Source organism: Aotus nancymaae, unplaced genomic scaffold (assembly GCF_030222135.1).
Source record: "Aotus nancymaae isolate 86718 unplaced genomic scaffold, 86718_ANA_hifiasm-v0.15.2.pri h1tg000016l, whole genome shotgun sequence".
NCBI classification, from domain to species: Eukaryota; Metazoa; Chordata; class Mammalia; order Primates; family Aotidae; genus Aotus; species Aotus nancymaae.
The window spans coordinates 60,258,121-61,411,553 of record NW_026988428.1 but is presented as its reverse complement, the minus strand read 5'-3'; the positions used below and the strand labels follow the sequence as shown (position 1 = coordinate 61,411,553).

At 38.6% G+C, this 1,153,433-nt stretch overlaps 5 protein-coding genes, 2 long non-coding RNA genes and 2 pseudogenes across 14 annotated transcripts; 5 read left to right on the top strand and 4 right to left on the bottom strand.

Annotated features, from left to right (window-relative positions):
• Nucleotides 1–131,503: 131,503 nt before the first annotated feature.
• LOC135275285 (uncharacterized) lies at nt 131,504–140,503 on the bottom strand. 2 transcript variants are annotated; one of them, XR_010342925.1, is made up of 5 exons: nt 140,166–140,503; nt 139,863–139,921; nt 138,523–138,595; nt 132,560–132,726; nt 131,504–131,630 (listed from the first exon to the last, which is right to left on the bottom strand). It is a non-coding gene; the product is annotated as an uncharacterized LOC135275285 (long non-coding RNA). The 2 variants fall into 2 exon arrangements; XR_010342924.1 differs by lacking the exon at nt 140,166–140,503 and having other exon boundaries at nt 139,863–139,953.
• Nucleotides 140,504–153,629: 13,126 nt separating this feature from the next.
• LOC135268117 (myb-binding protein 1A-like) lies at nt 153,630–270,150 on the top strand. Its single transcript, XM_064376799.1, is given in 10 exon segments — nt 153,630–153,686; nt 153,753–153,928; nt 154,087–154,254; nt 154,383–154,500; nt 155,867–156,162; nt 157,080–157,199; nt 157,856–157,981; nt 158,192–158,359; nt 158,446–158,545; nt 270,118–270,150. Coding segments are annotated over 10 exon segments (1,362 nt in total).
• Nucleotides 270,151–270,294: 144 nt separating this feature from the next.
• LOC105732215 (protein-arginine deiminase type-6-like) lies at nt 270,295–280,665 on the bottom strand (annotated as a pseudogene).
• Nucleotides 280,666–329,489: 48,824 nt separating this feature from the next.
• On the top strand, nt 329,490–597,169 carry TMTC1 (transmembrane O-mannosyltransferase targeting cadherins 1). Of its 2 annotated transcripts, none has more exons than XM_064377400.1 (20): nt 329,490–329,506; nt 346,685–346,862; nt 357,535–357,608; nt 360,379–360,555; nt 364,073–364,279; nt 449,554–449,635; nt 450,443–450,546; nt 477,453–477,642; nt 504,754–504,875; nt 520,620–520,787; nt 531,157–531,270; nt 546,214–546,357; nt 565,572–565,680; nt 581,610–581,712; nt 583,685–583,820; nt 584,734–584,878; nt 585,805–585,942; nt 587,648–587,770; nt 590,247–590,324; nt 592,473–597,169. In XM_064377400.1, the coding sequence occupies exons 2-20, from the start codon at nt 346,707–346,709 to the stop codon at nt 592,611–592,613; spliced, it is 2,511 nt and encodes an 836-aa protein (XP_064233470.1). In that variant the 5' UTR covers nt 329,490–329,506; nt 346,685–346,706; the 3' UTR covers nt 592,614–597,169. The 2 variants fall into 2 exon arrangements, with proteins under 2 accessions (XP_064233470.1, XP_012329686.3); XM_012474263.3 differs by lacking the exon at nt 329,490–329,506 and adding an exon at nt 330,061–330,362.
• On the top strand, nt 409,498–410,287 carry LOC135275284 (large ribosomal subunit protein eL21-like; annotated as a pseudogene).
• A 5,407-nt stretch (nt 597,170–602,576) lies between the features above and the next one.
• Nucleotides 602,577–672,546, top strand: OVCH1 (ovochymase 1). Its single transcript, XM_064377399.1, is given in 27 exon segments — nt 602,577–602,640; nt 603,592–603,710; nt 603,968–604,065; nt 605,096–605,268; nt 609,594–609,689; nt 610,964–611,115; nt 612,565–612,754; nt 614,114–614,212; nt 615,315–615,402; nt 627,700–627,833; nt 629,170–629,307; nt 629,415–629,542; nt 630,337–630,430; nt 631,470–631,519; nt 631,522–631,600; nt 634,321–634,395; nt 635,430–635,610; nt 642,687–642,759; nt 643,198–643,393; nt 645,847–646,001; nt 652,343–652,499; nt 652,805–652,894; nt 656,911–657,135; nt 662,531–662,656; nt 669,766–669,901; nt 670,510–670,649; nt 671,791–672,546. Coding segments are annotated over 27 exon segments (3,267 nt in total). The 3' UTR covers nt 671,802–672,546.
• LOC105732221 (uncharacterized) lies at nt 612,993–723,683 on the bottom strand. 2 transcript variants are annotated; one of them, XR_010343021.1, is made up of 6 exons: nt 723,289–723,683; nt 660,244–660,367; nt 655,711–655,842; nt 645,921–645,978; nt 633,993–634,027; nt 612,993–613,564 (listed from the first exon to the last, which is right to left on the bottom strand). It is a non-coding gene; the product is annotated as an uncharacterized LOC105732221 (long non-coding RNA). The 2 variants fall into 2 exon arrangements; XR_001110935.2 differs by lacking the exons at nt 633,993–634,027; nt 645,921–645,978.
• A 2,848-nt stretch (nt 723,684–726,531) lies between these two features.
• ERGIC2 (ERGIC and golgi 2) lies at nt 726,532–795,302 on the top strand. Of its 4 annotated transcripts, XM_021674877.2 has the most exons (18): nt 726,532–726,562; nt 730,210–730,305; nt 731,283–731,400; nt 741,993–742,087; nt 755,813–755,955; nt 757,527–757,635; nt 759,755–759,801; nt 761,098–761,168; nt 767,865–767,905; nt 771,808–771,909; nt 773,107–773,202; nt 777,820–777,875; nt 778,713–778,811; nt 780,117–780,149; nt 782,883–782,980; nt 785,113–785,275; nt 786,605–786,687; nt 787,174–795,302. In XM_021674877.2, exons 5-18 carry the CDS (start codon nt 755,850–755,852, stop codon nt 787,234–787,236), a joined length of 1,167 nt encoding a protein of 388 aa, XP_021530552.1. In that variant the 5' UTR covers nt 726,532–726,562; nt 730,210–730,305; nt 731,283–731,400; nt 741,993–742,087; nt 755,813–755,849; the 3' UTR covers nt 787,237–795,302. The 4 variants fall into 4 exon arrangements, with proteins under 4 accessions (XP_021530552.1, XP_012329673.1, XP_012329675.1 ...); XM_012474252.2 differs by lacking the exons at nt 726,532–726,562; nt 730,210–730,305; nt 731,283–731,400; nt 741,993–742,087 and adding exons at nt 749,303–749,369; nt 753,947–754,016; XM_012474250.3 differs by lacking the exons at nt 726,532–726,562; nt 730,210–730,305; nt 731,283–731,400; nt 741,993–742,087 and adding an exon at nt 749,282–749,369.
• Nucleotides 792,348–951,817, bottom strand: FAR2 (fatty acyl-CoA reductase 2). 2 transcript variants are annotated; one of them, XM_012474248.3, is made up of 12 exons: nt 951,671–951,817; nt 844,701–844,929; nt 822,963–823,138; nt 819,417–819,596; nt 809,630–809,807; nt 808,194–808,238; nt 806,278–806,396; nt 805,491–805,558; nt 800,224–800,395; nt 796,673–796,802; nt 795,308–795,435; nt 792,348–794,399 (listed from the first exon to the last, which is right to left on the bottom strand). In XM_012474248.3, exons 2-12 carry the CDS (start codon nt 844,887–844,889, stop codon nt 794,237–794,239), a joined length of 1,548 nt encoding a protein of 515 aa, XP_012329671.2. In that variant the 5' UTR covers nt 844,890–844,929; nt 951,671–951,817; the 3' UTR covers nt 792,348–794,236. The 2 variants fall into 2 exon arrangements, with proteins under 2 accessions (XP_012329671.2, XP_012329672.2); XM_012474249.2 differs by lacking the exon at nt 951,671–951,817 and adding an exon at nt 892,023–892,249.
• Between the last annotated feature and the right edge of the window lie 201,616 nt (nt 951,818–1,153,433).

The window sequence follows — 1,153,433 nt, the reverse complement described above, 5'->3', positions numbered from 1 at the left end:
TCACATGATGGTGAGGTATTTGGATAGCATTTAATGCTTTTTACCATGTTTTGCAGATGTTATGCCAGATTCATAGCAACCCCAAGAAATGTATCTTACAGGTCAGTGTCAATAAACATTGAGTTCAGTTATGAAATTTTTTGGAAAATAAACACTAAAGGCATTTTTAAATTTTAAGCAAAGTTTGTAAAGCAGAAATAGACCCAGAAGAGTATCATCCAGTCATCATGGGTTCCATTGCCATCTGGGAGTTGAATTCTGAAAGAAGTCCCCAGAACAGATGAACAGGCTCAGTCAGGCAGGTAGGAGTGAGGCATTTCTCTGATTTCTTTTTCATATTTTGCCTCTTCCTTTTTGACATCTGTAAAATCCTCCCGACTCTTCAGGGCTTTTGTTACTCATGATTGTATTTTTAAGTTCCATTTTCACTCAATATTTTTTAATTTGAAGATTTTTTCTTGCTCCTTTTTTCCTTTCTACTCTTTCTTGCATTGTTTTTGTGCCAAAGATTGTTCCGAGTGTTTTATGTGGATTACCTTACTTAGTGTTTACACAGACTTATGAGATTATTCTTACTGCTATTGTTATTATTATTTCTCCCATTTTATAGAAGATAAACTGGTTATGAAGGTTAAACGTGTAGATCTAAAGTTGCTTAGTTAGGAAAGGATTCAGACTCATTTATTTGAGTCTAGACACTTTGGCTTCATATATCATAGTCATATGTTCTTAAAACACCTCTATAAAACGACATCTCTAAATGCTGAAAATTTTTCGTAAATTTGAAAAATCATGCATGTACTTTCTATCTATAGATGGACTAGAAATTGATATTGTTATATTGTGTAAAAATAAACAAAAGCAATGATTTCTACTTTTCCTCATTTTGCTGCCTACACCTGTTCAATACGTTCCTTGCTATTTTTTTTCCTTGCTTCTAGAACTGATCTGGAAGAATGTGCACTTGTCAGAAACAACATTTGATTTTATTCCCCTGTTTATGAGAGACATAAACTAGCTCACTTTTTTCAGAAGAAAACTAGGTAACATTTTGTTTTGACATTGTCCCTATTTAGGATACTGATTTAATTTGCAAAATTTCTAAAGATTGTGGATGTGTCTTTTTATGGATTACTTCTTTTATACATCTCCCAAAAAGCAAGACTTAGGAGAATATATTCTGAATTTATGTTTGAACTATTGTGGATTTTTTTTTCAAGAATCTTTTCTTTAAAATTTATTGAACAAATGAAAGATTTTCAGAGGACCTGCTATTCTGGGTATGCTATCGCTCTGATTGGAAAATTTTAAGATATTCTGACTGTACGTTATGCCATCTATATACAAGGATTGTGGGAAAAAGTGGTTTTAGAACAGCAGTCCTTATCAAGGCATGCATGGGTTTTAGAGGGTCTCATTGCAATTGTCTGTAACATTTGTTTATCAAAGTTCCAGGGAATCTCTGACCTTTTAAGGGTACTGCTTTGGATGATCTCTAAAGCTACTTCCAATCAAATTATTTACTTTATGGTTTTCATTGATTATGATTAGTAGTTCCTCTCTTTGTGTTTCATGTGGATTTATTTAGTAAATAAAGCATATTAAGTCTATTGGGAGTATCCTTGCACAAGGATTATTTCTTGCACCAGGATTTATTCCTTGACTCACTCATTTACTAAATTCACTACGCCAAAGCAAAACCATGTTCCCTCAAACTAGGTACAATCACCCAGTTATAGACTCATTATGGAATTCTCTAATTCTGCATGGCAATTTCATCACAGTTTGCAAATTATGTATTTGTGTGATGTCTCCCTCACTAGACTGGAAACTGCAGGAGGCAAGGGTCACCACGGTGTTGGGCACACTGCCTGACATATGATGGAATCTTAAAACATATTTGTTGAATGAATGTGTCTTGTAGTGCCTAGTATCTCACTGAGGCTCATTTTATATCTATTGTAAATAAGTACATGTATCATGATGGATTCAAATACTGTAGAAATAGAAAACAGGAAAAAATGCAATACAACATGATTGCTATCCTCCAGCGTTTAGTTTCATAGAGGAAAAAAATACCAAATCTCTACTTCCCAGTGAAGTGCTGCAGGAGGAGAAGGAGTGGGGAGAGAGTGGGCTGCAGGAAAGGAAGGCTTCTCAGTGAAGAGGAGACTTGGAGGAGGATTTGTGGAGAGAACATTTCAAGTTCAGCTGAAGAGCATGACCAGCAAGAAAAGAGAGGAATACCACATGATGCAGAGATCAATCCAAGGATAACGTAAGAGTCTGTGGACTTTTCGCAGTTGTAGTGTGATATTCCACTTCCTTTCCTCTTGGCCACAAAAAAACAAGTGGTTGGCCTAATGTCAGTGGGCAAAGGGCTACAACTAGGGCCAGGCTAGGGAGCTGTTGGAAACCTGTGACGGGGAAATGATTTTCAGACAGGAGTAAAGGAAGTGTGGGGAGCAATAGCAGAGCTCTGATACATGGCCCTGTGACACAGGATGCTCCAGCTGGAGAGCAGAGGAGGGTGAGATGTGGAGGTGGGCACGATGGCGAGATGCTGAGGAATTACATAATAGCAGTGAAGCAAGCCCATTCTAGGAGACAGAATACCTGTGAGCCAAGTAGCATCTATGTCTCCCTTGGACTTCATAATGAAAATGAGGATGGCTGAAGCAGAAACAGAGCCAAGGAAGGCGAATCATCATGCCCATCACAGCAGAGGGGCCTTTAGAGTTAGGGTGATGCACATATGCAGCCAACAGTGCAGTGTGGTTCTAAAACCAAGATATCCTTAGTGTAATGCCAAGCATCCACATTATATTTGCTTTGGGACATTTAGCCTTCTGCCCAGTAATTGTTTCCCCTAATGCCCCAATATGTCTGCCTCATGGGACCAAAGATGGCCTAAGGTGTAACTGTTTTATGTTCTTAAAAATACAGGAATAGGGAATAGAATCGCCTTCATGTGTCACTACTCCCAATTGCATACTTTCCACAAATAAGCACATTCACTTTTTTTTTCTCTTATCATTGCTCCTTCTCCGCATTATAAATCATAAATAAACCCTATCCTTTAGGGATTGATTGATTTTCCTTACTCTTTTCTTTTTTTGTCACAATTCGGAAGACAAAACAACAAGAGCAAGAAAAAGAACAACTTTGTAGAATGAGAAACCACAGCACAGGAACTAAAGTTTACCAAAAATACCCTAAGAGAGAGTGTCATCAAATAGTGTTAATGATAAAATTCTGGCAACTAGGAGACTGATTCTAGTTATTCATTTTGAACAGAAATAATTATTTTTATGGATGACTGTTCCCAAGTGGTTGACGATTCCTAGAGTCAGTGATCCAAATGAAAGCATCTGTTTTAAAACCTGTTAAAGTACTTCCAGAATTGCTTCTTCGCTTTTCCACATTCAGTGAAGAAGCCAAAATGTGGCTAGAAGTAATTACTTCAGGCTAAGCTCTGATGCTAATAGTGCTACCTCATTAGCATTGTGGCTCAGAGAGGAGCCAGAGTATATTTTTAATGAGCTTAGAACGGTGATAAAATTAAAGTGGAATCGTTGGGCAGAAGGAATATGTAATCCTATTATACTAATGTCTCAACATAAAGGGAATAACTGTGGGGATTCTGCTACTTTTGCTCTTGTCTCTGCCCTTAGTGTTCCTTGGCTGCTCAAGCTCTTGCCCTTTGGGAGATGCACACCCCCTCACACCTAACCCATTCCCTTCTTGCAGATGCCAGAGTAGCTTTCAGTCTCTCCATGAAACTTTTCCTGACCACCAGATGCATCTTCCTCTGAAAGCTGGAGGCATTATTTGGGCACCATAAACTGAGTTATGTATTTCATTTTTACATTTTCTCTAACTGCCATACACAAATGGTCTTAATGATTGATTTCTTTTTTCTAGAACACATAGGAAAAGGATACGTAGAGGACATTCTGTTCAACAATTCATTTTTTGAGGAATTATTATGTATAGAGCATGTAATTAACAATAGATATGCAAATCCACTATACTACCCAGGATCCCATCCAGAAGTGTATAATCATCTTCATAAACATTATATTAACTATTTCTAATGAGAGCACCATCAAATAAGGAGGCATTGAAAGACACAAGGTCATTAATTAATTTATTTATCCATCCATTCATCCAGAAATATTAAGTGCTAGTGGTGGTGTTGAGACACAGAAATAAAAAATATTGTAGACGAAGTTCCTGCCCTCCCAGAGATCCCCACCTCTATAAATGTAGAGGGACAGAAATGAGGGTGGAACAAATCATGAAGTACTGTGTATGTCATAGGAAGGCATTTGAATTTTATTCTTAATTCTATGGGAAAATGTGGAGGATATTAAGTGAAGAAGTAACAGGAATAATTCATGGTCTAGAAGAATCTTTCTGGAATCATGATGGGTGATAATGGTGGAGCAGAGGTGTGGCAAAGTAAGTTTCTAAAAAGGGAGATAAGAAAAGACCAAGATATTCAAGAAAATCTGGAAACAGAACACTTTAAGAACAGGGATACTGACCAACAATGAGGAAACAGTAAATATTTCTGGCTGAATACTGAACCAATTTAAAACTCTTTTCTTGGTCACTCATACCAAAGATGGATTAAAATGACGGGAAACTTAATGGCTTTTGAAAAGGAATTAATTTTGCAAACAAAATTTTGGTTAGAATTCTATGCATTTTGTTAAACTAATGTGCAGTGAGAAGCTTTACTTATCTATTTGTTCAGTTAAACATGAAGACTTTACAAATAAAATGGTATTCAAAGGTATTCATTGAAAATATTTTATGGTTAATAAAACTTTTTTCTCACACATAGAATTTTATTAGTAATAAGACACACCAAAATTCAATTTAAGTTTTCTTCATCTTTTCTGTGCTCTCTTCCAGGAGTTCAAGTATCCATTTTCATATTTTAAAATGTGTAACAAGCAACTTACAAAATACAATGAAAGCAATAAAATATTGTTGAGACATGTGAAAGGAAGAATTTCACATGAGCAAAGATTATATGGTCGACTTATCAGGGAAATTCAAGGGTCTTGCTCTGTGCAGCTGTTACCTACTCTACTGTAAAATTTGTTAAAAGAAAACAATTTCTTGTTCCAGATCTAGTTCCTCCATCTCCTCCCATTCCTACCTTGGAACAAATAGGGCATTTGTAGCTTGAGTGCCTTGTAGGGTCCAAAGTTAAAGATTTTATTTGTGCATATAAACTCAGCTTGTCCTCTCCCAGCCTTGATGGTAGATTTGTAACCCCACCTATCAAAAAGTAAAAATTCCGTTGCTTATTAGTCCTAATAAAGCAGCAGGAGTTTCTGCAAAGGGAAAGCTGACAAGCATAATTATTTGCAGCTGGAGAGTGTAGGGTTGGTTCCAGCCATGACATGTTAACCCTCTCTTTCCCCATTTCTTAACTTTACAGATAGGAGTTGGGCTCTAAGGATCCATATTAAACCAAAATCAGATTTTCATGATAGTGAAGATCTGCTCATATGCTGGGAAGACTGAGATTCGATAATATAGCATTGGTTTGTGTCACATGTTTGCGCAAGAATGTCCGTGCAGAAGTCTGACTGCTGTTTGGTGGTGGTGAGGGGTGGTCAACCAAGTGAGAGAGTGGAACAGCTACAGAGGAAGGGTATCCTCCTGGTTTTCCTATGAAGTTTCTTTTATAAAACATGATAATGAAGAGTTTATTTATAAACATCTTCAGAGCAGAGGTAATGTAAGTCATTTGTAGAGACCAAATCCCCGAAATATTAGAGAAGTCTTCACAATCCATTCTTGTTGTCATACACAAATACTTTCTGACATCTGTTGTGACAGGACACCACAGTGGACACTAGTGTTTTTCTCAGCAGCGTTTTGTAATTTTCAGCATGCAGGTCTGGTATGCATTTTGATAAAATAGTATATAAATATTTTATATTTTGCCAATTATAAATATATTGTTTTAATTTCATTTTGGAGTTACTCATTGCTAATATATGGAAATACTATTGGTCCATACTATTGATTCAATAGTATTTCTAAATACTATTGGAAATACTATGTAAAGAGAGACTTGAAGTAGAATCCAGGGAGGTGGGACATGTTCATGTAAGGGTAAAAGACATAGCAGTATAGATGTTATGCCAAGGGCTATAAAAGTAAGAGGAAAGAGGGAAACTCATAGGAGAATCAGAGAGAATGACAGGGATCAATAAGAGATACAGTACAGCATCTGCAAAGCAAAGAATGGAATTTTCAGGAAGGAAAAGACCAACAGTAGAAATTATTCCAACAAACTTAGTGAAACTAAAGACTAAAAATAAGTAAGGCAATTGCACTTAGCTATTTAAAGTTTATCAGTGACTGGAAGGTGCAGTTTCAGTTGAATGTGGATGATGATTGGACAACGTGAACATAGCTCAAAGTAGGATAAAGTCAAGATTAATAGTCATCATACATAACAAAATATTAGAAAATTGAATCTGGCCATATATATATAAAGATAATACACCGCCATAATATAGTCGTGTTTATCTCAATAATGCAAGTTCATTGTTGAGATAAACACCACTATATTATATGTACATACACATGTACCATAAATAAATAGTTATTTTATCTATTAATGAAACTAACCATATTAACATAATGGGGTAAAAAATAAAGAAAACACACATATGATCGTCTAAATAGATGTAGAAAAACATTTGGCAAAATGCTACATCTATTCATGATTTAAAAAAATCTCTCAGCAAACTAGAAAAGACAATTTCCTTAATCTAATAAAAGGCATCTAGAAAATATCTACAGCTAGTATCTAGTGAGGAGAGACTGAACAAAGTTGGACAAAAGATATAAATCATTTATCTTCAACACTGTGCTAGAGATCCTAGAAAGTATAATAAGGCAAGAAAAATGCATACAAGTTGGAAAGGAAGAAGTAAAACTGGATTTACAGACAACATGCTGATGAACCTAGACATTCTGAAAGACACTCTCTCAAAAAAAATAAAACTACTACAACTAGTAAATAAGTTTAGGAAGGTAATAGCATAGAAAGTATGCTAAGACCAATGGTATTTCCATATACTAGCAATGAGCAACTGCAAATGAAATTAAAATAATATTTTTGATAGGCAAAGCCATCAAATATTTACATATAATTTTATCAAAATATGCACCAGAGCTATATGCTGAAAATTACAAAACCATGTTGAGAAAAATCAATAAAGACAAAATAAATGGAAAGACTTCCTTGTTGTGTTCATAATGCAAAACTTTCAATATGGTTAAGATGTTGATTTTCTTCAAATTGGTCTAAAGATTCAACATCATTCTAATAAAAATCCCAGCAGGCTTGCTTACAAAAATTTCTTTTTAAATTTTAAAATGATAAGTTTTGGGAATTCAAAGAACCTCGAATACTGAAACCATTCTGATGAGAAGGAAAAGCTGGAGAACTTACAACTTGTGGTTTTAAAACTTACTTTAAAGATATGGTAACCAGTAGAGTGTGGTTTTGGCCTATACCAGACACACAGAGCAGTGCAGCCAAATAGAGTCCAGAAGCACCCACACCTGATTTGCCAATTGACGTATCAGGAACATTTCATGGAGAAAAAATAGGTTTGTCAACAAATAGTGTGAAAATTGAATATCGTAATAAGGGGAGTAAAAGAACCTCAGTCCTTCCCTTACACTCTGTTCAGATATTAATCCTAAATGGTGTACAGACAAAAATGCAAAAGCAAATTCTATAAACCTTTTAGAATAAATTAAAAACTGTGGAATAGGCAAAGATTTCTCAGACAGGACAAAGCACTAACTCTAAGAGTAAAAACTAATAAATTATTCTTCACTAAAGTATAAAGCATCAAGAAATAAAAATGAAAAGGCAAACCTTAAACTGGAAGAAAATATCTACAGTGCATGTATCTGACATATAACTGTGTTCAAATTATACAAAGTTTACAGCACAATAATAAGAAGCCAAACAACCAAACTGAAAAGAACAGGCATGTGATTGGAACAGGCATTTCATAAAACTAGATCTATTAGTGGTAGTGGCCAATAAGCACATAAAAGATGCTTAACATCATGAGTCGTCAAGGAAATACAAAATAAAACCTCACTAGAGCACAGTTCGCCCACTAGGATGGTCAAAATTAGGACAATACCAAGAGTGAGTATGTGAGGCACCTGGATGGCATGTATTTCTGGCAAAGTATAAAATAGTACAATTATTTGAAAAAGAATTGATAGTCTTTAATAAAGTTAAACTTACACTTAGCATAAGACCCAGCAATGTCACTTCCTGAATATTTACCCAGGAGAAATGAAAACGTCTGTCCACAATATGGGTTGTATATGAATGTTTATAGAAGACATTCATAATAGCTAAAGTGGAAACAACCCAAAAGTCCATCAACAAGTGAAGTATAAACAAACTCTGGCACAAACACCAGAATACTACTCAGCAATAAAAGGTTACGAATGGCTGATACACACAACAACATGGACTGGCCCTAAAAACATAATACTGAGTGAAAGAAGGCAGACCCAATAAAGTATGTGCTGTACAAATATCTAGAAGAGTCAAACCTAATCTATATTGAAAAAAAGCAGATGAGTGGTTCTCATGTAGGGGGAAGTTGGGAATGACTGCTAGGGGATACAGGGGAACTTCTGAGGGAGATGAACATGTATATGTCTGGCAACGTTTACCTAAGTGTAGACCTGAAATGTGTGCGTTTTATTTCATGTAAATATTATCCAAGAAAGATGATTCAAAAAGTTAAAAATCATGATCTATATGCAAATTTTATGATTTTATTTTGCTTTGTCTTTTTAAATAAGATTAATATCATGGACACAGGGAGGGGAGCATGACACACTGGGGTCTGTTGGTGGGGGGACCAAGGGAGGGACAGCAGAGGGGTGGGGAGGTCAGGGAGGGATAACATGCAGAGAAATGCCCGATGTAGGTGATGGGGGGGATGGAGGCAGCAAACCACATTGCCACATGTGTAACTACCTATGCAACAATCCTGCATGATCTGTACATGTACCCCGGAACCTAAAGTACAATTAAAACAAAAAAGAAAAAGAAAAAAAAAAAGATTAATGTTATGAGTCACTCTATGTCCTGTGTAGTTAGATTTGGTTTAATGAGTGACTGTGATTATAAGAGATCCTTGTGCTAATGGACAGTGCCTTGACTGCGGTGGTGGATACACGAGACTACAGAACCTACACATGTGATAGAACCACACAGAATTACTATGGCCCAATGTTTGTGTCTCCTCAAAATACATTTGTTGAAATCCTAACCCCTAAGAGGATAGTATTAGGAGGTGGGGCCTTTGGTAGATGATTAGAAGTTATAGAATGGATGACCTTATAAAAGAGACCTTGGAGAGCTCCTTGACCTCTTCCATCGTGTTAAGACATGGTGAGAAGATAGCTATCTATGAACAAGGAAGCAGGCCCTCACCAGACATGAAGTCTGTCAACACTTTGACCTAGCAAGGCCTAGTCTCCAGAATTAATTTACAAAACAATTATTCTCTGTATTACTCACAATTGTTTACAATTATCTCAATAAAAATAAATGGAATGAGGTATGCAAGGGATTGCTGGATTTTTTGATAAACTTTTTTGTACTATTTTACCTTACCTATGAAAATATATTATTTCGACTAAAAAGAAAACACGTTTTCCCTTAAGTGAGGCACTGTATGCAAAGCACTTGACATATAGAAAGTTTTCAATACAAACTCTAAAAAAAAATTAATGGCAAAATCCTTTAGGTTAATGATGTGAGCAGTTTGAATTCAGCTCTTAAAATATGAACCTCCACAGTATGTAACCAAGTAGCTTTTCAGTCCTCTAATTAAAATCTTTGAAACTTGTTTGATTGCACATACTAGTTTATTCTGAGTAGTTTTAGAAGTTATTAAATTCTCGTTCCATCTCTTCGTTTTCTTCTTATTTTAATAAAATGAAAATGTAAAAAATGTTATATTGGCTGGTTCCAATCTGATGAAAAAATTTGTCTGACAGCCATAAAGTGTGGATAAGAAAATACTAGTTCTCCTATTTTCAGAATTAATGAACTGAAACCAGTTAGTGTTCATTTTCCGCTGGAAACACACTTGCTTTTGGTTAAACTTTTTATACACAATAGGAAAGTCATGGATCACAGAGACATGTTGACATGTTCAAGATAAAGAGTCTTTTCTTTTCTTTTTTTTTTTTTAATTTGTGTTAGTCTTTATTGGTTTATTCTTTGCATCATATCAACTTGTTGGTGGAAGGAAATTTAGTCTCTAGCATCTGGAATGTTACAGTGAAAATTTTTCAGAGGAGTTTGATTGGGGCATAAGTTCAGGTTTAGGCCAAAAAATATGTCCTTATAAAATAAATATGACCATGATATTAGTCAGATTTTTAGAAAATAAGCTATGATTGGAATTTTTCTTTCATGAATTCAATTTGCTGAATTTAAATACATACTGTGCAAAGCCCTGTGTTGGCACAATAGAGAAAACACAAGAAAGGCACTGTCCCTACATACTTAAGAAAACTCAAGACTTTCTTGATTTGAACATCAATTTACATGTGATCTGGTGATTGATACAGCACCAATGTGATGGTGCATCCATGAGAAAAGGAAACTGACTGTAAATAAACTGGAAATATTAGGTTAACATGCCTCTGTAAGACTCCTTAGAAATATGAAACTGTATTCAGGGCCACTGGTGTGTGAATTAGAATGAGCTGTGAGCATGAGGCTTGGTGGGCCCATGAGTCTGTAAGGAGGGCATCTTTGTGCATTAACAGGAAGTCTTCCCCTCTCCAAGACAGATGAGGTCTGTAGTGGGAGCACGTGGGTGGCGTTTCTATCCCTATTTGTCATCTTAGCTGGGCTCCTTCACCCCGCCATGCTGTGGTGATCTGACCTCACCATGCAAGCTGAATTAACACAAAGAATATTGAAAACCAAATGAAGTTTTATCTTTTAGGACAATTCTGTGTTACAATTTCTTTTTCTGTCCAGGAAAGAGGAGACTGACAGACGTGAAAGAGATTGTCTCATTTCTGTTCTTACCCGAGTGGGATTTCTTCACTCCCAGGCTGTAGAAGACGATTGTTCCCTATTTGTGTGTGGCCCCAGAAGGCAGAGACCACAGGAGATTTAGTCAGTTTAGAAGAGCCATGCTAACTATTCTAATAATGGCTACTTTGGGTGCTTTTAAATGATTGGTCACTGTATTGAGCCACTTACACACATCGTCTCATTTAATCTTTGAAACAGTCTTTAAGGGAGAAATCAGGCTGAGCGTTGTACAGCTGTGTCACCTGAGACCTGGGCAAGCCTAGTCTCCCAACTCATATGTAACTGCCAGTATGCCTGTCTCCCTCCCTCAATTTGATGAATTCACCACATCAAGCTGCCCCTGTAGTAATGGGGCCACCTTTTATCTGAGAGCTTAGATTAAAAGGTCACTTTGGAAACAGGCCCAAAAGGTTCAGAAGCTTGCATAGTCACACAGCCAAAACTAAATGGTTGGCTCAAAGGGGTCCTGAATAAAGCATTTTAAGAATCAAAAGAGCCGTCATCAGCAAGCCCAGTCCATGAGTAGCGTGGATCAGTTTGTAGTTTTTGTTCGGGGGTTAGGGAGAGGTGGATCAGTGTGGTGGATAAAGGCTTGAGCTTGTGGGAGTCAGCTGGTCCTAGGTGTCTGTGGCTTGCTGTGTGACTGCCTCCATTTCCATTTTGGAAAATGAAAACTATGATGATAGTAGCTGCTACCCAGGTAGAGTGAAGATCATGTGGGACCATCAATATATAATCACTGCTATTAATTGTGGTCTGAGTAATACAGTGTGATGGTTAATATTGTCAACTTGATTGGATTGAGGGATGCAAACTATTGTGTCCTGGGTGTGTCTGTGAGGGTGTTACCAAAGGAGATTAACATTTGAGTCAGTGAACTGGGAGAGGTAGACCCACCTTCAGTCTGGGTGGGCACCATCTAATCAGCTGCCAGCGGGGCCAGAATAAAAGCAGGCAGAAGTACGAGGAAGGACTAGACTTGCTCAGTCTTCCAGTCTTCATCTTTCTCCTGTGCTGGATGCTTCTTGCCCTCAAATATCAGACTCCGAGTTCTTTAGCTTTTCGACTCTTGGACCAGTGGTTTTCTAGGGGCTCTCAGGCCTTTGGCCACAGACTGAAGACTGCACCATTGGCTTCCCTACTTTTGAGCTTTTTGGACTCAAACTGATCTACCACTGGTTTCCTTGCTCCTCAACTTGCAGACAGTCTATCGTGGGACTTTACCTTGTGATTGTGTAAGTTAATTCGCCTTAATAAACTCCCTTTCACATATACATATATTCTATTAGTTCCATCCCTCTTTAGAGAACCCTAATACATACAGGAACCCAGGACAATATCTGAATGAAAAACAAAAACCAAAACCTATTTTTTGATAAGGACAGAAAAGCAGTTTGGGAATTAATTTGATTTTTGTTTTGTTCATTTTTGTCTATGTGGTCATATAACCACTGTTCACTCCTATACCCTGGCCACCTAAGGACCAGAGTGAATGGCTGGTATTCTGCATACAGACTTCCTCATTTCAGGATGCATCATAGATGTGGATCAACTTCAGCCATAGTATTTTTTATTGATTTCTGATTTTTGCATTGTGAATATCTTATGCTTTGGTTGAAATAACAATATTAAATTACCAGCAAGGATGCATACATATTAAATAATAGGACAGACCAGAATTGCTAGTGTCTTTAGTAATTTTCCAAATTAAACTTTGTGTGTCCTAAATATGGATGCCCAGGTCTACAGAAAAATTAGGAGAAGGTTTCAACATTGTATAACTCAAAGGAATATGTGTTTCATTTTCATATACCATGAATCTCCTGTACACATGACTTCTGTGATATTGATAGACACATCAAATGAACTTTAAAATCCTGCTATGGATAATGTTGGTATACATATTTTGAATACTCTCTGCTAGGGTCAATGTGGTTTTTATTTGTACTCTAAAATCTTATGTATGGCTTTCCCCTGAGGATCTGTGTGACTGAAATTCAAAATAAAAAGTAAAATCAGCCACATGCTAGATATTCTATATGTGAAGGCTTAACAATAAATCCACAGGCTGTTTTTAATATCATAGACTTTTGTCCTCAAGGTAAAAATAATCATAGGTCCAGCTACAGATCTACAGAGTTCTTTCTCCACACAACTCTTTCCCTGCTATGCCCTTTGATCTCTAGCCTCCGCCACTGTCACCATAGCCTCCTGGGACTTCCAGCTCCAGGTCCATCTGGGAGACCACAGGGCTGTAAAACCTTAGTTCCACCCCTACCCCCCGCACTGTTGCCTAATGACTCTCTTACTAGGCCAGTAAGCTAGGGCAATTATTTTCCATCACTCAGGGGTCACTATCCTTCATTGCCTAGTTACTTTTGTTTTTTGTAGGAAAAATGAATTTTAAAGATATTTGGCAAGATTGTGGAGAGAATGGCTTCTTTTCTACTTTCTGGCTCCATCTGCAATGATAATCAAATTCTCATACCTTTAAGCCATGTTGGAAGGAGAGGGAGGGATATGACCTGTTCTTTGGATGAGTTTTGTTTGGACTAAGAAAAAGCTTATTTTCTCTCTTATGAACATTATTTGCACCCTTTTAATTGAATATGTATTTCATTTTAATTGAGCTGTGTTTTATTAGGGCCACGTATTCTGCTGGTAGGCTTTGACCACAATGATGAGGGGATCGATGAGAGGAGGAGCTGTGGTCTGAAGGAAGCTAATGCTGCAAAAGATCTTCTTTGGTGTGAACTCAGTGTGTGAAAACCATCTTCTAACATTTTTATAACTCTTTATTTTGAAATTATTTTAGATTTAAAGACAAATTACAAAAAAAAGATACTAACTAGGAAATTAACATTGACACAATAAGATTAACTAATCTATACATCTCATTCAAAATTTGGTGTTCCTACTAATGTCTTTTTTTCAGTCCAGAATCCAATCCAGAGCCTCATGTAAAAAATGTACCCATTGTAAGTGTATGTTTTAATGAGCTTTGACAAATTTATATGCCACATCATCACTACTAAAATAATACATACAATTTTACAACCCCCAAAGAATCTCTTTCATTCCCAGCACATCACAAAATCTATATGCCCCTTTCTAGTCAACCTCCCCACCCTCTTTTGGTCCCCAAACCACCCCAAAATTGACCTGCTTTCTGTTACTATAGACGAAATTTCACTTTTCTAGTATTTCAAATAGATGGACTCATATAGTGTGTACTTCTTTGCATTTGGCCTCTTTTGTTCAGCATCACTACTTGGAGAGTCATCCATCTTGCTGCATCAGTAGTTCTTTTTTATTGCTGAGTATTCTGTTGTATGGAAATATCTCACTATCTGTTTATTTGTCCACCCGTTGATGAATGTTTGGATTGTTTCTGGGTTTGAGGTACCCAAAGAAGGACTCATAGGAAGGTGAGCCCATCCTTGCCCTGCTACTTACTCCTTTTCCAAGCAGTGTTCTTGGCTGTTGAAGGTAAATACAAGAAACAGCAGCAGACTGGGAATCAGATAACCACTACATATTCCTGCTTCAAGGAAAATGAATTGAAAGCTTTATTGACAAAATTGATTTGGGCTTAAGGAGTAAGTGAGGCATCCTCTTCCTCCTGCCTTAAACTTGAGATGCCTTGGACTGTAGATCTACCTGTAGCTTAAATTATTCACCCCATTGCAAGCGCAACATTGGGATAGAGAGAAATAGAGCTAGTGATGAGCATATGGGCTCGGGAACCAGGCTGCACATGTTCAAGTCTCAGTTCAGCTAATTACTGGATTTATGACCCTGGGCAAGGGATTTACCTTTCAGTGTCTCAGTTTTTATACTGTAAAGTGGGGTTAACAATAGCAACTGCTTCCTAGGGTTGTTGTAAGGATTTAAAAAGTACATGTGTTTAGAACGGAGTCTGGCACCCCAATATACCTTCACTAAATATTAATCATTGTTATTTAAATATTGGCTTCGTGCATTTCTCTCATGCATGCCTGGATGTTCCTTGAGGTCAGAGATTCACAAATGCAATTTTTGTCTTTTGCCTTACCTCTAAGTCCACCACAGGGCCGAGCAATGAGTAGCTGCTCAATATTTGTTTTTCAAATTGAATATTGACATCTGGATTGTTCATCATCTTCAGAGCAATGAAATTATAGGCATTCTTTGGTTGGTTTACCAAATTGAGCAGTGATATTCTGTTATCCTGAGTTATCATTCTTCTAACAGGCATTATTGATGCATTTGTATTTCTGGAAATAGTATTTGAAGTTCAATTATCCTCCCAGGAGGGTTAAGACAGAGATTTTCCTGCCAATAATGGGAGAGAGGTAGCAGACTATTGATGGCTAAGAGCAAGGGATCTGGTCCAGCATGGCCTAAGTTTAAATTTGACTCTACTTACATAGTTACTAGCTGTGGGATCTCAGGCAAGTTACTGACAACTCACTGCCTCAGTTTTCCATCTGTAAAATATAGTCAATAATAGTACCCTCATCATAGGGCTGTACTGAAGATTGATGTATTAATGCAAGTAAAGCACTTAGGAAATTCCCCTGCACAATGTAAGTGTTCAATAAATGTTATTTTTTATTATTATTGTTATTGCAAGGTGGTATATTCCTAATTTTCCAATACAGTCTCAATGTCAAATATTCTGTTACAGTAGCTTAATTGTGCTATAATGTATTGGCCTCTATGTCACAATTAGGGATTCAGAAAATATAATTATAGCGGTATTGGCTGCTTTTAATCTTCTAAGTACTAAGCTTACTTAGACATCTGCATGAGTACATTCTGCAAGTAGCAGTAATATTATTTGCATGGGATCCTTGAAGTTTCCGGTATGCAACAAGCTTAGACAGACGAGATAGAAGAAAAATCCCACTAAATTCTATGTACTTATGATTACGTAGCTAAAAGGACATGAGAAGACTCAAATTCTGATTCATTTTTCACTGCTCTGGACACGTTACCTCTGTGTCTCATCGGTAACATGGGGACAATGCTTGCTGTCCTGTCAACTTCACAAGAATCTTTCAAAGATTAAGAAAATGGACAGAAAAGCCCTATGTGACCTACAAAATGATATAGAAATACATAAGGTGTATATTTATGTGAGTGATTCATATTCTGGCAAATTGTTTTCAGATAATAGAGAATTCTTATACTTATCAAATTAATGACCAAATGGCAGAAGATTAAAATGTGTTGAGAAAATCCTTAACCCCTAAATCATATTGATATATGCATATAACATGCTTTTCTCACTTACACCTATCCACAATTAAGGGAATCTCTACTTCTTACCTCTGGAGTCTCCTCAATATTTCTAAAAGTTCTTCTGATTGTATCTCAGATGATTCCCCAAAGTATTGTTGTCCGCTTCTTATTCTAGCTTCTGTCACTGCTGTCGCTCTCTGGCCCTTGGGTCTTGCCTCAATACCTTCTACTTTATACCGTGATAATGCCTCCTGTCACGGTCCCCATTGTGGCACTGTATAAATATTATGTGCTGCTGATGCTCTCTTGCTTGAGATTCGATCATGTAATCTCTCTAGTTAAGCTCTTCCCTTGCTCCCCACTCCCCTCAGAATAAAGGGCATCAGACTCCTTATCAAGCCTCCACAACTCAGTTTCTTCTGATCCCTCCTCATCTCTCCAGCCTCACCTGTCACCTCTATGCCAATCATTGATCTTCCCTCCCACCATATTGAATTTCCTTCAGTTTCTTCCACATGCCTTGACTTCTTGAGAGACTCGGCTTTGGTATATGCTCTTCCCTCTAAATTGTCTTCTAGTCATATCATGAATTCTTCATCATCCTTCACATGTTAGCTTCAGTGTCACTCTTTCAGGTTGCTTGTTCCTGACCTATCTCAGCTTCTGCTTGCAGCTCCTCTCTGCCTGGGTTGCAGATCTGCATCCTTGGGGCTAGCTGACTGGTGGGTCTTAAACTACAGTGCAGTGAGCTGGTCTAGGGTTTGCCTTCTTAGCTGTGTGCCCCTCTCCCTGTGGTCAACACTTTTTCACGTAGTGCTTCTAAATCAGCTTATTCTACATGGGGTTCTGTTTTACATTGCAGTAGCCAATACATACGTTAATCTTTTAAAATGTTTTTCAGAAGTCTCGTCTGGGCTGCACACTGCCTCAGTTCATTCTTCATTTTACAGATGTTTGTTGTATACTGATTATGTGCCAGGAACCATTTATGGAGACATCAAAGATGCATGAGGTTGTTGTTTTTAATAAAAACCAATAATTATTGCATTCCAGACATGCAGAAATGCCAGTGAATAAAAATGCTGGGTAAAGTGACTTTTATTTTACCTCTATAGGGTATAAATTAGTGGATGGCTTTGAATTTGGGTTTGAGTCCTACCTCTACTATTTACCAGCTCTGGGTTCACGGATAAGAACATTTCTAAGCCTCATCTGTGAGAAGGGGAAGAGTTCTGCCTTAGTGGCTATTGTGAGGATTAGATGAGACAAAACATATAATGTGCTTCTCGCAGGGACACGTACATATGAAATGCACTCAATGCCAGATATTGTTTTTAAATCGAAACATCTCTGAGACTCTTAATCACAGGTATGGCCACTATCACTAAAACCTATTAAAGCTATCAATTGTAGAGGGAATGGAAATTGTTAGTCTGGGTTCTCTAACCTAATAGTATGGTGTATTGAAAAAAGCATTGCACCGAGCATAAAGAACCTAACGTCACTTTGACTTTCGACACTTTGACACTAAATGACTGTGTCACTTTGTGCATGTCACTTGATATCTCTGGCTTCATTTTTCTTATTTCTAAGACTATGGTCCCTTCTAATTATAATATATTGAAATTTCTACTGCCATCCCTTTAATAATCTTCAAACTGGTTTAGAGAAATGAAATTATATTTCCACGTGCCTCCCATATTCCCTATTTCTACATTTCCTGGTATGACAAAAGGAAATGTTTTTCTTGTACACAACCCTTTCTTTGTAAGTAACATGCTGGAATAACAATTTAATGTTTCAGGAAGAAAAATTTTATCATAGCTGTGGAACAGGATATTGAAGGTTAATTTGATCCTTGGTGTGGTCTAGACACTGTGAATGCTTTCTTTGACTGGTTAGACAGCTTCCTCCCTTCAGAATCTGCCTTTGAAAATCAAAGGAGACATCAAAGTTTGTTCTGCTCCTCCGTACAGTACCATTGATTATGAAGGGTTTCATGAGGCACTTCATTGATTCAAGGGAATGTATTCCAGAGAGAACCCAGATATTTAAATTTTCTTTGTTGCTTTTGTTAAGCTGTAATTTTTTCTAATGTGATCTGTGTCTTTGCTACTTTGGTCAGCTGATAAATCTTTTTTCCTGCTATTCAAAGGAAAATAGATATCTGAATTTTTATTCCAAAAACTTTGAATTCAAATTCTTTCTCATTAGAAGATGTGACTCTTCTACTCCTTTACTGGGTGAAAGAATAAGAAAAATTGTATGATTATGATTAATGTTTTAGAAGAAATTTCATATAAAGTTCTTTATGATTTATGGCTATAATGTAAAATGGTAACAACTCTTTGTAATCAATGAGATGTTGGCTACCTTACTCAAAATTTAGGCAAAAATTATTAAGTGTTTATATATTTTGACCAGGCATGGTGGCTCACGCCTGTAATCCCAGCACTTTGGGAGGCTGAGGCCGGCAGATCACCTGAGATTGGGAGTTCAAGAGCAGCCTGATCAACACGGAGAAACCTTGTCTCTACTCAAAATACAAAATTAGCTAGGCATGGTGGTGCATGCCTGTAATCCCAGCTACTTGGGAGGCTGAGGCAGGAGAATCACTTGAACCCAGGAGGCGGAGGTTGCAGTGAGTCGAGATCACGTCATTGCACTCCAGCCTGGGCAACAAAAGCAAAACTCTGTCTCAAAAAAAAAAAAAAGCGTTTATGTATTTTGTGAAAGATTTGAGACTCTAATTGAATATTTTCATTTTAAACACCAGGAATTAAGGTGGGAAAAACTTTTACCCTAATTCCAAGTATTTCTTCCTATCCACTATTTAAACTGGGAGCATTCTTCACCCAGGTTTAGTACTGGATAGGAAGAAAAGATAAAAGAAGAGAGTGAGAGGGTTAGCAGGGATGAGAGAGAAAGTTACAGTTGGAGCAATAAAGATTTCATAAGTTCATTCAGTCTAGATGTATTGACCATCCTGTTATGTGGAAGGAAAATACTAGTCACTTGGTGGTATAAATGAATAGGAAATGACAGTGGCCTTCCAGGGACTCACAAACTTGTGAGAGAGAGATGGAGAAATGCATTTTTTACTAATCTGAAGCTGACTGTGGTAAGGCTGTTACATAGACACCAAGGATGAGTCAAGATCCGAGACTCCAAGGGGAGACAGACCTGGTCAAACCCAGCCCTGCTCTTTATACTTCATGTAAACTTGAGCAAGGCATTGACCATTCTAGTAAGTTTCTTCCCCTGTAAATGGAAATAATGACATCTATGAGGGTCACTGTGAAGATTATGCGTAGAAGATTATATAGTTATGTGCATCAAGGATCATATGTAGAGATGGATAAAAGCATTGTCACAATGTCAGATATATAGTAGGAGTTCACAAATGGTAACTAGGTGATATGAAAGTCTAGGGAAGGGAGAGTTTAAGTCCTGCTGAGGAATTGTAGACAGCATCTTGGAGAAAATGAGATTTTATTTCAGTCTTAAAGAATGAATAGGTATCTGAGAGAGGCCGTGGAAGAAAAAAGCATTCTGGGCAGGGGAAGCTGTATATTCAGAGGTTTGAAAGTACAGAGAGGGAGGACCAGAGGACATGGAGGATTTGGTAAGGTGGGAGATTATTTGGATATACTGCTCATGGTCAGATTTTGGAGGTTTTTGAATGCTAGGTCAAGAAACGTGGATTTTTATTTTATGTTTTTTTTTTTTATTGCATTTTAGGTTTTGGGGTACATGTGAAGAACATGCAAGATTGTTGCATAGGTACACCATGGCAGTGTGATTTGCTGCCTTCCTCCCCATCACCTATATCTGGCATTTCTCCCCATGCTATCTCTGCCCAACTCCCCACCCCCTACTGTCCCTCCCCTATTTCCCCCCGACAGATCCCAGTGTGTGATGCTCCCCTCCCTGTGTCCATGTGTTCCCATTGTTCAACACCCGCCTTTGAGTGAGAACATGCGGTGTTTGATTTTCTATTCTTGTGTCAGTTTGCTGAGAATGATGGTTTCCAGGTTCATCCATGTCCCTACAAAGGACACGAACTCATCGTTTTTGATGGCTGCATAATATTCCATGGTGTATATGTGCCATATTTTCTCTGTCCAGTCTATCATCGATGGGCATTTGGGTTGGTTCCTGGTCTTTGCTATTGTAAACTGTGCTGCAATGAACATTCGTGTGCATGTGTCCTTATAGTAGAACAATTTATAATCCTTTGGATATATACCCAGTAATGGGATTGCTGGGTCAAATGGAATTTCTATTTCTAAAAGGGTGGGAATTTACAAATCCAGAATTTACAAAGAACTAAAACAGATTTACAAGAAAAAAAACAAACAAGCCCATTCAAAATTGGGTGAAGGATATGAACAGACACTTTACAAAAGAAGACATACATGAGGCCAACAAACATGAAAAATGCTCATCATCACTGGTCATTAGAGAAATGCAAATCAAAACTACATTGAGATACCATCTCACGCCAGTTAGAATGGCAATCATTAAAAAATCTGGAGACAACAGATGCTGGAGAAGATGTGGAGAAACAGCAACACTTTTAAACCATTGGTGGGAGTGTAAATTAGTTCAACCATTGTGGAAGACAGTGTGGCGATTTCTCAAGAAACCTGGATTTTAGTTTTAGTAAAAGCTACGCATTGGAAATAAATTTTATAGTTTCAAAGAGCTTTTTTTAATATATTATTATTGTTTTCATCTTTACAGTCTATGAGATAATCAAGGCAAATACTACATAATCTCATTACATGCAAGAAGAAATTTAGCTTTAAAATAGTGAAATGACATCTTCAAGAATCAATAATTAATCAGTAAGTAGTGGAATTAGAACTAGATCTCAAATGCTTTGACCCAGACATATGGCTTGCCCAATATGACTGCAATGGTTGCAACTGAAAATATTGAGTGGAGAGAGGGCTTGGTTAGATCTGTTTTTTGTTCGTTTGCTTTTAAAAAAACAAAGGCCAGTGAGGGAGACCTTGGAGGTAATTAAGGTGAGAGATAACACGGACCTGAACTGAATAACTTACATGGCAAATAGGAAAGGGAGCAGGGACTCAAGAGCCTTGGTGTAGGTAGAATCAACAGCATGGGAGGACTGATTAACTACAGAGGGGGAACTTTAAGCAGCAGCAATACATGGCCCTGAGGTTGGGAACCTGATGAACTAGGAAGGTGATGTTCATGCTCAGAGAACTTGAGATGTTTTTTGAGGGGGGAACTTGGCTGCCTTTGCAGCAGCAAACCCTGTAAAACATAAGTGAAATTGAAAGGTAACTAATAACATTTAAATAGCACCTTGTGTTTACACAGCACATTCAGGTTCTCTATCTCATGATTGCATTAAGTAGCTAAGAATATCTGATGTAGTGATTAAGTATTATTTCTAGATATTTGTTCTCATCTATACAATGGGGACTACAATGATTTGGCTACTGGAATTATATGAGTTAATATATTTAAATTACTTATAACAGTGTCTGGTATATACAAATAGTTCCTTATTTTTTTGCTTTTGTTGTTAATTTCCAGGTGTGCTGATCATATATGATAGACTGATGAGGAAAGTCCCACTGACCAGTTTGGTAGGTGTAAGGCAGGAGATGGAAGAGATTTAAAGAACTCAGCCCCTGGAGGGTTCTCTATATGAATTTATGAATTTCAGCCTCTGACGTAGGGTGAGGGAAAGACCATGCCATTTTGGCTTATTTTCTATTTTATTATTGTTTGCTAAATAAATAGAAATAGAAATGTTGAAACAGAAGTCATTTCTTCAGTCACAAAACTTTCCATCATTCTAGTCTTTTTTTGATATGGAAAGCTAACTTTTAATTAAGAGTAAATTATTTGGTCACATTGGATTCACTTCTTGAGGAAATGGAATTTCTCAAGGAAGAAGAATTGCTAAATAAGGGGGAGCCTCCTAAGTAAAACTTCCAAAAATGGCAATGCCAGTAAGCTGTCAGAGAACTGGAGTTTGAGAAATTTATCTCAATAGAACATTTTAAACAAAATCCTCAAATCTAAAGTTTGTTGTCCTAGAACAAGGGAAGCACATATAATTTCATCACTGCATTAAAGTAAATAAACAAAAGAAGTTGAGAAAATGAGCTTTCAGGAATATTTTCCCATTCAACTCCTGTCCTCCCAAGCACATTTTCCAACACTGTCATTCTCTGTGCCTGTCTGCTATCGTTTATTTCAGTACTGTGAAGAAATTGCAAAGTACCCAGAGTTTGGTCTTTGTGGTATTGACCTGAAAATGATACCATAAGAGAGCCGGAGCTGAGAGGAGGAGGATACTTAAGTGGGGGCTTCAGCCATTTGAGATCACAGACCATGTTGAGATTGAAGATCAACGCAAGAGTTTTACCCCAGAAAAATACATAGATGAAAATATATGCAAACTGTTACTTACAATTTCAGAGATTGCTGATTCCCCTAACAGGAGCTGCACCTGTTTTGGGAAAGCTGACAGTGTCTCTGGGCTTCCCCTTTACCAAGCCCACTGTAGGGGGTTAACAGAAGAGAGGGGAGCTAATTAATCACCATGGTGGTCTGGGATGAATTCAGTCCAGAGCTTGCGAAAAGGGACTCAATTTAGTTTGTTCCAGATTCTCATTTTCTCCATTTCTTAAACACTTAGTCAGTTTTCTAGGTAGGTATTACTTCTATCAGTATCATTAGTGTGATTACAAGGAACTTGATATTAGGAGTATGACGGAGAAAGAATGAGGAAAGAAGACACATGATCTGAGTAATTTAGTCATCTCCTCTCAGTGCCATTTGGGTACATTTAACTGTTTTATACAAGGTCATATATATTTTCCAAGTACTAAAATAGAATTTTCTTTTATACTAACTCACTGTGGTAAGTAAGGTCTTACAGAAAGATTTTCCCAGAGAGACCTCATTGAAGTGCAAAACTTTGAGACAGGTGGGAAAAAGAAATCTGAAGAAAAACTGGATTAAAAAATGAGTGGTAGGGGGTGGTGGGGTAAAAATGCGTGTATGCTAAAAGTAAGGTGGACTGAAATGGTTGCAGAGCTTTATGATGATATAGAACTCTTCTTTCTGCTCTATGCCCTTTAATATGTAGTTAATTTGCAAGTAGTTTGTTCACAGTAATTACCTCAGGACGTAGCCAAAGAATTTATGCAAAATTTGCCATTGAGTAGAAAGCAAATGATCACATAACTTGCAATTGTGCCAGTCATAGCCTCCTGCCTCTTCAAATTAGTGTTCTTGTTCAGCCAGCCCATAAATTGAACACAAATCAAGTGTTTGTGTGCTGTGGCAGGCCCAGGGTCCACACAGGCTTCCTGCCCCTATCTGGAAGATCACATTCTGCTAAATGTAGTCCCAAAGATTCCAGAAAAAATAAGGACACAGGCTGTAAAGCAAGTGCGCACTGGGCCCACCTCTAATGCGTACTCACTTTGTGACTACAGGGAAATCACATAACCTCACCCAACCATGGTATTACCTCTTTTTTTAAAAAAAAAATATATATATTTATTTATTTATCCATTCATTCATTTTAATTTAAGTTCTGGGATACATGTGCAGAACGTTCAGGTTTGTTACATAGGTATACATATGCCATGGTGGTTTGCTGCACCCATCAACCCATCATGTAGGTTTTAAGCCCCACATGCACTAGGCATTTGTCCTAATGCTCTCCCTCCCCTTGTCCCCAACCTCCCAACAGGCCTAGGTGTGTGATGTTCCCCTCCCTGTGTCCATATGATAGATTAGATAAAGAAAATGTGGCACCTATACACCATGGAGTACTATGCAGCCATAAAAAAGAATGAGTTTACGTCCTTTGCAGGGAAAGGATGAAGCTGGAGGCCATTATTCTTAGCAAACTAATGCAGAAACAGAAAACCAAACACTGAATGCTCTCGCTCATAGGTATCCCCTCTTTTGAAGCATAAGAGATAGATCTCTTTGGGTGACATACAATAACAAAATACCAGCTTTATTCATCGGAATAGTACTATGAAATCAATAATATTATTCTTCCCATTTTTCAATTGAGAAGAATACAGACGTGCAGGGAGGTGAAACTGGCCCAAGTTTTTGCAGGCTGTAAGCAGCAAAGCTGAGGATTGAAACCCACATTGCCTGCCTCCAGAGACCACACTCTCTTAGTTTCAATTCTTTACAGCTGCCTGCAAATAATATGGATTTAATGAAACATTTTTTAAGGCAAACATATATTGCTTATGAAGAATAACGTTATATATGTGGTAGATGCTCAACATTGCTTGGGGGGAATCCTTTTCTTTTCCTTTCCTTCCCCCTCCCCTTCCTTCCCCTTCCCTTCCCTTTCCCCTTCCCCTTCCCTTCCTTTACCTTGCCTCTCCCCTCCCCTCCCCTCCCTCCCCTCCTCTCCTCTCTTCTCCCCTCTTTTCTTTTCCAGGTATATGGCTGTAAGCAGCAACAGATGTTTCTGCTTCCATGAGGCTATTTTTTAAAAGGACTATTTTGGTCATAAGCCATGTAAGCACATGTATGCTTTTGAATTGTCTGATAAAGAATGTGTTTACTTTAATTTGGCCTAGGGACATGACTTGGGGTATTTAATAGACTCTTCAATGGAGTCTAATAACTTTTTTTTTTTTGAGATGGAGTCTCACTTTGTCCCCAGGCTGGAGTACAGTGGGGTGGTGATCTCAGCTCACTGCAACCTCTGCTTCCTGGGCTCAAGCAATTCTCCTGCCTCAGCGTCCCGAGTAGCTGAGATTACAGGTACCCAGTACCACGCCTGGCTAATTTTTGTGTTTTCAGCAGAGACAGGTTGACCAGGCTGGTTTCGAATTCCTGATCTCAAATGATCTGTCTGCCTCAGCCTCCCAAAGTGCTGGGATTACAGGTGTGACCCACAGCAAATAACTTGATCTTAGAAGGGATATTTGCTGGTCCACTTCAAGGTTCTGAATTTTAATAAATGGTCACAGAAAACTAGTCATTCTCTTGTGTTATTGGAGTCTCATGATCAGCCAGTTTAGAAAGCTAGTTTTGTGTGATATTGTTCTTTCTCATATATTTTCTATCAAAAGTATCTAAACCAAAAAAGGGATTTGAGAGAGGTCTCAATCAATTTATAGGTTTATCTTGCCAAGGTTGAGGATGTGCTTAGGAAAAAAAAAGAGACACAAATCACAGTAGGATCTGTGGCCAGAACTTTCTCCAAAGAGAGTTTTGAGGGCTTCAGTATTTAAAGGGGAAAAAGTGGGCAGGAGGGGAAAGAAGAAAGGAAAAAAAAGAGAGCAAGTATGTAGTGAAGTGCGCGGCCACATGCTTGTGAAGTTTGATTAGTGCTCGCTGAATCCGCATGTCACCTGTGGAGCGCGGGATACAGGAACAGTCAATTACATATTTGTCTGATGCTCAGTAAATCCGCAATTTACATAAGATAAAGTAAATATTGAGTAGAGAAATAAGTCAAATACGCCTTTGCCTCACGGTGGGCAGAGAGTGTTTTCTAGCCTTGTGTTTGTCCCATACTTGTGAAGAAAAGCTGTTAACTTACCTTGTCAGGGTGAAGGAGGCCACGTGGGGAGATATGTGGCCTTCTGTCTTGCACACATCTGTTTAGGAACAAAAGAAAAGGCAGTTTTCTGCATGACTCAGTGTCCACGCTTAACTTTTCCTTTTGGTATAGTGAGTTTGGGGACCCAAGTTTTTGTTTTCCTTTCACAAGTTATATATAAAAACATTTCTCTATATTTTTAATGTCAGTTGCTAATATAATATGATTATTAACCCAACATTTTTCGAAAGAACCAGCTTTTGGTTTTGTTGATTTTCCTTATTGATTTCTTGATTTAAATTCCATAGCTTTCTGTTTCAATTTTTTATTATTTCTTTTGTTCTGCTTACTTTGGACTTAAACTTGCTTTTTCCCCCTAGTTTCCTAATGGAATTTTTTTCTTTTCTTTTCTTTTCTTTTATTTTTTGAGACGGAGTCTTGCTCTGTCGTCCAGGCTGGAATGCAGTAGTGTGATCTTGGCTCACTGCAACCTCTACCTTCCGGTTTCAAGTGATTCTTCTGTCTCAGCCTCCTGAGTAGCTGGGATTACAGGTGTACACCACCATGCCCAGTTGAATTTTGTATTTTTAGTAGAGACAGTTTTCGCCATGTTGGCCAGGCTAGTCTCAAACTCCTGACCTTTTGATGCACCCACCTTGGCCTCCCAAAGTGCTGGGATTATAGGCATGAGCCACCACACCCAGCCTCCTAATGGAATCTTAGGTGATTGAACTTAAATCTTTCTCTTTTTCTAATATTCAGTGCTCCACATTTCCCTGTAAGACTGCCTTCAACTGCATTCCACAAATTTTAAGTTTTGTTTTTATTTTCATTTAGTTCAAAATATTTTTATGTTGTCTTGAGATTTATTCTTTGACCCGTGTGTTATTTGGAAGTATTCTGTTTAATCTCCAAGTACTTTAGGGTTTTCCACCTATCTTTCTGTTAGTGACTTCTAGTTGAATTCCACTCTGGTCTGAGAACAGATATTGTATGGTTTCTCTTCTTTTAAATTTATTAAGGTGTTTTTTATGGTCCAGAATATGGTCTATCTTGATGAATGTTCCATGTGAACTTAAAAATAACAGATATTCTGCTGTAGATGAAGAAGTCTATAGATTTCATTATATCCAGGTGATGATGGTGTTGTTACTTCAACTGTGTTTTTATTAACTTTATGCCTGCTAGATCTGTCCATTTCTGGTGAAGAGGGGTTGAAGTCTCTGATTATAATAGTGGATTCATTTCTCCTTGAAGTTCTCTCAATTTTGCCTCGCATAGTTTGACGCTCTGTTGCTAGGCACATACATGTTATGGATTGGTATGTCTTTTTGAAGAATTAACTGTTTATCATTATATAATGCCCCTCTTTATCCCTGATAGCTTTCCATTCTCTGAAGTCTACTCTGTCTGAAATTTATATAGCTACTCTTGCTTTTCTTTTATTAGTGTTAGCATCATATATTTTTCTCCACCTATTTAATTTCAATATGTAAGTACTTTTATATTTAAAATGAGCTTCTTATCAACAACATATAGTTGAGTCTTGTCTTTTGGATCCACACTGAAAATCTCTGTCTTTTAATTAGTACATTTAGACCATTGACATAAAAAGTGATTACCGATATAGTTGAATTAATAATTACCGTATTTGTTACTGTTTCTATTCATTGCCCTCGTTCTTTGTTCCTATTTATGACTAAGCATGAGAATAGGTGGACTCAGTTAAGTAGATTCTCCTGCCCAGTGTGAGTGGGCATCACTTAGTCAGTTGAGGGTCTGAAGGGAGCAAAAAGGTGAAGGAAGGAGGAATGTGCTCCTTTTATCTTCCTGCCTACCTATTTGTTCTGGGACATCAATCTTCTCCTGCACTCAGACAGGGATTTACATCATCAGCTCCTTTGGTTCTCAGTGTTCAGATCTTAGACTGGAATTACACCATCAGCTTTCCTGAGTCTCCAGTTTGCAGATGACAGACTGGATTTCTTGGCCTCCAAAAACTGTGTGATCAAATTTATCATAATAAATCTCAATCTCTCTTTATTCCTTTCAATACACACATACGAACACACATGTATGTATGTATATATGTGAGTGTATGTATATACTATCAATTCTATTTCTCTGGAAAACCCTAATATACATAGTTTCTGAGAAGTTAGATATTCTTCTTTTTTTTGCTCTTCTCTATGTTAGATATTCCTCTTAGTTTTGCTCTTTTTTCTCTGACTTCTTTTAAGATTTTTTTCTTTATCTTTGATTTTCTATAGTTTGAAAATGCTACACCAAGGTATATTAAAGTAGATAGTTGGCCAGACATGAGCAGGGCAGGAAAGGGGTCCCCCCACCATGCACCAGGAATGTCAGGTGACCATCAGGTGATGGTTCAGCAGTTATCACACTGTCTCTCTAAAACTGATAATTGGCACCTGGCCCGAGGGAGAGGCAATTTCCCAAACAGATAAAAACACTTGAAATTGGTAATCAGCTTTCAATAAAATCTCAGGAATTGGGCGAGTAAGCGCGAGTATGCACATTAAGAGACAAAATGGTAGAGTATAGGCTTTGGGAGGCATTCCATCAGTAAAGGGAAGAAAGCCTCAGGTGGGCACGCATACAACTTCCTAAACACACTGCACATGCTCACCTCCCAAGCTTATGGAGGGCACTGCACGTGTGGGCAGCTCGCCCCAGGGGAGAATAAAGAGAAAGGGGCATAAGGCATCAGAAATAGGCCAGCATATAAAATCCTAGCATCGAGTTTAAACAGGGCACTTTACCTCCAAAGAGCCCACTTGGGTCTCTTCCAATTGTACTTTCCTTTCTTTGCTGCTCTAAAGCTTTTCCATAAACTTTCACTCCTACTCTGAAACATACCTTGGTCTCTTTTTCTGCCTTCTGTCTCTCAGTTGAATTTTTTCTTCTGAGGAGTTAAGAAGTGAGATTGCTGCTGGCCTGTCGGTAATTCAGATATTTGCCACCCCTATCAGGTGTATTTATTATGCTTGGATTCTCTGAACTTCCTGACTGTGATTTGATTTCTGACATTAATTTGTGGAAATTCTCAACATTAGTGTTTGAAATATTCTTGTTCCTTTCTTTCTCATCTTTCAGGTATTTGCATTATGTGTATGTTAAGTTGTCCCACAGTTCTTGAATATTTTGTTCTGTCTTTTTTTATTTTTTTGAGACTGAGTCTCACTCTGTCGCCCAGGTTGGAATGCAGTGGTGCAGTCTCAGCTCACTGCAACCTCCGGTTCCCAGGTTCAAGAGATTCTCCCGCCTCAGCCTCCTGAGTAGCTGGGATGACAGGCACGCACTATCATGCCTGGCTAATTTTTGTATTTTTAGTAGCAATGGGGTTTCACGATGTTTGTCAGGCTGATCTTGAACTCCTGACCTTGTGATCCACCTGTCTCGGCCTCCCAAAGTCCTGGGATTATAGCCGTGAGCCGCTGTGCCTGGCCTGTTCTGTCTTTTTAAAAGTCTTTTCTTGTTGCTTTTCAGTTTTGGATGTTTCTATTGGAACTTTTATCCTCGTGTTCAGAAATTCTTTCCTCAGCTGTGTCCAGCCTGCTAAAGAGCCTGTCAAATGCATTCTTCATTTCTGTTACAGTGGTTTTGATCGTTAGTGTTGTTTTGTTCCTTCTTAAAATTTCCGTCTCTCTGTTCACATTATCCATCTGTTCTTGCCTGCTGTCTACTTTATCCATTAGAGCCCTTAGCATAGTAATTGTAGTTGTTTTAAATTCCCAGTCTGATAATTCCAATATCTCTGACTTATCTGAGTCTGGTTTTCATGCTTGCTCTGTCAATAAAAACTATGTTTGTGTGTGTGTGTTTGTCTTTGCCTTTTTATGTCTAATAATTTTTTTTCTGATAGCCAGACATGATGTACTAGGTAAAAGAATTGCTGTAAATAGGCATTTAGTAATGCGGCAGTAAGGTGAGTAGGAGGGGAATCCTTCTATAGTCTACAATTAGGTCTCAGTCTTTGGTGAGGCTGTGGTCCTGGACAGGGATCTTCACATGTGCTTCCCCGCCCCCTTAGATGGGACAGGACGCTGGTATGGGCTGGAGTTGAATATTTCCTTCTCCCCAGGTCAGTTAGGCTCTGATAAAACCCTAGCAGGTTAGGTCCTGGTCAAACAGTTTCTCCTGAGGGCAGACCTTGTTAAGAAGAACAGATAAAATATATATTTGAATATCTCAACATGTCATAACAAAATCAATATAGTCTTCTGTTCCAAAAAAAGGAAAAGAAGAACAGAATGCTCTGGCATGTTTCAGAATGCTTCATTTTTCCCTTTTCAGGGAATTTTTCTCCAATATTCTCTGTGAAAACCTACTAGAGCTCCAGGAGGTAAAATTCACAAAAGTGTGAGGTCCTCCAATGAGTGGGTCCCCTGGAGTTTTTAACTCTCAGAGTTGTACTCAATGAGCCTCCAGCAATTTGTCAATTGCAGTTCAGGTTTTCCTACCTGGACATTGGCTCCCAGGGAGGTTTCTGCTTGTGGGGCCCTGCTCTGGTAAGTTGTAAGTCTCTGTATTTGCCTGTCTTTCCAACTTGGGAGTCAGGTGCTGTTTGCCCCATGACCTGTGACCTCATTTCTCTTACAGATTTAAGAAGCATCATTGATTTTTTGGTTTGTTCAGCTTTTTACTTCTCGTTAGATCAGAGCAGCAACTTAATTCCAAGTTCTTACACGCCAGACCAAAAACCAGAAGTGGTTTTGAGCAGTTTTCTAAAAAGAGGTAACCTACAAAGAGTAATAAAACAGCACGTGTGTAGGCTGGACACAGTCATGGCAGATTCCCCATGATCACCCATGTGGGGCCAAGATCTATGTGCATTATTTACCATGATCTTAGCTTATTTTTAGAAAATTGTGCAAAAACGTATGCAGCACCTTGCATAGAAGGTGTCACTGCCTGCACTAAAAGTATTTATTTGTGTATATATTAGTTGTCAAATGTCAATTCATCTATTATTTGGATAATTTACTCTCAAAAACCCACATTACTATTTCTTTTACATTTATTATTTTTACTTCAATTGTCAGATTTCTCTTCATATTACTTTCAGTGAAGTCACAGTCTTTCAAGATACTTTTTCTACCAGTTTTGTAGTTCTCATTACCACTAGTAAGAATTTAAGGAGAGAGATCCAAGATGGCTCACCACTAGCAGCTTGGGCTCGTAGTTCCCAGTGAAAGCGCAGAGAACGAGAGGACGCCACACTTTCAGACAAATATTTGTTGCTCTCGGACCAGGAGATTCCCAGCAGAGGAGCCCCACGGGTCGCCAGGGTGACTCTTGTGGCCGGCGCGGCGGTTTTGCTGGCACCTTAGCGCGCCAGTTGTTGGTGCAGAGTCTGGAGATTCCTGGGCAGAAAAGCACCATCAATCTTAACACCGCTGTTTTGGCCGGCGCAGTGGATTGCTCAGATTTCGGTGCTGGGAATCAACAAGTTGGACGTATGCTCAGAGACCTAGTTAGAAAGTCGGTAATTACAAAGACGACAGACGGATAAATATATAATGAAGGGAAGAAACCAGAGTAAAAAGGCAGAGAATACTCAAAATCAGAATGCCTCTCCCTCTACAGGGGATCGCAATTCCTCATCAGTAACGGAACAAGGCTTAATGGATTACACGTGTGTTCCAATAACAGAAGCAGGTTTCAAAACGTGGGTGATAAGAAACTTCTGTGAATTAAAAGAACTTGTTCTAACCCAATGCAAAGAAACTAAGAACCTTGAAAAAAGGTTTGACGAAATGTTAACGAGAATGGACAATTTAGAGAAGAATATAAGTGAATTGATGGAGCTGAAAAACACAACTTGAGAACTTCGCGAAGCATGCACAAGTTTAAACAGTTGAATTGATCAAGCAGAAGAAAGGATATCAGAAGTCGAGAACCAGCTCAGTGAAATGAAACGAGAAGACAAGATTGGAGAAAAAAGGATGAAAAGGAATGAGCAAAGTCTCCAGGAAATATGGGACTATGTGAAAAGACCTAATTTACGTTTGATAGGTGTACCTGAATGTGACAAAGAGAATGAATCCAAGTTGGAAAATACTCTTCAGGATATCATTCAGGAAAACTTTCCTAACCTGGTAAGGCAGGGTAATATTCAACTCCAGGTAATACAGAGAACACCACAAAGATACTCTTCAAGAAGACCAACCCCAAGGCACATAATTGCCAGATTTATTAGGGTTGAAATGAAGGAGAAAATACTAAGGGCAGCCAGAGAGAAAGGTCAGGTTACCCACAAAGGGAAACCTATCAGACTTACAGCAGATCTCTCAGCAGAAACCCTACAAGCCAGAAAAGAGTGGGGACCAATATTTAACATCCTTAAAGAAAAGAACTTTCAACCCAGAATTTCATATCCAGCCAACTCAGCTTTTAATCGAAGGAAAAATTAAATCTTTTGCGAAGAAGCAAATACTTAGAGAGTTCACCACCACCAGGCCTGCTTTACAAGAGCTTCTGAAAGAAGCACTATACATATAAAGGAACAACCAATATCAGCCTTTCCAAAAATATATCAAAAAGAAAAAAGCATTAACACAATGAAAAATTTACACTAACTAAGGGGCAAAACAGCCAGCTAGCATCAAATGCCAGTATTAAACTTATATATATTCTAATTGGATAAAAAGCCAAAACCCATCGGTATGCTGCATCCAGACCCATCTCACATGCAACGATACACAAAGACTCAAAACAAAGAGAAGGAGGAAGATTTACCAATCAGAGAGTAAAAATAAACAAATAAACAAAAAGCAGGAGATGCAATTCTTACCTCTGATAAAGTAGACTTTAAAGCAACAAAGAGCAAAAGAGGCAAAGAAGGACATTATATAATGGCAAAAGGATCAATGTAACAAGAAGAGCTAACGATTTTATAGATCAACGAGACAGAAAATTAACAAGGACATTCAGGACTTGAACTCAGACCTGGAACAAGTAAACTTAATAAACATTTATAGAACTCTCCACTTCAAATACACAAAACATACATTACCACCTCACACCTATTCCAAAAGTGACTACATAATTGGAAGTAAATCACTCCTCAGTAATCGCATAGCATTTCATTAGGTTTAAATGAAATATTGGTTGACTGCTTGTTTGTTATTTTCTTCCCTTATTCCTTCCTGTCTACATCAAGTATAATTATTGGTATAAAAGAGGTTTTCAATACCCATTACTAAACTGCATTCTAGCCTGGGCAAGAAAGCAATACTCCCATTCTCTCTCTCTTTCTCTTCCTTTTTCTTCCTCTTCTTCCTTTTTTTTTCTTTCTTTCAAAAAAAAAAAAGAATTTAAGGCAGGGCATGGTGGCGATCACGAGGCTAGGAGTTCAAGATCAGTTTGGCCAACATAGTGAAACCCCATCTCTACTAAAAATACAAAAATTAGCTGGGCATGGTGGCATGCACCTGTAGTCGCAGCTACTCAGGAGGCTGAAGCAGGAGAATCATTTGAACCCAGGAGGCGGAGGTTGCAGTGAGCCAAGATCACACCACTGTTCTCCAGCCTGGGCAACAGAGAGAGACTCTATCTCAAAAAAAAAAAAAAAAAGAATATAAATCTAGTATGAAAATTTGCTAATGACCTTGATTCTCCTAAAGGAGGGCATTGTTGAAAGGTGAAATTAAGATGAAATTGAATCATTGTATATTTGTTATCACATTGATGAGGTGCATTGGACTTATCCTGCTACAGAATGAATTGTGTCTCTTCTTCCCTGCAATTCATATGTTGAAGCCCCAAACCCCAATATGATTATATTTGAAGAAAAGGCTTTTTTTTTTTTTACTATAATTAATCATAATGTATTTCGTTTCTTTTTTTTTAAAATTGTGTTTTAGGTTTTGGGGTACATGTGAAGAACATGCAGGATTGTTGCATAGGTACATATGTGGCAATGTGGTTTGCTGCCTTCCTCCCCATAACCTATATTTGGTATTTCTCCCCATGTTATCCCCCCCACCCCAGCTGTCCCTCCCCTAGTTCCCCCCAACAGACCTCAGTGTATGATGCTCCCCTCCCTGTGTCCATGTGTTCTCATTGTTCAACACCCACCTATGAGTGAGAACATGCAGTGTTTGATTTTCTGTTCTTGTGTCAGTTTGCTGAGAATGATGGTTTCCAGGTTCATCTATGTCCCTACAAAGGACACGAACTCATCCCTTTTTTATGGCTGCATAGTATTCCATGGTGTATATGTGCCACATTTTCCCTGTCCAGTCTATCATCGATGGGCATTTGGGTTGGTTCCAGGTCTTTGCTATTGTAAACCGTGCTGCAATGAACATTCGTGTGCATGTGTCCTTATAGTAGCATGATTTATAATCCTTTGGATATAATCCTTTGGATACCCAGTAATGGGATTGCTGGATCAAATGGAATTTCTATTTCTAGGTCCTTGAGGAATCACCACACAGTCTTCCACAATGGTTGAACAAGAAAAGACTTTTAAGGAGGTAATTAAGGTTAAATGAAGTCAGACAGGTGGGGCACTAATCCAAAATGATTGGTGTTCTTATGAGAGAAGGAAGAGACATCAGGGATGTGCACTCAGAGAAAAGGCCGTGTGAGGACACAGTAAGAAGACAGCCATCTGCAAGCCAAGGGGAGAGGGCTCAGGAGAAACCAAACCTGCAGAAACCTTGACCTTGGACTTTCAGTCTCCAGAATTGTGAGAAAATAAATTTCTATTGTTTGAAGACACCCAGTCTATAGTATTTTGTTATGGCAGCAATAGAAAATTGATACAGATGCCATACATTTATTCCAGTTGTAGGATTTTGGTCACTTATACAAGTAAGTCTGTGATATTCATTGTTAAAAATCCAGTTGTGACTACTTCAACATATTGTTTATCTTTTATTCAAGTAAAGAACTCTCAATGACTTCAACTAGCACAATGGAATTGATTCTAACTGAAAAGAAACAAAATGTCCAGACTCACCTGTGAGCAAAACTCATCACAGCAACAGTGTCGCCTTAGCCTCTGCAGTTCTCTTGCCCAAGGTAGCCATAGGATCCCAATAGTCAATGGAATGGGGGAAAAAAATAAAGCTTTGCTAGTGTTGTGTCCCAGGGCATTCCAGAAATTGGCATTGTTCTAACTGTTTTCCCATAAGAAATAACAATATTGTGAATCACATTTAAAATAACTTTCAGGAGGCGACACAAACAGAATGGTTAAGAGTTTGGGTTTTGAATTGTCAAGTCTGGCTTTTGCAATTTACTAGCTGTGTGGATTACTTAACTTCTCTAACTTGTGACCTCCCTATAAAGGTTGGGGGGTGATATGTACCTCCTAGAGTTATTATGAGGATAAAACAAAATGTAAAGCATTGAGCTTCACCAGGTCTGATGGAGAGGCACAGTGTTACCTACTCTGCTGTGCCTTTACCTCATTATCTTCTTATTTACTTTTCTTTCAGCCAGCTACTGTAACTCTTCCTACCAGTTCATTATTGGGATAGAAATGCTCACCATAAGAAGTGTTTGTAAAGTGCCTTAAGGTATCCTCCCGAAAGGTAGACTATCCTGATGCATGGTTATTTATTAACCACATTTTTTTGTTCTCTGAAGGTGACTGCATTGTGCTGCTATATTTCTGTCTGTGGATAATGGAAGGACTCATGCTACTCTTTTCAGAACAAGAAAATCTCACTTCATTTTTCCCTTACAGTTTGGCAAAGTTAGTAAAAATAACATTTTTGAAACCTCATCTAGGTGTTTGTTGGATAGTTTTTTAATAATCCTATCATGTTATATTTTGGTTTTATACTGTAAGGAAAAAACAGTCACATTCTTTTCAAGGTATGAAGGGATTAGAATGGCAACAGAAATGAACAGCTATTTTTGCAAAGATACATTATTTGTGCTCAAGAGTTCTGGGAGTATTCAAACAAGAAACAAGGTTGACCAATAGGTCTAGTTCAAGGATCATTATTTCATAGAAATTCATAGCATTGTTATTTTGGTTAAGTGGCTGCTTAAACAACAGGTTGAACATCCCTAACCTGAAAATTCAAAATATGAAATACTCCAATATCTGAAACCAACATGATGCCACAAGTACAAAATTCCACACCTGATCTCACGAGATGGGTTGGAGTCAAAACGTAAGCTCACCACAAATTTGCTAATTACCTTGATTTCTCTAAAGGGGCATTGTTAAAAGGTGAAATTAAGATGAAATTGAATTATTTTATTGTTTATTCACAGTGTATTCAAAGTACCCAAGGGCCAAAAAACCCTTCCAGCTCCATTCCGCTACAATATATCTTTTCTGCACATGTCCAGATTCCCCCATGCAAGTGCATCCAAAAAGGGTAATAAAATGGCACATGTGCAGGCCAGGCACGCCAATAACAGATTCCCCATGATGGCTCACATGGGACCAGCACCTACATGGATTACTTCCTGTGTTTTTTGTCTATTCTCTCCTCTGTGGTGCAAAGATACTGTTGAAAATGTCACAAAGGTCTGCAAATACCCATGGGGTAACAGTGATAGGAAAAGAGGAAACATTTGTGTTTATTGAAAGCACAGAAAGTCACACTATTGGTGAAACAAGACAGCAGTGTAGGTGTGAAATACCATATAGAACAGTATGGTGTTGGAATGACCACCACATATGACCTGAAGAAACAGAAGGACACATTGTTGAAGTTTTATGCTGACAGTGATGAACCAACGTTAATAAACATTAGAAAAATCGTATATAGCTAAACATGAAGATCTCAGTTGTGTATTGAAAGAGTGGGTCTGTCAGGGTTGTAGTCAACACATGCCACTTAATGTTACTCTGATCATGAAACAAGCAAAGCTCTATCATGATGAACTGAGAATGAAAGATAATTTTGAATATTCAACAGGCTAGTTTCAGAAATTTCAGAAAAGACATGGTATTACATTTTTAAAAAATTGTGGTGATAAAGCATCTGTTGTTCATGAAGCTGTGAAGAAATTCATTGATGAGTTTGCCAAGATCATTGCTGATGAAAATCTGACACCAGAACAACTCCATAATACTGATGAAACATCACTGTTTTAGTGTTATGGCTTAAGAAAGACACTGACTAAAGCTGATGAGACAGCCTCTACAGGAATAAGAATGCCAAAGACAGAATAATTATGCTGAGATGTATGTGCTAATGTTTCAGGCATGCGTAAGAATAAAATTGCTATAATATGCAAAAGCTTGTGCCTTCTCTGTTTTCAAGGAGTGAATTTCTTGCCAGTCCATTATTACATTAACAAAAAGGCATGAATCACCAGCGACATCTTTTCTGATTGGTTTCACAATCATTTTGTACCAGCAGCTTGCTCTCTCTGCAGGGAGGAGGCTGGACTGGATGATGACTGCAAACTTTTGTTATTCCTTGACAGCTGTTCTGTTCATCTTTCAGCTGAAATTCTTATCAAAAATAATGTTTATACTGTGTGCTTTCCTTTAAGTGTGATTTCATTAATTCAGTCATGTGACTAGGCTATCCCTAGATCAACGGAGAATAAACATAAAGAACTTTCTTGAATGAAGCTCCAGTTGTTTATTCATTGACCAATGGTGAAATAGCAAAAAAGTTTCTGAATTAAGGTAATGGTGATAATAGTGACAACGAAGATGATGCTGTTAACATTGCAGATAAAGTGTCTATAGACAACATGATTAAAATGTGTGATGGGCTTACTGAAGGACTAGAGCAGCATGCCTTCATAACAAAACAAGGAATCTTTTCCATTTATAAAATCAAAGAGAGATTTCTAAAATAAAAATCAGTGTTAATGAAGGGGATGACTCTGGAGGAAACACATCTAAGGAGGCTGAGGCAGGAGAATTGCCTGAACCCAGGAGGCGGAGGTTGCGGTGAGCCGAGAGATCGCGCCATTGCACTCCAGCCTGGGTAACAAGAGCGAAACGCCGTCTCAAAAAAAAAAAAAAAAAAAAAAAAAAAAAGCCATCCAGCAGATTCTCTCATCATCCCTAGAGCACCCACTTCCTGGTGTCTCAACTGCTTCTGATGTTACTTCTCACCTGAAAAAAAAAAAAAAATACAGTGTACAGTAACCTATTAATCAAAACACAGCATTGTAGGCGGTGGTCGAAACCTACCGTTGTTGCTGTTGTTTCACAGCAGATACACATGTTCTGGTGATGCCACCAGGCTGCTAAGTTACTATGAACAAATGATTTTTTCAGTGTGTTAATGGTATGTCATATTTTTTACTGTTAAGTACTTATGTAGGAATAAGCACAAAAAATAATTGATTATTGGTAGCATGTGAATTTAAAGTCAGGAATAATGATGATGCCAAACAACCACAGACCGTTCGCTGGAGTGGCTGAGATAGTGACACCTTTGCTTTTTAAAATTGTATTTTTGTAGAGACAGGATCTCACCATGTTGCCCAGGCTAGTCTCAAACTCTTGGGGCTCAAAGTAACACCCTCCCACCTCAGCCTCCCAAAGTACTGGGATTACAGGCATGAGCTACCACACCCAGCCTCTTTTGCTTCTGTATTTTTTTTTTTTTTTTTGAGATGGAGTTTCGCTCTTGTTACCCAGGCTGGAGTGCAATGGCGCGATCTCGGCTCACCGCAACCTCCGCCTCCTGGGTTCAGGCAATTCTCCTGCCTCAGCCTCCTGAGTAGCTGGGATTACAGGCACGCGCCACCGTGCCCAGCTAATTTTTTGTATTTTTAGTAGAGACGGGGTTTCACCATGTTGACCAGGATGGTCTCGATCTCTTGACCTCGTGATCCACCTGCCTCGGCCTCCCAAAGTGCTGGGATTACAGGCGTGAGCCATCGCGCCCGGCTGCTTCTGTATTTAATGCACACAAACTTTGTTCTACGAACAAAATCATTTAAAATATTGTATAAAATTATCTTCAGGCTAAGTGTATAGAGAATAGACTTGGGTCCCATCTCTAAGGTCTCTCATATGTGTATGCAAATATTCCAAATACAGAAACAATGCACAATCTGAAAACTTTCTTGTTTCAGGCATTTCAGATAAGGAATATTCAACCTGTATGATACCATAATATATAATAGGGTGTATTCATATATCACATATGACATGCTGCATGCATGTGAGGGATGTATAAGTAATTCCAGATCAGTTTATTTGGGGGCACATTTTGTTCCTTTTGGTTCATCCTCACTTTGAGGTCTACCCTGTACAAGTAGGAAAACAGGCTTCATTTGTGAGGGAGAATTTTTGGAGGATGTTTATTGTCACCATGCTGGCAATAATGATTGTAACAATAATTATAAAAACATATTTTTGGACATCGAATAAATTCTCTTTTATGCTCTTGTAAAACCTCTAAAACCAATTCTGAACAGCATCTAGAGAGCTGGAGGCAGTTATCTGAAAGTGAAACTAAAGCAGATTTAGATCTCATTTGATAAAGTGAAATATTAATGAAGCTCAACATCTTAATTTCTACATCATTAAAACTGTTTATAAGAACATGATGTCTCACATAACACAAATAATATGATGCCATGCTTAATAAAATGGTCACACTTCAAATTTTTCCCCTTGTATCTGAAAACCAGACAGTAGTAATAGCTTCTTTTGGTGTCCATTTTAGCCACTTTAGAATGATTTAAACGGTGTTTTCTATTTTGTCATACAAATTTATTTTCAAATTAGACTTTTAACAAAAGCCTCCAGCAGTGTTATGCCAACCCTTTACCTTTACCCCAGTTATTTGATAGGCCACCCAATTTCTATCACATATGGCTTAGCAGAAGGTGAGAGTAATAAGTGGTTTAGACTGTGGAGAGCTGAAGGCTCCACACAGGCTGAATGAGATAAAACCTGTAATGTCCTGAACACTGTGACTGGTCTAAAGGAAATGTTCCACAGATGATTGTTTTTAATGTTATTATTATGTTTATAGATTTTTAGGTCTTGAAAGCCCTGAAAAATCTCCTCTTTGTAAAATACTTTGTCACATATGCTCTTGGCAAAATAAATACATAAAATAAAATAAAAGCCTTATCTGGGTCTTGCTTCCACAGGGCTTCATTTGCTGTGATTTTAGATAGAGGTGGTGATTGTAAAACATTGTGAATGACTAATTGTGGTTGTCATTTAATTGTTCACTTTAAAATTATTACTGTTATATTATGTAAATTTCATCTTAATAAAAAGTTTTAAAACAAATATTATAGAATATATAGAATTTCAGCCATTCTAATATTTATCAATTGTGTTTTTCCTATTCCAACATCTAAGCAATTTTTAAAAAATACTCTGTACCAACTTAATAAGAAAGCATTTCTCCTTTTACTAAGCTCTCACTTTTACAGTTATTTTATATTATTGTTTGATTCCATTTTTAAACTTTTATTATATTTTTATTTTTAATTTTGTTTCTACTAAGCTTAACATTATAAACTGATGAAGTTTTTAGGAACAATATATTTGCCATTTTTAATCCATTTTCTTCAGAATATATTGTTACTATGTTGCTTAGAATATACAAATGCAACATTGTTAAAATTTTTTTTTGTTTAATATAACTTTATATGAAAGTTAACTTGTTTAATATATTAAATAAGCAGGAAGCCATCAGTCTGAGGCTATCTTTGTACTTTGAGCTCCTACTTAACAAACTGCTATCTTAATAGATGAACAAACCAAAACCTAATTTAGGGGTATAACAAACAACTGAGTTTCAGCCAACCACAAGCAGCCAGATTTCAACCAATCACAGACAGCTAAATTATTCCATCATGCCCAAATTAGGCAGAGGCCTAGCTGTAGCCAATCTGGTGATTTGCCTACTTTGCTCCTATATCTGGGCTATAAAATCTCACTGTTCACACTGCTAGGCAGACCTCTCTGAGCCTCTTATGGTTCTAAGTGCTGCCCTATTCATGAATCATTCTTTGTTCAAATAAACCCTATTAAATATAATTTTTCTCAGGCTTTTCTTATAAAAAATACAATAGTGACTTGTTAATTTGTCTAAAATTTTTGTGCCACAATAGAAACCTCCTTTTTAATTTTTCTTTTTGTATTTCTACAGGCATAGCTGACTTTAATTATCTTTTGGATTTTACTCCATTTACATTTTAATTTTAAGTGTGTTTCTTATAGGCATCAGATTATTAAATTTTGTTCAGTGACTTGTGCTTTTTATTAGAGTTTAATTTATTTACTTCATACATTTTAAGTGATAGCTTTCTACTACTTCCTTTGCCCTTCAGTTTTTATTTGCTATTTTTTATTCAATTTTATTATCATGGTTCTGAAACTGGTTGTAAACTTTTTATTGTGCATTAAAAAGATTATCTGCCAATTTGATTATATATATTTAACACATATTTTGACATTGTTATTATCATTACTTTTACTATATATTTCAACAAAGTAAGTTATTCTTGAATACCTTTTCAGGTGCGATATGAAATCCAAATTCCATGCTGGCTATTACCTTTCACATAGTCTGGAGCACTTTAAAAATATTATTTATATTTTATGCTTCTCAAAATATGATCTAATTAACTCTTTTGTTTGATATTTCTAACCATTTCTTTTGCTACTCTTGTAATCCATCAGCCCTTAAGTAGATTGCAAGTCCTTGAAATCTTTCATTATTTTAAACTCTCCATTTATCCTTTTTGGGATATTTTTTAGCTGTGAGACATTATAGATTTTTTTTTTTTTTTTTTTTTTTTTTTTTTTTTTTTTTTTTTTTATTGCATTTTAGGTTTTGGGGTACATGTGAATAACATGCAAGGTTGTTGCACAGGTGCACACGTGGCAGTATGATTTGCTGCCTCCCTCCCCTTCACCTATAACTGGCATTACTCCCCATGCTATCCCTCCCCAACTCCCCACCCCCCCCACTATCCCCCCTCCCCCCCAACAGACCCCCGTGTATAGTGCTCCCCTCCCTGTGTCCATGTGTTCTCCTTGTTCAACACCCGCCTATGAGTGAGAACATGTGGTGTTTGATTTTGTGTTCTTGTGTCAGTTTGCTGAGAATGATGTTTTCCAGATTTTTTTAAAGGCTTTCTACCACTTTAGAAAGTTACCTCTAGTCTTCATCAGTCTGAGGCTCCATGCATGGAGCCTTCTCTAGTCTTCAAAGAGAAAAATTGTCTTTTTGGATTGATTTCCTTGGGAGCCTGCCTTGTGCCTAAAGTCTGAGCATCAGGTAATTCTTGTCCATAGTAAGACACAGCTTGTTCCTTGAGGTTTTCAGTCTCCAGAAAAACAAGACAGTCAAAAGAGACAGGTGGATGAGAACAAGTGTTATCTGCCACATCAGACTGAATTTGACTTACCAAACAATTTCTATTACATGTTACATATTACATATCACCAGTAAGAAAGTGTCTGCCTTGCTGTTCTTTGATCTCTGATTCACTGCTTTCCAAAATGTGCCATCTCAACTGACAATGAAATTTGGTTATGATTTTTTCTCATCTGATAGACTGAAAAAATATTATTCCCTTTGGAAAATTAATACCTCAAGTCATTCACTTGCCAGACCTTACCTTCAACTCCCAAGAATCCAGACATATACACTTTATAAAAGTAATATTATTTCAGCCAGGCGTGGTGGTCCATGCCTGTAATCCCAGCACTTTGGGAGGCTGAGAGAGGCAGATCACAAGGTCAGGAGATTGAGACTATTATGGCCAACATGGTGAAACCCTGTCTCTAATAAAAATACAAAAATTAGTTGGATGTGGCCTTTAATCCCAGCTACTTGGGAGGCTGAGCGAGACTCCGTGTAAAAAAAAAAAGGGGGGGTAATAGTATTTCTTAGTAGAGGTCTCTCATGAAAATTTTATCCATGACCTCTCTATATAAGTCTATCTAAGTGTATGTGCTCAGGTAATGTATTCTATAGAAACCAATCCAAAATATCCCATTGATTACAACTTCATCTTTTTTCTCTCCTTTCCTCTCAAGACCTCATACTCTTCTGCTCTTTTGTTTCAAACTTTAAAAATGTGACAAGTAGGTTTTGGGATACATTTCAATGAGGACTGTCCCCAAATGGATTTTCATATTCCTTCAAGATATCTGTATTAGAATTTGATGTCTTGACGTTCTATAAGATTATATTTAATTTATTCCCTGGGAATGGCTGACAATTTGCTTGTATTTCTATGTCTTTTAGTACACAGACTATTCTCAGGTTGGATTTTGTTAGTTTGTCCCCGAGTTCTGTGATTTCTTTTTCTCAGTCATTAGCTGTGTAACTCAGCTGTGCTTTCACTTGCTCTGTGAGTCTATTTTTACCATCACAGTTTCTTCCTTCAGGATGTCGGTTTTGCTCCTACTAGACTGCTCTGATATATGACTTCTTTTATGGGATTTATAAATTTCACACAAGTTTTAATAATGTTTTTTGTAATTTGTTTTGGTGATCTTTTAAGTAGTCAGAGTAAATTACAATCAGGTAAAATCATTTTTCGGTGATTGGTGTTTTTCGTTTTTTTGTACCTATAGTAGTTGCCCTACTACTAAAACAAAGGTTTTTAAAAATCTTACTTGTGTTCTAGGGTAGCTTGGTGAAATTTGCTGCTGTTGTTGTGCTTTCCTGTTTCTAATTGTATCTTCTTATGCGTTTCTCTCTGAGTTTCCTTCTTTTTTGATTTTCTCTTTCTCTGCATTTAGCTAGGAGGAAGTAGCTTGTCATTTTTTTTTTTTTGTCTATTCTTTTCAAAAGTTTCTTTTGCCTTAGCTGAACTGGGGGCTGGGGAAAACTATTGAGGTATGCTTATGTGAGAAGGCAAAGAGTGTCCACCATCCCAATTCATCTTTCCCTCATGTTCATCTCAGATGCATTAATATAGTAGCTTCTAGAATAATCCTCCATACTATATGACTTAACCAAAAGAGTTGTGATAATAATAATGGCAATAGTAATTATGACAATTTGTATACTCATAGGAATTCTACAACTGTACAGTGCTTTCCCAACTGTTACCTATTTTGTAACCTTACAAAGCCCTTGGGTGGTTAGTGGTATGGGCAAATGTTTTCCAAATTTACAAATGACCAAACTTAGTCCAAGAGGTTCAGTGACTTGCTTTTAGTCACACAGCATTGTCAGTCCTTGAACTTAGCTATTCTGGCTATAAAACTTGAAATCTTTCCACTATGACATCCTACTTAACTTGCAAGTTAATGCTACAGCTTTTAATTTAGCAGAAAAGATTCTCTATTCCTTCAGTAAGAGAGATCAATGTTACTCTAACAGTGTCTTGCTGACCCTTTGAAGTCATGCTGTGTTGATAACTGATCTCACTGCTTCCTTGTAAGGGGGATACTCTGAAGACCAGCAGCATGAGCATTTCCTAAAAAGAGTTAATGGCATAACTGAGATGGAGTTTATGTTCCCAAGAGTTTGGATGACTGTTCGAACTTGCCTTCTTGATTTTGATCAGTTGGCCCGTCGAACCACACAGGCAACCACTACTAATCAAGGATCATTATTCAAAATATGCTAGTGACAAGACTCATTTCATCTGTCACATTTCTACTTTATCTCAAGCAGCCAATTGTAGGCTGTCAGCATTTCCATGTGTTTGATCAATAACTTTTCCAAGCTGTAGTGAATAGAGTATGCTGATCAATTGAATGACATGACATTGAATTGTAAGTGGGGTGTCTACTTTCAAGTGGTGTAGAAAACCATAATGAAAAGTTAAAGGATAAAAAAGTCATTGTATCTTGGTTAGAGCAAAAGACTAACAACCTGCAGGGAATGACTGCTGTCTCTGAACAATTTCCTCCTGCCTATAGAAGCCCCCAGGGTTCCATCGTCTTACTACTTGTTCAGGCCAAAATACCTGGCAATCATGTTGACTAATGTCACTTCTTCACCTGGTGAAGAATCAAACAATCACCAGGACCTGCAGTTTTGAGTTTTTAATTTCTCTAGAATTTCACCCCTTATCCCTTTCCCCACTGCTAATACCTTAGTGAAGGCCCTCATCCTGTCTCACCTGGATTACTGCAAATAGCCTCCTAACTGGTATCCCTGCCCCCACTCTTGTCCCTCTTCAGATTCATTCTTCACACTGCTGCCGCTTGATTTTTCTCATTGCCTTAAAATACTAAGTGACTTCCTATAACCTTTAGGGTAGAGATTAATATTTCTTGGCAAGATATGTAATTGGACTCTGGCCTTTGCTGATCTTTTCAGGCTCATCTCGACACAACTCCTCACTTGCCCTTCCTCTGTAGCGTTAGGCCCTATCCATCCTAGATTACTTTCAGCTGAAAGCTGTTTCATGAGCTTCTTCCTTTTCTGGGAACATCCTTTGTTTGATTACTAGCAACTGCTGCTTCTCCATTGCTTCCAGAACTTCTTGCCTGATCTTTATCATAAGTCACTTGCTCTGGCAGAGTAGCGGCATTTATATTTCTGTGAATATTCATCTTTAAAAACTGGACTCTTAGACACTTAACTGTGGGAAGCTCAGATAAGAAACAAACAAACAAAAAGGCTGAGTTAATTATGATCCTGCAAAATGCTGGAGCCAGCAGTAGACAGCATAAGTCAGCAGTTTTAGAGACAGACGCGAATGCTGGCCAATCTCCGCCTCCTTGTGATTGAGGGAGAATGTAAGTAGTGCAGTGTAAGCTTGATGGAAGATATTCTGCCTTTTTAAATATTGCAAATGTCGGCTTTTGTATCTAAATAAATGGATACAATTGGATCCATGGAGAAAAAACATGAGGACCTCCCTCAACACTGTTATTTTCATGAAGTGTAGTATGAATGAGGAGATGGAATAGATTGGCTTAAGTGGGTGGATCTGTTTCTGCTCTAGAGAAAAATAAAAAATGGCTTGTGCTCTGTTGTAGGAAAACAACAGGATAGGAAATGACAGGAAATACTATTTACCAAAGAAAGCATTTATCATTTTTCCTTTGAAAAATGCTTTCCCCTGACTTTCCAATATCTATTGATGATGTCACAGAGACTTGAACCCTCATATTTTGTTTGTGACTGCTTACTGGCCTCACTTTACAGGAAACAACTGCTCACAGGACAAATCTGGCACTTATCTCTTTTTGTAAGACCTCCAAAATTGTTTTTACATTTTTAAATGGTTGAAAAACTCTAGGGAAGGATAATATTTCATGACATGTGAGAACTGTATAAAATCCAGACATTAATATCCATAAATGAAGTTTTGTTGGAATACAGACATGCTCATTCATTTACGTATTATCTATGGCTGCTTTCACGATGCAGCAGCAGAGCTGAGAAATCACAACAAACACCATGTGGCCCGCAAAGCCTGAAATATTTACTCTCTGGCCTTTCCCAGAAAAAAATTTGCCGAGCCCCTTCAAGTCTTAGTAGACTGTAAACTCCTTGAGCCTAGGTGTTGTATCTTTCTAATACATCTTAAGAAACCTGCAACAAACTGCTTAGCACGTAATAACTTTTCAATAAATGTTTGAAGAAAAATAACATTTAAAAAATAATACAGTACAGGCCGGGCGTGGTGGCTCACGCCTGTAATCCCAGCACTTTGGGAGGCCGAGGCGGGTGGATCACGAGGTCAAGAGATCGAGACCATCCTGGTCAACATGGTGAAACCCCGTCTCTACTAAAAATACAAAAAATTAACTGGGCACGGTGGTGTGTGCCTGTAATCCCAGCTACTCAGGAGGCTGAGGCAGGAGAATTGCCTGAACCCAGAAGGCGGAGGTTGCGGTGAGCCGAGATCGCGCCATTGCACTCCAGCCTGGGTAACAAGAATGAAACTCCGTCTCAAAAAATAATAATAATAATACAGTACAAAATGAGTTTCTCCTTTTTCCTGCAGCAGCTAACCCAGGGCCTTTACTAGGAGGGTCTCAGTACATGTTATTTTTTTTGAATCGAGATTTATTCTCCTGTTTAAATCAGTGCTTTTCAAACTTCACCATGAATCAGAATCACCTGGAGGACTTATAAAGCACTGATTTCTGGGCCTCATGCCTATGGATATGTGTTTCTAAAATGTACCCAGGTGGAGATGCTGATGCTGCTGGTCCTTGGACCAGGGCATCCTGGGCTTAGGCCTGGGAATCTGTGTATCTAACAAGATGCCTGTTTCTGGAGTCACCCCTTCAGGAATCCACGAATAGAACAACATCCTCTGAGATGTGAGTGAAGCTCTATATTCATATAGTTAGTGCTGTATTCACAGAACTAATCTTCTTGTTTGCTTGTTTAGTTTTAAAACTCACAGGACACAGTGGCAGGGCGATTATTTATTTTTAAAAATCTTCAATCCTAGAAATGAAAGGAGATAGAACAGGATAAGGTGAAGAGATCAGTTGCCTCTGCAGAAGGTGTCTGGGAAGGAGCTGTTGAAGGTAACAAAATTTGCCTCTGAATAATAGATCAGATGTTGGAAAATACTGATCCAATGTAATTGGTTTTCTAACTTCTTTAAGAAAGTGACATAATTCTACATATTGTTTCCATTAAAATCTTCAACTGCTGAGAAGCCTATGGAAGTGAAGGAGAAAATCCTTTTCTTCAAAAATTGGAACATAATGGCAAAAATAGCTCTCATAATGACAAAAATGCCAGGCTTTAGTGAACACTGTGTAAAGCTTTTAATTTAAAATTTTATTTCTTGGTGTGTGATGCGCTAACAAAACTTTTCAGCTGTGTGATTATCTATTGGCTGTGATGTTAAAGGCTCATTGTAAACTCCTGTCAGTCCTGATTTAGTCCCGTGGAAGCTCAAATTCACCTGGGCTGCATTGCTAAACGAACAGCCAGGGTCTAGGCAGGTACTTTCGCAGAAGCAATATTTGACACAACGTATTCCCTATCCGTTCTCAAAAACTCACAACATTCTCTGAAAGTCACAACAATCTCTTTTGGCTGTTTCCATCACTATAAAATTTAAGGGATTTTGTTGGTATCAGATGATTCTTATATGAGAGTGCTTTGTAAACCAGAAAACATTGTACCTGCTTACTAGATTTTAATATATTCATTAATAGATAAGCAAGATTCAAGTATGGAAGTCTGGAGCCCTGAGCCAGATGCTGAGTCTGCTATTAGTACAAGGTTGCTGAATGAAAATGGAGAAAAAGAATTACGTTGGTTTACAATAAATGTTAAATGCTTTATAGATCAGAACAAGACTGTATATATGAAATGAATCAACTATTTTGTAGCTTTTTTGCAAGTATGTGGTTTAGAATTTCTTAGATGTAGAAGTTTATTTTTATTTTTACCCCTATGACTATCTCTGTCAATAAGATAACTGTATTAATACCATATACAAAAATTCAGGGAATCTTAATGCGTATCAGATTCCCTTTGTATGATCCAGGTTAACAAAAATCTGCATTTAAGCTCTTTCATTGTTCAATGAAAAATGAAAAAGAATCTAGTATAAATTTACTTGCAAATTGACATCTCTGTAGCCTGTGAAGGGGACTGAATTCGTACTCACTTTGCACTGGTTGATTTCATGAGGTGCCAAGTGGTTAGACAAAAGGAGTAAATCTTCAGTGTGTGTCCTCAGCTAGATGTTGGAACAACTGGAAGGATCGCAGGTACTTTTGCAGAAATGCATAAGGTGACCTCAGCAAGAGCAAAAAATACAGACTTGAAGTATTTCCAAACTTGAAGGCATTATTTTACTAGGGTTGATTTATCAAAACCCATGGAGTCCATGTTTATTTACTTAAAGAGCTGGGTGCTGGAGAAATAATATATAAAAGACACAGTCCTTACCCCCAAGCAGCTTCTGTTTTAGTGGAGAGGACAGGCACATTTATGCCCCAATGTGGTAAAACACCAGACTGGCTCAAGGAGTTGGGGTGGGGGTTGACAGGGAAGGCTCATCAAGAGTAGTGGCATCTACACTAGGACCTGAAAGATCAGGATAGCTGAAGTTCAGTAACTTGTGAGACTTGATTCCAAAAGATGAGGTAAACCAAACTGGTGATGCTCTCAGGAATTTGAAGCCTGGGGATGTGGCAATTGTTGTGAAAACTGAAGTGACAGGTGTGTGAAGACAAGAGAAAAGGAGAGGCTGGGAGTTGGGCATGGTGACTCACACCTGTAATCCCAGCACTTTGGGAGGCCGAGGCGGTCACTTCACCTGAGGTCAGGAGTTTGAGACCAGCCTGGCCAACATGGTGAAACCCCATCTCTACTCAAAATACAAAAATTTAGCTGTCTGTGGTGGCACATACCTGTAATCCCAGCTGCTTTGGAGGCTGAGATGGGAGAATCCCTTGAACTCAGGAGGTGGAGATTGTGGTCAGCCAAGATTGTGCCATTGCACTCCAGTCTGGGCAACAAGAGTGAAACTCCATCTTAAAAAAAAAAAAAAAAAAAAAAGAAGAAGAAGGAAAGAAAAAGAGAGGCTGGGGATAGCTTTATGACTGTTTATGAACAAGCAGGAGAAGCCCCTGAACAGAGAGGGGAGGTGGAGCAAGTGCACAGAGTGAAGCCGGGCAGCTGTGGAGGAAGGCTGTGGCTGAGAGAGAGGGTGCTGCCTCACTTCCCAGCAGCCATCTGGTCTGGTTCCCAAGATGCCTCATGTTACTATTATTTCCTGCCCTTGGCTTCTCTGAGATTACTGTATTCTCAATCAACCTCAACTTTACTTGAACTAGCCTGTAGGGGTCTTTGTGCTTTATAAGCCAGAAGATCTTGAACTCAATGGGAGACCAACCAGAGAATTACTGGTCACTGCACTCTGTGTTTAACGTCAGTGAGTAGGGTATATATGGGTGAGTGAGTAGCGGTGATGCCAGCCAGTATGAGGACATCCAAAGGGAAGCTAGTGGGAAACCTACAGGGAGATCAGGATTGAATTAAATCACACTGTTTACAGAAGGGTGAACCTCTACCCAACTGAACCTGTGATTTAATTATTCATCTTTAACTGATTTTAGAGCTCAGAGGTGATAAAGAACCAGACAGTAAAGAAACCAGGTCTTCTGGCTTTTTAAGTGACTCAAATTCCTGAGATCATCAAGAAAACCGTATTTCTAACTCAACACACCATCTACTTTGCTAGAAATACAAGAGTTATGCAGGACCCTGGAGCTCACCTAGCTCAGTTCACCATATGGTCTTAAGCTAATATTCTCACCACAGTGTCCTTGAGCAGCAAGTTTCTTTCCACAGTCCCAAACTCCTGTAGCCCACAAAAGAACTTCTTTCTTCCCTTATGACTTAATCCTCATACACTCTATTGTGGCAAAGCACTACCAATTTCCACTCATTTTGAATTAGAAACTGGAGTCATGTTCTACAATTCCCTTTCCTGCTTGTACATTAGGATCAGACTCCTGGCTATGTTTTGCTTTGTTTCCTTGAAGCAGCCTTTCTTCTCTCTCTCTCTTCTGCTACCACTGTCTACCTGCCTCAAGACCATCATCATTTTGTGCTCTGTTAGTAAGTTTCATACAAAATCAATCTTCCTATCTCATTGATTTTTGCCAGGTCTTCTTTTCTATTCAAAATCTCCTCCATAGTCAACTGCAAAAACATGTTTTATTATACCACCTGGAATTTAAGTTTCTCTATAAGCTGCTGCAAATGGCCATTTCTCCAGCCTTGTTTCCTAATTATTTCTTCTATATAGTACATGGTCTAAACTGTAATTTTACTGTTCTTTAGAAATGTCACATTCGTTGGTAATATAAAGCCTTTTTTATTTAGTGGCCTCTGCCAGGTCTGTCCCTGTCCCTCCCTTTCCGTCTGTCTAATTGACAGGTCTTGTATTCCTACATTCTTTATCAATCTTTCATTTATGGAACTCCACTGATACTTGGTATTGGTGACACATAAACCATCTAACCATGCATCGTGAGTATGTGTGTCAGCGGGGGTGGCAGTTATCCCTGTTGAGTGTAAGCATAAGGCAGGTTCTACACATCTATTGAATTTACATGGAAAGTGTGGTTCTATTGAGAAGAAAAGTGGTGATAGTTTCTTTTGTTGATCTTGGAGAAGGTTATTGACAAGAGAATGTGTTGCCTAGGATGTTCATAAGCAGAAAGCAAGTGAGATCTGCTTCAACCTATTGTAGCTGGTGCCAGATGGGATCTGGAGGCCCTTCATAGCATCTGTGCTAACACCTGGCGTGGTGAGGGCAAAAATAGAGGCCAGCCTATGCAGGCAGGTCAGATCGCCAGTGCCTGGTGAGCAGAGCAGAAGAAGCTGGGGCAGGGTGAGCCACTGCACGCTGGTCTTAAAGGTATTTGATATTGAGGCTGGTGTCCTTGACAAAGTAGACAATGTGCTTCTCCACAAAGAAGCAAGCTTGTAAAATAGATCAACCGACTGCATCTTTATAGAAACAAAGGATTTATAAGCAAAAGAATCAGAAGGATCTTTTGATTTTGAGCAGTAATATTCTTACATATAGCAAACAATTACTTATTAACTGTTTTAAAATATATTTTCATATGTACCTATCACGGGCATATTCATATGACAAGGAAATATTTTGGGCTTCTGTTATTTCTTCGTGAAAAGTTTTCTTAAAGGCAAAACAACAGAGCTCTGATTATCTTTTTGAACTTAATTCATTCTGGAATTTTAATTTTTATTTTCTTGATTAAAATGATTTGAATTTAAGGGGCCAGACAATTTAATGAATTGCCAGTGGATGAATGCCAACTGTCCCATAGTTTCACCTTCGCTTTTTCTTTCATATATTTTTGTTGTGGATTTCTTTTTTTTTTTTTCTGGTTAACTAATGAAAATGCATGACTAAATTGTTTATGCTTAATTCCTGGCTTATTTTTGCTGTATATTCTATTTTGTTGGCAATATATTTTAATAAATTTCTTCTCTTTAGCAGAATTTGTGGTAGAAAATTGCTTTTGTTTTAAGAAGAAAAAAGACCTGGCAGGACAGAAATTTTAAGCTAATCACTTAGTTTCTGAAATTTTAGCGGAAATAAACAAGTTGATTAGTTTGAAATATAATTCACAGGCAATGAGTTAAAAAGAAATACTTGAGTTGCTGATTATAGCTAGTTCAAATAGACCCCCTGAAATGTAATTCACTTTTGGAGTGATTCCAAATAGCTTCTGTATTAGGCTTTTCCAGAGAAGAAGAACCTACAGGATATATAGAGAAACATGTAAGAAGAAATTTATCATGGAAATTGGCTGATGCCATTTTGGAGGCTGAGAAACCCCACAATATGCCATTTGCAAGCTGGAGAACCAGGAAAGTCAGTGGCGTAATTTAGTCCTGAGTACTGGGGGAAGGCAGGGTGGTTTGTAGGAATTCTGGAGTCTGAAAACCCAAGAACCAGGAGCACTGATGTCCAAGGGCAGAAGGAGATGGATGTCCCAGCTCCAAAAGAGAGAGTGAATATGCTCTTGCTCTACCTTTTTACTGTATTCGGATAGGAGCCCAGAGGTGACAAAGAACTAGCCAGATCAGAACCCAGGTCTTCTGGCTTTTTAAGTGGCTCAAATTTCTGAGATCATCAGGAAAACAATGTCTCAGCAGATTTTCCTCAATGGATTGGTTGGTGCCTGCCCACGTTGGTGAGAGCAGATCTTTTTTAACTCAGCCTACTGATTGAAATGCTAATATTTGTCACAAGCACCCTCACAAAAGCACTCAGAAATAATGTTTCCCAAATATCTTGGTGTCCCTTAGCTCAGTCAAGTTGATGCATAGAATTAACCACCACAGTTTTTTTTCTGTTTAAATTTTCAAAATTTTCCAAATTCTGTAATCATATCTCAAACAGTACTGAAAGAGCTTTTAAGCAACATTAATCTGACATCAAATGCACTGAAAGGTAGAGGGTGTCTTGAATTTTCCCAGCACAATATACATAGATCGAAAGAGGACATCTATTTGGATAACGAATATGCCTGATTCTTCCTAGTATACCTGTATCTCTCTCCCCTTTTTCTCCCTAATGTTTTTCTCCTTTGGATAGTTTTTATTACAGATAATTTCAAACATAAACAAAGGAAAGACCAGCATAGTAAACCTCCAGGTACCCCAATACTTAGCTTCAAGAATGATCAACTCGTGACCAATCTTGTTTTCTCTATACTCCTACCTATTTCTTCCTTCTCATATGTTGAGTTATTTTGAAGCAAATTTCAGACATTTAAGTTGTTTCATTTATAAATATTTTAGCATGATCTCTGAATTATAAGGATTTCTTTAAAAATATAATCCAAATGGCATTACTACATTAAAAAAAATGGAGATTATTGACTTCATCAAATATCCAACTCATGTCTCATATAGTTTTTATAGATATTTATTCAAATCAGGATTTAAACAAGATCTGTATATTGTATTTGGTCAACATGTCACTTAATTCTCTTGTAATTTTAGGTTCCCTTCTCTCATGCTCTTTTTTTCCCATCACAATATAGTTGTTGGAGAAACTGGTCATTAATTTCTACAGATTTTTCCCCAGTCTAGATTTTGCTATTGTAGTCTCATGGTTTTATTTAACATCTTTCTGTGTGTCCTATATTTCTTGCAGTCTGATATTAGATCAGGAGGCTTGACTACAGTCTTCTGGCAAGACTACTTTCTAGGTGCGTTCTGATCTTCTATCAGGAGGCACATATCTGGTTGTCTGTGTCACTTTTTGTAATGTTATGATTGATCATTGGGCTCAGGTGTTGTCAGCCTGACCCATCTATTATAAATCCCCCATAAATTTTTTACTTTACAAATTCAGTAGCCATTATCCTTGATCCATTATTTGAAGGAGAGATTATTATTTAAAAAACCAAACAATTTTTGGATTTGGGTTATGACTTAATAAAAAAAACTATGTGTTTTTCTGTGAGTTTGTTGTGGTTGAACCCTTATCTTTGTACATTTTAATGCAACGTCACAAGGAATCTTGAATTAACTGGTAGACACGTAATATTGGTCTAGATCGTCTGTACAAAAACCAGCCGAGAGTGACCCCTGAGTCAATGAGGAAAACATAGGGCCAAGTTGAAAAAAGGTAAGATTTAAAAATAGTAATAAAAAACTATAACCAGTATATAGTGCATTATTTTTACATTATTATTTTTATAAAGAACAATACCACAGTGAGAAACATTACTGAAATATCCTCACCTTCTGCATCCTTCAATTCATTTAACTCTTAGCCTTTGAGGATGGGGGAGTGAATAATCCAGTGCATTGATTCCTACCCTGATAATCATTGATGATTTTCCTTTGCTAACCTTGGAGAACTAGGAGAAAATGAGAGGAGATCAGGTGGGAAAATCTGAGAATAATGATCCAAATCTATAGCTATGTGTGAAGCTGATTCATAGGTAAATTGATTGTTAAATGTAAAAGGTAGGTTAGAATAATCTGGTCTGACAAATTTCCCAATTCAAGAATCCCTCTCAAAGAATCTCTTTTAGATGCAAATTGACCTCTTTTTACACTCTGCCTTTTCATTTACTAAACATTCTTATTTTTTACCATTGACTCATATGTTCTTTGAGGGCAAGGGATTTGTCTAATTAATCTTTACATTCCTCATAGGGCATAGTACTGCTTAGCTTACTACAGATGCTTACTAAGCTTGTCCCAACTGATCAAATTTAAATACAGATATTTAATGTCTTTCCAGCTGCAAAGAGGAAGGGTTGTTAGAGTGCCCCCCACTTCACCTTAGTGCCTAATCATAGACAGAAGGCAGAAATGAGACAAACACTTCAAGTTCCCCATGCCATCCATCAGCCTCCGCCTCTGGGCTCATTTGCCCTTACCAGTGATGTGGGGAGTTGATAACATGCTTCCAAAGGCCAGCTATGCCACATGTGGGTTTTATCCACCTTCACATACTGACCCATTTGGAATATTTTAAAACTTCAGCCGAGTTTTCAATTTCATTATTCCAGATACTATTCAAGTGACCATAACAAGCTCACTAATCTCTCCTTGAGCTTTTTCTTATTACAATTGCTGTTTCCAGTGGCCAACTAGATAGCACATTATGGGAAGCTTAGAGGTCAGTGAGGAGAGGAATTATAGTGGGATGGGAGATAGATGAACCCAGGTCAGAAGTCGCAACTCAGTGCTGCGGATTGTTCCACCAGGTGGGCCATTTGGATGAAGCACATACTGTCAAGGAAACATGTGAACCTGGACTTAGTGGGAACTTCAAGGGGTGCCACTGGCTTCTACTGCCATGTGTGACCCAGTAGATTAATCCTGCTCCCATTAGCCAACCACCTTATCATATAGGCTTCTTCTCCTTTCCCCGAAGGTCATCTTTTTATTCTTAAGGAGATCCATAACCCAGCTTGGATAAGTTATGGCATTTTCATCCCCAAAGCATCTCTTGTTGAAGCTACTGTACTGAGGACATCTCCCAGAGTGAGACATCACTTCCCACCATCAATTCCTTCTCTTTTCTGAGCCCCCCCTCCTGCTTTCTGGGTACCATGGTGTCTTTTGCCTCCATTTACATATTTTCACACAAATTTCTCACAGGTTTTATTCTTATTTTCCTGTTTTACATTAACCACACACACATATCTGATAGCCCACCTCTTCTACTCGCCACATCTCTAGTCCGAGCTACCTTTGCTCCTGTGTCTACTTCTGCAGGTTTCCACACATTCTTTACCTAGAGTCATATTATTCACATAAAATGATATCCATTCAATCACATCAGTTCCCTTCAACACCACCGCCCCAAACCACCACCACCGTGCTCCTTCTGTGGTTTCCAGCTGCTCTTTGGACAAAGCCACAAACATTTATCTTTGGCTACAATTGCAGCAGTTGTCCTGGCTGACTCTTCGGTCTCATCTCACAAGGAGCTTTCTGTACTTTGTCTACCCCAGAATTCATTCTCTCTAGTTAGAATGTCCTTTCACTGCTCAGCTCAAATGTCTTTTTCTTAGGGAAGCCTTATCTGACCAAGGTGAGACACCATCATACGCTCTCATAGAACTTTTTATCTTTCAGCAATTACCGTTGTAACATTTTTGCTTGTAAGCAAATTATTTAACATGTGTTTTTAAAAACGCCGTGTATTCTTTTAGTGTACTATTGAATAGTCAGTACCTAACATAGTAACTAATCCATAGTAGATGTACCGAAAGATGATATATTTATAAATAAATTCATAAATTTAAATGAATCTATTTAATAAATTCTATTTTTCCTTATCTTCCCTTATATGATAATATTATCAGTTTCAGAAATGTTATTTAATACAAACGAGGTGATTATGAGTTGTGTTTTAATTATTATTTTTCTTATTCCTACCTCCTGACCTTCAACCTGTGGTTACTTTTACCACAACTCCATGGTACTACTGGCAGGCCATCAGAGTCCTTCTGAGGTGAGATGCCATACAGGACTGGCAGAGTTTTGCCATCATCCTTCTGTTGGTCATGATGACCTGGTGAAGCCTGCAATGCTTAGCAGCATTCAAGGAAATTTCCTCCAAATGCAAATGAACGCTCTCTATATGTAAAAAGAGATGCTTATAGTTGTGTGTTAGTCAGCTTGGGCTGCCATAACAATGTCACAGACTCAGTGGCTTAAACACCAGGAATTAATTTTCTCACAGTTATGGAGTCCAAAAGTTTAAGATGAAGATGCCAGCAGGGTTGGTTTCTGTTGAGGCCTCTCCTGGCTTGTAGATGACCACCTTCTTGCTGTGTCCCCACATAATTTTTTCTCTGTGCAGAGCACTCTTCTGTCTCTTCCTGTTGTTACAGAGACATCAGTCATATTGAATTAGTGTCTTACGGCCTCATTTAACCTTAACCACCTCCTGAAAGGCCCTGTTTTCCATTGGGAGTCACACTGGGAGTTAAGACACACTGGATTTTGGGGGGACACAATTCATTCCAGAACAGCTCTTCAACATTTTCCCTAGGGGTCTAGGACTAAATTGAATCTACTCTCGTAACTACAAAGCTTTTTCTCTTTTGGGTCTCACTTATTGGTAACCCCTATTTTAAAAGGCTCTGTCACTGGTTAAAAGATCACTTTCACTATAGCATTCTTTTGTCTGTTTCTTATCAACTCTAAGAGAATTGGATCAAAACTTTGAAATTAATATATATGCATTATTTTGCAATTGTCTAATTTTTTACTTAAATATTTGACTTAATATAATGATAAATAACAATTTTAAGTACTAAAAATAAAGTTAAACAGATTCAAATAGAGCAAGATCAGGGATAAATTTAGAACTAAGATTTGAATAAAAAGCAATATTTATTTTTGAAAGTTTCATAAAGTACTTAGAGCATCTATGCTTAAAAGGAACCATAATGTAAACACTTCTGTAACTCTATTTATAAACTGGCTTTTTAAAATAATGCAAAAAGCCATCCTTTAATAAACTCTCTTATACTAATTAGTTATACAACTCAAAGCTTAAATTTTACTTTCTCAGTAATGCAGACCCTGGCCATTTTATTTAAAATGCATGCATTCATGTTTCTTCTCCCAAAATACTCATCTTCTTTTTATGCTTTTCTGTCTTTGATAGCACTTATCATATTCTGAAATACCATATGATTTGTGTATCTTGTCTACTGTTTGCCTCTTTTAACTAGAATATAAGATCCATGGGGTCAAGGTCTGTGTGTTTTGTTCACATGAAATCTCCAGCCCGCAGAGCAGTGTTTACCACATGACAAGCACTCAATATACATTTCCTAAACAAATATATAAATTAGGAAGGTCAAATATCTGTTCAACTGGATTTTGATAGCCAGATCTTTTATTTCTGATGTAAACTAAATATAACTATAAAGTGGTGCACCTGAATCACCTGGAGGGTTTGTTATAGTAGATTGTGGGGACTCCACTCCCAAATTTCCCAGTTCTGTAAATCTGAGGTGACCCTTGAAAACATGCATTTGTAACACATTCCCAGATTCTAATGATGCTCATAGTGGAGAAGCCACACTTTGAAAAATACTGCTTGAAGAGAAGCCAACACTCAACAATATCTTGAAATGTTGGGAATAAATATGGATTTTTAGCATCTGACTTGAGCTCCTGGTTTGGTACATCTGCTATATTATAATGAACCTGTAGGAGCACATAGAGTGGAACACTGGACCAGTATGCCATAAATGGTTTCCTTGACTCCCTCCAGCTAATTAAATAAAGTGGTGAGTCCCCACAGGCTGTCATCTTGGCCAGGTGTGTTAAATATGAACCTTCATGATGGCAGGAGACTCATGATGGCAGAAGACTCATGGCAAGCACACTTTGGTCTTCCCCAGAGTGTCTTTGTTACCAGGATGACTGAATGGAAATTTCTCATGGGAAGGCAATAAGGCTTTGCTTTTGGTAGAATCTTTTTAAAAGAATTTCTAATGCAGTGTTTAAAAATAAAACAAAGTGGCTAGGTGCAGTGGCTCCTACTTGTAATCCCAGCAATTTGGGAGGCTGAGGCAGGTGGATCACTTGAGGTCAGGAGTTCGAGACCAGCCTGGTCAACATAATGAAACCCTGTCTATACTAAAAATACAACAACAACAAAAAAATAGCTAAGTGTGGTGATAATGACTGTAATCCCAGCTACATGGGAGGCTGATGCTCAAGAATCGCTTGAATCGGGGAGGCAGAGGTTGCAGTGAGCCGAGATCGTGCCACTGCACTCCAGCCTGGGTGACAGTGAGACTTTGACTCAAAAAAGCAAAACAGCAAAAAAAAAAAAAAAAGAAAAGAAAGAAACACACACACACACACACACAGACACACAGACACACAGACACACACACACACACAAATAAAACTAAGTATTCGTTATTGAGGTGATAAGATTTAGCCCTTCCATGGTGGTGTTCATCCTGGAATTTTGTTGCAAACATTAACTAATGCTTCAGGCAATCCTTGGAGGCAAATTGTACTTTCTATATTTTGTTTTTTCAAAGATAGAGATAGAGGTTTGGCTTCTCTCACATGTTTCTGTGGCCTGGTCTCTCTCTTTTATGGTTTATTTATACATTGAAAGAGCGATGAGAATCAGCCCTTAAATGTCAGATTCTCCTGCTAGTTAGTAACCTCTGGCAGCAGGTTATTTTTTGCCTCAATTGTTATTTCAGACAATTCTATTTTTCATGTGCAATGACTACTTATTAAGGCAATTATTTTAAGAACTCTATTTTTGTCATTCATAGGGCTAAACTTTTAGAAAACTAAATGTTCTGCTTTATGGACATTCTTCTGTTTAAAAGAAAGAGTGAAATATATGCAAAATTGTCAGCAAAATAAGCACAACTCTGTTGACCTAGAAATTTTTCAACAGTATGTACACTGTGTTTAGTGTATTGAGTTAAATTTACTTTATAATCCTTAAAATTTTTGAGAAGGTGGGTAATCCATTACCAGAAAGAACTTCTTTTGTTGGGTAAGAAATTATATACATAGAATCTTGAAGATTAGACAAAATGTTTCTTTCATTCTCTATCCTATCAAATTCACCTTGACCAATAAAGTCTTTCTCTATTCTACCAATAAATTCTTTCTTTATTCTACCAATAAAGTCTTTCACTTAATATTTGTTGTGAGCCTACTCTGAGCTAGGTACTTGTCTAATTGCTGGGATAAGAGCAGTGGGGTAAAATAAAGATTCTAGCCTCATGGATTTGGATCATAGTGTAGGGAAATAATCAGTAAGGAAACTCCATGTGTGTGTCTCAGAATTAAGTGCTGATAAATGATTTGGAGATGTCAAGACAAGGCTCTCAAGTAAGATGACACTTGGCACAAGTCCAGAGGAAGTGTGGGAGTGAGCCACTTGGATACTTGAGGGGAAGAGTATTCTGGGCAGAGGGAAAGTGCCAGTGCTCTGAAGAAGGAGTGTGGCTGACATAGTCAAGGAACAAGAGAGAGATGATGGCTGAAGCAGAGCATCAGGGGTAGAGTGGTACTCAGTGAAGGCAGAAGGGAACAGGAATGGGAAAAAAAAATGAAGAGCCAATCTCCTCATTTTTGTAACTCCTCCAAAATTAATAGAATGGTTAACGTAAGTTGGAAACTGAAATGGTAGATGTTTGATTGTTATAAGATAGCCAGGAAGAGGCCCTTACCAGAAACCAATTTAGTCACACCTTGATTTTGGATTTCCAGTTTCTGGAACTGTGAGAATTGTCACCCAGTCTGTGATATTTTGTTATAGCATCACAAGCAGATTAAAATATCATATACATATTTTTTCCTCATTTCTCTATTCTGTTCCTTGATCAATTTGACTATTCCTATTGATATTGAATAAATTATTATTTATTATAAATGGTGATATCTGTTAAACTAAATTCCCCTTGGTCCATAAAAATATTAGAATTAGCTTGTCAGTTTCACAAAAAAAACCCTTTGATATTTTTAATAAAATCATATTGAATCTGAATATCAATTTGGAGAACACTGTGCTTAAAAATATTGAAATTTCAAATTTATGCACATGGTATATGGTATAATTAAGCCTTCTCTGTTGTATTTCAATAAAGCTTTGTTATTTTATTCACAGAAAAACAAGACATTGTCCACGATTGGGTTGAAGAACTGAAATACATTAGCTTTTCTCTGGAAATAATTGCAGATTGTTTATAGGAATTATTTCTAATTTGTATAATTTCTTCATAAATTTAGAGATTTAAGACCTCAAGTTCAGCTTCTTATTTATCACAAAAGAGCTCATGTTGCATCTCTAGAAACTGTGCCCTTTAGTGGGAATAACAATGAGAATTTGGATACAGAATTTGGCCTATTCCATACCTCTCCATCAGATCCTCTTCCTATACCCATTCTACATGCACTAAGACTGAATTCAAGCACGTATTACATCATGTAAACAGTAATTTAGGAATATCAATTCAGGTTGAGTCCCTTGTAAGCAACACATTTTAAAATGAACTAATTTGCTGTTGACTATTATGATTAGAATAATCACTCCATTGGAATGTCTGTACCACAGTGATAAAGGGAATTAAAGCCATAAAGGTTGATTATTCCATTTTCTTCTACCAGCAGTTAATATTTATACCCCATGAGGACCATAGTCTGAACATGCACTAGGGATTTTCTTTATGACTCTTGCAGATTTAAGCTGGTCTAGCTATGTTGATTTGTAATACATAGTGACATAAATCATGAAAATAGTCACTGTAATTTTGATTGGGAAAATTAATATCATTGGATCTATTTTTTATAGTTTGCTATTGCCTACATCATTGAATGTGGTTTTCCTGCACAACAAGAAGAAACATCGTTAACTTTTATTTATGAGTAATTTACTTGGTGTTGGTTTGCATTACAGTCTCCCAAGGTGTCTTGGGTTTTTATTATTTTTATGTATTTTACAATCATGGGTGTACTTGTAAATGGAGAACCTTGAGTGGGTTAGGAGTAGAAGAGAAGACCTGACTTGCCTCATAATGACCAAAACAATGTCCTTTACTCATATTATGAGGCAGTGAAGTCCCCCTTGGAAAGGTAATTTAAAGGCTTTTTTCCTAGTAGAGGTGAACATCTGTCCCAATCCATCCATCCGTCCATCCATCCATCCATCCATCCATTCATCTTCTTTTACATCATTCCATTTGTAACTAGCACAAATCATTAGCTACAGCTGTGACACTGGGGAAACAGCCAATTCTTATGTACACATGGGGACAAATCTGCAGCTTGACCAGTGGAAGTGAACACCAATGACAATGTGGTGGAAATGGCAGGTGGGATGGGTGCAGCTAATGTGTCTCCTCACTTAAGGAGGTGGCTTTGTCATCTCATGGATCTCCCTTCATGCCACTTCTCAGTCTTGCCATTAATTTGCCTCCACACTGGTCCATATCACAGCCTCCCAGCAATTTTCTCTCCAAAAGATCAGAGTGGCACACGGAGATAGTCAGAAAAACATTCCTCTCAATATACACATGCATGAACATACATGCATACACAAGTAATATAATTACATTATTTACCTTTGTATTTATATCCATACCTCACTGTAAAATGGATTTGGAGTGGGTTAAAAAATGCCTGTAGAATAATAGAATAGACTATTTTATGATCAAAGACATGGAGAATGAAACTGGACATTGATGTTGCCAGGAAGACACCTTGTATTTGAATCTAATATATTAAAGATTTATAAATTTTTATTGCAGAGAATACTTTGGAGTACTTTTAAATTGCAGAATAAGCCATTGTGCAACCTGATAGAATAAATACCATCTTTTAAGAAAAAAAGGTCTTATATAGGGAAAGAGAATGAATATATTTTCCACATTTTGTAGTGATGGTTCCATGACAAAGTTGATGATATTTTTTTTCCAGCCTACATTCCTCTTCAGTTCCCTCACTATCCAAGAACCATGGTTTGTATTCTGTAACATCAGTTAACAAAAAGTTATTTCCATGCTACTACATGTAGAGGTTTTATGGTTTATATATCAGTCATCCCAGGTGTTCTGTCATGTCACAACTGTCATCATATAGAAGGCTGTGACCAGGACTTGCCATTGTCAATTCATCTGCCACCACATTACCTTGGGTGTTGTGATTGTTACTGTGTTTCTGGACTAGGCTTCAATGAGGCCTCTTGGTTTCATGCTTAGCCAGCTCACTGCTGTTTTTCTCTACCTGGCCCAGATTCAGTTGACTTCTCCATCTGCCAAATCTATCACTTACGTGACTAACTTTCTGCTCTGTCATTGATACAGTCTCCTATTAGTAGTTACTGCGTACTCCAAAGCTGAAGTTATTTTAAATCATTTTTAGTGGGGGTAGACTTGACTCTGTTGGAAAATATAAAACATAGTTTGCATCTTATCTTAAAAGAGAACATGTCTGAAGGTCTTACATCATTGCCCATCCAAAATAGTGTTTATGTAATTGTTTTGCTATGTAATACAAATTGTCACTTACTTTTTCTTTGATAGTCTCTCTTTAAATCCATGACCACAGACTTCAAGTGGGGCCTTGGTACTTTCTTGATACCCTGCCCCATCACCTTGGCCACTCATTCTCCTTCATTCTTAGACAACAATTTCATTCCTTCTTAATCTCCAACATATATCACTCTTAGGTGATGCTTTTCCTTTCTTTTTCACAAAAAATAAGAATAATCAAAATAGGACATTCACAAACTCTCACCACCGTATGTCCCAGCTCAACTGCATCTGGACCATACATTTTCTTCCCTCTTGTGTGCTACAGACCGTTCTCTCTCACTTATTCAAACGTCACGCATCGTTGCTTTTCTTGCACTTAGTGAATCATCAGTATTTGCACACAAGCATGCTGCAACGTCTTACACTTGTAAAAACTTTCCTTTGATCTCACATCATCCTTCAACTATCACCTCATATTTAATTTCCACTTTTATAGAAAAGCTTCACAATTATTGCATATACAAATTGCCTTTACACTGCTCATTCCCTTCTTTCATTGTCCAGGCAAACTTCAGTTTTCACCACTCCATTAAAGTAATTTTACTGAGGTGACCAACCATCTCATTTGCAAATCTAGTGGCCAATTCTCAGCTCCCTTTGACCCTTTAGGATCATTAGACTCAGCTCACTTTTCCTTTCTCCTTGAAACACCTCCTTCCCTTGTCTTCGCTGTCCACTTATGTTTCCTTTGGCTTCACTGGACACCTTTTTTTCAGTAGCATCTTCATTTTCCTTAATTCTAAATTCAACGATAACACCCACCAATAGCATCCCAGGGTCCATGGGCTTCTAACCTCTTAATGGTCTTCTCTCTCTCTGAGTATCTCATGTAGTCTCAGGACTTTAAATATCATCTATGCAGTGTCAGTCTCTACATTGATGTCTTCAGTTCACACTTCTCCCCATACCTCCTGATTCACATTTAACTGCCTATATTACATCCCCTATTGGATATAAAATATGCTTGTCAAATTTACTATATCCAGAACTGAACTTCTGATTCCCACTACCCAAACCTGTACTTCCTGAAATCTTTTCCATCTGGTAGTTACCAAGCCAATTATTCTAGTTTTTCAGAGCAAAAATTGTAGATTGTCATAGACTCTTATTTTTCTTACTTAATAAACTTAATCCATCATAAATCCTCTTGACTCTTAAAAAATACGTTCTGCCTTTCAACCTCCATCACTGTCACTTTATCTCAAGTCACCATCATTTCTTGCCTGAGATAGTTTCTAAAGTGGTTGGTCTACATTATATCTCCACAGCAATGTAGGAGAGTTGCAGTTTCTCCAAATCCTAATCAATATTTGCTATCATCAATCATTTTTATTTTAGCTAATCTAGTGGGTTTGAAGTGGCATGCCATTGTAATTTTCATTTTTGTTATCACTAATGATGTTGATCAAGTTTCCCATGCCACCTCCCTGATGCTCCTTATCAGCCCTCTCTATATATATTATTTTTCACTGTACTTCTCACACTGTAACATGATGAAAAATTGACTTCTTATGTTTATTGCTTATTTTTGACTCCCGACAATCTTCCTTCCCAACTAGAATGTTGGCAGGGAATTTTTCTCTGTTTTGCTCATTAATGTATCCTAGAGAACCTAGAATAGAACCTGGCATTTATTTGCTATTGGACAAATCATCAGTGGTTCTATATTACTAGGAGCATTATTGCTGGGAATAGAAAAGTTTTCAAGAAGATGCACACAGAAGTGAGGTGGAAGGTTTTGTCCACTATTTCCATTGATCATTCATTCCTCCTTATGCTTTTTGTGTCTCTCACAGGCAGAGGCCAACATCTCAGCAGCTTCACTAGTTGCAGTTAGCAGCTACATATGTAGCTGTATGTGTTGAACCATATGGTGGTTCTGAGAACTTGATGGAAATGAAAAATTACCATAAAACTGGCAAAGAATTCAAGGAAAGCAGACAGCTTTTATAGGAGTGGGAGAGATATACATATGCAGGGCAACGCCTCTGCAGGAAGCCACAAAAAAAAAAAAGTGGAAAAGCATAAGACAAAATACTCAATTTTCTGTTGATTGTAGTAAATAAAGCTAGAATAAGCCCTACTAGTTGCCTTGAGGAGCTTAGCTTTCCCTACTTGCCTTTCATGCACTCCACCACGAGTAGAATCTAAACATGCCACTCGTCTGCCAAGAAATCATCATGATTCCTTTGTTTTCTATTCCATATTCCTTAGCAGAGCATTTGGGGCCTTCACACACTGGCCCCAACCATCTTTCCAGTTTCAGTTCTTGCTATTTCCCTTACTTTACCCAATCTTCCAGCAACACAAAATTCCAGGTTTTGGGCTCTTTCTTACCTGAACTTTTCATTTCAGGTCTACTTGCCTTCTCTTTGCTCCATTGGCATAAATTTTTTCTACCCTCCTCCCATACATTTACACACACACACACACACACACACACACACTTTTCTGTATATAGTAAAATCCTATTTGTTTTATGAGACCTGAGTCCAGTGTTCATTCTCATTGCAACACTCTTTCTTGATTTAAGCAAAATGAATTTCTTCCCTTGCTATCCTGTTATGATACTTAATATGATATTAATACTGATTAATAGGACTTAGTATGGTCCTATTTGATTTTAGTTTTGTTTATACATACCACCTTCAAGTATGAAGCCCAAGCTTAAGGGTAGGGTCATAGTCATCTTTTTGTCTACTCCTTCATATAGTGAGTGCTTGTTAAGTATTATTGTATTGAAATAGAACTATATAGAAAGTAATGATTCATCTTGCCTTGTACTTAGAAGATGTTGAATAGAATTTTTAAAATTAAACTACAATAACAATAAAATACATTTTGACATGGAGTCATTGCATCCTTTGTATTCTATGCATGTTTATACAAATTTAACACACCAGATCCATTTTTTTTAATCAAACGCAAAAATAAAAGAGAAAGAGAGAGAACAAAATAACAACTTAAATAGTGTGGGTAACTTTGTGGCTATTGTCCTCAGTGGAGGTAATCCTGGGAAAGAGCAGGAGATGAGAGATAAGGAATTGTCTTTCTCTTAGTTTCAGTTCCTGTGAGCCCTCACAGTGTGAGGAGGATTCTAGTGTCTAATGATATACATTTTTCATAAAACATGGCTTCTAAGAGGAAAGCCAATTCCTATGTTTTATTTAATACAGCAATGTGTTCCAGATCTTGAGGGGAAGCAATCTCTTTGGGGTATCTTTAAATATGGCCTGTCCTTCTCCACCATCAAGCCTTTCTAGTAGGGTTTCAAGAGTACTTTTGACTCTACACTATTTTGCTTCATTTGCTGACTTTTGAACTTAACTCCCACACAAAATATCACTCCACAGTAAACTATAAGCACCATAGTACCAAGTGCAGGCCACATTTGTGGTATAATATGTAAATTTTTTTAAAAATTGTACTTTAGGTTCTGGTGTACATGTGCAGATCATGCAGGATTGTTGCATAGGTACACACATGGCAATGTAGTTTGCTGCCTCCATCCCCCCATCACCTACATCTGGCATTTCTCCCCATGTTATCCCTCCTAACCTTCCCACCCCCTGCTGTCCCTCCCTTGGCCCCCTCAACAGACCCCAGTGTGTGATGCTCCCCTCCCTGTGTCCATATGTTTTCATTGTTCATCACCTGCCTATGAGTGAGAACATGTGGTGTTTGAATTTCTGTTCTTGTGTCAGTTTGCTGAGAATGATGGTTTCCAGATTCATCCATGTCCCAACAAAGGACACAAACTCATCATTTTTTATGGCTGCATAATATTCCATGGTGTATATGTGCCGTATTTTCCTTGTTCAGTCTATCATAGATGGGCATTTGGATTGGTTCCTGGTCTTTGCTGTTGTAAACATTGCCGCTATGAACATATGTGTGCATGTGTCTTTATAATAGAATGATTTATAATCCTTTGGATATATACCTATTAATGGGATTGCTGGGTCAAATGAAATTTCTATTTCTAGGTCCTTGAGGAAGCGCCACACTGTCTTCCACAATGGTTGAACTAGTTTACATTCCCACCAACAGTGTAAAAGTGTTCCTATTTCTCCACATCCCCTCCAGCATCTGTTGTCTCCAGATTTTTTAATGATCGCCATTCTAAGTGGCGTGAGGTGGTATCTCAATGTGGTTTTGATTCGCATTTCTCTAATAATCAGGATGATTAGCACTTTTTCATATGTTTGTTGGCCTCATATATGTCTTCTTTTGAAAAGTGTCTGTTCATATCCTTCGCCCACTTTTGGATGGGTTTGTTTGTTTGTTTTCTTGTAAATCTGTTTTAGTTCTTTGTAGATTCTGGATATTAGCCCTTTGTCAGATGGGTAGATTGCAAAAATTTTTTCCCATTCTGTTGATTGCTGGTTCATTCTAATGATTGTTTCCTTTGCTGTACAGAAGCTCTGGAGTTTAATTAGGTCCCATTTGTCTATTTTGGCTTTTGTTGCCAATGCTTTTGGTGTTTTAGCCATGAAGTCCTTGCCTATGCCTATGTCCTGAATGGTTTTGCCTAGGTTTTCTTCTCCGGTTTTTATGGTGTTAAGTCTTGTTTTTTTTTTTTTTTTTTTTCTTGAGACAGAGTCTCACTCCATCACCAAGTGCCAGGCTGGAGTGCAGTGGCGCAACCTCGACTCACTGCAACCTCCACCTCCCAGGTTCAAGCAATTCTCCTGCCTCAGCCTCCCGAGTAGCTGGGACTACAGGCGTGTACCACCATGCCCAGCTAATTTTTTTGTATTTTTAGTAAAGACAGGGTTTTACCATGTTGGCCAGGATGGTCTCGATCTCTTGACCTTGTGATCCGCCCACCTCAGCCTCCCAAAATGCTGGGATTACAGGCATGAGCCACCATGCCCGGCTGGTGTTAGGTCTTATGTTTAAATCTTTAATCCATCTGTAGTTAATTTTAGCGTAAGGTATTAGGAAGGGATCCAGTTTCTGCTTTCTGCATAATTGCTGGCCAGTTTTCCCAACACCATTTATGAAACAGGGAATCCTTTCCCCATTGCTTGTTTTTGTCAGGTTGTCAAAGATCTGATGGTTGTAGATGTGTGGCATTGCCTCCATGGCATCTGTTCTGTTCCATTGGTCTATATCTCTGTTTTGGTACAAGTACCATGCTGTTTTGATTACTGTAGTCTTGTAGTACAGTTTAAAATCAGGTAGCGTGATGCTTCCGGCTTTGTTCTTTTTGCTTAGGATTGTCTTGGCTATGTGGGCTCTCTTTTGGTTCCATATGAAGTTTAAGGTGGTTTTTTCCAGTTATGTGAAGAAGGTCATTGGTAGCTTGATGGGGATAGCATTGAATCTATAAATTACTTTGGACCATTTTCACGATATTAATTCTTCCTAACCATGAGCATCGAATGTTTTTCCATCTATTTGTGTCGTCTCTTATTTCCTTGAGCAGTGGTTTGTAGTTCTCCTTGAAGAGGTCCTTTACATCATTTGTTAGTTGTATTCCTAGGTATTTTATTCTCTTTGTAGCAATTGTGAATGGCAGTTCGTTCTTGATTTGGCTCTCTTTAAGTCTGTTATTGGTGTATAGGAATGCTTGTGATTTCTGCACATTGATTTTGTATCCTGAGACTTTGCTGAAGTTGCTTATCAGTTTAAGGAGATTTTGGGCTGAAACAATGGGGTCTTCAAAATATACAATCATGTCATCTGCAAATAGAGACAATTTGACTTCCTCTTTTCCTAACTGAATACACTTTATTTATTTTTTTCTTGCCTAATTGCTCTGGCTAGAACTTCCAATACTATATTGAATAGGAGTGGTGAGAGAGGGCATCCTTGTCTAGTGCCGGATTTCAAAGGGAATGCTTCCAGTTTTTGCCCATTCAGTATGCTATTGACTGTAGGTTTGTCATAAATAGCTTTTATTGTTTTGAGATATGTTCCTTTGATACCTAGTTTATTGAGAGTTTTTAGCATAAAGGGCTGTTGAATTTTGTTGAAGGCCTTCTCTACATCTATTGAGATAGTCATGTGGTTTTTGTCTTTGGTTCTGTTTATGTGGTGGGTTACATTTACAGACTTGTGTATGTTGAACCAATCTTGCATGCCCGAGATGAAGCCTACTTGATCGTGATGGATAAGCTTTTTGATGTGCTGTTGCAATCGGTTTGCCAGTATTTTATTGAAGATTTTTGCATCTATGTTCATCATGGATATTGGCCTGAAGTTTTCTTTTCTTGTTGAGTCTCTGCTGGGTTTTGGTATCAGGATGATGTTGGTCTCATAAAATGATTTGGGAAGGATTCCCTCTTTTTGGATTATTTGGAATAGTTTCAGAAGGAATGGTACCAGCTCCTCTTTGTATGTCTGGTACAGCTGTGAACCCATCTGGATCTGGACTTCTTTTGGTTGGTAGGCTATTAATTGCTGCTTCAACTTCAGCCCTTGTTATTGGTCTATTCAAGGTTTCAACTTCTTCCTGGTTTAGGCTTTGGAGGGTGCAAGTGTCCGGGAATTTATCCATTTCTTCCAGGTTTACTGGTTTATATGAATAGAGTTGTTTGTAGTAATCTCTGATTGTAGTTTGTATTTCTGTGGAATCAGTGGTGATATCCCCTTTATCATTTTTTTATTGCATCTATTTGATTCTTCTCCCCCCCTTTTTTTTTTTTTTTAATAAATCTGGCTAGTGGTCTGTCTATTTTGTTGATCTTTTCAAAAAACCAGCTCCTGGATTTATTGATTTTTTGAAGAATTGTTTGTGTCTCTATCTCCTTCAGTTCTGCTCTGACCTTAGTTATTTCTTGTCTTCTGCTAGCTTTGAGGTTTTTTGATCTTGCTCCTCTAGCTCTTTCAATTTTGATAATAGGATGTCGATTTTAGATATTTCCTCGCTTCTCATATGGGCATTTATTACTATAAATTTCTCTCTAGACACTGCTTTAAATGTGTCCCAGAGATTCTGATATGTTGTGTCTTTGTTCTCATTGGTTTCAAAGAACATGTTTATTTCTGCCTTCATTTCATTGTTTATCCAGTGAACATTCAGGAGCCAGTTGTTCAGTTTCCATGAAGCTGTGCAGTTCTGAGTTAGTTTCTTAATTCTGAGTTCTAATTTGATTGCCCTGTGGTCTGAGAGACTGTTTTTTATGAGTTCCATTGTTTTGCATTTGATGAGGAGAGGTTTACTTCAAATTATGTGGTCAGTTTTAAAGTAGGTGCAATGCAGTGCTGAGAAGAATGTATATTCTGTGGATTTGGGGTGAAGATTTCTGTAGATGTCTATTAGGTCCCCTTGGTCCAGATCTGAGTTCAAGTCCTGGCTATCCTTGTTAATTTTCTGTCTCATTGATCTGTCTAATATTGACAGTGGAGTGTTAAAGTCTCCCACCATTATTGTGTGGGAGTCTAAGTCTCTTTGTAGGTTGTTAAGAACTTGCTTTATGTACCTGGGTGCTCCTATATTGGGTGCATATATATTTAGGATCATTAGCTCTTCTTGATGTATTTATCCTTTTACCATTATGTAATGCCCTTCTTTGTCTCTTTTGATCTTTGTTGGTTTAAAGTCCATTTTATCAGAGACTAGGATTGCAACCCTGCTTTTTTTTGCTCTCTATTTGCTTGATAAATATTCCTCCATCCCTTTATTTTGAGCCTATGTGTGTCCTTGCATATGAGATGGGTTTCCTGAATATAACACACTGATGGGTCTTGACTTTTTATCCAATTTGCCAGTCTGTGTCTTTTGATTGGCGCATTTAGCCCATTTACATTTAAGTTTAATATTGTTATGTGTGATTTTGATCCTGCCATTTTGATGCTAGCTGGATGTTTCGACTGTTAGTTGACACATTTTTTTCATTGTTTCAGTGGTTTTACCATTTGGTACCTTTTTGCAGTGGCTGGTACTGGTTATTCCTTTCCTTGTTTAGTGCTTGTTTCAGGACCTCTTGTAAGGCAGCCCTGGTGGTGATGAAATCTCTCAGCAATTGCTTGTCCACAAAGGATTTTCTTTCTCCTTCACTTATGAAGCTTAGTTTGGCTGGATATGAAATTCTAGGTTGAAAGTTCTTTTCTTTAAGGATGTTGAATATTGATCCCCACTCTCTTCTGGCTTGTAGGGTTTCTGCTGAGAGATCTGCTGTGAGTCTGCTGGGCTTCCCTTTGTGGGTAACCCGACCTTTCTCTCTGGCTGCCCTTAGCATTTTTTCCTTCATTTCAACCCTGGTGAATCTGACGATTATGTGCCTTGGGGTTCCTCTTCTTGAGGAATATCTTTGTGGTGTTCTCTGTATTTCCTGGACTTGAATCATGGCCTGGCTTGCTAGGTTGGGCAAGTTCTCCTGGATAATATCCTGAAGAGTGTTTTCCAGCTTGGATTCATTCTCTCTATCACATTCAAGTACACTTATCAAATGTAGATTAGGTCTTTTCACATAATCCCATATTTCTTGGAGGCTTTGTTCATTTCTTTTCATTCTTTTTTCTCTAGTCTTGCCTTCTCATTTTATTTCATTGAGTTGATCTTCAATCTCTGTTATCCTTTCTTCTGCTTGGTCTATTTGGCTATTGAAACTTGTGTATGCTTCAAGAAGTTCTCATGCTGTGTTTTTCAGTTCCATCAAGTCATTTATATTCTTCTCTAAGCTGTTTATTCTAGTTAGCATCTCATCTAACCTTTTTTCTAGGTTCTTAGTTTCTTTACATTGGGTTAGCACATGTTCTTTTACCTCTGAGAAGTTCGTTATTACCCACCTTCTGAAGCCTGTTTCTGTCAATTCATCAGATTCATTCTCCATCCATCTTTGATCCCTAGCTGGTGAGGAGTGGTGATCCTTTAGAGGAGGAGAGGCATTCTGGCTTTTGGTGTTTTCATCCTTTTTGCACTAGTTTCTTCCCATCTTAGTGGCTTTATCTACCCATTGTCTTTGTAGTTGGTGACTTTTGGATGGGGTCTCTGAGTAGACGTCCTTTTTGTTGATGATGAAGTTATTTCTTTCTGTTTATTAGTTTTCCTTCTAACAGTCAGGCCCCTCTGCTGCAGGACTGCTGGAGGTCCACTCCAGACCCTGCCTGTCTGGGGGTCACCTGCAGGAGCTGCAGAACAGTAAGGATTGCTGCCAGTTTCTTCTTCTGTTATCTTTGTCCCAAAAGGGTACCTGCCAGATGTTGGCCCGAGCTCTCCTTTATGAGGTGTCTCTTTGGGTATAGGGGGGTCGGGGAGCTGCTTGAGGAGACAGCCTGTCCCTTATAAGAGCTCAAGTGCTGTGCTGGGAGCTCCGTTGTTCTATGCAGAGCTACTGGTCAGGTACTGTTAAGTCTGCTGCAGTGGAAATCATAATTGCCTCTTTTCCCAGGTACTCTGTCCTAGGAAGGTCAGCTTTATTTGTAAGTTCCTGTCGTGCTGCTGCCTTTTTTCATAGATGCCCTGCCCCACACAGAATAGTCTAGTCACAGTCTGCCAGCAGGGGCATTGCTGAGCTGCTTCAGCTCTGCCCAGCTGCTGTGTGAACTGCCTCAGTAGTGGCAGACTGCCTTGGTGGTGGTGGTCACCCTTCCCCCCACTGAGCTGGACCTTCCTGGTTCCAGCTGCACTTGCTGCAAAACTCTCAATCCAGAGTGTTTCAGATTGCTTGTTTTGTTGGGGTGTTACCCACCAAGCCAGGTAGCCTGGCTCCCTGTCTCTGCCCCCTCCTTTTCAGTTGAATGGGTGGCTCTGTCTCCCAGGCGTTCCAGGCACCAATTGAAATGGCTGCTCAGATTTGTGTGATTTTCTGTGTGCCAACTGACACTGGCTGAAACCACCATGTTGAAAACTTGCACTTTTCAGCCCTGGAATCTCCTGATCTCTGGGCAGTGAAAATTTGTTTAGAAATGCAGTGGACACTCACCCTTGGCATTATTCTTGCTGGGAACTGCACTCTGGAGCTGTTCCTATTTGGGCATCTTGGATCCAGAGAGGAGTATGTAAATTTATGATCTGATTGACTTAAAAAGGCAATGGAAAAAGTAGATGGCTCCAAGTAGGGTAACAAAGATAGTTAACACTTATGGAAGATGAATGTCTAAGGAAGATTCAGCTACACACATTGGCTCACACCTGTAATCCCAGTGACTTGGGAGGCCAAAGTGGGAGGATTGCTTGAAGACAGAAGTTTGAGACCACCTGGGCAATATAGGGTGACCCTATCTGTAAAATAATAATAATATTGAAAAATAAAGATTCAATCATTGTACTTATTCCTATTGTGGCAAAGAAGGTAGATGGATATCTTAATAAAGGAATCTAAGTGAATAATGATTTCTTAACATAGAAAATGGTGACCAGCTGTTCTTCTTTTCCATGAATACTAAACAGAAGGAAATGTTTAAAACGATGCATGGAAGATTTATCTCAGATACAGAAAAGATTTTCTGTCTGCCAGATACTGAGATGACTTCTTCAGAGAAGTTATAAAATCTCCTAATGTGGAAACTTTTCTTTTTAACCTCATTCTGTCTGGAATAGTTTATGTCAACATTTTTCAAAGTAGGTTCCAGCATTTTATGGACTGTTAAGGAAAGTTTTCCAAAGTATTTTGTTATCAAATATATCTTAGAACCACTAAATTTAACAAAGGTAAGCAGATTCTTTTTAACTGAAGGATTTCATAGGGCCTTCACTGTGCTCTCTGCTTTGTACATTTCTGATGGAGGTAGGGGCATGTATAGTTAAAGCATTTCTAAAATCTACTTGATTCTATAAACCATTTTTCTAGAGGCATCTTTTGGGATTGGTGTTCCTGTGTGACATTTTTGAGCTATGTTGATATTTGAAGGTGGTAGATAAATTAGTGGACTTTAGTGCAATGTTTGAACATTTTCTTACTTGCATATTTCTGCTTTCAAAAACAACACAAAACTCCTTGGAGATATCACTTTTTAAAGAGTCACCTAAATAAAAATGTCTTTGGAACCATTTATCTTCTAGTTTTAGATGTTTTCCAGTGAGCTGCAGTGGAGAGACTACAATGAGTGTTCAGAACCAGAAACAAATGGAGAGTTCCTTCTCATTCTGGTTTCTGAGTATGCTATTTTTGATACCAGGAGTAGAGTAGAAGTTATAATTATAAACAAGCATGTTTTTTTTTTCTACAGTAATAAACGTGGCTCTGAGGACTCTCAATAACATGAGAGGCAACTCCAAGGCCATTCATGAGATGCTATAATATCCAGAGGAGCTTTTCACCTAGAAGAGCTTACTCTCTGCTATATTACATGGCAGCTTCTCCATAAAAAGCCAAAGATTCACCTTATATATTCTTCACATACTTATTATTGCTGTAGCAAGCTTCCAAGTTCTTGAGTACATCTTTTGGGGACTACACAAACATAACTGTAAAGATATATTGAGGAGAAATTATCTCTGTATGTACTTAACTCTCAATTTGAAATGAGGCCAAAAAACTAAATACAAGACACAATGAGGGAAGAAACACACACAATGAGGTGGTGCATTATCTGCCGGGTCATTTACTTTAACAATATGTTGAAAGTGTGTGAAATAAGTTATTTTTAACGTACACTTTAGAGGCAGTTAGCATGTGAAGCACCCAAATCAAGTCTGTGCTCCTTTGGGATCTAAATTAATCTAGATTATTTAGAGAAACAAAACCTGTGTGTGTGTGTGTGTGTGTGTGTGTGTGTGTGTGTGTGTGTGAGAGAGAGAGAGAGAGAGAGAATTTTAGGGAACTGGCTCACATGATTGTGGGGGCTGGCAAAATTTTAGAGCAGAATGGGAATTCAGACAGGCAGGGATTCCATGTTGCAGTCTTGAGGCAGAATTACTTTTTCCTCAGGAAACTTCAGTCTTCACTTTTAAGACCTTCAATTGATTGGATGAGGCACACTCACTTTATGCAGGGTAATCTTTAAAGTCTACTAATTACAAATGTTAATCACATCTAAAAAATAACTTCACAGTAACATCTAAACAGGCATTTGACCAAACCACTGGACAGCATAGGCTAGCCAAAATGACACATGAAATGAATCATCACAGAGTCTGCACAAGCACTTCCAATCAATCCATCCTAGAGTATGTTCTTCAGTAGGAGCGTTGTTAGAAAAAATCTTATATTATTGAAATAAGTACTGGTCAAACCAAGCAATTGACTAGCAAGAGTGTTCAGGCACCATAGCCTTTAAAAGAGAAAGGCCCAGCAGCCTTATAGATACAGAGCTGGAGCTCAGATCCGAGTAGTAGGTGAGCTGGTCCTGCCTCAGAGTACTGGCAATCTCAGAGTGAATCTGTCATGCAAGATTCTTATAAGAGAGCCTGAAGGCAGAGCAGGGACTTCTTGACTTTACAAGAGCAGGTGTTATAGAACTTTTTGTATCCACTTGCTAATAAATGTTTCCATTCCAGCAGAATTTTTCCAAGACTTTCTTTCATTCTTATATCTTATCTGACCCATGGCCAGAGGCTTTGGCCCTTTTCAGATGGTAAAAATGAAAATGGCTTAACTTGGTTCACCACAGGAGAACTTTGGTATTCTATATTAAAAAGTGACTCATTGAAAGGAATGCTGGGGTTTCCTGTCCATTCCAGTTCACACCAGTCTTTTTTTTTTTTTTTTTTGGATAATTTGGGTCATTCTTCTGACTTTTATAGATTTAGGTCCTCACTATGTCCTAAATGTCTTTATATAGAAATTATTGAATGCCAAGAGTTGTGGGAGAAACAATCTTACCCTATTTTTTCTTGCTGTGTGAACTCTTAAAAGTTCTCAGAGGAATTTTCCAGGAAAGAAATAACTGTCAACTAGTAATTAATGTGTTGGGTTTTCACTCTTTAATATAATTGTAATACTCATATGAATTATGACAATCTCCTTCTCTTTTATATATATTTAAGAGATGTAAGTTGATAAAAAGCAGTCCTTTTAAAGATGCATTTCAATGTCATGAAACAGTGAAAATAGGTATATGGATGTCTGAATTCAGAAAAATAAAGATACAGTCATGTGTGGCTTAATGACAAGAATATGTTCTAAGAAATGTGTTGTTAGGTGATTTTGTCCTTGTGCTATCATCAGAGTGGATTTACACAAACCTAGATGACAGACAACTTACTACATACCCAGGCTATATAGTTAATATGGTTTGGCTGTGTCCCCACCCAAATTTCATCTTGAATTGTAGCTTCCATAATCCTCAGTGTCATGAGAGGGACCCAGTGGGAGGTACCCAGTGGGAGGTAACTGAATCATGGGGGCAGGTTTTTCCAGTGCTGTTCTTGTGATAGTGGATAAGTCTCACAAGATCTGATGGTTTTATAAAGGGCAGTTCCCCTGCACATGCTGTCTTCTCTGCCACCATGTAAGACATGACTTTGCTCCTCCTTTGACTTCCACCATGATTGTGAGGCCTCTCTAGCCATGTGGAACGGTGAATCCATTAAACCTCTTCTTCCTTGTAAATTCTTAGTCTCAGGTATTTCTGCATAGCAGTATGAAAATGGACTAATACAGTAAACTAGTACCAGTAGAGTAGGGTACTGCTATTAAAATACCCAAAATATGGAAGCAACTTTGGAACTGAGTAACAGGCAGAGGTTGGAGAAGTTTAGAGGGCTTGGAAGAAGACAGGAAGATGTGGGAAAGTTTGGAATTTCTTAGAGACTTATTGAATGACTTTGAAAAAAATACTGATAGTGATATGGACAATAAGGTCCAGGCTGAGGTGGTTTCAGATGAAGATGGGGAACTTGTTGGAAACTGGAGTGAAGGTCACTCTTGCTATGCAAAGAGGCTGGCAGCATTTTGCCCCTGTTCTAGAGATCTGTGGAACTTTGAACTTGAGAGAGATGATTTAGGGTGTCAGGGGGAAAAGTTTTCTAAGTGGCAAAGCATTCAAGAGGAAGCAGTGCATTAAAGTTCGGAAAATTTGCAGCCTGATGATGCATCAGAAAAGAAAATTTGCAGCCTGATGATGCATCAGAAGAGAAAATTTTCTGGGGAGAAATTCAAGCTTGCTGCAAAAATTTGCATAAGTAAAGAGGAGCCAAATGTTAATTGCCAAGACAATGGGAAAATGTCCCCAGGGTCTGTCAGAGACCTTCATGGCAGCCCCTCCCATCACAGGCCTAGAGGCCTAGGAGGGAAAAATGATTTCCTGGACTGGACCCAGGGCCCCCCTGCTCTCTGCAGCTTTGGGACATGGTGTTATGCATCCCAGCTGCTTGAGCTCCAGTAGTGGCTAAAAGGGGCCAAGATATAACTCAGGCCATTATTTCATAGGGTGCAAGGCCCAAGTCTTGGTGGCTTACACATGGTGTTGGGCCTGCTGATTCACAGAAGGCAAGAATTGAGGTTTAGGAACATTCATAGATTCAAAAATGCCTCAATGTCCAGGCAGAAGTTTGCCGCAGTGGTGGAGACCTCATGGAGAATCTCTGCTAGGGCAGTGCAGAAGGGAAATGTGGAGTCAGAGCCCCCACACAGAGTCCCCACTGGAGCATTGCCTAGTAGAACTGTGAGAAGAGGGCCACTGTCTTCCAGACCCCAGAATGATAGATCCATTGACAGCTTACAATTTGCACTTAAAAAAGCCACAGACACTCAATGCCAGCTTATGAAAATAGCCAGGAGGGGGGGTGTGCCCAGCAAAGCCACAGGGGTGGAGCTGCCCATTGCTCTGGGACCCCATCTCTTATAGCAGCACAACCTGAATGTGAGACATGGAATCAAAGGGGATCATTTTGAAACTTTAATGACTGCCCTATTGGATTTTAGGATTTCATGGGGTGTGTAGCACCTTCATTTTGGCCAATTTCTTTTCATTAAAATGGATGTATTTACCCAATGCCTGAACTCCCATTGTATCTAATAAGTAAATGTCTTTCTTTTTATTTTACAGGCTCATAGGTGAGTTAATGCTGAAATGAATTAAGACTTTGGGGGACTGTTGGGAAGGCATGTTTGGTTTCAAAATGTGAGGACATGAGATTTGGGAGGAGCCGGGGCAGAATGATATGGTTGGACTGTATCCCCACCCAAATCTCACCTTGAACTGTAGCTGTCATAATTCCTGTGTCATGGGATGGACCCAGTGGGAGGTAATTGAATCATGGGGGGCAGGTTTTTCCCATACTTTTCTCATGATAGTAGATAAGTCTCACAAGATCCAATGGTTTCATAAAGGGCAGTTCCTCTGCACACACTCTCTTGCCTGCCACCATGTAAGATGTGTCTCTGCTTTTCCTTCTCCTTCCACCATGATTGTAAGGCCTCCCTAGTCATGTGGAACTGTGAGTCCATTAAACCTCTTTTTCTTCACAAATTACCTAGTCTCAGATATTTCTTCACAGCAGTATGAAAATAGACTAATATAATAGTAGAGTCTATTGCTTCTAGGCTACAAACCTCTACTGCATGTTACTGCATTGAATCCTGTAGGCCATTATAATGCAATGGTAAATATTTGCTTATTTAAACATGTATAAACATAGGAAAGATACAGTAAAAATACAGTATTATAATCTTGAGAGAGCACCATCATATATGCTATCTGTCACTTACTAAAGTCCCATTATGGGGCACATAATTGTATTTGAGACATTTAAAACACAGACCTTTTTTACATTTTATTAGTCTGTTAGTATTTCCTGTCTAAGCTATAGAAGGTAGGTATTTGAGCGCATAATTAAAAGTGGAGAAAGGACTATTCAATCAAGTGAGTTTATTTTGAAAATAGCTTTTTAATTGCTTCTTAAGCACCTAAACAATCCATCATACTTATCACCATGTACTTAGAAGTAGGAAAGTAGATCTTGTCCAAAGAGAGACACTATCTTTTGATTTAAAAGTTACTTTACTTTTGGATAATACTTTGATTGATAGGAGGAATCAACTACACTATTAATAGTAGTTCCCTGCAAAGCTCAGTTATACAAATAAATCTCTCAGATTTTTTTTTTTTTTGAGCAGCAAAGATAGATGCTTACTAGATTTATTGTTTCTTTTATACAATGTGTCCTGGAAGTAAACCAGAAATTTCTCTGCAAGTTTGTTAAATAAAGCATGGTGAATTCTTATCTGCCTTTAGGAAACATTGGCCCAAATTACTAGTATCTTCACCAAGTGAATAAAACTAGAATTTTAGCCTTTGTCTTTTGTTGATTTTAGTTGGTAGAATAAAGACATTTTCTATGTGTTGAAATTTAGTGACAAATGAATGACTCAAGTGAGAGTGACTCAGAAGATTTTGGTGAACAAATGTTTTCCTAAGCAGTAGTAAGTAATGAGAGAAGGCCACTTTTGCTAGGCATATACATTTTCATAGGAACAAAACTATTAATGAATGCATCTAATTTGCACATAGGTACATTAGCTCTCTTCTCATTTTCTCTACTTCTGTTTTCTCCATTTAATCAAAGCTAACTTCACAGATGGCTCCACATGCAAGTTTATGCATTCTGGACCTAGAATTTCATGGTCTAGGCCTTACCTGACCATCATCATCTCCTTTGCTGCCAACTAGACTGAGGTGTGTTGAGCAAGGTGTAAGTCCTGGGCCTCTAAGTGCATCCTCAATAGTAGTGTGCCTTCCTCCTCTCATTAAGCTGTGGATTGGCTCTGAGCACAGGACTGGCATTAGGTGTGACGGGGTCCTGGTACTTCATCCCACCTCCTGCTTGACTATTAACTTACCCAGCTGGCTTTGGTCTTGCCACATGAGAACACATCTCTCTTACAGCAATACCACCATTTAGATTTCCCAACTCCACCTGCCTGAGTGAATGAACACCCAGCATTTACTGGTCTGAAAATTAGAGTGAGCACCCAGCTACCCTCTTCCAAATGAGTGTCTGTAACCAGGTGGATGCTCCTCCCCACATCTGCCTGGTCTCATTACACATTCCCCTCCTGTTGCCCCAGAAGCCATACTGCCTGCAGTGATTAATTTTATGTGTCAACTTATAGGGTGTTTTTGGATTAGATTAACAGTTAAATCAGTGAACATTGAGTAAAGTAGATTCCCCATCATAATATGCGTGAGTGTCCTCATTCAATCAGTTGAAAACCGGAGAACAAAAATCAGTCTCCTTGAGCAAGGAGGAATTATTCAGCTGACTGCCTTTGGAACTCATGTGCACTACAGGCTTTCCTGGGTCTCCAGCCTGCCAGCCCACACTGCAGATTTGGACTTGTCAACCTCCGTAATCCCATGAGCCAATTCTTTATAACAAATCTCTTTCTATATATATACATGAGGGTTTTGATGAATACACTACCTTGTCTTGTAGTCCCTCAAACTGTAACACTATAATAATTGTATGTGTTCATATTTGCCTCTGTATATGTACATATGTCTACTGTGGGAAAATAAAGCTTCATGTTGAGTTTGGATCAGAGGTCTAATAGATGATTTTATTTTCTCTAGTCATAGGAGAGAGTCAGCCAAAATGCCATCTAGCAACAGACCTCAGGCCTTTGCAGTTGTTTTTTCTGCCTGAAATGCTCTTCCCCTCATGATTGTTTGGTTATTTCTATATTTTAATCTAGATCTATACTCTAATGACCTTTTCAGAGAAGCTTTCTCTAACTGCTGCCTAAAATAGCACTTTCTGTCATCCTGCATAGCTTTTTCTGGATTGCTATTCTGTCACGGCACTTGCAACCAACTGACATTTTATTGTGCACGTGTGTATTTACTTGTTGTCTAGCCCCCTGTATCATGTAAAGTCCACAGACTTTGTTTTGTTCACCAATGTATCCCTGGTGCCAGAACAGGGACTTGCACAGACTAGATTTTGGAAAATATTTGTTCAGTGAGTGAATAAATGGATGCACATTCTATTTATTAGTTGTAGAATAATTGGCCCAAGGCTTGCTTTCTTAATTTGAGCAAAGTCAGAATCCTAAAGCAAACATTATGTGATTCTAGTAAAAAGTATAATACCCTGCAAAATATAAGATTGAGAGATATGAGAAGATTACTATAAGGTATTATGGGGAAATTTAAAAACAAAAACTTTATGGAGTAAAGAATTGTGTATTAAAGGGAAATATTGTAGTTGTGATGACAAGTAATGGAGTTTGTATGGATTTAATATTTAGGAAGACCTTGTCCCATCTGGTTGATTTCCAGCCATGCTGTTTGTTCCTAGAGCCATAGTGGTTATTGGAATGTGAATGCTCTCCAGCCTTCTCTTGCTTTTATTTTTGAGAAGAGCAATTTCAATAGAATATCTGAATTATGTATGTTAAGATAAATAAAGAGAGAAGAATATTCATATATAACTGTTTTTATCCCTAAAGTAAAATATTAAGGCTGCAGACACATGCCTGTGCCTGTTACTCCAGATGCTGAGTGCTAATATAAGAAGGTGGCCCCCGTACATTAATGGGACAAGCTAATTGGTAAAGACCTTGTATTCTTTTGTTTTGTTGTTTTTAGATTCAAGGGGTGCATGTGCATATTTGTAACATGGACATATTACATAGTTCTGAGGGCTGACATTTGGACATCTATTGTGCCCATCACCCAAATAATGAGCATAGTTCCTGATATGGTTTGGATTTGTGTTCCTGTCCAAATCTCACGTCAAATTGTAATCCCCAGTATTGGAGGTGGGATCTGGTGGTAGGTGATCATAGGGGTAGATTTCCCCATTTGATGCTTTTCTTATTATAGAGTTCTCACAAGATCTGGTTGTTTAAAAGTGTGTGGTACCTTCCGCCTCTCATCTCTTTCTCTTTCTCTGGCCATGTAAGATGTGCCTGCTTGCCCTTCATCTTTGACTAGGACTGTAAGTTTCCCGAGGCCTCCCAGCATGCTTCCTGTACAGCCTGCAGAACCATAAGCCAATTATACCTCTTTTCTTTATAAATTACCCAGTCTCAGCCATTTATTTATAGCAATATAAGAACAGAATAGACTAGTACAGTACCTAATCAGTAGTTTTTCAACCCTTGCCTCCGCCCCCCACAGAATTCCTACTGTCATATTGTTTATGTCCATGTATATCCATTGTTTATCTTCCATGTGTGAGTGAGAACATGTAGTATTTGGTTTTCTATTTCTGCATCAATTCACTTAGGAGAATGGCCTCCAGCTACATCCATGTTGCTGCAGAGGACATGATTTTATTCTTTTTTATGGCTGTGTAGTATCCCATGGTATATATATATACCACATTTTCTTTACACAGTCCATCGCTGTAGGTACCTAAGTTGATTCCACTGTTTTGCTGTTGTGAATAGTGCTGTGATAAACACACAAATGCAGGTGTCTTTTTGATAGAACAATTTATTTTCCTTTGGGTAGATACCCAGTAATGGGATTGCTGGATTAAATAATGGTTCTATTTTTAGTTCTTGAGGCATCTCCAGCTGCTTTCCACAGGCAATAAGCTGATTTACCTTCCCACCAACAGTGTATAAACGTTCCCTTTCTCCACATCCTTGCCAACATCTGTTATTTTGTTGATGTTTTAGTAATAGCCATTCTGACTGGTGTGAGATGGTATCTCATTGTGGTTTCAAATCGCATTTTTCTGATGATTAGTGATGTTGAGCATGAACCTAATTAAACTAAAGAGACTCTGCACAACAAAAGAAATTAACAACAGAGTAAATAGCCTACAGAATGGGAGAAAATATTTGCAAACTATGCATCCAACAAATAACTAATACCCACGATCTCATATTCTTTCATATAGTCTATAGTTGCATCTCTCTAGGTTATAGCATTGCTATGTCTGCATTCAGCTGGCAAAGTAAAGCCATAATGTTCCATGTTAGAGACACACAGGATTGAGACATTCCTAAAACACCATGATCCAGTCTGCCTGGCAGCCTCCGCATTGCAGTGTCTCATCTGCTGGCAGAGTGCATGTTGGCTACATAACAGGCAAGCAGTAGACAGACTGAAATTACTTCCCATCTTTGAGAATGGCTTTGGGGGCCAAAATCAAATTAGCTGTGAGAAGACAGGCTTTGAAGTCATGCAAACATCAGATGGAAACCAGCATTGTCTCTCACTGTTTGGATGAACTTGGCTAAATTATTTAATCTCCTCGAGCTGCAGTTTCTATATTTTTAAAGTAGGAATAATTTTACTTACCTGGTAAGTTTACCAGGAAGATATAAGGCATATAAGAATTATATTGTAAGATAATAGTTTTTCTCTTATTTTCTACCAATTGCAGCTTATTAGATGTTTTGTTTTTATTTGTTTGTTTATGGTTTTGTTTGGTTCCTTCCCTTTGACGTGTCTAAGTCTAACCCTCATAGCACTTACAGAATTTATAATTTGGAAGAGACCTTATAGGCCATTGAGGCCAACCTCCTCCGTTCATCTCCTTTTTCTGTCTTCTTAAAACACACATGCGTGCACTTTAAGCAGAGAGTTCTCTGCTCTCTTCACCATTTCTGATCATAACCACAAGTAATTATGATAAAGTAACTTCATATTACCAGATACTCCCCTGATGTCCACAAAACCCTGAAATGGTTTCTTTCCGATTGGAAAAAGATTCATTCATGTTTATAATTTACTAAAGTCCTCCTGCTCCTCCTTAGCAATTGCTTAACTCAGACTGTGAGCAGAGTCTCAGTGCTGCACTTTGTCCTTTTCCCATTTTGCCTTTTCTAGAGAAGTGAAAAGGCTGCATCTTGCTTCCCTTTGAACATTTGAAAACATATAAACAGAATGTATTTCACATTTCTAAATAGAGCTATTACTTGTTTATTCATGTTAATAGTAAAAAATTTAGAGTTTCAGTATCCCACCCTACTTTATCCAGAAAAGTAATGTTTTGCTCTTGTGAGGTCAGGAGTTCCATTTCTAACTGAAGTATAATTTATACATAATAAAGTGTATTGATCATAATTTTCAAGAGGTAAGGAGTTTAAATTCATGACCTAGTTCTTGAGCAGTTTAATCCTACTGATTTAAGACAAAATAAGACCAAACCAAAAGGGTGACGCAGAGAGATCTGTTTCTGATCCCAAGACCAGAAATGTAAAATATTACTGTTTGAACACTGAATTTTCATCTGTCTTCAGCTTTCTGATTCTTACTGCTTGTGGTGGTGCCTCTTGCAGAAGAAATTTGGCCTTTGAAAAAGACAAATTGTAAAATTTGTAAATTATAAAATCTGTAAAATTGTAAAGGCTAATTGTTACGTTAATTCATATCATCATTGGTGGAATTAACAAGTATAAGGTTAGTGAATTAAATGTTTCGTGATTTTTTTAAATAAACCTGGTCCTCTGCTTGACTCAATTAAAAACTTCCTGTTCCATTTTCTGTAGACAAAGGCAAAGGCTTTAGACCACAGAGAATTCTTAAAGCATAAGATGCCCCCTGAGTGTTGCCATTGGAAGATCTGCATGGCCTTCACATTTGCTGGCTTAACATTTGTGGTGAAAATTATTTGTGAGGGACCCAAAGAACTAAGATATATAGCAATTTTGTAGGTAATAATACTTACCCCTCTCACATTGCTGTGAGAGTCAAATGAGAATTTAAGTACTTGGCCCAAATTTAGATTGCCAGGCTGCAAGATTCATGAATAGGAGTCACTTAAGTAGCAAACACCCTATTTGACAGTCCATTCTCATGTTACTGGATTTCTGAACTTATTTCTCAAGAATGTCAAGAAAGAATTGTGCGATGTGATGATGTATGGTCAGTGGATCAAAAATACTTATCATTTTCTATTTAAAAGCTCTTTTTGATTAATGAAAACAAGAAACGTCTCTTAGACATGTTGATTCCCCTAAGCAAGAAAGTTATTATAGTCATTAGGGAATAAGTAGTAACAAATTGAAAACAATTGAAAGCCATGAATACAATTGAAAAATTCCAAACAGCACATGCATTACCCTGATGAAAAATATTTTCTGCAACTGTCAATCCTTTTATTCTCTCAGCCTGAGATGTTGCCACCTCAACTCATGTCACATCTACTGTGTGTTAGTGGATTATCAGAGATGGAAGATAACCTTAGTGAGAAGTTCCAGAGAACCACACTAGTGCCTGAAAATCCTGGTGATAAACATACAGCCTGAGCCACTGATTTTTTCCTAACACATCATATTTTTATTGATATGCTAGGACCTTTGTTAGTGAGGACCCATTAAGTATGTCTGCTCCTGAGATGATAAATTTGAATAGATGGTGCATGCCTCAAAGAAATTCACATAGTAGGCTGGGCCTGGTGGCTCACGCCTGTAATCTCAGCACTTTAGGAGGCCAAGACAGGCAGATCACGAGGTCAGGAGTTCGGGACCAGCCTGATCAACATGGTAAGATTCCGTCTCTACTAAAAATACAAAAATTAATCGGGAGCACGGGCATGGTGGTGTGTGCCTGTAATCCCAGATACTCAGGAGGCTGAGGCATGAGAATCGCTTGAACCCAGAAGGCAGAGGTTGCAGTGAGCCGAGATCATGCCACTGCACTCCAGCCTGGGCAAAGGAGCAAGACTCCGTCTCGAAAAAAAAAAAAAAGAAACTCACATAGTAATGAAAAACAGAGCAACATAAACAGATAGAAAGCAGCGAGTTAAGGGCAACAATATAAGTTTGTACAGGGTACTGGAAATACCTCGAAGAGGTGCATGGTGGAGAGAGAGGTGTAATCAAGGAAGGTTTCCTGGATAAGGGAAGCTGAGTCTCAAAGGACAAGTGGGAGATCTAAAGCTTCCATGAGCTATTTGCTCAAAATCACCAACTGTCTTGCTACAACATAAAAACTCAAATATGCTGTTTAGATCTGTATCCTCTGAGTTTTACTCTATGGATTGTAATCGATGGGCAGGAGGAAAGAAGCAGTCTCTGCATTGCTGCAAGAAGAGAGGCAGGAAGGAGAGGAGACCCCAGAGAGGAATGTTGTGACCCTCTAAGTGCAGATTTGGCTGTGTGTTGAGGTTTTGCCCCATACCTGTTGGGCAACCCTTTTCTGGACGGCTGTGTCTAACACATGTTGGTGGGACAGATTATGAATTTTCAGAATAGGTGGGCTTTGAAGCGAATCTAGCAGGGAGTCTAAGTAAGCAGAGACTTGCCGTACTAGTTGTCAGCTTGGCAAGTGTCTTAATCCCGGGCCTGAAGGGAGAAGCTTTACTGTCATCAGCTCCCGCGAAGATGGATAAATTGGATGCAGACAGCTAGAACTTAGAGCTGCCAAATAAATCCTTAGGACTGAAATATAACTGTGAGAAACAACCCCACACCCCAAATACATCAGGATCCCGTTTAGAGTTAGAACATGTTGTATTAGAAATAATAATAATTAATATTGTGAGGCCTATTTTCTGCCTTTGTGGGAAGGCAGCAGCCTGCAGTGGATGAAGTTCAGGTTGTATGGGGCAGTGTGGCTTCTTATTCTCTTGTATGTGCACCCCAGACTGCAGGCCATGACCTGTGGCTGGAGAGAGTGTATAGGTGTGGGTGTCTATGTGGATTTGTGTGTGTCTATTTCTGTCTCTGTGCAGGTTTGCATGTTTGTGTGCATATGTTTCTTTGTGTACACATGGGAGTATACATGTGTGTGTGTATCTGACTGTCCATGTCTGTCTTCCCTATATTTGTGTGGGGTAGCATGAGTCTTTGCATCTGTGTGTGTGTCTATCTTTGTGTACATGTGCATAGATCTGTGTATCTATTATTTGCATATGTGGGCATTTGTGGGGTGCGTATGCATCTGTGAGTGTCTGTCTGATTTTCCATGTCTGCATTGTCTGTGTATGTGTAGGGAGGATTGTACATATGTATGTGTATGTGTGTGTGCACCTTTGTGCACATATGTAGACATATTGTGCATCTCCGTGTGTGTGTGTCTCTGTCTGCTTGTGTCTGTGTCTCTGTGTGTGCTTCCCCACTGTGCCCTATGCTCTGGAAGCTGGGCTTTTGGGTTACTCTTCAGCCCCAGGCTGGGTTTCCTCTGCAGTGATTTATAGCCTGAGAAAACCTGCTGCTCTTCCCTGAGTTGCTTGGCCAGATGTGCAGCTGTGCTGCTGGTGGCTGAGCGACTGTCTGGGCTTATGCTCAGTCACCTAGGAAACCCTAACAGGAGTGTGGAGAAAAAGTATTTACCTTCTTACAGCTCAGAAAGACTCGCCAGAGCTAGAAAATGAAATTCAAGCTCGCTAATACCTACTACAAGGGCATCTATGAACATCATGCCATTTATTTTCACATGCTTGCTTGAGGTTCAATGGGTCAGCAATTATCAACTTTGTTAATATGTAGGTAATAGATTAAAGTGTTAAAAAATTTCAAAGTCACATGGTTAATTGAAGGCAGAAAAATACTGTGTCAAAGTTGGCTGTACCATTAGCTGTTTTAATTCTCATACCTCTTCCCTTCTTGTGTAATTAGGAATATGTACATTTCCATTGGTCTCTTTTCTCAGATATGAATGCACTATGTTTATTTTGGAAAATGCCTCAAATGCCTTCTTTCTGGTCCCTCACATTGTGTTTAAGTTTCATCTGACTTTATTTGGCTGAAATAAGCTGTAATTTTTTAGACAGTTTTGTCAAATAAGATACAAAAATGTTTAACCAATTTTTGATCAAAGTTTTATCCCAGCATCAAGAGTGGGCTCTATTCCCAGTCTTCCTTATCCTTGAAAATGCAGACATATCTCAGTGACATATTTTTGCCTAATTTTCCAATTCTTTACTTGGCAGATGCATGTTCAATTTAAAGAAATATCATCTTAAATATTTTAAAACCAACTTGTCTAATTGGGGAGGAGGGAAGAAAAATAATGGGATGAAAAGTAGAATGTGATGATAAAGAATTTATGAATATTATTGCTCTCCAAAATTATCCTCTTGGAATTTGGGTATTTTGTCATGATCTTTAATTGAATGCTTTAAAAGTAAATAAAAACACAGATCCACTCCCTGCATCTTCAGGCCAGTGCCCTAGAAAAAGTGGAGAGTGGTGGCCTCCACAGCTCACAGCTCACACTGAAATTTCCACCTTCCTTGTCTTATGATGGCCTCACATGATGGCATAAAATAACAGATATCATGGACTTTCAGCTCAAACAAGTGGAGATCAGTTATCTCCACTGAGCCCAGCCTAAATTGAGGATTCAGGAGGGAGCAAAATAAATGTTGCTCCTGACAAATCTCTGCAATCAGTCAGCCTCACTGAGCTCTGAGCCTCCATAGACATCTAAAGACAGGAAGAGAAAAAGTACAGACCCACGACTTGATTCTGGACCTGCTTCCTCTTGATCTGTGCATTTTCTTCCTATGCAATGGGACTGTTCAGCAGATCCTGAATGGCCACTGCAGGAAGATTAACTCCACAGCAGAGAACGCAAGATCCTTACTTTCTCTCTTCTGCTCACATGTCTAGTTTAATTTTCTGCCTTTCCTCTCTTGCCACATTACACTGAAAAAATATAGAATCGCCTCTAAACACACTGTGGCATTTTATGTCTTCCTGTCTTTGTACATTCTGTCTTCTGCCTAGTATGCTCCTACTTAACGGATATAATTGAGAGGTGCTGTCTTAGTCCATTTGGACTGCTATAACTAAGTACAATAGACTGGATGGCTTATAAACAAAAGAAATTTACTTCTCACAGTTCTGGAGGCTGGAAGTCTAAGACCAGGGTGCCAGCATGGTCAGATTCTGGTGAGGGCCCTTTTCCAGGCTGCGGACTTCTGACTTCTCATTGTATCCTCCACAGCAGACAGAATGAGAGAGTGCTCTGAGAACCCTTTTATAAGGGAACTAATTCCATTCATGAGGGTTCCACCCCCATGGCCTCATCTAAACCTATGTCTCAAAAGGTCCCACTTCTTAATACCATCCCATCAGGGGTCAGAATTTCAACTTAGGAAGTGTAAGGGTATAAAAATATTCAGTCAGTAACAGGTCTCCCACACTGGCACCTAAATCACCACCATTAATAATCAATTTTCTTTATACACAGCTTTACTTCTCCTTGTGCTTCTCCTCTTCCCCCATTCATTCATCTGAGAAGACTGCTTAAATATTCCACACTGCCTTAGTGTGGCTGAAATTTTCAGCTGTTTTGCTGCCAGGAAGAACTAGGTGCCTTGAGAATAGTGAGGCTGAAAGGAGGAGGAAGCAAAGAATAAGGCTGTTGACGTAGGCTCTCCTTTGATTAGGGTTTTGTTTAGGCTCACCCTAGGGGCTATATTATACAAATATTCGATGTTTCTGGATGGCAGTGTTGTGTCTGAGGTCCCACATGTGAATGTTGAGGTGCCAGGCTTTCATTTGAGGGCTTTGTCTGTTGAATCCAGCACACTGAAGGTTTACATTGGTCTTTACTCATCTTGCCCTTCAATGAAAATTTGAAAATGTGGAAATGGTTGAAAGCCAATAGAGAATTAAATAAAAATTGATTTGTCCTTCCTGACTGTACCTTTCAAAAATTAGTTGTTCTGGTTATCAGTACATGAGTGGCAAACCATGAAAATAGTGGCTTACAGTGACAACATTTACTTTGCTCCTGAATCTGCAATTTAGGCTGGACTCAGTGGAGACAGCTCATCTCTGCCCCACTTGCTGTCAGCTAGGGCAGTTCCAATTTGGGGACTGGAAACATCCCAGGGCTCTTTCCCTCACTGGTCGGACTTGGCTGGAGCTGTCAGCAAGATTACCTGCAGGTGGCCTCATCCAGGGGCTCCTGCTTCCTCAGTATGGCTGAGTTCAAACAGTAAGCATCCTGAGAAAGGGATCAGGCAAACTGCCGTATCTCCTTTGTGACCCAGCCTTAAAAATGATGCAGAATCAGTTCTGCCACTTTCCATTCATTTAGGCACAAAGCTCCACTCGCATTCAAGAAGGAGCATGTGGGACCAGAAATATTGCTGTGCCATTTTTAGAAAATACAATCTGCTACACTGGAGCATAAACAAATTTTAATTGACTTGTTATTCCTGGTTTTCCCTTTTATTCCAGTCAGCAAACTCTTTCGGGTGTGGGTCTGTGGTGGCCAAGAGATTTTTTTACATGCCTGCATAATTATTGCATATAATTTCCTCTTTAATGAGATCTGCTGTCCATCACCATCATTTATTTGTTCAGAGAGAAAAAATTTTGTGCATATAAAAATCAGGTCTATAAGGATTTAAGATTTTTATTACAGTGGTTTTAAAAACAGCCCTACAGATTGTTGTACAAGATTACATTCAAGCCCATTTACTTTGATTTATAATGGTTTGTGCACAACTGAAAGATTTATAGCAAATTTGAAATATTGATTTAAGTACATGTAGGTTTTCAGCAGCAAAAGTTTTTGCAAAGTTTTTGACCAGACGTCTACATTTTCTGAAATGCAATTGAAGCAGGTGTCTATGTTGATTTGCATAAAATGATTGTGCTTAATTATGTATTATTTTAACTAACCTTTCTTTTTTCAAAAAAAAAAATTAAAAACAAGAAAAATCTCATACCAATTTGGCCTTGAGAAACATAAGGTTTTAAAGTTATAAACAGTGTTCGGATATTGGTGATTACATAATGCCACATAGATTTTGAATATTTGTACTGTTCTGAAGCTTGCCTTCAGACAAGCTAACCTGCAGTCAGTCTGAGTTCCTCTTCAGATGCCTAGAAAATTCCCAAATCAGGAGATAAATTGGTTCTTCCATTAATGGGCTGTATGGGTATAAGCAAGACACAAAACTTCTTTGTACATTATAAATAAATTTTAGTTGGCTTGTTAATTTCTGGTTACCTCTTTCATCCCATCAGCAAACTGGAATGGGGTCATTTGACTAAACAATCTATGTAATTATTTACTTTATGAATGATATATCAGAATGACAATTACTGAAAGAGAGTGCTATAAACCAAAATAATATGAAGAAATAATTTTTTCTTCTGATGTTGAACTAGAAATTAGAAATGACAAAAACCATATATTTTACTTAGAAATGGATTTCAACCTAGCTACCTGAGAGGCTGAGATGGGAGAATTGCTTGAGCCGAGGAGTTCAAGTCCATCCTGGGCAGTATAGTAAGATCCTGTCTCTTAAAAAAAAAAATTTAAGAGAGGAAATGTATATCAAAACTTTTTATTTACTAACAATTAATTACTCAAACTCCCTTGAGACTTTTCAGTTTCTTGTTTAAATGACTTTATTTAGGGAACGGTCAGTCCTTATCTTTTTTTTAATATGATTTCACCTCAATTTTGGAAACAGATGGTTACTTAATAAATACAATTTGATAAGGGCAAAAATAGGACAAAGTCCTTTGCATCTTAAATGTGTCTTAAAATAATAGTTTTGTGAACCTTGCCAGTGACGAGGGCTGTGCCCTTATTACATACAGGCAAAAGGAGGCAGGGACTTTTGTTCTAGGCTAGCTGCTAATGCCAAGATTTTCTTTGGGAGTTTTGATGCTTGTGATAGATTAAATGTGGACTTCATTAAACATTTATGACCATTCTGAGCACTTTTATTTCAACTTATATTTGTAGGCCTACTCCAAAATAGGCATTAAGTATTAGAATTTGGGGCTGAGAAAGAAAATGGCCCTTAGTGCCTGTCCTCAAGGAATCTAGTGGCTGTCAGGATGTCAATGCTTAATCAGAACACATAATAGGCTATAATATACCTTAAAATGTTATTCTGTTAGTTTTCTTTTGTATTAATCAAACATTCTTCTAATATTAAAAACAATTACAAATTTTTTCTGAGCCCTTATAATGTCAGATATAATACTAAGCACTTTATATTCTTTACCTCAAATAATACCCATTTTAATGAGTGTTTTTGAGCATAGCTTCTACAATCAGAGATTCTAAATTCAAACTCCAGCTTCATCAGCTATGATAATGACTTCAAGCCTCATCATAATGAGGTATTTTGAGGTTTAAAGTACTTAGAACACTGTCTAGAATAGTAAAGTTTCAATAAATGCTAATTAATTCTAATTACCATTGTTATGGTCAGTTCTTTCAAGTAGATATTACTGAAGAGAAAAGTGTGGCTTTGATCAGTCCGGTACTTGCCCAGTGCCACCACTCTTACATAGCTGACTTGGAATGTTTATTTTTGTTTAGTGCCAAATTTCTTAACCTTCAAAGTATATTTGGAAATTATCCAGTTAAATTATATAGTTCACTTAACCTGTGTAGTCATATTGTAAAACTTAGTAAAATATTTTATTTCTTTCAACTCTGTTAAGTGATCAAACTTGATCCTTCCAACAGTCTTGTGATCAAAACCTCATGTTGTCTGATTTTGTGTGGCTAAGTTTGCAAAAGAATAAACTGTTTTCTCAAGAGTTGTGTGTATCTTTCTAAAATAAAAAAAAAGAGCAAGAATTGTGATTGTCCTTTTTGAACAGGCAGGAATCTTTGTGGCTTGGATTACTCTTTCCAAAACTTTGTTCTCTTATTCTTACCCTAAGATTACACATTTCTTCTTCTTTTTTGTCTTTTATAAAACCCACATTACACTGGGTTAAATGTCCAAAATTTCTTAGGATTAATGAAGCAGAAATGGTTGATGAGGGTTCTCAAAGTAAAATTGTAGATTGTGATCAGATATTCATTCACATGCCAGATTAAGGGTGATTTATTCACTTCAGTGCCAAAGAGCAAATTCCTAAGCTACTTTAGGAAAACATGGCTGAGAGGAATGGAAAAATAGACTGGAATGAGAAAAACTGAAACAGTATCTCTGGATAGAATTAATAAAAAATAACACAGAATATGGGAGTAGAAATTGGATAATATTGCTAGAGAAAGAGAAAAATTAAGAATAGCTGTAAGCTTAGAAAGAGTTGCCATTTGACTGCTTAGTACTTAAATTCATGCACACATGAGACATGGAAAAAGTTGAAAAGAGTGATCTCTGTTATTCTCAGTTACCAGTAAAGTTTTCAAACCTTGGTAATCAATTTAAGGAGCAAATTTTTACCTAATAAGAAGCTCTACAAAAACAATGCTGCAGTATCTATTTATTGCAATACATAATCAGGGACGTTACTAGTGAAGTCACCCTATTTTTGTTACTTGATATGCAAGACCTCTTCTGATGAGACCTCTATAAATGATGAATGTGAACCCCTGATTCTTCACAGTCCTTGGAGGAGATAGAGGGTTAACTGAGATTAAATATAGGTGTTGCCAATATCACCACCAAAAGGAAAATCATTATCATGATCAGAAACTTAATTTAGCAAATGTACTAAAAAAATTGAACTAAAAATTGGTGCACCCCAGTAGGCCATTGATTGGTTAGTAATCTTGAATAAATGAGTCATTTTCTCATCTGTGAAATGAGAGGCTTGGCCTTGCTCAGTGATTTCCCCATTGCTGGTTGGAGTAACATTCTTAGCCTATGAGAAAGTTTTCAGGAGTATGAGACCTAATCAAATTTGAAAAGAAGAAGAAAAAGACAATATAGTGAATTTTTAATAAAGTTAATCTATGTCATCTTCCGCCCAGATGGCCAAATAGGAACAGCTCCGGAGTACAGGTCCCAGTAAGAGCTACGCAGAAGGTATGTGATCTCCGCATTTCCAACCAAGGTACCAGGTTCATCTCAATGGGACTGGTAGTACTTTTTAGTAGAAAAAAAGGATATTTTAGCAGCATGTAATTAAATCAAAAAGGAAAGCCATAGGAAAACCTTAAAAATATAAAATACTTGAACCAAAATTAGAAAGTGGTTTATATAAATTTAAATGGAAAATAGTGTTCTTTTATCACTTCAAAACATCTGAAAGTAATTAATGGAAGTGTATTTGTACAATCTACACAGTAATTAAATGCTCACAAAGTTTTTAAATGACAGGTTTTAAAGCTTAGCTTAAAAATTGTTTTATTCTAACTTGAACATTAAATGTTGCCAATTTGCTTGTCCTGATACATCCCCTTTGGCTGTGCATCATAAAAGCTTAAGAAAGGAAAGCACAGTATTTTTATGTATTTTAAGTACTATATTCTGTGCAGCTTGTCAATAAGAACACATTCAAAATTAGAGGTACAATTAGTTGGCAAATGAATGATTATATTTATGTGTCAGGTATCACTCCATTCCCTGGGACTGCAGTGGTGTTTCTCAAAACATGCTTTGAAAATACATTTTAAATGTATGGTCACAGTATGGGGCAAAACCAAACACTTGGCAACCAGAGTTTGTCTTTTGCTTCTTGCATGTTAGTGGTTCATTTGTGCTCTGTATAGAAGGCTCTGGTCAGCATCCTAGCATTTTCCTTATTAGCAGGACCAGCTGAACTCTGATTTCATCTCCCTGGAGGCCAGAAAAACACATTGCTTCTTATTGACTTGAATTTCTATTTTCTAAAGAAAGCCTTACCTTGCCTTGCCCTAATGGACAGAGAGAGTGCTTCTCCAAATACCTGGAACTGAGGAAGTCCGGATTGAACTTGATGTTAAAAGTTCTTTTGCATTGGAGAAGCATCTTAATCTCTGATTTATTTTAGAATTTTAAGCAATGTGAAACTTGCCAAGATATTTTCAAACCTGAGTAAAAATTTTGTATGACTTATGATTTCTTTAAACCGTATCTCAGTTCAGTGGTTATCTTAGTCCAGTTTGTGTTGCTACAACAGAATAACACAGAGAGGGTAATTTATAAAGAAAAGAAATTTATTTCTCATGGTTCTGGAGGCTGGAAAGTCTAATATCAAGGTGCTGTCATCTGGTGAGGGCCTTCTTGCTGCATCATCCCATGATAGAAGACAGAAGGTGGAAAGACAATAGATCATGAGAGCACAAGAGGGGGTTGTACACACTTTTATAACAAACCTACTCTTATGACAATTAACCCACTCCCACAATAATGACATTAACCCATTCATGAGGGCAGAGCTCTCATGATCCAATCACCTCTTAAAAGTCCTACCCCTCAACACTATTGCATTGGGGATTAAATTTCCAACACATAAACTTTGGGGACACATTCAAACCTTAGCAGTGGTTTTGAAGAAATTGTCTAGTTTTTATTTTGTATGAATGTTCTTAAGTTACAGCATATTATGAGACAAGTTCTGGTGTCAGACTGCCCTTATTGGATTCTATCACTAGTGAGCAAGTTACTGAACCCTGGTATGTCTCAGTTTTCTCATTTGTAAGAGGAACAGTAGTGATTTCATGGGATTTTAAAAGCAGTAAAACGGCCGGGCGCGGTGGCTCACGCCTGTAATCCCAGCACTTTGGGAGGCCAAGGCGGGTGGATCACAAGGTCAAGAGATCGAGACCATCCTGGTCAACATAGTGAAACCCCGTCTCTACTAAAAATACAAAAAATTAGCTGGGCATGGTGACGCATGCTTGTAATCCCAGCTACTCAGGAGGCTGAGGCAGGAGAATTGCCTGAACCCAGGAGGCAGAGGTTGCGGTGAGCCGAGATCGCGCCATTGCACTCCAGCCTGGGTAACAAGAGCGAAACTCCGTCTCAAAAAAAAAAAAAAAAAAGCAGTAAAACGTTAAATTAGATGATTACTATAAAGCCAGTATACCTCAGATACAGGCACAAGGTTTTTCATTCCGGGCTCTGGACTTCAGAGTTCTTCCCTCCAAAGTGAGGAATCTAGGAAAGGTGGAGAGGTGTTAAAAAAGTGTTTGCCTCTGTCCTTCAGTTCATGTTAACCCTTCTAGAACAAGTTATTGGCACCAGGAACTCTTGCTTCGTGCCCTAATGTCCTTACATCCACCTCAGAGCGTTAGCAGGCTTCCTTTTTGCATCTGTCCTCCTGAAGGCTTATGTATTAGTCTGTTTTTCACACTGCCATAAAGATATATCCAAGACTGAGCGATTTATAAAGAAAAGAGGTTTAATTGACTTTATAGTTCCACATGGCTGGGGGTGCCTCAGGAAACTTACAATCATGATGATAGGGGAAGCAGGCACTTTCTTCACAAGGTGTCAGAAGAGAGAGTGAGAGTGAAGGGGGAAAGCCCCTTATGAAGCCATTAGATCACATGAGAACTCACTCACTCATTATCACAAGAACAGCATGAGAGAACTGCCTCCATGATCCAGTCACCTCCCATGAGTCCCTCCCTGAACACATGGGGATTACAATTCAGATTAAAATTCAAGATGAGATCTGGGTGGGGACACAGAGCCAGATCCTATCAGCTGACTACCCTGCCTGTGTGACCATCTCTCCAACTGAAGGAGGGACAGTTAGCAAGGGTATTGTAGGGTGTTTGGATTTGTGGACTTGGATGTTGACCTGTACACACCTATGTCCCCTTGCAGAGTTGCACAGAGTGAGTGGGAAGAGAAGGAGATGAACTGAGGCTGTCTTTTCCTATGCTCCCACACTCCTACACAGAGCTTTGAGAAGGCTGAGAAGGCCTAAGTCCCAAACTCATGGCCTTTCAGGTTTTTATGAAGGAATATTTGTCAAATAGGAGAACAGAACATAGTTTATAACTGATTAGCTTGATTAATAATTTTAAAGTATACTGAAATAGGTCATGTGACCTCCATTTCTACTCTTGCCCCAGACCCCACAAATGCTGTGGTGAGAGTGATTAAACCAGTGAGTGACACATAGTAAGAAGTCAATGAACACTCACCACCATCATCGTCATTGTTGTCCTCATCGTCTTCTGCTCTATGTCGCATGTAGCCATTTCTCTAAAGTGGGTAGAAAACCAGCTCCTTCTCTGCGTTGTCAGATGCCAGCTCTATTTCTAAATGACTGTTGAGATTTTATGAAAGGAGTCTTTGGGAAGGCAGTTGGAGAAGCAGTGTGATAGGGATTCAGCTGGGCCTATCACCTAAGATAACTCTCCCAGCCCTTTGCCATGGGTCGTGTTTAGTATTTGTCACACTGCAGGTCTCCATTCAGTTCTTAAAGACTCTAATGGCCTCATTCCTTCAGGTTATCCAGTACCCAGGTCACTCAGTAAACACAGATATGCTGACATTCAGTACCTCAACTTTTTTAAGGTTCTGCTTCAGATTTTCTTTCATAGTTTACATGTTGCTGCTTTTAAAAGAAAGTTTACGATAGTTCTGTCTCATGGTAGGCTCTTGCTTGAATAAAAGTACCCACAGTCTAACAGCAGCCATGCCTTGGGAACTGAATTGTTGGCAAATCACAGTTTATGTCAATGATTAAGGATTGCTATTCAAACCCTCCTTATATGATGCCAATAATCAAAGGATATCTCATCAATATTGTACCTGGGATGGTTCTGTTCTTTTTGATGGAAATATACAGTAAGTTCAAAGTTGATTGTAAAAACACAACCATTACATATAATGTGGTTAAAGAGAATGTGCAACCCAAAAGGCTACTTATGAGCAAATGAAAGAATTTTGTGTAATATGAAGATCAAGGTTATCAATATTTTTAGAAACTAAACCTATCTTTTTCCTTTATTTCAAGTCCTGAGACTTTAAGTAAACTTATTCTCTCAATCCCTCTTATTTTATTCAGGAAGAGTAATGTAAGGATTATTCCACACAGGCTGTGAAGTATAATCTAGTGCATTGGTTTATGTGGGAACTGCAGCAGATAACCTGATCTGAATTCCTCTTCTAGCTTAACCACCTGTGCCTCCATTTCTCATACACAAGTTGGGGTCATAGTAATGTCTACCTCATATGAAGATAAAATAAAATTGTATTTGGAAACTGCTATATGACAAAAAAGTATAATAGTTATTAATACTACTTCTACGAAGTAATACTAAGATACAAAAACAGGTGAGACAGTGTTCTTGCCCTATGGGAGATGGAAGTTTGGGGCACAGACCTCTGAGTCCATTTCAGGTAGTAAGATAGCAGGCAATACAAATGAAGCAAGCTCAGGGTTTGTGAAAGAGCAGGCAAGTCCAATCAAGTCTTTAAGGTTATTTGTAAGCATGAATTACCATGTGAAGAAGGAGTATACCTCAAATTAGACCTAATGAACAAAACCCAATAGGTTGCAGTCCTGTATGTCAGTGATTTTATTCATTTGCATGTTGAGGAGCTACCTGCCAATTTCTTCAAGATCCACTTCAGAAAAGTAGCAGAAATGTCAACTCATCTTTTGGGTAAAGAGAATGTTTTGAGTGCAGTCCTACTTTAGTTTCTCCTCTGATTCAAGCTATAAACCCACTCAACCATTCCTAGGACATATGGCTCCACCAAGGCCTCTCTGATTATGTGAAGTGGTTTTGCTTGGCAATACTAGATACAATCTTACTGAATACCTTAGCATAAGCCTTTGTGTTGGAGAAAGTCCAAATTTGGGCAAAGTTTCAGCCTTTTCAAATGAACTTCTTTGCACACACACACACACACCCCACTGTCTCATGCATTTTCAGAAGAGACAGCCACAAGACCCCCCTTCAACTTTGTGAGTGATGTGCTTCCATTGGCAAGAACTACAAGGACCACAAGAACAGAGCACTTAGCTTGCATCAAGCGGGGTATTGCTAATGATAGATATCATTTATGGGGGCAATTACCATGTGTGAGCATTGTACTTGATGATTTCTACATATTGTAAATTTAACCTATGAAATCCCATGAAGAATAAGGCAAGTAACTTGTTCAAATTAACAAAGCTAGTAAAAAGAGGAGCCATGGTTGAATCCATATCTTACTTAAAGGTAAAAGAAGTTAAACTTTATTACTTATTTTTCTTGGGAAGGGAAGACATTTTTCAACCTAACCTATTCCCAATGTAAGTAAAAGTATATATTTATAATCATAGCTGAAAGGAGCTCTAATTTTTATTAGCAAGAAACTAGTTTTGTTATCTCCTAGGATCAGTGATGACTGCTGCCTCTAACCAGTTACACTCATAGTTTATATTCCCTTACATTTGTTTGGAGTAAAACAAGAATGACAAAATTTGATAAATGTTTTTTCTTCAATCTCCAAAATACCAGGTAAACAAAAATAGAACATTTTTGTTTTTTCCTTGTTCTTATTAACTATCCTTTCCTCTTGCCTGCCCTTTTCACTTTGCTTCCCCAAATGCAACCAACAGCAATTCCAAACCCTTTCCTCCCATGTAGTTCTCAAAATTATCTACTTTTATATTTCCCACTGTGACTACCTCAGTCTATGCCAGGGAATAGACTTAGAAACAAACTCCCTGGGTTGGAATTGCAGTTCTACCACTTATCAGCTGTGTGACCTTAGTCAAATAATTCAACTTCTCTGTGCTCCATTTTTAATCTGTAATTTTGAAATGATTGTACATAGTTCATAGGGTTATAAAGATTACAGAATATATAAAAGTACTTAGAATAGGGTATGACAGATATAAAGTTGCCACCATTCTTAGCTTATTGTAAAAGGTCTAAGAAACACAGTCTCATTAAATTAACCACTTTGGCAGTTAATTTTACTTGTCAACTTACTAAGCTAAGGAATGCCTGGATAGCTGGTAAAACATTATTTCTGGGTGTGTCTGTGATGTTTCCAGAAGAGGTTAGCATTTGAATTTGTGGACTGAGTAAGGCAGATGGCCCTGAATAGAACAAAAAGGCAGAGTAAGGGCAAATTTTCTCTCTCTCTTCTTGAGATGGGACATCATCTTCTCCTGCTCTTGGTCATTGGAGCTCTTGGTTCTTGTGCCTTTGGACTCCAGGACAAGCACATCCCACCTATACCACCAACTTCAGTTCTCCCTTCCAACCTGGACTGAATTATACCACCAGCTTTCTCCATTCTCCAGTTTGTAGAAGGCAGATCATGGAACTTCTGGCCTCCTGATCACATGAGCCAATAATCATATACAAATAATTATTATCATATGTGTGTGTATATATATGATATATGTGTGTGTATATATATGATATATATGTGTGTATATATAATATATACATATATTATCTGTATATATGTATATATAATATATATGTGTATATATATGTGTGTATATATATGTGTATATATATAATATATATATTATATATATATACACATATATAGAGGGGGGAATATATATACTTTATGTTTAAACTTTGTTTCTAGTATTTTCTTCTTGCTTTCTGTTATTCTACTCCTTCTCATGCTGCTTCCTCCATATCATAATAGGTACACTGTATCCTATGACTATGGAGAATATCTCATTTTCTGCACCAAGGTGGCCCTATGTCTCCCCCAACCTGACCCAATGCTCCTCCTTGATTCTAGCCTTAATAGTAATTTGTGTCCTGAATCTTCCCTGATGACAGTCCTCTCCCTATTCCATAAAATAACACCTACCAGTTCTGATCCTTCCTTCCTCAGATCCTTGGTAGCTGATAGCAGGTAATATGAAAGTCAAATTCATTCATAAAGGAAATATTATTTGCTGAACTCCCACTAAGTGCCAGGCACTGTGCTAGGTGTCAGAGATAGGACAGTGAAGAAGACAGAGTTCATGATCCCAAGGAGCTTCCAGTCCACTGAGGGAAATCAGTGAAACAGTGATTTGGATAAAGTGTGTAGGGACTCTAACTAGGGTAAGGACAGGAACCTATGGAAGCAAAGGGGACAGCCTCAAAGAAGTGACACTAGAGATTGAAGACTATGAGAGATGGCAGGAGGGGCATCATTGGAAGTGCAAATCCCAAGGCTTGGTACTCAGGAAAAGGCAAACAGGGCCCTTCAAGCTGAAGCAGCTGCAAATGATCAAAACACCTCCCTTGTGTTGCCTTCAAGATGATGGCCGCAGCATGGAGGTGCAGACAGAGAAACTTCTAACCTCCTGATTCTGTTCCCAAATCTTAGTGTCCTTCCTGATGGAAAATTCCACAGGAAACAAGACGAAATGAAACATATGCTTCTGTGAGATGTGAGAAAGGTCTGGTGAAGGGGGAGGTTCCTCTACTTGGGGAAATCTTTACATCCCTCTCCTGCCAGCAGCAAAATCTGGCAGCATTTGGGTGGTTGCACCTCATTAGAGAACATTATGTTCTTCCTGCTAATTAAGGTTATGGGCTGTAACATTCATCAGATTGAGTTTCATATCCTGGTCTCTCACTAGCTGGACTGTGGCCTCGAATAAATCATTCCACCTCTTAGAAAAAAAGCCTTCCTTTCCTTACCTGTGAGACCAGGGACAATTCTACTTGCATTTATATGAGTGCTTGGAGTAGTGCCTGGCACATTGGAAGTGATAACAAAAGGTGCCAATATATGATTCTCCAAGTAAAACTTATCAATAGTCTACAATCAGCACAATCTGTGCTGTGACTAGCAAAGTTTTGTCTAAACAAACATGCAGAACTGGGTACAAAAAAATAGAAATGTAAATAAGATCTATTTGACACCACAATAGAGTGACTACAGTCAATAATAACTTAATTGTATATATTAAAATAACAATGTAATTGGATTGTTTGTAACTCAATGGATAAATGCTTGATGGGACAGATATCCCATTCTCCATGATGTGCTTATTTTATTACATTGCATACCTGTATCAAAACATCTCATGTACTTCATAAATATATACACTTACTATGTACCCACAACATTTTTTATTTAAAAATATTAAAGAAAATCAGGGAAATAAACATGCAGAACCCTTTTCATATTTGCTAGTTTGGAAATATGAGGGTGATAAGTTCAAAACCATCTATTGCTGTATGGGTGACAGATTTTAATGCAGCGAGGAATTTAGTGATACCAAAATATTCATATATTATTCAATGTAGATGTTTTATATATCTTTGAAAAGTAATCATCTCTATGTCCTTTTCATGTATGTATCTCAGTTCAGTACGTTCCTAGTCTGCAGTGGAGATGAGGCAGTTTACAACTTTCTCTGTCTGGCACTCTTCTCCCAGGTCATTTCAGGACTGACTTGAAGGGATAGCAAAAGGACTGTAGCAGGACGTGTGCTGTTTTTTTAGGCCTGAGTGTGCAGCGCCTCTGTCTTTTTCCATTCACAACTTCCCTAACTCAAATTGCATTGCCTCTTGGAATTATGCAACACAACAATGCCCAGCACCTGTACTTGCTGTGTCTCTTGGGAATTGTGAACAACTTACAAACCTTTGTGGCAATATGCCTATACATATATTCTTATACTTAGAATGCTCATTTCAACAAAATGGTATCAACAGCAGTGTTAGGAACAGGGGCTAAGATATCATGACAAAGATGTCATGTCTCTGCCCCTCCACTCCCAAAGAGCAAAGCTGAATAAGAATGATTTGCCTGTACTGACTAATCACGTGTGGATGTAATTGGGAGTATGAGAACCGACTTGTGACTAGGATGACCAATCTTCTCTGATAAGATGAGCAGAAAAGGGAAGTCATTATAGTTTTCACAGAGGAAATAACATTTGAGTTGGGCTTTGAAAGGTGATCAGGATTTCATCAGATGGAAATTGAGGAAGATAGTATTATCTACCACAGAAATGTTGAGGCTAATGTCTACAACAGCCATGAGAGGAGGAACAGTAGTTGGGTGATGGTTCTGGGGAAGGTAATCAATGCATAGGGGGCTGTGGAGGGGGGAAAATCTAAGGAAGAGTCTTGAATTATGGAACTGTATAAAATGTGTGATGCTTGCCTTCCTATGTTTTGATACCCTCAATGAAAACTGGTTGAAAACTTGTTATTATTCACTTCCATAGCTTAGGGTGTTTCCTGTACAGTGCTCTGGAGTGTTTCTATACCTGTAAAAGATGACAGGCTTCTTAGTCCACCCATGATAATTCTCCACTATGTAAGATGTAAATGAGGGAGCTGACCTGGCTGTGTTGCTGTCCTTGTTGATAGCTTAGCTCCACCTTCCTAATGCAGTCAGGGAGAAATCAGTACAATTCCCATATCTTCCTGAGGCTTGCAAGACAGAGAATTCTGCTTTAGCTATTTCAATGCTTTGCCTTCTATACCCATTCATTCCTACCTCCATTTTCCTTAATTTCCAATTACCACAATAATATGGAATACAAGGAGAAAAGCAAGATTTTAATGAGGGGAAGAGCTATTAATGAGTTCAATTTTCCCTTGTTAGTGCACAGTACCTACAGAATGTCAGAGGCTGGGCTAATAGACAACCATGGGAACCAATTTAGAGCTGGAGAACCTGGCACAGTTGAACCCAGCTGTAACCCACGACTGAGTGAGAAAGGAGGATGGGTGAACTGGTTGAAGATGTTCACAAGTGACACCCTTATCTCTATGACATGATAAGCAAGGTCTTCTGCTGAGAGCAGGAAGGTCAGGTGGGTTAGGGCAATAGAGGAAAGCAATATGTGTTTGGAATTATATTGGAGAATTGAATGCTAGCTGGCAAGTAGCAAGTGAAGGAATAACTGAGCAGTATTCTTGTCTAACGTAAAGTAGGAAACCATGGGTTTATGGGGTGTCATATTATTCAGTTACATAGCTTTTGCTCACAATATTTGATACCTGTCTTAGTCCATTTGTGTTGCTATAAAGGAAACACTGGGGGCTGGGTAATTTATAAGGAAAAGAGGTTTATTGGGTTCACAGTTCTGCACACTGTAGAAGCATGGTTCTGGCCTCTGCTTCTGGTGAGGACCTCAGGAAGCTTCCAATCATGACAGAAGGGGAAGGTGAGCAGTTATCACATGGAGAGAGAGGAGGAAAGAGAGACAGGAGGAAGATACCAGACTCTGTTTAACAATCAGTTCTCTCATGAACTAATAGAGCAATACTTCACTCATTGCCATGAGAAAGACCCCAACCCATTAATGAGGGACCTGCCCCTATGATTTAAAAGACCTTCCACTAGGCCCCACCTCCAACATTGGGATCAAATTTCAACATGCCATTGGGAGGGGACAAACACCCAAACCATATGAACAATCCAGGAGAAAGCAGAAAGTTGGGTTGATTCATAGTTGGGGACTAATTAGGCTTGTACTGCAGAAAATCAGAGAGTTTTCTGCTCATGCTACAGTGTGATTTCAGTGCTTGGTGGCTTTAGGTGGTGATGTATACCTCCCCATCTACCCTATATAAAAGGATCTAGCTGTATCAATGTGAATATATGTGATTGTATGTATAATGGGAGTTTGTTGGTTATATAACAGGATTCAAGATTGGTGATATGCCTCAAAGTATTATTATAGGGATTAAATAAATTAATCACTTAAACTGTACGAAACAGCTTCTATGCCATAAGAGATACTCAGTAAAGAATCTGATATATCAACAGTGTCATCCAGAATCCATCTTTGCATCTCTCCATTCTGCCGGCCATGCCATCAACTTTTTCCTTGTTCATACCCAGTGAGAAAAAAAAAAAAAAACTCACTTGCAAACAGTGAGAAGCCGTCTTTCTCAAACATCTCATAACTTAGTAGGATTTGGGTCATATTTCTATATCAATGTCTATGTCCAAGAGAATTTCATTTGCTTATTAACATTGTCTGCCTTAACTAAGACAGTCATTGTGGTTGGAGAAGTGGGTTTAACATGGATCGATTAAATAACAGGTAGAGCTGGCCAGGTGCAGTGGCCCATGCCTGTAATCCCAGCACTTGGGGAGGCCAAGGCAATGGATCATTTGAGGCCCAGAGTTTAAGACCAGCCTGGCCAACGTGGCAAGACCCCGTATTTACTAAAATATACACACATACAAAAAATAAAAATAGAAAAATCAGAAAGGTGTGGTAGTGCACACCTGTAATCTCAGCTATCTGGGAGGCTGAGGCACAAGAATCACTTGAACCCAAGAGTCAGAGGTTGCAGTGAGCCAAGATAACGCCACTGCACTCCAGCCTGGGTGACTGAGTGAGACTCTGTCTCAAAATAAATGAATAGATAGATAGATACATAGATATATAGATAGACAGATAGACAGGTAGATAAAGCCCACCCCAGAATTTTGGGTGGTGTTTATTTATTTTCCTGTACAGATTCTATGCCTATTATATCATGGGAGGGTGAGGGGTGCAGTGAAATATTTGCTAGAGAGACAATCACAAAGTTCACTGTAATTGCTGAATTATTTGTGGAAAAGAGTATAATTTGCATAGCTAAGATTGAACATAAAAAGTCTCCTAGGCCCCCATAGAATTGTTTTATTATCACAAGATAGGTATGTTCTGCTGCACAATTACTGTTGGAAAAGCTGCCGTATTCGTTTATTGTGGCTGCTGTAACAAATTACCCCACACTTGGTGGCTTTAAACAACAGAAACTTATTCTGTCATAGTCCTACAGACCAGAAGTTTGAAATCAATATCAACGGGCCAAAAATCAAGGTGTCAGCAGAGTTGTACTCCCTCTGGAAGTTCAAGGGGACAATCTGTTCCTTGTCTCTTTCAACACCTGGTGGCTGCTGGCATTCCTTGTCTAGTAGCCATATCACTCCACTCTTCAAGGCCAGCATCTTCAAATGTCTTTTTGTTCTGTTTCACAGGACCTTTTCCTCTATGTATATCAAATATATTTTTTATAAGTATACATGGGATTGTATTTAAGACCCACCCTGAGAGTCCAGGATAATCTCTCTGTCTCAGGCCCCTTAACCTAATCACATCTGCAAAGATTTTACTATGTAAGTAATAGTCACAGGTTCTATGGATGGAGAACTGATATCTTTTGGGGCTAGTATCCAGACTATTTTTTAACTGTCTTTAGATCAATTCCTCTAAAATAATATACAGTTTTGATAAAAAAAAAAAAACCCTTATATAACTAGTATCCTAGTACAACAGGACAGTAGAAGTACATTTCACAATGACCATATTCCCTTAATTGTAAGAATTCATCAGCTAAGAATAGCTTTAGTGAGGGAAAACAAAAAGAAAAGAAAAAACTCCACTATATTAAATGTCCACATCAATCCTGATTTATAATGTGGGAAAACTTATATTTTAGAATTGAGCAACTGTGGTAATTTATCTTGGAGATATCACTAGAGAGTTACATTGTTTAAAATTAGATATTTTATGGATAATTACTGGATTTTTCTAATGAGCTATTAAAGATGATTGGTAATGGTTTGCTGAAAATGTTTAAGAGTAAACTCACCAAGGCTGTGACTAAAACACAGGAATCATAAATTTATTGGTGCGTTGGAGACCCCAGAACAATTTCTAAAGATAAACCTTGGCCATTTACTCAAGTTTTCCCTTGAGCCACTTCCGCTCTAATCTCTTTATATTAAATTTTCCCTCTTGTAAAGAATGGTCAGCCACCTATTTAAAAACAAAAAATGCAAGCCTATAAGTGAATGAGTAAATGGAGGAAAGAAGAGAAGAACAAACTGAATTGACTGAGCATGCAGGCTGTTCTCCAAAAAATCATGTATTGCTAAGTTTGTTACTTCTGCTTCTAAAATTTTCTACTTCTCTATCTCACCGTGGGAGGCAGGACAATGACCCCCAACAGATGTCAACACCTTAATCCCCAACCTGTGAATATATTGTTACACGCCAAGGGGGAATTAAGACTGAAGATGAAATTAAAGTTACTAATCAGCTGACCTTAGGTAAGGAGATTAGCCTGGATTATTCAGGTGGGCACAGTGTCATCTCAAGAACTCTTGAATGTGGAAGAGGGAGGCAGAAGAGTCAAACCAGAGAGAAGGCATTTTGCAAAACAATGGGCAGCCACTGCTGGCTTTGAAGACAAAGGGAGCCATGAGGCAAGGAATGCAGCAGCCTCTACAGCCTGGAAGCAGCTGGGAAGCAGATTCTTCTCTACCCGCTCCAGAAGGAACACAGCCCTGCTGACGGACTTCAGGCCACCAGAATTAGAAGATAATAAACTTGTGTTGTCTTAAGCCCCTAAGGTTGTGGAAATTCTTTTGGACATTACCTCTCTTTCCTAGATTACTGAAATAGGTCTGATATCGTTTCCAGTCTTGTCTCCTTGTGATCCATGTCCACCTGCAGTCACAGCTGTCTTTCTAAAAGGACATACAGATAGTCTTACTCATTTATTTCATGTCATCCAGTGACTCTCTACTGCAAAATAAATCCCAACTTCTCTAATGTGACCCATAAACTTCCTTCTGGGCTGCTCCACTTCCAGACCTTCTCCTATGATCCAGCCACCCCCCAGCATTTCTTCCAGTTCCTCAACAGCCTCATGCTATCTTCTCTGGCTTCTTTGCTACAGACATTCTCCTCCTTCCAAAGGCTCCTCTCCTAGAGACCAATTTCTACCTCTTCTTAAAGTCTTGCTTGGCTGGCACTGCCTCCTGAAAGACTTGCCTGGTCCCCACATTTGGGTGAGGTGTTCTCTTCCCTGCTCCTACCAGACTCTGATCACCCATTCTGACAGCCCATTTTCTAACTGCCCATATTTCCTGCCCTTATGTAAGCTCCTTGAGGGTAGAAACTATAACCGCGAAACTGCAAAAGATCTAACGTCGCTAACCCCATTTTTAAGGGACCTTTACCCATTCTGCATATAGACTAATTTTAGAGCACTGAAATACTATGCAAACAGCACGTCCATTTTAAAACTGACTAACTCTGACATTAAGGGAGAAGTATGTAAACAATTAACTGTGTTTTGCTAAAGATTTATAGGAGCACTGTTACTTGACAAAGGAAAAAGAAGTTCCCAGCTTCCTCAGATCCCCACTGGTGCCCAAGTGCTGCAGTCATTGGTCACCTCTCGATCTCAACCCCTGCTTTTTCGTCCTGCCCTTAACAACAACAACAATAAAATTCATAAGCATGACATTTGCACTGACTGAAGATGGTACTTTAGGATGCTAGTCCACCATCTTCTCAGGTTTTGGCTTTCCAAATAAACCTGCCTTTCCTTCCATTAACTCTTGTCTTGGGTTTTCACTTTTGAGTAAGCACAGCTGATCCTGGGCTCAGTTACAGAACTCTGACTGTCCCCATCAGTGTTTTGGCACATAATGGGACTTGCACGTATATTGAACGACTGTACCCCATTACTTCAAATCAGAGAAATGCATGAAATTAATTTGACCAAACCATCTGGTTTCAGAAATGTCCCCCTTCTAATCTTTCTAAAAGAGCTCACAGATTCCTTTAGCTTTTCCTCTCTTCTCTCATTACTTACGACTGTACTCTTCACACTGTTGTCCAGGCCAGGCATGTGATAATTACCTCATTCAAGCCCTGCTTTACCTACCACCATAATTGTGTCCTTGAGATGATTCACAAATCCCCTGCACAGCCTCAAAGTCTGAAATGCATTTGCTTTTTTTCCAAAACATGGAGCCCTTGAGATTTGTGCAAACAAAAGCAAAAATACATAGGTGGAGAGAGACCTTGAAGCTTCATATTCACCACTGAATTGGTTTTAATAACAGAAGAAACTACAATTGAGGAAAATAATAAAGTTAACAAAAACAGAGACTAAAGCTATTCTGTGTGTTATAGCTAATTTATTTTTTAGTTTGCAGAGGAGGTTGTAATTACAAGCTATTTTCATTTTTAAAAATAATGTAATCCTTTGTTTCATTGCACTCACATTGATTAACTGAGACCATTTCATTAAAAATCTATGATTAAAAAGGCTGCCCTTTTTAGAAATATAGTCATGAAGAGAAGAAAGGTTCACCTAATCCTGGAATTCCCCCTAGAAGGATAAACTTCTATAATTATCCTCTGCAGGATCTAACTTTGAAGCAGTGTTGTTGCATCTTCTGCCCAATGCACCCTAAATTAGGAAAGCCAGATTGGCCTGATAACTGGAGAGTTACGTTTCCCTTGTGTGCCCTCAAATCTGTAATTGGGCCCTGCCGTGTTCTGAGAAAATGCCTCAGGTAAGATGACAGAACCCTGCGTGATCTCTATCTGCATCTCTGGCACATACAAAGCCATTTATAACACTTATATTTACATGCTAAGGCATTTTGTTCATATGCAGTTAGCAGGCCAGTTCAAATTAGCACAACTTCTCCATGGTTTTGAGTATAGGCTTATTTAAGAAATCACATCTTCGCCTTTTTTGGAAGTCATGGCTTTAATAGAGATAATGTACCATTTCAAATACAAGTTCATAAAGCCATGAGTAAAAACGTGGTGTAAAATAACAAACTTCTAATTGTTACTTTTTGTCTGTTTCTATTATTTTTAGCTCAGAAGTTCCACTCTTCCTATAATGCCTAAGTATACTACTTCTATGGTAATTTCCTGAAAACTCAAGCTTGGAACAGGGAAACAATCTATCACTATCCTCAATAAGTACATGATATACATTTATACTTTTTAGACCATTGTGTATTTCACTCATCTCCTCCCAGTATACGACAAGTTTTTTTGTTTGTTTGCCTTTCTTGACAATGAACATGCCCTTGGAAGTGGCATAGGTCTTGTACTTCCAAGTTTTTGTTCAGTATTAAGGTCTGTTATTAAATATGGTAACTTATTTTGTATTTTAGTTTTTCTGTATTTATACATAAAATTTTCTGTAGTTGTACGTTAAGAAATAAATATGTAACATGCAGTTGAATACATTGAGGTAAAGAGGAGGTGGTTGGTTTGAGGCCATGCATGGTGGCTCACACCTGTAATCCAAACATTTTGGGAAGCCAAGGTGTGAGGATCACTTGAGCGCAGGGGTTCAAGACCAGCCTGAGCACTACAGGGAGACCCTGTCTCTATCTTTGACAAACCTGACAAAAACAAGCAATGGGGAAAGGATTCCCTATTTAATAGGGATGGGAAAACTGGTTAATGGCATTGGGAAAACTGGCTAGTCATATGCAGAAAGCTGAAACTGGACCCCTTCCTTATACCTTATACAAAAATTAGCTCCAGATGGATTAAAGATTTAAACATAAGACCTAACACCATAAAAACCAGAGAAGAAAACCTAGGCAATACCATTCAGGACATAGGCATAGGCAAGGACTTCATGATGAAAACACCAAAAGCAATGGCAACAAAAGCCAAAATAGACAAATGGGATCTAATTAAACTTAAGAGCTTCTGCACAGCAAAAGAAACTATCATCAGAGTGAACCAGCAACCAATATCCACATACCAAAAAATAATCTAGACACAAAACTTACACCCTTCACAAAAATTAATTCAAAGTGAGTCAGAGACCTAAATGAAAACAGAAAACTATGAACCTTCTAGAAGGTAACAGAGGAGGAAAATCTAAATGATGAAGCCTTCAGCCATGGCTTTTCAGATGCAACACCAAAGACACAATCTGTGAAAGAAAAAAAATAATAAGCTAGGCTTTATTAAAATTAAAAATGTCTGCCCTGTAAAAGACACTCTCGAGAGAATAAAAAGGGATGCCACAGACTGGGAAAAAAATATTTGCACAAGACCTCTGATAAAGGACTGTTATCTGAAATATATAAAGAACTCTTGAAAACTCAACAATTAAAAAAAAAAATTTTGGGGGGGATCGATCCAAGATGGCCACTTAAGAGGAAGTCGGGATTGCAGCTCCGAGAGAAGGCGCAGAGGGTGAGTGGACGCCGCATTTCCAGACGGACTTTTACTGCCCACAGACCAGGAGATTCACAGGAGGAAAAGTCCCACGGGTCTCCAGCGCCGCTGGTTTGAGCGGAGTGGCCGCTCAGCCTACGCCCTGGAGCGGGGGGCAGTGGCTTCTAGCGCAGAGTGAGAGAGACAGAGTTCCCTCTGAGCCAGAAAGGGGAGCTGAAGCAGGGAGCCAAGCCAGGAGACCCCCGGGCAAGGGAGCACCAGGAATCTCAGAGCCGCTGCTTCAGCTGACGCATCGGCACACAGGGCAGCGGATTTTAATTGCGTGGAGAAGCTCCCCGCATTCCCAGCGCCGCTGGTCGGACCGGAGCAGCCGCTTGGCCTGCACGGGGGGGCGGGGAGCAGCGGCTCCTTGAACAAAGTGAACGAGACTGTGTCCCCTCTGGGCCAGCAAGGGGAACTGTGGCAAGGAGGCAAGCCAAGAGATTACAGGACAAAGAGGGCCCCTCTGGAAACACGGCTGAACCCGGGACGGTCCAGCTCTGTGGGGGAGGGGCGTCCTCCATCGGGAAACACCCTGCAGTTCCCGGGGCAATTTTCCGTAACCAAGACAACCCGCCACTACAGAGACTCCGTCACTACAGGGGCGGGCCAGCATAGCGGAAGCAGTTCTAACTACACTCACAGGACTGCAGGGAAGCTCACACGGAAGCTGGGCGGAGCCCACAGCAGCTCAGCGAAGCCTCTGCAGGCTGAGTGTGACTAGACTGCCACCTTGTGGGCAGGGAAAACGGTAGCAACACAGCTGAAAAACATAAAGTGCTAAACCCCTGGGCCAGAACACCTGGGGAGAAGCAAAGGGGGTTTATGAGTTCAGCTGCTGCAGACTTAAAATTACCAAAATCAGAAAGACAGCAACTACAAAGTCAATAGGCGGATAAATCCACAAAGATGGGAAGAAACCAGTGCAAAAAGGATGAAAACACCCAAAACCAGAACACCTCTCCCCCTACAAGGCAGCATAACTCCTCACCAGCACGGGAACAAGACTGGACGGAGAATGAGTGTGATGAAATGACAGAATCAGCTTTCAGAAAATGGATAATAAGAAACTTCTGTGAGCTAAAAGAACATGTTCTAACCCAATGCAAAGAAACTAAGAACCTTGAAAAAAGACTTGATGAAATGCTAACGAGAATGGACAACTTAGAGAGGAATATGAATGAATTGATGGAGCTGAAAAACACAACACGAGAACTTCGCGAAGCATGTACAAGTTTCAACAGCAGAATTGACCAAGCAGAAGAAAGGATATCAGAAGTTGAAGATCAACTCAATGAAATAAAACGAGAAGGGAAGATTAGAGAAAACAAGGTAAAAAGGAATGAACAGAGTCAACAAGAAATATGGGACTACGTGAAAAGACCTAATCTACGTTTGATAGGTGTACCTGAATGTGACGAAGAGAATGCATCCAAGCTGGAAAATACTCTTCAGGATATTATCCAGGAAAACTTCCCCAACCTAGCAAGGAAGGCCAATATTCAAGTCCAGGAAATACAGAGAACACCACAAAGATATTCCTCTAGAAGAGCAACCCCAAGGCACATAATCATCAGATTCGCCAGGGTTGAAATGAAGGAGAAAATACTAAGGACAGCCAGAGAGAAAGGTCGGGTTACCCACAAAGGGAAACCCATCAGACTCACAGCAGATCTCTCAGCAGAAACCCTACAGGCCAGAAGAGAGTGGGGGCCGATATTCAACATCCTTAAAGAAAAGAACTTTCAACCCAGAATTTCATATCCAGCCAAACTAAGCTTCATAAGTGAAGGAAAAATAAAATCCTTTGTGAACAAGCAAGTACTCACAGATTTCATCACCACCAGACCAGCTTTACAAGAGCTCCTGAAGGAGACACTACACATAGAAAAAAACAACCAGCACCAGTCACTCCAAAAACGCACGAAATGGTAAAGAGCAGCAACACAATGAAGAATCTCCATCAACCAATGGGCAAAACAGCCAGCTAGCATCAAAATGACAGGACCAAACTCACACATAACAATATTAACCCTAAATGTAAATGGACTAAATGCCCCAATCAAAAGACACAGACTGGCAAATTGGATAAAAAGCCAAAACCCATCAGTGTGCTGTATCCAGGAAACCCACCTCACATGCAAGGATACACAAAGGCTCAAAATAAAGGGATGGAGGAAGATTTACCAAGCAAATGGAGAGCAAAAAAAAGCAGGAGTTGCAATTCTCATCTCTGATAAAATAGACTTTAAAGCAACAAAGATCAAAAGAGACAAAGAAGGACATTACATAATGGTAAAAGGATCAAAACAACAAGAAGAGCTAACGATCCTAAATATATATGCACCTAATACAGGAGCACCCAGATACATAAGGCAAGTTCTTAAAGACTTACAAAGAGACATAGACTCCCACACATTAATAGTGGGAGACTTCAACACACCATTGTCAATATTAGACAGATCAACGAGACAGAAAATTAACAAGGATATCCAGGACTTGAACTCAGACCTGGAACAAGCAAACCTAATAGATATTTACAGAACTCTCCAGCCCAAATCCAGAGAATATACATTCTTCTCAGCACCACATCACACCTACTCTAAAATTGACCACATAATTGGAAGTAAATCACTCCTCAGCAAATGCAAAAGAACAGAAACCATAACAAACAGTCTCTCAGACCACAGTGCAATCAAGTTAGAACTCAGAATTCAGAAGCCAACCCAGAACCGCACATCCTCATGGAAATTGAACAACTTTCTCCTGAATGTTGACTGGATAAACACTGAAATGAAGGCAGAAATAAAGATGTTCTTCGAAACCAACGAGAACGAAGACACCACATACCAGAATCTCTGGGACACATTTAAAGCAGTCTCTAGAGGAAAATTTATAGCAATAAGTGCCCACATGAGAAGAAAGGAGAGAACTAAAATTGACACCCTATCATCAAAATTGAAAGAACTAGAGGAGCAAGATCAAAAAAAGTCAAAACCTAGCAGAAGACAAGAAATAACTAAGATCAAAGCAGAAATGAAGGAGATAGAGACACGAAAAACCCTACAAAAAATCAATAAATCCAGGAGCTGGTTTTTTGAAAAGATCAACAAAATAGACAGACCACTAGCCAAGCTAATAAAAAAGAAAAGAGAGAATAACCAAATAGATGCAATAAAAAATGATAAAGGGGATATCACCACAGATGCCACAGAAATTCAAACCATCATCAGAGATTATTACAAACAACTCTATGCACATAAATTAGAAAACCTGGAAGAAATGGATAAATTCCTGGACAGTAGTCTCCTCCCATGCCTAAACCAGGAAGAAGTCGAAACCCTGAATAGACCAATAACAAGGTCTGAAGTCGAGGCAGCAATTAAGAGCCTACCACCCAAAAAAAAGCCCAGGCCCAGATGGTCTCACAGCCGAATTCTACCAGACATACAAAGAGGAACTGGTACCATTCCTACTGAAACTATTCCAAATAATCCAAAAAGAGGGAATCCTTCCCAAATCATTTTATGAGACCAACATCATCCTAATACCAAAACCCGGCAGAGACTCAACAAGAAAAGAAAACTACAGGCCAATATCCATGATGAACATAGATGCAAAAATCTTCAATAAAATACTGGCAAGCCGATTACAACAGCACATCAAAAAGCTTATCCACCATGATCAAGTAGGATTCATCCCGGGGATGCAAGGCTGGTTCAATATACGCAAGTCTATAAATGTAATTCACCACATAAACAGAACCAAAGACAAAAACCACATGATTATCTCAATTGATGCAGAGAAGGCCTTCGACAAAATTCAACAGCCCTTTATGCTAAAAACCCTCAATAAACTAGGTATCGATGGAACGTATCTCAAAATAATAAAAGCTATTTATGACAAACCGACAGCCAATATCATACTGAATGGGCAAAAACTGGAAGCATTCCCTTTGAAATCTGGCACTAGACAAGGATGCCCTCTCTCACCACTCCTATTCAATATAGTACTGGAAGTTCTAGCCAGAGCAATCAGGCAAGAAAAAGAAATAAAGGGTATTCAATTAGGAAAGGAGGAAGTCAAATTGTCTCTATTTGCAGACGACATGATTGTATATCTAGAAGACCCTATCACCTCAGCCCAAAATCTCCTGAAACTGATAAGCAACTTCAGCAAAGTCTCAGGATACAAAATCAATGTGCAAAAATCACAAGCATTCCTATACACCAATAACAGACTTAAAGAGAGCCAAATCAAGAACGAACTGCCATTCACAATTGCTACAAAGAGAATAAAATACCTGGGAATACAACTAACAAGGAAGGTAAAGGACCTCTTCAAGGAGAACTACAAATCACTGCTCAACGAAATAAGAGAGGACACAAACAGATGGAGAAACATTCCATGTTCATGGTTAGGAAGAATTAATATCGTGAAAATGGCCATACTGCCCAAAGTAATTTACAGATTCAATGCTATCCCCATCAAGCTACCAATGACCTTCCTCACATAACTGGAAAAAACCACCTTAAACTTCATATGGAACCAAAAGAGAGCCCGCATAGCCAAGTCAATTCTAAGCAAAAAGAACAAAGCAGGAGGCATCACACTACCGGACTTCAAACTATACTACAAGGCTACAGTAATCAAAACAGCATGGTACTGGTACCAAAACAGAGATATAGACCAATGGAACAGAACAGAGACGTCAGAGGCGACACAACATATCTACAACCACCTGATCTTTGACAAACCTGAAAAAAACAAGCAATGGGGAAAGGATTCCATGTTCAATAAGTGGTGTTGGGAAAACTGGCTAGCCATATGCAGAAAGCAGAAACTGGACCCCTTCCTGACACCTTACACTAAAATTGACTCCAGATGGATTAAAGACTTAAACATAAGACGTAACACCATAAAAACACTAGAAGGAAACCTAGGCAAAACCATTCAGGACATAGGCGTAGGCAAGGACTTTATGACCAAAACACCAAAAGCATTGGCAACAAAAGCCAAAATAGACAAATGGGACCTAATCAAACTCCACAGCTTTTGCACGGCAAAAGAAACAGTCAATAGAGTGAATCGGCAACCAACAGAATGGGAAAAAATTTTTGCAGCCTACCCGTCTGACAAAGGGCTGATATCCAGAATTTACAATGAACTAAAAAAGATTTACAAGAAAAAAACAAACAAGCCCATTCAAAAATGGGCGAAGGATATGAACAGATACTTTACAAAAGAAGACATACATGAGGCCAACAAACATATGAAAAAATGCTCATCATCACTGGTCATTAGAGAAATGCAAATCAAAACTACATTGAGATACCATCTCACGCCAGTTAGAATGGCGATCATTAAAAAATCTGGAGACAACAGATGCTGGAGAGGATGTGGAGAAATAGGAACACTTTTACACTGTTGGTGGGAGTGTAAATTAGTTCAACCACTGTGGAAAACAGTGTGGCAATTCCTCAAGGACCTAGAAATAGAAATTCCATTTGACCCAGCAATCCCATTACTGGGCATATATCCAAAGGATTATAAATCGTTCTACTATAAGGACACATGCACACGAATGTTCATTGCAGCACAGTTTACAATAGCAAAGACCTGGAACCAGCCCAAATGCCCATCGATGATAGACTGGACAGGAAAAATGTGGCACATATACACCATGGAATATTATGCAGCCATTAAAAAGGAGGAGTTCACATCCTTCGTAGGGACATGGATGAACCTGGAAAACATCATTCTCAGCAAACTGACACAAGAACACAAAATCAAACACCGCATGTTCTCACTCATAGGCGGGTGTTGAACAAGGAGAACACATGGACACAGGGAGGGGAGCACTATACACGGGGGTCTGTTGGGGGGGAGGGGGGATAGTGGGGGGGTGGGGAGTTGGGGAGGGATAGCATGGGGAGAAATGCCAGATATAGGTGAAGGGGAGGGAGGCAGCAAATCATACTGCCAGGTGTGCACCTGTGCAACAACCTTGCATGTTATTCACATGTACCCCAAAACCTAAAATGCAATAAAAAAAAAAAAAAAAAAAAAAAATTTTTAAACTGAGCCAATGACCTTAAGATGCCTCACCAAAGAAGTTATACAGTTGTTCATATGCAAATAAGCATATGAAAAGATGCTTTATATATATGTCATCAGGAAAATGCAATATAAAACAACGTGTTACCAGTAGTCTATTAGAATGGCCAAAATTCAGAACACTGACAACACAAAATGCTGGTGAGGATGTGTTACACAAAGAACTCTCATTCATTTCTAGCGGGAATGCAAAATGGTATAGCTACTTTGGTGGGTGCTATGGTTTGTATGTCACAGCCAAAACTCACATTGGAATCTTAATTATCAGTATGGTAATATTGGGAGGTGGTACCTCTAAGTGGTGATTGGGCCATTAAGATAGATTAAGCTTTCTCACAAGACTAAATTAGTTCTCACAAGAATGAATTAATCACTGTGAGAACAGGTTGTTTTAAAGTGAGGTTGCCTCTTGAGTTTGGTCTCTTTACACACACCTGCTTTCCTTTCCACTCTCTGCCATGTTATATATGGGGCAGCAGGAAGCCCTAGTTAAAAGCCAAGCAGATGCCAGCACTATGCTCTTGGACTTTCTAGCCATCAGAATCATGAGCCAAAGAAACCTCTTTTCTTTACAAAATTACCCAGGTTTAGGTATTCTGTTATTGCAACCTATAAAATGGACTAAGACAGCAGGGTTTTGTTTCTTTACAAAACTAAACAGAATTACTATGCACTCTAGCAATTGTGCTCCTTGGAATTTACCCAATGGAGTTGAAAACCGATGTATCCACACACACATAAACTGCATATGGATGTTTATAGCACTTTCATTTGTAATTGGCCAAACTTGAAAGCATCTGAAATCTCTTTCAATATGTGAAGAGATAAGCTGTGGTACTTCCAGACAATGAAATATTATTTATTGCTAAAAAGAAAAAGCTATTAAGCAATGTAAAGACATGGAAGAAACTTATATTATTAAGTGTAATATGCCAGTCAGAAAGGCTACATACGGTATAATTCCAACAATATGATATTCTTAAAAATGTAAAACTATGAAGACAGTAAAAAGACGAGTGGTTTCCAAGGGGCAGGGGGAGAGGGGGAGCTAAATGGGCAGAGCACAGAAGATTTTTAGAGTAGTGAAACTACTCTGTATGATAATGTAATAGTGAATACATATCATTATACATTTGTCTAAACCCACAAAATTTACAACACAAAGAGTAAACTCTAATGTAAACAATGGACTTTGAGTGATAATGATGTATGTATTATTCTATTTTCTACTGCTATGACAGAATAATACAGACTCAGTACTTTATAAAGAACAAAATTATTTAGTTCGTGGTTTTGGAGTCTGTAAAGTCCAAAGGCCTAGCACTGGAATCTGGCAAGGCCCTTCATGCTGCATCATAAGATGATGGAGTGCATCACAAGGCAAGAAGGCGAGAGCAAGAGAACCAGAGAGAGCTTGCATTGATAACAAAGCCACTCCCACAATAATGAACCTACTCCTGTGATAGTAGCATTAAGCCATTCTTGAGGGCACAACCCTTATTAATCCATTAACCCATTCATAAAGGCAGAGGGTTAGGTTTTCAGCACATGAAGCATTAGGGAACACACTCAAACCACGGCAATGTGTCAGTGTAGGTTTATCAGCTGTAACAAATATATTACTTGGTGGGAGATGTTGATAACACAGGGGGCTAGACATATGTGAGGGCAGGCAGTATAGAGGAAATCCCCATATCTTCTACTCAGTTTTTCTGTGAATCTAAAACTGTTTTAAAAAATAAAGTCTCTTTTAAAAGAAACAACGGTGTTCATCAAAAACTTTCCCAACTACCAAAGAAATATAAATTGCAAAGAGAAAATCAGACCAAAGTTTCATGTTTTATAGAGGCGTAAAACATAGGTATAAAATGTATGCAATATTCATATTTCTTCACTGGGAGACAGTTTACCCAAATTTACATGACTGTCTCAGGGTTATAGGACAAATACTCTTGTTTCTATTTTCTTTTTAAGATTTTTTATTTGTCAAATGTTCTGTAATGACTATCTCATGCTTCAGCTATTAGAGAATGTCATTCTAAACTGAAAGGACACAGAGTAGGTGATGTTAACTGTAACAATTAATTAATATTTAGTCATTTTAAATGGCATTCTTGAGTGAGTAGTAAGAGTACTAGTTTGCTTTGAAAACTATAATATGGAAAAAATATTTTAGTAATTTATTAAAGATATTTTTCTATTAGATTCAAACAAAAATAAGGCTATCCTTAAATCAAAGCTCAGAATAGGGATATAAAATTAGCAAAAATCAATGGTAGTTAATTTTACAGGATTATTGAAACTGGTTAGGCACTCTCAGCTTTTCTCTGCTTAAATTGTAAGGATAAATCATGTTTTATCAACTTTGCTTCTAGAAAGAAACATCACTTGAGAAATGAAAAAAAGCTACAAATATACTGCATAGTAATTTTTGAAATATTTTATCTTCTCATACCAGGCTGAAAACACTTTCTGCTTTGAGAATACCATTTTTGTGTGGAGCTCCTTGTTGCAAATATTCGAATGATGTTGATCTTTTTCTAAATAAAACATCACCTTTTAATATTCACTAGAGAGAATGGAGAAAACACAAGGACTAGTCATCATTTTAATGGTTATTTACGCAAGTAATTGGAAGATTGTCTTTTCTTTGATATTGCTGGTTTTTTAGAAATTCCTCAGGGAGAGATTACATCCCTTCCCATTTGTCCCATTCCCACTTTAAGTGCAGTATTTTTTGTGTTCTCTGTATTCACAGCAGGGAGGATAATAATTGGGGAAATTCAAGGCTAAGATCATACTATCAAAAATCAGATCTAACATATGTTTGTTACAGTGACCCACTGATATCAAAGACAATAGTTACAGTTGACATCAGGCTTATATTAATTCATAATAACCAATCTGTTATCTTGCTTCTATTTTTCAAATTAATACTATATTGATAAACTGGATAACAATTCTGCTTCTTTGACTTTTTATTTTATTTTTAAAATATTGCAGAATTACCATTGCCACTTCCGTTTTTAGCATAGCATATTTTATTTCTGCAGTATAAGCAAAATCTACCCTGGAAAATGTTTCCACTAAAGTTATGAATTTAACTTAAAACTTGAATTAAAAAAAAAGTCAGAACTCTTTTCTTAAAGCTTTAACAAGCATAAGTACTAGCTGTTCTTTTTTGTGGGAGGGGCAAGCTTTCTTACGTTTACTGATGCTAGTGCACTATAGCTTGTGGTTATGTATTTCAGGAACTCAGAGAACCATCTACCAGAGGCTTCCAAGGCTTTTTAATCATTTAATTTGGGGATAGTTACATGCTGTTGTATAGCAAACTAATCCCAGAATTAGTGTTTTAAAAAAACAAAATCAGGTAGCTGGCAAGATTGCTGAATAGGAATAGTTCTGATCTGCAGCTCCCAGAGAAATCAATGCAGAAGGCAGGTGATTTCTGCATTTCCAACTGAGGTACCTGGCTTATCTGACTGGGACTGGTTAGACAGTGGGTGCAGCCCACAGAGGGAGAGCCGAAGCAGAGTGTGGTGTCACCTCACCCAGGAAGCAAAAGGGGTCGAGGAACTACCTCCCCTAGCCAAGGGAAGCCGTGAGGGACTGTGCTGTGAGAAACAGTGCATTCCAGGCCAGATACTATGCTTTTCCCATGGTCTTTGCAACCTACAAACAAGGAGATTCCCTCCGGTGCGTACTCCACCAAGGCTCTGGGTTGCAAGCACGATACTGGGCAGCCATTTGGGCAGACACCGAGCTAGCTGCAGAAGTATTTTTCATATGCCAGTGATGCCTGGAATGCCAGTGAGACAGAACCGTTCACTTTCCTGGAAAGTGGGCTGAAGCCAGGGAGCCAAGTGATCTAGCTCAGCAGATTCCACCCCCATGGAGCCCAGAAAGCTAAGATCCACCACTTTAAAGTCTCGCTGCCAGCACAGCAGTCTGAAGTCGACCTGGGACCTCGAGCTTGGTAAGAGGTGGAGTGTCCACCATTGCTGAGGCTTGAGTAGGTGATTTTCCCCTCGCAGTGTAAACAAACCCACTGGGAAGTTCTAACTGGGTGGAGCCCACTGCAGCTCAGCAAAGCCACTATAGCCAGATTGCCTCTCTAGATTCCTCCTCTCTGGACAGGGCATCTCTGAAAGAAATGCAGCAGCCCTAGTCAGGGGCTTATAAATAAACACTTATCTCCCTGGGACATAGCACCTGGGGAAGGGGGCGGCTATGGATGCAGCTTCAGCAGACTTAAGCATTCCTGCCTGTCAGCTCTGAAGAGAGCAGCACTCGAGCTCTGCTAAGGGACAGACTGCCTCCAAATGAGTCCCTGATCCCTGTGCCTCCTGACTGGGAGACATCTACCAGCAGGAGTTGACAGACACCTCTTACAGGAGAGCTCCAGCTGGCATCTGGTGGGTGCCCCTCTGGAACAAAGCAGGCCCTTGACCTGCACCCCCGTATCTGCCCTCGGGGCAGGTATCATTCATTTTGTTAGACAAGAAAAGAAGCAGAGGCTCAGAGACACGTTGCCATTGGCAGGCGACAACAGTGGGATTGGGGACAAAGCCCACTCTCTTTCCAGGAGTCAGCACCGGCGAACAGAGACCGGGGCAGGGTGGGGGGCAGAGGATGGCCAACAGGACAGGACCCATGATGCCTGTGCCTGGGCGGGGGAAGGTGGGGGTGGGCCTCACTTGACTGCAGCAAGCCAGCGCCTCGGTCCTTGACCCAAAAGTGCTGCTGGATGTCCAGAAGGACACCTGGAGGAAGACAGAGGGTGCTCACTGGCCGAGTCTGATGCCTGGTGTCCCCAAGCTTGAACTGGGACCCGGGAGGCAGATGTTGCAGTGAGCTCAGATCACACCACTGCACTCGAGCCTGGGCTACCGAGCGAGACTCTGTCTCAAAGAAAAAAAAGGTGTTTGGGAACTTCCACTTCCACAATGTAGATGTCCACTGCTGGAGGATTGTTTTGCATCATAACCAAGACACATGGCCTGAGAGCCTGTGATGATTATTTGTGTTTGTGCAAACTCTAGAGGAGACAAGCTCCTGGACTAAAAGGCACCCTGTAACTGTCTTGAGCAGACATATGAGGAGAGACAGGTCATTGTCTCCAGCATCAAAGGAATGAACCAAGATGTCGATTTTGAAGAGCCAACACTTTCCCAAGAAGCCTCCACAGTGTGACCTCACAGGGCCTCCACCAGCACTGAGTCAGAATTAAGGCATCTGAGGCTGGGCCATATTCTTGCAGAGGCCCTGCTCAAAACTTGGCCTCAAGTGATCAAAAGATGTTGATGTGGCAGCTCCTCACCAGACGTCCTGCTCCCACTCTTGCCCTTCCATACCCAGTCTCCTTACAAGCAGCTGGAATTTTTTTGTGTTTTTTATGTTTCCGTTTTTTTTTTCTTTGTGAGAGAGTCTCTCTCTGTCACCCAGGCTGAAGTGCAGTGGTGTGATCTCTGCTTACTGCAACCTCCGCCTCATGGGTTCAAGCAATTCTCATGCCTCCGCCTCCCAAGTAGCTGGGATTACAGGCACCTGCTACCATGCCTGGCTAATTTTTTAGTAGAGACAGGTTTCACCATGTTGGCCAGGCTGGTCTTGAACTCCTGACCTCAGGTAATCTACCTGCCTTGGCCTCCCAAAGTGCTGGGATTACATGTGTGAGCCACCGAGCCTGGACTTTTTTTGTTTTTGTTTTTTGTTTTTAGAGATAAGGTGCAGCTCTCTCACTCAGGCTGGAATGCTGTGGTGAAATTGTGGCTCACGGTAGCCTCTATCTCCTGGGCTCAAGTGATCCTCCCACCTCAGCTTCCTGAGGAGCTGGGACCATAGGCAAATGCCACTACATCTGTTTTTTTTTTTTTTTTTTTCAAGACAGAGTTTCACTTTTGTTGTCCAGGCTGAAGTGCCCAGTCTCAGCTCATTGCAAACTCTGCTTTCTGGGTTCAAGTGATTCTCCTGCCTCAGCCTCCCAAGTAGCTAAGCTTACAGGCATCCACTACCCACACCTGGCTAATTTTTGTATTTTTAACAGAGATGGGGTTTTGCCATGTAGGCCAGGTTGGTTTCAAACTCCTGACCTCAGGTGATCCAGCTGCCTCGGCCTCCCATAGTGCTGGGAATACAGGCATGAGCTACTGCCCCTGGCAAACCTGTTTAATTTTTTAAAAGTTACTTTTGCAAAGACAGGGGTCTCTGTATGTCGCCCAGGCTGGTCGCAAACTCCTAGCCTCAAGTGATCTTCCCCTTTCAGCCTCCCAAAGTGCCGGGATTACAGGCATGAATCACAGTGCCCAGCCTCATTCTCTCTTAATTAGCTCACTTTCAATTTCCTATTATAGAAATACCATCAAATAGAAAATGTCAATGTTAAGTAGGATTTCCATGTAAAGGTGGCAAATCACAAAACCTCCCTTCCTTGATGCTTATTCATTCCCCCTTTTTTTTGAGATGCAGTCTCACTCTGTTGCCCAGGCTGGAGTGTAGTGGCACAATCTTGGCTTACTGCAACCTCTGGCTCACTTAAACATCTGCCTCCCAGGTTCAAGCAGTTCTCCAGCCTCAGCCTCCCAAGTAGCTGGGATTATAAGTGTGCACCGCCACGCCCAGCTAATTTTTGTATTTTTAGCAGAGACAGGGTTTCACCATGTTGGTAAGGCTGATCTCAAACTCCTGACTTCAGGTGATCCACCTGCCTCGGCCTCTCAAACCTCTGGCATTATAGGCATTAGCCACAGTGCCTGGCCCCTTGATACTTATTCATTCTAACGACATTTATTTTGTGCCTACTATGTGCCAATTACTAGATTAAGTTCTGAGAATGAACAAGATGAGACTCCTGCCATAGGGAGCTTCTCTTCTGATTCGGCATGAGTTTGGGAGAACATGCAGACAAGCAATTCAATAAATAACAAGCTGATTTTTGAGTGTGATATCTGCTTTGATAGAACCAGGCAAGACAAGGCAATGCAGAAGAGGATGATTCCCCCTTCACAGGATGAGGGAGGATTTCCCTGTAGAGGTGATGTGTGAACTAGGTCCGAAACATGAGAAAAATCTAGCTATGGCAGGAGATGTGGGAAGTCCATTTGAGGCAGAGAAGAGCATATTCAAAGGTCCTGAAGAGGGAAACTGCTTGGCATTTACATGAGCAGAAAAGAAGCCCAGATCTCCGATGCACAAAGAGCAAGAGGAAAAGAATGGAGGGTGGCAGCCAGGGTCAGATGATGCCAGGATTGGTTTGTTTTTTAAGGAGAAACAGTCTCTCTCTGTCACCCAGTCTGGAATGCAGTGGGGCAATCATAGCTCACCGCAGCCTCAACCTCCTGGGTTCAAGGGGTCTTGTCATTTCAGCCTCCCAAGTAGCTGGGACTATAGGCAGAAGCCCCACCAGGACTGGCTAATTTTTTTCATTGTTATTAGAGATGGGAGTCTTGCTGTGTTGACTAGGTGGGTCTCAAACTCCCAGACTCAAGTTATCTTCCTATCCTGACCTCAAAATACACTGGAATTACAGGTTTGTACACTACATCTGGCCAAGATTGGGGGTTTAAAAATGCTTTACTTTTAATTTTTGTGAGTACAGAGTAGGTGTATATATTTATAGGGTGCATGAGATATTCTGATACAGGCATGCAATGTGTAATAATCACATCAGAGTAAATAGAATACCTCTCATCTTAAGCATTTATGTTTGTTTTACAAACAATTTAATTATGCTCTTTTCCTTTATTTTTTTTTGAAATGCAGTGTAGCTCTGTCTTCTGGGCTGGAGTGTAGCGGTCCAATCTCGGCTCACTGCAATGTCCACTCCCCAGGTTCAAGTGATTCTCCAACCTCAGGCTACCGAGTAGCTAGGACTACAGGTGCTTGACACTGCCCTTGGCTAATTGTTTTTTTTTAGTAGAGATGGTGTTTCTCCATGTTGGTTAGGCTGATCTCAAACTCCTGATCCTCCTGCCTTGGCCTCCCAAAGTGCTGGGATTACAGGCATAAGCCACCATGCCTGGCCTCTTTTAGCTATTTTATAATATACAATAAATTATTGTTCACCATTATCACTCTGTTGTACTATCAACTACTACATCTTATTCTTTCTAACTGTATTTTTGTACCCATTAATTATTCCTGTGCACTCCCTCCAGCCCACTACCCTCCCCAGCCTCTGGTAACCATCATTCTACTCTCTATCTCCGCAAGTTCAATTGTTTTTATTTTTAGCACCCACAAACGACTGGGAGCATGCAAAATTAGTCTTTCTGTGTCTGGCTTATTTTAGTTAACATAGTGATCTCCAGTTCTACACTTGTTGTTGCAAATAACAGATTCTATTCTTTTTAATAGCTGAATAATATTCCATTGTGTATATGTACCATGTTTTCCTTATCCATTCACCTGTGGATGGACACTTAGATTGCTTCCAAACCTTGGCTATTGTGAATAGTATTGCAATCAATATAGAAATGTAGATATTTCTCTGATATGCTGATTTTCTTTCTTTTGGGTATATACCCAGCAGTAGGATTCCTATGTCATAAACAAGCTCTCTTTTTAGTTTTTTGAGGACCCTCCAAACCATTCTCCATGGTGGTTGCACTAATCTACATTCCCACCAACAGTGTACCAGGGTTCCCTTTTCTCCACACTCTCATTAGCATTTGTTACTGCCTGTCTTTTGGATATAAGCCATTTTAACTGGGGTGGGATGATAGCTCATCATAGTTTTAATTTGCATTTCTCTGATGATCAATGATGTTGAGGATTTTCTCATATACCCATTTGCCATTTATATGTCTTCTTTTGAGAAATGTCTATTCTGATCTTTTGCACATTTTAAATCAGATTATTAGAGCTTTTTTTCCTATTTATTTTTTCCCCTGGACTCCTTATAAACTCTGGTTTTTAATCCCTCATCAGATGGATTCAGGATTGGGTTTTGCCTTTATTTTACACCCAATTCTAAACCATTAAATGCTGTCAAGTGGAGAAGTGACTTAATATTTATATTGGAAGATGACTTTGTGCATTTGCTATCTATTGCTGTGTAACATACCAGCCTGGCATGGTGGCTCACACCTGTCATCCCAGCACTTTGGGAGGCCGAGGCAGGCAGATTACAAGGTCAGGAGTTTGAGACTAGCCTGGCCAACATTATGAACCCTGTCTTTATTAAAATACAGAACTTAGCCAGGTGTGGTAGCACACACCTGTAATCCTAGCTACTCAGGAGGCTGAGACAGGAGAATCACTTGAACTCCAGTGGCAGAGGTTGCAGTGAGCTGAGATCATGCCACTGCACTCCAGCCCAGGGGACAAAGTGAGATAGTGAGACTCTGTTTCAGAAAACAAACAAACAGACAAACAAGAAAAAAAAAACCACCCAAGGTATAAATTTACAATGATGTTTATTAGTCTTCTCACATGTCTGGAGGCTGACTAGACTCACCTGGGCAGTTCTGGCTCAGGATGTGGTTGCCTTCAAACAGTATGGAGTTAGAATAGTGTCAAAGGTTTCCTTGCTCAAATATCTCCTGGTTAATGCATGCTGTCAGCCAGGGCTTAGCTGGGGCTACCTGGTGGAATACCCACACATAACCTCCCTACCTGGCCTGGGCTTTCTCACAAAACGGTGAATGGGTTCTAAGTGCACACCTCCCAGGAAGGAGAGCCAAGTGGAAACAGTATCATCTTTTAAGACCTAACTTTGGCAGGTCATGAGCAGCACTTCCACTGTATTCTACTTACAGAAGCAGGGGTCTAAGCTCATTTTCAAGGGAAGAGAAACTGAATTCTATCTCTCCATGACAAATGCAAAAAAATTTGCAGACAACTATTCACAATAGTGAAGAGATGGAATCAACCTAAGTTTCCTTCCATCAATAGAAAAACGAATCAAGAAAATGTGGCAGCTGGGTGTGGTGGCTCACGCCTGTAATCCTAGCAATTTGGGAGGCCAAGGTGGGCAGATCATCTGAGGTCAGGAGTTTGAGACCAGACTGGCAAACATGGTGAAACCTGTCTCTACTAAAAATACAAAAATTAGCAGGATGTGGTGGTGCACACCTGCAATCCCAGCTACTTTGGGAGGCTGAGGCAGGAGAATCCCTTGAACTTGGGAAGCAAGGGTTGCAGTGAGCTGAGACTACACCACTGCACTCCAGGCTGGGTGACAGAGTGAGACTCCATCTAAAAAAAAAAAATCAAAGTGAATCAGAGAATAAAAGAACTACATTAAAGCAACTGAAAAAATTATGAAAATTAGAGATAGTAGTATAACACTGGGTTGTCAATAGGTGACCCTGAGTTAGAGAACCTAAAAAAAAAAACAAAAAACAGGCCTGGGCATGTGGCTCACACCTTTAATCCCCGTGCTTTAGCAGGCTAAATTGGGAGAATAGTGTGAGGCCAGGAGTTCCAGAAAAGCCTGGGCAACATAGCAAAACCCCATCTTTAGAAAAGTAACAAAAATTAGCCAGGTGTGGTGGTGCATACCTGTAGTTATAGCTATGAGGGAGGCTGAGGCAGGAAGATTTTTTAAGCCCAGGAGTTTAAGGCTGCAGTGAGCTATGATTACACCACTTTGTTCTAGAACCTGGGTGACAGAGCAAGGCATTGTCTTGAAAGAAAGGAAGAAATGTAAGAATGGAGGGAGTAAGGGAAGGAGGAAGGGAGAGAAGGAAGGAAGGAAGCGAGGGAGGGAGGGAGGAAGGAAGGGAGGGAGGGAAGAAGGGAGGAAGGAGGGAAGGAATGGAAGGAGGGAGGGAACAAGGGAAGGAGGGAAAGGAGAAAAAGTGAAAAAGAAAGAAGGAAAGGAAGGAATGCAGAGATAGAGAAGTACATAATCAGTATCAAAGGGCACACCATATACCTGGAAAAACTAATACAGAATGACTGACCTAGAGCCAACCCTGGCTAAGCTACTGAACTTCAATGATAAAAAAAGTATTCCACTGGCCTGTTGGGAGGAAAATATAACACACACACATATGAGAAGAACCTCCAGCCAGCCTCAGACCTTCCCATAGCCCCAGCCAGAACCAGATGACGATAGAGTCAGAACTTAAAGAACTAAAGAAAAATGAATCAAGAATATTCTCCCAAGAAAGATGTCATCCAAGTATACAAGCGTTAAACAGAAACTATCAAACCAATTTCAAAAATACAGCAGCTGTGGGTGAAGATAGAAACTGCAGATTAAAAAGAATCATGACACATTTAACTTTTTCATAATTTTAATGAATGTTCAATGAAAAGATATCACTTGCACACAGGCATTTATTTGAAGTTCAGAAATTCTCCCACCTTACTTTAGTTTCTTCAGCTTCTGTTGTATCACGCAAATGAAACATATATATTTAAACTAAACACAAAATATGTAGTTATTTTTCATCAATTTATCTATTCATCTACCTACCTATTTGCACAAAAAGAGTTTTGAATTAATTATCACCTTTTTTTTGTGAGATAGAGTCTCACTCTGTTACCCAGGCTGGAGTGGAATGGTACAATCTCGGCTCACTGCAAACTCTGCCTCCTAGGCTTAAGTGGTTTTTGTCCCTCAGCCTCTCGAGTAGCTGGGGTTACAGGCACCCACCATGACGCCTGGATAATTTTGGAATTTTTAGTAGAAACAGTGTTTCACCATGTTGGCCTGAGGGGCCTAGCACAGGCAGGAGCCCGACCTGGGGAGGCTGGGCCTGGAGAGGAAGCTTTGGGCCTGGACAGGCCACCGGGAGTCAAGAGCTGGCCCGGGAGAGTCCATGAGAGGCGAGCTGGGCTGAGAAAGGCTGGTGCAAGGAAGGACCTGGGCCCAGACTCAAGGCCAGTGCCAGGAGATAGCTAGGTCCAGAGACGTCTGCCAGAGGCACGAGCTGGGCCTCAACTGGCCAGTGTGAAGAGGCGCTGGGCCTGTGGATGCAGTTGGGATGCAGCCAGACAGCCAGGCAGGATCTTGACAAGGGGAAGCTGCCAGCAGGGAGCAGCTGGTGCTGGGGAGGCTGTGGGGAGTCCAGAGTTGGGCTCGGAGGCCCAGTCCCGCTGGCCTTGGGAGGCCCAAGCATTGGGTCCTGAAGTCCACCTCTGCAGGTGCACCTTTTACCCTCCCACTGGCCCCCCCAACATGGGCGCAATACGTCATCACGTGGGCCCCTCCAGGGCCAGGTTCTACCTCCCAGCAGCTCCCTGGGGCCTGCCTCCCGTCGATATCTCCAGGAGGTCCAGCGTCTGCCTCCCTACTGGCTGCCTCCCGAGGCCCAGAACCTCCCCCTGGCCGTGTCTATGGGCCCATGTTTTGCCTCCCAGGAGCCGAGCCAAAAGAGGCTGCTGAGGGCTAGGCGCGGTGGCTCACGCCTGTAATCCCAGCACTTTGGGAGGCCGAGGCAGGTGGACCACGAGGTCAAGAGATGGAGACCATCCCGGTCAACATGGTGAAACCCCGTCTCTACCAAAAATACAAAAAAATTAGCTGGGCACGGTGGTATGTGCCTGTAATCCCAGCTACTCAGGACGCTGAGGCAGAAGAATTGCCTGAACCCAGGAGGCAGAGGTTGTGGTGAGCCAAGATTGTGCCATTGCACTCCAGCCTGGGTAACAAGAGCGAAACTCCGTCTCAAAAAAAAAAAAAAAATAAATAAATAAATAAATAAAATTAGCTGGGCATGATGGCACGTGCCTGTAATCCCAGCTACTCAGGAGGCTGAGGCAGGAGAATTGCCTGAACCCAGGAGACGGAGGTTGCAGTGAGCCAAGATCACGCCATTGCACTCCACCCTGGGTAACAAGAGCAAAACTCCATCTCAAAAAAAAAAAAAGAGGCTGCTGCAAGCCAAAACATGGGCCTGTAGAAGATGTGGCCAGGAGGAGGATTGGGGCCTGGGGAGGCCGCCAGAAGGGAGGCATAGGCTTGACCTCCTGGAGAGGCCGACAGGAAGCAGGAGCTAGGCCCCAGGGGGCCCTTGGGAGGCAGGAGCTAGTCCTGGAGGAACCAACCTGATGACATTTTGCTCCCATGGGGAGGAGATGCCAAGAGGGCAGGAGCTGGGCCTGGAGAGGCCAACTTCAGGACCCAATGCTTGGGCCTGCTGAGGCCAGCAGGAGAAGGCCAGAGCCGGACCAACAGAAGCTGACTCGGGGACGTTTGGGGCCTGGAGGCACCCTGGGAGGGCAGGAGCCGAGCCTGGAGAGGCCAGCATGTGGCATGAGCTGGGTGGGCACGGAGAGCCCGAGTCAAGGACCTGAGATTTCTGGCCTACAAAGGCTGCCGGGAGCTGGGTAGGAGCCAAGTCCACAGAGGTTGCTGCAAGGTGAGGCCGGAAGGTGGGCCTGTAGATACCACCGGGAGGAGGAGCTGGGCCCCAAGAAGCCAACCTGAAGATGTTCTGGACACGGAGAGGATGCCAGAAGGGCAATGCTGGGCCCGGGAGGGCTGCCAGGAGGCACCAGTTTGGCCTGAGGGGGCTATGGGGAGGCCGGGGGCAGGGCCTGTGGATACAGGCTGCCACAGAGGCAGGAGCTGGGCCTGAGCAGAGGCCACCATGATGGCACGAGCTGGGCCTGGAGGGTCCACTGAAAGGCGGAGGCTGGGCCCGGAGGGGCCTGGCACAGGCAGGAGCCAGGCCTGTGGAGGCCGGGCCCGGCAAAGAAGCTTCGGACTTGGACATGCCGCCGGGAGGCAGTAGCTGGTCTGGGAGAATCCGTGATATGCGAGCTGGGCTGAGGAAGGCTGCTGCGAGGGAGGACCTGGGCCTAGATTCGAGGCCAGCACGAGGCGAGAGCTGGGTCCGGAGAGGTTTGCCACAGGCATGAGCTTGGCCCCAATGGGCCAATGTGAGTGAGGCCTGGGCCTGTGGACGCAGCTGGGATGCAGGCAGGAAGGCAGGCAGGATCTTGGCCTGGGGAAGCCACCAGCAGGCAGCAGCTGGTGCTGGGTAGGCTGTGGGGAGTCCAGAGCTGGGCCCGGAGCGGCCAATGTCAGGCAGTAGCAGGACCTGTCAAGGCCACCGGGAGGCAGAACGGAGGCCCAGAAAGCCCCACTTGAGAAAGCTTTGGGCCGACAGAGGAAAGGCAGCTGGAAGCTGGCCAGGAGCTGAGCCAAAAGAAGCTGCTGAGAGGCAGGATGCGGGCCAGTAGATGCGGCCAGAGAGGAGGATCCGGGTCCGGGGAGGCCGCCAGAAGGGAGGCATAGGCTGGACCTCCCAGAGAGGCTGAGGGGAAGCAGAAGCTGGGCCCCAGGGGGCCATTGGGAGGCAGGAGCTGGCCCTGGAGGGGCCCACATGAGCACATTTTGTGCCCATGGGGAGGAGACGCCAGGAGGGCAGGAGCTGGGCCTGGAGAGGCCGACTTCAGGACCCAATGCTTGGGCCTCCCAAGGAGCGGGAGGAGGCAGCAGGAACTGGGCCGGCAGAAGCTGACTCGGGAACGTTTGGGGCCTGGAGATGCCCTGGGAGGGCAGGAGCCAAGCCTGGAGAGGCCAGCGTGAGGCATGAGCCGGTGGACCTGGAGAGCCTGAGTCGAGGGCCTGAGCTTTTGGGCCTACAAAGGCTGCCGGGAGCAGGGCAGGAGCCGAGTCCACAGAGGTTGCTGTGAGGTGAAGCGAGAAGATGGGCCCTTAGACATCGCCAGGAGGAGGAGCTGAGCTCTGAGAGGCTGACCTGAAGATGTTCTGGACACACAGAGGATTCCAGAAGGCCAACGCTGGGCCCAGGGGGCCACCAGAAGGCACCGGCTTGGCCCGAGTGGTCCACGGGGAGGCTGGGGGCTGGACCTGTGGAAACACGCTGCTGCAGAGGCAGGAGCTGGGTTGAGCGGAGGCCATGGTGAGGCCATGAGCTGGGTCTGGAGGGTCCACTGAGAGGCGGAGGCTGGGCCCAGAGGGGCCTAGCACAGGCAGGAGCCGGGCCTGGGGAGGCTGGGCTGGGAGAGGAAGCTTCGGGCCTGGACAGGCCCCTGGGAGGCACAAGCTGGCCTGGGAGACTCCGTGAGAGGTCGGCTGGGCCGAGAAAGGCTGGTTCAAGGAAGGACCTGGGCCCAGACGCGAGGCCAGCACCAGGCAAGAGCTGGGTCCAGAGATGTCTGCCAGAGGAACGAGCTGGGCCTCAACCGGCCAGTGTGAGGAAGGTGCTGGGCTTGTGGACGCAGCTGGGAGGCAGGCAGGAATTTGGCCTGGGGTAGCCGCCAGCAGGCAGTGGCTGGTGCTGGGGAGGCTGTGGGGAGGCCAGAGCTGGGCCTGGAGAGGCCACTGTCAGGAGGGAGATGGGCCTGAGTAAAAAAACATCTTGAGTAAAAAAAAATCTTAAATAGAACTTTCTGTTAGACAAGCCCCCCCTTCCCTTGACCTGCTCCTTCTGCAATAACCTGCTTACTGCCCCTGGCCCTAAACTGGTATAACAATGTTGATTGCCCTTTGTTCTTGGCCAAGAGGTTTGAGCTCTAGCTGACTCTCAGATGCCAGCATAAAGGTGGACTCTCAACAAACTCAGTGCATGGCGCTTCTGTTTAAACTTGCTAGGGCATAACACTATGAGACCATTTCATGACTGCCACTTCTTTGGTAGGCTCTAAGCCCTTCCTCCACTTGGTCACACAAGTCTATCTATGCAATCCCACCACACCCACATGGCACTCCTCACTCCACACACAATGGGTGAGGTATGTGAATATGTGACCATATTTGACACCTCCCTGCCTTTACTCATATTTGAAACAGGTTCCCTTTCTCTTTTCGCTTTTTGTAAGTGAAGCAGATTATGTTGTGGGGCTTCTGTTGTGATGGTGATTAATTTTTGTGTTTAAAGATGATCATGTTCAGCACTCCAGGTTGGGTGACAGAGTGAGACTGTCTAAAAAACAAAAACTTAAATGGTTTTCTTTGATGGAATTTATAATACTTTGCTTTTGCTTTCTCATTGATCTTTAATGAGACAGTAACTGGATATGCCATCCTTGCTTTCTTCCCCAAAAATGCTCAATAACTTTTCATTTTATTTTTCTTAGTATTAAGCCCCCAACAACAGGGTTCTTGTCAGACCCAATTTTGCACATCTAATGCTTATACTAAATAAATGTTTGTTCAATAAGTGAATCTAAATATTAATTGTAAATATAAAGAAGTCATGATGAGATGGGAACAAAAGGCCCATCTTCATCAAATTAATCTCTTCTTAATTTGTTTCTGCAGATTATCTTACCTTTTAATAAAAATTTAATTCAGTTGCCCACTTGACTGATGTTTTCCAGCCCTGGAATTCCATATCACGAGGGACTTCTGAAAGGAATGTTTTCCAGTAGTCCTTCCACATACAAATCATTTGAATGTGCTTCAAAGTTTTGGTCTTAAAAGAGATCTTCAAAGATCCTAAAAGATAAAACTTTTTTTTTAATACCTTTAGGAAGAGAGAGAAAGAAAATTATTATAGAAAATAAAAAATACAACCTAAATAGTATTTTTTTTTTTTTTTTTTTTTTTTTGAGATGGAGTCTTGCTCTGTCACCCAGGCTGGAGTGCAGTGGCATGATCTCAGCTCACTGCAACCTCAACCTCCCAGGTTCTAGCAATTCTTCTGCCTCAGCCTCCCAAGTAGCTAAGATTATAGGCACCTGCCATCATGCCTGGCTAATTTTTATATTTTTTAGTACAGACCGGGCTTCACCATTTTGGGCAGGATGGTCTCAAACTCCTGATCTCAGGTGGTTCGCCCATCTCGGCCTCCCAAAGTGCTGGGATTACAGGCACGAGCCATCGCACCCAGCCTGTAAATACTATTTGGAAGCAGCCTTTTGCTACTCCCTGCTGGTGACCTTTAATAACCCTCCTCCATTGCTGCTGCACACTGGCATATTTCAGGCTACACTTTCATCTGCACTGCAACCACGAGATCAATATTCTTTACCCCTTCAACCTTGTAAGCATGCTATTTTAAGAGAAATAACTTTCCACAAAGAATTCATGGAATGTGAAATAACAATAGTAAACAGAGGCTGGTTTAGATTAAAAGAGGCATAATAACCAAAGTTAGCACAAAAAGATTGTTTGGATCCAGATATAAAGCAAACAATGAGCTGACACCAAAATATCATTTTTAGTTTTGTCAGATGTGATGAGATAGTGGCTGTTTGGGGATGTACACTGAACAGGTAAAATGCTGTGAAGACTGTGATTTGCTTTACAATATTCTTGCAAAGGGAGGAAAAGAAATAGAACAAAATGTAGGACAATCTTAATGATCACAGAAATTCAGGAATGGGTATTTTAGTGTTCATTGTACTATTTTCTCTACTTCTGAGTAGGTATAAAAACTGTAATTTAAAAATGTAAAAAAAGAAAAAAAAATGGCCAGACATCATGCTCATGCCTGTAATCCCAACTCTTTGAAAAGCCAAGGCAGGGGCATCACTTGGGTCAGGAGTTCGAGACCAGCCTGGCTAACATGGTGAAACCCTGTCTCTAGCAAAAAAAAAAAAAAAAACTGGGTGTGGTGGCAGGCACCTGTAGTCTCAGCTACTCATGAGGCTGAGGCAAGAGAATCAGTTGAACCCAGGAGGCAGAGGCTGCAGTGAGCTACTGTACTCCAGCCTGAACAACAGAGTAAGAATCTGCCTTAAGAAAAAAAAAGTAAAAATGAATTTACTAATCCCTGCTCTTAAGCCACATCCAAACAGAACTCTAAAGAGAAACATTCAAGCATTTACATGATGCTATTTATATACAGATCTCCCATGCACCTCTGAATGTAACATTTAAATATTTTGCAACATGATGGCTGGGAGTGGCTCAAACCTGGGCATGGTGGCACATGGCTGTAGCCCTAGATACGACTTAGGAGACTGAGACAGGAGGATAACTTGAGCCCAGGAGTTCTAGCCCAGCCCAGAAAACATAACACGACCCTGTTTCTTTAAAAAGAAAAGTCAGGAGCTGTCAAGGAGCTCACTGATAATTTATTTTGGTGCTATCAACAACTGCTATCAAAACACTACTACAAAATCCAAAATTATATCTATTGCCAGACCTTTCTCCTTACTTCCGAACTCATTTACCAAACTGCCTCCCCCACCTCCACAACTCAACTTGAATGTCAACTTGAAATTAATTAATTAATTTCTTTGCTATTAGATTGGCTTTCCTCTAACATCTAAAGACTTGTCTTAAATACTTACTTCATGTTACTAGCATCAAATCTGAAGGGATCTAGTGTAGGAGCTCTTTGACATAAGAAACACATGTGTTTTTGAGAAATCACACAAAGTGAAATAATTATCATAGCTGTAAAAAGAAATATGCCCATAAATAAATAACAGTAAAAGATTAGAGGCTTTCAGTCAGACTAGAGAGTGATGTTAAATCAAATTATTCTGTTAATTCAACAAGAAAATATATAAACCTAATTCTGACAAACTTTCTATTAAACAAAAAAGAACGCTTTGTTGGGGTTGAGAGTGAAAACTGCAAGTTTTAGAAAGAGGTGAGACCAACTGCAGAATGTGCTCATCACGCATCACCAAGGCTGTCCCAATCGCACCCTCTGCCTCATTATCCCCCTTATTCCACTTCATTCTTTCCCAGACCATAACCCCTTCTTACATAGTAAATATCTCCTACTTACTACAGATTTCCCCACCAGATGAAATGCTCCAGAACGCATGGGGCAGGGCACTGTCTTCCACACTGCCCAGTTTCCAACACCCGACTCACAGGTACCAAATGACTTCAGGATTATGAGGTTGGAAGTAGTGATTATTTCCTCAATACTTGCCGTGGTTCACAGCAATGAAAATCCTAAGATTTCCTTTCCCCTTTCGGGGACCATAAAGAAAGCAGTGATACTGTCAGAGGCATTTGAACCAGAGCAACTCCATCTAAAATACGAGCTGGGTAAAATGAGGCTGAGACCTACTGAGTTGCCTTCTCAGATAGTTAAGGCATTCTAAGTCACAGGGTGAGGAAGGAGGTCAGCACAAGATACAGTTCATAAAGACCTTGCTGATAAAATGGGTTGCAGTAAAGCGGCCAGCCAAAACCAAGATAGTGATGAGAGTGGCCTCTGGTCATCCTCACTGCTACTACACTCCCACCAATACCATGACAGTTTACAAATGCCATGGCAACGTTTCAAAAGGGGAAGCATACAAATAATCCATTCCTGGCCAGGCACAGTGACTCACACCTGTAATCCCAGCACTCTGGGAGGCCAAGGTGGGTGGATCACCTTAGGTCAGGAGTTTCAGAGCAGCCTGACCAACATGGTGGAACCCCCATCTCTACTACAAATAAAAAATAAAATTAGCTGGGTGTGGTGGTGCACACCTGTGATCCCAGCTACTTGGGAGGCTGAGGCAGGAGAATCACTTGAGAACCTGCTTGAGAAGTAAATAAGACAGGCATGATCTGGGCTGTCAGGGCTACTGTGCTGAAGCAGGAGGAAAAAGTCAGCCAGCAGCACTCTGTGAAAAATGAAAGGAGGATGAATCAGTGAGCCTCGAGGCTGAGGTGAGACGGTGCTCAGTGAAGACCTCTCCAGCATGGTGACATTTCAACTGTGATGCTAATAGAAAGGAGAAGCACAGAAAGCCCTCAACTAACAGCATTCCACAAACACCAGCCCTCAGTGCAACAGTGCCAGGAGGCTGTGACCTGAGAGGAAGAGAGGCACACAAATGACCAGAGTGGCTGGCACAGAGCAAGCAATCCACAGAGGGCATGTGGAAAAAGCAGAGGAATTGCAGAGAGCAGCTCACCCATGTCCCTGCAGATCCAATCAGGGGCTGTGAGGTTTACTCCAAGTACAGTGGAAGCCACTACAGATGATAGTCCAGAGAATGACAGGCTCCACCTCCTACTTTCAATGAGCCTGACCTGGCTGCTCTGTGGCATGGCTCTAACTGAGCACTGGAGGGCAGTGAAGGAGGATGGGGTAGAACCTGGGCTTTGTGTTTGGGCAGAGTCAGCAGGCCTTGCTAGGCTGGATATGGGAAGGGAGACAATCATACCTCAGGGTAACTCCTGGGCATCTGGCTTGGGCAGCTGGTAGACCCTGAGAGGAGCTCATGGAGAGGGAAATGGGGACTTTGCCTGGGACACATGAAGCCTGAGGAGGGGTCAAGCAGATAGGAAAATATAGAGGTCTGGTATGAAGAGCTTCTTCAAGGCCAGGAATGAGAGTCTCAAAGACATAGACAATATAATATTTTCAAGAGGTGGACAGGGTGGGATTATCTGTAAGTAAGACACAGTAAGAAGAGAGAAAGAGGCTGGGCAAAGGGGCTTATGTCTGTAATCTGAGCACTTTGGGAGGCCAAGGCAGGTGGATCACGAGGTCAGGAGTTCGAGACCAGCCTGGCCAACATGATGAAACCTCATCTCTACTAAAAAAATAGAAAAATTAGCCAGGCATAGTGGTAGACATCTGTAATCCCAGCTACTCAGGAGGCTGAGGTGGGAGAATCGCTTGAACCAGGGAGGCAGAGGTTGCAGTGAGCCAAGACTGTGCCACTGCACTCCAGCCTGGGTGACAAGAGGAAGATTCTATCTCAAAAAAAAAAAAAAAGAAAGAAAGAAAGAAAGAAAGAAAGAAAGAAAGCAGGCTCAGGATGAAGCTGCCAGCTGGCACTCTCCAGTGTAGAGAAGATGAGGGCAGGACCCTCAAGGGACTGAAAATGAGACAGAGAGGAGCCAAGAAAGAGTCCACAAGATTTGAACATTTTTATAAAAAATGGGGGGACAGAGAATAATAATCTAGAATTCTGCTGAGAAGCAGAATAAAAATGGGGCAGAGAGCAACTCTGGGTGGCAAAAGGTGTTGAATAAAAAATTAAAACTAAGTATTTTGAAGTGCTGATGAAGTATTTAAGGAACACGATAGAAAAGAAAGGTTGGCTGAGGTTGTACCTTCAAATGTCCAGTGGTGGCTACTGCCAAAGCTCTCTCTGTTACTACAGAGTGGCACCCAGGCACAGGTAAAGCCCAAAGAGAAGAGGCTTCCCAATGGTGTCAATCCTCCTGCAGAAAACCTTTGACTGTACAGAAAAATCTACTCAGTAAAAAGCATATGTGGTTCCATTATGTGACGCTCTCCTCTTATGTAGGATTAAAATTTCCATAATCTATGCATATTAAAAACTGTAGGATGGCCAAGCATGGTGGCTCACATCTGTAATCCCAGCAATTTGGGACACTGAGGCAGCTGAACCACCTGAGGTCAGGAGTTTGAGACCAGCCTGACCAACAAGGCAAAGGCCTGTCTCTACTGAAAATATAAAATTAGCCAAGTGTGGTGGTCATGCCTATAATCCCAGCTAGTTGGGAGGCTGAGGCAGGAGAATCACTTGAAACTGGGAGGCAGAGTTTGCAGTGAACTGAGATCCTGCCATTGCACTCCAGCCTGGGTGACAGAATGAGACTCCATCTAAATAAATAAATAAATAAATAAAAAGTCAGAGAGTCCAGGTGTAGTGGCTCATGCCTGTAATCCCAACATGTTGGGAGGAGGGGGAATCAACTCAGGTCAGGAGTTTTAGGCTAGCCTGGCCAAAATGATGAAACCCCAACTCTACTAAAAATACAAATATTAGCCAGGCATGGTGGCAGGTGCCTATAATCCCAGCTATTTTAAAGGCTGAGGCAACACAATCACTTGAACCTGGGAGGTGAAGGTTGCAGTGAGCCAAGACAGTGCCACTCTGCACTCCAGCCTGAGCAACAACACTGACACTCCATCACCAAAAAAAAAAAAAAAAAAAAACTAGTAAGAGAAAACTGGAGCTGAGTTCTACTCATTGTATTTACTTTCCTAAGATAAAACATTATAAAAAACATTATCACCAGGTGTGGTGGCTCACATCTGTAATGCCAGCACTTTGGGAGTCCAAATGTGGGAATCACAGAATGAGGAGTTCAAGACAAGCCTGGCCAACATGGTGAAATCCATCTCTACCAAAAAAATATAAAAATTAGCTATACATGGTGGTGTGCGCCTGTAATCTCAGCTACTCAGGAGAGTGAGGCAAGAAAATTACTTGAATCCGGGAGGTGGAGGTTGCAGAGAGCCACTGTACTCCAGCCTGGGTGACAGAGCAAGACTCCATATTAAGAAAACAAAACAAAACGAAAGACATTACTCAGTAATATACTTTAAAGGAGGAAAAAAAGGCTTACCAAATTTTTTTGCAGAAAAGCTGATCCACTGTCTTTCTTAATTTGGTGATTCTGGCACATCATTCTTCCTTTACTGTCGAAATCACAAAAATACAAGTTTTCTCAATGTAATGGGTTTACTAACTTGGGTTGTTAAATATTATTATTATTATTATTATTATTATTATTATTATTGTTTTAAGATGGGGTTTCACCATGTTGGTCAGGCTGGTCTTGAACTCCCGACCTCAGGTGATCCACCCACCTTGGCCTTCAAAGTGCTTGATTACAGGCGTGAGCCACCATGCCCGGCCTAAATATTATCATTATAAAATAGTATTTTTTCTTTCCTGTGACTAAAACTATTTCTAAGATTCCAGAATGTACTTATTACTGAAACAATGCTAACACTGAACAAAAAAAGGAAGAACCAGACATTCATTAAAGCTGGAAAAAAGCAGAACTCGGTGTGCTCAAGAACAGCTACCAGGCCAGGCAAAGTGGCTCACGCCTGTAATCCTAGCACTTTGGGAGGCCGAAGCAGGCAGATCACCTGAGGTCCGGAGTTCAAGACCAGCCTGGCCAACATGGTGAAACCCCATCCCTACTACAAATACAAAAATTAGGCAGCCATGGTGACAGGTGCCTGTAATCCCAGCTACTTGAAACATGAAGTAGGAAGATTTGCTTGAACCCAGAAGGTGGGAGGATACAGCAAGCTGAGATCATGCCACTGCACTCCAGCATGGGCAACCCAGCAAAACTCCATCTCAATAAATAAATAAATAAACAGCTAGCAGGCGACATTTGCTATGGGGAGACTAGGGACATGATCTTGCTGGCAATCCTCCCATTTTAGTAAATCTAAACAGTTTAATTCCATTCTGTTTTGTCCCCACACCACGCCAGAGCCAAAACTAGTGAGAAAACACATCTAACAGTTAAGACATGATATGCATGGCTCCATACTCTAAAAGGAAACCTTCTTACGTTCTGGGTATCATGAGCATTTGATGAATGCTTGTTCAGTTGACTGGCATAGACTTGAACAATAAACTGTTCGATGCACTATGCCAAATAAATCTTGCATCTGAGAAGTAGAACAAAGATTGTTATTTTACTGCTGTCTACCCATTAATCCAGTATCTACATGTATTTATAATGGGTTAATACAAAGAAAATAAGTTGACTGTTTTAGAGAGTATTAGAATTTTGACAGCATGAATTCTCTTATCCTGGAAAACAATTAATAGTTAGAGACACATTATTTAATGTGGAAGTTACCATTAAAGAAATCAATGTTAATCATTAAATAATTATTGCACATAATCTTCTCATCTGACTTAAGACTGAAGACGTACCTCCTGAAGCTGGTTTATCAAGCTGTAAATCTTCAGTTATTGAATTCATAAGTTCATGTCTGAAAGGTGAGAATATTTAATATTCACTAGGCAATATTTAGCAAAGTAATATCCATTAGTACATATTTAATATTTAATCACCAAGGGTGGTTTTGAAAAGAAAAGACAGGCTGGGCATAGTAACTCCTGCCTGTAATTCCAACACTTTGGAAAGCTGAGGCAGACAGATCACAAGGTCAAAAGTTTGGGACCAACCAGGCCAACATAGTAAAACCCCATCTCCACTAAAAATACAAACCTTACCTGGGTGTGGTGGCAGGCACCTGGAATCGCAGCCGCTCAGGAGGCTGAGCTGGAGAATTGCTTGCACCCAAGAGGGGGAGGTTGCAGTGAGCTGAGATCGCATCACTGCACTACATAGCCTGGGTGACAGAGAAAGACTCCCTCTCAGAAAAAAATTAAGAAAAGACAATCTGAATGCTTGAGCACAACTAAATCTTCAGTTGAGGTTTCTAAAGAGTAACAAAAAAAATAATTGCAAATTGTCTCATAAGTTGCTTCATGGAGCATGTGTCCTCACAAGTAAAGTGGCAACTTGGCGACACACAGCTCTTTGAAGCATACTACAAAATCTTAAATGGAATCCTTTAATATTGCATTGCATTCAAGGCTATCTTCCTCTACATATCTACAAAAACAATCTTATATTCCCACATATGCTTTGAAAATCTCAGGCCTAAAAGCAAGACATGGATACTCTTTTCTTCAGCAAAAGTAGCACAACATTGTAAAAGAAAATGAAAGTTGCATGCCAGTCAGGTGTGGGCGGTGTTCATGTTTCAAAAGCTAACACTGGCATGACTGACTCAAAGTTGGACCCAGATAAATTAAAAAGGGGAAGATGAAAAATACATGAAATAGGCTGGGCACAGTGGCTCATGCCTGTAATCCCAGCACTTTGGAAGGCCAAGGAAGGTGTATCGCAAGGTCAGGATTTTGAGGCCAGCCTGGCCCATATGGAGACTGAGGCAGGAGAATTGCTTGAACCCAGGAGGCAGAGGTTGAAGTGAGCCAAGATCATGCGACTACACTCCAGCCAAGGCAACAGGAGTGAAAACTCTGTCTCACAAAGGAAAAAACATTCCTTTGGGAAGTCCTTCTACATAAAGATCTTCAACATGAGACCGGAGAAAAGGGGTATAGGATCATCAACAGACCATTGGCTTTTACTGTTTGAGCTATCAGGACAAAAAGAAAAAGGGAGATCATTTAAACACAATCTGTATTGCTCTTTAACTTTTTATTTTTCAGATGGAGTCTCGCTCTGTCACCAGGCTGAAGTGAAGCAGCACAATCTCAGCTCACTGCAACCTCCGTGTCCCAGGTTCAAGTGATTCTCCTGCCTAAGCCTCCTGAGTAGCTGGGACTACATATGCCCACCACCATGCTCAGCTAATTTTTATACTTTTAGTAGAGACGGAATTTCACCATGTTTGCCAGGATGGTCTCGATCTCCTGATATTGTGATCCACCCACCTTGGCCTCCCAAAGTGCTGGGATTACAGGCATGAGCCACTGAGCCAGGCATTGCTCTTTAACTTTTATAATTTCATCTTTACTTCTGTTATTGTAATTCAGTCCAAAGAAAAACAGTGTGAGGAAAATAAAAATAACACCAAAAATGCTAATGTTCTGTTCATCAAAGTTCGCAGTGAAATATCCCACTACAGCCAGGCAGGGTGACTTACCTCTGTAATCCTAGCACTTGGGAGGCCAAGGCAGGTGAATCACCTGAGGTCAGGAATTGGAGACCAGGCTGGCCAACATGGCAAAACCGCATCTCTATGAAAAATACAAAAATTAGCCAGTTGTGGTGGTGAGTGCTTGTAATCTTAGCTACTTGGGAAGCTGAGATAGGAGAATCACCTAAACCCAGGGGGCAGAGGTTGCAGTGAGTTAGGATCACCCCATTGCACTCTAGCAAAACTCTAGCTCAAAGAGAAAAGAAAAGAAAAAAGAAAAGAAAAGATAGGTAGATACCATTACATTAAGGCAATGTAGATACAGCCAGACTTTCTACAGAAATCTGAACCACATTATAAAGCGAGAAAAACATACCAGCTAATATTATTTAATACATACAGTACTAAATGGAAGAGGTAATATTTTCAAAACAGAAACATCAGTGTAACCTTATTGGACTTATAAAAATAATTTTTTTAATAACGGAAACAGAAAATTCCCTGAACTGCAACTTTTAAGCTAGCACTTACTTACTCAAGATTCAACTAATATAACAGCTATAAGAAGTCAAGAGCTGGGCTGGGATTACATGCCTGTAATCCCAACATTTTGGGAAGCTGAGGCAGGCAAATCACCTGAGGTAGACCGTTCCAGACTAGCCTGACCAACATGAAAAAAACCCATCTCTAATAAAATATAAAATTAACTGTGGCATATGCCTGTAATCCCAGCTACTCTGGAGGCTGAGGCAGAAGAATAGCTTGAACCTGGGAAGCAGAGGTTGCAGTGAGTTGAGATTGAGCTATTGCCCTACAGCCTGGGCAACAAGAGCAAAATCCATCTCAAAAAAAAAAAAGTCAAGAACTACCCAAGTCGGGGTGGCTCACACCTGTAACCCCAGCACTGTGGTAGGCCAAGGTGGCTGGATCACCTGAGGTCAGGAGTCCGAGACCAGCCTGTCCAAAATGGTGAAACCCCATCTCTACTAAAAATTAGCCAGGCATGGTGGCACTCACCTGTAGTCCTAGCTACTAGGGAGGCTGAGGCAAGAGGATCGATTCAACCTGAGAAGTGGAAGTTTCGGTCAGCTAAGATCACACCACTGCACTCCAGCCTGAGTGAAAAAGCAAGACTCTGTTTCAAAGAAATAAAAAAAGAAAGTCAAGAGCATGGGGAGTATTAAAATCAAACATAACCAACAGTCTCCCATCAAAACAGCTCCATTTTTTTGCTATCATTATGTGTTAAGGTCTATCTGCTAAACACTGATATTTGTACTAATGTTTCAAGTGCACTATACAGCACATTAGTGCTTAGATTTAATATCCTTTGCTGTACACTAAACTTGAATATCATACTTTCATATTACAAAAAAATAATTTTCCCTAAGGCAATTACCATTAATATTGCTTTAAAATTATAAAATGTGAAGATTGTTTTTATAATTTCACTTTTTATAATTTCACAACATATGAACATTGCTGTCTTTAAACAAAATAATCTAATAAACCACCATCACAACAAAAGCCCTACAACATAATCAGTTTCAACTTATAAAAGCACTGACATTTATAAAAATTGTCAATTTATAAAACAGTGAATTCATAAAACTTTAATAGCAAATGATTTTTACTCAGAATAGTACTAAATTAACAATATCATAAAAACATAGGCCGGGTGTAGTGGCTCACACCTGAAATTCCAGCACTTTGGGAGGCCAAGCCAGGTGGATCACTTGAAGTCAGGAGTTCAAGACCACTCTGGCCAACATGGTGAAACCCTGTCTCTACTAAAAATATAATCCCCGCTACTTGGGAGGCTGAGGCAGAAGAATTGCTTGAAACCATGAGGCAGAGGTTGCAGTGAGCCAAGATCTCATGCCACTGCACTCCAGTTTGTGCAACAGAGCAAGATTCTGTCTCAAAAAATAAATAAATAAGTAAATAAAAACATAAGGAAGACGCATTTATTGTGTATTTATATACCCGGTATTATGTGAAGCACTGTAGCATGTTATCAAATCTTCGAGATAGATCTTCAGTTCTCACAACCACAAAAGAGCATACTAAGGCTCAGACAGGATAAGAGACTTGGCCAAGCTGACCTCATGATCTGCCCGCCTTGGCCTCCCAAAGTGCTGGGATTACAGGCATGAGCCACCATGCCCGACCTAATACCGAATTTAACAAAGCAGATAAAGAGAAACAATTAGTTAAAAAGAAAAACAATATTAATTACATCCCCAAGATCCAGGGCTTTGCAATAAATATGTAAATAAATCCCCAATATCCATGCTGAAAGTTTAAAAGAAATGCTAACCGATAATTTAAGAGATACAACTTTTCCTTAGCTTTGCAATAATCTAGAAACAAAGAATGTTGCTAATATTTAGACAGACACTACAAGATGAACAGTGACTCCACTGTGTAAACACTCATAAACAAAGTATTACAGGACTTTTCCAGTTTAGACATACCTTATTTTCTTTCAGATAATTCTTCAATGTGTTTACATAGATCAGTGATACAATCATTCCATTTCTCTGAAAACTGAGCAAAGGTTGATTGTCAATAATATGTCCCTATATCAGAGCAACATTAACATATGCTGACTTTTATTTCCTGTATTTTACATCTCAACAGTCCATATCATTTTACTGCTTTTGAAAAAATTTTTCCCTTTTTTGGTGGTTCTTATAATTAGTTTAATTGGACACTATAAGAGAAGTTTTAAAGTCTAGTACCTCTTTTTATCCTTTTAATTTCTGAGAAGGAGGAGGGCAGAAAAGATCAATCAAATTAAATAAGACAACAAGGAGGCCACAATGAGAATGTCTCCAAGGGTCTTTTAGCAAACTTCCTAAAATGTGTGCTGTGTGGAAATAAGACTTTACAGCAGCCAGCGAGGTGATGCAGGCCTGTAATCCTAGCACTTAGGGAGCAGAGTTAAGTGGATCGCTTTGAGCTGAGGGCAACATAGCAGAAACTTCTGTCCCCTCCCCCACCTCCCACTTCCCCCTCCATTTCCCCATCTCCTCCAAAAATACAAAACTTAGCCAGACATGGTGGCAGGCACCTGTAGTCCCAGCTACTCAAGAGGTTGAGGTAGAAGAATCACTTGAACCCAGGAGACAAATGTTGCAGGGAACGGAGACCGCAGCCAGCCTGTGCAAAAGAGCAAGACTCCATCTCAAAAAAGGAAAAAACAAGTTTAAGAGGAACCCCAAAGCAAAAATCCCAACCCTTTTTCTCCCAATCACTGAAACACCAGGAAGGTGTAATAGTTTTGCAGCATACCTGTAATTGGCTGACAGTGACCCCCCAAGATGCTCATAACCTAATCCCAGAAACTGGTGAACATGACCTCATATGGTAAAAGGGACTTTGCAGATATAATGAAGTTAAGGATTTTTGGCAAGGAAGATTATTCCGGCTTGTCACAGTGGGGTTGATGTACTCACCTAGATCCTTATCAGAGCAGAGCAGGTGATGGAGAGTGATGGGAAGTGTAGTGATGGAAGCAGGAACCTCGAGTCATTCAAGAAGGGCAGCACAGCTGAGGAGTGCAGGATGCCTCCAGGGCCAGGAAACTCATTCTCCTACAGAGCCTCAGAAGGTACCTGCCCTGCTCCCACCTTGAGTCAGTGGGACTGACTTTAGAATTCTGGCCTTCAGAACTGTAAGGGAATACAACTGTGTTGCTTTTTTTTTTTTGAGACAGAGTTCCACTCTTTTTACCCAGGCTGGAATGCGATGGCACGATCTCAGCTCACTGCAGCCTCTTCCTTCCAGGTTGAAGCAATTCTCCTGCCTCAGCCTCCTGAGTAGCTGGGATTACAGGCATGCACTACCACACCCAGCTATTTTTGTATTTTTAGTAGAGATGGAGTTTCTCCATGTTGGTCAGGCTGGTCTCGAACTCCCAACCTCAGGTGATTCACCCACCTCACCCTCCCAAAGTGCTGGATTATAGGCATGAGCCACCACGCCCAGCTACGTCTATGTTGTTTTAAGCCCTAATTGTGTGGTAATTTGTTGTAGCAGAAACAGGAAACTAGTATCGTAGTGAAGCCTCAAAACCCACCTGAAGGGGCTGGGTGCAGTGGTTCATGCCTGTAATCCCAGCATTTTGGGAGGTCAAAGTGGGTAGATCACTTGAGGTCAGAAGTTCGAGACCAGCCTGGTCAACATGGTGAAACCCCGTCTCTGCAAAAAAACTAGCTGGTGTGGTGGCACATGCCTGTAATCTCAGCTACTTAGGAGGCTAAGACATGGGAATTGTTTGAACCTGAAGAGGGGGAGGCGGAGGTTGTAGTGAGCCAAAATTGTGCCACTGCACTCCAGCCTGGGTGAGAGAGCGAGACTCCATCTCAAAACAAACAAACAACCCCACCTGAAGAAAGTTTCCAGTTCTGTCAGCAGTCCCCCACCCAACCCCCAGAAGTAGACATTTCTTCTTCAGGGTTTTTTTTTTTTTTTTTTTTGAGATGGAGTCTCACTCTGTTGCCCAAGCTAGAGTGCAGTGGCATGATCTTGGCTCCCTGCAACCTCTGCCTGCCTGGATCAAGCCATTCTCCTGTCTCAGCCTCCTGAGTAGCTGGGATTAGAGGCAAGTGCCACCACACCTGGCTAATTTTTGTGTTTTTAGTAGAGACACGGTTTTGCCATGTTGCCCAGGCTCTACTCAAACTCCTGGCCTCAAGTGATCTACCTGTCTCAGCTTCCCAAAGTGCTGGGATTACAGGTGTGAACCATGGCACTCAGCACTCACCAAGGCCTTTGATAGCATGCTTTTCCAGGTGATCAGTCCTTGTCTGGGCTGGCTCTGCCACACTCTCCACCACACCAAGGTGGAAGGAATCCTTAGCTACTTTTCAGAAGAGGAGAGTGTGTACTTTAATCCCAGCTCGGTATGGCTCAGGTCTGCATTTAACTCATGGAACCTGGCTGCTCCCCAGGCCCTGGAGAAAAAAAGGGTCTCTCTGTGGGTATGATACAGGATGAGCCAAGATCATGCCACTGCACTCCAGCCTGGGCTGCAACAGCGAGACTCCATCTCAAAAAAACAAAAACAAAACAAAACAAAAAAAACAGACTCCATCTAAAAGAAAAACAAAGACAAAACAAAAACAAATGTGGCATGGCAAAGAAAATAATTACTGTGTTCAAGACAGTTTCACAGAAAATAAAAGACAATACAATAAGCTGTCTTTTTATATTAGTATAATTGTTATTCTTATTTTACAGTTAAAAAAATGAGCTCAGGGCAAGTGTGGTGGCTCACACCTGTAATCACAGCATTTTGGGAGGCTAAGGCAGGTGGATCATGAGGTTAAGAGATCGAGACGATCCTTGCTAAAATGGTGAAACCCCATCTCTACTAAAAATACAAAAATTAGCTGGATGTGGTGGCACGTGCCTGTAGTCCAAACTACTCAGGAGGCTGAGGCAGGAGAATTGCTTGAACCCGAGAGGTGGAGGTTGCAGTGATCCAAGATGACGCCACTGCAAAAGAGCAAGACCCCGTCTCTAAAAAATAAAAAATAAGTAAAAGAGAAACAGGCTCAGAGAATGTTATTCGATTGGACCATGTTGCATCTCTGGACAGTGAAGCTGAGATCAGACTTCATGTGTAACTCCCCTAGCCTACCAGGGTGCCTCTCATAAAGGGAAGACATAAAAATTTGGCCTAATGTACAAAGATGCTGGAACAGTCAATTCTACATACAGTACTTCCATGTTCATCAAGGGAAACCTTAAGGGAAGGTGAAATGCTTCTAGAAGGACCTGGATACCAGTGCCCTTCCTTGTTGCCTTTGTGCTCTTCCTCCAAGGGTAACAGTGACCTGAAATTACTGACTGCTCCAATCAATGGGAGAAAATTGTACCAAGGTCACCAACATCAGCCAAATTCACTTGAGGACCTATCGGTGTGCTTTGACAGACAAAACTGCTTTTGTAAAGAACACTGTATTTCAGAAAAACAGAATCACATTAACAACTAATAACACTGTAAAATGCTGATGTGTTGAATGCTACTTTAGAAAAATATGCTCAAATGTAGGAAAAAATTCTGATAGAAAACTACATATCAATTATCTAGCTAGCTATCTAGAGACATGGTCTCATTCTTTGCTCAGGATGGAGAGCAGTGGGATGATCCTAACTCACTGCAGACCTGCTCCTGGCCTCAGGTGATCCCCCTGCCTCAGCATCCTAAGTGGCTGGGGCCACAGGTGGACACAGTTACACCTGTCTGTTTTTTACTACATTGCCCAGGCTGGTCTCAAACTCTGGAGTCTCGCTCTGTCACCCAGGCTAGGGTTCAGTGATGTGATCTCGACTAACTGCAACCTCTGCCTCCTGGGTTCAAACAATTCTCCCAGCTTAGCCTCCTGAGTAGCTGGGACTACAGGCAGGTGCCACCACATGCGGCTAATTTTTGTAAAAACTGGGTTTCATCATGTTGGCTACACTGATCTCAAACTCCTGACCTCAGGTGATCCACCTGCCTTAGCCTTCCAAAGTGCTGGAATTACAGGTGTGAGCCACCAAGCCGAGCCACGGACTTTGTAATTAAATAGCCTAACCCAAGTGGGGCGCCGTGGCTCACACCTTGAATCCCAACAACTCTGAAGGCCAAAGTGAGAAGATGGCTTGTACTCAGGAGTTCGAGACCGGCCTGGGCAACATGGGGGCATGACTCCCCCCGATCTCTACAAAAAAATACAAAATATTAGGTCAGGCATGCACGTGCCTGGCTAATTTTTGTATCTTTTGTAGAGATGGGGTTTTGTCATGTTGCTCAGACAGGTCTCACACTCCTGATTCCAAGCCATCCTCCTGCCTCGGCCTCCCAAAGTGCTGGGATTACAGGGCCCAGGCAGCCTCAATTTTTCTTTAAGCAGTCCCCCAATGTCGCACGCTTGAACAGTATTTTTTTAGTTTTTAAGACAGGGTTTACCTCAATCTCACAGGCTGGAGTGCTGTGGTAGGATCACAGCTCATTGCAGCCTTGAACCTTGGGGTTCAAGTAGCTGGGAGGCTGAGGTGGGACTACAGAAATGGGGTCACACCACTTTGCCAGGCTGCCCTTGAACTCCTGGCCTGAAGGAAACTTCCCACCTCCCCAGTGTCTGGACACACTTTTTCTATTTTTGACCCACATAAACACTATGCTGGGTCAGAGTTTGTTACCTACCCTTCTCCAGCCAGCAGCACACAGGACGCAGCAGGAGGTGGAGGCTACGAGGCTCCGCTCTGCGGAGAAGACAACCCAGCTCCTAGACGACACACCTCCGCGTGAAGTCGCCAACGGTCCGCCCCTGTGACCTCGCGGCTCCCGGCAAGGGAGGGGGTGTGTCCGAGCGCCCCGCGAGGGAGGGGGTGTGCGTCCAAGATCCCCGCGAGGGAGGGGGTGTGTCCGAGCTCCCTGCGAGGGAGTGGGTGCGTCCGAGGGGGTGCGTCCTCATCTCTACCCAAAAAAAAAAAAAAAACTACACAACAAAATTAGGCATGGTTGTGCATGACTATAGTCCCAGCTACTTGGGAGGCTGAGGTGGGAGGATTACTTGAGCCTGGAAGTTGAGGCTGCAATGAGCCAAGATGATGCCACTGCACTTCAGCCTGGGTGACAGGGGGAGATCCCCATATCTTTAAAAAAAAATGGCCGGGTGGGTGGCTCACACCTGTAATCCCAGCACTTTGGGAGGCCAAGATGGGTGGATCACTTGAGGTCAGGAGTTCAAGATCAACCTGGCCAACATGGTAAAACCCCGTCTCTACTAAAAATACCACAAAAAATTAGCTGGGCTTGGTGGCAGGCACTTGTAATCCTAGCCTCTCAAGAGGCTGAGGCAGGAGAATTGTTTGAACCCGGGAGGCGGAGGTTGCAGTGAGAGGAGATCCTGCCATTACACTCCAGGCTGGGCAACAGAGTGAGACTCTGTCTCAAAAATAAAAATAAAAATAGGCAGGGTGTGGTGGCTCACCCTTGTAATCCCAGCACTTTGGCAGGCTGAGGTGGGTGGATCACAAGGTCAGAAGATCGAGACCATCCTGGCTAACATGGTGAAACCCCATCTCTACTCAAAATACAAAAATTAGCCAGGTATGGTGGCATGTGCCTGTAGTCTCAGCTACTTGGGAGGCTTAGGCAGGAGAATACCCTGAACCCAGGAGGTAAAGGTTGCAGTGAGCTGAGATTGCACCACTGCACTCCAGCTTGGGCGACAGAGCGAGACTCTGTCTCAAAAAAAATAAAAAAGGGAACCAGTTGTATACTCAGGTGTGTACTGCATGTTACTATTTAGGTTAGGTTAAAGCTTACAGCTGTGGCATGTGTCTGTGGACATGTGGTAAAAATTTAAAGATGTGTCAGGGATGAGGGTGTAGGGGCAGATAGAATTATTTGCAATATTTTCTTTCTTATAAAAAGAGCATTCTGGAGCAAACATGGGAAAATGCAAACATTTACTTATTTGTAGTCTTCAGTGACATTTATTTTTTGGTTTGATCTTTTCATTTTTATTTTTTTTAAAGCAGGGTCTCACTCTGTCACCCAGCCTCAAATGCAGTGGTGTAACCTCGGCTCACTGCAACCTCCACCTCCTGGGCTCAAGTGATCCTCCCACCTCAGCTTCCCAAGTAGCTGGGACCACAGGCACACACTACCACACCCAGCTAATTTTTCTATTTTTTGTAGAGAAGGGGTTTCACCATGTTGGCCAGGCTAGTCTCAAACTCCTGGGCTCAAGTGGTCCTCCCACCTTGGCCTCTCAAAGTGCTGGGATTACAGGCATGAGTCACCACACCTGGCCTTCACAATTAAAAATTAAATAAACTTGTGTAAATGAACTTCCCATTTCAGATGATATATTAGATTTTGAGAAGTAGAATTTATGGGGATGAGGTCCTGAGATTTTTGTTTTTATGAGGCAACGTCTCACTCTTGCCCGGGCTGGAGTGCAGTGGTGTGATCATAGCTCACTGCAGCCTCCAGCTCCTGGGTTCAAGTGATCCTCCTGTCTCAGCTTCCCAAGTAGCTGGGACTACAGGCATGCTACCACACCTGGCTAATTTGTAATATATTTTGTAGAGGCAGGGTCTTGCTATTTTACCCAGGCTGGTCCCAAATTCCTGGCCCCAAGCAATTCTCCTGCTTTGGCCTCTCAAAGTGCTTGGATGAGGTGTGAGCCACCGTGCCCAGCCCCAGATCCTGAGACTTAAGGCTTCATTGGGTCTTTCCAGGTCATGATGGCCCAGGCCCCAGGAGACAGTCCGAGGCCAAGTGCTCCTGACATGGAGGACTTCGGCCTGGTGAAGTCACCTCACCCACCAGCCCATGTTGCTGTGAAGAGGAAGCGAGTCCTTTGGGAGAGCCAAGAGGAATCCCAGGACCTCACACCAACTGTGCCCTGGCAGGAGATCTTGGGGCAGCCTCCCGCCCTGGGAACCACCCAGGTAAGGCGCACGGCTATGACACAATCTGTCTCTGAGGGCTCTGCTGCACAGCCCAGGGAGCCCGAGACATGTCCTGACCCCTAGGGAGGCTGCTTTTGAGAAAGTTGCTGCAGGCATTTGTGTCTCACCACTTGCACGTTGGCTGTGCTCACGTCTGTCCCAGGAAGAGTGGCTTGTCTGGCTCCAGTTCCACAAGAAGAAGTGGCAGCTGCAGGCCCGGCAGCACCTTGCCCACAGGAAGAGGCAACGTCTGGAGTCAGCAGAGGGTGTCCTGAGGCCTGGGGCCATCCAAGGTGGGCCTGCCACTGGGCTGGGGAGCTTCTTGCGAAGAACTGCCCGTAGCATCCTGGACCTTTCATGGCAGATTGTGCAGGTGTAGACCTTGATTCAAGGGGGAGGACAGTGGTTCTGCTGAACCCCAGGGATGGGGTGTCCAGCTGGGCCCTGGGGTCCTGGATGGGAGAGTTAGAGCAGGCCTGGAGTTTCCTGCCCATCGTAGGGAGGCCTAAGGCCCTGTGCTGGGGCCTGGAAGCTACCTGGGAAGTGGCCCTGTCTGTGTGTTCCGGTGTGTCCTGTGATGTGCTGTCTGTCCGCCTGGCCTTTCAGATCAGCGAGACCAGCCAACCCGGCCTGTTCAGGCTGTTGGCACTCATTGGCAGTGACTTGCACTGCATCAGGCTGAGCATCCCCCGTGTGTTCTACGTGAACCAGTGAGTTGCCAAAGCAGAAGAGGGTGCCTCGTATCGCAAGGTAGGGAGGCAGCTGGTGCTGACCTCTGCAGTCATCTGCCTGGGCAGCTTCTGAGGTGGTGTTCCATGATCTAGTGTGGCCTTGTGCCTCCATCTCCTCAGTACTTCATTGGGATGTTGTAGGAGTTCCTCAAAACAACGTGTGTGAGCACTGAGCGCAGAGCCTGGGGCAGGGCGAGTGCTGGGGATGGAGCTGCTGGGGTCCTTGTCATGAACACCTTGTCTGCCTGCAAGGTCCATGAATGGCATTGATTAGAGGTCGTGAACTCTGTCCCCACAGGCTCATTGATTAACAGCTTTATTGGGATGTAAAGTTACATGCTATCCAACTCATCCATGTAAAGTGCACAATTCAATGGTTTTTAATGGCATGACTATTGCCAGTCAATTTTGACATTTTCTTTTTTTTTTTTTAATTTTACTGTAATTCCCCGGATCCATGTGCAGAACATGCAGGCTTGTTACATAGGTAAACATGTGTCGTGGTGGTTTGCTATTGACCCTGTCACCTAGGTATTAGGCCCTACGTACATTAGCTATTTGTCCTGATGCTCTCCCTCCCCTCTCCCCCCATTTTGACATGTTTATCAACCCAAAAAGAAACCTTGCATCACTTAGCCGCCACCATCCTTCTACAATCCTCAGTAGCCATTGATCCACTTCCTGTCACCATGGGTTTGCCTGTTTAGGCATTAGATATAATTGGAACCCTATGGTAGATAGTTCCTTGTGCTGGCTCCTTCCACATGCAGAAAGTCTTCCAGGGTTTTCGTGTTGCCATGAGTGCTCCGAGGCTCTTAGGTGGCATCTTGGCCTGAACCCCACGTTGTTAGTAGATCAGCTCTACTAAAAATACAAAAAATTAGCCAGGCATGGTGGCAGGTGCCTGTAGTCCCAGCTACTCAGGAGGCTGAGGCAGGAGAATCACTTGAACCCAGGAGGCAGAAGTTGTAGTGAGCTGAGATCGTGCAACTACACTTCAGCCCAGGTGACAGTATGCGACTCTGTCTCAAAAAAAAAAAAAAAAATCGTTGCAGTATCTTCACTCTTTTTTTCAGTGTATTTCAAAATCCAGCATATATTTTACACGTAGGCACATCCCTGTTCAGATTTGTCACCTTTCAGGCGCTCAGCAGCCCCGTGTGGCTAGTGCTGCTCTAGAACTGAGCCTGGCACGTGGCAGGTATATAAAACGTTCACTGTTGCTGTCCTGGTCAAGGCTGGTCCCTCATGGGCCTCCACTGCCCGACCTGGGAAGGTACACCTAGGCCTTTTTGCCACTGAAGAGAAAGGCAGGGGCTGGCAAGTCCCAGGCCAGGGCGTGCTGAGGAGTCTTGACCTCAGAGCCAAAAGGGCCTGAATTTGAATCCCAGCTGTCTACCTAGGGCCCCTTGTGTATAAAATGGGCTAGTCCTCTGAAATCCCAAAACCAGGAATAATTAAATGGGTAGCTCTGGCCAGGCACCATAGCCCACACCTGTAATCCCAGAACTTTGTGAGGCCGAGGTGGGCGGATCACTTGAGGTCAGAAGTTCAAGACCAACCTGGCCAATATGGTGAAACCCCATCTCTACTAAAAATACAAAAATTAGCCAGGCTTGTAGGTGCACACCTGTAATCCCAGCTGAGGTAGGGGAATCGCTGGAACCGGGGAGGTGGAGGTTACAGTGAGCTGAGATCACACCACTGCACTTAGCCTGGGGTGGCAAAGCAAGACTCTGTCTCAAAAAAAAAGGCAAGTAGCTCTGGGCCAGTTAGCATCAGCGGGATGCTTGTCAAAACCCAGCTGCCTGGGAATTTGAGTTTTTTAGCAAATGGCCTCTGATGACTCTCATGCCTGGCCAGGTGGCCCTGTGTCAGGAGCCTGGCAGGTAAAAGAGGCCTCACTGGGCTCACCCTGCAGAGGAAGCCACCATTTCTTACCTCTCCGCCCTTAGGTCTCGGAGGCCACATTGCAGGAGATGCTGCCGGAGGTCCTCAGCACTGACTTGGATGCGATGCTCAGCTGTCCTGAACAGCTGGGGCTCTTCCTCCTGGCCCAGCAGAAGGTGCCCTCTAGGCTCAAGAAGCTGGTGGGATCCGTCAACCTATTTTCGGATGAGAATGTTCCCAGGTGTGAGGGAGGTGGGCGAATTTGCCCTCCCTGGGGCCGTGGGACTGCATCTGGACAAGCCCAGATTGGCCATGTGGCCTGGGGGTGCCCTGGCTGCTCTTGGCACCCTGGCCCTTGCCGGTGAGGCAAGTGTTGCCTGAGTCTCCTGTCCCCCACAGGCTGGTGAACGTGCTGAAGATGGCAGCCTCCTCCGTGAAGAAGGAGCGTAAGCTGCCTGCTGTCACTCTGGAGCTGCTCTGCCTGGCACTCAAGGGAGACAAGTTTCTGTGGTTCTGGAAGGGGGTGGGGGAACAGGGGCTGCTGAAGCTGCAGTTCTGGCCAGCCAGGTGCGTGCGGCACGTGACCTCTCTCGGCCCCCTTCCCTGTCTGTGAAATGGGGCTGGGCCACCAGTCCTGAGGTCCCTGCAGGGGGGCCAAAGGCTCTGACCATGCTCTGTCCCACACCCCCTCTTAGCTACCTGTGTTTCCGCCTGCTAGGCGCTGCCCTGCCCCTGCTGACCAAGGAGCAGCTGCAGCTGGTGATGCGGGGAGATGTGATCCGCCATTACGGGGAGCACACGTGCACGGCCAAGGTGGGCACTGCCCGTGCAGCCTGATGCTGCCGGAAAGGCTAGGCAGGGGCTCTCCTGGCCAAGAAAGGGAGAGGGCACCTCAAGGGCCTGGCCAGAGACCTGGGCATCTCCGCTGTCTGGGTAGTGAGCTGCCTGAACCCCTTCCCCTCTGACAGATTGTTTTGAGTTGGAGTTTTCTCTTGTCGCCCAGGCTGGAGGGCAATGATGCAGTCTCTGCTCACTGAAACCTCTGCCTCCTGGGTTCAAGCAATTATCGTGCCTCAGCCTTCTGAGTAGCTGGGATTACAGGTGCCCACCTCCATGCCCAGCTAATTTTTGTATTTTCAGTAGAGACAGGGTTTTGCCATGTTGGCCAGGCTGATCTCAAACTCCTGACTTCAGGTGATCCACTCGACACAGCCTCCCAAAGCGCCAGGATTACAGATGGGAGCCACTGCGCCCAGCTTCCCTCTGACAGTTTTGAAAAGGAGTGAGCCTCCTCTTGGGTGTGGGTAACCAGCGGGCTGTTCAGACCTCCTTCCACTCCTGCCCATGTTGCGGTGATAAGAACCGTCATCATGACTGTGTTTGAGCACCGATGGTTTTACTGTTCTCAGCAGCTCATTTTATCTTTGCAGCGTTTCTGAGAGCTGTCATTCTGGGTGAGGGGCAGACTTGAAGCATCAGGCAGTGGTTAAGAGCCTGGGTTAGACGGTGGCGTGCACCTGTAGTCCCAGTTACTCGGGAGGCTGAGGTGGGAGGATCACGGGAACCCAGGATTTCAAGGCTGCAGTGAGCCATGATTATGGCACTGCACTCCAGGGGCACAACTGGAGAAAATTAAAATGAAAAGAGCTTGGGCTATGAGGCCAGACATGGTCCCTCTGGGAGCCCTCTGACCCTGAGGAGTTTTATTCTAGGCATTTTTGTGTCTCACTTTACTCACCTACACAATGGCAGTAATGGCCAGATGCAAAAGGTTGCTAAAATGCTAAGCTGCCAGACAAAAACACGGAGCGCGGGTCCTGGAAGCGCATGAGAGGTGGTTGGGTTCGGTCCCAAAGATGACACGGCTAGGAATTGGCAACATAGGCCTTGAACCCGGGTCAGCCTAGTCTCTTAACTACCTCTCTGCCTGTGCATTGAGCCAGGAAAACAGGCCATCCCCACCCAGCAATGTGGCAAGAGGGGCCTTCTGGGGCCAGAGGCACCGAAGCTGGGGAAGTCGGACCCGGGGAGGCCTTGATGCCAGACAGAAGCACTGGGGTGACCAGGAATGGAGCAAGCTCAGGCTCAGCCCTGCTGTGTGCAAGGGGAGACCCTGGGCCTCGGTTTAACCCTAAAGGCCGCAAGCTCGTGGGCTCAGCACCGTGCCTAACTCTTACAGCTCCCAAACCAGTTCAAGTTCGCCCCGGAGATGGAGGAATACGTGGGCACCTTCCTAGAGGGATGCCGGGATGACCCTGAGCGGCAGTTGGCCGTGCTGATGGCCTTCTCCTCTGCCACCAACCACGGCCTCCCAGTGGTGCCTACCTTCTGGCGGGTCGTGCGGTTCCTGAACCCTCGGGCCCTGCAGGGCTACGTGGCCTGGCTGCAGGGCATGTTTCTCTAGCCAGACCTGGACTCCTTGATTGACTTCAGCACCAACAACCAGAAGAAAGCTCAGGATGCATCACTGCACGTGTGAGTGGACCGTGCGAAGGACCCTTCCTTCAGGAGTTAGCTTCCCTGACCTGCAGAGTGCAGTGACCCCGGCCCCCCCGTCCACAGTGTCCTGGCTCTAAACCATGAGCGGAGAGAGGGGAAGCACTGTAGCTCTCAAACACAAGGCCTCAGTTTCCTTGTGAGGTCCTGCACTGGCAATTGGGAGGGGAAGAGCTTGGTTTTCTGTCTCTGAGATCAGTTAAAGGAATGTCCTATTTTTTGCCAGTTTGTTCTTTTTTTTTTTTTTTTTTTTTTTTGGAGACAGTCTCACTCTGTGGCCTAAGCTGGAGTGCTGTGGCATGTAATCTCAGCTCACTGCAAATTCTGCCTCCCGGGTTCAAGCGATCAAGCGAGTCTCTGCCTCAGCCTCTCCAGTAGCTGGGACTACAGGCACCCACCACCATGCTCAGCTAATTTTTGTGTTTTGAGATGGAGTTTCGCTCTTGTTGCCCAGGCTGGAGTACAATAGCACGATCTCAGCTCACTGCAACCTCTGACTCCCGGGTTCAAGTGATTCTCCTGTCTCAGCCTCCCAAGTAGCTGAAATCATAGGCGTGTGCCACCATGCCCAGCTAATTTTTGTATTTTTAGTAGAGATGCAGTTTCTCCATGTTGATCAGGCTGGTTTTGAAGCCTCAACATCTGGTGATCCACCCACCTCAGCCTCCCAAAGTGCTGGGATTACAGGCATGAGCCACCGCACCCGGCCTTAATTTTTGTATTTTTTGTGGAGATGGGGTTTTATCATGTTGGCCAGGCTGGTCTCGAACTCCTGACCACAAGCGATCCACCTGCCTCGGCCTCCGAAAGCGCTGGGATTACAGGTGTGAGCTACTGGGCGCAGCCCGCTTTTGCCAGGTCTAAGTGGCTCACATGACCTCGCCCCTGCACCCCAGGTCTGAGCGAGCTGTGTTCCAGCTGTGGAAATGGATCATCCTTCAACTGGTGAGCTTTGTGGACAGCCTGCACCTGGAGATGGAGGAGACCTTGATGGAGCAGGTGGCCAGGGACAAGAGGTGCTGGAGCTTCCCGCAGGCAGGTGGTCAAGGAATTGAGCCCCTCGTCCTGATTTGTGTCCTCTGGAGCCAGAAGCCTTTGGGTTGAGTCATCAGTGGGGAGCATGCACAAGGGGACTTGGGAATTCCTCAGGAGCCTGTAGGGAAGGGGCCCAGGAGGCACCCCAGTTGCAGGCGCCTAAGAGGTTTGGGTGTGCTGTGCGTGCCCAGCAGGGAGCCTTTGCCCATGGGTGGCGTCGGGGAAGCCTGCCCTACACCTGCCTCATTTGTACCCGAGCAGAGCCGGGTGCTCACCTCACCCTCAGCGTGCCCGGTTGCAGGAGGGGGCTGCACTGGCCCCGTGTTTGCAGGAGTAGTGGCGTGACTCGGCCGTGACCACACAGACTCACGTCTCTTGGTTCCTTGAGAGGGGCACTGATTCTCTCTCCCCAGTTCGGGTTGAACTGTGTTCAGCTGGGGATCCAGCCCTTCCTGGCCCAGCCACCTCATGAGTTCCATTCCCATGAGGGCCCTGAGAACTGTACCCAGAGCAGAAGGGGACAGAAGGCCTCCCCTCCTCCTCCTGGCCTTGAACCCTGTGTGGTGCCACCAGGGGAGGGGAGCCCGTGGAAACAAATGGCCGTGAACAGCGCTGGCTGCTCTCCCGCCCTCCCCAGGTTTTGTTTGTTCCACTCGTTCTTCGTCACAAAGGAGCCCACATCCCAGATCCCGGAGACAAGGCAGCAGCTCTCCCTCCCTTTGGAAAGCCAGGCCCGAGAGGCCATCAGCAGCGCCTTCTTCAGGTGAGCCTGGGGCGGCTCAGGAGAGGTCCAAAGGTGGGAAGGCCTTGAGGACGCCTGCTCCCTGCAGTTCCCCTAGGCTGGGGACAACGGCCGAGGCCCAGGGAGTTGTATCAGGTCCTGGAGAGGTGGGAGACCGAGCCCTGGGGAGGGTGGAGGGAGGCGGCTGTATTCACTCATCGGTCTGGTGACCAAGCCCTGCCCCTCGCCCAGTCTGCTGCAGACCCTCAGCACGCAGTTCAAGCTGGCACCAGAGCAGACCCGAGGCAGGCAGCCCTGGACCTACCACCTGGTGCAGTTCGCAGACCTGCGGCTGAATCACAGCCACAGCATGACCCCCGTGACACCCCTCACTGCGCAGCACCACCAGGCCTGGGACCGGTGAGTGGGTGGGATTTCCAGGGGGTGGGCAGGACACTGTGGTCTGATGGCAGCCAGGGCCTGAGGATCCGCCTGGCTCCCCACAGGATGCTGCAGACTCTGAAGGAGCTGGAGGCCCCCTCCTCAGAGCCCAGGGCTGCCGCCTTCCAGCACCTTCTGCTGCTCATGGGCATCCACGTCTTCAAGGTACTGTGACCTGGGACAGAGGGGCCGTGAGCCTGGGGTCCTGCAGCTATGAAGGCTATGGGGGGGAACCAGGAAAGGCTTGGGGAGTTACGTTGGGAGGTTTCCCTAGCCAGCCTCGTCACGGGTGGAATTATCACCCAAGGAAACATCACTCTGGCCCCTTAGCAGGCACCAGCTGGTGTTCTGAGCTTTCTAGGCAGGCCTTCTTAATCCCCGAAACTTGAGGCAGACTCCGCTTCTCCATGTTTGACATGGGAAAACTGAGACTCAGAGGCAGAGTAGCTTGCACTGTACCCTCCGGCTGTGGGAACACCTTCTGGCCACGGGGTCTCCCTGTAAGTTCTTCCCATCGGGAAGCCCTGACCACATTCAACACTCAGTACCCTGATTCCTTTTTTGTTTGTCTGGTTTTTTTTTTTTTTTTTTGAGACAGAGTCTCACTCCGTCACCAGGCACCAGGCTGGAGTGCAGTGGCAGAACCTCAGCTCACTGCAACCTCCACCTCCCGGGTTCAAGCAATTCTCCTGCCTCAGCCTCCCCAGTAGCTGGGACTACAGGTGCGCACCACCACACCCAGCTAATTTTTTTGTATTTTTAGTAGAGACGGGGTTTCACCATGTTGGCCAGGATAGTCTCGATCTCTTGACCTCGTGATCCACCCGCCTAGGCCTCCCAAAGTGCTGGGATTACAGGTGTGAGCCACCATGCCTGGCCGTCTGTTTGTTTTTTGAGATGGAGTCTTGCTCTGTTGACTAGGCTGGAGTGCAGTGGCGTGATCTTGGCTCACTGCAAGCACCGCCTCTCAGGTTCAAGCGATTTTCCTCCCTCAGCCTCCCGAGTACCTGGGATTACAGGTGCCTGCCACCGCACCTGGCTAATTTTTGTATTTTCAGTAGCGACAGGGTTTCGCCATGTTGGCCAGGCTGGTTTTGGACTCCTGACCTCAGGTGATCTGCCCGCCTTGGCCTCCCAAAGTGCTGGGATTACAGGCGTGAGCCACTGCGTCTGCTCTTACCCTGATTCTTAGAGAGTTTTCTTCTCACAACATAGGAGGCTCTTATCGAGGCTGCTGATCTTATGTAGCCTGAGTAGATGGGTCTCTCACTTGCCAGTCTGGCCACTTGGCTGTGGTGGTTTTACTTGCCAGCTTTTGTTATTCTGAGTCCAGCCTGTGGATGAGCTGTGTGGGTAAAGTTTACCCATGATGGCCTTGCTGATGCCAGGACACACGTGGAGCCTGCAACCTTGGGGTCTCTGGTCTTGACTTGCACAGAGGAGGCTGCACTTTGCTGTGCCAACCCTCAGATGAAAGGTGCAGCTGTGGCCGGGTGCGGGGGCTCATACCTGTCATCCCAGCAGTTTGGGAGGCTGAGGCAGGTGAGTCGCCTGAGGTCAGAAGTTTGAGACCAGCCTGGCCAACATGCTGAAACCCTGTCTCTACTAAAAATACAAAAATTAGCCAGGCGTGGTGGCACGCACCTGTAGTCCCAGCTACTTGGGAGGCTGAGGCAGGAGAATTGCTTGAATCCAGGAGGTGGAGGTTGCAGTGAGTGGAGATTGTGACATTGCATTCCAGCCTGGGCGGGCAACAGAGCAAGACTCCATCTCTAAGAAAGAAAGAAAAAAGGGAAAAAGAAGAGCCTTTAGCCTCCCACCATGATTCTGCGGCCTCTCCAGCCAAGTGGAATTGCAAGGCCAATTAGACCTCTTCTTCCCAGTCTCAGGTATGTCTTTATCAGCAGCGTGAAAACGAACTAATACAATACTGCTTTATCTTTCTTGTAAAACCCCACCAATAATGATAACTAATGATTATCAATTTTGATAGCTTCAAAGTGGAATGAGAAACACAGTTGCATCTCAATCTGTTTAGAAAACTTAGATTTTTATACTTTTTTCCTATCTCTTACAGTTATTTTACCCACATCTGCTTCAATAACACAATTATTTCAGCAACCTCCTCATCATGTTACCTTTCCATGTCACTTGCATAGTTTTCATTGCAATAGCAATTAGTCCTTTTTACATTTGTATTTTACCAAATTTCAGATAATTTAATTTATGTAATATTGATAGAAAGTACAACAGGATTAACTTTGGGAATCAACTCAGCTGACTCAGCAGCTATACAACTCAATACAGTGGGAGCAGAAGTGCACAGGCTTTACTAGAGAGTATTTATTAGGTTCTCCTAATGTTTTACAGAGGAAACGAGAATGTCTGTTAATCTGGTAACATGATGAAGTGGAATTGTCTAAAAGAGTTTCTATTATAGGTGAAATACATCATAGGTAAATTAGTAGTACAAACTATGAGATTCACTATCATTCAAATTTTCCTGCATGACTCAATTTTTGGTTGATTCATATGGGCTGGTCATCAATAACCTTGCATCTAGGAATGTAAAATAAAATTCTCTATTGCTTGGTGGTTATGAAGGTTTCAATACTGCAAGAGCAGATCGTCCAGGTTCTATTAAACATCTGTTCATCTAGATGCCCTTTCTCCAACTCTGCTCCCGTAAGGTCCTGTTGTACCCAGGGTCTACACAATTTGCTCATCTGCCACAGTATTTGGTTATCAGCTGCGTGCAGTATGATAAAATGTCTGTGATCCTCAGTCAACCTAGAAGGTCATTTTATTCTGTAAAAGCATTGATTTCAGCACAAAAATGTATACATTAAATAAGATTGTTTATGTTCAGAGCAGGGCAACATATGCCTTAAGGCATATGTTGCCCTGCTCTGAAGGAAACCCAAATGTACTTGCACAGTCAAAGGGCTTTTGGAAATGTCTGGTCAATTTTCAATCTATCTGTTACTGACTTTTTGAACAACAACAAAAAACCTGGATGAACATGTGTTCAAAGGGTTTCAAGTCCTTGACTTTTTACTGGTAAACTAAAAGGAAGAAATATACTTTCGAGTAAGGAATCTTCATTTCAATTTTTAATTTGCTAACACATGAGACAGGAAAGGACTGAAATCATTTTGATTAAAATTAATTTAGGCCGGGCGCAGTGGCTCACGCCTATAATCCCAGCACTTTGGGAGGCCGAGGTGGGTGGATCACGAGGTCAAGAAATCGAGACCATCCTGGTCAACATGGTGAAACCCCATCTCTACTAAAAAAATACACAAATTAGCTGGGCACTGTGGCACGTGCCTGTAGTCCCAGCTACTCAGGAGGCTGAGGCAGGAGAATTGCCTGAACTCGGGAGGCAGAGGTTGCGGTGAGCCAAGATCGCGCCATTGCACTCCAGCCTGGGTAACAAGAGCGAAACTCCGTCTCAAAAAAAAATAATAATAATCATAATAATTTAATGCATAAGATAGAGACCTTCCATGAGAACAGTGTCCATTAATACTAAACTTTGTCATTCCTCCTGTAAGATAATTATATTAGACTCTGATAAATGTGGATTTAGTAAACAAAGTAACAAATGAATGATACTGAAAAAGCACCGTATTATTTGTATTGCAATGAAATCCCCCCAAATCTAATCTCAGTTATGAATTAACCTACTGTTCAATGATATCCTGTGATATCACTTGACTATTTTATTATAATTTTAAGTGAAAAAGTTCAATCAATAAAGTTATTGATTTGAATGTTAAAGATTAAAATTAACTGAATATTCTTAAAAGGTCTTTGCTTATTTGGAAGAATACTTAAAATAGCCCTCTGATAGCTATAGGTGGCCTTAGATACCAGCTGTCATGAATTTCTGGAAGAATTAAAATACCAACGCCATTCCTTAGCAGGGTTTAACAAGCAGAGAGGAGTTCCTTTTTGGAGTGGTGGTGGCATTTTTGGATTCATCTACAGAGGCCCCCAAATATCCTTTATGATGTTACAATTAGAAACTTGAATTGTTTTTTTCTTCTTTATCATAAAATTACATTCACACTATATGTGTTGCATCAAGTCTGGCAAAGTAATAAATAGGTGTTCATTAGAAGAAATTAAGTCTGGGCACGGTGGCTCACATCTGTAATTCCGGCACTTTGGGAGGCCTGAGGACAGGGGTTCAAGACCAGCCTGGCCAACATGGAAACCTCATTTCTATTAAAAATACTAAAACTAGCCAGATGTAGTGGCATACACGTATAATCCCAGCTACTCAGGAGGCTGAGACGGAGAATTGCTTGAACCTAGAAGGCAGAGGTTCCAGTGAACTGAGATTACACCACCATACTCCAGCCTGGGCATCAGAGTGAGACTCTGTCTAAAAAAATTAAAAGAAAAAGAAGAAGTTAAGTGTTTCATTTTAAAAATGAACTAGAATTTTAAATTCATAAAAGTTGTACTTGCAAACTACATTGTGTATTTTTTATTCAAAAGGGTTTGTTTTGATTTTGGTCTCATACCTCTCTTTCACTTCACAGTTGAATTGACATTCATGGATCACTCTTCCATGTGATGTTCCAAGTGAAGGTTCAAGTCATTCTTCCATTCAGGGAGTTCTCCCTAGCCCCACCTCATGCAGAGTGAAAGCCCTGACTATCAGCCCTGCCTGACTTGTCCCCTCTCTGCCTCCATCATCTGCTGCTCACCCTGGGGTCCCTCATTTCCAGCCACACAGGGCACCTTGAGGCCTCTGGAACTCATACCACAGGTACAGCCATGCCTGCCAGTGAATCAAACTGTATAAAGTGTAAGAAAAATAAGGAGATAACTGCAGTTCCTGTATGTTCTAATACTCTAGGTTTTCACATAGAATAATATTTGCTGATTGAAAACGTCATAATCCCAGAATATTCAAAGGTACTATTTTCATATCCCTTATGGATGTGCATGGATGCAGAAAGACTCTTTTTTTGGCTTATTCTTTCATTTTTTTTTTCCATGAAAGAAATTTTCAGAACTCAAGATTTCTGTGAGGATTACAAGTGGCTACTGTAACCTGTCCCCTTGGGGTTCCAGATAGGAGGCCTAATCTGGTCTTTCCCAAAACAGAATCTCTGCCCTGTCCCAATTGCTAGGGAAGGAATGCAGGAAATGTACCTCCTCCCTATGTCTTTTCAAAGGACAGTTATTGACTAGGAACATACTTTTCTTGCTACCACTGTCTCTTCCCTGAGTCAGACCACTAACCAAAGTGCTATTTATGCTACAAAGTGCTATTATGCTACAAAGTGAAACAAGAAGGGTTTCATGAGCACATTGACCTGTCATATAAGCACCTCACTGAACTTGGAATATTATAACCTTTGAGGTAGACTTTTAAATTGAGCATGCCTGGAATTCCACTTGATGTTGGCATTTTAGAGAGACTACAAGAAAAACTGCTTAGGTGCTTGTGAGATCACCTGCTTTGGATAATGAAGGATCGACACACTTTGAAGTGCTCTCGACACACACTGTCTTATAGTCTTGAAATACAGAGAGACGGCTACTCATCTTTCACACCCAAAAGCACACAGTGTAAAAGAAAGTTGTCTCAAGTGTCACCGAATGTCACTGGGCTAGTGATGGAGAAATAATGGATGACGTCTTGACTGATGGGAGCAAGTAGGAAGCTGTTAACAGCAGTGAAGAAAATCATTTTGGGAAATGAAAAAAGGATAGGAGAGAAGCAGAGCCTAGAGCTTCATCATGGTGTGGGTTCACTAAGGCTGTGGAGGCAGCTGAGTGCCACCTCCCAGGGGACCTACAGTTGGACAAGGTCTGCTCCATCTACAGGTGACAGAGCCAAGCTCCACAGCCCCACAACCCCCAGGAGTAGGATCATAATGGAAACAACTACAATCACATTTAATGCACATATTGCAAATATATAGTGGTGTGTGGTTTTATAGAAATCATTTCATTTGTTCACGTAATGACAAATGAAGATGTTATTGACCCTATTTTTCAGTGAAAGAGAAAAAAATATAGACATAAATCCAAAATTTAGCATAATCTAAAATTACGCTAAAAAATATCATAGTAAGAAAAGTCACCTAGAGGTACTGGATTCAAATATTGTTCTCTCTCCATTTTACCTAAGCAGTTTCCATCTATCTTGTCACAAAAAAAGGAGGCTCATTATCCTCACCCAAGACCACCAAGAAAAGCTTAAATTATAGCCACTATTTTTTATTTAAAAGAGCAGAGAAGTACAATTTAAAAAGAATTTCATTCAATAATTCTCCTACTCACTGGTACTTAGTTAACCCCTCAGCTATCAGGCCAATTCAGTCATTTATCAAAACTCATTCATTGGAGGGAAACAGACAGCAATGGTCTAAGTGTATGTTATCTTGGAAAATAAACAGGAGAGAGTCCTTTTAGGTCATTCCTAGAAGTCATCTGTTCTTACTTCATTGGTGAGGTCAGGCTATTTAGTGGACCTCTTATTTGAGAATGTGTCACACTTTCCTAAATCACTTTAGAATTTTCTTGGATCCATCTACTATGGACCAAGAAGGAGTACAATTATAGCAGCAAATGACTATTGGAATTATTAATAATGATTCCAAATAACGAAAGAGGCAGGCCATTAGGATTACCTACTTTTATCAAAGAGAGATTTATTGACTTGATAATTCAAATTTTATGGCATGAACTAGGTTCAGGTTAAGATGACAGACCAAATGCTTCTGAGGAATAAGGGAAGATCACTTGATGAATGGCAGACAGTAACATGAGTGAGATAGTCTATTTGGATAATTTTTAGCTTTGTGAAAGTTAGGTTTTTGAATTTCCAGTCATATTTTCCATTTGATTTATTTCTCAATATGAAATAATAAATATCTCACCTTAAACATAGTGAATTTTAAAATTAAAAATTAAAAAGAAATTAATGTGTAAAAATGACAATCAGACAAATCATGGTGTGTACACTCAGAAAGAAAATTGCAAATAGTAATAAGAAAGTTGCTGAAATAATAAGAGATGACCAAACTCTTTGGATTTTGAAAAGATTAGATGAAAATCTAAAGAAAATGATTGAAATCAAATATATAATTAAACTTTAATTATACAGGTTTCATCAATAAGTAATCTTCGTTTATTGTCTGGATTATAGTCCAACTGTATTGCTCTCTGACTTCAACCTTTGGAGTTTTGGTTGACATAAAAATAGTAGAGCTGAATGCATATTGTATTTTAATTTACATTTTTCTATAACATGTAGAAAGCCAAGTTTTATATACTTTCTTAATGTCATCTGTTCTAAACTGGCTTTCCATAATGCCATACTTTTCAGTGATGTAATGTTCATATTGTATAATAGAAAACAAATTTTCTACTGAAGAAATTATATTAGTCCATTCTTGCATTGCTGTAAAGAACTACCTGAGACTGGGTCATTTATAATGTAAAGGAGTTTGACTAGCTCATGATTCCATAGGCTGTACTGTACAGGAAGCATGGCTGGGAGGCCTCGGGAAATCTTCATTCATGGCAGAAGGTGAAGGGGAAGCAGGTACGTCCGTCCTACATGGCTGAAGCAGGAGGAAGAGATTGAGGGAGTGAGGGGTGCTACACACTTTTAAAACAACCAGATCTCCAGAGAACACAGTCATTATCATGAGAACAGGAAAGAGGAAGTCTGTCCCCGTGATTCAGTCACCTGGCACCAGGCCCCTCTTCCAACGTTGCGAATGACAATTCAACATGAGATTTGGGTGGGGACGGAAATTCATACGATGTCAGAAATGAGATCTCAGTAGCCCAGTTTCTTGAAATCTGAGTTTATTTCACTTCTGTCTCTGAGAATTGGGCCCTAAAAGCTGAATACATTGGCCAATGAAATGAAGTGAAGTAATTATCCCAATGGAAGATTTAATCAGTGGCTATGTATTTATCTTTTCCTTAGTGGGCTATTATCCCTAAAAGTTTAACTGAATTCTCTTTTTGAAAAACTCATAGATTTACTAGAGACATTGATCTCCTTATGAGAACATTGGTTCTTAGTAATATGACTAAAATAATACATGTATTTTTAAATGATGTATAGTTTACTCAATTTCTTCCAGCCATGGTTTCCTCAACTGTAAGGTGAAGACAATAATAATTTTATCTTAAAGAATAGTGAAGACTAAATAATTGAATGAATGGAAAAACACTTCATAAACTGTAAAATATGCAAATATAAAGTATCAGCCACATTGTCATAACTTATTTGGACCTATTTTGTTGCTGTGGTTCCTTCCTTTCATTTTCCCTTAGTATCCTCCCTCCCAGCAATTATGTCCTATTTATGCATCACAGATACAGTGGCTAGGATAGAAGGGAATAGCAGTCCCCTTGCCTGCTAATTTACTAGTCATGATTAAGGAAATGGTACTAGGTACAAACAAAGAACCCCTTCAATTACCAGAGTTGTGTATATTAAGCATTTAAGTTTTTAATATTTTAATTAAAAGATTAAAATTCTCAGTAGATTAGAGATTATTTCTATGACTCCTAATTTCTTCCTTTTCCTTCAGCACACTCAATTATATTTCTGTATTATTGTGGCTTTTAAATGAAAATAAACTTTCTTCCCTCTTAAGACTACTCAAAACACCAAACACAGTACCTTATAATAAATCTCAATTCATAGGAAAAAAATGAGAAAGCAATAGGAAGCGAGTCACCATAAACAATAAAAATGTTGAATAGGAAGGTAAAAAGTAAACTACAGTGCTGTTCACAATGGTCTTTGAAAGAGAGCTTAAAAATCACCATTCTGTTCCAGCTCAGTGAAGCATTTGTTGAGTTATATCGATGAAACTCTTTTTTTTTTTTTTTAGATGGGATTGGGGATAATTACTAGCAGGATTTTGTATGACATATCTGTGGAAGTCAAAATCAAGATGAACTTAAATTTATTCTGACAGACATCTCTTGAATTATTCATTGTTTTTATAAAAAATATCCCCTTGACACTTCTGAAAACCTCAAGCCCCGATCTAATTCAAAGACATTTTTAAAGGATAAATACATAAAGTGTGTTTTGTGTCTGTGTGGGTCTGCAGTACATTTAAAAGGTGGATGTTTTAAGAAAATATATATTTGATAGTAAATCAAAATTAAAAGTAATTTTATTAACCTGATTATTGAAGAATCCTTCAAATAAAGATAGGCTTTGTTTCATAACTAATGCAGTGCCACCACAATGATTACATAAAACCCAAAGGAATTTTCACCTAATCAGATACCTAGTGAGAGAGGCTATTGCTTCCAGACCCTTACCTTTACCAGGAACAAAAATATCTGCACATTATTCAGATGGAGGGCTGTGCATGGTAGTAGAATCAGGAAGTTGTTATAAATACTAGCAGTCTCACTCTTTGACAGACCGGGGCTAATTGTTAAAGCAAAGTTCCTGCTTTAACTATGGCCATGTTGGAGTCCAGCACTCCATGTAAGCCTCATGATTCTGCAGCTGCAGTCAGTCTTTGAGCTCAGGATATACGAAAGGCCTTCTCTGCTCTTCTATGATGAAAGGGGAAAGAGTCCCAGGGATGCTTTCTGTTACTGTGCCTCATGAAGGAACAACCAGCATCAGAATTGCCTCATCATGTTTCCTGGATGCTCCTGGAATCTGTCAGTGGCCAGAGAGCTGAGCTTAGCATACATCAATCAATCAATCATCAGTCAAACTTTGAATTACAGTCCTGGTTGCACTGTATTCATAACTACTTCCAAAAAGCACTACAGGAATTCTTAAACACAAACTGTCCAGAAGAGTTTCTAGGGCAAGGCCAGAGTGGGTTAGCACAGGAGTATTTTGTGCTGTAGCCATAGCTATGATATCCACTAGCTGCCTCACAGAGATGGCACCTGGAATTTGCTATCCCTTAGTTACTTCCTACGTGTGGTTGGAGGGATAAAAAGGCCCTTGAGCTTTCCTTGTCAATTAAAGATTCCCAGAGAGAAGCAGTAAAACTTTCTAAGGCTCAATGTGTTTTCTTTGTCTGGTTGCCTCTCCTATGTCTCAAAACAGCTTCCTATGTTCTTGTGTAGTCCTTTAAGCTATACAGCTTGTCTTCTTAGGCTTTTCAATAGAAATTCCTTCTGTTCCCAAATTAAATTGATCTTAGATGGAGCAGAACAGGGGGGCAAGTGTGGCATTTAACTGTCTAGCAACTTGACAAGGACTAATCTTGTTTTTATTACTTAGGCATTATCTTAGATTTCTGCATTAAAAAAAGCCCCATAAGCTTACTTCTAGTATGGTGGGTGACAGAGATGGAAAGAACTTATTAAATGCCAACTACGTCTACTCAAAATGCAGCAAAAACAGCTAAGTCATATAATGGTGCTGAATTGGGTTCTTTGTAGTTTTCAGTTAAGGAAATAAGCAAATTCCTCTGCTTCCTCAACTCCTGCAAACATGGTGTACTGATGGACATACAGCCAGTCCTCTTTCACAGCTGCTGCCAAACAATGGGAATGTGGATTTTTTTTACCCTCATAATTGTACATTGCTTAAATATTTTTAGAAGTGTTTTACTAGGATTTCAGTGCTATAAAAATATATGCTAGGCAGAGTCTAGTGGCAGAAAGGAGAAGTGAAATAAAACAGAAAAGAAAATCAAAAGTAAGAATTATTTTGGCAGACATTGTGTACATTTTTCTTGCTGAGTAATGTAGTTTCTTTACCCAAGGAACTTTTGCCATCTTGTACAAATAGCACTATATGAGCAGTAGTCAGTAGCCACACCAGACCCAGAACTCAGCCCCTGAGGCAAGAAGGATATTCTAATGTAAGAACTTGAAATGTATTTAATGCTGGTAGCTTTTGCCTAGTAGCTCCAAATCATACATGATTGGATGGTTATTTATTTTAATACTTTATGTCAATAATTTTTTTGTTGAGATAAAACTCACCAGTGTTTGATTTTGATAGTGGAATATGGAGAGACAAAAGAAAAAGCAAACTGTGCCTACCTTAAAGCTTGACGTACAGTGGCCGGGCGCGGTGGCTCAAGCCTGTAATCCCAGCACTTTGGGAGGCCGAAGCGGGTGGATCACGAGGTCGAGAGATCGAGACCATCCTGGTCAACATTGTGAAACCCCGTCTCTATTAATACAAAAAAATTAGCTGGGCACGGTGGCGCGTGCCTGTAATCCCAGCTACTCAGGAGGCTGAGGCAGGAGAATTGCCTGAACCCAGGAGGCGGAGGTTGCGGTGAGCCGAGATCGCGCCATTGCACTCCAGCCTGGGTAACAAGAGCGAGACTCCGTCTCAAAAAAAAAAAAAAAAAAAAAAAGCTTGACGTACAATCAAATGGCTTAACATTTTCACTTTTTTTTCCCACCATGCAAGTGTACTGAATAATGGGCACAACAGAGAAGGAGATACTATCAGTCTTCTTCAGCTAAGTACATTTTACATTTTGGAAGTATCTTTAAGGAAATGGAATGTCAAGGGCATGGTAATTTGAACAATTTTAATTATGGTGTTACAATCTCTCCTTCATGCAGAATAACTCGGGTTTTCTAGCTTTGGGAAAATGTAATATCCATCTGAATTAATTCTTTCTCTTCTCAGTCAACATTTCTTAACATGTCTTCCTGAAAACACTACTTCTGAAGGTTGTCCGTAGCTGTTCTTAACTGAGTGAGGTGGGAATGCAAAGTCCCTTGGTCAGAGAAATTTAGAAAATGGTGGGTTAAGCAAAGATAAATAGATCTCTTTATTGCAATAGCGCTTAATATGCTGATGTGCCATGTGAAACTTTTTAAGAAGAAAAGATGAATAGAGCATTGCCCAAGGAATGCTTTTTGGGGGAAAAGCATTTCTCAAAACCAGCATTCCAAGGGATATAATTTGGGGAAATCACTCAGAATTATAATTCAATTATCATTCTCAGTTTATGCTATGAGTAACAAACAAAGTGAGCTGAGATCATAAGTGACAACTTTGCCCTTAGGAGTAGGTTTTGGGTTCTGCTTACTGCCACATTTATGAGTTGATAATGAAATTATACTATTGCAGACTGGATTAGATTGGAGCCTTGAATCTTGTGTATTTATTAACATAAACCTTAGGTGTGTGGGTGATGTTGTTAGTGATGATAGTAACAGTGATGATATTTAACTTCTGAACTAGTCAGAATGAAAACAACAACTACAAAAAAACAGAAACATTAACAAAATGGAGGGAATCGAAAAAAAGGAATGGAAGATTTATATATGTCTTGTGAGAAACTGAGAATTCACACAAATAATGAAATGATTTCTGTATTGATAGACTGCTGGAGGAAAAGAAATATGCTTCTTTATTTTTGTGCATCCTTCAGTACTTGACCATAGGTCCCTTGTAATTAGTAGATGATAATGATTGCTCTTAACTGCATTCAAACACTTCATTCAATAGATTAGTTATTTAATAGATAATTGATGATCTAATTATCAATTGTATTTAATAGATAAATTGATGATGGCTTTTAACTGAATCGAAATAACTCATCAGAAATTCAGTCATCACATGCTACGCTACTGTACTATCCTGCTTTATCTGCATAATAGAAAACTAAAAGTAACAATAAAATTTTCTCTAAAAATATTTTGAGTTTAAAGTTTAGAAACAAAAATAAAAAACTTTAAAGCATTCTCTTTTACAATTTGAAATTTAATAAACTAATATTAATAAGGCAATAAATTTGGTTTTTATTTTTAGCCTATAAATGCTTTTATCCCATCAGAATTAATAATTGTTCTAAAAATTCTTATTATTCTAAGCAGATATAATCTTATTCCAGTCCATTCCTATAAAGTCCTGGTCGCCTAGCTCAGCATGCATGGGCCTTAATTGTCGTGTTTACCTTATCATTAATGCTTTGTCAAGGACTCTCTCCAGATAACCCTCAAGTTTAGTGGGTTCCTTGTGCACGTTCAGCCTCTCTGTAATGGAATTGACAAAATTGCCTTGGTTACTGCAGTATAAATGCATCTTCTCCACCTGCTGGATTACCCCCTGAATCTTCAGGTCATATTCACAGAGAGGCATGTGCTTAGTGTGGTGTGTGTGTGTGTGTGTGAGTGTGTGTTCATGTTTTTCTCTAACCCTGTTAAGTGGACGCGTTGTTGTTGGCTAATTATGGAATAATTTTACTATCGTGCATGATAGTATTTACCATGGATATGAAATAAGCTTTTAAGTTCAAAAATGACCTCAGCTCTCATGACGCAATACAAAATGAAGGGATTGCAACACACACTGAAAAATGCCATTACTATCATATTAAAGAAGATTTAAGAAATATAAATCAGTAATTAAAAAAAAAAAACTGACGTTGAAAACTCAGTACTATTTGATAGTGCCTGAGAAGGATGAACACTGAGGATGAATGAAAAAATGCATACTGAGACAGGAATGCCATTTCAGCATCAGAAATCTCCTTAATAGAATAAAAGGAAATCAGCAGATGAAAGAAACATGAGTGCAGCAATTGTAGCATTTATTTAGATTGCATGATTATATGGCGTTTATTATTTTATTCTACTTTTAGGTTTTATGGCCATTTATTTCTTCATGTGTAATTCTTAGGGCTCATTTTTTAAAGTTATTGCTGTTGTTCAATGTGTTCTACTTAAAGCCCAAGTAACAGGAAGGCTAGAAAATTTTCTTCTCATGCCTATTTGGGTCCCTGGATCACATAATATAATGCAAAATTCATTTCAAGAAACATGTAGATGTATATTTTTTTTTCTTGGCTAATTCTTTTTTTAAAAAAGCAAGATTTAATGGCCTGGCAACAAAGTGCCATCTTATTCTTATGAAAGAGACCCTGCAGTGATGTTATGACACTGTGCTGAGTGTGGCTCTACAGGAGAAGGATGGCAGAGATTCTTTTAAATTTCATTTGCCAAGACCTAAGCAGGAGATCAATACTATGCTCTTTTTCAATTCACATAAATTACCAGTAACTGTTTTCTTGTATTAATACACGAGTCCAACTTGGAAAAAAATTTACATCTTGGAGGGTGAAAATGGCTCCTTTTGACAATAAAATGGGGTTCAAACAAAACATAGGAATTTTTTTTTCTAATTCTACTTCAGTAAAGTCAACATGAGGACTATACCTGCTATATAGTACTTCGTTGTTTTCAAAGTGTGGATTGGTCTTTATGTCATGAGGATCTTGCCAGTCTGTGAGAATGATCCTGTAAGAGAAACTGAAACCCTGGGAGAGTGAATGACTGATATAAAATCACACAACTAATCGGTGATAGGACCTGGATGGACACCTGGTTTACAATCTGGTAGGCTTTGATGTTTGTTTGCTTTGGATTTGCTTTGTAAGCAGAATGGGTACATTTCAGTGTAGAATTCAATCCGGTAGATTAGAATGGTTATAATAGTTAACACTGATATAATATTTTCTGCTTTCTAGAGTTATTTCATGTTTTTTACCTTACTTAAGGCTTAGGGGAACTTTAGTCATAGCTATTATTATCATCCTTCTCCCCATTTTACAGTTTTGGAAACCAAGGCTTAGAGAGATCTCATGTGACCTTGGTGTAGACTGTAGCAGACCAGGATTGAATCACTGCCCTTAGACTCCTTGTCCTGTTCATATTCCATGATTCATGCTGCCCAAAGAGCTCTCCCATCCAAAAATTGTATTTAAATTTCATGATTTGTGTTTTCCTCTTTGGGAAAAAAGCATCCTTCAAACTGTGTCTTCCTGAAGGAGATACTGAATTTCATTTGTATTCCCCCAAGCCAGCACCTCTGAGTAGCAGCGAGAAGTGACCCAGAAAACAAGCAGGGCTAAATAACATTTAAATAATGCTGAGCTTTCTTTCCACTTTCTTTAAGATGTATTTCTTTCTAAGTAGCAGTAGATCAGTCTGGAAGTAATGAATCTATCTTAAATCGATTTCTGACTTGATTTGCTTTTGACTTGTTTTTTTTTCTCTGCCTCATAACAGAATACTGCTTACTTTTTAAATTGTGTCCTGTAAAATTATTGTCCTTTTTAAAAAAAAAAAATTGTAACCTCATGTTTATTCTAAGAATTAAAGTTAGCTCCTTGGATGTAAGCAGTTTAGATTAGATCTGGACACCCCCACAAGGTACAGGACTGTGCTTGTTTTTCTTCTATAAGTACAGGAATTGTGCACTGAGGTCCCAGGAAGAAGATGTGGGAATGGGATCAAGATCTGTTCACTCTGAGCTCTGTTTCACCATCATACTCTGCTGTTTCCCTGTGGCTACCTTTAGGCTGGAATACTTCCCAGATTCCAAGATTAATGACATTGATGGAAATAAATGTGAGGCTTTGACCAGCCTAGCAATTCTAAAGATGGGGACCTATCAGAACATTCCATTCCTATGGAAAAAAAAACTTGAAGTGCTGGGAGCACATTTTATTGGGTCCTTGCAACCGTATGGCAATTTACTAGGTTTGAATATTTTCACAGTTATCGAAGTCTGAATATTATCCAAACACTTTAACTTCTTCCACAGACATTTGGGTTCTTACATGAACCTAGAAGGTATTCTGCTAAGATTCTATACAACATAGTTCCATATTGATAAAGAATAGCTGTCATGTTAATATTCTTTTTATTATTTAATTTTAGATGTAGGGGATACATTGCAGATTTGTTTTGTGGGCATATTGGTGATGCTGGGATTTAGGCTTCTAGTGAAACTCTCACCCAAGTAGTGGGCATAGAACCCACTAGGCAGCTTTCTAACCCTTACCTCCCTATCTCCCTCCCCTTTTTGGAGTCTCCAGTGTCTACTGTTTCCACCTTTATATCTACATGTTGATATTCTTAATTTACATTAATCACTATTGGCTTTGTTTAGAAATAAAACTGTAACAAAACCATTTTTTCCTAAAAAATAGGCAAAATTACAATTAATTTGTATGGCTAAGCAGAAATCCACAAAAGCCAGGAAAATGTAATAAAACATTTAAATTTGGGACATGAGAAAATTATTCCTATGCATGCTTGCATAAAATATTTGTTAAAGTCTGTTTTTGAACCAAAGATAAAAGAAAAACAACCTTTTTGTTATATAAAAGATGGTCATTATAATAAATCTTAGAAAAAATTCAGAATAAAATGTAGCAGTTAATTAATCGAGAAGTATAGAAGATTGATTTGATAACTCAATATATTTAATGCTTCTTTAATCTTATTCTTTAGCAAATTGATTTTAAAGAGAATGAAGGGTGAAGAAAAAGAAACATTATTTTTGAAATCAGTTTAAATATTTGGGGGAATATTTTTCTTTTTGTCTTTGAAACAAGCCATACAGCCTTTTCATTTCAAAAAAGGAAGCCTGGAAACTCAAGACAGCAGATCTTCCCTGCTCTATTCCTGAAGACTCAGAATAATCCAAAATTCCAGACCCAATGGCTATGACCACATTGTCATGCCAACATTCTAATTAGCACTTTGGGATTGGCAAGTTCCGTGCAAGTGCGCACACAAACACACACACACACACACACACACACACACATCCATGGTGACACGTGAGTATCCAGGTTGCCTCTAATCCTCCTTATTTCTCATCTCACTCCCATTATGATCTTCTCCTCTCGTTGTCCAAGTCACACCTGGCCCTTTCTAGGGTTTTTTCCTGCCTTTTTGAAGACTATTCCAGCATCTCATAGCACAGCCACCATCCTCGTATCAGTGCTATCTCACAGTGTCCTGAACTTTTTCCTTTTATCCTCACAGACTTGTTCATCAGGGCCATAGTTTTGTTGCTCTCTCTTATTCTGTCTTCCTTAGTAGCTACCAGTCTTGGTCCCCCAGTTCCTCTATACCCTGCACACTGTGGCCTTTCATCTCTTCCATTTTGAGCACTTACCAGCATGGCCAAGCCACTGACCTCTTCAACACTGAGGTCTTCTCTTCCTTAGTGACTGAATATGGAAATGTTCTTCTTTGACTTCAACCTCCTATCTCTCCGGCTTCTTCCTTTCCAACACCCTCTCTCCTATTGACCCGGGGCTTTAAAAGGGTTATCATTAAGATTTTCACCCTCTGAACTTCTCTGTGCTCATTTTTCCTCCTTCAGGCCTTAACTCTGTGTTTCCTTTTTTCCTGCCTGAAGCACCTGTATTTCTCCTCACTCCATCATCTCTGCTTTTTACCATGCTCTTTCCAACTGTCTAAATCTCTGGTATCAACATTTCTTTGTGTTCACAACCTCTAAGTCCATCTCTCATATTACCTGGCCATTAAGTAGCAAATATGATGACCGCCATAAGGGGTCACACTTTCCTTGTAACTGTCACAGTAGCCTCTGACTCTAGTGAGCACCCCACTGCCTGCTTTCTACTTTCCCTAACCTTCAACAAGTCTTCCAAGTAGTAAATCAAAACCACAAATTCAAGGCACGTGGAATTTTCACAATGTCCTGAAAAAAAAAAAAAAAACCACTAATAATAAATGGAATTTGGTTTAGGACTCTTATCAATTCATCTTTGGTGGGCTTATGATTCCTCCAAAGTATTGTCCAGCATACTGATATATGTTTGGTATATATATCTCCTGTTGCTTCATATATACATGTAGTAGCAGGAAAAATCACTCTTAGTTTTAACTAAAAATATTCAGGTCATCCAAACTGAATAATTGCATTTTACCTTTACTCTGCCTCAAAGCGTCCCTGCTTAAGAGTCCCTCTTCTGCTGCACTTTTTTGGGAGAACAAATTGTCTTATTTTTTTAAGACTGCACTTCCACCTGTGTTCCTTTTTCTATTTCTCCCCACAACCCCACCATCCATGATGATTACTCCTTTTTTCATGTCTTCAGATTGTCCCCCGTCCTATCTTCAAAATGTTGAAGACACTCTTAAGTTGCTACTTTGACATGAAGAGAGGCCAGCACTCTTGCTTCTCTTTCCTCCCATCCACTCAGTTCAAGCTGCTTTCTTGAACGTCCCTTGTGAATACCTAAGTTCTTTCAGCCCTCAGAATCCTTGAGTTTTATGAGATGAAGAATTTGACATTGTTAAATGGCCCTCTTTTGCTTATGTGGTGTTGCTGTTCTGCAGCCTCTGTATCTGGTCATTACTTTTCTACCACCTCTAAATTTAGGGGCATCAGAGATAATCCATGCTTACCCATTGTCTGCACACATAAAAAGCCTTAGCAGGCTGGGCACGGTGGCTCATGCCTGTAATCCCAGCACTCTGGGAGGCTGAGGCAGGCACATCACTTGCAGTCAGGAGTCTGTGACCAGCCTGGCCAACATGGTGAAACCCTGTCTCTACTAAAAATACAACACAAAAATTAGCTGGATGTGGTCGCATGCGCCTGTAGTCCCAGAGACCTGGGAGGCTGAGGCAAGAGAATCGCTTGAACCCAGGAGGCGGAGGTTGCAGTGAGCTGAGTACTACTGCACTCCAGCCTGGGCAACAAGAGCAAAACACACACACACACACACACACACACACACACACACACACAGCCTTAGCATTCAGGATTTCAATAATCCAGCCACTTTCTGTGGCTATGTTTTCACTGCACTCTGATACCATATAAACCCAGTCCTCCAGCCAAACTGAATACTTGGCGGTGGAAAAGCATATCTACCTAAATACAACTTGAGGGAATATAAAGGAAATCATAGAAGGATTTGGTTAAAGTGGGAACTCTTCTGGGTCATTTAAAATGTGTTTCCATTTAAATCTTTTTAATTTCCTCATGTGCAAGTTTCTCTCTAAACCTGACTTACCTATAAAAGACTGAGAATGCTTATTTTTCTATATATCCACCCCAAAACTTGATCACAAATGCTTATAGAAGCATTATTTATAATATGTGAAAGGTAGAAACAATGTCCCATCAACTGATGAATGGACAAAGAATATGTGGTGTATGCATACAGTGGAATATGATTCAGTAATTAAAACAAATTTGGACTACCATTATACATGCCACCATGTGGATATGCACTGAAAATATGAGATGAGGTGAAAGAAGCCAGTCACAAAGTATCACATATTGCAAGATCACATTTAATGAAATATCTAGAATAGGCAAATCTATACAGACAGAAAGGAGAATAGTTACTGTCTCTGCAGAGAGGGTAGAGAAAGGATAATTGGGGTGTGACATCTAAGGGTTGCAGGGCTTTGGAGGATAATGAAAATAACCTAAAATTGTGGTAATAGTTGCACAATTCTGTTGATATACTATAGCCATTGAATTGTATACTTCAAATGGGTGAGTGTATGGTATGTGAACTATATCTCAATAAAGCTGTTTTTTAAAAAAAGAAACAAGGAGCCATTTGAAACCTCTATTTTAGGGAGATAAGCAAGCTTCTTGGACTAGCTTTTGTTGTTGTTGTTGTTGTTTGAGATGAAGTTTTGTTCTTGTTGCCCCGGCTGGAGTGCAATGGTGCTATCTTGGCTCACTGCAACCTCTGCCTCCCAGGTTCAAGTGATTCTCCTGCCTCAGTCTTCTGAGTGGATGGATTACAGGCATGTGCCACCATGCCAAGTTAATTTTGTATTTTTAGTACACTCAGGGTTTCTCTATGTTGGTCAGTCTGGTCTCGAATTCTTGACCTCAGGCGATCTGCCCACCTTGGCCTCCCAAAGTGCTGGGATTACAGGTGTAAGCCACCACACCTGGCCTTGGACTAGTTTTTTAAGGGTTACTTAAATGTAAAAGGAGAAAGGATATTTTTAAATCATATGAAATGATGAGATTATTACTGACTGCATGCTGTATCAAAGTATTTCATGCACTCCATAAAATATACACCTACTATGTACCCATAATTTTTTAAATTTCAGAAAAAGTTTATGTAATTTCTTAATAAGAATGACCATTTACTCTGACATTACAGATCACCTCTGGGATGGTATCAGATTGCATTAAAACTTCCTAATGCATTTATTTTGACTATGTAATAAACAAAGAAAACCAGAAGCCATGTATGGTTTTAGACTACATCTATAAGGAATATCATATTAACTATTTGAACTGGATTAGCAGGTGTCAGAAAGAAAACATGGTATAATAAAATACTCTCTTAATTGGCCAGGTAAATGTTATAGGTTACAAAGTCTACGGTTGTTTTCTATATTTTGCTAATAATATCTGAAATTCCTAGGCCATATGGGTTGAAAAAAATAAATGAAATAAAGATGGCTGAATGGCTATACAAGTACATAACACTTCAGTACGTACTCTGTCCAATCAGCCACAGGCCCACTTCAGTCTGAAGTCAGAGAAAAGAATGCCCTGAATCGCTGATGATTCACAGTGTAGAGTAGGTCCTGAGGATATGTTAGTCTTGAGTCTCTCTCCTTCACTTTTTTTTGGAATAGCTCTTGATTTCATTATCTTCAGCTCAGTGTGGTCACTGCACTGCATTCAGGCAGCAGGACACCTGCCCTCGTTCCTTGCTTCTGCTTATGCGTCCATTTCCGTGCCAGGAGTGTGAGAGGTGGGCTGAGAAAAAAACAAGTCCCAAGCCAGGACTACTTGAAGGTGCATGCAAATCTTTCAGGGCTGAGGAAAAGCATAAAAGTAATGCTCCAACGTTGGGACCTGGATGAGAAGGAAGTTAGGAATATCCCAATTTAGCCAGGATGCATTTACCCCACAGCTAAAGGGATGCTTTGATGATGCAGTTTATTTAGTGCATGTCCCTAGGTTTAGGCTTAGACTAGTGGCTGTCTAAATCCTGGATCTGCCCTCACAGCTGAGTGACAGGTTAAATACTTCACCTCTAGGAGCCTCAGTGGCAGAAGTGAAATGTGCTTTTTAATCTCTACTCTATGTGGTATCGGGGGCAACACACTAATGACTCTCAGGACTTCTATTAAGAGTGTTCAGTTGGCACTGGGTGGAATCAGGATCCTGGTTCAATGAGACAAGCAGTTAAAAGTAAAAATTGCTCCAGCATAAAGCAATGTGATTTCTCTCTAGAAACCTGCATTTCCTTATCAGTTAAACAGCATAAATAGGTAAGAAACTATAATCCTCTATGGTCTTTCCCTTAGATCAACAGTTATTACATTTTAGTGCCTTAAGTATCACTTGGAGTACTTGTTAGAATCCACATCCCTTGGCCCCTCGATGATATAATGGGTCTGGGAAAAGTGCCTGGGGATCAGCATTCATAAGCCTCATGTGATGCTGATGTAAGTGGTGTTTAGACGACATTTTTAGAAACACTACTAAGTAGAATTTTCCTGATCACTTGATGCTTGATATCAGACAGTGTATCTAGATGCTAAGAGCTAATGAAGAAAAGAAAAAAACTTCTCTGGGAAAATGTGAGCCAAGGGCACAGTGGCTGGCTGACTTTCCATAAAAACTCTGGTTGCCATGGTGATGAGAGGAGGTGGGGGTATGATGGCACTGGGAAATACTACAATGGCAATATAGATTTTTCTTTCATATAAAAATTCTGTTCTGATTGTCCACTTTGAGTTAGGTGAGAAACAATTATTCCCTTGGTCCCATGAATTCAAATGTCCATAATGACATGAATAAAAGCTCCCAGTGTTTTGCTAGCAGCCCTCTACATCCCACTGTCTGTGTTTCCCCCAGAGACGTCCAAAAGGTCACATCTCTGAAAGGTGAGTATTGGGACCAGGAACAGATTCATCACAGATTTTATAGGAGGAGTATTTACTAGATATTAGATTATGATCACACGGTGCAAACTTTTCCAGTAAGTATTTCCGAGAGTCCAGAGGGAATTTTGCCTTTGGTTATCAGCAGCAAATCTTGTTTCTCATGTGTTAAATTAGCAAAGCATTTGCATCATCTCTGTTCCCTGGCGCTGTCTTAAGAACAAGAAATTTAGCAAAAGCAGCTTCTTCACATTTTCTTTTGGTTATGATGGACTTGTTAGTTTATCAATTTAGATAAAATGATTAGCTTTCTATTTAAGGCTGTTAACACATTTATTTAAAGCAACAGCAGATAGCTTGTTTTGTAAAAATACTGACATTTGGGGGAATTTAGGAAATGCCAGTAGCAGAAATAAAAGGATTTGGTCATGAGCTTGGCAGCAGCAACCCTGGCATGCTGGGAACCCGTCTAGATTACTACGTCTTTGTTGGTTTTCTTCTTGGTAGAAGGAGAGGCTGGATCACAAAACAAAGTCTCTTTCAATCAGAAAAGATTATTGCTTTCTTTTGTCTGACAGACTAAATAAAATTAGATATTACTACTTTCTAAAGTACCAAATTTTGAGATTTAAATACTAAACAGTCTGATGAAGAGTATCTTTTTAAAGCATCTATTTTCTCTAATAACTCTACTATGCAGTCTGAATGCGTTCTTCATACAGAAAGAAAAGAATGCATAATAGGCTGTGTGGCACATCTCTGGCCAATGCAATGGAAATATAGCATCTAGTTATTGGCTTTATATAGCTTTGGACCTTTTACAGAAGCCACACAGAACTGTATGGGGACAGATGCTTACTCTGTGGTGGTGAAGAACAACTTTGTTTTCTCAATCTGAAGATCACACTCACTATAGTTACCATTAAGTGATAGGTTACCTGCACGCCCTCCCACCCCCAGTAGATTGCAGTATCAGATTCGGGTCACTGTAGCAACAATGGGAGGATGTGCGGTGCCCACCCTGTATGGTGTGAGTAGTCAAGTTTCAGCCACTTTTAACATCTCTCCTCCCAAGTTGGAAACTGAGGAATGGAAAGATGGAAAGTTCTGAGCCCGTTTAGTCACAGAGCAGCAGAAATGAAGATGCAGCTCAAATGCAGACCTCACACATGGCCTGGCACAGAGTAGGTCCTGAGGAAACGTTAGTCCTGAGTGTCTCCCCTTTGCTCCTGCTCCATTGGAATGACTCTTGATGCCTTTATCATCAGCTCGGTGAGGTCACTGCTCTGCACTCAGGCAGCAGGACACCTGCCACACTGTGCCTTGTTCCTGCATATGAAAGACCAGTTGTCTGCTGCTGTGACTGCCTGGAGGTGGGCTGGAGGAATACTAGTCCCAAGCTGACGTCGCTCCAAAATGGACACAAATACATATGTTAAATGCTTTTGGGATTGGGGGAAGCATAAAAACAATGTTCCCAGATTGGGATCCAAAAGGGAAGGCAACTAAGAATATACTGTTGTAGACAGGATTCATTTACCTCATAGTTAGGAGGATGCTTTGATGATGCAGTTTCATGCATGCCCCTGGGCTGATGGCTAAATCTGATCTCTGCCCTCACTAGCTAGATGATGGGTTACATGGTTCACCTCTAGGAGCCTCAGTGGCCAAAGTGAAATGTGCTGATTAATCTTTACCTTTCAAGGTTCTTGTAAGGGTGGAAGAAAAGAACATGAGCAGCGTGCTTAGCACAGTGTCTGGCACACAGAAGGAAACAGTAAGTGCTAGTTCCACTTGTTCCTTCCCATGCTCACCTAACATTTCCACGAGAAGCTCTGCGAGCTGATTTTCCATTAGAAGGAGGCTATCACGGTGAAGAGAGACACTATCAAAAGCACACGTTTCCCTGAAGAGAAATGGGATGAATCTTTTCATTTTTCTTGTTGCTGTGCTAGTAATGAAAATAAATAAGTAATGTGTATTGCATCCCAACTATTTTTCTGGCACTGTGTCAAACATTGCACATAACAGCCTTTCAAAATACAACATTTTAGGATAGAGGAATTAATATTGTTATTTCTTATTTTATTTATTATTATTTGTCTTTGTCTACTTTCTTTGGGCTTGATTTTCTGTATCTTTTTTATTTTCTCGAAATGAAATTTAAAATCACCATTTTTCAGTCTTTTGTCTTTTCTAACATGCATTTAAAACTAAAATTTCACTCTAAGCTCTTCTTTAGCTACACTTTAACAATTCTAGTATGTTACATCTTCATTTTCACTTAAAGCATTTTCTAATTTCCAACATGACTCTTATTTAAACTAATGATGAAATTTAGACATGTACATTTAACTTCCAACAAGTTGGAGGTTTTCTAGTTACTATTCTGTTATAATATCCAGCTTAATTCCATTGTGGTCAAAAAACATATTCTGAATGATTTCAGTCTTCTGAAATGTGTTGATGCTTACATTATGGACTGGCATATGGACAGTTTTGCTAAGTGTTTTCTTATGCACTGGAAAAGAGTATTTTCAGTCATTGTTGGTGAGCGTGTTCTATAACGTTAGTTAGGTACATTTGTTAATTGTGTTATTCCAATTATCTATATTGTTCCTGGTTGTGTGTGTGCATGAGCTTATTCTATTAGCTATTGAGAGTATTAACGTTTCCTGTTTTTTGTGTATCTTCTTGTTTTGTTTTTATCAATTTTTCCTTTATATATTTTGAAACTATATTACTGATTTTATGCCAATTAAAATTGTGATACCATCAGTAGATAGATTCCTTTGTCATACTTAAATGTGCTTCTTTATTTCTGGTAATATACAATGCTTTGAAGTTTACTTTGCCTGATTTTAGTATAGCCAGGCCATCTTTCTTTGTGTTCTGGCTTGTAAAATATATATTTTCTTGCTCTTTTACTTTTAAACTTGCTGTGTCCTTACATTTCTGATTTTTGTAGGAGTTTTGTTGATATTTGAATTGTGTGCATACCACACAATTCTTTCATTTAAAGTATAAAAGTCAATAATGCTAGTATATTCATAGAGTTGTGCAATTATTGTCACAATCTATTAAAGAATATTTTTGGTACCCCAGAAAAAAATACACCATACCTGTTAGCTATCACTCTCCATTGTTTCCCATCCTTCCCAGCCCTAGGCAACCACAGATCTACTTTCTGTAGCTATAAATTTATATATTCTGTACATTTCTTCTCAATGGACTCTTACAATGTGTGGTCCTTTATGACTGACTTCTATCACTTAGCATCATGTTTTCAGTGTATATTTGTGTTGTAGCGTGAATACTGATACTCCATTGCTTTTCATTGCCATATCATATTTCATTGTATGGATATACTGGGTATTTGGGCTGTTTTCACCTTCTGACTATTATCAATAATGATTTTATGAGCATTCATATACAAGGTTTTGTGTGGATGTATGTCTTCCGTTTTCTTGGGTATATATGTAGAAGTAGAATTGTTGGGTGAAATGAGTCTGTGTTTAACTTTTTGAGAGACTGCCATTGCTTTCCAAAGAGGCCATACCATTTTACATTCCCAGCAACACTGTATGAAGTTATATTTCTCCATATCCTCAACACACTTGTCATTATACGACTTTTTCATTATAACCACCTTAGTGGATTTGAAGAGGTATTTCATTATGGTTTTGATTTGCATCACCCTATTGACTACTAGCGTTTGGCATTTTGTCATGTGCTTATTGGCTATTCATATGTCTTCTTTGGGGAAATTTCTAGTCATAGCCTTTTCAGATATTTTAATTGAGTTTCTTCCCTTATTGAGTTGTAGAAGGTCTTTATGTATGCTAGGTACAAGTCACTTATTAGATGTATGATTTTCAAAAGTTTTATCCCATTCTGTGAGTTGTCTTTGTACTTCCTGAGTAATGTTCATTAAAGCACAAAAATTTTGATTGTGAAGTCTAAGTTATTTGTGTTTCTTTGGGTGCTTATGCTTTTGGTATCATATCTAAGAAGCCACTGCCAAATCTGAGATCCTGAAGACTTATACCTATGTTTTTCTAATAGTTTTGTAGATTTAGCTTTTGCATTTAGGTCTTTGATTCATTTTGAGTTAATTTGTGAATATGGTGTGAGGTGTGAGGTAAGGGTCTGACTTCATCTTCTTGCATAGGCTATTCAGCTGTCTCAACACCACTTGTTGAAAAGATTATTCTTTCCCCATTTACTTGCCTTAGCAACTTTGTCAAAAAGGAATTAATTGCAAATGTGAAAGCTTATTAGAGGTTCTCTATTCCATTTTATTGATCTAGTGTCTATTCCTATGCCAGTATCACATTGTCTTAATTTCGTTTGCTTTTTAGTAAGCTTTAAAATTGGAAAGTATGAGTTGTCCAACTTTGTCCTTCCTGTTTAGGATCGTTTTCGCTACCTTAGCTCTCTTCATTTCCCATATAAATTTTAGGTTCAGTTTGTCCGTTCAAGCAAATAATTAAGCTGATAATTTGATACAGATTACATTGAATCTATACATTAATTTTGAAAATATTTTCATTGTAACAGCATTGAATCTTTTGATCTATGAACATTGAATCTCTTTTTATTTATTTAGATTTACTTTAATTTCTTTCAACAATGTTTTGGAATTATTTGCAGAATGTAAGTTTAACACTTCTTTTATTATGTTTACTCCTAAGTAGTTAATTCTTTCTGATGCCATTCTAAATGCTGTTGTTTTCTTAATTTCATTGCAAGTTTGCTTATTGATACTGTATAGACAAATGTCTCATTTTTGTACATTGATATTGGCATGGTGCAAACTTGCTGAATTCATTTATTGGTTCCAATAGTTTTAGAGGATTTCACAGGATTTTCTGTCTGCTAGATATTACAACACAGATAGTTTTACTTCATTCTTTCCAATATGAATGCATTTTATTCTATTTTACTGCCTAATTGCTCTGGCTATTACCTGCAATAAAACGTTGAATAGAAGTGGTGAGATCAGATATTAGGAGAAAAATATTCAGTCTTCACCATCTTGTTCTTTTCTTCTTAGCTAAATATTCACCCTACAAAATGCAGATTCACTTGTTTGCCTGACTCTAATGTCAGTTGAATGGATTGTGAGCTATTGGTTTGCTATTTAGACTCCCTCGCCTCAGTGTTTACCTGAGAATAGGGTTTCCACAGTTAATGACTCTAATTTGTTAGTGGTGTTATTTTACATTTAGTGCAATTCTGTGGTTTATACATGTACTTTATACATGGATTATAATATGAAGAGTCTGTCAAAAGTCTGTTCAGATATTTGACAGTTCTTACACAGAGAAAAACCATTCTGAAGTGTTACTTAAATTTTCTGTGGGGCAGTATGAACCACAGTATCTTCCTTGATTTTAATGTAATTTTAAAAGGGGAAAGATATGTTTTAATTGAAATTTTTTAAAATTTTTAAATGAGATGGGTAATAGTAACTCTCCCACCCCCACCCCTACCCCACTGCCCAGCCAAATTGCCTCATATGTGCCAGGCACTTTTCTAAGCATTTCCAATTGCTTAATTCTCATGAAGTATGTAGGTTCTGTTATTACCCCATTTCAAAGATAAAGAAACTGAAACACATGAATCTAAGATTAATACCTGAAAAACACAGCTAATAAGAAGGAGAGTTGGGACTTGAACCCAAGAAGTCAGGTTTTAGAAACTGCTCTTGAACACTAAATGGTTATAGAGTAAACAGCAGAGTCTAGGAAGTAGTAAGTGCTCAATAACTGGAGGTTCCAATTGTTAGTTTCTTAACATTCCAAGTGAGGTAGTGATTGTTTTGTTTTCTTTAGGAGCATGTCTCTGTGATTTGCAAGGTTACACCAATCCAGACACATGAACAAAATAACTAAAATGTTAGCCAACATCATTTGAAAACAGGATAACTTACATAGGGAGATTTATGAAGAGTTAGAAATATACAAAATTGTAACACTCTTTTTTATCTATTTAGCCAAAATTTATTGAATTGCCACTATATGGAGATCACTGGGGTCAGGGAATTGGAATATGTTAATATGATACAGGTCTCCCTCTCATCAGTGCTAATAACATAGTAAGGATTACAGATGAGTTCATAACCACCTAAGACTGTGAATAGAGGAAGGGGAATGCTGAGTGTGCCTGCCCATGGACCTGGGTAGATTCCATGTTGCAAATGACAGTCCCAGTGCTAAGGTGTTTGGGGATGTAGTGCTCAGCAATGATTAAGGAACTGGAGTCAGGCATGCCAGGTTCAAATCCCAGCATTGTCATTGAGTAAATAGCTCAGTGACTGGGCAAATGCTATGATCTCCCTAAACATATCCTTTTTAAATTTTATAAAGGAAGTGCTATTGTTTATTTCAAAGTGTTTAATGAGAATTGTAACACATTATGGATCAGTAAGCGTGATATCTGGGAGAAAGAAAATGGACAGTAAATAGGTAACTTTCTGGGTTGATGGGAATGACTGAGGTGATGGTTACATGGGTTTATATCTATTTATGAACACTCATTGAACTGTATACATAATTGCATACATTTATTGTCTGTAAATATACCTAAAAACATTTGATTAAAAAAATAATCAATTACCATCAACACACTTCTTGGGATCGATGACTGTCTTTAGAAATTGGTTATCTTTAAATATCTTTCAAAGTGGTGTGAACCGAACTTGTTGGTCTTTGGTATCTATTGACTCCACAAAAGCTCCCAAGCAAACGTAGAGTCACCCTGCAATGTAGATCTATGAGGAAATATTCTCTGTGCCTGAACACTTGGCATATAGTAACAATCTCAGGCTAAATTAAGTGATGGGATACTTTTATCTGTAGTGGATCTATCCTTCGTGGGCTCTTTTTTTTTTTTCTTTTCTGAGATACACAGGCTAGAATGCAATGGTGCCATCTCGACTCACTACAACCTCTGCCTCCCAGGTTCAAGCGATTCTCCTGCCTCACCCTCTCAAGTAGCTGGGATTACAGGCATGCACCACCATGCCCGGCTAATTTTGTATTTTTAGTAGAGATAGGGTTTCTCCATGTTGGTCAGGTTGGTCTTGAACTCCCAACCTCAGGTGATCCATCTGTCTCAGCCTCCCAATGTGCTGGGATTATAGGCATGAGCCACATGCCCGACCCTTTCGTCGCTTTTTAGGGGTACAACTTCCCCAAAATAAATAGACTTTCCAGTGAGTGACTTTGAAAATACATCTTGATATCACAAATAAATCTCAAATGGGGATCTGAAATATTTAAATTTATCATCCCTGTGAAATGCCAGGTACTCCAACAGTCTTGTTATATACGAGGTCAGTCCTTGGATAAAAGCAAATAAATTAAACACTATCAAATTGCTGTCTTTTCTATTTTTCTGCTGAATTTGAAAATCATTCAAGTTAAATTGTTGTGGAGTCAATAAATCCTACAAAGTTTCAGCATTTGTTTTCTAAGTCTACTCTTCTTTGAGACAGATTTTCAAGGAAGAAACTGGTAAGAAGTTTCAAAATACTTAAATTGGAAGAACTCTATTAGCCATAAAATTCATAATAAAATTGCCATAGCTCAAATAACAATAACAACAAAAAACTTCGTTTAAAAAATATGTTCATCGAAGAATTATTTCAGGGTGTACTTTAATGTAAAAGCTGACTGTGTATAAACAAAAAAGAATTCTGCAGTGTCTCGCACACATTCTTTAAATGTCTGTTAACTAATGAATGAATTGACAAGAAAGCAGCATTAAGGGAGCTGCAGATGCAATTTTCTTATAAAAAAACTTTAAGACCGGGAACTGGCTGAATCACAATAAGCAGGGAGTAGCATGTTTGGCCACTTCCTTTGGGAAATCACAGGCCCACACTATGCCTGGCACAGAAGACGTGATAAATGTCTGCTAAAATGAATTATTAAATCTAAGGTCTGTTTGTGGGAAATACAATTTTTTCCAAGATCTGTGAGAGCAAACTGCCTCCCATGTGCAATTACCTTGTAACGAGTTGCTTCCGGGCCTCCAGAACAAAGACTTAAGGAGTCAAAATGAGCTTTCCCTCTACAGAATTTCATCCTGTAAAGAAGGGAGATGTGGGCTTTTATAGCAGGTGGTGCTCTCTGCTGCTTTGATCATTCATGGAGTGGTTCCACTGAAATCCAGCAGGCAGACAACCTGCTGGGACCTTGTTCAAGTGCAGAGTCTGTCAGTGAGTCTGGGTGCAGCCTGAGACCCTGTATTTGTAATGAACTCCAGGTGATGCTGAGATGGGCACTGATGGGCCACACTCTGTGCAGTGAGGTCCCGGGGGAAGAGAGAGTTAAGAATGAGTGGGTACAGGGGATGCAGACACTGCACCTGGAGTCAGGAGTGCCACGTGACCATACACGTCACTTCACTTTCCCGAGTCCAAAGCATCTTACAGGGAAAAGGGGCATACTAGTAACAGGATAGTAATACCCAGCTCATGAGATCTGGTGAGAGTTAAATGAATCACTTAATATAAAAATGAAAGCGAGTGCTTTGTGCAGAGTGATGCTCAGTATATGACTGCTTACTGTAAAGAGTAAGCCCAGGTTAGATGCTCTCTGTGGTTCAGAGGGCTCCAACTCTCACTCCTCTATGTGCCAAGGACAGTGTCCAGCACTGAGCGGTGGCTCAAGCAGCATTTGTGAGGTTCAATTAATAGCCTAGCAGACCAATGCCTATATGTTTTGGCTGTAAAGACAATTATTAATACCTGGATAATGGCTCCCTGCAGCACCAACAAAAGAGAATATTCACCAAGAAAGTGGTCACTTCTAGGACTTGGGTAACTTCCAGTTTCCTCTGAGCCAGCAGTTGGAGACAGAGTGAGCTTCTTCCAATAAAAATACAGCATTAGAATAGCTGATCTTACTTTTCTGCTGATGCTGCACATGCCTCACAGTTTCATAAATTGTGCATGAAATTCATCCATCCTTGATACATGGCCAGTCCTGTCCCTGGCAGGTGTCTTGGCGCCCTTGGAGCACAGCCTGCAGTGGTGTGATCACAGCCTTAGAGTCCCAACCATCCTCCAGAGCACTGTGGGACCAGCTCCCAGGACACTGGTATTGCCTCTGGAAGATGGTCTGCTGAAGGTCAAGTGAAACTCTTGTGAATAACTTGTACAGTACTAAACAATATTCCCAAATAGCATAGCAGGAATGCAGTAGAAAAACTGAAGAGTTACCTGCAGCCCCACTTGAACCTTAAAATCCCTTCCTACTGAGCATTCAGAGGCAGAGAATTTGTTAGCTCCTTGAGAAAGTTTGGTTTAATTGATTTTCATTGGAAATTCATAGTAAATCACTAGTCTTTGCCAAAAAAAAGCAATGAAGTATTAAATTCTATTCAAAGTATTTGACAAAGTGTTAATAATATATTCATCTTAGGAGAAAACATCTTAATATTTAGATGAAGTGTTAATAATCTACACATCTCAGGAAATGACACTGAAACTATAGCAGTAAGGTGATAGCTTATTGCTATGGTTTCAGTGGCTCCCCTGCAAAATTCAGGTGTTGGCAATGGGATAGTATTAAGAAGCAGGGCTGAGGAGAGGTGATGAGGGCTCCTCCCACATGAACGGGATGGAAGACCCTTATGAAAGAGCCTTCACACAGGGTTCAGTTAGGTTGCTCTTCTGCTCCTCTGCCATGTGAGGACACAGTGTTCTCCCCCTCCAGAGGATGAGACCTCACTAGACAACCAAATCTGCCAGTGCCTTGATCTCGGAATTGCTAGCTTCCAGAACAGTGAGAAATAAATTTCTCTTCTTTATAAATTACCCCATCTGTGATACTCAGTCATAACAGCACAAACAGATCAAGACATCTTACTGAAGTGTTTAATTAAATATGGTCCAGAGTTTGCATATGGGTATTCAAGCTCTGCTGCTTTATTGACTGAGCAGGTAGTTGTTTCCATTTAATTTCACACAAGTTTCTTAATTTATTATCAATTTTTCTGTGATGATTTATAAAATTTATAAATTAAGATTGTCAATCTTATAAATTAAGATTTTTGTAAACACGGATTTTCATATAATGGCTTTAATTTGGAGGCTCATAACTGACACTAATCCCCATGACTAATTGCTTTTGATAAAATTATAAGCCTAGATTTCTTATACAAATATTTGTCACTCTAGAGTAGGTGGGTTTTAGGTCAGGATAAATAAATCCTTTTATTGATGTATTCGCTATCATCTTGGGGAAAAGTATTCCATGAACAATAAAAGCTGTGATTGCTTCCAGCTTTTATTAATCTTTCTTCAGGCTTTGCTTGGGAATTGGTTACCTCACCACTCAAATGGATCCAATTACTGATAGTCTTATAAAATTTGCATCTTAATGCCTCTTAGAAGATCATGGAGAGTTGTGATGATGACCTCCTAAGGGATAATATTTTTAATGGCATAAAACACACACGTAGTTTACTTCTCCTTTTTCACTTTTATGTAAATGATTTGACACTGTTTTTCGATATTCTGGATGCATGTCCCCTGCTACTGAGGTTAAAAATATAAGTCATCTTCTCTAAAACAATTATACAGTTTTGGTAATAGTGAGAAGTACTCCAGATAGATAATAGATTCTATTATAGTTTTTTGGTTTTTTTGCCAGTGATAATACTTTCCAAATTGAACTCAACCTTTTTGACAGATGACCCACAGCATTCAATCAGCTCATATCTAGTATATGGTTCTATACAGCAGGTCAGTTACATAAGACTACGATTTGTAGTCAGTTAATCCTGGAAAATTTACTGGGAAGAAATTGGGACAGTCTTTGGATATTTTAGGAGACTTTTCCATGGCTGTGGTATGGGATTGTAAAGCAGGAGGGTGTTTTAAAAATACATCTTAACTAAAATAAGGTTGGCTATGATCTGTGGTATACACCACTGGGCCTCCTACACCCATTTGCCAGTGTATTGAAGTAGACTCACAACTGCTCTTTGCAGATGATATTGGTTCTGTTCAATATCTGTCATTCTTATGAGTGGTCTTCAGTCCCACCTGGCCTCTTATTTTCAAAAAAGCATTCTCACCCTGCCCTCTACCTGGCTGATATTCAAGAACATGACATGTTCCTTAGTTTGCAGTTGAGCAGATTTCCAGTATATGTGTCACTGGAGACTATATCCTTGGAACTCTCTTCTGTGAAATTCTCATCAAAGACCAGTTTTGAGAAATAAGATTTATAAAGAGGTTAGCCTACTCATCTTCTGCTATTATTTAAGTAGACTATTATTTTAGGGTTGTGTGCTGTTTTCTATGCTCACTTTTATCCCAGATATCACTATAGCTTCCTTCCTCATTGCATTCATGTCTCTACTCAAACATTATCATATGTAAAAGTGCTTTCATAAAGACTGTTTCTAGAGTAGCAACACCACCTCCTGGTTTAGATTTTTCCACAGCATTCATCATACAGCACTTACTCATTTGTTTTCTTCGTCCCCACAACAGAATATTATTTGCTGCTATCTGCCTAGAGACTGTCACATAGTAAGTGCTCAATTAAATTTGTGGCAGGAATGAATGAGCACAGACTGAAGAATGTGTAGCTCTCTCCTCCTGTAGGTATTACACACTTCACTCTTGTATCAAGATGAACAGATCACCGGAGATCGGGGGCATGCAAGGCATACTGTTTGGCATTCCTCATAAAATTGCTTTTAGCAGGTTATACCCCAGCTAATGTTCTTGTCCTGCACTGAGAAGCTTAAGAAACATCCATGTGAATCACTCATTACAGCTATAGGTTTGGAGCCCGTAAGGCCATCACCTAGTATAGCATCAGGTGATTTCTCTATGCAAATACAAGGACAAAAGTCGTTTCCTGAATTTTAGATTTGTTTTTCCCTAATAGATAAGCATCTTTGCTAGCTGGATCTGTGCCTCTGATGAGTGGCCTTGTATACTGTGCTTTTCTGTTGGATAGTCTTACATTTACTCCTGGATTTATGATTATTTTCCCTTAGTAATTAATTTTATACAATTTTTGTCTAGCTTTTCACATGCTGCTTCAATTTCTTTGTGGAAAGAAAGGACATAAGGGTAAAAAAAATGAGTAAAGCATTCAACTAATAGTTCCCAGTTTGTTTCTTTTCCCCCTGAACTCAGCAAGGATAGATGATAAACATGAAATTGCTCTCCCAAACAAAAATTACTCTTACCAAATAACACATTCCATGTATTTTGGGAATACTTTACAAATGAGAATGTGATTTCTATTTACGCATACAGTTCTCTCTTCTTGCAATGTCATCTTCCGTGTTTTCTCCTTTCCAAATCCTACCCACTCTCCAAGATCCACTTCAACGTCCCTTTCCTCTCAAGAGAATTCTTACACCTCACCATCTTTGTTCGGTATTCTTGAAACATTTCTGGTTCATATATCAATGAGTAGACTAGTCATGTATTTCCTATATGAATATATTGAACCATGATTTAAATCTTTTACTGGTGTTTAGGTTTTCAGGCTTGTCTCCTAAGCTAAGATGATCCACTTCTGGGAGAAAAGCACTATGCCTTTCGGTATATTTACTTCTCCTTCAAGAGCTCCGTGTGGTTCATTGTATAAGCCAAGCACTCACTGCAGTGCAGTTTCTCCTAACTTAGTGTACTTTGGATTTCATTTACCCTTCCATGTGATGTACAGAGCATTTGATGGTGAACCTGGAGTCCTGGGTTCTAGACCTAGCTCTCCCAGTAACCAGGTTCATGAGTTACAGCAGAGGTCTGACCTCTCTGGGTCTCAGTTTCCAAAGGGTAAAAAAAAATTCTAAATTAATTTTTCTCTGCCAGTTCCATAATTTCATCAGTTCCTGCTACTTATCCCCTTCAATATCAACAAACTGCAAACCAATAATTAATGAATAACATACATCTCTATTATAATTAGTGCTACCTTTCCAGTGCAAATAAAGTGTAAATATTTAAAAATAGTAATTATGTCTTCAATAACGCTCTGAAGTTTTAATGGAATCTTCTCAGAGAGAATGCAAAATTGAACTTTAACCTTGGAATGATTATGATTCTAAATTGGTGAACTCCACATTGCTGAAAAGTTACTGTTTTAAGTTGAGTGATCTTGAAATAGATCTTAGTTTCTTTTTGCTGATCTTTGCATTCATCCTTACTATTGAAAATTTTGCAGAAGATGGAAGTTTATAAAGATATATATTTTTGTGTTCATTCATGTTTAATAAATGATATATGTCATATTTTGGAATCAGTAATATGATAGATTTAATTTTAGTGAACCTCAAAGGTAAATTGATATGAAAGTATTCATTTGAAGTTGTAAGCACTTTTAAAGAAAACGAGAATTAGTAAGACCATAATCCTGTTCTATATCCAAAGGTGACATACCTTGCAAATCTTTCTTATATTAAATGTGACTCCAAAATGCTATGAGATCTGAGAAATAAATGCAGAATTTAAGAGGTTTCTTTTTTAAGCCTTTTGGGCGATTGATTTTCGCATCAAAGAGGCAGAATAGCTGCCAGTGGGCATAACTCAGGATCACCTACCCCTCTCTGACTTTCATGATTACATCACCATGTTTTGAATTCTTTAATAACTAGGGTATTCTCCTATACCCATGCAAAGTACAGAGAATCTATTAACAAAAGCTTTATTGATCCAACATCCTTTAGAAGCAAGCAATTCCTTTTGTGATGATACCACTTTTTTTAATCATTTCAACATTTCAGGCACCCACACTATATGAAATCATTGTTTACAAACTTTCTTCATTCTGCAGTGGTGTGATTAGTGCCTCAGAGTCCTTCATAACTTGTGAAGTCCTTTGTCTAGCCACCTGTTCTTTTTCAGTGACACTGTCTATTTATCCACACATGCACCATCCACACTTACTGTAGATGTGCATGCATTTGCAGTTACAGGGAGGAAAGAGGATTAGAAGGACAGCAGTATACATCAGCATTATTTTTCTTTTCAGAATTCAACCTCCTACAAAATGTGGGAATCCCATTTATAACACACTGAAGAGGGAATTATCCAGCATCTGCCTGAAAACTTCCAGGAAGATGCATCTTGCTGTTACACAAAGAAATACATTCTATTTTTGGATCAATTGAATGTTTAGAAAACTCTTCCCTGTACCTACTTAGATGAAATCAAGCTCCCTGTAATTTACTCCTGATGGGTCCTGCCCTTCCTCCACCTGCAAGCCTATTAAGTTTTTGAGCACAGCTATCACATTGTTTTTCTAATTGTCTGTCCTAAACCAAAAGCTCCATTTTTTTATAATGTGTTCCATATATATCTGCGTTTCCATACAGTTATTTTTCTGGTAAAATTGTCTTGCCTAGCCTTCAGATTATTTATTTTTCCCCTCAAAACATGGTATACAGAATCTAAAATAACTTTCAAACTGTAGTTCAGTAAGTTCAGGGAGAGAGAGAACATTTACTTGCTTGGCACTGGAATGATCTGTAATATACCCTGAAAAAATATTTTTTTGCATCCACATGACTATGGCTCAGCTGGGAGATGCAGCCAACATAAATCTCTGTTCTTGTTGTTTTAATGTGAACTTTTGTAAGCTATGTTGACACCATGGTGAAATAAACCTGAGTAAAAGCATTCATATTTGTCTGTATTTAGTTTCACTTTCTTGATATCAGCTTGAAAATTTGTTTCCTGGGATTTCTTGATTTTTATTCTGCCCATCATTGTCTTAATTAGTTTTTCTAGCTATTTTAATTGACACATTTGATAAGAATGCCTTGTGAATATTTACTTAAGTCATTTATTAAAAGTATTAAATAGAGCATCACTAATGGTAAGCTTGTGGCGTGTCTGTGGACTCTTCAAGTTGACCTCTATTTTGATCAAGATTCTTGGAGGCAGTTATTCATTCAGCTATGAATTTACCAACTTTATTATCATCCAGCTCACAGTTATCATCTGTGCTAACTGCCATGAGATTTCTTTTTTGTCTGGTACCTTGCTGAAAGCATTTGCCTAATCTAAGCTAACAAAGCCTATCAAAATGATGGTTACTTTAGAATGACTTGTTCTTATTGCTTCTATTGATCATATTTCCTACCCTTCATGACCAAAAAAGCCATGGGTATCATAATCCCTTCTAAAATTTTGCCTGTGACTGATATGTTTATTCATCTGTTATTTCTGGAACTCATATTTCCAATTTTTTAAAATTAGAAAAATAATAGGTTTAAATGGTCTAGGACCTTTTCTATTAGCCATAATTATTTAATAATTGTGCTGTCCTACAACAATAGTATTACCTAGTAGTTACATAATATCTTCAAGTGTCTTCCCACACTGGTTCTTATTAATATTTTCAGAAATTCCAAGGATCCTTCTATGGAAGTATCAAGAAAACCTAGAGTAAAGCATCATCAAATTGATAGACTTGAACAAAAGGTAGGAGTCAGACAGACAGATGGATACAGAGCATGGAGGTGAGCCCAGCATTGCTGGATTACAAGCTAGATCTTTCTAAAATTTTGGGTGGAAGCATCATATTATTTTCTTTTTCTTTTTTTTATTATTATGATTTTTTTATTGCATTTTTCTATAATGGCTACCAATTGACATTCCCACCGACAGTGTACAAGGGTCCCCTTTCCTTAACACTTTCACAATACATGTTACCTCTTGTCTTTTTTGCAATAGTCATCCTAATAGGTGTCCTGTGATATCTCATTATGGTTTTGGTTTGTATTTCTCTGATGATTTGTGATGTTGAGTACCTTTTCATACACCTGTTGGCCATTTGTATGTCTTTTTTGGAAAAAAATGGTCTATCAACTTCTCTGCTTCCTTTTATTAATCAGGTTATTTGTGGAATTTTGTTATTGAGCTGTATGAACTCCTTATGTATTGTGGAGATATGTACATTCACAGACACATATATGTAACCCTTTTTGTTAGATATATGATTTTCCATTTTATTTTTTCCATTACATAGGTTAACTTCATTTTGTTGATTGTTTCCTTTGCTGTGCACGCTTAGACCAAATTTTGCATGGACAGTATATCCTCCCTGTATGGGAAGATAGATAGAAAGAATTCTAAAGATGGCCCCACTAAGACTCCCATCTCTGCTTATTCCATTAAACATTAATCTTGGTATGGCTGCTATGGAGGAACTTTGCAGATCTAATTAAGCACCAATCTCTGGCCTTAAAATACAGAGGTTATTTAGGCAAGCCAGATCTAGTCATGTGAGATCTTTTAAAGGCAGAAGAGGAAGGCAAGAGAAGTCAGAGAGATTTGAAACATCAGAAGGCTTCCAGGGACCATTGCCAGCTTGAAGATAGAGGGTCACACATGAAAAAAAAATATGGGTGTCCCATAGAGAGCAGGATCCCAGGCATAGCCAGCAAGGAAATGAGAACCTCAGCCATAGCTACATGAAGAACTAAGTTCTGTCAACAAACTGAATGAACTTACAAACAAATTCATCCTCCGATTCTCTAAATAAGAACACAGCCCAGCCGATATCTTGATGTTGGCCTTGTGAGACCCTAAACACAAAACTCAGTTGAGCCCAGGACTTCTAACTTATAGAACTGTAAACTAATAAATGAGTGTTGTTTTAAGCCACTGAACTTGTGCTAATTAGTTATAGTACAATACAAAATTAATGTTCCATCTATATATGCATATAACTGTTAAACTATTTACAAATTTATAAGCTATTCTATTGACTTGTCATTATATTATATAAAATATTTCATGTCTTTTATGTTGCTACATGACCTCCATAAATACCATCATAGTGGCTACTTAGTAGTTACCAAATTCATGAATTAAGAATCATTTAATAAGTATCCTGTTGTTGGTTATTTAGATTCCTTCCTTTTTTGTGGAAATGAATATCTTAATGCCTGTGACAACCTAAAGACTGATTTTTGATAATCGACTTAAGATAGGTTCAAAAAGCAGAATTTTGGCATCAAAAGGTAAGAGATATTTCACAGCCACCCATACTATCATATAAGTGGCCAACTCAGTCTAAACTAAATCTGAGCTGAAAGTGTCCAGGAATATGAACAGTTACTGTGCCTGGAAGTATAGAAAATGCTAGAGAAAATGGCATGAGATGAGCCTGGAAAAGTAGACTCTTCCATTGCATGCAAAATATAAAAAGTTGTTTTTGTTTTTCCCTTGTCATGTTCTTCTGACAGTGCTGTAGCTCTGTGGCTGCTGACTCATGTCACATTTTTTCTTGAGCTTTTATTTGATAATGTTTGGCATTTCCTCTTTAAAGTGATATTTCCCTCTTGCTTAAATTGTCACATTTTGTTATTGATCACACCATGCTAGCTGCTGAGAAAACCCCAGATTAGAAAAGAGCCAACATTTGCTGAGGGGGGCGGGTGGAGAGAATGCCAGATTAAATGATTCATTTCAGCCGTATGTGAAAGATGAAGTAGAGAGCAGATGATACTGAATGTGAGTTTCTCAGGAAATGCCCACATTGATGACAGATGAGGGAGAGGACTGTTTTCCAGAGGAAATCAGTGAAAAGATAGAGGATGAAAGAGACTGCACATCCATTATCTCTTTTGGATTAGTGGATCTTGAATAGCATGTGTCTTAAAGAAATAATTAAAATGTCTTAATTCCCTTTGGCCTCTGTGATTGCCATTACAAATTACTACAAACTAATGACTTAGAAAAACTGGAATTTATTCTCTCACAGTTCTAAAGGTCAGAAGTTAGAAGTAAAGAGTTGGCAGGGCCGCTTCCCCCTCTGGACACTAGGAAAAACCCTTCTTTTCCTCTTCCGTCTCCTGGTGGCTCCATGCGTTCCCCAGTGTCCTTGGCTTGTGGCCACATCACTCCACTCTCTGCCTTTGTCTTCACACTGCCTTCTCTTTGTCTCTGTCTTCTTCTCTTTTATCTTTTATAAAGACTCTTGTCATTGGATTTAGGGCTTACCTGGGTAAGCCAGATTGAACTCATCCTCAATCCTTTAACCAATTACATCTGCAAAATCTGCAAAGACCCTTTTTACAAATAAGGACACATCCAATGATTCCATGGATTTCAATGTGGACATATCTTTTTGGGGGAGCACAATTCAATCCACTACAGTCCTTAATATACCAAAAGTGTACTATTTTAGAATATAGTATATTTCAGAAAAAAAATATTGCTTCATGAGAGATAACTCATGACCTGTCATTAACTAGGGTGAAAATACTTCCAGAAAGTGGTTCAGCACATGTTCACAATGGCAGGGCACTAGCACAACCTTCCAGTGCTGACACCCTCAAGTTCACCTCCCTTTCTATGGCTCCTTCATGAGTTTGGAATATCAGCTCCTTCCCTTCTATGCAGTAAGTATTTGTTATTAGAGAGTTTCCATTAAAAATATTTACCTGTTAACATTTCTAAGTGTAGTATTTTCTAATTTGCATAGTGTAAATACTCCTGCCCTGACCAATTTCAATCTGCCAATGAGACACCCAGGTGGGAGGGGGTCCCTCCACCAGCCTGCACACTGGGGGAGAGCCTTGAGAAGTTCACGCAGTTTGAAGTGGGGAAGAACCTGGTCCCTCCTCTTCCCGTGTTGAAACCTGGGATTTAAACTTCGAGGTGGGAAGCACTCTAGCAGGAGACTCTGGCCATGTGAGGAGTCCCTATTTTCCCTTTTTTTTTCCTTTTCACCTAATAAAATTCTGCTTTACTCACCCTTCAAACTGTCTGCGAGCCTGAATTGTCAGGTTATGGAATGGGCAAGGACCCCATATTTAGCTGAACTAAGGAAAAGTCCTGTAACACCAACAGGACATCACTGACCACAGAGTAATAGATGTGTCCAATTAGACCCAGCACACCACTATCAGTAGACAGATTTCATTTTCATTAAATGAAAGAAGGACTACCTGAAATCAAGCTTCAATACATAGATAATAGTATTACTTAGGATAAATGCACTGCCTATGCCAAGAACAAAGAAAATTGATTTTAAATGTCATGTGTTTTCTCTCTTCAGTGATTTCTCTTCATATTTTTTGAAAGTGATGTCTTAATTCCTCCTTGCAATTCAGAGTCATGAGTGAAAGGAAAAGAAGGCAAATAATGAGGACATTTTCCACTGAACCAGAATCATGAAGACTGCTCTTAGGGGTATGGAACTTAGAGGTGTAGTTATTTGATCTTAATATGTGTGCAAATTTGAAATCCCCTCTTAAAATTTTGTACTTCAAAATTTGCATTGCTCATTGAAACCTAGCTGAGTAATGAAGTTTAGGAGGAAGAGGTGCTAGATAAAAATCTGTGCTCTCTGTGCCGCCTATTTTAGAGCAGCAAAAAGCCAGGGGGAGTAATATTAATTCAGGTAACAGTAATTAACTAATTAAGGTAAAACTAATTAATTCAGGTAATAATAATTGCAGTATTGTTTACTCATATTCTGTGTTAGGAATTTATCTTATGAGAGAACTGATTTTAATTTGTTCAGAGAAACACTTCCCGAGTTTGTTCACAGGGTGTTTTTTGAGATGTAAAGTATCTGTGATTTTTTTAAGGTACATATTTATATACAGATGATGATAGGATTAGTGCTCCGGAGAAAGGGAGAAGGGCTTGGATGAGTTCTGGTTGTCGTGCTTCTTTCCTTTCCCTCGTTCCTCCCCAGGTGTACAGAAGTTTCCTCAAGATTCTCCACAGTCTTCTCTGTGAAATCCCAATAGGGCCACCGCCTTGTCCTGGTTATGAAATTGCGTATCCCACATCTCAGGATCCCCTTTAGTCCCAGGAACACTGGGACTGGAAGTTTGGCCACCCTAGAGCCTGGTGAGGTTCCTGGAGGAAAACTTAGCCAGGAAGTAGGACCACCTTCCCAAGTCTATTGTCTCCAGAAGCTTCACTCTCCCATTTGGCCCATGCTTAGCCTTTAGTAATTTGTGAACATTTCTGGTTTGATCTTCCTGCTGGTTTAAAGGGTATATGGCGCTTCTTCCCCATGTGCAAGTCTTGTTTCTCCCCGTAGACATCTGACCTTGAGTTTGTTATTTGCCCAGCAACCTCAGTTATCTGATGGTTCAAGAAAAGCCATTAATTTAATTTTCCCAGTTTTTTTTCTATTTGTAAGAGTGGGAGTGATGTTCTTTCCAGTTCTTTACATCCTCCCCTGAAACCAGAAGTCATCGTAAGGGTTTTAATAACTGAATCCGAAGTAAATAAACATAGATAATGCATTATAGGTATTTTTAAATAATTAATATTGTCATAAGTGTTCACTATATTTATAAAGTGAATCATAGCACCTGTTTCATAGCAGATGCCCAGTAAATATTAGTTCTTTTCCCGTTTTACCCTCTCCTCCTCCACCCCCCCGCCAGTGTAGATGATAGTGTTAATTTTTTTTTCCTGTGTTTTCTTTGTTGTTCTCATTGAAAGAAGTAATTTAAAGAAGGCAAAGAAGTGAATTATGCTGGAATAAAAAATTGTCTAAAGAGCTCAGACTTATACAACTTTGGAGTTTCTTAGCTGGCACTGACAAGGGAGATTAAGAAGAACCTGTTCTGTTGAGGTTAGATAACACTGATCAGGTCTATCTATCTAGCAAATGGCAGTAACCCAAATAATGCCTCAGAAATAAAATTCACAAGGCTTGGCAAGACGCTTAGAATGTTGACAGCCATATCGTGCCTTGGGACCATGATTTTTCTAGCTCTCCAAGTTCAGCTCAGTAAAATCTGCCCAGTTCTTACAATCATATCTCTAAAGAATACTCTCCAGGCTGCAGAAACTAGTGTTGATGATTTATTGAGTAGCAGACTTCTTTTTACATCATTTATAGAAGATTTTATAAATCTACAATGAGGAAATGTTCCTCTACCATGATGCAGAAACTTCATTTAAATCTAGACACAGGTGCCGGGTAGACACTAGATTTTTATAGATGAATAAACCTCCAGCATTGTTCTTTCTTTCCTTATTTAATATATATTATAGAACTACATTTACTATACCTTATAATTGATAGAATGTGCTTGTACATCAGGCACTCTCTAAAACGTTCTTGCCGCAGTTTATTTAAAGCAACCCTATATGGGAAGGGATTCTATTTTCTTTATGATCTGGGCAGAGTCACATATACTTTTGCATATAATTAATACTTATAAACAGTAAAAAGAAATATTTTAGGTTTAATGCAAAAACATAACGTCATTCTCATTGCCCAGTGGATTTCAGCCTTGCAGTAAAATTCTACTTTCATTATATTTCCAACCTCAAGTGCACATAAGGGTTTTTATTTCCTGGTAAATTTGAAGGCTTTTTTGTTTTCAAGATTATAAATTACATTTTTAATTTATGTAATATTGACCTGCCTAAGAAGTTTGCTTAATTTACACTTAAAATTGTTGTATATTCCTATGTGCTGATCTGTTAGTAATACAATACAAATTAATAGTTATACATATTAAGAAATCAAAACCGGAAGAGTCTTAAGGGAATTACTGGTTTAGCCCTCTTCTACTTCAGTAACAGACAAACTCCTAAAGTAGCTCACTACTTTTCTTGCCAACAATATTCTTTCTCCTTACCTTTGTGTTTGTATACGTATGAAGTTCCCCCAACTCCTCCCCTGCCACCTACTGCCTATCTGTAGATAGACCTGTTTTTTGTTACCTGCCAGTCATACTTGCATTCTAAAATAACACACCTGGAAAGACTACTGGACAGAAAATAAACATTCCACTAGGGAAAACTGCATGTAGGCAATTTCAGTTACCTACATACAACTCACTAGGATGCTTCTTTGGAGAAAATTACCCTGACTAGAGAAAACTGATTCTGCTTCTCTCCCAAACCTCAAACAGAGATCCATTTCCCTGAGATCTTTGTCGAGGCATTCAACCTCCTTGTTCTTTAGTTTCTGTTTCTGTAAAATGGTAATTTTGTCTACTTATTTAGATCTTTTGCATCCCAAGAGAAATTTCAGGTAGCTAAGTGTTGTTTGTTTTTTTTTTAAACTGTTAGGATCCTATGAGATCATGCAAATGAAAGTCTAATCCATATACTTCACTAGATGGCCTTATCCTATGGTTAAAAGTCTTATCAGAGGAAACACTAGCAAAACAAAAATGTATGTTTTGAAAAGAAATTTTCAAGCGTCAACTGATGTCTACTTAGAGCAATATATCAATTAATATGTCCAAGCTTAGTCATTGAAATACACCTTTGGAATTTTCTATAGGATGATTTTCTTTCTACAATACAGTTGGCCCTCATATGCGAGCTGAACTGACTATCATGAGCTGGATGCTTTCTGACCCATTCTAGCTATAAAGTACGTCGTACACAGCAGCATTCCATCATCAAATAAGTGGTGTATATGTGATCGGGCTTGAGCAGGTCCTGAAGGCACAAGTAAGTTACATGAGAAAGTGGCTTAAATGCCCATGGTCTCCACTCCTGCCACTCTGCCTTTTCTTCCCCAGCCTGCACCGATGGCCTCATGGGGAGTTCTCTATGATTAGTTGACAAAGGAAGAGAAGACTATGACCTGGTTTACAGATGGGTCTTCATGATATGCAGGTACCACCTGCAAGTGGACAGCTGCAGCCCTACAGCCCCTTGATAGGACATTCCTGAAGGACAGTGGTGGAGGGAAATTTGCCCAGTGGGCAGAACTTCGAGCAGTGTACCTGGTTGTGCACTTTTATGGAAGGCGAAATGGCCGGATGTGCAATTATGTAATGATTCATGGGCTGTAGGTTTGGCTGAATGGTCAGGGACTTAGAAGAAGCAGGATTGGAAAATTGGTGACAAACAAATTTGAGGAAGAGGTATGTGGATGGACCTCTTTGAGTGGTCAAAAACTATGAAGATATTTCTACCCCATGTGAGTGCTCACGAATGGGTGACCTCAGCAGAAGAAGAGTTTAATAATCAAGTGGTTAGGATGACCCATTCTGTGGACACCACTCAGCCTCTTTCCCCAGCCACTCCTGTCATCACTGAATGGGCCCATGAATAAAGTGGCCATGGTGGCAGGGACGGAGGTTATGCATGGTCTCAGAAACATGAACTTCCACTCACCAAGGCCGACTTGGCTACAGCCACTGCTGAGGGCCCAATTTGCCAGCAGCAGAGACCAACACTGAGCCCTCGATATAGCAACATTACTTGGGGTGATCAGCCAATTACCTGGTAGCAGGTTAATTATATTGGACCTCTTCCATCATGGAAAGGGCAGAAGTTTGTCCTCACTGGAATAGACACTTGCTCTGGATATAGGTTTGCCTATGCTGCACGCAATGTTCATGCCAAGAATACCATCTGTGGGACTCACAGAACACCTTATCCATCATCGTAGTATTCCACACAGCATTATCTTTGACCAAGGCACTCACTTTATGACTAAAGAAGGGCAGCAGTGGGCTCGTGCTCATAGAACTCGTTGGTCTTACCATGTTCCCCATCATTTTGAAGCAGCCAGATTGATAGAACGGTGGAATGGCCTTTTGAAGTCACAATTACAATGCCAATAGGTGACAATATTTTGCAGGGCTGGGGCAAAGCTCTCCAGAAGGCCATGTATGCTCTGAATCAGTATCCAATATATGGTATCATTTCTCCCATAGCCAGGATTCACAGACCCAGGAATCAAGGGTTAGAAGTGGAAGTAGCACCAGTCACCATCACCCCTAGTGATCCACTAGCAAAATTTTTGCTTCCTGTTCCTGCAACATTATGTTCTGCTGGCCTAGAGGTCTTAGTTCCAGAGGGAGGAACGCTGTCATCAGGAGACAATGAGTCCATTACATTGGAAGTTAAGATTGCCACCTGGACACTTTGGGGTCCTCTTACCTTTAAGTCAACAGGCTAAGAAGGGAGTGACAGTGTTGGCTAGGGTGATTGACCTGGAATATCAAGATGAAATCAGTCTACTACTCCACGATGGGGGTAAGGAAGAGTATACATGGAATACAGGAGATTCATTAGGGCATCTCTTAGTATTGCCATGCCCTGTGATTAAGGTCACTGGGAAACCACAACAGCCCAATCCAGGCAGGGCTACAAATAACCCAGACCCTTCAGGAATGAAATTTTGGGTGACTCCACCGGAAAAAAACAAAACAAACAAACAAAAAACAACCCACAACCTGTTCAGGTGCTTGCTGAAGGAAAAAAGAATACAGAATGTGTAGTAGAAGAAGGTAGTCGTCAATACCAGCTATCATCATGTGACCAGCTGCAGAAACAAGGACTGTAACTGTCATGAGTATTTCCTCCTTCTTTTGTTAAAAAAAAAACAAGTTTGTGCATGTATACACATGTACTAAGAAAATATCTTTATTTTATTTCCTTTTCCTTTATCATGGACATAAGATTTATTACTTCATATCAGCAATTTAAATATTGTTAACTTTATGTGATAGTATTTGGGTTGGGGATTGGTACATTTCCGGTTGTACAAAGGATAGTTGAATTACGTTAGGCATAATTATGACCTTATTATTGCCTTTATTTGAAGATTGTGTATGATCTTAGGAGGCGTGTATGGGTTCAAGGTGACAAGGGGTGGACTTGTGATGGTTAGTACTGAGTGTCGTCTTGATTGGATTGAGGAATACAAAGTATTAAACCTGAATGTGTCTGTGCTGCCCCAAGTGAATTCCAACAGGTGTTGCACAAAGAGATTAACATTTAAGTCAGTGGGCTGGGGAGGGCAGATCCACCCTTAATCTTGTGGGCACAATCTAATCAGCTGCCAGCGAATATAAAGCAGCCAAAAACTTGTGAAAAGGTGAGACGGCCCTAGCCTCCCAGTCTACACCTTTCTCCCATGCTGGAGGCTTCCTGCCTTCAAACATTGGACTCCACATTCTTCAGTTTTGAGACTCGGACTGGCTCTCCTTTCTCCTCAGCTTGCAGGCAGCCTATTGTGAGACCTGAACTTATATGTAACCTAGAAATGATTTCTAGTATTTGGGGCAATATGCATAAGTTATATGCAAATACTATACCATTTTATATAAGGAACTTGAGCATCCACAGATTTAGGTATCTGTGGGGGTCCTGGAACCGATTCCCTGTGAATACTGAGGTACAACAGATTCTCCTCTACTTTATATGGAATTGCATCCAGATAAACCCGTGGTAAGTCAAAAATACTCTAAGAAAAAAAATTCATTTAATGCTTGCAGCACAGCAGTCAGCCTATGATTTAACCATGGGTTTAACTTATGATTTTTATAAATTTTATGATGATAAAAGTGATAATAATTCAGTAGAAACTGTAACCCCATTTTATATCATAAGGAGCTCTTTAACTTATTGGTTTATATCCTGATAAACCTATCATAAAGTCAAAAAATTATGAGTCAAACTATCCTAAGTCAGGGACCATCTGTATCTGTCTTAACCTAAAACAAGAATGACTTGAGTAAATAACAGCCACTGATAATTTCAGAATATCATATTAACTAGAATGTTGGCCAGTAAACATATTAAACTTCCACAAATAGGAAAAGATATGAGGTTTGTTTGTTTGTTTGGGAGACCAGATTCATCCTGAAGCTACCTAGGGGGTTCCAAATACCAGTCAACTCATTATCATAAAAAACATCACTTTGGAGTTTCTTAGGATTTCAGAAGTTGTAAGCAAAGACATGAGTTTGAAGACCAAATATATGTTTTTTGGTGATTGATATAAATAGTGGATTGTGTGAAGTTAGGCTGTGGCAGGCAGAAGAAAATCAACAATTGATGGTGTAACCCACTAATAGCAAAGAAACATCCCATATGTCAGAAGAGAGATTGTATTAATTAAAATAATCAAGCATTTTTAAATTAAGGAAGCTCTGGTATTTATAAAAATAAACTTTACTGGCACACAGTTTCCGTTATTAATGGGCCATCAACAATAGCTCAAGCAATCACATGGTCATGGTGAACAAGAGGAGACTCTACAGGTCATTGAAGAAAACTGCATGGCCGAAGAATGATATGGATCATTTTCTTCACTTTGCACGTTGCTCAGAAACCTAAGCATTGCCAATTCACTTTTCTGCTAATTGGAAGAGACCTGCTCTTTAGGTATTAACAATTTTCAAAACTTTAAGTACTAAAGATTCCCTTTCTCAAAATAAGAAATAAAACACTACAAATAGTATTCTAATTAATGGATGATCAGCTTGCTGATTACAACATGGTGTTAATGAAGCTAAAATTTGAATTCATTCTTCTATATCTTATTTAAGGTTATGGTTTTCTCTATATCTCTAACAAAAGGTAGCATTTTGAAAAAATTGGAGTTATGTAAAAGACTGTGCATTAGCAGAATAAGTCTGTCCTCATTGATGATGATAACCCCTTAAGGTACTGTTTCCATACGGTAACTCAGTAGAGAGAGTCATTCTCACATACAGAAGGTAGAAGACTGCGGAAAATAAAGCTGGAAAGATGAGTACAATGTGCAATATTGGGAGGCAGTGATGCGTCTCAAAACTGGAACCAGAATATCCATCACAGATCTATTTTATAAATACGAATGTGAATGTAACACTACTATTAGATCCTTTCACTGAAACCATAGACAACAAATTGCTTTTTTTATTTCAATTTTCAGTTTCGTGCACTTCCTTCTCATTAGATATGCAGCCAATGAAATGCTTTTTCTACAAGGGTGCTCTTCTGTTTAAGCCATATGAAATTTTCCATCACTGTGGCTCTGCATAATGATTTAACATAGTCAACTTATTATTTAAAAGCACAAGCAATTTCTCTGGGTTTTCTTGGGTATGCTTGCTTGACTAGCATGCACATGCTATGTACATGCTTGACACACCTGCACGTGATTAGATACTGAACTATAAACTGTGCTACACACAGTCCTCCCTGTGAGTCACTAAATAGATGCTGAGCATTTTTGTCAGGGATGCTCTGTTTGATAAGGTAATACCAAAGTGTCTGTGAAGCCAAGGTCAGAATGATTTTGCATGCTCTGGTTTAGCCATGATAGGTTAGACAATAGGAATTGAAAAGATGACAAACCACACTGTGAGACTGGATCTCTTGAATGTTATTGCCTCTACAACAAGCAGGATGACCACGACAAGGAAGGGAAGGGCATTGTTTAAGATCATTTGGATTCATGGGTAGAAAGTAGTGTGTACCTAAGTGATTCTCCAATTTGCACATTTACAAGACTGAGGTGTCTTTAACATCACTAGTTGACACTTTCTATCTTATAAGTGCTTTTTTCCTGGTTCCCCCTTAATTCCTTAGATTTCCATCTTAAAATAAAATTTTCTTGGCTCATGTTAGGTATAAAAGTTTTATGGGTTATTATTTCAATTTGTTTTCAGCTATTTTTATTATGAGGAATACTCATATGTGTGTGCTTAATTGTTTGCCATGTTCTTCCTAATAAATAGTCTTGTATTTGCCTTGTAAAAGGCTTATAAAAACCCGGTGGAGCAGATGAACCACCCTGTGTATTATAGCAGCTATCATCATTATCTCCATTTAAAAAGTCACACAACCATTAAATTCATGAATTAGTTCAACAAAAATTTATTGAATGCCTGTTGGGCTAGATTATCATGGGAGGTAATAGGAACAGAGTTGGGTTAACAGAACATGCAAAGGGGACTTCACTTATCCTCATTGAAACTTACAGTCCATATGGGGGCAGATGTTAGACAATCACACTATCATCTATGAAAATTGTAACTGCACCAAATCATGACATGAAGAACAACATAATCTCAAAGAAATTGTACACACAATGGCTCCATGAAGGTGAGAATGGGGCCTGTTTAAGGAACTGAGAACGAGGGACTCTGAACATGATGGGAGGTGCAAATGTAGGGCTGAGCCAAGTAGCTTGTTTATTATCCTTGGAATAATGGAGATTGTGGTAGTTTTAAGCAAAAGAGCAGCATGATCTGATTTTTGCTTTGATGAGATCTCTGCTGGGGTGCAGTTGGCACTGGAGGCAGAGTGGGCACTGGGAACTGAGAGGGGTTATTGAAGTAGACACATAGTCATAGCAAATGTCTGACCCCAAATTGTGTCTTCTTTCAGGTGTATCACACAACCTCCATGTAAAGCGATCAGGGATAGCTCATTGTCACTCACTTATAAATGGAAAATATGTGAATTTGCCAGGACCACATCATTTTTCAGTGAGAGAGTCAGGAATAACATGACTGTTCTGATTCTTACCCCACTGCATTACTTCACACACCATGCCAGCTAATGCATAGGAACATAAGTATATTTTTATTTAATCAGCTCTCAATTTGCCTCAGTTTCCAACCCCTGTGGTCCCTTGATGCTGTAGTCCAAAGAAAAACCAAAGACACTTAAAATCACATATGAAATTTTTACAAAAGGAAATCAACTAAGAGAATAGAAATTTCTTGACCAAGTTCTTGATATAAACCATTAGTAAAATTGAGACATTAAGTCCATGAATTAAAATTAGTATTCTATAAGACTTAACATAAACTTATACGGTAAAACCTAAGATCACTGGCATGTTTATAGAATGAAATTTCTGATTAGCAGACATAACTTCATTTTCTAAATGAGCCTCTGCTTTCTTTTTTAAGATCCCACACCACCTCTGGATTATCTTCAGAATTACCACCTTTAACTTGGTATACACAACATCCCACATTTTGTCCTCAAACCAGCTTGTCCTCTCCCCTCCCAAGAACTCTACTCCTGGTGAAATATTGCCTAAATGCTTGTGGATATTTTCACACCTGTGTACACATATGTCATTGGAATGGCTTCCCCAACCTTGGTGTGACTCCCACTTATTCAAGACACAGTTGCAACCCCCTTTCTCAGGAAGCCTTCCTACCCATCCCTGTTGCTAATGACCTTGCTTCTCTTATGCTTTTAAAACACTTACTGTCTATATCAATTACTTGAAAGCCATCATATATTGCTTTGTCTGTAATCTCCTAAGCAGAACTGGAAGTTTCTTAAGAGAGGAAAAGTTCCTTCCATGTTTACAACATTGTGGAAAGTGTCTTGTAGGTTGGTATTCAACAGCATTGAAATAAGATTTATACACAACTTGCACATCAATAAGATATTTGCAGATAAATATAAATGTTACCGAAACACCATGCCTTTTTCTTTTTCCTACTAAAGCAACTAGGTTACTGAGGTCATAAGATAACACAGTTATGGCCGGGCACAGTGTCTCATGCCTGTAATCCCAGCATGTTAGGAGGCTGAGGTGGGAGAATTGCTTGAGTCCAGGAATTCGAGACTGGCATAGGCAACATAGTGAGACCCTGTCTCTACAAAAAATAATAATAATTTAAAAATAGCCAGGCACGGTGGCATGTGCCTGTAGTCCCAGCTACTTTGAGACTGAGGTGGGAGGATTGTTTGAGGCTGGGAAGTCAAGGCTGCAGTGAGCCCTGATCACACCACTGCACTCCAATCTGGGCACCAAAGCAAGACCCTGTCTCAAAAAAAAAAAAAAAAAGAAAAGAAAAGAAAAAAAAAGCTAAGAAAAGCAAAGCAAAGCAAAGCAAAGAAAAAAAACTGTTTCTTCTGTATAACTGAAATTTCATACCCTTTGATGAACAAATCCTTGTTCCCTCCCTCCCTGCCCCCAGCCTCTGGTAAACAGCATTCTGCTCTCTACATCTATCAGTACAACATTTTAGGTTCTGCATGTAAGTGAAATTATGCAGTATTTGTCTTCCTGTGCCCAGCTTATTTCACTTAGCCTAATGTCCTCCATGAGTGTTCATGTTGCAATGATAAGATCACCTTCTTTTTTAAGGCTGAATAGTACTTCATTATATATGTGTAGTGTATGTGTGTGTGTATGTGTGTGTGTGTGTGTGTATATATATATATATATATATATAAACATTTTAGTTATACCACATCTGAAACATATTTTAATAATACCTATATACAATATGTTTTATATATAATATTTTATACATAGTATAATAATATATAATATATAGGTAATATAATATATTGGTATTAAATTATATATATTGTAATAATATAGTATATTTAATAATATATAATAATACCAATAATATATTGGTATTATTAAATTATATATATTTTAATAATACTATATATAATATTAAATTATATATTAATAATATCATATATAATATATATAGTATTATTAAAATATGTTTCAGTTGTGGCATTACTAAAATATATATATATATATATTTGAGACAGTTTCACTCTTGTTGCCCAGTGCAGACAACAATGGTGAGACCTCGACTCACCACAACCTCTGCCCCCTGGGTTCAAGCAATTCTCCTGCCTCAGCCCCCCAGGTAGCTGGGATTACAGGCATGCACCACCATGTCTGGCTAATTTTGTATTTTTAGTAGAGACAGGCTTTCTCCATGTTGGTCAGGCTGGTCTCGAACTCCAGACCTCAGGTGATCCACCTGCCTTCACCTCCCAAAATGCTGGGATTATAAGCATGAGCCACCGTGCCCAACCCTAAAAAATATTGTAACGCTACCTTCCTAATGGATGTTCTATAATTAACAGCATAGATTTCTTTTCTTTTCTTTTTTATTTGAAAGTCATATATGAAAAACGCACAGATACTATTTTTTTTTTGTGCTTTTTAAAAAATGATACTTTAAGTTCTGGGGCACATGTGCAGATCATGCAGGTTTGTTACATAGGTATACACATGCCATGGTGGTTTGCTGCATCCATCCCCCTGTCTTTATAAATATGAATGTATGTACATGTATATACAAATAACTAAATACATTATACAATGCTTTGAAAACAAAGGTATTAATAATTACTATATGGAGGATAAATATATAAAAAGTAGAATATTGGGCTAGTAATAATAGCTAAATTGTGTTGATCACTTACTATGCATAGGATTTTTACATTTAGTCAGGCATGGTAGCTGCCTATAGTCCCAGCTATTTGGGAGGCTGAGGTAGAAGGATCACTTGAGCCCAGGAATTCAAAACTGCAGTGAACTATGGTTACACCACTGCACTCTAGCCTGGGTGACACAGCGAGACCTTGTCTCTAAAAATAAATGTTTACCTGCATTATCAATTTAATTTTCACAATAATCCTATAAGATAGATATTGTTGTTATCCCCATCCTAGAGACAAGTCAACTTACAGATAAGTAACTTGTCCAAGGTCACATAATAAATGGCATAACTAATATTTCAAACTAGGATTTTTGTCGACTTTGCTCCTATCCTTAATAAATATTGATTAATCAAAAGATATACAACCCACAAATCTAATTTAAGAGTTACAGTTAAGAGCATAGTTTCTCATCATTTATTTGTTTTATATGAAACAAAAGTGAAGGAAGATTTTCATTTATTTAATGCATTTTTATTTATTTAATACATCTGTTCAGTTGTACTTTCATAATTAAAATAATAATAAACATTAACATGTATTTATTAATTTTTTTTTGGCAAACTTTTTTTTTTTTTTGAGAGAGAGAGAGAATAGGAAGGAGGAAAAAGGAAGAGAAAGAGAGAGAGAGAATGGGGAGGAGGGAGAAGGAAAAGAAAGAGGGAGAGAGAATGCGAGTATTGCTTTCTTGCCCAGGCTAGAATGCAATTTAGTAATGGGTATTGAAAACCTCTTTTATACTGATAATTACACTTAATGATGTAGTCAGGAAGGAATAAGGGAAGAAGATAACAAACAAACAGCCAACCAATATTTCATTTAAACCTATGAAATGCTATGCGATTACTGAGGAGTGATTTACTTCCAATTATATAGTCACCTTTGGAATAGGTGTGAGGTGGTAATGTATGTTTTGTGTATTTGAAGTGGAGAGTTCTATAAATGTTTATTAAGTTTACTTGTTCCGGGTCTGAGTTCAAATTCTGAATATCCTTGTTAATTTTCTATCTCGTTGATCTATAGAATCGTTAGCTCTTCTTGTTGCATTGATCCTTTTGCCATTATGTAATGTCATTCCTCGCCTCTTTTGATCTTTGTTGCTTTAAAGTCTACTTTATCAGAGGCGAGAATTGCATCTCCTGCATTTTGTTTATTAGTTTATTTTTACTCTCTGTTTGATTGGTAAATCTTCCTCCTTCTCTCTGAGTCTTTGTGTATTGTTGCATGTAAGATGGGCCCGGATGCTGCATACCGATGGGTTTTGGCTTTTTATCCAACTAAAATATATATAAGTTTAATACCGGCGTTTGATGCTAGCTGGCTGTTTTGCCCATTAGTTGATGTAAATTTTTTATTGTGTTAAAGTTCTTTGCTTTTTGATATATTTTTGGAAAGGCTGATATTGGTTGTTCCTTTATATGTATAGTGCTTCTTTCAGAAGCTCTTGTAAAGCAGGCCTGGTGGTGGTGAACTCTCTAAGTACTTGTTTGTTCGCAAAAGATTTAATTTTTCCTTCGCTCATAAAGCTTAGTTTGGCTGGATAGGAAATTCTGGGTTGAAAGTTCTTTTCTTTGAGGATGTTAAATATTGGTCCCCACTCTTTTCTGGCTTGTAGGGTTTCTGCTGAGAGATCTGCTGTAAGTCTGATAGGTTTCCCTTTATGGATAACCTGACCTTTCTCTCTGGCTGCCCTTAGTATTTTCTCCTTCATTTCAACCCTAATAAATCTGGCGATTATGTGCCTTGGGGTTGGTCTTCTTGAAGAATATCTTTGTGGTGTTCTCTGTATTACCTGGAGTTGAATATTACCCTGCCTTGCCAGGTTGGGAAAATTTTCCTGAATGATATCCTGAAGAGTATTTTCCAACTTGGATTCATTCTCTTCATCACATTCAGGTACACCTATCAAACGTAAATTAGGTCTTTTCACATAGTCCCATATTTCCTGGAGACTTTGCTCATTCCTTTTCATCCTTTTTTCTGCATTCTTGTCTTCTCGTTTCATTTCACTGAGCTGGTCCTCGACTTCTGATATCCTTCCTTCTGCTTGATCAATTCCACTGTTTAAACTTGTGCATGCTTCGCGAAGTTCTCGTGTTGTGTTTTTCAGCTCCATCAATTCACTTATGTTCTTCTCTAAATTGTCCATTCTCATTAACATTTCGTCAAACCTTTTTTCAAGGTTCTTAGTTTCTTTGCATTGGGTTAGAACAAGTTCTTTTAATTCACAGAAGTTTCTTATCACCCACGTTTTGAAACCTGCTGCTGTTATTGGAACACACGTGTAATCTATTAAGCCTTGTTCCGTTACTGATGAGGAATTGCAATCCCCTGTAGAGGGAGAGGCATTCTGATTTTGAGTATTCTCTACCTTTTTACGCTGGTTTCTTCCCTTCATTATATATTTGTCCGTCTGTCGTCTTTATAATTACCGACTTTCTAACTGGGTCTCTGACGTCCAACTTGTTGATTCCCTGCGCCGAAATCTGAGCAATCCACTGAGCTGGCCAAAACAGCGGTGTTAAGATTGATGGTGCTTTTCTGCCCGGGAATCTCCGGACTCTGCACCAAGAACTGGCGTGCTAAGGCACCAGCAAAACCGCCACGCCGGCCACAAGAGTCGCCCTGGCGACCCGTGGAGCTCCTCCACTGGGAATCTCCTGGTCCGTGAGCAACTAATATTCGTCTGAAAGTGTGGCGTCCTCTCGTTCTTTGCGCTTTCACTGGGAGGTACGTGCCCGAGCTGCTAATCATCAGCCATCTTGGATCTCTCTCCATATTTATTAATTTTAAGATAACAATCTGTATTTTAATTGACAGCAACTGTTAACCTTTGTCTTTATAGAATTAAAATGTTTAAGGTGATCACTATTAAAATGCAAAATTGTTGGGGAGAATTTTTTTACATAATCAGACAAAATATGTAAAGAAAATCCTTATAGACATTGTTCTCAATACAACACTGGTTCTTCACACCAAAAGAAAAGTGTAGGAAGAGATGATACACATTTTAAATCTTTGAATACCTTTCATATGGCAGGAGAAACTCATTGTGTGTTACTGTAGTCTAAGTAGAAAATTTTATCTTAAAATAATAAAAGATACTCTATTAATTAAACTCTCCCACAGTGAAATAGGCTTTCTTAGAAAGTAATGAACATCAGGACATGGAGATATTTAAGCACAGACGGGATAACCATGTTAGTGATATTGTTAAAGGCATGACTGCATCAACTGTTGAGAACTGGGTGAGACAACCACTCTCAGATTTTGGAGTAATGAGAAGTTTTTACTACAAACTCCATTTATAATGAAAACAGCTGAAAATCCCAGTTTTCTCACAGGTCAAAGCCAGTGGGAAATGATGCACTGTAATAGAAATCGCCTGAATTCCCCGCAGGCATCTTCTGCCTCTTTTCATCCACAATGTTAGCTCTGCAGGGAAATCACACATTTCAGTTCCATCCACTTTGTAATCAGCAACTTATGCTGTGCATGGGACTTTGGAAAATAATAGGAAACAGGTCATTCGTGACCTAGTAGTGGCTGGTTCCTTGATGATGATAATTGCATTCATCATTTAAATTATTGTATGTGAAGAGGATGGTATTCCACAAATCTCTTGGGATCTAGTTTTACGACATGAAAATATACATGTTTTTAAAAGTTTATTTAGAGCTATGTAACATTCATGGAAATAAGATCAACCACAGACTTAGATGACTATGGGTGGATTCCAACACATCAGGGCATCAAAAATAATTTTTATATGGGCTGAATCTTCCTGTTTTTCTCTCCTTATATCTTTCTTCTGTCAAATAATTTAATGGCCATAGGTTATCTTCTCTTTGAGTTATTTGAAACTAAAAAAGAGATTTCTAAAAAATGTAATTAGTGCAGTTTGTGCTTTGCCATGTTAACTAGATACTGAATAGCATAAACTTGTTTCATGTTTTTTTTTGTTTTTAATGTGTCTGTGTAAGATAGGTGCTATGATTTTGCTGATCGTAGAGAATTGTTTGTACTTATGGATAGTATCATTGAAGATCAATCAAGGTATATTCTCTGTGAACGAAGACTCTATTCGAGTACTGGTTCTCAACCAAGAAGATTTTACTGAACAATGGCAATGTTTGGAAACTTTTTAAAAAAACCATTTTTATTGAAAGACAATCAATATAGAAAAAGCTGTACCTATTTAATGCATACAACTTGGTGGGTTTGGTGATAAGTATATCCCCATGAAACCATTGCCACAATCTGCAATCTATCCCATAAACCTATTCAACTTCCAAAAGTTTCCTCTTACCCTCTTATTTTTACTATGATAAAGATACAACATTAGATCTACCCTCATAGCAAATTTTTGAGTATACAATACAGTGTTGTCACCTATAGACACTAAATTATACAGTGTATCTTTAGGACTTATTCATCTGTGTAACCAAAATGTTGTACTCTTTGACTAGTACCTCCCTATTTCCCACTCTGCCCAAGCCCTGGCCACCATTCCATTTTCTGTGAGTTTGGCTATTTCTCATTCATCATGTAAGTGGAATCACATAGTCCTGTGTCTGGCTCATTTCACTTAGTACAATGTCCTTCATGTTCATCCATGTTGTGGTAAATGGCAGGATTTCCTTTCTTTAAGGCTAATTATAACATGACATTTTATTTATATATCACAATTTCTTCATCAGTTAATCTGTTGATGGAAATTTAGGTTGCTTCCATGTCTTGGCTATGGTGAATAATGCTGCTGTGAACATGGAGTACACACATCTCTTCAAAATCGTGAATTCAATTCCTGTGGACATATACTCAGAAGTGAGATTAGTGGATCATATAGTAGTTTTATTTTTAATTTTTTGCGGAACCTTATACTGTTTCCCACAGTGGCTGCACCAATTTACATTCCTGTCAATGGTGTCTCTTTTCTCCACATTCGTGCCAAAATGTATCTGTTGTTATTGTTGTTTTTGAATAATAGCCATTCTAACAGATGTAACAGATGCGAGGTGATAGTTAATGGTGGTTTTGATTTGTATTTCTTTCATGATTACTGTGTTGAGTTCCTTATCATGTGCCTCTTGGCCAGTAGTGTGTCTTCCTTGCAAAAAAAAAAAAAAAGAGCCTACTTAGTTCCTTTGACTATTTTTTATTTGATTTTTTATTTGGGGTTCTTCGCTTTTGAGTTGTAGGAGTTTCTTGTATATTTTACATATTAATATCTTATAAAATATATGGTTTTCCAGTATATTTTTTCCCATTCCATAGATTGTCTTTTATTTTGATTGTTTCTTTTTGCTGTGCATAAGCTTTATAATTTGATGTAATCCACTTTATTTTCTTTTGTTGCCTGTTCTTTTAGTATCATCCAGAAAATCATTCCTAAGGCCAATGTCAAGAAGCTTTTTTCCTATGGTTTCTTCTAGGAGTTTTCTAGTTTCTGGTGTTACGTTTCAGTTTTAAATCCATTTTTAGTTGATTTTTGTGCATGGTATGAGATAACCATCTGTTTTCATTCTTTTGCATGTGAATATCAGTTTTCCCATATTATTTATTGAAAAGGCTAACCTTTTTCTCTTATATATTCTTGTTATCCTTATCAAAGATTATTTGACTGTGTATGTGTATGTTTATTTCTGAACTCTCTACTCTGATTCATTGGTCTATATACTTGTTTTCATGACAGTACCATATTGTTTGAATACTGTAGCTCTGTATGTATGTTGAAATCAGGAAGTGTTATGCCTCTAGCTTTGTTCTTTTTGCTCAAAATTTCTTTGGCTATTCGAAAACTTTTGTGATTCCATATGAACTTTAGAATTGGTTTTTCTATTTCTGTAAAAGTGACATTGGGATGTTAATAGGGATTTTATTGAATCTGTAGATCACTTTGGGTATCATGGACATTTTAACAATATTTTTGCAGTTCATGAACAAGGGATATCTTTATCTTTCAAATTATTTGTATCTGCTTCGATATCTTTGATTACTAATACAGTTTTGAAAATACAAGTCTTTTGCCTCCTTAGTCAGGTTTATTCCTAAGTAAGCTCCAAACATCAGTAGTGGTCAAGGTTGAGAAACCATGTATTAGAACTTAGCGTGGCTCATTTGCTTCACAGCACAACTTAAATGTCGAGACTAAAGTGTTACTTCAAATAGTATTTTCCTTTTCTTTTGTATAGAATATTTGTTCTTGCTGGTAAACAAGCATTCTTTGTTCAATAATAAAATCTATCTTAGATGAATCTTTTTGTTCAGAGGAACTGAAAATAGGGGGACTATTGGTTATTAGGCATAAAATATTTGTTATGCCATATTGATTATGCCTAATAAAAGCAAAGATTCACTACAATTCCTTCATTCATCCATTTATTCAACTGATATTTGTGAAAGGAAACTTATTTCAGGTAGTCATTGAGGTAGCGAGAATAGAGCAATAATAAGAATCCTGCCATCATGAAACTTTTATTTAGTAGAGGAGAATTTATCAATCAATACATGTGTACATACAGACAGACATACACATAAAGATGCATGGATGAATATTACAGAGAAATGTAGAACAGGGAAGATGAATAGGGGTGCTGTTCTCTGTCCTCCTCCTTCCATAGAGGTTGCAGTATAAATTACATAACCAGGGAAGTCCTGGTGGAACGTACATTTGAGCAAAGGCCATGAGGGCATAAGCCATGTGGTAGTCTAGGAGAAGAGTATTCCAGGCAAAGCAGACAGCAAGCGCAAAGGTCCTGTATTACAGCTAAGTGCCAGCCACATGGCTGAGACACAGCAAGTGAAAGGAAGTGATAGAAAGTGAGTCAGAGATCACAGGGGCCAGATTATCAATGCAAGAGCCAGGTCATATAGGACCCAGAAGGTAACTGTAGGGACTTTTGCTTTTATGCCTGGTAAGTTGAAAACCTTTAGAGAACTTTGGGTAAGACTCATATGGTTCCAATAAGCTATTCTCGGGCTATTATCCTCTGTGCTCTGTAGCCTATAGACACAAAATGTAAGCAAATTAAATGGCAGGACAGAGATAAGGGTATCACATTTGTCCTACAGCTGTGATGAACATAGTGTTCCCCTGCTGACAGGGTTTACATTATACAGAAGCTGGACCACTCAAAATACAATGAAACAAAACACCAAGACCAGAAAGGTAAGCCATGGTGCTGGGAAGGAGAGGACTGTGTAGGCATTACCCTGTGGCTGGCAAGTCTTGATCAAATAGAGAACATAGTGGTGTGTATGAGCAGAAACTTCATCAGATGCAATGACTTGCACCCTGATCTTAATGATAGTAAACCTGCAGGCTAGGTGCACTGCATCTGCTGTGGTCCTGCTGATGCCACTAATGGATGAAAACTATTCTTACTTGACCTAAAAGATGACTGCTGACACATTATGCAACAAGCTGTCTTGCCCCAGCCCTCAGCTTTGCTCCTTCCCTGAAACTGGGTGAGACTTGGGATGGGCTGGAACTCTGGTAAGGGTACAAGAGGGAGTGCCACTCTAAGGAGAAGGGATGCCAAGAGTTGAATTGAGGCTGCTGGGAGCATGGGTTATTATTTGGTAATAAAAGGAAGTATGTTTACATTTTGAGATGGGGCTAAATACTAGATTAAAAGTGTGATATCAACATTCTCCATGAACAACTGGTAGCATTAACCTGGCCATATCATAAGCTATATTTTCTCTGCAAAAATGTCCTTTGACAGTAATAATATTTAGAAATTGAAAGATCAAAATTCCTTAGGGTTTAGAGAATTAAGATATTAAATGAAAGGTTATGAACCTATTTTTAATGGCTTCTGGTAAGACGTGAGAGGGGAGAGAAAATGAAAAGAAGATTGAGTAAAGTAAGCATGGCCACACTCACGTAGGTTTTGAGCAAAGGGTCAGAAGAGAGAAGCCTGGGGTGACCAGAGAAGGAGATGCCAAGGCCCCAGACTGGAGCCCACAATTCGGGGAAACATTCTGTTGATAACCAGCTATATTAGGAACATATTTTGAAAACTCTCAATTGGCTGCACAATAAGTGCAAACCGTAACAAATATCAGAAAATACATGTAGGAAAAAGCAAACATTGACAAATAGAATCTAATTAAACTGTAAAGAGCTTCTGTATAGCAAAAGAAACTATTAATACAGTAAACAACCTACAGAGTGGGAGAAAATATTTTCAAACTATGCACCTGACAAATGTCTAATATTCATAGGACTTTGTTTATAAGGAACATAAACAAATTTACAAGAAAAAAACACATTAAAAAATAAGCAAAGGACATGAACACTTTCAAAAGAAGACATACATGTGCCCAACAAGTATATGAAAAGAAGCTCCATATCACTGATCATTAAAGAAATGCAAATCAAAACCACAATGAGACACCATCTCACACCAGTCAGAATAGCTGTGATTAAAATGTCAAAAAATAAATACTGGTGAGGTTGCAGAGGAAAAGGAATGCTTATACACTGTTTACAACAATTGTGGAAAGCAGTGGACAATTTCTCAAGGACTCAAAAATAGAACTACCATTCAACCCAGCAATCCCATTACTGGTTATATACCCATAGGAATCTAAATCATTCTATTATGAAGACACATGCACTTGTGTGTTCATTGCAGCACTACTCACAATAGCAAAGATACAGAATCAAATCCCCATCAATAATAGACTAGATAAAGAAAATATGGTACATATACACCATGGAATATTACACTGCCATAAAAAAGAATGAGAATCCTGTCCTTTGCAGAAACATGGATGGAGATGGAGGTTATTATCCTTAGTAAACTAACATGGGAACAGAAAACCAAACATCACATACTGTCAGTTATAAGTGGGAGCTAAACGAGGAGAACACATGGACAGAAAGCTGTAAACAACAGACACTGGGGCCTACTTGAGGGTGGAGTGTGAAAGGATGGAGAGGATCAGCTAAAAATTACTGTTGAGTACTAGGCTTCGGACCTGAGTGACAAAATAATCTGTACAACAAACCCCCATGACACTGGCTTACCTATTTAACAAACTTACACATGTACTCCTTCAGCTCAGATAAATTAAAAAAAATACTTATAGGACAAATTTTGGGGTTGAAAATAACTAATGAAATGCAGCAGTCTCAAGTTTATTGAGGATTTGGTTAATCCTCCTCATTGATAAGAGCAATTTTAAAAGATCTTTACTATTTGCATTCAGACACAGAGAGGGCCTGAGGATTCCACTCAAACACAAAGGGAGGTTCTTTGTTCATTCCTACCTTTCACCTTCTTGGCAGGTGATGCTGTGAGGAACACTTTACACAGTGCCTGGATCATCGTAACAGCCGCAGAACACTGAGTGTTCACGGTGTGTCAGGCCCTGTTCTATCTCTTTTCATCTGGTTCCTTCTCTGGAACACAGCGAGCAGTAGTAAATGGCAGTGGTTGTCTGCACATAGTACTTCCACTCCAAGCAATACTGCTTGAATCTATGACTGAAAGCTAAGGAACAGCCATTTTTCATCCATATGTGAGTTTGAGCAGAGAGTAAAGTGGAGAAAACTCATGCCTTTTGGAAGAGAGAAAAACAAAGGCATTAACTCTGAGACTTTGCAGAAATTGATCCAGATGATAAGTGAACCACAGAAGGGAGAAAATAGATATACAGCTGGAAAAGGCCTGGAAAAAGTTGGCAGTTGGGACTAATTGGCAATGAACTACTTCAGGCAAACCTGGGGATGCCAGTTAGGTGCATTAAACAAAAGAGGTGAGGCCAACAAAGGGTGAGGACAGTGTGTTTAGCAGGCTGAGACGAACAGATGAGTCTAGAGCCGTATACCTTTGTTCCTGCCTTAAGGTGTTCAGTAGGTATGCACTGCCACACATCTTGCAGGCTGGGTAAACTGGATACTGTTATGTTCTTTTCCTTTTAAAAAACTGACATTTTTACTTAATCTAGACTCTAAAACTTACTTTACATTGAACATTAGAATAACTCCCAATCAATAGGTATGAAAAATGTAAACTATTTGTCATTACTCTTATGGTTTCAGAAAACTATTTTCTTCCTTCCTTCCTTCCTTCCTTCCTTCCTTCCTTCCTTCCTTCCTTCCTTCCTTCCTCCTTCCCTCTCTCCCTCCTTGATATTCCTTATGGGTAAGGATATGCATCTATGACTTAGAGTTTGATATATTGGAATAATGGAAAAACTTGCATCAGAGTGGTATTTAGTTTACTTCTTAACAGGGTTCAAATAATACACCCTTGGATCAATTAATACCATCCCCTTTCCCCACATCATCCCAAAGGTGTTCTAAAAACTGTAACCACTCTACTTCTGGTTCTGCAGAATTGCCTCCTTTTGATAGCCATCACCAAATAATTTAACTTGGAGGGTTTACCACTTTTGAAACATCTCATCCCATGAAGAGTAGAGACTCTGCCTCCATAGTAGCCCTCTCAATTTTTGCATTTTTGGACATAAATGACTAAAAAGTGGAGTTATATCTCCCATTTACAAATGCAGAGCAACATACAAATGTTAGCCCGCCCGCCCTTCCTCCTTCCCTCCTTCCCTCCTTCCTTCCTTCCTTTCCTTCCTTCCCATAGTATGAATCTCTAGCCAAGACTCTAGTTGATCAGAACATGTCAAAATAGGTAATAGCCCATCTGTTACTCAGAAGGTTCACCTGGTGTCCTCATACCTTTCATTAGCAGAATTGAAAAATCTGCTCTTTTGCTGTTTAACCTTGTCGTATGACTATTTTCCTTCACATTCTCCAGCTGGTCAGGTACTTAAAACTAACAATGAGTTCTTCAAGAACATGAAATGGCAAGGATAACATTACACACATAGGCAGTATTTTCTAAGTTTCCCCTGTTCCATTATGAGAGGAGTCTGATGGATCAAAATATAACGGTTCCCTTCCCTTCCTGTTACAAGAGGACTGGGTGTCTGCAAAACATTATTATGAGAAAATCTTGCCACTGGTTTCAGAGAGCAAATTAACAAAGAAAAGTCTTGCCAAACTGGAATGTTTAGGAAAATAACAACTGCAGGAAATTTAAGAAAAAGATCAGACATAGCAGCACTTGTGCCCAGTCCCATGAGACAATGATGGTGCCTCTATCAGAGCAAAAAGGGATGTGAGGCCTAATTCTGACCTTGTAGGGACAAAACCAGTGATGTGTTTTTCTCAATCTGTGTTCAGGGTGGCATGTTTTTGGACAAGTGCCAACAACTCTGTATTGAGATTTTTATGTTTCCATGGAAGAATATATAAAATGCAAGAAAAGACTAAGAGGGAGGAGGGGAGAAAAAACAAAGCATTTTAGTCTGATTAATGCCTAATTTAGCTCCTGGCTCACATTTGTATGTTGCTCTGCATTTGTAAATGGGAGCTATAACTCCACTTTTTAGTCATTTATGTCCAAAAATGCAAAAATTGAGAGGGCTACTATGGAGGCAGAGTCTCTACTCTTCGTGGGATGAGATGTTTCAAAAGTGGTAAATCCTCCCAGATAAATTGTTTGGTGATGGCTATCAAAAGGAGGCAATTCTGCAGAACCAGAAGTAGAGTGGTTACAGTTTTTAGAACATCTTTGGGATGATGTGGGGAAAGGGGATGGTATTAATTGATCCAAGGGTGTATTATTTGAACCCTGTTAAGAAGTAAACTAAATACCACTCTGATGCAAGTTTTTCCATTATTCCAATATATCAAACTCCAAGTCATAGATGAATACCCATGCCCATAAGGAATATCAAGGAGCTTGATACTGCTATTTCTTCATGGAAATATTTACAATTATTTTGGGTTTATCCCAAGTATCACTGGAATAGTGGTTCTCCTCTAAGGTTCAAAAGTCATTTAAAGGTTATAAATATTTCTTCCCCAATATATGATTATTTTCCGGGGCAAAATAATATAATTCTATTAAACAGTAGTATGGTTCTAAACCGTAGCTATAGTTATATCTCTGATTTCATTCCTGATGTTTCTTTGTGCCTTCCTTGCATTTTTGTAATTATTTTGAGAGAAGACATGTACTCCTCATGAGTCTCTAGTTAAAGAACTAGCTTTTGGTTTGATCTTCTCTGTTGTATAATTATTTCTATTTTTAACTTCTGTTCTTTATTTCTCATTTATTTGAGTTATCTATATTGTTCTTCTAACTTCTTGGGTTGAACTTAGTGGCCCTTCTTAATCTCTCCCATAATCAAGCTTAATTTCTTTTCCAGAAGCTGTAGTATAAGGGAATGATTATTTTCTCAAATTTTATACATGAAGATGTTTATTGCAAATTGTTGCTAGCAGTGACAAGGCCTACCAACAGAAAAATTCTCCATAATATTTGGTATTCCACCTACTGCAATTGTATATGGTCTAAAATGATTAGAAAGCCTATGTGCCAAAGTAGGAAAAACATTTTTAATTGTAGAGAATATCAAATTGTGCTTACCCTTATAAAAAACATTATGTGCAAATGAACAAAAATTCAAAAGAATCAGAAAAATTAAGTGATTGTTTTATTATATTGATAGAAGATTGTTCTTCTAAATCATTTTTGTTATAAACTTTGAATGAATAATTTTCAAATATACGTGAGTTGTTTTGCTTTCAAGAGGAAATATCAGTGGTCAGGACAATTAACTGAAATAGTCTACTTTATTATTTCAAAGTTGGAGTAATGGACTATTGTTGTTCGTGTGCATGGAATTAGAGTAGACAGAGAGGATAAATGGACTTTATTTTGACCTTCCTCCTTTGGGTTGGCAAGATAAATGTGCAAAGCAAGGAAACTATCATACCTGTAGCTAAGAATATGTGAAATAAATGCTTGGATTTGTATCAAACACTACACCTTGACAATAGTGACTATACCTTCTTCACTATTGGAGTTTCAGATGTGGGAATGGAAAAACTGGAATGAACTCTGTGAGGGGCATGAGAACAGTGATACCTAACACCAGTGTTCTTTGCCCAGGAGGCATTGCTCTAAGGCCTTCCAATTTTGTGGGCTTAGGTTAAATTGCTTCTCCATAAAACTTTCTTGGAGAATCCCTTTCCAATAAATTTTTCTCCTTGGAACTGGTTTTCCTTGCTGCTTTTATGAGTTACTTGGGAAAAATCATAAAATCACCTACTACCACTCACTTGAGAATCACCATCTATTCATTATTTATTCCTATGAAATTTGACTCTCATTCCAAGCCCTCTATTAACATTGTTTTCTTAGAAGTTTTCATAATCACTCAATTCAACACTGTTTTTCTCAGATTTTGATCTCTAACTCTAATCCCTCCCGAAGCTCCTTGTAGAAGTGGCTGATTCCAGGCTGGGGGAAGGTAGCTATAAGATGGGCCTGGAGCATTTTGTTATGCCAGAAAGTAACAAAATGTTCAATAAATTGATGAGAGATATCACAAGAATAAAGGATCCAGCTTGAAGGGGCTCTCAGAGTCCAAATTTGGAACACCATGTAATTTGAACAACAAAATAGGCATAGTAATATATTATAAACTATTGAAAACATAAGAATTTATGAGTACATACTGATGATAGAATGAGAGAAAGGAGAAAAAGGACAAGGGGGAAGAGGAAGAGAAGAAGAAAGGGAGGAGGAGAAGGAATTCTTGTTCAAAATCGACCGCTGCATGCCAATGGTAAATGTGGGACAGTGCTAGAGTTGGAAAAACATTATTTTGCAACCATCATAATAAAGCTTGGATCAGAAAAGGGTTACAAATGGATGTTAAACCTATGGAAAATTTGTATAATGAGTAGAATATTTGCATAATCTTAGTGTCTCTCCATAGACTTCTTGTTAAATGCAAGAGAAGGATAAAAGTAATTCTATATTGGAGATATTCAGCAGTAGCTTGATGGATGACCAAGTTTACATCGCCAGTAAGGGAAAGATAGACATCATGTACCTATCATTAAATGTGGTACCCTGAGAAGGTCATGGCATAAAATCATCTATATAGTTTTCTGACCAAGGTAAGATAAGTGAATATATGTATATAATCTTTGTACTCTTATGTTATTTTTGAGCAGAGTTTCACTCTTGTTGCCGAGGCTGGAGTGCAATGGCACAATCTTGGCTCACTGCAAACTCTGCCTCCCGGGTTCAAGAGATTCTCCTGCCTTAGCCTCCTGAGTAGCTGGGATTACAGACATGCACCACCATGTCCAGCTAATTTTTAAAATATTTTTAATAGAGATGTGGTTTCTCCATGTTAGTCAGGCTGGTCTTAAACTCCCAACCTCAGGTGATCCACACACCTTGGCCTCCCAAAGTGCTGGGATTATAGGCATGAGCCACCACACCCGGCCTGATAGTTTTAATTATAGTAGACAGTGCCCAAATGCTCCAAAAACATGCTGAATCAGTACATGTTCAAATCATGGCACTGCGGCTTACTAGCTGTATGACCTCACCAAACGTATTTTTTCTTTGTTGCCTCATTTTATCTGTAGAGATTAAGAAATCGTCTTATTCCATAAAGTTGATATAAAGATTAATTAAGTTAGTAAAGGTAAAAAATATTTAGATTAGTGCCTGGCATGTAGTAAAAGATGTGTAAATATTAGTCACTGTGGCTATTTCCATAAACATCATCATTCTTATCAGTATTATTCTCAATAGCAGCATGTGGCCATTTCCTCACACTTTGCCATAACTGGGTTATTATTTTAAAATCAAGGCTAAATCTATTTTTAGTTTGAAAAGGTAAATCTTAATACCTATTATGAAAAATAACTCTTTCCCCAACCACACATACCTTTCTCCTCTCTTGCAACTAAGAAGTCTTAGTTGTGTGGAGGAGTACTAGCTGAAAGTTCATCAATGGCAACTACTTTCAACTCTTCCAGCTAGCTCTTTGACATTGACCTTTATATTTCTAAATAACACGCTTCTCTCTCCTCCCCCGCATACACACATTGACACTGCCTTTCTCTCATCCTCTGTTTGGTGCTTATATTGTGTCTACATATATTCAGTCCATAGCTGAGTCATGCAGCATGCCGTGGTTATGTTTCCTTAAGCACTCCCTGGTTTTATCTGGGATAGATTGTTCCCAGAGCCTTCTGTTCCCCGGCTGTCATCTTTCTTGGATGCTCACCAAACCTGCTGTACAGATGTCACCCTTGGATCCTGAAATCTCCCTTTGCCATCATCTTTTTTTCTCCAGCATTCTTTTTTTTTTCTTTTTCAAATTTATTTTAGAATTAGGGGGTACACTTGCAGGTTTAGTACAAAAGTATATTGTGTGATGCTGAAGTTTGGGGTACTATTGATCCCATCAACCCAGGTGGTGAACATAAACCCAACAGGTAATTCTTCGTCCCTTGCTCTCCCTTCCTCCAGTAGCCCCCAGTGTCTACTGTTGCCTTCTTTATGTCCGTTAGTACCCAATGTTTAGCTCCCATTTATAAGTGAGAACATGTAGCGTTGGGTTTTCTGTTTCTGTGTTAATTCACTTAGAATAATGGCCTCCAGCTACCTTTGCCCTCATCTTTGAGATTACCTTTGCATTTTACTTGTGTGAGATACTTTCTGTTCTGGAGTCTTTGTATTTTGTTTTTTGCTTTACTCCTTTATTTTGGTAGAGTACATCCTTCAGAGGCTAAGTAAAAAAGGGTGAATGAAAGGTATATTCTGAGACCGCTACGTGTTGGAGAATGTCTTTTCATCTACCCTCACAATCAAATGCTATATGGGCTACATAAAACTTCTAAATGGGAAATGAATATTTTTTTTTTCCTTTGGAATTTAGGACTCCACTATCTTCTAGTTGCTAATATTGCTGTGAAGATTCAGTCACACTTATTTTTGAGCCTTTATAAATTTATGTGATTTTTTATTTCACCTCTCTGGAAGCTTTTAGAATCTTCTCTTTGTCCTCACAGTTCTGAAAGTTCCTAATAATATAATTTGATGTGAGCCTTTTCCATCCATTGTATGGATTTTCAGTAGGCATTTTCATATAGAAATTCTATCTTCTCTAGTATTTCATGTTTTTCCAGAATTGTCTGAATTTATTTTCCTTTTCTTCTTCTTGTTCTTCCTTTATAGAATTCCTATTGCTCTGATGGTAGTCCTCCCGAACAGAAGCGCTAATGGATTTTCTATATTTTCTCTGTATGTTATCTTCTCTTCTTTTATAGATGCAATGTCTATTCCTATTTCTCTGAGGATGTAAATGATGCTTTAAGTTTTTTTTCTCTCATAACTATCTGTTTCTGCTACGATCCTTCTATCTGTTTTAGTCAGTGACTTTCACATTAGAGGCTTCCCTTTCTACTGTCTCACTTACATCTCACAAACCTACTTCATTCATTATTAAATATTTTCAGCAAATATTTATTGAGCACCTACTCTGTGCAGTACACTATGGTAGGCATAAAATAGAGAGCCTAATCCTTACTCTAAAGCAGTGGCTAAAGTCCCAACAAAAGATACATGTCAGAAATAAAGCAGGTGGTTTCACAGAAATCCTCAATTGTATCATATATTTTGTTTATCAAAGATAAAGAGGAAGGGGAAGAAAAAGGGGGAGAAAAGGAGGAGGAGAAAGAACTTTATGAAAAGAAAGGGGGAAGGCAATGGGAAGATGTGTAATATATTGAAGGGTACAAAGTTGCAGGTAAGTAGGATGAATAAGAGTAGTAAAGGTACAGCATCAGGACTGTACTTATAGTATTGTACATTGAAAAGTTGCTGAAAGTAGACTTCAGGTATTCATACCACAGAAAAAGGGGGATGGGTAACTGTGCAAAATTATAGATACGTGAATTTGCTTGACTATAGTAGCCATTTCATTGTGCATAAGTACAGATGCTCCCCACCTTAGAATGGGGCTACGCCCAGACAAACTCATCATAAATGGAAAATATTTTAAGTCAAAAGTGCATTTTCTACTTACGATATTTTCAATGTATGATGAGTTTATCTAGACATAGCCCCATTACAAATCAAGAGGCATACTGACTATGTATTGCTTTCAGATCATCCTAAGTCACAAAATCATAAGCTGAATCACTGTAAGTCAGGGTCTCTGCATATATCACAGCATCATGTTGTACACGTTAAATATATGCCACAGTTTTAAAGTTAAATGATAATAAAAATATTTTTTTAAAAAAAGGAAAAGAAAATTTAGTATGGTGATGTACATAAGTGCCAAAGGAGTTGAAAGTCATGAGAAATTTGTAGATGATTAGATGATTAGGGCAAGAATAGGGGACAAGCAAGGCTTAATGGAGTCTTTGAAGGACAGACAGAAATTAAAGACAGAGAACAAAAGGAAGAATATTTCATGGGAAAATATAAGATTAAATATGGATATGGAATATGTGTATTTCAGGGTAGTAGATTCCAAAGTTTGGAATCACCTGGCAAGCTTTTAGGTCTTGGATGAGGCCTGAAAACATGCATTTAAAAGAATATACTTCAGGTGCTTATTAGAGAATCAGCCAAAGATAGATTCTTATAAAAAAATAAAACACAGTTGACTTGGATAAGTTATCTGGGACTTCTTGACTGAGGTAATCTTAATGTCACATCCAAATGAGTATTGTCGAATTTTTTTTTTTTCTTAAGGGTGATGACCTCAGGGACTTGAGGGTGTCACAAGGAATACAATTAGGCAATTCTATGCCAGAACAGCTACAGGGAGACAGACTCCGGAGCCGAGCATCAGAAGATTCCTTTATTAATTTGGACCAAGCTATTGGCCTGTCCTAGTATTGGAGTCACACTAGCTGGAAAGAAGCATATAGGAAAAAGACATTTTACAAATCAGATGAATGATGGCAGACAGGACATTGTCGAAGATGCCAAAATTTTAGACTCATTGGAAGCGTGATAGAACTTGTGATGGAAATGGGAGGAATTATTATTTTGGTGATTCTTTATTTCCTTAGATTAACTTTGCATGACCTGTAAATGTTCAACATGCTTAAAGACAATATTCTTATTCACATCATTTTACTATTTTAAGTAAAGGGAAAGGGAAAGGGTTGGGATGAGTCTTCCTGAGAGAGAGTGAATCAGTTGGATCACCTACCTAAGCATCTTAACCACAGATGAACCAAAGTCACCTTATAGGTTTTTACAAAGAGCTTGTATTCTGAAAGTAGATGAGAAAATACTCTCTAGTTTTATTTGTTGGACTTCATGTGGTAGTGATTCTTGTTGACAGTCTTTGAACTGGAGAAGTTCTTGTTTTACAGGAATTGTCAATGATCACACCTAATAAATCAGTGGTATATATTTTATGTGTAAAATATATATTTTCATGAAACATAGGGAATAAGCACCTAATTCAGTACCAAGGTTCCTCTGTTATTTTCATAGGTGTAGGTATTTCTGCAGTTTCTATACCAGCCCTCCTGGAATCATACGAGAAATCTGAAACCCTTTCTGCAGTAGAGACCATTAAGCTAATGGAAACCAACTTAGAAACTTGTTTTCCTTTTGCTCATTTTGAGTCGATTCTTTCCATATTCAACTTTGAAGTATGCCAGCAAGACGTGTTCATTTCTACTTGAGGGTATTTTCTAGTTTGGTAGAAGCTGGGAAAATTTTTATTTCACTAGTTAAATAAGAGTTGTATTTGAAAGCCTAAGTTAACTAGCAGCATATTTCCAAAGTGAAGGGGATGCGGGGAACAGGTTTTAGAGTTGTTAGGGAGAGGTGCCCTAGGCCAGTCGCCAGTTGGCCAGCCTTTATATTGGTCTGTGGTTGACCCTTAAAAGCCTTTATAATTAAAAGGCTGTAAATCATTTCTGAAGGCAGAAAAAGTTAAATGAACACAGTACGTACAAACATTCAGGTGCACCCACACCTAGAAAAGGTACAAGGCTTTTTCACCCAAGCTTTCTACCCCCAAAAGAGATAGCCTAAAACAGCCACAACTAAAGGTGGCGCTATTTCCCTTGCTGCTCTTTATTGATCCCACCCAAATGTCTCTCCACACTGGCAGGTATTCTTTGATTGACCGCTGTACAGCAGGCCTTGGTGAGGTGGGATGTCTTACCTTTAAATAAAGGCTAAAGTACTGATTAGTATATTGGACCACATGTTCTAATTTCTGAAACGAGATTATATTTTGCGACTTAAAGTTAAGGGGATTTACTACTACTTAAAAGTGATCAGGACAGTCAATGAGCTTGCCAGAGATTTTATCCAGTGAAAAGGGAAAAATATCTTAGAGTAAATGCACACTAAAAGGACATCAGAAGCTAAAACTAAAATTGCATTTTGAATGCATCTTATGAATTGCATTTGGTTAATATATCTTTTACAGTAGTATCTAATGCAAAATTGCAATGTAGTACTTCAAATCTAGTGTATTATTCAACAAATATTTATTGGGTCTCTGCTCTTTGCTTAGTACAATTTTAGTACTGTTTTTGAGCTAAGCAGACATTGTGCCTACCCTAAAGGTTCTTATCTATTCAGGAGTTGACATCCAGGTGCACTGACACCTAACCAAATTTGAGAATCACTTTACTCAGGTAGTAAGGGGATTCTTCACAAATCCAGGGATCACTCATGGAAATGGAAATGGAAATGGCCTTTCTTGTTGGAGAAGTCTGAGCGAGCTGATTATTTAAACAGGTAACCTTCCCTTTCTAGGGGAGACAGTAATAGCTGCAGTTTTCTCCTTATTTGGGGAGGTCTATTTAAAACTGGTATTTCAACACTTGGCTAATTATTGCCGAGAAAGCCACCAAGAGGATATAGTTGACATTTGCCATTTGGACAACCCAGAAATCTAAATCCAAGGGGAATGTATCAAAAATTCAAGACTTAGAAATTATTCATGGCAGCAGCATCAGGAGCCAAGCTGCAGAATCTAAAGAAGGCAATATGCGCAGCAGGGCAGCATCCAGTGCCCTGTGGTAATGAAGTTTGGTGGCAGCTAGGAAGGTGGTGCTGCCAGGGACATCCAGTGACACAGTTTCAGTGCTGGTTCCTGCTGTCTAACTCTCTTATTTTCTGACATTTGCCAGCCCAGTTTCCCACCTTCCTTTCAGTTCTTTGAGCAATCTGAAATCTTTTTAATAAATTCCCTGTCTTATTGCATTAGCTAGAGTATGTTTCTGTTGCTTGAAATCAGGAAAGCTAACTGATACAGGGAACAAAGTAGTACTTTGCTCCTAGACGGTGGCCCCAGATGCACTTTCATTCTATGTTCATTAGCTCAATTTGGGATGAGATAGAAGCCTTTTCTCCTTTCATAATCTTGAGGAGCAATTTGTGATGCACTCCAAGTTTAAAGAAAATGTGGTACATATACACCATGGAGTACTACACAGCTATAAAAAAGAATGAGATCATGACCCTGGCAGCAACATGGATGGAACTGAAGGCCATTATCCTAAGCAAACTAAACCAGGAATAGAAAATCAAATACCACATGCTCTTACTTATAAGTGTGGAGCTAAACATGAGTATATATGAACATAAAGAAGGGAACAGCAAACACCAGGGCCTACTGGAGAGTTGAGGGTGGGAGGAGGGTGAGGATAAAAAAACTGTATATTGGCTACTGTGCTCATTACCTGGGCAATGAAATAACCTGTACACCAAACTCCTGCAATACACAATTTGCCTATAAGACAAACCTGCATGTGTACTCCTGAACCTAAAATAGAAGTTAAAATAATAAAAATAATAAAATAAAGAATTTAAAATTTTTAATAAAGAGAACAATATGAAACCATTCACTTTGAGTTGGACACACTACTTATTGCAAGAGACTGGCCTATATGACAATTTAAGAATGACACCTGGAATCTATTGAACGCCTACTATTTAACAAGCTATAGGAATGATCCCTGCAAGCATAGTCTTTGAACATTCATTATCTAAAAATCACTTTGTTAAAGATTGTGTCATATCAGCTCAATTTCTCATGTTAGTATGAATGTACTTTTGTTTAACTCTCTCTTTTGAAAAGTATAGCAGTGAATACATATTCCTAGACATAGAGATTCATTTATTAAGGAAGAATGTGCAAAATGAAAGTATGGATATGAGTTTAGCCAGTACCAAATTTTGTCCTTTCCTGTGTACGCTGTAAGGTATAGGAAAGGAACCATCAGCTCTTCACTGTCAACTTCCAGCAGTCACCTTCAGATCAGTTACCAACCCAGAGCAGAGGAAGGTGGCTTTCTTGTCCCCAAAATTGTAATAAAGTATTTTTACTGGCACATATTTCTTATAACTCTGTAAAACTTTAGATGGGCCTCTTAACTCTTGTTATATACACTCTTGTCTATTACAAAAAGTATATTTATGAGACAACATGCTATTGTAAAGGGCATTAACACAGTTTTGATAAGCCTTCAGAGTTCATCAACACCTATTTCCCCTCAAATTTCTAACGTACTTTCGAATACTTCTTTTTTTCAATCTTACTATGGTTTAAATGTTTTCCCCAAAGCTCTTGTATTGGAAACATGATTCTCAATGCTGTGGTTTTGGGAGGTGGGGACTGATGGAGGCGGGGATTAATTGGATTCATGGGGGCATCAACTCCATGAATAGATTAATGCCATTATCATACGAGTGAGTTCTTTATTGTGGGAGGAGGTTCATTATAAAAAGAATAATTCAGCTCCCCCTTGCTCTCTTTCATCCTCTTTGTCCTTCTACCATGCAATAACACAAGAAGACTTTTGCAGAAGCCAGCACATGGATCTGGGACTTCACAGCCACCAGAACCATGAACCAATAAACTATTGTTTACCATAAATTACCCAGTCTCAGGTATCCTGTTACAACGGCACAAAATGGACTGAAATAGAATATTGGTACCAGAGAGGTGCAATGTTGCTATAACAAATACTTGAAAATACAAAAGTGGCTTTGGAACTAGATAACAGACAGAGTTGGAATAATCTGGAGGACAAACTAAAAAGCTTTGAATGGAATGTTCAGAGCAATTCTGGTGAGGACGCAGAAAAGAACTAGGAAAAGTATGGAGCTTCCTAAAGAACACCTATGTAGTCATGATGAGAATTTGGTAGAAATATGGACACTAAAGGCCATTCTAATGAGGTCTCATCCAGAAATAAGGAATATCTTATTGAAAACTGGAGTAAAGGCTATCCATGTTATAAAGTAGCAAAGAACTTAACTGAAATGTGTCAATTCCCTGGAGCTTTATGGAAGGCAGAATTTAAGAGTAACAAACAAGGCTATCTGGTAAGAGAAATTTCTAAGGAAAATATTGAAGGAGCTGCATGGTTTCTTTCAACTGCATATACTAAAAAGAAAGAAGAGAGAAATGATTTAAAGACAAAATTTATGTTTAAAAGGGAGGCAGAATGTAAAGATTTCAAAAGTTCTGCCTTGCCATGTAAAGAACAAAGAAGCATGCGAGGGTGAGCACCAGGGTGCAGCCAAGTGACCTTTTGATAAAGGGATTAGTGTGGCTAAAAGGAAGCCAGGCTCTATTTATTAAGACAATAGGAGAATAATCTGAAAGCATGTTGGAGACCTTCAAGGCTGCCCATCCCATCACAGGCTCAGAGCTCTTGGAGGGCAGAATGATTTGTGGGGTGGGTGGATGGGCCCAGGAGGCCTTCCATGGGCTCCCTGCGCAGGGGCACCTTAGAACTCTGCTCCCCTCATTCTGTCACAGTGCTCCTCAGCTGCCACAGCCATGGCTCGAGCAAGCACACATGCAGGCCATGCCACTGCTCCAGAGGTGCAAGCCGTAAACGTTGGTGTTCCCATGGTGCTATTTCTGCAGGTGCACGGAGTGTGCAGGCTGTGGAGGCATGGCTACTTCCACCTAGATTTCAAAGTATATATCCAGCAGGAGACCTAGGCAGAAACCTGTCACACCACCAAAGCAATGCCTGGTGGAACCACAGAGGTAGGGCTGCCTCCAGAATTCCAGAACTGTAGAACTGCCAGCATACAGCACCAGCCTGGGAGAGCTGCAGGCACAAGACTCCAATTCTTGAGAGCTGCTATGTGGCCTAAAGCCAGCAAAACCAGGGTATGGGGCCACTGGAGGCCTTGGGGACCCAACCCCCACCTCATTGTGCTCAGGAAGAGGTACATAGGGTAAAATAAAAATTATTCTGAGCCTTAGGATTCACCTTGTTAGTTTTTGGACTTAGTTGGAACTAGCTACCCTTTTCTTTCTGCTGATTTCTCCCTTTTTCTGAATGGAAATGTCCATCTTACACCTTTCCCCCCATTGTATTTTGGAAGTAGATAACTTGTTTAATTTCAAAGGCTCACAACTAGAGGGAAATTTGCCTCAAAATAAATCAATCGTACCTTGAGTCTCACTTATATCTGATCTAGATGAGGCTCTTGACTTTGAGCTTGGTGCTGGAACAAGTTAAAACTTTGGGGCTACTGGGAATGGGTGATTATATTTTATATGTAAAAAGGATATAAATTTGGGAAGCCAGAGGCAGAATGCTATGGTTTGAATGTGTACCCTAAAGTTTGTGTGTTGGAAACTTGATTTCCAATTGGGAGGCGTTTTGATTATGTGGGTGCTGCTCTCATGATTGAGTTAATGCTGTTTTCACAGAAGTATATTCCCTATAGAAGGACAAGTCTAGCTTCCTCTTGCTGGCTTGCTCTCTCTTTCTTTCTTGCCCTCTCTTTGCCCTTCTGTCATGTGATGCCTCCTATCATGGAAAGATGCAGCATGAAGGCCCTCACCAGAAGCCAGCACCTCAACTTAGACTTCTCAGCCTTCAGAACCATGAGTCAATACATTTCTATTCACTATAAATCACCCAGCCTCAAGTATTCTGTTATAGCAGCACAAAATGGACTAAGACAAACTTACTCCATTATTTTAAAAAATTAATTTGTATTAACAACAATCTTGCTATGCATCCCAAGCTCATTAAATACTGACTTAGACTTTTTGAGATGGAAAGTTTCTTAATCTGATATATTCTCATTATTTGCACTTTAAGGTAAAACAAGGAAACATAAAGAAGAGAAAGTACAAGTAACAAAGATGCAATGGTGAAAATGAACACACTATTAGGATACAGGAAAAATGTGAAAATTTTTAAAATATATCATAACTTATTCAAAAATTCCATATGTTTTGAGTTCTAAAATCAGGCATGCTATATAATTACATATACTGAATATGCAGGCACTGATGCTAGGAAATCAATGGTAAAGCAGCTTAAAGATATATAGAGATATACATGTGTGTATACACACACATGCATGCACATACACACACATACAAGCATACAAACTTTATTTCTCTCCCCAAATCACCTCCACTTCAAGTACTTAGCCCTTGGCTGGGCACACACTTTAAGTAGTTAGCCCTTGTTTATTTCTGAGTCTCTTTGCTTACTTTCCTTAGTAGCTACGAAGCATAACCAAGAAAGTGATAAATCCTGTTTCCCTAAAAGGCATAAAAATGTAATTTACTTCATCATCCTTATGCACTCTTATCAGAAAGAGTGATCTTTTTGAAGATGACAATGACAATGCACTGAAAAGGAAACATATAGGACAGTTTTATGAATGATGAGCATGCTAGAATTTCCAGAGGCTTTCTTTTATATTATTATTAACTATTTCAGATGACAAAAATATTGAGAATGATGAAAAGTAAAGAGTCATCACTCAAATTGCTTTGATTCCTTTAGAATTACTATTCTCTTAACTCTGCTCACTGATACAACAGGAATAAACAGAATATGTGTGGTTCCAAATTTCAGGCAGACCCTGGAAGTTCAGCTAAAAGCCATAATATAATTGCCAAAAAAAAATGTTTTAAAGGTTAATTTAGTTAAAAATGAAAATAAGTACCATAAGTTTTGTGTAGTTACACTAGAAGAGTAAGTTTTTACATTTTATGTTTCCTATCTACTGGATTAGCTCCCATATACAATATGCAGAAGAAGCTGGTCTCAGTATATAGACTTAAATAATGAATTTGAAATGATCTTTCCTCTAGGCATGCTGTCCTTAGCTCTTCTCTGTTTCTTTTATTCTATAATTTTGTATGCATCATGTATCTGTGGGTTCCCAACAAATGCTAACTAAATATACCAAGATGTTAAAGGCAGCAAGTGAAGGAACCAAACAATAACTTGTCTCCTGACCTAGCATGGTGGCACAAGCCTGTGGTCCTAGCTACTGGGGCGGGTGAGCTAGGGGGATCACGTCAGCCCTGGAGTTTGAGTCCAGCCTGAGTAACATAGTGAGACCTCATCTCTACTTAAATGAATTAAATTAATAACAATTGTCTCCCTATTTTCTTGTAGACTATGTGTCATTTGAGTAGGTGATAGTTTGACAATAAAACAAAATCAGGGGATATTACACCAAGTCAGTTTGGTTTGCTTTATGGCTGACATGATAAAATTTCCAGTGATTCATCTGAGCAATGTTTATCTTTTGCCCAGCTCTGATGATTGACAGTTTCTATTTATAAATGTTTTTGGTCCACTTTTTAAGCAATAGTGTGTTCTCAAATCAAATATTATGAAAGATGTACAATTTCAGAGTATAGTATTTAATTCACCCATTTTCCTACTCTCATTATCAACTATAAAAAGCATGAATGGAAAATATCTAATTTAGAATAAGAACCTCACAGTGGTCTAAAGAACAAGTCCTAAGTTTTTGCCAATTTTAAAAAGAAAGAATAGTTCAGCGTATGGAGGATTCATTCATTCATTCATTCATCCATCCATCCATCCATCCATCCATCCATCCATTCAACATAACCTCAGAGAGGTTTTGTGGAACCTAACAGAACGCATGATTCATTATTCTAATTTAATGATTCTTGGCATAGCAGAAGAAATTAACAATTATGTGCCAAGTATCGTGCTAGGTGCTGAGATTACAGCAGTAAACAAAACAAAAAAACGTCCTGCCATTTTCAAACTTACATGCTCAAATAGAGACACAGGCAACAAACAAGCAACTCAAATGCTATGATTAGTTTATTTTATGATGCACATTTTTGCACATTTTAAGACTTTGGAGATGCGTACATGTCTTATGGTGCTGTTAGCCAGTTGTCAGTCTGGCTGTCAGCTGTAAGATATAGTTGCTATTGCCTGAGCACGTTTGTCGGAACTCATAGAAAGAAGTTGGCAGTTCGGGAGAAAATGTTGGAGACAACAGCAGAGTGCTCTTGAGAAATGCTCCATCCCCAGAGCTTTTGATGATGCAAAGCACTGGGCTACGTGGAGAAACACCCAAGTCAATTAATCCAAGTCCCATGATCCAAAACAGCTGAACTCCAAATGTGATGGAGTTTTAGTAATCTCTTAAACAATTTGTTCTGCTGATATTTGTCTCTTGGGCTTGCACAACAGTGATATATAACAAAAATCACTGTTAAGTCTAAAATAGCTCTTTCAATAAATATAAAATAATTTTGAAGTGATAAGAATGCAACATGTCAGTCTTATTGGCATGAATTTTTAATTCAATTAATCTCTTAGGATATAAATTAAAGTGTTTTTTGTGATTGACGGTTTCTTATATTTAACGTTACTGCTACTGTGTATTAGATGGCAATTAGTACTCTGGAGAACACTAAAACATAGAATAGCAAATGCCATCGAGTGGGCGGTTTGTAATGTTAATCAGAGAAAGCAGGGAAGCCCATTGAGAACATGACATTTAAATAAGACTTGAAGAGAGACTACACTGGGCAGACAGCTGAGAAAAGAGTATTTTAGGCTGGGTGAACAACCAGTGTAAAAGCCCTAAGCAGGATCTCACCTGGCTCATTTGAGAAACAGCAAGGGGCAAAGTAGTAGGAGGTGAGGCTGAAAGCTCATGTGGGACCAGCTCACATAAACCTTTAGAAGATTGTAAAGATGTACTTTGAGATTATACGTGTATTCACATTTGTGCTAAGTTAGGAATCCATTGGAGGATTTTGAGCAGAGGAGTATTATGATCTGGCTTACATTGTTAAAGGATCCTTGCAGCTGCTAAGATGTAGAAAAACACTGAAGAAAGGCAAAGACAGAATCAGGGAGAATGGTTAAGAGACTGTCATTATAATGCAGGAGGGAATGATGGCGGCTTGAACCAGTGTGGTAGTGTTGTGAAGTTCATGAGAAGTGACTGGATTTGTGACTCATTTTGAAGGTAGATCCAAAAGGTTTTACTGATGATATGGATAATGAATGCGGAGAAACGAAGAAGCAAGGTGATTTCAAGAATTTTCATCTTAGCAACTAGATGAAATTGGCATTAGCTGAGACAGGGAAGACAACCGGAGGAACACGGTTTGGTGGGACTATCAGGAGTTCATCTTAAAACACCTTAAGTTTGCAGTGTGTTTGTTAGACATCCAAAGGAAGATGTCATGTAGGCAATCAGATACATGAAACTGGACCTCTCACCACCGGTTCCTTGCCAAAATGTTCCCAGTCAGTCATGTATGTATTGGCTGGAGTGTGTCCTCTTGTCATTTCTTCAAAATGAATAACTTTCCATTGGGTCCCACGTTCCTCTGAACAATACGTCCCTGAGCTCTTACACATTCAAAGCAATCTGGAGAGAATGTCCTGGAGAGAATGTCATCAATATGATCTATCAATTACAGGTTGCCATGTAAATTGGTACAGCTTCTGTGGAAAGTAGTTTGGTAACATATTTTACTATTGAACATTTACAAACCCTATTAGCCAGCAATTTGACACCTACATTTACGTTCAAGAGAAAATCTTAACAAATGTATCAGAAGACATGAAAAGAATATTTATAATAGCATTGGTATAGTGGCAAAAGCTGGAGATTATCTAAAAGCTTTCCAACAAAAGAATGAATAAATGAATAATCTATAGCTAAACTCAACAATATGAACCCATCAGCAATGTGCCGCGTTTCATCTCTTCTTTTTTTTTTTTCGAGACAGAGTCTCGCTCTGTTGCCAGGTGCCAGGCTGGAGTGCAGTGGTACAAATTTGGCTCACTGCAACCTCCACCTCCTGGGTTCAAGCAATTCTCCTTCCTCAGCCTCCTGAGTAGCTGGGATTACAGGTGCATGCCACCATGCCCAGCTAATTTTTGTATTTTTAGTAGAGATGGGGTTTCACCATGTTGGCCAGGATGGTCTCGATCTCTTGACCTCGTGATCCACTTGCCTTGGCCTCCCAAAGGGCTGGGATTACAGGTGTGAGCCACCGCACCCGGCCTCATCTCTTCTAAAGTGCAGTTTTTCATATAGTATCTTAGAATTCTTACCTGACTTGTCAGAACTTTTTCTTGATTGCTGGTTGTGTCAGTTACTAATATGGCCTCTCAGCTCCAAATTTACCTTCCATAATCGGCTCTATGATGTAAGGCATGAGACTGCAGGCAGGAGACTGCCAAATCAGACGTGTGCTTTGCCAACTGGCTCCATGAAAAGCTTCGTCAGTAGGGGGCGCCAGAAGAGACAGCCATGCTAGAGGAAGAAGGATTTGCTCCTCCTGTTCCTGTGATCGCCATCCCTGCCAATCTTTCTTCACAGCAGCAGTGGCAGTTCATCCCCACAACAACCCCTGAATCAGCTTGTAATTTTTCTGTCATCTACAGAACTGTCTGGTAACACTCCTTCCCAGAGGCCTGGGTCCCAGCCTTAGGAAGGCCCTTCCTCTGGGGTCAGGCATCAGCAACTGGGCAGTGCCTCCTCCAACATCTAAGTTTCAGCCCCACAGGGCCCCTTTTCTAAGTTTGTTCCTTAGTTTATTTTGTTTTCTGAGCCATAGGGGATAACAAGCTCCTTCCTTCATGATACCTCAGAGTTTTCTTTTTGTCCTTTCAGTGAATAACAACCATATACCTGCTACTGGTAATTCATATCAAATTTCTCTGGTCAGGTAACTGGTGTGGTTTCTAACTATTGTGGATATATAAAATAACTGTGTTTCTTGTAATGGTTGGGGTAGTAGATTTGAAGTTTCAGAAGGTCATATGTAGCAAAATAATTTTTGCACAAAGTTGAAACAAATTTAAAAAACAATATATATTTTAGGAACACACATGCATGTACAGATATACATGATTGAGGACAGCACTGACCTCTGGTCCAGGGAACGCAGAGATAGGGCATGAGGGAGGGCCCCATGGGTAGGCATGTTGGTTCTAGTAATTGGGGTCATGAGTTTATCATGTTATTACATAAATAAAATTACATAAATGTTATTACCCAAGTACTAATGTAGAAATATACATGCAAACTACATTTATAATACGTACTTAGATATATACATGTATGCATGCATACACACACCCATAAAATGAGACAGGGCATTGAACATTGTTGTGACAAAGCAAAACAAAAATATTCTGTCTCTTCTTACTTAAAGTAAGGTTTGACTGAATATAAAATATTTGGCTCACTTTCTTTTCTTGAGTACACTGTAGCTGGTTCTTCACTATCTTTTGGTATTGAATGTTTCTGTGAAGAAGTCTGAAGCCATCCTGATTTTCTTTCCTTTAAAAGTGAGCTCATATGCCCTTGTGACTTTCTACATCTTTAAAGAGTTCCAAAAGGGACTTGTTCTGTATCTTTACCTAGGTGTGACTCAACGTTGATGGTTCTGGGCCAACTCTTGCTCAGTGTTCCCTGTGTATTTTTTTTAATTCTATGTGAAAATATTCATTCTGTTGCTTTCTGTTGGTTTTTTTCTTTGGAATTCCAATTAAGTATATATGAGCTATGCTTTGTAGTATAAGGCAATGCTTTATAGCATACATAGGGTTTTAATCCTATAGCTCTAATTTGTCTAAGATCATATCACTTTATTTCTCTTTTATTTTTTTTTCTTATTTCTACCCTCCGTGTCCTTTAATGTGGTCTCAATAGTGTCAAATCTCCCTTGTATTCTTTTTATGCCTGCAATTTTTTCCCTTGGTTTGTGTCCTGAGGTCTGCATCACCTTCTGTTTTCTGTTCCTCTCTTCCCTGAGTTTGTCTATCTTTGTTTTCATATTTGGGATTTATTCATTTTTTAATTAATGAAAAATTGGTTAACTTTTGTCTGCTCTATGGCACCTTTTCCTAAAAACTTATGTGTGTCAAAATGTATTGCTGTTCTTTCCTACATACTTTTTTAGAGTGTTTGGCAATAAATACTATACATTTCCTTTTAAAAAATTAATTGTTGTTATATTGTCAGGAATCAGCTTTCTGCAAGAGATTAGAAGTGGAGGGATAGAGGAGGAGAAAACAGTGCCAGAGTGGCTTTCCTGGTTTAGCAACTCAAGAGCTCGACCACCTCTGTTAGGCCAGTGGAGAACTGTTTCCTTTAGAGATAATACAGTTGTGTAGCCACATTTCTGTGATTCTCTGAACTTAACGAAGTTCAAGATAGCTTCTCCAACCAGCCCTAACTACCCCAGTTCCTCCACCAGTTACTGCAGCCAAGGACAGAGCTTGCCTTCCAAGGCTATCCTCACACTTTGAGAGTATGTATTTTGCTGACGCTTTCTGAGCTATGCTAACTCTGGATCCCCGAAGCACCTTCCATACTTTTCTGCTCATACTTTCCCAGTACTTGACACATCTTTGCTCTAACCCCTATTGCAGCAGTTTCCTTGCAGGTGTAAACCAATGAAATTCCAAGGTCCCCCAACCATCTAAATGGGCCTTTTATTTTATTTTTTGGAGACAGAGTCTCACTCTGTTACCTAGGTTCAAGTGCAGGGGACTGATCTCAGTTCACTACAAGCTCTGCCTCCCGGGTTCAAGCAATTCCCTTGCCTCAGTCTCCTGAGTAACTGGGACTACAGGCATGTGCCACCACGCCCAGCTAATTTGTGTATGTTTAGTAAAGACGAGGTTTCACCATATCGGCCAGGATTGTCTCAAACTCCTGAGCTCAAGTGATCCACCCACCACAGTCTCCCAAAGTGCTGGGATTACAGGCATGAGCCTCTGGGCCTGGCCTCAGACAGGGCTCTTTTAAAGGTTAACCTGAAAGACTGTTTCAGGCCATGATAGGAAGTGGGGGGTCAAACATGCCTCATTATACCTCTCTGGCATTAACATCAACACAGACGTTAAGTCTAATAAAAAACATATTACTACCTATTCCCTCTGAAGCCTAATAGTTAAAGGCTTCCTCTGCAAATAAGAACTTAGGTCTCCACAATCTTTTATCTTAACTCAGACATTCCCTTCTATTGATCCCAGGTATCTAGAGAAACTCAACCACTTGTGACCCAGAAAATTTTAAAATCTACCTATAAGCTGGAAGACCCACTTTGAGTTGTCCCGCCTTTCTGGACCAAAGCAATGTGTTTCTTAAATGTATTTGATTGAAGTCTCATGTCTCCCTCCAAAGTATAAAACCAAGCTGTGTTCCAGTCACCTTGGGCACATGTTCTTAGGACCTCCCAAGGGCTGTGTCATGAGCCATGGTCACTCATATTTGGCTCTGAATAAATCCCTTCAAATATTTTCCAGAGTTTGACTCTTTTTCGCTGACACAGGGTGGAATACTTCCTTTCTAAGGGAATAATTTTCTGGAGATTTCTGAGTTGTACTGGGACAGACAACTCCTTGCTTTCCATTCTTTCCTGATGCTTCCCACCTGGCTTCCTGCAGGGTTTTGCTGACTTCAGCTGCTCTTGGCAGCTCTTGGATGTTAATGGAGTTAGCAGGTTTTTCTGTCTCCTCGTTTCTCTGTAAACAAATTTTGTAACTCTAAAAAAATTCTCTGTGTTTTTCTGTGTGGTTTTCAAGAGGAGCTGAAAGAAGATTCAGAATGAAGAAGGAATTCCTACCAGAAGTCCTACAACTGTGTCCCCCCACCAAAAAATGCTGCCTTTATACTCATTTCAAACTCTGTTTTCAATCTTTCAAAAGAAAGATTTGAAAAACGAAGTTGGCCTGAGGTTTGAGGCAGATGTTTTGACTGATTTGTGTTCATCTCAGTCAACTGTTGTCTCAAGGGTTTGGGAGCAGACTGGTGCAGTAGGAATAAGCTGAATACTGAAGGTGAACAGGCAAAGGGGCAGAGAAAGAGGGACAACTCTTTTAGTAGATACGTGGATACTGGAACTTTACCATTAAGCATGTGTAAAGAAATAGAAAGTGCCAGAGGGGACTTAGTTCTGAGCCTAACCAGAGCCAGGAAAAAAAATCTCCCTCTGCCAAGAAAAGCAATTACATAAAATTTGGTTCAGAAATACAACTTCAGAGCTGTGCAATCTGAAGAAAAATGTTACCGTGCTTTTGGAAACCAAGCATAAGTCAAATTGCAATTGATAAGAAATTTTAATGTAAGAGGTGCCATGTTATTCATTTAAATCTTGCTAAATGTGGTAGCATTTGACTTTAGCTGGTAAGTCTTTTTTTAAATATCATATAATTATGGAAAAGGCTTAGCTGCCTGGATTGTTAAACTTCGTCACGTCTCTTGAGTTATCCATTCTGAAATCACTGCATTACTATGCTTAGCTGAATGACCATCCACGTAGTGACAATGGCCAGAATTCCAAGTCTTGGGTCCTGAAAGAATCAACAGATCTCTTTGGCAACAGAAATGTCAGAATGTGTAGAAAAACCTTAAGATCCAAAGGACTATAACCCCAGCAGCCGGATTTCAGGCATCCTGACAGAGGGCAGATGGTATTATTTTGGTCAATTCTTTCCAGAATCCTTCAAATCATAGTTGAGGGGTTGTTCATCACTTTGTGCCCATAAGTCTAGCCCCAGTAACCTTGACATCCCTGGCCAAACACATTATCAACACATTCCACAGACTGCTGTGAGTGAGTGCCAACTCAACAGCAGGGAAGTGTTGCTGAAATGGATCTCCCCACTCCTGGGATTTTTTTCTGCTTTGCAAACACTGTAACGCTTGACTTTATTATAGGGATTAAGACCTATAATTTAAATAATGTAACATCAACAATCCTCTGTTAATCCAATAATGATTCAACAACTGTTCTTTAGATCCTTTGATTTAGTGAAATGTAATGGAGTAGTATTTAGATTCTGAATTCCAACTACATTAATTGCTATACTTCAAGTGCAGCTGTCGAGACTTTAATCCTCCTTTACAGCATTGGTATTTAATTGAATTGAATTATATTAAATTACTCTGAATGTAATAGTGACTGTTCATTCGTTTGTCCTGTATTACTTTTTATAAACATTTTTATTTTGAAAGCAATCAAACTTTGAGGTATAGACAACATTGCTGTGTGTTTTCTCATATAAACTTAAAATATAAGAAATAAACTAACACACTTGTGGAGCAAGTAGAGGTAGTTTCTAAACATTTTTTTTTCAGGGACATTTGTCACTTTTCAATGGTAAGTGATGTTTTATATGTGTGCTGCTTTTCAGTTGCATCCATAATTATTTAAAATTTGATGGCATAAATGTTGCTCTTCCATTATTAAATGGAATCTGCATCAACACTATTGTGAGTTGCAAAGCAGAGGGACAGAGGAGTGGGAATAATGACTCAAATAAGTGCTGGTTGGAAGACAAAAATATAAGAGAACACAAAGTAGTGAGATTCTATTGTCACTGGTTAAACACTAAGGATAATGTATTCATTATTTCTTGAAGTACAGCACTATGGTAGGGCTCCTGGGTGCCATCAGCCTTTGAGTCAGTCTTTCCTTCACTGTACCCCATTGGTCCAGCCTCTAGCAAAATATTCATGAAGCCACCTGCATGACATACTCCAAGCTCTCTTCTGAAGGAAAACAGCTACAGAAGTTCTCTGTGCACTGAGTTACTACATCTTGAGCCATATTCAGAGAGTGAAACCAACTCTACTATCCTGGTCACCATTGATTGACCCAGGACTGTTGCCTGAGCCAGCATCAATCATGGGGAAGATTGGGCATGAGAGAGGCCAAAGACCTCCACTGGACTTTGGCTGAAATCTCCACATCTAGGGCTTCCATATGGAAGAGGAGCAGACTGACTCAATCAGATAATCTTTCATATAAAGAAGGAATTCGCACACTGTGCAGGGATGGAAGGCATATTTCAAAGCTTGTAGAGATGTTGTTCTTCTCCTGAGGACCTCTCTCTAGCCATAGATGAAGTGGGTGGGACCAAGAGTGATTTCACAGCCAAGAAGGAGATGATAACTCATGCCAATTGACATGGCCCTGAATCACAAACCTCATCACCAAGGTCCCATGGGTCCCTCTGCTTCTTGTAATCTTAAAAACTCCAATATATACATCATAGTTTGGGCCTCTGCAGGAGGGTCTCTGTCTATTGTTCCATTTTTCCCTCTCAGTTCAGAGACAGTATGAGAAAGCCGAAAGAGGACAAGCTCAGGTGCTCCTGAGACGGGCTGTAGTTCTAACTCTGCTGCTCACTAGATGACAGCCATGGCCAAGTCTTCTCTGAGCTTCAGATTCCTTATCTCTAAAATGGTGATAACCCAAGGGAAAGAAAAATTATTATACCAAAAAGACACCTGCACCCATATGTTTATTGTGGTACTATTCATAATAGCCAAGTCATGGAACCAATGTAAGTGTCCATCAGTAGATGATTGGATAGAGAAAATGTGATATGGATACAACATGGAATACTACTCAGCCTTTCAAAAAGAATAAAATCATGTATTTTGCAGCAACATGGATGGAGCTGGAGGCCATTATCCTAAGTGACATAACTCAGAGACAGAAAATCAAATACCACATGTTCTCACTTATAAGTGGGAGCTAAACAGTGAATACACATGTAAATACAGAGGGGGAAAATAGTGACACTAGAGAATCCAAAAAGGTGAAGGTGGGAGGAGGATGAGAGTTGAAAAATTGTCTGTTGGGTACAACAGTAAGTATTTCAGTGGTGAGTACACTAGAAATCCAATCCTCACCATTACAGAATATATCCATGTAACACAGGTGCACATATACCCTCTGAACCTATAATTTAAAAAAAAATAAAGATAGGCTGGGTGCAGTGGCTCATGCCTGTAATCCTAGCACTTTGAGAGACTGAAGCAGGTGGATAAATTGAGGCCAGGAGTTCGAGACCAGCCTGGCCAACATGGTGAAACCCCATCTCTACTAAAAATACAAAACTTAGCTGGGCATGGTAGCTCATGTCTGTAATCCCAGTTACTTGGGAGGCTGAGGCAGAATTGCTTGAACTCAGGAGGCAGAGGTTGCAGTGAGCCGAGATCATGCCACTGCACTTTGACTTGGGTGACAGAGTGAGACTCTGTCTCAATAAAATAAAATAAAATAAGGCAAATGTAAGCATTCTTTCTTGAAAAAATAAAATAAAATGGAGATAATGTGTATAAATAACCACTTCTATGTAAGCCCCACCAAAATAATTTAAAATAATGAAACTTTTTTCAGCAATAAACTGATGTACAAATATTACCATTTTATCCCTTAGCTAAACTACAAGTGTCTCTGTTACTGTGATTTATTCATTTTTATCTCCTGTGCTGCATAATAATATTTGTGATCACCAGGCAGCTTTCATAAATGCCTGTTGTATGCATCACTCATTATAACTATGGGCCATGTGGGCCCTTCGAGAATGCATCACATTCAAAGAAGCAGAGTCCAATAGGAATTCAAACCTCATACTCATGTTTCCTGAGGAAGACAAAACTTAAAGGCAACTCTTGCTAAAATTCTCTTCCTCTCATATTATTTTAACACCCTACATCTCCCAGGGCCTGTCACTCACCTCCTTTCCTTCATTTTCTTGACTTTCCAGCCATCTGCCTTTTTTCTGCTTCCCAACCTCCACCCCAAGCATGTCATAGTTTTTTTTTTTTAATATTAGAACTCCATAATTTAATACAAAAATAATAAATAACCCCATGGAGGAGTGGGAGACAAAGGACATAAACAGACATTTCGTATAATAAGAATGGCCCATAAATATTTGAAAAAGAAAAAAAAATCCTAAAGCTAACTGGTACTCAGAGAAATTAATTTAAAACCTCAATGAGATAGCATTTCATACCCACCCAATCTGCAGGTATTAAAAAGCCAGGCCTTCCAGCATGCTGGTGAGATTGTGGGGTAACAGTAATTGTCGTTCACTGCTGGTGGAAGTGTTAATTGTTACAGCCACACTGGGAAGCAGTTTGTTATTGCCCAATAAAACTGAACAGGCTCATACCCTATGGCCCATCAATTGCACTCCTAGATGTACATCCTGGAGAAAGTCTTGCACACGTGCACAGGGGACATGCACAAAAATGTTCATAGTAACATCACTCAGAACAACCCCAAACTGAAAATTACCCAAATGACACATAAATGACAGAATGGTTAAATGGTGGTAGAGTCACAGAATGAAATATAAGAATCAACAGTGAAAATTAGCCACAAATATATGCAAAAACTTCCTGTTAAGCAAAAGATGCAAGTCATAGAATACACATGTTGTGAGTCCGTTCATACAATTTCACAAATAGGCAAAACTAAACAACATTCTGTTCAGGGATATATGCCAAGGTGGCAGTAACATAGAAAAGCCTTGGAATGATTAACACAAACTTTAGCATTGTAGTTGCCTCTGGGGTAACCTGGAGAAAGACTCAATTATGAAGGAATATGCAGAGGGCTTCTAAGCACAATATTCAATTTCTATTTTTATTGTATTTCTTTTTTTTCTTTAAGTTCCATAAGTATTTTATTTAATACACTTTTTAACAAACTACATTCTGACTACTTCTCATTGCTTTACTTTACCCCTTAATTACAATTTTTAATCTTTAACCCCTTTGGTTCCCTTTTCTTTGTCAGCCTTCCCCCAGAGATAACCATCATTATGAATTTGTTGTGTATTCTTCCAGTTCTTGTTTTTATGCCTTTATGATCCATCCATCCATCCATCCATAATATTGATATGTGCATGTTCTAAAATTTGTATAAGTGGCAGGGCATGGTGGCTCACACCTGTAATCCCAGCACTTTGTGAGGCTGAAGTGGGTGGATCACCTGAGGTCAGGAGTTCGAGACCAGCCTGACCAATATGATGAAACCCCATCTCTACTAAAAATACAAAAATTAGCCGAGTTTGTGGTGGCACATGCCTATAATCCCAGCTACTCTGGAGGCTGAGGCAGGAGAATCACTTGAACCCATGAGGTGGAGTTTGCAGTGAACCAAGATCACACCATTGCAGTCCAGCCTGGGTGACAGAGAGACTACGTCTCAAAAAAAAAAAAAAAAAAAAATTAGCCAGTCATGATGGCTCAGGTCTGCAATCCCAGCACTTTGGGAGGCTGAGGCGGGCGGATCACAAGGTCAGGAGTTCGAGACCAGCTTGACCAACATGGTGAAACACCATCTCTACTAAAAATACAACAACAAAAAAACACCGGGGCATGGTGGCAGGTGCTTGTAATTCCAGCCACTTGGGAGTCTGAGGCAGGAGAATTGCTAGAACCTAGGAAGCGGAGGTTGCAGTGAGCCATGGTTGTTGTGACAAGAACAAGACTTAGCAAGTGCGTCATTGTTATCACATCCCTGCATATCTCCAAGTGCCAGCTGCCCCCTACAGAAGAGCATCTGGGAAAGAAAGTTCCACATTACCCTTCACTAGTGTTTTTTAGGAATGGGACATTTAGCCGTCAATTCATTTTTCTAATTCTGCCTCACAACAACTCACAGGACCACTCAGTGAATTCTCAAGAGGAGAGGGAGGGGAAATAAATGAGCAGTGGCAGAAAGAGAATTTAATTCATTTGGGGTGGAGAGAAAAGCTGGGAATGCTCACCTCTATTTGCATTTCTATCCTATCTCACAGAGAAGGATGAGATAAAGAAAAGGCAAGTCGGGAGGATGCATTACATTCCTCCTGGGAACCAGGCTCTGGTGATGATGTGCTAGGACTGAACTACGTCATCCTCACCTTGGAAGCTTTGTGCCTCTGTGATCTGCGTGGTCTCATACATAGCCAGAAAGTGTTGCAGATGCTCAAGGGCATAATCATAGTGAGGTGCGTTCACAAGACCAGTCTGAAAAGGATATGCAGAGAACAGGAATTGCTGAGATCTTAATGATTTCAGGATGTCTTTAGGGAGCGGATGACACCTGTAATAGTAAAGCTTTCATTGGGATAGAGAATTTGCTTTGTGGTTGGCAAGCAAAGAGAAAATAAACTAATTTAATGGAACTAAAAATCTATAAAAGTTTGGCATCTCTCTCTCTATGATTTGATGGGTGGAGAAATGTAAATTTTTTGTACCAGTGTTGTACTGGCCCGAGCACAGAAAGTCAATACCAAGACAAAAGTATGCCAAATTGCAGGGTCTTTATTGCCAGCGGCCACGGAGGACTCACGTCTCAGCAACCCGTGGCCCCGAAAGGAGGGTGTCAAGACCTTTTATACCCGTAAAATCACCTCGGGAGTGAGGGCGAGGGGCAGGGGTGGGGGTGAGGGGCTTCAGACGTTCTGAGGGCTAGTGGATTCTGTAAATCACCTCCTGGGCAGAGATGAGGGTGAGGGGCTCCGGACATTCTGAGGGCCAGGGGACTTTGGACATTCTGATTGTTATTTAAGTGGTTCACAAAAGTCAAGATTAGCATTTGTTTACACATTGTCTGGGTAGGGTGGAAATTACAGTCCTTAATTACTTATTACAACTCACAGGGGCCAAGATGGCATGGGTTTGGACTGCTTGCCTGTCACATTTGGGTTACAGAGAGCAGTTTCAATGGAAAGCCAAGGTATGGTTGAGGTATGCAGTTTTATGGGGCTTTTACCATGTCACAACAGAAGCTGCTATCACTTTTTGCTCTATTTAAATGAATTTTGCAGATCCTTCATAAGTGGTGCTCAGGTAGACAATTTTCAGAATTAGAGAAGAAAGTGCTAAATGAACAAAGGCCGTAGGCTGAGTACCTGTGCTGGTACCTTCCTTCAATCCAACCACTCTTGTAAACATGTTAAAGTCAAGTACATTCACTAGGATCTACGGAGGAGCCGCTTTATACCAAGCACTGTAGGAGATTTTAAAATCATTTTAAAACAAATTATATATATATAGGCATAAAATGTATAATTTTTAAATAAATAATATCTCTTAACAATGCCCTAATATGGTGATTGAGACAATTTAAAAAGATATTAAATATAAAATGATAAGCACAGTACCTGATACAGAGTAGGAGCTTAATAGACATTTGGGGATAAATGAATGAACTATATGAGTGGGTTAGCGTTGTTGCTCTCTAAACTATATAATTTTTTTTTAACTTTCTGAAGGAAATCTGTGATGTGGGTCAAGAGTCATGAGTTTGGAACTGAGATCAGCTCCTAAGGCCAAGTTGTAACTTTAATCCTTCATCCACTCTTCACTTTCCTCACCTGTAAATAGGGATAGAAACAGAGCCTACTTCGTGCTGTTAAGACCATTTGGAATTTCTACCATCATCAAAAATCACCTCCCATAGAGCAATTGCAATCCCACTCAATCAGCTTTGTTCTTTTCCCCATCAATCAGGTCCAGATGCTTCCCTTCCAATAAGCAAAGACCACACCATGCTGATAGTCCTGTTGGGTCCCCTCTTCTGCCATAACATATTGCTTTTCATAAAAAGCTCTGAGCCAGTAGCCTGGCCCACAGTCCCTTGGTCTCTCCCATTCTAGTGACATTCACTTCTATTCTGTATTTGCTATCCATTCCTGTGGTCACAACTTGTTCATTATTATTTTCCTGATCTGTTTCTCTAAAACTTTACATTTTAAGAGTTACCCTTACTCTACAACATTTTATTCTCTCAGATCTTTTACATCCCTCATCCCGCTTTGCCTGCTGTTTGACCTCTAAGATGCTTCTATATGTTTCCTCTCCATTTGCTCCTGGTCAAGTGATTATTTATTTACCCTAGTGCACTGAGTCCTTACTGCATGTCAGGTATCGTTCTTGGTCCTGGGCTTACAGAGATAAACAACACACATGAGTTCCCTGTGTTCAAAGGGTTTACTTTACTTGTGAAGAAAGAAAAACAAACCAATAATAAAGTATCAAGATAGCTTTAACTAACGATACATGTTATGCAGAAAGTAAAACAGTGATGTGGTGGAGAGAATGGCAAAGGTTAAGAGAGAAGAAGCAGCTAGCCATAAGATTTAGGGAAAAACTATTCCAGGGAGTGAGACCGGCAAATGCAAAAGAAGCAGCAGATGTGTATTTGGTAGGCACTAATGATCTTTGCTCTGGTTGGGAAGTTGTATTGGTTATTTATTAGTTACCACATAATAGTATTACCACAACCTTAATGGCTTAAAGCAACAGTTATCTCACTTTCAGTGGGTCAAGATTCCAGGCACAACTTATCTGGATTATCATTTTCAAGTCTCAGGAGGCTGCAGTCTCATTTGAGGCTTGATTGGGGCAGGATCTGTTTTCAAGTTTATGTGTGGTCGTTGCCAGCATTCAGTTCCTCAGGTTGTTATACTGAGGTCCTCAGTTTCTCCTCAGGTTGTTAGACTGAGGTCCTCAGTTTCTCTTCCTCTACCTTCCTCTCTTGCAGTGGAGTTGGGGGTATGTGATGTTCTACCGCATAAACTGAGCAGAAGTGCTTAGAGTCCACCTGTTCTGGGTGTCATAGGCTGTGTGACCCACACTGGACCTTGTGAGATGGAAAATATACCTCTGTTGTGCTAAACCAGTAAGAATTGAGGGTTTACATATTAACCCTGCATTTAAATCCTTGATTAACAAAACCACCCTGCAAGAGTTATTATAGGATTAACCAAAATGATGTACAAATGAAAATTGCATGTCATACAAATCAAAACTCAATAGATGAGATCACTTTAATTCTTTTTCCTGTCTCGTATTCTGTATGCCTGCACTTTTGAGCTGTACTTTAATTTTACAAGCACACCATGTCATCTCAAGCTTTTGTGCCATTTCCTCTTCCTGAAGTGCCCTGCCTTGCCTTGCACAACCTTCAAAATTTGACTAAGGTAGCACCTTTCCTAGGTTAGATGTGTTCCCCTTTTTTTTTCCATAGCAGTTCATTCATTCCCTGCCCAGCACTGTCCACATGGTACTCACCACCTCCCTGGACATATGGTGAGGACCTTGAAGAGAGGAGTCATGGACTTGTCACATTTTAGGAACATGATAAATGTTTGTTATTTACTATGTCATATTTACATCCTTCCTCATTATATACCTATTTGAACTTCATTTAAAATAAAAAGAAACAACTTTAAACCATTTCCTTGCAGGATTTTCCCATAGAAAACCTCCAGGCACATTCTTAGAATGAAAGCTCTTTATATGAAGAATATTAATTTCCCATTATTTTCCATTGCTCTCTACTTTAGACTGAATCCCAGTACTCTTTTTAATCTTTCTGTCATAAATTTAATTCTCAACCCCTATAATCATGTTTCCAACCTCTCTCCTTATTTGTGAAGTACAGAATTGCAGAGTATTGTGGAACGAGCCTACCATGACCAGGGAGATAGTTGACCCTATAATCTCTACTCTGTGATTTTTTTGTTGTTCTTGAACTCAGTGGTGCTCTCTTACTCAGCGGCTTGTCTCTAGGACCCCAGGATCTATCCATCTTACATCTGTGGACTCTCTTACCTCTTCTCCCTTTAGTTTCCCAGATTTCAGGGAAACTTGCTGAGAGGATGCTAGTTTTGCCTCTGCATTTTCTCTTACTGAGATACGTTATTTGAAATTCTAGTTCTAAACTTTAGTGTGGTTCTTCCATACCTTCATGCACTTCCTTATAAGGAACAGAATCTCTCTCCTGGGCCATCGGTGGAAAAGATTTGGCTATACTGAGCTCAATCTCTTTATGTCTCATCTCTGTACCTCTAAATCAGGCCTACCAGTAACTGCTAAGTGTAACTCACAGTGTTGTCAGGAGCCTAAAAGACAAGAGTTGCAAATTAGCCTTATGAGTTTACTAGTGTAAAAGACAGCTATTCTGATTTTTTGCTGCATTTCATTTTGGCCTTGGATGTGGCAGTGCTTCCCTCCCTACAATGCATTCATTTTCTTAGGCTCTATTCACATTAGCTATGCATTCGTGATAGAGTTCTCTGTAGACATGTCATGGCCAGTAACCATCTCTCATTTGGAAAATTGCTCTCTATATATGATAAATGTTTGCCAAGTATCAGCTATTCCAAAAGCTCAGATGTGTCTAAGAGCACCTACATCAGGCCCCAGGAACTTAATAACGGTATAATATTATCTTTAATAATACTAAGGAAAATGATGCCTTTAAATTAGCACTCTCCAATTTTCACATATATTATTACATTATATCATTACTATATTAGAAATCTTGTGCTTATGTGTATAGCGTAATTTCTATTTTAAGATGGAGACTCAGAGAGGACTTCTTCACATTCTCACAGCCAGAGCAAGTAGCCAAGTTGAAAAGAGTACCCAGTATTTTCCACCCAAAGCCACTTAACTTTTCACACAATATAGTTTGTTCACTATCTTCTCTATAGTCACTAATAACCTTTACTCACATGAGTCTTAAAAATAAAATCATTTGCAAGTCATGTTTGATCTTATTGCTATGGATTCCAGCCACATAAACATCTAAGTAGTGATATACTATCTTTCCCAGGATCTCATTTAATTGGTATAAGTGCCCTGTGAGTTATTATATCCTTTTTATTTAGTGATAATAAAAGAGCAAACACTATTCAACTTGCCAGGCAGTATTTTAAACACTTTACAGAACTTGAGTCATTTAATCTCCAAACAACTCTATGCAGTAGATACTATGATTACTTTATAGTTAAGGAGACTGAAGCACATAGAGGTTATACAGCTTTCTTAAGGTCACACAGCAAGGAAATAGCAAAGGAAGAGTCTTAACCCTTTATCTGGGTACGGAGGCCACGATCTTACGCATGACTCTATGCCTTTCACAGCAGAAGCCAAATAACTTGCCAAAGGCCACGCTACTCGGAAGGGACAATGTCGGGATTTGGCTTTGTACCTGGGTCTCCCTGGCTGCAGACCTCACACCACCTCTATATTCCAGTGCACCGCCCTATTGGCCAACACGTTACCTGAGCTGTACGTTTTCCTCCAAAGAGTGTTTGATGTAAACAGGGCCCCCAGACTGTAATGCTAAAGAAACAAGGGTAGGGGAAAATGTTCTTTGGCAATATTATTGGAGCAAACTCTGTTTTTCCTTCGACTGATTAGCTGCATGTTTAAAATTTCCAAAAGTAATTGCCTTTAAAAATTGGTTAAATCTGGAAGAGGGTGGGAGTCTTCAGGCTGGCAGTTGTGTGCAGATTGTTTGAGTTTAATATATTTATAGAATTTCTGTCTGTCACCAGGCCTCTGGGAATACTTGCACTATTTAAAATATAAATTAAAAAACTATGCTGACGTAATTGTCTGCCCTAAGGAATTTTCCCCTAATCAGAGCCTTCATGCCAATGTAAAAAATTCCCGTTTGGCTCACCTTCCCTAGGCAAAAGTTGCAATATTCAGTGGAAACTTGAAAGTTACCTTATGCTTAGAAGTTAGCAAGAAATTCTTTCTATCAACATGAAGTCATTTCAGACTAGAGTTCCCTATAGGCAGCGTCTCCATCCTTCTTCTGCTGTTCTCTTATCTAGGAGCATCTGACTTCCCCACTGGCAGGTACCTATGGCTTTGCCTTGAGGTCCCCTTCTTAGACATCTTCAGTGGCTCTTGCACCCACTTCTAAGACTGTAGGATTTCTCTAGGATCTAAATCCAGCCAACTCTCCTGGCCTCCTGTCTTCCCCTCCTCTCCTTCCTCATGGGTCCCATGTGCCCACCATATTCATTTCCACGGCGCTCTCCACCACTTTTCACTTCCTGCTGGTCCCTGGAACTCACTGCGTCTGTGCTTCTGCTCTTGCTTTAAGAGCAAACAGAGCATCCCCTCAGATGTGACATGTTCCAATTCACAAAACATTAGCACTTCATCTATAAGCTTCAGAGCCCTTTCTCCATTGTTTTTGGTGCACATTATATCCCCTGCTAACCCAAAGCTCTAGAAGGGCAAAGAGTCTGTGATGACAGCAGTCACGCACCTGGTGCCCTGCATGGCAGACACACTAAATTTAAAGGCCCTCGACTAATAGTGGTTTTCACTTCTTTCTCCTGCTACATTAAAAAACAGTTTTCCGCAATGCCTGGCTTATAGTAAGTGATTAGTAAATATTTTTAAATAAACGGTATTTTGTGGTAGACATTATTAAGTATCTGAAACAATTGGGTTTTTAAAAACATTTCCAGGCTCAGATTTTCTTTCTAGGGAGTCCAAAGCCTAGATATGAGAAAAGTACTCTTCTCACAGCAGCAGTGTGTGCCTGTTAAAATATAAGTCAGATCCTGATTGAGTTCTAACCCCAGAACACACCAGTGGCTCCGCATTCTTTCTGTGCCTAAACGACACATCACAATCCAGACCAATCCCACCCTCTCCAACCTCACCTCCTACTTGTCACACCCTTTTGCAGTCTGCCCCACCCTCTCTGGCCTCCTCTATGCTCCCTCCACACTATGGGCATAGTTCTGCCTCAGGGCCTTTGCACATCTTACTCCCTGGCCAGAATACTGTTTTCTAAGATATCTACATGGCTCTTCCCCTTCCCTCACTCAAGTTGTTACTCAATGTCACCTTCTCAGTGAGATCTTTCCTGGCTACAGACTACTTAAAATTGCACACACACCCACATACACTCTTTATTCCTTCTTCCACGTTCTTTCCCTGAAAGCCCTTATTTCCTAATAATATACCGTATATTTTATATTTTGCATTTTTCTCCACCTTTCTTCTAGTACTATAAAAGTTCTCTGAAGGCAGTGATTTATTTTCTTTTTTGTTTTCTGTATTCCTAGCCTAGAATGGTACTTAACATGTAGCAAGTCATCCATAAATATATACTTACTATGCAATAATGAATGAAAGCAGTGAACTAGTGAGATACCAATTTCTTCAAGTTCTCTAAAGAGATCGCTCCTCTCATTTGTGGCCTTCTCTGAGTACTGTAGTCTCCCAATCACTTTGACTAATGAGCCAAGTTTGTATTGCATTAAAATAAATGCTTTTTCTCTTCCTTTGTGTTTAAACACTGTTACCTAATTTTATTTTTACAATAACTGCTGAAATAGAAGGCTGGAAAATTTTTACGAAAATTGTATAAAAAGTTATAAATTCAAGGAAGGCCAAATGGATTGGATGTAAACCGGAATAAGATATACTATAAAAATGCATTTTTATTCATCAATTCTTTCTTTTTCTTTTTCTATTTTTTTTAAACAAAGTCTTGCTCTGTTGCCAGGTGCCAGGCTGGAATGCAGTGGCACGATCTCGGCTCACTGCAACCTCCGTCCCCCAGGTTCAAGCAATTCTCCTGTCTCAGCATCCCAAGTAGCTGGGACTACAGGTTTGCACCACCATGCCCAGCTAATTTTTGTGTTTTTAGTAGAAACATGATGGTCTTGATCTCTTGACCTCGTGATCTGCCCACCTCAGCCTCCCAAAGTGCTGGGATTACAGGCGTGAGCCACCTCGCCCAGCCTCATCAACTCTTTCAAAAAATAATTGCTGAGAACTCACCGTGTTCCAGGCTCAGTTCTAGGGGCTGGAGTCACAGCGGGGAACAAGCCTAGTCTCTGTCCTCATAGAGCTATGTCTATAGATAATCAACCAATAAGCACATGACTCATGTTGACATAAAGACTGAAAATAAAATGAATGTGGTGTGTGAAAATTGAGATGATAGGATCTATTTTATACAGGGTAGTCAGGAAAAGCAGAGTCGGGAGAATTTGAGCAGTGATCTCAACAAAGAAAAGGAGAAAGTCATAAGATGGTAAGAACAGAAGATTTTTTGGCTAAAGCAGCTGTAAGTATAAAGTCCCTGAGATGGAAATGAGCTTGGTGCATTTGCTAACCTCATCTCATTCAATGATAATAGTTTTGAAGGTAGCAACACAGGTTAAGTGAATCTGTCCATCTCGAGGGTAGAAAATGAGGAAAAGCAGAGGAAATCTGAGCAGGTCTCAGTCCCTTATCTTTAAAACAGATGAAATCAGTGCCTTTCAAAGATAGTTCCAGGACTTGCAGTATCAGGATCACCTGGCAGCTTGTTAGAAAGGCAAATTCTTAGGCCTCTCTCCAGACTAACTAAAATCAGACATTCTGGGGATTCACCTTAAAAATTTGCATTTAAGCAAGCCTCCCAAATGGTTCTGATGCACAAAAGTTTGAAAAGTAGGGGAATAAATGATCTTAAGTATTTCACTTGCAATGTTTTTATGAAAATGAAGCAAAGAGGATGAACTAGATTGGGCAGCCTTCATGCTAGGATGGTCAAGAGGAAAATATAGAAAGGACAACAGATTCGATTCCTATTCTGAATTCCTCCACCCTCCCTCTTAAGAAGCATTCTTTAAATCACTTCTGACCAGGGCACCTCCAGTGGTGTCCTTTTAGAAATCTTCTGTAAAATGCACAAATGATGCAAAGATCTATAAATGCTTATGAGCAGCTTTAGGAAATGGAAAAAAATTAAAAGTCCAGATAAAATAGTATCTGTGGAATTAGCTTATCTGTTGACTAACCTAAGCGTACATGTTTACATATTATATTTTAGAATTCTTCTTTTGTTTTGCTACTTTGGGCCCATGGTAGTTCAAGAAAATGATAACCTCCTTCAAATTTTAGGCAAAATTTTGCATGTACATTTATTTTTCAGAGGAGAGGGTTACTAGTTTTCATAAAATAGTCAAAAGGGTCTGTGACTTTAAAAAAGATTAAAAACTACTGCCTAAAAAAGGGTGGTTATCAAACTCTGGCCAAATGTTAAATACAACTTGAAAAACCAGGAACATTGACTTTCTTACCCTAGAGCTTTTCAGCCTGAATTCAGACATGGAAAAGAATTAGCTTCGTGGGTGGCATTTCTCTTTGTATATATAGCATAGTCTTTTAAGACTTATAACCTCATAAATAGCAATTTTATGCCTGTCACTATTGTTTTGGCTTAAGAAGGTGGGGTTACAAATTTTGCTGGCCTCATTCCAGGCCCCTCATCTTGCTTCCATGGCCTCTGTTGAAGACAACCAGCTTCAGATTCTAACTTAAAAATATATATATACATAAAGACAAATATACATGCACACAGAATGTTACTCAAGTCCTTAATGCTCCTTTCTTTTCTTTCCTTCATCTGCAAAAACCCCCACCTTTTATTTTTTATTTTATTTTAATTTTATTATACTTTAAGTTTGGGGGTACATGTGTAGAGCATGCAGGTTTGTTACATAGTTATACATGTGCCATGGTGGTTTGCTGCATACATCCCCCTGTCATCTACATTAGGTATTTCTCCTAATGTTATCTCTCCCCAATCCCCCCAACCCCTGCTATCCCTCCTCTAACCCCCCACCCCCTCACAGGCCCTGGTGTGTGATGTTCCCATCCCTGTGACCATGTGTTCTCGTTGTTCAACATTCACTTATGAGTGAGAACATGCGGTGTTCGGTTTTCTGTTCTTGTGTCAGTTTGCTGAGAATGATGGTTTCCAGCTTCATCCATGTCCCTGCAGAAGACATGAACTCATTCTTTTTTATGGCTGCATAGTATTCCATGGTGTATATGTGCCACATTTTCTTTATACGGTCTATCATTGATGGGCATTTGGGTTGGTTCCAAGTCTTTGCTATTGTAAACAGTGCTACAATAAACATACATGTGCATGTGTCTTTATAATTGAATGTTTTATATAACCAGTAATGGGATTGCTGGGCCAAATGGTATTTCTATTTCTAGATCCTTGAGGAATCACCACACTGTTTTCCACAATATTAACCTTAAATGTAAATGGGCTAAATGCCCCAATTAAAAGACACAGACTGGCAAATCAGTTAAAGAGTCAAGATCCATTGGTGTGCTGTATTCAGGAGACCCACCTCATGTGTAAAGATACACATAGGCTCAAAATAAAGGGATGGAGGAAGATTTACCAAGCAAATGGAGAGAAAAAAAGAAGCAGGAATTGCAATCCTAGTCTCTAATAAAACAGACTTTAAACCAACAAAGATCAAAAGAGACAAAGAAAGGCGTTATATAATGGTAAAGGGAACAATGCAACAAGAAAATCTAACTATCCTGAATATATATGCACCCAATACAGGAGCACCCAGCTACATAAAGCAAGTTCTAAATGACCTACAAAGAGACTTAGACTCCCACACAATAATAGTGGGAGACTTTAACACTCCACTGTCACTATTAGACAGATCAACAAGACAGAAAATTAACAAGGATATCCAGGACTTGAACTCAGATCTGGACCAAGGGGACCTAATAGACATTTACAGAAATCTCCACCCCAAATCCACAGAATATACATTCTTCTTAGCACCACATCACACTTACTCTAAAATTGACCACATAATTGGAAGTAAATCACTCCTCAGCAAATGCAAAAGAATAGAAATCACAACCAACAGTCTCTCAGGCCACAGTGCAATCAAATTAGAACTCAGGATTAAGAAACTCACTCAAAACTGCACAACTACATGGAAACTGAACAATGTGCTCCTGAATGACTACTGGACAAATAATGAAATGAAGGCAGAGACCTCACCTTTTAAAATTTGATTGTCTTCCCCTCTGTTCTAATGTTGTTCTCAGTGTGTCAAGTGGCAGAATTTTCACCCTAAACACCAAGCAGCATCAGCAGCCTTGGTGCTATTATGTGGTCATTTAAGAATTTTATTTTAGGCCAGGCACGGTGGCTCACACCTGTAATCCCAACACTTCAAGAGGCCGAGGCAGGTGGATCACTTGAGGTCAGGAATTCGAGACCAGCCTGGCCACCATGGTGAAACCCCATCTCTACTAAAAATACAAAAATTAGCCCAGTATGGTGGCCCCTGCCTGTAATCCTGGCTGCTTAGGAGGCTGAGGCAGGAGAATGACTTGAACCCAGGAAGCAGAGGTTGCAGTGAGCCAAGATCATACCATTGCACTCCAGCCTGGGTGACAGAGTATGATGCCATCTCAAAAAAAATTTCTTTTAAGTCCTAGAGAGAGGTTACATGGAGAGCAACTTTACTGGGAAAGTAGTCATGAAATTTTAAGGAGATAATCTGTATTGTTTGTGGGCTGATCAGGTGTCTCTCATTGAATGCCTTAACTAGACAGATTTCATGCCTTATCCTTCTGTCACATTCTTCCAAATTATTGGGAAGAGAGATACGCTCAGCCTACCTAAGTTAATAGAAGCTTGTTGTGGGAATAGATGAAAAGAAGAAACAAAAAAAAAACTTTAAGCTACTGTATACATAGAGAACTAGCACCCTCATTTGTAATTGTTTAGTTGCAATGGGGTAGATCTAATGGTCCAACAGCCACTGTTGCAGGTTGTGAGTCAGTAGGAGGCCAGCCCCACGTGTGGAAGTCCACTGCATCCCTGACTCTGCTCTTGGGTCTCTGGTCCCCTCTCTCCTGCTTTGTCTTTCTCTTAGACTATCCATAGCTGACTGTCTCCTCTTCTCTTTATCAGTAAATAAAATTCGTGGCTTTTATTTACTGCTTTCACTCCCTGTATTTTTACATTTTTACCACTCTCCTAACAGGCCATACTCTTTGTATGTCTTCAATTCAAGCTCTCCAAATGAGAGGATGTGATTGGTTTGACAACACTCCCTCTCAGGTAGAATATTCCCATTGGGAAGAACTCTAGAAGCAGTCTTTTGGATGGTCAACCTTTGCCCAGGAGCCTTTCACCTGGATGAGTAAATGTGGTTGCATTATCAAGAATACATTGTTTTGTGAATATTTTTAAAATCCTATAAAAGGAATAGTGGATGTGGAAACTGACTTCATGCTATATGCATGGCAGGCTGTGATAGGCAGGATAATGGCTCCCAAAGATGTCCAAGTCCTAATCCACAGAGCCTGAAAATATTTTACCTTAGATGGCAAGGAGACTCTGTTGATTTTATTAGCTTAAGTATTTGAGATGGGTGGATAATGCTGGATTATCTGAGTGGGTCCAATGTAACCACAAGGGGTTTTAAAAGGTGGAAGAAGGAGGCAGGAGGTCAGAAAGAGAAAGATTTGAAAATGTTACGCTGATGACTTTGAAGGTGGAAGAAGAGGCAATAAGTTGAGTAATGCAAGCAGCTTCTAGAATCTTAAAAACAAAAAGCAAGATTTTCCCCTAGTGCTTCTGGAAGGAAGATCTTGATGATACTGATACCTTGATTTAACCTGGTAAGACAGCGTATTAGTCCATTCTCACACTGCTATAAAGAATTACCAGATACTAGGTAATTTATGAAGGAAAGAGATTTAATTGATTCACAGTTCCACAGGCTTACAGGAAACATGACTGAGAGGCCTTAGGAAACTTATACTCATGGCAGAAGGTGAAAGGGAAACAGGGATGTCTTAACATGGAGGAGCAGGAGAGAGAGAGAGTGAAGAGGGAGTGCCTACACTTTAAAACCATCAGATTCTGTGAGAACTCATTCACTATTACAAGAACAGCAAGCAGGGAAATCCACCCCCATCATCCAATCACCTCTTACCAGGATCCTCCTCTAATTCGATGTGAGATTTGAGCAGGGGCACAAATCCAAGCCATGCCAGACAGTGTCAGACTTCTGATCTTCAGAAGTATAAGATAATAAATTTGTGTTACATCACTGAATTTGTTGTAATATGTTACCGCAGCAATAGGACACTAATACACAGACTCTCAAAAATCTTCTCCCTCGGAAACTCTCCTGTTTATAAAAAGAAAAGAAAATCTTTAATGAGAATTATAGACTGATACATCTTCATTTCATGCTGGGTTGGAGTTGACACTGCCTGTCTTCACCCTCCCTCCCACTCTTAGAGGGAGTGGGCATATAACCCAAACCTGGCCATAATAGTTGACCCAGCAATAAAGACAAAACACAGCTATGAGACTACCTGGCAGAGCCATGGGAAAAGATGTTCTCTTTAACCAGGTGGAATATGAGTGTAAAGTATTCTTTTCTTTTTTCTTTTTGAGACAGGGTCTCTGTCACCCAGGCCAGAGTGCAATGGTGTGATCATAGCTCACTGCAGCCTCAACTTCCCAGGCTCAAGTGGTCTTTCTACCTCAGCCTTCCAAGTAGCTGGGACTACAGGTACACACTACCATGCCTGGATAATTTTTAAAAATTATTTGTGTAGAGACAGGGTCCTACTATGTTGCTCAGGCTGGTCTTAAACTACTGGGCTCAAGCAGTCCTTCCACCTCAGCTTTCCAAAGTGCTTTGGTTACAGGCATGAGCCACCACACCCAGCCTAGTGCAAAGTATTCTGTGAGCATCCTATGCTCACATGTTCTGTGAGCGTGCTATGGATAGTGAGCCACTGCAAAACAAACAGAGTTAGGGTCCTGACTTTACTGTTTTACCTCCTGGATTGAGCTATGCCTGATGCCTGTTCCATTCCTGGTCTTTCTAGTTTAATGAGTTATACATTTAATTTGTTGGCATATCCTCTTAGCTTTATTTTCAAAATATATCCAGGATCTAACCATTTTTCTCCTCTGCACTGCTATTTCCTGGTCTCATCCACAATCATCTCCCTGGATCACTTCAGCAGCCTATTACCCAGACTTCCTGCTTCTGCTGTTGCCTCTCCTCACTGTTCTCAGTCAGGCAGCCAGGGTGATGCTCTCAGAATGTAACTCAGATCACGCCATATCTTCATGGTCTCCCCTTTAATTCAAGAGTAAAAATTGAACTCATTTCCATGGTGCACAGGGCCCCATGCCATGGACCCTCCTCTGCCTCTTAGCTCTCTGACTTTATATCTTCCAGCTCTTTACTCAGTGGCCATCTCTCCAGTGAGCCTTTCCAGAGTCAATCCATCCTGCCCTATGCTTTAGCTTTCCTTACAGCACTGTCATGATCTAACATGCCCTATATTTTATTACTTTGTCTAGGGATCACCCATCAGCACATTTCAGCAATTTCATGCCTTGTTACAAATTACAAAACAGTGACCTTTCTCCAGGCTAACAATGTAGCCCACTGGGATTCCAGACTTGGCTATGGAGTTCAGGTCTGATTTCAGCCCCCAACTGCCCTCTTATCTGAGTGCTTAGCATTGGGTATTGTAAAAACTGAAAAATGTGTATTGCAGCCTTGTATCTTTTGTCTGTTTCTCCCACTAGAATGTATCCGGCCTGAGGTCAGAGATTTTTAATTTTGTGTGTGTGTCTTGCTAACTGCCTCAGTACCTAGAACAGTGCATAGTTTATGGTAGGAGCTTGAGAAACATTTGCTACAATTATTATTATTATTATTATTATTATTATTATTATTTTTTTTGAGACGGAGTTTCGCTCTCGTTACCCAGGCTGGAGTGCAATGGCGCGATCTCGGCTCACCGCAACCTCCGCCTCCCGGGTTCAGGCAATTCTCCTGCCTCAGCCTCCTGAGTAGCTGGGATTACAGGCACGCGCCACCATGCCCAGCTAATTTTTTGTATTAGTAGAGACGGGGTTTCACCATGTTGACCAGGATGGTCTCGATCTCTTGACCTAGTGATCCACCCGCCTCGGCCTCCCAAAGTGCTGGGATTACAGGCTTGAGCCACCGCGCCCGGCCTACAATTATTAAGTTTATAATTTGTATTCTGTGTTTTAGTTAGTTACCCTGACTTGGTTTTCTGTTACAGCCAAAATATTGCAGATATGCCCAAGCAGTACTCAAATATTTATGTTGAACAGCATTAGTGATATAAATTGCTATCCTCATGGCCAGCTCATCTCATGGATATTTATGCTTTGAAAATTCTTTCTGATATTGAATGGGAAATCCTGTACATTCTGCTTCCCTGAAAATTCCATACACTTCTTACCTATAGATAGATTAAGCAACATAGAATAAATTTAATTCTTCTTTCATACGACAACTCCCCAAATATTTGAAGACAGCTATTATTACCCTTGCATCTTCTCTTTTCTCTGATTAAAAGCCCCTACTTTCCTCATTTTTAATGCAATGTTGTTTTAAGAAATCCTCGCTCTCCTTAACTTCCCTTGCATGTCTCAGTTTTTTTCTTATCTTCATCCAAAGTCAGAGCTCAATGCAATACTGACTAAGATTTGATCCATATAAACTACAGCAGAGATGTAACCTCTGTTTGTTTGGTTTGTTTATCTATTTATTTATTTCGAGACGAAGTCTTGCTCTGTTACCCAGGCTGGAGTGCAGTGGCATGATCTTAGCTTTCTGTAACCTCTGCCCCTGGGTTCAAGCGCTAGCAGCTGGGATTACAGGCATGCACCCACTAAACCCAGCTAATTGTTTTGTTTTGTTTTGTTTTGTTTTGTATTTTTGGTAGAGACAGAGTTTCACCATGCTGGCTAGACTGGTCTTGAACTCCTGACCTCAGGTAATCTACTCGCCTCGGCCTCCCAAAGCACCCGGCCTCTTTTTAAAGATATTCTATTTTCATTAATGCAATTGATGGTTGAATTAATATTTTTGGAAAGTCAAAATACAATCGTAATCTATGTTGAGCTTACCATTAATTAAATCCCTGACATCTTTGTCATGAGGGCTGTTGCTAAGCCATGCTGTCAATAAATAAACAACAGACACTTCTGACCAAAATTGGCTACATGCAAGTTTGGATCATATATCTGTCTCTATTCTTTGCAGCTTTGTGTCAGCTTCAGATTTTATAAAATTATTCTATTATCTTTATCCAAATCACTCCCGCTTCTTTCTTCTGAGCTCCTTTCTTTCATCTGAGGGTTCTGAGGAAGAAGGCTTCTAAGCTGTTCTGTATTTGTATGGCAAGTCAGTCTTACCCATTCCAGGAACCACCTCATTTCCAAAACCCAGTGTCTTTCAGGCACCACAAGATACTTGAGTTCTTGCCTTGATTCTATTTCCTGCTTCAGGAATTTGCTTAGAGCCTCAGTCTTGTCCTGCCTCTATGCCTTGTCATGATCTTTTTGTGGTATTGGAGACTTTCTGCTAAACTTTCTCCTGGCAAAAGAAGACCTAGTAAACCATAAGAGACCAGCAACTGCTTGCCAAAACTTCTGAACATTGGCTAACCCAAGGTCCTACAACTGTCTTCTGCCTCCTATTAGGATACTCACTATTTCTACTGAGAGCCATATTAAAGAAACATAATTAAACATTATTATTATCTTTTATTTAGCACATGCCAAATGCATGAATAAGTAGAAAAGACCAGGAAGACCCAATCAGAAAGGTAGGAGAAAACAGATATATAAAGACCAAGAAGGAAAACAATTTCAAGGAGAAAATTGTCAACAATGTCAAACGTTGCAGAGGGGTTGAAGAATTTGAGATCTAAGAAAAACACTACTGTGTTTAATACAGCGTCTGTGATATCTGCAGAGAGGCTTTTAATCCCAATCTTCAGTTCATTCAGGCACAATCACTGCACATCTTGAATACCAATTTAAAGCTGTATCCTTTATTGGATTGAGTGGATCTGTGCTTGGTGTACAGCTACATAGACCTACCCCATCACATGCAGGTTTCCTATGGCAGGTGAATAGAACAGAAAACTAGAAATTACTGGCTGCCTACAAATGACGGAGTGAGTAACTTCCATTGCTTATAGAAGAAAAGAAAAGCTCAAAAATCCTTTCTGTTATTCTATAGAATCAGGACAACCATGGGATTGTGAGAGGTACATTGGGTCCTCAGGACACCTCAGATCTACATACAGAGAAAAGGCATAACGGGAGTTCCTAACTGCAGATTCAGCATCACGGGCTCTGGTCTCTAGAAGATGCCCCTGGAAACAGCAGTTCCCAGCTGGGTCATTATGGATTGGAGAGGGAATGTAGAAGATATTGTTCACTTTCCTACTGGGCAGCATCTAGTCTCTTCTTTTGATAACACCAATGATGTTTTAAATAAAAGTGCCCTGCTCACCTAGAAAAGAGTGAGAAAGTGAGTCAAACGGAACTATTGGGAGTTTTTCCCAGAATTTTGAATCTTGATGTCAGTGTTGCAAAGACAGGAAAACAAACAAACAGTTGATGTTCAACCTTTGCTTTGCTGGACTCTCGAGGTTTTCCTGGCTCCTGTCTCTTCCTAAACCTCACTCTCTACCTCTCTGCTTATTTCAAAAGATTCCCACAGTCCTGCCAATATATTTCTTTCCTGTGTAATAGTCAGGGTTGGTTCTGCTTGCAATCAAGGAACCATGATTGACATAAACATCAGTCCAAGAAGTAGAGTAGCCCCTTTTTTTCTCCCAACTCCAAACCCCACTTCCTGAACAGGGACCCTGAGCACGTCCCCCTGCTTTTTTCCTCTGGTGTTAGAATTAAAGCGATTGCTTCTTCTCTGATCTTGATTCTTTGCAAGCTACTACACAGCCATTTTTCTCATACATTGTGGCTAAAGCCACAGCAGAAAATGGAAAACCTGAAAATTATTTGAATGTAAATTGAACTGAATTTGTAATGAGACAAAATTAGACACACACATGTTACCTGCAAAGGTTGGTAATGAAGTAAAGTTAGACCACATGACACAAAAAAACAACATAATTTGTTCCAGAGAGAAATGTAGTGACGGATTTGCCAGAAACCCCAACTATAATGATCATCATCATTTTTCTGGCATCATAGATAGAAACAGTAAACTCTGAATGGATGCTGAGATATATTGCATTACTTTCTTTTTGTATCATAGTCAAATATTTCTGCTTACAGTTATACGTTTAAGCAGACCTTATTAATTAACCTAAACCAATCACCTAACCTCAAATCTGATTAACAGTCTGCAATTGTGGTAGGTCTTGGGACATGACAATTTTTCATCCAAGCTTTACCCTAAACTTCAATGACATCTGTTTGATGAGTGAACATCCAGAGGGCATACCCAGTTCTCAAGTTAATTAAAGGGTGTATGGTTATCTTCACAATAGATGTGTAAGCTTTGAGAAGACAGAAACCGTGGCGCAGTGGAAAAAGCATAGACTCTGGAGCCAGATAGACCTGAGTACAAGTCTGTGATTCACACTCTGCCATTTAACACCTGTATAAATACAGGCAAACAGAACTATTGGAGTTTTTCCTACCCAGCTGTGCCTCTGTTTCTTCAATAGAAAGTAGAGAAAGCAATCACTACCTAGTTATCAAATATTTTACTCTGTATTTGTTCCCATCATATTTATTTGGTTTCTTTTTCATAATGCCTGCTGTAGTGTTCGGCACACAATGAACATGACATAAACAGCAGGCATCATCCATTCAATAACTTTTTATTGAATACTGTGTGCCAGGGACTGCAGTTGGTCATGGGACACACCCATGAAAATAGCGGCTTTCAGTCAGCCTACATTCTCCATCATTAGGAAACATGGATGTTGCTAGCTCTTCACTCATGGTCTTACATTATAAAATACTGTCATCAGAATTAACTGGAATTTGCTCTCTCAGGTGAGATTAAGAGCATTCATGAAGGACTCCAATTGATCAAATTTGAGTGAGGTCCACACCCTGTTCTAATCAATTCTAGGAGTTAAGCTTTTTTACTATGACTGTTCCAACTTGAATCTGGGACAATCAGCAGTTTTTGTAACAGGGCACAGTTGGCACCATTGGCTATATTACCAAGGCCTAGTCAGGATTATCATATGTTCAGATATGACCAGACAACTTTAAGAAACTAAGGTGGACTTTATGGAGTCAATGAAGCCCCTTGGGAAAAAATGGCCTAGTACTTGGATTTAAGGGTTTCCCAGCCTTACAGATTGAATAAGGAAGGCCCAGTAAGATTAAAAATATTTTGAGGACCTCAATAAGAGAGAAATTCACCCAAATTTATAGGAATTACAGGCAAAGTCTGATGGTAAATTCTTAGCTTGGCTTCCTAGCCTTGAAAAGCATTTAAAATTTCAATCTGGAATTCCTTATTAAAAGTTTCATCAAAGCGTATCTAAAAAGATTCTATACCGTCAATCATTATTTTCACTGTGATTTGGTAAATAATCAGGCCAAGTTTAATGAGACTGGTCCTATGTTACAAACAAATTGGTTTTATTTTGATTATCTTTGGTGGGAATGAGGGCAGCTGTATGAGAGAAAATTTACGTTCCTGTAGAAAACTGTAGTGAAACTATTATCAAATTCTAGTCTTGCTCATTGTCTTTGAGACTTGTTATCATTAAATACTCTGTTCCTGAAGTCCTACAAACAAGTGATAGACAACTTGATATTCATTTCATAAGACACCATTCATAGCCTCTTATTTGTTGGCCAATCAGGGAGTTCACTGAAATGCTTGATGCCATAGCTAGAGACATTCAGACTGCAAAACAGAAAATAAGCTTTTAGCTGAAATCTAGAAATCTTATTAACTAACTGCCTTCTGGACTTAGACTGAGCTTACAGTTTGTTCTAGCCATTAACCATTATCTTTCTTTGCTTATTTCAGCTCATTTGGTTCATGGAGGAATTGGCCAAAGAGCATACTCCAATCTTTTTGTATTGTCCTCTTAAAAGTCCTCACTGTAATCTCCCTCATGCTCTGTCTTCTCTCAGGGGTCTTAAATGCATGTTCATAGCCATCAACAGTATGCCAGGTGGTTGCACTGTGACTAGAGTGAAAAAAACAAAAATGAACAAAAATAATATTTCTCTAACGAGCCTGACATTGTGAATTATGAGTTCCACACTCATAATTCAACACTCAAAAACATAATACTCAAAGACATAATACTCGAAGACGAACTAGCTGTGATGGTGACAGAGAGCGGTGCTGATGACCAAATTTTGGTCAATCTCTCATAGATGAGAGGCTGATTAAAAAGGGGAAATGTTAAAAACATTTAATTGGAAGGTCATTAGAATGAAACCACTCCAGTCCCTTGGGTTCCTATATAAGCAATAAGAACCCCAACATAAACAGTAAAATGAAATTTAATTTTAAACAATGAGAAACTGCTAACTAGTCTGAAGACATTCCATAAGATCATATCCAAATAAGACAAATGCCTAGCTGTAGCCAATCAAATAATTTATTTTGCTTCTGCATTTAGCTTATAAAAGCCTACTGCTCATGCTGCAAAGTGGGGCTTTTCAAACCTCTTCTGATTCTGAGGGCTGCCTGATTCATGAATTATTCTTTGTTCAGAAAAACCCCTGTTAAATTTAATTTGTCTGAAGGTTCTTTTTAGCAGCCATAACTACAGAGCAAGTTCAGAAAAATAAAGAAACAGTGTGGGATTCAGAAAGGTTAGAGAAGAGATAAGACTTTAATTGGACCTCCAAGGATGATTTAAATAAGATTTGATTTAGTGAGGAAAAAAAGGGAGGCATTTCAGAAACACAGCATGACTGCTGTGTTTATGTGAGAGGGTAGGGAAAAGTGATCCGAGTGCAAATAGACCTTACTGGAATAGTAAGGAAATTGTGGATCAAAAAATGAAAACAGTATTGGAGGCACACTATGAGAACACTAAGAAACAGATAGATGAGTCTGTTCTTAATGTAATAGTGAATAGGGATCATATAGGTACTTAAGCAAGGGAGAGACACAACAATGAATGTACAAGGATTAATATTTACAATGGTGAAGAAACTGATCATGAAAATGTGATTTAGGAAGTTAGCAATGAGGCCCAGAACAGTAGGTTAGATAATAATTACTGATTTTTTTTGACAGATTGGATATAGAAGCTCTATTATTTCAGCAAAGAGAAATTTCAAAATAACGTCAGAGTTTCTATAATTAGTGACACAACTGGAATGTATTGGATGGTAGGGAATGGAGCCAGTCTGGTTTGGGTTGGTGGAAGTAACAAATTTCACTTTCATGTGTTGAATTTGGGGAGATGATTTTGGGAGATGGCATATCTCTGAATGAAGATGATCAGTAGACAGCTGGAAGTACCACCCTGAATTTCAGGTAAAAGCTTAACGTTTAATTTAGAGAAGACAAAAGTCTGTTGACATTTTCATATAACAAAAATTTGTTGAGTCTTTACTAAATGTAAATGTCTGGACTAGGTGTTCTGTCAATACGAAGAAGGTACATTTTTTGCATTCATGACCGCCAGCACTTTATTGGCTATTTAGTAAATGCCTCTTGGCTGAAGACTTTTCCATTTTTTCCCCACAGGGGCTCAAGCTGGCAGCATTTGCCATCCTATAGGGTCCAAGAGTCAGGATGGATGGGGAAGAAAGGGTTGTTTTGCCTCGACTCTCCAGCCTCCTCTACTTGGCAAGGAGTCTTGCTGTTGCATGGTGACATGGGCCATCCATGCTGGGGCAGAGCTGGCAGCTCCAGGGCCTGGGTCTAAGGTACCATCTTCCACCATTGAAGGCAAAGGACACCCGGCAGACGGTGGCACAGGCACAGATGTCTCCGACGTCCGCCAGGTAGCAGTCGAAGTCACTGATGAAGGTGCACTTGAAGCCCAGGGGCTCCAGCAAGTGGCGCATCTTTTCTTCCAGGCAGCAGGTGCCCTTGATTTGGAGCCCAAAAGTCTTGGGGATTCCCAGGTTCTTGCCCATCACAATCATCCGCAGCAGGTTAGGGAAGTATGGCCTCGTGAAGAGCCTCGTGGGCTGCTGATCAGAGGGGACATTAGTCAGCTTCTCCAAGCAGAACAGCTGGGGAATCTCAATGATATTCTGCTCCACTAGGCCCAGCTCTGTCTTCAGGATGGTCCAGGTGAATGCACCTCTCCACGTATTCATTCTGCTTCCTCAGGCTTTCATCAGCCAGGAGTTGGTCAATGGTTTTGGCTTCCCTTCTGTTAGACAGGAGTTCTAACTCTACTAAACAGAAGAGCATCACCATAGCCTTCCTTCTGTTTCTCTTGGAAAAGTTTGTAGCAGGTGCCGGGGCTGGCCAGGAACAGCTGGAAGTCCTTTTTGCCCTCACTCTTCTCATCTGTGGGGATGAAACACATGAACTCATCCACGTGGCCAGTCATCAGCCAATCTGAGTAGAGCTCCACTGGAGCTTGGACCTGCTGGGCATAGAGGAAGTCTGGGAGGGTCTTACTCATGGCCCGGCCCTCCACGCTGGGGTAAAAGCTGCTGCCAATGAGGACTCTGCCCAGAGGGTACTCTTTCCCTTGGACCTTGACAGGTGGGGACACTATCAGGTTCCCGATGGAATCCATGCTGGCCACTTTATGGTCCTCAGTGTCGTGGATCATCTAGCCAATACCGGGGCTCAGTGAGTATTTCATGGGGAACTCGTCAAGACTAGGGGCTCGAGGCACGTCGAGGATCAAGGATGTTGTCTTTTGGGGAGCCTGGGTGTAGCAGAAGGCCATCTCATCCTGGAGCCACCTGCCCAGGTGGCTGGGGTCCTCGTAAACAGAGGCCACATGGCTGTTGCTCTTCTCACTCAGCTCAGTCACTGGGTCCACAAAACCAAGCACCAGTTCTATATTTCTGTCACCTTTTTTCTCTTTTTTGTCTTCCTTTGCACTGAGGTCCTGGAGGCCTTGATGAGGCCCATCCAAGAGGCATTCTCACAGCTGGGTTTAGAGCCTTTGGGCCCCTTACTCAGTATCCTGGGAACCCTGGGCTAGGAGGTTACAGTGGTTATCATCATTGCTGAAGAGATCTTCTCCCCTGCCCCTGGGTTCCTGCTTTCCCTCCTCAAGCAGGCACCCAGACTTTAGAGAAATATAAGGGGCCTCTTCCCTGCTGGGTTTATCACACTGCTCTCAGGACTCAAACCCTTTCATACCTTTATTCTTTTTTTTAGCCAAAAAAGTTTTTCTTATAAATTTTGGCAAACATAAAAAAAAAAATCCTGCCTTTCAGCCATTTCCCTTCAGTTGTGGGGAGATGACAAGGAAACATATCACTATGATACGAAGCAGCCGATGGCTTGTTTGTGTTTCTTAATATTTTCTAATTAAAATGTTAGATTTACACTAAGGATAACATGAAAAAGTGTTTTGAAATATTATGGGACAGCAAAATTTGTATTCAAGGGCTGACATGGCAACTGAGTTTGACATTTCCTGGAGAAATGTGCACTTGAGACTCTTTGAGCTTAGGCATTTTTAGGTAGCCTGTGACTGGCTCCAACAGCTTTTCAGGTTTGTTCTTATCTTTCCCAACATGGCCTCATGCATGTGTGCAAGCATCTTAGATAAATATAGCTTTCATTTATGATACTTGTAATTTTTAGAATTAAATACTCTATGTCATTATCTTTTTAATTATTGGAACAGCCCACACAAAGCGAGTCTCAAAATGATAAGCAACTAAGTTTAGATTACACAGACAACCTTGTATTCATCTCTTCATTTGACAGATATTCATTAAGCACCTACTTCCTTCCAGACACTATATTAGGCCCTAGAAATAGATAGTCCTTGGCCCTTACAGAGCTTACAATCTGAAGGGCAAACACATTAACAAATTAATTACAATACAGTGTTATACTTGTTATTTTAGGGTAGGGAGCCAAGGGAATATGTATCAGGAGGAATCTAATCTGGTGTGCAAAGAAAACTTCATTGAATAGGTAAGTGACCTTTAAGCTGTAACTTGAAAGACAAGAGGTATTAACTGAGCTGTAAGGAGACAGAGAGTATTCCAGGCAAATAAACTAAAACATGTGTCTGCAAGCCTGGAAGTGAGAGGGGAACTGGCTGATTAGAGGAAATGGAAAAAGTTCTGTGTATTTGGATCATGGTATTGGCAGAAGAGAGTGGACCAGCTGAGCCCACAGGTTACTGAGCCAGGTTTACACTGTCGGCCTGTAGGATGCCAATGCTGCTCTCAACATCTCTCAGCAATGCCTGTTGAAGCTTGTAAAGAATCCAGGCTCAATTGCCATTTTCACATGTCCCAAAAACCAGAAATAAATGGCTTTCTCATTTCATGATGGCAGTATAATTTGACTGCAAAGGTCTGTAGGTTTGAATAGCAAGAATGAGTGTTTGAATATTGCTAATCCTGGAAATTAGGACTTTCCATAAGCAGCTCTGCTTTGAGATTTAGAGAAGTGAATTCTTGTGGGTTATAAGGGAATTCAGAGGAGATGTGTCTGTCTGGTGGTTTCTCAAGTTGATTATTTGAAACAACTTACTGTCAGTGTTCTCTGTATAAATGACTATTTTAAGTTGGAAGTTCTAGTTTATATTATCGCTCTGGGAAAATTACTCACATTTTTAGAAGTGGCTTTTTTGAGAACTGAGATCAGTAAGAGAATCATATTCAGTCATTCTGACATCTTTAATCTAAATAGAGGGTTTAATTTGTAATGTTAATCTGATACTTTTCATAAGCTATACCTTGAAAGTATTGGTATATTAGTACATTCTCATACTGCTATAAAGAACTACCTGAAACTGGGTAATTTATGAAGAAAAGAGGTTTAATTGACTCACAGTTCCACAGGCTTAACAGAAAGCATGGCTAGGAGGCCTCAGGAAACTTACAATTATAGCATAAGGAGAAGGGGAAGCAATCACCTTCTTAGCATGGTACCAGGAGAGAGGGAGAGAGAGAGAGCAAAGGGAGAAGTACTACACACTTTCAAACTGTTAGATCTCATGAGAACTCACTCCTTATCATGAAAATAGCAAGGGGAAATCTGCCTCCATAATCCAATCACCTCCCACCAGGCCTCTTCTCCAATTTAACATGAGATTTGCATGGGGACACAAATCCAAATTGTATCAAAAGGTAAGAAGTGATATACCATATGGCACTATTCTATGCATTATCATCTAAAAATAATCAACACATAATTAGTAATGAAGATCTCTGCACATTTTTTTTTGAGACAGAATCTCCTTCTGCCACCCAGGCTGGAGTGCAGGGGCAGAGTCTCAGTTCACTGCAACCTCCCCGTCCCAGGGTCAAGCGATTCTCCTGCCTCAGCCTCCCTTGGGAAAGGGCTAAATGACAGGAAAACTAATAATTAAAGATTAACCATGACATTATATGGATCTGAGGGGCCCTCACAGATGAACAAAGCAAATAAATCTTGGTGCATTATAGTAGTACGAGTAGCTGGGATTACAGGGGCCACCACCACACCAGGCTAATTTTTGTATTTTTAGTAAAGATGGGGTTTTACCATGTTGGCCAGGCTCGTCTCGACCTTCTGACCTCAGGTGATCTACCCACTTCGGCCTCCCAGAGTGCTGGGATTGCAGGTGTGAGCCACCATGCCCAGCCGATCTGTTCATTTTTAAGAGCAGTATTTACATTCAAGATTGAGTCTTCATTTTACCCTTACAGTAAGTGAATAGATCTAACACTGTAAGTTCTCAAGGCAACTGTAGGGAAGACAAGGAAAGTTCAGATATTAATCATATTGTGAAACTAGACATAGCAGGAAAATAATTGAAATAAAACTCATTGAACCAAAAATAATCCATACTGGAAAATAAAGATTTGCCTAGTCAGATGTGAGACTGAAGTGATATTTGTTTTTTCCGAGCTGTATCCTGACCTAAAATGGAAAGTAGTACTGAACAAAATACTATGTATTTCCCTTCTGGACCAGTAAGTTCAGAATTAAAAGAATATGCCTCATATATTAGAAGCACTTCTCCAAAAATTCTTATATAATTTGAGTTTAGTTAAGATGAAGTGATTATTCATATTGGCATAGTTAAATAATATGAGGATGAAATACAGGCAATCATTTATACCCTAAGGGTATGTATAATATAAAATAACCTGAGGTTATTCAAATAATAAAACATATGATAAATGATTATTCAAAGATTTCCATCACCAATCAGTTCTAGAAATTTTATCTTTGAAAATTCTTTTGTTTGCTAGGAATGATTTCTAATTAAAAGTTTGGTTTACGATAGAAATATCATAAATGTAGAAGAGCTTGAGAAAATTAGGACTTGCCATAAGTAGATTTCCTTTGAAATTCTTAATATTTAAGGTGCTAAAGGAATAATGCCCCAAGATTTATTTGCTTTGTTCATCTGTGAGGGTCCCTCAGATCCACATAATGTCATGGTTAATCTTTATTCGTTTTCTTGTCATTTGGCCCTTTCCCAAATGCCTGAATTGTTTCCCCAGATATGTTTCCCAATCGAAGCCTCTGTGTCAAACTGTGCAGCTCCCACCCTGGTCTCCATCAACCCCACCCTGGAAGACAGCCACCACCCTCTGTTTCCTGCCCACAGCTGCCACCAGCCTGCCCCATGCAATTCTGTTCTACAGACAACTTCTGGGGTTTCTTTTTCTCAGTTTTTATAATGTCATTTCCTGGCTCAGCTTCCACTATTATTCTCATTCCCATTCTCATTCTCTCTCTCTCTTCCCTCTCCCACCCCCTTCCCCCTCTCCATCAACAATTCATTCTCCAGCATGGAGGGACTCCTCATGACTTTTTGTGTATTTATTAAGTGAATACACCTTTTGTGTATTCAACAGGCAAATTTTTATCAATATATTGACAGATTAGATTTGTCTTTTGGAAAGACCACTCTGGCCACAGTGTGAACATTGTCTTGGGGTGGATGTGGCAAGAGACCCAGTGGGATTGTCTGTAGAGCTAGTGAGCTCTGACAGGAGAAAATGATGGCTTGAAACAGAGTTCTGGTAGTAGAGATCAGTGAAATAAATGATTTTGCAGCCTGTTGAAGGGGTCTGTCCCCCATTCCTACCTGAACAGGACTTCCCAGGCTTTCAGTAATCGTCTCCTGACTTTGACCTCCAAGTTCCCCTTAGAAAACATCTCTAAGATATATTATTTTAGAGATATATGACCAACTACTCTAGCTGTATAACTTGGGGAAAGGACTTAAATCCTCCATGCCTCAGTGTCTTTATTTGTAAAGTGAGCCTTCTAATATGACTTGCTACATAGGATTGATTTAAGGTTGAAGTGAGAGATGCTTTAACGTGTTAAGCACAGTGCTTGGCCCACAGTCAAAGCACACAATAAATGTTAGGTACTAAACTACTGCTACCGCCATTCCTACAACTGAGTCTTTCTTAAGCCACAGTTCTGAACACTGTTCTTTATGCCTTCAGCTATATTTACTGTATGCTAACTCATATTTAGAAAACAGAATTAAGTAGTTTGGGAGCTGGAAGTTCAGGCTCAAACAATTTATCAGTGCTTGATCCAGAACCAGCAACCTGGGCCCTGACTTCCCAGTTTATGGGTATTTTTCTGTTTATGTTTGTTATATTTGTTCAACCAAAATTTAAGCAAATTGAGGGCTCAGCCCCTCCTCTGATGATTTCCCATTGCTTAGAAAGAAGCTTTGTACCTAAACACACACTGATAATGCAGAAAGGAAATCTGGTGCTTCAGATTACAAATTAGATTAAATGGATTTATGGGCTAAACCATTTTCAATTCCCGCTTGCCATATAATGAAAGAAATTAAAGCACATTCAATGACTAATCTAATACTTTATCTAATGGCCATCCTCCCAGGAATTCAAAGTCTTTTTGAAATAATGCTCTAACATTCAGTATTCAACTATTCCTTGGGCAGTTCCAAAAGCGGCAATAATATAGTTAGGGTACCACTGAGTGTATGAATATGAACACTTCCAAATGGGTTCTTCCTATTTACTGGGACTCCACGAGAGAATCAGGTTCATTTGCCTCCTTCCTTCTTATGGTCCCCTGTGAGACCTGTGTCATCTCAACACAGAGGCCTGCATCTTACTGCACAAGTGGAGAGGCCATCTTCTAACACACTTAACACTGCAGGTTCCCTCGACACGTCCGTGTCGTTTCAGGATCCCAGTGGAATTTTGTTCCTTCTGGGACTCTTTCTTTTTTCAGTTTTACATAATGTGTTCTCTTATGTGCCGTTTTCCTCATTCCATAAAAGTCAGCATCCCTCCACATATGAAGGAAACAAAATCAGTATCTCAAAAACATACCTGCACTCTCATGTTTATTGAAGCATTATGCACAACAGACAAGACATGGAAACAACAGAAATGTCCAACGACAGATTAATGGATAAAGAAAATGTGACACACACCCATACTCCCACAACACACACACAATGGAATATAATTCAGCCACAAAAAAGAAGGAAATCCTTTCATTTGTAACTACGTGGGTGGAACTTGGGGACATTAAGCTAAGTAAAATCAGTCAGAGAGAGTAAGGCAAATACTGTATGATTTCATGTCCATGTGGAATTCAAAAAGTTGAACTCATTGAAACTGAAAGTAAAATGATGTTTTCCCTGGGAAGGCAGGTGGGAAAATGGGAGATGTTTTTAAAGGGTACAAACTCGGTTATGTGATGAATAAGTTATATGTATCTGATGTCCAGTATGTGACCATGGTTAATAATGTTGTATTGTCTACTTGAAATTTACTAAGATAGCAGATCTTAAGTGATTTTGTCACACACACAAAAAAGGGTAACTATGGGAGATGGTGGATGTGTTAACTAACTTGATTGTGACAATCATTTTACCATATATATGTATATCAAATCATCATGCTGTACACTTTAAATTTATATAATTCTATTTTCAATTATACCTCAAAAAAGAAAAAATATAAACTTCAAAAATTTTTTGAATTAAAAAAAATTAAGCATTTCTCCTTAATGGCCTAATTGGAATCTCAGAATGTTTACTTTCCCACTGATCCCCATCAGGTAGGTGAACTTCACTGGTTCAGTTGCTTAGGATCCAGCAATATTGGGTTTATTGTTTTTGAGACTCTCGGAAAGGAAATAAATATATTCACAGTATCTGCTTGGAACCCTTGTAGACCACAGTCCACTACTTGATTTTAAAAAGTATTATCCATATATCTGTTTTTATACCACTGACCCATCTATCTTTCTTATTCTCACAAACTCAATTTTTAATTTTTTTCTCACCTATTTTTAACAATTTCCCCCGATAAAACTTGGTTGTTAAAAAAATTCCTGCAATATCCCCAAAATTATAATACCAATGAAAACAAGAAAGTACAATTGCTGTCATCTTATTATTATAATAGCTAAGTTATGGAATACCTCAGAATTTTCTTAGAATCATGGTATTTTAGAATAGGAATCGTCCTTAGAGAAGTTGACAGTTACAATACAGTGTGGAGTAACTAGAATGCTTTATGAATGGCTCATTCCAACTGAGTAAAGAAATTTTATTTCATTTGTTAGGAAAGGTGTCAATGCCTTGGAAATGGCCAAGAGAGATCACCAAATGTCCATCAGATTAATATTGCGATTGTCTAGCTGACTCTGCAGGGTTTAGCTGATTCTATGGGGTGTACACCTTGGATTGCTTTTGACAAGGCCATTTTATAAAATCTGTAGTGATATGGTATTACCCTTGTAGAAAACTGGTAAGAATACAAATATTTCTCGTCTATGGCAAAGCAAATGGCTTCTGTTTACGGTGATTTAATTTCTTCAGTAGAGAATATGAGTATCTATAAGCCAATTTCTCATTTGAATCAGTCTCAGTATCTTAAGGGTTTTCTCATTAATCAAAGAATTTAATAGAATCTTTGACAAATGTTCAGTTTGTATTTGTATGGAAATTATGATTTTGCCATTTTGTAAATTATGCTTTAACACAACTTTGTTCTGAAAATGTTTAAAATCTATTAACTGATTTTCTGTCTTTAGTAAATAGTATACTCTAATACAGTAAACATTATTATAATTTAAGGAATTTGTGATATTTCAGAGTTTTTATGACAGGCACCAATTTATGGCTGTGTAACTATCTGGGAGATGTGGTAGCAAAATGACTAAGCAGATGGGTTTAGAACCAGAGTGCTCAGTGAAAATCCCAGCTCTCCCCTTTAACAGCTGTGAGCTGTCTGGCCAGTTAGTTAAACGCTTTTTGCTTCAATTTCTTCATCTTTAGCATGAGTTTGATGTGAGAATCAAATGAATATATATGTGTAAAGCACTTGTAACAATTGCCTAGTTTTACTGTGTTTTGTATTGTCATTCTCAAAAGAATCACAGATGAGTTTAACTTCTGAACACTCAATCTTCCCATGGGGAGAGAGAAAACCTTTCAAGTATGGAGAAATTATTTTGCCTGTCCAGACGTGGGTGAACAAGCCTGTCTCACGTGAGGGTTCACGGAGTAGCTAGTCCCTAGAGTTTTCCTCCTGAGCTGGATTCCAACTCGGTCTCTGTGAGAGTTTTGCATTGTCACCTTGGCTAGTCTGAATTGCAATTTCAGTAATTATCCTTCTTGGATATTTTCAGTTAGGATGGGTAAAAAAAGACTCTTGCAAAGTTTTTGGAAGGCAGACAGGAGGCAGGAGATGTTTTGTAGTTGATACATCTGTTGCTAGTCCACTGACTCATCTTGCTGGTGTGGGGCAGCAGCTGGGCCTACAGATGCTCTACCTGACCCTGAATCTTTCCTCAGTTTTTCTTGAAGGCTGTTTATTTAGCTCTATTACAAAGGTTCCAGCTTCTGCAAGGTACCCTTATCACCAAGAACAGGTTCCAATCCATTCTTGTGTGATTCCAGCCTATTAGTGAGCTTTTTCTTCCTGCCTGTCTGCCCTGGGAACTTCATGCTCCAGCATCAGATACACAGCCCTCCAAGACTGCTTAACCAGCCCCCATGATTGTATGAACAAATCCTCCTTTAATAAATCCCTTTATAAATATACACATATCTCCTCCTGATTCTACTTCTCTTGTTAAACCTGACTGATGCAGAATTTGGTAACAGAAGTGAGGAAGCCAGGAAGAGTGTATTCAACTGTTTACTCATTTACTCGATACAAATGGACCATACTCTACAAATACAAGTTAAATATCACTTGTCAGAAATGCTTGGGACAAGAAGTGTTTCGAATCTGGTGGCTTTTCAGATTTTGAAGTATTTTCACAAGCATAATGAGATATCTTGGGGATGGGACCCAAGGTTAAACACAAAATTTACTAATGTTTTATATATACCTTATATGCATAGTCTGAAGGTAATTTCATACAGTAGTTTTACCAATTTTGTGCATAAAACAAAGTCTGTAACTTTGTTGTGTAACTAGGTGTGGAATTTTCCACTTTAGTGTTATGTTGGTGCTCAAAAAGTCTCTGAGTTTGAAGCATTTTGGATTTCAGATTTTTAGATTAGGAATGCTCAACCTATAATTGTATCATCTGCCTTTATCACCTAAAACGTATCATAAACATTTTGTTCTATGTGAATATTTCATCTATTTTTCATGGGTAGATAGTCCCTTGCAATTTATGAACCATAGTTTATTTAATAAAGTACCTAATATGAGCATTCAGATTGCTTCTACTGACAATCCCACATTAAAAATTTCTATACATAAGTATTTGCATACTTTTGTGATTATGCTCTTAAGATAAATTCCAGAAGAGGAATTGTTGAGTCAAGTGATATGCTCAATTAAGTCTTTTATTTATTTGATAAGAGCAATTGTTCTGATTTCCTTCCCTACCAGCTGTGTATGAAAGGACTCAATTCTTCAGAACTTCCTTGATATTTTAAATCAAGGCATCCTCCATTGAATTTCAGTGGTTTGTTCTGTGAATTGAACTGGATTTACTGTTGTTTTTAGAGATCTCCAAATGCTGTCTATTAAGCCAATTGGCTGCTTTCTCCTTCAGGTGACATCTCCATAGCCAGCTTTTAAACTCTTAGGGTCAATGACTGAAGCCAGAGCCTTTCCAGTTCCAGTTCCCCTGCCCACCTCCAAGAACCTCCACCAGGGCCATCCTCCACCCTGTAAGACTATGCCTAAAGTGAGCAAATAGGCCAGTGCTAGCTGAGGAAGTTTTCTGAAAGCAGCTTGCTTGTGGGTAGTGCTGATGTGCTTTCATTCACCACTGTTTGCAAAGTACTAAAGTAATTGGAGATCTTTAGCAGGAAATTCTTGCTGACTGAGAGAGGATGAAGTGCTGAAATCCTTTTAACTCCCACAGCACTTACTCAGAACCATCTGAATGCATTTAAAGTATCTTTTAAAGGATGCTAAGAGGAGTTTGAAAGTTATCACCAGAGCCTACCCAGATGGCAATGCTCACATAACTGTTTATTTTTCATCCTGTTTAAAAGAGGGTCTCACAATGCAGGTTTAGAGGTGGTTTCTGAGGAGCCTCAGAATGACATAATCCATTTTAACTATAAACCATAAATATCCATTAAAATCTCATCCCACCCATACTCTCTTTTTCTTTTCAAATGTAAAGGAATACAACCCTCCTCTTTTCAAAAAATAAAAAACTATGAAAGCTACTTCACTTCAAGTATAGCAGTTGAAATGGCTTTAGTCCATAATCCATGGCCTTTTCTGTTCAATCTTTCTTCTCTGCTTTTGGTTCAGGAGAATAAACTACATCTTCTTTCTGTAGATAATCACATATAAGAGAAGGTGTACAATAGCGGTGTTTCAGTGAGTAAAGTGTTAAGGAAGCGCTGGTTAACCCATGAGCACATTTAAGTGATGAGCCACCAGTATCAATGCAATAGGTTTGAGAGGTTTTCTATCTGTCTTGTAGATCAGAAAGAATACTAGGACTGGTGGACTAGAAGATGAAAAAGTAATTGAAATAACGGATATATGACAAAGACGTAGTAGCATTCAAATAACTCTATTTCAGAAATGTGAAACAGAAGGAATTTTTGCAAGTAAGATTTATTTAAAACACTTGAGAAGTGTCCCACTTCGAGTGGCTTCTTGAATGTGAGGTTGCTGTCTAATTAGCAAGATAAATTTCAGGGCATATAACTGCGTGGATGCGTTTGTATGCTGGTAGCCATTTAGGTGAAAGTGTCCCTTCCTATTAACAAGCAAAGCTCCTCTGTCATTTGGAGTCATCTGAAACATTTTTTGGTTTCTCTGAAAATTTTCTGGTCTCTATTATGCATATGATTCAGAAATGAAATGCTGTCTGCCCCTAAGAGCTATCCTATTGAGCAGTTTCTTTACCAGTTCCAGTCTGTCAACAATATCAACTATTTTTAAGAGTGAAAAAATGGAGTCCCTAGAAATAAAGGTAGTCCTTCATCCTTAGTAATACGGGGCCAGGCAGTCAGTATTCAGGTCTGGATACAAAGCACTTTCTTAGTATCATTGTCCTGGTGTCCTGGCTGTTTATAGCCAATGATCATTTGAATTTCTCAGGAGTCTGTAACATTTTTTAAAAAGGTTTGAGGAGAGGGGTAGAGCAAGATGGCCAAATAGAAGGCTCCACCAATGATCCCCCTAACAAGATACCATTTTTTTTTTCAGATAGAGTCTCCTTCTATTGCCCAGGCTAGAGTGCAATGGTGTGATCTCAGCTCACTGCAACCTCTGCATCCCAGGTTCAAGAAATTCTCCTGCCTCAGCCTCCCAAGTAGCTGGGATTATAGGCACCCACCATCATGCCTGGCCAATTTTTATAATTTTGTAGAGGCGGGGTTTCACCATGTTGGCCAGACTGATCTTAAACTCCTGACCTCAGGTGATCTGCCCATCTTGACCTCCCAAAGTGCTGGGATTACAGGCAGGAGTCACCACATCTGGCCCAAGGACACCGGTATAACAACTATCTATTAATACATTTAAAAAGCACCTTCATATGAACCAAAAATAGGGTAAGCACTCACAGTTGTTGATTTTAACTTCATGTCACTGAAAGAGGCACTGAAGGAGCCAGGAAAGACAATCATTAATCAACAATACCACTCCTCCCCTTTTCCTCGGTAGTGGCTGCACAGCATGCAGAAAGAGTCTGTGTGCTTGAGGGAGGGAGGGCACAGCAATTGGGAGACATTGCATTGAACTTAGTGCTGCTCTGTCATAGCAGAAGCAAAACTGGACTGAATTCTGCTGACGCCTGTCCATGAAGGGAGTATGTAAATCAGACCTAGCCAGAGGGGTATCACATATCCCAGCAGTCAGAACTTGAGTTCCAGTGAGCCTCACCACCATGGCTAAAGTACTCTGAGGTCCTAAATAAACTTGAAAGGCAGTCTAGGTCACAAATACTGCAACTCCTAGGTGAGTCCTAGGGCTGAACTGGGCTCAGAGCCAGTGGACTTAGGGGGTTCATGACCTACTAAGACACTCTCTGGGGAGCCTATGGGAGTGCTTGTACCACCCTTCCCCCAACCTCAGGCTGCACAGCTTATGGCTCCAAAGGAGACCCCTTCCTTCTGCTTGAGAAGAGGAGAGGGAACAGTGAAGATAACTTTTTCTTGAATCTTGGATACCAGCTCAACCACAGTACAGTAGGGTACCAGTCAGAATTGTAAGGTCCCCTTTCCAGACCCTAGCTTCTGGGCAGCATTTCTAGACACACTCTGGGCCAGAAGGGAACCTGCTTCCTTGAAGGAAAGGACCTAATCCTGGCAAGGTCCATTACATGCTGATTAGAGAGCCCTTGGGCCCTGAATAACCAGCAGCAACACCCAGGTAGTAGGCCTTGAGTGAGATTCTGAGGCATCGTGGTGGCTTTAGGTGTGACCCAGCACATTCCCAGTTGTGGTGGCTATGGGGAGAGACTCTTTCTACTTGAAAAAAGTGAAGGTAAAATTGAAGGGGACTTAGGTAGTAGCTCAGCCATATGGGAGTAGAGCACCAAGTGGGTTCTTGGGGTCTATGGTTCCAGACCTTGGTTCTTAGACAGCATTTCTGTACCTGCCCTGGATTAGAGGTGAGCCCACTGCTCTGAAGGGTGTCCTAGACCTGGAAGCACTCATCACAAGCTGACTAAAGAGAACTTGCGCCTTACATGTACATTGATGGTAGCCTGGCAGTACTCCCCATAGGTTTGTGGTGATGGTAGCCAAGGGGAGAGAGGCTCCTTTGCCTGTGGAAAGGGGAGGGAATAGTGGGAAGGACTGCATCTCATGATTTGAGTGCCATCTCAGCCTCAGTACAATAAAACACCAGGTAGGAGTCTAAGAGTTTTTAACTCCAGTCCCTGGCTCCCAGACAGCACTTCTAGAGCCACCTGGGACCTGGAGAAACTTACTGTCCTGAAGGGAAGAACACAACCCTGGGTGGCTTCACCATCTGCTGACTGTAGACCCCTACCTAGGGCCTTGAGTTAACATTGGTGGTGGCCAGGTGGTAGTTACAGTGGGCACTGGGCAAGCCCCAGTGTTGTGCTGGCTTTAGGTCTGACCTAGCACATTCCCAGTGGTAGTGGTCAAAAGCATGTTTGCATTACCACACACATGGTTCCAGGCAGTTCAGCACAAAGACAGAGACTCCATTCATTTGGGAGAAAGTAAGGGAAGAGAACAAGATCTCTGCCTGATAATCCGAAGATTCTTCTGGATCTTTTTCAAAACGATTAAGATGGTACCTCTACAAAACTCAAAGAAGTACAACATTGTTGGGCTTGGAGTGGCCCCTAATGCCCATGTCCTTTTGAATACTTGGAAAGCCTTTCCCCCAAAAAAGGAAGAATACAAAGAAGCCCAGACTGAAAAGACTACGATAAATATCCAATTCTTCAATGCCCAGACATGACACACACAAATATCCACAAGCATCAAGACCATCCAGAAAAAAATGACCCTACCAAATGAACTAAATAAGTCACCAGAGACCAATCCTGGAGAAAAAATAATGATATGTGACCTTTCAGACAGGGAATTCAGAACAACTGTTTTGAGAAAACTCAATGAAATTCAAGATAACACAGAGAAGGAATTCAGAATATTGTCAGATAAATTTAACAAAGAGATTGAAATAATTTGAAATAATCAAGCAGGAATTCTGGAGTTAAAAATGCAAATGACATACTGAAGAATGTATCAGAGTCTTTTAATAACAGAGTTGATCAAGAAAAAGAAAGAATTAATGAGCTTGAAGACAAGCTATTTGAAAATACATAGAGACAAAAGAAAAAAAGAATAGAAAACAATGAAGCGCACCTACTGGATTTAGAAAATAGCCTCAAATGGGCAAATCTGAGTTATTGGCCTGAAACAGGAGGTGGAGAAAGAGATGGGGTAGAAAGCTTACTCAAAGGGATAGTAGCAAGAGCTTCCCAAACCAACAGAAAAACATCAATATTCAAGTACAAGAAGATTATGGAACACCAAACAGATTTAACCCAAAGAAGACCACCTTGAGACATTTAATAATCAAACTCACAAAGATCAAGAATAAAGAAAGAATCCTAAAGGTAGCAAGAGAAAAAGAAACAAATAACATACAAAGGAACTCTAATATGTCTGGTAGAAGATTTTTCGGTGAAAACCTTATAGTCCAGGATAGAGCGGCTTGACATATTTAAAGTGCTGAAGGAAAATATCTTAAAACATGAAGGAGAAATAAAGACTTTCCGAGATAACCAAAAGCCGAGGGATTTTTATCAATACTACATCTTTCCTACGAGAAATGCTAAAGGGAGTTCTTTAGTCAGAAAGAAAAAAAAGTTAATCAGCAATAATAAATCCAGTTTTCTACCGGAAGGTAGAAAACTCACTGTTAACAGTAAGTACATAGAAAAACAAAGAATATTTTAACACTGTAGTTGTGGTTTGTTAACTACTCCTCAGTAGAAAGATGTACCAATCAAAAACAATAAATACAATGGCTTATTAAGACTTAAACAGTACAATAAGATATAAATAGAAACAACAAAAAGGTAAGTAGGAGCATGAAGTTAAGGCATAGAGTTTTTGTTAGTTTTCTTTTTGCTTGCTGTTTGTTTATGCAGACAGTGTTAAGTTGTTATCTGCTTTAAATAATAGGTTATATGATAGTATTTTCAAGCCTTACAGTAGCCTCAAATCAAAACATATACACAAAAGATAAAAAGAAATTAAGGCTGGGTGTAATGGCTCACGCCTGTAGTCTCAGCACTTTGGGAGGCCGAGACAGGAGGATCACCTGAGGTCAGGAGTTTGAGAACAGCCTGGCCAACATGAAACCCTGTCTCTATTAAAAATACAAAAAATTAGCTGAATGTGATGTCGGGCACCTGTAATCCCAGCTACTCTGGAGGCTGAGGTAGGAGAATTGCTTGAGCCTGGGAGGCAGAGGTTGCAGTTAGCTGAGATCGTACTGCTGCACTCCAGCTTGGGGACTCCAGAAAAAAAAAAAGCAAGAAATTAAATTATACCACCAGAGAAAACACCTTTACTAAAAGGAAGACAGGAAGGGAGGAAAGAAGAAAGAGCAGATCACAAAACAATCAGAAAACAAATAAGATGGCAAAACTGATTGGACTAAACTCTCCAATCAAAAGATGTAGAGTGGCTGAGAAGATTAAAAAACAATGATCAATTGCCTGTAAGAAACACATTTTACCTATAAAGACACACAGACTGAAAATAAAGAGATGGAAAAAGATACACTATGCCAGTGGAAACCAAAAACATGCAGGAGTGGCTATACTTATATCAAACAAAATAGCTTTCAAGACAAAAGCTATAAGAAGAGACAACAAAGGCCTCTAATTATAAAGGAATCCATTCAGGAAGAGGATATAACAATTGTAATTATATATGCACCAATGCTGGATCACTCAGATTATATATATAGCAAATATTATTAAAGCTAAAGAAAGAGGGAGACAGAACCGAACAAAATAACAGCTGAAGATTTCAACGCCCCATTTTTAGCATTGGACAGATCTTCCAGATAGAAAATCAACAAAGAAACATTGGACTTAATCTGCACTGTAGGCTAAATGGACCTAATCAATGTTTACAGAATAGTTCATCCAATTGCTGCAGAATACACATTCTTTCCTTCAGCACATGGATCATTCTCAAGGATAGATCCATATATTAGGTCACAAAACAAGTATTAAAACATTCAAAAAATGAAATAATAGCAAGCGTTTTTTCTGACCACAGTGTAATAATACTTGAAATTAATAGCAAGAGGAGTTTTGGAAACTGTACAAACACATGAAAATTAGACAGTATGCTCGTAAATGAGCTGTAGGTCAATGAAGAAGTTCAGAAGGAAATTGGAAAAAAATGGAAACAATTGATAATGGAAATACAATATAGTAAAACCTCTGAGATACGGTGAAAGCAGTAATAAGAGGGAAATTTATAACTATAAGTGCCTACACTAACAAAGAAAAAAAATACTTCAAATAAACAACCTTACAATGCACCTTAAGCCACCAGGAAAGCAAGAGTAAAACAAATGCAAAATTAGTAGAAGAAAAGAAATAATAAAAATCAGAGAATTAATAAATTTCAAATAAATATAACAATTTAAAAAATTAATAAAAAGTTTGTGTTTTAAAAAGATAAATTGACAAAACTATAGCTAGACTAACGAAGAAAGAAAAGAGAGAAGACCCAAATATATAAATTCAGAGATGAAAAAGGAGACATTACAACCAAAACCACAGACATTCAAAGGATTATTAGCAGCTGCTATGAGCAACTATATGCCAATACATTAGAAAATTTAGAAGAAATGGATAAATCCCTAGGCACATACAGCCTACCAACATTGAACCACAAAGAAATCCAAAACCTAAACAGGCCAATAACAAGTAAGGAGATTGAAGCCATAATAAAACATCTTCCAGGAAAGAAAAGCCCAGGACCTGATGGCTTCACTGCTGAATTCTACCAAACATTTAAAAAGGTGCTAATACCAATTCTAATCAAAGCATTCCCAAAAATAGAGGAGGAGAGACTACTTCAAAACTCATTCTACAAGGCCAGTGTTACCCTGATGACAAAACTAGACAAAGACACATCAAGGAAAAATAACAACAACAACAACAAACCATAGGCCAACCACTGATTAATGTTGATGCAAAAATCCTCAACAAAATATTAGCAAACTGAATTTAACAACACATTAAGAAGATTATTCAACATGACCAGGTGAGATTTATCCCAGGGAACAAGAATGGTTCAACATATGCAAATCAAATAATGATGTACATCATATAAACAGAATGAAGGACAAAACCCATATGATCATGTCAATTGAGGCTGAAATAGCTTTTGATAAACTTCATCATTTTTTCATGTAAAAACCCTTAACAAACTGGGTATAGCAGGAACATACCTCAATATAATAAAAGCCATATTCAACAGACACATAGCTAGTATCATACTGAATGGGAAAAAACGTAGTCTTTCCTTTAAGATCAAGAACACCATCTTCACCACTGTTATTCAATGTAGTAATAAAGGTCATCCAAATTGGAAGGAACAAAGTCAAATTAGCCTTTTTGGCAGATGATGTAATCTCATCCTTGGAAAAACCTAAAGACTCCACCAGAAAACTTTTAGAACAGATAATCAAATTCATTAAAGTTGCAGGATACCAAATCATCATACAAAAATCAGTAGCATTTTTATATGCCAACAGTGAACCGTTTGATGAAGAAATCAAGAAAGTAATTCCATTTATAATAGCTACAAATAAAATGAAATACCTAGGAATTAAGGTAACCAAAAAAAGTGAAAGTCCTCCACAATGAAAACTATAAAACATTTATGTAAGAAATTGAGGAAGACACAAAAATAGAAAGATGTTTCATGTTCATGGATTGGAAGAATCAATATTTTAAAATGTTTATGTTACCAAAAGCAGTCTACAGATTTAATGCAATCTCTATCAAAATACTAATGCATACTTCACAGAAATATAAAAAACAATTCTAAAATTTATATGGGACCACAAAAGGCCCAGAATAGCCAAAGCTATTCTATGCAAAAGGAACAGAACTGAAGGAGTCACATTACCTGACTTCAATTTATACTACAATGCTATAGTAACCAAAGTGACATGATACTAGCATAAAAACACATAGATCAGTGGAGTAGAAAACACAAAGATAAATCTATACACCCACAGTGAACTGATTTTTGACAAAGGTGTCAAGAACATACTTGGAGAAAGGACAGTCTCTTCAATAAATGATGCTGGGAAAACTGGATATCACTATGCAGAAGAATGAAACTAGACCTCTACCTCTCACCAACTGTAAAACTCAAATCAAGATGAAAATCAAATCAAAGACATGAATCTATGAAACTACTAAAATCAAACATTAAGGGAAACTCTCCAGGACATTGGTCTGGGCAAAGATTTCTTGAGTAATACCCCACAAGACAGTCAACCAAAGCAAAAATGGACATTTGGGCTCACATCAAGTTAAAAACCTACTTCACAGCAAGGGAAACAATCAACAAAGTGAAGGGACACTTAAGAATGGGGGGAAATATTTGCAAACTACCCATCTGACAAAGGATTAATAACCAGAATATATAAGGAGCTCAAACAACTATACAGGAAAAAATCTAATAATCCAATCAAAAGTGGGCAAAAGATCTGAATAGACATTTCTCAAAAGAAGAAATATGAATGGCTAACAGGTATATAAAAAGTGTTCAACGTCATTGATCATTAGAGAAATGAAATCAAAACTACAATGAGATATGTTCTCACCCAGTTAAAATGGCTTTTATCCAAGAGTCAGGCAATAACAAATGCTGGCAAGGATGTGGAGAAAAGGGAACCCTCATACACTGTTGGTGGGAATGTAAATTTGTACAATCACTATGAAGAACAATTTGAAGGTTCCTCAAAAAACTAAAAATAGAGCTACCATATGATCCAGCAACTCCACTCGTAGGTATATACTCAAAAGAAAGGAAATTAGTGTATCAAAGAGATATCTGTACTCTGATGTCTATTGCAGCACTATTCACAGTGGCCAAGACTTGGAAGCAGCCTAAGTGTCCATCAACAGATGAATAGATAAAGCAAATATGGTAATTATACACAATGGAGTACTACTCATCCATAAAAAAGAATGAGAGTCTGTCATTTGCAATAACACAGATGGAACTGGAGGTCATTATATTAAGTAAAATAAGTCAGACACAGAAAAACAAACTTCACATATTCTCACTTATTTGTGGGAGCTAAAAATTTAAATAATTGAACTAATGGAGATAGAGAGTAGAAAGATGGTTACCAGAGGCTGGGAAGGGTAGTGGAGAGTGGGGAGGAAGTGAAGATTGATAATGGGTACAAAAAAATAGAAAGAGTGGGCCAGGTGTGGTGGCTTATGCCTATAATTCCAGCACTTTGGGAGGCTAAGGTGGGTGGATCACCTGAGGTCAGGAGTTCAAGACCAGTCTGACCAACATGGTGAAACTGTCTCTACTAAAAATACAAAAACAAAAAACAAACAAACAAAATAGCTGGGTGTGGTTGCTCATGCCTGTAATCTCAGCTACTTGGGAGGCTGAGACAGGAAAATCATTTGAACTCAGGAGGTGGAGGTTGCAGTGAGCCAAGATCACACCATTGTACTCCAGCCTGGGCAACAGGAGCAAAAATGTGTCTCAAAAAAGAAAAAAAAAAAAGAAAAATAGAAGGAATGAATAAGACCTAGTATTTGCTAGCACAACAGGATGACTGATATGATTTAATTCTCTGTCCCCACCCAAATCTCATGTTGAAATGTGATCCCCAGTGCTAGAACTGGAGCATGGTGGGAGGTGATTGGATCATGGGGGTACTTTCTCATGGTTTAACACCATCCCTTCTTAGTGCTGTTGTTGTGGTAGTGAGTTCTCATGAGATCTAATTATTTAAAAGTGTGTGGCACCTACCCCTTTCTCTTGCTTCTACTCCAGCCATGTGATGTGTTTGCTCCCCCTTCACTTTCTGCCATGATTGTAACTTTCCTGAGGACTCCCCAGAAGCTGAGCAAAGGCCTGCAAAACCATGAGCCAATTAAAGCTCTTTTCTTTAAATACTACTCAGTCTCAGGTATTTCTTTATAGTAGTGCAAAATGGACTGATACAGAAAATTGCTGCCAGGAGTGGGGCATTGCTGTAAAGATACCTGAAAATGTAGAAGTGACTTTGGAACTGTGTAACAGGCAGATGTTGAAAGAATGTGGTGGGCTCAGAAGACAGAAAGATGAGGGAAAATTTGGAACTTCCTGCAAGGAAAAGTCACAGGCACTCAATGTCAGCCCTTGAGAGCAACTGTGAAGTCTGTACCCTGGAAAGCCACAGAGGCAGAGTTTCTCAAGACTTTGAGAGCCACCCTCTTGCACCTGTATACCTTGAATGTGAGACACTGAGTTAAAAGGAGACTATTTTGCAGTTTCAAGAGTTAATAACTGCCCTGCTGGGTTTTGGACTTGCATAGGCCCTATAGCTTCTTTCTTATGGCCCATTTCTCCCTTTTGGAATGGCAATGTTTACCCAATGCCATGCCCCAATTGTATTTTAAGAACAAGTAACTTGTTTGTCATTTAACAGGCTCATAGGTGAAAGGGAATTGCCTTGTCTCAGATGACTTCGGACTTTTGTTTTAAGGCTAGAATAAGTTAAGACTTTGGGCGACTGTTGAGAAGGCATGATTGTATTTTGGAATATAAGAAGGACATGAGATTGGAACCAGGGGCAGAATGGGGTTTTGTGTCCCCACTAAATCTCAAGTTGAATTCTAATACCTAGTGTCGGAGTGGGGTCTGAGGCGGGTGATTGCATCACGGTGATGGAGTTCTCATGAATGGGTTAGCACCATCCCCATGGTGCTGTTCTCAAGATAGTGAGTGACTTATCATGAGATTTAGTTGTTTAAAAGTGTGCTTCTGCTTTATCTTCCACCATGAGTAAAAGCTTCCTGAGGCCTCCTCAGAAGCAGGTGCTGCCGTGCTTTCTGTATATCATGTGGAACAATAAAGCTCTTTATTGTTCCTGTGAACAATTAAATTGTTCCAAAAGATATGCAGGAAGCTTCTGCTTTGCTTTCTGCTGTGAGTAAAAGCTTCCTAAGGCCTCCTCAGAAGCAGACTCTGACATGTTTCCTGTATATCCTCTAAGCCAATTAAACCTCTTTTCTTTTCTATTCTTTTTTTTTTTTTTGAGAGGGAGTCTTGCTCTGTCACTCAGGTTGGAGTGCAGTGATGTGATCTTGGCTCACTGAAATCTCTACCTTTCAAGTTCAAGCAATTATCCTGCCTCAGTCTCCAGAGTAGCTGAGATTACAGGTGTGCACCACCACACCTGGCTAATTTTTGTGTTTTTAGTAGAGAAGGGTTTTCAACATGTTGACCAGGCTGGTCTTGAACTCCTGACCTCATGCAATCTGCCCACCTCGGCCTTCCAAAGTGATGGGATTATAGGCATGAGCCACCGCGTCCAGCCCCTCTTTTCTTTATAAATTATCCAGTTTCTGGTATTTCTTTATAACAGTGTGAGAATATACTAATAAAGTGACTATAGTCAAAAATAATTTAATTGTACATTTTAAAACAATTAAAAGAATATAATTGGATTGGGCCAGGCATAGTGGCTCACGCCTGTAATCCCAGCACTTTGGGAGGCCAAGACAGGTGGAAGACTTGAGGTCAGGAGTTCGGGACCAGCCTGGCCAACATGGTGAAACCCTGTCTCTACTAATAATACAGAAATTAACCAGGCATGGTGGCGTTTGCCTGTAATCCCAGCTACTTGGGAGGCTGAGGCAGGAGAATCACTGGAACCTGGGAGGTGAAGGTTGCAGTTAGCCGAGATGGCGCCACTGCACTCCAGCCTGAGTGACAAAGCAAGACTTCGTCTAAAAAGAAAAAAGAATATAATTGGATTGTTTGTTACACAAATGATAAATTCTTGTGGTGATTAACACCCCATTTACCCTGATGTGAATGTTATACATTGCATGCCTATAACAAAATCTCTCATGTAACCATAAATATGTACCCTTACTATGTCCTCACAAAAATTAAAAATTAGGAAAAAAAAACTTGTAGGAGAAAGAACGTGAGTTCAGAGGAAGGTGGCTTTCAGTTTTAGGGGTTGGGGTAGTTTAGCTAACAATCCATCATTGGAAAGCAACTTAGGATACCTAGCATGCATTGCTTGATGCAGACCTCTAACTCTGTTAGAGAAATTTTGAAGGGTTATTAGACTTCAATTCCTTCATCTTACAGATAAAGAAAGTAAAGACTTTGACATTTTCTTTAGCTGTAAATTTTGTTATGTCTATTTACTCAGTAAGTGTTCAGTAAATACATGTGCAAAGAAATGAGGATAGGGTAGAGGGATCAGATGAATGATGGAACAAAAGAAATACTGTAATAATTTGTTGTCAAACCTCACTGGAGGACATACTGAAGTTAATTAAATACCTTTCTAATGAAGTACTGCACTGTTTCAAGAATTCACAAGACTGAACATGATTGATAGTTTTCTAGGTTGATTGGGAGGCATTGTATTCTTATATAATCCTTCAGGATCTTTGAGAACATTAGTCACCTCTACACTTTAGGGGCTCCAAAGGGTCATTTGTAGAGGTTTATGCTAGATAGAATGTAAGAGTATGAGTAAACTATAAACTACACCACCACCTCCAGCAGCTTACCAACTAAGTCAAGTGGCCTCAACAGACCCATTTGTTCAGGGTGTGTAATCTCTGGATTCCAGATCTGATGCCAATGGTGTGGATTCATTGTTTAAGTAAAAAGATGTATGTATTCTACTAAGGCACTTTTAGTTGCTTACCTGGTGCCATACATTAGGTGGTACCAAATGGACAAGTAAGCAGGGCCTGGGACTTTGGAACAGAATGCCCTCTTTGCAGAACTAAGTAGCCCATTCATAGTGAACAAAACCGTATTCCTGACCTTTCAACCACTATACTCTATCCGCTTGGTCTTCCACTTTTTTTGACCTTGTATACTATCATGGTTTTTAGCATGCAACACTGATGTATGTGTATTTATTTATAAATTGTATTGTTCTATTGTTTTACTAATATGTAATATTTGTACAAAATTGATATTTAAAAGGATAAGATAAAAATAAATCAAATAGATATCTATTGGTTCCTTCCTGCAGAAAATGGGGTGGGTAAAACTCATATGTAAATTATTCTAGCCATCTCTGGACTATGTTCATTATACCTCACTTTCAATCTCAGCCCCACCTGAATATTCTGTTTCCTAATACTAAATTATACATTAAACTTTAAACAAAACATATTAAATAACAAGGGAAAAAAGATGGAAAATAATAAAATAGGCAGTATATACAAACACACCCATACACACACGCACCAACAACAGCAGCAGCAAACAAAGAAGAAGCTATGTGCAGCTGCTCCAGTACTCATTTCTATAACCCCTCACAAGGCTGTGGTTGGTATTTATAACCTCCTTCTTCCATTACACATCCCATGTTTCCTTGCCCATCAGCCAGGACTTTAGCTGGCTAGGGTTCTTACCCAAAAAGTCTAAACCCTCAGTTCCTCTTTTCTTTATTGGTTGCCATAGTTTTCAGTTAATATTTAGTAATAGAAAAGGAGGTAGTAAGAGTCATCACAGAGTATTTCTTGGGTTCCAGAAACAGTCCTCCCTGTCCACATTTTCTAGGATTAATTCCGTTTCCTCTTGGTTATCAAGATCAGCCACCCAGCTAGAAGAACTCTTTCCTTCCTTGCCTGTTAGCTTGGTGTTAATGAGGAACTCAAAATGATCTGGTAGTTTCAAACTTCAGCTCCATGGAACCATTGTTGTAAGGATTTCTCTCTTGGGAACCAAGACCTCAGAATAGCAGGTCTTGTAGATATAGATTCAAAAATTATTCAAATGGGTTATTTGATGTAGTAATGAGAGAAGTCATTTTCACTTCAACCCATTTATTCCTAGACTCATGTATCTGGCCATGGGAGAAACAGCACCCTGTATTGTTCCTTAGTTGAAAGAAATACACTAAATCCCATATGACAGCAACATATATTCTCAGGGTTTTATGTTTTTTGGTGCTTTTGTCTATGGAAGTTGTAAATTTTCATTTCCATGTTATTTTTGAAGTATATAACGATACAACTGATTTTAGTATACTAACCTTGATCCTGTGACTTTGATAATTTCATTTATTAGTTCTAGTAGTTGTTCTATAAATCCCTTAGGAATTTCTATGTAAACAGTCATGTTATCTACAAAGAGAAAGCTTTACTTCTTTCCTCCTCATCGTTTTTTAAATTTCTTTTTAATTTTTTCCTTAGGGCAATAGCCAAAACCTCCAGTACAATGTTGAAGAGAAGTAGTGAGAGTGAGTATCCTCTAAGGAGGGTGCACTGCATACTGCTTAGCTGGTTCTGGTGTCCTAAATTCAGCGAAGAGGGCTGGGACTCAGACCTCTAAGGAGTGTGGAGTGCTGGCTGGCTGTTGCAGGTATGTCCTGAACCTGGATCTGGAAGCATTAAAAAAATTACAAATTGGATTCAACTGCTGCTACAAGGAAGAACTGCTACTGCTAAGATGAAGCATTGCTAGGGGGATAGGGACAGAAAGAGGAAAAGAGGAAAAAGAAAACCTGTCTTCCTTCTTAAATGTTCGTTCTCCCTCTGGTGCTTGTATTTGGAAAAAAAGAGACTAATACAGAATCAGCTGGCAGAACAGAGATGCAGTTTGCAGAATTCCAGATGCAGCGTAACAACACTGAGGTATTAAAGGGTGGATTTGGAGCTGAGAGACAACAATTTAATAACAGGCATGCAAGAAGTATGCATAATGGACTTATCAGACCCAGGAATATGTTTTCCTGGCTCCCAGAGTGAGTCTTAGAAGTCATTAGAACTTTACCTCTGTTTTTGTTTTGTGCTTTGGTTCTGAGATTTGTTTGGGAAAGACTCATGCTCTCACACTTTTGCTGTGCTCTGAGATCTGTCTCCTACTGAGATGATGGAAGCTTACCTCTGTGGATTTAAGCTTTCTACCTGCAACCTCTTTCTTGTTTCACTTCTAGTCTAAACTCAGCCTATCTCAGCTTTTCTCTCTTATCCTTTTTTTTTTTTTTTTTTTTTGAGACAGAGTTTCTCTCTGTTGCCCAGGCTGGACAGCAATGGAGTGATCTCAGCTCACCACAACCTCTACCTCCCAAGTAACTGGGATTACGGGTTCAAGCGATTCTCTTGCCTCAGCCTCCCAAGTAACTGGGATTACAGGTGCACCACCATGCTCGGCAATTTTGTATTTTTTTAGCAGAGATGGGGTTTCACTGTGTTGGCCAGTCTGGTCTTGAACTCCTGACCTCAGGTGATCCACCTGCAACGGCCTCCCAAAGTGTTGGGATTACAGGCGTGAGCCACCACGTACCACTAATTTTTGTATTTTTTTGGTAGAGACTGGCTTTCACCATGTTGGCCAGGCTGGTCTTGAACTCCTGACCTCAGGTGATCCACCTGCCATGGCCTCCCAAAGTGTTGGGATTACAGGAATAAGCCACCATGCCTGGCCTTCTCCCTTATTATTTTCCCACTTTCTTGACTCATTTTAACTTCCCTCCAGAAAGGATCTTATTCTTGGCCCTGGAAAATGAAAACTTTCTTTTTAGCATCTCCTGTGTCAAATGATATGCTTCCATTCAATATACTACTAGAAGAGCAATTTTACCTCTCCCTTCCTTGTACATATTCATGCACACACATTTACACAATTTATAAGCATATGCACACCTGGAAACTTCAGTGTATAAAGCCTAACATTTTTGGCTTAGAGGAGTGAAGGAAATTTCTCACCATTGCACAAGGAGGAAAATGCAGTTAATATTTAGCCTTCACATTGGCTGATTCTAAAGATCTTTCTCTTCCCATTTTCCACTCTATTACTCCTCTCTTCTTTTTAATACTAAGAATAATAACTCAACTTACAACACTTCATGTTTCAAAATGTTTTCACATATCTTGCAGTCTATGACAACCACAACTTCTCTGGAAAGAAGACAGATCACATTATTTTCTCTATGTTACAAGAGAGGAAACTTGGCTTAGGACATTTTCTGATAGAAGAAAATTATTTCCAATAGGAAATATTCAACTAGTTAGTAATTCTGTCTCCATTTCAGTGCAATTTTAATTAAAGCTCATTTTCAAAACATTTTTAAATTAATCTTACATCTATAATACCTTCAATCTATTTTACTTCCACTGCCTGTGTGCTACTGAGCACTGTCTGTGCTTTTGTAGATTGTATTCTTTTTCAGGGGAGCATGTGTAAGGATGCAAATGTCTGCTGCACACTTCTAAGTCTGAAACTTACCATTTCCAGACAAGGCCATTATTGGGAGTAAAGTCAGAATATGTTGAATTTACTTGTAGGAAACTTTAATATCTTAAAAGTTTATTCCCCACAGTATTAATCAGTACATTTACATTTTTATTCTAGTTCTCTCTTTTCTCTACTTTCATTATTTGGTGGTGGTGGTGGGGTGCTATGGTCTGAATGCTCATGTCTCTCCAAATTTCATGTGTTGAAACCTAACCCTAAAATGATGGTATTAAAAAGTGGGAACTTCAGGAAGGTAAATAGATGGAGAGGGCAAAGCCCTCATGAAAGGGAATTGCTCATTTCAAAGAGGCTTAAGGGAACTCCCTGCCTGCATCCTCCATGTGAGGACATAGCTAAAAGCACCATTGTGCAAGCAGAAAATAAGTCCTCAACAGACAGAATCTGCTGGCGCCTTAATCATAGATCTCCCAGCTTCCAGAACCACGAGAAGTAAAAATTTCTGTTATGTAGAAGTTACCCAGACTAATATATTTTGTTATAGCAGCCTCAATAGACTAAGACAAGCAGGGGGCATATCTTTTAGGATATCTGGTTCTTCACTTTGTGAATTGTTTAGGAAAGAAAACTATAAAATGGAGGGCATGCCCTAATTTCTTACTGCAGTGTTTACCCTGCATTATCCCAGAGCTAGGAGTGTACAGCTAGCGATCACTTATGAATCATCCTAAGTATCTTCTCTTCTGTTGTGCAGCAGTGGTGTGAGGGTTTCTAACACCATATCCTTTCAGGACCTTCTTTTTTCTTTATGAAGTGGAGTAGCCAATTTGTGGGATCACTTACAACTCTAGTCTTGAGCAGTGAATTGCCAATCGCACTGCCATTTCTTAGCTATATTCCTGCCAATTTAAATCACAAAATTTCAGCAAGGAAATTCTCTAAAAACCAGCAATTTCATCCTCATTCCTGTGCCCCTGGGTACATAAAATCATGAGATGATTTTATTGAATGTTTACTACTGTCAGCTTCTCCTGCCTTACAAACCCGACTTCACCGTGATGGCAAACTTATGTCAACCTGGCTACCTAGCTGTGCCATGGTGCCCAGATAGTAGGTTAAGCAGTTTCTGGATGTTTCTGTGATGGGTAAATGTTAGTCGCATTTAAACCAGTGGACTTCAAGTAAATAGTTTACCCTCCATGATACAGGTGGGCCTCATCCAATCAATTGGAGGCCTGAAGAGAATAAAGACTGATCTTCCCCAAGAAAGAAGAAATTCTGCCAGCAGACTACCTTGAGACTCCAGCTGCAGCAATTCCAAGTCTCCAGTCTGCCAGTTTACCCTGAAGACATGGATTTGCCAGCCTCCACAATCATGTTAGTCAATTCCTTAAAATCTGCATCCCCCATATATATTTCTCTCTCTCTCTCTCTCTCTCTCTCTCTCTCTCTCTCTCACACACACACACACACACACACACACACACTCTGTTGCTCCTATTTCTGTGGAGAACCCTGATTGCCTTAATCTTCACAATAATTGTTAAGTATTATTATCACATTTTCAGAGGGTAAAACTGGAACTTGGAGAGATTAAATGATATTCTCATGATCATACAGTTAATATGTAATACAAGGATTTGAAGCTCTGTTGTTTGCAAAGTTAACATGGTAACTACTATGGTATATATTTGTTCTGAAGTGCTATGCCATGCCACACTATATTACAATACAAAGTTAGATAACCATCATTAAAACTTAAAAGTGCATACAAGGATCCAGTGGCATCTTACCTTCCTGAATAGTTTTGAGTTATATGCCACAACCCACATGGTCTGTAGCATGAACTGATGAAACGGACATCTGAGATCCTTTTGCCTGGGAAATGTTTAATGGTGTTGCTCAAAAAGTCCCACTTCACTCAGCTATTGGGTCATCCATTTTAACTTGAACTCAAGGAGAAAGAAATTCTTTCCCCCCAAAATTTTAAACACCTTTTCTCTTAATAGCTTTGAAAAAAACACTTATAACATGACTATATAAGAATATACTACAGATTACATTACTTTAATTATATTAAACAAGGGTATAATAAAAAAAATCTTCAATTTTGCCATTCCAACAAACCAAACATATCTTTTTTTTTAGTTTTCTTTTCAGTTTTGTACAAGTTAAATGATAGTAGACTTACAATTTTTATTCTCCTTTCACAAAAGAAAAAATTATTTTAATAGAGGGAAGAAAAGTGCTTCTTTTTTTTAATTTCAGAAGGAAATTTCAGCATCAAGAAGAAAATATTGGTGTTGAGCTGTGCCTGAAACTGGATACTTTGTGTACCAAGCACCTAAGGCTAAAAATAAAAATTAAAAAATTAAGCTGATCCAAGATCATTTTCTTTGATTCAGTTCACATAATTAGAACCTGATTTGTACCAGGAGTAAGTAAAGTCAGGAAAACCCAGGAAACACTGTTCTCCAAGCCATTGAGATTATCTACTCTAAATTTAAATTTAAGCCACCTGTGTAAGTTTCCCAGCCATTCAGTAACCTGCTGATTTGTATAAAGTACCCTGAGAGTAATCAAGAAGATAGACTGTAAGCAAAAGCTTCTGTCAAATAGAAAAGGCAAATCAATAGTAAAGTGTGGTTCTGGAAAAGCATAAAAAGCATAGTGGATTATAGCAGAGGGGTATAATTCTTCTTTTGTTCTTCCGTAGACAAAAGGGAACGAATGAATGAGTCTACGCTCTGGTTAGTGGAGTCTGAAATTTCATGACTAGGTATATTGTGCTATATCATGTGGCCATCTGTTCCGGTCCTATGAAAATTAGTTCTTTGGGAAAACATTCAGTTTCACAACATCCTAAGAAGTGTTTCTTGCAAAATGGGTTAAAATTGGCTTGAGATAATGCAGTCACAAGTATGAGACTGATGAATGCCTCCTCTAGGAGCTGCTGGGACAGCCAGCAATGAGTCATGGGAATTGGTATTAGGTCTGGTCAGAATTTGACATCTTCACTAATGATCTGGAAGAGGAAGTCAATGGCTTATTAATGAAATCCATAGATAAAGTGGAATGATGGATTGATTGGATGCAAGAAAGCAAATAAATTAGTGATATTAGTAAAATGAGATGCAACTTATGGAAATGTTCACTCATCCTTGAAACAGAAAATCACCATCTGAAAGTCATTTAACAGGAGCAATCAGTCCAGAAAGCACCACTGCCAGCAGATGCCTGGAGATGATGCCAGGAAGAAGGTTAGACAAAGATGGGAGGTTGAGCCAGAACAATCAGAGCTTCTCCTGGAAAGACCTCATGACACTTGGCCAGTGTTGATGAGCTTTTCACAGCTCCTGACACCCAGCCAGAATCTCTGAAATCCACTCTGCCTCTGCCTGGTAGCCAGCCTGTCCTCTGACTTCTAGCTCCAGCTGGAAAGATGGCTCCAGATGGGCTTCTCATTACTGTTTTCAACAAGGCAAGGTTAATGGTGTCCAACATTTTGCTCCTTTGAGGCCAATAATTAGGCCAAGGCCAGAGGTGAAGGTCCAGCACCAGTATGAAGGATTGAATAGTGTGCCAACTGGGGTCAGGAAATGTCTTCCTCTCTGGCCCATACTTCCATTCTAAGATAGGTGTGTGCCATATTCACAGTCCTGCCGCGTGTGGCGTCGGCTGCTTCCATCACCACACGGCTTGACCACTGACCTGCTGAAGTTTTCAAGGTTGCAGCACTTTGAGTTCCTTTTCCTGACATCCATGTGCCACCACTTCCATGTCCTATGACCTCCTGAGGCACCATGTGGAATTGAACAAATGTAAGTGTCCACCAGTAAAAACCTGTGACTTAAAAAGGCCTGGGTGCAACTATCTGTTTCCTTCAGTTCCAGGAACACCCAAGTCTCTCCTCCAGGTCTGGCTGAACTCCTCCCTCTCATCCCCTCTCTGCTCTGGTAACTTGAGTGTGAGCTTATCAAAGGCTCCTAACCTTTCTCTGATGTAAATGGAGCTAAGGACTCCCAAACTAATGACCTTCTTTCCTTCTTTATGATGTCCTCTCCCCTGTAGAGCAATAAGACACAGCCAATTTCTCTATCACATCACAACATCTTATAAGTTAGCCTCACATTAGCTTTCTAAACTCTGGAAAAAATAGGTCATTTCCTTGTGAGAGCCAAAAAGTCCATTAAATGAGATTTTTCCAACATAATTTTCTTGGGCCATCCAGATAACTTATTTTAAGTTTATTGTAATTTAACATTTGGAAGAGTTATGGGTTACTGGGTGAACCTGGATGTGAATTGTTACATGATTATTAGATTACCAAATAAATGGCAACAATAGGCAGAATTGTCATGGTCCTAGCCTTTTAAATCAGAAATACCTGATGGGCCATGAATTTGAATAGGGATACTCTGAATCTGGGCTCTTCAGGGTTAAGGTTAATTGGTCACTGTTACAACCCTGAGGTGGAGAACTAAGGTCCTGCTGGCGCCCGCTCACATCACTTTAGTCCACACCCCCTTACCCGCAAAGCTATCTTTCGGGCACTGAATCCAGCATACACACCCTTTCCTGCTCTGTGACATAAAATGACCAGTTTCAAGGTGCAGCCTTCTGAGAATGCAGTGTTGTGGACTACATCCAACATGAATTTTAGACAGTCTGGCCCAGCCCTGATGGGCCAAACTCAGGAGAAGTCTTCACTTGGTTTATAGCCCCTACCGGAGCCAGAAACATCGCTTGTCAAATGTCAACTGGATGCCACCATCAAGCATTTAAGAGAAAAGATCTGAAATTTCCCAATCCCTTCAACCTTTGCTTCTGTTGTTCCCATCATGAAGCCTCCACTTACTCCACTGGTCTTTCCCTTTGAGCCATTATAGCAGCAGCTGCTGAGATTACCTTTAATGTCACCCTCAATTAACCTGACAGGATACAGCCCTCTCAAACCCCTCCTGGGACTAAGAGAAAAGAAGAGACGTAGGGTGGGAAACTGAAAAGGCTTTTATATTCCTGGCTCTTCTACAGGTAAATCTCTCAGAAAATTGCTGTTTTATTGTTTCCAGGCACTGAGCTCACATTACACCAGCCCAAGCCAGGAAGGCTCTGTCAGCCCATCCATCAGCTTTTACAGGGTGAAAACCTTTGGGAAACATGGAAACCACTCAACAAATTGAAAACATTAATGAACTGGTTCAAGTAAACACCAACTCTTCATGCCTGGATGTTACCTTCCGCTTTCTTCTCTCAGGTAAAAACAACATGAAACTCTATTGTAATAGAAATAAACAGGAAAAAAAAAACTCAGAAAGGAAATGTGCCTATGTGTGTGTATATACACAGGACACAGAGCCAAAAGCGTGCGGAATTTTGAAAATGTAGTTCCTGTCAACCTTTCTCAGAGAAGCCATTCTTTCCTCTCTGGAAGCTGGACTGTATACAACCAGCAGCATTACTGTCTTTACCAAAGTAATGGGGTGTTGGATATTTATCCATATACAAATGAGTTTTATTACTTAATTACTTACTTTTCAACCATACAATATTTGAGTAGCATTAATTGTCCAGAAAACAACATTGGCAATTTAACCAAAAGACAAGAAATGACTCTTGCTAGCTAGTCTTCTTTCAAGTTTGGAATATGTTAAGCAAATTTTGTGATACCTAATAGATATGGGCTATTATTTCACTGAATTATATTAGTCACTACAAGACCAAGAGATGCCATTTGCAGATTTAGCTAATGAAACTATAGGATATCCAGTTAATTTTGGTTTTTAGCTAAACAAGTAATTTTTAGAATAATAAATATTGTGTGGAATATATACTATACTAAAAAAAGTATCTGAAATTCAATTTTAACTGGCCATATTGTATTTTATTTTGCAATCCCACAAAAAGACCAGTTTTACCCAAAATGCTTCTAGTGTCTGTATGCATCAGTACTTACCAAACAACCTGGCTTGCCCTTTAGAAAGCAACTGTTCTTTCACAATTGACCTAACCATTTGGATGTCATCGAGGAACATTTTTTTTCTTATGTGGAGTATAATGGTGTGATCTTGGCTCACTGCAACCTCTGGAGGAACATATTTAGAAAAAAATGAGAAAGAATGAAGGTTGACTATGTTGTCCTTGCTCCTCTATATGTCACAGTTTACTGCTCTTTAATCCTTATTCTATTTTTCAAATAATAAGGATTAGATAGGTGCTTTTTCCCCAAAGGACTCCTTTACCACAGTCAATTTCTTAATCATTCTGAAATAGAAACTTGAACACATACTGAACAAACAATATGAGAAATAAGAATTTTATGCTGATATTTTGAATTGACTAATTGTACCTGGAAATTTGTTGATTATTTTTCAAAAATAAGATTTCCAATTAAGCAAGTGATAGTGTTTCATTTAATGACAAGGAGAATATCTTGAATTTGATTTTTAAATGCTTTTTCTCACTCTTGTTAAAGTTTTCCAAAGATTGTCTTCATCCTAAGAAATTAATATTTTTAGCTTCCCATTAAGAAGAAAAAATGTATTTTTGACTTATAAAACTATTATAATATTTAAAAACTGTCTTCCAAAATATTTCTGAGGATATTATGTTTATTGAGTGAAACCTGTGGTAGGTAGAATTATACCACTCTTTATTAGAGTTGATTAAATGTAATTGAATACAAAATATCCTAAAACTTACAATAAAAATAGCATCCAATGATGTTGTTTTTTTTTACTTACTCTAGTTATCTGTCAAAACTAGTGGGCTTCTAGTAATGATTCATAAAGGAGCAATATGGGGGGGATGGGGTGCATATATTTACCATTTTTTAAAGTCTCCATATTATGATATAAATATTACTCATGGTAAACTTTCAAAATTCAATTCGAATTAATTACAGACAATATATCATTCATTCATCAAATGTTAGATTAAACCATCTGTAATGTTTTTATAGGTCAAAATTGGCTGAATATCTGTAATTTTTCATGGCTCAGCCAAATAGTTTTAAAAATTCAGTTTGTTGAGATATAAGTTACATATTATAAAATGCACTCATTTTAAGGATACAGTTCAAAGAAAAATGGACACATTTGTGTTACCCTACTACAATCAATATATAAAACATTTCACCACCCCCAAAATGTTCTTGGGTCCCTTTCCAGTGAGTTTCTACTTCCCACTCCCTTGCCCTAGGCAATCACTGATTTATTTTTTAATCATTATAGACTAGTTTTGTCATTGTTATAATTTTATACAAATTGAATAATAAAGTATGTACTTTAGGTGTTTAGCTCATTTTATTCAGACCAATGTGTTTGACATTCATCCACATTGTTTTATTTATCAGTATTTTAATATTTCATTATTTTATTAATTGCTAAGTGGTATTGAATTGTATGAACATGCCAAATTTTTTTACCCACTAATCTATTGATATACCTCTGGATTGCTTTTAACTTGGGTCTATTACAAAGCTGCTATGATTATTTGTGTCCAATCTTTGTGTGACTACATATTTTCATGTCTGTTGGGTAAATACCTAGGAGTGGAGTTGCTGGGTCATATTTAACTTCTTAAAAAACTGTCAAACTATTTTTCAAAGTGTCCCATTTCACTTTACTATCAGTAATGTATGAGAATTACGTGTGCTCTATATCCCTGCCACACTCAATAAAAACATTTTTTAATTTTAACCCTTCTCGTGAGTGTATTGTGGTATCTCACTGTAGTTTTAATTTGCATTTTCTGATAATTCCAGAATGTTCAGTATATTTTGATGTGCTTATTGGCCATTCACAAGTCTTATTTTGTAAAGAGTGTGTTTGAACACTTTTTCCAACTCTTAATTAAATTGCTTGTGTGATTATTATAACTTATTTATATATTTCATAAAGGAGTACTTGGACAATATATGTATTGAAATGTTTTCCTCCAATCTGTAACTAGTCTTTTACCCTTTTAAATGGTGTCTTACAAACAGCAGAGTTCCTAATGTTGATAGAGTCTAATATATCAATTTTTTTCCTTTCAGGATTCATATTTTTTATGTTCAAAAAAATCTTTGCAGAGCACAAGATCACAAAAATATTCTCCTTAGTTTTCCTCTAGACTTTGATAGTTTTAGCCTTATTTTGAAGTCTATGATTTATTTGAAATTATTTTTTATTATGGTATAAAGTAAGGATTGAGGTCTATTTTTGTTCCATATGGATATCAAGTTCTCCTACCATAATTTCGTGAAAAGACTATCCTTTTCCATTAAATTACTTTTGGCCCTTTTGTCAAAGATCAGTGAACGATATACGTGTGGGTCTATTTCTGAACCTTTTTTATTTTGTTACATTGATCTATAAGTTTATCATTAAGCTAATATCACATTGTATTTTAATAACTGTTGCTCTACGCTGTCTTAAATTCAGATAGAATTCCTACAACTTTATTTTTTCAAAATTGTTTGCTTTTTCTAGGTTATTTATTTATATTTCTATATAAATTTCACAGTGAGTTTGTCAAATCCTACTCTCCCTCCCAAAAATGGAAAGCCTTCTAGTAGTTTAATTGGAATTATATTGAACCTATTGGTCAATTTGTGAAGAACTAACATCTTAGCAATATTGAATTTACCAATCCATGAGAATGATATATGTCTCCCTTTATTTAGGTCCTTAATGTCTCTCAGTGATGTTTTCTGGTTTTTTTTTTTTTTTTCATGGGGGAAGAGGTTGTTTGTTAGATCCGGAATTAACAATCATGCTTTATTTAAAAACAGGGATATATTCTGAGAAATGCATTGTTAGGAAATTTTGTTGCTGTGTGAATGTCATAGAGTATACTTACACAAACCTAAAGGATCTAGCCCAATACACACTTAGGTTATATTGTATAGTTTATTGACTCTAGGTTACAAACCTATACAGTATGTTACTGTACTGAATACTGTAGGCCATTGTAACACGGTAGTATTTGTGTATCTAAATGTAAAAACGTATCTAAACATAGAAAAGGTACAGTAAAAATACAGTATAAAAGATAAAAAAAGGAACACCTGCATGGGGCACTTACCATGAATAGAGCTTGCAGGACTGAAAGTGTTGGTTTGGGTGAGTCAGTGAGTGGTGAGAAAAGGTCAAGATCTAGAACATTACAGTACACTACTGTAGACTTTAAACATGGTACACTTACGCTATACTAAATTTATTTTTAAAATATAGTTGACCCTTCAACAACACAAGTTTGAACTGTGTGGGTCCACTTATATGTGAACATTTTTCAATAAATATATTTTAAAATGTTTTAGAGATTTGTGACAATTTGAAAAAACTCACAGATAAATCACATAGCCTAGAAATATCAAAAAATTTAAAGGATCCCAGCACTTTGGGAGGCCAAGATGGGCACATCACGAGGTCAGGAGTTCAAGACCAGCCTGGCCAACATGGTGAAACTCTGTCTCTACTAAAAATGCAAAAATTAGCTTGGTGCGGTGGTGGGAGCCTGTAATCCCAGCTACTCTGGAGGCTGAGGCAGGAGAATCACTTGAACCCAGGAGGCAGAGGTTGCAGTGAGCTGAGATCTTGCCACTGCACTCCAGCCTGGGTGACAGGACAAGACTCTATCTTAAGGAAAAAAAAAAAATTTAAAGGCATGTCATAAATACATAAAATATATGTAGATGTTAATCTATTTTGTCACTTACTACCATAAAATACATACAAATCTATTATAAAATGTTAAATTTTATCAAAACTTATGTACACAAACAGACTGTATATGGCGCCATTTGCAGTTGAGAGAACTATAAAAAATGCAAAGATGCTGTATTAAATCATAATGGTGTAAAGTTAACTGTAGCACATACTGTTCTATTGTAATAACTTTCTAGCTACCTCCTGTTGCTATTGCGGTAAGCTCAAGTGTTACAAGTATCCTCTTAAAAGTCTGTGATGCTAATCATTTCTGCAGTTTGTCTTTCCAGTAAATTACACATTGCAGTAAAAAGCGAGCTCTCAAAGTTCTCACGTCTTTCATGATATTTAATGCAATACCATAGACTTTGAATAACACCATAGGACCTGTACAAAGTGCCACTAGTGATGCGGAAAGTGTTCCTAAGAAACAGAGAAAAGTTATGACATTACAAGAAAAAGCTAAATTGCTTCTTATGTACCATAGATTGAGGTCTGCAGCTGCAATTGCCGATTCAGAAAGATGATTCATCTTGTAAACAGATGATGTAAATTTATAGTGTCAATAAATACAGTACAGCATTATAAATGTATTTTCTCTTCCTTAGGATTTCCTTGATAATGAAATGTTATTTTCTCTAGCTTTATTGTAAGAATACAGTATATAATACATATAACATACAATAAATATATGTTCATCAATAAGGTTTCTGATTAGCAGTGGGCTATTAGTTAAGTTTTGGGAGAGTCAAAAGTTATATGAGAATTTTTAACTACTCAAGGGCTGACAGCCCTAACTCTCTTATTCAAAGGTCAACTGTAATTGTACTACAAGGTCACTGGGCAATAGGAATTTTCCAGCTCCATTATAATTGTAGGGACCGCCATTGCATAAGCCACTTGTTTTTGGCCAAAACATTGTTAGGCTCAGAATGACTGTACTGTATTAAATTATCACTAAGTAGTTCATGTTTGTTCATGTCATTGAAACTGTTGCTTTCTTAATAAATTTTCCTATGTTTTTGTTGCCAGTAGTTAGAAATTGGCTCTGTGATCTTGCTAAATTTGCTTATTATTTCTAGTAGCTTTTTCAAACGTTCTTAAGGATTTTCTACATACAAGACCATGTAATCTGCTAATAAAGTCACTTTTACTTCATCCTTTCCATTGCATATTCATGCTTTTCCTTTTGTTGCTGCTTAACACTGAATAGGACAATGCTAAATAGAAGTCATGAGAGAGAGCATCCATGATTTGTGCCCAACCTGAGGGAAAAAATAATCAATCATTAGTCATTTGCTATGATGGTAATAGTAGTTTTTATACAGGCACACTTTACTGCATTGAAGAAGTTCCTTTCTATTTCTAATGTACTTAAAAATTATTCTCAAATGGTGTTAAATTTTCAAATGTGTTTTCTTCATCTTTGACATATTAACTTAATAATTTCTAATGTTAAATCCACTTTGCTTCTGGAATAAACATTAGTTATTCAATTACAATCTCAGAATGTCTTGGGATTCACATAACATTTCCTTCTTCATTCAGATCCTCATCTGGTCTGCATTGATCCTTGCCTTAATAAATCACTCAAAATGAAGACTCACACTGTTTCTACTATCCTGCCCTAAGAACTTTTCAGCCAAACCCATAAGCAAATTGAGCCCAAAATTAGTAGATAGAAATAAATAATAAAAATAAGAACAAAGTGTATGAGGATAGACTGGAATAAATTGAATAGAATAAATTGAATTTATAATTTGAAACATTCCCATAAAGAAAATTCCAGGAGCAGAGGATGTCACTAGTAAATTCCATCAAATATTTATGGAAGACATAATAACACTGTGTAAAATCTTTCAGAAAATAGAAGAGGAAGGTTCACTTTTCAACTCTTCTCTAAGCCTAGAATTATACTATTAAGAAAATCAGACAAAGATATTACATGGAAACAAAACTGAAGACCAAAATCCCATATGCACACAGATGCAAAAATTCCAAATTAAATATTTAAAAATCAATTTTAGCTATATAAAAGAAAGTAAAATATGATCATGCTTTTTTAAGGAGAACTTGTATTGATACCTTGGGGATGGAAGCAGAGCAGGAGGATGTGTCTGGATGGAGTACTGGAGAGAATTCAGCTTATAACAAGAGAAAGGTAAGGTCTGGAGAGATTGAGAAATGAGAGAAATTGGTAGCAGGGAGGGAGGGAAGTATTCTAAGTAGGAAGAGTCAGGGTGGAACATAAGATGTTGCCAGGTTTTAGGTGGAGTCAGAAGGCCTTAAGTGTTTCCACATTTTTCATTAACATTGAAAAAAGAATTTTTTTTTTTTTTTTGAGACAGAGTATCACTCTTGTCGCCCAGGCTGGAGTGCAATGACGAGATCTCGGCTCCCTGCAACCTCCGCCTTTTGGGTTTAGGTGATTCTCCTGCCTCAGCCTCCCTAGTAGCTGGGAGTATAGGTGCCCGCCACCACACCCAACTAATTTTTGTATTTTTAGTAAAGACAGTGTCACCATGTTGGCCAGGCTGGTCTCAAACTCCTGACCTCAGGCAATCCGCCTGCCTCAGACATGTGATCAGAGTTAGCATGTGGGTTATAACTATAGTTGATAGTTATCAGTGTGTTTTGCAAAATGGTTGTTAAAATATTGAAATACTTATGTAAAATATTGATGAAAAATAATCCTATACTGCCTTAGCCTGTCTCCTTCCTTGGGACCGTCTCTTCTAACTCTCTATCTAATAAAGGGTTAATGCCTAACCAGGCTGGGGGCTCTCAGAAGGTAGCTCCAGAACCAAGGCTGGGCTCTTTTTTGATTGGTCAATGTTAATCAGTGTCCATGCCGAAAGTCATTAAACATGGAAGTATGAATATCACCTCTGGATGTGATCCTTACAGATCTTGGCTACAGGAATATACAATATCAGTATTTTTTACACTGAATAAGATTTGTGTTGTTTTACTGTTGTTTTATTTATTAGAGACAAGGTCTTGCTGTGTTGTCTAGATTGGAGTGCAGTGGCATAATCATAGCTCACAGTGGCATCAAGCTCCTGGGCCCAAGCCATCCTCCCACCTCAGTCTCCCAAGTAGCTGGGACTATGCCACCATGTCCAGCTAATTTTATTTTTTGTAGAGATGAGATCTTACTATGTTGCTCAAGCTGGTCTCAAACTCCTGAACTCAAGTAATCCTCCCACCTCAGCCTCCCAAAGTGCTGAGATTACAGGTGTGAGCTACAGTGCTTGGTCCTGGTTGATTTGTATTTTTTGTAGAGACAGGGTCTTATCATGTTGCCCAGGCGGGTCTCAAACTACTGGACTCAAGCAATCCTTCTGCCTCTATACAAAATAGTCTTTTAAATCACATTTCATACTATAATAAATAAAATCATATTAAAATATGGAAAAATAAAAGGTAAACACATGACATTACTTTTTTTTAATGAACTCTTACTGTATTTTTCTGAACCCCTCGCTCATTATTAGCTGAGGCTAATTTTCCATGGATGATATAATGCTGATATTTCTTTCCTATTCACTTCTCAAGAGTGATAAAATTAGGCCTTTCTGCTTAATTTTTTGAAGAGCAACCATCTGATTCCAAATTCCTCAGTAGGATGAAATCAATTTGCAGTGACTTACTACAAATTGAGCAAAAGAGAGTCATCTTCAGACTTGCAACTTTAAAGGAAAAAAAAAAACCAGAATCCCTTGAAAATCCTAGAAAAAGGCTATCTTTGGAAAAATATGTCTTTATTACAGTTTCCTAGTATTTTGCTAGTTCATTTTCACCATACGCTCAGCTTCACAAAAGTTTTTTTAAATGTTAAGCAGACTGAGAAAGGGGATAAACATAAAATAGCTGAATAACTTTGCTAGTATTTGTAACCATGGGGAAATATGAAAACTTGTTTATGAAGTAATCATTAAACACTTAAGCCATGAGATGATGAAAGTTAATGTTTTGGAAAGAAAAATTATTAAAGTTTCTTTGAGAAGCAATTTAATCCTGGCAGCCAAATTAGAAACAACAGAGGAGCTGGGTGACTCATTGGCCAGAATTCCTTACACATTCTCTGGCACCAGGAATTGAGAAGGTTTATAGTCTCAGTCCTACAACTGCAATGAGGCATTCGTGAGTAAAATAAACTGTGGTTATCCAGAGTAAATGCAGGTTAGGCTGATAACCACATTCTCATTCAGAGTAAATCAATAGATCAGTCAGTAGTCAGGGATTGAAAAGCAGATATTTAATAGTCACTTGGTGGTAGTCATTCCATTTTACTACAATGTCAAGAAATAGCAGCAGTGAGAAAATTGCTAAGGAAACAGAGAGAAATCTTTACCATCATCACCACAATATTTTATCATAGCTAACATGTTGAGCATACCTTGCTCTGTGGCAGTCTTCAAAGCTCTTGACTTAGCTCTTTTTTTTTTTTTTTTTTTTTTTTTTTTTTTTTTTTTTTTTTTTTTTCCGTGAGACGGAGTTTCGCTCTTGTTACCCAGGCTGGAGTGCAATGGCGCAATCTCGGCTCACCGCAACCTCCGCCTCCTGGGTTCAGGCAATTCTCCTGCCTCAGCCCCCTGAGTAGCTGGGATTACAGGCACGTGCCACCATGCCCAGCTAATTTTTTGTATTTTCAGTAGAGACGGGGTTTCACCATGTTGACCAGAATGGTCTCGATCTCTTGACCTCGTAATCCACCCGCCTCGGCCTCCCAAAGTGCTGGGATTACAGGCTTGAGCCACCGCGCCCGGCCCGACTTAGCTCTTTTAATATTCACAACCACCCTTTGAGATTTGTTCACAGTTTAGAAAACTGGAACCCAGTCTAGGAATGATTGGGAGTGAAAGGCCCAATTCTCTGTACATATCTTGACTAGAAACCATGTAAAGGAAAATAATTCATTCAGAAACTGGTTTGAGTGGTTTGTGAGAGATGGGAAAGTTCTTCTTCAAAGTTTATATCTTAGAACTGCATTATAAGGAGTTACAATTTCTTGCTCTATGGCCATTATCCACTATTAGCATAAACATATACCCATGTATATACATTATCTAAATCAGCTGTCTTAAATCAGCTGCCTTGACTCGCACTGGCATGTCTGTACAGAGCTGGGCAAGCTCCAAACCCTGGTGACCCTTCTGACTTTCTCCTGACTGGCTTCCTCTTCTTCCTTATCTTTTTTTCCCCTTTATCTATTCAGGAAATTTCCAAGTTTTTAGCCAGTGTGGATTTTTCCTGAAGTTATATACTCGTTTCCAACAATTTGGTGGCCCGTACGGGGATTCTATTTTCCCTCTGGGGAAGTCCTTGGTCCTCTCTTGTGGGGAGGTGCCCTGCCGCCCTATTGCGCTAGCCCCAGTGGAGAGAGCCGGGACTTACCTGGTACGAGGAATAGATTTGGATTCTCAGCAACGCAGGGGAGAAGGAGAGACTTGCAAGATCACAGTGACCGGGAGACCTTGTGCATGAGCCAAGGTAGGAAAAACTGCAAGAGGGCGGCAGAGTACTTCCTTGGTGGTCAGCTCTTGAAGGGAATGTGTGTGTGAGTAAATAGTTACAGTTAACATGGAGTGAATGCGGGATGAGTGTGTGTATAACCTTCAGGAGGGAAAATGGAAGGGAGAAAGGTTATCTCCCGGGGAAAAGGATAGAGGCAAGATATTTCTGATGTAAGAAATTGAGCCTTATCAAGTCATTGAGGACAGGATAGGTGAGACATCCTGGATCTAGAGGATCTGGGGGATTGGGCCTTCTGGGAAACAGAGAGATGAGACATCCGTGGTCTGGAAGATCTGGGGTATTGAGTCTGCTGAGAGATTTTTTTCTCTGGTTTGGGGTGGGGTGGGGTGTTAAGTCTATTTAGCACCCTATATGAGAAATACTTCTAGTAAGCCTGGGACAGGAAGTAAGGCAGGAAACAAGTGAGATGAGAGTGATCTAATCCCTCCTGACAGTCTATTAGGACTCAAGCTGAAGTACTGGAAAGAGAATGAAAGGCCCAAACATAAGAATAAGCAATTGATGATCAAATATTGTTGCTTTCTTTGGACCCAGGAGCCAATCTTAAACCCTGCTGTTTTCTGGCCAAAATTTGGCTCAGATGGAGACTGGGTCTGCCAACTCTTAATAGTGTGTGTTAACAACAAGGGTTTGGTGTCCTCAGAGGAAATAGAGTATGCCCTATGCTGGCAGCCAGGGCCTGTTTCTCTGTACCCCTTGAAGGACTTAAAACAATAAATAGGTGTGGTCAAGAAGTTAGAAAGAGAAAGCAACCAATGAGACCCTTTAAATCATCTTCCCCCATTTCTAACTCCTAATGCACCCACCACGTGGCCACAGACACAAGTCCCGCCTCCCCCTGCTGGATAATCTGGAAGGAGTGGGCAAATTGATCAGTTTTTAGGTCCCCAACTATATACCTGGACTGAGTTAATGTCCACCTTAGGTATTCTCTTCTCGAAAGAGGAACAAAACATGATATGCAGGGCTGCTACGGCAGCTTGGGAATGTGATCATCCCACTGGCCAAGAAAGCCCACTGCAGGCAGACCCCAAGTTCCCTGCTCAGGACCCGCACTGGGATAACAATAATGCTGCCCGCAGAGAGAACAGAAGGACTTGCATGAGCTAATTATAAGAGGGATTAAAGAGTCACCACCCAGACCTCAAAACCTTACTAAGGCCTTCGATGTACAGCAGGAGAAAGATGAAGGACCCATGCAATTTTTAGACAGATTGAGAGAGCAAATGAGGAAGTATGCCAACTTACACCCAGATAGCCCTCTAGGGCGAGGTATATTAAAATCACATTTTGTTACAAATAGTTGGCCTGACATTGCTAGGAAGCTGCAGAAGATAGCTAGAAGAACCGATCAGTCTTGGAAGAACTTTTAGAGTAAGCACAGAAAGTATATGTGAGAAGAAATGAAGAGAGACAAAAGCAAAAAGCAAAGATTTTCTGGTGGAACTCACCTGGGCAGACTATGCCAAGGACCAGATTCTGACCGGTGTCCTGAAATGTGATTCACAGAGAGGGAGAGGGTGAGATCAAAATGGGACATGGGGCCAAGCACGGTGGCTCACGCCTGTAATCCCAGCACTTTGGGAGGCTGAGGCGGGTGGATCATGAGGTCAGGAGTTTGAGACCAGCCTGGCCAATATGGTGAAACCCCCTTTCTACTAAAAATACAAACATTAGCCAGGTGTGGTGGCACTCACCTGTAGTCCCAGCTACTCGGGAGGCTGAGGCAGAAGAATCACTTGAACCCGGGAGGCAGAGGTTGCAGTGAGCCAATATTGTGCCACTGCACTCCAGCCTGGGCAACAGAGTGAGACTCAGTCTCAAAAAAAAAAGGGGAGGGGACATGGGAGGACCATAGTATGTGTTGTAAAAGGTGGAAATGTAGAGCAGATGAGGATAAGCAAAAGCAGAAGAGTCCTAGAATAGGAAGAGAAAGTGGACAGGATAGATATTACAAATGTGGAAAAACGAGCCGTTTTAAGAGAGAATGCCCTGAAATAGAGGCCACAGAGGAAGTTCTTCCACTCATGCTGGCTTTTGGGGAGGAAGAATAGCGGGGGTTGGAGCTCTTTCTTTTCCATCTTGAGTCCCACCAAGAGTCCTTGATAAATTTGGAGGTGGGACCAATCCATGAACAAATAACATGTCTTATAGACTCTAGAGTGACCCGTTCTTCCTTTCGCTTTTCTCCAGACCACTTAAATTGCTCTTCCAAAGAATTATTAGTATTTGGGGTAAAGGGGGAAGGATTCACGGCCAAGATTTTAGAAAACGCAGAGGTAAGATATAAAGATTAAATGACTAATATTCAATTTTGCTAATCCCTGAAGTAGGTACTAACTTATTAAGAAAAGACTTGATGCTGAAATTAGGCCTAGGACTACAGGTAGGGCCAAGGGGATTCTTTCCCTCTCTATATTTGTTGACTACTGTAGATGAAAAGAAAATTCACCCTAATGTATGGTCAAGAGAAGGAAATCGAGGGAGGCTCCAGATTCCCCCGATACAAATTCATTTAAAGATTCCTGGGGAAGTGGCTAGGAGAAAGCAGTACCCAATCCCCCTAGAAGGTTGGATAGGATTGAAAGCTGTTATTGAAGGTCTCCTTAGAGATGGGCTTTTAGAGCCTTGTATGTCTCCATATAATACCTCTATCTTGCCTGTTAGGGCCTGATGGATTCTATCAACTAGTACAGGATCTTAGAGCCATAAATGAAATAGTGCAAACCACTCATCCAACTATGCCAAACCCATATACTATTCTTAGCAAAATTCCCTATAGTCATCAATGGTTTACTGTCATAGATTTGAAGGATGACTTTTGGGCATGTCCTCTGGCTGAAAACAATTGAGATCTGTTTGCCTTCGAATGGGAGGATCCCCACACAGGGCAAAAACAACAGTACCAATAGACCATATTATCCCAAGGGTTTGCAGACTCACCAAATGTTTTTACTCATGCTCTAGATAAAATAATAGAGAACTGGAGATCCCAACATAGTTACGTTTAATTTGGTACATGAATGATATTCTTATATATGGTAAGGATATAGAAAAGGGGAGTATTCCATGTACTTTTTAAATCACCTGCATTCAAAGGTGCTATGGGTTTCTAAGGAAAAGCTTCCATAAGTTCATCCAGAGGTTAGATATTTAGGTCATCTAATTAGTGCAGGCAAAAGAAGTATTGGGCCTGAACAAGTTGAAGGGATTGTATCTTTACCCTTACCCGAAACAAAACATGAGCTCAGAAAGTTCCTAGGGCTAACTGAATGTTGCAAATTATGGACTGACTCCTATGCATTAAGAAGTAAATGTTATATAAAAAACTAAAAGAGGACCAGACCCACTCATATGATCCTCTGATGAGATAGATCAAGTGAATGAACTGAAGGCACATTTAATGTCTGCCCCTGTCCTGACCTTGCCTTCCTTAGAGAAACCTTTCCGACTTGTTGTGAATGTAGATAATGGAGTAGGCCTGGGAGTGCTCACCCAAGACTCTGGAAGTCACCAACAGCCAGTTGCCTTTCTGTCTAAAGTCTTGGGTCAGTTGCCAGTGGGTGGCCTCAGTGTATCCAATCTGTGGCAGCTACCACCATATTAGTAGAAGAGAGTAAAAGCAATTACCTTTGGAGGGTATATGACTGTGAGTATGCCCCATCAAGTTAAAGCTATTTTAAATCAAAAGGCAGGAAGATGACTTACCAATTCTAGAATTCTAAAGTATGAGGCCATTCTGCTAGAAAGAGATGACTTAACCATAACAACTGATAGCTCACTCAACCCTGAGGGTTTCCTAACTGGAAATCCATTGTTACAGATGGAGCATTTATGTCTGGACCTAATTGATTACCATACAAAGGTGCAACCAGATTTGTCTGAGGCCCTTTGTAAGACCAGATGGCTTGTATTCATAGATGGGTCAACACAGATGTTTGATGGGAAACGACAATGGGCACTCAGTAGTGGATGGAGAGACCCTTAAAGAAATCGAATCAGGGCGATTACCCAATAGTCACTCTGCCCAGGGTTGTGAATTATTTGCTGTTAGTCAAGCTTTGAAATACTTAGAAAATAAAATAGGAACCATTTATACAGACTCTAAACATGCCTTTGGAGTCGCACATACATTTGGAAAAATTTGGGCTGAAAGAGGTCTGATGAACAACCAAGGCTGAGAACTTGCTCATGAACCATTGGCTGTTCGTGTTTTGAACAATCTCCAATTATCAGAAGAAATGGCTATCATACATGTCCCTGGACATCAACATAATTTTTCATTTGAAAGTCGAGGAAACAACCTTACAGATCAGGTGGCCAAAAATGCAGCCGACGCCGCTGAGCCAACGTTTCATCTAGCTCCCTGCCTTCTTTCTCCTAAAATAGTTCCTATTTTCTCTTCTATTGAGAAGGAGAAACTGACAGAAATTGGAACTAAGGAAAATGTGGATGGGAAATGGATTCTCCTGGGCCAGAGGGAGATGCTCTCTAAGTCTCTTATGAGAGAAGTCTTATCTCATCTGCACCAAGGAACACACTGGGGTTCTCAGGTCTTGTGTGATGCAGTTCTTAGAGTCTGTGGATGTATTGGAATTTACAAGCTGGCCAGGCAGGTCACAGATGGCTGTTTCATCTGCAAGAAAACAAATAAGCAGGCTCCACAGAAATTATCATTGGGTGGAAGAACTCTGTGATTAAGGCCATTCCAAAGTGAATTACACTGAGATGCCACTGAGTAGGCTTTAACCATTGGGCGGAAGAACTCCGTGGTGGAAGAACTCCATGGTTAAGGCCTTAACCATTGGTGGAAGAACTTCCATTGGGTGGAAGAACTCCATGGTTAAGGCCATTCCAAAGTGTACAAGTGGATTATACTGAGATGCCACCAGTAGGCCAGTTGGTGATAGTTGATCATCTCACTCATTGGGTAGAAGCTATTCATTTCTTGAAAGCTACTGCTAATAATGTAGTAAAGGCCTTATTGAGCATATTGTACCGAGATTTGGATTAATAAATAATGTTGACTCAGACAATGGAATGCACTTTACCACAGATATCATTAAGAAATTGGTCCAGACATTAGACATAGAATGGAAATATCATATTCCTTGGTATCCTTCCTCAGGTATGAGAGTAGAAAGAATGGATCAGACACTTAAAAATCACTTAACTAAGTTAATTTTAGAAACCCTGTCACTGTGGACAAAATGCCTTCCTGTTGCCTTATTTTTTATTTTTTTTTTTTTGAGACAGAGTCTTGCTCTGTCACCAGGCTGGAGTGCAGTGGCGCAATCTCGGCTCAGTGCAACCTCTGCCTCCTGGGTGCAAGCGATTCTTTCTCCTCAGCCTCCCAAGTAGCTGGGACCACAGGCGCGTGCCACCACACCTGGCTAATTTCTTTTTTTTTTTTGTATTTTTAGTAAAGACGGGGTTTCACCATGTTGGCCAGGATGGTCTCGATCTCTTGACCTTGTGATCCGCCTGCCTCGGCCTCCCAAAGTGTTGGGATTACAGATGTGAGCCACTGCGTCCGGCCTCTGTTGCCTTATTAAGGATCAGGATGGCTCCCCGGAAAGACATAGGTTTATCTCCATATGAGATGCTATATGAACTACCTTAATTACATTCCTCAGCTGATGTTCCTACATTTGAAACCAAAGATCAGTTTCTTAGAAATTATATACTTGGTCTCTTTTCCACCCTCTCCTCTCTTAAAACTAGAGGTCTTTTAGCACAGCTACCACCTTGGAATTTCCAGTACACCAACATCAGCCTGGAGATCACATCTTCATTAAAGGATGGAAAGGAGGGAAGCTTGAGCCAGCTTGGGAAGGACCCCATCCTGTGCTGCTGACCACCAAGACTGCCATCCGCACCGCCGAGAAGGGATGGATCCTCCATACTGGGGTCAAGAAGGTGTCTGCTCCCTCAGGTTCCTGGGCAATTGTTCCTGGACTGAGCCCTACCAAGTTAAAATTAAGAAAAATGTGATGTATTTCTACTTCTATTTTTCTTTCCTTCCTTTTGCTACTCCTCATTTTATCATTAATATAACTCGATCAGATTCCCCTCAAAGTTAGAACCTTTGGTGCTTGTCTTGTGAAAACTTACGTAGTCAAAGACAGTTAACTTCCTCAGAGAAATACTTATGCTTTGGTCCCCTAATCGATTTGGCAGTTCCCAGTCCTCATTGATGCGACAGGTTACAGTGCAGATGTCGATTCCTTGTCCCTACTGACTGGCAGCCGTACAATAGCTGGGATGACTCAATATGGAGGCTGGACCTCTGCAGGATGAATTTGTACTGATCTCAGATCTAGCCTCTACTTCACTAAAGGGACCTCTTCCGCTGATTGCAAAATTTACCAATGCAACCCTATCCTCATTTCTATCACTATTTCTGTAATTACAGGTAGAAACCCTGTTATAAATCACCTTTATGGCATTGGAGAAAATGTAAACAGGAAAGATCATGTAGGTATGTTTGAAATATGCCTTCTTCCTTTTCTTTCTTCCCCTTCTCCAACCCCAGCCATCTCAGCCTTAGATCAAACATCAACTATTCAAATTATTCCCACACCTAATGATAAAACAAAGATATCGGTAGTGCAGATAAACAATCTGAAACAAACCCTAGCTATTGAGACAGGGTATCAAGATGCAAATGCCTGGTTAGAATGGATTAAATATTCCATCTGCATGCTAAATAAAAGTGACTGTCACACTTGTGCACATGGTAGGCCAGAGGCCCTGATTGTCCCTTTCCCACCGAAGTGGTCCTCTCACCAGACAGACCTGGAATACATGAGTCTTTCAAGATTCCACCACCTGGAACAATGAACTGTGCCAAGCTCTCTCTCTGCTATATCCTGAAGTCCAACACCCTGCGAGTCAGCCCCCAAGGGCCATTAAACAGCCATCTTCCAAGGTAGAGTTTACTTCGTGCCTCTTATGGCAGGAGGAGAACTGAATATTACTTGGAAATTCACAGGAGACAGTGAAGTAAGGCACTTCCAAGAGTTAATGCATCAGTCTTCCATCAGCCATCCCCACGCAGACAGATGGTGGTATTATGGGGGACCCTTACTGGACACTCTGCCAAATAACTGGAGTGGCACTTGCACCCTAGTCCAGTTGGCTATCCCTTTTACCTTGGCATTTCATCAACCAAAGATAGAGGAACCTCACCAATGACATACAAGAGGAGCCCCAGATGAGTCCTTTGATTCTCATGTGTACTTAGATGAAATCGGGATCCCAAGAGGAGTTCCAAATGAATTTAAAGCCAGAGATCAGAGAGTTGCTGGATTTCAGTCAACGCTATTCTGATGGGTGACAATAAATAAAAATGTAGACTGGATAAATTTCATTTATTATAATCAACAATGATGTGTTAACTATACAAAGGATGCTGTTAAGGGAATCGCAGAACAGTTAAGGTCTACCAGCCAAATGGCATGGGGAAACAGGATTGCTCTTGACATGATGTTAGCTGAAAAGGGTGGTGTTTGTGTAGTGATTAAGACCCAATGCTGTACTTTCATTCCAAATAACACAGCTCTAGATGGAAGTATCACAAGAGCCTTACAGGGACTTAAGGCCCTATCTAATGAACTAGCCAAAAATTCAGGAATAAATAACCCCATTTCAAACTGGTCAGAGAACTGGTTTGGCAAATGGAAGGACACTTTGGCATCAGTCCTCAGTTCCCTGGTAGTGGTATTAGATATGCTTCTTGCAGGATGTTGTGTTATACCCTGTGTTCGAGGACTTGTGCAAAGGCTTGTAAATACCACCCTCACTAACCTATCTCCAACTCCTCTTCCACCCTATCCAGAGAAATTACTTCTATTGGAAGACCAAGCCGAACAATGAAGCAAAGACCTATTAGATAAGTTTGAAGAAGAATTATGAAATAAAAAGAGAAGGGAATTGTGAAAGATGAGAAAGTTCTTCTTCAAAGTTTCTATGTTAGACTACATTATAAGAAGTTACAATCTATTGCTCTATGGCCATTATCTGCTATGCATAAACATTTACCCATGCATATATATTCTCTAAATCAGCTACATCTTAAATTAGCTACCTTGACTCACTCCAGCATGTCTGAACAGAGCTGGGCAAGCTCCAAACTCTGGTGCATGCCATTCCTTATTTGGAAGCCCTCCTGACCTTCTCCTGACTAGCTTCAGCTTCTTCCCTGTCTTCTTCCTTGTCTTCCTTCCCCTTTATTCAGGAAGTTTCCAAGTTTTTAGCCAATCAGGTCAAGCATAGAATATGAGGTCCCATTCTGGCCAATGGAAATTGGACACAGCAGTAGGGCAGTTGCATCAGGTTATGAAAGTTATAAATGTCCCTGTCTCCTTTGTTTAGGTGTGGTCTCATGACAAGACTGCTGGTGAGTTGCACCCTTTCTGCAGAAAGTAAATTATCCATTATGAGCAATCCATTATCTTGGTGTGGGTTCTTCCTGATGTTATAAACTCATTTCCAACAAGTTGGAGAATCAAAATTTTGCTATTGTTAGCAAACACAGATTCAATGAACTCTTCCTATCCATAAACAATTTATTTCAATTTGGAGGCCAAAAAACCCCACACAAAACCCCTCATATTGGGTTTAGTGATGTCAAATTATAGCTAAAACTATATTAATTATCGGGGCCCTTATTTTTGCCTAGATTTCTTTAAAATAGCTTTTAGTCAAATTTTTCATGGATTTTTCACATTTTTCAGGTGTAAATATTCACAGAAATACTCTAATATGGTCATACAATCCTTGTATGGTAATTTTCAATTATCTGGTACTATATTTGCAGAACAGTAAAAACTTTTATAGAAACTCCCTTAAAAATATCTCAAAGTACAAAAAATGTAATCCTCTTAGTCCTACTTAAAAATGTATTGGTAATACATTTATTCAAATGGAAGTGATAACGTCTAAAGCTATAAAAACACTTTGTAAGTGCTTGACTTTCATTTATGTAGAAGATGCATTCTTATGTTTTAGAACCCATGCCTCCTTGCAGCCGTCTTCCACTGGCTCAGGGACAGTAAAGGGGTTTCCACTCACAGGCCAACTGATTAACAGAGAGTGGCAGTCTGGGAGGCAGTGTTGAGAGGGATGTTAAAGTTGCACCTGGAGTTAATGTGCAAAACCATCACAATTGGTTAGTCATGATTTTTTTATGTGCACAGAGAGTCAGTGGATTTGTGGCATGTTCTAGGGGTTTGCTATCACTGTCACTCCTGATAGGAGCTGATATCTGAATTTTGGGCCAAGTATGAAGGGAAGATACTAACATTTGAGTGTTTCTACAAATACAAGTAAGGTAGCAATGACAGCATTGCCAGGAAACTCATTTTCTTAGAAGTAGGTATAATGCTAATTCTCTGAAAAAAAGTTATCAGATGAATAAAAATGAGTTTCTAATCTCTTAAACTATGTAACAGTGAAAGAATGAAATCACTGACCAAATGGGAGATGAAAGAGACAGAAGATGTGAAAGAAACTGTGAAGCCAGAATCTGCTTCTATTTTGTCTTTTAACTGGAAAGGCCACAATATTCAGCTCTTATCCAAGATGTGCAAAAACAACTATTACAACAACAAAAACCTGGCTGCCTCATTTATAGTAACGTGGCCAAAAAGAAAATCTAAAAGATATTTAAGAAGTTTTTGTAAGCTACTCTGCAGCTTGAAAAGATTCATTCGTATTCCTTTAGATTAACTCACACATGGAAAAATAGTCCAAGAAATAAGACTTAGCACCACAGCGAGGAAAGATGGGAGATTGTAATTTCTCAAGGGAATGTATCTGTCCTTAGATATAATCTTTATTTCTTGGCAAAGAAAAACTAGCATGGTAGATTTTCCAACTTCTTTAATAACATAAGATGCAAGCCATGTCTTGACTTATGGCAAGTATTTTATTAGGTCCTGGGTTCCCTTAGGCCATTAATTTTGGCTGTCCCAAGGCCATTGTTTGCCAGGAGTATTTAAACTGGTTGGAGATAATTATATGAAGAGGATTGCCAGTCAAAATAGGCCTGGCTTCATGGGGGTGCAAATTTTGTAGTTATACAGAGCCCTGTACTTAGATGAACTCAGTGCATGGAAGGACTTCACCCTTGGTTTGATGCTACATTGTCACCATCCTGAGATTCTTAATAACTTTAGAACAAAGGTTCCCTCATTTTTCTTTTACATTGGGCCCTACAACTTATGTAGCTAAACATGTTAGTTTAGGCCTGCTGTCTGTGAGTTTTAGCCATGTTGCTGTGCGGTCTTTGCATGTTTTGCACATGTGGTTTCCACATTGCAAGTTTTTTCTATGCCACAAGCATGTTTTTTGCATGTTTTAAACATGTTTGTGCATTCTCTGATTGCTCCAGGCATGTTGCTTGCAATTAGTATACATGTTATTGGCATTGCATACTATATGTGTGTTTAAGGCATGCTGTTCACATGTTTGCAAGTTTTTGATACATCGTTTCATGCTCTTTGCATGTTTTAGTGCACGTAGTATGCATTTTGTATGTGTGTAGTGCACATGTGGTATGCATGTGGCATGCATGTAGTATGCATGCAGTGTGCAGAGTATGCATGTTGTACATATGTAGTGTGCATGTTGTGCACATGGTATGTGCATGCATGTAGTGCACACAGCATGCAAGTTGTATGCATGTAGCAGGCATGTCACACACATGCAGCATGCATGTAGTACACAATTGGTACACATTGTATGAATGTATCTGTGCATGTTGTACGTAGTAGGCATGTAGTGTGTGTTTTTTCCATGTTGCCTTTACGTTGTGGGCATGCTGTTTTTCCCCATGTCGTTTGTATGTTGTGGCCATGCTGTATGCAAGTAGTATGCATTTTGTTCACATGGAGTATGCATGCGTACATATTGTTTGCATGTAGTGTGCATCTGGCATGCATACATTTAGAATGCATATACTACATGTTTGGATATAGTTTGCATGTTTTGCACGTGGCATGGATGCTGTATGCATGTATGCATGTCATGAATATGTTGCAGGCATGTTGTATGCAGTAGTATGCATGTAGCATGCATGTTGTAGGTGTGTTGTATGCATTTAGTATGCATGTTTTGTGCCTGTAGTGCATTTTGGGGCATAGTTCACACATGTAGTATGCATGCTGTAGGCATATATCATGCATTAAACATGCATGATGTGCACATACATGCAGTTGTATGCATGCAGTATGTGTGTGCTATGTATGTTGTGTGTTTTCTGTATGTTGCATACATGTATGCATTTTCTATGCATTTTATTAGTGTATTATGTATGCTTGGTATGTAATGTGCATGTTGTATGCATGTTTTAAACATGCTGCATACATGTTGTATACATGTGCTATGGTTATTTGCTGCACCCATCCACCCGTCATCTAGGTTTTAAGTGACACATGCATTAGGTATTTGTCCTAATTCTATCCCTCCCCTGACCTCAGGTGATGCACTCACCTTGACCTCCTAAAGTGCTGGGATTATAGGCATGAGCCACCGTGCTTGGCTGGCAAAGCAGATTTAGTTACACATATATGCATGGAAGTTCCCAAAGAATTGTGACTCAAGGAGGCAGCTAGAATTGAGGGCTTATATACCATCTTAGGCTAGACAAAGGAAAGGGCTTCACTTCCGGAGGAGAGGGATAAGATGAGGGCAAGGATTTGAGGGCAGCGCAGGGAGTAAGGAGAGGAATGTTTGGTAAATAAGGGTTGTTTAGTATGTTTGTTACACAGATAAGCATCTTGTCCAGTACTAAGAGTTGTCTTTGAAGTAGTTCTTTTTTGAGTATGAGAGGAGATACCTTTAAAAATGGAAATTCATGGCCTGCTTTTCAACAAAAAGTGGGAATACAGAGAGCTAGTTACCTTCACCTCAAAACAATCCTGATACCAAACTATGTTTTGGGGAGGCATATTCTGTTCCTCTTCATGCCTTTAGTCTCCAGTTCCCCAGAAGTGAGAACTGAGACTGTGTGGCTCAAGGCCCTCACCATAAACCACAGCATTAGACTGTTTAGTCTCCAAAACTCTAGGCAAACAGACATGCTATGAGGCAGGACATTCTAGGCAACGGGCCTAGAGGTGCTCTCCCAATTGCTAAGGGCAAAGACTAGACCTTTCTTTCAGTAAAGTTCTTTGCTGCATAAGTGTAATGAGCACACCTCCCCTTACTTATCACTCAAATTCAAAATTATAATACAAATAACGACCAAGCATATTTCATTTGATAATGTGCTGGAGTAAACTCACACTGGTTCACAAAAATTAATTCTTACATTCTTAGGAATTTTGTAAGCTACTTGTTAAACACACTTTTATAAAAACTTAAGTATTATAAACCATTTTTATACATTCGATTTAAAATGAGTATAATAAATGCTCAAAACTCATCACATTTTAATCATTTCGCCGTTAATATACTCTTGGTCTTATTTATAGCTGCTGTATCTGTTTGGTGAAAATGCTGTAGAATAACGTGCTATTGTATGTATCTTCCCATTTCTCTGTTCAGTGAGGTCACATTGGTTGCATAAAATCAAACATGGTGAAAATATTTGCACCATGGAAATCAGCAACTGCTATGAATCAGGATTTTAAAAAATATTCTTTGATTTGGAGAAACATTTCTCTGCTCATTCAACTGGGACTAGCGCAGTTAAGAGTATTTTATAGGCTACAACAACATTGGAATAAATGTCTGATACTTTATTTTGAAATATAAAGTACATCTAGAGCTCTTGATCCAGATGGAATAATTTTCCTTAAAAAATTTAACTCTTCATTCACATTCGTTTGTTATAAGTCTGAGTTCGATTTAAAATGTAAATTTATACAAAGGCACTTTAGTGCTTCCTTTGACGTTTCCTATAAGTTCTAGAGGTTGTATAAGACACTAAAAGTAGCTTTTTGATTTATGTATAATTAAAGTATAAAATGTATGTTATTAAAATTACATTCAGATAAAAATAGTGTTCTTGTATACACAATAATTTCTAAGACTATGGATATTAGCTTTGCAACATTGCAGCAGTTTTCAAAGCCAGAGATTCCACTCTTTGAAGAATTCTGGCAAATCCTTGATATTAATGTGGTTCAGGACATGCTACTCCAATATATGACACCATGACATATTGAATATTTTAAGCCAAAGGAATTCAAGAAATGGCAGGTGCAGGAAGGACTTTCTGACCTTCCTATGAAGCAGGTCGTAAGACGCTCATGTGAACGGTGCCTTTCCTATCTTCTGAGGAGATTGTCTTTATTTCCAAAGCCGGAGCAATGCCCAGATAAATATGAACAAACAGGCCTTGCTAAGGTTCCCCCAGTTTACACCTCTTAGTTCATGCCCATTTTTATCCTATCATACTTTTCCATGTTTCTTTATTCTTCAGCAAACCTACTTTGAAAACAATCAGGTTTAACCATTTCTTAGGGTCTTCAATTCCTTATGAAGTCTCCTGTGTCACATAAAATGTATATTAAAAAATTTGTATGCTTTTCTCTTGTTAATCTGTCTTTTGTTATAGATATCCAGCCAGGAACCAAGAAAAGTAGGAAGGAAAAGACAGTTTTCCTCTCCTGCAATATTTTTTATTGCAATGTACATTTGTATACTTTTATCTTGTAGTAATATACCGACAAAGTTTATTGCCTGAGTGCCAGAAAATGCAAGGTCACAAGTAATTTTTGATACTCTTAAATTTTATTACTGTGCAGATGCCACAGAGAGAGGCTTTATGGATGGAAGGGAACACAGTTTACCTTCACGAAGAGCCCCTTTTTTTCTCCTGTGGCTGCAGCATGCTCCCATTGTTGCTTCTGCTGCCACCATTGCTGCCACCAGTCTGGGCCAAGGTCTGGCACAGCCCACGGCTGCCCTACACCTGCCTTGCCAGGTGTTGGGCCAGCTTCTTAGAGCACATGTTGTCTGCTGTACCACAGGCCCATGGGGTGGGGGGTAGTTTAATTTTTTTGTTCTTATTTCTACTTTTCTGTATTTTGTTCAAGAACAGTAATATTTAAATAACTAGACAACAAAAATTTATATTTTAATGTAAACTATATTATTATCTCTTTTGTAAATTATATTGTTACCTTTGTAACATTGCATTTGGCCATTTATGCAGGTTATGTTTCAATAGAGGATATCATTATGTTGAAAAAAAGCTTAGGGGGCAGTGTTAAAAAATATATTTAACAATACTTGTTAAAGCTTGGTAGACTTTATTCAGGGCCATTGTGATAGTTATAGGGACCACTGCAATGTAGTCCTTCAGTGGGGAAGAGAGATTGGACTCAACTTCAAATACAGAAAGAGCCCCCTACCCTCAATATCTCTTGCCAAACTGACTTAGTAGGGTTCTTTGTTAAAACTGGATTATACAAGGAAGTACACTGATGCCCTAGGAAAAGGTTGAGAAGAATAACTACAGTTCGGTCAAGCAAAGAATCTTTGTCACCAGTAATCTGAAATTTGTTTTATTACAATATCTTGCCCTTGATTTGTTTTTAGTTGTGTGCTAATCTCTTTCAGAAATATGATCCATCTTAATTTGCATAAGTGACTTAATTTATATGAGCCTCAGAGAGGCACTTCTACAATAATTTATGTTTTATTATAAATTGCTTTGAGTGGACACAAGGTGTTTTAGGAGGTAATATTGCTCTAATTATTAATCCTTTAAAAATAATCAGAGGCTAAGTAACAAGAAATAAATCTAATTTACTTTTGGGCCCCTTTATTAGCCAAGATGGGTGTTGCACAATTTAAGAGAGAAGCAGATGGCTTGATGGGTTGGCATATCAATGTAAACCTCTCTCTGACACTTCTATACTGTACGTACAACATAGAGCAGTATTGAATTAGGAGATCATAGGGCTGTGAAGGAACTAATTTTAAAAAACATTTACTAATTGATAGTCGTTGAGAAGACTTGAAGTATTTCACTATTTTAAGTTAATCTCAAATTTGTCATCTGAGCTAAATGGAATACAGATGCCGCTGAACCTAGAGGAAAGATTAGGTAACCAGGAATCCCACTTTGAGGTTTCCTTTATCTTTTCTTATTATGATCTCTTCGGGGTCTCAGCCCTGAGTCTTGTACTACTCTCCACGGTCATGGAGCACTCTGATACTGTTTTCATCTAAAAATGAAAACAACTCCAGTAAGAAGGGACTGATCAGGGCTTTTCCTTGGACAAGGATGACTTAAGGATGATTTGAGGAAGGAAAAAAGGCTTTCTCTCTGTAAAAGTCTACTACTGGCTGGGTGCAGTGGCTCATACCTGTAATCCTAGCACTTTGGGAGGCCGAGGTGAGTGGATTACCGGAGATCGGTGGTTCGAGATCAGCCTGACCAACATGGTGAAACCCTGTTTGTACTAAAAATAGAAAAAAATTACCCGGATATAGTGGTGTGGGCCTGTAATCCCAGCTACTCTGGAGGCTGAGGTAGGAGAATCACTTGAACCTGGGAAGTGGAGGTTGCAGTGAACCATTGCACTCCAGCCTGGGCGGCAGAGTGAGACTTCGTCTCAAAAAAAAAAAGTCTACTATTAGAGTCTTTATTTTATTTTGTTTTTTGAAGTAGGGTCTCACTCTAGCCCAGGCCAGTCTTGAATGCCTGGCCTCAAGCAACCCTCCTGCTTTGGGCTCCCAAAGTGCTGGGATTACAGGTGTGAGCACAGGGGATAGTTTTTAAATAAATTGCACCTGGCCTAGAGTCACTCTTTTGGGTTAAGACATTCTCTCTAGAAAGTCTCTGTTAATTATAGGTAAGGATTGATACATTGATTTATTACATCTACTGTGATTTCAGCAAAGATAATTTCACTATCCCAGTCAGCTGTTAACTTAGATAGCTAGACTTTTGTGGTGTTAAACACACACACACATACACACACACACACACACACTTGAGCAGCTTTGGGTCGTCCAATCCTATACTTAGCACATTGTAGCACAAAGTGTCTTCTTAATACATTTTTATTAAGTTGATAGGCGAAGAGGAAACACTGCAGTGTGTTATGTTAGGAGATAGACTCAGGTGTGTCTAGATATTAAAGTCTGGATAGTAAGGTCACCAAGGGTGAAAGGTTTTGATGAAAGAATGAAAACATCCATGTCCAGGATTTCCAGTTTCATTTCTCAGTCACTAATTTCAAGTTACCAAATAAAGTGAAAGTGAAACGTATTTTGAGTTACAATAAGTTTATCTTAATTCATTGAGTTTTCAACTGCTCAGATAGGTCTTAAAATTTTTTAAAAAGTAACTTGTTATAGTAAAGAGCCACACAAATACACAGATAGTAGAAGAACAATTTCTGGATTTTATTTTTTATGTCGGTGAACTTTTTAAGGATTTAGGGAGGATGAAAATAAAAGGGTGACTTTTTATTTTCCGTTTTTCTATCTGGATGTGTCAAATTCCTGGTAACTTCTAACACTCAGCAATGGAAATTTACAAGGTGCCTGAAAGAACTAATAGAATTTTCAGACCTGGAGAAATTCTAGTAATCATCACTCTGGAATGTATTATTATAATCAGTATTGTAAAAAAGAAAACAATCTTTCAAATAAATTGGAAGTTTTGGAGCCACAGCCAGAGGCCCTAACACAAATCCTCCCCATCCCCCACTTCTTCCCCGCCAGATACTGAATTAGCAGGACAGTTCAAACACGCCCACAGCCCAGGAAATAATGAGCCCCAAGTGATCCAGTTAGATAGAAAAAGTAGTTTGCTGAAGAATGATCTGAAGTAATTGTGCTGTATTTATGTTTATCCACCAGTCTTTGATTAAATAAAAAAGAAACCGGAATGCTGAAAAAAAAAAAAAAAAGAAAGAAAAGAAAAAGTAGTTTGCTTGGCATCTTCCAAATTATCTTGAGTTTAAGCAAACAATAAAATAAGAAATGTTTCAGAAGCCAATTCAGCTCCCAGGCCCAAACCAAAACTCGAACCTGAGACTTTTTCTAAGTGCGAAACAGGAAATGTGCTGTAAAGTTAAACAGTCGGTGGCGACTCTGAACATACCCGGGCAGGGACAGCAGGATGTCGTTGTCCGGGGAGACCCCGTCTCCTGGCTCTGGGGAAGGTGCTGCCTGTCCCCGCGGGTTCCTCCGCCGGAGGCTGGGTCTGCGGGAGGCAGCGCCGGGCAGGTGAGAGAAAGCCCAGGCAGGAGAGCGTGAAGCCGGCGACTGGACGCGAGCGCGGGGCGGGTGGACAGCGTCTCTCCCGGCGCCGCTGCTGTTGTCCCGGGTGCTGAAAAGCCGGGAACTTCCCGAGAAGCGGCGGCACTCTTCTCCCTGGAAGGTGGGTGTGGGGATTCCAGGCTGCGCACCTGCTAAACCGCCTGGTCCCTCCGGGAGCGGTCCGCCAGATGTGCCCCTCCCCAGCCCCATTCCGGGGAGAACAATGGGGGCGGGGGCGGGGGCGGGGGCGAGGGGGTGAGCACAGCCGGGTGCCCAAGGGTGCCCTTCCCCGCCGCTCCCGGGCAGCGGCGCGCCGCGAACCCCGCTCCACCTGCGCGCGAGACGGGCCGGGGGCAGAGGGCGCGGGGCTGTGCGGGGAATCAACCCGCGTCCCGGGATTGGGGGGTGGAGGAGAGAGCGAGCGGGCATGCGCAGTGGGGCGGAGGAGGTGGTGATGGCCGGGGGAGGCGGGGGGACTGCTGTTTATTTGCAGCTGGGCCAACTCGGCGGCGCAGGCGGCGGCGGAGCGCGGGGCGCTCGCGGCGGGTCCAGCTGCCGCAGCACCATGCCGGAGCTCCCCTCCGGGCAGCCGCCGCGCGCCGCCGGGGCCCCGGTAGGGGAGGATGCCAGACGCCCGGGAGAGGCCAGGGCAGCAGCGGCGGCGGCGGCGGCGCGATGGTGGTGACCACCTCTGCCCGAGGCGGCAGCGGGGACCGCGCACCCTCCCGGCGGCGGGGCTGCGGGCTCGCGCGGGCCGGGGCCGCGGCGTTGCTGGCCGGGGCGAGCTGCCTGTGCTACGGCCGCTCCCTGCAGGGCGAGTTCGTGCACGACGACGTGTGGGCGATCGTGAACAACCCCGACGTGCGGCCCGGCGCCCCGCTCCGCTGGGGCATCTTCACCAACGACTTCTGGGGCAAGGGCATGGCCGAGAACACCAGCCACAAGTCCTACCGGCCGCTCTGCGTCCTCACCTTCAAGTGAGTCGGTCCCTCACCTCGCGCTAGCCGCCGCCGCCGCCCCTACCCTCCGCCCTCCCTCGGGCCGGGAGAAGTTGCGGGACTGGCCTGGGGGCATTTCATTTTTGCCGCCCTTTCCCTCCACGCCTCCCTCCTCTCCAGGCTGTGCATGGCACTTTGCTCCGGGATCCAGGGCCCGGCTCCTCTTGGCTCTCGGGGCGGTTCGGGAGGCGCCGGCTGGGGAGTTGGGATCGAGTTTCTCAAGTGTCTGCGCTCTCGGCGGGCTTCTCTCTTCAGGCAGGGCTGGGAGCGGGCTGGTGGAACCGCCTCCGCATCCCATCGCCTGCCGGATCGTGACCAAGTGGGACTAGCGCGGACCCAGAGGGTTCCGGAGGGGTGGCGGTGGTGGTGATGCTTCCAAGTTGAGAATTTCTCGGAGGCTGTTGGGCAGCTTTGCAGATGAGAAGTGTATCAGCCCCTTAAGGTTTTCGTTCAGATGAGACGAGGCGGGAGCCTTTAGCTGCCAGGGCTGCGTGGGTTTAGGGGAGGAGCAGGAGAGGGAGCAGAAGACTCCCCCTAGTCCCCGCCTTACACCCTTGGCTGCTCCTCGAGGCTCACCAATCTGCCAGAACGCTCCATATCTAGACTTGTAGAAGGTGCAGAGCGAAGGAACGCAGACCATAGGCTTCTCCAGGGATCCTGGGGTCCCAGCCGAAACAGTTTTTCTTTTACAACCTTAGAGTCATGATTCAGCATTTCTAGTGTGAATAAGTGTAAAAGGAAGGGAGAATATGCCAGGTTTTTGTGGGGTGGAGTATTTTCTTGAATTTAAAAAGAAAGCTAGTTTCAGCGGAAAAAAAAGAAGCGCTCATTTGAGGGAAGTGCTTACACATCAAGAGCTTGACTCAACCTTTATAATGTGGTTCAGCATTTAAGCTCATTTTAATGCGCCGGTCAAAACTGTTGAAATAATATTGGTGCGGTATTATCGGCGTTTTAAGCCTTTTTCCAACGGGCGTAATAGGAACCCGTGTTTATGGTAATGGTTATTTGAGACTGGGTTGGCAGCTTGAAAAGCCTGTTCTGGCTGGGAAGCTTAGGTCTTTTGACAGGTGTCTCTGATGACTCAGAAAAGAAACCATAGCAATCGGCAACAATTCATGTTCTTTTGACTTAAGTCTTACACTGAAAGTTTAATGTTTTTAAGGAGAGTGAGTAAATTACACATTTGACTCTGAAGAGAATATAGTATAGACATTTGTCCTCTTGGAAAGCTGTTCTGGCTTTCTGCTGAAAGATAACCTCGGCTAACCTCGTTATTCCGTTTCCCAGATATTTCTTAAAATCTCCTTAGATGGGACAAATATAAATGTTTCACTTCTAGATTGACCTGCTTTTTCATTTATTACAGTCAGGGTTGTTGGTTAATTTAAGGTGTGCAAGTTCACAACATGAGATGTGCTTGCTGTCTTTTTAACAGCCATGGAAACTATCCTGGTCACAGGTCTGAGTACTTTTCAATTAAAAAGGGCAGAGTCAAATGCCTGTGCCTGCTTGCTGGAGAGCAGGGAAGGGTGTTTTCACTTCTTGACTTTCTAGAATGTTATCTTCTCTTTTCTATGTTTTCTCTCTCTCTCTGTCTCTCTCTCTTTTGACGTTGGATCTTATTCTGTCCTCCAGCCTGGAGGCAGTGGCACTATTATAGCTCACTGCAGCCTGAAACTCCTGGGCATAAGCAATCCTCCTGTCTCAGCCTCCCAAGTAGCTGAAACTACTGGCACATGCTACGTACCTTAAAAATTTTTTTTGTAGTTATAGGGTCTTCCTTTGTTGTCTAGGCTGGTGTTGAACTCCTGGGCTAAGCAATCTTTAAGTCTCAGCCTCCCAATGTGCTGGCTTGTATGCATGAGCCACTGCACCTCACCTAAAATGTTTTATTTTTCTTCATAATGGAGACAGCAGGCACAGAAGAGAGAGGGGTGGAGGGAGTAGACAAAGAGGTAAGGCCATCGATTAAGAGGAAAATTAGCTAGGAGTTGACAGAACAAGAGCAAAGGAGAGTTAAGGGGTTTGGGAGGAAGAGAGCTGAGGGACTCTTGTGGTAGTCATTGATTGTAACAAGCAGCTTGGTATCGAAGAGGCATGGCTCTCTATATATTATATGCTACTGCCTATGAAAGATACACTCTTTTTTTGAGAAAACTGAGTTACAAATCTAGAAGAGCAACACAGCACTAATTGGAAAGAGACAGCTGCCTCTTCAGAAAGAGAATGCTAAGTAGTCTTTCTGTGCTTACATGCACTGATTTAAATAAGACTGGACAGTTTTCTCTATAGTCAGCCGAGGTGAAACTGCATCTTCTAGTGCAATAGCATGAAGCTGGAGGACATCAATGACTTTAGACCCACATAATTCTACAGGATGGTACAAGGAAGGACAGAAAGCCACATTTGTTAACTATTCACTATGAACCAAGCATTGACTTAGATACTTCACATAGATTATGTCTTTATGATTTTTATTTTAGTGAAAACACAATTCAAGGGGCCCTTTAAATATGTGCAAACCATTTTAACTGAATCTTAAATTATGCTTAAGTGAAAAACTTTGAGATTTCAAACCCATTTAAAAAACTTTTTAAAATATAATTGTTCATTCCCATGAAGTTTAAAGTAATAATACAGAGATTCCTTATGCTCTGACCATTTCCCCCAATGGTAGCGTGCTGCATTATTATGGTATAATATTACAACCAGGAAATTGACATTGATGCAATCTACAGTAGCATTTAGTCAGATTTCACCCATTTTATATGTACTTCTATTTTTTAAAAAATTTTGCTAAGTGTGTATTTAGTTCTATGCAGCTTTATCATATGTGTAGATTTCAGAGACTACCTCCACAGTCAAGATACAGAACAGTTCCATCCCAAGGATCCTTGGTACTTCTTTATTGCAGTCATGGACACCTAATCTATAACAAATGCCTAATCCATATCCCCTCGCCCTAATCCATAACGGCCATGAATCTATTCTCCATTTTTATCATTTTGTCTTTTTAATACTGTTGTATAAATGGAATCATATAGTTTATAACCTATTGAGATTGGCTTTTTTCACTCAACGTTCAAGCTGTTGCATGTATCCATAGTTCATTCATTTTTTGTGCTGAGTTGTATTCCATTGTGTAGATATAACACAGTTTGTATAACCATTCACCTGTTGAGGACATCTGGGTTGTTTCCAACTTTTGGCTATTACAAATAAAGCTGCTATAAAAATTAATTTACAGGTTTCTGTGTAAACATAACTTTTTATTTCTCTGGGATAAACGCCCAGGAGTCCAATTGCTGGGTCATGTGGTGGCTGCATGTTCATATGCTTTATACGAAGCTGCCAAACTGTTTTCCGGATGTTCCTACCAATAGTGTCTGAGTAATCCAGTTTCTGTGCATCTCTGCTGGCACTTTGTATTGTTGCTGTTTTTTATTGTAGCCATTCTGATAGGTATGTAGTGATATCACACCTATATATGTACTGCATTAATTTACCATTCCCTAATGGCTGATGATATTAAACATCTTTTCACGTGCCCATTTTCCCTATTCTCTTTGGTAAATGTGCCATTGTGTCTTTTGCCCATTTTTAAGTGTGTTTTTTTAATGCTGAGTATTTAAGTTCTTTATACATTCTAGATACATGTACTTTGTCAAGTATGTGATTGATAAATATTTTCTCCCACTCTGTAGCTTGTCTTTTGTCCTCCTCAAAGGATCTTTCCTAGTGCAAAACTCCAAACATATGTTTTATTAAAACATAAGTTTATTTTTGATTCATTGAATGTATGTCACACATACTGAGAGCTAGAAATTTCCTTAAGAATAATTGTAATTTATAGATGCATAATGCTTATTGCTATAAAGGTGCTTGTTTGTATACTAATAAATAATAAAGGTACTTAGATAGCAAAGATACTAATTATATATTTTTTCAAATAAGGAATTAGCTAAAATTTGAAATGAGGAAATGGGTCATCAGACCATCTACTTTTACCAGTTTTGATGGCATGGGATGATGGAATATGAAGGCAGCTTACCAAGATGTGGTGGCTTTGCACTATGTCACTTTAGCTAAGTTGGGACTATGTTTTTTAGAATTGCTTTTGCAGGATGATCTGGGTTAGGGCTAACCATAAGAAAAATTTCAGAAGATCGGCATAGGTTTTGTTGCTGCCAGGCCTCGTGCACGTTGTCACAGAAATGCTGGTGAATCTGCTGTTGGTTTGCAGCAGCAGCCAGGCCCTCAGCTCCTCCAGTGCTTTCCAGATGTTCCTCTTTCAGGTACTAGGAATCATGTGCAGGTGCGGTTTGCAGCTCTGCAGGAAAGAGTGACAGACTTTTTGCAAGCCACTTGCATTATTACAGTTGGAGCCTTAAAGGCAGTGGGAACCAGACTTTTAGCTCATCCTTGTGGGTTCCAGCTTGCCCTTGCTTCCTCCTCCTTCAAGTCCATTTACTCTCTCTTCCAGAATGGCCCTGCTGCTCTGCTGGCTTTCAACTTGAGTTATAGACACAGAAGCATCACACTTACATAGGCTATTTAACCAGCTCCAGCAATTGTAAAAGGTCAGATCCCTGTAGTACATCCCTTCTTCTGAATCAGTCTTGGCAATTCTGCTTTTCTAGTCAAACCCTAACCGATACAAATGACCATCTCTTTGTGTTCCTTGAAGTGGATTTAGAATTATAATGAATTTCTGTTTCCAATCAAATCTCAGATTCAGTCTTTTCATAAGATCATGCCCAAGGGCATGCAGGAATATTTTTGGGCCATAGTGGTACAGAATCAAAACATCTGTGACTCTGTAGCAGTAACTTTCTTTTTAAGCTTTTGCTTCTTTATCCTCTGGCCATGACCTGTATGTAAGCCTGAAATCAAGAAGAATGCATTAAGCTACCCTGTAGACAGTGAATTGACACAGAACCAAACTGTATGATATCTGTAACACCTCCCTTGAAAAAGTGGTCCTGAATGGTTTAAAAGAAACTTAGCTTTTTAATTTTATACCCCTCTTCTCTTGGGAAGAAGATATTGCTGAATTGTTTACAGTGCCATTCCATTCAGTAAGCAAGTGGAAGTCTGCTTCAACAAGCAAGAACCAATGACTTTTTTAATGTTAAAGATGGAGAAACTAAGCAAATTAAAGGACTTTAAACTCCTGATTCTCTCTCTCTCTGTTTAGCCTATTAGATTATATTTGCTATAATGTTTTATTTTATTAAGGGCTTCTGGTGGTATTATGAACTGTAAGAGTGAAAACGGGTGGTTTAAAACGTCAGAGCTAAAAAATAGAATATATTAATATGTGCAGCTGTAGGAATTTGCAACATTTTAATGTTTGATCTTGAAAGTTTTTTTTGCAGCAGTTTGCATCTTTTAGTTACAAATAGTATGCCAACCATGAAAATAAACACAAACTAACCTTCATGCCCACAACCTTTAATAAATGGTGATATGTTCTTTTTGGTTCTATTCCTTTTCATTTGACTTCTGTGGAATTTCATTTGATACAGCCTGTTGCTACATGGCCTGATAAGTTTGTTTTCTAAGTCCATCATAGGAAGCAAATGAAGATTCTGTATGATATGTGACTAGATTGTCTGGGATGTTCAATGACAGAAATAGCCAAGGGAAAATGTGATAGGAGGCAAGAAAAATTTTATAAAGAAAAATGAAAAACAGCCTTTGAAAAATTTTTGCCACCCTAAGGTTATCTTGGAAGCTCCAAGAGGAGGAGGTTGTGATTATAATCTGGTAGGATATGCTTAAGACTACAGTCTGGTAGTGTAGGAGGGATGGAAAGTGAGAGGGATATATTTTTGGACTCATGAGGGTTTTTATAGGTGAGTCCCTGAATGAAGGCTGGGAAGTCACCTTCTGAAGCAGTTTATTATTACCAACCAGTGTCTTTTCTATCTTTCTTTGGAGCTACATTCATATTTTTCCTAACTTCTAGTATGTTGTCATCTCACTTAAAGATAGTGGTAAGGAATGTCTGATCATGCCCACACAATGGCAGTGTTCTTTTTGATAAGATATGGTTTTTGTTCTATAGCATCCTTTTTGATCTGCCCAGTGGCTACCTCTCTGACCCTAGTCTACCCATCTCCACCTCATTCTCTGCACCAGCATTCCAGAGCCCTTGTTCTTTGCACAGGCCAAACCCACTGCTACCAAAGGCCTTGCATGTGTTGATGGTTCGTACTGAATGCTTTTCCCCAGATCTGTGCAGGTCTTGCGTGCTCACCACCTTCAGTTTCTGCATAAATGTCACTTCATCCTGGAGGCCTTCCCTGGTGGCCAGGTGGTCTAAAGTAGCAAACACTCCTCTGTGTTTTACCCTTGTTTCCTTACCCTGCTTTGCCTTAGTATTCCTCTGAATGATGCTGTCTGCCACCATTTTTATTGTTGATTTTTACGTCCCCTCACTACAGTATAAGCTCTGTGAGGTTTATCTGTAGCACCTAGAACTAAGCCTGGTTTGCAAAGTAGGGACTCACGAATGATCATTGAAAGAAGGAATTTTATTTGTCAATTAAAAATAAATAAATTTTTTAAAGAATGAATAAATCTTTTTGTGAATGTTCAAATTTTTCAGGTAAATACTAAGGTAAGGCTATATGATTATAATGTAGAGAAAAAGTTTACTTGGTTTACTTTTTGGCTAATTTACCTTTGTTCTTTCTCTCTCAAAGAGAAAAGTGGAGGCAGACTAGGAATTTCCTCAGATATATACAGAGGATACCAGTTGGTTCTGTTTACTGAGAGATTCTGAAAGGTATGACTGAGACTTTCTATTGTAAGTTGCCGGGACTGTAACTCTAGGTAAGAGATTAAAAGATCTGTAGCACTTTTGGATCTTACTCTTCTTGGGTGGCAGATTGAAGCACAAATGGTTGGTAGATGCTTGCTGCAAAGTTCAAGGTGAGAGACAGCAGCTGTACCTTCAAAATCCAGAATTATAGGGGTTTCTCACAATTTTAGGACCCTGATCTCAGGGTCCTAAAATTCATCCATGCCTGTGCTTTCTATAAGGAATGGCCTTGTTGGATCAAATAGAATACAAGGACCTAAAAATATTTTATCAGAGAAACTAACATGACAGTGATTTTTTTTCTGGTCTTTGTCCTGGATTCTTGGGAGGAAGCTTCTGATTCCTTGGAATTTCCCAAGTGAAAGGAATGTCATTATTATTTATGATGGACTCCTGGGATCACACCTGTTTATGTTAAAAAGGAGTTGACTCATGGTGGGCTCATAGATGGTTACAGGATGAGGGCTGGCTGTGGTATAAAGAGCAATTATATGATTAGAGGATTGGGGCTGCAAGGCATGTGATACTACTCCTATATCCCAACCTCCTAGGAGGGAAGAGGGACTGAAAATTGAGTTGTTATGTGATCAGTGATTCAATCAATCATGCTTACATTTTGGGATACCCCATAAAAACTATAGACACTGAAGTTTGCTTGAACTTCCCTGGTTCATCAATGAATCATAGGTTGATATGCTAGGAGGGTGAAGTATCCTGAAGAAACAGAACATTTATGCACAGGACCCTCCTGGACCTTGTCCCATAGGTTTCTTCCTTTGACTGGTCCTAACTTGTAACATTTATAAGAAAACTATAACCATAAGTATAAGGGTTTCCAAATTTCTCTGAGTTGTTCTAATGAATGATCGAAATTGAGAGAGTTGTGAGAGGCCCTGATTATGTAGCCAGTTGGTCAGAGGTACCAATGGCCTGGGGAACTTGTGGCTGATGTCTGCAGCATGAGGAGTTTTGTGGGGGACTTTGCCCTCAACTGGGAAGTGTGTGTTAATTCTGGGGAACTGATGTCAGGCTGCATACACACAGGTACTCCACCAAACACACATCTTTAAAAGAAAACAAAATGCTAAAAATTGACAGCTCAGTTAAAACTAAAATATTTGGCCTTGGTCTGTTCTAATTTTTATTATTTGCTGGTTCCCTTTTTGAGGATTTTCTTCTACCTTCCGGCTATGTTTCCTGATCTTCCTGCCTTCAGTTTTCTTACCCTTTCTTTGGTACAATTATTACTCTAATAGCTGTACTATTACTCCAGTACTAATGTGACAGTGACAATAACCTCGTTTCCCATGGAGCAGCTTTCCCATGGGGCAGCTTCCTCATAGCCAGATAAGGATGTGATGCATTGGACTCAAATCAAAGCCATGAATTTTGCTTTTGCTGCAGAGTGTCAGTCTCCCCTCTGCACTGTTGTTTGCATTGGTGCCTGGGAATTACATCGTTTGGTACTTCAGATACATTAAGTGATGATGATTTGCTGATTTATTCCTGCTACTGAAGGGAATGCAGAAGAAGAGCAACCAAAATGATTGAGGGCCAAAGGGATTTGCCTTAGAGGAAAAATGAGATGAACCAGATGTTGTTATTTATTGGTTGAATGATCTAAGAAGACTATGGATACCTCTTATAAGCCTTTGAGAGCTGTAATGATGGCAAGAGGGGTGGGGGAAAGAAAGACGAACAGTAATAGAGGAAGACAGGAGAATGTGCTGTGTGCTTAGCATTGGGCTGTGGAAACCCACACAGAAAGCGTTGGAGAACCCATCACTATAGACACCAGAAATAAATCCTAAAGGGATACTTTTAATTTTTTCTTTTCCCTGGTTTGTATTTCTTTGGAAAAGAATGTATATTGCATTATGGCTGAGAAACCTGGGCTTTTCTGGCAAGCTGGGCAACCTTGGCAGCCTTTCCTTAAGTTTGAGACCTGTCTCCCATTGTTCTGATTATCACCTGGCTTTGAATCACATGGGTTGTTTGGGGCAGATCTCTGGGCCCTAATTCAGATCTATTGCCTTGGAATATCTTGGGATGGGATCAGAGAATCAACAATTATAGCTACTACACCAGATGATTAAGATGCTTGAGAACCACTGGGACTCATAGGGGCCCAAGTTTAATGAGGTTGAGATGCCAGAATCTCCCTGGCATAATGTAGAGAAAGGAATGCAAAGGCTCATTGAGATAGGAATGTTGGCATGTGTTTATCACATGCCACCTGCATACACACTCTCTCATGCCTCCATTGTACTCCCAGAGAGGGCCAGATGACTTTCCCTTTTCTGAGACTTTGAGAATTACATTGGCGAAGGAGCACCTGCAACTTCCAGAAGCTCTTTGGTGGGTCTCTTCTGTAGGCCAGGTGTGATGTGGGAGATGCTGCCATTGAGGTGGACTTTCTGACTTCGTGGGATGATGGGATCCAGGAGTACCGAAGACCAAATGGCAGAGCTTAGCTGCCAAAGACAAGCTGAATGCTTTGACCATGAAGGGCTTCTGGGACACAGTGGTAATCAGAATGTTTTGACCTACAGCAATCATTGGTGGTGGCTAATGAATCATATTGTCCCTAGGAGTGAAGTAGATGAGCAGCCTTCTAAAATTTTGCTTGATCTTTATTCCAGGAAAACTCCAGGTTCAGGGCCAGGAATCAGGCTTGGGTCACCACAATGGAGAGTCATGATGTCTTACCCAGTTTGCCGACTTATGCCAGTTCCTTGAGGTAGAGCCATTTGATTGATGTGGAGTTGGGGTCCTTTTGAGGAAGGACTCTAGTATATTAGCTAGTATGTGTCTCTATTTCATAAATACAGACCGTTACTTTTTTTTTCCCCTAAACCAGAGCTATTGTCAAAGAGGAAACTTAAAAGAGAGTGATGGACTTTATTTTAAGCTCCAGGTTGTGGGAGTGAGGAGGCAGAGGGCAGTCAATGGCTCTTTCTTCTCCCTTTCTCTCTACCCCACAACCCCCTTTGGTGCCGGATTGTGTGATCCTGTGCCCTTTCCTGAGAAGGGATATGGCAGTGCTGTAAACCAGCTTATCAGATGGCTGAGAACTCATGGCCTTACCTTTCTGGACAGTTTTACGGGAAGGCAGAGGGAGTTCAGATGGAGAAGGGGCAATTTGGGTTCATATTTGCCAAACTCTGGAAGGTTTTCAGATAGTAAGAAATGGCTATTAAGATTATTTCAGAAAAAAAATTTTATTTCCTACATGCTTGGCCTGGTTTTAAATGAAGAATGAAGGCTACATCAAGTAAAATGAGAGATTCTTAGAGTCAAAGGGGAAAGATGATCCCATGTCAACTTAATGTAAGTTCAGTAATTTTTTTTTTTTTGAGACGGAGTTTCGCTCTTGTTACCCAGGCTGGAGTGCAATGGCGCGATCTTGGCTCACCGCAACCTTCGCCTCCTGGGTTCAGGCAATTCTCCTGCCTCAGCCTCCTGAGTAGCTGGGATTATAGGCACGTGCCACCATGCCCAGCTAATTTTGTATTTTTAGTAGAGATGGGGTTTCACCATGTTGACCAGGATGGTCTCAATCTCTTGACCTCGTGATCCACCTGCCTCGGCCTCCCAAGTTCAGTAAATTTTTATTTAGAATCTTTTGTGTGCTGAGTGAGATGAATACAATGACAAAAAGAAATTAGTTTTCTATAGTGTATGAAAAAATACTCAAAACGTTTGAGGAATATAGTTAATGAGTTTTTTAAAAACTTGGTTAAGTACTTTCATAAAGGTACATTCAGGGTGATACGGAACCTGAGATCGTTCTTTTTAGATGGTGTTTCATATGGGTTCTCATTATTCTTCTGTGTGGACATTTCTAGTTATCCAAGTACCTGATATAATTTTAAGTGTTTAAATGTATACTAGCTTCAGTGTTACTTCCTATTTGGAGCTGAAGCCTGCCTCTCAGTACTTTGCATATTAAAAGTTGAAAATTCAAATGCTAAAAGGGTCAGGCCGATCTTAGAGTAATTGAGGGAAGTGAGGTGGATGTGAGGTTATGTTGTAATACTTTCCATTTTAGGCACATGGGAATATTCTCCCCTTCCAGAAATATGCATTGTTCCATTTTTCTTCAAGCAGTCATTTTGACTGTTTATTGCCCATGTGTGGTAGTCATGTAGGCTCAAGAAATATTTCACTTTCCTCTTGACTGTATCAAAAAAAAAAAATTGTGTGCATAATGATAAATGAATGCTTTCAGGTTAGGAGTATGATAGGAATTAGTAGAGACTATGGCAGTTTGTGAGCCCTTGTCCTCTTGAGATGGGCACACAGATACTTCCATTTAGCCATGTAGGCCCAGAGTTGTCAGGTCTTCTAATATTTCAAGAGAAGCTGGATTTTTCTTTTCTTTCTTTTTTTGAGACAGAGTCTCACTGTATTGCCCAGGCTGGAGTGCAGTAGCATGATCTCAGCTCACTGCAACCTCCGCCTCCCGAATTCAAGCAATTCTCCTGCCTCAGACTTTCGAGTAGCTGGGATTACAGGCTCATGCCACCACGCCAAGCTAATTTTTGTATTTTTAGTAGAGACGGGGTTTCACCATGTTAGTCAGGCTGGTCTCAAACTCCTGACCTTGTGATCCACCTGCCTTGGCCTCCCGAAGTGCTGGAATTACAGGCTTGAGCCATGGCGCCCGGCCAAAGCTGGAAATTTTTATGTGAAGCCACCTGTTTTTAAAACGCTGGCAAATAAGAAAGAGGTATGAAAGTGAAACAGAACAACCTGCAGGCTAAACTTAGCCTTTGGGAAGCCAGTTTGCAACATCTTTATTAACTTGTAGTTTTTTCCTAGGGAGCTACTTAAAGTAAGTGCATTCCTTTTGTATTACTTTCATTCATTCATTCATGTGTATTCATTCATCCGAATGCTTATTGTGTGATAATCATGAATGAGGCATTGTGCTAAACACTGCGGATATAGGCATATATATGCCAAAGATCTTTTCCCCTGGAGAACTTGGCATCATTTCTGTCATCTTTCTCTAGGCTGAGCATCTTCCATTTCCTCAAGCCTACATTCAAGAGACATCATTTCTGAGGGTCTTGCCTCTCCGCTTAGCATCCTGAAGTTCTTCTGGGAAGGTGCTCTGTGTTTAAAAAGCCCTCTGAGGGTCTGCTGCCCCACTTTGGATAGCACGGTATCTTGCCTCTCCCATCCTCAGGTAGAATACCTCCCTCTTCCCTATCTCTGCACCTGGTAGGTTCTTCCATTGCCAGAATTCTTTAACATTTAATTAGCTGTTTAATTACCTTGCCTGCTCCTTCTGTGCTATTAATTCTTTGGGAACAGTTGCCACATCTTACTTCTCTTGGTATCTCTGGACCTTGAATCATATCTGACATGTAGTACATGTTTAATAAATATCTGATTGTGTAAATTGAAATAAAAATTGTGTGACTTGTGCAGTTCCCTGTCTGTCTGGTTTGGTCTATTTTGATAACCAAGACACATTAACTCTTTGGGTTGAAGGCAAATAAAAGCTTCAGGCAATTATCTATGTACAGTTTTAATCTAGACTGCAAGTATTTTGTTCTCTTGTATATCCCCATATGAGTATTTACTCTTACCACTATTCTGTCTAATCCTGTTAGAATTAGCTAACAATTTCAGCCATTTAAACTCTTTGTGAATGTCAGCTAGTCTTCCAGTATATTAACTCTCCTTTCCAGATAAAGGCATTTTGTAATCTTGATAAGAATATACTGTATAGTTTCATTAAACCTTTGATAAAAATATTGGATAAAGGCCAGGCGCAGTGGCTCATGCCTGTAATCCCAGCACTTTGGGAGGCCAAGACCTGCGCATCACAAGGTCAAGAGATTGAGACCATCCTGGCCAACATGATGAAGCCATGTCTCTACTAAAAGTACAAAAATTAGCCAGGTGTGGTTGTGGGCGCCTGTAGTCCCAGCTACTCAGGAGGCTGAGGCAGGAGAATCACTTGAACCTGGGAGGCAGAGGTTGCAGTGAGCCGAGATTGCATCATTGCACTCCAGCCTGAAAACAGAGTGAGACACTGTCTCAAAGAAAAAAAAAAAAAAAATATATATATATATATATATATATGACAGAACAGAGGTAATATCAGAACCCTGTGACATACACTGAAGTTTTCAGTCCAAGGAGACATTGATTGATTTTTCACTACTCTTGGTGTTTGCTGCAAATCTGTCTTAGGCTATTTTGTTTGCAGGGAGATTTTGATAAATGCCTTTGTTAAAATAAAGATGCGATGCATCTATCACATCCCATTTTCGATTAAATTATGAGGTTAATCAGTGAACCGCCTTTTTGTGAACCCATATTGTCTCAGAATCAGATTCTTTTCTCCGTGATCACATGTAGGATATGCTAGAACCTTTTGTTAGCATTTTGTCTCAAGCTCACTTCTCTATAATTTGGAGAATTCACTCTCCATCTTTTTAGATATTTAAAAAATACTCCTAACTCCAGATTCAGGGTGATTTCATAAAGCTTAGATTCACCAGTGTTAGGTTCCAGGTAAGGGACCTTCACACCATTACGTCATTACTGCAGGGGCTCCTCATTCAGCAATTTATTTTATATTTTGGCATCTAACTGAATTTACTTCAAACATCAGGCATTCCGGTGTGTACCTTTTTTAAAGCTTCTGATGCATGAGCCATACCTTCTACAAGTGTGTTTTCTCTATAACCCCACAGATGCAATTGGGTGCATTATGTCCTGTTATTAAATTTAAGGCAACCTTCGGAAGTCTCTCTGTTCTGCATTTCTGTCTCACAAAAGTATTTTTTAAGATGTTGACTAAGCCTTGACTAAGTTCAAGAAATAATAACATGGATAGTGCCTGGATATTTTCGGATATGATGCATATGAACCACAAAGGTGACTCATGCCTACCATTTTATGCTGTTTTTTGTTGTTGTTGTTTGTCTGTTTTTTGAGACAGAGTTTCACTTTTGTTGCCTAGGCTGGAGTGCAGTGGTGCAATCTTGGCTCACCGCAACCTCTGCCTCCCAGATTCAAGTGATTCTCCTACCTCAGCCTCCTGAGCAGCTGGGATTACAGGTGTGCACTACCATGCCTGGCTAATTTTGTATGTTTTAGTAGAGACGGGGTTTCTCCATGTTGGTCAGGCTGGTCTCGAACTCCTGACCTCAGGTGATCCACACACCGCGGCTTCCCAAAGTGCTGGGATTATAGGCATGAGCCATTGTGCCTAGTCCTTTATACTTTTTTTGGAAGGAGAAAGGGATATATGTTAAATACCTGATAAAAGTATGGTAATATAGTAATAATGCCATCCTTAATAATGCTTTTTAGATTTCAAATGGTTGAATAATGAATACTTTGCAAAAATAAGCCTTTTGTCCTCTTTTAAGAAATGGTGCTATTATTTGTAATCCAAATTTATTATCTAAATTTTAGGATGCTTGAGAATAGTCAGATTTATCAAGGATTTGGTTTGTTAGATGTCTTGCCTTTCTCACTATTGCCATTTTTACAATTTACACTGTGAGATGCATTCTTGTACATTTACTCTCCATCTTTTATATGTATATGTACATATATATGTATTTATATATATACTTGTGTATATATATTTTATATATATTTTGTATTTTATACAAACTTTTCTGGTTACTTCCTTATGGAAAATTCCTGGAAGTGGAATTTTCAGTCAAAAGTATATTCCTTTTAAAGCATCTGATGCATGTTACCAACCAAGAGACCTTCCAATCTGGACACCTACCAATTGGATGTGAGATTGCCTGTTTTCTCTCATCATCGTCACTGGTGTGAATGAATTTTAAATGAATGGCTTAGTTGGTCTGGAAAGCTCAGCCTGATGAAGTGGAAAATAGTGTCAAATCAGCCTCAGAAGGGTGGGCTCCTAAGGAACTGTATCTGAGTACTCCAAGGACCGGCATTTGGTCTTGCCTTCCCTTAACAATTCTCCCATCCCAAGTTTTCTGACTTTAAGCAGCCCTGCTGCCTGTGTGTGCTCCTACACAGGAATGGCATGCTGGTCTCCCTGCTTTAGTTGGACCTGTGGGTTCTCTAGTCCACTGCCTATTCCTTTTTCCCTCTGGATGGGTAATTTCCCACCAGGTTCCTGTATTGAGGATGCTGCAGTGTATGCACACTCATGGGTCTGCCAACATACAGCTGGGACAAATCCTGCATCAGAGCCCTGGAGTTGGATCCAATACAACAATTCATTTTTCTAGGCTTAGTTAAGATTCTGATTACTTCAGTGGGAGTGAAAATGGAGTTTATTAGTAAGTATGACATTTGCATTCATATGTCCAAATAAAGCTTGAGATGTTTAAAATTCTGTAGATTAATGCTGTGCACAAATTATGTCAATTATTTAGAATATGCGTATGTCATCTCTAAAGATGACTTTTTCATTCTTAGTTGTTTTGGCAAAGAGGAGCTGTTTCTATAAGAGAAGCAGACCAAAGGCCTGAGAACTGAAGTCCTGGGATTGCTGTTTTAGTAAGATGGACTAGAGTACAGACAACTATAGTCAGGACCACTTAGGGTATTGATGTTCCCTGAAAAGAACCATACCTTGCACAAGTGTATTTTTTCTGTAACCCCACAGACTCAATTGGGTGCATTATGTCCTTTTATTAAATTTAAGGCAAGCTTCAGAAGTCTCTCTATTTTGCTTTTCTGTCTCATAAAATTATTTTTTTATGACGTTGAACAATTGTTTTTCCTTCCCTTTGTGGTTCTCATTCAGTTTCTTTGCAATGGTCTTAGAAATCAGGTACTGAGATCTGTGGGAATTTTTGTTAAAAAACATTTCATACACATTCTGGAACATGATGCTTTTGCTCATCTTTTCATTTCAGCTGCAGCTGGTAATAGCATGTAAGTTCCCTAAAGCTTCCTTTGTAGGGTGGTAATTAGATGAAGCTTCCAGATGCATAATCTGGAAACCTGGTTCCTGGCGGCACCATGGGTGAGAGAACACATTCATGTCTCATTTGTCCCAACTGTGACTACAATTGTAGTTTCATGGTTTCTGTTCATCTCCAGTGTCTATGACTCTGACCCACGGCCCTTTGGACTTTCAACACTCAGTTGCTTAGGAAGAGCCAGCAGTGAAAGCAAGAATACTAAGGGAGTATATTTGCATTAGCCACAGAGTGAGGGACAAACGGACTCAGCACCTGTTTGCCTGCCTTCTCAGTGAGACCAAAGCTCCCTGAAACAATATTGTGTTGTATATGCATGGATTTCTGCACATGGGAGAATTCTGAAATAGAAAAAATGTGATACATACCGGAAGACAAAATTTAACCCAATATTGAGAATCATTTAAAAATCATTAATCCAATAGCTTATCTTTTTAAATGATGGATTCCCTCTGCTTCCCTTGTGCTTATGTCGAGTTTGTAAATGCAGTTTTTTTCTTTTTTCTTTTTTTTTTTTTTTACAGGCTAAACATATTTTTGACTGGTATGAACCCATTCTACTTTCATGCAGTAAATATAATTTTACACTGCTTAGTGACCCTTGTGCTGATGTACACCTGTGATAAAACTGTCTTCAAGAATCGTGGACTTGCTTTTGTAACGGCATTGCTTTTTGCTGTGCATCCTATTCATACTGAGGCGGTAAGTATAATTGAATCTCAATGAAATAACGAATATGTATATATGTGTGTGTATGTATACATGTATACACACACATATATATACATGTATATAGGTGTGTATATATAGATATGTGTGTATGTATATATATACATGTAAGCTAAGCTAATCTTTTTTCCCTTTCAAAACCATGTGAGTCACGCTACTCAAGTGTTTGTATTTATATTTAAATTGTTTTGTTTGACATCATTTCCTTTTGAGTGTTCAAATTGGTTTTATTGCACCTCCTGGATTTAGCTGCTATTCTAAATAACTGCTGTTATTATTACAGGTAGTAATGAATGGCCACAGTTGGTTCAGTTTTGTATTTGCAGAAAATTTAAGTCCTAATGTGTTTTAAGCAGCAAGGGCCATTTTGAGGCACTTAGCATGCTGAGTCATTGTTCCTGCTCCACATTTATATTTTACCTTTTCTCACTCTGCTTTATATTTATAATGTTTATTATGCAGAACTGTAAGTGCTGGAAGAGGACTATAAAAAGTTAGACTGACATTCTTCAAGTTAGAAAGACAGACTTAGGAGTCTTATATATTGTTTGCCAAATTACTTAATAGGAAGGGTAGTTATTGTATGAGTGATGAAAAATGTATTTAAAAGTATTGGCTGGGTATGGTGACTCATGCCTGTAATCCCAGCACTTTGGGAGGCTGAAGCAGGCAGATTACTTGAGGTCAAGTTCAAGACCAGCCTGGCTAACATGGGAAACCCCATCTCTACTAAAAATACAAAAAAACTTAGCTGGGCATGGTGGTGGATGCCTGTAATTCCAGCTACTCGGAAGGCTGAGGCAGGAGAATCGCTTGAACCCGGGGGGTGGAGGTTGCAGTAAGCAAAGATCGCACCATTGCACTTCAACCTGGGCAACAGAGTAAGACTCCATCTCAAAAAAAAAAAAAAGGTATTGATAGTTTGAAGCTATGGTGCTCTTTAAAATATCTATTTAATCATTTCTTGAATCAGACGGGATTTTTAAGTTACTTTGTTTCCCATCTCAGTAAACACAGCTGTTTGTTTTGTGTTTATGGGTAGATGAAGACTTGATGAGAGGTCCATGGGCACCACAGTTTTACAAGACTTTTCCAGAGCCTTAGCTTGCATCTCTCTGCACACTTCCCTTAAGCTGATCTGCCTGAGAACACACTTGCAGTAAAAATGTCATGGTGGTTCCCTTTACCCTTTCTCACTTGCTCTCTGCTCATTTTAACAAAGTTAGGGAATACCTTGCATACACCAGCATCTTACTATGCCCCAAGTGTACAAACCTCTGAGGCACCTTACAAAGAAATAGTCTGATATATTGGTTTCAGCAAGGCATCCTCCAATTAAGGCATCACAAACCCAAAGTAGGGCTTCACATCTTTCCCTAACTCATATCTCTGTGAAGAATACCACATGGCCTTAGAAGTAAGGTATGGTGGCCTATGTTGGTATTCTGAATTCAGAAGTGACATAGTTGTCATGGGGATGCATAATAGTATGTGTATTTGAATGGACACAAGAAGTCTAATTTGACTAGTTGGTTTGATGATGAGGACTAGTTTGCCATTTAGACTATATGATGGGTAATTTCCACCAACAAAATTCTAAATCTGTAAGCTCAAAGTTTTGACAAAAATATATTTTGATTGGGTGATAAAGCAAGATCACTTTATAAAAAATTGCATCGTTGAAGGTCATTTTTCCAACTCTTTGTGAGTATTTTAGACTGAACAAGGTGACTTTAAGTTGACGAGTCTGAGGGATAAGTAATAGTTCTTTGTTGAGTCTCAGTAAAGCCTTTCTGCTGTACTTAAAAGAAATCGTGTCAGTAAATGACTAATGACAGGTGACTCAAATGATGGCTATGTTTAAACTCTTTGCTTTCTATCAAATTAAAGGAGGACTTGATTGCATTGTCAACTGGTAGATGATTAAAAATTATGTGAGGTGATAGATCATTATGTAATATTTGCCAATAACTTGGAGTTCAAAGAATAAAGTCATTGCTGTAACAGATCTACTTCCATTTTCACTTATTTATGTGAACAGCCTATGAGATGAAAGCTAGGAATAGTTAGTATTAATGCTGCTGGCTGTCATAGTCTAACAAAAGGTAAAATTCAGCCACAGACAACTGAACTTCTTGAAAAGAAATCTGCTATACCTAGATTATTAAGAGGTAATTTTTTATATTTATTATTTATCACTTTCTGCTTTATTTATGATATATCAAACATCTGTGAATTAATAATTAGAGTAATAATCCAACACTTAGAAGCTTATGGTCAAAAGATTTTAAAATATAAATTTAATTGTATATATTTTTAATATAGGGAGAAGGGTGATAAATACAATATTTTTAAGCATAACTTAAAGCATAACTATGTAATTCACAAAAATGGTGAGGGGCAATTACAATGAGTATGAGTTCAAGGAGAAAGGGTGTGAAGTGTCTGCCAATTAAAGAAGAGTCTCTTCATGTTTGGGTAAATGGAAGATGATGAGCTTCAAGTTGCTATAGTGTTCAAATTCTACTTGGTAGATTTAAAACAGGAACATTATGGCCTCATTTTAAAATGTCAATAGCTACAATGCATATGAAGTTAAATCCTTTCAAGTATTTGAAATTATGATGAAAATTTTTTGATGCGAATTGAAAAAAAATAAGAGCGATACTTAAGGTTTTAATGTTCTTTTGGGATAGAACATGAAGAAAAATAATCAAGGCCTACTACTACTAGACATATAGAATATATGATGCTGGGCCAATGGCGTGTTTTAATATAAAACCGTAGACAGTATTTTATTTCTGACAAACAATTCTTCAAGTACAATTGGAAATCTGTGCTTGGAGTATCTTGGGAACAATTGCTGTAGAAAAGAACAAATTAGGACAATAACAGTTTCAATTCAGAGGTATCAGAGAGAGAGTGTATAAAACACAGGCAGCCTTTGGCAGTGTGATCAGGAACTGATTAAGGTTGGGTCCTAAGAAAAGAGGAAAATCCTATTAGCAAAATGACCTTTAAAAAAGCGTTTCGACATGTTTTTGTATTAATCGAAAACAATCCATAGGAACACAATGAAAGGGACAGAGGAGTCTGAGAGCTGGATATTTATTTAGGGAAGGATGTTAGGGAGGGTGCTTATATTCATAAGGCTCTGAAGGAAGTCTAAGAAGGAGGCAGAGAAATTTAGCCTGCAAAATAATTTCCGTGACAAAGTAAAATTGGGGGTCTTATTATTTAGTCATAGATTTCAATTCATGTTTCTAAGTAGGAGGACAGAGAAATAGAAAAAGAGATGTACTTTCCAGAAGACATAGAGATAAATTATTATTATTATTTGAGACAGGGTGTCACCCTGTTGCCCAGACTGGAGCGCAATGGCATGATCATATCTTACTGCAACCTCCATCTCCTGGGCTCAAGCAATCTGCCCACCTCAGCCTCCCTAGTAGCTGGGACCATAGGTGCTCACTGCCATGCTGGGCCTTTTTTTTTTTTTTCAGTAGAGACAAGGTCTTGCTATGTTGCCTAGGCTGGTCTTGAATTCCTGAGCTCAAGCAATCTTCCTGCCTTAGTCTCCCAAAGTGCTGGGATTACAGGTGTGAGCTACAACACCTGGCCCTAACGAATTTTTTTTTTTTTTAAAAAGACCTTGGCTTTGTGGGAGAGGGAATTACTGGGAATTATCTCCTCTTTGTTAAAGAAGAACAAAAATGGGATCATAAATTATCTCAGAAAGGATGGAAAATTTAAATTTTTTAAGTGGGGTTTAATTTGAACACATTGATATGATTAAGCATTTGCTTTATTAATTATGTAATCAACAAATAGTTAATTAATACAAATACAGCGTCTGCAAAAGATTGGTTCCAGGACCCCTAAGGATACCAAAATCAGAGGATGCTCAAGTCCCTTAAATAAAATGCTGTAGTATTTGCATATAATCTACACACATCCTCCTGTATACTTTAAATCATCTATACATTCTTTATGATACTATGCAAATAGTTGTTAGACTATATTGTTTTTTATTTATATTATCTTTATTGTTGTATTTATTTACTTACTGAATATTTTTGATCATCAGTTGGTTGACTCCAGGGATATGGAGAGCTGACTATACTTGCTTGGTGTAAGGCATTCTACCAGGGGAATATGTGGGTGAATAGCAGGATCCCTATCCACAATTTCATAAGCTCATTGAAAAGCCGAAGAACATACATATAGATAGATGCAAGATAAAGCAATATGTTATGAAACAAAACAAGAACTCTAGCAGAGAGCAAAATTATTTTAAATTTAAGTCAATGGGGACAAATTCATTTATTTACTCAATCTTTTGATGAATATTCAAGTGGCTATAATACAGTGACTATAAGATAGTCACTCAGTGCAGGGGTATAGCAATAAATGAAGCAGACCCAGAGCTTTCCTCACTTAAGCCTTTGAGATTACTGGAATGATTTCCTGACAGTATATTTATTGGGAAATTTGTGTTTTTACGAATCCTGAATCATGACAAAAATCAGTAGAGACATTGGGAAAATGGAGGAAGTTATTGTAATTCTTCTATGATAATTAAAGCTTAGTCATCATAGAGACATTACAGATTTGCAGAAATGCACTTAGGTCAAGTTGAGAGCAAGGGCAGGAAACGCTAATACATGGAGTTGAAGGTGAAGGTCAACATTTCCAGAACTGGGATAGGAAGACTTAAGAAAAAATTAGTTATGATCTAATCTTATCAGTCCATCTGGTTTTTAGCTGTTTCTATGTGTTAATTGTGTATTCCTGGCCCTGTCTGACATTAATAGAACTCATATTTGCAGATAAAATAAATATCAATAGCCTTGTACATATATAATATACTTTATACAAATCTTATTGGTGATATTCCAAAAGACAAGTTTCTAGAGCAAATTAACTACTAATTTGCAATTTGTGTTAATCTTGCTAGGGTTACATTATTTGAATTCTATCTGATTATGATCACTGATGTTTCTCCTTCCAGTATTTGAATATTTGTTAGAGGCTGCAGTTCCTAGGTTACAGCCACCATGTCGGTAATGGAAACCTGTAGTTTGAGGCTGAAATACATGCTGGCCATTTCTATGTATTTTTCACTAACTATGAACTGACCAATTGCTTTTGTACTTTCCAGCACCCTACAATTCAGCCTACATTGTCATAAAATCAGCTGGCTCCAGCTTAATGTTGCATCTTTGCTTCCCATTGCCCCTCCACACTTCTTTATTTGCTCCATGCTCTTCATCACCTTAGGCCTCCCCTTCCAAAAGCACTCCATATAGCTCCAGACCTCTCTTTCTTTGCCATTCTTGCATCTTCCACCTGCAAAGCATTTTTGTTCCTTTCCGGGCCTAGGCTGAGCAGTCCCTTGTCTTGAGCTTCCTGAAATCCTCCTTGTCTATCTTTAAGTCACAGTTTACATGGCCAGACCTGTGAAGCCTTCCTAGATCCTACAGTAAAAATTCATCTCTTCAGTCTTCTCTTGCTAATGGTTTATTCTCTTATGATGCATGTAGTTTCCTTGTGTGCTATTTAATATCCTCTTTTGACCCCCCACTAGATGTTAAACATTTTGAGGCTGATTGTATGCTTCCAACTGACACAGGATCTGGCTAAGAGGAGCCATTTGGAAAACATTTGCTAACTGGACTTAAAACACGCAATTACTGAACATGATGATATTGACTAATTGAATCACAAGGAATGGCTGGTCTAGACATATAGTAGTTAATGACTATTATAGCACTCATTTTTAAATACCTAGCCTTTTGCCCCAAATACCTCAGTTCAACAGGGATATAGAATAGGTGTTCAATGCATGTTTAGTGTTTTGGACTGGCAAAAGAGCCTATCAATGTTACACCAATATTTCAACACCCTCTTTGAGCTTCTCCTGCAAGGGACACTATATTCTTTATATCTGGGCACATCCAGCTGGCACACTCTGCGGTTGCCTCTTCCAAACTGGCTGCAATGCAAGAAGCTGGGCTGCAGGACGCCTTTAACACATTAGTTAAGCTTGCCTAGCTTGTGATTGCCTCATTCCAACTTGCTACACCTAGTTACAGCTTGTAAGTCTCACTGTTGGCTACATCAGTTGTGCTGTGATGAGTGCCCTTCTGGGTCCGGATGCTAAGGCTTATCTTAAGACTGTTGCTAGTGAGCTGGGCTCTGTTTAACCTTCAGGAAGACTTGCAGGTGATACTGAGCTAAATGCTCAAGAAGGTGATAGTGTAGTCAGAGCAGATCTGGGCTTACAGGTGACCTGTACACACTTCAGCTTTACAGACTGTGAGTCTGAGCTGGGCCTTGACGTTGTGGTGACACCACACTGTCACTGCATTCTTCTCTTGAGTCATGCAGTCTTCCTAATTTGATACTCAAGTTCCTTGTAGATTGATGAATCAATGAACAGCATATGGTAGAAGCAGCCACGTCAGGTAATAACTTTCAGCTCTGTATTGCCAATGCTATTCTTTGACCATGTCCAGGTTTCTCTTAATGTAAATAGAACTGGAATTTTTCTCAATATGTGACTTGCTGTCAGTCCATTTGTGTGTGTATAATTGAGTTATATTTTACATAGATTTTAACTAACATATATTAGATAATCTAATAAAGCTCACAATTAAGATCTCATACATGTAAACCTTAAAGTAAAAAGATGATCTCCACAAGCCACACAGGAAAACCTATCTCAGTGTTAAGAGTTCCACCCGATTTCTCTGAAAAAAAAAAAGGTGAGAAAGAAGCACACCAGCATTTATCTAGCAGGCCCTTTGTGTATACATCATCTCATGAATTACAATCACCCTTGGGGAGTGGGTGTTACACTCATTTTAAACATAACAAAACCAAATTTCAGATGGCAACAGAAGTCTGCATTCAGACCTTGAATGGTTTATCTTCATGCTTATTTTTTTGTAAGTTTTTGAGACAGGGTCTTGCTCTGTCACCCAGACTGGGGCGCAATGGTGTGATCTTGGCTCACTGCAGCCTCTACCTCCTGGGCTCAAGCAATCCACCCACCTCAGCCTCCTGAGTAGCTGGGACCACAGGTGCACACCCAGCTGGTCGTTTGTATTTTTGGTAGAGACAGGGTTTTTCCATGTTGCCCAGGTTGGTCTTTAACTCCTGAGCTCAAGTCATCTGCCCACCTCGGTCTCCTCAGGTGTGAGCCACCGCACCTGGCCACCTCCATGCTTATTCACTGCCTCTCCTTCATGACTGCAAAGTGTGCTCATTGTGTGAGGATGTTTATAGGTATATTTTCCAGAAAACTATTTCCTACTATTAATTGCTGATTGATTATTTAACACGCCATGGACCTCAGGTCTTCTGTGATGTGGGTGATGCTGTTGCTCTGCCTGAAATGTCAGCCTGATTCAGTGTCCTCGTGAGCTGTTCCTCATCATTCAGCTCTTATGGTACCTGTTCTTTGGAGCATTTTTTTTTTTAAATGGAGTCTTGCTTTGTTGCTTTGGTTGAAGTGCAGTAGCACAATCTCGGCTCACTGCAACCTCTGCCTCCTGGGTTGAAGCTATTCTCCTGCCTCAGCCTCCTACGTAGCTGGGACTACAGGTGTGCACCACTACGCCCGCCTAATTTTTTGTATTTTTAGTGGAGACGGGGTTTCACTGTGTTAGCCAGGATGGTCTTGATCTCCTGACCTCGTGATCCGCCTACCTCAGCATCCCAAAGTGCTGGGATTACAGATGTGAGCCACTGCACCTGGCCCTTTGGGGTATTTTTAAAAAGTTATATCCCATTTTGTTCCTTGACTATTTATTTATTGGATTTTTTAAAAAATAAGAGAAATGCAGAGACATCTTATGTAGCGAAATAGTATGAAGATTTGTAAAGAGTCATGTTTCCCCTCTTCCATTTCAGTCTTCTTCTGAAGTAATGCATTTTATGAAATAATTTCAAACTTTAAAAATATGGAAAATAACTGTATATTCTCCATCCAGATTCACTAATTTTTCATATTTTTCCACATTTGTTTTATCACCTCCCTCTCTTTCTCTCTCAATATATACAAACATTATTTTCTGAAGTATTCGAGAGTAGCTTGCATAATTCATATACCTTTATGCTTCAATAATTTAGTTGTATATTTTTGAAAGCTGAAAGCATTAGTCATTTCTCTTTAGTCTTCATTAGTCTCCTTTAGTTTGAAACAGTTACCAGTCTTCATTGTCTTTGTATAATATAATTTATAGATTATAATATAATTTAGAATTTATATTAGAACATGTAAAATAAAAAATGTCATTAACATGTTATATTGCAAATATGATTATAATATATTCTGTAACTATAATATAAATATATAATACATAACATAATATATATAATATATAATATATGTTGTATAATTTATAACATAACTACATATGATTTATAGAGCATATTATATTAAAAATACATAATATGTAAATATATGATATATAGTATATTATATGCAAATGCATAATGTATAATAAAAATGTACAAAATATTATATATGTTTAATGTATCATACATATAGTATATAATAGATACAATATTATAATTGATTAGATTATGACATATAATTATGAATCATGGTATAATATAAATTAGAATAAATCACTACACAATAAAATTTTACAAAATATTGCTACACATAAAATTTATTATAATTTATTAGTATAATATATATTTAATTCATATTTTTATAGAATGTTCCTTATCTTGAGTTTGATATTTTCTCATGATCATATTCAGGTTGTATGTCCCTGCTAAAATACTGCGTAAATGATGGTTCCTTCTCAGGAATGATGATTTTAATTTGATACCACAGTTAAGACAGTGGGATATAATGCATTTTTCCCATAGTGTTTTTTTAATTTTTTCATCTAATAAATAATTGGTAAATAGACACTTTGAAGCCCTGCTAATACTTTGCACCTCAAAAACTTTCATACCCTAGGTTTAGCATCCATTGATATTGTTGAAGATTCTTGCTTGATCCAGTCTTTACTCTTATGGAAGCAAAATGGTTATTTTCCAACCGCACTGCTCCCTCCACATTCATTAACTGGCTTTTTAATGAAGGAAGAGGTCTCCTTTCTTTCCCATTCACTTACTTGCTCTATGCATGTATATACATTTGTATGTATCCACTCATTCATTTATGTATATACAATTATGCATTGCTTAACGTTGAGGATATGTTCTGAGAATGAATTGTTAGGTTATTTTGTCATTGTGCAAATATCATGGAGTATACTTACACAAACCTGGGTGATATGCCTATTGCTCCTAGGCTACCATACTGAAGACTGTAGGCAACTGTAACACAATGGTAAGTATTTGTGTATCTAAATGTATCTAAACATAGAAAAGGTACAATAGGAATATGGTATTATAATCTTGTGGGACCACCATCATATATGTGGCTCGTTGTTGACCTGAGTGTCATTATTCGATGCATGGCTGTATTTATTATTAGTATGGACTAGTGGATTTCATTTTCAGTGGTTTATAATATATTATTGTCCTCATTTATTTCAATATTCAATTTGCCTTAAATTTGTTCAATGGGGGCCCCTTGTAGTGCTGGCTTCTGTGCCCTTTTCACTGTCGATTTATAAGCATTTTCTTACTTTCTGACATAAAATGATCCAAGTTCCTCTTGAATTTCCCCAGCCTCAGCCCTGGTATCAGCCAGTTTTCCAAGAAGATGATGTTCTCTTAGAAATGGTTTGTGGTTAGTGACAAGATGGCCTTTGCTACTGAGGTATTATATTTATAGGCTTTTTCAGTGATAGAGCTAAGAAAAATATGCACACATGCACACACCCACACTTGCACACATATACTCACATATGGCAGTCATGAGTTCAAACTCATTCCCCTTTTTGTTTATTTATTTTTTGAGACAGGGTCCACTCTGTTGCCCAGGCCAAGTGCAGTGGCACAATCACAGCTCACTGCAGCCTTGACCTCCAGGGCTCAAGCAATCCTCCTACCTCAGTCTCCTGAGTAGCTGGAACTACAGGCCTATGCCACCATGCCTGGCTAATTTTTGTATTTTTTGTAGAGATGGGGGTTTGCCATGTTGCCCAGGCTGGTCTTGAACTCCTTAGCTCAAGTGATCTGCCCGCCTTGGCCTCCCAAAGTGCTGAGATTACAGATGTGAGCCATCCTGCCTGGCCCCATTCTTGTTAAAAGTATTGATTCTCAACTTACTTTTTTCAAGTCCTCTGTAAATATTGTCTGCTCCATTAGCATTATGGTACTCAGAAGAACGCAGTGTCTGGCTCTCAAATATTGCTCAAAAAATTTAAAAAATAAATTAATAAATGAATAATTTTTGGTGCTGTGAATTGACTCGCTAAGAAGACAGCTTAAAAACAAGGTGTGGAAATCTTGCCCCTCCCATCTTCTTTTTCCTTGCATAAACTCATTATTAAATATATATGATAATCAGAGGTGGTTAGTCATATAGCAGAACTTGAAGGACAGTGAGTTTTCTGTTTTATTATATCTTTCATTTACCTAGAAACAAATACATTTCTGTAATATATTTGTGTAATGGTTTTCTGAAAGTAATTGTCCAAGGTTTTCACTTTTTATTATTTTAACTTTCAAGGTGGCTGGGATTGTTGGCAGAGCTGACGTGTTAGCGTGTCTGCTGTTTCTGTTGGCCTTTCTCTCCTACAACAGGTACGTGTGACTAAGAGTGCCTTTCTCTGTGATTGAAACTGTGCCATGTTTTTAGACTGTGAGCACGTGCGTTAGAGGAGAGAGGCTTCTGATTGTGAAGTACTCAGCAAGCTTTCCAGGTATCAGGAATAGGAAACTTGCTCCTTATTCAATGCTGGGCCATTTTCTCTTCCAACCCCGTTCTGAACCACTTTGTAGTATCTTAAAGGGATTGCTTTCCCAGTGCTAGGAACCTAAGCTCTTGTTTTTTCATTCCTTTTATTTGTAGTTTCTTACTGAGAATTGAATTTGGAATCTTAGCTCTGAGCCAAAATGTATTTGATGCAGTGCTCTCTTTTATTTTTCTATGATTTGCTTAATTTTTCCTTTTCATTTTGGTCTTAAGTTTTTTCTCTTTCTTAGCCTCACCAAAGTAACTCAGAGCTTAAAACGATAAAGCTGAGCATAAAGTAGTATTTCTTGACTGTAGTTTTTCAATTTACATATAGTTTCATCAAAATGCAGAAGTTTTTTGTGTTGGGAAACTGAAAAGCATTAAAATAATTTCCTATTATATTGCACCTTTACTGTAAATCAATCAGATTCTCGTCTGAGTCATGTCGTGTCCATATAGATAAAGAAGAGAATTGAAAAGAGAATGTGAATGGGGGCAGCATGGCCTGTGATATGGTTTGGCTGTGTCCCTACTCAAATCTCATCTTGAATTGTAACCCCCACAAATCCCATGTGTCGTGGTAGGAACCTGGTGGGAGGTAACTGAATCATGGGGGCGTATCTTTCCCATGCTGTTCTCATGATAGTGTATAAGTCTCATGAGATCTGATGGTTTTAAACCAAGAGTTTTCCTGCACAAGCTCTCTTTGCCTGCTGTCGTGCATATGAGACGTGACTTGCTTCTCCTTGCCTTCTACCATAATTCTGAGGCCTCCCCAGCCATGTGGAACTGTAAGTTCAATAAACCTCTTTCTTTTGTAAGGCTCAGTCTCAGATATGTCTTTATCAGCAGCATGAAAACAGACTAATACAGCCTAGAAAAAGGGAGAAGGTCAACCACGTTGCCCAATTTCATAGAGATATGCCTGATTAAGCATTTGGTGGCCCTGATCTTTGGATCAGTTCATTGACCTATAGTCTTACAAACCCCAGTGACTGAGGAACACTGTTCTAAATCAGTGGTTCTCAATAAGGATTGATTTTTCTCCTCTTCCTAGACTCTACCTCCTCTACCCACAGGAGACATTTGGCAATACCTGCAGATGTCTTTGGTTGTCACAACTCGAAGAGATGCACATGGCATCTAGCGGGTAGAAGTGAAATATGTTGCTGAACAGACATCCTGCAATGAACAGGACAGTCTCTACAACAAAGAATTCTCTGGCAGGAAATGCCAATGGGGCTGAGATTGAGAAACCTGTTACAAACCAATTTAGACTTTGGGTCAATAATGAAATGAATTCAGTCTTAGGAAGTTTTGTTTTGTTTGAAGGGTGGAACATTTTCTTAGCATAGTGCAATTCTTCTTTTGCCCCTGGCTTTGCAACTTCCTACTGCGTTGTGAGTGTTATGAAATCTGAAAATATAAGCCAAAATTTAACAGTTAATTGTTTCTTGTTTACTCTGGCATTAGAATAGAAGGAATAATTGCTTTGGAGTTTAAACTTGTTCTCTCAGCCCTGTTCTGTGTTAATATATTTGGGGGCATGATTAGGCCTGCAGCGTATCCATATCTGTATGATAATGAGCCATGTTATTACTTATTTGTTTTACAAGCCATTCTTTCAGAAATTTAAGCTATGGACCAACTCAATAGAAAAAAAGCCTATCTACTGCAAATTTTGCATATAATCTTATGTGATTGTTCTAAGACATAACACTAAGGAGAAGGCATCTGAACTACAGAAATATTGGCTTTTATTTCAAAGGAATAGGAGCCAATAGGTGTGGTACCTGCTGAAGGGAACAGTGATATTTCTTGGTTGGGGGCCAGTTCTGTTTTACAAGGTGAAACAAAGGCTTAACAGCACTGGAGAGATTTTGAAAATCCTCGTTGGAAATTAAACTGAGAAAAAAAATAAATTTTACCTAAGATATCCTCATAGAAAAATGAATTTTAAAATTTTGGCTAAATGAATTTAGCCAAAAGAAAAAAAATAGGTTAAAATAGTTGCATTTTCATCCCAGAGAGAATGCTGAGTATATTTTGGCATATATATCCACTGGCAACTTTGTTTTATGTATGGAAGCATATAAAACACTTCACTAACATAATGATGGTGATAAACACTTGATGTGTAAACGAGTCATTTGTTTAATTCCCCCCTACAACAGTCATCCCTTTTCACACGTAAGGGAACTGAAGCACCAAGAAGTAAAGTAACTTGCCCCATATTACCCTGTTAATTAACTGCTGTGGTTAGCAGGGAACCGAGGAAACCTGGCTCCTGAGCTTATGCATATGGTTTCGTAACTCGATTATTCACTTAGAATGTATTCACTTAAACATCTTTTCATGTGACTAAGTATGTCTCTCTGGTAGAATTTTAAATGGCTTTTTAGTGTTCATTTATTACCTACCATAGTCTGTGTATACTGTGATTTAAGTACCAAATTTAGTATTGTTGGGATAAAGGCCCTTTAAGAAATCTCTGATCACCTGCTTCATTACTTAGACTACAAGGAAATTGACATTAGATCTTATCTTTAACAGGTGGTATTTCTTAGCAGACCACATTCTTTCTGAGATTGAAAGAATCTCCAACTTGTTTTTCAGGAGTCTGGATCAGGGCTGTGTTGGGGAAAGTTTTCCTTCCACGGTGTCTCCCTCCTTCCTGCTGCTCAGTTTGTTTCTGGGGACCTGTGCGATGCTGGTGAAGGAGACAGGCATCACGGTGTTTGGAGTGTGCTTGGTTTATGACCTCTTTTCCCTTTCCCACAAGCAAGACAAGTCGTAAGTCATTTTAAAGTTTTGATACCAAACGGCGTGACATGGGGCAGAGAAGAATTACTTAAAACAATAGTTTCCAAACTTCCATTTAAAAAATACAAGTATAACACTTTATTGAATGTCATCTTACCTCAGACTGTCTTGTAATTAACAAGCTTATTTCATTAAGATAAGTGCATTATATATGTTCAAATGCTTCACACTTTCATATAAATCAATGAGGACTATGAAGTTTTTGTGAGCCCCAAATTTGGAATTGAAAAATCTCTATGTTAATCGCAAATTTATATTGTTGGCTTGTTTTGGTTGCATGCTGCTGAGAAAATCTTGATTCCTGTAAATAAGTGATTGCAAATGGTAACAGCTTTTAACAGCTTGCTTTGGATTCCTGCATTTGCATGAGTGTTATCCATCAAAGAGCCCCTTTGTCTGCTCTTCTAATGATGCTGTTACCTAAGAGTTTCAGGAGCGCCCATTGGAATTTCACAAAGAGCCAGTCTACACCATGCAGGAGTACATATACGTCATATTCAAATTAATGAACAAGTGTATTTAGTAGTCCAATTTATTTTAAAAATTTAAGGCATACTCATTTTGTGTTGTGGCTTATAGGTGATAAGAATCACTAAGGCATATTAAAAGTTCAAACACATACTATAATTTCCTTCCCCATCAAATCCATAATTACCAATAATTTTGCAAGCAGACCCCATTTTTCAGTAATTATAAGGTCCTTACTTTTAAACTTTTAAAAGATGTGGCTAATTTATTCTTCTGCCTTATCAAATGAATTTTATCTTAAAAAAAATCCTGCTTTTTAAATCCCATTTCCTACCTTTTTATACTTCTTGACATAAAGATAAGAGCAGTGCTATTGAGTGGTAACAAACTGAGATGAGTCAGGAAATTCTGATCACCTTCCTGCCTGGGAGTGTGATAGTTGGGGATAATTTAAAAAGAATGTAGTGCTGTGTTGGGTCTTGGTAAGTCTCAGAGGCTCGTAAAATCATGGAGCCAAATAATCACTTTGACCCAAACTCATGCCGAGAAAACCATGAGCCAGAGGCACTCACTCCCTTTGGTCTATATGAGGCTGCCTTTCTTCCCTATCCTCTAACCAGTGGGAGTAATTGCATTGCCCATCTTACTTTTCAGAAAACAAACTATAAACCCCTTTCCACTTCCTTCTTGTATCTACCTTGTTTCAACCTCCTTCTTTCTGCTGTGCCTCACTGATAGCAAAAAGGTAAGACAGCTGACTGCAGATGCGTTCTCTCGTGTGGTCCAGTCCAGAGCTATTTTAATGTTGTCATTGAAGTCATGTCTCCTCTGGTCTTGGGACTCTCCAGCCCACGGGTGCCTACACCTCCTTTTTTCTTCTTCATGTGGTCACTGTTGAGCCAGGCCTTTTTCAAAAGGGATAATTGTCTCTTTTCTTTCTTTGATAATCTTTCTTAATCTTCGTCAAACTAAACAGCCAGAAATTCATTGGGAGGGTAATACTGCTGACAGAAGTCCTACAGCTTAGTCTGTTTTTTTTTTTTAAAGAAACTTTTAGGTTTCACATCCAGCAGTGCTGCTGCCTTAGTGGAGGCATTCATTCTTCGTGCTTTTATCCACCCATTCAACACATACTCATTCTGCCTTGCCAAGAGCAAGACAGATACGGTCCCTTCCAACAAAAAGTACATAAGATGTTGGTGGAGACAGACATTATGTGAGTGTTTCAATGAGTGATCGATTATACTTGTGAAAAGTGGTAGGCAGAAACCAGAGGATGTAACACAGAGACCTGGCCGAAAATGGTTGATATCACCTAAGGGCTGGCCCTGTGCTAGGCACTGTGCCATGCTATTTGCTCGCAACAACCTTTATCCTCATTTTGCAGAGGAGAAAACAGAGGCACAGAAAGTAATCCTTCCCACAGTTAGCCAGCCCAAGGGGAGCCAGGAGTTGGACCCACGTCCATGTGGCTCCAGGTCCACAGAATTAGCCCTGAGCACCATTGCCTCCCAGGAGGAACACATGACAGGGACTCAAGAGACCTCGCAGGACATCTGCTGCTCAGGCATCATGAGACAGTTACCCAGCTCAGAGGTTCTGAGTATTTCGGGGATCATGGACTCTTGAGTATTTCACAGAGTTTTGTCCCCAGAGGAATGCATATATACACAGAGGTTTACACAATCACTTAGGGATCTACTCCCCAGTCCCCACTTTATCTGCTAGAGTAAACATCTTAGCACTAGGTGCTTCTTGAGATCTTTCATTGTATGATTTAGGAAGCAGGAAAGAAACAGTAATAGAAACAAAATGCTGCAAGTACTTTCCTACAAGAAGTACAATTTATTCTTAAATTTTAAGTTTGGGCCACATACATGGAATGTGATTTTTTCTATGTGACATCATCTTTAGGAGGAAAGATTTTCAGGTAAAGATCGGCTCCTGAAAGTTATCTTTCTTTTTTAAAAACTTAGGATATAATTTCCGGCATCTAGAAAGTAACATTCCCTGCCCACAGTCCTTAACCTCTCTCTCCAGAGGGAATTACAATCCTGAATTTTGCACTTTTCATTTCCATGATTGTTGCTAGTACTTTGCTTCATATACACATATACCAGTGAATATCAAAAGTATTATTTTACGTATTTTCAAACTTTACATAAATGGTATCACTTGCTTTTTTTTCCATTTACCGTTGGGCTTTTGAGATTTATCCGTGTTGATTTATGTAGCTGTATTTCATTTATCTTAACTGCTATATAGCATATAACTATCATTATCCATTTTTCTGGGTTTGGAATTTAGGTTATTTCCACACTTTTGCTATTATAAACTATGCTGGAGTGAAATTTCTGTGCATATATTCTTGTGCAAATACGTGAAGGTTTCTTTCAGTCATAAGTGTGGAAGAGTAGTTGCTGGGTAAAGGATAGATGCACGTTCACTGCATCACATCCCAAGACACTGCTCCTGAAATGCTTCTAGCAGGAATGAGAATCACCTTTGTTTCACTTTCTGACCATCCCTTGGTAGTATCAGATGTTTAAATTTTTGCCCATCTAGTGGTTATGACTTATATCTCAGAGAATTCATAACAGAAAAAAATGTAATTATTGGATGGTTCAGCTATGAGCAATATCTTACAAGATCATAATAATGTAAATCCTTAATACCACTTCAACCAAATATTCTGAGATAAACTTATTTGGAGGGTAAGGGGTGAAGAAATGTGTGTGTGTGTGTGTGTGTGTGTGTGTGTGTTGGTGGCCATCTAAGAAAGACTCAGTTATAGTGTTATATAGTAAGTCAATACGATAAGTTTTAAAATTGAAAAAATATGTATAATTATGTTGTTTTAATAATATGGCAATAAATGTCAGAAACACAGGAGCTAAAGACTTGAGAATGATTGTTTCCAGGAAGCAGGACTTGTGGGTGGAGCAGGGTACTGCTATCTGTTGTTGCAAGTCTTGTCATTCTGTTTGACTTTGTCTTCCTTCAATTCCATACATAACAGGAGCAACGGGGCCCTCTGTCCACGCAGCCCACAGCAGCCCGGGAGCCCCCAGCCCTCCTCACTGCCAGGCCATCCTCACCGAGAGAATGGGAAGCACCAGCGTTTCCCTCACAAAGGAGCTTGGGGTGGCTGCCACTCTCCACTGCCACCAGAACCCAAGAGCAGTGGATTCCCGGTGTCCCCACCAGCTGTGTGGTCCATGATGAGGTACTGGGCTGGGTTTCTTGGTTCCTGCATGTTTTCAACGTCCAACATCACCTAGCGCAGCCTGGGATGCCTGGGGAAGTGAAGCACTGAGGCAGCACACTGTGACCTCCCTCTCTTTGTGCTTCCCTCCTTCCCTTCTTTCTGTTCCCCTTTCCCTCTTTTCCTTCCCTATGTTACAATGGATAAGGAAGGAGTAGTTAGATGAAGCAAGTGGAAGCCCTGCTGTCTGCCTGTGATGAGGTGTGGGTCTGTGCAGCTTCAGGCATCAGAAGGCACCCTTTGTTTCCTGGGGGAGGAGAGTGTTCTCCCTCCACTTCTCCTGCCTCTCTCTGCTCTTTGTGCTTGATCTGAATTTATTACAGTGCAAATATGGGAGGAAACCCAGAGGACTCTTCCTTTCTGAAATGTTTTTGAAGATGTCTGAAAATCTTTAGTGCATATGATTGTCTTTTCTTCTTTATTTTTAAATATTTTGACGTAGCCAGGAAAATTAGCATGGATTTATCAGGACAGGTGTTGCTCACTAACTTAGGTTGTCTCCAGAATAGCTCAGGCCATGTGCAAGTCAGAACATAACAGATATATGCTAAAAGATAAACTTAGGCACATTAAAAAGCTGGAGTTTATTTGAGCAGACAGTGATTAATGAATTGGGCAGCTCCAGACCTCTGAGGTTTGGGGCTCCCCTGCCGAGGCAGGAGGGAAGGTTTTTACAGGGTGAATGCAGAAGCAGAGCAAAGGAAATATTTGATTGGTTAATGGGAGCAGTATCCCTATATGGATCATTCGAGTGGAAAGTTCCTTGTTAGAGGTTAGTGGTTAAGCTTGATTTCATTTTACCATTTACACTGAGTTGGGTTTCTCTGCTTATGTAGGGATGCAGGTTGCCAGAGACGCCTCAGCCTAATGACTTCCTTATTATTTTAACATATGGAAATTCCATTCATAGGATTAGCACTTTACCACTTCAGATTGCTGTTCTTACTCTTCCGTGTAGTCCCTTAGAATTCCTTCTTTCTGTAGTCTTGGTTTTCAGTTATTCTCACCTTTGCCTGTGTTTTTTTTATCTTGCCCCGTTCATTCATTCTTTTGTTCATTCATCAATAAATATCTGGTAAGTGGCTGAAAAGTGCCAGGCATGTTCTAGGCACCAGGAGTGTCCTGGTAAATAAGAAAAATAAGGTCCTTGCTCTTGTATAGCTTTTCTTCTAGTAGAAGAAGGTAGATAATAAATAATCAACAATGAATGAACAATGTGAGTGCTAAGAAGAGAGTAAGGCAGGATGTGATGGAGAGAGATGGCTTAGCCTGAAGGCATTCGAGTTGGTTGGCCAAGGAAAGCTTCTGAATCCTCCTGAATGAGGTTAGGAGCCAGTGAAGGTGTGCAAAGATCTGGCAGAGGGTTCTGGGCTTGAGGGTTATGAGCAAATTGGGAGAAGAAGGGGCAAGGGCAAGGATTGGGCAGGGCACAGGTGAAGGGCTGTGCTGGCTGTGGAAGCAGGTTTGGATTTTATTCTGAGGGGAATGGGAAGATGTTGAAGTTTTGTTATTATTTTTTTAAGTATAGACAGGCATGATTACATTTCTTTTAAAAACGTTCCCGGCCGGGCGCGGTGGCTCAAGCCTGTAATCCCAGCACTTTGGATCCCAGTGGATCACGAGGTCAAGAGATCGAGACCATCCTGGTCAACATGGTGAAACCCCGTCTCTACTAAAAATACAAAAAATTAGCTGGGCATGGTGGTGCGTGCCTGTAATCCCAGCTACTCAGGAGGCTGAGGCAGGAGAATTGCCTGAACCCAGGAGGCGGAGGTTGCGGTGAGCCGAGATCGCGCCATTGCACTCCAGCCTGGGTAATGAGCGAAACTCCGTCTCAAAAAAAAAAAAAAAAAAAAGTTCCCTCTGGCCTCTTTGTGACGCAGGATGTTGGGGACAATCACGAAGAAGGGAAAAGGGTTAGGAGGCTTTCGTACAAGCTGAGTGAGGGAAAGGGATTCTTAGCTGAGCGTCATGGAAACTGCAATGAAGAGATGAGCTGGATTTGAGGTACACTTCGTATACAGACCCAACAGGACTTGCTAGTGTTTGTGATGCTGGGGAGAGGGGAAGGAAGGAAGCAAGGATTTCCAAGTTTCTGGCTTAACCAGGTGGGTGGATGATGGCATTAGTTACTAAGTGGAAAAATTAGGGGAGTAGTAGGTTTTCTGGAGGTTGGAGAGGGAATAAAATCACAGTAATGCAGAAATTCCTAAGGAAAAGGGAAGAGGAATAAAGGGTTAAAGCTTTGAGAAATCTTGACATTTTTGTTGAGGGCCGTGGAGGGACAGAAGGTGAAACAATTGGGGAAATTGTGAATTTTCTTAATGGAGGCTAAAGAGGCGGGGTAAAGGAGTGCAGAGATCACTGGAGACATTCAAGGTGGGACAGAGGCTAGGCTGCCACGTGACTATGAACTCGGTTGGGGCAGGTTCATGTCAGAGTGTGTCACAGATGGGTTGCCAGCTCCTGTCACAGGGTCTGGCCAATAGCACCTGCTTAAATAATTGCAACATGGATCAGTTGATGAGTGGATGATAAGGAAGTGTTGGAAATTAAGCATAGTGGAACATTTCCAATAAATTTGCCAATGAAGAAATGAGGAAAAGGTTGTTAGTGGGAGGAATGTTCATTTTTCTTTCCAGTTTTATTTTAGATTTTACGGACGTGTGTGGGTATGTGCACGCATGCACACATGTGTGTGTATTGTTAGATAACCAGCACATAACTGTTATGTGTTGCTAATTGTTTAATAACTGGCTCTCCAAAGAAAGGGACTCCTGATTTGTAGTGTTTGCTAATGTAAATACTCCCACTGTGGCTGATTTCAAGCTACGGGTGTGACTTCACTGACCATGGCGCTGTGAGGGCTGTGTCATAGCCCGCCATGATGCAGCGTTTCTATCAGATAGATGCAATAGACACAAATAACCTCAAAAGCATAGGCCATAGAAAAGTGAAGCAAAAACCAACTCAAGAATAATGAGCTTCGAGTATTTAGTACCTTGTTTAAAATATGATGTATTTAATTTTAAGTTTATGTCATTTAATTTTCAATAATGGCTGTTTTTTAAATAAGTGGCTTGTAAAATTCCTACAAATTTAATAGTCAGCTCTTCCAAACCAGTGTCAGCCAGCTCTAGCACAGCAGTGAGAAGATCCCTCAGGAGGGGGAAGAAAACTTTCTATTATCCAACTACTGTGTACCAGGAAGGGGGCCAGCACGTCGCATATGTTATCCCATGCAACCACTGTGGTATCTCTTTTAGGCTAAATATTGTAACTCCCATTGCCATAAGGAAACTGAGGCTTAGAGGTTATAAAACCTTGTCCAAGTTCACAGAGTAAGTGGTAGGGTCAAGATTGGAACCCAGGCTGTTTGACTCCTAAACTTGTGCTTTGCTCGTTTACTATGCTCTAAAGTCCAGAGTCCAGGGCGAGAGCTAAGCTTTGGGGAAGAGGCAGGGCGCCTGTATCATTTATATGTGGAGCTGGCTTCTCCATTGAACTCTCAGCAGGTACAAAGATTCTTGCAGTCACCTCTGGTTCCACAAATGAGACACCTCTTGACTTGCTTCAATATGGGTTATTGGTGATAATATATCAGGCTAGGTGACATGCTTTATAGATTACTTTTTCGTTTTTTTTAACCTCAAGTAGCAGGCTATTTTAGAAAATGCTGATTCTCACTAAGTTAATGTGTTTGTGGGCCAGATTCTCACTAAGTTAATGTGTTTGTGGGCCAGGACCATCTTCCCTCCATAGAAAGGAAAGTTGTCATATTTCTTTGCTCTTTGGGAAAAAAAAGGTGTCATACATTTGAGTATAAATTCAATTACTGTTACAATTATTTTAGAAAACTGTGCTTGTACTTTTGTCAGAAGGTGATCAGGTAAAGCAAATAAAAGTTGGAAGAGGCAACGTCATCGTAGTTCTGAAGATCAGAGCATTTCAGTCGTGGCTCCATCACTTACTTAATCCTGGACAAGTTATATGACCTCTGTGAGCCTCAGTTTTCTGATCTGTCAAAGGGGAAAATGATAGCAGCACATTACTCATACTGGGTGTCAGGACTAAAAGCATTAGTACACATACTAAGTATGTAATCGGTGCCTGGCATACCGTGGCCACTTAGCACATGGAAGCCAGCAGCATCATTATTATTAGTTTAGTATTCTGAATATTATTTTCCCCGATTGGGTTTCCGAACACCGGGATGCATGGTAAAAATGCTGAACCTGCAATATACAGGCAGAAAATGAGTTTGTTTTTGTTTTTTTTAATGGTTCAACTTCAAAACTATTAGAACATAGTCATATTGAATGCATTGGTGTGAGGTTGACAAGAATTGGGCTAAATGTTATCAGGCAAAATATTGTTTTCAGAAACTAACTAATACAGGGAAAAAAATCTAAGCCCAGGAAAAAAATCCTACTGCAGGTCATTTATTTGGTTTGCCTGTTTTTATGTGATTTAGTGATTGACTTATGGGTAGAAAGTATAATGAAAAGCCTAGAGTTGAGAGTACCTGCTCTAAAATCAGGTGACATTTTAGTTCATGCTTCTTTTACTGAATTACTCCATGAGAAATGAGAAATGTTTTATGTGTAAACACCCCCCAACATTTAAATACATCAAATTCATGCACACATGAACACACTTTCCCTTTCACATTAGAAAGCCTAGTGAATTCTAAATGAAATCCTATCTTCATTCCATATATATCAAGTATATACACACCTATACATGTATAGTCATTCTTCATAGGTACTTGACTGGTTTCATACTTAAATGACAATGGCCACAATAGATATTAAAGACAGTTCTTGGCTCAATAAATTCTTGGACGTTTCCTCTTTCCTCTGCTGCCTTCAGAGTATGGTGTGGATCATTCGTTCATTCAGTACTGTTTGCTGAGCACCTACTATGTGTCAGAAACTATTTTTGGTGCTTGGAATATGGCAGTGAAATAAAGCCCTATTCTTATCAAAGTTTGTGGGATGATTATTATGATATTTCTATATAAAATGAACTCCTTTTCTACTTTTTTTGGGCAAGTTAATGGTTAGATTTTCATTTCAGTGGCTTTTAAAAGTTTTTTTTTTCTGTAAATACCTTGCACATAGGCATGCAAATAAAAAAACTAAAACAAGTTTAGGACTAGAGAACAGTTTGGCACTAAAGTGAATTGTAAGGTAATTAAATTCAAGGGATGTAGGCAGACATGTAAATGTTTTGACCTTCAATGATAAAATGGGTAACTGATCTTTTAAGTGGCATTTTTATGTTTTATTGCTGTAGACCTTGTATTGCACTCTTTTTCCCCCAAAGTAGGAAAAGCTGTGCAAATTAAACTCCTGAGGTAGGTTTTTGAACTTTTATGCCACACGTATGATTCTATGAGTAGGGAAAATGTGTTCCAGATTATTACCAGCCTCATACCATCTTTGAGAGAAACGTAGTGAGCTAGTGATATGAGATTTGCAGGTGGTAGAACAAATCTGTGTTGAAAGCCTGCATTATTGATGAATAGGGTTCTCTTTCTCCCCCTTATACATCATATTCATTGATTGATCTCAGATGAGCCATTTTCAGTCTCATTCAGCTGCTGCTTTCAAAAATGAAACGCCTGAATAAGAGGTGTGGAGTTAACTAATGGGTCCACATAGAAAATACATGTAACGGTTAAAAGTGAAGTTTGTAGGCTCATATTTATTTAATAAATCTCACATCCCTCATTTAAAAATCTCTTAAAATATAAACCGCAGTGATGCACGTTAAAAACACAGACCACCTCATGGAAGCAGATATGAACCAAGATCTTATTTTAAAGGATCTTTGCAAATTTTTAATTGCTGCTAATAGCTTTCTCCTTGCTTTCCTTGCTTTGTGTATAGATGAGCTGGGCCACATTTTACTATAGAATTCGCTCTTCAATGGCATACATAGTGAAATCTTTAAATGTAGTTTTTAGATGACTGTGTCTAGATCACTGTGAGTTATTTTCAGGATGTAGGAGCATGATGGTGGTAGACCCAAGAAAGTAATAACTTTTAGGCTCAACTATATAATGACACTGACCAAACTAACTAGTATGATTAAAGTTATGTATTATGAAACAACTTTATAACTGTTGGTACTCAGGGTCTTATCATTCAGACATAATACCCAAATGATATCCTTCCTGATCTTTGTCCATATGCATCCCTGAGCTTTTTCCATTCTTTCTTTTTTGATTGTTTTTTGTTTCTTGTTTAATCAGGTTTTTGCGATGGAGTCTCGCTCTGTCGCCCAGGCTGGAGTGCAGTGGCGTGATCTTGACTCAGTGCAATCTTCGCCTTCTGTGTTCAAGTGATTCTCAGAATTTGACCTCAGCTTCCCAAATAGCTGGGATTACAGGTGTGCCACCACACCCAGCTAACTTTTGTAGTTTTACAAAAAGTAGAGACAGGGTTTTGCCATGTTGGCCAGGTTGGTCTTGAACTTCTGACTTCAGGTGATCTGCCCACCTCGGCCTCCCAAAGTGCTGGTATTACAAGCGGAGCCACTGTGTCTGATCCAGTTTCTTTTTAATGTAGTGAATTGACCACAGATTTTGCTAAGACCCTGTGTTCTTTGGTATTAGGTCAGGACTACAGGCACACTTAGTGAATGTTAAGGCACTGGAGAAGGGAGGTGGTTGATTACTGCAGGCAACTGACCTCCTATGGAGAAGGAAATAGTTTATTGAGAAGGGTAAATGAATGGTGGTGTTTTGCTGTAGGTGTGACAGAAATGGCGGGAAATGTATGCCAGCACTTTGAGAGGCTGAGGTGGGAGGATCACTTAAGCCCAAGAAGTTGTGGCTGTAGTGAGCCATGATCGCACCACTGCACTCCAGCCTGGGTGACAAAGCAGGACCCTGCCTCTAAAAAGAAAAAAAAAGTTAAGTAGAAAACTTATTTTCAAAAATAAACTGTGTCAGTTAGTGTCACGAGTCTTCTGAATTATGAACTGTGTTGATTGGAATAGAGTCATTACTGTGCCTTTAATGTTCTTCAGTGGATTATTTACCCAAGCTCGTTTCCCAGGTCTCATTAAAGTAGCTTTTCTCAAATACAGAACTTGCCAGAAAAGTGTTTTCTTTGGTGGCTAGAGAATTTGAAGAGAGCTTTTTGTTTTTTCTATTACTATTTCTTAGCCATTAGTTGAGAGGGATGTCATCCCTTCTGAACCAGACCCACAGTATGTGATAAAACAGAAATCATCTTTATGAGTTCATCTGAAAGCTTATTAGAACTCCACAATGGTTCCTGAACGGAGCTCAGCACTAAAATGGATCATTTCAGTAAAGTGCTTGTTGGCTTCATTCAGAAGTTAGCACTAAAAGCTGCTTCTAAATAAATCACATGCTAAGGAGGCAAAAATTCCTTTTAATTTATGGGTAGCAGTTGGTAGTTTCTAACTGCTGACAGTCCCTGGTTCATTCTGCTTCATCTTGATTGGGTATCACTTCTTGGCAATATTTGATCCCCTGTGAATTTCAGTCAGTGGATGATAAGTTCTTTCCTTTCTCAGTGTAGAGTAATCAAGCTTAGGCATCTGCCTTCCAACTGGATGCACAAGGACATATGTTGAAAGAGAACGCTATCAGAACGTAGGCATTTCTGGTTGGCATGCAATTCCATCACTGTCTCAATAGGCTGTTGAAAGAGGATCTCAGGTCTCATGGCTTTCCATCAGCTCAGCAGACACCATATGGAATACTCAACCTCTGGCCTGTGTGGGTAAGAGAGTGGCAGCTGACTTCAAGGCCACCAAACAGCTCTCTTCTTTTGCAGAACACAACTAGTGCTCTTATGGTGCTGCAGGGAGTTAGCTGCTGATATCTTCGCCCTTTTAGTTAATGCTACTGTCAACCAGTTTAATTTTGTTCTCTATCTTTTTTAATGTAACCTACTGACAGTTTGTGGAGTGATTATAATAAAAGCGGTATCAGTTCATCTTAACATTGTAAACACTCAGGGGGTATGTGAATATTTTTTCATGAGAACATTATTCTATGCCAAGTAATAGATCATTGTGGTTTCACATAATTTGGTGGGCTTTCCAGGTTGTTGCCAGGAAAATTGTCTGGCACAGGTTTTGATCTTGTGCTATGTATTGTAGACTCAATATGACAGAACCTTAAAGATAGACATGCTTAAATAAAATAGTTTTTAAAAAAATTCAAGAGGTTTGGAAGGACATTTTGTCCATCAGAAGAAAACCAGAATTTTAGAAGTGGAAATGATTTGAAAATTCTCTTAAAATTCAGAAGCAAGCATGATGATCATGATTTTCATCATGGTCCACATTGTGAGTACCACTATAGCACTCCCAGTGGCCAGGACCCATGCTTCAAATTTTACAGACGGCTTACAATTTTAATTCTTACAAAACCTATGAGGTTGGCAGTGTACATTACCAGTAAAGAACATGGACTCCTACCAGAGCGCCTGGGTTCTAATTCTGCTCCCACTGCTTACCAGGCATATGATCTTTTGCAGTTTGCTTACACTGTCTGTGTCTCAGTTTCCTTGTGTGTACCATGGCCTATCCCATGAGATTATTGTGAAAAACAAATGAGGTAGTACATAAAACAGCTTACAATAGCTCTTAATTGTGGATTTTCATAAATGGTAGTGCTAGCATTTAACTCCTCTCTCCCATGTTTATTTTATGCCAAAGCCAATGCGGAAGAATTACTGTTTAGAAAGCTTTTCTTTTTACAGCATTCACCTTTTCTTTGCTGTGTCAATGAAGGAAAGTTGTATAGTGTTGGTTTGACTTTATGGTATTTGGTTACTTTACCTCATTTTATGAGCTTACAAGATTTTAGAGGGAAATAGATTATAAGAGAAAAACATTCCTATCCTTTAAAGGTTAACAGGATAATAGAATCTTTACAATAATACTTAATTCTTAACTGATGAATGCCATCCTTGTTATAAGATGTCTCAAAAGGCACACAGAGTTGTTCTTAGTTTCTGAGACTAACAGCTGATCTTTTAAAATAATTTTTGATGTATGTCGAATGACGATCACTTCAATAAACAAATCATTAGGTTGAAAAGCAAATTATAAAGACTTATTTTACTAGCTTTTTAGATAGATGACCTTATAGTCATATGGGAGGATGTGTTTCATTTTGTAGGTTTTTGAATTTTTGATACTATTTATATTATTCAAGCTATGATCTTTATAACTTTATATATAAGCTTAAAAATGCGTATTGATTTTGAAGTCAGCCTAAGCTACAGTCTTCATTAGTGATTTGTCATTAAAGATTTGCCCTTAATGATTTAACCTATATAAGTATTGGTAAAATGAATGTAAGTATAGATTTTTAAGAGGTGAAGGCAATTAATATATATAATTTGGAAAAATAAAGAATACAACCAAACCTAAGCAGCCAGCCAGAGTTGGATGGCAGAAATGAATAATGTTTGTGTCTTTTGTTAAGAGCTAGACATGCTCTAGGTACCTAATCAAAAACCAATATATTTCATTGTTTGAGTTACACAGTAGAGCTTTTGGTTCCTGACAGTTAAGTCTTTATCAGAGATTTTTTTTTTCAGTTTTCATTTGGCTTCCTTAAGTAATTTTTCTTTGTGATTATGAAAGGAGTGTGACTGTGTGAAAGAAATGATGATCCACACTGCAATTATGATGAAAAAAAGCTTTGATTTTAAAAAGTGGTCTCTTTCATGATAAAACTTCAGTTTGACTTGGCATGCAGAGTCAGAGAGAGATTGTGCATTTATCCCCAATATAATTTGTTTCTCCTTTCTTTATAACTGCCAAGGTTATAAAGGTAAATCATTCAGATAAGTCAAAATTGGGTACCAATCTCCAGATATTTTTAAGCAGAAAATGTAGATGTGATCGTGGTTGATGACGAAGAGAACAGAATGTCTTGAGCATAAAAACTCTTTTCATTGTCTCTCCTTATTGTTTTTGAAAAACCTGAACGATAGAGAGTCACTGATTAGTTTTGGAGTGTATCAATGTGTTTTCTTTTGCAGAGAACAGCTATTTCTCAGGTTGTGCTAGAGACAAAGAAATGAGAGACAGCACAGGGTAGTGCAAGAAGCCTGGCCGGTGGGAAAACTGGGTCCTACTTGAATTTTGATTTGCAATGTCCCTTGAGCCAATTACTTTCGCTCTCTGGATCTTGGTTTTTCTTATCCATGAAGTGACACATAGGAGACAAGCTGGTTGATCTCATGTCATTTGCTACTCTCTGGAAAGTCTATTATCTTCAAACTCTTAGGAACTGTACTGTCAATTTTCTTCTTCTTTTTAAATGACCATACTCCATTGGCCTGTGTGTAGTTAGAAACTGTGTGAGAGTTAGAGGTTGACCTAAAATGAGATACCATAATGAGAGACTCTTGTGGCTACACAGACTTTGGAGAAAATTTTGCTAGTATTCATTTTGTCATTTTTCTCTTTTCCTTTTCCATTGTTAATTTTTGGCTACTTAAGTCCTTGGAACTTAGCTCAAATGCATTGATGGAAAATGTCAATATTTAAAAAAGATTAAGCTCTCCCTTGCATGTATTTTGCCTTTAATAATTATAATGTAGTAAAGTTGTACATTGGTAAAGTAATATTTAAAATGTGTTTTTATGATATATTTAATACACATTTATTAAACACTTACTTTATATCTGTGTGTATATATATCTATATGTAAAAGGGAGTTTATGAATGTTAACTTACATGATCACAATGTCCCACAATAGGCTGTCTGCAAGCTGAGAAGCAAGGAGAGCCAGTCCAAGTCCCAAAACTGAAAAACTTGGAGTCTGATGTTTGAGGGCAGGAAGCATCCAATATGAGAGAAAGATGTAGCCTGGGAGGCTAGGCTTGTCCCTCTTTTTCACGTTTTTCTGCCTGCTTTGTATTCACTGGAAACTGATTAGATTGTGTCCACCAGATTAAGGGTGGATCTGCCTTCTCCAGCCCACTGACTCAAAGATTAATCTCTTTTGGCAACACCCTCACAGACATGCCAAGGTTTAATACTTAGTATCTTTTAATCCAATCAAGTATTAACCATCACAAACACTCAGCATTAACCATCACAAACGCCATCTCCTCAAATTTTTTTTTTTAAATGGGCTGGCCATGGTGGTGCACACTTGTGGTTTCAGCTACTTGGGAGGCTGAGGCAAGAGGATCACTTGAGCCCAGGAATTCCTGGCTGGAGTAAGCTGTGATGACACCACTGCACTCCAGCCTGGGTAACAGTGTGAGACCTCATCATTTAAAAATAAATAGAGAAAGAACGATGGAGGCTGGGTGCAGTGGCTCACACCTGTAATCCCAGCACTTTGGGGAGCCAAGGCGAGCAGATCATGAGATTAAGAGTTCAAGATCAGTCTGGCCAACATGGTGAAACCCCATCTCTACTAAGAATACAAAAATTAGCTGGGTGTGGTGGCACATGACTAATCCCAGCTATTTAGGTGGCTGAGGCAAGAGAATCGCTTGAAGGGAGGTGGAGGTTGCAGTGAGCCAAGAGCGCATCACTGCACTCCAGCCTGGGTGACAGAGTGAGACTCCGTCTCAAAAAAAATAAGATGGAATTTTCTTAATTTGATGAGTGCAGGACTGCCTCGGTTCCAGTTTCATACAATCTCTCTATTCAATTCTCTGTAAGAGATAGAATAGAATTACTGTGCCCTGACTCAAAATTTTCAAAAAAGAGACTGGTTGGCCCAGCATGGATTAGCTTAAATCTTGGTGGGGAAGTCACACAAATAAAAAGATAATTTCACTCGGGATGGCAAGTACAATGCTAGAAGTATATACACAGAATTATGGGATCACAGGAGAGGTGACCTTAGCCAGCTTGGCAAGTTTGGCTCAAGCTGAGTCTTAACAGATGAGACAATGACAGTCTCTCCAGGCAGAAAGCATAGCTTGGGCAAAGACACAGAGGGGTGCAACTGCAGAATGCCTCTGTGTACGTGTGTGTGTGTGTGTGTGTGTGTGTGTGTGTGTGTGTGTACATGAATTCATGCAACTAGGAGCAGCTCAGGGCGTGAGCAGTGGGAGATGAGGTTGGGAAGGTAGGCAGGAGTCCTGTCATGGAGGAACTTGGGAGTGAAGCAGATGAAGGTTAATAGGGTGGTGGCATGTTCATCTGAATTAGATTCCTATGTAGGAAAGTCTGATCATGAGGCCTGAAGGAACCTGCGATTTAAATGTGAAGATGAGCAAATTCAGAACATTTGATGTTGTTATATTTTTGAGAATGATAAAATGATACTTCTGAGATTTTTATCGTAATTGAATCCTGCATATTTGTGAAAGCTCAATATTTTGTTTGTTGAAGTTGTCTCATATAAAAAATTTCTTTGCCCAGTTTTGAAGTTTTGTAGAGTTTTCACATTGAAGAAAAAGTAACAGGAGGCTTGCTGGTGCATTTGTTTTCTTAGCCCACGATAGAGGGCAACTGTGTCATGTATCCATACCTGTTAATTGGCTTGAGTCTTCTCAATTGATGATTGTCTTCTAAAGAGCAGAAAATAATGGCTACTTCACAAGGTTGACTGTCCATTTCTATTATTCATTCAGTTTGCTGAGTTTATCATTTTGATCTCCGGTTTCTGACTAAAGTCATCATTTTTTCTTACGTGTGTTGTGTCCAAGCAGCTGTTGTATTTTGTACGAGAGCAGATAGATAATTGCTTTTCTTCTTGGCAAAGAAAATGAGCAGATGTGAAGTAAATATCTTTTTCTGGCTTGATCAGTTGGAAGCTCTGCAACTTAATATTGACTGCATTTTCCTAAGTGATATAGCAAGTGCAGCTCAATGTCAGACTATAGCTATTAGCTGCCAGGCATTCACTTTGGCCAAGGTAAATTCTGATCAACTCTGTGTGTCAGACTCCTAGTTTTTAGAGCTTGAAGAGTAAGAAGCAAAGTTCAGTATTCACATAAGGAAAATAGTATGTTGACTAGAGGGGCCCTGTTGATGCAATTTTTCCCAAAAAGTGATTTTAGAATTTTCTTCGTTGTTTACATTTAACAACAATGAAGTAGTGGCATGCTCAGGGATTAGGTACATGGATTCTGGAGTCACATAAGTGGGTTTAAGTACACGATTTTTCACTTAGTAGCAGTAAAAAGTTGAATTTACTAATTTCCAGACCTGTAAAATAATAATAATTGGTAACAATTTAGTAAATGATGTGATCTATGTAAAGACTCTAGCATGGGGCCCAGTACAACACGAGCACCCAATTAGCACCTACTGTTGTACCCTAATCTGAAGATAGGCAGGCTTCCTACAGTTGGGGGACAAAGGGGATGGATAATAAGTTGCCTGTTTAGTACATCTGTGGTGCTACTTTTCAATGTCTTGCAAGATTGGCTTCATTATTCATGATCTCTTTCCCGTTGGAAAGGAAAAGGGAGCCACTATGGAGCGCCTATTATAAGCCAGGAGGTAAGCATGGTTCAGCTCATTAACCGTCACCACGTCCTTGGGAAGTAGGTCTTCCCACATGTGGAAGGCAAGGCTTGGGGAGCTCAAATCATTTGCTTAGCAGGACATAGCTGGAGAGTGGAAGACCCAGGATGTGAACCCATGTCCATCTGATTCCACTGTCTAGGCTTCCCAGGCTACCGAGGTAAAGCCCTTACAGTGTTTTCTGGAGACATTTAGGAGCAACTTCTAGAAAGAACTGTTGAGAAAAGCAGAATTCTCCTGGGAGCAGGAATCTTTCCCTTTTTCCCTGAGTGGCTATCACCTGTTTTGCATGACGGGTGCTGGTGCTCTGCTTGGCTCTGAGCGATGGCATCATCGTGTTGGAGAGAAATAGGATGTCTCTGTTCAGAGCACCCAGCTCAGCACTTTTCAGAAAGTCTTTCTTCACCTTAAAGTGAAATGTCGGATGCGATGCATTTCATCTGTGAGCGATATTTAAATACAGTTTTTAAAAAGCTCTCTGAAGCAGCAGTGAGCCAGCTGTTGAGGGATAGAGGCAATCCTATGCTTCTGATTATTCTGTCTGCTGAGTGTTATGTTGGATGGTTGTTCTGCTCTTTGGTGGAACTTCTTGCGTGTGACATTTCTGAGACGTGGATTGTATGTGTATGTGTGTATCTGGTTAAGTTTTGCTTTGTGGACATTTCAAAGTTAATGCACATCTGTGCAAGCCTTTGCTGTGGGCATGCCAGCACAGTGTTGCATGTAGTCACAGTGGCACACTAGTGAGTCACTAGCTTTTTATTTTTGTTTTTTAAGAGAGTGAATTTAAGTAAGGAAAAGGTTGCTTTTCTTTATTTCTCCTTTTTCTGTTTTGAAGAAATTTAAATTGTTCAAGGGAGTATAAAAAATAATGTAAAAACATCCATATTTCTATTGAGTCATATTTTTTCCAGTTTTTTTTATTTTATTTTATTTTTGCTTTACCTAAGGAGTGAAACTACTGCTAGAGCTCAAGTCTACCTTAACATAGCCTTTGGTCCCATTGCCTTTGCTGTCTCATTAGGGGCAAAATGCCTGTCCTGGGATTTCTGTATATTGGCTGCTTTCTAAGGCCATAATGATCTCATGTAAATTATGCTTCACCCTTGTCATACAGTTGATTTCCCCAGAGAGAATGCATTGGAAGATCTCTGTGGCCAGGAAGAAAATGTACCCACAGGAATCCTCAGGTGTCCCCTTGTCTTAATCTCCTTAACCTATAGTCTTAATAGACCCATGGAGAATCTATGAATCCAAAATAACCCAGAGAGAACTACTTTTCGAAAGCCTCAAATTACGCAAGGCTGACTCAGAGATTTGTCCTCTTTACTCGTACTGTACTTTGTACTTTGTTTTCACCTGCAGCAACGCCTGCTGTACAGTTGATGCTCAGCCAGAGGTAGCTGTATGTGGCCCTCTCGACCTCCTGATTGGTCATGAAGTGGCATCTGCACCAACAGTGACTCTTAGCAATACCCAGTGCACATCGTGAGTCTTTGCACGCAAGTTACAAATACAGTCTTCCTTCCATGCCTATTGACATTTGTGCTAAAGTGTTTTATGAAGTGGTCCTGCTTCAATGAGTATACTTTCAAAAGAATTTATTAAACACCTGTTACATGATGAGGTAATAGTTCTCTTACTGTCTAGAATCCTGGATTCCAATAAATAATTCTCCAGAATATATTGAGCATAATTAGTAATATAGCTGATATTTATTGAGTGACTACTATATTTGCCTACTGTTTTAAACACTTTGCATAATTTAACTCACTTAATCCTTATAACAACTCTGTATGCTTGGTGCCATTCTTATCCACATTTTACAGCTTCAATGATGGAGCCATGGGGAAGATAAGTAATCTGCCCTGCTAAACTGCAGCTAATAGCAGAGAACCTGGAAATCAGGCCCCTGCAGCATGGCTCCTGAGTCTTAATTCACTATGTATTTCCTCTGCAAACAGAAAGCTTGTTTTGATGGGAAATCTCATAACTTCAAAAAGTGATCAGGTTAGGGATGGCACCTACTTAAAGAATGCTGAGGATTCTGTGTCTTCATGAGGGTCTATGTTCTGAATGTGTGTTGCTGTTTTCCTCTATCATGGGCTTTACCTCTGCTCTCCTAATCTAGATTCGGCTTAGTTCTGGGGTTGAATGTGGAAATGGTTGGTATGTGATTAGTTGTTTAACAGTTAGATATTTGTAACTAGCACAGAAGTTAATGCTTATAACAGAAGCCAGATACTAGTGAGAAACAGAGTTCACACACACAGATTCTGCAAGTTATGTTCTGACCGTATTTATACAGAGTTAGAATAGGCCTGGCAATCCCAGGTAATCAGTTTAATCAGTTAAAAGTGGCAAAGATTGTCTTGAAGCCGAAGGAGTCCTGCCTCCTGGAAATATTTACTATAACAGATTCTGTTCTAAAAGGCAGAAGAAGAAAATAAAAACTCCAAATAACCAATTACTGAAATTAAAGCAAAATTAAGTTATATTTTTTTAATGAGCTTTGTGAAAAATTGCTAGTGGCAGCCCAATATGAAAGGCATGAGAAATGTGGCATATTCTTAAGGTATTTTGCTCAAGTATTTTAAAACTGTGATTCTATATGTGGATCTATCTATGTCTATATCTAGACATCCCCCGTTTAGTTTGTAGAACTGTCAAAATAACTTATGATCTTCTGGCTTATGGGCACAGGTTACCCACCTGCTTACTGTGGCAGCCCAAAGGGTGTGCCAAATGGTGGGATATGCAGGGAGAAGGACTGGTATCCTGGGAAGGGTCAGAAGTTCATCCATATGAGGAGTTCTTGTGTCTCCTAGAACCCACTTGAAAAAAACCAGAGCATGCCAGTTATTCTTCAGGTTAGTAAATGCATGTGGCCTTTATTAGAGACAGCAAACTCAGCAGGGTATTTCAGGAGAAATAAATTATCCCTGTGAATAATTTGTACTTTCCTGGAAATTAAGAGACGTGGAAATGTAAGAAGACAAAAGGCAGCATTGGATTAGGAAGAAGGGAATCATAGTTTAAGTAGATGCCTTTTGTCTGCTCAGTGGGAAAGCAGTGTGCCAACATCTATTTTAGGACACATTCTGTACCTGGGCAAAGTAAAAGGGAATGGGGATTTTTGCATTATGAAAAGGCACAAAGACCTAAGCAGTAATATCAGAAGGAAGACATTTTCCCCCGTAAAGTCTTGGATGTAGATCTTCAAAGAAAAACAGATCAACAACTTCAAGTGCATTAATGTGTTGTGGAAACTGCCATGAAAAAATAATGGCCTTGCATTGTCAAAGCAAAGACGTGGGAAGCTTCGCAAGTAAAACAGTAAGATGAGCAGAGCAATATTGAAACCAGGGAAGAAAAGAGCATGATGTGTTGAGTTCAGAAACATTATTGACGGCACAGAAATGGAGAGAAAGACTGATGAGTGAATAGAGAAGTAGCTTATAAGAGATTCAATCTCAAACTGAGGCCTAAAGCCAAATTGATTGCAAATTTTGTCAGGTTGCAGCTAGGAGAGCGACAAGTCAGAATGTATTCAGAAGATGAAAATTTTTGTCAAAAGCTGTTAATTCTAGAAGGAATACTGGAGATAAGAGTGCGGTGAACAGCTGGCACCTTAGCCTGACTTTTGCAGCCTCCCTATGTCACTAAAATGGCGTCAGCTCTTTGGTGTTCAGCATAAAAATAATGTGATAATAAGTAAACAACATTTTAGAGGATATTAAGGATTTCCCTTGATTATGGCTTTTATTTCAACCAAGGGCATTCTCATAGGTGATTCAGTTACATCAGGGAGGCCCTAGGCCTAGGCCTGACCCATGCAGTTACTCCCTTGGGATTCTGAGAAGGTGGGGAAGGAGGAGATGAAGAAGACTCTGTGGGGTCAGACTGCCTGTTTCCACCACCCACACCATCTGGGACTCGGCAAGTTACTTAACCTTTCTAGACCTCAGTTTCATTATAGGGAAAATGGGACTCATGCAGCATCTCTCTCATAGGATTGTTATGATGATTAAAGTAGATAATGCCCAGGGCCTGACATCTCATGTTTCATGTTTTGCATGGGGGAAATAGTTCAGAGACAATAACTTGTCAGGAGTAACACATGCAGTCACTATTTAAATCCAGGTCTTTGTTGACCCAAGTCCATGTTCACTTCACTGGGAAGCTCAGCCTATATAAGAGAAGGTACTGAAGCATTGTTGGGAATCTCCAGCTTCATCCCGGAGGCCCTTGGGCATAATGAAATTATGTGGATAAGAAACCAGTTCCAATCTGTGCTGATGGACTGACTTTAAATGGTATGAGAAGCCTGCATAAAGGGGAGGTGGGGAATGTGGCCTTCTCCCTCTGGACACAATGATGGGCATTGTTTGCCAGAAGAGTGATTTGTCATGTCATTCTGCACCAAGATCCCTTTAATGATGACAAAAGTACACCCAAACCCCTCGGCATGGCTAATAACACGGCAGACTAATTTTTTTTTTAATTTTAATATGCCGAACACTATGATAAGTGTTTTGCTGTTTAATATGTAAAGAATCTCTTTTGAGATCAGTGCTGTTATTATCAACATTTTATGGATATGGAAATCCAGGCTAGTAAGTAGTGGGACGAGGTCTACAATGGGGATTTGTCTGGCCTTCGAGGGAGTCTCTGAATGATGCTCTCATGGCGTCCTTTCTCTTGGTGTTCGTAAGCTGATTGGCTTCCAGCCTGTCTGATTATCCTTGTCTCCCAATGCTTTCCTACTGGAAGGGCTCACTGCAGTCAAATGGCTCTCCTCATTCCCACTGAAATATACATTATGTTTCTGGTTGCCATGGTTTTCTTTTCTTGTCATCCACCTCTGTACCTTCACCTTTTCCACTCACTCAGTAATGTCTTCCTGTCTAAAGTCAGTCCTTTGAATACTCTTTCCTGAGCGCCAGCCTAGACTGGCATCCCCTTATCCTAAGGCCCAGTGAATTTAGTATTGCTTTACTGATTTTGCAATTATCATTTGCTACCATGTAACCTTTATTAGTGTGCCCTTTTCAAAAACGTTTTGAAATCTTTATAGTGTCTTTTTAAAAAAAAGTTATAACAGTGCTTAATACTGTGTATTATACATAATTTATATGGAGTAAATATTCAACTGACTAATTTCAGGATAAGAATGTTCTAATCAAAAGAAATAATCATAATACATATCTTTGTTTATAGGAATGGAAGTAAAGTTGTTTGAATATTATAGGAGAGAAAAAGGAATGAGCAGAAGAAAACAGTAGCCAAGAAAAACTGAATAGTAATGGAAAGAATACAGAACCATATGGGAATTGATATTCTGGGTTGGAAGAATTAGGTCAGTTGTGTGCCAAAAATCTTTAAGTGTGTAATAAAAAGTGGTAACTACAATAACTAGAAAAATCTGTGTACATTTGGATAGGCATCTAGCAGTATTTCATTTCCTCGTTTTGTATTTAAGTGGATCCAAAGTGTGAACATTTTTTATATATTGATACTACTTGCTTATCTGATTTAATTCAAGTAAATGAGAAGAGGTAATAAAATTAATGTTAATTTCAGAGACTTTATTCATTTATTACATTTTCCCATAGTACTATTTGACCCATTTATGCCTATTGTTCCAATATCGGAACACTAACCATGTGGGAGTTATTTATATCCTACTGCTCAAGGTCATTGCCAAAGTCTGATTGCAAAAATTCAAGAAATTGCAACCTCAGGCATAAATGGGCTAGAAGGGAGCAGACAGTTCCTGAACAGTTTCTTTTCTTCTAAGAGCTTAAAGTTTGCTCTCTGCAGCTTTGCTGTTATGTTGTTTAGTATCCAGTTTGCAGCCGGGAACAGTGGGCATGTAATCGCAGCACTGTGGGAAGCCAAGGTGGGTAAATCACTTGAGACCAGGAGTTTGAGACCAACCTGACCAATCTGATGAAACCCTGTCTCTGCTAAAAATAGAAAAATTAGCCAGGCATGGTGGCAGGAACCTGTAATACCAGCTCCTCTGGAGGCAGAGGCAGGAGAATTGTTTGAACCTGGGAGGCAGAAGTTGCAGTGAGCCGAGATTGCACCACTGCACTCCAGCCTTTTTTTATTTAAATAAATAAACAAAATAAAATCCACTTTGCTAGGCTTTTAGATTATTATCAACCCATTTCTTTGCTGAATTAAAATCTCTTTTAGTAAGAACTCAAGTTCATGGACAGAAAACTGCAGAAAATAGATTATTGTTCATTTGACTCCATGACTTCTTTCAAATTCCAATTTACAACGTTCCTCAAGAAAATATAGTACCACTCCTGTTCAACTTAATGGTAATAGAATGATCCTTGCAAGGGAACCGACTATGACTTGCATAAAACAGGGATTTAAAAAAACTCAAGCTTAGTACTAACAAACACTACAAAAATACAGCAATGTGAGGGCCTTTTGAACAAATGCTGAGTGAAATTTTCCATTTTGATTCCTCCTCGTTTTATACCCTAACTGAATTAGTACTATGTTGAGAGTGAAGATTTTGGAACCTAAGAGTTGTTATTATTACTGAGTTTCCTGGCTTTTATTCTAATTGAGAATAGCTGAGAAAAGAGCAGGTGAAACCTTTGTTGGCATCAGGAAATAATTAAATTGTCTTACTGCTAGTAGACACCGTCCTCACTGCAAATGACAATGCTGTCATCCTCTGGCGATCCTTCTCAGGGATGGTTCTAAATGTAGATTCTCTGCTTTCTTACAGTAAATCTGACTTTTGGAGAAGGAAGAGTGGGAGAAAAGGATCAGTAGCATCTCCTGGTCTCTAGGCATGAGTATTATTTTGATGAAACTTTCAAGCAGGAAAGATGACCTTGCAAAGCCCCAACTCGGAATTTTAAGTGACACATATTCCTAATAAGACATTTAGCTTAACCTGTCTGCCTCCTAAGAGATGTGGCAGTTTTCCAGGAAATTCATGTTTTAAAAAAGCACAAGCAAGAATATTGATGTGTGTGGTATAGTTCTTTGGCAAATTGTGGGAGTTATGCTGCATGCAGGGGTTTGATCTGTCAGAAAAGTCACAAAACTCACCTTCCTGTGTTTACTTTTTAAATCTAACTTTCTCATGTAAAATATTTTCAAAGTCCTTGAGTTTGTTAAATGAAAATGAGTAGATTTGGATTCAAGTCTATGTGCTGCTTGTGCAACTGCACCCTTCTGCAAAGGTTCGGAGTCTCTTGTGTGGCTTTCTTCCCCCCATTTCTTGCTCTTGTTGGCATAGCTGCTATATGGAATCGGCAGGTCTTGCTCTAAGTAAGCACTTAGTAAGTGCTTATAAGTAAGCATTGTAAGTGCTTAGTAAGCACTTCTGATTCATGGTTGAGGAAAAGTTTTAATGAGAAGAGGAAGTTATATTTATCCTTTTGTAGAAGGGTGTCTGCTCTGTACCAGACACGGTGTTAAGTCTGCACATGAATTCCGTGAGTGCAGAGATCTTGTCTTTTTATTTTACCTTTGTGTCCTCAGCATCTAGAATAGTATCTGGCACGTAGTACACGTGCGGAAAATACTTCTTGGGTGAATGGAAGGAGACATAGCGACTCACAGGAGGAAAGAGATGGCACATTCAAATTAGGATCATCGGAGGGGGATTATCCGCAAAGGGACTGTTTACACCAGTGAGGGCGCTGCCCATGGTAGTCACAGCAGAGGAACTGTTATCACCCATAACCTGGGAAGCGAATGTCCCGCACAAGTCATCGTGACAGGAACCTTTGGTCCAGGCACCAGTCAGCCTGAGGTGACCCGGCAGTGACAGAGCCTGGCCAAGAAACACCCTGAATTCTCTTCCTCCTGTCATCTGCTCTCAGGCCAAGTTCTCCCTCGTGCATGAAACTAGAAAGCAGAAGGTAGGGAAGTTTGCTGATGTGACCACACAGGCTGGCCTTCTCATAAGGAACAGAGTGGAGATTGCATCTGGAGCACGAACTGGAGAGATCCAGAAGACACAGGAAATTCTCTGCCTCCAAGGAGCTCCCCATCTAGTAGGAAGACAGTAGAGTGAGCAGATATTCCAAATTATTGAGAACCCTCACAAGAACCCTATGAGAGAGGTTATCGTGATGTCCGTACAGAGCGAAGCTGAGAGACAGAGTTTAAGGCATTTGCCTAGGTCAGAGTTGGGAAGTAAATGAGTTGAGATTTGAACATGAGGACTTTGTCTCCAGAGTCTGTGCTTTGCTAGATTAGAAGAGTTAACCTGTGGTTTAGAGCAGTGCTTTTTAAGCCTTCATGGGCATGGGAATTTTCTGGGGATGTTGTTTCAAAATAATTCCTGGTTCAGCAGGCCTGAGGCAGGTCTGAGAGCTGGCATTTCTACCAAATGCTGTTCATCTGCTTTGTGTGGTGAGGGATAGAGGATTCAGATTAGAAATGTGGGGTCTGCGTCCTAAGGATAAGACCTAGGTAGTCATTCCCTTCCCTGATGTGTGAAATGAGCAGGTTGGTTGATTTTTAAGGTCTATTCAAGCTTGTAAACCCTGCACTCCCTGGCTTCACACATGTGAGCGGCTCCCTTTAGCTGTCATTGGCGTTTCCCTGGCTATGACTGTCCAGAAGGCTCCGGGGAGGGAAGCTGGTGTGCGCGTCCTCTTCCTCCCCACGTGCTGAATTCAGATCACAGCTCCTCAGCTTCTGGACTGACGGGGTGTACCCTGCTGTCAGCTGTTTCCTGCCAAGTCTGAGATCTCTCAGCATCTGGCTCCACTCCCTTCTGCCCCATGGATCCTCACTCCCTGTCACAGTGGATTAGGGCACTGGCTCTAACAATGGAAACCAATGCTCAAGGTGCCACATTATGTCATTTATTTTGCATACTATAATTTCAGCCAAAAGTTGTAATATTGGTGTGCATTGCAATAAAGCTCCTACTTTTTCAAAAGGGGTTTCTACTATTGGACATGTAGAAGATACTTAATGTTGTATGGCCAGTCAATGCTTTGCTTAAAACTCCTACTTCTTAAATTAGCTGGGCATGGTGGTGCACACCTGTAGTCCCAGCTACTTGGGAAGCTAGTGGGAGGACAGCAGAGCTCCGGAGTTCATGGCAATAGTGAGCTATGATTGTGCCAGTGCACTCTAGCCTGCTCAATAGCGAGACCCTGTCTTGAAAACACAACACAACACAACACAACAAAAAACTTCTGTCTCCCAAATTCATTCTCCTTTTGCTGTAACTACAGAATGCCATTGCTTCCCTGAATGCCTGTCAATGGGAAGGAAAAAAATAAATCCTCTTAATATTTGACATTCAAAATTTATTTCAGGGTTTTGGTCTCCCAAGTTCCCATACTTTCTCTCTGAGTTGGGGGCTCCTGCATCACTGTAATCCGTAGCTGTACATGCAGTATGCAAATGTCTTTGACTCTGTATTTCAGAAAATCAGCCTGGGACCACAATACTGAGCTTTTCTTTGTCTTTTTCTTTTTGCTTTGATCATACAGTGCTATCGCACAGGCTCAGTAAATTACACATCGAATCTTACCAGATGCAGAGCTCCTGAGACATTATGTGTTATGGTTTTTGTATTGTATTTTGACATTTTGGGCTGTTTATTTAATAATTGCATTTGATGATGCTCTCAGCCTCATCAGGACAGAGCAGCAGAGCCATACCCCTGCTGTGCTCAGCAGTGACTCCTGGAAGGTTGTGGAGAAGGTTGTTTGCTGTTCTGTTTTCCTGTGTACATAATTCGTTATCTCTTAACTACATCTAGTGCTACTTATGTAGATATTTGGAAAGGATAATCTTTTATGTGTACAGTTAATTTCTCAATCTAAATAAGTCTTCAGAACTTTTCATCTCTAGATTGACAGTATTGCCTTGGTCTTCTGATTTTTTTCTGGTCTGATGTTTGCTTTATGTGCTGTGTTGTAATCACAGCACATGACAATTATTCCTCTTGTGGCTGGAGAGCACCATGTTGGTACGGCCAGTATTTAACCAGGGATGGGATTTGGGGATTGTTAAAGGGTAAGGGATGCAGTAGTGTCAGATGTTATCATAAAAGTTGTAATGAGATTGGAGAGAAGACAGGTCAAATTCCCAAACAACTGAAGAGAGTCTAGGGTTGGTTGCCCTCCTGGAGGAAAGCAGTCGGTCTGTACCTCTGTTTATATGCTTGTCTTGGCCACGTGCCCTGTTTCCTCTTGAGCTCACAGAATCAGACACAGATTGAAAGGACTTTATTGAAAATCTAGGGAGAGCTTCTTTGGCGTTATATTAAAATTGGGAAATGGCTTGGAATGTCTGTAACTAACAGAGTAAATACTGTATTTTAATGTCCCCGATGTCTCTAAAGAGCAGCTTTCATGTTAATTGCTATTGTCTTAAAGAAAGATATCAGATACAGCTAGTGAGCTGGTTTGAGACATTGAACAGGAAGAAATGAGGGCAGAAATCTAGAATGATTTCACGAGACGGGCTGCTTCCCACCCCGCTCCTTAATTCTGTGCACCTCCGGCTCAGTAGCCTAGCAGCGCAGGGTGGTGTCCCCTGGGACTGACTGCATTGTTTTTTCCCAGAGCAGGGTTAGATGAACCAGAACACAGTGTATGTTTTTTAATTCTGCTCAGGCCAAATATTTGGCAACCAACTCAGTCAGGCTGTGGAATCCTGGGCTTAGGTGGCTCTGTATATAAAGGTCTGGGTCTTCAAACAGTTAGGAGAAGCCAGAATGGAATTCTTCTTCCAGCAGGCAGCCTGTCTTTAGGATTAGAATGTACTTCTTTGCAGTATCATTCGTAGAGAGAAAAAGGTGAAGTGTTGAATTTGAATATTGAGTTTTAGCAATTAGATGTCTTAAATGTTATTGTTTATTTCTCAGGAAGTCAGCTACAGTGATGACTGTGAAATGTTATTTATAGAAGATTGAATGTTGTAGCAGACCATTGTGAAATAGCAGATCAAATAAATATTTTTCCTGAAATGTCAAAAACTTCATTACTGGAGCATCTTGTCTCCATAGAGCATGTAATTAATTATGAACCAGAAGTAAATATTTTGTAGAACTTTAATCATTTATCTGGGTGCCATGTTTTATAAACATGATTATTCACTGGTAGTCTTTCAATTCTGCCTTTATTACATGATGATCTGCTAATTCAGAATGAGAAATTTCCACATTAAGAACTTGGCAGGGCTGGGTGTAGTGGCTCATGCCTCTATCTCAGCTACGCAGGAGGCTGAGACAGGAGAATCACTTGAACCCGGGAGGCAGAGATTGCAGTGAGCCAAGATCATGCCATTGCATGCCAGCCTGGGCAAAAAGCAAAACTGTCTCCAAAAAAGGGAAAAAAAGATCCTGGCAGGCCGGGCATGGTGGCTCACACCTGTAATCCCAGCACTTTGGGAAGGCAAAGTGGGTGGATCACATGAGGTCACAAGTTCGAGACCAGCTTGGTCACCATGGTGAAACCCACATTTCTACTAAAAAAAACAACAACAAAAATTAGCCAGTTGTGATGGCAGGCACGTGTAATCCCAGCTATTTAGGAGGCTGAGGCAGGAGAATTGCTTGAATCCAAGAGGAGGCTGCAGTGAGCTGAGATCATGCCACTGCACTCCAGCCCGATCAATAGAACCAGACTCCGCCTCAATAAGAGAGAAAAAAAAAAAAAAACTTGATGGATATATAGCTAAACTTTACGTTGAATTTCTTATTATCATTTGTAGTAAAACATTTGAATTGTGTGGTATTTTAGGTCATGTCATTGGTTTACTTTTGTATAATCTATTTATTTTACTTTAAAAGTTAAGTTTTGAGTAGATAGAGAATTTTATTAAAATGTATGTGAAGTTTGAAAGATCTTCGTGTATTGGGTGTCCTACCAACCCATTCTCTTCCTCACAATTAACATTACTGTGAATTTTGTGTTTATTTTTCTGTTACTTTTCTTTATGGTTTCACCACATATTTGTATTCCTGTATGATACATGTATGTAGATGAATCATAAAATATATATTATTTGGTGGCTTGCTGTTTTCATGCAGCACTATGTTTCTGATATTCATCTTTGTTATTGCTGGCAGCTAAATTCCAGTCATTTCCCAGCTGTGTAATTCACTATATAATGCTGTATAAGTTGGATAATGGCTCTATCACTTATCATCTAGAATGTGATGGAAAGAAATTCGGGTTTTTACTTTTTTTCTGTCAATAGTGTTTTGTGAACATTTTTTACATTTCTCATATATAGGTACATAGATTTCCTTAGGTTGTATTCTTACAAATGGCATGTTTTGGGTCATAGGGCATGCATATCTTCATCATTATTAATTAGGCCTTATTTCTTCACCCAAACTGGTTGTAACAATATCCACCACACTCAGCAGCATCTGCCTGTTCATGATGCTCCAGGCTCCTGCCACAACGCTGATATGTCAGACTTTAACATTTTCAAACTTGATGTGAATGAAATATTTTCTACTGTATTTTAATTTGTTTTCCCTAATTACTAATGAGATTGATCACAGAGTCACATCATTATTATTCGCCACTTGGGACTGTTTTCCTGTAAAGTGCCTTTTCAAGTTTCTTGCTGATTTTTCTTAGGGTTGTTAATGTAGATGAATTTATCAGTCAATTCCTCTAAGATGTGCACTATATTCTGGTCTTCTCTAGCTTGAGGTCATGAAGATGTTCATATTGTTTTCATTTCTGAAAACATACTTTTGACTTTTAAGTCTAAAGTCTTCACTTTACCTGAGTCCCCCTTTAATTTTTTATTTCCTTCGTTTCTTTTTTGTTCTCCATATGAATGAATAACCAAATATCTCAGTATGATTCATTGAGGCTCCCAGTTCTTTCTCACTGATCTATAGGGCCAAGACTGTCACAGATTAAATTTCTACTTATACATATCAGTTTCTGGTTTCTCTCTCTCTCTCTCTCTTTTTTTCTTAGAGACAGTAGAGACAGGGTCTTGCTTTGTTTCCCTAGCTTGCAGTGGCTTCATCTGAGCCCACTGCAGTCTTGAACTCTTGTGCTCCTGCGATCCTCCCGCCTCAACTTCTGAGTGGCTGAGATTGCAGACATCTAATTTTTTAAAAAAGATGTACAGATGGAGTCTCACTATGTTGTGCAGGCTGGTCTCTAACTCCTGTGCTCAAGAGATCTTCTTGCCTTGGCCTCCCAAAGTGCTAGGATTAAAGGTGTGAGCCACCACTCTTGGCTTGGTTTCTTTTTTGTGTTCCTTTGTCTTCCATGCTAATACTACCTGGTCTTAATTGTTGAAACCTTAAAACAATTTAAATAACTGTCATAATAACTGCTTTGTAGCTGTTTATAGTTGTCTTCATTATTTTGTGAACCTTTGCTGTTCTGTTAAAATTTTAGAAGTTTTTATTGGAATTATGTTGACTATATAGATCAATGTTGGGAGAACTGACATCTTAATGATGTTGAGTTTTCTTATAATGAATAAGAAATTGGATATGCTTTTCCAGCAGGCAGCCTGTCTTTATGTGTTTTCTAATTTTCTGTGTAAAGCTCACATCTTCTTAGGCTCCTTAGTTTTTAAAATGCTTATAAAAGGTATTATTTATAATTACATTTTTAACCTTTTAATGCTAGTGTATAGAAATAAAATTGATTTTTTGTGTCTTAGTTTTCATATTTAGCAACATCGCTTAAGTTTCTAGTCCTTTTCTTTTCTTTTTTGAGACAGAGTCTTGCCCTGTTGCCCAGGCTGAAGTGTAGTGCTGTGATCTCAGCTCTCTGTAACCTCAGCCTCTCAGGTTCAAGTTATTCTCCTGACACAGCTTGCTGAGTAGCTGGGACTACAGGCATGTGTCGACACCTGGCGAATTTTTCTGTATTTTATTTTTTATTTTTTGGAGACAGAGTTTCACTCTTGTTGCCCAGGCTGGAGTGCAATGGCACGATCTCAGCTCACCACAACCTCCACCTCCCAGGTTCAGGCAATTCTCCTGTCTCAGCCTCCTGAGTAGCTGAGATTACAGGCATGCACCACTACTCTTGGCTAGTTTTGTATTTTTCATAGAGATGGGGTTTTTCCATGTTGGTCAGGCTGATCTCGAACTCCCAACCTCAGGTGATTTGCCACGCCTAGCCCTTTTTTTTTTTTTTTTTTTTTTTTTTTTTTTTTTTAGTGAAGATGGGGTTTTACCATGTTGGCCAGGCTGGTCTTCAACTCGTGACCTCAAGTGATCTGCCCACCTTGGCCTCCCACAATGCTGGGATTACAAGCATGAGCCACTTCACCTGGCCTAAACTTTCTAGTTCTAATAGTTCATATGTAGAATGTTTTGGGTCATCTACATATACAATTATATGATCTTTAAACTACTTCCACTTTAACTTTTATAATTTTTCCTTCTATTTTTGCCTTGTGGTTCTGTCTCAGACCTACAATTAGTGAACAGAAGTGGTAAAAGAAGTCAGCTTTGTCATTACCTGGTCCTTAAGAGATTGTATTATTGGTTACCAACTAATTTCATTGTTATCTCAGAGTACGGCTTTTAACATATAAATCTTTAACATGTATTTAGACTTATTTCATGGCTCAATAGGTCATCAAACCCAATAGGGCCATAAAACCCAATAGATCACTGCCTCTCTTTTGTATACAATCAACATTTGTAAAAGTTTCATGTATTTTCTGCATTGCAGGTGCAAATTTTTGCACATTATACACTAGCAGTTGTCAGTATATCATCGAGGGTTCCATTGTATATCCAGTATATCACCTGAGAGTTCCCCAACACCCTTTAAAGGCATCCATTAGTTCAAAATTATTCTTATAACAATACTAAGTCATTATTTGCCTTTTTCTCATTCTCTCATGAATGTACAATGGAGTTTTCTAGAAGCTACATGACGTAATTGCAACAAAATGAATATAGAAGCAGATAGTAGAAGGATACAATAGGCATCTATTAAACCAGATGTTAAGGAGATTTGCAGAACTGAAAAGCAAAACCCCTTTACCACTGATTTTTTTGTTTTAGAAAATATAGTTATATTTCATAAAATTTATTTGTTAGCAAAAAATAAGCTTATTATTTAAAAATTATTGAAGACATATTTTCTTATTTACAAGTTTTAATTTCTTACATAGCAAATATCAACAGAAATAACCTATGTATACAAAATCATTTCAGAGTTCTCAATAATTTTTCAGAATGTAAAGGGGGCCTGAAACCAACATTTTTTAAAAGTACTGGTCTATAAGAGAAAGCTGGTTAATGGTGTTATTTAAATCTTTTATGTTGTTATTTATTTCTCTTTTGGTCTTTTTGATCTCTCAGTTGCTGAAAGGAGTGTGTTAAAATTTTTTCATTAATGTAGGTATGTTTATTTCTCCTTGGAATTCTGTCATTTTTGCTTTATATATTTTCAGGCAGTGCTGTTGGGAGTAAATATATTTAGAAATATAATATCTTCTTGGTGATTTGAACCTTTCTCATCAGGCAGTAATAGTCTTTGTATTAAAGTATATTATGTCTAAAATAGCTAATTTGTTATGCTATGCTGGGTTTCTTTGGGTTAGTGTTTGCCTGATACATTTTTCTATCTTTCTAAAGTTCTAGTCCCTGTATTTCAGGTCTGACTTTTGTAAACAAAGTGGAAAGTTATTCAATATGTCAATAAATACAATAGCTCTCTCATGACATATTATTATTGATAATAATAATAATAGCATCCTATTATTATCAAGTAGTTTATTCCCATCTTGTTCTTATAAAACTCACTCCTTCAACACACACATACAAAGAGATACCTCTCTTTTTTTTTTTGAGTTGGAGTTTTGCTCTTGTTGCCCAGGCTGGAGTGTCAGCTCACTGCAACCTCTACCTCCCGGATTTTCCCGGGTTCAAACAATTCTCCTGCCTCAGCCTCATGATTAGCTGGGATTACAGAAACCTGCCACCACGCTCAGCTACTTGTTTGTATTTTTAGTAGAGACAGGGTTTCACTATGTTGGCCAGGCTGGTCTCGAACTCTTGACCTCAGGTGATCCACCTCGGCCTCCCAAACTGCTGGGATTACAGGCATGGGTCACCACCTCTGACCCACATACCACTTAACAAACACTTTCTACTAAAACTTATTTCCTAAATTTCCTGAAGTAGGTGTAAGACAGTGACATACCCCTTTAGTTTTGTATATTTAAAATATCATTATTTTACTTGAATTTTTGGAAAGTATTGTTTAAGCATGTATTTCTGACTTGACAGTTATTTTTTCTCAGCTCACTGAAGCTGATGTTCTGTCTTCCAGCTTCTAATCTTGACTTCAGTAGGTCACCAGTCTGCGACATTTTTCTGTATATAATCAGGATTTTCTCTTTGACTACTTTTAAAATCTTTTGTCTTTGGTCATCTGAATTTTCATATTGGTAGTCAACATGTGGATATATTTTCATTTATCCTGTTTGGGATATGTTAGGAGTCCTGAACCTATGGAATGGGCTTCTCGCTAATCTGGAGAATTTGTGGCCTTTGTCTGTTTTAATACTACCTTTATTCATTGTTTATCTTTTTCTCTGGGTCTCATATAAAAGCATGTTAAACTTTCTTACTCTCCTCCATTTCTATTAACTCTGCTTTCATATTCTATCTTTTTGTCCCTATATGTTGTATTCTAGATAATTTAAGTCTAATTTCACTTGGTTAATTCTTTTATCAGTTTGATTTGTTGTGTTCATAAACTTGTCCATAGAATTTAATATTTCAGTTGTACTTTTATTTCTAGAAGTACTTTTTGTTTATATTCAGATCTTAGTCTTTTTTATATTACTTTCCTTTTTATGCATATTTACAGATTTTCTAGACATTATAGAGTGAGAAGATGTGAAATTCCTAAGAGCAAACACACTGGGCCATTTGGCACCATATTTATTGGGAGAAACTCACAGAAGCAGGAGGCTGTGCCGATGTCCTCACCTCCCTTTCCCACCAACTGTGGAATATGCTCAGGGATCTAGTATGGAGAATTTTAAGACACAAGGAGAAAGAGTGTGGATTTGGGGTTGTGGAATGTTTAAGCTGGAAGACTGGGATAATACCACTCCTCTCCTAGCATGACACATGAATCAAGTTCAAACATGAAAGCATTATGACCTAACAAAACCTCGGCCTCTGCTCTGCCACCTCAGAGTTCATGGTCGAGGGAGCATCAGCAGATTCATTTTTAAATTACTGAGTCCCTAGGATAGGATTGTTCCTTGAGACATGCAACCCTGGTTCAGAAGTCACTCACTAAGCTGTCAATAAAGAAGCATAAGGGTCATTCAGTCCACATGATATCCGTAGTTAGACAGAGGAACAGATAGAGGTGAATTTCTTATGCTGGCAGTACTGCAGCTAGATCCTCCTATGGAAAAACAATCAAAGCTGCCAGATAAAACATTTTTTAAAATCCACTTTGTGAATATACTGATGAGCTAAGTTGTTCTCAGAAACCAAAAATCAGGTGAAAGCAGGACATTGAAAAGATAAGAAGACTATTAACACATTGTAGTCGAGTTGTCTAGTCCATGGCCTTGCAGGCATTGCAGAATAGAAGAAAAGGGCCCAGTGACCACTCAAGAATGAGAGTCAATCAGAGAATCCTTTCTCACTGCATAAAGCTGGGATTCTCAATGGTTACACCCTCACTGTGAGGTCACTGTAAAGAAATTTCACTGACCTAAGCATTGACATTGGCTATGCAGGGGAAAGATCTCCCTTGAGGATGTATAATCACAAACCAGCCTGCATAAGGTTTTATACCTTGAATTCATATCACTGTATTTTCCAAAAAAACTTCAAGTGGAAATTTAATGTACTCCTGCGTTTTGTACTATCCCCAGGCAAACGAAGCAAATCGTATTATGCAACCCAAATATCCAAGTCTTCACAAAGAAGAATTTCCAAGAAATATGAGCTCAGTGCTATAATTTAAAAATGCACAAGTGAACAAAACACCATGAGAAAGCCTACAGATAAAAACCAGATGCCAAAATTAGACCCACAGACTTTGTAAACAGGAATTATCTGAAATAGAATATAAATTTCTGTGTTTTGTTAATTCTACAATGCCACCAGTTTTCAAATGCATTATTATTTTATTTACCACAAAAAGAGAGAAATCACTGAAAATTACGATTGTAAGCTGCATTCCAGTCTCAAAGAAGCCAAAATGTGGCTAGTTTATTATTTCTTCAGGTCATAGCATTTCTTTTTATTTATCTACAAGTTTACTGACTCATATACTAAGTCCACTCAGTGAACTTCTTTAGATACTGTGTTTTCAGGTGTAGAATTTCTGTTCAGTACTTTTCAATATAATTTCTGGGTTTGGGTGAGATTTTTATTTGTTGATTTATTATGGGCATGTTTTCATAGGATAGTTATAATAGCTGATTTTAAACCCTTCTCTACTTATTCTAATATTTGGGTCTCTATAGATTGCCTATTCTCTAGAGTTTGGATCATGTTTTCCTGTTCTTCATGTGTCTAATGATTTTGGATGGTGTCCTGGACATTGCTAATGATATGTTTTAGAGATTCTTGATTATTTTATATTCCTCTCAATATAATTGATTTTGTTTGTTTTAGTAGTCAGTTAATTTGGCTGAACTTGAATTTCCCAACTGAACTTCTCCTGCACTGGGATGGCATCTGAAATCCCTGTCGAGATCTTACAGCCTTAGCAGGGCTATTTGGAGTTCTGCTTCACTCATGTAGGTCAGAAGTCAGCCAGAGATTTGAGCAGAGATTATGCAGAATTGGGGACAGTCTTCTATCACTCTCTTCTTTATGGGATTTCCTCCTTACTTTACAGTTATCAAGGTTGCTCTGGATTCTGTCTTCAGATTTTTCAAACTAGTAAAAATAGGAGTGTCTATCAGAATTCTAGCTGCCCTGCACAGTGGAGCCAGCTGTCCCTTACCCTTAGATAAAAAGCCATTAAAAACAGGAAACGTTTCGTACTATTCCCATATTCAAAGTATTTGTTCCCTTCTGGTTTCTGCCTGCTTTTGATCACTCTCCGGTACCTTCAAACACGTACTTTCAATATTGTATACAGAGTTTTAAGTGATGGGGTTTTTGTGTTGGTTTGCTTTAGTGAGAGGGTTGGTTCAATACAAGATACTTCACCATTAGCAGAAGAAATATTACCTCCCAATACTTATTTTGACATTTTAACTTATGCGTTATACCTAGGAAAACAGTATTTGAGGGATTTCATTTATTGCAAGTGATCTGCATTGTATTGTAGAATATTTCTTTCTAGTAAGTATTTGTCATCACTCAATCATAAATCACATGCAAGTTCAAAGTACAAGTTTCTTAACTAAAGAGTAATTATAATAATGACTTGTAATAATTACTTATAATGATGTGCATGTCTTTTTATTTGTGGAAGGAATTATGATTCTCTATCTGACAAAACTTTGAAATTCCCTTTATATTACTAAATGCTTATGCCTCTATCACATTGCAAGTGACTGTTTGGAATAGTATTACCATATGTCTAATATGAACCATTTAAACTAAAGAATATAACTGCTAACTTACTTCAAACCCTTAGAATTTGCTAAACTAATCTGTTAAACTAGTAATTTGTTTTTACTTTGGGACATAGGTTTGTGAAACTTCGTGCATTAATAAAACCAGCTTTTTTTTGTTAAGTTAGGAGGAAAGTTACGTTTTCAGTGGAACACTGACTTAGTCAGCAGACCATGATAAGGTTGCAACTGAGGCTGAGCCATTACAGGCAATTTTCACAGGCACTATTCAATTCAGACCGAGTGGATTTCAAACTGAGAAAATTATTTAGGCTAAAGAGAGAGCTCTTTTTTCTAGTCTAGGGCAGTGCTCTTTAAACATTTTGGTCCACTTACTCCCTAAGTTGATTTTGAAATCCCATGAGCCCCTTCTCACATTTATATTGGTGCCTAAAATTTTTCATTGTAAATGCTCAGTATTTACAAAGAGTGTAATTTTCCATATATTGTTGATGTTGACAGTTTAGTATAAAATTGTTAGATCCTTGTTTTAAATACGTCAAATGGAATATAAATACTAAATGTGATTTATCTACCATTATATTTAAAAAATATATCAATAAGCTCCTCTTTTATCTCCTGGAATTTAATATCATTCTTTTTCCACTTTGAACTAATATTTTTACGCCATTTGGCTTATAGAATTTTATTCTAATTTTATACAATTTTATGTTTTTATTAATCATTGTATTATATTCCTTTGCAACAAAAAATCTATAAACTAGTATGATTTTTAAATTTTCCATGTCTTTAGACTCTATTAACATTTCTTCTGTTTTAATTATGAATATCATTATTAATAAACAATTTATCAAAACAGTATTAATGTTATATTTAATGCTTTGAGGTAGCATAGTATTAGTAGTTAAAAGCACAGACTCTGGAACCTGAGTAAATGGTTTCAAATCTCAACTCTAACTCTAGTTTCTCTAGACTTTTTGTTGCCTTATCTGTAAATGGAAGTTCGAAATAATGCTAGACTCTGAGCGTGGTGGCTCATACCCATAATCTCAAAGCTTTAGGCCAGCAGTTTAAGACCAGCCTGGGAAACATAGTGACTCCCTGTCTTTAAAAGTTAGCCAGTTGTAGTGGTATGCACCTGTGGTCTTAGCTACTGGGGAGGTTAAGGCAGGAGGTTTGCCTGAGCCTAGGAGTTTGAGGCTGCAGGGAGCTATAATATTGCCACTGCACTCCATTCTGGGTGACAAAATGAGACCCTGTTTCTAAAATAATGATAATAATAATACTGATATAGTTTGGCTGTGTCCCCATCCAAATCTCATCTTGAATTATAGTTCCCATAATCCCCACATGTTGTGGGAAGGACCTGGTGGAGGGTGATGAATCATGGGGGTGGTTTCCCTTATGCTGTTCTCATAATAGTAAGTGAGTTCTCATAAGATCTGATGGTTTTATAAGGGGCTTTTCCCCCTTTGCTCAGCACTCATTCTCTCTCCTGACACTCTGTGAAGAGGTGTCTTCCGCCATGATTGTAAGTTTCCTGAGGCCTCCCCAGCCATGTGAAACTGTGAGTCAATTAAACATCTTTTCTTTATAAATTACCCAGTCTTGGGTATTTCTTCATAGCAGTGTGAGAATGGACTAATACAAATGTCAACCTAATATAAATGTTACAAGGGCTAAATCAGTTCATATATGTAAAGTGCTTAGAACAGTTCCTAGGCCATAATAAATACAATGTAAGTGTTTGCTTTATTTTTCTGCCCATAGTTATTAAAAATGAAAAATAAAATGTTATTGAAATGCATCTCAATGAGATGGATACGTTTTTCAATTAGCTTATGTATTAAATGATAACTATTAGTTATTGCTGGAGTGAATCTGGGTTCCATCATGGCTGTCATAGTTTTTCATTTATATGCTTATAATGAGAAACCTTTTCATATAGATGGGTAGATGAGAATGAAGGGAGTCTTGTTATAGCAAAATCTCCTAATTCTTTGAATTTTTTGGATTATGTGCCAAAAAATGATTTACTGGTCTTTCATAAATATCATTTTTAATGATCTTTCAGTGAATGGCTTCATTAGATTCTGCTTCAATTTTGTTGAAAGTATTCAGTTAAAAATCATCTCATTTGCAAAATGATTTTTCTCCAGTATATGTAGTCATTTTCTTCTACAACACCAATACTAGTGTTTCTAATTATACCTTTTCTGGGTGCGTTGAGAGAATTTATCATTCAGGACAGTAAACTATTGTAAAACAGTATGGCTAAAAAGTATTATTTTTTAAAAAAGAAAAAGTAAGGGCTAATGTGAAAGAAATGAGAACTAGAAATGACTCCTGATTACACTCTCTCTGAGAGTGCAGAGTGATTCTGGGCAGATCAGTTTTGGAAAGTCTTTGCGTGGCGCTAATGCATGTACTCCAATGTAAAGATCATGACCATTGGGGCCATCCTTTTTCCCTGGGGAGTCTGAGCCAAGGACATATCATGCCCAGCATTTGCTAATTTGAATTTTGACTTCTGATCCTTGTTAGGATGTGGGTTTGGGAGAGAGCCAGTTCGTCCTGTGGTTCTGAAACTGTGGTCCGCAAACTCCCCAGATCTTTTAGGGAGGTTCTGTGAGGTAAAAACTATTTTTATAATAACACAAAGACATTTGTCACTTTTGCTATGTGGGTAATTCGCATGGACAGTGCACAAGCAATGGTAGGTAGCAAACGGCACAAGCAACTGGCCCTTTATCATGAATTAAAGCAGTGGCACAAATGACCAGGGTTTGTATATTTTGGCTCACATTTGTGGTTTAAAAAAGTCCTATTTTCACTTAAGAATATTCTTGATGAAGCAGTAAAAAATTTTTAAATGAAATCCCAACACTTGAATATATATCTTTTTAATATTCTGTGTAATAGAATGGGCAATATGCATAAAGCACTTGTGCTGCACACCAAACAACAATGTCATGAGGAAAAGCACTTGAATGATTGTTTGAATTGCCAGCTGAACTGTCCACTATTTTTCTTTTAACAAAACATCATTTTTGCTAGAAAGATTTGCTGACAAACTATTGTCTTAGTTCATTTTGTTCTGTTATAACAGAATACCACAGACTGGGTAATTTATAAAGAACAGAAATTTATTCTATCACAGTTCTTGAGACTGCAAAGTCCAAAATCAAGGTGCTAGTAGATTAGGACCTGGTCTTTCTGCTTCCATCTTGGTGCTTTGAACACTGGGCTCTCCAGAGAGAAAGCATGTTGTGTCCTTACATGAGGAAGAACAGTAGAGAGAGAGAACCCACTGCTGCAACTCCTGCTTATAGCAGCATTGACCCATTCATGAGGGCTCCACCCTTATGACCAACACATCTCCCATTGCACCTCACCTCTCAACATGGTGGCATTGGGAATTATATTTTCAGCACATGAATTTGGGGGGACATATTCACACCATAGCAATTATGATTATTCAGACTTTGGTATTCAACATAGGCATTTTTCTTCAAAATGAGCATTGAGCCTGGTACTTCATTGGAAACAACTAATAGTATTTATTGCTAGTGCTAAAATTCAAGTTTTCAAGGAAACATTTGGATTTTGTTCCAAACTGGTAACGTCACTGTGAGTTTTACAGCTTACCAGTACCAAAAGACTTTTGATAAGATCGGTGGTGATACATGATATTAGCAAATAGGATTTTCAAAATATTTTGTAATGAAATGTGTAAACATTTTAAAAATGTATGTCATTTAGTGATCTAATATTTTTCAAATCGGCAGTCCATGATGTTACAAAATCATGCATGGGTGTGTTAGTGTTCTCCACTAACAAAAATGTTCTCCAAACTAATGGAGAACATCAGTTTGTGTTCTCCAGAGACACTGAAGAAATAGGATCTCTCTCTCTCTGTCTCTCTCTTGCTCTCTCTCTCTCTCTGTGTGTGTGTGTGTGTGTGTGTGTGTGTGTGCGCCTTTATGTAGAGAGATTTATTTAAAGGAACTGGCTTATGTAGTTGTGGAGGCTGGCAACTGTAATTGGTATTGTAATCCCAAGTCCCAAGGCTGGTAGGCAGCATTTCCACATTTCCATGTTGGAATCAGAATTCCTTTTTTTGTAGGGGAGACATGAGTCTTTTTCTCTTAAGGCCTTCAGTTGGTTAGATGAGGCTGACCCACATCACATGGAGTGATCCATTTCACTCCATCTACTGATCTAAATGTTAGTCACATTTTTTAGATCTAAAAAAAATACCTTCACAGCAACATCTAGACTGGTGTTTGAACAAACAACTGAATCCCATAGTCTAGCCAAGTTGACACATAAAATTAACCATCGCAATGGGTAAAAGATTCATTCAAGTTGAAGACAGACCAGTAGATTTGACATCACAATAAGCTTCAAGAAACCACCACTTGTTGAATATTAGTATCAAAGAAGGATGTCTGTAATTATCTAAAAAGCTGTTAAGATACTCCTTACTTTTCCAACTATTAATATATCTGAGCAAGGGTAGATTTTCCTCTTATACTTCAACTAGAATAACATATAGCAGCAGATTGAATATAGAAGAAAATACTGGAATTTATTTTCTGTTATCCTCTATTAAGCCAGATATTTAAGGAGATTTTCAAAATATTTTCAACATTCTATTCTTTTCACCAATTTTTTTGTTTTAAGAAATATAGATTTTTGGGGCTGGGCGCAGTGGCTCACGCCTGTAATCCCAGCACTTTGGGAGGCCGAGATGTGTGGATCACAAGATCAAGAGATCGAGACCATCCTGGTTAACATGGTGAAACCCTGTCTCTACTAAAAATACAAAAAATTAGCTGGGCATGGTGGCGTGTGCCTGTAATCCCAGCTATTCAGGAGGCTGAGGCAGGAGAATTGCCTGAACCCAGGAGGCGGAGGTTGCAGTGAGCCGAGATCGCGCCATTGCACTCCAGCCTGGGTGACGAGCGAAACTCCATCTCAAAAAAAAAAAAAAAAGAATTATAGATTTTCAAGATAAAATGTTTTTAATAGACAATAGGTTTATTATTTTAATGCATACATAAACTTTTAAGAAGCTTTCTCTTAGATACAACACTTAAAATTTCTTTTCTCAGTAATATTTGAGTATAAAGGGGTCTTTAACACTGTTGTTTGGTAATTGGTGCATTGATAAACAGAAGGTGATAGATTGGAAAAAGAATTCTTATTAAGACAGCACATGTTGTGGTTAGATGTTTCCTTGAGGGGTTAGCCTGTTTGAACATTTGAATATTTTAATGAGTGTTTTAACATAGTGGTTTGCATACTTATATGACCATAGTGTTAGTGGTTGTTTAACATGATGTAAGATAAACGCTCTGAAATGAGTAGGTTGGTTAATTTGGGGAACTTTCTTCCACATCGGATATAGTTGAGGGGAAGTTCGCATTATATTGGAGAGCGAGAAAGCAGTCTCCTCTTACGAAGAGCCTCTCAAAGATGACCTGCTGATTCTGGGTTGCTCTTTAAAGTGACTCTGAGAACTCTTTGCCAATTAATTGCATGAGGAATTTCAGCAGCTTTTTAAAGTCCTGCCTCTGGGCCTCAAATCCCTGAACATCTCCAACATCTGCTCCAATTATTCAGTCCTCCTCACTTTGTTATAAGAATGTTAGAAATGTAATGCCAGCTGCAGTTTTACAGTCTGAGTTTAGCCAATGATACCCACATCCATCCTACATCAGCATCCTTAATTTTTCGTTTTGGAACATGGAGGATTATGTACATAGTATCAATCAATATGTCTGAGAGGAAAGGAGAGCATAGAGCTAAAAGCACAAGTTGAACTCATAGAGATAGTTTTACTTTAATAATCTTTTATATTATCCCTTTCCAAATTATCACATATAACTTGTCCCTGAATAAATTTTCTTTCTTGCTTTAAAAAAAACATTAACTTTAGCCAGGTGCTGTGGCTTAAGTGGATAATCCCAGTATTTTGGGAATCTGAGGTGGAAGGATTGCTTGAGGCCAGGAGTTTGAGACCAGCCTGGGCAACATAGCGAGACCCTGTCTCTACAAAAATAAAACATACCCAGGCATGGTGGTGCATGCCTATAGTCCTAGCTACTTGGGAAGTTGAGGCAAGAGGCTCATTTGAACCATGTAGTTCAAGGATGCAGTGAGCTATGATTGTACCACCACTCCGGTCTGTGTGACAGAGTGAGACCCCGCTCTGAGGAAAAAAAATACATATATATATGTATATATTTACATCTATATGTATATGTAAACCATTTTTAAAGACGGATTATATATACACACACATATATATCCTTCTTTAAAAATGTGTGTATATATAAATATATATATATTTACATAGCTATGTATATTTAAACCATTTTTAAAGAAGGATATATATGTGCATATATATATCCTTCTTTAAAAATGGTTCAGGTAGATCATGACAAGGACATTTGTGATCCCGGTTGATGACAAATACCAGGCATCTGCCTTACTTGGTTTCTCAGCCACATGTTTCCTGAGAGATCCCTGAAACAGGAGCGTGGTTCCAATGACTGCAAGGAAAGAGCAGCCTGCAGACTAATTGGCATGCAGCTGAGAGCAAGAGCAGCCAAAGTGACTTACAAAAGATCTGCTGTGTCCTCACAGGCCTGGAGATTTCCTGCAGACCCCGGCAAAGTGGTTCAGGCTGTGTTTGGAGTAGCTCGGTCTGAAAGCCAGTTCGATTGTGGCAGCTGCTTGATTAAAGAATGCCATTCAGTGGAAAGGAGGGAAACAAATGAGAAAACAGAAATAGACTCTATGTACTGATTGTTTGACTAGAGACAGACAGAGACCCATTACCAGTGAGTCTAATAGGGTATAGCATATCAGAACAACCTACCTTTGGCTGGTCATTCCACTTTATTGCAGGGTGTTTGCCCCCCATGCTTTGGATTTTCTCTCGTCTTTATTTTCTCTCAAATGATGGTGAGACTCATGTTCTGCAATTGGAAAGCACTTTAGGCTTTTCCATGTTTTTTTTTTTTTGAGACGGAGTCTCGCTCTTGTTACCCAGGCTGGAGTGCAATGGCGCGATCTCGGCTCACCGCAACCTCCGCCTCCTGGGTTCAGGCAATTCTCCTGCCTCAGCCTCCTGAGTAGCTGGGATTACAGGCACGCGCCACTATGCCCAGCTAATTTTTTTGTATTAATAGAGACGGGGTTTCACCATGTTAACCAGGATGGTCTCGATCTCTCGACCTCGTTCCATGTTTTAATCTCTACAGTTAAACTCCTATAGCAACTGCAAGAAACCTATCCCACAGGTTAGTTAGTGCACAGTAAAGAGTAAGAGGAATTATTAAAAGCCTTTTAAAACACACGTAAATAAATATAAAGGCATTATACAAATTTTAAACACATTTGGGAAAACAGAGGCATATCTAGAAGAGTGTTGTCAAGTTGTGATTGGCTCCATCACCAGCTGGCATCTTGTTCCTACCCAGGAAAGAAGGCCAGAGAAAAGACAGAGAGGCTCAGGGAAGTGGGATTTTTTTCTGATTTCTTTTCCAGTATTTTCTGTTTATTTTGAAAATCTGTGAAATTTTTTATTCAAAATTGTTATTCTGAATGTACTCATATTTTAAAAGTGGAACATGGAAATGTATTGTTCTTTCTTATTTGTGTTTAATATGGAAATATTTTCTCTTTTTTTTCATTTTCACTTTCTTACCCATATTGTTTTGTTTTTATTAGCTCTCGGGGTATTGCTCTGAAGCTTTTTATGTGAATTATCTCACTTGATATACACACAGCCCTATGAGGTGGTTGTTATTATTTTTATTATTTCCATTTTGCAGAAGACTGACTGAGGCTCTGAGAAGCCAAATGCCATTAGCTCATGTTCACATCTGGTGACGTCAGCGTTTGAATCCAGGCAGCCTGACAACATCACCCCACTCCAACACTGTTGCCAATCTCTGAAACTTTTCTCCAAATATTGAAATTTAATTGCCTCTTATTATATTCACTTTTTTAGTGTGTTATAGATCGAACAGAGTATTTTATTTTTTTATTTATAGTGCAAAAATAAACAAAAATAGTATTTAAAACATGTATTCTTCATCTTGGCATTTGACTCTTGTTCAATATCCTTTCTTGACGATTTTTCTCTCATTGTATAACCAGTCTGAAAGGATATTCTCTTGACAAAACAGTATTTTCTTAGATTTCTATGTATAGGAGAATAAGAAATTACTTCACTCTCTCAGAAGAAAACTGAGATGAAATTTTGTTGGGACTTGACCCTTGATTTAGATGCTCATTTCAACTGCAAAGGTTCAAACTTTGGGAATCTCTCTTGTTGCAGAGGGTCTATCGCCTATTATCTGAAAACAGGTTAGTGTTAGGGCTCAAGATGGTACATTTTAGGTTTATATTTGGGCTTGTTTGTGTGTGTTTCTGGCATGGAAAATACCATGTCTTTAAAATGTATTTAACAAACCCAAGTTTTCCCAAGGACCTGCCAGTCTGGGTGTACTGGAGCACTGTTTGGAAATGTGCATTGTGGCTCAGTCCTGAAGTGGACTTTATGGGTCAAACACTTTAAAATTAGGAGTCGATGGGCTTTAGAGAGTTCCATTGTGTGCAACACTGATTTGTTTTTAAATTTTCAAAGGGGGCTCAGTGATTAAGAACTACTGTTTTAGATGATCTCTGACGTAACTGACAAATTATTTGTTCCTCTGATTTTTGGTGTCTATTATAATAAATACTTTCTCTGTGCCGTTCATGTGCATTTATTTAATAAGTAAAGTGCACTAAATTTTTGGTGGCTTTCTTTAATTTCTCATTCCCTGGATGTATTCATTCATTCATTTATTAAGTTCTTATTGTGCCAGGCACAGTACCAAAGTAAAGCAAAGTGAATCAGAGCACCTCATTATATATTCATCATGCAGTTCTTTGCTTTTCTGTTTTAACTGTAATCACATTTTCTGTATGTATTTGTGTGTTGTCTCCTCCTGGAGGTCAAGGCTTGTGTTGTTTTCCTCCCTAACATATCCCACAGTACTGTGCCCGGCATATGAAAAGATCTTAGGCAATATTTCTTGAGTGAAGACATCTCGTGTCTCCTCAGAGTACCTTATTTTTCAGCAGGGGTTCATATCATATCTTCCATGAATAAGTATTCACCAGAAATTTGAGTGTCTGTCTTGGTTCTGTGAGAGGCTAGAAACAAAAAACACTGTGGCTCTCCAGCCTCAAAGACCTTGTAGTGTAGAAGAGCAGGAGAGAGGACCATATTTGAACCTCAATTTTTAAGTGCTGTGGCAGGTGAAAAATGGAGCAAGGTAGTGCACAGCAGCAAAGGAAGGGTGGTATATACAGATGAGGCTGCGGGAGGATGTGGAGGCGGCAGAAGAGAAAGAGAACATGGTTGAAGAACAGGATTAGTAAGAAAGGAGGATGGCCACATGTGCAGAGGCCAACCCAAAGATAATGTAAGAGACTGCAAAATCCTCCAGGTTTCAGTGCTGTCTTCGACTGCCTTGCTCTTAAAACCAGGACTCCAGGGGAAGAAAGTCTAGTGGCTATCAGAAGAGATCTTCAAAAAGGAGAAAAGGGAGGTGCTGAGGGTCAATGTGACACTCTGGACTTTGTAGCCTCGTAGTAGAGGACTCCTGGAGAGAAGCAGAGGAGGATGAGATGCTTGCGGAGTGGATAGACACAAGAGTGGCAGGGGCTGGCAGGGAGCAGGAGTGAAGATACATGAGGCAAGATTCTGCAATAAATTGCATATAGTAGCTAAGCAAGCTTTTTTTCTGGAAGGAAATGCAGAAAGTATGTTAGCTAGATCACGTTTATGGCTTAGAGACTTCATGAGAACTAACATGGTAGTAGTGGAGGCAGAAGCAGATCCAAGGAAGAAGCTTGGGTGAGCCCTCCAGCATGGTTCTAAAACCAGGCAGTCCCCAACATATTCCCAAGTCACCTCTTGACATTTGCAAGGTAAAAAGCAGCCATTCTGCAGGGAGTTAATCTTCTGCCTAGTAATTGATTGCCATCAGCTCTGACGATCCCCAAGGCCCCCAGGCCAGACCAGTTCTCTTCTTCAGGGTTGGAATACTGTTACCTTCCTCTGCCATCACAAAACTCCCATGTTTTCCACCTATGGTAGAATACATTTTTCCATTTGCTGCTTTTAGTCCTGTCTTTGCAGTTCTCCCCTCCCCAGGCCAGCTGTTTTTTATATTTGATTTTACCTCGTTCTTTTCTCTTTACTCACCACTGCTCCCAACAACATCTTTCATCACCCCCACAAAATGGTGTTCTAGAAAGAGAAATTACAGCACAGAGATGAAAGTTTATCAGAAATACCCACATGGAATGGCATTGATGGAATTAACAGTAAATTCCAGGAAGTTGATTCTAGCCTCAGAGTGTAAAAATAATTATTTTTATAGATGTCTGTTCCCAAGTGGTTTAAGATTCTTGGAGTCGGTGTTTCCAGATGAAAGCATCTACACCAAACCCTGTTAAACTAGTTCCATAATCACTTGGTCACATGCTCACATTTCAGCAAAGAATCCAAAGTGTTCATAGAAGTAATTACTTCCCGACTGAATTCTGATGCTAATGCCACTACCTCATTAGCATTGTGGCTCATTCAGGAGCCAGTATATACTTTTAATTACTTTACATCAAAGATAAAATGAGCGTGCAGTGGTTGGGCAGAAGGAAAATGCTTTTATGTCTCAACATACAGGAAATAGGGATTATATTATTTTTGCTCTTGTCTCTGCCTTTAATGTTCTTGACTGTGCAAACCCTTGCCCCTTGGAAAACGCACACGTCCCTTCCCACCTAAACCTTCCTCTTCCTGCATAGCCAGATCAGAATTCAGCCTCTCTAGGAAGCTTTCCTTGACCACACCATTGCACTTCTCTGTGAACTCGGTGGCCTGGTTTATGTGTCATTTACTGACAATGTACAGCATGTAAAATTCTGTGCCTCCCTTTGAGCCCATATGCATACACACCAACCCCTAGTAGATTGATTTTATTTCTGGTAAGCTTTGGGAGAACTGTAGGAAATATATCCTGGAGAACTAGTGAAGATGGGATAAGAGAGAAATTATAATTAGAAGCACAACTTTAAATAGTTTTTTTTATAGTTTATATGATGCTTTTTTTCTTCAGCCTGAAGCAGACATTCTTGGGAATTAGACATAATGTACGAAGTAAAAAACATGATTTTGGGGGCTCATTCTGCCCATCCTAAGGTGTCTTTAGGGCAGGCTACACCTAGTATAGGGGAGGGAAAATAATTTTTTTCTCTATCCTTCATAGTTCTCAGATGGGACAGACCCCTATAAAAAAAAGATTGACAAGTGAGAAAACAGAAGCTTAATAAAATGTATACCTCATGTGTACACAGGAGAAATGCAGAGAAATGAGGAAATCTCAAAGAGATGGCTTTGAATTCAGGTTTAAATACCACAGCCCTTTGAAACAAGAAAGAAGGTTGTGGAGAAGCCCAGTAATGGGGAGTTGACCTGGACAAGCAGTGTAAGCAAGGGTAAGATTTTCTGTGCAGATTTCAGTGGGTGTCCTCTCCACTGATGAGTCTCCAGTGATTGAGTTTTCCTTTTCCTGGTATAGATGGGGAGACACACTTACACATGGAGAGTTCCTTTATGGATGTAAATTTCTCTTACCAAAGAGTGATTTGTATTCTGTTTTCCAAGCTTTTCCTGTATCTGCTGTTTCTTAAAATAATCAGCTCAAAATAATCCTTATGCCAAGGCAGCTTATTTTGGAATGGCATATTCTGGTCTCTTACACTAGCTGAGGACTAGAGAAGAGTTCCCCAAGCTTGGGCGATGGGCCACCTGTATACTCGGGATTTGAAGAGACCACGGTGGTAATAGTGTCAACCCCTCCACGAGCATCTTCCCCTGCATGGTGCTGTCATCTGTGTTTGGCGTCTGCTCTGAACTCCCTTCGGCCCAGTGCTCATGCCTCCTGAGGCTGCTCATTCCTCTGGGGTGAGGACTCTTCTTCCACCAGTAGCCCTGCAGATATTTATAGGCAACATTTTGTCCTCCTAAATAATTTCTTTTACAGGATAAATACCTTCACATTTTCTAGCTTTTTTTCAAATAACATATTAATAGTTTTAAGTTTTCTTATTATTCTGATTGCTTTTCCTTAGATATGCTGCAATTTAAAAATATCTCTAACCCCTCTCCAGCCAGAACCTCCCTCTTCCAGTAATTTGCCAAAATGATGAACACAAAGGGAAAGAGGAGAGGCACCCAGTAGATGTTCTTTAGGCCTTTTGGAAAACATGGGGTTGTTCCTTTGGCCATGTATATGTGAATCTATAAGAAAGGTGATGTTGTAGACATCAAGGGAATGGGTACTATTCAAAAAGGAAGGCCCCACAAGTGTTTCCATGGCAAAACTGGAAGAGTCTACAGTGGTACCCAGAAAATGTTGACATTGTTGTAAACAAACAAGTGAAGGGCAAGATTCTTGCCAAGAGATTTAATGTGCATATTGAGCATATTAAGCACTCTAAGAGCCCAGGTAGTTCCTCAAATGCGTAAAGGAAAATGATCAGAAAAAGAAAGAAGCCAAAGAGAAAGGTACCTGGGTTTAACTGAAGCACCAGCCTGCTCCACCCAGAGAAGCACACTTTGTGAGAACCAATGGGAAGGAGCCTGGGTTGCTGGAACCTGTTTCCTATGAATTCATGACATAATAGGTGTTAAAAATTAAAAGACCTCTGGACTGTAAAAGTGTTTCTCTTCATTGAGTAGAAGTGTGGTGTCCTCTCCCCCAAAGAAATATTTAAAGCAAATTTTAAATGTGTCCTAATTCATTATGTAATGTCTTTACTCCTCAAATGTAATGTATTTCTTGCTGAAAGATGTGAAATAGCTTATTGTGCAACAAATTATTCAATTGGTTAGAAAATGGCCAGGTACTATGTATGAAATATTTGTATTGGTTTGAAGGTAGTCCCTCTAAATCATCAAGGAAGAAATAAAATAATTTTCAAAAATAGAAAAATCTAAGAAAGTGAGAGGCCCATAGTTGAATTCTCCTGGAAGTGGAATAGAACCAGTGCCTTCCTCCTTATGGACCGCGGTTTCGCTCATCCAGCCTAGTGTCAAGTCTTGTATAACAGACAGGTTATTCCTGGATCATAGTAAATGTGCTGTCAGCTAACTCTTCCAGGTCTTATATTCCTTTTTGGCCTGTGTTCTTCCACTTATGCCCTCTACCTATGGAGTTATAAATCTTAAATTAGAATACCAAAAAGAAAAATTGTCCAGTTAAATTTCAGTGTATTTGATTTGGCCTCTAATACACTCACAAGGGAATTAGAGTGTATTAGAGGTTTCTGGGTTTTGATTGTCACTCATCATAGTAGGTCTCCCTGCCCTCAAAGTTGTACCATCTCTGTGAGCTGTGGATGTTGAAGTGACCAGGTCGGCTATTCTCTTGTAAAATGACTTATCTGCTTATGTCTCCAAGATGCATTCCTTTCCATTCTGACGTTCTGTCATTCATCTGTTCATTCATTCATTCATTAGTCCTTATAGGTACATGGCTTGAAATTGTGCCACTTTAGTTTTTGATGATAGAAAGCTAGACTTGCCGTAACTTGCTGTTTTATTTTTAAAAAGTGTATCACTATTTTCTTGTCAAAATATTATTGTATTACTATGTTTTGAAAACCAAGAATGGATTTACAAATATCAAAGTAGTGATTACTGAGGTTGGTAAAATCTATGAAATGATTATTTTTAGTTCATATCAAGTACCAATGATAATAACTCAACCTAAGTGTATTAGTCCATTTTCATATTGCTATGAAGAAATACCCAGGACTGGAAAATTTATAAAGAAAAAGAGGTTTAATGAACTCATAGTTCCACATGGCTAGGGAGGCCTCATGGGAAGAAACTGACCGATGATTCAGTTACCTCTCGTGACACGTGGGGATTATGGGAGCTACAGTTCAAGACAGGAGGACTGAAGCTGGGAGTTTGAGACCAGCCTGGACAACAAAATGAGACTCTGTCTCTACAAAATATTAAAGCATTTAAAAAATTAGCCAGGCATGGTGAAGAGTTCCGATAATCCCAGCTACTTGGGAGGCTAAGGCAAGAGGATCCCTGGAGTGCAGGAGCTTAAGGTTACAGTGAGCTATGATCACACCACTGTACTGCAGCATGGGTAACAGAGCAAGACCCTATAATAAAATTTAAATGAAAAAATTAAAAAATTAAAAATACTTTCTGATATTAAAGAGAATCTTACTAAACAATAATATATGTGTGTTGAAGGAGAGAGATCAAAGTTACCAGATGATGGCCAGGCGTGTTGGCTTATGTCTGTAATCCCAGCACTTTGGGACATTGAGGTGGGAGGATTCTTGAGTTTAGGAGTTCAAGACTAGCCCTGGCAATGTCGTGAGACCCATCTCTACAAAATAAAAATAAAAAATTAGCTGGACTTGGTGTGCACCAGTAGTCTCAGGTACTCAGGAGGATTGCTTGAGACTGGGAGGTTGAGTCTCCAGTGAGCCGTGGTAGCATCACTGCACTCCAGCCTGGGTAACAGTGAGACACTGTCTAAAAAAAAAAAAAAAGTGCCAGATGAAAAACTGGATGTATTTTGGACCAAATACTGCATTGGTTTAAACTTTTTTTTAATCACACATGCCAAAGTTGAGTTATAATCACCAAGGAAGTCTTATTTGCTTTTGAAAAGTACTGATTTCTAAAACAATCTTTTGAATACAATTCTGGAAGTTTTCTCTTGAACTCCTGACCTCAGGTGATCCACCCACCTCAGCATCCCAAAGTGCTAGGATTACAGGCGTGCGCCCGGCTCACAATTCTGGAAGTTTTCTGTTATACCTTATGTGCAATTGGTTACATGTCTCTAATTTGTCTCAATTACATTTGGAGTTCTTAAAAACAATGTGTTATTCAAAGTAGTCATAGAAATTTTGTGGCTTGATGGCACTTTTTTCTGTCATATAACCTTGCAAATTTTTTGTAAGACACATGAAAATTTACTTTAAGTTGCTTTCACCTTTACTGTTTTCTCAGAGCTTGGTTTCTCATTTTTATGTCATAGATTATTTAAAAATTAGATATGAAATTCATAGAAAGTCATAAAATTGTGACTAACCACGAAAAAGAATTGTGCATGAGCAAATGTTTCCGAGTTGAAACATCACAGGTATTCAGAGACATTCCTCTGCACAACTGTTACCTGACCTCCTATGTAATTCTGTTAAAAGAGAGTAATTCAGTTCCTTAGTCACAAACCTAGTTTCCCCCTCTCCTCCCACTTCTGCCTTGGAACACCATCAGGCATTACTAAGCTGAACATCTTGGGGGGTCCATAATTAAAGATTCAACATGTGTATGTAAACCCAGTTGATCTTCTCTGAGTCTTGATGGTAGATTTATAACCTCACCTATCAAAAGTCAAAATTCTGTTTCCCGTTGATCCTAATAAAGCAGCAGGAGTTTCCTGAAGGGAATGCTGACAAGACTAATTGTTCACAGCTGGAGAGTATAGGATTGTTCCAGCAATGCAATTTTAACCCTCTCTTTCCCCATTTCCCTCTGGACTTTGAAAATAAGTGTTGGACTGCAGGGATCTGTAACACCAACCTTCAGATTTTCAGGATAGTGAGCATCTGTTCATACCCTGGCAAGACTTGTGAGACATTGACTTGGATTTGATTATGTAGTCATGATGAATATCTGAGGTCCATGTTTCAGGCAAGCATGTAGGTACTGAAGTGTGACTGGGGGAATTAATTAAATAAGATACTGGAGCAGATGAAGAACAAAGATCCCTTTTAACTGCTCTATGAAGTTTTCCTATAACTTAGAAATGTAAGACCAAAATGGACACTTTATTTGCAAACATCTCCAGAGTAGATATGATGAGATGCATATACTAGGTGTGATGGTTAACTCTTGTGTTGTAGGAGCAAAAGCCAGCATTTCCTCCTGGAATGTACTGACAATAGATAGATTAATAGGAGAAAATGGTATACACAATTTTATTAACACACTCAGGGCAAAAATCACAGAAGAGTGGAGATTTTGGCATCATCTGGACCCATTGGGGTCCGGATGCTTATGTACACTTCCACATAAGGCAAGGGAAAATAGGGGATCATGGCACTATGAAAGATATTAAATGATTTTTAAAGGGAATAAATGAGCCTGGGAGAAGACAATACCTGGTGACGAAATCTGTCCAAGTGTGGTTACATTCCTCAGTCTTCCTCCCTCCGATATGAATTTAGTGAATGAAAATTCAGGGAAGGGACAAAAGACAATTGTTTTCTCCTTTGGTGGGTCCAGTCTTTAGGCAGATAAAGGAATATCAGAGGAAAGTTTCTTCCACCTTGTGATTTCCAAGGGCCCTTAAATTAAAGAATAATCATGCAAGAGTACTCTATTTTGGGGTGACTTTTTTTGATGTTAACTTGGCTGAACCACAGGGTGCCTACATATTTGGTCAAAAATTATTCTGGGTGTTTGAGCGTTTTCTTCTTCCTTTTTTTGGTTGGGAGTCACTTTTAACTCAGTGAATTTTGAGCAAAGTGGATTGTCCTGGTAATGTGGGTGGACTTCATCCAATTAGTTGTTGAAGGCCTGAATAGAACAAAAAGACTGGCCTCCCCTGAACAAGAGAGAATTCTCCAGCCTGCCTTTGGACTTCATCTGCAAAATCAGCTCTTCCTGCCTTCACACTCAGACCCTGGGGCATTGGCTGTCCTGTGTCTTTGGCCCGCCAGTCCTTGGACTGGAACCCTGGCTCTCCTGGAGAGAGATCACCCTGCCAACGTGCCATGCAGATTTTGGACTTGCTAGCCTCCATAATCACATGAACCAATTTCTTTTAATAAATCTCTTTGTATACACACACACACATGCATCCTATTGGTTCTATTTCTCTGGAGAACCCTAACAGACTAGGTGATTTGAAAAGGTAGTTTAGACATTATAGCCCTTAAGCATCAGAGAAGACCTTACAATTCCTGATCATTGTAATCATCCTCAGACACTTTATGAGTTGTGAGAGGGTATCATAGTGGACACTGGGAATGCAGAAAGAGGCTTAGAGTACAACCAGGAGAAGCAGGACAGGCTCATATAAAGGTAAAAGACTGTCCAAGACAGATGCTACACCAAGGGCTAGGTGACAGGTGGAAGAAGTGAAACTCATCTAGTATGTGATATGTAGTGGAACCTGTATTCAGACTATGTTCTTGGTTCTTTTCAAATTTTCCTTCATTCACTTCACAAATACATATTGAGAACCTATCATATGCCAGGTATCACTCAAAGTTCTCAGAATAAATTGGTAAACAGTGCAAGCAAAGTCTTCTGCTTTCGTGAACTTATAATTTTAGTTTTTACAGTGAATAAGGATGCTGTACATATAAACTTAAAGTGTACTTTTATAGGCTTTCCTGGTTTTCAAAATACTTTATATCTTTTTATTTCATGTTTCATCTAATAAGAATAATATTCCTTCTATGTCATAATAAGTTGCTATAAGTTTAAGTTTTATTCTAATGCAAATTATAAATAAGGAAATGAAAAATTTATAAATCTCAGAATAAGTACTGTTAATTTGCACAAAATATTTTCTCCATATATTAGGATTCTTCTATTTATTTCCTACCCTACTTCGATACAACTTAAGTATCTGATGTAACATGTTAATGGTCCTAGGAAAACATAAGCATATTAATTCCTTAAACTTTAAAAATTAATACCATAGGTTAATAAAATATGAATAAACCTTTGCTTTTTATTCTTTTTAATAAGAAAACAAGCAAAAACAAGCAATAATATTAGGGTTGTTAATGTTGCCTCAGTCTTTGCAGAGCAAAAGATTTCTTTTAGTTTTCCTCTGTTTCTCAGATTATTATTATTATTATTATTGTTTTTGAGACAGAGTTTCACTCTTGTTGCCCAGGCTGGAGTGCAATGGCACAATGTTGGCTCACCACAACCTCTGCCTCCTGGATTCCAGTGATTCTCCTGCTTTAGCTTCTCAAATAGCTGGGATTACAGGCATGCACCACCACGCCCAGCTAACTTTTTGTATTTTTAGTAGAGATGGGGTTTCTCCATGTTAGTCAGGCTGATCTCGAACTCCTGACTTCAGGTGATCTGCCTGCCTCTGCCTCCCAAAATGCTGGGATTACAGGCGTGAGCCACCTCTCCCAGCCCCTTAGTATATTATTAAAAATTAACACGAAAATGAGTACAGTGTCTTACGCTCTTGATTAGATTCCTATTTCAAAGGTGGGGTAGCTGGAGTTGACTGTTTTGGAGTTCTTGTCACATCCAGAAGTTAAGTTTCTAAAGCTGTTAGTCTTTTCCACTTATTCTTACATTTGAAACATTTAACAATATATTATTCTTTTGTTTCCATTCTTCCCTATTAAAACAGTAGTCTTCCATCCTTGTGTAAACTACAGTGACTTAAAGCCAGATATATGTGGCTGGCTACATCTTTTCCCCAAGCAAAAACTAATACAGATGTACAGGAATGAAATAATAGTGCTTGTGACACTGAAGGCTATGATAAAATGTCAAAATAAAGAGCAAAATTTATTTTTATATTGTTTCACGATTAATTAAAATACTTTACTCTTGTCCAAGATGTATTTAAATATGTCTCCTTTAGGAAAACACCACTGGAAGGTAATGGGAGTCGTGGAAAATAACTACCATCCGTCAAGAGAAAAATTTGGAAAAATCTCAAAGCATGGGAACATAATATGCAGCTGGTTCATGCTTCAGTGAATTATATTTATTTCAGTCCTGGGAAGGTTGCATCCTATTTTCTCAATAGGTCCTAGTAAAATCCATCACAAAATCTCCTTCCATAATTTAGGTTGAAGACAGGTTTTATTTTAAAAAAAAGGAAGCATTTTAAAATTTGTCAGAAGTAAATCTTACTGATTTACCTTAGTGGTGGCAAAGCCATTTTTATTTTGATGTATTGTTAAGTCCTTTATAATACTTTAACTTTTAGGTTATGTCATAATGTATTAAGTAGTGACTCCCCAAAAGATCCATATACAAATATTTAAAACTGGTAGATGTGACCTTATTTCCAAAAAAATGGTATTTGCAGATGTAATTAAGTTAAGAATCTTGAGAATCTCGAGATCATCCTGGATTATTCCAAGGCCCCAGATTCAATCAAGAGTGTTGTTATGAGAGACAGAGGAGAAGAAGACAGAGGAGAAGGCAATGTGAAGACAGGCAGTGATTGGAGTGATGTGGCTGGAAGCCAAGGAAGCTGAAGAATGCCTGGAGCCACCAGGAGCTGTGCAGAGGGATTCCTGGCGCCTTCAGAAGGAGTGTGGCCCTGCCAGCAAATTGAACTTCTGGTCTCCAAAAATGTGAGAAAATAGACTGTTGGAATTTTTTTTTAATTTGTTTTTTGAGATGGTGTTTCGCTCTTGTTGCCCAGGCTGGAGTACAATAGCAAGGCTCACTGCAACCTCCACCTTTCAGGTTCAAGCAATTCTGCCTCAGCCTCCCAAGCAGCTGGGATTATAGGTGCCCACCATTATACCCGACTAATTTTTGCATTTTTAGTAGAGATGGGGTTTCACCATGTTGGCCAGGCTAGTCTTGAACTCCTGACCTCAGGCCCGCTTTGGCCTCCCAAAGTTGTGGGATTACAGGCGTGATCCACCATGCCTAGACTATTGTTGCAGTTTTAAACCACAAAGTTTGTGGTAATTTGTTATAGCAGCTGCAAGAAACTTACAGCCAGCCTTACATGGGTTTCATAGATTAGCAATATTTGAAGAAAAAAACAATAAAATATAACAAAATTTAAAAAGCAATATAGTATAACAACTATTTACATGGCGTTTACAATGTATTAGGTATTATAAGTAATCTAGAGATTATTTAAAGTGTATGGGAAGATGTGTGTAGCTTATATGCAAATACTACCCCATTTTATATAGGGGATTTGAGCATCTGAGGATTTTGATATCCCCAGGGGTACCTGGAAGCAATCCTCTGAGGGCACTAAGGTACGATTGCAAAGTTTTGTTGAGTAACAATTATGTGTTAGTTGCGTTGCAAGTCATTGGGGAGATTGCTTCTGCCTGCAAGAAGCATACATGAGCATAGAGGGTTAGATATGGGGATGGATCGTTATAGTATATTGTGAAAAAGGTCTGTTAAGGATGGGAACACGGAAAGAATGCTGACCACCTTTTTCCGAACAATGCCAGTATTAGTTAAGCTGCAACTAATATTTGATTTATAAATTGAAAGCATTGATGTAAAATAACCCATTTTTAATATACCTATTAATATATAAAAAGAATGTAATTAAAAACCTAAAGGCTTGAATTTGGTGAATTTTTAAGCTGGATTATACTTCGTGAAGCAGGTATTTCAGTCTGTTCTACAAATACCAGGAGAACTAAAGTGTAACATCTAACCTGCTATGAATCTGCCTGGGCATTTTAATACCTCTTTTCAACCCAAGCTGTCAGGTTTTTTCTCTTATCAAAATGTATCTCTAATCTTACAAGGGAATACATTAGACAGAGACTTGTTATACTAATATTTATCACTAGTACATAAAAAATGATACTAGTAGAGTGCTTTAGTTTTTAAGCTTTATTGAGGTGTAATTTACATACTGTAAAATTCACCCATTTTCAGTGCACAGTATTTTGTTTCTTTAATAAATTTATAGAAGCTAAAATTGATCTCACAGCAGTAAAGAGTAGAATAGTAGGTATTAATGTTAGAGGCTGGGAGGGGTGGGGAGAGAAGGGGATAGAGAAAGGTTGGTTACAAATTTTGGATACAAAATTACAGTTAGGAGGAATAAATTCCAATGTTCTACAGCACTATAGTGTGACTATAGTTAATAATAATTTATTATATATTTTCAAATAGCTAGAAGAGAGGATTTTGAATGTTCCCAACACAAAGAAAAATGTTTGAGATGATGGATATGCTAATTATCCTGATTTGATCACTACACATTTAAATATGTATATATATGTATTTAAATATCCCTCTGTACCTCATAAATATGTATAATTATTAGGTGTCAGTTTTTAAAAATAAAAGCGTTTAAAATTTTCAGAACTTTTAGAGCTGTGCAAACCTTACTTCAGTTCACTCTTAGAATATTCTCACCACCCTAAAAAGACTCCTGATGGGCATTTGCAGTCAGTTTTCACTCCTAATCCCAACCCCATGCAACCACTCATCTACTTTCTGTTTTTGCAGATTTGCCTTTTCTGGACATTTCATATAAATTTAATAATAAAATATGTGTTCTATTGAGTCAGGTTTCTTTAACATAGCATAATGTTTTTAAGGTTTATCTACGTTACAGAATGTATTAGTACTTCTATTTTTTTTTTTTGCTGAATCATGTTCACTTGTATTTTGCTTATAAATGTTGTTTTTATCCATTCACCAATAAGTGGACATTTGGGTGGTTTGTGTTTGGAGCCATCATGAATAATCCTACTCTATATATTCACATACAAGTGTTTGTGTGGATATTTGTTTTTAAATTTTTTGAAAAATAAATACCTAGGAGAGAATTGCCACGTTATATAGTAAAGGAATGTTTTTATTTTTTGTGAAACTCTTCCAAACTAGTTGTACCAGTTGCCATATCCTTCCAGTAATGCATGAAGATTCCAGGTTCCCACATTTTCACCAGGACTCCTTATTGTCTACCTCTTTGATTATGGCCATCCTAATGGGTAGGAAGTGGTATCTCATTTTGACTAATGACTGATGATATTGAAGCTTTGAAGCTTTCAGGTAAACTTACTTCATTTTATTGGTCCTCAAGGCTCAATTGTGTATTTGTTTTCTAACCAAGCATGGCATAGGACAAGCAATAAAGAGGGGAAAATGGTAAGAAGAATTAAGGAGAAAAGTGAAATAAAGATGATGTTGAGGGTAAGTAATGAGAATAAAGTGGTATGATTATGGGAGAAGGAGGAAAAGGAAGATTATTAAAGAGAATAAATTGTGTTGTTTGGAAAGCCAAAGCATATTCTTACAATGTTATCAGTGGGGATTAAAAAGACACAAGCACATTGAAAACATTGGTAATAATTTGAACATTCTTTGTTGAGACTGACAATGTATACTGAAGTCATTCATTTATATCACAATGTGCTCATGAGCTGACAGTGCTTTTATTATTAATTACACTTGTCTAGTCTCTACAAAGAGAACATTCCTATCTTTTCATAACTTCTTTCTTCAATTTTTAAGGTCTTCTCTAATGCCTTTTACAGAGGTGATGTGCCACCCTCTGGACACAGCAGTAGGTCCATTGGGGCATCTTACTGTTGACTGAACAATCCCGAATTTCATGTTTTTCTTTCCTTCCAACACACTTCTGTTTGTACAGTGCACTCATTTGTGTCCTTTCTCAGCCCTCCAGTGCACCAGTTTTGGGAAGTAGTTTTTTGGTTTGTTTTTTTTTCCTACTTTTGGGTGCATGAGTTGTTACCACATGACTTCATCATCATGTCTTATGAAACATGCTGAGAAGTTTCTCCGTCTATTCTAACACCTGAGTGATTGAGAATTGTTTCCTCGATTTTGACTTCAGGTAATGGTCAATTTGACAGTCACTGTAACCACCCAACGGGTTCACCTTGCCTGCTGCCTAGACAGAGCCGATTTATCAAGACAGGGGAATTGCGATGGAGGGAGAGTAACTCACACAGAGTCCGCTGTGCCGGAAACCAGTTTTATTATTACTCAAATCAGTCTCCCTTTCGGGGATCTGAGTTTTTAAGGATAATTTGGTGGGTAGGGGCTTGCGAAATGGGGAGTGGTGATTAGCTGGGTTGGAGACGGAACCATAGGAGGTCAAAGTGAATTTTTCTTGTTGTCTTCTGTTCTTGGGTGGGATCTCAGAACTGGTTGAGCCAGATTGCTGGGCTGGTTGGTGTCAGCTGGTGCAACAAGTGCATGGGCCTGCAAAATATCTCAAGCACTGATCTTAGGTTTTCCAATAGAGATGTTATCCCCAGGAGCAATTTGAGGAGGCTCAGACTCTTGCAGCTAAGGCTGCATGATCTAATCTTGTAGCTAATCTGTTAGTCCTACAAAGGCAGACTGGTCCCAGGCAAGAAGGGGATCTTTTAGGGAAAGGGCTATTATCAATTTTGTTTCAGAGTCAAACTATGAACTGAATTCTTTCCCAAAGTTATTTGGCCTATGCCCAGGAATGAACAAGGAGAGCTTAAAGGTTAGAAGCAAGATGGTGTCGGTTAGGTCTGATCTCTTTTAGTGTCATAATTTCCTCAGTTATAATTTTTGCAAAGGCAGTTTTATCACCATAAAGAACCCAAACCTTAGAGTTTTCATCTTAAATCAATTATTAAATCCTGATATTAAGGGGTAACATATTTTCCCAAAATGTCATAAAACAAATATATATTCATATTTTAGGTTTTTTTGTGAAACACAAAGAATAGGAAAAACACAAATATTCTTCAATGTTTAATTCTGTTTGTCACCAAATTAATATATTTGTTTGTATGAGCTGTGAAGATGAAGTGCTATGACTATAGTTAATAAAGTTACATATAAACATGAACGTCAGATCTTTTGAAATGGATAATATCATCTATAAATTTACTCCATTCATTTTGTAAATTCTCCATATTGCTTAGGAACTCTTATTTTGGAATTTCCATTTCCATCAATGCCAGTTTATGAACCAAACAAAAAAGCTGATCTCATTACTTTATTGTCACACTTCATATATAAGGTACTAAAGCAATATGCCTTAGTAATTGAGATTGTAAATAGAGATTCCTATCTCACATACTGCCTAGTGCTTGGTTTAGCAGGTTTTCAGATTCGAATAGCACATTTTCCTTCCATCTCATCTCATAAGAAAAGCAATATGTTTAAAACAAAGAATTCACTGATTGCAGCAGTTCCTTCCACTGAGCCCATTACTCTATTTCACTGAATTTACTACTAAGCCCTTTTACCACATTTTACAGCAAATTCTCCAAGAGGCTCTGGGATGAGTCAGTTTTTTTGTGTGATATAGTTACTTTTGCAAATTATGTTATAACAGGGATTGGTTTCCAAAGGTATTTGGACTGAGTTCCATTTATTTCATTATCTGATTGGAATGCCAAACAGAGTCAGCACAGATACACCTAAATTTGGACATAGCTGCTGGGGGTGCAGTCTTATTCAAGTAACAGGGCTTGGTTAAATGTGCAATGATCTACCTTGTAATAATCAAGAACAGATAGTTATTACAGTGCAAGAGAGATGTGAAGATTTAAGCAGCTTAATCCTACTTACTGTGACAATTAATGAATGTCTGACTTCTAGAGGAGTGGAATCCTTCACAGAGGATGAGAGAGGAACACAGAAAAATTACAAGAACACAGAAAGGAGCACATTTACTCATTCACTTATTAAAACAACCCTGCAGAGCCATTATTGTTACTTCTAAAACATCTAGGCTCACATAATTAATTTAAATTCTGAACGTTCAAGAAAGTATTAAAAATCTCTGTGCCTCAGACTTCTCATCTTTGTAAATTATAAAAGCAGTAGAAATTAGAGTAAAATTCAGAGCCCAGGGCCAGCCACATTGTAGATACTTTACTTGAAAAGGGTATATTTGGTAGGATTTAGGTGCAGCTGCTATGTTAAAATAAATAAACAAAAAAAGTGGCTTAAGCGAGATGGCTTATTTTTCTGTCATTTAAATGAATTCAAGTGATTCACATTCTGAGGTTGGTATGATGGCTCTACAAAGTTGTCTGGTTCTCTGCCAAGTTTCTTCAAGTTCTCCGTTCTGCCATTCCGAGGTTATGGCCCTTATCTGTGTGGTCTAAAATAATTACCAGTGCTCTGGCCACTACATTCAAGCTCAGGGAGACAGGATTGAAGTAAATAGGGTTGAAGACAGGATTAAAAGCTGCAAATACGGTTCTTCTCTATCCCTTAAGAAGGCTTTTAGGCAGGCCCACCTGACACTTTTCTTATATCTCATTGATCACGCAAGGCCACCAGGGAGGACAGGAAATGTTATACTTTTAGCTGGTCAGCAATGAATCCAGCTAAGAATTGGGCTTTGTTCCTAACAAAAAGGTAGGGGAAGGGGTTGGGGGGCGGGTCTTAATATAACTATTATTTTTAAATTTTTTACTTAGTAACTCAGGCAAGTTATTGAGTCTTTGTTTTCTCCTGTATGAAATGGGAACAATCCTAACCTCAAAGGAATATTGTGAGTAAATAATGGAAGATTACACATGTGAAGCACCCACAGGTAGCTGCTATGTCACATTCGCTCAGGCATTAGACTTTGCCCAGCCCCAGATTAGACCTTCCTGACTTTGGAGTTATCACTGGGCAGGAATGAGGACACCTGAGACTTGCTGGCAGATATCGATGGGTGTGCACCTCACAGTTATGCCCCCTGGTGGCAGAGACAGAATGAGGGGATTGACATTGCAGAACTCTTCTCTAATGGGGAGCAGATGTCTAATAACCTCGTTTTTGGGGGTTGCATAGGACTTAAATAACTTGGTAGAATCACAATGGCAGCAAAGACGTTTCAAGAGTATGGTATAAGATTTCCCAACAATCGTTTGCTTTAATTTGAGAAATAAAAGTATAAATCATTCCTTAGTCTTTGAGATGTTTAGAGAGATGGGAAGGAGTCTGAGAACTTTCCAAATTGTCTGGTTGACCCTGAGTTGCTTAGGAAAAGCATGGTTGTATCCTTAAATAATTTAATCCCTGCTGCTACTTGAGCACATAATGTAGAGTTTATCCAGGTGACAATCAGCTCCATTACAAATCAGCACCTGCTATCCAGGGTACCCTGCCTGGAAATACTTGACTGGAGACTCTTTTAGATGTTTTAGACATTATACCCCTTTCCTCCTAAATGTTTCAGTGTATGTTTTCTTAAATCAAGTCTTTATAGAGAGAATTATGTTCCCCCAAAAGTCATACTGAAGCCCTAACCTCCAATGTAACTGTATTTGGAGACAGGCCCTTTAAGGAGATACTAGGGTTAAATGAAGTTGTAAGGGTGGGTCCCTAATCCAATAAGACGAGGTGTCCTTCTAAGATGAGGAAGACACATCATAGTTCTTTCTCTCACCACACATGTACATGCGTAAAAGAAAGACCATGAGAGGACATAGTGAGGAGGTAGTTGTCTGCAAGTCAAAAAGAGAGCCCTCACCAGGCACCTACCCTGCTGCTCCCTCCAGAACTGTGAGAAAATAAATTTGTGTTGTTTAAACCACCTAGTCAGTATTTTGTAATGACAGTCCCAGCTAATTAGTACACGAGGACATTCTTTTCAATAACTGCAGGACAGCTATCAAAATCTGTTAACACTGATACAATACTACAGATCTAATTCAGATTGTGTCAGTTGTTTTAAGACTGTCCTTTATAGCAAAAGACATCCCAGATCATGTGTTGACTTCACTTACCATGTCTCTTAATCTTGTTTAATTTGGAAGAGTTTATCAGTCTTTCTTCCTCTTTTTAGCACTGAGACTTTTTATGAGCATCAAGCCAGCAATTCTATAAAATGTTGCTCAGTTTGTGGTTGTCCGGTTATTTATGATTATATTTGGGTTCTGCATTTTGGGTAAGAATACCGCAGAAGTGATATTGTATCCTCAAGTGCATCATATAAAATGTCTGTCCCCTACTGATCATGTTAACTGGACCACTAAGATGTATCAGTTTTCTCTACTGCGAAGCTATTTCCCCCCTCTTATAATTAGTAATTATATTGTGGGAATATGAGATATATTAAGAAACTATAAATATGCTTCCATTCACTGGTTTTAAAATCCACTGTTTCCTTGCTTATTATTATGGTTGCCAAATGATGATTTTCTAATCTCAATATCTCATATACATTTATTACTTAGCATTCTACTATAAAGAAGAGCTTTTCCTTCTCTCCCATTTATTTTTTATACAAAATAGGCTCATATGTATTAAAACATGCTACAATCCATATTCTGATTCTCATCACACTATATAACTCTCCAAATTTGGTGAAAATGTATTCATTTGTTCCATGTGATACAGCACTAAGACAAAAACACTTCAAATAACTTATAAAGAGATAGATTGTTAAAGCTAGAATGGATTGTGTGATGATGAAAAAGGATAAATCAAAGCTGACTGTCTGACTTCTAGGTTGGGTGTAACAGAGAATGTGAGAAGACATTCAGAAAAGATAGCGGTGAGTTGAAATTGAGAAAAGCCCAGCCCAGGGGCATATAGCTTGATGTGGGAAATGGAAGCTCAAGGATGGTGTCTGGATAGGCAGTACGGATTGGAGAGCAGCCCTGGCAGGAGAGGACTCCTGCTGGCTCACGGAGCCAGGTGGATGCATCTCTTCCCAGCATCAGCTCCATCTACAATGATGTAGCTACAATGGGTAGCTTGAAGTCAGCCACAGAGGGAGTATTTACACCACAGAAAGGAGCAAATGATCAAGATCAAATCTTTCCCTCACTCCCTCCTCATGTTACCACCGGAACTAGTTTACCTATTTACCAGCACACTCCTTTAGGATGCACTGGCATGTAGTATGTGACAGTTAAAATCCTGAAAGTGAATGAGATCATTTATGCATAGGGTTTAATTAACAAAAAAATATGTTAGTGAAAGAAATCTGGAGTTTCAGCATTAGGGGTGGGTGGAAGAAAAGCCACAGAAAAGCTTCAGAAGGGATTGGAGAGAGGTTGAAGGGAAATCAGAGGCAAAGATGTTCAAAGAATCCAAGAGGAGAGATTTCCAACCAAGATGGTTTGATAAACAACGTCACATGTAGTCAAGATGTCTAGTAAGACAAAGACCAAATGTGAGTTAGTTAGGGTGCTGGATTGGTTGGTGATCTTATTAAAAGTTTTAGTTTAGTGACTTGAGCAGGTGCTGAATTGGGTTCAGTAGAAATTCAAAAACTGTTGAGTAGGGGAATGGATAATAGTAGAGCTTTCAACATCAAGAAAAGTGGCTTTCCCAGGCTCACCTTTTTTTTTTTAAACAATCCTGCTGTATAACATAGTCTACAGTTTTAAACCATAGTAAACATGAGCTAAAGAGCAGCTTGTTTACCTTCTGTAGGTCCATTAGCTTATTTTGCTTTTAAAGTGGGGAACCTATCTTAGAAAATTTGAAGTTGTTTTATTTGAATGTTGGTATTGTGACTCTTTATCAGTTTTGTCAGAATAAATAGCATAATATATAAAAACAATTTTTAGTAAGTGACCACACTCATTTAACAGGCTCTTCAATATTACTTGCTATATTGAAAATCAGGCCTCTTTTTTTCTGGTTGAAAGTTATGTTTTTTTAATAGAAAATAATGCCTCTTAAAAGAATAATTTGCTTTTTTTAAATTCAATGGTCAGGTTTGTGAAATTTGTTTTAGAACCATAGGTATATAGAATGAGATATTGTTCTTTTATTTTTTGCCTTTTTTAACTAATGTTAATTTTGGTAGCGAAGCAGAACTCAATCTTTTAAGCACTAACATTTTTAGTGTATTGCACTTAGTTTTAGTTTGTTGGTTATTCTCTGCTTTTCTGGAAAGTTTTTTTATTTTGGAAATAATTTTGGCAACAAAGGATACTATGCCATTGCATTTGAACAGAGAAAAATGTGAAAATTATGTAAAAATAAATAGGATAGATTTTAATTCTGAGGTAGACTGTTTTGTACTGTGCCTGGGAATTTTTTTTTTTTTTAATCTTTGTGGCAGTAATATAGCTCTGGTTGATTTATTTTGCTGCTGCTGAATGATAGTACTTGATATCTAGTTAGAAAAATATTTCTTTAGAGTTGAAATAAGTATCATTTACAGTGTATAAATGTGATTTAGCCATAAAAATAAAAATGTATATTGGAAAGATAGGATCTTATCATCCTATGCCCAATTAATCTTTTTAAAAAGTAGTTTCTTAGGTTGGCAATGGAATGCACACTGTTTGAAATAAAAGGAAAAAAAAGGTTTGTAGAATTTTATTAACAATAGCATGGCATGTCTGAACAGCAAGGGACATGTTACCATGCTTTCTACTTAACTACTGAGTTGAAAAAAAATTCTTTATGTTCACTATAACCAGTCATTTGCAATGAACAGTGTTAGAAAATAATAATTACAGCCAACTGTGTGTGTGTGTGTGTGTGTGTGTGGGGCCGGGGTGGGGAATCCCATGCCTTATGCTAAGTGTTTTCACTGTATTTTCTTATTTAATTCTCATTACAGCTGCAGCTCATAGCCACTACTTACAGCTCATAGTAGCACAGTCAATATTTGCAGCCAGCTCTGACTCTAGAGAGAGATCTTATACAGTATTACACACCAATGATCAGTGTATTTTCTGAAGAGTGGGAAATAGTGTCAAAAATAGAAATAAAAAAGAAACAGAAGTAGTTCCTGATGACCCTAGTTCTGGTATTTCTTAACATTAGGAAATGAATCAGATGTGAATTTGTTTAAAGCAACTTACTACTGTACTAATTTAGGATTAAAAATAAAGAGAATGCCTTTTTTGCTGTTAAAATTGTTAACCTTGAATGTGAGGTATATAGTCAAATGAGATAGACTAAATATATTTCCTCTATGAGAAAATTTTTCTGAAGTTATTTACTGTTAGTTTTGCTCAAGCTGTTAGGAGTTCACAGACATTTGAGTTTCAAAGATTCTTTTTAGTCTTCTTTTTCTCTTGTCATTGTCAATAAAACTGCTCTGGAAATTCCAGATTTTACCTGGAGAAAGAGCAAAAATGGAAAAATTAATTTTTGATAACCTCCTGTTCCACCAAAACTGGTTTCGGTTTTCCTATTTCAAGTGATAGGAAGGGTCGGGCGTCGGGGCTCATACCTGTAAGTGCAGCACTTTGGTAGACCAAGGCAGGCAGATCCCTTGAACTCAGGAGTTCAGGCCAACCTGGCCTAAATGGCGAAACCCTGTCTCTATCAAAATACAAAACATTATTCGGGCGTGGTGGCCCATTCCTACAATCCTCCAACTTCCATTTCCCAAGTGGGAAAGGTTTGTAGAATTTTATTTTCCACTTGGGAAATGGAAGTTGGCGGATTGCTTGAGCCTGGGAGGCAGAGGTTGCAGTGAGCCAAGATCACACCACTGCAGTCCATGTTTGGGTGACAGAGGGAGAACCTGTCTCAAAAAAAAAAAAAAAAAAGTGATAGGAAATAGACTATCTTCAGTTTAGCCATAAGCTTCCCTGTTAGTGCAGACATTTCAACTATTTAATAATTAGCAGAGGCTATTTGCAAGCTTTGCTTCTTTCAGGTATGTTACATTCTTTTTATTTCTCTTCTTGTATAAGATTTTATGCTTTTTCTGAACTTTTGAATTGTCTAAAAGTGAAAATTATACGGTCGCATTTGGCAGCACTTTTCAGAAATACTGTGGCAAGAGAGACCATAATTTAGTGTTTGTTTATGTTACACACAATTGACTGCAGGTCTCTTGAGTATACACACGTAGACACACAAAAGCGTATTTAGCATTGAGGCTTATGTGAAGTTTTGATGAGTATAATTTAGGTTCAGATGCTTCAGGCTTTTCTTTAAATTACTTCTCTCTGGCTTGGGATAATAATGTTTATCCTAACTTTTTTTTAATCGTCTTTCTACTGCATTTTGGGATCCTGTATTAAGTTTCTGGATGCTTTTTTGGGAAGAGTGATGTAAATGGATTTGACTTTGCTTTTTAAAAGTCAGAGTTTCTACTGATTTCAGTTTTAAACCTTCTGATTGAATACTAAACCTCGTATCATACATTAAAGGAATAAAGCCAGGAGTTCTGGTAGTTCAGTTGCCATCAAGGGTAATCGTATCCAGCTTATGGTAAACTCTCTTTCAGAATAAGGTAACTGCAGATGTGCAGATGTCAAATCTGTGTTTTAATATCTATTCATGCTTTGAGTTTAATGTTCTTTAGTAATGAGGTGGCATGGCACAAGGAAAAGACATAGGCTTTAGAACTAGGTTAGCTTAATTTTTTTAAAAAATGTTTATTTTGCTTATCGATACACAGGAAAATTTGGAAACAGTACAGAGAGATTCTCTATCCCCTTTGTTCAGTTGCTTCCAACGGTTATATTGTACATAACTATAGTACAATATCCTAACCAGGAAATTGACATCCATGCAATGTGTGTATAGTTCTATGCCATTTTATCTTATCTATTTATGTAAGCACCATCACACTCAAGATATATAACTATTCTATCAACCCAAAGATCTTCCTCATGCCGTCTCTTTGTAGTAACACCCACTCTCTACCCCACCACCAACCCTAAGCCCTAGCAACCACTAATTTGTTCTCCAGCTCTGTACTTTCATCACTTTAAGAATGTGATATAAATGGAATTATATATTATGTGGTCTCTTATAGTTGACTTTTTTTTTTTACCATAGTGTCTTTTAGATTCATCCAAGTTGTTGAATGCATCAGTAATTCTTTTCCTAAGATGTACTACAGTTTATTTAACCATTCACAGATTGTGGTACATTTTTTTTTTTTTTTTTAGTTTTGCACTGTTACAACTAAAGCTGCCATGAACATTCATGTACAGGTTTTTGTGTGGGCATAAATTTTTTAATTATCTGGGATAAGTGGGTTGTTTTTCTTTTTGTGAAGTGAGTTGCCATATACCTAGGTCCATTATTTCAGTAATGGTTGAAATAATGGTTGAAAAACTGAAGTTCTAATTCTAGCATTCTCTCTTAACTTACTAACCAGAATATCTATCAAGAGAGATACTCCTTCATGAAATACTTGATTACTCTGGGAGGAAGACACAGTTTATAAAGGCAACACAAAAATGCTTGATTCTTTGATTTTCTTTACCTGTTTTTATTCTTATTAATGTTCAAATATCCCACCACGGTCTGTAGGAACTACCTCTAAGTTATTTTATATGACTTCTGTTGTCATCCTTTATATTCCGGATATTTCATGTTCATCTTTTTCTTTACTTTTTTTTTTTCTTTTTGAGACAGGGTCTCACTCTGTCACCCAGTCTAGAGTGCAGTGGTGTAGTATCGGCTCATTGCAACCTCCACCTCCTGGGTTCAAGTGATTGTCCTGTCTCAGCCTCCCAAGCAGGCTGGCATTACAGGCACACGCCACCATGCCTGGCTAATTTTTGTATTTTTTGGTAGAGATGGGGTTTCACCATGTTGGCCAGGGTGGTCTTGAACTCCTGGCCTCAAGTGATCCACCACCTCAGTCCCCCCAAGTACTGGGATTACAGGCGTGAGCCACCATGCCTGGCCTCATCTTATTTATTTCCTGCCTCCCACCTGGAAACAGCCATTTGTTCAAGAGCTTTTGTTTCTTTTTCTTTGTAAATAATTTTAGGACCCAAATCGGGGCATTGTGGTGCTCATTCCTACTGGATAGTTCACTGTTCCTAGGCTTCTTCAATGGGGAGTTCTGTCAAAATCAATTATCTTTTAAAATTTGAAAATAGATAGTGAGCTCAGTCTGATGTTTTCTATTCAAATTCAGAACTATAGGGGTTTTGCCTAATCTCATTGATGGTACATTTCTATCTCTCTTGCCACCACTGAAGACTCTGGTTCCTGATGACACCAGCATAATTACTTATTTGCTTTATTCCACATCACTCCCAGAAGTCTCAAAATAACAACACCATCATTAACAGAAACAAAATGATTATTAAAAATAGTGTGTGGGGTTTTTAATAATTCTTTTTGTTTTTCAGGTATATAGTATTAGGTATATATGGTCACATTACTGAGATTTAAACCTGCTTTATATAGTTTATGATTATGGACCATTTGTTTCATATTGTTTTTTTCTTTTATTTTATAATCATGTAAACACTGCTGCTAAATCTACAAAACAAGGTATACTAGAGAGGTCTATGCAGTCCTCTCTATCCGGTTTCATCCCTCTACTTATAGGTTACCCTTTCTTCTTTTTCTCCTTCTTTTCCTCTTTTTTTTTTTCTGCTGTTATTCCCTTCTTCAGTTTGGTTTAGCTTTAATTTAATTTATGTAGTCTCTCACTGTCTTGGATAAATGATAGTATGTTGTATACATTTTTCTTTTATCTGAGATCACTCCACAGCAGTATGTTATTAGTTCATCACTGTGAATGTTGGTTATGGAGGAATACTATTAGAATAGCCCATTCCATAAAGGTTTCTGAGCTGGCCTGACTTATTTTTGTCTGCTCTTTGATCTTTAGTTCTTATATCTGATTTTAGAGATATAAGAACTCTATCTTTCTTTATTTTTAATTTTTAAGAAACTTTTAAAAATAATAGTATTTATTGACTTTTGTTCTGACTGTAGAGTTTTTCACGTTACTTGCTAAAAATTCAGAACTACAGAAAATTATAAAATAAAGATTAAAAGAGATGAACAATATCAATGCCCAGGGGAAATCTCTTTTATTGTTTTGGTGCATAGCTCACTAATCTGTTGTTGTACATGTATACATTTTAACAACTGGATGAATATTGAATGTGTTGCTTTGTCATATATTCTTTTATTCTTTGTTAGTAATATATAATGAGTGTTCCTGCCTGTCATTATTCTTCTAAAGATAATTTTAAATCATTGAATGATATTCCACTGCATGTTTGTATGAAAATTTATTTAGCTATTCCCCTATATTAGATATTGAGATTGCATCCGGTTTTTTACTAGTAAATATTATGGACATAACTCTTTCTGTGCATTATGGATTTGAATGTGATTGCTAATGGTTGAAGAAATGTTTGAGGTTTTTTTTTTTTTTTTGAGACGGAGTCTTGCTCTGTCACCAGGCTGGAGTGCAGTGGCACAGTGACACAGTCTCGGCTCACTGCCACCTCCACCTCCCGGGTTCAAGCGATTCTTCTGCCTCAGCCTCCCAAGTAGCTGGGCCTACAGACGTGTGCCAAACACCTGGCGAATTTTTGTATTTTTAGTAGAGAGGGAGTTTCACCATGTTGGCCAGGATGTTCTCGATCTCTTGACCTCATGATCTGCCCACCTCGGCCTCTCAAGGTGCTGGGATTACAGGTGTGAGCCACCGCACCTGGCCAATGTTTGGGTTTTTATGTATGTTGCCAAAGTGTTATTCAGAAAAAAATTAACAGTTATATAAATTTTACTCCTATGAGAAGTCTATAATTTTTTTTCTATTTCATGGTAGCCATGTTAGCATTGTGTTCTGTTACGGTTTTTTAAATGTATTATTTATAAATAGTGAGACACCAATGTTGCTTACTTAAGTTCTTTAGAGCATCTCACATTTGTTTCCAAAAGATGAATTTATAGATTTCTCTTTGCTTTTAGATGCTGCTTCTCGTTACCATTGGCATCTCTATTAGTTAAAGTAACCATAACCATGAACAGTGGCTCACATACAATAGAAGCTTATTTCTTGTTCACATAAAGTCTGAAACAAATGTCCCTGATTAGTGGCAGCTCACCTCCACACTGATTCGGAAACCCACTGTCCCTTCATTTTGTGGCTCTGCATCTTCAAACAATGGATGTAGGTCACTATGCTTGTCTTCATCAAGTAGGAAGAGCATGCTTGGGTGTTCAAATGTTATGGGAAGATTTTGTGGGCCAGACCTGGAATTGTTGCCTGTCACATCCACTCACCTTTCCTTGGCTAGAACTCAGTCACATGGCCATCTCTAACTAGGCAAAGCAGAGAAGTTGTGTGCTTGGGAAAAAGAAGCAATATCTGGAGAACTGCAGGCCAGTCTCTCTGCCACAGTATAGCAGCACTTCTCTATGCTTTTATTTTGTTTTAGGAATGAAAGTCAGATAATTTGAAACATTCATTTTGATTGCTCAGAAGCAACTTTTGTTCATCTCTGATTCTTGTATGTATCACCAATAGATGAAGTTGTTTAGTACATGAGTTTCAGAACATTGCAGAAATATTAGTTTATTAAATTTCTAAAATAAAGTAATTCCCTATATCTGTGGGGGATATGTTCCAAGAACCCCCGTGAATGCCAGAAACCATGGATAGTACCAAACCCTAGACATACTATTACTATGCTTTTTCCAATATGTACATACCTGTGATAAAGTTTAATTTATAAATTAGGTACAGTAAGAGATTAACAACAATAACATAATAAAATAGAGCAGTTTTAGCAATATGGCAGCATCGCTGCTCTTGCACTTTGGAGGCATTATTAAGTAAAATAAGGGTTCCTTGAGTATAAGCACTGTGATGCTGCGACAGTTGATCTGATAACTGAGCTGGCTGCTAAGTCACTAATTGGTGAACAGAGTGAATATGCTGGGCAAAGGGAGGATTCACTTCCTGGGTGGGACCGATTCGGATGATGTGAGATTTCATTATCGGACTCAGAGCAATGTAAAAGGCATGCAGTGTAAAATTTACGAATTGTTTCTTTCTGGAAATTTCCATTTTCTATTTTGGACCACAATTGACTGCAGGTAACTGAAACTGCATATAAGGGGGGCTACTGTTGTGTAATGATGGAACAGTTGTCTTTTGTAAATGAAGAAATTAAATCATTTAGTTGTCTGAGAATGGCTTATACAATAAGATTAATTCATATATCTTGTTTGGGTTGCTTGTGGTTCTATGCATATTTTATGGCACATATTTTATGTATGAGAATAACTGCAGGATGTACCTATTAGTAAGTAGGCTCCTTGGTCCTGTTAAAATGTGGTAAGAATGAAAACAAATAAACAACAAAAAAAATCACAAGATACTAAACAGACATACAGATAAAGGGTTATTCATGCTGCAAATCTGATTTTACTTTTATTTGTAATAACCTTGATTCTTTACATTGACTAGACAAAAAAGAGAAACAGCAAAATTAGAGACCAGTTCATTTATTTATGCTGTTTCCTTGAAGGTGGAACTGAAAATCCTAATGGCTTAAAGCGATCAATGCTTTTAGGCAGAGGGATATCTGTTTGCCTGTCAGCACTTTCATTTCCATGGAAGGACCAGACTTGGACCTTGTCTGCATCGCCTCTGAAGGGCCTGATGTGAACTGTATTATTTTGGCCCTCAAATTATATTATAGGAGGACAGGATGTTTTTCTTCTTTACACGCTGTGGCATGCCAGCCAACTCTGTCAAGAGTTAATGACTCCCCAGCTGTCCACACTGATGTGGCCTGGCTTCAGGGTTCATTCCAATATGCCCATGAAATGCTTCATCAGGCCGAGGGCATCATCTTCTATCAGTTTCTCCTAGAGTGCTAGTTCGAAAATTGGTGATCAAGCATGATTTTTAATTGCCTGCCTAATGGAATTAGCACCAGTTGCCGTGTCCTCATGTCTTGAAGAGAGACTGTGCACCGTCATCACCCATGGAGGTGACCTTTCTCTTGTTTGAAGGTGGAAGGTGGATGAGATCCCTGGAAATCGATCTCTGACTGACTATGGCAGGAATGCAGGAATCAGGTTTCCTACTTGAGCAAAGGATGTATCAAAGTATATGCTCTGGAGTTTGATTTTCTTCCAGTTAACATCTATTGCATTTGTCAGTCTGAAGTATTCACTTAACTTTCACGCTTTGGTTCCTTTGCCTGAGTAAGAGATCACTGAGTGCTGATAATAGTGATAGGACCCAGAAAATTGGAGCCTTCATGTTTAAAGAGAATGGGAATCATTTTAGATAATCTTATAGTCGATAAAGCTTGCATATACAAGGAAAAGACTATAAAAGAAAGTTATGTAAAATGAGAAAACTCACAAACTTTTAAATTAAGTCCTAACCAATATTTAAAAATTAAAATGAATATCTGACACACATAGCAGTGTATAAACAGATAAATGTATAAAAATTACAAGTATGAGGTTTTAGAATTTTAGTTTTGTTGACTGTTTAGGTTATTTGCAGCTAAGAATGATCATTTAGGTACTATCACGTCCATCCTTTGTGGATATGGTGTGCTTTAAAACGAAAACCAGCAAATGCTTTTTAATTAATGGTCTAAGCTTCATTCAGTTTCTTTTTTTTTTTTTTGAGACAGAGTCTGGCTCTGTTGCCAGGAGCCAGGCTGGAGTGCAGTGGCGGGATCTCGGCTCACTGCAACCTCCACCTTCCAGGTTCAAGCAATTCTCCTGCCTCAGCCTCCCAAGTAGCTGGGACTACAGGCACATGCCACCACGCCCAGCTAATTTTTGTATTTTTTAGTAGAGACGGGATTTCACCATGTTGGCCAGGATGGTCTTGATCTCTTGACCTCGTGATACGCCCGCCTCAGCCTCCCAAAGTGCTGGATTACAGATGTGAGCCATTGTGCCCGCCTCAATTTCATTTTTGAAATATCAGCTTCTGTTACAACCAGGCAGGTTTATCGTCCACTCAACAAATTCATTATAATTCCATTGATTGCACACAGAGGGGGACTCTATAATCTTAATAGTTATTAAACCCTTGTCTCTTCCTTCGCTCCTTTCCATTTTGTTACTTTATAGAATAATGCTATTAAAAATACCTTATATTGGCTCATCCAAGTTAGATGAAAAGATTGACAGCTGGAAAGCGTGGGAGAGAAAATTCTAGTTCTCATATTTTCAGATTTAACAAGTTGAACCAATTAGTATATATCTTTACCAGAGAAACACTCGTTTTTTTATTAAACCCTTATTCACAAGGAACAGAGAGTCATGGAGGGTGTATGTGTATGTGCGTGTGTGTCCAGGATAAGGAAAAACCACTTTCTTCTTTGATTTTTGCAGAACTACTCCTTAGCAGTTTATTTTACTGTACTGTACCAACTTACCAGAGGATGGCACACAGGGTGACCAGGTTTTTCCAGGACTGTCCCAATTTTAGTACTGAAGGGGTCTTATGTCCCAGGAAGCTCCTTAGTGCCAGGCAAATTGGACGGGTTGGTCACCCTTAATGACAATCCAGCTTCATGTATGAAAATCTCTAGGATCTGGAAGCTTTAGACTGGAAAACTTTCAGAGGACTTTCAGTTGGACTTGAGTTAAGTTTAAAACAGGAAAATTGTGTTTGTTAAAATAACAGTCTCAAATTGGGCCCTGGTATTTGTGGAGTTCGTAAATGTAGTGTTAATACTTGTATGGTTAGGATTTTTTAAACACAGTTTGATGAATTAAATGACTACTGTACAGAGTACCATACTGAATCTGCCAGGGAAACTTACCTGAATTAAGACAGAAACCACTACTATTCTTCGTTTGAACATTGCATTACTTTGCACATGGTCAGATGACTGGAAATATAACAACACTGCCATAATATGTCATTGAGAAAATGAAATTGGCTGCAAAGAAAATGGAAACATTAGATTAAACAAACTTCTGTGAAAGTCATTAGGACAATGAAGCTGTCTAGTGGGTGATAAGTGGTAATCATAGTAGTCCGTTAGGACTGCTGCTGGCCCATAGGGAATCTTTATTCAAAATAGAAATCACGGTGGGCATGAGGCATGGTGGGTGTGTCATGTTTGAGGTGAGGGCATTCTTGCTCTTTTGAGTGAATTAGGAAAAGACCCCCTTTCTTTAGGGCAGGTGCAGCCAGTGCCTGGGCACCGCAGGTCGTTGAACAGAGCATGGGCTGGATTTGTGCCCTCACAGGCCACCCCCCTCCCTCCTTCTGAGTGTGCACGACCTGTACAACCCATTGCAGTGCCTGACTGTAGCATCCAAACTGAACTAAAGGAGTCCTATCAGCAGGAAGACTGTTGAATGCCAAATTATAGCTTTGTCTTCTAGGAAAATGTTTCGTTCTTTTTTTCTTTTCCTTCCAGGAAAGAGAAAGCTAGCTAACAGAACTTGAGAGTGATTAAATCCTTTTCTCTACTAATCCTAGCTGCATTCCTTTACTCATTTGTTTCTTACCGTCTTTTCTGGTCTTGAAGGACAGGCCATAGGGTTTTAGTATTTTCAGCTGATTTCTAGTTACTTTTCTAATAATGCTACTTGGAGCACCTTTATGTGCTGGGCATTGTGTTGAGCCACTTGCTTATATCATCTCATTGAAATATTTTTCACAACCTTGTAAGGTGGAAATTATTTTGACCCAGGGAGGCTAAAAGGCCTGCCTGGTCTCTCAGCTTATAACTGAATGAGCTGGAATTCAAACCCAGGTTTGTGTGACCCCAGAACTGGTGAATGCTTCACTACATCATTGTCTCTGTGTTGCCAAGAGTGCTATCCTTTGAGAGTGTAGCCTGAAGGGACCCTTAGAAGTCCCTCTGGCAGCCAAGGCATCCTACACAGAGATAATGAACACTCAGCAAACTGCAGTGTTATAAAATTATCTTCTCATGTTTTTCTTTGGAAAAGATAAGTAAAATATAAATAAATGTGATTAAATATGTAAATATACATGTATGAATAATCTGACAGGGACTGGAGTTTCTAGTTCCTTTGGCAACTTTCCTACTTAGGTTTTTTATGTTATGTTTTAAAATGAGACACTTAGGTCTAGAAGGAAATTAGGAGAGTGTTTGAAAAATGATACGAACAAAAGAAACATGCCTTTAAAAATAATCATCTAGACTTAATTATTATGGATTTCTGATTTCCACAATATCAACAGACATTTTATGCAAATGTTGACATCCTGACAGTTATCTGAACGATGGTTATTTGTATGCTATGTATGCTCTATGCTAAAAGCAGCTGTGATTCTTATTTCTACTTTGAAATCTTAGTTATAGCTTTATCTTCAGGAGTTTTCAAAGCAAGTGAGTATTGGAATTTGAAAATAAAACCAAATTGACTAGAGTTGAAGCCTCACATTTTCACCTTTTTTAAAAAAGCATAATGTGTCTGCCCTCAATGTAAAAAAATAGAGTTTCAAGTGAAATAAAACTTGAATCCCCTCAAAGTAAGATTTTTATAAGAAAGTGAATTTATTTTGCAGCCGTTTGCCAATATGGTGCAGCAATGACTGGATCCCCCACTTTCTAGCCTTTGTGGCTCTGACAGTCAACTATCCTATCTTAAATTGAAAGGGCGTCGGGGTGGGGGCCAGGAAAGTCAGCTGTCCTCTGGATGGATTTGTTTGGACCAAGAAAAGGTTTCTTTTCCTCTACAGTGTTTACCTCCTTATAAAGGGTGTTGTGTTTTATGAGGCCACCTACTTTACTGCAGGCCTTTCACAGCAGTGCAGCAAGGTGATCTATTTCAGGAAGAGCTGTGGTCTGCAGAAAAGCCCAGGATGCCAAATGTCCTGCTTGGCCCCTGAGAGAACTCAGTGTGTACGTGTGTCTGAGAGCTTCTGGATTTATTGTCTGTTATGAGAGTTGCTTCAGAGCATGTGAATGAGGATGGGATGAGAGGGGGTGCTATAGACGGCCCTAGATTGAAAGCTGGGTTGGAGAAAGTGAATTTGTGGATGTTTAAATGGGACTTTCTCCTCTCTCTGCCCTAAATTGAAGCTTCCTGGATCTGGAGCACAAACCCCAGCCTATGTTCCAGTGTAAAGGTGGGATAGAAAGTGACGTGGAGGAGAGATTCAACTGGGCTGACCTGGCCTGCATTCTACATGGATACAAGAGATGAAGGAGGCACTGATCTGTAATACAAAGTGAACCCTTCCACTAGCAGTAGGCCCAATCAGTGTCCTAGGTACTGATCCTGTGGTTTGAAACTGTGGGACCGAATCAGAGTTGGAAACATGGCAGGAGTCTACAGAAGCATTTTCTTCTGTGTGTACTGCTTCAGGAACTTGTTGAGCCCTAAAGACAGGGATGGCACCAGGTCAGCACTGGGCCAGGATGAGGAGACAGTGAACTGTCTGGGTGAAATCATGGATGGCTGAGCCAAGGGAGATGGAGTCACCATCAGTCATGTAGGGATGTCATACTGCTGCTCAAGCTTCCAGGAATTGAAACTTCCACTTTAACATTCTTTTATTCAAATTCTAGACATGTGACTTTGAGACACTTTCAGTAGTGCCCCCAAATATAGGAGAAGAGGGCTGCCTCTGCTGTGTGTGCAGAGCTGACATTGCTTAAGAATAGGCTGTGCCCACTCTAGTCCCTGTGCAGCTGCCTGGGGCACCTCTTCCCTTGACCCCACCCCAGGCCCTCTCCCCAGGGCCGAAGAGGGAGCCTGGACATTCCAAGACACTTTCATCTTCTCTGTCTCTTCAGGCCTAGGTCTTTCCCACAGCTTCTCTTCCTTTTCCAGCCCTTGTTGATTTCTTTCTTTAGTACTTGATCATGTGCACCCCTCCTGGGTAGTGGAGCAAGTTAAAAAGGCCCTACGATGTGGCGTTGAGTGTGAACTCAGGACCAGAATGCATACATTCAAATCCCAGTTCTGCTAATGGCTGGCTGTGTGATCCTGGGCAAGTTAATTCCTTTTTTATGCCCAGTTTCCTCATCTATAGAATGAGAATAGCAATAACACCTGCTTTATAGTTGTTATTGTATGCACTTAAAGAATTAACATGTTTAGAACAGTTTCTATCCCACAGTATGCACTCAGTGAATTTTCTCTGTAATTTACAAGTTAAATGTATGTATTTATGCTTTTTCTATAATCCTTCAACTCAGTGTTCTATATTTTGCTTGCCCAATTGAGTATTGCTCTTTGAATAGTTTGACTTTTATTGTAGTGATAAAGTTGTAGTAGACTTTTTGTTAATTTCTTAAATTCATCAGGTATCCTGAATTCCTATCCCCTTTTTTCCTTTTCTTTTCTTTCTCTTTTTCTTTTTCCTTTTCTTTTTTCTTTTTCTTTTTCTTTTCTTTTTTTTTTTGAGACAGTGTCTTGTGTGGTTGCCCAGGCTGGAATGCAGTGGCACGATCTCAGCTAGCTCACTGCAACCTCCACCTCCTGGGCTCAAGCAATCCTCCCACCTCAGCTTCCTGAGTAGCTGGAACTACAGGTGTGTGCCACCATGCCAGGCTAATTTTTCTGCATTTTTAATAGAGATGAGGTTTTGCAGTGTTACCCAGACTGGTCTGGAACACCTAAGCTCAAGCAGTCTGCTTGTCTCAGCCTCCCACAGTGCTGTGATTACAGGCGTGAGCCACCATGCTGACCTGAATTCATGTTCTTTTAAATGTATGTCACTGATGTGTACAAACATCAGTGATAATAGTATTTAAATTTCAAGCATCTTCCTGGGACAGTAAAGACAGAGACTTTGTTGGAAATGAAGTGAGAGGTAGCAGAGCTTTTGTGCTTAAGGGCAGAGACTGAACTTATGACAACCTCTCTTAGTACCTGTGGAACCTTGGGACAATTTATTTGACCATTAATGCCTCAGTTTCCCCACTTGCAACATTAAGATATGAATAGTGCCCATCTGACAGGATTGTACTAACAATTACAGACATTAGAACCTTGCCTGGGGCACAGTAGGTATTCATGAAATGGTAGCTGCTGCTGTTGTTAATGTTGTGGAAATTCGAGCTGAGAAGAACAGAGAGACCAAGAGACACAAGAGAATCTCTTCATTGGGGCTCCAGCTGATGATGGCCTCACTGCCCGTAATGGCTGCCAGCTCTACAATTTGAGGCGGGAAATCAAGGCAGGAAACAGGTTTCGGACAAAGTCAGATAATCAAGTTTTACAATCTTGGGCTTCATGGTCATTTGATTTTATAATCTTACAGCTGAGGTAGGAGGCTGAAAGATTGAGGAGGAGACCAGAAAAACATGAATTGCAGAAGTATGTGTGGGCTGCAGACCTAAAGATGTGCTCAGATGCTCTTATCTAAGGAGGGAAGGGGTTGTAGTTGGTCTGTTTTGCCTCTACTTTCTCTAAATACGGTTTTGTGACTAGCCTGGAGAGTGGGTTGTGAGATAAGTTTAAGCTGCGGTTAGTTGGGCTAAGCTGGGAGGAGTTACTTATTTTTGCTTACTATGATTTTTCTTAATGACCTAATCCTAACTATTACTTATTCTATTTAAATTCTGTCTTTGATTTTATTTTCCTCCTCATTAACAGAAAGTGTATTTCTTAGTTTACCCAGACAGTCCCAGTATCAAGTACTCTTTTTACTAGCTTAGTTGTACTTAAATTTGTCAGTCCATGTATCCCAGTAAAAGGTTCAGAAAATATGATGATAGTACTATTGACTGTTTTAATCTTTTTCGTAGTGCAAAAGTTTACTTGTGCACTTACACAAATGTGTATTGCAAGTAGCAGTGATTTTATTGCATGGATTATTTAGTCTCTGGTTTGCAACAAGCTTGGATGGATGGAAATAAGGGAAAACACACAGTAAATGTGTGGTCAGAGAGGAGACCAGTGATGCAGCAAAAAGGCATTGAATTGGCCATCAGGAAAATATCTCTCAAGGATTGAATGTTAGAATGAATCGAAAAGCTCTTTGACACATAAGTGCTATACAAATACATACTATGTATCCTCTTCTAAAGGGAGTTTATTTGGCAAATTAAATATTCTACTTAGTGGAAAGTATTTATATATACCAAATTAACAACCAGCTAACAAAAGATTAAAGTACAGTAGGAACATACTTAACACCTAAATCATACTGCTAAGTAAACGTAACACGTGATTTTCTCACTTATTCTTATGATTAGGTTTCTCTGTATACTTGAGCCAGAACCTCTTATCTGTTGCTAAATCTGATATCTCAGAAATTTCCAAAATAGTTGTCTACTTCTTGGTGTTCACCATTTCCCTATGAGGCTGCTGGACCTCTTGTTCTTTGTTGTGGACTTCAGAGTCATCACTCTACCAATGTCATGCAGTGCTGACACTGTACTACTAGAAATCAGATGGGGTTATCTCTCTGTATTAAGCCCTCCACTGACTGTCCATTGCCATCAGAATAAAATGGGCCATGAAGACCCAGGGTGAAATGGCCTCTACCTACCACTTTAGTCTCTCTATTTGCCACTGTACCAGTATTAGATGTTCCAGCCATATGGACTTCTTTTACTTTCTCCCTCTGAGCTTGCCCTCTCAATCTTAGGCCTCTGTCTATATATCATATTCTTTCTCTTTGTACCCAATTCACTTCTCATCTTCCTCAGGTGTCAGCTTCATTGTCACTTGGAGCAACCTCATCTGTCCCATTCCCTGTTTCTGCTGGTTGCTTATTTCTGTGGGACAGGCTGGTTGGTCATCTCACCACACAGTGACACCCTCCCGGCTCTGCTCTTTCTCCTTATTGCCATTTTTTCTCACTTAGAATTTTTGAGTCCATGGTACATGGATGGAACTCGTGTTTCAATCTGTAGCAATCACTACATGAGTTAACCTTTAAATGGGTGCTTATTAAAAGGACTTTCAAAAATTGTGTACTGCTTAACTTCATTCATTTGCATGAAAAGGCTTCACTGTAGAACTCTATGAACTGAAGAAGATATTGAAATGATCTTTATCACTTTTAATTAATTAAAAGTTGGTATGGTTTGAATGTGGAATCCTCTCCAAAATTCACATTGAAACTTACCCCCAATTGTGGTAGTATTGAGTGAGACCTTCTGGGAGGTGCATAAGTCATGAGGGCTGAGCCTTCGTGAATTGTCAATGCCCTTGTAAAAGAGACCTCGGAGAGAGTTCATCTCTCTTGCTTTTCTACTCTTCTGCCATGTGAGGATGCAGCAAGAAGGCCTTCACCAGACCTACCAGATGCTGGTGCCTTGATCTTGCACTCCCCAGCCTCCAGGACTACAAGAAATAAATTTCTATTCATTGTAAGTTAGTCTGTGGTATTTTATTACAGCACCATGAACAAAGACAGAAGTGATTGTGTTGTTAACATGCAGAAATGCAATTTAACAATGATCTGTGTTGAAAACATGCTGAATAAACCAGTTCTATTTTACTTCTGTGCTGTATAGAGAAGTGAATGCTTGATTTGGTTTTAGATTTGGGTCTCACCTTTGCCTTTTTCATAAGATCCTGAGTACGTACCTCCTCATACTTACTCATACTTATATGAGTGCATACAAGTATGGACAGGGATAGTATGAAATAAAAATGGTAAGTGTTAAATGCATGCTCCAAATGAAAAGACCCCCTAAACAGACTTTGTGTGAACAACAAGGCTGTTTATTAACCTCGGTGCAAGCGGGCTGAGTCAGAAGAGAGTCAGTGGAGGGCAGTGGGATAGGAGTTGGTTTTATAGGTTTGGGGTAGGCAATGGAAAGTTACAGAAGTTACAGTTCAGGGCAGTTTTTGCAAGCTGGGAGGGGGTCATAGGGTCTGGAGTCACGAGGTTGACCTATCAGTTGAGCAAGGTCAGTTACAAAGTCCAGTTGCCTTATCAGTTGAGGCAGCAACAAGGAACAATAGAAGAATGACTCAAAGTTAATTAGACACCACAGGGATTGGTCATTCTTTTTTTGAGGTTTTCCAGTTATTTCAGACTTTCTAGTTCCAGGAATTCATCTGGAGGTGTACATGCAGTTTAAAGAGGTTACCATGCAGTCCATGGCATAGTCAGTCAGCCTAAAAGACCTTACAGTAAGGTGCTTAGCACAGTGATTGGTGCCTATTAAATGCATTCAGTAGCCACCATCACTAATGAATTGAAACTTCCCTCAGATTGTTAATGAAAGACAAGGGTGATATCTGAAGTTTTTGCTATTAGTTGTAGAAAGAATAAAAAACTAGGGCCTCTGACTAAATTAATCATAAAAAGAATAAAAATTAGATCTTCTGAATAAATTGCTGACGCTTAAACTCATTGACCTTTGACACTGAAGGACTATGACCTTTTTGCAGGCCAAGTAACATTTTTGGGCCTCATTTTTTCCCTCATCTATAAAACTACATGAGTTGTTTTGATCCCTTCCACCTCTAATTTTAATTTGCAGAATGGTTAAGAGAACTAAAATTATTTTCCCCTGTGCATTCTCTGTCTCCATTTTCATCATTTAATATATGATAATTGAAGTAGATGTTTCCTTGTAAGTAACTTGAATTCAGAGTTTAAAATTTCTGAAAGGAAAATTTATCGTAGTCTTAGAATGAGGTACTGAAGGTCAATTTGAATGTCTGAGTAGATAGAACTGAAATATGCATCATTGTTTTCTTAGAATAATAGTTAGCTCCTTTCCATCAGAATCTTCATTTGAATATCAAAGGAGACTTCAAAGGTTGTTCTGCTCCTCCATGGAATGCCTTTGCTTATTAAGGTTTAGATGAGGCCCTTCATGGGTTCAAGGAAAATACGTTAAAGTGGGAACCCATAGACACTGAAGTTTCCTTTATTGTTAAGTGTCAAAAGACACTTAAAATTCTTTTGTTGTTTTTGTTAAGCTTATACATTTTTTCTAATGTGAGCTGTGTCTTTGCTATATTCTGATCAACTGAGAAATCTTTTTTCTTGCGTTTCAAAGAGAAGCAGTAATTCTGAATTTCTATTGAAAAAAGCTCTGATATTTTTCTTTTTCTTTTCTTTTTTTTTTTTTTGTTTTCTTGGAGACGGAGTTTTGCTCTCATTGCCCAGGCTGGAGTGCAATGGCGCGATCTCAACTCACTGCAGCCTCCGCCTTTGGGTTCAAGCCCTTCTCCTTCTTCAGCCTCTCAAATAGCTGGCATGTGCCACCACACCCAGCTAATTTTGTATTTTTAGTAGACATAGGATTTCTCCATGTTGGTCAGGCTGGACTTGAACTCCCAACCTCAGGTGATCTGCTCACCTCAGCCTCCCAAAGTGCTGGGATTACAGGCATGAGCCACTGCACCCAGCTTAAAAGCTCTGATTTCAAAACATTTTTTTTGGTCAGAACATGTGACTCTTTATTAACTTCCTTTTTGCCTTGAAAGAACAAAGAAAGTTAAGTCAATTAAAATTGATGCTGTAGAAGAAATTTCATAAATCACCTTTTATAATTTGTTGCTATAATGTTAAGCACTTACAATTCATTTTATCTGAGATGTTTGCTACCTGGAACTGACATATAGGCAAAAATTATCAGGTGTTTATAGATTCTGAGAAGAGCTGGAAAGACTAATTTCATATCTCCATTTAAATGATCAGTGTTCAGGGTAAGGGAAATGGTGCTATTCAGGTGGTTTTTCTCTTCCAACTTACTGTCACATTCCAAGCTGTGAGCACTTTTATTTTGTGGTATATCTACCACGAGAGGATAAGTAAAACACAGAAAATAAATAGGTGTTGACAGGAGGCAGGGTAGATGTTTATAATTTAATTTGGCTCAGTAAGCATTTATTGATCATCTTGCTATATGTGTTAAAAATATTCAAATGACACTTGTTAAACCACTGTAAGGAAAACTTTATTTAAGGTGAGAGTGAGTCTATTGTAATTGATATAGGGACCTCTGTGACGGAAATTTACAGTAGTAGAGAGAGTTTGGGCTCAACTCCGAATATAGCATGGACAATTGGGAGTTTATAGACAATGAGCAGGGTGTGGTGGGTTGGGGCGGTGTCAGTGGATGGAAAATTACTAAGAGAAAACACCATGAATAAGGAGGAATTCTGGCTAAATAGACCTAATAGGATTCTTTCTGAAGATAGGCCAGGGTGATGAGACATCACCCGGGGGATGGTGGAGGATGAAGAACCTGATGAGCTATTGACAGTAATCAAATATTGAGGGTAGGGGGTTCTGACTAAACTGATTTAGCGGGATTCTTGCTAAAACTGGATTTTACAAGAAAGTGCACAGGTAGGCCAGGGAGAAGGTTCAGGAACCTGACTAGATTTTGGTCAAACAAAGAATCTTTGTCATATGTATCAATTATTAATTGACATAATTCTATATTAAAAAAAGGTCATTGATTTATAATAAGCATTTATTTAGCACTCAAGATTATGGGTTGGTGGATGATTTTGATTGGCTGGTTGTTGTGATCTTTGGTAAGATCTCTCAATAGGAGTTGAGGACCAAGTGACTATGGAAGGTAAACTTGAACTCTGTTTGAACATGATGCTTTGGAATGGTAGATGGGAGTAGTCAGAAAATTTTGGTATGTGGGAGCATAGATTAAAGAATTTACTATAGCTAACCTTAATCTTCTGCTTTACTTGGCAAAATTCAGAAGTTTTTAAAATAGAGTTTTATAATGCCAATCACCTTGATGCCAATAACCTCAATTAATGTTAAACTGTTTTTTCATATGCAACTGCAAATTATGAAAGACCTATTCAAAGTGGAGAGTCAACTAATATTTGACTCTTCATGAATCCTTTGAGATTCCTTTTTTTTTTGAAATTGGGTAGGTTTCTTCGTTTTTCCTTGGTTATTTTTGCTGTCACCATTTGGTGAGAACATCTAAGGATCACAATATCTTAGACCTGAAATGGACCCTGTGACCATTTGTTCCAACATTCATTAATAAAGGAAGGAAGTGAAGCTCATGTAGATTTATTTTAAATCATGTGACAAGTTAGATGGGAACAGAGGAATAGAACCCTGGACCCTTAGTTCTCATTCTGTTGGTTTCACCAGTGGTCTGGTTTTGTTGTTGACATGTTGTCTGGTTTTGTTGACATGTTTTCTGGCTTTGCAAGGAAAAGAATGGAGAACTTGGTTGGAATTGGAAAAAATTAGTAATAGCATTTACATAATAAATTGTATTTTGAAGACAATTTTAGGTACTTTATCTTATAGTTGAAATGAATAGCTGAGAGAATCTGATGTCATATTCAAGTATTATTTCCAGTTTTGAGGGCTCCTCCTTTAGAAAAAATAAATTGTAGTGTTCTTCCTCATGAAATTGTTATAAGTGGTGAACAAGTTACTGCACTTAGTGTCTGGCAGGTATTAGTTTTTATTGTTGCTGTTAGTATTGTTATTGAGTGTTGTTATTTGTTTCTACTTTATAGATTATGTGTATTGGACTGTGTGGAAAGTTTCACTGTACATTTTTGGTTTGGGTGGGGGAAGCAGAAAAGATGCAGAGAATTTAGCCCTTAGAGTGCTCCCTGTCTGAGCTTAGGGATCTCAGCCTCTGACCTAGTATTTACCAAAAAAGAGGGTCATGTTATTTTGGCTTACTTTCTCATTTACTGTTGGTCAACAACTAGAAATAGAAATCCTGAAGAGATCATCTTTTTTTTCATCCACTGCTCTCTTTACCAATTTAGGCTTTCAGTACTTTGGGATGTTACATTTTAACAGTAGATTATTTGGTGTCTTCAGCTTCTTGAGGAAATGGAATTTCTCCAAGAATTTCTAAACCAGGGGACACTTTACAAATATAACTCAGTGAAATAGCCATCATAGCAAGCTTTCAGCGAAACAAAATATGGAGAATTCACCTAAGTTTAACATTGAAAAAATATTCTAAACTTTGTGGTTTGTTGTTCTATAGAAAGAAAACCACTGCTATTTTTTCCAGTATGTTAAAATAAACAAGCAACAGAGGCAACTTGAGAAAGGAAGTTTCCAGAAGCAGATCACCCCAGAAAGTGCCTTTTTATTCAGAAGTATGGCATCTCCAGCCCTCCCCAGCACCGTTTTCATTTTCACTCAACCATTCTCTTTGCCTTTCTGCTGCCATTGATACATCCTGAAAAGGAACAACAGAAATAACAAGGGTTGGTCGTGGTTGAGTTGGCCTGAAAATAGCAGACTAGAGGCAGAGCTGAGAGAAGGACGCTTAGCAGGGCTTTCTTTACCTTTTAGGACCACAGATCCCGTGGACACTGAAGATCAAAGTCAAGGACTTTCCCTAAGAAAAATACACGCAAAATCTTGTGTATAGTTTCAGGAAGCAGTGGACTCCCTAAAGCCCATTTTGGGACAGTACCTATGCCCGTGGGTTGTGAGAGCTGACAGTATCTCTGGCTTTCTTCCCTGTCAAGCTCTCTGTTGGCAGCTAAGGAAGATGAAAGGGATTTAAATGCAGTGCTTGAGGATGGATCCAGTCCAGAGCTTGCTAAAAGCCAACTCTTTTGTGTTTTTTGGACTCCTCATTTTCTCCACTCATTAAATACTTGAATGGCCAGATCTAAGCATATATCACTTCCACAGCTCTTTATAGACCAGGCAGAGAAAAATGGAGGTGAGAAGGAAACGTGAGACTCTCACCTCGTCACAGTGCCATTTGTTGTAAAACAGAGGAGCCACGTGTGTTTTGCAAGCAATCCTCAAGGTGGATAGACATTTCTTTGTAAGATTCTAACCCACTCTGGTTTTACAAAAGGATTTCTCACCTTACAGAACATTCCCTTTGTGTAAAGATAACTCAAGCAGATTTTAATGCAAAGTTTGTTGGGGAAAACCCCTTTGAGGAAAAATTGGATTTAAAAAAGAGAAAAAGACAATGAAAGTGGATAAAGGAGGAAAGATGAGGTGGGAAATGCTTGCTGGTTGATGTGATTTGTTTTGACTTTTGTTTTTCCCCTCCACTCTCTATTTTCAGTGTAGAATTTTGCATGTGGGTGAAAATGACTTAGGACTTATTTTATGTTTTCATTTGGGGCTTGTTAATAGCCTCTTTTGATTCCCTTTCATCATCTATTTTAAAAGCCAGCCAACCACATGTCTTATACGTAAATACCCAGAGCTCCCACTTCACATGAGTGAGGAAGCTACAGCAGGGCAGGATCTACACCAGTTCCTGCCCCTCTGGAAGCTGACGTTCTTGTATCCTAGTTTGGTTCCAAGAACCACAGGCAGGTGAGAAAATTATTCACTGCATCTGGGTGAGCTCTAATCCCAACACAGATACTTATAACTTTGTTACCTTACAAAAATTACCTAACTGGCCGGGCACAGTGGCTTGTCCCTGTAATCTCAGCACTTTGGGAGGCTGAGGTGAGCGGATCACCTGAGGTCAGGCGTTCAAGACCAGACTGGCCAACATGATGAAACCCCATCTGTACTAAAAATACAAAAATTAGCTGGGCATGGTGGTGGGTGCCTATAATCCCAGCTACTTGGGAGGCTGAGGCATGAGAATTGGTTGAATCTGGGAGGTGGAAGTTGCAGTGAGCCAAGATCACACCACTATACTCCAGCCTGGGTAACAAGAATGAAACTTTGTCTTCAATTCTCGCCTCTGATAAAGTGGACTTTAAAGCAACAAAGATCAAAAGAGGCAAAGAAGGACATTACATAATGGTAAAAGGATCAATATAACAAGAAGAGCTAACGATTCTATAGATCAACGAGATAGAAAATTAACAAGGACATCCAGGACTTGAACTCAGACCCGGAACAAGTAAACTTAATAAACATTTATAGAACTCTCCACTTCAAATACACAAAACATACATTACCACCTCACACCTATTAGAAAAGTAACTACATAATTGGAAGTAAATCACTCCTCAGTAATCGCATAGCATTTCATAGGTTTAAATTAAATATTGGTTGGCTGTTTGTTTGTTATCTTCTTCCCTTATTCCTTCCTGACTACATCATCAAGTATAATTATCATTATAAAAGAGGTTTTTAATAACCATTACTAAATTGCGTTCTAGCCTGGGCAAGAAAGCAATACTCCCATTCTCTCTCTCTCTTTCTTTTCCTTTTTCCTCCTCCCCATTCTCTCTCTCTTTCTCTTCCTTTTTCCACCTCCCCATTCTCTCTCTCTTTCTCTTTTTTCTTCCTCCTTTAAAAAAAAAAAAAAAAAGAAACTTTGTCTCCAAAAAAAAAAAAAATTAACATCCCACAACCTTGGCATCTTCTATTTTTAGAGGTATTTTATGAGTGGAAGACATTGTAGCCTTCAAATTATATTAAGTAGGTAAATAAACTCTTATTTTGTTTAAGATTATCCCTATGACCAGTGTAACCATATCGTTTTCAAAATGACTGGGTTATTTGGGATTTGACGGGATAGTAATTTTTTTATAACTAATGGAGCTAAGTCCTGTTCTAGATATTCTCATTTATTCCTCCCAACTTTCCTATGAAGTAGATACTATTATTGTCTCTTTTTTATAAGTGAGTAAAATAGATGTACAAAGAGATTCAGAAACCTGCCTGAGGTCTCCGGGGCTCTTAGCAGCAGCAGAACTGGGAAGGGAAACCCAGGTGTTCTGGCTCCAGAGACCCTGCTCTCAGCATTGTTCTCTGCAGCCTTCTTTAGAGCTGCAGTGTCTTCGCCTTGAAAGGAGAACATTGTGTCTGGTAGACACTTACACTTATCTAAGACTTCTTTTTCTTTCCCATTTTAGGTATCTGACAGCAAGCAGCAACAGAAATTTTCTGCTTACCATGAGACCATTTTTAAAAAGGGCCATTTTGGTCCTAAGTTATGTAAGTATATATATATACTTTTGAAATATGTGATAAGGAATGTTTTCACTCTATCTCAGCTCGGAGATGTAATTGAGGTTATTTAATAGAATTGGCAATAGACTCTAACATCATGATCTTGGGATCAAACAGTTGGCATGCCTTAATGTTACAAAGTGTCAAAAGGTATATATGAAAGCATTCCAGGTGTATGTGGATTTGATGACATGGACAATGTAAATTGTAGTATTCTATGAGTCCCTTTCAAGATGCTGAGACTGTTTTCTCAAGAGGAGGCAGTGAAAACCTGGCTGTATCAGTTGTCTATTGCTGCATCACAAACCACCCCAAGCTTTAGTAGCTTAAATATAACAACCCTATATTTGTCCTACCTGCTTTAGTTTGGGCAGCATTCAGCTTTTCAGTTCTTCTGACCATCCTGATTTGGGGTTGAGGTTACTCCATCAGGTTTATTCAGCTATCATCTGAGCCAGGTCATTTCCATTCTCCTCTATGTGATATCTCATCCCAGAGAGCCTCTCCCTGTGGCTTCTTATTCCAGAGGTGTAGTCAAGACTTCCTTGCAATATGGCAGGTGGTTTCTAAAAAAATAACTAAAATTTGCTGGTCCTCTTAAAAATTAGGTCCAGAACTGATATAACGTGCCTTCTACATGTTCTGTTGGTCAATACAAGCCACCCACAAGACTAATTCAGATTTAAGGGAAGAGGTGATTGACTTCATTCCTGGTTAGAGGAACAGAATGGACATGATAAAAAGGTGGAGATTATTGGTGGCAATCTCACTGAATCTTCTTATTTTCTGAAGGTGCTTGTCATTTTGTACTTCCGTCTGTGGATAATGGGAGGATCTATGCCCCTTTTTTCAGAGCAGGATAATCCAGCTTCATTTTCGCCTTACATTCTTACAAGGTTAGTATAAATAATTTTAAAAAATTTTACTTGATATTTTTAGATAATTTTGAATAATCTTAAATTATAGGCTGACTTTGCATATTGAGGAAAGACTGATTGTGGTGTATCCTCCTTGTGAGGAGGAAAGAAACTCTATACATTTGGAATTCTTTTCAATAGATGAAGCTATTTGGGCAGTATTATTGCTATTGTTTCCTTTGATGTGTATTTGTTTATTCAACACATATTTTACTGGAAAATGTCTTAGTTTATTTTCTGTTGCTATAAAGAAATACCTGAGGCTAAGTAATTTATAAAGAAAAGCGTTTATTTGGCCCACTATTCTGATGGCTGGAAAGTTAAGATTAGACATCTGGTAAGGGCTCAGACTGCTTCCATTCATGGCGAAAGATGATGGTGAGCTGACTACATGCAGAGATCACATAGAGAGAGAGGAAGCAAGACAGAGTGAGAGGTGCCGGGTTCTTTTTTAACACTGGCTCTGGTGGGAACTAATAGAGCAAGAACTCTCTCACCTCTGGAGGACATTAACCTATTCATAAGGGTTTTGCCCACCTCACCCAAACACCTTCCACTAGGCCCTCAATGCTGCCACACTGGAAATTACATTTCAATATAAGATTTGATGGGGATAAATAAACCATATCCAAGCTATAGCAGCCACTTACCAATAATAACAATCTATTGAGTGATCCTTATGGCGAATGTTACAGAATAAGTGTAGAGAAGTGTACAGAGGTTGACTGGACATCATAACCATTTGTAAAATTAAAGTAAATGGGGTGGTTGGAAGTGGCAAATAGAAACGAACAACAGTTTTTGCTGAGATACAGCTAATTATGCCATTTGTCCTTAAGAGTTCTGAGGGTTTGGGGTCAAGAAGTGATGCTGATCAACAGCTCTGATTCACTGAATAGGATTTTAAGTCCTTAACTATTTGCTGTGATGCATAGCTGAGGCTTCCAGATATAATTATATTTGACAGTTTTAATAACTTCCTTTAGAATATATTGTTGCTATAATGTTTTAAGAATTAAGATGCCTTTCTTTCAGCTGGAACCACCATCTTCTAATAATTTGCCATAATGAGGAACACAAAGGGAAAGGAGAAAGGCATCTGATACATGTTCTCTAGGCCTTTTAGAAAACATGGAGTTATTCCTTTAGCCATATACATGCAGATCTATAAGAAAGGTGATACTGTAGACATCAAGGGAATGGGTCCTGTTTAAAAAGGAAAGGCCTGCAAATGTTTCCATGGCAAAACTCGAAGAGTCTATAATGTTACCCAGCCTGCTATTGGCATTGTTATAAACAAACAAGTTCAGGGCAAGATTCTTGCCAGGAGAATTAATGTGCGTATTAAGCACTCTTAGAACCAAGATAGCTTCCTGAAATGCGTGAAAGAAAATGATCAGAAGAAGAAGGAAGCCAGAGAAGCACACTTTGTGAATGAGTGGAATGGAGCCTGGCCTGCTGTAACCTATTTCCTATGAAGTCATGGCATAATAGATGTAAAAGATAATAAATAAAAGACCAGTAGACTGTAAACAAAAATATAAAAAATTAAGATGCACTCTTCTGAAATGTTCACAGTTTTACATACCTTTAATGTTATCTAATATCATTTTCATGGTAGCAACCTTCACTTTTTTTATGTATTTGCAGAAACATGATAAATCTTAAATCTTGATCTATGGGTCATTTACATGTTTTAGTTTACTCATATCGCTTAGGGACAACAGATTGGTAGATTTCGGATTTTTTTGTTGTTTATTTTTTTGAGATGGAGTCTTGCTCTGTTGCTCAGGCTAGAGTGCAGTGGCATGATCTCGGCTCACTGCAAACTCCACCTCCCTGGTTCAAGCAGTCCTCCTGCCTCAGCCTCCCAAGTAGCTGGGATGACAGGAACATGCCACCACACCCAGCTAATTTTTGTATTTTTAGCAGAGAGGGGTTGTCACCATGTTGGCCAGGCTGGTCTCGAACTTCTGACCTCAGGTGATCCACTTACCTCGGTCTCCCAAAGTGCTGGGAATACAAGTGCGAACCACTGCTCCTGGCCTAGATTTTGTTTTTCTGCCTGACAGTGATCTTTGCTTTATATCATTAATTAACTTCTATGTTGGAATTAATAAATTTCTACTACTTTCTTTGCCTTGTATGCTTTTTTTTATTATTTCTAGTATTTTCTTCTCTTTCTTTATTATATTTATTTTTCATTTAAAAAGGATATCTTACAATTTGATTATCACATTTTTGTAATAAAACTATGTCATGATTGTTTTCATTACTTCCAACGTGTTTGTATTAAATGAATCTTGAATATGCTCTCAGAAATAATGTGATATACAACTTCTGGTGTTGGCTTACTTCTTCTCAGCAGTGTAGAACCTTTAGAAATTGTTGTTTATATCTTATGTTTAAAAATTCTTGTTTAATATGTTCTTTAATTAAGTTTGACTTCTCTAACCCAGCTTTCTGTTAATGTTGCAATCTACTCACCATTTTTAGATATCTCTCCCCGGCCTTCAAAATCTCCAGAGCTTCTTGTGCAGATATTTTTATCTGTGCTAGCTCACTAATGTATTGTCTTGTGTTCTGTAGCTCCTTAAATAACTACCTTTGTCTTTAAGAGAAAAACCAACTTTGCCATATAGTCTTGCATAATGGCTCCATTTCCTTTAGCTTTGGGTTGGTTTCATTCCAAGACTTCTTATCTCCTGAATTTGAGCATTCATTCTTATCTTTGACTTAGACATAGCCTGTTCCTTGAGCTTACCAGTCTCCAAACGCCAAGATGTACAGTTAAAAAGAGACAGAGGGAGGAGAACAAGAATATGCTACTGTCAACTCATCAACCAATTATTTTATTCCTATCTCATGTCGTAAGTAAACAAGTGCGTGCCCCAAGGTCCTTGGTGTTAGGAAAAGTTGCCTTTGATATCTGACTCTCTGCTCTCCTAGCTGTAACATCTTAGGGACTAGGGGCATTAGCTAGTGGGGGTTTTTATCCCTGCAGGCAGGAAAAAAGAATTATTTGGTGTGAAACTCATGGCAAAATTAGTACCTTGAGCCAGCCATTTGCTAGATTCTGCCTTTCACTTCCAAGGTGTACATATACTTTTCAAAGGGATCTGCTACGTATTTTGTCCAGGACTTTCTGTCTGTAAATCAGTCCACCCAAGTGACTATAACTCAGGCAGTTCAATTAATAAAAAGTGATGGAATAGAATATTCTAATACCCATATCCTTATATTCTTCCTTTTCTTTCTTTTGAAAAACATCTTTCTATTCTTCTGTTTCAAATATAAAATATTAGCCTGGCCAAGATGGTGAAAACCCGTCTCCAATAAAAATATAAAAATTAGCCAGACATGGTGGTGGGTGCCTGTAATCCCAACTACTTGGGAGGCTGAGGCAGGAGAATTGCTTGTACCGGGGAGGTGGAGGTTGCAGTGAGCTGAGATCACGCCACTGCACTCCAGCCTGGACAACAGAGCAAGACGCTGTCTCAAACAACAACAACAACAACAACAACAAAAATCAAATATAAAATATGTAGATACCTAGATAAATTTCACTGACATTTGTCTTGAATGGCTTTTCTCATTCCTCTGAGATGGCCACATTAGAATTGACTCTTTAGAGCATCTAGAAAATGGTCTCTAATTCCTTTCCCAAGTAAAGTTTCTACTCAGCTTGCATAGTTCTTTGACATCTCATAGGCTGGTGATACTTGAAGTGGACTATCTTGGTTTGTTTCCTAGTTCGACTGGTTTTTCTTCCTAGTTCGATTGGTTTTTCTTTCCTTCTTAGCAGCTGTGCAGTTTAGCTGTGATTTGGCTGGCTCTGCAGTCTGTTGTGAGTAACTATGGGCTTGTCAGGTGGTTATGGCAGTCTGGCTCCCTGATGCTTCACCTCTTTTACTGAATTTAAGAACTTTGCACATCTTTCAGTAGCATTTTTGCTTCTATCTTCCAAGTATTGTTTCTTCTTTTAAAGTAGATATAATAAGTTATTATCAGGTGAGAGTTTTCAGTTTAGCTTCTTTTTCCATTTAGTAGCTATTATGGTTATTAATTACATGTAATTTTTAAAAATACTAATAACTTTTAAGAGTAGCTTGATCAAGCTTTCTTTTTCTCAAATGATTTCTTAGGATTTTGCTTGTGAGATTCTCTCTTTTACATTATCTATTTCCATGTGTTTAACTCAGAATACCCTGTCATTTTCTGCTTAATTAAACTGAGCTACAAAATCATTATGGTATGCTTATGAAAAACCTTTGTTAAGCAAAATTTCTAAGACCTGAGAACAAAACAGAAATGGTTGTGTGATAGTCACAGTACTGTAGATCATTATGTGACAAACTGAGAGGAATGAAACATTCGTTGTCTTATTATTTGCTGCTTACTATATTTTACAACTTTGTCATCTTGGAATTTAATGTACAGAAGGCTGATAGTTGTGATTTCTTTCCTGTCTAGTGGAAAAAATAAAACTTAAAATGTTAGTTGTATTGCCTTGCAGCACATTGGAAAAAAAAATTGTTACTGATTTGCCAATCTCATTCCCCTTTATTGTTGCATGAAGACTGCAAAAATCCCAATTTTTAAAATTCAACTTGTATGTGTGTATACATTTGTAATAGAACAGCAGCCACTGATCTACCTTCTGTCTCTGTAGATTTACCTACTCTGAACATGTATATAAAAATGGAATCATATAATAGGTGGTATTTTCTGACTAGATTCTTTCATTTAACAAGTTATCAAGGTTCATCCATGTTGTAGCATATGTCAATACTTAATTCCTTTTTATTCTCCAGTAGCATTTCATTATATGGCTATACCATACATCTCATTTTTTTTCCATAAAAATGGACATTTGGGTTGTTTCTTTGGCTATCAGGAATAATGGTGCTATGAACATTCATGCTTAAGTTTTTGTGTAGATATATGTTTTCATTTCTCTTGAGTGGAAGAGAAATTCCACTCCAATTCACCTAGGAGTGGAATTGATGGATTATAAATGTTAACTTTATGCTTCACTTTTTGAGGAACTGCCAGAATGTTTACCAAAGCAACTGCACCATTTTACATTCCTACCAGCAGTATGTGAGGGTTCCAGATGTTCCAGATTCTGTATATGTTCACCATTTGTCTTTTTGATAATGTGTTTTGTTATAGCCATGTCAATGGGTAGGGAATGGTATGACATTGTGGTTTTGATTTATTGATATTTTTCTGATGGCTCATACTGTTGAGCGTCTCTTCATGTACATACTGACCCTATTGCTGCCTTCTTTGGAGAAATGTTTATTGAGCTCCTTTGTTCACTTTTTAATTGGGTTGTTTGGCTTTTTATTTCCAAGTTGTAATATTTTTCTTAATATATTCTAGATACAAATATCTTATCAGATTTATAATTCATAAACACTTTTTCTACCTTTCTGTATGTTGTCATTTCACTTTCTTGATGATGTCCTTTGAAGCACAAAAGTTTTTAATTTTGATGAAATCCAATTAATTTTTGTTGTGTCTAAGATATATATCTTCTATATCTCAGAAGGCTTTGCCTAACTCAAATTCTTTTCTGAACTATCTTGGTCAAGTATGTTTCCCATGTTTATGAGTTATAGAAACCTTTAGTTTTTGCTGTGTATATGTAGGAAGATTATGTTTTTAATATTTAAAAAAGTATACCTTGAATCAGTTGACGTTAACAGCAATTTGGAAGCCATTGAGAATTTGACTTTTTATTTTTGACCATTGGGTGTGTCAAGATGTAAGGTGGATTCATTACAGAGTCAGATCATCATTATTCCAGTGATGGAATTGGAGATAATCATTATTCAGGATGCACTGGTGACAATGCCCTTAATCTTTTACCTTTCCGTTTAAATCCAGAAATTTGATGTATTAGCTGTCAGTCAGTTCTTTGTAACTGACCAATAACTTTTCCAACCTGTAATTAATTCAGATTATATGGATCCATTTAGTGGCATGAGACAGAATTTTAAATGCTTCTACTTTCCACTTGAGAAGAACAATATAAGTAGAAACTAAAGAACAAAGGAGACATTGTGTCTTGATCACACAACTTCCATTTGATAAGCAAGTTCCCCAGGGCCCAATTGTCCATTTAGTTGTCCCTGACACATAACCTGTCAGTTGTGATTAGTGATGACTGCTTCCTTTCTTTCATTCCTCTCATCCAAGCAGTCCCCTTGTCCTGTGACTGCTCTTCTTAATCGCTGGAATTCATGCAGTCATCTCCAGCTGCACCGCCACCATCTTTCTGAAAGCACTCATGGTCTCTGGCCCATGTTCCTGAAATAGCTTCCTAATTTGTCTCTGTTCTCATAGTTTATTCTCCTCAGGTCCTCCATGTCATTTTCAAATGATATTTCCAGCTGGCTTAATATTTAGAAGGTCAGTGGCTTCCTATACCCATTAGGATCCATGAAAAGTAAGGGATCTGGCCATTGCCACTCTCTGCATACCCATCTCTTGGCACTCCTCTGCCCTTCCTCCCTAATCTTAGACATTGACCATAGTGAACTGCTCCAGCTCCCTGAATGCACCATTGTCTCCTTTTGCCTGAGAGCCTTTTCACATGCAGCTTTCCAGCCTTATGATTCCCTTTCCTCCATTCTTTGGCTATTGTTGCTTCTAGAAGATCCTGCCTGAACTTTCTTACTCAATCTTGAAGATATATTTATATTCTATCTCATTACACTTTATTGTTGTAGACTGTTCATCAATTTTTCCTTCCCATTTAAATGTGAATTTCTCAAGGCCAGAAACCATATCTTATCTTTCATTGTGTCTTTGGCAGGTTTTACAGTGCTGAGCACAGGACAGAGCCGTGATAATTGTTTATTGTTTGATGGATGAATGTGTGATTAACTCTGCTTCACAGGCCTGCTGCTTCTATGGACATTACACTACCTTTACTTTTTTTGTTTCTGAAGGCCACTTTGCACTACCACCTCTCAATTTATCATTGTTTTGCTTTTTGTTATTAAGGTATTTTCAACTGCATGTGCTTTTATGCACCCTGGTATGGAGAAGGAACTCTGCTCTGTCATGAGAATGACCCACACAATGCAGTGATAGGCTTAAAACGCATGCAATTATGGAACCCCAGTATCGTCTTGAGTCTTCCTCTTTGAGATTTAAAGACAGCTGGCTTAAGTTCTTTCCCACATGCTCGAGTGTTCGTTGCCCTCCTCAGGATTTATATGCTTCCCTAGAAACTTATATTCTCATGGGACATCTCCCATTCCATTTTCCTTTTCCTGCTAAATTCTACATCTGGTCGCTGTTACACTGCCCATGGACACTCTCATTTCCTTTTCTTGTGCCAACTAAGTTACAGGAGGGCATAGACCTTTCACATTAATATCCCCTACAGTACCATTCATATAAGGCAATTGGATACAAGGGACTTTATGGAAATCTTGAGACAAACAGCAGAGTTACATCGCAGAACCATGCCACAGGTAATGTACATTAATCATCTTGCACAAAATCCTTCAGCATCTCCTCCACTGGGGACTTCTCAGTGGCTATTTTTTTTTTTGGCAAGTCTCTTGCTTCAGTTATTTGCTCAGCCCTACCTCTCTCCTTTTTGTTCTACATTTTCTGTTCCTCTTTTGTCCAAATTCCTAATAATTTCTTATATAGCACCAGACTATATAGGCCACCTGAGACTAAATTATCTCTAAAATCTCACACACCTCTGTCCCACCTAGGTGAGATGAGGCTATGCTAAGGTAATAGCAAGCTCTGAAATTAAAATGACCGAACATGAAAAGGAGGATGGCTGTGGGTCCAGCCACTTTCTAGGGAAGCTGCCTTCCAACTGGCGACTCTGGGTTCTGAGCTGCTTGTATTTCATAGTCCTGCCATCTGGAATGGCTAAGTCAGTGTAGCAGAGGGAGAGAAAGCTAGTGGGGCCCTAACTTCTTCTGTTGAAACTCTGAATACATATTACAAAAGCAGAGAGAATAATATAATGAACTCCATGTTTGTCCCTATCACCCAGTTTCACCATTTATCAGCTACACTTAATCTTATTCTATCAATACCCCCACCCACTAACATTCTCTCTTGTTTTCCCTGGCCCACCATGAACTGTTTGGAAACTAGTCCCAACTATAGTGCCAGTTCAGTCATCGTTATTTGGCATACAAAATCTCTAAAAGATATGGCTGTCTTTTAAAATATATAACCACAGTATTTTCATGGTAGCTAAAAAAAAAAAAAAAACTCCAACCATTCTTTAATATCATTAAGTCTTCACCCCACCACACAGCTTATAAGTGTTTCAGCTGCAAGAGACCCATGTCACCTCTGCTCAGACCTGGAGGCCAAAAGTAGTCAAGTACCCCCTCCAAATGCAAAGGGGCTGGAAAGTGTAGCCCCCTGTGTGCCTCAGAAGAAAATCAAACAGACGGGATGAATACATAATTTTGTGTCTCATACAGCCTGCGGTGGTGTTTTCCTTTGAAACAACAACAAGACAATATTGAAGAAGATCATTTTCTCTCGGAGGGAAATTCCAGGTCTAGCTTTTTATAAATATCTTTTTCTCCCCTCTATTCACATATCAATAAGGATCCTCAAGCCTGTTTCATGAACCATGAGAACCAAACGCCTCGGAATCCTGGGCCCTTGTGGATCTCCGTCCGTTCTGTTTACCTACAACATTTATTAGCAGGTCTAAGGCCCACCTGTTTGTGAAAGCTCAGATCCCTGCTGCTTCTTCAGAAAACTTTCCCTGCTAGAAAACTTACACTGACTGCTTTCGCCTTCTAGTCTGTATGCTTAATTATTTATACCATCATGTGAATTCCTAAGATCATTTTTTAACATTTTGCCATGATCTGGTCACTGAAAGAATGGATGCTTTGTCTTTGCAACTGAGAGAGGGAACCTGGTGGCTTTGTAGTGTGAGAACTCCTCGAGAGAACAGGTCTAGGGAAGATGGCTGGGATAACCTGAGGCCCAGGTGTCTCACCTCGGGAAGAGAGGTGATGGTTTACAGAAGTCAATATCAGAAAGTTAGGGAGGGGCTGGGCATGGTGGCTCACACCTGTAACCCTGGCACTTTGGGAGGCCGAGATGGGTGGATCACTTGAGGTCAGGAGTTTGAGATCAACATGGTAAAACCACGTCTCTACTAGAAATACAAAAATTAGCTGGGCACCATTGTGCATGCCTGTAATCCCAGCTACTCAGGAGGCTGAGGCAAGAGAATCACTTGAACCTTGGAAGGCAGAAGCTGCAGTGAGCTGAGATCATGCCACTGCACTCTAGCCGGGGCGAGAGACTGAGACTCCTCAAAAAAAAAAGAAAAGAAAAAGGCATCACATACGGGGGCAGTTGGGGGGGAGCTAGGGGAGGGACAGCAGGGGGTGGTGAGGGATAACATGGGGAGAAATGCTGGATATAGATGAAGGGGGAATAGAGGCAGCAAACCACCTGGTTATGTATGCACCTATACAACAACCCTGCATGACCTGCACATGTACCCCGGAACCTAAAGTAAAATAAAATAAATAAATAAATACAAATAAAAAAATACAAACCAAAAAGAAACAGAAAGTTAGGTAGGAAGATGCTCTAAATGCAGATTGACGTACTGAATAGTTTTGCTTATAGCCCTATGGATAACAACTGCCTGATGGCCCTTAAAATTATCTTATGGTCTTACTAGACTTTGACTCAGAGCCTGATACTAAACAAATCCTTAGAACATTGTTGAATGGTGACCTTGGTTACAGTTAGCATCCTTGGAAAAGATTAAGCCTTGTTGAGCCACCCCTCTGAAAATGTTGTAACACACCTAATATTTCACTCTAGGCACCCGAAAGTTGACGATAAAATTAATTGCACACCATCCCACCTCATTCCCCAGGCCTTGTCCAATTTTTCTGTCTTCAAAACCATCTGCAAGGGTCTGTCTACTTGTAACTTTATAAAAACAGCAAAATGTTTCTTTGAGAATGATGGAATTTATATTGTGAAATATCTGCTTAACTTGTACAATACATATATGACAAAATAAAAATACAATACAGTGTGGTTCTGATATTAATTTCCATTTTCTTCTCTAGTAAGGTGGTGAGGGCCGAAGTTAAGGGTGACTTTGGGAACTCTGTCTCTGCCTGGACCCATCTGTCCCAGCCCTGTTTTGTCAGCTTGGCTTTCTTACTTACCTCCTCTGTCCTTAAGTTTCTCATACCATGAAATCTGAATGGCTGTATTTGTGTTAATCACAAAGAATATTACCTTCTTTGTAGTTGCTCTAAATTTAGATTTTATTAAATTGCTCTTTTTTTTCAACAACTAAGACAATTTGGCCCTCATAGGTCTAAATCCCTCCATCTGTCCTATCCCACATGGAATTTCTATAGGAACAAGAGTCAGAAGTTTTCACAAGAGGTAAAAGAGGGTGAGTAGAGATAGATACCACACAGTAAAACTGACGGGCAACAATGACAAGTCTGGATGGTAGTTGGGAATTTTGAGAGTGGAGGGGGGCCACAGCCAACGGGAGAGAAGTGGGTTTGGAGTAGGAATCTAGAGCCGAAAAGATAAAGCCAAGGACAAGTTAATGTAGGCAGAGGTAGAGGATGGATGGGGCTGAAGACAGATAATTGTCTAGATCAGTGCTGTCCACCAGGGTTGCTGCTGGCCCCATGTGGCTACTTAGAACTTCAAATGCTAGTTCCAATGAACATATGCTGAAAATGTAAAGGCACGCTGCATTTCAAAGACTTAGAAAACAATGTAAAACATCCCATTAATACTTTTTACACTGATTATTGAAATGATAATATTTTGGGTATATTCACTGAAACAAAATATACTTCTGAAACTAATTCACCATGTTTCATTTTATTCTTTTTAATGTAGCAAATAGCAAATTGAAAATTATATGTGCTTTCATTCTCTTTCTGTTGGATGGCCTAGAACCAGCACTGTGCTCCTTGCTTGAATTCATGCTAGAAGGAGCTAGAAGGATGGGTGGCTGGCAAGACATGAGTGGCGTGTGCAGCGGATGCAGCACTCTGCTGGCTCTGTCTGCCTCTGGTTTGTTAGCCTCTTGTAATTTGCAATGTTGTGTTTTGCTCAGCTGATTCTGAGTGGTGGGAAGATTTTATTGCACTCTGCCTTAGAATTATGTCAATTTAGAATTTGATTCTCATCTGAAAAAAAATGAAAATATTCTTCAAGACCCAAGACCATAGGTGCTTATGATACTTGTAAATTACCACTCAAAATCGTGCTGTGAGTAGAGCCATGAGGGGCCTTAACAATTTATCTCAGCTATGTTGTCAAACCTGGACGTGCCTCAAAAACACTAAGGAATCATGTTAAAGTATGAGTTCTGAAGTCCAGATGCCCAGAGTTTCTTCTTCCATGTTTTTTATGGACCTGCATTTGAAAAGTGATGGAATAGATTTTATGTGTAATCTGTCCTGTCAGAAAAGTGTCGTTTGCTTCCAGATTTGCTCTTTTGTTTCTATAAGTATCTTCAGAAATGTGATCCTTTGACCTCCAATCTTGTAAATCTGAGATTAAGGATAAAAACAAAAGCCTGAGTTAAGTATGGCCTCTGGATAGGGCTAGAGCCTGCAGTAGAAATATCATTTCCACTACCACAGCCATGCTCTGCTGCCTAGTAATTGGTTTTGTTTTACCGATTTGTAAAGGATGGGTCATAAAGCAGTCTACACTTGATGGAAGAAGTATTGCCTTTATCACATTGGAGATGGTTGTCTTTGAAATCCGGAAATGAGATAACATAGGGGTTTTGGTGAAAGGACATAAAGGCTCTCTCTCAGCATCATAGCTTTTCGTGAGATTTGGTCCGGAGATAAACAACCAGAATAGATTTGCTGGAGTGGTGGATCTGTTTCTGCTGTTAAGAAATACAGGCAAAGGCTTGTGTTACTTTGTAGGAAAAGATCAAGATAGGAAATAACAAGATAAAGCTAGAATGCAACATCTTCCAAATTCTAAAAAAGCTTCTTTTTCATCTTTCCATTTCGGTTGATGGTTTCAAGGAGACCCAAAGCTTAGATCTTGATTGTTACAGCCTAGGACTCTGTGTCTTCCTTATAGTTGTATCTCTTATGGCCCCCAACATGGGGCTAGCTCATAATAACCTCCGAACATTGAATTAAAATGTTTCTTTTTGTGAAATAATCCATTGTGTGTTTAAAGAGAGCTGTGCAAAATAAACTGCTGTGTTCTTGATTCAGCAACTAACAAGGCCTTTGAAACGTGTTTATAGGGGCCCTTAAAACATGTTATTTGGAAATGAAACTGAAGCTGTTCTGTATTTTAGAGCAACGATTGCCAGGCCTGAGTGAGTATGGGAATCAATCAAGGAAACATGTTTAATATAAAGATTCTCTGCTTCATCTCACAGAAATTCTGATTGAGTAGGGTCACAAGATTGGATGACAGAATCTTTGTGTCAAACAGCAGCCTACATGACTTGGGGAGCTACCCGTTTTGAGAACTCTGGGCAAAAATTGTGTCCTCTGTAGCTGAAGAGTTCTCTGCAGGGGATGCTGCCCCCATTATGTCTTTGTATTATAATATGTTCATAGAAAAATAGCTCCTTGGGGATGAAAGAGATTAGCAAGGTCAACGAGCATAGTTTCCCAAACCAGAACGACACTGTGTGGTCATAATTTATTTAATTTGTCACAAGAAAAGAGAGACGAGAGGGAGTCACGTGAAGGAGTTTGTGGCAGTAGCAATTTTACCTCAGGACTAGGGATGGGTTGCTGGAAAATGCAAATCTGGATCACTTACTGATATTTTATTTGTTGACGAAAACCCATCTCATCCTTTAAATCTACATGTTGTTTTTCCATTGTAATCTTAAATCCCTGAGAAGCTGATGAAAGTTAGAGGAACACTTCTTTTATTTTCTGCTAACATTGAAACATAAAGGCCAATATTGCTTTTCACACTGAAAAAAATGCCAAGCCTGAGCTTTTATTTAAGGATTCTGTTTCTCAATGCTCTAACAAACATTTTCAGCAGTGCAATCAGTTTGATGTGTCGTTAAAGGAAATTATATATGGATTTTTAGTTTAGTCAGCCCTCCTAGGACTACGTGAAAGCTCCAGTTCTTCTGGGCTGCACTGATGGAGGAACAAGTGAGGGTTTCAGGCGGGTGCTTCTCCATGAGACACCAGTATTTCACCCACCTTCTTTCCTTTCACCTCTCTGCATTAATAAAGAAATGCTAAAGGAAGGCCATTTGATGCCATGAGCAATTGTATTTGGAACCAGAAAATTCTGTCATGTGTGTGCTTGCAGTGGGAATTAAACAAATTACAGCCTCTTTAAGGCAATTTTCTTTGCAGCAAGAATGAGCGTAATCCCCACTTCATAGAGATTTTGCTGTCAAATAATTCTCATACACAAATGCTTTATAAACTAGGAAATGTACATGCTATTTTTAATATTGTATGCGGTTCATTAATAGACTAACAGGGTTCTTGTGTAGAGACCTGGAAACGTAAGCCTGATGCATAGTCAGCAGTCAGTTCATGCCTCCCCAATGAACACTGAACCTGTGCTCTATGAGAGAAAGTGTATTGGTTTGGAATAAACGTGTTAAATGCTTTAATAGAGAGAAATATACCTTAGGCCAAAAATATGAACCACGTATTTATTTTACAGAAACTGTATTTGCTTTATGCAGACATATGAGTAAGAATTTGCTAACATTCTTAGATGTTGAACTCCATTTTCTCTACTCTGATGAACTCTCTATTAATAAGATTACTGTATTAATGGCACATTTAAAAGGTCAGAGAGACTTAATGACATTTCAGATTCACTTTATAGTTTATCCATGGTAAGAAGAATTCTCATTTTAACTATATTCATTGAAGTTTAATGCAAAATAGGAAAAAAAATAAGGCTGACATAGCTTTAGAAGGATGATTCCGTGTGAAGGGAGTGCCTGTATATAGCACTGGGTGCTGAAGGGGGCTACAAAAAGGCAGAATCTTCCATCTGTGCCTTTCAACTACATACCTGGACAACTGCAAGCCTAGCAGACGTCTTTTATTGGGTTGTAGAAAAGTATATGATTGCCCCAGGCCAAAATAAAACTATAAATTCAAGTATTTCCAGATTCTAAGGCATTATTTTATTATCAGGCCGATTTCTTAAAACCCACAGAATCCATTTATTTTAAAACCTGGGTGCTAGGGAAATAATTATACACAGACATAGTCACTGCTCCTGAGGAGCTTCTGTTTTAGTGGGGTGGACAGGCACATTAATGGACAGTTACAGGGCAGTGTGCCAAGCCCCCGTGTGACGTGAGAATCTACACACACTGGGGCTTGGCACACTGTGTATGTAAATTCCCACCTGGCCTGGGAAGGAGTGATATGGAAGGGTTGTCACAGGGAGTGGTATCTGCTCTGGGACCTGAAGGATCCAGAGGAGTTGAAGTCCAATGACCTGTGAGAGTTGATTCCAGAAGATGAGGTGAGACAGGTGCTGCTGTCAGAAATGTGAAACTTGAGGGTGAGGCAACTGGTGTGAAGATGAGAGAAAAGGAGAGGCTGGGGACAGAACTGATAACCACGCTCAGCCTCCATTATGAACAAGCACAAGAAGCTCCTGAGCAGAGAGTGGAGGTGGAGCAAATGCTAAGAGAAGCAGGGCAGCCAGGAAGGCCTGTAGCCTTCATGGAACGGTACTGCCTTTCTTTCTTGTAGCTGCTTAGTTTTGGTTCCCTAAGAATCTTAGTTCTACTCTGAGTTTTCTGTCTTTGGATTTTAATGGGATTTTTTTTTTTAATTTTCTATAAGTTAATGGGGTACAGGTGGTATTTGGTTACATGAGTAAGTTCCGTAGCGGTGATTTGTGAGATTTTGGTGCACCCATCACCTGAGCAGTACACACTGCACCATATTTGTAGTCTTCTCTCCCTTGCCCCACTCATACTCTTCCCCCCAAGTCCCCAAAGTTCGTGTGTCATTTTTATGCCTTTGCATCCTTACAACTTAGCTCTTACATATCAGTGAGAACTTATGATGTTTGATTTTCCATTCCTGAGTTACTTCATTTAGATTAATAGTCCCCGATTTCATCCAGGTCACTGCAAATGCTGTTAATTCATTCCTGTTTATGGCTATATAGTATTCCGTGATATACATATATATATAATATATATCTCACAGTTTCTTTATTCACTCATTGATTGATGGGCACTGGCCTTGGTTCCACGATTTGGCAATTGTGAATTGTGCTGCTATAAACGTGTGTGGAAGTATCTTTTTCGAATAATGACTTCTTTTCCTCTGGGTAGATACCCAGTAGTGGGATTGCTGGATCAAATGGTAGTTCTACTTTTAGTTCTTTGAGGAATCTCCATACTGTTTTCCATAGTGACTGTACTAGTTTACATTCCCACCAGCTGTACAGAAGTGTTCCCTGTTCACTGCATCCACATCAACATTTACTGTTTCTTGATTTTTTGATTATGGCCATTCTAGCAGGAGTGAAGTGGTACTACATTGTGAGTTTGATTTGCATTTCCCTGATCATTAGTGATGTTGAGCATTTTTTCATATGTTTGGTGGCCATTTGCATAGCTTCTTTTAAGATTGTCTATTCATGTCCTTAGCCCACTTCTTGATGGGATTGGTTTTTTTTTTTTCTTACAGATTTGATTTGAGTTTGTTGTAGATTCTGGATTTTAGTCCTTTGTCAGATGTATAGATTGTGAAGAATTTCTCTCACTCTGTGAGTTGTCTGTTTACTCTGCTGACTGGTCCTTTTGCTGTGTAAAAGCTCTTTAGTTGAATTAGGTCCCAGCTATTTATCTTTGTTTTTATTGCATTTGCTTTTGGGTTCTTGGTCATGAAATCCTTGCCTAAGCCAATGTCTACGTTGTTCCAATGTTATCTTCTAGAATTTTTATAGTATCAGGTCTTAGGTTTAAGTCTTTAATCCATCTTGAGTTGATTTTTGTGTAAGGTGAGAGATGATCATTTAATTTCATTCTCCTACTTGTGGCTAGCCATTTATCCAGCACCATTTATTGAAAAGGGTGTCCTTTCCACACTTTACGTTTTGGTTTGCTTTGTCAAAGATCAGTTGGCTGTAAGTATTTGGATTTATTTCTGGGTTCTCTATTCTGTTTCATTGGTCTGTGTGCCTATTTTATGCTGTTTTGGTGACTATGGCCTTATAGTATAGTTTGAAATCAGGTAATGCAATGCTTCCAGATTTGTTCTTTTTGCTTAGTCTTCCTTTGGCTATGTTGGCTCTTTTTTAGTTGCATGTGAATTTTAGAATTGTTTTTTTCTAATTCTGGGAAGAATTCTGTGAAGAATGATAGGGATTGCATTGAATTTGTAGATCGCTTTTGGCAGTCTGGTCATTTTCACAATATTGATTCTACCCATTCATGATCATGGGATGTGTTTCTATTTATCTGTGAGTCATCTACTATTTCTTTCAATAGTGTTTTGTAGTTTCCCTTGTAGAGATCTTTTGACACCTTGGTTAGGTATATTCATAAGTTTTTTTTTTTTTTTTCGCAGCTGTTGTAAAAGGGGTTGAGTTCTTGATTTGATTATCTGCTTGGTCACTGTTAGTGTATAGAAGAGCTACTGATTTGTGTACATTAATCTTGTATCTGCAAACTTTGCTGAATTCTTTTACCAGTTCTGGGAGCTTTCTGGAGGAGTTCATAGGGTTCTCAAGGTAAATGATCATATTGTCAGTGAACAATGACAGTTTGACTCCTCTTTACCAATTTGGATGCTTTTTATTTCTTTCTCTTCTCTGATTGCTCTGGCTAGGACCTCCAGTACTATGTTGAAGAAGAGTGGTGAGCATGGGCGTCCTTGTCTTTCTCTAGTTCTCAAAGGGAATGCTTTCAACTTTTCCCTATTCAGTATTGTGTTGGCTGTGGGTTAGTCCAAAATGGCTTTTATTACCTTGAGGTATGTCCCTTATATGCCGATTTTGCTGAGAGTTTTAATCATAAAGTGATGCTGTATTTTGTTGAATGCTTTTTCTGCATCTATTGAAATGATCATGTGATTTTTGTTTTTAATTCTATTTATGTGGTGTATTACATTTATTGATTTGCTTATGTTAAGCCATCCCTGCATCCCTGATATGAAACCCACTTGATCATGGTGGATTATCTTTTCAATATATTGTTGGATTCGTTTAGCTAGTATTTTGTTAAGGATTTTAGCATCTATATTCATCAAAGATATCAGTCTGTAGTCTTCTTTTTTGGTTATGTTCTTTCCTGGTTTTGGTATTAGAGTGTTTGTTGTTTTATATAATGAATTGGGTGGGTTCTTCTTTCTCCACCTTGTGGAATAGCATCAAAAGGATTGGTACCAATTCTTTATTGAATGACTGGTACAATTCTGCTGTGAATCCATATAGTTCTGGACGTTTTTTTGTTGGCAGTTTTTAAATTACCATTTCAATCTCACTGCTTGTGATTGGTTTGTTTAGGGTATATAGTTCTTCCTAATTTAAGCTAAGAGGGTTGTATTTTTCTAGGAATTTATCTATCTCTTCTAGGTTTCCTAGTTTATGTGCATAAAGGTGTTCATAGTAGCCTTAAACGAACTTTTGTATTTCAGTGGTGTCAGTTGTAATATTTCCTGTTTCATTTCTTAGTGAGGTTATTTGGATTTTCTCTCATCTTTTCATGGTTAATGTTGCCAATGGTCTATCAATTATATTTATCTTTTCAAAGAACCAGCTCTCTATTTCATTTATCATTTGTACTTTTTGTTGTTGTTGTTTCAGTTTCATGTAGTTCTGCTCTGATCTTGGTTATTTCCTTTCTTCTGCTGGGTTTCGGTTTGGTTTGTTCTTTTTTCTCTAGTTCCTTGAAGTGTGACCTTACTATGTCAGTTTGTGCTCTTTCAGTCTTTTTGGGTAGGCGTTTAGGGCTATGAACTTTTTTCTTACACCAACTTTGAGGTATCCCAGAGGTTTTGATAGGTTGTGTCATTATTGTCATTCAGTTCAGATAATATTTTATTTCCATTTTGATTTCTTTTTTGACCCAGTGTTCATTCAGGAGTAGATTATTTAATTTCCATGTATTTGCATGATTTTTGAGAGTTCTTTTTGGAGTTGATTTCCAGTTTTATTCCACTGTAGTCTAAGAGAGTGCTTGATATAATTTCAATTTTCTTAAATTTAGTGAGGCTAATTTTATGGCCTATCATATGGTCTATCTTGGAGAAAGTTCCATGTGTCGTTGAATAGAATGTGTATTCTACAGTTGTCGGAGGAAATGTTCTGTATATATCTGTTAAGTCCATTTGTTCCAAGGTATAGTTTAAATCCATTGTTTCTTTGTTGACTTTCTGTCTTGATGACCTGTCTAGTGCTGTCAGTGGAGTACTGAATTCCCCACTATTATTGTTTTGCTGACTATCTCATTTCTTAGATCTATTAGTAATTGTTTTATAAATTTGGGAGCTCCAGCGTTAGGTGCATATATGTTTAGGACTGTGATATTTTCCTATTGGACAAGGCCTTTTACCATTATATAATGTCCCTTTTTGTCTCTTTTACCTGCCATTGCTTTAAAGTTTCTTTTGTCTGATATAAGAATTGCTACCCCTGATCATTTTTGGTGTCCATTTGCATAAAATGCCTTTTTCTACCCCTTTACTTTCAGTTTGTGTGAGTCCTTATGTGTTAGGTGAGTCTCCCGAAGGCAACAGATGGTTGGTGAGTTCTTATCCATTCTGTAATTCTGTATCTTTTAAGTGGAGCATTTAGGCCACTTACATTCAATGTTAGTATTGAAATATGAGGTACCATTGCATTCATAATGCTCTTTGTTTCCTGTGTACTTTGGTTTTTTTTGTTTTCTGTTTCTGCTTTTTAACTTGTATTTTTGTTTTATGGGTTCTGTGTAATTTATGCTTTAAAGGAGTTCTGTTTTGATATGTTTCCAGGATTTGTTTCAAGATTTACAGCTCCTTTTAGCAGTTCTTGTAGTGATGACTTGGTAATTGCGAATTAGCTCAGCATTTGTTTTTCTGAAAAAGACTGTATTTTTCCTTTATATATAATGCTTAATTTTGCTGGATACAATATTCTTTGCTGATAAATGTTTTGTTTGAAGAGGCTGAAGATAGGACCCCAATCCCTTCTCACTTGTAGGGTTTCTGCTGAGAAATCTGCTATTGATCTGATAGACTTTTCTTTAAAGGTTACCTGGTGCTTCTGTCTCTTAGCTCTTAAGATTCTTTCCCTCACCTTAACTTTGGATAACCTGATGACAATGTGCCTAGGCAAAGATGTTTTTGCAATGAATTTCCCAGATGTTCTTTGTGCTTCTTGTATTTGGATGTCTACGTCTCTCGCAAGGCCAGGGAAGTTTTCCTTAATTATTCCCCCAGATACATTTTCCAAGATTTTAGAATCCTTCTTCCTCAGGAACACCAATTATTCTTAGGTTTGGTCATTTAACATAATCCTAGGCTTCTTGGAGGCTTTGTTCATATTTTCTTAGGCTTTTTTCTTTGTCTTTGTTGGATTGAGCTAATTTGAAGACCTTGTCTTTGGTCTCTAAATTTCTTCTACTTGTTTAGTTCGATTGCTGAGACCTTCCAGAGCATTTCACATTTCTAAAAGTGTGTCCAAAATCTCCTGAAGTTTTGATTGTTTTTTCTTTCAGCTATCTATTTCCTTGAATATTTCTCCCTTCACTTCTTATATCATATTTTGGATTTCCTTGCATTGGGCTTTGCCTTTTCTGGTCCCTCCCTGATTAGCTTAATAACTAACCTCCTGAATTCTTTTTCAGGTAAATCAGGGATTTCTTCTTGGTTTAAATCAATTGCTGGGGAAATAGTGTGATTTTTTGGGGGGTGGGGTATGTTTGGGAGAAGAGGGTCTCCCTTTACCACTTCTGCAGTTGGGGCACTCACAGTTTTGGGGGGTCTCCCAGGTCCTGCAGGAGCAGTCCTCTTTCTTCAGAGCATCTGTGGGTCCTCTTGGGATTGCTGATTTGTTCTTGTAATCAATCTGGAGCTAAAATTCACAATGTGAGCCCCTGCTCACTGCTCTGTTCGGAGCTGCAGTCTATTCCTGTCTCCCATCCACCGTGATCTCTCCATGCATCTCTTCTGGGAATTTTAAAAATAGTTTCCACCTTTAATTGAGCTTGACTAATTGCACCATTTGTCCCTATAAGCCAGAAGAGCTTTAACAGAACATAATGAGAAGCTGGTGAAAGTTGCTTGGCTCTCTCTTACTCTTTTGTTGGGTGTTTGGAAATAGTCTCACCGTCTCTATTCCCAGGTGCTGAAGCAGCAAGCGTTCAGGACTACTGATGGGTCTTGGCCCTGGAATGCCTTACTAGGGGCACAGCACTTATCTGACATCTTCTACTTTGCTGCCTTTTACATGATCTCTTCCACTGGGGTTTGCCTGTGGCTTTCTAGTGCCAGCCTTGTTTCCTGGAGATCAGGTCCTGCTTCCAAGAATATATCCTTGTCTATAGATGTTTTTCTTGATTTCCTTTTCTTTTGTGTCTTCTGTGCTTGTTCCACATTACCATTACAAGGTTCCGCCATGTAGTTGCATTCATTCTCATTGATAAATAGCTTTCCATCACATGGATATTCCATAATGTATATATCTATTTTATTGTAGATGGACATCTGGGTTGTCTCCAGTTTGGGACTATTAAGAATTGTCCTGCTATGAACAATCTTTTAAATGTCTTTTGGTAAACATATGTGTGCAGTGCTGTTGGGTGAAATTGCTTAGGAGTGGAATTGCTAGTTCATGAAATGAATTTATTTTGCTTTCATGAAAGCAAAATAATTTCCCTACAGTTCTCCAAAGTGGCTTAACCAGTTAACAGTAGTGTTTCAAAGTTCCGGTTGCTCCACATCCTCACTAACACTTGATATGATATTCTTTTATTTTAGACTTTCTACTGGTAGTTATTTTATCATTTTTATATTATACATTTTGAATCCTGTACTCATAACTGTTCTTTAAAAGTGTCATGTTTATTTACAATTTGAAGTAATTACTCTTGGGTGGCCCTGCCTGGACTATCTCCCATCTCTCCACCTACTTGAATTCTGTGGAGGTGCTAGGATGTCTTCCCTTCATCTTCCATTTCTCATTAATCTATCATTTCTTAGAATTCCATTGAAGTTTGATGTTTATATTATATTACACTGTTCTCAGCTGTGTAATGTGCATGTGTTCTCACCAGCAATGCAGTGAAAATGCTCTTGTGAAGGCAGAGACTAGATCATACTACCCTTTAGCACCTAGAAAAACACACAGAGTAATTACTCAATGTTTAATGAATTCAAGTGAAGTTTCCCTGTGCATTAAGGAGGATAATGCAGGAAGTAGCTTTCTTTGGAGAATCCTGGAGAAGTTTATGGGCAGGGGAAGAAGATGCTATAGACAGTAATTACCAGGTAATACCTGTGTATGCCTATCATGACTGGGGCACAGTGAGGCAGAGACCCTTTGAAACATGAGTGGTAATTCAGGAGTTGTGAGGATAAAAACAGGCAACAGCCTGGGAGGTAGCAGGACAGATCACTAAAACCTAGTGGTAAAATGGTAGGAGTTTTTGCAGGGTGTGTGCATCAGCGGGAGTGGCTTGCTTCTTCTATGCCTGCTGCTCAAACCCTTAGCAAAAGCATGCAGACTGGCAGGTCATGGGGAGCGTTTTTGGCTCCAACCCAATGGCAGTGTCTGCAGTTGAAGGTTAATAGCTGCTGAAGCCCCAGTGGGCGTGTGTTACCATGTGCTCTTTCAGCTTTGCGTCTGCAGGTGTCTTGTGTTAATCAGCTCAATTAGACCTTCTGCCTTATTGCAAGGACAGAGGGCTTCCTGTATCCTGGGTTCTAGTGTACCAGAAAAATCAGATACACATGGGCTTGGAGGATAGGTGCAAGGTTTTATTGAGTAGTGGAAGTAGCTCTCAGTGAGATGGATGGGGATCCAGAAGGGAGATGGAGTAGGAAGGTGGTTTTCCCCTAGAGTCCGGCCGATTGCCCGCCCCAGCTGAATTTTGTCATTCCAACATCAATGTCCTGCCAGTGTCTGTCTTCTGGTGTCTGTCAGTGTGCTCTTCTGCTTCTCTGCTCCTTTTGATCTCCAGACACTTGTATTTGTGCCCACTAGGGTCTTGGGTTTTTATGGGCACAGGATAGGGGGCATGGCAGGCCAGAGTGGTCTTGGAAAATGCAACATTTGGGCAGAAACACAGGAGTGCTTGTTCTCACTTAGTTCTGTGGGCACAAGCATGGGGGTGAAGCCCTAGCCAGGGACCCCGCCCTTCTCTACCCAGCAAGCACTTCCTTGCTCATATGCGCCTTACTGGTGGTATATTGACAGTTAGCAAATGCCCTTCCTAAGAGGAAATGAGTATGTACAGTGGACGCAATGTCCTGTTTTTATAAAATGATAAAAGATTTTGTAGGTGAAAGTAAAAGAAAGACCCTATGACCAATAACTTTTTATGTAAAACAAACAAGAACTGTATATTTCTGCTTGTAGTACATGATTTTCTCATATGTACCTATCGTAAACATCTTTCTAGGGCAAAGAAAAATGGTAGGCTCATGTTATTTCTTAGCCAGATGATAGGTTTTTGCTGAGGTGAAGAACAGAATTTATGTATATTCTTGCACTTAAAACGCTCTGATTTTTTTCTCAATAAAAATGAAGATTTAGATGTGAAGAGCCACACAGTTTTGTTAGGTGCCATTTGATGAGTGCCATTTTACCCCCAGTCTCAGCTTCAGCTTGCCTTTCCTTTTCATGTTTTTCTGCCACAAAACCTCTTTACTCTTTTCTGGCTTATCAATGAAAATGCATGACTAAATTGTTTAAACTGAATTCCTGGCTTTCTGTGCTGTATATCCCATTTTCTTGGCAAGATATTCTAGTGACTTTCCTTCTGTTCACAGAATTTGTGGTAGAAAATTGGTAAATAATTCATTTTGGTTTGTACTTGTTTTAAAAAAGATAACACAGCGGGACAGAGATATTCGACAGATTATTTTCTTCTGAAATTATAGCAGAAATAAACAATAATTTGCTTCAATGTAATTCATAGTGAAAGAATTAAAAAGAAATACCTTAGCTGTTGATTACAGCTAGCTGAACTATCCCCACCACCCCCACCACCAGTGTAATTAGCTTTTGGAGTGATTCCAAATGGCTACTTTGTTGTTGTTGTTTTGTTTTTTTGTGTGTGTTTCTTTTTTCTCATTTTGTTTTGTTTCATTTTGAAACAGGATCTTGCTCTGTTGCCCCAGGCTGGAGTGCTGTGACACAATCACGGCTCACTCCAGCCTTGACCTCCCTGGCTAAAGTGGTCCATCCTCTCAACTCAGCCTCTGCTACAGCTGTGTGCCACCACACCCAGCTAAGTTTTTTAAAAATTATTTTTGTAGAGATGAGGTTTTACTACGTTGCCTAGGCTCATCTCAAACTCCAGGGCTCAAGCAATTCTCTCACCTAGGCCTCCAAAGGTACTGAGATTATAGGCATGAGCTACCAGTCCACCCAGCCTACTTTACTTTTTTAACCTATTTGGGTCACGATGTGTAAAAAGGCACAATGAACTTCTTTTTTCTTGGTAATATGTAAATAACTATGTGGAGATTGTAACTTTAAAAAATTTTTCTTATATTTGTTTTTGTCAATATAGTATTGTACATCCAGAAGACATAAAGAACTGAGGTCAACTTGCAGAGCAAGGACAAAATGCAAACGCAAAATTAAATAATACATTCTACATAGCGTTTCTGGATGTTCCATAGTCAAGCTGTAGGTGGAAATAAGAAAGTGTTTCTATTGCAATTCTATTACCTTTTTTCCCTAGTTACAAAGTAGAGAAAGTGGCATAAAGAACCCCACATGTATGCCATCTTCCAGTTTCAATAATAAAAAATCTGGCCATCTTGTTTCATCTATATCATACCTACTTATGCTCCCTTCTTAGTTATTTTAAAGCAAATCCCTGACATCATCTTATTTTATATGTGTGTATGTTAGTATATATTTCTAAAAGATAAATACTCTTAAAAAATATTGCCAAAATACTATTATCACGCTTTAACAGTGATTGTCTCCAGCCAATTCTCTCTGTATCCAGTCAGCATTTCAGTTTATTCTGATTGTGTCCTAAGTGGACATTTTTAATAGTGGTTTGTTTGAATTAGCATCTAAACAAAATCTGCACTTTGCTTGATATGTCTCTTAAGTTTCTTTTAATTTGCAGATTTGCAAATTTCTTTTAATTTGCAGTTTCTTTTAATTTGCTCCCTCCTTCTCTTCACACAGTTACAATGCACTTGTTTAAGAATCTGGGCCATTTGTTTCCCACAGTCTGGATTTTGCACACTGCATCCCTGTGGTGTGATGTGGCATGTTCTATTGTTTCCTGTGTTTGCTATAAACTGATTATTAGATTTAGGACTTGAGTAGTTCAGGTTTGATTTTGTTTTTTCTTTTGACTTCGTAGGCATGGTGTGTACTTCCATCAGAAGGACATCAGGCTGTTCATCTCCCTTTCAGTGATGTTAAAATTGATTAGTCAGTTCTAGGTACCTGAATTGGCCTGATCTAACTATTATAAATGAAGTACCTCATCAGCTTTTCACTTACTAATTTAAGCAGTCATTGATGATCATTGCCATTGATGATCATGCCTAGATATTTCATTTCCTCAAGAAAAGGAAAATAGTTTTAAAGTAACTTTTAAGAGCTGGATGTGACAGAGACAAAGCTACCTGATTTTTCTTCTAAGTTTGATGGTTCACCACTTACCAGAAAAGCTAAGTCATAAGGAATTTTCACTGGACTGAAATGTAGATGACATCAGCCTAGAAGCTCTGTGAAAAAAGGAGCCCCAAATGATCCGATCACCTCCCTGTGGAGATGGCATTCACAGGCCACGATTTTGCAGGCCTGAGCCTAAAAGATAAACAGCATTTTTTTTTTTTTTTTTGCTTTTTGCATTTTCTTTTGTGAAATAACAAAACCTGGACTTTATCAAACTTTCAGTATATACTCTCCTATTTGTGTATTACCTTTTAGTTAAAAATTACAACAGAGGGGTAAGAGCTGAACATCATTGAAATATCCATGCCTCTTTCAACCCATGTCTTTGTTGGGGTTTGAGAGTCTGAGCAGTAAATAATGTCCTTCCCTGCCTTACACCCTGATGGCTGTAGATGATTTTCCTTTCCACCACTGACCTTCAAAGAAAAAGAGAGAAGGGGAGGAGAAATCTCAGAAGGTGTGGTCCAAACCAGTAGCTATTTGTTGACAGGAATTTGGAGTGAACTGATGCTCCACCCTGGAAAGTAACTTGGATATTATCTCATCTAACATCTTTGCCATTCCAAGATTCCTTTTAAAAGAACCTGACAGATGAAGGAGAACCTCTTTTCATGGTATTCATCTGTTTCCTTCTGCCTTTTTAATTCAGTATGTCCTATTTTCATTATTGGACTATACATTCCTTGAGGACAAGGAATTTATCTAATTCTTTTGTTTAATCCCAAAGAAGTTGACAAACACAGTCAGATATAAACTAAAGCAGTGAGTGCAAATTTTACTCTATCGGGTCTTTCAAAGGGAGGGTGAGGGAGTAGGTGGAGTCGGGGGCTCAGGAGTGTCAGAGAAGTGAAGACTTACAGAGCATTGGTCCCTGTAGATGCAATTAGGCTGGCTGTGTCTGCTGCCTGAGAGTTAATCAAAGTTAAAATTCTGTGCTTCCGGTAATTGGGAGACAGAGGCCCTGTCCTTCCTGATGATTACATTTCATAGGAATGGCTCTCTGGTCCTTGATGGAGATGCTTCTGTGTTGTAAGAGATAGGTATTCACAGTCATAAGCACATTTTTGTAAATGCTGTAAGAAAAGGAGATTGGGGGTCTGTTGTTAGGTGTCGACTAGAGCAAAGAATAAATTCTTCTGACACCATTTCTCTGGTAGGAATTTTAACGAGGGACTGGGGTCATGCCAGGGACACAGCCTCATGCCAAGGCCATACTAGGGTTTGGTCATCTCCTGGTGCAGATATCTGGACAAAGTCGTTATGTGCAGCTCTCAAGGGTTTAGAACACTGGTTAGTGAATGTGCCGACTGAATAAATTTAAATAACTTCAGTTTTCTCTATCTTCAAAGTGAGGGGAACAACTAGAATGCCTTCCACTTTACCTTAGTGCCTATCCATTGTCCCTGCATCCACTTGGATGTCCTTGTCAGCCAGGACACCTGCAGTTTCCCTCCTCCTAAGACCTAGCCCCTCCATTTTTGAATAAGTGATATTATCTCCATACTACAAATATTTTGATTTTTTGAAATAATTTAATATAGATCAGTGTATTATAAAAATGGTGAAATATTTTCAAATCTGCAGGATTCTGGGCACTATTAAGAAGGGATGGTTCAAATGTCTCTTGTTAATGGAATCATATCTGAAACAGAGTGGCATTTTAGTCACGGACTTTTGTCAGACTTCTCCTTCATAGTATTTATTTTAGGTTGTAATATATTTATTTGTATGATAATTTAAAAATATTTGTCATAGAAACTGTATCTGTATTTGTTCACTGTTAAAAGGTCATCACCTCACAGTGACTAGAACCTATTAGATATATCCCAAACGTATCAATTTAATAAATAAATGAGTAACTGGCTTTCCATCTTCCTTTGTCTTCTCCTCCAACATAACTTTGACTGGATGGAAATGCTATTTAATAAAAATATGGTGACTGAATGCTTGCAGAGTGTCATGGTTCTTGAGTAGTGTTCCAGTGATTGTTTTTCTCTTTATAGATTCCTCACCTATTCCTACCTCTTGGCCTTCAACGTGTGGCTTCTGCTTGCACCTGTGACCCTGTGCTATGACTGGCAGGTTGGCAGTATTCCTCTGGTAGAGACCATATGGGACATGCGGAACTTAGCCACCATCCTTCTGGCAGTTGTGATGGCCTTATTGAGCCTGCACTGCTTAGCAGCCTTTAAGGTAATTTTCTTAAAAATAGAATGAACTCTATATTTGAAGACAGATATTCTATGCCCATAAGGTTCTTTTTTGCACAGGTAGTCTGGGTCTAAATTAAATATTTTTTCTTTGTGTACTTAAATTTTTTGTAGCTAATAATAAAATACCATGGCCACCTTATAGATTTTTTGACTGTTTCTACTAACCCTGTATTGAATCTGAAGTCCAACATTTGTAAATGAGAAGTTACTGCTGTGGTTGTCTAATTTTTTGAAGGAATTTATTTGATTTAATATAAGGATAAATGAAACTGTGATAAATAACCTATTTATAAATTCTTAAAATATGGTTAAGACTCTACATTCCTGAATGACTACCTGAGGTAGTTGGGTGATTTCTCCCACCACCTCTCTAAAAAGTATAAAACTGTACAAAATTATTAAATACAGCTTTTTCAAAAATGACCAAATACCAAAGGCAAATATACTAGTTCATTCTCACACTGCTGTAAGGACATACTTGAGACTGGATAATTTATAAAGGAAAGACGTTTAGTTGGCTACAAATTCTACAGGGATGGGGAGGCCATAGGAAAGTTCTAATCAGGACAGAAGGGGAAGCAAACATGTCCTTCTTCACAAGGTGACAGGAGAGAGAAGAAGGAGGGCCCAATGAAGGGGAAAGCCCTTTATAAAACCATTATATCTAGTGAGAACTAACTCACTATCATGATAACAGGATCGGGGAAACTGCCCCCAAGATTTAATTATGTCCACCTGGTCCGCACAACACATGGGGATTATGGCAACTACAATTTAAGATGAGATTTGGGTGGGGACACAGACAAACCATGTCAGCAAAGAACATGAAAATGTTTACTTATGAAGAACTGTTACTGCATTGGATAAGATGCTTTTACGTGAAGGTCTTTCCATCCTGTCGGATCTAGCAGTAAAAATCTGTAAGTTTATCGGTTGTAATTGGCTGGTAAATTTTGGAAAGTTTTACAATTTTGGAAAAATTTGGTTTAGGAGAGAAACAGAGCAACTAGAATTTTAAGGAGAAAGTTTTGGAAGAAAGAGAAATATAGAAGGGCAGAGGTAATATACTCTCTGTTCAGTCATGGCTGTTAAATAACATATGCACAAGCAAAATTAAAAGCCCTGGGAGACTTATTTGCTGCAAGTTTGAATGCATTCTTCAACTCATACATGAGTTCAGCAGCAGAGATTGGAAAATTCACTGGCTTCAATTATCCATGTGTATAACCTCTACACAAATCATTGGCTGATCACAAAGCCATGTTGGCACAAGAGACATTCCCAGAAATCCAGACAAAAGAAAAAAAGAACTGAGTAATAATTTCAGCTTTCTGCAGAGAAACAGATTTTCCAGTTTGAGTCTACACAAGTTCATCAAATGTATTCAAACAGGAAAACCAATAATTTCAGAAGAACAAAACAGAATCCAGAGTCCCTACCATGTATGACATGTAATGCCCAGTTTTACCAAAGATGATTGGATATGTGAAGAAACAGGAGTGTGTGACCAAATTCAGTTGTTTTTTTTTAAAAAAAAGTTAATAGGAAGTGGAATAGAATTAAGAATTCAGAGCTAAACCCACACTAATGGGATCACCTGATTTTTGACATAGTTGTCAAAGTAATTCAATGGAGAAAGGATGGTGTTATAAAGATGTAACTTAATATCTGTAAGGAAAAAATATGAATCTTAACCCTTATCTTATACAGTATACAGAAATTAATTCTAAGTGGATGATAGTCCTAAACAACAACAAAAAAAATTACACCAAAATTTCTAAAAGAAAAGGAGAAAATCTTTGTGAGTTTGAGTTAAGCAAATATTTCTTAGAACATATAATGTGAAAACTGTAAAAGAAGAAGTTGATAAATTGGACATCATCAAAATTAAATATTCTATTCATCAAAAGATATTGTGAATTAAATAAAGAGGCAAGCCACAAATTGGGAGAAAATATTTGTAAAACATAAATCTACAAAGGCATTGTATCTGGAATATTTAAAGTGCTCTTAAAACTCAATAGTAAGAAGACAAAAAACTAACTAAAATGGAGAAAAGATTCAAGTATCTTCACAAAAGAAGATATGCAAAGTTTTTAATAAACACATGAAAAGAGGCTCAGCATCGTTAATCATTAGGGAACTTCAGATTAAATCCACAAAGAGATACCATTATACTCTCACTATATAATGACTATCATTAAAAAGATTCCCAATACTGAGGGTTGGCCAGTGTGGAGCAACTGGAATCCTCATACATTACTGATGGGAATAAAAAGTGATTTCGGCATTTTGGAAAAATTTGGCAGTTTCTATAAAATTAAACAGCTCTACCCATCTGCACCTACTGTAAAGAAATGAAAACATGCCATATGAATGTCTTATCTCTAAATATTCATAGAGCTTTATTTATAATAGCAGAAAAATTGGGAAATATCTAATGACCTAACCTGCAAATGGACAAACTCAATGGGATAAATTATTCAGAAATTTTAAGGAACAAACTACGAATACATAAAAAAACCTGATGGATGAACATGGTGCTAAGTGAAAGAAGCCAGACATGTAAGACTGGATGCTAAATGATATGGTTTGGCTGTGTCCCCACCCAAATCTCATCTTGAATTGTAGTTCCCATAATCCCCACCTGTCATGGGAGGGACCCTGTGAGATGTAATTGACTCATGGGGGCAGTTACCTCCATGCTGTTCTTGTGATAGTGAGTGAATTCTCACAAGATCTGATGGTTTTACAAGGGGCTTTTATCCCTTTGCTCAACACTCGTTCTCTGTCCTGCCACACAAGATCCCTACTTCCTCTTGGTGAACCTTTCGCCATGATTGTAAGTTTCCTGAGGCCTCCCCAGCCATGCAGAACTGTGAGTCAATTAAACCTGTTTTCTTTATAAATTATCAAGTCTTGAGTATTTCTTCATAGAAGCATGAAAACAAACTAAATACACTATATGACTCCATTAATGTGAAATTCTAAAAAAGGCATAATTATAATGATAGAAAACGTGGCATTGGAGGTCAACTGTAACTTAAAATAACTTTTTGAGGTGTTTTATGCTTTTTAAAATATGATTGTGGTAGTGTTGCTGAACTATATGAATTTATCAAAATTCACCAAAATATATACTTAAAATCGGTGAATTTGTTGTATGGAAACCTTATCTCAATAAAGCATGAAAAATTATTAAATGCCCCATCTCTACTAAAAATACAAAAAATTAGCTGGGCATGGTGGCATGTGCCCGTAATCCCAGCTACTCAGGAGGCTGAGGCAGGAGAATTGCCTGAACCCAGGAGGCGGAGGTTGCGGTGAGCCGAGATCGCGCCATTGCACTCCAGCCTGGGTAACAAGAGCGAAACTCCATCTCAAAAAAAAAAAAAAGAAAAAGAAAAGAAAAATTATTAAATGTTATAAATAGGTAAAAGGCTGGAATGAATACACCACTGAAATTTAAACACAAAATATATGGACAATCTGAAAACTGAATGAAAAAAATTTGAATGATTAAAGCACCTTTTAAAAAATTAAGGTGAAAGTTATGTAAAATATAATTAACTATTTTAAAATGTACAGTTTAGTGGCATTTAGTATATTTACAGTGTTATACAACTACCAGCACTTTCTAGTTTCAAAACTTTTTTATTACCCCATAAAACACCTCCTTACTCATTAAATAATCACTCTCAGCTTTCCTTGCCTCCATCCCCTGATAACCTCTAATCTGCTTTCTGTCTCTATGAATTTACCTATTTTGGGTATGGAATATAAAAGGATTGTGAACCCAAAATGTCTGAAACTGGTCTCAGCCAATTTTGAAAGTTTATTTTGCCAAGGTTAAGGACACACCTGTGACAGCCTCAGGAGGTCCTGACTACAAGTGCCCTGTGTGTTAGGGGTACAGCTTGCTTTTGTACATTTTAGGGAGACATGAGACACCAATCATACATGTAAAATATACATTGGCTCCATATGGAAGGGCAGAACAACTCAAAGCGTGGAGGCACTTCCAGGTCATAGGTAGCTTTAAAATTTTTCTGATTGGGAATTTGTTGAAAGAGTTATTATCAATAGAAAGGAATGCCTGGGGCCTGGCATAGTCTGTAACCCCAGCACTTTGAAAGGCCCAGGCAGGCAGATCACTTGAGGCCTATTTCTCTATATCCCAACCAACACTTGTTATTTATCTTTTGTTATTTTAATTTTAAGTGATCCTACTGAGTCTGAAGAGGTAACTTATTGTGGTTGTGATTTGCATTTCCTTAATGATCAATGAGGTTGAGCATCCTTTCATATGCTTATTGGCCATCTTTATATATTCTTTGGAGAATGTCTATTTAGGTTCTTTGCCCATTTGTTAATTTGATGGTCTTTTTGTTGTTGAGCTTTAAGAGTTATTTATGTATTCAGGATATTAACCCCCAAAAGATACTTGGTTTGCAAATACTGTCTCTCATTCTGTAGGTTGCTTTTTACATTCTTGATAATGTTCTTTGATGCACAAAAGTTTTTAATTTTTATGAAGCCCAATTTAGCTATTAGCTATGTTTTTCTTTTTCTATCATGCTTTTATTGTCAAATCCAAAAATGCATTGCCAAATCCAAGGCCATGAAGATTTATAACTATGTTTTCTTCTAAGAGTTTGTGGTTTTAGCTCTTATATTTAGGTCATTGATTCATTTTGAGTTAATCTTTGGGTATGCAGTGCAATAGGGATCCAACTTTATTCTTTTGCATGTGTTTATCCAGTTATTTGCATCATTTTTTGGAGAGGGTATTCTTTCCCCCCAAACACCTTATTTTAAAGTAACCATCTGATACATCTTTTTGTAAATGAATTTTATAAAGCAAAGATAATGCAAATAACCATCCTCAAGAAACTCTGGCATGCCAATTAGTTACATAAACTTCAGCTCAAATTTCACCTTCTTAGTTTAAAGGAGGTTATAGGCCTACTTTAACTACCCTATTTAAAATACAATCATATACTCTCTACTTATTTCCTTATTTCACTTCTACTTTTTAACTCCCTTCACTTAAACTTCCAGTTCTAAAATTCTATATAGTTTGGTTATTTTACTTAATGCCTATTTCTGCCAACCAGAGCATGGGTAAATATTTTTTTCTGTCTTGTTCACTGCCATACTTCTATCACTAAGAACTTGCCCCTCTCAATATTTATTACCTAAATTTTATTTATTCATTACCAAATTTGCCATTCAGTGTCTGTTATCTAAATGAATAAAACTGCAAAAAGTTAGCAATTCTGTTCAATTAGGTTTTAGTCTAAAGAATCTTTTCTTGTAAGTGACCTATATCTAAAGGCTTGCAAAGTACCATGCTCAACAGCTGCATGAAATATTTGCGGGTGAATATGAGGTTTGTTTGATTATTATCTGACCTTAGCTTCTGGTTTGGCATGCCTGTTGTATTGTAACTGATCTGCAGAAGCACATACAGTAGAGCCTGAATGAGTATGTCAAAAAGGGTTTTTCTTGACTTTTCCCAGCTAATTATGGGGACTGGCGAATCCCCACAGGCTGTCATCTCGGTCAAGTGTGTTAAACGTAAGCTCTCATGATGACAGTAGACCCTGCACGCAGGCAAGTCTTGGCCCTCCCCAGAGTGTCATTGATAACATGATGAATGAATGGAAACTTCCTCTCTGCAAGGCTATTAATCCTTTTCTTTCAGGGAGTTTGTTTCAAAATCACTTTAATGCATCCTAAAAAATTAGCAGAGCATTCCAGCTGTGGGGATAGTTAAGATTGGGCTTTTCTGTGGTGACTTTCATCTTGAAAATTCTTTGCAAACATTTAACTAGAGCCACTGGCAATTCTTGACCAGTTGCACGCTCCACATTTTCATCTTTCAGAGGTTGGAGACAGAGCTTTGCTCGTGTTTTTGTGGCCTGGTTTTGCTTTTCTTGATCTGCTTACACACCAGAAGGGAGACAGGAATCAGGCCTTAAGAGTCAGGTTCTCGTACTAGTTAGTAACCTCTTGAAGTGGGAGTAATCCTGTTTTGTGTGTGTGTGATGAATTACTAAGGACATAATGTTAAGGGCTTTGACTCAAAGGCAGTAAACAGGAGGATTAAACTTTTATGAACATAGACACATTACACATTGCAGACTATTCCAGCACACTTCCAAATCTAGTTGGACTGTTTCTATGGATAAGCAACTCAAGAGTAGATGTTGTACTTTTGACAAGATCTTATCAAGAATAGAGTGGGAGAGGCAGAATACAGAATCTAAATGTTCCTTTCTCTAGAAATAACCACACAATGAATTCAGAGATTGTTTTCAGTTCGTCCTATTTTCAAGGCATACGAAATTTAAGATCTCATGGAGTAGTTTATTATTTATCACGAAAGAGCTCAGTTGGCGTCTTTCAGAATTTAAGAGTAGAATTTATCTCATTCTGTGCCTCTCCTTCATCTCCTCCTTCTACTCACACACTATTTATTCTCTAGAAAGATATTTGAGCTTATCTTACATAATGTAGAGACCAATCTAGAAATTTCTTATTGGATCAAGTTGTTTTTAACAATGAATTTTAAAGTGAACTAATTTGCTGTGACCCTTCGTGATGAGGGTAATCACTCTGTGGGAATGTGTGTACAGTTAGAGATAAAGAATATTTAAGCCACAAGGGCTGAATGTTTCATTCTTTTCTGTGAACAGTGAATGTGTATGCCCCAGGAGAGCCATGGCTGAAAATGCAGTTGGGTTTTTCTTTATGGGTCTTACAGACTTTATGTCAGGCTGTTGACTTGCAATAAAAAGTGACATATATCAGGAAAGTAGCCAGTCTAATTCGGATTATTTAGAGGAGTTAATACCATTAGTCAGTCCTATTCTTTATAGTTCCCAATTTCCCGTGTTCTCTAATGTGGTTTCCCTGCATTACAGAGGAAACACCATTAAATTATATTTAAGAGTAATTTATTTGGTATTGGTTCTTTATTACATTCTCACAGAGTGTCCTGAGATTTTAAGGTATTTTTATACCTTTTATAATATTGTAGTATACTTGTAAAAGGAAAACCTGAGAGAAAAACAGGGGGCTACTGATACCTGACTTTCTTAATGATACCCTCAATAATGAGATGTCTTTTGAGAATGAACACTGGGCAGTGGAAGTCTTGTCTCTCCCCTTCCCTCTCCTCATAGGTATGGGTTTGAGGGTTTTGGTTTTTATTTGTGTTTTAAATTTTTAGTAGGGTGGTAGTTTTGCAACCAGCACAAATCCTAGGCTGCAGCACTGAGCCCTGGAAAAGAAGCCAAATCTTCACATCCATGTGGGGAAATATCTGCAGCCTAACTAGTGGAGGTGACCGCTAGCAACAACCTGGTGGAAATGGAGGGTGGGGCTGGGGTAGGGCTAATGTATCGCCTAACTCAGGGAGGGCCTTCATCATCTCAGGAATCTCCCTTCATACCTGTTCTCAGCTTTGCTCTGGATTTACCTCCATGCTGGTCCATGTCACAGCTCCCATCAACCTACTTACCACAACAGCACACAGAGAGCTGATAAACAGAGACTGTCAGCCTATGATCTCTCTTTAAATAAAATTCCCACACATCTCAACAAGAAGGTAAGATCAAAACAAGAGCCACTATTGGAAAGTTATTTGCATATTGGCATTCTTACCTCATTCCAAAAAGGACTTGGAGCAGCTTATGGGAATAAACACAATGCAATAGGATAGACCAAGAAATGGCAAATCATTTTTTAAAAAAGAGCAAGATAGGAAATATTTAGAGCTTTGCTGCCCATGCAGTCTTTCACAGCTATTCAGCTCCATCATTGTCACATACATTTTCCAATCCCTGGGATACAGCGCTGTACTACCATAGACCCATATGGGTGAACTGAACACACTTGCAGATTTCTGGAAATTATTTTGCATTTAGCTCAGCCAAATAATAGGTTATGGTATTATTATGGCACATGGATCAGTAAATTCCAGAATAGCAGTTATGAAACCTAGTAAAATAAGCATCATGTTTTAATATACTGAATGGTAAAATAAAATTGAACTTGGGGAATGAAGATTGCATTTAATAGTGAATGGCTCTAGGCCAACACTAATTTTTCTTTTTTCTTCTGGCCTAGATTCCTCTTTTCAGTTCCCATTCTCTGCAAACAGTACATTCTCTATTCTTTTTGTAACCTCAATTCATGAAAATCCTCTTCATGCTATTATAGGTCCAATCTTTCTAGCCCATTTACAACCCATCCAGCTTGTTTTGCTTTGAGACCACTGCAGTATTTGATAGATGGACCCTGATGATGCCTTGCCATGGTCCTTCTGTCCCTGACCACCAGTGCCATGAGAGTAGCCATTGTATGAGATGCTGTTCTGTCTGAGACTTGACCAGCCCAGTTGATATAACCTCTTCTTCCTGCTCCCAGCTGGCTTCTCCACCTGCCACCTTTTTCCTGTGGTGATAATGTTCTGCCATTTGGGTCACAGTTTTCCAGCTCAGTAGTTTTAGTCAACTTTGGCCTGTAGGCCATGCTCCAAAGCTGAGGTTTTCCTTCATATCATTTTTCTGATAAGAGTTTGAAGATGAGCTCACCACTTCATTTGATGCCATGTTAGAAAATAAAGAAGTTGGATCTGCACCTCATTTCAAAATGGAACATATTTAAAGATCATTGTACTGACCTTCCCACATACTTTTATGTCATTGCTTTGCCATATATGATACATACTGTATCAGACTTATGATTATCATTCGATTTCATTTGGTAGTCTCACATTAAAGTCAATAATTCATTTAGTTCACTTTAAATTTACCACCAACCTCAAGTGGAATCCAGTTCCCTCTGTGTTGGGGGTAGCTCTTGCATGCCTGTTGAGTTGAGTTGCCCAGATTCCAGATTGAGAGTCCCGAGGCTGGGAGGAGGGGAGATTGTGGAGGGCTGTGATTAGCATTGACCTGAGTCTGAGGCCGGACTCTGCCACTGCCCAGTTATGTGAGCCCTCTCACTGATCCTCCTTGCACCAACCGTGGTTGGACCGGGGCAAGCCATGTGAAACACTCAGTATGGAAGCCGGCACATGAGGAGCCCTGTGTTGTCCCAGCATCATGAAATTGTCACAGTTTATACCTAGGAGTACAATGAGGGATCCTGTCTCCATTTTGTAGAAATATCAGCCTTTATGAAAAAAATCCAGCTGACTACCTTTTCTTGAGTCGATATATTTTAAAGTCCAGGCATGTTTCCATGACCAGAATCTATGTTTGATATTGCTGTTGCTTATGAAAGTTAATGCTGTCCTCTCCACTCCCTTCATACTCTACCTTGAGTGACAGGGAGCTTCTTTAACTTCTTGACATAAGAGGTAATGGTAGTAACACACTTTGAAATGCCGATTTTAAGTGCAGAAGCATAGTTTGGGAAGTTAGTATGTTCAAATGTAACAGAAGGGCAGTTTTCACTCTGTTAAAACTGAACCTTTATCAAGGGGAAGAAAGAATGGAAAATTTAGTGACTTATTTAGAAATGGCTATTGCAGTTATCATGTAAAGCTCTAAACTTTAGAAAGATTATGGATGTCTTTGGCCAGGCATGGTGACTCGTGCCTGTAATCCCAGCACTTTGGGAGGGTGAGGTGGGTGGATCATCTGAGGTCAGGAGTTTGAAACCAGCCTAGCCAACACGGTGAAACCCCATCTCTACTAAAAATACAAAAAATTAGCCGGGCATGGTGGTGTACACCTGTAGACCCAGCTACTCAGGAGGCTGAGGCAGGAAAATCACTTGAACTAGGGAGGCGGAGGTTACAGTGAGCTGAGATTGTGCCATTGCACTCCAGCCTGGACTACAAGAGCAAAACTCCATCTCAAAAAAAAAAAGAAAAAAGAAAGAAATTAAAGAAAGATTATGGATATCTTTAATGGTATTTGAAAATTTCAAGAAAACAGGCAGGATTTAAGAAAAAAATCATTTTTGTGGTTGTTGTTCATAAAACATCATGCTACCATCGCTGGATTCTCTGTTCCCCTCTATGCCAGGGGTTGGAACAAAATGGACACTAGAAATGCAACCCTTTGTTCAGAAGCTACCTGAAAATCAGTGGCCCTTGAGCAGTCTTACCAAGGCCTGCCATTTTGTCATTTATTACTATGCCACCTATAAAATTATTCTCCAAAAATTTGCCCAACTTTTACAAATCCTCTTTCCTCATGTCACGTGTAATATACCATTCAGTTGTACCTGGAGCACTCTGCTTGGCTTTTGATCTAGGCCTGGCAAGAGTTTTACACATCACTAAATAATTTGTCTTTTTCTTTGCCTCCGCAGGGCAATTGCATTTTCACAAGTCACACTATTTAATAAGAAAATGACTTACCTACCCCTCTTATATTTATCCCTCAGTTGGAAGACTCATCATTGAATTTATTAGTGAGTCTTAGATAGTTGTCTAATGGAAAAAGAGGTTATCAGACATCACTAACAGCTTTAGTTTTTTCTACCGATTTTTATGCTTGTGATTCTCAGTGAGATTTCATAGTCTATATTATTATTTGCTTTTACTCAGAGCAAGTGCCATCTTTTGAGAAGGAATCTTAATTTTTGCACTTGTTATTTATCTTAATGATTCACATGTTCATAAAAACAGCTCATTAACACTTGTGGACAGTTCTTCTGATTGTTTTTAAACAGTTACAAAGGTCAGAAGATATTTTTATTACATTAGAACCATTCTATCCTTTCCATTTCCATCCAGGACATGCGATTTCTATTTAAAGGAGCACATATTTTTCCATCTTGTTCCTAGAAAATCCTGAAATATGTAATTAGGGGTCCCAGAGACAAAAGCAGCTAAAACAAGTCTCTCTAGACAGAAAGCTTACTGGAAAGTGTGAATTGAGTTGGAAAACACAGAGGAGACTGTAGTGACTGATTGCCAGATTCTTTTGGTGATTAGCTGTTATGAGCTTTCAAGTTTATGTGTCTGCATTATCACACAGCAAAACACTGATGAATATTTAAAAATTTTTCATCTGCAATGTAACAAAAATAAGTGAATATATAAGTGAACAACAACCTAGGGTTGTTCAAGAAGGAAAGTGCCATCTATATACATGCATCTTCACACTACTGTCTCAAATTCAACATTCTGGAATTTAACTCCTGAATTTTCCCATTCAGTGTGTTGCCTCAGTAGCATCTCAGTGCATTCTGCTAGTTGCCTGAGCCAAAATTTTGGGGATTTCCTTTTTCTTCTTTCTCTCTCTCTCTCTTAAATTTTGTATCTCATCCATCAAGAAAATTCTATCAACCATATTTTCAAAATGCATCTAGACACTGACAGCTTCTCACTACCTTCACTGCTTTCACCCTGACCAAGCCACCATCATCACTCATCTGGATCATTGCCATAGCCTGCTAGCTGGTCTCCCTGCTTCCACCCTCGTGCCAAAGTCCAGTCTATTCCAACACGGTGGCAAGGGTGATTACTTTAAAATGTAAGTCAGATCATGTCCTTCTTGTGTTTCTTGTGTTTCAAATCTTCTGGTGGTCCCTTATTTCTGTGACAGCAATAGTCATAACCTTTCTAATGGCTGACAGGTTCTACATGCACTGGTACCATCCAGCCCCAACTCCACTGTCTCCCTTGCTACTTTCTGAACTCGTTTTCCACTATGAAATGAGTATTGTGGCTGACTCCTTCACCTCTTCCAAGTCTTGCTTGCTTGCCACCTTTTCAGTGCAGCTTACCACTGTGTTTAGAATGGCAACCTACTTCTTGCCCACCTTAATCTGTATATTGCAGATACCTCTTACCAGGCTTACTGACTCACTCTCTCATGGTCTCTTTCTCTTATTTCTCTCTGTCTCTGAGATCTCTCTCTTTCTCTCTCTCTCTTTTGTCTGTTTTTCTTACTGATGTTTTCCAAAGAGAGTAGACTAGTACCTGGAAAATACAAAGGAGATGAGAGTGATTGATTGCTAAATTCTTTAAGTGTTTGCCTCTAAGTAAGTACAGTGCCCAAAAAGACTATCTTTTTAGATGGCAACAAAATATATCTGTTGAACGAGTGAATAGTCCGTGACCAGGTTTTACCAAGCGAACCATTGATGAGGATGGGAAAATTCTGAAGAGTGCTTTGACAAAGCCCATGAACTGAGGTGGAGGTGTCTGATGGTTCCCTTCGTCATCTGCCTGCTCCTTGTACTTCGTGTCTCTTGTAGGCAGAGGCATGACTAATTGCATGACTAATTGGAGTGAGCCACTACATACCCAGCAGTGTGATGGAAATGGAAAATGATCTTAAAAACTGACAGTTTTCTGTGACAAGCAGAAGAAATTTGTAGGGAATATGTAGGTATAGGACAGTGCATTTGGAGATGAAAAACATAGTGGTAAGCAGTAAGATAAAACATTAGAGATTTAATTGACCACTCATTGTTTCAAACAATATTCAAAGTGTGGAAAATAAAGATATCAGATGATCCAGGCTGCCTTGAAGAGCTTGGTTTCCTCCACTTCCATTGTATCCACCCCACCCATGAGAACACTGTCCTTGTAAACACTGACATGGTTTAACGAAGCCGAGAAACCTTCCTGTGCTCAGGATTTATCTCAGCTGGAGCCAAGACTGTGCAGATGGGTGGCTTAATGAAGTTCTCTAAATGTATAGTGATTTTTAGTGTAGAAAACGGCCATCAGCTATTCTTCATCTCTACAAAGGACCAACTAGCAGAAAATGTATTTCTTTCTTTCTTTTTCTTTTCTTTCTTTCTTTCTTTGTTTTTTAAATTTTTTATTTTTGAGATGAAGTTTAGCTCTTGTTGCCCAGGCTAGAGTGCAATGGTGTGATCTCAACTCATTGCAACCTCCACCTCCTGGATTCAAGCAATTCTCCTGCCTTAGCCTCTCGAATAGCTGGGATTACAGGCACCTGCCACCATGCCCAGCTAATTTTTGTATTTTTAGTAGAGACAAAGTTTTACCATGAATTCCTGACCTCAGGTGATCCACCTGCCTTGACTTCCCAAAGTACTGGGATTACAGGCCACCATATCCAGCCCCAGAAACTGTATTTCAACTGTAGCGTGATGGCTATAGTTGAGATGCAGTCAAATTGTGTTTGTCAGATGGCAAGTTAATTTGGGGGGGGAATAGATTCTAGAAACTCCTATAGTGAAAACTTTTCTTAACTTCATTCTGCTAGAGCTGTTTATACCAGCATTTCTTAAAATATGTCATAGCATCATACAGACTATTAAGTAAGGTTACTCTAAATAAGGATTCTGCCATTCTGCATTTCACGAGCACTAGGTTTTAGAAAGTTAAACATATTTCTTTACTGGGAGGCTTAACAAAGCCTTTACGTTGCTTGAAGCCTTGTGAGTTTCCAAAAGTGGTGTATCATGAATGACATTTCTCAAATTTATTTGAATTTGGAACCCTTTTTAGGGACTTCTTGTGGATAAGTGTTCTTGCAGTGTACTTCGGGAAGTATCGACTTTGATATATAAAGGTGCCTGGGTTACTGGACCTTGAGAGCTTATTTTTGGGCAATGTTTAAACATTTCCTTGCTTACCTTCTTTGTATTTCCAAAAACAACCACCACCACAGCATTAACAAAAACATTTCCATGTTATTGCCTTTTTAACAATACCACCTGAAAAAAGATTCCTTTGAAACCATTCCTTTTAAAGTTATAGTTTCTAACAAGGCAACAGTAACTTAAGACCTTGAAACCAATTATGTTTTTCATTCTATGGAGGCTCTCTCCATATGTAGATGTTTGATACAATAGTGTCTGTGATTGCTGAGAGTCATGATGGATGAGGGACACTGCAAGGCCATTCATAAAATGTTATAGTTTGGGAAGGCAAGGCAAGTTTCACCTAGGAGAGCTCATTCATTGGTATGTTATTAGTAAGTGGCAGTTTTCAAAGCAAGACCAAAGTAGCACCACATATATCTCTCCACATGTATTTTTTCTTTTAACTGGAATAAGTTAAAAAATTGTATCTTCACCTGCTTAACATAATTTAAAAGAAGGCACTCAAGTGAGTTTTCTTGGCCTTATCTAAGTAGAAAGTGAGATGTGGCTGCCTCAGGATGTTGTTACATTCTCCTCAGTGGGAACCTTTCATGGGAGGTTCTTATAAGAGAGCTGGAGGACAGAGAAAGGACTTCCTGGAGCTTTCTGAGAAGCCAGTGCGTGACTGCTAATAAATGGTTGCACATTTTTTTTTAATTGAGATGGAGTTTCGCTCGTTGCCCAAGCTGGAGTGCAATGGCACGATCTCATTTCACCGCAACCTCTGCCTCCCAGGTTTAAGCCGTTCTCCTGCCTCAGCCTCCCAAGTAGCTGGGATTATAGGCATGCGCCCCCATGCCTGGCTAAGTTTTTGTATTTTTAGTAGAGATGGGGTTTGCTCATGTTGGTCAGGCTGGTCTCGAGCTCCCAACCTCAGGTGATCCACCTGCCTCAGCCTCCCAAAATGTTGGGATTACAGGCATGAGCCACTGCACCCAGCCATGGTTACACTTTTAACATAACTTATTCTCAGATCTGCTCTCATTTTTGTATCCCAGCTGGTTTCAATTGCAGGGGCCACCAGTATTTACAAAAGAACCTGGCAACTTTAAATGGCCAAATTGGCTCTGTTAGCTTATAACCCAGGATTCTGACATCTGGTATGAAAAAGTGATTGATTGGGAAGAACATTTATGAATATCAGCCTCCCTGGCATTGCCTTGAAAATTCTCTCCATTCCAATGCACCACTGTTCCTTTGGTTTGGGTGACTTTGGCCAATGAGCTCTAGTTTTCTGCCTGTTATAGATTTTGGTCCTCACAATGACAACATCTTCACTTGGGTAATAAGTTAATGCCAAGGCTTGTTGAAGAAGCAAGTTTGCTCTGTTTCTTTTTTCTAAAACAGTTTCTTTTCTACTACCTTGTAAGACTTCTCCAAGAAATATTTAACTCCCAACTAGTGACTATTGGATTAAGTTCTTACTTTTATCTGTGTGTCAAGCCTCATATAGATCATATAAACCTTCCTCTCTTTACGTACACTTTAGAGATTTGAGCTGTTGTGATTTGGAGAAAATCAGTCTTTTTATGCATGCATCTCCCATGCTCTGAAATGATGAAGTTAGGTGTGTGGATGTCTGAACTCAGAAAATTACAAGCATTTGATACTATTTTAAAACATAGGACCTTTGTTTCCATTCTTTGCTACATTTCATTAGTCCATTAAATTTGCCCTTTTAAGCTGTGGCAGGTAGGCTGTTTGAAAACACAGTTCAAGGTGAAGCAGCATTATTCCATCATGTCAGTTATTTATGAAAAAAAGCTTTTTAACCATCTTTGTGGAAACAAATCATCCATCAGGCTTCATGACCACGTTTCAGAAATAAGGATGTGGGTCTTATCCAATGAGATGCAATGTATTTTGATTATAGAAGATATTTTGGATTTTGGATGAGTACATTAACAAATAATAGGAATCAAATCTACCATGAAGAGTAATTCCTCTAGAAGTTCAATCATGCAAGCAAATCTCATTTTTTTTTCTCTTTTTTTCTAGCTCTTAAGAGAGGACCTACTACACTTCTTGTTACATTCATGTGTAGTATCCTTGAAGTAAGCCAAACATATCTCTGTAGTTTGATATGGATGATTACCTTTAGGAAGTGCTGCTCTAAGACATTTAGATCTTCACTAGGAGAGTGAAACTCTGTGGTACTTTTTATTATACTTTCTCCTTATTAATTTTAGATTATAGAACAAAGGGACTGTCTTCTATATGACAATTCCAAGTAGATGAATCATGCATTTTGGTGAGTGTGACTTGCTTTGTGAAAAAGTAAAACATTTTGTCACTTTCTTAACAGAAAAGAAGTGATCATCCTGCTTTGGAAGACTTTGCCCAAGGGACATCTTCTTAACAGAAACATTTGAGCTAGAGTCATAGATAGAGGACCACTTCTTCTGGGCATGGATATTTCTTTGGAAAAAAATGGTTTATGAAAATGTATCTGATTTATCCTTTTCCTTTCTTTCCTCTACTTCATCAGAGCTAGATTTATTCCTGGCATTATTGCATGTTTAAATCCATCTTGGTTCTTAGTTGAATCCTTACAGAGGGAATAAAATGATTAAGCGCTCCTACCTTCCTTCTGCACTGGGTCCCCTTATTAAGTTAGAGTTCTTGACCTAGGATTTTGTGGCATTACTTGTGCCACAGCCATCTCCATTTCGCCAATCAAAGTTGGATGTGTTCAGCATGATGCTTCAAAGCCTCAACACCTATGCAAGCTGGCTGTCTCTTTCCACCCCCTACTCCAGACAGGTTCCCAGTACAGAGCTGAGCTTTTGCTCAGATGTTCTCTCTTGATTCTCACAGACACCCATCTAGTCCACCTCAGGGTGCAGCCTCCCACTGAAATCACGAGTGTCAGATGGGAGTTCTAGGTATACCTCACTCAAGCTCCCCTTTCTTCCGAGTCACTCCACTAGCTTGTATCTCAATGCACAAGGACACATGTCTCTTAGGGCAGCATCACTCTTTGGATTTTCCAAATCCATCAGCCTGAGTAAATACTATAATAGATATGTTATAAGATTAAGTGATGATCACAGTGTTACATTCCTGAAAAATTCGTCATTAGCAGTGGAACATTATAGAGAGAGGCTTAGAACAATAAGAAGTTAGGAGTGTGTGTAGATTTAAAATCTAAAAGGCCTTTGCCCCACTTACCTGTCCACCTAGCTTATTTGTTGAACCACTGTGGTCACTAGAATGTGGATGCTCCTTCACTCTCCTTACTGAGAAGGGCAGTTGCATTACAGTATTTGATTTCGTACATATGTCAAAAGTGATTATTGTCCTCCTCTCAAGCCCTATCAGATGGAATATCGACTTACAAGTCAATAACTAAGATCAGTCAAATAAATTATGTTTTATCTCATTGTGATGAGAGGACCTGTATATGTCCATTCTTTCATAGGATGGGTGTCAAGATGAGTGGATGAGGCCAGGGGAAGTGGCTCATACCTGTAATCCCAGCACTTTGGGAGGCCAGGGTGGGCAGATCACTTGAAGTCAGGGGTTCAAGACCAGCCTGGCCAACGTGGTGAAACCCTGTCTCTACTAAAAAAAATTCAAAAATTAGCCAGGTGTGATGGCACATGCCTGTAATCTCAACTCAGGAGGCTGAGGTCAGAGAATCGCTTGAACCCAGGAGGTAGAGATTACAGTGAGCTAGGATTGCACCACTGCACTCCAGCATGGGTGACAGAGCAAGACCCTGTCTCAAAAAAAAAAAAAAAAGTAAAAAAAAAAGATGAGTGGATGAACCATCTCAAACCATTCATACATGCATTTCTAACTGAGTACTTGACAAGAAATACATCTTCTGCACCATAGATCCTTTTGCACCCCTGTAGAGTATAGAATACCTGTTTTGTGCTTGCATTTATTTGGCAAAGTAAATCAGTGACACCCTCTGTTAGAGGCCCTCAGCTGTGTCTCACTTGACCACCTTCAGTTGCGGGAATGTATCTCCCATCAGTGTGTTTCTGCTATGAAATCAGAAGGTATTGAAGGGCTGAAATTTCTCCCCACACTTGGCATTAACTTGGACACCAAAGCCACCTGGACTGTGGGAAGAGGACAGGCTTTGGAGTGACTCAGACCTCAGTTTGAAACCTTTGCTTCTTACTGATTGGATCAGTTTAAAGAAGTGTCTCATGCCCTCTGGCCCTCAATTTCCCCACCTACAATGGGGATAATTATACCTACTTTGTAATATTATCAGATTTCAGTGGTCCCATTTAAGTCAAGTGTCTGGCATATGCTATACACTTTAAAGATATTTGTTTTCCCTCCACTCTCTACCACTTGTAATCTACTGGGTAGCTTTTGTTGTCCACCCCCATACCCCATCTATGTGAAACATGCATATAATAATTTATGAGTTAAACAGGCCTTTAGAAGGTGTCTTGTCTTACAGCTCTCTTCCATCTCTTCAGTCTTTGTCACGCTTTTTTAATTCAATACATAGCTTTCTAATGCCTTTTCAATTTTTGTTCAGAACCACAGAAATGAAAAAAGTTCATTTCTGAGTTTTTCTATGTCATCATAAATTCCTGTAATAGTTACATTCTAATCAGGAAAATATTTCTTCACCAACATTTTTCTAATTGACTCAATTCCCTTATCTCCTCACTAGTGCTTGCCGAAGTTAAAGCGAGTAGAAATTTTTGCATTGGACTGATATTTTTCAATAAAGTGCCTTCTAAAAGTTTTTTGCTTTTATTTTTTAAACATTTAAATACACCCTTAAGCAGAATATAACTTACGTTTCCAAGTAAATTATGAATTAGTTTGTTCTCAATCAGAGTAAAGCAATCCGAGAGCTTCATGATCCTACCTCATTTAACTCTGAAAGGTAATTGCTGTTGTGAGATAAGACGTTTTAATCTCAGGAACTGGTTTGCAAGAAGGATCAGACTGTTGATCAAAAACAAATCAAACAAAAGACTCTGTGAAAAAAAAATGCAGTTCAGAACCAAATACCAGAAATCTAAAATGTCAGTTTATGATTTTAATCGGCCTTTAGTGTTCTGTTCATTAGTGCATCTGGCAGAGCCTCTTGGCAAAGAAAGTTTGGCATGGGAAAAAGCAGTGTTTAAATTGGCTTGAGGAAGACATCAAGTATACAAGTCTACTTTTGTCTCTGAGGGGGTATAATTTCTTCATTTATTTCCCCTTTTAAAAATTTACTCCCTGTGCATGTATGAGTAAATTTTAGAGCTCATGAAAGCGAGGAAATGATATCACCAGCCTGAGCCAACTGGAGTGTGGGTTGGCAGCTCTGCTGTTGAGATCCTGAACCTGAGCCGTTTTCTCTTCCAACTCAGTGTATCCCATTGATTTCAGACAAGAAGAAAAAAACACAAATGGCACTTTTCCATGTCTACATTTGAGATGTGGGTTGTGCTCATGTCACAGGAGGATTGTCCCTAAACATCTTGCAGTGTGGCCTTGTGGCCACTGGGGCCCGAATCAGGCTCCCACTCACAAAGGTATGTGACATCTGTTAACAGGCTTTGAGAATAAGCTTTAACTCTTCTTATTCTTTTTACCCCTAAGACTGCCACAGGATTCCCTTTGTCCCCACATTACTCTCATGGAGCTCAGATTCTAGGTCTCATTTGAGTCATAAGAAGTGGTTTGTTGCATTTAATCATTGTCATAGCAGTAAGCACTCAAAACTTCCTCTTTTTCAGCTACTGAGAGACTGGTTTCAACCCCATTTGCCAGATAACAAAGCTCTCTCAGATTGATGTTGGTCTTTACTGTTTCTATATAACATTTGAAATTTTTTATAGCCTGAGTGGCCTTAAACAGGGTGCTTCGCTCAAAGGCTGAAACGTAATGGAAAGACAGTGATGTACAGGACAGAGCCAGGGGGTATACTGGAGCCGGCTCCTAGCAGCTCACACCAGCCAGAGCTCTGATCCTTCTTTGGAGTCCACATTTCTGCCCTGTCCCCATATTCTCACTCTGCTGGTCAACCCTCCAATGTCCTGGCAGGAAACATGTGGTACGGCCAATGAAGTGATTGAAGAGAGTTTATGAAGGGACCATTTGCTACCATGTGGGTAGCATTCGTGAAGCCACATACAATGGTGACACCTACCAGATGGCTTGGAGAGGCAGAGGTGGGGAACAGCCACCAGCACCTGCTGAGAGCCGTCGCCATGCAGAGAAATCCAACGGGAGCTGTACCTGTAGATAGGCGAGCCTGGCCTCTGCCAGATTTGGAGGTGGGAGAGGCTGTTAAAATTTAAATGAAAACAGACACAGCAGTGAAGGCCAGGTAGGCAACAGGGCAGCTTAGGGCTCAGCGCAGCTTCCCAGAGGGAGTGAGTCAAAGGCACATTTGTGCAAAGCTCAGGCAGAATCCAGTTGCCCATTAACAGCCAAGTGCTTTCTGTTCCTCTAGCTTTGCATGGCCCATAGTGGGCTTGAAAGTGTTCTTGGATTCTGAGTGTTGAGGATGAAGTCAGTTCCCCATCCGTCAGATGCGGTCTGTATTATCTTCAACCTTGATAGCCTCAGGAAACATAGGGGCTTTTGCGGATTCAAAGTTCACAATATTTTAAATAAACCTGAGACCTGGATCTGCTGAAGTGGAGGCTGACAGTTACATTTCCTGTAGACAGCAGTAGGAATGTTATGCCAGAAATCTAGATAAATTTAAATATGCATTGGTGACTATCATCAAGCAATCTATAGTCTCAGGGAGGAAGCAGACCCAAAAAACAGATATAAAAAGGAGAGCCTAATAAGTATTCAGCCATACTAGCTGTCAGCCTGGCAAATGCCCTAACCCCAGGGCTGAAGAGGGGGGCTTTACTGTCATCAGCTTCCCTGTGGATTGATAAATTGGAGGCAGACAACTAGATCCCAGGGCTGCCAAATAAATCCTTAGGATTGAAATATAGCTGTGTGATACATAGAACCATGTGAACATACTTGTGCCCTAAATGCAATGTACCATTTCTCTGAAACTTGTTTAGAGATGAGAAAAAAAATAGTAATGATGACAATAATTACTATAATAAGCCATTTTCCACCTGTCTGGAAGGGAATGGCCTGCAGTATGTATCATCTGTGTTGAATTGGGCAGGAAGGAGTCCTGTTTTTACTAATACCCACACACTGCTGACTAGGGTGCACACATGTGTATCAAAATGTGTGTGTGTGTGCACATGCATGTACATGTGCATGTGTATCTTTGTCTGTGAACTGCACTTTGAAAGATGAACTGAAAGGATGAAGAAGAGGGGATGAACCAGAAGCTACTAGGCTAGATGGGTTCTGCAGCTGGATTTCCTCTGAGGCAATTTATGGCTTTGAGAAAAGCCCTGCTCTTCCCTTAGCTGCTTGGCTTGATGTGTGTCTGTGCCAATGGTGACTGAGTGATTCTCTCAGCACCCCCAGCCTAGTGTTAACACAGGATTTTCACCTCTTTGTAGCTCAGGGCGATGCTTTTCTCACTTCTTACCAAGACAGACAAGAAAAATCAAATCTAACACCTGTAATAGTGACTCTATCACACATTATTTCTACAGATATAATAGGTATCAATTTCTTTTCTTTTGTCTAGTTGATCATCAAATTAAAGCTCAGAGAAGTAAATTATTTTGTCTGAAGTCACAGTTAATCAATTGCCATGTATTATAACAGCTATATTATTAGTTGTCTTAATTCTCGTAGCTCTTCCCTCCCTAGTATCTTTGGGAATAAGTGAATTTCTGTTTGTTCTTTGTCCTAAAAATGAATGCCCATGTGTGCTTTGGAAAATACCATGAATGTTCTCTTTTTTCTTCTCATATTTTGTTATGGTATCATCTAAATCTATTAGGCTAAAAGAAGCTATAAATTATTTAGCCAATTTTGTCACATCAGTGATCCACAGGATACAGAATTGGGTTCCCTCCCAGTCTTTCATCCTAGGAAATTTAGCCATGTCCATGATGCATTTTTTCTCCAATTTTACTGAAGCAGGAAAGGCCATGAAACAAACCTCTTAAACACTGAACTGGGAAGGAAGTGGTGATTTATTCGGCTGGGAGCAGCAGCGGCATAGATGCCAAACAGCCGAGGCCCCCAACAAAGAAAATCCTTGCCCTTTTAAAGGCTTGCAACTCTAGCAATTGCATGTGAAAGGGTCCTGGGCTTACAACTCTAGAAATTACATATGAATGGGTCCTGGGCTTACAACTCTAGAAACTACATGTGAAAGAGTCTTGATCCATGAAGTAGGTATGGGTATGTGACTTAGGTGGGGGTTTGATCCTGTTTAAGTAAAAACAATGCCTTCCAGAAAGATTCCTCCATACCATGCCTGTGATCTATAGGAGTGAGATTAAGGGTGGGCCCCGGTCTGCCAGCCTTTGCTTCTCCTATTGAAATGCAATGTAGAAGTCTAGGGGGAAGGGCTCTTAGAAACTTAAGAGGATTAAGGCTCTCCTTCCTCATTACAACTTTCTACTTGGCAAATGGATTTGTTATTCCAATAAGTGTGTTGTTCTTGAATATTTTTAACCTCTCTTGACTGAATGAGGATGAGGAAAGACAAAGAGTATTGGCATCCATTTAATTTGAAAATAGACAATTTTTTCATGAGCCTTAATTTTCTCAAAATGAAATAAAATCATGAAACTTTATTGAGTTTGGGCGCTGCACTACTGTCTTCAGTTTCCTGCTTTAAAAACAAAGGAAAACACCCCACAAGATTAGCAGTATAGGGTGATGGCCTGTGTGTAAGCTCACAGCTGGCAACTCTCAAAAAATGGACTTTAGGTTCTCAAGGAATCTTTGTAATGACCTAACCACATTCAACCCTCAGGCATACTTGCCTCACTTTGTAGTTGAGGCACCTTGAGGATGGAAGGGATAATATTGTCTATCCAAAGTTACCAATGGTATATTGGTGGCAGGGTCGCGACCTGAATTTGGACGTGGACCCGAACAGTCACTCATTTTTCTTTTTTTGAGATGGAGTTTTGCTCGTTACCCAGGATGGAGTGCAATGATGTGATCTCGGCTCAACACAACCTCTGCGTCCTGGGTTCAGGCGATTCTGCTGCCGCAGCCTCTTGAGTAGCTGGGATTACAGGCATGTACCACCATGCCCAGCTAATTTTGTATTTTTAGTAGAGACAGGGTTTCTCCATGTTGGTCTGGCTGGTCTTGAACTCCTGACCTCAGGTGATTCATCCAACTTGGCCTCCCAAAGTGCTGGGATTATAGGTGTGAGCCGCTGTGCCCAGCCACACTTACTTTTCTTTCTATGCACAAGGGACCCTTTAGTCACCCTTCATTGCCTTTAGGTGAAGGTCAGTTCCATAGGAAAGTGTGCAAAATGCTTGTTATCTGCCACCTGCTGACATGTCCAGTCTTATTGCCTGCTTTGTACATTCTATATCTTCTCCTAAAAATGTGCCTAGCTGTGACCACCCCCACTCACAAATTTGTCTTCCTTATATACACTTATTGATTTTTCAAATCCAGATGTCACCTCCACCAAAAAGCCCTCTCTGCCTGCTCCCCTTCTTCTACCCAGTTTTTTTCTCTGGCCTGGTACATTTATTCACTTAATTGATTTATTCAGCAAATATTCACACCGGGTACTGAGCTAAGCACAAGTTATGCACCAGTGAACACAAATGAGGAGCTCTCTGTGCTCATGGAGCTCACATTCTAGGGGGCAGACACACAATAAAGGCAGTAAACACCCAGATACACACATAATTACAACTAGAGTGATGTCATGAAGGAAATAAAAACTGTGCTGGTGTCTGAAGAACCTGGTAGAGGAACATATGAACATGCAGCCTTGTGACTTTTCAATGTGCATGTCAGTCTTCTGGGGGAGGCTGATTGCTCCTTGACTCTTCCCCCATCTCTGCATCCCTAGCAGCAGCCTGTGCCATGGGCATCCTGCTCACTATGGGTCTTGAAGAGTGAGGGGAAGAAAGGGAGGTTGGCTGTGCTCCCAACTGACACCCACCAGTGAGATGAAGGTGCCTCCCAACGTGGTGGCTGCCTGGCACTCAGGGCTTTGTTGAGTCAAGAACATGAACACCCACCATAGTGAGGAAGATGGTTTGTGAGATGTTGACCACCACCTGTGGAGGTCTGTCCTGCAGACCCTGACTAAATGACGGATGATTAAATGTACTCTCACACCATTACAGTGATTCAAGTGGGCTAGGGATGGTTGTCGGCTGCTTCCAGAGGGTGAAATGCAGCCAATCGACCAAAACCCCTTGGGCATCCACACATTTATTCAGCAGAGATTTCACAACAGAGGTTCTAAGTCAACACACTTGTGGATAATTAACATGGTTAAAGGAGTGGTTTTTTAGGAATGATAAAAGCTTTAGGTTTTGGGCCCAGAGTAAACACTGTTAATGGGTAATTTCCCTTTGATCTTCCCCTGAGAGGGCCATCCAGCACAAAGTTTGCATGAGTAAACAGAGTAGAGACAAAGGGATGTGGGGTAAACAGACTTAACTAGGGAAGCTTCTTATCCTCTCTATGTCTTTCCTATGCTAATGTAATGGACCGGCTGCCTTTAGCCTGCCCCAATAAAACATTTCCACCTTCCAAAATGTTTAAGACTAGTCTATACCTTTCCCTAATATTTTGCTAAGCCACCACCCCAAGTTAATTCCAACAACTTTGGAAAGATAAGAAGGTGTGATACTGGGGATGTGAAGAGAAGCCTCTTTCAGATCCCCAATAAGGACTGTTTTCCCATAACCTTGATGAAGGGGAGTTGGCTTGTTGGGTAGAACGGTATCTAGGGGCATGGATAACAGCCTGATCATTGTTCTGCTTATACCTGGCGCTCTTAATTCTTGATGGTTAGGATGAATTACTAGGGTGTATTACATTCTCTTTAGAAACTTTTTTGGGAAGATGTGAATAATTTTATAAAAAGTATTTTAACTTTTGAAGCATCAAAAGAAGAATCAACTATCTCTGTAAAATAAAAGTGTACATATAAAAAGAGAATATCAACATACTACTCAATAATAAGCTCAGAGTAAATGAGGAACATTTGATAAGACACTTCATTTTTTGGGATTTATTTTCAATTTTAAGAAGAAATACTTGCTCTTGATATATGGGATTCTTGTGAAGATTTTTTAAAATTGTGTACTTTAAGGTAATGCTCATACCGTGTTGGTGGAAACATAAATTAGTTAAGCCACTGCAGAAATAAGTTTGGAGATTTTTCAATGAATTAAAAGATAGAACTACCGTCTAACCCAGCAATCCCACTACTGAGTGTATGCCCAAAGGAAAATAAATTATTCTACCAAAAAGATACCTGCACTTATGTGTTTATCACAGCACTTTTCACAATAGCAAAGACATGGAATCAACCTAGATGCTCATCAACAGTGGATTGGATAAAGAAAATGTAGTACATATGCACCATGAAATACTATGCAGCCATAAAAAAAGAACAAAATCATGTCTTTTGCTGCAACATGGAGGCAATTAAAGGCCATTATATTGAGTGAACTAATACAGAAACAGAAAACCAAATACCACATGTTCTCACTTGTAAGTGGAAGCTAAACACACAGACATCAAGATGGGAACAACAGACATTGGAGACTCCAAAAGGAGAAAGGGGGAAGGGAGGCAAGGGCTGAAAAACCTCCCGTTGGGTATGATATTCACTAGCTGAGTGATAGAAACAATAGAAGCCCAAGCCTCAGCACCACACAATATACCCTTGTAGTAAACCTGCACATGTACCCCTGAACTGAAAATAAAAATTTAAATGTAAACAAATAAATTATAGAGATTAAATTCTCAAATTGAAATATACTTTCTAAACTCAAACTATAGCATGAATTAGAAAGATAACTTGCAGCTTTTAAATAAAATGTATTTGTTCTTTCTTTTTTTTCTACCCTTTTTGGTCAGTTTTGGTAGATCATGAGTTGAAGGCTTGTTACATAATCTTTTTTTTTCTTCCTTTTAATTCTAAAGGATATAGTTCCTTTAGGTCGAAATGAGATCGTTACTTATAGACCTATTAATTATATAAGGGCAACTGTCCAAATCATACGGAATCACTCTCAGAAAATGTATTACTCTATATATTTTAGTCAGTAAAACAAAGGTTTTAATAAAATCAAGGTGACAAGTATCCCAAGATGTTTAAAATCTTTATATGTTGTGTAAAGTATTTGTAGCTTTCATTAGGAAGTTTTATTTATATTTATGACATTCTTTTACTTATTCTTTTCTAATTATTAAAAGTAATAGACTTTAAAATGTGTATAGGAAACATTAAAAGTTGAAATATGGACAGTCTATTTGGTTTTTTTGTTTTTTTGTTTTTTTTTGAGACGGAGTTTCGCTCTTGTTACCCAGGCTGGAGTGCAATGACACAATCTCAGCTCACCGCAACCTCCGCCTCCTGGGTTCAGGCAATTCTCCTGCCTCAGCCTCCTGAGTAGCTGGGACTATAGGCATGCGCCACCATGCCCAGCTAATTTTTGTATTTTTAGTAGAGATGGGGTTTCACCATGTTGACCAGGATGGTCTTGATCTCTTGAGCTCGTGATCCACCTGTCTCGGCCTCCCAAAGTGCTGGGATTATAGGCGTGAGCCACTGAGCCCGGCCTTTGGTTTTTTCTTAAACTTAAAAAGTACATATTCTTCTATTTTAAATGTAACTCTCTTCAAATATGTCCACACCATAAATACACATGGAAATACAAATGAGTTTTTACAATGTCTTTGCAACATATTATCAGCAATAAACGGAAGGTTTTTTCTGTTAATTATAAGTGACAGAAAAAAATCTTTGCAAATATATATAATAACAAAGAAGGTTCTTCATCAGTTTCATGAAATATTATAACAATTTTTTATTTTAAAAAAATCAATGATGTAAATACTTGCTTGCCAGCATAATTTGAGAGGTGTGAAGGTGTGCTGGTTCAATTCAAACTACCCCTTCCCCATTGGTGTCCAAATTTTATTAGTATTTTATTTTCTTGATGTTTAACTTTGCTTCTCCTGGTGAATATTTTAAAGAAAGTACATTGTATTTTGGGAAGATATAATTAAATTATCTGCAGTGCCTTACTGTGTTTGATTTTAGCCAGTTGCTTTGCTCTTTGGAAATGGGGTGTCTGGAAAGACGGGAATTCTGAATGGAGCCAGAACCAAGAAGCAGGGTTGCTATAAAGCCAGCCCTGAACAACAAGCAGCAGTCACTGATCGTATTGTGCCAATATCCATGTATCTGGGTGGCAAATGTGTGTCAGGGGTACATGTGTGTGTTTTGACATGCCAGCCATTTTAGCCTGTCAGCTTTCTCTGTTAAATTCAGCACACCGGTCAAAAGGTTTATATTGGTCTAATTTATTCATTTCTTCATTGAGAACCTGAAAATGAAGGAGATGGTTAAATGCTGCCTGAAGTGGAATTAAACAGAATTTAATTTATCTTTCACTGTTGTGTGTTTCAGAGACTGGAGCACAAGGAGGTTTTAGTCGGCTTGTTGTTCTTGGTGTTCCCGTTCATTCCAGCCAGCAACCTCTTCTTCAGGGTGGGTTTTGTGGTGGCGGAGAGAGTCCTTTACATGCCTAGGTAACTATTGCATGTGTTTTCTCCTACGAGACCTGCACTCTGTTACCAGCATTAATAGTTCCAGAGAGACAGTCTTTTGTGTGTAGACCATTAGATCCTCATGGGACAAGGGAGGTTATTACCTCAGCTTTAAAAACAGCTACGCAGAAGGTTGGATGAAAGCAGGTGTGCACACATGTACTCTTGTTTACAGTGGTTTAACCTCAGTTGCAAACTTTATTACTTTAAATGTGAAATATTGACGAGTATATTCAGGATTTTAGTAGTAATTATTTATCACTACATCTATGTCTACATGTGTTTTATTAAACATAATTAGAATATTTTTCTAGAAATAGTTTTTGACTTGCATAAAAATATTATGTTCAGTAGCATGATTGTAATTAACTTCTTTCTTTCACTCTTTTTTCTTCAATTTAAAAATGGAAGCAATCTCAAGAAAATTTATCCTGGAGAAAAGAAAAAACGATTTAAAAATTAGAAAGGACATTCAAATGTGTGTGATTACGTGATGCCACTTAGCTCTGAATGTTTGCCCTGTGCTGAGGCTTGTCCGTTCTCGTCTTACTCAAATGTGTTTGTTCCAAGGCCACTTTTCTTTTCAGATGCTTGAAAATGTCACTGAATCAGGAGACCAAGCCTTGGTTCTGCCATTTATTGGTTGAGTGACCTTGAACAAGACGCAAAACGTTTTTTGCACCCAGATTTTCTCATTTTTATAATAGAGGTTTTAGTAAACTTGCTAAAATTAACATTTTGAATTATGATACCGCCTTTTAGAAAAGTTCATTCTTCTTCTCTAAGTATGAACTTTCCTAAAAGGCGGTTTCATAAACCAAAATGTTATGAGGAAATGAGTATTTTTTATGATATTATACCAGAAATTTTAAAACACATATATTTAGAAATGAAATTCATAATCTTTGATTCGTTCAAAACAAATACCTAACAGCTTTCTTAAGAATTTGCAGCATATGGTTTTGACTTGTTTAAGGGGAAAGCAGCCCTTAATTTGTTTACTGTGTCTTCAGCACAATTTGAGAAGGAGATGAGTGCTTGATGAATCCTATCCAATAAGGACAAAAATGCAACATAATTCTTTATATTCTGCATGGTTTAAGATGAGAGTCTTGTGGAGACTTGCCAATAATAAGGAATATACCTGTAGTATAGAAGGCCAAAAAGTGGCATCGATCTATGTTCTGGATATGTTTTTGCTTAGACCAGTTGAATATATCTTAGCATGTCTTTGTAGTACTGATGATTCCAAATGGAATCATTCTTCATTTGATATTCATAGAGCCCCTCTGGCATAAATGCTCTATTAAAATCTAAAGCTACGAAAGTTAGTGAATCTCAGTGTCTGTGCTCAACGAGTTAACTGCAGATTGACAAAACTGAATCTCTCATATTAAGCATTTAATAGGTCCTAATATTTTATAAATACTATTGTATTGTAATCATTAATGCTATTTTGTCATTAATTGCATCAAAACTTTTGTTGCATTTTTTATTATATTTCTGTCACTATGCTAAGTATGTTATATTCATTATGTCAATTAATTCACACTGTAGTAGTAGGTCACAACTGGCCCTGAAGTCAGAGGGCCTGCATTCAAATTCTGACTTAAATATGATCTCGATTCCTCTCTCAGCTGTATAAAATGGGGATAGTAATAGCACCCAACTCAATGACATATTGTGATCATTAAATGAAATAATTATAGGACCAGTAGTGATGGCTCATGCCTCAGCACTTTGGGAGGCTGAGGCAGGTAGATCATTTGAGCCCAGGAGTTTGAGACCAACCTGGGCAACATGGTGAAACCCTGTCTCTACAAAAAATTAGCCAGGCATGGTGGCAGGCACCTGTGGTCCTAGCTACTCAGGAGACTAAGGTGGGGGATCTCTTCACCCTAGGAGATTGAGGATGCAGTGAGCCATGATCATGCCAGCACTCCAGCCTAGGCGACTGAGCCAGACACTGTCTCAGAAAAAAAAAAGAGATCATTATATTATAAAACTTAGTGTTTTGTATTATATATGGTCAATAAATACTAAGTATTTTTATTCTTGATATCAGTTCCCTGAGGTAGCTGATAACATTATTGCCATTTTACAAAATTAAACCTGGGCTCTGAGAGGTTAGTTAAGTTGCCCCAGCTGGTATAGCTGGTGAGTGGCAGAGCTGGAACACAGATCCCTGTCTTCTACAGATCTCTTACCTGCCAGGCTATATTGCTTCCCTGATAGGAATATCTTAATATTCTTCTCAATTACAAAATAAGAAGAAAATCTAAACATAGTAAAGGACTTTTATCTCAAATCATGTGGTAATCAAGCTTCGATACTTCCAAGAGCCCTACATCTAGTTCCACAGAAGCTTGGGGTTCTGGATGATAAAGATTTGCAAGCTCCAAAAAGTATCATCTAGTTTAGATATAGGAGAATAATTTGTGAGGAAATAAAGGCAGAGTAAAGGGCTGGAGTTTTTACCTAGAGATTAAAATTGGATTTTTCTGAAAGAGACCTTAGGTAAACGTTATGGAAGCTCATAGTATTGTCACCAACCCTTTGTGGGGTATTTTATTGTAAGGGATTCCTCTTGCGCAGGTAGATATGTCTTGCAACCCCCAGGATCATGCCAGCTCCAGCTCTTCCCAGGCTGCCATATCTTAAATAGACCTTTCTATGACCCAATTTTATTTTTTCCTAGGAAGAAAATACCCTTTTTCCTCTAGGAATAAACTGATATGGGTTAAAATAAAAGTGTTGACTAAAAGAAAGCATCAATATTACCAACAGCAAGTGCCTGCCTCATGGAACCAATCTTGGTTTTGCTTTGTTTGCCAAATTCAGAAAGAAGCACTCAATATAAATTTCAGTAAACTAGTCTTCATTAAAAAGATGACTGTCCTTTTTTTTTTCCAAGTTTCTACATCTATACCTTACAGCATTGTCACTAAGTCATCTTTTTCTGAGTGTTTCTCTTTACTGACTAGTGAATACTGGACTAACACATATCATCACTGTGCCCAGCCAAGCTACTTTCCCCCTCCAGAGATGCCATCTCAGCAGATGCCAGAGTCACCCAAGCAGAGGGTGGAGGTGCTTTCCTACCCCAGAGGTGGTCCAGGGGCTGATGAAAGGGTTAGATCACTCAGCCAGGTTCACAGTCCTGACCTCATTTGAGAGTTTAACTTAGATTTGGGGAGACTGACACAGGAGGAAGCTTAGGAATATTTGAATGGGACGCTGTACCTCTAATGAATCCATCTTTCTTTACAGTCATCATTGTAACTAAAACTGAAAGGGAGCTGTGTTCCTTATGGCCCTGGATTCCAGTGGTATATAAAATTGTACAATTGAGGTGGTACAGGCTGAGTTGGAAATTAAAGTCTGGGTAAGGAAACTTCTGTGTTGTGGCTTTAGAGAGTCTCTTATGACTTCATCAAAGCCATTTTATAAACAAAAAGTTTTCTTTGAAAATGGGGGACTAGGAAAAGATTTTTACCTACCAGTAATGAGCAGCCCCTGTCTCAATGGAGAATAGCGAACAGTTGAGCTAAGAGCTTCTAAAGTCTTACCCAGAGCCACAGAGGAGTTTGCAGATGCTGCAGGCATCCCACAAATGTGTCAGAGCACTGGATGATGCCTGTTCCATTTAATAAACCTACATATACGCTTTGAGAATGGTAAGAATGTGTTCCAAATCTTTTTTTTTAACCCAGGAATTATATCTTCATGAATCTCCTTCCATCCTAACCTTGACAAGAAACAGCCATTTCCCACAGCATTAGTATCCAGGCTCTTTGAGGGAATATGTATATGTGTGTGTATATGTATGTATATATATACATATATATGTATTTGTGTGTGTATATATATATGTATATGTGTGTATATATATATATACATATATATGTATATGTGTGTATATATATATATACATATATATGGTGTACTCAATGACATCCTGAAAATACAGATCATCACATTGATGCAAAAGCTCTGTGTTGTCTCAGAACGTTTAGCGAACAATAAGAAAATGAAGTCAAAACTCAATTGGTAATCTTTGTGAAGAATGTGAATTTCCTACTCATCAAATGTTTGTTTTCAAGCTATTATGAAGCCAAATCCTAGCTTTAGATGTTCACACATGAATTTCACAGAATTCATGTCCAGCCTCACTGAAGCCTGGGTGAGTCGCTTCAATCCCAGGGGGCTGATTTGGCCATTTCACAAGAAAAGCGCAGGATGAGTCAGATCAACAGTGCTCTCTTATCCCCTGCCTTTATGCCTGACAATGAACAAGCCACTTAAATCTTACGGCTTATATTCCTCCATCCTAACCCAGAAAAGGTATGAAATATCACCTTCTTCTCATTTGCACTTTGAAATATGTGGATAAAAGAGACAGAAATAGGCTATCTGCTTAGCACTGCATTGCTTTAGGGTCAGAGTTTACCACCAAAAGAAACTGGAATAATCTTTTTTTCTGGTGACAAAGCCAGTTTTGCAGATCTCCTTTTTGAACAGGCAAGAGAGTTTGGGGCTGAAGTCATTCTTTTATAGAAATTTTGATCTTTTATTTTTTCTCAACGGAAGTATATAATTTCATGGCTATCTTTTTTGTATTTTATAAAAACTACATTAAATTGCTACGATGAACTAAAATTTCTTAGAATTGATGAAGCAGAAGTAGTTGATGATAGCTCTCAAATAAAGTTACAGAAAGTGACTGAATATTCATTCACAGGCCGGATTAAAGATGATTTATTCATTTCAGTGCCAAAGAGCAAATTCCTGTGCTACTTTAGGAAAACTTGAATGAGCAGAGAGAGGAAAAGAATGAATGGGAATAAGTGAAGGCAGAAACAGTATTTTGGGATACAACTGATCAAGAATGACTGAGAAAGAAATAAAAGACTTCCAAGGCCGGGCGCAGTGGCTCACGCCTGTAATCCCAGCACTTTGGGAGGCCGAGGTGGGTGGATCACGAGGTGAAGAGATCGAGACCATCCTGGTCAACATGGTGAAACCCCGTCTCTACTAAAAATACAAAAAATTAGCTCGGCTTGGTGGAGCATGCCTATAATCCCAGCTACTTAAGAGGTTGAGGCAGGAGAATTGCCTGAACTCAGGAGGCGGAGGTTGCGGTGAGCCGAGATCGCACCATTGCACTCCAGCCTGGGTAACAAGAGCGAAACTCTGTCTCAAAAAAAAAAAAGAAAAGAAAAGAAATAAAAGGCTTCCACATTGGAAAGGAAGAAGTTCAATTATACTTGTTTGCAGACAACAAAGGTACAATTATTAAACTTATATACATAGGAAACCCTGAAAACTGCACCGAAAAACAGAACTAATAAATGAATTCATTAAAGTTGCAGGATACAAAATTAACATACAAAAATCAGTAGCGACTCTATACTAACAACAAACTGTCTAAAAAAGAAAACAGTCCCATTTGCAATAGCTACAAAAAAAAAATGTAATAAATTTAACCAAGGAAGTAAAAGAGCTCTATACTGAAAGCTGTAAAACATCAATGAAATAAATTGAAGAAATAAAATTTGATGAAAAAATTCTGTGAGAAATAAAATGTTTTTGAAAAATAATATTCAATGAAAGAAAAAAACTGGAAAGATATCCTGTGTTCATGGATTGAAATTTTCATAGTACAATGCAGTAGAGGGGCAGAAAAAGCAACATAGGCTTGTCAATGAGCCAGTCAACTAAACTCCTAGGAGAAAGACTGATGTGCAGTTTTCAGGTAGAAGCTCGATGCACCAGCTTTGTGAGGATGTGTGTGCTTATGTGTAAGTAGACATATGTGTTGGCTAAATGACTCAAGTCCACGCAGTTATTCTTTAGTTTCAGCCATGAATCCATTCTTTATGCATTTTTGTTATGGTCATCTTAAAACAACATGATTCTCTTTTCATAGCAAGAGATGAAAGGAGAGGGGAAAAGGCTGTGCATTTTTGCATTAGGGAACAGTGACGTGAGAGCACCATGTGATCTGAAGACAAAGAATGAAATACAACTTAAGGATACCACTGGAAGGGAATCCATAGCAAAATGCAAAGTTTACGTAATGAAAAGTAAAGCAGTCAGCCAGGTGTGGTGGCTCACACCTGTAATCCCAGCATTTGGAAGGCTGAGGCAGGTGGATCACTTAAGGTCAGGAGTTCGATACCAGCTTGGCCAACATGAAAAACCCTGTCTCTACGAAAAATACAAAAACTACCTGGGTGTGGTGGCACATGCCTGTAATCCCAGCTACTTGGGAGGTTGAGGCAGGAGAATTGCTTGAACCTGGGAGGTGGAGGTTGCAGTGAGCTGAGATAGTGCCATTGCACTCCAGCCTCGGCAACAGAATGAGACTCCATCTCAAAAAAAAAAAAAAACAGAAATAAAAAGGAAACTAAAAAAGTCCTTTTTAAAAATTTCAGTGAAGTATTCTAATGCTCTTAAATATGGTATCTTCCATGTTACTCACCACAATGTAAAAAAAGGCTGAGTCTGTCAAATTTATGCTATTCCTCCATGTCTCCAGTCTTCAGTGGGACAAGGCCTTAGTGTCAAAAACTCAAAGACTCTCTGCTGGTTTATTAGCCTACATAGGGGTTCAAAAGTTGATTAAAGTTCTACTTCAGAATACTATAGGATAAGACTAGAAAGATTTTAACTTGAATGTGTGTATGTCCTTTCTCTTGCTGTGGTAGCATTGACTGTTCCGTCCAGCCATTTGGGACCTGAAGACAGAAGATGATGTGAGAGCTAGGAGTTAAGTCTTGTCCAGAGACGGCTGCTCTTGAGGGCAGCGCCCAGGAAGGGCACTGCACCAAACTAGTGATCAGTCATCAAGGACGGTGAAGCAGTGCTATGGGAAGGTCATGACCAGGAAAGGAAGCAGGAGGACTTTGCTGAGGGACTCTACTAAATGTTTAATAAAAGCAGAGATTGTAGATCGCAGACAAATATAATATTAGAACAGAACAATGGTTAGAATGAAGTGAGCAGAGAGTAGGTCAAGGTGCCTGTGGGCTGAAGATCCACTGGCCAATGTGTTGTGCTCAATCAGTTGTGCTGGGCCAAGGGTACAAAGTGCAGAGAAGTTTGAACAGTTAATTATTGGACTGGAATTCTGCCCTTAATATTACCAAACTCTGTTAGTTACAAAAGATGAATGTTTGTGTCTGTTAAGCCCTTAAAGGTAAATAGCAAATGTCTTGGAAATCAGGATTTGAAAGTAAAATTTTCTGTAAAGTAGAATTTAGATTCAGATGAGACGAAATACAATAATATATGTGAGAAATGTTGTAAGCTATGCCAAGTAATTAATTGCAAGTCATGATTTCAATCTACCCTGTACAAATGAGGAGATTGGGTGAATCAAAGTCAAAGGAAATCAAAGAAACATAAGTATAGGCCTCTCTTTTCTCTTCCTCCTGTAGTTCTACAAACCTCTTTATTTCTTTCCAAACTTTATGTGTTCAAAAGTGAGCAACTTGAAAGTGAACAAGCCTAGCACTTAGTAAGTTAGCCTTCTGCAACACCATGTTGAAGGAGGTTGTGAAATGTGCCTCTGTGGGTGGAAGAGAGACTCAATTGCAGGTGCCACACACCCAGTGCCCTACAAAGTGGGCCGTGACTTTGCAGGAATGTGGGTGGACCTAAGTGTTGCCATTTTAGCTTCTTGTTCATCAGGGTCCTTTGTTGTTATTGATGAATTTCTTTCTTTCCTTTTCTCTTAGTAATGTTTGAGAATATATCTCAAACCAAAGACTCCTTATGCAGATTTTAGTAACCTTAACAAAACCTACTTACTCTTTTAGCAAACTTCTTTGTCTTGCTCTCATCAGAGTTAGGGCCACCATTTATATGTCTGTGTTTTCTCATAATACTCAGCATGATAGATGTTGGTTACAGAAATTATTGTGGGGAGTTAAAGAACAATGGACACATGATGAGGCCTATGCCTATGCGGTCAGGTCTGTATTAATTCATGAGAACAGAGGAGAGGACAGCAACAAATAGCAGATTGCCCAGTATGCCTTTGCTTCCAAAGTGAAGTTGCTGGACTCTCAAATATACTTGTATGTGGAAGAAGAAATGATAGAACTCAGATTCTCAAGATGAGCAGAGAAAGTGGTTTTTCTAATTTTTTAGAGGCAGTTTTAGAGTCACTTAGCTTTGGCCAAAGGTCTTCCAAGCCTAGAAGAAAAATTTATTAATAATTGAGACTGCCGGGCGCGGTGGCTCACGCCTGTAATCCCGGCACTTTGGGAGACTGAGGCGAGTGGATCACGAGGTCAAGTGTTCGAGACCATCCTGGTCAACATGGTGAAACCCCGTCTCTACTAAAAATACAAAAAATTAGCCGGGCATAGTGGCACGTGCCTGTAATCCCAGCTACTCAGGAGTCTGAGGCAGGAGAATTGCCTGAACCCAGGAGGCAGAGGTTGCGGTGAGCCGAGATCGTGCCATTGCACTCCAGCCTGGGTAACAAGAGCGAAAACTCCGTCTCAAAAAAAAAAAAATAGTTGAGACTACTCGAACCAGGCTAGGGGAAAGAAGCCAGTCCTAGAGTAAAGGTACCGAAATAGCCAGGCCCTGAATATGGACAGTTCTGGTGACAAACAGTCATGGGTCTTATTATCTTCAAGCCCAACTTGGATTGATTGACTTTTAAGTTCACCTTTGTTTCCATGTTAGTTTCTGATACTTTCAACCACAGTGGTTCAACTATGCTTATGAAGCTGCTCCTGCTATGTTTTAGTTGCTTAGGGTTCAGCATGGGAGGCTAGGGAAATACACAGAAATGTCTTTGGGGATTTTTTTCTTGGAATATGAATAGAAGATTCTTGCTTGCCAATATATTCATTCTTCTGGAAAATTTCCTCAGCCATTGAGTGTTTGAGACAAAGAATGAGGGGGAAAGTGGGAACCCTAATCAGATTGGAATGAAACTAATTAGGAGTAGGTTTCACTTAGACTCTCTGAAATTGGGAATTCTTTAAAAGAATATAATGGTAAGATTGACTCTGTCTTGTATTAGTAATGCTATTTATAGATATTCGTAGTGGGTTATTATAGGTTGTGGACAAATTAAAAGGTAGAATTTCAGCTCCACTTAATAGCAAAAAGATACTCTTTGTTACTTATAATTAAACAGAAAATGAAGCCATAGCAAATATCATAAAATGTCTGGGCCAGAGGTAGAAAGCTGTCATTTTTCCACCTCTGCGAATTCTGCTGTAAATGTGAATGGGCAGTGTTGTTGTTTTTTTTAAAATCACTTAAAAGTTTCTCGGTGAGTTTCAGGAAAGTACATTTGTACTAACTATTAGGCAATGATGCGCTGCATGTTCTTCACAGGTACCCCAAAACCTAAAATGCAATAAAATAATAAAAATAAAAATAAAGTTCCCAAATAACAGATTTAAAGCATTTGTTATTCTATTGGTAAAGGACAAACATTGGTGGTTTGTATTGTCTGTTAAATTCTCTTTGAATGTGCATCATAAAAGCAGAAGGAGAAATGCAACTGTTTTTGGTTGTTTCAGTGCCACATGCCTAGCAGCTTGTCAATGAAATCAAAACTGGAGATACCACCGCCTGTGAAGGAGAGAGGTGTCTTTGTATGTCAGATCACTGCATTCTCAAACGTGCTTTGAAAATGCATCTTAGTACTGAGCTAAACCACACAGTCGGCAGCCTGAGTTTGGCTTTGGGCTCTCCAGGTTATGATTTTGTGAAGTGTCAGTGTTTGTACTGGCTCTTTAGTGCGTGGTGTGATGGTTTCTGATCAGCATCCCAGAACCTCCTTCACCAGACTGACCAGAGCAAGCTGGACTCTGGTTTCATCTCCCCAAAGGCCAGAAAAGCATGTCATTTCTCACTGGCTTGACTTCCCACTTTCAAAAGGAGGCGTTGTCCTGCCCCTATCGATGGAGAGAGTGTTTCTCTCCCCTGCAGCTGAGATCTGCATTCAAGCAGATGTTGAAAGATGAAGTTTCATAGTGAAGAAACATCTTGATCTCTATGATATTTGTGTCAGATTTTTAAGAATGTGATACTCTCGAAGAAATTTGCAAACCTAAGTAGAGATTATTTTATATGGCTTAACATTTCTTTAAACCATATGTCAATATAAGGATATTTGATTTAAAACATTTTCATGTTACTTGATATGGGTGCTGACTGAAAAGGAATGTGTTCTCTTTCATTCTGGTTAAAACAAGGATCTACAAACTATTGTCAACCTAAGAGGAAGAAGCTGAGGCAAAATGAATAAAGTAGAGAGTTTATTTGGGCCAAGGCTGAGGATCCCAACCCAGCAGAATAGATTCAAGTTGCCCTGAATTTACACACTCCAATTAGCAGCAGTTACAAGTGGATTTTTAAAGGCAAAAGGGGGGACAGGGAGTGGGATGTTACAAAGTTCTTTGTCAGGAATTCTCATTGATTTACAGTGAATAACATTGATTAGTGATTGGCTATCCATTGTTAAGCTGTAGGGTGTGGGTTATGGTATCTTGTGTGATGTTATTAGGTTACTTTATAGCCACTTGTGGCAACAACAAGCAGTTTCAAAAGATGAATACATAGCTCAAAGAGGGAAATAGGATGTGATTGCAGTCTCATTTTAATGCCTCTCTGGGCCTGATAATTAAAAGGACTTCATTCTTCAGATTAAAGAGTTTTTTTTTTTTTCTTACAATATGTGGTGCATGAGCCAAATGTTGTCCACTGCTGTTTTTATAGGTAAATTTTACTGGTACACATTCTTGCTCATTTGTTTACATGGTGTAGATGGCTGTTTTCCTGCTACACAGACAGAGTTGAATACTAACAACAAAGACTACCTGGGCTGAAAGGCCTGAATTATTACTGTCTGGCCCTTGACGGAAAAAGTTTGCCAACCACTAGAATACAGCATGTTGCACATATTAGGAGACCAGAGAGACCAATGGGTGAAACAGGAGGATTTTATTTAGATACATCAATTTAGTGGATTCGCATTTGAAAACTGAGCAAATGACAAAGAAAATAGGATACCTTTTATACACCTAGGATAATGCAGCAGTGAAGCCAGAACAAAGAACAGTTAATTAATTTGTAACATGTTTTGTGATGTACTTTACATTTGAAAAGTAACATCTTGAGAAACACATTCCAGTTTTTATTTGGTCTGTAGGTTTTATTTGCAGCAGGTCAGCAAGAAAAACAGGAATTTTTAGAGGCCTGGGAACTTTGCTAAGAATATGGGGAGGATAGATGAGGGTTAAATGGTTGGCAGGAAGGTAGTTTAATATTTTGCCTTAAACAGAGCTGGGGAGGAATTATTTTAAATAGCACACAACACAGCAAAATTTACTTCACTATATAGCAACTACAATTATAAGGTTTTGTTTTACTATTATTACTATTATTTTTCTTCTTCAAGCACAGCATTAGGGCACTAAGCCTCCAGATCTGACCCGATTCCTAGCTTCTGGGGCTGTGGGCAAGTTACTCAACTCTTCTAAGCTTTAGTTTTCTCATTTATGAAATGGAGGATACTGAGGATTAAAATTTTTAATTAGATAAAATATTTAAAACCAGTACCATCCTTGCCCCATGCCCTGAAGATATTGTGGACAGGCTCATACAAAGCATTTAGCACAGTGCCTACCACACAGGAAGTGGTCACTAGACACACAAACATATAATGCAGCTAAATATTTGCATTGTTGTCTTCATTATTCTTCTGCCACTTTGTGGCCATTGCTCTGGAGTTGTTGGAATCCCAATGTTCTCCTTCCCCTTTGTTATAAGTAAAATTTCCATGCCTCAAAAGAAATAGCACTCGAAGATAAATCCTCTCAGCAAGACAGTTTACTTCTATAGAAGGGTGCAGCTCATGGATGGAGCAATGGTGGCCGCACGCTTGGACAAGCAGGGAGGAGGTACTTGTGCCTGACGGGGGTCATCCCTACTGCTGTGTTGTTCCCCTATTGGCTAGGGTTAGACCGCACAAGCTAGACTAATCTCGATTGGCTATTTTAAAGAGAGCAGGGGTCCAAGCTGGAGTGGTAGGGTGGGTGTTTTGGTGGGAAGGGTGGTTATGGGCAGGTCAGAGCAGGTAGCCAGATGGCTATTTTAAAGAGAGCAGGAGTCCAAGCTGGAGTGGTACAGTGGGTGTTTTGGTGGGAAGGACAGTTATGGGCAGGTCAGAGCAGGTAGCCAGACCTTTAACCTAGGTCAAAGAAGGTGACCAGAGCAGGTGACTGGAGCAGGTGACCGGGATGAGTCAGGATGGAGCCAGGGGCCGGGGGAACAGATGTGAACTACTGCTTAGAACTGATGGAGAAGGTTGTTTATTGGAATTGCAAGGATGTTAAACTTTAAAATAAAGGATTAAAGAATAAGAGAGCTGAACATACTGACATACTGATTCTTTGAAGAGAAATTTAGGGTTCACTATAACACCTTTGTTCTGCCAGATGGTAGCTCTGTTCCTACAAGGAGACAAAAAATGACTATTAAGATGTCATGAATGTAGTAGTTGGGAAGAAAGTAGGTGATACTGTGTGATGAGGTGTTAGGAACACAGGAATCAGCTGGCCAAGTCAAATCCCCTGCAGCAGGACAGCACATGGAGTGTGGACTCTGGAATCTGAAATTCCTCGGTTTATATCTTTTCCCTATTATTTACTAGATGGATGACCTGTAAACCAAAAAGTATCTGAGCCAGGTCTCAATCAGTTTAGAGGTTTATTTTGCCAAGATTAAGGACATGCCTGGAAGAAAGGAACATGGAATCACAGAAACAATCTGCAGTCTGTGCCTTTCTCCAAAGATGATTTTGAGTTTGTTAGTATTTAAAGGGGAAAAAGTAGGCTGGAGGGGAAAGTGGGACTGTGTGGTCACTTGACTGAATCCACATGTTGTCAGAGAAATGAAGCAGGTAGGGGAATCGTCAATTATGTATTCTTCTCATGCTCAGTACATCAGCACTTTACATAAGATAAGGTGAACCTAGAGTAGCTGTGTGCGGAGATAGTAAAGCTTTTATCTGTAGCTAACTGCTTAGGAACAAAAGGAAAGGTAGTTTCTTACATGATTCAGCTCTCAACTTAATTTTTTTTCCCTTTTGGCATAGTGAATTGAGGTCCCAAGACCTAACACTATCATAGACTTAAATCAGCAAGTCAGTTAACCTTCCTTTTCTTCAGTGTTTTCATGGGTTAAACATTAATAAAGGTGATCCATAAGGTTGTAAGGATGTACTGAAATCAAACATATATAAAGTGCTTGGCACAGAAGACGGGCCCCACAAATGTTAGCTCTTAGTGGTGTTGCTGTGTGTAGGCAGGAGTGGGGAGAGAGCTGGCATTGGAGATGTGGGTATTGTTGTGCCATGTTCCATATGCATTTCAGGTCTTCTTCAAATGTCAGTGAAGACTTCTGTGACCACCCACATTAAAATCTCAACCTCTTCCTTTCCTTGATTTTTCTCCATGTAACATATCACTGTGTACATGCCCTATTTTTTTTTACTTAGTCACTAGCTATTATTCCCCACCCATGTGCATTCTGCAAGGATAAGGATTATTGTCTCTTTTGTTTACTTATATGTTCTTGATATCTGTAACAGCGTTAGGTACACAGTTAAATGTTTGTTAAATATGATGAATGAAAGAACAGAGCCCAGAGGGCTTCATGGAGTGCCCTGCTCAGTTTGGGTTGGGAGTGGCTGGGGCTAGAGGAACAGGGGGCAAGCAGCTCATGAACTTGAGTGGCAATTGTGGTCAGGCAAGTAAATGACACCAGCAAGGTCAGTTGTACAATATAAATAAGATTTATAGAAAAGTTCCATACCTTTAAGCTTTTATAGAAAAGCTCCATCAATATAAATAAGATTTATAGAAAAGCTCCATACCTCCGACTCCCATTGGACAAGAGAGTTGTGGAAGTGAGAAGAGGTTTTTGGTTTGGGTTTTTGCTCTTACATTAGAGACTCTGTTCTGACAAATGCAAGGCTCTTGCAAGATATCTGTAGCAATCAAATCCAATGCTTGTGGTAAGGGGAACATGGGTCTCCTTAGCTCAAATCATCCTCCTCAGTGGGGAATAGGATGTTGACTCTCTTTGGCCAGACAGTGAACCCTAAACTTGATATAGCTGTGCTAACCGACTTATGGGACTTGAAGAAAGAAATTAGAGTTCCATCTTGATTCCCAGGGTCTCCCAAGTCAGAAACCTCAGATGCTTCTCTCTTGTTTTTCTGCTATTGATACAGAGAACAGAAGGTGGAGAAAAAAGTTTTTTAAGGAGGTGTGTTTAGGAATGAGAATATTTAGTTGTTTCTATTAACTAGAGCAACCTGATTCACTAGACTGGAGTTGTTTGATTGTGGGGCCTGTGTTTTATTATAAATATATATTTAGTGCCTAGAATATTGCCAGCCACATAAGAGAAAGAATGAATAAATAATAGAACATGTATATGGACTATATTTACTTGGAGCTGTGTTAATACTTCCGATAGTAATAGTTTTAATATAGGATGTCTTTACACAAGCTTGCTTCTTTCTTAAGATAGTCTGTAATAATTTGTGGTTATCATTTTTGGAAAGAATCACACCTGTAATCTCAGTACTTTGGGAGGCCAAGGCAGGTGGATCGCTTTAGCCCAAGAGTTTGAGTCCAGCCTGGGCAGTATAGTGAAACCTCATCTGTACAAAAAAATACAAAAATTAGTTGGGTGTAAGTTGGCAAATGCCTATACTCCCAACTACTGGGGAGGCTGAGGAGAGAGGATCCCTTGAGCCCAGAAGGTTGAGGCTGCAGCGAGCCATGATCATGCAGTGAGCCCTCACCATATTCCAGCCTGGGAGACAAAGTGAGACCCTGTCTCGAAAAAGAAAAAAAAATCAGATTTCAACTGAAATACACATACCAATAATGGGTACATATATAGAACTAGAAGTTTATATTCTTCTATGTCCAGTGGCAGGAGGGAAATATCTCTTTGGGCGCAGAGATGATGTGAGGGACCATGTAGCACTAAGCCAAAGGCTTTGAGACGTAATGCTGATATGCAAAGTGCTACTCAGATAACACGTGAACCCTGTGTCTACCGGTGAAGCTAGGCGTGTCAATACAGCTTGTCTGCGATGAGCTCCAAGTTGTGAAGTTCCGGAGTAACCCTGTGGGTAGATTTTCCAAAGTGTAAGGGTTTCAGCTGGCCCTGGAAACAGAGAACAGTCCTCCTGGGTGACCAGCATTTCTTCCAGGACCTGACACGGAGCTTTCAGACACTGTCCCTACAAAGCTGTGATGTGACCTGCTGGAGCAAGACTCCAAATTTGGACACATGGTGCCAATAGGGTTATACAATGACAGTGACATGAGGGAGTTTGGATCAGAGAATCCATTCAGGACCCAAGGCTTATATGTGGGACTTCTCATGATGCCTGAGCTGCTGAAATCCAGGGCACTTTGAGCCTGCAAGATGACTCTATCATTCTCTACACTGAAGAAATAGCAAGAAATATTTCTACAAGAAATAGCAAACATGTTAGTGCAGTGCTTTAGAGAACCAGCACGTTAATATTGTCCAAGGCAGGGGAGTTTATATTTGTTTCTCTAGCACAGGACAAGCTTTATTTGAAAGTTATGTAGGAGATAATGTTGGCGGGAACCCCTTGCACCCCCAAAGTAATCTTTTTCCTTCCACCCTGTTTTCCAGCATGGGCTACTGCATCCTTTTTGTGCATGGACTGAGCAAGCTCTGCACTTGGCTGAATCGATGTGGGGCCACCTCCCTGATTGTGTCCACTGTGTTGCTGCTGTTACTTTTCTCTTGGAAAACTGTGAAACAGAATGAAATTTGGCTGTCAAGAGAGTCCCTATTCAGGTATGACTAGACAGATAAAAGTAAATATCTTCCTGTTTATTTCTTTGCTTACAAATTTTTTCCAAACGAATGAGGTAACATGGGCCTGGCAGTATTTACTAAGGAAAATTGTCTATAATAAAGTTTTAAATGGAAGATGTGATTTTATGTGGGGTTTTAACTTTAGATTTTAAAAATGACATATAAAACTTAACATGAACATTTTAAAAATTATATATAAGACTTAACATGAGCTCATTTTAAGTGAATTTATGAAAAGAAGGCTCCTGGGAAAGTTTTTGAGTCTGTGAATTCAGATGGAAACAGTTTTAATGATGAGCGGAGCTGTAAAATCCGCTAAAAACAAAATGAAACCGATAAGCCTGATTTCATTGTTCAGTCAAGTGCATGCGAAAGGTGAGCACATAGCCGGAGGGAAGAGAAATGCAGTATCTTTCTTTAGAATTTTCCAGCATGCTACGTTGTGATCTGTGACCCAGTTGCTTTATTTTGAACATTAATTTTGAACATTCTTTGAGACTGCCACTCTTGTTGCTGTGTTTCTGGGGCTTAGCCTCACTAAATGCCACAGCCCTGGAGACCTTCACCTGGCTCTCTTGGCACTGCCACACCTGACACCCCAACAATATTTGCCCAGTTCCCCAGGAATCCCCAGTCTGGGCCTCTTCTAAGCTTCTGTCCTCACTTATGACCTAATTGGTCAATTTAGTCAGCATGACTTTTACTTGGTTCCCTGGTTAGCTGGTGCGCAACACTTATTCTTTGAGGGCAAACAATTGAATCAGAGTTGATATCACTTAAGAAAAGGGGAAACTGCTGGAGACGCTAGGAAAGCACACAGAACTGAAGGGAAGCGAAGAACGCGCGTGCCCGAGACAGGAAAGAGGCATCTGGACGATTCGTCTTGAGCACCCTCTCAGAAACAAACAGGTAAACTTAACACCAGTTTTTTGAATCTACACGTCAAAGTCCTAGGAAAAGAAAGTTTTCTGGTTGAACATAAGATTAGGTAACATGCCTGCCCTTTATCCCTAGCAGAACACTGAGATGACTGATCTGACCAAGAAGCCTCCTCTGAGTTCCATGGAGGGAGTTAAGGCAGGCAGAGCCTCTTGGGATTCCACCCAGACTTCTCAAAGTGAGGCAAAAGGGAATTTCCCAGCAGGAAATCCAAGCACTGTAAGAAGGGGGAATAGTCTCTGGGCTGCCAAAAATAAATGAACGAATAAATGAACAAATAAGACCGAGGTTTGCTGTACTCTTCTACTATTTTAAAATAATGTATTTTATTTTGTTTTATATTTTTTAAAATGTTAAATTACCAAATATGTACTTGGTAATTTAACATTTTTTTAAATATAAAACAAAAAGTCAGTTTGGCATGCACATCCTGTTATTTTATTTATTATGACGTATCATTGTCATGATTGTTGTTATGATCCTCTCAGCGTGTATCGTAGGGAGCTGTTGCAATATAGAGGTTTTTGTGTGGATTTTTTTAATGCATCTTTTTTTTTCCACACAGATCTGCAAAATTACTCTTCTGTATCAGATTCTCTTAAGTCTTTGTCATACCCTTTCTATTAAACACAATTCTCACAGACCACAACAGACTCATTTCTTCCTTCTGCCTCATGCTAACTAAGGTCATTCTGTAAACACAGGGGTATTGAAGTTCAGTAATATAACTTCCTCCAAGTCTCTGTTGGCGTAATTTTTTCTTCCTTTCTCTTTCAATAGTCAGAGCTTTTATGAGAAACTTTAAAACAATTCTGCCCTGTGTGAAACCTTTTGCCTGAATAAAGGTACTAACAGTGGTTATATTTTCTAATGATGTTGACTGCTTAATCAGAGTAACTTTGGGAATGGATTTTGGCAGGCTTAGTACTCAAACCCTTTACCGCTGATCTCAACAATGTAAAAAAGAAAGAAAAGGTAGCTGATTGGCCTTGCATCCGGAGCTTCTGTTCTTTTACATAGAAGTATGTAGTATCTTATCAATTGATGTCTAAAACACAACCACATATGTGCTTAAAGAGATTTTGTGGCTGAATAGGCCTTTGGTGGTCAAATGGAATTTTGTGTAATGTGCAAATCAAAGCTATTGATATTTTTTTAGAAATCTTTGCCTATTATCATTTATCTATGTCCTGAGAAAACTTTAAAGAATCTAAGACTTTAAAAGACTATTAAAACTGTTCTTAGCCAGGTGTGGTGGCACATACCTGTAATCCCAGCTACTCGGAGGCTGAAGCAGGAGAATTTCTTGACCCTGGGAGGAGGAGGTTGCAGTGAGCCGAGATAGGGCCATTGCACTCCAGCCTGGGCAATAAGAGCGAAACTCTGTCTCAAAAAAAAAACAAAAAAAAAAACACTGTTCTTTTTCCTTCAAGGCCAGAACATATGTTTTTATGGATTCATCTGTGCTAAGTAATGTTCAGATCAGTCAAACAAACATTTACTGAGAATCCATGAGGCATGCTGAGGTTAGTGGTTGAGTGTGGGGTCTAGAGTTAGACTTTCTAGCTCTACTCCAAGTTCTACCATTGAATAGCTGTGTGACCTTAGGCAAGTTACTTAACCACTCTGTGCCTTAGTTTCTTCATTTTACAATCTAGAATACTGGTTTTTGTCTTCTGAGTATAGTATAAGAATAAAATAGTATGTGAAAGATACCTAAGACAGTTTCTGGCATGTGGGCAACGCTGTGTAAGGTTTTCAGATTATTACTGTGCAGTGTGTTCTAGGATGAAAGAGAGAGAGAATGTGCATAGAGGAGCTGGGACTCTGCATGGGAGGCGGACACATGAGCATATTTCATTATAATATAGTGTTAAACTCAGAGCACTATGTAAGTACAGGCAGGTGGTTAGGTGACTAAGACCAACTCAGGCCGTCAAGGGTCATTCTCTTGCAGGTCTGAGCTGAGTATTAAAAGAGGAGTAAAACCTAAATTAGCCATAATGGCCCAAAACAGGAGCTGTCCGAGTTGAGTAAGAAAAATTTGCAATAATTCTAGAGATGGTGATGCCCTTGGCAGAGATTCCATCTTCCCCCCGTTCCAGAAAATAAACCCATAGACCATTCCTAAAACATAGGGCCTCACTGAGGCCTCTCTAATTAGCTGAGATGGTTTTGCCTGGCCATTCCATGAGCAATCTTACAGAATATCTTAAGATAGAACTTTATGTTGGAGAAAATACAAATTTTGTCAAGCTCTAGCTTTTCCAGCTGAGGCTTCCTTTCACACAAAAGATCCCACTGTGTGATGTATTTTTAGGAGATACAGATAGCGTTCCTGCACAATTTTATACAGATACAGTGTTCCTACACAGTTTTATTTTATTTATTTATTTATTTTCGGGACAAAGGCTTACTCTGTCACCCAGGTTGGAGTGTAGTGGTGTGATCATGGCTCACTGCAGCCTCGACCTCCAACACTCAAGCAGTCTTCTCACCTCGGCCTACCAAGAAGATGGGACTATAGGCGTGTGCCACCACACCTGGTTCATATTTTTTTTATGATTTGTAGAGACCAGTTATCACTGTGTTGCCCAAGGTGGTCTCTATTCCTTGGCCTCCCAGAGTGCTGGGACTACAGACGTGAGCCACTGTGCCTGGCCAAAACTTTGTTCTTCTATCAGCAAGAACCGTACTCATAAAAAGCACAAGAACCCAGCACTTGTGCCTCATCAGAGGTGTGGATAAGGTAAACTGTCTAAGCTGAAATAGCCTTTACAGAAGCCAAGATTTGAACCCAAATCTGGTATAAAAATCAAAGGGTGCATAAACTTTGCCATACCTATATTTTACATTGTTTTTCACCTAAGCTAGCTCAAGTATAAATAGAGAGAGAGAAAGATTTATGATCATAGTTGCAAGGCATGTTTTAATTCTTGTAATAAGAAACTGTTTTATGTCCTGACCTGGTAGGTGGATTACTGCATAACTCTGGTTGGACCTAGTAACAGCCCAGAACCCTACATTGGTTTAAAGTAAATAAATGCCATAATAACATGATTTGATTAGATTGAACCCTCTTCCCTCTCTTAATCTTCAATATCCCTAGAAAGACAGAGACAAACATATTTCCTTTTGCATCCAGCTCAGGATCTCTCTAAATCCCATTCTTGAACTGTTTAAGTGATCCACAGACCAGCAATTAACCATTTATGGCCTAGATCATCTTCCTATTCTGTAGAAAAAACAGTAGTTCTCTCTCCTGAATTGCTGAGGCAAAGAGTTTAGAATACCTCCCAGGGAAAAGAATATAAACCAGGTACTGACAGATTTGTTTGTAAAGGCCAGATAGCAAATATTTTAAGCCTTGTGGGTCATACAGTCTTTTTTGCAACTATTTAACTCTGATGTTGTCTTGGGGAAAAGACTGAAGACAAAATGTAAACACACGGACACATTCGTGACCCACAGGCTGTAGTTTTGCTTGCCAATCATATAACCATTGTGACAGTGAAATTCTAATGGTACGTCAGTCTTATGGTGCTGATTTGGTGGTTAAGCATCAAATGTTGATCAACTTCAGGATTGATTCTGACCATTTATTGGCCTTGGCTGAAATATCTGCTCAACTATTTATTGGGTCTGTAACCTCACAAAAAGGTCTTAATCTCCCTGAGCTTCAGTTTCCTGATCTGTAATATGGGAGGCACAGTAATACTACCTATTTGATAGGTTACGGCAAGGATAAAGGAAATGATCCATGGAAACTAAACATCCATGGTGTTTAGCCCAGCATTGTATTTAAAGTAAGCGTTCCATAACTACTGTCCATCCTGTGTGTGGTGTTATCAAATCTCAGGTCAAGGCAGGGGTCAAAACTGAGGAGAGTCACAAATTCTTCTTACTTTCCTTTTTGCTAATCTCCGACTGAACGCTATTAATATTTTTATCATGTTTGTTTTATAATTAGGAATTCAGGGATGGTCCTCCTGACCTATTGTCCAATGATGCCAACAAAACAACTTGATGTTCTAAAATCTTGGAGATAACACCTGATCAAAGTAGCTTTTTTGTTATTTATCAAGTCTTCCGCAATAAGAAGCATGAGAGAAATATGTGAAATGCATGAATTTGAAATTCTGAGTTGAAAGGGAGATGTTTATTTATAATCACTGTTGTAATTATTAACAGGGTTTTGGCTTCAGCCATATAATTTATGAATATTATATTTCCCTGTGGAATAAATATGGGCAAAGCTGGATGTTTCCACGATAATAACTAGAAGTATGAAATTGGAGCATCAAAAAAGCCAACAGGGAGATTGTTCCTGGAGGGCAGAGTGACCTCTCCAGTTAAGTTCCAGGGAAAGTGTTGCCTTTGGCTTGTTTATTTTCCTTTTTTCCACAAACTGTTCATTGTGAACTGAGAGCCTAGAAAAACATAGCAGAAAAGTGTCACAGAGAGAACATAAAGGTCAAAAACAACAATGGGAAAAAGCAGTGTGTTCTTAGGATTTGAGTGACTCCACCCACTTCTGCTTGCCTGTTAGGAACATTATTACTTCCTCCTGCCATCATGAAACAATGCCCTGATCTCAGCAAGGACCATGTTTCCACAGGCCCAATTGTCTATTTCTCTGGTGAGATGTAAATCAGGATTACTGTGTTAATCACACAGAGGAAAGGATCAATTTCAATAAATGTGCCAGTTGTATTCATTGCTATAATCACTGTTACCTTCAAAACTTACTGCTACCGTGCACTATTTAGTTCTAGATAGAAAACGTCAGAAATTTTCCTTAATAGAAATTTGATTATTGAAGCCATTGCTAACACGCTTACCTGGATCTTGCTGATATGACTAAATTTAGGTTAGATGCTGTTATTGAAAAATTATATTAAAATCCTAGCTATCTGTCATACATTTTAGTTACTTTTTGACATTCTAAAAAGGAGATTTTTTTAAACCATAAAGGTGTCATAAATGAAAGAGTATTTTAGCACCCACCCCCAAAAAGAACTATCCACAATCTGTATAGGAAATGCCTTTGGGTGTTGTAGAAATGCAATCCTGTCACTAATGACTGGACCACTGCTCCTCTCTGAGGCTTGACTCTCTCCTCTTTAAAATGAGAGGAAGACAAAGGGAGTGAACTTGTCACCAGGGATCCTTTGGGTCTTCCTGTTCTGTGCAGTGAGAGGATTCTGATTCCATTTAGCACAGGTTCTCATAAGGCCCTAAGGAGCGTAGGCAACAAAGGCACAGATACATAAATGGGACTGCATCAAACTAAAAAACTTCTACACAGCAAAGGAAACAAGCAAAAAACTGAAAAGACAGCCTGTGGATTGGGATGAAATATCGGTAAACTGTATATCCAATGAGGGGTTAATATCCAAAATATGTAAGCAACCCATACAACTAAATTGCAAAACAAAACCCACAACTAATATGGTTAAAATTGGGCAAAGGACCTGAATAGGCAGCTTTGAAAGGAAGACAAGCAAATGGTCAACAGGTATATGAATAGGTGCTCAGCATCACTAATCATCAGGGAAACGCAGGTCAAAACCGCAGTGACATACTACCTCACACCTGTTACAATGGCTATCATCAAAAACACGAGAGATAAGTGTTGGGGAGGATATGGAGACAAGGGAACCTTTGTACATTGTTGATGGGAGTGTAAATTTGTACAGTCATTATGCACAACAATATGGAGCGTCCTCAAGAAATTAAAAATAGAATTATCATGTGATCCAGCATTCCTTCCTCTGGGTATTTACCCAATGGAAATGTAATCAGTCTCTCGAAGAGATATCTGCACTCCCACGTTCACTGTGGTGCGTTTTAAATCTCTGATGCGGCTGTATGTAGGTGTGGGGTCTGCTGCTTTCAGATGATCTGTTTCTTTCAGCTTGTTATCTGGCTTCACAGGTGCCCATCAGATCTCTCCTCTGGAGAGGTCCTCAAACTCCCAGCCTGTGGATTTTAGTGGGGTGGTCTTTGCTAGGTGTTCAGGGGCTATTATTTCAACAAAAGCTCAACAAAAGTTAAATTATCCTAACACACTTCCCCAACAGGCTTTAACACGTTGTATGGAATTCTCCTATTAATCTGACCTTTAAGTTAAAAATTAAATGTAAATATGTAATCTGAGAGAGTTAGTGCATTAAAGTACAACTGCCCAGAAACTAGATTCGCATCCTGATGTCCTTCTCTCTCATCAGTTGTCTGCCTGTCCATTTAATCCAAAATAAGTTGCAGACATCTTGTTTTGTTTTGTTTTGTTTTTTTCAAATAGCCTTCAAACCCATCTGTCTATATTTTATCATTCCCTCTACCACCTTCCTTCAAGTGATGGAGCAGAAACCCTAGAACCAAACTCCTTGGGTCCAAGTCCCATCCCTGCCACTTGCCAGCTGTATGATCTTGTGCACCTTGTTTCTGAAGCAGCTACAAATGACATAGCAATCCCTTCCTGCTCCCACCTCTCCTTGTATCATCTTCAAATTGTTGATGTCACCCTAGGCAGACGGGCCCCAGGGTAGACAAGCATCAGGCAGAACGTAAACCCGGTAGGCACAGCCACTCAGTGGCATTTGGACAGCCTTACTCTTGCTGCTGACTTGTGAACAGTATGCCCTCCCTCATGATTAAGAGCTTGGGCTTCAGTGATTGATACAGACTGAATCTTTGCATCCCTTCAAATTCATGTATTGAAGCTGTAGCCTCCAGTTTCACTGTATCTGGATGTAGGGCCTGTGAGAAATTGATGAGGGTTAAATGTGGTCACAAGGGTGAGACCCTAATCCAGTAGGGGTGGTGCCATATAAAATGAAGAAGAGGCACCACAACTTTGTCTGTCTGTGTGCACACACTGTGGAAGGCCATATGGGTCACAGCCAGAATGCGCTCATCTGTGAGGCAGGAAGAGAGCCCTCCTAAGAAACCAAATCAGCCATAGCTTTGATCTTGAACTTCTAGCCTCCAGAATTGTGAGAAATAAATGCCTGTTGTTTAAGCCACCCAGTCTATAGGTTTTGTGCCTTGTCATGGCAGCTTGAGCAGACCAGTACATTGATCATTTAAAAATGTCTCTGAGCAAAGCCTCATTTTCTTATCTGTAGAATAATTATATCTGTGTTTAATTTTTTTAAAAACTGGCCCAGGCTTAGTATAGGGAAAGGTTAATTTCCAACAAAACTTATTGGTAGGGAGGCCAGTCTATAATGATCCTTTTTTGTAATTATTTATTTTGGTAGACAATCTCAGTATTTGTTTTAAAAAAAGAAGAAGGAAATCTTTAAGTAAATGAATGAAGGGTGGAAGGGAAAAAAACGACTTGATGTGAATATGCAGGGCTGTTCTCCAAAGAATCAGCCATCACCATGTCCTGCCACCTGCCACCCTGCCTCCTGGATGTCTCCTGAATCCTTCTGTTCCTCCCCATAGCCCCTGCTGAAGTTATGACTATTCTCTCTCTTTCTTTCATCTCCTCTCTGCTCCACTCCTAGCCCCTCCCTTTCCCTCTCCTCTCCTCTTTGAAGCTCCTCAGCAGCCCCCCATGAGGTCTCCATGCACTGCATCCAGAAGACTGCTCAGTCCTTCTCACTTGCTACCCTGTCCTTTACATCTCTGTTGGAGGCTCTGCGCTGATTCCCTGCTGCTCTTCAGATAACCCCCCAGAAGTCTCCAGTGTGATTCACAGGGCCCATTAGATTCTCTCCACTCTCAGACTTAGCCTTTGATGGTCCAGCCACTCTGAATTTCTTCCAGTCCCTCAGAAGCCCCATGCTCTGTTTTCTCGGGGCCCTCTGCGTAGGACCTTCTGCTGCCTCTTCCTCCAGAGGCTAACGTCATTTCTTCTTATCCTTAAAGTCTCAGCTTCACCATCACTGCCTTCTGGAAGCTTCCTCTGATCCCATTCTAGGATAAACATGCTGTGCTTCCTTGATAACCCTGCTCACCTATTGTTACACGTCATTTTATAGTCCCCTCCACATACTTCTTCACCCTCGTAAGCTCCTTGCAGGCAGGGACTCTAACCACATTGTATCCCCAGCGCCTGGCACAGTGTGTGGTACTGAAGGGACTCTATCACTGTATCTGGATATAGGGCCTGTGAGAAAGTGATGAGGGTTAAATGTGGTCACAAGGGTGAGGCCCTGATCCAGTAGGGGTGGTGCCCATATAAAATGAGGAAGAGGCACCAGAGCTTTGTCTCTCTGTGTGCACACACCGATTAGAAACAACTGTAGCATTTACTTCGGCTTAGAGAAATGCTTGCACACTGATTTCATCAAGTCATCTCACTTCTGAAATTTATCCTTTTTCATGATTCTGCTTGGGCCTACGTTGATTTTTGCCTTTTTTCCACCACTTTCATTCATACAGATTATATGAGGGCCTGGCATGTCATAATTATCTCAAATAAGCCTGACTCTTATCACCCTCCATTGTTGAGTAACTAACACACTCCCAGGTCTGGAATGTGTTTTTGTTTCAACACAGCACCCCCGAGAACTGTGCAGTACCAAGGAGGCAGCCATGACCTTATAGATGGGAGGGGAGTGAGAGAGAGTCTAACCAGTTGCATGGGTTTCCACATTGAAGGAAACAAGAATGGTGGGAAAGAATAGAGGGAAAGAAGACAGAGAATAGACACTGCATGGTACATCTCATGTTTTGCAGAGCACGTTGGGGTTATGAGCTGTTCTCATCTTAAGAAAACCATTAAATCTTTTTTGTCTCTGGTTCTTTACTGTGCACTCAGAGGTCGCTTAGGCCATTCCATCAAGTCTCCATGAAAAAAAAGACTGCTCAGGAGACAGATGCAAAAGGAAGAAAGGGCTGGCCTAATGCTGCAGTTCTCCCTAGAAGGAAGAGTGTTTGTCATCAGCCTCGGCAGGGCCCAACTGTGCAGCAGCCCCGGTGTGGGTGCATCTTCTGCTCCCTGCACCCTAAATTAGAAAAGCCAGACTGGCCTGTTAATGGCAAGGTTGTGTGTGTGTCTTGCTGTACAGTGTGCTCTCAGGTCTACCACTGGGCCCTGCTACACTCCCAAAAGAAAGCCTCAAAAAGAGTGACAGAGTCTCACCCAGGCTCCAGCTGTGTCTCTGGTACATCAAAGGCCCTGTGTTTATATGCTAAGGGCATTTTGTTCATATACAGTTAGCATGTTTTTTCAGCTATGCATAACAGTATACTGCCTTCATGGTTTTCTGTAGAAAACAATGTTTAGTAAATTATGTAATTCGTAAATTTTGGAAGCCTTATTTTAGGTTACAATGCCTTATTCTTAGAATACAATGGACATTTCAAATACAGATTCATGAGACTGAGTAAAACTTAAAGGAATCTGACAATAATATTCTTGGTTGCTTTTTGAACAATTTATTTATTTTAGGTCTGGAGTTCAAACTCTGCCTCACAATGCCAAGGTTCACTACAACTATGCCAATTTCCTGAAGGACCAAGGTCGGAACAAGGAAGCCATCTACCACTACAGAACAGCCCTCAAGTAAGTGGCGTACAGGGAGGGTGTTGGCCTTTGTGCTTTAAAAATGGTTGTTTATTTCACTTGTCCCTCCCCATATGTGGAGGGGGTGGTTGTTTGGGGTGGGGTAGCTCTTGGACTCTGAGTCTTTTGGCTCAGTATTCAAGTCTGCTATTAATGCATTAACTCTACCTTGCATCTGACTCTTGGTGTTTTCTTGTACAAGTTTTCTTTGCTACACATTACACAATGAACTGTTGAATATATATATATATATATATATACATACACATGCGAACAAGAGTTGGTTGTCAAAAACATACCAGTAAGTTCTCATGATATTATTGCAATGAATTTTAATGGTATGCATATAGAAAGCCCTGGACATCTCATGCCTGAAAGTATTTACATGAAAAAATTTGAGTATAGAAATGAAATGCCCTGAAAGTTGTATTAAATAGAAAGAAGATGATAAGACAATTGATTACTATGTTGGGGATACATTAATTTTGTGTGTGTGTGTGTGTGTGTGTGTGTGTGTATTAACATTCTCCTTATAGTCTTCCAATGGAAGGGAGAATACTAAACATATCCTTAGATATGGCTTCAAGAGAAACTAAAAATTTGAGTTCTTCCTTACTAGCAGCAATCTGCTCGTATCAAAAGTGGGAAGTACCCAACCAGCCAGTTTCAGTAGCTGTTTGGGTACTTCCGCTTCAGGTTCTCTTTCGAATTGCAGCTCTGACTTTCAAGATGGTTTCCTCTCACACATCCCAGATAATAAATGTACTTGATCTTCAACACATGGAGACATAATGAATAAATATAGCCTGGCAATCTCCAGTTATGGACAAAATAAAGCAAGGTGAATCCTCTCTTTTATTGACTAATGTGATGCTCACAGAAGCCTTTTGAAGATGTTTTCATGCCTCCACAGATTGGCAATCTACATTTGGTTGAATTTTCTGACACTGTTTCACTTTGGAATATGTTTAAAACATCTACCAACCAAATCATGCATTTCACTAAAGTGTCTACTAGGATTGTCTCAAGGCTTATTTTCACAGTTAGTGTCATTATGTTTATACAGGCATATTGCTTATCAATCAAAATCTTTCAGACTTTAGGACCTGTTACTTAATATTTAATATGGCAAATATGGCAGAACTTTTTTTTTGAGAGGCTGGAGTGCAGTGGCACGATCTTGGCTCACTGCAACCTCCACCTCCCAGATTTAAGCGATTCTTCTGCCTCAGCCTCTCATGTAGCTGGGATTACAGACATACACCATCACGCTTGGCCAAATTTTGTATTTTAGTAGAGATAGGGTTTCAGCATGTTGGCCAGTCTGGTCTTAAACTCCTGACTTCAAGTGATCTGCCCACCTTGGCCTCCCAAAGTGCTGGGATTACAGGCATGAGCCACCCCACCCAGCCTGATACGGCAGAAGTTTTAAACCTAACATGCATATCAAGTTTGCTATCAAATATTTTCCCAAATGTTACAAGAAATATAAGTTCCAGAGGAATAATTGTATCAAAGCTTTTTGTTGAAGAATAGAAGATTTTTATTATAGAACAGAAGGTAGTTTTAAGATTTAATCAAGAATTCTATTCTTTCATTAGATGACAGTTTCCAAAATGTTCATAATGCTTATCTCTGGTGGGTGAGATTATAGATTAATTTTTTTCTTTATATTTTCTTGTATGTTCCAGATGTTCCAACAATGAACATCTATTCCTTGTGCAATGAGGAAATGTCATTTTTAAAAAGGCATATGTATTCAAGGGTACATATAAAGTATATTTTGGCTTCAATAATTAATTAACATTTAACAATTTTAGATGGCATTCTTGAAGGGAAGAAAAGGGCAGTAGGTTTGCCTGAAATTTACATGATTGGTAGGAAGTGTATCAGTATCTTTTTAATTGAATTTATTATAACAGACTATGTTCTGTCAAGTTCAAACAGAAAAATAAGGCAGACCCTCAGGCACAGCTTGGAGCAAAGGTATAAATTAAATAAAATTCTCTGGCAGTTGATTTTACAGAGTTATAGTAGCTGGTTGGGTACTTCCGCTTCTTTGCTGTGAAACAATACAAATAAATGTTTGCTTCAGCAACTGTGCCTCTGGAAGAAATATGTCCCTTGAGACATGGGGAAAAACAATTAAAGCTATAAATATATTATATAGTAATTAGTGAAACAGTTTATGCTTTCAGACTAGATTCAAAATACTTCTGGTTAAAAATATCATCATTTTCATGTGGATAACTCTGTGGCAAATTTTCAACGGATGTGAGTATTTTTGTTTTGTTTTGTTTTTTAAAGAAATAAATTGTCACTCTTTGTGTTAGAGGCAAAAGGAAAATACCAGAGCTGTTCATCATTTTGATGATTATTTATCCTTGGTGACTGGAAGATTGCCCTTATTTTGATGTTGCTATTTCTTTGTGGAAGTTGCTGAGACAGGGATTCCTCTCCCTCCCAGCTGCTCTACCTCTACTTCAACTTTAGAGGATCTGATGTTTTCCATATTTGCACACAGCAAGAAAGAGAGTGATTAGGGAAATGCAAGGTTAAAGGCACTATTATATGAAATCAATTCCAGCAATTATCCATTACTGCTGTAATGACTGAATAGCTCTCAAAGGCAATGGGGAAATTAATCATAAAGGTTGTACCTGTACCAGTCTCTTTTTGGCTGGCTTACAGTGCTAAAAATAGCACTATAGTAAGTTAGTGATTGTGTGTGGCATGAATATTCTGTTTCTTTTAAACTTTTTTGTTTTTTGAATGATGTAGAAGTATCACTGGCTTCTTTCTCTTTACCTCATTTATAATATTTCTGTAGTATAAGGGAAATCTCCCCTGGAAAATATTGCATCTAAGATCACGTATTCAGTTTAAGATCCAAATCATCAAAGAAAAATGTCAAAACTCGTTTCTTAAATCCTCAACAAACACAAATGTTAGCTTTGCTTTGCTGTGAGGGGCAGCTCTCACATTTATACCTCCTGCAGTAATATAAAGCTTGGGATTCTCTATGTTGGAGATTCGGAAAACCACTGGCAGATCTGCCATATGTCTCCAGAGCTCTCTGACCATTCGGTTACCCTGGAGAAGGCTTCCAACATTCCACCTTGTGTGATGGGAGTAGAAAGTCCAGAGATCATCTAATTATTCAGCCCTTCCTACACAAAAACTCCCAAGAAATGCATCAGCTAATAAGCCCCAAAAGAGAAATAGTGATGCTCCCTGAATAAAGTGAAGATATTGATGTGTACTTTCCATGTGTGTACTTTGCTGAATAGCTTAAAAAGTCAGTTAAAAGTGGAGAATCATAAAACAAATTAAGCAAACTGTTATTTTCCCCTGAAATTTCAAATGTACGTCCGTCCATTCACCATTCTTCTGATGTCACATCAAGTCCCTCTCTTTAAGAATCTTCTGATTAGAATCTGCAAAAGCCACCTCCATAATTCATTGCTATGAGTATCAGTTTTGATATTTAAAATTGGAATAAAAATGTAAAGAAATTTGCAAAATAATTTGAATAGACTGAGATTTTTCTGATTTTTCTCCTCCAGTCTTTTACAATTATTTCACTCACATCTAATTCAACAGTGATTTTTTTGAACATTTTCAGAGTATTTACTTATTTTCCATAGAAATAACTCCTTTTGTCTATGGCCATATGACCCTGAACGTGCCCAACCTCATCTCATCTCAGAAGCTAAGCAGGGGCGGGCCTGGTTAGTACTTGGATGGGAGAAACAATTCCTTTTCACACTTAAATTTTATCAGTTGGCAAGACCAGGCTCTTTTCTCCTGTTACAACTAAATTTTGCATTGTGCTCTTAATGCTCCCATACAAAAGAAATCTCCATTCACTATTTAATTGCCTAACACATGGGAAGGAATAGAACTAAAATCTTTCTGATTAGAATGTTTAGTGCATAACATAGAGACTTGTTACGATAATAGTGCCTATTGATATAATTCTTTGTATTCCCTCCTGTGTGGATCACAGGAACTTTGTAAGGACATTGCATTAGACTGCATTATGTGTATGTAGACAAAGAAAGTAATAATGGATTGAGTACCAAAGAAACTATCATTAGAATCTAAATAAATAAACTATCATTAGAATCTAAATAAATCTAAGCATGTCTAATTAACCACTATTCGCTGATGTCTTGAGTATATCAGTAAGACTACTTTATTATAATTTCTTTTAATAATGCTGCTTATAAAACTATTTTCTGTCATGTTCAAACAGAAAAATAAGGCAGACCCTAAGGCACAGCTCGGGGTGAAGTTTGAATGTGTTTTAAAAATCAGGAGTCAGTGAGTATTTTAGAAAGTCCTTCACACAGCCTATTTTAAGCGAACATTTAAGATAACTCTCTCATGACTACAGGTGGACCTGGAAACCAGCTGCCATTTATTTCTGTAAGGAACTAAAATTTCAATACCATTTGTTAGCGATGTTTAACAAATGGAGATGTGTTCTTCAGCTGGTGTGGCATTTTCATGTATAAAAGTTCAAATCTGCTTTCTAATACCACAAGTAGACACGAAATTATTTTTGTTTCTTCTTGTTGATGAAATTACTTTCTCACTATATATATGCTGTGTTACTTAAATCTGGCAGTTTTATTCATAAGTTCAGGAAATTAAACATTATTTCATTAAAAAAAACCCTAGAATTTAAATCACATTGTGGCCATACTGATGAACTGAATTTCAAAATGAAATCTCCACAATTTATTTTCAGAAATGTTTCACTCTCTGTGGCTACCTTTTGTCTGCTTTAGACCACTTGTTTATTTTAAAAACTCTCTTATGTCTGATTCCCCAGAAAACAGAATCCAAGACAGAGCTTTGCAAGCAGGAAGTTTGTTAAGGAGCACCCTCAGGAACACCAGGGCAGCAGGAGAGAGATGTTGAGTAGAAGGCAGATCCAACAGAGGCCTCAGCTGATCCCATGGGGAACTCTGGAACTGGGATGTCCCCTTAGAGGTATCATGAATGGAGGCAAGAGATTTACCTCTATACCCTCCTTTCAACCACATGCTGCCTCCAGAACGGGAGTATAGCCTTGGGGAGGCAACTCCCTGAGCCTAAGAGCAATGCCCAGAGAGAAGCTGGACTCTGAGCTGTCAGCGGCCAACACCCCTAGCAGCTGGGGATATACGAACTTCAGCCTTAAAGGAAAACTCAGGATGGTGCAAGACAGCACCCACCACAACAGCTGGAATTTCTTGTATAAGTAAATATGGCATGTTTAGCAAAATTGGGTTGATATTTTCTGTTAAAAATGAGGATAGGTAAGCTGCCTAGCTCATAGGTTGGAGGATAACAAGATAATCCATATAAAAGGCTTAAAGCAATATCCTTAAGCAATGCGGGCACTGGCACCCTCAGTAAATGTGACTGACACACACAGAATCCAGCCACCTCCTTCCACCTCCACTGTCCTCCTGCCTCTCACCTAGACTTTAGCACTGTGCTCTTAACTGGTGTCATCGTTTTCACCTTTGTCCTGCTTCTCTTCAGTCTGTTCTCAATGTAGCAGCCCTAGGGATTTCCACTAGCAGCAATCTGGAGCTCAGAAGGCTCCAGCCACCCCCACCTCACTCACAGGGAAAGGGGGACCCTGCAGCAGCCTCCATGCACACCCTGTACCACCTGCGCCCTTACTTCCCTGAACCACCACCTGCTGCTCTTCTTGCTTACTCAGCTCCAACTACACCAGGCTGCAGATACATGCATGCCAGCCACGTCACCGTCCTGTTTCAGGGGTTCTGTGCTCTGTTCTCTCCTCCCAGAACCCTTTCCCCCTTACCTCAATGGCTGCCTCCCTCTCACCCTTCAGCACTCCTCATACATGTCATCATCCCCATGAGGCCTCCCCGGGCCACCCCACAGAAGAGCGCACACACCACCTGTATCCCGTTCCCTTCCTTTGCTTCATTTTTCTCCGTTTATCACCCTCCCCTATACTCACCTGTTGTTTAGTTAGTTGTCTGTGTCCCTCCTCTCCCTGGTAAACCGCATGAAACCAGAAGTCATTGTCCTTATCCCCAGCATGAAGGATAGTGCCAGGAACATAGCTCTGAGTAAATATTTGTTGAGTGGAACAATGCTACATATAAACATCTTTATGCTGTGATTTTTCATTTTTGTTTTTGAGATGGAGGCTCACTTTGTCACCCAGACTGGAGTGCAGTGGTGAGATCTCAGCTCATGGCAGTCTCTGCCTCCTGGGTTCAAGCGATTCTCCTGCCTCAGCCTCCCAAGTAACTGGGATTACAGGCACCTGCCACCACACCCGGCTAATTTTTGTATTTTTAGTAGAGACAGGGTTTTACCATGTTGGCCAGGCTGGTTTTGAACTCCTGACCTTATGTGATCTGCCCATCTTGACCTCCCAAAATGCTGGGATTACAGGCATGAGCCACTGCACTTGGCCTTACACTGTGTTTTTAAAGTATGTGAATTACCTAGAATTTTTTAAAAGGTAACTGAGGTATAATGTAAAATCTAAATGCCATCAATAGCAGAAGATCCTAAATTACTTCTATCTTTTCCTCTTCTTGGGTGCCAGACTGGCAAGAGGTAGACTTGTAATGGATAATTTCATGTCAGCTTGGATGGGACATGATACCCAGATATTTGGTAAAACATTATTCTAGATGTTCCTACAAAGGTACTTCTTGGATGAGATTAACATTTAAATCAGTAGACTTTGAGTAAAGCAGATTATCCTCCAGAATGTGGGTGGGCCTCATCCATCCCGTTGAAGGCCTTAACAGAAAAAGACAGACTTCCCTGGAAGGAGAGGAAATCCTGCCCACAGACTGCCTTCTGGATTCTTACTGCAGCTCTTCCCTAGGTCTCCAGCCTGCCAGCCTACCCTGCAAATTTGGACTTGCCAGCCTCCACAATTATGAGAGCCAGTTCTTAAGATAAATCTCTCCGTAAATGTAAATACACACATCCTGTTGCTTCTGTTTCTCTGGAGAACCCTGACTGATTCAGATTTTCCTATCTTACTACCCTGCTCGTTTTTTGCCCCGAAGGCTGATCTCTTCTTTCCTGCTCAAGATTTCATAATTCCTAGTTTCTCAGAGATCTTATTTATAATCCTCTGTTTAAATCCTTTGCTTCCTGTCCTTCACCTGGCATCTTCCCATTAATATTTAAATATTCTCGAGTTGCTCCTACTGCCATCAAACAAACAAACACAGGAGCCTCTCTGTATCTCTTGTTTTCCTCCTCCTGCCATTCATCTGTGTACTTCCTTATCTCCATCCTACTTTTCAAGTGTCAGAACTTCCCAGAAAGTTGCGATGTCTTCCTTATTTTCTCTCATTACTCACTCAACTACATTCTGGCATCAGCTCCCTCCCTACGCCTGAAACTCCTCTCCCCAAAGTCACCAGCTACCTCCATGCAGATAAATCCAATGGACCATGCTTGAGCATTAGATTACCTGACTCTTAGCAGGATTTGACTTTGTTGACCACTCCCTCCTCCCTAAAGTAATTCTTTTTTAGCATCCGTGACACCATGCTGTCTTGCTGCTTCTGCTCTTTCTTTAGACTGTCCTGTCTCCACCAACCCTTCATGGAAGAGTTCTCAGTACCCTCTCCTTCCCTACACCATCTTCTCTTCTCAAAACTTTGCTTTCTAAGGGGTTTCTTCAGTCCCAAAGGCTTCAGTTAGCATCGTGTATATGCTGGCTGACCCTCAAATCTATGACTTCACCATCATCTTTCCCCTGATGATCTACCCAGCTGAACATTTCCACAAATTGTCCTCTGCACCTCAAACTCAACTGGCCATCTTCTCCCCAAAACCTGCTCCTTGTCCTTTATCTTTCTCCTTTCTATTCTGTGCTTCAGCCAGAATAAAATCCTTTCAGTTTCTCAAGTTCTGTTTGGTTTTGCTTTCTCTGTTTGGAACTGTTTCCTTCCTCTTCCTGCTCTTACCCCTCCCTTGCACTCTCAGTCCCCTCTATTGCTGCCCCTCGCGGTAAAGCATCATTGCTCCTGGAAAAAACCTTGGTGAGTGCTTCTGGCGCCACTCGCTTGCCCTCCTCCAAAATGCTCTTGTCAGCTCCGGCTCAGCTTTACTGCTCTGTCTGCTCTCTGTGCAGTGCCTTAGAGTCTGTTGGTCTTCCTGTCTTTCGTCTACCACAGTTCTTGAGGGCAAGGACAGCTTTCTCTTTACCGCTGTGTGCCCATAGCAGACAGCCTGGCACACTGTACATGCTTAATAAGTGTCTGTGAAAAGGAAGACTGGACAAACGCAATGCATGAAATCTCTTATCACAGGGCCCTTGGAGTCAGAGGACAACTCCGTAAGGACAAGCAGTGTTTGTCGATGGCAGGGCTGTTGATATTTTGCATTACAACTTTCCTTTATGCAGAACTGTCATGTGCATTGCAAGATGCTTCACACCCCTAGCTCCTGACCATTATCTACCAGGAGTGCTACCCAGTTCCTGCAATGGATATTCAAAATGTACCCACTCTCCTCCTCACTCCTCATGATCTCTTTCCTTGGCGGTTATTAATTAGAAATACAGACACACTTTTCCTGCCCACCATTGTCTCTTCTCTGAGAGAATTCATCAACCAGAGTGTACTCATGCCAGGAAGTGTTAGTGCAACAAGGATCCCAGGTGCGCATCGATCTGTCACACAGGAACCACACAGGATTTTCAATGTCCTTATAACCTTGGATATAGCTTTTTCAATTACACGTGTCTGGAATTCCATTTGGTGTTGAGCATATTGGAAAAACTTGGAGAAAATTGCTCTGGTGCCTATGGGGATCATTTGCTTCAGATGATGAAGGATTGACAGGCTTTGGAGGGAGTGCTTGACAGTAACATTCCTACATTCTTAAAATGGAGAGGGTTATTTGTCCTTCACATCTGAGAACTCTCAGTATAGGAGAAGCAGATGGATACAGAATGACTTGAGTGTTCACTAGGTTAGTGATGAAGAAATAACGGATGTAATTTTGACTGATGGGAGCAAGTTGAAAGCTCTCAGCAACAGTGAAGAGAGTGATTTTTCAGAGGATGAAAAATCCATGTGAGGAAGGAGAACTGGCTGCTTCAGCCTGACATGGGTTCATTAGGGCTACAGAGGGAGCCAGTTAAACCACCCAGAGGTCCTGCAGCTGACCCCAAAATATTAAATGTATGTAGTGTAACAGGTGTGATGATGGATATTTTTATACCCACCATCTCATTTGTTCATGTAGAAGCCCATTTGTTCACAGAGAAGGTCAATATATTATTAAGCTTACTTTTTTAGAGAAAGCAACTAAGCCACAGACATAAATCCAAAAATCACATAGCAAGAATGCCTCCCATGGCTTCTGACTCCAAATCCAGTTATTTTTTCCACTCCACCAAAGCAGTTTCCTATCCATCCTGCCACAAAAAAACAAAGTTCACCCCAGGTCTCTGAGAAAGGTTAATTATGTTCACCATTTCTATTTAAAGGAATAGAGAAATACTTAATTCAGTAAACTTCCCAACCTCTAGCAGTAAATTCTCAGGAATCAGATTCAGCCATTGAAAATGATTCATTTCCTAAGGGCACTCGAGAGCCTCGGCTTTACTCTACATAGTCTTGGGAAATTGACTGGGAGGAGTCCTTTTAGATCACTATTAGAGGTCATCCATTGTGCAAGGTCAGATGATTTAGCTGGCCCCTCTTGGAGAGCACGTCACATTTCCCTGAATTGCATTTGAGGCTTTTTCCCAAGGCTATCCGTAGTGGATCAGAAGTACAGTGTGAGATGAAAGTGGTAGGACTTATTTGCTAGGGGTTAATGGTAATTTCAAACAATTAAACAAGCAGACCAATAAAATGATCAGTTTTATTCAAGTGCTGTTTAGTAACATGATGACTTAAATTGCCACAGACTAATATGGTTGAAAGTAACGCTGTCAACTCCTGAAATGAAGATTATTTTGTAGATTTTTCAGTCCAGTGGAATTCAGGTTCTATGGTGGAATGTTTTTCTCAGTCATGTTTTTCTTTTTGACTCTTATTTTCTCAACAGGAAATAAAAAATAAACATCTGACCTTAGCTTAGTTAACCTCAAATAAATTAATGTGTGGTATGAAAATCAGACAAGTATACACACCCTGAAAATAAATCAGGGTGTGTATACTCTGAAAGGAAATTGCAAACTAGAGCACATCATTCAATATTTTTTGAACAATTAAATGCCATATAAGGCACTCAGATAATGAAAAAGCAAACAGCGTTCTTAACTTTGGAACAGATTGTACAAAATTTGAAGTAAATAACTGACATAAAATTCAAAACTAGATTTTATTCACATACAGCTTATGTCTATGGCCCTTTAGTTGAGGTTAAAGCTTAAGAAGGGTAAATCAGAAAGCATGTATGTACATCTTACACACTTACTGAGTTGTTAATCCCAAATAGCTTTCTATAATACTGTGCTTTTCAGAGATACCATGATTATTTTTTATGGCAGAAGACAAATTCTTTGCAGTGAACATTCTGAGTAGCCAAGCTTTCTGGGTATTGAGTTTATTTCACTTCTGCCACTGAGAACTAGTTCCTATAAGATCATAGCTGAATGATTTAGCCAAAAAAAAAAAAAAAAAGATGAAAAGGAGAATTATTCCAAATGGAAGCTGTAATTTGTAGCAGTATGTTTATTTGCTGAATGTTGAATGACAAATGAAGCTTGAAAACAGATTTACAGGAGCCAGCTGCCTTCCTAAGACTTACGAACACAAGTGCTTCTGAGATGTCTTTTCTTTTCTTTGAAAGATGGGGTTTCACAGTCTCCCAGGCTGGAGTGCAGTGATACCATCATAGCGCCCCACAGCCTCAAACTCCTAGGCTCAAATGAATGAGATGGCTTTTTTCATAATCTGTTATTTACTTAATTTCTCTGTTTCCCTTTCCTTGACTATAAAATAAATACCACAGTAATTCTACTTAAGGAATTTTGAAGGGTAAATGAGACAATATCTGAGAAAGCACTTTAAACATGTAAAGTAATATTTACACATCCTGGGTCCTCTGGAACTCATTTTCTTTTGTCCTGCCTTCTGTGTTTTGGCTTAGACAAGTGTTCCTTCCCAGGGACTTTATCCTATTAACATGCTGATGCTCATTCTTTAGACATAAGATGAGAGGAATAATGTCCTTGACTGCCTGCTCTATTAATTCTACTTAAGGAAATGCTACTAGATAAAAATTAAGCACCCCTAAAATGCTTAAATGGATATTATGTTTATCCAGAAACTAAACTACCCAATGCTTGAACACTAATTTTTCTTCAGCTCATAGAACCACATCTCTATATGTAAGTGTTTGGTTTTGGTTTTTTATTTTTATCTTTTATTTTTTGGTAGAGACAGGGTTTTGCCATGTTGCCCAGACTGGTCTCAAACTCCTAAGTGCAAGCCATCAAGCCTTGACCTCCCAAAGTTGGGATTACAGGCATGAGCCAATACATTTCTTTTTTAATGAGGAAATAATAAGCTTCCTTGTACCCAAGAACAGTTGGACAATCTAACTTATTTTCTTCATAATAAATTTTTAAAATTAGATTCATCAAAATAATAATAAATAGCAAAATAATCCTCATAAACAATTCCAATGTTGAAGAATACTGTGAGAAGGAAAATCCAGTGAGTGTTCTTACAAGCAGGCCTGAAGAAACAGGCCTGAAAAATCAGCACTGTTCCAGTTCAGCACATCTTTTGTTGAGGTTTTCTGCATGGGGAAGGGAATAGCCACTATCAGGACATTTGTAAACATACCTGTAGAAGTCAAAGTCAAGATGGACCTAATTTATTCTGGCAATTGATAGAACAACATACTCATCTCTTAAATTATTCATCTTTCCAATAGAAAATTCCCTTCCTGGAGAGATCAGGATGGAATTAGACTCAAGCTCATTCAAACGCAAATTTAGTTAAAAGTAAACACACAAAATAAATTTTGTCCTTGCATAGGTCTGCAATTAATAGAAAAGTGTGTTTTAAGAAAATATTTACATCTGTATTTTTTAAAGATTTTTTTTGACCTGGTTATTAAGAATCCTTTTAATGAAATTCAGCTTGGTTTCATAAATAATGCAAAGCTTGCTTGTGATTAGGTGAGCCTCATCAGATACCCAGAGAGAGAAAGGATATGCTAGCAGACCCTTAGTATTGCCAGGAATAAGCAATAGCTACACATTTTCCAGGTGGAGGGCTTTGCTTGGTTATAGAATCAGTGAGTCCCTGTAAATATCAATAGTGCTCTTCCTTGAAGAGTTGAGGCTTTTTGCCAACACAGAGCCTCTTCCCTGACTATAGTTAGTACCTCCTCCTGAGCATCACATTTTTTCTGCAGCTGCAAGTTGGTTCTTAGAGCGCAAGGTATAGTACAGGCCTTTTCTCTTATAGTGCTTCTGTTTCTCTTTACTTCTCTTCGCTTTAGTTTTTAAGAGTTCAGGGTGGACTTGTATTCTATTTCTGATTTGAAGGAAACAAAAAAGAAAGAGAAAGCCATTTCTGAAGTCAGTGACCTTTGAAATACATGACTGTTCATTTAAATGGCAGTGGGGTCATGAGGGAATATAAAGTTCATGAAGTTGGGCTTAAAAACTTGCTGGAGATGACCTGCTGCATGCAGAGCAAACAGGCATCTTATATGGGTGAGCCCATGCCGGGAGGTCTTATTGAATTTATCCTGTCCTATTCTTTAGTGTTTTCACCTCAGAAGTTCATTTCAAGGGCTCAGAGACTTAAAGAAATAAGGAAAAGAGAAAGTTTTAAGAAGTTATCTCCTCTAAGAAAAAGGAAGACACGTGCCAGATTTCCTTTCTGTTCTGCTTGTTGTAAAGGAGACAAGGAGTATGTGAATTGTCCTCACCATGTGCACTGGACAGCCCTTTAATCTTTTGAGGGTTAAAGTGCTTTGCTTAACCTAAAAAGCAAACAAAAACCAAAGCTTCTTTAGAAGAATTTGAGTCATAGCTGTGATGTGCTCTGTAATCACTTCCAAAGTAATTCTTAGACACAAGCTTCACAGGACACTTTTCTGGGCATGGAGTGAAGGGACAGGTACAGAAACATATTTCGTCCTCATCATAGCCTCATATCTTCTAACAGCATCTCAGAGAGAGCACCAAGCGCTTGTCTCCCAGGAACTGGAGTTGGATGTAACGGGGCCAGTATCAGAGACCCGTACGTTGTCCGAGCTAATTAAATGCGATCAGAGAGAAGCAAACAACAGCGCATGTGCTGGCTCAGTGCGTTTTCTGCCAGACTTCCTCTAAACATCTCTCTCCTATCAGCCTCCAAAGCCTCTGTGAATAATTAGGGCTTTCAGGCTTTGGGAGGATGTAATATTCATTTGAATTGATTCTAGCCTTTGTCAGTCAAGAGGAACATTACAGAGTGCCTTCCTGGAAATATTAGTTCTGAGGGATGTTTATAGCTGTTCTGTAGCGAGTAGGGAAGGGTCAAATAAACTTAAGAGACTCTGGGTAGAGCAAAGATTGAAAAGCTGTGCAACTTGTCTTTCCTGTCCTTTTAATAGGAACCTCTTCTGTCCCAGAATTAAATTGATCTTTTAGAAGGTACGGAACAGGGGGCAAGCATGGCATTTGATTGTCAAGGGGCTTGACAAGTACAGATCCTGTTTTTATTACTTGGGCGTTATCTTGGCATTTCTACATTAAAAGCCAGCTCCACTGGCTTATTCACAGTACTCTGGGTGACAGAGATGGAACAAATCCACCAGACTGCGAACTATGTCCCCTCTGAATGTATCAGAAACGATTAAATTATGGAGCTGTGTGGATTTGGCTTCTTTATAGTTTTGAGTTTAGGAAATAAACTGGTTCCCTTCCTACCTTAATCAGCATAAATTTGATATACTGATGTATACCTCAGCCTCCTTTACATTTGCTTTTGAACATGGGGAATGCCATTTTTGACTTCATTGTGCCTTTGTTTTTTTTATCTTTAAGTGTTCTATGTTCTTAGTATTTTCTGTCTGAGACTGTACCACTACAGGTAGAACCAAATTGCAGTAGGAGGGGGAAAATGAGATAAAATAGAAAAAAGTGAAGGGGAGGCATTTTGGAGGTAAAGTTTATTTTAATAGGATGATGTTATATATCATGGTTTCTCAGTCATGGCAGTCTTACTAGTGCTCCAATCCAAAGATGTTTATGGACTGGGTATGATGGCTCACGCCTGTAATCACAGCACTTTGGGAGGCCAAGGCAGGCGGATCACCTGAGGTCAGGAGTTAAAGACCAACCTGGCCAACATGGCGAAACCCTATCTCTACTAAAAATGCAAAAATTAACCAGACATGGTGGTGATGCCTGTTGGGAGGCTGAAGCAGGAGAATCACTTGAACCTGGGAGGCAGAGGTTGCAGTGAGCCGAGATTGCGCCATTGCACTCCAGCCTGGGCAACAAGAGCAAAACTCTGTCTCAAAAAAAAGAGATGTTTATGAAGATTCCACCCCAAAGGCTCACTCAGCATCTGGTGTAAATAGTGGACCCTGCACAGGGAGCTGGTCAGAAGCCCCACCAGGCGAGAAACTGAGGCTAGAAACTCAGTACCTGACGCAAGGAGGATTTTCTATCACAAGAAGTGGAAAGTAATCTTATTATATGTCTTTAACCCTGGTAGATCCACATACTATTTATTCTTGTACCAATTAAGAGTCATTTAATTATGAATATGTGCATCCCTGCCCTAATTATATACTTTTCAGTTGCAAAAGTCAACCAGTAAGATTGGACACAAACCATTCAAGTACAAGAATAATTCAGTGTTTCATTTTGGCTATGCCATACCTGAAGGAAAAAGAACAAATAAATTGTGCCCAGTTTAGAAGTTTTTGAACTATCACAGCTTAATATTTTTGACTTTTCAGGTTGTATCCACGCCATGCAAGTGCCCTGAACAACCTTGGAACACTGACGAGAGACACAGCAGAGGCAAAGATGTACTATCAGAGGGCTCTCCAGCTCCATCCACAGCATAACCGGGCTCTTTTCAATCTGGGGAATCTCCTTAAGTAAGTGGAACATTTACCATTCATCAGGAGGCCTTGAGATTCCAAGAAACCCTTTCTTTCTCAACACTCATTTGATTGTGCTGCTCTTCCCTCTTTCTAAAGCTGTATAATTAGAGTTTTCAGACTTTGGGAGTGTGTAACATGCATCTCAATTTCTATTTTTTTTTTTTTTTTTTTTTGAGACGAAGTTTTGCTCTTGTTCCCCAGGCTGGAGTGCCATGGTGCGATCTCGGCTCACCGCAACCTCCGCCTCCTGGGTTCAGGCAATTCTCCTCCCTCAGCCTCCTGAGTAGCTGGGATTACAGGCACGCGCCACCATGCCCAGCTAATTTTGTATTTTTAGTAGAGACGGGGTTTCACCATGTTGACCAGGATGGTCTCAATCTCTTGACCTCGTGATCCACCCGCCTCGGCCTCCCAAAGTGCTGGGATTACAGGCGTGAGCCACTGCGCCCGGCCCAATTTCTATTTTTTATCAATCAAAAGATATATATATCCCAGAGTGTCTTTCTGGAAATACAAGTTTTGGAAGATTTTTATAGATTGCCTCTAAAAAGGTAAGAACAGAAAAGTATTACATGGTCAGATAAACTGAGAACGTGCAGAGTTAAGCAGATCCTTTATTTATTGCAAGAAGTTTTAATATGCCAGTATTCTTTGTGAATCTTCGAGAAGGGACTGTGTAGAATAGTCATTTTTGTCTTTTCTCTTTGTGTGTGTGTGTGGAGGAAAGGCATTTCCCAAGACAAATATTCCATAATATACTTTAGGAAAAGCAGCATTCTCTGAAGGTATAGACAAATGGTTTAACCACACTTCTACCCAGTTTGTGTTATAAGTGGGAAATAAAGTGAGGCTTGCTGGAATTAGTAGTGCGAATTACTAGTGATAACTTTGGTGCTTAGAAATAATTCTCAGATGAAACCTCTAGTGTTTGCTTTTTACTTGCTGCCCTGATAAAGGTTGATAGTGTGTTTAAAGTTACTGAAGACTACAGTAAAGCGTGCTTTTGCATCTTGTGTGTTTATTAGTATAGTCTAGGAATGTTGGTGATGATCCTGACGATAGTAATAACAGTGGCAATAGTTATGGAATTTAGCTTCTAAACTAAAAAAAAACAGGTTAACAAACATCAGAAATGGAAATTTAAGAGGTAAAAATGACCAGAAGTGGAGAGTAATATTATGTGTATCTGTGCTCATCAGATGCTGATGACACGCTTGCCAAGTTGGTTTCCATCTCCCAGCTTCTGGAGGGCACATACGGCCACCTCTCCAATACCGTCAAGGCTAATGGTTCACTTGGTTCTTTCTTCCTCTCCCTAACAGGATTGTCTCCATTGCTGAGTAACTCAGTATGATGCATCTTCATTGCCTTCCTTTTACTCCTTGACTTTTACAGATTCCCATAGACACTGAATCTTTTTACTAAATGTACATGTTGATGCACATTTTTATTTTAATCTCATTTGAACAGAAGCATTGGAGTGAGTTTATCACAGAACAGTCTAATATAATATAAACTGACAAGTGCCGTCCTAGGTCTGAAGTTGTATGTGTAAGAAAGCCTTTACCCACGTGCAGGAACACAAAATCAAGGAAACACTACACAAAATAAATGAATGCCAAGAAAGTACAATTAAATAAAGTGAAAGAAATAAAGTAGAAGTCAAGAGCTAAATAAAATTAATTTTTCAAATTTGATAACATTGTTAAAACTTGATAAATCTGAAAATGATGAAAAACAACTGATAATGGGCTGGGCACAATGACTCAAACCTGTAATCCCAGCATTTGGGAGGCCAAGGCAGGAGGATTGCTTGAGGCCAGGGGTTCAAGGGCAGTTTGGCAAACATGATGAAACCCCATCTCTACTAACAATACAAAATTTAGCTGGGTGTGATGGCATGAGCCTGTAATCCTAGCTACTTGGGAGGCTGAGGCACAAGAATTGATTGGGCGACAGAGCAAGACTCTGCCTCAAAGCGAAACAAAACTTTCAACTACTGATAACATGGAAAAATAAAAATAAAATAAAATAAGGGGCATTGCATAATGGTAAAGGGATCAATGCAACAAGAAGAGCTAACTATCCTAATTAAATATATAAGTATCCTAAATATATATAGTATATTTACCCAATACAGCAGTCAGATTCATAAAGCAATTTCTTGGAGACCTACAAAGAGACTTAGACTCCCACACAATTATAGTGGGAGACTTTAACACCCCATTGTCAATATTAGATCAATGAGACAGAAAATTAACAAGGATATTTAGGACTTGACCTCAGATCTGGACCAAGTGGACCTAATAGACATCTACAGAACTCTCCACCCCAAATCAGCAGAATATACAACAGAATATACATTTTTTCCTCATCACCAGATAGCACTTATTCTAAAATTGTCCACATAAAATTGGAAGTAAAACACTCCTCAGCAGATGCAAAAGAATGGAAATATAACAGTCTCTCAGACCACAGTGTAATCAAATTAGAACTCAGGATTAAGAAACTCACTCAAAACCACACAACTACATGGAAACTGAACAACCTGCTTTTGAATGACTACTGGGTAAATAATGAAATTCAGGCAGAAATAAATAAGTTTTTTGAAACCAATGAGAACAAAGACACAATGTACCAGAATATCTGGGACACAGCTAAAGCAGTGTTAAGAGGGAAATTTGTAGCACTGAACACCCACAGGAGAAAGCAGGAAAGATCTAAATTCCACACCCTAACATCACAATTAAAAGAACTAAAGAAGCAACAACAAGCAAATCCAGAAGCTAGCAAAAGATGAGAAATAACTAAGATCAGAGCAGAACTGAAGGAGATAGAGACATTAGAAACCCTTCAAAAAAATCAATGAATACAGGAGCTGGTTTTTTTAAAAGATTAGCAAAATAGATAGACTGCTAGCCAGACTAATAAAGAAGAAAAGAGAGAAGAATCAAATAGACACAATAAAAAATGGTAAAGGGGATATCACCACTGATACCACAGAAATACAAACTGCCATCGAGAATATTATACACCTCTACGCAAATAAACTAAAAAATCTAGAAGAAATGGATACATTCCTGGACACATACACCCTCCCAAGACTAAACCAGGAAGAAGCCGAATCCCTGAATAGACCAATAACAAATTTAGAAATTGAGGAAGTAATGAATAGCCTACCAACCAAAAAAAGCCCAGGATTAGACGGATTCACTCTCAAATTCTACCAGAGGTAAAAAGAGGATCTGGTACCATCCCTTCTAAAATTATTCCAAGCAATAGAAAAAGAGGGACTCCTCCCTAACTCTTTTTATGAGGCCAGCATCATCCTGATACCAAAACCTGGCAGAGACACAACAAGAAAAAAAAATTTCAGGCCAATATCCTGGATGAACATCGAGGTTGGTGGGTGTGTAAATTAATTCAACCATTGTGGAAGACAGTGTGGCGATTCCTCAAGGGTCTAGAACCAGAAATACCATTAGACCCAGCAATCCCATTATTGGGTATATACCCAAAGGATTATAAATCATTCTACTATAAAGACACATGCACATGTGGGTTTATTGCAGCACTATTCACAGTAGCAAAGGTTTGGAACTAACCCAAATACCCATCAATGATAGACTGGATAAAGAAAATGTGGCACATACACACCATGGAATACTATGCAACCATGAAAAAGAAATGAGTTCATGTCCTTTGCAGGGACATGGATGAAGCTGGAAACCATCATTCTCAGCAAACTAACACAGAAACAGAAAACCAAACAGCACATGTTCTCACTCATAAGTGGGAGTTGAACAATAAGAACATATGGGCACATGGAGGGGAACATCACACACTGGGGCCTATCAGGGGGGTGGGGAGTGAGGGGAGGGATAGTTTTAGGAGAAATACCTAATGTAGATGACAGATTGATGGGTACAGCAAATCACCATGGCACATATATACCTGTGTAACAAACATGCACATTCTGCACCTGTATCCCAGAAATTAAGTATAACGAAAAGAAAGAAAAGAAAAAGAAAGAATGAGAGAGAAAGAGAGAGAGAGAAAGAACAAAAACAAAAGGAATTATCTGGGCATGGTGACCTGCACCTGTAGTCCCAGCTTCTTGGGAGGCTGAGGCACAAGAATATCTTGAGCCTGAGAGGCAGAAGTTATAGTGACCTGAGATCTTGCCACTGTACTCCAGCCTGGGTGACAGAATGAGACTCTGTCTCAAAAAAAAAAAAAAAAAGAATGATGGAACTGAATCCTAAACCATTTATAGATTGTGAAGCAGTAAAATACAAAATAAATTAATTGATGTGAAATTTTTCATGAATAAATTTTAGAGCTGATAAATTGGCAACATTTGGATCATAGTACACTGAGACATAGTTCTTCCATTGTATTCCTTTCTGTATGACTAATACATTGGTCCTATATAGGATAAGAGGAGCACCTGAAAGAATTAGGAGAATATAGACTAGAAAATAAAACACATTCAGTGTGCTTCTTTATACATATATTTTATTATATGTCTATATGTACGTATATATATATGTATGTATGTACGTATATATATATGTATATTTGTACGTATATGTATATACGTACATATATATACGTATATACACACACACATATATATACACGTGTGTGTGTGTGTGTGTGTGTGTGTATATATATATATATTCGAGACGGGGTCTAGCTCATTTACCCAGTCTGGAGGTCAGTGGTGTGATTATGGCTACTGCAACCTCTGCCTCCCGGGCTCAAGTAGCTGCGACTATAGGCATGCTCCACCATGCCTGGCTAATTTTTTTGTATTTTTTTTTTTTTTTTTTAGAGATGGGGTTTTGCCATGTCACCCAGGCTAACCTTGAACTCCTGGGCTAAAGCAATCCATCTACCTCAGCCAAAGTATTGGGATTATAGGTGTGAGCCATGGTGTCTGGCCTGCTTCTTTGTATATTTGTAGCACAATACAGGTTTTAATTATTGTTAAGTCCACAATTTGTAATTTTCTTTGACCCACCTTAATATATTGCTCTGCCTTTTCTTACTTTTAGTCTTGGTAAAAGTAAGAATATTCAACAGTCTTTTTCCATGCGCAAATCTACTAACACTGATATTAAAACTGTGTATTTAAAAAAAGAAAAGAAAACCAACTAATAATGAAGAGAAGTACACAACTTGGAAAAAAAATAATTTAGTATCAAGAGGCTCTTTTTAAAAATAACAAATCAAATAGTGGGACACAAATTAGTCCTATTTGTTGTAGATAGCTAGATACAGGTGAATATGATGCTGTTATTTCACTCTGCTATTTTTATGAGCACATATTTCTTTATGTGAAGTTCTAAGAACTTGTGTTTTCATAAGTCCTTCTTGTATCTGTATATGTTCTCATTAAGAGCCCAGATAACATACTGTCTATGTAAAATCCTGTAAATGTCTTTTGGGGTACCTAGATTATATAGCTCTAGTTTCAAAATTCATGCAAATGAGTATTTTATCCATAGAAGCCAAATATAAAGTCTTGGCTACAAAATGACATTTCTTGTTAGGAATGCTATTCTACAGTTACGATCATAATATGGTGCTGAATTTGGCTCTATTTGAAAATGATGGCAGATATTCTTATAAGTTTTATTTTGCTAAGACCTGAGCAAAAGATGGATGTTCTAACTTTCCTTTTTCAATTCAGATCATTTCACTGCTAACAGTTTAAATTAGTACACGTGAGTTAAAAATGCATTTTGGAATTTGGCAATGGCTACTTTTCACAGTAAAAGGAGTTATTGGGTAACCAACATATAATTTTTCCCCCTCTTTTTTAGTAAAAATCAATTATTGATGATGATCTAAATCAACAACAATGCTTTACATTTGTATAAGACTTTGCTGTTTTCTGAATGCCCTTTTTTTTTTTTTTTAAATGACGCCCTTCCAATGAGTCTTTACAGTGAATAGGAAAGAAGAGAAAACAAGGTCCTAGGAAGTTAACAGAGGTCCAAACAAGTTACCCTTGTTTACCTCCTCTTGCCTGGTACTCTATAGAGCAAAGTGGCTGTGTCTGGGTGTAGGTCAGGCTTAGAATCCAGTAGATTAAAATAATGATAAGAGCTAACACTGAAATGCTGTCAGGTTTACAGATAAGGTTCTTCTAATATTCATTATTTAATCTTTAAAACAATCTGTTAGGAGATATATTGCCTTCCTCATTCCCATTTTACGGGAAAGGAAACCAAGGTTCAGAGCTTTTGTGTGACCTTGGCTCAGGCTATGGCAGAGCCAGGATTGAATCCCTGCCCTTGAACTCCTTTTCCTGTTCCCTTTCCATTACCCATGCTGCCCAAATAGCTTTCCAATCCAAACATTACGTAACATTAAACTATTTAATGGCATGCAGTTGCCTTTTGGGAGAAAGGACCACCCTGCAACTCTCTTAAAGAAACAGCAAATTTGATTTACATAACCCTGAGGTTATGTTGCTAAGTAACAGAGAGAGGAGACCCAGAAAACAGCACTTAGATAACTGAGCTTTATTTCTGCATACCTTCATACATTTCTGAGCCATAGCAATGGGCCAAAAGCAAGGAGAGGATAAAAGCACTTTAAATTTGGTTTGACTTAATCTGTTTTACTATTTATTCACTTTAAGATGTACACAATATTGATCTCTCTGTTGAGTTAACTTTTGAGTTATTGAGTTAACTTTTAAAAATTGTACCCTTCTATATAATCTGCAACTTAATGCTCCTTCTGAGAATCCAAGTTATCTCTTTAGGTGTGAAGCGTTTATATTTGATAATCCCTGAGAGGAAGCACTATCATTATTCCTATTTGATGAATAAGGAAACTAAGATTTGGAGAAAATAAGTAACATGCCAAAGTCCCACAGTGAGGCAATAGAAGACACAGAATGGAACCAAGATCTGCCCTGTCCCTTCTGCCTGTAACCACCACACTCTACTGCCTCCTTGTGGCCCACCTGAAGACTGGGCTACATTCTCCAGCACCACTGCCCAGTAGACTTGAGAGCCATACTTGAAATTTACATTTTTTTTAGGTAGCCATATTTTAAAACATTTTAAAAAGTGAAATTATTTTTAATAATAGACTTCATTTAACCCTAATATATTCAAATTATTATTTTAGCATGTAATGAATATTACAACAATTTTTAAAATTTAACATAAAAATTGAAAATATTACTGAGATGGTATGCATTCCTTTTTTTTTTAATGAAATCTTTGGAATGCAATGTGTGCTTTACACTTACAGCATGTCTTAGACCAGCCATATTTCAAGTGTTCAATAGCCATATGTAATTTGTGGCTACTATATTGGACAGCACAGATGTTTATTAATAACCTTGACTTTGAAAGAAATATGAGTCTTTGTCCAGACCAGAAGCTCTAAATAAGATGTGACTGTCAGAGCATCCAGACAATCTTACAGCAACTCATTTGAATTCTTGGAATTATGACAGATGGCTTTATACCCATTCATAGCAGTAGACTTCACTGAGTGTTATCCAAACATATCTGGCCCCTTTTATGACCATTTCACTGGACTTTGCAGCTAATGTGTTATGATGCTGTGCAGCACATTTACAGTGTGAGAGGTTGATAAGAAGCAGCTTTCCATGCCAGCATTCTTAATTTATATTAATTCTTGTTGGCTTTTCTTAGAATTTAAAATGTCAAAAAAAAGGAAGAAGAAAGAAAATAGGCAAGATTAGCATGAACTTTTTATGGATGAACAGAACAAAAGTCCCTGGTGGCTTGAGAGAATATAATAGAATATTTAAATGCAGAATAGGGGAAAAATATTTCTGTGAATGCTTAGTTAAAATAGCTGCTGGAGTTTATTACTGAAATGGAATATAAAAAGAACTTCTTGGAGAACCAGGTCATACCTACCTTATTGCCACAACTACCTTTTATTCACATAATAGAATATAAGTATTATGTAGGTATTACAATAAATCTTATAATCAAAACTCAGAGGAAAATGTAATGGAATGTCCAATAACTGAACTATATAGAAGATGAATTTGATAACAGCCTACATTTGTTTTACTTTATTCTGATCCTTTAGAAAATGGGATATCTAAAAAATATTAGGAGACAGAAGGGTAACCATTATCTTTAAATGCTAGGGATATATTTCCTCAAAGCTTTGGAACTAGCCACACAACCATTTATTTCATAAAAAGGAAGTTGATACAGTCAAGATGGTAGTCGTTCTCTATTTTTTAACTGAAGCCTCAGAGAGTAGAGAATGCCAGCCATATGGATAAAAACAACTTTTCAACACCCTTACTACCATACATTAGTATGCCAGCTTTGGATGGGTATTCTCTGCATTCTCCTTTTAGCATGAAATTCTGCTCCCCACCCTCCACCCCTGTGGTGGTGACCTCTTCCCTCCACCTTCACTTATCTCTAGTCCCAATCCCATTACACTTGCTCCCCTTCGTCTTTGTCCAAATCATGTGTGTCTCTCTCCAGCTCTTTCTCCCTACACTTTTAAAGCCCAACACCATCCTCATCACTGCACAATTTCTTGTACCTTCTTCCATCATCCTCAGGGACTTGAGCACCAGGAGAGTGACTCTCCATTGCTCACCAACCTATGCTGCCCTCTTCAGCAAACAGATCCATCATGCAGTTCCTGTGCTTCTGTCCCTCCAGAGCCCCCCATTTATGCTCTGCCTTGGCATTTAACAACATGGCCATGCCACTGACTTTTTAATTATGTAGACTTTGTCATTCTCTGGCACTTGAACTCTGGAATGTTCCTCTTTGAGCTTAACCTCTTACCTCTGTCCTCCCTTCCCTTTTCTCCACTCTTTCACTCTTGCTGACACTTTAAAGGGATCATGATTATGACCTCCCACTCCTCGCTCCTTTCTCTGCTTAGTTGGCTTCTGTAAGGCTTGAGCCTCCCCATGCCTTCCATGAGAGGTGCTCTTCTCCTCCTGCTCCCTCTTTCCTGCCAGCCCTGCACTTGACCACTATTAGAACCTTTCTTCTCTCTGATTTTTGTGTTCATAATTTGTAATCCTTTCTCTATTTATCTGATGTATTTCAGTAATGCACATGATGTCAACTTAGACTCTCATGCTTTTACCGTCATTTACCTGCCTGACCAGGCCAACCCAAGTTACTTCACTACCTGTATTTCGCTTTCCCTAGACTGGTATTTCTCAACTTTTTTTTTCATGATCATACTTACCTCTTTTAAGGAGCATTTTAGGATATTTTTCTTATCTTTTTCATCAATTAAATACTCAAGAACAAGAATTGTTACATAGCAGTGAGCTTGGAAAGACTACAAACCATTGTAATGTCTATTCAATTCACCACCATCCCCACCCCAAGAAGCAGTTTTCACTCCCGTAGAGAATGTAGGCTGTAGACTGTCATCCAGTCTATCAAATGATAGAGGAAAAAGCAATACAAATCTGAGTTGAATGGGATCCTTATATGGAAAACAAAATTAGGATTAGGGATAAGAGCTGTTGAAGATTCATTCCTTATGTCTTTTATAGTAGACGGTAAGATATATTTCTCCTGTTTCTCTAATGCATGCATCCTCTGTTCCCCTCCTCAGTGCCCTGTACACACACCCAGAAGACAACCTCATCCCTTACTTTTACTTAGAATATTCAGATCATTCACAGCTCCCTTTCTTTCTACCTCAAAATTTCTGGCATGTTCACAGATTCCTCCTTATTTTGCTCTCCCATAGAAGAAAGACTTATTAATATCTTGCCTTTTTCATGAGGCTAGTGTTTACACCTATGTTTATGTATTTTTTTTAATTGAGGCATAACTAACGTGTATTAAAATGCACAAATCTTAAGTGTTCAGTGCAATAAGTTTTGACAATTTTATATGCTCTTATATTTATTCCCAAAATAACGGAGGCAATTTCTATCACCCCAGAAACACCTCTCATACCTCTATCCAGTAAATTTCCCCATCCGCTGAGACAAATACTATTCTGATTTTTTTAAATGATAAATTAGTTTGGCCTAGAACTTTATTTTAAAGTGATAATTTGGTATGTAGTTTTGGCATCTGGATACTTTCACCTAGCACAATTTTTTAGTCTTATCCATGTTGTTACATATTGCTTTTTATTGCTAAGTAGTATTCTATCATAGTAATCTAATATAATTTGTTTATCCATCTACTGTGGGTGGATACTTGGTTTGTTTACAGGTCTGGGTTATTACAAATAAAGGTGTTGTGAATATTCATTTCCCAATCTTTGTATGTTCATTTTTTGGTAAATATGTAGGTATACAATTGTGGGTGTTTCTTTAATGTTTTCAGAAATTAGTATTAGTCTGTTCTCATATTGCTAATAAAGACATACCTGAGACTGGGTAATTTATGAAGAAAAGGAGGTTTAATGGATTCACAGTTTCACATGGCTGAGGAGGCCCCACAGTCATGGAAGGTGAAGCAGGAGCAAAGGCACATCTTACATGGCAGCAGGCAAGAGAGGGCATGCAGGGGAACTGCCCTTTCATAAAAGCATCAGATCCCATGAGACTTATTCACTATCATGGCAACAACATGGGAAAAAAAACTGCCCCCATGATTCTGTTACCTCCCACTGGGTCCCTCCCACAACATGTGGGGATTATGGGAGCTACAATTCAAGATGAGATTTGGGTGGGGACACTGCCAAACCGCATCAATTGACAAACAGTTTTCCAAACTAATGGTGCCGTTTTTCACTCTGTCAACAATGGGGAAAGATTCATTTGCTCTACCTTGTGAACATTTGGTGCTGTGTTTTAGCCATTAGTGGTCATGAGTGTAAAATCCACGTTTCTGATTCTATTTCTCCCCTCATCTATTGTCATAGGCTCTCTCTTACGTCTTCAAATTCTCCCCAGTCCACAACTTCAGCATGCCCCAGATCCCCCTAGGGGATCTTTCTCAGTTGAGGTACTCTCTCCAGTTGTTCTCCTCACTTCTTGCTTTTGATCAAATTTGCAAGAAGAATGGTTAAAGCCTGGTGATTCTCCTTATCCCCACCTGTTCGCATAGCTGTTACTGCATGCAGCTGCTCTGTCAGCTGTTACTCCCTTAGTTTCTCTGCAGTGAAGAATATGACACTGTTGATCTCCTTTTGATTTTGAAGCTCTTTATTTCATTGCTTCTGTCATACTGCATTATTTTGCTTTTCTAAATCCAACATCTGCTCTTCTTCCACTCTCCCTATAAATTTAGGGACAGCTAAGAAATTCACTTTATATCCATTGCATACACACATAGAGTTCAAATGTCTTAGGATTCAGGGCTTTCCATAGTCCTACCACCTTCCTCCTTATTCTTCACTCCTCTCCCTTTCTGTATAAACCCAGACCCCAGCCAGATTGACCATTTGTCAATGTATGAGAAATACTAACCTGCCAGGTTACATTTGAGAGGCTGTGGCTGAGGTTTTAAACTCAGAACTTTTCTAGTTCATTGAAAATGTGGTTTCATTTACATTTTTATTATTTCATAGTCCATGGCTGTCCAAAATTAAGTTATCTGGGAATTAAGGAGAATGTCTACCTACTTACTCAAGATTTGGCAGTTATTTGTAGGTAAACAGATTGCTAATAGTTAAAGTATTTTTGTGAGTCTCTCCCCCCTACTGCAACTCTACTGATTTATACTGTGATTACTAATGAGTTGAGCTTGCATTGTTTTAAATCCATCATGTGCTTTGCAAGGAAAGTGCCCTTTTGTGATGACTCCAGTAAACACCGCTGAGACCTGAAGACAGAACTATCCAGGATGTGCTGTGGGTGGGAGCAAGCTTTGAGGAACCCCCTGGTTTTTGTTTACATTCTCTTGAAGGAATTGGAATGTCATCATTTTCCTTCCTTGCATAAATATTTCTAACGGAAGATAATTGAACAGGCCAGACTGCTTTGTCGAGTACAAGAGTTTTCAGTAGTCTTCCCTGTCCTGAAAATCACTTTCCTGGAATCATTTGTTATCTTGTCCCCTTGAGCTCCTGTGCTGCCTGGAAGACTTGGGATGACTCAAGATATAGGTGAAAAAGGAATAAATTTTGGAATGACTCAAGATATAGGTAAGGCCAGGCACTATGGCTCACTCATGTAATCCCAGCACTTTGGGAGGCCGAGGCGAGCAGATCATGAGGTAAGGAGTTTGAGACCAGCCAACATGGTGAAAGCCCATCTCTACGAAAGATTTAAAAAATTAGCTGGGTGTGGTAGCATGCACCTGTAATCCCAGCTACTCAGGAGGCTGAGGTGGGCGAATCACTTGAATCCAGGAGATAGAAGTTGCAGTGAGCCGAGATCACACCATTGCACTCCAGCCTGGGCAATAGGGCAAGACTCTGTCTCAAAAAAAAAAAAAAAAAAAAAAAATCTAGGTAGAAGGAATTTTTTTTTTAAGAGAAAAGTTCTCTCTATGTTGCCCAAGCTGGAGTGCACTGGCTATTCACAGGTGTGATCATGGCACACAACAGCTTCAAACTTCCAAATTCCTGGGCTGAAGTGATCCTCCTGTCTCAGCCTCCTGAGTAGCTGGGACTGCTTTTTTTTTTTTTTAAACGGAGTTTCACTCATTACCCAGGCTGGAGTGCAATGGCGCAATCTTGACTCACCGCAACCTCCGCCTCCTGGGTTCAAGCAATTCTCCTGCCTCAGCCTCCTGAGTAGCTGGGATTACAGGCACGCACCACCGTGCCCAGCTAATTTTTTGTATTTTTAGTAGAGACGGGGTTTCACCATGTTGACCAGGATGGTCTCGATCTCTTGAGCTCGTGATCCACCCGCCTCGGCTTCCCAAAGTGCTGGGATTACAGGCGTGAGCCACCGCGCCCGGCTGGGACTACTCTTATTCAATTAAAAGAATAAGAGAAATATGGATAAATATCAGAAATTTCTTTCTGCACACATTTGTCTTACTTTAGGGTACCAAGTACCTGAACTTTTTATCTAAAGCCCAGTGGGAAATCAACTTTACCTAGACACTTAAATGTGGCATATAGGCTGTTAGACAGGATTGAAAGGCTTTTAAATCTAAAAATGCTCTGTGTAGGCAGGAAGAGAAACAGGAAGGACGGAAAGAAGAATAATGCACATGTTCCACCCCTGCCTGTGGCCTGCAGGGTATGTCCCAGAAAGCACCATGTAAGGCCCCTTCCCTTCTTGGTGACTCCTTAGCAGTTCTGCCAGCCAACCTCCCACCCATTTGTACCTTCCTTAAACAGGGCCCAGTTCCCTTAGTTTGGTGTTTTCATGCTGTGCCTCTTGTCTGCTGGGCAGCATAGCAAGGCTCTCTGCCCTCAGCTTTCTGGCCACCCTCCTCTTGCAAGTGACAGGGACAACAGTAACTGGCACTTAAATGGCAGTCTGCTCGGCACTTCTCAAGTCTCATGAGCCTGCCCACACCAGTTGTCTGGGACTGGGAATCGAGTGAGGAGTCGAGGACCAGGAAACTGTGATGCCAGTGCTTTCTGCCCCACCATCACCTCCTGTGTCTTCTCCTCAAGACTAGCAGCTGGGAGAGCTTAGCGAGTTTAAGTCTCAGTTCTACTGCATAATTACATGTGACCTTGGGAAAAGGATTTTAGCTTGCAATACCTCCAACTGCTCATGTATAAAATGGAAATAATACCAGTAACTACATCTTTCGTGAGTACTAAATACAATAATGCATGTAAGTCCTTAACATAGGACCTAGCACCCACTAAAGATGAAATAAGCTTTAGCTATTAGTAATTATCCTCAGCCCAGGGACATAATTTCTCACTTTGAATTTGAAACTCAGGTTCTTGGTATAAAATGAATAGTGAATCAGAAGTAGATAATGCATTTCCTGCCCCTGCAATTGAACAGCTTGGGAGAATTTAAATTTTGCTGAGACTCAGTTTCCATCTCTCTCTCTCTCTTTTTTTTTTTTCTTTTTGGTACAGAGTCTTGCTCTGTTGCCCAGACTGAAGTTCAGTGGCCTGATCTCGGCTCACTGCAACCTCTGCTTCCCAGGGTCTAGCAATTTTCCTGCCCCAGCCTCCTGAGTAGCTGGGACTACAGGCATGCACCACTATGCCTAGCTCATTTTTGTATTTTTAGTAGAGACGAGGTTTCACCATGTTAGCCAGGCTGGTCTCGAACTCCTGATGTCGAATGATCTGCCCGCCTCGGCCTCCCAAAGTGCTGGGATTACAGCTGGGATTACAGGCGTGAGCCACTGTACCTGGCCTCCATCTCTTTGAAACAAAGGGTGAAAATAAGTGATCTTATAGAATTCTCTAGCTGCAAGAATCTGTGGTTTTAAGTACGACTACAGGTTTCTGGTCTGCTCTTAACTGAGAAGTACAAGAAAAAGAAGACCAGAGAAGAACTTGAAAGTCCCTTTTCTCTCCAGAGGAAGGACTTGCATTGTAACAGCATCCTGCTTCTACTGAAAAAAAACCCACCCATGAGGCTTCTGGTAGAAATTCGAGCTGGGAATGTTGCTGCAGAGGAGCAAGGAGCAAGTGGAGCTAGCATTTATTGTCTCCTTCTATGTGCCAGACACTCTGCTAAGCACACCACTCATGTTTTTTTATTCCACCCTTACAGGAACCTAGAGAGGTAGAGATTATTTAATAATAAGCACATTTCTCTTTGGCCACTGGGGCTCCTAGAGATGAAGCATCTAACACATCATTCAGCTGGTAAGGGCAGACCTGAGATTTAGACAGCCACAAGCCTGAGCCTAAACCTGGGGACATGCATTAAACTGCATCATCAAAGCATCCCTTTAGCCATAGGGTAAATGAATCCTGGCTAAATTAAGTTTTTCTCAGCTGCCTTCCCTTTTTGATCCCTACCTGGGAGCATTGGTTTTACACTTCCGCTCAGTCCCGAAAGGATTTAGCATATATATTTGCATACACTTTGAAGTGAAGCTGGCTTGGGACTGTTTATCCCAGCCCACCTCCATGCACAGTGGGGCGGGTGTTCCGCTGCCTGGATGCACAGCAGTGACCTCATCAGCTGGCAGTAGACACCAAAGGACCAAAGGAGAGGACTTCACAACTAACATTTCCTCAGGACCTATTCTGTGCCATGCCTGGTGTGAGGTACATGTGTGTGTGTGTGTGTGTGTGTGTGTGTGTGTGTGTGAGTTGCATCTCCATTTCTGATGCCCTATGAGTAGAGCTTTCTATCTTACCATTTCTCAGTTTCCAGGTGGGAGTAGGGTAGGATGGGGGGTGGGAGGGAGACAAGCGTCCTATTCTCTGAATGTTAACTATTGGGCTAGTGCTACTTTTGCACCAACCTATCTAATGAGTACGATTGTGAATTGAAAACTTTTTTTTGAGATGGAATTTTGCTCTTGTCACCCAGGCTAGAGTGTAATGGTGCAATCTCAGCTCACTGCAACCTCTGCCTCCCGGGTTCAAGTGATTCTTCTGTCTCAGCCTCCTGAGTAGCTGGGATTACATGCACCCCCCTCCACCACCACACCCGGCTAATTTTTGTATTTTTAGTAGAGATGGGGTTTCCCTATGTTGGCCAGGCTGGTCTCCAACTCTTGACCTCAGGCGATCCACCCACCTTGGCCTCCCAAAGTGCTGGGATTACAGGCTTGAGCCACTGCATCTGGTGAAAACATTTTAAAAAATTCTTTACAGCCACATAATATGAATCTATGTCCTCCAGACAGTTCCCTGTGGCTTCTGTAAAAGGTCAAGCAGCAAAATTAGGGTGAACCCCTACTAAACTAGATGCTGTGTTGCCCAGGTGTGCTCAGCAAACTTGAATCTAAAGGAAGCTACAGAGAATATAATCTGATTTTTTCTTTCTGTACAGGAATGATAGAACTGCAGAAAAATGTATGCTCTGTAAAGATTCTCTCAGTCAGACATTTACAATTTGACTTTCACAATTCAGTTTTTTAGAAGAGCTGGTATAGTGAATATGCCAAAAAAAAAAAAAAAAAAAACCCATGATCTTTTTCATTTGTGAAGAACATCAGTTTTGAATCCAACAACAAACACCCCGACAAAAGAATAGTAATTAAGAGGTCTGCCCAGCATTCCAAGTTCACACTGTGGTTAATGGGAAACTTTACTGCTGCTAAGAGGGTCGCCAAATCCATTTATTTCTGTTACTGGCATTTCTTACATTCTCCCCAAATGTCAATACTTTTTCAAAGCAAGCATCTGCTTTCGGTTTAAGTGAATATGTCACGAGATGTTAGACAGGAATCCAAAATTTTTCTAAATTGACAAATGTACCCAGTCCTTAATTACTAAAAGAAAAATGCAACAAAACCTTTTTGCTTTTGTTAAATATCTGTCATTGACATGGAGCCACGAAAGTGAGATGATGCAAATGTTTTTACTTAACACACAGGAAAAACAGCCCCACTGCTGTGTAACCAAAGGGAAAATTCCCTGTGAAACTACAAAGTGTTTAACGGCAAAATTTGCACATTCTGAACAAGATCTAATTTCTACTTAACGTTTCTCTTACTAAATCAATGGTGATGTCACTGGCCCCACGAACACATTCTCAGGAATTTTTAGCCTTTTGGAAGTTCCCGGGAAAAACATAAGAGAGTTGAGTTTTGCTGCAAAATATTAGGAGACTTATTTGTGTTACGACAGATAACACAGGCGCTGACTTGGATACGCAATAGAGGATATTCACATAGAGCCCCTGTGAGAGAGAAAACTGCCTCTTCCAATCGCAGTATTCCCCCAGAGTTCCACTCTGCCCAACCGCATCCCGACACAGTTCCTGGTACCAGGAGTATCTCTCACTGGGGCAAATTAACCAGCCAGTGCCACCTTTCTCTTTCACTCAGATTGTCTCAGGGAAGTCTTCTGTATCATTTTTTTGGTTTTATTTCATTTTTTTTTTTAAGCTTTCAGTGTCCTATTATATTTATCCTCCTATGCAGGTTCAATTGATCAGGCAAATCCTGCATGCAACCAGGGCAGAGTTTCTTAAAGCGTGGGCTATAACATCCATGCTAAGCAGAATCACCTGAGAGGCTTAGAATCCTAATGATTCCTGGGCCCCACCCAGACCTGCTGAATCTTATCAGTCCTGGCATTCTGCATTTTACCAAACACCTGGAGGGTTTTACGCACCAGAATTTCAGAAGTGTTGATCTAAGGGAGAAGTAAAGACAAAATATTTTAGATCACGGAGGATTATTATCCGTTGTCAGCTGGTAACACTGTTTAGCAGCTAAGGAAATCCCAGATGCTGCAGGGCAATGATAATGCTGAATCCTGGAGTAGTTTTATGCTTACCTGCACTTTTTACCTATCCAGAGATCCCTAAGAGTTCCATCGGTGCCAGCTGAACCCCCTACCAGACGCTCTGAGAGTCCTTGTTGTTCTTAGTGTCTTCAGTATCACTTGAGTTCTTAAAGGGATTCAGAGTTTTCCTTTCTGTGACTCCAAAATCAAAGTGTGTCTATGCCTGATTGGACAGGGTATATACACTGATGTTAGATTTTATCTGTTTTTCAGCAATCACGGGCTAGTTAACTTAGGCCTTTCAATATAACTCATAGAAACAACCCATGGACTTGGTCAGTTCAAAGAAAAAAAAAGTTAATATTTTTCCCCTTTGAAATTGACCTGTCAATTTGGTCTAAATGGCTAAATTATATGTAATTCAATGCTATATGAATTTAGGTATGATAATTATTAGACTAAACATCTATTATGATGTCAGACACAAAGAAAAATTATTCTGATGTGTAGCCTAAGCTTTTTATGAGTAATTTGAAATGTGGAAGGATATTATTTAGGAGAGACTATGTCAAAAACATCACATTCTCCTGGGTTTTAAAAATTAATAAGAAAAGAATAGAGGAGATAGGTTTCAATGGATGATTTTTAGAAACATAAGCACACAACTCTATATTGGTAACTGTTAAAGATGAGGGGACCTTTAGGCTGTGTGCTTGCTATAGTTCAAAGGATTCCCTTCTTCATTGCAGAATCACAACATCTAGCACTTAATGAAAGACCAGTATCTGTGGAATTGTATTAATAGCAAACTCAATCACTTCCAATACTGTACATTTTTGATCCCAAAGACATTGGTATCAGGATAATGACCCAATGTCTCTTCATTGGATTTAACAGGAAAGAGAACTTTGTCTAACAAGAAAGAGAATTTTAAGCCAATAAAATAGTCATGACTTTGGGGCCTTGATTCCTCTTTAAAAGGAATTATCATCACTGGGAGAAGAATTAAATGAGGAAGGCAGAATTAGCTTCAATTTTCAGTAAAAATATGATGATAACATGTCTCATTATTCTTTACTACCTGGTGGTCACAGTATCTCTAATTTCATAAATTATGTATGGAATATTTTCTCTCTTAGATATAAAATCAAAGATTCGCATTGGCAGTTTGTCCTGATTTGTACCTGGTAGGTACAGCCACCCTTAGGGGCTCAGCCTGCAGTGGTGTGACCAGTACTACAGAGACCCATGTATCTTCATATAACTGTAAACTGGCTCTCATGCCACCCAGACAATGCCCCCAAATTCTTCTCACTAATAAACCTGCAAAATATTGAATATAACTCTCAAAAAGTACACAGCAAGCCAGGCACAATGGCTCACATCTGTAATTCCAGCATTTTGGGAGGCTGAGGCAGGTGCATGGCCTGAGGTCAGGAGATCAAGACCAGCCTGGCCAACATAGTGAAACCTCATCTCTACTAAAAATACAAAATATTAGCTGGGTGTGTTGGCAGGCACCTGTAATCCCAGCTACGAAGGAGGTTGAAGCAGAAGAATCACTTGAACCTGGGAGGCAGAGGTTGCATGACCCAACATCCGGCCATTCCACTCCAGCCTGAGCAACAAGAGAGAAACTCTGTCTCAAAAAAAAAAAAAAAAGAAAGAAAGAAAGAGAAAAGAAAAAGAAAAGTACACAGCAGGAAATAGAAGGTGGAAACAAGTGGATAACCTGAAGTAATTTACATCTTTACATCTCTTTCCATGGAGAATTCAGAGACAGAAAGAAACTGTTAACACCCTGAGACCGTCTATTTTAATTCATTTGCAATAAAATCCAGAGTGAATCAGCTAACCTTTGCTAAAAGAAATGAGATTTTTAGAGTCTAATCAGAGGATTGAAACAAAGTGTTATTAAAAGATGTTCTCCCCCATCCCTCCGTTATTATCTATAGGTCCCAGGAGAAAAAGGAAGAAGCTATCACCTTACTGAAGGATTCCATTAAATATGGTCCGGAGTTTGCAGATGCATATTCAAGCTTAGCTTCGTTATTGGCTGAGCAGGTAATTGTTTCACACAGTAGTTTTTTTCAATGTCATTGTTACATGTATAAATTAATGTTATACAGATTGTTGTACTCATGATTTAACTTGTAAACCCATATTGAACAACCAATCTGTAGGTCAGTTTCTTTTGGACAGAAATTAAAAGCCTAATTTTCTCACTCTAATAATCTCTGTATAGTGTAGATGGCCTTTAAACAAATGTGGTCCATAATTGGCCATTGATATATTCTCTCTCTTTGGCACAGAATCAATCAAGAACAATATATGATATTTGCTGTTTTTATTACTACTTACTTGTAATATTTTTCTGAGGAATTGCTAGTGGTCTAAGATCTCTGAACTCAATATAGAGCCATTTGATCATCCTACAAATTCTGTTTTAATATCTGTTAGAATATTACAGAGGCTTGTGAGACAGGCTCTTAAGAGAACATTTCTTATGGCATAAAATAGACATGTGTTTTCAGTCCCCTCCTTCTTTTCACTCGTGTCTAAATGATTTGATACCAGTTTTCAGAGTCTTAGATGACCCCTGCTACATGGAAACAGACATAAGTTGTCTTCTCTCTAAATTGACGATATAGTTTTGTTGACACACATAGTACCCTTGATAGACAGTAGATTCTGCTACCATAAAATTGCCAGATTATCCTTAACACTCAAACTCAACATCTCTGCATATACTCTGCAGCATTCAATTGGCTTAAGGGTAATAAGTGGTTTGATACTGTATGTCAGTTTCATAGGGAGCAATTTGCATCAAAAATTTTTGGAGGCTCCAGCAAGAAGCAAAATTAGGACATTCTTTAAATATTTAAGTGACAGATAATATAAACCTAGTTTTTTTGCTCTTTCTCCCTGTAGGGTATGTGGGCTTTAGATTAAAAATCTGTGTCTGTGTTAGATGATTTTAACGCATGCTTTAGTACAATGTGTAAACTAAAATGGTCATGGCTGTGGTCTACGCTATACACTGGCAGTCCGCAGCCGCCCTTGGCTTGTGTTGAAACAGACACAGGGACTGGCTCCATCAGTGTTGCTTTGTCTCACCTCACCCCGGCTCCTTCCTTTTCATGGGACCCTTCCCTGCCTCTAACTGGCTAGTTGTCTTGCAGTTACTCAGATGTGCCAAGTGTGCTTCTCTCTCACAGCCTCTGCACCAGCTGTTCTTGCAGCACTTCTCTCCCGGATAGGTGTCTTAGCGTTTCCCAGATACTTTATACCATGCTGGTTTCTGACTAAATGTTACTGTATTAGAGAGGTCTTCTGTGATGACCCTTTGTAAATAGCAACCTTTCCCTGCCCATCATGTTCTCTACCACCGTGTCCTGCCTTATTTTCCCTATAGTATTTATCACCATCTAAAACATATTTATTTTTTTATGGACTTTCTGCCACCATTAGAATATTTAACTCTATGAGAATGGCTATGTATTTTATTCATCTGAGCTCATTTTAAAAATGATCAAGATGTTTAATGATGTTGAACTTTATTTTAGTTCCTTCTGTAGTATCTTTGCATTCATCCTTACTATTAACAAATTTTGTAGCAGATGGAAGTTTAAACAGGATAATATATATACTTTTTCCTTAGTTATCTTTAAGGAGTGTCAGATGGTGTATTTAAAATCACCATCTGATAAATTTAATCTTTTGTGAACTGCAATGGCAAATTGCTATCAAGTTATTGTGTTTTAATAGTGGAAGTTGTGAACAATTGTTAAGAAAAACAAATGATGACTAAGATCATTATCTTTTCTTACATACAGAGGTCTCATCTTTTCCTTTTTTTTTTTTTTTTTTTTTTTTTGAGACGGAGTTTCGCTCTTGTTACCCAGGCTGGAGTGCAATGGCGCGATCTCGGCTCACTGCAACCTCCGCCTCCCAAGTTCAAGTGATTCTCCAGACTCAGTCTCCTGAGTAGCTGGGGTTACAGACACCCGCCACCACAGCCAGCTAATTTTTTTGTATTTTTAGTAGAGACAGTGTTTCTCCATGCTGGCCAGGCTGGTCTTGAACTCCTGACCTCAGGTGATCCTCCCGCCTCAGCCTCCTGAAATGCTGGGATTACAGGTGTGAGCCACCGCGCCTGGCCAAAGGTCCCATCTATCTTTTAGCACTTTCTTGTCCTAGATGTGAATGTAGAATGCTGTAAGATCTAAAAATGTAACTGAAAGATTGAAAGTTTCTTTTTCTGCTCCTTTGGGCAATTGATTTGAGCATTAAAAAGACAGAGCAGCTGTTGGGCATAACTCAGGACTGCCTTCCTTTATCTGACTTTCAACATCCTATCTTCATGTTTTAAACTATTTAGTCATAAAAGTTCATCAGATGTGCAAGCAAGGCACAAACTGTTAGAGAAAAACCCACCTAGCTAAACATTTTTTGGTAGCAAATAAATTCATTTCTTTGTTGCACAACCTTATTTAACAGCATCCTGGCATTTCAAAGACCCAGAGTATATGAAATCAGTATTGACAAACCTTGGTCAATGTGTAACACACGGTGAAGCCATCCCCTTGGTCAAGTGACTTGTCCTCCATGGATACCATCTGTCCACATGCACGGCCCTCATGGACTGTGTTGTGGTCCACTCTCATGCTCAAAAGCTCTCTCCTACACTCAGCTGAAATCACCCATTTTCCAGGCAGTTTTTCAGAAGCTGGACAAAAGGATTCATTCTGTATTTATATCAGCCTGACACGTCTGATTTTTTGGGACATTTTAGTTTTTCCTGCCATGTAGTGTATTGACTACCATTTCCAGTCTTTCATTTGGCACACTTGATAACAATAGTTTTAGTTAAATAACTAGTTTATGCCTTTGATTTTTAAAAATGTTGTGACGATCAGTAGCAGATAGGAAGCCCTGAAGCATATCTGTAGAAACTTCTTTCCACGTTGACCTTTATCTTATGCTAGACTCCTTGGGTAAAGCTATTCAAGCATTCGTTAATCTGTTGAATTATATTATCATATAGTTCACCTCTCTCAGTCTTGTCTGCAGGGACGTTTTGAGACACTTTTTCAGACACCTGCCAGAATCCTTCCCCTGATGTAAGGTTGTGAATCTATAATGTAAACTAAGTTTATTTGGTATGCCTTGCTCTTATTATAAGCATGCTGCTGTCTATTGATGTGATTTCCCATCCTCAGTGCCAATAAAATCGTGAATGTAATAAACCTTTCCAGGATAGGATTTCTTGGAAATTAATATTGTGTTCCTTACTCTGTTGTAACTTGCAGGGAGAAATTTAATCTGTTTGTGCAAAGTAGGGGATTTGACAAATTTGAAAAATAGATTAATGAGTTGAAAAATCATTATATGGCAGAACATAATAAGGCTATCATGGAGCCCAAGTTTTAAATTGATAGATAATAGGAAGTAATGGTAAATATCTGAGGAGAGTGTTCTGAAATATGTGAGGAAGAAAACCTTGTGGAAAACACACAATGTATTTGGCTTTTATTTGCATTCTGCTATGAGTAGTTGAGAGCCTTGTTTGCAGAAGAAAGTGAGGGAATGGATAGAGCATCATGGAAAAAGATTTCCTTGGTACATAGGGACTGTTGGCATATAAAAGTTGAAACGAAAAGAAAAATAGAAAATTGAGAACTCCGGGTCAGAACACCTAAGAAACTGAGAAGATTTATGGCCACTGATAGACATGGAAAAGCCAGGCAGAAGCAAGATTTTATTTCCTTATTTAAGGAAATAAGATTAGTGACAACATTTTTTCCAGTTAAACTAGTAATATAAATATATAAAGGAAAGTGTGAAAAATCAGAGAAAATAATGTACATCTTTTATTTATAATATAATACCTGGAGACAACAAATATTTCATTCTTTAATATCATGCATGTCTTTAAAATATATTTATGTGTTTCATACTAATATTTATATATTGTTTGTATCCTGTTCTTTTCACTTGCCATTAAATGATACATACTATTATATGTTTCTTCATGGTGCTAAATGACCTTCATAAATACCACTTAAATGGCTGCTTACTGATTTATCAAAATGATTCACTGTAATATACCTAATAATATCTCAACTGTTGGGACACTTAGATTCCTTTTTATTTTCTTTTGTGGCATTGAACTTTTTCTTTCTTAGGGCTTTGTTGAAACAATATTTTGAATCATTTCCTAATGATACATTCCTAGAAGAATTTCCATATCAAAACATACATTTCATGAGTCTTGAGACATGTCACCAAATTGCTTTCCGAAAGGCTACTTCCAACATACTCTGCCACCAGCAGTGTGCAATCTTTACGTTTTTAATTTAGTGGAACATTTAAATGAAAATGGCAGATGGACCAATGAAAGCGAAAGAGGTCAGGGCTAGAAAAATAGGATCTAGGACTTAAAAAAAAAATGAAATAGTATTATAAGCGTATAATTTCCTCATGGAGAAAATGAAGAATAGTGTAGGGAAATGCCCTGAAGAATTTTTTTTAACCTTCTCATTTTACATAAAAATGTATAGTACAGAGAATTAAGTGGCTACTCATGGTCATTCACTAATTTGCAGCAGAACCTGGACTAAAACCTGGTCTCTAAGCTCCTCACCTGCCACTGATGCTGGGGCCCCAGGAATAGACTGTGGAAATGGGCCATAGTTACTGAGGTTAGGCATGGATGGGGTAGAAAAGAAGTGAGACAAGAAACCCGGAAGGATGAGTTGTTACAGAAGTTAGGCACATAAAAATGTCCAGAAGAAAGTTGATGCCACGCTGTGTCTACTGCAGCAAAGAAGTCTAGAAAATTGAGAACAGAAGATAAACTCTTAGCTTTGAAGTCAGGGTGGTCTCTGGCCTGCTATTCTCTTTGTTCTCCATTAGCGTTCAGAACTGGCTGTACTCCAGCTTCACAGATAGGATTGTAAACATTTATAAGCCCACAATCATTTTTAACCATCTTACTCTTGCATAGATTATATAGCTTTGTATTACAGTAGCAGTAAAGGAAATAAAATTAACATTGTTTATGACTCTGGCCACTGTAAATTATGCTGGCCCCAGGTTTATAGCCTATTGAAAAACTCAATTAATTAAAATGATAGCACTTAAAATAAAATATTTTTCCTTCATATATTTTGAAATATGACCTTACCCAATACAAGAGTGAAAAGAAAATTAGAACAATAAAACATAAGTTGGAACTATGTAACAAATAAAAAGTCCGGGATCAGTTTCTCTCCTGCAAATGCTATATTTTGGGAACATTCAGCTATATACCACTGTCTGTGTGGCTAAGTCAACTTGGAAGAAGACCCTAACTTAAGAATTTATTGATGTAATTATTGAGCACATATTTATTGAGCACCTAGATGCCACCAAGGACCAGAGTGTTGAAGCGGCAAGTTATGTATGTAGATACCCTCATGGAGTGTAGTATAGAAGGGAAGGTTACCCCTAAGCAAAGATTTACAGCTCCCTCCCCAGTGTCTAACACAAGGGTAACAAATGTACAAAGGGAAAGCAGCAGTGAGAATGTTAAGGGGACCTAATCTAATGTGGGAAAGGAATACATGGGGAGTGGGGATTGTTGCCAGGGGGTGACCTTTAATCTGATATCTAAAGGACTGATGGATATAAACTGAGTAAAAGTGAAAGGAAAAGCTTTCTAGTCAGAAAGAATAGACCCCCTAAGGTCTCTGAGGTGAGGAACAGTATGTAGCTTACTTCTAATACGTCAACTTAAAATCATGAGATGTATAAATTTATTTTCATAGATTTATTAAAATCTATAAAAATAGGCTTTATTTCTTATAAAGGAAAGGAGAAAGGAGAGCTTTATTTATTACAAAGGGTTGTAGCCTGCTAGCTGGCCACCTCTAGCAGAAAGCAAAAGCAGGCACTTTGAAGGAGGAAGGGCAAGATAGGAATTTATGCTGAACAGACTGGCTAACTATACATGTTCAACAGATTATAGGAGGAACTGTGAATATTTATGAAAGGGTTGTACATGTGAAGTAAGCAAAAGTATATGTTACATACATCCCATGTGCACTCTGAGGTGGAGACATAACATTTAAATGCAGAGGCACCCTATGCACAGTCTTCATGGACCAGCCAGAACCAGTCCACAGTCAATGGTTTCTTAGCAGGAAGGAATGCTGGTCAGTTGTGTTGAGACCGCAAAAAGGGAGGGAAGCCCTGCTGGCGCATGAGATAGTTGGTTGAAATTAACAGTGGAGCAAGTCTTTCAAAGGGACTAGTTTCTGATCAGCTCTTAGGAAAGAGAGTCTAATCGTAGTTAATTAGCAAAGGAGTGGGTATAATGCTTGAGTAACCTTACCGCTGGTCATGGCTGGGAACTGAGTTTTTAAGGTTTCTCTGGGGTCTCCTTGGCCAGGATGGGGTGTCTTGAGTTAGGTGGGGGACTTAGGATTTTATTTCTATTTCTCAAGTAGAAAGAAAGTCACGTATCTGCAAGTATAGAGAATGAAGGCAAAATGACAAGAGAAAAGTCTAAAGAAGCAGGAAGCTGTAATTATATGCAAATGTGGTTTCACCTCTTTTCCTGGTTTCAGGACTGCATTATACCCTGTAGTTGCTCACTTTTGTCACACTTTCTCTTTAGAATTCATTGTATTGTTCTTGGCATTCCTTCTTTAAAGTGGTCACTTCTTGTTTGTGTAAATTGTCAGAGTAGTGTTGATCACACTCTGCTGGGAGAGGAGGAAATCTAGGATTAGAAAATACCTTGTCTTTCCTTGGTGGGGAAGAATGCCAAATTAATTGATTCATTTTAGTTGGATAGGAAAGAAAATTAGACATCAAATATTGATAGCATGTTTCTCATAAATATTCATGCTGATGGCATGTGGGTGGAGGAACTGTCTTGTAAAGAAAACAAAAACGAAGAGGGTGAGAAAACAGGTGTTTCTTTATCTATTGGGCTGCTGTGTCTTGAACAGTTTCTTGGAGAAGTCATTGACATGAGTGTAAAGATCTGTTAGTCCATAATTTCCCAGGTTTGTAATAGTAAATAAAGCCATTTGACTAATAGAAAGATACTTTAAGATTCTGTGTGCTTTAAATTATTGATTAGAATGAAAACACTTCTAGAAAATCAGTTCAGACACATGGTGACCCTGATGTCATGGCACTGGCACCATTTTTTTCTATTGACCCTTTACTGCTTTGGAATACCACTCTCTACACCTCTATACGTTAAATACACATTGTTACAGGCCATCTGTAATCTGTTTGCAAAGTGTTGACTGGAGACCCCCAGGGTCCATGAAGGTTTATGTGCTTTTCCTAATAGTACTAAGAAGTAATTTGCCTTTTCCCTCGCATTCTCTCATGAGTATACAGTAGTTTTCTAGCAGCCACAGGATATATTCACAATTATGAAAATGCTATTAAAATGCTCTCCTTTTCTTTAGATATTCCAACCAAATATATGTACATAAAACAGATTGAACATAGAAGTAGGTATGAGAATCCAGCTGTCTTAAGTCAGGCATTAATGAGATTTACAAAAATATAAACTAATGCCACTATTCTCCCTATTTTTTTTGCTTTGAAAATAATTATTTTTATATAAATATATTTATGTTTGAGTTTATTATTATTTTAAGTAAACTAACACATATTTTTTCTCAGCTTTTTTTCCAATATAGTAAATATTGATAAATGTAGTCCATATAAATAAAAAGTTCTTTGGAATTCTCAGTAACTTTTAGAGTTCAAAGTTATTCTAAAATTAAGAAGTTTGAGAATTTCTACATGAAGCCAATATCCATTTGTCCCTTGAGTTACTGGAGCCTGAACTATAAAGTTTTCCAAACATACTATTTAGCTCAAGACAGTAAATTATAGTCAAGGGTCCTTTCTCAGGACATCTATTTTTCACTTTTCCTTTCTTGAGGTAAAAAGTGTGCTATGCTGGGTAATTATAGCATATAAAAAGTGAGCATGTTGACTGTGTTTTATCTCTCTTCCAAGGCCCATTTTATTTCCACCCTACTGAAAATGCTTTAAGTCTTGGAGAGGAGCCCATGGTTGCATGCTGCCCATTTTTAACTGCTGCCCTCGAAGGCCAATTTCACATGATAGCTGGGGACTCTGGTGTACAGCAGACAGTATTAATATGTCACAATTATTCCCTGGGTCACAAATATTTTTAATTAAAGTTGTCCTATAAATAGCTTATATTCATTTCCTCTGGAACTTACAAGTCAGTAGAGACTAGAAATGATGAGACTTAGGTCAGGACTTGTAGCCAGTTGAATTAAATGAAAGCGAATACTTGAAATTGAGCTTCAGGGATTAAATAATAGTGCTACTTAAGATAAATGCATTACTCTTCCAGACAAGGTGGAATTTACTTTAAAAACCTACATGGTATTTTCTCCCTGGAGAAGTGGTTTCATTTTTTTATAAGTCGAGTTGATCATTCCTTGAATTGATAGTCAAGTGAAATGAAGAGAAAGACAGATCTTAAAGACATTTTCTCAGTGCCATTGGGGGTCACTGAAGGTACAGGCCTGTGATTCATTGCCCTGACACACTTGGTATTTAAATTTCACTATTTCTTTGGATGTTGAAAATATTTCTAGTGGAAAATCAACTCAGCTCATGGATGCAAAAATAAGAGAGAAGGTTAGATGAAAAAGATAATCTCTTTGCCTATTTTGGAGGAGCAAGAACGTGGGGGGAAAAGTATTAGAGAACGGTAAAGCAGTAGTCGCACTTAAAAACTGTTGTTTACTGTTGTATTTAACTTCAGCAGCTGAGACTGTCAGGACATCAATTGCATTCCTTTCAGAAAAAAACACCTTCTACCTTAACTAGTTTGGTTGTAAAGATGTTTGTCAGATTTTACGTAGCCACAGATAGTTTTCAAGCACATCTGTGTTACACAGCCACTGAAGGTAATAGTGATCGATGTCTTTGGGCATTTGGATCATGACAGGCATACAGCATCTGACCCCAGGTGTGGGTGCCACTCTTGGCTGCTTCCCACATACCTTGTGCTTCTCCTCCCACAGCTACATTATTGTCTTTTTCTTGTCTGAATTCCACTCAGTGGTGAAGGTAGGGATTATGTCTCTCACTCACTGTTCCGTTTCACTGTGTACACGCATGCCACGTGCGTGGTGTTAAGTTTAGCTTGAGACAGCTTCTGTCTCATCCTGTCTTTCTCAGGTCTTTTGATTGAAAAACAGAGCCTCTTCTCCCTCAAGGAATAAATGCTTTTTAAAACCATTTAATTACCATTTTGGCTAAATAAATTACTATTATTCTACAGTGATCTGTGATCATATTTTAATTAAATGTTTTAAACCTTTGACATATTCGACAAGCTTCTTTCCTTAAATCAAATTTCAAGTTGAAAATTAAGTCTTTTTGACCTCAACTACATGGGATTCTCCAGAGGGTTTCTGCAGCATCCGAAAGAGTTTATAGATTTCTTTGTCTTGTTAAACTGTGAGAGGCATTGTCAAATGAGTCATGTTTAGCCTTTGAGTTATACTTTATGGATACATGATTAATATATGTTCCAAAATTATAGGAGATTTTTAAGATTCTTATATGTCTTGGTATGTTATCTGTCATAATTGTGGTTATTATGTTAAATTATTATAGGCCACAGGAAAAAAAGTTTTTTGTCAATTACATCTTTAATGATGACTGTAGTTAACTTTTCCATAGTTAATTGCTTAATCATGATACATTTTCTAAAAGCTCTTGATAAAGAATTAAAATCCTAGAGTTGGCATGTCTTCAAGGAGGTTCACAGAAAGGATGAAAAGAACCCTGACAAGCATTCTTGTATACAGGTTTCTGATAACTTAAAGATCACATCATTTGCACTAAGAATTCCCAAAATTCTAATGGAGAGACTGACTGGGTTATAAAACTTCTAACCCAAGCAAGATAAGAATTAATTGAATACCAAGAAAATACTTTGCCAGATTTTCATGCTAAATCAGCCAGCATTAAAATGTTTTAAGTATACAATTTAAATAAACTCCTGGTTGAATTCAAATTACCTATGATGGCTCACCTAATAAACAATGCTATACATCTGAATTGAAAAACAAAATTGGTATTTGAGAGGATCTAAATTCAGTATTAAGCATATACTCACGAAGACCCTGAATGGCCACCTGGTCCTTTCTAAATCCTTCAAGCTTTCATTGTTAAAAGTTCTGTATCCCATAACTCATCATAGGAGGGCTAAGCTGATCCAGGTTACATTTTTAAAATATTTATTCTTATGGTGACTATTCCAAATTGCTAAAATGGTTGACTAATATTTGGTTGGTCAAACTCATAATCCTGGGAAGACGATCAAAACTTCAGGTACATTTGTGCTACCTGATGGGCCATTTAAACATTTTTAGAGAAATTTCATTCAACTGTCATTTTTAATGCATATTTTCTGGTTATATAAAAGTTTTTTCATACAAAACTCTGATGCTGAAATAGTAGCTAAAACGTTATTAGAAAGTGTGTTTCCCTCGTGGGATATTCCTAGAAAAATCTCTAGCAATAAAGGCACTTGTTTCAATGGACAAGTTGTAGAACAATAAGGTATTTCAGATACAATGGCATTAGGCAAAGGTAACTGAATCAACTAGATTGCCTTAGTCAAAAGTAGTGGATAATCAAATCCACTTCCAGGGGAAAACAGAAGTTGACCCTTCTAAAATGGTCGCTAGAGGGCCTATGCCCCTAATAACAAAACCTCATTTACCTTCTGCTCCAGAATTCTGATATGACTAAAGGCTACAAGGCTTGAATACATCATGCCAAAGTGTACTTCTGCTAGATTAAAAAACAAAAACAAAAACAAAAACTTTTCATGGTTCATGCAGTGACTGTGGACAATCAAACCTTTCATGGTCTAAAACCCAGAGATTGGATCTTCTGAAATGATATCAGAAAAAGACTGCCCTTGGCTGGGCACAGTGGCTCACACCTGTAATCCGAGTACTTTGGGAGGCCAAGGCTGGTGGATCACCTGAGGTCAGGAGTTCGAGACCAGCCTGGCCTACATGGTGAAACCCTGTCTGTACTAAAAATACAAAAATTAGCCACTGGATGTGGTGGTGTGTGCCTGTAATCCCAGCTACTTGGGAGGCTGAGGCAGGAGAATTGCTTAAATCCAGGAGATGGAGGTTACACTGAGCCGAGATCCAGCCACTGCACTCCAGCCTGGGTAACAAGAGCAAAACTCTGTCTCAAAAAAAAAAAAAAGCTTGCCCTTGCCACCTACACTACAGCAAAACTTTGGGGCCTCAAAGCTTGGGTTCACAATCTCACAACTCAGAAGGGCCCTCCAGACTCTTAGAACTATACACCCATTACAAACCTTAAGATAAAGCTAACCAGGAAAGTTTTGCCCCCAAAACAGATGACATCCTAGACATGAACAGCTTTCCCAAGATCACAGATCAAGGCTCCTCTGCTATCCTCAGACTTTTACCTCTTTTAATTTTTTCCTCGCTTATGCCTCTATGAACAATAAAACTAAAAAGGGGGATTCGTATACATCATAAGGTATAATTTTATTTGTAGAGAACTTTGCAGCCAGCATTATACATTGACAATCTTAAGCCTGGGTAGAAAATATAAAGGACCAATGTGAGCAAAAAAATTTAATGGCATCTTTATTCTTCCATAATCAGAAACAGAACATTGGTTCATTCCTTTTCACCTACATCATCGGTTTAAAAGAACATTGCCAGAGATCCTTCCCTCTTCTAGTGAAGTTTAAACATGGAGTTTCTTTAAACACTTCTAGATATAATTCTTAGGCCCCCTTTTTCATAATTTAAAGGAGACAATGATTAAAATTTGTCCCTCATAATAGGCTTTATAATGGATTCTACTACAAAGACTGTGATTACACAACAGACATCTTTAAGTTCTCTTGCTAAGGTTGTGCTGGATAATAAACAGGAAAAAAAATCTCTACCATGACTGATACTACTTGTTACATATAAATAAATACATTGAATATTATAGAGATTTGGTTATAGGGTGTTAATAAACAGACTGCTGGGTTAAAATAAGTAGACTCTTTGTCTGGCTCATTCTTTGATCTATTTCATTTTAGTTGGTTTGATTCATGGTGATGCTGACTAAGGAGCATACTCCAAACTGCTGATATGATCCTTTTGCTCATTATAATTGTCTCTCTAGCACACTATGTTCTCTCTCTTTGAGATGACAAAAACTCAAAAAATGTGTGTTCTCATAGAGACTTCATAACCAATAAATAATGTACTGAGACCAAAACTCTAAAATAATGGTAACTGAAAATGGCATTAAAAGTCTAATGGTGGGCCGGGTGCGGTGGCTCACGCCTGTAATCCCAGCACTTTGGGAGGCCGAGGTGGGTGGATCACAAGATCAAGAGATCAAGACCATCCTGGTCAACATGGTGAAACCCCGTCTCTACTAAAAATACAAAAAATTAGCTGGGCATGGTGGCGCGTGCCTGTAATCCCAGCTACTCAGGAGGCTGAGGCAGGAGAATTGCCTGAACCCAGGAGGCGGAGGTTGTGGTGAGCCGAGATCGCGCCATTGCACCCAGCCTGGGTAACAAGAGCGAAACTCCGTCTCAAAAAAAAAAAAAAAAAAGTCTAATGGTCACACTCACTTAAGTAAAATCCTGACCAAAAGGAAGAAATTGCTAAACAAAATTAGGAGATGCAGTCATTTTGGTCTGAGTTCATACTCTAGGCCCCAGCAGAACAGACCAGACCAAAATAGAGTCACTCATGCTACATGTGACATAATCAGACTAAAACTTTAAAAAGTCTCAGACAGGTAAGTCCTAAAACAGATCCAAGTTTTCTTTCTCCTCTACTAAAAGCAAGATATTCCAACACAGAGAGGTCCCCTCTACTCTCTTTCAAAAATAATAACCTGAAAGCCTGGTTCCCATCTTACAAAGCTCACTGTTCTGCTATTTCCCAGTGAGACATAAGACCAAATAAATGCCTTTACGATAGTGGCAGAGTGACATCAATGCCTACAGTTTTGGTTCACCTCTCAATTTTGAGGGGAGCATTGTTAAATTCAGCCTAGAACTGCCTCCTTGCATATTTTAAGCTTGGCCTAAAAGTTTCTCTGTACATAGTAAACTGTAACTGAACTGAGGGCCTTAACAGACCACCTTGTGCCTGTTACTCTCTTACCCATCAGACAATCAAGGCAGCCAACTGTTCAAACTATGTTCAAGTAAGACAAAAACTGAGCTGTAACCAGTTCAGACGTTTCTGTACCTCACTTCTATTTTCTATGTGTCGCTTTGCTCCTTCTGTCCGTAAATCCTCCCTGACCACATGGCAGCGGCAGAGTCTCTCTGAATCTGTTCTGGTTCAGGGGGTTGCCCAATCTGTGAACCCTTTATTGCTCAATTAAACTTTGTTACATTTAATTTATCTGAAGTTTTTCTTTTAACATTGGTGTTCATGAAATATTTTTCAAGGAAAGGGAGGGAGAAATGGGTTGGACGGAGGAACAGATGGATGAATACCCAAAAGTATTACTGTTTCTTTGTATGCCAGAGTCATGTTTGTTTATTTCCAACATACTGCTTTTATTCAGGGCTCCCCAATTCCCTGTGGGCCAATGAAAACCTGGCTACTTGGCTCCATTCTCTATCCCCATGTAGCTATGTGATTTGGGGTAAGTAAGGATAAAGGCCAGCGTGATAACCCAAAGTGCCAACCATGTGCTGAGCAATGTTCTGAGTGTTTCAAATGTTTTAATAGATTTAATCCTCAAAACAACCCTATGAGATAAGTACAGTTGTTATCCTTGATTTACAGTTGGGACACATGGCAGGTAAGAAAGGTCGCACAGACAGTAGATGATGGGGCTGAGATTTGAATCCATGTAGTCAGACCCTGGGAGCCTCGTTCTTAACCGCTATGTCGTACTTCTATAGCCACTGCAGTAAATGTGTGCTGAATGAATGGATACATGAATATATACCCTAGGGTACTCTCTAGATGTTAATTTTCTCAGGTTGTTATGTAATTTGTGTTCTGCCTGTCTTCATTTAACACACACACACACACACACACACACACACACACGTCACAGTTGTCAGTCCTTTAATGGACAAGAGCTTCATAAAGCTTTTCTTCTCTTCAAAAAATTGAAAGGAAATATCTTGAGATTTTTATTCATCTTTAACTTTTTTGAGTTTGATAATTTGTTGAATTTGGCTATTAAAAACCATATTTTCAGAGACACAGATCCTTATTTTTGCTGGGCTGTAGATGAAGTTTGACAAACCACATCTTGTTCCCTAGTGTTACTTAAATGTATGAACTCAGATGGCACTGGTCATTCTACAGAGGGTATATGTTTTATTTTCTTTCTTTTACAGAGGGTATATGTTTCTTCCTGGGTCAAATCATTTTGGCTTCTTGGCTTATTGTTCAGCCCTCAATGTGAATATCTAACACATAATCACAAGCTTAAGATGTCATGTCTCAGGAAATTGTTGCTCTCCATTCCGTGGTCATGTGTCTGGTTGAATGCTCAGTAGGAGTAACTTGAGATAAGGTTTTGGAAAATGTCCATATTCAGGGCATATATCTATTTTTAAAGCTGGCATGTGCTTTGTGACAAATTACTTTCTTTTACCTGATCTTCGCAGCAGTACTAGGAAAAGATGACATTGTTAACTTGTGAGTAAATAAGTCTTAGTATCTGGGAAGCTTTGATTAATTAATTAAATTTTACCTTCTGTATTGTAAAAGAAAGTGTGACATAACAGTCTGTAATGGTTGTGAAAAGTGTACCTAAAAGGGCTGAGCACATTGGCTCATGCGTACATTTTGGGAGACCAAGGTGGGCGGATCACTTGAGGCCAGGAGTTCGAGACCAGCCTGGCCAACATAGCGAAACCCCATCTTTACTAAAACTACAAAAATTAGCCGGGTGTGGTGGCACATGACTGTAGTCCCAGCTACTCAGGGAGCTGAGGTGGGAGGATCACTGGAGCCTGGGAGGCGAGAGTTGCAGTGAGTCAAGATCATGCCACTGCACTCCAGCCCAGGCAACGGAGTGTGACATTGTCTCAAATAAAAAAAAAAAAAGAAAGAAAATAAAAGAAAAAGGAAAATGTACCTAAAATGTAACTCAGAATTATTAAAGTTTGTTAAAGTGAATCTTTAGACAAGTAGAACACAAGAACAGTTAGAATTAGAGCTCCAGAATGAGAGATGTGGCGATTGACCTGAACCTTGCCACACAGGGTGGAGGTACACCCTTGAGGGGACGTATAATCCTGTTGGAAGCAACAGCTCAGAGGGGGAAAGCATGGACTGAATATGGGAAGGAGTCAGCAGTCTGGTGGGCTGTAGACATATTTCAAGTAACGAAAGGATAGGGCAGAGCCCTCCCCATCATCTGCATCAGCCTCCCCTCAAAAACCTCCCAAAACAAGTGGTACGGTATAAAGTACAGATTAAAAGAGTGCCATCTATGCAAATGCAGCTACCAAACAAATTCCTCAGACCGCCCTGCCTCCCAGCCAGATTGCCACCTCTAAAAACATTCCACCATGTTTGTATCCCCTGTTTTCATATGAAGTCACCAGGGTGAAGGGCATCCTATTCGAACAACTATTTTCAGGCTTTTTTTACTGGTAGGCATGTGGTACAGGTCAAATCCTTCCTAATGTCCCATTTGAGAAAACATCTTGTTTGCCTTAAGGGAAGTAACTAAATACAGATATGAATTTTGGGTATTTGTACACAGTTAATATTGCATTTAATTCAAACAAAGTTCATAATGCCTTATCTCAGTGCCTGTTGTATATTAGGCGCTTAGTAAGATTTTTTGGCTTTTCCTGCTCCTAATATTTAGTTTATTGTTGGTTTTGAAAAACTTTTTTGCTTATTTTGTTTGTTTGTTTACTTTTAAAGGAAAGGTTTAAAGAAGCTGAAGAAACATACCAGGCGGGAATAAAGAACTGTCCAGACAGCTCAGATTTACACAACAACTATGGGGTTTTCTTAGTTGATACCGGTAAGTGAAATTAAAAAGAAACCGCTCTGCTGAGATTAGCAAAATGGAAGGCAAATAATCCTCAGAAGTAAAATTCACTGGGCTTGGCAGGAAGCTCACGCTATTGACAGTCGTTGTACCTTGGGGCTGTCATTTCTCTAAATCTTCAAGCTCGATTCACTAAAATCTGCCCATTCTTATACTCATGTCTCGAGGGAAAGCTCCTCAGTTGACAAGAAGTAGCCTTATGATTTAATGAGTCCTGGTCTTTGAACATTATGTATATATATTTATAAATCCATGACAGTAAAACATTTCTCTACAGTGATGCAGAATCTGCCTCTGAATCTAGCCACTGGCAGATAGTAAATACTTTTCTATAACATATTTTTTTAAAAGCTTCCAGAATTGTTCTATCATTCCTTCCTTGATATACATTATAGAAACTGCATTATTAAAATAGATACGATGCTCTTATATGACAGGTGCTATGTAAAATACACTTACTTTATCTTATTTAAGGCAAAACATTACTGGGCATGAATTCTCTTTTCATTATGACTTCTACAGGGCCCCTGTACCGTTGGCATGCAATGAACACATATAAGTAATGAAATCATATTTGAATGTAAGGCCAAAGCACCACTTTGTTCTTGTTGACTACTAGACTAGCTGCTCTGCAGTAAAATTTAATTTTAATTAGTTTTTCAATATGAAATGCTTAAAGGGGTTTTATTTTCAAGGGTATTGGAACTCTCTTGTTTTACAGAATATAAATTCACATTCTGAAATGTCTAAGAAACTTACCTTATTTTTGCATATGTAAAATTGTCGTGTAGTGCCACCTGCTGGTTTATTGGCCACATAATACTAAATTGTCTTAAAGATAACAAAAACCAGGAGAAATCTCTAGTTGTCTGGTCTAACCCTCTTCCTTTCACTTCAGCCACAGCCCCACCCCAAAAGTGATAACTCCCTGACCACTCTATGGCATTGAGTCTCTGCTACAGAGACAGAGACTCCTAGGGACCTCCTACTCAAACTTGTATTCAAACAGATGCACTTGAAAAGGTTTCTGTGTAGATAATAAACATTCCATTGTATTTGAAACTTTGCAGTGTTCTAAAGTTTAGTCACTGAATATAGTTTCATCAGGAAGCTACTCTGAAGAAACTTACCAACTAGAGGGTCTTCCTTCTGGTTCCGGCCTTACTCTCACTTGCCCTGGGATCTTTATCAAGTCTCTGAATATCTTTGCACTTCAGTGTCTGTATCTGTAAAGTGGAAATTTTTTGTGTGTGGTTTTTTAAATATCTCTTAAATCCTGATAAACAGCTAAACAGTGTCAGAAGGCAGCTAAATTGTATAAAAATACCTGCGAAAATCATAAATAAAAGTATTTAAAAATATACAATGCATTGGACAAGTGCATGATTATTATGTTGGAAGTCCCATTAGATAAATACCTTTAAAATGAAAATGCATGATTTTATAAGAGATTTTCACTATAAAGCTGATATGTGTTATTTAAAGCAATGCTTCAATTGCTATGTTGCAGTATAGTTCATTAAGACCGACCCTTGGAATTTGCTTCTGGACAGTTTTATTTCTATGGTAGCCTGTTCTATTTTTTTGTATAATGAGAGCCAGTTATATCTTGGATAAATAACAGTCACTCATAATCTGAAGACATCCTATTAGCAAGATCAATGACCAGAAAAAACTTTGACTAAAATAATATATATAATAAAAAGAATAGTTTTAGTTTTTACTGCCTTTTTGTTAATTTTTTTGGAAGTATGAATGAACAGTGAAATTGTTAAAGATAGGCAATGGCCAGGATGAGAAACTGAAATGCAAGCTAATTTACATATTGAATAATTTTGGTACGACTCTATAATAATGGGAAAGAATTATAAGTCAGAAGAGAAACTGAAAAGTTATTTTCATAATAAGACACGTCCTGCTCTTACCGACCTATCACGGGTTACAGGCTTTCCAGAAAAGGCAGTGGCCCATTACCAACAGGCCATCAAACTCAGCCCCAGTCATCACGTGGCCATGGTGAACTTGGGAAGACTCTACAGGTCACTGGGAGCGAACAGCATGGCTGAAGAATGGTACAAGCGGTAAAGGTCCCTTTCTTTACTTTATAAGTTGGCCAGAAACCTCAGCAATTGCCCATCAGCATCTTAGTTAATTGGAATAGGTGTGCTCTCAAAATGCTAGCAAATTTTGCCAATTCAGGTGATACAAATTCTTATCTCCAAAGAAAGCAACCACGACAATATAAATGGGATCGTGATTCATGACTTTGACTGCTGGCTAGATTATAATGCTAAACCAAGGCTGAAATTTAATTTCCACTTTAGTCAGTTTGTTGTTTTCTGAAGCCATGGATTGCAACCCCAATCATAAATAGCAATTTCAAAAATGGGAATAATGAAATACTATGCACACCTGAGAACAAATCCATCATAATTAATGGGAAAGACCCTTGGGGCTCAGTTTCCATATTGATAGGTCAATAAAACATTCTTATGTTCCAAGTATGGCATCGTGATCATTTTGTAAGAACCTTGTTTTTGGCCGGGCGTAGTGGCTCGTGCCTATAATCCTAGCACTTTGGGAGGCCAAGGCAGGGGAATCACCTGAGGTCAGGAGTTCGAGACCAACCTGGCCAAGGTGGTGAAACCTCATCTCTACTAAAAATACAAACATTAGCCAGGTGTAATGGTGGGCACCTGTAATCCCTGCTACATGGGAGGCTAAGGCAGGAGAATCACTTGAACCTGGGAGGCAGAGGTTGCAGTGAGCCAAGATTGTGCCACTGTACTCCAGCCTGGGCGACAGAGCAAGACTCCATCTCAAAAAAAAGAAAAAATACCAAAAAAAAACAAAAATCTCATTCTTTATATAAAAACAAAGACCATATTGGAGCAGAGGTTCAAACCATGGACAGTCATCCCTAAATCTAAGCCTAGACATTTGGAAATGTACCTATTAGAAGAGAAATGTCAATTAGCTTTTCTCCAAACTCAGCGCCCTGCAGGTGGCACACAAAGCTGAGATATTGTCACCTTTGGGAGCGCTGTATTACAACACCGGCCGATATGAAGAGGCTTTGCAGATTTACCAGGAAGCAGCAGCACTTCAGCCTTCTCAAAGGGAGCTCCGCTTGGCACTGGTGAGTAGGATGAAAGAAAATGAAGCTGGCAGCCTAAGCACAGCCAGCCACAGAGAGAGCTGTAGTCCTCAAGCCTCAAAACTGGAGCTGGAATACTGTAATACATCTACTGTATGAATATTCATGCAGCCAATGTTAAAGGCATTCTCCAGAGACATGGACACCAAAAATACTGTGGTTTTGTTTTGAAATAACTTCAAACTTATGAAAATGTTGCAAGAATAGTGAAAAACTCCCGTATGCCCTTTTACCCAGATCCAGTGATCTGTAACATTTTGATGCGTTTATCACTCCCTTGTGTATGCATGTAAATGTGTATGCATATACATGTATAAATGTGCCTATTTAGATATGTATGTTTGTATACACCTATTATTAGTATGTGTTATTTTTTTCCTGAACCATGTGGGAATTCGTTACAGATATCATTCCTCTTAATCTCTAAATACATTCGCAAATAGTTTCTAAGAAGGACATTCTCTAACATATAGTTATTAAACTCATGAAAATTAACATGAATACCAACAAAATTTTTATTTCAACATTTGGAACTTCGCTCATTCTTTTCCTTAGATGTGCAATAAATCAAATTTATTATCTTGCTGTAAACACACTGTTCTGATGAAATCAGAGGAAATTCTTTCTCTTCTGACATATTTAGTCGACCTTTTTTAAAAACCACAAGCCATTTCATTGGATATCTTTGGTGTTTCTGCCATTCACACACAAATGCATGCACAAAACTAAATACAGAAACAAACAGCAAGAAGTCGAAGGCTGAAAACTGGTGATTCAGCCTTCTCTACGAGTCACTAAATTGATGCTAAGCATGTTTGTCAGGAGGGCATTCTGAATCCTTCTATTCAGGATGCTTTATTTGATAAGGTAATGAATCTCTGCCAACCAAGGTCCATGTGGTTTTGTAGGCTCAGGTTTTGGCCGTGATGGGTCAGACGAAAGAAGCTGAAAAGATGACCAATCACATTGTGTCAGAGGAGACCGGCTGCCTTGAATGCTATCGCCTCTTGTCAGCAATCTATAGCAAGCAGGAGAACCATGACAAGGTAAATAAGGACGCTGTTTAGAGTTCTTCGGATTCATAGGTTAAACATGGGGTGCACCTAAGTGATTCTCCAGTTTGCACGTTTATGCACCTGAGGAGTCTTAAATCTTACCAGTCAGCATATCCTATCTGATATGGAAAACTTTTCACAGATATCCCCTTAACACCTAAGTTGTCCCCTTGAAATAATATTTTCTTGGCTTATCCTTGGTGTAAAGCTTTTATGTGGTATTGTCTCAGTTTGTTTGCAGCTAAGTCTAAAAAGATCAAGACTAACATTTATATGCTTTACTATTTTGCATTTCCTTCTTATATACTGTTTTATGTAATTCTCATTCTCATAACAACCATGTTTTATAGGGTTGTTAGGAGGATTACATAAAACAATATATATGAAGGAAACACAGGGTGACCCGGTGTTGCAACTGTTATTGTTTATCTACATTTTAAAAGTCACAAAATCAGTAAATTTATAAACTGACTCAGTGAAATAATTGTTGAAGTCTCACTATGTTCTGGCCAGTGTGGTTGGCGTCAGAAATAAAGTGGTATGCAAAAAAAACAGAAAGTCACTGCCCTTGTCTTCATGGAGGAAACCCATAGAAAAGAAGATTCAACGAGTACTCACAAAACAAATGTAGAGCCATAGCTGTGCCCAGGGATATCATGAGGAGCTGTCCCAAAGAGCATAGAATCCGGGGACCCGATAAGTCTGGGAGGCCAGATTTCCCCGTGAAGTGATGTGGAGGTGAGGGCTGGATGAACAATAAGAGTTATTAGGCAGAGGAAGAAGCAAGGAGGATTTGGGGCAGGGAAATGGCACATGCAAAGCCCTGTGGCAGCAGCAGGGGCCTCTCTGAGGAGTGGATGAGAGGCAGCGGGAGCACTGTAGGAACACAAGCACAGGCTGCTGGGAGGAGACTCCTTGGGGGCCAGGCCAAGGGTTTTGTTCCTTACTCTGGGAGAAGCTTTAGGTTTTTCTGGAGAGAAGCAACATGATCAGATGTTTGCTTTGAAGGGATCTTTGGCTGCAGGGGCAGTGAGTGGGTGCTGGGGGCAGAGTGGGCACTAGGACCTGTGAGGGGCTGGTAGAGTGGTCCAGATGGACACATGGTCAGGGCAAACGTCTAAGGCCAAATCTTGTTTTCTTTCAACTTCCTATAAAGTAATCAAGGCTATTTTATTGCCACTCATCTTTACATGAGAAAACTGGAGTATAAGAAAGTTATTTTATCAGGGCCACTAATTCTCAGCGAGAAACTCAAAGATAATGAAGAATGTATGTATATTCGAGACAAGGTCTTCCTTTGTTGCCCAGGCTGGAGTACAGTGGCATGATCTCAGCTCACTACAAGGTCCACCTCCCAGGGCTCAAGACATCCTCCCACTCAGCCTCCCCAGTAGCTGGGACTACAGGTGCACACCACCTCACCCAGCTAATTTTTGTATTTTTTTTATAGAGACAGGGTTTCTCCATGTTGCCCAGACTGATCTTGAACTACTGGGCTCAAGCAATCTGCCTGCTTCAGCCTCCCAAAGTATTAGGATTACAGGTATTAGCCATCACACCTGACCAAGAATGTATTTTGATTTTTACACAACGTACCTGCTGACACATAGGAACAAAAAGCATAAATTTCATCAGTTAAATAAGTTTTTCTTTACCTATTCTGCATTTATTCTGTCTTAATCTCCAACCTCTGCAGGCACTTGATGCTATAGACAAGGCTCTCCAGCTGAAACCAAAGGACCCAAAAGTCATTTCTGAACTTTTTTTCACAAAAGGAAACCAACTAAGAGAGCAGAACCTTCTTGACAAAGCTTTTGAGGTAAAACTCTTCATCATATTGTATCATCAAATTCACAGATTAAAATTAATACTCTCTAAGGAAACACATACAGTAAGATAGATCTAAGATCACTGGCATGTTTGTGGAGTGAGTGAGTTTTTTGACTAACTGACTTAAACTTTTGTTTATTTTTTATCACTGAGCATCTGGCCCTTGACTATTCAGGGCCAGATTTATTTTTCTGAATAATCACCTTTAACTTGATGTTGACAGTGTTCCACATTTTGGCCTCAAACTAGCTTCTCTCTGTCTAGCTCTCTGCCTGCAAGAACCTTCTATTCCAGCTGTACTAGTACCTGAAAAGCCCTGGACATTTCCACATGTCCTTGAAATGCCCTGTCTTGACTTAGAGGGTGAGATTCCCACTCATCCACCAAGACACAGTCTGTCCTCCTGCCTTAGGAAGCCCTTCCTGACCATCCTTACTCCTGGTGACCTTACTTCTTCTGAATTCTAAAAAGCATGGACTGTCTCATGAAGGTACCAGTCATTTGAAAGTGTCACAAATTACATTGTATTATTAGGTCCCTCCCCCCAACCCCCGTATGTGTGTGTGTGTGTGTGTCTCTGTGTGTGCAGGAACACATAAATCCTTGTATATTTTATCACCCCAATTAGATTGGACTTTCCTTGTAGAGAGGGACTGCATACTCCTTTGTTCTAAAATAGTGTTTTGCATCTTATAAGGTGTTCAGTAGATACAGCTTTGGAATACAGCTTGTTCACAGGTTGAAATCAAGAAGATATTTACAAGTAGAAATAGAAATGTTACAATGTTACATATTTTATCCTTTTATCTGGTAAAGCCACAAATTAATAAAGTCATAAAATTACACTAAATATATTATAGGAAAAGTAAAATCTCAAATGATATAATTGTGCTGGGAAATTAACAAGTGAGTGGCTTTCAAAATATTATTAGAAAACACATGGAAAGATATTTGGGACAGTTGATTTGAATGTGAACCCTTTAAAGAAAAACCGAAATTATGCCATTTTTCTCTGAAAAATTGTAAGCATTTTTCTCAGAATTTGTAGGGTTTGCTCTGCCTTTTGAACATTTTCAATATCTTCATCTTAAGTTATTTATAACTAATGTGAACATTATTAATAACATGATTGTCAATATTTATGGTATGTATATATCATAATATACTCTATTGCAAACAAAAGTATTTTCTAGTTGCTTGATAGTGGCTTAAATAATCATTATAGAGTGACTACATTTATGAAGATAGGAATAGGGCCATTGAAAGATAGTAATAGCTAAAATGCATTAGCACTTTGTGTATGATTCATATGTATTATGTAACTGAATCTTCACAAGAATCCCATAAGAAAGGCATGGTCATTATCATCATTTTATACTTTTGCAAACTCAGGCTTAGAGGTCATATCTTGCTCGAGGTCACAGAAGTGGGTAAGAGATGGCGTCAGGTTTGAATCCAAGAGCTGGATTCCTACACTACATTCTCATCTCTGCTGAAATAAATTCATCCAAGAGACACACCCTCTCAGTTTATTTTAGCAGCTTTTTGAAAGTATAGTTTCTTAACATTTCTTTCTTTCCCCTAAAACTGAATTAGAGGAGAATGGACCAGATTTTACTTGATGGATTTGTTTGGTCATATTCTTATTAATGAAAATAGCAAGGAACATTAAAATATATGCAGATACTTAGCTTCATCATTAAAAACAATACCCTTAATCTGCAGCTTTATTTCAGGTGACCATTTGAGACTCAGTGGTGAGCATATCTTTGATGCAAAACATGCATACTATTAAAAATATACCACACACCACAGATATTACATTTAAGAGGATACATGTTATTCAGACCAAAGAAAGTGCTTGAGGGATAGTTAACTCTGTTTAAACATTTGAAGAGTTTTCATATGGCAGGGGAACAAAAGACTGTCTAATGAATAAAATTATCCCCTAGTAACGCAGATGTTCTTAAAGAAGTGGTGATCCATTTTAAGAGTTGCAGCATAGGCTAAATGACTGTGTCAGTTATATTTTAAAAGAGGATACTACATTAGGGTTAAACTGTTTAGAAGACTACCCCCAAATTCTGTGATTATAAAAAGAATATTCTTACTAACTCCATTTGCAGTGAAAAAGCCCAAAAAGTTCAGTTTTCTTACAGGTCAAGGCCAATTGAAAATGATGTGATATAAGAGAAATCACCTGAATTCCATGCAGGCATCCTCGGTCTCTCTAAGTCCAAAGGTTAGCTCTGCAGGGAAATTACACATTTCAGTTTCCTCCACTTTAGAATCATCAACTCTGAAAAATAATAGAAATAAACGGGGTCTCCTGTGAACTAGTAGCAGCTGGTTTTATTGTATTAATACTTTAAATTTTCACATGTGAAGAAAGTGGTTTCTGCAATCCTGCAGCATTAAAGATGGGTCTTTGTTTCCTAACCTGAAGATATTTCTTATTTACTTAGAGCTATAAAGCGGCTGTGCAACTAAATCCAGACCAAGCACAGGCCTGGATGAACATGGGTGGCATCCAACACATCAAGGTAGGAGAATAATTCACTTCCACATGGACTGAACCTTCCCTCTGTGTTTTCTCTTTCCTAAAGGATTGAGAAACTATTATTAATTTCCTTTTTGAAATCATTTGAATACCAAAAGCATGGGGTTTTAAAAGTGATATAGCTCAGTTTATGTTCACTTTGCATTATCTAGATATTGAATACCATGAAGCTATTTTTAAAATAAATCTATATAAATTAGATTTTATGATTTTCCTAACCCTGAAGAAAATCATATGTGCTTAACAGAAGTATCAGACAGCAGATAAGATCTGTTTATGGGAATTTAATCCCTGTTCGAGCTCAGTATGGCTTATTTTCTTCCCAGTTTAACTCACTGTCAAAATTAAAGTGTTACTTAGAATATTACTTCCTATTTCTTATATCTAATATACCTTTTCTCCCTAGCTTTTTACTGAAAAGCAAGTTTATTTGTTTTGTTTTGTTTTTCCAAAAGAAAAACACTGCTTTTGGGTGAGTCTTACCAAGGATTGAAAATGACCTTTGGGGGACGTTTATCTGTAACTAATGCAATGAATGATTTGCCATCATTCATTTATTCATTCATCCATTCATTTTATAAGGATTTATGGCTAACATCCTGTATGCCAAGTCCCCTTCTAGGCACTGGGAATCAGTAATGAACCAAGAAGACAAAAATTCCTGTCCTCATGGTACTAGTAGGGGGAGTTAGGTGATAATATTAATACAAACACACATATGTGAACATTTAATGCATATATATGTGCATATGTATGTATATAAAATATATTAGATGGTGATAAGTGCTAAGGAGAAAAAAGAGAAAGAAGATTGGAGTGCCAGAGAATAAGGGCTAAAATTTTAAGTTCAGGCGGTTAGGAAAGGCCTCAGTTACAAAGTTGTATTTGAGCAGAGACCTGAAGGAGTGGGCCATGTGGCAACATAGGGAAAGAGCACCAGCACGTGCAAAGGCCCTGAGGTTTGAGCATGACTGTTGTTTAAAGAACAGTGAGGAGGCAGCATGGCGGGGAGAGAGCAAATAAAAGGAAATGGGAGAAGCTAGGGTCAGCTCATGCAGGCCTTCAAGGAGTTTGTAGGGACTTGGGCTTTTATGCCAAATGAGTCAGGGTTTTTGGGGTACTGAGCAGAGAAATGCCATGATCCAACATGTTTTTAAAGAACCACTCTTGTTTAGCTAACTGATTTTCAGTCTCTGCACTGGTAAAATAGCAGTGTAGTGATTAGAATTTGAATAAAATCCTAATGGGTTTTACTGTTAAGTGGAAACTGATCACTCTTGGAAACACACACAAAACAGATGACCCATGATTACACAAATGGGAGAGGTTAATGGGATAATTATCCTGCAGCTGACAGCTTTGATCTGGTAGATGGTGAATTCAAGCATGATATTTATCAGAGCCAAATTGCCCAAGCTGTGATCTTAATGATATTCTAGGGTGTCCAGTAATATCTAGTTGGGAAACAGAATGATCTTACTTTAAAAGAGTAAAATGATAATTTTAAATATTTTTAATCATATATTAAATAGTTACATTTTCAAATACAGTCATGTGCCACATGACATCATTTTGGTCCAAGATGGATTATATATACAATGATGGTCCCATAAGATTAAAATACCATGTTTTTACTACATCCTTTTTGTGTTTTGGTATGTCTAGATACAAATACCACTGTGTTACCATTGCCTACAGTATTCAGTACAATGTGCTTTACAGGTTTATACATTTTCTCATCTCTCTTTCTCCCACCCCTTTTACCCCCATTCCCCTAATAGGAATTTTGTGCAGTGGTTCCATTTAATTACAAAGGAACAGTACTAACCCCATGAGGACACTAGGAAGTGATAACCTCACATCCTGCATTAGTTGAATTGAAAATTTGTTTTTCTGCCATTTATCCTTACAGTATAACTCTCCTCTTTCACATTCTCCAACTGATCTGGTACTTAAAATAAATGGAGTCTCCAAAAGCACCAATAGACAAGGATAAACTTACACATACAGACAGGGTTTCCATATGAGAACATTAATGTAAAACTGGGCAGAGGGTCAGTTTCTTAGTTTCATGCTCTGCGAGAGTTTTGTGATGGATCAGAATGTAATTGCTCTCTCTTTTCCCCGACAGGGAAACTATGTGTCTGCAAGAGCGTATTATGAGAGAGCCTTACAGCTGGTTCCAGACAGCAAACTGCTGAAGGAAAATCTTGCCAAATTGGATCGCCTAGAAAAACGATTACAAGAAGTTCGAGAAAAGGATCAAACGTAGCACCGTTTGACCCAACCTCACAGGATAATGAGGTGCCTCTGAAAGAGGAAAGAGTGATGGAAGCCTTGCTTTTACATCAGTAGGGGGACAACTAATGAGATTTGCTCTCATTCCGAGTTCAGGGTGACACATTTTGGGACATCTGCTGGTAGCTCAGTGCTGAAGGACTTGCTTTTCCACGAAGGAAGACGAAAACAGCAAACAAGGGCATGAAGGTCTGAGAAGGAAGGAGAATGACATTACACATTTTACAGACTTTTGTTTGGTTTAACTCCAGATTTCTCTTGATAGGTCTCTGTACTTTTGAGACCTGGAGATCTAATTCTGTTTCCTAGTTTAGACATTTGTGTCCCAGAAATACAGAAGCTTGAAATGCTATGAAGGCAGAGCTTCTATTCTTTGGGGGATGAAATATTTCAAAAGAGGATAAATCCTCCGGGGTAAGCCATTTGGAAAGTCCTGCCAAGAATTGGCTTATTTAATTTTCCAGAACTAGATGTGAGTATCTAATAGCTTTTGTAGAACCTTCCAGAATATTTGGGGTAAAGGGCTATTGCTAAGTGAGCTTTATCTAATATCCCCCTAAGAGTATTACTAGTGCTTTTTTGAGGAATAAAAGGGAAGCTCCTGGAATCGTATGTGGATACCTTTATCCCTACAGGAAACTCAAGGAGCTTGGTACCCCTAATTCTCTATGGAAATATTTAAAGCTATTTTAATTTTATTACAAGTATTACTAGAGTAGTGGTTCTACTCTAAGATTTCAAAAGTGCATTTAAAATCATACCTGTTCCCGCCTGCAAATATATTGTTATTTTGGTGGAGAAAAAAAATAGTATATTCTACATAAAAAAATTAAAGATATTAACTGAGAGAAATGTCCTACTTTATTATCTTAATGTTCAGGCATCATGAGATTTATTATTTTTTTGGAAAATATATTTAACCGTTGAGGAACCTTTATAATGTATCACAGAAATCTTCATAGACTCTAACTAGATTAAAAAAAAAAAGCTCTATTTATTTCTGTTCCTAGGCTTAATGAGAATTCTGGGCTTAGAACATCAGTGATTAAAACCTATAATTATTTGTTTTGAGAATATTATGGAGAATGCTCTAAAAATCTAGGGTAAAAATCAAATTCATAATTTTAAATATATGTATTTATATTTAAGAGATAGGAAAGGCAAAGCTGAACTCACAATTTGACATTTATTTTTAGTGTTATTTATTTCATAACTTAAAAAATATTTAATATATATATACACACACTTCTTTTTTCTCTATACAAAGTGGTTTTAATATCGGCTATCAGAACCGATCTTACAAAATGTAAATCTAAATTGTAAAATAGTTAAATTTTAACAGTCTCTCCCAAAATTTGTGTTGATTATTCACTTGCTCAAGAGATGTGAGGAATCAGCCTTCAGTATTTTGGCGGTCGTATACTTTGGAAGTGAAGAAATTGGAACACCTGATTCTAATTTGGTCTTCATCATTAAAAGCAAACCAAAACACCCCAGGCAGTACTGTTTATAGTGCTGAGCCAGGTAGCACACAGACATAGTAGCCCAAAGGCTCAGATAATTCACAGCTCAGGCCAGGGCAGGGTAAAAATAGCCTTCTGCTTCTTCAACCCAGTATCAGGATGCACTACCCCAATGCTATTATTTGTTTTGTCAAGGTAAGTCTAAATAAACAAGAAAAACTTCCAGAAGGCATGGCAAGGGGAGTATTTTAAATGCAGATGGTTACAGTATTTGAATTAGCATGCATCTGTTGGTGTGTATCAGTAATCCAATAATGTATATATTATCACTATGACCGTTTGTTTCTAATAGTCTTTCCATGGTATGTATCATAAATGTATCCACAATCTTAATTAAGATATATTCTTCCTCCCAAAATCATAGTCCTAGGGTCAAGAAACGTGCTCCAGTATTTATTGTAAAATAACAACCTCACCCACAAACTGAAAAAAGCATTAAGTTATTAACAATGTCTAGGACTTTATTACAACCTTTCAAAATAATCTGTAATGAAAACTCATGCTTAAAAATCTAATGGAAAAGACTGAGCCCCAAAGGTGCTTTCCTATCTCCCCCAGTTTTGAACAGCTATTATGCCTTACTTGACGTGCTGATAAAGGTAGGAGAGTACATTTGTTGGAATAACAGAAATGGTGATTTTAGCCTGAAAGTTTCTGAGGGTAAAGAGTCACGACCTTCAGGAAACTTTCTCTGCCTCCTGCAAGGTGCTTTCCTATCTCACCCTATCCTTCCCTACCCCTTTTCCCTTTTCTTGCTCTCTTTTTCTCTGGCTGTCACTCTGTCTACAAACACTGGCATCTTTCTAACATTCAAAGTAAGCACTGTTTTTCAAAAAAGCAATTATCTGTTGGATCAGATACTCTTATCCCAATACCTTCACTGAGATACGGCCAATGAGATAGTTTCACAGTTAAAACAGTGCCTATAAGAAAATTAATCACATACTATTTTTCAAAGATATTAAGCGTATTTTGTAACTATTTTTATTTGGTCTTTGTAACATGAAATAATACATGGAACTTATCCTTATAATAAAAATGGAGTGCCCTGGCTCATCACAGAGGTGCATCTAGTTTGCCCTTAATGCAAGTATGCTCGCTGTGTGGATTGATAGCACCTTCTTGAAATGGAGGAGCACAGCTGGCTTCATGGATGTGCAATTTTGGCAGTCCCACAGGGCCCTGCACTCAGAAGCACCTGAGCTCAGTTGAATGTCTGTTTGATTTTTACTTATTTATTTTTTTGAGACACAGTCTCACCTTGTCTCACTTTGTCACCAGGATGGAGTGCAGTGGCGCCAACATGACTCACTGTAGCCTTGACCTCCCTGGCTGAAGGCATCCTCCCACCTCAACCTCCCAAGTAGCTGAGACCACAGGCATGTGCCAGCATGTCCAGCTAATTTTTGTATTTTTTGTAGAGACAGAGTTTCACCATGTTGCCCAGGCTGGTCTCCAACTCCTGGGCTCAAACGATCTGCCCACCTTGGCGTCCCAAAGTGCTGGGATTGAAGGCATACACCACAGTGTCCAGCTGAAATCTTAATAAGTCTTAATAATTTTTGAGCAAGGGGTCCACACTTTGATTTTGCTCTGGGTTCCCAAACAGGTCCTGGGTAGGAAGGAAAGTGGCTGAGGACAAAGCAGGAGTTGTTTTGGCCTGACTGAACATTGGAACCAATGATCAGAGTTTCATTTTATGGTTGTGTTACTCTGAGCAGATTTGCATATTTTTGCCAGCTACATTTAGAGTTCCTTGTGTATATATCATCCCTTTTTTTCCAGTCCATCTAACCTCTCCTGTGTTTGTACCTAGAAGCAGTTCTTCTATGTATCCTTTGATATAGAAGCCACAAGAATGGCTTTAGCAGCTTATTTTACTTTATGAATTATTCAGGATTTTAAAAAATGATTCGGATGCTTTCAATCTATTAATTGTATTTATAAAACCTATTTCAGTGATATAACATAGGTTAACTAAACCAAAGATGCAAATACCTTGGAGGAAAAGAAATTTTATTTTAGAGAACCCTGAGATATATGCTTTTAGTGTTGTTTGAAGCCTAACACAAAACAAAGAGAATTGTTGCACTTTAATTCCAGCCTCCTATGTACTTCATAGCCCTTAGCGTAAGATTCTGAAATTTGTCATAGGTGGTACCCAGTTTGATGCAGGGTTCTGTAGTGGTTTTGCATATGCCTCTGTGCAGTCAGACTGAATGAGATAATCCAAACCGTCCTATCAAAACTGACCCACGATAACTGTCATTTGAGGGGAAACAAAGCAAATGTGGGTTTCCTCTTGTCATTGTTAAACATTCCAGGTCTTCAGATTGAAGAGATACATTAGCTGATAGTTGACATCTGTTCCCTTACACATAGTGGCTATCAACACGGGCTGCACTTGGAATCACCTGAGGACCTTTCAAAATCTTTGGCTGAATTATCCTAGCTGTCCACGTGATGATTCTAATGTGCAGCTAGGCTGGAGAACCGCTGCAAGGCTGACAACTGTAATGGGAGTTTGTAACTTTAACAAAATAGAGGTTTATAATCTTTTACAATTTTTACTCTTAAATCTATACTAAAATGAGCCAAAGAATTCTTAAGAATGATTTATGTGGCACTATCGGTTGGTGAGGCTATCATTCCATGATTGACAAATAGGTGGTTATGTGGGGTGGTTTTGCATTTGTGGCAACTGGACTACAATTTGGCCTTAAAATTACGGAATTCCTGGTTCTCAGATGGAGAGCAATTGCCTTGAAATCTGCATGTACCAGACTAAGTGCCCAATATATATGACTGATATTGTGATGACTCATGGAAGGTGTCCATGGCATAGAGTTTATGCCTACATCTCTATCTTTATTTTGGGTACACATGAGCTTTTGTTAATTATTTCTTACTCGTACTTGTTAGTATCTGTTTTTTTAAAAAAAAAACGCTTTGATTTGTGGTGGATTCACCTTAAAATAATAAATCTAGAGGATTTTAGTAAGCAACATTCAAAACAAATATAGGTGATTTGTTTGTTTTTAATTTTTTTCCTGGTTTCCAAATTACATTTACTTTGATGTAGTTATACGTTGGTATCTCCCAATTATAGCTTAACTTATCTATCTAAATGATATGTTTTGACATTTAAAAAGAATAAGTACATGTCTAATCTTGCATTTAGGCTGCAGATGAATAAGATAAAAGCTTAGGGTGCCAAAAATAATATAGAGAAATATTATAACATTTTATGATTATTATTGAAGTTTTTGATACAAACAAAATATGTTGAATAGTTCTTCCAAAAAATAATATTTCCCTCAATATTTCATTTATAGCCATGTTAACTTAAAGAGAACAGAAAATAACTGCAATCAAAAGCATGGTTTAATATCAATCTAAGTGGCCCAACAGAGTTGATAAGATCTTTACAACAATCAATTGGCTATTAAAATATTTTATTTTTCTCACCGAGGATCTTTTCAATTAAAATCTTTAGGGCCTGTAACTCATAAAATCGGCATCCACCACAATATATGGTCATTATTGGTTTGTAAGCATAGATAACCATTGACTCCCACCTGGAAAGACATGTCTATTTCCAAACATCCAGGAGTTTCTTCTCATTCTCAGGAGTACACGTTGTGTGTGTGTGTGTGTGTGTGTGTGTGTGTGTGTGTGTGTGTATATATATATATATATATATATATGTATCACATTTGGTAGTTTTCAATGTGTGTGATGTCCTTTGGGGGTTATCTTGTTGATCCAGAAAAGGGGTACACTAGCCCAAGAATCAAGACTTCTGAGTTCTAGTTCTAGCTCTGCCACTCAAGAGCCACCTCACCTGGGCAAGGTAGCCAGTGTCTCAGTCACATTTACCACCCATGAAAGGACAGGCCGGTTGGATGTATCCATTAAGCTTGATGAGTCACTCTAATGGTTACTTTTGAATCTGGATTGAAAAAACACTATGCATCTGATGAGATAATTCATAAATGCTGCCCTTTTTTAAATGATACAGCCCTAAAAGTGACAAAATTGCCCAAATGCTTGAACATGGTGGAATTACTCTTATTTTACGGTCTACACACTTGAAAATTCCTACAGTGATTGATACTTTACTGAGGAAAAAAGATGAGGTGAAACTTCCTCCCAAGGAATTAAAATATCTGTAGAAGCCATGGCTTGCTTTTACAATGTGGAAATCATTTGATTTGCTGTAATTCACAGAGATCCCTCCTTTTGTGAGGGGGAAATGACTTGCATCATGTTCTTTGTTCATAATGCTTTTACTTCCTGTTTTGATCAGTTGTTTGTAAATGTACATTTTTGTTACTTTGGCTGTGCCCGTTAGAATTTATTTCTCATAAAGTATTTCTCCCATTGAGTGTAATGATGTATACTTTGCCTAGGTCTTTCCAAAATTAAATTTATGTAAATGTCTATTTTCTATAAAATATGATGAAAATAAGTATGTCTGGTTTCAATCTCTCAAGCACTTCATGGTTAGTACCTACTAATGTCTATGTCACCAGGAATGTCTGTTTCAACAATTTTTTTAAAAGGACCATCTTCCTTCCGTCTTTCATTCATTTACTCATTTCATTGCATTGATCTGTGTGCTTCCTGTCTGTGCTCTTTCCCTTCCTCCACACAGTGCCAATTAAGTACTTGCCCACTCCAGATCCGCTCCCCCATCATGCTTAGATGCCTCCATATCTCTCTTTTCACAGAGTAAATAAAATGTGGAAAGCAGATATCCCCCAATGCCCTGCATTTCATCTATACATTTACCTGTACCTAATTCTATCCCTTCTTTTCTCCTGTTATCATAATGGAAGAAGAGAATCCTAGGTTCTGGATTTTGCCTCTTACGGAACTTCATTCCATTCCTTAACTTCTCCTTCATCTTTTAACTTCTTTCTTTTGCTGGCTCTTGTCAATTTGTTAGTTCTTCTCTATCTTAAAGCACATACACAGGTAATTAACATCAAAACAATTTGAAAAAAAAAATCCTTCCTCTATTTCATTTTATCTGTAGCTGCTATCACATCTCTCTCTGTCCTTCACAGCCAAGCTTTTTGAATAGCAGATCGCAGTTGTCCTCTACTAGTGAAGATGTCCAAATTAAAGACAGATTTGCTGTACATCACAAGTCACCACTTTCTGGGGGTAGTCCAACCCACTCCTCTCCTTGATATCCTTTCCTTTTCTCAAGTTATTTTAAGCATAAAAAGAGAATTCTTCCATTTGGATACTTTACTATACCTACAAATTCAATTTATATTTAAACCATTACTTTATTAGAAAATTTGAGTCTAAAACTAATGGTCTGTTTTTTTTAATTTTTATTTTTTATTTTATTTTATTCTGTGACAGAGTCTTACTCTGTCGCCCAGGCTGCAATGCAGTGGTGTGATCTTGGCTCACTGCAACCTCTGCTTTCCGGGTTAAAGCGATTCTCATGCCTCAGCCTCCCGAGTAGCTGGGATTACAGGCATGTGCTACCACACCCAGCTAATTTTTTTATTTCTAGTAGAGGCGGAGTTTCACCATGTTGGCCAGGCTGGTCTAGAACTCTTGACTTCAGGTGATCCATCCACCTCGGCCTCCCAAAGTTCTGCGATTATAGGCGTGAGCCACTGTGCCTGGCCTATGGCCTGGCTATTAATGGTTTGTAATTCTTATTCAATGGCTCTTGTCCCACTTCTTTTAAAGGAATTATTCTGTGAGGCCTGTAAGGGACTAAACCTCTGTATGTAAAAATAGGGTCTCAGTTGAAGCTGTGGGTTTTGAACTCTGGAAACAAAGGGAGTTGTTCTGTAACGAAATGAGACAGTGCCACACAACATGATGATTCCCAGGTTTGAAACAAATCACAGAATATCCTGCAAAGCTGTATCCCATTGGCAGAAGAGTGAAAGGGGACAGCACCTGGGGCATCACGGAAGGGCTGGCCATCGTACAACCAGCAAGTTGAGCATTGCTGGCCTGACTGTTCTTGCGCAGCACATATTCACCTTTTTGTTCTTTCCCTTTTATTTAGTAAAGGCTTTTTGGTGGCTTTCATCTTACCTCTTGCCAAAAAGAAACAGGGCTTTGGACCCATCTGGGGGCTCTGAGCTTTTATTGGAAAACAATGTCGTCCTGGAGCTGGTACGGTGGTTCAAATGGTCACCCCTGTGAGATGACTACAGGGAGGAGAGCAGTGAAGGCCTCTGGTCAGGCAGCCACCACACCTGGACATTCCCTGGACAGTACTGAAGCCTGGAGGTTCCATGTTTTATTTTCACAGAAGAGCTGCTTACCTTAAGAGCATGCTGGACACCCCCTATCCCCTAGACACCCATGCATGAAACCAAGGAGTCATCTACTCAAACTGTCATCCAAGATGTCTTTCCTTGAAATCAATATTTAAAAGAAAATAGTGCTACTCTCAAGAATAGCACAGTCCAATACAACTATTGGTGGCGATGGAATGGTGACGGAATGTCCTATATTTGTGCTGTTCAACATGGTAGCCACTAGCCACAGGTGGCTGCTGAGCACTTGAAATGTATCTAGTGTGACTGAATTTTTAACTTGATTTCCTGTTAATTTTAATTTGAATAGCCACATATGATTAATGTCTGCCACATTGGTCAGCGTAGCTCTAGAGCTTTTTCATGTAGTGGAACTTGGGACGTAAGAATCACAGAAACTACCCTGGACAACATGGTGAAACTGTGCCTCAAATACGAAAAATTAGCTGGCGTGGCGGCATGCTCCTGTAATCCCAGCTATTTGAGAGGCAAAGGTGGGAGGATCACTTGAGCCTGTGAGGTTGAGGCTTCAGTGAGCTGAGATTGCACCACTGCACTCCAGCCTGGGTGACAGAGTGAGACCTCATTTGAAAACAAACAAACAAAAATCACAGAAGCTGTTTTTGGGTTCATGAGACAAGAAGGTTTGAGATGTGTGTTTCAAGTTTGAGTGCCAGTCACATTAAAAAAAAAAAAAACAGTTTTTTTGTTTCTTTTCAGAGACAAAGTCTTGCTGTGTTGCCCAGGGCAGAGTGCAGTGGTTATTCACAGGTGACATCCCACTATTGAACTGCAAGGGAGTTTTGACCTGCCTGGTTTCCAACCTGGGCCAGTTCACCTTTCCTTAGGCAACCTGGTGGTGCCCTGTTCCAGGGAGATCACCATATTAATACCGAACTTAGTGTGGAGAGACTCCAGACTGGCATAGTGCCCTACAACCCAGAGCTCCTGGGCTCAAGCCAGCCTCCTGCCTCAGCCTCCCCAGTAGCTAGGACTATAGGCCACATGCCACATCACCAGGCATCATTCACTTTTTTTAGGCTTTACATCAAAAGGTGTCCATTCACCCTCTGCTCTCTCCTGCAGTCACAGAGGTCATTGTCCCCAGTAGATTGTCACCTGCTTTTACCTGTGCCTGCATTCTCTCCACCTTGACTGCCTTCTGTGTTCCCATCTACCTGTTCATCTCCCACCTGTACCCCTTAGTTTATTTATCCCCTACCTCAAGAAGCTTTTATTTCTATTTTACATGAAAGTAAAATGTTGCACTTGAAAGTAAAATCCTCCAACTGGTGCTGGAGGACTGGTGTCCAGGTTGTTTGATATATATCGAATGCCCATTTAGCCTTGCCCTAATTTTCTGACAAAATATAAGACCATTACAAATTCTGGCTTTATTTGTCTTCCAATTTCAGCCTAACTTGTTACAAAATAATATTCATGGAAAAAATGTGACATCTCACCAATAGATTAATTTCAATGATCTTAAATGATGGATCCGACAGCTTTTGACCCATTCTGCTGAAATGGAGTACAATACTTGCCACCCAGAAAATAATGGCAGCTCAAGTGTGATCTTTGCTATTCACTCTTTGAAAACTCTTGAGGATCAAGAGCTTTAACAAGCTTCTTAGAAGGGGTAGTATTGTACTAAGCTTAAGGAACCTCCACCTTTCAGAAGTCCTGCCCGTGTTTTGCGTGGGGGACCAGCTTCATTGCCCCCCCCTTCCCCCCCGAGCCCGGGCGGTACTCCCCAGCCTGGGGCAGAATTCGCAGGGCTAAGCGTTCCAGGCCACTGATTGGCTTGCTCTGGATCTGCTGGCAAAAACCTCTGCACACGTGTGAGTGCCCCTGCCGCCCCTGAGGACACCTTGCGCCAGGCTCTAAGGCTGGGTGGCGGGGCGCTGTGACACCGGGGGTGACCAGAGGGCGGCGGCAGCTCACAATGATGGATTAATTAATCGTGAAGAGGGACACCTGCGAACTCAGGTGCCACGGCAGGTGCTGCCCATAGGCGCTTCGGGAGAGCCTAAAGGACGAGGCCCCCGCCTTCCCCGCAGAGTTTTCGCAGCCTGCAGGAGGGGAGGACGTGCGAGGCGGATGCGTGAGGATATGGGGGTGCTGGCCAGTGCTGGTTTGTTGCTATTGCTAGTCATGGGCCACCCCAGAAGCCTAGGTGAGCCAAGGCCCCTCGTTACCGGGACTGTGGAGGAGACTGAGCATGCTGGAGAGGGAAGACTTCATTACTCCTTGTCTCAGGAAGGCCGGGTGGTATAGGCACACCTGAGGCATTTGGGAAGAAAGGGTGAGGGGCTGGTGCACGCCCAGATGTCCCCAAAGGAAGGCCTGGGCCAGATATCCTTTTTGAAACATTTTAGATTCTAGTGTTCAAGTTTTTAGGCACACGTGCTAACTATGTGTGTGCTAAGGAGCCTGCTCCAAGGAAACCTAACCAAGTAGAAGTAACTTAAAGTCAAGTATCTCCCTTCCAGAGTGGTACATGTCATTTCCCAATATCTTTGTTTCGTTTTGTTTGTTTGAGACGGTCTCGGTCTGTCGCCCAGGCTGGAGTGCAGTGTTGCAGTCATGGCTCCCTAAACCTCCAGGGCTCATGTGATCCTCCTGCCTCAGCCCCCGAGTAGCTGGGACCACAGGCATGTGCTACCACATCTGGCTAATTTTTGCATATTTTTGTGGAGGTGGGGTCTTGTCAAGTTGCCCATGGTCCTAAACTCCCGGGTTCAAGCGATCAGCCCACCTGGGCCTCCCAAAGTGCTTAGATTACAGGCGTGAGCCACTGCACCTGGCCTCTGGTATCTTTAACCCAACTTAAATGTGCGTCTTCCCAGAGTAAGCCCCAAGTCACCTACCAGAGGCAGTGCTGGCTCCTTCCTGTCCAGTGGTAGCACAGACTGAAAGGGAGTAGGCAGGAGGTAAATTCTGGTCAACCTGGGTGACTTTGGGATATTCTGAAGAAAATATTGAGAGAAAAATGTGATAGTCTGCAGCTAAGTGATATCAGAACATCTGTGCCAGGCCAGGAAAATCCAAACAGGAAATCTTGGTAAAGTAAACTCTTAAATAAGGCTCTGTGTATGCACACACACACGTGCTCTCTTCTACACAGGACTGAAGTGTGGAACTCGCGTGGTCAACATGAAAAGTAAGGAACCTGTTGTGGGATCTGGGGTCTTCTCTAGAATTAGTAGTTGGAGAAATTCAACAGTGGCTGGACATCCTTGGCAGGTCAGTACAACAAAGGCGTTGATTTCTTAATGAGAAAACGGTGAAATACTTCCTTTGTTTCAAAACCAGGAATCCAGGTTGATATGTAGTTTTTCTCCTGACCCCCTCTAGCTCTCTACCAAACAGTTTACTTCCAATTTATGTCAGTATTTTAAGAATATTATGTCTGATTAGAAGAGTTGATATCCAGTGTTTCTGATGGAGATACATCTGTGGGGAGACATATTAGCTGCGTTTGTAACTTTCTTCTTGGGTAGGTCTCCCTAAAATTAAATGAGCACCACTTCTGTGGAGGAAGCTTGATCCAAGAAGATCGAGTCATTACAGCAGCACATTGCCTGGACAGCCTCAGTGAGTAAGTTGTGGATTTCCATTACTTGTCAGGCCTTGATTCCTGGCTATGGGACTGGGAGATTTGTTGCTCTAAATAGGTTCATTCTCAGTCCCTTTCTTTACTTTTTAATTTCTTTTTGGGATGGAGTCTCGCACTGTCACCCAGGCTGGAGTGCAATGGCATGATCTCTGCTCACTGCAACCTCCGCCTCCCAGGTTCAAGTGATTCTCCTGCCTCAGCCTCCCAAGTAGCTGGGATTACAGGTGCCTGCCACCAAGCCGAGCTAATTTTTTGTATTTTTAGTAGAGATGGGGTTTCACTATGTTGGCCAGGCTGGTCTCAATCTCCTGACCTCGTGATCCACCTGCCTCAGCTCCCAAAGTGCTGGGATTACAGGCCTGTGCCAACACGCCAGGCCCCTTAATCCCCTTCTTAATTTTGCCTCCCAGTGCACCCACACACTGATCTTCCTGATTCCCAGAAAGGTGTGTCTGTCCCAAGATTTCCAGTGCTTCCTGTTCTACTGAATAGAGACTCTAAACAATCCAGGACATCATCTATAATTTATGAATTTAGTGCTTGGGTAGAGGCAGTGGTTACTTATAATAAAGCATGAACAAGAAATGTTAAATGGAGGCTCCAAAGTTCTGGGTTTAAATCATTAGGAGGGAAAAAAACTGCAGAAATTACAAATACTTGACCAGATCAAAAGAGGGTATGTATAAGAGAAAAGAAGAAACAGTTCTAGAAAGCAATTTTTATATCCTGTTACAAATGGCATAGCATGTGTGAACTATGGTTTGTATATGAAAGAAGAAAAGGAAGCAATATTTAAATACTTGACTCAGAAAAATGGAAACATGACTGAAAACCATGACTTTTTCTAGATTAAAAAAAATTATGACCATTGGTAATGATAATAAGGAAAACCTTCTTCAAAGATTTGGGGATGCTTAAAGGTACATTAATTACTTTTTCTTTAATTACATCCCACCAAGAAATCTTGTCTAGGGGAAACAACTACTTATGAAATATTTTCCTTTGGTTTTAGGAAGCAACTGAAGAATATAACTGTGACATCTGGGGAGTACAGCCTCTTTCAGAAGAATAAGCAAAAACAGAATACTCCTGTCTCAAAAATTGTTATCCATCCTGAATACAACAGCCGTGAATATATGAGTCCTGATATTGCACTGCTGTATCTAAAACACAAAGTCAAGTTTGGTGAGTATGAAGAGTTAGAATATTAAAAATCCAATGGGGAAAAACTGCTAATTATATACAAGTTAACTTTAACTTCTGTGTGGCTGTCTAGTAATAGAATAGCTAAGCTTTCTCTTTAAAATAATTTTGTTCAATCTATAACCTATTAAAAAACTACTGTACAGGCTACATGTCCTAGCCACGAATTACTTAACAATCAACATTTTTTCCCTTTCATTTATTTCTATTGATACATATTAGATGTACATATTTTCAGGGTACATGTGATAATTTGAAACATTCATATAATCAAATCAGGGTATCTATCACCTTAAATATTTATAATTTTATATGTGCTAGGAACACTTGAATTATTTCTCTTCTAGCTATTTTGAAATACGCAATCAATGAATGCTAATTATAGTCATCCTACTGATCTATCAAACATCAGGTCTTATCTCTTCCAAGTGTATATTTGTAACCATTACCAACCCCTCTTCATCCTCCTCTCTTCCCTACCCTTCCCTGCCTCTCACAAGCACAGGTTTAATCTCCATTTTCATGAGATTCAGTATTTTAGCTCCCACGTGAGTGAGAATATGTGATGCTTGTCTTTGGCTTATTTCACTTAACATTCATGTGTTGTTGCAAATGACAAGATTTCATTCTTTTTATGGCTGAATAATATTCCATTGTGTATATATACTACATTTTCTTTATTGATTCATCCATTGATGAACAACTTAGGTTACGTCCATATTTTGGCCAATTGGTATTTTAAGGACTTCTATGTCTTGGCTAGACTACATTCTACCTACCTACCTATATTCATCTCTAACCAAAAAGCTTTAAACATTTGAAAATGTTTTCAGAGACTTTTTTCTGTAATTACTGTGAACGAGATATCCAGCACTCTCTCTGCACAGGTAATATAAACATTCTGGGTAAAACACTAAAAACCTTATTTTTTTAAAAAAAAATGCCAAAAAAGCAAGTATGTTAAGTGACCAAAACCAAAGCACAAATCCAGAGTACTTAGCCAGGGCACTGCCCTTGAGGGATCAAACTGATCTTCAAGATTCTAGAGATTTACCTGGCCATGAGAGGAGCTGTAAAGAACCTGGAACTTTCTGAAAGGTGATGCTTTGAAAGGTAGGGAGAAGGCGTTAGCGGAGTTATGTTACATAAAGTGAGGGAACAAGGACACTTACTGGTGTCAACCTTGGCTCTGGAGAGAGGGTTCTCAGAAGAATCTGTAATCATGAGCCAGGCCTCTCTCAGGTTTGATGCTGGAATTGACATCACCTGTGTGGCACAAAAACTCCAAGGCAAGATTTTAAAGTGGTTCCAGGTGAGGAATCAGACTCTGGCAGAAGCAAAAGTAAATCCTCTCTGAGATAATGAAATTTAAATCCCAGCTTCAATGTATTCCCACAAAGTTTTAATGAATTCAAGCACACAACCATGCAGAGAAATTTGCATTGAAGATAGAATCTGAAGCATTAACAATCGGAATCAGACCTTCAAAGGTTACAAATTTCATGATAGAGAATAGAAAATAAGTATAGTAAAGCTTAAAGAAGTAAAAGTGTATTGAAAATGATCAAACCACGCAAAACTATTAGATGGAAGGGAAATTTGAAGAGAAGCTAACAAAACATGAAAATATAAAAATGTAATTGGAATTAGAAACTCAACAGAACACTTATCTACCAGATTAGGTGTATGGAACTAGACAATCTGAAATAATTGCCCAGAGGTGACAATGAGGGTAAGAGACGGAGAAGACAGAGTGTAGTAAACATCCAATTTTAAGTTTAGAAAGAATATGGATATTGGAGGAGAGAGACTGTAATTTAAGATAAAGTGGCTGAGAACTGACCATAATTGAGATCCAAATATTTAGATTTAAAAAGCCTAGTGACTCTATGATACAAAAAATTTTATATCTAGACATGTGTATAAAATGTAGCACACTAAAAGAATGTATCCCAAAAGAATCTAGAAGGAAAAAGACACGTTACTAAAAAAGGAATGTTATTGACTTCTCAACAACAGTAAGTTAATGTCAGAAGATAGTGGAACAAGATGATCCAAATACTGAGAATAACTCAAACTGGAATCATATACAAGAAGAAACTATTGCCCCATTTTTTCTTTCCTTTATAGCAAATCAGTGCTAGTTATGTCAGTTTCATTTCCTCAATTCTCATAGTTGGATATATTAGGTTAAGATGTCTGTTCCACATTTAAGAGGATCAAACTTTCACTCCGCTGTTCCGTAAATTTAGTCTTGTCACAGTCACTAATGACCTCTATATTGCTAAATTCAAAGTAACTTCTCAAATCCCATCTTTCTGGATGAGAGTTTTTTTTAGCAGAATTGCTCATATGTTCTTCTTGGAAATATCTTCTTCACTTGAATTCTGGGAATTCATTAGTTATTCTCCTACCCTATTGTACCCTTCCTTAGTCTTCCATGATGATTCCCCCTCCTCTCCTTGACTTCATATTGTTAGAGTACCCCAGGCTCAGCCCTGGACATCTTATTCTCTAGTTGTGCTCATTCTCTTAGTGATCTCATCCAGGATGAAGAATTTAAACACCATCTGCTACTTGAAGACTACTCTTAGCCTAGGTTTCTTTATATTACATATGCTTCTGAAATTAGTGGGATTCTTGTAACCAATTGTCAACTGGTCATCCAACTGGATAGCTAATAGGCATCTCAAACTTAATATGTTTAACACAGAATCCTGACCACCCCCACATCTCATGGATGCCTACTTATAGCCTCCCTCATTTCAGTTAATGACAACTCCATCCTTCCAGTTGATTTGGCTAAAAAACTTTGGATTCATTTTTTATTATTCTTTCTCTGACACTGTACATCCAGTAAGTCATAAAATCCTGTTGCTTCTGCCTCACTCACTTCACACGTTTGCTATCTTGTTCCAGGCGATACTACCATCATGTCTTACCTGGATGAATTTTAGTGGTCTCTGAGATTGTCTCAAGCTGCTTCTGTCTTCCCAATAATTGTTATTAACCCAGTGACCAGAATAATGCTTTTTAAATACATAAATCAGGTTATGTCACCCTATTCATACCACTTCAGTGGTTCTTTATTACATTTAGATGAAAATCAATGTCATCGTTATCTGAATACCCTCTTTCCTAGTCCTACATCTAATCTCTGATTTGTTTATTTTTTACGAAACATTTTACTTAATCTGTTCCAGTCATCCTGGTCTCCCACTGTCCCCTAAACATATATGCATGACCCTGTAGCAAGGATATTTCTTCCTCAAATGCTTTCCACCCAGATAACTGCATGATTCCTTAGCTTCAAGACTTTGCTCAGATGTCACCTGTTCAATGAGACTTTCCATGATCATCATATTTAAAATGATTTTTCCCATGCCATTCTCCCTCATCTCCAGACTTATCTCCTTTATCCTATTTTTTCCATAGCGTGTATTTACCACTGAACAACTTATATTTGCTGTCTGTTTCGTCTCCCCTCGCCCAACACACAAACACAAACATACACACTCGTGTAGGTTCTACCCAGAGATTTTTCTTTCTGTTCATTCATTGAGACCTAAAAGAGTGCTTACCACATGATATTTTTATCATCTTGTTTTACTATCTTCTGACATTCACTTATTGCTGTTGAGAAATCAATAACATTCCTTTTTTGGGTAATATGATTTTTTCCTTCTAGATTTTTTTGAGATCCATTATTTGTTTCATGTGCTACATTTTCAGCACGTGTCTAGATATAACATTTTTGTTTGTATCACAGTTGGAGTTACTGGGCTTTTTAAGTCTAAAGATTTGGATATCAATTGTGATCAATCCCTCAGCCACTATCTCTTAAATTACAGTCTCTCCCCACCATTATCTATATTTTTTTCTAAACTTCCCAGGTTCTTTACAGTTCCTTTCATGGCCAGGTAAATTTCTAGGATCTTAAAGATCAATTTGATACCTCAAAGGCGGTGGCGTGGCTAATTCCTCTGGATTCGTGCTCAGTAACTGTTGAATGAAAAACTATCCTTTCAAAACAAAAGCATTGTCTAAAATGTTGATAGATTAAGGGGCTCGTGGTGGTGTGCAGAACAATGGGTTATGTTTTTCCTTGTTTTACTTTTTCTGCATTTCTCTAAATTTTTGTAAACATGAAGCAGTTTTATATGGGGAGGGCAAAACTTAAAATATGTCATTATTACATTTAGGAAGAAAGTATAGAACCCATGAAATCAACAGATACCACTTTTCCAAATATATCCAACATGACTTATTTATCCATGAACCTCATGCCTTTGGTGTTGTTTTCTCAGGAACTGCTGTTCAGCCAATCTGTCTTCCCCACAGTGATGATAAAGTTGAACCAGGGATTCTTTGCTTGACCAGTGGATGGAGCAAGATTTCCAAAAGTAAGAGACATCAAAATAACTTAATACTTCTTCCAGCTCTCTGCATGTCCAGGGGAAGCAGAAATAATCTTGTCGACCATGCATCAAAAGGCTTATATATTTTTTAAGGCTATTCGTATCACTCCTGCTGCTGCCAATTTGGTTAGGTATAGCAGATAAAGAAAGCTGGTTAGAACTGTGATAGATGAGGAGGAATACGGCAAAAGGATAATCAGGAAATAGTAACAATAGTTTTAAGCCTCTTTGTCTTTAAAATTGTGACCTTTTTAAAAAGTCAGACTCATAGAAACAAAAAGTAGAAGGGTGATTACCAGGGATATGGAGGGCGGGGGAAGATGTTGTTTAAAGGATGTATATGTGGAATTATATGACAAGTAAGTTCTGGGAACTCAATATACTCCATGGGAACTATAGTTAATATATTGAATACTTGAAATTTGCTAAGAGAGTAAATGTTAAGTATTCTCACTACAAAAAAGTTAACTCCGTGAGGTGATGTAACATTAATTAGCTTGACTGTGGTAATCACTTTACAATGTATACATATATCAAAACATCACTTTTGTACTCCTTGAATAAATACAATTTTTATTTGTCAACTATACCTCAAAGTTTGACAAAAATACATTGTGATTTTTTATTTTATAAAGAATTTTTGGCAGGGCACAGTGGCTCACACTTGTAATCCTAGCACTCTGAGAAGCCAAGGCAGGAGGGTGGGAGCCCAGCCATTCAAGACCAGCCTGGATAACATAGGAAGACCTTGTCTCCACACACACACACACAAAATTTAAAATTAGCCAATTGTGGTAGCATGCCTGTAGTCCCAGCTACTTGGGAAACTGAGGTGGGAAAATCACTTTCTCTCCTGAGGTTGAGGCTACAGTGAGCCATGATTGCACCACTGCACTCCAGACTGAGTGACAGAGGGACACTTTGTCTCAAAAAAATAAAAAGATTTCTACAAAACATTGCTTTATTAATCAAAGTTTTCCTCTTGGGGAAACATTTGTTTAAATAATCCACAATTAAACAATTGCCTATTTTACCTTAAAAATCTGCTAAAGTTTTTAAAAATGTCCTCTATCACTTATCTGATTTTTAGACGTGAATATGATTCACGCTGAAAAACAATGACTTCCACCTGTGGTTAAAAATCTGTTTGAAATAGAATTTCAAACAGATTTTTAACCACAGGTGGAAGTCATTGTTTTTCTCATTAATTTGTTTCCATGAGCATATTGTGTACTAACATATCTGCCCTCTCTCTACAGCATCAGAATATTCAAATGTCCTACAAGAAATGGAACTTCCCATCATGGATGACAAAACGTGTAACACTGTGCTCAAGAGCATGAATCTCCCTCCCCTGGGAAGGACCATGCTGTGTGCCAGCTTCCCTGGTGGGGGAGTGGATGCCTGCCAGGTACAAAAGTGTAAACCAGCCTAGTTGTTCAGTAACATGTGAGTGAAAGTAGATTCTGCCTTTCCTCAAAAGAAGCTTATGCTGCTTCTGTTACTGGGTCAAAATTCCTTTTCCCTTCATCTTTCCATCTGATTTCTACTGAAAAAGTATACTTGACCTGAGCAGAAAGAATTATTTCCTGTCTCCATGACCATTCCTACCCCTACACTTCTTTTATTTTGGTGGATTGGGGAAAGGGGTTAGTTTCAATGTGTTCAACCTAATGGAATCAAGCAAGATCACCACTTTCATAATCTTATTAGGTCCAGCTCTGAATTCTTCATTTCGCATGTTGTTAAGCATTGTGGATTTTTTTCTTTCATTCAGAATATATTTGTACAAAGTTTGACCAAAGATGCATAGCTTTAGTGACTGTTGTGTAAGAGATATTGTGAATGACCACACTCTCCCAAGACTGACACAACTTCACAAAGAATAGCAATCTTCACAACATATTTAGAGGGACAAGGAGGTCAATTTGTGAATCACTTTGGTTTTAAGTTTTAGACAAGTCTTCCAAGTAAATTATCTTCTCTTTTAATGTGGAGCAGTAAGGAGTCATTATTCTTTGCCAGAAAGCAGCTTGAATATGTTGTGGGAAGCTATCTGAAATTATCTGTTGGAAGGATTTTTGAGTTTTTCTTCAAGAGGGTAACAGGAGTTTGGGAGGGAGGAAATTGAAACTTCTACTTATGCCACTTTCTAATTTGGAAAATAGATCGGCTAAAGTTGCTTTTTGCTATCTGTATTCATTATAGGCAATCCTTTTATGGATGAAGCCCTCCACACCTTTTGAGGAGAGTTTAATCTGACACAAGGTTGCCTGAAACATACTCTTAAAGCATAGATTCTGGAACCTTATTGAAGATGTAATCCTAAAATCTTGGGTTCTTTATTCTGTGGCATGAGAGCCAATGTGGTTCTTTACATACATCCCCAGGGACAAAATTAGGTTTCCCAGGCTTTCCGTTTTTAAAGCCTTGAGGCCTTGAGCTATCTTGGGGGATCTATTCACTGTTGCTCTACAGGACTGGAAGATGACCTAGTCTTTACTAGCGATTCCAGGTGACAAACTATAGTAGAAGCATCTATGTGAACTATCTCCCTTCTAATGATTTTTAGAATGTACACAGTAGTTAAAAAAAAAAAAAAAAAAGCAGGAAGAGAAATTGTTAGCCTAACAAGATTGTTGACAGTAAGTATAAAGAGATTTTATCTAGATGAAAAGATTGTGCTTGAAACTAATGATAAGGACACAAGAAAATAGATAAACGAAAAGTTGACGGATGCTGACTAGTGGACCTCTTTGCCTCTACTCTTTCCACTTTGTGATGAGTGCTAATGTTTGTGGAACTGATGAAACATTTTATTGGCTATTTTCAAATTTTCTCTTTTTTTGTACCATGAAAGGGGGACTCTGGAGGACCACTGGTTTGTAGAAGAGGTGGTGGAATCTGGATTCTTGCTGGGATAACTTCCTGGATAGCTGGTTGTGCTGAAGGTTCAGCTCCTCTAAGAAACAACTATATGAAGGCATCACTTGGCATTTTCTCCAAAGTGTCTGAGTTGATGGATTTTATCACTCAGGACCTGCTCACCAGTAAGTGAATTCTTTCTTCCTCATCTCATTCTAACTCAAGGGTAGTTACTCTGCTATGTTACGATATTATCGGAACTAAGCTTTAGAACAAAGCAAGAATATGGCTGGTTTTAAATTCTTAATCCAATGTAGATACTTGTGTCTCTGAAACCCTGAGTACAGAAATCTGTTAATGTAACTTGAACAAACCAAATCCCTGTATAAAATTTTCATGAGATGTCTTTTTGCATTTATGAAATTTTATTAACAGACCTTGAGAATAGACTCATCAGGGGATTCTGCCTTCATTTTTTTCAGTTGGCATATTTTTTTCTCTGTACTACTTAAGAATACTAAAAATAAATCGCTCATCTTCCACTTTGCCCATTCAACTTTGTTAATTTTACTTGGCAACGATGAAAATGTGAGGCCTTGGAGAGTTAATTTGGCTCTGTGACAATAAAATCAAGATTAGGAAAATGTGGGCCTTGGAGATAACCAAACCTGTCCTCTGCAGAATGAAAGAGGCCTGAGAGAGTACAGCTTTCAGGAACAAGCAGTTGAATATAGAAACCTAATATTCTTTGAAATGGCAAGACCCAGAGCCCAAGAACATAGCCTTCTCTCCATCGTTCATCTGTTTCCCATGGCAGTCCAAGGTCAGCCACCTGACTGAGGCTTTTAGAAGTAGCACTGTGGATCCCACTGCAGACCAGCACTTCCTCAGACTGCTGCAGACTCTCCTTTCGTCTTAGATGTAAAAGTCCTCTTCACTGCTCCACTGCAGGGGAACAGTTCTCTTCTAGTAGCAATTGTGTTCCATTTGATCACCTGGAAGGGAAGGTTGACAAGGTTTAAAGGCCCTGAACAAAGGTTAATGGTAACAATAAGATTTTACAAGAGCAATGAAATCCGACATTAGTTGTTAATTCCAGTCAAATGAACATCAGAATGTGATAAGTGATTTATTTAAATAATTCTTCCTTAGGATAATCTTCTAAGCTTCTCATCCTCTATTTGCCTATTTTTTTTCTAGTTCATTTTCTCCTATCCCTTTCCAGAAATGGCTATGCTCTGAAAATAGGGTTAAATTGAGTTTTCTTAACCCTTAAAAATCAGAGAATTGAATCTTTCACATCTTATTTTTAAAGCCACACTAGCCATCAAATCAAATAAATTACTTTCTGCTTCCACGTAGTCCTTTAGCCTTTTTAAAAAGACACAGTGAGTCGCTGACTCTGAGCAAAGATTCCCTTTGCATTGATTTTAGTAGTAGTAGAAATTATAATTCTTAATATTCTTTCAACGTTGCATTGTTAAAAATTTTTCATTTAAATGATTATTATTGGGAAAGGCATTGACTCTTTATACCTTCTACAGGTTTGAATCAGGGCCAACCCCTCTCAAAAGTGAGCCTACGATATATAACAAAGGCCCTGAGTTCTGTTCAAGAAGTGAACAGAAGCCAGAAAGGAAAGGGTATGTGAAGTTCTAATTAGAGAAGGAAGCTGACTTGAAGAAAAGTCATCAGAGGAACACAAACGGAAGGATTGTACCATATTTATTATCTGAGTTTTGTTTAAATTCTTGAATATAAACTTTAAATGCCCTGCTCATATTCCTACATAGGTTCCAGCATTTAAAACCCAGCCCTGGCATCTAAAACTTTTGAGTGAATGAGGGAGACTTGCCATGCTGTTGCTAAAAGTTTTAAATCATATTTACTTTATTTATTTCATTTTGAGGTGGAGTCTTACTCTGTCATCCAGGCTGGAGTGCAGTGGCAAGCAATCTCAGCTCACTGCAACCTCTGCCTCCTGGGTTCAAGTGATTCTCCTGCCTCAGTCTCCCAAGTAGCTAGAATTACAGGTGCCCACCACCATGCCCAGCTAATTTTCGTATTTTTAGTAGACACAGGATTTCACCATGTTGACCAGGCATAAGCCACTGCACCCAGCTTATTAGGCATCTTTTTTTTTTTTTTTTTTTTTTTTTTTTTGAGACTGAGTCTTGTTCTGCCACCCGGGCTGGAGTGCAGTGGCATGATTTTGGCTTACTGCAACCTCTGCCTCCCAGGTCCAAGCAATTCTCCCGACTCAGTCTTCTAAGTAGCTGGGACTATAGGCATGGACACCTGGCTGGCTGGCTTGTTTGTTTGTTTGTTTGTTTGTTTAAGTAGAGATAGAGTTTCACCACGTTGGCCAGGCTTGGTCTCGATCTCCTGACATCAAGTGATGCACCCACCTCGGCCTCCCAAAATGTACTTTAGCATCTTTATATAAAGGTATTTAACCTTACCAGAGACAGCCTAGAAAGAGATGGGAAAGATGGATAAATGTTACATCTGAAGAGCTGTTTTTAAAAATGTTGATTCTGATTCAAATTATGAATTCAGAAATGTTTTTAAAGTCTGTTTGCAAATCCAGTGTCTGAATCATGGCCTCTAAAAATATTTGCATTCCTGTAAATATCAATAATATAAATAATATAAATTGTACAGCTTCAGGCTGGCCTCTGTATCATTTTGAAATGTTGTCTATAGGTGGGGCAAATGATCGACTTCTTTCCCATGTTTTTGAAGATTGTAAACCTCAGGGAACAGTGTTATTTGGAGAAAGGAGGAAGATTCGTTACCCCCATTCCAAAGGAGACAACTATTCTCATAATTGGTATGTATCCCACATAGGAATGATTCCTGGGGCTTTTCCTCCCATAAAATGGGGCAGTTTAAAAGACACTACTGTAGCAATTTTTTTTTTTTTTTTGAGATGGGGTCTATGTTGCCCAGGCTGGGCTTGAACTCCTGGGCTCAAGGTATCTTCCCACCCCAGCCTACTAAGTAGTAGGGATTACAGGGGCATCCCACCACACCTGGCTTATTTTGGAAATTTTATCTAGTATCTCCAGTTCTAATATAAAAGTGTATATTTCATCTGATATTTTTTGGTTGGTGAATATAAACTTATCAATATTAATCATCAATCTGAATAATGATTAAAGTTTACTTGAATTGATTTATTCAAATAATGTAATATAGCATTTGGTAATGAGATTGCTGTGGGATTTAGTGATTAGTTCTGTCACACTTATTTCTATAAACAAGCAAAATATATAAATATTTTGCTTAGCATCACCTAGAAGATGGAAAATAGTTCATGTCCTATAAGCTTGAGTATCTTTTTACAACTATATACCCTGTCCTCTAAAATATATCCAAATATAGCTAAAACTATCTTTAAGCTTTAGAAAATCATTCTGCAAGTATCTCATTTTCTTAAGTAATCTAAATTCATTTTTAAAATTATACTGAGAATTGAATAGTGTACAACAAAGATAACAGTTCTATGAGTTTATAATCTGGTAGAAAGACACAAAAATAACTATACTACAAAACAAGAGGAAATAAGCTTTATAATCCACATGATCCAAGAATGTGCACACTATAAAAAATAGAGGCTAATTATCTTTGGTGTGGTTTTTAAGGTGTGTGCGTAGAGTGGTTAGAAGTGTGGGGAGAGATAAAAATGTTTTAGTGAGAAAGATGACATTGAAATGAGGCATTGAAGGGTAGTTACAATTTTATAGCTCATGAGGTCTTTGGTAGCTCTAATATTGAAGATTTCAACAGATGGAGATGAGGCAAGAGGTCATTCTAGTCCAAGGGAATTAGGTATAAGCGAAGTCAAGGAGGTGGGAAGATCGGAGTTGTTGGGGTTCTGAGTATCCCAGTGTGGCTGGACGGCAATGTGAATGGGAGCTGGGGTAGCAGTGGATGATGGGGAAAGAAAGGATGGTTGGGACTTAATTGCAGAGGACCTTGAGTTCCACGCAGAGAGATTAGACCTTATGCTACAACCAATGGGTATGCTAAAACTAAAATGATGGAAAGATTGGAACTTTCAAAACTAATGTAAAGTGAATACAAATATTTCAAGTACAGATAGAAAAGATGTGGCTTAATTTCAGCTCATAATTTAAAAGGCTTAATGGTCTAAACTGACTTTGTCTCAAGTAAACTTGTGATGATAGAGAATGCCAATAAAGCTTTTGTCACCTTTGCTTAAGCTACTAGAATAATATTTAGAACAAGAATTTAGGAAACTCTTTTATTAGAGTCTCAGGGAGGGGACCTCTGGGGTATAATCTCTAGACGGAGATTGATAAGCTGGAAATTATCTGAAGGACAATGACCAAGATGGGAAAAATTCAGAACAATGTTTTGAGAGGTATGGTTGTAGGAACCATAATACTTTTTGATCCAAAGAAGACTGAAGAGGAGGAAAGAAGTGTCTCAGTGTATCTTAGAGGCTACTAGAGAAGCAGAATTAGACTTGTTCTGAGTAATTGCAGAGCTGAGAACTAAGATCACTGGGTAGAAGTTAGAAGGCAGAGTTCAATCCAATATTAAGTCATTTCTTGATTGAGTGATTTCTGAAAATGAACTAGCCTGCTTCAGGAAATAATCAAATAAGAGACATGAAGATGGCAACCTACTTAACCCCAAACACAGTGGCCAAACTTTGACAATGAAACATTTCAGAGATCTCTGCAAGAAAAAGTTTCAAGAGAAGGAAGGTTATTGTAGAAATAAAAATCAGATAAAATGCCATAGCATACGGAAACTCAAACTTCATGAATTGAGCAGAACTGTAGGATCAGAAGCTACGTTCATAATGGTTTAAGTGATTATTGAAAATTTGGTATACAAATAATCAACAAATTTTTATTGAACCCTTAGGATGTGTCAGACACTGTCTTAGGTGCTAAAGATACAGCAGTGAATGAAGCACACAAAAATGCTTGCCTTTGTGGGGCAAGTTAGAAGTTAGAAATGGGATAATTTTTAAGTGTTGCATACAATAGTAGAAGGTAGTAAATGCTACACCAAAAAAAAAAAAAAAGGTAAAAAAAGGGGGGAATGAGAGTATACAATATCAGGGTAGTTAGGGAAGACCACATTATAAAGATGATACTTGGGAAAAAGGACTTGGATAAAGCAAGGGAGGGAATTATATGGTCGTTTTGGAAAGGAACACTCCAGCCAGAAGGAATGGTAGGTGTGAGACAAGAATGCATTGGTTATTCAGGGAATAGCAAAGAGACCAGAGAGCCAGGGTTGAGTGAGTGGAGAGGGGCAGTGTGCTCAAATTCTTTAGGACTTACGGGGCATGAAAAGGAACTTCGGATTTTACTGCAAGGGAGCTAGAGAGCCACTGGAGGATTTTGAAGAGAGGAAGATCATGATCTGACACCTTTTTAAAAGATCCCTTTTGTTACTGTGTTGCAAATATACTGTAGGCAGGCAAGACTACAGGCTGGGAGACCAGCTATTGCAATAGTCCAGGTAAAAGATGATGTAATCATCCAGGTTAAAAAAACTACATTTGTAGAGGTGATGAAGAGTGGTAGGGCCATAGGATTTGCTCATGAGTTGACAATTTGGGTTTTGAGAGAGAATGAGATCCTGATATGGGTAGCCTAAGAGTTTTTGGGTTTTTGTTTATATAATTGCATTTTAGGTTTTGGGGTACAGGTGAAGAACATGCAAAATTGTTGCATAGATACATACACGGTAATGTGGTTTGCTGCCTTCCTCCCCATCACCTATATCTGGCATTTCTCCCCATGTTATCCTTCCCCAACTCCCCACCCCGCTGTCACTCCCCTAGTTCCCCCAACACAGACCCCAGTGTGTGATGCTCCCCTCCCTGTGTCCATGTGTTTTCATTGTTCAATACCCGCCTATGAGTGAGAACATGCAGTGTTTGATTTTCTGTTCTTGTGTCAGTTTGCTGAGAATCATGGTTTCCAGGTTCATCCATGTCCCTAAAGGACACGAACTTACCGTTTTTTATGGCTGCATGGTATTCCATGGTGTATATGGGCCACATTTTCCTTGTGCAGTCTATCATCGATGGGCATTTGGGTCGGTTCCAAGTTTTTGCTATTGTAAACAGTGCTGCAATGAACATTTGTGTGCATGTGTCCTTATAATAGAATGATTTATAATCCTTTGGATATATACCCTGAGCTGTTGGAAGAATAGAACCGTTGTCTGAGATGAGAAAGTTGGGGCAGTAGCTTTTAGACAGTAGGGTCAAGAGATGCATTTTGTTTATTTTGATAGAGTAGACTCAACTGTGCTTATAGACAAGTAAGAATCAAGAGTCGTAGGAAACACATAGAAATGTGAAGTAAGCTTTCTGAGAACACAACAAATAAAAAAGGTTTGGCATTGAAAAGAGGGAAGAATAATTCCTTTTCTGGGAAAGCAACAAAGAAGGTAATCTATAGAAAAGTTGAGGGAATTTACACTGAATGTCTTAGTTATTACATGAAACTTTAATTGCTTCAAGTTTAGAAGATGAAGTAGAGATAAAATAGTTAAGATATTAAATAGTTTATAGGGACTAAAGTACAGAGTCAACCAGAGATTAATAAGACTTCCAGTAGCAATACAACCCAATTAGTATTAGCATCTATTTGTACTATAGTTCAATAAATCAGAACAAAAAAATTCATTGTAAAATACAGCTTCAATAGGAGAAAACAAAATTCCCAAGATATGTTCATTTAAGGCTGAGTCACCAAAGACTATCTTCATTGTAAGACTAAACAAGGCATAAACCCACCCACACAAAAAGTTAAATGCCATAACTTTAGTACTAGATGTAGGGAAAGGTAAAATATTCTTCAGGAATTTGAACCACAAGTTAATACTCATGCAGATCTACCATCTAAATTCATACCTCAAGTGTAGTCCAAAATATGTCAAGTAGAAAAATTTGGTACTGTGAAGTTGGTAGTGCACAATGTGACTGATGGACGCGTATACAGATTGTGCCCAGAAGAACTCTTTCAATTCAGGTCTACAGAAATCATAAGACTCCTTTGTAAGATGAATTCTAATTTTAGAATGTTAAAATGTGAAAAAAAAAATGTGTTTTAGAAATGAGGTATAGGGCCAATTTGCACAGTTAGTGACTTCCTCAGCATGCTAAGTAGCCTTAGATAGTGAAAGGGTTTTATAAATTCCAACTGGAGCTAACTAGGAAATCACAAGGGAGACAGAGATAATATAAAGAAGGAGGAGAGTACCTCCAAGCCTCTCTGTATTCTGGTGGGTGGTAGCTAGATTCTCAGCGATGACAGATATCACCCAGGTTGCCCTCCTTCCTTTCATACCGATGGGAGACATTGCATTTCTCAGCACCTAGATCAGTGCCTGGCACATAATAGATGCTCCATAGATTATTTGGATTAGTAAATCAATGGTTAGTTTGGAGATCCCTCTCTCACTTAGCTTGACCAGACCTCAAAATCCTTTTAAAACAGCAATTACTAATAATCAAAGTTGGCATAGATTTGAAACCTATTTTTTGTCTTTGAGCTAGAGATTTTGAGGCCAAAGATAATTTGATGAAACAATTTGAGAAAGCACTGGCCTTTGAAGTCATAAAGCCTAAACTACAGTTCCACTTACATAAGAGATGTGATGAATCTTTTATTATTAATGCCAGTTTTCCCATTTGGAAACAGAGGAATCATTTCTTTCCTGCCTACCTCAGAGAGATGTAATGAATCTCAAAAATGATGACGGATGTGGAGTGCTTTTTTCCATTGAAGTGCTTAGCAAGTGAGCTTTATAATATTTTAGACAGTTTATTTTTACATCCATATTGAAGATGATGGACTTGAATAGAAAAACACTAAAAGATTTTCCCATTAAGGAGATGTCTGGTAAAAACAAATTATTAGTGTTTGCTTTTTGGAAACCGAGCATAAAAGACTTGTCTAACTCCTAAAGTCACTAATATTAGTAAAGCGTGGTGGGGCTGTTAACAGGTCTAAGGTAAAGACTGCTGAATTTTGGAAAGACAATGAATTCTGATATGTTAGGTTTTAGGTAAGATTGCTTTGCATTCAGGTGAAGGTGAGACATGGAAGAAGCTAGGATTCATGGCCCACTAGGATTTATTTTCTTAAATAATAAATTTATGTATGAAAATAAAGGTAAGGGATTATGTGTCAAATTACATAAGACTACTATCACAATGTTTCAATATGCTTTTTTTAAAAAATATATATATATATTATTGCATTTTAGGTTCTGGGGTACATGTAAAGGACATGAAGGAGTGTTGCATAGGTACATACATGGTAATGTGGTTTGCTGCCTCCATCCCCATCACCTATATCTGGCATTTCTCCCAAAGTTATTCCTCCCCAACTCCCTAACCCCACTGTCCCTCCCCTAGTTCCCCCCGACAGACCCCAGGGTGTGATGCTCCCCTCCCTGTATCCATGTGTTCTCATTGTTCAACACCTGTCTATGAGTGAGAACATGCAGTGTTTGATTTTCTGTTCCTGTGTCAGTTTGCTGAGAATGATGGTTTCCAGTTCCATCCATGTCTCTACAAAGGACATGAACTCATCGTTTTTTATGGCTGCATAATATTCCATGATGTATATGTGCCACATTTTCCCTGTCCAGTCTATCATCGATGGGCATTTGGTTAGGTTCCAAGTCTTTGCTATTGTAAACAGTGCTGCAGTGAACATTCGTGTGCATGTGTCCTTATAACAGAACAATTTATAATCCTTTGGGTACATACCCAGTAATGAGATTGCTGGGTCAAATGGAATTTCTATTTCTAGGTCCTTGAGGAATCACCACACTGTCTTCCACAATGGTTGAACTAATTTACACTTCCACCAATGGTGTAAAAGTGTTCCTATTTCTCCACATCCTCTCCAGCATCTGTTGTCTCCAGATTTTTTAATGATCGCCATTCTAAATGGCGTGAGATGGTATCTCAATGTAGTTTTGATTTGCATTTCTCTAATGACCAGTGATGATGAGCATTTTTCATGTTTGTTGGCCTCATATATGTTTTCTTTTGAAAAGTGTGTATTCATATTCTTTGTCCACTTTTGAATGGGTTTGTTTGTTTGTTTTTCTTGTAAATCTGTTTTAGTTCTTTGTAGATTTTGGATGTAAGTCCTTTGTCAGATGGGTAGATTGCAAAAATTTTTTCCCATTCTGTTGGTTACCGGTTCACTCTAATGATTGTTTCCTTTGCTGTACAGAAGCTCTGGAGTTTAATTAAATCCCATTTGTCTATTTTGGCTTTTGTTGCCAATGCTTTTGGTGTTTTAGTCGTGAAGTCCTTGCCTATGCCTATGTCCTGAATGGTTTTGTCTAGGTTTTCTTCAAAGGTTTTTATGGTGTTAGGTCTTATGTTTAAGTCTTTAATCCATCTGGAGTTAATTTTAGTGTAAGGTGTCAGGAAGGGGTCCAGTTTCTGCTTTCTGCATATGGCTAGCCAGTTATCCCAACACCATTTATTAAACAGGGAATCCTTTCCCCATTGCCTGTTTTTGTCAGATTTGTCAAAGATCAGATGGTTGTAGATATGTGGTGTTGCCTCTGAGACCTCTGTTCTGTTCCATTGGTCTATATCTCTGTTTTGGTGCCAGTACTATGCTGTTTTGATTACTGTAGCCTTGTAGTATTGTTTGAAGTCAGGTAGCGTGATGCCTCCAGCTTTGTTCTTTTTGCTCAGAATTGAATTGGCTCTCTTTTGGTTCCGTGTGAAGTTTAAGGTGGTTTTTTCCAGTTCTGTGAAGAAGATCATTGGTAGCTTGATGGGGATAGTGCTGAATCTATAAATTACTTTGGGCAGTATGGCCATTTTCACGATATTGATTCTTCCTAACCATGAACATGGAATGTTTCTCCATCTGTTTGTGTCTTCTCTCATTTCCTTGAGCAGTAGTTTGTAGTTTGTAATTCTCCTTGAGGAGGTCCTTTACATCCTTTGTTAGTTGTATTCCTAGGTATTTTATTCTCTTTGTAGCAATTGTGAATGGCAGTTCCTTCTTGATTTGGCTCTCCTTAAGTCTGTTATTGGTGTGTAGGAATGCTTGTGATTTTTGCACATTGATTTTGTATCCTGAGACTTTGCTGAAGTTGCTTATCAGTTTCAATAGATTTTGGGCTGAGAAAATAGGGTCTTCTAAATATACAACCATGTCATCTGCAAATAGAGACAATTTGACTTCCTCCTTTCCTAATTGAATGCCCTTTATTACTTTTTCTTGCCTGATGGCTCTGGCTAGAACTTCCAATACTATATTGAATAGGAGTGGTGAAGGGAATGCTTCCAGTTTTTGCCCATTCAGTATGATATTGGTTGTGGATTTGTTGTAAATAGTTTTTATTATTTTGAGATACATTCTGTTGATATGTAGTTTATTGAGAGTTTTTAGTATAAAGGGCTGTTGAATTTTGTCAAAGGTCTTCTCTGCATCTATTGAGATAATTGTGGTTTTTGTCTTTGGTTCTGTTTATGTGGTGAATTACGTTTATAGACTTGTGTATGTTGAACTAGCCTTGCATCCCCAGGATGAAGCCTACTTGATTGTGATGGATAAGCTTTTTGATGTGCCATTACAATAGGTTTGCCAGTATTTTATTGAGGATTTTTGCATCTATGTTCATCATGGATATTGGCCTGAAGTTTTCTATTTTTGTTGAGTCTCTGCCAGGTTTTGGTATCAGAATGTTGGTCTCATAAAATGATTTGGGGAGGATTCCCTCTTTTTGGATTGTTTGGAATAATTTCTGAAGGAGTGGTCCCAGCTCCTCTTTGTATGTCTGGTAGAACTCGGCTGTGAACCCATCTGGACCTGGGCTTTTTTTGGTTGGTAAGCTATTAATTGCTGCCTCATTTCAGCCCTTGTAATTGGTCTATTCAGAGTTTTGACTTCTTCCTGGTTTAGCTTAGGAGGGTGTACGTGTCCAGGAATTTATCCATTTCATCAAGGTTTACTGGTTTATGTGCATGGAGTTGTTTGTAGTAATCTCTCATGGTGGTTTGTATTTCTGTGGAATCAGTGGTGATATCCCCTTTATTGTTTTTTATTGCAACTATTTGATTAATCTGTCTTTTCTTTTTTATTAACCTGGCTAGTAGTCTATTTTGTTGATCTTTTCAAAAAACCAGCTCCTGGATTTATTGATTTTTTTGAAGGGTTTTTTGTGTCTCTATCTCCTTCAGTTCTGCTCGAATCTTAGTTATTTCTTGTCTTCTGCTAGCTTTTGAATTTGTTTGATCTTGCTCCTCTAGCTCTTCCAATTTTCACAATATGGTGTCAGTTTTAGATCTTTCCTTGCTTCTCATGTGGGCATTTATTGCTATAAATTTTCCTTTAGACACTGCTTTAAATGTGTCCCAGAGATTCTGGTATGTTGTGTCTTCGTTTTCGTTGGTTTTGAAGAACATCTTTATTTCTGCTTTCATTTCATTGTTTATCCAGTCAACATTCAAGAGCCAGTTGTTCAGTTTCCATGAAGTTGTACAGTTCTGAGTTAGTTTCCGAATCCTGAGTTCTAATTTGATTGCACAGTCGTCTGAGACTGTTATGATTTCGTTCTTTTGCATTTGCTGAGGAGTGATTTACTTCCAATTATGTGGTCAATTTTAGAGTAGGTGTGATGTGGTGCTGAGAAGAATGTATTTCTGTTGATTTGGGGTGGAGAGTTCTGTAAATGTCTATTAGGTTTTCTCGCTCCAGGTCTGAGTTCTAGTCCTGCATATCATTGTTAATTTTCTGACTTGTTGATCTGTCTAATATTGATTGACAGTGGAGTGTTAAAGTCTCCATTATTATTGTGTGGGAGTCGCCTAAGTCTCTTTGTAGGTCATTAAGAACTTGCTTTATGCATCCGGTTGCTCCTGTATTGGGTGTGTATATATTTAGGATCGTTAGCTCTTCTTGTTGCATTGATCCTTTTACCATTATGTAATGCCCTTCTTTGTCTCTTTTGATCTTTGTTGGTTTAAAGTCTATTTTATCAGAGACTAGGATTGCAACTCCTGCTTTGTTTTGCTCTCCATTTGCTTGGTAGATGTTCCTCAATTCTTTTATTTTGAGCCTATGTGTATCCTTGCATGTGAGATGGGTTTCCTGGATACAGCACACCAGTGAGTTTTCACTTTTTATCCAGTTTGCCAGTCTGTGTCTTTTGATTGGGTCATTTAGCCCATTTACATCTAAGGTTAACATTGTTATGTGTGAATTTGATTCTGCTATTTTGATGCTAGCTGGTTGTTTTGCCCATTAGTTGATGCAGTTTCTTCATTGTATCAATGTTCTTTACCATTTGGTACATTTTTGTAGTGGCTGGTACCAATTGTTCCTTTCTATTGTTGCTTTCAGGAGCTCTTATAAGGCAGGCCTGGTGGTGATGAAATCTCTCAGCAATTGCATGTTCATAAAGGATTTTATTTTTCCTTCGCTTATGAAGCTTAGTTTGGCTGGATATGAAAATCTAGGTTGAAAGTTCTTTTCTTTAAGGATGTTCAATATTGGCCCCCACGCTTTTCTGGCTTGTAGGGTTTCTGCTGAGAGATCTACTGTGAGTCTGATGGGCTTCCCTTTGTGGGTAACCCGACCTTTCTCTCTGGCTGCCCTTAGCATTTTTTCCTTCATTTCAACCCTGGTGAATCTGACGATTATGTGCCTTGGAGTTGCTCTTCTTGAGAAGAATCTTTGTGGTGTTCTCTGTATTTTCTGGACTTGAATGTTGGCCTGCCTTGCTAGGTTGGGGAAGTTTTCCTGGATAATATCCTAGAGAGTATTTTCCAGCTTGGATTCATTCTCTCCATCACATTCAGGTACACCTATCAAATGCAGATTAGGTCTTTTCATATAATCCCATATTTCTTGGAGGCTTTGTTCATTTCTTTTTACTCTTTTTTCTCTAATCTTGCCTTCTCATTTTATTTCATTGAGCTGATCTTCAATCTCTGATATCCTTTCTTCTGCTTGATCAATTTGGCTATTGAAACTTGTGTATGCTTTGCGAAGTTCTCATGTTGTGTTTTTCAACTCCATCAATTCATTTATATTTCTCTCTAAGCTGTTTATTCTTATTAGCATTTCATCAAACCTTTTTTCAAGTTCTTAGTTTCTTTGCATTGGGTTAGAACATGATCTTTTAGCTCAGAGAAGTTTGTTATTACCCACCTTCTGAAGCCTGTTTCTGTCAATTCATCAGACTCGTTCTCCACCCAGCTTTGTTCCCTTGCTGGTGAGGAGTTGTAATCCCTTGGAGGAAGAGAGGTGTTCTGGTTTTGGGTATTTTCATCCTTTTTGCGCTGGTTTCTTCCCATCTTTGTGGATTTATCTACCTGTGGTCTTTGTGGTTGGTGACTTTCAGATGGGGTCTCTGAGTGGATGTCCTTTTTGTTGCTGATGAAGTTATTTCTTTCTGTTTCTTAGTTTTCCTTCTAACAGTCAGGCCTTCCTGCTGCAGGACTGCTGGAGGTCCACTCCAGACCCTGCTTGCCTGGGGATCATCTGCAGCAGCTGCAGAACAGTAAGGGTTACTCTCAGTTTCTTCTTCTATTATCTTTGTCCCAGATGTCAGCCTGAGCTCACCTTTATAAGGTGTCTCTTTGGTTATATGGGGGTCAGGGAGCTGCTTAAGGAGACGGTCTGTCCATCAAGTGCTGAGCTGTGAGCTCCATTGTTCAGTTCAGAGTTGCTGGGCAGGTATGTTTAAGTCTGCTACAGGGGAACTCATAACTGCCTTTTTTTCCTAGGTGCTCTGTCCCAGGAAGGTAGGGCTTTATTTATAAGTTCTTGTCATTCTGCTGCCTTTTTTCAGAGATGCCTTGCCCAGCGAGGAGGTAGCCTAGTCACAGTCTGCCAGCAGAGGTGTTGCTGGGCTGCCGTGGGCTCTGCCCAGCTGCTGTGTGAACCTCCTTGTACTTTTGTTTATAGGGATATAGTTAGAACTGCCTCAGTAATGGCGGACTGCCTCAGTAATGGTGGACTGCCTCGATAATGGTGGACTGCCTCGATAATGGCAGACTGCCTCAGTAATGGTGGACACCCTTCCCCCCACAGAGCTGGACTGTCCCAGGTCCAGCTGTGCTTGCTGTGAAACTCTCAGTCCAGAGCATTTCAGATTGCTGGTCTTTGTGGAGGTGGGACCAGCTGAGCCAGATCAGCTGGCTCCCTGTTTCAGCCCCCTTTTTTTCAGTTGAATGGGTGACTCGGTCTCCCAGGCATTCCAGTCACGAGTTGAAATGGCACGCAGATTTGTGTGAGTTTTTGTGCAGAGACCCGCTGCGCAGGCTGAAACAGCCATGCTGGAGACTCATGGTGCTTTTCTGTCTGGGAATCTCCTGGTCTATGGGCAGTAAAAATTGGTTTGGAAATGCAGTGATCACTCACCTTCTATGTTTTCACTGGGAACTGCAATCCAGAGCTGTTCCTATTTGGCCATCTTGGATCTCACCTCTCTCATAAGGACCTAAAAATTGCTTCAGCAGGACTTCCAAGGGAGCTGACCTCTGGACACTGGGCTCAGCTTTTCACCTGCTCCTCCTCCATCCACTGAGCCCTGACATGTAGGAACAGCACTACTAAGAGCTCAATATGCTTTTAAAAATGTTAGTGAAAAGTCACAGCTGACCTTACTGGGAGTTAAAGAGATGACATTGTAACCCAGGGACTATAATTTAGGATGACTTTGGACTTCGTGACTGTTTAAGGTTAGCATATACTGCATGGTCAATTCATAATTCATAAGAATCATAATTCATAATTCAAGCTCTGGATAAATACAAATTTTAATTAGGCTAATAACTCAGCTGAATTTTGGGTTTCTTCCATTTATAGATCAAAATTCTAGTATTTTATAACTAAATGAAATTTAAGGGGTGGTTTCTGGTCATTCTCCAATTAACACCCATCTATTTGTCAGATAAATGTTAGCAATTTGAGCACAAATTTTTCTCACATAAAATGTTCCATTACCTTTTATCTCCTAATATTCCATAAAATTGTATTTTTGTTGAGTTATGAGCTAAAGCCACAGGTATTAGATTTTATTTATCAAATTTGACTCTGCCATTTATTATATATTTTTTCACCTTACCCTACCCCAGCTTATATATTTGGAAAATAATGGTACCAGAAGATAAAATTATCCTGCTAAAATTTACAAGTTTAGACACAGAAAAGCAAGTTGGATGTGATCATGACTATGTATCTTTACAATCAAGCAATGGAGTGCTTATTAGTAAGTATGTTACATTTGTTTTTATTTATCATTTTAGAATATCTAAAAGACCAAAAAGAAACTAAAAGATCTAAAATAAAATTTCTGGCATCTGCCTATGGAGTAGCCATTCTTTATTTCTTTACTTTCCTAATAAACTCGCTTTTACTTTACTCAAGAAAATAAAAATAAAAAAATAAAATTTCTGTACCAAGGGCAATCATCTTATCATACATACTGTTCCTTTCTAGAAAGGTTAAGGGGAGGGTAGGTAAGAGTGGGGACAGTGAACAGCACACTGACCATTCTCTTCAGTGTTTTTCTAAGTTGGACACCAGATATCACATTTATTTCTCAAGTTCAATAACAGTGTTGAATGCAATTGATGTCACAGTTGTCAGAAAACTTCCTTTTGAGGCAATTTTTTAATTACAAAAGTGGGTACATGTTTACCAAATTTGGTAAATACAGATGAGCAAAAGGAAGAAAATATAAATCATTCATAACCCTGTCACCTAGAGATAATCTCTATTAGCACTGTGACATGTATCTTTTTACACATACACTTTGAATTTTACATTGATACAATTTTTTTCTCATAACACAATTGATCATTTCATGTCATTCAATTTTTTTTATTGAATACATCTTTAAGCTACATAAACAAAACCGATAGATCTAATTTCATTGAAATACTACATGTTAAACATGATAGAAGCTCTCCACAGCTGGAATAGGCCTTGATTTCTAGGTCTCCATAAGGCTAATGGTTAGGACGAATATCTCTTCACACATGCTTGACAGAAAGCTATAGACAAAGTGTTGTCCCAGGGGTTAGTATATTTATTGACTAAATTATTTCCTGCTCAGGCCTGCTATTTACACAGTAATTATTCTTTCAACCAGTCATTTGTTAACAATTAACTGTATATGAGCTATCGTACTAGGTACTGGACATTTTTAAAGAAAAAGCACTCTCTGCCCAAATAAGTTTGTAGTTTGAGGTAATCAAAGGTGTAACACAAAGTAGAGAATGCCGTTAGCACAGGGAATGTGCTGCGGTGATTCAGAAAAGGTAGCTCTTATTTCCCGTGGTTATCTGGTAGAGTTTATGGGAGAGCTGAATTTTGAGTTAGGCCCTGAAGAGTGAGTAGAATTTGGACATGTGAGACAGAGGGTGAGAAGGCAAATGGAATAGCAAAGTCACTGAAGTAGGGAATATGGGATGATTAAAGGACCACTAAATAGCTTAGTGTGTTTAGACCAGAGAGCTTGTGGAAGATGATGAAAAACAAACACGTGTAAGTTTCCACCACTTCTTAGTAATGTTATTTTACTTTCCTTGTCTTCTCTTTAGGTAAGGTCTGTGGAAATATATTGCCCTCACCATTGCTGACAGAGACCAATAAGGCCATGGTTACATTTGTTTCTGATACAGAAGACAGTGGCAGTGGCTTTGAGCTTACTTTTAATGCTGTACAGAACTCAGAGGCAGGTGAGTGTTTCAGGTATTTACTTTCCTGCCATTTTCCCTTGATGTGGGGGTGAGGAGGAGGAAATGCCTTTGGCCATTCACTTTGAATTTCCCCAATGCTTCCACAGGGTCAGGTTGTGAGAGTGTGGTTATATTGGTAGAAGGGACAATTCACTCTGCCAAGTATCTTGATTCGTATTCCAGTAATGTAAGGTGTCATTGGTTCATTTATGCTCCAGAGAAATACATTATAAAGGTAAGAAACTGAGGAATCACTACTTCATAGAGAATTTAGTTACATTAGTTAGGCAGAACTTAATCTATCTCAATTGTTAAATTGCCATTATGACTAGAAGCTTTCGCCATTTGCCATTTTTTTTTTTTTTACTCTGAAAATTAATTGGGTGTGTGTGGTTTTGAAGACTTTCAGTGGTTTAAAAGTGTACACAACAAAAAGTAAGGCTCCTCATCAGATTCCCATCCTACCACTGGAGGCAAACACTGATAACTTACTACAGTGTCCTTGGGAGGTATTTTGAGCTTTACTAATGTATATGCATGCGTGTGTGTGTGTGTGTGCCTGTACATTTGCTACTCGGCAATGTCTTGTTCACTGAAAAATATCTTGAAGATCTTTCCAGATCAGCCCACAGAGATCTTTTTAATAACTGCATGAAATATTGTATGATATGTCAGAACATGTTAAACTAGCTCCCTATTAACAGATGTTTACTGAGTTTCTAGTCTTTGCTTATACCAGCCATGGTGTCATGAATATCTGCCACTGTTTCCATGAATATCTTCCAGCGACTTTGGACACATGTAGTTATGTATAATTCCCAGAAGTAGACTTGCTTGCTCAAAGGGTTTGCACATTTAAAGCTGGTAGTCGTTGCCAAGTTGCCCTTCAAAGAGACTGCAGTTATTTACATTTCTATGTGAAGGCATACAAGAATGCGACAAGGAGCCTTTAAATACACAGAGGAAAATCCTTGAAGCTTTTCTCTTCTCCTCTTTGAACGTTTCTCTCCTTACGTTTCATTTGTACAGTTGGCATTTGAGGACTTTACTGTCAAATTTAGTCAAAACTGTATTTATGATGCTGTTGTGATTTTTGCTGATTCTGAAGAAGAGCACAAGTTAGGTAGGTAGCAGTCATCCTTTAAATATGAAAGTGTTAGACTAATCAGAGTAGTTGCAACATCAGCTGGCTTCCTTGGGTACCATAAGGTAGAGTGGGAATGTGAATTTCTTGCTATAGAAACTCAGAATGCCATACTTTAGCTTTAAAACTCATAAGCCAGCAACTAATTCACCAGTAAAGTTTTTAATGGAAATGTGCAAAATGTAAAGATTGTTTCAGACTATATGTAAGATGAAAAGGCAGTCCCAAGAGAAAGGATAAAATGGTAACAGTCAGTAAATTTTTGGCAGTTATTTAAGATAAATTTTAAAGCTTCCTTCTTTCTGTATTAATTTCTGCTGTTGCTGATATTTTGGTATTTGTGTCCGAGAAAAGTAACCAAAAGCTACAATTTCTATGTGGGTCTGACAATTAATTTTAAGACATTTAAAACTTCAAATATACCTTTAGTTGTGACTTGACAATTTACTGAGTATGAAGAATTAACATCCAGCCCTCTAACCACTTTTTTAGGATCTAGTATTTGTCCTTCAGGTAGGTTTTTGTGTGGGTAAGAGGCCAGGTTTATAGATGGACTTGTAATATTTATTTAGACATTAAGGGCAGGTTAGTGAGAGCACAATGCCATGATTCTACAGAACAGCACATATATAGTGTGAGGTTTCCATGAAAGTGACTTCAAGTGTTACCTCTCTAATCAAGTATGGTTATGTCCCGTTTGGAAAAAGGAATACACAAACATGGGTGTTTTCTTTTTTTAACCCACCTCTTGTCTGCAAAGTAATAACCAGTTGAGTTTCTGTGCATACTGGAAATTAAATGTCCTTATTTATAGAGCTTTTTCTGTGCAGTTAAAATTACAGTGCATTGTTATTGTGAAACTAACATTTAATCTCACGTGAATGTAAGGGTGTGCATACAAGTAAAAGTTGGAGAAAACTAAAGTAGTTGATTAGAAAATTAATTGGGTGATATTTTATTCTACGTTCTGACTTTTTAAAATTATAACTATAAATCAAACTTCCCTAAAACTTTTCAGCTAACCTTTGTGGAATCTTGACCATCACTTCAATATTCAGTTCTAGTAACCCATGATGGTGACACATTTTAAAAGTGATGCTATAAATCGTTTCCAAGGCTTTATGGCTAGATTCACCTTTTTGCCCTCAGGTGAGCATAAACACTTGTGTAATAAGGACTTTTGCTTATAAAAATGGTTACAGGGAAGATAATTTCGCCATGTTTACCTAAATGTAGGCTATCAATCCCTTTTGTAAGCATAACAAAAATGCAGATTTCTGGGTCCATCCCCCAGAGACATAGCTTCTGTAGATCTGGGATGGGGCACAGGAATCTGTGCTTTAGGATGCACCTCAGGTAATGCTCAAGAAATGGCATCCACTGGAACATGAAGATTCCACGCACCACATACAGAAAGAAGAGAATTAGATTTAAAGAAGGTAAATCTGAAATGAGATTGACTGGCTCCATTTTGCCAAATTAGAGGAGTTTGAAGAATTAGTAGATATCCCGGCATTCTGGAAGATAAAGTACAAGTTACTCAGACAAAAAGAATATCATATGCAAAAACCCTAACAAAAGAGAATGGACAGTGTATAAGAAAACTACAAATAACTCAACATGGTTTGAGTTTTGGAGGGAATAATAGAACAGGCAGGATTTAGATCATGTTGAACATGAGGCATTAAATTATAAGTGCCAGAGTAATAGGATAGCTAACTAACACGTATTGATTACTCGCTCTGTAGTAGGTATTGACTAAGCATTTCACATGCATTATCTCTCATTTATTCCTCCTTACATACATAGGAGCTGTGTGCATTGCTCTCCTTTCACTAGTGAGAGAACTGAGGCACTGTTTACAATAGCAAAGACCTGAAAACAACCCAAATGCCCATCAGTGATAGACAGGACAAGGAAAATGTGGCACATATACACCATGGAATAGTACGCAGCCATAAAAAAACGATGAGTTCGTGTCCTTTGTTAGGGACATGGATGAATCTGAAAAGTATCATTCTCAGCAAACTGACACAAGAACAGAAAATCAAACACTGCATGTTCTCACTCATAGGCGGATGTTGAACAATGAGAACACAGACACAAGGAGGGGAGCATCACACACTGGGGTCTGTTGTGGAGGACTAGAGGAGGGACAGCATGAGGTAGGGAGGTTGGGGAGGGATAATATGGGGAGAAATGTCAGATATAGGTGATGGGGGGATGGGGGCAGCAAACCACATTGCGATGTATATACCAATGCAACAATCCTGCATGATCTGCACAGGTACCTCAGAACCTAAAGTACAATAATTAAAAAAAAAAGAAGTAACATTCCCAAAGATGCACAGCTGGCAAGAGGTGGAGTCAGAACTTGGTCTCTCTGACTCCAGAGTAATCTGGAAGATTATTAATGAACTTACATGCAAGAAAAGTACTGAAAAAAATCTTTGTAAAGAATTTATTCTAGATGTATTGTTTGATTGTATATATTGTGGAGATGGAGTATATGAAGAAAGACAAGTCCAGTATTACGGTTCTCTTAGAGGGATAGACATATATATATATATACACACACACACACACACACATATCTTGATATATGTATATGTATCTTTATGTATATCTATATACATATCTATATATCTATATAGAGATCTATATATATACACATATATAGAGATTTCTATATATATACATATATATCGCTATATAGATTCTCTGTCTCTCTCTCTATATATGTCACTATAGCGAGATTATCTCTGTATATATACATATATATATACACGTGTATATACATATATGTATATATCTATATATAGATATATATACATATATATAGAGCATCTCTCTATAGTGACATATATATGTGTGTGTGTGTGTGTATAATATATATAGAGAGAGCACGCAAGAGAGAGAGAGAGAGGAATTTATTAAGTATTAACTTACACAATCGACTATCTGCAAGCTGAGGAGCAAAGAGAGCCAGTCCCAGCCCTAAAACTGAAGAACCTGGAGTCCAATGTTTGAGGGCTGGAAGCAACCAGCATGGAGAAAGGTGTAGGCTGGGAGGCTAGGCTTGTCTATTTCATGGTTTTCTGCCTGCTTTATAATAGCTGAAAGCTGATTAGATTGTGCCCACCAGATTAAGGGTGGATCTGCCTTCCCCAGCTCACTGACTCAAATGTTAATCTCTTTTGGCAACACCCACACAGACACACCCAGGATTAATACTTTGTATCTCTCAATCCAATCGACACTCAGTATTAACCTTCACAAGTATGACTTTCAGGATCCTAGCATGAGTGGTAAGGTGAGTGGTAGAAGCCACTAGATGATAGAGAAATGTAAGAACAAGACCATACTGACTGTTAAAATCACTTAGTACAATTTAAGACATGTAGATATTAGCTTGTGGGAAATTCAAGTGGGGATATCTAAAAGTCTTAGGCCTAGGATTCAGGAAAGAGATTTACATTGAAGAGAGAAATTTGGAAGTCATCTATATGTTGATGAATAAAAATAGAGTAATGAACATTACCTTGGCAATATCTTTTCAGGCTAAACAATGAGATCCTGAAAAAAAAAAAAAAGACATAACGAAAACAGACAACCATCAATATATAAGGAAAACTATGAGATTAATATTAGGAAGCCAAGGAAGGAAGAAGTGTTAAAAGAGCCAGATGCAACAGGAATATTAAGAGATATGCAAGAAATCACATTTCTGTGATCTGGCATCTAGTGTATGAATGGTGATGTTAGTGAGATCTACAGTAGAGTGGCTTTATGTTTTACCAGGGTAAGCAAGTGGGGTCACTTAGTGTAGTTTCTCTAATTATTTTCAGTTAAATTTTTTTTTCTTCTAGAGTCTTCCAACAAAACTGAACCAACGCCAACTCCCCAAACCAATCCTGTATCTACTGCAAAAGCTATTCTGCATGGTGAGTTCATAGAATATTATTACTGTTTAATTTTGTCTATTCATTAACTAGACATCTCTTTTGGAAGTCCTTATCTTATATTTGTTATAACATCACAGTGAAGAAGAATAAGTCTTATATTTAGGTTAATAAAACTTCCAAAGTATTTTAGTTTATAGTTAGACTCGTTAATAGAGGGAAGAACAAATACGCTTTATGTTAGGAAGAAAAGGGTATAAAGCAATCTTTTGTCTTCATCTATTTCCTTACAAACTTAATATCTAAAATGACTTCTAGGGTCAGTGTGGGACAAAGGGAGAAAACAAATTTTTTTTTGGTTTAAATTTGCACTGGCATCTTTTAATTTCCTTATGCTCTATGGCATCTGGGTGAATACTATGATCCCTCATTGTTCCACATGCATGGGTTGAATATGTTCAAGAAAGTTGCACAAGGAGCTATTAAAGGAGAAAATACCTGCTTCTTGTGGGGGGTGGGGAGGTTGGAGAAGGCTTCCTAGAGATTAACACTTGAGCTGTGGGTCTTACCAATTCCTGATAAGAGAACAGCATTTAGATGCCCAAACAAATGTAATATGTTTGAGGATTGATATGTGGATTCATACAATGAGAACGAGAACTAAAACAAGATACAGTAAAGAACCTTATGTACTGGGCTAACGAACTTGAAATTTTCCTACTAGAATGTAAGTCCCATGAGGGTCCAGTATTTTTATCACTTGTTCCGTTCCACCAATAATATATAATCAATGTTTAGAACAGTGCCTAGCAAATAGCAAGCACTAAATAAATATTTGCTAAATGAATAAATAAAATTCTGTAGGCCAGTACCTAAAATTCTGATTGCCTAGCATAGTCACCTGGGCAGGCTTCTTAAAATTAGATTTTTCAGTGGTGAGTTTTGGGAGTCAGTATTGTTATAAATCCCATCTGGTGTTTTTCATAATCACTGCTGTTAACTATGGCAATCTACTAGAGGAATGTGTTCCAAATTACTGAAACCTTAATAGGTTGTTGGTTTCATCTTTACTGTAGATGTCTGTGGCATCCCTCCATTTAGTTCCCAGTGGCTTTCCAAAAGAATAGCAGGAGGGGAAGAAGCCTGCCCCCACTGTTGGCCATGGCATGTGGGTCTGAGGTTTCTAGGTGATTACCAATGTGGAGGTGCCATCATCAACCCAGTGTGGATTCTGACCGCAGCCCACTGTGTGCAATCGTGAGTGAAACTGGTATTTTACCAACCAATTTAGCACATGCATTTATAAGCAATGCCTTAGGCTAACTACTAAGATCATCTAGACTATTCTAAAGTGAGAATCTTCTTTCGGTATTTATCCTGCATAGCCATCTAGCTTCTATTTAAAAAATGTCAGTGAAGAAAAGGTTCATCAAATCTTGACTGCTCATCCCATTAACAGAGATCTCTTATTATGTTGAGCTGAAGTCTGCTTCCTGATTGCAGAAATCCATTGGTCTAATTGTACTGTAGTTCCAAAACCTAAGTTGGTTTCTTCTTTCACATAATAGTTATTCCTATATTTGAAGACTCCTCTCACATTTCTCTTTAGCTTAATCTTTAAGCTAAGTGCTCATAGTTCCACTGTTGGTTCTTAGCAATTCAGATGCCTTACTATACAAGGCACCTTCCACTAGATTGGTTTAGGATTGTTCCTTTGAAAATATGGATCATCTCAATGGAGAGCACAATAGAATAACCTACCAACTTGATTATTGCATGGCTGGGGAACTAAAATTTTGGTTAATATTTAAATGTTCTTAAATAATGAAGTATTCCATGATATGAAATAATATACATATTTGTAAGAATAGGTATTAATGTTAATGAACATTTGTATTCCCAGCCTCCAGTTTAGGAAGAATCTTTATACTTACCTTTTAAGACCCCTTAGAATCCCTCTTAGAAATACTATGCTAAATTTACATGGGAAAAAGCTAACAAACCCATCAAAAAGTGGGCAAAGGATATGAACAGACACTTCTCAAAAGGAGACATTTATGCGGCCAACAAACATTTGTAAAAAAGCTCAACGTCACTGGTCATTGAGAAATGCAAATCAAAACCACAATGAGATACCATCTCACATCCGTTAGAATGGCAGTTATTAAAAAGTCAGGAAACAATAAATGCTGATGAGTCTGTGGAGAAATAGGAATACTTTTACACTGTTGACGGGAATGTAAATTAGTTCGAACATTGTGGAAGACAGTGTGGTGATTCCTCAAGGATCTAGAATCAGAAATATCATTTGGCCCAGCAATCCCGTTACTGGGTATGTACCCAAAGGATTACAAATCATTCTACTATAAAGACACATGCACACATATATTTATTGCAGCACTATTTACAATAGCAAAGACTTGGAACTAACTCAAATGCCCATCAATGATAGACTGAATAAAGAAAATGTGGCACATATACACCATGGAATACTCTGCAGCCATAAAAAAGGATGAGTTCATGTCCTTTGCAGAGACATGGGAAGCTGGAAGCCATCATTCTTAGCCAACAAACACAGGAACAGAAAACCAAACACCACATGTTCTCACTCGTAAGTGTGAGTTGAACAGTGAAAACACATGGACATAGGGAGGGGAACATCACACACCAGGACACAGGAAAGGGAACAACACGAGGTAGGGGAAAAGGGGAGAGAGCGCATTAGGACAAATACCTAATCATGTTGGGCTTAAAACCTAGATGACAGGTTGATAGGTGCAGCAAATCACCATGGCACATGTATACCTATGTAACAAACCTGCACATTCTGCACATGTATCTGAAAACTTAAATTTAAAAAAAAATCAAAAGAGAAAAAAAATACTATGCTAAATTTCTTAAATGCTATATTCATAATATCTTTGTTTTTTGGGGAATTTTAACATATATATATCCCTTAAACAGTATATCATTTGTTTTTTCTTGATTTTGATCTTTATGTAACAGAATTGCAGTTTATATTCTTGTGTCTTACTTTATCCTCACAATATCTTGTGTAGATTAAGCCATGTGACTGTGTGTAACTGTAATTTGTTTTCGATTCAGACTAGTTAAAGCAATCCTTTGTGGGTAGGTTCTGGGCACTGGTATTTTTGAAAAGCTTCCCAGATGATTCTAACGTGCTGAGGGTCAAGAAGCACTTTCTGTCTCCCTGACCCTATCTTTTTTTGAGAACGGGTATCTCTCTGTCACAGACTGGAGTGCAGTAGAATGATCTAGCCTTACCTCTTTGGCTCAGGGGATCCTCCCACCTCAGCCTTCTGAGCAGCTGGAACTACAGACACATGCTGCCATGCCCAGCTAATTTTTTTTTTTTTTTTGTAGACATGGGGTCTTGCTATGTTGTGCAGACTGGTCTTGAACTCTTGTGCTCAAGCAATCCTCCCACCTTGGCTCCCAAAGTACTGGGACTACAAGCATGACCCACTGTGCCCCGCTTCCCTAACCCCTTCTTGACCGTTTATTTCCCTGCCTGCTCCCAGTAGGCTGGCCTCATAGGCCTTTCTGCTACTTAGACATGCTGAACTCATTCCTGTCTCAAGGTCATGGTAGTTGCTGCTTCAGGACAGTTCATGTTTAGTTGTCAAGTTTCCTTAGGCTCTTTTTGGCTGTAAGCTTCTAAGACTATTCTTGGTCATTTGAGGAGACGTTATCAGATTGTTTGTAAAATGTCCCTCAGTTTAGTTTGTCTGAAATTTTTGTCAAGGTTTCACTAGGGTTATGGATTTTGGGGAGGAAGACCACAAAGGTAGCATACTATTTTTCTCATATATCAAGGGTATATACAGTCAACATGACTTATCACTGATGTTAACCTTGACCATCTGGCTGAGGTAGTGTTTACCAGGTTTCTCTAATGTAAAGTTACATTTTCCCCCCTTTCCATACTTACTCTTGGGAAACAAGTCAGTAAAGGTGGCCCACATTGAAATTGTTCTATCTTTGGCCATCGTGAGCTCTTCCAGAGCTCGAGATCAGTGTTTGGCTTCTGTGTCTCTTTGACACACCCTCATCCTTTCGTCACACTGCAAGTTACTCCAGGTCTGTCTTGTGTATTTCCTACGTAGTTCTAGCACCAGCCACTTTTCCAAGGAGCCATGGTTCATTTTATTGGAGAATGTTATGATAAATCATGCTGGGTATACTAGTTACTAGTAGCACATTATTGGTTCTAGGCTTTTTCAGCAGAGCTAGAAGATATAGGTATGTATACTATCCCATGTATATAAATATATCTATCTGTATCTATATTAAGCTAAATATGAGTTCATATGATATTTTCAACTCTAAGTACCACCTGGTTTTGTCTAGGTCTTCTCCCTTTTACAAAAAAAACTTATTTTTGTAAGAATTCTATCAAAGTGCATTGAATGAACCATGGAAAAGATGTCTCAGGAGTAGCTGATTAATTTGAGAAGATTAATGTATTAGAAAAGAAAATATTAGTATTGAGTACAGAGGCATAGAAAAAGTTTTGGTAGATTCCCTTTTCAAATTATATGGTCTATTCTGAAATTTACGTGATGAGCCATGACACCTTGCAGCAAGATACAGAACATAACGAAACTATTTTTCCTAAGATAGATATTCAACTTGATGAATCAATTGAAATTAATAAACAGCTGTAAATGAGAGCCACATGTTAGTCACAAAAATGATTTGTATTTAATTTCGTTTGTGACTTCTTAATTTCTTTAAAAATATGTATTATAATAGTAATGCTTTTGGGAAAAAATGGCAGTTAGAGAAGGTTATCAAGCAAGAGCTTAAACTACCCTCTCCCATTTTCCTATCATACTCTTTTTCTCTAGAAGTCATCAAGAATGGTTTGTCTGATTTTCCACTAATATTTAAACACAGTTTGTTTTTTTTTTTTTGCATATAACATTATGTCTTACATTTATACTGGTATGGTGAATGTCTGTGTGCGACATTTTTTAACTCTTCACAGTTGCCTAATTTATTTGACCAGTGAAATGTCTTTTTAAATCTAATCCTTGAAGTGTGTGGATCTTTACACCAGGAGTGTGCTAATATGCCAGTGTAACAAAAACCCTATGTCCCATGCGTGCCCTGCCTTTATGGGAACTCTTTATCTGACTTCCTCACAAATGCATTTCTCCCTGGCTCATCTTCATCAACCTTGTAGACATCTAGGATTCTACTCTCTGTTGAAGGGGTTTTCCAAGTATTCAAAGCTATTGGAAAGTGGAGTTTTCCATGTGGAAAAAGGCAGTTTAGGGAAATATGCAAAACCTGGGAGCTGAGATAGACTTCATTTTTGCTGAATGTCACCAAATGCCACACAAGCTGACATTGTTGGGTAGTACTCCAAAAACAGTCAGGAGAGTTGACATCATACCACCTCCCAGACAGCTTCCCTGGCACCGGTTGACCCTAGTATTCTCAAACTTCAGCATACTCCAGAATCATCTGGAGAGTTTCTGATTCTTTAAATCCAGTGTGGGGCCTGAGAAGTTCCTGGGGGTGGTGTTAGGAAAATCTGGTGTTCTCATCTTGTTAATTCCACACAGGTTTTTTTGTGCTCACTGGGACTTTTAACTTACTTTAGGAAACCAGGCTCGCTCTGCAGTTATTATATGTCTGACTCTTTCTAAAACTTAAATTAGCTACTTAAACTTCATTGACTCTTTCTGTGACAAAGTCAGGTGGCTCTTTCTTCTTCCATAGCAGTAAGTGACACATGCCCCATTGTTGGGTTGGGGAATGGACCTTAAGACTATAAAAGATGAAATTTTATATGGGAGAGGGGGAAAGAAAAGGTAAAGAAATTTGTCGGTTGATACCTTGAGCTATTTTCCTACTGTTGTAAAAATCTCAAGCTTTGTGGTGTCATAAAGTGTATGTGGCTTTGTCATGGTTCTCCATTAAACTGAAGAATATTTGATGACTGTACATGTAAAACATCACAAGAAACTGTGGTCTACATTATCAACCCTACCATCATTTTTGTAACTTCATTGTATTGTATACTCTGTCTTTTATATAAAGATGTGGAGTAGATTTAGGAAGTAAGTTTCTTCACTACCAAGTAATTATTTAGAGGGTGACTTTGAAAAAGTTTAATCCTTCCATTAGCATGCATAGCAGATAATAAGAATGATAATGGCTACCATTATGGAGTCATTACCATCTACCAGGTATTTGCCAAGCACTTCACTTGAGTTAGCTCCCTTAATAAAGCCATATTGAAACACATGAGTAAGTCAAACCCATCATGCAAGGAAATGAAATGAGCACGGTTATGACTCGGGAGAAGGTGCCTACATGTATTAAAAATCTTTACCTAAATTTTCTCCGGTCCCTGGGAGCAAGTTGCAGTCTTTTTTTTTTTTTTCCTCTTGTGCTCAGTCACCCTGTTTTTGAGGTCTCTTTTCTCTACACCATTGTTCTCAACTTATTTTGGGGGAAATATCTGAGCAGAATATAATGGGAAAAGAGTCTCTACCCCTTTCTGTTCAAAATTCATTTTTACCCCTTCCTGTCTGAACAAAAACTCTATGGAATCAACACCACTGAGCTCTGTGGGGAAAAAAGGAAAACCTGCTCCCTTCGCTCTGCTGGAAGCTGGAGGATGCTAGGCCCCTGTGTGGTAGTGCATAGAATTCTAGCTTTTTTCCTCCTTTCTCTGGATATTAGGCTCAGAGAGTATACTGTGTCTCTATGTGAATATGGACAGTTAGCATTTACCAACATGTATCTGTCTACTTTCCCTTGTTTAAAAAAAGAAAAAGAAAAACTTAAAAAAAAAAATAGGGTTATAGAAGGTCAGCAAAGGGTGAGTTTGAGATGCTTGGGTGGGTTAAGTGGGCATTTTGACAACATGGCTTCTATTTTGGCGTGTTTAATTGTGATGTTTGACAGACATCCTTGCAGTTTAAGATGACACTTTTAAAACAAATTCTCTCCTAATGATGACTTGAGCCCTGCCACTCAATGGGAGAATCAGCAGAACCTAAGGGATCTTATTTGGAACTGACATTCTCTATTGAAATTTTGTTCCTGTTCATTTTTAAATTTTCTTTTTGTTTCACTGGAAAGGAAAGATGATGCTCAGTTTTAAACATTGAAAGTGTGTAAGTTGCTTTGTTACAATAAAACTAAATGTGTACACACACACAAAAAACTTTACCTTTGAATAAGGTAGATTGAAAAATAATTACAGTAACTTTACTTTTCCTGAAGAAAGTGTTTAAAAAAAAAGGAATAATTAGTCTCCAAGTAGAAGTGACGGTATATTGGTGGCAGTAGAGGGTTTCTTCCCTCAGACACTTTTTCAGCTAGAGATCTTGATATGGTAAATTAATGGATAATTTATTCAAACTTTTTAACATAATTTTGAGGTATATCAAGTATACAGAACTTTTCACAAAACGAACACCCACGTAACCAACACCCAGTTTGAGAAACAAAATACTAGTACCCAGCAGCCACTCTCGTGCCTCTTCCAGTCACCACTCCCCTAAAAGTAATCAGCATTCTGATTTCTAATGCAAGAGTTGAGTTTTGCCAATTTTTAAACTGATAAATCCTTTTTAACTTCAGTTTCATAATTCTGATTTAATAAAAGATTAAAATCTGAGACATGATCCAGTGAGATCATAATTTGGCAATTTTGAACAGAAAAATATAGACCAGAAGCTACCTTGTCACGGACATAATATTTTTAAATGTGTTCATAACATCACTGTGAAATTAAGCTTTAATTATTTTCATTTTTCCTCCTCAACCTAAAAAAGCCTTTGCTGATATTTGGTAAGGTCTCCAATGACACTTCATGGCCAAAAGAAAGGGGCAGGATACATGATCGAGAGCCCCTCTTCACATAGATCAGAGAGTGTGATGTGGCTTCCCTGGTAGGGAGATTGCAGAGGCAATCGGACAGGGGACTGTTGCCTTGCTGAACTGAATGGTCCATGTTAGTAGGACTACACATTAGTAGGGTGGTTTCCCCCATGCTGTTCTCATGATAGTGTGTTCTCAAAAGATCTGATGGTTTAAAAGCATGTGGCTTCCTTTGCTTTCTCTCTGTCTCTCTCCTGCTTTGCTGTGATAAGACATGCTTGCTTCCCCTTTGCCTTCAGCCATGATTGTAAGTTTCCTGAGGCCTCCCCAGCCATGTGGAACTGTGAGTCAATTAAACCTCTTTTCTTCATAAATTACCCAGTCTCAGGTAGTCCTTTATAGCAGTGTGAGAACGAACTAATACACATGGGTTTCATGTTAAACTTTCGCTGTTCTTCTGTCTCCAGGAAGAATAATCCATTCTCCTGGACTATTATTGCTGGGGACCATGACAGAACCCTGAAGGAATCAACTGAGCAGGTAAAAAGAATGTTTTTACAGGTCATTCTGCCTGTACGCTAAATTTTCTCACATGCCAAGCAATACCTTTAGTTAAAATGCATAATTAGTTAATCTCCCAGGGCCCTTTTACATTTATCATTTATACCCACATTTAAAGATACAACTTGAGATTACCCTTTCACTTGAGAATTATACTAAGTAGGTCAGAATTGAAAATTTAGGCCCATGGACACAGGTTTCCAAAGCTTGGTTTCTCCAGTGCCACCATTATCCAGAAGGTGGTTCAAAGCCTCCTGCAAATTATAAATCAGGATTGCTCTTTTATAATACAAAGTCTTCTTTGTTGCTGATGTATGTAAGTGCAGAGATTTAGGATTATTTTGTACCATCAACAAGGAAGTAGCTGGATTCTTTGACTTTCTTATCTTGGAATTTGCTTGCTTGCCACTGATACAGGTGAGAAGGGCCAAACACATAATAGTGCATGAAGACTTCAACACACTAAGTTATGACTCTGACATTGCCCTAGTACAGCTAAGCTCTCCTCTGGAGTACAACTCGGCGGTGAGGCCAGTATGTCTCCCACACAGTGCAGAGCCACTGTTTTCCTCCGAGATCTGTGCTGTCACCGGATGGGGAAGCATCAGCAGAGGTAAGCATTTTTTGGTCGCACAAACATTAATGCCAGTTATTTTTGAAACTAGGTCATGTAAATGATATTAAGCAGCATCTGCTTCATCCCCTCTTCTTTCTAGAAGATAAGAGACCATGTTTTATTTAGCTATAATAGATAAGCAAATAAATTGAGAATGAGCTGTTTAAAACTTTTCCTTCAGGGTAACCTGGATTATAAGTAGGCCAGATTAGTGGTTGACAAAACTTTACTGTAATGGACCAGATAATAATCCTTTTAGGCTTTGCAGGTCATCTGGTCTCTGTCACAACTATTCAAGTCTACTGTTACAGCATAAAGCAGCCATTGGCAATATGTAACAGAATGGGTTCCAATAGAACTTTATAAATAAAATTTAAATTTCATTGTCATGAAATATCATTCTTTGGATTTTTAAAATGTATAAACCATTCTTATTTCATGGATTGTGCCTGTGTTTGGGGGTGGCACAGAATTTATCCACCGACTGTCGTGTGCTCACCCCTGGCTATGGTATAGAATTCTTAAAGGCTTAGTAAAACACTGAAAGATATGAATGGTTGACATTTGTCTTTTGCTTCTTATACCATATAAGATTATTTTCTTTATATATTTCCTTTCTATATGTCATGTATTTGGAATCTGTGAGCTTGAATGGTGAGGGAATTTATATTTGACTGCTTACGGTATTGATATTCACAGCTTACTGTCCTATGTGAAGCCAAATTGCACTTTCATAAAAACCTTCATACCCAACACATGAGGAGTTTTTATCATCCCCATTTTACAAATGAAAAGGTTGCAACCCAAAGATTTAAGTAACTTGCTAAGATCCCATAACTAACAAATACCAAAGCGAGAATTTAAGATCAGCATGACTCAGCTTATAATCATTCCTTAATGGCTTCTCATTATATTTACAATCAAATCTGAACTCCTTAGCCTAGCTTGGAAAGCTCTGTGTGATTGGGCCTCTCCACTTACCTCTACCACATAATTTCCCTCTTTTGTTCTTCTGGTTAACCTTCAGATACCGTAGCTTTTCTTCTTTCTCCTTAACACCAAGCTTGCTTTGCTTTCTGAAGTTCCCCATTTTGTGTCCTACTTGGAACATGCTTATTACAATCTTGTCACAGCTGCCTGCTCATTATTGCATTTTGAACCAAAATATCACTTCCTTTCTTGGCCCACACTGCTGCAGGAGGATGGGCCTCCCATTGCATTCTGCACTACCTGGTTTTATCCTCTCATTGCACGTTAATGTACTTGGCATGATTTCATGCAGTCATCTTCTACATCTCGCCCACTAGACTGAAAGCCTCTTGGAGGCTGTCATTGGCCACTCTCTCCCCAGGGCTAGAAGCATACATGCCATTCAGTCAACATTTTTTGGCTTACTGGCTTCGAAGTCCTTGAATAAATGTGCCTTCTCTCTAACACCTTTGACTTTTACTAATTCCATGACTACCAGGCAACTGAGAGGTGGTTAGTCTTATAAAAGATGGATTTATTCTTTCCAACTAGGAGAGGAAATGAATGTTAATTTTTTGGGATATGGTCAGCCACACTAAAGGAGATGGTCCCTGAGAAGAGGAGTTTTGTATATTAAGAAGAATGTGAGATTTAGATTTGAACTTAGGCTTGAGTCTAGTTCTGTCCCATAAGAGCTGTGAGATCAAATTTTCAGAGGTCTGGCTTTTTCATATGTGAGATCAGTGTGATTAACCTGATCTCACATATGAAAAATGTTGTATTATTAGGTTAGAATAAAATTCTTCATAAATATTAAGGTACTATATTAATTTAAAGTATTTGTTATTAATACTGCCCTAAAAGGTACAGGGCTATAAAATATTAAACTTAAAAAAATTGGCCATAAATCTAAAATGATAGAATGGTCAATGAAAAATACATGTTAACACAGGCCTGCCTAAGGATCAACTATGAAAATAAATTATTTCATGTTATCTTAAATTGGAGGTGCAATTAGGCTTCAATGATGGTAGAAGAAAAACAGGATTATGATTTTTGTCTATATTAGGAAATTATAAGCATATTATTTGTAAGCAAATATTTATGTAAATATATAACCATATATTTATAATTGTATAAGTTATATATAGCACCAATTCATATCTTGCTGAATTTCTCTTCTTGAATTCTTATGCAGAAATATTTGATATATTAACATTTAAATTGAAAATAAGCTAGAAAAAAGTGTTTCTGGTTTTATTCTCCTGCCAATGGCCTCTCTTTACAAAAATACCAAATCTGGAAATGAAGACATGTTACATAAAACACTTGTGTTTTTTAAATTGAGTATTCTACATCAGCTCAGGCCAAACTGAATGACTGCAGTTATGCTGGGACAGAGCTAAGTCTGAACTTAAATACATTTCTAACATCCCTTCCTGCTTACTTCACCAAGCTCTCTCTGAATGTTTCTTCATTAGATGGTGGCCTAGCAAGTCGCCTACAGCAGATTCGAGTGCATGTGTTAGAAAGCAAGGTCTGTGAATACACTTACTATTCTGCGCATCCAGGAGGGATCACAGAGAAGATGATCTGTGCTGGCTTTGCCACATCTGGAGAGAAAGATTTCTGTCAGGTGAGAGGATTCTGGTTTTATACAGGAAGGTAGAAAATTGCCATCTGCTGGTGAGTGTCTATAGACTTGAGAAACCACTGCTGAAGCCACCAACTTGTCCTGTGCTTCAAATATCACATCCCTGCATGAAGACCAGTGGGGCAACAGAAAGCGTAAGTGAATTAACCCAAATTTGCTGAGATGTCAGAGAGTGGCCAGAAGCAGCTGTATAGTGAGAAAGGAGAAAGGACAGTGGCTTCATAGAGGAGCTGGTGAGAAGGTAGGAAATGGCAGAGCCTCTAAGCAGGCCTGAGTGAGGGAAGATGTGTTCAGGTATAATTAAGGCTTTGGGAAAAGGAAAAAGAGATAAAAGTTCTAAACTTATGTGTCCTACTTATGACTTAAAAGTTTTATCAGGTTAAATCATCATTAATCTCTGTACTCTCTTAATTTTCCACCACAAATTAAAATAATCACAAAGATGTCCATTGGACAAGCTTGATAATGGCAAATTCATAATCAACTAAGAACAAGAATAGGAATGAACAGACTGTAGAATGCCAGCTTTAACACTCACAAAGTCAATGGAGGAATGTGTCTTTAGATACACAAACAAGTTAAGAGTTTCTAACACTCTGTGTGCCCACCTCTAATCCCTGGTTTGAATTTGGGGCTACCAACCTAAGGGAAAGTTTGGGTCCGTAGGGCAGCCAAAATCCCCCAGACTTGTCACTCCCACTGGTCTGGGGTAGAGAGGAAAGAAAGAACAAATGTTTAGTTTCTGCAGCTCTTCAGTAGTTTTCACCATCAATCAGGCAAGAAACGTGAAGCAATAGATTTCACCTCCATGAGGGAGAAACAACTGTAAATTAATCTAGGTGGATGTCCTTCCATGTGCAAATATGAGAGAGTGGATGATGTCCCCTTTAACACTGAATATAAGTTTATTGTCATTAACCTCTTACTTTTATGGTGTCAAGCATTGCTTACAGTCTGTTTTAATTTTGCATATCTTCATTTGCATTCCCCAGAAGCAGTCCCTGAGACAAGGATTCAGGTACAATGGTATGTTTTAGGAATCATAGATAACCACTGGTAGGAAGGAGAGGAGAGGGTACAGGGAAGGGAAGGCAGCCAATCTATGATGCATTATTAAGCCATCTGCAATAGAGAGGGCCTAAAGCTTAATCCTACAGGAAACTCAGGGCAGTGATGCCAAGTACACGTGGTCAATTTATCTATCTGAGGGGCAAGGGAGCTGGGATATTTTTGTACTACCTTCCCTGGAGCCATAGTCTGAGGGCTGCTGTGGGAGCAGGCAGTTAATCCCTTAGGATTTCCCATACTTTAGGGTTGCCTCATGGGTGGGGTGGAGAATGGGGAAGATCGCAGGCACAGAGCCAGCACATGGGCTGGAAGATCTGAGGAATGTAGGAGGTGTACTCCTGCTGTCTGCTAGAGTACATAAATGTTATCTGATAAAAATCACAAAAGTAGTCTGAATTAATGTGTTAATTCTTCCCTTTAGTCCATTGTAGGATTTGAGGGATGGCTTTTCTTTCTTCAACAAGAAAATCACAACTAAGTCTGTTGTCTTTTACATATCTGGCAGCAACTAACATTACAGTGTGAACTGTTTGTGTGGAAAGAAAAAGAATTTGAGAGGGTCTTAGAAAGGTTGATGTCGCAGGTGACCTCAATATCATGATCTCAGTTGGCACTTATTTTTTCAGTTATATACAACTGTCACTTTGGCTACAACATGACCGAATTTACTGCCCATATATGGGAAGAAAACTAGAAGCTGAGATTCTAATAAATATGACTAGCTTTCTATTACAAAGTACACTGAGTTACTAAAAGGGTGACTTTAGAAACTTGCTTTGGTAAAATAGTCTCTAATATTTCTATCAGGTAATTGATTTTTATTCTCTTGTGTATCCTTATAGATAATAGACCTGCTAATGTGCCTTCTCATTCAGGAAGGTAGGCATAATAATATTGGAATGCAGAGACATGCTGTTTTCAGATATGCAATGTAGTACCCTGCTGTTCTTTGCTAACTGGATTTCAGATTTTTTATTCTAGTTTCTTTTTTAATTTTTAATTGTGTGGGTATATAGTAGGTGTATATATTTATGGGGGACATGAGATTTTCATACAGCTATGCAAGGAATAATAATCACATAGGGTAAATGGTGCATCTATCATTTGTATTACAGACAACCTAATCATACTATTTTATTTTTAAATGTACAATTAAATTATTATGGACTATAGTTACCCTGTTGTGCTATCAAATACTAGATTTTTTTCATTCTATTTTTTTTTGTACCCATTAATCATCCCCACTTCCCTATACTCGCCCACTACACTTCCCAGCCTCTGGAAACCATTTTTCTCTACTCTATCTCCACGAGCTACATTGTTTTGGTTTTTAGCTCCCACAAATAAATAAGAACATGCAAAGTTTTTCTTTCTGTGCTGGGCTTATTTCACTTCACATAATGACCTCCAGCTCCATCCATGTTGTTGGAAATGATAGGATCTCATTCTTTTGTATGGCTGAGTAGTACTCCATCGTGTATATGCACCACATTTTCTTTATCTGTTCATCTGTTGATGGATACTTAGGCTGCTTCCAAATCTTGGCCATTGTGAATAGTGTTGCAATAAACATGGGGGTGCAGATAACTTTTCAATATCTTGATTTCCTTTCTCTTGGGCATATACCTAGGAGTAGGATTGTTATATCAATTGTATTTATATTATTTTTTGAGGAAAGTCCACATTATTCTCTATAGTGGTTGTACTAATTGACATTCTCATCAATAGTATATATGGGTTCTCTTTTTTTCCATATCCTTGTAAGCATTTGTTATTGCCTGTCTTTTGGATAAAAGCCATTTTAACTGGGGTGAGATAGTATCTCAACATAGTTTTGATTTGCATTTCTCCGATCAATGATGTTGGGCACCTTTTCATATACCTGTTTGCCATTTGTATGTCTTCTTTTGAGAAATGTCTATTCAGAGTTTTTGTCCATTATTAAAATCAGATTATTAGATTTTTCTATAGAGTTATTTGAGCTCCTTATATATTCTGGTTATTAATCTCTTGTCAGATGAGTACTTTGTAGAAAGGCTGTCTTTTGGCTTTGTTTCCTTTGCAGTGCAGAAGCTTTTTAACATATGATCCCATTTGTCCATTTTTTCTTTGGTTACCTGTGCCTGTGGGGTATTACTAAAGAAATCTTTGTCCAGTTCAATGTCCTGGAAAGTTTCCTCAATGTTTTCTTTTATTAGTTTCATAGTTTGAGGTCTTATATTTGAGTCTTTAATCTATTTTGATTTGATTTTTGCAAATGGTGAGAAATAGGGTTCTACTTTCGTTCTTCTGTATAAGGACATCTGATTTTTCCAGCACCATTTATCGAAGCAACGGTCCTTTCCCCACTGTATTTTTTTTGTACCTTTGACAAAAAATGAGTTCACTGTAAATGTGTGGATTTATTTCTGGGTTTTCTATTCTGTTCCATTGTTCTACGAGTCTGTATTTATGCCGGTACTGTACTTTTTTGATTACTATAGCTTTGTAGTATAATTTGAAGTCAGGTAATGTGATTCTTCCAATTCTGTTCTTTTTGCTCAGGAAAGCTTGGCTATTCTGAATCTTTTGTAGTCCCATATAAATTTTATGATTTTTTTTCTATTTCTTGGAGGCATGTCATTGCTATTTTTTCTAACTTCTTTTCATCTGCAAAGTCATAGATCTCTGTCTTCACAGAATAATATATGTCCTCAGCCACATTGACTGCCTTCTAACCCCCCAATTGGCCATGTCTTGAGTGTCTTAGAGTCTTAGCCAAGATATATCGTTTTCATAAAATGTTCATCCAGGTTTTTGGAAAGCTGGCTCCTTGTCATCCTTTATGTATTAGTTCAAATGTTATTGAAACTGCATAAACGTACATGCACATGTAAGCACAAATATATACCTACCTTTATTCTCTACATTCACTCTGAGTATTTCCTTTATAGCTACTATTACCATCTTATTTGCTTATACTCTGTCTTACTTGGTATGTCTGGCTCACAGCATTGAATAATTTTTTAATAAATAATGTTCATTTGTTTGCTGAATATTTACCGTGGGCTAGACCATATGATAAGCAAAAATAGATAAATTAGACAGGTTCCCTGTATTATAGAATGTTTGTAATTGCCTGAAAAATTATGTATTGGCTATATGTTGGTACTGAAAAACATCAGTGATTTAAAAAAACAAAACACTTGCCTAGATACATCAGACGATTGTCCAACTGGAAGGGGGTCTTAAGTATAATTATGTGAAAAAATTAGGCCCAGAGGAAATGATAATTGTTCTACATTACAGAATTTAACAGAAGAAATCTTAAGTTGGGAAAAAAGAAATACAGTAATGTGTTTTTTCCCAATTTAAGGTTTCTTCTGTTAAATTCTTTATATAAAATAGATGTTTCAAATGTGTTCCATCAACACAATTTATCTTATAAGAAGACAAAGGACTTAGTTTGGTCCTAAATACATTTGTATCCATTCACTTCCTGCAAAAGACCTGATTAAAAATCGGAAAGCCTACTCTAAAAAAATGAAAATCCTATGTATTAAGGCTTGCTTTGATGCTTATAGTTTATAAAATTTCACTGTAAGTTAAGCAAACCTTTACTTAGCATGTATTATGGGCTGGGTATTGTGGTAGGTTTCCTGGGATACAAAGTTGAATAAGATGCAGTGCTTACTGTCAAATGGGCACATGTTGTAAATAGTAACAGACATAAACAAGGGCATGTATTGTGCTGCCATTGATTTTCACATTGAACCTGAAGAGACCTGTAGAAGATGTTAGTGCTAATTAATAGATGAATATGTGTGATGTACATAGTTTGGTTCCCTTAATAACAATACCATTGTTTTCTTCAAAATCTCTTTCTGCTTATAATTTGTCCATTTAAACAATGCAAATATTGAGAGGAATATTAAAGAGAGACACTTCCATCTACATGAACTTCTTGGTGCTTTTGCGTAGTATTTTACCTTTTGAAATATGTTTAATCATGACCAAAGCAGCCATATCTAAGACCATAAAAATAATTAACTGTAAGTTACATTTCTATGTGTCTTTCCTTGAATTCAGTAATTGTATAAGCTAACTACTAGGCTTAAGGTAGTTCCATTAATAAACATTTATCAGTTTGGTGGAAAGGAAAGAACATGGAATTTTAGCAGGCGACATGGGCTCAGATTTTACTGCTGCTACTACCTATGTGTGTGAAATAGGACAGGTCACTTATTTCTCTAATTAAAATTTTTCACATCTAATATCCCAGAAGTTAAATTAGCTCGGCCTTTAAATTTTTTGAAATTGTGTAACTTTGGAATCTGCAAGTAAGCAAAAATAAAATCATAATACTAGAATTAAAATACTTTTTTTTTGAGAGAGTTTTGCTCTGTCACCCAGGCTGTAGTGCAGTGGTGTCATCTCAACTCACCACAACTTCCACCTCCCAGGTTCAAGCAATTCTCCTGCCTCCACCTCCTGAGTAGCTGGACAGGTGCACCACCACGCCTGACTAATTTTTGTATTTTTAGTAGAGACGGGGTTTCACCATGTTGGTCAGGCTGATCTCGAACTACTGACCTCATGATCCACCCACCTCAGCCTCCCAAAGTGCTGGGATTACAAGCATGAGCCATTGCACCAAGCCATGAATATCTTTTAATAGATATAAATCAACCTCTAAGTTTTTTTTTCACCTCACTATCAACACCCTAGTTTCTCTGTATGTCGTAACTCTACACTTCGATCTGAATAGATTGTGTCAAGAGTGACCAGTAATAGGGAAAACATTACCTATAGAGTTTATCACCCAATGATCCTAACCCAATTTCCAAAAAAAAAAAAAAGGCAGCCCATTTCTTGTGTTGAATTAATTTGAGCACTGTACAGTTTTCTAATTAAATTTTTATTTTAAAAAGATGTAGCTTGAAATCTTAAATATTACAGTTTTACTAATTGATACATTTAAAGACTATGTCCTTCTGATAGGGCTGGGAAGACTTAGTAATTGTTTTCTCATTATGTGAACTAGGCTTTATCTTCACCCTGGAATCCAATTACCATCTGATTGTTCATAAATTTTGTTTGTTTCCTTTTGCAAAACAGTGAATACATAGTATGTAAAGATGCATATTGACAAAGACCAAATCTTTAAGAAATTAAACACATTACAAATACATTATTAGTCGTTCTTCTTCTAAAAATTAAAAGCAAGAGCTTTAGATTAAAGCAGTTTTCTGGAACATGTTTTCTTGGTGTTTCAGGGAGACTCTGGTGGACCACTAGTATGTAGACATGAAAATGGTCCCTTTGTCCTCTATGGCATTGTCAGCTGGGGAGCTGGCTGTGTCCAGCCATGGAAGCCGGGTATATTTGCCAGAGTGATGGTCTTCTTGGACTGGATCCAATCCAAAATCAATGGTAAATTGTTTTCAGATGTTATTAAAACAATACCTCTTTCTTTAGAGTGGGTTTGGGAACAGTGAGTGTCGTATAAATTAACATGAAAGAGAAAACCGTAGAGTAGAATTTCATTTAGTTACTAAACACACTAAAATGCAAGATTCTACAAAATAAGTTCTCCCATTTGTAGAGTTAGAGTAAAACCGACTTTTCCCAAAGCTGCCTTAATCCTGGATTTCTTTTGGTAGTGGCTGTTTTGATGCCAACTATATTTTGTCCTCAGGCTTTCATCTTTATTTTTAACATGTTCTCCCCAAATACAGGTCCTGCTTCACTTCAGACAAGTAAGTGCAAAACCTTAAAACAACAATTGCCACTACCCACACCTTCGCCAGACAGTGCATCTTGGCCAGGTAATAAATGTTCACATTATCCCATTGATACTTTCAGCAAGAATTTGGCAAAAAGCATTGTCTATCTAGCTTTGCTAAATTTTCTGTGGAACACTATAACCTCTGTGTTTTCCTTCTGGTTGGTAGTTTTTGCTGAAAGTGGGGGTAGTTGTTATGATTGCTGGAGATCATTTCCACCCCAAAGCTAGACCTGTTGCAGATTTTTAAAAAATCTTGTGGTTGTGAACAAGTGCTGGAATATTGGAGAATTACATAGAATTATTTTAAACTCTGAGCTGTTTACGTCTACCTGAACAAAAGTCCTTCTATATGCAAGTATCTTGCTACGTAAAGACTCTGGGTATGAGATGACCAAGACCGGTATCAGCATTAGAATTTTTCTTAATTCTTCCACAGATCCCACTGTCTGATAATAGGATTTTGATTTTTAGTCAAAACTAACAGCAACTGGAGGATTAGATATCTGTAATAGACTTGTAGAAAGATGGAAGTTCTATTTTATTTATTTATTCCTTTATTTAGAGACAGAGTCTTGCTCTGTTGCCCAGGCTGGAGTGCAATCTCAGCTCACAGCAACTTCTGTCTCCTGGGTTCAAGCAATTCTCCTGCCTCAGCCTCCAGAGTACAGGCACCCACTACAACGCTGGCTAATTTTCTGTATTTTTTTTTTTTTTTTTTTTTGAGACGGAGTTTCGCTCTCGTTACCCAGGCTGGAGTGCAATGGCGCGATCTCGGCTCACTGCAACCTCCGCCTCCTGGGTTCAGGCAATTCTCCTGCCTCAGCCTCCTGAGTAGCTGGGATTACAGGCACGCGCCACCATGCCCAGCTAACTTTTTTGTATTAGTAGAGACGGGGTTTCACAATGTTGACCAGGATGGTCTCGATCTCTTGACCTCGTGATCCACCCGCCTCGGCCTCCCAAAGTGCTGAGATTATAGGCATGAGCCACCACACCTGGCTGGAAGTTCTATTTTGTTATCACTCTTGGTTTCCAAATAGTCAGTCTTTCCTTTGTTACCCACGTTTTCCCCTTCCCTGATATACTCAACCCTAGTAAACAACTAGGAAGAGTTGAAAGAAAATGTAAGATAAAAAGTAGAATTGCAAGAGTGATGACTTTGAGTAGAAGAAAGAAGATGGGATCTAGTGCCCAAAAAGAGGGGATGGTCTTAGACAGGAGCAAAGTACACTTCATCTATGGTTAATGGATGGAAGGCAGGATCTTGAGGCACCCATGCAGGTATGAGGTGCATGGGTATATGTGAGGATTGGATTGGAGCTTGTGGAATTTCTCTTCTGATTGCTCCTTTCTTTCGAGCAGATGAAAGAAGGGGTTGTGCAAGAAAGTTTGATTTTTAAGAGAAAAAATGATGAAATGTTTCTCTAGAAAATGCCATAGTGAATAGAATGTTATAGTAGGATTGCTGGGGAGCATAAAGGCCCCCGAGATGAATGATCATAAATTGAGAGAAGAGAGCAGAATGCCCCCAGTTAGATTAGTTTTGTATTTTCCTCTGGAGACACTGAGGTGCAGAGTAGGTGGAGCATGGATTTAATCAAAGTGGAGTGTTCCCAAGTATGTGAGGGTATAAGGGAATTCAAAGTGTATGTGAAGAAGTGGTTGAAATGATGGATCATTGGAATTTAGGATAGGTAAGAAGTGAAATAAGGATGAGAGATTTGTTTGGGACAAAGGTAAGGTGGTAGAATAGGTAAATTATGGTCCCAAAAGGTGGAAGGGTTATTAAGGGAGGCTGAAAAGATGGAAGATTTTGGTTGGAGAAAATGTTTCCTGAAACTGAGATTGCAGAAGGCTTCGAGTTACTGCTATTGATCAAGTGTCTAAGGGCTGACCATAAGGATAAGTGGCTGAGGTCAGGTGCAAGACAAGATCATTGGAGGAAAGTTGAGGAGGTGAAAACTTCAGTGCTGGAATCATGTGTATAGTGATTGAAATCAGAAAGAACTATGACAAGAAAAGTGTTGGAGAAAATGACTGCTAAAACCTTCGAGGAATGAGGAGTGGACCCAGGACCATTTGTCTGGCAACATGAGTCAAAGAGTAAAAGGTATGTAGAGTTAGGTTAAAAGTAAATCTGGACTTGGGATTGAGACAGAGAGCAGACTTGGGTCCAAGATCCTAAAAACTATTGATTTCAATGGACTGAGTTAAATGAATGAATTCAGTGAGTGCCTAAATAGGTTAATCCATGTAATGCACTTAGAACAAGGAGGGTCTGATCCGAGATAAGGGTCCATAAATGGTGATGACAGTGCCATCTAATGTATTTATTGAATGATATCAATCAGGCTGTTAGAAAATGAACATTGTGGCCGGGCGCAATTCATGCCTATAATCCCAGCACTTTGGGAGACCAAGGCTGGCAGGTCCCGAGGTCAGGAGTCTGAGACCAGTCTGGCCAATACAGTGAAACACTGTCTGTACTAAAAATAGAAAAAATTAGCTGAGTGTAGTGGTGTGTGCCTGTAAGCCCAGCTACATGGGAGGCTGAGGCAGGAGAATCACATGAACCCAGGAGGCAGAGGCTGCAGTGAGCCAAGATCGCATCATTGCACTCCAGCCTGGGTGACAGTGCGAGTCCATCTCAAAGCAAACAAAACAAAAAAGAACATTGTTAAAATGTAAAGAAATTGTTTCTCCTTTATATACGTTCAGAAGTCGTTATGCATGCCAAAGAACTTTGAAAGTTTTATATACGAAAGGGTGTTGCTTTGTTTTCGTTCTATGATTATTTTAGGAGACAAATTGTTAGGACCATGCCACATTTAACATCCACCCATTCCTGCTGCTTACTTTTTACACTGGGGAATTAATGAATCTTAGCAATGCTTTCTTCAGATTGTTACTCCCATTTATGAAAAGTCTTGACTTGTTGGTAATTCATGGCTCTATGTGATTTCCAGTCAGATTTGTCACAGAGGATTCCTATAGAGAGGGAGAAAAACTAAAAAGATTAGAAAGACAGGTTGGGGCCATATGGAAAGATCTTGCAAGCTGGACTATGTTAGTTGCTTTCAGCAGGAAAACAACTTGATTTTTTTGTTTTATACACCATTCTCAGATGGTAGAGCATAGTAAGGGAAGATTATAGACTGAAAGATCATTTAGTTTATTATTATATCAAAACAGTAAATATCTGATTCGATTCTTGTAGCCATACAAATAGAGGACTAAGAAAGAAATGGCAGAGAACCAAACAATGGAGTAGAATGCTAAAGTTTTATAGCACTTCATTTCCCTTATTCCACTTCTCCTGTTAATAAAAGCATGTTTACCTACCTCCTCCTCAGTTACTGTATTAATTTATCTAGGACAGACCATGCATAGTAATGTATGTATTAGTGAATACATACATTAAAATATGAACATAGAATGTTTCATAATTTCTCAGAAACTTTTTGTCAAAGCAATAGACATTAAGGAAGAAGAGAGTGTTAAGGATGAAGCCCAGATGAGGACATAAGAGAAGATGGTTGCTGAGTCAGTGGGTCAGGAAAACACTGGCATCCAAACTGCAGCCAGTGTCCTGAAGGTCCAAAGGTGGCCTTGGACTTAGCAAGCTGAGGAAGTGAGACATCTCAACACGTCCAGCAAATGATCTTTTTCATGACCTCAGTCACAAGTTCAAATGAATGTAATCATTTGTCCCAGCAAGCTCAGCTAATTTAGTGAAGCTTTTAGGAACAGGTCTTCAGGTGCATCTCAAAGAAGGAAAGAAATGAAAACTTGCTGGGAACTGTATATTTTCTAAGAAACTTAAAACTTCATTAAAAATTAATTCAAAATAATTGGGATATAAATTCTACCTCTATAATATTATTTCAAGAAAATAAGACACATTAAATGGAATTTTTTAACAGAATAATGTGTAACTGATAGAAACAAAGTCTCAACTTCCTTCTTGCAAGCCTAGGTTTTTCAGTCTTGTGATAGAACTTTTTTACTTTGCCTTGCTTATGTTGGTCCCTGGTGTCTATGTGTTCTGAATTGCAGGTTGTTGCTCTGAAGCAGAGCTAGAAAAGCTCAGAGGATTTTTTCTCATTCCACAATATCCACTGAATTACAGAGGAAGACTGGAATGTTCTTGGATGCTCCAAGTTTCACCAAACAGTATAGCGAAATTTACCATTGAGTATCTGTCACGCCTGGGGTCTCCTGTGTGTCGAAACTCAGTTCTAATTATTTTTGAAGAAAGACCCAGGAAGAGAAAGATGGCAGGTAATCCTTTCTGACATATAAACTTGGTGCTAGGAGTCTTGTCCATGTAGGCAGCTTATGATCAGGAGTGAGTCTGACTTGGTAATAATGCCACCAAAATGTTGATCCATGTAATAGGAATGCTTTTTCCCTTGTAAGCAACCTTAACATTTTCTTTTTTCTAAAAATTATACCTTAAGTTCTGGGATACATGTGCGAAATGTGCAGGTTTGTTACGTAGGTATACACGTGCCGTGGTAGTTTGTTGCACCCATCAACCTGTCATCTACATTAGGTATTTCTCCTAATGCTATCCCTCCCACAGCCCCCGTGTTCTCATTGTTCAACTCCCACTTATGAGTGGGAACATGAGGTGTTTCATTTTCTGTTCCTGTGTCAGTTTGCTGAGAATGATGATTTCCAGCTTCATTCATGTCTCTGCAAAGGACATGAACTCATCTTTTTTTATGGCTTCAGAGTATTCCATGGTGTATATGTGCCACACTTTCTTTTTCCAGTCTAACATTGATGGACATTTGGGTTGGTTCCAAGTCCAAGTCTTTGCTATTGTAAATAGTGCTGCAATAAACATGTGTGCATGTGTCTTTATAGTAGAATGATTTATAATCTTTTGGGTATGTACTCAGTAATGGGATTGCGGGGTCAAATGGTATTTCTAGTTCTAGATCCTTGAGGAATCACCACGCTGTTTTCCAGTGTTGAACTAATTTACACTCCCACCAACAGTGTCCTGCTTCTCCACATTCTCTAGTATCTGTTGTTTCCTAACTTTTTAATGATCGCCATTCTAACTGGCATGAGATGGCATCTCGTTGTGGTTTTGATTTGCGTTTCTCTAATGACCAGTGATAATGAGCTTTTTTTTCATGTTTGTTGTTCACATAAATGTCTTCCTTTGAGAAGTGTCTGTTCATATCCTTCAACCACTTTTTGATGGGGTTGTTTTTTCTTGTAAATCTGTTTAAGTTCCTTGTAGATTCTGGATATTAGCCCTTTGTCTGATGGTTAGATTGCAAAAATTTTCTCTCATTCTGTGGGTTGCCTGTTCACTCTGATGATAGTTTCTTTTGCTGTGCAGAAGCTCTTTCATTTAATTAGATCCCATCTGTCTATTTTAGCTTTTGTTGCCACTGCTTTTGGTATTTTAGTCATGAAATCTTTGCCCACGCCTATGTCCTGAGTGGTATTGCCTAGGTTTTCTTCTAGGGTTTTTATGCCTCCAGCTTTGTTCTTTTAGCTTAGGATTGTCTTGGCTATCCAGGCTCTTTTTTTCACAAGCATCCTATACACCAGTAACAGACAAACAGAGAGACAACTCATGAATGAACTCCCATTCACAATTGCTATAAAAAGAACAAAATATCTAGGACTACAACTTACAAGGGATGTGAAGGACCTCTTCAAGGAGAACTGCAAATCATTGCTCAAGGAAATAAGAGAGGACACAAACAAATGGAAAAACATTCCATGCTTATGGATAGGAAGAGTCAATATCATGAAAATGGCCATACTACCCAAAGGAATTTATAGATTCAATGCTATCTCCATCAAGCTACCACTGATTTTCTTAACAGAATTAGAAAAAAAAAAACCCTTAACATTTTCAAGTGCTTTGAATTGAAAAAGCAAATATACTTAATGTTGAGAGTGTGTGTGTGCGCGCGTGCATAGGGAGGGGAAAAAAGGCAAGAGGGCTCAACTTTTTCAAACATAGTAGAACCATGACAAGAATGCTGGAAGAATATATATTGTAAAAGAGCAAGTCAGAAGATGGAACAGAGAAGGAAATAAATAGAACAGGGGAGGAAGATGAATTAAAAATAAAGCAAAATATATTAAAGGCTTTTAAAGTGGCAGGATTGAAAAGATCTGCTGAAAACATGCCAGCCCTCATTTTTCATTTCATGCACAGAGAAACCTGTTTTTGTTCAACAAAACAAATTTGCCTACTCTTGTTTGCACAGGTGTAATGAAAACTTTTGTCTTGCAGTAGGGAGGGAGGTGGGAAGGTAGTTGAAAAAATTTGGTCAATAGGGAGATCTGGAAAGAAAATAAGCTTGTGTATGTCATTGTGCATGTGTGTGTGGTATATACTTATGCTTGATTCCAAAGTGCATAGAGGCCAGGGAAACTGCTCTGAGGGTGAGATTGTTTTCTTTGAATAAACTCTGAGAGATTAAAATACTGGGTTAGAAAGCAAAAATGTTTGCTTAAAGTATCTTTCTTTATAAGTACAATCTAATTTAGACCACAGTGACATGATTAATTAGCCTATCTGCTTGGCACATTTTTGCCCTAGAATCAGATCACCTCCTCCATCCCCCTTGATTAAAACTGCTCCAGGGCTTCTTGCACCTGGAATAAAATTCACACTCCCTGGAAGAGCCCTTCTCCATCAGCTCAGGCTCCCAATACTTCTCATTCTCACCTTGGGGCCATTGTCTGTCTATTTCCAGCACTTCAAAGAACTCTTTCTCATACTCATGCCTCATGTCCTTTAATTATTGATAGAATGTTACCTTCTTAATGAGACCAACCTTGACTGATGTAAGTTGCATCACACCCCTGCTTCCATACTTCTCAATTCCCTTTACTTAGAGCAGTTATTATCTTCTAACACTGGGGTCTCCAACCCAGTACCAACTCATGGCCTGTTAGGAACTGAGACACCCACTAGGAGGTGACCAACGGACAAGCATTACCACCTGAACTTTGCCTCCTGTTAGATCAGTGGCAGCATTCGGTTCTCATAGGAATGTGAACTGCACATGCCAGGGATCTAGGATGTGTGCTCCTTATGAGAATCTAATGCCTGATGATCTGAGATGGAACAGTTTCATCCCCAAACCATCCCTCCCACTGTTTGTGAAAAAATAGTCTCCCACAAACCCGGTTCCTGGTGCCAAAAAGTTTGGGATCCTGGGTTAAAAGGTTAGGATCTAACACATTATGATTTTTTTCCATGATTATGGTTTATCTGTGTCTTCCCTATTGAATGTTTCATGAGAGCTGGAACTTTTGCCTGTTTATATCAAGAAGGCCTAGTGCCTAGAGCATGCCCGACATATAGAAGACACTTCATAAATAAGTGAACAAGAGAATAGTCACCTCCTCAAAGAGGGCTCTTCAGTCTAAAGTAGCATCTTCCATTCCTTCCCACAGTCATTGTCTGTTACTTTGGCTTTCATTTCATCAGTAGCTTTGATCTCTCTATGAAACCATCTTCATTTACCTAAAATGAAAGCTTCATGAGAGCAGAGACCTTGCCATCTGTTCCTTTCTCTATACTTCCAAATGAGGTCAACACCTAGGAACTTGGAATATTTTCTTTTTCACACACTTATGCTGAGTTTGTTTTTTGTATGAAGATTTGTTAAATTCCTCTTCAGAAAGGCTATCTTAATTTTCACTACCATTAGCAGTGCCTAGGATCGTCTTTCACCATGCCCAAAACCTAATATGTCAATTTAATAGGGAGTTTTCCTTTAAAAATAATCATTAATGAAGATAATTTCTTTTTTGCTTTTGTTTTTATTTAAGACATTGGCTCCCTAGGTTGCCCAGGCTGGCCTTGAATTCCTGAGCTCAAAAGATTCTCCTAGCTCAGCTTCCCAAATACCTGGCATGTGCTACTGTGTACAGCTTGTTTTTTAAAAACTTGCCATTATCTTTTATTTTTAAAATTTGAGTATTCTTCTTTTTATTGTTTTATATACAAATATATTTTTCCTTTATCACATTTTTTCTTAATGCTTATTTAATGTTGTCATTACATTTATCCTTAATGCTTTCCTTTGTCATTAATTTGTTCTTAATGCTTATTCTTAGTATTGTCATTTGCCTTTGTGTTATGTTAATATAAAATTTTTAATTTATTTGTTTAAATCTATCCATACATGTCTTTGATCTTTGAATTTTATCTTGTTGCTTTCATGCTTAAAAATTCAGTCTCCATTCTGAGGTCAGAATCTGTAATTTAAAAAAAACTTTTTAAATCATGCTGAAATATATTTTCTCATATGGTAAAGTGACTCTATACCTGCTTCCTTTAAAAAAAAAATAAGTTTTTTTTCCCAGTTGATAGCACTACTTCTATAATATCCTATATTCATATACAGAGAGACCCAGTTTCTGGGGAAACTTGACTTTATCATTATTGCCTATTGAAAACCATGCTTGACTTCATTGTAGATTAATTGAGGAAGCCCTATAATTTTCCAACCTAAGATTTCTTTAATTTTAGAAATAGTTTGAACCGTGTGGAATTGCTGTGTTCCTTCAGATTATAGCTAGCAGAACAGCAAGACTGTAATGGAAATACTATCCTTTACTTAAGTTGTATAGCATTCTTCACTGTAAAATGCTGTTTCTCCCTGTTAAAGGTAGAAATTCATTTAAAAGTTACATTCACTTCTATTTGCTACAAATAAATATTAGGTCATTCTTCACATAGTATTTCACCACCATATACTTTAAAATGCCAACGAATGCTTTTTCTTTTCTCTTTCTTGGCTCTAATCCCCTCCCTCCTTTCATCCCTACAAATATTTGTGAAATACCTACTATGGGCTGGGGACTGAGTAATCTTGGTTCTGAGGATCCATTAATGAAAAAAATAAAATTTTCTGCCCTTCTCAAGCTTATATTCTAGCAGGGAAAAGATACATAAAAAGTTAAATCTATGCATCTTAGATGGAAGAACTAAAGAGAAAAAAATGAAGTGGGAAAGGAGAAAAGAAGTACCTCAGATATAGGTGCCACATAGTGGTATGTAGTACAATCAGCAGATATCTTTCTGAGCAGGTGACGTTTAAATGAATATTACAAAATGATATTGAATTATTCTTAATGTAGAAGAGTTTGATCCTAAGAAACTCACAGGTTCTTTCTACACATGCTTAATCATCCCTCTGAATCATTTTAGAATTATGATTATAATTTTCCCCTCTATCTTTGACTTAGGTTCTCAAAGCAATCAATAGAAGACTGACTATAGGGAAATAATAAATTTTCAGGTACACATTTTTTCCAGCATAGATCTTCATGGTGAGGTATTTTTAATAAGTAGGTTACTTTTCTAGGAGAAAAAGGGCACAACGGTCATTTTAAAGATAAAATAATTTACTACCTACTGTCCTTCAGGAAGTGCTGTAACATAGTAGATTATGATGGATATCAGATACATGGACCCAAGGTGAAGATCCTAGCTTCCCACCCTGCTAGTTTGTGACTTTGAGTGAGTCACTTCACTTGTGTTCTGGAGTCCTGTTTCCTCATTTACAGAATAGAATCAATTCCTAACTTGTGGGTTAAATTAAGTGCTCTGCCTAAAATATAGAAACTGCTCTAAAACTTGCATTCTTATTTTTCACTAGAGTTTACCTTTTTAACCTAGGTGGATTATGTGGGAGAAGACTTTACCCAATGACTTTCACGAGTCCTGGACCACTGGTGAGGGTAACATTGCATTCCCTTGTACAAGGTGCATTTGGCATAAGCTGTATTGTCTTCAAAGTCCTAGGTATTTGGTTATTTTATAAACTTGTAAAGGTTAAAAAAAAAATATTACTGTATTTAGGACTATTTTAAATGCATACAGCATTTTGAAAGAAATTATGTTTCTGTGGGGAAATAAGTATATGTTTGAAAGCAAAATCTATTTAAGTCACCTAATATTTGATGAGGTTCAAAAGGGAAACTAACTGCTCAATGGATAACTTGATTGAATTGTATGATTTCTGAAAATGGCCAAGATAACGTTGGTTGCAAGATAACTTTTGACTGTGGTTGCGATTTTTTACCACAAGGAATGTTTTCTGCAGCAGTAATTCTTGTGGCTCAGAAGATTTGAGTTCTGAATCTTACCTGGCTGCTTAGAATTTTCTTTGTAGTGATATCATAAGAGATTAGGGTAAGTTTTGAAAACCACACAAATATTAGATTCTAGCACTGTAAGTGTAAATGATGTAATTCAGAGTTGTCAGATTGAACTCTGGAACATGTAATTAGTTAAGATTTTTTTTTATTCTTGATGTAGAAAACTGAAAGCTAGTTTTCCACCTTGATACCTAAAAGCATTGCTGATATTTTTCTAGACCTGCGTATACTGCACATTTGGAAAAAGTTAAATGAGTAATAAAATATTTTTATCATATGAAAATTTTCTCTTGGAAGAATATATTAAGAATGCTGCCTTCAGATGGAATTAGGCAGTTAACAGGTATTCTCTATAGTTGTTCCCTATAATCTTTCATAGAACCAAGGCTATGTCAGAGATCATTCTGGGAGATGTGCTTGTTCCCTACATCTTTTGAATATTTAAGATGGAGGGACTTTTCAGTGAAACGAACCACCTCCCAATAATTACTTGCTTTCCTAGGACAATTCGAGAATAGAGCTGCTTATTTGATCTGAAAAGGCTATAGGAAGCCTGTTTAAAAATTGGTTTTAGTGGAGGACGATCCAATATGGCTGAAAGGAACAGCTCGGGAGTGCAGTTCCCAGCAAGAATAATGCAGAGGGTGACCACCCACCACATTTCCAAACAAATTTTCACTGCCCACAGACCAGGAGATTCCCGAGCCAGAAAGTGCCACATGTTTTCAGCATAGCACTTTCAGCTGATGCCAGCTTGGTGCACAGAAACTCACACAAATCTGGGCAGCTGTTTCACCTGGCGCCTGGAACACCTGGGAGACAGAGCCTCCCATTCAACTGAAAGGGAGGGGGTAGAGACAGGGAGCCAGGCAATCTGGTTCAGCACGTACCACCCCAACAAAACAAGCAATCTGAAACGCTCTGGATTAAGAGTTTCCTGGCAAGCTCAGCTGGACCCAGGACAGTCCAGCTCAGTGCGGGGAAAGGCAACCACCCCTACTGAGGCAGTTCACACAGCAGCTGGGCAGACCCTGCGACAGCTCAGCAACACCTCTGCTGGCAGACTAACTGGACTACTCCATGCGGGGCAGGGCATCTATGAAAAAAGGCAGCAGCATGATAGGAACTTATAAATAAAGCCAACCTTCCTAGGAAAGAGCACTGGGAAAAGAGGTGGTTATGAGTTCCACTGCAGCAGACTTAAAAGCACCTGCCCAGTGTCTCTGCACAGAATGATGGAGCTCCCAGCACAGCACTTGAGCTCCTATAAGGGACAGACTGTCTCCTAAAGCAGCCCCCTGACCCCCATATACCCAAAGGGACACCTCATAAAGGAGAGCTCAGGCCAACATCTGGCAGGTACCCCTCTGGGACAAAGATAACCGAAGAAGAAACTGACAGCAACCCTTACTGTTCTGCAGCTCGCATGGGTGATCCCCAGGTAAGCAGGGTCTGGAGTGGACCTCTAGCAGTCCTGCAGCAGAGGGGCCTGTTAGAAGGAAAACTAAGAAACAGAAAGAAATAACTTCATCATCAACAAAAAGGACGTCCAATCAGAGACCGCATTTGAAAGTCACCAACTACCAAGACCACAGGTAGATAAAGCCACTAAGATGGGAAGAAACTAGTGCAAAAAGGATGAAAACATCAAAAATCAGAAGGCCTCTCCTCCTCCAAGGGATCACAACTCCTCACCAGCTAGGGATCAAAGATGGATGGAGAATGAATCTGATGAATTGACAGAAACAAGCTTCAGAAAGTGGGTAATAACAAACTTCTCAGAGCTAAAAAACATGTGCTAACCCAATGCAAAGAAACTAAGAACCTAGAAAAAAGGTTAGATGAGATGCTAACTAGAATAAACAGCTTAGAGAAAAATATAAATGACTTGATGGAGCTGAAAAATACAGCATGAGAACTTCAAGAAGCATACACAAGTTTCAATAGCCAAATTGACCAAGCAGAAGAAAGGATATCAGAGTTTGAAGATCAACTCAATGAAATAAAACAAGGCAAGAATAGAGAAAAAAGTGTGAAAAGAAAGGAACAACGTCTCCAAGAAATATGGGATTATGTGTAAAGACCTAATCTACGTTTGGCAGGTGTACCTGAATGTGATGGAGAGAATGAATCCAAGCTGGAAAACACTCTTCAGGATATTATCCAGGAGAACTTCCCAGCCTAGCAAGCCATGCCACCATTCAAGTCCAGGAAATACAGAGAACACCACAAAGATATTTCTCAACAAGAGCAACCCCAAGGCACATAATCATCAGATTCACCAGGGTTGAAATGAAGGAAAAAATGCTAAGGGCAGCCAGAGAGAAAGGTCAGTTACCCACAAACAGAAGCCCATCAGACTTCACAGTTGATCTCTCAGCAGAAACCCTACAAGTCAGAAGAGAGTGGGGGCCAATATTCAACATCATTACAGAAAAGGACTTTCAACCTAGAATTTCATATCCAGCCAAATAAGCCTCATAAGCAAAGGAGAAAGAAAATCCTTTATGGACAAGCAATTGCTGACAGATTTTGTCACCACCAGGCCTGCCTTACAAGAGCTCCTGAAAGAAGCACTAAACAAAGAAAGAAACAACCGGTACCAGCCACTACAAAAACATACCAAATGGTAAAGACCATCCACACAGTGAAAAAAATGTGTCAACCAACAGTCAAAACATCCAGCTAGCATCAAAAGGGCAGGATCAAAATCACACATAACAATATTAACCTTAAATGTAAATGGGCTAAATGCCCCAATCAAAGACACAGACTGGCAAATTGGATAAAAAGTCATGACCCATCACTGTGTTGTATCCAGGAAATCCATCTCATGTGCAAGGACACACATAGGCTCAAAATAAAGAGATGGAGGAAAATTTATCAACCAAATGGAGAGAAAAAAAAACAACAACAAAAAACAAACAGGGGTTACAATCCTAGTCTCTGATAAAATGGACTTTAAACCAACAAAGATCAAAAGAGACAAAGAAGGGCATTACATAATGGTAAAAGGATCAATTTATCAAGAAGAGCTAATGATCCTAAATATATACACACCCAATACAGGAGCACCTAGGTACATAAAGCAGGTTCTTAATGACCTAAAAAGAGACTTAGACTCCCAAACAATAACAGTGGGAGACTTTAACACTCCACTGTCAATATTAGACAGATCAACAAGACAGAAAATTAACAAGGATATCCAGGACTTGAACTCAGATCTGAACCAAGAGGACCTAATAGACATTGACAAAAATCTCCACCCCAAATCCACAGAATATACATTCTTAGCACCGCATCACACCTACTCTAAAATTGACCACATAATTGGAAGTAAATCACTCCTCAGCAAATGCAAAAGAATGGAAATCATAACAAACAGTCTCTCAGACCACAGGGCAATCAAATTAGAATTCAGAATTAAGAAACTAACTCAGAACCACACAGCTTTATGGAAACTGAACAACTGGCTCCTGAATGTCCACTGGATAAACAATGAAATGAAGGGAGAAATAAAGATGTCCTTTGCAACCAATGAGAACAAAGACAAAATCTCTGGGACACATTTAAAGCAGTGTCTAGAGGGAAATTTATAGCAATAAATGCCCACATGAGAAGCAAGGAAATGACACTATTGTCAAAATTGAAAGAGCTAGAGGAGCAAGATCAAAAAAAAACTCAAAAGCTAGCGTAAGACAAGAAATAACGAAGAGCAGAACTGAAGGAGATAGAGACACAAAAAACTCTTCAAAAAATCAAAAAATCCAGGAGCTGGTTTTTTGAAACAGTCAACAAAATGGACCACTAGCCAGATTAATAGAAAAGGGAGAAAATCGAATAGATGCAATAAAAATCAATAAAGGGGATATCACCACTGATTCCACAGAAATACAAACAACTCTATGCACATAAACCAGTAAACCTGGAAGAAAAGGATAAATTTCCTGGACACTTGCACCCTCCCAAGCCTAAACCAGGAAGAATTTGAAACCTTGAACAGACCAATAACAAGGGCTGAAGTTGAGGCAGCAATTAACAGCCTACCAACCAAAAAAAGTCTAGGTCCTGATGGGTTCACAGCTGAATTCTACCAGATGTACAAAGAGGAGCTGGTACAATTCCTTCTGAAACTATTCCAAACAATCCAAAAAGAGGGAGTCCTTCCCAAATCATTTTACGAGACCAGCATCATCCTGATACCAAAACCCAGCAGAGACTCAACAAAAAAAAAGAACTTCAGGCCAATATCCATGATGAACATAGACACAAAAATCCTCAATAAAATACTGGCAAATCAATTGCAACAGCACATCAAAAAGCTTATCCATCATGATGGATAAGCATCCTGGGGATGCAAGGCTGGTTCAACATATGCAAGTCTGTAAACATAATCTACCTCATAAACAGAACCAAAGATAAAAAACACATGATTATCTCAACAGATGCAGAGAAGGTCTTTGACAAAATTCAACAGCCCTTTATGCTAAAAACTCAATAAACTAGGTATCGAAGAAACATATCTCAAAACAATAAAAGCTATTTATAACAAATCTACAGCCAACATCATACTGAATGGGCAAAAACTGGAAGCATTCACTTTGAAATCTGGCACTAGACAAGGATGCCCTCTATCATCACTCCTATTCTATACCATATTGGAAGTTCTAGCCAGAGCAATTTGGCAAGAAAACAAAATAAGGGGTATTCAATTAGGAAAGGAGGAAGTCAAATTGTCTCTATTTGCAGATGACATGATTGTATATTTAGAAGACCATACCATCTCAGCCCAAAATCTCCTTAAACTGATAAGCAACTTCAGCAAAGTCTCAGGATACAAAATCAATGTGCAGAAACCACAAGCATTTCTATACACCAATAACAGACTAACAGAGAGCCAAATCATGAGCAAACTCCCATTCACACATTGCTATAAAAAGAATAAAATACCTAGGAATAAAACTAACAAAGGATGTAAAGGACCTATTCAAGGAGAACTACAAACCACTGCTCAAGGAAATAAGAGAGGACACAAACAGATGGAGAAACATTCCATGCTCATGGTTAGGAAGAATCAATATTGTGAAAATGGCCATAGTGCCCAAAGTAATTTGTAGATTCAATGCTATCCCCATCAAGCTACCAATGACCTTCTTCACAGAACAGGACAAAACCACCTTGAACTTCATATGGAACCAAAAGAGAGCTTGCATAGCCAAGACAATCCTAAGCAAAAAGAACAAAGTTGGAGGCATCATGCTACCTGATTTCAAACTATACTACAAGGCTATAGTAATCAAAACAACATAGTACTGGTACGAAAACAGAGATATAAACCAATGGAACAGAACAGAGGCCCTAGAGGCAATGCCACACATCTACAACCATCTGACCTTTGATAAACCTGAAAAAAACAAACAATGGGGAAACGATGCCCTGTTTAATAAATGGCATTGGGAAAACTGGCTAGCAGTGTGCAGAAAGCAGAAACTGGACCCCTTCCTAACACCTTACACTAAAATTAACTCCAGATGGATTAAAGACTTAAACATAAGACCTAACATCATAAACGTCCTAGAAGAAAACCTAGGCAAAACCATTCAGGACATAGGCATAGACAAGGACTTCATGACCAAAACACCAAAAGCATTGGCAACAAAAGCCAAATAGACAAATGGGACCTAATTAAACTCCAGAGCATCTATACAGCAAAAGAAACAATCATCAGAGTGAACCAGCAACCAACAGAATGGGAAAAAATTTTTGCAATCTACCCATCTCATAAAGGGCTAATATCCAGAATCTACAAAGAACTAAAACAGATTTACAAGAAAAAAAAAAAAAACATCCAAAAGTGGGAGGATATGAACAGATGCTTTTCAAAAGAAGACATATATAAAGGCAACATACATATGAAAAAACGCTCATCATCACTGATTATTAGAGTAATGCAAATCAACACCACATTGAGATACCACCTCATGCCAGTTAGAATGGTGATTAAAAAATCTGGAGACAACAGATCCTGGAGAGGATGTGGATAAATAGGAACACTTTTACACTGTTTGTGGGAGTGTAAACTAGTTCAACCACTGTTGAAGACAGTGTGATGCTTCCTCAAGGACCTAGAAATAGAAATTCCATTTGACCCAGCAATCCCATTACTGGGCATATACCCAAAGGATTATAAATCATTCTATTATAAAGACACATACACACGTATGTTCATAGCAGCACTATTTACCATAGCAAGGATCTTGAACCAACCCAAATGCCCATCTACGATAGACTAGACAAGGAAAATGTGGCACATACACACCATGGAATACTATGCAGCTATAAAAAATGATGAGTTTGTGTTCTTTGTAGGGACATGGATGAATCTGGAAACCATTTCTCAGCAAACTGACACGAGAACAGAAAATCAAACACTGCATGTTCTTGGTCATAGTGGGGTGATGAACAATGACAACACATGGGCAGAGGGAGGGGAGCATCACATACTGGGATCTGTTGGGGGTGCCAAGGGAGGGACTGCAGGGTGCATGGGGATGTCAGGGAGGGATAACATGGGGAGAAATGCCAGATGTAGGTAACGGGGGGATGGAGGCAGCAAACCACATCACCATGTGTGGACCTATGCAACAATCCTGCATGTTCTGCACATGTACCCCAGAACCTAAAGTACAATAAAAAAAAAAGAAAATGGGAAAAAAAAAAGTTTCTCAATTTTTCTGCTTCCTGTTCTTCTAGGTCCAAAAGACAGTAAAATAACCAGACTTCCCCAAAGTTCATACAGAGATCATTTGGTCACTTGTGAGAATGTTCTTCTGACTAAGCCAGGAGGGATTATGCAGATCCTAAGAAATTCTCACAGAACTACTATGAGGTAAGGAAGGAATGTTTATTACAATGGAAGAAGTGTGTGGAAAAAAATCAGTTGACTGACCTAAACATTTGATATTTGCTTAAAATATTATTCTTCACCTCTTTTCCATAAAAAATAGACTCTTAGGTAACCCCTCATCTATGGCCTTTAATATGGAAACAAAACAAAACAATGTAAGAATGTTCTTGTTGGTAAATTGTACTTTCTCAAATCTCTACAAAGAATGTTGGAGACTGATAAAATGTATGTAAAATATTTGGGCACATAGTAGATAATAAATGGTTTGTGGGAGTTAGGGGCAAATTCTGGCACATGTAGGTCCTTCAGATCTTATAAATGTTCAATTGGAATGCAAAACAATACATACATTTGGTCAACCTTTCACCAAAATGTACGAACTTTACAAATTTTGGCAAATTAGGTATTAGATATTTTAAAGTTGATATAATTTAAAGTACAAATCTTTTTCTCTCACAACCATAACAAAACCGACACAAAAGCTAACTCTCACTGAGAGTCAATAACATTGATACATCAATTTCTGAGCAAAATAACTAACAAAACATTCTGTCTGGAAATCATTTGACTTTGTTTCATCTGTGCCTTAGTTGCCAATGGAGATTAGTAGCACCTTTAAATCACGTCATTCAGCTTAATATTATCAACTACCCAATGAAGCTAACATCTTTGGTCTGTCACGGACATCTGCGTGTTTACAAAGGATTTGGACCAGGAAAAAAATTAATAGGTAACTAATTTCCCATGAAGCACTATGCTACTGATTTTTCTCTTATAAAACATGTTTGATTGTTTCATATTCAGTATGTGGCTCACATGTGACATATACTAGAGTCTTATCTGATGTTGAAATAGACTTACTGTTAAACTTTTGTCAGATTTAAAATTAAGATATAAAATCCTTTCAGTGGTTTAGTTAAAAACAAAATGCAACAATGTTTCTTATATAGATCACACCTAGATAAAATTTGCTCAGAAATACTAAAAATAAAGAATGAGTGAAGCAGTTTTAGACAAAAACAGAAGAAAATTAATACTATATATTAATAAGGCAAAATAATCACAGCAAAAGACATTACATGAGCTTATCAATTGCTGGTAGTTAGAAACCTGGTTACTGTGACTTAAACTCATAATTTTCAAAGAGAAACCCAGAGAAATGCAGATGCATTGCTAGTTCAACAATTGAACTCCACCAGCACTAAAGGTACTTTGGTTATTTTGGCTTTTCTTAATGGTTACATAATGGTTATTTCATCTCTCATCATCACATTGAAGGAAGAAGGGGAAAGGAGGGTTATCTCTATCAGGAAAACAAACATATTTCCAGGAATCCTGTAGCCTACTTAAATCTCTGGCCAGAATCGTCACATGGCCATGCCTGACCAGAGGGTGACTAGAGAGAAGGGAAATGGACAAGGATTTTGGGTGGTCAACCAACATTTCTGAACACCATGGGATATAGAAGTCCAGAGTTCTAGAATCTGATGGTCCTTGGTCCATATCTCAGTTCTACCATATACTAGTTCAGTGATTTTGGGAATTATCTCAAATCTTTCTAAGACTCAGTTTCTTCATTTGTGAGACAAGACACCCCACCACCATGCACACTATGGTCTATGAATTCCCAGTTTACTTAATCAAGGATACAAATGGGTAATGAAGTAAAAGCCCAGAGAAGGAGGATGATGGCTTTTTGCTGGCCTTTGCCTTCCTAAGGAGGATCCAGATACCAGTGTCATTCTCTATGCAGGTAGGGTTCTCTCAGTGTGGGCAAAAAAAGCCAACTGCTAAACAGCTGTCTTTTTTATTCAGATTTACAATACCATCCTAGAAGTAAGTGCACTAAGAATCTTTGTGTTTCTATCTAGGAGAATGTTGACGAGCACTGAGCTTTCTTGGTTCCTAAGCCAATTTAGCACCAAGAAGACCACAACTTCTTGTGGGGAGACTGCAGTATCTATGAAAATGATGTATACATCTACCTTTCTTGCCATACAGAACTGTTACCATGCACTGCCTCACGAGGTTGTTTTCAGAATTAAATAAGAGAAGACATGTTAATCTCTAAGAAATCAAGCTTGTGTTATATTTGGATTAGAAATATTTATTCTGATTCCTGTTCTTAAAATTGTGCTGCTTGGAGGAAAACTTTAGACTGTTTCCCTATTGCCTCTTCTGTGGGTGTCAGGGCACACAACGATTGGAAAAACAAAGAAATAAAGAAGAGGGCAGGGAAGGAAGAGTACATTAGCAATGTCAGTTATTATTTATAATGATAATCAACTACATATCTGTTCTTTACTTAGAATTAATTCATAAAATATACTATTTTCTATTTCCTTCTCCCCAAAAGTTTCATGACTATTTCAATTTCTCTAAATAAGGTTTATAAGCTCTGGGGTAGAAGGAAGAAAAAAATGTTTCTCTTCTACCCATCTATCCAGAGGAACAAATCCTGTGATCAGAAGTTTAGAACTTAGTCCAACCTCTCGGTAGGGGAGAGGGACTGCAAATTGACTTAATTGCCAATTGCCAATGATGTGATTGATCATGTCTATGTAATGAACCCCCCATAAAACCCCAAAAGGAGAGCATTCAGAGAGTTGGGTTTGTGAACACAGAGTGCGGGGAGGGTGGTGTACCCAGAAGGAACACTGAAACTCTGTGCCCAGCCTCTATATCTTGCCCTATATGGCTTTCATTTGACTGTTCCTGAATTATATCCTTTGTAATAATTTGGTGAACACAAGTGAAAGTGTTTCCCTGAATTTTGTGAGTTGTTTTAGTAAATTATCAAACCTGAAGAAGGGATCGTGGGAACCTCTGATTTATTGCCGGTCAGTCAGTAGCACATGTGACAACCTGGACTTGCAATTGGCATCTGAAGTGGGGAGTGAGGGCAGTCTGTGAAACTGAGCTCTTAACCTGTGCCGTTTGTGCTAACCCAAGGTAGATAATGTCAGAATGGAATTGAATTGTAAGATACCCAGGTGTTGTAGGGGAAGAAATCCCATACATCTTGGTGTCAGAGGTGAAGTACTGAGAGTAGCAGTAGTTGTAGTAGAGATAGATATTATTCCTTTAGTTACTGTAGAGAAGTTGCTTTTATTTTTTCTGAGACCATCTTAGGTTCACTGACTGGAACTCTGGCAATGATACTGACAAAAGACAGATTAAAAATAGAAAAACTGGATTTTACAAACACATGTATTATGCATATATGGAAAAACTCAGTGGTGAGTAACTCAAAGAAGTGATTAGAACTTGGACTTATATAACACCTTAACAAAGGAACAATAACGAGAGCAGTGACAACATAAAGGGAAAGGACTTTGAGCTTCTAGAGGTGGCATACGGTAGGAAGCTGAATATACTGGGGACAGTTGTAGAAAACAAAAGTTCCTTTAGAAGAATTTGTTATGTAGATTTCTCCGGTGCCACCTCTGGGCTGATAAGAGTCTAGATTTGTCTCTAATTAAGAATTGTTGGGGGAAGATCCAAGATGGCTGGTTAGGAGCAGCTCAGGATTGCAGCTCCCAGTGAAAGTGCAGAGGGTGAGTAGGTGCCACATCTCCAGATGGATTTTTATTGCCCACAGACCAGGAGATTCCCAGGCAGAGGAGCCCCAAGGGTCACCAGTGCAGCTGTTTTGGCCAGCATGGCTGTTTTGCCAGCACCCTGGTGTGGCAGTTCCCGGTGCAGAGTAAACGGGACTGGGTCCCCTGTTAGCCAGCAAGGGGAGCTCCGGGAAGCTCCGGGAAGCTCTGGGAAGGCAGAGTCACTCATTCATCTGATTTAAAAAAAAAAAAAAAAAGGAGGGGAGACTGAAACAGGGAGCTAAGCCAGGAGATTCCCAGGCAAAAAAGCGCCATGAATCTCAGCACCGCTGTTTCAGCCAGCGCAGTAGGTCGCCACACGGGAAATCACACAGATCCCGGCGCCTTTTCAACAGACGACCAGAATACCTGGGAGAGAGCTGACCATTCAACTAAAAAAAAAAAAAGGCTCTGAGATAGGGAGCCAGGTGATCAGGCCCAGCTGGTCCCACCCCCACAAAAAAGAAAACAACAGAAAAACACAGCAATTGGAAACACTCTGGGTTGAGAGTTTCACAGCAAGCACAGCTGAACCCGGGATGGTCCAGCTCTGTGGGGTAGGGGCGTCCGCCATTACCGAGGCACTCCACCACTATGGACGCAGTCCGCCATTGCTGAGGCAGCCTGCTGTTGCTGAGGCAACCCGCCATTACAGAGAGAGTCCGTAATTATAGAGAGAGTCTGTCATTACAGAGGCGGGCCACCATTGCCGAGGCAGTTCTAACTACACCCATGTAAACAGGACTGCAGGGAAGTTCACGTGGCAGCTGGGCAGAGCCCACAGCAGCTCAGCAAAGCCTCTGCAGGCAGACAGTGACTAGGCTGCCTCCTTGCTGGGCAGGGCAGCCCTGAAAAAGAAAACGGCAGCAGCACAGCAGAAACTCATAAATAAAGCCCTAACTCCCCGGGACAGAGCACCTGGGAAAATAAAGGGGTTTATGAGTTCTGCTGCAGTGGACTTAAATGTACCTGCCCAGCAGCTCTGAATGAATAACAGAGCTTACAGCTAGGCACTTGAGCTTCTATAAAGGACAGACTGTCTCCTCAAGCAGTTCCCTGACCCCCATATATCCAAAGAGTCACCTCATAAAGGAGAGCTCAGACTGACATTTGGCAGGTATCCTTCTGGGACAAAGCAGAAGAAACTGGTAGCAACCCTTACTGTTCTGCAGCCACTGCAGGTGATCCCCAGGCAAGCAGGGCCTGGAGTGGACCTCAGCAGTCCTACAGCAGAGGGGCCAGACTGTTAGAAGGAAAACTAAGAAACAGAAATAACTTCATTATCAACAAACAGGATGTCCACTCAGAGACCCAATCAGAAAGTCAGCAACTACAAAGACGACAGGTGGATAAATCCACAAAGATGGGAAGAAACCAGTGCAAAAAGGATGAAAACACCTGAAAACAGAACACCTCTCCTACTACAAGGGATCACAACTCTTCACCAGCAAGGGAACAAGACTGGATGGAGAATGAGTGTGATGAAATGACAGAATCAGCCTTCAGAAGGTGGGTAATAAGAAACGTCTGTGAGCTAAAAGAACATGTTCTAACCCAATGCAAAGAAACCAAGAACCTTGAAAAAACATTTGAAGAAATGCTAACGAGAATGGACAACTTAGGAATATAAGTGAATTGATGGAGCTGAAAAACACAACACGAGAACTTTGCGAAGCATGCACAAGTTTCAACAGCTGATTTGACCAAGCAGAAGAAAGGATATCAGAGGTCGAAGATCAACTCAAAGAAATAAAACAAGAAGGCAAGATTAGAGAAAACAGGGTAAAAAGTAATGAACAAAGTCAACAAGAAATATGGGACTATGTGAAAAGACTTAATCTATGTTTGATAGGTGTACCTGAATGTGACGAAGAGAATGCATCCAACCTGGAAAATACTCTTCAGGACATTATCCAGGAAAACTTCCCCAACCTAGCAAGGCAGACCAATATTCAAGTCCAGGAAATACAGAGAACACCACAAAGATATTCCTCAAGAAGAGCAACGCCAAGGCACATAATTGTCAGATTCACCAGGGTTGAAATGAAGGAGAAAATGCTAAGGGCAGCCAAAGAGAAAGGTCGGGTTACCCACAAAGGGAAGCCGATCAGATTCACAGCCGATCTCTCAGCAGAAACCTTACAAGCCAGAAGAGAGTGGGGGCCAATATTCAACATTCTTAAAGAAAAGAACTTTCAACTCAGAATTTCATATCCAGCCAAACTAAGCTTCATGTGAAAGAAAAATAAAATCCTTTGTGAACAAGCAAGTACTCAGAGATTTCATCACCACCAGGCCTGCTTTACAAGAGCTCCTGAAAGAGGCACTACACATAGAAAAGAACAACCAGTACCAGCCACTCCAAAAACATACCAAATGGTAAAGAGCATCAACACAATGAAGAATCTGCATCAATTAACAGGCAGAACAGCCAGTTAGCATCAAAATGGCAGTATCAAATTCACATATAACAATATTAGCCCTAAACATAAATGGACTAAATGCCCCAATCAAAAGACACAGACTGGCAAATTGGATAAAAAGCCAAAACCCATCAGTGTGCTGTATTCAGGAAACCCATCTCACATGCAAGGATACACAAAGGCTCAAAATAAAGGGATGGAGGAAGATTTACCAAGTAAATGGAGAGCAAAAAAAAGCAGGAGTTGCAATTTCTCATCTCTGATAAAATAGACGTTAAAGCAACAAAGATCAAAAGAGACAAAGAAGGACATTACATAATGGTAAAAGGATCAATGCAACAAGAAGAGCTAACGATCCTAAATATATATGCACCTAATACAGGAGCACCCAGATACATAAGGCAAGTTCTTAATGACTTACAAAGAGACTTATACTCCCACACAATAATAGTGGGAGACTTCAACACCCCATTGTCAATACTAGACAGATCAACGAGACAGAATATTAATAAGGATATCCAGGACTTGAACTCAGAGCTGGAACAAGCAAACCTAATAGACATTTACAGAACTCTCCACCCTAAATCCACAGAATATACATTCTTCTCTGCACCACATCACACCTACTCTAAAATTGACCACATAATTGGAAGTAAATCCCTCCTCAGCAAATGCAAAAGAATGGAAATCATAACAAACAGTCTCTCAGACCACGGTGCAATCAAGTTAGAACTCAGAATTCAGAAACCGACCCAGAACCACACAGCTTCATGGAAATTGAACAACTGGCTCTTGAATGTTGACTGGATAAACAATGAAATGAAGGCAGAAATAAAGATGTTCTTTGAAACCAACGAGAACGAAGACACAACATACCAGAATCTCTGGGACACATTTAAAGCAGTCTCTAGAGGAAAATATATAGCAATAAGTGCACAAATGAGAAGCAAGAAGAGATGTAAAATTGACACCCTATCATCAAAATTGAAAGAGCTAGAGGAGCAGGATCAAAAAAACTCAAAGCCTAGCAGAAGACAAGAAATAACTAAGATCAGAGCAGAACTGAAGGAGATAGAGACACAAAAATCCCTTCAAAAAATCAATAAATCCAGGAGCTGGTTTTTTGAAAAGATCAACAAAATAGACCACTAGCCAGATTAATAGAAAAGAAAACAGAGAATAATCAAATAGATGCAATGAAAAACGATAAAGGGGATATCACCACAGATTCCACAGAAATTCAAACCATCATCAGAGATTATTACAAACAACTCTATGCACATAAACTAGGAAACCTGGAAGAAATGGATAAATTCCTGGAAACTTGCCTCCTCCCAAGCCTAAACCAGGAAGAAGGCAAAATCCTGAACAGAGCAATAACAAGGTCTGAAGTCGAGGCAGCAATTAAGAACCTACCACCCAAAAAAAGCCCAGGTCCAGATGCGTTCACAGCCGAATTCTACCAGACATACAAAGAGGAGCTGGTACCATTCCTTCTGAAACTATTCCAAATAATCCAAAAAGAGGGAATCCTTCCCAAATCATTTTATGAGACCAACATCATCCTGATACCAAAACCCGGCAGAGACTCAACAAGAAAAGAAAACTACAGACCAATATCCATGATGAACATAGATGCAAAAATCTCCAATAAAATACTGGCAAGCCAATTACAACAGCACATGAAAAAGCCTACCCACCATGATCAAGTAGGATTCATCCCGGAGATGCAAGGCTAGTTCAACATATGCAAATCTATAAACGTAATTCACCACATAAACAGAACCAAAGACAAAAACCACATGATTATCTCAATTGAGGCAGAGAAGGCCTTTGACAAAATTCAAAAGCCTTTTATGCTAAAAACCCTCAATAAACTAGGTATCGATGGAACGTATCTCAAAATAATAAAAGCTATTTACGACAAACCAACAGCCTATATCATACTGAAAGGGCAAAAACTGGAAGCATTCCCTTTGAAATCTGGCACTAGACAAGGATGCCCTCTCTCACCACTCCTATTCAATATAGTACTGGAAGTTCTAGCCAGAGCCATCAGGCAAGAAAAAGAAATAAAGGGTATTCAATTAGGAAAGGAGGAAGTCAAATTGTCTCTATTTGCAGATGACATGATTGTATATCTAGAAGACCCCATCATCTCAGCCCAAAATCTCCTGAAACTGATAAGCAACTTCAGCAAAGTCTCAGGATACAAAATCAATATGCAGAAATCACAAGCATTCCTATACACCAATAACAGACTTAAAGAGAGCCAAATCAAGAACGAACTGCCATTTACAATTGCTACAAAGAGAATAAAATACCTAGGAATACAACTAACAAGGAACGTAAAGGACCTCTTCAAGGAGGACTACAACCCATTGCTCAATGAAATAAGAGAGGACACAAACAGATGAAGAAACATTCCATGTTCATGGTTAGGAAGAATCAATATCATGAAAATGGCCATACTGCCCAAAGTAATTTACAGATTCAACGCTATCCCCATCAAGCTACCAATGACCTTCTTCACAGAACTGGAAAAAACCACCTTCAACTTCATATGGAACCAAAAGAGCGCTCGCATAGCCAAGTCAATTCTAAGCAAAAAGAACAAAGCGGGAGGCATCACACTACCGGACATCAAACTATACTACAAGGCTACAGTAATCAAAACAGCATGGTACTGGTACCAAAACAGAGATATAGACCAATGGAACAGAACAGAGGCCTCGGAGGCAGCACAACATATCTACAACCATCCGATCTTTGACAAACCTGACAAAAACAAGCAATGTGGAAAGGATTCCCTGTTTAATAAATGGTGTTGGGAAAACTGGCTAACCATATGCAGAAAGCAGAAACTGGACCCCTTCCTGACACCTTACACTAAAATTAACTCCAGATGGATTAAAGACTTAAACATAAGACCTAACACCATAAAAACCCTAGAAGAAAATCTAGGCAAAACCATTCAGGACATAGGCATAGGCAAGGACTTCATGACCCAAACACCAAAAGCATTGGCAACAAAAGCCAAAATAGACAAATGGGATCTAATGAAATTCCACAGCTTCTGCACAGTAAAAGAAATAGTCATTAGAGTGAATCGGCAACCAATAGAATGGGAAAAAATTTTTGCAGCTTACCCATCTGACAAAGGGCTGATATCCAGAATTTACAAAGAACTAAAACAGATTTACAAGAAAAAAATAAGACCATTCAAAAGTGGGTGAAAGATATGAACAAATACTTTACAAAAGAAGACATACATGAGGTCAAGAAACGTGAAAAAATGCTCATCATCACTGGTCATTAGAGAAATGCAAATCAAAACTACATTGAGATACCATCTCACACCAGTTAGAATGGCAATCATTAAAAAATCTGGAGACAACAGATGCTGGAGAGGATGTGGAGAAATAGGAACACTTTTACACTGTTAGTGGGAGTGTAAATTAGTAAATCCATTGTGGAAGACAGTGTGGCGATTCCTCAAAGACCTAGAAATAGAAATTCCATTTGACCCAGCAATCCCATTACTGGGTATATATCCAAAGGATTATAAATCATTCTACTATAAGGACACATGCACACGAATGTTCATTGCAGCACAGTTTACAATAGCAAAGACCTGGAACCAACCCAAATGCCCATCAATGAGAGACTGGACAGGGAATATGTGGCACATATACACCATGGAATATTATGCAGCCATCAAAAACGATGAGTTCACGTCCTTTGTAGGGACATGGATGAACCTGGAAACCATCATTCTCAGCAAACTGACACAAGAACACAAAATCAAACACCGCATATTCTCACTCATAGGCAGGTGTTGAACAGTGAGAACACACGGATACAGGGAGCAGAACACTACACACTGGGGTCTGTTGGGGGGAAATAGGGGAGGGACAGTGGGGGGTGGGGAGTTGGGGAGAGATAGCATGGGGAGAAATGCCAGATATAGGTGAAGGGGAGGAAGGCAGCAAATCACACTGCCACATATGCACCTATGCAACAATCTTGCATGTTCTTCACGTGTACCCCAAAACCTAAATTGCAATAAAAAATAAAATAAAATAAAAAGAATTGTTCTGCCTTTCCTAGTGGAGACAGTGGGAGGACAGAGAGTTTTGCTTGTGTCTACATTTTTTTCAATTGCCTTCCGCTCAAAATCATCCTTGTATCAGAATGGTATACTCTGAATCGCCTCTCGGTTAAGTCAATACTTGACCTCAGCAGATAATTTGATAAACATTTGACAGAACCAAGTAGGATTTATCCCAAGAACACAAGGATAATTGAATATTAAAACGTATTACATATCAAGATTTCCTAATTTAAATTAGAAAAAATAGATACAAATTACAAAAGCCATATGATAACTAGAAATAACCCTAAAATTTGAGATTTATTGTTCAAACTATGAAACTTTATTATGGTGTGGGTGTGGACAGACACAAATACACAAAGATTTGCATAGATAAAAGTACTATATTCCAAAACTGAAAGCTATAACTCATATTAATTCAACACAAATTAATTTAGAAATGTGTTTTCCAATTAAATCCAAATGGAATTTTTTCCTGGAGGGATGAAGAGGAAATTAAAAAGCAACTCTAAAGTTTATCCTATAAAATAAATAGCACTAGCTGAAAATCTCTTGGGGAAAGAAAGACAAAATGAGTAAAGTAGACTTTAAAACAATGGTAATTAAAACTATCAGAAGAAACGTGATTGAAAATAGATTAGAAGGAGAAAATTTAAAATTATTGTATGTGATTAGTTTGGTATTACCGCTCAGAAAATGTATAAAATTATTCTTTACATCACACAACAGCTGATAAAGGAACAGATTTCCTAAGGCATTTGAAGTGGAAACTATTAGTAAACACATGGAGAAGGACTTTCTCATATAAAAGCAGTAGAAGAAACAAATTATCAGTAAGTTCCTGTGTAATTAAAAACTCCTCTGCATCAACAGAAAGAAAACTAAAAAGCGAATACATGGGATTTTCAACAATGCTGAGAAAAGTCTGAAGTAATTAATATAAGTGTTTACAGATCAATAATAGAAAAGCTAAAATCTGTCAAGTTTATAGGCCCTAGATACCTTTGACTTAGTCTTGATTAAAGTTAAACCAGAGATCCTGAGCCTTCTGTTTTCCACTGGTTTTTCAAAAGAAGGAGACATGATTGACCCAACTGTTTTTGAGAACACAAAACACAGGATTAACCATTAGCCACTTTTGATAGATAAGGAAGATTAGTGAATATTTACATACCAGTTACTATACAATCTAAATTAAATCTCTTGTTTCTTCTCACAGTGAAATTGATTCTCTGGCCATCTCTTTACTAAAGAGGGCAAAGTTTTCCTGTAATCATGGAAGCCTACTAGTTCTTAGGATCCTTGATTTGAAATCTTGAAAACTATGAGTGTTACAGCAAACTACATTTACTAGAATGTTTGTTTCAGAAAATATTGTGTATGATCAGTTAAACTTAGGGATGTTTTTGAAACAAATTATCACCCTTATGATACTTAACACTTGACTATGACCATCTTGGTCTACCTCTAGTTAAGTAGAAAACAGTGGGCGATTTCCTTTCGAATTAGGATTTATGATATTAAAAATCATTTTGCAAGTACGGTAAATAGGGTCTAACCAATTTCAAAATATAACTCAGAATCACTGTTTTCCATGATATACCCTAATTTTAAAAATGACAAATGATCTGAGTAAGCAATTTATGGACAAATACATACATGAAAAAAAAATTGGCCTTTTTAAAGCAAATGAGAAAATTTAACTGCTAAATTGACAATGATTTTGAAGAATGATTATACTTATCGAATGTTATATAATATGTATTTTCATCTCATTGAGGTATAATTTGGAATATGCTTTCTAGAGAAATATTTTCTAAAACTAAGTTCATAAAGTTGTATTGGGTGTCTCTACTTTTAGCTATACTTTTATTATTAAAATATGCTTTACATATGTACAGAGATGTTTACACACTAGATTCATTCAACATTTTTATAGCAGCCAAAATGGAAAATAATCTAAATCTTAGTCTAAATAATTAAGAAAAATGTAGCAAGTCCATAGGGTAAACTTTATCCTATGAAGTTACTATATATGTATGCAGCCGTTAAATAAAATATCATCACATATTTTAAAAATAAAACCCCCTACATGTAATATTGAATGAGAAAACCAGGATGAACTATATAATTCAAATTTTTTTAAAAAGTGAATAAAATACAGGTCTAAAAGAAAAGATCCATATGTTTAATTGAACATCTTTAGATTGCAAGATCATAAGGAATTTTTTTCAAATTCTCCAAATTTTCTCCAGTGACTAAATAAACATTTCTAATTTTAAGGCTATAAATAGGCAAAAGAAGGCGGAAAAATATGTCTTGTTCTACAGGCTGAAATAGATTCATAGTGGAGCAGTTATAGGGAACTTCATGACAGTATTCAAACTATTTAGCAGCCTAAATAGTTCCCTCACAAGAGAGGGAACCAGAAGAGATTATATCATCTTCTGAAGGGTGCTTTAGAAATCTTAGGGTAGTGGGAGGTTGAACAAAAATGCTACTATCAATGTTCATTTTAAGTCACAGGAGACCTTTAAGAACTGTGTTTTTTAAGAGACAGGTTCGTGCTATGTTGTCTAGGCTCAAGTGCAGTGACTATTTGTAAATATGATCATGGCACACTACAGCCTTGAACTCTTGGGCTCAAGCAATCCTGTGCCTCAGCCTTCCTAGTAGCTGGGACTACAGGCTCACACCACAGCCCTGGCTCTTCTAATAATTGTTGTCTGAAATGTTTCATTTTGACCAACTAATGGGTTGATTTCTGTGCAATTACTGCAACTTGCCTGTTATAAATTTGGCCACCGTGGATAAATGAAGGTTATATATAGCTAAAGTTCAAATATACTTGCTAAAAATAATTATTATATTTTAATTTGGTGACAGTAATAATTTTCTAGTTCCCTGAGGACCCAGTTTTAGACCATGTCACCCTTTCTTACAATCTGTAGTTTTTAAAAGATGTTTTTAAAAGATGTGCCTAAGTTGATCAGATTTTTTTTAACACTTAAGTATACTCTCTATTTTTCTGGATACTTGGAATATTACAACAATACAGTCAGAAATTTTTATTCCTAGCATAAAAGTTTCAAGGAGCTTTTCTCTTTTGGAATTCACTTCCTGAATGTACTAATATCAAGAGTAATTTGTCCTTTTTTCTTTACTTGTTTTATTAGTTCATATGTGTTAGTTGTAACCAGATTATTGAAAGATACACTTTGTCCATTCCTGTGGTTTCAGCAAAAACATTAATAGTTTTATGAAAATTGATAACTATTGCAAATTATGGAAATTGGATATCACAGAGAAACATCTGCCATTATATTTAATTGTGAACATTTATTAGAATACCCTCAGTACTTAAGATTAATCCATAATCCATTCACACTCATTTTTTTTAAATGAGCAGGTTTTGTTGTAAGAAGTGTTAGAAAATGAAAACCAAGAAGAAATTTGCATCAAATTTAAGTTATATAGGTAAAGTATACCTTAAGGGACTAACATGAAATAGAATAAAATCTCATATTTAAACCTATAATTATTCAGACCACCAGCAAATCGTTGTAGGAATATGCCAGGCCCTGTTCAAAGAATTGAGGATTGAGCAATTAACAAGACAGTCCCTGCCATAGTAGAACTTACAGTCTAGTAATGGAGATAGTCAATAATCATATAAAAATATATAGTAAAAAAATGTGTAGTATATTAATTTACTGCATTAGTCAATTTTCATATGGCTATGAAGAAACACCTGAGAGTGGGAAATTTATTAAGCAAAAGAAGTTTAATGAACTCACAGTTCCACATGGCTTGAGAGGCCTCATAATAATGGTGGAAGGTGAAGGAGGAACAAAGGCACATCTTATGTGGCGGCAGGCAAGAGAGCACGTGCAGGGAAACTGACCTTTATAAAACCATCAGATCTTGTGAGACTTATTCATGATCACAAGAACAACATGGGAAAAACCTATGATTCAATTATCTCCTACTAGGTCCCTCTCAAGACACATGAGGATTATGGAAGCTACAGTTCAAGATGAGATGTGGGTGTGGACACAGTGAAAACATATCAGTTACAAAGAAAAAAATACAGTGTGCAACAAAAATATATAACAGAGGAATCTTGTTTACTTTGATGGAGGATGGGAAAGGGAATCAAAGAAAACTTGGATTTCTCTTTTTTAGCAAGACTCCACAGAAGTTATTTCTACTCACTGTCTCCCCTTTTGCCATCTCATTTTTCTTGCATTTATTCTCATAGGGCTTTATTTTTTCTTACCATTTTATGGACACTGTTCTTGCTGAAGCTATCAATGACTTTCACAAGTCCAGATTTAATAGTTCCCTTATCAGTTAGAATAGCAGCCTTTGACACAGATGAGCTATCCTCATCAAACCTCACTTGTTTTGGTCTTCAAAAAAGGAGACTTCACTGGTCTCCTTCATAGTCTTGGCTGGTTTTTCCTCATTTTCTCTATCACTATCAGTTGAGGTATTCTAGGACCCAATCTTTGACTCTCTTTCTTTCTTTACCTAAACTCATTCTTTAGTGGTCTCACCCATTCTCTAGCTTTAAATACCATCTATACAGTGATAGCTTCAAAATTTAGATCATGAGTCCCAGATTCTTTATTGAACACTAGTACTGTATATCCAAGCACCTCCCTTTCCACTTGGTAATAAGCAACTCAAACTTAACATGACCAAAATTGAACTCTTGATTTCCTACCTCTGCCTCCAAGCTCTTCTTCCACCAATCTTTCCCACCTCAGTAGATGGCAACTCCATTTTGCTAATAATTACTCAGGCCATTAAACTTGGTCATCCTTGACTTCTTACATTCCACATCAAGTACAGCTAATCTGTAGATCTTTCAGTAAAATAGATCACATGCTACTACTGAGCAATTCCACTGTAACATTCTGGTACAAGCTTTCCTTTAGCCAGTTTTACTTGTAACAGCCAAAATGATCATTTAAAAATGAATAATTGAGATCATGTTTATGAACCAATGGTTTCATAACTCATTCACAGTAAAAGTCCTGAGAGTGCCTACAAGATGCTATAGCATCTGGCTCTTGACTACCTCTTTGATGTCTTCCCCTGCCATTTTTCCCAGTGCTCACTTCATACCCAGCCATGTCAACCTTGCTGCTGTTCCTTGGCATGCATGCCCCCTGCTGTATCCCTGAAACCTATAACTATGCCTGGTAAATAGTGCTAAAGAATTGTTTATTTGAATAAAGGTAATGACATTTCTGCTGAGGCAGAGTAGGAGTGGAAAATAAGGAGGTAGCTCCTTAGCTGATGAATGGGTAAGAAATGTGTCTATTTTGCTTACAAGAATCCCCCGGCCTGAGAGCTAATATATGAGTAGGCATTAACTCAGGAAAGAGACTCTTATTATATATATACTCATTCTGTTTTTCAGATAAACGTAGAAAACCTTTAATGTAGACATGTTTTTAATGACAGAAGAATTATAATAGATTTATATACCCCATGTATGATGTTTATTAAAGATCTGACTCATTTGTATTCTAAAGATTGCAGATAAAATATGCTATGAGGAATTATGGTATGTCTGTGAATAAAAAATATAGAGCCATTATAATTTTATAGGATAGTAGCATGGAAAAATGGTCACAATAAGGCAGGGGAAAAAATGTTATAATGGTATAAAATAGCATACAAGTTTTTAAACATATATATGGCATAGGAAGACTTTGCAAGATTCATATTAAAACATGAATACTGATTGCTTAAAGGAGAGACTATAGGTTACTTTTGTTTTTGAGATAGGGTCTGACTCTGTTTAGGCTGGAGTTCAGTGGTATGATCATGGCTCACTGCAGCCTCAACCTCCAGGCTCAAGTGTTCTTCCTACCTCAGCCTATCAAGTAGCTGGGACCACAGGCACACACCACAACACCTGGCTAGCAGTTTTTTTTTTTTTTTTTTTGTAAAGATGAGGTCTTGCCGTTACCCAGGCTGGTCTCAAACTCCTGGACACAAGCAATCCTCCTGCTGTGGATTCCCAAAGTTTAGGAATTACAGACATGAACCACCATACCCAACAAAGCTTTTTATCTCCTCCTTTGTACTCTATTTTTGAAACTTTCTACAATAAGCATATATGCATTGCTTTTATAATCAGAATAAAGAAATATTCTATATTCCATGAGAGGAAAAATTTAAGGCAATGATAGCCTTGGGAGCTTGCTGGGTCCCCTAGCAACCCGTTTCTGCCTGGCCTCATAGGTGTACTATGGGCGATCAGCTAGAGGTACTGGGAAAAGGCCACATGGAGAAAGAAATCTCCAGCTGAACTTTGTAACAATTTGAACTGATTGAGAAGCCTCCTGGCCAGAACTCAGGGAAGGGTGTGAATTCGGTGTGCAGACTCCATAGGCAGGGAAAGAAGGAAAGCCATACCTCATTTTGTAGCTGGGAGATAGGAAACCTGGGACAAGTTCTCAGCCATGCTAACCCACTGCCTTGAAAAAGACTCAGTGCTGTTGGAAGGGGCACAGTGGAAGTGAGACCAGCCCTTTGGAATGTGTGGGAGCTGGGTGAGGCCTGTGACTGTCAGCTCTCCCCAAATTCCCTGACAACCTCCTAGGAACATAATTCCATTCACCTGTGAACCTCACTCCCCTCTCCCACAGCAGCTGCAGCAAGACCCACCCAAGGAGAATCTGAGCTCAGACACACTTAGCCCTGCCCCCATCTAATGGTCCTTCCCTACCCACCCTGGTCACTAAAGACAGAGGACATATACTCTTGGGAGTTCTAGGGCCCTGCCCACCACCTCTTCTTTCCCATATGATCACAGGTCATGCTCTCTGGAAATTGCCACCTCCTGGCAGGCCAATCAGAACAAAAATAGTGCATTAAACCACCAAACCTAAGAACCCTCACAGAGTCCATTTCACTCCCCTCCCAGCTCCACCAGAACAGGTGCTGGTATTCATGGCTTAAAGACCCACAGATGATTCACATCACAGAACTCCGTGCAGACAACCCCTATTACCAGCCCAAAAAATGATAGCCTTGCTGAGTGGCTAGATCCAGAAGAGAGTTACCAGTTGATTCAGCTCGGCTCTCAAGAAGCCACATCCATAGGAAAAGGGTGAGAATACCACATCAAGGGAACACTCTGTGAGGCAAAATAATCTGAGCAACAGCCTTCAGCCCTAGACCTTCCCTCTGACAGAGCCTACCCCAATGAGAAGAAACCAGAAAAACAACTCTGATAATATGAGAAAGCAAGGTTCTTTAACACCCCCCAAACTCACACTAGTTCACCAGCAATGGACCCAAAACAAGAAGAAATCCCTAATTTACCTGAAAATTGATTCAGGAGGTTAGTTATTAAGCTAATCAGGGAGGCACCAGAGAAAGGTGAAGCCCAATATAAGGAAATCCAAAAAATGACACAAGAAATGAGGGGAGAAATATTCAAGGAAATAGTTTACATAAATAACAATTAAAACTCCAGTAAACAAGGGACACACTTATGAAAAATGCTATGGAAAGTCAGCAATATAATAGAACAAGACAATTGAAGAATTGTATTCAGAGCTTGAAGACAAGGTCTTTGAATTAACCCAATCCAACAAAGACAAAGAAAAAGGAATAAGAAAATATGAACAAGCCTCCAAGATGTCTGGGATTATGATAAACAACCAAACCTAAGAATAGTCAGTGTTCCTGAGGAAGAAGAGAAATCTAAAATTTTGGAAAACATATTTGGGGGAATAACTAAGGAAAACTTCCCTGGCCTTGGTAGACCTAGACATCCAAATACAAGAAGCACAAAGAACATTTGGGAAATTCATTGCAAAAAGACTGGGGAGGAGGATCCAACATGGCCGAATACGAACAGCCCCGGAGTGCAGTTCCCAGCAAGAACAACGCAGAGGGTGAGTGCCCACCACACTTCCAAACAAATTTTCACTTCCCAAAGACTAGATTCCCAGGCTGAAAAGCCCCATGTGTTTACAGCATGGCAGCTTCAGCCAGTGCCACATTGGCGCAGAGAAACACAAATCTGGACAGCCATTTCAACGGGCATCTGTAACACCTGGAAGACAGAGCTGCCCATTCAACTGAAAGGGAGGGTGCAGAGAAAGGGAGCCAGGCAATCTGGCTCAGCATGTACCACTCCCACAAAACATGCAATCTGAAATGCTCTGGATTGAGAGTTGCATGGCAAGTGCAGCTGGACCCAGGAGACTCCAGTTCAGTGGGGGAAAATGCAACCACCACTACCAAGACAGTCCACCACTACCAAGGCAGTTCACACAGCAGCTGGGCAGAGCCTGTGGCAGCTCAGCAATGCCTCTGCTGGCAGACTGTGACTAGACTACTCTGTGCAGGGCAGGGCATCTATGAAAAATGGCAGCAGTATGACAGGAACTTATAAATAAAGCTGACCTTCCTAGGACAGAGCACCTGGGAAAAGAGGTGATTATGAGTTCGACTGCAGCAGACTTAAAAGCACCTGCCCAGCATCTCTGCATGGAACAATGGAGCTCCCAGCAGAGCACTTGAGCTCCCATAAGGGACAGACTCTCCTCAAGCAGCTCCCCAACCCCCGTATACATAAAGAAACATCTCATAAAGCAGAACTCAGGCTGACATCTGTCAGATACCCTTCTGGGACAAAGATAACAGAAGAAGAAACCAGCAGCAACCCTTACTGTTCTGCAGCAACAACGGGTTATCCCCAGGCAAGCAGGGTCTGGAGTGGACCTCTAGTAGTCCTGCAGCAGAGGGGCTTATCAGAAGGAAAACTAAGAAAGAAATAACTTCATCATCAACAAAAAGGATGTCCACTCAGAGACCCTATCTGAAAGTCACCAACTGCAAAGACCACAGGTAGATAAAGCCACTTAGATGGGAAGAAACCAGTGCAAAAAGGATGAAAACACCAAAAACCAGAAGGCCTCTCCTCCACCAAAGGATCACAACTCCTCACCAGCTAGGGATCAAAGATGGATGGAGAATGAGTCTGATGAATTGACAGAAACAGGCTTCAGAAGGTGGGTAATAACAAATTCCTCAGAGCTAAAAGAACATGTGCTAACCCAATGCAAAGAAACTAAGAACCTAGAAAAAAGGTTAGATGAGATGCTAACTAGAATAAACAGCTTAGAGAAGAATATAAATGACTTGATGGAGCTGAAAAACCCAGCATGAGAACTTCGAGAAGCATAAACAAGTTTCAGTAGCCAAATTGACCAAGCAGAAGAAAGGATATCAAGATTGAAGATCAAATCAATGAAATGAAATGAAATGAGAAGGCAAGAATAGAGAAAACAGAGTGAAAAGAAAAGAACTAAGCCTCAAAGAAATATGGGACTATGTGAAAAGACCTAATCTATGTTTGACAGGTGTACCTTAATGTGATGGAGAGAATGAATCCAAGCTAGAAAACTCTTCAGGATATTATCCTGGAGAACGTTCCCAACCTAGCAAGCCATGCCACCATTCAAGTCCAGGAAATACAGAGAAAACCACAAAGATATTCCTCAAGAAGATCAACCCCAAGGCACACTATCTTCAGATACACCAGGGTTGAAATGAAGGAAAAAATGCTAAGGGCAGACAGAGAGAAAGGTCAGTTACCCACAAACGGAAGCCCATCAGACTCACAATGGATCACCCAGCAGAAACCCTACAAGTCAGAAGAGAGTAGGGGCCAATATTCAACATCATTACAGAAAAGGACTTTCAACCTAGAATTTCATATCCAGCCAAATAAGCATCATAAGTAAAGAAGAAAGAAAATCCTTTATGGACAAGCAATTGCTGACAGATTTCATCATCACTAGGCCTGCCTAACAAGAGCTCCTGAAAGAAGCACTAAACAAGGAAAGGAACAACCAGTACCAGCCACTCCAAAATGTACCAAATGGTAAAGAGCATCGATACAATGAAGAAACTGCATCAAGTAATGGGCAAAACAACCAGCTAGCATCAAAATGGCAGAATCAAATTCACACATAACAATATTAACCTTAAATGTAAATGGGCTAAATGCCCCAATCAAAAGACACAGACTGACAAATTGGATAAAAAGTCAAGACCCATCGGTGTGCTGTATTCAGGAAACCCATCTCACATGCAAAGACACACACAGGTTCAAAATAAAGGGATGGAGGAAGATTTATCCAGCAAATGGAGAGGAAAAAAAAAAAAAAAGCAAGGGTTGCAATCCTAGTTTCTGATAAATGAACTTTAAACCAACAAAGATCAAAAGAGACAAAGAAGGGCATTACATAATGGTAAAAGGATCAATGCATCAAGAAGAGCTAATGATCCTAAATATATATACGCATGGAATACAGGAGCACCCAGGTACATAAAGCAAGTTCTTAATGACCTACAAAGAGACTTAGACTCCCAAACAATAATAGTGGGAGACTTTAACACTCCACTGTCAATATTAGACAGATCAACAAGACAGAAAATTAACAAGGATATCCAGAACTTGAACTGAGATCTGGACCAAGGAGACCTAATAGACATCTACAGAAATCTTCATCCTAAATCCACAGAATATACATTCTTCTCAGCACCACGTCACACCTACTCTAAAATTGACCACATAATTGGAAGGAAATCACTCCTCAGCAATTGCAAAAGAACAGAAATAATAACAAACAGTCTCTCAGACCACAGGGCAATCAAACTAGAACTCAGAATTAAGAAACTAACTCAGAACTGCACAACTTCATGGAAACTGAACAACTGGCTCCTGATGTCCACTAGATAAACAATAAAATGAAGGCAGAAATAAAGATGTTCTTTGAAACCAATGAGAATGAAGACACAATGTACCAGAATCTCTGATACACATTTAAAGCAGTGTCTAGAGGGAAATCTTATAGCAATAAATGCCCACATGAGAAGTGAGAAGATCTAAAATTGACACGCTATCATCAAAATTGAGAGAGCTAGAGGAGCAATATCAAAGAAACTCAAAAGCTAGCAGAAGACAAGAAATAACTAAGTTCAGAGCAGAACTGAAGGAGATAGAGAGACAAAAAAACCTTCAAAAAAAATAAATCCAGGAGCTGGTTTCTTAAAACAATCAAGAAAATAGATCACTAGCCAGATTAATAAAAAGGTAAAGGGAGAAGAATCAAATAGATGCAATAAAAAACAATAAAGGGGATATCACCACAGATTCCACAGAAATACAAACTACAATCAGAGATTACTACAAACAACTCTATGTGTAAGGCTGGCTGCCTCACTGGGAGTTAAATGGACACACTTATCTCTCCCCGTGCCAGCCTCTCCATGCTGACACACTTCTCTCTCCCCATGCCGGCCTCTCTATGCTGGCTCCCCACACCCACTCCTATCTGGTCTCTCTATGCAGGCTCCACACACCCACTCCTGCATTCCTCACTCGACCCCTTCAAAATTTAAAAAGCCTGCCAAAGATTTGTCCAACAGCAGCTTAACATTGACCTCCCCAGCCGGTCAACCCACCAGTAGTCCCACCTGGCAACCAATGGCAGCTCGCCCCATCAGCACCTTGACTTCCCCTCACCAATGAAACTCACCAATGAAACTGTCTGCTCTTTGTTTCCCTAAAGACCAATCAATTACTTCCACTCCCTATAAAACCCCACACCCTGAGAAGCCCAGTGTGACTTCTCTGGCCCCTTCCCAGACCACAGAACCTCACCCAGGAGCTGAATAAATTGGATTCTCATTTTCTCACACTGGCCTCAGTTTCCTCATTTTAACTCAGCAATATACCTTACACTATGCACATAAACCGGTAAACCTAGAAGAAATGGATAAATTCCTGGACACTTGCACCCTCCCAAGCCTAAACCAGGAAGAAGTTGAAACCTTGAACAGACCAATAACAAGGGCTGAAGTTGAGGCAGCAATTAATAGCCTACCAACCAAAAAAAAGTCTAGGTCTAGACTGGTTCACAGCTGAATTCTACCAGACGTACAAAGAGGAGATGGTACCATTCCCTCTGAAACTATTTGAAACAATCCAAAAACAGGGGATCCTTCCCAAATCATTTTATGAGACCAACATCATCCTGATACCAAAACCTGGCAGAGACGCAACAAAAAAATAAAACTTCAGGCCAATATCTATGATGAACATCAATGCAAAAATCTTCAATAAAATACTGGCAAACCTATTGCAACAGCACATCAAAAAGCTTATCCATCATGATCAAGTAGGCTTCATTCCAGGGATGGATGGCTGGTTCAACATACGCAAGTCTATAAACGTAATTTACCACATAAACAGAACCAAAGATAAAAACCACATGATTATCTCAATAGACACAGAGAAGGCCTTCCAAAAAAATTCAACAGCACTTTATGCTAAAAACTCAATAAACTCAATAAACTAGATAAACATATCTCAAAATAATAAAAGCTATTTATGACAAACGTGCAGCCAATATCATACAGATGGGCAAAAACTGGAAGCATTCCCTTTGAAATCCAGCACTAGACAAGGATGCCCTCTCTCACCACTCCTATTCTATATAGTATTGCTTCCAATACTAGCCAGAGCAATTAGGCAAGAAAAACAAATAAAGGGTATTCAATAAGGAAAAGAGGAAGTCAAATTGTCTCTATTTGCAGATGACATGATTGTATATTTAGAAGACCCTATCATCTCAGCCCAAAATCTCCTGAACCTGACAAGCAACTTCAGCAAAATTTCAGGATACAAAATTAATGTGCGGAAATCACAAGCATTCCTATACACCAATAACAGACTAAGAGAGACCCAAATCATGAGCAAACTCCCATTGACAACTGCTACAAAGAGAATACAATACCTAGGAATACAACCAACAAAGGATGTAAAGGACCTCTTCGAATGGAACTACAAACCACTGCTCAAGGAAATAAGAGAGGACACAGATAGAGAAACATTCCATGCTCATGGTTAGGAAGAATCAGTATCGTGAAAGTGGCCATACTGCTTAAAGTAATTTATAGATTCAATATTATCCCCATCAAGCTACCAATTATCTTCTTCACAGAACAAGAAAAAACCACCTTCAACTTCATATGGAACTAAAAGAGAGCCCGCATAGCCAAGATAATCCTAAGCAAAAACAACAAAGCTGGCGGCATCATGCTACTGGATTTCAAACTATACTACAAGGCTACAGTAATCAAAACAGCATGGTACTGGTACCAAAACAGAGATATAGACCAATGGAACAGAACAGAGGCCCTGGATGCAAAGCCACACATCTACAACCATCTGATCTTTGATAAATCTAACAAAAACAAGCAATGGGGAAAGGATTCCCTATTTAATAAATGGTGTTGGGAAAACTGGCTAGCAGTGTGCAGAAAGCAGAAACTGGACCCCTTCCTGACACCTTACACTAAAATTAACTCCAGATGGATTAAAGACTTAAACATAAGACCTAGTACCATAAAACCCTAGAAGAAAACCGAGGCAAAACCATTCAGGACATAGACATAGGCAAGGACTTCATGACTAAAACACCAAAAGCATTGGCAACAAAAGCCAAAATAGACAAATGGGACCTAATTAAACTCCAGAGCTTCTGTATAGCAAAAGGATCATTAGAGTGAACCAGCAACCAACAGAATGGGAAAAAAATTTTCCAATCTACCCGTCTGACAAAGGGCTGATATCCACAATCTACAAAGAACTAAAACAGATTTACAAGAAAAAACAAACCCATCCAAAAGTGGGAAAAGGATATGAACAGAGTTTTCAAAAGAAGACATATATAAGGCCAACAAACATATGAAAAACTGCTCATCATCACTGATTGTTAGAGAAATGCAAATCAAAACCACATTGAGATACCACCCCACACCAGTTAGAATGGCAATCATTAAAAAATCTGGAGACAACAGATGCTGGAGAGGATGTGGATAAATAGGAACACTTTTACACTGTTGGTGGGAGTGTAAACTAGTTCAACCATTGTGGAAGACAGTATGGCAATTCCTCAAAGACCTAGAAATAGAAATTCCATTTGACCCACCAATCCCATTACTGAGTATATACCCAATGGATTATAAATCATTCTATTATAAAGACATATGCACATGTATGTTCATAGCGGCAGTATTTACAATAGCAAAGACCTGGAACCAACCCAAATGCCCGTCAACGATAGACTGGACAAGGAAAATGTAGCATATAATACACCATGGAATACTATTCAGCCATTAAAAGTGATGAGTTTGTGTCCTTTTAGGGATATGGATGAATCTGGAAACCCTAAGTCTCAGCAAACTGACATAAGAAAAGAAAATCAAACACCGCATGTTCTCACTCATAGGCAGGTGATAAACAATGAGAACACATGGACACAGGGAGGGGAGCATCACACACTGGGATCTGTTGGGGTGGGGAGGGAAGGACAGTGGTGGGGTGGGAATGTCGGGGAGGGATAACATGGGGAGAAATGCCAGATTAGGTGACAGAGGGATGGAGGCAGCAAACCACATTGCCATGTGTGTACCTATGCAACAATCCTGCATGATCAGCACATGTACCCCAGAACCTAATGCACTATAATAAAAAAATTTAAAAATGAAAAACAAAATTATCACCTAGGCACATTGTCATCAGGTTATCTAAAATTAAGATGAAGGAAAGAATCTTAAGAGCTATGAGACAAAAGCACCAGGTAACCTATAAAGGAAAACGTATCAAATTAACAGCAGATTTCTCAGCAGGAACCCTACAAGCCAGAAGGGATTACAGCCCTATCTTCAACCTCCTCAAACAAAACAATTATCAGCCAAGAATTTTGTATGCAGTGAAACTAAGCCTCATATATGAAAAAAAGATACAATCTTTTTCAGACAAAAAAATGCTGAGAGAATTTGCCATTGCCAAGCCACCACTACAAGAACTGCTAAAAGGATCTATATATCTTGAAACAAATCCTGGAAACCTAACAAAACAGAACCTCTTTAAAGCATAAATTTCACAGGATCTATAAAACAAAAATACAATTTAAAAAACAAAAACCAAGGTATACAGGCAACAAATAGCATGATGAATGGAATGGTACTTCATACCTCAAGACTAACACTGAATATGAATGGCCTAAATGCTCCACTTAAAAGATATAGAATTGCAGAATGTATGAGAACTCACCAACCATCTGCTACCTTCAAGAGACTCACCTAGCACATAAGGATTTGCACAAACTAAAGGTAAAGCAGTGGAAAAAGACATTTTGTGCACATGGATGACAAAAGCAAGCAGAAATAGCTATTCTTACATCAGACAAAACAAATTTTAAAGCAATAGCAGTTATAAAAGGCAAACATGGACAGTATAAAAACCTTTGTCCAACAGAAAAATGTCACAATACTAAACATATATACACCTAACACTGAATCTTCCAAATTTATAAGACAATTACTAATAGACCTAAGAAATGAGATAGACAGCAGTACAATAATAGTGGGGGATTTTAATACTACTCTGACAACACTAGACAGGTCATAAAGACACAAAGTCAACAAAGAAACAATGGATTTAAACTGTAACTTGGAACAAATGGATTTAACAGATATAAACAGAAAATTCCATCCAACAACAGCAGAATACATATTCTATTCAATAGTGAATAGAACTTTCTCCAAGATAGACTATATGATAGTAGACAAAACAAGCCTCAATAAATTTAATAAAATAAAAATTATGTCAAGCACTTTCTCAGACTATAGCAGAATAAAACTGGAAATCAACTCTTAAAGGAACCTTCAAAATCATGCAAGTACATGAAAATTAAATAACCTGCTCCTGAATGATCATTGAGTCAAAATGAAATTAAAAAATTCTTCGAGCTGAATGACAATAGTGACACAATCTATCAAAACCTGTGGGGGATAGCAAAGGCAGTGCTAAGAGGAAAGTTCATAGCCCTAAATGCCTGCATCAAACAGTCTGAAAGAGCACAAACTAGCACTCTAAGATCACATCTCAAAAAACTACAGAAACTAGAACAAACAAAACCCAAACCCAGCAGAAGAAAGAAAATAACCAAGACCAGAGCAGAACTAAATTCAAAGAAACAAACACATAATACAAAAGATAAATGGGGCTGGGCACAGTGGCTCACGCCTGGAATCCCAGCACTTTGGGAGGCCAAGGTGGGCAGATCAGGAGGTCAGGAGTTTGAGACCATCCTGTCCAATATGGTAAAACCCCATCTGTACTAAAAATACAAAAATTAGCGGGGTGTGGTGGTGGGCACTTGTAATCCCAGCTACTTGGGAGGCTGAGGCAGGAGAATTGCTTGAACCCAGGAAGCAGAGGTTGCAGTGAGCCAAGATCATGCCACTGCACTCCAGCCTGGGTGCCAGAGCAAGACTCTGTCTCAGAAAAAAAAAAAAAAAAGATAAATAAAAGTCTGGTTTTTTAAAAAAGACAAATAAAATTGATAGACCATTTGTTAAATTAACCAAAAAGAGAGAAAATTCAAATAAGCTCAATTAGAAACGCAACAGGAGCTATTACTACTGATATCACAGAAATACAAAAGATTATTCAAGGCTACTATGAACACATTTATGTACATAAACTAGAAAGCCTAGAAGAGAGGATAAATTCCTGGAAAGATACAGTCCTCCTGGCTTAAATCAGAAAGAATTAGATACCCTGAACAAGCAGTGAGATTGAAATGGTATTTAAAAATTACCAACAACAACAACAACAAAAAAACAGCTGGATTCACAACAGAATTCTACCAGACATTCAAAGAAGAAATGTGACCAATCCTACTGACACTGTTCCACAAGACAGAGGAAGAGAGAACCATCCCTTAATCCTTCTATTAATCCAGTATCACCCTAATCCCAAAATCAGGAAAGGGCATAACCAAAATAAATAAATAAATAATACAGACCAATATCCCTGATGAACATAGATGCTAAAATCCTTAACAAAACACTAGCTAACCTAATCCAACAACATATCAAAATGATAATCTACCATGATTAAGTGGGTTTCACACCAGGGATGCAGGGATGGTTTAACATATGCAAGTCAATAAATGTGATACAACATATAAACAGAATTAAAAACAAAAATTATGTGATCATCTTAATAGACGCAGAAAAAGCATCTGACAAAATCCATCATCCCTTTATGATGAAAACTCTCAGCAAAATCAGCATACAAGGGACATACCTCAAGGTAATAAAAGCCATCTAAGACGAAACCACAGCCAACATAATACTGAATGGGGAAAAGTTGAAAGCATTCCCTCTGATTCCTGGAACAAGACAAGGATGCCACTCCTCTTCAACATAGTACTGGAATTCCTAGCCAGAGCAATGAGACAAGACAAAGAAATAAAGGGCATCCAATTTGATAAAGAGGAAGTCAAACTGTCACTGTTTGCTAATGATATGATTATTTACCTAGAAAACTCTAAAGACTCCTCCAGAAAGCTCCTAGAACTGATAAAAGAATTCAGCAAAGTTTCTGGATACAAAATCAATGTATACAAATCAGTAGCTCTTCTATAAACCAACATCAACTAAGCAAAGAATCAAATGAAGAACTCAACTTCTTTTACAATAACTGCAAAAATAAAATACTTAGGAATATACCTATCCAAGGAGGTGAAAGACCTCTACAAAGAAAACTACAAAACACTGCTGAAAGAAATCATAGAGAGCACAAACAAATGAAAACACATCCCATGCTCATGGATGGGTAGAATCACTGTTGTAAAAATGACCATACTGCCAAAAGCAATCTTCAAATTCAATGCAATCCCCATCAAAATACCACCATCATTCTTCACAGAATTCAAAAAAAAAAATCTGAAATTCATATGGAATGAAAAGTCTACAAAACCAAAGCAACATGAAGCAAAAAGAACAAACCTGGAGGCATCACATTACCTGATTTCAAACTACACCATAGGGCCATAGTCACCAAAACATCATGGTAATGGTATAATAATAGGCACATAGACCAACAGAACAGAATAGAGAACCCAGAAATAAAGCCAAATACTTACAGCCAACTGATCTTCCACAAAGCAAATAAAAACATAAAGTGGGGAAAGGACATCCTTTTAAATAAATGGTGCTGAGATAATTGGCTAGCCACATGTAGGAGAATGAATTTAGTTTATCATCTCTTACCTAAACTCTAAAAATTCTGGATGATAACATTGGAAAAACCCTCTAGACATTGGCTTAGGCAAGGATTTCATGACCAAGAACCCAAAATGGAATGAAACAAAAACAAAGATAAATAGCTGGGACCTAATTAAACTAAAGAGCTTTTACATGGCAAAAGGAAAAGTCAGCAGAATAAACAGAAAATCCACAGAGTGAAAGAAAATTTTCAAAATCTATACATCTGACAAAGGACTAATATCTAGAATCTACATCTAACTCAAACAAATCAGCAAGAAAATAAAAACAAACAATCCCATCAAAAAGTGGGCTAAAGACATGAATAGACAATTCTCAAAAGAAGATACACAAATGGGCCAGGTGCAGGGGCTCACACCTGGCATGGTGTTTTTTATATTTGTTTTTTGTATTTAAAAAATTATAGACGGGAGAGAGATCCAAGATAGCTGATCACTAGCAGCTCGGGCTCCTAGCTCCCAGTGAAAGCGCAGAGAACGAGAGGACGCCACACTTTCAGACGAATATTTGTTGCTCACGGACCAGGAGATTCCCAGCAGAGGAGCCCCACGTGTTGCCAGGGCGACTCTTGTGGCTGGAGCCTTAGTGCGCCAGTTTTTGGTGCAGAGTCCAGAGATTCCTGGGCAGAAAAGCACCATCAATCTTAACACCGCTATTTTGGCCGGCACAGTGGACTGCTCAGATTTCGGCACTGGGAATCAACAAGTTGGACGTCTGCTCAGAGACCTAGTGAGAAAGTCGGTAATTACAAAGACAACAGACGGATAAATATATAATGAAGGGAAGAAATCAGCGTAAAAAGGCAGAGAATACTCAAAATCAGAATGCCTCTCCCTCTACAGGGGATCACAATTCCTCATCAGTAACGGAACAAGGCTTAATAGATTATGAGTGTGTTCCAATAACAGAAGCAGGTTTCAAAACGTGGGTGATAAGAAACTTCTGTGAATTAAAAGAACTTGTTCTAACCCAATGTAAAGAAACTAAGAACCTTGAAAAAAGGTTTGATGAAATGTTGATGAGAATGGACAATTTAGAGAGGAATATAAGTGAATTGATGGAGCTGAAAAACACAACACGAGAACTTCACGAAGCATGCACAAGTTTAAACAGTCAAATTGATCAAGTAGAAGAAAGGATATCAGAAGTCGAGAACCAGCTCAGTGAAATGAAACAAGAAGACAAGATTGGAGAAAAAAGGGTGAAAAGGAACGAGCAAAGTCTCCAGGAAATATGGGACTATGTGAAAAGACCTAATTTACATTTGATAGGTGTACCTGAATGTAATGAAGAGAATGAATCCAAGTTGGAAAATACTCTTCAGGATATCATTCAGGAAAACTTTCCCAACCTGGCAAGGCAGGGTAATAATAGTCAACTCCAGGTAATACAGAGAACACCACAAAGATATTCTTCAAGAAGACCAACCCCATGGCACATAATCGCCAGATTTATTGGGGTTGAAATGAAGGAGAAAATACTAAGGGCAGCCAGAGAGAAAGGTCAGGTTACCCATAAAGGGAAACCTATCAGACTTACAGCAGATCTCTCAGCAGAAACCCTACAAGCCAGAAGAGTGGGGACCAATATTTAACATCCTTAAAGAAAAGAACTTTCAACCCAGAATTTCCTATCCAGCCAAATTAAGCTTTATAATTGAAGGAAAAATTAAATCCTTTGTGAACAAACAAGTACTTAGAGAGTTCACCACCACCAGGCCTGCTTTACAAGAGCTTCTGAAAGAGGCACTATACATATAAAGGAACAACCAATATCAGCCTTTCCAAAAATATATCAAAAAGAAAAGAACATTAACACAATGAAAAATTTACACTAACTAATGGGCAAAACAGCCAGCTAGCATCAAATGCCAGTATTAAAGTTATATATATTCTAATTGGATAAAAAGCCAAAACCCATTGGTATGCTGCATCCAGACCCATCTCACATGCAATGATACACAAAGACTCAAAGAGGAGGAGGAAGATTTATCAACCAATCAGAGAGTAAAAATAAACAAATAAAAAGCAGGAGATGCAATTCTCGCCTCTAACAAAGTAGACTTTAAAGCAACAAAGAGCAAAAGAGGCAAAGAAGGACATTACATAATGGCAAAAGGATCAATGTAACAAGAAGAGCTAACGATTTTATAGATCAATGAGACAGAAAATTAACAAGGACATCCAGGACTTGAACTCAGACCCGGAACAAGTAAACTTAATAAACATTTATAGAACTCTCCACTTCAAATACATAAAACATACATTACCACCTCACACCTATTCCATAAGTGACTACATAATTGGAAGTAAATCACTCCTCAGTAATCGCATAGCATTTCATAGGTTTAAATGAAATATTGGTTGGCTGCTCGTTTGTTATTTTCTTCCCTTATTCCTTCCTGTTTACATCAAGTATAATTATTGGTATAAAAGAGGTTTTCAATACCCATTACTAAACTGCATTCTAGCCTGGGCAAGAAAACAATACTCCCATTCTCTCTCTCTCTTTCTCTTCCTTTTTCCTCTTCTTCTTTATTCTTTTTCTTTCTTTCTTTCAAAAAAAAAAAAAAATTATAGACGAGACATGGTTCCTCAGGCCTGTAATCAGCACTTTGGGAGGCTGAGGCTGGTGGACTGCCTGAGGTCAGGAGTTCGAGACCAGCTTGGCCAACATGGTGAAACCCTGTCTCTACTACAACTACAAAAATTAGCCAGACATGGTGGCAGATGCCTGTAATCGCAACTACTTGGGAGGCTGAGTCAGGAGAATCACTTGAACCCAGGAGGCGGAGGTTGCAGTGAGCAAAGATCGCACCATTGCACTCCACCCTGGGTAATAAGAGTGAGACTTCATCTCAAAAAAAGATATACAAATGGCTAACAAACATATGAAAAATTGGTAATGAGCAGAAAAATGCAAATCAAAACTACAATGCAATTACCACCTTACTCCTGCAAGAATAGCCATAATCAAAAAATCAAAAAATAGTAGATGTTGGTGTGGATGTGGGGAATAGTGAACACTTCTATGCTGTTGGTGGTAATATAAACTAGTACAACCACTATGGAGAACAGTATGGAGATTCCTTAAAGAACTAAAAAGTAGGACTATCATTTGACCCCACAATCTCACTACTGGGTATCTACCCAGAGGAAAAGAAGTCATTATACAAAAAAGACACTTGCATACATATGTTTATAGCAGCACAATTCACAATTCCAAAATCGTGGAATCAACCCAAATCCCCATCAATCAATGAGTGAATAAAGAAATCATGGTAATTATATATTATGGAATACTACTCAGCCATAAAAAGGAATGAGCCATGGCATTCACAATGACCTGGATGAGACTGGAGACTATTATTGTAAGTGAAGTAACTCAGGAATGGAAAATGAAACTTCTTATGTTCTCACTCATAAGTAGGAGCTAAGCTGTGAGGATGCAAAGGCATAAGAATGACACAGTGGACTTTGGGGACTCGGGGAAAGCTTGGGAAGGGAGTGAAGGGCAAAAGACTACAAATAGGGTGCAGCGTATACTTCTGGGGTTATGGGTGTACCAGAATCTCACAAATCACCACTAAAGAACTCATTCATGTAACCAAACACCACCTGTTCCCCAATAACCTATGGAAATTAAAAAAATAAAGACAATGATGAAGGTAAGATCATAAAGGAGGTAAGGAATCTGTGATATGGGGTTTAACTTGGCTTTGGTTAACCGATACTATGAACACACAGGAATAACCTTGCTGCTAAACATTGTCTGGTAAGTAGCTTACTGTAACTTCTGTCATAACATACAGATGTTAAGGGCCTGATTCCAGTTGTTTTATACTGAAATATGGACTCATTTGTCAGGAGTGGGAGAGACCCCAGTAAGATTAGGTAGTAGTGAATAAGGAGGTGGCTCTTTATTCGATGAATGGGTAAAAAAGACATCTGCTTTCCTTATGGAAATCCTTCTAGCTATTTGAAGTCTGTTCATTGTCACTCTTTCTATATATTTTATGTCTTTTAGACAATGTATATATTTTGTCTTTCTTCTTTGCTGGATTATTACATTGTGATTAAGGTGATAAGATTAAAGATAAAGTAAATCAGTATTTAGGTGGCCCCAATGTTAGGTTAGATAATACCTATAGCATTTGGAATAGGCCCAAAATGTCACTTAATTGCTCTTTTTTTTCCCCTCTTGGCCCTGTAAAACTTAATATCCTTGTTTTAACTATCTGTGAGTTGTCCAAATTTGCTTAACTTCTAAGTGTTGGAAATTTGAACTGTATGTGCTGTGAGGATACATTTTAAGAGCTTGTTATCTACCCAGGGAGTTAGTCTAACCAAGCACCCAGATCCATATAACCTGCCTTCCTTGTTTTCTACTCACATTTTATAATATTGAAGTTATATTTTATGCAATTATGGGGGAAGTGAAATGTTACTGTGGTATTTGCAAATTTAGAGAAGTTCTAAATGTCTTAGGTCTCATCTCTTGAATATCAAGTGTCAATTCACACATCTCTAGACTGAAGATGATAATACATATTTCTTATGATCATGAAACTTAAATAAGATCATGTATGAAATAGGAGTGACAAAAATAAATTGAAATATCGATGTGGGTGACTTAATGGGTTTACAGTCTGTGATTTAAGGTCAAAGAATTCAGCCTGTTTGCTTTTGAAGTGGGGGATCAGTTTTTCCAAACATAAGTCATTTAAACATACTTAAGGACCTGTGGATACAAAGAAACAATAATAAAAATAAAGTATACTACAGTTTAGGTTTTCATGACCTACTTACAGACATTCCAGTTAGATTCAAGTAACTCCTCTTCTCGATTATTGTATTTTTTTTCTCTTTGCTTCCTGAATGTCCAGTATTGAATTTGATTCCAGTGATTTCTGGTGAGATAATCTCTCGATTATCTTAACAGTTATCTCAACATGCTGAATTAATTTTGGACTTTTTATTTCACATCAGGAAATAAAATGAAGGCCATTATTAAAGACTTTATAACAGAAGAATCTTGGAACTGTGATTGGGATTACATCAGTTTTTATGATAGACCATATCAGCAATCAAGATTACTTTGTAAATTGATCTTTCTTAAACGGCCTACACTAACTGGCACTAAGTACTTATATAATGAACATTCATGTAAAACATGACCTATGTTGGCCTTTGGAACAATAGCATTTGTTGTCAGTGATTTCTCATTAGATCCTTCATCAGAATCCCAGAGCATTACTGAGTACAGTGGGATGAGCATAAGATCACACTCACTGGATCTTGAGTCCTTCCAAACCCCGGCTCATCTTGACTTTTTAGTCCAAAAATTCCTATCTCATTTTACCAGTAGTTGACACTCTAATTTTGTTTTTCTCCAGACACCATATTTTTTAAAGGGTTTTATTTCCTAAACTGCATTTTTAAATGGTAACTTTTTTTTGAAAACATATTTATTCAGTGGTACCAGTATCAGATTTCATACTCATAGCAGAGGTGGCCCTTTTTTAGACCTCAGATAAATTAAAATGGGGAAAAGACCAGTTACTGATGAGTAGTGCTGAGGACTGAGAAATTAATGGTTGGAGGTGCTGGGAGTCAAACCCAGGGCCTTGTACACGTGAGGTAACCTGACTACCACTGAGCTACACTTGCTTACCAAGCTTGAATCATCTTCAGAAATGTATTGGCCACATAGTGTCTGTCATGATCGAGTATTTGGCAGTATTCCATTCTGAGACTAACTCATGGAGGGACATTTTTTGAAAGATTTTGTAATCCAATATTGCATCAACTTCCCTAGTTGCCTCTCAGTTCTGCCACTTAGGGCACCATTAAAATCCATTTATTGCAAAGGTCAAGAGGAGCATTTTTGATGCTTTCTTTTTCCAGGGACCTTGACCCCTCCTATGATACTCCCAGATTTATAATGCCAATAAGTGCAGAATTTTGCTTTGAAGCAAAAAGTTGCCTAACTTTCCTATCAGTAAGTATGGCTTTTATTAGACTATAAAGCAGTTAGAGCACAGGAGAGGGGAAGATTTATAAGTTCAAGCTATTTGTTTTCCTTAAGTTTAACATGAGGTCTCCATAGCATCACACTCTTCAACCCTAATTTCTGTCAATACCCTTTCACCAAAGACCCCAGAAATGTACTTGTAGTTGAACAAATTGCATTTAGCATTCATTGCATAGAAGGAGAATACACACCATGGAAAACCATGGGGTATCTCAGTAAGGATGTATTAGAGAAAACTATTACAGTGCTTGGGCTTTGGGTAATTTTGGAGAGGTTCTAATGAAATGGACTTTGTTTTGAATTGGTTGCTGTCAGGAAGTAGAGCAATTTTATGATGGCTATCTCAGTCAAAAGGAGGCCTGACTAGAGTAAGAATAAAACTATAATTGGTAAAGCAGAATCAGTTCCTCATTTTTGCCAAGAGAGGGAGGAATGTGGTATTTTGGTGGTTACATAGACTAGCACCTTATCATAGACTAGCACCATCCTGTCTGCTGTTGATGTTCTGTGAGATGGTCTATGTCCAATAGGAAAAAAACATAGTCCAGCTATGAGCATCAGACCAGGTTCTGTACATCAGGGACTGCTCTTCTCTTTCTCACTCCTTAATATTCTCCAACCAGGTAACATCAGTTCTCTTTAAAAGTTCAGATTAATCAAAATTTCAGAGGTGTCAAATGATTGCAAATGAGACAACTTGAATTTCTGCAATGAGCTGATATAATTCTATATAACAGTGAAGGGATTTGCATTTATTTGTGAGCTCACACAATTTTGTTTCAATGAAACATGCAATTTCTGTAAAGATTTTGGACCTAACGAATATAGACCCCTGTTGCTACTCACCCTGCTTCCCAGTTAGATTGGCTATCACCCCATTCAAGCTGCCATAACAAATACCATAGACTGAGTGGTTTGCAAACAACAAATATTTATTTGTCACATTTCTGGAGGCTGGCAAGTCCAGGATCCAGGTGCCAGCAGATTTAGTGCCTGGTGAGGGCTCACTTTCTGGTCTTGGGCACAGCCCATTCTCACTGGGTCCTCACATGGAGGAAGAGGCCTCTAACCAAGCACATTCTGTCTCAAGTTTCACTTCCTAAATCATTCAAATGCTACCTTATCTGAGACCTCTATCATACAATCTAAATAGATTTCCTTCATCTTTTCTTCTAGGCATTGATCATGGCCTGGCAGAGTGTATCTTTCATTCATTTATAATTTGCCTCTTTTAAAATTTCCTGGCAGCAGAACTTAGTCTCTTTTGTTCTTGCTATATCCTCAATGTCTGAAACAATGCTTGACAGAAAATATTTGATTTTTAAAAGAAAAAGTGGTAAAAAAATAACCCTGAATGAGGGAAGAGCTTGGTAACTTAGGGAACTGTCAAAGGTCAGAGTGGCTAGAGATTGAGCGAGGACAGACTAGAATGAGGTGTAGTAGTGGAGGAGAGAGGCTTTCTCCAATTGTGCAGCTCAGGCTAAGATAGTGAGTTTAGATGTATTCCAGCTCAATAGGAGGTCATCATAAGTTTTGACAGGGGAGTACTTTAAAGGCTGATCTGGAGTGACAAAGTGAATTGTGTGTACAGTTATGAGGCTCTTGTCTACACCTGCACTGTCCAATCCATGTTCCTATTTACATGTAAGTTCCTATTTACTTGTAGTAAAAAGTGACAATAACCACATTTCAAGTGCTCAGTAGCTACAAGTAGTAAGTGACTACCATATTGGATAGCAAAGATATAGAAAGGTCTATCATTCCAGAAAGTTCTATTGTATTATTGTAGATAATAGGTGATGTTGCTTTAGAGGATGACAATAGTTGAATGCAAGTGAAGTAGATCAATCTGGAGGTAGAACTGAGAAGATTTCCTGATGCATTGAATATGGAATTGAATATGCAAATAAAGAATGACTCAGGTTTATGACATAAGACGTTGGAGGAGGCATTTATGGAATGGAAAATATGACAGGGAGAAGATGATTTATAAAGAGATATTTATTTGGACCATGCTAAAAACATTGCTATGATATATCCAGGTTGACTTGCCACTAGATAGCTAGAGATAGAACTCTTAAGCTAGCAGAGGATTTGGGGCTATAGCTATCCATTTGGGACTTTTCCAGTTTCTCACTAATTTATCTTATTTATCCTTTATCCTACATCATCGATATTTTCTATCATTCTCATCATTTCAAACATGTTCCAATATCATCTATCATTTAAAACAAACTAAAACTAATGTAAATTCATGATTACCCCATTTCTCTGTTTCATTTTATAGCAAAATTTCTCACTTTTTAAAGGGCTGATGGATTTAGAAAGTTTATGGGATTGGCCGGGCCCAGTGGCTCGCACCTGTAATCCCAGCACTTTGGGAGGCTGAGGAGGGTGGATCACAAGGCCAGGAATTCAAAACCAGCCTGGCCAACATGGTGAAACCCTGCCTATACTTGAAATACAAAAATTAGCCACCTGTAATCCTAGCTTCTCAGGAGGCTGAGGCAGGAGAATTGTTCGAACTTGGGAGGCAGAGGTTGCAGTGAGCTAAGATCACGCCACTGCACTCCAGCCTGGGTGACAGAGTAAGACTCTGTCTGAGAAAAAGAAAAAAAAAAAAGAAAAGAAAGTTTATGAGATCAATGGCTTACAAGGTCATAGTGAGATCAAATAATTATAGCAAAGAAATATTAATAGACTTAAAGAGGAGGTGGTGATTTAGAAAGTGGGATGTTTGAACTAATTTCAGAGGTGTCAAATGATTACAAATTCAGAGCAGCAATAGTAAAGAATTAAAAGATAAAGGAAATCATAGAACTGTAATATTAGCCGAGTCTCTCAAGTTTTTCACAGTTGGTGTGCAATCTGGTTATTAAATATTTTGAATATCCCCTTGGTTAAATAGCAAATTTAAGGAACATTGACAAACTGGAATGCATCCAAAGAGCACAATGAGCAGGATGTAGAAGAGTGTGGACATCTGGAAATATTTACCTTGGAGAAGAAAGAAGACAGAAGGATCATAGTTCTTCTTTTTAAATACTTATGGAATTCTCATGGAGAGGCTCTCAGGCCATGGACAAAACTTGTTCTGCTTAATAGTATCTAACATTTATTAAATATTTACTGTTATCCAGGAATAGTCCTAAGAACTTAGAACTAAGACCCGATCTCATGAAGATGAAAACTCTTAATCTTTTAACAATCTTATATCGGTAGTTTACATTATCTTCATTTTAAATATGAGACAGCCAGGCCACAAAAATATGAACTACTTGCCTCCAGTGACATAGCTAATAAGCAGAGAATGTGGGACTCAACTGAAGCACTCTGTGTTCTTGGCCACTATTCTAACCACGTGGTAGTCATCACATTGATGCCTTTTGACATAAGGAGAGGAAGAACAGTCTAGAAATTTGATCAGTTTAAAAGGAGAAAATGCTGGTAAGTTCCAGGTCATATTGTCAAGACTAGTAACTATATATTTGGGGTTATTTTAGAGGAAGCTCTGTATTGGGTGAAATATTCAACTTAATAATCTAGGAGTATATATTTAAACCAGCCTCTTTTTCAGCCACCTATCTTCAACCTACAGGCTTTATAAATATGTTATCTGTATTTCTAAGTCATAAATGAAGTACTGTACTTGGCAGAACCAAGGATAGAATCATTTCCATACCATTTAGACATTCCCTCCAGGTTAACATTTCTTGTATGGTTATTTAATCACCTGTGGAACTTCCTAGCCATATAATTATCTATGTACCATTTGCTATCTGTTCACAGGGACATCATATGGCACTTTATTAAGTGCTTCACTGAAGTCAGGGTTCATTAAGTTCATCCCATTCCCCCTAGCCACCATCTAATTAGCTCTTTTAAAAAATGAAATTAGGTTAATTCAATGTGGCATGTTAAGGATCGCATGCTGGCTTCTCATGACCACTGATTCCTCCTCCAAGTGTTCAAAATTTCCTTCTGTGATCATTCCTGTGGCATTTTGGGGTTTTCATCCAAATAGACAAAATAAAACTTTATACTTGTGAAAAAGATGCCATTACATGTCACTTTTTAAAGCTTTTTATTTCCCCTACAATGCTTGGTTTGTCCTGCATTATTTTTCTAAAGATTAGGAGCCATATATTTAGGACATTTTAAAACATTCAAGGACCAGGCACAGTGGCTCATGCTTGTAATCCCAGTACTTTGGGAGGCCAAGGCAGGTGAATTGCCTGAGATCAGGAGTTTGAGACCAGCCAGGCCAACATGGTGAAACTCCATGTCTACTAAAAATACAAAAATTATCCAGGTGTGGTGGCAGGCACCTGTAGTCTCAACTACTCAGAAGGGTGAGACAGGAAAATTGCTTGAACCTGAGAGGTAGAGGTTACAGTGAGAGCTGAGATTGTGCCTCTGCACTCCAGCCTGGGAGATAAGAGTGAGATTCTATCTTAAAAAAAAATCCAAGAAATTCACATCAAGTATTCATTATGCTTAATTCTTTAAACACTAATTTCAAAACTAAAAGTGAAATGAAATAGGAAGGAACTATCTACTTTACACATAACTTCACTTCCCCTGAAGAGTCTCCCTCAGAAATGTGGTTTTCAAGTCTGGGTGCAGTGGCTCATGCCTGTAATCCCAATACTTCAGAAGGCCAAGGCAGGTGGATCATTGCAGCTCAAGAGTCCAAGACCAGCCTGGGCAACATGGCAAAAACCCATCTCTACAAAAAAAAAAAAATAAAAAATAAATAAATAAATACAAAAATTAGCTGGGTGTAGTGGCATGTACCTCTAGTCCCAGCTACTTGGGAGGCACAGATGGGAGGATTGCTGGAGTCTGGGAGGTCAAGGCTGCAGTGATCTGAGATCATATCACGGCACTGCTGGGTGGCAGAAAAAAAACTGTGGTTTTTCTAAGAGTTAATCACTGGTTAGCTAAGAAAAATGTGGCTTACAGACACTATTTACAGATGACTAAATCAATGATTGCTACCATGAGGTACCTTGGCCTAAAAAGAAGCAACCTTAAGATTTCAGAGAAAACAGAATTTACAAAGAACTAAAACAGATTTACAAGAAAAAAACAAACAAGCCCATTCAAAAGTGGGCAAAGGATATGAACAGATACTTTACAAAAGAAGACACACATGAGGCCAACAAATATATGAAAAAATGCTCATCATCACTGGTCATTAGAGAAATGCAAATCAAAACTACATTGAGATACCATCTCATGCCAGTTAAAATGGTGATCATTAAAAAAATCTGGAGGCAACATATGCTGGAGAGGATGTGGAGAAATAGGAACACTTTTACACTGTTGGTGGGAGTGTAAATTAGTTCAACCATTGTGGAAGACAGTGTGGCGATTCCTCAAGGACCTAGAAATAAAATTCCATTTGACTCAGCAATCCCATTACTGGGTATATATCCAAAGGATTATAAATCATTCTACTATAAGGACACATGCACACGAATGTTCATTGCAGCACAGTTTACAATAGCAAAGACCTGGAACCAACCCAAATGCCCATCGATGATAGACTGGACAGGGAAAATGTGGCACATATACACCATGGAATATTATGCAGCTATCAAAAATGATGAGTTCATGTCCTTTGTAGGGACATGGATGAACCTGGAAACTATCATTCTCAGCAAACTGACACAAGAACAGAAAATCAAACACTGCATGTTCTCACTCATAGGCGGGTGTTGAACAATAAGAACACATGGACACAGGGAGGGGAGCACTACACACTGGGGTCTGTTGGGGGAAATAGGGGAGGGACAGTGGGGGTGGGGAGTTGGGGAGAGATAGCATGGGGAGAAATGCCAGATATAGGTGAAGGGGAGGAAGGCAGCAAATCACACTGCCACATATGCACCTATGCAACAATCTTGCATGTTCTTCACATGTACCCCAAAACCTAAAATGCAATTAGGAAAAAAAAAAAAGATTTCAGAGAAAAGCAGGTTGATCATCCTAGCTCTTACACATGAAGAATTGTTAGCTCTTTTTACTGTATGTATAAATCCTGAATAGACAGTTTGGGGTTTCCTTTAAGTGATGCAATATCACACTCCATTAATGGCTGCCTTCTATGTAACTTTCTTGCCTTTTACAACCCAGAAGACACACTGCAGGATTTCAATTTCCAAATGGTTTGGCAAGATGTAAACAATTATGCAAATGACTATAGTTATCCACCTATCCTTTCCTCATTCTACTATTTAAAAAAATGGATTTAGAAACATGTGTAAAGTATAAAAGTAAAACTTGGGTACTCTAATAATCTCTCCCTCATGAAAAATTACTAGTATCTTTTTGGCATGGTTTACTAAAACTTTAAGAGTTGAAATTCCCACCTCTAGTGCCATTCCTTCTCTTTCTCTTTCTGCCTTTGCAGATCCTTTTTCTCCCTAATATGAGACAAAGAAGCTAAAATATTATTGCCGTGTTTCTCAGAGTAATAGAATTAATTCTAACCTTTATAGCATTTGTCCTTGAATTGACTATTACTTTAGCACAGAAGAAAAACTTGATTTAAGGGAATACTACTTATCTATTCTGAGTGAGGTTCTGTATTAATTGCTATAGAGGTTGTAAATATGAACAAAAGTGTGTTCTCAACTTCAAAGGGCTTTACAGAGTTATAGTAATCCTAAGAGAGGTAATAATTATAAATACGCTTTCTCCTTACAGTTTAGGCAGTTTCCATGGGCAAAACCTCATTTGATCCTTAAAACATTATTGTGAGGAAGATAGGACAGATACTATTTTCCAAACTCTACAAATGAAACAGAAATTTTAAAAATCCTGAAAAGATGGCAAATAACTAGACAGACAAATTGGTATAACTAGATAAATGTGTTCTAATTGTGTGTGTGTGTGTGTGTGTGTGTGTGTGTGTGTGTGTGTGTGTTCTGCTCTCACCACCTCCCACAGCTTATCCTTGGAAAGAAAGTACCTTGGCTTAGCAAAATATCTGTCCCACTGATCTGTCATAATGTTTAAAATGTCACTTTAGAAATTCCATACTCTGGTTTCTACAGGAGGTTTCATTAGAACAGTAACTGAGCTAGCTCCTTAGAAAATGACAGGTTGGGCACAGGTATGGTGGCTCTTGCTTGTAACCCCAGCACTTTGGGAGGCCAATGCACAAAGATTGCTTGAGGCCAGGAGTTTGAGACCAGCCTGGGTAACGTAGGGAGATCCCCTCCCCACCACCCCACATATCTACAAAAAATCAATTAGCTAGAACTCATGTCACATGCCTGTGGTCCTAGTTACACAGGTAGCTGAGGTGGAAGAATTGCTTGAGCCTGAGGGGTCAAGGCTGCAGTGAGCCATGATCATGCCACTGTACTCCAGTGTGGTACCAAAATCCTGTCTCCATTGAGAGATTGAGAGAGAGAGAGAGAGAGATATCGAGAGAGAGAGAGAGAGAGAATATGAAAGGTTGGGGTACCTGTCCTGAACAAAATGGGAAAAGTTTTGATGGAAGGGAAGAGACACAGACTGCAATAAAGCCCTGGATACAGCAGCCTGAGGATCCCTGTTAAACTGAGTATAGGGTGGAGGTGGAGTGGATGTTTAATAGGGGAGAGAAATTGACTCACTTTACAATTTTGCTTCTATTAATACCTAAACCCTGAGGCTCTGTTTCAGTTTCCAGTAGACCTATGCTGGAAATTCACCTCCAAGGTACAAGTTTCCCTCACACATCACCAAATACATAATGGTCTTTTAAAAACAAGTCAACTTTGGTACCATTTACTCAGCTGGCATTTACCTTCCTTACTTGGTACCACCCTCATTCTTAGAATTAAAGAAAAAAGGCCAGGCGCGGTGGCTCACGCTTGTAATCCCACCACTTTGGGAGGCCAAGGCAGGTAGATCATGATGTCAAGAGATGGAGACCATCCTGGCCAACATAGTGAAACTCTGTCTCTACTAAAATACAAAAATTAGCTGGGTGTGGTGGTGTGCACCTGTAGTCCAAGGTACTTGGGAGGCTGAGGCAGAACTGCTTGAACCCGGGAGGTTGCCATGAGCCAAGATCGTGCCACTGTGACATGGTAAAAGCCCCATAAAACTGCATACCTCAACCATACCTCAGCTTTCTGTTGAAACTGCTCTCTGTAACCCTAATGTGACAGGCAAGCAGTCCAAACCCATGCCATCTTGGCCCCTGCAACTTGTAATAAGTAACTAAGGTCTGTAATTTCCACCCATACCCAGACAATGTGTAAACTAATGGTTATCTTGACTTCTGTAAACTACTTAAGTAACAATCGGAATATCCAAAGCCCCCTGGCCCTCATAATGTCTGAAGCCCCTCACCCCCACCCCCGCCCCTCACCCTCACCCCTGAGGTGGTTTATGGGCATGAAATGTCTTGATACTCTCCTTTCAGGGCCACGGGTTGGAGAGACGCGAGTCCTCTGTGGCCGCCGGTAATAAAGACCCTGCAATTTGGCATACTTTTGTCTTGGTGTTGACTTTCTCTGCTCGCTCCAGTACAACATTTTTGGGGGCCCCAGCGAGATTTATCTTTGTCCATCACCAGACAAAAGTCATCTTAGAGTCTTGCCTGGGTGGCCGCTCCCACCTCAGGGACCTCTGGGGGAGGCGCCCCTGAGACATTCCAGGGCCCCAGAGTTCAAGCCCCGTGGAGGACGGGCGACTCCCCGGTCGACATTCACCCAAAATTCCTCAGGGTTCCAGGAACCTCCAGAGGTAAGTCAGGTCTTGGGACTGGTCCATCAGGGGGGCCTGAGTCGGGGGACCGGACATGGTCATTGCAACTCTGACCAGGCAAGCCTACCGTGAGACATCACTGGAGGCTCAGGTTGCCTCACTGGAGGCTCTGGTTACCTCACTAGAGGCTCGGGTTGCCTCACTGGAGGCTCAGGTTACCTCACTGGAGGCTCAGGTAATTTCATTTTTGGTTGTTTTCCACAACCTTGGTGTGAGTGAGAGAGTGGGTGTGTATATATGTAGCCCCACGGCTGGAAGGCTATGGGGCTTGTGTGGGCCTTCCCCCGTGGTTCCACAGGGACGTCATAAGGCATAACGGTGATTCATCTAGGGACTGAAAATTCTGAGGTGACCAGGCCTGGGGTTTCTACAGGTACACCTTAGCCAAGAAACTCTGAAACATCCCTCCAGGGATGTGGCCGGGCAGGCATCAGACTGGTCTCCCTTCTGGGGGGCACCCATCCTTTGTCTGTCAATCCTATATGTGGTTCTGTCTTTATTGTAAATTCACCAGTTTTGTTAGACTCCTGTTGGCTGATATACAGTGGTTTAGGCCTGTTTCCCTTGGAGTGAAAGATATTCTACAGTGGGCAACAGACCACTGGCTGCAGGGGATAATTTCCTTTTCCCTTCATCAGCTGATGTCCAAAAGGAAATTCTGCCTGCTACATCTTGGGGGTAGTTTTTTTCTGTCCTGGGAAATCAACTCCTAGACAAAAAGGTGCCAACTCTTCTTGGCCATTTGGAGTGGAAACAAGATAATTGTTCTGCCAAAAAGATATTAAGTGCTGTTATGGCCAGTGTTCTGAAGCCCACCCCATTCAGTTTTTCGGTACCACCCTGACTGCTGGGAGGTGGGGTGTCACGGCTTAATAAGGAAAGACTGGCAAATCTCTTATCAACTCTGTACACTGTGGTAGATTCAAAATTCACATCCTGTGGACCTCCTAGTTCATTTGTTTTGCCATTCTCCAACTTTCCCAAGGCCACTGATGTCATTTAAGAGAAGACCACACCTGAGCAGCACTAAGCCTATACAAGGCCTATTACCAGCCCCTCTGGGGCTTCTTAGGAGAATTCTATCCTCACCCTTGGCCCCTTCCACCTGTTCCCCTGGCCCACACAAAACACAGATCCATTAAATTAATTGTACTTTCCTTACAAGATTTAGCTGTAGAGGCACTTTTAAAACCGGTGCTGGAAAGGGCAGAACATGAGTATGATGCCTGCCAAAATTGAAAATACTATAAAAACCACAAGACCTGAGTTACTATGGGGATACAGAAAACAGAGAGAGAGAGAAAAGAAAGTAGGAGAGAGGAGAAAGAGAAGAGAGAGGAGATAGAGAGGAGAAAGAGACAGAGAGAGAAAAAGTAGGGGAGAGGAAAGAGAGGAGAGAGGAGACAGAGGAGAGAGAGAGAGAGAGAAAAGAAAGTAGGGGAAGGAGAAAAGAGAGAGAAACAAAAAAGAGAGAAAAGAGAGAGAAAGAGAAGAGAGAGAGACAGACAGAGAGGAGGGAGAGAGGAATTTAATGCTTTTCAGAGTCCCTGTGTGCGAGAAGCATTTTTTTTGCTGACTGCCAGCTCCACCTAGCTCAGGGAACTCATAGTCACTGGGGGTTAAGAAAGCTTTCTGACTCTGTGTAAGCCAAATACCCTGTTAGCACAGTAGCTAAGATATAGGGCCTGCAACTGCAAGGTTGTTAGTTCAAATCCTCAGTGAAGCCAGTCCTAAATTAGGGGAATTTAAAGGCTAAGGAAAAACCAAATGGGGTCATCTAGCTCTCTCAGCCTTGTACCCCCCTCCAATACATGATGGCCAACTTCAAGATTGGGTTCTCAGGCCAATATGGGGTGAAATTAAACTCTGGAAAACTCTGCTCTTCAATGTGAACTAGAATGGCTGTCTTTTGGAGTTGGGTTGCCAGATACTGGGACCTATGACCCAAAAATTACCCAGGCTATATGGAAAATGGTCACAGAAACTCCTGGATATCCTGACCAGTTTCCATATGTCAACCAATGGTTGGATTTAGTCCAACGACCCCCCCACCCCCCACCATGGCTGAAGCATTGCATAAAACAGGCTGGACTTCAGGTCATTTTAGCCAGCCCAAAGAAGGGCCCTACCATGCTGGCCATTCTCCCCGCCCCAGAAGAGGATCTAGAATTACCTCTGCCTTACTTTAGGCCCTCTGAACAGGGGTCCCAGCACCCCTCTCCAGACAGCACTGGTAGCCAGCCCTTGTCCCCACTCCACACCTGTAGCAGGGCTCCATACCCACCCAGGGTATTATCCCTCCAGGAGACACCTCCAATGGAAGGAGGTAGCCAGGGCCACCCCTTCTTCATCCACATCCCCTTCTCCTCTAGTGATTTATATAATTGGAAGGCTCAACACTCTCCATTTTCTGAAAGGCCCCAGGCACTCACAGGGCTCCTAGAGTCTGTCTTACAAACCCACCGCCCCACCTGGGATGATTGTCAACAATTACTCCTAGTACTATTTACCACAGAAGAAAGGGGCAGAATTAGACAGAAGGCCCATAAGGCCATCATTGGAACAGGGAGACGCTCGGCAGAGGACCACCAGGAGCAAATTAATGAAATTTTCCCTTCCACCAATGGGATCCAAACACCTCGGCAGGTCTACAGGCTCTGAATAATTTTCACCTGTATCCACTAGAAGGGGTTAGGGGAGTGGCCCACAAGCCCACTAACCTCTCCAAGGTAGGGACTGTAACTCAGGGCCCGCAGAAGTTGCCAGCTGCCTTCCTTGAGCATCTACAAGACGCTTATCACACCTACACTCCTATTAACCCTGAGGCTCCAGAAAATCAGTGGGCCATCAATCTGGCTTTCATTTCCCAGTCAGCCCCAGATATTAAAAGAAAGTTACAAAAGTTAGAGGGATTCCAGGGAATGAATTTGTCCCAATTGCTGGAAATTGCCTAAAAGGTTTTTAACAATAGGGACACTTCAGAAGCCAAACAGGATAAAATAGTTACTAAAGCAGTAATAGCAGCTCTTCAGGAAACCCGAATTATCCCACAGGGACAGGGAACCCCACAGGGGAGCCCCTGGGGTTCCCAGACTAGGCTAGGATGCAACCAGTGTGCATACTGCCAATAGGAAGTCCACTGGAATAATTAGTGCCTGGAGAGGAGAAGGTGAGAAACAGGTCAGGGAAAGCCACCAAGGGCCATTCTCAATTTAGAAAGCCAGGATTGATGGGGCCGGGGCTCTTATTTATTAAGCCCCCAGGAGCCCAGGGTCACTTTGAAGCTTGGGGGCACACCTGTCAGCTTCCTAGTCAACACTGAGACAGCCCATTCAGTCCTTACTCAGCCTCTAGGACCACTATCCAGTAGAAAAACAATTATCCAGGGGGCCACAGGAAAAGCCACAACAAGCCCTTGGATCACCAACTGATTCGTAGATCTGGGGAACGGCACCATTATCCACTACTTTTTAGTCATTCCAGAGTGTCCGTACCCACTCCTAAGACAGGACTTACTCCACAAACTTCAAGCAAATATTTATTTCAGTGAGGGTCAGGCTTGCCTCTCAAGTCCTCCTCCCTTGGCATCAGGGCCACCTCAGCAAATCCTCATCACCTGTGCTCTGTCAGATGAGTATCTCTTGCAGGAACCTTTATCCTCAGAGGCAGATCAACCACCAACATCAGACCTCCTCTGCCAATTCCAAGAGAATGTACCCAGAGTGTGGGCTGACACAAATTCCCCAGGTTTGGCAAGTCACCATACCCCAGTCATGGTCCAGCTATTGGCAATGGCAACTCCAGTCCAGGTACGACAATATCCCATGAGCCAGGAAGCCAGATGGGGAATTGCTCCACATATAACCAGACTCCTAAAAGGAGGGATCCTTACTACCTGTAAGTCCCCCTGGAATATCCCCTTGCCCCCTGTCTTAAAACCAGGCACAAAGGACTATCGGCCTGTACAGGACTTAAGGGAGGTAAACAAATGAGTGGAAACTGTCCACCCTATGGTTCCAAATCTGTACACCCTCCAAAGTCTCTTGGGCACAGGACACCACCATTACACTGTCTTAGATCTCAAGGATGCATTCTTTTGCATCCCACTGGCCCCTGTTAGCCAGCCCATATTTGCTTTTGAATGGACTGACCCCGATACTGGGGTCTCGGGGCAACTCACTTGGACAAGACTGCCTCAGGGGTTTAAAAACTCCCCCACCCTGTTTGATGAGGCACTTAGCCAAGATCTTGCCACCTTCTGAGCTGAGTTCCCTGACTGTACCCTGCTCCAATATGTGGATGACTTACTCTTGGCTAAAAAAACCCAAGAGGCCTGTAAAGAGACCACCCAGTCATTATTAAAGACCCTATAGACTTTGGGTTACCAGGTCTCAGCTAAAAAGGCACAACTCTGCCAACTGAAAGTTACTTACCTGCGCTGTATCATAGAGAAGGGCAACCAGGCACTGGCACCCAGCTGAGTCCAAGTGGTGCTGCAAATACCCATCCCCACCACAAGACGCCAGGTTTGAGAATTCCTTGGGGCAGTAGGGTACTGCAGACTATGGATTTTGGGATTCACCGAGATAGCCAAGCCCCTGTATGCCTGCACTGGAGGAAATCAGCCCTTGACTTGGATAGAGATAGAGCAATGGGCATTTGACAAGCTCAAGACTGCCCTGACTACGGCCCCAGCCTTGGCCTTGCCAGACATCTGTAAACCCTTCCGGTTGTTTGTGCATGAAAAATAGGGAGTCTCTAAGGGGGTGCTCACCCAGATGTTGGGACCATCGTCCTGGCCAGTCACCTACCTTTCAAAAAGACTTGATCCCGTAGCCTCTAGGTGGCCAGCTTGTCTGAGGTCAATGGCAGCTACAGCCCTGTTAGTCAAGGAGGTGGACAAACTAACTTTGGGGCAGGAGTTAAATTTAGTGGCACCCCATAAGGTGGAGTCACTACCCTGTGGAGCTCCGGGAAAATGGATGTCAAATGCCCGCATAGTTCAACATCAGGCCTTACTTTTGGACCAGCCCTGCATAAAGTTTTTAAAGGCTACAGTTTTAAACCCCGCCTCACTGCTACTTGACAGTGAGCCAGAGGAGCCCATACATGACTGCCAACAGATGATGGATGTCCTCCACACAGCTCAACTGGACCTCACTGACGTCCCCCTGCAGAACCCAGAGGAGGTACTGTATATGGATGGCAGCAGTTTCATGGTCGACGGAGTCAGGTATGCCAGGGCAGCTGTAGTCACCCTAGAGTGGGTTGTCTGGGCCCAGGTTCTTCCACATGGAACCTCAGTCCAAAAGGCAGAACTCATACCTCTGACAAGGGCCTTAGACTGGGCAGAGGGAAAAACTGTTAACATCTACATGGATAGCCGGTATGCCTTTGCTACGGCTCATGTACATGGAGCCATTTATAAAGAAAGAGGACTACTTAACTCAGAGGGAAAAACCATCAAAAATAAAGAAGAAATCCTAGCCCTACTAGAGGCTACATGGAAGCCCAAGGCAGTGGCATTAATATACTGCAAAGGACACCAGAAGGGAAATTCACCAAAGGGAAGGGAAAACAGGGCGGCTGACCTGCAAGCCAGACAGGCAGCCTTGTGACCAGTAAAACCTCTAACTCTTCTTGTAACTCTGCCGGCCCCAACCCTGCCCCCTACCCCTATGTACTCACCTGATGAAGAAAACTTTGCTAAAGAATAAGGGGGCACACAAGATTCCACAGGATAGTGGATTCTGCTGGGCACAAGGATTGTGGTCCCCGAGGCTCTAGGATGGGCCCTAGTTAAGGACACACACCAGGCTACTCACTTAAGACAGACCAAACTAACTAAGCTGCTAAAAGCCAAATACTACATTCCCCACTTGCATGAATTTAACAAGAAAATTACCACTTGGTGTAATGTATGTGCCCATGTAAATCCGGGAGGGAACAGGTCTAGCCAGGTAGGAGTAAGTCTCAGAGGGACTAGCCCTGGGGAGCACTGGGAAGTAGATTTCACTGAAATAAAATCCCCAGCAAATGGCTATAAATACCTCCTTGTGTTTATAGATACGTTCTCTGGATGGGTCGAAGCCTTCCCCACTAGGTCCAAGACTGCTTTGGTGGTCACAAAAAAACTATTACAGAACCTTGTTCCCTGGTTTGGCCTCCCTCTAATGCTGGGGTCAGACAATGGGCCTGCCTTTATTGCACAAATTTCTCAGGGCCTAGCCCAGGCCCTGGATATATCCTGGAAATTACACTGTGCCGATTGTCCCCACAGTTCACGGCAAGTCAAACGAATGAACCAGACCATAAAAAAAAACCCTGACAAAGTTTATCCTAGATACCAGTGAAAACTGGGTCAGCCTGTTTCCTTTTATGCTCCTCTGCATCTGATGCACACCCTATCAGAAAGGCTTCTCCCTTTTTGAAATCATGTTCGGCAGGCCCCCTCTCTTACTCCCCAGACCTGCGGATACCATGCATGCTGAAGTCCATAACTATACACTCCTTAAGTCCTTACAGGTGCTCCAGTCTGTTCAATCCCAGATACATCAGCTCATTAAGGACACCCGTCCCACCCCATTGGACCTCGCAGACCAGCCAACATACCCCTTCCAGCCCGGAGACTCTGTCCTTAGTAATAAGATTTGCCACCTCCAGCCTCACCCTCCGTCGGAAGGGACCCTACACAGTTATCCTGACAACACCCACCGCACTCAAGGTGGACGAACTAACGGCCTGGATTCAGGATTCATCACACCTACGTCAAGGCTGCCTCACCGAAGGACAATGGAGTGGCAAACACTCATCCCCCAATTCGCTAAAGCTAAGACTTGTGCGCTCTTCACAGTCACCACCCTCGCCACCCTAATATGTGCTGTAAATCCCTATAGCAACCCCCCCCCCAGAAGCCACCTACTATCAATGGGTCCTCACCGAGGGCTCCACTGGAGGATATGTTAGTTCCTTAACAGGGAAGGGATCCACCTTAGTCAATTTAACCCTGGAGTACATTCCAAAGAACCCCGTTACCTTCTCCCTAGACCTCTGTGCCCTCCTGGGCCCCAACCTAAATTTCAGAACAAGTGGAGGTGTCGCCGGGTGCGGCAGTTCAGGGGCAGAGCAACAACTATCTGTGCCCAGGATCCACCCCACAAAAAAGATGGAACTGTGGAGACTTAAATGAATTCTTTTGCCCCCAGTGGGGTTGTAAAACTGTCTCCACTATATCAGAGTACACCAAAAACACAGACTCCTTCATCTCTTTTAACTGAGATTCCCCCATCCCCATGCTATACCAGGTCTTGTAACCCACTCAAGCTAACTGTAACTACCCCAGATGGTAGATGGACAATGGGGTGAACCTGGGGTCTCAGAGTATATATGCATGGATGGGACATAGGAAACATCTTTACCATCCACTGTATAACCCCACCCAGAACCAACTGCCCTATAGGACCCATTGCCTAGGTCATACAACAACAGGTCCTATAGGACCCATTGCCTAGGTCATACAACCCCCTAAAAATACAAAGCCCCCTCATCCAGTCAATCAATACCCCGCCTTAACAACCTTCCCCTACAACCCCAACTTGGCTCGAAGAGGACACAACCCTGTTAACGTTGTTGTCCTCGACTCACCAACTCCTCAACAAATCTAACCCAGATTTAGGAAAAGACTGTTGGCTCTGTCTAAACCTTCAACCACTGTTTTATACCGGATTGGCTTCCCAATTACCTGCCAACCTGACCAATTCTTCATGCTCCCAATCCACACTCCATTTAACCCTGGGAGACACAGAAGGGTCTGAGCACTGCTACCACTCCCCAAATTACACCCTTGTATGTTCTCCCTATGGGCATTATTGTAATGTCTCCCACAATGTAAACTTTAACGGTAAAAACCTTTACTATCGGGCCCCAGATACCACTTGCTTAGCTTGCACTTTTGGCCTCACCAACTGCATTTCTACATACCAGTTCAGCAGCTCTGCTCCCATACTCTATACCCCAGTACACATCCTCCCCCAAGTCAACATTTATGATGGCCAACAGGGACTTAACCTCCAGGCCCCATCAGATATTACTGCCTGAAGGAAGTGAGTCCCCATCATCATCCCTCTACTAGTTGGATTAGGCATTGCTGGCTCCACCGCAGTTGGAATATCAGCCCTTATAACTGGGGACCAAAACTTTAAAACTCTTGCAGCACATAGATACTGATTTAAGCCACTTGGAAAACTCCATTTCCCAACTCACTGATCAGGTTGAGTCTTTGGCTGAAATGGTTCTCCAAAACAGGCGAGGACTAGATTTGTTATTCTTAAAATAAGGGGGGTTATGTGCCGCCCTTAATGAACAATGTCGCTTCTATGCTAATAGGTCAGGCCTCATCCGAGAGAGCCTCTCCCTGGTCAGACAGAATCTTGAAACCAGAAAACTTCGAGAGGCATTGGAAAGTTGGTATGAAAAAATGTTTTCCTGGTCCCCTTGGCTCACTTCCCTCCTTACGGGCCTGGTGGGACCTCTGGTCCCACTCCTACTGGGACTCATGTTCGTACCCTGCCTCCTAAACCAACTGCTCAGGTTCATAAAATCTAGGGTAGACTCTGTAAAATTAATGATATGAAGGTCTCAATATGAGCCCTTAGAACAAGCAAACAATACTAACCTGTTGGAGGAATCAATGATTTAATTCCTGTAAATAAAACAAGTGGAAACCATCATTCTCATCAAACTGACACAAGAACACAAAATCAAACACTGCATGTTCTCACTCATAGGTGGGTGTTGAACAATGAGAACACATGGACACAGGGAGGGGAGCACTATACACTGGGGTCTGTTGGGGGGAAATAGGGGAGGGACAATGGGGGGCTGGGGAGTTGGGGAGAGATAGCATGGGGAGAAATGCCACATATAGGTGAAGGGGAGGAAGGCAGCAAATCACACTGCCACATATGCACCTATGCAACAATCTTGCATGGTCTTCACATGTACCCCCAAACCTAAAATGCAATTAAAAAAAAGTGGGGAATGTGACATGTCAAAAGCCCCATAAAACTGCATACCTCAACTATACCTCAGCTTTCTGTTGAAACTGCTCTCCGTAACCCGAATGTGAAAACTGCTCTCTGTAACCCTAATGTGACAGGCAAGCAGTCCAAACCCACGCCATCTTGGCCCCTGCAACTTGTAATAAGTAACTAAGGTCTGTAATTTCCATCCATACCCAGACAATGTGTAAACTAATGCTTATCTTGACTTCTGTAAACTATTTAAGCAACAATCATAATATCCAAAGTCCCCTGGCCCTTGGAATGTCTGAAGCTCCTCACCCGAGGTGGTTTACGGGCATAAAAGGTCTTGACATCCTCCTTTCCAGGCCTCGGGTTGGAGAGACACGAGTCCTCCGTGCCCGCTGGCAATAAAGACCCTGCAATTCGGCATACTTTTGTCTTGGTATTGACTTTCTATGCTCGCTCCAGTACAACACCACTGCACTCCAGACTGGCAGCTGGCGACAGAGCAAGACTCTGTCTCAAAAGACAAACGAACAAACAAAAAACAGAAAAAAGGCGAATTCTAACGTCCCTTCTACTCACTTTCCTCTCTGTTCATTTACTAAGGAAATATCTTACATCTGCTGTTTTTTTCCATACTACTCTCTCAACTCCGTTCTTTCATATTTGCCAGAAATTTAAGGTGGTTTGGGTTCCTCTCATTAAAAAAGTTTAACAGAAGTGTGTTGCAACACCTTAATCAAAGTTTAAGGCTAAGCTCTTTAGCGTTTCTTTACCACTTCCTCCGCTCAATCCTTCATATCCTCATAGCCATTGAAATGAAGGCTATGAATATCTCAATTCTTAGCACGTGCCAGGCATATAGGTGTTGAAACAAACGTTAAATGAATCTTAGTTATTAGATAACTGCATTGTTTGTAAAACTCTTCCCAAAATGTAATAACCTCATAAATTTTTTAGCCTGCAATTTCAACTCCTGAAATCTTCTATTCATGAAAGACTGTACTATGAAATTCTAAAAATCGACATAAAGCGTAAAAAGCCACTCGGAGGTTTATGAAATTTACCATGTTCTGTCTTTTAATTCATTCATAATCTTCTCTCAGGATACAAGGAGCAAAACTAGTTTGTGTTGTACCTCAGAATTGAGGTACACACTCATTAGATTTCAGAATCTTTAACGTTTTATCTTGTTTAGGAAACTGCTTACCTTGGAAGGGCAAACTGCCATTTCTCTCCATCTGGGGACGCAAGGGAAGCCCCCTCTAAACATCACTTCCACGTCACCATATTATGCTGAGTAACTTCTAGTTGACTCCTTAGGCATTTCAGCAGTGTTTTTGGCCGGTACTAGGAACTGAGGAGAGGTATAGAAAGGGAGCAAGTGCACAGTCCCGGCCCCAAAGAGGTTCTGCTGCAAATAGAAGCAGGCTCGGAACTTGGAACTAAAGCGGTGACTGCATAATAATACACTGCTGGGGGTGGGGGATGGGGAGCTGCACGCAGTTTGTTACTTCAGGAAAGCGGTTTCCAGGAGGAGAGAGTTTAAGTCAGACCTGAAAGAGGCTGATTTGTAATGATTTGCAGGAGGCCACTGGAGGCAGAGGCCAGGGTTTTCCACTTAAGAGATCAACGTCTCCCCTAGTGGAAAAGTGGGAGGTAATACAGGGACTGGCTTCTGAGCAGTCCAAAGGTCGACCTGCAGAAAGACTGATTTTGAGGCTTTAATAGGTAAATTTGGGGACATCATTGATGAAGGTGGGCAGGAAAGGAGGCTTTTTTCTTTTTTTAACGTTAGAGAAAAAAACAGATTCGATGAGATGGGTAAAACACAAATAGGAAAATTTAAGGAGAATTATGATTATGATTGCTATGTAAAAATAAAATTGCAATACAGAGGTTCTGGAGCTCAGGAAATGAGCTAGAGCATGCTATAATTTAGGCCTAGGTATTAAGGATCAGGAATAAAATGATAGCTGAGTTTTAAAAAAAAAAAGCTTAACTACAAACATCTGCTCTTTAATTATTAGAAACGAGAATTTCTTGTCTCTTCCCTTCCCACTCCACACCTCTTCCTAGCTTACATCATTATATTCAAGGCAGTTTATTGAAGACGCTGTTCAGCACTCTCCACCTTATCCCTTACACAGCTTGCCTTTGCTTTTCTTCCCATTTCACTCTTTCTCTTCATTTATTCACATCATTTTAGTCCTTGAAAAACCCTGCCCAATTACTAGATCAGAGGGAGGCAACTAAGACTCTCATATCTCCCAAATGACCTCCCAGAATGGCTTTATGGTATTATAATAGGAACGCAAGAGTTTTGATTTTTCTTTTATTAATATTTTGCTTTCAAGGAATTACAGGAAAAACCATATTGCATGCCAGAAATACTTAAATTTTAAATATTTCATCTTAAGAGATGCCTTCATGTAATGCTTTTAATGCATTTTAGAAATTCAGGTGGTGGACAAAAGTACAAGACAGGAGTTAGATGTTTTGAGTGGGAGTAGTACACTGGGGCCATTATTGAATCAGAATTATTATGCACTTAGTATATAGAAAAAAGAATGAAATGAGTACTAAACTATGCAAATTTATCCCTTATCTTTAATCCTTATTTGCATGACTACATTTTAAGCAGTTATCTTCATGTACATATTTGGTATTTTTTCAAATATCAATTGATTAAACACTACTGCTATTTTGTTATCTATTTTGCTAACATAACAACTTCCTATGTTACTATGTCAGATCTTTGCTATTTTGTTATCTATTTTGTTAATATAAGAACTTCCTGTGTTACTATGTCGGATTTTTTTTTTTTTTTTTTTTTAATGGAATTTCGCTCTTATTGCCCAGGCTGGAGTGCATTGGCGCCATCTCGGCTTACTGCAACCTCTGCCTCCTGGGTTCAAGCGATTCTCCTGCTTCAGCCTCCCGAGAAGCTGAAATTACAGACACCCGCCACCACGCCCAGTTAATGCTTCCTATTTTCAGTAGAGATAGGGTTTCATTATGTCGGCCAGGCTGGTCTCAAACTCCTGACCTCCGGCGATCCACCCACCTCTGCCTCCCAAAGTGCTGGGATTACAGGCGTCAGCCACCGCACCCGGCCTCTAAGTCAGATCTTAGTCATTTCCTTTTAGTTAGAATCCCGCCCCACTCCTCCTCGCCTTCAGTTTTTCAGTGTTTGGATAATATGCTGTGAAAACCTTTGAGCACCCATTTCTTTATTCAGCTCATACCACTGAAAGATACTACTCATAATAAAATTGCTGATGAAAAGATAGGAACCATTTTATAGCCTGTCTTACATGTTGCAAAATTTTACACTGTATTGATGTATTATTAACTTTGCATCTTTGTCTTAAGCTCCCCATGGAGAGTTTTTACATTTTCAGTACACTCCACAGGGTGGCCAAAGTAGAACTGGCTCATCATTGAGTATAGGTTCAGTTAAAAACAGCAATCTGGCTCAGAGTTAAGCACAAAGAATCCAATAAATATTAATGGATTAAGTTTTAGGTACCTTAGCCTTGACTTGCCTGGAAGATTTCTCCTCCTTAATCTATTCTCTTTCTTTTCGGTATCTACTTCATTATTTAAATGGGCAATTTCGGGTTAGGCAGTTCTGGAGAGCAGTGCCTTTCCTGTGCCTGTTCTGGAACCTCTCTCGCCCTTTTGCTGTGAGAGGGAGCCCAATTCACAGCCGTCATCACCACTAAAGTTACACCCAGGGGTCACCTCAAGAAGGAAAAGTTTTCTGTAAGAATTTCTATGCCAGTGAATTGGGGAAGGCTTTAAAGGTAACGGAAGTGGCACGCGTTTCTGCCAAACAATTCGACGCTGTGAAATCACAGAAATTCCGGGAAGGACTAACGACGTCCGTGGATGATTCTACGGCTCACAGGCACACAGGGCAGGCTGGGTTTACCCTCTCGGGCCGCGGCGACCAGGACAGGTGCGAAGCCCGCTCGGGGAGGCAGCGCTTGTTGTCCCCACAGAGCCACGTGCGGCGCCAGGGACCGTCTGTGGCCCCCAACCCCACCTCGAAGCACGGAAGGCGACTGCCCGCAGGGTCCTCGGGGCCCGCGCAGAGCCGGCGTGGGGGCGGGGCTGTGGGAGGGGGCGGGCCCTGCCGCGCGTCACCGCTGTCGTAGCCGCCGGACCGGGTGCTAGGGTGAGCGCTAAGATGGCCGCCCCAGATCGGGCTGGTGAGTGTACGCCAGGGCGCGCGGCCGCGGCGATTGGCGGAGTGAGGCCCCCTGCGGGAGCGGACGTGCGACGGCGGCCCCCGGGGCCGGGAGGCACCTGGCGGCGTGTTCCCGCTGCGCGGGGCGCTGGGGGATCCTGAGGGAGGGGGAGACTGGGGCTTCGGGCGCGCAGAGGGGAGCCAGTTGAGGGGCGCGCGGCGGCGGCGGCGGCGGCGGCGGCGGCGGCGGGACCGGCGATTTTTGAATTGGCGCCCCTGGGAAGTTTCGGTGCGTTCTGCGGCGCTCTGGCCCTGTCCCGGCGGCCCCCTCACGAGTGCCCGGAGATGCTGCGGCCAGGGGCAGCGGGCTGGATGGGCGAGCTGGGGGAGAAGGGGCGCGGGCGGGGGCTTGGGGGACGCGGAGGGGCTGCGCGCTGACCCTGGCCCCAGCCTCGCGGAGAGGCGGCCGCAGGGCTGGCACGGGCTGGGCGCTGTGTGGATCACGAAGTGCCCGGGTCCAGCCGCATCCTCCCCGCCTCCGGGATTACAGCGAGGTGATGCTCTAAGCCCCGGGGCGCTTCGGGAGGGCGATTCTGGCCCTTGGTTTAGGAGGAATGTGCTTCCCTGCGTCTTGCCCGCCTCTTCATCGATCTGTCTCCGCGCTGCCGACACTGCTGCCGCTTGAAGATCCCAGCGCTTCACTTTGGGAGGCCGAGGCGGGTGGATCACGAGGTCAAGAGATCGAGACCATCCTGGTCAACATGGAGAAACCCCGTCTCTACTAATACAAAAAATTAGCTGGGCATGGTGGCACGTGCCTGTAATCCCAGCTACTCAGGAGGCTGAGGCAGGAGAATTGCCTGAACCCAGGAGGCGGAGGTTGCCATGAGCCGAGATCGCGCCATTGCACTCCAGCCTGGGTAACAAGAGCGAAACTCCGTCTCAAACAAAACAAAACAAAACAAATAGGAGTTAAGCACATGTTTATTTCATAGTCTCAATGAGATTCAATATTCAGTTGCCTTGAAAGAGATGAAAGTTTGTATTCTTGGAACACTAATCGTTTTGTCCTTAATTTGGCATCTCGGGATATTTGAAAGAGCGTTTAAACGTTTTGGCACTTGCAAGTTTTCTCTCTCCATTCTAGCGTTTTTCGTACTAGCCATTAGTTTTGCATATGTTCGATGTCAAATTTTTTAGTCCATTATTTATCACTGTGGACTATCGAAATTCAAATGTGGAGATATTCTAATATCGAAAAATTAGTCCAGTGCATACAGTTTAGAAAGTTGAAATGTTTTGACTACTTTGTGTATCAGTCTTGTTTTTCTTCCCAAATGTTAATTGTTTGAGATTTTTTAGCTTAAAAAAGTTTAAGTGATAAGTGAACCGACATTTAGTATAATATACAATGGTACACCTTTTGGAATACTTAAAATGGAAAATCTGTTGAAGATTTGGGTTAGATATTTGAAATAAATTTTCTACCCAGTTGTCTTTCTCCTTTTTCTATAGAATTATCCTTTCTGTACCACAAAGAAAGAAAGAAAGTGTCATACACTCAACCAAATTTCTCCTCTACACATTTGAATCTTACTATTACAGCGTTTTCGTTGTGCATAAAAGAATTTTCTGCTCATTGGGTTGTTTGAAGACAGAGTCTGTGTTTTATTTGTGTATCTCTAGTACATGACTGCTTAACATGGGGGAAAAACCCCTGTGAAAGTTTGTTGAATTGGGGTTTTGAATGGTAAAGGTACAAAAATTTGGCTTCTTGGTAGCCCCAAAAAGAAAAAAAAAATGCTTTGAAGTTTTCTGTCCTTCCTCCAGTGTTAAACAGAACAAACATGGGTGCCAGATTCTAATGGAGTTTTCTGGTCCAGGGAGATTAGCGGGAGGCTGGGTATCAAGATAGGAAATAAATTGTGTGCCTGAATAATTCTTTCAATTCAGTAAGGGGAACAGTTTTGCTATTAGGCCCAGCCTAAATAGGTGACAACTGAAATATATGAAGATTCTACAAATAAGGGCTTTCTGGCTAAAAGATCATTGTAAAAGGTGTAACTGATATTCACAGCAATTTTAGACACCATAAAAAACTTTATTAGGAAGAATTGATTTTTAATGGAGTTTCACACGTCATAGGAAAAAGCCATTTTGTAGTCATTTTGTAGTCTAACGATATACTTGTTAGGCCATATCATAGATATGCTAGAATGACAGAGTCTAGGCATGTTATACATAGAGTATTTGAATTCAATTTTTGAGACCCACAGTAGGATGCTCAGTATTTTTCTGTTTCTTCCATTGTTATGAAGTTAGCTGCAGTAGATTGACGTGTAAATATGTTGATATCTCACTAATGACAACTGTTTCAGAATAAAATTACTTGTTAAGTAGGGATGGGGTGAGAAATTCAAATAACCTGGAGGCAGACATTGCTTTCAGGAGGTTTATCTTACAACATGTTCAGCTAGATTCAATCTCTGCTGCAGGAGAGGCATGTTAGAGACATGAGGAAGGCCCAAGGGAAAAGGGTGTCCTTTATTGTTTAATGAGTTTCAAGCGAGATGGGGTAATTATAAGATTCTAGATCTCTAAAGGAAGAAAGAATAACCAGGGCCTTTCTAGGGGTAAAGGAAAGGAAATACATCATTATTGACATGGAGAAGGGCCAAAGCACATAATGGACATAATAGCAAACCTAAGAGGGAGCAGGGAGAGTTTGAGAACCCATTGTGTTCATTCGTTCAGTAATTTGTTCATTAAAAAATATTGAACCCCTTTCTGTGTACCAAGCACTATGCTTGACCCTTGGCGTTTTACAAACATTTCTTAAGAAAATAGAGTACTATGGCAATTCTGTGAAGTAAATGGAAAATGGAAAACTGCTTATACCAGTGGGTAAGATTTACCCTAATTACTGCAAACTATGGGTAAAGTTGTTTTCATTCTTATCCAAATGCATTGTGGTGGTTAGTAATTCCTAAGGCTCACTTCCTATTGAAATTATCAATTCCTCCTATCTTTTATTTTGGAAAATAACAAATCATACAACTTTTAATAGCCTATAGGGGATCTGTTTAGTTTGTTACTGTTTAAAGAAAAATGTTTTGTTACAGAAATTATCTTCATTAAAATAAATAGTCAACATATTCTCCCTATGGGAGATTTCAAGATTTTTTTTTTTAATGACATGCTTCTTGTGACACTTTTATTTTAAAATTTATTCTATTTTATGCCCAGTGGTACTTACATTTCTTCTTTCTTTAATAGAGGTAGAATGTATATCTGTTTGTGTAAAATATGCATGCCTATTTCTTATGAAAATAGTTTATATCCCGATTATGAAGAGTTTTAAAAATTAAACATTCACAGTAAGATTTGTTAAAAACATCTTAACAAAAGATGTTTGAAATGTGGTTCATCGTATACAAGAGTAGAAAAGTGTATATTGTTCCAAAGTTTAAAGACTTTTATGTGCCATGTTAAGAAGTTTAGATTTAGCTTGTGGTCTTTCAAGACTTTAAATAATCTTAATGTTTATAAAATCATGGCTATTTTAGAAATAGCTTAATATTTATAAAATTGTGATTATAAGACACTAAGATATAAAATGTAAATATTGTATGATGATTATTTGACTAAGTATGAGCTATGGTGGGGAAGCTTCTTAATAGTAAATGAAAATGTTATCTCAGTGTCTATTCAGATTTTAACATATAGATTCTTTTTTTCTTTATTTTCTCACACTACACAGATGTATACATTAATTATTTTTAGGAGTGCATTTTAGCCATTTCCCTCATTCTGTCACTTTATTAAATAGCGATTTAATTTGGCTGTTTTTTTTTTTGTTTTTGTTTGTTTTTTGATATTTATTCTTCATGGTAACTTCCTGACTTGTATTAATTAATTTTTTTTTTTTTGAGACAGAATTTCGCTCTTGTTGCCCAGGCACTCACTGCAACCTCCGCCTCCCAGGTTCAAGCGATTCTCCTGCCTCAGCCTCCTGAGTAGCCAGGATTACAGGTATGCACCACCACACCCAGCTAATTTTTTGCATTTTTAGTAGAGATGGGGTTTCTCCATGTTGGTCAGGCTGGTCTTGAACTCCCTATCTCAGGTGATCTGCCTGCCTCAGCCTCCCAAAGTGCTGAGATTACAGGCGTGAACTATTGCACCTGGCCTTATTAAAATATTTTTTAAAGAAGGAATCTGAAAATTGAGCTACTAATTACACCAATTAGATCTATATGACATTATTCATACCATTGACATTTGGTACCTGATATCCTCTTGTAAGAACTTCCAGGGCCTGCAGCTGTATAGTCCCTTTCCATACTTTCTTTCAAAGTGTCTTAATAAACTGAGGTAGAAAGGGAGTGGCCGGCTGAAAAGTTTATTATGTCAATGATAACTAAAATTTACAGCAGAATGTTCATTTTTGAAGTAAAAAAATTTAGCTGCCCTTCTGATTTTTCAGTGATTCTTGTAGCTTTCAAGTAGCAGGGGACTATAGGCATGTACTGTTGCATGTGGGTATTTAAAAATTATTTTAATAGTGATGAGATCTCCCTATATTGCTGGAAAAGCACCCCCCCTTTTTTTTTTTTTTTTTTTTTTATAGAGACAAGGTCTTGCTATGTTGCCCAGTTTGGGACTTATAGTTTTCTTTTTTCTTTCTTTTTTTTTTTTCTTTGAGACATTCCCATTCAGTCACCCAGGCTGGAGTACAGTGGCATGATTTCTGCTCACTGCAACTTCTGCCTCCCAGGTTCAAGCAATTCTCCTGCCTCAGCCTCCAAAGTAGCTGGGACTACAGGTGTGCACCACCATGCCCAGCTAATTTTTGTATTTTTAATAGATACAGGGTTTCACCATATTGGCCAGGCTGGTCTCCACCTGCTTCAGCCTCCCAAAGTGCTAGGATTACAGGTGTGAGCCACCATGCCCAGCAGGACTTACTATTTTCAACCTCTGCTTTTTTTGTTTGTTTTTTGAGACAGAGTCTCACTCAGTCACCAAGGCAGGAGTGGAGTGCCACGATCTTGTCTCACTGCAACCTCCACCTCCCAGGTTCAAGTGATTCTCCTGCCTCAGCCTCCTGAATAGCTGGGATTACAGGTGGGTGCCACCATGCCCAACTAATGTATTTTTAGTAGAGATAGGGTTTCACCATATTGGTCAAGCTAGTCTTGAACTCCTGACTTTGTGATTCGCCCACCTCAGCCTCCCAGTAGCTGAGATTAAAGGTGTCCACCACCACGCCTAGCTAATTTTTGTATTTTTAGTAGAGACAGTGTTTTTACCATGTTGGCCAGGCTGATCTCAAACTCCTCAGGTGATCCACCCACCTCGGCCTCCCAAAGTGCTGGGATTACGGGTGTGAGCTACTGTGCCTGGCCTGTTTTCAACATCGGATTCAAATATCATAAAGATTCAGAATGACCTGCAGTTAATGCTAGTTGGTTGCTCCAAGAATTTGGTAGCCTGAAACAATATGGCTATACATCTATAAAAGCTTCGTAAAGCCCTGAGAGAATTTTTAGGTGAAAAGATGATGTTTGGGATATAGTCTTTTCTTGACCATAAAGAGCCTACCCAACAGTTAGGTGGCAGAGTAAGGATGTGTGCACACATAATGACACAAGGATTCACATTTGGCAAGTGGCATAATGTTGGCAAAATCCAAAGTACTTTAAGAAATTAGAGAAGGCTGGGCATAGTGGCTCGTTTCTATAATCCTAGCTTTTTGGAAGACCAAGGCAGGAGGATCACATGAGGCTAGGATTTTGAGACCAGCTTGGGCAAAATGGTGAAATCCCATCTCTACAAAAAATATAAAAATTAACCAGGTCTGGTGGCATCTGCCTGTAATCCCAGCTACTTGGGAGACTGAGGTGGGACGATTACTTGAGTCTGCAACAATGGAGGTTGCAGTAAGCCGAGATCACACCACCGTAGTCCGGCCTGGGTGACAGAGTAAGATCCTGTGTCAAAAAAAAAAAAAAATTAGAAGAGAAGATATGATTTATTGTTTTTTTGAGATGAAGTTTCACTCTTGTTGCTCAGCCTGAAGTGCAATGGCAGGATCCCGGCTCACTGCAATCTCTGCCTCACAAGTGATTTTCATGCCTCAGCCTCCTAAGTAGCTGGGATTATAGGCGTGTACCACCATGCCCAGCTGATTTTGTATTTTTAGTAGAGATGGGGTTTCACCATGTTGGTCAGGCTGGTCTCAAACTCCTGACCTCAAGAGATCCACCCACCTTGGCCTGCCAGAGTGCTGGGATTCTAAGTGTTAGCCACCGTGCCCAGCCGAGAAGATGTTATTTTTGACCAAAAAGACTTTATGAAGGAGTTGGACCTTGGAGAATGAAGATGAGTTCTGAAAATTAGCTAGGACTGACTTTTTGGCTGGCATGCACGTGACAGGTAGAAGGGTAATAAGGTGAAGAGAGGTTAGAATCTGATTGTGGAGAATTGTGAAAGCAAGACTAACAAATGTATATGTTTTTATTGAAATATTTGTTAAACTGCTATTATGAAATTAGTCACAATCAGCATTTTTTAAATGAAACAGGAAATATCAGCATACATTATTCTTTTTCGTGCTTTGAAGACAGGGTCTTGCTCTGTTGCCGAGACTGCAGTGCAGTGGCACCATCATAGCTCACTGCAGCCTCGACCTCCCTAGACTCAGGTGATCCTCCCACCTCAGCCTCCCAAGTAGCTGGGCTTATAGGCACATGCAACTGTGCCAGGTGATTTTTGCATATTTTGTTTCACCATGTTGCCCAGGCTGGTCTCGAACTCCTGAGCTCAAGCAGTCTGCCCATCTTGGCCTCCCAAAGTGCTGGGAGTTTGTATTCTGAGCATGAGCCACTGTGCCCAGCCAGAATTCATTATTCTTTTTTTTTTTTTTGAAACAGAGTTTCACTCTGTCACCCAGGCTGGAGTGTAGTGGTGTGATCTTGACTCACTGAAACCTCACCTCCCTGGATAGTCTTTTGAGGAGTTTGCATGTTTTTTTGGTATATATGTTTAAAAGGAGAAGAGAATTCGTTTTTTATATATATCTGAAAAGGAAGTAGAAATGAGTTTTAACATAATATGAATAAACAATAAAAATCCACTGTGCTAGAAACTTTTTGTTTTAAATAGATTTCTGGTATGAAATAGAAATCTCCAGTAAATAATTATATAAATAAGCATATATCTTAATTCTCAAATTTTTGTGTATATTTGAGAAAAGTCATAGTTAAAAACATCTCTTGGTTTTTAGTTACTAAAATTATTTCCTGGAGAATTTCTTTTTAAATTTAAGAATGGAATAAATACAATGCTAGAAATTTTTCTTATGCGTCTTCTTTATATATATATTTGTATTTTGAATATGTGTAGTATACAGTGTTTTAATAAGTCTAGTTATCTGTTACACTGGAATAACACAAATAATGCCACAGAAAGAATAATAATAATTTCATGATTCAGTGCAATATTTTTATTTTAAAAATTAGTTTATGTTTTGAGTATTCCAAAGATGCATATGTTAATACTTTATTGATCTGCTCATTTTTGAAGCAGTGCAAGAAAAGATAAGACTCATCTCTTGATCAGAATCCTAGTTTTGAACCTATGAAAGAAATACATGCCTCCATCCTGGGATTTTAATAGAGTTTTTAAATTACTTTTATATAATGCTTTATTAATACTTTCTTTTTTTTTTTTTTGAGATGGAGTCTCACTCTGTCACCAGGCTGGAGTGCAGTAGCATGATCTAGGCTCACTACAACTTCTGCTTCCCAGGTTCAAACGATTCTCCTGCCTCAGCCTCCCGAGTAGCCAGGACTACAGGCACACACCACCATGCCTGGCTAATTTTTATATTTTTAGTAGATACGGGGTTTCACCATGTTGGCCAGAGTGGTCTTGATCTCCTGATCTCGTGATCTGCCCACCTCAGCCTCCCAAAGTGCTGGGATTACAGGCGTGACATACCACCCCCAGCCTATTATTACTTTTCTAGGGGATAACAATAGAAAACAATATAGGAAGTTGGCCAACTCAAGATAAATGTGGCATTCTAGCTGTTGACCAATTTCTAACGGAAAATTCAGAGAGATACAAATGTGTCGCCAGCCATGCTTGGGGAGCCCAGGTTGTTTGGTAGCTGTGCTGCACCTGCAATGTTATGGCCCTAGCTGGTTAGTCTGCAGAACCCAGACAATATTATTGTGGAGGCTCCCTGGCCGTAAAACAGTGGGTCCTGACAGCAGTGCATCCTAACTTTAGGTCTGTACCTGTGCCTGTGGTGCAGGGGCTCTGAGACTGTTTGTTTAAGGGCTCACAAATGCTGTCCCCACATCACAAGAAATATTAAAGATTATGATCCCAGTGATATAGTCTTTATCTGGCAAATAAATGAACATATTTAGCTGAATGAAACTGTCTGTCCTTCAACAATACACATACCACTAATAGTTTTTCATTTTAAAAGCTGCTTTCTCCTTCTACCTATTTTTTTAAATAAGTGATTAACAATGCTCCCCTCTCTTTATTCATCTATAAAATGGAGATAATGATGTCTTAACATGTGTGCATAAGCTTCTGAACATAGTATCTGGAGCCCTGGAGTTGCTCAAAGGTGGTCTTCTTCTTCCTTGCTCTCCTCTACTGACTGATCACCATACCTGCTCCCAAAATAAATATATAAAGTTTTGAAGAATTTTAAAGAATGCTTTTGAAAAGAAATTTTTTTCTTTGATTTCATCTGAATTTCGTTTCAATGTGATATTGAGACATTATCTGAAAATTTCTTCCTCAGTTTAAAAGTTGCTTGGTGTTAAAATTCTGGTATTTCTAATACTGGTCTCCTGGAAGTAGTGAGATGGTTGAGAATATTGCATAATGTCCCATAGCTAAATGATTAGATATAATGTTTTCAGTGTCTTCAAAGTAGCAGATCCTTCTGTCTGCTCAAAAACTTGGTGAGCAGGACCCTTCGGTGAATTTAAGGCTCATTTTCTTTTTCATCCCCCAACTTTACTTTTGAAGAGGTAAATCACAAGAAGTCATCCTTATAAGGCAATTTTCAGACTTTTATGTGTTCAAAATTATTTAGGAAGTTTGTAATCAAATCTTAGAATCATAATTTTGAGTTTTTATTTGATGACTTATATAAAATTCTACATTTTTAAAGCAATGCCAGACTTAATGCATGTTCCCTAGACATTTCTTTGAAAAACATTGTACAGGGAGTAAATATAACTTTCAGAGACCATTATATAAGGATATAACATCTAGTATTACAATTGTAATAATGCACTGAATCATTATCTTGAGGCACCATGAATCTTAATAATCATATTTTGTTTAGTGTTATGAAGGAAAAGAAAATATATAGATTAACATTTTTCTTGGGGATTAAAGTTATTAAGGGAAATCTCTGTTTTCCAATAATTCAAGATAATAAAAATTTTTAATATAGATTAGAAATGTAGGCTAGGCATGGTGGCTCACGACTCTAATCCCAGCACTTTGGGAGGTGAAAACAGGAGGATTGCTTGGGCCTGGGAGTTTGAGACCAGCCCAGGTAACATAGCAAGACCCCCATCTTTACAAAAAACTAAAAAAATTATCTGGGCATAGTGGTGTGGACCTGTAGTCCCAGCCTTGGTGATAGTGCAGTACCATATCTCTAATTTTAAAAAGAACAAAAAGAAATATAAAAGAATATACTTTTAGTAATTATGAAAAATGACTATGACCTCATTAAAAGAGATGTCTATTTCCCCGCTCCCTTATGACAAATACTGTCAGTAGACAACCTGGTAATAGGAAGAAGTTACTTCTGGAACATGGGAAGCAGTAATTTGATACCATTAAAATCTGTCTCTACTCACCCTGGCTTCTCACAATTTTGTCCTCATGGTGATCTATCCTGTTGCTTCTGGAAAAACATATTGAATTAGGCTGGTATGGATAACTCTTCCATGTTTTGAACCTTTGCTATACAACTTAATGTCTTTCATCTTGCTGAGAAGTGCTATACATATTTCTGAAGTTAAATAATTATTTGAAAACTTTCTTATATTTATGCCACTTTATCTAAAAGCTGAAGTCTAAACACATACCTTCATGATTTTTAATTGATGGAGGTCTACAGAAGACTTCAAAGAATTAATTTTTAATTTTGATTCTTTATCTTATAAAGTTACTACAAATATGTAGGAATTTGAAGCATCAGATGTTCAATTCTCTGTACTTTCATGACCTAGTAAAATCCTGTTTTTGCATAACAGTTATTTACACTAAAGCTAATGTGAAAACTGGGTGAGGAATGGTTAATATGGCTTTGTCATGTAGTAGTCATACGATCTTGGGTAGGTTATTTAACTTCCCTGTGCCTCAGTTTTATTATTAATAGAAAGGAATAACAGTACCCTGCCCACCTACTCAGCACAAGTGAACATTCAGTGAGAAAGAGGACTACAGGAACTGTAGGTAAGACCTCTCCACTCCCAATCCCATGCACTTCCATGGACCCACAGGGGTCTGTAACCAGTTTCTACATTCTTTAACTGTTCCTCTGCCAGTACACCTCTGCCAGAGGTGTTACTCACCTTCCTCTTGCTGTCTTTTCAATGCTTCCATCCTGCTAATCACTAATCATGGCTAAGTCCATCATTTGCTTTCTGTTCTTTTATAACCAAGTCAGAGAAAACATTTAGAACAATGCTTCTTAATCTTGGCTGTACAGTATAATCTCTGGGTTGCTTAAAACACACACACACACACACACACACACACATACACACACACAAACAAACACACACCCCCCTCACTCATACACACTTGTAGGCCAGGTTCCATTTTGGACCACTTAAGACACAATCTGAGGAATAGAGAGCTGGCATCAGCATTTCCCCTCTCCTTATCTTGCTTTATGCATTTGATTTTAATTAAACTTATATTGAAATTAGGAAATTTTAGATTTCACATGCAGTTTAAGAGATAATACAGACATCCAATATACTCTTTACCTAGTTTCTGCTACTGGTAACATCTTGTAGGATACTAATACAATCAAAATATAGAAAATTTCTATCAATCACTCCAAGGATGCCTAGTATTACCTTTTTTTTTTTTTTGAGGCAGAGTCTCTCTGTCACCCAGACTGGAGTGCAATGGTGCAATCTTGGCTCACTGCTACAAGCAATTCTCCTGTCTCAGCCTCCTGAGTAGCTGAGACTACAGACACACACCACCATGCCTGGCTAAGCTTTTGTACTTTTAGCAGAGATGGGTTTCACCATGTTGTTCAGGTTGGTCTTAAACTCCTGACCTTAGGTGACCCACCCACCTCGGCCTCCCAAAGTGTTGCCCTTTTATAGCAACACCCACTTTACTCTTTCCCAGACCTCTGGCAACCACTAATCTATTCTCTATTTCTAGAATTTTGTCATTTCAAGAGTATTATGTAAAGGGAGCCGCATACTATGTAACCTTTTGGGATTGGCTTTTTCCACTCAGCACAGTCCCCTGGAGATTCATCCAAGTTGTATTGTGCTTGTTCAATTGTTATTTCCTTTTAATAATTCATTCATTTTAATACATGAATAGTGTTACATGGTATAAATGTACCACAGTTTGTCTAATGGTACTTCTGTCAAAGCATATCTAGGTTGTTTCCAGCTCTGGGCTATTACACGTAGAGCTCCTGTGGAAATTTGTGTACAAGTTATGTGGACATGTGTTTTCATTTTGGTGGGATAAATGCCCAAGAGTGCAATTTCTGGGTTATATGGAAATTGCATATTTAGTTTTGTAATAAACTAAGCTGTTTTTCCATGGTAGTTTTACCATTTTATATTCCCACCAGCAATGTATGAGTGACCTGGTTTTTCTGCATCCTCACTGGCATATTTGGCATTGTCATTCTCCTTTTTCTTTTAAAAAAGTGAGCCATTCTGATAGGTGTGTAGTGATAGTGATATCTTATTGTATTTCCCTAACGGCTAATAGTATTGAACATTTCATTTACTTACTTACCATTTTTTAACCTCTTCAGTGATAAGCCTCTTCATCTCTTTAGCCTATTTTCTAATTGAATTGTTTTCTTACTGTGTGGAGTTTGAGGATTCTTTATATATTCTGCCACTAATCTTTTGTCAAATATGTGGTTTGCAAATATTTCTCCCAGTCTTAGCTTGTCTCTTTATCCTCTTTACAGGGTTTTTCACAAGACAAAAATTTTAATTTACGTGAATTCCAATTGCTCCATTAAAAAATAGTTTCTTCTTTTGATGTCAAGTTTAAGCATTCTTTGTCTAACCCCAGATTTTACTTTTGCTCTTCCTAAAAGCTCTATAGCCTTAGCCTTGTACTTTATATTTAACTTCATGATCCCTTTTCAGTTAATTTTTGTATAATATGTAATGTTTAGGTTGAGGTTTCTTTCTTTCTCTCTCTCCTTTTCTTTTTTGTGGTCTAAGGGATCTCTAACTGCTCTAACACCATCTGTTGAATTGCTTTTGTGCCTTTGCCATAAATAAACTGAGCGTATTTGTGTGGGTTTATTTCTGGAATCTTTTTTCTGTTGAGCTATGTGTCTATCCTTTCACATACTACTACATATTATTGTAGTGACATAGTAGACTTTATAAGGAAAAAGTGATTTCTCCCAATTTATTCTTGGTGAAGATTGTTTTAAATATGCTAAGGCCTGTGCTTTCTCATATAAATTTTAAAATACACTTGCTATATCTACAACAACCCTTGCTGCGATTTTAATTGGAATTGCATTAAAACTATAGCTCAATTTGGGGAGAATTCACATATTTACTATGTTGAGTCTTCTAATCCATGAGTACAATATGTCTCTCCACTTATTTAGGTCTTCTTCGATTTCTGTCACCAGAATCTTGCAATTTTTGGCACAAAGATCTTCTATTACATGTTTTGCTAAGTGTATACCTAAGTATTGCATTGCCTTCACTGTACTTTTAAATGGCATTTTGTTTGGGTTCTACAGATTGACTTCTTTGTGTTGACCTTGTATCTGGTCCTTCCTGAACCTAGCATTGGTATTTTAAAAATTTCTCCTGGAAATACAATGTGCAGCCAAGGTTGAGAAGCACTTTTTTAGATAAAGACCAGTGGTGACATTTAATGCCCTTAAAATCTTGTGGTTTCCAATTTCAGTACCATTCTGCAGTCCTTGGGTGTATACCTGCATGGTTCTGCCTCCTAATATCCACAATCGTCATTACAGACATTCCCCCTTCTTTTCAGCCCTTCTTTCCTTAGCTTCTTATCTTGATCCTTTTTCCTGTTCTCCTAGGACTTTGCTTCCTACTTAACACCACCTAGTATCAATGATAACATAAGAATTTTTTCTCTTCCCTCTAAGAATTGAGTAGCATCTATATCTGTACCTATTCATTTCTTTTCACTGGGAAGAGTGAGAGATGACTTTTTTTTCCTCATTAAAGACAAGACATTTCCTATCTATAATTTCCAGCATCATTACCTTTATGTAAATATTTGGGCATACTTCTTTCGTTTCCTGTACTATTCTGTTTGTATTTAAGTAGTTGTAATAATATATCTATTGTAAGTTTTATTTTATTGTACATTTTCATTTATGATTTTCAGCATTGCTTCATAATATTAAAGACTTTTAGAATATAATTTTAATTAATACATGGTGGCCTTTCCAAAAAATGGATTATTTCCTTTAAAAAAATTTTTTTAATGTTGCTGGATTGACTATCCTTGAATATATATTTTTCCCAGGTCTAGGATTGCCTTAAAATAAACTTCTTAGAAGTAGAATTGCTGGATTTAGGGTATGAATATTTTAAAGATTCTTGACATAATTCTAAATTATAAACATGGTTGGGTGGAGTGTAACTCGATACATCCTTTTTTTGTCTTTTCAAAAATCAGACAATGTAGCAATAGTTGCTATTTTTTAAAGTACATGTCTCATAGTCCAACAATTCTACTTTCCAGGAATAATGGCACAACTGTACAGCTTTATTATCTGGAATGCTTGATGCAGCTTATAAGAAAAAAAGAGATAATAGTCTAAATGTTCACTAGTGGGATTTAATAAATTGTGATACATTCATTAACTGAATGATATGAGTTGATGTGATCATAATCTAATAAATGAAAAAAATCAGAATAAGAAAAGCAGTTGGTAGGCTAGACATGGTGGCTCACGCCAGTAATCCAAGCACTTTGAGAGGCTGAGGTGGATGGATCACCTGAGGTCAGGAGTTTGAGACCAGCCTGTGCAACATGGTGAAACACTGTCTCTATTAAAAATACAAACATTAGCTGGGCATAATGGTGGGTGCCTGTAATTCAAGCTACTTGGGAGGCTGAGGCAGGAAAATCTCTTGAACCCGGGAGGTGGAGGTTGCAGTGAGCCGAGATTGTGCCACTGCACTCCAACCTGGGAGATAGAGTGAGAATGTGTAGAAAGAAAGAAAGACAGACAGAGAGAGAGAGAGAGAGAGAGAGAGAAAGAAAAAGAAAGGAAGGAAGGAAGGAGAAAGAAAAGGAAGGAGGGAAGGAGCAAAGAAGGAAAGAAAGAGGAGGGAAGGAGGGAAGGAAGGAAGGAGCCAACTGGTTAAAAAACAATATGTTGGCAGAGGGAAAATGGTGTAGCTCAAGAAAATTTGACAGAAAGTGAAATGATAGAGCAATGATTATCTGTAAAGGCAGCATAGCCTAAGATTTGGATGTGCGTAGGAAGGTAAGTAGTAAAAGAACAGAAAAGTTTCAAGTAGTTCATAAAATTTTATTAAGAGCAGTAAAAATAAAGAACAAATTATTGAAATAAATGAGCCAGAATAGTAGATAGGCTGAAGTATTAAAGTATGTGAAAGTCTGAATCAAAACAGCATAGAAAATAAACGTGCGTGTGTGTGTGTACTTGAAAAATTTAAAGTACTACAAATGTGATTCTTCCCCATTCCTCACATGATGAAGTTGACGAAGGAAGGCAAGTATACTTTTCTCTACTGTCACTTCAGATTCAACAAGGTGATGTCCTAGAGGCACATGGACAAAGGGCAGATGTATTTTTAAAAAATGATTATGAATGAGAAACCAAGAGCCACACATCTGAGTGTAGGGCATATGTTCCTGTTGTCCTGGGAGGATATGGTAATACTTGGAGCAAACTGGTAACATATAAATTGAGCTGATCCCTTTTGAGTAGCAGATAGCATTTTCTGGAAGACTTAATTAATTGCAGCATTTAAAAGAGTAATGTTGGCCAAGTGCATGGCTCACACCTGTAATCTCAGCACGTTGGGAGGCTGAAGCAAAAGGATCATTTGAGGCCAGGAGTTTGAGACTAGCTTAGGCAAAATAGCAAGATCCCATCTACCAAAAAAAAAAAAATTAGCCACGTTAGATGGTGCATGCCAGTAGTATTATACTAGCTAGTTAGGAGGCTTAGGAGGCAGGATCACATGAGCCCAGGAGTTAGAGGTGGCAGTGAGCTACGATTGCATCACAGCACTCTACCTGGATGACAGAGTGAGACTTTGCCTCAAAAAGAATGGGGGTTACTGTTAGGTCAAAGTAAATATTTCCAGAGCTGTCACTGAAGAGCAAACAACATAGACAATATTAATATCACTCCTGTAGATTAAATGATATTTACCTTTCTCTTTAACATCCTTTTTAATTAGGAGAGTTTTCATCACCAATCTGGTGCCAGAGAAAGATGATAAACAAATTTACCTTACATGTATGACTGCTGGATGGGGAACAACTGAACCTCATAGTGAGTATATGCACCACCTCCTCCAACATTAAGATCCAAACAAACATGTGACATCTAAATGTACTCTGCTTATTCATTTTCAGTTTTTCTCTATTTTTAATATGAATAATGGTGTGAAAAGTCTTTTAAAATAATGGATCTAAAGGTGACTTCCTTGGTTTTAGGTTATTATAGTCATGAATACCAGTTATTGATACTTATAAAAACTTGTATTCAAGAATATCTAGTGATTTTATTACCTAATATTTGTAAGTCTCATTTCTGTGTAATTACTTTCCAGTTGTACTGTAAACATATGCAAACTCAGACACCCATACACAATTGTTTTTATAACAGTGAAACTCAAACTTGAAGGTATGAGCCAATTTCTAACCACGTGAGGCATTTTTCTGAAATGATGGATTGGTATGAATGGTAAATGGGTGGAAAAGATTATGCAAAAATAACTAACCCATGTAAAGATCAACCCCTGAGTTTGGCTTCACTTCTACTGTATTGTACAACTGAGTTAACAAGTTACAAATATTCAATAGACTAGAGTGAATCAGAATGTAGTTTCCATTGTCAGCCTCTAAACATAATGTTTATTCAGCAAAGTCAAAAGAATGAGAGCACAATGAAACCAAGGGAATCAAGTATAGGCTTAACATTTAAAAAGGAATTGTATTGATCGCTTCATCAACAACTGATTTGGGTCTAAACTTTTTATTTTTCCTTCTATGAAGTGATACTATTTTTCTCTCTTCCTGGAATTTTAGTGAAGATAAAAAGAATGCTTACAAAATAGTTTTGGTATTTCTATTGTATAAGCTAAAGTGGAATAATATTAGGTCTTTATAAGTCACCTAACAACATCGTTCCAGTGCACAGAGAGAAAAATAGTGGGGTTTACCCTGAGAGTCTATCTATATATAGGGCACTCCCTGTGTTAGCCTTTGAAAGCATCTGCCTAGGTTTATATGTGTTTTTATTCTTTTGTGCTAGAGGATGAATTTTCTAAAATGGTACAGCAGGCAAAGGTATCTCTGATCATTAATACCTCTTGCCAAAGCCACGAGGGTATGGATACTGAAAACACCAATATATTCAGAAGAGCTGCAGGATCATCTTCCTGCATGGTAATTCAAGGATTGCATTGATGAGTCTGGGAATTTTCTTTTCAACATGTCTCACAAACAGGTGTTTACTGATCCATAAAGAGGAAAAGATGCATGTTAGTTTTAGAAAAGGCAAGAAGAATAAATACATTGCTAAGTTACTTTAAAAACAAATGAACTGTGATTACTGATTTGATAGTTGAAGTGAACTCAGTTCTCAAAAGAAATTATTCATGACTTGAATGAACTATGTGAAACTGCTGATATTCAATATTTTTTGACCTACAAACATGATTATTTTCTCTCTCTCTCTTTCTCTCTTTCTCCCTCTTTCTCCCTCTCTCTCTCTCTCCTCTTTCTCTCTTTCTCTCTTTCTTTCTTTCTTCTTTTTCTGAGATTGAGTCTCGCACTTGCATTCTCGCCCGGGCTGGAGTGCAGTGGCACGATCTTGGCTAACTGCAACCTCCAACTTAAAGGTTAACATGATTCTCCTGCCTCAGCCTCCCAAGTAGCTGCAATTACAGGCACACACCACCATACCCGGCTACTTTTTTGTATTTTTAGTAGAGACAGGGTTTCACTATGTTGGCCAGACTGATCTGGAGCTCCTGACCTCGTGATTTGCCCACCTGGGCCCCCCAAAGTGCTGAGATTACAGGCATGAGCCATCGCACCCAGCAGATCATTTCTTATGATTCAGCTGCATAGCTGAATTAGGTGACTTAGTGCACATACTGCTGGTAGCATTGAAAACATAAAGAAGTTTCATGTAACTGAAAACCATCATCTGGGCATTTATACAGATGCTTGAAAGTTTCTTCATGAAGTGTCTATAGTCAGCACTAAGTGAATTTATACTAACCTAAACCTTATCTTTCAGTCTCTCCTTGAAGGTATAGATTTAATCCTTTTGAGAGATCTGTCACACCAATCAGTTACCTGAGTGGCCATAGTTTTCTGTTAGGTTGTGGGCAGAAATCAGAGAGGTAAGAAGACAACCTGTGCCCTGCCTGACCATCATGGGCAGCTGGGGTTTGTGTCAGCCAGGAATCAGGTATTTGGGAGAACTTCTCTTTTTGCTGGTTGCAGGGAGATTCTGGAAGACCACTGCAGTGTGCCCAACCTGAAAAGTACAAGCCTGTCGACATTGTGAGCTGAGGCAGCAGTCACTGACATCCCACTGCACTGTCTTCACAAGAATTTCTGCCTGCAGGGATTGGATCATATCTGTCATTGGAGGAGAACTGTGATCACTGAAAGAGCAGCATGGTACAATTGTGATTAGAAATGGGAAAAGAGACCAGGCACGCTGGCTCACACCTGTAATCACAGCACTTTGGGAGGCTGAGGTAGGTGGATCATGAAGTCAGGAGTTCGAGACCAGTGTGGCCAACATGGTGAAACCCCATCTCTACTAAAAATACAAAAATTAACTGGGTGTGGTGACATGTGCCTGTAAGGGCAGCTACTCAGGAAGCTCAGGCAGGAGAACTGCTTGAACCCAGGAGGCAGTGATTGCAGTAAGCAGAGATCATGCCACTGCACTCCAGCCTGGGTGACAGAGTGAGACTCCATCTCAAAAAAAAAAAAAAAAAAAAAAAATTCAGTGTTACTTCCACCCGTCATTGTCATTGCAGAGGTTGGTGTTGGTGTGTTTGTACATTCAATATTAAACATTGGTCACAAAAGTTAATGTTGTTTCATGCCTCCTGGGAACTTACAATTTGAATTGTTCAATTCGTATCTTGCATACCATGTGTATGTCATATATTTTGAATAGTAGTATATACACTGGCACTATTTTTTTCTACTTTGGCAAACACCGGAAGATAAGAAGGGCAATATTATTCAATCCATATAATTCTTAACTTTACTTACAGGGATACAGGCTGGAAACTTCTCTGAGCACAAATAGATAGGAATGGTCCCTGCCAGTTTCACAATTGTGATGAGGAGTGAACATTTAAGAGATTATGTCTCAGGCATATCAATTGACCTTAAAAATTTTAGATAAAATTTTAGGATATTTAATCTGTTTATAAGGTATTTAATTTATCTGAAGCTCAGGTTGTCTCAATCCCCTTACCTCTGTAGGCTGTAGCCAAGAATCAGGGAGGAACTAAGGAAGGTCACTGAGCCGGAAGAATAGATGTCAAAGTCCATCACAGAAATCTGGAATATAGAATGAGTAGAAGCCTGAGGCAACATTTTTTTTTCTTATTTTACACATTCCACCAAAATTTATTATTTGGTTTCCAAGAATGCAGCATTCCAAAGGGTGTATGGTTCAGCTTTAGGTAAGCACATGTATAATCAAATGAGACAACAATTCATAGGGAAATAGAAAAATTACATATATATATTCAAACAACTTCAAAAAGCATAATATTCAGGGCTTCCTTCCTATAGAACTCAATATTGTGAGTAGATTATAAAAGTTTGAATTATGAAGCTGCCATTTCTGTAGATAAAAACATCTTGAAAATTAGCTACTTTACGTGATTCAGCCTAATAATTGTAATTGCAATAATACATGAAGATGTTAGGTTCAGTACATCCACATTATGAAAATTTTGCTCTTCAGAATTAAGTCAAAAAGCTGATATACTTAAATTAGGAATCCTTAACTCTCGGACAAAATGGTATGTTTCCCAAATATTTCTGTCTGTATTTAAGGCTGGAGGTAACTGAGGCTTCACTGAAATTGGTTAATCTTTTTCTAATGAATCTTCATTTAAAAGTTGGAAGGCAAGTATGAGCACAAGGTATCTCTGTAATGGTATTAGAAAATAAAACCTGTCTTTTCTCACTCTTTCTCTTTTAGCCTCTTTCTGTCTCTCTTCCTTTCCTTCAACCTCTTTTCCTCTTCTTCCCCACTCCTGTTCCCTTTTACATTCCCACTTTCTAACCCCATCCCTCTGGACCTCTTACACTCTTTCAACTTCTCAATCTGTCTCTGTTTTTTCACCTCTGTTAATCTTTTTTTCTGTCTCAATCCTCTACTTTTTTTTTTCAGTCAACAACCTCCCTCTTCCCCTTTCCTTTCTCCTTCTCCCCCTTTCTTTTCTCCCTCTCCCCAATCTCTTATACTCTTTCAAATTCTCATCCTCCTACCCTCTCTCAATCCCTCTTGCTTTCTCAATGCTCTCCATCTTTCTCTTTCAACCAACCTCCCTTCCCCTTCCCTGTCCTTTTCTTACCAATCTTTTCTTTCTGTGTTTCCTCTTTCTCTCAGTCCCTTGCCCAACTTCTTTCTTTTTCTGTCAACCTTTCCTTTCCTTTGCAAATGCTACAGTGGGATATTATTATAAATGTCCTGGTAATTACTAAAAACCCTCTGTGTGAATATTGGTTTAAAGCTTCCACTTTCATTGATTTACGTTATACTTTTGGATAAGAACACCAAGGAAAATGAAAGATGAGATTTGCAATAGGGATTCTCTAATTCTCATGTTAATCTGTTTTGTACCATTTTTACTTTGTCTTTTGTGAATCTTTCTCTTCTTTTTGGTACTTAGTACATCACTTGTCATATCAAAGGTGCTCAATGAATATTTGTTACAATAGTGGCCAGGCTGCAAGTTCAGTTGACAGATCTGTGGAATGCCCACAAGCACCTCAAAGTCAGTACATCCCAAATGGATCTTTTTGTCTTTTTTTTTTTGAGGGGGGTGGACAGAGTCCCACTCTGTGGTTCATTTCAGCCTATTAATTGTATTAAAATATTGCACACACAATGCTTTATAGATAGAAGTGATGGCTTTGCTGAAACAGAGATATCAGATGGCATAGACTGTGGATAGACTAAAAGTATTTATCCATCAGCTGATTATAAAGTCTGAACTTGCCATGTGAAAAACTGATTTAAGACTTTTAAGGCTGGGTGCTATGGCTCACTCCTATAATCCTAGCACGTTGGGAGGCTGAGGTGGGTGGATTATTTGAGGTCAGGAGTTCAAGATCAGCCTGGCCAACATGGTGAAACCCTCCCTCTACTAAAAATACAAAAATTAGCCTGGCGTGGTGGCAGTTGCCTGCAGTCTTGGCTACTCGGGAGGCTGAGGCACCTCCTTGAACCCAGGAGATGGAGGTGAAGGTTGCAGTGAGCCAAGATCGCGCCACTGCACTCTAGCCTGGGCAACTGAGTGAGACTCTGTCCCCCTCCCAAAAAAGACAAAAAGATCCATTTGGCATGTACTGACTTTGAGGTGCTTGTGGGCATTCTGCAGTGAAAATTATTCAATTATAGGTTTTTCTCAATATTGCAGCTTACTTGCTGAAACTTTTACTCAAACTAGAGAAAGAAAAAAATGGCATGGGAACACCTTTTCATTATCTTTACTAAATACACGTTGTTATGGAACAGTTATTAGTCTCAGTCTAAAACCTGTCTTCTGCAGGTAATACATAACGGCCTTTTTAAAGCAAATTATTTTTCAGATGTAATGCCACTGATAACACAAGATTAAGTGAAGTTTTGTCTTCACTGGGTAGATTAGAAAATGGTGAATTGTTTTATAAATAAGCAGGATCAAATTAGTCAGTTTTGCTACACTGGGAAATCCAACTCTCATGGGATAGTTGTTACCCTGAAAGTAGGTTACCCTTGAGACCAAGGATCAGGTGTAACTAAGTGAACAACAGCCCGCCTCCATCCAACCAGGAGCCCACACTCACAAAGAAGGAAGAATTGCTGATGCCTTTTTGGCAAATATAAAAAAAGCATTTTAGATGTATATTAATTTACTTAATCCTCATAACAACTCAGATATCATGCTCATTTTACAGATGAGCAAATAGAGACGAAAAGAGATGAAATAATGTGGTCAAAGCCACATGCTAGTAAGTTGCTGATCTGGAATTTTAACCCAGGAAGTTGTGTCTCCAGTGACTATGATTTTACCCACTACATTATACTTCTTAAGCATGTCAAGAAAGTGAGAGCTTCAAATTGATTTAATTAGACTAACTTTGAAAGTCTGAAAATAAAATTGATTCATTGGAAACTTTTCATCCATACTTACTTCGGGGGATGGTTTCAATTTAGTGAAATTTAATATTTCAGTAAAGGTTAATTCACTACATAAAACAATGTGATTTTTGCCTTTGAAGCACAGTTTAGTATTGTGATCAAGATTTCCCTGACTCTCCCAGCTGTCTGAATTTGGGTACATCACTTCACTACCCCTTGACTCAAATTCAGTATTTATTAAACAAGTAAATACGGGTATTACCTTCTAAGAGTGTTGTGAGGATACACAGATTTTTTTAAAAGGCAGTTAAAGCTTTTAGAAGGCAGCTATACTCACCACTTATACCACCAATGCTCAGCAGTTAAAGCTTTTAAACAGTAATTATTGCATAAGCATGTCATAATTATGCCTTTGTTAGACTTCTAGGTCAATGAGTAAGAAAACTCAAATCTCAACGTTTGATTATAAAATCTGGTAACAGGTGAAAAAGAACCTGGAATAGGTTTACTCTCCAGCAGTTCATATTTAACTTTTCGTCCCAAAGTCCCCACTATAAACTACTGTTCTATGAAGTGATAGTAAAAGATGAGGCATTAATTTTCTTTCTCAACAAGTCTTTGAAGGCAAAGTAGGTGTTGGCTTAGGGAGATGAGGAAGACAGCTGTGCTTTCTTAGGAGAGAGTAAAACCTGGAAGACAATAACAACGCGGATCAAATAATAAAAAGCGTTAGAAGAGGAAGTTTAAATGTTCTTGTCAGGGGAAAATGACACAAAAACTGAAACAGGGCACAAAACAACTGCAGGAGTGATATGCATTAGGGTTGTTAGGGATAATTTCTACGCCCTTCATTACTAATAAGACTCTTATTAGTAATGAAATACGGTGTGAGGAGCTGAGATTCCTTCTGCGGTCTCCAAGTGTCAGTCGCCGTTCTGTAAGAGATACAGAACCGGACTGGCAGCGCGATTACAGCTTTGGTAAGTTGCAGCCTTATCTCCGTGGAGAACGCCGCTTTTATCTTAACCACGCCTCTTCATTCCCTAAGCACTTCGTAAGCAAAGGAAATATCGCGAAAACTCTATATTGTCTCTCCTCTGACGTTTTCAGCCATGATAGCCGCTTTTATTCTCGCGATATTTCCGGGTACGCGGGAGTCCCGGCGACCCGGGCTTCTGTGAAACATGGCGGTAGGCTGGGACCGTAACATAAGGTAAAATACTGAAACCCTGCTGGGTGCTGTTCCCTAGGTTCTCGCATGGCTGCTCAGGGCGTAAATGTAGTTGAGGGCACTGGGAGCCTGTCATGGGCTTGGCTCCTTGTCTTCATTGGTGTTTGGAGAGCGGGTCGGACGGAGAAGCCGCTCCACCTCCCCCGGGGGCGTTACTGGCAGGACCTTAGGAAACGATGCTACTGGGAGCTCCCCTTTGCCTGGTCCGGGTGCAACTCCAAGGAGTTCAGGAGCTTCCTCGGTAGCCCCTGATTCTGACCCTTTGCTTCTTACAGTGCCCGGTGCCCTGGTGGCTTTTCTAGTCGCAGGCGAGTAGGATCCCAGTCGATCGAGTCCCAGTCCTCCCGGGTGTCAGGCTCCCTACCCCAGTCAAACAAATACCACATTCTTGGCAGCACGTTGCCCTCTTTCTCTTTTTTTAAAAAGAACGAGGTCTTGGCCTCGCCTGGAAGGAGCTTCGCACGGTGCTCCGGAAAATCAGAAAGGAGAAGGGCAGGGCAAGACGCTAGGAGAGACAGGTCCGACTGTCACTACTTTTCTTCGGCGCAGGTAACCCTCCGAAGGCAACGTGTCAACTCGTGGTGGAGAATAGCCTTAGTTATCGGTAGTATATAGAGTTTACAGGTCGTTGTTTGAGAAATCACGTTTGAGTAACTTTTATATTTAGGATTTAGTGCCCCCGAGACTTAAAGTGACATAATAGCTGTTAAAATGTTGCCAGACTGGTTTTCAGAAGCAATGAAAGTTACAGTTAAAAACAGGATTTACTCATTTGAAGTTGTCATTCAGTATTTCAATTAATTGCCTAGCCTGATACATTGGACTTTAGTATACAGCAGTTATAAAGAACGAGGCTGGCTTGTTCACTGAAGAAGAAAGACATGCTTATTTACCTAATTTGTTGATATCTTTAAGTTGTTTTAATTATGCCAGTTCTACTGGAAAACATGAGGGAAAAAAAAATCTGTTTATTTGGGGGTGGGGGTTGGCAGTAGAGGGATGGATAGGGAGAGGAGGATTTTTTTTTTTTTTTTTATGATAGTGAACTTTAGTATCCAGTCGCATGTTATAATGGCTTCCTGGTACAAATCGTAAAAATATATCAGGTTTGAAAGGTCTCTCAAAAGAAATCAGACATAGTCTGGAACAACAACAGAAAAAAAAAAAACAGCCCGCAAATTTCTTTTCTTTGGGCGTTGATGATGTAAGTAAAAGAAATGTCAATTTTTTTTTCTTTACTAGAAGTTACTTTTAGGCAGTCAATGCCTGCTAAACATACTATTTAACAGTTTCCAAATATTTATTATAATTTTCCCTATTAATGTCATGGTGGACAAATTAACCTCTCTGTGCCTTAGTTTACTCATTGGCAAAATGAAATAATAATAATACCTAACTCATAGGAAGGTTGTGAGGATTGAATGTGTTAAAACATGCAAAGCATTTAGAACAATACCTGGCACACTGTAAACACTCAATGCGTGTTAGCTCTTGTTATTTTTTATTTTCCTTTTCTAACGTCTGTAGTTACAAATGTTGCCTTGTTACTTAATCAAAATGTAGACTGAAGAAGACACTGTTTAAAATAATATCTTTCTGACCCCAGATTGATTACATACTCTTGATTGGTGTGGTTAATGTGTCCTTAAACTCTTCATCATCCAGTTGCTTGTTTTCTTAAATTATTATCCTCTTTTAATGACTAAAGCATAAATTCTTCCTTTCTACTGCTCCATATAGTCTGTGGAAAGTTTTTTTTGTGAATGAATGCTATAGGATGAATGCCATAGGAGGGTAAATTCCAAAGGATGATAATGGAATGGTGAAGAAGAGAAGCATATTGAATGATGGGGTACTAAAGTCATTAAGGAAATTATGAATATATCCAGACGTTAGTGGAATATGGCAACAGGTACAGAAGTGAGAGTGTGTACTGTGGTTTGGAGCATAGTTTCAAGTTCTAGCACCTTCTGTGTGGCCTGGGAAAATTATTTGACAGTTCTGTGCCTCATTTCCTCATCTAAAAGTGGGATTAAAAATAGGATCTGCTTCACAAAGTCATTTACAGGATTAAATGAATTAATATCTAAAGAGCTTCAAGTAATACATAGCACAAAACATGAGAGATGGTTGAGAAATATGGTAAAACATGATACTTCTCTAACTTGGGAGTCTCAGAAATGAACTACGGATTGGAATGGAACTGCCACCAATAGAAAGTCAGGTTTTATAAAGAGTACAGATAGGGCAATTCCTTTTAGGAAAACTAGAAGTTATTGGATACCTTGTTTATGCCAGACAGTGGCTTTGCCACCAATAGAAAGTCAGGTTTTGTAAAGAGAACAGATAGAGTAATTTCTTATAGAAAAGCTAAAAGTTACTGGATACCTTGTTTATGCCAGACAGTGACTTATACAGTAGGATGGCAAGTATTCAAAATGGAATGAATTTCTTGGAGATAGGTTAGTGCTGAGCTTTCAGGAATGGGACTGGTGGAGTAGCTGAGTGGCAAGGTGCTCCATTCTAGAGTGATATTTCATGAAAAATAGGGATGGAGGAAGCTAGAGATGGGTAGGGAGCCACCTAATACATTCCAGCCAGACTTTCAAGGGAGGAGTGTTGAATAGGTTGTATTAGGAGATTTGTAAAACTAACTACTTGCCATATCTTTATGCCTATATATAAATTAAAAGCATTTAGAAAGCTTATTATACAAATACAATGTTATAGAAAGTTTTAGAAATATAATTCACTGTTTTATTCATTTGTTTAACAGTGCTATACTCACTTTGTGATGGCCATTATTCTAGGTCCTGGGATAGTGGAAAAAAGAAAAACCCTTCTTGTGGATCTTATATTTTTACGTATTTGCTTACTTAAGTATGACATACTGTTGTGATTTGAAAGATGTGCTACTGTGGTGTTTCTGGAGAAATTTCCTTCCTTCCTTTTCTCAATGAATATTGAATACCTGTTTGCTAAGCATTGGAGATACCGAGATCAAGTTAGACATGGTTCCTGTTCTAACAGTCTACTGGAGAAAGCAGAAAATGAAAGAAACAATTAGAAATAGTGTCATAAAGGTACGGTGTTCTAGACGCAGATAGACTTTAAGGCCATGGAAAACTTTTTTGTCCCCGCCTCAAGGTAGAGATGAGTAGACTGGGCCTTGAAGAGTAAGTAGGAGTTAGTCAAATAGAGAGATGGGGTAGGGGAAGAAAGAACATTTCAGGCAGAGATAATAGCATGTTTTAGGTCTTGAAAGTGATTTACTTTGGTTGGAACACAAACTGTGAGGGATTGGGTTTGAAGAGAGGTTAGCAGGACCTGATTTTTGAAGAGCTTTGTAAAACATGTTAGGATAGAGTCCAAGCTCTTAAGTGCAGTGGGAAGGGAAGTTATACAAAGATGCGAAGAGAAATATTATATGATCAGATTTATGTATTAAAAGGATAATTTGTTCTTTAGTATATAGAGAGAATTGGAAGGTTGAAGACTAGAGGTTGTTGAAGCAATGTAGTGATAAATTGTGGCAGTTGGGACTAGGAATGTACTTGGACATAAGGAATTTCTCAGTGAACCTGAAGAAGAGAGGACAGGCAGATTTAAGGGAAATTTAAAAATAGCTTAAGTCTAAGGATATAACCCATGTTTCTGGCTTGTGTAGTTGGGCTTATGGAGTTATCATTAACTAAGATAGGAGATACAGGAGGAACAATTTTGACAGGGTGAAGTATTCATTTTTGGACTTGTTGAGTCTGAATTCTGTTTGGAATGTCCAAATGAAAATGTAACAGAAGGCAAAGGATTATATATATCTGCAGAGAGATTTGGGCTGAGAATCAAAATTTGGGCGAAATCAACATGAGACTGAAATTGAAGCAATGGGCAATCATTTGGGGAAAGTGTAGAGGTTGAGAGGGTACCTAGTGCAGAATCTGAGAGGAAGATGAATCTGCAAAGTAATCCAAAGAGGGTCTTCCAGGTAGGGTGAAAATTGGGAATGTGATATCACTTTAGAGAATGTTTCAAGAAGAAAACGAAATGATAAACAGTATACTTTCTCAGAGGTGCAATTAGATAAGGACTGAGGAGTGTCTGTCCATTTAGTACTAAGGAAATTGACCTTGCTCAGAGCAAATTTAGTTGAGAGGTGAGAGTTGGGTGAGGAAGTAGTCACAGTAGATGAATGGGGACAACTCATTCTTTTAAGTTGGCTGTAAGTATGCTGCCAGAGATACATAGTTGGAGTTGGACTTGAGTTTAAGGGAGAGTTCTGTTTTAAGGAAAAGAGACATAAAGATATTTAATATTTTACTCAAATCAAGAAGAATGAGTAGAAATTGAAAGATTGAAGAAGGGTCAGTTTTTACGCAGTTATCACTAAAAAGGTACAGAAAATAAATTTTATTATCAGAGGTGAACAAGCTTAGCAGGCACGACATATACCTAACAAACATTCAGAAGCTTAATTTATCAACGGGAATACCAGTTTTATAACTGACGTGGCTGTCAGAAACTGTCATCTGTTTTGTCTACATCATCTGTTTTTCCTTTAGAAAACTAAGTGCATGAGAAAAAAATCATAATTCGAAGGCTGCTTTGTGAGCATGGAACCAGCAAGGGAAGGTTAGTTGCATGTTTTTAATGGCAAAACAAATCAACATGTTAATGCTTTCAACTCTGCTTTAGAGTAGTAGCTCCCTGCTGGATTGATAAGTAGCTCTCCTTAGAGAGCTTTTTTCTTTTAGACAGTATTCGTGTTTATGGCCAATTTTTTATTTTCTGGCCCTTCTTTTTCTTTATGAATGTTCTTTCTCTTGCCTATTCTTTTATGTTAATCCTACCCATTAGATCTCAGATCCAAAGTCTGTGTGCTTTCTTCCAGAGACATTATTTCTCTTGTAGTGACTTCTGCAACGATATGATTTATTCTGCTATTATGTGTTGATTTTATTAATAAAGCTTTGATTACTAGGAATTCTTTATAGTATTACCTATAGTATTATTTATAAATCAGTTATAAAAATTACATAAATATCTAAAAATTCAGTTATTTGATTGACTTTATAATTTTAGGTGTAGATGACATACTGATGACAAGGGACTAGCAAGCAACCAATTTTTAAATAATGTTTGAGTATAAAAATAGATAATTTGGGAAATCTGAAGTTATGTGTAAAGGCAATTAAAATTCTCTCATGATCTACTTTTAACATTTTTGTATATAGATGTTCAGTTTTGTTTCTTGTATATCTTTTCCTGTCTCCCATAAAATTAGGACCTGTGTGACCATCTGGTCTTTTCTTATTGAATCACGACTATTTATTCTGTCATTAAATTTTATTTTTTTTTTAATAAAAGATTTTCAGGCCAGGTATGGTGGCTCATGCCTGTAATCTCAGCAGTTTTTTTGGGAGGCTGAGGTGGGTGGAAGGCTTCAGCCCAGGAGTTTGAGACCAGCCTGGGCAACATGGTGAAACTCCTTCTCTAGAAAAAATACAAAAATTAGCTGGAGATGGAGGTGCATGCCTGTAGTCCCAGCTACTCGGGAGGCTCAGGTGAGGAGGATCACTCGAGTCAGTGAGGCAGAGGTTGTGGTGAACTGAGATCATACCACTGTACTTCAGCCTGGGTGACAGAGCAAGACTCTGTCTCAAAAAAAAAAAAAAAAAAAAAGATTTTCAATGGTTACATAAAGATGCATTTATTCACCATAATTTGTACATTGGATACCATGGGTCTGTTTCTGTCTTCAGTACTTAAAAATAACACTGTGAGAAATATTCTCATAATCAAATTTTGTTTCAAACCCTAGATTATTGTCATAGGATACATTCCTAAATGGGCATTTACTTAGTCAAAAGAGGAGTGGTAAATATTTATATTCCCATTATTATTATGAGTAGTATTTATTATTATTTTTTGAGATGGAGTCTCGCTCTGTCACCCAGGCTGGAGTGTAGTGGTGTGATCTCAGCCTACTGCAACCTCTGCCTCCTGGGTTCAAGCGATTCTCCTGACTCAGCCTCCTGCCCAGCCTATGTTCTTGTTAGTAATATATGAGCAGGCCATTTTACTTAACTGTCATTCATTATTGGAAATGTGTTATTTTTATATAGTTTTCAATTTAATAGAAAAATTATCTCAGTTTGTATGTTTAGACATTATTAATATGATTGAATTGTTTTTCACTTTTTTCTTGCTATTTAATGTGTTTTTGTATTTAAATTACTTTTCATTAGTAGTTTTTGTTAGAGCATGAATGGGGAAAGGATAAATGTGTGGATAAATACTTTTTTTTTTTTTTCTTAAAGAGGGATGAGAATGCTAAGTTGTTTCAAGGACATTTGTCAGTTATCCTAAATTTAAAGAAACCTTTTTATCTCTTTAAAGGATTCATTTATTCATTATTCATTCCTTAGCATGACTATATGAAGGAAGAGGAAGGTTTTCCTGAAGATGAGGCGACTGAATCGGAAAAAAACTTTAAGTTTGGTAAAAGAGTTGGATGCCTTTCCGAAGGTTCCTGAGAGCTATGTAGAGACATCAGCTAGTGGAGGTACAGGTAAGTAGCAGTTCACTTTAAAGTTAGTACAATTTCTAAGTGATCCAGTCAACAACATACAGAAATTTAGCCATGAGGAAGAATTTATCAGTGAATTCTGCAGTAACTTTGTAACTTACCTGTCTTCATGTCACTCTTTTGGCTCTCATTTTATTCTCATTAATATTCTCTATAGCATCCAACTCAGTACATTCTGTGCCTTTGGCTGTGTTTGTTAAAACATTAATAAATTGGCTGGGATGGTGGCTCATGCCTGTAATCCCAGCACTTTGGGAGGCTGAGACAGGCAGATTGCCTGAGGTCAGGAGTTTGATACCAGTTGGGCTAACATGATGAAACCCCATTTCTACTAAAAATACAAAAAAATTAGCTGAGTGTAGTGGCATGTGCCTGTAATCCCAGCTACTCATGAGGCTAAGGCAGGGGAGCTGCTTGAACCAGGGAGGTAGAAGTTGCAGTGAGCTGAGATTGTGCTACTGCACTCCAGACTGGGTGACAGAGTGAGACGCCGTCTAAAAAAACAAAAACAAATGAAAAACAAAAATAAATTAATAAACCAATGTTACTGCTTTCTGCCCCTTCCTAAATATATGACCTTGAGGAAGTTATTCAAATGTCTGTCTTAGTTTCTTCCATAAAATAGGGATGATACTAGTATTTGCCTCCTAGAGGTTACTGTATTATTAATATTTTCATAAAATGCTTAGACCAGTACCTGGTACAGATAAAGTATTTGTTAAGTAAAATAAAAAGAAATATATAAGAAAAATATGTTATTATAACTATATTCAGTATAATTTCTTTTCCCATGAGAAACTGATAAAATAATGTATTTCACATGAGATTGACATTTTATTTTGTATAATGGATAAGTTGCTCACTATTTCTAATTACTTGTGATTAAGTTTTGTTAATGAAAATAGTGCAAGTTGTTCTTGCAAAATCTATTTCAAGTATTTTGCCATAGTATATAATAGTTTTCCTTTTTGTCAGATCTTTTACTCAGTTTTGTAAATGAGGTGATATATTTAGGAGATTGCAAAGTAGAAGAGAGTTTTGTTAGATACTTAGAGATGTTATTTGAGTTTCTGGCACACAGATTATTGTGGTTTCTCAGGATCTAAGAAATTAGGCTAGCTTTTTGTTTGTTTTAAATTGTGCTATAGACATGGATGTATTTTTAATAACGAAGCAACTGTTTTCAAATTTTTACTATAAAGTGTGCTTACTTTCATCTTTTATCCTATCTGTGACACTGCTATATATAAGAAAATACAAATTTTGTCAAATCTATTTAGCGAGACATGCCCTTAAAATTGGAGAAATAAAATGCTTTCTTAGTAGTGCAAATGTTTATGTTTGTATTTGTATATATTAAACCTTTTGAGCTGTATTAGAAAAAAATCTGTAATAAAGATTTTGATAAAAACTTTCTAAAATGTTCATTCAAATAGAAATCACATTATTAGGCCTTTTCTTTTGAAAATTTAATCTCACTTAAAATAGTTTCCTGTTCTTTGCTTTTTTTTATTGTTTTAATTCTGTTTTTCTTTTGTTGTTGGATTTCCCAGTTTCTCTAATAGCATTTACAACTATGGCTTTATTAACCATAATGGAATTCTCAGTATATCAAGATACATGGATGAAGTATGAATATGAAGTAGACAAGGATTTTTCTAGGTAATCATTTTTTTCTTCTTGAAATGCCTTTAGATTCAAATTGTTTCAGAAAGAGCCTGTATTCTAAAAAGAAAAAGTCTAACCTTCTAGATTTGGTTTGTTTTAGCTCTGAAGAAATAGTCCTGAAAAATTCTCATTAATTGCATCCATTAAGTGAAACCTTTAGAATCATTTAAATATTGGTTGAATTCTAAAACTGAGGGTCTTTGATTTAGCATGGCTTGATTTCAAAAGGCTGGGGGAATATTTTTGCTTAGATATGTATATTGTGGAAATTGTTTAATATTTGAAACTGGTTGAAATACCTAAGTGATCTGTGTGAGCTGGAAAATAAATTGTCTAAAGATACATTGTATACCTTTATGACTTCATATCTGTAAATTATACCTAAGCTAAATGTTTATGTAAATAAGATTACTTTTAAACTTCTGAAAATATAGTACCTTAATTATACACTTTACATCTATTCATTTGTATTATTTGGATTTTTTCAATGGACTAAAGATAATAGGTTTATAATATTAAGATTGCACCAAATAGGAAGACACATTTAGTTTTCAGTTACAATCCAGGTTGTGCTATTTGCATGATTTTAAGGAAGTTACTAAATCTATACTTCAGTTTAGGTATGCTTCAGTTTCCTTTTCTGTAATTATAGATGGCAATTATAGTATCTTCCTCATGAGGCTTATGAGAATTAAATTAGTCAACATTTGTAAATTGCTGTGTAACCATGAGCAGGTCACACCACTGACTTCTTTTGGACTTCAGTTTCTTTATCTGTAATGTATTATTCAAGATAGCATTGGTTTTCAAAGAGTTTGTTATTGTTTTCAGCACCAATGCAGTACTTCATTTTTTTCCCAGATGAAGTCTTATGCTTTACGTAGTTCACCGCATAAGCATGGTGAGGATATGCAGAAGCTTGTCTACTTGGCCTACTCGTGGTTCCTATCTCCTGAGCCTAAACCCTTGGGTTGTTTGGAGCATGGTTTGAACTTTAGATGACTTTAAGACTTGGCTGGGCTCAATGGCTCACACCTGTAATCCCAGCACTTTGGGAGGCCAAGGTGGGCAGATCCCCTGATGTTGGGAGTTCAAGACCAGCCTGACCAACATGGAGAATCCCCGTCTCCACTAAAAATACAAAATTTGCCAGGCGTAGTGGCACACCTGTAATCCCAGCTACTCCAAAGGCTGAGGCAGGAGAATTGCTTGAACCCAGGAAGCAGAGGTTGCAGTGAGCTGAGATCATGCCATTTCATTCCAGCCTTGGCAACAAGAGCGAAACTGTCTCAAAAAAAAAAAAAGAATTTTATGAAGTTCTAAAAATCTGTAATTCCTATTGAAATCAGATGAAAATTATTACACAGAAAAAAAGGTTTGATAGAAAGCACAGGACGGAATTTGATTGTAGCCAGTCTATTATTCACAATGCTTAGTTCTGGTATTTGACAATTGATTTGATCTAATTATTTGAAAATGAAAGGCCATGAAAAACATTAAGCGTCAGGTGATTTACTTCTGGTAGTTTGGTTGCATTTATCTGAGTTACACAGACCTAGTTTCCAGTATGGCACTTTAATGGTGAAGTGATCTTAAGCCAGGCATTTACCCTGAACACCAGTGGTTTACTTGAAAATCTGTGAAGCCATCTACTTATAGCTCTGTGATACAGAATAAAGAAGATAATATTTGTAGAACATCTAGCATAATGCTCGATATATGATATTTGATAAACAGAGAAGAAAGACAATTTCTAATTCTTGATTTTGAGAGTTTTACATTCTTAAAGGAACATTCTATCAAAAGTTTATGTAAATAGAGGTTTAGAAGTTAAGACTTTTTTTCTGAGTTGCTTAGAGTTATTGATTATAGAGTTGCCATTAAACGATACTGTGTTGAAAACCTGTGAAGTCAGAAAGGCTTTTGGAATAAGGGCAAATAGAACTTATACTTTGAAGTGCCTTCGTTTTGGCCATGAGAAATGCAATTCAAATTTTAATCAACATAATTTATTCTGCTTGAAATCCAAGTTTTTAATAGATCAGTTTATTTATATTTCTCATGTTTTGCTGATTAATTGGTAGATACTAACGTTTAATATTTTTTCTTTCAGCAAATTGAGAATCAATATAGATATTACTGTTGCCATGAAGTGTCAGTGTAAGTACACCTTCGGCTTGCTAAATCCCCATGTAGGTTATGGTTCAAACAATTGCCAATCAAAAATAAAAACTACTGGTTGTATTTTAACTTTACTTTTCCTTTATAATATTTTAAAATGTTACCATCGTATTATTTAATAATGCAAATTGTTATACTCCTCAGCTTATGTTCTTTAAGTTTATTTTCCATAAAGAGAAGAGATTTAAGTTTCACATTAGTATAATTAAAAGAAAGTTAGAGGAAATGTTTGTGAATCAGCATTCTAGTTTATATACAAACTTTCTGTCTTTCTTGTTTGAAGTACCAGCCTTTATACCCATGTTTCACAAGCATATCCTTATGTACTGTTTCAGTTTACCACCCTTTATGTTTACTCTTATGTTTAAAAATACAGATCTAGTTTTTTTAAGTTAATAATGATAGGTTACCTCCCATTTTTTTTTATCCTTCACTGGCCTCACTTGGTTATACTACAATCAGAAAAATGCTAATATACCAGATAGTGAATGTTTGAATCAATACTGTTTTCAAAAATAAGGATGCTTTTGCATGAAAAATATTTTATAAGTTACTGCTTAAAAATTATAGACCAAGAACTCAAGAGAAAATTTTTAACATTTTAAGAGTGTGAAATAATTTTACCCAGTTAGAGATTAGTTTCAATGATACTCCATCTCAGAATGACCTTGAATCTCTTTTTCCTTTCAACATATTTTTCCTCATGTTAGTGGTTTTAAGAGATTAAAAAAATACTTTATATCTAAACTTGGAGTTAGTGGTAATTCTGAATATATGACATTCTGCCTTATTTTGGATGTTTGAATACTGTTTAATTTTAGACTTTTCCAAGTAAAATTTTTTTATATGTTGATTTGTAGCTTTGTTTTAAGATTTCTTTTAATCTCTAACAATATTTCTTGCACTTAATATTTTGTTGAGTGGCCACTTAGTACTTGTGATTAGGTTCTTGCTGATATTTGCAAAGCTCTTCAATTCAGTAAAGCTTATCCTTTTTAAATGAGATCTTGAATTATCTTTTTTACTTAGCAAGAAGTAGAAAAAAAGGTGCATTTTGAAATAATCTCCACCAAAGCTATATAAAACTGCTGTTTTAGCTTTTGAACAAATAAGCAGTATAGGAAGTAGTTTCTCACACTTAGTGAGGTTTTTTTTTGTTTGTTTGTTTGTTTCCTACTTGGTGAGTTTTCTGTTAGTTGTCTTAATTTGTTTATATTGGGGATGGTTTGCCTCCGACCATAGAATGTAAAACTCTTAAATCTTTTTTGTATGCAGATGTTGGAGCGGATGTATTGGATTTAGCAGAAACAATGGTTGCGTCTGCAGATGGTCTAGTTTATGAACCAGTAAGTTTGATTCACATGGTTCTTTGAAATACATGGGTTAAGGAATTGCACCCTCGAAGACAGTTTTGATATCTATTTGTTTTTAGTTTTGTCTGAAATAGTTTTTAGTATAATTATCTTATTTCAAAAGTAATCCATATTCTTTGTAATAAATTCAGGGAGAAAAACAGAAAAGTTATGTTATATACCAAAATCTTGAGGTGACCATTATTAACATTTTGGATGTATTACTATTATCTGGTAATTTTGATCTAAGTGATTATTATTAGATACTTTAATATTTGCATTAGATTTTATACTATTTTAAGAATAACTATGCATCCTTTGTTTTATTTCTTTTATTTTCTGCCATTCTTTATTTTTGTTTACCATTTCGAAGAGGGACGGTTTTTTCAACTTTTATTTTAGATTCATGTGGTACATGTGCAGGTTTGTTAGCTGACTATATTGTCTAATGCTGAGGTTTTGGGTTGATTGATCCCGTCACCCCGGTACGGGGCATAATAACCAATAGTTTTTCATCCCTTTCGCTTCTCCCTCCCTCCCCTCTCTAATAGTCCCCACTTTCTGTTGTTGCCATCTTTATGTCCGTGAGTACCCAACATTTAGCTCCCACTTATAAATGAGAACATATGGTATATGGTTTTCTGCCCTGCCATTAATTTGCTTAGGATTATTGCCTCCAACTGCATTCATGTTGCTGCAAAGGACAGCGGTTTGTTTTTTCTTATGGCTACATAGTATTCCCTGGTGAATGTATACCACATTTTCTTTATCCCATTTACTGTTGATGGGTACCTAGGTTGATTCTATGTATTCGCTATTGTGAATACTGCTGCAATGAACATCAGAGTGCATGTGTCTTTTTCGTATCATGATTTATTTTCCTTTGAGTATATACCTGGTAATGGGATTGCTGAGTTGAATAGTACTCTATGTTCTTTGAGAACTCTCCAAACGGCTTCCACAGTGGCTGAACTAATTTACCTTTTTACCAGCACCATATAAGTGTTCCCTTTTCTCCTCAGCCTCTCCAGCATCTAGTTTTTTGTTTTTGACTTGTTAGTAATAGCTGTTCTGACTGGCGTGAGGTGGCATCTCATTGTGGTTTTGATTTGTATTTCTTTTATGATGAGTGATATGGAGCATCTCTTCATGTTTATTGGCCACTTGTATGTCTTCTGAGAAGTATGTGTTCATGCCTTTTGCCCACTTTTTAATGGGGTTGTTTTTTGCTTGTTCAGTTAAGTTCCTTATAGATTCTGAATATTAGACTTTTATCAGATGCATAGCTTGTGAATATTTTCTCCCATTCTGTAGGTTGTCTGTTTACTTTGTTGGTAGTTTTGTTTTTGTTTTCTGTGCAGAAGCTCTTTAGTTTAATTAGCTCCCACTTTTCAATTTTTGTTTTGTGACAATTGCTTGTGGGGACATAGTCATAATTTTTTTCCCAAGGCTGATGCCCGCAATGGTGTTTCCCAGGTTTTCTTCTAGGATTTTCATAGTTTAAGGCCATTTAAATCTTTACCCATCTTGACTTAATTTTTGTATATGGTGAAAGATGTGGGCCAAGTTTCATTCATCTGCATATGGCTAGCCAGCTATCCCAGCACCATTTATTGAATAGATAATCCTTTCCCCAATGCTTTCTTTTGCTGATTTTGTCAAAGTCCAAATGGGTGTAGGTTTGCAGCTTTATTTGTGGATATATATATATTATAATCTTGAATGAATTCCCTAAAATTCATTTACACTGTTTCTCAAGCATTCTCTCCATATTCTTTTTTTTTTTTAATTGCATTTTAGGGTTTGGGGTACATGTGAAGAACATGCAAGATTGTTGCATAGGTACACACATGGCAGTGTGATTTGCTGCCTTCCTCCCCTTCACCTGTATCTGGCATTTCTCCCCATGCTATCTCTCCCCAGCTCCCCATCCCCTGCTGTCCCTCCCCCATTTCCCCCCAACAGACCTCAGTGTGTGATGTTCCCCTCCCTGTGTCCATATGTTCTCATTATTCAACACCCACCTATGAGTGAGAACATGTGGTGTTTGATTTTGTGTTCTTGTGTCAGTTTGCTGAGAATGATGGTTCCAGGTTCATCCATGTCCCTACAAAGGACACGAACTCATTGTTTTTTTATGGCTGCATAATATTCCATGGTGTATATGTGCCACATTTTCCCTGTTCAGTCTGCAATCGATGGGCATTTGGGTTGGTTCCAGGTCTTTGCTATTGTAAACAATGCTGCAATGAACATTTGTGTGCATGTGTCCTTATGGTAGAACGATTTATAATCCTTTGGCTATATACCCAGTAACGAGATTGCTGGGTCAAATGGAATTTCTATTTCTAGGTCCTTGAGGAATCACCACACTGTCTTCCACAATGGTTGAACTAATTTACACTTCCACCAACAGTGTAAAAGTGTTCCTATTTCTCCACATCCTCTCCAGCATCTGTTGTCTCCAGATTTTTTAATGATGGCCATTCTAACTGGCGTGAGATGGTATCTCAATGTAGTTTTGATTTGCATTTCTCTAATGACCAGTGATGATGAGCATTTTTTCATATGTTGTTGGCCTCATGTATGTCCTCTTTTGTAAAGTGTCTGTTCATATCCTTCGTCCACTTTTGAATGGGCTTGTTTTTTTCTTGTAAATCTGTTTTAGTTCTTTGTAAATTCTGGATATCAGCCCTTTGTCAGATGGGTAGACTGCAAAAATTTTTTCCCATTCTGTTGGTTGCCGATTCACTCTAATGACTGTTTCCTTTGCCGTGCAGAAGCTGTGGAGTTTGATTAGAACCCATTTGTCTATTTTGGCTTTTGTTGCCAATGCTTTTGGTGTTTTGATCATGAAGTCCTTGCCTATGCCTGTGTCCTGAATGGTTTTGCCTAGATTTTCTTCTATGGTTTTTATGGTGTTAGCTCTTATGTTTAAGTCTTTAATCCATCTGGATTTAGTTTTAGTGTAAGGTATCAGGAAGGGGTCCAGTTTCTGCTTTCTGCACACTGCTAGCCAGTTTTCCCAACACCATTTATTTAACAGGGAATCCTTTCCCCATTGCTTGTTTTTATCAGATTTGTCAAAGATTGGATGGTTGTAGATAAGTTTGTGTTGCCTCCAAGGCCTCTGTTCTGTTCCATTGGTCTATATCTCTGTTTTGGTACCAGTACCATGCTGTTTAGATTACTGTAGCCTTGTAGTATAGTTTGAAGTCCGGTAGTGTAATGCCTCATGCTTTGTTCTTTTTGCTTAGAATTGACTTGGCTGTGCGGGCTCTCTTTTGGTTCCATATGAAGTTGAAGGTGGTTTTTTCCAGTTCTGTGAAGAAGGTAATTGGTAGCTTGATGGGGATAGCGTTAAATCTGTAAATTACTTTGGGCAGTATGGCCATTTTCACGATATTGATTCTTCCTAACCATGAACATGGAATGTTTCTCCATCTGTTTGTGTCCTCTCTTATTTCCTTGAGCAGTGGTTTCTAGTTCTCCTTGAAGAGGTCCTTTATGTTCCTAGTTAGTTGTATTCCTAGGTATTTTATTCTCTTTGTAGCAATTGTGAATGGCAGTTCATTCTTGATTTGGCTCTCTGTTAGTCTGTTATTGGTGTCTAGGAATGCTTGTGATTTTTGCAAAAATCTTCAGTAAAATATCGGCAAGCCAATTGCAACAGCACATGAAAAAGCCTACCCACCATGATCAAGTAGGATTCATCCCGGAGATGCAAGGCTGGTTCAACATACACAAGTCTATAAACGTAATTCACCACATAAACAGAACCAAAGACAAAAACCACATGATTATATCAATTGATGCAGAGAAGGCCTTTGACAAAATTCAACAGCCCTTTATGCCAAAAACCCTCAATAAACTAGGTATTGACGGAACATGTCTCAAAATAATAAAAGCTATTTACGACAGACCAGCAGCCAATATCACACTGAATGGGCAAAAACTGGAAGCATTCCCTTTGAAATCTGGCACTAGACAAGGATGCCCTCTCTCACCACTCCTATGCAATATAGTACTGGAAGTTCTAGCCAGAGCAATCAGGCAAGAAAAAGAAATAAAGGGTATTCAAATAGGACAGGAGGAAGTCAAATTGTCTCTATTTGTAGATGACATGATTGTGTATCTAGAAGACCCCATTGTCTCAGCCCAAAGTCTCCTAAAACTGATAAGCAACTTCAGCAAAGTCTCAGGATACAAAATCAATGTGCATTCTCTCCATATTCTTCTTTTTTTTTTTTGAGACGGAGTTTCGCTGCTTCCCAGGCTGGAGTGCGATGGCGCAATCTTGGCTCACCGCAACTTCCGCCTCCCGGGTTCAGGCAATTCTCCTGCCACAGCCTCCTGAGTAGCTGGGATTACAGGCACAAGCCACCATGCCCAGCTAATTTTTTGTATTTTTAGTAGAGACGGGGTTTCACCATGTTGACCAGGATGGTCTCGATCTCTTGACCTCGTGATCCACCCACCTCAGCCTCCCAAAGTGCTAGGATTACAGGCGTGAGCCACCACACCCGGCCTCCATATTCTAACTGTTGTGCTCATTCTCTTTTGTTCCCCACATTTTTAAGATGCCTGATTTTATCTTTTCTTTTTTTTCCGCCTACATCTCTTATCTTTCTAGCTGGATTTTAAGCTCCTGAGAATAATTAGTTTTATTCTTTCACCTTTGTAGTTCTCAAAATGTACTGCAAAATGCTTTGCAGGTTTTAGGCAATAATGATATATTAGAATTATGCCGTTGGGACAATATTATTGACTGTTTTCATTATAAACAGTTTTTACCATCTCTTCCAATCATTTATGGAGCAAGAACATTCAATTTAAATTGTTATAATTAAAAGTCATGTCTTAATGAGAAAGTTAAGAACTTCAAAATATTTAGTTGTATACTTTTCATCAGTAATAACAGTGCTTTTAGGAAGCTGTTCCTTCCTTTATCCTAATTTATATAAAAGTGGTTATGAATTATGTTTAATATAAAATTATTTAAAATACAATTTTAACTTTAAAAAATTTTGCTCATTATTTTAATATGTGCTCTGAATATTAAAAACCTAGCCCTAATAACTGTACTAGTTTCCAAACCATGTTCTGTTTATATGCTATGATAGTTACTATTTTGCTATTTTCTATTATATTTAGTTAGTATTTATTTTAAAAAAAGAATTTTTAAAAGGTGGGAAAGTAATCTGATAAAGCTAAGTTTGTATATTGATTCTTAATATCTGTGATTCTGGAAAAAAGGTGTAACTTTTTGAGCTCCTGTTTCCTCATGTGCAAAAGAGGAAGAGTAGTCACAAATTCATGAGGTTGTTAGGAAGGTTAAATGAGATCATGAATTAGCATAGTGCCTAGCAAAGTAGTTTCTTTATACCCTTGTGCTAAGTAAACACTGTACAGAGCAGGTTGAGGAATTCAGAGGAAAAATCATATAGTCCCCACTGTCAATCATTTTCTTTATACATTAGCTAGAGAGTAACTGCACAGCTTTATTGGTTTGCCATGGTGTGTCTTATAGATTTTACCATTTTCTTTATGTGCTGTCATGTGAAAAAGGTTTAGCAGCATGCTTTAGACAAATTCATCAGGAGGTGTAATCAAAGGAAGCATCAGAAAGATTGGGACAATTTAACTTGGAGCATATGGTGGTATAAAACTTAAACATGAGGCTCACAGTTACATGAGAAGTAGGTTCCAGATTGATATAATTAAAATACTAAAGTCACAGAAGTAGAGCTGCGAACTAGGACTAGAAAAGTGGACTTTTTTTTTTTTTTTTTGAGACAGAGTTTCACTTTGCTGCCTAGGCTGAGGGCATTGGCAAGATAATGTCTCACTGCAACCTCTGCCTCCCAGGTTCAAGCAATTCTCGTGCCTCAGCCTCCTGAATAGCTGGGATTACAGGTGCCCACCACCACACCTGGCTAATTTTTTGTAGTTTAGTAGAGACAGGGTTTCACCATGTTGCCCAGGCTGGTCTCAAACTCCTCATCTCAGGCAATTCACCTGTCTTGGCATCCCAAAGTGCTAGAATTACAGGCATGGCCAACACTACTGGCTGAAAAGTGGATTTTTTTTGTTGCATAATTAAATTGTCGATATAACTACTATAAGAAGTAGTATATTTTTCTCTGACTTTTAGAGGCAGCGAAGACTGACTTTGAATTGATAAGGATCATGCCTAGATAAAATTTCTTAAGTACTTCTTTGTTGATTAACACCTTTAGGAATTATAGTGCTATTTTTTAACTCATTTCAAAAATTGTTGATTCTGTTATGGTATTTTACCAGCAAGATTATGGGCTTTGGATGCTTGAATATAACTTTGTATGTTGTTTTTTCCTCCAATACTTGTGAATTTCATGCTAGCATCATTTAATTGATTTTAAGTCCTAAGATACCATTTTGTACATATGATAAATTGTCAACTTGCATATATTCCTATAAATGTTAACTTTAACAGGAGAATATTTGTGATTCATAAAATTTCTTTATGCTATTTTTGAGTAAAGCTTTCACATTAAAATTTTAATTTGACTTATAGAAGATGAATGTAAACCATGAATACTTGTTTTTAACATTATGTTTGTTTCTTGCTCAAAGAAAAATTGTTTAAATTGTGATGTAAAAGCCAAGAGAATTTGACAGTGCTAGTGATTATGTTTTCTTTCATTTCAGACAGTATTTGATCTTTCACCACAGCAGAAAGAGTGGCAGAGGTAATAAGAGAACCAAGTATTGTGATCCATAGTGATCTAAATCATATTTTGTCGGTTGTAAACTATTTATAGATTAACACATTTCTCTAGGGATTTCTTTGGATGAATTATTAGCAGAATTTGGTATATAATCCTTACAGTTTCAAAATCAGATCTTAAAGGCATGCATAATCTTTTCTCTAGTACACTTTGATTCATAAGTTTTAATTTTTATTTACAATGGTATCAACTATTTAAATTTTTAGATTATGAAAGCAATATATGATCATTTAAAAAATTTAATTTGAATAGAATTGATATGAAGCAAGGTTGTCCAACCTTTGGCCCCACAGGAAGGCTTCGAATATAGCTTAACATAAATTTGTAAACTCTATTTTTTTTTTAAACAGAGTCTTGCTCTGTCACCCAGGCTGGAGTGCAGTGGCACAATCTTGGCTTACTGCAACCTCCACCTCCCAGGTTGAAATGATTCTCGTGCCTCAGCCTCCTGAGTAGCTGGTGTGCGCTACAGGCACACATCACCATGCCCAGCCAATTATTTGTATTTTTATTAGAAATAGGGTTTCACCATGTTGACCAGGCTGGTCTCAAACTCCTGAACTCAAGTGATCCACCCACCTTGGCCTCCCAAAGTGGTGGTGGTGTTTTTTTTAACTCATGAGTTATAGTTAGTGTTAGTGTATTTTATGTGTGGCCCAAGATAATTATTCTTATGGTGTGTGGCCCAGGGAAGCCAAAAGTTGGGACACTCCTGATACAAAGTAAATGTAAAAGCCCCCTTCTCACTCTGTAAACTAATGCCACTGACTAGCAGTAATAACCAGAGATAAGTTTTTTGGGTAGCCTTTTAGACAGACATTTTCTCTGTGTGTGCGTATACATATATGTATATATATAATGTGTATATTATATATATTTCTGTCTATATATACTAAATTATATGTAATACTTCTGACATATAATCCATATATAGTATATAATTATAGAATTCTTATATATTATGAGTATATTATATATTTTATAATATATAAAGATGTATATATTTTATATTTATATATTTTAATGCTATTTGTAAAATATATAATTGTTTATATACAGAAATACACACACACACACACACACAGAAATAAATTGCATTTTCCACCTAGCAGGTTTTGGACTCATTTCTGTATGTATAGAATGGTCCATTTTATGGATAGATTGTAGTTTATTTAATTGGATCCTTATTGATGGCCATTTAGATTGCTTTCAGAATTCTAATATTAAAAATAATACTCAGTGAACATTCTTGAACCTAATTCTGTGTATGTTTGTATGTGTGTGTATTTCTAGAAATAGAATTTCTTTCTTTGAGGATATTGAACGTTTTGGTAGTGCCTATTTCCTCCCAAATTATTATTTCACTTATATTCCAAGAGGCCATATGAGAGTACTTGTTTCTGTACAATCTCACCAACAGCAGGTATACCCAGAAGCTTTTTAAATGTATGTCAGTTTGATGGGTGAAAATTGGTACTGTGCTTTTATTAATTAACATTTGCTCATTTGTATTTTTTTGTGAACATGTTTGCCTATATGCCTATTTTGCTTGATTGGCTTTCTTTTAAGAATTCTTTATAAATTAAAGAAAATAGTACTTTGTTATAAGTGTTTCCGTCTCCCACCCCCATATATTGCTTTTTGTTTTCCAGGTTATGTCTTGCACTTACAAAGAGCTTTATATAGTTTAAGATTATTCCAAAATAATTTTTCTTTACCTGTTTTTTCTTTTCCTAGTTCCTAAGTATATTCCAAGGTTCTTTCTCTTTTAATTTCCGGTTTCACCGCTTGAGGGAGTTTTTATGTGAAAGTTGAAATTGAATGTGGATGAACAAAAGCACTGAATATTAGCTGTCCATGGGCTCTTAGAATTTTTAGTAGAAAGCTGTCCACAGATGAAATACTTTACTTTGATCCAGAAATATGAAAGTGAGGTTTCTTCTTTCATCTAGAATTATTTTCAATGCTCCAAACTAGTAATAAGTGGGAGAAGAGATTGTGTTTTTCCTATTAAGATGATGTAAATTTGCCATCATAGTAGAGTTTTCTACATACCTTCATGTGTGAAATATAGGCTTGGGATATTTATTGGCACACTGAAGGCAAAACTTTTTTCATAAACACACACATAATACATGCATCCATATACACATATGTATAGTTTGGTGGCATCAAACTCCTTGATCACTGCCATGCATCAAAAATTGAACTCTGGAAATACAAGACACACAAAAAAAGGTGAAGATTTCCATTTCTGCTGGCATTGGATCCAAAGATTTTAAGTCTTTAAGTGTCTGAATCTGAAGATGGAATCTGGTTTCTTGGAGCATCCTGGATTATCATTTTCTGCTTCTAAACATTCTTGAATAGCTCTTGAATGGCCTATAGATACCCAAGATATTTATCTTCCTAAATAATGTGCATGCCAAAATGTTCTTTACTTCTAGAATTTTCTAAGAGATTTAAATTTTCTTTCAGTTGGTTTTCTATAATACTTAAAATATTGAAGCTTCCAATTAATCTCTCTTTAACTGTAAATTTCAAACCCTGGACAGAGCCTTTGTATTTTCTACTTTTTATGTCTACATTTAAGGTTTATTTTATTCCAGCAAAAATAACGTGTATAAATATGACTTGTTATCTTAAATAGGCCTGTTGTACTAATTTTTCTAATAGATAGATGATGCATAAGTTTTTAATCTTCCACTTGCACATCTAGAAAGTCCTTATTTTTATCATTTTGGTGGAATGGTAAAATATTATGAGATTTACATTCGCTTTCTTTTTGTAAGTACCTATGTTTATAACTTTTTTCCAAGTTATATATAGGTATTTATTTTATTAGAATAGTTAGGCACATATACTCCTCCCCTCCAGGTTTCCCCATTAGCAACATCCTATATCAGATTAGATACAGTTGTTATAATCAGTGAACCTATGTTGACACAAAGTCCATAGTTTATATTAGGGTTCACTCTTTTTTTTTTTTTAAGTTTTTTTTTTTTTTTTTTGAGACGAGTCTCGCTTTGTCGCGCAGTCTGGAGTGCAGTGTCACTGCAGCCTCCGCCTCCTAGGTTCCTAGGGTTCACTCTTGATGTCGACTGTACATTCTGTGAGTTCTGACAAATGTATAATGATATGTATCTATCATAGTGCCATACAGAATGGTTTCACTGCTCAAAAAATTATCTGTGCTCTGCCTATTTATTCTTCCCTCCTCATGGTTTATAATTTTTGTACTTACCAAGTTTGAACTTTACTACAGATGACTTCGAATATTAGTTATTTAAAGAAATAGAATTAAAACTACATCTAATGACACAAAGTTATTGCTGAAAATTGTAGGAGATAACATGGCTCAATGGTAGAAGTATTGGAGAGAGAAAAATTTTTGTAATGAAAATTAGATACTTATAGTATGAGTTTATACTGAGTAATGTGCCACTTCACATCCATCAAGTCTGTTGTGTAGCCCCTTATTTGTCTTACTCTTTGTATCTACAATATTTCATTCAACATTTGACAAAAATAAGAATTTTGTAATTGTGCATGTATGCATGAAAGATGAATTTAGATACTTAAGTAAATAGAAGCCCTACTTTTGTGGTCCTGACTGCACATCCTTTACTGATGGGATCAAATAGGCTTATGGAGCTCAGCTATTAGATCTCTAGCCTTCCTGCTTCACTTGTTTTCAAGGAAATGAACAAAGAAAACTTGGTATGTTATTTTAGATTATGAAATCCTATTATAATAAATGTATGGTTTAGTTAAGTCAGCTAAACATCATCATTTTTGAATAAGTGTCAGCTCTCTTTATGTACCTTACTGTAGTTCTAAACTATTGTTTGTGTCTTATTTAGGATGCTGCAGCTGATTCAGAGTAGGCTACAAGAAGAGCATTCCCTTCAAGATGTGATATTTAAAAGTGCTTTTAAAAGTGCATCAACAGCTCTTCCACCAAGGTGAAATCTGTATTTTAAATGTACAGCTATTTATTATGAATTTGTTTTGACATAATTAAAACTAAAGTGTTGGTGTAGTTTTCCGAATCATTTTTCTTAGGAAGTGAAAATAGAATCATTCTGTACTCTAAAGATGCCTTTTGCTCTCAAATTTATAGCCTGTGATTTTGATCAGTATTATCACACATATATTATTTCATTTGCATTTAATTTTCTTTTTTATGTGTGGCATACCTCCATATAAAATTATATTAAGTTTTAAGAAAAATTAGTTTCACTATTATGAGGATATATAAACTTTGGTTAGAAATTTAGTTTTACTTCACCTTTTTTTCAAGGCTATAATTTTTTTTTTAATTGTTTTATTTTAAAGATTATAGGCCAGGCATGGTGGCTCATGCCTGTAATCCCAGCACTGTGGGAGGCCGAGGTAGGCAAATCATTTGAGGTCAGGAGTTAGAGACCAGCATGACCAACATGGTGAAAACCCCGTCTCTACTAAAAATACAAAAAAATTAGCCAGGCATGGTGATGCATGCCTGTAGTTGCAGCTACTCGGAAGGCTGAGACAGAAGAATTGCTTGAACCCAGGAGGCAGAGGTTGCAGTGAGCCAAGTTTGTGCCATTGCATTCCAGCCTGGGCTACAGAGTGAGACTCTATCACAAAAATAAAAAAAAAAAAAAAGACTGGTGGATATTCGGAAATGCTATAATCATAAACATAACAATTTAAAATTTAAAATACACAAGAGTTTATATTTGCTTGGGAAGAAAATGTCATTGTCTCTTTGAACTTAGGTGGCATGCCTTTCCTTTACTTCAGTCATATTTCTACCCTTCCTCCCTGTCCCCGCTACAGTGGCAGAAATAAGTGAAGAAAGCATGTCTTTTTGGACAATTTTTTTGTTTTAGTCTTTCTTCTGTTGCTGGACTAAGTCTTCTGGTTAGAGTTGAAGAACCATGGACTTTTCAAATTTATGTAAATTTAATAGATATTAAATAAATATTTTTTCCCATTTTATACATGTGTAATTTTTATAGATGTCTAGACTTCAGGAAACTGCTATTCTATTTTTGACATTTAGAATATTACCTAAAAAATGATTGTTAGGGATTTTTTTTTTCTGTACACAGTTTTCTCATCATAAAATGGTAACTATATTGATATGCTTTAAATAATATATCTTGTTTTAACAGGGAAGATGATTCATCACAGTCTCCAGATGCATGCAGAATTCATGGTCATCTATATGTCAATAAAGTAGCAGGGAATTTTCACATAACAGTGGGCAAGTATGTTGTTTTCACTTACTGAAAATACTTTGTAATATTAAGACAGAATAGAAGCTTCCCTTAGTTTTCTGGGAAATTTAGTGTATATTAAAACTACAACAGGTACTTTGTATAGCTAAATGGAGTTAAGTTCTAGATTCAGATTATTTTAATGGGCTTTTCATGTACACGAATATCTCTTAGAGCATTTGAAAGTCACGCAAAACTTGGGATGATTCTTTTTTCTGTGAGACAACCAATGTCATTGCAGGATGCCTTGTTTCTGTGGCTTTTGTCCAGTAAATGCCAATAGCAACCCCTCCCCAATAATTCTGACAACTCAAAATGCCTCTCTTCACCTGCCAGAACAACTTTTAATCCACTGAAAATCACTTAGGCTAGCTTCCTTTCTGATAGAGTAGAAAATATCCCAGGAAAGAAATAGGTAAATTCTGAATATCCATCCTCCCTATGCAGAGTTTTAACAAGTGTCAGATAACTACAGTCATCTGTACTAGGGTGATTTAATTTGATTTTTAACTTTTAATTTTTTGAAGAAGATGCTCACTTATGCTATCATTTCATAAAATGAATACACCTGTTAACAAAATAAAGAAGGAGGTTTTATTTAAAGCAGCTCTCTATTCCTCTCGGAGTAATATCGTGGGTGGTGAGAGAGTTCATCCAAGTAACATATATAGGTTGAGCCTCCCTTGTCTGAAAATCTGACATTTGAAATGCTCCAAATTTGGAGCATTCAAAATACTCCAAATTTGAGCATTGTCAACATGGTGCCCAAAGGAAATGCTTAAGAGTATTTCAGATTTCAGATTTTCAGATTAGGGAGGCCTATCTGGCAAATAAAATGTACATATTCCAAAATCTAAAATTTGAAACTTCTGATCCCAAGCATTTTGGATAAGGGATATTCAACATTTAGTATTGTAGTTTATTTATTCAGAAAAATTTCCCTGAATTTGTTTGAAAATAATAGTAGGAACACTGTTAGACTGACGATATGAGTGGAGCTGGGAATAATTTATGACAGTAGACTTTCTTTTTAGTAGTAAGCTTGAGGTAGTGTACTTCACTGTGAACACAGAAGAATTTACCGAACCAACTGCCAATTATTCCAATGCATAAAGAAATGCTTTATTGAGCAAAGTTTTAGTATACTTTGTGTTAAATGTTAGTTAATACGTTTTCCTAATGATTATTGTATTGCCTTTTTTTTTTTTTAAGTGCCTGGTGTTTTGCTAGGTACCATATCAAACAAATTAAACAATGTTTAGACCTATCAGGGCATATTCTGAAACTTGACAGTAGTGACAGTTAATTGGTTATAAATAAAGAAGAATCTTTTATTGAGAGTTTTTGTTTTCAATTTTTTAGTTAGTTGCTAGAATTGGTAACTAGGTAAAGCAGGATTGTAGTAAAGGAGATCTTCAAGGTGATTTTTTTCATTATTTTAACCAGAAACAGGGAAGGATAATACTTACTTGTAGAGGTATGAAGATTTTAAAAGAACAGGTTAAATTTGAAATATAACAGTGCATAACAGAACAAAGGTTTATTGCAGGGGTAAACAAACTACAGCTTGTATACCGAATTCAGCCTACTACCTGTTTTTGTATGGTTCATAAGCTAAGAAGGGTTTTTATGTTTTTATTTTATTTTATTTATTTATTTATTTTTGTGACAGAGTCTCGCTCTGTTGCCCAGTCTGGAGTGCAGTGGTGTGATCTCGGCTCACTGCAACCTCTGCCTTCTGAGTTTAAACGATTTTCCTGCCTCAGCCTCCCGAGTAGCTGGGATTACAGGCAGCCCACCACCACGCCTGGCTAACGTTTGTCTTTTTAGTACAGATGGGATTTCACCATGTTGGCCAGGCTGGTCTCGAACTCCTGGTCTCAAGTGATCCGCCTGTCTCAGCCTCTCGAAGTGCTGGGATTACAGGCGATAGCCACCTTGCCGAGCCACGGTTTTTACATGTTTAAATGTTTGAGAATAAATCAGAAGGGGAATAATATAATACATGAGAAATATATGAAATTTAAGTTTGTGTCCAAAAATAGTTTTATTGGCATATAGCCGTGCTCATTTGTTTATATATGGCTGCTTTTGTATTACAATACCACAGTTGAGTAATTCTGGTAGAAACTATATTACTCTCATTACTGTGTACTTAGGTTTACTATGAATTACAGTGATGCGGTTATTAGTTGACAGCATTAAAAGTGCCATGTGTATTCTTGTACTGCAACATTTTATTTATTTATTGTGTTACTATGTTAAAGAAAATAGGGACTCCAAATTTTGCATTTTTAAAGAACAGTGGAGTATGGATTGTTTGATCAAATATGGTTGCAGAACATCCTGCTTATTAAGCAATGACACTATTTAATTGTGCTAAAAAGAATACAATATATGTTGATAGTACCAGATTGAGCATTCATCACAATATTACCAGCCTATAAAAAAGCAATGGTCAGAAAAATTAGAAAATTTAAATTGGAATATCCAGAAACTGTAGAATTTTATAATAAAAAGTGAAAATGAAGCTGTAGTCTTTAAGTACCTCATTGTTTACCAACATCCGTGTATTGATAAATCTGAGAAACAGTGTTTGACTGCAAAAGCTAAAGGAATGAATCCAGAGAAAACAAATTTGCTTTAGACAATTAGATGATTAGCCTTCTTCAAGAAAACTATTCCAGTAGATGAGGACATTGAGAGCAGTATCTAATAGTTAAAAAGCCAGGAGGCTGGGTGCGGTGGGTCATATCTATAATCCCAGCACTTTGGGAGACAGAGATGGGTGGATCACGAGGTCCAGAGATCAAGACCATTCTGGCCAACATGGTGAAACCCTGTCTACTAAAAATACAAAAATTAGCTGGACGTGGTGACGCGCACCTCTCATCCCAGCTACATGGAGGCTGAGACAGGAGAATCACTTGAACTTGGGAGGCAGAGGTTGCAGTGAGCCCAGATCACACCACTGCACACCAGCCTGGCAACAGAGCGAGACTCCATCTCAAAAAATAGTAAATAAATAAAACTAAAAAAAAAAAGCCAGGAGATTTTGAGTGATTTCTAAGCTCTTGATGAGTGGACAGATTTACTAGACCTGCTTATTGTTTATTTGAGGAATCAATGCTGAATTTGAAATGATTGAAGAATTAGTATCTATGAATAGCCTGCTTGCAGCAACAACTATAGGCAAGAATATTTTTATAGAAGTTGAGAGAACACAATTTCAGTGCAACCTAAAGTGCAATCTGGTAAGATGTGTTACAAATGTGTTGTAATTGATGGTGGTATGTGGAGCAGAAAATAGCCTACTTGGATGCATTTCAAATCTTGTGAAAATGTAATGTGTTTAATGCCTATTGTTATCCATTGTATCATCAGTAGTACTTTGCAGAAAATATTTGAATTTATTATGCATTTTAAACTGGTGTGCCAATGGCAAATTTCATTTGCCCTTATGGACCTAAATATTGTCATTTCTGTGGTTTTTTGTCAGAAATAAAAAACTGAATATTCCATCCTGCCCTACTACACAGCAGTTTGATGGCTTAGCAGTAAATTTTTTGAGCTCAGGACCAAGACTGGAATTTTTCTGAATGAGAAAATTTATATCAGCTACAATTATCGAGCAGAGAATATCTTTGGAAATTTAAGTTTTATGCAGATTTAACAATGTTTAATTCATTAAACATTGTTCAGAAACAATGTTTAATGAATTTAGCCTAAAACCAATGCTTATCTATGAAATTTATATTGTAAAGTTATTTCAATAACTAGTGATTTTGAGTGGTTTCTTTTACTTTTTATTCTTTGATATCCTTTGCTGTCAGAAGTTAAAGCAAGGATCTTGACTCTATTCTCATACTTGGATATATTTTCTGATGTCAAACTGTGTAGTTCCAGAACTTGAGACATTGATGCAAATAAAAAGGAAATTTCTATGTTTCAAATTCATTTAACTGTACAATTGAGGAAATTTTGCTTTAACTTAGATCGGAAGTTATTAATCTGCAATATAATGGCATGTTTAAAGGTAAATAAGTATTAGGAGAAGAATCTACTAGAATTCTATAAATGTCTTTCAAGCAATGAATATGCTCAACTCGTACTCATGAATTAATATTTTCAAAGATGAAATACTTAAAATTTCATTTTAGATCATCATTATCAAATAAAGATTTATGGGCCATTTGAAAATAGGGAACACTGATTCTAAATCCCAGTTTAACAAAATGTAATCTCCCTGCAAAACAGTTCTATTACAAAAAAACAAAAAGCACTCAGTTATGACTATTATATCAATGAAAAGTTTGTGAAAATTGCTTTTTCTCATTATGTAACCACATAATACACTGATTTTGCATCTTGGCCCACAAACCCTAAAAGTATTTACTATCCAGGTCTTTACCAAAAATGTTCGCCAACCCCCAAGTAGTTTAGTGCATTGCTGAGATGAGTAGACTTGTCTGCTCAATCATAGGCCAAATGCATTCTTATGTTATTTGGTACTAAGAAAAATTATATAGCTTAGGGAAGATCCACTTTCTGATTTTGATTAATTATATGCATAAATGGTATTACTTTAATTTTGTTTTCTCCTTTCAGAGCAATTCCACATCCTCGTGGTCATGCACATTTGGCAGCACTAGTCAACCATGACTGTTAAGTAGTTTCTGACTTTTTTTCAATAAAGATGTACTTGAAAAAAAATACTTTGTCTAATACTTTTTTTAAAAGTGCAGATGCAGTGTAGTTGAAAATGAACTGTTCTGAAGACAGATATTCATCTAAAGGAAAAAATAAATTTTTAAATTGATTTAATCTGCATTTGTATTTGGTCATTGCTCAGAGTTGTTGAGGTTAGGGAGGAAAGCCTAGTGTACTTTATATAACTTTGTACACATTTCTGCTAAATTTTGGGGATAATGAAAAGAATATATTTGCAGTTTATTTCCATTTGCATATTGAAATATGGATGTATAGACATGTATAAAGTATTCAGGTTAGTTTGGTATCATGATTGTCATAAGACTTACGTTTTTAAAGTCTGCTTTAGAGGACAAAACAAGTAATGGATTCCACAAAAAATTAGTTTGGTCACATTTAGCAATAGTATGTATTAAAGATATATAAGATCAGTTTTATTTGGCGGCATGGACGTCATTCCAATTCTGACAATACAGTCCAGTTACTATATGATGATTTGGAAAAGGAGATATATATATTTTTGGCTTTTATTATTATTGTAATATTTTCTAGAAGTTAATTAGTATATAATTATAAAATTTGAGATAGAGCATTTTGTCAGAATTTATACATTTAATTCATGTATATTTAAATTTATTTTTCTCAAAGTGATGTGGCTTAAAATATTGTATTATTATCCTTGCATATTTTAAACATTTTCATTTGAGGATAAGGAGGTAAACCAACCTGTAGCATGTACTTTTGAATAATACAATTTCTCTGCTAAGTTGTTTTTATTTTTTGCCTTTTAGCTTACAACTTTTCTCATAGAATAGATCATTTGTCTTTTGGAGAGCTTGTTCCAGCAATTATTAATCCTTTAGATGGAACTGAAAAAATTGCTATAGATCGTAAGTAATGATTACTGTTGGATTTTACGTGTAGAAAATTGTGCTTAATATATATTTTTAATATCTTCCTACCTGCTGTGTAAAGATAATCTTTAAGTGGTTGGTGAGTGAGATATGTGTGGAGAGAATTTGTCCTAGTAGTGGATGAAATTTGAATGTTCAAAAATGAGCCATAGAACAGAATAAAGAAATTCAAATTAAAAGTTGAAGGGAGTTAAAAGGCAGAAGGAGTAGAATTTAAACAGTAGAAATAGATGAAAGGTTAATACATTCATAGGGCATACTGCACTTTTTATATTCACCAAAGAATAAGAACAAAAGAAAGGTTCAACATTATGAGAAGAATAATTTTCTTTGTGTAGGTTCAGTTTTAAAATCATATTTATCATTTTAGAAACCTCTCTGGAGAATTTTACAAATATCAGAAACCTAGAGTTATTCTGGAATGATTTGGTTATTAACATAGAAGGAGTACATTATAGCACAGATAATCTTTTTTAAATGTTCTTTTTAACTTTCTGCTCCATTTAAAGTATCAAGTCTATCCAAATATGGAAAGATTTTCTTAGTTGTTTAGCAAATTGTCTATTCTCATGTTTTCTGTGGGTTTTTGATTGCCTCTCTCTAAAATAGTCATATACCATGTTCCAGCTACTGGACATTTTAAGGACTTTTGAAGCTTATTCAGCTAGTAGTAATTCTATCCTTTGTAAAATTGTAATTAAGGATTTAGTTTTTTATTAAAGTAGATTTATTAATATTCTATTTAGATTTATTCATATTCATTACCTTTTAGCAGTGTTATAATCAGATATATTAAAGATGTTTAGAATTTAGAATACTGATTTACATTCATGAATATTTTATGTTCATAGGGAATGTTTCACTTCAGGAAACCTGAGTGTACTAAATTTAGAAATGTGTGGATAGAAACAGTTTGAAATTTATAAGTTTTAGTCAGTATGATCTAGTCTGTAATCTAAGCATACGTTCATTCTCCACTGAAATTCATTACATGTTACCTGAGAGATGCTCATTTGGAAACATACTGGTTGAATGCTTTGTTTCAGGATGCTAAAATGAACTACACATTCTTGTACAGAAGCTCTTCTAAATATAAACAAGTTAATTTTCAAAAAGCTGTTTTTAAGTATACTTATTTCTAAATTCAGAGAACCTAAGGGGTATTTAGAGTCATATTCTGAAATGCCGTTAGGTATCACCAGGTTATACAAAGCTTTAAAGCAGGTTGTATACTTTTCTACTTCATAATATGTGTTTTATTGGGCTTCTTTTTCCAAATAGAAAAAAATCAACGTTATATATCTGCTGTGTCAGGTAACTATCCCTTTCCTGATGTTCTCCAGAAGTATTACAGAGGTTACTTAGCAATGAACATCTTTAATGCAGTGTAAATTTGTATAAACAAGATAGGCTATCCCTGCCCCTCATAGAGCACACATTCCTATAGGGAATTAGATCTTTAGATAATAAGTGTTAGGGCAAATGGCTATGAAGAAAATGAAGGAGATTGCCTGTGATATGAAAAAGGGCATGGAAGAGGCTGTGGTATTTGAAAAAAAAACTCTAGTGAAGTAAATAAATGAGCCAAGCAGTGATCTTTTTTGAGAGCATTGCAGGCAGCTTTATTATTAATGAGGCTTATGGAAATAAAACAACCTGTATGTGCTTCCACAAACTGGATAACCTAACTGCATACTTCTCCTCCCTGCCAGCTTCTCAAATGGCAGAGATAGCTCACTTTCCTAATGATAGAGAGGTGGATATGTATGTCTTGAAGACAGAACTGTTTAAGAGAGAGAACGCCTATACTATCTAGTTGAGTGGCTTAGCCACACATGACTACTTTTTGCAGATGAATCATTCCTTCCATGAGTGAGAGAGAAGTGGAGAGGAAGGTCAAAGCTTTTACTCTTGTTTGTTTGTTTGTTTGTTTGTTTGAGACGGAGTCTTACTTTGTCACCCAGGCTGGAGTGCAATGGCTCGATCTCGGCTCACTGCAACTTCCGCCTCCTGAGTTCAAGTGATTCTCCTGCCTCAGCCTCCCAAGTAGCTGGGATTGCAGGCACGTGCCACTACACCTGGCTAATGTTTTTTTTTTTGTTTTTTTTTTTCAGTAGAGATGGGGTTTCACTGTGTTAGCCAGGATGGTCTCGATCTCCTGAACTTGTGATCCGCCCTGCTTCGGCCTCCCAAAGTGCTGGGATTACAGGCGTGAGCCACTATGCCCAGCAGCTTTTACTCTTTTATGTACAAAGGGATACAAGCTTCTATTTAAATCTGGGAGAATTTTTTCTGCTTAAATTTAAGACCATGTTCCCCTTGAGTAAAATTGCCTGGGTTCAAGTTCTCACTCTGCCACTTAATAACCTGAACTTTGGCCTGTTTCTTAATATCCCTCTACTTGAGATGCTTCATCTCTAACAGAAAGAAAATAAAAAGATTTACTTGCTTATCTAGTTGAACCTGTGGATAGGTGTATCTAATTATAATTTTTCTAGAATTAAACCTAGAGAATTAACATGTTTTATGTGAATGGGTAATTGTTTACAATTAATTAGTAATTGATAATATACTGGTATTTAAAACTTGTGTCAAAGCTACAGATGTCTAATGACTATATAAAAATGATCCTTTTGGCCAGGCACGGACCTGTAATCTAAGCACTTTAAGGGGCCTAGGCGGACAGATCACCAGAGGTCAAGAGTTTGAGACCAGCCTGACTAACATGGAGAAACCCTGTCTCTAGTAAAAATACAAAATTAGCCAGGCATGGTGCACATGCCTGTAATCCCAGTAACTTGGGAGGCTGAGGCAGGAGAATCGCTTGAAACCGGGAGACAGGTTGTGGTGACCCGAGGTGGTGCCATTACACTCCAGACTGAGCAACAAGAGTGAAACTCCATCTCAAAAAAAAAAAAAAAGATCCTTTTGATTACACAGTAACCACAGCCATCACTGAGTAGTTTCTTTAGATGCCTTCCTGCTGTGATACTGGTTTCTTTTATTTATTCAAAGGCTAGCTAATCTGATTTTGGTTTATTGTATATCTTAAGATACTAGCAGAAACTGCACATGTGTCTTGTGGTGGTTATTCTCTTATAATTTTATGTTTAGTTTCTGTACTATAAAGAAATGCTGGCCGGTGGCTCACACTTATAATCCCAGCATTTTGGGAGGCCGAGGCAGGAGGATCACTTGAACCCAGGAGTTTGAGACCAGCCTGGGCAACATGGCAAAACCCTGTCTCTACTAAAAATGAAAAAAATTAGTTGGGCTTGGTGTTGTGCAGCATAGTTGCTGTGCAGGAGGCTGAGGTGGGAGGATTACTGGAGCCCAGGAAGTCGAGGCTGCAGTGAGCTGTGATTGAGCCACTGCACTCCAGCTACAACAGAGTGAGACCCTGTCTCAAAAAAAAAAAAAAAAGAAAGAAATGCTGCTTTTTCATGTTTGATAAACAGATGATAATGATTATAAGGAATATTTAAGTCACTAGTTCATCTTTTTAAACATCTGTATTGCCCATCTTATGCTTACTGAGAACTTGTTTTGCCAAGTGTAAATATATTGCTTTCATTGGTTCTTTCTTTTAAAATGTTTTATTTTTTTGTTAGATATTAAGTTGTACATAACATTAAATTTGAAATTAAATGTTTTTATTTTTTATTTTTTTGAGACAGGTTTTCGCTCTGTTGCCCAGGCTGGAGTGCAGTAGCACAATCATGGCTCACCATAGCCTAGACTTCCTGGGCTCATGTGATCCTCCTACCTCAGCCTCCTGAGTAGCTGGGACCCACAGGCATGTATCACTATGCCCAGCTAATTTTAAAATTTTTTTTTGTAATAATAGGGTCTGACTCTTTTGACCAGACTGGTCTCAAACTCATGGACTCAAGCAATCCCTCCCTCCTCAGCCTCCCAAAGTGCTGAGATTACAGGTGTGAGCGCCACATCCAGCTAAATTTCAGGTTAAATGTATTTAACAGAAAAATATATTTGGCAGTAGTTTTGTTGCTACTGAATTGATAAAAAGTTTTGTTTTTATTCTAGACAACCAGATGTTCCAGTATTTTATTACAGTTGTGCCAACAAAACTACATACATATAAAATATCAGCAGACACCCATCAGTTTTCTGTGACAGAGAGGGTAAGTTGAGTCCACCTGCTAAAATGATTTGGTGATTTTTTTAAAAAAAGCATTTTAAAGTCTCCTGCCTACAGAACAAGGTGGCATTTTACTTGGTGTCTTCCCCCATTTAAAAATTTGTGGAAGTTTTGAAATGAATTCACATTTTGTTTTAAATCAATAATATGTCAGAAATTAGTTTTAGTATATTCTAGAGCAATAAAAGTAGATGTTAAAAAATCTGAAATGTTTTCTGTTGCATTAAGACTTGAAATTGTTAAACTGTGATGACATTAATTATTTTATTCTTAATGTCTTAATTTTGTAATATGTTTTCTCATAAATTGATATAAGCAGTTCCTAATCTGGCAGCAGATTCTTTGAATTCTGTGTTATTTATTAATAAATGTACTGCCTTCTCTGGGAATACATGGTTATTATGGATTAGATAGTAAATTTAGAGGGTTTGCCTTCCTGAATTAATGCTTTGCATTCATCTGATTGAGATGAAGAATATTCCACTACCTCAGGGTGGTGTGATCTTGTAAATACATACTGACAACGATGAGCAAAGTGTTGCGATTGGACAGTTTCATAGAATTCTCATCTACTTTGGGGTCATGTTTTCTTATTTTTTTGTTTGAATGGTGGATATTCAAATACTTCTATTCAAAAGAGTTCTAAGGTGAAATTTAAGTGCTTTAAAAAATGTTACTTTCCTTTATATGGTGTTTTCTTTTACTAGCCTTATAACTCATGATGACCATGCCCTCAATAATGGTGGAATGTTTTTTGTTCTTAGAGTAGGTATTGAAGTTTTTAGGGGTGAAGTGTCATGTGTCTATAGCTTTTCGCTTGGTTTGGGGGATAACACAAGCATATATAACTGCATATATATGTATAGGTATGTGTGTATATACACTCACACAAAGAAACTAGGTAAAGTTTATACATGAACATATTGTGCTTTTCAACATTTCTTTAAGAAGTGGGGTGATTCCATTTCTCACCTGTAAGATTGGCAAACACCTGAAAAACAGTACATAGAGTTGACAAGGCTTTGGGGAAAACAGGCAAACATGCAGTGCTATGGGAATGCAAAATGGCATAATCTTTGCGGAAGGTAGTTTGGCAGTATCTGCAAAAGGACATATGCATTTACCCTTTGAGTTAGCAATCTCACTTTTAGAAATCTATTCTAGAGATACAATGGCCAAAAATGTGTGTTTCAGGCTATTCATTGCATTGTTATCTGAATTGTAGATTAAAAACAATCGAGATGCTTCATTACACAATGGATGAAGAGGCAATTGTTAAAAATCAAATGAGGATGATCTCTATGTACTAACATGAAATTATGTCTAGGATATATTTTTAAAATAACAAAAGCAAATATATATATATAATAGAATCCCAGGGCTTTGACTGTCGAAGGATGTGTTTATACTGATAGGGTAACTAAAATAGTTTGTTAACGTAAAAAAGAGTGGAGTAACTGGAAATGGTAAAGTGCAGGATGGGGGTTGGGAGAGAGAAGGCTGACGTTCATTAGTTCTGGAACCCAAAGTGAATCATTAGTTGTCTTTCATTATGTAGATACCCTGATCCCTAAAACAGCTTCTACACTTATAGGTAGTGACAAATATATTTATAACTCAGCATGATATTGAGCATTTTAGAGCTTTAAGACATAGTTATTATTAGAAACCTGATCAGTATGGCTTATAAGGCTGTATTGTGCTGGTAATAGAAAAAGGGTTTTGTAATGCCCTACATAAAACTGTTCTAATTTCCCTTGGTAGTAGTTAGCCTCATTATTTGTATTCCTAAAGCTTGCAGTTTAGTTATAGCATGAGGAACATGCCATATATTTGTAAGCTCTTGAGCTCAGTAGAAAACTTGTATCTAAGGTGACCTTTTTGAGAAAATAAGAAAGAATGATTCTGCCCTTCAGATAGTTTCAAAAGCTAACCACACAAAGAATCCAAAATAATTTGTCTCTGAAGAGCTTAGTCTAGTAGGACAGTTCATAAAGAAATGTGGATGTCCTTCTTTTACAGTCGGGTTGCAGGGCTTAATATTGAATGTATGTAAGTAACCAGATGACGTGAATTCTGTTTCTCTCTTCCTCCTATCTCTCCCCTACCTTTTAGGAACGTATCATTAACCATGCTGCAGGCAGCCATGGAGTCTCTGGGATATTTATGAAATACGATCTCAGTTCTCTTATGGTGACAGTTACTGAGGAGCATATGCCGTTCTGGCAGTTTTTTGTAAGACTCTGTGGTATTGTTGGAGGAATCTTTTCAACAACAGGTTAAAAACCATTTTTTTTTGTCTAATAATTTCTAAAAGTGTTGCTTACATTTAAGATGCTTCTTCTTTAAGGGGCAAGAAATACATATTTTCATGTTTCGATATTTAAGTAGCTTTTTCTTTAATATGTAATTACATAACTACAAAATTATATTGACTAACCAGTAAACATAACTAATTTCATTGTTTTCAGTGATGTAAGGTAGATTGTATAATGGTGAATTAGAGATCCTGGGTGTTAACATCAGATTGAATTAGAATTGAATGCAAGTTCTGCCATTTACTTGTTGGTATCCTGGAATAGATCACTTACCTTTTTTGAGGTTTTCTAGTCGGTAAAAATAGCAGTAATAATATCTAATCTGCAAGTGTGCTATAGGATTAAACATGAAAATGCCTAGAAGGCATTTAAGGTATTTTTAACTGTACAGTATGTAAAATCGTGTTACAGTACTTTGAATTATGCAATACATGGAACTAGGTTTTTAATCAGTAATGTGTGTATAATTTTATCCTGAGATCCTAGAATTCACTAAGATTAGTTGTTGAATTGTAATGATGAAAATTGGGAGTTAAGTATAATTGAAAAAAGAAGAAATAATTATTTCTTCACCTTCAGTCCCTATTCAGTATTGGATGGAGCTAGGTAGTTTATTATACTTAGAATCATATTTTTAAATGAATGAATAGCTTTTCTTAGGGAATTCTTTGTTAGTGCTTCATTTAAATCTATTTAAATTTTTGTTGTTGATATTTATTTTCCAAAATTGTATTGGTGTGTGAAAATCTTGAAAAGATTGTGTTCAGGCCAGGTGCAGTGGCTCACGCCTATAATCCCAACACTTTGGGAGGCCAAGGCTGGCAGATCAACTTGAGGCCAGGAGTTCCAGATCAGCCTGGCCAACATGGTGAAACCCTATCTCTACTGAAAATATAAAAAATTAGCCAGGTGTGATGGCACACGCCTGTAATCCCAGCTACTTGGGGGGCTGAGGCACAAGAATTGCTTGAGCTGGGAGATGGAGGTTGCAGTGAGCCAAGATTGCAACACTGCACTCCAGCCTGGGCAACAGAGCAAGACTCTGTCTCCAAAAAAAAAAAAAAAAAACCGACAAAAGATTGATTGTGCTCAAATCATGAATTATATGGCTTTGTGATTTTTTTTAAGAGAAATCCATTTGTTTTAATATCTGTCTTGATTATTTTTAACCATGGAAGTGAATAATGCAGACTGCTTTGTTTTCTTCTGTAATCTATTCCATTATATTATTCTTAAATAGCAGTTTAGGAAATAATTTATTAAAAGCATAAATTTATTATTTATTACAGGCATGTTACATGGAATTGGAAAATTTATAGTTGAAATAATTTGCTGTCGTTTCAGACTTGGATCCTATAAACCTGTCAATTCTGTAAGTGGTATAGTATACACAGTGCTGATCTGTAAATCTTAGAATCATTGTTAAGTCTATGGGCCAGGCATGGTGGCTCACACCTGTAATTCCAGTACTTTGGGAGGCCAAGGCGGGAGGATCACTTGAGCCCAGGAGTTCGAGACCAGCCAAGGCAACATAGTGAGAGCCCCATTTCTACAAAAGGTAGAAAAAATTAGCTGGACAAGGTGGTGCAAACCTGTAGTCCCAGCTACTTGGGAGGCTGAGGTGGGAGGATCACTTGAGCCCAGGAAGTTGAGGTTGCATTGAGCTGTGATCACACCACTGCACTCCAGCCTAGGTGACAGAGCCAGACCCTGCCTCAAAAAAAACCAGATACATAGATAGGTTGATAGTAGCTTTTGGTGACTAGAAAGGATTGTCCAAAATAAAACTTTGTGTTTAGAGGAAAGAATGTAAGGGATAAAACTGATTCTTTGTTTTTTTCCCTCTCTTTCTCCTTAGGTTCCCTTTGAGGATGGCCACACAGACAACCACTTACCTCTTTTAGAAAATAATACACATTAACATCTCCCAAGTGAAGGAGAAAAACTTTTTGCCTGAGACATAAAACCTTTTTTTAATAATAAAATATTGTGCAATATATTCAAAGAAAAGAAAACACAAATGAGCAGGAAACGTACTTATTTTAAAAAAGAAAAAAATAAGGAAAAAAAGAACCCCAAACTGAAATTCTTATATTTGTTGTATCTGTTACAAATGTCCTAGAAGAAATAATGCAGCTAAACAGTGAAGAAGCCTAACTGGAGTGTTGTTTTGAAGATGACGCCTTCTTAAATTTTCACACAAAATGGGCAGTATCGAAATCAGACTTGGATTCTTGGTGATAAAAAGCCTGAAGGAAATAAGCGAAACCACATCTATCTATGGAAAAAAAAAAACATTGAGAAGTGCAAATGTTTGCATCCTTTTGTTTTTAAAAGATATGATGTCAGAATAAAATGTGGAAAACATATGGAAAACTAGTCTAGACTTTAAAGAATTGTGATTAGGTCAAAATAAAGAAAAACAGGGAGTAGTCCCTATGTTATAGCCATATTAATGTTAAGCCATATTGACAAGACCATTTATCCCATAACTTGGTCTAAAAAAGTAACTGCTTTTCTTTGGACTCTGGTTATTGACTTTTTTAACTGTTGAAGGTAGAGTCTTAGAAGATTAAGGTCAATTCTTACAGGGGCAGGTATGTAGGTATTATGTAACAGAGGTGTCATTCACAAATGGTATAGTCTTACACAGGGAAAAGAAAGCACATTTTTTAAAAAGATGTCAAGTTTCAAAATTCATTATATTATTGGTATATTTTGGGGGACATAGGGTGAGTTATAAAAAGATCCACTACTGATAGTGAAAATTATCAGCTTGTACAACATTAAGAGAAAAATAGAATATTTTATACATGTGGTAAGTGGGGAACAGGGTAACTTTTAAATGAAAGTGTAAGGCAAACTTTAAAAAGCACAAGATATATCAGATCTGAGAGGTGCTATAGTAATGTCCATTAAACCGTAAAACTGGATTATGAAAGAAGTATTTGCATTCAGAGTCCTGAATATGAATGATTCTGTATTAGATTGTTTTCTAACTTTCTTAACTATTTAAGGATTAATTCCAAATCTTCAGAACATAAAAGATTAAAAATAGAGGGGGCTATCATACAGGTACTATTAAAAGCTGTATTTGGAATATGTGTGCCAATATCAGTTTTCCTTTTGTAATACTGCATGACGGTAGAAGAATCATCAACCAATGCCCAAAGTTGAAATATATTTAGAGAAATGGGAAAACAAAATTCCAGGTAAATAACAAGACTGAAAGACTAAGTTACAGTTTTTCAAATGGATTTATTTTAAAGACAAAGTTATAAAAACAGGATGAACAGTATAATGGAGAAAAGGAGAAATAGTGATGGGTCTATTTTGCAGTAAAATTTATGCAGAATGACATTCTGCAGAAAATAAGCATCATTTAAAAAAATGATATCATTAACAGCCATGAAGTTAACTGATGAAAGTAGATGATACACTTTGAAAGATTTTGAATCCAGAAAATTCTAAATAGTAAATGAACCTTCTCTAGGTTTTGATTTTTTTTTCCTTCAGATTATTTCCAACAAAATTGGGCTATAAACTAACGAAACATCTGTCAACAGGAATTTTAACAGGAAAGAATTAGAATTTTAGACTGATTGTCCTTTAAGTATGCTTGTGAGAAAATTCAATCGAGTTTTGGGTTTTTTCTAAATGGGAGGGAAAACAATATTGATTTAGGATTACTTTAGAACAGTTAAGTATCTTTAAAAAGGATTTTAAAAATTGTTTTGATACTTACGATTTTTGTTTTCATATTTTCCAAATACCATATTAAAATTTTAATGAGATCTCCTATGAAAGGAATTTCTTTACAGCAAAATTCTGCTTTGCCATTGATTTCTATTTTAAAGGTTGAAGGCTTCCATCTGAAACTCCTCAAATAGAGTCAGATTTTTGGCAATGGAAGTATTAAAATTCCGACCAGCTGTTTGGATGATGACGTTTACCTGCATATTAGGATTTGTTAGGAGATTTTGGCCTCACCAACTGTTTTTTATTGCAGAGAGCACTTTACTCACCTACCTATTATGCAGCTTTCCCTCTGCGTGGAGGTGCCTCCAGCCAGGATACCCTACTTTATTACCCAATTCTCCTTTTCATTTTACTAGAGTATTTGTAATATCTATATATATGTATTCCAGACTACATATGTAAAAGTCTGAGACCTCAAAGTATATGAAATGGATTTTTTAAAAGTACAGTTCGCATACATTGGCCTATAAAGAAGAGTAAATATTTAGCTGAAGAATTCCCTGCTGCAGTATTTGTGCACTTCAGACTACCTCTTAGGAAAAGCTTAACTTAGTATTACAAAATTACCTTTATTTTTTTTTTTTTTAGAAAGAGATGGGGCCTCTCGCTGTTGCCCAGGCTAAAGTGCAGTGGTGCGATCATAACTCACTGCATCCTCGAACTCATGGATTAAAGCAATCCTCCTGCCTCAATCTGCCGAGTAGGTAGGACTACAGGCATGCACCAACAAACCTGGCTAATTCTTTTTCATTCATATAGATAGAGTCTTTCTGTGTTGCCCAGGCCAGACTCCAACGCCTGGTCTCAAGTAGTCCTCCCACCTTAGGCTGCTGCATCGCTGGGAATTATAGGCATGAGCCACACTGCACCTGGCACTCAAATTACTTCTGGTTCTCAACTTAGATGATTAATATCACACTTTTCTCATATACATTTTATGATAGCATTGAATTTTTATAATTAAAAGTTTACTGATGCAGACAGGATTTACAGTCTTTAATACAATCTTAATTTTGGAATCCATAAAGGAATGACTAAGACCTAATTTTTTGACACTGTAAGGGAGATGCACTTTGCATTCTATGTCCTGAGTTAGTAATTCAAGTACCAAAAAGTAATTTAATATCCTTCAAAATTCAGAGCTTACACTTGAGTTCAAGATGCATATTTTTGATTGTTGAAAAGTTACTTAAACCTGAGCCTTAGGACCTTTAAAATTGCAGCGTGTTTTTTAACCTAGTATGTCTCCTGTTTTGAACTCTAGCAAACCTTCAGCAAGCCAAGGTGGTAGCTCTTTTCAACACTATCAAAATAGGTCACCAGTCATTTACTACCTTATAGTAAAATGTCTGAATCTATGCCCATGTATCCCCCATATTGTGATGCAATCAAAGCATAGATTTTTTCTACTTTCTGGAATATTTTTTACTGATGAAGTCACTTGGCATTTAAGAGTAGAAAGCAGACTGCCTTGGATTTTTTTTTTTTTTGTCTTGAGAGAAAAGAGAACATAAAATATTTAGTGTTGCAAGCACAAACATTTGGACTCAATAAATGACAAACTATAAAGCATTTTTAAAATTTTTTTAATCCTAGGAGAAAATCCAAATATACCCCCAAATAAGCCTCAGTTCCCATATTTAAACTTTTTTTCTCATAGGAAAACTACAGGAATTTTAAAATATCACTTTGTTACATTTGCTTTTCTTCCATATGGCGCTAAATTGCTATATGATACAGGGTTTATTTTATAGTTCTCATATTAAAGGTGAAAAAGTGATGAAAATTGAGTAGTTAACTCAAAATTGCATGTATAAACCTGTGAACATGTAATTTCAAGTAGTGAAACATTTAAATAGTTTTGTCAAGTCCACATATTTTGTGTTTCACAAAAGGAGTTAGGTTAATTCTTCCAAATATAACTCGTTAATACTATTTTAATAATCTTAAGGAAAACTATTAAGGACGAGAAAGCATGGGGAAAAGTATACATTAATGAAAGCTACATACTAAAGCAGACCTTCAGCAACAGCTCATAACTAATAAATGCTTTGTATTTTGTTTTCAAGCAGTTATGCAAATCAATTTGATGACTTCTTGTGCTGTAGTTTACTGTCTTTAAGGTATTTTTCTGGAATTGACCCAAATTGCCATATCACATCTTCTGTCCCTTTTGCAGTTCCAGGTTGGAATCAGTATTTCAAATAAAGTAGGGACACGTCTAAAATATGTGTGTATCAGAAAAGGTGTTTGTGGCTACTTAAGTATCTTTTGCCACAGTAGTATCTCCCTTTGCAGGGCACTACTGTCTCTCAAACCAGTTACATCTGAAAGCCAGCAATTGCTAGTCTTAATTTTTTAAAAAATAGTTTTTAAGTGATCTAGGCAGTGAGCATTTTTCACACCTTTATGTGGGCATATGAGAATCATTACTTCTTACTATAGGCAGTTGCTTATGTTCCCAGACAATATTATCAGAATCTAGAAAAGTAGCCATGTGGAAATTTACAGGTGACTCTTGTGAACTTTGAAAATTATTGATGTTTTTGGAAACTAGGCTGATCTACTTTAATTGTTTATGTTTATTGTAAGAGAGCACGCTATTTGGGCATTATTAGACCAGTCTTTTCCTTGAGATACTAAGTTAATTAAATGAGGTGTTAAATGGAAGTAGTGATGTTCGTTGAAAACGGCAAGTGTTTTTCTGAATTGTGTGCCCATTTGCCTCTACTTTTTCTAGTATTAGTTGCCTCAGGCAATGATTCTTCAACTCTGTAATACTTGATACTGTATCGGGTATCTTGTGGGTGCAATATAGGGATTGCTAAAACTTCTTTTGAAGCATAGGTACCTTTTCTTTGTACTTTCCATCCTCTTTTTCCCCAAAGTAGAAGATTCTTTCCCACTGCTTTGTTTATATTAGGCATTCAAATGCTAATTCGTCTTGATATGAAATTTACTACCTCATAGTAAATGCTAGAGATTGTCTTTCATACGGCTACCTGCTTTTCCTGCCTAATTATCACAACAGAACTTTGCGTCATTTGATGCCACAAATAGAATACTCATGTCAAAATAACCTTATTAATGGTGTTAGAAAAAGAAGTATTACGTACCTATATGTTAATTTATATTCATCTGATAGTTATTCCTGTGATGTGATTTGGTGGAAAGAGTTCTTTGGAAGTTATTATTTCCTTTTTCCAGGGTGTGGTGCAGGGGGTATAAAGGAGAGAGAAGTGCTGCAGTAGTCAGCAGTTAAAGACACAACACTAGAAGAGGGGAAGAATTTTAATTCAAATTTTTATTTAATCAAAAGTCAAAATGTGAATAGTTGATTCGTGGAGTTATTGAATTGGTGAAACATACAATCAAAAGTGAATCCTTAGAACTATATGTTTTAATCCAATTCCACTGAGCTATATCTTGATTTCATATTTTTGCCATATCTATAGCTTGTATCTTAATTGATATAACTTGAAAGTATCATCGACATCTCACACTAAGGATCACCAGGTGCTTAATTTCAGAGCCAGGTTATCTGCTATGAAAAGTAGTTCCCAGAATTTAGATGAGATTGGGAAAGATACTGCCCAGAAGAGTTCCTCCAAAATGCCCTTTATATGGACCTCAGGAGAATCTCAAGTAATACTGGGCTAGATACTGACCTAAGGCCTTGTACACTTTAAATACCTCAATGTGCCTTTCTGAATATTACCCAGTTATTTCAGAAAGTGAGCATAAATATAACTGCCATTCTTTGTTAACATTTATGCCTGTGTTGTTTTCAACTAGTTGTGTAGTGACTAATTTTAGTTTAGGTCCCAAATGCTATATTTAAATAATAATTCCATGTTTTTAACATGAAGAAATGCTGCAATCCAACATATACTCATCTCTCAAGTATGAGAAAAGTTGGAGTAGCAGTTACATGATTACTATAGGAATTGGAGAATATATATAGTTTTTACTAATTAGTTTGCATTATACACAAAATATTTTGAAGAAAACAACCTATTTTCTAGACTTAGAGTCACTTAGTGAAGTCTATTCACTTTTCCGCTGTGCGTTGTGCAGTTAACATTGTGCAACTGGAATGATCAAGATACTAGTAAATCCTTTGGTGATCACATAAGTGTAATCTTCCCCACTTTATACAAGAAGACTAAAGCTACAGTTTAAAAGTTTATTTGAAATTTTGTTTTGCTCAGTGGCAAAGATCAAATGGGACCATCCCTCTCCCTGTTAACCACTCTAATTGAGGCCTGAGTGGAAAAAGCTTAAATATAAGCTTTTTATAAGCTTTTAAAAGCTTAAATATAAAGCTTAAATATAAGGTTTGGCCACTTTTAGGAGAAGGAGACTCTTGAAAGAAGGTTACCAGGAAAATTAGGGCTTAAAAAGACTGAGAAATAATAGCTGTCAAATTCAAATTTGGGAAGCTATTAATTTTGACTTAAAAGCATAATACACTAGAGTCCCCAATGCAAATGTGCTTAATCCATCACTCTGTACATACTTATTTACACTTCTTGTTCCTTTTTAAGTCTAAGAAGTAAATATAGTTAAGAAAAATGTTAAGTGTGAACCTACTTTTCTAATTCCCCCACCCCTCAACCAGGTCTCCAAGGTATAATATGGAAAGGAAAGAGAGACATTTTCAGTGAGGAATTATTTTTCTTACTGCATTTTTGAGGATACTGAGACCATTCTTCTTCTACTCATCTTGATTTTAAATTGTTCTTTTGGGTACCCCAGAATGGTTCCAAGATTAGTACTGCTTGAGCTCATTTCAGCTTTTGCCATGCATCTTTCCATATTTACTGAGTTTAAATGAATCTTCTCAGGGAGAAAAAAAAAAGCTAAATAAAGAAAAGTGGGAGTACTTTCATTTTAATATGCGAGGGCATAAAATAGGATGTTAGGAAGCAATTTGGTTTTTTTTTTCCCTAAAATATATGTGATTATGGGCTAGTTTACAACTTTCCTTCTCTCACTGAAATAAAAATATATAGTTAAGGAATAGGGACAAATACATGACAGCACATGTGACATCTGACAATTTGGGCATATTCCTTGCTACTTTCTAATGTTGAGAATCACAGTTTGCTGTTTTAGAGGTATCTGAGAGGTTCCAGATAAGAAGCGATGACGACATGTTCTTAAACCTTGAGCGTGCTGGATGCCCTAAAGTAGGAGAGGAATTTATAACAGAAGCTTACAATGAAGAACCAGACATTCCGAGCCATCTGAGATCTTGCAATGAGAAGGCGCCAGGCGATAAGGAAGAGGGCAGTATTAAAGAGGTAGTGAATATTTCGGAGCCTAGGGAACAGAAAGACATAACCAAAGTTAAAATTACAAGATACCCAACCACATTATCAGAAGATAAATGTGTGTTTTCCTGGCTAAGACTGGCCAGTATCTATGAAGTGCTCAGAGTATGTGGTATAACTTGGCCTTTTGGTTTTTGCATCTCATTTCTACAGCATTCTTCCTGAACAGTCAGATTTCTACCATATTTCCCTAACTACTTTCTCTTGCAGCTCTCTCTATTTGAAGCTATTTACAAGCATGACTAGCATAATCTTGTAAATATACTTTGATCATGTTAGCTCATCATAAATGTTCACTGGTTCTTGTTCATTAGAAGGTAAATTCTAAAGTTCTTAGCTTGCTATTCAAGGTTCTTCCTTCCTGTTTTGCAAGCTACTTTTCCATCCTTACCATCTCTGCACTACAGATCCCCTGCTTCTCAGGATTATACCAGAGTGCTAGAATTCTTTGTCCCTCAGGGATCATGACCAAAAGAAATTTAAGAAAGTTGAAAAAAATTGAAGAGTGACTTTTTTTCTAGGTTAAATACCATAATTAGGTCCCTGCCTGTTGGGTATTTATATCCCATTATGACAGAGTGTGATAGAAGAAACCAACTTGGGTTCAAATCTGGCTCCTAGACTTACTGTGCATTACCATGGACAAGTTATTTGCTGTGTTTAAACCTAAATATCTGTTTGATAAAAATGGGATAACAAAAGTAATACCTGTCTCATAGAGGTGTGGTAAAGTCTAAATGAAACTTTGTTAAAGGGCAGAGTATAGAGTACAGGACCTGTCATGTAGTAAATGCTCAAGAAATGTTCATTCGTCTCCTCTGCACAAATGGTATGTCTGGTATAAAATCGGATGCACAGTAAGTGCTCAATAAATATTAGCTGACTGATTATACTTACCTTTTTAAGTGTTGCTTTGCTTCTGGGATCCCAGCCATATCCTCTTTCAACAAGTATTTTTTAACTCCCAAAACATAATTTTCAATGTATTCCAACCAGTTCAACTGGCGCACATCAAAGTTGAATACCTGAGAGGCAAGAAACATTATAGATTGCCAGAACCACAGTGCCAGACAGTTACTTTGTCCACTTGAGGTTTCTTTTACATAGATGAGTGATATTCAACCTGGGAGACATAGGTTGAACCTCTCCAAAGGAGAGATTATTTGAGCTGTTATTTCAAAGGTACTGTAATATGGATTACTATTTACATAGGAATATTTAAACATGGATCAAGCACAAACACTTTATTTCTTCTGAGGGAGATTTAAAGGAAATAGTATTACATAGCTTGAAAGCTTATGGTTGGCTTGGTATATATCTCAACTAATCAAGGAGTAATTATTTTAAAAAGTGATGGAATAATATGTTAGTGACCAATACATCAATGATGCAGCTTTCCCTTTCCTCTTAGATTTGGGTGTTATACCCTCGTCCTGCCATCCTTTCCTACAGCATTACCACTTTGTTACGCAGATTAAACTTTGGAAAGCAAAGCCTTAAGGAGTAAGTTAGCAGAATTTATATTTTAAAAGAGAGTGACTGGTAGTGGAAAAAAAAAGGAGTGATTTTTGTGAATTTCAGAATATGCAAAGATTTTAGGACTTATCCTTTGTTACTGTCAAAAAGTTAAAGAAATAAGTGGTGCTGATGCTAAGGAATTAAACTGAAGTCCTGTCTTGAGAAATAAAAGTCTGAACTGTTGTAGAGAAATACTATAGGAAGGAAGACTGATGATGCAGCACTGATGGAGGGAAGTCTGAGATGCGGCAGAGTGCACAGGTGTAGGGATTAGCTTTAGCAAGGTAAGGAAGGAACTGTAGCTGGGAGAGGCAGAACAATTTTGACTGGACAAGAATAGCGGATGATAGAGTTTATGAACAAATAAAATCATTATTCTTCATTGAAGTCATATGCTGTGGCCGATAAGGGAAGAACACAGCCACCCAGAGGTACTGAGGGTTTGCAGAAATGATAACTACCAAGGAGTGACAAAACGACTGAAGTGCCGTAGATAAAACATATTGGCAGATCAGCAGTAAAGATTTAACCAAAGTTCAAGAACCTATGTTTCTTACTTACATTAAATTTGTTTCCTACGGTGGTGTTGATAGCATTGACTGATTTTCTTAAAAAACAAAGCAAAATAAAATCTGTGTCTATAACCAAAACGTCCTTTATTCATCCATCAGTTTTTCAAATCAAATAATTCTAAATTCCAAGTGAGAAGCATTTTCCTGTTGCTTATGTCAGTGCAATACTTACTCTTTGGTCTTCAGGACTCAGCTCAGACATCAGCATTTCTGTATTGTATGTGCTCCATTCCCAACTCCGGTTGATGAAATACTCCAACATGGAAACAGTTCTTAAAAGCCGATTCATGAGCTTTGTCATCCTGAGATAACCATCAGATAGGAGTAAATACTAGCACACCACAGATGGCTGCTTCCCTGTCACTCTACAGGGATGTATGAGAAATTATTTTCAAGAAAATGCAAAAATTATCCCTGTCTCTTTCTCCCATTCTTCATTAAAATTCGTATTCTTTTCTTCCCACTTCCACATTAACTCTCTGTTGATTCAATAGAAAAGGAAAAGGACTGGACCTAAAGGTGCTTGTTTGATTCCGCATTTAATACTACCACACTCCTCTTTCTTTCTCTTTTCTAACTTATTTCTCAAGAATAGCAAACCTATTTTAAAAGTGAGCCAACTATTCAGCTTGAACAACATACTGTTCATTTTTTGAATTCTGATGTAGACAATTACAAAACTTATTTCTCATCATCTTTTTTTTTTTTTTTTGAGACAGGGTCTTACTTTGTTGCCCAGGCTGGAGCGCAGTGGGGCCCAGCTATTTTTTGTATTTTTTTGTAAACAACGTTTTGCCATGTTGCCCAGGTTGGTCTTGAACTTCTGGGCTCAAGGGAGCCACCTGCCTTGGCCTCCCAAAATGCTGGGATTATAGGCGTGAGCCATTGTACTCGGCCTTATTTCTCATCTTTATTTTACGTTCTCGTATTTTTAAAAATTGATAGGATCTGAGGTCTTAGTATATAACTTTTGGGTAGAAGTGTAGACTGTAATATTGTTTGGTGAACCAAAAGCAGTTGTCAGTCATAGTGGAGATTTAAAAAGATAAAATAACTTCTTGTTGATAACCTATTCTGTATTAGGCACAGCCCCATACTTTTACAAAGTATTCCCTCTGCTAATTTTGATATCATCTTGTTAGGTAAGTCTGCAGTTTCAGAAATGAGTAATATGAGCTTAAGATAAAGTGTCAAAGTCAAATTCCAACCCAGTTTTAACTGACCTCAAAAAACCTGTGCTGTGTAATCTCACTACCCCTGTGAACCGTTACACAAGATCAACCACACTGTCCAATCTCACGGTCAGGACTTGGACCAGATCATCTTTGTGCACCTCTCAACTTTATAACAATTTACAAAAACTTTCATATATAATCTTACTTGATCCTAATAATATGGCTGTGAGAGAGTCAGGATTTATATTATGCATCCCCATTTTACAGAGAGATTATGCTCAAGGTCCCATAGCTAATGGCCCACCTAGGTCTTTTAGCTACAAGTCACCTTTGACCTGTAAACCACTTGATTTCTAGTTAACCCAGTCTTGATAATAGTGATTACTGTAGTTGACTCAGTAATTACCTATGATGCTGTTGTGGGGTTTGGGCTTACTTCTGGTAAAAGATAATGCCCATGAACCTAATGAGTCATGAGATATTTCTCTCACTGTATTATAGGAGATTTCTTAGGCATGAGGTAGACATCATTGTGGCTTGATACAAGCACCTTAATAGGGTTCCACCTTAAAAATATGAATGCGTGTAAGAAATACTGGTTTGTACCCCTCATACACTGTTGTGATAGTGCCAATTGACAGTCTTCCTTTAGGGAGGATTACCTGGCGGTAGTCACAAAATCCACATACCCTTTAATCCAGCAACCTCACTCCTCAGCATCCTCTCCTGACACAGAAGTACATTCTACAAAGAGGCAGGCACCATGATATTCATTGCCCCGTTGTTTACAGTAGAAAAAAAAGACAACACTGGGCAAAATGACTTAGATTTTCATGGAAAATTAGTGGAAAAAGTTGTAAAATACATGTGACTGATTTATATACACATACCCCGCTACTGCAAAGCAAACTATGTATGTCCATATATGCAATATGTCTATATATGGTTATAAAAGCATAGAAGAGTATATACAAGCACACCTGGAGAAGGAAAGGGTCTAAAAGGATTTTAGCTTTTTCTGCCATAAAGATTATTGCTAAAATACATACCATACAACAAACCAACAAATATTACTGTTTGACTTCTCACAAAATACATTTGGATTTTTATTGTGTCTCTTCCTTCTGTGTTTGTCTTTTTTCCTAATTGAACTTTGTACTTTATCCAGGCCTTCTTCTAATCCCGACATATTTTAAAACCTTTAGCATTTCTACCTACAATATTTGTTTTGTTTTTCTTTTTCTATATTTAATAAGCCTCATACAAATATTTTTCCTATAATCACAATGTTTCTTTTTCACCTTGCTCAAGAACTGAGTTATGAGCTCCAAATAAGGTCTCTAAAAATTTAGATAAATTCTACATTGGCTAAGTTTTAGTCATTTGCACTGCTAATAAAGATGATAATTAAATACGATGAAGAAGACTTCCTCCCTTATCAAGGGGCTAGCACAGAGGTTCATATTTCTGATTGTTGATCATAAAAAATGCCTTAGGCAATTATAATAATGATTCCTCTGACATAATATTATTCCAGCGAGACAGATAAAGGGATATGTCCTATGCCACACAGCTAGGTGGTGACAGCTGCCTTCGCATCAGCACACTGTATTCCCTCTAATTTCTTCACTCATCTCTAGGTGGCAGTAAATCTGGTTCCAAATACTGACTTTGAGACAGCTTTCCCCACATCCTTCCTGTCACTTCCTTTGAGACTACTTCAGATTCTTTCCTTAGCTTCTATTTCCCCATTTGTAAAATTGGGATGATGAAAATATCTTCCCTGGGTAGCTGTGACAATGAAAAAGGGATCATCACGCATCATCCTTAGCCCCATGAGTGCCACAGTAAGCTCCCAGTCAGTAAGGTTGGCTATCATTATTGTATATTTAAGATTATCTACCTATTCGGAAAACCCTAGTGACAGAGTCTCAGTTGCTTTTCTTTTAGTGTAAATGATTACCTGCCGAATTCATCAAGCAAGCTCTTTAACATTTACCTTCCTTTATTGTGCTGGAGCATTTTTAATGTCTTTTGTGGCTTCTCACTATGACTGCTTGGCTTGTTCAAAACTTACACAAGTCGAGTATCCTTCATCTGAAATGCTTGGGCCAGAAGTGTTTTCATTTTGTTTACAGATTTTAGAATATGCACATATGTAATGAGATATCTTGGGATGGGACCCATGTCTAAAGGGAAAACTCATTTCTGTTTCATACACACTTAGCCATATACACATAGCCTGAAGGTAATCATACTTTAAATGATTTTATGCATGAAACAGTTTTGAATGTATTTTGACTGTGACCCATCACATGAGGTTAAGGTGTGTGGAATTTTCCACTTGTGGCATCATGTCAGCACTCAAAACGTTTTGGATTTTGGAGAATTTCAGATTTTGGATTTTCAGATTAGGTGTATTCAATCCACATATATGGGTAAGATTCAATTGTCTCCTTTAATCCTCCACTGAAGGAAGCGCTAAAGATTTGGGGGCCTTAATCTCCCATACAGTGACACTCTCAGAGCCATTGACTCAGCTTCTCACCTGGGCTTCCTTCCAGTGAGCCGCAGATAGAAGTCATAGATGATGGCAGGGGCCCGGTGGCTGACTGCATTCCTGTACTGGGTTGTGAAGTTGTTGGTGGTAAAATTAGCATATGGCCTCCTGAAAGCTCTCTCAAGTGGGATTTTTTCAAAGGTTGCCAAGACTTGAAATCCTGGGGAAAAAAGAGAGTAAGTGCTAGAGGAGAACAGGAGAATATAAGCCCATCATAGTGGAAGGCATTTGTAATGGGTCAAAATAATAAAGAAGGATTTGCTTTGTAGGGTCAAGAATCAATGTGGGCAAGTGGTTCCCTGCAAACCGAAACAATGTGAATGGGTGAAGAACTGGATCCTTTATTTGAAACATTTACTCTAAAACAAATTATTGGGGAAAGACTTGTAGTCAATACAAGGAGGTACTGTTCAGAAAAACGTAAATCTGTATTTAATTCTAAGGTTATCTAGTCTATTCTGAAAGCCCCAAGACAGAGGCTAGAGACCTTATTTCCCTGGCTGGACCATTACTTTTAGAGCCATTTAGAAAGTTTCTTAATATTTATTTGAATCTTTATTAAAGGTTTAAGTCAAAGATTCTAAAGGTAAGATTTCCTTGTGTTAATTTACTTTAATACTTCTCTGGGAATATGTTAGACTCAACTTTCCACTCTGGTATCGAGGGTTTTATTCGTAATAGTATTTTTCTTTTTATATTATTACTTTGATTAGGCTTAAATAATAACTTTTTATGTTCATTTGTGAGTTCAGTAGTTCTTTCCAAAAGATATTCATTTGAATTCAATTTTATTTAATGTATGTAGGTTTTTTTCAAAGCATATGCCTATCTGAAAATATAGATCCTACATAGAGAAGAGTCTCAAGAATCATGATCATCTGGTCCACAGGCACTTATAAAAACATATGTGGCATTATTAAAACATTTGGTTATGTGCATAACCAAAAGCTATGCACAGGTTGATAGCCTAAGAGATTCTGATATCAACACTGACATTCTGATCTATATATCCGTATACCTGTTCAACATTTCCCTCTGGATGTATGATAGACGTTCACATTTAACAGCTCTAAAATTGGCCTCCTGATATTCCCACTACCAACCACCCCCTTCCCAGTACATACACAGACTTGTTTCTTCATCAATCTTCTACCTCTAACCAAACGGTAATTCAATTTTTATAGTAGTTCAGGCAAAATCTTTAGAGTCATCCTTGGTTCTTCTCTTTTTTTAACAACCCACACACAATTGAACAAAATCTTATCAGCTCACTGTTTGAAAAATACCCAGAACCAGAATTTTAACCTGCTCTCTCTCTGATCCAAACCTCTAATATAGCCTGGGGTGTCGCAGTACTGTCCTAAGTGATCTCTGCCACTACATTTGTACCCCTACAGTCTGACCTCCATGTAGCAGCCGGAGTGATTCCTGTAAAATATAACTCAGAGTATATTACAGGTACTTTTCCATTCAGAGCCCTTCAGTGGAATCTCATCCCATTTAGAGGCAACGCATGGTTTAAAAGGTCTTGCACTATCTATATCCTCACCCTCTGTGCCCACCACTCTGATTTTGTCTCCTACCATTCTCCCTCTGAGTGCTTCCGCTGTAGCCACACTGGCCTCCTTGCTGTCCTTGAATATGATTAAACAGCTGTAGCATTTATTGTTTCTTCATCTTGGAATACTTCCTCCACATGTCCCTCCAATCTGCCCCCTCACTTCTTTCAGGTCTCAGCTGAGATGACACCTTATCAGAGAGACTTTCCTTGCCATCACATATAAAATAGCAGCCTTCCCACATCACTATTTACTTCTTTAGTCTGTTTTATTTTCCTGCAATCACTCAACCATATCTGATGTATATTTCTCCTTTCTAAGATTTATATACCATAACAAAATTATGTCTGTTTTGTTTCAACCTATATAGTACCTTGAAAAGTGGTTGGCAGGTAATCAGTGCCCAAGAAATATTTTTTGACTAAAATAGCAACATACAATTACTTTCCATTTCCTAAATCTATACCAATCCTTCCATTAGTCATTACAAATATATTTATTAAAGTATTTAACATTTGCCAGGCACTGTGGTAGGTGCCGAGGTAGAAAATATATATGATATATTCCCTGTCTATTAAGGAATTGACAATCTGGTAGGAGATGTGGACAATTCACGATTACATATTTTGCCTGAGTATCCTGCTAGAGATCAGTACAGTATGCTCTAGAGGAAGATAAAAGAAGCATCTAGCTCTGTCTGGGTGCCAGGAAGGGGATGGGTGAGGCTGGGTTAGGAAAGGCTTTCTGAGTAAGCTGTCCAAATGGTAATAGCAAGCATTTACTGAAATGTCCACCGTTCTAATCACTGTGCTTAGCACTTTATCTTATTAAATCCTCCCAAGAGCTCCCTGGAATAGAATAATTATTCTTTTCATTGACGGAAAAAAAAAATTGATCTACAGGGAGAAACTGAGTGATGTTCAAGTTGATATAACTAGTAAGTAGTGGAGTCTACTAAATGGTAGGACCCATACCAGCATATAATATTTATGTGGGCATGGATTTCTGTTTAGTGATATATGCTCAGACCAAGAATAATGCCTATTTAATGAATACAGGAGTGAATGAATGAGGTATGATTTGAATCCAAGTCTATAAGATCTTAACGCCCAAGACTTTTAACCATTAATCTACTGTCTTTCCAGTCTGAAGACAAGTAGAAACTAATACGCATGAAGAAAATTCAATTTGGCAATTGAAAACTGTACTTCTACATGCTCATAGGTCAAAGAAGGATTTAAATGAAAAATGCTTAATGCTTAGAGAGGAATTATAACATAAACATTATACAACAAAATATGTGGATACAGCCAAAGTGGCATTTCAGGGAAAAACAAAGCCATAAATGCATGTATTAGAAAAGCTGAATATTTGTGAGCTATGTTTCTAAGTTAAAGAGAAGAAAAAAAAATAATCAAAGAAAACAGGAGGAAGGGGAAAATAGAGATAAGGAATACAGCAATGCAACAGAAAAACTGCAACGTAATAAAGAATCAACAAAGCCAGAAGAAATTGGTTCTTTGAAAAAAAGGAATAATAAATCCTTTGGAGAAGACACACAAATATTATGAATTAAAAGAGAAACACAATTACAGATACAGTTTAGGACAAAAATATTAATATGAAAAATTTTATGTGAATACATTTTAAAACAGACAAATTCTTAGAAAAAGAGATAAATAAAATTTACTAAAAATGATTCCAGCAGAAACTGAAAGCCTGCAAAATTCTTTAACTATTGAAGAAATTGAAGCAATAAAAAATCCTCTCACAAAATTACAAATTCAGATAATTTATAGGTAATTTTACCAAGTTTCCAAGGAATGGATTGCTCCAACATTACACAAATACTTCCAGAGAATTGAAAAAACAAGGGAAACATTATTAGTAAACTGAATTAAACAAAATATAAAAAAGATAACATGGTATGACCAACTTGGGTTTATCCTAAACATGGCAGGATAGTTTAAAATTTGAAGGCTTCTGCTTAAAATTAGCATCAAGACAACAATATGTACTATTGCAATTTTTATTCACCATTGTATTAGAAGTTCAACAAGAGATATAAAGACTTAAGGTTTGAAAAGATAGGAATAATACTCATATTTTTGCAGATTAAGTAACTGTCTATATAGAAAACCAAGAGGAAATTTTGCACAGTTTCTAGCAATAAGAAGTTTAGCAAGATGGCTAAAGGGTCAATATATGAAAATCGACTGCATTTGACACTGTTCACAAAAAATTATAAAACATATTTTTACATAAAACATTTAAATTAGTAAAAAAAAAATGTGTAAATTACCTAGGCCCTAGGTATAAATCTGATAAAAGATGCTTAAGACCTGTATGCAGGAGATTAAAAACTCTTCTTAAGGGACACTAATGGAGACAATTCTATGGAGAGATAGCCCATGTTCACCCACCCAGCTGTCTATCACTCCTTGTAATGTCACCTGAGGCTGTGTATGTTCAACATCCTATCACGTGGCTGCTGCTACTAATAGGAAGACTTTGATCCCTCCTAAGAGCCCTGATAGGAAACACAAATGAGTTTAATTTGTATGCAACACCAAGTTAATTACTAATAGCTTCCAGATGCTGTATTAGATGGGAATCTAGAACAGAGCCTTGGCACAGGGAGAAACAATGTAGTATCAGCCAACAATGTTTGCTATATGTGTAAGAGGAGTAGAGAAAAATACCTGCATGCCAAGTGTTTTTCATTCTTGGAAAAGCATTTTTCAATTCAAAGCCTATTATAAATGAGCCACAGCATCTAGCTGCCCTGCAATAGAACACTCAGTGAGGTACCATGGCTTACCATTGGAATGTGTAAGGAATAGTGTTACCTATGTAACAGGGAAAGAAGGGGTGCATTAGTAGGTGCTAAGAAATCCTACAGAATAGCCAAACTCCCTACTTTTACCTTCTACCATGATTAGATGTTTAAGTTGTACTCAAATCTATTTCCATAGTTTTTATACATTGAACAGATCCAATCCTTTACATTCAGACAAATCAATCGTGTACAGTACAGGGTTTCTCAAAGTGGGTTTCACCAAGGATCAAGAATGATCTAGATGCTTTTTAAAAATATGGTTTCCTTAGCAACGCCCAAAACCTTAGTCCCAGGGTTCAAGGAATCTAGATGTTATTTTTATTTCTCCCGTAGTGATTCCTATTCACTTTTACAAATCACTAGTAGAATGGTTACTGCACACCCAAGAGAAGCTGCATAAATTAATGATCAGTATGACGGACTTAATAACAAAGGAATAATATAACCTGACTTTTCTAAATCTCATTGATCATTGATCATATTGCATTCTCAGTGACATTATCAAGAAGGGAAGAGGTGTGTGTAGGAGCTGCTGCTCCAGCAGGGAGGAGTATATCAGTATTTTATCACTGACATTCTTTATAACTGCCAACTTTTGCTTGTTTCATCATTGTTTTTAAAATTTCTATGGACCCCTTACTGCTTACGATCATGTATATGTTCCCACTGACTCCTTTCCTTGGTAACCACAGTACATTCTAGTTAACCACCACACATTTACAATTTATCATTATTTTGTCTTTTACTTACTTTTTGTCTTTCTCCCCGTGTAGGCTCTAAGCTCCATGACACACTGTCAGTTTTTTCTCTGTGTTGGACACTAGTAATTATGCAGTTACATGGCTACAGGTACTTACCCATTTTGCCCCAGTTGCAGGGATTGAGGTTACCAGATGTGCAGTGGTAGACTAACGTTGACTTAGGTCTGGAAAATGAAATAAAAATTAGATAAATACAACAAAATGGAAAACTAATGAAATAAAAATAAGGAAAAATAATAATTAGACAGTGGTTTCAGTAATTCATCTGATGCAAGGCTTCCATCTTTTGTTCTTTCTCTGGGTTAATAAGCAAAATGAAAGAAGACTAGGAAAAGTGTGTATGTGTGTCAGAGAGAGAGAGATGTTAGGAGTGACATACTATGGAGCACATATGTGTGAGTTCACATAAAAAAAATTTAATTCTGTTTACCATTTACTGACAGAGCCAAATACATGAACAACCTATGTTTTTAATCTTTATACCAGGAAGGTTCCCCACACGTAGTGTTTCAACTTTTGGCATTTACCAGTTTCAATTTAAAAAAAATATTCTCTCATTTCATCAACTTCTATCTCCTTCGTGCTAAGAAAGAAAGCTGAATTTTAGACTACTGAATAGAAAGAAAAGCCTTTTGGTTATCAAGAATTTTATGGTTAAGTGATTTAAAGGTTTTATTACTTTTGAGTAGCCAAGTACTAAACTGTATTTATAAAACAACTCAATGAATATATGATGGCATATTAGGACCTCTACAAAATATTGAAACAAACACCGCCTCATGTTTGGGATCTTGTACAGTGAAAGCCTATATTTGGAAAATGTGCCTAAGGTATTCACCCTCCCACTCATGAAATCTTTGAAAGCCCACTTGAGCATCCACACCTGTGAACTGCAGTATACCATCCTACAGCTAGCGTGAGATTCACAACTGTATCAACTGGAATTACATCTGCCACAGCCATCGGAGTAGCTTTTATGGCCCGAAGAAACCCTTTCCCAGCCTGCATAGGAGAAAGAACACAAAATATTAAACCAGGTCTTAAGTAATAGCTGGGGCTAAGGTATGTATCATCAAACTGATTATACTAGTGCAGTAAGTGAAAACAGCTAATCTTGATCCACTGCTTACCAGGTTCTTATGCTAAGTCTGACTTCCTCAGCCTATTCTACCTTCTTAGCCAAGTGCAACTCCAGCATATCCATGAACTACTAGTGTTCCTCAGGTTCCTTTAGGGAATAAGTTTCCTCAAGTTTGTGAGCGGTTAAACTCAGTTAATTCACAAACACCAATAATAAACTTTCATATCTAAGAATCTAATTCATGACATGTTAAGAATTAAGATTATACAAATTTCCCATTAATTTTCTGATTGCTATTTGTTTACCATTTCCTTGATTTTGTCTTCTCCTAGGGTTTATTAACTTACAAGCAATAGTAGGCACTAAAATTTAACATTTATTTGAAAAAAAATTAACTGGGGAAATTCCACCACTAATAAAACAAAAACTTTTTGGGGGCTTGGAAAAATTGCCTTTTTATTTACTTTTTATTCAGTATCTTAGTTCACCTCACAGATCACTGATGTTATATAGATGCAAGAATTGGGAATTATTCATGTTAATAGTTTGTTGAGTTTATGAAATTGATTCTTTGTGCTTTGCATGTTTCCAACATTGATTTGCAATGATTAACACTTTCTTATATTACTCAATTCTGTTTTCTTATAACTAGCACCCCTTCTTTCAGACATAAGAAACCAATTTAGAACACTTAGAAAACATAAATAAATATTCAGCTTTGCATATAATGAAACCCACTTGGGATCATGTTGAAATAATGATGTCATAAGTCACCAAACGTTCACCCCAACTGAACTTTTTTTTAGAAGAAAGAGTTGAAGATGGGTGGGAAACAGAAAGAAAGGGGCTGCTAGAAAAATCAGAAATTGGAAGGAAGGTCTTCATCACTGTCATAATTCACTGTCTCATATTTGTATTGTAATTCATGTTGAACCTAGTTCTGAGAGGATCAGAGACAGATTCTGAAGTGCAATCTGAATCCCTAATAAGATTTAAACTCATTTAGATCCTTGATTTCCTATTCATGGTACAAAAAAGAGAAATTGGTTGAGTCCCTAAATGCTTCAGTGAGAGCCATGAAGCCCCACAGCTCGGCTGGGTCAATCTGGACTCCAGGGAGATGCTCACTGAGGGCTGCTTACCTAGAGGAGCCACTTTTCTCCTTGTAAGAGATTATTCAAAAGTGTTGCCTATATTCATGGATTTTTTGTATTTGAAAAATTTGCTCCAACTAGTAGTTTTCTTTCTTGTATTCATTAAGAATTATTGATGTATATCTCTTGTCTATACCCACACATAAACTCTTATATGTGTTTTATAATCAAGAATTTAATAATCTTTGAAGCTACTATTTTTATTGCATCCTCAATTCACTGTACTAATTCATGTCATTATGAACTGTAAAAAGGAGGAAATACCCCCATCTTGTGGTAACTAAAGAAACGTCCTTGATGCTCAAAGACTTTTCAAAAATAAAACTCCTAAATAGTAATTGATAGCACATTATCTCTGTTTTTTGATAAAAAATTCTCAAAGGATAAAAATAATTTCATCCTATCTCTGTATTACAATCAAAATAATTTAAATAATATTCCTCAATTGTTAGTAAAATAACATTTATATATTATTCGGATTAATGAAGCTAAGCCAGCACTAAGAATTCTGTTACTATTCCTCTACCACATTTCAGGGAGTTACCTCTTCATCGTTATACATACCGCAATAATGAGTCCGCTAGGTCCATTTATATTATCAACCCAACCCTAAAAGAAAGAAGATTTCTGTCAGTTACACATTTCAGAAAATTGTTTTATCTTTGGAACAGCTGCAGGCTAATGTTAATAAATTTAAAACAGGAACACTGAGACCCCAGCCAAAACAACTATCTAATACAGTGTTACTAAGTTCTCAAAGATCAATGGCAAATCATTTGCTATTTTCTCCACTTTATTTGACTGTGCAAAAATTAAAATTTTGCCAGGATTGTTTTTCATAGCAGGAGTCATGAATGGTTTTGCAGTGTTTTATGACCTCTTATGGACTAAATTGAACCTTGTCCTTATATGATGATCTGTTAGCAATTCACCAACCATGCTTCTCCACCTCAGTCCTGATTTCAGCCCCCATAGGAGAACACTGAAAACATGAAAACATGATTTGTGCTAATGGCCCATTTCTTCACATTTTTTTTTTTACCAGCTATAGAGTCCATGCCATATATATATGTGTGTATATGTGTGTATATATATATGTGTGTGTGTGTGCACACACGCGTGCATGTGTGTCTCTGTATGTATTGACTTGCTTAAAGATGTTACAAAGAAGATTATGTTTAAGAGCAGTTAGAGGGAAATGTGTTTTTGAGTTTGTTTCCTAAGCCCCAAGCCATTCAGTTGACCTTATTATGTCTCTTTACCTTACAGTATAAAAGTCAAATGTGTCTGTATAACAGGAGAGGAAAGAGAAGAGAGGAGAAGATGAAGGGATTAATATTTGGTGAGTGTTTTAGTAGGAACCAGCCTTTTACTAGAGACTAAGCACTCATACATTGTCTTATTAAATCAATGCTCCAAAGTAGTATCTGTCCTGTTTTATGGGAGGGATAACTCAAAAATGTTGCATTGCCAGTAAGTAGTGGAGCTAGAAGTTATCTGCCCCAAAGCTTCACAGACTTGCTTTGAAGAAGATGGTATAATTCAAAGTACTTTCAAGAGGACATAGCAGTATGCTGAGGTTAAAAAAAAAAATTAATTTCCCTAAACTGAGATCCTTCTGTGAGCCTCAAAACTCTTGTTTACCCTGGCAGTTGCAATGCTACCAATTTGACCATCAAGAACATGCTGGTATGCTTAAACTATAGTGGGAAAGCCAAGATATGAAACCATCACCCATGGGAATTCTGAGACCAGAATAATTAGAAGCTAATTTAAGATCTCTATCCAACTCCAGGACAGTCAGGGTAACTGCCAGAGGAGCTGCATGCTGTATAAATCCTGAACCCAAAGTGGAATTTTGTCCTAGTAAAATGGGTTCATATTTGATTGGCTGCACTTAGCTATAAATCCTGAGGAGAATAAGAAGACATCAGAAAGTAATTGGACTAAAAGAAGCTTAGTTTGGAAGCAAAACACAGAATCCAGGTGAGTGGGCTTACTGGGAAAGGCTCCTGCCAAGTTGCTCCCACAATGGAGGGCCTTATGATGGCGATGTTCATGTTCCCGCTCTCTTGCTGCACCACCATTTCTCCCAAGGCCTTGGTGTAGGTGTAAGTATTGGGCCGATCGCCAATCAGCTTGGGTGTGATCTCGTCAATAATAGCATCGTCTAACCACCTAAAAGGTAGTCAGAGTAAAAAGAATTCTAGTAACATATATTAGACAATAAACCAAAAGGAAAATGTGAGACACAGACAAACAAAACTTCCACCTTCAGCCTTGGTTCTGGAATTTGGAGCAGTCACATGATACCAAGTTTGAGTGTGTACCTGTTCAAAGCATGCATGAGCTCTTTGCTCTCCACTGCTAAGTCCAGTCTTATCAGTCAAATCCTATGCCCTCCCATCCCAACAGATAAGTAGGTAGGTAGGTAGACTGATAGAATCAATACCAATACTACTTTACTACTACTAATAGTATAGGGCTATTAGTACTACTTTAGCACTACTACTAATTTATCAGTATTGATTACAACTTTATCTGTAGTAGTATAAATTAGAGGTTATTACATTTAACCTCTTTACTTCCTCTCCAGCAAGCTCATAAGTACATTCATTTGACACATTTTTGAGTCCCAGTCATTCTCCCAGTAGTACTCTGTATGCTGTGTTGAGGGAGTTAGAGGCTCTCCTCCAAAGTGATTCCATAGCAGCCCTACTCACTGTTGTCCGATAAAAACCCAGTGCACTGATCCTGAAGGCTTTAGCTTTAAATTTAAAAAATTTCATTCAATGCAAATCAAATCAAAGCGACTACTTTTGGCAGAGTTACAATCTTTTAGCAAATCTGTGTAATGTGTTTTGAAGGTCTGTTTAGAGTCTAGGCTAATAACTTGATAATTATCTCCAGAGGTTTCCAGCAAATTCATAAGTCTGTCAAGTGGGGTGATTATAGTACTCTGAAATAGCTTCAAAATCACGATTATTGAATACTCCTACTTACAAGATAACATGTATCATGAATAACCAAGTTACCATAGCATCAGCCTAATCTTTCTTAAAAATATGTCAGAACCATTTGATAACCCTAAACTATATCAACACCTCTCTAAGAGAGCAACAAAATTATTGTCAATTAAATATGTAACATTTCTTCTAGCTGGCAGATCTGTGTGGTTAAATTATTGATATAGCATAGCTTTTTAAAAATTAAGCTACTGGAATATGCTAGTGTGATTTTTCTAATCAATCTGGTACATTTATTTCTATTTTATAGAACATGACATAACTATACTATTTTGATTGCAGAACATCTTCACTGTTACCACTTTGCTGACATGACACATTTTTGAGCAACTAAGATGTACATGATGTTAAGACTTACTCAGAATCATAACTTTCAATTTTAATGCCTCATTTGATCCTGAGGTAGAACGTGGGCATTGACTATATAATGTTTCCATTTTTCTTGCTTTGCTTCTGTTAGTGCTGAGAGCCTTTTCATTTAAATTGATTAGAGAAAGATTGAGGGGTTCTAGAATTAAAAACAACTTCAATTACATAGAAATATCTAGGATATTTTAACTATATGGTTACCTGGGGGTTGGGAAAGAGTGTAGGATGATGCAGACAGCTCTCCATCTTAACAATAACCCTACCACTACCTCATTTCATTTGTGGGTCAACAGTGGATTGACTGACCTAAGACCATTCTCTCTTACCTGCAAAAATATACAGTTTATGAAAACCAGGACTTGAGGGAATAGAGCTTAATTTCAATAAGGCTGTAAAGAAAAGAATCCTAGAAAACATCAGAGCCCAACAATGTGCTGGGGTTGTATGTCACATGGCTAGTACCAGTTGCTGTCATTAATTTTGGGGTACATGGAAAGGATAATATTTGAGGGGATGGAGGACTTATAAAGCTTGGTGAGTTTGCTTGTCTTAGAAAATTGTGGTTTTATAGATTTCTAACAACATGTATGCAAGAAATTTTAATATTCTATAGATGGCTTGCCTCTGCTACTCTCAGCTACACTTGTATTCTACTGTTTTATCTTTTCGTTCCAATTGTACTTGTGAAAATGGCAATAATTATATTCATTCTAAATTCTCAGGCTATCATGAGAGTAAACAGGAATATTCACAACTGCATTTAAGCTCTTCAATAAAACAAAATGAGCCAATAAACCTAAGGCATTCTTATTTTTTAATAAAACAACCAGTGAGCATACGTCTTTGTAGGTAATTGTTGTTCTTAAAACGTCATTTCTGGCCAAGTGCAGTGGCTCAAACCTGTAATCCCAGCCCTTTGGGAGGCTGAGGAAGGAGGATCATTTGAGTCCAGAAATTTGAGAACAGCCTGGGCAACATAATAAGACCCTACCTCTACAAAGAAAGTTTTGAAAAATTAGCAGGGTACAGTGGCATGCACCTGCAGTCCCAGCTACTCAGGAGGCTGAGGCAGGAGGATTGCTTGAGCCTCAGAGTTGGAGGCTGCAATGAGCCATAATTGTGCCACCATACTCCAGCCTGGGTGATAGAGAACCTGTCTCAAAATGAATGAATGAATGGATAAATAAATAAAACAAAAATAAAATAGCATTTTTAATACAGCCGAACAGACCATCTGCTAGCTCATCCAGCCACTTCCTAGGTTCAGAGGAGAACATGCACATCCACTGGTTGGGCGAAGCCCTTCTTAGGACTTAAACTCAGTTCAGGGTTGCTGCTGCTGCTGGTTCTCAATTTGTTTTTAAAACAATAAATAAGTTAACATAGATTTAAAAAGACACTATATAAACCAAAATACATGTCTGAAATTAATCTAAATGTCTTTCAGTAAACTCAAGAACATGTTTTGAACCCATGGGTCTCAAATTCTAAACTTGAATTGCCTCAGAGGAAGCATAAAGTCATCGAAAATTTCAGAAAGCAGTATGTATAGATCTATGTGTATACACATACACACACACAATTTCCTCTAAAGATTACTATCAATTTTGGTTTCAAACTTACTGAATCAACATGATTATATCATCAGTAGTTTCATTATTTATATATTTGCTGAATGAAATACCAAGAGGCATACGTATTTTCCCTCCCCTGATCTCCCCAATTTTCTTATGCAACAAGTGGGCAAGCCTAGTGGTTTATCAGGAAATCTGTTAGAGAGTAAGTAGTAGACACAATGTCTTATGATAACATTTTTTCTCTCTTTCTCCAGTCTAGATTATGTCATTCCCTTGATTGTTGTAGTTATCAAGTTGTATTTGCTTATATGTCTGTCTCCCCACTGGACAGTGAGTCCAGGAGAGGAGGGATTATGATTTTTATCTCTGTGTCTAATCACCTTTCTGCCCCCAGGAGCCAGGTGCCTTATTCAGTAAATTGATGCTCTTCCACTTGATAATCCTGATTGGCCTATTTCTGTACTATATTAGGTTTTGGGAAGCAGGGATGGACAATGATGAGAGAGGATGAACTCAAAAGAAGAAGAGGTTGTAGGGAGAATGTGAGAAAGGAAGGAAGGGGATATCTTTGAAGAGCAGGAAGCAAAATAGGAAGTCAAGTGTCTAGTGGCAGTGGTGAAAAGTGTTGACCAACCTCGGTTTGGTGAAGGTGGTTTCAAGGTCAGTTTTTTCACTGGGTAGCAGGGTATTTCTGAGCCTAATGCTTGTGGAGAATTGGCCTCTGTATTTCCCTCAAGACTTTGACAGAGCACCTAGCCAGGCCCAAACATGAGCCAGATGCTGACTGCCCTGCCAATGGCCTGCCAATGAGAAAACTATTCCGTTTGGTTAAGAAACAATTTAACCTTATTCTGGTTTGTATTTCAAGCCTGCTGATATCAAAGTACACAGAAATTTCATTTTTATTCAGCTACTTAGATGTCATTTTGAACTGCGCCATCCTGAAATTAAAAGCACAAGTGCTAGAATCAGCTTTCACTATTCCTTTAGAAGAGATCAGCTTTTTTAGTGTTAAGAATGTGTTCTATGTCACGAAGGCAAGACTACTTTCCAACGTCTGACCTCCTTTCATATCTCGCAGAGGGCTGTGATGAGGGCGACTGCGGCTGGCTGTGGGGGCCTCCATTCCCCTCCTCTCACCCCTGCACCCTCCGTGCACACGCCACCTTTCCTTTTCCACATGGCAGATTAGCTATGTCTTCTGGTGACCGTGTAGCTTCAGAGGTGTGTTTTTTAGTAGGTACAGATCTACTAGGAACTTTCGATTAAAGCTTCTAGGAACTGAAAGACAACAGGAGGTGAGGAGAGCAAGAGAAAGAGGGAGCATGGGGTACCAGCAGATAAATGATCCTCATTTCAAATGAGGATTGCTCAGTGAAAAAGCTCCTTAAGGCACTATTTCCCAAACTTGCCTGCTCATCAATATGAATTACACAGGGACCCTGGGAAAAATCCAGATGCCTGGGTGCCATTGTAGAATCACTAAATACATCTGCAGAGGTAAGAGTCTGATAATCTGTATTTTCAACATGCCCCGGAAATTCCAACAGTCAAGCAAATCAGGGAATCACTAATTTAAAAGAAGTCCACTCCATAAACTTAAGTCATTAAGATTTGAATTCATCGGGATTAGCTCTCAAACGTGCATTGCTTCTTGGACTAAAATTACAAGGGAATTGAGTTTTAAAAGAATTAAATCCCTGGTATTAGAAATATAAAACATGACAAGTATACATGTTCTAATCCAGAGTTAATTTGATCGGTGCAACCCCATATGCAAAGCAGGAGCCATTTCCTATTGGTTTTTTTCTTCCCCAAAACATGGAGGTGTTTTTTATATGGTCTCGTTCTAGTCTTCCACACCACTCCTCTCTGGTAAGCGTTCTTGCTGCCTCTGTCTACTCTCCATGCTAGTCCACTGCCTCCCCACGACCCCTGGCCATATTAATATTCCTGAAGCCCACTTTCATCAGTGTCTTTCCACGATGAAAACAAATGATTACACACAAAAATTAAACAGAAAAACACATGCACACATGGCCCTCTTTCAGTGGATCTCCACTGCCTAGAGAATAAAATACAATTCCTCTGCACGGTATGCAAAATCTCCATGCAGTATGGCTTAGCCTTCCTCTCCAGCTTGATCTCTAACTGCTTCCCTACACGTAACAGATGTGCTGCCAAGATGGACTTTTGGCTGTGTCCCAAACACACCTGGGTTTCCCAGCTCCAGCAGCCCTGCCAGGCACGTGTGCACATCTCACCTATCCACACTCTGCCCACTCTTCCAAGTCTTTTCATATACCTCCCTCTACTCCACCAGAGTTAATATGGCCTGTTTTCCCACCACCACACATGTATAATTCTGCTGTGTTCTATTTTACTTGGATGTGAGCTCTCTGGGAACACGGTCTATATCTTAAGAAAGCACCTTCTAATCTCTACCACTGCCAAGTATGTGAGTAGACTGGAAAGACCATGGGCTCCAGAATCAAGTGGCCATGGATTAACATTGTGTTTGAGAGACTTTCAAGGAGTAAACTTAGCCTTTCTGAGCTTTTTGCTCCGTGATTAGTATAGCAGTGATAATACTATCAACTCTACAATATTATGTTATGGAATTAAATGTCTGCGAAAGTGTCTTGCTCACAGTAATTGCTCAATAGTGATTCATGTCCTCCTTTCCTTTCTTAATTCAGATTTATTTACATATGTTCAATACAGCAATAAATATTTGTGATTCCATTTTTTCTAGTTCCTAGTTCTAGTTATTTCAGGTTTTTATACAGGTGCAAAAGCCCTTTTCTTCTACACTGGTTTCACTATGAGGAGTTACCTTGACCTAAAAAATAAAAAAGCACCAACCATAAAACCCTGCCTGTCTTGGTCAGTTATATGCATTTTTAAAAATAAACATTCTACATAGCTGTTTTTCCAGAAAACTGTAATTTCACTGGCAATCCCTGATCCATTTATGCACATAAATTTCCAACGGTAAATACTCCAAATAGGCAGAAGCTGGTAATATGAAAGTAGAGAGGAGTCAGAATGGGAACTGGTGACTGGGATGAGGGGCAGAAGACAACTACAGGTAGAGGAGCCAGGAAAATTAGTTGCTTAACACTGATTAGCGGCCATGCTTGTCATACTCATTAAAAGCATTAATTCCCAATTTAAGTTATTTTAAAAATATATTTATGCTAATATACTAAAGTTTTCTTAGTAACAAAATCAAATTTCATCTTTCTGGAATATTTCAGTGCCAAAGTAATGCTAAAAGTTTTTAGATAGGGACTAAAGAAAGGGAGCTCAGGCCTGACAGTCTCAGGATACAGGATGGATAGAAAATGGGGTGAGCTGAACAAGGAGAGACTTTAGGCCTGCGCAGGTTGGGACCAGGATGTAAGCATGGGGTTCAAGTTCACAATCCCATTCCCTTTACTGACAACACTGAGCAGTACCACTGCTGCCCAAGCAATCAGAAAAGGTCCTGGCCAAAAATGCAAATCCTTCTTTATTTCCCTGAACTAGAATTCCCATTCCACTGATTTTCTAGAAAAATAAAGTTTCATTTTACATTGTCATGGTGATCTTCTTGAGAACACACAATGCCCAGAGTACAGCTTCAAGATCATCTTGTTGTCTAACTCCTGGCTCTTTAAAAAAAAAAAAAAAAGAACTGCTGAAATACTAAGAGCAATGGCAGCTGCTAGACCCCTTATAGTTACTGTCAAGGACAACAACAACAACAACAAACTGTCCCCAAGGCATTTCTCTGTTGCACTGAAAGTGAGAAAAACTCCCAAGGGAAATAGAAACCTAAAAACTTTGGAAAATAATTCCATTTTAACACAGACCAATTACTAAATAGAGAATTAATCAAAGAAAAAAAGTATTTTCCTAAAACAAAGAAACTACACCTGGATTTAGGTGAATTCATATTTATTCAGAATGATTTTTAATGCTCTTTGTTATTCTACAACTTCCAAAAATTCCAGCTGGCATAGGAGTTGTTGAAATAGTCATAGATGATGGTTGCTGGGCTTTTTTTAAAGTGCTATTCAAAACTTAACATATAGGTTTCATTCAAAGTTTAAGAAGAAAATAATGAACAATCAGAAACAAGGCTGAGATGTGGAGATATAGATAGATATTTTATACATAAGACTTCTGCATCTCAAAGTGTCAGTTTGTTATGGAATTCTGTCATCTATTCTTGCCTTCAGTCAAAACAAACAAAGAAAAACAGAACAGTATGAAGAACAATCATTTAGTGCCACCAAAAACTTTTCATTCATTCATTTATTCATTCAGAAAGCACTGAGTCCATAGCTGGAGATGCAAAGAGGAGCAAGAAATATTCTCTTCCATTGAGAAGCTCATTGTCTAATGGAGAATGTAAATAAACAACCAGACATTCAGAATGACCTGTGTTACCAGCAATAATAAAGCTGAGCACAGGGTAATATGGCGGCACTCAGGAAGGGTGCCTAAGCCAGAGAGCTTCACTGGGAAGCCTTGATGTGAGTTAGAATTAACCAGGTGAGGCAGAAGGGGAAATAAGCTCTAGAAACAGAAAGCTTTGAAAAAGGCAGGCAGGGTATAAGGAGGGGAGGCCTTACTTCCTTGGGACTGCAGCGTGAAAGTAAGGGGAGGGCTGAGAGAGATGAGGCTGGACAGGTGGTCCTGGATGTCCTAATTAATTTTGAATTAACAAATAATAAGTATAACTTTTTCTCTGTTTTTTAAAAAACTGAGTTCCTTAATTGCATCCAAAATTTATCTGTTGAGATAAAATAATTTCATTCCTAGTTCTAATTAGTTGCTTAAATAATTGTTATCCTTGCAGAGCAGTAAATGACAGATGGACATTAAAAATTTTGTACAAATGTCAATTGCAGTTTGTTCATAAATCATGTAGCAATTAACTGCCTTGTCTGATTGACATATACTGAAGGGAGGATGGAAAGTGCTGAATGTCTGAAGATAAACCAACTCTTCCTCTGAGAGGTGAGTTTATTCTTCTTTGAAACCTAGGGATATTTAGTGTCTGGACATAGTTTAGGAGGAAGTGGTATGGAGTACCTAGAGAAGCCCTTCACTACGGGTGAACTCTTACTTATTTTCTCTTTTTTTTGAGATGGAGTTTTGCTCTTGTTTCCTGGGCTAGAGTGCAATGGTGCAATCTCAGCTCATTGCAACCTCCACCTCCCGGGTTCAAGCAATTCTCTTGGCTCAGCCTCCCAACTAGCTGGAATTACAGGCATGTAACACCACACCCAGCTGATTTTTTGTATTTAGTAGAGATGGGGTTTCACCCATGTTGGTCAGGCTGGTCTCGAACTCCACCTGCCTTGGCCTCCCAAAGTGCTGGGATTACAGGCATGAGCCACCTAACCTGGCCTCTTACTTCTTTTCTCTGATGAATTCTCAGACTCTCTTGCTGCCTCAAATTGCACTATGACCTGTGAGAGTCCCAGGAAATAGTCAGTAATCATAAGGGGTCTGCGCCTCTCCTGGACATATCAAATATGGAAGCATCACATTTACCAAGAGACAACACCATAAGAGGGTAACTGATGGAAATCAATTCCATCCTGAAAATACTCTGAGGCTTTTATTGTCTCAACTTTGGGCCTCAGAGTACACTCACTTTTTTTTCCTACTATCCTGATAAACTCTGCACTCTGAAATGTTTCTCTGTACCAATTTGGCAAACCTCCATTTATTAGCAACTTTAAGTAACCTACAGATCCTTTAGATGACTTTCATTCTTTTTTGTCCTGGATATTTTTACATGACAGACAAAAATATCTATTCTCAGAGCTGGAGAAGATAAAAATGTTTGCCCTGAAGGGAATGAAATCTTGATTTAGCTAAAACTTTTTAAAGAGTATGTATTAAATATAAATACAGTATTATATAAAATTATAATGTGACAAATTCACTGTTAAATAGTCCATTTTTCTGTTGTAATACTTTTTATGTAGAGTTGAAAAAAAAAAAAACAAAAAACGAGGTAAACTTTATAAAATGGAGCAGAAGAATAAAGAAGCAGGAAACAAACTTATTCTGAGTCCCGATCTGTGTCCTAAGATGAAGGTGGTTTCTGCTGGTTGGCAAGAAAAGAAAACTCCTAGACATTATTTCTCTTGCATCATAGGACAGAAAGGAAAGTGTGTCTCAGCCAAATAAGTCAAGAGACTGCCACCTTCTGCCAGATCTTGGATCAATTCTTACTCTTCATTAGTTATTTTTTACTAATCATTTGATTAACTAATGTTAAACACTCCTTAACACTTCAATAAGTGTTTTATATAACTTTATTCAACCTCACAACTACAAACTGGTCCCATTTTACAAATGAAGGACCTGGAGCACAGAATGGGCAAGGAAGTTGCTCAAAGTCACATAGGTAGTCAGTTGTGGAGCTATGCCAAGCTCAGGTCAGTCTGAATCAAAACTTTTTCTTCTGAACTTTTATACTATACCTAATACTTGCTTTATCTAGTGACAATTCTAAGTTCATTAAAAAGTGAGAAGCCACTTCTATGTATAGTATTCCCAAGTACCTCATGCAGTCCTACACAATTTAGCAAAATGTTTAAGAATTTTCTATCCCCTTTCTCTTTCAGCAGTATATTCCCCACCAGGGGATGAAGGAACTAGCAGGGACAAGGTGCTAGACTTAGCTAGCACCATTTCAAAACATTTTGCTTCAAAAGTGTTTCACTTCATCATTTCATTAATAGATAGCTACAGAGAATCAAACAACATTCTACCCACCCCTTGATCCCTTTATTAGACCAACTTACTCGAGGGAATCAATGATTTTTTTTGGCTCCACAGGGCATGGATAGATAACTTCATCGATGTGCTTCAGGTTACAATTTGAAAAGGCGGTAGAGATATGTATAAAGGCTTCCAGCTTGGGCATCTGACTAGCCATAAGCAAGAGCTGCTGGGTGGCAGTGACATTAAGTTGCACAGCATGTCTAGAGAAGGTTAAGCAGAAGGAAATACAATGAGGTAAGTTAGCATCACATCTTGCTATAACTGCATCTACTTCAATAATTGGCATATCTATCAGATTTTGGTGGCTGCACCAAAACAGCAGGAAGAAAAGGGTGGGTCATGGCTACACAGTTATGATACTCGGAATGTCTTATGCATTGATGATGTGTTTTGTGTTCAAAAATCCCATTCACTGACATACTGTACATATATCTAGAGGTCACTTGGTTCTAATCAACTGTTCATAACTAATCTAGAGGTCACTTGGTTCCAATAAAAAAAATCACAATCCTCTGAATTTATAAATGTTCTTCTATAAGCAGCCATTAAAAGAACACAAACATGTAAATTAATCATCTAACTGAAAACGTTAGAAAATATAAATAAACTGGAGGGGAGCAACAGTGGGTTTTTAAATGAGCAATATTAAGTTGCTACTGTAAAGGTCCAGGCCAGACATGAAAATTGATGTCAAAATCTAAAATTGCAGCTAGTAGAATACAAAGCTATATAAACAGTATGTGATAACAATGAAACAGTCCATTCCAGGAATACATGGTTTATCCAATACCAGGAAACTTACTAATTTAATTTAACTCAAAAAGAGAAAAACTCATAACAACCTATATGTATTTCGAAAGTTTAAAATGATGTTTAATTTCCATTTCCAATTTAATTGAATAAATTCACTAGAATAGGAATAAAATAATTAAACAATATATATTAAAATTTGCTAGGCAATGCCATTCTTTTTTTTTTTTTTTTTTTTCGAGACGGAGTTTTGCTCTTGTAACCCAGGCTGGAGTGCAATGGCGCGATCTCGGCTCACCGCAACCTCCGTCTCCTGGGTTCAGGCAATTCTCCTGCCTCAGCCTCCTGAGTAGCTGGGATTACAGGCACGCGCCACCATGCCCAGGTAATCTTTGTATTTTTAGTAGAGACAGGGTTTCACCATGTTGACCAGGATGGTCTCGATCTCCTGACCTCGTGATCCACCCGCCTCGGCCTCCCAAAGTGCTGGGATTATAGACGTGAGCCACCGCGCCTAGCCTCGGCAATGCCATTCTTAATGGTGAAAAGCTAGGAGCACTGCTTGTGAAGTCAGGACTAGGAATAACGCCTACAGTCTATTACTTAGCATTGTTCTGAAGTCCTAGCCTTGTAATTAATTAGAAAGAAAAATGAAATTAAAGAACAGATATAGATATTAAAAAGACAGTCACAAAAGTTACTGTTGGATTATATAATTGAATACCTGGAAAACAGAAGCAGCTTTTAAAAAATCTGAAATGTACTATAATTCAGTAAAATATCTACTGATAAAAATTATGTAAAAAATCACCAGCTTGCCTGTTTATAAACAAAAATTAGAGAATACAATCGAAGAAATGTTCAAAGTCGAACATTTAAAATATATCAAATTCATCATAAATGAATATATAATAACAAAAAACAAGTAACAAAAAATTGAGTAAATGGGAAAACATATACTGTTCTTGAATAGGAAGAATCAAAATTTTAAATATGCTAAATGTTTCTAAAGTATCCTACATATACAAGGTAATTCTAATCAAACTCCCAATATTTTTAGAAACCTGGCAAAATTATCTTAAATTTAATCAAGAAGCATATGCAATGAGAACAGTCAGAAAAATTCTATAAAAATTAAAGTGCAGCTGGGCATGATGGCTCACGCCTATAATCCCAGCACTTTGGGGGGCCGAGGCAGGCAGATAACCTGAGGTCAGGAGTTTGAGACCAGCCTGGCCATGATTATGAAAACCTGTCTCTATCAAAAATACAAAAATTAGCTGGGCATGGTGGTGCATGCCTGTAGTCCCAGCTACTTGGGAAGCTGAGGGAGGAGAATTACTTGTACCCAGGAGGTGGAGGTTGCAGTGAGCCAAGATTGTGCCACTGGACTCCAGCCTGGGTGACAGAGCAAGACTCTGTCTCAAAAAAAAAAAAAATAGAGTGCTTTAAGTATACTTGCCCTAATATAACAAAAATTACAGTAATCAAAATGATACAGTGCTGGAAGTGAAAGCCTGATTTAATGTAACAAAATAGTTTAATAACTGAAATTTAGTTTAAGAGCTTTATTTCAGATAAAGGGTAAAAATAAATTATTTAATATTGTTTAAAAACTAATTGTATGACAGAAAAAATAAAACTCCGTTACTTTCACATCTGCATCACTCTTCTTCTTATAGAATTTTCCTGTACTCCTCTTTTTAGGTAAATATATTTTAAATGTATCAAAGATCTAAATGTAAAAATGAAACCATAAAAATAGAAGAAATTACAAATAACTGCATAAATAATAAGAGTTGAAAGATATTTGATAATTTTTTTTTAACTTCCAGTAATGGGTATAAGCAAGATAAATTGTTAAAATATTTTGAGCCTTATAAAAGATGAAGAGTTACGGCCAGGCACTGTGGCTCACGCCTGTAATCCCAGCACTTTGGGAGGATGAGGTGGGTGGATCACCTGAGTTCAGGAGTTCGAAAAAAATGTTTCAATAGAAAAATAGATAAAAACCATGAATATACATTTCACAAAGAACAAAATGACAATAAGCATTTAAATATCATCAACCTTTGTAATCATCAAAGAAACAAAAATTAGAACATGTGCTACCATTTCCATTATCCTATTGGCAACATTAAAAAGAATTAAAAATTATAATATTATTTTGTGACTGCAAAAATGAGTATTCATTTGTACGGAGACAGTATAAGTAGACACCACATTTTTGGAGAGCAATTTAGCATTATGTGTGAAAATGCAAACTGTTCATAATCTGGGCACAGCTGATATGTATCTGATAATTGTACTTCTAGGAATTTATTTCAAGAAGAGTACACAAAGAGGTGAAAAATATACACACACACAGATATTCACTGCAGTGTTGTTTATAATAGTGAAAAATTAAAACAATCTAAATGTCCACCAACATAGAACTGGTTAAGTATATTATATATATGTTCAATGGAATGTCATGTAATCATTACAAATTATAACAGAATATTTATTGACAATGATAGACATCCAAAAATATAATTGAGCAGGTTGCAAAACTTCATTCTCAATAGGATGCCATTTTCTTCCAGTAAAATTGAACATATATCTATATAATCATAGATGCATAAAGAAAAATTGGAGTGAATGTTCTCCACAAGAGTAAAATGGTTGTCTTTAGGTGGTGGAATTTTGGAAGAGTTTTGCTTCTTTGTATTTTTTTTCCTTGAGGGTATATTTCTTTTTTTTTTTTTACAGAAACTATAAAGAAACTTACATGCACACATATGTATACAAGCCATGAGAGGGAAATGGGAATGTACCTGAGAGTGTCATCAAAGCGTACAGTGGCTGCACAGTGAAAGATAATGTTCGTACAGGAGAGAAGCTCCTGCATGTCTTCTTTGCTGATACCAAAGTCATTCTGATTGAGATCTGCATAGATAGCTCTGATCTTCTCATGCACATTTGGACAAAGTTCTTTGACTTTCTCAAATAGCTGAAACATAAATATAGATCAATATACAAAGAATAGCATCATCATTATCACATTGTTCTTGATTACAACACCCTGTTTAATTATACTCAAAAACTGGTTTTAGTTGTAATAATATTACTTAAAGAATCTGGCTGGGTGTGGTGGCTCATGCCTGTAATCTTAGCATTTTGGGAAGCCAAAGCAGGAAGATCGCTTGAGTCCAGGAGTTCAACACCAGCCTGGGCAACATGGTGAAACCCTGTCTCTACTAAAATTACAAAAAAGCAGCCAGGCATGGTGGTGTGTAACTATAGTTCCAGCTGCTTGGGAGGCTGAGGTAGGAGGATCCCTTGAGCCTAGGAGGTCGAGGCTGCAGTGAGCCTTGATTGAAACACTGCATTCCAGCCTGGGCCACAAAGGAAGACCCTGTCTCAAAAAAAAAAAAAAAAAAAAAAAAAAAAAAAAATCTATTCAAAAGCCATCTGCTTTATTTCATACAATTCAGCTAGTTTAGTGTAATTCCTGCTACATTTCAATTCAGAAACATTTGAAAAATCAGTTACAATAATCAGTAAGGTATGCATTTTGAACTTTTCCTGCAGGGTAAAAAAGTGAGAATAAGTCATCCACATCTTGCCTTTATCCTCTTCTTCCCTTTAAGCCAGCTTTATTATTTCTAAAATAATACTCTCTAATAGTACCACATCCTAAATACAGTGATAGAGATGGCAGCCAACTGCCATCCAGTAGGTCAGTGGTTTTGGTCAGCACTTTTCATAATGCTATTCCCTTTTCCCTTTACACATGGTAATCATTTCTATTTTTGACTGAGAATAATTGTTTTCAGTAAAAAATGACCAACCTCTACACAGCCTTCACAGATTACAAGCAAAATTACCAACAATTTGGTTAACTGAACCAGATTAACAAAATACCATAGCAGCACAAACATAATTAGAAAATAACAAATAGCAAGTGAAGCAAATTGTAATAGGTAAAACATAAAAATTTTATGTAATCTTATTCTAATATAAATGGCAGTTATTGTCTAGTAAGTACATGTGCTCATGTATTTTTTAATGGGATACTAATTGATTTTTTAAATATTCTAATTTATTCATAAAGGGAAAAAGGAACAACACTGGCCATTTTAGCTTTTGTTATACTTATTCAGATAGAATAGATTCAGTACTTTCCCCTCCATACTGAAATTCTTAGACTAAATCGGCATTTCCCATATTCTCAAGAAATATGATTTTAATAAAATGATCTTGGTTCCAACCTATTTTGACTAAATGGAATTTTACTTAGTATTGGTGTAGTATATTAACAGTGAGAAAACAAAAGTAAACCTAACGTTTAGAAAAGTGAAGAGCAGAGAAAATTAGCCTGTGATTTTAATCATAATATAGTAACAAAGACAGTTCTCTTCTCTTCCTTAACCTCTAAACAGTGTTTTTACCTATTCCTTGATCCTTAGTCACAGGATTAAGAGAGATATATCCACTAGAGGTGTATCCCAGGCTTTTTTCATTGGGTAATAAAAAATTGATCTTAGATAGTCAGAGAAACCACGTCTCCATTTGTATCAGGGAAGAGCATGTTCAGAAGCCATTCTGAGGATTTAATGAAGCTGATTGGGAAAGGGATGAAATCCACATATTGATCTGGAAAGTTAACATATTTCGCTTCTGTCTACCATTTTTCTGCACTGTAGGGGCAGCCTTTTCAGTTGCGTGTTACTGCAATTATGAAAATAATTTGGAAGTTAGGTCAGTCCTCAATGCTTTTGACATCTGGGATTGATAAGGCTGATAAAGTGTCCTAGGCACATTTTCAACAAAGAGGTCATTCTGACTCTTCCAGAAAGATCTTTAACAGTTTTTCGAATATCAATCAATCATAAACATGCTAAATGTTTGCTTCTAGAGTCAGATGTTTTCCCCCTTGATAGTTAATGTTGACTGTACAACAAACATATGTTGAATATTTTTGGATAAGCTTATCTAAAATTTGTACAATTTTCTCTCTTTTTTTTTTGGTAATTCAATTTGGAGAAGGCTCTTTTTTCAGTCTAATGATATATTTTATTCACTAGAAATTTACTTAGGTTTCTGTGGACTCTTTCATTTTTGGTCTGTGATGACTTCTGACTACCAGAGAGCAAGAAGTAGATGATTTCTGCATCCACCCTTCTCACAATGGGGTTCCTTACATATGATGTAAGCTGTAATATACAGATTTTCTTTTGCCTTTGGTTTTTATGACTTTAAAAGACAGAAGATACTGCTATTCCACATTATACTTCCAGACAACCTGTGCAATGCTGAACAGCACCAAGCTCCCATGTTTGCATTACTTTTCAGGAGATCATTACAGTTTTAGGAAATAATGCTCCAATCTGTGTTCTATCTGTTGAATTGTATTTTCAATCAAAAATGCATATCTGAATGAACACAGTACAATTTTTTTTAAAAGTCTGAGCTTTCTGATTTAGATAGATGATAATGTTCCATTGAAATAAATCAATGAATTGGCTGCAGCAGCAATTCAAACCACAGTGCTAAATGAGGATTCCATTCTACTATGCTAGTCTTGCTTAATAATCTGGCTTACCCTGTCAGGAATCTCACCATACTGCTATAGCTTCTAAAATAATACTCTCTAATAGTACCACATCCTGAATACAGTGATAGAGATGGCAGCCAACTGCCATCCAGTAGGTCAGTGGTTTTGGTCAGCACTTTTCATAATGCTATCCACAAAGTGAACTGCATTGGACTCACTAGTAGCATAATTAAAATGTATATTCCTGGGTCCTATCCCATACCCACTAAATAAGAAATTACTGGGGCACACCCAGGAATCTGTATTTCACACGAAGTCCCCCAATTGATTTTAAGGCATGCAAATGATGAGAATTTCTCCAGTTAGAGTGCTAACATGGACAATTGCAGATGAATAACTGCATATGACTCATTTGCCTTTATAACTGCCCAGAGCAATCTTCACATCAGTAGCTTTCAAACTGTATGCATGAAAAATAATGGAATCTAGTTAAAAATTATTTCTTTATTCCAACCTCAGAGATCCTGGCTCAGTAGTTTTGTGTGTAACCCAGGAAATTCTATTTCTTAACCACTGCCGCAGATGGATCTGATGGTCCAGGTACCATAACTGGAAAACACTGACTCTTAAAAATTCAGGTCTGTTCTTAAATTCAGGGCTTATATTTCCCCCTCTAGTTTGTAAACTCTTCGATTCTTTTTTTTTCTTTTGTAGGGTAACTCATTTTATTATTTTTTAAATTTTTGTGGGTACATAGTAGATATATATATTTATAAGGTACATGAGATGTTTTGATACAGGTATGCCATGTGAAATAAACACATCATGGAGAATAGGGTATCCATCCCTTCAAGTATTTATCCTTTGAGTTACAATCAACTAGTTAGCCACATGACCTCATTGTGGAAGTATCCACAGGAGGCTTGGCTTCTACTTCCTGGGGCTCATTGAAGGTAATCAAATCTTTTTTAATCATGGGAATCTTTGATCTTTATTCATTTTACTAAGTCTTTCTCTTTAAAAATGACTATATTATTTAGTCCCAATAACCCAACAAGATTTGCTTAATATTTCTTTTTTGTAAAAGAAATTAGTAAGGTCCCTTAAATTAAAGGGCAATCTCTGGAATATTTGGTGTCCCAAGGTGAAAGAGACACTGTAATGTTTTTTAGAGAAGTTTTAGAGTGCTGAGTAAAAACAAATCAATGAATTCTGCAAATTAGTTCTAAGTTGAGAACAACTGAATAAAGTAAGTACAGTAATTTAAGCAAAAACCATTATACCCAATGTACAGATTAACAAAAATTCACAAAACATTAAAATTGTTGCTAGTTCACTAGTAAGTCCCATAAGATGTAAAACATTAATCTAGAAGTTTTTAATGGTTTAGCAAGGATCATTTCTATAAACTCCATAAGGCAGCATGGTATAGTAGTATGGCTGTCAAAATTTGGCATATAGCAGTGAGGAACTGTGTTAGAGGAACATTTCCCGCCTCTGGCCGGCAGTTTTCCCACCTCTGGCTCTTAGGAGCTTTGTTTAAGGGCAGGGACCTTTCCCATCTCTGGCCCCTGGAGGCAGAGGCTCCTCGATTCAGGGTTTGTAAACAGTAGCCAATCCGGTAAAGGATTCAAAAATCAATTAATTCAGAGAAAGGTTGAAAAAACCCCTCTCATTGGATGAGAACAAGAATGGGGCGGGAATAACTCAGGGGTATAATCTCCAGCTGCAGGAGCCTGCAGATGCAGCAGCACCCTCTCCAGGCTCCCTTCCATTGCATGGAACCTGTCCTTTCACTCTGCCTGTAAACTGCGCTATCACACACTCTTTGGGTCCACGAGTTCTATTTGAGCTGTAACACTCAACGGAGACACTGAGACCCCGTTTCCCATTCTTCAGGGTTGGGAAGCCAGGAACGTAAGTTCCAGAGAATCAGATTGCAGCTGATCCGGTTACAGCAGGGTTGCCCAGGAAGTTGCTCAAACGAACAACCAAACTATGTCCTGACCCTGAAGATTTTCATTCAACAGTTATTAGTCAAACTTGGGCATCTATCTTTACTTTGAACACACGCACTAATAATTCTGATACACTCTGAGAATCACAGGTGTATTGGAAAGAGCTCAGGCCCTGTGGAGTCACGAAAGACTGTATTTGAATTCTGATTCTGCCATTTATTTGCTATGTGACTGGAGCAAGTTCCTTACCTCTCTGGGCCATCATGTCTTTATTTGCCTGTTATCTAAAACGCCAATCACTTGATTATCTTATTCTGTGATCTCAGAGAATTAAGCATATATCATGCTGTTCTTACTGCATTTAACAAAATTTTAGTCCACTTTGCATAATAATTTATAATAAATGCTAAAGGCAACACAACGTTTGATTCATCTTATGTTTTTTTCCCCACACCAAAGGTCAATTTTACAGGCCTTTGAGAAGTACTTCTTGCATCTGGGCAGAAAAGGAGCTAGGGTGGCTAGGAATATGGAGACCAAACTTAAGATTATTTCTACTCTCCAACAGAATTGGTGACATCTCTGCATTATCCATGCTGAAGGATGGAAAAAGCATTGATACTAACTCAGAAGTGGGAAGCAATAGTCTCACCTTCCTCATCGAGAAAGAAATTTCCTAGGGGAGACAATGCAGTGCAGTAGGGAAGGTATGAGCTTACAGATTAGAGACCTGCATTCTACTTGTGCTGTATCACTAGGCACAAATTACATAACCTTGGACAGGTGACAACTTCAGTGAATTAATATCTCATCTGTGATGTAGAAAAGGCATCCTACAGAGATTTCTGAGGATTAGAGTAATGAAAGTCAGATGTTTATCTTAGTGCCTACCATATTGCAGGTCCCTAATAATAGGAAAATCCCCTTGCTACTTCCACAGCAATACTCCACTTCCAAAAACTGCTGATTAGAAAGCTGTGTTGTGTGTGTGTTTATTTGTGTGTTTTATGTCATGCCAACATTTCTAATTTTATCCTGTGATCCAGATACTTCTAAGAACAGAATGTATCTTATTGATACATATTCAACATGATGACAAAATCATGTTGAACCTCATGGCTTGGTAACTTTTTGAATGAAATGAGTATGGGCAATTTGAAGCTTTTAAGAAAAAGTCTTGATGTGATCGGAAGATATTTTTTAAAAATGAAAAGAAGTTGGGCATGTAAAACCAGTTGGTGACTGAATTAAGTAGTGAAACGTAGTGTAAAAAAGGTAAGAAAGAAATCAAGAAAATAAATTGCTTCTATTTCTGGAACTGTTAGTATATCCCCAGTACTACAACTTCCTTCCTCCTTTCCTCCCTCCCTCCCTTCCTTTCTTCCTTCCTTCCTTCATTTCTTCCCTTTTCCCCTCCCTCCTTCCTTCCTTCCTTCCTTCCTTCTTTCTGACAGGAAAACTGAAAACTACTTACACTAGAGGCCTCTTGCTTTTTGTGGGATAGTTTCTTAGTTCTTAGGAAAAAATTAAAACAAAACAAAACAAAGAAGAAAACAACAGTAATGGAACACAACTGGCTTTGGAAGTTTAAATGCAATTATTTCCAATTTTGGAAGTTTAAATGCAAATGTTTCCAATTGCCTTTGCCTTATATAGAGATTAAACAGAATCATTAATGTCAATCAGAAATTCATTTTTGGAAGTTGAGAAAAAGCAGCTTTTATACAGGGAAGTCTGGGGCAAGCGTTAACATACTTTTTTTTCCCCTACAAAAGAGTCTGAAAATTAACAAGGAACTTGTAAAATAAAATTAGCACTTCTATCGTGTGCTTCTTTAATAATCAACCATGTTAGATTGTTGGGCTTTTCTTTGCAGATGTTTTCTAATTCAAAGTTTTTTGTTTTGTTTTGTTTTTTAGTTCAAAGTTAATTTGTTTATCTCTTAAAAATTAATTTATCTAAGCCTTCTAGGAAATGCCAGTGATAGTCTCAAAAGGATTCAATAAACTAGTTCATAAAATGTCCCTATCTTCTACTGTCTTAAATCTAATCATGTTCTGTGAACTGTGGACCCAGTGAGTAAGGCTGCCTGATTTATCACCCAGTGTTCTCTATTGTATTTCAAAGTTGATTTACCTCAGGGGCAACTGAGGGTTTGTTGAGTATCACATTTTTCCAGAGAAACTGGTTTGAAGTATCCAGTGCAACCTGCCGATCTCTGTCTTTGTTTATAAACCCACTTACTGGTGTTACCATTCAGGATAGTCCCTATCTAAAAACCTTGAATTTTGTCTGGTCTTCCTGGATGAGGAATTCTGAACCTGGTACAATCTCAATTCTAACTCTTCTCTTATATACTAAGTACTTATACTATATACTTTACTATAACTTAACAGGAAAAGGTTGACCATTTTTGGTATCCTCTCAATTCTCTCACATTTTTTCAGTGTCTGAGCTCACATTCATTCTTAAGTAACTACATGACTTTTTTTTTTTTTGAGACGGAGTTTCGCTCTTGTTACCCAGGCTGGAGTGCAATGGCGCGATCTCGGCTCACCACAACCTCCGCCTCCTGGGTTCAGGCAATTCTCCTGCCTCAGCCTCCTGAGTAGCTGGGATTACAGGCACGCGCCACCATGCCCAGCTAATTTTTTGTATTTTTAGTAGAGACGGGGTTTCACCATGTTGACCAGGATGGTCTCAATCTCTTCACCTCGTGATCCACCCCCCTCGGCCTCCCAAAGTGCTGGGATTACAGGCTTGAGAACTACATGACTTTTAATACTTTCTACTACTTCAGGTTTTATTCCCTAGGCATAGATATTGTCCTTTTAATGTTTTCTCAAGGAATTACTCAGAGTAGATTATTAGCAACTTAAGATCCTAAACAGATATACATGGGATATGGCTGTTTTAAAAAGAAACATATTAGTAAGACACTAGAAAACTCAAAATGCTTTCATTTGAACTTTACTACTGAATAATTTATTTGCAACTCATTATCTGGTATAGTGGCGAAAGCCATCCATATCTTTTTAAGCCAAGACATATTTAAGATAACGATAAAGATAAAATACCAATTTCACTATCTAGATTTGCTTTTGACACAATGAAAGGCTGACTGGTTCATAATTACATGAGCATACTTTCCATCGGTAAGAGACGAAACAGCAGCTTAGAAACTCTAGGGATCATCAAGTTGAATATGTGGTGAGCATGTTCATATTTCAACACATGAAATCTGGTGTGCTTTCCCTAGCAGCAACTCAGATTTTGTGAAAAACTAGAAGATAATTTTTATAAAAGCAATGTCAAATACTTAGAATCCTATTTCTAATAAAAATAAGTCAAACTATTTAATTTTAATAAAGTTTCAAAACTAAAAATGAACCAAACTTATACTTGATGATATAATTTTGTAAATTCGTGATTGATTTCTGCCTTATTCTGATTTATTTACTATTTTACACGATAAGTGCTTCATTTCTTCCACTGTAAATGTGTAATGTGGTCATTGTATTTGGAAAACATTGAAAGTAGAAGATTACTGTTCTTATTTTTTCACTATTACAGAGGGTAATTTTTCCTCACCATAGAAGTAGCATAATCATAATTCTAATTTGAAAAAGCAAAAAAATAAAATTAATCCAAGATCACATCAACATTTAGGACTAATAGTTGAGATTATATGTTTTTTTCCAGACCGCACCCATTGAGATTATATTGAATATGGTTTTGCAATCTGTTTTTGCACCGAATATATTACAAGCCTTTTCATGTCATTTATTATTTTGTAAAACATGATTTTTAATGCCTGAATACTTGTCTAACACTCGTATATATTGTTGTTTATTTAGTCATTCCTCTATTGTGAAACATTCAAATTGGATCCAAGTTTACTATAAGTAATACCACAATAAAAATATCTATACATTATTTGTGGTGTCTCTGGTTGTTTTCTTAGAGTGCCACCTTAATTATCTTTTTGAGAAAGTCCTCAAGAATCCTGTCAATTATTCAGATAATTTCCCCCCTACTGATATGTCCCTTTAAGTGTTCTGAAAATACTTAAGAAACTTATTAATAGGAAAGAAAATTAATCCTGTCTTCTGATTCTTCAGTTCCAGTTCTCTGTGGCCAATGGATTTTTTAAAAATCCCTTTGTCCAAAGCATCTCTCATTTAATTGTTTCTCTCTGACAGCAGGGAAACTGGAAGTCAGAGGTGATAGCCATGCATACCATAAAAGGAAATGAATGAAGCAGATGTATGAATTTTGATACATAGAACAGATGTCCTTTTGGTCATATTTCCTGGGGGATATAGTAGTAACCAAAAGCAAACCAGTAACATTTTTGGTTACTATGTTTTAAAGAAAAATTTCCAAACCTCACATAGCTAACATGGTTTATTTACCTTCAGGAACACTGTAGTACTTACAGTGAGTTGGAATTCATTCATTATTATGTGTGACTGGAGAGCTGGTATTTGTAAGGTTTCTTGCTGAGTTAAAGGAGCAAATGGAGCCCGGAGTAAGGGAATTAAAAGCCAATTTATTCAGCTCCCGGGCGAGGTTCTATGGTCCTGGAAAGGGGCCAAAGAAGTCACGTTTCTCTTCTTGGGGCATGGGGTTTTATAGGAAGTGGAAGTAGTTGATTGGCTGCGGGGGAAAGAAAGCGGAGGTAGTCTCATTGGTTATGAAAGGACTGGGCACAGACGAGATGAACAAAGCAGAGGTAGTCTCATCGGTTATGAAAGGACTGGGCATGGATGAGGTGAGATGCCATTGGCAGCCAAGCTGGGCTACTGGCAAGTGGGCTGGTTGAGGACATACGGGGCAAGCTGCCATAGGGCAGGTCTTTGGCAGGATTTTTCAAAATTTCGGCAGGGCCAAGTGCATAGTTTGCTGATGAGTGCAGGACTGAGATTGGAATGCGGAAATGGGTATGGGGAGCCCATGTGGAGAGGCCAGGTGCTGAGTAATGTGCTCAGAATGGTGACGTAGTTTTCAGGTGTGGAGAGAGAAGGGTGTGTCCATTTGGCTCCCAGCGAGGCAACTGGCCTTACAGTATTGCTTAAAAGCTATACCAGGCCCTACTTAGGAATAAGTTACAACTTAATTTAAACCACTCTGTTTACGTCAAACTAGTTAAAGTTAAATGGCAGAATCTAGAGGGGTCTTGACTAACATGAGATAATAAATATTTACAGAATCTGATACCTACCAATAGACCCTGACCCAGATAGGAAAGTTCTTCAGAGTAAAAACCAAGAAGGGTAAGAGTGGCTATGCAATAGAAGTCAGCCTTGGCCTGGACCCAGACAAGATCATTGCACAAGAGATTGGTTTTAGAAGTGTATTTGGCTGAGATTAAAGTCTCAAGTGACATGAAGACGATGTTAAAGATAAGTCCAAACTCTGCTCGATTGCTTGACATGTTTCCAATAAGCATCAACCTCATTCCTGATAAGCTGGTGTAACATGGTGAGTTATGTCTTATTTCATACTTTATTTGGTTAGAATTTAGGGGAGGGGGTAAAGGTGCAGGTTGGTTATTTCAAATGTGCAGGCCATCTCCACCAACTTTCCAACATAGGGCTATTACTTAAGGGAATACACCCATAAAACAGATTTTCTAGTAATTCTGCTTTTCTGCATTCCTAATTTAAGACTCAATGAGGATGAAATAGCTTTAGATTGGGCAAACACTGCACTATTTTCTCGAATTTTTTGGATTTGTTAAAACCAATAACAAATTTATTACCCAATTTGTTTTCCTTTAACTTTTTCCCCCTGTGTTGCCACTGTATCCTCCACATCTGGCTCAGTGCTTGATACTTAGTAGGCACTCAGCCAATACTTATCAAATGAACAAGTTGAATGCATTCCAGTTTTAGTTTTTAGATGATGTTGTGTCTAATACATCCTCCTTCGTTCACTTCTTCATTAATCCTTTTGTTCGTGTCTTTTACTTATGCCATGCTGTCACACTGTGTGCATGAACCAAGGGATATATTTTTTCTTCCACAGCCCCAGAGTCAGCAAATGACTGACCTTAAACCTAAAACACCCCAATGGTTTCCACCTTTATTCTTGCAGAGTGACCTATGAAGCCAAAGACCACAAGAAGAGTACAGTTCTTAAAGGCCACTTCAGAGATGGCAGCCAGGGAATAAGAAATCAGGAAGAACCTTCCAGAGGATGGAGCCACCAAAAAAAAAATGATGGAAAAGAGGGCTCCTCCCAGAGAGCAGATTTAGAGGTTACTTAAGGAATTTCCCCACTCCCAGCATAGGAAGCTTCTCAATACTTGCTAATCAGGATTTCCTTGTGGTTATACTCTAGGGACTGCTTGCCTGCCAGTCTTCTCTTTTTTGAATAGAAGCATTCTTTGTTTGTTTGATTTTATTTTTTCTTCAATTGTGGTGAACTTGTCACTGTTCTACAGTGACAAGAGGTAGAACAGAGACATTTTAACCTCTACATGGGAAGCAGAAAATTGGCTTTTTTATCCAAGAATGCCAAATGAGAAGCTGACAAATCTGGATCTGACAGAGAGGATAGTCTATTCCCCCTTGGACTTTGGATTGGATGCAATAATAGTATAGGACCCTGGGGTAGGAATGAGTGTCTTTTATGTGTGGGAAAGACAGGAAAGCAGATATCTGGCAACCTAAAAAGAAGGCCGTGGCAGTACCTCATTAGTTGTTCAACAATCCTATTTTCCTTTTCTCCTGGGCACACAGCTATGCGTTTTCCAGCCATCCTTGTAGTTAGATGCCCAGTGACAGTTCTGAGAGTGGAATATGGACAGATGTGGTGGACACTTCTGTGCCTGGGCCACAAAAACCTTCTACATGATGTTCAGTGTCTCTTTTACCCCATTGACAGCTGTATATTGTCATCCAGAGAGACCTTGGATGGCTCAGAAGCCATGAGCAGAAGATGGCAACCTTCCATCAGCATGGATCCTTGAATGACTGTGGAGTGCAATGCCTTCTACCAATTACACCTACTGTGCTGAGAATCAACTTCCATTTGTATTAAGTTACTAATCTCCTTCAGCACCCACATTAGTACAACTCATGCAGAATGGAGAGTGAATGTGAACACACATGGCACAGACTGGTGAATCCTAGGACTTTAAGATTATAGATGAATTTCTGATTATACTCTCTTTTCCTGCAAAAAGGTTTTCTCAAATTAAATGTTATAATATAAATGTGAATTCTTAAATATCTTTCTAGTGAAATGATGACTAACTATAGAAAAGAGAATGCAGGAACATATACATCCTTGGTAAGAGTGTGAAATTGATGCAGGCAATCTAGAGGGTCTTGCTTAGGGATATTGAACAAAAGAACGTATCTGGTAAAAGAAATGAGAGGTTACTGATAAAAAGCTAGTATTTATATTGCACAATATAAAACATTATTTTATACTTAGGATTACATTTGATCTTTGAAAATCACTGTGAACTAGCTATTATTATCAGATCCAGTTTATGCATAATAAAAACAAGACTCATATGGATTAGGTAACTAGGTCATGGTCTCTCTACCAAGCTCTACTTCTCTGATTAAGGAGAGAGTATCTAGAGCTTCAGTGTTCTTTCTACTGCCCTCCGCTACCTCCCAGTACAGACATAAGAACTAAACCTACAAGTAACCTGCTATTGAGGGTTTAGACTTTTAGAAGCTTTAGCCATCTAAAACATAGCTGTGAGACCATAAAGAGAGAAAAACAGTTTACCAAAGCCCGTATTTATTTCACCAAGAAAAAGCCAGGTCTGTGAAATATTGCTTAGAATTTGTGTACTAAACTCAGCATAATGAAAGAATAAACTCAGTGACCTCATTTTCTCCTAGATTACAATAAATAGAAGACTGAAAATGATGAGAAAATAAACACAGAAAACTTAAGTTAACAGGGTAGAGGATGACCCATTGAAAGACTGGGCGTTCACGTGTGGGAGTAAAGGCAGGTCCTAGTGGTAGGCAGTCCGAGGCAAGTGTTGTCTCCTTTTGTTGTTTGAGTCTAAATTTATGACAACTCAAGAAAGGGACTTGGCCTGCTGGATCAACTTGGTATGGAGCTCATGTGAAATGAAAGATGATTCATAAACATAACTAATTCATCCCAGGCAACAGCAGAGATGACCATGACAAATTAGCCACCTGAGAATTCTCAACTATTCTTGGGGAATGTCATTAATTACATTTTTATTAAAGGGCAGAGATGCCCAAGCTGACATATGGGTTACAAAGGCAAAGTAGAATTTCTCTCTATGGGTTTTGTTAATGAGAAATATAAATTAATAAGCTTTTTGCTTTTGCTAATACAAAATATACCCATCAATTCATCATCTCCAATCCAGAAATAACTAGGGTTCGATGGTATCTTAAATTTAAAAAATAAAACTGAAAACCCAACCAGCAGCCATTTTCTGAATTACTGAGTGCTTAAGACTCTGCATTTCTAATCTAGCAAATGTCTTCCAGTTGCAATTTTAAACACTTTTTTTCCAGATCTTTCAAGAGACCTGTAATAGTATCAAGTCTAGCTTTCTGTAAGCAATCAGTCTCATCTATTCACCTTTACTTTATACAGGCTCCTAAATTCAACCTTAGAATAAAAAGTACTTTTCTTTTGTTATTAAAAGTCTGTTCTCTAGCCAGGTGTGGTAGCTCACACCTGTAATCCCAGCACTTTGGGAGGCTGAGACCAGAAGATTGCTTGAAACCAGGAGTTTGTGACAAGCCTATACAATGTAGCGCGACCACTGTGTCTACAAAAAAAAAAAAAAAAAAGCTGAGTGTGATGTCACATATTTGTGGTCCCAGCTACTTGGGAGGCTAAGGTGAGTGGATCACTTGAGGCTACAGTGAACCATGATCATGCACTGCCCTCCAGCCTTGGTGATAAGAGAGAGACCATGTCTCAGTAATTAAAAGAAAAGTCTATCCTCTGTCTCAAAGAGACTTTGTTGTTATATTAAAACTATTGAAAATATGTATAAACCAAGTGTGGTGGCTCACACTTGTAATCCTAGAAATTTGAGAGACTGAGACAGGAGGATTGCTTGAGGCCACAAGTTCGAGACCAGCCTAAGCAACCCAGTGAGACCCCATCTCTACAAAAACTTGAAAATTAGCCAGTTTTGGCAGTGTGTGCCTGTATTCCCAGCTACTCAGGAGGCTGAGGCAAGAGAATCCCTTGAACCCAGGAGTCTGAGGTTACAGTGAGCTGATTTCAAACTGTACTCCAACCTGAACAACAGCGTGAGACCCTGTCCTCCAAAAAATAAAAAAAATAAAAAAAAGAAAAGAAGAAAATCTGTACAAATGAATGTTTTAAATTGGAACAATTACTATTGGATCAAAATGCTCATTCGATGAGATGGAAATTTCTTCTTAAGCATCTATCAATTTCTGGTTTTGTAGCAAAGGCATGATTCTACTTCTATAAATTTTTTGCTATATAGTCAGATAGAAGCATGCAAAGTAGGCAGAGCCTAGGCATGTACCTGAAAGAAATGCCCTCCTGCATTCTCTTAAGCATATTAACTCTTCCTGAGCTCCAGTTACACTATCTCTGGAGTCTTTTTCTGGCTGCATAATTTTAAAACAGATGTCACTTGTTATTCTCTCTCAAAGTGCCTTGTTCTTTATCTTCACAGTACTTCTCAAAATACTTAAATATACATTTATTTCTTATGAAACTTGTCTACCTCACTGGATTTTAAGATCTTCGAGGTCAATCCCATGTCTGTTTTATTTTCTACCTTATTGCCCCCGTTCCCCAGACACAGAGCAATATGTGCCTGACATGTATTTGGCTCTCAATAAATATTTGTCATATTTGTGTGCTTGTTCAACTTCTCTCACTCTTTTTGTGTGTAGGTGTGTACTTTCTTGTCATTTCTGGACACAGGGATTTCCTTATTTTGCCTCAAGTTCAGCTATGCGTTAAAACTATTTTATAAAAATGTATTTTATCAATTTTTTTTTTTTTGAGACTGAGTTTCACTCTGTTGGCCAGGCTGGAGTGCAGTGGTGCAATCTTGGCTCACTGCAGCCTCTGGCTCTTGGGTTCAAGCCATTCTCCTGCCTCAGCCTCCTGAGTAGCTGGGATTACAGGTGACTGCCACCATGCCCAGTTAATTTTGTATTTTTAGTGCAGATGGGGTTTCATCATGTTGGCCAGGCTGATCTCAAACTCCTGACTTCAAGTGATCTGCCCACCTCAGCCTCCCAAAGTGCTAGGATTACAGGTGTAAGCCACCACGTCCAGCCTTAACATGTTTAGGTTTTTATATCAGAAGGCATTTTCTGGTCCTCTATTTCAGGAGTTGGCAAGCTTCTGGTAAAGGGCCAGATAATATTCTCAGCTATGCAGACCGGGTGATGTCTGTCCCAACTACTTAACTAACTCACATTTATCTACCCTGTTGTCATCAGCATTAATTAAGTACTAATTTTTTTATTATTATTTGAGTAGTAGGAAATTATCGAGCTGCCAAGATAAAAAAGACCTTCAATGCGAGTGTTAGGCCCTAAAAGATAAAGCTCAAACGCCCTCCCATATTTGAGTATGAATTTAAAGCTAATATTTGCTGAGTGTTTACTGTGGTTCAGGCAGTATTCTAAGTGCCTTTCCCATGTTAACTCATTTATATCTCACAACAGTACAAAAGACAATGACTATTATAATCTCCATTTGGACACTGAGGCTCAGTTATGGAAAATCACACCACCCAGTGGTGGAGAGAGACAAATTCAGGTCTGTCTGACTCCGGAAACCATGCTGCACTCAGGATGCTAAACCCCTAACACCCATTCTTCTATCTCTTGATGAGTGTCTGAATTATCAAGCAGATATTCACCCTTCTCCAGCAGCCACCTTGCCTGAGAACAGATAATCTCACCGCTGCTCCAGGGAAAAGTTTTTTGATCTCCATGCACTCTTAGCCTCTAGACAGTGACTGGCTTAGGTCTGAGGTTTCTGAACAAATCAATACATAGTATAACTCGGGCCATAGAGGCTGATCAGAAGTGGACATGTAACCTCAACTAGACTGATAACATGGGAGGGAAATTTGCTGAAGGTTTTTAGAAAACAAGTTCCATCAACCTTGGGAGAAAATATTTGAGAAGGCCAGCCTCTCCTCATCTGAAGATTGCCATGTATGTGTGTGAAGCTTGAAGCTACAGCAAACATCTTATTCATCATGAGGATAAAACCAGAATAAAGTGGCAGAGTTGAGAGACCCAAAGACCAAGGCAGCCAGAGCCCTAGTTAAATTACAGCTGCTCACCACTCTAGTGCTGGATTTTTTCCATTATATAATCAATACCTTATCTTTGTGTTTCAAACCAGTTTCAGTTGGGTTTTCTTTCAATGGAATGCAACCTGACTGATGTAATTATGTGAAGTCTTTCAAGATCTGGCCTCGGCATACTTTTCTAGTCCTTATTTTTACTTGTCTAGGGCCCAGTAAATTACCCAGAGTTTCCCACACACACCACACCATTCATGCATAAGCAAGCATGATTCTTTCTGCCTTCATTGCCCTTTGCTCTCTTCTCCCTTGAGAACTCAGGCTGGGTTGCAACCATGTTCCAAATGTCTGTCTCCACCAGTCCATGTGGCTACATTATTTTTCTCTTTACACTCTTTGCACTTTTCATGCACCTAAGACATAATAGGCACTCCATAAGTGTCTTTAGGATTAATAAAAATGATGGACAACATGGAAATCTGAATCACAATATAGTCTTTCTCTAAAAGATACTTAAGCAACTATATCAATGCTGTCTGGTAAAACTTCTTTGATAATGGAAATGTTCTATACCTGTCCTGTCCAGTAAAAATAAGCCACTAACCATGTGTGGCTATTGAGCACTTGAAATGTAGCTATTATAACTGAAGAACTGAATTTTAAGTTTCATTTAATTATAACTGATTAAAATTTAAATAGCTATATATGGCTAGTGGCTACTATACTGAATAGCACAGATGTAGACAAGAAATTTTAAAAATTCTCCAAACATGGGAATGGGTCAACTAAATGATTTTAGATACCAAGCTAAATAAAAACATCTGGAGATGGTACTATTTTGACTCTAACCATTTTTTTTTGAAGGCAATATACATACATACATACATATATATGTGTATGTTTGTGTGTGTGTGTATATATATTCATACATATATATATATATAAAATCTAGAAGTTTCTTTTACCTTTCAAAAACAGTTCATCCTCACAACTTAAAAAATATAATTTCATCTTTCTTGTCTTTGTTTTGAATTTTCAATTTCAAAGTGAGTAAGAGCAATCATATCTTGAATCTCATAGATGGCCAGTAACTATTTGTTGAGTAACTCCTTATTTGCACAGAGCTTTACCCACAGCCAACCAGCAACAGCATTCTTATATTCTGAAGCATACATAATCTGTGTGGCAAAAGCTTTTCAGTTTTGGGATAAGCAGCAATAAAGTCAAGCAGATAATTTTTTCCAATGGAAAATCTCTTTACAGTTATCAGATTCCATAGAATGACAAGAAAGTAGATATTTTCATAGCCAATGGCTTGTGTTTTAATAATCAGGTGATGGAATCTGTTCTTGTTACCCACAAAATGGCCACGTAGACGTGGTTTGCGATCTACCACAGACGTGTTTTTTTTAACTATATTATACACATCAGATTCCCTTTTCCCACAACTCTTAGAGGGAAAAATTTATGGAAAAAAAAACATTTTGGGGGGCATAACAGTATACAGCATAACTTAGCAAAAAGTGAGGCCCTAGGAAATAGTGGTGAAAGGCATACCTTAAATCCAGAAAGCCTTGAGGGCAAGAGAGAAAGACGCAGAGGCTCCCTGGGTAAGCAAGGTATTATTACAGCACTTCACAGATGAAGAAACCAAGGCTTAGCAAAGTATGTATCTAGTTCACTATCACACAGCTCATAATTGGTAGTATGGAGATTGAAACCCAGGTCCCTTTGCCTCCGAAGCCCAGGCTGTTAAGAACCATCTGATCACAACAGATAGTTCCCAGGTGATACTGAATGCTGCTGATCTTGGGACAACACTTTGAGAACTACTCTTCATAAAAGTCAATAGCTGTCAATAAGTAGCCCAATAGTGAAAACAGGTGCTGAGATTTGGTTTCACAGACAGGTTACATACAATATAATCAAGATTCCCGGAACAAAGGCAGTGTTGCTGTGTTATCAAAAACGCTGCATTGAAAGAAGCAGTAGGTAAAGACTGGGTTGACCACAAGACTCTGCCACAATATTTATCTAGAAATCCATAGTTGGCAACAAAGCTACCAGACTAACAAGAAATGTCTGCTATGTGATGAAAACAAGTCCAGAGGTGGGGCCAAGATGCCAGCTAGAAGCAGTGGTGATCGGAGGCTCCAATAAAAAGAAACATAGTAAGCGTGTGAATCCTTCACCTCCAACTGAGGTATCCAGGTTCTCTCATCGAGTTGACTAGAAGGCTGACCCACGGAGGGAAGGAAGACAGCGGTGCGGTGCAGTGGCTCAGCTGAGAACCACACAGGGAAGGGGAACCCTTTCCCCCCAGCCAAGGGAGGTGGTGAGTGAGCCTGCCTCCCAGCCGGGGAAACTGCTTTTTCCATGAAACTGCGCACCTCACAGGTTGGAAGATCCCACTGGCAAACCCACGCCACCAGGGCCTAGTATCCCAACCCAGAAAGTACAGATTCTTACAGCCTCTCAGCTGGAATCTGCTTAAGCCTACTGAACTCTCAAGGGGGTGGCGGTCGGCGACCGGCATTGGCTGCCACTGCCTGCTGTCTAAGCCAGTTGGGCTCCTTGTGGGAGGGGCAGCAGCCAGCACTGGGACTCACAACTGCCTAACACACAAAGCTCCCGCACCGGGGAAGGGTGGCACCCATTTCTATAGCTCTAGGCTGCTCCTTTCCCCTGCTGGAGCCAGGGAGGCTGGATGGCTTGGTCCCAAGGCTTGTCCCCACAGCCCAACACACGAGCTGTGGCAGTCAGGGCCCAGAGTGCTTCTTCAGGCCTAACCCTGACCCATCCTTCCTCAGTGGTGGGGGAGGGGCTTCCCCACAGTATCTTCAATAACTCCAGCCAGAGGCTCAGGGACAGAATTCTGATCTTACTGGGCCTGAGCACCTAGGGGGAGGGGTGGCCACAGTCTCTGTGGACCAGCAGACTTAGCCTCTCATCCTGGTAGTTCTGAGGAATCAGGGCAACCCAGACAACTGGGTTCCCCCCTAGCAAAACACACCCTCTCCACCAAGGGACAAAGGGCTTCCTTACACCGTGCTGCTTCCAATGCCACAACTGGGTGAGACCCTGCAACAGGGGTTGTCAGACACCCTCTACGGGAGTGATCCTACTGGCATCAGGTTGGTGCCCTTCGAGGTCAGAGGTCCTAGGAGAAGGAGCAGGCACCCATTTTTGCTGCTTTCCAGCCTCCTTGAGTGACATCTCCAGGCACAGGAGCGAATCAGATGAATAAGGCCTGAAGCGAACCCCCAGCAAACTGCAGCAGCCCTACAGAAGAGGGACCTGACTACTGAAAGAAAAACAAGCAGAAAGTGACAACAGCATCATCAACAACAAAAAGGCCCCACAAACACCCCATCCAAGGGTCAGCAGCCTCAAAGACCGAAACTAGACAAACTCATGAAGAGGAGAAAAAAAATCAACGGAAAAAATGCTGAAAACTCAAAAGGCCAGAATGCCTCTGTCCTCCAAATGATCGTAACATCTCTCCATCAAGGGCACAGACCTGGACAGAGGATCAAATGGACGAATTAGACACAGGTAGGCGTCAGAAGATGGGTAATAAAAGACTATGATGAGCTAAAAGGAGCATCTTCTTGTTAGCAATTCCTCTAACATTTTATCAAGGTTCTAATAACCAGTTTAGAGAGGAAGATAAAGGACCTGATGGTGCTGAAAAACACAGCACGAGAACGTCATGAGGTATACAGAAGAATCAACAGCTGAATCAACTGAGCGGAAGAAAGGATATTAGAGTGTGAAGACTGCCTTACTGACCTAAGACAAGAATAGAGAAAAAAGAATGAAAAGGAATGCGTAAAGCCTCCAAGAAATAATGGGACTTCACAAAAAGACCGAACCTACAATTGATTGGAGTACCAGAAGGAGTCAAGGAGAATGGAAACCAACTGGAAAACACACTTCAGGATATTATCTAAAACTTCCCCGACCTAGCCAGACAGGCCAACATGCAAATTCAGGAAATACAGAGAACACCATTAAGATACTCCATAAGAAGATCAACCCTAAGAAAACAAAGTCCGTTAGGGGTAGATAACTGAGAAAAGCTGTCTGAAGAGGGACCTGGGAATTTATTCTAGGTTTGGGTTCTATGTCATATCAGCCTTTTAAGAACCATTAGTTATCCTGGAGGCAGTGTGGGGCAGGAGCAAGTGTGCTGGCCTTAGAGTCAGGCTATGGGGTTGGAAATCCGACGTTTCCTCTACTGGGTAGGAGACCTTAGGCAAATTAATGCTTCAGGCCTCAGTTTTCCCATCTATAAAATAAGGACAGTACTGGTTCTTACGTCACAGGGTTGTTGCAAAGAGACATGAAGTAAGGTGTGAAAAGAGGTTTGGATAGTAGGCGCCATGTAGTAAGTATCCAGTGAATGTTAGCTGTTAGGATTATTATGTCCCACTGCTGGGTCAAGCCATGAGATATGAGGCTTTTCCAGTTTGCTTGATGATGGTTTGTACCAAAATCGTTTTCTGTTGCAAGCAGATAAATTTGATCATCAGTGTTTCTGGGCAGTCTGTAATGTGCTGTGCTATCAGATACATGTGCATCATAGATGGTGGAATTCCTACACACTGGAAAGTGGTCAGTAAAAAAGAAAAACTTTGAATTTTCTTTTTGCTCATCTTATGTCACCCCCTATATTCCAAAGTGCATTATGAACAACATATGTACATTTTCTCATTTAGTTCCCATAAAAGTAGTTGTTTCTATTTAAAACATCTGAAAGTTTGAAAATCTAAAATCTGAAATTTAAGAAGTAATATGATAACAAATTGATAAGCCAGAATTTGAACCCAGATACATTTGAGACTCAAGGTTATAGTGCCTTGAAATTTATAAATTAAAACATGAGAGAATATGTATAATGTCTTTTTTTTTTTCAAGAAGAGAGAGGGTTTGGTATCCAAATGCTCATTCATGGATATAATATTTTATTTCCAACGTTTTTACCTTAGAAGTACTTATCTGTAATCCTAGCAATTTGGCAGGCAGATCACGAGGTCAAGAGATCAAGACCATCCTAGCCAACATGGTCAAACCCTGTCTCTACTAAAAATATAAAAATGAGCTGCACATAGTGCTGTGTGCCTATAGTCCCAGGTACTTAGGAGGTTGAGTCACAAAAGAATTGCTTGAACCAGGGAGGTGGAGGTTGCAGTGAGCCAAGATGGTGTCACTGCACTCCAGTCAGGCAACAGAGTGAGATTCCATCTCAAAAAAAAAAAAAAAAAAAAAAAGAGAACTTATGGGATAATGGAAATATCAAAAGTTTCCATAAATAAAATATATAACAGCTAAACCTTGTAGAGTTTAGACAATTTAGTAATTACATCTGCTCCCTATGCAATAGAATAGAATAGAATAGAAGAATATCCAAAAATCTGGGGAGGAAAAACCACTTTAAATTAAAAGAAAGTTAGTAGAGAGTTCAGATGAACTTGCAGCAGATATTAAGCCTGGGGCATCCACTCAGGAAGTTTGAGTATTTTGATACTTAGTAGTTACCAGAACGTAGATGATCTCACCTGCCCTGGACTGAAACTAAGCACTCTTTTCCCTCTTTTGGGAAAACACCACTGATTTCCACGAGCAGCTGATTGCTGTCTTGTTTTGTCTGCCTTCCTCTACCTGTGCAGGTAGCCTGGTCCCCACTTGCAATGTGGGGCTATAAGAGAACATTGTAGTGAATCATCTTGCCCTAAGGCATTGCCTATCACACACGCTTTCCTATAAGGCATACCTTACTGTTTAGGATCTGGAAAACCCTCTGCTGGAGTGTCTGGCCAGCCTTAGGCCTCACAAGGATGTAAATGACTTTCAGGTCCGGGCTGGTGCGAAACAGCTTCTCCATCAGCACTTTGCCCAAGAAGCCTGTGGCCCCTGTGATGAGAATGGACTTGCTGCCATAGAAAGCTGCGATCATGGACATGATTCTTCCCTTTCTATTTTATAGCTCCTGAAAGAGGTTCCTGAAAAGGAAGAGAAATAACAAAAGATTACATCCTCAGAAGTTCTAATACTCAAAGTCACTTAAGATGTTTCTAGTGCTTTCAAGAGTTTTGAATGCAGAAAAAAATAGGTCAGACAGTGAGAGCATCGTGGCTTTTAGGCAGTACGACTCATTCCAATCAATATTTATTGAGTTCTCTCTACATGCTAGACTTTATGCCAGGAACTGTGAGCAAGAAATGAGAAAGACATGGCTCTCAAGGAACTGCTTGTAGTCTAAAGGAGGAGGCAGACAGATAAAGAGATTGTTAAATAAAATATATTAAGTGCTGAAGCAAAGGGAGACGTGAGAGGGGCACATAGCCACATCTGGAAATTTCAAAGTGTCTGTGGGTGGTGACATCTGAGCTGAAACTTGAAGGCAGTGGGGTCAGGGTGACCCAAGCCAAGGAAAGAGCAAGGGCAAAGATGCAGTAGTGTGGCATGGCATGCTTAGGGGAAATAAAGAAATGCAGTGTTACAGGACATACATGGGAAGGCTAGAACTGGCCCTGAAGCTTGTGAAACCAAAGCTGAGAATAGTTATCACATTTTTAAAAAATATGATGTGATTAGTGTTTGAGTTTCAGATTTATTTAGAGAAAACATTGGAACAAATAATATAGTTAGGTTATTCTCTTCCTTGAGTGGAAAATGGGTCTAGGTCGAGTGCCGCCTTTTTCCTCCTCATATGCTGCTCATGGGGTGGAGACACTGAAAAGCAATGGTGGAGGAGGCCGAAAAGGAAGGCCACAGCCCATAGGCTTTGGTGCGCCCTGAAATAGCATGGGTTGCAATTCAGGGCTTGGTTTGTCCACGTAAGTCCTGTGTTTGCAGAAGTGCTGAGAAAAAACAAATCTGGTGGTGGGAAGCCAGATGCAACCCTTGCTGCAGAAATGCAACATGAAGTGTTTTGTCTTTCAGTTCAGGTTGGAGATAATTGATGGAAGACAGCAGCACAGAGCTTTGAACTAAACAGTGCTAGAGGTTGGGGGAAGATCTTCCTTTCTGTCCACTGACTTTGCCAACTGTAGAAAGTTCCCAACTGCCTGTGTGGACGGGGTTTGGGTGGATCCTGCAGAACACAGCTCCAGGGACTGGCCCTGACATCAGGGCTTATAAAGAAGAAAAAAACAACTAAGAGTCAACACCCTGCTCTCCAACTCTGGCCCAGAATGTTCTGCTAGTAACCCCTTCAGCAACAATTACTCTTCATAGTCACAATTTGTATTTTGAAGATCTTGAGGCCCTGTTCTTAGGCAGAATTCTTTGTCTTTGGAGGATTATTTGCTAAAAAAAAAAATTTTTGAGCACCTACTATTCCAGACGCCATGGTAAGTTCTAAAGACATGCAGATGAGCAAAGCAGACTGGTCCTTGCTGTCACTCTCGCAGGGGAGGCCAGCAATGCAAAGTATGAGAAGTCAAATCAACATATAAACAAGATCATCACAGACTGCGGCACATGCTATGAAGTAAGTAAAACAGGGATCAATGACAGAAATCACACCCAATGTTCAGAGCGATTCATTTTAGGAAATCTGGATTTCAAATCACGTTAGCTATGTTCACTGAGTTACTGTTTAAGCTCCCTTGTTGAGGGTGGATGAGAGAAATATTATTATGAAGAACAGGTTTGGATCTTGTGCAAACAGCAAGTAATGATGTTTTTGTCATGTTACATAATGTTACGTGAGTATATTAGAATTCACCCAGTGACTTTCTCAGGAATTTAGCACTTGGAAAAAGTACTGAATATTCTTTCCTTGCTTGTTTTAAGCTCAGAAAATTAGTGTCCCCAAGTTAGGAAGGCAGAATAGCACCCAAGATTAGCATTCAAGTTCTAAGCAGGACGGTCTGAAGTAAAATCCCAGTTCTACCACTTATTAGCTGTGTGACCTCAGGGGATCACTAATCGCTCTGTGTTTCAGTTACTCAACAGGAAAATATGGGTAACAAAATTATCCACTTAATAGTGCTTTGGTAAGGATGAAATGAGTGAACACATGGAAAACCCTTGGCAATATACATTGCTTATAGCGTAGACTCAAATATTGGCTATTGGCATAGTGGCTGGTTTTACATTTTTCCTTCTTAATGGTTTCTAGCTTTACTTTTAGGCATTTATTTTAAATGTCCTGTCTCATATATTTTGTTTACCCATTTTCTTTGGTAAATGAGAGGAGACAACTTAAAACTCAATCAATCATAACAGCCAAATATTTTCACCAAATATAACTGTACTTCATGATAAATTTTGCCTATTTTTTTAAAAATGTTGAGGTACCCTATTCCTTTAATAAGATATTAGGCATAAATGTAGTTGGCACAAAAACAGAAGGAAAATTAAGTTTGAAGAGGATAACTTCCCAACCTCATTTGTTCTGAAGATGTCACATGCTTCTCTTATCCAATTTCTTTTGGTTTTTGCAAATGGCAAGAGATAGGTGTCTAGTTTCATTCTTCTGCATATATATATCCAGTTTTCCCAGCACTATTTATTGAAGAGACTGTCCTTTCCCCAGTGTATGTTCTTGTCCTTTCCCCAGTGTATGTATGAATTTACTATAGATGTGTAGATTTGTTTCTAGATTCTCTATTCTGTTCCACTGGTCTATATGTCTGTTTTTAAGATAGTACCATGTTGTGTTGCTTACAATAGCTCTGTAGTATAATTTGAAGTCAGGCAATGTGATTCCTCCAGTTTTATTCTTTTTGCCCGGGATAGCTTTGGCTGTTCTGGGTCTTTTGTGGTTCCATATAAATTTTAGGATTACTTTCTCTGTTTCTATGAGAAATGTCATTGGTGTTTTGATAAGGATTGCATTGAATCTGTAGATTGCTTTCGGTAGTATAGAGATTTTAACAATATTGATTCTTCCAACACATGAACATGGAATATCTTTCCATTTTTGTGTGTGTCCTTATTAATTTCTTCCATCAGTGTTTTATAGGTTTTATTGTAGAGATCCTTTATTTCATTGGTTAATTTGTATTTAATTTTTTATTTGTAGCTATTGTAAATGGAATTACCTTCTTGACTTCTTTTTCAGAGTGTTCACTGTGGGCATATAGAAATGCTACTGATTTTTGTTGAGTTTGTATCCTGCAACTTTACTGAATTTATTCATCAGTTCTAACAGTTTTTTGGTGCAATGTTCAGCTTTTCAAGATATAATATCATATCATATGCAAACAAGGCTGATTTGACTTCTTCCTTTCCAATTTAGATGTCTTTTTTTTCTTCTTTCTCTCTCTCTCTCTCCTCTTCCTCTCTCCTTATTTTATTTTATTTTTTTTTTGAGACAGGATCCCACTATGTTGCCCACACTGCACATTGGTCTCAAAACCGCTGAGCTCAAGCAATTCTCCCATCCTGCCCTCCCAAAGTGCTAGGATTACAGGCATGAGCCACCACATCAGGCCTATTTCTTTCTCTTGTCTGATTACTCTAGTTAGGACTTCCAGTACTATGTTGAATAACACTGGTGATAGTGGTCATCCTTGTTGTGCTACAGATCTTAGGCTCTTAGTTTTTCTCCTTTTACTATGATACTAGCTGTGGGTCTGTCATATACAGCCTTTATTATGTTGAGGTATGTTCCTTCTATATCCTGTTTTTTGAGGATTCTTATCACGAAGGGATGTTGAATTTTATCAAATGCTTTTTTCAGCATTAATTGAAATGATTATATGGTTTTTGTCCTTCATTCTGTTGGTATGATGTATTATATTGATTGATTTGCATATGTTGAACTGTCCTTGTCTCTCTTCAATAAATTCCATGTGATCTTGGTGAATGATCTTTTTAATGTGTTCTTGAACTTAGTTTGCTAGCATTTTGTTGGAGATTTTTGCCTCAATGTTCATCAGGGATATTGGCCTATAGTTTTCTTTCTTTTTTTCCTTTGATGTGTCTTTACTGGTTTTGGTATCAGGGTAATATTGGTATTATAAAATAAGTTTGGAAGATTCCTTCCTCCTCTATTTTTTGGAATACTTTGAGTAGGATTAGTATTAAGTTTTTCTTTAGATGACTAGTAAAATTCAGCAGTGAAGCCACCAGGTTATGAGCTTTTCTTTGCTGGGAGACTTTTTATTATGGCTTCAATCTCATTACTTGTTACTGGTCTATGCAGGTTTTAAATCTGTTCATGGTTCAATTTTGGTAGGTTGTATATTCCTAAACATGTTTCAAGTAAATTTTCAATTTCTTCATTGACCCACTGGTCATTCAGGAGAATATTATTTAATTTCTTTATGTTTGTATAGTTTCCAAAATTGGTCTTGTTGTTGATTTCTAGTTTTACTCCATTGTGGCCAAAGAAGATGTTTAATATTATTTCTACTTTTTAAATGTTTTAAGGCTTGTTTTGTGACCTAATATTTGGTCTATCATTGAGAATCATCCATGTTCTGAGGAGAAGAATGTGTATTCTGTAGCTGTTGGATGACATGTTCTGTAAATATCTATTAGGTCCATTTGATCTATAGTGCAGATTAAGTCCAATGTTTCTATACTGAGTTTCTGTCTGAGAGGTCTGTTCAATGCTGAAAGTGGGGTTTGAAGTCTCCAGCTATTATTGTATTGAGGTCTGTATTTCTCTTTAATATTTGCTTTATGTATCTGGGTATTCCAGTGTTGGGTGCATATATATTTACATTATATCCTGTTGCTGGTTTGACCTCTTTATCATTATATAATGACATTTTTTGTCCCTTCTTATAGTTTTTGTCTTGAAATCTATTTTGTTTGATATAAATATAGCTTTTAGTGCTCTTTTTTGTTTTTTATCAGCATGAAATATCTTTTTCCATCTCTTTATTTTCCGTGTATGTGCATCTTTATAGGTGAAGTGTGTTTCTTGTAGGCAACAGATCATGAGGTCTTGTTTTTTCATTCATTTGTTCACTCTATGACTTGATTAGAGAGTGTAGTCCATTTACAATGTTATTATCTATAAGTAATGACTTCCTCCTGCCATTTTGTTACTTGGTTTCTGGTTGTTTTGTGGTCTTCTCTTTCTTCTTTCCTTTTAGTGAAGGTTATTTTCTCTGGAGGTATAATTTAATTTCTTTTTTTTTTTATTTTTAAGGTATCCATTGTATGTTTTTCAATTTGAGGTTAATGTGGAGCTTATAAATGCTATCTTAACCCATCATTTTAAACCCATGACAACTAACACTGATTGCATAAACAAACACACAAAAATAAAACTAATAAAAACTCTACACTTTAACTTCATCTCCCCACTTTTAAACTTTTTTGTTTCTTTTCATGTATTATTGTATTGGCTATGTCTTCAAAAATTGTTGTAGTTATTATTTGTGATTGGTTCATCATTTAGGCTTTCTACTTAAGTGTAGTTTACACACTACAATTAATAATACTCATTATTACCAGTGAGCTTTCAGGACATTCAGATGATTTCTTCCTACTCATTAACATCCTTTCCTCTCATATTGAAAAATTGTCTTTAGCATTTTTTATAGGACAGGTCTGGTGTTGATGAAATCCCTCAGCTTTTGTTTGTCTGGAAAAGTCTTTATTTCTCCTTCATGCTTGAAGGATACTTTTGCCGGATATTTTATTCTAGGGTAAAAGATTTTTTTCTTCAGCACTTCAAATATGTCATGCCATCTTTCCTGGCCTGTTAGGTTTTCACTGAAAAGCCTGCAACAAGATGTATTGGAACTCCATTGTATGTTGTTTGTTTCTTTTCTCTTGCTGCTTTTAGGATCCTTCATCTTTGACCTTTGGAAGTTTGATTATTATATGTCTTGAGATAATCTTTGGGTTAAATCTACTTGTTCTATAACCTCCTTATACTTAGATATTGATTTTTTTTCTTTAGGCTTGGGAATTTCTCTTTTATTATCCCTTAGAATGAACTTTCTACCTGATCTCTTCTCTCTCTACCTCCTCTTTATGGCCAAACACTCTTAGACTTGCTCTTTTGAGGCTATTTTTTAGATCCTCTGGGCATGCTTTATTCTTTTTTATTCTTTTATCTTTTCTGTGTACTTCCAAATAAACTGTCTTCAAGCTCCCTAATTTTTTCTTCTGCTTGATCAGAGTTAAGAGACTCTGATGCATTCTTCAGTATGTCAACTACATTTTTCAGCTCCAGAATTTCTGCTTGATTCTTTAATTATTTCAGTCTCTTTGTGAAATTTATCTGATAGTATTCTAAATTCCTTCTTTGTGTTATCTTGGATTGGTTACTGGTGCCTTACTTAGTTGGTTTGGTGAGGTCATGTTTTCCTGGATGATCTTGATGCTTGTGGATGTTCTTTGGTATCTGGATGTTTAAGAGTCTGGTATTTATTGTAATCATTGCAGTTTGGGCTCGTTTGTATCAATCCTTCTTTGAAAGGCTTTCCAAGTATTCAAAGGGACCTGGGTGTTGTGACCTATGTCTTTTGTCACTGAAGGCTTATCTGCATTAAGGAGTACCCCAAACCCAGCAACACTGTAGCTGTTGCACAGTCATGAAGGTACTGCTTTGGTGACCTTGGTAAAATCCAAGGGAATTCCCTGGAATACCAGAGACTCTTGTTTTCTTCTCTTACTTTCCACCAAACAAGCTAAGCCTGTCTCCTTTCAGGGTGGTGAGCTTTCCCTGAACCCAGGCAGGTCCAGCGATGCCTTCCTGGAGCCAGGGTCTTGAGTCAGGAACCTCAGGAATTTACCTGATGCTCTATTCTACACTGGTTTAGCTGGCACCCAAGTCATAAGACAAAGTCCTTCCTACTCTTCCCTCTCCTGTCTCCAGAGCTACCACAGCTAGGAATGCATTGGGTCACACTTGAAGCGAGCACAGCTCTGAATCTCACCCAAGGCCCTTGGCAATTACTGCCTGGCTACCACTGTTGATTATTCAGAAACAAGGACTCTTTAGTTAGCAGGTGATTATTCCTGCCAGGACTGGTTTTATCCCTTAAAGGCAGCAGGTTTCCTTCTGGCTCAGGGTGTGTCTAGAAATGTCATCTAACAGCTAGGTCCTGGAATGCAGGGCCTCAGGACTCTGTCTGCTGCCTTATTCCACTGTGGCTAAGCCAAGTTCCAAGTTGCAAGACAAAGTCCTCTTCACTCTTCCCACTCCTGTCCTTAAGCAGAAGGAAAGAGTCTACCAGAGCTGTGAGTTGCAATGCCTGTGGTTAGGGGAGGGATGGTGCAAGCACTGCTTTGGCTGCCCTGGCTGATGCATCCCAGGTGCACTGCCTCCAAACTCAGCCCAGCACTACATCAGGACTTGCCCAGGAATTGTACTCCTTGAAGCCTACACCATCTTTCAAGTTTAAGACCCCAGAGCACTTTAGCCCATGGTGATGTGGCTTGCTTAACTCAGGTTCTGACCACTGGGATGGACAATTTTTCTCTAATTAAGGCTGGTCTAAATGCTCCCTCTGTGGGCACTAGCTGAGCTGTCTTGTGTTGCTTTCCTCTCCGACAGGGCAGCACTAAGTTCTAATGCAAAGTCCCACAGTCACTGAGCGCTCTTTCCCCCAGTTGCACATATGATCTCTCTGCTCCACAAGGCTGCTGCCTGGGGGGGAATAAGGGAGGGGCTGCCTAGGGAATTCAAGACTGTCTTTCCTACCCTCTTTAGTGCTTCTTTACTTATATGACGTTAAAACCAGGTACTATGATCGCTCAGCTGATTTTTGATTCTTGTGAAGGTGATTTTTTATGTGGATAGTTGTTCAATTTGGTGTTTCTGCAGGGGGTAAAATCACTGGAGGCTCTTATTTAGCCATTTTGCTCTGCTTCCTCTTGTTACTCTGAACCTATTTCCTGTGGGACAAAGGAAGCCTCAATGTGTCCCCAAAGAATGGAATCTCCTGGCTCTGTCCAAAGTCCAAATATTTCCCAAAACACAATAAATCCTGTGACAGAGTCCAATGAGTGCTTTGACAGGAAAACAAAACATAAACCAGTATCTTCTGGCCCTTGTCACTCAATTGTCATGAGGGGGTGGCAAAGGAGTTGTCTTCATGATTCTAATCAACTTAAGTGATTCTGGAAAACGTCAAAAAGAATTCCTCACCCTCAGAACGAAGCTGCATCAGAGATGCTTCTTCTACCTCTTGCTTCCACATTCAAGAGATGGCTTGATTCCTAGCCACAGGAACTCCTATTTTGCCATTACTTTCAATAGCAAAAACCGCAATTACTTTTGCAGCAAGCTATAAAATTTTCCTCCCTAAAATCCAATTTCATATGTTACAACTTTGTAAAGTCTAGGAATTGTTAACCTTTAATATAACTTAATAAAATAATTACATTAATTATTTTTTAAACTAAAATAATTTTGCAGTGAATAATAGCATATGCGCAACTCTAGAAAGTCTTCCTTCTGCTTTAGAACAGCTCAGGGTCATGGCCTCCTTTCATATTTTCTCAGACTATTAATGCAGAGAGCAGAGGATACTTTCCTACCGCTCACGTGCATGATATGGTTTGTGAGAAGTCTAAGTCACTTTGACAATCTCCAGAATACTAACCCTCCCAAGCATCCTATATAATGTAAGCTATTGGATGGTTGAATTTAAAAAAAAAGCAAAAAGACAGTCAGTCTGTATATTTCTGCTGAATGTCTACTATGTGCCAGGCCCTTGTGTTTAGGCACTGAAGATAGCAATGAACAGGCTGTATGCAGTTTAGATTTTTCCTTTCTCTTCTGGAGTAAAGATCATCAATTTTCCATGGTTATGAGTAGAGAGAGTTTTCTTTTCTTCTGGTGATTAAAATAAGTCTATTCTAATTCCTAGAGACAGATGTTAAAATATTAAATCATTATAGGTGTGTTAAGTTATACATTGGTTGTGGGTTTCAGCATACGGGAACTTTATTCTTTAAGTGGTTCTTATGGAAAATAAAAAAATTAAGATTCAAACACTAAAAAGACAGATTTATCCAAATGTCTTGGTAGTCCACTGGAGAGAAATACTTTTAAAAAGAAACAAGATGCTTTTCCTCTCAGGAATGTTACTCTTGACCAGGGATTTTTAAATCTTGGCATTACTGACATTTTGGGCCAGATCATTCTCTGTTTTGAAGGCTGTCCAGTTCCATGTAGGAGGTTTAGCAGCATCCCTGGCCTCCCCTCACTAAATAGGAAAAGCCACTACTCTCACCCAACCCCATCTGCCAGGTATGATGACCAAAAATGTCTCCAGACTTTGCTAAATGTGCTCCAGGGGGAAAAATTGCTTCTGTCAAAGAACCATTGTACTAGAACCTTCTTTAATTTTTATTTCATACTGGCACATCCTTTAGAAAGTCAAATTCAAGACAATTTCTGCTTGAGAAGCTAAGAACAACCCCCTCCCAATCCCTACTTTATATTAAATCATTCATAGCTAATTATATTGACCCAAGCAAATTACACATATGGAAAATCTTGATAATATTCAAAGTGTATATGAAGGAAGATTTTTCCAGAGAAATATTTCCCACTTTTTATTTTCACCAAGTTTCTTTCAGTGTCTGTGCTATAAATGAGTCCATAATCCCAGCTCTCACAAAGCTTGAGCTTCTCAATTTCATTCAACCAAACCTATCACAGGCAAACCCAAGAAAGAATGACCATTAAGCTAGCATAGGGTCAGCTGAGAAAAGAGTCATTTAGTATTGGTTGCTGTATATGGATGATTCTATAGATAATCAAGTCAACTTCATTTTCAGGTAATTCTGTTGGCTTTTTTGAAGGCTCAAAGAATATTGTATGTTGAGAGACATCTCATGTAGAAAAATGGAGTTTTGGCTGGCAATAGGCATGATAATAGGGGTTGATTAAATCAAAGAAAGTTATTGCTGTCTTGTAAAAATCAGTAAATGAAAATTGTTCTGCTTCACCAGAATTAAACATTGAAAGTCTTTCAGTAATTATGTTAAGGAAAAGCGTTTACAAAATAATATTCAAAATAATGTCAATGAAAAAAATTTATATATAAACTTATATAATGTCTATTACAAATCCCTGTGATTTTTATCATTGGAAGAGATTGGAGAAGAGTGAAATAAATGAGTAGTTGCTTCCTGTCTGTACTATGTTTTTATGATTTTCAAAAGCCGATTTAGGTTGCGTGTGATGGCTCATGCCTGTAATCCTAGCACTTTGGGAGGCCAAGGCAGGAGGATCGCTTGATGCCAGGAATTTGAGACTGGGCTAGGCATTATAGTGAGACCCCCATCTCTACTAAAAATAAAAAACTTAGTAGGGCATAGTGGCACATGCCTGTAATCCCAGCTACTAGGAAGGGTGAGGTGGGAGGATCCCTTGGGCCCAGGAGTTTGGGGCTGCAGTGAGCTATGATGGTGCCACCACACACTAGCCTGGGTGACAAAGCAGGACACTGTGTTTAAAAAATAATAATAATTTAAAACATAAGATAAACTAAAAGGCAATTTAGTAATACCTACTTTAAAAAGAAGTTCTTAGAAAGTAGTAAAATTAGGCAGGCATGGTGGCATATGCCTGTAATTTGAGCTGCTTGGGAGGCTGAGACAGGAGAATCACTTGTACCTGGGAGGTGGAGGTTGCAGTGAGCCGAGATCACACCATTGCACTCCAGCCTGGGCAAGAAGAGTGAAACTCAGTCTCAATTAAATTAAAAAAAAAAGGAAAGAAAAAAGAAAGTAGTGCTAGCCAGTATTTTACAGTCTCTACTTTTGTTGTGGGCACTAGGAGTATAAAAAAATTTGTAAAACATACTTCCTTAGTTTAAGATATATTTATTTTTAAAAGTTTGGCCCAACTGACATTACTACACATTGTCATGGACTGAACCGTGTCTCCCTAAAATTCATAATTTGAAGCCCTAGTCCACAATATGATAGTATTTGGAGACAGAAACTTTAGAAGGTTATTAAGGTTAAATGATGTCATAGGGCAGGGCCCTAATCTGATAGGACCGATGTCCTCATAAGCAGAGGGAGGGACACCAGAGAGCTCCCTAGGCAGACACAGAGAAAGGCTATGTGAAGACACAGGGAAATTCATAGGCAATAGTCTGCAAGCCAGGAAGAAAGACCTTACCAGAAACAAATTTTGTCGCCACCTTGATCTTGAACTTTTAGCCTCCAGAACTGTGATAATATAAATGTCTGTTGTTTAAGCAAACCATTCTGGTATGATCTGGTATTTTGTTACGGAAGTCCAAGCAAACTAATACACACACAAATGCATCTGAATAAAATAATGCATGACAATAATTAATATAAACCTTTTAATTTCTGGGGTAAACTTTTTTTTTTTTTTTGAGACAGAGTCTCACTCTGTTGCCCAAGCTGGAATGCAGTGGCATGATCTCGACTCACTGCAACCTCCCCCTCCCAGGTTCAAGTGATTCTCATGCCTCAGCCTCCCGAGTAGCTGAGATTACTTACAGGGGCCCACCACCACACCTGGCTATTTTTTTGTATTTCTAGTAGAGACCGGGTTTCACCATGTTGGCCACACTGGTCTCAAACTCCTGACTTCAAGTGATCCGCCCGCGTTGTTCTCCCAAAGTGCTGGGATTAAGGCATGAACTACTGTGCCTGGCCTGGAGTAAACTTTTATAATGAAACTAATGTAGCTGTTTCATTTTTCCCATTTTGTAGCATAGTATTATGATCTTAGTTCTTGGTTTTCACACATTTTTGACAATATGGCCAGGTATTTTATGATGAACTACAAAGAACTAATTGATCCAAGGCTTGAAAATGTATATAACAGGCTGGGCACAATGGCACACGCCTGTAATCCCAGCTACTCAAGAAGCTGAAGCGTGAGGATTGCTTGATCTCAGGAGTTTAAGACCACCCTAAAATAGCAAGATCCCCTTGCTTAAAGCAAACAAAACAGTTGTATATCAGTCACATATCTGTTTGTCAAACATTTAATGAAAAAGGTTTCCATCTGAGAGTTCTTTCTTTTTATTGCTTTAATTTATTGCATGTACCCCAAATTACATAATTTGGCAATGAATTTAGGTACTTTTCACTGTGGGCTTGTTATATATAGTTTTTCTAGGAGAACTTTTAAGTTCTTGGTGGAGGAATATTAACTCCCAGGGGAATTGTGGACAGCTGTTGGGAACAGGCCTCACTAATTGGATTAGCAATACTCCACAGTCAAGAAAAACCAATTTGGAAACTGTCCCAGCTGGGGAGAGAGAGTCCCAGTTGCTCTTAAGAAAACCAAATTTAGCAATCACCTTAATACATTTTTCTTAGATTGCTTCTGCTTAGCTCATTACTAACTCTCTCTTTTTTTTAAATCAAGTTTAAAAGAAATAAAGAAGGATATGACCTAAATTCACCGTTTCAATGTAATAGATTAAACACGTGTATGGAATGTCTACTATGTGCTACACGCTATGTTAAGTGTAGACAATGAATGTGTAACCATCCTTGCTAATGTAAAGCATTATAAAAATGCAAGCTGTTGTTAATATTGTTTGTAAGAGGTAAGTGAAACAGCATCAGCCTATGAAGATTATAAAATGACATCAAGAGAGCCACAATTAAATGTAAATCTTGATGCTTTTAATTTTTCTCTTGGTGATTTATAAATTGGGTCAGCTTACAAATAAAAGTTGATCTATTAAAAACCAATGAGAACAGGAGTTTAACTGAATGAATAGTAAGGCAACATATTTTTATACTTTGCTTAGAATTAAAAGCCTTTTAAAATAGATTATCATTGTATTAGTTTAGAGTTCTCCAGAGAAATGACCAACAGAATATCTATCTGTCTATCTCTCCCCTAATCTCTACAGAGATATCTATTAATAGATATTTAGGTATCTATCTATCTAGCTTCAGTCTCTGTGCTATAAATTAGCCCATAACCTCAGCTATCACATAACTTATGTCTCTCAATTTCATTCAGCCGTACCTATTATGGGAAAACACAAGAAAGAATCACAATTGAGCTAGCATGGGGTCAGCATAGAAAAAAGCTGTTTAGTATTGGTTGCTGTATGCAGATGATCCTATGAATTATCAAGTCAAACTCATCTTTAGATAATTCTGTTGCCTTTTTTGAAGATTCAAAGAATCTGTGAGTTGAGAGGGATCTCTCTCTCTCCATTTCTCTCTCTATAGAGATATCTAGATAACATCATTATGTAAATATTAATCATTATCTAGATATCTCTCTATATATACAGATACATATATACATATGTATAAAGCTGTGTGTATACATATATCTCTCTATATGTGTATGTATATACATACACACATATATATAGAGAGAGAATCATTTATTTTAAGGAATTGTCTCACACAGTTGTGGAGGCTCAGCAAGTTTAAATCTCCAGGGTAGGCTAGCAAGGGGGAGACCCAGGGAAAAGTTGCAGTTTGAAGCCAAAGGCCATCTGTTGGTACAATTTCTTTTGGCTCTGGCAAGATGAGTCTTTATTCCATAAGGCTTTCAACAGATTAGATGAGCCTCATCTACATAATAAAGGGTAATCTGCTTTACTCAAAGTTCACCAATTTAAATGTTCATCTCATCCAAAAGCACCTTCACAGAAATATCCAGAATAACTTTAACCAAATATCTGGGCACTGAGGCCCAGTCAAGTTGACACATAAAATTAACCATCACAAGTCAACCCCTTGTCAACTTGGTACCTATATACATCTCTTTAAATGATAGTTAATGACAATTACAAGGTTATAATTCCATCTAACATAATGAAACTCTCCTGCATACAACCAAAAACGTACTAACCCTTTCCCCAGAAGAGGATGCAAAGCTCTTGGTTGATATTTACTTTTCTCCCTGATATCCCATACCTTAAATCCTATGATGGAAAGTTAATAATACTCAAATATTACAATAAAAAGTCAACACATCTTATGTTACATGATAAAGGGATCAGAGAGAGAAGAAAGAAATATTTGCTACACACACAGACACACATGTTCATAACAAAGTGAGGAAGAAATATTTATGACTATGACAGTCCTCATTTCTGCAACTGGTCACATGGTCATAGCTGTTATTTATAGCTACCTTCTTCTACTATTCATTTCATGTTCCCTTTTCCTTCAGCAAGCACCCAGGTAGTCATGACTCTTTACCTCCTGGGGTGACCTGAACTTTCATTCCTGAAAAGTCTAGCCCATAATAGTCCTGCCTGGGTTGGGTCATTGCAATTTTCCATTGACCTTAATCACAGAGCAGGGTAATACCAAGAAACACCCTAAAGGATCTCCTGTATTTCAGAGAGACTGTTCCTTACCCCCATCGTGGAGCAGCAGTTCAATTTTCCCCTAGTAGTCATGGTTGACCACCTCAACCCAATAATAGTAACTCCCTTTTCTGCCTGTTTATCCAGAATCCTGAGGAACTCAAAGTTTCCAGTGGCAGTGCTAACTTCCAGTTCAATGGAAACATTGTTAGGTATCTTTGTGGAAACATTTCTCCCTCTAGAACTAAGACCTCCAAGCTAGCAGAGCATAATGTCATAGGGACAGGAATAAATTTTTCTAGTGGGTCACTAGGGGTAATTGTGAGTGGTGTCACTCCTACATCCACCCCTTGATCTTGGACCCATGAATCCTCTCTCTAGGAGAAACCGCACCATATATTAGACACTGATTCAGAATACATGGAGCCTTCCGGAGAGCCTTACACAATCCATGGTGGTGGTATTGGTCTCTGCAATCTTTGCAGGAATGTGGTATTGCTTTTGGTTTACTATTTTTCTAGATAGAGGCAGTTCTAGCTGCTGCTTTTTAGCCTTTCCCACCACAATGCCCTCACTCCACAAGTCAGGGAAGTAATGTATGGATTTCGCCAGTTGCTGAGGATTTCTTTTCCAGTTACGCATTCTGAGACTAGGGAAATGACCACAGTATGGTTTTGGGGTCTCACTGGGTCTACTGTGAGACAGACCTGAACTAAAACTGCATTGATCACCTGACCTCCTATTCTGAGTGGAGGGCCGCAGTGATGTTTAGGGTTTAGTGTCAGTTCAGACCAGTGTCCAGTTACCTCTCAAAAGTTTGGTTACTTCCTTTTTTCCAGACTCTAGTCTCCCTAGTAAAGAGCCAAGGGTCCTTTTGGAGAAGGCTGGGAGAAAGATTAATTTTACGTTTGTTGGCAATGTATTGGGGTCCTTCCTCAAGGGACCTGGCCCCAACTTTATTCAAAAGGTGCTGGGTCTGTAAACTGGCTCAAGTCTGGGAATTGATCAGTGGGGTCATGATCCTCTGTTTTGATGAGTCAAGCTACACTTTTTGCTCAGTTGACCTACAGCTTTTCTGTTTATACCGATCAAGTCAGATTAATAGACTGCTCCATTCACTTCACTTCTGGAACATCCTAATCAACTAGCCAGTGCCACAGGTCTCTTCAAGTCAGACTATTCTGATTGCTGCTTTGACTCTGCTGTTCATTACAGTAACTATGCCCACCTTGCCTTTGACAACTGAGTGCCATTATTTGGCCCCTGTCACCCTAGGATCCAATTACTCCTGTTGTAGTTAGGTTTTCCAATTCAGTGACAGCAGCTTCCACTGTAAATTCTGTTTTTTCATGAAGAGCAATCACAGAGCTCTTCTAGGATGCTGGGGCTCCCCTCACAAATTTATTACTGTGGCCCAGCCAAACTTACACAAAATTAATCCATCATATTTTCTCCTAACACATTCACTATATGTAGGATTTCTCTCACATTTTTAATGAACAGAATTCTTCCTTGATGGCTTGGTGGCTAAATGCAAAATACTTATTGACAGGAAGGGAGTTTTATTGATTTCATTTAAAATTATTTCCTTTGTCTATTTTTCAACTGAACTGTTCGTTACTGAAATAATGTCATCTTTTAAAAATTCTTCTATTTCTAGACTGTCTCAGCTTAAGTAACAAAATAAATACTGTGAGACATAAGATAGGCGTAATGATAAGAATAGTGGGCCAGGAGCTAGAAAACTTAGACATTAAATCTGATCTATTGCTAACTGTTCATGTAAATTTGAATCTTGAATCTCTACAGCTCTGAGATTCAGTTTTCTCTTCGATTAAATAATACTCTACCTAGCCCACAGAGCTGCCTTAATAATCAAATAAAGTAATAACCAGACCAATAAAGTAATTGGTCAGACCAACGGTTCTAATTGGTCTGGCCAGAACAAAATGATGTCTCTCTTGTTCAGGATGTTGCATGTTAAGGCTGTTAATGCTACTTTGCCCCTGAATCCAACTACTTGGTCGTTGTTTATTAATAAATAGTGAGGACACATCTTGTTAACCTGACTAGCTAAACATTTGAAACAGAGACTGTATTTTATGTCATATTAGCCCATACACACCAGCACAGAACAATGCAAAGTAGCTCAATAAATATTGTTTAATCAATGAATGAATGAATCAAGACTGAAAGCACAAAAAGGGGGTGGGACACAAATGCTAGTGAGCCTCTGAGTCACTTGGAAAGCTTTCTAAAAACCACTCTTTACTAGATTTCATTTTCTGAGATTTTAATTTAGAAAGGCTAAGATAAGGCCCAAGTAGATGCATTTTAATGAGCATTTCCATTGATTCAGATGTAAGAGGTAATATAAATTGGTGTAGGGAATTTGATTGAGTCTGTTCTCATCCCAGATCATACCTTAGAATATATCATTAATGTAAGCCTATGTTGCCCCTATGATTTAGGGTTTTTTAACCTTAAAAGTAATAATAATAAAATAATCTGCTTACTTGATAATTTATATTTGTAATGATAGTAGCAAATGGATAATATCAGAGGCAGCAGAGCTTGACTCTAGTCAGATTCTAAGCTTCTAGTTGCACTAAAGTAATTATGATGCAGAGAAATTTCTACCTATTTACTCTAAACATCAAAGATCACAGATGTCACACATGACAATACATGTATTAGAAGAGGTGAAATGTAGAGCTATCCTTTCAAATAAATAACTAAAAGTTTTAAAAAGTATTTTTTCTTTGGGTTCTTGCTTCCCAATGTTAAAAGCTGAAACAAATGGCTATTTAATGATGTTGAAAAATGTAGTGAAAATGCATGCACAGATAATAGAATAGCATACCAATGATTAATAAACTTATTATATTACCATAGCATAAAAAAATCCTAATTTCTTCTCACAAGATACAATCATTTCCTCTGCCACTCATATGGGTTAAGAGATTTATTCAGGTTCATTCATGCAGAGTTTAGATATAAAGTCGGAAATTTCTATTTCGCATTTCTTACAACTGTATTTCAGTGTTTCATTCAACCAAGGAAACAAAGTGGAAACAAAAGCGTTTAAACGTGTGAAGACCTTTAACGAGGTCTTCCTTAAAAAGAGATTGATTTAACATCATAAACTAAGTCCACCAAGAAGACTATGATTCATGGAATAACACTGAAAAACTGCTACAACATAATTGCACAGATTACTGTTTGCAACAAAAAGATGATAATGGCTTAGATTAAAAAAACACACAGTTCTTTTACAGATATATGGATTAAGAGAATTTGTTAATGTCAATGATTAGACACAGTATTAATTAACTCTGTCAAAAGAAAAGACACAGCCTTAGTTCCTTCATGCAGTGAGACCTCAGGAGCTTAGTCACTGCCAAAAATCAAGTAATTATTCTTGAATCATGTGGAAAGTTACATTTCCTATAAAAGTTAATATGAAGATTAATTATATGCAAATCAATGTAATATGGTAAACTGGAAATCCTTATTTCCTAATGGAAGTTACTGATTATAACCAGTGCCAATAAATTGATAGTCTCCTAGGAAATATATGAGTAAATGTAAATATATGATTTGGAAATATGCAATTAGGCCTTTATGAAGAACTAATGCTGAATTACAGCTAATAATTTCCCCACCAAAATTGTCTCCATAGGAACTTGTTCCATGTCAGATGAACAATACACTTCAAATAGTACACTTATTTTTCTCTGGTAATGTACAATGAATTCTATTTAAAAATGGTCAAAGATTTTAGGAATTTGTCTTTAAGAGAAGGTACTCACAGATCTGTAAAAATTACTTCATATCTGTGTTAAACTGTAAGTAGTAGCTACTTCATATTTGTGGTGTTTGTTTTTTTTGAGATGCAGTTTTGCTCTTGTTGCCCAGGCTGGAGTGCAGTGGTGTGATCTTGACTCACAGCAACCTCTGCCTCGAGGATTCAAGCGATTCCCCTGCCTCAGCCTCCCGAATAGCTGGCATTACAGGCATGTGCCACCATGCCTGGCTAATTTTGTATTTTGAGTAGAGATGGGGTTTCTCCATGTTAGTCAAGCTGGTCTTGAACTCCCAACCTCAGGTAATCCACCCACCTCGGCCTCCCAAAGTGCTGGGATTACAGGTGTGAGCCACCGCACCCGGCCCATATCTGTGTTAAACTGTGAACGTAAGAAGAAAAATACAAGAATTTAATTTTTTCATATTATTAAGGCTGCTGTTTTATGGTCTAAACTCTACCATCTAGTTCTTAATTTGATCTCTTATTTTAGAATGTATATGCCAATGCAACTTATTATTAACCTGTTTTGTATCTAGTGCAAATACCTGTGTTTATTTTATTTGTCAACCTAAAGTGAATTTTGATTTCCTTTTGATTTCTGTGTATCTCACCCTAAGCTATTATAAAGGTGTGGAGCTAAGGAAAAGACAGAAAAATTCCAAGTCTAAATTCCTGCCTATATTCTAAGGGCCTGCCTGCAGCCAGAAAGAGGTGGATTAGAAGAGGTGAAATGTTGAGATATTTTCTCAAATCAATAACTAAAAATTTTAAAAACTTTGTTTTTTCTCTGGGTCCTTGCTTTCTAATGTTAAAAGTTGAAATAAATGGCTTTTTAAATGATGCTTAAAAATATAGTGCAAATGCATGCACAGATAATAACAATAGCATACCAATAATAAACTTATTGTATTACCCTGGCATGAAAGGGTTAGATCTCAAAGCAACCTAATTTCCATGTACCATGATAGTAAAAAGAAAAATTTGGTGTATATATATATATATATATGTATATATATCTATCATTAATATTATGTATAACAATATTATATAATATTAAAATCATAAAGTGACTACAGGAAGGAGTTTTAGCTGCTTTTAGTGATGGACAGTAAATCATTTGTGTACTGTGAAACTGGTTTTGAATGACAAGTATAATTGGAGATGAAGGAATGCAAGAAGGTATTTGGGGTAGTGATGTTGGGAAAGCAAGGGGAGATGAGAAAGTCCAGTGTGTATTCTAAGTGCAACGTATGGCTGTAGAAATTAGTTCCTGGGAGGAAAGCAAAGAATCCCAGGCTAGAAGAATAGATGGCAACAGAAGATGGAAATCCAATCCCTATATAAAGAGGTAGATTTTTAGAGGGACTGGATCTTTCTGAGCAATAAAATTATAATGATCAGAAGAGGCTGAGAATGAGACAGGAAACACACATCTAGAGTCTATTTCAGTGGTCCAGGCCAGAGGTATGGAAGAATTGACCCAGGGCAAGGCAGTAGTGGTTCTCACACTTTAATGTCAATCAGAACCATCTGGGGAGCATTAAACTTGCAGATTTGGAGACCCACAAGTCCAACCCCATTCTGATTCAGGGGATGACTAATAAAATGAATACTGACACATAAATAAGGCAGATGTGGGTTTGAATTTTAGCTCTATCAGTTACTAGCCATGATCTTAGTCAAGTGACAGCTTATACCATGTGCTATTTCCTCATTTGCAAATAAAGAACAATATTATTGGGAAGATTCACTTTAAAAGGACAGACAGATCCTGGCCTGTTTTGCAGTTGAGTCAATGAGGCTGGAATGGAAGGGATGAGTGGTAGAAACACTGGAAGGACAATTTGCTTTTTCTCTTAATCCCTTATCATGTTTTATCTTGTATATTTGTGCCCATGATCTTCTGCTGTACAAGTTCTTTAAGGGCAGAGACTTTAGTCATTGTTGTATAGTCCAGATAGTATAATTGAATGAATAAGTTCTGTCAGATCTTGTCTCTAGCTGCATTTGTGTTCATCACCGATTTCACATTATATGCTGGGGCGCTTCAGGATGGGAACAATAGATTCACTTTTCATATCTAGTGCCTGGGAAACTCTCAGTGTCCAATCAATGCTGTTTAAGAGAATGAATAAATGAGCAAATGGATAGATAAATAGATGTTTGGAGGATGAAGTGCACACTAGCCATGGCTGAATGCTAGGCCAGGTCTCTTTTCTCTGAAATCCTGGTCTCCAGGGACTCTGCCTCACAAAATGCAAGGAGCTCTGCCTGTCACTTTGAGATACACAGTCCCTGAGAGATTGTGTGAACCAAGTGGCTTGGAACATATTTCTGTTAAATCATTGGAGTAAGTTTAGCATTTAAAGTTCAAATTTGGCACCGTTTCACACTGACACTAATAAGAAGTTACTTTATGTCACCTTTCTTTCCTGTTCACTGAACAAGGCTTTAAAATTGTATTTAATGTGTTCATTGGCACATTCTTTCCATAATTCAGCATTTTGGAAGGATGAAGTGACCAAAATAGTCATTCTTGACTTTGTATAATTCTATGATGAATCATTTGATTATTTTTAACTCAATCAGACATTGGGAGCACTGGTGAAAAAAGAACATACAGGAATATCCAAATGACATAGAAGATAACAGGCAAGGTAACACCTACTATCACCATAATAGCTCTTTGATCTAAGTTGGGAAAGTCATTCATTCATTCATTCATTCATTCATTCATTCATCTGCTGATTAAATGTACACTATATGCCAGGCATTGTGCTAAATGCTGGGGTATACTATGATGAATGAGACACCTACCTATTCAGTATGAGGTGCTTTGTCTCTCATCTTTTAAGAGTTCTTATTATTGAGTTTTTAACAACTGCAGATGGCTTTAAATTCATTGATATCCCCAGAATACAAACTAAACTCAACATGACATTAAAGACTTATTAGGGCCCTGGAGTTTCTTTTGGGCTTTAACAGTTCCTAGAAGTGAAATGAATAGGACAGCAATTTCAGACTTTCTTAAGGAATTCAGAGGTATTTGGCCTATAACTGCTACATCATTCCAACTCTGGCATAATTCCACAGAAAATGACCAGGATATATCAGCATAATCTGAGCTTCTCCACATCTGCCCATTTCTAATCCTAACTCTTACACTTACATCAAGAAAAACACACCAGATAGCAGTGGTTTCAAACACTTGATGAGATTATATTATTTACTGAGCACGTGCTACGTGACTGCTCTCTGACAAATGCTTCATTGAAACTGAATTTACAAATGAGGAATAAAAATGAAAATAATAAAACAGAACTTTGACCCACAACCTGTAGCAACTTGCCCAGGAAACCAACCCTTTATCTATAATAAACAATCCAGGAAGCCAGTCTGTTATAAGTCAGACTTGTAGGAAGCCAGATTGCTATCTCCAGTGACAATCCAGGAAGATAAATAATAATTTCTGTAACAACTGGACCCAAACTGATGAGACTTAATTACTGATACCTTCCCTAATTTTTGGCCCCACTTCCAAGTTAAAGCCAACCACAGAAAGCCAAAAATGCATCCCCTAACTAACCACACAGGGTGTCCCATCTCTAGCTGGCCTGCTTATAGCTTCACCATGCAACAGCCTCCATTCAGGGCACAGCTGAAGCCTTTCCATTTTCCACTGTAATGCTTTCCCGCTCTCCCGTGTGCCTTTGAGTCTCTGCTGAAATGCAAGTGATGGTGGCTGACTCCCTTGCTGTAGCAAGCTTGGAACAATGAGCCTTTCTTTATCTCATTTGGTAGGTTTTCATTTAGTTCCACACAACTATTATATCCATTTTATAGATAAGAGGATTTATAAAGATTAACTTTTAAATGGGCCACACAAGAAGCAGAGCAAGAGTTGGAACCTGATCTCACTCATTCCAAAGTTATCCCATTAACTAGTACCCAAAAGTAGAAAAGAAAAAAGAGGTTTTTCCTCTACTGTCTTCTGCTATACCTAACCTGTCATTTTGAGTACTCTCCTCTTTCTGTAAAAGAAAGTGATTCCATGTATATAATATCAGCCTACAGGCATGCTGGTTTTGCAGACAAATGCAATTCTGATGCACCGTTAAGAGTTTAAGGTGATAACGAGGAGTATGATAATGGCAACCCTACTTCTGTATTTCTTTGCCATAGGTTGAATTTATGAACAGTTGGGAGCCCAGTAGGTGGTAAGACTTGAGTTGCTCCTGGGGAAACAGTTCTCTGACTATACTGTCACTATGTCACAGGACCACAGTGCTGCTCACTTCTGCTGCCTCCCAGTGACTCAATCAGGGCATTTCACTTATTCAATGTGGGCATCTATGTAACTTTAAAGCATTTAAACATAACAAGTGAGCTTGAAGACCCAAACTTTTAGTACATGCTTATTCACTGAGAGTACTGGGTAAACTCCCTAGTATAATGCTATTCAGAGGTCAAAAAGAGAAGTTGATTAATAATATTTTTTTTAAATAAGCTTTTTATTTTCATTACTACACCTTATTTGTCATTTTGAGTCACCCAGTTCTAAATGGAGTGAAGCCAAGGGAAAGGTCTCTCAGAAGTCCTGAAGTCTTGTGTCCACACTGGTGTGACTCCTTTGGTGTAAAGTGGTGTGCTGAGCCACTTTTTTTAAACATGAATGTTCGCAAACATCTTGAGGCAAGGACTATGCCTGACACCCAGACTTAGCACTGGGAGAAGCCCATGTTGTCCCCACATTTGCCATCCTCAGCTGTCCCTGAATATATGGACTGAGGTGATTTCACTGTAGAGACTCTAGTGAGAAAGGGGGGATTTGCTCAGAGCTTCAATGCATACCCTAGGGTGTGCTACACCCATCATCAGCAGTTCTCTCTGGAATCAACTATTCCCTGGAGCATCCCAGGTACTCCTGCCTCCTCAAAAATGAAAGGCAGGAAAAACAGCAAGCACCCCAAGTCCTGCTGCTGGAATAGGCAATAGGAAGCAGGAGACTCTTCGTTTTGAAGGTGTTTTTCCTGCTTTTTATTTCAAATATTGACCTGGGAAAGGAAGGAAGATTTTACATTTCATACGTCTTCTAAAAAGAACTCAACGTCAAAGGAAACATTGAGAACATTGTCAGGTTGTGATAAAGTCTGCAAAAAGCACCTCGGTGTGAGAGAATAAGAAAAAGAAATAAGAGAATTAGCTGGAGAGACAAGAGGAAGAAGAGGGAGAACAAACTTACTTTTTTTTCTGAAGAGAAGGGAAAAATACTGAGTAGTATATATACACTAAAACAGAAACCACGGTGTACAGAATAACTAGGTAAGATCAATCTAAAATTTACAGAAATTCCTCTTTCACTTTCTTGAGAAATTCTTTCTAGATTTCCAACAGATACAAAATATAAAGCCACAGCAATATTAGAAGAAAAAAAAGAGATGAAGTGGAGACATGTATACATATGCATTTTAGCATATGTTTACATACATACAAAAGCATCCATACATTATATTTGTACACACACATACATATATATGTAGCACGTACATAGTTTAATCTTTCTTTAATACATATTCAGAGTGTCACTTTCAATACTAGCCTTTAAATATACAATGAGACCAGGCACGGTGGCTCATGCCTGTAATCCTAGCACTTTAGGAGGCCGAGGCGGGCGGATGACTTGAGGTCAGGAGTTGGAGACCAGCCTGGCCAACCATGGTGAAACCCCATCTCTACTAAAAATACAAAAACTAGCTGGGTGTGGTGGCACGTGCATATAATCCCAGCTACTTAGGAGGCTGAGGCAAGAGAATCACTTGAACCTAGGAGACGGAGGCTGCAGTGAACTGAGATCTACTTGGGAGGCTGAGGCAAGAGAATCACTTGAACCGAGGAGACAGAGGCTGCAGTGAACTGAGATCATGCCACCGCTCTCCAGCTTGAGTGATGGACTGAGGTTCAGTCTCAAAAAAAAAAGTACACACACACACACACACACACACACACACACACTCTGACATTCCTAATTCCTAGTGCTTTAGAAAAATGTACATTTATTTTTAAGATATATACCTTGTGTCTGTGATTAATTATAAAGTTCGGTTTCCTTTTTTAATGACATCTTCTCTGGATAAAGTTACTAAACTCTGTGCCTGACTACATTCCAGAGAGGAGCAAGAGGGCTTGAGTGCCTGGTGGGAGAGGGAATGCCCATGAAGCAACTGGGCTGTGGATGAAGGCAGGGAACTCACATTTTAAAATTAAAAATACAAAAAATACCATTCTGTGCTGTGATCTCTCTGTGCCACCCCACCCCTTCTGGAAGTGTTTGCTACACAGTTATGTTGGTGGTACTGTTGGGAAGTGGAGCAGCATCGACCATCGGAAGTTGTACATAAGGAGAAGTCCTGACAGGTAGTGAGCCAATTAGCAGGGAGAGGAAGAATCATGTGAAAACAGTGCTTCAGAGTGAGAGTCGATGGTGCAACTACAAGTTGGCCAGGAATCCATGGAAATGCAGGTGTAAGATCTGATTTCCCAGAATGCTTGGAATCTGGCATGAGTTATGTTATTTGCTTATCAAAGGGAAGGTTGACTCCAACCTGGCATTAAAATACCTGAAATTATACTACTTTATATAAGCAGTTGTAAGTGAATCTTATGAGTCACGCTGTCTGCAGCTGGAGTCAAAAGAATATAAACATTTGTCTTTTTGATAGAGAAAGAGATTTTGGAAGCTCTTGAAATGATGGAAGAGGTGAAGCCTATGAACTTGGGGCAGCAGATATAATCTCAAACAAAGGATAAAAGTAATACGGGAAGTAAGAGCTAGATGACTGGATAATGGTTCTCTGAAAAGGACTAATATGGGGGCAAAGAATACCTAAATCATCTTTCTGTTTTAAAACATGGAAAGCTTTCCTTCTTGTATAGCAACAACAAATAAAATACAACAATAAAATTTCAGTCATTAATAAAGTCAGAGGATATATATTCATCATCTACTTAGAAGAATTTTTAAATCCTGAGCTCATTTGTGTAAAGCATTTGCCAAATTTTAAATTATTATTACATTGTTGAAGGATATTTCTCTGCCTTTGCACTTTGAAAAATATAATATCTTTGGTTATGATGACTTTGGCGGACATTTGTTTTGTGGCTTTCCAGCATCTTCCTCTACTGGTCATCACCTCACATCATCTCTTCCCATGTGGGTAGTCTTTTGGGGGCTGTCACTTAAGATACTCTGCCCCTTAGCCAAGAAATAAGATTTTTGACTTTGAGTAAAAGGACACAAAGTTTTATACACACACACACACACACACACACACACACACACGCACGCATACAGAGTTGATTCATTTAGCTGTGGCACATTGGCCAGATAATCTAGTCAATTAATGCTTCTCTAGATATGAAAAGCAAGACTTTGATAGCTCTTAGGAAATGGAAAATGTTTCCTGCCCTTTCTAACCCTAGTTCTCTAGCCATTCCATTGATTGTGTGGCTATCCCCTTTACTTCCAACAAATTCCCTATTTGTTTAGTTTGCTAAGGAAAGCAGAATTCTAAAATGACCCCTAGTGACTCACCCCCTGTGTAATCCCCTCTCCTTGAGAACAGGCAGGTCCTGTAACTTGCTTCTAACAACAGAATACAGCAAAGTTGATGGACCATACTTCCATGAGTGTTACCTATTATGTCAAAACTGAAGAAATTTTACAGATATAATTAAGGTCCTTAACTGTCTTTAAGTAATTTAAAGGGGAGATTGTCTTTGGCAGACTTGACCTAATCAGGTGACCCCTTCAAAATAGGTGACTGTTTTCTGAACAAAGAGATTCTTTTTACTGGCTTTGAAGAAGCAAACTTCGATTAGCTCTACAACTCATGGAAGCATGGAAACAAATCATAATTACATGTTGTTTTAAGTCACTAAAGTTTACGTCATTTGTTATAAAACAACAAAAAACTATACAGTTTCCTTAGTTGGCTTATTTTGTTTACAATCAAAGAACTCTGATAAAATGTTGTATCTCCTGCCGGGCGCGGTGGCTCACGCCTGTAATCCCAGCTCTTTGGGAGGCCGAGGCGGGTGGATCACGAGGTCAAGAGATCGAGACCATCCTGGTCAACATGGTGAAACCCCGTCTCTACTAATACAAAAAATTAGCTGGGCATGGTGGCGCGTGCCTCTAATCTCAGCTACTCAGGAGGCTGAGGCAGGAGAATTGCCTGAACCCAGGAGGCGGAGGTTGCGGTGAGCCGAGATCGTGCCATTGCACTCCAGCCTGGGTAACGAGCGAAAACTCCGTCTCAAAAAAAAAAAAAAAGTTGTATCTCCTGAAAAAAATCCCTTAGTTGAAATATGTAAAGCATATTTTGATCAACAGACAACAAAATCAGTTATATTTCTCTTGGGATTAAATGTCACAAATGTTGGTTTTTACTTATGTACAGTTTAGCATGAGTAAAATAGCCCTTCCCTCACTATGATCAGCTAAACCAGCTGTTAGCAAACATTTTTGTCCTAGGATTTCTCTATACTCTTAAAATTTATTAAGTACCCTCAAAGAGCTTTTACGTATTCCAGTCACCAATATTTAACATATTAGAAAATGAAACTGAGACATTTTAAAAATATTTACTTATTATCTAAAACATTGATAAACTTATTGAATGTTAAAACACATAACTTTTTTTAAAGTGACTATATTTTCCAAAATTATATATATATACATATAAATATATGATTGGCACTTTTACATTTTTGTAAATATCTTTGAGTATCAGTATTAAATTAATATAACGTCTTAGTCAAAACAATTATATTTTCATATCTGTTTCTGTATTCAGTGTGTTGCTCTATATTATTTAGGTTGAATGCATGAAAAAATCTGGCCTTAGACATAAATGTAGTTGGAAAAGAGAGGTGTATTTTAAAAAGGCTTTTTAGATAATTGTGGATATTCTCCTTTGATATTATACCCAAATCTTGGCAAATTACAGTTTCTTTTTTTCTTTTTTTTTGAGACGGAGTTTCGCTCTTGTTACCCAGGCTGGAGTGCAATGGCGCGATCTTGGCTCACCGCAACCTCCGCCTCCTAGGTTCAGGCAATTCTCCTGCCTCAGCCTCCTGAGTAGCTGGGATTACAGGCACGCGCCACTATGCCCAGCTAATTTTTTGTGTTTTTAGTAGAGACGGAGTTTCACCATGTTGACCAGGATGGTCCCGATCTCTTGATCTCGTGATCCACCCGCCTCGGCCTCCCAAAGTGCTGGGATTACAGGCTTGAGCCACCGCGCCCGGCCCAAATTATAGTTTCTTAAAGTGTAGGGCAATGTAGAATCTAAAACCATATCAATAAACTTTTCATATTCTGTTACATTAAAATCCACTGGCCTATTTGCTCAGTAGATATTTTATCCATGAGTAATTTTTTAGCATCATGCATCGGTCACTTGGAAAATAATGGTTCCCTGGGTTATGCAGAGCTTCCAAATATTAACACATTTCATTATGTAATATAAAAATGATATTTTAAAATACCATCACCAATCTCATCTTTTAAATGTTGAAAAGATGTCAGCTTCACAGTGACTGACTGAAGTCCTCCAAAACTCTAATTTTCATTTAAAAATTCAGTTTATCATTGGCAAAAATGCTGTCAGCTATTTTCCTAAGTGACAGGTTCACATACTTTGAGAAAATGTCTGCCAAATACCCAGATCTGAAAAATAGTTTACCAGTCATTCTGCCAGATAAAAAATGACATTCCATGAAAAGATTCACCTATTTCAGCTGACAGTTCAATCACACAAGTGCTTTTCTTTGAGACAACCATCCTACTTAGGAATGCAGCAGCAGTTCTTAATATATACTTTCTATTTCATCACACAAAATATTAGATATGTGCACAAGGGCTGAAATCTGTTTTCAAATACTTCTTCAAGGACATCTTAAGTAAAACCAGAAATTTTGCTTTTTTAAATCTGAGTGCCTGATAAAGAATACAATTACCGCTGTCCCATTTAGGGGTAATTTTGACCCCCCATTGCTGTTGCACCAGTAGTGCAAATATCAACACAGTAAAAAAGGCAAATAACATCTTAGTATTTTTATGAGCACAATTTTGATCCTGTAGACCCTTGAAAGTGCCTTAGGTACCTCCAAAAGTCCGCGGACCACACTTCAAGAACTGCTGATCTACACTATCACTTGCGGGCAGTATTCCAATCACTTTTGCACTTAACTCAAGGTGAATTTAATAATGCTTTTCAGTTTGGGTGTAGAACTCAATAGGTATTTTCAAGGTGAAAAGAATCATGATACTGTTTACAAGCATGGAAGCCCTTATCTTTAACTGATTACAAAAATTTGTCAAAACAAGGTAGGAAAAAATTTTCTTTATATTTTAGATTGGGCTAGTGATTATCAAGAATGAGAAATATCTCCTATAATGACCAAGCTAACTTGTATTAACTAGCTAGTTAACGATGACAACACAGCTTCACTTTAATGTGGTTGATGCTCTGTTGCTCTAGTTTTCTTATATTTTCAAAATTTTAGGCATTTTCAGTTTCCTGTCCCACAAACAAGAGACTGAGGCCTGAAGTTATCAAAGGAACTGATATGGTCTGGCTCTGTGTCCCACTCATATCTCATCTCTAATTGTCATCCCAAATTGTTGAGGGAGAGACCTGTAATCCCCACACTGAAGAAGCGAAGTGATTGGATTATGGGGTGGTTTCACTCATGTTGTTTTCGTGATAGTGAGTGAATTCTCATGAGATCTGATGGTTATAAATGGTAGTTTTTCCTGAATGCTTACACTCTTTCTCTCTCACCTGCTGCCAGGTAATAAGATACGCCTGTTTCCCCCTCTACCATAATTGTTAAGTTCCCTGAGGCCTCGGGAGCCATGTGGAAACATGAGTGAATCAAACCTCTTTCATTTATTAATTATCCAGTCTTGGGTATATCTTTATAGCAGTGTGAAAATGGACTAATAAGGGAACTAGCAGCCTTCCTTTTCTCCGCCACGTCCTGGTGCCCCTTCTTTGGTTTAGGGAATAATTTGCTGCTTCAAAAGATTGAAGGTAATTCTTGCCGAACATTAAAGTTTTAGTAACAAAAGCACATCTGTTTCTACTAGCCATGTCTCTTAGTTGGCAGATTTATTCTACAAAAGATTTCCTATTGTTTTGTTGTTACTGACACATAATAATTGTGCATTTTTATAGGGTACAGTATGGTAGTTCTATATATGTATACGATGCATAATCATCAAATCAGAGTTTTCAGCATTTCCATCACATCTTACATTTATCGTTTCTTTGCCGTGAAGCAATTCAAAGTACTCTCTTCTAGCTATTTTGGAATATACAGTATGGTTAATCATACTCACCCTACTGTGCAATAGAACACCAGAACTCATTCCTCGTAAGTGTAACTTTGTACCTGTTGACCCATCTCTCCCTATTTCTTCCCCACTCCTCTCCTAAGTTTTGTATTTTTTAATTGAACCTAGAGTTTACTGAAATTATTGGAAAAGCAATATGGTAGTGACCAGCAGCACTTTATCTTCTGACAAAAGTCTAACTCTTATCTCATTTGCTCCTATCACTCACTCCGTTTTTTTCCAGAGCTGGAAAAAATGTCTGTGTACTGTAGGTGCTCAGTAATGCTGGTGGAACTGACTACATGGGCCAGGGCATACTCTAAAAAGGACTACATGCAGTGAAAAGTTCTCGCATGGCTTATAGGTTTACCACAAGAGAAAAAAGCCCAACTATTGGTAAATGTATATTTGCTATAGATTTATTTTCTTGCCATGGCTTGGAATCCTCAGTGTGCCTCTTTATTGTTGACTCACTTCAGGACTTATTACGGGAAGCAGCTCACTAATAGCCAGTTTTGAAGTGAATGAAATTGTGGAGAAATACCAGGAGATACACAAGAGGATGTTTCCACAACACACAAAGCTGCTAAAATTGCATTCCCAGCATGGACTGCAGTAAAAATATGATGGGATTTTCTAATTGGCACTTAAATCCCAGCTATTGTTTGGAATGTCATTCTGACCTAGGGTTTTTATTCTTATTCTAGTCTATTAATCATACCCAGTTTCTCTATGAACATCTTTCCCACTGCTAAATATTATAGAATGACTCATTAGGCATCCATTCAACAAGTATTTATTAAGTACTCATTATGTAGCCAGCATGGGGTGATAGTGAATAAGAATGATGCGATCTCTGCTTTGTAAAATGGAAATAATTGTTGCTAGGAGGACTAACTGAGTCAGCATAAGTACAACATTTAGATCAAGGCTTGGCGCATAGTAAACATACATAAGCGTTGTTATTATTGTTCAGTTCACATTCAATAGGAGAAACATACTCTCCAAGATATTGCAATAAAATGTGATATATGCACAATGAATAATTACAGTTGATAAGGTGGGTAATTGAAATAAATAATAAAATACATAAGCTACGAGGACAACTTGGATGGGCATTTAACAGATATTGAAGGGAGAATCATGAAATGGTTTTTGAGGAGAGAATATCTGAACTGCATTTGACAGGATAAGTAGGCATTACTGTAGTCAGGAGAAGAATAGTGAAGGGAGGTGTTCTAGGCAGAGATAATAGCTGTATTCATGAGCTATATCATAAAGGGGTGAGTTTTATTCTTAAGGTTAAGAGTACCACTGAGGAACATTGAGGAGGGAAGTGACATGAAGAGATCTGCACTTTAGAAAGTTGATCCAGTTGCAGTGTGGAGAGTGAATTAGACAAATAGCAACTAGAGGGAGGGGAAGTGGATAACAGACTACGGGCAGTAATTTAACAAAGAAATATAGAGAGCCTGAATCAAAATATAGCTGTGAAAAGGGTGAAAGAAGGGACAGAAGTTTAATATGAAGAAGGCAAAAACATCAGGACTTCATAACTACTGGATGTGGAAGGTGAGGCTGAACAGAGATGACTTCCTGGTTTCTGGTTAAGATAACTACACAGGTGGTGATGATATTGACTAAAAAATGAAAAACAAGAGAACTATCGGGTCTGCTGAGAAAGATTATGAGAGAAACTTTATGCAAAATTTCTGTTGCTTTTGCATATCTAATAAAGCAATTAGATATTCCAAGAAGCTTGGGTTGGAAACTCTCCAAGTTTGGAGAGTCAGCACATCAGTGGTAACTCCAACCATGGGACTAGATGAGTTCATACAGTGGCGTCACACCAGTATTTAAGGGGAAGACAGAAGAGGAAGAGTCTTGCAATTTCCATTACAAGATGAGGGTCCCAAGATTGAACTATTTGGTAGCAACCCTAGACTAACATTTCTTCAGAGACATTTTCTCACCAACTTTCCCCTTGAAAACTAGAGCAAAGTCCTCAGCCTGTGCATATCATCAGCATCTAACACCTCCTGGGGTCTGCATTGACCCTGAAAACAGGGTCATGCTCTCAAGGAGCATGAGAAAAAGCGAACATAGAGGAGGGAGCAAGGACATTGAAGACAAATGAGATTTCTCATCAGTGTCAAATGGGGCAGAAGCACTAAGTAAAATAAGAATAGAAAAATGTCCATCAGTTTCAACAAATGGGATATAATTAGCAGTCATTGAAGGAGGAGCTTCATTGAACTGTGGAGGGCAGAAATTAGACTGCAGTTGGTAAGAGAAAAAGCAAGTAAAGTTGTGGAAGCTGTATAACAGGATAACTTGTTCCAGAAGCCTAGCTCTGCAGGGAAGAAGGAGACAGAATGGCCAAAGGAGGTTTATTTATTTTTATTATTTCGAAATATGAGAAAGTCTTAAATGTGTTTTACATTGATCTAAAAACAAAATTAAAAATGAAGAATAGGCTCTTGATACAGTAAAGAGTGAGAAGCACTGATTAGTGAGAAAAGAAACATGCAAATGCAATCCAGAGCCAAGTTCAAGTATTAATCTCTGACACAAGGAGACATCTACTCACTTGGTGTAAATATGAACAAATGCATGCAGGGAGAAAAAGAAAGAAGTTGACAGATGGTACTCACCAATTTATCCTTGGGGGCTCTTGATAGATTTCTTGTATTAAGGCTCTTATTTTCTTTTGAGATAGCAAGGGAAGTCATGTGCTGAAAATGGTATGGAAAATTGTAGGTTAGAGGGCTTGAGAAGATTAGTGAAAAGTGAAGGAGTGAGGGCTGTGAGAAGGAGATGATCAGGGCAGACAGAAGTGATTCTGAGCAAGATTCAGTCTATCAAAACATTGGAGATCATTATTGGCATCAATCTACATGAGCATGTAATCTTCCACAGCTGTGACTGGTGTGCATAATCAGGTGCAGAGAAGCTGGACATTAGAGTCCTTCCAGAATTTGGATTCTGGAGGTAAAATATGGAAGGTAGCAAGAGAATTGAGTGTATAGTTTAAGAAAATGGTTTAAGAGAATGATTAAAAATTATGTCACCTGGCCAGTTAGAAATGGAAGTGAAGCCAAGAGGGCACTGATAGATTGAGAGAACATGAATAGGGGCAAGAGAGTAGAGCACTGAATAAGGTCAGAGAATAAGTATGGTGATCACAACACAGAAAGCTCTTTTCAGAAGCAGATTGTTGTTAGAGAATGAAATACTGAAATTCAGGATTTGAGAGTTGAAGCAACTCTGGGTGACAAGGTCCATAATGTGGCCAAGGGAATAGTTTTCCAATGAAGAGTGGACCTGAAGATATTGGAACTGAGCAAGTCAAAGGGCACTGGGGCTGTGTGTGTGTTTGTTAGGTCACCTTCATCAATGTGACAGGATTTGCAATGAAAAGGAGCACAGGGTCTCAGGTGCCAGAACTATGAAAGACCATACAGAAAAATAACCAAGATGTTGATGGATAATAGTGATGCTAAGTAGACTAATAATCAGATGGCCTAAAAAAAGATGGCTGAAAGTATGATGCTCAGGGTGCGAGAAAATGCTGAACACCTGCCTGACAATGAAAATGAATGAACAACCTCTATTTGAGGTAGCTACAGGGGGAAGTCATGTCCTAATGGATAGACAATTTTTGGTTAAGGCAAGGAGGTGAAAGATCTAAGGACTTCCAAAAGCATGATGGAAAGATTAGAAGGAAGGGAGGCAATGGGGTAAATACAACCTGAGTATGTGAAGAAAACAAAAAAGGATGTGAAGATGTGAGTGGGGGAAGGACAGATGACTAAAGAGGTCTGAAATCTGGATATTGGCCAAGGGGGCAAAGAATGTGAGACAGGAAAGAACCAGGATAAAGCTGTTTCAGGGTCAATGAAGACCCCAGGAGGTGTTAGATGCTGATGATATGCATAGCCTGAGGCCTTTGCTCTAGTTTTCAAGGGGAAAGTTGGTGAGAAAATGTCTCTGAAGAATGTTAGTCTAGGATTGCTACCAAATAGTTCAATCTTGGGACCCTCATCTTATATTGGAAACTGAATTTGTCCTCTCCTAGGGATCAGTTGCACAATCCAAATTCTGTCCTTGAGAGATTCCCAACCCCCTTGAGATATGCTCTTTTCATAGGCCATAATATCATGGTCATCTATTCTCCAAACGTTTGAAAATCTACATTGCAAATGTTTCAGGGTGCTCATGTAACCATGCTCAGTGTTCCCACAACTCTCATGAATGCTGTCCTGTCACAATCTCTCTTATATGACTGTGAGATTCTTTTTTTTTTTTTTTTTTTACAAAGATAAGTTTGTTTTTTTTTTTTATTGCATTTTAGGTTTTGGGGTACATGTGAAAAACATGCAAAGTTGTTGCATAGGTGCATTCATGGCAGTGTGATTTGCTGCCTCCCTCCCCCTCACCCATATCTGGCATTTCTCCCCATGCTATCCCTCCCCAACTCCCCACCCCCCCGCTGTCCCCCCTCCCCCACAACAGACCCCCGTGTATAGTGCTCCCCTCCCTGTGTCCATGTGTTCTCCTTGTTCAACACCCACCTATGAGTGAGAACATGTGGTGTTTGATTTTGTGTTCTTGTGTCAGTTTGCTGAGAATGATGGTTTCCAGGTTCATCCATGTCCCTACAAAGGACGCGAACTCCTCATTTTTAATGGCTGCATAATATTCCATGGTGTATATGTGCCACATTTTTCCCGTCCAGTCTATCATCGATGGGCATTTGGGTTGGTTCCAGGTCTTTGCTATTGTAAACTGTGCTGCGATGAACATTCGTGTGCATGTGTCCTTATAGTAGAACGATTTATAATCCTTTGGATATATGCCCAGTAATGGGATTGCTGGGTCAAATGGAATTTCTATTTCTAGGTCCTTGAGGAATCGCCACACTGTTTTCCACAGTGGTTGAATTAATTTACACTCCCACCAACAGTGTAAAAGTGTTCCTATTTCTCCACATCCTCTCCAGCATCTATTTTCTCCAGATTTTTTAATGATCGCCATTCTAACTGGCGTGAGATGGTATCTCAATGTAGTTTTGATTTGCATTTCTCTAATGACCAGTAATGATGAGCATTTTTTCATATGTTTGTTGGCCTCTTGTATGTCTTCTTTTGTAAAGTATCTGTTCATATCCTTCGCCCATTTTTGAATGGGCTTGTTTGTTTTTTTCTTGTAAATCTTTTTTAGCTCATTGTAAATTCTGGATATCAGCCCTTTGTCAGATGGGTAGGCTGCAAATATTTTTTCCCATTCTGTTGGTTGCCGATTCACTCTATTGACTGTTTCTTTTGCCGTGCAGAAGCTGTGGAGTTTGATTAGGTCCCATTTGTCTATTTTGGCTTTTGTTGCCAATGCTTTTGGTGTTTTGGTCATAAAGTCCTTGCCTACGCCTATGTCCTGAATGGTTTTGCCTAGGTTTCCTTCTAGTATTTTTATGGTGTTAGGCCTTATGTTTAAGTCTTTAATCCATCTGGAGTCAATTTTAGTGTAAGGTGTCAGGAAGGGGTCGAGTTTCTGCTTTCTGCATATGGTTAGCCAGTTTTCCCAACACCACTTATTGAACAGGGAATCCTTTCCCCATTGCTTGTTTTTATCAGGTTTGTCAAAGATCAGGTGGTTGTAGATATGTTGTGTCGCCTCCGACGCCTCTGTTCTGTTCCATTGGTCTATATCTCTGTTTTGGTACCAGTACCATGCTGTTTTGATTACTGTAGCCTTGTAGTAGAGTTTGAAGTCTGGTAGTGTGATGCCTCCCGCTTTGTTCTTTTTGCTTAGAATTGACTTGGCTATGCGGGCTCTCTTTTGGTTCCATATGAAGTTTAAGGTGGTTTTTTCCAGTTCTGTGAAGAAGGTCATTGGTAGCTTGATGGGGATAGCGTTGAATCTGTAAATTACTTTGGGCAGTATGGCCATTTTCACGATATTAATTCTTCCTAACCATGAACATGGAATGTTTCTCCATCTGTTTGTGTCCTCTCTTATTTCGTTGAGCAGTGGTTTGTAGTTCTCCTTGAAGAGGTCCTTTACGTTCCTTGTTAGTTGTATTCCTAGGTATTTTATTCTCTTTGTAGCAATTGTGAATGGCAGTTCATTCTTGATTTGTCTCTCTTTAAGTCTATTATTGGTGTATAGGAATGCTTGTGATTTTTGCACATTGATTTTGTATCCTGAGACTTTGCTGAAGTTGCTTATCAGTTTCAGGAGATTTTGGGCTGAGATGATAGGGTCTTCTAGATATACAATCATGTCGTCTGCAAATAGAGACAATTTGACTTCCTCCTTTCCTAATTGAATACCCTTTATTTCTTTTTCTTGTCTGATTGCTCTGGCTAGAACTTCCAGTACTATATTGAACAGGAGTGGTGAGAGAGGGCATCCTTGTCTAGTGCCCGATTTCAAAGGGAATGCTTCCAGTTTTTGCCCATTCAGTATGATATTGGCTGTTGGTTTGTCATAAATAGCTTTTATTATTTTGAGGTACGTTCCATCGATACCTAGTTTATTGAGAGTTTTTAGCATAAAGGGCTGATGAATTTTGTCGAAGGCCTTCTCTGCATCAATTGAGATAATCATGTGGTTTTTGTCTTTGGTTCTGTTTATGTGGTGAATTACATTTATAGACTTGCGTATATTGAACCAGCCTTGCATCCCCGGGATGAATCCTACTTGATCATGGTGGATAAGCTTTTTGATGTGCTGTTGTAATCGGCTTGCCAATATTTTATTGAAGATTTTTGCATCTATGTTCATCATGGATATTGGCCTGTAATTTTCTTTTCTTGTTGAGTCTCTGCCGGGTTTTGGTATTAGGATGATGTTGGTCTCATAAAATGATTTGGGAAGGATTCCTTCTTTTTGGATTATTTGAAATAGTTTCAGTAGGAATGGTACCAGTTCCTCTTTGTATGTCTGGTAGAATTCAGCTGTGAACCCATCTGGACCTGGGCTTTTTTTGGGTGGTAGGCTCTTAATTGCTGCCTCGACTTCAGACCTTGTTATTGGTCTATTCAGGGTTTCGACTTCTTCCTGGTTTAGGCTTGGGAGGAGGCAACTGTCCAGGAATTTATCCATTTCTTCCAGGTTTTCTAGTTTATGTGCATAGAGTTGTTTGTAATAATCTCTGATGATGGTTTGAATTTCTCTGGCATCTGTGGTGATATCCCCTTTATCATTTTTTACTGCATCTATTTGGTTATTCTCTCTTTTCTTTTTTATTAGTCTGGCTAGTGGTCTGTCTATTTTGTTGATCTTTTCAAAAAACCAGCTCCTGGATTTATTGATTTTTTGAAAGGTTTTTCGTGTCTCTATCTCCTTCAATTCTGCTTTGATCTTAGTTATTTCTTGTTTTCTGCTAGGTTTTGAGTTTTTTTGATCTTCCTCCTCTAGCTCTTTCAATTTTGACGATAGAGTGTCAATTTTAGATCTCTCCTTTCTTCTCATGTGGGCACCTATTGCTACATATTTTCCTCTAGAGACTGCTTTAAATGTGTCCCAGAGATTCTGGTATGTGGTGTCTTCGTTCTCGTTGGTTTCAAAGAACATCTTTATTTCTGCCTTCATTTCAGTGTTTATCCAGTCAACATTCAGGAGAAAGTTGTTCAATTTCCATGAGGCTGTGCGGTTCTGGGTTGGCTTCTGAATTCTGAGTTCTAACTTGATTGCACTGTGGTCTGAGAGACTGTTTGTTATGGTTTCCGTTCTTTTGCATTTGCTGAGGAGTGATTTACTTCCAATTATGTGGTCAATTTTAGAGTAGGTGTGATGTGGTGCTGAGAAGAATGTATATTCTGTGGATTTGGGGTAGAGAGTTCTGCAAATGTCTATTAGGTTTGCTTGTTCCAGGTCCGAGTTCAAGTCCTGGATATCCTTGTTAATTTTCTGTCTTGTTGATCTGTCTAATATTGACAATGGTGTGTTGAAGTCTCCCACTATTATTGTGTGGGAGTCTAGGTCTCTTTGTAAGTCTTTAAGAACTTGCCTTATGTATCTAGGTGCTCCTGTATTAGGTGCATATATATTTAGGATCGTTAGCTCTTCTTGTTGCATTGATCCTTTTACCATTATGTAATGTCCTTCTTTGTCTCTTTTGATCTTTGTTGCTTTAAAGTCTATTTTATCAGAGATGAGAATTGCAACTCCTGCTTTTTTTTGTTCTCCATTTGCTTGGTAAATCTTCCTCCATCCCTTTATTTTGAGCCGTTGTGTATCCTTGCTTGTGAGGTGGGTTTCCTGGATACAGCACACTGATGGGTTTTGGCTTTTTATCCAATTTGCCAATCTGTGTCTTTTGATTGGGGCATTTAGTCCGTTTACATTTAGGGTTAATATTGTTATGTGTGAATTTGATCCTGTCATTTTGATGCTAGCTGGCTGTTTTGCCCATTGGTTGATGCAGATTCTTCATTGTGTTGATGCTCTTTACCATTTCGTGCATTTTTGGAGTGGCTGGTACTGGTTGTTTTTTTCTATGTGTAGTGTCTCCTTCAGGAGCTCTTGTAAAGCTGGTCTGGTGGTGATGAAATCTCTGAGTGCTTGCTTGTTCTCAAAGGATTTTATTTTTCCTTCACTTATGAAGCTTAGTTTGGCTGGATATGAAATTCTGGGTTGAAAGTTCTTTTCTTTAAGGATGTTGAATATCGGCCCCCACTCCCTTCTGGCCTGTAGGGTTTCTGCTGAGAGATCTGCTGTAAGTCTGATGGGCTTCCCTTTGTGGGTAACCCGACCTTTCTCTCTGGCTGCCCTTAGTATTTTCTCCTTCATTTCAACCCTGGCGAATCTGATGATTATGTGCCTTGGCGTTGCTCTTCTAGAGGAATATCTTTGTGGTGTTCTCTGTATTTCCTGGACTTGAACATTGGCCTGCCTTGCTAGGTTGGGGAAGTTTTCCTGGATAATATCCTGAAGAGTATTTTCCAGCTTGGATGCATTCTCTTCGTCACATTCAGGTACACCTATCAAAAGTAGATTAGGTCTTTTCACATAGTCCCATATTTCTTGTTGACTCTGTTCATTCCTTTTTACCCTGTTTTCTCTAATCTTGCCTTCTCGTTTTATTTCATTGAGTTGATCTTCGACCTCTGATATCCTTTCTTCTGCTTGGTCAATTCGGCTGTTGAAACTTGTGCATGCTTCGTGAAGTTCTCGTGTTGTGTTTTTCAGCTCCATCAATTCGCTCATATTCCTCTCTAAGTTGTCCATTCTCGTTAACATTTCGTCAAGTCTTTTTTCAAGGTTCTTAGTTTCTTTGCATTGGGTTAGAACATGTTCTTTTAGCTCACAGAAGTTTCTTATTATCCACTTTCTGAAAGCTGATTCTGTCATTTCATCATGCTCATTCTCCATCCAGTCTTGTTCCCTTGCTGGTGAGGAGTTGTGCTCCCTTGTAGGAGGAGAGGTGTTCTGGTTTTGGGTGTTTTCATCCTTTTTGCGCTGGTTTCTTCCCATCTTTGTGGATTTATCCACCTATCGACTTTGTAGTTGCTGTCTTTCTGATTTTGGTAATTTTAAGTCTGCAGTAGCTGAACTCATAAACCCCCTTTTCTTCCCCCTAGGTGGTCTGTCCCAGGGAATTAGGGCGTTATGATTTTCCACTGTTGCAATGGTTTTCCCTGCCCACAAGGTGGCAGCCTAGTCACACTCAGCCTGCAGAGGCTTCGTTGAGCTGCTGTGGGCAAATTGTCCTGGGAACTGCAGGGTGTTTCCCAGTGGGTGACGCCCCTCCTCCACAGAGCTGGACCGTCCCGTGTTCAGCCGTGTTTCTGGAGGCGTCCTCTTTGCTGGGGAATCTCTTGGGTTGAGTCCCTGCCTCAGCTCCCCTTGCTGGCCCAGAGGGGATCCGGTCTCGCTCACTCTGCACAAGGGGCCGCTGCTCCCTGCCTCGGGTGCAGGCAGAGCAGCCGCGCCAGTCCAACCAGCGGTGCTGGCAACCCGTGGAGCTTTTCCACCTGTGAATCTCCTGGTCTGTGGGCAGTAAAAATCCGCTGCCCTGTGAGCCGCTGCATCAACCAAAGCAGCGGCTCTGAGATTCGTGGCGCGCCCTTGCCCGGGAGTGTCCTGGCTTGAATCCCTGCTTCAGCTCCCCTTGCTGGCTCAGACAGTGAGATTCTTGATGGTGAGGGTTGTATCTTTTTTTTCTGTATCCCCAGAACTTCAGGATGTCCATAGTGCGTGGTAGGTGCACATTATGTTTGCCAAATGAATGAAGCATACAAATAAATTTACTAGTATGCGCACGCATCTTTTTCAACAGAGGGAAAAGCTGTTTCTCTTTGTATAGAGGCCTTATGTCCCCACTTGTATTTGAATTCCATTCTCTCCAGTCTCCTCAGAGAGCTACATGGTTGACTATCCTTTCCCTCTTGCATGTATCAATCTTCCCTTTCAAAAACTATCTTTTCTTTCAGTTTCAGAATGTCTCTCATAAATTAATGTCTTCTGCTTGAACTTACCTCTGCATTTCAGACCATGATGGGTGCACAATTGCTTACTGACATTTCCACTTGGATCTTACAAAGGCATCTTAATCTTATGACCTTTCCCCTGATCCTATTCCAGTTTTTCCTGTCTCTGTGAATGAAATCACTGCCTATCTTGTTGTACAAGCCAGAAAGCTGAGTCACCTTTGACACTTTCTTCTCTTTCACTCCATATTGACCCATTATGGAGTCCTGGCATTTGCCTCCTGAATATCTTCTAATATTCTGTCTTGCCACGTCTACCACCACCACATGACCTAAGCCACCAAAATGTCTTGTCTGGACTGTTGTATTTCCTAACAAGTTTTCCTGCATCTACTCTTACTCCTATCAATCCCCAACTCCAGTGTCTCTGATAGACTGCAGCCAGACCAGTTTGGAACTCTTAATCTGATACCTCAAGCTGTTGCTTTTAGGATGAGGGCTGAAATCTTCAAAGTGGTCCCCAGGACCAGTGTGGTCTGGCCCCAGTCTCTCTCTTCAGCACATTGGACAGCATGGTCTCCTATGCTTGCTTTGGCCAGATAGTGACTTCAAGTTCATCAAATGTGACAAACTCTATCCACCACAGGACGTGGCATATCTAAAAGGCATCTCTGACTTTGCATGACTCAAAACAAACTCCTAAACTACCCCTCACAATCTTTTCCCTTCATCATTCTCCCTATCTCAGTGAATACAAGCTCTATTTTATGAGTTGCTTAATCCAAAGATGTTGAGGCCATCCTTTACTCTCTTTATCTCACACTCAATTTCCATTCCTTTGGCAAATCCCATCAGTTCTACCTTCAAAGTATATCCAACTATATCTCTGATCACACCTCACCAACTCTGCTTGTACTAAACTGGTCCAAACCATTATTATAAAAGCCTCTAAGTGGTTCCTGCTGCCCTCACCTTTGCACTAACAGTCTTATTCATATATCAGATCCAGTGATCCTTCTTTGCTAAAACTCTCCAAGTGTTGCCTGGCTCACATGCAAGGCACTGGATGATTTGGCCCCATGACCTCTCTGATCGCATTTCCTACCACTGCTCCTTTTCCCCCTTTCCATCACAACACATATTCAGACACAGTGCTGTCTGTTCCCAGAACGTGCCCAGGTATGCTCTACTGCAGTCCTCAGTTCTTATTTCTCCCCCTTCCTCCGTCATCCACAGTTGCATGACCTGCTGCCTCAGCTGAAAGGCTGATCACTGTAATACCCACCTCACCTCCACACTGGGGACTCCTGTTCAGCTCATCCTTTCCGTTTCTTCACAGCTCTTAGCACCACCTAATGTAGTTTATGTTAATTCATTCATCTGTTTATAATCTGTTTGTCCTACAACTAAAACATAAGCTCTCTGTGGGCAAGAAATTTGTTTCGTTCACTGCTGTATCTTCAGCACCAAAACAGTACCTGAAGGTATTGAAAGCCTGCAGGAATACTGAATGCCGTTCCCTTTACTTAGAATGTTCTCCAGCTTTTCTGTGTTTTTTCAGCTCCCATCCTTCAGATGTCAAAGTGTCACTTCCACAGAAAAGCTTTCCCTGACCTTCAATATTCTGTCTAATCTGTCATTTAAGCCCTTTCCGTATGCTTTTTTTTTGTGAACACTTTCGTAATTTTATGCTTATCTGTATGACACAATTGGTTATGATTATTCTCTTACTGGACTTTAAACTCCATGAGGGCAGGAGTTTTCGTTCATCTATCGGCTTTTGCTCATCATGGTTTCCTCTGAAATTAGTGCAGAGCCCAGCATTTGGCAGACAATAAAGATTCCTTGAGTAAATGAATAAATGGAATGAATGAATAAATAAATGAGTTAATCAAGTAACAAATAGATTTGGTCTATTTCTTTTTAGCTTCTTTTTTTAAAACAGACCTAGAGCTTACAATTCTTTGAGTTTCTGACACCTTAATATCGCCAACCAATTTATTTTTGCTCCTCAAAAGAACTTAACTTTTCATCGCATTTTCTTTAAATTGAGAGATGAAGTCGTCATCAGTAGGTCATGAATTTAAAGTAGGAGTGCTAGAATAGTGATCCCCATCTCAGTCACCCACAGAGCTTGTTTAACAATCGGACTTTCTTTTGAGTCTCACACCTCGTTTTTCATATGGACCTATTAAAAAATACCAGATAACTTTCAGGAGCCTCATACTTTATCTTATTTTGTTTCTTTATCCTTAGAAGGCATTAAAAGGAGACTATAACTCCGAAATATATCAATTATCAAACAACATGTGAACTGCAAATTGAAGCTCAGCTTGCCATACTCAGTGGGGAAGACAGGCTTTAGAATACACTCTTTCTTCATTAAAATGCTTTTAAAAACAACCATTGTTGAACTAACTGCAAAGAATGTCAAAACTGAGTAACAGGAAGAACATTGCTGGGTTTCTGCAAGTGAAGAAAACAAAAAACAAAAAAGCTCTAAAATTTTAAGTCTCCATGTTTTTCTTCTGCTCAAGATAAAGACATTTTTGGCTAGGCATGGTGGCTTACCTCTGTAATCTCAGCACTTTGGGAGGGCGAGGCTGGCAGATCACTAGAGGTCAGGAGTTCGAGACCAGCCTGGCCAACATGGTGAAACACTGTCTCTATTGAAAACAAAAATTAGCCAGTCATGGTGGTGGGCACCTGTGGTCCCAGCTACTCAGGAGTATAAGGTGGGAGAACGGCTTGAACCCAGTAGGCGGATGCTTCAGTGAGCCAAGATTACCACTGCACTCCAACCTGGCTGACAGAGCCAGACTCAAGACTGTAAAAACAAACAAACAAACAAAAAAGACATTCTTTCCTGAGTTTCACCCTAATATGCAGAATGTTAGTAAGGGACTTCAGGGTTGATTAAGATCTGTCAGAATATGATGAAAACAAATTTGAATGACATTATAAAAATAATCTTATGACAAGTTTTCTAAATGAAGTTTTGAAAATATTACTTAAAAATAATAACTTGTTTAAAATTTAAATCTTTAAAGTGACTATAATTCTAATAGAGGGAGTGCCATTTTCCAGATGTAAAAACAGAGATATCACCCCAATATTGTAAAATAAAAAATCCTGACTTCTTTTTTGTTGTTGTTCATTTGTTTCATTTGGAAACAAAGCAACCAATATCAAAGATTGTAATATAGGACTCTTAGAACATTTTGCTGAGGAGGAGGTAAATTGGTTAGTAAAGCTAATGAAGTTTGAAGAATCTACTTCTTAAAAGGAGAAAAATGGAAGCCTTTTTTTTTTCCTTAGCAAAGTATACCAATGAAATGTGCATAGTTTTTGGTAATTACTTTGGTTCTAGTGTTAAGTCGAAAACAGTGCAGGTTTTAATTACCCTAAGAAACTAAATGCGACATAAAAATTCTTAGGAAAAAAAAAATTTCCTGTAGTCAAGAGAATGCTGCTTTTACAGACATTTTCTTATCTTTTATTTCAGTATTCTTGAAAAACTGATGGATTAATAAGGGAATTCCGTCTAGGTAAAACTGCCTGGAGACAATCAGTTGTTATATCCTGTGTACAGGGCAAAATGACAAAAAAGATAATTCAGGAAACCTTGGGGCAAGTGCTGTAAATTGCATAGAGTATCTGGTCAGTGGAGAAGCAATTACAAACGAAAAGGGACCTACTTCTTTCTCATAACTGAAATCACCCATTCATTGTTATTGACCCTAAGAAAGATGAAAGGGATGAGTGCCTGTTGTTAGGAGTCAAAGAGATAACAAGAAACCATTGAATCAGGAATAGGGGATGAACCATTATTTATTTATATTGATGATGTTGTGTTTTAGTTATGTTCATTGTAATGTTTCTATTTCCTCTCATTTAAATTCCCTTCTCACAATGTCCTAATAAGTTCTTTTGAAACTGCCAATCAAAATGCCTTAAATAAAATGTTTTACTAGCTCTCAGCACCAAAAGAGTCAAATCTGTTGACAAACACCAGAAATCAGAAATATAACAATTGTAGAAATATAAGGTGCCCTGCAGAAAACTGAGCATCTCCATACTCTGGAAATCTCTCATTTCTCCCAAAGATAGAAAAAATAATCCCCTTATAAAGGGGGAAAATGACATTTGCTTTACATTTTATTTTCTAGTCCCATTTTTTTTAAAGATCTAAGTAAATTAAGTCTTCAAGAAGTATGATAGTCCACCTTCTTCCTTCTCATTGTGTTTTGTATAATGCACCACCAGATTATCTTTACCACCTTACAAATGGCTCTACATTTTGCTCTAAAAGAATTCAGCAGTGTTCTATACTATTAAACAAAAAAACATGGTTAGAGAAATTTATAGACGCCACACACAGGCTCCAAACCAAGATGGGACTAGGACTAAGTGATTTCAAGGTGGAAAGAAAAAAGTGCAAAAATTAAATATCTAAACTCTCTGATAAGAAGGGCAGAAGGTTATAAAATATATGACCACCCCACAAGTCTCAATCAGATTGATTAGATTTCATTTCGGAAGTGATTCACCATCATAAAAAAGTTTGTATTTCCCATAGTTTGAAAGAAACTCTTATAATTTAAGCCTTTTTTTCCTCCCCAGAGCAAATCTGCATGTGAATTTTTGCTGTTTAACTGCTTAGAGGTACTTTATTAACAAAGATCTTGTCCCAATACTTTGTGAACCTTTACCATTAAATGAAAGGTACAACAGTTTAAATCTGAAGACAGTTCTCACATCCCATGTTACTAATAAATAAAGCAAGAACACAGACTGGGCTGTAGGTTTGAGGGAAGAAAAAGACTTCTAATTCTCCTTTTTCACAATTCTTTTACTCTGAGTCAAATAAAATTGTAAAGTAAAGTATATAATAAAACTGTAATGATATCTAACTTTTCAGTGCAAATATCATCCAACAAAATAGATAAGAATCACTAACATTTATTGAGCATTTACTGTGCTGTAGACAATGTCCCACACATCATGTTACTATGACATAGACAATGTTCCACACATCATGCAAGTATTTTCTCATATAATCTTTACAATAACTCCATGAGGTAACATATGAAAATGCTTAGGGCAGAGAGCTTAGCTAATTTGTACAAGTCTGATTGATATCTGATTGCTAGGAGAAACAGCAAGAATTTTCACCCAGGACCTCCATGTCCAGAGCCCTGTAGTCTTCTCTCCAGTATGGAACAGGCAAGATAAGTCTGGCTAAGTATTCTCTAGGGGCAAGAGCAGCACTTTTACTTTGTTATTTCCAAACCATAGTGCTTGGTTTGGAAACAAGGAAAGCTGCAATTGTTTTTGAAATTGAAAAAGGGTGAGGCCTTGTGAGGGTGTACTAATGAGATGACTGCTGAGCAAAGCTGTGGCAGCTCTAGTGAAGAGAGGAAACTTTGCTGCTTATTTTGGAATTTCCCCATCAGCATTTGCCCCATCGTCTTAGGGTAGCCAGAAAGGCTAGGGTTCGATATGAATTCTGATCCTTCCTTGAGACATATTCTGATAGAAATAGTATTACAGAGCTCATTCCAGAGCACCTTCATCCAATTTTCCCATTGGAAAAAAATTTGCAAATTTTTTGAGCATTATGTAATTGGTACTGTCTTGTAACTATAAGCTTTGACCAACAACAACAATAATAATAATGTAGTAATAGTAACAACAACAGCTAAAACTTTTTGTGCCAGGCCTTCTGCTAGGGGCTTCACATGTGTTATCCCATTTAACCTTTACAACAGTCTTAAAATGCAGACCTCATTATTATAGATAAGACAACAGAGGCTCAAAGAAGTTAAATGAATTGCTAAAGGTTCTTTATTTACAAAGTTAACTAACTTCTTGTCTTTTATATTATTTATTTATTTTTTGAGACAGGGTCTTACCCTGCCACCCAGATTGTAGTACAGTGGCACCATCACAGCTGACTGCAGCCTTGACCTCCCAGGCTCAAGTGATCCTCCCACCTCAGCCTCCCAAGTAGCTGAGATTACAGGAGTGCACCTGGCTAATTCTTTTGTTTTACAGAGACAGCATCTTGGTATGTTGCTCAGGCTGGCCTCAAGCAGTCCAACTGCCTTGGCTTCCCACGATGTTAGAATTATAAGTCTGAGTCACCATACGTGGCTTTAACTACTTGTGATTATTGTTTTTTATAACTAATCGAAGTAGATTCATGTTATTTTTATATCCCTCTGTCTCAAGGAAGGACACAAGGTAATTAATATTCACTTGGTAACTCTTCAGCTGTTCCATATAATCATACATATTTCATACTATTGCAGTAATTCCATTTGTGATTCAATATACTATTATCTTTTAAAAACATTACATACGTCTAAAAAGTCACTAGTTTGGTATGTATAGGATTTGAACATGTCCCATGGAGAAGCCAGATGAAGAAAAAGAAACAGGTAAAATGTTTATGGAATGAAGGCCCTGTTCCAATTCTCCCATATCCAGCAGAATAGAACCATCAGCCTTCTGAGTACTTTGAAGTTGATTATTTAATGAAAAACAAAAGGCAAAAATCTATAGTCAGGCACAAGCTGGAATGTATAATTTCTGCTGTAAGTATAAAAATTAAGTTTTGTATTTTAATTGATTTTTCTAGGCAAATTCAATAAAATGATCAGATGCAATTAAAATATATTCTTCCCTGAAGCTCTCAAGTTCCCTGCTACTTTAACCTATGTTTGAATCCTATATGAAAACCCTTAGACTATAAATATGCACCAGGAGTGCCAAAGTGACACTTGGTGATAACAAACTCACAAGAGAATTGAATTTCAGAGACTAGAAACAACTATCTTCCTCCACCTATCCTTCCAACCCCCTCAGCCCCAAAAAGTTCAGCATCTTATTTCATGCAGTCACAGTGAACTTTGTCAGTTTTTCTTCATTCAAATGCTTAAATAACTTGCAACAATTACTTGGCTTGAACTTCAAAGCACAAGGTGAACCCAGTATTTATTTTTAACCAGCATGGAACATTGCAGATTTCTTGATTCTACTTCACAGAAAATTAGTCATCGATTTCTTAGGATAAATGAGTTCTGCTGAGCTATGGTGCAGACCAGACCGAGGCAAAGTGTAAATGAAGAAAAAAGACCAGTCTCTCACTCTAAGATTCATTCGGTTTGTCACTCCTATGAATAACGTTAGCAACAGCTAAGACTGCATTCGTTGCTTGGTTTTCTCTTACCTTTTTGTCTGATTTCTCTGGCTTCAGGTTTCTCTATGACCAGAAGGTAGGAATACGAGCAGAGAAGAAAATGTGGCAGGAAAATTTAAATTACTTCTAAAGAGCAATGAGAGGAGCTCTCACAGGATCCCAAACCAACAGCTTTTTATCAGGAGAGCTCTAGAACCTTCAGAAGAAAGGTTCATCACACTATTATATCCTCATGCCTGAAGTCTAGCTCACCCCAAGCTGAATTGAAAGGCTCTGTGGGCTGAGCTTCCCATGGACACATGCAATCATCTTTGTATTGTGCAATGCAAGTAATGCTTTCTAGTCCTAAAATGTTGCCATTGCAGCCCTCAGCATGTCAGAGTTTAAGAAATGTAATTTCCTTATCTCTTTGGTGATCAGAAATAGAGTATGGATTCCTTTTGTTAATTCATTCGATCAGCCATTTATCCAACAACAAAAATTATTGATGACCTGCTAAACACTGCACTATGTTTTAGAGATTAAAAGCTCTGAAGGTGAAGAATATAACAAAGTATATGGACTTCCACAAATGAATATCATCCCACTTCCTCTATTTACCTTCCAGTTTTATGTGTTTGCTCAGAGAAAGAAAGGAAAAGATTTGTAGAAGTAGGAAGGCACTGCAGTAAACACATCATCTCAAAATTTATAGTGCTAGGTTCCAATCACGAACCTGATATATTATAATTGAGTAACTTCAGACAAGCTTTGAAACTGCTATGTGCCTCAGTTTCTCTGTCTGTAATCCTGGGAGGGCGATATTAATAGTACTTCTCTATAGAACGTTGGTAGTACCTCTGAATAGACTGTTGGGAGGACTAAATGGATTAAACTATATAAATGATTCAGGGTAGTACCTGGCAAATATTAAGCACAATATAAATAGTACAAATATTTTTATTCCTCTGAGTTTAATCAAATTTCCTAGAATTCATTTGGACCAAATTGTCAGTGTGTGTGCAATTCTGCTAGATAATTTTGTTCTTATGAAGACAGCTGGCATCAGTTACCTATAATGTCATTATGAGTAATGATGGAGCTTATTTTCCAGGTCTAGAAAATAACTTGTAAAGTACATCTAACATTTTAAATTGGTCCTTATTAGTGGGGGAATTCAAATTTGGAAGATTAAGGTGACAAAGACTTCCTCTTTGACCAAACTTTAGAAAGGCTCCTTAGAGCCCTCTTCTGAGCTAAGCCTTGAAATTGAACTCCTGAGCCTCACTTTAGCAAAGAATCCTGTTAAGCCAGTTTATTGAGAATTCCCCTCACCCTTGATAGACATCTAGGGTGATATCAAGGTGTCCCATGGAGAAACCAGATATAAAAAAAAAAGAAACAGGTAAAATATCACTCTAGATATCAAGGGTGAGGAGAACTCCTCTCCTCCCACCCCCTTCCTTGATACCTTAAGCAAGTTCCTCTTAGTAACTGTCCATCTTCTCTCTTACTCTAAATCCCCACTTGTCCCTATTGTATTTGGAGTTGAATTCACCCTCTCTCCCTACTGCAATAGTCTTGACCCCTATTGCAATAGTCTTGAATAAAATATTTCTTGTCATTTAAAAAATGTGTTTGAATAATTTCTCTTTAACAATCAAAACAATGAAATATCACTATGATTGAAACATGAGTAAGTCTCTACATAAGGCAATGGGGACAAGTTCAACTAGATTGGAAGAGGATGTAATGCTCAGAGACAGATTTTCTTATGATAGTGGATGGTTAATGTGAATAGTGGTCAATCATAAAAGCAAGTTTGGACAAGGTGCAGTGACTCATGCCTGTAATCTTGGCACTTTGGGAGGTCAAGGTGGGTGTATCACTTGAGGTCAGGAGTTTGAAACCAGCCTGTCCAACATGGTAAAACCAGGTCTCTACTAAAAATACAAAAAAAAAAAAAAGAAAATTAGCCAGGCATGGTGGTGGGCACCTGTAATCCCAGCTACTTGGGAGGCTGAGGCAGAAGAATTGCTTGAACTCAGGAGTTAGAGGTTGCAGTGAGCCAAGGTATTGCCACTGCACTCCAACCTGGGCAACAGAGTGAGACTCTGTGGAAAAAAAACAAAAACAAAAACAAAAAACCAGCAAGTTTGAAAAATTTGAAGCAATTCTCTGAGCAACATCTGTAATTGTACTGCCCATTAAAAATGTAAAGTTTAAAGTCAACTCAGGATGACCCTAAAGCAAGCTGATTTTCTAAAATTGGTGGTAATAATAATGACATATCATTCTTAGGCACATAGCATCATGCCTGGCTGCAGGTTAAATGGTGGGATAAAACTGGCTTTGAGATAGACCATTTAGCAGGAAATAAAGTATCTAGAATAATTTCACAAACTGGAAAGACAAAAAAGAAACCGAATAGATGGGGTATTTAAGATAAATTTCATTCAGCTTGAATATGTGTGTACTAGAAGAAGGAATTAATAGTTATGATATTTGCATTTTTCCAATTGAAAACAATCCTTTAGTTTTCTGAATATATCAGTCAGAGTCCAGAAACCCTAACTAGGAGACAGAGAAGAGATTACAGTAGGTAGCTAGTCAGGCATGAGCAGGGCGGGAGAGGGCTCCCCACCCCCATCAGGAATGTCAGGCAACCATCAGGTGATGGTCAGGTGGTTATTACACTTTCTCTTAAATAATAATTGGTTGTGGTTGGCGCCAGGGAAAGGCAGTCTCCCAATAGATAGAAAAACCTGAAACTCGTGATTAGCTTCCAGATAAGATCTCTGGAGTTGGGCGAGTGGGCTCGAGCATGCACACTAAGAGGCAAAGCAGCAGAGTTTACTGGTATATGACCTTACAGGAACATGCTACCGGTAAGGGAGTGTTACCAGTTACTGGAGTTGTACGCATGCTCACATCAGGCCTCAAGTGAGCATGTGCACAACTCCAGTAAATACACTGCTCATGTGGCCCCTCCCAAGTGCTGCCAGCCCAATGTGCATGCGGACAGCCTGCCCCAAGGGAAGAATTGGGGAGAAGGGACACAAGATCCCAGAAGCATGCCAACATATAAAACCCTATGTCAAAGGTCAAACCATGCACTTGATCTCTCAAGTTGCCTGTTTGGCCCTCTTCCAAGTATACTTTACTTCCTTTGGTGCCTGTTCTAAAGCTTTTTAAATAAACTTTCACTCCTGCTCTAAAACTTGCCTCCATCTCTCACTCTGCCTTTTGTCCCTTGGTCGATTCCTTCTTCTGAGGAGGCAAGAACTGAGGTTGCCGTGGACTCGTATGGATTTCCCACTGGTAACATACTTTGGTGCCATGTGACTGGGATATTACACTGCTAACAACGAGAGAAAATGTTGATGAATGGAGAAAGAAATGGGCATTTACACTACATATCATAAACAACTTTTTGTCATTTACTTTTCAAATAGGTAACTGCCATATTTTCTTGAAGTATAAAAAGTAACAAGGCCTTGATTTTAAAGCCCAAATTGCAGATTTCTGGATACTCATCCATTAAATTAACAGAGAAATGTAGCAAGTCATTTATGACCACACGCTCCACCTTTCTTTAGGATTACTGCAAATTAAAATCTTTCCTGTATGCTCAAAGACATTTACCCATAGGATACCTATACCTTTTGATTCATGGGAAAAAAGCTAGACTAAGTCTTGCACTGTACTCCCAAGAGTTTTGAGTGAGTGATGCTCTAAATCTATATCTGACATTCATCAGCAGGAAAAATGTAAACAAGAAAGGGTCTGGATGGAGGAAGTGAAAGAGGTCTTAAAGAAAAATTGACAAAGCCAGAGTCCATTGAAAATTAACCTCGAATGTCAAAGAAAAGCCCTGGGTTCTACTGCCAGCTCTGTTTCTAATTAGTACTATGACAACTGCCAGGACTCAATTGGATCATTTGTAATGTGCAGGGATGATAATATCTAAGTACCCTACTAGTTCTAAAATTCCTTGATTTGTAATGAGTAATCAAATACAAAATCAAATCAAATCCTTGATTTTAAGTACCATAATAAAAGATTGGCTACAAAACACTTCAGAGTCTGGGTTTCTAATTCTGGCTTGAATGCTTTTCTTTTTCATTCAATTTTTCAACCTCAAAAAGGAAAAGAAATGTTTTCTTTATCTGGATTCTGAGAAACACTATAACGGCTGGGTGCGGTGGCTCACGCCTGTAATCCCAGCACTCTGGGAGGCCGAGGCGGGTGGATCACAAGGTCAGGAGATCGAGACCTTCCTTGCCAACACAGTGAAGCCCCGTCTCCACTAAAAATACAAAAATTAGCTGGGCTTGGTGGCGCATGCCTGTCATTCTAGGTGCTCGGGAGGCTGAGGCAGGAAAAATCATTTGAATCAGGGAGTCGGAGGTTGCGGTGGTTCTATTGCCGAGATCGCACCACTGCACTCCAGCCTGGTGACAGAGTGAGACTCCATCTCAAAAAAAGAAAAAGAAACACTATAGCTTTTAGGATAAAGGAAAACAATGATGCTGTCACTTTCCTCCTTTGGGGGTCTTCTGGAAATGAAAGAGCTGATGTCTGCATCACAGATATAGGCATTGGCAGAATGACTTATATGCATGCAAACAAGCCAGTTTCGGTTTTTAAGGATTTAAATATATCTAAATTTCAATTGTTATTCTCTTTTTCTTTTTTGTCTACTCAGAGTTAAAATACATTTACTATAAATTATTATCAGAAGGTCTTCTCATATCCATGGTGTGAGCTAATTTACAGAGTCCCAGGTACTGGTCTAGGTGCTGATGTACAGCAGTGAACTAAGCAAAGTCCCCGTTCTCATGGAGCGTGCCTTCTATCAGACCTGTACTGCTTTAATAATATTGAAAGTTCCTGTTTGTAGAAAAGTATGAAGAAAATAAATACCATCTATGTTATGCTATGATACTGTTCCATTTGCTTCAGGTATTCTTTTTCCCAAAAGAGATTATAGCAATTTACAATCCCAGCAGCAGAGTAGTTTTTATTTTATGTACTGAACATTACTTTAGTGTTTACTGTGGGCCAGGTACTGATCTAAGGGCTTGACACTATTAACCATTTGATCTTCATATAAATAGACACTGTGAGGTAGGTAATAATAATACCTATCTGGGGTACAGAATTCTAACATGGGCAGGGCCGAGTGGCTCATGCTTGTAATTCCAGCACTTTGGGAGGCTAAGGTGGTGAATCACTTAAGCCCAGGACTTTGAGACCAGCCTGGGCAACATGGTGAAACCCTGTCTCTATCAAAAGTACAAAAATTAGCTGGGCAAGGTGGCATTTGCTTGTAGTTTCAGCTACTCGAGAGGCTGAGGCAAGAGGATTGCTTGAGCCCAGGCAGAGGCTGCAGTGAGCTGAGATGGCATCACTACACTCCAGCCTGGGTGACAGAGTAAACCCTATCTTAAAAAAAAAAAAATTCTAACATGGAAGGTTTATATTTTCAGCATTTAAAATATATCATTTCATTATCTAGTGATTTTCATGGTTTCTGAGGAGAAGTAAGACATTATGCTCACTGTGCTTTTTCTAAATAGAGCTTTTCCCCCTTCTAACTGCTTTTAAGATTTTTCTCTGTATTTTTGTTTTATAGTCATTTTTAGGTGTTATTTTCTTTGTGTTCAACCTGCCTGGCATAACCTAAGATTTTTTACCATGTGAGTTAACATTTTAAAAATGAAAGTTGTGAAAGTGATATCTTTTTTAAATATTTCTTCTGCCCTATTCTTTTTCCTCTATTTCTGGAACTTCAGTTACACATATATTTGACTGTCTGAGATTGTCCATGTGCTTTCTCATTCCTTGTTCAGTTGTTAGCTTTCATTCCTTTCTTTTCTCCTTGCTTCAGTTGGGATCATTTCTATTAATATATCTCCAAGTTCACAGATTCTTTTTCTCTTCTGTGAATGTTATATAATCAAGCCCATCTTAATTTTGGATATTTATCATTCAGTTCTACAGTATCATTTTCTTTATTATTTATTCTTCTTCCTCCTCCTCTCCCTTGTCTTCTTCTTCAGTATTCCATTTGTTTTTGGAACTCTACATCTCTTCATTCATTTTATGTTTCTTTTCCATGAATTTCTTTGACATGTTTGCGGTAGTTATTTTAAAGAGCTCTCCTGTGAATTCCAACATTTGTGTCCTTTATGTGCTATTTCTATTAACTAGTTTTTTTCCCCTTGACTATGGGTGACAGTTTCCTGCCTAATAATTATTTATTTTATGCTGGAACACTGTATTTTAAAAAACCATAAAAAGGGGAGTAAATACAGTTTTCTCCAGAGAGGATATTGTTTCCTCTGTTAGATAGCTACAGGGTGTTTAATTACTTCAATCCAATCAGGAACTGAGTTGGGTCGAGGCTGAATTTAAATTTTGGTAAGTTCCAGCTCACATCTGATTTTGAATATCTTTAGGATGAGATATGTCCTGTATGTATTATAGACTTTTTCTTCTAGCATGACTTTGGGTTTTAAGCACCATGAGTTAATGGAAATCTCTCTCTGCCTTTCTAACCCCACCTCCAGCTTCCTGTACTGCTTCTTCTGGGAACTCAGCCGAAGTCCCATGGAGGAAATCAGCAGCTAGGAAGAATCAGGTTTATTTTTTGGGTTCAGTTTTTATTGTTGCAATCTGTCATACCAGCTAACATGCTTAGTTAATGTTCTACTTGTTTCTCTTTTCTTCAGAAAGGTCTTAAGCCAGATTCTCCACCTTCCCATGCCCAGATTGAGCAGATACCCCCAGGAAAGGGACCTCTAACATTCACCATCTAGAAAGGGCTTCTCCTTGTCTAAATTTTCATTTCTTTGGACCATTTTTATTTGTAGTTTTTTGAACTTTTAAAAAACATATGATAACTTATATCTATTTTTCCGACATTCTAGTCAGAATATCCCAATCTCCTACATTCTAACCATGTGCCTGGTAAGGTTAAGTTGTACTAAAGAGTCAAAATTTTTTTAATGTGTCATTTTCTTTTAATCTTTAAATGCCAACAATTAGACAGCCTTGCCTTTTGACAGATAGCTCTGGTGCTGTGTTATTTTTATTTGTTCAGTTTCTTTTTCAAAGTACTGTGAATATCTGAGCACAGATCTACCATTGTACACCAAAGTGCTTTGTGGCCCTGTTGATAAAATCTAGTTTCTCCTAATGACATGAAAAGTGTAATAATTTGAAATTATGGAAGCAAAATGCTGAACTTACACTTTGGTATATTTTTGGAAGTCTAAAATATTGAAATGCCTGAAATTAACTCAAAATGCTATATGTTTTGGGGTGTCAGAAAGAAAAAGAAAACCCTTGAAAAGGCTAACAGCAGCCTTTTTTTTTTTCAGCTGTTTCTTATTAGCTGCAGGTTGTTATGACGTGAAGGCATAAATTGCAGGTGATGGGGTTAGGAGAATTGAAAGGTCTTATAACTGGTGGGAGCTCACATGTAAAACTTGGTAAAAGTTTCCCTTTCTAAATCAGGACTAAAATGACAGAGATCCTTATCTCATTGCAGCATCTTCTGTACACATGTGAGCAATAAGAGATTCCCAGAGTCAATGAACCCAAGATCCCCATCAACTCCATGAACTGTGTGTGACCACAGCCCTAAAGGGAAACAACCAAAGGGGAGGAAATTATTGATAACATAAAAACATAACAGTATTGGGCAGGATCATTGAAGATACCAGTGAAATAGAGCAGTCATTGGGTGGAACCTTGTAAATAAGATTGCTGAAGGACAGGGCTTTCTAAAAAGGCTTCCCTGAAGAAAATTACCCTGCAGGAGCCTGGAGGTAGATAGTGTCAGAAGACAACTGTTTCTAGATTAATTAATTTAAGGTGCCTCCTAACACTCTGGAAATTGTTACAGTCCTGTGAGGTTTCAGAGACCAGCTGAAGATCTGGGTAATATCTTGCTTAATCAGAAGGACAAAGGAATCAGTGAAGGATATAAGTTTACTTCGGCCTGTGGTACAATTTGGGGAGCCACAACTCAGCCCAGAGAGCTGAGGTAGAGTTATCTTGACTATGAGGATGCAGAAGGGTGAACCCTAGGAGGAGGAGAAGGACTAACAGGGCCGTGGTTATATATTTAAAACTCTCCTTGGAGCTCAAGCTCAACAAGACTAAGGGAAGTCATTCTTATACTCTTTTGAAAATAATCTGGGCATATTGCATATTCATTCCATTTAATGACTATTTTTTGTTTATATATTGATATATTAATTTTATTTGTAAACAATAATCACAGTGTATCTGAGCTAGGCCTTGGTGACAGTGGAACCAAAATAGAATTTGTGGTTTGGATTCTAAAATATTTAATGATAATTACCTCAAAGTTAAAGATTTTATTAATCTGAAGACATTATAGACATCCTCAAAATTAAGACACTGAATTTACCCAAAAGTGTACATAGATAGCAGAATTGATTTTTTCCTGACATCTAAATTACTGTTTCCAAGAAAACAAGATTTTTCTTTCTTTGACAGATACATTTCTTAATTATTTGATCAGTTTCCATGTCAAAAATAATGTACAAATGAAAGAGGTTTGTGTCTGTGGAAGCTTAACCAAAGCAACAGACCAAACATAACATCAATATACACCTTAAGCTCATTCCCTCATCTGCTTACAAACATTTCTACATCTTTTCTTTTTCTTTCCCTTTCTTTGTTTCTACCTCTTTGTTGGACATACAAAAGTATGAAGTTTCTTGTTTTTAAGTGTAATAAAGCTTTATATACTATGGTCTTCATATTTAGCTTGGAAGGATGTATCTGTCTTTATTAACAAAATTTAAACTTCTCATTATACGTCAAGCTCCTACATGAGGTGGCTCTCATCACATATCCATTTCTCTCTCATGAGTGCACTGTAGGTCCTTTAATCATTTTTCTGATTATTGAACATGCCATACTCATTTCTGCCTCAGAGATTTTGCACTGTCTCTTCTTTGAATGTTATACTCTTGCACTGGATCTTAGCATGACTGCTTCTTTTATTACATTCTGGTCTCAGCTCAAAATTTCAATTTCTCAAGAGTGACTTTCTCTAGGCACTCACTACTCTAGTTCTCTGTCTTTGCCTGTCATCATCAGTCATATTGCCCATGTTCATGTTCTTTTTTTATTTTTAATTATTATCTGTCTCCCAGGCTTGAATGCAATGGTGCAATCTTGGCTCACTGCAACCTCTGCCTCCCTGGTTCAAGCCATTCTCCTGCCTCAGTCTCCCAAGTAGCTGGGATTACAGGCACCCGTATCCATGCCTGGCTAATTTTTGTATTTTTAGTAGAGATGAGGTTTCACCGTGGTGAGACCAGCCAGGCTGGTCTCAAACTCCTGACCTCAGGTGATCCACCTGCCTCAGCCTCCCAAAGTGCTGGGATTACAGACATGAGTCACCGTGCCTGGCCCCATGTTCATGTTCTTATTCATGTTCATGTTCTCATGTTCTATGTTCATGTTCTCATTTATTTGTTTGCTAGACCAGCTTTCCCTAAATAAATGCAAGTTTCATGAAGGCAGAAACATCATCTGTCTCATTACTTCTGTTTCCAGCAATTAGGGCATTCCCTGGCACATGGTAGGCAACAAACATGAAGAAATGAGTGAATAATTTTTTTTCTCCCCATTTATAGTGTATAATATATTCCTAGTTAGGCTTACTTTTTATGCTTGAAATCTGGTTAGGAAAAATATTGCATCAACATTTAATCAACAAATGGTATTCTAAAATACCATGCATAAAATCACTAAGCAAATCAGAAGAGCAATATTCTTCCAGTATTATTAGAATAATGTATCCAAGCTAAAAGCTTCTTGAAAGACAGGCTGACAAATTAAATGAAAATTTATGACTTGAATGAAGAAATGTGCTTAAATTTGCAAGTGTGCTCAAATGTGATAGCATTTTTGAAGACAATATAGGAGAAACTTTGGGGTATGGATTTGAGGTAACTCTGGAGTGGAACTTCAGATTATGTTTATTACTAATCCAAAGCTCTCTGATGTTTTCTTATACAAGCTATTGGTTCTAATCAGACTCCTACTATTAACTGCCACAAAGTTTGCCTCTTTGGGGTTGAACGAAACTGGGTAAATTCATTTGAAGGGAAGTTTACTTAAAGGAGGTCAAAGCATAAAGGATGGAGATGGTTTAGGTTGACTGAAGCACACATTGTGTAGAAGGCAACTAAGTGGGTAGGGCAAGAAGGATGAGTTGGAAATCAATTACAGATAGACATAATTTGATTGTAGTCATATATGGCAGGGGCCTTTGTGATTCACTGCTCATATGTGCCCTCATTTTGTGTTTCTATTAATGGTCTGTGGACTCTGTAGTTTCTGCAGTGAACTGGTGTAGATTTTACCCATAGTAATTTTATTCCAGTAGTGGTTATTATTAGAGTCATGCTCATCTGTTGCTTGTTGCTACAACAAAACACCTGCTGAGGGATCTGAACTTTGTCACTTTGAAGGAGGAAATGATGAGACACCAAATGCTTCTGAATATGAGACTTACAAGGCAGAGATATGTTGTAGGGATAAATTTGATGGAATATACACTATATATGGGAAGGGAGTTTGAAGGAGGAAAAACCAATTATTATGCTATTGTAATTTTTAGACAAGAGACAACAAAACCTAACCTGTGACTGTTAGTGGAATGAAGAAGGGATGAATAACACTACAAAGGGAAAAGGATAATAATTATTTATCTAGCTGTTATTTTGTGCAAGTTACTCAGCTAAATATTTTACACATATTATCTTGATTGATACAAGCCCATGAGGTTAAGAAACGTGCCCAAGGGCATTCAGATATTAATAGCAGGACAATTCAAACCCAAGTTTGGCTCCTGCAAAAACAATTCTGCTAACCATGAGACTATACCAACTGGTAATAATTATGGAGAAAGAAGAAGTAGTTAAAAAGAAGTTTAGGTGATAAAACTTGGTGATGCCATTTTATGAGGGAAAAGGATGAATAACATTTGGATATCCCAAGTTTGCAGTATTGGCTGGGAACATAGGAGGGCAATTTCAGGAGATGGTGGAAACTCAGGAGATCTGGCAAGAATTCAAGTCTGGACACAAATTTGGGGGTCATCTATATATGGAATAGAATACAAATTATGGATAATTTTGGCAAGTGACAGAAAAAGAAAACATAAGAAAAGGAGATAAAAGATAGCATTCTGAGTTATCCTAAGTATAGAAGATTTAAAATGGGACAGAGAAGAGCAGTTAGAGAAGCAAAAGTTAAACCAAGGATGGCGGTCATAATCATGGAGTGGAACTACCAAGGAGAGGTAGTGGTTAGTGGTAAATGGAACAGGATAGTCAGAAAGAATAAAGACCAGAAATGGGTCACTAGATTTAGCAATTATTTTTTTCTAAAAGAACACATTGATTTTAATTTTAAGGCAGAGGTAGAAGTAGAAGCTAGATTTTTAAGTATTTGCCTTAAGTTGTCTCAGGATTAGAGTCATATACTTTTACTGGTAGTAGCTCGAAGAATATGTATTTATTCTCATAAGTAGGATGAAATATTTCTAAACATACTTTGAGAATTTCTTTTTTTTTTTTTTTTTTTTTTTTTTTGAGACAGAGTCTCGCTCTGTACCTCAGGCTGGAGTGCAGTGGTATGATCTTGGCTCACTGTGACCTACCCCTCCTAGGTTCAAGCAATTCTCCTGCCTCAGCCTCCCAAGTAGCTGGGACTACAGGTACATGCCACTATGCCTGGCTAATTTTTGTATCTTTAGTAGAGATGGGGTTTCGCCATGTTGGCCAGGCTGCTCTCGAACTTCTGACCTCAAGTGATCTATGTGCTTCGGTCTCCCAAAGTGCTGGGATTAGAGGTGTGAACCACCACGCCAGATCTAGACTGTCTAACTACTATAATTTAATTTTTATAGACAGGATCTCTCCCTGTCACCAAGGCTAGAGTGCAATGGCGTGATCATAACTCACTGCGACCTCGAACTGCTGGGCTCAACTGATCCTGCCACCCCAGCCTCCTGAGTAGCTGGGACTACAGGCATGTGTCACCACTTCTGACCTCTAACTACCATATATATTTTTAAAGTGGTTATCCAAAATATCATTAATACAAACAGACAATATGTCAACCATAGATCTGTGTGTAAAATATATTTTCAACTCAGATCAAGTGAAGTCTTGTTGATAGTTCTTTAGGTTTCTGTTATAGTCAGGGACAACTTCTCAATGCATGGAAAGATAGTTCTGGAAAGGACTGAAATGGCAGGTAAAGTATATCTTTGATATTTGCTCTCCTTTCTTGGCTCCCACTTTTTTTCAGGATTATACTTCTAAGGCTTCACTCAATTTTTTCCCTTCTTTCTTCACTTCCCAGGATATGTGAAGGCTGGCCCCATGCTCCATGATTTTCCATTTTCTTTAATAAAAGTTTGTCCTTGTTCATCATTGCATCACTTATAACAGGGGAAAAAACTAGAAACAAATATATAATAGTAGAAATTAAAGAAATTTTTGTTTACCTAAGTAATGAAATTACTATGAGGCTAACAAAAACGTCCCAGATATAATTAGTAATAATAAAAAAATTATCAATATATAAAGTTTAAAAATATGCATGAATTCTATTCTGGTTCATAAAATAAGAGGATACTTATGGAAGTAATAGAATGGAGTATTTAAAATTAGATTTCCCTGCAAATGAAAAATATGGTTATAAGTAACATGCTAAGCAGTTTCAGGCAGGGAGTTCCATATTGCACCAAAATATACAGCCATTTAACTAATTTACTGTAGTGAGAGGTTACCAAATGGCTATATTTGGCTCATGGTACATTTCTATGTCTTTTGAGTGATTTACAGTGTATTTTATGTCCCAACACAAACTTTGGTTTTCCATTAGTAGATTTTTAAAGAATTATGTTAGCATTGTTCTGTCACCAGAAAAATTCAGTAGGTCTTCTAGCAAAGACAAAATGAAAGCCCCTTGAATCTGTGTTCATTATTATTATTATATGTACTATATTCTTTGTTGATTAATTTGGTTTGATTACATGCCACCAAAATAAAACCTTCTGGACCATCTGTTTTTGTTTTGTTTCAGAATTTTTGATTGGCATTTACATGGAAAATTGAAGATTTATTCATGTTTCATTTAAAAAGAAGAAGCTAACATAAAATGTTTCCTCATTAAAATGACTATAGTTAAATTAACTTGATAGTAAAGCAACTAATTAGAGAGCCAAAACATGTCAGATTGGGAATCCAAGAGATTAAAAATATTTCTTATGAAAAACCACTCATCTACAAAAAAGTCAGTAACGTTGATGTTATTTTTTTGAGGGTGCATAGAGTATTTTTGTCTCCATCAAAATGCTGCCAAAGCACTTGACCTCTAAGTCATATAGCACTTTATAAATAAACCCTATCAACCCTCTAATATCCCCATTAGTCAAGGGGAAGAAAGTATTTTCTTTGTTTTAGATATAGAAAATCTAGCACAAAAGATCAACTCAATCATTTTAGGAGATTGATTAATTCATTAGGAAAGTGGAAATAGAACTCAGCTCATGCTCTTTCCTTGTTTACATAAAGTTATAGTTGTAGGTTGTTTTAACATGTACACACACATATTTATATATGTATTTACATATATTGGTATATGTGTATGTAGATATGTATATATGGCAGAAAACTGTTCTCATAAATCACTGTTATTATTACAATTACTAACAAACGACTAAATATAGTCTTTTCTTATTAGTGTCAAAATAGAGCTGATGTAGTCAGCTGTAAATATATATACACACACGCATACACAATCTACTAAGTTCACACGCACCATACATAATATATTAGCACCATTTTACAGACGGAGAAAGCAGAGGTTTTAAACACTTATCAGGAATACAGAACAAGTCTTAGTTGAGAATAGGTATAAACCAAGTCTTATTAAAATGGCTATTTTCCTCAATACCATTTGAATGTGGGGTAGAAGTAATCTGTAAACACAAGAAAGATCACTGCTTTCTGGACGTATGTGATAATCAAAGGATTTTTGGCAGGTGAAGTTGTCTCCTTGAGATTAAAAAAAAAAAAAAAAAACTAACCAACCAATAACCAAACAAACTAAAAATTCAAAAGAGCTTAACAGTTTAGTATGTGTATGTGTGTGTGTGTATATATGTATATGTACATTCACTCATTCACGTGATGACTTTTCACCTCCTATTATGCATCAGGCATCTTATGGTATTTGATGATCAAGCCAGAGCTTATTCTTATGCAGCTTATCTAGTGAGAAAAACAATTAGGGAATTGTAATTAATTTTACTGCAATTTTACTGAATAGTGTGACATACCCCAAAGATAATATAATCTTAAATTTCATTTGTTGAAGGATAGTATCTCAAATAACAGTATACTTAATTCTATTCTTTTTTTTAATTGCATTTTTGGTTTTGGGGTACATGTGAAGAATATGCAAGATTGTTGCATAGGTACACACATGGCAGTGTGATTTACTTAATTCTGTTCTAAACTGCATGATTGTGATCATAACCAAGATTTGGATGTTCCACTCAAAAACAGATGTGATAAACTGGAACACATTTAACAATACCAATCATAGTGCTTAATAAACTCAAAACCATGTCATAGGTGGGTGCACTAAAACCACAGAATTCACCACGAAAGAACTCATCCATGTAACCCAAAACCACTGGTACCCACAAAACTACTGAAATTTAAAAAGAAAAATAAAACCTATGGCATAAGGGTAGTAGTTGAAAGAACTCAAAGGCTAGTTTAAACAACAAATGACTTAGGAAGGATGTGCAAATATTGAAAGGATTGATGCATAGGAAAAGAGAATTCAATTTGCTCTTTTTTGGTTTAAGAAATTGAACTATAATAAATGGGTTTCACTATAGATACAGTTTCGTTTAATATAAGAAATCTTATTTTAATAATCAGAGATACTAAAAATAGACTGGATTGCCTCAAAAATTAGCATATATATCCAAGCAGAGACTAAAAACCCACTTTGCTAATAAGACGTCGCTGAAAATACTCAAGTATCCAATGGAAGTCTGAGCTAGGTGACCTTGCTATTTCTTTCAAACATGAGAGGCTACTAATCTATGATCCAAGTTAGAACAGTTTTGGGATTACACTGAAATTTTTTATCTTTTCAAAGTGTTTGATTTTATCAACAGATTTACTTTCTGATTACCATAACATTGATATTCAGAGAAAGATCTTAAGTTTGCTCTATTCCTGTGATAGTTTACATTATCTTGTTGTATACATTGATTTATTATTCACTGTAGTGGTTTTCAAAGCTGCTGCAGTAAAGTAGCACAAACTCGGTGGCTTGGAACAACAGATACTTATGGTCTCACAATTTTGGATGCCAGAAGTCTGAAATCAACTTGCTGGCATAGCCATGATCCCTCTGAAGGCACTAGGGAAGGATCTGTTCCAGGCCTCTCTCTTCTAGCTTCTAGTATTTTGTTGGCTCATGACAGCAAAACTTTGTTATTCACATGGTTTTCTCCCTGTGTGTGTGTCTCTGTGTCAAATTTTCCCTTTTTATGAGAATGCCAGTCATACTAGATTAGGGGTCCACTCTGCTTTAGGATGACCTCAGCTTAAGTAATTATATCTGCAACAGTTATTTCCAAATTAGGTCACATTCTGAGCTACTGGGATGAGGACTTCACCATATGAATTTAGTACAACATGATGCCACTCATATAGAACCATGTTTTTCAATCTATTGTTCTACAGCCATGATTTTTCTACAGCTATGAAGTTACAGGGTAGTCAATTCTCTCATAATTCACCACTGCAGCTCAGTAACTTAAAGGGTCAGTTGCTCACTAACGATGGCACAATTAGTGCAATAGGAGCAGAAAACTGTATTATTACCCTGAGCCAACCAGTTACTAGACATGCACTTAAGTTTTCTGAATATAGTTTTCTAAACTTGTAGCTATACTGACCTTGCTAGGATAGACATTATGATAAGTCAAATATAACGATACATATGCATTTCTAAATGTAAAGCACTCTGTAAAAGTCTTACAAAGAGGTTACGAGGAGCTTATCTGTCTTTTTGACTGGGTTATTTAAGAACACCAACAAGATATTCAAAATGTTCTGTTTTTTTTTTTCCTTTTGAAACACAGTCTCGCTCCATTGCCTAGGGTGGAGTGCAGTGGTGAGATCTCCGGTCACTATAACCTCAGCCTCCCAGATTCAAGCGATTCTCTTACCTCAGCCTCCCAAGTATCTGGGATTACAGGCATGAGCCAGCGCACCTGGCCCACAAGATATTCTTAAGAAGAAGAATGCAACTTAGCAGAAGACAGACTAAAAATCAGCCCCATGGAGAAGAGTTTCATGAAAACCTAAGTGTGTGTATATATATATATGTATATATATATGTGTGTATATATATATGTATATATATATGTGTATATATATATGTATATATATATGTGTATATATATATGTATATATATATGTGTGTATATATATGTGTATATATATGTGTGTGTATATATATGTGTATATATATATGTATATATATATGTGTATATATATATGTATATATATATACATATGTATATATATATACACACACACACACACACACACACACATATGTACATACACACACAGAATATAGGCATGAAAGTAGTAAATGACTCTCCCACTTATAAGAATAATAATACAGGTTTTTGTTTTTGTTTTTTAGATGGAGTCTCACTTGGTCACACAGGCTGGAGTACAGTGGAGCAATCTCAGCTCTCTGCAACCTCCGCCTCAAGGAATTCTGCTGCCTCAGCCTCCTAGATAGCTTGGACTACAGCTGTATGCCACCACGCCCAGCTAATTTTTGTATTTTCAGTAGAGATGGGGTTTCACCATATTAGCCAGGCTGGTCTCAAACTCCTGACCTCGTGATTCACCCACCTTGGCCTCCCAAAGTGCTGGGATTACAGGCGTGAGCCACTGTGCCCAGTCAATACAGTTTTATAAGAGTTAAAAAAAAAATCAAATTTGGAATGGCCAGCTTAGTCCTCTGCCAACTGGTATCACCATGAATATGTAACAGAAAGCCTAAGTCATTGTGAAAGATTCAGCTATTCTTATTGCCAGAATCTCTACTGTTTATTTACATAAACATACTTTTACATACAGTAAGGCCAAACTGATGGCAACTGAAGACATGGTCAACCACTTACAACATTAGCTCTACCTGACAACACGCACCTCTGGTGTGAGGTGGCACAAAGAACTTGGGCTTGGAAATCAGTCTTGAAACAGACACTCGTAACCTCCTGACTTTGGATGATACTTCTGTGTTTCTGTTTCTTTGATTACAGCATTTTACAGAAAACACTGATAGTCTAGCTTGTCATAATAACTATTTTTTCAAAATAGAATTAATTTAATTAATTAACTAAATAATAACTAATTAACTTATTTATTTTGAGAGAGGTTCTCACTCTGTCACCCAGGCTGGAGTACAGTAGCACAATCCTAGCTCACTTTAGCATTGACTTCCGGGCCTCAATTAATCTTCCCACCTCAGCCTCCAAGTAGCTGGGACTACAGGTGCACGCCATCACACCGGTTAATTTTTTTTTTTTTTTAATAGAGTCAGAGGTCACCTTATATTGCCCAGGCTAGTGTTGAACTCCTGGGCTCAAGTGATCTTCCTGCCTTGGCTTCCCAAAGTGCTGGGATTACAGGTATGGGTCACTGTACCCAGCCTGATAACAATTGTTATGCTGCTGATGAGATGAAGTAAGAAAAGCATAAGACACCCTAAAAAATTTAATGGATTGCCAAAGTCACAAATTTAGGGTATGTAAATGAGTATTGTGGCCCAGAGCTGAGACTAAAATCAGCTCATCTGCTTTTGAGTTCACTATTCTTTCTTATACACATTCTTTTATTTCTTTTACACACACACACACACACACACACACACACACACAGAGCACAGGCATCCTTCTTTGTAGCAAAAAAGAGATGATATATATTTTCAAATCAGTGGCAAGGAAGCAAGCCCACCCTATTTATTTCTACCCAACTAGCCTAGCAAACCCACCTTCGTTTTCTACCAGCAGAACCGGAATTTCAAGAGCATCAGTAACTTCTTCCCAAGGCCAGAGGTGGTGAAATCACCACTTTAACCTGACCACCTGACCTTTGTACACTATTAAATGTTATCTGTTCTAAAGGAAGACATCACTTTCTGAACAGGTTCAGTTCTAGAAGACTTGGAGCCCAAGATATTCCAACCGCAAAATTAAAATATTGATGATTGACCTGAGAAGATAGTGAGAGAAGACTTTAAGCATAGGAATACCCTTATAAAATCAAAAGCATTTCTAAAGGCAGTAACTGCTAGAAACACTGATGCCAGGGGACAGCATTGTTATTCATTAAAGTATACAATCTCTCACTTTCCTTTTTAGCAGAAACATTATATGAACCTTGGACTCTTCCAGTGAAATTCTCCATGGGTCTTCTCATTGCTCTTTCTGTGTTGTACTTTTTTTTTTTTAAGCTTATTTCAGGTCTGAATTACTCCTGCCTGAATTTCTGCAATAGCCTCTGAGCCTGTCTTCTGGCTCGCCTCGTTCTCCCTTCTGAGTAGTCTGTGTGTCTTCATCAGACTAATCCACCTATAGCGGTTGCTTTCCTCACATTCATTTCTATTTTGCCACACTAAGGTTGCATTTTGCCATTGGAACATTCTCCCATGATTTCACTAATTTCCCTGCACTACAAAGAAAATCCCACTCATTAGTCCAATCCTAGGTTTCAGATAAACACTCCAGTGCACACGATGATTTCCTTTTCAGAACGTGTCCTGCAGCTGTTGTAAACATCTCTCACTTTAGCATTCATTCACTCTCTAATTGGCTCATATTTTATAATTTTGTCTCCAGTGCTAGACTGGTCAACAGGTGGTGTTTGTTGTTGTTTTTCTTCTTCTCTCTGGCACTCAGCTCAAGACCAGTTTTTTAATAAACTCTTCCTGACACCTGAACAACACAAAATTACACTTCTTTTGAAGCCAACCATAGTCAACCTTTTAGTAAAATCTGATGGTGGAGATATAAATGATAAGTGAACAATATAACAATCGTAATAGTTACATAGCTGCATGCTACACCTTATTAAGAAAGGTTGCACAGTAAAATTAAGAGGGAACATTTTCTGCCTCTTGGCCTCCTCTTTCAATGGACCAAGTAGAAGGGCTGCAGTTCCCACCTCACTATAGTGTGGGCTGCCGTCTGCCCTGTCTAGCCTGTGCCTGTTCAGTGATGCTGAGTGGGAGTAGAGGGTAGGAACGGAAACATTCTGTGGAGGTCACCAGGAATCCCCATGGTCTTTAAACTTCGACACAGAGGAAGAAGTGCAGGAGGATTTCCGTTGCTTTTAGAATGTAGTTTTTCTGCAGAGATGCTGCAATCATGCTGAAAGCTCTTGCCCAGCTAGGAAATACTGGGCTTCTAGTCAATTGTGAAGCAACACACTTCTTTTAATACTAAAACACAAACTGACTTGAAATATTATTTTATATAGTTCTTTAAAAAATATTTTGTAGGGATGGGGATCTCGGCCTGTTGACCAGGCTGGTCTTGAGCTTCTGGACCAAAGTGATCCTCCTTCCCTGGCCTCCCAAAGTGCTGGGACCACAGATGTGAGCCACCGTTCCTGGCCCAAATAAGTCTTATTATATTAATAAGCAGAGACTTATAGTTAATGTGCTGTGTTCAAGTTCCTGCCTTAGGGCAGTAGTGTGAAATTTATTTTCTTTAAAGATGTAACAGAATTTTTTCTGCAAAGAGTTTTTAAAAAATGCCAGCTGTACTATACACTGGGGTCTGTTGGGGGGAAATAGGGGAGGGACAGCAGGGGTTGGGGAGTTGGGGAGAGATAGCATGGGGAGAAACGCCACATATAGGTGAAGGGGAGGAAGGCAGCAAATCACACTGCCACATATGCACCTATGCAACAATCTTGCATGTTCTTCACATGTACCCCAAAACCTAAAATGCAAAAATAAATAAATAAATAAATAAAAATAAAATACACAACTTTTTTTTTTGAAGTGAAAAAAAAAATGCCAGCTGTAAGCTGCACCATTTCCTTTTAGTTAGGCAGTCCTCTTCACAAATAATCTATCTGTATCTGTCATCTGTCTGTCTACCCATCCATCCATCCATCCATCTATGCATCCATCCATCCAGTCTGTGTCAGCCCAATAATAGTCATAATATGATCATAATTTTACCCAGGTCCATCCTTCAAAAAAGGGAAAAAGAGAAAAAATCAGAGAAACGAGAACAAACCACAGTAGCAAGTGGGAATGGAAACTGTAGTGAAAGCATCCATAATTCTGGAGCTGACAGTGCCGAGTCCCTTTGTCCTTGTAAATGGGATGAGAGCCCAGGGTGATCTAGTTTACCTGGTTGGAGGGAATTTGCTGCCTCAGTGACGAGCCCTCCTGGCTACTACTGAGGGGAATTCTACATGGTACTTGTACTTTGTGAATCACATTCCCATAGTGTCAGCCAGGATCCTGTATTTGAGAGAATGAGGAACTGGTGAAGTATTAGCAAGTGTCTACACTTATTTCCTGTTAAACTGAAGTTTCTAAGCAGGAGGTGGGAGTGGGAAGTGAGGAAATACGTGATACAGAGGAAAACAAATATTTCTCCAGCTGTAAAAGTTAGGCGTTGTGGCTAAATTTACCCCATTATTCTCAACAGAAGAAAGATTGCCAAAAGTGTTTCCAAATTCCTTGGCCTGGTATGCAAGACCATTTAAAAATCAGATGCAACCTGACTTTTCTGCCTTCTCTTTTTTTCTCTCACACCAACTTTTTCCAACTTTTTGGTCTGCCAACCAAAGCTTGTTTGTTAAAACCTTTATTTCCTTCTTCAGACATTCCCACTCCTCTTCTATGCCTGGCCAGTGCCATCCTACCTGGCATTTTTTGAAACCTTTCCAGATGGCCCTATGTCCAGGGTGGGTTGAGAAGCGCTGGCGTATCCAAGGCTCACATCAAATCTGACTTCATCCCTGATACCTGCCTGGGTTACTCTGGGATGCCAGGTGTGTCTATCTCTACAAAGCCCACAGTAGTTAACACTTTTTAGTCCTTTGGCAGATGATATGAATTGCCTTATGTCATTTCATATTATTATCTTCTTTTATTCCTATTTAACACTTAGCCAATTCTTTCCCTTCCTTAAATGTCTGTGTGTCTTAATTCCTCAATTAGAGGCGGAAATCAGGAGAATTGAGTCCCACTGTGCCTTCCATTTAGTTAGGGGTCAATAAATATTTTTGATTGTCTGAAAGGGGCCAGAGGCACCAAAGCAAAGCCAACCCATTATTTTATCCATGACAGCCACAGATGAGCTTTGTGGGAAAGTTGTGTGCCCTGTGGTACCACAGGGTGGGGCCCTCAGGGTCTGAAGTCTTGTGCCAGGTTGAATACATGCCAGCGTTTGGAAAATTTCAGTACATTTTCTCAATCAGTCTTAGCACAGATAAGCAAAGTATTTGTATCAGGTAAACTCTGGCATCACCTTTGGAATATACTGGCTTAATTGCTCCTGGTACCAAATCTCACAGGAATTTGCAACAATCTGAAAAAGTTCAATAGGCAATAGAGGTCACTGTGAAGCAACATGCAAAACCTGATGAAAGACAAGCTGATGAGCTGCTTGGTTCAATTCTGCTGGATCTTTGGGTGGTTCGTATCCATTCCCTTGGGAAACAATTCAGACAAACAAGTGGTATAGAACCATTCTCATTGGCTGAATACACTTCCCAGCAACATCTGGAGAGTATCTGAGAGTAAATGAAAGGGACTTATCTCCATCTCACTGACTTCTCACATAAGATCAATCTATAAAGTCTGAAGAATCTACCTCAGTCAACCTCTTTCCTGCGTGTTCCTTCCATATTCTTACTGCAAGTGCTTGAGACCTCTAACCGCCTGCCATCTTTTATGTGAATCGCATCCATTCTTGGCTCCACACTGCTGCTAGTGGGATCTTTTCAAAAGGCATATATGTTCATTCCACTCTCCTGCTGACATTTCTTTAATTTTTATGCCTTGTTAATGTGATTCAGGATAAAATTTGAATTCCTGATTGTGTCATATACTATGGCATATGTGAGCTGGCCCTCCATGCATTTCCATTTTCAGCTTCTACCATTTCTCCTAACATACGTCTACACTTGAGTCATACCTATAACCTTTGGCTTCCTTAATGGGCATAGCTCAACCACTAAGACTGGGCTGATGTCCTTTACCTTTACTAGGGTCATTGTAAGGGTTTCCAAATCTGTCTTCTTTAGACTTTAAGTAAATTTAGAACAGGAATATGATTTTATCTTTGTGTCTCTGGCACCTCCCTAGCATCTGGCACACAGAATAAATGTTTTCAAGAAGATAGATAAATGCAGAGGTCAAACAGAAGAGAAAAGGAGGAAATTAATGAACTTCAAATGCCTCCGGATAATCACGAGAGGCAGGGAGTGCGATGAGGGGGCATAGGAAAGAAAATAGTGGCTATGACGTAGAAAGTATCTTTAAATCTAAAAACAGTTCTGGTTTTTTCCTACTCTTATAGGTAGAAATATAGAGTTGATTGTAGCATTGTTTCACAGAGATCTAAAATTTTTATGCTTGTTTTTAAAAAAATGTGCAAAAGGAAAAAAAATTCAAAACATGAATACTCTAAAGCCTTTGTCTTTGAACAAAGCTATGAATATTACTGATAAACATAAAGGGAAGATGGTATGATTTAAATGTAAAAGAATAATGGGAGAGACTATAAATACATTGCCTATGCACGAAACTGCGTCAAAACAGAAAACATAAAAAGAAACTCTCCAAGCATACTTTTTGCTTTTCTATTCATTTTTCTTATTAAAAAGTTTGTTATTTTGAAAGTACACAGCTGTTTACAGCTACAAATAAAGAGGCAGGAATGTAATATCTACTTGAAATACATTTAATGCCACCATTATACTTAATGTCATCATTACATTTAATGTCACCATTAAGCTATGTTGACCATTTGTTCTATGTTCAATACATAGAGATGAGTTTTGGTTTATACAAATGGTCTTATATTAAATCTAAGATTTTGCTTTTTCTTGAGTTCAAATACCTGAGGTATGTCTGCCAGATGATTGCCATGATCAACAGAGCCTCTGATACAATACTTCCTTTCTTAAATAGAGAGTTTGGAAAGAAGTCAGCTCTCCATATCATTAGTTTAAGGTATAATGAAACCATAGGCTAGAAACTGCCTTTCATAATTCCAATTATAGACATTTAAAATATATATTAATTAAACTTTTTGTTTAGTTTTAAAAGTTTACTGGGTCTACATTTTGCTTCCTTTATATCCTCTTCTATAGTGTCAAACATTCAGGAAGTGCTGAACAAATACTTGGGCAAATTATTTAATCTTTCTAAGCCTCAGTTTACTCATCAATGAAATGGGATTAATACCCCTGCCATGAGTTGTTGGAAGATTAAACAAGATAGTGCTTTGTACTTTTCCTGGAACATACTAACCCACTCAATCAAAGGTTGCTATTATTATTTGCATATCTGATCCTTGTCAGCCTTGGTTAAGGAGACTTTTAATTCTCAACATATTCCCAGAAGTATAAGACTGTACATCTCCTTAAAAATGTGGTATTAACGAGATACAAGTACAAAGACAGATTCTCTTGGAAACTCTAAATGAACATAGCCAGTCAATAATGAGAAACTGCTCTAGTAAGGACTAAGTAACTTATGAAACAAATTTTCCCCTTTGAAATAGTTTTTACCTGCCAAACAGCCTAAAGTTAGCATTGAATAGCATAATACTGTTATGCTATTCATGCATTATAGGTCAAATGTAAATGTTGCTTCATACCTATTTCCTCTCCATCAAGGATTGACATCATTTCTCAAACAAATATATGACTCCATATAGATTAAGAACCACTAATCCGGACTGCTGGAGATACAGAATCTACTTTGTTCTTCTACTTATAAGCATATTTAAAAATAAACAGTTACTTTTTAATGAGGTTTTTTTTCTTGTTGTTGTTCTTGAGCTGTTTGTGTTCCTTGTAGATTCCAGATATTAGTCCCCTGTTGCATGCATAGCTTACAAATATATTCTCCCATTCTGCAGGTTGTCTGTTCACTCTGTTATTTCTTTTGCTGTGTGAAGCTTTTTAATTTAATTAAGTCCCATATGTCTATTTTCGTTTTTGTTGATTGTGCTTTTGAGATCTTACTCATGAATTTTTAGGCTAGGCCAATGTCCACAAGACTTTTTCCTAGGTTTTCTTCTAATATTTTTGTAGTTTCATGACTTAAATTTAGGTCTTTAATCCACCTTGAGTTGCTTTTTTTTATATGGTGAGAAATAGCAATCCAGTTTCATTCTTCTGCATAAGAAAATCCAATTTTCCCAGCACCAACCCCATTGAAAAGTAGGCAAAGGACATGAACATTTTTCAAAACAAGACATACATATGGCCAACAAGCATATGAAAAAATACTCAACATCACTAATTATCAGAGAAATGCTAATTAAAAGTACAGTGAGATATCACCAGATGTCAGTCAGAATGGCTATTATATAAAAAGTAAAAAAAACACAGATGTTGGTGAGGATGCAGATAAAACAGAATGCTTACATACTGTTGGTGGAAATGTAAATTAGTACAACCGATATGGAAAACAGTAGGCAGATTTCTCAAATAACTAAAGATAGAAATACCATTCACTCCAGCAATCCACTACTGTGTATCTACCCAAAGGAAAAGAAGTCATTCTATTGAAAATGCACCTGCACTTGTACATTTATCATAAAACTATTCACAATAGTAAAGATATGGGATCAACCTAAGTGACCATCAATGGATAATTGGATACAGAAAATATGGTGTGTACACAATGGAATACTATTTAGCCGTAAAAAAATGAAATCATGTCTTTTGCAGCAACGTGAATGAAACTGCAGGCCATTATCTTAAGTGATACAGTAGAAACAGAAAGTCAAATATAGCATGTTCTCACTTATAAGTGGGAGCTAAATAATGTGTACACATGGACATAGAGAGTGGAATGATAGACAGTGGCGAATCGGAAGGATGGGAGGAAGGTAAGGGATGAGAAATTACTTAATGGATACAATGTACATTTTCTGGGTAATAGTTACACTAAAAGCCCAGACCTCACCACTATGCAATATATTCATGTAACGAAACTGCACTGGCAATCCTTAAATGTATACAAATAAAAAAATAAACAGTTTAAATCCTTTAAGAAGAGGTTTTTCTCTGAATCTCCATTTTGCAGATTTTTTCAAATGTATTCTGAATCTTTTATATTTCCCTTTGAGTATCTTCTTTTGTTCTTAGTATAGATATAGAACTGTTGGCCACAGTCCTTCAGAATTGATCTCAACTATGCTACTTTGCTCTTCACGCATCACATAATTATCAATAGGAATCTTCTCTGCTGTTACCAGTATTCCACGATATATACATATTGTCCTTTTAAATGGTGACATGAGAGAATAGGGTCAGTGTTTTGCAATAACATTCAGGATGAGACTTCATAAGCAACAGACAGAAGACACTGTCATCCAATTTGTTAAAATATTGAAGGTGATTGTAGATGGTAGAGAGTCGTTGCCTTGGAACACTATGAGTTAAAATAGTCTTATTCTACCCTCATCAGATGATATTTACTAACCTGAAGAAATTACTGAAAAAGATGTGTTGACACCCAGGTTAAAGAGCACGAAGGACTGAGTCCGAAAATGTACTGAAATCTCTAACATCAAAGAATGTTTTGAAGAAAAATCTATAAACAGAAGTAAACAGCAAGAATGTAGAGGGCTTCTCTTTCCTAACAGTGATCAAAAGGTAGAGACACGCAAAAGCCTCATATGCTGGAATCCAAAAAGACTTATATTATTGTGGGACAGAGACACCTCTTAGACTTAACCATTCATAGTATGGACCATTTCAAGAGGGTTCACCATACTTTGTTTCAACTCCATGTTAACTAAACAATCTTTTTCTTGGTAATCTGAAGACCCCATGCAATAAAGAGTCTGACTCCATTTTTTGATGTTTGACTGCAGACATCTTTTCAGCCTCACCCTTTCATCTTCTCTTTCTGTCCAACATTGGGGCAAGCTGACAAAAAAGCTCAGGCACTCTTCTTTTGTAACCAGCAGTAAGTTCAAATCATACACTGCCACCCTCACCCTGGCCCTGTCCCTTAACCACCATTAAAAGCCCAAAGCCAGTCTCCTTTCCTTTTGTCACAGGTCTCTGAAGACATTTTCAGCTTGAGATGCCTATCCTGCTCTCTCCAGAAAGCATCATTATGGGAGTAATAAACCTCTTCATACCCTCCTGGTGTTTGTGTGTGGGGCGGGGGGCAGGGGGGTGTGGGGGCGGCATCACCAAATGGAAACCTAAATCAAATTTTGGATGGAGGTCTGTTCCAACTTTATGGACTAGCCACAATACACAGTCAACATGATCTTAGAAAGTGGGTGTCTTGGAATGCAGACACAATCGTATCAGTACCTAGGAAGAAATCTGTATTTAGCTTAAACATCAATTTTTCATGAGTTCACATACTGGGAATCCATTCCATTGAATCTAATCAATGCTAACATGATGCTGAGACTGAATTTCAGAACCTGAGAAGTTGAAGATTAGTTTTGAAATTTGGTAACCCTTCCAATGGACTACTAGAAGACACCTTGGCTTTTTGTTTCTATTAACCATAAAGCAAACACGATTTTATTCCTCTAGGAAATGACATATACTCCATTTGAAGGAACAGTTCTACATTAGAAAAAGCAAGCTTAAATGTCTGCAGGGGGCAACAGTTAATTGACATGCCAAGATTTTGTATTGTAACCTAGAATAACGTGTCTCTAGTACATTGAAATACTATATGGTGTTTAAAAAGGCAATGTAACAACTCCACACCAATTAGAACCCCAAATCCCAAACATAAACAACACTAAATGATGGTGAGAATGTGGAGCAATAGGAACTCTCATTCATTAATGGTGGGAATACAAAATGGTACAGCTACTTTGGAATACAGCCATTTCTTACAAAAGTAAATACACTACTACCACATGATTCAGCAATTATGCTCCTTGGTTTTTACCTAAAAGAGTTGAAAACTTATGTCCACACAAAAACCTGCACACAAATGTTGATAGCAGCTTTATTCATAATTGCCAAAATTTGAAATCAACCAATATGTCCTTCAGTAGGTGAGTGAATAAACAAACTGTAGTACCTTTAGATAACGGAATATAATTCAGGGCTAAAAGGAAATGAGCTATCAAGACATGAAAAGACATGGAGGAAACTTAACAGCGTATTACTGAGTGAAAGAAGCCATTCTGAAAAGGCTCCACTAATATGACGCTCTGTAAAAGGCAGAACTATGGAGGCAGTAAAAATGATCAGTCGTTGCTAGGGGTTATGGGGAGGGAGGAATGGATAGGCAGAGCACAGAGGATTCTTAGGGCAGTGAAATTACTCTGTAAGATACTATAATGGTGGAAACATGTCATGAAACATTTGTCCAAATCTATAGAAAGTACAACACCAAGAGTGAACTCTAATGTAAACTATGGACTTTGGGTGAACCTATATGGACTTATATGTGTCCATATTCATTCACCAGTATAACAGATATACCACTCTGGTGTGGGACATTGATAATGGGAGGCTGTGCATGTGTAGGAGCATGGGGGATATAGAAACTCGCTGAACTTTCCATTCAATTTTGCTGTGAACCGAAACTGCTCAAAAAAAGAAAAAGTTTAAAAAATAATAATGTAAGATCAGCTTTTGGCCCTCTGCTATAAATGCTAGGGTAGAAAAGTTGCTAGCTAAAAGTATAAGAATCTTAACCACGTTGTTGACAAGTGAAAAAGAAATCTCTTAATATGTACAGTGTAGATGATCATTACACATTAGTATGTGAATAGAAAAATTGTCACTAAAGAAACTAAAGCATTTGTTTTGAGTCTCTTGCTTTCCATTTCCCCTTTCATTTTATTTATGCCAACCAGACTCCTGTGCTTCATGAACTGCTAAAAAAACTGAGGCTCAATTAATGGACCTCACCCCTTACACAGACATATTAGTTGATGTTGGTATTTCATGCAACAATGCAATGTTTTATGGAATGTTGAGCTATTTGGTAAACATATAACAAATATTATTTGCTATATGTTTATATATAATGTAACAAATATTATCTGCTATATAGAAATCTGCAAATATACAGATGGTGTTTAAAGTACTCAGGGGTTTAGAGTTATCCAAAACTAGATTCAAATACTGGTTTCACCAGTTGTTAACCATGTAACTTAGGAAAGCTGGTTCACAACATCTGCCATATGGAGAATCCTAAGGATTAAAAGAAGATTGCATACATAAAGCATCCATCATAGTGCCCAGTACACAGGAGGTGCTTAATAAATGTTAACCGCTTTCCTTTCCAAGGTAGTCTTCTTGGCTTCTTTGGGTTTTAGTATCTGAAACCTTGTAGGGGCTTCATGAGTCCAGTTGTTCACATTTACTCAGAAAATTCACATTTGCAAAATCGTAAAATGTGCATAAACCAAATTTGCATCCGTTTAATTGATTTGATTTATGGAAGTGCAATAACAAAACAATGGAGAGAATTATTTACTGTAGTGTACTATTCACTTATTTTTGAACTTCATGTGATTTGAATTTGGTGAGAGAATTAATGATGGTTATTTCGCACACATGGCTACTCAATGGGCCATAGCTATTTTTCTCCTACTACTTTCTGAAAGCCACTGGAAAGCTACCTCTTTAGAGGCCCTAGTCGAAAGTCCCAATCCACTAATACAAATAGTCAGGCAACTGACTTTCTGATAAGTAAGAGTCCACTATTTATTTTAACGGCATAGTAGTCTCTGTAGAAGAATTCATTACCTAACCTTGAAAAGCATTGTTACAAGACAATTCTGAAGAAATGAACTCTGATGCTAGGAGTGGATGAGATTTAAAGGAATCAAGCTTTCTTCATTCTCCTTCCCAAATAATCTTTAGTTCAAGTTACGCTCCCTAAAAGCCTGAAGCAAAGCTGCCTACACAGGTAAATGCAACAGCCTGTTAATGCAATGCTATGGCTGAACATGTAAGTGTATCAAAGGTCAAGTTTCAGTTACGCCACTGCAATCATAACTTGGCCACTTAACAATTCAGTGGTAACCATCATCAGAGTATCCACAAACAGAGAAAGCATTCCTGCAGTAGCTCTAGGCCTTTCTGTCAAGTAGAAGTTTTGGCTATTATGTTGCATTTGTTTTTAATGCCTTTACACATATCAGTGTTTCAAAATCATCATATTTAACTTCGTCACTTCATGACAGCTCTTTACACTGGCCTCACTGTCTCAATGGTGATGTCTTCAGCCACATGTAGTCTTGCGATTGTCCATTTCAGTTCAAATATGGCATTATAAGTTTCTCCTTATATTTTTATGGAGAAACACCTGTGACAAATCCTCCTCAGCATATTGAAAGGTTGTTTTTTTTTTTTTTTTTTGAGACGGAGTTTCGCTCTTGCTACCCAGGCTGGAGTGCAATGACGCGATCTTGGCTCACCGCAACCTCCGCCTCCTGGGTTCAGGCAATTCTCCTGCCTCAGCCTCCTGAGTAGCTGGGATTACAGGCACGCACCACCATGCCCAGCTAATTTTCTTTTTGTATTAGTAGAGACGGGGTTTCACCATGTTGACCAGGATGGTCTCGATCTCTTGACCTTGTGATCCACCCGCCTCGGCCTCCCAAAGTGCTGGGATTACAGGCGTGAGCCACCACGTCCGGCCTGAAAGGTTGTTTTTACACGGGAGGGTAAGTTGAAAAATTCATCAGAGTGTTCACTCCTCAGCAAATGAACATAAAATGAGAAATAAATAAAAATTAAGGGCAGAAAAGCTGGGTAGTGATAGATCCAAAGTTAAAGGTGGGGTTTTTTGGACCTCACTAAAATACTAAAATAAAACAACAACAATGGAAAAATGGGGTACATTGTGTTTTAAAAGCATAAGTGTAAATGATTTTTATAATATACTTAGTGGGAGAACTAGAAGAAAAAATATAGTTTCATAGTGAGACAATAATTAGCAATCCCTGACTCTGTCGACATTTTTTGAATTCAAAGGTTATTATAACAACTCAACATCAGGATGCCAGCATGAGTATGGGAGATTGAATAAGCACTCTATATAGTCATAGGGAAGGTAGCGATTCTGAAATAGCTAGAACAAGGGTGAGCAAACTATGGTCCATGTGCCAAGTCCAACACACAGCCTGCTTTTGTAAATGTAGTTCCACAAAATAAAACGGGCTGATTGGAATACAGCCAGTCCCATTAGTTATGTATTGTCTACAGCTGCTTTCATGCTACAGTGCAAAGCAGAATTGAGTAGTTGTGGCAGAGACCATTAAGTTGGTAAAGCATAAAATATTTATAATCTGGACTTTACAGAAAATTCAGACAGAAAGTGTAGACAAAAGCAGACATATAGATCCATTGTCCAGATTACACAACTCTGGACATTTTGGTTGAGGAGAAATGGGCACACACAAAAATATATGTAGACTAGAAAAGACCATTTATTTTATTTTGTTTTTAGGGCATAAAGGTACAAAATCCCAGCTAAATTATGAATAAATCATTCCCTTAAAATTTTTCAGATAAGATGATATGATTGTCTCTTTCTCTTAATCTAAATCATAGATGTACAGGCTCAATATACTTTAAAATCTATGGTTTGCTGGGTTTAAAGACTTAAAAATTAAAAGGCTTGTATCTAAAACCCCAAATGTATATATATATGCTTTTTACTTCAGGATTATTTCAACTTAAAGTCAAGCAGAAATAAAAAAATTATGAGAAATAATTATACTCAGCAAAATGTTATCATTTAATAACTAAGCTCTAGAGAAATGAAGAAAAATGAACAAAATAGTTACATTCAATGCAGCAAGAAAGAATGTCAGAAGGAGCTTAGTAACACATAAAATTGATATTGTAAAAAAAAAATGGGTTAAGACATAAATACTTTATTAGCTGAAGGAAATACAGTAATGTTTATGGACATTTCAGCAAGAAAAATTAGGCAAATACAACTACCAAGAACAAAGTCATAAGAACTAAGCTGTATAATTCTAATAAGAAGGGCTAGAAACTTGTGCTCAGGTACTATCCTATATAAATAATGAAAGAAATTAGCACAAATGGTAAAGATATTGCCTATTTTTCAGAAAAAGAATATGTCCATCCTGGAATTATAAAATGGGCAATTTGGTTAGTTCCATCCCTAAAAAAAATACTCAAGTGACTCATCTAAAAATCAATTTGCAACTGCTTAAAAGATCAGAGGAGAGAAAATAATGATGAACATGGATTTGGCTTTCTGCAAAACAGTCTATCAGATCAATCTCCTGTCTCTGTGACACAGTGGCAGGAACAGTAGATGGAGTCAGCTGAAGTCTTGCACTCGGATGCTTATGACACTCATCTGTGAGAAAGACACACAGGATATTCTAGAGCTGAAATATGGGGGCCACACCTAGGCATATGCAGCTATTAGCCACCTGCACTATGGCTAGGCTAGTCTGAATTGAGATGTGCTGTTAAGTGTAAATATATTCAAACAGATATTGAAAACTTAGCACAAAAAACTGTAAATATCTCATTAATAATTTTATATTGATTACATATTGAAATGATAAAGGTTTATGTATATAGGGTTAAAGAAAATATACTATCAAAATGAATTTCACTAGTTTTTAAATATTTTAATGTGACAGCAAATTTAATATTAAAGGTGGCTTGCATTTATGGCTCACATGATGTTTCTGTTTGACAGCACTGTCTGAAATAAAATTCCCTTTTTTGGTGCTGGTGTGTTGAGGGGAGAGGCAGCCGCCAAGATGGACATGTTCCTCGTGATCCGGCACCACAAGATAAAGCTCCCTTTTTTGTCTTGATTTTATAAAAATTGCTTTTTTATTAATATATTCACCCAATGTCTAATGATGGCTTATTAAGGACTGAACTACAAAATCATTCTTAGTGTTTGCTCTGTATAATGTTCTAAGTTTGTATGAAGTTTATTTTTCTGGCATTTGACTCCTCCTGCTTTTTGTTTTATTCATTTGTATACATGTTTTGTGCTCTAAGCAGGATCATAAGCTCGATAGAAGAAACAATTTCTTAGATAAATTTTCTCTCTCATAACAAATGAATAATAGATACTAGTGAAGTAAAGGAATCCAGAGGAGAGGATAGCTTTCTAGATTGACTTAGAATCTGGTGTTATTTAATATTTTCAGCAGAGACTAGAGTAGTGTAATATATCATTAATTTGAAATTTAACCATACGCTGCCTTATGTACTAAAAAAAGTCACAGATTTAAAATTATAAATTATCCACATGAAATAAGGTGAAAAATCACATTTTAAAATAACTATATAATATTATATACATTTTCTAATTTAGGAATTGAAAGAACCCTACGAAACAGACATTATCATCTCCATTTTATTAAGAGGAAACTGGGGTTTAAGAAGGTTAGCAACCTGATGATAGAAATGCCAGAATTTGAACCTAGAACTTGAACTTAGGTCATCTGAAGCCTAGGCTGATGGTATTTTTACCTATTCCTACTGAGAATTCAACACAGAAGAAATAGATTTTACAAAATGAAAGAGAGATTTAACTAAACCTCACAAATTTTGAGGGTTGCGGTGAGATACCAGAATATGCTACCAAAGATTTTTAAAACTTCCTCTTTAGGGACCTTTAAGAACGAAGATGCTAGATTGGTCTTTACAATGAACCTTAGGAACCAGCCCATAGAATTTTTCACAGTGAAAGAGTGGAATTAATTCAGAAGACATATGGTTTTGAACTCTGAGTGCTATTTCAGAATTCAGTGACAATTTACCTTGCCTACACCTCTTTATTTAAAGCCTTACCTAATATTTCCCAGAACTGCAGATTCAGATTGACTTCTGTGGCCTGGATTGACAATTATCCAATTTGAGTTATGTAAGGTCCTTTATAGAGGAGGAAGATCAGCTTCTCAGAAATTTTCTGACTTTGTGCTGATACTTGTTTTTGTTGAGGTAAAATTCACATAACACAAAATAAATCATTTTAAAGGGTACCACTCTCTAACATATTTTTTTTGTTATGTGTTGCCACTTAGTAATTCACAATAGTATACCACCATAACCCTTATCAAGTTCCAAATCTGTGTTGATATTTGAAGTTAAGAAAATTTTAGCATTTTGAAAGGTTTCCTAATAAAATAATGAGGTGGTTTAGATTCAGAAAATCTGAAGGCATCTAGTAAACGTTCAATTTGGAATTAAACTAGCCATTTAATACATGAATGATACATAATTGTGTTTGATAAATGAATGATAATAAAATAAGTTAGAGTGCTATTAACAACCTAGATAAAATGCTAGCTAGAGACTGTCTTAAGGAAAAGTCCTACTTCTCCATTTTATTTTCAGGATAAATATAAAAGCTGTACTACAAAACACTACAGGCATTTTTCAAATGAAATTTGATTACTATTAACTGTAGAAAATTCCATATTTATTGGAAAAGGATGTATTCTGGATGCATTTAGAAAGTATAATTAACAGGACAGATGGTGAAGGGAATATGGCAACGAAGGAGAGAATATTGTCAGAGATGACCCTTAAGATTCAGGCTTTTATATGGGAATGGCTAGTGACAGCCTTGTCATATAGGCCAGGAACACTTAGAAGAAGCCTAGTTTGGAAGGGAGATCTTTAGTTTGATTTGGGCTAGGTTCAATTTCTAGTCTCTTTGAAATAATCACATGAGTTAGGAATACAGAGGAGTTGTTTGGATTGGAGATTATGTTTGTGAATCATTGCTATGCAGGTCATAATAATTGAAAGGGAAGGAATGAATGAAACTGCTAAGGGAATTGGAAAAGGAGGCCAAGGAAACAATGTGGAGGAGTCTGAAAAGACTGAATTGTCAAGATGGGGCAACTAAAAACCTTGAGAATGAGCAATTGGAGAGAGAGGAGGAAAACCAGGAGAGTGTATTGTCATAAAGGCCAAAAATAAGGGGAATTTCTAAAAGGATGTACTGACAAGAGTTGAATACCACGGAGACTTCTGGTTCAGTGAGGACTGGAATGCAATTGGCCTTAGTGGTGTGATGGTTACTGAGAGTTCACTGTAGCAAGAGTCATTCAGTGGAATAATAGAGGAACAGGATTACAGGTCAAATTGGAATGGGCTACGGAGTCAATGGAAAGCAAAAAAAATAAAAAATAAAGGCAATGAGTAAAGATAATTCCCTCTGAAAACTTCTACTGAAGAGAAAGACAAGCAATAGCTCTGGAAGGAACAGGTGTGAATGGGAAAATGAAGAGATACATAGAATGATTCTTATGCTGCTCAGGGTCTCATCCCTCAAAGTGCCTTCTCCCAGTAAAGCCCTCCATCCACATCCGTGATGTTGAGGGAATTCGTTTCATTTATCCATTCACTAGTGGCCCAACTAAACCAATCTGAAACTAGTTAGAAAAATATGACCCCTTCAAGATACATATTTACAGTTTAACCAGAAACTCTTTGTCTTCTGATAGTAGTGTTAGTCTCCAAGGATGACTTCTATGGGAGAGATAATTGGTCTGGGAATCTTTCCTCTCTTCAAATCACATACATTTTCCTAAGATTACATGTATTGTTCAATGAGCTATCTATCTATAATCTCTCTATCTATCTGTCTGTCTGTCTTCTATCTGTAAAATCACCCTTAACCTTCATTTATACTAAAAAAATACAAAGGCCTGAAAATCTCCAGATTGCCTTTTATTTTCAGTTGTGTTTGCTTTTAAGATGGGATATTCTTGCATATTCTGAAATGTCAATGGGTAGAATCAAGTATTGGAGGAAATGTTGAGATTAAAGCACAGAAAAAATAATCAGGGTGTGAATGCCTAAGAAGGCAGGATGGTATCCATCTTATAGACCAGCAGATTTACCCTTGATTGGAAGAGAAATGGCTCCTCTGTACAGCAGTAGGGAAAGAGGAGCTGATGGGCATCAGGGAACTTAAGTCTGTCATTCTGGTGGGAGGCAGGTTCTTTCTACTCTCTTGCATCTTCTCTGTGAAGTGAGTCATGTGGTGAGAAAAGAGTGGAGGAGAGGCACTGAAAGCTTCCAGAAGGCAGTGAAAATACAAGCTGACCAGAGAAGCTATTGTTGTCATTGCTGTTGTTTTGATAATTCTACAAGTTAAAATTTGAGCTGGGAGCCTATTTTCCATAGAACATGTTCTCCTAAAAAAAAATAGGCTAATTTTTCATGAAACTCACAAAAATCTTCTTAATTCTTAATGAAGTACTAATATAATATTAATGATACTATTTCAGCTTTAGTGTCTCAGAAGAGGTGTTTAATAAGTGCTCTTATAGGCTGGATGTGGTGGATCATGCCTGTAATCCCAGCACTTTGGGAGGCCAACACAGGTGAATCATGAAGTTAAGAGATCGAGACTACCCTGGTCAACATGGTGAAACCCTGTCTCTACTAAAAATACAAAAATTAGCTAGGTGTAATGGCACATGCCTCTAATCCCAGCTACATGGGAGGCTGAGGCCAGAGAATCGCTTGAACCCGGGAGGCAGGAGACAGAGGTTGCAGTGAGCCGAGATTGTGCCACTACACTCCAGCCTGGTGACAGAGTAAGACTCCGTCTCAAAAAAAAAAAAAAAGTGGTTTTATTAAAAAAGAAAAAAAACATTCAACCTTTAGTGAGTAATTTTATAGATGAACTTCAGGAAAACTAATCTAAAAATTTATCTCTCTCTGTTTCTCAATTGTTACTTGATGTATTTGAAAAATTCTAAGCATAATAACAGGATAAACACTGGTTATTGAGTCAAGTAGAAAAACATGCAATTCTATATTTTATAGATAAGTACAGAGGAATTAATGAATATTTAAGGGTAACAAAACTAGATACAACTGATTTTGATTATGTAAAAATATATGTGCTTGGAAAAGATAAAAAAAGAAGCTGTCTTCCTTCTCCCACACCAAAAATGTAAGAAGATATATCATAAACTGATATTTTTCTGTATACAGAAGGATTGTAAGGAGAAAACCAAATCATTTCTCAGGCAATCTGGAGGTTTTCAGGCTTTTATAATTTGTGAGTATGAATGGAAGTCAAAGATGATTTTACAGACAGAGGATAGATAGACAGATAGATAGATAGATACGTAAACTCACTGAAAAATACATGTGATCTTAGGAAAATACTTACAATTTGAAAAGAGAAAAGATTCCCCAGACCAAGTATCTCTCCCATAGAAGTCATCCTTGGGGCCTAAAAATACTATCAGAGGACAATGAAGTTTCTGGCTAAAATGTAAATATGTGTCTGGAAGAGATCATATCTTTCTAATTAGTTTAAGAGAAGTTGGTTTAGTTGAGCCATGAGTGAATGGATAAATTAAGTGAATTCCCTAAACATGAAGAATGTGGATGGAGGGTTTTATTGGGAGAGGCCAGTTTGGGACCCTGAACAGCATAAGGAACCTGGTAACTCATGTTGGAAGAAGCAAATAGCTCAGAGGCATTTTGTGCACCTTTGAGTATTTTTATTATATGGGCTTCTCAAGATAACCATTCAGTCATTATTGCTCTGCAAAACAGGGCATAATGAGAAGTGACATCTTGCTTTGTTTTGTTTTTTGATCAGGAAAAGCATTATCTTTTGCTTCCCATAAGCATTCTTCTATGATTTTACCCACCGTGAATTTGCTTTTGGATTAGCTGCATCCATCACACCTTCTGCTGGTAAGAGTGAGTAAGCTTCCTTGAAGGAAGTTTTTGTTGAGTTTGGCTTTTCTGGAGATGGTTGATTTTAGCTTTTCTTGACTGATTTTGTAAACTATTGAATTGTCTCAAAGTTGCTCTTAAAGAGAATTTTCCATTGCGAATACGAGATAAACACCCAAGTCTGTAATATCCATAACAAAGCCCATCTACTTTGAAAGGCAAGATTTTTTTTTTCCATCAGCCACTTTTCTCCTCTTGGAAGTAGTTCTAGCAGAGTTTTAAATTTTATAGAGAAAATGGCCCATATTATTCCCATCAATGGTGGTCCCTTCTATAATAACCAACTAGTAGAATCACAGCTTACAACTGATTACTTGATTCAGACACTGGATGACTAAAGAAGAGGACAGATGGGGCCAGGCAGAGTTTGTTTCTTTCCAAGCCTCTGTTTTTCTACTCGTCATAGGAAAAGTATTCCTGAAATTAGATCATACAAGATAGAATGGCCATGGATTGTCTGTCAAGGGCTGAGTAGGTTGGTATTTCTCTGATCTTGTGGAAAGTGAACAAAGGAGTCTTAATAAGATAGGTCTGGGTGTGAATCCCAGCTTTGAAAAGGATTTTCACCTCTGCATTTCAGTTCCATCTTCTGTTGAATGGGGCTCATGCCTGGCTTGTTGCTTTGTAGTGAGGATTAATGGGGATGTATGTAAAGAACCTGGCATAGGGTAAGTACACAACAAGTGTCTATGAGCGGAAACGAAATCTCTGAACTACCTAGCCCAATGTCCCAGGAACAGGAGAAACCTGATACATGTAAGTGTCCTTGTTCTTTCCTTGTTCCATGATGTGTCTCAGAAACTTTCTGAATACTGACATCAGGATTCAAACACAATACAGTTAAGAGACTGTAATGGGCTGAATTTTGTCCCCCCAAAATTAATATGTTGATGTCCTAACCTTTATATCCTCAGAATGTGACCACACCTGGAGATAAGGTCCTTATAAAAAAGTTAAAATAAGGTCTTTAAAGGCCCTAAACTGACCTGACTAGTGTCCTTACAAGTAGAGGAAACTTGCACACAAACACATACAGAGAGAAAATAATCTGAAGATATAGGAAAAAGATGGCCATCTACCAGTCAAAGAGAGAGAGCCCTGGAAAGCTCCTTCCCGATGGCCCTTGAAAGGAACCAACCCTGCCAGCATCTTGAACTCGATAGCTAGCCTCCAGAACCATGAGAAAATGCATGTCTGCTGTTTAAGCCATTCAGTCGGTGGTACCTTGCAATAGTAACCCTAGCAAACTCACCCAAGAAATCAAGACAGAACATTCAATGAACATGGAAATTAATCCACATATTGTTAGAAAAGGAAGATATTTTTTCAATAAGTTATCTAGCATACTCTCTAGTTTTCATGTCCTCTACTACAAGAAGCAATATCAAAGAACATGGGCCTTACCATATTACAAAAACAAAGCTGTCCCCCGCAACTTTTTAAAAAAACTTTGAGACAAGATCTTGCTTGTCACCCAGGCTGGAATGCAGTGGTATGATCGTGGCTTACTGCAGCCTCGACCTCCCAGGCTCAAGCGATACTCCCACCTCAGCCTCCCAGGTAGCTGGGACTACAGACGTGCATGATCATGCCTGAACTAGCTTTTGTATTTTCTTGTAGAGATGGGGTTTGGCCATGTTGCCCAGGCTAGTCTCCAACTCCTGGGCTCAAGCGATCTGCCCACCTCAGCCTCCCAAAGTGCTGGAATTACAGGCATGAGCCACAGCATCTAGCCTTTTCTTTAAAAAAAAATTATTTTATGAGCATAAGATTGTTAAAAAAATTATCACTTAATGTAAGTTTTAAGAACATAAAAGAGTGGTGGTACTGGGAATGAATATTACTGAAACTTTTTTGTTATAATTATTTTTTATTGTTATGATGGTTACAACCAAGCTGCATCCATTAAGACCACTATTTCTGAGGACCATTAATTTTATAGTGACCAACAGACAAACATGGTTAGTTTATTCTTCATGTAGCAGCCCATGAGCATGTGTCTCATAGGAGATGCCATGAATTGCATTTGAAATTTTAGAGGCACAGCGTAGATTATCCACCATCTTGTCATCGAGCTCCTTCAGATTAGCAGAACAGATAATGAAAATTTTCCTTCTTTTTGCATGATTCTTGCCCATTATGGCAATTTGTCTTCTGGACAGAATAGATAGTGGCTGAGTTTTTTGTTTTTTTGTTTTTTTTGGCTTATACGACAATTGCTATTTAATTATAAATCTAATAGTTACATGTACTCTCAGGAAAATCTTGGAACACATCTGTGAAATGGGGATAATAATACCTTCTATAGCCCAGAACAAATGCCCCACTCTAGGTTTTTGTCCAGCTCTGAGATCTATGAATGTGTGAATTCGACTACAGTTCAGCTACTGTGTCAGAGTAATGTAATTTCAATGCTTTTTTTCAACCCTCTACCCATTTTTATCATTGGTAAATACCTTATTACTTCTTCATCTTTAGGATAAAACCCTGGGATAGCCCTTGTTAATTAGTCACAGGAAAACTGGTTATTACCCAATTTTTAGTTGGAAATCTCTGCCACTGGCAGAGTTTTCAGTGACATCATTCTTCTATCCACATTTTTTTTCACAGAAGTATTTGTATAATAATATGTTCTAGTAAAAACACAAATAGAAGTAGAAAAGAGTACCTCTTCAAAATCTCTAATCAAATCTAGATCCAGCTCTCTGTTTTTTGCCCTGTATGTTATTTGGAAACTACAGATCCCACCCCCGCCCCCACCCCCGTATTGCCATCCTGGATCCACTGCAGCTAGAATAGACCGGAATCAGACTGATGATATCCGGATCAAGTGTCTGAATGTGGGGGTGTTTGTCTGAAAGCACTCGAATATCATCTCTAAAAGATTTGCCTCCATTTACTGTTGGAACATTCATAAACTTCTTCAGGCTCTGAACCAGGGTTATTTAAATTGAATACACTTCAGAAAATTCCTTGGCTCTAGACATGACTGGCTATTGCTTCATTTTGTGACATAAGCTGTGGGTGGCAGTCAGTCTTGTTTAACCCATTGCTTCATTTTGTGACATAAGCAGTGGGTCACAGTCAGTCTTGCTCAGCCCAGTTGATGAAGGACAGGAGGTCAGCATGGCTAAATGAAATTCATTGGTAGTTTATTAAAGAATACTAATTTAACCTATGCCTTCTCCACAACCAAGCCATCACTTCTTCTTGAAAAAGTATTCAGTTAATCTATCTCAAGTTTCCTCTTCTCCCTTTTTTCCATTACATTGATGTGTGTCCACATTGCCCAAGTGAACACAGAGTAGCTAAGGCAGAATCAAAATAGTCAGAGGCACAGCCTGCATGATTACACACTGGATTCAAGATCTCAGGCAAGGGTAACACATCCACATTTTCTTTATATTATATTCATAGCATCATTTTCTCTGCCTGTTATAAGCCACTGTGTCATTTTGGCTTTTTGTTCAAATATCATGACAGTTGTTAATGTAAGCATGACAGTTTTAGCTATCATTCTAATTTCCTTTCTTCTAGATGGTCTTTCAACTGGTAAATATAAACTTCATTTTCTAAAATACAAATGAGTTTTCTTTTTCTGAAAGAGCTGTCTCTTTTCCTAGTCGAAAAAAACAATGCAAACTAAATAAAGATGTTCAAAACGTTGTCTTTAAGACTGGCAGATGACCTGTCTGCTTTCACTGCTCTCATTCAAACTCAGCTGGAATTCTGATGACTAGATATCACAGGGCTTCATGGCAGGCCAGTGGCCCTGATGATAGTGAAGCATACCACAGGCAGTAAATTGACTCAGAAAAGCAAATGAACAATTATTGCAATTACTGAAAAATAAATATGTTTTATCCATTAGAAATCTTTTATTTAAATAAAATTGCTAAGCATTTCCCCAAAACTTTCATATGAGGAATCTGGGGAGCATAAAATTAAACTATGACCATGGTGATCTTAAAATACTTCCTCCTATGTTTAGTGCTTCTGAAAACTTAATTACCATGTTATATCTTATAAAACTACAGAAGTGCACATTTAAAATTTCCAACCTTTAAAGTTTCATAAACTGAGGTCACCTAGCTTTTACTTTTTATATTAAATTTTGGTATTTTGCTTTATTTTTCAATTTTTGCTCTAGCATTCTATAAGATGAATACTAAGTTATGATTATTGGTAGTTTGAATTACTTTCTGTTAATTTCTTTCTGAGCCTGTCCTTCAGAAATGTGCTTTTGAAACATCTGAACATGCACCAAACCAGGATGCCTTGCAGGGCCTCGGCTGTCAGTAAGCACACTGCTCTCCATCCCCAGAAATGAGCTGACCAGAAATATCATCAGGGTAATCTGACGCTTGCTAACAATATAAGGTCCTCCATGTACCCTCACAGTATCATAAATCTCAGTAATTTCTGTTAGCAGAAGCAAGGGTTCATCTAATTGCAGGCTTCCCTTTTATGGAGGGAGAACCAAAGTTCAGCAACTCCCAGCTGGCCTCTGGTTTCAAGCAGGATAAACTGTGCAGGAAACACTTCCCTGGCATCTGTGTTTACTCTTAACTGACACATTATCAAGATCCCACCCTCTGCTACTTTCTGGAATCCTGAGTAAAGAAACTATGTATTTCATCTATGAGGGTATGCACTGTTTATTTGGGATGCACCATCTCTCCAAGAATATCATATTAGTAACTGGTAATGAGGAATTTTTTTTCCACAATTCCCATCACTATCCTTAAGTTCTTGTTTCTTACTTGAGGTTTAACAGTTAGTGCTTTGATACTCTCTTGTCGTTGGCCAAAGCTGCAAGTTACCATCATATATTCATCTAAAGCAAACTTCCTTATTGAATAAGGCAAAATGTCAACACAGAGGTAACTAAATAAAGCACCAAACTAAGTCTTGGGATAATTCGTGAACTGTTGTTTGATTATAGAATGTATATGACAACTCTGTGGATGCATTACTTAATCAAAAGAGCTAATGTAAAGTACTTCTGGGTGACATTCAACCACAAAAGGAAAAGTGATATAGGATAATGATGTAACAATTGAAGTATAGGAGGATGTAGAAATAAGGGCGTGTGTGGGACACTCATTTATTTGTTAGTAAAATGAAATGTTTGAGCATTTACATGCTCTGAGAGATAGAAAAGGAAAGAATGAAAATAAGTGGAAGTAAGTTTCTGGATAAGTTCAGAGGGAATAAAATGTGTAGAAAAAAATAGAGGGGTCAGACTTAAACAGGGGAATGTCATCTCATCCTCTAAAAAGAAGGAAAAGAGGTAGGTTGGAGCAGAACCTGAGACAGATCTTTGGTTATTTCTCTTTTCTCTGTGGAGTGTGAGGCAAGATCATATATTGCCAATTAAAAAGTTGCAAGTAAAGGAAAAAGCTCCTGGAAAGGAGTAAATATTTATAACAACTGCTCCAGATAGAATAGAAAACAAGAAACCAGCAAAGAAGCTGAAAGCAGCAGAGTATCCAATAGGGAAAGCGATGGATTTGTACCAACTCCATTTCATACAAATACTTAGCTGGTTTTCTCCAGCAACACCTGACTCCTGGTGGTTGAAACAGGGAAAATCAATTATTGGCAAGATCCAAATTGGTGGTAACAAATAAAAAAGGTAGGAATAGAAGGAGCTAGCAAGGGTACTCTTAAAGTAATTGACCTAGGCTACACAGAGAAGGAAGTAAGATCCGGAGGAAGCTCATTGACTATGAGAAAGTGTGTGTGTGTGTGTGTGTGTGTGTGTGTGTGTGTGTGTGTGTGTGTCGGGGGCAGGGATGGTGGAGAGTCTAAAGAATGAAAGTCTTGCTGAACTGGAACCATAGCTATAAGGGGAGAAAGAAACTAAGAGAGCTGGAAGTAAAGAAGGTCACTGTACAAGAGTGAACTGTCAGATTTAGAGATTTCAGATATAGCTGTCTGGAGCAATGTCAGCGCCCAAGGACTTGCTTTGGAAGTAGGTTTCTAAAAATTGGGTGCTTTAGTGTTTAAAATGAAAACTGATAGAAGTGTGAGGTCAAGGCATCAGAGTGCTAAATGTTCATCCACATGGACTTTGAAGTTTAAGAATACTCTCAGAAGTTGGAAAGGAGACAACATATGTGAGCCACGTATTTGATAAATATCAGGGAATAATCTGGAGGTCACAGGTAACAGCAGCAAGGACTGACAAACTGCAGAAATTGCCAAAGAGAAGAGGTTTTCCTTTTGGTCAGAAAGCAGAGATGTGCATTAACAACATGGAAAGATAAGACAACACTTGGTTCACCTCACAAGGTTACTCTGGGACACATAAAATAATGGACATAATAAGTCCTCCAAGGAGTGTTAAATGTAATTGAAATGAAAATGACTATTATCATGTATAAAATTATGTATAGATACAGATAACAAAGTCTGTACACACACACACATGCACACACAAGATATTATCAGTCTTAGATACACTTAGATATCAGTATCTAAGACTATTACTATTAATATCAGTAACTGATATTAATAGTAAAAAAAGTTAATAATTTACATCTTATACTTTATATTAAAAATTCTCAAAGTATTTCATGCACTCTTTTCAGTGTCTTCTTTGGGAGGTAAATAGTGTAGATGTTGTCATTCACAGATGAGGAAACTGAGGATCAGAGACAAGTAGTGATTTGGCTAAGGCCATTATTAGTGACAGAGCCAAGACTGAAATTTTGATGAAAGAAATTGAAGTCTTCTAACTGCTATAGGACATGAGAAAGCTTTTTACCAGGTGTTCATTTGCTTTCTGTTTTTCCTATACAATAACATCCAGGACATCTGTACACCTGGTAACTCTGTTTTGTATTTTTTTTTTTCTTAACCACCACATATTAGAGTATTAGAACTCTGGGAACTCAAATGTATTTAATTTGCAAGGAAACTCTAACCTCAACAGATAATTTCCTCTTCAAGGCTCCAAATGTTTACCTATTTGGTATGACTATTTTTCAAACTGTCTCTTGATAATAAAGACAAACCATGGGTCTGTTCTTGAAAAATCTGATCATCAAAAAAGAAGGTAGAATCATTTTTCATTGATTTTCAGGCAAATATGATGCTGCTTTTAATACAAACGTGTCCACTACATTCAAACAAAATGGGAATATTTCAATACCAAAGCATTCTTTAGGTTAGCTCTCAAAGGAGGTTTTGAGCTCTCTCTTGACATTATACTTTCAAAAATAACTATATTTTTATGTGAATTGCTTGTCTAATGATTATGTTTTAAACTTCGTGGGCCTCAGTTTCCTCATCTGTGATCCCTGGGATTGACACCATAGAGTTTTTGTTAAGTATCTTGCACTTGTGAAACATTCAATAATTAGTAAGGGTGATTTTAATCAGCCATAATTTGTTATTCTGAATTTCACCCTTAGAGTATTTCCTTCCTTTATGTAAAATGTATCACTAGGGTGATACCAAGAAGAAGAGGTAAACCATTGCAAACATGAATGGTTGCAAACTTGAAACCACAGCCTAACTTGGGAGAGGTTTACAAACTAATTACTTAAAACATGAAGCAGACAGGGAATAATCTCCTTAAGCAAGATACAAGTATCTGAAAACAAAGATAAAATATTCAGTAACTTCACCTACATTAATAGTAAGAACTTCTGTGCTTCCAAAAACACAAAAAAGGAAGTGAAAAGACAATTCACAAACTGGAACATATGTTATAAACCAACAGTATGAGTCATGGTTAATCTATGTATGACACCAGGCAACAGCAAGTAAACAGTCCCGTAAGGAACTCTGCTCACACTGCTTTTACTGCTACTGTGCCCAGACTGTGATTGTGTCTCTGTGATTTAAAAGACACAGCAAAGACACATTTTTTTGTTTTGTTTTGTTTCTCCTGCTTCTTAATCATCTCTCTGTATCTTGGTTCATGCAAAATTGGAGACTCATCACACAAACACACTAACACTTGTCAAAGGTCATGCAACTAGAACAGGGTTACTCAATAGTCTCTGTGTCTGTTCTACTCCTTAGTTCGTGGCTTAGAGCTGACCCTTTTACTCTCCCCTCTGTTCTTCGCTCTTCTTAGCCTTAGATATATCCTTCTCCTTTTCCCCACTCCGCAGGGCCAGCTAAAGTGTCCAGAATACCAAGAGCCCTCAGATGTTGGATGACCAGTATGTCACCAAAATCACACTGTGAGGGAAATGGAAACCAAGCCTGCTGGTACCAACAGTTAGGCTGGGGAGGGAGTGAGGGTGGAGGACAGAAGAACAGGGAGAGGAAGCTAGCTTCCATCTGATAACTTTGATGCTAAATTTCCCTTTGGAGCAAAAACCGATGCCTGTCTAGATGGAGGCATGAGAAAAAAGCAAAATGGCAGCCGTGATGGCAGTGAAAGTGAACCCAGTTGTATTTCTAAGGACTAACTGCCTCATCAAGGCCTCGTGACTGCGTAAGTGAAGAATGGGAAAGAGGCCTAAATAAGCATACTATGCAATTCCTTATTGTTCTTCCTAAATGAAGATTGGTGCAATAGGTTTTGAACAAGCTAAATGGCCTTAATAATAAGGGAAACACTTCCATAGTACTATATTATGTGTTGAACTCTGTCCTAAGCAGGCAACACACATGAACTCATTTATTTCTCAGTACTGCCCCTTAGAGGCTATCTATCATTAGGTCAAACCATATAAAATTGTCAACATGCCACCATTTTGACCTACAAAGGGCAATTGTGCATGGTTCAATCTGCATTTCACCTGCATTTTACTGATGAAGAAAGCCAGATGCAGAACATTTAAGTAAGTGACAAACCTTGATCTAGGCAATCGGGCTCCTGTTTCTGTGGTCGTGATTAACTATGGAAATATCTGCTTCTCTACCACAATGAATTAAAATGATGGAAATGGCTTCTTCCAATATAAAAATTTTATCCACAAATCTGTGCTATATCATTCCCAGTCTCCACACACCTATCTCTTTTTGACTTGCCTGTTTCTTTTGAAATGATATCAGTGCTCACTCAGTCACTCAGCTGGAAATCTCAGAATGGATTTTTATTTCTTTCTTTATTTCTCTACCACCAGAATTCAAATCATATTTATTAAGTCTATCTCTGTGGGAGCTGCAGAATCACAGGACATGAGAGTGGAAAGGAACTTTAGAGATAATCTCATCATTTTTCTGATGTAAATATATAGCACAATCAGGGCAACAGCCCGAACTCCTGGGTTCTGGTCACTGCTCTTCTCTCTCTATTACAGTTGTCACATTGGACAAATGCTGTAGATAATACCTCTTTGCGTCTTCAGAACTTCTGGACCAACTGTAATGCTGTAACTCTCACATAAGACAATCGCCTGACTCACTAAACACCTACTCCGTGCCAATCAGTCTTCTAAAGGAAGAATGAATCAGCAGAACAACTCTGTGGTGGTTAACTATCATAAATCCCATTTAACAAAAAAAAACCTAAGGCACAGAGAAATAAAGTGATTTGCCAAAGGTCACACATCTTGTATACTAGCTCTAGAGGCTATGTCCTACACTACCCAACCATTTATCCCTCATCCTGTCCCCCTTCAGTGGTCAAACCTCAGACTTTGAGAAGGGGTTCCCAGTTCTCCCCTCATTCTGGGCTGAGCTGAGTGTCCTATCTGCCAAACTCTCAGAGCCTCTATTAATTATCATATTTATGTAATTGACTACTTAGTTGTCTCTTTTCTCCACTGGATTAAAAATGCTTGAGGGCAGTGACTGTGTTTTACTTTTTTTATATTCACAGAATTTAATACAATACCTGATACAATAATCATTGAGTAACTACTTGTTGAATGAATACATGAAAGAATGAATGGCCACGTAGCGAATCTTTCTGCCTTCAATCTCTCCTTATTTCATGTCTTCCATCTTGATGACAGATGGGAGAACTAGTGAGACATTAAATGTGTAAGTGCGATGAAGACAAGTGGGCCCTTCATTTGTCTTCCTTAATAATAAAAGATAAGCCTTTTGATTATTTATTCCCAAATGTTTGGTCATGACCTTTTCACACTATTAATTTTTTTCACCAATAACACTTATATCTAGGATCCAAATTAATTTTACATTTTATATTTTGATTGTTGAGAGTGACATATTTCCAAGAAGATGCATTTATTTATTTTATTTTACTTAATCTATTAGACCAGAAATTAGGTTCCTGCAAGCAGATTAAATGAGTAGTTGACCTCAATACTGAACATCCTAGGCTCCTCATAATCAAAATGGGCTGCAGAAGTCATTATAGTGAGATATGTTTTAAATGACTTTATCCTTAAATGTCTTTGTTCTGAGATATCCAGACTGCTACTCTGTCCCTGTGATTTAAAATGATATGCAGAATTCTAATGACTAATGTTGAGTCAATTGAATATCCACATGGAAAAATATGTATTTTATTTCTCACATCATACAAAAATTAATTTCAGATGGATAGTATAACTTTTAGTATAAAAGGGGAAACAACACAATTTTTAGAAAAGAACATCTTCCTGATTTATGAGTAGGCAGAAAATACTATAAAGAACAATACTAATAAATTAAACTCTATTAAGATTAAGAATTTGTGTTCATTAAAACTAAAAAAAAGAGTAAAAAGGACAGGCATAATTGGGAGAACACATTGACAAAGCACATATCCAACAAAGGAATTATATCCAGAAAATATAATGTATACTCACAAATTACTGTGAAAAAGACAGATAAACCAATAGACAAATGAGCAAAGACTTCGGAATATCACAAGAGAAGATATCCAAGTGACCAATAAATATATGGAAAGGTGCTAAATCTTTTCAGTCACCAGAGAAATACGAATAAAACCACTGTGCCATACAACTACTCTCCCACCCAAATGGCTAAAATTAAAATGACAGAAAATAAGAAGTGTTGACAAGAATGTGGAACAAGGGAAATTCTTTACTACCACTGCTGGGAGTATTAATTGAACAATCACTTTGGAAAACCCTTCAGCAAATTTATTAAAGCTTTTTGCATAAAGCAATTTCACACCTAAGTATACCACCCCAAAATGTGTACATACGTTCAACAAAAGATATTCACAAGAATGTTCATAGCAGCTCTAGTCCTAAGAAACTCACAGTAGAAACTACTGAAGTCTTCAACGGAATGGATAAGTATGGTATAGTCACAGTATGGAGTACTATACAGCAATGTGAATGAATAATCTATAAATACATGCAATAATTTGGAAGGATCTCATGAACATAATATTGAGTAAAGAAGCCAGACATAAAAAAGGATTACTTTATCATTTCATTTATACAAACTCCAAAAACTGGCAAAGCCAATCTATGTTTGAGTTTAGCTAATTGTGACTTAGAAGTCAGGATAGTGGTTAATCTGGGAGGCACTAGGTAGTAACTGCCCAGGAGTATGAAGGGAGCTTCTAGGATGCTGATAAATGTTTTTCTGTTTTTCTTTTTTAACTTGGAAGACAGAATCTGGGAGGTGTTCACGTATGTTAAATTTAATGCATTTATGATATATTCACTTTTCCATATGGATGTTATACCTGATAAAAAATAATAAAGATCATGCGGAGAAGAAACTCTTGGTGAAGTCAGTAGTCATTACTTACGCTCATTATTAATCCATACCAAAAATATGTGTACTTTTATTTTAGCACAAAGAAAGTGTTTTGTAGATAGTTTCATCACATTTTCCACTGTGATAATAAATAGTCAAGTATTAATTTCCTGGGTGTTACGGGTTGAATTGTTTTATATCTTGAAGTCCTAAACCTCAGTACCTTAGAATGTGACCTTATTTGGAAATATGATCATTGCAAATATAATTAGTTAAGATGTGGTCATACTGGAGTATGGGGAGGTTCCCAATCCAATATGATGGATGTTTTTATAAAAAGACAGAGATATGCATAGAAGGAAGATGATGTGAAGACACAAGGAGAAAACAGCCATCTACAAGCAAAGAAAAAGAGATCTGGAACAGATCCTTCCATCACAGTCCTCAGAAGCCAACTCTGCTGACACCTTGATCTCAGACATCTAGCCTCCAAAACTGTGAGACAACACACTTCATTTGAGTAAGCCAGCCAGTTTCTGGTACTTTGTTACAGCAGCCCTAGCAAATGAATACATTGGGAAGACTGAAAGTTATTAAGTAACCTGCCTTTGGACACAGCCATATAGCAGGAAGTTAAGTTACTTGCCTTTGGACACACAGCCATATGGCAGGAAATGAAGGTGATATTAAGGGCTCTTCTGCACTGGGAACACCCACCTTTCACAGTCCACCTCAGTTAGCATCTCACACACTTGGCAAGGCTACTCTAGGAAATGGAGAGCCATGGAAGGTGTTATGCAGAAGAATAACATAATCCTTTCTCTGTTTTAGAACAATGTAATGTTCACAAATCACTGAAGATGAAAAAGAAAACCCTATGTATCCCAAACAGCTCTACTGTTCCTGTGAGGAATCTATAGAAGGATCTTTCCTGACCTGACAGCAGCCAGAGTCTAGAGAACTTCAATGAACTAAAATGGTCCACTTAATAGCTCCTAAAGCAGTTGTTCCCCGTGTTGTTCTCATCATGAATTCTGTGACAATCTATGGAAAGCTAGAAATCCTCTCATCAGACAAATGCCCATATTCACGTAGTTCAGGAGAATAAGTAAGGACTTCCAGGGCAGAGGACTGGTTTTTGACCTTGTCTCCAGAAATAAAGACTGATAGCTGAAGATAATGGGGTTTTTCCACTTATCTTAGAGGAAGTAAGCAACTAACTACTGATCCTACGCCAAGACTCAACGGTATCATTCTGGAAACTTCATAACTCTCAACATTGGTTATTTTTGCTCTTCCCCTCTCACTTTCCCCACAAGGATTAGCACTTAAGTACTTAAAACACCAAGAGATTGTGTCTATCTTTAGATACAGAAAAGGAAGTATGCAAGCTAGGCCTCAGCCAGGTTTGAAGAAAAAGGGGACCTGGTGACACATTGAGTAAATGAGGGGACAGACCCACAAGCTGATTAACTCCCGAGACCTGTAGTGAATGAAGAACATTATTTTCTTGAGAAGAATTTTCATGAGCTTCCCTATGGAATTTTAATATTTCATTTCAACTCCATTTCCCATCTTACTCTTATTGCTGTTAAATGCTTGGTGCTATGGAAAGTCAAGTCATTGACCGGGGCTGGTTTGGAGAGGGAAGAGGGAAAATAAAGATATATGAGCATTGTGTATTTACACATCGGATAACATTACTGAAAAATTGCACAAACTCCTTGGCCAAATACTGCTCAAAGAGTAAGGGCTACCAAAATTTGAGGGCTGGTACTATAACTTGTTTTGATATAATTGTCTGCAAAGCTAAACACCTTCTCTGGCACATAGTAGACAATAAATAGTACATATGAGTAAATGAATGAATGGAATGGAATGGTCATGAGATTTGCAGTCATAGGATTTGGATACTAGCCTAGATACACCCACAAAATAGATGTGGGGCAAGCCACTTTATGTCTTTGGACTGGCTTTTCTTTTCTATAAGAGAATTAGACCAAATATAGATATGATACTTGAACATTCTACAATTTCCAGTGTGAGTATACTTAGTTAAGACAAAGCTATTTGCACCCACTACTATGTACTGTAGACAAGATGGTGTGATATGTGCCAACATATAGTATGTCTAGGAGTTCAAGGAAGTCTAATTTGGGAAAATTTTGTTCTGTCCTAAAAGAGAGACCTAAATTTACCTAAAGTGCAATCCTGTGATCAGCAACACACTCAGCGGCACTTGCATAACCATTGCCTCCGGCAGGACTGCACCAAAATAGTAGAAGGAAAAGAAGGAAGAGGCAATGTCACAATTCTGCTAAGGAGAGAGAGACGGCAAGTACAAGTTGCTGAGAAAGAAGCAAACTGCTCATTTGGATGAGGGAAATTAATTCCTTCAAGCCATCAAAGATTCCTGCAGCTTTGAGAATAGTTTGGTAAGTGGATCTCAAGGCCCAGAAAGCTCTTTGGTAAAAGAAAGTGTCCATCTTTTAGATCATGTGCTTAGCTTCAGGGCAGATATGTCCCGAAGGTCTTGTGTAAACAAAACACAAGTGAATAAGATTCAGTTCAAAATGAGACAATAGTTACAGTGAAATAGAAAGAAAAACATAGGCTGACATACAGTTGGTTTTATTAATATTTACTTATTAATTAATATCTATCAGGAAAAAATATTATTTTAAGTAAACAGTTTCTCTTAAGTTTTAGGCAAATTGCTCTATGTTTTTATTAAGTGAATACCATCCATCTTTCAGATGCTAAAACTATGTTACTTCTATCCATACAACTTTTAGTATTAAATATCATTTATTGAAAATAATAAGCAAAAATTTTTAATATATGTACAAACACTGAATTGTTGCCATTTCTTTTACTCAGTTTATCCAATTATTTTGGGCAGATTCTTTTAGTTTCTTGACAATACTGTGCACTGGTGGACCTAACTCTGCTGGAAGTGCTTAAGTGATTTCAAATATGTTGGGATCAGACACATAACTTAATTATCATTCTAATTTCCAAGGATCTTGCTTTCAAGGATACCTGGGATTTTTGCTCACTTCTGTGGAATGTGCCCTCTCAATGACCTGTAATAAATACTGCACCATTTTTTAAAAATGACCTAAATGTGGGGTGTTTTCACAACAGCTTTTCCCATTTCTTGGCTCTGGAAATATTATTTTTGCCTCCTATGGTCATCCTGTTATTCATCAGCAAATGCTACTGATCCAACAAGTTCCCAGCTAAGGTGGAAGGATGAGTAAGTGGTTTGGAGAAACCATATTTTTGCCTTTTCTACACAAATTCACAGGGAAGAGTGTTTGCTTTCTCTTCCTCCCTTCAAGGGTGGGCTTCAATGTTTTGGGGCTGTCTCTGGAGAAGCCTGGGAAGTTAAAATGCCTTTAAAGCAAGATGTCCAAAAGCCATAGGAGATACATATTATCAACTGCGGCTTGAAAACGCTTTTGCAAACCTGCAGAGGTTAAGGATACAAAATTACCTAGGACTTTGAAATAATACAGCTAAATCAACAAACAATTGTTATTCTTAGTGTCTGGCAATTATAGTAAGACTTTTTTTTCATTGTTTAATCAGATTGTTGGCTATACACACAGACAAAATTACACACATATATATTGTTTTTTTACTTTAATTCAGGTGTTGATTAAAGTGGGAGAATGTCCTTTGAATAAAGATCTCACCTGAAATCAGTCATCTTTATAAAGTTAGGTATCTCACAGAAATCTCTCAATAAATATGGCTGGCAATGAGACCCACAATCCAAACTTTGTGCTCCTACAGCTCATCCTCATCTAAAAATATTTTATGACAGCAGTAACAGAGCCAAGCACCAGACCTGGTGGGCCTTATTTTCCAACTCTGTTCCATGGAAATACCTGGACTAGCTATTCAAAAATCTCTTCCTGTGCTATGCCAGCTACTTATGAAACCCCTGGGGATCCTCACACCAAAAATTCTGATTCAATAGGTTTATGGTAGTGATAGAGAAATTTGTATTTTTGTCACCCAAAATTGAGGCGGTCATCCCTAAACTACCACTCTTCATACAAAAGTGCGCATTAATAATAATAATAATAAAAAGATTGGCTTCGTTATTGAAATACAAATCAGAGGTGACTCAGGAAATCCAATCTACTTAGGGGTAACAAAATAAAACAGTTAAGTTATACTAGGTTTAATTTACCTCTGGAGGCTGTAGATTCATTTATTTGAGTGCCTATCCTGTATACATGAGTTCAAATGTTTGAGTTAAATTTAAAAGCGATCACCTTTGAGACTATCTTCTGCTTTTTACATGGGCATGTAGTGTTAGCAACGCTAGCCACCAACAAACACTGGCATTGTCACGACTCCAATGCCAATAATGATTTGTTTTTTTTTTAAATTAGTATTATTTTAAATTTACAAATTATGATTTTATACATTTAGAGGATACAGTAGCCATCACTTATTTTTGTGGTGAGACACTGGAAATTTACTTAGTTATTTTGAAATATACATTAACATTGACTATAGTCATGCTGATGTGCAGTAGATCTTAAAACTTATGCCTCCTGCCTAACTGAAACTTCGTACCCTTTGACCAGCAACTTTCCCCCACCTCAGCCCCCTCATTCCCACCTCCCCCCACCCTGCAACCCTACCACTTTTTGCCTTCGATCTCTGGTAACCAGCATTCTTCTCTCTACTTTTATTTATGAGTTCAATGTTTTTAAATTCCACATAAAAATGAGATTATGCAGTATTTATCTTTCTGTGCCTGATTGCCAATAATCTTTGAGGACCTAATAGGATGTCAATTTAGCTATTTTACTTCTACCCACTTATAAATTAAACAAATGAAAAACAAAACAATTAAGATTACCTATGGCAGGTGAGTTTCACAGCCTACAGCAGGGATCAAGGTAAATATATTAGGCTTTAACGGTGACAATAATTGATTGGTTAGGGCACTAAAGCAGTCATAGCCAATAGGGATGACTAGATGAACGACACAAGCTGGTTTCTTATAAAACTTGATTTATAGACACTGAAGGTTAAATTTCATATAGGTTAAATTTCCTATCATTTTTCCCATGTCACAGAATATTATTCTTCGGATTTTTTTTAACCATTTAAAAATATAAGAACCATTCTTAGTTCAAAGAATATACAAAAACACAGGGGCCAGATTTCAGCCTCAGGCCATAGTTGCTGACCCCTGGGCTGGAACACAGAGCTGACGAAGCCATAGAAGAAGTCTACAGCTGGGTGAACCTGTTTCTTCCATTATGCTCTGCTGCACTGTTCTTTGGCCATAGGCTGCATTTCTACCTCCAGCCTACTACCATGCAAATGCATGGAGATCCAGAAATGAGACTCAAAAATCAGTGTTCCTACAGTGTTCCTACAAATGCCCCATGTAGTCACACTGTGTTGCCTTGCAGGGGATGGCTTACAAACATCAGATAAGGCCCAGGCCTACCACTGAACCTAAGAGGCCCTGGGAAGTCTTCCCCATCGTTTATGCCTCAGGTCACACATGTTAAATATAGACTTGACAAAATGTACCTTGATGAGGTCCTGCAGAGCCTTGCCAGAGAAGTAGAAATGAAAAACAAACAATGACAATTTTGCTTTTAATTAGACTGCAGATCTTGATTCTGAATATGTCTCATCCACAGAGCAGAATTGTTTTTAGCAACTTAATGTCTATTAACAGAGTCAATTCCAGTCTCTTGCTTCCCACCAACTAAGTAGGATTAAAGAGATGAGAGAAGCTTATGGTTAATAGAGAACTGTAGATGTTAAAAAGTTTAATCTGTTAATATAGGACAGCATTTCCCAATGCGTGTTATGCTGAATGCTGACTCTCTTAGATGTTCTACTGGAAAAGCATTTCAAGGTCAAATAAGTTTAGGAAATGTGGCATAAAAGATCTTTCCTTTCTTGATCATTATTAACATGCATTAGGACATTAAAGACTCTGAGGATACCTGCAATAAAACTGGTTAAGTAGGTTAAATCAAGTGTTTCTCAAAGTTATATCATCAGGGAAGCATTTCTTCCTTTACTTAACTGTTAATATCCCAAGAAAATAATAATTCATAGAGTACATTTTGGGAAACACTGCTATAGACAAGGCAGAGGAATGACAAGGTTTTAAGCAGGGGAGTAAATTATGTTTTAGAATAATTATTTTGGGGAGGAGCAGATCTTTCTTCCCTAATTCTTCTCATTTTAGGATATTACACCATATTCCATTTATGTGCTCAATCAGAAAAACAGGAGCTATATCTCTCATGGTGATAACCTTTTTTAAAAAATTATAAAATGCAAGCATGGTTTAAAAAATTGTTCGAACAGTACAGAGGATAGTATGGAAAGCAAAAATCTCCTCCCTCCTTTCTCTCATCCCTATCCCAGCAGCCAGTACACTTTTTCAGAGGTAATAACCAGGGCGATCAGTTTTTGTTTTATTTTTCAGTTCTTCTTATGGTAACTCTAAATCATGTGCATCTGAGCCTACTGCTTTGGATTATAAGCATTCAGCACTATCTATTAAATGAATTCATTCCCACTCTTCTTTCTGTCTCACCCACCTCCCATGTCCAGTCTATCACCAAGCTGTGTTAGTCCAACCATAAAAACACACCTCAAGTCTGTGCACTTCTCTCCCTCTTCCCTGACAGTACGCTCACCTGTGCTCTGTCCTTCCTGGTCTTACTACCTCCAATCCTTTATCCCTCCAGTTCACCCTCCTTATTGTCTCCATAAAGATTTCCTCAAAATAGAAATTAGAACAGTCTCTGGCTTAAATGTCTTCAATGGCTACCCACTTAAATTAAATTCAAGATCTTTATCGAGACCTGTGAAGTCTGGCATGATCAGTCACCTGCTCCCTTCTCCAACTGTGTGTCCTGACTCTCAGTCATAGGGCCTGCCTTCCCTCTGTCCCTTGAATGTTGCCAGCTTTTTCTCTCCTTAGGATCTTCCCATTTGCAATTTCCTGTGCCCAGATTGCTTTTTCTCTTTGTCGATTTTTTTTTTTTTAGTCACGTTAACCCCTATGCTTCTTTCCAATAGCAATTGAAATCTTTCTTTGTCAAAGAGCAAGGCTTCTCAGAGCACCAAATCGGAGTCAGCATCCCTGAGTTTTTTTCTTATAGCACTCTGTTCTTCTCTATACTACTTCCCACAATATATTCTTACATGTTTATTTTGTAAATGTCTGTAGGTTCCAAAAAAATAGGGAACACATCTGCTCTGTACAACACCAAATGTGAAAAAGTTGGCACAGTGTCTGGTCACAGAACGTGCTTAATAATTATTTATAACATGAATGAAGCTAGCAGAGGGAATTTCTCTTACAGAGTTATCTCCTGCCTTTTTCTTACATAAAATTTCAGCTGCATCCAGATTTTTCTTTTCTGCACACTTCCCACCCCAAAGTGCCACTGTGGTCCCTGGGCACCAAAAAGTGTTGCTTGTTCATCTCTATTAAGACCAGAACTTTAAGGGCTATCTTTAAGGGACTTTCCTCTTACCCTTCCCTCAGCATTTCAGCTTATTTTATTCTCTTCTTGGGAATTCATTGCACTTATTTTCTCCCCCATTCATTTGGTGCCAAATCTTCTATTGCCTTGTAACTTATTTGCTATTTTAAATTAATACCTTATATTGACATATTTTTTCTTGCTAATGATGTCAAAAGTTTATTGAATACAGGACCTGTTACTTTGCATCCTAAAGTACACTGGATGCCCCTGCACAGAGTAATTGCATGAAGAAAGAATCTCCATTCATCCCTTCTAGTGCTCCCATTAGAAGACCTTAATATAGGAGTTTGATCAGCTCCCTTTCACCCTAATATTCCTCAATGGTTCTGAGTGTATTGCCATCATGCTAACAAGGACAGCTGGAATAAGGATACGTTTTGAGGTCAGAGACTAGTGAAGGGAGGAGTCTGGGGACAGAGGACTTGCCTGTTTTCTCAGTTCCTCTTTAAGAGGCACCAAACTCACAAAAGGTAACTAGGTGTACTTAACAAAAGACTAGGTGTACTTTAAATTGATTTGGCATTTCCCAGGATATTTCAAAGGATGACTTGATCAAACTTTTGAACTTACAGATTTTTTAAATTCAATGAAACAAAAAGGATTACCCCCTCAAAAAATGTCAATCATTGGCTCCGTTTCTCACAGTTCCATTTTTGGATGAATTAGACTCAAACATATCTTTGTGATCCAAGAAGTTATTCTGCACTTTAAGTTGAAAATTCCAATCTTGTCCGAATAATGATATTTCAGGAGTATTTAAAGTGCTGAATACTTTTCTACTTTTTGTTTTATTTTCCACCAAACTATAAGGATTAGAAAGGTTCTACAATCTTTTTAATGTGCTTAACCAACCTTTCTCAAGCTACTTCTGAAAAATAGAGGGCAAAGTTTAACCCTTCAACAATAGAGTATTTGTTAGTCAAGAACCATTCAAAGTCAGTAGACATGTTTACAATTATTATCTCTTTTTACTTAGAGATAATACAACCTTAAAAATAAAGAAAGTAGAAGGTTTCATCTGTTGTCTTTATTTTGTCGATGAGAAAACTGAAATATAGGAAGACTGAATGACATGTCCAAGGGAGCCTAAGTGAGCAGCAGATAAATTTCAGGTTGGAGAACTGCTTAACAGAAATGTGGGATTCCTGTTAAAGACAACACTGCAATTTGGTTAGTTTTAGGCCAAGTTTGTCAGCCTGGGGTCAGGTCATAATTTGTAGAACACAGTACAAAATGAAGATTCAGAGCCTCTTGTTTGAAAATTATTAAGCCAGACAACAGTGACAGCAGAACATTACCAAATGCAGGCAGGACCCGTCCAAGCGCAAGGCCCTGTGCAACTGTAGTTTTGCATTTCCATGAAGCTGGCCCTGCCTGGAGTCTCCAGACATCTATAATGTGGGAGGCTGGGCGTCAAGGAGGCCATGAACTCCTGAAATTGTAGGTGGAATTTTGTGTTCATACGTATGTGTTTGTCTTTCATATTCCAGAGCTTTCATCAAATTCTCCAGTTGGTCTGTTACCCTCTCCAAAGGTAATACATGTTCCAACAGAGCCCACAATGTCAGAATATATTGGTAGGGACAAGCATGCAGGTGGTCATTGTCCATGATCCTTCGCAAGGCTATATTCGGGGATCAGTAAGTTTTCATGAGTGCACGGGAATTAATGCAAAATAAAGGACTTCTTAACCTGATGAGGTGTTGCCAGGAACGAATGCACTCAAGAATGCCTCTTCAGGAGATAGGAAAGCAGGTGGTGAGACCGTCAAGATGATCATATGCTGTATGAACCCCAAAGTGATACCCTAACATAAGCCATTTTATTTTTCAACCTCTCCCTCTTCCTCTGTAATTGGATGTCACATTTTAGCCTCCTTTAAGGAAAAGATATTTTCATATACTTTAATTTCTCTAATAGCTGTAAGATTTACCAACTCACAGTGATTTACATCTATTTTATAGATAATTATAACCCAATGTTAGAAATAGGAGTAAGTGAGGAATTTGTTAATACAGCAGGGGCAGAAGCTGCCCTCAGAATTAGGAAAAGAATACTGTAAAGACGTGGATCCTGAGAAATACTACTGATGAAATACTGACACACGAGTCAGCCTGGTAAAAACCTCATGCCCATCTCCCTTGCACACAAATACCCCTAAATGGGAATTCTGCTGAACCTCCTGCTCTTCAGTTTAGGTGGCTGCCTCATGGTTTTATTGTGTCCCTTGCCCAGCTTTATAAATTTTGGACTAAATACACCTGTCAGTCAAATCTCCAACCCATATAAATGAGAATATAGAGAGAGATGGGTAATTGAAACCACGGGATAATGCTCAAATTTCCATTTGCACAGTGTCAAACTTCTCTCGATCTAGCAAGCAGAAAAGCACGATCCACTTGAGTTTCCTGGTCACTTTGCTGACCCTGCTCTGTCCTTGCTCATCACGTAATGGGAGCACTCTATGTGATTCAACCAGTGGCCAAACTCTTGCAGATACAGCGATAACCTTGGTTGCTCATACCACATAATTCATCCATGGAAGAAAAGGTGCTTATAATCCTACCCCCTGCTGGCAGGTGGGACGCCTTCCTCTAGTTTCTAGGATAAGGCTGGCATGAATTGTTTTAATAGACTGACACTGCCCTGCGGGCAATTCTACTTTATGGGAGGGTTGAGCAGCCTTCCTGCAAGCCATCTACTCCAATTGGAGTCTTCTGACACCTGCTCCCCTGCACACCCCCAGGATGCTCAGGCCACAGGAAGAGGTCGAAAACTTCCTACAAGGGCAAACCCCGCCCTGGACTCCCCAGCCACCCGAACGCGTCAGCCACAACCCCGGCGAGGCCCAAGTGGGAGCGTAGGGACGTGCGCAGCCTCGGGTGGGACTGGGGTCGGGTGAGGACCCGCTCCGGGGGCCAGGGCAGGGCGCCCCGGCTGTCCCGGACGCCGGAGGGGACCTGGGACGGCCGCTGCTTCACACGTGGCCCCGGCGTTTGCGCGTTCTCTCCAGGAATAGCACCAGGGGCCCAGAAGGCCTGGGCGGGACCCGGCCTCGCGCCTCCCTCCCTCGGTCCCCACTCCCAACGGTGCAGCCCCCCACGTTAACCTTCTGTGGTCCTTCCCGGCTCGCTGCCCTTTGCAACCCCCGCGCGCCCCACCTTGGCGGGCTCCGCCGACGCCAAACGCGCCTAAACGCTGGGTGACGACGGGGGTGCAGCCGGGGGCAGCTTCAGGGGCAGAGCCTCGGCAAATGCTTCTCTCCTCCCACCCGGCCTCACACCCACCCTCCTCGAGGTCCCGCCAGGAACCGCCCCGCCCTGCGAACCCAGCCGAGCCCTCCCTCCCGGGCCACCCCCAGCCCGGTCTCTGCCTTCGGAGCGCGTGGGTTCTGCGAGCGCCACGGGTGGGGACCCTGGAATACCTGTTCCTCCAGCACGGGGATGGGGTTCAACTAGTGGTCCTCCAAATCCTGCTCCTTCCCCGAGGCTGCGGGAAGCCCTCCAGCCACAAGGAAACGGCTCTGGTCTTTCGGCTCCCAAACGTGACACTCTATATATCCGGCTCGGAGACTGGGTGTGGGGCGGGAGGAAACCACCCTCCCTCCGACCTTCCCCGTCGCCGCCGCGGCCTCAGCGTTGGGCGCGGAGCCGGCGGCAGCCTCAGCCCAGGGCGGGAGGAGGGCGAGGGGCCAGCGAAGGCCCTACAGGCCGCGGGGCGACGGCATCGTGGGCAGGGCGGCCGCGTGCGCAGGCCCGCCCCGCGCTTCCATTCATTCGGCACCAGCAGCGGATCCACTCGCTGTGACTCCCGTATTTGTGTGTTTTGGGGGAAGGGGGGTTGGTTTGGGTTGGGGTGGGTTTTTTGTTTGTTTGTTTTTTAGTTTGGGGCTTTCGTTTTGTTTGGGGTTTTGGTGTTGGTCTTTTTCTGTATTTTTTAATCAGTGGGCGAGGGGACAGGAAGCTAGAAAGGCGCCCCTCTCTGGTCTGGGAAAGCAGAACTCCCACACCGTGAAAGGTGACGGGTGGGGTTGGAGGGAGACACTGAGACAGGAGAGATTCAAAGGTTCTAGTCTGAACTGAACGCTTGGGGGACACACCTTTCCTCATCCACCCCAGCAGAAAAAGCAGCCAAAATTCCCAGTTTACTCAGCTTGACTATACACTGCACATCCCGTGGGAGGGATGCTCTTGTACTTGCTCCAGACACTGCAGAGGCACCCTGAAATGACCCACGAGCGCAGTGGCTTTTTTAAACCCAAGGGCGTGAGGGTGAAGGGTGATGCGAGGACTTCAGGCGACGTTTTCTCACTCTCGGGGTTTGCAGGGCAGAAATCCGTCTCTGCCTGACTATGGTGGGGTGGGGGTGGGTAGGAGACTAGAACGGATCAGAGACGGGGGCTGCAGGAACAGCAGTGAGCCCGCTGTGCTCAGCAGCACTTCTCCGGATTTAAAAGAAAAAATAATAATAATTTCTTAGCTTGGTCGCTTTTTTGGGCTTGGTCATTGTTAAATTTGAAACGGAAAACCTGGAGCTGCGAGGGAAGCCTTGTAAAGGGATGGACAGGCACGTGAGTGGAGCCCTTGGCCTCAACCAGGAAGTGCTGAAAAACAGCCAACGCCCATCCTAATTCCCTGGACAATGTAGAAGGTAAATTTCCAAATAAATATGGTGTGTTAAGAAAAATCAAAAAGAAATATTGTCCTATGAGCTGTTCTAATTCTCCTCGTTACAACAATCAACATGCAATTAAAGAAATAACATTTGACTGATGAAATTTAGAATTAATGAAATGAGTGATTTCATGAAATTAAACACACCTATCTTGAATTCTCTACTACTGGGCTCTTTAATTAAATGTGTTAAGCAAAGTGTAGCCTACAGACACTAATTTCCTCTGGTGATTGCCTGAATGCAAAACACAGAAAAAAAGTTACAATCAAATATATAGTATTTTTTGTTACCCCTCTCCTCCCCAATAATAAATTTCAATGTATCTTCAAAACACATGTGACAGCACTTGAAATGATAATGTCAAATGCTGGTGAAAAGGTGTAGAAATCACTTAGATAGCAGATCGAAGGTAAACTGTTACACTTGTATTCAACTGAGAAGGCAGTAACTGGGAACTTGCTTTCAGGATCTCTTTGCCGAGAGCTTTCCTTTTGCTTAATAAATTCTACTCCACTCACTCTTCAAGTGTCTACATGCCTAATTTTTCCTGGTCACAAGAAAAGAACCCAGACCTAGCTGAGCTAAGGAGAAAAATATCCTGCATCAATTTGTTATGGCAGTCCTACAGGCAGTTTGTCTTGGGTAGAATTTCATATATTTACTTTTTTTTTTCTAAAAGAGTCATGTATTGTTTAATATTTCAAGTAGGTATTTTGATAGCATTCTCTTAACATTCTTATCAACCTTTGAAGGGATGAGCAAAGAACATGCTAAAGTTTTTATCATCTTCAAAACCAAACTCTACAATAGGCCCAAACGCAGCTTAAACTGCAACAGGTTCTGATCTTTTTCAAAGAGATCTATTGTTCTGGATCCTCACATATGGTGTGCATGTAACTCCTGTTAACATGAATTCAGTTTCACATTGGCTTGATTAGAGTCCAAAGGTTTGTTATCTCAAAAACAATGTTGCTTGTGGTCAATGTTGAGAAATAGATTATGACAATAACTGTCTTCTACTTTCAAAGTGTCCTGTCTCCCTCACTATTGCTTATTCAACCCCATTAAACAAATGTTTCTTTGTAAATCTGCCTGGAGGTTCTCATTTAATACACAAAATACCTACAAAACATGCCGTACCTCACGTAATATGTCAGATCATTCTAATGACACCCTAAAAAAGACATTGTGTAACTAGTGATACAAAGGAACGCTATCCTTCCCCAGTGCTTTTTTTTACTTTTTTTTGAGATGGAGTCTTGCTCTGTCACTCAGGCTGAAATGCAGTGGTGCGATCTCAGCTCACTGCAACCTCCACCCTACAAGTTCAAGCAATTCTCCTGCCTCAACTTCCTGAGTGGCTGATATTACAGGTACCCGCCATCACGCCCAGCTAATTTTTGTATTTTTAGTAGAGATGGGGTTTCACCATGTTGGCCAGGTTGGTCTTGAACTCCTGACCTCATGATCCGCCTGCCTCGGCCTCCCAAAGTGCTAGGATTACAGGTGTGAGCCACCGCACCCGGCCCCCAGTGCTATTTTTTTTAAACAACTACTGGTTCTGTTAATTGAAACAGAGCTCTGAGTTTGATCTATGGTAGAATTCTAAAAATATGGTATTTTAGAACTAAAAAGCTCATGCTTTGGACCTACTGTTTTTCTTTATAGTGTTGGAGATTGAACTCTATATATCTCATATAAGGTCACCACATTAGTTTTCTGTTGCTCCCTAATAACCTACCACACAGTGTTTTATAACCATTTCCATTAATTATCTCAATGTTCTGTTGGTCAGCTGTCTGGACATGGCATAACTAGTTTCTTTGCTTACAAGGTGGAAATCACAATTTCAGCCCAAGTCTGTGTGATCTCTCTTGTGACTCAGGCCCTTCTTCCAAGCTCTACATTGGTTGTTGGCAGCATTTAGTTCCTTGCAACTTTAAGTCTGATGTCCTTATTTCTTTGCTTGCTGTTGGCCAGAGGTTTCTCCCAGCTCTCAGAGACGATCCTCAGATGCTAACCATGTGCCATCTCACATGTGGTTGCTTGCTTCTTTAAAGCCAGCAGAAGAAATTCTCACTTTTTCTCTTTAAATCTCTGACCCTTTCTGTTTATGGGCTGACACCCAATTAAATGAGGCCTACCTAGGATGATCTCCCTTTTAATTGACTCAAAATCAGCTGATTTGGATCAAAGTAGTGCAATCCATCATATTCAGTCTCACTCCCTTTCAGGAAGGGACTATACAGGACATATAAATTAGAGTGTGGTAATCTTAGAATTCTGCCTGCCTTAGTCACTTAGTTAGATGGGGAGATGGTATCATCAGGAGTACAGCAGAGCGTTACTTCGTGCTTTATTGAGGAGTTTTTTTGCATAAGGAAAATTATTTTTCATTGGCCATGTTGTGAAGCAGGTAGTTACGGATTTTTACAGATTTTTTTCTTCTTTTTTTCCCTATAGAGATGTACAGATCTTTGAAAGTTACACAATTTGTTTTTTGACAATTGTAAAAGCAAAACAGGTGAAGACAAAACCCAGAGTTCCTGATCCTGTGTGTGGTGCACTCTAAGGTCTTGGTTCATAAACACCGAAGGTCTTTTGAGAATGCTCTTGAGAACATTAAGAGGATCCATACTGAGAATGCAACATGGTTACAACTGAGTTAACTAAAGGCATATTCTCTTTATTGACTGTTATGCAGACCTTAAAATGAATAAATCATAACTATGTCAGTTGGGTTGCACTAATTTCCATGAGGGTTAGCTTGTGAAGAAAGTAACAATCTGAAAGACGTTTATAATATGATCTTGTTGCTGTTAAACCATTGTCAAAAGCTTTCAGTATGTTTATGTATCTATAGATATATAGGTCTATAAAAGCATCGAGTGAAATTAAGGATATATACTAGATTTATTAACATTATTTTGGTTGGTGGAAAAGGGGCATTTATGCATGGGGTGGGGGAATGAGAGAGAGGAGTACCAGGCAAGGAAGAACAAAGAAAGAAAAAGACGGAAACACAAATCAAGGCATCATATAGTCATGTGTATGCACATATGCAAAATTATCTTTAAAAACTCTTTTTTTTTTTTTGAGACAGAGTCTCGCTCCATCACCAGGCACCAGGCTGGAGTGCAGTGGCATCACCTCGGCTCACTGCAACCTCTGCCTCCCGGGTTCAAGCAATTCTCCTGCCTCAGCCTCCCGAGTAGCTGGGACTATAGGCACGCGCGCCACCACACCCAGCTAATTTTTTTGTTAAAAATTTTTAATTAAAAAGTATGTTGGGAGATGCCAATTCATCCTAACCAGTATATAGCTGAACAAACTGAAACATCAATCCCTTTTCTTAGATACATCAGAGAAGTGAGGTCACAGGGCAAATTGCTGCCCTCAAAATTGGAGAGACAGACGGGCAGATACAGAGAATCACAACTTAGCAGAGCGGAAACCCATGAGCAGAAACCTGTGTGGGAACCAGTGTCAGGGTAGGAAAACCTAAACCATAAATGATGAATTGCTGGAGGTTTGATATTGACAAGTATAAGCATTAAAAGCTCCAGGTAGAAGACACCCCTATAAACACAAATTTGTGAGTTTTACCTTAAGGAGCGCTTTCATATCCTCCTAGTAAACATTAAGGAAAAATCCCCTCTTACTTTAAGCGTTGAAAGAAAAAAACCCACCAATTTAAATCCTGTGCCCTGTGATATAATCCGTCTAAAAAGGAAGGAAAAATAAAGACTTTCTCAGACAAACAAAAAATGAGGGATTTGTTGCCAGTAGAGCTGCCTTGGAGGAAATGTTAAAAGAAGTTCTTCAGAGAGAAGGAAAACGATAAGGATTAGAAACTCACATCTACACAAAGAAAGGAAGAGCACTGGTGAACAAATAAGTGAAAATAAAACAAAACCTTTAATTTTCCTATTTTTAATTGACCTAACAGATAACAATTTGTTTAAAATAATAGCAATCATGTATTCAATTTATATGCATGTATACACTTGTGTATGCTTCTGTATATTTGAAACAAATAACAGCAATGAAAAGAGGGATGAGAGAGAGGAATTGAGAATATTTCATTATTATAAGGTACTTGCACCACCTGTGAAGTAGTATAGTGATATTTGAAGGTGAACTTGAATTAGCTGTAAGCATATGTTGTAAACTTAAGGGCAATCACCAATCAAAAAAAAGTGAAAAGGGGAATATGAAGATAGGAGAAAATCTAGGGCTTTTTCTGCACTCACACACTAAACACAACCTTCTAATGCCAGATGTGAGGGAGATTTTCCCCATACACCAAGCAACTCTCCAGCAGACATCAACTGGGAGTCCTATAATTCAATTCAATTGTGACACGATCTGCCTTGAGTTAGCGTCATAGCCCACAAAGGTTCTGTGCCATATATAGCCCCTACTCCCACATCAGACACCAGATGCTAATAGTAGATTGTTACATATACTTCTGACTGACTGGCTATAAATTGGGAGTTCCCAGGACATTCTCCTCTGGTTCAATTAATTTGTTAGGGAAGCTTATAGAACTAGGGGAAACACTTTACTGGTTTTACTAATAAAGGATTTAATCAAGGATACAGATGAATAGCCAGATGAAGGGATGCATAGCGAGAGATCTGGAAGGGTCCCGATGCAGGAGGGAGCTTCTGTCTTTACACAGTTGGGGTGCATCACCCTCTCAGCTCATAGATGTGTTTGGCAACCCAGAAGAAGTTCTCTGAACCTCATAGTTCAGGAATTTTTATAGGGGTTTTTATCACGTAGGCATTATTGATTTTTAACTCCGTGTCTGGCCTCTCTCTCCTCTCTGGGGTATGGAGAATAAAGCTGAAAGCTCCAAGCTAATCATGGTTTTGTCTTCCTAGTGACCAGCACCCATCCAGGAGCCCACCGAGAGTTACCTCATTAAAACAAAAGATGCTCCTGTCGCTCAGGAACTTCGAAAGGATTTAGGAGCTTTGTGTCCTGTGCTTCTATTACTTAGGATATTATAGAGGTTTTAGGAGCTTTGTGTCAGGAATCAAGGTCAAATACCAAATATTAGAACAAAAAATTATCCTAGCACCCCTATGTACATGTTAGAAACTCCATCTCAGAAACTGAACAGACACCAAATATTAGGAAAAAAAAATTATCCTAGTATCTGTATTGCTCAGGAAATATCCTAGTATCCTAGCGTTGCTCAGGAAATATCCTAGTATCCTAGTGTCTCTATTCCTCAAGGGTTTTTGGAGCCCTGTGCCAGAGACTATAAATGGAGACCAATATATACATTTATTATTATTTCACAGAAGGCATAATTGATATACTAAGAAGGGATAGAGAATAGAATCATACAAAATGCTTGATTAAAATCAACAAAGGCAGAAAAAGTGTAGAAGACAAAAATAGAAACAAAGACCCAGGGTAACAAGTACAAAACAGTAACAAATATGCTATATCAATATATTAATAATAATCTTAAACATCAATGGTCTAAATGTATCAATTAAAAGAGATTACCAGAGCAGATCAAACAAAAACCCAAATATATGTTGTCTATAAGAACTCCATTTTAAATATGAAGGCATATATAATTTAAAAGGATGGAGAAATATATACCATGCAAACACCAATCAAAAGAAAGGGTATTGGCTTTATTAATTTCAGATAAAGCAGACTTTAGAATGTTAATCAAGAATAGAGAGGGATATGAGATAATAATAATAATGTCACTACTCCAAAAAGACATAACACTCCTTAACATGTTTGTGCCTAACAACATAGCATGAAAACATATGAGGCAAATACTGATAGAACTGCAAGGAGAAATGGAGGAATCTCCTATTGTTGTTAGAGAATTTGACACTCCTCTATCAGAAATAGACAGATTTGGAAGGCAGAAAATAAATAAGAACATATCTGAACTCAGTAGCACCATCAATGAAATAAATATAATTGAATATAATTGATATCTATGGACAACTTCATCCAACAACAGTGCAATACACATTCTTCTCAAGGTCATATGGAACACTCACCAAGATAGACCACAGTCTTGACCATGTAACACACTTAAAAAATTTCAAGGTACAGAAATCATACAATATCTGCACTCTGACCATAGTAGAATTAAATAATTAAATTGGAAATAACAGAAAGATAGCTGGAAAATGCCAACATTCCTGGAGATTAAACAACACACTTCTAAATAACACATGGCTCAAAGAAGAAATCACAAGAGAAATTTAAAATTATTTTGAACTAAATGAATAAAAATATAACTGAGCAAATTTATGGCATGCAGCAAAAGCAGTGCCTAGAGGCAAATTTATGGCATTGAATGCATATGTTAGAAAAGAAGAAAGATCCAAGCTTATATCCATAATATAAGCTTCCAGATTAGGGAACCAGAAAAAGAAGAGCATATTAAATTCAAAGTAAGCAGAAGAAAAGAAATAGTAAAAATTAGAGCAGAAATTAATAAAATTAAAACGGGAAATTAATAGATAAAATCAACAAAACCGGAAGTTGTTTTTTGAACATTGATACACCACTAGCCAGGTTAAGAAAAGAAGAGAGCAGTCACAAATCATTTATGTTGAAAAAGAAAAAGGTGTTATCGTCACAGATCTCATAGGCATTAAAAGGATAATAAAGGAATATTACAAACAATTCTATGCCCATAAATTTAGTAACCTTGGATCAATTCCTTGAAAGACAAAATTTGCCCAAATTCAAATAGAAAAAGACAATCTAGTAAGTCCTATCTATTAATGAAAATGAATCCATAATTAATAACCTTCCCAAATAAGAATAACCAAGCCTAAATGGGTTCGCCAGGGAATTCTACCAAACATTCAATGAAGAAATTATATCCATTCTCAAAAGTGTCTTTCAGATGATAGAATCAACAGGAATACTTTCTAGCTTATTCTATGAGGCCAGCATTACACTAATGCCAAAACCAGACCAAGACAAAGAAGAGAACTACAGACCAAGATTTCTCAGGACCATGGATGCAAAAGTCCTCAACAAAATATTAGTATGTCAAATTCCACAATATATAAAAATAATTATACATCACATCCAAGTAGGATTTGTCCTGGGTACACAAGGCTGATTCAACATGTGAAAATCAATTAATGTAATTTATCATACCAAAAGGCTAATGAAGAAAAATCACATGATTATATCAATAGATGCAGAAAAATCATTTGATGAAACCCAACAACCATTTATGATAAAAAAAAATCTCATGAAACTAGACATAGAGGAGAATTTCCTCAAATTGATAAAGAACAACTATCAAAAATTCTATAGCCAACATCATTCTTAATAGTATGATACTCGAAATGTTCCCACTAAGATCAGAAACAAGGCAAAGATGTCACTTCTCACCACTTCTTTTGAACATCATACTGGAAATCCTATCTAATGAAATAAAATAAGAAAATAAAAGGTATACAGATAGGGAAGGAAGAAATAAAACTGCTCTTATTGACAGATGATGTAATTGTCTGTGTAAAATAGTCAAAAGAATCTATTAAAAATCCTTTTTGAACTAATAAGTAATTATAGCAAGGTTGCAATACATAGTTAACAGACAAAATCTATCACTTTTCAATATACCGTCAATGAACAAGTGGAATTTAAAAACACAGTAACATTTACAATAGCAATCCTCCTCCCCACCAAAAAAAGAAATACTTAGATATATGTCTAATGAAATATGTACAAGATCTATATGAGGGAAATTACAGAACTCTATAAAAGAAATCAAAGAAGAACTCAATTAACAGAGATATTCTTGTTCATTGATAGAAAACTTAATTTGCCAAGAAGTCGTTTATTTCCAATTTGATCTATAGATTCAATGCAGTCCAAATAAAAATCCCAGCAAGTTACCTTGTGGATATTGACAAACTGAAGTTTATATGGAAAGGCAAACGACTCAGACTAGCCAACTCAATTCTAAAGAAAAACAAAGTTGGAAGACTGACACTACTCAACTTCAAGACTTACTGTAAAGCTATAGTAATCAAGATAGTGGGGTGAAGAAAGAAAAGACAAATAAATCAAATAAAAAGTCCAGAAATAGGCCACTATAAATATATCCAATTAATCTTTGCCAAAGGAGCAAAGGCAATACAATGAGGCAGAGACCTTTTTTTTTTTTTTTTCAACAAATGGCACTGGAACGGCTGGACATACACATGCAAAACAAAACAAAATGAAACAAAACAAAAAACAAATCTAGACACACACCCTACACCTTCACAAAATTTAACTCAAAATGATAGACCTAATTGTCAAGTGTAAGACTATAAATATTCTAAAAGATAATGTAGGAGAAAACCTAGATGATCTTGAGTATGGTGATGACTTTTTAGATACAACACTGAAAATGTGGTTGCTGAAAGAAATAATTGATAAAATAATTGTTTATTCAAACTAAACATTTCTGCTTTGCAAAATATAATGTCAAGGGAGTGAGAAAACAAGTTTGGGCCAAGAGAAAATATTTAGAAAAGACACATCTAATTAAGAACTGTTATCCAAAATATAAAAATAAATTTTAGAACACAATAATAAGAACAACCCAGTTAAAACATAGGCTAAATACCTGAACAGACACTTCATCAAAGAATATATACAAATATCAAGTAAGCATACAAAAACGTTAGACATGTTATGCCATTAAAGAATTTCAAATTAAAACAACAATAAAAAAAAACTACGTACCTATTACAATTATCTAAATCAAAAATCTGAAACACTGACAACACTAAATGCTGGTGAGAATGTGTGGCAACAGGAAATCCTATTCATTGTAGATGGGAATGCAAGATGATACAGCCGCTATGGAAGACTGGCATTTTCTTACAAGACTAAACACACTCTTACTGTATGACCTAGCAATCACACTCTGTGCTATTTCCCCAAACAAATTTAAAACTTATGCTTATTGTTTACTCAAAAACTTGCAGCCTATTCATAATTGCCCAAACTCGGAATAAATCAACATGTCCTTCAGTAGGTGGGTGTATAAATAAGCTGTACTCAAAGTACATCAGACAGTAGAACATTATTCAGTACTGATAAGAAGAAATGAGCTATCAGACAGTAGAACATTATTCAGTGCTGATAAGAAGAAATGCGCTATCAGACAGTAGAACATTATTCAGTGCTGATAAAAAGATATGAAGGAAACTTAAATGCATATTACTAAGTAAAATAAGCCAATCTGAAAAGACTATGAACTGTATGATGCCAACTATATGACATTCTGGGAAAGGTAAGAAACTTGGAGACTGTAAAAAGATTAGTGGTTGCCAGGATCTGGGCAGCATGGGGGTTGGGGGGGGAGGGCAATGAATAAATAGAGCAAAGAGGAGTTTTATGGCAGTGAAACTCTTCTGTACAATACTACAATGGTGGCTACATGCCATAATACATTCATCGAAACCCACAGAAGGTACAACACCAAGAGTTATCTCTGATGCAAACTATGGACTTTGGGTCATAACAATATATCAGCATAGATTCACTGATGATAAGAGGTAGTGGGATAGTGGGGAGATCCCATAAGCACCAAGGCAAGGGCAAAAGGTCTCAGCCTATTTCCATATAAATAATGAAGAAAAAAGTAACTAGAAATATATCCATAGTAGTTATTAGTTATTCATATGTGATCTTGGTTATTCATAGGTGATCTTAATTCTTTTACTAATGCCTCTCAGGTCAGAAGTGTGAACCTGGGGTGACATTGTGAAATGAATGACACTAAGGCAAGATGCTCTAAGCCCTCTGTCATGCCCCCATAAGGGCTGCTGGAGGCCGCCTTGGCTGTGTGGCAGCACCAGCGCTGGGAAAGCACCCGCTGTTTAGCCAGCTAGGGAAGGAGATGTCCAAAATAGCTGAGATGTCTACATCTCCTTCCCCGGAGGAGTTAGGAGAAAACTCCCCTTCTCCAGGCTCTTGTGGTAAGGCCTGACAGCTATGAGGTAGGCCCCAAGGCATCCAGGGGCTTAATTGTTTCTATGTGATGCTGTGCTTCAGCGGTCACTTTCCATGTCTACTCTCATGTTCTGCTTCTGCACCTGGTTCCTTTGTTCTTAGAAAAGATAATCAGTAATAGTGATATAAATCTTAATGTTTTAGTTCTTTCTTGATAAGTGTGGAAAAAGCGCTGATGCATTACACTCCTTACACCTCACTTCAGGTGCCAGAAATTCCTGAGCCCCTACCTGAATGACAGGTGATGTACTTGACCCTATCACTGCCACGCCCTATCTACCCTGCCCTCAGTCTCCGAACACCAAGACCATGCCCTACCTACCATACCCTACCTACCCTGCACCCAGATTTGCAACTCAATAAAAGTGAGAGCGTCCTGGCATTCAGGGCTACTGCAGGACTCCGAGATTTGGTTGGCAGTGGACACCCAGACCCAAACTCTCTTTTCTCTATCTCTGTGTCTTGCATCTTTTATTTCTACAATTTCTCTTCTCTGCACCAGGCAGGAGGGGCTCACAGAACCCTGTAAGGCTGTACCCTATAATAAGACATGTACAGGATGTTGATAACTGGAAAGGTTGTGGGTGTTGGGAACAGTGAGTATACAAGAACTCTCTGTACTTTCTGCTCAATTTCTCTGGTGTGTGATGGTGATAAATAAACTGAATGTGTGTGTTGGGGACAGTGAGTATATAGGAACTCTGTACTTTCTACTCAATTTGTTGTGAACCTAAAATTACTCTAAAAATGAAGTTTATTAATTAAAACAATAGAATGTTGCTGGAGAGGTATCAGATATGAAGAAGATGGAAATAAATCAAAGATGGTAAAAAATGCATGAGTTCTAGAAATGAACAACAAGAAAAGAGACTATAGAGTTATTTTGAAAGATGATTGATGGCTCTTATTTCATTCTCCTCAGATAAAAAAAAATTCTTTTCATTCCTAGGAGAGGGATCTTGTAATAGTAAGTAGAATTAGGTTATGGAGCCACAGGAGAAATCTTCCTTGTATGTCACTGAATAAAAGATTGTGGCAATGCCTACACTCCAAAGAGTAAATAAATACGTCCATGTTTTGCATCTCTGTGAAGCCTTAAATCAGCAATGTTTCCTGTGTCCACACTGTAAACAAAAATATCATTTACCAGTAGAGCAAGTTTCTCCAAGTGTTGGAATCACAATTCAGTGCCTTTTGACTTTAGTCCCTTGATAGGTCTATATCTGCTAGCAAGGTTTACACCTAGTCTAGATGTTCTAAAAGCCACAACGCAAGCTAACAAACTACTATATAAAATGTGTTCTACCCTTCTACCTTGACAAATATATATTTAAATGACAAAATAAAAGTATATGTGTAAAGCCATGATTTTTATATGGCTAAAATTGCCAACATTTCAAGATGATGGAATGTAATTATTATTGTGTGTATGTGAATGTTCATTTCATGGGCTGGCAGTGTTTGGGCGAATAATAAAATAGAGATGTACATAATTCACAAATTATTTCTTATTTATTCTAAGAAATTGATTTTTCTTGCCTGCATTTAAACACATCACTAATTTTATTATTATTGAAGGCAAGATAACATCATTATTTGTATTCCACTTAAAGTGAATAACCTAAAGGATTAAAGAATAAAGTGATATTTAAGAGGGGATAGAGTTTGAAATTATTTTCCAAAAAATGTGGATTAAATTAAATGCAAAATTTGGAAAAATACAGATTTTTAGTGTTTTAAATAATACATTTAAATTACATATTTGAATCCAAGGCCAAACTGCAAATTAAATTACTGAATATTAAAGTTTTAACTAAAAATCATTTATGTATTTATTTATTTTTAAAGACACCATTGCATTCTGTTGCCTAGGCTGTAGTACACTGGTGTGATCACAGCTCACTGCAGCCTTGAATTCCTGGGCTTAAGGGATCCTCCCACCTCAGCCTCCCCAGTAGCTGAGACTGCAGGTATGCACCACCATTCCGGGGTGAATTATTTTATACAAAATTTTTTGTAGAGTCAAGGTCTTGCTATGTTTTCCAGGTTGGTCTCGAACTACTGGCCTCAAGAGATCCTCCCACCTTGGCCTCCAAAAGTGTTGGGATTACAGGCATGAGTCACTGTGCTGGGCCCAAATTATTTAAATAAAACTAATTATATTTTATTGTTTTAAAATATCAAATAAATCTCATTAAGAAGTTTTATACAAATAAAAGTATTCTCAATTCCAGTGTTTAACTTTCTCTAGTTGCCAAGGCAAGAAAAAAAAAATCAAACCAGTAACATGCTTCAGTGTTAACGCTGAGATCTACATATATACACATTTAAGAGTAATGTGGATTTCAAATATAAGCAATTTTCCTGAGCCATGAAAAGGAACTGTTGCAAATACTACACTAATATGGAACGTGAAATTGGAACACAAAGGGAAAGAAGACATTTATCTTTCAGCACTTCAAAGAAAAGATGCTTCATGTGTAATTTACTACATTCATGGCCTGTAAGAGACAGGATTTAATAATTATTTTTTCTTTTTTGTTATCTAAGTGCTTCTGTGACTTAAATCCTCCTCACATTTCAAAGCAGTGTCCCTCTCTCTGATGCTAGAGATGGTACAACCCAGAACCTTCATGTCATTCAGATGTAGTCGTATTGTGTTTTGAGAATGAATGGTAAGAGGTATGTGGACAATATTTTCTGAGACCTGAATGGTATTTACCATAAGAGTGGATGTTTGGGATTATGCATCAGTAATGTGCCAGCAATGAATGCAGGATCCTCAGTAATCTTGCATTCTTCAATAATTGTTTTGTGTGTGTGTATTTGTGATAGGTAAAACCTTCTGGAAGGCAAATCCTAGGGAAGAAAAACCTCTTGCTTGGGTCCAAGATCACTCTTAGATTGTATAAGCAAAAAACCAATGGAGAGACGTGCTAGGCATCAAGACAAGATTTTCAACCATTGCCCTGGGAACCTAAGAATTGGTAGAAGGGGCAGAGGATCAGGGAAAGAAGAGAGACACTCAGCAAGTGTCTGGTCTGGCTTAAGGAAGAGCATGAGTCATATAGAATCTAGCCATAAGTATTGGGCCCAGATCATTACACAATGACTGATAGGCGCAACAAAATAGATATGAGAATTTTTTTCCTTTAGAGGCAAGGTCTTGTTCCATTGCAGTGGCGTGGTCATAGCTCACTGCATCTCTGAACTCATGTGCTTGTCATCCTTCCACATCAACCTCCCAAGTAGCTGGGACTAGCAGTATGTACCACCACACCCAGCTAAGTTTTATTATTTTTTCGTACAGATGAAGTCTCATTATATTGCCTAGGCTGGTCTTGAACTCCTGGCCTCAAGGGATCCTCCTTTGTCTCCCAAAGCACGGGGATTACAGGTGTGAACCACTGTAGCCACTGCACCTGGCCAAGAATGGGTATAATATTAATGCAGGTTTACTCTTCTTTTTGCTGTGGTCGCAAGCAATGTGGTTTCCCCCCATGACCCATGATGATGCAATTACTTTTGCACCACAACCTAATAGGCTTTGGTGAAAGAAGACCATTGGGTCATTCTTGTAAATGTATGATGGCTTGGATGACCGTAGTTTGTTCCACAGCACAAATTTAACTTAACAGTTACCTGCTATGCAATCTCATTCCCTGGGAGTGGGGTATAGCTGGGATTCAGAAATTCCTCTCCTAATCACCTTCTATAATTATTTGGAGTTTGAAAATAGGTGTTAAGGAGAAAGGGTGAAAGGGCTGGTTTCCTACCAACATGTGCTATTCAAGGCATCAACATGTTACAATGAGTATATTCTGGCTTGGGCTTGCATCTTCCAGGTCTAGAATTCGATTAGACAACTGGGTACCAATATAAATTGTCATTTTTTTTTTGTTCTCTGTTACATAGGTTAGGAGTAGATTTGCTATTAAATACATAATCACACAATTGTCTACAGTCTGTCCTTAATACCTTTTCCTAGCAGAAAAAACTGAAGTTTTCAGCTTTGTGCTTAATACTGTTTCATACTGTTCTGAATTTCAAGTCTCAAAGGCATGCTATACTTCAGTAATCTTCTTTATCTCCATACATCATTAGTACAAAAGCTATCTAACTCTAGTGTTGAGTATACATAAGTCAAAAGAAATCCTCTCCCTACCTACATCTCTCCAAATAAATACTATCAAGTTTGACTTTATTTTTTCAAAGAAAAAGAATAGCTGTATTAGCTGTATTTGCAGAATATTGAATATTAGTCATCTTTGGGTAAAAATCCTGCCAATTTCCTCCCCAAACGTTCAATTAGTGAGTTAGATGCCTTCCTGTTCATGGGCTAGATACTGTGAAATGTGATGCTTAACTTCCCTCTTTGAGAACTGCCCTGATACATAACGATGATATTCTGTCATTACTTATTTACTTATTTATTTATTTATAGCAAATATTCATGGACCATTTGCCATGTGCCAGGCAGGGTACCAGTTTTGCAACCAAGACAAATTGATTGAAATCCCTACCCTCTTATAGGCTGTAGAGAGACACAAGAGAAATCAAACAAGTAACCTCCCCTCCTCCCCACTGGAAAATAAACATCTGGTAACCAATTGTGATAAGTCCTATGAAGGAAAACAACAGGATTCTATGAGGGATAATAAAAGGAAAACACAGTTTAGATTTGGGGCTTCCAATGACACCTCTGTGTAATGACATTTAGGCTGGTATTTAAAGGATGAGAAAGAGAGATCAGATAAGTTATAGGCAAGAAGAACAAGTATAAAGGGGTACCTGGGTCTGTGGTTTGAGACGAGTTTGGAAAGCAGGCTGGTACCAGATGATCTAAGTCCTCGTAGGTTTGAGTAGGATAGGTGGACTTGGTAAGAAGTAGGGCAGTACATGGGAGGATTTTAAGCACGATCTTAAGACCCTGCCCTTGTGATCAGAGCTGGCTGATCCAAGAGTGATCACCTGATTTTAGCTAGACCAATCATATTTCCCCTTCCAGAAATTTGGATTTCTGAACCAAAAGACACAGGCTCTGAAAATTTCTGGAAGCTCAGTATATTAGTCTGTTCTCACACAGCAATGAAGAAATATCAGACACTGGTCGATTTATAAAGAAAAGAGGTTTAATTCGCTTCCAGTTCCACATGGCTGGGAAGCCTCAGGAAACTTACAATTGTAGTGAAAGGCACCTCTTCACAGGATGGCAGGAGAGAAAATGAGTGTAGAGCAGAGGGGGAAGCCCCTTATAAAACCATCAGATCCGCTGAGAACTCACTCATTATTGTGAGAACAGCATGAGGGGGGAAACTGCCTCCATAACTGAATTACCTCCCACTGGGTCCCTCCCATGACATTATAAGGATTATGGGATACAATTCAAGATGAAATTTAGGTGGTGACACAAAGCCAAACAATATCACTCAGCAACTCCATACAATATTCTAGAAAATCCATGAATTTCTGCTACTGGGTGCCCAGAACTTCCTAGGTTCTTATTCTTCCCCTAGGTTTTTGATTCTTTCCTGAATTCTAATAAATACATCAGTATTCCCATGAATCTATTTTGTAATATTGTTTTTACTTTGCATAATTTGGGTAGATTTCAGTTTTTAAATTTCAACAAAAATTTAACTAATTATCAGTTGAAAATTTTCTGTAGTAGCTTTTATATTTTGTGGACATTTTTAAATGGCTAAACCAAAGAACAAATATAGAAGAAAGATAAGCTAAGATAACAATAATTTTCATATTTCTAATCACCAGTTTTTCCTCTGTTTAACTAAGAAGCTTTGGAGTTTTTTTTCACGGAGTGCACTGGGTAAAAGAGCAGCTCCTCTCAATTCATATACTTAGATCTTAAAAACAAGGATACAACTCAACTAAATCTGGAAAGTTACAAAAATAAAAAAGGTCAAAAGATGGATAACTTTTTTCCCTTCTTTTTGTTTGCTTCAGTAAAATTTCTGGTTGTATTAGAACAGTGGCGTTACCAAAAGCTCCGAGTGTTTAAACAAGAAGGCACATGTTCTGCAGGGACCTTCTGTTAACCCTAAATCGATAGGCTCCAAATTGGTTAGAATCAAGTAATCTTCAAATGCAGCAGTAAATCTTTGCTCTTGAGCAATTCTGTGCCCTCATTCTTGGAGGAATTTGAGTGTAGTGGGAGGAAAAGATATCAAAAATCAAGCTTTTACCACCGTTAGGCTCAATGAATTCTCCCTGGGAGATCATAGAAGACAAGTGTCTAGAATCAAAAAATAAATGTGAAGTGCAAAACAGAGCACTGCATTATCTCAGTTATTTCACCTTTTATTTATTTATTTATTTATTTATTTATTTATTTATTTATTTATTTATTTATTTTTGAGACAGAGTCTGGCTCTATAGCCAGGCTGGAGTGCAGTGGAGTGATCCTGGCTCACTGCAACTTCCGTTTTCTAGTTTCAAGCAATTCTCCTGCCTCAGCCTCCCGAGTAGCTGGGACTATTTCACCTTTAATGTGAACTTCATCATTTATGAAAATGTGGACAAAGATATTTTCAAATTTAATGTGATCTTGTTGCAATATTATAAGAGAAGTAAAAAAATTCTAATTTACCTTTTCCCCTTTCCCTCTTGCTTGCCTGCTTTCGTTTTTTAAGCCTTGCTCTCATTATCTCTTTTCTCATCTCCAAAAATGGGAATGATAATGCTAACTTTCTAAACTTACAATGAAAATGAAATGATAAATACGTATGTAACAATGAATAGCATATTAAATACAGTCATTTCTCAATGGATGTTTCTCTTTCTCTTCTTTCTGATCAAACAAAAATTGCATCAAACAAATTGTGTATACATTGATCAGAAAAAATAATTTAGAATCAGAAACTATGTGGCTTATAAAAAGAATCAAAGTAGATGCTTATTATCAAACACAAAACTAGTCCACAGTAATAAGACAACAAACGCACTGCAATTAATGTTGTTACTAGAGTCATGCGTCACTTAATGATGGGAATATATTCTGATAAATGAGTTTTTACACATTTTCTGTGTGTATGTGAACATCAGGGAGTATACTTACACAAACCTAGATGGAATACCCTACTCTACACCTAGGCTATATCATATAGCCTATTGCTCCTATGTTATAAACATCTGCACAGCAGGTTACTGTACTGAATACCGTAGGAAATTATATCACAAAGGTAAGTATTTGAATGTCTAAACATAGAAAAAGTGCAATAAAAATATAATATTCTAATCTTATGGGACCACCGTCATATATGCAGTATGTTGTTGATTAAAATGTCATGTGTTACATGATTGTAGTTGTACCTATTTATTTCACTTTGAAATACATTCTGTAACTGATGATTGCTGTCCTTATAGGAACTATACCTGTCCAGAATGATATTTATCTCCCTACAGGTAATCTTAAGAACCAAAGCTTCAGTGTGGGCACAACTTCCTTTTTGTCCAGGTTCACCAAATCCAGAATGTATGTGTTGGCAATCCTGAGCATCACTGTTAAATAAATCAAACTGACAAAGCTTAACTACAGGGTTAATTGAACAATTTTCTAGTCTAGGTGTTCATTCAGCAATAAGCTAATTTTAGTTGTGATGTGTGTCTGAAACAACACAGTACCTCAAGACTCCTCTAAAGGGAGAAATGGGCCAATACAAGTCAATATAAAAGCAAACGGCTTATTTTATTTTTTAGTAGATACCTACATAATGTTTACTTTGTCCCTGCCTCTAAGGACATTATATATATTAATTTATTTAATCCTCATAACAATGCTATACAGAAGGTACTATTGTGGCAGACCAGGTCTCACTAATGCAGGCCTCCATAACAACTGTTTCAGAACTAAGTGGTTAAGTTAAATATTAAACGCCAGTGTCCTTATACAAAGGCTGAGATGTAACAAAAGCCCACCAAGAATTTTGCCTAGGCCTTTCTTGGGAAGGAATTCTTAACAGGACCCATTTAGGATTCAACAAGTTTTATTGTGGGTCTGTAGAAAGTCCCCAGGCCTCTACAAACAAGTTTATTGGGATCTGAAGGAACTCCTCAAACCTCCCTGATTTAGCAGGAGACAAGATAAGGGTGATCACCCCAGCACCTGAACTCATTTAGATCAAATTTACTAAGGCTCCAGAGGAAGGTCTTCAGGACTGAGACCTTAATTATAGATTAAAAGAAATTAATCGCTTATGTCATTTGACAAATACACACTTACACATAGACTCAGAAGGTATATAAGCTCTGGAAAACTTTGTAATTCTGAGTTGGTCTGGCGATAATTTCCAGGCCTTCTCCCTGTAACCGATTGCAGAACTAAAAACTCTTTTCCTCCCCAGTTCATCTGCATCTTGTTATTGGGCCACGAGAAATAGCAGATCAATCCTCAGTTTGGTCTGGGAAAACTATAATTATCCTGATTTTGCAGATTACAAAAATGAGGCACAGAGAAGTTACTTACATAATTATTGGATGAATTTTGTCTGTTCTGGTTTCTGATGAGAATCTGCCCTCAGACTTTGGCCTTCTGACTTCCCCTGTAAAATGGTGCTTACAATAGTCTTTCAGGTTGAAAGGAAGAGACCTGCCCAAGCTATATGAAATGGTGGGGATTTATGAGAATTACCAAGAAGTGAGAAAGCACCAAAATATATTTTAGCACTATGGAGTTAGGCTGCGTCCTGGGCCAGCCGCATAGTGCTTCTGAGGCTGGCAGGTATGTACAGCAGGCATCAGGGAAAACTGAATCAATAGCTCATTGCTATTCAAAATAAAATAGCTCCCCAAGCACCCCAGTCATTTTATTGTTCTGTAAGAATGGTTAATCTCATTAATCCCTGCTGCCTTTTTTGTATGCAATTTTATTCCAGGACATCTGAATAGGAGTATTTTGTCACTTTCTCATATTAAAAAGAACTTTTGAGGAATTTGGTACCAAAATACCTCTCTGATAATTGACCTCGCTCACTAGTATCCACAGCTGTTTTAGGTTTGGGCACCAAAACCTGGTTCCTTCAGTTATGATGGAAGTGGCAGTATCACATTATCTAAGGCTTTGCGACTTTACGAAGACTCACCTAGGGAAACTGTTATCCAAAGGGAGCCCTGGGGCTGGTGGACACTTGGAGGCTTACAGTCTCTTGTACCATGCAGGTTTCCAAAGCTTTACATTGATCTCATTGCCCAGACTGTCTCCTTCAAGATGAAAGGCTAAGTTTGGTGCCTGGCCATATCATCTCCATCATTACAACAGATTTTGGAGTTTCTTCCCATGATTGTAGTAATCCTTTGATGATATCCCTATTTCTACCTCTTGCCTGAAGTTTACATTTCCCATGCCCACCCTAAACTCATCATCATCTTCCCCTAGATCTGCTCTTCACATATTGGTGAATACAGTTACTATATTTCCTATAGAGAAGGGAAAGAAAACTATAGATTAGTTATTATCAGTATTCATTCAGCTTTCCTCCATCTTCAAAATGCCCATGAACTAAGCCCTTTCCTTTCTATTCCCACTATCTTCTCTCTAGTTCATGTCACCAGAAATAATTTCTAACTTGTGATTGCAATAGTTTATTAAATTCTCAGTATCAACTCTTCCCAGAGTTATATTTTTTCTTCAAGCAAAAATATCCCATCAATCTTCTAATAAAAACTTTTAATGCATTTTCAGAATTTTAGAGATTTTAGGCTTAGACATGTAGCTCAAGATCTGACTCCAAGCTGCTTATCTGACTGTGTTTTCTGCCATTTTTCCTCCTGTTCCCTTTGATGCCATGGAGTCATCTTTGCATTTTCTGTGAACAAAGAATTCCATGATATGCAATGATCTTTCAAATATGCTTCTTTCTTTTCCTAGAATGTCTGACATAACTTCTGGGTTCTCTTCCCCACCTTGTTAACCAAGGTAAGGCACTCGTCTCAGATGCAAAATTTAAGAGGGTACTAAAATTCAGAAATCAAGATAACTGGCACATTTAATGGAATATTTTAAGAAGTTAATTTAAGAATTCATGATGAGCAAATACTGTAATAAAGATGGACTCTGATCCTACATTTCCATGATCTGCTTCACCCTAATTGTGGCTCTTGTTGCAATAAAACTTTACTGAAACAACCGGTCAACCTGAAGACTATAACTTGCCATGCAAGTTTTAAAAATATGACATTGAAATATCATTTATATTGATTACTGAGTATTTTGGCACCCCTTAAATTTTGTGCCTGAGGGAAGTGCCTCACTCACTTCTACATTCCCTTCAGATTCAGCTCGGGGTGGCTTCAAATTGGTTGGCTAAATGCATCTGGTGTCTGCCTTCTCCACAAGGTAGAATCAAAATATCAAGTAGATAATTACATATTGAATAGATCACCTGAGATAGAATGCTGGAATTCAACAGAGAAGTGACAGGAAACATCTCAGGCAAGGGAGGAAAGGAAAGCAAAGCAACCTGCATGGCCAGGATTGGCTGGGAGTCCAGAGACTCCCCAATGTAGGGAAAGAGTGAGTGATCTCTAGCAGTTCACCCTGAAAGAGAAATCAAGAAGTCAATCCCACTTACGATAGCTACAAAACATGTAAAAATACTAGGAATGAAGTCAACCTAGGTAGTAAAAGACCTCTATAAAGAAAACTGCAAGACTCTGATGAAAGAACTTGAAGAGGACAAAAACAGATGGAGAGATATCCCATGCTTGTGGATTGAAAAAAATTAACAGGACTATGCTATCCAAAGCAATCTATAGATTCAATGCAATCTCTATGAAAATACCAATATCACTTTACACAGAAATAGAAAAAACAATCCCCAAATTTATATGACACTAAACAAAAATCCCAAACAGCCAAAGCAATCCTGAGCAACTACTGGAGCAACATGGATGGAACTGGAGGTCATTACGTTAAGTGAAATAAGTTAGCCAAAGAAAGACAAATTTTGCATGTTCTCATGGATATGTAGGAGCTAAAATAGTTGATCCAATGGAAGTAGAGAATAGATCTAAAGACACTAAAGGCTGGGAAGGATGTGTAAGTTTAAGGGGTGGGTGATGATGAAGAGAGGTTGGTTAATAGGTACAAACATACAGTTAGATAGAAAGAACATGTTTTAATGTTCAATAGCAGAGTGAAGTGACTATAATTAATAACAAAGTATATTGCAAAATAACTAGAAGAGAGGACTTGAAATGTTCTTAACACATAAAAATGATAAGTACTCAAGGTGATGGACACCCTGAATACCTCAACTTGATCACGTACACAGTCTATGTATGTAGCAAAATATCACATGTACCCCACAAACATGTACATATACTATATATCAAGATTCAGCTCATGTATCACTTCACTTAAGAAATTTGTTCCCTCCTCATTTACTGTGTGCACCCACCCTCAGTGTGCCTATAGCATGCTTCTCTTATAGCAATTTCCACGCTGTATGCAATTGTTGGCTAAACTTGTGCCTGCCTCCCAACTAAATCATATGTTCTTTAGGCATGCAGATGGCAGTGTTTTATTATCTCCTCAATTTGACAGTAATAAAAGCTAAGTTTTGAGAACCTAATATGTATCATACACTGTACTAAGCACTTTAAAACTTTATTTCTTTTTTTTTCAAGTAAAATTTATTTTCTTTCAAAAGGATAAAACACATGTTATAACACTGGGAGATTAAAATGGTGAAAATACAGCAAAGAAATTATGGTTTTTTAAGTTTTGTAGTTTTACTGAAAGAAACAGAAATATATAATTATGTAACTTGACATTTTGTATCACATTATAACAAATATTTAAAATAAAGAATGACCAAAAATTATACAATAGAGCAATGTGATAGAATAGAGTTGCTTGGCATTCAGGTCTATGTAAGAGAATATATTTTTCAAGTAAACATCTACTTTAAAAGTTATGTGTCTAGGCTGGGGGCAGTGGCTCATGCCTGTAATCCCACTTTGGGAGGCTGAGGCGGGCAGATCACCTGAGGTCAGGAGTTCAAGACCAGCCTGGCCAACATGGTGAAACCTCATCCCTACTAAAAATACAAAAATTAACCAGGCGCATGGGCACATGCTTGTAGTCCCAGCTACTCGGGTGGCTGAGGCAGGAGAATCTCTTGAACCTGGCAGGCAAAGGTTGAAGTGAGCTGAGATGGTGACATTCCACTCCAGCCTGGGCAACAAGAGTGACACTCTCTCTCAAAAATAAAATAAAATAATAAAATAAAAGTTGTGTGTCTACAGGAGTTCAATGTGTACTAGAAGATAAATATATACATGGTAAGTATTGACAGAGGATAACCATTATCTTGATTTTTAGTACCACTGTTTAGATTGGCCTGTTTAATAACTTTATATAAATAGTAAATCTTTATTTCTAATACTCACAATTTGTAGGGTAAGATTCTTAACCTCATTCTATAAGGTTACAAATAGAAACACATATTGACTTAATACCCAGTCAGAAATTAATTGATGGAACCAACATTCAGTCTGAAGTCTACCTGCTTCTCAATCTCATATCTTTCCCATTAAGCAATTTTTCTCAGTATGTCTACTTGGACAACTAAGCTGCAGACAGTTTAAGGATTCTAGAGATTATGGTGGCATGAAAGCACACCTCCACTACACCCTGACTTGATCACCACACATTCTATGCATGTGACACAATATCACATGTGCCCTATACATATGTACACAAGCCATGTATCGATAAAAGATATTCAGCTAACTTGTCTGTGTACTTAAAATTTTATTTCAGAAACTTTTGTGCTATGATGGAGTTACTTGTCTAAGAGTAAGATGGTGTCACTGTGTGGAAGGGGCAGCACTCCTCCCCCTGACCTAGCAAGCCCTTAAAGACAGTGGTCAAATGAAGGGCACCACTTTTCCAGTGCATGGGGCAGCAGCTACAGTGTGTAAGCAGAGCAATACAAGTATATCCCAGGGAACAGCATTCTCAGCTGCTTTCTAGCCTTCTCTAAGTTTGGTTACTTTTGTTTATTTGGTTTCATTGTTTTTGGAAAACCTTTTTATAAATTATAAAAATCAAAGATGCTCACCAAAACCCTTAGAAAATACAATGCATTTTAACAAAATAAAAATAGACTGATCCCACCACTCTGAGATAAATTCTATGAACACTTAATATATATTCATTTTAACATCTGTTTGTTTCTTAGTTTAGCAGTGCTTTCAGGGTACAAGATGTGGCCTCATTCCTTCACCATAATGGTTTGCTCCTGATTCTTCTCTGTCCTTCTCTGGCTTGAGACATCACCTTGCATTACAGCCCCCTTCTGTTCTAGGTGTACTGCTGGACTCTGTTTTGGCCAGCTTCCATTCAATAAGGTGCAAAGATGATTCTGATGTACAATTATATCTTACTGTTATTGGGAGTGTTATGGCATAAAATATATACCATTAGAAGAGTTTTATACATTCAAGTTTCATATAGTTCAGGCAATTTCATCATGCTGAAAATCTTGCAATGACTCCATTGAGGTACCAGGACTGCTCAGATACAATCTAAACAATCCCTTCTGTTCTCCCCTTTATTCTGCCTCCAACGTAAAGCCTGCTCTTAGCCTGTGTGAGTTTAGATCCCCATCTTCCACTCTCCATGTCTCCATCTTTCCTTCTACATGCCATCCACAGGTCTGTTCTTCCTCCATCCTTCAGTTTTTAGTCTATTTCTTTTTTCTCCCTTTTGGTAATTTGCTATTCCCCTTCCATGGTACCACCACTATACATCTCTGCTCAGCCAACTATTTTTAGTTCTTCTCCTATTGCTTGCATTATACTTTATCAGGTCTGTGTCCATTCCTCCTCCTCCAGTCCCTTCACAGGCCTTCAGCGGGCCTAATTGAATCCATATCACTATGGCTTCAGAATACCATCTTCGTAATACACATCTTCATTTTCAAAGCAACACAAAATAGATTTTGCCACTTCCAAAACTAATTAAGATTACTCCTGAAACACGTTAAAAATTCAACACAGAAAACTCTAACCTTCTTACGTAATCATCATTATATGGAGATGAGCTTCTTTTTTATACTACTTGTACTTCTGTTTGTTATTGTTGCTTGTAAGATTGGTTTGGTTTCCTACAGCCTACGTTTTCATGTCATCTGAATTGTGGAGGTAAATTGAAGGAAATATTTCATTTCTAAAAATACCATAGCTTTTGGATATATAATAATAGCTAACTCTCTCTCTCTCTCTTTTAAGATAGAGTCTCGCTCTGTTGCCCAGGCTGGAGCGCAATGGCACAATCTCGGCTCACTGCAACCTCCACCATCAGGGTTCAAGCAACTCTCCTGCCTCAGCCTCTCAAGTAGTTGGGATTACAGGTGCACACCACCACACCTCGCTAATTTTGTATTTTTAGTAGAGATGGGGTTTCACCATGTTGACGAGGCTGGTCTCGAACTCCTGACCTCAGGTGATCTGCCTACTTTGGCCTCCCAAAATGTTGGGATTACAGGCATGAACCACCACACCAGGCCATAATAGCTAACTCTTAAATGATACTTGCTATGTGCTGCGTTGTTATAAATGTTTTACATATATTTGCTTATTTAATCATCATAATAGTCTTATGAAGGAGGCAATACTACTATCCCCACTTTACAACTGAAATAATTTTAAAAATTAGCTGGAGAACATTATATTTAGGAAAAAATAATTCATATTTGATGGCAATGGAGAATGGTTGTAGTATCTTAACTTGAAATTATGTGTGTTTGTGTGTGTGTGTGAATTTGTGTGTAAATGTGAGCAAACTGCATTTTACACACCCATGGTTTTGAAATACTTGATTTCTTGGAAAACTGTAACAATTTTTCTTATTCCATGAATGAGATATATAGATGTGTATAATTTAACAGAGTAATTAATTTTAAAATCAATATACTTAAAACCCAGGCTCTTAAACTTTTTTTTTTCCATGCATGTCTGAATAAAACATTTCACATCTGGAACTTCCTGTAACAAAATAGAAATGCTTAATAAACAATCTAGCTCTCTCTGGCTTATACATAAGATCTTTGGCATGAGATCAAGGAAGAGCTGGGTGTCAGACTTCAGACTTCATATCTCGAGGACAGCTGAGATTGTGTGGTCTTACTGCTCTTTCTATTATTTTACATTTTGTGATTCCCATCCCTTGAAGGTTGAATTTTTATTTCTTGGCAGATAAAAAGGAAAATAAGTAAACACTTCAGTTCCAAGAATTACTTGTATTTAACATAAATCAGGAGTTATTCTTGTTAACAAGCTTAGAAGGTGATTTAGCAGGTTCCTTGGCAACAAGCCTTTCAATACATTTTAAAGCAATATCATAAACTCCATACTTGCTTGTTGAATGAATAAATTGAAATTGAAGTCAGGTAGGTTAATGTCAATAGGCATAATTTGGTGTCAACATCTACAAAGAACTTAAAACAGCAGGGTTTTACCTTTAAAAATTGCTTTCCTGTCTTTTAAGTAACCAAGGCAATTCTATTATGGGCAGCCTTCTACCTGAGAAAACTGACACACTGAAGCAAGTGCCTTAGTTAAGACCAAAAAATAAATGAACAGTGTTAGGTTTACAAAAGGGGAGACAGTAACATTAGATCACACTTCATTCTAAAAATAATTGGAGGAGAAATAACTTTGTATTTTGTAAGACGTGGCTGTTTTGTTCTTTACCAGATGCTTTGAATTGAAACAGGAAACCTGTTATATTGAAATTTATGTCTTGGCAACTATGAGCAAAGCCATGGGTGTGAACAGAACATGGGCATTTCAATTCAAATTTTTCTAAAAAAGTCATGATGCAATTGAGGGTTTTTAGTAACACGGATTCAGTGCCCGGATCAACATGTTTTCTAACTCCTGGTTCTATTTTGAGACCAGATGGAACATTAATACACTTAACACTACTCTTTTAGGATCTGTCCCATCTACAGCAAACTGTTTAGGAGCTGAAAACACAAAAGAACCTTGGTTATCTCTCAGGAATTGCAGGCCTCAAACTAGGCTCAAGTGAGAAGTGGAGCCACTGGGCCTCCCTCTTTCTACTCCTTGTTTTCTTGGTAGCAGTAAGCCAAACCAAAAGCCTAAAGTGTTACCTGGTAATGGAGAACCATCCAAGGGCAGGGCTAACAACTGGATCATCCTCCTACCTCTCAGCACGGGCCTTCTTTCTTCATCATCCAAGATGTATACACAATTAAAAGTGAGTGAGGTCTATCCTGCCTTTGAAGAACCCATAGTCTAGTGGGAGAGGCTGACATTAGTCTTATTACTGTAATATAGTGTCATAAATAAAATTCTAGGGGATATTCTGCTAGTGCAGAGGGGAGTACACCAACCAATGAAGTGTAGGGTGCAAGGGAATGTTTGGTAAGGGGAGGATTCTTGGAGACAAACAGGAAGTGTTTTCCTGATGGAAAGAGGCTTTGGTGTAGTGTGGGGAAGAACCATGCATGCAGAAAAAAATTAGCTTGTGTGCTTCAGAAACAAGATAAAATACTGTGGAGTGTGTGTGGGGGGAGGCACAAGATGTTCCCTATGGCGGCAATGTAAATGTGAGAAGGGGAACACAGGGATATGAAGCAAGGACCTGCACAGAGAGGCTCTTGGATGCTGTGCTAAGGATCTTAGAACGTGGAGAAGTCTCAAAATGTGTGAGGCAGGAAATGACGTGAGTAGGTTTCATTTTCAATAAACCACGGTGGTAGCTGTGCATGGAATAAACTTGAGAGGAACAACCCTGAAAGCAAGAAACCAGCTAGAGATTTGGAGATACTGGTGATAACCACTGAGTTTCAGTTTCATAACACCCATAAGAAAATATTGCCATGAGACAGTGTAAGGCATGGGTTCTGAAGCCAGAGGGCCTGGGTTTGAATTCTGGCCCTACCGCTGTGTGACGCCAGGCAAATCATTGAAGTCCGAGACTCATTTCCTTTATGTGTACAATGAGGATAAAAATAAAGCTGTCTAATCAGTTAGTATGAAAATTAACAAGATGATCAATGCAAATTGCAGAGCACAGTCCTTGGTATTATGTAGCACTTGATAAATATTAACCATTAAAATCACATAATAAAGAGCAAAATAACAAATGTAGTGAGAAATGTGAATGAAATTTCTGAAAAATCTAACCACTTACTCCAATCTAATACTGTAAAAAATGATTGTTTTCATTCCAGGAAGGACTCAGGAAAAAACTCTATCGAAGTGAAAACAGTAAAGGAAATTTAGTTGTTTTCTGCAAAAGAAATCCTGCCCTTTTTGACATGTACCCTAGTTTCTAATATGCAAAGTTGTATAGTTTTCATGACCTTGTGTTAAGTTACACATAGAGAAAATGCAAATAAGGTATTATTATTTCTGCAGTGTGTTAACTGATGATAAAAAGTATTTGATGTAGTTAGCTACAGATCCTATCAGTACTTGAAAGGCTTCACTGCCCAGAGACGCTTAATAAAACCTCAGTTTTTTCCAGCTGGCTTCATAAGATCTCATAGTGTTTTTCCTTGTATGGCTGATGATAATACAGTGATGTACAGATGTGGGTTTCCTTGTATTCAACCTATTTTTTATGTATTTAGTAGTTTATTTTTCTATCATTTCGACGTATTTAAAATTTATAATTTTATTTGTTCTAAATTTAAAAATTGACTTATTTGCAAATGTTTCAAAATATGGAATTTTAAAACAAAATTTAAAGAACCCTTTCCACTTTGTCTAGTCTATGTTCTTCTACCCAACCTGGTGGTCTGTCCTAACCTTGAACATGAGACCTGTGCAATTGTGGGCTCCTTGATAGAATCAACCCCTTAGTCATTCTAAACATGACTAAGATTACAGGGCAAATTTTACCATGAAGCACTTCTACTTTTTAATGAAAATAACAGTTCTCTTTAACTTTAGTTCATCTGCAGTCTATTTTTAAACTATGCATTTCACTAAAAGCACATAAAAATTGTTTCAAGGGAAAATACTCTTTTTTTATGAGCTAGTAGACTAAAATGATTTAAATTCAGAGAAGAAGTAGAAAATAACTACTCAGAAAATACTTTTTATTTTTTGTGGGGAATTTTTTGATATCACGACAAATATAGTAGAAAACAGTATTTTTTTTAAAGAAGTGCTAAATACAAAACTATAAAACTCCCAGAAGATAACAGAACAATATATAGATTAACTATGGTTTGGCCATGAATCCTTAGATACAACATGAAAAACACAACCTATTAAAGAAAAAATAATATACTGGATTTTATTAAAATTAAAAACTGCTCTACAAAGATAGTGTTAAGAGAATGAAACAAGCCATGGGTTGGGGGACATCCTTTGCAAAATACACATCTAGAAGTACTGGTATCTAAAATATGCAAAGAACTCTTGCAACTCAACAGTAAGAAAGCAAACAACCCAATTAAAAAAAGGCAAAATATCTCAACAGACACTTATCAAAGAAGATTTCCAAATGGCAAATGAGAAGAAGCTGAGTATCACATGTCATTAGGGATTTGAATTAAAACAACAATGAAATGCCACTATATAACTATTAGAATGGCAGACATCCAAAATACTGACAACACCAAATACTGCCAAGGATGTAGAGTAATAGGAACATTCATTCATTGCTAGTGGAAGTGCAAAATGGTACAGCCACTTTGGAAGACAATTTAGCAGTTTCTTATAGAACTAAACACACTCTTACCATATGATCCAGCAATATGCTCCTTGGCATTTACCCAAAGGAGTTAAAAGCTTATGTCCACCCAACACCCTGCACATAAATGTTTATGGCAGCTTGATTCATAGTTGCTAAAACTTGTAAGCAACCAAGATGTCCTTTAACAGGTGAATGAATAAGTAAATGGTGGTACATGCAGACAATCAGATATTATTCACTGATAAAAAGGAATAAGCTTTCAAATCATGAAATACATGGAGAAAACTTAAATGCATATTACTAAGTGAAAGAAGCCAATCTGAAAAAGCTATGTGTTGTATAATTCCAACTATAGGATGTTCTGTAAAAGGCAAAAGTATGGAAACACTAAAAACATAAGTGGTTGCCAGGGGTCAAGGGGAATGAAAGAGGGATGAATAGGTATAGCACAGGGGATATTTAGGTCAGTGAAACTATTAGTTTGTAGTATCCTGTAATGATGAATATATATCATTATACGTTTGTCAAAATCCAGAGAACATACAACAGAGTAAACTGTAATGTTAACTATGTACATTAGTTGATGATAACATATCAATATTGGCTCATTATTTATAACAGGAACGAAGCTAGTTGTACCCACACCTTTAGTGATGTTCAGGCAAAGTGTGCCACTTGGTTAGAGAGACAGAGAATTTCATGGTTTAGTTCACTGAACTCCTGGAGTTTTGTGGTAAAGAATCAGGACCATCAGGTTTTTCTGTTCATTTATTTCTGTCTCTGGGCTCACATATATACATGTATCCCTTTTCCCCTCCCAACAAAAGGGGGAAAATTAGGGTGATCCAGGTAGGAAAGAAGAAAATTTATTCATTGGACAGAAATAATTTCGGGCCATCATTCTCAGCAAACTGACACAAGAACAGAAAATTAAACACTGCATGTTCTCACTCATAGGTGGGTGTTGAACAATGAGAACATGTGGACACAGGGAGGGGAGCATCGCACACTCAGTTCTGTGGGTGGGGGAACTAGGGGAGGGACAGCAGGGGGTGGGAAGTTGGGGAGGGATAACATGCGGAGAAATGCCAGATATAGGTGATGGAGAGGAAGGCAGCAAACCACATTGCCATGTATGTACCTATGCAACAGTCCTGCATGTTCTTCACATGTACCCCAAAACCTGAAACACAATAAAAAATAAAAAATAATAACAATAATTTCAGGCAAGAAAAGGATCACGAAAGGCTTAAACTTGGAGAAAATCATTTTTTGTTCATTGCCATGTATATTAATTTTAAAACTAAAATACGTGTATATAAGAGGTTAAAATGTGGTGTGATATGAACCACAATGGAGATATTTAAAAATCCAGTAATTCTGAACATGAACTTTGGCATTAGACCTTGGTTCTAATCTTCACTCTGCCACTAGCTACTGATCTCAGGCAAATTGCTTAATGTTCTTTAGCTTGTTTCTTTGTCTGGAGAAAGCTCATAGCAATATTTACCTAATAGAATCATTGTGAAGATTAAATGTGATGCTTATGAAATGTTTAGCACAGTGCCTGTCATACAATAAACACATAAAAAATGGTGGTAAATAATGTGTACTCTTCATTCTCATTCTCAGTGTATCATTACCGTTGACCCTTGAACAACACAGGTTTAAACTGAGCGGGTCCACTTATACATGGATTTTTTTCAATGAGAGTTACCCTGAGTGTGCCTGCCTCTCCTGCCCCCGCTTCCACCTCCTCTACCTTTTCCACTTCTGCCACCAGCGACAGCAAGATGAACCCCTCCTCTTCCTCTTCTTCCTCAGCCACTCAATGTGACAATGACAAGGATGAAGATCTTTATGATGAACCACTTCCACTTAAAGAATATAAATACATTTTTTCTTCTTTATGGTTTTCTTAATAACATATTCTTTTCTTTAGCTTACTTTATTATAAGAATACAGTATATAATACATATACAAAATATGTATTAATCAACTGTTTATGTTATTGCTAAGGCTTCTGGTCAATAGCAGGCTCTTAGTAGTTAAGTTTTGAAAGAATAAAAAGTTATACATAACTTTTCAACTACACCTGGGATTGGTACCCCTAACTCCCACGTTGCTTAAGGGTCAACTGTAACACCTTCGATGCATCTAAAATTACTTTTAAATGTCATATCTTCACACTTAGAAGCTGTTCAAACACAGAGGGAAAGATGCATCAACTCTTGGCAAAATATATTAAATATAAATGTAACTTCAGATGCTTTTGTATAAACTGGCCTTTCCACTTGTGGGGAAATTATGGAAACCTAATTTCTTAAAAATCCAAAGACAAAGCAAATGTTCTATGCTACTTCACCTGGTAATGGTTCAATGTTTTGGAACCTCAAGGAAAAGAGTCTGACCAATACATTCAGATGATTCAATTTTACTGTAGTGTTTGAATATGAGTGCATAGTTTTAAAAAATATGTCAGAACAAAGAGAAAAGGTCCAGTTCGAGGAATAGCAGATAACAGGATGTTGTCCATAATGTAGTACAGATGTCCCCCTTTTATCTGTGGGAAATATGTTCCAGTGGATGTCTGAAACCTGAAATAGTACCAAACTTTACATATACTATGATTTTTCCTATACGTGCATACATATGATAAAGTTAACTTATAAATTAGGCACATTAAGAGATTAACAACAATAACTGATAAAATATTGAAAAATTATGACAATATGCAGGCATCATTTATCTTGCACTTTTGACTCTTATTGATTAAAATATGAGTTCCATAAACACAAGCACCCTGATATCATACCAGTCAATCTGATAACTGAGATAGCTACTAAGTGGCTAATGAGAGGATAATACATACAGCATAAATAAGCTGGACAAAGGGATGATTCACACCCTAGGCAGGACAGATGGTGCTGTGTGAGACTTCATCATGGTACTCAGAACTGTGCACAATTTAAAATTTAGAAATAGTTTATTTTTGCAGTTTTCCATCCAGTATTTTCAGACCATAGTTGTCATTCCATTTTCTGTAGCTGTGACAGAACAATTGAGATTGGGTAATTTATAAAGAAAAGTGGTTTGTTTAGCTCATGATTCTGGAGGCTGGGAGGTTAATAATCGGGTGGTCACATCTGGAGAAGCCTTCGTGTTGCAACGTAGCATGGTGGGTGGCATCGCATGGTGGGAGAGCATACAAGAGCACCTAGAGGGTGTGTGTAAAAGAGACAAAGTGAGAGCAGCCACCTTGCTGTATAAGAACCCACTCTTGTCGTACCTAATCTGGTTCAACAAGAACAATAATTCACTCCTACAAGATATCAAGCCTTTTATGAGGGCAGATCCCTCGACTTAAAGGCTTCTTATGGAGTCCCACTACCTTTCAACATCATTACAGTGCAGACCAACCCTCAATGTGAGTTTTGGTGAGGACAAGCCATATTCAAACCATAGCAGTGGTTGACCAAGAGTAATTGAAACTTCAGAAGGAGAAAGTGCCGATACGTGAGGACTACTCTATAACCTATCATAAGTCTTATAAATATTACTGTGGACTCAATCATTTCAGGACCAACTTGCATTCTGTCACAAGTATGATCTGTTTTGAATTTTCTATCTTTAAACTGTGAAACATGAGAAAAGAGTGTCATTGATATTTTGATAGGGACCACATTGAATCTGTAAATTTCTTTGGGTAGTAGGAGTATTTTAACAATATCAGTTCTTTCAATATATGAATATAGGACATCTTTTTATTTATTTGTGTTTTCTTCAGTTTCTTTTATCAATGTTTTGTAGTTTTCAGTGTAGAAATCCTCCACCTCTTTGTTAAGTTTATTCCTAAGTATTCTAGTCTTTTTGATGCTATTGTAAACGGGATTGCTTTCTTGATTTCATTGTTGCATAATTGGGTGTTAGTATATAAAAATACAGCTGCTTTTTATATAATGATTTTTGTGTCCTGCAACTCTACTTAATTTACCTACTAGTTCTAACAGTTTTATGATGGAGTCTTTAAGGTTTTCTTTTTTTTTTTTTAATGTAAGTTCATGTTATTTGCAAATAGAAACCATTTAACTGCTTCTTTTCTGATGTGGATACTTTTTATTTCTTTCTCTTGCCAAATTTCTCTTGCTAGGGCTTCTACACTATGTAAAGTAGAAGGGGTGACGGCGGACATCCTTGTCTTGTTCTTAAACTTAAAGGAAAAACTTTTAGCTTTTCACCATCAAATATAATGTTAGCTGTGGGCCTATCATATGTAGCCATTATTATATTGAGGTACATTTGCCCTTTACATAATTTGTTGAGATCTTTCTTCTAGTCCAGGAACAAGTCCCACTGGAACATGGTGTGTGATCTTTTTAATATGCTATTGAATATGGTTTGCTAGTATTTTGTTGAGGACTTTTGCATTTATGTTCTGTTATGATCCTTTGTATTTCTTTTTTTAATTTAATTTTTTTTATTGCATTTTAGGTTTTGGGGTACATGTGAGGAATATGCAAGATTGTTGCATAGGTGCACACGTGGCAGTGTGATTTGCTGCCTTCCTCCCCTTCACCTATATCTGACATTTCTCCCCATGCTATCTCTCCTCAACTTCCCACCCGCCACTGTCCCTCCCCTATTTTCCCCCAACAGACCCCAGTGTGTAGTGCTCCCCTCCCCGTGTCCATGTGTTCTCATTGTTCAACACCCACCTGTGAGTGAGAACATGCAGTGTTTGATTTTGTGTTCTTGTGTCAGTTTGCTGAGAATGATGATTTCCAGGTTCATCCGTGTCCCTACAAAGGACGCGAACTCATCATTTTTGATGGCTTCATAATATTTCATGGTGTATATGTGCCACATTTTCCCTGTCCAGTCTATCATCGATGGGCATTTGGGTTGGTTCCAGGTCTTTGCTATTGTAAACTGTGCTGCAATGAACATTTGTGTGCATGTGTCCTTATAGTAGAACGATTTTTAATCCTCTTACCCATTTGATAAAAGGCTGATATCCAGAATTTACAAAGAACTAAAACAGATTTACAAGAAAAAAACAAGCCCATTCAAAAGTGGGCAAAGGACATGAACAGATACTTTATGAAAGAAGACATACACAAGGCCAACAAACATATGAAAAAATGCTCATCATCACTGGTCATTAGAGAAATGCAAATCAAAACTACATTGAGATACCATCTCACGCCAGTTAGAATGGCGATCATTAAAAAATCTGTAGACAACAGATGCTGGAGAGGATGTGGAGAAATAGGAACACTTTTACACTGTTGGTGGGAGTGTAAATTAGTTCAACCATTGTGGAAGACAGTGTGGCGATTCCTCAGGGACTTAGAAATAGAAATTCCATTTGACCCAGTGATCCTTTGTATTTCTATAGTATCAGTTGCAATGCCTCCTTCTTCATTTCTGATTTTATTTAAGTCTTCCATTTTGTCTTAGCTAAAGGTTTGTCAATTTTATCTTTTTTAAAAAAGTCTTAGTTTTACCAGTCCCAGTGGTTTTCTAGTTTCTATTACATTTATTTCTTCTCTGATCTTTCGCATTTTCTCACTTTTATTACATTTGGGCTCAGTTTGCTTTTTGTCTAGTTCCTTGAAGTCTAAAGTTAGAGATTTTACTTATTTTTACCAATGAGTTTTGTACTTTCATATATTTTTGTGTTGCTAATTAGCATTTTTTTCTTTTTGCTTAAGAACTCCCTCTAGTGTTTTTTATAAAGCAAGTCAGGTGGTGATGAACTCCCTCCCCTTTTGTTGGTCTGGGAGTCTTTACATCTCTCCTATTTCTGAAGGACAGCTTTTCCAGGGAAAGTATTCTTGGTTAGTAGTTGTTGTTTTTCTTTCAGCATTTTGAATATATTATCTTGTCCCTCCTGGTCTTCAAAGTTTCTGATAGCCTAATTAAGGTTCCCTTGTGTGTGATATGCTTCTTTTCTTTTCAAAACTGCTTTCAAAGCTGTTTTCAAAATTCTATTTGTCTTTGATTTTGCTTGATTATAATGATTTTTAAGGAAATCTTTGTGTTGAATCCACTTGAAATCTTTAAGTTTCATATACCTGGACATTCATATATCTCCTCAGATTTGAAAACTATTCTGCCTCTATTTATTTAAACTAGCGTTCTGCCTTTTCTCTATTCTGAAACTCTAATAATTTATATATTAGCTCTCTTGATGGTGTCCCATAATTCCTATAGGACTCTTTTCTAATTATTTTTATTCTTCTTTCTCCTCTGACTAGATAATTTTAATAATATATCTGTGAATTTGCTTATTCTTTCTTCTGTTTAAGTCTGCTGTTGAAGTTTTTTTATTGCATGGTTTTGTTATTGCTTTCTTCAGCTCAAAAATTTGTTTTTTTAAGGTTTTCTATCTCTGTGTTGAACTTTTAATTTTGTTTTTGCATTTTTCCTGATTTCATTAAATTGTTTATCTGCTTTATTATGTAGCTCACTCAGCTTTTTAAGAATAATTATTTTAACTTCTTTGTCAGGCAATTTGTGGATCTCTGTTTTTTTGGACTCAGTTAGTTGAAGTTTATTGTGTACTTCTGTTGTGCCATGTTTACCTGATTCTTTGTGATCTTTATTGCCTTAAGTAGGTGTCTGCACATTTGAAGAAGCAGTCATCTTTTTTGGATTTTATGGACTGGCTTCCCTAAGAAAAGACTTTCACTTGAAGGAGTGGGGTAGGGCATGTTGGAACCTGTTCTGGCACTGGATCTAGTAGTATGCTGTGCCAAGTATAGGGCTTGTGGCAGCTCCAGGTTTGGAAGGAATGTACGATGTCTCATCAGCTCAAGCAGCTGGAGTTCATGACATTAGCAACTGTGTGGTCCTAGGCAGCAATAGCTGTAGGAGGTTCACGGTGGCAGCAAGGATTGTTGAGGTCCTCAGCAGCTTCTCTAGGTTCAGCAATAAGGGATGGGAGCAGGCAGCAGGGATGGGGGCTTGGGCCAGCAGTATGCATGTGCTTGGATGCAGAAGTTGGGTGTGGTCTTGTGTGTAGTGACAGAAGCTAGCTGTGGGCACACATGTGGAGTTAAAAGTCAGGGCTGGGGCAGAGGCTGGGGCCAACTGTGGACACATACATTACTGGGGGTTGATAGTGTATGTGCATATAGTTATAGGAGTTAGAGTTGGTGGTATGTATGTGTATGGATGCAGGGCTAATTGCAGATTTGCTCACAGCAGTGGAGGCAGTGACAGGTGTCAGGGTGATCAGCTGTGGGTACAAGCACAGTGGTGAGTGCAGACAATGGGAGCAAGATCAGCTGTAAGTGCACATGCAGTGGCAACCAGTGAGACTGGCAGTAAGCATGTATATGGCTACAAGTGCCAGCTATGGGCACATGCATGGATGTGTGAGATCTGGCAAGGGGAGTTGGGGCTGGCTGCACACATGCACATGGCTGCACATGTGGCAATGGGAGCTGGGATCTGTGCTAGGGGCCCAGGCTGTTTGTGGGCACATACTCTGCAGCTGTGCCATGCACCTCGGCCAGGGATTCCCCAGTAGTGTCTGGAGTGGCTCCAGGGAGAAGGGAGGAGAGGAATAGTAGTTAGATAATGTAAAGGTGATTAACTGCAAGGCCCTCGGTGTTGAAAGCTATAGGGGTCCCCTGTGGCTTTGCTAGCTGTTGGTTTCCTAAGCATCAAAAGCTGCTGGGGTCTTCTGCCAGAGCAGGCCACTGGGGTTTGTGATGGTGAACAGTGCAGGATTCTCAGCAGGGAAACCTGTGAGGGATGCATGGTGGCCACAAGCACTCTGAAGGTCCTCAGAGGAAAAGGCTGCCGGCGTCCTGTGCAGAACAGGTCCCTGGGACCCTGGTGGTTCCTGCAGCATGACTGATAATGGTAACTCCCATCTTTTTTTTGTTCACAGTCATCACCGAATGTCCCAGCAATGTTGGTCTCCCAGCATTCTGGGTGAGATGAAACTGAGGTGGGACACTTAGGGAGGGTCCTGAAAGGCTGGGGTAGCAGACTGTTCACCTTGCAGTGCTTTTTTTCTTTGAGGGAAGCTCCAGAGCTAGGGAGTTTCCATGTTGAGCAATTCTGACCTGATGAATGCGATGTTGCAGGCAAAATAAAACCATTATCTTTTTTGTGCAGGTATTCTCAAGGTTTTGTGGTGTGTGTGGAGGGGGGTGCGGGAGAGGGGTGCTTTACTATGTTTCTATAGCTTCTTACGTTGACTCCTGGGCTCTTCTATAGTGATTTTCGTTCATGGATAGTTGTCCAATTGTTGTTCTTTATGGAGGAGAGGAGGAATCGAGACAAAGACTGGCATCTCCCCTTCTGCTATCATGCTGACTTCCAGAACTTTTTCATCATCCCAAAGCAAAACTTTGTATCCATTAAACAACAATTTCCTACCGCCCCCTCCTCCCAACCTCAGTAACCACTATTCTACTTTCTGTTCCCGTAAATGTGCCTATTCTAGCTACTTCATATGTGCAGAATCATATAATGTTTGTCATTTTGTGTCTGGTATTTCATTTAGAATAATGTTTTAAAGTTCATCTATGTTATAGCATGTATCCATTACTTTTTCTTTTTAATAGCATTTTTAAAGAGAAGTTTCAGACCTGTTTGAAACCAGGATTTATCCTTTCAATTGGGAATTATGGGCTATCTCTTTTATTTTTAAAGATATTTTATAAATTGCCATTTGCTTCTCTTCACTTCACTTTCCCTTCAGGCCAGGCAAAGTAATCTCTGTACTTTCCATTCAATTTCAGAAAATCCAATGGAGAGTACAGGTATTTCCCATATTCCATCTGCTTGCTCCTTTCAGAGCCTCCCCCACTATCAATATTCCACTCCAGAGTGGTCCATTTGTCACAACTGATACATCTGCAATGACACATTATTATCACCCAAAGTTCATAGTTTACCTTAGGGTTCACTCTTGGTGTTGTGCATTCTATGGCTTTTGACAAATGTATAATGACACATAGCCACCATTGTAGTATTGTACAGAATAGTTTCACTGTCCTAAAATTTTCTGTGCTCCACTTGTTCATTCTCTTTCTCTGCTAATCTCTGGCAACCACCAATCTTTTACTGTCTCCATAGTGCTGACTGTTTCAAAATGTCGTATAGTTGGAATCCTATAGTAGCCTTTTCAGTGTGGCTTATTTCACATAGTAATATGCTTTGCTTTTAAGTTTCTTTCATGTCTTTGTGGCCTGGTAGCTCATATATTTTTATCACTGAGGAATATTTCATTGTCTGAATGTACCACAATTTATTTATTCATTCAACTCTCGAAAAACATCTTAATTGCTTTCAACTCTTGACAATTATGAATAAAGCTGCTATAATCATTTAGGCAGATGTTTTGTATGGATGTCAGTTTTTAACTTTGGGGGTAAATACCAATGAGTGTGATTTTTAGATCACATGGTAAGAGTGTGTTTAGTTTTGTAAGAAACTGTTCAAATTGTTTTCCAAAGTGGCTGCACCATTTTGCATTTATCCCAGCAGTAAACAATAGCTCACATTGCTCCATGTCCTTGACAGTATTTGGTGATGTCACTGTTTCGAATATCTGCCATTTGAGTAGGTATATAGTGGCATTTCTTTGTAGTTTTAATTTGCAAGTCCCTAATGACATAGGACATTGTACATCTTCTCATATGCTTATTTGCCATCTAAATATCGTCTTTGGTGAGGTGTCTGTTCAGATATTTTGCCTGTTTTCTAATTTAATTGTTTGCTTTCTTGTTGAGTGTAAAGAATTCTTTGTTTATTTTATATACCAGTTATTTCAGATTTGTGTTTTGCAATTTTTTTTCTAGTCTGTGGCTTATCTTTTTATTCGCTTGATGCATCCCAATTTTCTTTCTTTTTCAGGGTGAATAATTTTCTAATGCATGTGTATACCACATTTTGTTTATCCATTGATAGAGGTTTAGATTTTCACCTTTTCTGATGAATGATACTGCTATGAACCCTGGTGTAAAAAATGTCTGTTAAAGTCCCTGCTTCCAATTCTTTTAGGTATATACCCAGAAGTGGAATTGCTGGGCATCTTTTTGCTTTAAAAAAATTCTTCAATAATGTAACTAAGCAATTATTCTTGGTTTCTATTTCTGTGGGCAAAGAAGTCAGGTAGCATTCACAAAAAGGCTCTATTATAATAATCTTTGTTCTTTGTGTAGCTTTACCATATCTTGTTAGTAAGTGAAGAATTAATTGGCAGTCTGCCAGATTCAGGAAAGTAATTATGATTATTGACTGCAAACAGCTTTGCCTGAAGAGAAAGTGAAGTGAATTGAAGCAAATGGCAATTTATAAAATACCTTCAAAAATAAAAGAAATGTCCCATAATTCCCATTTAAAAGGAGAAATTCTGGTTTCAAATAGAGAGCTGATAAAAGTAGATTACAATAAAAATACCTGAGAAAGCACCACAGAGAATCCAAATGGAATCTCATCCCCTGCTCCTTTATAACCTACAAATTCCTGAAACAACAGCAGTATAGTATCACTGTATTTTCTATGCAAAATGTATAATTTTCTTTTTTTTCTTTCTTTTTATTCCTTTTTTCTTTTCTTTCTTTTTTTTTGTTTAGAATTGTCTGTAATTTATTCCAAGTCAGGCTTGTAATTTCTTTTCTTTTTCTTTTTCTTCTTTTTTTTTAAATTATACTTCAGCTCTGGGGTACATGTGCAGAACGTACAGGTTTGTTACATAGGTATACATGTGCATGGTGGTTGGCTGCACCCATCAACCCGTCATCTACATTAGGTATTTCTTCTAATGCTATCCCTCCCCTAGCCCCCCGCTCCCCAACAGGCCCCGGTGTGTGATGTTCCCCTCCCTGTGTCCATGTGTTCTCATTGTTCAACTCCCACTTTTGAGTGAGAATATGCAGTGTTTGGTTTTCTGTTCTTATGTCAGTTTGCTGAGAATAATGGTTTCCAGCTTCATCCATATCCCTGCTAAGGACATGAACTCATCATTTTTTATAGCTGCATAGTATGCCCTGGTATATATGTGCCACATTTTCTTCATCCAGTCTATCACTGATGGGTATTTGGGTTGGTTCCAAGTCTTTGCTATTGTGAACAGTGCTCCAATAAACATACATGTTCATGTGTCTTTAGAGTAGAGTGATTTACAATCCTTTGGGTATATGCCCAGTAATGGGATTGCTAAGTCAAATGGTATTTCTGGTTCTAGATCCTTGAGGAAGCACCACACTGTCTTCCACAATGGTTGAACTAATTTACACTCCTACCAACAATGTAAAAGCATTCCTATTACTCCACATCCTCTCCAGCATCTGTTGTTTCCTGACAGCAAAAAGTATGATTTTCTATTTTATTCTCAAAATGTTGGGAAACAGGCAGAGGGACTCATGGAGATTTGCAATCTTGATACATGCAAATAGGCAATTATTACAGATATGCAGCCTTTAACCAAGGTAACATTTCATCAGGTGTGCATGGAGACTGGATAAGTGAGTTTATGATCTGAATGTAAAGCACGTGTTTTGTATCTGGAGTCTAGAAAAGAGGTATGACATTCCCACTTAGTATCTTCTAACTATAAAATATGCTTAAGCTTATTTAGTTAAGCAATATAACTAACATTTATATTGAAAGTATCATTCTTGTCAGATTTTTGACTATTATCTTATTTTAACTATGGTTAAATGCTTACTTTCAATTAATACTTAGAGTTCTTTTGGTCTGATTGCCAAATTCTTTTAAACTCTTTAAAAAGTAGATATGTCTATAATATATAATATGTTTCATATTATAGAAAATGATGAGAAAAATGAACTAATTAAATTAAACTGAACATTAACCTGATATTGAAACCTAACAAAGTTGTTCTGCAATGGTGTATCATGCTTGTCAGCATAAAATCTGGAGTTTACTCAGCAAATGAAAGTAATGTGAAAGAATAGTCCAATACAGTTAGGTGGGCTTTATCCTAGAGATGGTTTAACTTATGAAAAGTTATTGTCTGAGCATGGCGGCTCACACCTATAATCACAACACTTTGGGAGGCCAAGGTGGGAGAATTGCTTGAGGCCAGGAGTTTGAGACCAACCTGAGCAACATAGTGAGACTCTGTCTCTACAACAACAACAAAAAGTCAGCCAAGTGTGGTGGCTCACTCCTATAGTTCCAGCTACTTGGGAGGCTGAGAGAGGAAGATGTCCTGAGGCCAGGAGTTTGAGGCTTCAGTGAATTGTGATCATGCCACTGCACTCCAGCCTGGGCAATGGAGCAAGGCCTTGTCTCAGAAAAAAAAAAAAATTATTCCTTTTGCTGACTGAAAAAAAAAGAAAAAGTTATTAATATTTTATGTTGCTGTAATAGACCAACCCACAAAACAATAAGCCAACAATCTTTTCAGTATCTGCTTGAAAAAGCATATGATAATATTCAATATCCATTCCTTGTTAAAAAACATTTTTTAGTAACTCAGATTTTCTGTATCTGTTCTTAAAACTTGTTTAAACATGAAAAGTTTTGATGACACATATTAAGAAATTTAAAACGGCAGCAAAGTGTTCATTGCTTTCCTATGACTTCCGTGGTTTTCTCATTCAGAAAGCTACAACGTGTCTAGGGGCAGATCAGTAAATCTCATTTTGAATGTAGCTCACAAATTTCTCTCATCTCTCCTCTGTTACTCAGGTTCTCAGGCTGAGCAGAAGATTCAGAGAGAAGGGATTGAAAACATTGTTCAGTTCTGATCTGCAGTTCTTCTGTTTTTCAAGATTTGAAACTTGTTGTTATTCTTTCTTACACTTAAGCCCAAGAAGCAGTGAAAACATTTAAGAATTTAATTTTGCAACATGATTTTCCCAGATTGAGTTTCCTTTTAAGTCCAAGAATCATGTCATGTAAAGTCAAAACATTTTCTTTAGACTTTGCAGAGACTTGTTTAACTGGTTTATGTGATAAAAATATCTGCCGGGAAGGCTAGTTTCTGCAGCCATTTTTCATCTTCAAGGCATACAGAAAAAATCTGGGCTACTATCTTCTTAAAACTGCCTTTGCAATTTATCTTTCAACTTGAAACAACTTGTTTAAAAACACTTTTTCAGCTAAGCCATCAGATTTCTGTATGTAGCAGATTTATGTGTTTTTAGTTTAAATGTTCACACTGTTTTTCTTTTCTTTTACCAGACTGATCTTTGTTTAATAAAGTTCATCTAGATCATTTTTCATTTTATTTCTGAGAATTTTTTTCAACTTTTATTTAAATTCAGAGAGTAAATGTACAGAGAGTGCATTGTCCCATCACCCAGGTAGTGAGCATATTACCTAACAGGTAGTTTTTGACCTTGTCCTGCTCTTTCCTCAACTCTAACAGTCCTCAGTGTCTACTGTTCCCAACTTTATATCCATGTGTACCCAGTGTTTAGATCCCACTTATAAATGAAAATGTGCAGTATTTTGTTTTCTGTTCCTACATTAATTTGCTTAGGATAATGGCCTCCAGCTGCATTCGTGTTGTGGCAAAGGACATGATTTTGTTTTTCCTTATGACTACATAGTATTCCATAGTATGTATGTGTGTGTGTGTGTGTGTGTGTGTATCACATTTTCTTTATCCAGTCCACTGTTGACAGGTACCTAGATTGAATCCATGTCTTTGCTATTGTGAATAATGCTGTGATAAATATATGAATGCAAGTGTGTTTTCGGTATAATGATTTACATTCCTTTGGTATATACCCAGTAATGACATTGCTGGGTCAAATGGTAGTTCTGTTTTTAGTTCTTTGAGAAATCTCCAAACTGCTTTCCATGGTGGCTGAACTAACTTACATTTTCGCCAACAATGTATAAGCCTTCCCTTTTCTCCACAGCTTCACCAATATCTATTACTTTTTTGTATTTTGAATAACAGCTATTCTGTCTCATGTGAAATGATATCTCATTGTGATTTTAATTTGCATTTCTTTGATGATTAGTGATGTGGAAATTTTTTCATGTTTGTTGGCTGTTTGTATGTCTTTTTTTGAGAAGTATCTGTTTATGCCCTTTGCTCACTTTTTTTACATCAACTTTTATTTTAAGTTCTGGGGTACATGTGCAGATGTGCAGGTTGGTTGCATAGGTAAACATATGCCATGGTGATCTGCTGCACAGATAACCCATCACCCAAGTATTATCACCTAAGTATTAAGCCCAGCATTCATTAGCTCTTCTTCCTGATCCTCTCCCTCTCCCCTCGCCCCCCAACAGGCCCCAATGTGTGTTTTTCCACACCATGTGTCCATGTATTCTCATCATTCAGCTCCCACTTAAAGTGAGAACATGTGGTGTTTGGTTTTCTGTTCCTGCATTAGTTTGCTGAGGATAAAAACTTCCAGTTCCATCCATGTCCTTGCAAATGACATGATCTAACTCCTTTTTATGGCTTCATAGTGTTCCATGGTATGTACATACCATATTTTCTTTATCCAGTCTATCATTGATGCCTTTGCCCATTTTTTAATGGGACTATTTATTTTTAGCTTGTTGAACTCTGTAAGTTCCTTATAGAGTCTTGATATTTGACCTTTTTTGGATGCATAGTTTACAAATATTTCTCCCATTCTGTAGTCTTTCTGTTTACTCTATTGATAGTTTCTTTTGTTGGGCAGAAGCTCTTTAGTTTAAGTAGGTCCCACTTGCCAATTTTTGTTTCTGTTGCAATTGATTTTGAGGATTTAGTCACAAATTCTTTGCCAAGGCTGATGATGTTCAGGGGGCTATTTCCTAGGTTTTCTTCTTGAATTTTTATAGTTGTAGGTGTTACATTTAAGTCTTCAATCTATCTTGAGTTAACTTGTGTATACGATGATTGGTAGGCATCCAGTTTTATTCTTCTGCATATGGCTAGCTGGTTATTCCCACACCATTTCCAAGAATACTTGACACCAGAATATCTCTGTGAAGAAAGAAATATGTTGTGACAAATAATTTTCATTTTTTTTATAAGAGAGGCTAAATAGCTCATGGATATGGATATATAATTAATTGAAGAAACACCATCAGTACAGATGTCTGTACAGATTTTTATTTCTAGATAAAAAGACAAAACATTAAATATCTCTTGGGCATTGCTTGTTTCAGGCAGCTCTTGTAGCAGAAGTAATTTTTTGGATTTCACGAGTGTATACACAATTTTTTACAAATGCTGTACACCATGGCATTTACTAGTTAAATCTGTTGATTCACTAAATTAGATGACAAAGCTACAAGTTTTTAGTTTATTACACAAAATCTTTTGAATATTGTGTGACATGATCAATATGTTTACTTATCATACTATTTAAGATTGGAGATTTTTCAATTTCTCCAAAAGTTCACCAAGCATTGCCATCACCCCAGAAAGTTTTCTCATGTCCCTTTGCAATTAATCCCCTTCCCTCATCTCAGGCTCCTGGCAGTTTGTTTTCTTTCACTCTAGTTTTGTGTTTTTAAAATTCCATATAAATGGACTTACAGTATATGCAGGCTTCTATGTCTGGTTTCTTTCATTTGGTATAATGCTTTTTAGATTCATCTATGTTTTTGTGTATACAGAAGTAAATTCTTTTTTACTGTGGAGTAGCATTTCATTTTAAAAATATGCCACACTTGGCTTATCCATATGCTAGTTGATTGATATTTTGATCATTTCTAGTTTTTGGCCTTTAAATTTCCATATAAATTTTGTGAACAAATGCATTATTTTTTCATCTGGATATTTAGGTATGGATTTCTGTGTTTTATTGGAAGTGCATGTATATTTTAAGAAACTTGTATACTATTTTCTAAAGTGTCTTTATCATTTTGCATTCCCATCAATGATCTATGAGTGGGTTTAATTGCTTCATATTTTTGCCAACACTTCATATTTTTGCCAGTGCAAATCTATATTTCCATTTAGGGAGAATCAATACCTTAACACTATTGAATATTATGACCCTGAATACAGAGTGTTCACTTAGGAGTTCTTTAATTTCTCTCAGCAATGCTTTGTAGTGTTCAGTGAACAGATCTTACACATATTTCATTTAGCTTATTTGTAATTGTTAATTTGTTTAATTTTTAGCATTTTAATGGTTTTATAGTGATACCTTATTGTGGTTTTAAATTTTCATTTCCCCAAAGATAACATTAATCATTGTCTCATGTGCTTATATATTACTTATATATGTATTTGGTCAAGTGACTGTTCAAATATTTTGCCTATTAAAAACTAGGTTGTTTGTCTTTTCATTATTAGATGGCATGGATTTTTTATATTTTCTGTATACCTGTCAATTTTCAAATACATGCATTGCAGTATTTTCCCCCAATTTGAGTTGTCTATTTATTTCCTTAATATCATTTTTTAGAGGGAAAACATTTTAGCTTTAATGCAGTCTAATTTATCATTTTTTCTTATAGTTTATTATTTTTGTGTGCTTTATTTAAAAAATATTTGCCTATCTCAAGATCACAAGAATTTTCTCCCGCATTTTCTTCTAGAAGTTTTATAGTTTTAGCTCTTACATTTAGTAGAATGATCTAATCCATATGAATTTTTGTATGTAGTGCAAGATTTGAGTTGAGATTTATTTGATTGCATACACACATATATATGTATATATATGAAATTATTCTTATATATACATACTTGCTATATGTACGTATATATATACTTGCTATATATATACTTGCTAAAAAGATAATTCTTCCCCCAGTTGAATTCCTTGGCACTTTTGCTGAAAATCAACTTATTTTATATATGTAGTTTTCTTCCTGGACATATGGTTTTGTTACATTGGTTTATATTTATCTATATTTCAGATTTTATTTATGTTTATTATAGGTTTATAGTAAATTTTGAAGCTAGTGTAAGTCTTCCAATTTTGCTTTCTGTTTTGAAGCTGTTTGAGTACTGCAAGTCCTTTACATTTCCATATAAACTTACAATATGCTAGTCAGTTCCTACAAAAAAGTCTTCTAGAATTTTGATTGGAATTGTGCAAATCTATATTTCCATTTAGGGAGAATCAATACCTAACACTATTGAATATTATGACCACTGAATACAGAGTATTTACCTAGGAGTTCTTTAATTTCTCTCAGCAATGCTTTGTAGCATTCAGTGAACAGATCTGACACATATTTCGTTTAGTTTATTTGTAATTGTTTCATATTTTTGATGCTGTTGTAGACGGCATTGCCTTTCAAATTTTAACTTCCAAATTTTCACTGTTAGTATATAAAAATACAATTGACTTATGTACATCAACCGTGTATCTAGGATAACTCAAAGTTAGGATCTAAGATAGATTAGATCCTAACTAGGTTAGATCTCTAAACTCACTTGTTAATTCTAGTAGCTTTTTCATAGATTCCGTAGCATTTTGTTCAAAGGTGATCATATCATCTGCAAATAAAGACAAAGGAGATGAAAAACCAGAGAAGGAAAAAATAAACAGAAAATATTAAGGAACAGTCAAAATTGGAATAAACCTAATAAACATCACTGAAATACATTGAATAAATCTCAAAAAACCTTGAATAAATCTCATGAAATTAATTGGAAACAAATATGAATATAAACATGATTTAGAAAAAATTACAAATATGGAAAGTGATAAGAAGATCCAACTTCCATATAAGCAGTGTTCAAAGAGAACCTGAGCTAATGGAATAGGAAAAGCCTTGCAGAGTTTCCACTTACATACTTCTACTTAATGCATCTTCTTATGTTGCTTAAATGATTTTTTATTGAAGAAACTCTAGCTTCAGTTTAAGTATAGCTTTGGAGTTAGAATGACTTGGTTCAAATTGTTGCTCAATTTTGTTATCAGTTCAGTGTCTTTGGGAACATTCTCTCATCTGGGTCACTTAGTTGTCTTATTTGTCAAGTGAAGAAAATGAAAGTACCTATTTACAGGCTTTCTCTGATTTATTATTATTATTATACTTTAAGTTCTGGGATACATGTGCAGAACGTACAGGTTTTTACATAGGTATACATGTGCCATGGTAGTTTGCTGCATACATCACCCCATCATCTACATTAGGTATTTCTCCTAATGCTATCCCTGCCCTAGCCCCCACCCCCGACAGGCCTCAGTGTGTAATGTTCCCCTCCCTGTGTCCATGTGTTCTCATTGTTCAATCCCCACTTATGAGTGAGAAGATGTGGTGTTTGATTTTCTGTTCCTGTGTTAATTTGCTAAGAATGATGGCTTCCAGCTTCATCCATGTCCCTATGAAGGACATAAACTCATCCTTTTTTATGGCTCATAGTATTCCATGGTGTATATGTACCACATTTTCTTTATCTATTCTATCATTGATGGATCTATTTGGGTTGGTTCCAAGTTTTTGCTATTGTGAATAGTGCTGCAATAAACACATATGTGCATGTTTAAATACAATACATGAAGTGCTTAGTATTGTGTCTGGCACAAAACAAGCATTCAATCAACACTATACTATAAAGTATCTTTTCTTGGTCTCTTGTGTTTTAGTTAGAAACATTTCTGAAAATGGCAACAAATAATCTTACTCAAGTGTCTTAAATGATAACAAAAAATTGTTTGATTCTTGAAGTGAATAGGGAATAAGTCTAACCAGGGTTAAAACTAAGTGTTCAGGACTTAGTTTCTCTCTCTGTCTCTTCTTTTTGAATGAGCTTCTTTGGTGTTAGTTCTGTTTTGGGCAGGAGTTTTCCTGGTGGCAGTAAAATAGTTACCAGCAGCTTCCCAAACTTCTCATTCACATGAAAATAAAAGAGTAATTTTTTTTTCTAACCTGAATGTTGCACAGAAACAACAGCTTCATTATGTGTTGATCAATTCAGGAAACAACCTCATTCCTGAACTAATCCCTGTGGATAAACATGACCCATAGAAATTAGGGTAAAATAATTTTCTTTGAAAGGATTTGGTTGTGTGAGGGCAGACAATAAATTCTGTTACTGTTACTAAGAGAAGGAGCAGGCCAGAACAGCAAATATCTATGACAAATCTTATCCCATTCTTGCTGTCTCTTCTAAATTGAGATCACAAGGTTTCTTTATCATGGGGAGAACTACTCTTTATCTGTATTGGGTAATTCCTCTCTTTCCTTTAGGTGAAGTAAGTTTTTTTTTTTTACCTACCTTTTGCATATGTGTTTGGTTTTCCTTTCTCTGTGGCACAGTTTTTATGTGTTAGTCCCATGCTGGTTTCTTTTCTTTTCCCTCCCTCCCTCCCTCCCCTCTCCCTCCCACCTTCCTTCTTTCCTCCTTTTTCTCCTTTCCTTTCTCCTTTCCTTTCCTCTTTCCTTTTTTGTTAAACAGGATCTCACTCTGCCGCCCAGGCTGGACTGCAGTGGCGCTGTCGTGGCCTGGGATCAAGCAATTCTCCTGCCTCAGCCCCCTAAGTAGCTGGAATTACATGGAATTACAGGCACATAACATCATATCTAGCTTTTTTATTTTTTATTTTTTATTTTTTTATTTTTAGTAGAGATGGGGTTTTACCATGTTGGTCAGACTGGTCTTGAACTCCTGATCTCAAGTGATCTGCCTCCCAAAGTACTGGGCTTACAGGCTTAAGTCACCGCACCCGGCCGGTTTCTTTGTAATTATTACTCATCTTCAAATGGACACCAGAAACATGCTAATACATACATACACATGTACGTATGAGACATACATACATACTGTAGTTAGGAATGGTTGAGGGTAACAGCAAAGTATTTTAAGTCATCAGCTCAGTGTTGCAGTTTGACTATAACAATTTCCCCTCCCTCTTTCACCTCACTTCACCTCCAGAGGTCTCCCTTAGCTAGAACAACACATTGTGAATCTCTCCCTCCTCTCTCTCTCTCTCTCTCTCTCTCTCTCTGTCACACACACACACACACACACACACACACGGTCCTCACCTACTCTTTCCCTACTCCTCACACATAATTTATCTTTCTGCTGCATTTTTCCTGCATACCGACTCATTACCCTGCATCTCCCTAAGGACACCACCATCTCACCATTCTCAAAGCCTCTTTTATACTCAAAGAGCTCAACATTCTAATCAAAGGAATTTTTAGGCTGTTGGTGACATAAACTTCTCGGGAAATTAGTTGTCTTGGTCTAGCTCCTAGGAGGCTCTCTCCTCTCGTCTTGGTCTAGACTTCCCAGAGTTTGGCAGATATGCCTCCTAGTTTGTGGCTTGTGGTTGTGTCCTCTTCCAGCTCTCATTGAAGATAGATTATTTTCCCTCTACTTTTTTTGTTTGCTTTTGGTGGAGTTTGAGGGAGTGGAGAAGAGTAAAACATCTTCTACTTCCCTTTCTTTAACCAAAAATCTGCAGAATTCTTTCAGCCAATTTGAGATGTTCACTTGGATGTCCCCCAGACACATCAAAATTAACATGTTAAAAAATGTAAACATATTCCTTCCTGCCTTGTACCACAAGCCTTTTCCTTCTTCAGTTTTTCTTATCAGTCAAAAGAACCACCATGCCTGGTTGCCTTGATCCTGGAATGCTGGAGATTTTCCAGACATCTTTCTCTTTAGTACTTGCAACACCTAATGTTGTCACATCTTGTATATTTTATCTCTTCTACACCTTTCAATTTCACCCCCCTTTCTCAGTGCCCATTGCCATTTCTAAGACACCATCTCCTTGTATTTGGTTGGTACAAAAGTAATAGCAGTTTCTACCATTGAAAGTAATGGCAGAAACTCATTTCAAGACTCATTAAAAATAATGGCAGAAACTGCAATTACCTTTGCACCAACCTAATAATTACTACAATTACTGTATTTTAAATCATTGATGTTTGAACCATTCTTCTGCTGCGTGAGAATGCTAACGAGTAGAGGGGAGAGTTGGGAGAGGTATGCAGTATAAATTGTCTCTTACAAATCTATTTTTGAGCAACTTTCAGAAAAATCACATATGGGTCTCTGATAGTGGATTCTTTATAACGTGATAAAGTCTACACTTTTGTTCTTAAGAAGAATGATCTACTTAACTACATTCTTAAAAACAAAGAACAAACCGTTCTCATTTTCTTCTGGTATTTTAGCAGTGATGGCAGGAGGGTGGAGTCCTGGGGACCAGTTCAGCGGCACAGCAAAGGGAAAAATAAAGCTTCAGTCTTTCAGCAGGTCAGTGAAAATTACTGGTAGAGGACACCTAGTGGCGCTTTGTAGAAATTCACTTACACTAACAAATCACATATTTGAATATTAATAGCACTCACTATACCAGGAACGTGTCAATATAACACAAGCATGATAAAACAACACAGCACAAACCAAGCCTGCTGTTAAATCTAGTAGTATTGGTCTGTATGGGCTAACTGCTGTAACAACCTCCAAACTTGCGGTGGCTTAACATAATAGAGTTGATTTTGTGTCCTCAAACAGTACAGATGCTCAGCTGGTGACCTTCCATATAATAAAACAGAAAAAACACTTGATCACGTGGAAAACAACATACCTTATACTTATATAGGAGGATTCAACATCATAAAGCCATCACTTCTTAAAACAAATGAAACAAAATACAAAACTGTATGTTGAAATGAGTGTGAAAAATTGACAAGACTCATCAAACTACTTTTAAAATCTATGTAATTCACTATTTATAAATTTTACCTCAATTTAAAAACGAATTTTCTTTTCAAAAAGAACACCTAGAAGAAAGCTGAAAAAAAAAATAGCAATAAAGGTTGGGAGTTGGGGGCACACCATCTATTAAAACTCATGAAATCTCAATTTTAAAAAGTGGTACTATAATTTTAAAAAATTACTAAAAAGGAGACAGATTGGTATGGGCATAAGAGTAGGCAGGTTAATGAGATAGAAAACCCAGATACACCCAAGTTCATACAGAAATTTAAGAAAAAATAAAGTAGTCATCAGAAATCCAATCATCTATTCAATGAATGTATTTGGGATAAGTGTAAATATCTGTATTTCACTTGGAGAAAGGAAGAAAAGAAGGAAGGAGAAACAAAAGCTATTCGTGCTTGAGAAAAATCCCCTCAAGCATTATATTAGTCAGAGTTCTTCAGAGAGTAGAACCAACAGGATGTGTGTGTATATTTGTAAAGGAATTTTATTATGAGGAACAGCTCTTGTGATTATGGAGGCTGACAAGTCCCAAGATCTACAGGGTGAATCAGGAAGATCTAGGAGAGCTGATGATGTAGTTCCAGTGTTAAGGCTTGCAGACTAGATACCCAGGAAGAACTGATTTTTCAATTCAACTCTGAAGGCAGGAAAAAGCCTATGTCCCAGTTTGAGGCAGTCAGGCAGAAAGAAGGCTCTTTTATTGTGGGTGGGTCAGCCACAATTTGTTCTATGCAGGCCTTCAGGTGATGGGATAACGTTCTTCCACATTAAGGAATGTACTCTGCTTTACTCAGTCTACCGATTAATCTCATGCAAACACCTTCACAGACACACCCAGCATAATGTTTAACCAAAAAGCCAGGCATCCTATGGCCCACTGAAGTTGACACTTAAAATTAACTGTCACAGGAATCATAAAAGATTTATATTCTCTGACATTTTATTCTCTTTCCTGAAATCTTGTCACTAAGGATCATAATATTTGATTTGAAAAGGATGATAGAAGAGATATTTATTGCAGAATTTCGCAGATGTATTTTTTTTTTTTTTTTTTTTTTGAGATGGAATCTCACTCTGTCACCGTGCCTCAGCCTCCTGAGTAACTGGGATTACAGGTGCATGCCACCGTGCCTGGCTAATTTTTTTATTTTTAGTAGAGACGGGGTTTCTCCATGTTGGCCAGGATGGTCTTGAACTCCTGACCTCTTGATCCACCCGCCTCAGCCTCCCAAAGTGCTGGGATTACAGGCGTGAGCCACCGTGCCCGGCCTGCAGCTGTATTTTTAACATGTTCAGGGCATTTCTCCTCTACTGCTTACTGAATACAGGTAAGCCTTAAATCTATGACATAATTTTTTTTTTAAATGAAAAAGCATAGAGAAACTCTTGCTCTTTTAATATAATAAGAAGGCATCAAATCATGTCACTTCTGGTTGTCCACTAAATTAAAATGACCACTTGCCGTTTATTTTTGCATTTTAGGGTGCTATCTATTACTGTGTCACTAGCCATTAGCATACTCCTGACCAATAGGGACGTGGCAGATGGACAAACCCTCGGCGGCGGGTGGGGGCGAGGACAACGCAGGGTGCGCTGGGTTGGGACGTGGGTCCGCTTTTGTAAACCAGCTGTTTGGAGAGCTATATCTGAGACTTCCGCAACACGTATTTTGTAGCGGAGAGCATTCCCTCTTAAATCCTGGGGGCTTCTTAGAAAGGCAACTTAGAACTCACCTTTCATCTCCCTCTCCCCAAAAGTAGCGTAACCAACATTTGAGTTTGCTTAAAAACGAAAACCAAACCGCCTTGCACGCAGTGTTCCTGAATTACTAAAATAGGTAACCAGGCGTTTCACAGTCGCCGTCCTGTAAAAAAAAAAAAAAAAAAAAAAAAAAAATTCCTCATTCTCTTTTTTTTCTATAATAGGTTTGAATTTGATCCATGCTTTGGGTGATTATTGGTAGTTAGTTAACTTTAATATTTGCTAGATATTGATATTATATCAACATCTGATATTGAACTTACTCATATTTCAGTTGAGTGCAACAGAAATCACTCCAAGACAGTTAGAAGTGCGGAATCATAAATATATTCTTGAGCTTAATATGACACTCATGTTTGAATCCTGCATGGTGCAAAATTGTCCAAATTATCTCACAATTTGAAAGGCTCTTAAAGAGGTAGGATTTGAACAGAAGGCTTTCTGAGTATCTCAATCAGTGTCACTTTTAATCATAAGAACACCTTTCTGCAGCGTATTATAGTCCTGGGTAAAGGAAGAACTTAACTGCTAACAGGGATCACCTTGGCATGGTTTAGCTAATTGGTGTCAATGGCTCACATGATTCTCTGATTTTATATCTGCTTTTTTCTTTGAAGCAATTCAAAACCATATTATTTGGTGTCTTAATTGAATCAAGCTAAAATAAAGTCTTTCTAGCTTCTAGGGAAAAAACAATCAGTAACCAACAATAAATGCTGAGTTAAGGCGGCATTCCATTCACTGTATCTCATAATGAGAATACTTTAGCAAATAAAATGATCAAGCATGAGCCCTTTAAATGACAAATGGCTGTGTAATACTAAGTCTTAATTACCGTGACTGGGACACATGCCCATTACACCAGAAACATTCTTTGTTCTTCTGGTTTTCTCATAGTGCAAATTCTGTATATTTATATGTGAACTGGAGAAATTAATCACTGCCCTTCTTCACTGGCAACTGTTTTCTCTGCCTACCCAGTGACCATCATTGGAAGATTGGAGATAAAATAATGAGTCCTTATAAGAACAGTGAAATTGGAGTCCCTCTTGGGCTTACCCAGGAAGCAGCTGTTGAAAGATAATGTGGTTCCTCTGTTTTTTTGGTAGGTCCCCAGGTGGAGGACAGAACTAACCCCTGCTCTGCAGGGCAATGGATTTTGATGTTTCCAGGATAGCAAATTAAGTAGTTACTAGGTAATAAAGAAAACTATTTCCTTCCTCACTAAAGGTTTACATTGTTCTGTTCCTGAAAATTGATATCACCACAAGATAGGAGTGTGTATGTTTGATTTAAAGGTTCAATAGTTAAGGAAGTAGGAATGTCTGCATTTCACATTTCTCTACATTGTTTACTGTTATAGTTTAAGGCTCCAGAACAAAATAATGCCCAGTACATGGTAGATGTGAAACATTTTTGTTATGTAAATGAACACTTGATTTTGTAGATGAAGATTCATACCTGATACAAATTAAAATTTATATCTATTAAATAAAACATTTATATTGAATGCACCCATGTAAATGTTTTGGTAAATTAATCAAAGTTAACTTCGCACTGTGAATTGTTATTTTTTCTGGAGTTTTTTTTGCCTCCAGCAGAGTGATTTAGAGTCTCCCCTTCACCAACCCTGCTCCTGCCACCATGAAATTCAGTTCACAGCCAGGAGATGATGCCTTGATTTAAGAGAATTTCCCATCTGCATGTGTTGGGTTTAGCATAAGAATGCTGCAATTAGAGCATACTTATAGATGATCTAAAAGCCTCTGTCATAGTAGTGGCCAAAGAGGTAGGTGGTGGTCTGTTTTGGTGATCAAAAGTATTGTATTGGGCCGGGCGCGGTGGTTCACGCCTGTAATCCCAGCACTTTGGGAGGCCGAGGCGGGTGGATCACGAGGTCAAGAGATCGAGACCATCCTGGTCAACATGGTGAAACCCCGTCTCTACTAAAAATACAAAAATTAGCTGGGTATGGTGGCGTGTGCCTGTAATCCCAGCTACTCGGGAGGCTGAGGCAGGAGAATTGCCTGAACTCAGGAGGTGGAGGTTGCAGTGAGCCGAGATTGCGCCATTGCACTCCAGCCTGGGTAACAAGAGCGAAACTCCGTCTCAAAAAAAAAAAAAAAGTATTGTATTACTGACCTTGTTTAGAGTTGGCAGCACATGGTGATGATAAAAATCAGACCAACGTTGTCAGTTTTATTATGGTTTTAAAATTATAGACTATGCACCTTCTGTCAGCTGCCAGTCTGGATGGCCACTTTTTATAAGTTCCTATTTCTAAGCCTTTTGATGTGTTCTTATGAGTCAAGGGCACTGTACACTCTCAGAATAGCTCAGGGGAGCATCAGTCTATCTCAATCTCACTCTACTCCCAAGATGGGGTTCTGATACAGAATAGAAAGTGGGACCACTGAAATAGAGTTAGAAACTATAGTGTGAGGAATAAAGGTGACGGTGGAACTGGATTCAGGCAACAGTTTCAACCATCTTTCTCTGACCACTCTGCTTTTACGTCTCTTAGGATTTTTCCATAAAAAGATATTTTGTATCTCTGTATTTTCTGCACAGCCATTGAAAAGTCACTGGACCCTGGGTGCTACCGGTACCTACCTCTACTAAAACAGCAAGGTCCAGGACAGCTTGACAGGTGTGATGGTTAATTTTATGTGTCAAATTGGTAGGACCACAGTGCCCAAACATTTGGTCAAACATTATTCTTATCACCCACATTTTGAAACCTGCTTCTGTTATTGGAACACACTCGTTCTCCATTAAGCCTTGTTCCGTTACTGATGAGGAATTGCGATCCCCTGTAGAGGGAGAGGCATTCTGATTTTGAGTATTCTCTGCCTTTTTAGGCTGCTTTCTTCCCTTCATTATATATTTATCCCTCTGTCGTCTTTGTAATTAGCGACTTTCTAACTAGGTCTCTGAGCGGACGTCCAACTTTTTGATTCCCAGCACCAAAATCTGAGCAATCCACTGCGCCGACCAAAACAGCGGTGTTAAGATTGATGGTGCTTTTCTGCCCGGGAATCTCCGGACTTTGCACCAAGAACTGCTGCTCTAAGGCGCCAGCTAAACTGCCGCACCGGCCACAAGAGTCGCCCTGGTGACCCGTGGGGCTCCTCCACTGGGAATCTCTTGGTCCGTGAGCAACAAATATTCGTCTGAAAGTGTGGTGTCCTCTCGTTCTCTGCGCTTTCACTGGGAGCTAAGTGCCTGAGCTGCTAGTGATCAGCCATCTTGGATCTCTCTCTCAAAAACATAGTCATATGTCACTTAGTCTTGGAGATAAACAATGTCATATTAAGGCATACTTAGCTCCCCTCATAACATATCATGAAGTAAGCATTTTAAAATTAAGTATAAACTGGCATTTCAATTTTATCATATCAGCTACTGTATCCATGTATACTGCAATGTTTATAAATTATGTAACTTAGGATTATGGGACCCCAATATAAAGAGGTAGAGGAAAGGGCGCACTAGGAACATGGACAGACAGGACAGATGGTGAAAGAAACAAGTGTCATGCAGGGATTTACACAGAGAAAAGAAGGTGAAGGAGAATACTAGTATTTGAGAATGATACTTTTAAAAGTCTAACTAGAATTGTCCGGTAGCTTATTGGCCTTACTTCTAACATTTTCTACCTCCTATTATTTTACGACTACAGTATAATTTTTATTCTCCCTGCAAAGGAGACCTAGAAAAGAGAAAGAGGTGACACTCAAAATAATAAAATGTTTGATATCACTATAAAACTTTTCAATGGAATAGGAGATTTGATTTAAACGTGATTTGAAATGGCTAGGCGCTTTTATGAAAATAAATTGTCCTACTGCCTCATTGTCTTTTCTTCTTTTGTTCTTATGACACATTTAACTACTATTATTCTTCATAGATGAGTCATCTTCATTGAAATGAGAACGTTCTGTGTCTTGGCATCTATGTGTGTCTCTGTGTGTGTGCACACGTGCCTTGTGTGCACACATGCACATGTGTGAAAGCAAATGTGTGTGTAAATCAGCCAGGGTCTTGGCAAAAACCAGAATTCATTCATGTGACTCAAATGAAGAGATTTTAATAACATAAAGGGAAGTAGGCTTAAGAGGACACACAAGGCATAATTTGGCACTTAGACTAGTAACAATGAGAAGCAATTGTTTCTTTGGGAACAGAAGAGGACACAGAGTGACTAGATCCCAGTGGGAGCTGTGATTGGAGGGGACACAGCTGCCACCAGAGATAATAGTGCCAAGCAGAGAGAGGTCAGGAAAGAAATGCCCCAACATTTTTCTTTTTTTTTTTTTTTTTGCAACTGCCATGAGTACTTTAGTCAAGAAGGAAGAACTGAGTATAGAGGTGTAAAGTTGGAATCTACAGGGCTTTCCCCTAAACAACAATTAGCTTACCAATTGAAAAAGAAAGCTCTACCTCTTACGATACTTCCAGTAATATATAAAGGAAATTCAACACAAAATGACAAATAATAAGGTAATTATTGGCTCATGTAACTAGAAAATTCAGAAATAGATAATTGATTAATAAGAATTGAAAATCAGAATTTCAGCTAAAACTAGGTTCTTGGTACATGAAAAAAAAAAAGAAAATCAGAACTGATTAATCCATCAGCCTTTACACTTCACATTATATATATTTTTTACATATATGTGTATATTATATCTATTATATATATATTATATATTATATGGGGAGAGAGAGCCCCTGCTGGCCCACCTGCTTGTCAAATCCAACTGGAAGTCAGCCATTAGCTAGTTCTCAAAATGCAATTCATTGAGACCAGCCTACTTTACACAGAGAAGGGCAGGAAAGAGTGGAGAACGGATCTAAGTGAGGAAATAGAGATTGGCACATTTCATTGTTTTGGTTCCAAACCATCTATTCTTGCCCATTATTTAAAAGATGAAGATGTTGTCACTCCTAACACCCAGGAGACACAAAATCCCTATCAGATAGTGATAGAATGGTGTCATTCAGGCATAACTTCAATTGGAACTTAAATAGTAGCATTCTTCACCATCACACAAACGTTTCATACAAAGTATCAGGGAAAGCAGAGAAAAATAGTCAATCAACACAAAATATGCATAATGACTACAGTTTCTAGTTCTGTATCCTGTTATTAGACCAAAGATTATCATCATAATTATTTTCTTCCAGCATCCATTCAACATTTCCCTTATACTCTGCTAGCATTTCAGTTAGGCAGAGGTCTCTATCAGTAGGTCACAGCCTTCATTTCTGAAAAATCTGATATCATGGTCCTGTCTTTATTGAGTTGCTGCAATTTCCTATTGAGAAATGGCTTACATGCGGGTAGTTTAATTGGGCAGTGATCAAAGGAAGCAGTAGTGAGGAACAAGGGAAGAAAAACAGGAAAGAGATTAAGGCATTATAGGGTAGGGCGTGCATTATCAATTTGGCTATGCCATGGGTGGCTGGTACTCAGTTCTACAGGCCCATCCAAGGAACCTTTAGAATTGCATCTTAGAACTGGCTTTTCAGGGTATGAAAAGTTAAGAATGTATTATTTGACTCTTGTGCCAGTTTGTCAAAGCATTTTCTCATATGTGTTTATTTCCGTAGGTTAGATGTGAAACAATACTGAGTAGATTCCCGTAGGTGACCCTGTGTCAAAGAAACCACAAGACAGGAAGCAAAAAATACACAGCAAAGGCATGAGGGAAGGTGCTGTCAGTTTGCGGTTGCACAAAGCTAGTCCATGACTTGTGGAAATAGCCACAGCAGCAGTGGCTGGAGTAAGGGTGAAGCTGTGTGGCAAAGAGGTAGGATACGAAATCTATCCAATGCATCACATAATATAAAGCAAGCCCCAAGTATGGAAGTAATAATGACTAACAAGGTTGAGAGTGAAGTCCAGAAAACTATGAAAGAGGCACCTAACTTGAATATAATTTAGAAAGATGATTATTAGTCTTGGAGGAAGTGGGCATTTTAGAGGAGCCAATATGTACAAAGATCCACATAGTATGCAAAACCTACATCGAAGTGCTGGTTTTCTCAACATCCCGGATCTAACTGTGCTTTTTTATTTTGTGATCTTTTACTTGCACGTTAAGATATTTGAAAAGCAAGTGTATCCTCAGATGATGTGACTTTATTAGCAAGTCTATAGATATCTTTTATCATCCATTTCCTGATCTATACAAAAAGGACATTAGACCACCTAATCTCTCAGGCCTTTTCTGGCTCTGTCTTATGCTTTCTGCACATTATCTTGAACATATTGACAGCATGATACATAGGCAGGTAAATTGAGTAGCTGCTATAAATCAGTCTGTATGCATATGTAAGCAGTTTGTTTATACAATGATAATTACATGTAGAAATGTCTAAAAATAGATTCCGGAAGACTCAACGTGGAAAAGCATGTAGGCTACCTTATTCCTTGTGCTTACACACTCATTATGAGCAACAGTAGAAAACTCACCACTTGTAGTGCGTAAGCAATCTTGATCAAGCAGCATTGTAAATACAACCTGGATAAAAAGATTTTTTTTTTTTTTTTTTTTGAGACGGAGTTTCGCTCTCGTTACCCAGGCTGGAGTGCAATGACGCGATCTCGGCTCACCGCAACCTCTGCCTCCTGGGTTCAGGCAATTCTCCTGCCTCAGCCTCCTGAGTAGCTGGGATTACAGGCACGCACCACCATGCCCAGCTAATTTTTTGTATTTTTAGTAGAGACGGGGTTTCACCACGTTGACCGGGATGGTCTCGGTCTCTTGACCTCGTGATCCACCCGCCTCGGCCTCCCAAAGTGCTGGGATTACAGGTGTGATCCACTGCCCCCGGCCCAAGATTTTGTTTTAAAATATCTTCAACTTAAATTACTGTTTGCTTGATCAGGTAAATGGTGTATTAACAAGAATAATTTGAACTGGGAAAGTTTGATGCTATTTTTAAGATTATGTTACTCTCTGCTGACTAGTTCTCTTGTCATGGGGAGAACAGTAAGAGAAATAAGCTATTTATAAAAACTTACAAAAACTAAATATTCTTCACACTGAATAATAAAAAAGTATGTTTGTTAGCTTTTCCAGCTAGAAATTAATAGAAATTGTTTTGGATAAAGCGAAGGAGTGCAAACAAAAGCATTTATATACAGAAACGAACATTTATACAATACACCAAATGTGATAGGTGCCAGGTACTACTTGCTCTGAATTCTATAAAACTGCAATCCACTTCAGTCTTTCTCAGGTCCATTACATTTATAGTAGAAAACAATTACATTGTAATTAGAAACACTTCTGAATAATTTCCAAATCTGTCAACTAGTAATAGACACAGCTCTTTTGTCCACGGTGATGTAAACATTGACAGACTATCATAATCCATGTCAGCATATCTCATAAATTTATCTTCAGAGCTTTTCAAACTCACAGTCTCTGGAAAGAAATATACAGAGTAAGACTAAATTCCCTAGGTACACCTAAAGCAAAGGCCGTCTCTTATGCTTTTCTGAATGCTCCAGGCCAAATATCAGAGGTTTTGTTGTTAAGCAGCATTAACAGAATCTTTAAAAATGTTATTGTACCAACAATGAATAAATAGAATTTGAAATACAAAGCATTATCATTTAAATTAGCACACTCCTAAAAATGAAATATTTGTGTACTAACAAAATATGTACAAGAATCTCTTTATGAGGAAAATTACAAAACTCTAATGAAAAATATTAAAGAAGAACAAAAGACATGGAAAGATATTCCATGACCTTGAATTGGAAGACTCAATATTGTCAGGTCTTCTCATTTTGATGTATAGATTCAATGCAATCCTGATAAAAATTCCAGCAAGTCATTTTGCATATACTGATAAACTGATTCGAGAGTTTATAAAGAGAGGCAAATGACTCAGAATAGCCAAACCAATGCTGAAGGAGAAAAAATTTGGAGGACTAACACTACTTGGGTTCAAGATTTACTATAATGCTACATGCTATGAACTGAATGTGTTCCCTTCAAATGTATATGTAGAAACCTTAATCCCCAAGGTATAATATTTAAAGGTGGGGCCTTTGGAACATAATTTGCTTGTGCATAGAGCCCTCCCAATGGGATTAGTGCCCTTATAAGAAGATGCACAAGAAAGATAATCTTTCTCTCTACAATGTGAGGATATAGCAAAAAGGTGGCTGCTTGCAAACCAGAAAGAGGGCCCCACTAGATACTAAATCTGCAGATGTCTTGATCTTGGACCTCTAAGCCTCCAAAAGTGTGAGAAATAAATGTTTTTTGTTTAAGGCACTCAGTGTATGGTAATTTGTCATAACAGCTCCAGCTGACTAAGGCACTGCAATAATGAAGGCAGTGTAGATCAATAGAACAGGATAGAGAGCCCAGAAATAGCAGCACATACATATAGCTGATTGACCTTTAACAAAGAAGCAAAGACAATACAATGGAGAAAAGATAGTCTTTTCAAAAAATCATGCTAGAACAACTGGACATGCATATGCAAAAAATGAATGTAGACACAGACTTACGTCTTTCACAAAAATTATCTCAAAAGGGATCATGGACCTAAGTGTAAAGTACATAACTATAAAATCTCTAATAGGTAACATAGGAGAAAACCTAGATGACCCAAGATATAGTGATGACTTTTTAGATACAGCACCAAAGGTATGATCCATGAAATAAATAATGAATAAACTAGACTTTATTAAAATGACAAACTTTTGCCCTGTGAAGAACTGTATCAAGAGAATGAAAGACAAGCCATAGACAGGGAGAAAATATTTGTAAAAGACACATCTGATACATAATTGTTATCCAAAATATACAAATAACTCATAAAACTCAACAATAAAGAAACAACCTGATTTAAAAAATGAACAAAAGATCTTCATAGCCACCTCATCAAAGAAGACATACAGATAGCAAATAAGCATATGTAAAGATGTTCAGTATCATACAACATTAGGGAATTGCAAAGCAAAACACACCGATTAGAATGGGCAAAAATCAGAATGTCGACACCATCAAATGCTAGTGAGGATGGGGAGCAACAGGAACTCATTCATTGCTTGTGAGAATGCAAACTGGTACAGCCATGTTGAAAGGCAGTTTGGCAATTTCTTACAAAAGGTAAACATATTCTTTCCATATGATCCAGCAACTGTACTCCTTGATATTTATCCAAATGAGCTGAAAACACACAAATACCTGCACATAAACATTTTTAGCAGCTTTATTCATAATTGCCCAAACTTGGAAACAACCAAGGTCTCCTTCAATAGGTAAGTGGATAAACTGTGGTTCATCCAGACAGTGGGATATTTATATCATCACTACAAAAATAAACTATCAAGTCATGAAAAGATGGGAGGAATCTTAAATACATATTGCTAAGTGAAGAAAGCCAAATTGGAAAGGCTACCTTCTGTATGGTTCCAACTATACAGCAGCTGGAAAAGGCAAAACTATGGAGACAGTACAAAGATCAGTGGTTGCCAGGGTAAAGGAGCGGGAAGGGATTAATAGATGGAACACAGAGGAGTTTTAGGGCATTGAACTATTCTGAAGGATACTGTCATGGTGGATACACATCATTTTACATTTGGCAAAACCTACAGAATGTACAACACCAAGAGTGAATTCTAATGTGAATTGTGGACTTTGGGTGATCATGATGTGTCAATGTGAGTTCATCGATTATAATAATGTACCACTGTGATGTGGGATGGTGGTAGTATGGGAGGTTGTACATAGGAGGAGACAGATAATATACAGAAACTCTGTACTTAAAGTGTCAATTTTTAAAAATGAGGCTTATGACTTAATAAAATTTTTTGTTGTGATGATACTGAGGTTGAAGTAATACCTCCTCTAAACAGTAATTACTAGATATTTATCTCTCATCTTTTCCATATTTGGGTTTCATGTACTTTCTTGTTACCATCATTGTCTCTAGATGAATTTTAATAGGAAAGAGGTACATTTAAGGAGAGGAGAAAAAAATGTGTTTAAGTTTGTGTGTATTTAGCTAAAAGATTTTAACTTTATATCATTATTTCAATTGTAAACTCCTTTAGGAGAAAGTCGATGTCATACATGTTTCATTTCTTTCTGATATTGCTTAAGTGGTTATCTGCTCATATTTTAAGCATTTAGAGGAAAGATTGAATAGAACATAAATTTATTTAGAACACCTAAGACAAAGTATTGGTAACTCCCAACAAATTGTGATTAAACAGTTCAACTATATCATCTATAGTTTAGAAAATGAATCTGTAAGTGACTCAATGTCTCACAACTATTGAAAATCAAAGCCAAGACACAACCTGCACTAAACTCCTTCCCTCATTTGAAGTTAATTTGGGGCTTCAGTAACAGAGATGCAGAATCCTTGTGAACTTATTTTCTCACTACATTAATGGTGAATTATTTCATTCATGGAAAATATTTGTGGTGTTTAGGGGTAAAGTGAAGGTGAAAAGAAGATTGTGGCAGTTGCTGTCATTTATCTACATGCATCAAAATCACTTCATGCTGTTCCTTTTTATTAATAGAGTCTAAAATGATTGCCTTGCCAGAGATATCTTTATCATTGGCTTTCAACATACTGGGGATTTTCATTGTACATTATGATATTTCCTCAATTTTAAAAGCATATTTATGTTATCTTAGACTGTGATCTGCTATTAGCACATTTGCATATATTTAGATTGATTAGCGATTTAAGTCACTGAGATACATTCAGAGTCTGAAGAGAAATATTATAAATGCCAATGATTTTTTCTTTGCTCATGTCCCCTTGTTAGAGAATCTATGTCACATAGTCCCACCTGCCCTGGACCATGTGGCCTTTCTCTCATAACCCACAACCCTTATACAGTTTATCGAATCAGTTGTAGGAGTAATACCAAAGGAGCTAAACTAGGTGTTTTGCTTACTGGATCAATTTTTTCTCTTGAGAATGTCAAGTACAGCCATGACAAATGAAGTTGTTTCCGTTAAGCACTTGAACTGGTCGGTGATATAAAGTCAGGTAGTCGATATAAACCCAAGTTTGAGTTAAGTGAGAGTAAATAAGAAAAGGCTGGTCAGTAGGGAAAAGGAGGATGAAACAGACATCCAAAAGGAGGATAAGATGAGGGACCACATAGTCAGAAACAGAGACAGAGAGATGTATATTGTGTTGGCGTTTTAGGATCTTTTTGTTAATGGCTCTGGTTGGAAATGAGGGCTCTGAGTTCTGTGATATACATATTTTCTTCTAAATAAGTCACTCTTTTTGTAAATCTTTAATAAGATCTTGCAGGAGGTTATCTCTAAGTCAGGAATACATGTCTGAAGAGTGATTTTTTTTTTTTTCTCAAGGTTTAGTGCACAAAGAGAAGAAAAGAAAGAGAAGATGAGAAAGTAAAAAATTCAGAAAGCAGGGTAGTATGAGGTATCATACAAATATGGAGTCCATATACTTTAACTTTCAAACCAGGACAACAGTGGAAGTGAAACGGAGGACTTTCAATAGTTATGTTGATCCAATGGACTTAAACCAGACCATCCTCTGTAACCAGGGTGTATATATGGTCATACAAGACATAAAAGAATCTGGTACAGCTAAAGGCAATGGTGGCAGGAAGGAGACTAATATCCGGAGGGAGAAGAGGCACATGGAAACTTCCTACTCATGGGAAATCACTAAAGATAGCTATTAAAACATAACTGCTGATTAAGTGTTAACTTTTTTTTTTTTTTTTGAGACAGAGTCTTGTTCTGTTGCTCAGGTTGGACTGCGGTGGCACCATCTCGGTTCACTGCAGTCTTTGCCTCCCGAGGTTCAAGTGATTCTCCTGCCTCAGCCTTTCTAGTAGCTGGGATTAGTAGAGATGGGGTTTTTCCATGTTGGCCAGGGTGGCCTCAAGATCCTGGCCTCAAGTGATATTCCCACCTAGGCCTCCCAAAGTGCTGGGATTACAGGTGTGAGCAACCACACCTAGCCTATTAATGTCTTGATTTCTATTTAATCCATTTTTGAATTTAAGTTCTCATGTTTTGGTTCCCTGCTAAAAGAATATAACAAATAAGACTGATTTGTCATTGTACAAACATTTATTGAGGAATACAGATACAATATTTCAATGTAGCAGAAGTTTTAGAAATTAGAAATTTTAGAACTGCAATGGATTAATCAGTTCATAAAAGAGGTGAAATTGGGAAAATTCACAACCAACTTAGATATTTTATGTTAACTTAAAACATATACATGGATCTTCATACACAGTTTGTTTTTCTTTTGTGGATTAAGTATAGGTCCACTGTTGGAAGCACAATGTTACTCTCCTTCCATTAACCATTGATGCATCACTTTCAACGTCCAAGTTCAATTTCTTCACTCTGAAAGAAGAAATTTAAAAAGAAAAAACAGTCAAAGGGCAGAATCCTAGATTTTTATTACCATTTCCCTTAATTTGTGTTTGTCTGGCTCTACCTAATTGGTTGTGGTTTTTATTGTCATTTACATTCATTGAGACTTCCCCAAGTATTCCACTCAATTTTCATAGAAACATTTTCTTACTCATGGTTGATAGGTTTTTGTAATATTTCATTAAATTGTGAAATTGTGATAATAAATTTAAGCAGCATAAACAGGTTTGGGAGCAAACATAATTGAGTCTTAGTACACGTGCAGCATGTGAGTGTAGGGGTGGTCAGGCTTCCGAAGCATTTGGTGAGGCTTGATTGCCAGTCAACGTGTGTTGTTACGGGAATGAAGAGCCTGAGTAATCTGGTGAATTGGTTAAGGGCAAGTCTGAGGTTGAGTTTCTACCACATTACGTTATAAAAATTACTTCATGTGAAGAAGATGGAAATTCAGAATCCTGTGTTTTTTATTTTAAATTTTTCCATGTTTATTAGAGTTTTTAAAATATATCAGTGAGAATAAGGCAGAAATAAAACAAACCATGTTTGCTAGAACAACGCACATCAGTATGCAGAGCAAACAACAGTGGGCCATTTGTGAATCCTCTGGAAAAGATCCCTTCAAATTCGATTATGAGGAAGATTCCTTTCACCAGTACCATTTTCAATATTTTTGTTGTCATTGCTCCAGAAGGTGAAAAATGTCTGCAAGTTTGTGTCTAAACACATTATCAGCCATCAGGCAATGTAACTGTGATTCCCAGTCCAGTGGAAGTTAACACTTCAAGTAGTGAAAGGAGGTACAAAGGTCTCAGCCATGTTTGTGATGGTTCAGAGCTGGGGAAACTGTGTATCAGTCAACCTAGAACACACATGCAATCCCAGAAATAGGTTCTTAGAGTGAGTTACTATTTTAGAGACATGAATATTGATTACAATCAATTTCAGAACATAGCGTCTCTCAGAATGCTTGCTTGTGTGGGTTCTCTGCAGCTACTTTACAGACTTTATGTCAACCAATCCTCTTAACACAACTATGTGATAGGCACTTTGATCTCTACTTTGCATTCAAGAAAACTGAGACTCAGGAAAATTAGGTTAATTGTCAGGGGTCAAACAGCTAGTGAGTTACTGATACAAAGCCAAGCATTTTTTTCCCACACAACTTTTCCCTTCCTGGCATTAAGTGTCCATATGTACAGGCCTGGAAGATGTAAAAATGCTGAAACTAAGTGGGCATTGCCCTTTAAATTTGGAATGAAACTTTTCTTTATAAAGGTTCTACATGCTATGATTTGTGTAAATCTTTAGTGCTAATAATGATAATCATCCTCTCAAAACTGATTCCTCATATTCATGTATTAACTTAAAGGTAAAAACTTCCTAATCCTTGTCATTTAAATAGAAAATCCCTGCCTAAATTGTTATAATTTAATGAGCTCAGCTAACTTATTATGTTAAGACCAGATTATTTAAAGTTGTTATTCATTTATAAGACTACTAATTATCACTAGTATTATGTTGTTTATGAAATATTAATAAAATAAGTACACTAATGCCTGGAAGCAAGCATGTTGCTTAGATAGTCTCTGGAGATTGTTTTGGGACTGCAGTTGTGAATAATGTTTTTCTCTTTATTAAAGAAGCAAAACAGAGGAAACATATAGATTTTAATTTAATTTCAGTGAGGAGAAGAAAAACAAAACAAAACTAGGACCAGTTTGCCTCAAGTGTATTTAGTATTTTTAAAATGTAACTCAAACATGACATATAAATTAGTAGACCATGGCTCCCAAGAGTTTTCAGGTCTTATATGAAAAGTAAGAGAATGAAGAACAACACAGGGACTTTTAGCTTGTGACCAAGTTGCTGATTGAGAAAACAGAAAATAATAGAAAGCAGTTTTCTTGACTGTTTTGCAGAAGCCCAATGTAAGTTGACACACCCTCAGATGATCACTCACATAAGAATTGATGATGCCCATTCTTCAAACTTGCCTTTCCTCCACGTTTGCTTATGCTATTTTTCCCTCCCAGACTGTCTTCTTTATTCCCAGTTTCATGAGTTCAATCTTTCATGAAAAGCTCATTATGAAACCTCTTCCCTGAAGCCTTCCATCATGAACATCTTAGAAGTTTACTCGTCATTCCCTAAATTTCTTTCTTTCTTTTTTTTTTTTTGAGACGGAGTTTCGCTCTTGTTACCCAGGCTGGAGTGCAATGGCACGATCTTGGCTCACCGTAACCTCCGCCTCCTGGGTTCAGGCAATTCTCCTGCCTCAGCCTCCTGAGTAGCTGGGATTACAGGCGTGCGCCACCGTGCCCAGATAATTTTTTGTATTTTTTTTTTAGTAGAGACGGGGTTTCACGATGTTGACCAGGATGGTCTCGATCTTTTGACCTCGTGATCCACCCACCTCGGCCTCCCAAAGTGCTGGGATTACAGGCGTGAGCCACCGCGCCCGGCTCATTCCCTAAATTTCTAGGGAACCTAGGATTTTAAAAAGTGATGTATCTATAACAGGCATTGACTTAATTTATAGTTATTTATTTATATATCTTAACTCCCCTGTTTGTAAATAAAATCTTGGAGCAAAAGAAATTTGACTCCTATTTTATTTTACAAAAGGAAGATGTTTAAAAAGGGGATATTAATAGCTATCATATGAATAAATGACTATATAATGAATATGTGTTTTCCCTCTGATATCTTTCCAGCTAGTGACTGATGCCTGAAATTCAACTATTAGTGATACACTTCACTGACTTAAACACTAGATTTTTCCAGAAAGAAAATAATTCAACAATACTTAGTTGGTTATCACTAATTCGTGGGAATGACTTTATATATATAATCAATGTGGGAGGATGATGCTTTTGGGTAGTAGGAAGGGGAAGGGCTACTAAAAGAGAGGAAGATGTACAGAAAAAGAGACACAAAGCCTTGTAGACAAGGCAGAGGTACATCTATGTCTGTGCTTTCTCTAAACCCTGCCAAGTATAGATATTCTCATGGGGGAACTCATCTAAGAAAACATTTTTTTAAAAAAGGTTTTTGTTCTCAAACTTAATTCCAACATGAATTGCTCAAATCTAAGGCCTTCCTGGAACTTGGTAAGTATTGGCAAGTTGGATTCCTTCAAACCTTTTCAAACTGACCAGATCATTTGTTCGGAAGCAGCTAGATTTGTCTTCACCACATTAAAACATTTGTCTTCCCTCCGTCAATCTGTGGCAGGACACAGTTGCTATGGCTGTCTTGTCGATTAAGCCCATTTGGGGCTCTCTAATTGAAGCTTCAAATAGTGGCATCTGTTTTTCATCATCTTAATCTGTGGTCATTTTCCTGAAAGGCCAAAGATGGCCAATTCATCCTGAGACTGAAAATCAATATGCCTCTAACCTTATGTGGCCCAGATTTTATGAATAACATCCACAGTTTCATTCAGAAATGTTCCACCTTGCTTTGATTCTTGGAAAAATAGAGATCATTCTAATACCCTGCTTTCCAGATGGCTCTGTCTTTAGCCAACATTTAAGCAATGAGCCAAAGCCTGTTTATTAAAACAGTCCTGGGGAAATGCTCTCGCAAGTGTGCTATTGGGGATGCTGACTTTCCCATCAGATGCCACTGCAAATGACCCTGTACTCAAATGGAGATTCTGACAGGTTGAGCAATGATAGGCATTTCCTTGCTTGCACAGTCTCAAATAATTTTTCACTGAAGAGAGTTTCAATGACGAGCTAATTAATGCTTTTTGATGCTGGTTTATCTTCAGGTTAGACACACGAGATGCTGTAACAAGTCTGTAAATTCAAAGGAATAAAACCATACAACTTCTTATACCCTTTTCCATGCTTGAACTGTACAATTTGTGAGATTGTTTTTCAGGTAGAAAGAGTATTTTATGATCACAGATAATCATCATAAGGTACCTTCACTATGTATGAATGACTCTTTTTTAACCTATATAAGGTATTTCATATTTATAATATTATTTAACCTTCTCAACAAATGTATAAGAACAACTAAATTTAGAACAACTAAAATTAATCAGATGATTAAGAAAATTAATCAGATGATTAAGAAATACAATTTCTTCTCTCATATAAATAGGAAGATAGAATTGGGACAAATTTTAACTTGGATAATCCCATGGTTTAGCCACATCAGGTTATATTTTTACCCTTTTTTTCTCTCTACTCATCTTCTTGCCTTTGGATTCAGATTTCCAAGATGTCAGTAGTGGCTCGATGTGACACAAAAAATCAGTCTACAGATATTTATTGAAAATCTGATTTGTGTTGGGCACTCTTCTGGATATTGAGTCTATTATGATGAATAAAGTGGATAAAATATTGTGTATTTATCTAATTTCTATTTTAATGAGGACAATTCAACCTTGTTCAACAGAAGAAGAGGAGTCTCCTTTACTTTGCATATTTTTAAAAAACATCAGTGAGGCAAGTTGAAATATCACATAAATACAATGAAATGCAAAGATCATAAAATTTGACCAGAAGTGACAAATACATACACATGTGACACACACTGCCATCAAGAGATAGACCATTTCCATCACCCCAGAAAGTTTTCTTGTTCTCTCAAAACAGTTACTTCTCCACCCTCTCTATGAAACAGTTATGTTCTTATTTTTATCATCATAGAATAGTTTTGCCTCTTCTAGAATTTTATATAAATAGAGTGTTTCTGAGATTCATTATGTTGGTTCAGTACTTCGTTTTTCATTGCTGAATAGTATTCCATTTCATAAATATGCTACAGTTTATCATTGTCCTGCTGTTGGACAGTTGGACTGTTTCCGAGTTAGGGCTACTGTGATTGAAGCTACTATAAACACTCTGGTACAAGTCTCTGGATTTTAGCCATTTTGAAATTATTTCCCTGGTGACTGATGACACAGAACACTTTCCACATGCTTATTGGCCATTTATACATCTCTTTAAAGTGAAGTTCTACTCAAGGTACTTGCTCACTTAAATATTGAATGGTTTGTTTTTTTCCTATTATGTTACAGAAATTCTTTATATTTTAATTATAAATATTTTCCTGGCAAATGTATTATGGATGTTTTCTTTCAGTTTGTGGCTCACATAATCGTGGTCTTAATGATATCTTCTAATAAGAAAGAATTTAAATTTTAATGAAGTCCAATTTATTATATTTCAAAAGTTATTGCTATCGAGGCCTAAAGAAATTTTTGCCTACCCCAAAGTTTCAAAAGTATTCTCCTATGTTTCTTCCAGGAGCTTCATAGCTTTAGCTTAGTTTTAGACTTATATAATTTACCTAAAGTAAAATTCACTTTCTTTTTTTAGTACACAGCTCTGTCAGCTGTAATGGATAATACGATTGTGTAACCACCACCAAAATCACAATATAAAACAGTTTCATTATCCAAAAATATTTCCCAGTGCCCCTTTAAGATCAGCTCCTCTCTCCATTCATGGTCCCTGATAACTGCCGATCTATTTTCAGAAATTTGTGACCCTAAAGTTTTGCGTTTCTCCAGAATTTCATATAAATGGAATCACATGGGATCCAGCCTCTTGAATCTAGCTTATTTCACAGAGCATAATGTATTTCAACATCACCCATGTTCTATCTTTATCAATAATCAGTTGTCTTTTATTCCTGTGTAATATTCTATTGTATGGATAAAAAGCCTCTCGGTCTTAAGCTGAAGGACATCTGGATTGTTTCTAGCTTTTGATGATTATGAATGCAGTTCTATAAATATATGCATGCAGGTTTTTGTGTGAACATGTTTTTCATTTCTCTTAGAAGTCAGATTGCTGGGTCATATACAGTAAGTGTAAATTTACCTCTATAGGAAACAGTCAAACTAGAAGACATCAGCAACATGGCAGAACAGGAGAGTCCTGTCTCTTCCTCCACCCACAGATGCACTGAATAAACATTAACACACTGATAAATTCCTTCTGAGAGAAAGTCAGAAATGAGTTGAGAGACTCTGTGCACTGGGCAACTGAGAAAATACCCGCATTGAACAGACAGAAACAGCTGAGGCACACATGGGCACAAATCCCTACCTGGACACTGTGCCATATGATCAGGAAAGCATTTCAACATCCAACTTCTCCCTGAGATTTACAGTCAATTGATTTTTGAAGAAGGTTCCAAGTACCCACCATGAAGAAAGGATGGTCTCTTCAATAAGTGCTGATGGGAAAACTGAATATCCACATGGAAAATAATAAATTTGGAAATTTATCTAAGCCTATACATAAGAATTAACTTATTAACATAAGGCTTGAAATTGTAAAACTATTAGAAGAAAAGATAGGGGATAATTATTATTATGTTAGCCTGGTCAATGATTTCTTAGATATGACCCAAAACCACCTGTATAAAAAAAATAGATAAATGGGATTATATCAAACTGAAAGCCTTCTGGACAGCAAAGGAAACAACAGAGTGAAGAGATACCCACATATTGGAAGAAAGTATTTGCAAATCATAGATCTGAAAAGGGGCTAAGGTCCAAATTAGACAAATACTCAACTCAATAACAAGAAAACAAATAACCTTATTAAAAATGGGCAGGTTGGGCACAGTGGCTCACACCTGTAATCACAGCACTTTGGGAGGCCAAGCCAGGCAGATCATGAGGTCAGGAGAATGAGACTATCCTGGCCAACATGGTGAAACCCTGTCTTTACTAAAATACAAAAAAATTAGCCAGGCATAGTGGCACATGCCTGTAGTCCCAGCTACTCTGGAGGCTGAGGCAGGGGAATCACTTGAACCTGGAAGGCAGAGGTTGCAGTGAGCTGAGATTGTGTCATTGCACTCCAGCCTGGTGAAAGAGTGAGACTCCATCTAAAAAAAAAATGGGCAAAGGATATGAGTAGACACTTCTCAAAAGAAGACATAAAAATGACAGATACATAAAAATACTCAATATCACTAATTATCAAGGAAATGCAAATTAAAAACACAATGAGATATCACTTCACACCTGTTAGAATGGCTATTAACCAAAAAAAATGAATGATAACAAGTGTTGGTGAGATGTGAAGGAAAGGGAACCCTTGTACACAATTGGAGAAAATGTTAATTAGCACAGCCATTTCAGAAAACAGTGTAAAATTTCTCAAAAAAATAGATAGAATTCTTTTTTTTTCATTGTACTTTAAGTTCTGAGGTACATGTGCAGATCATGCAGGATTGTTGCATAGATACATACATGGCAAGGTGGTTTGCTGCCTCCATCTCCCCATCACCTATATCTGGCATTTTCCCTCCCCACCCTCCCCACCCGCTGCTGTCCCTCCCCTAGCCCCCACAAAAGACCCCAGTGTGTGATGTTCCCCTCCCTGTGTCCACGTGTTCTCATTGTTCAATACCCACCTGTGAGCGAACATGCAGTGCTTGATTTTCTATTCCTGTGTCAGTTTGCTGAGAATGATGGTTTCCAGCTTCATCCATGTCCCTACAAAGGACAAGTACTCATTGTTTTTTCTGACTGTGTAGTATTCCATGGTGTTTATGTGCTACATTTTCTTTATCCAGTGTATCATTGATGGGCATTTGGGTTGGTTCCAAGTCTAAAAAGATAGACAGAATTCTTATAGGATTCAGCAATCCCACATCTGGGCATATATCTAAACAAATTGAAATCACAATGTTGAAGAGATATCTGCACTCCCATATTCATTGAAGCATTATTTAATGCTTCAATAGCCAAGAATGGAAGCAGTCTAAGTGCCCATCAATAGATGTATGGATAAAGAATGTGTGGTAAATATACACAATAGAACACTATTCATCCTTTAAAAAGAAGACAGTTCTATCATTGTTAAGTGATACTTGACTGTATTCTTTTTGCTGTTTTAAATTGAATTGCTTTATTGATTTATTTTTCAGCAAGGTCATTATTTGTGTATAAAAATACTACTAATTTTTATAAATTGATTTTATATCTTAAGAATTTCCTGAATTCATTTATGACTTCTAACGTGTGTGTGTGTTGTGGAATAATTAGGGTTTTCTACACATAGAATTATGTCATCTACAAAAAGAGACACTTTTACTTTTTGTTTCTAGTCTGAATGTCTTTTGTTTCCTTTTTTGGTCTGATTGCTCTTGCTAGTACTTCCAGCGGTATGTTGACTAGAAGTGACAAGGGTGGACATCGTTGTCTCATACTGAATTTTTGTGGAAAGACTTTCTGTGTTCCCTCAGTAATATAATGTTTGCTGTGAGATGTTAAGAAATAGCCTTTATTACATTGAGAACCTTTCTTTCTATACCTAAACTTTTGAGAATTTTTATCAAGAAAGGATGTAGAACTTTCCCAAATGTTTTTCCTACAAAGATTGATATGGTCATGTGGTTTTCATTTCATTCTATAAATGTGATGCATCACAATGATTGATTTTCATATGTTAAATGAGCCTTGCATGCTGGGGATAAATCCCATTTGGGGTTTTATCTTTTGTATTTTAGAATACAAAACAAACAAGAATTCTGAGCATTTTGCACAAAAAACGTATGATGACCAGTTATTTATTTAGATAACTTTTCAGAGGATGAAGTTACTTGGTTACTTGTAATGACTAGATTATTTATCTTATTGTAGCAGCCACTCCATCTGGTTATAGCCAGTAGTTAAACTGAATTCTTCTTTATTTGTCGAAAGAATACATGACTTAATAACACTGCAGTATTATGAATAACATGTCATTTTTGAGGAAGGGTAGGTCATTTGATCCAGGACAGAAGACCCATAGTTATGGTTACCTGTCTTTCACTGAAAACCAACTCAAAACAGACCTATAGTAAATAGCAGAGCAACTCTGTTGGAAGATGAGAGATGACTATTGACTGGAGAAAAAATCCGTTCACTTTGTGGGCAGCACAAAAACATGTTACTGCTGAGTCTTGCTGATGTCTAAAGATGTTGCCAGTATATGAAATAGAGGCCACACTGATAAAATCATTATAAACAAACTATCACTGGGAGAATATATATTTTAAAATATTAGTATAAATAAATAGTAATTTCCCATTTTCTTTCCCTTAGGAATGTGTCTATCATGATACTTCAAAAATTTCAAGTGACAGATTTTTCTTTAATTTTTGAGACTGGGTCTCATTTTTTCACTCAGGCTGGAGTGCAGTAGTGGCCAGATCATGGCTCACTGCAACCTCTGCCTTAAGCAATCCTCCCATCTCAACCTCCTAAGTAAATGGGACTACAAGCACATGCTATTATGCCCAGCTAATTTTTTGTGTTTTTGATAGAGACAGGGTTTTGCCATGTTGCCCAGGCTGGTCTCAAACTCCTGAGCTCAAGTGATCCTCCCACTTTGGCCTCCCAGCGTGCTGGGATTACAGGCAGGAGTCACTGTGCTCAACCCAGACTTTGCACTTTTTTTTTTTTTTGAGACGGAGTTTCGCTCTTGTTACCCAGGCTGGAGTGCAATGACGTGATCTCGGCTCACCGCAACCTCCACTTCCTGGGTTCAGGCAATTCTCCTGCCTCAGCCTCCTGAGTAGCTGGGATTACAGGCACGTGCCACCGTGCCCAGCTAATTTTTTTTGTATTTTTAGTAGAGACGGGGTTTCACCATGTTGACCAGGATGGTCTCGATCTCTTGACCTCGTGATCCACCCGCCACTGCCTCCCAAAGTGCTGGGAGCATTTTTTTAAGAAATAGATTTTTTCCTATTATGTCTCTGGTGAAGTGATTTCTCATCCACAGAATCTAGGAATTCTATGATTTTCAGAAGCAAAAACAATCCTAAGCTAGGAGTAAAATGATTGTGAAAAATTCTACTAAGGTCCAGAATTGTTTTTGAATTAAAGAGATGCTAGATATAACTAAAGGAAAGGAGATTTTCAATCCAATAATTTCAAAGGTGTGGGGCTGCTGAGTTAACCCTTTCTGTCACTGTAGGTGCTCATGAGACTGTGTGGGGGCTTCCAAGAAGAAACCTGAAAAAGCCAAAGTAAGGAGACACATTTCATATCTCCACAAGAATGCAAAACGACACTGAATGCTGCCTGCCCCACCGCCCCCCGCACGTGGGTACCCTTCTAATTACAGAATTTTCATCCAATCTCCTTTCAAAGCTTACAAGTAGTCTTTCCTTTCTTCCTCTTGTTCAGGCTTTGTTTCCCCTTAGATCTGTGATGCTGTCCTTATTTCATGAAATCAGAATTCCTTACCTTCTAGAGACTCATTTACTGATTAGAGAATGATTTTTCTTTTTTGAAGATGTCAACAAATTGTTCAAAACCACGTTCTAGAAATAGCCTGTCTCTGGTCTTTTGAAGGTGAAAGTCCATGGACATTAAATTTCATTATTCTAGAAAGAACCATAAGACATTAGTTACTGCTAGTTGCATTCCTGTGCTATGAAAGACTTTTATTACTCCTATTTCTGTATATCGAACAGTTCCTCCATTTTCACATCATTTTTAGAACAAACCTTTTTGCCCCTATACTGTCACTCATTCTGCACCAGAGACTGCGAAGCTCAGCAGACACTTCAGAAGCGCCTGGTTCTGAGATAGCTGAAGCTTTTTCCAAGCTTTTTTTTTTTAATGCTACCATGCAATAAAACCTTTTTTAACATTTTCAACAGGTTCAGCTATTACTGAAACATGTAATTTCTAAACTTAAGTTGGGGCAAATGGTTATAGTGCAGAGTATTGCCATCACTGGGCCCTGCGAATGCAAGACTGAAGAATTAACAGCCCCGCCTCAGACGCAGGACCAGGTGCAGGGTCGACTCTTTCTGGATGTTGTAGTCAGAAAGAGTGCGGCCATCTTCCAGCTGCTTGCCTGCAAAGATGAGCCTCTGCTGGTCGGGGGGGATGCCTTCCTTATCCTGGATCTTGGCCTTCACATTTTCGATGGTGTCACTAGGCTCCACCTCCAGGGTTACGGTCTTGCCGGTCAGGGTCTTCACGAAGATCTGCATTTTGACCTGTTAGTGGATACGACGATGCTGCGAATCGCCAATTACGTTCAGTCACTGAACTCCGACACATCTTCACCCGGCAAAGCCAGTCGCCCCTCGTCCATGCTTTACCTCTAATTTGGGGTCATGGCAAGGAAAGGTTGCTTAAGTTCTTCTGTCTCAGGTGCGTATAAGTTGGGAATCCATTAGCAAGCGCCTTGGGCTTCGTCTTCTGTGAATGATCATCCTTGTGAACCATCTCTTTCCACTTCATCATGGTGCTCTTGGATAGCCGTCAACAGGAAGGCCAAGAAAGACTGCAGTGAAAAGAAAACACACTAACTTACTCACCTAAAATGAAGCCTTGATGCCAGCAATATTTGCGCATTTTTTTACACTTGACTTTATAGCATGATAATTTTTAATGTCCTTAAATAATTTTAAAATATGAGTCAAATAGGTAATATGTTAACATGAGTGTATAACAATTTATGTTAACTATGTTAACAATTTACTTAATTTTTGAAGAGTTTTGTTAAATATATAAATTTTTCATTTTTAAACTTTGAATTGTACTAAGAATCTTATTCTTAATGATTTTTGTTTATTTGTTTATTGAGTTTGATTTTTGTTCTTTTGTTGTTGTTTTGAGACAGGGTCTCGCTCTGTCACCCAGGCTGTTTGCAGGAGAGCAAACATGACTCACTGCAGACTCAACCCCTGGGCTCAAGTGATCCTCCTGCCTCAGCCTCCAATGTATCGGAGACCACAGGTACATGCCACAGTGCATGGTTAATTTTTTAAATTTTATCTTGGGTTTGAACATCAAAGTGTTAACAGAAGTCTCTTAACTTTCCCTTTACCTCTTAACTTTCACTTTATCTCCTCTCTTATTTGTGCGGAGGCTTTTAGGGAGTACAGTTGAAAACAAAATAGAGGCAGGGCCTTCTGGTTTTTGTAAGCAGCAGTTAATCAGTTCCAGAGAACAGAGCAGGAGAAAGACTGGCACAAACCCTCAGGGCTGGCTCCCTTGGGGCTGGTAAATGTGAGTCCTTCTGGGTAGTAGCATCAGTTGCCTAAGCATCTGTATCTCCACGGAAACAGGGAGAGGAGAATAGAGCACTCCTCATTTTGAACTCAGAGGCAGGAGCTGCTCTGAATCTATTTTGTCTTAAAGTGACTGAAAACTTCAGACCACATAATTGGTTGTAACTGTGACATGGGCAGTAAGAGACAGACACTTGGACACTTGGATTTGTTTGGATCACTTGTCCAGTATCCAATGGCTTTTCTGCTCTGCATGAGGCCACCCCACTCCTTGGTACTCTGAAGCTTCTGTTTATTTAGATGATTCTTAGTACTAAAATAAATTTTCCTCTACGTGTTCCCTCACTCTTTAACTGTACCTCTAACACCATGAGTAACTTCCTCTGGCCCACATCTGATTTCAGCCAAAACCGTGATGTTAGTTCAGCACAGCCTTAGAATCACCTTGTACTGACAGGTGCACCATGCATCTTTTCAGTTTCTGTCCTAGTGCTTTCTCACACTCTGCAGAAGCCTGGAAGATCCTGCTTAGCCCATGCACAAATTCAGTCCAGAATTTCAAGGTAGTAAATAACTGTCCATAAATAGGATGAGAGCCAGTGTATAAGGACTACAGACTTCCATTCTTTGGACCACTAAGTGACAATTCTAGGAAATATTTTACATGCTTTTCTTGAGGTCCTCATTGTCCACAGCAGATATTTTGATAATGTTCTCTTATATTTCTTTCTCTTCCTTCCAAGTCCCACTCTCTTCATTACTTCAGTCCTGTGTCCTGGGATTATATCCCAAATATAACAAAATATCCTCACCCATGTCCTTGTCCTATCCACTGCTTTCAGAGAACCCAAAGCAAGACAGCTGGCATACAAGTGGTCCTTAGAACTGGTTTCCTCACCAGTTAGGGGGAGTAAGGATAGCATTGCTGGTATGAATAGAGAGGTGATAAACTCCAAGATGGTCATTACAATGACTAGGATGCTCACCGGGTCCTGGATTTGGAGAAGGTACAGATACAAGGAGAAGCAATAGTGTGTAGCAGAGATTGGACAACTAGAAGCTGTGGACCAAATATGATTCACTGCCTAATTTTACACATAAAGTCTTACTGATGCAGTCATGCCCCTTTACTTATGCATTGTCTATGGCTGATTTCATGCTGCTAAAGCAGAGTTCAGTATTTGCAACATAGACCATGTGGCCCACAAACATAAAATAAAATATTTGTTATCTAGGCCCTCATAGAAAAAGATTGCCGGCTCTTAGTGTACATCATGAGTTAACCTCGTCCAGCCAGACTGGATTTATTGGTTGCATGCTTATCTCCAAAATTGCCAGAAGCATAGTATTCATCCTCGACCAATGCACTAAGTGAGATAAATCATGTTTTGCAACTATGGGTCTGTGAATTGTTTGGGGACAAAAGGTAATTACCAGTTAGTATTGTTTAGTAATGTAACATGTGTTACATATGCTTTGGATTTAAGTCGCAGCTGGTTTCAGTAGAATCCATGGGGTTTTAAGGCTAGAAGCTGGTCACATGGCTGGAATATACTTACATAAACAACTCATTATAAAAGATTCTTACCACAAAGATAAATTAGTACTGTTGGTATCATAAGTGGATTGCTGAAGACATCCCTGACTCACTCTGTAGAGAAGTGGCTAAGATAGTTTTGAGGATGGAGGGAAGAAAATAAAAAAGATTAAAATGAACTTTTCATGGCTGAAATGGTTACCAAGTCACCCTTGGTTTGAAGTAACAAAAACTTGGCATTCTGTGATGGAAAATTTATTAATGGCATTTAGAGATGAGAGATATGGAGCCTAGGGAAACAGAAAATGGATTAAAAGGAATGTGTTGGTTGATAACAAAGTGCCAGAGAGTTATCTTATTCACTTGGTTGCTTGTTCACTATAGCAAAATTAAAAGGACAAACTGATCACGAGACAAATGAGATTAAGCTTTTTACACTTTGGCTAGCAAGAGAAGCTCCAACCAAAGGGATTTGAGCAGATGTAATATTTGAGAGAAAAGCTAGTCTTCTTTTACCTTTAATTATAATAAACACAATTATAAAAATACATGAGAAATGCCGTAGGACAAGAGAACATGGAACTATGGGAAATGCAGTTAAGCTATTGAGCCACTTTACCGAAGGGTATAAGCAGTTCCTTAGGAAGTCACTTTTAAGACTGTAATTTAGAATTAGTTAGCCCTGATGGTTTCCTGGGCTCTTGATACAGCTGAATGTAAGAATATGTTAGGTTAATGCATGACCTACAGTTAGCAGCCATTTTTGCAGAAATGAAACCCTCAGAGGAAGGACAAACATTCGACCTGTTGGCTTGGATTAAAGGAGCACACCTCACCTATGGGGAGAGGTAGAGCTGCCCTGTCCTATCTAGCTAAACTTAGCTACATAATGGCAAATAACTTACTACCTGATGGGCAAGAGAGCCCCATGTCTTTATCTTTCACATCCTATGCCTTATAAATGAGAATGGAGAAATTGGGAGGCACTAATAAGACCAGTATTGCTTCCAGCAATATGGGTCAGCTATATGACCTTACTTCGAGGCAAAGATGTTTGATTTAAAATAAATTATGGTTTGAAAGAAGGTAAAATAATTGCAGCCACTACATTTTGGGGTATTTTTATGTAGCAACATGCCACAAATATATACACTATCCCATGGGAAATAAAAATGTGAGGTCTTTGCCCATCATTAGCTGGATAGAATCAGACCCATGAAATTGCAAGACTGGATGGGCAAAGCAGCAATGCCCTGCACACATCCAAGAGAGAGCCTGAGCAGGTTTATAAAGCACAAGTAAATTTTTTGAAGTGGTGTTCTGGATTCTCATTACACCTACCTTTATTGCACTAATACCGCTTCCTCAACCAATGCTTCTATTGATTGGTTTCCTGAGACCAATTTATAAAACAGAGAGAAACTTGGGACTGGTTCACAGACGGGTTTACAAAACTGTTCTAGAATAGTTCTAGGATGATGAAGAACTATAGCCCCAATTAAGGATGTCCTGAAAGACAGTGCTTAGGAAAATCCACCAAATTCGAAAAGGTTGGATGGTACACCTGGTATCTTTTCTGTATGGGAGAAAAGTGTCTCATGGTAAGGATGTACATGTTGTGGTAGGCAACATTTTTTTTTCATTTAACTTTTTAAAAATATGTTATATTTTTCCTAAGTGAAGCCACCTCATAATCAGCCAGTCTTCAGATGTCCCATCTACTGGCCTATCTAATGTCCCATGGTAAGAATGCTAGCCAGTGGTATCTTGGAAGAGCAAAATCCAGGTCAGGAAGGTCTGGGAAAGTGGAATGAAAATAGGTATTTTGGGAATGGGCACAAAGCATGAAGACTTTGTATTAACATCAATCCCCATCAAGAACACCTACCACAAAGAAGGCAGTCAACAATCAGGAAGACAAATGCAGCAGATGTCAACCAGGCTGTATCCCCAGTCACTCCATTATGTGCACAAAGGGCCCATGAAAGTAGCTATGGTGGCAGCAACGGGGGTTGTGCATGGGTCTAAAATACAGACTCCCTCTAAATAAACCTTACTTAGCTACTGCCATTGGTGAACGTCCAGTGTTTCAGCAAAGAGGCCAACAGTGGGTTCTTATATGGCACAGTTAACTTTCCACTTGAAAGCAAGTTGATTATATCAGACTCCCTTATCCTAAAAAGGGTAGCAATTTATCATTAACAAAACTTATCTATTATGGACTTGGGTTGACTTTAGTTGCTTATGATGCCTAGCACCGTCATCTGAGAGCTTATAGAAAAACTCGTCTATCAGCATGATAACCCTTATATCTTGTTTCAGACCAAGTGAGACCTGTTTTATGGTAAAAGAAGTACAATATTAGATGCATGGCAGTGGGCTTATTTTTGTCTTATTACATACCTTACTATATTGAAGCACATGGCATATTAGAATGGTAGAATGGCTAGATAAAAGCTCAACTAAAGTGCTAGCTTGAGGTTAAGACTATGTTGAGTTGGGGTGTTGTCCTCCAGAATACAGCATATGTGTTGAACCAACAGTAAGTATATGGGGCTATATTCCCAATAGGTAGACTAGATAGGTCAATCAACTAAGTTGGGAGTAGGATTGGCCCCTCTCAGCATTGCTCTCAGACACCCACTTGCAGAATTTGTGTTATATTGATAACCATAGCCTACGTTGAATCAGAGGCCCTAGTTCTCCAGGGAGAAAGGCTTTTCCTCAGGATACAGTAGGAATTTCATTGGTTGTGCATGCTATCACATCAGCAGGCAAAGAACAACATGAGTAAAAAGGTGGGAGTGAGTAACTTGATTTCTATAGAGAGCTATGGTTGCTACCATACAGTGTAGGTAGGAGAAGTAAGTCTGGAACTCAGGAAATTCACTAGGTTTATCTCTTGCTGTTTCTATGCCCAGAGTTAAAAACAAATAGGCAACTATATCAATCACTTCCTTAAAAGTTAAGGATAATTAAGGACTTAGATGTCTCAGGGACGAAGAACTACATCACCTCTCTAGAAAATATAAATATCCTGGAATGCTAACAAAAGTAAGAAAAATCTAATGTAGATAGAGCAAGAGAGAGATAATAAAAATCAATTATTGCCTTGGGGCCAATTGAAACAACAAGGACTTCAGTTTATTTACCTAATCCCTTTGTGTTATGTCTTTAAATATATTGTGGCTGGCCACTACCTTGAAGCAGACAGTGTGACAGCTTAGATTCAATGGATAGTTTGAGTAGAATGGAGGGCTGAAAAAATAGATTGTATTAGAGAACTCTTCTGCACATATCTTATGTCCTGAGCCCCACATTTAACACACACCATTGTAGCTGTGTCTAGATCTGCTCAGATTTTGACAAACTACATCAAGTGGTAACTTCAGGGTGCTTCATCTTTGGCCTAATGACCTGTACCTTTTGCTTTCAGATTCATGGTTTCTCTGACACCAGAATATGGGACATCTGTGAATATCAGTTCAATACCCACAGAAATTAGAAAGTATAGGAGAGTTAAGGTTGGTAGGGCCACATTTGACCAATGGAAGTTAGGAACTAATGGATAGAAATCAAGTTACTCCCACCTTTATACTCATGTTGTTCTTTGCCTGCTGATGTGATAGCATGCACAACCAATGAAATTCCTACTGTATCCTGAGGAAAAGCCTTTTTCCCTGGAGAACAAGGGCCTCTGATTCAACATAGGTTATGGTTATCAAGATAACACAAATTCTGTTGTCTCTTGTCTCTTGAGCAGATAACGCTGAGACATATTTCATAAGGTTCCTTGAGTAATTCTATAAAATCATGCCTGAAGCAGTGGCCAACTTTAAAACATATCCTTCAATTTATTTTTCTCCTTCTCTGTCCTTCATACCTTATTCATAATTTCACATTGCTTCTTTATTCACATTTTCAACTAAACCACCTGCCTTTGGGATAAGGCTTTATCTCACACTCAGCCTTAAAGGAAAAATATATGATTTCTGCCCTGCTGGAATTATTTGTTAGCATATCTTTCTCTCTATTGGACTGTAAGTTCCTTGAATGAAGAAAGTACTAAGTGCCCAACGAATATTTATTGAATTAAATTGAGAAAAATTTTAATATGTATAAATATTTTCCAGGTTTGATGTTGGCATGATCTGTTCTTATGATGAAGTAAAGCATACATCTTCAGGGAAACTGAATTTATTTAAAAAATAAAGATTTCTTGTAAAAACCGAGTTGACTGTCTTTACCATTATAAACCGTCTTAAGGTTATTTTCCTACAAAGCAGGAGACAGTTAGATAAGACAATAGAAGATGTACTATCGGAAGACTGGCTGCCACCATGTAACCTTACTTGGGAAATAATAAAAATAATTAAAATTAAAGGAAAACTGCTCACTACTAGAATTTGATGAGTTTCCCTCACACATAAGGGAAGGAGCTACTCTAATTAATTTAACTGCAACAATTACAGTGATAGATGTCATTTACTGAGAATCAAGTATGTGATGGGCACTTTTCTAAGTGCTTTGCATGCATTCTCTCAGTTAGTCCTTATAATCTCATATGGTAGAAACTTAGAATTTTTATACATGTGGAAACTGAGGTATGGAGAAATTAAGTAATTTGCCCAAGTTCACATAGAAAAAATGAATCAGAACATAAACTCAGACTCCCTGAATCTAGGACATGTGTCCTCTACCATACTACACCTCAAAGACACACATGAGTGGTCTGTTTATTTTGCCCATAGGTTCACGGTTATATCTAAAATGCTGAACAAATATCACTTTAAAATCTTTGACCCAGGGTTCCTGGGTCAAAGACACTTCACACAAATTAAAAGGTGATAAGATTGAACCTAGAAATGGTACACAGAAAAGCCCTAGAGTATGCTTTATTTTTCACTAGGATGTCTAATATTGAAGGCATAAATGAATAGTATGCAAAAAGATTTGTGATTACATTTGTCTGACTTCTGAGCCTGTGCTTTAGTTGACTCTACCACATGGGTGTAATTTAATGGGATGAATACCGTCTGGGAATTCAGAGACCTGGCTTCTAATCACAGTGCAACCATCAATAACTTCAAACAACTTATTTAACCTTCTATGCTTTAGTTTTCTTCATTTGCCACATGGGTACCTGTTCCCCACTGAACCACAGGGTTTTCACTAGGTTAAAATTAGTGTGGTTTGAGAAGGTTAAGTGCTATTTAAGTGTTTAGCACTAATAATCATGACTGTACCATTCATCTGCTATATGACCCTGTACAATTTACTATATAAGATCATCTTATAATCAAAATAATCTTTAAACCAAAAACAATATTCCCCTTGGCGTTACTGCGATATTTTCAGAGATGACACAGTGAAAGAATGGTTAAACCTCTGGGAATGCATAAATGTTTTCTTTTCCTCTCTTTTAATATTAAAGAAGCCATTGAATGTTCTGGACAAATTCTCCTTTGGGGCAAGGTTTATAGCCTCATAAGTTCAGTGTCTCTTCTCTTGGAAACTTTGTGATGGTTTCTGTAACCAGAATCCTTAGAACACTTGTTCATGGTGTAGGAACAATGTCAAGTATAGCTGTTGGTCAAATTTCTATTGGTCTTCCAACCCAATTTACTTGCCACAGAATGGTTAGGCTTTTCTTTAACTGAAACATGGAAAATTTCCATACCAAGCAAGAAGGATCCTGTGCCTCTGTGCTCCCTCCACACCAGTGAAGAATGGGGAAAGGAAGAAACCGCCTCAGTGGGGAGAGAAATGGAGGCTTATTCAGAATGGAATTGAAGCCAACATACCAGTAGACTGCGAACTCTAAGGAAGACAGACTGAGTCTTCTTTATTTCTCGATTCCCAGGACCCAGCAAAGGACGTTGTAAGCATTTTAGCAAATGATTTTGAAGGAAAGAATAAGCAGAAATTTAGTCCAAGAAAACATATTTCTTTCACTTAATAAAGGGAATAATTGCAATGTTGAAGTTAGAAAATCAGAATTCCGGCTTCTTCTTCTTCTTATAATCTATGTATTGACTTTCATAGATTGTCAATGGGAAATAAACTGTCTTCTGTATGAGTGGCAGATCTATCCAAAATGCAAATCTAACCAAGACACTCTTAAAACCTTCTAGTCTCCTGGATCAAGTCTAGGTTCCCTTGAGAAGCATAAAAACCCTCTGTGATCTGACCTCTGGCTTTCTCTTAGAAAAGCTTCTTGGACAAATAACTCTGAGAGTTGCAAAGTGAAGTAGCTAGAGGATTTATAAGCTGTAAGAGTCAGCTGAAAGGATAGTCATGAAAATGTAGGACAGCATCATTCTTATATTATAACAGCAGGTCAGCAATGGAGCTCCATTAGGAACGCATCCCTGCAAAGCACAGAAACCCCTGCAGTGATGGAAATAGATGGGAGGGAACATCAAGCACAAAAGCCCTGAAAAGGGAAGAAGGTTGGAATTTTCCATAAAGAGAGGCTACCAGTAAGGGGTATGAACCAAGTCTGGAAAAGAGGGGAAATCACATAAAGCCTTGAATGCTCATAATAATCAATTTGAATTTTATGTTAGAAGCAAGGGGATCAGGCTGAAGGGTTTTTAAAGCCTATCAGAATAAATATGAGATAAGATACATGAATCAGGAGTTTGGCTTCATAGCTAAAGGAATGGTGGGGAAATTTGCTACATGGGAAGGGAGAGAGAAATTGATTTTGTTGGTTGTGGAGGCAAATGGAAGAAAACAAAAAGTTTTGTTTTAATTAATTTTTTGATACCCAGTTTTGCTCTGTCACCCAGAATGGAGTGAAGCGGTGAGATATTGGCTCCCTGCAACATTTGCCATCTGGGTTCAAGCAATTTGCCTGCCTCAACCTCTCTAGCAGCTGGGAATACAGGTGCACACCACCACGCCCAGCTAATTTTTGCATTTTCAGTAGAGACAGAGTTTCACTATGTTGGCCAGGTTGGTCTTGAACTCCTGGCCTCAAGTGATACACACACTTCAGCCTCCCAAAGTGCTGGGATTACAGGCATGAGCCACTGCGCCTGGCCAGTTTTATTTTAGACAGGTCTGTTAGACAGGCAGTGCTATACATAGGTTAAGTAATTACTAAGATTTGAGTCTGGATCTCAGGAGACAGAACTAAGCTGGAGAAAGCCTTTTTTCCCTTGAGTTAGGAGCTTATTCCAGTATATACAACTGAAGATTTCAAACTCTTCTCCTCGAGTCTTGGGGTTCCCAGAAAATGCCACAGGGGCAACTCAACAAATTGAGGGAAGGTCAAAGGGCTGGGACTCCTTTAACAAAGTAGCTTCTGTTTATTTGCTTCTTAAATCTGTTTCCTATATATGGATTCCACGTAAGATTTCATTTAAAAAAGTATTTGAAAGTCACATCATAATAATAGCTAGCATGTACATAGTGCCAGACACCGTTCTAATGTACACATATATGAATAAATGAACATACATATGAATATATATAAACTAATTTACACATCACACCAACCGTGTACAGTGCATACCATAATTAGCCCTATTTTATTATGGGACACCGAGGTAGAGAAGTTAAGTGACTTACTTAAAGTCACAAAGCTAGGAAGAGGTGAAAAGTCAGAGTTAGGTTGGCATTCCTAACAACTATTGCAAAAGAATGCTGAAAATTTTTAACATGGTATATAAGACTTTAACCTATTTAACTGCTCCATGGCATATAAAGATATCCCTAGCAACCCATGCTTCAACTAGCCTTGATTGTATAGTATTCCCCCAAGTCAATTACACCCTTGCCTCTATGCTTTTGTTCATTCTGTCTTTCAAAATGCAGCTAAATGAAAACATTTTCATAAAGGCTTGTGTAACTCCTCGTCTTCTGAAGGCAGAATGTATCATGAGCTCCTCTGGACTTTTAGAATGCTCTGTTCACAGTTCAGTGTAACTAATTATGGTTTGTGTGTGTTTGTGAGTGGGTCTATCCCCTTCCTCTCCCACATCTACACAGAGATTGTAAAATCCTCAAGGACTTCAGCACTTTTCTTTGTTTGAGCTCCACAAGGCCTTTTTACTTCTGGAAAGCTAGAGTTGGTGAGAGAATTATGAGTTCAGTTTTGGATATAATTAATTTCAGTCACTTATGATAGTCTAGAAATAAATATAGACACAGAAGCAATATATAGCACAATAAAGCAATTACTATAAAGAAGTGATATTTCACAGATTCTTGAGTCGGACTGCTTAGGTTCAAATCATGGTCCTGCAACTTGCTTCCTAAACTTAGAGAAGTTATTTAGCCTTCCTTTGCCTCAGTTTGTGCACTTATATTATCCAAATAATAATACTACTTATTTCATAGTGCTGTTTCAAGGATTGCATAAGACATATAAAGCACTTGGAACAGTGATTGGAACATGGTATGTATCTGATGAATGTTTATTATTATTTTGTTACCTTTATTATAGAAACACATTCCAATGTGTCCCAGGTTCTTGAATTTTGTGTATAAAGCACTTGTAACTATAAAGGCAATACGTGTTTTTTGAATGACTGATTAGATTAATGAATAAACTGCACCTGTTGATTCATTTGTTGACTCAACAAATACTTACTATGTATCTACAATATTCTATTGCTATACTAGTTTCTGAGGTTTTATTGGTGACTCGGAAAAGGATTCTGCCCTTTCAGAGCTAATTGACTCACTGGAACTAGTGAGAATACAATTGTGGAGCAAACAAATAAAAAGGCAACTATCTCATAGGATAATGATAAGGAATATGATAAGGGAAGCACTGGGTGCTATGGGAAGAGAGGAGAGACCCTTTCTCAGATTTGGGAAATCAAAACATTATCCAAGTCAAGTTCAGCAGCTACCTAGGTCACTGGATTGGTGGAAATGAGAACACAAGATCATGTTTAAGCAGAGTACACACAAAAATTTTGCAAGTCAGGAAGAGCAGGGCCTATTGGAGGAACTTAAAAAGAGCAGTGTGACTAGATGCAAGGCAGCTAAAAGGGACAGGCTCAGATTAGAAAAGATCTTACAAGTATTTTAGTTAGTTTGAACTTTATTACAAGAGAAAGGGTTCATTATTGAAGAGTACATTGATCAGAACTGTGTTTTAACGATATCACTCTGGCTGAAGTATAAGAATACATTGGACAAGGCCTAAACTGAATGCAGGGAGACCAGTTTAGAAGCATTGCAGAAGTTGAGCAGACTGAGAGAGACAGGGCTAAGCAAGTAGAGGAAAAGATGAAGAAATGGGGACTAGAGATAAATCATCAAAGCCTGGTGATAGATTGGAAATATTGACCGTGAGAGAGATGAAGAAGTTTATTGATGTGTTTTACTTTTTGAGAGACAGTTGAGTAGATAGTAGTACTGGATATGGGGATAGGAAATTTAGTATGCTAGAGTTGGTGAGAAAATTATGAGTTCAGATTTGGTTATACTTAGTTTCAGTTGCTTATGACATTCAAAAAGAGAAAACAGCTAGATGACTTAATCCAGGGTTTGGGTTTGCCAGCCAGTGATTGAATGAATAAGCATCAAAACTCTGAGGATATTGTCAATGGTTTCATTGAAGTGATGGTTTCTGTAATCTAAATATATAAAGAAGGAAGGAAAAAAAAAAGCCTGGATAAACAGAGAGGAAATAGATGAATGAAAAACAAAGAGAGATTGTCAAAGAGCAGGCACAGTGACGATAAGTAGGCAGAATGGAAGAACTGAAGTTACAGTTAAATTACTGGAATTTATCATTTCAGGGATGAATCCTTCCAGATTGATGACAAGGACCAAATTGTAGTCATGAGAATGAGCAACAGAAATGGAGTAAAGGCAAAAGTCAACAGAGATAAGTAGATCAAGAAACCAAGGGGTCAGGGTGTTGTATATAACCTGTAAGTGCATTTCACATTATTCAAGATGGTGGCAGACCTCTGGAAGAAAAGGAACTCTAAAAATGGCAATGCAACTCTTCAATCAATGTTATATAGTACCTGGAATGTTAGCAGATGACTCCAAGGAGGGTATGTTGAGATAATGAATAACACAAAACTCTCTGGGTTTCAGACTTTCAGGGATTTTCTGGAGAAGCCTAGATATGTCCCAAATTTAAAGTATTTTTTTAGAAAAAATATGGGCAGGGCAGATAATCAAGCCATGCAACAGAATTCACAGTGGGCTGCATTCCCAGAAATGAGGTGAAAGCAGACTTGTTATCAGCACAAGCAGGTTGTATCCACCTGAGAGCCCCAAACATCTCATGCAGTTCATTTCTTCCCTGGTTTTGAAAAATTGGCACTGAAAGTAGAAACAGTGAATGTAAGAAAACAGGAAACTTCTAATGGGAATTTATTCTTTCTGAAACACTATTTTTAAAGCAAGACTTTTTTATTTTTTAAGAAAAAAAAAAATGGTTCAAAGCATTCCCCCCCACCTTCAGAATCTAGGTGGAAGAAAATGCAAAAACAAATCAGTAAAAAGAACTGGAAATTCTCCACTCTCTTGGCATGTTCCAGTACAAACATCATGGGAGGTGTGGAAAACTCCACAAAGCAACATTTCATGGGATCATAGACTTTTTGAGCTGGAAGAGACCCTGGACCAAATGAACCAGTGCTTCATTTTCAGTGACAGTGCCCTGAAGAAGCCAACAGAATGGAAGATAGTCAGTCTGAAACATTGACAATTAGAAAAATTATTGCTTATTTTTCACAAATAACCTTTTCAATTTTATTAAAAAATGAAATTCTAATAATTTTAATAAGAATCTTAGATAAATTTTGTTATGGAAATATAACTATGGAAGTTATATATTATGGAAATATATTTCTAATCAGAATTTTAACAACAATTTTGCTGCTAATAAGACCTTATTCATTTACTAGCTTATGTAAATTTGCCATGTAATCTTGACTCTGAACCTTTGAAATAGCTCTATAACTCTGTAGAATGACTCATATCTTTAAATAAAAACTCACTTCCCTGTTAATGCAATTAGAAAATCAGAAAAATGCCAATTAAAAAGTTTAAAATGATTTGTTCTATGAGTTCAATAAGATTATTTTTCTCACAGTAATCATGCAGTAGTCTAGATTTTCCTTCTTTCTTTCAGAAAGAAAGGAACATTTTATTGATTATTGGAAGGCAAGTAAATCCCCAATCTAACATCCTCTTCCCTTTACCATCTGACAATAGGATGTAACGTGTTTAATTATATCGCTAGGAAAATCTCACTTTGAATTTGTTCTGGTGTCCTAAGACATTTATATATATATATTTTTAATGAGCAGAACGCTTTATTCAAGTGAAATCTTGCCAGATATGGAAAATAGATAAAAGCTGAAATTTCAGTTGAGGTAGACACATGGCCCACATCTCAGCCACTTACATTTCCGGTCCCCAAGTCTCCATCTCTTACAGCTCTAAAATATTTTGTGGGGCTGAGTCTGAAAACACATGTCATAATAGGCTCTACAAAAATCCCAGGCAAATAAATATTTTAGAGGAGTTTATTTGTTTGCAAACACTCAAAGGCCCCTCCTCCACTCGCATGCATACACACAAGATGTATGTATACAAGTTATACATAAAGTGAGACCTGGCTATTTAGAACTAGCACTGTAGAAACCAAATAGAAAATATTTCTGATGCATTTGGAAATGGTAATGGAGAATGAATTTCAATGGTTTACAAGGGTTTATGGTACATAGCATGGTCTGGTTTACACAAATTGACACTGGCTTCTTTTGACCAAGAGCTGGATTTTATTTATATTCTGGTTGGAACCTTTGACTCATATGATCAGACATCCACACTACCCCTTTAGTCTAAAAAAAATCCGCTTGGATACACAAGAGTGAAGAAGGTAGCGTGTTGCAGTCTCCTTTGTGGATTGTGGTTAGTGTAACAGGATCGTGAACAAAAGGATCATGAAACCACATGGCTTGGGCAGGGAATGCTTCAAAGTAGCAGCTGCTTTCAAACCCAAAAGGTTTACACAGGCAAATTGAGCATGTGGCTAGTTAGTGTCCTAAGATGACTTGAGTGGAGATTGAACCCAAGGGAAAGGTGAAGGGCATTAAAAGAAAGATGCCATCTTTGGCTGAACACCTACTGTATGCAAGACGCTTACCAGATATAGTCTCCTTTTTTTTCATAGTACAACCCTACTAGGTTAACTCCTATTCACAAAAGAGGACACTATAGTTAGGAAAGATTGTTTAGTTTGTCCAAATATCACACTATCTTCTTGCTCTTCCACAAACTTGCCAAGCGTGCTCCCACCTCAAGGCCTTTGCTATTTGTTTTTCTTTCTGCATACAACTTCCTTCCAACAGATACCCTCATATCTTAGTTTCTCATATCACACTGGTCCTTGCTCAACTATATCTTCTTAGCAGGACTTTCTTTGATCATCTTTCATAAGATGTCACTCTTTGACATTTGCTATTCACTAACTGTGTTTTGTTTTTAATGGCATCTATTGCTACCTGGTATTATATAAACACATATTCATTGGTTTGTCATTTGTTTTTCACAGTGGAATACAAACTCCATTAGAATAGGGACCTTGTTCATTTGATTTACTGCTTTGGCACCAATACCTGGAAAAGTGTGTTTCTGGAATGTAGTAGATGATCAATAAATATTTTCTGATAAACAAAGGAATAGATGTGTACCAAGAAATTAAATGAAAGGCAGAGGAGCAGGGCATTTTATTCCAATGTTGGTCTTTTAAGAACTGAGCATTTTAATCTTTTGCTTATACCCTGTATGAGTCCCTTGACCTCCTTGGACCCAAATTGCTATTTGTAAGATTCTGTCTTAAAGGTTGAGTTGCAAAGTGGATAGCTGTTGGAGATACATACCTGTTTTTTCATGGTAAGTGCAAGAACTACCTCTTTCACATTTTAGCAAATTGACTCAAGTGAATTCTTCTCATCCTCAGCTCCATGGATGGGTCTTGATTGACTAAAATCAATTAGTGAAGGCCGTAATTTTGGCCAATGTAATTTGCTCAGGGGTGGTCACATGTCTGATATAAGCCAATGAGATAAAGGAGTCTTTTTTTCTGTCTTCTAGCAAAATGCATCCTCATACTTCTGAAAAATGTTCTAATGGGGATGATCATTGGGGGGGGGGCACAAACAAATGATTGTGAAGATGTCAAGCAGGAAAATTCTGAGTCGTAGCTAGGGTTTATTTACTGAATCTCTACTATGTGAGAGATGTCAGGAACTATTTTAGACATTGTAAATATGGTGGTTAACAGTAGAGGTAAGGTCCTTGTTCTTACTGAGATAGTATTTTATGGGTTAGACAACAAAATAAATAATCCAATAGATATGATAACTTCAGCTAGTGATAAATGGTGTGAAGAAAATCAAAATACATTACCTAACGAAGAATAAGTGAGGGCCTTTGCCTTGTGCTAACAGGTGGGGCCTTTCTGGAGAGAATTTCCAGCTCTCCATATACCAACCCCTTTCATCAAAAGAATATAATGATTCAACATTTGTAACAAATAAATTATATTACTTTGAGTGATTTTTGGCCATAAGCAAGCAACATCTAATGTAAAATCATAAAATAAAAATTATAATATATATTATGGTCAATAACATTGACAGATGACCATCCTGTATATTTTTAAATTTTTTATCAAGTATGTTAGAAAATATCTTCTTTCACCTCATTGACCTCTACTGAGTGAATGTGATTATCTCTAAGCCAATCACCTTGTCCAGGGTTATGGGCCTCACTAATTGTCTTAAGCCTACCCATGAATTTGAGTCAACCCTGTAACTGCAGTTAGGGAGGCTAAGAAATGTTATGAAGGAAGTGCCATGAGAACAGCCAGAAAAATGGGGGTGGAGGTTGAAATAAGATAGACAATGAAACCTATAGTCTCTTCTTTCTACCCCATGCTACAAACACATTGAATATCTCAATAAGTATTAATGTAACTCTAAGAAGTGACATCCCATGGTGTCAGAACTTAGGGGAAGCTCAAGCAAGGCACAGGAGTAATCAGGAGCTGAGAGCACAGCAGTGTCAAAAAGAACAAGTCCCAAACACAAAATACAGGGCAGAAGATACAATCTTTATTCCATGAAAGAAGGAATACTGAAATTAAGCTCCTGTATAAATCTGGAAGCCTTTAAATTCCACTTAATTATTAAAAAAAGGCCTAGAAAAACTCCACCTACAGACCTGAGAACAGGAAACAATAAAAATGCTTGTCATTCACTTGGGAATGTGCATAGTAAAAAAAGTCACCCCTAGTTCTCAACAATCCTTGCTGACAAATTGTCATTAAAACTGGTCAGAAGAAGTTAAACTCTTAGAGATCTAATTACTCAGAAGGGGACAACTTCCACAGCCTCTGGCATGTAAGACTTCCATAAGAGGAGAAGAAACATTGAAGACGAATTGACAATCCAAATTTAAATGACCCACAAGGAAATAAACCACAGAGGGAGCATCATTTAAGTCAGCAACTACTTAAAAATGACAGTAACAAAAACAACCTGTCTAGGGGACAGGGCCTGGATTTTTATTGCCAGGAGCTGAGGTGGGAATATTTGGAAACAGTGCCAGTGTGGAATGAAGTCAAAGCCCCAGAGGCTTGGAACAATGGCTGGAGCAGCTAAGAGTGAGGATTGTTAAACCAGAGTGGCAGGAACTCTGTCTAGGCCAACAGGCTGTGGGAATTTCCCTAAAGCCAGCCAGGTTCCTATAACATTAAGGTTGAGGGGATATTGATTTTCAAAATGGCAAAGAGAGAAGAAGCTGAGTCTGAGACACCTGCTCTGAGCCAAAATAAATGAAATATCTGCGATTGTCCCTGGAGAGGGGGAACACATGGCCGAGAGCATTGTGGAGAGTTGCTCAGAATTGACTCAGAACCCCAAAGCTGAAAATAAGCATGACTTCAGAAACCAGATGGCCAAAAACTGAGAAGTCAACTAATTGTAGTGCATGACTGTGAAAGCAAACAATATACGAAACATTTAAACACCAAAAGATTGACAATGTAAAAATTGGCAGATATAAGACTATGTATAAAAATACTTTTAAAAATAAGTATAGTGAATATACCAAAAGTACCAAATAGAAACAGTTTTTTTTTTATTTTTTTTCAGCTTTATAGAGTTATACTTAACAAATACTGTGTATGTTTAAGGTGTACAACTTTATGTGTGTGTGTGTATATATATACATATATATATATATATATATATAGAGAGAGAGAGAGAGAGAGAGAGACATATATATACACACACATTGTGAAATAACCACCAGAATTAAGCTAGTTAACATATCCATCACTTCTTGTAGTTACCATTTTCTTTCTTCTTTTATTGTGATGAGAATACTAAAGATCTACTCTCTCTCTCTCTTTTTTTAATTATACTTTGTGCTCTTGCGTACATGTGCACATCCTGCATCCTGCAGGATTGTTGTATAGGTACACACATGCCATGGTGGCTTGCTGTCTCCATCCCCCACCCTCCGTCACCTGCATCAGGCATTTCTCCAGGTGTTATCCCTCCCGATCCTCCCCACCCCCCACTCTCCCTCCTCTCCCCTCCACCCCGCCCCCCCACCTAACCCAGTGAGTGTTGTTCCTTTCCTTGTGCCCAAGTGTTCTCATTGTTCATCACCTGCCCAACAGTGAAAATATACGTGTTTGGTATTCCGTTCTTGTGTCAGTTTGCTGAGAATGATGATTTCTAGATTCATCCATGTCTCTACAAAGGACATGAACTCGGCATTTTTTATGGCTGCATAGTATTCCATGGTGTGTATGTGCCACATTTTCTTTGTCCAGTCTATCATCAGTGGGCATTTGGGTTGGTTCCAGGTCTTTGCTATCATAAACAGCATGGCAATTAACATACCTATGCATGTTTCTTTATAATAGAAAGATTTATAATCCTTTGGATATATACCCAGTAATGGAATTGCTGGGTCAAATGAATTTCTATTTCTAGATCCTTGAGGAATCGCCACACTGCCTTCCATAATGATTGAACTAATTTACAGTCCCACCAACAGTGTAAAAGTGTTCCTATTTCTCCACATCCTCTCCAGTATCTGTTGTTTCCAGATTTTTTAATGATTGCCATTCTAACTGGCGTGAGATGGTATCTCAATGTGGTTTTGATTTGCATTTCTCTAATGACCAGTGATGATGAGCATTTTTTTTTTTGTATGTTTTTTGGCCACATAGATGTCTTCTTATGAAAACTTTCTGTTCATATACTATGCCCACTTTTAAATGGGTTTGTTTTTTTCTTGTAAATCTACTTTAGTTCATTGTAGATTCTGGATATTAGAACTTTGTCAGATGGGTAGATTGCAAAAATTTTTTCCCTTTCTGTTGGTTGCTGGCAACCAACAAATAATAATAACAAAAGCTATTTATGACAAACCCACAGCCAATATCATACTGAATGGGCAAAAATTAGAGGCATTCCCTTTAAAAACTGGCACTAGACAAGGATGCCCTCTCTCACCACTCCTATTCAATATAGTATTGGAAGTTCTAGCTAGAGCAATTAGGCAAGAAATAGAGGTAAAGGGCATTCAATTAGGAAAAGAAGAAGTCAAATTTTCCCTATTTAAAGATGTCATGATCATATATTTAGAAGACTCCATTGTCTCAGCCCCAAATCTCCTTAAGCTGATAAGCAACTTCGGCAAAGTCTCAGAATGCAAAATCACTGTGTAAAAATCACAAGCATTCTTATACACCAACAGAAGACAAACAGAGAGCCAAATTATGAGTGAACTCCCATTTACAATTGCTACAGAAAGAATAAAATACTTAGGAATACAACTAACAAAGGATGTAAAAGATCTCTTCAAGGAGAACTACAAACCACTGATCAAGGAAATAAGAGAGGACACAAACAGATTGAAAAACATTCCATGTTCATGATTAGAAAGAATCAATATTGTGAAAATGGCCGTACTGCCCAAAGTAATTTATAGATTCAATGCTATCCCCATCAATCTACCATTGACCTTCTTCACAAAACTGGAAAAAACCACCTTAAACTTCATATAGAACCAAAAGAGAGCCTGCATAGCCAAGACGGTCCTAAGCAAAGAGAACAAAGCTGGAGGCATCACACTACCTGACTTCAAACTATACTACAAGGCTACAGTAGTCAAAACAGCATGGTACTGGTACCAAAACAGAGATATAGACCAATGGAACAGAACAGAAGCAATGCCACACATCTACAACCATCTTATCTTTGACAAACTGGACAAAAACAAACAACGGGAAAGGATTCCCTGTTTAATAAATGGTGTTGGGAAAACTGGCTAGCCATATGCAGGAAGCTGAAAACTGGACTCCTTCCTGACATCTTACACTAAAATTAACTCCAGATGGATTAAAGATTTAAACATAAGAACTAATACTATAAAAAACCTAGAAGAAAACCTAGGCAACACCATTCAGGACATAGGCACAGGAAAGGACTTCATGACTAAAACACCAAAAGCATTGGCAACAAACAAAAGCCAAAATAGACAAATAGGACCTAATTAAACTTAAGAGCTTCTTCTTGTTGTTGTTTTTGAGATGGAGTCTTGCTCTGTTGCCTGGACTGGAGGGCTCACTGCAACCTCCACCTCCCTGGTTCAAGCAATTCTTCTGCCTCAGCCTCCCGAGTAGCTGGGATTACAAGTGCATGCCGCCGTGTCTGGCTAATTTTTGTATTTTTAGTAGAGACGAGGTTTCACTATGTTGGCCAGGCTGGTCTCTAACTCCTGACCTTGTGATTCACCTGCCTCAGCCTCCCAAAGTGTTGGGATTACAGGCATGAGCCACTGCTCCTGGCTATAAAAATCTACTCTCTTAGGAAATTTCAATATAAAATACAATACAATATTGTTAACTATGGTACATTGCTGTACATTAAATTCTGCAAAACTTATCCATCTTGCATAAATGATATTCTATATTCTTTAACCAACATCTCCTAATTTTCCCTCTCCTCCAATCTCTGGAAACCACCATTCTACTCTCTGATTCTATAAGTTTGACCGTTTTAAATACCACAAAGAGACTTTTCAAAAATGGATAGAAACTCTAAAAGCTATTATAGCTATGTTTCAGGTTAAAATATAATAAGTTACAGAAAGAACAACAGAATATGCTCCATGTGGTTAAGCCCATTCAAGAAGTACACTCTTCTCATGGAGAGAAGGTGGTGAGAAGCTTGGGTGATGCTTAGGATTGCCTGTGACTCTGTCTTTAGCAAATCGCTTCCAGATGAAGTAGGAAGCAAAATGCATATCTATCTATCTATCTATCTATCTATCTATCTATCTATCTATCTATATCTATATTTTACCCTTCATGTTTTCCAATCCAGTTTTACCAGGAATAATGCTGATATTTTAATCTGAATCTTGTATCTATTTTTTTAGGTTTACGTTTTAGTTTTGTTATTCTTTCAACTTATTTTTTAATGTTTTATTTTGAAAAATTTTAAACTATATACAATTGCAAGAATAAAGCAATAAATATCCATATACTCTTTATCTAGAATTACCAATTATTAATATTTTGCATGTACACTCTATCTCTCACCATATTTGCATATTTGTATATTCTCAGAATCATTTGAGAGTATATCATGAATCTTCGCTCCTGAATTCTTCTGTATATGTATACTAAGAACAAAGACTTTTTCTTATATAATCACAGTACTCCTATCAAATTCAAGAAATTTAGTACTGACACAATACTATTACCTAATATTGAGTCCATATTCCAACTTTGCCAATTGTTGCAGAAATGCCATTTATAACCATTGTTTTTCCTAATCCAGGTTCCAATCCAGGATTATGTCTTGCATTGGATCATGATGTCTCTTTCGTCTTCTTTAATCTGGGACAACTCCTCAGCCTTTCTTTGGCTTTCATGACATGAACATTTTTGAAGACCACAATTCAGTTGCTCCATGAATGCCCTCTTCATGTGGGTCATCTGATTGTGTTCTCCTTATTGGATTTATGTTTTTTGTCTTGGTCAAGACTGCTACACAGATTATGGGTACTTCTCTCAGCTAATCACATCCGGAAGTACATGATGTCAGTTTGTCCCATTAGAGATAATGTTAACTTCACTTGGTTAAAGTGATTTCTCTACAGTAAAGCAATCATTTTTCTTTTATAATTAATATGTAATCTATACGTAGATAGTTTGAACCTGTTTAACAACAAACCATGACATATTAGTTGTAGATTCCACTGATGATTCTTGAATAAACCAATTATTGCTATGTTGATGGCTAAATGTTTTGTGTCTTTTGCTTTGACTGAATTCTAATCTGAAAGGACAGGGAAGTTTTTTCTCACGCTCAAACCCAATGCCTCAGGCATAAGCCTGGAAACCTCAAGAAATCAATATATGGGGTGGAAAGGCAAGAAAAGGTGTCTTGGAGTAGCTTGGGTCAACAGTTTTCTTTTTATTATTATTATTTTTTAGAAACAGGGTCTTGCCGTGTCACCCAACCTGGAGTGCAGTGGTGCAATCATAGCTTACTGCAGCCTCGAATTCCTGGGCTCAAGTGATCCTCCAGCCTCAGATTCTCAGGCAGCTGGAATTACAGACCTGAGACACCATGACTGGCTGTGAACAGGTTTAAGAAAAAAGGTCTAGCCAGTACTTCAATTTGTGGGCTGCAGCAGTTTTTATTGTGACTGGTGTCTGCAGGCATTTCATTGGGTTTAAAAAACACTGCCAGATTTGGAGGTTAACCCAGTTTTTTGTCTAGTGTCTTCAAGTATGGAATGGTATTTGGGTTTAGTAAATAAAGGGATTGAGTTTAAGGATTAAGATAATTAGGGCCTTTACTTGAGCAAGCATATTCTAGATTCAGGGAGAGTGAGATTCCTTCCCATCAGCAAAAAGACTCTTGTGACTCTAGGAAACCACACTTATCTTCTGACAGTTTCAAAATTCATCAAGGAGAAATGTCGTTACAGAGCCAGAACACTCTTATCTCAAAAGAGGCAGTGTCTTTTTAAAGCACCTCTGCCAGGAGAGGGCACTGAGCTATGGGGGGGCACTCTCCGATTGCTACCTCCATTATCTTTGGAGTGTTGACATGAAGACATGAGATTGCAATTGATTTTTTGCTTTTAATCTCCCTACCTATTTATCTTGTTTCTCAACTTGTGCTGAGAGGTAAGCCTTTAAGAAGCTTTGGTTCTTAGGTTTGGTTGCAAAGGGCATAGGTGGTGGAAAGGGAGTTTCAGACTTCCACTGGGAAGTTATTCAACAGCTGGGCTGAAAAAAACAAAGTTTGAGAGAAGTTATGTGTTCTAGGCCTCTACTTCTCATGGGAATTTTAAGGGAAACTCCAGGAACGACAATAGGGAGAGTAGACACGAGTTCCATGAAACTGGTGCAACCTGGTTGGCAAGCCTGCACAGAAACAACATATCTTTGCTATCATATTATTATCTATCTCACTATTCCAATGGATTACAAAGTTATGAATTACTTATTATGACCATTTTCTGCTCTCCCAGAGGTACTAAATGTGAATATTACAGCAAAGTAATCCAAAAATGAATTCTAGAGGAGTCAGCATAGCAAGCCCTGTTCCTTACATGTGTGTGAAGATGATATTACCTTCTGAATAGCAGAGTCTGTGAAGTGTTATATTATGGGGGAGAGTGCCAGGGGTCCCCCAAGAACCTGGCTCTTGCTGAGCAAAAGGACATGGATATCCAGGTAAGTGCCACAACAAACACCCTGAAGAGAGAGAATGGAGTGTCACCCTTATCCTACCCAAGTCTCCACAAGATAGTGGTTCCACCCTGTGTCCACAGGTCCTAATTTAGAGATATAGCTGACAGGTGAAATTAGCACTCTTCAGGCTTGCCAGAAATTGCCAGAGCATGGGGGAAAAGGCACATAAAACAAGGGAATATAGTTAATGATTCCTCCATCTGGTGACCACATAGAACCTCTAACCAAATCTTTCAGGAGGATCACCCATAACAAGAAACATTTGAGGCACTGGATCCCTCAACCAGCCAGACATATTAAACCCCACTCTCCAGCCTATACATATAGAGTTCACAGAATGAGCCAGATGAGCAGTGATTCATTCTCTCAACAAAATATTTACTGAGTATCTAGTATTTAACAGGAACTGTTATTTGCAAAGGGATAGAGCTAGAAACTAGACAGAGATTCTGGTTTTCATTCATCGAGAGAGACAGGTAATAAACAAATGAACAAATGATACACAAAACGAGATCAAGTATTTTAAAATAACACAGAAGAGCAAACTTACTTCAACAGGGAATTATATAAAATAATGACCACCCTGAGATGGAGTAAGCCCACAAAAGTAGCAAAAGAGAGGCAAAGAAGATGGGAGAGAAAGTTATGATCCAAAACAAAAGTTCTATGGCTCAATATGGCCTGGAATGGAGGAGGAGGAAAGAGTCTATAGGGATGAGATAGAGGAAGGGGATTTTGAATCAAAATGGGACTGAGATAACTTTTTAAAAAGTTATCATATTAGACTGATGTTAAGCGTAAGAAACAGATAGATAGTTGAAAAGCTTAACTAGCCTTATTACCTATTAGGGTAAGATCTCTACAAATTAAAGATGGTAGTGATTACTAAAAATATACAAAGTCATTTCGTGTCTGCAGATTGAGGAGTTGAAACTGCTTGACCAGACCCGTCTCCTGTAGAGTTCAACAAGTCTCTGCTATGTACAATGTTTGGCATCCCTCATGTGGTTAAAGATTGCACTATACGTGGTTTGGGGAACATTTTGCTAGAATGAGTACTTGTTAGATACTCTTGGTGTAGCTCAAATAATCTTTTATAACTGATTTAATCTTTAGCTTAAAAAGAGTTGAAGGGTTTGATTAATTTCCCTTTAGAGATACCAGGATAATTACCTGTTTTGGTGAAATACCATAGGCTGTAGCTATGAAAAGAACCCCAATTCTACCCAAATATTTACAGGAAATTACTCTGGCTGAGCTTGAGCAGAGGCAATGGGGAAAGGAATTTTTAAAAAAAGTTTTTGTGCTTTGGTATATATGAAGAGGAAGGAGATTGAATATTTCGCTTTTATTTCTCTTGAGAAATTTATTCTTGGTAGGATGTTCATATTCCGATTTAGAGGCATTTTAATATTGCTGGTGCTGTGTTATTATGGAGTAATTTATGCAGTCATTTGAGCTCATTACATGATTTCTACTGAGCTATCATAATGGAGAATGTGCCTGGACAGAATTTGCAATGGGGATCTTGAGAGAATATTTGGCCTCTCGTGCCAAGTGGCTTTATGAGTACATTGATGTATGCCTTTTTAAAATTCATTTCATAGAAAATTAACATTGCCTACCCCGGGTCTCAGGATGGTCAATAAAGGAGTGGGCATTGAAACTGGAGGAACAGCCACAAGAATGACAGGAACAGTAACTGATTAGTAAGTTGTGGGACCTGTTCCTTAGGGACCAGCCATATACAGCAATTTTGAATGTTTAAAGATCAAAAATCATATGAGGACAGGGAGGCACATTCTCTCTCTCTCTCTCTCTCTCTCTCCCCCCCCTCCTCTTTCTCTGCTCCTCATTTCTGTCTGTGCAGACATGGTCCAGGGTCTTCATGGCTGTCTCTTCAGATCTGTGACCATCGGTGCCTGAATCCCCTTTCCCCTACATGGAAAGCCCTCTGGGCCAGGCCTGGTGAGGCAAGACCAAAGCCAATCAGAGGCTCTGCCAGATGTTAGAGAAACTGATTAAAAACAGTAAACCAACATGAAAATAATGGTCAAGCCTTTAACCACTCACTGCAATGGTACAACCAATGTATGAAACTGGAGAAAGCACTAGCTCCTAGCATTCCTTTTTCACCATAAAATGATGTACTTGTTGAGGGCAAGGTGTCTCAGAACAAATGTAGGGACATCTCACAGCTGAAGGACCCCTGAACAAAAAGCTTGTGCAGTTTTATGGACCCAGGTGTTGTGGGGAGGGAAAGGGAAAGGTCTGGATATATAAAAGTATTTTGAACTGATATGAAGCAGAGAAAAGTGTCAAGGTTTTCTCTCCCTTCCCTTGATAAAAAACTTCAGCCAAGATGCCTGAAAAATGCCTAGGCTGAAGGCCCCAAATAAAGAGGTCTCCAAATGAATGGTTTGAATATGTTTCCCAATGTTAATGTGTTGGAAACTTAATCTGCAGTGCAACAGTATTGGAAAATGAGGACTGATAAGGGGTGATAAGGTCAGGAGGGTTCTGCCCTAATCAATATTTTAATGTCATTATTGTAGGAGTGGGTTAGTTATCTCAGGAGTAGGCTTGTTATAAAAGCGAGTTCAGCCCCCTCTTACTCTCCGGCTCTCTTGCCTTTCTCTCTTCTGCCGTGGGATGACACAGCCAGAAGGCCCTTGCCAAATGACGGCTCCTTGATATGAGACTCTCCAGCCTCCAGAACGGTGAGAAATAAGTTTATTTTCCTTATATATTATGCAGTCTGTGGTATTTTGTTATAGCAACACAAAATGGCCTAAGAGAGGTGCTTAGCTCAGAAATGCAAATATGAGTGAGAGCAGAAAGGTCTGAATCCTTGACTGCACCTCCCTTAAAAGACTGCAGTTCTCTGGCTGTGACCAAATTTAATGGAGAAGGCAGCTTTTCCCCAAGATGTCGGCCAGGGAAGACCTTCGTAATTGCCTATGATTTGGCTTGATAAATTATACATAGGAGTTTGTCGAGGAATCAGATTCCTTATACTTTCTAAGAAGAAATGTAAACTTAATAAACATTTATAGAACTCTCCACTTCAAATACACAAAACATAAATTCTTATCAGTACCACATCACACCTATTTTAAAAGTGACTACATAATTGGAAGTAAATCACTCCTCAGTAACTGAATAGCATTTCATAAGTTTAAATGAAATATTGGTTGGCTGCTTTTTTGTTATTTTCTTCCCTTATTCCCTCCTGTCTCCATTGTTAAGCACAATTATTGGCATAAAAGAGGTTTTCAATTTCCATTTTTAGACTGCATTCTCGCCTGGGCAATAAAGCAATACACCCGTTCTCTCTCCTTGTTTCTCTTCCTTTTTCTTCCTCTCCTTCATTCTTTTTTTTTCTTTCTCTCTTTCTTTCTTCCTTTTTTTTTTCATTTTTTCTTAAAAAAAAAAAAGAAGAAGAAATGAGCTCTGTATCTGGCAAAAATACCTTCTCCATAAGGTCACTATGAGAATAAAACAAAATAAAATTAACATAGCAATTATAATAGTACCTAACACAAAATTAATGTTATATTTATTTACTTTTAACTAAGCAAATGTAATAGTAAGTGCTCAATAAATGTTAGCTCTTTGGGAATTAATTATCCAGAATCTGACTATGTGTCTCTACCCCTTCTACTCTGGTCCAAACTATCCCTAGATGACTGCAACAGGAGTAGAAAATATGCAAGAATATTCACCACTGAATACATAAAAAAAGGAAGGTGATTTTTCTTCTTGAAATTCAGTAATTTTCTCAACAAAGAAAGGGTAATTGAATTTGAATGTCACCATTTTGCAGCTGTGATAATTAATGGAAACTAGTAGTTGATCATCAACAGCTGCTAACATCACAAAAAGAAAGATAAACAGAAGTTATGTAACTCCTGAAGGAAAAACACATCACCTCCTACCTTGCCAAAAAAATTAAACCTGTATCCGATCAAGAATCCAGAACTAATCATTAATTTACAGGGAATGCAGAGAAGAGAGGTCCCCATTAATTGACATCATGGAGAGGCAATTAACAAAATCTAGACCTTGGGAAAGTCACAGGACAAACAATCTAGTTTCTGCAATATGCATTTTAAGGTTTGTTATGGAGTGGGAACCTGAAGATTAAATAGATTTAACACATAAATAACTAATTACATTACATAATTCTTCCAGAAAAGGGAAGAATGACCTCAAGGGCAATTCAGAGATTGGCAGCACTGCCACTGTTACCAAAGGCCCAGAGCACACAGTCTGTCTCCTCATTGGTTTCAGAGGGTGTGGCCTCTTCCTAGGTTTCAGTGGGTCAGGCTACTGACCCACTGAGGCTTCAGGGGCAAGATCACCACTCATGCCCAAGAAGGTGAGGCCACTGCCCCCGTGGGCCCAGAAATGAGGCTGTCACCCCAGTGGCCCATAGGGCAGAACATCCAGCTGAAGAAGATTATTCTCAGGCCTTAGAGCCCATGAAATTTGCCTTGGACTTACTCAAGACTCATCACCCTTTCTTCTTTCTCATGTCTCCCTTTTGAAATAGTAATGCCTATCCTATGCCTGCCCCACCATTGCAAAAATAGGAATCACATCGTGTGCCTGGCTTCATAGGCTCACAGCTAGAGAGGAATTTTGACTCAGGATGAATCAAACCTTGAGTCTCACCCCTACCTGATTTAGACGATATTTAGATGAGACTTCGGACTTAGAATAAATACTGGAATGAGTTAAGATTTGGGGCTTTTGGAACGGGGTAAATATATTTAGAATGTCAGAAGGACATAAATTTGGGGTGGGGGACAGAGGGTGGAATGTTGTAATTAAATCGTGTCCCCCCTCCCCATTACATGTTGAAGCCCCAACCCCCAAAGTGAACGTATTTGAAGATAAAACCTTTAAGGAGATAATTAAAATTAAATGAAGATGTAAGAGTGGGGCTCTAATCTGATAAAACTGGTGTCCTTGTAAGAAAAGGAAGAGACTCCAAATCTCTCTCTCTCTCTGTACGTAAATAGATAAAAGGCCATATGAGGACACAGTGAGAGGGTGATCATCTGAAAACCAAAGAGAGAGGTCTTAACAGTAAACAATATTGCTGGCACTTTGATCTTGGACGTCCATCTTCCAAAGTTAAGATGATACATTTCTGTTGTTTAAGCCACCCAATCTTTAATATTCTGTTATGAAAAGCCAAGCACAACAGTATATCCTTTTTTTGTTTGTTTCTTGATCATTCTAGCTAGAGACTTATATTTGACAGTTTTTCAGAAAAGGGAACCAAAAGGATATATACATATATGTAAATCACAACGTTAATCATAATGTTTCTTTAACATACTTTTATTGCCTAAACAATCTGTAGGTTGTCAACTCTCTTATTACAAACATTAGTAATATGTTTTTCCTCTTGTTATGGCCAAAATTGTACCTCCCCACCCTCAATTTGTATGTGGAAGTCCTACTTCCCAATGTAAATATATTCAGAGATAGGGCCAAGAAGTCACACAATCTACCATCAGCAAGCTAGAGACCCAGGAATGCCAGTGGTGTAATTCAGTCCAAATTTGAAGACCTGAGAACCAGAGAAGCCACTGGTATAAACTCCAGCCATAAGCATAGAAGATGAGATGAGATGTCCCAGCTCAAGCAGTAAGGCAGGAAAAAAAGAAGGTCAGTTCCTTCTTTCTCCACTTTTCGTTATATGCAGACCCTTAACAGACTGGATGATGTTCCCTCACAATGGGGAGGACAACCTACTTTATTGAGCCCACTGATTTAAATGCAAATCTCAACCTGAAACATTCTTATAGATACACCCAGAATAATGTTTTATCTGGGCACTCCATGGCCTAGTCAATTTGATGCACAAAATTAATTATTACAACATTTATCAATTTTATTGATCCCCTAAAAGAGATTTCTGTTTTCGTTAAATTTTTCTATTGTTTTTGTTTTCTATCCCACTGACCTCTGCCTGCTTGTACTGTTATTTTTTCTTTTAATTATTTCACGCTTAATTTTCTGAGTTTTTTCCCCTAAAGTTTCTTAAGGTACAGGTGAAATTATTGAGTTAAAATTTCTCCTTTTTTTTCTAGCATAAGAATTTGATGCTGTTACTTTTTTCTCTAAGCCCTGCTTTATTTGCACCCCCATACATTTTTTTATGTCATGGCTTTATTTTCATTGAGTTTAAAACAACTTTGCAATTTTCTTTTTGTTTATTTCCTTTGACTCATTGTACATTTAGAAAAATATTATTTAGTTTTCTAGTATTTGAGGATTTTTCAGAGCTCCTTCTGGCTTTGATTTTAAATTTAATTCCGATGTGGTTGTAAACATATTATGTGTGTCTTCAATCCTTTTAAATTTATTAAGACATTTTATGGCCCAGAATATGAACTATATTTGTAAATGTTCCATCTACACTTGATAAGAATGTGTATTCTCTTATTGTTTTGTGGAGTATTTCATCAGTGGCCATAAATCAAGTCAGTTGATAAGGTTTTTTAAGTTTACTATATTCTTATTGATTTTATGTCCCTTTATTTGACTGGTTATGAGAGTACAGTATTGAAATTGCTGACCATAAACGTGGCTTTCTAATTCTACTTCAACTTCATTTTGGCTGTTTGTATTGTGAAGCTCTGTTATTAATTATATATTTTTAGGATTATCATGAACTTTTCACTAATTAACTGACCCTGAAAATATTCTTTGTTCCAAAATCTGCTTTAATATAGCCATCCCAGCTATACTTTGATGAATATTAGCAAGGTATATCTCCTTACATTGTTCTTACTTTAATATTTTTGTAATTAAATTTGGTTCCTTGTAAATAACATATTGTTGGGTCTTGATTTGCTTTTTAAATCCACTCTGAAACTTTCCAACTTTAATTGGAGTATTTAGACTGTTTATTTTTAATCTAATCATTAATATGTTCGGGTCCAAATGTACCATCTTGCTATTTGTTTTCTGTTTGTCTCATTTGTTCTTCCCCCTTTTACTCTTTTTAGTCTTCTTTTAGGTGATGAGTAAATTTTAATATTCCATTTTATCTCCTTTATTAGTTTGTTCAGTTCAGTATAGCTCATTTTCTTTTTTAGTGGTTTCTTTAAGTTTTGTACTATAAGTCTTCTATTTTGACAATCTAACAAATTAATATTACATTACTTAGCATGTAATGTAAGAACCTTGCAACAACTTACCTCTATTTCTTCCCTTCCACCCTCTGTGCTATAGCTGTCATACATTTTACTTCTACTAACATGTTACAAACCCATAATACAAACAATTACATTTTAAAGATATTTAAGTAATAAGAAAAATGTATTTTGAATTTCATATGTACCATTTATGGTACAATTTATTCCTTGGTGTAGACCCAGATCTATATTTTGTACCATTTTCCTTCTGCTTGAGGACTTCCTTTAATATTTCTTTCAGTGTGAGTTGGCAGATGATGAGTTATTTCAGTTGTTTTTTAAAAATCTATGAAAAATTATATATAACCTCTATTTTTGAAGACTTTTTCTCGTATAGAATTTCAGATTAGCAGTTTATTTTTCTTTCATACATTAAAGATGTTGGTCCATTTTCTTCTGGTTGCATTGTTCTAATGAAAACTCTGCTATTATTATTATAGTTGATTCTCTGTGTGTATGTCCCAAACCCCCCACCATTGTGCCTCTTAAGAGTTTTTTTTTAATTGCTGTCAAGGGCAATTTGATTATAATGTGCCTTGATATCATTTTCTTTATATTTCTTATAATTGGGATTCCTGTATCTGTGGATTTTTATCTAATTTCATCTCGGATGCTGTATTTTTCATCATTAGAGATAGTTTTTTGACATTATTTATATTATCCAGGTCTGTAGTTAACATGCTCAGTACTTCCTCTACCTGCTTGAACTTTTGGAGTAGAGTTTTAAGTATCCTTGTTATCCTTGTCCACCATTTCTATCATCTGTCTGATTTCTGACACTGCATGACTGATTTTAGTCCTCATTATGGGTTGCATTTTCTTCTTTGTATGTCTAGTATTTATAAAATATACTTATTTTTTAGAGCATCTTCAAGATTTGGAAAATTTGTCCAGATAATACAGAGGGTTCTCACATGATCCCTTTCTCCCAGCACAGTTATTACTATTATTAACTCCTGGCTTTAGTGTTGCACATTTGTTAAAATTGATGAACCAATATCAATACATGATTTTTTTATTATACTTTAAGTTTTTTATTATACGGTGTAAGGATGTGCAGAAGGTGCAGATTTGTTACATAGGTATGCACATGCCATAGTGGTTTGCTGCACCCATCAACCCATCATCTACATTAGGTATTTCTCCTAATGCTATCCCTGCCCTAGCCCCCCATCCCCGACAGGCCCCAGTGTGTAATATTCCCCTCCCTGTGTCCATGTGTTCTCACTGTTCAACTCCCACTTATGAGTGAGAACATGTGGCATTTGTTTTTTTCTTCTTGTGTTAGTTTGCTGAGAATGATGGTTTCCAGCTTTATCCATGTTCCTGCAAAGGACGTGAACTCATCTTTTTTATGGCTGCCTAGTATTCCATGGTGTATATGAGCTACAGTTTCTTTATCCAATATATCATTAATGGGCATTTGGGTTGTTTCAAACTTTTTGCTATTGTGAACAGTTCCGCAATAAACGTACATGTGAATGTGTCTTTATAGTAGAATGATTTATAATCCTTTGGGTATATATCCAGTAATGGGATTGCTGGATCAAGGGGTATTTCTAGTTCTAGATCTTTGAGGAATCACCACACTATCTTCCACAATGGTTGAACTAATTCACACTCCCACCAACAGTGTGAAAGCATTCCTATTTCTCCACATTCTCTCCAGCATCTGTTGTTTCCTGACTTTTTAGTGATTGCCATTCTAAGTGTCATGAGACAGTATCTCAATGTGGTTTTGATTTGCATTTCTTTAATGACTGGTGATGATGAGCTTTTTTCATATGTTTGTTGGCTACATAAATGTCTTCTTTTGAGAAATGTCTGTTCATATCCTTCACCCACTTATTGATGGGGTTGTTTGTTTTTTTCTTGTAGATTGGTTTAACTTTTTCGTAGATTCTAGCCCTTTGTCAGATGGCTAGATTGCAAACATTTTCTTGCATTCTGTAGATTGCCTGTTCACTCTGATTATAGCTTCTTTTGCTGTGTAGAAATGCTTTAGTATAATTAGATCCCATTTGTTAATTTTTGCTTTTGTTGCTGTTGCTTTTGGTGTTTTAGTTGTGAAGTCTTTGCCCATGCCTATGTCCTGAATAGTATTGCCTAGGTTCTCTTCTAGGGTTTTTATGGTTTTAGGTCTTACGTTCAAGTCTTTAATTTATCTTGGGTTACTTTTTGTGTAAGGTGTAAGGAAGGGGTCCAGTTTCAGCTTTCTGCATATAGCTAGCCAGTTTTCCCAACACCATTTATTAAATAGGAATACTTTCCCCATTGCCTGTTTTTGCCAGGTTTGTCAAAGATAAGATGATTGTAGATGTGTGATGTTATTTCTGAGTCCTCTATTCTGTTCCATTGGTCTATATATCTGGTTTGGTACCAGTACCATGCTGTTTTTGTTACTGTAGGTTTGTAGTATAGTTTGAAGTTAGGTAGTGTGATGCCTCCAGCTTTGTTCTCTTTGCTTAGGATTGTCTTGGCTAGGCTCTCTTTTGGTTCCATATGAAGTTTCAGGTGGTTTTTTCCAGTTTTGTGAAGAAGGTCAATAGTAGCTTGATGGGGATAGCATTGAATCTATAAATTACTTTGGGCAGTATGGCCATTTTCACTATATTGATTCTTCCTGTCCATGAGCATAGGTAGGAAAGTATGAACTTCAGTTAACAATCATGTTGCCAGGCTCTTTTTAACAACCAAGTCTCAGGGGAACTCTCACCATTCCCCTGAGCAAGAACCCACTCACTACCATGAGGATGGCACCAAGCCATTCATAAGGCATCTGCCCGCATGACCCAAACACTTTCCATTAGGTACCCCCTCCGACACTGAGGATAAAATTTCAGTGTGACGTTTGGAGGAGCAAATATCCAAATTATAGCAACCAAGACAAGTAACTTAAAAGGAAGTTGGACTGAAAAATCAGAATCCCTTTGTGGAAGATTTGATATAAATAATGAGGAAATATTTTAGGTTTTCATAACATCCAAGAGAAATTTTATAAGACTGCTCTGTCAGCTTTTCAAATTAAGGGCAATATTACCCAAGTGTATACTCTTTAGACATAGATGAAAAGAAACCCCTAGGAACAAAAAAGTTGAAATGAAACTGCTCATTTAAATTAAGAATGTTGTTAGTGGCACTTTGATTTCATGTGCTACTCAATCAAAATGGGAAGCTATTTTGTTTAGCTTCATTTAAAAAATTACCACGACAATATAGCTGCCTTTAATTAGACTCTTCTTTTGATGGACTTTTATATATTTAATTCTACTTCTCTATTACCAGTGCTTAAAAGAAGAAAAAAGCTTTAAAACCTCCTTTCTGATGAAAGACAGCTAAGATTTCGTTAATAATCAATGATAAAAATTATTAACATGAGCCCATTCAGTTATGAAATAATGAAAATACATAGATCACACTTTGTTTCATGGCTCATGTCAGTGAGTGAATATGCCGCACAGACAGGAATATCAAGAAACTCAGACAGAGGCTCTGATGACACTCATTAATTAAATGAAATGTCTCTGCTTTAACTTGGTGCCTCGACATTTTCCTCTCCTCTGTCAGCATGTTTGTTTCAAAATAACTTAACAACAAACTTGACAGATTCTGACAAAACTTGGAACACTCCAGGATTTACCCATAATCTCAAGTATGACTTCTGGTTCAATTGTGAAACAAAATTGTTTTTGTATTATTTACAGAATGAAGTAAATCATCACCATAAGCTGTTTAAATAAAGTTATGTAGTTATGTAGAAAACAGAGATAAAGATGCTGTAATAATTTCAAGTCTGTAATTTGTGGCGTCGGCAGTATTTCAAATAACACTGGAATTTTTCTTCTTCAACATGTTCTCTCATCTTACTCATCCAGTTCATCTGTATACTACCAATCAGTTTGCTGGACCTTTGGTAACTTTTAAAGAAAATTGACTAAGTGTGATAAACCTCCCAGAGGTAACAAATTTAATCTGAGTCGAATCTGTAGCTCATTCCAGTTTTTGATTTAAAATTGCAATTAAAATAATTTGTCAAAAGCTTGTCATTTATACTTTCGAAGTTTTTTTTTTAATTTGATGTATGAGCAGAGTGACTAAATTATAAATGAATTTATCAAGAAAAAAGCCGAATCTGCAAATGTGTTAACAATTATATATACATTGGCCGTAGGCAAAAAATCACTACTAATGAACATCATAAAGCAATTTATTATTTCTCAAAAGACTTCTGTGAGGCAGATTAAAGTCTTGGCATAATAGAAGGTCAGAATCCAAAGAACCCCAAAGGATGCTGTGAAATCATATGTCTGATATTTAGATTCCTTGCACTACATCTCTGACAAACTCAGCTTGGGCTTCAATGTCTCAGTGACTTGTGGCTCACTTCTTTTGAAGCAATTTATTCTATCTTTAGCCAGTTTTGAACTAACATTGATCTCAAGTCATTTCTCTGTAGCTTTCATACATTGATCTCACTTTTCCACTGGGGCCATCAAAAACGAGTCTCATCCTGTTCCATATGAAAGTCCTTCTCATGTTTGGAGAAAGCGCTATGCTCCATGAGGATTCTTCTTGCAGGAGAAAATATTCCCATTTCTTTCAATTGCTTCCACTTACCATGGTTTCCTCATCCTGGTTGTTCTCATTTGAAATGGCAAAATTTGAAAAAAGAAATTTTTGTTTTAAAAATTTTACAAATAATTCTTCAAACATTTGTTGAATGAGTATTAGGTTGGTGCAAACTAATTGCAGTTTTTGCCATAATGGAGATTGATACAAAGATACTTGCCACAAGTGATCTTTGTACTCTGGGAACTGACATGTCAAAGTACCTTTATATAAATCTCTAGAACTTAGTACAATCCAAATGGGAATGATAACACACTACCTTCACGTATTGTAATGAACATGATTGCAGCATAACAAGTTTCCCAAAACTCAGCAGTTTAAAACAGCCATTGTATTGTGCTCCTGATTTGTGGGTGGGCCAGGAATTCAGGCAGGGCTTTTCTTTTTTGTTGTTGTTTATATTTTTTAATTTTAAGTTCCAGGATACGTGTGCAGGTTTGGTACATAGGTATATATGTGTCATGGTGGTTTGCTGCACCTATCAACCCATTACGTAGGTATTAAACCCCATATGCATTAGGTATTTGTCCTAATGCTCTCTGTCCCCTTTCCCTCCACCCCCTGGAGGGCAAGTGTTGTTCTCCTTCCTGTGTCGTGGTGTGTGCTGTTCTCTTCCCTTTGTTTATGCGTTCTTATTGTTAGTGCCGTGACCATCATTGGAAAATACAATTTCCACATTTCGATAATACATATGAAGACATTCTGGACTCGAGGGCATTCTGGCCACATTTGCTAATATTGTTTCTTCTTTTTCATCCTACAGCTTCTGAACTTAGACCTATTTTATTCTATGCCAGGCCTGATATTTACCCAATGAGTTCAACTCAAGGTCTCTATCATCAAATGCTAAATGTGCAGAGATTGGGCAATGATCTTCAAAATTGCCTTGTGTTTTCCATCTTGCTGCTTTATCTTTCTGTCCTCTTTATGTCTTTTACTGCTTTTACCTATTCCATTGACCTTTTATCAAGATGATTCTATGTGCCATATTTCTGCTCGTTGGTACTCTCAGAGTGTCCTCATCTTATCTCACCTCAGCTAGGAAACAATAGAAAAGACTTAACAAATGGAAGTATTTCAAACATAATTTTGAGCTTAAAAAACTCATAACAGCTCTTCATAGTATCTAGTGATAAATATGAAGCAAGAAAGTTTTCATGAGTAGAAACATTTCAGCATTCATAGCTGAAGGTTAATTTTAATTCTTTAATGTCCACTGATTCTTATAAAAAGTGTGGAATTATTATAGTAGGCCAAACCTCCCTAGCTGAGAAAGGTAAGGTTTTTATTTATTTTTTGGTTGTTAAATGGGGAGTTGAGTGCGGAGAGGAAGAGAGAGAGAAACTCTTAATCTTTTTGCTCAAGATGCAAGTGAATTCCAATCAAAGTATTTGATAAACATTAGACCCTAAGGAAATATCTGTTTAAAAAGTAGCTGAACATAATCAATATTTACTAGTGTTAACTATGTAAATAAGTAGACATCGTTAGTGAATTCAAAGAAATGCTAAACACAGCCATCAAACAAATTGGAATAAAACATTTAATGACAGAAGTAAGAAACAACCCAATTTTGTTTTTTGTAAGGTCCAAAGCATGGTACAACCAATAATTACGATCTTAGGAAAGGTGGACGGAACTAGCATTCTTAGGACACATTCTGTGTGTGAGTTGGCCAGCTCCTGTATCTCTCTGCATCTTCATGACAGTGCTTCAGGAGAGTAACAGAGAAGGGAACTGAGGGGGCAGAGCGGGCAGGAAGGGTCCAAGGTTTCACACCTTGCAAGGGTCAGAACCAGAACAAACCCAGAAGTCCAACAGCAACACCCACTTTCTATCCTTGGCTGTGACTCAAAGTCTCAGGATAGCAAGATTCCCTTTGCCCCTTTTCGGGATACTCTTCAGCTTAATCTTAGATGCTATCACATGATTGGGTATTACAAATAGGTAATGCTGTGATGTTGGTTATACCTTTTCTAAAAAACTAACTGGTGCCCAAACTGATCAGAGTTCAATTTTTCCAATTGCCACTGGAGGGCTCCCCACTGTAAGCTTTACTGACAATCACCAGGTATTACTTAAACAGTTTTTTTTTTTTTTTCGGTCTCTTTCTGAAGTTTGATTAACTCCAGGCCTTTGGGAGTTTGTGAGTAACTATGTCACTCTTACAAATGAGGGATGAATAACATTTGGTTGGAACAGATTGAGTCAACTTTGGGCAGGGGTCATAGAAGGATCTTGCCACACAGTTCTTTATGTAGCCCTGAGGCCAGGCCGCCCACACGTGGCTTCTCATGTCCTAAGCCCACACATAATTCAGTCAATCTACCTGCACTTCTGACCTAGAGCACTGCATTTGCATTATGCCTCCTTTGCTCACTGCCCTCTACCTTTGACTTTGATCTAGGAGCCAAGGCCTTAGACAGAGCAAGGACCTGACTTGTTCACTGATGGAGCCTCAGGATATCCCTCAAAGCGGGCATCTTGGCTTTTCACTCCAGTACAGAGGAAGCCCCACAAGAGGGAATCAAGGAGGTTTCAATTTGCTCTCAGCCAAAATGGGTTCTCAGCTCACTACCACTTTTCTTTCCTGGTTAGTATGGTCCACTGCCTGATATATTTACAGCTTAAAATACAAAGAGACGGGGAAATGTTGAATACAGTGGAATAAATTGTAAAGGGCAGAATTTCCTATCTCAGTAAGATGAGATTTTTGGGCAAAAAGTCCAAGCCCTCCAAAATACACCAAAATGCATGACAGAATGTGGTGTTAGATTAGTCATAGATACTTGAGCTTTTGAATAATGAGTTCAGCAGAATTATCTTGCTACAAAGTTGTTTGGAAACTAAAGTGGAAATTTAAATGGAGTCTCCTCAATGAAAAATCCTACTAACGTTTAAACAAGAATTATTTCATTAAAAAGTAAGTACTCCAACCCTAGGACAATCTTCAACAGGATACTGATCTTCATCAGAAGAAACCGAGAGAGGGTAATGTCCTTCAGGACAAAATCAGGTGGAAGCAACAACTAGTTACCTCTTCCCTATTGTGTACAATCAGGAACAATGGACAAAAATTGAGAATAATGGGATGCTGAATATCAGGTTCAGTACTATGCCTTCCAGACCAGAGCTCTAATGGAAAGCACATCCTCAAGTTGACCAACCAAATTCAGCCTTTTCACTTGGAGGTTCTTGGTCTACTTAACCATTTAGCACCCCTTCGAGTAGAAATCACTGTTTTTACTGTAGAGACAGAGATACAACAGAATAGAGCAGGCAAGTGATGGACTCAGGTTTGCCAAGTGAGTGGTTGATGGTAATGCAAATAGATCCATTCACATTTTTTCCTTATGTATACTTACCATTAAGTAACTAGGTCCCGCCAAATATTGTAATTTTTATTTTCGCTCACTCCAGCATTAGGTTTAGATGCTTGAGGCCTTTTGGCAAGAAATCTGTATGGGTCTTGCTAGATTAGATGGTAAGCTTTCCAAATAATCATGTCCCCCCAGCCCCAAGTGATTTAATGTTATGAATTTCAAAAGTCAGGAACAAGACCACAAGCCAAATCCTGAGAGTAGAGCAGACACTCCTACTGGCTCAGGTTTGACTAGTTCAGTCAGAAGTCAATTAAATACCCACCAACCTACAGGCCTGACAGCAATTTTCCACCCCAGTGGGAGAGAAGTAGGCAGCTATGTCTGTCTCTGTGGTTTGGTTCTAATGACATTAAATTGCCAACACCAATCTCTGCTGCTTTTATCTCAGAAAACCCCACCCTCGGAAGTTCATGTTCTGGAGTTCCACCCATGGCCTGGATTCTGGGATTCTGCTTGGGTGGTATTTAGAGTAAGTCCCTTTGGCTAGATTTCAATGACTGCATGAGCCATCACCATGGCTACATAACTGTAGGTGGGAAGGCCTTAAGACATGGGCTAGTAAGTGTCGAGGCAACCGTCTCTGCACCACTCCATTAATTATTTAATTGACTAACTAAGGAAATGGATATGTAATACCCGGAGAGCTTAGCCTTATCCTGGGTTCACGTTAAGCTAATCATCAGTATTTCTGGAAAATGCCCATGTGGGTTTCTCTCAGTAAGTGCAGTCAGTAAGTCTGAACAGAACCCTACTCTGTCGTCTGACACTGCTAGGTTTGGACTTACGCTTTGTGACATTGCATCACCAAGAGGGCTTCAGTGGTGCTCTGGGCCAAGTGAAATTGGCTAAATGGCAAACACATGCCTTTATGAAAAAAAGTAAAAACTTCTCAGATGAAAATGAGCCTGAAAGACTTGGATACTCCATCTTGAAATTTGAAATAAATTAAGCACAAAAAATTTGAACTTCTCAATCATCAGAGGCACAGAATAAGGCAAAATTGTGTAAATAGAGATATAAGGGAAGACGACAAGAGGAACTGTCTCTATGCATGGCTTATACACATTTAGACAAGCCAGAGAACACTTTCTGTTCATATGCTGTCTGGCCTATAGGTTGGTGGGTGTCTAAATGCTTTATCAAAACATGGTTAGATAGTTTTCTGGATACGGAAGCTTGAATGGCATAGAACACCAGAATAACCTTGAAGAGTCTCTGGGCACACAGCTTATAACATCAAGGACCTGAGATAGACAAGCAACAATTATTTAAAGAGTTTACCCTTTTAGAATCATATAGAAAATAACTGTTAACTTTGAGCCCAATATCTAAAATCAGGAGCAGAGATATTGTCAATTAGATTGAAATAGGGACCAGGTAGAATAAAGAAATTTGTAAGTTATAAGGTGTCCTTTGTATTTCTATTAGAGAGCATTCTTGCTTCACACATTTCTGGATTTTCTTGTCATCAGAGAGCTTTTTCTTCCAAGGTGGGTCTGCATGATAGGTGGTCTAAACTCGCCAACTATATGGCAAAGCAAGGTAAGAGAAGCTGAGATGAAACAATATGGCATTTCTTTTTTCCTGCTTTCAAATCAGAAATGCATACCCAAAGTTAACAGAAAGCAGCTTGGGCCAAAACTGTTTTCTTGTGAATTATTTCATTTCACAGACCTTGTACACAGTACTCCCATGGACTGCTGGAGCCTTCCCCCAGGGAAGCTGAAAGGGGAGACCTTTGATTTTTCAGAGAGATTGTGCAAATGCAGCCAAGCAAACAGGAAGGTGCCTTGAGTCTTAGAAGGGGGCCTTTCCTCCCCATCTGCAGTCACTGAGGCCCTGTGTGTGGGGAGTGAAGCCAAGACAGAAAACTGAGCACTGTCTTTAGCATCACTTATTACTAGTGCTGCCTCTCCAGTCAGTGGCTTCCCCAATCTTGATCTGGTCGTATAGGATATATGTTTATGTGTATATAAGTGTGGCCTGTGTGCCAAGTTATATACATATACACATCCTTAAATCAGTACTCAGAGCATGCACGTGGTCCTGGGGTTGTTTTAGAGCATTCAAGTTTTGGAGTCCATGAGGAATGATGTTGACAATGAGGTTGATGCTTTCCCTGGCCATGAATGAAGGCGTCTGTCACTCATGCTCTGAATATGAGAATGTACATGGAAATGTATAGTTTCTGATGGCTAGAGAAGCACCCTGTAGACAATACCTGTATTTCTGAGCACCCATGTGGGGAAGAGACACAGCAAAGGAGAAGTTGCTTCCTGCCATAGGAGGGATTAGTAGCACTGTATCCTAAAAATAGAGGATAGTTCCTTGCTGCCTGGGGAGGAACTACCTCTAAAGCTGCAGGAATGGTCAGCAGGGTAAGCTCCGAGGAACCTCAGAGCTCTCATTGCTTGCCTCAGGGAGCTCACTCAAAGTTTCTGTCCACCGTTCATGGGTTCGTCATAGACATGAAGATGAAGTTGGAGTGAGGATTCCTGCTCAAGGCCTTGGGTTGAGAAGCCAGGGCACACGGGATACAGATTCTCCTTCACTTTGGGCCTGACAGCAGATTTCCCCAGATTTGAAAAGAAAAAGATGATTGTTTTATATCATTATGAAAAGTGTTTAATTTTTAGTGACTGTAGAAGTCATATTAATACAGTAAAAGGAAGGTAGCTTTTATGAGATTCTTAAAGTACAATGCTGGTAGAGGATTGATGAATCTTGGGAGAAATCAGATGACTAAAGTTGGCTGTCATGGGCTTAAGTTAGAGACCCTGGGCAGAAAAATAAAGCCTTCAGCAAGATGGCAAGAGAACAAGGCCTGGGAGCAGTACCCTTGGCAAGACCCTGATGTAAAGTCATAGTAATTATAGTCTTGGGAGGAAAAAGCATGTTCTTCCCCTTGCAGCCATAAACCCCAGGTTTTACAACTAAAGCTCCTGGCCCTGGTTTTCATTTTGAGCTCTGCAGCAACAAAAGCACCTTCAGCCCAAATCTCTTATTTTCTATTTTTAAAAAAGTCAGGACTTAGGAGTACTGGAGAGCCTAGAATTTACTCAGTACTTGAAACAGTCAAATCTACCCCAAGGCATGGATTTGATGGTCCCACAGGTTTTGATGGTCCCACAAAAGCACTTCAGGTTTTCTTTTATGTGCAGCATAATCATTATAATTCCCTCACGGTATGCATTTTATATTTCATATAATGTAGGATAGAAGAGGGTGTGTTCATGGCTTGAACGTGGAGCCTAACGTTTGACTCTGTTTATAGGCTTTCTTCTTGCAAAACATGGAATGGTTTGCCAAGTTTAGAACCCCCCTGGAAACCTGTGGATTTGGAACTCATAATAGAATTCCATTTTTTTTTAAGGTTCGGTTTCTTTTAACTTTTGGCACAAATGTGGCTTCCTGTTTCTAAGGAAAAAAAAGCTTTAAAAATTCCACGAAAACAACTCTGAGAGAGCCCTGGACATACAGTGGTTTCACAAAACAATGTTTTGGTGACTTAAGTGTAAATGTATCAGAAACACATGGATTAAATTTCCCTTGAAAAAGGAAAGAGAAAAGCAGATCAAACACACTTTAGGGTTTTGCTGAACCCACCACCATTTGAAGCATACTTTGAGGTGATTGGCTAAGTCCAGACTGACGGTGCTGCCTCCCTCCCCACTCTGTGAATTTGCCACCTGCAAATTCACAACCAGGCAGATACCTGTTTTTTAAACTGTGGTGGTGTTTGTATAGGCAAGGAAGCACACAGCTCAGGGTGCAGCGCCACAGCCTGGAACCACAGCAGGAGTTATCCAGATCCTGAGCAGAGCACAGGCCTCATTCTCTGCCCAAGTATTTTCAGCTCTAAGCAGTGCACCAGGGAAGGGTGGCTGTACTTTCTGGGGCCTGAGTACAAAGTACAATTCCTGATAGATGATATTGCAATAAAATGCATTCAGATTCAATCTGAACCAACTGAAGGCTCTACTCAGACTATTAATCGGATCAATGACTACGAATGGAAATGTTCCCCCAACTGCATGTTCCTCTCATTTCCTCTTCAATTCAGTTCCTGCTTTTATCTCTTCTGGTCTTGGCTGAGACCAGAAGCAAGAAGTGTTAAAAATACCCTCCAGGAAACATGCTCTCATGAGACTTCCAGATCCATTCCTGGAAGGCAGAAGTTTTAATACGGTTCACAGAAGCACCAAGATTTTGATGGATTTGAGGGAACAATAACCTTTCTTGGGCATCACCCACTTACTGAGGTTGACTTTGGGGGCCTGTGGATCATGCTGCAGAGAACAGGTGCTTTGGAGAGAAAACAAGAGGCCCACAGCAGTGTGGCCACATAGCAATTCAATTTTTCCAGTAATCAAAGAATCCCCAGAGAGAGTGAAGACAAAGAATCCCCAGAGAGACTGTAGATCTCTTTTTCCCTCCCAGTTAGTTTTCTTAGAAGACAGTGTAAGTCTTGTCCTTTTCCAGCTGTATACTAACCTCCAAGTTACCTAAGACCTGGCCACCTTCTTATGAATAAATAGGGAAATAAAAGAGAATGCTTCTGATTTATGTCATGCAGATTGATTTAGTGCAGACCCTGTTAGCCACACACAAGCTTCCTTCATTTCTTTTTAAGCCTTTTTGGAGATTCCCAGCAGTGGGAATGTTTGTCAGTGAACAAGACCAAAAGATAGAAAAGCTGGAAACCAAAGGTTCTCAGACCTTCCGAGGTCAAAACAGATTAGAACTAGCTTGAAAGAAGTGTATTTTAGTTGAAAGAACATTCTGGCTTAGCATCAAAAGAGATGGAAAGAGGGCTTGGCATTTTTTGCCCCATAATTAAGTCAGATATAACTATTAGTTCCTCAGTTTCTACATATTCCAAAAAGGGTGCATGCACATATTACCTGAATAATTGCTGGGTAGAGAATTAAAATTCTTTAAACTCCTCGAGGACAAGAAGGTCAAATTAACAACAAAAAAAAGTGATATAGATTACACAAAGCCTAGAATTATGGTGAAAGCAAGTACAGCATTGAATGTGTTAGGAAAATTGCTTCATTTTTACAACCTGGTAGCCTACATCTAATAAAAGTGATTATCTATGTGGTGCTTGATATATGCCAAGTATTTTAAAGTGTTTTGTGCATATTAACTCAATCTTCATGACAACACTAATAAGTAGTTTTTAAAAATTTATTCTGATGGGGAAATCAAGGCACAGATAAGTAATTTACCCAATTTGCCAACATAGTTTTGGTGAAGGCAGGCTTTGAACCAAGGCAATAAACTCTCGAAGCCGTATTTTTAACCTTCCTATGGTTAAGAACTTTTATCTTCAGGCAAGACGAACGCAATCCTACTTCTGAGTTAGTTCTCTGATCTTGAAAATATCCTCATGAATTTTTCTTCCTCTCATGTATTTTACAAGCAAATAATTATGTTGAAATAAAGTAAAACATACACTAAAACATTTCCTTGTAATTTGCAATCTCAATAGGCAAGGCCAACAGAGACTTCTTCAAACAAATATACCTTGTCTTCATGTGGAAAAGCTACTGTGTCGGTTGATGTAAAAGCCTGTTTTTTTAAATAAATGTTCAAAAGAGGAAACTGGTCTGTCTCCTTTCATTAAAAGCAGATCTCTTAAGTGTCTGGAAAAGCAAGGAAAGTTTACAGACACTTATTTAAGTTGGTGTAAAAACCAATTCTAAGGAAAATCTCAAGGTAAGCTCAGGGTCTTGGAGGGAAAAAGTAGAGACAGAATGTCTGGTTTCATCAGAGAATCTTGGTGCCCACTAGATGGGCGAATGTAAAGAGGGGGCTTTCTTTTATGATAGGGGCTGTATCAAAAAGCTAATTATCTCACTACCAAAGCCCTAGCAGAAACAGGAGGGAGCATTTAGGATATTTGGAATGCTGTGAGTATACGGTGAATGGTTTGCATATAGGTATTGCTTGAAAGTAGAAGAAAGTGGTCTGCGAAATTGTGCTTAAGCTTCAGAGTGCTGCTGAGGTCCTATATCCCTGCAAGGCTATTTTGACTTCAAGGAAAGGCTTGTGGTAGGTTTTGTTTCTATGGATATAAAGCAATTAAATTAAACAGCAATTGAAAACTATTTAGTAAAAAAGATATCAAATGGTATTTCTTTTCATTTTACACGAAATTATGCATTATTGTTTCCATTAGCAACTAGAAAACACTGTGTATTTATGGTTATGCTTACTTTTAATAAAAAGTTTATTTTATTTTTAGAGAACCAGCAGTGATTGGACTGGATACCATAATATGAGACCCAGTTATATTGCCAGAGGAAAACCTTCCTGGGTGATTTTTGCCGTTGTATGTAAAATACCACAATTCTGCTGGAGGCACCCATTTGAGTCTTAGATAGAATTTCTAAGATGCCTTAAAAACAACAAAGTGCCATGTGTTGATTATTGTCCTATTTTACAACTTTTTAAAGGAGGAGTGGTTTGCTTGACATAGGCTGAAAACAGGGATCAAAAATGCACTTCAGCTTTCACCATTCTCTTCCCAATTATTTGCCTTTCTCCTCTCCCATTAGATTTGCTCCCTCTACTCCTTTTAGGAATGGCTATAGGACAGTGCTTCTTCAACAACTCCCAGGCCTCATGCTAAAATGCAGATTGTGAGCCTATAGGTCTAAGGTAGAGCTCAATATTCTACATTTCTAACAAGTTTCCAATTGGGGTCCATGCTTCTGGTCCAGAGATTATCACACTATAAATAAATAGCAAGTAGAGTCTGATCAACCTCTGTGTGTGTGTGTGTGTGTATGTGTTTATGTGTGTGTGAGTGTGTGTAAATGGTTAGTGATGTACTACCTGCCTAATTATTCCTTTGTTCCAAATGTTCCAATGTAAAAGCTGAAATTACATAACAAAAGAAAAAAACTCATTTCTCACATTTAATCCACAAACATCCACTGGATTAAAGCAGTCAGTCAATCCAAGCAGCAATAAAGAAGAGGATCTGAAGGAAACTAGAGTTCAATTCTCATCGCCACTGATCAACGGGTAATTGTGCTTTCACATCTATTTAATAAATGGTACTAAGAGAGTTAACAGATCTAGCAAAGTGACTGAGGGTGTTTGCAGCACAGAACCTGGATGCTTTGCTGATATTTTTCTTCGGATCCCATCATTAATTGCTTTAGCTTCCGCTTCCTCAGATCTTCCCAACATATCTCTCAGAATCAAGCGTTGGGATAGATGATCATCTTTGTAATCAGAGGCTATCGTGTCCTCACTCTGTTCTCACATAAGAGTTATATTGTCTCAGTGCTACCCAATGAACAATTAGTTAACTCTCATCCAATTATGTGAGTACTTTTTATCCTAAGCAAATTCAGGAATAAAGGGTGAGTTATACTTTTTTGGGGGTGGGGGTGGGGAGACAGAGTCTCACTCTGACACTCAGGCTGGGGTGCAGTTGTGCCATCTCAGTTCACTGCAACCTCTGCTTCCCGGGTTCAAGTGATTCTTGTGCTTCAGTCTCCCCAGTAGCTGGGATTACAGGAGTGCCCCACTATGCCCAGCTAAGTTTTTTTTTGTATATTTAGTAGCGACAGGGTTTCCCCATGTTGCCCAGCTGGTCTTGAACTCCTGAGCTCAGGCAATCTGCCCGCCTCTGCCTCCCAAAGTGCTGGCATTACAGGTGTGAGCCATTGTGCCCAGCTGTGAGTTATATTTTGATTCAGCTTCTCTTAATTTGCTCAAAGATGACTTGAGAATACAGCTGCTCAATTTTTCTATCATCACCTTTTTTCTCCTATTCTCAATCTTCTGTGCTTTTTTTTATAGTTAATAAAAACAAGTGAGAGCAGTAGAAAATTTGTATAAGCAAATCTATTATTTTATCAACTGATGATGAGGGAGGAGACAGGCAGACTATATGCTTTATCAGATGACTCAGGACTAGAGCAATTGAGACGCAGAGCAGGTAAATCTCCCCTGAAATTCCTAAGGCTTGCTGTATACTGGCACTTTACTAAACATCTCCTTTTGACAAATGGTCAAGGGACAGTAAGGCCATAGGAACAGGGCAGAGGGAGAGAATACAGAGATGACTGAAGTGCTGAACATTGGGAGAGGATTGGAGGCGAGTCCTCAGGGAGGACTGGGGAGTTTCATAGACAGGGAAAGACGGCTTGGAAAATAGAAACAATGACCTGAAGAAGTGACAAGAAAAGGAAACGGGGACAAGTAGAAAGAAGGAAGTATTACAACTTGTCCCCCAAATAAAGCTGAATTTAGACATACAATTTTGGACAAAGATTAATTAGTTAAAGAGATAAGTCATTATTGCTACCGAGGCCACAATGAAAAAATGAATTTTCCAATACACAAAGAGTTTTGACCAAGAGTTTCTTAAGTGCTCTTGGGGTATAAACGAGAAAAGTGTTTCTTAAAGGCAGTACACAGCTGGCTTGCTGGGGTCCTGGAAAGGAAGGGGGAGTGAGAGAAGGTGGTAGTGAGTGTGCTGCTTTTTGGAAGACAGTTTCTCTCCAAAGCTTCTGCAAGGACTCAGACTCGTAAAAGGCATCCTACTTTTCTAAACGTACTGTTTGCTTTCCAGCGTCTCACTCCATAGATGACACTAACATAACTGAGCTCCAAAAGCCAAAGCATAAAAGGAAAGTTCATTCTTTTAAAATTCCAAGTCATCCTCCCAGGATCAGACTGAGGGCATCTCGGCAAATCAGAATAAGGGGGGAGTCATTTTTCCACAGCCTTTGCTTAAAATAAATAGTTATTTTAAGTTATTTTATAAGTTTGAGAAATAGAAAGCATCTTAGAGGCAATATGGTCTTATAGGAGAGCAAGGGAGGTAGCATGCCCCTGGTTACATAGCTAGTGAGTGATTTGATAGGAACTTGGTTATTATCCCATTTTTAAAATCTCCCAGCATAGTATCCATTTTCATTTGCTTTAAAAACATGCATCAGTTTTCTTTCAGTAATATTTTTTATTGAGTATAGAATGAAGTCTTCTTTCAAACAGGAACAGGATTAAGGAGAGAAGGTGGATGTAAAGGATGGTTCCATTATGTTAATGATACTCTTTCAATGGTGATGATTTTAGGGTATACTCAGGGACCGCTAGTATCTTTCAGTACTCCAGCTGGCTGACTGTTCTGCCTCAGAGATTAATTAGAAAGTGATGGAGAAAGAACCACAGCATTAGCTTTGGCATATTTCCTCATCACTCAAACCCTCTGCATGTATCATGACATTCCCCTTGGTCATATCTGACTTTGGAAAAGATATGAGCTTGTGCGCTTTTTAAAAAAATCAGTTTGGATTTTCCTTCTCAGCCAGTTTACCTATGAAAGCCTCTTTGGGAATTACTCCTGATCAGGACAACATCCATTAGGGGAGAACTGATAAATTCACAGACACACTGTCCTCTGCACAGAGCAATGAGGCCCTTGGGACCCCAGTTAATGCTCCAAATTTGTGGTCACTTTGCTGTTTCCCTTCAAGCAAATTCCATCAGCAGATACAATCTAAAGCCTCAAAAGTCAGAGCTGGAAACTGAACAACAACTTGGCTGTCAATGTTCTGGGCTTTGGCATGGGGTGGAGAAGATGATCTCATAGGTCTTTTCAATCTCCAATTTCTGTGAACCATTGTTCTTGGGAATAGATGATTTAATAGGTAATACATATTTGTGTTTGCCCATTCTGTTGTTCCTTCTATTTGTTATATTTCACTTGGTTACCCTGGGAAGAACAAACACATTAAGTAAGTTCAGAGGCACTCAGAGGTCAAAATTTGCAAAGGACAGAATTGAAGAAATGTGGTCGAGAGAGAGAGATGGTGATGAATAGGGAACCTGAGCTTACAAGTGCTTCCTAGATGTTTCCAGAGCAAAGTTTGAGGAGAAGTACCAGGATGTTATATCCTCTGGTGCAGTGAAAAGAATACAAATATGGAAACAGAAGACCTAGTTTGAACTCTGACTTACTGACTTCTGATGATCTCAGCTTCCACATAGATAATGGTTTAGTAATACTTACCCTGCTTATTTCAAGAGAGTCGGTTTGAGAATTGCAGGCGAGGGTATGTGTTTTCGCATTTTAAGTGTAAAGTGATAAATAAATTAGGGATATTATTATTTAATGAAGTAATTGTTATACTTAGAGCTGAATAGAAAAGTTTTGTGTACCAAGAACCATGCCAAAAACATCTACATTTTCTGAAAGCAATTTTGGGAGAAAGGACAAGAAATTGACAATAGGAAATTAGTTAATCAGCACAGAGGAAGAAAGAATAGTGTAACCTCAAATGTTCTCATCTTCCGGTTTGCTCAGCATGTAAGGCAAAGAACATTCCAAACTCTGGGAAATATTGAAAATAACCATCGATTTTTTTTCTTATGATGAATCATAAGAAATTTTGGTAATATTCTAAACAAGCTAATATCCAAGAAGATGATTAAAATAATGTAATTCAGTAGAGATTTTTCTAAGCAGCTTCTATGTGCAAAATCAAGACTTAGAGGGGAAAAATAACAAGATTTGCTTCTTGTCTTCAAGAATTGTAATTTTCAGGGGAAAAATAACAAATATACACAGTATTTTCTGGGAATTGAAATAGGATCAAAATGATTCTCACAAAGCAGTTTTTCTTTGGCTTTACTTCCTTTTAAATTACTCATGGGTACACAGAAGATGTCTTATGAGTGACTATCATTGGCTCCCATATTGCCAACACCATTTACCATTTTCTTCTCTCCTAGTCTGTTGTGTTAATGCCTCCTGGTTTTGTCAAAATTCATGACACCCTTGTCGTCGCTGACCCTCAGAGGAACCTTGTCCATGGGTCTCTGCTTGAGGTGCCACTAGCGCCCATGAGTGTCCCTCCTGCACTAGTAGCACCAGTAACATTAAATATACAAGTCAGATAGGTAGATAAACAAAGTGTAATAGGAATGCTTAGTAGAACAATTCTGCTCAGCGAGGAAAAATTGGAAGGGTCACAGAGTGCTCTCTCTAAAAGAACACATCTATTTTTCAATATAAATCACAAATAGGATGTCAACAGATAGAAAGGAGAGAAAGGCATCCCAGGACTGTGGGAGTATATGGACAGAAGCACAGAGATGTAAGATGTCATAACGTAGTCTAGGACAAGAAAATAAGGCCCCCTCTCAAAAGTAACATCGAAGTGTTAAGAATAACAAAAGAATTTAGTGGCCGGGCACGGTGGCTCATGCCTGTAATCCCAGCACTTTGGGAGGCTGAGACAGGTTGGATCATGAGGTCAGGAGTTCAAGACCAGCCTGGTCAACATAGTGAAATCCCATCTGCACTAAAAATACAAAAATTACATGCCAGGTATGGTGGCATGTGCCTGCAGTCCCAGCTATTCGGGAGTCTGAGGCAGGAGAATCGCTTGAACCTGGGAGGCAGAGGTTGCAGTGAGCTGAGACCACACCATATCACTACATCCTGGGTGACAGAGTAAGACTCCATCTCAAAACAAAACAAAAGAACAAAACTAAAAAGAGAAATGCATTGTTGATAGTGGAATGGTGGTTAATAGGAAAAATACAAGAACTTAATCCAAGCAATAACCTGTCAAAAAGTAAAGACTAATTGACACAAGCTAACTGAAAAATGTCCTGGTAAGTAAGGCATACGTTGTATTTATTACCTTTTCAAAAAAAGACAGGAAAAGAAACAGAAAAGAGTAAGATAGCTGATCACATAGGATTGAAGAAAGATGAAAAAAAAATGGACTCTTTAAAAATATACTCAAAAATAGCCATTGCTTTACTAATGTAGTAAGTGCAGATCTGACTTCCACTTAAAGATGGAGGAGTTAAGATGATTTAGAGGAAAACTACCAAAAGACAGAAGAAATCAAAGATAGGAATTATGGGTAAACGCTTATGGCATTTGAGTTGTTCAGTTTAGAGAAAAACATCAAAAGTAGCATTATACTGTATACCTAATATCATTATAAAAATTGCATTTTTTTGTTGGCCTCTACTTTTACAGAAGTCCAAACAATCCACTTGTGTTTCAGATTTACCTCATTTTAAGCAAAGACATTTTCTTTTATGAAAAATTACATGTAAATCAAGAGTTTTAACCAAAATAAAACTATGAACTAAAGAGCAGAAGGAATTCCATTAATAGATTGAAGCCTAAAAGAAATTAAACCTCTAAATTATTCTTTTCTATGGCACTATGAACAAACCACAGGTCTCCCTAAGTCTCAACCGCCCTCCCTCCAAAAAGCCTCCGTGAGTCAATTTAAGCTATGACTGATATTATAAATTTTTCTAGAGCAATTGAAATGGAACAAAACCAGAACATCAAAATGCTCTCCAAACCCAACCTGACCCGACCTGATATTTCACTTGGTTTGAGTTCCTAGCGTTAAAAAAAAAAAAAAAAAATTGAGTCATACTTTAAATGCATCAGAGAGCTCTGCTATTTCAAAAGGAAATCCTATGGTGGACGCTTCAGAGACACAAAAACTTTTGTGAAATAAATAATTATCCACTGACCTATTTATTTATTTATTTATTTATTTATTTATTTATTTATTTATTTATTTGAGACGGAGTTTCGCTCTCGTTACCCAGGCTGGAGTGCAATGGCGCGATCTCGGCTCACCGCAACCTCCGCCTCCTGGGTTCAGGCAATTCTCCTGCCTCAGCTTCCTGAGTAGCTGGGATTACAGGCACGCGCCACCATGCCCAGTTAATTTTTTTGTATTAGTAGAGACGGGGTTTCACAATGTTGACCAGGATGGTCTCGATCTCTTGACCTCGTGATCCACCCGCCTCGGCCTCCCAAAGTGCTGGGATTACAGGCTTGAGCCACCGCGCCCGGCCTGACCTATTTATTTTGAAAATGTCAAGTTTTGGGGTCTGCTTTGTTTAAACTACCTGAATATCTCCAGGTTTTGATTATGATGATGTGGCAAAGTGAGGAAGAGCTAATACTAATTTGGTCCCCAAAATCTTTGACTGTTTCAAGACAACATTGCTGATTATTTTAAGTTAAAAATTAATTATGCAATTTGGGTGATAAATGACATAATTTATCCAATTTTGCAGAGACTGAAAGCTGGAGAGGTGGCCATCTTACACTTTCCACACTCAAAAATGTTAGGAACTTCAAGAAGCCAAAATTAGTACATTCATTTTTACAGCTCTGCGTCAGTCTCCACTAGGGTCATGCTTGTAAGATGTGAGTGCTCGCTCCTCCTTTCTCTCTCCACAGGAGGACCGGGCAGCCCTTCTGGAGAGCAACCTCAGCCAAGGAGTGGATGCCATCATTGCTTTCCCTTTTACCTCACTGCTGGGATGGTTCTGAACACTTTATAGAACTTGCTCCCTCAAGCTCGCCTTCCTTACTTCTCACAGAAGCAAAATACTGCATTTCTTTTTTCTCATAAAAATGGAAAGGACTCTCTATGCCATGGCTTTTTGGTTTGGTTTCTGTTTCTTTGAATTTGGCTCCTTGGTGGGGGATAATTGCACTTCACTATTTTCAAGCTTTCAGTTGAACTTAGGGACAAATTTAAATCAACCCCTAACAACACAGAGGTGTGTGTCAGGAGAGTTAGTGGTGACTCAGGGACAGATAAATGTAACTTTTCTAAGGTGTAAAGCCACATACCCTCATTCCCTAGAAGGGAACATGTGAAAAGCCACTAGCAGAATGTTTCCTTCTGTCAATTTCACCTATTGATCTAATTGTAGGCAGAGATCCATAAGGAACCGATTGAGGGCTAGGGAAAGGTTGGCCACTCGAATAGTGATTAGTCAAGAAATGTAAGACCAAGTAAAGAAATGGAGTCTGAAAATGTTCCGAATCCTGAAAAAAGTAGGGCATGTGGAGAGAGGAGTTGATTTTGGGCAGATACATGTGCAAACATGTTAAATTTTACTGCTATATATGAGACATTCAAATTATTTATAACAGGGAGGCCTTTATTGCAAAACTAGCTGTCTGATCTTGGGCAAATTACTTAGCCTGGCTAACATATGCTTCTCTAATATGATCAATTAGGAATTATCTTTACTCAACAGTGTTATTTTGTGGATTAGATGGAAATGTGGAAATTGGCTGATGTAGTATCTGAAGCATAATGGACTCTGAGAATATTAGTTCTCTTCCTTTCCATGAACTCAACTGTGAAAACACACAAGTGTATATAACAGTTCTATCATTTACTTTTAAATGCCTATTAAATCCTAGGTGCTTCACAGATTTTGCCTACTTTGTATTATTTAATTTACTGTATAAATTAATTCATCTTTGTCTTATTCTGTCAGATCAATTCTCTTTTTACAGATTGAGACACAGAGAAGGCCAGGTTACTTGCTTATAATTTTACAGCTAGTAAAAGGAAGAATCAAGAATTGAAGCCATATACTATGATACAAAATAGTATTACACTATTACACTCTTTTCTTTTCTCAAGCCTGCTAACCAAGCCTGCACAGTTCCCTCTGGGGAAAAGATCTATAGCCCTACTTTAGATTTTATCAAAGTGAGAGTATTTTTTTATTCAATGATCGGGACTGATTTATTTTTCTGAATTACTTCAAGAAAACTTGAGCTATCTGATAACCTAGAAAACATCTGGTCATTTCTTCTATGAGTATCCTGACTACTAAAATTACATTACTCATTTAGTTTTGCCTGGTTTTAATATATGTCTATAATTTAATATACAGATATTATATAATTACACATATACATGCACATATCTACACTATGTAATATAATATACACTCTTTAGTATCTGATTTTTCCACTCAACAATATATTTGTGAAGATCATTTATTCTGTGTGTACAGCTGTAGTTCATCTATTTTCAAAGATAGATAGATTTCCCTGGGATGAATATACCAGAACTAGACATTTGGACAGTTTTGATTCAGGGGCTATGATGAATAATGCTGTGATCAATATTCTTGTACCTGTCTTTTAGTTCATATGTCCTTGCATCTCTGTTGGAGTGAAATTACTGGATTATGAGGTATGAGTATGCTCAGCTTTCGCAGATACTGCCAGTTTTCCAAAGTGGTCATATGTTTCACACTTCCACCAGCAATGAGTTCCAGTTGTTCCATGTCCTCATCAGCAATTGTTATTGTGAGTCTTTTTCATTTTAGCCATTCTGGCAAGCGTGTGATAGTATCGTATTGTGGTTTTAATTTGCATTTCCCTGATGACAGTGAAATTGAGCTTTTTTTATGTTTATTGGCCCTTTGTATATCCTCTTCTGTGAAGTATGACTGTCTGTTTTTCATCAAATAAGCTATCTTACTGATGCGTAAAACGTCTCTGTGCATTCTGGATATGAGCCCTTTGTCAGTTTTAAGGATTGTAAATGTCTTCTCTCTCTTTGTGGCTTGCCCTTCTCATTTTCTTAATGGTGCCATTTGAGAAATAGAATTTTTTAGTTTTAATGTAGTACAATTCATTAATAATTTCTTTCAAGGATAATGCTTTTTATGTCCTGGTTATGAAATCTTTCCCTCCTTTTGGTAGTGAATCTACTCTTCAGTAGAAATGTTATTGTTTTGCCTTTCACAAAGATCTACATTCCACCTGAAATAGGTATTTGCGTGTACTCTGATGTAGAGAATATTTCATTTTGTCCATATGTGGATCCAATTGTCCCAGCACTACGTATTGAAAAGGTTATTGTTTTTCCATGGTTGTATTGTACCACCTTTGTCTTAACTCTAGAGTCCACTTATCTAGACTCCACTTTTTTTCCCTTGGTCTATCTGTGAATCCTTGAGAAAACATACTGTGTTAATTGCTATTACTATTTAATGTCCTTAAACAAAAATGTTTTTTGAGAGAGGGTCTCTGTTACCCAGACTAGAGTTTAGTGACGTGATCACAGCTCACTGAGCCTCAATGTTCTGTGCTTAAGTGATCTTCCCAACTCAGCCTCCCAAGTGGCTGAGATTGCAGACACATGCCACTACACCTGGTTGATTGTTTTTTCGATGAGATCTTGCTGTATTGTCCAGGCTGGGCTTGAACTTCTGAGTTCATGCAATCCTCTTGCCTGGGCCTTGGATAGCCCTGGCTTTCTTAAACTTTTGATATAAATTTTAGCAACTTGTCAAGATCCACCAAAATTATCCAAAAAACTCCTTTAGGATGTTGGGGGATTGCACTAAATCATTAAGATCAATTTGGAGAGAATTGACATGTAATATTATTCATTCTTCTACATCTATTTATTTATGTTTACTTTAATTTTTGTGCTATTCCTTGATAAATTTCTGTGTAGAGGTCTTATGAGGCTTTATTTAGGGTTATTCCTAGGAATTTGGTATTTTGTAAATGACAAATGCCATCTTTAAAATTTAATTTCCATTTTTATTTGTTGCAACTAAATGCAATGCAATTGATTTTTTGTATTTTTTATCTTTATCTGAGAATCTTAATGAAGTTACTTATTTTGAATTATCTATGTAATTACATCAATTGTGAATAATAAGAGTTTAGTTTCTTTTTTTTTTTCCAATCCTTGTACTTCTTATATTTATCTTGTAGCACTTTCTAGGACTTTGAGTAAAAGTGGTGATAGTGGGCATCCTGATCTCAAAGGGAAAACTTTTACAATTTATTACCATTAAGTATGGTGTTTCCCAGAGACCAATGGAACAGAATAGAGAGCCCAGAAACAAGGCCACACACCTACAACCATCTGATCTTCAACAAAACTGTCAAAAACAAGTAATGGGGAAAAAACTCCCTATTCAATGAATGGTGGTGATATCGCTATCTAGCCATATGCAGAAGATTTAAACTGGGCCTGTTCCTTACACCATATGCAAAAATCAACTCAAGGTGGATTAAAGACCTAAATGTAAAACCCAAAACTATGAAAAGTCTAGAAGACAATATAGGCAATACCACTCTGGACATAGGAGCAAGCAAAGATTTCATGATGCAGCTGCCAAAAGTAAATATTGACAAATGGCATATAATTAAACTAGTGAGGTTCTGCACAGCAAAAGAAACTATCGACAGTGTAAACAGAAAACCTACAGAATAGGAGAAAATTTTTGCAAACTATGCATCTGGAAGGAACTAATATCCAGCTTCTACGAGGAACTTAAATAAATTGGCAAGAAAAAAAATCTGCATCAAAAAACGGGCAAAGGACATGAACATTTCTCAGAAGAAGACATACATGTGGCCAAGAAGCATATAAAAAAACTCAAAATCATTGATTATTAAAGAAATGCAAATCAAAACCTCAATGAGATACCATCTCACACCACTCAGTATGGCTATTATTAAAGTTAAAAAATAGCAAATGTTGTCGGGGTTGCAGAGAAAAAGGAATGTTTATACACTGTTGCCAGGAGTGTAAATTAGTTCAGCCATTGAGGAAAGGAGTGTGGAAAGCAATGTAGCTCCTCAAAGAGCTAAAAACAGAACTATTCTTCAACCCAGCAATCCCATTACTGGGGTGTATACTCAAAGGAATATAAATCGTTCTATCATAAAGACACATGTATGCCTATGTTCACTGCACCACTATTTACAATAGCAAAGAAATCAAGCCAAATGTTCATCAATGGTAGACTGGATAAATAAAATGTGGCACATGTACACCATAGAATACTATGTAGCCATAAAAAGAAGATCATGTCCTTTGCCAGAACATGGATGTAGCTGGAGGCCACTGTCCTTGGCAAACTAACCCAGGAACAGAAAACTAGATATATGTTCTCACTTATAAGTGAGAGCTAAATGATGAGAACACATGGACACATAGAGGGGAGCAACCCTTCAGAGCCTGGAGGGTAAGAGGAGGAAGAGGATCAGAAAAAATAACTAATGGGGATACTAAGCTTAATACATGGTTGATGAAGTAATCTGTACAACAAAAACCTGTGACACGAGTTTACCTATATAACAAACCTGCACATGTGCCCCTGAACTTAAAATAAAAATTTTTTAAAGTTATGGTTTACCTGAAGGTTTTTTATAGATACCCTTCATCAGATTAAGAAAGTTTCCTTATTAGAAATTTCTTTAATTTCATAAATACATATTTAATTTTTAAAAATATTTTCTGCACATATTGATAGAATCATAATTTTCCTTCATATCTTTTTAATGTGATGAAATATACTGACAGATTTACTAATGTTAACCCCTCCTTGGCCTTCCTGATCTGAATCCAAATCAGTCATGTTATATTAACCTTTGTGTGGCTTGCTAACATAATGCTTGAAGAATTTTGCTTCTTTTTTTCATGAGTCGGATTTGCCTGTAATTCTTTTCCTCATAATGTCTTTGTTAGGTTTCGTTATCAAGGTTATTCTGGCCTCATAAAATAAAGATGGGAAGTTTTCCATCTTTTCTGTTCTCTGAAAGTGTTCGTATAAAAATAACATTACTGCTCCTGGATGTTTGCTCCAATTCACTTGTAACCTATCTTGGCCTGAAGTTTATTTTGGGTAAAGATATTTATTTACAGTGTTTATTTATTTAATATTTATTGTATTATTCATATTTCCTACTCCTTTCATCTTTGGTAATCGTTATATTATTAGATAAGTTGGACTTCTTTGCTAATTTGTTCATATACATTTCTAAGTTCATTTACATTTTCTTTGAGTCGTTCATAATTATAGTGACCATATAATTTATAATCCCACTGGGACAGAGTGAGGGGGACACTACAAATACTTGAAATTGTATAATTTTTGAAGCATTCATTTATTGAGCTACAATTTATTTTATTATGTTTGGGTACTTACAATAAAAAAGTGTTATTGAAAATCTATTTTCAAAAATAAAATCCATTTTATAAACTAGAAATAGCATATCTATTTTCATCAATACATGAAACTCTTTATATTGAGTACCTGCACATAAAATAACCTAAGACATTTTATTAGTAGTAAATATTTATATCAATTAATTAGTTCCTGACTGTATTTTGATATTATTGTATCATTGATAGTTTTCTGGAGAATGCATTTTTCCAGTATTGTCATATTTTTAATTTTTATATAATAGCCTACAATGTTCTTCAAAATTTTATTTTTCTAAATTTGAAATTGTTGACATTTTCAATGGACTTTTCTCTGTAAATTAAAATGTTTTTAATTGAGTACATACTCTCTCTACAGGTCATTAGAGTACCTCAAAGCTCATAATAAGTTCAGGTCATTAGAGTACCTCAAAGCTCATAAGTTCCTGGAGTATATTTTATTTTTTTATAATGAAATATACAAATATTATAGTCCCAAGTTCCCTCTTTTTGCTTCAATTAAAAGTAAATTTATTTGGAAAAAATAATTTTTTAAGGCAAAATTCATCAAACAAGTAGTTTATGGCTATGGTTCTTTTGAGCATTCACTAAATTTATATGCTACAGACATGCAGATCTTTTCAATTTCATTTCACTTCAGTTCAGAATATAAACTTATGTAATTAAATATAGGAATATCATGAAAATATTCTTAAGACAAGTTACATATCACAAATCTCAATTATAATGTTTTAAAAAGTTAACCATTTGAGTTCTCATAGTTTATTCAATTTATCCTTGTTTTTCAAGGGATGCATTTGTATTTCTTTCTCTTTGAAAGCTTTATTATCTCATTGCAGTTAGCAGCTCTCTAAACTTTTATGTAGTTCCACTTTTTGAACATTTTCATTAAGTGTTTCCAAACAATTTTAAAGAAAATAAAAGCAAATTTTAGTGGTCTTGTTTACAAAGAACTTCAATGGCATTGTAGGACATTGAGGATGACTTACAAAGGAATTCTTCGAGGCCTCAAACATTTCTAAAATCTGATGCATGGAGAGTAGCAAAGACAGTATATGAGCCTTGGCATGTTGGTATATTTTTAAATTATTCAATAATAATTATGTACATTACTTTTACTATCAAGTTCCTAGCTTAATTAAATTGTGGTGTGAAATCATATTCTGTGTTATTGGTTGAGATACATTTTATGTTACTCCTCATTTCAGTCCATTTTTCTTAATTTTCCATATGTGCACCAAGAAAATGTATATTCAGCAGTGGTTGGACACAGTGTTCTAGTGAATTAATTAAATTGGTTAATAATGTTATGCATATACTCTACATCTTTTGTTGTTGTTTCCTTCCAAACAAGCTGTTTATTTGCTGATATAAAACAAGACCCTGGCCATGGGTGACAAGGGCATCCTAGGCTCACCTGCAGCTATGCCTTCCTGGCCAGAAAGGGCCTGTAGGACCAGAAATGTTAATTGTCCCCCATCCTCTAGTCAAAAATAATTGGGACTCCTAGCAAAAGGGTTACCCCAGTTAAAACCTACTCAGCCAAGAAGAATGAGACAAACCAAAGGAGATGCCAATGAAAAACCAGTGGCTATCAGTCATGGAGAAAGTAGCCAGCCACTCATACCCCAATGACAGGTCACCTTGGAAAAACTGTCCCTTGTAAAGTTTCCAAGGATGACATCTTGTCCTCCCCCTTGGGTTGGTCCCACTCTTGAAACAAGATAAAAGCCTTAGAACCTATAAAGTACCCTCATCCTCCCAGAATTCCAAAGCCAATGAAACCCACCACACCCCATTCTACCCCTGCCCAGAGCATTTTGCTGAAATTAATCCACCTGTGCCCATCTAACAGGAGCCCATTCTCAGGAGTGAGCCAGTAGATCACATCCTCATACGCTCACCATACTCCTCTCCAGTGATCCACTCAGACTTGTTGGTAGAAAGGTGAGCCATCGCAGATCCTCCTAGCCAGACACTAAACTTCCTTTACTGACTTTTTTGCTTGTATATTAGTTACTGAGACTACTGTGTTAAAATCTCCCCACTGTAATTATGAACTTATCTATTTCTCTTTCTGTTAAGTGTTTAAAATATATATTGAGGCTGTGTTATTTGGTGCATGAAACTTATAATTGATATATACATTCCTTGTGAATTAAACATTTTTTCATAAGAACATTATCTTATATAATACTTTTTTTCTTATAGTATACTTCTTTTGATATTGAATAAATTTTTCTGATATATCACCTTTTGACTAGTACTTATATAATATAATTTCCCCATTCTTATAGTTCCAACCATTCTGGAGATTCTAATATGCACTTAATGATTTAAAGATATTGAATATTAATTTATATGTTCCTCTTTTTCCTTAAAACATAATGATTCTGTTCAATTTTCCTCATTATTGACTTACTTGTCTTTATTAGTATGCATATTATATGTATTTATAGTTTACATATCTTTATCCATATGAAACATTATAATTACATAGTCAAATAAGTTGTGTTTATCACTATATTTACTACTAACTTTGCCACTTTTTCTTCTTCCTTCTTTGTACTTCCTTCAGGAACTGCTTTCTCTCTACCTAAAGAAACCCTTTAGTGTGTGCCAGCAAGAGACAAATTTTATCAATTATTGTTGTCTGAATATGGCTTTATTTTATTTTAGTCTTAAAGACTATTTTATCTGGGTATAGAATTTTAGGTTGGCAACTGTTGTTTATTATTTCACACTTTTCTGGTTTCTATTTTTTTCAATTGAGAAGTGTAATTATTGCACCTTTGAAGAACCACCTTATTAGCATTTTGATACCTTCAGGCAAACTTTTATAAAACATTTGTTGTACAGCTTTTCCAGTTGTCACCAATGGAAGGATTGCTCTGAATTCTCTACCACTTTATTAATGGAAGAGTTTATTACTATATTTTTGCCAAGTACGAATGAACCAATGAGTATTAAAAAAATCAACTTTGTCTGAAATATCTTTCTTCTGTTATCTTCTTCAAAGGAACTAATAATATAAATGTCCAACCTCAGTCTTAACCAGGTTTTTTGATGGAGTTCAGACACATCTGATCATGTATAGCAGATGCATGACTATATTACAGATATCAGTTGCAAAGACCATATATTGCAGGTATGAATGAGGACCCTCTTGGAAAAAAGAGCTTTAATGGAAGAGTGTCAGCTAAGGCTGATGGAATAACAGGGCCTTCGTGGTAAGAGTGGTAGTGGCAGTGATAATTTCTTTTCTGTTCGCTTGGATTAGCACTTCCTTCCCCCATCAATTTGAGCCTCTACCAAACTTATGCTTGAGTCCAATGCAATGTACATATGAAGTAAAATCAACAAGTGCTGTTTTCACCGAATCTGTTCAGTATTAGGTGATAAGCTGGAATTGTTTTGGAACCCATTTAATAATTAAATCCAAAAGGGCCAAAGAGTCTGTTTTGACAGGAAATATGGCACTTTTTGGAGCATTTAATGCTTTATGACATGAAAAACTAACTATGGTAGTGAGTACATCCAAGGATGGGTAGCAGCACTACTTCCACAAGGGCATTGGCGATCAGCAAGAATTAGCTGCAATCAGCACTTGTGATTTTGTGGACTGTGTAAGCTTTAAAAATACAAACCCATGAAGGATCTGGAGCTGATGAGAAAAGTGATGGATGCCACATGATAACTTTAACTGCGGTTCTTAAATGCATCCATACCACCTGGAAAACAGGAATAATGCTGATTTCTGGGGTACATTGATGACATTCTTGGTTAGTAAACAATGCTTTCCAATGAGTTCAGGTAGTTTTTCATGTGAAGTTACAGAAACGACAAAATAGAACCCTCTGACGTTTGCTATTGGGATGCCAGTAGACTTAGCACATTATGATGACTGTGGTATTTTACCATTAACCAAATATTCACCACTGTAGGTACTGGTCTTCACTAAAAAGTACTTCTTGTATGGAGTAAGACCTTCCAAAGCCAGAGTCTATAATCAAAATAATGAAAACGATTTAGCTAAGACTAAAATCAAGACCCTATCTCTTGAAGTTAACATGTAGAAATTGTGCTATTTGAGTTAACGTGACCTATGTTTTCATGTTGCTCTTTAATATCAATGAAAAAAAATTTTCCAATTATATTAAAAGCTCCATTAGGTACACAGTCTGTAACAGACATTGTATTGACACTGCACATGCAATTTCTCATTGATCTTCACCACAGTATTAGAGGATAACATTAGAAGAAAACTGAGGCAAAGGGAAATGATTTCGACCATGATTTCAGAGCTGGTAAGTAGCAGTGCCAATGTTTGAAGTTTTGTTTGTCTATTCCAAAGGCTGTGATTGTTCCAACACTCAACACTGCCTCCTCTGATCATCAGTATTCGTGATCGTTTTGAGAAGGAAACACTGTGGTAGATTATTTCTTTACAGATTAAACTGGGTACATTCATCTCTAACGTTTTCTTGCCTATATTATCCTTCAAGGTTGGACTACCGTTGTTACAAAAGATGGCTTCAGGATAGACAACGTTTTATCATCAAAGCACTGGGGAAATTTGAGAAATTCTAATTACATTTCTGAATGCTATGCACATTTCTTCATAACTGTAGGATACATAAATCAAGCACATTTCTTGTCTGTAACAGTAAACACATTTTAAGTTTACAAAGAAAGCTCTTTATCTCAAGAATATAATGTTACATGGAGACAAGAGAAGCAATGTTATTGACGGCAGAAAAGTAGAAGCCAATAAAGTGATGCCCTAGAGCCAAAAGTTGTGGATTTATGTGAGTAGAGAAGGAGAAGAAAAGAGGGAGGAATAGACAGACAAAAAGTCAGAGAGAGAAAGGGGCAAAAGTGAGTAGAGAAAGGAAATATAATGCAGCCTATGCCTATGGAAGAAGCAGGGATTTAAATTTTTGCTCCTTTCACAGAAAGTTGGTGACATGTAAATTAAGTTTTCCTATTTATAATAATAAGGGAAAATCCTAAGTATTACATGGGGTTTTCCATTTGTTTATTTTGAGGATATGTCCTTATATAATTACCATTATATAAGCATTAACCTTTATTTTGGGTGTTCTTTCACACACAAATAACAACACCCTCCAATTCTTAGTGGATTTATAAGGTCATATGGGCATAATTAGAGCTGGACTTCACACAGTGCAAAAAAAAAAAAAAAAAAAAAAAACTGGAGTCTTCTTTCTTATATCAAAAACGTGAAATAAAAGAGAGAAAAGATTAAAAATGTAAGAGAAACCTAGATTAAATGTTAACTGAAGTCACCAGCTAGTAAACTTGGTTAAGAAATGAGTAGATATTTCTTGCTTTTTCTAGCCTTATTATGCATTTATTAAAATGACAGCAGTTTCCATGTTCTTTGACCCTTCCTTTTATGCCGAGGCATATCTTGATGATGCAATATTGATATGATAAATCAACCACGGAATTCAATCTGTTGTTGCTAAAAATCAAGTGGCAGGTACTTCAGGCTAGGCAAGTGGACTGTTTTCAGAAGTTTGTACAATAAAAGAAACAAAGAGACTAGGCAAAAACCAAGGAAGCCATGATTCTCAGGCTGATTAGAGGCTACAGATCAAGCTGACACTGTCAACTGTCATGGTCTAAACTTGTTTCATTCTGGGTCTAGTGTTCAAGAAGTGTTACCTGTTTATTTCTTCATTTGCTCCAAGCTACTCAACCCACTGAAATTGGATTAAGTTAAAACTGTGGGGTTTCTCTTGGAGGCCTCAAAAAACTATGCCCCACAGCTTTTCATCAGTGTCTCAACTGTGTCTGCCAATAGTGAAGGTCTCTCAGGGAGAAACATGTCATCAAAAATTGCAAGTTCTCAGTCACACCTTTTGATGAAAAAAAAAAGTTTCTCTTCCCACCCCACCCCAGCCTCTGCTCTTACAGGGAACTTCTTAAATAAAACAAACAAGTTCTAAACCTCTCCAGGGTCACTCTTAACCTTGTCAAGACTGTGTTTTTTTCCCAGCAACCTGGTGGTCTTGGCAAAACCTCATGCAGGTTCCCATGCTACACATCCAGAGATTGTGGGGTTTGGTGGTTATGGGGAAGGAGCCAGAGAGTCTTGCATTTTAGTCTTGCCGAGCAACTCAACTCTCTGACCTTGCAGATGAGTCATTTGGATACCATTGACTGAAAGGGAGAACTGGGGGCAAATATAGGGACCTCTGAAATCCAGATGCTGTTTGTGTGTTATGTTTTCCCAGATCAAATAAACAAGCTCAAAAAGCAGTCACCCAGGCCGCCATGGAAAAATATTATGTGCCCCAGATACTTTTGTGGCTGGTGGGTGGCTAAATTAGGTTCTTGTTTTGTCTAAAGGCATTTGAGTATATGTAAAAAATTATATAGCAAAAATCTGGTGTCTTGAATCTCTCTAATCATGAAAACTACTAGTCTTAAAATACGTCAGTGACAAAGCATAAACATGAATTAAAATCCAATTTACCAGTAAAACACATTGCTTGCCTATTGCAGAAAAACTAAAAGCACCAAGTTAAAACATTTAGATGTCTTAGATCATTACTCACAGTTATGCTCTTCTGGAATCACATGGCAACCATGATTAACTGTTGCAATGAAAAGTTGAAGACCTGCTTTTTCAGAACAAAGCCACACATGATTTGAGATTTCGTGTATGACATCCGATCTTTCTGAAAGAAAAAAAAAGTTTCACTAAGATCCAATTTCCATCAAGAGGATATCCAGCATTTAAATTCTTTATCTAGGTATGCTGTCCTTCAGAACATTCATTGGTTTTGGGCGTTTACTTCCCTCCATCTGTAAAGTTCTAGAATAGATGGTCTGGAAATCCCCAAAGAAAGACAGACTTGGTCATCCTAACCTTAAAAAATTCCTGCTTCTTTCCTTTTTATCCTTTCAACCAAATACCCAAGGAATGCAATGATCCTCTCTATCTGGCACCTCATACCCTTTCACATGGTGAAACAAAACTGAGTTACACAAATTTTGCCCTTTTTCTCCTCCTTCCCATCTCTTCTTTTATTATTTGGGGTGCTACTTGGTTAAAAAATGTTTTGCTGTTCCTTGGATGCCAGGGAGGGTGTTCTCTACTTTTCTTCAGCTATCTAGGCTCTTCTCTGAAGGCCTTTGAGCACCCAGCCAATCAATGTGCTACTATTTTAGCAATTATATTAATAGAAGAAGGTTTGATATAGAAGTAAAACAATCAAAAACGATTGGGAGGTAGAACATTTGGGTCCACACTAAACTCACAGAGGTTATTTTTCTCTATGTATCCTACTTTCTTTCATTGGTAAAATGATGGGGTTGAATAAGATGCTCACAGACCTTTCAAAGCTCACCATTTAATAATTTAATAATCTTTTTCTTTTTCACATAATTTATGTACATTATAAGAGTGTCTCTCTGGAAATCTTTCTTTAGAGTGTTGCTTTTTCTAGACTTAAATTTTCTAAGTTGAGAATTTGGGGATAGATAGGAGCTAACAGTAATTCATGGCAGAGATTTCTGGGTTAGTAGGGCCATTTAAAGTTCCATAAACCCAGGAAAAAAATAAGTTAACATTTATTAAGCACTTTATGTGTATGAAGATCATCACGTTATTTTAATGTGTGTTAGCTAATTTCATCTTTACTATAACAGGTAAATATGGTTATCATTGTTTTATAGGTAAGAAACATGAAGAATAGAGAGGTTGCACATGACGTGTTGCCCCAAGTTACACAGCTGGTAAATGACACAGCTGAGATGTGAGCCCAGGCAGTCTGGCCAGGAAGCCATGTTCTTTAAAAATGAATGCAGTGCTGAGGAGATTCTTACACAGAATTCATACTTTTTGCTGGCCTTGCCTACATAATTTCACAAACCTCATTTAGAACCAGCTTCTTTATCTATAGATTCCACAACATCACCATTGTGACTTTTAGGGTCACCTAAAATCCCACCACAAACTATGGTCTCCTTGATCACTTTAACAAAAGCAAGCAAATCCTCCATCCAGTTTTCTATCATCCACTGTGCACAGCTAACAACTTAGCTATGAAAATCTACTTATCCAGTGTTGAGAGTCCCAAGTCCTAGATTTAACATCTTTCCCTGCATTATTTTCCTAAACTTAGAACCACTTTCCCTGGCATATCCGCCATGCTGAAACTCTACCTTCTTCATGGCCATTTCTAATTAAAGTTGGTAGCTCTCTTATCTATTCATTTAAAAACAGTTCTTAAGGATTTAGCATGAATTCAATATCACGCTAAGACATAGGATAACCATGTTAAGTAGGAAATACAGTCCTTGAGCTCATTTGAGTTTAAAGTCAAGACTAAAAAAATGCCCAAGAAACTATTACAACAAAAAAAACCCAACTTCCTGTGTGACAGGGATACAATGAAATCAACTTACATAAACTCTTCAGATTAAAAGATATGTATTTTTTAGAAAAGCAAGTAAAAAATGATATTTCCAATTATCTACATTCCTATAATTGTATATTTTTTTCTAGAACAGGCAATCCTAAAGCTAGGGACATAATTATATACATATCCATGTGTACCAATGCCAAGGAAAAATAATTACTGTTACTCATATCTTGATAATAGAAAAATGGCAGTTCTAATCTTCTCCTGCCTTTCATGCTGTCCTTCACCACCTTGCCTTGATTGACATCTCTGAGGCACCTGCGCTGTACCACAGGCCAGACATGCACTGATTAATTCATCCTGTAACTTCTGCAAATTCCATAAATTTCTTACTTTGGGATGTTTCAGGTTTAAAATAATATCAAAATATTTTATAAACTTCCCTGGAGTTTTAGGATATTAGGAACAAGAGAGAAGTGTCGGATGAACTCTAGGAAAACTCTTAAATTTTTCTGATATTGGCTTTAGCTTCACAAATTCAGACAGCAATGGTTCTCCAATTCTTACTATATAATTGTTCCACATAAAGCCAATTTTTAGACCTTCTCAGCATGTCTCATATCTAAGAGCTGTTTTCCCTATAGAAAAGATGGCCATCTTTTCTCCTTACCTCTTTATCATGCTAATTCAATTTTGTTCTTCAAATCTTGCTTTAGATGTATATTTTCTTCAGGATGCCTTTTCTGACTCCCTCTGCCTTAGGTGCTTTTCCTCTGTGTCTTCACAGCATCTCATAACAGCACCCTCATCACCTATCAGTCTCTCCCAGTGGATGAGACCACCGACTGTCAATGCCACCAGAAACAGATACAATGCCAACCTTTAGCCCATTGCTGGTTCAGAGTAAGTGCTCATATTTAAGTACAAAGGAAGGAATGAATAAAGTACCTGTTCTTTTTGAGTTCTCCTTGAAGAAAAGGAGGGCATATTCCTAGAAAGGGTCTAAATGGAAGACAGTGTGTTTTAAAGAGTACTGCCTCTTAAAAATAAGGTAGACTCCTTTAACAAAATATGCCTTTTCAGGTAAACAAAACATAAAAGTTTAGCAACTGTAGGAGAAAAAAAGTAATATATTTTCCTCATCTATCACAAGACTTATGGCTGACACCTCTGTAACAAAAGACAGACTAACAAGAGAAAAACATAACAAGTTTATTTGATCAAGGTTTTCTGTGACATGGTGGCTTTCAGAAATATAGACCAAAGACTAGGAGAAAATTGTGTATTTTTGTGCTCAGGTTTGATGAAGAATGGATAGCTGTATAGAAGTAAAATTAGACAAAGAGGGGGTATGACCTAATGGTAATCAACTGGGAGGAACTTAGCATGGCTTGTTGGGTTTCTTTGTGGATTCTTTATGTAACTATCCTCCTTTCCCAGTATAGGGCAAGACACTTGCCACATGAGGGAAGTGCTAGAGAAAATCAGAGAAACTTTTCTGCTTCACAGTTTTCCTAATTTTCTTGAGCTTAAAATACTCTGCATGCCAAAGTGCCAGAATTTGGGGTAGTGTTTCCAGCATCCATATTTGGGGGTAGTATTACCATGACAAACCATGGTATTACCATGACAGTTATTTGCTTATTTGTTTGTTTTATGTATAGTAGCCATGTCTTTGTATCCCATATTTAGTACAAAATCCTACCAATAGTAGGTTCCTAGATAACAGTTTGCAATGCAGGCATATATCATAGAGAGAAGAGAGGTCAACTGGAGAATTAAATGGGAAATGAAATGCTAAGGGAGATCATAAGGGGCTATTTGTCCAGAAGAAAAAACGTTGAGTTGAATGTGGAGACATCAGAAAAGAAACATTGATATGGTGTTATCAAGGGTGGAGCTATAGGGAGAATCACAGGAGAAGAGATTGGATCCAAGATGGCCGCTTAGGAGGAAGTCGGGATTGCAGCTCTGAGAGAAGGTGCAGAGGGTGAGTGGACGCTGCATTTCCAGACGGATTTTTACTGCCCACAGACCAGGAGATTCACAGGAGGAGAAGCCCCACAGGTCACCAGCGCCGCTGGTTTGAGCGGCGTGGCCACTCAGCCTACACCCTGGGGCGGGGGGCAGTGGCTTCCTATGCAGAGCGAGAGAGACAGAGTTCCCTCTGAGCCAGCAAGGGGAGCTGAAGCAGGGAGTCAAGCCAGGAGACTCCTGGGCAAAGGTGCGCCACGAATCTCAGAGCCGCTGCTTTGGCTGACACAGTGGCACACAGGGCAGTGGATTTTAACTGCCCACAGACCAGGAGATTCACAGGTGGAGAAGCTCCATGGGTTCCCAGCACCGCTGGTTGGACCGGAGAAGCCGCTCAGCCTGCATCGGGGGCAGGGAGCAGCGGCTCCTTGAGCAAAGTGAACGAGACTGTGTTCCTTCTGGGCCAGCAAGGGGAGCTGAGGCAGGGAGTCAAGCCAAGAGATTCCAGGGCAAAGAGGGCACCACTGGAAACACGGCTGAACCCGGGACGGTCCAGCTCTGTGGGGGAGGGGCGTCCTCCATCGGGAAACACCCTGCAGTTCCCGGGGCAATTTTCCGTAACCAAGACAACCCGCCACTACAGAGACTCCGTCACTACAGGGGTGGGCCAGCATAGCGGGAAGCAGTTCTAACTACACCCATATAAACAGGACTGCAGGGAAGCTCACACAGAAGCTGGGCGGAGCCCACAGCAGCTCAGTGAAGCCTCTGCAGGCTGAGTGTGACTAGACTGCCACCTTGTGGGCAGGGAATATGGTAGCAACACAGCTGAAAATCATAAAGCCCTAACTCCCTGGGCCAGAACTCCTGGGGGGAAGAAAATGGGGTTTATGAGTTCAGCTGCTGCAGACTTAAAATTACCAAAATCAGAAAGACAGCAACTACAAAGTCGATAGGTGGATAAATCCACAAAGATGGGAAGAAACTAGCGCAAAAAGGATGAAAACACCCAAAACCAGAACACCTCTCCTCCTACAAGGGAGCATAACGCCTCACCAGCACAGGAACAAGACTGGACGGAGAATGAGTGTGATGAAATGACAGAATCAGCTTTCAGAAAGTGGGTAATAAGAAACTTCCGTGAGCTAAAAGAACATGTTCTAACCCAATGCAAAGAAACTAAGAACCTTGAAAAAAGACTTGACGAAATGCTAATGAGAATGGACAACTTAGAGAGGAATATGAGTGAATTGATGGAGCTGAAAAACACAACACGAGAACTTCGCGAAGCATGCACAAGTTTCAACAGCCGAATTGACCAAGCAGAAGAAAGGATATCAAAGGTCGAAGATCAACTCAATGAAATAAAATGAGAAGGGAAGATTAGAGAAAACAAGGTAAAAAGGAATGAACAGAGTCAACAAGAAATATGGGACTACGTGAAAAGACCTAATCTACGTTTGATAGGTGTACCTGAATGTGACGAAGAGAATGCATCCAAGCTGGAAAATACTCTTCAGGATATTATCCAGGAAAACTTCCCCAACCTAGCAAGGCAGGCCAATATTCAAGTCCAGGAAATACAGAGAACACCACAAAGATATTCCTCTAGAAGAGCAACCCCAAGGCACATAACCATCAGATTCACCAGGGTTGAAATGAAGGAGAAAATACTAAGGGCAGCCAGAGAGAAAGGTCGGGTTACCCACAAAGGGAAACCCATCAGACTCACAGCAGATCTCTCAGCAGAAACCCTACAGGCCAGAAGAGAGTGGGGGCCGATATTCAACATCCTTAAAGAAAAGAACTTTCAACCCAGAATTTCATATCCAGCCAAACTAAGCTTCATAAGTGAAGGAAAAATAAAATCCTTTGTGAACAAGCAAGTACTCACAGATTTCATTACCACCAGACCAGCTTTACAAGAGCTCCTGAAGGAGACACTACACATAGAAAAAAACAACCAGCGCCAGCCACTCCAAAAATGCACGAAATGGTAAAGAGCAGCAACACAATGAAGAATCTGCATCAACCAATGGGCAAAACAGCCAGCTAGCATCAAAATGACAGGATCAAATTCACACATAACAATATTAACCCTAAATGTAAATGGACTAAATGCCCCAATCAAAAGGCACAGACTGGCAAATTGGATAAAAAGCCAAAACCCATCAGTGTGCTGTATACAGGAAACCCACCTCACATGCAAGGATACACAAAGGCTCAAAATAAAGGGATGGAGGAAGATTTACCAAGCAAATGGAGAGCAAAAAAAAGCAGGAGTTGCAATTCTCATCTCTGATAAAATAGACTTTAAAGCAACAAAGATCAAAAGAGACAAAGAAGGACATTACATAATGGTAAAAGGTTCAATGCAACAAGAAGAGCTAACGATCCTAAATATATATGCACCTAATACAGGAGCACCCAGATACATAAGGCAAGTTCTTAAAGACTTGCAAAGAGACTTAGACTCCCACACAATAATAGTGGGAGACTTCAACACACCATTGTCAATATTAGATCAACGAGACAGAAAATTAATAAGGATATCCAGGACTTGAACTCAGACCTGGAACAAGCAAACCTAATAGACATTTACAGAACTCTCCACCACAAATCCACAGAATATACATTCTTCTCAGCACCACATCACACCTACTCTAAAATTGACCACATAATTGGAAGTAAGTCACTCCTCAGCAAATGCAAAAGAACGGAAACCATAACAAACAGTCTCTCAGACCACAGTGCAATCAAGTTAGAACTCAGAATTCAGAAGCCAACCCAGAACCACACAGCCTCATGGAAAATGAACAACTTTCTCCTGAATGTTGACTGGATAAACACTGAAATGAAGGCAGAAATAAAGATGTTCTTCGAAACCAATGAGAATGAAGACACCACATACCAGAATCTCTGGGACACATTTAAAGCAGTCTCTAGAGGAAAATATATAGCAATAAGTACCCACATGAGAAGAAAGGAGAGAACTAAAATTGACACCCTATCATCAAAATTGAAAGAGCTAGAGGAGCAAGATCAAAAAAACTCAAAACCTAGCAGAAGAAAAGAAATAACTAAGATCAAAGCAGAATTGAAGGAGATAGAGACACGAAAAACCCTACAAAAAATCAATAAATCCAGGAGCTGGTTTTTTGAAAAGATCAACAAAATAGACAGACCACTAGCCAAACTAATGAAAAAGAAAAGCGAGAATAACCAAATAGATGCAATAAAAAATGATAAAGGGGCTATCACCACAGATTCCACAGAAATTCAAACCATCATCAGAGATTATTACAAACAACTCTATGCACATAAATTAGAAAACTTGGAAGAAATGGATAAATTCCTGGACAGTTGCCTCCTCCCATGCCTAAACCAGGAAGAAGTCAAAACTCTGAGCAGACCAATAATGAGGTCTGAAGTCGAGGCAGCAATTAAGAGCCTACCACCCAAAAAAAGCCCAGGCCCAGATGGGTTCACAGCCGAATTCTACCAGACATACAAAGAGGAACTGGTACCATTCCTACTGAAACTATTCCAAATAATCCAAAAAGAGGGAATCCTTCCCAAATCATTTTATGAGACCAACATCATCCTAATACCAAAACCCGGCAGGAACTCAACAAAAAAAGAAAACTACAGGCCAATATCCATGATGAACATAGATGCAAAAATCTTCAATAAAATACTGGCAAGCCGATTACAACAGCACATCAAAAAGCTTATCCACCATGATCAAGTAGGATTCATCCTGGAGATGCAAGGATGGTTCAATATACGCAAGTCTATAAATGTAATTCACCACATAAACAGAACCAAAAACAAAAACCACATGATTATCTCAATTGATGCAGAGAAGGCCTTCGACAAAATTCAACAGCCCTTTATGCTAAAAACTCTCAATAAACTAGGTATCGACGGAATGTATCTCAAAATAATAAAAGCTATTTATGACAAACCGACAGCCAATATCATACTGAATGGGCAAAAACTGGAAGCATTCCCTTTGAAATCGGGCACTAGACAAGGATGCCCTCTCTCACCACTCCTATTCAATATAGTACTGGAAGTTCTAGCCAGAGCAATCAGGCAAGAAAAAGAAATAAAGGATATTCAATTAGGAAAGGAGGAAGTCAATTTGTCTCTATTTGCAGACGACATGATTGTATATCTAGAAGACCCTATCACCTCAGCCCAAAATCTCCTGAAACTGATAAGCAACTTCAGCAAAGTCTCAGGATACAAAATCAATGTACAAAAATCACAAGCATTCCTATACACCAATAACAGACTTAAAGAGAGCCAAATCAAGAACGAACTGCCATTCACAATTGCTACAAAGAGAATAAAATACCTAGGAATACAACTAACAAGGAACGTAAAGGACCTCTTCAAGGAGAACTATAAATCACTGCTCAATGAAATAAGAGAGGACACAAACAGATGGAGAAACATCCCATGTTCATGGTTAGGAAGAATCAATATCGTGAAAATGGCCATACTGCCCAAAGTAATTTACAGATTCAACGCTATCCCCATCAAGCTACCAATGACCTTCTTCACAGAACTGGAAAAAACCACCTTAAACTTCATATGGAACCAAAAGAGAGCCCGCATAGCCAAGTCAATTCTAAGCAAAAAGAACAAAGCAGGAGGCATCACACTACTGGACATCAAACTCTACTACAAGGCTACAGTAATCAAAACAGCATGGTACTGGTACCAAAACAGAGATATAGACCAATGGAACAGAACAGAGGCGTCGGAGGCGACACAACATATCTACAACCACCCAATCTTTGACAAACCTGAAAAAAAACAAGCAATGGGGAAAGGATTCCCTGTTCAATAAGTGGTGTTGGGAAAACTGGCTAGCCATATGCAGAAAGAAGAAACTCGACCCCTTCCTGACACCTTACACTAAAATTGACTCCAGATGGATTAAAGACTTAAACATAAGACCTAATACCATAAAAACACTAGAAGGAAACCTAGGCAAAACCATTCAGGACATAGGTGTAGGCAAGGACTTTATGACCAAAACACCAAAAGCATTGGCAACAAAAGCCAAAATAGACAAATGGGACCTAATCAAACTCCACAGCTTTTGCACGGCAAAAGAAACAGTCAATAGAGTGAATCGGCAATCAACAGAATGGGAAAAAATTTTTGCAGCCTACCCGTCTGACAAAGGGCTGATATCCAGAATTTACAATGAGCTAAAAAAGATTTACAAGAGAAAAACAAACAAGCCCATTCAAAAATGGGCGAAGGATATGAACAGATACTTTAGAAAAGAAGACATACATGAGGCCAACAAACATATGAAAAAATGCTCATCATCACTGGTCATTAGAGAAATGCAAATCAAAACTACATTGAGATACCATCTCACGCCAGTTAGAATGGCGATCATTAAAAAATCTGGAGAAAACAGATGCTGGAGAGGATGTGGAGAAATAGGAACACTTTTACACTGTTGGTGGGAGTGTAAATTAGTTCAACCACTGTGGAAAACAGTGTGGCGATTCCTCAAGGACCTAGAAATAGAAATTCCATTTGACCCAGCAATCCCATTACTGGGCATATATCCAAAGGATTATAAATCGTTCTACTATAAGGACACATGCACACGAATGTTCATTGCAGCACAGTTTACAATAGCAAAGACCTGGAACCAGCCCAAATGCCCATCGATGATAGACTGGACAGGAAAAATGTGGCACATATACACCATGGAATATTATGCAGCCATTAAAAACGAGGAGTTCACATCCTTTGTAGGGACATGGATAAACCTGGAAACCATCATTCTCAGCAAACTGACACAAGAACACAAAATCAAACACCACATGTTCTCACTCATAGGCGGGTGTTGAACAAGGAGAACACATGGACACAGGGAGGGGAGCACTATACACGGGGGTCTGTTGTGGAGGGTGGGGACAGTGAGGGGGTGGGGAGATGGGGAGGGATAGCATGGGGAAAAATGCCAGATATAGGTGAAGGGGAGGAAGGCAGCAAATCACACTGCCACGTATGCACCTATGCAACAACCTTGCATGTTTTTCACATGTACCCCAAAACCTAAAATGCAATAAAAAAAAAAGGGTGGAGCTATAAAAAAGTTTGAGCAATATTTTTGTGGCCACTCAAAAATTAGCCAAAGTTATCTGTGTCTTGTCAATTTCAAGCATCCAGGTTATTTTCTCGCTCAGATTAAAGCAATTCTAGGAGCTGGATGATGTATCCTCGTCTCTACTCTATTACTGTATTTGTCTATGCTTGCTAGTCCATCTCCCCTGTTGGAACATGGGCTGCTAAAAGCACCCTGCCCAGTGCCTGGTGCATGGCATGGAAGTGAATGAATACTTGAACGAATGAATCAAATGAATACATCACTGAAAAATTAATCGGTAAGTGGATCCTACATATTTAAAGAAGGATTCTGGTTTATTTCTCAATCAGTTTTTCGGGTAAACATCCTGATGTCCTGGAGAACAGATGTGGAATGATGAGAGCTTCTTTCCCAGCATCATCAATAGAAGCAAATATGGCATATTTTAAGTCCAGCTGGGCCTCAAAGCCAAGGAAGGAAACAGATAAGCTCAAGTGTCAGCCAGCCCTATTCAATTATTTTTCATCCTACAAATGTCTGCTGATCAATCACTCTGCACAGAACTCAAATAAGCACTGATAACATACAGATTAATTAAAATAATTCTGTCTACAAGGAGTTTATAATATAGGAGAGGGATGACGGTACACAGAAATCAAATATCACTTAACTACAGTAAGTAGTGACAGATCATCTTACTGTCTTGAATCTCTAACCTCTGGAAAATGGTTTTGTTTACTGAGAAGAGAATAACTGAAACATAAGGGTTTTGGCAGAGGACCACCTACTAGAAGGTTTTCTTCCTATTTGAAGTTTTAGCTAAGATAACTTTTTTCCTCCTAAATCATCAGTGTAGTCTTCCATTTCTGGTAGCTTTCACTATCTGTGATGGGACAAGATGGGGAATCACAAGCAGAAGTACAAATACCAGTCATGTCCTGGGACTGAAAACAAGTCCGGGCACCTGCACCCTCAGGCTTTTTCTTTATTTCACAATTAAAGAGGGGAACTGCACTGATTCCCTTCCTTCTAATTTTGTTTTACTCTCAGATTATAATAGGAGAAGAGAAAATAAGTAAAAATCTTGTGTGTAAGTTCAGTCTCCATAGTTCACCAGCAGTGTGTCCTCAGGCAAGTCACATCTGTGGGACCTCAGTTTCCCCATTTATCACATGAGGCCAGCAGGGTGGCCCTGCTGGTGTAGTTGCAAATGACTACTACAGTCCCCTGAAGCATTATCAGTGTCTGATTTGAGGGAGACACCTACGGAGCAGTCAGGTTAAAAATCTCATCTTCCAGGGCACGGAATTTCAGGGCTTTGCGAAGCAGGCGGCCTAGAGGCAAGAATCTGGACTTTGGGTTTGAATCCTTGCATTAGAACTTATGAGGCTGCTGTCCTTACAGATGTTATATACCTAGAATCTGTCATTGCCTCTGTAAAACAAAACAGTTTTGTTTGTATCTCACGAAGGTGTCATGACAACTAACAGAAAAAAAAAGAACAAATGTCCCTGTTCTCCATAAATGGTTGTATATATCCCACCCCTGCCCCACTTCACACACACACACACACACACACACGCATACACACATGCAAACACATCCCGCTGCCAGTACACTGCAATTCAGATGAGTGTGTGGCAGGGCCAGAGGCATGTTTCACGGAAAACTCACAGGTCTCCTGTGCCCCCGATCACCAGAAAGCATGCATGACCAGGAAAATTTATTCACACTGACTCTGGCAAATCAAAGGTAGGCTTCCCTGAAGCAGGATTAGACAGAGGGATCTTGGTTTGAAATATCAATTTCTAGGCATTTATGATGCCAGCCATAGCTGGCAAGGCTGTCTTTTCCAAGAGGGGAACTCCCTCCATGATAGCTTAGGGAGAAAGTCCAGACTTCACCGTGTGTCTCTCCAGAAAACAAGAATCTCTCAGTTTGTGTTTACGAGAAGATTGTTGGTTTCACTCCAGCTGGAGGTGAAAAGAATGTCACCCTCTTCTCAGCCTTGTGGAGCCCACAGAATTTGCTGAGGGTGTGGAGGAGTTGTTTTTCTCTCTCTCTGTGTGTGTGTGTGTGTGTGTGTGTGTGTGTGTGTGTGTGTGTGTGTTTGTTTGCATGGGGGCGGGGTGCAAGGCAGGAGACCTATTGGAATAATGGCCTTGGAGCTGAGGTTCACCTCTCGCACTCATACGCTACGTATGTTGTGCACAAGGGGTTGGAAGAACAACCAGAAACAATTCCCTCTCGAGACGGAGCAGGGCAGTTCTTACTGGCTCAGTCAGGGGGAGGCTCCCCCTTCATCTGTCCAGGAGGAGCTGCTGTTGACAGATTGCTGGGGGCCTTTCAGCTCAGACCTTCGTGTTGGGAGTGTGGAGAAAAATCAGGGAGCGGCACGCTGCCTCCATGGGTGGGACACACCTGATGCTGCTACTTGGAGCCTTTGTCACCACCCAGGACCATCGTGCTAAGTCGGGGAGGGGGTGACACTGGTGCAATCTCAGGGCCGGACTCGGTTAGGCCACAGTGGCAGACTTTCTTGTGGCCACACACACATGCCAAGCAAGGACTCTATGGCTCATACCACAACCCAGAAATCTGACCACTTCCTAATACTTTTATCCCAATAGCAATATGGCTGAACACCCCAACTGCGGACAGTGGAGCCATGGAGGAGGATAATAGGGCTTGTCTTGATACGCCTGTTCATAGCTTCCATTCCTAACTCTTGAGAAAGTGGACAAAGGAAGAAGTCATGGAAAGGGTAAGTCAAAGTGAGGACTTGTCCACTCTCTAGGCAAAGCTGTTTTGACTCCCCGGACCTGGTTCTGATACGGGATTCTGGGGCAAACGACGTGGACTTGGTGCTCTACATTCAACTCTGCCTGTTTTCTTGCGCAGTGGTGGGGCTGAGGGGACCACCTGTATTCTCTATTCCTCCACCTCCCCATCCACTGGATTTCTGCTCAGTCTTGCTGGGCCAAACTAAACCTAAAAAGCAAACCAACTTCCTTGTTGTTATCGTTAGTAAAGATACATTTCACCAAACTTGAAAGTAGTGAGAATGTCGTTTGAGGGGGAGAGGCAATGGAGATTTATTTTAAAAACAACAACAGCATAATAATAATGATAACACCCCTCAAGAATGGGACTCTCACTTCTCATTTCCATGCTACTGTAGCTCTGGTTTGGCCAGCCTCCTTGGCTTGGCAGGCATGATCCACTTCATCTCCCACTTTTCCTGTTGGCTGAGCTCCCATTCTCCTCTTGGCTCCTGCAGCTCGATTCCTGGCTGGCTACACTAATCCTACATAATATTTTACGCAAATTTATATGAACCCCATTACAAAGCTTAGCAAGGAGGCCCTGTTTCTTTTCCTTGATAGAATTAATCATTTATAACTTGGCTCTAAGAAGCCAGTCCAACTTGTGGGTCCTTAGATTTTGCTCATAAGAAACATTCCCAGCTCCACCCAGAAAGAAAAAGATTTCTTATTCCTCTGCCCTGCCCCAGCCCCCCTGAGGTGCTGTCTACTTTGGAAATTCCCCCCAGTCTTATTCAGAACCACACTCACAAGTTGCCTGGGAATTTCTCCCAGAAAGCTTCATTTTCCCCCTGTCCCTGGGGCTTCATTTCCCACAGACCCCTGGGTGGTTTAGACTGTTGTCTATATCAACAACATGATAAACTTATTGTGGCTGCCCAGGCTTCTCCAAAGAGTTGTGGGAATCATTTGTGAATTACTTCTTTGATTTTTCTTAAATGAAATTCTGTTTACACTCATGTTAAACGACTATTCCCAGAGTACAGTTTCTTTAGTGGCATTGTGACAGTAAGGAGGAAGACATGCCCCCCCATGGTAACAAACCAATGAAGGCACCAAGCTCTGGATTTTCAATTAGGATAATTGAAGGTCAGCCAAACAGCACCTCTATCTGCCCCTGATGCCTCATTAGTAAGGAAGGCATTTCCTGCTGCAAGTTTTTCTTTTTTAAACCACTAAAGAGAAAATCTAAGGACTAGGGTATATGTTTCTGCATATATGTCTCCATACATAGATTATTCTAAGAAAACAGACTAGAATTTCTTTGTGCTTGCTTCCTTTAAGCCAAGACTTACAGTAGATTGTAGCATCTAGCACCTCAAACTTTTCAGCAAGTCACGAGAAATGGAAAAGAGCATCTGTGGATCGGATCACTTTTCTCAGGCGGTGTGGGTGGTGGTTTTTTTTCCCCCTGTCTGGTGTTAGTGAGGGCTTAGTTGACTACGCTTATAGCTCCAGCTTTGGGAATATAATTTTTGCCTTCAATCTAAACACTCCACTTTCCATTTTTGTAGGAAGGAGGAAAGCCTTCTCAAGTGGCAGTAAGCATAATTGGGATAAACACCAATATGCATCTCTTCCCAGACAAATAATCAGAATTCTGATGTCCTCTTAAATAAAAAAAAAAAATCTAAATTTCAGGCATGTGGTCAGATTTGTTCAAGTCATCAGCAATTTAGCAGCAGAGAGAGGAATATGGTCTAATTCTTCAGATTGTTAATCTGTGTTTAACTTCATTTACCATCATTCTGTGTCCAAAATGCTTCCAACAGCATTCTGGGTGTTAGAGTTATATATTAGAATTTTTGCTCAGGAGAACTGCACATCTTATTGCACTCAGTATATTCATAATATTCACTAAATGGGAAGGGGGTATGTGATGGTTAATATTGAGTGTCAACTTGATTGGATTGAAAGAGAAAGTATTGATGCTGGATATGTCTGTGAGGGTGTTGCCAAAGGAGATTAACATTTGAGTCAGTAGTCTGGGAAAGGCAGAGCCACCTTTAATCTGGGTAGGTATCATCTAATCAGCTGCCAGCATGGCTAGAATATAATCAGGAAGAAAAATGTGTAAAGAGAGACTGGCCTAGCCTATCAGCCTACATCTGTCTCCCATGCTGGATGCTTCTTGCCCTTGAACATTTGACTCCAAGTTCTTCAGTTTTGGAACTCGGACTGGCTCTCCCTGCTCCTCAGCCTGCAGATGGCTTATTGTGGGACCTTGTGATCGTGTGAGTTAATAAACTCCCCTTTATGTATGTATCTATTCCATTAGTTCTGTCCCTCTAGAGAACCCTGACTAATACAGGCAACTATATGTCTAAGCTGGCATTTGACAAACAGCCTTGCTTTAGTTCACATGTATGAAGCTCAGTAGCTACTCTCTGTATAAAGCAAAGTATATACACACACACACACAGACACACAGACACAGAGACACACACACGCATATCCAAGAATCACAACTCAGGCTCAGTTGCTCAAAAAAAAAAAAAGGGGGGGGTCCAAATGACCAGATCCTACAAATGGTAGACAGAGAAAAGGGGGACTTTACATAAAATTCGCTTGAGAAGGATCATGCCATTGCTTTTTTTAAATGAACCTTTTATTTTTAAATAGGTTTTGATTTACAGAAAATTAGCAAATATAGTACGGAGAGCTCCCCTTTGCCTAGCATCCAGTCTGCTCAGTTGTTAAGATGTTACATTAATATAAACGTCACAAGTAATGAACCAATATTTATACACGATTATTAACTAAAGTCTGTATTTTGTTCAGATTTCTTTTGTTTTTACGTCTTGTGTTTTTTTTAAATCCAAGATTCCTATCCTGAGTACCACATGACTAGTCGTATCCTCTTAATATCCTCAACAATATGACAGATTCTCAGTCTTTCCTTGTTGTTGATGACCTTGAAGTTTTGAGGTAAACTACTCAGGTGTTTTGTAGATTGTCCTTCTGTTTGGTTTTTTTTTCATGATTAGACTGGAGTTACAGGTTTTGGGGAGAAAGATTGCAAAGCTGGTATCATTTTCATCAGGTGATGTCAAGGGTACACACTATTAACACGTCTGGCAACTGCTGATGTGAACTTTGATCACCTGGTGAGGTAGTGTTTGTCAGACTTCTTCCACTGGAAAGTTAATCTTTTCACCCTTTTCAGAATGTACCTTTTGGAAGGAAGTCACTATTGCAAAGCCCAGACTTAAGGGGTGGATGTTATGCTGCATCTCCTTGAGGGGGCAGTATCCACATATGTTTCTTTTTAAATCACATGTGTGCAATCACGATGCATACGTAATCCCAAGAAACAATGGACAAAAAGATAAGAGGCAAAAAAGTCTCAGAGAATATCTAGTTCTGTGTCTACAATTTAGTGAAGACTGTATTTAATAATACCCATGGGCAGTCAGATTAAATGGTCAACATTCATCATTCACTTGGCAAATTTTTTTTGGTGCCTATTCTTCCTTAAATTCTGGGTTCCATCATTTGATCTCCAAATGTGTGGCATGTAAGAAAAGCGCCACCACTCTCACTCAGATTTCCAATGAAAAAGCCAGGCAGAATGTTGATCCTGGCTGTTACAGATTTAGCTATAAAGAATACCTAGGATTCTGGACAACAAATCCAATACTCAATACTGTGGTCACTCTAACACCACTAAGAAGAACAGAGCAGGCTACTTTTATTAAATATTTCCAAGGGTAATCTTTATTTGCTGAGCTATACCTGCCACTGAGAAATCAAGGATTCGCCTAAAGTTTTATTTGGGTCATCCTAGGGTTCCAACTCCTCCAGACCCAACTTACTCTCCTACCCCTGACTCTCTTAGCCTCTGTAAACTACTACACTGATGATGTCTAGTTTCCTGGTCCTGGAAATAAGCAGCATATAGACTGGTCTTGAAAGCCTAATGTCTAAATGTATTATCAATGTGTTTACATGGAATTATTACTGTAAGAGCTCAATTTGTTCTGGTATTTTACAGATCAACCTAGTGGTCTTTGAGAAAATAATGAATATCTACTAAGTGCATAGCAATGTATTAGGTATCATAGAAAATGCCTTCAAAAAAAAGAAGAGATTACAACAGAAAAATTGGTGCTGGGAGTTATAATCTAAAAATTGCCAAAGAATATGAAAATCTCATGACTTGAGTATGTAATTCTCATAATAGAGAGAAAGATAGAGTTGGTCAGGAGAGGCGAGGTCTGGAGAGGGAGACTTTGAGGTGAAATGAAGAAGTTGGGCTGGAATGAGCTGGAAAGACAGAGCTGAAGTGGAAAAAGGTGAATCCTCAAAGATTAGAGTCAACAACTTTACCTATAGTCATAATATTCATTGTCACAGATTTTTTCCCTTCTCTTCCCTAAGACTTTTCCTGAGTTTTCCTTTGTAGCACCAGGGATAGTGATGGTCTCATGCTCCTCTTGAGAGTGGTTTAAGGTAAACTCAAAATCTATATTCCTCAAAGTTTCAGAAGCAGAAACTATCTAAATCCATAGAAATTCATCATACGTTTATTTCTAATACAGTACATGTTAAAATTCTGTAGATCAGGCATAGAGCATGTTACTCTTTTTTTTAGCCCTACCAATATTGATTATTTTGGCTGTTTTTGGTCAGATAGGATCCCCTGCGCAAGTTCACTCGGTATGCAAATATCCATTGTAGCAACATTTCCATCATTCTGTAATCAGTCTCTTTTTTCTCCTTCTGAGTATTGAGTTCATCAACCTCAAAGGTAACTACTTTCAGAAGATTAAGGATAGAAAAATTCCATTAAGTTTTTGGGTTCTTGCCCATATGCTGTACAGCAGGAAAAGGAAAGCAATATAATCCAACTTCAGAGTCTGGAAACACCGGACTGAACTTGCCCCTACCACACAGCATTGCGATGGCATGAATGGGATCATTTAAAGATTTGGCAGTAAAACTGGAGGTCTTAATGTCACTATGACTCAGGTTTAGGAGGAGAAAAAAGAGGTTTTAGTAAAGGAAAAAGACAATGAAACAAAACAGTGTCTGTCATTTCTCTTTTGGACCACAAATCAGTTTTTCCCTACGGTTACCATGAAGCCTATCTTCTGGCGAATACATAGCAATATCTGACTCCCATTTTGGCAAAGTAATTAAGCAGATTTTCCCCTTCTTTTGTTTTCAGATGTGTTAGAAAAGCCAAGAAATTTCAAAAGAAATGCTGGTCTCCCTTCTTATGACTACTGACAAAGAGAAGAGTAAATCACAACCCAGGGCTTTCTGATCTCCTCGCCAAACAATTTTAGAGAGACAAAATATGTTTCTCAAGTAGAAACGTCAATCCCCCATCAGTATTACGAGAAATTATTTTAAAATCAACTGTGTTTATTATCTAGAATGTATAGTTACTTGAAAAAAAAAATCTTTAAGATAAATTTGCAAATGAAGAAGATGAAATTTAACTTGCAAACAGAGTGCATATGCGTGATAAACTTGGAAATATTATTTATTCCAAATGAGAACTATCATCATGACATATTTTCAAATTATTACATATTGTAATATTTCATCATGAGACAGACTTATATGATTATCCACATCTTCCTCAACTCCCTTCCTCTGTGGATAGGGGATAGAGAGAAGTAAGGACTAATAAACTCTAAATATTAAAGACTTATTTATTCATGTTTTTAATTTTTTAATTTTTAATTTTTGTGAGTACATACTGTGTATGCTTATGAGGTACATGAGATGTTTTGCTATAGCATGCAATGTGAAATAAGCACATCATGGAGAATGGGTTATCCATCCCCTCAAGCATTATCCATTGCATTGCAAACAATCTAATTATACTCCTTCAGTTATTTAAAAATGTAGTTATTGACTATAGTTAGCCTGTTGTGCTATCAAATAATTAAATATTTTATATTTTTAAAAAGTTATTTCAAAAGATTCTTATTTATTGTAGTTCTTAGGTTTATTTTATTTTTTGTTTGTTTGTTTTTTTGAAACAGCATTTCACTCTTGTTGCCCAGGCTGGAGTGCAATGGCATGATGTCAGCACACTGCAACTTCCGCTTCCCGGATTTAAGCAATTCTCCTGACTCAGCCTCCCCAGTACCTGGGATTACAGGCATGTACTACCACAGCCAGCTAATTCTGTATTTTTAGTAGAGACAGGATTTCACTGTATTGGTCAGGCTGGTCTCGAACTCCCAACCTCAGGTGATCCACCCGCCTCAGCCTTCCAAAGGGCCGGGATTACAGGCATGAGCCACCACGCACAGTCGTTTTTAGATTTATTAAAAGGCTATATATATGTTTGAGGTATGGCTGGGCAAAATGTATTAGAGGATCTGGGGGTTGGAGATAGAAAAGTAGAAAAGGTGGTAACAAATGCAAAATGCTTTCATACAATTCTCAAAAGCTGGGGGACTAATAAGCTACCTCTATCATCTATCTATCCTTTCGGTCATTGTTCTACACAAGTACATAGTTTACCCTTGGCAACCACATAACATCTTACTAATTTTTCCTGGTTTGTCCTGCTCTGGCTCCAGTATCCCAGACTGATCTCACTTTATCTTCCAGTTGGCCCATATATTCATTCTTGCAGATTTATCTTCACAGTGACTTTGCATTAGTCATGCCTTTCCTCTTCCAGGGGACTTCACTGATATTACTCACAACCAACCTGGAACACCCCTCCTTCATCCTCCAGTCTATCCTAGGTTTACAGATATTTAAACATTCAGCCCAAGTTTTTTTTTGAAACCTTCTTCAGTTTTTATACCACTTGGATTCCTTAATTTTTATTGAACTTCAAAATGTCTGCACTGCACAATTTGTTCCTTAGCTATTTTCTAATTCTTTTAAAGTGTGTTCATTAGTTCAACTTCTAGACTATACTATTAAATTGCCCAAATAAGAAAATATGCCTCAAATTTCTACTGTAATTAACATGGCTCTTTGTAGTTCTGTGCTAAATTTGATGTTGTATAAATATTGGAAGGTAATAGATTTGATTTTGCATATCTGAGAAAGATGAATGTAAAATCTTCAAATTATTTCAAACATCTGCATGAAATGGTCTTACTGCATCAGAACAGAAGGAATAAAGTTAAATGGCTGGAGTGAGGTGGAGGTGAATGAAAACAGGGAGGAAGTGATGGAGAACATATACTATACCTCATCTTATCTAATCTTTCTTCTGAATCTGGTATGATAGCCACCATTTTAAGGATGAATAGACTGACATTCAGACATGTTATATAGCTTGCTCACGTTTATAAGGCAAGCAAGTGGCAGAAGCAAGATTTGAACCATTGTTTCTGACTTAAAGCCAAGGTTCTTTCTACTACCTCAACAAACAGCTTACTCTACAAGGTGTCGTAATATAGACCATTGAGGAAATCTGAGTCAATTATATCATTAAAACTGAAATAATTTAGAAAGAAAATACAAGGTATTTATTTCAGTCTACATTAAGTTCAAGGGAATATTCAGAGAGTGTAAAAAGTCAAAGAAAGTGTTATATATGGAGGGAAGCTTGATCTAGAATTTATAAAGTTAGAGGAAGGAAAGGAAATAGGAAGAATAAGTGAGGCAGGGAAAAGTTGGCATATGTGGAGATTATAGAATTGACGATAGAATCCAAGGTGAAGAACAGAGTTTGAAGTTGGTATATCGGTCAGTTTTGTTACAATGTTGCTGTGTGCCAAACAAGCCCTAATCTTAGTGGCTTATACCAACAAATGTATTTTTTGCTCATTTATCTAGATTTGACTCTAGACTACAGTCCATGTTTTCTCATTCTAGGGCTCAGTCTACAGGATCTATGGCTACCTGGAGCATACTTGTTAATGGTAGATGTCAGAAACTCAGGAGGGCTGGCATAATCTTGCCATGTTTTTAAGACCTTCACTGCAAACTAACATCCTGACACCTTCATTCACTACATTTGGCAAAACCAAGTAACATAACCAAGTCCAATTTCAGTGAAGTAGGGAAATACACTCTATCCAGAGGGAAGTCATGGTAAGAATTGGGAGGGGAGGAAGAATTATGAACAAATCAAACTATCTGTCAAAGTCGGACTGGATACATCTTGGGTTGGGGAGTAGGCAGGTAAAAGAAAACCATAAAAATTAAAAAGGAGTTCACATGATTGTAGAGAACTCTACCTTATATTCCGCTTGGAAATGACAGAATAAAATTAGTGTTTCAGGAAGTTCATAATTACAATATAATAAAGTGGAACAAAGAGGGAAAAGAATGACTCACTACAGAGAACAGTGCTTGCTATGGTAACACTCGCCAAAGGCCTGTTCAATGGTACAATCAGAACAAAGAGGAAAAAATAAATTAAGGATATGCTTAGAAGGCAATAATAATAGAAAATATTTAAAAATCATCCCAATACTTTAGTCTTGTGTCTTGGAAGGATTGTGTCACCACTAGGAGAAAAAAAGGAGATAGATTAAATCTGGGATCATGAGTCCCTTTAGGAACTGCTGATTTGAGGTGATGATGGACTGTCTAAATGGATCTATGTTGCAAGCAGTAATTACATAAGGAAAGAATCCAGATGAGAAGGCAAAGTGAAAAAAAAAAGATCTTAGAATCATCTGTGTAGAAATGATGATTTTAGTCATGAAACTCAATTAAGTCACTTAAAAGAGTAGTGAGAGGAGTTAATTTATGAAGAAAATACTTCAAATCATGAGAATTATATAAATAATATATTTTTTTGTATTTATAACCATCACCATGGTCAAAAAGTATGGTGATCAGCTAATGCTTTCAATGTTAGATTGCCATTTTTCTTTTGATTAACACCAGATATATTAAGCAAAATAAGGTATTTTCCTTGAGCCTTCAAAGGATTCTGGTGTGACTGGATGCAGATCTTCAAGACCCTAGGCCTTCCTGGCATCCATAGAAAACATGGTAATTGCTACATCAACTGGGTCAGATTAAGGAGAAGAAAGGCCTTCACGAAAACTTTTCCAGAACACCAGCCTATGTGTCAAAGTCCTCAGTCACCATCACCGAGACCTAGTAGCATGGGATGAAAATCCTGCTGGAAAAGGATTCCGGGGTTGAGAAGTGACTTTAAGAGCTTAGGGAATAGTTCAGGGCCTTACTCAAATCAGGAGTCGCTTTAATATCAGTAAGACAGAAGTTTCAGGGCACCAAGAGACCATGCACCAAGAGACCAGCCCTTGATCCTTTATTCTCTACCCACTCAAATATTAACCATACAGGTTTCACCCCTCTGCTGTTAACATTTCTTCCATACAAGTCTGTGAAGTTCTCTTTCCTATGCTTTTCTAGTCTTTTCACTATGCTTTTCTTCTGGTGATAGGATAACTGGATGACGTCTTCAAGATGGGGTAGGACTTTGATCAGGTTCTGAATACTTTGATTATATCTCCTTTGAAAGAAGTGGAGGGCCATGAGTGGGAACATCCACTCATGGTTCTATTACTAATTTGAGGCAGATTCCATGAGTCAGTTATGCTTCCTTCTCCATTAGCAACATTGACAGGGTGAAAGAAGCATTACAGTTTTTATTTGTTGCGACATGTACAATTTTTCCTTCTGGAAAAGCCACATAGATGCTACTGTACCTTGCTTTCCAGTTGGGAATGGGCTGAATTTCAGACCTATACAAAAGAATTTGTTCAAGAATCTCCAAGAACAGCTTGCCAAATCAGTAGTTCTAACATGTTCCATGAGACAGGCCCACCACTTCCAGCGATTTGCTGTTACAAAATAACAATTTAAAAAGCAGTACAATATGATGTATATGTAAGCATGTATATAAACATATATTTATATGTATACATATATTAAGTAAATAAAAATTATATATATACGCCTTTGTATAATTTTGAAGTCTTCTTTGGGGAAGGGCTACTTTTTATTCTAACACTATTCTAACTTTTAGAGTCAAAAATGCTTTTCAAAACACTAAAACTGAAAGGTAAGTATTGCACGTCCCCTAAGGGCTTAGCTTCTAGACTCACACTTTTTGGTTAGGGCATCATCTTTGCTAACTCTTAGCTATGTGGCTTTTGGCCACTCAGTTAACCTCGCTACCCACCTTTTAGGGTTGTTGTGAGGATCAAATGAGATTATTTGTTTATTTCACAAATAGCCCTAGTGCTTATTCTGAGCCAGGCATTGCTCTGAGCACTTGAGAAATATTAATGTCCTTAATGCTCACAGTGAACTTATGAGATAGGCACTCCTATTTTTATCGTTTGGTGAGGAAATGGAGGTACCAACATCCTAATTGATTTGTCCAGGGTACATGGATGCTAAGGGGCAGAACGGACATTCTCACCAAAGAACTTTGACTTCAAAGCCCATAGTAAGGTGCGTAGTACAGTGTGTGGCATTGATCATCAACATCATTAGTGATAAGCACTGTTTTACTTAATGTCCTTATTTGGAAAAATATTAATTTCATTATTCTAAAATGACCTCCTTCGTTAGTCTTAAAAGTTTCAGTAATTCATGACATTGAAAATCTGGGAATTACTCAATTTTACATTTCTGAGTCTCTACATTTCTTCATCTCTAAGTTGGAAATACTGTACTTTCTGGCTTCTCTACTGCTCTTGATTTTTGCAAAAATTCAATGAGATAATTTAAGTGAAAATACTTCAAAAGTCATCATTCAAATCTAAGTGTTTTTATCAATATTAAGAAATAGTTTCTATTTTTTTACAATGTAGAGAGTTATTCTAAGTGGCAGTAAGGTGGATGAGAGTAAAGTCTCCCTAGTCTGCTTCCGATATGTGCACACACACACATCACAGAATGATGAAAACCCCTTCAGTGTGTGTTGGTTTAATGACATAGCAGGGTTTCATGCTGTTTTACAAAATACAGCACAGGTTTAAAAATCTTTGGACATTAGAAAGTATATGACTGCCACCTTTTAAACTGGGGGTTAAAAAGTGGGCATAAGAACGAAGGAATCTTGAGTCACCATGTGCAAGACAGTTAAGCTGTGGTGAGCAAAGCATCCAGGCTGCAGATATTTGCACAATTTTACTAGCACAAACACCCTAGGTACCAATGCTTTCATGGAAATTCTGGCTGTGTAACCGTGTTAACTCTGGCTTAGGCCTGAAGCTATTTTCAGAAACTTTCACAAACTTACAGGAAGTATCTTCTCTTTTTATTGACATTTGGTATTGTTATGTTTAAATATTGCACGTGCAGGACAACTTTTTCCCTTTCCCTCTACTCATAGTCAGGTTTTAAAAATCACACGTGCATGAATATCCATGAAAACATATAAACACACCTTTCTGGCTGAGCTCATCTACAAAAATTAATTTAAAATAAATATCCCAGCTCTAGCCTGATTAAGATGCTAGACCCAGTGGCTCTTTCTAGCAAAGCACGAGGGTTTGCAGACTTGGTCAAAAAGACCGAGCCTCCCCGAACTCCAGCATGAGCTGTGGCAAAATCAATAAACAAATAAATAAAGTAAAGTAAAGACCAGAGGCTCCATGGAGAGTTGGGGCTCCCTGTCTCTTTCATGAGTAATGAATGTGGCAACCACAGAGACTTGGAAAGAGCTGGGATTCTCACATCTGCAAGCTGACTCTCAAGTAGGTCAGAGAACTATTTCAGGGACTTGCTGGGGGAAATCAAGGGATAACTTAAAAAAGGGGGTTCATGTAGCACAGAAGGGGCCTGAAAGGAAGATACAAGAGTGGTTGCTGGAAATCTACTGTCTTTGCCGTCTGAAATTTGTGTGTGTTAAAGTTTGAATCTCCAGGACCTGTTGTGCAATGTGACCAAATTTCCCAGCCAGTCTCTAGAGAAGACAACTTGTGCCCAAAGAGGCCCACCTGAGGAGACCATCTGTCTCTAGGCTGTTTCACTGTCCTGGGTGGTCTCAGGCTCTTGAAAGGGAACATCTTTCTCTTGAGAAATACACATGAAGTAAATAGAACAGAAGCTGGCTCTTACACATTGGCCTTCTCACTTCATCCCAAATCCTTCATGTTTTCTTCAGTACAGGGGGGCTTTCATGGGTGTTTCTTATATGCCTGATTTTAAATGCCAGTAAGGAAAAATGGCAGGAGAAAAGAAAGAAGACACAGAGAGGCCCAGAGAGCACTTGTAGATCCAGACATGAGCAAAACAAGTGCCATCGTCTTGGTGACTGTGACCTCTCCCCCGCCCCCGCCACAACTCAAAGGTCAATTTTAAAGGTCATGGAAAGCCTTTTAAAATTGTTAAAAACAATGTGCCTATAGAAATCTGGCACATTGTTCCATGCAAAACAGTTACTTTTCTGCAATACAAATTTGTGTACTGTTTACGTACAAAATATCCTTGTAGCAATAATACCCTAATTTGCATGAGAATTGCTTTTCACTTATGTATTCATCGGATCAAGAAAAATAAGTGCAGATTTACTTTCACATTTGTAGACTATGATTCTTGCTCATTTCTATATAGAATGCATAATTGCATATGTAACAGGTCACTTTACCTGCTCTTCATATATTTAAGGAATCTTATAATTCAAAGAAGCTATCAATAATTCTTCAAAGAACTGAGCAATGTGACTGAGTGAGCTGCTTCTCTAAGAGGAAGTCAGAAGCAGCATTTGGCATAAGAAGAAGCCAAGGTGAAACTATAAGGATGGTTCCCTTTACCTCTTCTGAAATAACCAAAACTTACCAGGCCTTTGCTCTGTTCTGGAAGCCTGCCGTTCTGGGGAAAAAATAAATCTCTGCTTAGCTGTTCTAGTCACCAAAATATTTATCACTTACTCATCTAATAAGAGGAGCTCTGGGAGCTTACGGCATAAAGAAAAAAGATGGAAAGAAAAAAGAATTGTAAAAACCTTCCAGTTATGTGATTAACAAAGAGAAATGAGTATTGGAAACTGAAGAAGAAATGAAATGAAAACCAATCACAATATAGTGACTTATCTGGCTTTGCTTTTTTTGTTTTGTTTTGTTCTCATTTAAAAATATCAGGATACAAGTAAATTTCAACCCCTGCCCCATTACAACAAAAATATGACTCTGGTTTGGAAACACTTTCATTTCCTAAGACACCAATTTTCTCAACATATAAAAGGTGAAGTTCACTTCTTAAAAATGAAGTATTTCCATGCTACATTTGGGACAGTATTCTCTTTCATTCTTTGAAGGGTGGCCTAAAAGAGAGACCATACTTGCCTATAAGAAGCAACATAGATATCTCCCACCAAAGGACCTGTGCCCACCTATTCACCGAGGAGAATAGGTGTCTGTGTCACTCCTGAAAAAGACATGGTGTTAGAGAGCCTGGAGTACGATATTAGAAAAGGTAGCAAGACTTCATTCTATGGAAGGTTCACAACATCTGCCAAAGTGGCAGAGGACGATGAGGAAGCACAAGTGCTATCTGTTCACCAACCCTAGACTAAGTGGTATGGTTTTTGACGCATCCGAGGAAGGCATAAATGTTTCATCCACCCGTTGCTGAAAACTAAAAATCATTTGAGGAAGTGGGAAGGGATTGATTGGATCTCTTTAGCTCACAATTACAGAAGTTGCCATGCAAATTCTTTGGGATAAGGAAAAAACGACTTGTATTCCAGGTAGGGAGAAGATAACTGATATCAGATTCTCTTTGTTGGCAGAGATGTGTGTGGGTGGAGGGAGGGAGGAGTGATATGAGGGTCAAGACACTAGACACCTGATTACAGGTGAAAAAACAGTTGCACAAAGACAATGCTCTAAGATTCCTTTCTCAGTTAACCATGATCACTCAAAACTAAAATAACCCAGAAACTTGCTTCAGTGAATCCCTGCAACAGAGGAAAAATTAGTGTTCTTCCTAATAAAGAGAAAACCATTGTGGGAGGGTGTAGAAAACTCGAGTATTGGGCTACGTCTTGGTGATAAGCCCTGACCTCCACAAGGAGAATGGCAGGTTTAAGTGACCATGCAGGTCTTCCTTAGTACAGACCAAGTTTAGGAGACACATGGAATAAGATAAGAAAATCTCTATGTTTTTGGAAAATACTCTGGATATTACTTAAAGAGGGGTAGTAGATAATATAAATAATCTGTGGTCAAAGAAGAACTCACACTGGGAATTAGAAAAGATAGCAAGACCTCATTTTATGGAAGGTTCCTAACATCTGCCAAGGTGGCAGAGGGTAATGGGGAAATTAGAAATATTTTATGCTGAATGATGATAAAAACGTAACAAATCAAATCTTGTGAGATAGGCAGTGATTACAAGGGAATGCATGCTGTGTATTAGGAAAGAAAGAAGGCTGAAGGTCAATGTGACTATCTTAGAAAAAAATACAGTGATGTAGAAGGTAGAAAGTAATAAAGATTACATAAATAAATAAGCCTAAAATAGAGAAAATCCAAAAAAAAATCAAAGACAGGCTCTTTAAAAAGATTCGTACATCTGCATCAACACTCCTAAAGAGAGGATGGGGGAGGGAGAGACAATGAGTAAGAGAGAGCAAGACAGGCAGAGAGAGAGAAATAGAGAAAGAAAACAAATTACTAATATCAGGAAGGAAAATGGTGTCATCAAAGCAAGTACTACAAACATGACAAGGAAAATTTAAGATATCAAATTTATGCCAATGAATTTGAAAAGGTAACAGACAAATTCTTAACAAAACTTAATTTTATTAAAAAAAATACAAAATCTGAATAACTATATTAAACTATTAAGTTGAATGCATAACTCAAACCCTTTTCAAAAACTAATTCCATGCTCACTTAGGCAGCTTCACCAGTGAATTCCAATTCCATTCAGTATTTAAGAAAGAATTAATACCAGTCTTACACAAATACTTCCAGAGAGATTTCAAGCAGTGAGAACACTTCATTTTATTTTATGATGTCAATAAAAGCTTGATCCCGATATATGGCAATGATATTACAAGAAAGAAAACTTATAGGTCACTTTCTCAGGAACATAGATACAAATAATTTAAACAAATTATAAGCAATGAAATATAAAAATCATAATACTTCATAACCTGATTTGTCTTATTCTGGGAATGCAGGGTTGTTTAATATTGTTAATTAATCAATATATTTTATTGCATTAAGATAACAAAAGAGATGTTATGTAATTACCTCAAAATGCAGAAAAAACATTTACTATAATTCAATGGCATTCCAAATTTTCTCAGGAAACCAGGAGTAGGTTGGAACTTTGATATATGAATAAAGGAAACTAGATATTATAAAGCAAACATATATTTAATAGTGAAAATATTGAAAGTCTAACCTTGAGATTGGGAGTGAAACATGGACACCTACTGGCATCACTTTTATATTCAGCACTGCACTGAATAAATCTCTAGATAGTTCAGTAAGCAAAAGCAAGATATTAAAATATACAAAAAAGGAAGCAATAGAATTATTCAGAGATGACACAATTATATGCATGAAAATTCAAAAGTATCCATTGAGAAACTGCAGAAGAGAAAGTTTGGGAAAGCTGCTGGATATAGACTGCAAAAATCAACTGGACTTCTATATACTAGTAACAAATAAGTAGAAAATGAATGTAATATATTTACACAGACACTATAAAAACACGACTGAGAGACATTAAAGAATAAAATTAATGAAGGGATATACAATGTTCATGAATTTTAAGATTCAATGTTTGAGAGATGTTCATACTTTCAACAGTATTTCACAGATTTAACAAAATTTGAATCAAAACAATAGTATATTTTTTATGAAATATATAAGATGGTTTTTAAATTAGTATGGAAATGCACAGAACCCAGAATAATAGCTGTGATTATCCTGAAGAAAGAAAAGAACAAATGTTAATAAATTATACTACTAGGTAGCTAGATCAATTACGGAACTATAGTAACTATGACAGTTTGGTATTAGTGTAATGATAAGTATACTGACCAATGGAATAGAGTCTAGAAAAAGATTCACTTGTTAGATTAATAGTAGAGATGACAATGAAGTGTGATGAGGAATAGAACTTTTTTTCAATATTGGATATTGGGAAATGGACACACACAAACACACAGACACACACACACACACACACACAGAGAGAGAGAGAGAGAGAATGAGAGAGACAGAAGTGTTTACTTTGGGTGAGGCAGAAGATAATGGGAAGGGAGCAAGACAGGACCTTCTGGAGTGCTGGCCATATTTTCTTTCAGGATTTGGATAGAGGTTACAAGGGCATGCCTGTGAATGTGCACTGACCTGAATGCTTACGATTTCTGCACTTTTCTTCCTGTGTATTATACATCATTAAGTCAGTGAATGATATTCAGTTAATTCTAAAGTCTAACAAAGTTTTTTTTTCCATAGAAATGTTTTTGGCTAAGTTAATTAAAATAAAAGTTGACTGATTTATGTTTTAATTTACAAAACCTTTTTGCCACACCTTTAACGATGAAACCTATTTCTTCTTTTCTGCCAAAGCAGGATTTTCCATTACTGCCTGCTGCTATTACATTAGAAAGTTGCCATTTCAAACATCTCTGGAAGGTTTCATTTCTGCTTGGAGCCTATTTAAATTGGAGCCATTTAGAACTTTTTAATTACCAAAAAGTCCCTGTCCACCCTTTATAGACATTTGTCAGTTCTCACTTACCATCTTTAAATGGAGATAAAGTTGCATCTAAAAGTTATTTTGCTGGAAAGTAGGCATAAAACTTTGGGATAAGAAGCTCATTCACATGAGCTCACTTCATTTGCACTCACTCATATGAGTTGGTATTCCCTAGAAGGAATTGTTTAATGGAATCATGTATTCTAAATGAAATTGGGAAAGCCGAGAGAACAGGCTGGAGAAAATGGAGATTCATTTTCTATGGCACCCCTTCATGTGTAGCCACATGATGAAAAATTGATGCTCTCTGGAGGTTGAATTTGATGAAACAAAGCAGTTTAGAGAACACACTGGGAAACTTCTTTTTGACCCTTCAAAAGCCCCTGCACCAAGGCTACTCCCATCTGAGAGGCAGTCAGCAGAGAAAGGCCAAATGTGACTGAAAAGCCACCATCTTGATGAAGCATTTTCTGATTTCTCTACTTATAATTTCTCCCTCTACTTTAGCTCACTATACTTTGTTCATATTCATTTTTATCCATATATTCTGAAAAATGATATTGGCCTCCCTTAACAAAAATGAACTCATTTTCTCTTTTTATAACTGAGTGAGTTGTTGCAAGGATTGTAATATCAAACTATTTCACTTTGTCTAATGTTGCCCACATCTTCTTTAACCAGCATATTATTTCAACTTCCTCCTTACAATGCTGATGAAGAATTTCCTAGACTAGAACAGATATTGATACACTTGTTTTCATAACAGTATCATTTACGACAGCGAAAATGTGAAAGCGACTCAAGTGTCCACCAGCAGATAAGTGGGTAAACACAATGTGGTGTATACATATCATGGAATTGTATTCAGCCTTAAACAGGCAGATAGTTTTGACAGATACCACAACATGGATGAATCTTGAAGACATTATTCTAAATAAAATAGAGAAACACAAAAGACATTTTCTGATTGCACTTATATGGGGTTCCTAGAGAAGTCAAATTCATAGACACAGAAAGTAGAAAGGTGGTTGCCAGTGGCTGGAGGCAGGGAGGAATGGGGAGTTAGTGTTTAATAAGCACACACATGTGGGGAAGATGAACAGGTTCTGGAGCTACATGGTGATAATGGTGACATAACAATGTGAATGTACTTAACGCCTCCAGAACTGTACTCTTAAAAATGGTTGAAATGGTAAATTTTATATTGTGTTTATTTTGCTATGTGTAGTAAAATCATTTTAAAATTTAAAAATAATTCTTATTTTCCCCCAGAAATTCCTAGGTTTTATCATTTTATTCCTGATTTTTTATTCTGCTTGTCCCTAGCTTTTCTGTCTCATGTACCAAGACATGCCCTGTATTTGACTTGGGACAATGTTTCAGTATATTCTCAAATACAAAATGCTAAACACATTACCTAAGGGATCTGGAAAGGCATTTTGTTGTTGTTCAGCTGCAATAGCTCAGAGCAGAGAGATTTAGTTATGAGTTACTCTTGAGGATTTTGGACAATGGGACAGAATGTGCTGAAACAAAGAAATAATAATAATATTAGAGTCAGAAAAGGCTACTCAGCTCCCTATTTCAGAGTCCAGAGAAAGTATGTCTTTAGAAATTAAAAAGATATCTCATGGAGAAGCTTCTTAATTTAAAACAATTCAAACTGAAAAGAAAAAAAATTTCTGCTGATTATTATATTTTCCATTTTGTCTTTTAATTTCTTATAAGAAAGCAAGCACCATCTATCTTTTCCCAGCCAACTGCTTACTCAATTTTGGTTTCTCTCGTCCTCTCGCTCTCTCTTTTTCACACACAAAGCTCCTTAGAACTTACAGAATGAAATCCAAACTCCTTGTCATTGAATATAAAGTTTATCACAATCTGGCCTCAGACCATTTTACGTGCCTTATCTCCTATCACTGCCCAACAGCTGTAGATTTGCCCCAGGCATACCCACCCCTCACCTTTCAGAATGGACCACAGTCCATCATTATTTTTTTCTTTTCTTTATACATGCTACATCCTCTGCTCAGAACACTTTCCCACCCTTCTTCATGTGACACCTTTCTGTTTCTCTTTGAAACAATTCAATTATCACCCTCTCTGCTTCTCCGTGAGGCACTCTGTACTTAACTTTCCCTCCTCTGGCCATTCGTTGTCTACCCTCTAGAATGATTTCTCAGTGATTCAGAGACACTGTGTCTAGTTCTACTATGGTACTCATATCACATGGTCACCATTGGCGTACATGTTTCAGCTTTTAGACTAGAAAATTCTCCAGGTAGTGGCATAATTGTATTCTAGCATCTGGAAAATTATATTCTAGCACCTGGAACAGTGGCTTAGAGTAGACTCTTAGAGCCTACATAAATGAATAATGAATAAAAATAGATGAATGCAAATTAAGACGTAAACATTCATTATGGATTTCACAGATAGAACACAGAAACTTATGTGCTCAGAAGCAGGAATGAAGAAATGAAGGTACAGACTGTGTCTAATAGAGAAGGCAGAATTTTTGTAGCTACCTTGAATTTCAACCCTACTTAAAAATTCAAAATCACTTTAAGATTTTGAAAATCAATACATGTCAGTTAACTGCTTCAAAGTTGAAAATAAATTGCCTTCATTATATAAAATTAAAGTAATGCTTCTTCTAGAATTTATTAATAGAAAAGAATTCTTTTCTACATAGAAAATGTGTGATAGGAAAGTACATAGAATTGTTTCCACATACAATACTTTTAAGTTATATCCCTGGAACAATTTGACCTGGGATACGAAGGTGAAAGAAACTTAGTTTTATGCACATGCACGCTCACACACAGTACACTCTCTTATGTAAACCAGGCAGTGACAAGTTACTTGGATGGCTAAATAGAAACTGGTCCACCAAACAAAATTGTGCACTGTGTTGGAGAGCATTAGGGCTGCTGGGTTTTAAGGTTTGCCTTGGCTTGAATTCATTATAACACCACCCACCTCTCTCCAGTTGCAATATTCTAACCAGGTCACCTAGATGCTGTGAAACAGATGTTCATTGAAGGGAAGAGGAAATAGGTGGTGTCCATTGAAAAGTGATAGCCATGGTAGAGGGGAAAGTATATTTTTACCTACAACACAAACTGAATATTATGGAAAGTTATTGGTAGGGCAGAAATTCCTAGCTCTCCAGGAATCTGCAGCATTTAGTAAGCACTTCAGTGTACTGAGACACAAGAAAGCAGAGTGGTGGGGTGCTCGGGCTCTGAGGACAGGCCGTTTGGCTTTGACTTCCAGCTCTGCATCACTAGCCATATGACGTTGGGCAAATCACTTAATCTGTCTGTTCAGTTTCTTATCCATAAAACTGGGATAATAATAATGCCTACTTCACAGGGTTCTTGTGATGATTACATAAATTAATACATGTACAATATTTCAAATAGTGCATGGCATGGCTAATTATTATTATTGCAATGATTGTGTCTGTGTCGTGGGACAGCATTGCTGATTTGGGTTGGCAGTGATTGAATGGAAAGTTCTAACAAGTGAAGAACTCTTGATCAAGCTCCATCAATGAACTAGAAAGCCCAATACATTCTCATTGCTAAGAAGACTTGTGTTTACAAAAGCCAGGAAGGGAGTTGGCAAAAACAAGAAACTACAGGCCCTCAAACCATCCTTTGACATTCCTAAAACTGCACTTTACATAGAGTATCAACAGGCTATGGACTGGTTTCAGCTCTTCTCCTGCAAACTAGACAGGCAGCCTGTCAGCAGATTGATAGAGCCATTACTCGAGAACGCTTAGCTTCAGCTTTGGGACTCCAGATTCCTTCCTTGAATCTTTCTCCCCTACACCTTCATGATCTTTCCAAACTTTCACTCAATGCTATTTTATTTGCTTGTTTATTTGGTCTTTGGTTTTAGATCTAAGCTAAGAATGAAGCCATGAAGGCTTATGAAGGAATTTATATTAGTGAGGGTTTTCTTACCTGATTAAGTTATACATCTGTTTTGCTATTTAAGGTGTGTGTATGTTACAAATAGACTTCCGACATTGTAATAAAAACTAAATAAAGTCACTGATTGACAGCAGTAGAATCTTAGCTTAGATCTAAAACCCTCCTTGGGCTACACCCACTGTCCAACCAGTCCCATTGAAATAAACCTGATACCTAGGTTGGAAATGCGGAGATCACTCGCCTTCTGCGTTTCTCTCACTGGGAACTGCACTCCAGAGCTCTTCCTATTTGGCCATCTTGGTGGACTCCCTGACAATATAAACTTTTGGCAAGAGTGTGGAGAAAGGGAACTTCTCATAAATTGTTGGTGGGAATGTAGAAATGTCACAACCACTTTGGAAAATAGTTTGGCAGTGTCTTATAAAGTTAAATATAAACTTTCTATGTAATCTAGTAATTCCGCTGTGTACTCCACTAAGAGAACCGAAAACATGTCTGCAGAAAGATTTGTGCATGAATGTTCACAGTAGCTTTGTTCATAGTGGCCTTGAACTGGAAAACTAAAAATATATTTATCAGCAAATAAATGGATAAGCAAATTGTGGTTTATTCATACGAATACTACTCAGCAATATAAATGAACAAACTATTAACACACAACAGCACATATGAGCCAAAAAAAATTACATTGAGTAAAAGAAGGCTACAGAGTACTTACTCTAGATTTCCATTTATATGAAACTCTAGGAAAAATAAACATAATGCATAATGATAGAGAGATCAGTGGTGGCCTGCAGCCAGTGTTGGGGTGGCAATTCACTGGAAAAGAGCACAAAAATACCTTTTGAAAGTGATGGAAGTTTTTGTAAATTAATTTTATTGCTCTTTACAAAGATGTAGGATTTTGTAAATCAATGTGCAAAATCACTAACATTCTTATACATCAGCAACAGTCAAGCCAAGAGTCAAATCAGGAACACAATTCCATTCACAATAGCCACAAAAATAATAAAATACCTAGGAATACAGCTAACTATGGAGGTGAAAGATCGCTACAAGGACAACTACAAAACACTGCTCAAATAAATCAGAGATGACACAAACAAATGAAAAAAATTCCATGCTATTGGATAAGAAGAATCAATATTGTTAAAAATGGCCATAGAGTCTGAAGCAATTTATAGATTCAGTGTGATTCCTATTAAATTACCATTGACATTCTTCACAGAACTAGGAAAAATTATTTTAAAATTTATAATATATGGAACCAAAAAAGAACCTGAATAACCAAGGCAATCCTAAGCAAAATGAAGAAAGCTGGAGGCATCATTTTACCTGACTTCAAACTATACTACAAAGCTACAGTAACCAAAATAGCATAGTACTGGCACAAAAACAGACACATAGATGAATAGAGCAGAATTGAGAACCCAGAAATAAGAGTGCACAACTATAACTACCTGATCTTCAGTGAACCTGATGAAAACAAGCAATGGGGAAAGGATTCCCTATTTAGTAACTGATACTGAGAGAATAGGTCAGCTATATGCAGTAGATTTAAACTGGACCCCTTCCTTATACAATATACAAAAATTAACTCAAGAGGTATTAAACACTTAAATGTAAAACCTAAAACTATAAAAACCCCAGAAGAAAACCTAGATAACACCATTCTGGATACAGGAATGGGCAACACCATTCTGGATACAGGATACATTTCATGATGAAGATGTCAAAAGCAATGGCGACAAGAACAAAACTTGACAGATGGAATCTAACTAAAGAGCTTCTGCACAACAAAGGAAGCTATCAACAGAGTAAACAGACAACCTACAAAATCGGGAAAAAATTTTGTACACTATACATCTGACAAAGGTCTAAAATTCAGCATCTATAAAGAAACAAATTAGCAAGCAAAAATCATACCTGTTAAAAAGTGGACAAAGGACATGAATAGATACTTTTCAAAAGAAGACACAGATGTGGCCAATAAGCACATGGAAAAAAGCTCAAAATCACTGATCATTAGAGAAATGCAAATCAAAACCACAATGATATGCCATCTCACACCAGTCAGAATGACTATTATTAAAAAGTCAAAAAAAAAAAAAAAAAGATACTGGTGAGGTTGTGGAAGACGAACACTTATCCACTGTTGATTGAAGTGTAAATTAGTTCAACCATTGTGGAAGACAGTGTGGTGGCTACTCAAAGACCTAAAAACAGAAATATCATTTGACCTAGCAATCCCATTACTCAAAGGAATATAAATCATTCTACCATGAAGATACATGAATGTGAACATTCAAGCAGCACTATTCACAATAGCAAAGGAATGGAATCGACCTAAATGCCCATCAGTGATAGACTGGATAAAGAAAATGTGGTACATATATGCCATGGAATATAATGCAGCCATAAAAAGAATGAGATCATGTCCTTTGCAGATATACAGATAGACCTGGAGGCCATTATCCTCAGCAAACTAATGCAGGGACAGAAAACCAAACACTGCAATGTTCTCACTTATGAGTGGGAGCTAAGTGATGAGAACACGTGGACACATGGAGGGGAACAACACACACTGGGGCCTATCAGAGCATGAGAGCAGGAGGTGGGAGAGGATCCGAAAAAATAACTAATGAGTGCTGGGCTTAATACTTAGATGTAGAAATAATGTGTACAATAAACCCCATGACACACTTTACCTATATAACAAAACTGTACATGTAACCCTAACCTTAAAATAGAAGTTAAAAAATAAATAAAACCAAAGTTGTATGATTTTGTCAAAGTTACTCAACTCTAAGGCGGGTAAATTTTATTGCTTAAAAATTATGCCTCAACAATATTTAAATTTACAAGTCTCTATAAAATCAAGCAGGAGAGGATGTGGATCAATGGGAGCCCTCTTACACTGTTCTTGGAAGCATGCATTTTTACGACCATGATTGAAAAAGATTTGACATCATCTTACACATTTAAAGATGACACATCTCATTACCCAACAATTCCACTCCAAGAATCCTAAAGGAAATTTGTCCTAAAATTCATAAGGAAGTCAAGAATCAAGAAAAATCAAAGTAATTTTGAAGGAAATGAGTAAGACTTTGCCTTATCAGATAACAAGACATTTATAAAGAATTATATATATATATATATATACTGTGATATTTGTGCAGAAATAAAAGGCAGGGTAGAGTGGTTACATACAGATTCCTGTATATATAGGAAATGGTTTTGCTCTGACAGAGGGCAATTAGCTGTTAGTGGAGAAATAATAATTGTTTTATATAACACATTCATCTCGTGTGTGTGACTTACAGTTATATGGATTTTACTATTTGTCAGGCACTGTTATAAACACTTATCTATTAAGACATAGTCCTCATAACAAGCCTATGAAAGCAGACTACTCAAAAAATAGTGACTTCAGGGAGTCTTTTAAGAGACTCAAGATAATTTACTAGGTTATTTAAGTACAACGTTGAACATTTGTGGTTCATGTAAAAGCTTAGTTAAAAATTATGTTTATGATTTCCTAAGAAAAGAAAAAAGACCTAAAGAAATCCTTAAAATAAATATTTTTTCCCTATAAAATTTATTTCTTCCCCCACCCGCACATGCACATACACATACACATCTTAGTCAACTTTTGTCCAGAATTTTAACATAATATATAGAATTCTGTTGAAAATAGGTGAGCAATGGGAAAGTAAGATATTCTTGCAAGTAGGCAAAATTCTGAAAATACAGCTTTTATTTTTTGCATTTTCTATATGCCAGTTATTGCCTGTAAGTTATCTCAGTGTCTGTGCTATTAACATTATCTTCAATCTGTGTTACTTTAAATTCATAAATTACAAAAACTCTGTCATCAGGAATTCACAATCTGTTAAAAACTGTGTAAACGAAACAGGTATAATAAAAATGTATTATCTATGTACATTTTATCATTAATAAGAATCAGAGAGGTGTTTGGATGTCAAAGATGGTATGGTGTAATAGGATCTAAATCAGTCAAAGAGAATATCCTTGGGAAGATACATTTTGATGATTTCTTAAGTGATTTTAGTTGTAATAATCAGTCTATTTTAAGCAGATGTTAACACTTTAGTAAGGGATCAGATATGAAAAATCATCTTCCTGGCTAGGTTGTGTATGCAAGCAACATTGACTAGGTGTAACTACAGTTATACAGTTAACCAGTGTAGTATAAGCTAATAGAGTTCCTTAGTCAAGTTCCAAGAATCAAAATTAAGGTTTTGTATTTCAGTCAGTGGACAAATCTGGTGTTTTTAGGAATCAGATGAGAATTACATAGGTGCGGCCAGGAAGAAACACATGGAAATTCTCTAAGAAAGAAGCTGGGCATGGGGAAGAAGTATAGCATAGTGGTTGTAAGAACATTGTCTCTAAAGACAAATACCTGAACTCAAATCCCTACTCTACTATTTACTAGATGTGTGACTGAGGGTAAGATTCTTAACCTCTGTATCTCAGTTTGCTTAGCAACAAAAGGGAGAGAGAACTAATACCAATTTAATACTGTTCCTGTGAAAATTAAACAACATAATCTATGTTACACAATTACAGCAATTCTTGGCACATGCTAAGCACTCCATAAATGTTCATTTTTATCCTTATTAGTATTTTAGTTCTCCAATGAGTAATGCTGATGAGGGAGGAGACAAAACGATTGCTTTCATTCGTGAGTATAATCTAACTATAATTCCAATGAAACGTCAATTTTAATGTACACACAGATACACACACATGAATGCAAGCCAGGAAGAGGTGACAGTCATACAAGTAGAGCTGTGAGACCTTAGTTAACATCTTGCCCATAGAAACAGAAGGGTAAGGACTGGTTAGAGAGACATAATTAGCCAAGGACAGTGTTGGGACTTGTCCACGAGCCAGAATTACTTTGAATTATAAGAATTTGGAAGAGAACATTACGAATATCTTTTTAAACATGTAACAGTTTCTGAATTACAATTCCAGTGAGTCATGCTGCACTGATTGCACCAGGGAGTATAGGGTGTGACGTCCATTCACATTCTTGCACATACCCGCCTGCTCACTCACAGAGGATGGGGTGTTTGCAGACGTAACCTCACTCAAGCCTGTGCTCCTTCTTGCAAATGTGCAAACATTACTCAAATGGCATTCAACTTACCTCAAACTGTGTATTTCACACACTTTCTCTAACTGTCATGTGGCTTCAAGTCCTTCATCATTATTCCATATTGAACTTGAGGTCAATTAAAGACACTTAATATTTTTCGCATGAAATAGTTAGTCATAGCGTCTTCATTTTCAGAGTATAGCTCCAGGGCTTTAGGAAAGGACTTTAAATTTCCCCTTATTATATTTTCGCTTGCTGGATTTGATCTATCAGTTTTCTCTGTCTGTTGAGACGACACTTTGTCATTGTATTAGTCCATTCTCATGCTGCCATATAAAGTCATACCTGAGAATGGGTAATTTATAAAGGAAAGAGGTTTAATGGAATCAGTTCCACATGGCTGGAGAGGCCTCACAATCACAGCAGAACATGAAGGAAGAGCAAAGAGATGTTTTACATGGTGGCAGGCAAGAGAGAGCTTGTGCAAGGGAACTCCCATTTATAAAACTATCAGATCTTGTGAGACTTATTCACTACCACGAGAACAGTATGGGGGAAACCACCTCCATGATTCGATTAACTCCACCTGGCCCTGCCCTTTACACGTGGGGATCATTACAATTCAAGGTAAGATCTGGGTGGGGACACAACCAAACCATATCAGTCATCTAACAAATTTTTTATCCGCCCTGATTTTGAGTCCTCACTTTATCTGGTAATCCTGCATTCTGCTACTTCATTAAAGCCACTGATCAAAACACTGAAAAGAAAAGGACTGAGGACAGAGTTCTGGTGCAAGTCAGAACACTAATTAAACAAGTAGCATGCTCCAGGTATATACTCTGTATCTATAGATGACAAACTGTATTATTCAGCCAGACCAAGAGAGTATATAATTATGGGACCACATATAGTCAGGGAATTCAGAGAATATCATTTGAACTAAAATGTGAAGATCTGGCTGTATTATTTCACATTCACTGTAATTGCTCAAATCCAGCAGAGCTATAACTCTGTTGTTATAGCTTGGGAGATTTGGGGTTAAAATGACAATAGCATTTCATGGTCAAATATACTCTGGAAATACTACCTACTGAGGAACTCAAAGTTTTGCATTGCATGTTAGCATGATAAAGATTTAGGAAAGTCCTTCCGTGAAGAAGGAGTTGCTTGACTGTGAAACGCTTGTTCATGAGATACCATTTAAGATTCCAGGGAATTGCAGTTGTACAGCATGGAGAGTTAGGGTCTTGTGAAACAAGGTCTAAGACCCAGGGGAGAGGCCCTCGACATATCAGGCTTAGAACACCATTGTGTATAGGAGCCTAAATCATAGGCGAGAAGAAGGAGAGACTCAGGCTTCTGTGATGAGCCCTTCTATTGGTTCTCTTCCTCTGAGCTTGGAGTCTCCAGCAGTCCAGTGATCCTCCTCACTGGCTCTCCTGGTCCCTGCAGAAGTGTGTGGAGGACAAGGGCTTCTGGAAAGACAGTAGAGGAATTATAGCGAGTCTCGACCCAAACAGAAATCTTCGTGAGTTGAGGACTCTGGACAGTTCTTCATGACAGAGGACAACAATTAGTGTGATAAACAATGTTTCTAAAAGGTGTGACTCATATAACTTGCTTCTTATTCCCATGGCTGGCTGTAGATCATTCGGGAAGGTGTAGCCAAGGTCACATCATCTCTTCTCTAGAAATGAAAGAAAGATCACTCTTACTTTCTGTACTTTCCCTTACTCACTGAAAGTCTTTTTTATCTTTCAGAGTGTCAGAGACAATGAGAAAGAGAAAAATAGGCTGTATTTTGTTTGCTGGCTTTGCGGGAAAAGGAGCCACTGGGAAGAGGCACAGTGGGTAAAGAGAAACGAGGCTGGCCTCTGTTCTACATAAGCCCAGGCTGATAACTCCACCTTCATTCCCCGCTCCCTGCGTGTTCCGGGACTGTGAGATGATGAGAATGTCAAGGCAAGATTTCAGTTTTCTGATTACCCAGGAGTTATGTCAGTCAGCCAAACTACAGGCTCCACCCCTGCCTTCTTGCCCGATAGCTGACCCTGACTTAGTAAGACCACCCTCCTTCTAGCATAAAATCAAATCCTCCGATTTGCTCATCTGTGACTTCTCCCACACACGAAAGAGGCCAAATGTGTTTAATTACCAGAGATTATGTTGTAGTCCAGTGGGCTACCACCCTACAGAGACTCCTGCTGAGATCACAATATTCATTTCCCTGTCAGAAGTCTGTCCTGATGTTAATCCATGTTGTCTCAGAAGTGAGGAGTTCAAGGTTTTCCCCTTAGCTCAGATATTTGGTCTCAGGTCGCTGACGAGACACTTCTGGCAACAGCAGGAATCATGATCCCAGACTCCTAAACAATAACTTTCATTAAAAGCTCTTCCAATCTCTAAACACATGCGTCCCCCCACCCACTTCTTTGCCTCTCTGTGTTTCTTTCTGTTTTTCTTGGCAGGTGTTGGTGTTGGGTAAACATTCCTTTAACGGAGGTGCTTGTCTGTCAGGTCCCATTGAGAGCAAAGGAAATGGCAAGTTAATGAATTCAGGATTGTGTCTGGGAGAAGGTGTGTTCCAGTCCCATGTGGCACATCTGGCAACAGGTTAAAACAAAATAAAACATAATAATGAAGTAAAAATGAGCACTCAGAAACCTGATGTGACAACGGAATTAAATAATTGTCCAAAATGTAAATGTCCCCAAAACCATGAGAAAGTGATGAAAGCAGAGGAGAGAGGACCAGAAAGGAGCAACTTCAAAGCAGTCATAAGGACAGTTTAAAAAGTATTTTTTTTAAAGCAGCAATAAGAGGTTTTCATAATGAAACTGGTTCAAAAATGTAAAAACGTGTTTTTAAGACCTTGCTGTTCATGTGTTGTCTGATAAAGGCGGCAGCAATGAACTGCCTATAGGGGGCATCTTCCTTGCACAGAGCAGCTCCACGCAGGCCCAGGCAAGTCTCCCCTCTGGAGCATTTCATTCTCTCTAATGCCAAGGCCTGATCTTTAAAGAAAATGCAGGATTGTTGGTTGTATCATTTCAAGTAAGTTTGGACAAGTATTATTTTTCAAATTAAATTATGACCAGTATCCCTGGTCACAACGTCCACTTATTTAGCCAGGAGGGGAGTCAAGGACGTATTATATTTTGTTTGTGCAGAAGCAGAATTCAGTACACACAATAGCAGAGGATGGCATTATGGAGAAGAAAATGAAGATTTACTTGGATATCCTTTACTTTTTAAACAAAGGAAAAGGAAAAGAGGGAAACTTTGAAATGATATAAAAACTGGAGAAGGAAGTAACTCCTTGAAGAAAAGGCTATTGATGACGGGACATACATAACAAAAATGTGTATAAAACAATAAATACCCTCGAGGAAGAACGAGTAAAAAGTTATAAAATTTAAAACTCTTGTAGAGTAGAGCTAAGTCAGGGATCTGTTTAGCGGAAAACTTTTCTTTGGAAAAACAGAAAACATTTGAGCACCTTAATAGAATGGCATCTTTGTCTCCTTATAAAAAGTAAAAGCATCGCTTTCTATGTTAACTCTTCAGGCTAACAGATCAATTATACCTAAAGATGCTGCTGATCAAAAATTAGAACCATTTTATTCTTTGTACTTCTACAAAGTGGTAGAAGGTTTTATTGCTTAAGTCATTGACAACAGGTTATTCTTTGCAAAAGCAATACAATAATAGCAAAAACTACAGATGGGCACAGATCCTCAATGGTGCAATTAACCTTGATGAGCCCATGTGTTTGTCAGGCATGCTCTCATCCCTGACTTCTCAACTTACATTCGCACCTCATTCCTCACCAGATGTCAAGTACAGAGTCACTTTAATAAACACTTGCTTAATGAACAAACAATGACAGGGTGAAAAACAGATATTAAATGAAAGCATAATAAAATGTAAAGTATCACATTCCCCCAAAATCTTCATCTTCTTTGAAGACATGAAGGTAAGAAAACTGAAGGTAAAATTTCCAGAGAAAGACAATTTGACAATTTTATTAATTGTCCAAGACATTTCAGGATATTGTCTTTTGAAAAGTTGGAGGGAGTTGTGCAGGGGATACAGAAGAATCCCTAGGTGCCGTAATAAGCTGATGTTATGAGTCACCAATCCAGACACCAAGACTTTTCCGAGGCCACAGCAGATAGGGTTCATGCTGGATGTATTATGAAAGGATGCCAGAGTCTTGGCATAAGCTCCTATATCTGGAAGACAAGAAGGATGGGCCTGACCAAGAAATTTTTTGCAAAGGATGCCAAGGAAGAGCATGGGAGAGGAGAACCCTGTCCTTGGGGATGGGAGGAGACTCGCTGGAAAACATTATTCCAGGGACAATAAACAATTGGTGAGATTAAAAGGAGAATTTGCGAACAGAAGAATATCCGCTACTCTTTTTTTTCTAAAGTCTCACAACCTCTGACCCGAGGATGTAGGGAGAGGGCCTATAACAGGTAGGAGTGTATGTAAAAATTGCTATAAAACATTGGAGTGCAGGGGGCTGCTCTTTATGTACTATTGTAACAAAGTAAGTATAAAGGATTTCTTTTTCCTCCCTTCACTAAAAGGATTGTTATATCACACTGGAGGAAATAATGGTAGAATGGATGGTTATACATGACAAGTGACAGAAGGCTTGAAGCCACAACAGCTTCTACCAAGACCGCATTATTCCACTCTTCAGAATCCTCTGGCAGATTTCCACAGTTCTCCAAATAAGGCTGAAACTCTTTGCCAAGGGAACAAAAAAAGCCTGCACAATGTCCCCTCCTTCCTCACCTGCTCCATCTCCACCTGTTCTCTCTCCCACTTTCTGCTCCAGCCACGATGACCTTCTTGCTGTTTCTCAAGCAAACCAAACCTATCACAGCCTCTGGGCCTCTGCACTGGCTTTCCCTTCTGTCTGGCAGGCTCTGCCCTAGATATGCACCTGATTTCCTCCCTCATTTCATCCAAGTTTCTGCTTAAATGTTACTTCCTTAAGGAGGCCTTTCCTGATTCACCTTATCCAAAATAATTTCCCACTTCTACTTTCCCACACCAGATAGTCTCTCTTACTTTAATTTTATTCAAACTATTTGTCATTACCTAAATCATAATTGTGTGTTTATTTACTTATTGTTTGCTTCCTACTAGAATGTAACATCCGTGAAACAGGCTTCATGTTTTTCTTTTCTATACTGAATATTTAGACCTATAAAGACAACGTCCAGATTGGGCTCTGAGTCACAGAGCCAATATTAGCAGCAAAGAGAATCTAGGCAAAACGACAGTGACAAGGGAGGAGCAGGGGGCATCTAAGGAGCAAGGTCTGGGTATCCAAACAGCCCAGGCCAGAAACAGAAGAAGGCTTTCCCAGGGGAGAAGAAATGCAGGTTGTGAAAGCAGAAATCTAAGACATTCATTTTAAGAGTGAAAAAAGAGAAGACTGTCAACTGGTGATTGTGAGAAAAATATTAGGATGACAAGCAACCCAGCTTAGGGCGTTCTGGGACCCAGGAGGAAGAATTAGGGTTGGGTTAGGCTTCCCCTACTCTTTTAAGAAATGGGGTCTTGTTCTGTCATCCAGGCTGGAGTGAAGGGTACCATCATCACTCACTGCAGCCTCGAATTCCTGGGCTCAAACGATCCTTCCACCTCAGCCTACTGAGTAGCTAGGACTCCAGGAATGTGCCACCACACCTGGATAATTGCCTTTTTTTTTTTTTTTTTGGTAGAAACAGAGTCTCACCATGTTGCCCAGGCTCACCTTAAATTCCTGGGGCTTGAGTATTCCTCCTGCCTTGGCCTCCCAAGATGCTGGGATTACAGGTATGTGCCACAGCTCTTGCTCCTTGCCTAGGTTTCCCTTCTTCTGGTGGTGGGGGCTGAATCAGACTTATGCTGATTGCTTAATAATAGCGCCACTATGTGCTGATTGGTTAATTATAGCCACACTATGTGCTGAAACCAGCATGGTCAGAAAAACATGGTTCCTCACAGAAAAACCTCAGGTCCCAACTGTGATACCTTTTTTATTACAGCATAATTCAACAGCATGATTTGAAGTTTCTTTGAACTATTGTGATTTTCTGTCAAGCTGAATGCTGGAAGTTAGTCTACTAAAGCTCTTTATATCATATGCAAAACATCACAACATGGTAACCAGATCCTTCTAAAAATTATTTTCTTAAGAAATGAGAACCTCTACTGAGCCACATAAGAATATCTACTAGTCTTACTAGCTTGTGGAATCACCTTTGCATACATAATCCCAAGACAGAAGAGTAGGAATGGGTCTCCTTGGTGTTATTTATCAAGTAGCCATCAACACTGAAGACTGAGGGCACAGCAAAAATGAGTCTAAAAATATAACTAAGTTATTTGACACCCCAAATTTGAGACACAAGCAAATATATACATATATATCTCTTTTCTACATGAAATAAAGAACTGATAAAACCAAGAAAAAGGGCACTTGAGAATGAATATTTCAACCCCATATATTTCCAGATACAATGAATGCATGTTCACTCAGAAGAGATTACATACAGACAAGAGAACATCTAATTAGTGAATTTTAGTTTTAAAAACATGCTTTTAACTTTGGGATATTTATAGGCAAGTTTGATTACCTAAAATAAATCACACTTCATTGAATGTCCTAAAGTTACTAAAATGTTAATTCATTTAGTACCAGGCCTGACTAACACACATCAGTAGAATAAGTCTTGGCAGTCTGCAAGTGGAAGAGATTGAAAGAGATACTATCACGGTTTATAAACAAAAAGGAGACCAACGAATGTTACATGAATCTATTCACACTTGAGAATGCTAAGGTTTTTAAGTCACAATGCTGATCTCCGTGATAGTGAAATAATAGACACAAACTGCCCTGGGTTTCATTCACCCATACGAATGAGGTGGGGTCTTTGCAGGTGGAGGTGTGCATGGCAGGAGTGCACATGTGCCCATGACATCAGATTCTCACTCTGTCTATGCAGGTGAGGTGTGGAAGGACAGAAATCTTTTGGATGCTCTCCTCAAAACTGATGGAACACAGACCCAGGAAGAGGCCTCCGTCACCATAATGTAACCATTTCAAGTAGAGGCATGTAATTGGAATGGGCCCCAGAAGTGGATTTAAAGTAAAAGTTAGTGATTTATCCAGGACTGTAATTTCTAATTTAGGAGAAACACAGGTACCTGAGTTTATATCAGATCTCTCTTCTGAAACCTCCAGCTATGCACTGCTGATTCATTACAATGGTAGAGGTCCTGAAATGTTCTTCTTTAAAATATACATGACTTGGAGAAGGGGCTGATTCTAAAATTGGGGCAGGAAAATTCCAAGGTGAGTTCAGAGCATCTTGTATCACAAGTAAGTAAGGTAATACACAAGTACTGGATCATCTATGTTATTAATAAGTATCCCAGGTGTTGCTATGGTCATCAGCTCTGAACCCTATTTTGACAAGACTGCATTAGAACCACCACCACAACGTTTTGCCTTTCAGTCAACGGTTAAGGAATACGAAATGGTGGTGTCTCCCAAGTTAAAGCAGATCAACTGCCAAGCAGTTTCTAAAGTAAATTTGCCCTTAAGATGAGGTGACTTTTACTATTTGTGGACCATTTACACAAAAATGTTTCTTATAGTTTATCAAACTGTGAGTGTTTCTCAGGGTAAGGAATGTGCTACCAAGATGAATAATGGAGGCCACAGAGCAATGGCTATGGTCTATGCAGAGCATAACCCAATCTCCCCAGTAGCTGTAACTCTACCCTATAAAGCAAAGGGAGCAAGTGAGCTTACCCAGCCTTTCCTTCCCTCTATTGTTGAATTTCTCCTTTTGCTGGTTCTGACATTTCCCTTTTTTATGGATTATTCTTTGGTTTTAGTAAAGCATGTCCACCAAAAGTCTCTTGAGAAAAAAAATGCATGGGAGATAAGTAATTTGCAATCTTCCACGTCTGAAAATGACTTCACTTGTATCCACATATTTGATTGATAGTAGAAGTATCAAATATTTTAAGGTGAATAATTTAACTCAAGTTTAAAACTCCCCTGACAATGTGTAGTATCTCGCCTTGCCATCTTTCATCTATCAGTTTTGCTGGACCATAAGCCATGCTTATTTTCTATTTTCTCCTTTCTTTATAGACCATTTCTTTCTCGAAAGTTTTTAGGATCTTCTTTCTGTCCCAGGTATTCTATAATTCATGTTGTTATGTGCTTGGTTATTGGTCTTTTTCACTCATTTAGCTAGAAGCTCACGTTATTTTGTTCTGGGAAGCTTTCTCCTATTTTAAAAAATAATTTACTGTCTTCTATTTTTCCTATTCTTTTTTGGGATTCCTGGTCATTAGATATTGAGTCTCTTGATTTCATGATGTAGGAGTTCTCATACCTCAGCTCATGTGACTCATATGGTTCCCTGTTTTTTTGTTTTTTTTTGTTTTTGTTTGTTTGTTTGTTTGTTTGTTTGTTTGAGACAGAGTCTCACTCTGCCATCCAGGCTGGAGTGCAATGATGTGGTCTTGGCTCACTGCAACTCCTCCTCCTGGGATCAAGTGATTCTCCCAGCTCAGCCTCTTAAGTAGCTGGGACTACAGGCAGTGCCACCACACCTAGATAATTTTTGTATTTTTAGTAGAGGTGGGGTTTCACTATGTTGGCCATGCTGGTCTCGAACTCCTGACCTCATGATCTGCCTGCTGTGGCCTCCCAAAGCACTGGGACTATAGGCATAAGCCACTGCACCATGGCAGTCAATTTTTTTCTATCATTACATTTATGATTCCTCTTATAATTTATGTCTTAGGTAGTTATCTAACAAATGTTACCCTTAATTCAGCTTTAGTCAATGTGAAATTGTTTTGGTCTTTTTCTTTCTTTCTTTTTAAGCCAGGAAACTGATGTTGGAGAGTAAAGAATGTTTGACCTCATGATCTTGCTGGGGTCCTTTTCATAGCAGTTTAATTGTTAGAGCTCATTTAAGTGTAATCTTAGTCTTAAATCAGTTTCTTGGTAACTGGGTGAAGACTCATTTAGTGTCAAGACCATGCTTAGATGATCCTAGTGGTATTATTTCAAGCTCTTATGTATTTCACTTGGAAACCTTTAGAAGAATCAATCAATCCTTGGCTTATCAAATGAGATATTTTTGGACGATAATTATGGTCAAAAATGAGACCATAGTGAAGTCAGCTAAGTATCAACTTTAAAAGTACTGTTTCTAAAGGCAATAGCTAGTTTTGCTCCTTGAATACTGGACAACTTCAGAGTCAGGTATTTGAAATGTCGAATTTTAAACACATGCGTGTAGTGGTGTTGACTTCCCAACATAATGCTAAACACGGTTCATTTTTACTTTCTGGATATTTTGACCTCTAGTGTAGACTACACAGTTTTCATGTGTTACACTTAGATTAGGCTAGGGTTTGCCTTTAAGCTTTCATTATCTCAATGTCTTCTTGGAAAACTTTGGGATATTAAACCACTTTAGATGGGTTTAACTGTATTTGCTATAGCATCAGAAGGTGCTATTACCTATCATTCATTTTTTTTTTTTTTTTTGGAGACAAAGTCTTGCTCAGGCCCAGGTGTAGTGCAGTGGCCCCAGCCCAGGGGCAGTGACCTGATCTTGGCTCACTGCACCCTCCGCCTCCTGGGTTCAAGCTATTCTCCTGCCTCAGCCTCCCAAGTAGTTGGGATTACAGTTGCACACCACCACGCCTGGGTAATTTTTGTTAGTAGAGACGAGGTTTCACCAAGTTAGCCAGGCTGGTCTCAAATTCCTGACCTCAAGTGATTCACCTGCCTCAGCCTCCCAAAGTGCTGTGATTACAGGCATGAGCCACAGCATCCAGTCCTACCTGTCATTCTTTTGTGATTTTTTTACGTGTCATTCATGATTACTACCATGCCTAAAACCATCTTCTCTGGATGTCTCATATGTTCCTTTCTTCCTAAACATTGATCATTTTAGGTCTTCCTGAGCCTAAGTTGCAATAAAACTCTCTGGAAGGCAGGAAATATGTACTGTTGTTATAATGCCATTCAGTAATATCTGCTTCATCATTTATTTTTTCATTTCATTTTCATTCTTTTTTCTTTTGTTGCCTTCTTGTAATATGACCTAATGGAACTAGCATGAACTTGAGAATCAGACAGACTTGGATTCAGCTCATGAATCTACCCTTCGTCCTGGCTTTGTGACCTGAATGGGCTATTCTTTCTAAGCTTGAAGCTAAGGTGTAACCAAATATACTGATTTTGCAAAATTTTTTACCAGGATTACATAATAAAATGATTCTCATCTTACTAATATGTAATTAATATGTGCAATTTTGAATAACATGATTCTCCTAATTAGGGTGTTTTTCAAACCTTGTTGTTCACCAAAATCACCTGAGATGCTTACAAGAAAGTACAAATGCTCAAGCCTCAGTGATTCTGACTTGATCAATCTGGGATAGGCCCAGACAATAGGAATTTTTAAAGCTCCTAGGTAATTCTGATGTACAGCTAGTGTCGAAAGCTACCTGATGAGAACTCAGTGAATGACAGCAGTCATCATTCTGGGGTGGGGATAAAAATCTTCTCAGGAGACATACAATGGTAACAATTCTTAAGCCACCGTGGGGAAGATGAGAATACATGGGCTACAAACATTATCACCTTTTTCTTCCTTTTTCTTCCTCTCCTTCATTCTTTTTTTTTTCTTTTTTCCTTTCTAAAAAAAAAATTATCATCTTATTTTCACCTACCTGCATGATTTGCAGTGCTGGAGAAAGAGTCATACATGGCTTTCCTTGTTTCCTCTGTACCTACAAATATCCTTGAACATGGCTTTATAGATTCTGGGGAAAAAATAGAGACCAGTTGTCTTAATATTAGCAAGACATAAGAGAAATATATTTTTAAAAGTAGTTATTACTCAGGGATACTCCATCTATCCTCATATACAAAATTTGATGTGAAATTAAAGAAAAAACCCTTAAAATAAGTCAAAATCATTATTAAATGTAAATTTATAGGTACAACATGCAGAAATTTTTAAAAAATTATTTCTTTATAAAATGTCAAAAGGGAAAGAAATTTGGAAAGCTTTAATATGGGTACTAAAGTTTTAAGCCATTTTAAGACAAATAAAAGTCAAAAGTTTTTCAGAAAATAATCTTATTTGGAAGAACATGCACAATTATGGTTTTTGCTTTCAGTCTTAAACAATCCGTAAATCTCATAGCAGTTTGTTACTAGTATTGAGGGATCCATAATTAAGTTATTCCACACTTAAAAGGTAACTCTAGAAAGTAAGTTAAAATAAACATTTTAACATGTTAACAAAACTGGAATAGGGGTAAGGCCACCAGGGAAGAATAATGCCCTGACTTCTTTTGCAGCTTGCCCAGAGGTCTGAATACAAGGAAAATTAAAATACCCTGTTATGTCAAAAGTAAATAATATTATAATTTTCATTATTACTGATACTAATAATTTTTTAATTGCACTGGAAGAGACTGTATAAAAAACAAAAATAACCAGTCAACGGAATTATTGCAATGTTTGGAAATGTAAGATAGAAAATCTGCAATAGGATGTTTGTTCCAGAATATACATATAAAGTCACATCAAAGGATATGGAATGTCCTGGTGGTTTTTCCCATGAAATGCAACTAACATGGTATTAACATATTTTGTGCTATTATAGAACACTGAATAGTTGCTAGGCACTGTGATAAGTGTATCATCTTACTCAATTTAATTTTGACTCGTAACAAGCTAAACATGATTATCTTTGTTTTACCAATGGGGAAACTGAGCTCAAAGAGATTAGGTCCTTGCTATTCAAAGTGTGGCCCACCAGCAGCAGCACAGCATTGCCTGGGTACCTAAAAGAAACAGGCAGTGATAGGCTTTTCCCCAGAACTCTTGAATCGGCATTAGCAGTTTGAGGAAATCTCCAAGTGATTCTTATGTTACTGGTTTAACTAAGTTGCCCAAAGTCATGCAATTAGCTGCCTCAGAATTTAGCTTAGTCACTGGCGATATAAACTAGACTCTAAAATGTATACCCTAGGAAATAAATGATACGTGCTACTTTTTTTTTTTTTTTGAGACGGAGTTTCGCTCTTGTTACCCAGGCTGGAGTGCAATGGCGCGATCTTGGCTCACCGCAACCTCCGCCTCCTGGGTTCAGGCAATTCTCCTGCCTCAGCCTCCTGAGTAGCTGGGATTACAAGGACGCTCCACCATGCCCAGCTAATTTTTGTATTTTTAGTAGAGACGGGGTTTCACCATGTTGACCAGGATGGTCTCGATCTCTTAACCTCGTGATCCACCCGCCTCGGTCTCCCAAAGTGCTGGGATTACAGGCTTGAGCCACCGCGCTGGGCCAACGTGCTACTTTTTATGAATGAAGGTAAGGCTGTGAAAATGAGTTTCGTGCAGGGCACTTAAAGGTCAACCCAGAATGAAAGAGGATAACAAGGGTTGTGTATTCCACAGGAATGAGTGAGAGATGCATCCCTCTGCATTCACAGCAATGGGGGTCCTCCACCCTGACTCTGAGGAACAAATTCCATCAGCTTCTCCAACTACCCAAAGTGTCCGTGCCTCAAAGTTTTCATCCCCTCTCCATTTCATACACAGGTATAAAAGCATCATCTTTGATGGGGTCAGAGGAGGAAATGCTCCACTTTCCCCTGGCTGTCACTGTCATCACCATCTCTGGCTGTCCTGAGAGTGGGTGTTAGCTCACATTCCTATAATGAATTCCCTCGAAGAACAGCACCATTTGTGGGATTCCCTAATAATTGAAGACACTTCTGATTGTAGTTCTTGAACTCCTTGTAGAGGTAAAGCCTCTTCCTTTAAGTCTGGGAATCCCTATGGGTACCTCATGTGTGTTCAGTTAAGTCCTGCTAGCTACCACTTGGTACCCTCTGTTTTTCTCTCCCACCTCTTCCTGCACAATTTTCCTATTTCCAAATCCCTTCACTGTATCCACAGACACCACTCTTCAGGTGCTCACAACTGTGGCTTTTCCTAAGAACTTCTCCGCCACCAGGCAGTCACCAACACAGTGATCCTGGAAGTGCTCTGGAGATCAAGGCTGCTATAACTTGTGCAGCCTGCGGGAAGAAAGGCACTGTCCCTTCAGGGACAGCACTGGGGAACTCATAGCAAAACCCAATGCACACGACCAACTCAGGCTTCTCACCTCTCAACTAAGTCTTCACTCCTGGGCCAGGCTCCTCTGCCTGGTCCTCTCTTCTTGTGCTACACTATCTGTCTACACCTCTGTGTATGACGGCTTTGTACAGCACCTAGTACAGAGACTCTCAGTAAACATTGATTGTTTTGAATGGATGAACAATTTCTCTCCTTAGTTCTTCATACAAATTCTGGCAGGACTGGCCGCCAAGTCACCAGACATACTCAGACATGTCTTAGCTACCTCAGCAAAGACGACCCTCACTGAGCAGCCCTGCTGTTAACAAGAAGGATGGATTCTGAAGAGATTGGCACTATAAAAATTTAGAAAGGAGACACTACTGCAGTCATTATTCTCTCTGAATGCCCGTGTGACATAGGGTGTTCTCACTCTCTCTCACCTGCAGGCCTTGTAACCTATACCGTTTGGTCTCATTTCTGAAGGTTGCCTTTTCTCCTGAGTGGCTTCACTTGGAATTTAAAAACTACATGAAGTCAAGGCTCAGACCTGGCTTCCTTGACTCCCAGATGATATGATCAAGTGGGAGTGATCAAGACTGCAGGCTCCTCAGCTGAGGCCTGTTTCTGTCACATCCCAGCTGTCTCCTTGTTGCAGTTGCCCGTGACCCAACACCAAGAAGATAGGACTTCTCCCAGTGACACTAACCCAGTGTCAGCTTTGTCCACAAATATCTAGTCTTGTGGAATATGTGGATTAAGACACCAATGAATTCTTATCTGTTTGGGTTCATGTCTTTCTATTAAGACAAGGAATATATAACCAGAGACTAAACTAAGTGCTATAAATTTGATTGTAACATTTTGTTTAAGCCTGAGAGACACTTTATGAGTAAAAACTTTTGTTAGGTAAGGAAACTGAGAATGAGCCAAATTTGTTAATAAGTTAGCTTGCTAAGCAAGAAGTAACATGGCTGGATTAAAATTCCTATCTGGCTGCTTCCTCCATATGTGCTCAGAGTCTTTGGGCAAGTGTGGACCCTGAGTTAGGGGAGTGAGGGTCTCTATTCCCAATGGAGCATCCTTGTGAGAGCACACACTCATCCTCAGCTAAGACAGAATCAGTGGCTCTAGGCTTAAACAGCCTTAAGTGAGGGAAATGACGGATGTGGTGTTACTTAGGTTTGTCCTTCATTGCATCTACAGAAGCTGTTAAGCAAGTTCAGTTACAGATTGGTGTAGAGTAATTTCTACCAAAACAGGATCAACTGTGGGCAGAAGTCCAAGATAGTGTTCAACTGTCTCTACCTGTCAGCAAGAGACTCAGAAAAATAATGTGGGCCCTGGTGTATTAGTCTGTTTACACACTGCTCATTAAGAGATACCTGAGACTGGGAAGAAAAAGAGATTTAATTGGACTTACAGTTCCACATGACTGGGGAGGCCTCAGAAATATGGCAGGAGGTGAAAGGCACTTCTTACATGGTGGTGGCAAGAGAAAATGAGGGAGAAGCAAAAGCAGAAACCCTTGCTAAATCCATCAGATCTCGTGAGACTTCTTCACTATCACAAGAATAGCACTGGAAAGCCCTGCACCTATGATTCAATTACCTCCCCCTGGGTCCCTCCCACAACACAGGGGAGTTCTGGGAGATACAATTCAAGTCAAGATTTGGGTGGGGGCACAGCCAAACCGTATCATCTGGGAATGGTGCTGACAGCAAAATGTGCTGCCACTGCCAGTGGGAGGCTACGCCAACAAGGGCCACCATCATTGCGACCCAGTGATGAAATGTGTTGGAATCTACTGCCAACAAGAGTTGCCTCCAGTGAGAACCAATTCTTCTCTAGAGGTTACGTGGAGGCTGCCCACTGGCACAACCCTGGGAGAAAGTCCAAGGCCACCCTTGGGAACGCAGATAACATGTAGCCTGGGGAGACCTGGCTCTCTTCACTATTCCCAGGCTGAGTCACAGTTGTGAGGATAGAGTTTGTTGATCTTTGAGGAAACTCTTCTCTGAGGATGAATAACAAATTCCCCCATGAAAAACTGGCAGGATTAGAGGCACTGAAACTTGAAGTTTGGGGAGCCTTCTGCAGAGAATTACAGTTATGACTGGGTTGCTTGGCTGGGGCGCTTTGGTGAGGGAAGGTTACATGCTATTATTTGCCATTTACTTTGGGACATCTGGTCAGCAGCTGTTGTTAGAAGACTCCCTTAAACTTTGGGGGTCATCACCATCACTGAGCAGTAATTTTTTTTTCTTTAGAGCTGATCTTATTCTTCTGGCATTTCCACTTTTCTCACGTCTATTTTTGAGGTTTAACCTAATACCCTCATGAAATTTCTGGATGTTTCTCTGAGGCTCTCTTGCTCTTTATTTCCAAACACTTTTTTGGGAGTTCTATTTACATGATTTTGCTTAAGCGTTCCCAGACTCCACTCAATCAACTGTATTTGCCCGCCAGCACAGGCCATTCTTTCATCATTTCATTCCTGTTTGGGTCTTGCCTTGCAGTCCCCTAAATGTTCCCTTCCTGCCCCTACCACTGAAACATGTCACTCTTCACTCTCACACAAAAACACCCTTAGCAATGTTTACATATAATATGCTACCTTTTTCCAGTACTTGAGAAATTCTCTAGGAAAAACTTAGTCATTTGTGGAGGCTTCTTTAAACTCCATGGTTCTGCTGACTTTCCAGGTAATTACTGCTAACTGCAATGCTTGCGGGCTAAGAGCAGCCTTGGATTACCTTGTCTTTACCTACTCCAAGCGAGCCAAGAACACTCCCTTGGCACTAGGCAGAATTTCCGAAGGTGGGAGGTCACTGCTAATTCTTCCCTCACTGAACGTATCACAAAGTGCTGTTTGTCCCACATGCTTAGGGTGGAGACTGAAATAATGTTATCAATGTGTATCAATAAATACAGTGCTTTACTCAGCCCAACACAACTTCTGGCCATCCTTCCATTTGCATTATATGTCTTTGATGCAAAGGATTTTGGAATTCCTTTCAAGTCATAAGTCATAATTTGCATTCTCACATATTTCAACTCTCTTGTGATCAAGTGGCCCCACACGGCTGACTCTTAGAAAATTTGTGAATTTGGAGTCTTGGCAAAGGCTTCAGCTTATGTGTGTAGATTATTTTTTTCTAACAAATTGTATTTCTTCACTAGTATGTATAGTATTAAAGTGGCTGAAACTTTCTTTTCCTAATTTTTTTTTCCTTTTCTTACACAAAGAATTTGCTGGAAATGTATAATAAATTCTCAATATGGGGCACACTTTCTCCACTGAATTCTCAGATGAAGATGTTGTAATAACTTTAATTAATGTTTTTTGGTAAAATAGTTTCAGTGATTTTTTTTTAAACATAAAAGTCTTTTCTTGTTACTATTGATGAAATGTTGTGAGCATCATTTCCTATCTTGTTCAGTCTCACCTTATTGGGTAAGAGTAAAAAAACTATAGACATTCATGTTTAATGCTAACAAGATTTATTGAAGATAATCTAAACAAACATGTATTAATTCTTCTGTTTTTCCTGATTTTAAATTTAGAAATGGAAAATATACTCTAAACTTAATTAACAACTGAATATATACCATAAGAAAGGGTGTATGAGGTCAAAAATATCATGAGATCCAAGAAGTAATCTTCATTATTTAATTAGCTTAATCATTTAGTCATATAGTTACAGCAAATAAGCATTATGCAATAGGTTTAAAAATAAATTCTATTCTCCTAAATCAGGCATATAATTTGTATACTGGGAAATAGGTTTATCTAATTTCATAAATTTGTAAACACATTTTAAATTGATAGTTAATAATTGTGCTTATTTATGGAGTACAGAGAGATATTTTGATACATGGATACAATGTGTAATGATCAAATCAGGCTAATTAGCATATCCATTACATAAAACACTTATTTACTTGTTATGGAAACATTTATAATCCTCTCTTCTAAGCTGAAATATACAATAATTATTAACTATAATCATCCTATGGTGCTACTGAATGCTAGAACTTATTCCTCTATCTAACTGTAATTTATATAACTGTATTTTCATACCTATTTTATCCATCCATGAGCATGGGATGTGTTTTCATTTGTTTGTGTTGTCTGATTTCTTTCAGCAGTGTTTTGTAGTTTTCCTTGTAGAGATCTCTCACTCACCTCGTTTTAGGTATGTTCCTAAGTATTTTGTTTATTTTATATTTTTTGCAGCTATTCTAAAGGGGTTGAATTATTGATTTGATTCTCAGCTTTCTTGCTGTTGGTGTATAGCAGAGATACAGATTTGTGTACATTAATTTTGTATCCTGAAACTTCACTGAATTTACCAGTTCTAGGAGCTTTTTGGATGAGTCTTTAGGGTTTTCTAGGTATACGATTATATGATCAGCAAACAGTGACAGTTTGACTTCCTCTTTACCAATTTGAATGCCCTTGATTTATTTCTCTTTTCTGATTGCTCTGGCTAGGACTTCCAGTACTATGTTGAATAGAAGTGGTAAAAGTGGGCATCCTTGTTTTTTTCCAGTTCTCAGAGGGAATGCTTTCAACTTTTCCCATTCAGTGTAATGTTGGGTGGATTTGTCATAGATGACTTTTATTATCTTAACGTATGTCTCTTGTGTGCCACTTTTGCTGAGGGTTTTAATAATAAAGGGATGCTGGATTTTGTGAAATGCTTTTTCTGTGAATATTGAGATAATCATGTGATTTTGGTTTTTAGTTCTGTTTATGTGGTGTATCACGTTTATTGACTTATGTATGTTAAACCATCCCTGCATCCCTGGTATGCAGGGTATCACTTGATCATGGTGGATTATCTTTTTGATATGCTGTTAGATTTGGTTAGCTAGTATTTTGTTGAGGATTTATGAATCTGTGTTCATCAGTGATATTGGTCTGTAGTTTTATTTTTTGTTATGCCCTTCCCTGGTTTTGATTTCAGGGTGATACTGGTTTCATAGTATGATTTAGGGAAGATTCCCTCATTGTCTATCCTGTGGAACAGTGTCAACAGAATTGATACCATTCTTCTTTGAATGTCTGATAGAATTAAGCTGTGAGTCCATCTGGTTTTGGACTTTTTGTGTTGTTGGTAATTTTTTTTTATTATCATTTCAATCTTAATGCTTATTTTTGGTCTCTTCAGAGTTTCTAAATCTTGGTGGTTTAATCTAAGAGGGTTGTATCTTTCCAGGAATTTATCCATCTCTTCTAGGTTTTCTAGTTTATGCACATAAAAGTGTTCATAGCAGCCTTGAATAATCTTTTGTATTTCTGTGGTATCAGTAGTAACATCTCCTCTTTCATTTCTGATTGAGCTTACTTGAATCTTCTCTCTTCTTTGCTTGGCTAATCTCACTAATGGTCTATTGATTTTATTTATCTTTTCAAAGAACCAGTTTTTTGTTTCATTTGTCTTTTGTATTTGTTGTTGTTGTTGGTGGTGGTGGTGGTGGTTTCATTTTCATTTAGTTCTGTTCTGATCTTCGTCATTTCTTTTCTTTTGCTGGGTTTGGGTTTGGATTGTTCTTGTTTCTTCAGTTCTATGAGGTATGACCTTAGATTGTCTACTTGTATTCCTTCAGACTTTTAGATGTAGGCACTTAATGCTATGAATTTTCCACTTAGCACCATGTGGCTGTATCCCAGAGGCTGTGATAGGTTTTGTCACTATTATTGTTCAGTTCAAAGAATTTTTAAATTTCCATCTTGATTTCATTGTTGACTCAATGATCATTCAGGAGCAGTTTATTTAATTTCCATGTATTTGCATGTTTTTGAGGGTTTTGATAAAAAATTGGATAAAATTTCCAATTTTATTCCACTGTGGTCTGAGAGAGTACTTGATGTAATTTTGATTTTCTTAAATTTACTGAGACTTATTTTGTTGCCTATTATATCGTCTATCTTGGAGAATATTCTATGTGCCGATGAATAGAATGTATATTCTGCAGCTGTTGAGTTGAATGTTCTGTAAATATCTGATTAGTCCATTTGTTGTAGGGGAAAGTTTAAGCCCATTGTTTCTTTATTGACTTTCTGTTTTGATGACCTATCTAGTGCTGTCAGTGGCATATTGAAGTCCCCTACTATTATTGTGTTTTTATCTCATTTCTTTTTATCTCATTTCTAGTAGCAATTGTTTTACAAACTTGGGAGCGCCAGTGTTAGGTGCATATATATTTAGGATTGTGAAATTTTTCTGTTGGATTAGTCCTTTTATCACTATGTAATGTCCCTCTTTGTCTTTTTTAACTGCTGTTGCTTTAAAGTTTATTTTGTCTGATGTAAGAATAGCTAGTCCTGCTCACTTTTGGTGTCCATTTGCATGGAATATCTTTTCCCACCACTTTACCTTAAGTTTATGAGAATTTTTATGTGTTAGGTGAATCCTCCAAAGATAGTAGAAACTTGGTTGGTGAATTCTTATACATTCTGCTATTCCATATCATTTAAGTGGAACATTTAGGTCATTTACTTTCAACATTAGTATTGAAATGTGAGGTACTATTCTATTCTTCGTGCCATTTGTTGCCTGAATAACTTGGTTTTCTTCATTGTGTTATTTTTATGTATGTCCTATGAGATTTATGCTTTAGGAGGGTTTCATTTTGGAGTATTTTCAGGATTTGTTTCAAGATTTTGGGCTCCTTTTAGCAGTTCTTGTGGTGCTGATGTGGTAGTGGCGAATTCTCTCAATATTTGTTTGTCTAGAAAGGACCATATCTTTTCATCATGCAATTAATTTTAGTTTTGCTGAATTCAAAATTCTTGGCTAATAATTGTTTTGTTCAAAGAAGCTAAAAATAGCACCCCAATTCCTTCTAGTTTGCAGGGTTTTTGCTGAGAAATCTATTAATCTGATAGATTTTCCTTTATTGGTTACCTGATGTTTTTGCCTTACAGCTCTTAAGATTTTTTCCTTCATCTTGACTTTAGATAACCTGATGACTGTGTGCCTAGGCTATAATCTTTTTGTGATAAATTTCCCAGGTGTTCTTTGAGCTTCTGGTATTTGGATGCCTCCATCTCTAGCAAGGCTGGGAAATTTTTTTATTATTCCCTCAAATATGTTTTCCAAACTTTTAGATTTCTCTTCTTCCTCAGGGACACCAATTGTTCTTAGGTTTGGATGCTTAACTTAGTCCCAAACTTTTTGGAGGCTTTGTTCATTTTTTAAAATTCTTTTTGCTTTGTCTTTGATGGATTGTATTAACTCAAGAGCCTTGTCTTTGAGCTCTGAAGTTCTTTCTTCTGCTTGTTTGATTCTGTTGCTGAGACTTTCCAGTAAATTTTGCATTTCTCTAAGTGTGTCAGAAGTTGTGATAATTTTTTATTTATGCTATCTCTTTCACTGAATAATTTTCATTTCGTATTCTGTTTCATGTTTTTGATTTCTTTCAGTTGGACTTCACTTTACGTCTTGTAGTCCCCAGTGTCTATTGCTCCCATTTTTATGTCCATTTGTACCCAATGTTTAGCCCCCATTTATAAGTGAGAACATGTGGTATTTAGCGTAATGTTTCTGTGCACTGTCACTTAAGAAAATTCTCTTATATGTGACTTGATGCTTGCCTTACTGCTTTTAGAATTATCTGGTTGTCTTTGACTTTTGACAGTTTGACCAAAATGTGGCTCAGAGAGGACCAAAGGGTTGAATCTACCTGGAAATCTTTCAGCTTCCTGGATCTGAATGCACTTATGTCTCCCAAGACATGGTAAGTTTTAAGCTACTATTTTATTAAATGGTTTTCTATGCCTTTTTCTTTATCTTCTCCTTTTATAAATCCTAGAAGGCAAAAATATTTTCACTTAATGGTGTTCCATAAATTGTGTAGGCTTTCTTCCTTTTTAAAATTCTGTTTCTTTCTTTCATCTGACTGAGTTATTTCAAAAGAGTTGGCTTAAATTCATAAATTCTTTCTTCTGCTTAATCTTGTCCATTGTATTTTTTATTTCATTAATTGAATTTTTTACTTCCAATATTTCTTTTTGTTTTTAAAATATTTCTCTGTTGAATTTCTTATTTAGATTATGAATTATTTTCTTGACCTCATTGAATTATCTACATGTATTCTCCTGTATCTCACTGAGTTTCCTTAAGTTTATTATTTTGTATTTTCTCTAAGACATTTTATAGATACCCTTTTCTTTGGGGTCTGGTACTAGATAATGATTTGGATACACTGGAGGTGTTATGCTTCTCTTTCTTTGCTTTTTCATATTTCTAGTGTCCCTATGCTGATATCTGCACATATGGTGGAACATTCACTTTTTAAAGTTTCTAAAGTAGCTTTCGTAGGAAAAAACTTTTTCCTGTACATGGGTGTTAGTTGAGTAGGGTATTTTGACTTTGGTTTAGAGTAGGTGCAGTCATGTAGTCTTATTTTATTTCTTTGGCTGTAAGCAATGTCAGTGGTGTCTGCAAGTGCCTCAGTGGCCTAGGTTGGGTATTTTGAGGCTAAGGCATGGCTTTCTTGGCATTAGGAGCCACCAGGGGGGTCAGTTCTTAGGCCCTGAAGAGGTATGTGTGGGTATGTGGCAGCTCTGATTGTCAGGGTAAGTGGTTTCCAGTGGTATTCAACTCTGAGTAGGCCAGTCTTCAGGCCCTTGGGTGCAATGTGCAGTGCTTCCTCCACCAGAGTGGGAAGATCTACTCGCAGTGGTGGGCCCTAGGCATACCAGTCTTCAGGCCCTAGGGTAAGGGGTATGTGGTAGCTCCACTTCTGGAGTGGATTTTTTCCCACCTCTACATAATAAGTGTGAGTACTTGACAGCTATGACTGAAGATGAGCAAAAATAAGGTTGAAAAGAAAGAGTGCAGCTGGGATTTCTGTTTCTCACACTGTGATAAGACTGGTCATCTTTTACTCACCAATAAAAACCAAAACCAAAAACCAAACAACCAAACTGGACAAAATTGGCAAAACCAACATTTCTTGTTGATTACAGACAGATAATAAACTGAGAGTAATTTATTGTTGAAACATTCTTAGAGTATCAGGTGAAAATATGGTAGTCTGTGGCCTATTTGCTGGGGCTGCGGGGTTGTTCATACTTCTCCCCTACAATTTAGTTGGTGATAAAGGTAATTTTAATAGCTTGTAACTGACCTCAAAGCCTGCAGCTTTGCCGCCAGAGGAGGCAGGCTTGATCTTAGGCAGGGAATGGAAATTTGCAACTTTAGAACACTGCTATATTTACTAAAATCAAGTCAATATTAACCTGAATTTGATTATAATAAAATTGCAATAAGTTAAATATTTATTTTGTATTTCTTAGAGCCGAGAAACCCCTAGAAATATGGTGAATAAAAGAAATGTGAATTAAAATTTTACACTAAAAAATGCCAGTTTCACCTAAGAAAAGGCAGTAAGAAAGGGATAGAGAAACAAAAGAGAAGTAAGACATGTAT

Excerpts from the sequence above, each read along its gene's own strand:
- ERGIC2 (XM_021674877.2), top strand. The coding sequence starts at position 755,850 with ATGAGGCGACTGAATCGGAAAAAAACTTTAAGTTTGGTAAAAGAGTTG. Across the intron at positions 778,812-780,116 it reads TGAAAAAATTGCTATAGATC|AAAAAAATCAACGTTATATA; the intron begins GTAAGTAATGAT and ends TTTTCCAAATAG. Across the intron at positions 786,688-787,173 it reads CCTATAAACCTGTCAATTCT|GTTCCCTTTGAGGATGGCCA; the intron begins GTAAGTGGTATA and ends CTTTCTCCTTAG.
- TMTC1 (XM_012474263.3), top strand. The coding sequence starts at position 330,061 with ATGGTGGTGACCACCTCTGCCCGAGGCGGCAGCGGGGACCGCGCACCC. Across the intron at positions 364,280-449,553 it reads GCTGTGTGGTCCATGATGAG|GTATCTGACAGCAAGCAGCA; the intron begins GTACTGGGCTGG and ends TTCCCATTTTAG. Across the intron at positions 565,681-581,609 it reads CTTCGTTATTGGCTGAGCAG|GAAAGGTTTAAAGAAGCTGA; the intron begins GTAATTGTTTCA and ends TTACTTTTAAAG.
- FAR2 (XM_012474248.3), bottom strand. The coding sequence starts at position 844,889 with ATGTCCATGATCGCAGCTTTCTATGGCAGCAAGTCCATTCTCATCACA. Across the intron at positions 806,397-808,193 it reads CTAGCGGACTCATTATTGCG|GCTGGGAAAGGGTTTCTTCG; the intron begins GTATGTATAACG and ends TCTCCTATGCAG. Across the intron at positions 805,559-806,277 it reads TGGTATACTGCAGTTCACAG|ACCTAAGTCAACGTTAGTCT; the intron begins GTGTGGATGCTC and ends TTCATTTTCCAG.